At 36.6% G+C, this 1,041,198-nt stretch overlaps 2 protein-coding genes, 1 long non-coding RNA gene and 1 other non-coding gene across 10 annotated transcripts in view; 1 reads left to right on the forward strand and 3 right to left on the reverse strand.

Moving 5' to 3' along the window:
* The window catches only part of HGF (hepatocyte growth factor), a 78,789-nt gene extending 63,464 nt beyond the window's left edge, over positions 1-15,325 (reverse strand). For 2 of the 3 annotated variants that reach the window (XM_042916546.1, XM_042916530.1), the window contains exons 1-5: positions 14,624-15,325; positions 14,235-14,390; positions 7,412-7,577; positions 2,822-2,934; positions 1,222-1,336 (exon numbers count right to left, since the gene is read on the reverse strand). In XM_042916546.1, coding sequence (XP_042772480.1) covers positions 1,222-1,336; positions 2,822-2,934; positions 7,412-7,577; positions 14,235-14,316 — 476 coding nt within the window. In that variant the 5' untranslated portion in view covers positions 14,317-14,390; positions 14,624-15,325. Of the gene's footprint in view, positions 1-1,221; positions 1,337-2,821; positions 2,935-7,411; positions 7,578-14,234; positions 14,544-14,623 lie in introns of those variants that run through there. The other variant, XM_042916536.1, reaches the window with a different exon arrangement.
* Positions 15,326-178,805: 163,480 nt separating this feature from the next.
* CACNA2D1 (calcium voltage-gated channel auxiliary subunit alpha2delta 1) lies at positions 178,806-674,266 on the reverse strand. Of its 5 annotated transcripts, none has more exons than XM_042916568.1 (39): positions 673,831-674,266; positions 583,818-583,899; positions 567,953-568,069; positions 412,502-412,561; positions 374,647-374,688; positions 355,015-355,144; positions 322,538-322,669; positions 303,491-303,560; positions 301,305-301,355; positions 298,594-298,693; positions 269,094-269,252; positions 264,051-264,155; positions 248,254-248,332; positions 247,318-247,367; positions 245,815-245,904; positions 241,809-241,886; positions 239,687-239,761; positions 239,359-239,433; positions 231,831-231,887; positions 230,427-230,498; positions 228,148-228,209; positions 224,164-224,240; positions 222,860-222,880; positions 222,118-222,178; positions 215,534-215,631; positions 212,434-212,521; positions 211,213-211,275; positions 210,521-210,624; positions 209,578-209,664; positions 208,084-208,151; positions 207,662-207,700; positions 205,669-205,740; positions 204,472-204,624; positions 204,336-204,388; positions 202,795-202,850; positions 202,368-202,497; positions 200,298-200,407; positions 199,171-199,253; positions 178,806-181,267 (listed from the first exon to the last, which is right to left on the reverse strand). In XM_042916568.1, the coding sequence occupies exons 1-39, from the start codon at positions 673,923-673,925 to the stop codon at positions 181,151-181,153; spliced, it is 3,261 nt and encodes a 1,086-aa protein (XP_042772502.1). In that variant the 5' UTR covers positions 673,926-674,266; the 3' UTR covers positions 178,806-181,150. The 5 variants fall into 5 exon arrangements, 4 of the variants coding, with proteins under 4 accessions (XP_042772502.1, XP_042772494.1, XP_042772514.1 ...); XM_042916560.1 differs by having other exon boundaries at positions 231,831-231,902; XM_042916580.1 differs by lacking the exon at positions 222,860-222,880.
* Positions 285,256-285,362, reverse strand: LOC122214632. The gene has a single exon (XR_006200012.1). It is a non-coding gene; the product is annotated as a U6 spliceosomal RNA (small nuclear RNA).
* Positions 674,267-924,891: 250,625 nt separating the features above from the next.
* Positions 924,892-933,863, forward strand: LOC122213466. The gene is made up of 4 exons (XR_006199527.1): positions 924,892-924,944; positions 925,995-926,097; positions 926,747-926,795; positions 933,555-933,863. It is a non-coding gene; the product is annotated as an uncharacterized LOC122213466 (long non-coding RNA).
* The last annotated feature ends 107,335 nt before the right edge of the window (positions 933,864-1,041,198 follow it).

The raw sequence follows: 1,041,198 nt of genomic DNA on the forward strand, positions 1-1,041,198 counted from the left end.
AGGCAAAGTCACCACCACTATTGAAAAGCAGATCACAGCATGTGACCTACTGCTCGGTGTTTTGTGCCCTGTTTCATGTTAAAAACACAGGCTACACAGTGACACTGGCTGAGCTCAAGATTCCGGCCATCACACTTACTAGTTGTTCATGACCTTGAAAAGTTACTGAAGCCCTTTATTCTTCAGTTTCACCATATATAAAATAGAATTAATAAAACTACTCACTATGTGGTTCTTGGGATATTAAATGAGATAAACAAGATAAACTGCTCAGCAAGATACTTGCTCCTAGTACACTAAATCTTGCAATGCATTTAATAACCAGAGGGGAGAATTGTTTTAAACTACTTCAGTTCCTGTTAAAATTATTTGTGAAATAAGTCTTGACAAACTGTGGCTATATTTAGTTCCTTAGTGGGTATTAGAAATCTATGTTTCTCCTCCATGATGATTAAAACTCTCAGACTAATGAGCCTCTGGATGCTGTGTTTACTCATCTTTAAATAGCATTCATCTGTTATAACGAACACACTTCTCTGAAGTGTAGACATTTAATTTCCACGGAATGAGAAGTTTTCTCCAGTTATTAGGCAATAGGTGAAATGGGAAAGCTGGTCAATCTGTGACATGAGTTATTAGCAGAGGTTCTCAATTTTGGCTGTGCTTTAAAAAAAAAAAAAATACCAGTGCCTGGATTATTTCCCTAAAAGATTCTGATTTAATTGGTGTGTGTTGATGCCTGGGTGGCGGGGTTTGTTCAAGGCTCATAGCAGTTGGTTTTAGTGTGCAACCAAGGTTGTGTACCACCACGGTTAAAGAACAGTCAGCCCCCAGGATCAGGTCAGAATCTGATCCGCTGCCTATTTATATCACAGTGAAAGCCTCCACTTGAGCTGCAGAGTGCTGTACCTTCTAGAAGGCGAAGAGAGGCGGGGGGAATATATGTGTTTTCTTTAAATCACATTTTCATTACTTCTTCACAAATACCAAGATGTATAAGATGAGGTTTTGAGGTAAGATACTTTTAGGCCATACTTAATGGCAAATTTAGTCATCTTTGGATATCAGTCATGAATTCACATAACCCTTGGCTTGATGCAATTCAGTAAAGTTGGGTAAATTATTATAGAACCGTAGATTATTCTGAAGTACTAACATGAGATTGCTAGCACACATATAAAAAAGAAAGGCTCTCCCCTCTTTTCTTCATGCTGTTCTTACCTGTGTTCATGTGGTATCATAGAATTCCAAGGCTGGCATTTGATGCCACTCTTAGTGATAGATACTGTTCCCTTGTAGCTACCTCCTTTGCCAATGATGCAGTTTCTAATGTAGTCTATCAGAGGAAAGCAGAGAAAAGTTTTATAACTATGTGTAGCATACTCTGTATATATTTAAAAAGAAAAAAAAGAATTCCATCCAAATCTTTAGGTAATTAATGTTTATAAATTATCTCAAATCATACTGACATTTCTGGCCTAACGTTTATAGTACTTAAAAAAAAAAAAAAGACTACTTTGGAGTTTTAATTTTGTGAGTATATTTCTGGAAAATAGCAGAGATCAGTCCATGTTCTTAGTGGAGATTAGCCTGTATACTCAACTGGTCAGACAAATTTAATTTGGCAGAATGATTTGCTCAAATATACAGACCATTTTAAGAAAATATTAAAAATAAAAATTAAGTAATTTGCAAATTTTATTCAATTCAAAGAGTTACTTTAAGATAATAAAATAACTGACTTGTTTTTATCTCAGTAAAATTGTGTAAGTTTTGTATATGTGTGTGTGTATGTCTGAGTGATAGTTATATTACGTTCATTATTATTTTCTAAATTTTTGCTAACTTTAGTGCTGCAAAACTGTAGAGCAATTAATTTGACACAAGCCGTATATTCCTATCAAATACCAGCATATACACTTGTTAGCAACCTAAAAGATTAAAAAATGGTCTTATACTACATTATGAGTTATGTTTAGGATTTACAGAATTACTGGGTATATAGATCATCTAATTTTCTTTTTTTTAGGTCATCTTATTTTCTACCATAAATTAATTTTAATTTAATTTAAACATCTACCTTCGTAACAAGGAAGTATCTCTGTATATTACCAAATACTCAAATTAAATGGCACAGTATGATTTAGGAAAACGTTAAACTTGATTAAGTACTATTATTATAAATACAATCCATAATTATTAATTTGTGTGATAAGAAATTTATTTGGTAAAATTCATATTTATATAACACTTTCCAGTTATTTCATTGATATAATTCTGCTTTGGATCAAAGTAAATAACCTGTGAATACAATATCAAGTGAACAAAATAGACACATTAACAAATAATATCATCTTAATTATTTCAAAGATTTATAAAGTATATAATTAGGAAAAGTCACAATTAATGTTTCAAAATCTCCACATTTTATTATCAGCAATCATCACTATAACATCAGTTATTCAAAGTTGTTAGAATTTAAAATAGTATAAAATAAGCTCAAAATGTACTATATTTTAAACTATTAACTTAAGGTGGCACTTTCTAAAATGAACATGGGGAATATCAGTTCTAGGAGATGCTCCTAGAAATAAACAAAGAGGGAGGGGGCCAATATAATTATGGAATGTTTAGGGAGTGTTCTTTTTAAAATACTATATTTAAAAGAGTCAAGACACTAGTATCTGTCTTAATGGAAGAATTGACTGCATAACAGATCTAGCATATGATAAAAAATCAGCAGGAAAGAGCACTGTAGCAGGAAATTACACATATTTTATACTTTATTTTGTTATGAAACATTTAGGGAGAAACTAGTTACCTTTGTTTTCATAGAGATCGAATTCATGACCAAACTCTTTTTTCACTCCACTTGTCATGCTATTGAAAGGGAACCAGAGGCATCGTTTCCTTGCTTTATCAAAAACAAAGGCCCTGAAAAAAATATCTAAATGAAAAGAAGGAATACTACTATTTATAAAGTTTTTAAAGAATGGGCACATGGTTTAGCCAAGGAGGGCAATATAAAAATATATATGATTACATATGCATATAAAAATATGAGTGATTTTTGGACCTACCATTTTGATGGCCAAAGAAAGAACAAAATTAAGTTTTCATACATGTACATTTAAATATCAGAATACTGTTTGGAATGTTCTCATGTTATTCTTTTTTTTTTTAATTTTTTTAACGTTTATTTATTTTTGAGACAGATGTTCTCATGTTATTCTAAATGATGTTTAGACAAATTAAGACTTAAACAAGCCAAATCAATATATAACACAACTGCTTGGGTTACTTCTGAAGACTTTTTTTTTTGTAAGTACACAACAAGTTGGAAGATTTTGTTTATAGTTATATACTAATGATTATATTTGAAATATCGTGATTAATTTCCAAAGTTTGTAGTTGTGTAAAGTACATTCTAAAGTGACATTTCCTAAAATGCATTAGACAAATCACCATCCAGGAGATTCTACTAGCAAAAGGGATCTGAAATCAAATGTTTGGAAATTTTGCATATTCTAGAACTTCTTGGTGAGTTATAAAGCATGGAAGCTTATTAAAGCTATGAAAATCTTGTTATTAGGATAGCTGTTTATGTAAGTCAATGTTTCCTAAATAGATTTGCTAACTTAGGAATTTTTAATTTAAGAAATCTATTAAGAACCCATAACATATGCTTTTGATAGATCGTCTTGAAGAAAATTACTAAAATGTGTCACTCCTACAATTATCATTCCTACAGCTAATTATATTGGATTTTGTTGTTGACTAAAAAAAGTCTTTCTAAAGTAAAATGAGAAGTAGACAAAGCCTTTAACTGAGCTTAGTAAAGAGCACGATAAAATTTTCAACATATTAAATGCTACCATGTCTTACAATGTAGAAAATGAAGTTGGAATTCTGACCTGTTACCTTCCTTTAAGAAATGGTACTAAAACTCTTTCTCACTATGTTCATGCTAATCACAATGTCATCATGTACAAGTATCCAATTAAAAGAAACATAGCATTTCTAAGAATAAGGATTTTTCACTTCTAATCCATATAATGTTTTGAGAACATATAGTTTTCTTATAATTTTAGATATCCCAAATTAGCCATTTATTTCTTAGCAATTTGCCAACTTTTAAAATATTTAAATAAGGGGAAATAACTTTTATGAAACATGTAAAATATGTTATAAAATTATTTGAAACACTTTATCTATTATCTCTATTTTTATTTATTCTATGTCCAAAATACCCCAAAAATTATATTCATAAACATTGTGCTTAAAGATATGTTGAAGTATCTACCTACAAGAACTTCTTACAGCTGAAAGAGTAATTAAGGGCAAATCATGAAAGTATATCTTTGCAGTGGTGGCAGAATAACTTACGAGAGAATTGGCTAATGATAGACTTGAATTTTGATCTGGCAGATTGTAGGCTTATGCAATACATGTTAAATTCCCTATTACTCTATTACAGCACCTTGGTGAGGGGCATGTTAAATGACTTTGAACACATAGTAATTAGATAAAGAGCTCATATAAACTAAACAAAAACCTAACTACAAATTTTAAAGTTACAGAATCAATAACTTGCCACTTAAGTTCACATTAAAAAATAAAATCATGGGGCGCCTGGGTGGCTCAGTCGGTTAAGTGTCGGACTTCGGCTCAGGTCATGATTTCACGGTTTGTGAGTTCAAGCCCCACATCGGGCTCTCTGGTGACAGCTCAGATCCTGGAATCTGCTTCGGATTCTGTGTCTCGTTCTCTCTCTGCCCCTCCCCCACTTGTGCTCTGTCTCTCAAAAATAAATAAATTAAAAATTATATATAAAAAACAAAATCATACCACACATATAACTACTCATCAATTAATAATATTGCTTTGACATGAGAATGCCTTGGAGGTGACTCATGAGTCCCATCAGGAACATGCAAGATTTGCCTCTGTGAATACACAGGTGATTGCATCCAAAAAGTGGGTATCAGAATTTCCAGCTTGCTGTCTCCATTCACCCTTTTCTCTCATTCCATTTAATGCTATATTCTCTCAGAAAAGTGTTTCCTTGTCTCATTTTATGCCTCCAAATAGAATGGATCCAAACAGTCAGATTCTAGAGTAGCATCTTGTTTTAAGTTTGACTTTAAGAGTCTTTATCTTATCCTTATTTTAATTATCATATTCCTTTCATACATGTAGATTTAGGTTTTCATACATGTAGATTTTTTTTGTCTAGTTTTCTCGTTATATATGTCAGAAAGGCAATCCCAATACCAGTTACTCAATCATGGATGGAGGAAGAAAGCCTCATATTTTCTTCTCTTGAGTCAAGTCATGGATAGCAATTTTCCGAGGAGCTTAGAATCAGGCATTCTGGTCATCTTTCCTACCCAGCAAAAAAAGAACTTCAATCTCTGTAAAATCAATATTGTTGATAACTTCTCAAGAGGAGGTAGTGTTTGAGAATGTTCCACCCTGCACCCGTTGAATCACGGATGCTTTCATAAAGTATTACTGGTATTTTCTAAGCATTTTTGCATATTTGCCATTGCTTTTCAGTGATTCTAGTCCATATAACAAGCCTGCAAAAAAAATCCTTTAAATCATTAAGAGTCTAATTTCAGAGTATCACAGTATGCCCATTGAGTTCTGAATAACTAATATATTTAGTGATTCCAAACACATATGTATATTTGGGATAGACAAGTGAGAAGGATGACACATTTCTGGGCAGAGGAACTTTGGCTGTACAAAGGTTTTATACATGTGGTTTTCTGCACAGGTTGCCATAAATTTGAAGACTAAATATAACTCAACCAGAATATAGTAGGAAAGTATGAAACCTCATATGTGGGATATGTAAAGATTTTTAATCAGGTCACATGTGTTCTTTAATGCAGCAAAATCATTTTAGTTCCTCTTGAATAAAACAAAGGGAAAAGTTTTTCTTTTGTTTACTAGAGATAAGGCGTGAAAAATGTGAAAATCGGGAGGTCACAATGCCTTCCTTACTTGTGGATTCAGGAAAGTGTGTTTTCAGATTCAGAGTTAAAAATCAATAATGAGATGAACTTCTCCCATTTCCTTCGACTCACCTTCCCAAGCCTGTGAGGGGAAAATACAATAAATCTAACCTCCTCAACTGCAAAAAGAACATCACTGTAGATCTACACAGCTATGACACTGATTGAGAGTAGTTTTCTCTAATTCATTTTATACAATCCCAAGGCAGGAAAGTCAGGGAAAGAAACAGAATTATCACAGGAATATACATGCAAAGTCAATTCTCCACTCCCCTTGCCAGGAAATCTCTCCCAGAAAGTGGCAGTTTGGCAAGAAAAATACTTCCAGAGGAGTTATAAATGAATAGAAAGGAGACAGTCTCTCTTCCTACATCTGTCGAGGACCTTCTCTGACCATACTCTTTCCCTCAGGCGCCAAACACTCATTTATCTAAAAAAAAAAAAAAGGCAAGATGAAAGTAGGGTCACTTGCCTCGACTTTACTAAAATCTGTATTCATGGGACATGACACTGCCCAAATGTGATCATGAATAGAATTCAAAATTGACAAGATACCACATGCAATCCTGTCAAAATAGAATGAGATAGGGAATAAAGGGGTGTCAAGTAAGTGAGAGGCTGGGATGTTTATGGGGAAGAATGGGGAAATGCATTTTCTTCTGGCAACTCAGAAAATTATTCAGATCCAATTGTCTCCTTCATGGCCCGAAACTCCCGAGTTTTATCCTTGGGCTCACTGGCAAAGTAGGAAGGAGTTCTTCCCTGTGAGGTTAGGCAGGGAATTTCAAAAGATAAGAAAAGTCGCCTTTGGAATCTCTTCATACCTCTTTGAATTGCCCCATCACTTTTCACCTAAAACTTCATCATCACTATCCCCTAACTGTTTTTGAATAGCCTTTGCTGCTGACACCAATCCCTCTAGTCTTTTAATCTAATTCTCTCAACACCTTTTATTTCAATCCCTTAAGACAATGACGTAACTTGCAGTAAATTCTGGCTCTTGCCCAACTTATATTCTGAAAATTCCTCCACTCCTCTTGCAAGAAAAAATAAATGTTTACTCTGAATAGAATACTTTAAAATGTTGGATAAAAGGCAATCTAGTTGAATTTTAGTTTCTAAAGTTCAACTATTCATAAGATGAGAAAACACAAATTCCATAACCAGAGGCACTGTGGATTCTAAATGGTATTAGTTTATGTGCTCTCCCTTACTCACATTTCCATCAACTGGGAGCAACGTCTCCTGTTATAATGAGTGAAAACTCAAGTCAAGCTTATACTTTTAAGGGCAAATTACATGAATCCAAAAAGTGGGGGGAACCATGATGATAATTAGTAGATGCTGTATTTGGAAAGTTATCCTAAGAACAAAATGAAGCAACTTACTTGCAAGTGAATGGAAGTCCTTTATTCCTAATACATCTATTGGCACATTGGTCTGCAGTGTTCATTTTTTTTGTTTTTATCTTCAGTAATGGGTCTTCTTTAATTAGAGTAGTCTTTGCTGACTTTTTGAATTCATGAAGTGTGTTTCTTCTTTTCTTCTGTCCTTCTATTAATAATAATAATTTTTTTTAAAAAATGGAGGAAAAGCTTTTAAGGCTCATATAGAAAAAAAAAATGTCCTTAAGGATCATCCACAAGATAGTGATTTTATCTGACAACATACTATATCTCCAAGGATTGGGGGTGAAGTGAGGTGGGGATTGATACTCTCAGATAGTTAAGAGCAAAAGAGGAATATTGTAATCAGTGAAGAATAAATAACTTGTCATGTAGAGTCACTCATCTACATTCTTTAAAATGAAATATGGTTTTAAAAATTAGGACAGAGTTCACTCTAAAGAAATAAATGACATGATATTCTCCAAACAGTATGTAAGCAAATGCCCGGGCTTATCATATCATGCTCTATAATTAAATTTGTCATTTCCTTCTACAGTTGGCCCTTATGTAAGTTATAGTATTAATTAGATAAGCCAACTCAATTACATGTGAGCAACTTCTCACTAGAAAATGGCACAGTGGATAAATTCTTCTGACTCTCTTTGAAGTATTTCATATTACTCAAGTTTAGCCCTTCTCGTTTCCTTCATAAGTGTTTTCTGTGCTTTGGGGCACTATTTCTTAGTATCACTGAATTGTCTTGAAATCAAGCCAACTACTATAAATCAAATGTGTGTAAAACATCATCCTTTAATGTAGCAATATCATTTTTCTTCATGAAAGTATTCTCCAAAGCCCCTAGATAGCATGAAGCCTCCTATTAAAAACATGAAAAACAGAACTAAAACATCCTAAAAGACTTCATCTTGTAGATAACTTCAGAGTATCAAGCACTTACTTCTTTATTCTCAACTTGCCCAAAGTTACCTAGTTTCTAAGGATGGTCGCCATCTTCACAATGAGAATGAAAATGTCTAAGAGACTGCACCTATTGTGTATTAAGGAGAGGCATGATTGTGCCTCTCTTCTGCCTGCCAGTTCTTTTGAACATCCTTGTAACAAAAGCGGTAACAATATCTTCATTCTTAAGATGAAGAAACTGAGACACAGCGAAAAATTAATTGCCCCTTAAGCAAAACTCATTTGAAACTCAACCGCCTAGCTTCAGAACCCCCATTCTTAAACACTCGTGATGCCACCTTTTTTAAAAGAATTATAAGAAAGTATGTAGAAATATGGCTTACAAATATTTTTTGAAGATCTGGTTTAGGGCTATCAGTAGAGAAGAAATTTGGATGGTAAGACAGGAAATGCATTCCTGCTCTTTATATGTGGTGAAATATGCCAAGAAAAGAGGGTAAAATTTTTGTGCAGAAAATTTGGAAATATGGCTAGCAGAGTGAGGTACAAACAATGGCATCATACTCTCAAATTTGCCAGCAACCACTGGCTCCAGTTGGTTTATTAAACATGCAGATGCTATTCATTAATGTCTGTCCTAACCTGAAGTCCACAATAAATAAGAGAAAACATGAAGTCCTCTAAATTTCTGGTTCTCTGTAAAACTCCAGAACACAATCCCCAAAAGACTGGTACTAATTTCTGTAATAATGTTTTCATTTTCAACTTTTCTTTGTCCTACAAGATGGAATGGCTATGGTACAACAGATATAATTTAAATGACATTTTAACATAGAAATTCAATCAACCAAATAATCTATCAACATGTTATTTATTGAGTGTGGACCAAATGCCTTGCATAACGTTGGCAGACAGATGATAATTCTGGCATTCTTACTGACTTGCCAAATGACTTTGTTTAATTACCTGAAATGCTAATATACCAATTACTCAATCTACAAAATGCAAGTTATGTTATATTTGAAGCTATTTAATTATTAAGTAGATATTTGGAAGTTAATTTGGATTAAAAAATGTTATTAATATGCAAAGTTTTAGCTTTGTTTTTGAAATTCCATTCTTTAATTTCTGGCATAGAGAAGAAATTGTTATTCTCCCAAGCAAAGAAGTGGTATAATTCTTTTCACATTTTGGTTTCTGCCACAGGACCATGTTAATGGGAGATACATTTCTACATTAAGAATTTCTTGCTTTGACCATAGTGCACTATTTCTTAGGTGCTATGAAATGTTTCACAGAATAATAATCATCTGATTTCCTATATACATATGAGTATTTCTTAGAAAAAATAGTAGTTAATGATGCTGAAAATCCAGTAAATAAAACTGTTGGTTAAAAGGAAATGTGCACATATACTATATATATGTGTGTGCACACACACGCGTGTGTGTGTATATACACACATATATGTTTGTCATATCTATGTCAAATAAATTCAGTTAACTAACAATACAGAATTAAAATTGGCCTCATGCATGTGTTCATTATACATGTCTAGGTGTGAGAGAAGAGCATAAAGCTAAATTTTAGAAGTGTAAGGCAAACATTAAATTAAGATATGCATTTTACTATTTATCAAATAAAAGAGGACCCCTTGTCAATGCCCCAGTTTCTTTTCTCAATACCATGCAATATGAAGGCAAGTATTGAAGAAAGAGGTCTCTATGGGATTATTGTTTGTGTTTAATTCTACAGATCCTCAGTTGTCCTATTGAAATGTGTTAATGTGTGACTCTCACAAAAGTAGCCTAACTCTTGCTTGCTGATAAGTTTTTCCATCACCACCTTTCATCTAAAGATCAAAAAGCATTCAGAAAAGCAAACAAATCTACGATTTTCCTTTACTAGATAATAGACAGGTGTGAAAAACTTGTCTGGGGCTACAGAGCTTATCAAAGGCAATGGGAGCCAGGTATCAGGATTCCCTTTCACTATTTATTTCTCATGATTTAGAAGCTTTCCCTTATAATTTAGTCATTTCTACTAGGTCAGTAATAAATTACTATAAAATGTGAAGTTGAAGCTAGCTGTGTATCATGTAATCCAGGCATCTATAAAACTAATTTCTTCTTCAATAAAAGAAAAATTCAAAACAGAAGTCGTTCAAAAACAGAATGTGAAAATAAAACTCCTTTGCTGAAAATAGTTTCAACTTTTTCTTCCATATGTATTAGCAACTGATGCTTGTTTTAGTGAAAACAGTTAAAAGACCAGCTTAATTTGGGAAGAAACTCAAAGAAAATATCTTTGGATCAGATTTTTCTCTACTATTTTTTCTGCATAACTATTAGTTGGAGTTTATAAACAAAATATTGAAATGAAATCAAAGGGTGAGAGATCACTGCAATTTTGTCATGCTTTCTTGTACTTTAAATTGCAACTCCTTTCTCCTCTTCTCCTAGTATAGGAAAACATTCTGGAAGCTATATTTCTTGAAGAACCTGAAATCCCTATTTTAGAATTGAAATCATTAGGATCTTAGTGAAAACCTACAAACAGAAAGTAGGGTCAAATGTATCAAGGTGCTTGAAGAAAGACACATTTCTCCCTCTGGTCCGTGGCCTCACACTCATTTCTCTCAGTACCTCATATATTTTCTTCTCTGTATGGTCTAACCATTGACTTCAAAGGAAAATCATGCAAGGAAAGGATTTGCAGGGTGTGGAAAGAAGCAGGAATCTGGCTCCACATATTCTGAGAAACCTACCCACATGATTAGTGATTAACAGCTTGAAGTGGCAAGATGTTAAGATGAAAGTACACAAATAATTAATGGAGGGAACGGTAGTGACTGGAGACTTTAAACTTCCCAAAGACAAGAATCATAAATACTAGTCCACATTTTCATTTTCATTGCTGTTATCTAAGGACTTGGATTTCACAGTTGGTATTTGAGAAGCAGCAAAATAGTCTCTTGCAAAGAAAATGGAGCAACAGTCAAGGTGAGATTCAGGGCCTCCCTTCTTCACCTTCGTTCGGCTTCCTTGGTCATTGTCATTGTCATAGAAGCCTCCGTCTGGTCTCCTCCCTATTTCTCCCAACAACTGTTTCTCCACGCAGCAACCAAAACAACCACACTGAAGTACAATTTAAGTCAGGTATCTTGTCAACTCCAAAATTTCCAACTGCTACCCATGATGTTCAGAATACTTTGGCACACCATTCATGTCTGTGCATACGACCTTATTTTAGTTTCTAATCACAGGCCATGGTACTCCCTCTTGGTACTCAGGTACACCAATCCCACATGCTTACCTGTGCTCATACTTTCTCACCTCTATGCCTTTGGTCATTCTGTGTTCCCCTGACTTAGGTACCGATCATACTACCATCCATCTTTTCATACTCAGCCTGGATACCACATTTTCCCCCAACTTCTTACACTAGAAATGAACTCTCAGTCATAGTATAATAGTGTTCCTAACACAGAGTGTTTCTTACATTACTTAGCAAAATGGATTTTTAAAAGGCAATTTCAGTTAATTTCACGGCTTCTGGCTTCAGTATAAATAAAAGAAAAAAAAAACAGCACATACTTCATTCTCATAGATTTGAGTCAGAATCTCAGCTCTATCCCTTTACTATGAAAAGAGAATTAAAGTCTTTAAAATCAGGTGCCCCATGTAAGATGAGCAGAATAATGCCAATCTTATCAGAATTAAATAAGTTCTTTTAGAGCTTGGCCCATAACAGTTGCTCAACAAATGTGGGTTTCTTTCACATTTGTTCATCTTTATATCTCTCACAGGTTCCTGGACATCAAGCGCTTATTTAGTGCTTCTTTTGTTACAGGGTACTGGATATTAGTTTCCAGTGTAGGTAGAAGCATATAGAGGGTAATTCTATGTAGACCAACTCCTATAAAGATGGCCGGGGTCACTATATTGCATATTTCTTCAGAAACTTTTCTATAAAGTATCTCCTTAACACATCCTGCTCATGATTGATAGTCACCTCATTAAAGTATCCACTTTCATTCTCCCATTGTATTATTTTACAATATGTGCAAATATAGACTCATGGGATAAATCTAAGAGCATAACAAAAGCAATTAACAATAAAAGCCCTAAATGTTCAATGTGAGATGATATAAAAAAGGACCAACTTTCTTGGTATGTTCTAAGAGGACTGTCCATATTCTCCAGTTTGGAGAATGTCATAAAAAAAAAACCTATCAAAATAAACTTACCACCCAAACCAAGCCAGACCCTCTTTTGATGACAATTTTACCATTATCCACTTCAGGAATTATTCACAGCATATCTGTAATCCCCAATTGTCCTCTCCTTGCCTGTGAGCACACTCTGGGGCTGCATTCTCCCTATACTCAGGAAACGCAGTCATTTCAACATTAGCCAAAGTGAAACATCATTACGAATGTATATCTCCTGCCAAAACTCCGTAATGCATGCCAAAAACAAATAGACATTGTCTATGGTTGATCTACTGTTTGGGTTTTCCACATTGTGTTTCCCTCACATTAGCACAGATGATTTCAGGTAACCATATTGTACTTCAGGCCATCAACGTTTGAATCTTTAAAAATGAAAGCCCTCAAGATATTAGCCATGCTCTCAATTTATGCCCTAAACCTCCTGAAATCAGCAGTGTCTTCTGAGAGTTCATTTTAGCATGACATACCTCAAGCATGACAACGTGCTTGATTGAGCTCACTTCTTTTTCACCTCTTCAGAAACCTTACCTAAATGTTTTCAAATCGGCCCTTCCCACACAGTGTTGTTCTCAAAAGGACCACTTCACAAGATTGAAGAAGAAAGCCAGGTGGGCTGAATGTCTTTCCTTGTCAGTTAGCAAATTCTTGATGTTTTCAACCCTTGCATTACATCAGAGACTAGATCAGAGTTCCAATAAATTTCATATTTAACTTATCTCAAAAGATATGGCCAGTTCTCTGGTTTGTGTTATGAAAAGGCCATGTCTACCATGTGGGCATTTGTTCCATTCTTTTATTCCCCTGTGCCCACCCGTGGTGCTCACTACCTTCTCCCTCTGGCATCTCAGCCACTACCATGATAATACGACCAAATACAGATGTTTCCTCTTGCCCTGATAACAACAGAAAACTTCCCAAAGCGGCAGATGAAATCTCTACACTTCCAGGAAGGTAGTATGAACTCACCAGCAATTCCTTCCCAACCTATAAATTCAGGGGAGAAAATGGGAGGCTGAAAGGACCCCTTCTGCAGCTTTAATCAGAGTCACACAATTTTTGCCTCCCTTGCACTGCAGTTTCAAAGGGCAGACATCCATACCCAGACAGAATGAGATCTTAGAAGACAGGCTTTCTCTTTCATTTTTATAACATGCATATACTCAGGGCTTAATCTGCCTTCTCCAAATGAAAACCTGTATAAAGTCTTCATGTAGCCCTGAATGTTGACTGAGTGACGTGGGGTGGTGGAACGTCATGGAAAAATATCCTGTGGAAAGAAGTGAGTCCCTGCTGTACTGACAGTCCCTCTCCCCTCTTCAGACCAGACCTTCTGTTCAGCCTTCAACTTGTCCAAACCAGCAAAATTCAAGCCAGTGTTAGCACTTCATTCCTGTCCCACAGTCCACAGCTAAGAGGCTAAGAGAGCCCTGGGATTGGGTTGGGGGGTGGGGGGGGGAGCGCACTGAGGGGATGTTAATTATCATTGTAAATGCCTTGCAAACAGGAACAGAATATCAAAAGGAAGCATAAGGAGAGGTTTAAAGGACCCAAGCCACACACAGAGCTGAGGAAGGATGCTGGGGATGGGGTGGAGAGAGTTAGGAAAAGGCAAGGTTAGCAGGAGAGAGTTAAAATCGTAATGATGAAGAAGAAAAAGAGAAGACTAACCTGCATAGGGGATGGGAAGCAGAAGGAGGTGGAGGAGGACGTGCTGCAGCAGCAGGACTGGAAGAAGTTTGGTCACCCACATGGTGCTGCTGGACGGGCTGGCGGATCCCACTGGAGGAGATGCCTGGCTGAGAGAAGCCTGTTCCGACTCAGTGCCTAAAAGAACCAGTCGGCTCTGAGCTGCTTTTTATTGCGATGAGCTAAGTTTGTTGTGTGATTAACTGGAAAGATCTAGGTCTGAACTCCCTCTTACGGTAAGAAACTGTTTAACAACAGCCCTTTACTCTCTTCCACCCCCTTCCTTTCCTCACTAACCACCCCCCCAACAACACCAAAGAGATCCCAGCTCCCCGCGCCCCCCCTCAACTCTGCTTAGGAAAGAAACTTACAAAGAAAAGGTCACCTGGCCTGAGGCCAGCTCAATTTGGAAGCTCGAGCTCCAGATCCCTGTGGCTCCTATCCGAGTAGGGAAGGGAGGAGCAAGGCTCAGCCCAATAGCTAAATCAAGGGACAGGCAGAGGACCAATTCGCTAAATTTAAACAGGAAAATACATGTGTTTACATGTCTCTTTGGGAAAAGAGGAAGGGGAAGCAGCATAAGAAGAAAGCAAAGAGCTGCCTTTCAGTCAAATGTGCTTTAGCTCCTAATCTGTCTACTTTCACTGCTAGAGCAAACTAGGGATTCAAAACACTAGCACAGGTTCCTTGGGGTGTTAGAGACGGAGCAGAGAGGAGGGAGGCAGGCGAGGAGGCAGAACCAGGCGGGTCCAGCCCAGGTAAAAAGCGTTAGGTAAGAAAAGGGTGTGGTATTGTGGGGTAAAAATAAACAAGCAAAATGAAAGCACCCACGGTGTCAGGTAAGAAAATTGCCCCTGCCCAATATCCGCAGGGCAGGCTGCTTTTTTCAGAAGCTGTACTACCTCTGCGATCACCACAAATGTGCCTGAAGTGCATAAAAGAAACTTGTCTGATTGAGGGTTGGCGATAAAATGTGTTCATGCTCTCTCTTAAAATGTCTAAGAGATTAGGATTATCTACTGCCTGTCCCCAACAGATAAATGTAGCATGGACTATGTGTCCTTATACCACACACACACACACACACACACACACGCACGCACACGCGCACACAGGCGTGCGCCACTCTCATGCATCTGTGTCTATATGGTGCACATATCTTCTAAGACTAACTTTCACTGGAAATTTCTCAATCTGTTTTAATTCGTAAATAACTAATGTGCCTCTCTTCTCCAGTTCCATCCCTCTGAATGCACCCACCAGCCTCCCTAAATCTACACTGAGAGATAAGGAGTTTGTGTGGATTGGCAGGAGTGGGGGGGACCCATGTCTGCAGAATCTGTGAGATCATTGCTCAGAACGCTCATTTTATTGAAAGGTTTTGTCTTTGCATCTCCAGGTGATGCTCAGATTACTTTAGGCAAGATGAATTTATTTTGCTTTATTTTGGATGGATTCAGGGGAAGAGTTGCCCCCATGCATCTCTGAGATGCATCAACTAGGAACCAGTGTCTCTGCGGGCAGAGGAAGAGATAGCGGGTGTGATGTGAAAATGACCCTGGGGCCACGTACAGCTTGGACGGAAGTGTATGTGAGCAAAATTAAAACCATTCACACTACAGCCTTCCCTTACTGCATGGCTCTCATCCCTCCTCCTCCAGCTCTGCCCACTCCCACCTCCAGAAAACAAGCTTGGTTTAGGATTGCTAGAGAAGCTTGAGATTAAGATAATTACTTTTGAGCAATCTATACATTATATTACCATTTCCTTCTCTTTAATGATTTTCTCCTTATAAAAACAAAACCAAGCAAACTGAAAAGTCATTTGGTAGCCTCCCTCTAGTGTCCCAAGTATCCATTTTACTTTCCTTTTTACTTTGCGATACACCTTTTTGGAAAATCTCAATTTCAGTGTATTGCCTGACCATGATCTTGAAAGGCCCTACAGCAACTCTTGCGCTTTATTAACAAGCATTCAAACTCCTTTTAAAGAAGTTAGATTCTTCTATAAATAAATACGTGTAGGTAAAGAATAAAGGCGACCAATCTTTGTATTTACTTTCTCTCTCTCTCAGAGAAAGCAGAATCAGAGCCTTAAGTATGATTGCAATTATCATTATAGGTTTGGAGCAAACTCCATCCTGGGTAGGAGATTTAGGGCACCACAAGGAAGTTGAATAAAATTGTTTAATAGGGCACACATTTTCACAATTCTGAATACAATAAATACTTAAACCTATCTATAATTATGTTTATATTTCTCTTTTAACAAGTTTGGTTTCTCTATGTTAAATGGTATCTAATATATAATGAGCTTTTAGTGTATGCTAAGCATTGTGACAAATACTCTTCAAAATTTGTCTTAATACTTACAATTTTTTTAAGTTTATTTATTTATTTTGAGAGAGAGAGAGGGAGAGAACCTGTGCACACACACACACAAGCAGGGGAGGGGCAGAGAGCAAGGGAGACAGAATCCCAAGCAGGCTCTGCACTAAGAGTGCAGAGCCCAGTGTGGGACTCAATCTCACAAACCAAACAATGAGATCATGACCTGAGCTGAAATCAAGAGTCGGAGGCTTACCTGACTGAGCTACCCAGGCACCCCAATTTACAGTAAACTTATATTAAGAAAAGATTCTCATAATTCCCATTTTTATAGTTGAGGAAACTTAAGGACACTATTTCTATCCTGAAATAACTTCCACAAGATTCCAAAGGAATAAGGATCCAAGTGTGAGGTTTGAACAGTTTGTCACATTCCGTAGGATGGAGAAATTTCTGTAAGCCCCATGAGAAGAACCACCTGTCTTTCATTTAAGATTATAATCACCACTGTTAGCCCAGGATGGAACACATAAACGATGCTCAATAATAAGCTACAAAATAAACCAATATATAAATACCTTAAACTCTCCCAAAACTATAAACAAATATGCAAATGAAATAAATTATTAATTGTGCTATTCTTTTACTTTGTCTTGATAACACATTCTCTTTGTTCTTTCTAAATTATAGTAATGATGATTTGCCCATCCCTTGCTATTACCTTTATACTCCTTAGGTGTTAAACTGTTCATACAAATAAATCCCCCAAAATGTATCTGAAAATGTTTTGATGAACCAGAGAATCTTGCAAGGAAAATATTTTAACTGCTACAGTCTGTGTAATTACTTAAATACAGGATGAATGCTCATTGCCAATATAATATCGTTTTAAATCTAAGATCAAGGTCTCTCGTAAACCATGTACACTAGATGGACTGAATGGGAAAAGATACATTGATGTACTCTCTGTTTCAAAAGGCTGCATGTAGTTTAAAACATTGTGTCTTCACAAGCCCCATGTTTCTTAAGCACAAGTGATGTTTACATTTGTAAATGGAAGAAGCTGATATGACCTTGTGCTTTGCAGACCACCGATGAGTTGTGTGCTCTTGGACTCATCATTTAACTTGTTAAGTGACTGGCACATGTGTGGTGTCATTCTGTTTAGTGCTTCTACTCCCATGGACTCAGTTTAGTCATATACTTGGCTTCAGATCCCAGCTATCTCATAAAATGTGTCACTAATTGAGAAAATTAATTCAACTCATATCTCAGTTTCCCTACCATAGAAATGGGACACTATGTGCCAAATTTCAAATGTATTATCTCACTTAGCCACCCCCCCCCCACTTAAAAAAAAAGAGATATATATATCTAACAGGTATGGATTTTTATGGTCACTGATTTATAGGTAAAGAAAGTGAGATTTGGAGGTGATATGTAACTAGCATGAGGTTAAACTGTTGATAAAATGTGACTCAAAGCCACAGCTGTCCAGGTATCAAGTCTCCACATTGACAGAAATCTAGCTTGAGAGATTTCCAACATCGTTCCCAGCTTTAAAATGTGATTAGTCTACTTACCTGAAGTCTTTTGTGGTCATCATACAATTCTTACCTTCCACATCTGAGAAAGAAGCACCTGCATAATTTTTGGTATTGCTTATCGTTCCCATGCAACCTTATTTTCTCATTCTTTCCTTCCTTATTTGTTCCTCCCTCTAAATGGTATTTTGTCATCTATAGGCCTCACCACTGAATAATTCATGTTGACTACGTTTAATGTAGGAAATATTGCAAAATTCACTGTAATTTGTATTAATTTCCTTTACATAATATAGCTCATTTCAGGGTGTATGTATAAAATGTTGGCCAACACATTAATTTGCCTTGACTTAAGTCCAAGGTGCAATCATCTGAATGTCTGTGTTCCCCTAAAGTGCAGACACTGAAATCCTAATGCCCAGAGATGATAGTATTAGGAGGTAGGGGCTTTGGGTGGAGCCCTTGTGAATGGGATTAGTGTCTGTAAAAAGAGTCCCCAGAAAGAGGACTCCCCCCTTGCCTCTTCCACCATGTGAGGACACAGAAATGCACCATCTATGAACCAGAAAATGGGCCCTCACCAGACTGAATCCACTGGTGCCCTGATCTCGAACGTTGAGTATCCAGAACTGTAGGAAATAAATTTCTTTTGTTTGTATGCCGCCCACTCTGTAGCATTTTGTTGTAGCAGCCCAAATGGACTCAGACACAGGTTTCTTTAATAGGAGCTCCTAATGAAGACGAAATATATATTCCAAGGATAGAAAATTGTTATTGGGTAATTGATGTTCAGAAAACAGAATTTAAAAGTGTGTCTATGGGAATGCAAGCTGGTGCAGCCACTCTGGAAAACAGTATGGAGGTTCCTCAAAAAACTATAAAAATACAACTACCCTATGACCTAGCAATTGCACTACTAGGTATTTATCCAGAGGATACAGGTGTGCTGTTTCGAAGGGACACATGCACCCCCATGTTTATAGCAGCACTATCAACAATAGCCAAAGTATGGAAAGAGCCCAAATGTCCATCAGTGGAGGAATGGATAAAGAAGATGTGGTGTGCATATATATATATATGTGTATATATATATATATATATATATATATATATATATATATATATAGAATGGAGTATTACTCAGCAATCAAAAAGAATGAAATCTCACCATTTGCAACTATGTGGATGGAGCTGGAGGGTATTATGCTAAGTGAAATTAGTCAGAGAAAGACAAAAATCATATGACTTCACTCATACGAGGACTTTAACAGACAAAACAGATGAACATAAGGGAAGGGAAACAAAAATAATATAAAAACAGGGAGGGAGACAAAACCTAAGAGACTCAGAAATATGGAGAACAAACTGAGGGTTACAGGAGGGGTTATGGGAGGGAGGATGGGCTAAATGGGTAAGGGGCACTAAGGAATCTACTCCTGAAATCATTGTTGCACTATATGCTAACTAATTTGGATATAAACTTAAAAAAAAATAAAAAATAAAACAAGTTTAAATAAATAAATAAATAAATAAATAAATAAATAAATAAATAAATAAAAGTGTATCTAATGTCTAGCACTGAATGGTGGTTCAACTAAAACTTTGGATCATATAAATAACAGTTTTTTTTTAATTTTTTTGTTTATTTATTTTTGGAGAGAGAGAGAGAGAGGGAGGGTGGGAGAGGGAGAGAGAGAGAGAAAGAGAGAGAGAGAGAGAGAGAAACGAGCAGGGGGAGGGGCATAGTGAAGATGAGACAGAATCCCAAGCAGGCTCTGCAGGGCTGGGACTCACAACCTGTGAGATCATGACCTGAGCTGGCATCAAGAATCAGACGCTTAAGTGACTGAGACACCCAGGTGCCCTCAGGTAAATAGTGTTTTTAAATACATAAAGCAGAATCAAAAAAAAATATGAAACAAACAGGTATGGTGGCATATTCATTTGAAAAAATTGTTCAAGAGTGAGTGCAATGGTCCCACAAAGCCCACATCCATGCTGTCAGTATGATAGCCTCAAAGCACTTATGTAAATTCAAACTTAAATTAAGCAAAATAAAAACTACACTTTAAAGTTGCACTAGCTTTGTTCCAAGTACTTAATAGAGAAATGTGTGTGGCTAGTGGATCTCTTAGCGGACAATGCAAATATAGAATATTTCCATCATTGCCAAAAGTTCTATTAGATAATGTTGATCTAGTCTAAGATGATTAATATAAATGCCATCTAAATGTGATTATAGGCTCAACAAGAGGAACACAGCAAGACAATGTTAAAGATGTAATAAAAAGAGAACACTGAAGAGTAATCTGTATATTGGTGACATTTAGTTTGAAATTCCCCCTTCTTTCTATTCACATTTTACGTAGTTTGAACATGAATAACAGGATTTCAATTAATTTGTCTTTTGAACATAAAGTAACTATGACTGAAGACAGCTCATTGTTTGAAGAGTAAGTATAGACACAAGCACAGAAAAATTGGTCATGAGAAAAATCTTAGTAAAATAGGTATTTTTAACAAAACATCTGTCTTCCATGGAATTGGATACAATCTGTACTTTCCAACATCGGGTCCTGAGACTGTGGCAAGTCTTTGCCTATAAAATAAAAAAATGACCTAATTGAAAACAATAGACAGGACTTTAGGACACATTATAGGCATAATGTACAGTTTTTTTCTTTATTTTTTTAAATTCAACAGACTCTAATGTTTACTCAATCAAATCATAGACTCAGCCACTCACTCATGCATGACTTTTGCCACACTCCCAGGAAATCTGTTGCAGAGTCTGTGGTGAGACCACAAAGCAACATCCAGGAAAGTGACAGTAATAGTTAAAGTGCCTCATCACAAGGTAGGACTTGTCAAGTGAGTAAAAAGCGGGGTTATCTGTTCTCTAGAAATATATCATATACACTTATGCAGAGATCAGCATTTTTTTCCATGCAGTTCATCAGTGTCTCTATAAGGCAATAGTGTGGTACAGATTAAAATAAATTATCCAAAAATCAAAAGGATAGTCATAACTAAACCTGTGTCTTGACTTTTGGGAATAGAGAAGACAGGCCTTGAGAACACCAGGAAATCTGAGCTAAAGCTAAACTCTGTGATGCTGCCTTTTTAGTTTTCTTTTCTGAGCCATGAGAGGCCTTTCTCTGAATCCAGGGGGCCTAGTTAACTAACACTCATCACCTTGTGCTTAGAGGCCAGCTTTTATGTATTTCCAGGTGTTGGCTGCTTTGTTAAATCTGCAGTGCCCCCAAACTTATAAAGCTTAAGCATTCCACACCTGGCATGTTGGACACTGGCATATTAGTAAAATGTATGAACTTGGGGAATCGATTGCTTTTTTCTGAATTGAGAATCCAACAAGGATAAAATCATTAGTGTAAGAAAAAAGGAATATTCACAATAAGGTACTTTTCAAAGCAACTGTTTAATCCATTTATTTAGCATCTTAAAAGCCACACAATAAAATTGAGGTTTCCCTTTTATTATATGTACATGTTGCATGTTTATTGTGGTCTTGGGGATATCTGAGGGCAACTCCATTTACCAGATGGCACTCAACACCAGGAATTACATTTCAGACTTGAGAGAAAAAGGCTTCACCTGGTGGAGCACTGCTTTTGTGTGAATGTGTAAGCCTGTATATGTGTAGGGGGCAGGGGGGTCTTTATAACATACATTATATATCATCTGGTCTATTGGCCCTACTCATGAATTACTTAAAATGCTACTTACTGCCATGATAGCATGGCCCCATGTAACATAAGAACCTGGGGGATTTTTTTAAATGACTAAGTTTGTTTAAAACTAGTTTGTTTAAATGATCTAGTTTGTTTAAAAGGCAGTATGGTTTAGGGTTTGTTTTTTTTTTTAATCTTATACTTAAATTCTTAATCGAAAGCCTGGGACTCCTCATTCTGAGGAGGGTCTTTGGCTGTCTTCTTACCTCTCGAGTTTGGGAGTATTTGCACTCATTGGATTCCTGGAGACTTATAGAGCCAAGGGATTATCAAATCCATCAGAAACATCACTGTTCTCTAGCCATGTAGTATTGAATATGAAGACACAAGTTCATGGTTCCTGAAACTGTCTGTATTCCTTAATTAATCTTGCTATATTTGTATGCTTTTATAATTCACAATAATGTTAGGGAAAAAATAGCAAAGTTATGGAAATTGCCAAGCTTAAAGGACAGATGAAGTATGTTGTTCAATGTTTCAATCTAATTCTGAATAAAGAGAGAAAAATGAACTCTAAAATGAACAAAATGTTCTCACCCTGCGACTCTAAAACAGAATTATGCCTCATATATTGACTAGGTGATGACATTTAGCAGAACACCCACAATGAAGAACACCAGATTATAACTATCTTAAACTTACTTTTTATTTGTCCGGATAAAAGAAAAAAATGTCATAGAGTTTTCTGAGTCTCTTGTGCATGGTTAGTGTATTTGTTTGTTTGTTTATATGAATAAGAGTGGTTACAGCCTTCTCTTAAAAGTAAATAAAATATTTTCTTTAGCTATCTCTGTCTACCCCCAAGATAATATATTCATTCTAGCATTTCTTATGTTTAAAGGCGTACTAATATTGTTTCCAGGTTTTCTTTCCCTTTTCCTCAGAAATAAATTTCCAGCTCCCCAAAGTGCTATAAGCCTTGTGGTTTACTCAGCATCCTAAGAGTTACTTATCAGAAGAAAATATAGTGTCTTGCTTAATTTTTCATTCAGGATTTTTGTACAATACATAGCTTTAATGCCCTATGATATAACACATCTGGTTATGACTTTATTTAATTTTCCTAATGCATGCAAAGCGATAAAGTCAAAACCAACTGGTTCAAGCCCTAATTATACCACTTACTAACTGAGAAAACCTGGACAAGTAATTTGCTTTACTCATCTGCAAAATAATTATAACAAGGGTGTGACAGTGATCAATAATTATATTTATTTTATAATTATTAATTACAGTAATGATTGATTAATAGTTATACAAAGCACGTGGGAAATATTTAGGAACCCAATATAATTTTAGTTATTATTATTCTTATTGGTACTGAAATATTTAAGATACTCTTTTGGTCACTTAATATCTCAACAGAAAATACCTAAATTGAAAGGCAAAGTGAAGATACACTCTTGGCATAATGGTATTAGGAAACCCCTAGTGTTTAACAGTTATTTAATCTAATATTTTGTTATTATTTTACAATACATTTTCAGTGACACTAAATATGAATTTAAATTTTCCAGCTGCATCTGTGTATTAACTAATCTAGAGAAGCAGAAAAAAAACACAGAATTCCATGTGATAAAATATTGCTATTGAAACATTACATATAAGTAAAAAATTCTGATATTTTAAAATATAAAATTTGGGGCATGATCAACTTTGCATTGGATTCTTGTGTGGACTCATGTCATTAAAATAATTTTCTTGAAGTTACTTAAGTGAAATATAACATACAGAAATTAATAGTGTTTATGTTTTGTTCCATTAAATCAGTTAAAAAGATTGAGTATCGGGGCACCTGGGTGGCTCAGTCAGTTAAGTGACTGACTGGCTCAGATCATGATCTCATGGTTCATGGGTTCAAGCCCCACATCAGGCTCTGTGCTGACAGTTCAGACCCTGGAGCCTGTTTTAGATTCTATGTCTCCCTTTCTCTGGCCCTCCCCCCCTCAAAAACAAGTAAAACATTAAAAAAATATTTTTTTAAAAGATTGAGTATCGGGGCGCCTGGGTGGCTCAGTCGGTTAAGTGTCCGACTTCAGCTCAGGTCATGATCTTGCGGTCCATGAGTTCAAGCCCCGCGCCGGGCTCTGGGCTGATGGCTCAGAGCCTGGAGCCTGCTTCTGATTCTGTGTCTCCCTCTCTATCTGCCCCTCCCCCGTTCATGCTCTGTCTCTGTCTCAAAAATAAATAAACGTTAAAAAAAAAATTAAAAAAAAAAAAGATTGAGTATCAACACGCTTCATCCAAAAAATCCTTATGGACTCAATTTCTCAATGATAAAATATTAACTTTTTCCTATTTCCAAATCATTCAAGCTAGCCTCTCATTTGACATTCAAGTCTATAGAGTACACAATTAAAGAGATATTGCCCCCTTGCACTTTATAGCAAACAGTGTCTAGAACATCCTAGTAACAACTAAAAGCTATTTAGACTCTGGATAGGCTTTATTAATTTTCCCTTAATATACCCAAAGTGTGTGATGTTTCTCTTCAAGCAGCATGACAAGATAGTAGTAAATTTACCATTTAATTGTATGCACATATACATATACACACACATGAATGCATAAATGAAATCTCTTGGTCAAAAATACCAAAACTACTCTAAGGAATACCAGTTTCCCAACTAGTGGACTGCTAAGATTTGTAATTGACCCAAAGTCAGCCAACTTACAAAAGAAAAAATTGAAATTAAAAACAAAGATCTACTTTTCCAGAATTCTCAAAGATCCCCTAGTCAATGACACACATCTTTAGACGTTGATTTAAGACAAAACCCAAGATCCATGTCCACTGATGCTCTACTGAGATTGATTTCAGCTCTAAAAAATATCATCTTAATAGTATATAATTTGTAATAGCAAGGCTGAGGAGCTACTAACATGCATTAATGTTAGAATTGATCATTGATAATTATAACAATGCCTAATAATACATTTATAAGCATATACTTAAAAGAAATTCTAAAATGATATGTTTAAGTCTTTTGACTTGAAATCTTTTGACTTCAAACAATGAGATATTTCTATAAACATGTATAAATCTATATACAAGTGCTGTGTATTTCCTAAAACCTAAATACGCTTTCCTTATATCTTTAATAAATTGCTGTGTGTAACTTTCTATGAGCATTCTGCTAGGTGTACAGATATTACAGTGATTTTATATGTTGTGGTAGGCAGAAGAATGATCCCCAAAGTTGCCCTTGTCCCATTTGCTTGATATGATGAATGTTACCTTACACAGAAAAAGGGACTTGGTGTATGTGTTTAAGGTGAAAACTTTGAAATGGGAGATTATCCTGGGTTGGTAAGGTGGGCCTTACCTCATCATATGAGTCCTTTACATCAGAGAACCTTTCCAAACCTTTCCAAGCTGTGTTCAGAGAGACTTTGCTATGAGGACTGAAGAAAGGTCAGAGAAATGCAAATTGCGAACTTTGAAGATGAGGAGAGGGGGCCACAAATTAAGGACTGGGGCAGCTTCTTGAAGATGAAAAAGGCAAGGGAACAGATTTTCCCTGGGAACCCCCAGAAGGAACACCGATAGGCCATCATCTTTATTTTTTCCTAGTGAGACCCATGGCAGACATGTGACCTGCACTAACAAAAGATAATAAATTTGCATTGTTTTAAGTCACCAAGTCTGTAGTAGTGATTACAACAGCAATAACAATCCATGCACACATGTTGTCTTAGCTCCCTGAGTAGTCTATAAGCTCCTTAAAGGTAGAAGTTAAGCCTCACATTCCCCTGTGTCTTTCAAATTACTATTTCTATGCTTTCCATTTAGCAAGTATTCAAGAAATTTTGACTGAATGATATAATAAGGAAGTTTTAAAAAATTATTTTTACTGATTAGGTTGTGATGGCAATCTTAATCTCATAGTGGTTTCTGTCTTGCCCTGTGTAATGATGCATTAACTGCTGTCCCAGAGAAATATTTTGCAATGTGCTGTTTATTCAAGTAATCAGAAGAAAGCACCAAAATTACACTTGACATTGCAGGAAGATTAGCAAACAATAGTGCTGTTTTGAAAGACAGAGATCTGTATCTTTGAAAGGGGAAGTTGCAAAACTGTCTTTTCCTTTATCTGTTCAGATTCCTAAGGAAGGAGGATTTTACAACTAGTATTATCCTTGTTGGGAGGCTCTTTTATATGCCTGGCACTCCTCCAGTTCAAGTTTATCTGATACCCTAAGTCTTCCCAAGGCCTCCTCTGGGATGCAAATCCAAATTCTTGTGCAAAATGTAACTGAAAAATTGATGTAGCAGTACAAAAAAAAAATTGCCAAATAATTTATTTAAAAGGAGCAGAAAAATAGTTAGAGGAATTACACAAAGTCTGTCAACCACAGATGGATTTTGCTAAAAATCCTGGCCTATATCCTGTAGGACCTATGAGTGTAAAGTGGGTAATTGAAAGTATTTTTTTCTCCCCCCCCCCCCACCTCATTGGCCCATTTACTATTTCTTGGATGACTGTTGTATTTACACATCTTATTACAAACATAAATCATATGTTAAAACCTACTCCAAATCTTGCACCTGCTGGGAAATGACATTAATAATCTTTGAGTGCCCAATGTACTAATAGATATGAGATCATACAAAGAAATAGGAGACATGATCTCCATCCAAAGGAGAAATTATCTTCTACCAATAAGCCTAACAATGATAACCTGAGAGAGCCACTAGAGATATATAAATTTATGTCATGTATTTTTTACATTTAATTTTATATTTACATTCTTCTATTATTTTTCCCATGATTTTTAAACTGTTAAATAAGCAGAACTGGGTTTTAACCTCTTTCTTTCTTCCTCAGGTATCCTACTTTTTGGTCACTGTGATGGATAATCAGTGATATTCATCTGCTTACAGTTTCTTCAACTGCTTACAGTTTCTTCTTTTCATTTTATATATATTTTTTTTCATTATATACATATATGTATTTTTTAATTTGAAAATACATAGGGGCACCTGGGTGGCTCAGTTGATTAAGAGTCTGACTCTTGATTTCGGCTCCAGCCATGATCTCATGGTTCATGAGATTGAGTCCTATGGAATTGAATCCATGGGATTCTCTCTCTCCCTCTCTCTCCCTTTCTCTCTCTCTCTCAAAATAAATAAATAAACATTTTTAAAAGTAACTATAAATACCATCTTCATTTAGAAGTGTGCATGGGAAATCACCAACTTATCTCCCTTATTGATTTTGCTGTAAATAATTTAAATGCATTAACTCAGAGCTTGAATAATAGCAGACATTTATCAGAGCACTAGTTTAAGCATATCCCATATTTTTGTGAATATTTTTGTAAATCCTCATGACAAACGTATAGGCAAGTACTATTATTACCTCCACTTTACAGATGAACTACTGAGTTTTACTACATACATTTAGTACATGCAAATGTAGGACTGGAATCCAAACCTATGTCACCAACCTACAGCAAGAAAAAAGAAATAAAGAAGAAGAAGAAGAAGAAGAAGAAGAAGAAGAAGAAGAAGAAGAAGAAGAAGAAGAAAAGAAAAAGAAAAAGAGTAAAGTACTGCACAGCAGTCTACAACAGAGGATACAGGTTTTCCTCTAATTTGAATTTGATTAAATGAAGAAAATGGGGAGAAATCGGTTCCTTAATAATAAAACTGATTTCTCCATTTGGTAGGTGACAGTATGGATCAGTCACTTCTCTTAATCATTACTCGTCTGCCCCATGCCCTGTATACATCTGTATAACCTTCCATTTCTTCTGAACCCTATTAGTGGTTACAAGTTTCTTGGACACTGAAATAAAACATTGATTCTAAAATGCTAGTTATCCACTGCTGTGAGCGACACCTTCAGCAAGTAGACACTCGTCTTCTCTGACTTCTTCAAAGAAATCCATTATCGGGGCACCTGGGTGGTTCAGTCGGTTGAGCCTCTAACTTCAACTCAGGTCATGATCTTGTGGTTCATGAGCGTGAGCCCCGCGTCAGGCTCTGTGCTGACAGCTAAAAGCCTGGAGCCTGCTTCAGATTCTGTGTCCCCTCCTCTCTCTCCGCCCCACCCCTGCTTGTGCTCTGTCTCTCTCTGTCTTTCAAAAATGAATAAACATAAGAAAATTTTTAAAAATGAAATCTGCTATCATTTTAGGTAGTCCTTTCTGCTGTCGAGCATTTGTACTGTTAGAAAGTTCTCCTTCATTCATACTGCTCTGAAATCTACCACCTTATAATTTTCATGGATTTGGTCCTGATTCTGCCTTTCAGAGTTGAGGAGAATAAGACTTCCCTTTTAAATACCTGAAGGTATATACCACTTCTTCAACTGAGGAACCTCATCCCAGTCCTTTCAGCTACTCATTTTCAGCTCTTACTTTTGTTCAAATGGCCTCTTAAATCACCAAGTTCAGAGCAGAATGGAACCCCATAAACATGTTCCAGTCCACACAGAATACAACTCAGCTTATCTCTGCTCATGAATTCAAAATTAAAGAGATGTCAATTGGATTCACTTCTTTTAATGCAGAATCTGCCATCTATTGACAGGCTATTATATGTCCAGAACTGGGAAAGAATTTTGTATAACATCATACCATTTAATTCTCATAACAACCCCCTCGGGTGGGTACTGTGGGGAGCAAAGCATACTATTTCTGTCCAGATGCAAATTTTCTTTCTTCACATTTTGGTCACTGTGGTCTCTCAGTGCCCACTCAGTATCACTTCTTCAAGCAGCCTTGTGAAACTTCTCTTACATAGTTTGTGGATTTTTAGGAACAGTAAAATATAAAATGTACATAAATATATTTTATAGCAGTATTAAAACAATGTAGTAAAACTATTCCCACATAATAAATCCTCATAAATGCAGTAATTTTAAAGTGTTATTTTCCCATGTAATCCATTCTTTAACTCATGCTTATAAGGTTATGTCAGCCCATATATTTACATATAATTTGATTATGTAATATTTACCGATAAATATTTGGTCATAGGATTTTTATCTTTTTTTTCACAATTGAAATCCACCATAACTAGAAAAAAAATACATATTATTAAGGAAAAGTCATTTGGAACATGAAAGTCAAAAGAACTATACAAAAGTATCCATAAATCACAAAGAAAAGCCTTTGAAATATTTACCCACATTTAAAACCAGAGGCTTTGTTTTTCAACTGGAATGAAATTTAATTATGATACCGTTAGGATCAAGGATAACTGTCCAATAATGTGTTTTAAATTAACTAAATGACACCTTACACTCTTTTCACATCTACTCCAGGAACCCCCGATCTTCATAGTTCACAAAAATATAAACAGACTTGTCAGACCTCACTAAATTTATTAAGGTTTGGCAGAATGCCTGTGGGGGGCGGGGGGGGAAATCATATTTCAGAATAAAATTTAAAATGAGCAAGAAAAAGAACCTCTTGAAAAGCTAAACAGCAGAGGAAAGCAGGTTGCAGCTAACTGGTAGAATAATGAGTTCCTTTAGTATTTATCTGTCATATATTTACCATTCTTTTTTTTTTTTTTTTTTTTTTAATAAAGTTCTAAAACAGATTTACTGCAGACTGAGTTCTGCTCATTCTGGCAGATGTAATCAAAATCTTACTGAGGTAAAAATATGTGTCAAGAAAATGAGGGAGCAAGATGAAGATAAGCATATGAGCTAGATGATGCTGTCACCCATGCGGAAGCCTTACATTTGTTTTTACCTGCGTCTTGAATTTATATAGTACTTGGTAAATCACTCTTGGATCATGTTGGCTTAGCGGACTTTAGGGGTAGAAACTCAGACTGTGGCTACTTCAAAATAATGAAGCAGTGGATAAGAAGTCTTTCATAATCGTTATGGAAATAAAATGCATTTCACTTCCCATTCTTTAATTTCCTTATTAAGAAATTAAGAAAATATTAAGGAAAAATAAATGCACTTATGTGAATATATATTTACACAGCCAGAATGTGTGCAGAGAAATTACAAGTAGTAAATTCACAATTGGTCTATAAAGTAATTGGTGGTTTGTTGTCATTATTCTTAACAGGCCATCTCCCCAAAACTGTTTACTTTTACTTACAAAAATTTTGATACTATTCATTAAGGATTTCTGGTGGTGGAACATTTTTCAAAGACAAATCCATTTTAATATATAAATATATTGATATTTGATTTAAGAATGAAAAACTTTTTCAGTAGGGTGTAAATTCCCCAAGGGTTTATTAATGCGGTACATTAATTGTTTTCATGATTAGCCTAATTCTCTGAGACTGTGATTAAAAGTCTATATAGCGTGGAGTCCTGTAAACAGAGGATATGGATTTTTCAGATGGATCTACAATTTAAACTGATTGTTTTTAATGACAGGAAGGAAAATAACTTCTGGAAAAAAATGAATCGTTTTATAAATTATTTTACTTTCATTCTTAAAATAAAAACAAAGAGAAGTCAACTTTTTACCTCCTATTAAATATATCATAACAACAAAGACATTCAAGATAAAATAGTCAAAACTCAAACAAATTTGGAGACTAAACTGTTCAGTATATAATTACCCCATGAGTTACAGATTGAGTATAGGTTTCACTAAAATAAAATTTAAATGGTAATAATTAAAATGTAATTTTAATTTTCTGCCAAGAGAAATATTGTTTTCATTTTTGCTAATCTTTTCCAGCTATCGAACTACCACTAATGTTACACTTAACTCCAAATAAGGCCACTGATTTCAGAGGACGATGGTAATGTATAACAGACCAAATACTGTGTTCTGATAGAGAGAAGGACAATTCCACTTAACTGTTCAGAAGTTGCACATAGTATTATACTCTTTTCTATTGTTACTATATATTCATCATGTTATACAAATATGATATAAAAAGCACATGCAAATTTGTATTAAAAATATCACCACAGAAACACGTTAGGAATGTTTGAAGTCAAAAGCAAAAATACTGTAAATTTTTAACTTATTACTCATCTTTGATTGGAACCAAAAGTACAGTTAACAAATTAGCATCTAAGTAGGTCCTGCATATTTTTTATGATGTCTGCAAGTAGCCAGAAAATTTTCTTATAGCACAAGCATTTTTCTCACTTAGGGGTCCATGATAATTTTACCATTGCTTCCATTTTTCTCTTCCATTGCACATCGTACCTTTGGCTGCTCTCTAGGGTTTAGTCCTTCATTCTGTTCTTATGCCTAAATACCTTCCCTCAGAAAATTGTTCAATTGTCAGGCCTTACCTCCTTAATGATGAGCAATATGCTCCATTAAATTATGAATCCTCAGTATGTAACTCAACATTTCAGTTGAATTATGTACATTCATTTCTTCTTTCTTTTACATTTTTTTTTTCTATAAAAACTTATCAAGTGTCAGGGCACCTGGGCGGCTCAGTTAAGCAGGCAACTCTTGATATTAGCTGAGGTCATGATCTCGGGTTAGTGAGGTCGAGCCCTGCATTGGGTTCTGCACTGACAATGAAGAGTGCTTGGGATTCTCTCTCCCCCTCTCTCTGCCCTTCCTCCACTCGTGCTCTCTCTCCTTCTCTCTCTCTCTCTCTCTCAAAATGAAAAAAAATTAACATAAAAAAACTTCATCGAGCGCCTACTTTCTGCCAATAGTAGTTCTAGGCTCTGAAGATACATTGGTGACAAGATAGACAAAGGTCTCTGGTGATCTGGAGATGACACTTTAGTGGGAGAGGACAGCAAACAAATAAATAATGACTAAGTTTATTTCAAATAAAAGGGCTATAAAGAACATCAAGCACAATGATACATTAGAATGGTGGGGTACGTAGGGATGGAAAATTTAGTTTGGGCTAGGGAAGACTAAGTGGGAGGGGTGACAAGACCAGAATATCCTAAGGAAATAGTTCTGAAAAATCTGGGACAGGGAATTTCAGGCAGAGGAAGCAGGAGGCATGATTTTAAAGCTATGTTTCCAGAATAAGCCCATCACCTGACCTACCCTCTCAATTATTTTCAGTCACCTTTTGGTCATCTCAATGAATATTTGGGTATCAATTCAGAGTCAGTTTAACAGATCACCGTATTAACTTCTTCTTTAAACCTGCTGTCCCTTTTAACTTTACAATGTTTTCATTGACATTACCAGTTTCAGATCACCAGATTCAGAATCTTGAATTAGCTGAGACTTACGTCCTTTTCAGGAAGCGTTGGCCATTATTCTAAGATGCTCTCCTGTCTCTTTCTTCTTACCTTCCTGGGTATGTCAACCTACACCAGTTATATGATTTCCTTAAACATAATTTCTCGCCTGTAAAACAGGTGAGAAACAGAGCAGAAATTATCTCTGGATAATTTTTATCTAATGGATATAGCATGGGTTTGAGAAGGAGAAAAACAAATTTAAAATGTGGCCCACTACTTAATCACTAGAGTATCAGAAATATGACAGCCTATTTTAATATCCTCCACCATATAAAAGGAGAATCCATAAAATAAAAAGGTATTCGCTTCACAAGGTTTTTGTAAAGAATAAGGGGAAGATATCACATAAAAAGAAATTAACAAATAATTAATGAGTGTTAAGTAACCTTTCTGTGCCCTTTTGATTATGGAACTAAAGTAATTAATATAGGAGAGTACAGGTGATATAAAACATTTTGCCAATATTTTCCCCCTCATATTCCCCATGTCATCATCTGACACAAATTCTCATCTCTTCCCACTTGAATTTTGCACCAATCTTTGGATGCTAATTGGAAAACTCAGAATTCTTCTGCCTTTAGCTGTCTCACATCAAGCAAGTTACAATTGGGATATTGGAGCATAAAGCCTGGAGATTTAGTGTAGAGAAGGTTAGAGGAGACAGAAACTGTCATGAGAACAGAGTCTTGGCAGTTCAAGTACCATGTGATTCTTGCTCCACCACAGGGCTCCTTGGGAATGAGAGTCTAAGTTCAGGGTAAGGTAGAAGGAGGATTCAAAGCATATTATTAGAAGAATCTTCTCCATTAAACTGTGATCTTCTGGAGGTCAAAGCCAGATCTCATGCATTTCAGTCTCACCAGTGCATAGCACACTTCTTAGAATATGATAGGTGCTTAATAAATGCATGTATTTATTTTCACATGATGCTAGCGTAGTCGAGTGAATCTTCAAATGAGAGGAGGATATAATACTGAATGTGAAACCAAGACTTCATCACACTGCCAATGATTGAGTTTCTAAGGGTGCAGAGGTTTACATGAAGAAATCTTTGACTCCTGGCACTGTGTGATGTGAGTGACTGGTTATTCTGAAAGGACCACAGTCAACGAGCCAGTTGGGAAGAGAGTCCTCACCCCATCCTGTAAACCCCACCACCACCACCACCACCACCACCACCACCACCGTGAGCGGGACCTTCACAGTTTCCTTTGCAGACTTTGCCAACGTAGTGACTATAATATCATAGAGCAGGCCCTAGCCCTCAAAGATCAACAGAGAATCTCTTTTTGAAGCTGTCGTTCCCTACACTGGGAGGTCCAGCAAAGAGGGTCTTTTGTTGTGGTTGTTATATTTGTTTTCATTTTTGGTTTTGTTTTTCTTTTTTTTTTAAACCAAGTTCAAGGCCAGAGAAGTGTATCGCCCATAAAGTCACCCCAGACGTCCATGCCAGAGGAATTTCTAACAAAATGAATGGTTTCGAATGCAACAGCCTGCTACCAAGTTCCCAGCTTGCAATCTCCCTGGAATCTGAAGTCTTGGATTAACCCGAAGCAAAAAGAGCCCCTCATTCTGATGCTTCTGCCATCCCTAATGTCTGCTCCAATCCTATGGACTCTCTAGGCTGGGCAAGCTAATTTGGACAACTAGATCTGTGCTCATACTTAAAAACCATTTTGTTTTATTCCTTCCAAATATAATTTTAGAAGAATCTAAGGAGAAAGTAGCAAAGCCTCTTTAAAAACCTAAATTCAAAACACAGCAGAAGGAACACAGGAAGTTTTACTGAGTAATTGAAGTGATTACATGCAAAGCACTTTCCCATAATCAAGGAGTTTCAAAGGAGGGTAGAGGGTGATTGACAGTGTTGGCCACCCTTGAAACTACATCTTGATTGGAGGAAATAATTACAAGCAGGGAGAAAGAGACCCAGTACTCTACATTTCCTTATTTTCAGATCTAATCTGGGAGAAGGAAGGCAATAGTAGAAAATAAAGTTTCGAAAGTTTGGAAATCTTGTTCCTGGGGAATAAGAAAGCAAGGTCCCTTTTATTTATTTACTGAACACCTACTATGCTCCGAGTTGGAAGATCAAAAGATATGATGTCATGAAAACTATTCCTGTGAATCATAAACCTATAAGAAAAGGTCATTACAGATGTAATTTTTTTTCAAATTTTTATTTAAATTATAGTTAGTTAACATATAACTCCTAAAACATTGGTTTCAGGAGTAGAATTTAGTGACTCATCACTTACATATAACACCCAGTATGGCTATTAACTTTTCAAGAAAAGTAATTAGAGGAAAGTGACTAGCTATGATGCCAGATTAAGCTTGCTCTCTATCTGCCGGGATGGACCTCTGTATACACATATGCACAGATAGACGCAAAGCAGTTTCAGTTGAAGCAGGCATGGGGGCACTTGACTCCAAGAATTTTAGAGGCCTAGGAAATCATTTGAAACCCACTGGGCTAGAAGAAAGTATTCATTCATTTCTGTCTGCTATTGATGCTTTGGCCCTTCAGAAAGATCCAGGCTATTTTCCTGGTGTCTTTGAAGTGCTTCAGCCTTCTTCTATCTTATTCTTTCACACAAATGTTCTTACCTTTAAATCTTGATCTTTTTTAATTCTAAAAGAAGCAAAATCTTGACCATCTTCTCTGAAGTTTCCCAGATTTGCATTTATCTTTTGATTCCCCAATTTGCCTGTAGCGACTACTAAAAATATAGTATTTAGTTGTACAGTATTACTCACTCAGTGTATGAGTTTATCTTAAACCCCCAAAAGTTCATGACATAACTATCTACATCTTTTGGAGTCAGCTTTCGAAGGAATGAATCTTGGCTCTACCAATTGCCATTACCTATAAGTAAACTACTTACCATTTCCATGCTTCAATTCTTCATCTATAAAATGATGATAATATTAGTATTTTTCTTTTATGGCTATTAAGTAAAATAATGAATGTACAGTGTTTATCATAGTGCCTCGCACATAGTAAGTACTCAATAGATTTCAGCCACTATTATTGCTATCAGTATTATGTTATTTTCTTAAATGCTTACTAAAATGGAATTCTGTTGAATAAAAATTAGATTAGGTCTGTTTCACATTCTTTCTCAGGAGAAAAGTGGAAACGTTTCAGAATGCCACCCATTCACAAGAATGCATTGCCAAAGCCAAATGGGAGGCAACTAGCAAATCCTGAATGGAACTGGCTAAGCAGAAAGTATATTAGACTAAACAATGAGGTCGGTGATGTAGGGGAATAAGGCATTTATAAGAAAGCATTGGCTTTGAAATCCCTGGTAACCCATGGTCAAGTTGGATGAGCAGAACTGTGATGTGGCCCAGCTGTCTTTATGCTTCTTCCATGTCACAAGCATTTTTTTTATGACAGGCGTAATACCAATAGTATTTAATTCTAACTTTAGGTATTCTGTCCCATTTTATGATTAAATAATTCTCAAAGATCTTTAGTAGACTTTGTAAAATTAATTATAGCTGCCAGAATTTAATTGGTCTAGAAGCAAATGCAAAACTTCGATGTTTTGGGAGACACAGATAGCCAACTACTCTCAGCGTAAGGCTGGACCACCAGTTCCTCTGTGTGTCTTACCTAGTGATAGAGACAGGGAACCATGAAATGCTGAACAAAACTTTAGGTTCTATCAAATACAAAAAAATATGACATTTACAAAATGAAATATTTCATAAATAGGATATTATGCAGTGAAGCACCTTAAAAAGATTTCCTTTAGCTAAGTTCATGTAAACTTTTTTAATGTTTATTTATTTTGAGGGGTGCCTGGGTGGCTTTGGTTGGTTAATTGTCTGACTCTTGATTTCAACTCGGGTCATGATCTCATGGTCTGTGAGAGAGAGCCCCATGCCAGTCTCTGCACTGACAATGACACGACAGAGTCTGCTTGGGAGTTTCTCTCTCTCTCTCTCTCAAAAAATAAACATAAAATAAAATAAAACAAAATGAAACAAAACAAAATAAAATAAAATAAAATAAAATAAAATAAAATAAAATAAAATAAAATAGAATGTCTATTTATTTTGAAAGAGGGAGATAGAGAGTGCACGCACACGTGAGCGTGTGTCAGGGAGGGGCAGAGAGAGGAGAGAGAGAATCCTGAGCAGGCTCCAAGCTCAGCTCAGAGCCCCATGCAGAGCTTGATTCTACAACCATGAGATCATTACCTGAGCCAAAATCAAGAGTCAGTCATTTAACCAACTGAGCCACCCAGGGGTGCCTCGTGTAAACTTTTAAGTTTTGTAAATGTTTCTAATTTGGTTAGCATTCTCTGAGCCATCTTGTTAACTAAATTATGGTGACCATTGGCCCAGCACCATCTTATGTGTAAAAGAAGCTACTTTACAAATAACTGAAATTTTAACTATTGTATCCTGTATGTGACACATAAAATAAAAGCAAAATACTGAATCTAATTTTTAAAAAATAAACTGTATAAATTGTATAATCCATAGGAGACGTTTATGATCACACACCCAGACCCAATCTATAGTGGTCATTTTGGGGAGAAGTGAAGAGATAGTAGTTTTAATTCTTTAATTATTCTTATTTTATTTTATTTAATTTATATATTTTTTAAAGTTTATTTATTTACTTTTGAGAGAAAGCATGCATGAGAGTGGGGGAGAGGCAGACATAGGGGCAGCTCAACATGGGGCTTGAACTCATGAGCCACGAGCCATGAGATCATGACCTGAGCCAAGGTCAAGAGTCAGATGCTTAACCAACTGAGCCACCCAGGCACCCTGTTCTTATTTTAAAGGCAAAGAATCATAGGATAGAATTAAGCCATTCATTTAACATATATTTATTGAACTCCTTCTATGGCCCTGAACAGTTATAATTCCTAATATACAAAAAATTATATATCTTTTATTATAGCTGTATCTATATGTGTATATAGGTATGTGTGTATATTATATACACACACAACTATAGAGCTTTTTTCCTGTGCCATATATTGCTTAAGACATTTTACTCATTTAACAATTGAAATGACCCAGTGAAATGTATTACCTCCCATTTTGCTGATGAGTAAACTGAGACCCAGAGTTGAATTCCCTAAAGTCGCACAGCATTAAGTATCTACAAAACTAGCCAACCTGCAACCAACAGAAGATGAATGAAAAGAAGAATTATAACCATGAAAAGAACTTTTAATCATGAAAACAATAGAACATTGCATTTGCTTTTGTGAAGTCCTTAGCTATTTTATGGAAGAAAATAAATTTCCATTCTTCTGAGTTTGAACAACAGGAGTGTATGTTTGGGAGAAACATTTTAATCATTACTTATAAAGCTGATTTCTCTCCAGTTTTTTTTTTAATTTTTTTTAACGTTTTTTTATTTTTGAGACAGGGAGAAACAGAGCATGAACGGGGGAGGGTCAGAGTGAGAGGGAGACAGAATCTGAAACAGGCTCCAGGCTCTGAGCTGTCAGCACAGAGCCCGACGCAGGGCTCGAACTCACGGACCGCGAGATCATGACCTGAGCTGAAGTCAGACGCTTAACCAATTGAGCCACCCAGGCGCCCCTTTCTCCAGTTCTGAAATCACTCTTGCATTGATCGTGTATTTGGGAGTGGTCTTGATCACAACACTTGCCATTTGTATATGTTTTATTAAAGATTGCTGGTTTTTTCCCTGAAGTTTATTTATTTTGAGAGAGGGAGGGAGAAGGTAAGTGGGAGAGGGGAAGAGAGAGGGAGGGAGAGAGAGAGAGAGAGAGAGAGAGAGAGAGAGAGAGAGAGAGAATCCCTAGCAGCTCCGCATTATCAGTGCACAGCCCGATGCGGGGCTCGAACTCACAAACCATGAGATCATGGCCTGAGCCTAAATCGGATGTTTAACTGACTGAGCCAGCCAGGTACCCTGAAGATTGCTGTTTATTAACAGTCATAACATTCCAAAAAAGAAACTTTTGAAAAAGATTCTTCAGCTCAGGTTTGAAATTTTTCTTACTTTTTATCATTGCACCAAATAACTTCCCAGGCAGCAAGGCTGATGTCGTTTTATCCGTTCATCGGATTGAAAACCATAGTTTAAAGAGGTCAGGAAACTTGCCAATCCCTTTACATCGGACCAAGATGAGACTGAAAGCCAAGTTTCTTCATTCCTACCCCAGAGTTTTCAGCCACTGCATACTATCTTCTCACATCAAATAGTGCCTCATATTCTAGAAAGAAATCATGATATAAGCACTGGGTTAGATGGTAGTGGATGATGTCGTCTCCTTTAGTGTTCTCCCTTCCCATCTTCCTATCCACTGTGATTTCATTTTCAGTATCCAGTTCCTCTGACTCTTCTTCTGAAGGTGACCGTGAGGGCTTGTGAATTTGTAGCCCTCTAAGCAGTCCTCAGAGTTCTCAGGCTTCCTTGCCTGAGAAAACAACCGTGAAGCACAATTGCAACTTTAGAGGCCCCTTGGGGGGGGGGGGGGGCTCCTGCCTAGCTCAATCGATAGAGAGTGTAACTTTTGATCTCGGGGTCGTGAGTTCGAGAGTTCGAGCCCCGCATCGGGTTCTGTGCTGACAGCTCAGAGCCTGGAGCCCGTTTCAGATTCTGTGTCTCCCTCTCTCTCTGCCCCTCCCCTGTTCATGCTCTGTCTCTCTCTGTCTCAAAAATAAATAAATGTTAAAAAAAATTTTTTTTTTTAAATAATGATGATAATAAATAAAACATCAGGCATCAGGCCAAAGCAGCCCTTTGTAGGATTTTGCCTGTGATCACTCTGTTGTTTGGCTTATTTACCCTCCCTGTCCTGCTTCCCCTTCTCTTGCCACTTTCCCCCAGGGTGCTTCCTTAATAAATCACTCATACCTGTGTCCTTGTCTCAGAGTCTGCCTCTGAGGAACTTAATCTCAGACACGGCATTTGTTTATTATTATCAATGTTGTTATTATTGTCATTAATAACTGAGATTTTGCTTTTTGTACCATAGAGTTTGTAGTCCCATTGACTACTACACTCTTATGACACCTTCCTACCACTTCTGAAATCCAGATTTAGGCTGGCCACACTGAACACTATCTGTGTATATATTTTGAAAGTCCTCCGAATGTCCAAAAGAGACTGCAGATCTTCACGCATTCTTACTGCCTCTCCTACTTATCTCTACTAGTGGAAAGTTGCTAAGGAAGAAACATCAGTCATTTTAATTTTTTAAAAAATAGTCTTATGTTAAATCAGTGCCCAATACCTACCTGTTCATGCATTTTGTCAAATAATTTTTATTACTTTTTTTTCATTACTACTTAGTTTACATCCTCTTTAGTCTCGTCTTATACTACTCTAATATAGTCTACATTTCTTGGTTGTCTTCATTAGGTATCCTCCAGTCTATCCCACACAGAACAACCTTGAAATATGACCATGTTATTTGTTTGCCTGAGGAACTGATGACTTTCCAGAGTCTGGGATACAAGCCCCTTTCCCACCCAGCTGTAATCAAAATCTCCAGTCTCATTGCAGACAGAGTCTTCTATTCAATGCAATGCCAAAAGGAGTCAAAACTACTGACAAGCTTTGTAAGTGCACTTGCACCTTGCATGCTAGCGTCGTCGGGTGTCCCTTCTGCCTGGAACACTTTTCCCAGTTTCTCTGGCTTATGCTTATAAGTCCTTAATCATTCTGTTGTACAACCCAACGCCTCCACTGAATTATCTTCTCTGCCTTCACCAGACAAAAGTAGTTCTTCCCTCCTTGTTTGTACAATGAGCTGATTATGATATTTGTCACATGGTTTTATCTATAGTGTGTCTCTCTCTCTCACTTTGGACTCTTGGATTCTGTTTTGTTTTTTAACTTTATTTTTTATTTTTTAAAATTTACATCCAAATTAGTTAGCATATAGCGTGGACTCTTGGATTCTTAAGGGTTAGGACTGTATTAATCATCTGTGTATTTTCAGTTGGGGACACATAATAGTTGAACAAAACGTGAATGTTAAAAAAACAAATGATAGATTTTATGAATGAAGAGAAGTACACGTTTTTAAAGTTTTCTACTAATTCTGAGGTCTAAACTTCTAGAACTCTGCTGAATTACTTTGTTGAATTCAGAAGTTGTCCAGCCCACATCCCAATTCCAAGAAGGCCATTAACAGTGTCCCTAATACATATGGTTCACTTACAATGTGCTTGGACACAATATTCTGAGTTTCATTTCCTTGTCTGCAAATGGGGATAATTATATCTACCTCACACATAATATGTAAAATCAACAACAACAACAAAACTCAAGATGTTAATCAGCTTTTACAAATGCAGATATTACCATTGGCACTAAGGAGTAACAGCAAGAAAAGCGATAACCTTTGAGAGAGTGCCCATTGAAAGGCCATTTCTGGGAGAAAAGATTTTTCTATTATGTTTGAACAAACGCATTCTTTTTTGAGAAAGCTCTAAGTCCACATTTCAGTAAACACTGCTCATCCACTTAAAATGTTAATGAAAATGTCATATAGTAATCTTTCAAATGACCAAAAAAGAATACTTACATCTCCAGAATTTTCAGTACCTAATAATCACATCAGACTGAATCATTCAAAATATTCCATTAGGTGACCACCAGGTTGCTACAGATTTGGCTGTTTCTAGATTTATTGTAAATAAATTTTGGATTAAATATCTTATCATCTCATCTCATGAAAACAATATATTTTCATTAAGAAACAGCTTAAACATTGGGGCACCTGGGTGACTCGGTTGGTTAAGTGTCTGACTCTTGGTTTCAGCTCTGGTCACGAACTCGTGGTTAGTGAGTTCGAGTCCCTGCTTCAGGCTATGCGCTAACAGTGTGGAGCCTGCTGGAATTCTCTCTCCCACTCTCTCTCTCTGCTCCTCCCCTGCTGGCTATCTCTGTCTCTCTCTCAAAATAAGTAAATAAACTTAAAAAAAAAAAAAAAACAGGTTCAGGGCGCCTTGGTGGCTCAGTCAGCTGAGCGTCTGACTTTGGCTCACGTCATGATCTCACAGTTTGTGAGTTCCAGTCCCACGTCGGGCTCGTGCTGACAGCTTAGACCCTGGAGCCTGCTTTGGATTCTGTCTCTCCCTCTCTCTCAAATATAAACATAAAAAAAAAAATCAAAACAGGTTCAATATTGTAGATGTTTATTTATGTCTAAGAGAAGATCATTTGCTTCTAAATTTCCTTTGGCTCCATGTAAGTCTTTGATCTCATATAAAATATAGATGTACAAATTGCTCTATAAATATTGATTGCAATATTTATAGACATGCTTTGCTAAATCAAAATACATGAGAAAGCTTAAAATTTCCATATTTAAATGATAACACTTCTGGCCATGCCTCTAAGATACTTTCTATAAACCCTACTCCTGATTTTTAAAAGTTTAAAACATACATATCAATAGATAAATACTTTTAGTAAAATTTCTGATTGATCTTTATCTCCTTAAGTAATGCTTTAAAGAACTGCATTTCTTTGTTATATGAAAAAACGCAAAAAAAAAATTTCAGGTGAAGTGTATAATGTGCATTATTCAGTGAAGCTCATGAGATGGTACAAATAGTAAGAACTTGTATTTAAATTACCCCAATGGAAATGTCGACATAGGTTAGAAATAGTCAAGGTGCAATAAGAAATGTGTTTGCCTTAAAATGTAGTGTATGTATTTCTTTATGGGTGGGAAGAATAAGTGGAAGTTACTTACCTGCATTGTGCTATATAGCCCTGTATCAAAAAGGTTCAGAACAGACTTCCACTAATTAGACAGTGACTAAAAAGAACCCTCTTACAGAATTTTAAATCCCTTTAGCCAGTGTTGGTTAGAAAACCTCCACCAGCACCAAAACACGAAATCAAAATGTAAATAAAGATCAAAGGCCTTGCACAGCTGGCCATGGTGGCCATCAATTCACACCAGGCTTCGCTGAGCAGTTAGCAAAATCATGGTTAATGGCTGTGCTGAGTGTCAGTGTCACCCTGCAAGCAGTGTATGGCCGGAGATCAGGGAAGGAAAATGGACAAGGGATTATAAAGAAGAGAAGCTGAAAATATCAGCAAAATCCCGGAGGAAAACTTTGCCCCACAGAGAATAAAAATAAAAATAAAAATGACTTGGGCTTTAAAACTTATTTCGCGGATTCGTCTTGCAAACATTTGTTCTAAACTGCTTTTTGAATCTGTAAACATTTTATTTTCAAACAAAACCATAGGACATTATCAAGCAACCTTAAATAAGATTTGACACACGATGCATCATCGATGGCTCTGTTTAAATTAGGCATGCAAATTCCAAGTCACTTGCTAGGAATCAAGATTGAATTATATCTTGCTTATATGAGGTTGCTTTATGCACAGAGGCTTCATTCATGGAATAATTTCAAAGAACATGGTGATAAACATGAATTGAATTCTTCCAGAATGAGATTATTATACAGAGCAACAATGGGTGGATCCCTCAACTTGAGAAAGAGAACATTTTCCCCTTCCCTTTATAATGCCCTTTAAAGTCTGTCTATAATACATCTGGTGTTTGTTCTCCTAGACTGAAAATAACTAGTAGACCACCAGTAATTTAAATTGTACCCTGTTCCAAGGATATTTGACATGTGGTCCCTTTGGAAGAACTAATGCAAAAAACTGGCTCTAACCCTGGAAATAAGGTTACTATAGACTCACAGAAGGTTGCAATTAACTAATATCAAGAAGGTTAACCTGCAAATTTCTCTCTCAAATACATACTAATCTCATTTGTAAACCATTTTATGCAGTTACAGAGAATGAAATAATAAGGGTTATAATGTTTAATTTTAAATCTGATTTCTTTTTTTTCTAAAAAGCAAAATAAGAAGGAAATGTCACATTAACTTAATAGTTACCAGTTTGCCAAAGAACACACACAGTGAATTTATTTAATGTCTCAAGTTTATAGATAGATATGAGAGAAAGATTCCTTCTGAAGACCACTATATCTGTGTTTATTAAAACAATTTTAAAAGAGAGAAATAAAACTTTACATTTGAAGGTCTTCTTCCAACATTCTCCATCGTTTTGATTTCCTAGTGGGGTAGAGGGAAAGGATAGACTCATTAGAATATTGGAGCACAAAGCACTGGCAATTATGTAATTTAACCACTGTACTTCATAGATCAGAAAACTAAAACAGATCACTGGAGTGATTGCTGTGTGTGCACAGCCAGTTACTGGCAAACATGAGCTAGAAGTCTGTTTTCCTGATTCAAAGTCCAGAACACTTTTTTACAATACCATAGTGTCTCTCATAAAATATTTTGCATCTATCACTGTAATTGATAAAATGTGGCTAGACTTAACTAGAGGGTTAAAATGGAAGCATATAAAACTTGGTGACAAATTTAAATAAATTCTTGTATAAAAAAAAACTTCTTTTTTAGAATATTCTTTAATGGAGGTGGCAAAGAGAGTGATTTTCTAATTAAAGGAAATCTCTATTTACTTTTTTCTTCTTCTTTTTTTTTAATGAAGAAATCTAACCTGAAACATTTAAGACTTACCAATAGTTTAAAGAATTACTTCAGGGGCACCTGGGTGGCTCAGTCGGTTAAGTGTCTGACTGCAGCTCAGGTCATTATCTCAAGGCTCATGGGTTCAAGCACCGTGTTGAGCTCTGTGCTGACAGCTCAGAGCCTGGAGCCTACCTCAGATTCTGCCTCACTCTCTCTTTCTCTCAAATATAAATAAACATTAAACTTAAAAAAATATTAAAGAATTACTTTAGTTACACGTTGACTATCTGGAACAAAGTGCTTCAACTAGATAGAATAGGGAGGTACATGTTTCTCCAGTACCCTATGAATTTCAGTGTTGTTCATCCCTGCATAATAGGATCAGTTGAAATCCGTGGAATATTTCCTTTTCTACCTCTGCTACTTAAGAGACCATGTAATAGAACCACATACCAAGCTAAAACAGCAAAATTAAGTTAAATTAAAAATGGAAACTGACAGAATTTTAATGTATATGACAATAAAATAGAAGATTTGTCTATAAAATAATAGAGAACAGTATATATAATTATCCAGAATAAGTAATTTATTGATCATTTTAGTCACTTACATTTGCCCTGTAGCCCTGCAGCACCCTTTCCCCAGTGACTGCCCTGCCTCCTGTGCCTTCCGGTGTTTTTTCTTGGCTTATCCATCTGTGGAAAAGTAGATAACTCATTTATTTCCTCCATGTAAATGTTAAATACGGAAACATAACTCATAATGCCATTAAAGCCTAAAACTATAAGTATTGTTGCACTAAAATCATTCTTGATTTTTATAATATATTCAAAATAAACTTCAACAACAGATGTGACACTAAAAATGTGAACAATTTGGTTGAAATGCAGGTCTTTAACACGGGGAGGGAGATGAGCATTTATCTGAAGGACTTAAAACAATATCACTAATAAAGTTAATAATCCCTATACATAAACCCATCAGTATCTATGATGGATATTTTTACAAAAAAATATATATATTCTTTTACAAAACTACAAAGTAAAAATATTAGAAAATGTTACTTTCTGGTCAGGAAATTTTGACATACTATTGACAAAATTTTACTCATGGAGATGTGATTCTGAAAAGTATCAAAAATCCACAAAGATATCCAATGTGAGTAAAAACACTATTTGGCAACTCCTTCATATATGATCAAACTAATTTCTTTTTTTCTTTCAATGTTTATTTTTATTTTTGAGAGACAGAGCGTGAGTAGAGAAGGGGCAGAGAGAGAGGGAGACACAGAATTCAAAGCAGGCTCCAACGCGGGGCTCAAACCCACGAACCATAAGATCATGACCTGGGCTGAAGTCGGACACCCAACTGACTGAGCCACCCAGGGGCCCCTGATCAAACTAATTTCTAAAATAAGTGTAGTTACTTTTATTTTGAGACAAAAGTCACCTTGAAAGGGAGAATATCAAATTTCACCTCTGGTTCCCCTTCAAGGTCTGAAGAGAAGGTCTTGGAAAAGGTGCAGTGATAAAGTAGCTATGAAATCATCGAGATTATCGATGTGACTCACTGCTCCAATTTCTTAAAGCACACTTTCCTCGTCTGAAAAATATGGAAACTAATAAATGCCTTGCAGAGTCGTGTTGAGTTTCACAAATAATATATGTAAAATGCCTGGTGCAGAAGAAGAATATAATAAATGAGACCTGGTGTTATTAATGTCATAGGAGCACACAGGCCCAGCAATGCAGGCAAGAAACTCCAGACAGAGGAAAGGAATAGAAAACACTACAATTTTGCTGGGTTTGGCTCTATTAAACATCATCTTGGCAAGAACAAATCATTTGTACGATGCAGCATTTTTTTTATGCAGGTGCGAATGCATGATTTATGCACTTATAAATAAATCTGGCTTTACACAGAGTTGACTATGTAAAATGGGACTTTCTTTTTTTCCTGGGGATTTGTGATTATGATGTATCTGTGTATAAAAGAAAGTGCAATTGTTGGGAATTCCTAACAATAGGAATTGTGGAAATGATGATGGTAGGGAATGCTGAGATGTTTGAAAATGCATTTTTTTAATGCTGTTATACCCAAGCCCATGGTTATGGTTTACTTAAAAAAATAATAATTCTGGTATCTAACACACTATAATCAGCATCAGTGTATAAGAAATAATATTCTTCAGGTAACTAGTTGAGAGAAAAAGAGTTTATAATTAAAATCATAGGCAGTTTGCTATCACAGAAAGATCTATATGGAGGGGAATCATTAAACCCAGGGTAAAAATTTGGTTGTTCACTTGCTAACTATGGGACCATAGATAAAACACTGGACTTTAGTTTTACTAACAAAATGGTTAGTGTGTCATTAGTTTTCCTTTCCTTTCCTTTCCTTTCCTTTCCTTTCCTTTTCTTTTTTTTTTTCTCTTCCTTTCTTTTCTCCCCTTCCCTTCCCTTCCCTTCCCTTCCCTTCCCTTCCCTTCCCTTCCCTTCCCTTCCCTTCCCTTCCCTTCTCTTCCCTTCCTTTCCTTTCCTAATGTTTTTGTTTAGCCATGAATTTCTTCCTTCAGAAGAAAGTTTACTTATACGCCTGGTATTTAAGGCAGACAAAACTCCATGTTCTCTGACTGAAACAGAGATGGTACCCTAGCATTCTTCCAGCTTCCAGATTGGTCTGCATACCCTAACCATTTCAGTGTACCATGCAAGGAGCCCGGTTTGAAACAATCTTTTCAGGAGTCTTTTAACAGTAAAAATGTTTGGGCCAGTGTTTCACTTACAACAAGTGTTATAATTTCCTTAAGAATATATTTCCCTTTGTGATTATTCAAAGAAGAATAATTGCCCTTTCTCATTTATTTATAAAGATAACATTTTGGCGTGAGTTATACACAGTTATCCCGAAAAGATAGGATGGTATAAAGCAAGTAACAGTGGGTTTGGGGGAGGGGGTGGCACCTGGGTGGCTCAGCCAGCTAAGCGTCCAGCTTCAGCTCAGGTCGTCATATCACGGTTCGTGGTTTTGAGCCCCACAACAGGCTCTCTGCTGTTAGTGCAGAGCTTGCTTGGGATCCTCTGTCTTCCTCGCTCTCTGCCTTTCCCATGCACATGCTCTCTCTGTCTCTCTCTCTCTCTCTCAAAAATAAATAAACATTAACAAAAAAATATTTTAAAGTAACAGCAGGTTGGGAGCGACAAAATTTGGTTTGGTTCCATCTGTATCCATTTACAGTCTGGGTGACCTTGGTCAAATCTAACTTCCATGAGTCTCCGTATTCTCAAATATCTAATGTACACGGTGATTTCTACTTACCCCAAAATATTGTTATGAGCTTCCAGTAAGATAAATATACAAAATTGCTTGTAATATCTATAACATTCACATTCTGTACTATAATCACAGATTTCCACAGATGCTGCTTATAAATTTTTGTTCAATATTCAAATTGATTGCTAGTTCACTTTTCTCTTTCAATCTTTGAAAATAACTACTTTTTGCATAAAAATACCAGTTTATAGTCATCAGTAATATTGCAGAATTTTACACTTGCAATAATAAATATATTTATACTTTAATTCCTAATAGAACTGCAACATATGAAACACAAAGGCATCTTTGCCTCCAGGGGAGATGCGTATTCAGATATGAAAAATCAGTGTCATGACGTGGCCTGTTTCTTGTATTGACATTGATATGGCGATTAGCTTTCACGGGAATCCAATCACTTTTCATATATGAACTCAGAAGTGCCAAAAATGACATGGAAGCAGATATTCACCTTTCTGGCTTCCCAGAGGTCAGCACCGAAGATAAAGCCAATTAGCACATTTGGACAAAGTTTAAGGACTGAAGGAGAGCTTTGATGGGTCTTTAAAGGTATTTAAGCTTCGCGAGTTCTTTCTTGTTTTCCTTATGTTCTTTTCTTTGTCTCATTCGTATGCTGTGGAAATGATTATCATTTCAAATCTCTCCAAGTGTAATTTGTAAAGATGTATTCAAACTTGCTTCCTTGTTCCAAGCACAGAAGGCCTGCTACACGGTGTGAGATCTGTGCAGCCTCATAGCCTCTGTGTTCAAAACATCTCTCTCTTGGTTTAATACTCGGCTGTGGTCATCTTGAAATCTTTAATAATTTTGAACAAGGGGACCTACATTTTTTTCACTGAGCCCCACAAATTATGTGACTGTTCTTGGTTCTAAGTTCATGCTTTCTTCTTGGGTCGGTTTTATTCTCCTCATCGTTCACCCTGTTCTCTTTGTTCGATGTCATTTCTTCTCTGCCTCTCTCTAGTCATCTTTGGTCATCTATTCATTTTTTTAAGGTGAGCCAATTAAAAATGTTTTTGATATACGTGTGTATACAGGCAGGGTTTTGCCTACGGAGCTCTCCCCTCCCTGCAGGGACTTAAAGCTTGTTCTCGACATTCAACTCCACATTCCGTGGAGACAGGGAACAAATTTCTAATGAAATGCATTACTGATACAGTCACCTTTCAAGTTAGGATCGCTCCAACGTACAAAGGAAAACCGACCCCTCCTTATCTGCCCCATCCAGCAGAATACATCTGGATAAAATATTTTTTAGGATGATCTGCTTGTTATTTTATCATCAAACATCTGACAAATAATTTGTTTCAAGAATTAAGCAATATAAAGTAGTGGGATTGATTTAGTGGGAGATATGCATTTTGGGTAGCTAAAAGAAAGCCACTTTTTAAGTAAGGTGGTTCAGGCTTAGAAAATACTGAGGAAACTTCAGGATAAGATACTTTGGTGTTTTTGTGGACATGAGAAAATGTGAACCCCTCTATGTCCCCATGCACACACCTGCATCTTTTTAATAATAGAAAGTAGATGAATTGAGGAGAGTGGGTGATGTGCAGAGAAGCCTGGGGATGCTGAGAAAATTTAGTAAATTTAATTTAGTCTCATTTAATCTATCTTATTCTTACCCATTTCTTACTCAAAGAGTTCATATTTTAAAACTGAAGAATACCTCAGAACTGTAATCTTTCTAGTAGTCAGTAATTCCTTTTTCAAATGGTGCTCACAATAATAGAAATTCACTATAATACCACAATTTGTGCAACAGAGACACAATTTAAATTTGTAGCAAAAAACATATAATGTTGTATGTTATATTATTATACGTATATCATGGACATTATGGCGTATGATGGCCATATTTCCTGGTTTAATCTCTCAGTACACATTCCCATAAGTAAATTCATGAATAAAAAAATACCAAATTAAAATGAGAGGTCTTACCACAAAACTATTGTCACTTGAATGGCTTTTTGGTTCAGTGAACTCCCCAAATTATTTATAGACTTGTGTGTGGGAGGTACATATGTATGTGCAGGTGTATTTATATACATATACTTTTTTTTCCCCTGAGAGGAGGAAAGCAAAAAAGACTCAGAGTTACTATCAAATTCCCACATGGTTCTTAACTTCAACTAACTTTAAGGAAAAAAAAAAAAAAAAAAAAAACTAAAAATACAGAGAAGTGACAGAAATTGGGATATAGTAGAGGGATATATTTCTTCAATTTCTTATCCTTGCCATTCGTAAATAATTTCATGATCATTATCTTGGAGAAAAATAGAAAAGACATTTAGGATTTGGTGCTATGAAATTTCAATCAATTGATAGCTTTCTCTTTTATTTGGCTGTAATTGTTGGCTAGAAATATCCGATAGAAGCTGAACAGTCTGCTTGCTCTTTGTAAAGAAGGGCATTTTAAGAAATTACACCTTAAACTATTTTCATCTAGGGAATGGGACTGGCAGAGGACTTGGGCATCAGTGACAAGGAACTTTTCCTTCTAAATTGGTAATACCTGAAGTTTTATAAAATCATTAGCAACAGATTTTTTATTGTTTTTGTTTGTTAAATACACAATAATAATAATAATAAAAATATCCTATCTAGACTAGAAAGACACATTTATCAAAATACACGGAGAAAGCAAGTATAAACTATCTAAATAACAAACAACAACAAGAATCTTTATTTTTCCTAAAATGTTACTGATTTTCAACTGCAGCCTCATGTACTTAGGTTTGTTTTTGGTATGAACTTGATACTAGACGGTTTTGTAAATAATATGTTTACTATATATTTTCAGAATATATTTGATTGCATACACAGTGTATTCAAGGAGCTCTGATTTTGCTTCTATCTTCATGAGAAGCAGCTGTAGGAAGAGTTTCTACGTTTATTTTATAACAGCTAGTGAAGGTGTTTGTAAATTAGTCCAACTGATTTATTAAGATCCCCGTTGTAACTTAGTACTGGCTTCATAGGAAGACTGTGAGGACGGACAAATGTAAAGCACACAGAACAACGTCTAGCAGATAATAAACACCCACTAATTGTCAGATAAGATATCACTACTGTTGGCACTGCTGCCTCCCTTTGTATTGGACAGGGATCCATTTGGACTGATTGCCCAGCAATCCATTTCCCCTCATTTAAGACAACACTGATTTCCTTTTGCGAAATTGCCATTTTATGTAGCCTTGCAGGGAGTGTAACTTAAGATGCCTCCCTTCCCCACCAGGGAAGCCAGTGAGGTCCCTGGAGGTTCCCTATGTCCCTGCCATGCTCTCACTGCCCCACACAGCAGTGGTAGGGACTCGTGCAACACCCAAGCTTAACAGTCAGTCTCTCACTGGACTTCACATCCTGAACATTTACAGATATGGAGCTGTTTTTCAGAATGTCTGATACACCATTTGCTTTTTTAGGTGTGGCCCTTCCCAGCACTCCTCCCTGAAGGCTATAGGTTGACTCTCTCCTCCATACTCCTGCACTCTGGCCTGGGGTTAGAGGTGAGGAGGAGAGAAGGCTGAGATTCCCATTCAAAGTGTTTCATTTTCTCCTGAAAAATTCTTTCTCTAAGTGCAGTGATTTGTGGTCTTACCGGATTAATAGATTACACGATCATTTCAGTTCAATATTCTCTCCCCCCCTCAAAATATTTTGCTTGATCATACTAATTTTGAACTGCTAAGTTCTACTAGCTATTGACATAGTGGGAAGAGGTGGGGGTAGACGATATGGCAAGAGAAGGAAAGCAGTTCTACATCTCAAGTGGCCGGAGTAAATACTTGTTAAAGAAACAGGGGCAATGGAAACATTGGACTGATCTATTAGAGTAGTGCCTGGGAGAAGCCGTCAAACTCACAAGTCACCTTGCGATAGTTATAGACACAGGGACAGCAAGGAAGTGGACTCATTGAAGTACTATTGCCTGGGAAAGGCTGTCACACTGTTCTAACTGCTAAGACTCTAAAAAGCCTGATTCCTCTTGGGTCCAAGCCTGGTTTTTCAACCTTCCCTTTGATTCTGAGAGCTCCCTTGTATCTTTTCAGTAAATTTCCTCAAGTTACCCAGAGGTGGTTTCTGCTGTTTGAAACTGAAGACTAACTGAATCAATGCTGTACAATGTCACTTATGAGATAAGCTCCTGAAAATTAGTGCAACGAGAAACTTTGTTCTCCTGGCATTCTATTGCTTCCCACGAGAGACTCTACTCTATTTCTCTTTCTGCTTAGATGCTACAGAGTGTAGAGCTAGAAATAGTTCATAACTGCCGCAGCTATTTTTAAGGTAGGATCATGGGAGAAAAAAATAATGCTCTCTTTTTCTCCTGTTAGTACTTATTTGCCTTATTTTAATTACATTTTACCTTATTTTCATTTTAACTACATTTGCTTTTTATCACCAGGTGTTTTCCTATGCTTAGATAGATGAATAAATTAAAAACTCAACTTAAAAGGAATTACCAACTCAAAGATAGAGATGGTACATTTTTATTTCAGATTATGAACCCGTTGGCCCCTTTCCCTCTTGCTGTTCTCCTACACATACCCTAAAAGAATCAGCTGTGAAGACATAAATTTTTATTCAATGTAATAAATTAGTCTTTAGGTTTCTTTTATCAGATTTCTTTTAAGCCTGATATTTGCATATATGCATAAGCATGAACTTTAGTGTCAGTAAGTCAGATTATCATGAAAATTTGTGCAGTTTTTTTTTCCTCTGATATTTAATGTCATTGGACTCTTTTCGTTATATTTAAACTCTTCAGTGACACTCACTAATGATTAATGACCCACTGGCTCGTGCTGCCTTATAACATGAAAGTCACCGAAATGCCTTTTCCCTGGAGAGCAATTATTCTATGGAACAATATCCCCTACCTGGTGCATTGAAGCCCCAAAGTCTGGCTGTTAAACTTGCAGTTGTAATTCGTGAAAAAGTCCAGAAAGCCAAGTTTTGAACTGCTGGGGATTTTATGCAGTTTCATTTTACTAGAAAAACTTGTTTCTCTTCTGCCTTTGCCTACAAAGATTTTGAATAAATCACAGAAATGGCAAAAACTTAAATTAGATATTTGGATACCTAACTGGGATCTATGTGTCTTTTAGCTTTTTTAGTTCATGAAATTATGCTGCTGACGTGAAAAAAATGCAGAAATTCAGGCAAGTGTGTGTATTCAGAGGCTCATTATTTTTGATATGACAATTAGACAAGAGGATGCAGTTTAGGCAGCAGAGTTACATTTTAAAATAGGATAGAATTTCAATATATAATTCTGCATGTAAATCTCTAGCCCTTAAAGTAAAAAATGTTTCCTATTCTGATGCTTCCCCCATCAGAAGAATATTCAGAATATTTGTCTCAGGATAAATATATACATAAGCCTAAATTATTAGACTTGTAAAATCTAAAGAAGTTATTCATCTCCTTAAGATATTTGATACTGAGGGATGTCTTGTTCGCTTGCACTATCTGCATATAAAAAAATAATAATGCATGTTTAATGAGTCAGTTCCTAAAATATTACTTTTATGTGCCTTCAACTGTTTTGATGCTGTGAAAGGTGCAAGTGATATTAGTTCTACACAATAAGTATTATAGTCTTTCTGATGAGATAAATCCATCACACCCATTAGAAGACAATGAAGGCCCAAAGCATATAATACTGATGAAAATCATATGAATTCAGCCAGAAGAGAAATTATTATGAACTTTTGAATCATAGAAGATGGGGGACAATGATTTTGAGCTGAGTTTCCAAGTATGGTTATAGTTTGAATGAAAGGAGAGAGGGAGGAAGGAGGGAAGAGAAAATTATTCCGGACAAAGTTTGGAAGCAGAAATAAAGTGACTTGTGTAGGAAAGTGGATGGAAAATGGCCTCCCTCAAGCTGAGAGTAAATGTTAGACTATGGTAGAAAGTAGACAGATTAGAAAGACTTGGAATCCCAGAAGTGTTTGGACTAGCTAGTGGCTGAGAATATTAACGGGCCACTGATCTGAGGCCAGAGTGGTGGATGATGGAGTGTAGGCCAGGGAGCCTTTCAGTAATTTAAGTCTGAGGTGATGAAAGCCCTGAGTAGTGAGGTAGCTGTGGGAATCAAGCAGGGGAGGCAAAGATGAAGGGATGATAACTCTTGGGGACAGATCATAATTAGATGATGAAGGAGCAGAAGGAGTAAAAGATGACTCCAAAATTTCTAGTCTCATTCAGATGACTAGAAGAATAACAGTGTCTGTGAGAGATAGGATGCAGTTAGGCCTTGATAAATTGAATGTAGTGGCAAGACAGTTCAGTGGCAACACCCTACAAGCAGTTGGAAATATGACTCAAGAGAACTGCTGAAAGATCCAGTATGTGTGTGTGTGTGTGTATGTGTATATATATATATATATATATATATATATATATATATATATATATCTTGAGATAGAAGTATTTCTATGACACTATGACACTTGGATGAGTGCCATAGACATTAATAAACAGGGCACTGGCAAACCTAAACTCATTTCAATTTTGATAGAAGTAAACATAAAATGCCATAGTAAGAAATCCATGTTTTCAAACATAGTATCTGGTGACCCCAGATAAGTATCTCAGCCACTTTAAAAACCAGTCTCTTTATCCATAAGCTGGAGTCAACAACCTTGGCCTTTCTCAGCTCGAAATAAAGTTTCTGAAGCTTTTCACTTGAGTTATGCTTTACACTTATAAAAAACAAAAACAAAAACAAAAACAAAATACACAAAAAAACACAAAAAAAACGCCTTCTTAGTCAATTAGCCTATAAGTAAAAAGTCTTTTTGTGTGTTCGTATTTTGTATTATCTCTTAGTGATATAAAGATATATATATGTAAAAAAAGATATTTATGTAATGTATAAACTATATGTGGTGATTTCTGACTAACATGCACACATTTGTTACTTACTCTCAGCTACCTAACTAGCCAACTATGGGGCTTACCTGCCGGTTACTGTAGAGTGTATCACTTACCTACCCCAACCGATGGGTAACATGATCCAACCAATGTCTAATAAGTCTCCTGCAACTAACCACCATCTGCCTAGCACCATTTCCTCCTGCTTCCCCAAAAGAGGCCTCTGGGGAACAGGAACATGGTATCACAGACAGTGGTGTGAGGAGGGGTAGGTTCTGAGAAGAGCGCACACGGTTCCCAGATACCATCAGGCTGTGAGCGGCCATAACATCCCACAAGTCTCCTGTTTCGGTAGTGGACAGAACCGAAAGTGGAAAAGAACAGGGGCGCCTGGGTGGCTCAGTCGGTTAAGCGTCCGACTTTGGCTCAGATCATGATCTCGTGGTTCATGAGTCCGAGCCTCGTGTCGCGCTGTGTGCTGACAGCTCAGAGCCTGGAGCCTGCTTCGGGTTCTGTGTCTCCCTCTCTCTCTGTTCCTCTCCCTGCTCACACTCTTCTCTCTCTCTCTCTTTCTCTCTCTCTCTCTCAAAGATAAGTAAACATTTAAAAAAAGAAAAGAAAAGAAGAAAGAGACCAAGAGCAAAGTTGAGAGGGAGAATAAATCATGGGGAAAGAACAAGATGAAGTCCTTCTCAACCCCCAGCAAAGCATTCTAGAGCTCCTCTTTACCCCTATTCCACCTCTATTCCTTGTCCCCTCGTTTCTGATACTTGCATTCTGTTGTGTCTCTTCCCTCCTCTATCTGGACTCCTTGCATTCCACAATCCTCAGGTCCAGGGCCCTGAAGACAGGGTCATTAGTCTAGAGTTGGACATAGTCCTGTTTATCATCATTCATCAACCTCTAGCAGGACACAGAGATGGAACAGTGAGAAAGAGAAGAGAGGGGCACTTTTCAGCCTTTGGAACTGTGGTACAATCACAACAGAGAACTTCCTCACCTTGAAGGTCACTGTTATAAAAGAAATTGATGTCACTGAAAATGTGAAGATTTTATTGTCCTTTTCCTCTCCACTATATGTGATTCATCTTCAAAGATTTGTATTTACCATTTAAGCCTTGAGAATTTCATTTTATATTGCTCTGCTCGTAGAGTGTTTATTCCATTTTCTTAATCTCTAGGCTAAATCCAGTTATTAATATTTTCTAATTTCTTAACTTTTAGTTAAATATTTTAGACCTTCTCTCTGTGATTCTATATGAAAGAAAGCACAGAATCAGTTTTTGGGTTTTTTTAGGTTAGTTTTATCACAACTCTGCCTCAGTGGCCTTGGGCAAATCACACTGATGTTGTCTTTTTAAGCGTATGTCATCTCTGAAATTCAGTTCCCCCAGTGTAAACTTGTGATGAAAGTATTTGTCTTACTGGGCTCTTGTGACCTTAAATTAGGTAATGTACCTAGAGCATTTGGTGACTATTATTATTTAATAATAGCTTTAAAGCTCTATCTCCTATTACTTTTTAATGAGAGAATCACAAATGTGTTTTGCAATATGGGATGAATTCATTAGTAGAATGGATAATGAAATTAAGAAATCAAACCGTATTCTGAATTAAACATTTTTAATTCAAACACTCTTGATTTTATAAAGATTTAAAAATCGTTTTCAAACAGAAAGGTTGTATTCTGAGACAAAAGAAAGTTGGATAAAAATGGAGTTAACGGATGTCTAGAGCCTCAAACAAGTAGATAAACACCTCTGTCTTCTTGGAAATAAGACCTGCTGGTCCTGATCTACCATCGGCTTGCCACAGGCAGAACTTTTGCTTTTCCCAGTTGTCATCTGCTCTGTATGTAAGTGGTATTTGAGCCCATGATCAAGGCAGTATCACAGAAACAGATAGGTAAGAAAACACCAGATGCCTGCTTTTGCAGATATAATAGAAAATAATTAGATGGTCTTAATATTGTTGTGAATGTACTTGTAAATATATTTTTAACTTTAGCTTTAATTTTTGTTTTGTTTTAATGTTTATTTATTTTTGAGAGGGACAGACAAAGCATGAGCAGGGGAGGGGCACAGAGAGAGGGAGTCACAGAATCTGAAGCAGGCTCCAGGCTTTGAGCTGTCAGCACAGAGCCCAACATGGGTCTCAAACTCACGAGCCATGAGATCATGACCTGAGCTGAAGTTGGATGCTCAACCGACTGAGCCACCCAGGCGCCCCTTTAATTTTTGTTGATTATTAGAATCATGAAGATTAAAAATAGAACCACAAAATTGTAATTATATGAAAAATAATTCAATACTAGAAATAGTTTGAAAGATTTACAAAATGCTCTTTTCTTTCACTATATACCAGTGTATTCAAGTACCAAGTGCACTTTATGAATAGACGAATTATAAACTGCATCTGTATTCAATTGACACTTAGATAAATATTTTAATAGTAGAGTAATAGATACCCCATTGTAAGAAATTTTTCTAAACCTATGACCTTCCTGCAGGCATTTCCATATTTAGCCAATAAGATGTATAAATGTATGTTTATTCATCTGAAAATTAGTTATATCATTTTCCTCTATTCATTCACATTCTGAGGGAAACAATCGTGTTTTGGTTGTAATATCTATCATAAAGATATTGTGCAAACTGTTTGCAAACATCCTACTCTCAACAACCTTGAAGGGAAAAAATTAGATGTCCTCTATTCCATAGTTGGGCACATAGAATTCTCTTTGTAAAATATTTATTAATTTTAGAGGTCTGGTCTTTACCAAAGAGATAACATAGAAAGTAGATATACAACCGAGTAAGACAGTTAGTCACATGTCATCTCAGCTTCCAGGACAAGTCATTTCATTTCCCTCTGCTTAATCTGTGAGATAGGGCTAATAATGCCTTTCTTACTAGGTCGTTAGGAGCAATCAATGTAGCATATGAAGACAACACATGACCTAGGAAAACTGTTAAACACCCTTACCATGCTTGGCATTTACCTGGGAAGAGGAGGTTAAGGGCATAAGCATATGTGCACAGAACACACACACACACACACACACACACACACACACACAACTCTCCTCCTTAGGGCTGAAAGATGCCACACTACTGGTCTGAAAAGCCTTTCTTTCCTTCTCAAGAAACAACAGTTTATAAATGCAGACTCTGGGCACAGTCACATAAAATGCAACCTATTTAAATTAATTTTCTCTTCAGAACTCCTATACCTCACTCCACCAATCACAACAGAAACTGCAAGCCCTCAGACAGCAAAGCAGGGACAAAGTGTACTCTCTGCAGTGGGCAAGAGGCATCATCTCCCCTTCCTATCAGCTGGCTTACAACAACCTCCACTCGGGTCTCAGAAGAGTGCAGATCCAAGGGAAAGCCGTTCTGTTTGGGACCATTCCCAAAACATATTAAACTGAACATTAGAACAAGTTTGGAAAGGAAAAGAAATTTTAGAAGCCCAGCTTGAATGCTGCTTTGCTGTGTTGCTCTGGGCTTGTTGGCAGCCTGCCGGTAGGCACCTTGTGTGCTCTGGAGAGAGGTCTTCTTAGACTTTTTCAAAATAGTTTCATCCGTAACTGAACTGAGACTTGACCCCTTCAGCAATAAGCATGGGGTGGGGGAAGTTTAACTTCATATGTTGTCAGAGCAGAAATTACCAAAGTTAATTTAGGGAACTTAGCAAGGCATTATGGCAAAAATATATTTCCAGTGGTATCATCTTTACATTTTGTTATCTTCTGGAGTTGGCTTTGCCATGCTAAAAAGAGCCTGGTTTTGATTAAACTTTTTGTAGGGGAAAAGAGAAGCAAGTGATCCCGTCCTCAGAATGAACTGAGTCTCTCAGGATTCGGGAGTGAAGGCACACTGTGAGACTTGCTTACAGTGGTCAGTGCAACATGCTGAACTTACCCCACCGGGCGATATGATCATGTGTCCACCAAAGCCTTGCGCTGACAACACATGGATTGCTTGCTGATGCGGCAGGATTATTTTTAAGTATTATTTAATGGTCTTGAGTCCCTTGTTGGAAAAAAAAAAAGCAAGTGAGAAAATAATTCCTCTTTTTCTTCTAAGTAAGGCAATGTATATCTGGAGGCTCTGACCACATCACTGAGACCTGATGCAGTAAAACAAAGTGCTATGTCTCAGCTGACCGCTCCGATACCACACAGGAACCACTTTAGGAACAAAGAGAAGGCAGAAAATCATGTAATATGCATCCAAGAGCATTCATTTCTGAAATTCCCTTACAATATTTGTGAAGGAAATTAGTCACTGAATGAAGATCAGTCCCGTAGACTATAACATGGGTGACTCTGAAAGTACGACGTGTGAACAGAAACACAGGACATAAAGTCACTATGGCCAGCGCTATTGATCCTTGAAAAGAAAGCACCTGGGTTCTGCCAGTTATATGACTTGTTACAAGTCTTCACAGTCTGACAGTTCCCTAAGGGAATTATCTGATCTTTGTAATTGAGAAGTGTAAAAACTTCATTTGATCAACACACCACACGTGGTCTGTAGCAAATATATTCATCTAGCTTACAGTAAACTCTGGACAAGCCAGAATAATTATCAGTTTACTACAAGAAATGCAGTTGCATTGGAAACTGAAAGCACTGCCCATCTGACCAGCTCATTCTCTTTCCGTGGTAGACTGGGCTGGGGATCCAAACCATAACTTGAAGTGATAAGCGCAAAATCAGAACAGAGAAAATCACCCATATCATCTCAATGAGGATCATAAGCTATAAATATAGATTATCTAGCTCTACTCTGGAGATTCTGGGTGGAGCATGGGGACTGTTGTTTAAAAGGATCTCAGATAATTCTGCTGCACTTGGGAATGATTGAGGAATGATCCAATGGGTACTAGACTTCTTCTAGGACAATGAAATGTACTTACCTCCACATCAAACACATACCAGCCTCTTAACTAAACAGTTCATACCTTATCTCCTGTCCCCTGGACCTAAGTAAAAGAACACTTCAAGGGAAGTTCCTTCTCAAAATCTCTACAGTTGAGTAACTGTTCTTCCAACCAGTACTTTATTTATATACATCATTCACTTCATTTGATTTTGCTATAACCAGAAGTCTAACCTGTTCCTCACAGAAATCTCAGATAATAATATTATTTATGGAGCACCTATTTATACTGTAAGGACAGAGGCAATGTATTTTACATGTACTACATGTGAATAACATGTAATTACAATGTATTTCCTGCAATCTCTCATTTAATCCTCACAATTCCCTGATGATTTATTTCTATTTTACTGATAAAGAAAATGACTTTCAACCAAGTTAACTGATTTTCCCAAAGTAAAACTTGTAAAAAAACTGGCGAAACCGGAAATCAACTATATGTTGGATTAATTTAAATCCCAGTGCCATCACTACAAGGCATATTGCCTTGTACACTGGTTTCATACTTCAACTCGTGAAGGACACTATTAATTCCCAACACATGTGTGTCCTTTTGCTGTTCCTCTTTCTCTTCATGGATTGCCTGCTTAGAGACTTGAGAGAGCCAGTTGTCTACCAGAGCATTTGACTGCTCCAGACAAATGATTCAGGAATTTTATTTATGTATTTATTTTGTCCATTTCCTCATTCTATGCATAGGCTCAATGAGAACATACTTGTTATACTAAGCACACATTAGTTTTAATAGAATATTGGGAAAAGTTGAATATAGGACACTTTTATTTTATTTTTAAAAAAATTTTTAATGTCTGTTTATTTTTGAGAGAGAGAAAAAGAGAGTGAGAGCAGGGGAGGGGCAGAGAGAGGGAGACACAGAATCTGAAGGTGGCTCCAGGCTCTGAGCTGTCAGCACAGAGCCCCTCGTGGGTCTCGAACTCACGAGCCGTGAGATCATGACCTGAGCCAAAGCTGGATGCTTAACCAACTGAGCCACTCAGGCGCCCCAAGGAAACAACATTAAAATAAGTTGTTTTTGAAACAGAGATTAAATAATAATTTAATTTTATTGGGAATACACATATATGTGATGGAAAAGGAAATGACTAATAATTGAAGAAAATTTGTTCTTAATTCATCACAGTATTCTCAGAAAAACATAAATTTCTTAATCTTGAAATGCAAGATGTCAGAATAGGCTCCTCCTTATTTTTGTTCCTTCCCTTCCTCTCCCATGATGGTAAGGTAAGTTTAGGACAGAATGTCTTTGGAAATAGGAGAAAAATACAACCAAAGACAACATTGACTTAGTTTTTATGGACAATTGGAAGCACATTAATTATTTAAAATCTCTTCCAGCAATGAAAAGTAGGGCTTTGCCACCTGCTTGCAAGGAGCATGACCTAGAGTCTCCATTATTGCAAGGATATTTCTCCTAAGGACCATATCATGAGTTTGGGAACTTGACAGAGAATTGGAAAGAAGTTGAGGAGATGATGGGAAAAAAGAGATAAGACATTAAAAGGCTATGATCAAATGACTTCAGAACATTGGCAAAAAAATTCTAATGGAGCCAAAAATTAACTCTGTAGGAAAAGTAAATAAATGTTTGACAGCATTAAACAGCCTCTAGACTTTACTAGCATTCGGTGTCATCTAAAATGATTATTTTCTTTCAAGTAGAACACAAAGCTAAATTTCTTGCTAGATGTTGAAGACACAAGAGATTAGCTTGTTATTCACATATTCTTCTAGAAACTTGTCCAGCAATTAGACTAGTATCACTGAACCTTAAATTCTGTCAAGTCCTACCATCTAATTTTGCAGAAAGCATCAATATACTTGACAGATGCCCCAAAGGGAAAAATGTTTATTCTACTCCTCCCTAATTCCACACTCCATTCTTCTTCCCTATTTGATTTGGAGATTGTTCAACTTTTATTCACTTAACAAACTCTTATTGAACAACTACTGTGATCTAGACACAGGTGTATAGTGACACATCCACCTGTAGATTAATGATTACCACTCGATGAGTTCATAACAAGTAACTTCCCAGGGCAGTTAGAGTCTTTATACTTTTACTCAAGTTCTCCCTTCTTGCTGTCATGTCTTACTATTATGGTCCAAAAATTAAACATCTTGTTTATATTTTAAAATGTAGGCCAAAGTTTACCTACTCTCTTAAGCATCCCTTGACCATTCCCAACCCTGTAGAGTATTGAACATCACTTCCTTTGTGCTTTAATTAAGCTCACCTCTGTTTCTATGATGATTCCTATGATACCTATATATCCTTTTAAATATCCATAGTGAACATATTTTATCTTTCTAATGAACTTTTGAAAAATCATTTCTCCCCATTTTAGTCCCTGAGTTTCAGAGGGAACCGCCTCCACTTTCTTGCTTGCAGGGTAGACACACACAACCCAGATCAAAGCCTATCAAACATAATACTAAATTTCTCTGTCTACACTGAGTAACTTAGGGAAAACAAATGACCTGAGTGGTAAAAAACATATTCCACTATGAAACTGATATGGATACTTGACAAGAAAGTATCTCTTTTCTAAGATCACAATTGCTAAACATCATGTAAATGTGTGAGTGAAGCCATTAAGGAGTAAGAACAACCAAGAAGTCAAGAGAAAGAGGACGGACCCTAAAACTATTATTTCAGCGCCTAGATTTAGCTTTGGCTGAAGACATTCATACCGCCAGATATTTCAGCAATTCTTGGTAATGGACATTTTTGTTTGGGTTGTGTTCTCATCATTTGCAACTGGAAGAGTCTGCATTAATGCGCCCCATTTGTCTCTGTCACTATACTGTGATGTAGAAATCGCCTCACTTTATGACAGAACTTGAACAAAAGGGGCACTCAGCTTATTCACTGATTAAAGAAATAAAGAATGAATGAAGGAAAACAAAAAAAATAAACGAAGTATAGCCTAATACAAGGAAAAAGACATCTCTTGCTAGAGTCCCAGTATATCAGTATTTTGATGCCTTCTACCAAAATAAAACAAAACGAAAGTCTCCCAAATAAAAACGTAACTATTATCAAATTATTGTACTGCATATGCTGGGTCATAATAGTCATGATTGCTCAAAACAATCCATAACATGGCTTACTCGGGTTGGATGGATTTAGTAAATATCTCAGGATAATCAACTCTTTATTTACTTCTTAACACCAAGTGATATCCTCTGGGTCCTAAAGTTATTTTAAATGGCACATGAAGTGGCGTCTCTGTCGGTTCCCTTGGGATTGGGTTTCATGGTCTAATCAGACTCACCATTAACAGTCTTCTCCTGGACAGGAGCAGAGCTAATCTGGTGTGATGAGAGAGTGTTGGCCTGTGGCTCAACCAGCTCCACAAGTCTGCACATGTGGATTCTATTTTCAAACCTATGATTGATTTACTTTCTGACTATGGCAAACCACTCCATTCTCCCATATGATGCTTATCAACAAATGGTATCTGCTTAACTCATTTATTGAGAAAAATATAACCGCATTTCAAAAATTGGGAATTATTTCCCATGAACAGTTTTTGCTTTTCTTACCACTGTGCTGTTCTGCAGGTGTGATTTACTACCTGATCAAAATAAAGCTACTTTGGGACAGTTATTTAAAAATTTGGAAATTTATTATTTCCTCCTAATAAAGATATTGACCTCTTTTAATAATTCAGTTATTTCTTTCATCTCAATTCCTATGTCATTTATAATCTCTAATGTAGAAATAACTTCTGAGGATGTACTGTTTTTAAAAGTTCTCCAGTTCCTAACCGATTGTAAACTACTCAGACAAGGAGGGATGAGTATTGAAGAAGCATTTGTTGATTTGACTTGCTGACTTTGGAACTTGATGCACTAATTATCAGTTTCCCATATGCATATATAGTGGGGTGTGTGTGTAATTTCCAAATGCAAACTACTGGAAGGAAAAAGGACTTATTTGGGACTTTTTATATACTTTTTTGATATTATACAAATTTGAACTTGGTTGGGTTGGAAAAAAATGTCATAGGCTGTGAAAAATAATTTGAGCTCCTGGATTACTCCTGTACCTTAAAGTCAAGAATTAGGAAAAATGAACTTAAGGGATACTTTAGAAATTGTTCTGTTATTTGAAAACTGATAGAGGATTACAGGAGAAATTATATAACATGCTGTCATACATCCCAAATTTTCTTTAATTTTTTTTTAATCTTACTTTTTGTGTTTGGATTTATGGTCAGAGTTATGCTGAGTTACTTTTTTGTCTTTATATTATGGAACACACTAAATAAGAACATCACTGACTGTTTCTTAAAGAATTGAAGAAAAAAAAGACTACTTGGGAAATTGTCTAAGCCTGACACTTTACAAAGAGTGTTGACTTATGATTCTGTGGCCACTGTTTCCATAGTCAGTGGTTTGTTCAGTATTTCTTTCTATTCGAGGATCTTTTCTTTTTTTTTTTTTTTGTAGTTTTGTTTTTTTTTTTTTTTTTTTTGCGTTTACCTACCCTTTTGCAAAGTACACACGGAAAGCTGTTTAAATTTTCCCTATGTCTATACCTTCTTACTTTTGTTTTTTTGTAATTGTTTTATTTTATTTCATTTCTTTATTTTAAATTTATCTACGTGCTCTGTGGTGACAGCTGACAGCCTGGAACCTGCTTCAGATTCTGTGTCTCCTTCTCTCTCTGCCCCTCCCCCACTCAAGGTCGGTCTGTCTGTCTGTCTCTCTCTCAAAAATAAATAAAACGTCAAAAAAAAACTTAAAAAAAAAATAGAGGTGTCTGGGTAGCTCAGTCAGTTAAGTGTCTGACTGTGGCTTTCATGGTCTGTGAGTTCGAGCCCCGCAAGGGACTCTGTTCTGACAGCTCAGAGCATGGAGCCTGCTTCAGATTCTGTGTCACCCTCTCTCTGCCCCTCCCCCCCCACTCTCTCTCAAAAATAAGTAAAACTTAAAAAAATGTTTTAATGTATCTAAAAAGTGTCTTTCATTTTCTTTTTTTTTCTTTTTTTCATTAATTTATGACTGCTTTTAACTGTATTTATACCCTTCATTATTCTTTCCTTAGGTTTATTTTGTGGTTTGTGTCTTGTTCTATTAAATGCTTAATTTAATCTTGTATGTTTATTTTGTATCAAATTAAGCAGCATTAATGTATAAGACTGAATTTTTCATCTGAGCCCAAGTTTAGCTTTATCTCATATAGTATTTCACAAGTAATGGCTTCAGTTTTGATATTTTCTATCTTGAATATTAAATATATTTACATACATATACATATGCGCACACATATTTATGTAAATACGTGTGTGTGTGTGCTTGTGTGTGTTTGCGTATTTGTGCTGGATACTCTTTATTTCATTGGTGTTATTTATTTAACATCGTATTTTGGAATGTGCCTAAAATATACTATTTTTTTAATGTTATTTTAGAACATTTTAGAAGACGTTTTGTTCTAGCACCATGGTATTTATTCACACATATATTTGGTTCAACATTAATTACCATGTGCATCTATATCTTTTTGTTTGTCTACTTGATTTATCTTGAGATCTAGGATTTCTTGAGTCACCTTCTTAATTCTACTGAGTTTCTAGAGATTTATCCTTGAGAATCTGTCATTCTTGTTTTATATATTCAATTATTGGTGATTTGTTGCAGAATGATTTATTTTCTCTCTCAGAAACAGTTTTCTGTAAGTTTAGTGTGAATTCTGTACCCAAAATAAACCATTATTTATCTAACTACCTTAAAAACATTGTCTTGTTATGACATGATTTTAGGTTTTAAATATGAATACTTTATTATTTCCTAATAGTTCCTTATTTGTTAATTCTGTGATGATATGCTTTTGATTCTCAATTTGTTTCCTTGGTTGCACAATCTCTAATATTTAATTGACTCTGATGTTTCATTATCTCATCCTTGATCTCCTGTGATATATTTTTTGTTTCACTGATTTCATGTTTCTTAACATTTGTTCTGGGTGTGAAAGTATTTTTAAGAAAATATTTTTCAGTATCTTGTGTAAATTCTATAAGGGGATTTAATCTTATATTGCATTTTATGTTCTTAAAATTGTGGTGGTGTTTCTTTTTATAGTGGTCAGAGGCTTTCTTTTCATCTTTCTCATATTTAATGCAAATAGTTTTATCTGAATATTTTCCCCCGTGTACAGTTGATATGCATCCCCTCATGATTCTTTTACTTTCATACCTAAAATTTCTTAGTGTTTGCCTCAGATTATCATGAAATTGCTGGTTTGTGTTCTGTCTGTATTTTGAGGCTCTTTTTTTTTTTCATTTATTGAGAGAGAGAGAGACAGGGACAGAGAGAGAGACAGAGACAGAGAGAGAGAGAGAGAGAGACAAAATCCCAGCAGGCTCTGTGCTGTCAGCACAGAGCTCCACTTGGAGCTCGAACTCATGAACCGCAAAATCATGACCTGAGCCAAAATCAAGATTTAGAAGCTGCTTAACCAGCTAAACCCCCCAGACGAGGGGCTGTTATTTAAAAAAAAAAAAAATTAATGTTCATTTATTTCTGAGACAGAGAGAGACAGAGCATGAGCGGGGGAGCGGCAGAGAGAGAGGGAAACACAGGATCGGAAGCAGGTTCCAGGCTCTGAGCTGTCAGCACAGAGCCCGACTCAGGGCTAGAACTCGCAAACCGTGAGATCATGACCTGAGCCGAAGTCAGTCGCTCAACCAACTGAGCCACTCAGGCGCCCCATTGGGGGGGGGGGGGCTCTTACTTTAAATGGGAACCATGGGTTCATCAGTAGAGGCTGTGTATTGATGTATTTGTGGATTTGGTCTCTGATCTTTTTTTTTTAATCAAAGGTTTTATGTCAACTAGAGGTCTCTGCTAATCTAATAGAAGATACATTTGAATTTAATATCAAAGTCAAGTCATGAAGGCTTCATCTTTCCTGGACTCATTTGGAGGGTTGAGTTCCTCACCTTTGCCATCCTTTCCCCAGCAGCACCCCATCTCCTGTCTTATCCAGAGGGAAGAACAACAGACAAACTTTGTAGTGTCTAAATGGAACTTTCTTTGAGGCCCTTTCTTGGGTATTTTCACAGAGATGCTTGTGTAACTCAACTTTTGTGTTTCTATCTGACAATCCCATCTTTATCGTGTTGGCCATTATCATTCTATGTTGCCTCTCCTGCCTCTCTGTAGAAACCTGGGAGAGGACAAAGTCATCCATCTTTAATGAATAATTCTCATGATGATGATGACATTTGCCTTCTCTTCCCCTTAGTTATCTGTCTGCAGATAAAATTAATTACTCTGGAAATGAGGTTTGCCAATTATTTAACCTGAAGTAATCCCATTTTCCACAGCTCAATCAAAATTCCGGGAGGTAAAACATTTGAAAAAAAAAATGTTCTTCACATCCACAATGACAAATCCACCAAAGTACTCATTTTCTTCTGAAAAATATCCCTTTTAGTTTTCTTAGCTCTATAATGATGATGAGGAATGCAAGTCTTATAAAAAATTTCAGATTTAAAAAATTTCAAACTTCTATAGGCTAGGGTTTCTTCAAGGCTAATGGGAAGGTTATTTCTTTAGGTTTGCCACACTAATTTGTCCTGGTCAAGCCAAAATATCATTTTAGTTCATGTGGTATTTAATTGTGAACAGCAATGGCTGGAGAATTTTAAGGGTCACTAGGTCCAGATGTTTGGTCATTAGTCACCACCATATAACCCACCTTCAATATAATAAATATGGATAAAATAAGGAAACACTTCAGCCGTCAACAAGATTAGTGTTCAAGACTAATAGGAGCCTGATTTCTGCTTTTTAACTTTGTTAACATTTAACCCTTTGAGGGCAGAGGATTTTACTTGAAGTAAATCTCTCCTCACACACTCTGCTCTTATTTTCTGAAGTTTATATACCTTCATTAATGGCACGTCCATTCACCAAAGAAGTGCAGGCATGCTTTTAAGTATTTTAATACTTAACATCACACTTCATATCTTTTTCTTAACAACATATTGGAATGTTTAAGAAGGTGGTTTTGTTGGACAGTCAGGTAATTGTCTGATAAAGTGACCTATGTCTGTGGCTATGGAGCAGCCTATTTAAAAGAATTTATTGGACATATTGGGCTGATCTCTACTCCCCCATACAATAAAAAATCTTTTAAGAACCTCTCAGTGTGTTTACCTTTTTTTCTGATTATATATAGAAAGAAAAGTAAATATCCTAAAATCTTTTATCTCACATGTGCAATGGAAATAAAAACCTGCAAGCATAAGGTGCAGACCTTGGAATCCCGCTATACTAGAAGTCATTTCTGTAGGTTCCTCTGCAGAAAATCGGGGATAATAACAATACTAACCAGGTGGAGTTAATGAGATTATGTAGGTGTCCAAATAATGCTCATTTTCTTATTTGCAGAGAAATACAATATACACATAGTTTGAAAATCAAGTATGTACTTGAAAAAGTAGATGAGATTAGTGACTGCAAAGTGAAAAGTAACCAGTCTGGATCCTTTTACTAATATTTTGCTGTTATTTTGACATTATGTAATACCTATGGTATCTATTATTTTGCATCTGATCCTTTTATGAAAATTCTCACTTTCATAAGTAACCCCTTGACTCCATATTTGGGCAACTGTTTAATTTTTTTTTTCTGTCAAAACAGTCCTCATTCTGTACTAAGTCTCTGTAATTCTGTAATAAGTCACTGAATTTTAAATGTATTTTTTCAAATCTTAATTGAAAAACAATTAAAAGAAAATATATATCTTTGGTCAGTTGATTTGGGTTATTAAGATGTATTTTTAATAAAGACACATGGCAGTTGTGGACCCCCTTGATTACAGATGATCTTTGTACTAGTCCATTGCTTCAGAACCTTAAGCCTGGCTCTGGCCTCCTCTAGGCCTTGTGTCCCTCCTTGACCTATCATAGGAGCTAGGTGGCAATGATCCCAGTGAAATTAATCGTTCAAGTGAAGAAAAGTGGTAGGAAAACAATGGATCGCCCCGTCCAACCAAAATGCGAGAATCCATTGACCAAATCCCACAAAAGCCTCGGGAATCCTTTCTCTCTTCATGAATTGTATGGTTTTCTGTCTTCTTCTATTTCTTCCTCTCCTTACTCCTGCTTCCTCTTCTCTCTCTCTCTTCCTTTGATTCATTCTTTCCTCTGCTCCACAATGAAGACAAAAAAATCTCATCACGTATGGTCTATTCTCATGGTGCAATGCATTTTTATGAAAAGAAAAAAATAATTAATTTATTTCTATGTCTATTATATGATTGTAAAAAGCCAAATTTTTGTACGGACCTATATAATAATTTTCTGTCTTGTTCATTATCTGTTGAAATGTTTTTGTATTTTGAAAACTCAATCAGCTTTTGATTTTAAGTTCTGAACTCAAATATCTATTTACTTACCTATATTTTTCAGGAGCATTTTTCAAGACCATTTGTCGATCAAAATATATAAAATGGTTCCATTTACTGTGTATGTGTAACACACACATACATAACTATATATTGTTCACACCAGTGGATGCATGTATGTGCACAAACATGAAAATTAACGTCCGTTTGCTCTTATGAATCTAGAAATAAACTTTCCAATGCTTACATCTATCGCTATTGAATCTGGGAAACTCTGTCACAATTTCTGTTATATGCTTTGATGAAGCTAGGAGAAAATATCCAATTTCTTTTTCAAATGTCAACCATACACTTTATAGATTGTTTTTCTCCATCCTCTCCTGTAACCCTTTTAGTTAAATTAGTACAGCTGTCTGAAAAATCAGATTTAAAGCCTTCAAATGTTTCCTTGGTCTTAGAACAGATCCCTCAGGAGACTTTCCACTAGAAAAGTACATTGGATTAGCATAGCCTGTTTTCCTACCACATTCTTTAAACAAAACTGACAGCCCCAAAATAAGGAGGACAATTTATTGTCAGGACGTGGGTGGAATTTCAGGAGAGGATGTCTTTTCCCCCTCCCTGTATGAATTAGACAAAAATAGATTATTTAGGAAACAATTTTATACCATTTAAATGAACTACAGGAGGTCAAAGAAAATACCTAAAACTGGCAGGTGTCCATCAATGAAATGGATGCTTGCGAAGTGAGAAGAGGTTTGAAAGTGAAGAAAATTAGTGTATCGGCTTCGAAGAGCTATCAACCCAGGCACAATTCTATGATAAAGATACCTGACATATGATAGCAATCTTGAGTGCACACACCATGATCTGGTTTTAGTGGAACGCACACATCAGTGGAAGCCGCGTTTATTGATGAGGCAGAAATAAGGAATCGTGAGATCTGAGACAGAATCTGCAACCCCTCAAGAGAAGAATGGGTTTAGCTATGAACACAGCACCTGCTGCTTTTCACCAAGTGAGATTTAGGGATTTTTTTTTTCCTTTTAACTCTGAACAGAGAATTTAGACTTTGGATTATATCTCAGAATTAGAAAACACAACTCTCAGGTGAGAAGTAAAGGTATGTCACCAATTACAGAGAGGTAACTAATACAAAATAAATAGGAAATATAAGCAAAATACAAAGAATGCTATTGCACCCTTCCAGTTGGGTGGGGGAGGAAATGTGACTGAATACAAACTTGTGTTTGGAAGATCTACTTGGCAAAGGAATTTTCCTCCATGCAACAATAGCCTTTGTATACTGGATTGTAGCTTCTGATTTAGTTTCTGCAGGCACTAGTTGTGCTCGTGGTATAATTCAAATAATGAATCACATTCTTATGTAGTGAAGTTCAAGAATCCCCACACAGACGACCTGCACATGCACCTTCACTTCATTATTTTAACCACAAAATACACATTTTACTACATGTTAGGCAAAAATGCATCTAATTATGACTTGTCATGCATACCTAAATTTTGTTTTTTAAGAAGCCATACCAAATAGAATAGTCTTCCTTAAGGCGAAAAAAAAAAAAGCTAGACTTTCAACAACAACAACATATATAATTACATAAAATATATGAGAAAAGACGCACTATTTGTTGAGTATTTAATATGGGGCCAACACGTAAAGAATGTAGAAATCATCACTGCCATCCAGACATGAAAATTACTGAGGGATACCTAGATGGTTCAGTCGGTGAAGCATCTGACTCTTGGTTTCAGCTCAGATCATGATCTCACAGTTTGTGAGTTTGAGCCCTGTGTGGGGCTCTGAGCTGACAGTGCGAATGAAGCCTGCTTGAGATCCTCTCTCTCTTCCGTTCTTCTATGCACTCAAAAATAAATGGATAAACCTTTTTAAGAAAAGAAAGATAATGAATAAACTGAAAGTTTACACCTCTTTTTATATAGCAGAGAATTAAGGTCACAGGTCTCACTGCTATGCTAGAAACCCAAAAGATGGACAGGCAGAGGCAGAGAATCCCTACTTATCTGAAGCAGAAGCACAGAGCAGAACAATACAATGAAGTTTCAGTAACAGGACTTTAAACTAGAATTGATGAGTTGCCAGAGACACAGTAAGAGCTAAACACTCAGGTGGACCATTCCCAGGGGTGAGGGGTGTAGGGAGCACACTTTCATGAGTTTTACTTCCAGTTGCCTTAACAAGTTCTAACTGTGAAGATTTGAAAAAATAATTACTTCATGCTTCCAACAGGAGGGGGGAAAGTAACCATTCTGAAATATGTCCAGAGCTCTCTGTTCTTAACCAGGTCTGGCCCCAAGGAAACTATTTTACCAGAGCCTAACTGACTGAGGTTTTGCCAGAGTCTAGCCAACCTTGGAGAAAAGAAATGCCCAATGCAAGCCACTGCTGAAGCCTTTGACATCAGGAAGGGAAATATCCAACTCAGACACTAAAAGAATGAGACCTAATCATGGAACTATAGATCACTTTCCCTCCCACATTTTACCACCATATTAATATGGCTCCTATAGAATAACAAGAAAACAGCTAAAAGAACTTCAAACCTCAGACCCTGTTTAAAGTGTCTCTAGGAAAACCCAAAAACCACAAGGGGGGGGGCAGTGCATGGAGACAAGGACACTAAAGAAAATTTTAGCCTCTGAAACCATAGCCGCAGCAAATATAAATACACTATACGCCCAGAAGGACATAAAACCTCACACTAAAGGCCAATCTACCTCACTTCCTTTTACCCAACAGTCATGTCTGGCTTTTAACAAAAAAATAGTAAGGCATAATGAAGATAAAAATACACTCTGTAGAGACAAAGCATCAGGACCAAAACCAAATATACTGCTCCCTAACCCTAATTCACAGGGGATACATTTCAAGACTCCCACTGGATGCCTGAGATTGTGAATAACACTGAACCCTATATATACTATGTTTTTCCTATACATAAATAGCTATGATAAAGTTTAATTTATAAATTTGATACAATAAGAAATTGACAACAATAATAAAATAGAACAATTATAACAATATACTGCAACAAAAGTTATTTGACCAATAGTAGCTCTCTCTCTTAAAATATCTTCCTATATGGTACTCACCTTTCTTCTTCTTGTGGTACATGATGTGGGATGGTAAAATTCTTCCATGACGGGATGAAGTGAGGTGAATGACAGGCATCATGACATAGCTTTAGGCTACTACTGACCTTCTGACAATACATCAGAAAAGGATCATCTGCTCCAGACTGTGGTTGACCACCGGTAACTGAAACCACAGAAAACAAAATCATGGAAAATGAAATCATGGAAAGCAAAAACCGTGGATAAGGGGAGGAGGGGGCTACAATATAGAGAAATTTTTAAATGATCATCTTGGGAACTTAAATTCATTATGATTAATATGGTAAGGGCTTCACTGGAAAGGCAGGTAACATGCCAAGAATGGATAGGTAGTGTATGTAGAGAGATGGAAATGCTAAGAAAAAATTAAAAGGAAATGCTAGAAATGAAAAGACTAAGAAAATAAAGTATGCCTCTGATGGTCTCATCAGTAGATGGTACACAGCTGTAGAAAGAATTAGTAAATTTCAAGATATGTCAATAAAAACCCGAAATGCAAAGAGAAAGAAAGAAAAAGATGGAAGAGAATATCAGATAACTGTGGGATGATTACAAAAGGTATAACATATGTGTAATGGGAATACCATAAGAGAAGAAAGAGAGTTGAAGAAATTTTCGAAATAATAATGGCTGAGAATTTTCTAAAATTAATCACAGACACCAAACCACAGATATAGAAAAATCAATCAAGCAATCAATCAAGCAATCAAAACAGGATAAATACCAAAATTCTATACCTAAGCACATCATGTTCAACTTTAAACAAATCAAAGCCAAAGAGAAAATCGTTAAAGAAGCCAAAAAAAAAAAAAAAAAAACCAAAAAAAAACAAAACAAAAAAAAAAAAACATTACCTACAGAAGAAGAGGGATAAGAATAACATTGGATTTCTCTTCAGAAACCATTAAAACTATGTAAGCAAAATGAGAATGGAGTGAAATATTTAAGGTACTGACAGGAAAAAAAAAACCCTAAAATTTTGTTTCCAACAAAAGTATCCTCAAAAGTGAGAGTACTTTGATGATTATAGTGTGTGAGGGTAGGCTCATTACTTGTGCAAATGTACTACTCTGGTGAGAGATGTTGATAATGGGGGAGGCTACGCATGTATAAGGACAGGGAACATTTGGGAAATTCCCCTCAACTTTTCTGTGAACCTAAATATTTTCTAAAAATAAAATAAAGCCTTTTAAACCATTACTTTCTTAGATTTAAAAAAAAGTGAAGCAGAAATACTTTCTCACACAAACAAAACTTAGGAGAATTTGTTGCTGGTTGACTTGCCTTGCAAGAAATGTTAAAAGGAGTTCTTCAAAGAGAAGACAAATTACATAGGTCAGAAACTCAAAACTACATAAAGAAAGAGTGTTAGAGAAGTAAATGAGGGTAAAATATATTTTTTTAGTTTTCCTATTCTTACTTGAGCTAAAAGATAACAATTTGTTCAAAACAATAATAACAATGTATCTGGTGATTATAGCTTATGGGTAAGTGAAATGAATGGCAGCAATATTATAAGGGATAAGAGGGAAGAAATGGGCATACTCTGTTACTATTACTTGCATTACCCATTAAGCAATATAGTATTATTTGAAAGTGATTTTGGATTAGTTTTATTTTTTTATTATTTTTTTATTTTTTATTTATTTATTTTTTTTACAATATTTATTTTTTTTTTTATTTTTATTTTTTTTATTTTTTAATATATGAAATTTACTGTCAAATTGGTTTCCATACAACACCCAGTGCTCATCCCAAAAGGTGCCCTCCTCAATACCCATCACCCACCCTGCCCTCCCTCCCACCCCCCATCAACCCTCAGTTTGTTCTCAGTTTTTAACAGTCTCTAATGCTTTGGCTCTCTCCCACTCTAACCTCTTTTTTTTTTTTTTTTTTTTTTTTTTTCCTTCCCCTCCCCCATGGGTTTCTGTTATGTTTCTCAGGATCCACATAAGAGTGAAACCATATGGTATCTGTCTTTCTCTGTATGGCTTATTTCACTTAGCATCACACTCTCCAGTTCCATCCATGTTGCTACAAAAGGCCATATTTCATTTTTTCTCATTGCCACGTAGTATTCCATTGTGTATATAAACCACAATTTCTTTATCCATTCATCAGTTGATGGACATTTAGGCTCTTTCCATAATTTGGCTATTGTTGAGAGTGCCGCTATAAACATTGGGGTACAGGTGCCCCTATGCATCAGTACTCCTGTATCCCTTGGATAAATTCCTAGCAGTGCTATTGCTGGGTCATAGGGTAGGTCTATTTTTAATTTTCTGAGGAACCTCCACACTGCTTTCCAGAGCGGCTGCACCAATTTGCATTCCCACCAACAGTGCAAGAGGGTTCCTGTTTCTCCACATCCTCTCCAGCATCTATAGTCTCCTGATTTCTTCATTTTGGCCACTCTGACTGGCGTGAGGTGGTATCTGAGTGTGGTTTTGATTTGTATTTCCCTGATAAGGAGCGACGTTGAACATCTTTTCATGTGCCTGTTGGCCATCCGGATGTCTTCTTTAGAGAAGTGTCTATTCATGTTTTCTGCCCATTTCTTCACTGGGTTATTTGTTTTTCGGGTGTGGAGTTTGATGAGCTCTTTATAGATTTTGGATACTAGCCCTTTGTCCGATGTGTCATTTGCAAATATCTTTTCCCATTCCGTTGGTTGCCTTTTAGTTTTGTTGGTTGTTTCCTTTGCTGTGCAGAAGCTTTTTATCTTCATAAGGTCCCAGTAATTCACTTTTGCTTTTAATTCCCTTGCCTTTGGGGATGTGCCGAGTAAGAGATTGCTACGGCTGAGGTCAGAGAGGTCTTTTCCTGCTTTCTCCTCTAGGGTTTTGATGGTTTCCTGTCTCACATTCAGGTCCTTTATCCATTTTGAGTTTATTTTTGTGAATGGTGTGAGAAAGTGGTCTAGTTTCAACCTTCTGCATGTTGCTGTCCAGTTCTCCCAGCACCATTTGTTAAAGAGACTGTCTTTTTTCCATTGGATGTTCTTTCCTGCTTTGTCAAAGATGAGTTGGCCATACGTTTGTGGGTCTAGTTCTGGGGTTTCTATTCTATTCCATTGGTCTATGTGTCTGTTTTTATGCCAATACCATGCTGTCTTGATGATGACAGCTTTGTAGTAGAGGCTAAAGTCTGGGATTGTGATGCCTCCTGCTTTGGTCTTCTTCTTCAAAATTACTTTGGCTATTCGGGGCCTTTTGTGGTTCCATATGAATTTTAGGATTGCTTGTTCTAGTTTCGAGAAGAATGCTGGTGCAATTTTGATTGGGATTGCATTGAATGTGTAGATAGCTTTGGGTAGTATTGACATTTTGACAATATTTATTCTTCCAATCCATGAGCAGGGAATGTCTTTCCATTTCTTTATATCTTCTTCAATTACCTGCATAAGCTTTCTATAGTTTTCAGCATACAGATCTTTTACATCTTTGGTTAGATTTATTCCTAGGTATTTTATGCTTCTTGGTGCAATTGTGAATGGGATCAGTTTCTTCATTTGTCTTTCTGTTGCTTCATTGTTAGTGTATAAGAATGCAACTGATTTCTGCACATTGATTTTGTATCCTGCAACTTTGCTGAATTCATGTATCAGTTCTAGCAGACTTTGGATTAGTTTTAAATGTGTATTATAAACACTAGGGCAAATATGGGTCAGTCACCTTAAGTTTACATTTGAGTCATATAATCTATCCAACTTTGTGTTGTAATACTTATATTCTAATATAGATGTGAAAAAGAAATATAGAAGAAAACAAATATTTGTAGAAGAGAAAACTAAGGTTCATAGAAATTAGTTAAATTACATAACTGATACGTGGAGGACACATGATTTTAACCCATTTTCATCAGCTTTCAAATCTTGTCATTTTTACCACAGTTTCATGATGCTTCTCATTTATGAGCTATCTTTAAAAGATCAAGGAGCAAACTCATCATTAAATGATCAAAGGAAATCAAAGCATAACATAGATAATATTCCTTCTTAAAAATGATATAATTATAAGAAATATATCGGGAAGTAGCAAATCTACTTGTCACATGTACAGTAAATAAAGGGTGACAGTAGAAAATACCTATTCGAAAAAGTACAATTCTTTACATTCCCAGAATGATACTGTTACCAACCAACTTAAAGGTATGAATTGTGAAAGGATGAAACACTGATGTCCTTCAGTGTTTTATAGAGGCATCCAAGTTCTACTTCACAATTCAGTACAAAGGTTCATTAATTCCTTCAATAAACTCTATCCACCAGGTACGGCATGCCCTGAAGGAGAAGACCTCTGATATTTGTGCAGAACAGCTCTAATTGTTAGAAAGTTCATCTTCAGATTGTATTAAAAACTACCTTCATTAGTTCTAATTCTGCTTTTTGAATAAAAACCAGTACCTTTTGGAGCGCATGGGTGGCTTAGTCGGTTAAGTGTCTGACTTCGGCTCAGGTCATGATTTTGCCATTCATGAGTTCAAGCCCCGCATCAGGCTCTGCGCTGACAGCCTGGGGCCTGGACCCTGCTTTGGATTCTGTGTCTCCCTCTCTCTCTGCCCCTCCCCAACTTGTGCTCTCTCTCTCTCTCTCTCAAAAATAAATAAACATTAAAAAACTATTTTTAATTAAAAAAAAACCAGTACCTTTGCCACATGGTATATTTGGACATATTTGAAGTATTGAAGTATGTCTCATGACTTGTCTGGACTAAACATTCTTATGTTTTTCCTTTGGGAGGAAAGTCATGACTTTCATTTTCCTAGCTCCTACCTTGAGGAATACTTCCAGATTGGTGGCCCATGCTTGCAGAGAATTTTGCTTGGCCCACACATAGTTAAAAACATTAATTGCCAAGATTAAAAATCAGAAGATATACATAATAATAAATACATTTCACATTTTGGGAAATATTTGAAGGTGTCCAGATCAAAGCTTCCTGAAGTAGTTGCCCCTTAACCAGGGCATGCACTACTCAGTTCAGCACACCCTTCACCAGCTATTGCCCCAGGCAGACCAACTGGCAGCCACCATTTAAACATCTTGCTCTTTCTTTCTCTCTCTTTCACACACACTCTCTCTCCCTCACTCCCACTCACTTCCTTCTCTTCCTGACTTCCTTTCTTCCTTCTTTCTTTTCATTCTGGTACCTTTACAACACATGCCTGGTACCTTAGGCAATTCAAATTTGTTCCTAAACCATATGTTACTATACTTCACAAAACTTTGTATTCAGAACTAAGCACAGTACTGCATTTTTTTAGACCACCCTCTTTGATCATGATGAAGATAGCAACCACATTACATTTCTTGGGATCCAAATTAAGTTTGTGCTGAATTCACAGTCAAGTAAAATTCTCAAGACTGAAGCACCTATGTCTACACAGCTGGAATTCCTCGAAAACCACTTGTAGACTCAAAACTCCCCTACATCCTACAGGGATACTGGGAGCTCTAGCTAACAGACAAAACATAAGTCACTCCAGCAATGACGCATAGCTATGTTCTAATAACTCAGCTCTTACCTTTATTGTCACTTGAGCCTTTATTCTGATGATTAGGTCCTTTGGCTGTGCGGAAGCTCCTGCTGGAAACTTGCCATTCCCGAACATGTGCCTGGTCTTTAGACTCAGACTTTAGACTGATGCTGTTACTGACCTTAAATGAACAGCAAATTCCTTGTATCTCAAAATGAACCCTGCTATTGGGTTTCCCTGTTATACCAGCATCGTGATTTGTCATGGCCTCCATTCTAGCTGCTGGTTAATATGCCAGTCTCTGCACAGGGCTCTGGGCCCCTCCATGACAACCCTATGTCTGCAGACAGGGCCAGAACTAGGTCCGAGGCATTGTTACTGGTCTGCATGATGCTTCTGTTAAGAAAATCACGCAGATTTTTTTTTAATATAAAAATAGCAGTTAAGTGATATTTTGTTCCATATCAGTTTGAATATTTAGTCTTAATATTTAGTAGTGATATGATAATGTTGTATATGACTATTTTCATTTTTTATTTTTATTTTTTAAGTTATTTAATGTTTATTTTTGAAGGGGAGAGAGAGACAGAGTATGAGTGGAGGAGGGGCAGAGAGAGAGAATCTGAAGCAGGCTCCAGGCTCCAAGCTGTCAGCACAGAGCCCGACACGGGGCTCTAACTCACTTAAGCCGTGAAATCCTGACCTGAGCCAAAGTCAGACACTTAACCGACTGAGCCACCCAGGTGCCCCTTAAGGACTATTTTTATATTAGCATAGAGTTAGATTCACAAAATATTCACAAAGGGCCACATTTCCAATTGTTCTTTTCTTTCAGTTACCATCAACCTCCACGTTGCTCACTTTAACACCAAACCGTAAGTTATAGTTGGATTTTTTTAACCAGAGTGTTGCATTTTATGTCCCCTAGTACAATTTTACCTAGTTAGATATATATAACCTTTCAGTTCATTTTATAAATACTTTTACATCCTTGATTAAGTCGCTCCATATATTACATATTCATTCTAATTTTAAAGCTGGAAATTGATCATTATCCCTTTCTTATCTACAAAATAACTAAAGCAAACTTTGAACAGGCCAAGTATAGAGGCTTGTGGCTTGTTTCTACAGATAATTCTCTGAGTTAATATACTTCCTGATTTACTATGTCATTAGGACTTGAGTTTTAGTCTTTTCCCCTCTTCTTATTGTAATATTGATGTTTTTAAGCATTGGAGAATATTCTGTATATAAATATGGATTATAGCATTTAAAATTCTTAGTTAAAATTTCTTCACCAAAAAGTCCAGATAAAAGTGATAGGAATCTGGTGTATAAAAGATATAAATAATACTTGAATGTAGAATCTGCAGAACTTGGGCTAATTCAAACTGAAACAGGGAAAAAAAAGCAGATTCTGGTCTGACTTTCAAGTCTATAAGGTGTGATGAGGTATAAAGAGCACCACAGCTAATAAAAGATGGGGCATAAGAAGGGGTGAGACAACAAGCTTTATTTTAGATATATGGTATGTCAGAGTCCTGTAGAGTATCCAGGTACAGATACATAAAGCACAGATAGATGTATTAATTTGGAACTCTAGAAGTTCTGTAGAGGAGGAAAAAGATCTAGAATTCAAAAATGAACAGGCATGATGTGAAGTCATAAGAGATGATTAACTTGCTCAAGAAGAATGTACAGATGAGAAAGGGGAACGTGCAAGAAAAAGAACACTGGGGGACATTACAGGACTTGTTTAAATTGTAATATTAACTACACCTTGGGTAAACAATATTGAAAAAGAAATTGGAAAACTGGCCAACAACTCCATACCAATCCCCAAAAAGAGCCACTTTCCAATGGTTTCATAGGGAAGTTTCCACACACATTAAGCTTTTCCAAAGCATTAAACAGGAGATTTTAACTGGGAGAGATTTGTGTGTGTGTGTGTATCAGGGGACATGTGTAAATGTCTGGAGATATTTTTGATTGTCACAACTGGCCAAGGTGCTGAGCGAATGTTCTACGGGTGTCTGGCAGGCATAGGCCAAGAACGTTGCTAAAAGTTCTACATGCACAGGACAGTTCCCACAGCAAAAAGATTATTGGCCCAAAAATGTCAAGAACCCTGACATGAAGGAAAAATGTTAAGACGGAAGTAGCTTATTCTCAGTTTAAATTCGAAGGTAAATGAAATTCCAAACTAAAAGTACCAAAGATGACTATGATAAAACCATGAGTAAAGCTTACAATTGTTGACGTAGTTACACCAATAAAATGTGAGCAAGTCCAGTGTTCTTATAAAAATAATATACCATGACAGAGAAGGCTTCATTTCAAGAGTACATGGATGACTCAACGAAAGTCAACCTGATAATAATATTGAATTTCAAAAATAATGGAAAGAAACTGCATCTCAACATATCCCAAAACATGTTTCATACAATTCGATATCCAACCCTAATTAAAAAATAATAACCCCAGGCTAATGATTAAAAGATATTTAGCATGGTAAAAATATATACAGTGTATATTATAAAAATGCTATTCAACAGTAAACTCCTAGGGGCATTTCTATTAGAAATCAGGAACAGGAAAAGTGTGACAATCACTCTGTATTAGGTTGTAGAACATAAAAAGACAAGAAAATATCTGAAAGAAGTGGAAGAGGGGCGCCTGGGTGGCTCAGTCGCTTGAGAGACCGACTTCAGCTTAGGTCATAATCTCAGTTTGTGAGTTCGACCCCGCGTCGGGCTCTGTGCTGACAGCTCAGAGCCTGGAGCCTGCTTCAGATTCTATGTCTCCCCCTCTCTCTACCCCTCCCCTGCTCATGCTCTATGTCTGTCTCTTAATAATAAATAAACGTTAAAAAAATTTTTTTAAGAAGTGGAAGAGAAAAAGATCATTATCTACATAAAATATTTTTGAATGCATAGAGAATGCAAGAAAAAAGGAAGAAAAAATTCAAATTTTGAAAGTATGCAGAAAATTTTATTAAAGCGACATTTAAAAAATCATTAATTTATTTCATACTGGGACTTACCAAGTAACCATCGAAAGTTAAAATTGTCATTCTGTTCAGTTTAATAATAATGGCAGTAAGTTTAAAATACAGGCTTTATTTTGCTTTGGGCTCCCCATTGTCTCTTCCTCCTGTTTTATATAGTAATCTCCCCGTTTTATGGCGGGGAGCTAGAGATGTCCATTACATGCTGCCATCTAGATCCCAGAACCACTCTGGCCATCTGTTCTTTCTGAACCCATTATTTTCCTTTGTTTATAGAGATATCCTATAAAGGTTTCATTGATTTGAAGCTGATTTGTAAGAGTAGTTTTATTGCTTTCAATCAAAGAACTAAAAAACGGATATGTAGAGGACCAAAAGAAAGAAAAATTTAATCACAAAAGCAAAAGAACACATGAGCAATTAGGTGTATGTTGCTCCTGGATGGGGAGACCCAATCAATAAAGGTGTAAGTTTCCTTCCAAATTAATGATTATAACTCTATGCAATCACAATTCCACTATTGGAAGTGTGATCCTTAACTAATTAATACTGTATTTTATTTGAAAAACAAATGCAAGAAAATAGGGCAGTTTTTACAAGTATAATACCGTGGCTCTTCCCTTCAGATATAATAATAATAATAATAATAATAATAATAATAATAATAAAGAACAATTAGGTCCTGTTTGTAATAGAAAGGAACAAGAATAAACGCACAGAGGAACATACACTAAAGAAATTCTGGCAGTAACTTCACATATGATAAATTCTAATTGAAAAGCAGTAAAAATTATTCAGCGATACCCTTCCCCCTTTGCAACACACACACACACACACACACACACACACACACACACAGATTCCAATTTCATTAACATGTTTAGATTTAAAGTATAAAACCATAAAAGTTTAAAACACAACTTTTATCACCTTGGTCTAGGGAGGACTTAGGTTTGGGGAGTGGAGGAAAGACCAAACATCATAAAGTTATGACTGATATATATACATTTACATGAAAATATAAAAATAAAAAACAGTATACAACAAAATTCACCACAAAGTTTAAAATATATTTGACAAGTGAAAAGATATTTTATCTCATTAGTAATTCAAGACTGCAATTATAAACAAACAATCAAAGGCTGAATGATTGAACAAACCCAGTGAGAAGAAAACTCCAAACACTGTGTATAGAGATCAGTAAATTTATGAAGGGAAATTTGGTAAAAAAAAAAAAAAAAAAAAAAAATCCTAAGTGCGTAACAATTTCTACTCAAATTTATTTCTAGAATTTATTAAAATGAAATAATGTGACAAAAAAACACGAATATGCTTGGTTCTTTGAACATAATAGTAATAATTTGGAAACAGCCTGAATGACCAAGAGTGGTGGATTATTTATGAAAAAAAGTATAGCATAACCATGCAGAAAAATACTATTAAGTCATAGAAAATCTGAATTATAACTAGAGGTAATGAACAGATATACACAAGATATCAAGTAAAATAGAGCAGGTTGCTGTATTCAGTATACAGACTCCACTTCATGGAGTACAATCCCAAATTATTAAACAAAGTCTGGAAGAATACACAGCAAATAATTAGAGTGATCACTGAGGCATAGGAAATTAGGATTTTTAATTGTTTTTACTTCATCTATTTTTTGTGCTGCTTGCATTTTCACACAGATCAAATATTATATTTATATATATATATACATATATAATATATATATTTGTAATTGTAACATTATATACATATATGATATATATATTTGTAATTGTAACATTAATAGGAGTTCAATTTTGAAAGAAAAGTTGGGTCAGGAAACAAAAACAAATCATACATTTTGACCCAATAATCTCACTTATTGTAGTTGGTCCAAAGAAAATAATTCAAAATGAGAAAATCTGTAGAACTATTTTATTGGATCAAAGTTCATAACTGCAATTATTAAAACCAATAATCTATCCAACAATAATAGAATATGCCATTTGATCTATTACTATAAAGCTATTAAAATATATATATATTTTTTTTAACATTTATTTTTGAGACAGGGAGAAACAGAGCATGAACAGGGGAGGGTCAGAGAGAGGGAGACACAGAATCTGAAACAGGCTCCAGGCTCTGAGCTGTTAGCACAGAGCCCGACACGGGGCTCGAACTCACGGACCGCGAGATCATGACCAGAGCCGAAGCCGGCCACTTAACTGACTGAGCCACCCAGGTGCCCCAAGCTATTAAAATATATTAATGAAGTTTTGTGAGAACTTGGCACAACATATTTGACAAGAATAATAAGTGACAAAGCAAGATATAAATTGTATGTGTATAAACATTACAGCTGTGTGCGTACTGACGATAGACTGAGACAGGCATTAAGGTTGGTAGGAATCTTGTTAGTGTGTATATTTCCTTCACTTCTTCACACCTTCATAGGTTCTACTTTTTTCCAGTTTTACTCACTAACTTCTAAGCAACATGAGGGCAACCACATATCTATTTACCTATACTTTTCGAGTAACGTTATTACAATATTTCTACATACACACCTAACCGGTGTTGGTCTTAATCTTCCAGAAAAAAAATATCACCCAGACAGGGAAATATTTTATAAAAAAAGAGAGAGGGGCCCAGTAAGGGGAGGCTGGGTGGCAACACACAATGAGCACTGATACTGTTCTTTACTTGTGCCAGGCACTGCTATAAGCATGTTACACACATTGACTTCTTTGATCCTCATCCTATGATGCAGGTACTATTGATAAACTATTTTACAGTTGAAAAAAGGTGAAGGTAAATAGTCCTTAACTGCATATGAGCCCGGGTAGTCTGGAACATTCTGGCTCCAGAGGTTGCCATTTTTAACTATTCATGTCATCTAATATGGCTCTTTGGTATTGTTATTAAAGGAATATATACCAGAGGTGCCTGGGTGCCCCAGGTGGCTCAGTTAAGTGGCAACTCTTGGTTTCAGCTCAGGTCATGATCTCACAGTTCATGAGTTCAAGACACCAGTCGGTCTCTGTGCTGACTGATAAGCCTGGAGTCTGCTTCAGATTCTGTATCTCTCTCTCTCTGCTCTTCCCCTGCTAACATTCTGCTTCTCTCTCTTTCAGAAATAAATAAATGTTTAAATAAATTTTTTAATTAAAAAAAGATAAAATTAAGAAACAAACTGCATATATTTAACTTACACAGAATCCAGACTATTTGGGGGAATTTATCAGTCTTCATTATTTTTTGTTTTGTGGGTTTTTATTTTATTTTATTTTTTTGAGACAGACCAAGTAGGTAAGACTGGCGATTGCAAAATATGGTTGGTCGAATTTTTCTGAATCATCTTAATGGATTGCTGGCAGTGGAACAGGAATTTCCATTATATAGAAAGGAGCAGCCACTAATTCTACTCAAAGCCAATTGACTGAAAGATTTTGCTCAAAAATGTTGTAAAGTCATTTGCAATGCAACACTAAAAGTATTTTCAGGGAGACAAAATGATTATTTTTAGCAGGGAGATTTCTCCACATGGTAAAAATGTGTTCCCCACTTGTACTTTGTATGCTTTTGGTAAACTGTAAACTTTACAGATTAAGCTTCACACCTACTGTCAATGCAGTACAGTCAGCTCCTAAGCTATTTAAATTGTAAGGATGACTAACTTGTACATCTTAGAGATAATGGTCTACAAACATAATCATGCCTTCATAAGAAACTTCTTTTTTTCTCATTTCAAAATGGTTTGAGACCACTGTATGCCTATAGCTGGGATGGTCCTATCTAGTCCAATGTTATTTTATTTTTTTCGTCCACTTGACAATAAGGAACATAATTATTTTTTCAGCAGATCTAACAACGGTACTGTGAGATATTAGACAATCTACAAAAGCAAAACATTCATATTTTATATCTCTTTCAGGTCAGTGAAACGGACAGTAGTGCTGTTCTGTTTTGTAATATATGGCAATTTTTTTTTCTGATTTTGAAGCATCCCGTGCCTTCCAAAGAGAGTGGATCTTATGCCTCAGAAAGATAACATACATAAAAGCAGTAGGAAGAATAAAGAAAATAGAGAAAGTATTCTTCTTCATCATTCTTATGTCTTAACTCTTGATGTCTTTTTTATTGTATTACATCTCTCTCTCCCTTTCCTTCAGTCTACATATCAAACTTCCCTCCTTTCATCTTACATAAGGTAGATTCCCCGCTATTCATCACTCAGTGAAGACATCAGTCTACTTGGGGTAATGTCAGGGAACTTACCTCACGTTCCAAAATTTTCATTAACTTATGTTTAAACAGTGGAAGTGGATGAGCCTTCAATTCACCATATTGTCACTAAAGAATCTAATGTATCTAGTTAAAGCATTTGTGATTCGATACTTCCTTTTTTGGTCTTTAAATTCCTACATCCATCACCTCAAATAGATCCCAGTTAGATTCACAGCAGGAAACATCAGGAAATATAAAACACGTGCACTTTGATATCAGAAAGAACTGGGTCCCCGACCGTATTTACTATTTCATGTTTGTGAGTCTACCATTGACCTACATAATCTCTCAAAACGTTGGCTTCCATATCTGTCAAGTGAATGCAGTAGTAAAGCCTCTTAAATTCTTATGCAGCTTCATATACATCCTCTGTCATTTAGTGAACGCTCTATGTGTGCTAAGTATTGTATATTTTTTCTTTCTATAAAATTAAATGAAGTCCTCTTTGGACAGCTATTTTTAAGATTCCTTAATATTCTTTCATACCTATATGATACGAGGTATATACACTCTTTGCCTCTCTGTCTTTACAGGCATGGCCGAATTATAAACCAAACGTTGTAAAACGTCCAAAGTGGTATGGTGTTTGTTTGAGAATTCGATGTATCTTACAGACTAATTTGGATTCTTGATGTTTAGTTTTCTCTTTCATTCTGCCTGCAACCAAGATGATAACTGAACAGAGATACAAGAAATGTTTACAGTCTAGTTTATCCTCTCGAGTTCTTCATTAACTTGCTGTGGGTGTTGTTCTTTTAAAAGGCCAAGGTTCATGGTTCTGTTTTTTAATTGCAATTCACTCTTTCCTACTTCTTCCGGGAGCATCGGCTTTATCACTGCTTGTGAGATTTACAGCGCTTCCTTCCATCGTCAGCTTGCTAATAGGCAGTTGTTGTTCTCCCTAGAGTCTCAACGAGGAAATATGAGCACGATGTAATTGCTACAGCTGGAATCGCATTCCACTTCAGAAGCTTCTTAACAGCATTCTCAGATGTGTGAATATCCATTAGTGACCCAAGGGGATTACTCCCTGGCACCAAGTTTACCTTTACGAGAGGCCTGGACGATGGGACTTTCCCCTCCCGGAAGCAGCCGGTGAGGAGAGGCAAGGGGCAGAGAGTTGGTGAATCCAAAAAGAAAACGTGTGGGGAAAGACAGTGCTTTTCAAAGGGAGGAATCCAGAAGGAAAACTATAACATTTGGCCTTGGGGGTATGTAAGTTTAATATTTATGTTGAGTAAATAGCTAACATATTTATCAAAACATCCAAGGGCAATGAGGCTAAGTAACATGACTTGATCTTCCTGTGTCTGTTTATGTGGATGGTAATTGACAGTAAGCAACACTGAACTTTCACTTCCTGTTCACTGTATCTAGGACGGACAATGCTGGGAGGATGACTCAGTTGCTCCAGCAGCAACTGCCCTTTGAGGAAAAAGCTTCCTGATTTCACCATGTCCCTTTTTAAATATTTCTACTCTTCCTGCCCACCCCCAACAGTTCTTCAGCTTCTCTTTTTGCAACAGCATCTCTAACCACGGTCCCCCTAGAGGTTATGGCAATCACAAGGCTCCCCTTCAGTGTTCAGATGAACGGAGAAAAATTTTTGCATGTATGTGCCTATTTTACAGAAGAGGTTCACGGGTTTTCTTGCATAAATGATGTCTGCATTATTGCATTTGAGCCAACAATGTGAAAGCCTACCACGTGTTCAAGTAATATGCACAGTGAGAGGAGAAGCAAAGGTAAAATTCTAGGGTGAAATTTATGGTTTAAACCCATGATATCAGCTACATGAGGAGAGAGTTCAATTCAGAACCTGGAAAGTATCTGGCCACATTGTACAGTTTTTCACAATGCCTAGTAGAAAATTTTGCTTCTAGTAAAAAATATACTATTTAATATGAGTGTAACAAATATAAGAGTTAATAAGATATAGTTTAAAATGGCAAGTTTTGATCAAATGAATGAATGAATGAATATAAGGATCATTTAATTAGAAATTTCTTAGGCAAGAGTAATGGCTTGAATGGTTCATGAACAGATGGGTATTCAGATTTCATCCATTAGAGCATGTTTCACAACCCTGGCTGCACATTAGAATCACCTAGGGAGCTTTAAAAAAAAATGTTGCCTGAGCCCCACCTCCAGAAATGTTGATTTAATTGGTCTGTGGTGGGCCTAGGCATGGGTATTTATTAAAATCTCCCCAGGTGATTCTAATATGCAACCAGGGTTAAGAATCACTACATTACAACCTTGCAGGTAGGTTCTTAGAATGACTTGCAGGTTAGAAGAATAAACATATCTTGCTGATCTGTGAGGGGAAGGGAACTTTGTGTGTGTGTGTGTGAGAGAGAGAGAGAGAGAGAGAGAGAGAGAGAGTGAGAAGAGTATGGGGAGGAAGGGATATTGGGAGAGAGGAAGAGAGAGAAGAAAGAGAGAGGGAGGGAGGGAGCAAAAGAGAGAGAAAGAGATAGTCTGATTATTCCAAGTTATAATACTATAACATTTATTCAACAATCCCAGTATATATGTGTATATATATATATACATATATATATATATATGTATATATATATATATATATATGTATATATATATATGTGTGTGTGTGTGTGTGTGTGTGTGTGTGTATGGAGAGAGAGAGAGAGAACATATATATATATATATATATATATATATATAGAGAGAGAGAGAGAGAGAGAGTTCTTACTATCACATAGTCTGTTAAGTATTAATGCTATAATAGTGAATATTAACAGACTGTTGTGGAGCTTATAATCTATTGGAAGGAAACAGACATTAACCAAATAAAGTAAAAATGCCTATGAAATTCTAAGCGGCAAAAGCCATGAAGCAAAAACCACATAGTGTTATAGGAAAAGGGTTGTTCTGTATTCGTTGGAAGGCATGGGTTTTCTGATGAAGTGATTTTTGAACTGAGATCTTAATTACAAGCAAAGATGAGGAAGTGAAGTGATATAAGACAGAGGGAACTGCATGTGCAAAGGACCTAAGCCAGTAAGGTCATCATAGAGATCAAGGGAAGGATTAGTTTGATATGTGCCTGGAAAGATAGGCAAGAGTCAGTTCATGCTTGTTGGCCATGTAATGTTGGTTTGTGAGATAAATTAAGGCTTTTGATTATTACACTAAAAGCTGAGGAAGTCAATGAAGCATTTTAAGAAAAAGGTATCATCATACTTGTATTTATAATGGCCATCTAGTCATTAGGAGGAGAATGTATTGGAAGAAGTTAAGAGTAGATAAGGGAGACTAGCAAACTAGTCTGGGTAAGCAAAGGTAGAAGTCTGGCTTAGAGTGAGAGCAGTTCAAATGATGAGTAGTAAAGGATTTCAAAGGGCATTTAAAATACAGAATGTAGCACTGAGGTAAAAATGTTGAAGAAGGGAACCATGTTTGGGGAGAAGTCTATGAATTTTTTTTGTACATACCAAATTAGAGTTACTTTTATATTCTGTAAACAGAAATATCAAGCTAGTTATAGGTTTTGTGGGTCTGAGGCACAAATAAGAGTTTTTTTAATACGAAATACAGATTTGAGAGTCATTTGCAAACAAAGTAGGTTAATGAATACCATCAGATGAAATTCTTTGAGAGAAAGTATAGAGTTTGAAGAGAAGAGAGCCTAGGGCTTGATCTTTAAAAACATCTGGTACTGTGACCAGAAGAAAACTAGAAAAGCATGTCTTACATTTATTTCAAATTTTTCCCCTTTCATTTTCCTGCATTTATGTATCATGATATAGATGTTTCCATGAAGTTAGAATTCATTTAAACCAAAACATAGTCATTAATGTCTTTGTTCCCCACCAATAGACTTCTCAAAGTCCTAGATTCATTAAAGTTTTGTAATAGAAACACACAGAGATTGTTGTCTCCAACAATCTGTTGCTCAGAGGAAAATAGATGATACAAAAGGGAGTGAGAGGTTTAAAATTATTTTAACACCCAAAATGTTATGAAAATTAATATGGATCTAATCAGTAGGGTGCTGGTAATTAACAACTAGTTCTCAAAAATGGAAAAAAAAAAATCAAATCTGGTTTAGGACAATTGTCCATTTTTATGGTTAAATATTCCCATCATGGCTGCTTTCCATTTTCCAAAATGTCACTGAATTCAGAGTTTAGAAGAGATTCACAAAATCCATTCTTACAAGCTCGAACTGGAACCAGTTCGAGATGACAAAATGAAATCTCAAGAGACCACCCAGCCTCCATAATTTCATAGTCCTAGCAAATGGAACATCTGAAAAAGGCCAGATGATCTTATGAGTCCTGTGTTTTTTCTACTCGCCTTGCTAATAATAGTGGTATAGACCAGTGGTTCTCAAACTATGATCCTGGGACTAGCAGTCTCAACTGTATCAATACAATTCATAGACATGCAAACTCACAAGCCCTCCTCAGACCTACTAAACTGGAAGATCTAGGACCGGGCAATGTGTGTTTTAGCAAACCTTCCACGGGATTCTGATGCATGCTAAAGTTTGAGAATCAGACCTGAACAATAATATCTTGACATTTGGAGTTATTTTTCCAAAGAATTATTATTCTCTCAGCCATTTTTCCCATAAGCCCTAATTCTAATAACAGTATGTATAGAACTGTTCTATAGGGAAATCAATCTGGCAGCTTTGTTAAATTCAACAAAGGGAAATTGAAAATGTAGAGAAAAATTAAGATCCTGATTTATTGTGCTGTGAACAGAATAAAGAATGGTCCCAAGGTAGAATCTGTAGCAACATCTTACTGGAGGTGAAGCCTAACACGGAGAGAAATTTTAAATTCCTCCAAGGTTTTCAGCTTGGTGAGCTGGAGGAACAAGGGTTCTACCAAAATAATAATTATTATAATTATTATATATAATTATAATTATAAGTCTTATCCACAGACCTATCCTTGTTTCTCTAAAATTTGTTGCTATGATTCCTTTTCTTTTGAACACACTAAGAACTATAAATGAATCTCAAATAACATATATTTTCCTTAATACTATTTCCAGTCTCTCCACTTGTGGATGCAGGGCTTTATTCATCTTTATATCACTTGTAAAGTTTGGCAGAGTGTCTTTAACATAGTAGATAGCTCTAGTAACAGAAATACAGAATCTATATGTAGATGAATCACTTCATATGTTGAAGTGCAGAAATCACTTCATAAAGATGATTAATTTAGTCATATTTACTTCGACACCTCAGGACAATGGGACGCGTGAGGTGAAAATAGAAAGAACTATTGGAGTCAATTTTCCAGGAGTGGTCAGGACCACATAGAAACATTCAGACAAGGTCCAATCAAAATTCAGTTCAGAGCTGCCTGGGTGGCTCAGTCAGTTAAGCCTCTGATGTTAGCTCAGGTCATGATCTCACAGTTCATGGGTTTGAGCCCCACATCAGTCCTGTGCTGACAGCTCAAAGCCTGGAGCCTGCTTCAGAGTCTGTCTCCCTCTCTCTCTGTCCCTCCCCTGCTCACATTCTGTCTCTCAAAAATAAGTACACATTTAAAAAATTAAAAAAGAAGCCTGGTGAAACCAATACATTCTTAAATGTAATAAGATTAAGTACAATAAGTACAAGAAGCATGTACTCCATATATAATAAATCCCTGATTTTAGTGCTTGTCTGATTTGTTTATAGTTCCAATAGTTTGGGGTCCTAAAAGTGTTAACCCTCGCATTTTATATTCATATAGAAGCCAACCTCAGTTATGGAAACTATTTTTATTTTTACTTTTTAAGTTTATTTATTTATTTATTTTGGGAGAGAGAGAACACACAGGAAGGGCAACAAGAGAGGGAGAAAGAGAATCCCACGCAGCTCTGCACTGTCTGCACAGACCCTGATGTGGGGCTCGAACTCACACAACGTGAAATCATGACCTGAGCTGAAATCAAGAGTTGGACGTTTAACGGACCGAGCCACCCAGGCAGAACATGTTTTTAAAATTTAAAGGTAGAATCATCCATCCAAAGATATTTTAAACGTTAATTCTATAATATTCTCCCTCTCTGACATATTTTAGCTAGATGGAAGAAATGTTTACATTCACATTTATGTATCAAAGTGTGCGTACACTTGTTTTCAGAAAATAAAATAGAAAGTCCCAGTAAGTTTATTAAATGAATAGACATTTTTGAGTTGGTGAGCAAAACTTAAGTGTGTTTGCTACGGGAAGGAAGGAAGGAAGAGAGAGAGGGAGAAGGAAAGGAAAGGAAAGGGGAAAGGGAAAGAAAAGAAAGAGAAAGAAAGAAAGAAAGAAAGAAAGAAAGAAAGAAAGAAAGAAAGAAAGAAAAGGATTTGCATATTCTATACATTTTTAATTTTATTAAAAAATATTGTATTTTTTGGATACAGTCCCACTCCTTACATTCTTCTACCCTGAAATAAACTAAATTATATGGATCTGAGTAACAAAGAGCTTCAACAAGATTCCTAGAATTGAACCAGCTCTGTCCCTTAAACTATGACCTCAGGGAGTTTATTTTATATAAGTCTCAATCTGAAAATATGAGATAATAATACCTACTATAAGGTGTTGTTCAGAAGACTAATATTTTGTTCCAAATAGAGAAATTAGCCCAGCACTTGAATATCCCAAGCATCTAAAACCTAGATAAGCACATTTTAAGAGGTAAGAATTTAATTACTTGAAAGTTTCTCAGATAAAGAAATTCTTATTTATTTTTAGTTGGAATAATTATATTCCAGTTATGTTTTTGTTTAAAAAGTATTTGTCTTTTATTTATTGACTCTGCATAGATGAAATAATATATCTTAGATTTGCATAAAAAGAGAAGCAACAGATGAAATAAAATTAGACATATTGTTGAAATTAGAACATATATACATGGGTTTTATTTTACTAATTCATTTACTTTTGCATATAATTTGAAAGTATGTAATAAAAATACTAAGAATAATTTAATGAACTAGACTTTCCTGTGCCTTAATTCTTTTTGCTACTCTTTGAAAAGTTTGACTCTCAAATAGGCAGCTGCCTGGACTGGTCATGGGCAACTGCCCATGACTTCAGAGGCTGCGAAAACATAGAAAGATCACTGAAGGGGTTGGGGGGGGGGCATCCCACTGACCCAAACATGCAAACAAAAGGGATTTTTATGCAAAAAAAGAATATATTATATATAAATAAATTTTCAATAAATATGAATAAGAACAGTACTTTTTTGTGGCTCAAAGATTTAGTAACCTAGTTAATTTAGAAAATGGTAAAGTTGGTGAGACATATTTACATATTGATTAGCCAGCAAGGAATAAGGCAATTTCAGATAAAGTAATATCAGAGTAATCAAAATATGGCAAGTGGTGGCCAAATGACAAATTTACCACAACTATAAAAAAGGAATACTTTTCCAAACTTTTATAAATCTGCCCTTGTGGAAAAACTTTTTAAGTAACAGATATGTCACCCGTTGTTAAGTTATTATTGTGCAAAGGAGAATGTTTGACTTCCAAGGAATTTTGATAAGGAGGTAACTGATATGTTTTAATTAGACCTGCTCTTACAAATGTCCTAAATGAACCTAAAATTTTGGGTTTTATCTTTTACACATACAGGATTTTCTGACAACCAGATACTGGTAATTAAATATAGATCCTGTGTAAAGATGAGAAGCCATAAATCATAGTGTTTCTTAAAATAACTTAATTTATTGTGTATGTATTTCAGAAAGCCTGGCCCATGTTAACTTGCTCAAAACTAAGCAAACAAATCCTGTGATGTTGCACTCGAGGTTTGTTATTATTATTATTATTATTATTATTATTATTATTATTGTCATTAAGTGGTTAAAAGAAGCAACAGAGACAAAGCTGTATTTAAAAATAAAACCCATTTGGGAGTGCTTGGGTGGCTCAGTTAAGCATCTGACTCTTGAGTTTGACTCAGGTCATGATCTTGTGGTTCATGGGATCAAGCCCCAACTCAGGCTCTGTGCTGACAGCAGGGAGCCTGCTTGGGAATCTCTCTCTCCCTCTTTCTCTGACCCTTCACCACCCATAGAGACACACACACACTCTCTCTCTCTCAAAATAAATAAGTAAATTTTAAAAAGATAAATAAAAATTTTTCAAATCCCATTTGTTTAACCTCAGAAGAACTTCTGATATTCTCATCCAAATCTAATCATCAGACTATTGAAAAGAGGTCATCTTCTGTAAAAAAGGGAAAGATTAAATTGGATAATATTATTTTTATAAATAATAGTATTACAGAGCATGTTCTTTAAACTGAATTTATTGATACTCATGGGCAGAATCCATGGCAGTTTTCTACCTAAATGGTTGTTTGCATACACTTTGATTTACATGCAAAGAATACATTGAGAAACCATGGAGGAACATCTTTTGTTGTTAACCTTACTTCCTTAGGTTATGGCAATATAACATCCATGGGTATTTTCTTCTAATTTTAAGTTAATGCTAATGAGTTATGGTGTACAGGGAAAAAGTGCTTGGAGCTTTATCGTCTGGGGGTACATTTTATTTTTCAACCATCCAAAGTCCCTCTTTAGCCCACATGGAATTATTATAGGATGTTACTCACCATTAGTGATAACCCTTGACTTTTGTCATGCTATCAAGTAGTAGGCTGGAAAAACAAGTTGGCCCTAGGTTGGGATATGCTCACAAACTCTTTTCCGCTGCATTTAGACGGTATTAGTGTTAAGTTACATTGCATTCATCATGATGACATGAATACACACGATGCAGTGTAGGAACAGACACCTGACCCAAACTTCTAAACTGAGAGTCCTTCCCCTTCGCATGGGCACTTCTTGATACACTGAATAACAGAACAGTTTTTTCAGTTGGCTGGACAGGCTAATCAAAGCTGAGCACACTATGAATACGTGAGATGTCTCAAACTACACTCCGGACGTTGTGTATTTTGTTTTTTTGTATCGTATTTCATGTTGTATTTGATTAAGCTGCATGTTATTTTTCCTTTGTGCACAAATCCCCTGATAGAGATTGCCCTTTGGAATAGCTCATGAAATGAAGGCATACTCTTATAATAGAAGGCATAACTGGCAAAGAAATAAATATGTCTTGTGTTTGTCATATGCATACTTTAAAGGGAATGGAATCCAAATGTCTTTATTCTATTAGACATAAATTATCAAATTTTTGGAGGACTAGCCCAAGAAATGTTTGCTTCCCACTTGGAAGAAGAGTGTATTAACACATGTACATCAATCTAAATGTCATACATTCTATTTATGAACTGTAAGGAGGATTTAACAAACAGAACACATTTTCTCACCCGCATTCCTTTGTATCTCTCAAAAATCTCCCTCTCTCTCTCCCTCCTTCTCTCTCTCTCTCTCTCACTCAGTGAAGTATATTTTCTAAATTTTATGCAGCTCTCAACGCAGGAAGAAAATCTGTAGTCTGTTCTTCATTTTTTATTCAGATTTAGGAATAATACTGTAAGGAAATTGTGCAAAGAAATTGAACAGGAGTACTATGAGGACTGCAGGAGCCTATGATAACTAGATTACACAAGCAGATAGAAATTCTGTTTGTTTGTTGTTTTATTATTTTTTTTTATTGAAGTACAGTTGAAGCAGACAAGAGAATCAAGGTGTGTATTGAGAGAACCAACTGACATTCATGGTGGTTCAAAGATTATTGCACAGTTTTTGCAAAATGGTTCACATAAATATTTAGTTTGGGCTCCTAAATTAGTGTGACAGAGGAATGTATTTAATAGATACTAACCATATGAGATTACTAATGGTTTGGTTACTAATTAGAGGTTTGGGGCATTTTTACATTTTCAATCCTGTCATTCTTTCTCACTATCCCTCCAAGGTATTGATAGTTTTTTTGATCCTGATATCTAAAGACAATAGGTATATCAAACAGTCTTTTTCATAAGATGCAAAAATCCCTCTCCCATCTGAAAATGGGTTTTTGGTAAGCTGCTTCCCCAGAGGATGTTTTATAATCCAACCCCTGGTGGAAAATGACCCTCTAGAATGTTGGAGCTTTGGGTTTTTGTTTGTTTGTTTGCTTTTGGTTTAATTTTTTTAATGTTTATTTATTTTTGAGAAAGAGAGAGACGGAGACAGAGCACAAGTTGGGGAGGGGCAGAGAGACAGGGAGACACAGAATCTGAAGCAGGTTCCAGCCTCCAAGCTGTCAACACAGAGCCTGAAGCGGGGCTCAAACTCGTGAACCATAAGATCATGACCTGAGCCGAAGTCGGGCACTTAACCAACTGAGCCACCCAGGCGCGCCTAGAATGATGAGGTTTTTATTAAGGATCAAAAGATCATGAATAACTATGAACCAAATTGAAAATAAAGAGCCATTTCCTTGCTTTAAACATTTAAAATTGTATTAGGAGGAAATTTTTCCATTTGGTACTTAAGTATTTTTAATAACAAAGTAGTATCCAGCATCATGTAATCCTATTGATAATATCATTATCGATTCTGTTTTGAATTCTAGATTAATATTGTAGTTGGTTAAATACTGGCACCTGAGAAGATATGCCTGCATCCTAACCCTGGAACAAATGAATGTGATCTTATTTGGGAAAAAAAGAAAAAAAAAAAAAAAAAAGAGCCTTTGCAAATGTGACTAAACTAAGGATCTCAGAATGAGATGATTGTGGATTATCAAGATGGATCCTAAATCCAGTGACAAATGTCCAAGTGCCCGTATAAGAAATACACAAAGGAAAAACAGGGAGATGAGGAAAAGCCAAGTGCACACAGAGTCAGATACTGGAGTTGTACAGCCATAAGCCAAGGAATGCCAGAAGCATCCAGAAGCTGGAAGAGGCATGGCAAGATTGTCCACTAGAGCCCTTGGAGGGAACTTGGTTCTGCTGATACCTTCATTTCAGACTTCTGGTCTCCAAAACTCTAAGGAAATAAACTCTTTGTTATAAGCCCTCACTTTCTGGTAATTGATTATGGTAGCCCTAGCAAACGAATTTAGTGTCCAATGGAATAAATTGAAGAATCTATACCCTTCCATTGTAATTATAGACCATTAGAAAGGCAAAGGCAGAAGCTCTCCTTTGGGTCATCACCAGATGCAGTAGATGCTCAATAAAAATGTGTGATATGTCATCTATCATTTCTTTTAATACCACAATTCATGTAAAGTGGCAAATGTAAAAGACAGAAAGTAAATATTTCAAATCCTGTGGGTTTTCAAAATTGTTTTAAATATGTAGGATGAGGGAAGCAAATTTTCTGCATTTCTAATGTTAGTGTGGAATCAACAGAAATCAATGAGACTGAAAGAGAACCACATAACTATCCTTTGTGAAAATATACTCTGTAATACATGTCTTTTCTGTGGAAGGAAATATCCTTTTGAAAAGACTGTCAATGTAGTATAACTTGCTTTTGCCACAAAACCATGAACTGAACAGCACAAGAGTTATATACTGTTTTCATGTAATATGAGATACACACAAGAGAAAAAAACATAAAATGTCTCATATATGTTATGAAGCACAGTAAAAGAGCAAAGATGAACCCTCATCCCCATTTACTTAAGAATTAGCACATCAGGAATGAGATTTTAGCTTTGTGTCTCTTACTTGGTTTCATGCCCGTTCCTCTTCCACAACCCCGCCCCACCTGTATTGTTTTTCTTTTGTTGCTGAAAAAAAGTAACAAACTTAATGGCTTAAAGCAACAACCATTCATCACCTCAGAGTCTGAGTTGTGTGCCTCGTGAAAAAAATGAAAGAATCATGGAGCTGTGCTTATTAAATACTCCACTGTATTAATAAAAACTTCTGTGTCCCAAAATGCTTGGGCCCAAAATGCTAGTTCCCAAGTCTGTTTCTAAGGTTTCTGGCCCAGCAGGCCCAGGGTATTCGGAACCACTTGAGAAATAGATACTAGGATAAGATGGAACTCTACATTTTCTCTTTCTTTCCAGTACAGCTAGATTAGAAAATGAAGTTTGATTACCACAACAACCTCAGATGTCATACTCCTCCTTCTCCTGCAATCAAATGTACCTCCAGCCAAAAAAAGCAAATGAGAAACAGCAGAGCCTACTAACACAAGTTTATCGTGGGGAAGAGAAAGCAGAGAAGAAAGTACACACCGTGTAAAAGGCAGTTTATTGATTCACACAGGAGCACAGGCTTTTCACATATTAACTCTCCTAAGCAGTGGACAGGATGTTGCAAGTCTGGGCTCCATCACCCAGCCCATGCAGACCCTGGTGTCTGTACGAGCTGCTGCCTCACCTCAGCCTCTCCCTCCTTCAACCCAGTTTATTGTAATGTCGCCATCCTTCTGCACTTCATCCACCCAACAGGTCCTATCCCTCAAGAGACCATAGAAAACTTTAGCCAGAACATTGAGATTCTCAGAGTATGGCTGGAGACAGGAAGCCACATTGAAATGTGGAAAAAAATGTAATGGCCACCAATGAAGGGGCACTTTCAAATGTTCTTGCAATGAAGGAAGAAGATACTGAAGCATTTATTAATTTGGCACTTTCTTGACATTTGATTGCTTGTATTTCTTGGTTGATTATCAGCACTTTGTTCAAATAGTCACGTACACATCTATTACTCTGACTAGACTGTATGCATCTCATAACAGGGCATTAATCTTGTATTTCTGTTTACAGTACTCAGTGGTAATTTCTGGCTCTATAGGCACTCAGAAACTTTAAGAAATGAAGATGTGTTATCAGCTACAAAACTTTATAAGTGACTTTAAAGAAGGAAGAAAAATCTTAGCTAGAGTGATTAAGAAAAGATGCTGCCAGTTTTGATAGAACATTGTATCAAACCAGCTTGGCAGACTGACCTAGAGGAACTCATTGATCAAGATAGATGGCCAGAAGATCCAATTCTAAAACCTAAAGGGATGAGATCAACATAGATTTGATTTTGACTGGTGTTTATGTCAAAGGTAGCCCTATCTAGTGCAGGCAAACCTGGCAACTAGACTCATCAGGGAATCACATTGTGTTGGGTGGGAGGCAATGCTATTGAGCAGGACAGTGGTTCTTTTTAAACTAGTACCCCAGTCAGCAAATGAAAGTACAGAGAGTACAGGCTATGGTGTTTATCCCTACAAGACAAGAACTTACATTGGCAGTGCAAGTGTGGGCTCTGAGTGCAGTGTTAAATCTAACAAGGGGACTGCAGTGCTAATTAGGAACTGAAATAAACTTATTGCAAGGAACGACTAAAAGGACTAGCATGTGTAAAAGGATAAGAGAAAACTCTGGCTTAGTGGGTTTTCTAGTCCAGAGCTCAAACCTAGAAATATCCATACATAAAAGTGCCAACGTCAAATATAACAAGCATTTTTAATACGAAGCCAGCTTTGGCCAGGAGATTTTGCTTTCAGCTCAAAAGTAGGTGTGTATAAATTTGAAAGATACTCTAGAAGATGAGAGCTGAATACAATGCTAAAACTTTCGAAGAACAAACAATATCAATAATTTGCAGCAATGTAACAGCACTCTAAAGAAATGGTGATATGAATTATAGTATCCATGCATTCCTTTATAAACCTATATTGCTAAAAGAGAATTATGGTTTTTTTTTCTTCTGCAATCTGTTTTCTTTCCATAAAACCAGGATTCAAAGTGACATGTATTTGGTGTTTTTGTTTTCAAAACATATACTATCTTAATTTCTTGCATTCCTCTCAATGCACGGATTTAAGGAATTTTACTATATTTGACTGTCTTCATCATAGGGAGACTGGAAACATATGACATGGAGCTTTATTAGCATCTCCTGGCGGTCTTCCTCACTTCATCTAGCATGGCACAGCGTGATCACGGATATCTACTTCTCTTCCCGGGCATCCAGGGAAAACTGCATTTCCAAGTTCCCCTCAAATTGAGTTGGGGCCACGTGACTGGCTTCACACTGTTAGAATGCGGCCTCTTCTAGGCCTGTGTGTTCATCCTCCCTCCATGCTGTTTCGACAGTGATCTCAGACGCTGTATATTCAAGATGGTAGGGTCACAAGACAGAGGAGCTTGGGTTCCTAGGTCACCACTTGCCCAACCCGTTATCTTTTTTTATGCTGTGAACAAGAAATAAACTTTTATTGTGTGAAGCCATTGAATTCGCATGGTGTTATACACTACAAACACCAGCATTAGTTAGTTCGGCTACAACATCTAGCGTGAGTTAAAGGCCTCCCATTTCAGTATTGCAAAACCATGTTTACATGTCTCATAACTTTTATCAAAGTAACCTTTTTTAAGTTTACTTCTCTCTATTTGGCTTGCAATATAAACACTAGCTAAACCAGCTAAAAGCATTTTAAAAGCATTTGGTAAATATGTGTATTTTTATTATCATAGCAGAAGTTAAAGGAAATTTGAGCTTCATTTCACCCCTGAAATGAAGAGAGAATATAAAAGCAAGTGGGAAATTCACTAGTTCGTGCTCTGGGAGGAGGAATTAGGCCTTAATGTAGAATCTGGCATCTAGGGAGCTGAAGTTTTAATAACCAACAGCGAGAGAAAACATGGTATTGGGTCTGAATGCAGGGTAGAGTTGGAAATGAGACTTCTAAATAAAGCTGGGGCTCAGAAGGTTTGACCACTCAAAACAAACAAAGAGTTTCTAAAAAAAAAAAAAAAAGGCTCTCTGTGTGCCATTGTAATGATAGGGAAATTTTGCCTATGTCAGGGCTTTGGTGGCAAAGAAAAGTCTTCTATGAGAAGTAAAAATTCCAAGGATTCACACAGCTCTGTACACATGGCACTCCTTGGTGGTGGAGTGGAAGCCGGCTTGGGGAACCTCTGGAATAAAAACCGTAAAACCACAGTTAGAACACATCTGCCATAAGGAAGACCCAGGAAACAAGGGGTCTGTCAAAATGGCCTTGTTAGACCCTCAGGCCAATCTGTCAGAGTGGCTATGCAAGACAACAGTTATTCTACCCCAGCATAAGAAAAATGTTTCTCCTCATTAGTATTGAAAGACACACATCATTAAAAGCCCAAATAAAGATGGAATTCTGGAATTCTTTTTGAGGATATTATATTAGCTTCCTAAGACTGCTGGAACAAATTACCACAAACTGGTGGTATTTTCTCACAGTCCTGGAGGCTAGACATCCAAAATCAACTTATTGGCAGGGCCACCCTCTCTTGAATGGCTCTGGGGGAGAATCTTGCTTGCCTCTCTTGATTTTGGTGGCTCCCAGCAATCCCTAACAGTCCTTGGTCTGTGGCAGCCTAGCTCCAATCTCTGCCTCTGTCTTCACAGGATCTTTCTCCCTGTGCCCCCTCTAGCATGTATCCAGCTCTGTATCTCTGTGTGTCTCCAAAGTTCCCTCTCCTTATTAAGACATCCGCCACTGGGTTTAGGGTCCACCTTAATCCAGGATGGCATCAAATTAATTATAACTGCAAAGACCCTATTTCTAAGTAAGGTCACATTCACAGATACGTGAGATTAGGACTTCATCATTTCTTTTTGGGAGACACAGTTCAACTCATGACAGATATATAAATGCTTGTGATAATTCAAAGATATAGGCATTCTCATAACTTGCTGTCAAGGATTTGGCAACTTTTCTGGAAGAAATTCAGGAATAATTATCAAGAGATGTAAAATGTTTCATTTATAATACAAGAATATTTAAAAATACATACTATCTATATGAAAGCCTTTAAATTACATATCAAGTAATTTTAATATATAGTAAAAGGCTAATGAATACTTTAAAGTAAAAAAATAATTATGGGGCTCCTGGGTGGCTCAGTCGGTTAAGCGTCTGACTTCTGCTCAGGTCATGATCTCACAGTTCATGGGTTCGAGCCCCGCGTCAGGCTCTGCACTGACAGCTCAGAGCCTGGAGCCTGCTTCTGATTCTGTGTCTCCCTCTCTCTCTGCCCCTAACCCACTTGCTTTCTGTCTCTGTCTCTCTCAAAAATAAATAAACATTAAAAAAAATTTAAAAATATAATTATGAACCACAGTTCTTGAAGTGTGATAGTCGTCTGTTAAAAGATATTTGTGTGTGTGTGTGCCACAATTCTTTATTTTCCTTTTCATATCTTTGTGTATATTTGTTCAAGTTTCCTCTAATGGGCATACACATGTGTCACTTTTATAAATCAGGAAAAAAAATAAAACAATGTTTAAAAATTCACCTATTCTTGGGGTCATTCCAGCTGCAATGACTTCTCAATCTCCAATTATAACAGACTGTATCTCTTCATCTGCTTTTCTGTCTTTTGTTTTCCTGAATTGTAATCATGTCTTTTCTCAGGCGCTTTTGATCAATGCTGTTATTGTTTTTCATGTCCTACTGAAATAATAACGTACTGTGTGTGATTACAGACTTGCTGAGGTAAATAGAAAATGATTCTGAAAAACAGCTACTAAAAAAAATCCAGAATGCTACAAATATCTCTCAGCCACACATTTTGTGAGTCACATAACAGTCTAAAAGCATTCTGAGAAATTATGCTATTTTACAAATGTGTCAGAGAACCATCGATGAAGGAGTGGCAAAGTGACCGTAGCAAGAAGGAAAAGAATCAAGGAAGATCATAATAACCCACAAATCAGAAACTGAGGAACTAAGTAGTTAAAATACACCAGACTTTTTGGATTATTTCAGTATAATGGAAGACTTGCAAACTTTTTGTGTTATCCTTGTTTCAATAAAACAAGGAGCCTAACAAGCAGACTCACACTCGAATGTAGAAATGAGCACACGCTGATAATGTTTTAATACCCAATGTGTGTTGTGCACTACGGAGACCTATCCAGGCAATCCACTCTATTGGTCTGCAGTGTAGGAATTTACAATCTTGTTGTGAACAACAGCCTGACATTGGCAACCTGGGGCAGGGTAGGGATGGGGGAGGGAGGGAGGTTAGTTAGATTAACTTTGAAGGTGAATTACTGGAGTATTAAAGTAACATAGAGTGATGAATTAAAAACAGGGAAGTTAGACTTGAGAGCATAAATTTAACACTGAATGAATATTGGAGTCAAGGAAGGCACCAAGAAAACCGGGGTGCTGGGAAAGCTTGAAGAGAAGCATGAGCTTTGACCCAATCACTGGCTACAGTATCTCTGTTGTGAACATGTGTTCTGATGACTTCAGAGAGGACACTTGGTTGTTAATGAACCTGACATTCAGTAATAGTAAAATGAAACATCCTGAATTCCATTTGCCATGCAGTCTTCCAATAAACACCTCACAGATGAGAAAAGTCTTCAGATGTGTATATATGATATTTTAATTATCTGAAGTTGTGTATGGAAGTTACAGAGATATGTAATTGCACGGAGATGCCACTACCAAATCTGTCACATACCCGTTCTGATGTGAGACTGTGTTTAACCACAAGCAATTATCAATAAGAAATGTATTTCAAGCAATGGCAGGCTATTTTTCTTATGCCAAATTGTGAACTTTAACAAGAATGACTTTGCTGATTGTTGGCCAATATGGAGAGAAATAATCATTCTCATGTGATTTTGAAGGTCATGTCAATTGGAACAGAATTTCTTGAGCCAAACTGCTATCTCTGTGAACTAGACCACCTTTATTAGGGAACCTTGCTTCTGGGAGTTCATCCCAAGAAGATATAACACAGTATATGAACAGCAGTATATGAACAAATGTCCATTCTAGTCTTGTTTATAAAATTTCTAAAACAGGAAAATAATATTCATGTAACAATTAAAATATAATTACTTTATAATTACATACCTTATAGGAATTCATAGAAAAAAATTGGGTCACATATTTACTTAATATGGGGAAGTGTCTCTGCTACATGATTTACCAAATGAAATTTTAAAGATTTTAACTATTTAGATTATTAAGAAGTGTGTGGTATGGCCCTGTTTTTATGTGGAAGATGTGATATGATAGATGCCAAAAAGTTGTTAGTCATGTGTGAGCAATCAAATGTATGTGTATTTTTTGCTTTTCACTTCCTTATAATTTCTAAGATTATACAGTAGCTGTGTAATAATGGCTAGTATCAAAATAAAATAGAGGAGGCAGTATATTCAATTCTTTCAACCATCTGAACTGCTAATTTGGATTGTCCTATATGGTCATCAGTCTTAAAAATCTTAGGGGCGCCTGGGTGGCTCAGTCGGTTGGGCGGCCGACTTCGGCTCAGGTCATGATCTCATGGTTTGTGGGTTCGAGCCCCGCGTCGGGCTCTGTGCTGACGGCTCAGAGCCTGGAGCCTGTTTCCGATTCTGTGTCTCCCTCTCTCTGACCCTCCCCCGTTCATGCTCTGTCTCTCTCTGTCTCAAAAATAAATAAAATGTTAAAAAAAAATCTTAAAGCTAGCTTTTTTTTTTTTTTTAATGTTCATTCTTGAGAGAGACAGAGTGTGAGTCCAGGAAGGGCAGAGAGCAAGGGAGACACAGAATCCAAAGCAGGCTCCAGGCTCTGAGTTGTCAGCATAGAACCCGAGGCAGGGCTCGAACTCACCAACCACGAGATCATGACCTGAGCTGAAGGTGGATGCTTAACTGACTTAGCCACCCTGGCACCCCAGTACTAGCTTTCTATTAAGTCTTAAAACACCACAGTTAAAACAATAGACAGAATTGTTATAAATTGTTTTAATTTATTGTGAAAACAGTTGCCATTTAATATTAGGCTGTAAAATGGTCATAATTACAGCATAGTGTATATGCAGGGTCTTCCTTAAGCCTATGGACAATTTTCAAGCAGTTAAACTTGAACAGTTTAAGTTATGCCTACAGTAAGAGTTCCATTCCATAAATATTTATGGAGTACCTAGTATGGACCAGGCACTACTCTAGGTACTGGGAATAGAGCCATGAGCAAAACAGGGAAATTTCTGCTGTATGAAGCTCTCATTCTACTGGAGAAGGCAGATCATATCTTAATAAATAAGTAAACTCTATAATGAAGATGATATGTGATATGGAAGAAAATAAAGCAGAAACGCCTAAATGGGCAGTGTCAGGTGAAGGGAGTGTTGCAGTTTTTACAGAGGGATCAGAGAGTCAGAGGAAGGGGCTAGTTATTCCCCATTAGCGCATGCAGACCTTTCTCTTCCCTTCTTTGCCCTGTCCTGCAGCCCAGGCAAAGGATCTTTACGTACTGCATCATCCACACTTTCTTGTTCTCTGGATTCTAGCTGAGTTGGATGATGGAAGTTACTAGCAGGAGATCACAAGCAGGAGAGGTCTGGTGATTTATTTCTCCCAACCACCCTCCATGGGTCATGGTTGGGTTGTGGCTCTGGTCCACTTCTCTAGCCACAGTGATTGTTTGGTGACTTCTACATTATGGACAAAACTCTTGCAATTTCTTTCCCTACCCTTGCCTATCAAGTCTAGGGGTTTTCAGGGCTTCCCATCAGTGATTCTTTTTGGGTGCATTGCCATCCCGTTGCTTCTCTTTTCTCTGTTCATACCTGTATAAACAGTTCTTACATTAAACTGTTGAAATACTCCTTAACGTGTGCTGTTTCCTGCCTGTACACTTTATGACACTTTAATTTTTACAAACTTTTCCTCCCCCAAATAGACCTTCTACATTGTATTTGGAACTGTGTGTACGTATTTGAAGAATACAAATGAGGAATCTCCTTGTTGGAATGGATGGGACCCTGCTAATTTGTGGCTTGCATAGGTTTAGGATTACTCACACTACCACCAGTGGTGACATGGGATGGAATGCTGGCGGAGGGTAAGGAGGTTGTGAATCCTGTGGTAGTGACGCTTTTAGTCACTATGGTGATTATAAAAACTGTGGGATGCATTAGCTTTTTCTAAATAACATAAAAGCATGACAAAAGAGAGGCACACTTAAATTCCAAACTCAAAAAATGAGTGGAAAATCAATGGACTCTCAGGCAGTTATGAAAGATTCATCTTATTTAAGCACAGGAAAGACATACCTGATGATCCAGCCCATGGGCCTGATTGCTGAGGTTACAGAATGTCAATTCCAAATAAGTATGTGATGCCTTCAGCCTCTTCTGAGAGAAAGATACAGGTTTAGCAGGAATAAGACCCTGAGATGGGGCATGGAGACATGTGGACAGACACAGACAAGTAGAAAGCACTCAACGCTCAAATCCTCAACAATCCCTAGGAGAGAAAACTGCATCTTCCTCCACTCCCTGCCCCCAGAGAACAAGCCTCCCCTTCTATTAAAACTTACATAACTTCACCAATAACAAGGAGTTACAGATGTTCCTGGTTGTCATGCACACCAATCCCCTCACCTCCAGGCCCCTGGGGAGATTCAGATCTCAGCACAGTCCGGATATAAAAGTGAAAACCCTGCTCAAACATAGGATCTTGCCTATTTGCATAGCCAGGAGTTTAGGCAACATAAATGGAAATTATTTACACAAGTATAAGGCCATAGAAGACAAAATACAAGATTGATTTTAACTGAATTTAGGGAAACCCACCCGGGATGGAGTTAATGTCAGCTCAAGGACTTGGGAGTACAGTTAGCAGTAGCATGGTTCATTAACCAAATGAAAACTGAACTCAGTGGTGAAATACTGTCAATGAAGTTGAAATGACACTTCCTGACATGCTGAAGGAAGGAGTGTGAAGGAACACGTAGGCGATATTGGAGTGGATCTACTATTTTTTTAAGTTTATGTATTTATTTTGAGAGTGAGAAAGCATTCAGGCAGTAGAGGGGCAGAGAGAGAGGGAGAGATAGAGAATCGCAAGCAGGCTCTGCATGGTCAGCACAGAGCCCCATGCAGGGCTCGAACTCATGAACTGTGAGATCATGACCTGAACTGAAACTAAGAGTTGAACACTTAACTGACCGAGCCACCCAGGCGCCCCTGGTCTGGATCTACTTTGTGTAAGTTGCTCATCCATCTCCTACTCCTTTCCTGGAAAGGCCAAAAGACACTGTCTTCTCCAAAGATTCAGTGAAAGCTCTGGGATGATTCCCGTCTGTTGGCCAGAGATAATGATGGGGGACGATGGATTGGACAAGGGATCTTTGAATTTAAATTTAATAATGAACTCCTGGTCCTATGTGCCAGAAGCAGGCCTAAGCTATAAGATGTAACATGGCCACAGGTTATACCATTGATCTTTCTCTACATCTTCCCCAAATGGAAGAAGGTGGTAGTAGAATTCTACACCAGAGATGAAAATACACAGACTTACTGGAAAGTCATTAGACCTCCACAGAGGTTCTTCAATGAGGTTAATCCTTACAAATCATACCACCACTAATATCTAGAGATTAAAGTGGAGATTTACTGAAGTACAATGATACATGCAGTCTTGATTTGAGTCTGTCTGGTGGTGGAACCAGTAACCCATCCTGTGATTATTTACTCACCCCAAGAATGCACAGTAAGAATGTATATAATTAGTAACTGGCAAAACTACCCTTATTAATTACTGATTGTGGACTAGAGGCTATTATGATAGAAAAATTTCATCTGTAGTGGAAGCCCCTATAAATGCTATGCTCCATCCAAAATAGAAAATTCGAGGCAAAACTGCACCTATAGGAGAATTACAGAGATTACCACTGTCATTAACATCCTGACAAATGCAGGGTTTGCAATTCTTACATCCCTGTTTAACTTGTCTCTTTAGCCATTACCAAACCAAATGAGTCTTGAATAATGAGTGAATTTTCTTAAGGATGATCGGTAGCTAGAGCTAGTCCCAGATGCTCTCGGTACATTTGTCACAAGTCCTTGGTATTTGATATACAGCTATTGAATAAGAAATCACTCTCTGTTCAGTTCCCATCAACAAATATAAATAGAAGTAATTGAATGGCTCCTAGAAGGGTAGAAGAATTTTGTTCCCCGGATTGGCATAGAGAAACAAGCAAACACATTATGTACATTGTAATAGTCTAGTGTAATGTTCTTGTAATGGACCAGCAAGATATCATAGTTCCTCTGGACTATAACAGAGGGAAGATTTGACACAGTCATGAGATAAGGTAGTGAACATATACTGTTGACTTTTCCTGGTGCAATTCAATTACCTCTACTTATCTTTGTCAAGGAGAATAGACCTTTAAAATGGTCAATTTTGTAGCATGTAAAATATTATCTTGGTAGAGCTGATATTAAAAAAAAAAAAGTAGATTCTGGGAGGGTGGAAGGGATGGGCAACTGTGATTTTTTTTTTCCTACCGAATCTGGTCTGACTTTCTCTGCTACCATGCTACGCTCTCAGAGGCTTTTCTCCCCAGTGTGCATCTCCCAGACTCCTTGATTCTTTGGCCTCTAGTCAGCTGAAGACCTCAGCAGTCAATCACAAGATAGAAAGAGAGAGAAATATCAGAGTATTTATTCCCTGATGAACAATAGTTTATTGGTATTTATTTCCCTACCTAAGCCATAAGCTTCTGTAAACAGGTAACTTTGCTCTCAATATCACGGCTCCCATTGAACTCAGGTAACAGTGATTTCACTCTAGGGATGGTAATGGCTTCCAGCTGTTGCTAATCCTTGGGTGCTTTACCATGCCTTTCCAGCCTTTATAAATAGTCCCTAATTATCCTTTACGTTACACGTTTGAGCTTCCAACTCTTCTCCCAGAACCTCGGTGGACGTGGAAGCTCTGACTGAGATGTGAGAAGGTAAGATTTACAAAAATATTTTATGAAAGAGCAAAAGATATGGACGTACGGGGAAAGCTTGCTCTATTCTGACAAAGGAGCAAATGCTAAGGCCTTGAGGCAAGAGTATAACCAACTACCTTGCTTAAGAAGCAGCAAAGAGAAATTTTATTGAAGTGGAAAAAGCAAGGGCAAAAATTGTACACAATGAGGTTGGAAAAAGTAGATGTTAGAAAGACTATGAGATCAAGTAGGAATGGCAAGGTTGTTGTGGAGACTTTAAGTTTTATGCTGTAAAATAGGAAACCCACTGGGAAGTTTAAATGGAAAAGTTAAGTTGTTCAACAGAATCACTCTGGCTGCTGTGCTGTCAATAGAATATAGGGGCAAGCTTGGCAGAGATACTTGGAAATGATCTTGCAGTAATTCAGGCTGGAGACCCTGGTGGCTTGGATCAAAGTGATAGCTGTGGAGGTGATGACAAATAGTCACAGTCTCAATACAGTTTGAAAGTAAAACCAACAATATTTTTTGGTTGGATAAGAGTGTGAAAGAAGTAAGATACAAGAGTGACTACAACTGTTTTGACTAGAGCAGTGGAAAGACTAGATTCACCACGAATTGAGATGACCTTTTAATGGTTTCAAAAGAAAACCGAATACTCTTTGTTTATCAATAGTTCTTATGATAGCATTGTCTAAATACTATATGTCACAAGTTACAAGAATATGTCACCCATTGTTATATTGTTATGTGGTTTTATGAAGTTGTTCTAAATAACCAGTTGAAATTTTCACAACTTAATTTACTCATTTTAAAAGAATATGGGGTTTTTATATGTAATTTTCATAACAGTGTATGGGACTGCATAAACCAAAGAATTGTTTGATAATGACTCCTCTGTCTTTAGAATCATTCATTTTTTTTCCATATAAATAATACACTGTATTACTAAAGAAAATAGGCTGGGATTCTGAGGATCATAAAACATAGCGTCAAGGGTACTTTTTGAAAAAAAATTCAAGAAGAATTTACTACATGTGGTTAGGTCACTGACGTCAAAGCAATGATGTCTCTCAAGAACAGATGTAGATTTTCAAAAATTTCATAAATTAAACACGCTGTTTTCTTAGAAGTGTTTCAGTTTACAATAATTAGAATCTGATGTCTATTTAAAGGAATCTGAAGTTGTTGCTGTAAATGGTCCTACAACTGACATAAGATAAAAATGAGCTATATTGATGAATTGTTAAGACATTGTTTAAGGCTCTATATTTTCTTTTAAAAAGTTTATTGAAACTTTAAAAGAGAACTTTCTTAAATATTCAGACATAATTTAAATGAAGTGTAATTAAACACTTACTGTCTATACATGGGTTCATCAAGGCAAAATCATGAAGTAAGAAAATGTTGCCTTGAATTCCTTTTAATGCAGGCTTTTTTTGCATCCATTTTCTTCTGGATCTTAATCCTTCAGGAAACTATGTAATGATAGCCAACTGAAAGACTAACTTCATCTCAGAAATCTTTATAATTTCAAACATAAGCCTGACAAGGGCAAAGGACATAGAAAGAAACTATCATATCTGAGTGTCAGAGATGATAATAATAAGAATAAAATTTGTCATTTCACAAATCACAATAATGTAATATTTACTGGGCCTTGAGAATTTCAATGACATTTCATTGAAAATGTATTAAATAATTCTTAAATGACCCCATGAAGGTCCATCTAGTTAATTTGTATATATGGTATACCGTGATTCAGATTATTAAAATGTATCCATTAAAATTATCAGTCCTTATACTATTCATTCATGCCTCTCTAGGTGGAAAGCCAAATAATAGACCAGTTGTGGATGGATCTCCTAAACAAGTTTATCTCACCTGAACTGAACATCTAATGACATTGTCTGGTAGTCATTAACCAATACTTACTTAAAAATGAAATGTTATATCTATCCAACATGCAGTCCCAATACTTAAGTAGTATCAGCATATACACTCTCATGAATGATAATAGGTTAAAACAAGTAATGAGATCTTGCTAACCCACAAAAATATAGAAGGCAGATGTGAAAGCATAAACAATTTAAATTACCATTTTGAGGTAATGGTATTAATTTTGATCAGCATTTGAAAAGAACATTAAGGAGGTGATTAGGTTTATTAAAATATGTACTTAGTATAGTTTGGCATAAAGGTAGCAATTCTGTTTTTTAAACTTCTCTGCCCCGTTTTGTTAATACTATTAATTTGTATTGAAAAATATTCTTAAGAGCCCACCAAATGTCAATTTAAGTCAGACTACTGAACCAATTTTCAGTGTCTAAATTGTTGGAATCTAATTGCCCGAAACAAGAGTTTTGTCCTTACAAATTCCTCTACATTCCTAACCATCCAGTCCCATTCAATAATAGCATTTAAATATCTCTTCAGTGTATACATTTCTTTCCATCTTTATCATCATTGGTGTTATAACATATGAGACTCTCTAAGAAGCTGACCTCTAGCCTTCACCCCAGTTTTTTTACATCCAATCTCAAATTGCTCTGATTGTCAATACTGCAATGACAAAGATAGCAAAGATAGCTCTTTGTAATACAAATCTGATCAACTCATGTGTTTAAAGCCCCTTGGGGCTTTCCATTGTTCCAGTCATCATGCCCCAAATAAAAGCCTTAGATAAGCCTTTATGATACTTTCCAAAAAAAAAAAAAAAAAAACAAACATTTTCCAGTAATTATAAAACAAGTAAAGTAAAAAAAAAAAAAAGAGAGACCATGCTAAAGTTCATTCAAAATCCTTCTTGATAAGTTAGATAATGAGACAATGCTACCTGTTGGTATTCCAAAAGGAGTTTAAGCCTTTGGTTGTAAATCTGTTCCTGGTGGTATCAGAAGTTGCCTTTAGCCCAGATACCATTGATATACCACACCATTTGTCTTATGAGTTCACACTCCCCCAAGGATGGACTGAATGCATTATTTCCTGGTAGGAGCTGAGAGTAATGGTGGGTTTTTGAGGACTCGGTACCTTTTCTATCTTGCGCTGTTGATCGTTCTTTCCATAGTAATCTCTTTGACGGCATTGCCCAAATGTCAAAGTTGATCTAGCTTCAGCTGTAATTGTTACTTAAGTCTCTCCCACTGACCTACACATACCTTACCTTCTCATCTTCTCCAGCTTCCCAAACTCTGCATATCTCTGTCCTTTGCCTCAGCTGTGCTGACTTGCTTGAACATTTCCTGAATTTTCCACACGCTCCCTTCCTTCCAGTCTTTGCACATGCTCTTCCCTTCACCAGTTAGCTTAAAAGTTCCATCTTTCTATAAGCTTTGTCTTTTTAAAGACTGGCTTAGGTGTTCCTTCTGTCCTACTGTATCATCCCAGTGTATTAATCACTCTGGATCTCCTCATCTAATTGAAAGTTTCTTAAGTGTTTTATGATTTTATTCCCAACACAGAGAGGTTTTCCCATCTAAAAAATAAAATTGATTTGATGCAATTACATTGAAATTTCTTGCAGAGCACTTATTTTTTTTTAAACCACCGAATAAAAGTTAAAACAGTGCAGAATAGGCAAAAATTAATGTATTAACCATCACAATTGTTGGAATCCCTTGTCTTCACTCTACAGACCTGCTCTCCCAACACAGTAGACACCTAGTGGCCATAGAGAGGATGTGAAAAAAAAATCAAATTGTTTCATTTTGGACAGTCCATAAAGCCTTACATGATCCAACCCCATCTCCTACTACTCTCAGGCTTCCTCAAGCCTCTGTGGATATCTTGCAGTTTTCCCTGCATGCTAGATCCTTTCTTCAGGCTCCTTATATATGTAATTGTCTCTGCCCTGAGTTACTTGTATGACTCCTTTCTGGATTTAAATCTTAAACAACAACCAAAGGAATAGCTGCCCAAGGTACCTTGTCTAAAATATCCTTTCCTTGGATGCCACTGCTATCTTGCCCCACTCTAGTTTCTCTGTTCCCTAAGTAGCTCTTTTCAACACCTGATAGATTTGTGTGTTTACACATTTCTTGACTCCCCTAATTAGAATATAAACTCAGTGATAACAGGGCTTTGTTTTATAAACAGGTATATTTCCAGTATGTTCAGTGAGTATTTCTAGAAGGAAGGATGGGTTACAATTTTTTAACTGTTACTTTTTTTTAAGCAGTTTATTTAATGCTTTAAACCCACCTGAATTGCTGACTTTGTCATACACTCAATACATTGGGTGTTTAGTCCTTGGTCTTTTAATTTCAAATAACAGATGGATTAAATGGTAGATTGGGTGATTGTGTACGAATAATCCTTTCAGAATTACATTATAATATATTGTGAATACGGTGAAGACCTATAGATTATAAAACTTCAAGAAGTAGATTATAGACACAGAATGTTTACTAAGTTTTGGACTTTTTTCTTCAATGTTTATATTTTCACAGAATTGTCACCATGGTATTAATTCCATAAATATTTGAGGATGGACCATTGCAAACACTATGGGACATAGCAGGGATTCTGGCTGGGTCAATAACGATATTTTATTCGGCTATAATTTTATTTACAGTGGTTCTAGTGACGGCAAGGGAACCAACCTGGTCCTTCTGAAAAGCAAAATCATTTGAAAGGATTTATTAAGCAGTAGAAGTTATCTCTTTTCCTTTCAGCTTCAGAAGTAAGTTTTTGAGTACGGAGCTGCAGGTGGCTATTTTCCCTGCTTGGAAGAGAAGCCCATCTATAGTTCTGTAAAGACCACTCACAGAAATAGAAACCAGTGATACACAAAATCTTACAGGCATTTGTGGTGTGGTTTGAGCTGCTCTGACTTTACAGGTGCCTTCTGATACTTAGGTGTTGAGCTTGGCTTCATTTCTCTGTTGTGGGGAAATAGATTCTACTTACATAAATGGGTTAGAAAAAAGCTTCCGGCAGAAAGCCGCCACCACAGGGCAAAAACGCCTGAGGTTAGCTAGCTAAATACTGTAATGGGATCACAAGTAACTTGTTATATCACCTGCAGAAAATAATGTTCCATCTGGCACCAGTGTACCTTGATCACAAACTCCATTTGCCCCCCAGACCCTTTGCTTGTTACACAAGTCAATGATTACTGTCTCATTGTTTTCTCCACATTCACTTGTATAAGAACTTGTTTTCTTCACATGGGTAATACCTTGTGAGCTCAATAAATACGGAGATGAAACCCCTGTTCAGGGCTCTAGTCTCCTCCAAGACATTAGCCTCTCTCATATTTAATTCTGTGTCAGCTCTCTTGCCGGAGAAGAGAGAACTCCAGGCTCACAGTCTGCGACACTTGGTGCTACCACAAAAACAATGCATTGCTTGTTATTGATTAAGCTAGTACAAATTGATTTCTGTCTCTGTAACTAAGACTTCTGGTTAACATAAAGATTATTCATAACAGAAGATTTAAAAAAGAAACATATACAAGAACTCCATGAAATTTGATGCTGTTAAAGAACAGGGAGATAAATTAGTACTTGGAATTGGCCTCAGGACACTATCTTCACAAATAAAAAATCACATATATCATGAGATACCATTTGGACTAAGGGCTGTGAGTATTTGAGGGAAAGAGGACATCACATAATCTGTTTACAATAGATATTTATATTTTCATTTAAAAAATGTTGAACTATTTAAAAAAGTAGATGATGAAGAATGTTTACTAATTTAAGGGAATTTAGACTAGATGGAGAATACTAAAGCTGTGTCTACACTAGTAAACCACGTATGTATATTTGTTAGCTAAAATTTTGTCATTGAACAGTAAAATGACAATTTCATTTTGACCATTTTTCAATTGCTGCAAACCTCTCCCCATAGAAAGGCAACTCCAAAGACCTAAGGTCTATGAGATGGAGTCAGAATCTTTATTGAAGTTGTTTAATAGATTACTATGCTGCAGGAATTTAACAGTGTGAAACAAGAGATCTATATAACTAAAAGAAAAAAGATTTCTTCGTGTCAACAATTGAGCAAGGAAGCCCAGAGCTAGAGTTACACACAGATTGTGTGTAGAGACAAATTTTGGATCCATATGCTTTAAACTGTATTGTAAGGCAGTGAGTGAGGCTATTAGCCCTGGGGCTCACCTGCTCTGTGGTTTCACAACAACTGACACACAATCGAGTAATGGTTGGCACTTTGGGTCTACAGTCTCACAGAAAGGTGATGTGACTTCCCAGCTGTTGCAATGAATTACCTTCCAATAAAAAATGATATTTGTCACTTACCATATCAAACACCGATGCCACATATGTATTACTTGAACCAACTTCTGATTCCACAATGCCCAGATCTTTTCATTAGGTAACGATCATAATTCACAGTGGAAAAGAGCAGGATCTTTAAACCCAATCTGGGTTTGAAATCCGATTTTACTACCAAGCTTTGGGATTTAGGGAAAATGATTGTTTTATGCATGTTTCCCTAATATGAGAAATAGGTTGCTAATATGAAATATACAGTTAACAAAAATGGTGTAAGCGTTTGTCACATAGTAGTACCTTAATTACAGCCATTAAGGCAGCCATTAAGGCTGTAATCACAGCCATTGTTAACATTATTCAATATCCAGTTCAGTCACACTGAAAGAGCATTGAATAAAAGCCTCTTAATAAACAGTAACAGAATCTCTTAATATTTTTCTATGGAAAGGTAACGTTCACCAAACATACCCATGTATCTCTGTTGTTATTTTAAGAATATAGTTTGCTTACACTATTAAAGCGCTCTGCCAAATCTAGTAGAAATATGATAAAATCATTATGACTACAGTAAAAATGAGCGTAAATACTAAACTCTGAGAGATCAGGTCTGTGGAAGAATTATCTAGAATTGTACATCTAAAAGTGATCATGCTTTCCGGAATGGATCTGAAATCAACTGCCCAAATTTTGCCTGTAAGAATTTACTGAAAGTTGATACTAATGCATACTTTCCTCAATAGCTATAATTAACCTTTAAGAATTTACATGCCTTCAGTGGTCTTTGGAGAATAAAGCTTTTAAGAATGAGGTGACTTAATTGATTAAACAGCAGTACAATAAAATACTGATTCAGGGAGAATCAGGAAATTGTAACCCAGATCTCTCTCAGGTGTTGGCTATATAATGTAATCCTAATTACTTGGGTTATAGGATTTTTCAACAACTTCTGTATTTGCATGAACAACAAGGCTACCAAGTAGGATTTCCTTGTAAGTCCAGATGAGGGTATAGTGTCAGTTTCATGAGTGACAGTTGATACTAGAGGATAACAGAACAGATGACAAGCCAATAATGGGAAAATAACAGGGGGCAAATAGAGCTTTCTGTATTAGAAAGCTGTATTAGATTAAGACCACACTCAACTCCTGATCCTTTACACTCCAATATTTCAGTAAAAGTTGTCCACTATTTTTTATGTCTTATTAAGAAAATTAATACTGATCCATAAAACATCTGAAGAGCTTAGGATTCATAAGATTTAAATAGCATTCGATAGTTCAACAAATTTTTATTTACAAACTTCAGCAAATATTTCTCCATTCTGTACTAGGCCTTGGCATCCCTGAACAGATTTTCCAGAAATAAACTTGGCCTTTTGCTTCCCCTAACAAACTGAGAGAACTATTTGTACAAGAGGTTTTTTTAGCTACAAGATAACAGAAAAAAAATTGAGACTAATCGCTATTCAGAATCCCTATATTTTATTACTATGATACAATATTTTAATTGTGGGGCATATTTTAAATGAATTGTACTACGTGGTATTTTAGGAAAATACAAGGTTGCGTCTCCTCTCCTAAAAAAAAATAACAATAACAATAACAAAACAGTAACAAAATCTAAATTTGTTGAAGATTTAAATATAAAAGAAATTATGAAAATAAGCTAGAAGGAAATACAATTAAAACAACACAACATCATAGAAGTTGACCACGTGAAAACTGTATGTATCAAAAGCCTCAGAAATAACTTTGGATCCTGCAATTTTGCTTCTAGGAATTGTGAGTTATCAATAATATATGTATATGCACTTATGTACAGAAAAGTTTACTGCAAATAGACTGTTATTAGCAAAATATTAAAATTAAAAAAACAAAACCTAAAACTCAATTCCATGTCTAACAACAGAATGACCTGATTTGTTATAGACCTAAAAAGGATAATACATTTTTAAAGAACTTTAAATAAATAAAATGTTAATGATGATTCTGGAGTGGCAGAATTAGGATGATTAGTCTCTTTGAGAGAGAGAGAGAGAGAGAGAGAGAATCGGAAGCTGGCTCCCCAGCTATCAGTGCAGAGTCCTACACGGGGCTTGAACCCATGAACCATGAGATGATGACCTGAGCCAAAAACCAAGAGTTGGATGCTTACATAACTGAGCCACCCAGGCACCTCTCTTTGGTACATTCTTTATTTTGAATTTTTAAAAGGTCACATTAATTTCATGTTTAAGTCAAAATAAACATCAAACTAGAAATGTGGCATATATATAAATGGGACTTTCTCTAGTTTCCCTCTATGTGAGGAAGACACTTTACATAGTTGTTCAGTTCATGTTATCTTTTTTAATCTATCAGAGTTTTCATAGGAAAACTAATAGAAAAACAACTGAGAACTTTCTGTAAATGTTCGTTAAGTGAACAATACTAATCAGATTAGTTGTATTTAGCCATGACAGATTTCATTAAGGGATGTGGAACATACATCACATTTTTTTCTCCCATTTTTTTTCCCTGAAAACAGAGTTTGATACCCTACATGTTCATGGTAGTGTATATGGGACAGTTTTCAAAAACCTTTAAAACACCTATCAGAACCTCAGCAGGACAATATTCCTTTTAATGGAAACAACACAGAGGAATTGGAATGCCATCTTCCTCCAGAACATCCAGTTGTTGCCATCCTGGCTAAAATGATGTTTGGTGTTCTAGATTGAAGCAAGTTAGCGTAACAGTCAACACCATAAAACCATGAGAACATGGTCCAAAATTTAAAATATCTTCTGTTTAAAATATCTTCCCTTGCTCAGAAACTCCATTTTGTCCAAATGAATTCACACTAACCAGATCTTCCATTCACAATTTGATGACTGATTCCTACGTATTCATTTACAAACACATTGTACTAATAGTATATTTAAACCGTATGTAAGGGAACCTCAAAACTAATGTCATCTTCAATAGTTGAGTACAGTCTATAACCTGATACAACAGAAATGATAAGTGATAAAAGTTGTAGCAGTTAATGGCCTACGTTAAAAATAAGACAACAGGTTATCTCCGGGTGCATGTCTTTATGTATGGTTTCTACTCCCAAAATAAGTGTATGAGTTTCTGACATTAGTATCTAATGTCACTTAATATTCTATGAGCCAATGAAGACAATAACCCCTCTAAATGAGGGTTTTATTATGAAAATAAAGAATGGCTTATTTGAGGGGCTATAATCCTCTAGAAAAGTGAAGATAATTAGGATCAGGGATAGTAATACAATGAAAGAAAAATCAAAGTGATTGATTCATCAGAGTATAAAGATAATACAACTGACTTTCAGAAACACGAACGGCGTAGGAGAAGCAAAGGCACAACCTTGGTTCCAGTTGATAAGCTATCCCTGCCTAAAAGTGTGACTGTGGGAAAACTAAGAGCCACTTTTTAGTGAGGAGGTGTGGTATAGGTAGAGTCCTCCCCAAGGAATGTGGTGGAGGCCTCCTCAGAGCAAAAAAAGGCGACGTGGCCCAATCAACTCCTATGCATGTATGCATAGCTCTGACATGACTCTGTAACTCGGACTATGTCCAATCAGACTATATGTGTCGTCATGTATGGGAGACAAAGAAGCAGAAGTTGTATAAAAGGCTACACCTTGCTGTACTCAGGGCTCAGTTTTTTTCAGGTACGAGCCTACTGAGCCTGTGTTGGCAGGAATAAAGTTGCTTCCTGCTGTCCTGTTTCTCTGTGCATGAATCCTGCTATAGAGGTACCTTCACAGATGCCATAATGTGATTTTCCTAATCATCAAAAACAGTTGAAAGAAATTATCAGTGCCTGGCATATACTAGGTACTTAATAAGTATTTATTATTTTTATTACTTTTAAATATTTATGTAGGTTAGAAGAGAAAGACTCATGTGACACATAATGATACCAATTTCACCTGCCAAGTCAAACATGAGCAAATGTGTTTTAAACAAGTGTGTTTACACTAGACAGTTACATCTTAAATGTTCTCTCCAGCTCTAAAAACTGTCTTTTCTTGTAGCATTTCTTGGCCTTGAACAGTTGTAGGAACATTATCATGGCCTGTCCTTATGTACTTTCTCCCCAGGTGTACAGGGAATGATCACTCCTCTCCTTCAACCACAGGTATTTCTCTTGCTTGGGTCGTTTTATGAATCCTCCATCCTCCCAACTCTCACAACAGCTGTTTTTGACTAGTCCTTGTATCACAGGTTAGAAACAGGAAAATATGATCAAGTACAAATTGACCATAACGACAACTTTCATGATTGAACACCCAAGATTTATTGGAAGTCATCAAAGTTACCGAAGATAGTCACAAAGATGATACTCATACTAGCCACAGCATTGTAAAAGATCTCAGTTTTGCAGATTTTTCTCCTGTATGTCCCCATGGAAGCAGAGAACTCCATATTTTAACTATAACCTTATAGGTAAAATTTGAAGCTACAAATCTATAAACCTATGGATTTGAACCAATTTGGAAGTACATATCTATAGTTCTATAGGGAGAGAAGTTTCTATTTTTATACCACCATTCTGTTTCACATGGTCAAAGCTGTTGATGGGTGTTAACCCAGTCCCTTGGCTTATCTACAGTCTTCCAAGTTTTGCTCACTTAGACTCCACTTTGCTGGTCTTGGGGAAATACTGTTTTTTCCAGGACAAAATACCTGGTCACCCTGGTCTCTGACAGAGTTGATATGGCTATGCTTTCTCCAGCCTGTTCTTAGGATAATCTCCACAGAGTTGGCTTTTATGATAACTCACTTTAAATTCCTCATATACACTGTTGACATTCACGTATAGTGATGGTCCTCAGGTTTTTCTTCCATATGCCCTTGGTTCAATATTTATTGGTACACTTGGTCAGAGCAAATTTTTCAGTTTCTTCTTTGTGTCTTTTTCACTACCATAGTCCTGGGCTATAAATGCCAGCCTGAAGAAGAGGTCAGCCAATATGCAACAAAGCATCATTGCTTCTACAAAGTAAATCTAGGACTGTAGACAAAGCTCTGTTTGAATCAATATTTTTTTCAATAAATAATTTATTCCCATTTGGGGAGAAAATTGAGGTACAGAAATGTTAAGAATTGCATCTACATGTACTCAAAAAGCAAGAGTAGCACTCTGATGCATTGCCAGATCTTCCTGTCTTTAAAGGCTCATCTCTGCTCAGTCAGCAGCTACCATCAGCAACCAGATGACATTATTGCTTTCTTATACCTGATACCAAATCTGGGGCAGATGCCAGTTGATCATATTACCCTTGCCAGCTGAATCTGAACTTAACTGTACCATAGTCTTTCTCAAAAGAAATGCACACACCAGCACTAACAATTGGCAAAAGTTGGCAGGCAAATAGAAAGCTGTTTTCTATCACAAAGTTAGAGTGTTTGCGCTCTCTCTCTCTCTCTCTCTCTGAAATTTAGCTCTTTGTTTACATATCCATATCTGCAGAATGGGAGAATTGGACTAGGAAAGTCTCTACATCCTTTGGTGAGCTTAAAAAAAATGTCGTGTGGCAATCTATATATTCCCAGGAAATACATAATTTAGGGTTTCCTAGGTATTCTCCATTACAAAATAAATATTTGAATTCAGTATGTTTACAGTATTAAAAGTAGTGTCACCTATGAACTCACATTCATTCTGCATCCCTTCAAACATTTTTCCTCAGGGTGGAAATTTCTCATGCTTGATCACAGCCCAAAGATAATTTGGTCCTGGAAAATACACACACAATATCTGTATTCATCTAGACGTCTTATCCTGTATATGAAGAAAAAGAAAAAAAAAATGAAGAGCCACACACAGCTGAAATATTCCATGTGTCTTGTCTTTACTGAGGCATAGTCTCCTGAGAATAGCCATTTGAAATATGTTTTACAAATTGAATTTTTAATGGAATATATGTAGTATGAGGTCAGGAGAAATTCTTCAGTTACTTCTTTGAAGTTTAATGTTTTAAAAATAATGCCAATACAGACTGAGGGATCTTTCGAAATTACATAACTGTGGTTTAGTCTTGCTTTTTAACCTAGAGGTATAATCTTCTTCTCTTTGGAAAGACAGCAGCAAGGCACTGCTCTGAGAAACCTCTCTTTCCCACCCCCCACCCCGCCTTTTGGCCAGAATTATGCTCACATCTGCCCAGAGCTGAGGAAGTTCCAGCAACCACGTGCAGTCTCTGTACTTTCAGCCTGCAGCCTGCGAAATTACTACCTGTGGGGTCAGATCCTTAGGGCATAACCCTTACGTACCACCAAATGAAGGACTCCACAAAAGAGAGGGAATGGGAGAGAAAAGGGAGTGGGGAGAGGGAAAGAAAGAAAGAAACCTCTGCCTATTCCACCAAAATACTCATCATCATTTTGAATTTTGTAGCGAGAGTTACAAAGCAGAGAGTTGGGAATGTGTGTTCCCTTACAAATGGAAACAAAGCAAAATACTAGAATACCCTTAACAATATTTAGGAATACGTTTACAACAAAAATAATATATTTACCAATTGAAAACTCTGTGCCAGAATTTGTTTACTCATTACCTTAACTCTATTTACTATACATTATTACTTCCACATTATAGGTGAAGAAACTGAGGCCAAGAGGTATTTAATGAACCGTCCAAAGTTATGATTGGGCTTAAGCAGTGATTGGGCTTAAGCAGTTAAGCATTTAACTCCCGGGCCCCTGATTTACAAATGTAGCCCCTGGATTGTGCTGTCCAATTGCTAGAATGGATTTATGCAGAACCTATGCACCTTTCTTAGAGCCTTTATAGCACCACAGAAAATAGTGTGTTATAATTATTTTGTAAATCTTAATATGAAACAAGTGTGGAAAAATCTTTTTTTAAGCGTCTATTTATTTTGAGGGGGGGAGGTGCAGAGAGAGAGAGAGGGACAGACCATCTGAAGTGGGCTCTGCACTAACAGCAGTGAGCCTGATGTGGGGTTCAAATTCATGAACCATGAGATGGCGGCCTGAGCCGAAGTCAGATGCCCAACCAACTGAGCCACCCAGGTGTCCCGAAAAATCTGTTTTGAGGGCTCCTCACTTGCACACAGCCTTTGGCCTGTAAGCAGATGCTGTCTTAGGAATTCCCTATGTGACTCTCAGCTTTGCAACACCCCAGGACAACCCCTTCCGTCACCCAGTAGGGCGTCATATCACCATTCTGTCACTCTCTTGCATCTAACCAGATAATTTACTATAGTGTGTGGCAGGACAGTGATCTAGAAACTGGCGATTGTCTTTCTTAGGGGCGCTGCAGCACTCTACTGTCTGTAGTGTATTGGATGGCCATGTTCCAGGGTTCTGAGAGCTACAGATGCTGGTTAATCACTCTGTGTCATAATCAGTGTTAGCCCCAGAAAACATCCCCTCTGATTTAGTATTCTGTTGGACATAACAAAAATTCTGAGGAATGTAAAAGCAATCTTGTGTTAATCAGATGGACGTGAATATATAATCAACTTAAAGAGGCAGGATGTGTAAATCTGTTTTCCCATTTTGTAGCACTTAATAGTTTGAGTTTAAATATCTGAATCATCATCAGTAAACCGTAGCCTCACAGGTATCTAAAAATGAATTTGTCTGTCTCAGTCATCATTGAATTCCTCCTCCTCCTTCCCAACACTGGAAGTGTTCAAGCAGAGGGTGGTGGCCCATGTCCCAGGGCAGTAATAGAAAGAATACCTATACTGGTAGAAAGTTGGAATGAGATAGTTCCAGAGCCCATCTTGTTATAAGCAGTTGTGACTGTGGGATATTGTGTAGTATTGTTGTATTAGGAATAAAAAGAAGAATATAAATTTTAGGAGCTTTAAACTATTTAGAATACAACTTAAACCTAACCTGATTTCTGTATGAGTGGGGGTAAATTGAATTAGGTTTTTTTTTTTTTTAATCTTTTGGCTACATTCCCTGCAGCTAATCTATATGGTTATGCCATGTGGTTGGGACAGGAAACACCTGTCTCCCTGCTTGCTAGCACTCACTTAACATGATCCCTGGCAAAACAGTTTTTTCAGGCCAGTCGAATTCACCAGAGGTCATTTCAATATGGACTATTTCAACTTGTATTACAAACCATCAGTGTTTAACAATTTTCAAGCACTTTCTGGATATGAATCATTACATAGTCACCAGAGGTTTTTAAACTATTGTCCTGAGGTCCTCTGAAAGAGATCATTTGCAAATTTCAAATTCATTGGGATTTCGATACATAAAATACCTTATTTTTACATTTTTATTGTCAGAGAGAGAATATATCTCACCTTACAAAATGGAATGTGTATTTCTAGTTCTTTGTTTTTAAAAAGCATAATAAATAAATCCATTCTAAGAGTTTCAAATGTCAATGCAATACATTTGCCTTAGGGCTTTTAGTTTTTCTTTTTCTTTTTACAGTGCTTGAAAACAGAATCCTCATATTTAATATCCCACTCAAGTTCTGGTTTTGAATTTTGCAATGCGAAGTTTGACTGTTACCACCAATACAGATGCCTCAGATAGGCTAAAAATTTCAGCTTTGGGAATGAGTATCTAGACTTACTTTATTTTTTTAACATTACCAAGGTTTCATAATTGGCAATCTGCCAAGAGTGACCAAGAAAACAATGAGTTTGGGCAATTGCCCTACTACCCCCACTGGTGTGAGTATACTCCTTTCTACTACCCCAACCCCAACTTGGAAGGGTTAAGAGGCAAATATGGACATAAAAATAGCAAATTACAGAATATTTGTTATAAAAAACAATCCACAATTATTGCATTATCTAGTCATCCTGTAGAACTAATTGGTTGCTTGAGAGAGCTGTTGTTACCCCTGATTGAACTACTCTATTCTACCTATCATCATACAAAATGATTTGCTATCCCAAGTAAACAGCATGTGGCTGTCTCTGACTTACTATGACACTATATACCTTACCCCTTAAATTACAGTCTGCTCTGTACCATGTTTTACAACCAGTTTAAAAAGGTCAATTTGACAGACATCAATATAACAGCATGTATCTTTAATGGAAACAAAAATAAATTCTATGCATAAATTAAAATTTGGTAACCTACCTGTGAATGGTTTGTAGACCATCAACTTGCCTTTGTACACAGGTAGACAACTAGCAGATTAAGCCTAGATTGAGTTGTCAGGCAACGAACTAAACTATAAAACCAATGTTTAAGTAGATAAAATTAGAAACGTTGGCAGACTTGCCCTCACTTTACAAGACAGCCCAGCCTGATGCCACATCCCTCACCTCCAGGACCTGGAGAAGTTTTTGGATAGTCAACTGTTGGAATAATGAGGTTGACCCATGGTGAGGGAGGAGGTGGTTGGAGGAAACCATCTACAGCGTATCAAAAAAAAAAGTTGCCGGGCATGATTTCTTTCAGGATCAATGTGCTTATACATGTAGAAATAGGCAGGCACATGTCACATTTTTCAGGAATATATCCCAATGAATATGTCTGTCTAGACCCAAGTAGTTCTCTACCAGCTCTCAATTTATTGCATAGTATTAAAAACTATATTACATTTTGGGAATCCCATCCTTATCAAGAGAATTGTGGACTAAAGATAGCTCAGGAGAACAGGAGCAAGGATTTTTCCTTTCAGCAAGAATTTACCAATCTCTACAAAGAAATATTTCATAATTGAAATGAATTGTTAAATTATCCCAGGCTTTATTTACTAATTTATTTTTTTTTATGTTTATTTATTTTTGAGAGAGAGAGCTTGAGCAGGGGAGGGAGAGAGACAGACAGACACACACACACACACACACACACACACACACACACACAGAATCTGAAGCAGGCTCCAGGCTCTGAGCTGTCAGCACAGAGCCTGATATGGGGCTTGAACTCACAAACCACGAGATCATGACCTAAGCTGAAGTCCGAGGCTTAACCGACTGAGCCACCCAGGCGCCCCTATCCCAAGCTTTATTAATCTAATTGGAGGTTTCAAAAAATAAGGAAAATAATAACTTATTAAATAAAAATGATAATGGAAACAGGGACCTACTGTTGCCTCTGAGCCAATGGCCCACACTCAGCTGAGCAAAGCTCATAAAGACCCATTTACTAAAATACCCTCTTCAACTCTCCTCAAAGTTTGAGCCTTATTTTCTTGTCAGCATGACTCAGCACATTGTAGCCAATCAGCAATAATGGAACTAACCAATGAGAATTACCTTCTATACACTTCCTCTCAAGTGATTCATAAACCTTATTGTAACCTTCCTGAAACCAGCTTCTTAGTGCTTTTTGGTTTTAAAGTCCTCTCTTTGAGGGCAGTTTGTTTCATACCCAGTAAAATGTCCCTATCAAGTGAAGTGCTCAGATTATTTTTGACCCCCTTTACACATAAAATCTGTATTATTTTATTTTTTTTAAGTTCATTTATTTTGACAGAGAAAGAGCACAAGGTGGGGAGGGGCAGAGAGAGCAGGAGAGAGAAAGGATCCCAAGCAGGCTCCATTCAGTTGTTGCACTGATCCTGACAGGGGGTTGAACTCATGAAACAGTGAGATCATGACCTGAGCTGAAATCAATAATCAGATGCTCAACCGACTGAGCCACCCAGCCACCCACAAAATTTTAGGAAGGGAAGAAAAGAAGGCAAGACATTCAATAGTACAATTTAGAGGAAGTAAGATTAAAATTTTGACTTTGATTTGCAACCAGTCATGGCCTGAAAAACTTGGGCCGTATTTCCTGGGCAAAGATGCAGTGAGATTTCCCTGCTCTTGAACGATGTCCATTGCCAGATGATTATGAAGACACAAATAGCATGTAACCACTCTCCCTCCCAAAACAGGAAGGTGTTTCAGGGAGGTATCTTGGGCTACTCTGCTCTCCATACTAAAAAGCAACAACAAACAAAAACCAAAAAGCCACAAAAGTAGCTTTGCTAATAAAAGATACAATTAGATTTCACTCCCCCACCACCTGAATCCTCACCTCTTCTCTATGCCTCCGCCATCTCCCACTCTGTGTTCACACAAAATGAAACTCTTTGAGTAAATCTGTTGATTTTCATTTAAGCGGATGTTTTGTAAGTTTGAGAGTCAATTTAAAAAAAACTAATTTCTTTGCGAGACAAATGACACCTTGCTTGGGATGATTTCTCCAACAAAGACTGGCAAGTTCAAATTCTTGTTATTTGTATTGAAGCAGCTGACAAAAATGTTTTGTGTTGGAATTTGAAACCCAGAACAAAGTCTACTGTAGCAAGAGGTCTGGGGGATTTTGTGGAAAATAGTGGAATCGTTTAATTTGTGGTAAGTTTACTAAGTTCTTAAAAAAGGAGGAGACCCCAAAGACATTTGGTATGAAGGCAGAAATGGAACTTGGTTTAAAGAACAAAATCTCACAGCCAAATCTCATTAGTTCTAAAATGACTAATTCCAGGGCACCTGGTGGCTCTTGATTTTGGCTCAGGTTATGATGTCATGGTTCCTGGGATCAAGCCCCACCTAGGGCTCTGCTCTGTGTTGACAGCACGGAGACTGCTTGGGAGTCTCTCTCTCCTCTCTCTGCTCCTCTCCTGCTCGTGCACACTGTCTCTCTCAAAATAAATAAACATTAAAAAAATATATTAAATTGACTAATTCCAAAATAGAATCCTTCAAAAACAGTAACCACCAAATGCTCTGCCACATGTTAAAGTTCACAGGGGCAAAGGCACACAATTGGAGATAAAATTTACTTGTGATGAATAAAGAAGAGAAATGGGAATAGCCTGAATCTTCAGGTACCTCACAATCAACTCCTGTGTACAATTTGCCTCAGAGTAGGTAGTTACATTCTCACCCCCTCTGCACAATATAAAGTGGGATTCCCTGAATGCAGCCTAGGGGTAGTGGGCATATTAGATCTGTCTCACATTTGAGTAGGGGGAGTAAAAGCTGAGACTGTGGCTTTAATCTGGGAGCAAGGTCTTTTATCACAGGCGTTAAACAGCAATGCTTTCTAAGTTACCAAGAGTTAAACTGTGTCAAAATACACCAACACTAGTAAACGTAGATATGTGATTTCTTACAGGGTTTTCTAGATGCAATAAGACTCTGAATCACGGTTTCTTTTAATCTTCTATCTATTCTAGAGGCTATTGCAGTATGCTTTCCAGAAGAATGGGGTGGTGCTTTACCCTTCCCCATTAAATTACTTAAAACCTGTTTTCTTCTTTCTCTAAAGAACTCTAATTGTCCAAAAAATGGAAATAGCCAATTTTCTGGACAGATAGACATCAGAGTTCACTCACCACAAGTTTTTGGTGGGTATTCTTGCCTTGGCCTTATAGGCAATATTATGAAGCCTTGTGAAACATTAAGAAGTTTATTTATGTTAGCTGCCACTCTAGAGGAAGAGATGGGAGATGAGAAATTGACAACATGTGAACTTTTCCAATGCTAGAAATATTTCTGCAGAATGAAGTCAAGAGTTTATATATCAGCTTCACTACAGGGAAGAATCTGAAGACACCTGGGAACCTTGCAGCCTTCTTTTGAAGATGACTTTTACTCAGACAACCTCAGAATTAGAATGTGGACTTCTTATTTCTTGTCTGACAAAGACAACATCAATAACGTATACCTTGCCAAAGATGATGTCAGCCTTGAAAACAGAAAAGATTTGACACGATTTCAAAGAAACGTCTCAGAGAATTCTGAATTTCCTTGACATAAACTGCCCTTATCTGGAGAAGTGGCTATGAAAATTCACTTTGTTTCTGTTTGCTAATGCTTACTTTTATGAATTAGGAGTTTTTGTACCCTGCTGTTAAATAGAAAAGAGTCAAAATTAATTGTCTGTTAATAATAGCATGTGTATTACCATGTGAAAGGCCACTTACCAATTCAAATTATTATTCATATCCACAACAGCAGCCTTTATGTTGAAAATTACTTCAAGCATAATTAAATGAATTTGCACAAGTTGAACTTAGTTCCATTTTTAAGGGAAATGGCATTAAGTTTTGCAGCAAAATTCTTAATGAAAGATGTTTAATTTTTGAAATAGAATTTTTAAGTTTCATTACATAAAGGAAATAAACTTCTAATAAAATACAATGAATTTTAGGTAAACTTTTTGAAGTTTATATATGCTGATATATTAGAATAAACAGAGTTGGAAAAAGTTTGTAGATTTCTTCGGTCTTAAAAAGGTTTGTGGTAACAGTATGGTGCTGGCACAAAAATGCACACATAGATCAATGGAACAGAGTGGAGTACCCGTACATAAACTCATGCTTATATGGTCATTTAATCCACAAAGAAGGAGGCAAGAATATACAATGGGATAAAGACTGTCTCTTCAGTAAATGGTATTGTGGAAACAGGACAGTTACGTGCAAAAGAATGAAACTGGATCACTTACTTAGTCTATATACAGAAATAAACTCAAAATGGATCAAAGACCTAAATGTGAGATCTGAAACCATGACATTTGTAAAAGAATACATAGGCAGTAATATATTAGACATCTGCTTAGCAACACATTTATAGATATGTCTTTTCAGGCAGAGGAAACAAAAGCAAAAATAAACTATTGGGACTACACCAAATAAAAAAAGTTTTGCAGGGCAAAAGGAACCATAAAAAAAAAAAAAGAAACAGAAACCTAGTAAATGGGAGAATATACTTGGAATTAATATAAGGAATTAATATCTAAAATATGTAAAGAACTTCTACAACCCCAACCCCCAAAGCAACAAATAATCCGACTGAAAAATGGGCAGAGGACCTGAATTGACAAGTTTCCAAAGAAGACCTACAGATGGCCAACAGACAGATGAGGAGATGTTCAATATCACTAATCATCAGGGAAATAATAAAACCACAATGAGCTATAACCTCATGCCTGTCCGAGTGGCTAGTATCAAAAATACAAGAGATAATTGTTGGTGAGGATGTTGGCAAAGAAACCCTCATGTACTGTTGATGGGGTTAATTGGCATAAGCACTGTGGAAAACAGTATAGAGTTTCCTCAAAAAATTAAAAGTATTAAATATATTAAAAATAGAACTACCATAGAATCTAGTAATTCCACTACTGGGTATTTACCCAAAGAAAGTGAAAACATTGATTTGAAAAGATACATGCACCCCTGTCCATTGCAGCATTACTTACAATAGCCAAGATATGGATGCATCCCAAGTGTTCATCAATAGATGCGTGAATAAGGGAGATTTTATATATATGTACATACATGCATGCATGCATACATACTGGAATATTACTCAGCCATAAAAAGGAATGAGATATTACTATTTGCAAAACGTGGATGGACCTGGAGGCTATAATGTTAAGTGAAATAAGTCAGATGAAGGACAAATACCTTATGATTTCATTTATGTGGAGCCTAAGAAACAGAAAAGAGTCATGAGTAAACTAATGATTGCCAGAGCAGAAGGGGTTTGGGGATGGGTGAAATAGGTGAAGAAGATTAAGAGGTACAAACTTCCAGTTATAAAATAAGTCATGGAGATGAAAATGACAGTACAGAAAATATAGTCAGTAATACTTAACATAATAAATCAGTGGTTACAAAAGATTGAGTCATTTTCATAAGGTTTACTTTTTTGTTAGATTATTCAATAGTTGGCCATATATATATATCCTGCCTGCATTAATAAAATTTTCTTTTTAATATTTTCTGATGATTAATAACAAATCTTCTGATTTTCATAGTATAAAATAGCTTTATTTTATGAACTCTTAATAACAGAGCCCCATAGATTTCTCTTCTATTGAATATACTTATTTGTAGACCCTGTTTATTAAGCATTATATTTTTAAATATCCTTAAATTCTTAGAAAAAATTTTATAGTTAGCCCCCACTTTGACATCATATTCATGAAAAGTATTCTGAAGATTCTGTGTTTAAATGTTTCAATATCCAAGTGTTAGTCCTTTTTCTTTTCCTTTTCTTAGATATATGTTTCTAGGGATGCCTGGGTGGCTCAGTCGGTTGAGCGTCGGACTTCAGCTCAGGTCATGATCTCACCATCCGTGGGTTCAAGTTCCGCATCAGGCTCTGTGCTGACAGCTCAGAGCCTGGAGCCTGCTTCGGATTCTGTGTCTCCCTCTTTCTTTGCCCCTCCCCTGCTCATGCTCTCTCTCTGTCTCAAAAATAAGAAAACATTAAAAAAATTTTTTTAAAAAGATATGTTTATATATTTTGAGAAAGCATGTTAAATTTTTCTAAGCTGTTTTCATATCTGAGAAAAACTTACTGTAGTTTTCAAACAAAAAAATCATTCTGGCTGCAAATGAAATTCTTATTTTATAAATTTTAACTTTAAAACTGCAGTGATTATGTGATCTGGTGGTGTAGCTCACCGTCTCTGTTCCAGTTTGATTTTTGTTCAATTCTAAATAATTTTTATCCTGCTCTAAAATTTACATTGTAGAATAATACAAAAATCATATTTTATTGTATTGATTTATATATTTTATTTGTATTTTTAAACTTTTCAATATTTATTGATTGATTGAGATACAGAAAGAGCACAAGCGGGAGGGGCAGAGAGAGAGGGAGATATAGAATCTGAAGCAGGGTCCAGGCTCTGAGCTGTCAGTACAGAGCCCGACTGGGGGGAGTGGGGGAGGGGCTTGAAATCCTGAATGGCTAGATCATGACCTGAACCGAAGTTGGAGGCTTAACCAACTGAGCCACCCAGGTGCCCCTTGATTTATAAATCTTTAAATGTATTTACTAAACTCACTATTTTATCATGGTATGAGAAAAAAGTATAAGGAAAGGAATAGTTGGGTATATAGAGACTTACTATATGGTTTTTATATTAGTGCATTCTTTATTGCTTTTTTGTAATTTTGATATCAAGAATTACTAATTTTTAAACATTGATTCCTTTTATCTCTCCATAACATAGATTTTTGTTTTCATAAGTATAACCCACTTATTATTTACACTTCATTCCAATACTGGCTTGAAATAATTTCATAGATTTGTTGTCTACTGAATTGATTTGATTTCTAGAGTATCTATTTTATCTACCACCTTAAATACACATTTTTACTCAGCTACCAATATTTTAGTTAAAATCAGTTTAAAAATCTTATCAGGACATCTGGGTGGCTCAGTCTGTTGAGCATCTGACTTTGGCTTGGTCATCATCTCACAGCTTGTGAGTTTGAGCCCTGCATCAGGCTCACTGCTGTCGATGCAGGGCTGGCTATGGGTCCTCTTTCCCCTTCTCTGTCTGCTCCTCCTCCACTTGTGCTCAGTCTCTCTCTCAAAAATAAATTTAAAAATACTAAAAATAAATACATTAATTAAATAAAAATAAATTAAAAATCTTACCAAAGGGCACACTTGGGTGTCTCAGTCAGTGAAGTGTCCAACTCTTGATTTTGGCTCAGGTCATGATCTCCCAGTTTGTGGGATCGAGTCCTATTGTGAGACTGAAATGGCAGCGTGGAGCCTGGTTGGTATTTTCTCCCTTTTTCTGCTCTTTCCCTGTTCTTTCTCTCTCTCTCTCTCTCTCTCTCTCTCTCTCTCTCTCTCTCTCTATATATATATATATATATATATATATATATATATATAAAAATAAATAAACTTTGAAAAAATACTTAAAAAATCTTCTCAATGAGTTTTACATCTTACAAATACACACACACACACACACACACACACACACACACACCTTTATTACTTTTTTTTTTTTTTTTTTTTTTTTAATTTTTTTAACGTTTATTTATTTTTGGGACAGAGAGAGACAGAGCATGAACGGGGGAGGGGCAGAGAGAGAGGGAGACACAGAATCAGAAGCAGGCTCCAAGCTCTGAGCCATCAGCCCAGAGCCCGACGCGGGGCTCGAACTCACGGACCGCGAGATCGTGACCTGAGCCGAAGTCGGACGCTCAACCGACTGAGCCACCCAGGCGCCCCAAATTACTTTTAATTGCCTTATCACACTGGCTAGAACCTGCAGCCCATTGTTGAATGAAATGGTAAGAAAGGATATTCTTATGATGCTCTAATCTTAAAAGGCAATTATTTAGAATTTTACCAATAAGTATATTAGCTTTAGGTTTTTCAGACATGGCCTTTACTGCACTGTGCAAGTTTCCACCTCATTGCTAGTTTTCTGAGAGGTGCTATTGCAAATTGCTGTTGTATATTGTCTTTTTTTTTTTCCTGTGTTTTGTAACTTTTGAACCACTTTCACCCATTTTGTTAAACCCCTGCCTCTGGAAACTACAAATCTGTTCTCTGTATTGATAAATTTAGTTTTTCGATTTCACATATAAGTGACATGATACAGTATTTGTCTTTCTCTAACTTATTTTGCTAAGCACAATTTCCTCAAGGTCAATCCATGTTTCACAAGTGCCAAGAGTTGCTTCTTTTTCATGGTTGAATAACAGGCCACTGTGTGTGTATCACATTTTCTTTATGCAGTCATCCATTCATGGATACTTACTTGTTTCCATATCTTAACTATAGTAAATAATGATGCATTGAACATGATGGTGCAATTATCTTTTTGAGAGTGATTTTGTTTTCTTCAGATAAATATCCAGAAGCAGGATTGGTGACTCATGTGGGAGTTGTATTTTTAATTTTTTGAGGAATCTCTGTACTGTTTGTCAAGTGGCTGCACTAGTCTACATTGTCACCAACAGTACAAAAGGGGTCCCTCTTCTCTACATCCTTGCCAACATGTTTTATGTCTTGTCTTTTTGAAAATCTGTTTTGACAAGTAAGGGGACATCTTATTATGGTTTTCATTTGCATTTTCCTGACAATTAGTAATACAGGGCACCTTTTCTTATACTTGTTGGTGTACAAGATGTCCTCTTTGGAAAAATTTCATTTCAGTTTTTCTGCCCATTTATTTTAGATTTTTTTTTCTTTTTTGGCTATTGGGTTGTATAAGTTCTTTACATATTTTGGATATTAACCCTTTATCACATAAATTGTTTGAAAATATTCTCATTCCCTAGAATAAATTTTCATTGTTTTAATAGTTTCTTTTGCTATACAGAAGCTTTTTGTATGATGTATTCCCTCTTGTTTATTTTTGCTTTTTCGTTGCCTTTTCTTTTTGTGTCAAATCCAAAAAAGTATCGCCAAGACTAAGGTCAAGGAATGTACTCCCTGTGTTTCATCTAGGAGTTTTGTTGTTTCAGGTATTCCATTCACATCTTTAATTCATTTTGAGTTGATATTTGTATAAGGTGTAGTAAGATAATGGTCCAGTTTAATTCTTTGGTTTGTAGCTATCTGGTTTTCCAGGCACTAATTTTTGAAGAAACTGTCCTTTCCCCAATGCGTGTTCTTGCCTCTTTTGTTGTAAAGTAATTGATAATATATGTGTGAGTTTACTTCTGGACTCTATTCTGTTTCATGATCTATGTGTCTGTTTTTGATTGCTATAGCTTTGATTGCTATGTGATACTGTTTTGATTGCTATAACTTTGTGGTATAGTTTGAAATCAGAAAGTGTGATACCTCCAGCTTTGTTCTTCCTCAAAATTGCTTTAACTGTTCATGGTCTTGAGTGTTCAATATAAATTATAAGCCTGTTATTTCTATTTCTGGGGAAAATGCCTTTGGAATCTTGATAAAGATTGCATTGAATCTGTAAAATTCTTTAGGTGATATGGACATTTTAATAGTTCATCCATGAGCATGACATATCTTTCCATTTATTTGTATTTTCTTTGATGTATTATCTTTGATTTCTTTCATCAATTTCTTACACTTTTCAGGATACAGGTCTTTCATTCCCTTGGTTACATTTATTCCTAGGTATTTGTATTTTTCTGTTGCAATTGTATACAAGATTATTTTATTAATTTCCTTTTGTGATAGTTCATTAATAATGTATGGAATTGCAACTAATTTTTACATACTGATTTTGTATACTGCGACATTACTAAATTGGTTTATTCTAACAGTTTTTGCGGGAGGGGATCTTGAGGATTTTCTTTTTTTTTTTTATTTTTTAGTGTTTATTGATTTTTGAGAGAGAGACAGGGCATGAGCAGGGGAGGAGTAGAGAGAGAGGGAGACACAGAATCTGAAGCAGGCTCCAGGCTCTGAGCTGTCAGCACACAGCCCGACGTGGGATTAGAACTCACACTGAGAGTTCATGACCTGAGCTGAAGTCGGACACTTAGCCAACTGAGCCACCCAGGCATCCTGAGGTTTTTCTATATATAATGTCACGTCATCTGCAAATAGAGACATTTTTACTTTTTTCACTCTGATTTGGACTTTTATTTCTTTTCCTTTCCTAATTTCCCTAGCTAGGATTTCCATTCGTGTGTTGAATAAAAGTGGTGAGAATGGGCATCCTTGTCTAGTTCATGATCTTGGAGGAAAAGATTTCAGGTTTTCACTTATGAATATATTAGCTGTGAGCTTGTCATGTATGTCTTATATAATGTCTGTATGGTAAATAAAGAGTTTTTTATTTTTATCACAAGTGGATGTTAAATTTTGCATTTATGTTAATCAGGAATATTCTGTCATTTTCTTTCTTTGTAGTGTCTATGTCCGGTTTTGGTATGAGAGTGGTGGTGGCCTTGTAAAATAAGTTTTGAAGTGTTCCCTACTCTTTTATTATTTGGAAGAAATTGAAAAGAATTGGTATTAATTATTCTTTGAATGTTCGGTAGATTCACCATAAAGCTATCTTGTCCTGTACTTTTCTTTATTGGGAGGTTTTTGATTACTGATTCAATGTCTGCACTATTGTCCTTATTTTATATTTCTTGATGATTCAGATGTGGAAGATTATGTGTTTCTAGAAAATGTACACTGAAGAAATGTATCCATTTCTTCTGGGTTGCCCAATTAGTTGGTACATGGTTATTCATACAAGTCTCTTATGAGTCTTTGCATATCTGTGATATCAGCTGTAATGTCTTTCATTTCTGATTTTGAGTCTTCTCTCTTGGTGATTCACGTCAAAGGTTTGTTATTTCGTTTTACTTTTCACAAAAACCTGCTTAGTTCCATTGATCTCTTCTGTTCTCTTTTAACTTCTATTTATTTCTGCTGTGATTTTTTTTTTCTTTCTTCTGCTAACTTTGGACTTAGTTTGTTCTTCTTTTGCTAGTTCTTAAAATAGAAAAGTATTTTTATTTGGAATATTTCTTGTTTTTCTTACATAGGCATTTCTCACTATGAACTCTTCTTTCTTAGAAGTACTTTTCCTGCATTCCATTTTCATCTGTCTCAGGAAAAATTTTTGATTTTCCTTTAGATTTTTCTTTTTTGAGCCACTGGTTGTTCAGGAGCATGTTGGTTAATCTCCATTTTTGTGTGTGTTAATTTTCCAGTTTTCTTGATTTCTAATTTCATACCATTGTGGCCAGAGAAGAAAGATGTTCAGTAGGATTTCAGTCTTCTTGAATTTCTTAAGACTCATATTGAGGCCTAACAGTGATCTATCTTAAAGAATGTTGCACGTATATTTGCAAAGAAGATGTATTCTGCTGCTTTTGCATGGAATGTTCTGTAAATGTTCAATTCATCTGGTCTAGATTTCTTTTCATTTTGTCAGTTTTTTTCTGGATTTTTATAATTCCTTTGTTACTTTCTCCTCTTGCTCTCTGTGATTTGATGCTTTTGTGCGGTGGTATGCTTAGATTCCTGTCTCTTTATCATTTGTGTATCTACCGTAAATCGGTGCTTTGTGGTTACCCTAAGTCTTAGATAAAGCCCTTTACATTTATGTTGTTGTTGTTGTTGTTGTTGTTGTTGTTGTTGTTGTTTTTAACTCCAACTTAGGTTTAAACTCATTCTAAAGCTCTAAAGTTGTATTCTTACTGCTACATTTTATGTTGGTGTGTCAAAATTTATATTCTTTTATGGTGTGAATCCATTAACAAATTATTGTAGTTATGGTCATTGTTACCACTTTTGTCCTTCAATCTTTATACTAGGTTTATAAGCGATAAGCCTCCACCATTACAACGTTATATAATTCTGAATTTATATATTTACCTTTACCAATAAGATTTATACTTTTATATGTTTTCCTGTTACTAATTAGCCCTCTATTGCTTCAGCTTTAGAAAGTCCCTCTAACATTTGTGGTCTCACCAGTTTAGTGATGATGAAATCCTTCCACTTTTGTTTGTTGGAAAACTCTTCATCTCTCCTTCAGTTCTGTAGGACAACTTTACCAGGTAGTGTATTTTGGGTTGACATTTTTTTTGTCTTTCAGCACTTTGGATAAATCTTGCAACACCCTTCTATCTGCAACATTTCTGCTGCAAAATTTGCTGAAAGAGTGGTTCCCTTGCATATAGCAAGTTATTTTTCTCTTGTTTATTTTAAGAGTCTCTCCTTGTCTTTATCTTTTGCCAATTTAATTATAAAGTGTCTTAGTGTGGGTCTCTTGGGATTTCTGTTTCTTGGAACTTTGAGATCTTACTAGATCAGGGTGTCTGTTTTCTTCCCCAGTTAGAGAAGTTTTCAGCCATTATTTTTTCAAATAAGCTCTACCCCTTTCTGGCTCTCTTCTCCTTCTGGGACCCCTGTAATGCAAATATTTGTGCACTTAACTCTTTCCCAAAGGCCTGTTAGCTATGTTTACTCTTCTCCATTCCTCATTCCACCCCACTGATAGGAAAAAATTCACTGCACTTCTTGAAGTTTGAAGATCATCTTTTGTTTCATTTAGTCTGCTATTGAACCCCTGTTGTGAATTTTTCATTTCAGTTACTGTAGTCTTCAGTTCTGTGCTTTGGTATTTTCTTCTATTTTCTCTTTCTATTGAAATTATCACTTTGTTTATGCATTGTTCTTATGATTTTGATAAACATCTTTATGGCCATTAATCTGAGCAACTTATGAGTGAATCGCTCTTGTCTATTTCATTATGGTCATTTTCAGAGGTTTTGTCTTTTATATGGAACTTCTTCCTCTATTCTTTCATTTTCTTGAGCCTCAAGGCTGGTTTCTATGTCCTTATTAAATAGCTATCATTCCCAGTCTTGAAGGAATGGACTTCTATAGGAGATGAAACTTATCACTTAACCCTGACCCAGTTCTTAGTTGTTTCCCCAATTTTTGCCATTGTCCAAGCAGGCTTCTTTGTTCTTAGTAGCTCCCAATAGTCGAGAGAATTTTAATTAGCAACTAGATGCATGTTGATTGGAAGCCAGACCACTGGCAGTAGATTTTAAGGTATCCAAGTATACCTCTTTCAGGGGAAGGGTTGGAGATGGGCATTTCTGTCTATCTGTCCCCTTTGCACTTTGAGGGGAAGGTTTGGAGATGGGCATTTCTATCTATCCTCTTTGCCCTGAACCCTTGGGGGATAGCCAGTTAAGAACTGTTTCCTTGTTTGCCATCATACCATTGAACCTGTGAACTGAGGACCCCTGGTCAGCAGAGCCAGGCTCTTAAGGGATGTGTTCTCTGTATGGCCACCACAAAGTTTGGGGTGACAAACTTATGCACAAGCTCCTTTCATGGAGATATCAGTGACCTGGATTGGTGCAGAGGGAAAGCCTGCAGATAGTACCCACTGGCCCCCTCCAGTCTCTGGAGAGGACTTGTCTCAACCCTTAGATGGTGTTAAATTAGAAGCCTGTGTTCCTGCTACTACTTTTAAGATAATGTAGATAGTCCTCTTTTACAGAAAGACTGGACATTTCAGTCTGCTACCTGGGCCCTGGGCCCTGGGGGGATAGCCCTGCTTTGTTCCTGTGAGTCCCTTAAGAACTACTTGTTAGTGCTCCATGTTCTTGTGGGTCTTGTGGATGCAAGCCCTGTTGGGTTTCAGAACTACATGTTTTGGGGACGTATCTCTGAGGGGAAGGTCTAAAAGTTGGGACACCAGATGTGGTTTCCAAATCATTCACTCTTCAGTGAGAAGACAGGAGTTTTTAGTCCCATCCCAACTGTGTGTCACTGCCAAGCATGGAGTTTATGGCAAGAGTGTATCTGAGTCTCTGCTACCTATTTTGATGTAGTTTTTTCTTTACTCTGGAAAGTCACCCAATATGTAGGAGTAGAAAAGCTAGTTTCTGGATATGTTTGAGAGGTGATATTTCTGAGTATAGCTGTATATTTGGTATGTCCATGGGAAGAAATACATTCAGAAGCATCCTATGTCACACTCTTGAACCAGAACTTCCCTTTGCCCTTTATTAAAATTGCATTGTTTGCTTTTGTCATATGGTTGAGTTCCCTATATATTTTTTTTAAATGAACTCCTTTTCAGATAAATATTTTACAAATATTTCACCCATCACAGAGGTCATCCTTTTACTTTGCTGATACTTTCTTTGCTGTGCAGAAGCCTTTTCTGATGGGTATAATATCATTAGTCTATTTGTACTTTTGGTATCACATTCATAAAATCATTGCCCAGACTAATCTAATGTCCAATAGTTTTTGTCTGTTTTTTTTTTTAATCTAGTATTATTTTAATGATTTTGGCCTTACGTTTATCTCTATCATTCACTGATGTCATTTTTTATGTAACACATGAGATAAAGGTCCAATGTCATTCTTGTGCAGGTGGATACCCAATTTTCCCAGCATCATCTTTTGGGAGAATACTTTTTCTACATTGTGTGTTGTCAACATCCTATTCAAAGATCAGTTGTATGGATTTATATCTGAGTTCTCTATTCCGCTCTGCTGGTCTATAAGTCTGTTTTTTCTGCCAGACCATACTGTTTGACTTCTGTAGTTTTGTAATATATTGTGAAATCAGGAAGTGTGATAGCTACAGCTTTTTTCTTCTTTATTAAGATTGGTGTGGCTATGTGGATTCTTTTGTGATTTGCTATGAATTTTAGGATTGTCTCCGTTTCAAAAATTCTGTAAAGAATGAAATTATGATTTTGATAGTACATCACTTTGGGTGGCATGGACATTTTTACAATATTGATTCTTCCAAACCATGATCATAAGATGTTTTAACATTAAAAAAATTATTTTTAGTGTTTATTTTTGAGAGTGAGAGACTGATCATGAGCCAGGGAGAAGGGGCCAAGAGAGAGGGGAGACACAGAATTTGAAGCAGGCTCTAGGTTCTGAGTTGTCAGCACAGAGTGGTGGTGCAGGGCCCAAACTCACAAACCATGAGAACATGACCTGAGCTGAAGTTGGATGCCCAACCAGCTGAGCCACCCAGACATCCCTTGATGTTTTAGCATTTATTTGTGTCATTAATTTCCCTCATCAGTGTTTTAGAATTTTTAATGTACAATTTTTTTTTTTACTCCTCTGATTACTTTTTGGATGGTTGGTTGTTTGTGAATGGAAACAAAATTAATTTGTGTACATTGATTTTTGTATCCCGCAACTTTACTGGTTTATTCTAAATTCTGTTGAGTGTTTTGAGTTTTCTGTGTACATAACCATCTCAAACAGAGATGATTTCATGTGTCCCTTTCAGTGAGGATGTCTTTTACTTATTTTCCTATCTAATTTCACTGGATAGGGTTTCCAGTACCTTGTTCAATATATGTGACAAGGATAGTCATCTTGTCTTGTATCACTTACAGGGAAATATTCCAATTTCCCTTACTGATTCTGATGTTACCTGTGAATTTTTCACATATGGCCTTTATTATGTTGAGGTAAGGTCCTTATTTTGCAATTTGGTTGAGAGTTTTAATCATTAACACTTGTCAAGTGCTTTTTTTCCTGCATCTATTGAGAATATGATTTTTTCCTATAATTTTGTTACTGTGTTGTATCACATTGATTTTTTTATATGTTGAACCATCCTTGCATCCCTGTGATAAATCCTACTTGATCATAGTGTATGATTATTTTAATGTGTTGTTGAATTCAGTTTGTTAGTACTTTATGAAGTATGTTTGCACCTATATTCATCACAGATGCTATCCTATAATTATTTTTATTATAGTATTTTTGCTTGGTTTTGTAGTATCGAGAGTGATGCTGTTCTCCTAAAAGAATTTTGGAAGTATTCCCTTTTCTATTTTGTTTTCTTTTGAAAAGTTTAGGGAAAATTGGCATTAATTCTTTGAATGTTTGTTAGAATTCACCTTTGAAGCCATTGGGTTCTGCATTTTTCCTTAGGAGATTTTTTATTACCAATTCAGTCTCCTTATTTTTATGGATCTATTCATGCTTTCTAATTCTTACAAATGCAACTTCTTATATATTGAATAATTCTAGAAATTTATTTCTTTTGGTTATCCAATTTGTTGGTATATAATTGCTCATAAATATCTTTTATGTTTTTATTTATGAAGTGTTTATTATAATATCTCCTCTTTCATTTCTGATTTTATTTATTGAGTCCTCTCTTTTTCATAGTCAATAGAGCTAAGAGGCTATCAATTAACTTTTTCAAAAAAACAACTCTTTGATTTTTTATCCATTTTTTTGGGTTCCGTATTTGATTTATACTGCTATAATCTTAATTTCCTTTTTTCTGCTAAATTTGGACTTAATTTGTTTTCATTCTACTTTCTTGAATTGTAATATCAGGTTGCTTATTAGAGATTGTTCTTTTTCAGTAAACACATGTAGTGCTGTAAATTTACCTCTTATCTTTGCATTTTCTTTATCCCATAGGTTTTGTTGTATTTTGTTTTCATTTTTGTTTGAAAACATTTCAAAATTTTGTACTAAATTGTTATTCAATAAGGTGTTTTTAGTTTCCATGTATCAGTGAATTTTCCTATGTTTTTACTATTATTAATTTCTAGTTTCATTCCATTTTTGTTGGAAAAGATACTTGAAATTATAAGTGATCCTTGAACAATACTTGTTTGAATTTTGCAGGTCCACTTACACACAGATTTTTTTCAATAAATACAGTGCAGTACTGTAAATGTACTTTCTCTTCCTTAAGAGGATTTGCTTTTCTCTTGATGCTTTAAAATTTTCCCTTGACTTTGGCAATTTGATTATAATATGTCTTAGTCTAGCCTTCTTTGTGTTGTTCCTGTTTGAGAACCTGTAAGTTTTATGAATCTTAATGTCCACTTGCCTCCCAAAATAAGGAAGTTTTCATCCATTATTTATTTAAGTAAGTACTCTGCCCTTTTTCTCTATTCTCCTTCTGAGACTTCTATGGCATACATATTCTCTTGTTGGTGTCCCACAGATTTCTCCATTATTTTTTCTCTTTCTTTTCTGACTGCATAACTTCAAATGACCCATCTATAAGTTTGTAGATTGCTTTTTTCTGCTTGATCAATCTGTTGGAGCTCTTTAAAGTGCTCTTAAAGCTCTCTATTGCATTTTCATTTCATTCATTGTATTCTTCAGTTCCAGTATTTCTGTTTTTTTTTTAATAGTTTCTCTTTGTCATGTCTCGTGGCTTCCTCATTCTTCTTAAAAAATATTTTGAGGGGCGCCTGGGTGGCTTGGTCGGTTGAGCGTCCGACTTCGGCTCAGGTCATGATCTCACGGTCCGTGAGTTCGAGCCCCGCGTCGGGCTCTGTGCTGACAGCTCAGAGCCTGGAGCCTGTTTCAGATTCTGTGTCTCCCTCTCTCTCTGCCCCTCCCCTGTTCATGCTCTGTCTCTGTCTCAAAAATAAATAAACATTAAAAAAAAATTAAAAAAAAAATATTTTGATTTTTGTTTTGTCAGACAATGTGTAGGTCTCCATTTACTTAAGGTCAATTTCTGGAAAAGTATTGTGGTTTTTTTGGTGATGTCATGGTTCTTTGATTTTGTGTGTGTGTGTGTGTGTGTGTGTGTGTGTGTGTGTGAGTGTGTGTGTGTTTCATAACCTTTCATTGATGTCTGTTGACTTGAGCAATCAGTCATCTCTTGCAGACTTTATGGACTGTCTTCCCTGGGGAAGGACCTTCATCTATGGGTAGATGTAATGATGCCATACGAGTGGGGTGTAGCAGCTCTTATTCCAGCAGGGGTGCAGTGGTAATTATGTGTTAAGGGAGGGCACCATGTTGTATCCTTCTTAAAGTTCCACCAGCTGAGGTCAGCCTTGGCAAAGACTGTAAGGGTCCTTGGAAGCCAAGGTTGTGTATATGCGTGGTGGTAACAAGGGCTGGTTTTGTCTTTGCTAGCAAAATCTGTTGGGATTTTTCTTCTTTTCCCCTGTGAGGGAAATTATGGCTAAAGGGGTCTGTGGCACTGGGTCCAGTGCATGGGCACAAATGTGGCAGTAGCAGTGCTGGGATCTGGGAAGCATGTGTACTTATGGCAGCAGTGGTAATGGTGTCAGGAGTGAAGAAGTACATTGAATGGCCAGAGAACTAGGGTTCAGGGGTCAGAACAACTATGGCACCTGGCCCATGGTATAGCCTCACTCACTACAATGCATCAGTGTCTGACATGTAGGCATGTACAGAATGGTCACAGAGATGGGGTCCAAGGCATGTATGTGGTTGCAAGAGAGGAGTGATGGGGAGGTGTGCTATGTAGCCATGGATCTGGCTCTAGGGGGTGGGGGGCATGAAACAGAGATATTGTAGCCCCAGGGTTTGGGATGAGTGTAGCAATAGCAAGTCCTTTCCCCTAGCCTTGGTTCATGAGTTTGGCCAATAAAAAAATTCAGAGCCAAACTCTTAAGTAAACGAGGGTTTAATAGCAGTTTAAGGACACTCTTAAGTGGGAGGGGCAGGCCAGGCAGGCCCAGAGGTGGCTGGCAGGTGCACCAGGGTTCAGGGCTTCCTTTTCTTTTTTTTCTTTAATTTGGTTGGATTATGGGTCATGGCTGTGTAGATCCTGAATGGGTTGCAGCCAGTCATCTAAGGGAGTCCTCCTGCCAATTGAGAGAGGAGGTTTTTGGCCCTATTTGGTCCTTGTCAGATCAGTCATGGCATCCTTCCTCCACTGAGAGGAGGAGGAGGTTAAAACCACATGAAAATGTATTATAAGGAAGCCATAGGTTACTGTAAGGCAGTGGTCATAGGGGAGAGTGTATTCGATGCCCTACGGTATGTCCCAGCCCTTTGGAACTTGGTTTCTGCCCTTTTATCAGTCAGAAAACATCTGTTCCCTGCTCATAGGTGATTAACTGCCTCCTCTTTCAGGTGTAGGAGCAGAACTCCAGGCAGCTTCATCAGCTGTGTCCGGCATCAGTGAAGCCTTTTGTCAGTTGTTTGTTGCTTATTCCTTGTTTTTGTTTTTTACATTGGGGAGGACAAACACTGGATCTCCTAGTCTGCTATCTTGTCGACTTCACCTGTTAGCTTTTCCTTCTTTATTAACTGTAATGTCCCTCTCCAATAATAAGAAACTTGGTTCCCACAATCCCATTTATCATATATATATATATATAATTATAAAATATATATAAAATATATAAAAATATATAAAATAAATAAAATATATATAAGTTCCTCATATGTATGTGTATGTGTATATATACATACATATATATATATATATATATATATATAAATGTATATATAGAGAGAATAAGTTCCTTTTTGTCTTTAGCCCTACAATTTCCAGTCAAACATTTTCCTAGGTTAATTAAGTCCTTTTTTTCTCCAACTTCCCCCTTCAGTGTGGTTATATCATATGTTGGTAAATTAATCTCATTTGTCACAGTCTGCATTCCATTGTGGGCATCACTCAACATCCTGGTTGATCATCTTTTTTCTTTTTTCCAATATTGTATACTTTAATTCTTTGTGGTGTAAAGTTCTATGAGTTTTAACAATGCAGCATCATATATGCACCATTGTAATAGAACAGTTCCCCCCGCGTGTCCTGTTTGTAGTTAACCTCGAACTCCACGTGAACAACCATTAACAACTCCTGATCTATTTCCCATCTTGATTGTATTGCCTTCTCCAGAAATTTCTATAAATTAAATCATTTAATAGGTAGTTTTTTCTGTCTCTCTTTTTCTACTCAGCAGATTGCATTTAAGATATATTTGTATAGCAGAAAACAATACTTCATTTTATTTCTAAACCATATTATGTTGTTTCTTCAGTCCCTTCTTGGAAGACAAATTATGTTTCTTCTAGTTTTAACAATTAAGAAAAAAAAAACTGTGATAAGGTTTGCGTGTGACCCTATGTTTTCAAATAACCTGGGTGAGTATCTAGAAATGTAATTGCTAGATCATATGGTAGGTCTATAATTTTATTAAAAAATGCCAGAGGTGCCTGGGTAGCTCAGTCAGTTAAGCGCCACACTTTGACTCAGGTCATGACCTCACTGAGTTGGAGCCCTGCGTGGGGCTCTGTGCTGACAGCTCAGAGCCTGGAGTCTGCTTCAGATTCTGTGTCTCCCTCTCTTTCTGTCCTTCCCCCACTCGTTCTCTCTCTCTCTCTCAAAACATGAATAAATATTTAAAAATTTAATAAAAATAATTTTAAAATGCCAAAATGTCTTCCAAAGTACCTGAAACATTTTGAATTCTCTAAGCAATAAATGTCTCACATCCAAGCCTACATTTGGTGTGACAGGTTTTTGCTTGTTTTTTTTACTTAATACGTGTATGGTGGTATCTCATTGTTTTGATTTATGTTTCCCTAATTAAAAATGAAGTTGAGCATCATTTCATGTATTTTCCAACTATTTATCTTTGGTAACGTTATGTTCAGATCTTTTGTCCATATATTATTGGGTAGTTTGTTTTATTAATATTGAATTGTGAGAGTTTTTTTAATATGTTGTAGATCAAGCCTTTTATCAAATATTTGATTTTCAAATATTTTTCCACAGTCTATGATTTACGTTTTTATTCTTTTAGTGTCCACTGCAGAGCTTTTTTTTTTTTTTTTTTTAATAATGTCAAACTTACTGGCAATTTCTTTCATGGATTTTGCTTTCGGTGCTGTCTCTAAAAATTGATCGCCAAAGCCAAAGTGATACCGATTTTCTTCTACATATTCTTAGACATTTTATAATTGTAGATCTTACATTTTGGTCTATGATCCATTTTTTGTATAGAATGTAAGCTAGATGTAGTGTTCCCTTTGATTCTACTATCTGGAAGCAATCATGTAGCTCTAGTACCTATACTATCTAGTTCCACTGTTACAAATAGCTGGCATTATTCATTTTTAAATATTGAGTAGAATTCACTATTGAAGTCATTTGGTCTTGGAGTCAGTTAAAACCTATCATTTTAAACTACAGTTTAATTTCTTTAATAGACTTTAACCGCAGTTTGACAGACATAGAAATATTTGGTTTAACTGTCTCTTTTTTGATGTTGTGAATTTGTGTCTTTCAAAATACTGCTCCATTTCACATACATTATTGACTTTATGGACGTAGATGTTTTGGGTAGTATTTTCTTATTCTTTTAATCAGCAGTGAGGGCACCACTTGATACTGGTAAATTCTTGATAGTGGTAAATTGTATCTTTCTTTGTTTCTTTCTTTCTCGTTCGGTTAGCTTGTGTAGAGTATAGACTTCAGCTAGGAAAACAACACAACTTAAAAAAATACAAGGAGAAATGGAAATAGCAGGTTAGAAATAAGGAATTTTAATGTATATTTCTCTCTAATAAAGCAAGTGGATAATTAACAAGGAATATCGTAGGCCAAAATAATATAGTTAAGAAGGTACATCTAACTGATAAACATCCAAGAAATTATCTTCTTTTCCATGATTTATGGATCAGTCACAAAAATTGACCATATATTACTTCATAAAGGAAACTTCCTAAAAATACAAACTAGTAGCACTACTATATACAATATTCTCTGATGACACCATCCAAAAAATAAATATTAATAACTAGTACCATAAACAATTATGGTAGTAAGCCCTATTGATTTAGGCCTTACTGGTTATTAAGCAGTTAACAGAAGCTGGGAGTTTCTGCCTTGTAAAACAAGGCAAAATGAGAGCAACTCAAACTAATTAGGACATATAATTCGTCTTTGAAAAATCACCAACTCAATCAAAATGTTTGAAAAACCACTGACTCGATCAAAATAGATACTGCATGGAACTAACCAGGTATATATGATTTTTGTTTGTTTGTTTAAAAAGTTATTTGTATACCTTCTTTGGTTTGTAGAATAAATACCTAATACCTCATTTAAACTTTTTATAGAATATTTTATCAATCTGCACATTGTTTCTGAGAATACTTCTAGTTTATTACATACTTTTTAGGATGCTCTGAGGTAATTCCAGAAACATTAAGAAGTAATTTTATGTCCTATTTTCCATAGTTTATCCTAAAATTTTCTATGATTTTATTAATATTAGAATAGGAGAATTTGTACTTACAGAGTTCTTATCCTTCTAATGACATATTTATGATTTTAGATCATGGAGATCCATGTACTAATTGGAGATCAAACCGCTTCTTTAAAGATGTAGTAAGTGTATTTAATTCCTTACATTAGAAAATGTGGACTTTTAAATATTATCAAATATTCCAAGTATAACAACATTTGGAATCAAAAGCTACTTTCCACACATTAAAGCTTTTATTACATAGTAGATAATACTGAAGGAAAAATAAATCTCTGAAGCTTGCCAGAATTTTATGTCCAAACAGAATTGATGATAATACATTTATTTCATGTTTGACATACTTCTAGTGAATTTCCATTTTAATTAAGTGGAGTTTTCTTGTTTTTTTGTTTTTCGTTAGTGGATTATTTGACAAGGCTACAAAGAGTATCAGGAATAGATCTGTAGTCCTACTAAGAATATCTATTTGAAATGGGTGATTTAATGATGTGTAGTTATCACAAATAATCAGACACTTTTGTCATTATGATACTGTTAAGATTGGACAAAATATTTTTATAGCAAAATAGAAAGTTAAAGGATTTATATTAATTTCATACAAAAATTAGTGACAATAGTCACCTTATTTACTTTTCCTCAGACTTCCTTAGAGACCATTTTAATTCTACACATTTGTTCAATTCATATGCAAATTTGTTGAGTGTCAAAATGCTTATTTGTTTCAAGAAATGAAACTTAAACCCTACCTTCCCCTATAACTTGATCTTTCTACAATTATTCACTGAAAAACTCATTGGCTCACTAGCAACATAACATACTTCTAATGCCTTTATCTCAATTCCTGCTTAAATCATTAAGGGTGGTTTCTGTCCTTAACGCTTCATTGCAATCACAGTCATTAAGGTCAGTGATTTGCTGTCTAATACCTACTTTGTTTAATATCATCAACACCATTAACCTAATGGGTCACTCTTAGTCTCCCTCCCCCTTCTTCCTCTTTTTTCTCCTCCTCCTCCTCCTCCTCCTCCTCCTCCTCCTCCTCCTCCACCTCTTCTTCTTCCCCCTCACTGCCTGAAAGTCTCTCCTTTTTTGTATCTTCCCAATACTGGGTATGATGTAAATCTGCAGTGAAAAGAGTTAAAATAATTATTCCTTCTGCAGGTAAACTGTGTATGTACACATTGGCAAAAAAAAACATTCCAGAGTGTGTAAAAAATAAAACAAACTTTGTAGAGGACTTGAATGCCATTTCTATATTTTAGTTAAACAATATGCCTCTCCTAAAATATATCATAAAATGAACATTAGTGATAAATTAACCATATTGCTCAAAGGGTGTAAAATGAATGACTTCTCCTGAAAAAAAAAAATGAATACATACAATACAGTTGCTTTGTTAATTTAAGCATTTTAGAGGTCATTTTTCAAACTGTTTCCGTGGCCTAGAGCCAAATTCCATGCTTCAGGTGAACAAAAATCTATCCTTTCTAAATGAACAGTATGGACTGGCAGTTTACTTAGAGGAGAGAACTGTTTAATGTATTTTCTTTGCTATAACTATCAATAATGATATAAACTATAAAATGTAAAAAGAACCTCTTTGTGTAGTATAAGCACATTGCTTCACCTCTGTGTTAAGATAAATGCAGTTTGTACTCACAGAAAAACAAGCATTTAAAATGTAGTACCATGTCACATCAGTCTTAAAAGGCTTACTTATGTCTCAACCATATGGATGAACATCAGAAAAAAAAAATGTCAACTAGATATATGCTTTTAGCAAAAGAAAAAAAATATTTGTGTTTTCATTTTCTGGCTTAAAATATTGCTGTTCTAAATGTTCTTTTGTTTCCTTCCAAAGCACATGAGTATTCCATTCATCTAAAATAATACCAGTGAGTTATGAAACTAAACTTTTCAGTGTTTCAATAAATTAATAATGGATATGAAATTATGAGATAAATCTACATAGCATCTAGAACACCATTAACTCTTCACAGACTAATAATTTTTAAAATTCTGTAATCAGATTATTTTCCAATAAATCTCATAATGTATACTTCATGATCTGATCTGAAAAGTAAGCTTTAATAAAAAGTGATGTTATCAAGGTTTATTGACTCAGTATGTAAGGACAGGGACAGGATTATATCTTTATAGCAGCAAATATAAAAATTATTAGTAGTTTCAGTTGCATTAAATAGAATTGATTCAAACAGCACTCTTTGTCTTGGAATCTACCACAAGGAAAAGTATTATTTGAAAAACTGTAATCTGTTTTTCTCTATCTGACCTATTTCACTTAGAATAACACCCTCTAAGGTCCGTCCATGTTGTTGCAAATGGCAAGATCTCAGTACTTTTTTTTATGGCTGAATAATATTCGTGTGTGTGTGTGTGTGTGTGTGTGTGTGTGTGTGTGAGAAAGAGAGAGAGAGGTGGGGGGAGACCTTCTTTATTCATCTATCTATGGACACTTGGGTTGTTTCCATATCTTGGCTATGTAGATAATGCTGCAATAAACACAGGGGTGCACATATCTTTTTAAATTGCTGTTTTAATTTTCTTTGGTTAAAGGTCCAGTAATGGAATTACTAGATTCGATGGCAGTTGTATTTTTAGTTTTTTGAGGAAACTCCATACTGTTTTCTACAGTGGTTGCACCAGCTACATTCCCACCAACAGTGCACAAAAGTTCCCCTTTCTCCAAGTCCTTGACAACACTTACTTTTTGTCTTTTCAATACTAGCCATTCTGACTGTTGTGAGATATTTCATTGTGATTTTGACTTGCATTTCTCTGATGAATAGTGTTGTTGACCATCTTTTCATGTGTCTAGTGTTTGTATGTCTTCTTTGGAAAAATGTCTATTTGGGTTCTTTGTTCATGTTTTAATTGGATTATTTGGGGATTTTGGTGTTGAGTTGTTTAAATTCTTTACACATCCCTTCATCAGGTATAACATTGGCAAATATATTCTTCCATTCATTAGGTTGATTTTTTGGTTGTTGTTAATGGTTTTCTTTGCTGTGTGAAATATTTTATTTTGGTGCAGTTCCAATAGTTTATTTTTACTTTTGTTTCCCTTGTCTGGGGAGACATATTCATAAATATGTTAAGGATAATGATTAGTTGAATGTAAAAGGTAAAACTAACAGACTCTTTTTTTTTTTAATGTTTATTTATTTTTGATGGGGGGTGGGGAGAGAGAGAGTGAGCAAGCATGAGCAGGGGAGGGGCAGAGAGAGAGAGGGAGACACAGAATCGGAAACAGGCTCTGAGCTGTCAGCACAGAGCCCAATGTGGGGCTCGAGCTCACAGACTGCAAGATCATGACCTGAGCTGAAGTCAGATGCTCAACCGACTGAGCCATGCAGGTGCCCCTAACAAACAGACTCAAATACAGAGAACAAACTGGTGGTTGACAATGCAAAGTGGGCAGGGGAGTGGGCAAAATTAATGAAAGGGATTAAGAAGTACCAACTTCGAGTTAGAAAATAGATAAGTCAAAGAGATGATATACAGCATAGGAAATATAGTCAATAATATTGTAATAATGTTGTATGGTGGCAGATAATAACTACACGTACCATGATGAGCATCAAGCAGTGTATAGAATTGTCAAATCACTATTGTGTACATTTGAAACTAATAAAATATTGTATGTTGATTATACTTAAAATAAAAGAAAAATCCTGGATGCAAGAAATGAGGCCAAGGTAAGGGTGAACTTTGGGCAGTGAAAGGAAGGCTTCAGAAAAGACTAAAAAATGAAAAATGTGGGTCAGATGAGAAGAATAGAGCAATTATTCTACTGTATTTTAAGGAAGTGTAATATTATATCAGGGTTAGTAAACAGAATGAAACTGGTGAATGACATAAATCCCCCCTCTTTCAGATTATCTTTCCAAGTCTACTTTTTATATGTGGATTTCAAAAAGGAAGTGGAGAAATCAAGAACCAAACCACATAGCCCAGACTTGTATCTGCCTTATCTGTGATTGAATCACTAGTAATCAATACCTTCAACTAGAAAACAATTCCTGCCTGAATAAAAACGACGTATTTTTTATAGTCTCCCCAATTCTTTGATGTGTTCTTTGCTATACAACTAAAATATTATTGTTAAAGTTGTTTTGCTTTCTTATCTTAAAAAATACTATTTAATATATTCTTTTTCTCATTTCATTTCATTTTTTTATCATAAGTGTGCTCTTTAATCGCCATCCCTTATTTTATCCATCCCTGCACCCACCTCCCCTCTCATAACCATCAGTTTGTTCTCTATGGTTAAGAGTCTGTTTCTTGGTTTGTCTCTTTTTTTTTTCCCCTTTGCTCATTTGTTGTTTTGTTCCTTAAAGTCCACATATGAGTGGGATCATATGATATTCATCTTTCTCTGACTTGTTTCACTTAGAATGATACTCTCTAGCTCTATCCATGTTGTTGCAAATGGAGAGATTTCCCTTTTTTATGGCTGAATAATATTCCTGTGTGTGTGTGTGTGTGTGTGTGTGTGTGTGTGTGGGTGTGTGTACATATATATATCACATCTTCTTTATCCATTCATCAGTTGACAGACACATGGGCTGCTTCCATAGTTTGGCTATTGTGAATAACGCTGCAATAAACATAAAGGTGCATATATCCCTTTGAATTATTGTCTTTATTTATAATTATTTATTTATTTATTATTTTTGGTAAATAGTGCAATTCCTGGATCTTTGCATAGTTCTATTTTTAATTTTTTAAGGAAACCACTTTTTTCCATAGTAGCTGCCCCAATTTGCATTCCCACCGACAGTGCAAAAGCATTTCTTTTTTCTCCATATCTTCACCGACACTTGTTTCTTGTGTTTCTGATTTTACCCTTTCTGAGAGGTGTGCAGTGGCAACTCACTGTAGTTTTGATTGCATTTCCCTGATAATGCATGATGTTGAACATCTTTTCTTGTGTCTGTTGGTCATCCAGATGTCTTCTTGGGAGAAATCTCTGTTCATGTCTCCTGTCCATTTTCAATAGGATTATTTTGTTTTGGGGAATTGAATTGCATCAAGTCTTTATATATTTTGGATACTAACCTTTTATCAGATAGGTCATTTGCAAATATCTTCCCTATTTGTTAGGTTGCCTTTCAGTTTTATTGATTGTTTCCTTCACTGTGCAGAAACTTTGTATTTTGATATAGTCCTAATAGTTGATTTTTGCTTTTGTTTCCCTTGCCTCAGGAGACATATCTAGAAAATATTGCTACAGCTGATGTCTAAGAGATTACTGCCTATACTCTCTTCAAGGATTTTTAGGGTTTCAGGTCTCACATTTAGGTCTTTAATTCATTTTGAGTTTATCTTTGTGTGTGGTGTAGGAAAGTGGTCCAGTTTCATTCTTTTGCATGTGGCTCTCCAGTTTTCCCATCCCCATTTGTTTAAGAGACATTTTTTCCATTGCAACTTCTTCCTTCCTTTATCAAAGGAGAATTGACCATATAATTGTGGGTTGATTCCTGTTCTATTGAATTATATGTCTATTTTTATACCAGTATCATACTATTTTAATCACTACTGCTTTGTAATATAACTTGAAATCTGGAATTGCGTCATCTCCAGTTTTGTTTTTCTTTTTCAATATTGCTTTGGCCATTTGAGGTCCTCTGTGGTTCCATACAAATAGTAGGATTGTTTGTTCTAGTTCTGTGAAAAATTTTGTTGGTATTTTGATAAGGATTGCATTAAATCTGTAGATTGTTTTCGGTAGTGTAGACATTTTAACATTTGTTTTTCCAATCCATGAGCATAGAATGTCTTTCCTTTTCTTTCCATTGTCTTCAGTTTCTTTCATCAGTGTTTTCTAGTTTTCAGAGTGCACATCTTTAACCTTTGGTTAAATTTATTCCTAACTACTTTATTGCTTTTGGTGAAATTGTTAATGGGATTGTTTTCTTAATTTAACTTTCTACTGCTTATTTATTAGTGAATAGGAATGTAACAAATCAGTACATTGATTTTTATGTCTTGCAACCTTACTTAAATAATGTATCCATTCTAGCAGATGTGTGTGTGTGTGTGTGTGTGTGTGTGTGTGTGTGTGTGTAGTCTTTAGAGTTTTCTGTGTATATTATCATATCATCCGTAAAGAGTGAAAGTTTTGGTTCTTCCTTGCCAATTTGGATGTCTTTTAATTCTTTATGTTGTCTAATTGCTATGGGTAGGACTTCCAGTACTATGCTGAATAAAAATGGTAAGAGTGGACATCCTTGTCTTGTTCCTGACCTTAAGTGAAAAGCTCTCAGTTTTTCACCATTAAGTATAATGTTGGCTGTGGGTTTTTCATATAAGGCCTTTATTATGTTGAGGTATGTTCCCTTTAAGCTTATTTTGCAGACAATTTTTATCACGAATGGATGTTGCACATTGTCTAATGCTTTTTCTGTATGTATATAAAATGATCATACAGTTTTTGTCCTTTCTCTTATTGATGTAACGTATCACATTGTTGTGCAAACGTTGAATCACCCTTACAACTTGGTAATAAAGTCAACTAGACCGTGGTGTATGTTTTTTTAAATGTATTGTTGGATTCAGTTTGCTAATATTTTGTTGAGGATTTTTGCATCTATATTCATGAAAGATATTGGCCTGCACTTCTCTTTTGTGCGTGTATCTTTATCTGGTTTTGGTATCAGAGTAATGCTGGCCTTTTAGAATGAATCTGGAAGTTTTCTTCATTTCCATTTTTTTGCAATGGCTTGAGAAGGATAGGTATTAACTCTTCTTTGCCTGTGAATATGCCTGGGAAGCCATCTGTTCCAGGACATTTGTTTGGGGGGAGTGTTTTGAATACTGATTTAATTTCATTGCTGGTAATTGGTCTGTTCGAATTTTGTATTTCTATCTGCTTTAGTTTTGGTAGGGTATATGTTTCTAGGAATTTATCCATTTCCTTTAAGTTGTACAATTTGCTGGCATATAAGTTTTCATAATATTTTGTTACAATTGTTTGTATTTCTGTGGTTTTGTTGTCATTTCTCCTCTTAATAATTTTATTTGGGTCCTCTTTGTCTCCCTCTTTTTTTTTTAATGAGTCTTGCTAGAGGTTTATCAATTTGTTTTTTATATTTTCAAAGAGCCAGTTAATGGTTTCATTGGTCAGTTTGTTTGTGGTGGTTGGTTTCTATATTACTTATTTCTGTAATATTTATTTATATATCATTTATCTAATCTTTATTATTTCTTTCCTTTTACTGGGTTTGGCTTCTGTTCTTCTTTTTATAGCTCCTTTAGGTATAAATTTAGTTATTTATTTGACATTTTTCTTCTTGAGGTAGGTATTTATTGCTATAAACTTTCCTCCTAGAACCACTCCTGCTGCATCACAAAGATTTTGGACTGTTGTGTTTTTATTTTCATTTGTTTCATGTAACTTCAGATTTCTTTTTTGATTTCTTGGTTTCATTGTTTAGTAGGATATTATTTAACTTCCATGTATTTGTGCTTTTTCCAGATTTTTTTCCTGTGGTTGATTTCTAGTTTCTCAATGTTGTGGTCAGAAAAGATGCATGGCATCACTTCGATTTATTTGAATTTGTTGAAGCTTGTTTTATGGCCTAATATATATTTTGGAGAATGTTCTGTGCATTTGAAAGAATGGATATTCTGCTGTTTTGGATGGAATGTTCTCAATATATCTGTTAAATCCATCTGGTCCAGTGTATCATTCAAAGCCACTGTTTCCTTGTTGAATTTTTGTTTGGATGATCTTTCCATCAATGTAAATGGACTGTTAAAGTCCACTACTCTTATTACATGATTGTGGATTATTTCTTTTGTTTGCTATTAATTGTTTTATGAATTAGAGTGCTATCATGTTGGGGCCATAAATAATTACAATTGTTATATCCTCTTGTTGGATTGTCCCCTTTTTATTATATAGTGTCCTCTTTGTCTCTTGTTACAGTCTTTGTTTTAAAGTCTATTTTGTCCAATATAAGTACTGCTACTCCAGCTGTCTTTTGGCATGCCTTTGCATGATAAATGTTTCTCCATCCCTTCATTTTAACTCTGCTGGTATCTTTATGTCTGAAACAAGTATTTTATAGGCAGCATGTAGATGAATCTTATTTTTTTTTAAGTTTATTTTATTTTTGTGTTGGGGGAGGGGCAGATAGGGAGGTAGAGAATCCCAAGCAGGCTCTGTGTTGTCAGCACAGAGCCTGATACAGGGCTCGATCTCATGAACCATGAGATCATGACTTGCACCAAAATCAAGAGTCAGACGCTTAACTGACTGAACCACCCAGGAGCCCCTGGATCTTGTTTTGTTGTTGTTGTTTTAATCCACTCTGTCACCCTATGTCTTTTGATAGGAGTGTTTAGTCCATTTACATTCAAAATAATTGTTAATAATTATGTATTTATTGCCATTTTGCTACTTGTTTTGTGGTTGTTTCTATGGGTTTTCTCTGAAATTTCTCTTGATTTAATGGATTGTCGGATTTCCTTTTGGATTCCTTTCTCTTTATTCTTTGTATACCTATTAGTGGCTTTTTATTTGTGGTTACCATTAAGTTTGCATATAGCATCTTCTGCATATAGCAGTCTATATTAAGTTGATGGTCACCTAAGTTGAAGCCCATTCTTTACTCTTCACCCCTCCATGTTTTAGGTATATAGTGTCATATTCACATTTTTAAAAACTTTATGAATTCCTTGACTTCTATAGAAATATTATTGTTGCTACTTTTGTATTCTTTACTTTTTATACTCTGACTTACAATCTGCCTTTCCACTCAAAGAGTCCCCTTCAGTATTTATTGAAGTGCTGGTTTAATAGTAATGAATTCCTTTCATTTTTGCTTGTCTGAGATCAAACTTTTATTTTCTCCTTCTCTTCTGAATGATAGCATTGTTGAATAGAGTATTCTTGGCTTCAGGTTTATCCTTTGGAGCACTTTAAATATATCATACCACTCCTTTCTCGCTTGCAATGTTTTTGCCGAAAAATCTGCTGATAGCCTTATGGGGTTTCCCCTTGTATATAACTGTCTTCTTTTCTCTTGATGCTTTTAAAACTTTTTATTTTTTGCTACCTGTTGCCATTTTAATTACTATGTGTCTTGGTGTGAACCTCCTTGAGTTGAATTTGAAGGGGGGGGGGATCTCTCTACCTCCTAGATCTGGATATGTTTCCTTCCCTAGATTAGAGAAGTTTTAAGTTATTATTTCTTCAAATAAATTTTCTGCCTCCTTATCACTTTCTTCTTATATCTCTATAATGCAGATAGTTTTACACTTGATGGAGTCACTGAGTTCCCTAAGACTATTCTCAATTTGCATTATTTTCTTTTCTCTCCTTTGCTCAGCTTAGTTGCTTTCTGTTACTCTGTCTTCTAGGTCATTAATTTGTTTCTCTGCTTTGTCTAGCCTGCGATTTATTCCATAAATATATTTTTAATCTCATTTATTGTGTTCTTGATCTCTGATTTGCTCTTATTTATATCTGTATTAAGGATCTCACTGATGTCTTCTACTTTTTTCTCCAGTCCAATGAATATCTTTGTGATCATTACCTTAAAATCTCTATCAGGTATATTACTTCTATCTATTTCATTTTGGTTTCTTGCTATGGTTTGGTCCTGTTCTTTCATTTGGGAGATGTTTCACTGTTGCCTCATTCTGTCTATCTGTGTCTGTTTCTCTGTGTTGGGGAAGCAGCTACTTCTCTGACTCCTGAGGATAGAAGACTTAAGAAGAAGAGATCCTGTAGTGCCCTGCATTGTCATGTCCCCTGTTTCCCAGGGCCTGATGCTTCAAAGAATGTCTGCATCGTGTGTGCTCTGCTGTTTAGTCTTGCCCATTTTTTCCTTCAGTCCAGTTGTCTGCAGAGCCTCTCTTGCCTTTGTGGGCAGGGTCTGGTCCCCAGCAGAGGGTGGGGCATGTTTAACAAGGGGTGAGTTTTCTTTCTGAGAAACAAGACCTGCTGCTGATGCTGGGGGATGCACTGGTCAGGAGATGTAGTGTTGGCAAGTTGTTTCTTCTGAGGGGGGTGCCCGGCAGTGCTGAGACTAAGTGGAGCATGTCTGAAGGGCAGATCCACAGAATCCAGAAGTGTTGGGAAGTGGGGCTTCGCAAGCAAGTTAGGTCAGAAATACAGGCAGTATTGATTTCCATAGGTGGACATTGTGTGTGTGGGGGGCAGGGGAGGGAAATGGCATCAGCCAGCTCCTTTGCTTCTGGAGGGGACTCCCCATGATCCCTGTCTGTCCGTGCCATGCTTTGAGATGAGTAAATTATTTTCCCTCCCATCTGCCCCAGTGTTTTTCAAGCTGCTCATTCTAGGCTGCATCTGCAATGGCTGTTGGTAATGCTGTCTCTTAAGGTTGAAAACTCTACTTCCTAGGCCTCAGGGCTCTCCCACAGTGGAGCCCATTGTTTTTTTTTTAATTTGAGACCTTAAGCCTAACTGTTTTTAACAACTGACAAAATTTGGAAAATAATATGAAGATTCCTGATACAAAAGTCTTTTTTCCTTCCTTCTCAGTACCACTAGCTCCCTCCCCGCTGTGGACAGCCAGCATCCATTTTACTTCCAGACCATGTCTTTGCCCTTCCTGCCTTTAGTTGTGGAGTTTGTTCTGCCAATCTTTAACTTGTTTTCTGGGTTATTTATGCTGATGAGAATGTTACTTAGTTGTATCTATGGGAGGAGGCATACTTAAAATCCTCCAACTCTATCTTTATAGCCAACTTTATTTTTTCATGTATTTTTTCCCTTATGAGTTTTAAAGTAAATGTGTTTAGTGTTAAAAATAAATTTCAGTTATTTTTGCTTTCTGTTAATTTAAAAAGTTAATGTAGTGATAATTGACATCTGTACTATAGATTTTCTAATTAAGCTCAAAGAATGTTGCTCTATTTTAACTTCCTAGAAGTATTTGTTTTTAAATTTATTTTTCCGCAATTCCTATTAGCATTTTTTCAAAATATTCTTTTCCTTACTTTCTAATTTCCTGTTTATATGAAAGAAGACTCTTGATATTGTATGTTAATTTTGCACCTGACACTTTACTATATAACAGTGTTTACAATGCACTGTAAGGCTTAGCGAGTACTATTTCATTAACAAATAATGATAATTTTACTTTCTTCTTTCCAATTTTCTTAACTCATTTATTTTTTTTCTTTCTCATTACACTGTTTACATGCTACCATTCAACATGACTATTGATCTAAAGTGTCATATACCTTTGTTAGGTCATTGTGCAATTTTTTGTGAAAGAGGTATATTTTAGAATGTTTTGCAATACTGATAATCAGAAGGAATGAAAATGTAACTATGGGAGAATGCTTTCTGAGATGTTTCTGAAGTGGAGAAGGGGACTGATGTGGATGGTGATTATTCCGAGAAATGATTCGTCAACCTTATTTTGCTATGGAAGTAACAAAGCCAGTAGTAGCATGTGCCTTTCGGTGTACCCCTTGTTTTATCTAAAATTGTTTGGTTTGCTGTCTTTCTCCTAATAGGTTTCTGATGCTTATTGGAGTTCTGAACCTACTCCTGCTGTCACCTCCACTACTCAGTGGTCTGTCTATAGTACTAAGAGCTAAGCGTTGAATGTGTAGATAGCTTTGGGTAGTATTGACATTTTAACAATATTTATTCTTCCAATCCATGAGCACGAAATGTTTTTTCCATTTCTTTGTATCTTCTTCAATTTCCTTCATAAGCTTTCTATCATTTTCAGCATACAGATCTTTTACATCTTTGCTTAGGTTTATTCCTAGGTATTTTATGATTCTTGGTGCAGTTGTGAATGGGATTAGTTTCTTTATGTCTTTCTGTTGCTTCATTATTCGTGTATAAGAATGCAACTGATTTCTGTACATTGATTTTGTATCCTGTGACTTTGCTGAATTCATGTATCAGTTCTAGTAGACTTTCGATGGAGTCTCTCGGGTTTTCCATGTATATAATATCATGTCATCTGCAAAAAGTGAAAGCTTGACTTCATCTTTGCCAATTTTGATGCCTTTGATTTCCTTTTGTTGTCTGATCGCTGATGCTAGCACTTCCAACACTATGTTAAACAACAGTGGTGAGAGTGGACATCCCTGTCATGTTCCTGATCTCAGGGGGAAAGCTCTCAGTTTTTCCCCATTGAGGATAATATGAGCTGTGGCCTTTTCATAAATGGCTTTTATGATGTTTAAGTATGTTCCTCTATCCTGACTTTCTCGAACATTCTTCTCAAAGCTAGAACAAGCAATCCTAAAATTTGTATGGAACCACAAAAGACCCTGAATAGCCAAAGTAATATGAAAGAAGTCCAAAGCAGGAGGCATCACAATCCCAGACTTTAGCCTCCACTACAAAGCTGTAATCATCAAGACAGCATGGTATTGGCACAAAAACAGACACATAGACCAATGGAATAGAATACAGATTCCAGAACTGGACCCACAAAAGTATCGCCAACTAATCTTTGACAAAGCAGGAAAGAATATCCAATGGAAAAAAAGAGAGTCTCTTTAACAAATGGTACTGGGAGTACTGGACAGCAACATGCAGAAGAATGAAACTAGACCACTTTCTTACACCATTCACAAAAATAAAATGGATAAAGGACCTGAATGTGAGACAGGAAACCATCAGAACCCTAGAGAAGAAAGCAGGAAAAAACCTCTCTAATCTCAGCCACAGCAATTTCTTATTTGACACATCCCCAAGGGCAAGGGAATTTAAAGCAAAAATGTACTATTGGGGCCTCATGAAGATAAAAAGGCTTTTGCACTGCAAAGGAAACAGTCAACAAAACTAAAAGGGAATCAACAGAATGGGAAAAGGTATTTGCAAATGACATATCGAACAAAGGGCTAGTATCCAAAACCTATAAAGAACTCACCAAATTCCACACCCGAAAAACAAATAATCCAGTGAAGAAATGGACAGAAGACATGAATAGATAATTCTCTAAAGAAGACATCCAGATGGCCAACAGGCACATGAAAAGATGCTCACTCCTCATCAGGGAAATACAAATCAAAACCACACTCAGATATCATCTCACGCAAGTCAGAGTGGCTAAAATGAACAAATCAGGAGACTATAGATGCTGACGAGGATGTGGAGAAACGGGAACCCTCTTGCACTGTTGGTGGGAATGCAAACTGGTGCAGCCACTCTGGAAAACAGTGTGGAGGTTCCTCAAAAAATTAAAAATAGATCTACCCCATGACCCAGCAATAGCACTGCTAGGAATTTACCCAAGGGATACAGGAGTGCTGATGTGTAGGGGTACTTGTACCCCAATGTTTATAGCAGCACTTTCAACAATAGCCAAATTATGAAAAGAGCCTAAATGTCCATCAACTGATGAATGGATAAAGAAGTTGTGGTTTATATGTACAATGGAATACTACTTGGCAATAAGAAAGAATGAAATCTGGCCTTTTGTAGCAACATGGATGGAACTGGAGAGTGTTATGCTAAGTGAAATAAGTCATACAGAGAAAGACAGATACCATATATTTTTCACTCTTATGTGGATCCTAAGAAACTTAACAGAAGACCATGGGGGAGGAGAAGGAAAAAAAAAGAGGGAGCCAAACCATAAGAGACTCTTAAAAACTGAGAATAAACTGAAGGTTGATGGGGGGGTGGGAGGGAGGGGAAAGGGGTGATGGGTATTGAGGAGTGCACCTGTTGGGATCACTGGGTGTTGTATGGAACCCATTTGACAATAATTTTCATACAATAAATAAATAAATAAATAAATAAATAAATAAATAAATAAGAGCTAAGCATGGTCAGCTTCTCAAATGTGATACCAGGTACATTTGGGAAATACTTTCCACTTGTTTCCACGGTCACTAATGTTAATCCTGGAATGATAGCTTTCTTCACTGTGCCTTATTCCCAGTACCAGAGCTTGACTTCCTTGAGGGGACCAAGCCCAATCCAGTATCTTGTGATCTGCCAGTTCAAGGGCAAAACTTTTTAAATGACCATGTAACTCACAAGTTTCCAACCTTGACAACATGTAATAATTATCTGGGGAGCTATAAAAACTTTATGCATGTCTGTTTAAACCCTACATGTCTGGGTTTCAATTCTCGATATCTGATTTCATTAGTCTAAGGTGGGCTCCACAACTGTGCAGTCAGTTTGAAAACCACTGATCTTACTTAACTCTAAAATACCATCTACCCCTCTTCTCTATCTTTCTGGCTGACATTCTATCATTATACGGACACCCATGGCTAACTATGGCCTAGATTAGTCTGGGCTTATCAATGTCCTTTGGCCACACTTTTTGTATTATCCTCTTCTAGACGCTCTATTATCACCCTGGTTCACCTATCAGCCTATTGAAATCTGGTAGACTGTTCCCTCTCTTTATCTTACCTGAGCTCTAAGGACCATGCTTAATTCACACTTGAGACACTGATATGGGTAGTTCCTGGAAAAGCCAAGGCCTAAAACCAGGTGTGCTGACTTGCAGACATCTGTTCTTTGCATTATGTCTGAATACCTTTACTTTAGTTTATTATTTACTTTGCCGTGTTCTAGATTCTCCCTCTTTCCTCTCATTTGGGGCTAGTACACTCAATAAATATAAATTGGTGATTATTTTTTTTATTTTTTACACATTTTCTCCCTTTGTACACATATCTCATTTTAGACAATGCTGAAAAGATTATGATTCATTATTCCACATAACAACTAACAGCTGGAGTCAATTAAAGTGAGTCTAACTCATATACCACATGGTACAGAAGCTGGATGAAGTTTTTATTGAAGCTAGACATTGGTAATGTAATATGTAACATATACAGACTCCTTATCACATTTCATTCCACATGTCCTTGAACTTAGGTGCTATAAGAAGGGCATGATCAGATGATGAGAAATTATAACATCTTCATTTTTTTAAATAACTTTTTCTTCTATCTACATTTCCACAACTATGCTTTAAAATAAATTAGAAATGTAAACTATTTTTCATAATATAAGACTAAGAGGATCTTGAAATAGAAAAATGTGACCTAAAGCATTTGATTACCAGTGTTTCTTATAAAGAAGTCATTACATTCATTTGTGTGTGTGTGTGTGTATACTTACATATAATGTATATGTGTGTGTATATAATGTGTATGTGTGTATATATATATATAATATATATGTATGTATGTATATATGTATGTATGTATGTGTTTCCCTTTAAGCCATCAAAGAACAAACAAGAGACCTTTTTGCTTTTTGAATTACCATTGATAGCCAGGATTTTCTATTTTAGGATTAATCTACTAGAAAGAAAAGTTAATCCAAATATGGGGCTAAAAAATAATTTCTTAAAGATCATATTTCTGTAAATTAAGCTATCATACCAAACTTGAACATCACACTATCTAGTTTAATACTTTGACCACTAAAATATTAAAGAGATATATATTTGGCCTACAACAAATAATGGCAAATATTGTATTATTCAATGTTATCAAATACAGTTGGACCGAGATTTTTTAAAAGTCATCAAATGCTAAAGTATTTCTCTTAACTGTAGGGAACTACACTCCCATTGCATTATATGTGAATTTCAGAGACATCCAGAGACTTTAAACCTGAAAACAGAGCCTTACATTACATTCTCCTTAGATCAGATCACATTAAGGACTAAACTCTCATTCTTCTTCACTAATTAGGGCAGTTTAAGCAGTGAAGAGAAAAAGTTCACCTACCACATATAATTGATCAATGAGATAGAGATCTTTGGGAAAGGATGAATCTAAAAGTTTTTCCTCAATAGAAATGCTGTAGAGGTAAGTTAGTCTTATTTTATGATTTATCTTTATAAGTGAAACTCAATTTTTTTCTCTCATGTAGTCTAGTAAGTGTGTGATAGAAAACTCTGATTTCTTCCATCTCTAAATCTAGTTAGCATCTTCACACTACAGTCACACTACATATTTACACACTCTTTAGTATGTATCTTCCATGAAAATGCATAGTTACAACTTAGTTCAGAGATCCTTGGCTGTCAACAACATGAAAAAGATCAGGAAATTCCTGAATGTGATGCAAAATGTGGTTGAGACTGTGGAATTGGCATGCCTGCTGAGGATTCACAGTAGAATGGGGCAAAGGGACTCTGTAGATGAGACTAGGTAGAAGGATGGCCCAAGGTGTATTGGGAGATAGCGGAGTTCAGAGCATCACATACAAGGAACAAAAAACTAAGGTGAGACCCAAATTGACAGGAGGAGAAATGCCAAGCTGCACTTCAAAAAAAAAACAAAAAAAAACCAAAAAAAAAACAAAAAAACAAGCTATACATTTCCTATACATTCCTATAAATTCCTATGAATTTAGAGACCGAAATTATTCCATCTGGGAACATAATTATTGCAATGGGGATACATCTATCTATTAGGTAAAAAAAAATCTTCTGTAACCCCATAGTTATTAAAAAATTTTAAACACTCTATATTCATGCTCATATTATGTTCCCTCCCTGATAAATATTGAGCTTCTTCAAGATAAGAACAAGTTACCCTGTAATTCCACTGCAACATCAAAGCTTAAAATTCCTAAAAAAGAAAATGAAGGCACTGGCTAACATCATAGACCAGACATGGAAGCTTATCAAGGACAGAGTTCAACATTTGGAGCAGACATTGCACACCTAGGTTCCTCCAGTTCCAACTCATTCCTTCTATCAACCAAAGAAGCAAGGGAAGAGAGGTGTTTCAAAGGCCCAAGTCTTAAAATCCTAAGTAGCTGAGTTGCCTTGACTGGCCAGGTAATTATTTCTCCTACCAAACAGAAATTGGGATTCATGAGCTAAAAACAAATTTCAATTAGGAACCAATATAGACACTATAAATGGACACTGTAATTGTGTTCATTTTGTAACTGCAATTATTTAATGTGTATTATAAATTCTGAATGCAATGCTTTGTCTTCTCATCTTCAGGATTTATCTTTAGAAGTCTGAAAACTACTATAGCCAACATTTTAACAGCTAATAGGTCTACGTACTATTCTAAGCACTTTAAGGTCTAAATAACTGTAAAAGATAAACGCTATTATTTTCATTTTATAGTTGCGTTAACTGAAGCACAAGTTAAATAAATTGCTGAAGTCACATGATTAGTAAATTGCATTGCCTGACTCTAGACCTGAGGTGCTTAAATAACTACATCTGGCGCTTTTCATGGCAATCATACTTCCTCATTATTTTTGAATGACTTAAAAAATGTCTTTGGAGGCTTTAATATCTCCTCCTTTATTCTGAAGTTAAATGAAAATATGTCTAAGTGTGAGCTTTTTTCCTTTTAAAAGTGTTTCTTAGGTCAAATCTGTGTTCGTCTCTCCTTGTCTTTTTTCTTTATTTTGTGGGAACTTTCAAATACTGGAATGATAGGGGTTTAATTGTGGGGTACAAATCTCTACAGTAAAAGTCTTAGTTTTCCCATTGTTTATGCAAGATTTTGGAGTAAGTGCATAGGCAGAATAAGAACAGACTAGATTTTCTAAGGTAAGTTGGAAACGGAAAAACTTAGTGACTTCAACAACAGTAAAGACTGTTGTGCCCTATGATTGATGAAAAGAGGGTTCTGGAAGGGTAAGAGTGAAAAGATCCTTCCTCAAGAAATGTCACATATTTATCTGATAATTCATAGGTCCTAACTATGTTCCTGTACAACCATCAGTGAATTTCCTTAGGAATAAATATGGATTGCTTGTGATTTGTGTTCAGGATTAGGGAAAGATAAATGGGTGTCTAATGACAGTTAAATTCTATACTTATACTTTCACTGAATTTCAGCCCTATTTTCCATTTCTACACTTAATATTTCCTGACTCTGAGATGAGAGTTTCTTAGGGTTTCTTAGAAAAAAAAAATTGCCGCCAACATCTTTACGGCGTATTTTAGGTTGGAGCTTCTCTACTATCTTTGACAGAAATGTTTATTTTTCTCATTGGTCAGCGATGCTCACTCCCCACTCCTGTTCCTGATGTTATACTTTAATTCTTGTTTGTAATTCATTCCGTTTATTCCAGTGGCATTTCACAAAATGGGTGTAAACGATGTGTGTTATCTGACACCTTGAGATCACCTTTCAGATCACCTTTTTTCCCAAATCAAAAGGATATTGTAGGTATATTCTTACAAGATTCACAAAATAAAGACGACATCAAAATGTTAAGTTTTGATGTCACAGTGGGATTATAGAGTTAACTGGTCTTTGTCTTGCAGTTCAAGATACATTGGGGGTGGGAGGTGGAAGATATATACATATACAGTGTTAATTTTTTTAAAAAATTTAAATGCATAGAAGTAATATTTGAAAGGACATTCTTCCTTTTCTCTACCATCCTTTATTTCGTTTTCCATATTCTAATTTTCTTGCTCAGTCAGTAAGTCCATCTGTACTCTGTTGTGGTACAACAATTGAATGTGGTACACATTCGATTCCTTCATAGGATTTTGAGAAAAATCCTACTCAATATTTAGGGTTTATTTCAAACATGACCTAAGGCCTCAGACATAATTTTATTATTGAACTTACCTAAGAAGCAGGCATTTTATTTTGTGGTGGAGCCCTTTCTTAAGTAATGTGGTGAAAACCTCAAGACAAGGGAGGGGAAGCTGGCTATGTGTACATATGTGACATTCCTCATGACTCTGTAATATAGGCCACTCCATCAGACTGTATGTCTGTATGTTACCAAGTATGGGAGACAAAGAAGTAGAAATCATATGAAAGACTGCACCTTGCTGCACTTGCGGTTCAGTTTTACAGGTACAAACCCTGAGCCCGTGTTGGCACAAAGATGCTTCCTGGAAAGAAAAGCCTCAGTGTCACGACTCTCTGTGTGAAACTCAGTCCTGTTACAATTTGGGCACACTCACCTAAATTAATATCTTTCTCAAAAACATGTTATATCCTTTAAAAATCTATATTTATGTATTTATTTTTAAACTTTTTAACTTTAAGTACAGAGAGAGGGGTCGGGGGAGAGAGAGAGAGAGAATATCCCAAGCAGGCTCTGTGCTGTCAGCACAGAGCCCAATGAGGGGCTTGAACTCCGGAATCATGAGCTCATGACCTGAGCCAAAACCCACAGTCAGAAGCTTAAGTGACTGAGCCACCCAGGTTCCCCTAAAAATTGACATTTATAAGAAATTTAAACAAAATTGGTGTAAAAGAAAGTGTAAGGGCCAAAAGATTCATTAGGTTAAATACCCGCCTCCCCCCCACCTACCAAATCTAAACCTATGACTTCAAGTACTATTATTTGATTCTAAAATCTGCAAAATTCCCTCTGAATTTTCCTGCTGAGAGAGAAATATCCTACATCTACTTTCTACCTTGGCAAGTGAACTCATTGTTATTGTTTGCTTCTTATTTAGTCCCCCGATCCCCAATAAGACAATTTGCTTGCTGAAAGTTAAACACATTTACATAAACAAGCTACTGGGTCAACTCATGATATCTACTAAGAATCTAAATTTGATACAGGTGTTTTGAGGTCTCATGGATCTTCACGTTTATAAGATTGAATAGTGGGGGTACTTGCACTGATTGTAACCTAGAACACAAGGAACTCCCTCCTGCTCAAGACACAAAAGTGGCAATTTTTCAGGCTACTCCACAAATACTTTAAAACAGCACATCTAAAACTTTAGCCCCCAGTGGCCAACGAGGCTATTAAAGCATGTTCTGTTTTTGTGTTTGGGTGGTACTTTTTTTTAATGTTGGACTTTCTACTCTGACCTATATCAGAACTAAATACTAGTGGGATATTCCTGAAGTATAAATTCTGTGCCTTTTTGTGAAGCATTTTGCCACTATTGTCACACTTATTTCTCTGGTCCCTACATTTTTCTGTACTTCAGATGCAGAGTAGGTCATGACAGCAATTGGATTAAGAGAAGAGAGCATATTTCACTAATTATTTTTCAAGTACTCGGCAGAGTTTCTGTATAAAATATGTAAACATTAACAGCTTGTTGATTGGATACATGAGCAAGAATAAGGCAATGGGAATAAAAATATAGTAGGAGCAATATAAGTATGAACTCTTGAAATGGACATGGCCTGGTTCTATGAAACTTGAACAAATGCTTTCCAATGGGTATATTAAAACAAATTATAACCTTACTTGCTGAACTCATTACCTTACTGCTGTTAAGAGTAATGGAATGATTTAACAAAATGCTCTATTTATCCATGATTTGGGATTTAAAGTTACTGAGTTCTTATCTTAGGGTTCTTGTCAAACTCTGATTCTCATGTAAAATGATATTACCTAATTTATGGTATTAATACCTATTTTATCTAGGAAAATACATGGTGGTAGATCAGTAATACATGCCCATGTCTCATAGTTTTGAACACCACATTTTAACCACAATATCAGCGAAATTTGAGAATTATTTTCCCACTGAGTCACCGCTAAGAACAGGAAGGGATGGACAAGAAGAAACTAAGAGTCAAGTATGTATTTATGTACATCTGGGAATTTTTTAAAGAAATTAAACAGTAAGCAAATTCACAGCAGGGGTAATGCCACAAAATGGAAATAATCAACCCAAAATGTGCTCCTGGAATGTGCTTCTGGGAGCAACTGGACTACTTGTTCTTGAATTAGACCCATTTAGATAAATTAATATAACTGATATTTAGAAAAAAAAAACACATTATTTTAGAAAACGTTTACTTTATTATTATAAGTACATATTACATACTTAAAAATAACAAATGTCCTAAAATTCTGCTATGTGGAATAATATTGGGCAATTATATGCAATGGAGATGTATAATGTTTGATAGTGAGGAAAAAGACAACCTTTGGAGATGTCCACAGTTAATTCTCTTCATTCACTTGTACGAATTCACTTTTCCTGCCATAAAAAGTGACCTAATTAAATTTCAGGATCTTGCTAGTGACTGACACTGTAGTACTTACTATATACCAAGTATTAATTTAACATTCACATTTGTTAAGCCATTTAATCACAGCTGTAATGTCAGTACTATTATTATGTTGGTACTCTTTTCAGTTTGTGGAGGCTTAGAAAGGTTAAGTAAGTTGCCTAGAATCACAGTACAAATAACAGGAATAGTTGAGGGAGAGGTGCTGGTCACACTAGGAGGGGTGGTGATGAAAACGGAGAAAAGTCAACAGACAATGTAATTTAGAAGTAAAATTGCTCAAAGTAAAATATTGGTGACAGAAAAGGGCATGGGCTTCAATAATTCAAGGTTTTGGCTTGAGAACTCTGAGCATGATACTTCCATTTACTAAGCTTAAAGGGGGTACAACTGTTCCAAGAGAAGGAGGAAACTCAAGGTGGCAGAGGATATATTACAATCAGAGTTGTTTTCCTGCATGACTCTTAGAGATGTCTATTTTCCTAGGCTGGGTTCTTTGGGAGACTCTGAAACAGATTTTTGGATCTAAGTGGTTTATTGGGAAGTGCTCTTAGGAACAACACCTGGGAGGGAAGGGGGAGGGAGGGAAGGAAGGAGGGAAGGAAGGAGAGAAAGAAGGAAGGTATGGAGGAAGGAAGCAGCATTGTGCAGAGGGCTGTGTCATACCGTTCCAACAGAGATTTCAGTCAATGTTATGGAAAGCTCTGCCACTGGGATGGCCCCTCAGAGATGGACTGAAATGAGGTTGATGCTCCAAGTCCTCATAACCTCCTTATCTGCAGGTTGAGTGTGTGTAACTTGAGGGCAAAAGATCTTCCTTCACCCGAAGGTAATTTGTGCAAATGGGTTTAGTTTGAGCTACAGTCAACTCTCATGGACCAGGCAAAAATGAATGTATCAGTCATGAACACAGAATCTGCTGGTTGTACCATATCCTCTCCTACATCTTTACCCAGGAAGAGCAGTCCAATTGACTGTCAACTATATCAAACTGGATATAAGAATCTATTGGCCCTTATAAGAGATAGAGACAGAAAAGATCCGCACAGGAAAAGGTCATGTAAAGACAGAGGAGAAACGAGAAGCTGCCACAAGCCAAGGAATGCCTGGAACCACCAGAAGCTGGATGAGGCAAGGAAGGATTTCCCTCAGAGCCTTTGGAGGGGGTGCGGTGCTGGCACTGATTGCAGACTTCTGACTTCTAAAACTGAGAGAATAAACATCTGTTGTAATTTTCAAGACCTGAGCAACGAATATGATATGTAATCAGCTCTCTATGTCTAAGAGAGGAAATAAGAAACGAATATCCTGAGAGAACAGTAACAAAGATTTAGACACTGCGTAAGGAAAGCACAGTAAGACATTCTGTGGTTATTTGTGAGTTCCTTAGATTAAGTTCAGTAATATTACATATTTTTCTCTAATTAAACATATGAAAGCCAGAGCATTAGTGAATATTTTTCAATAAGTTATTTTTATATAGCACATGAAAGATACACTAATAAATCTTCATAATGCATATTTAAGAATAACCTGGAAGAGAAACACACAAAATAAATGAGAACTGGACTCTGCTTTTGAAGCAGTGATACTAATTTTTGGTAGGCTAGGAGAAATAGAACAGGCTGCAGAGAGTTGATGGAATTTCTCCAGTGAAGACCACAGTCCCTTACTGCAATCAATGGCGATGTAAGAAGAGATTAAGAGTTGTTCTGAATACTCACCTGAATAGAGGCAGTGCTTTAAATACCCCAAAGTTACTGAACTGTGACTTCTCTGATCTTAGTACCAGCAGGGCAGCGTTTGTGTTTGAAGGGCTCCAGATTCATAGAGTGAATGATTGTGAATGTCATAGAGTGAATGAAAGTACAAACTCAAGTTCTCAATATCCCATGAAACAAGTACAGCAAGGTTGGGCGCAACTTAGGTCTACACTCCTTCTAGATTAGAGGGAGTGACCCACACATGCTCAAATCAGCAGCAAACTAGCCGATGGGGCCATGCTGTAATTTAATAATTTAGTATCACTTACCACCCTAATGGCATACCTTACAGTGGAGTGGCCCTGAGACATCACTGTGAGAGATTATTAAGACATGCACTAGGTGTTGAGAAACACCCACTGTAGTTTTGATAACACAATTTAAATTTTTTTAGATAAGCTTGAAAAAACAGACTTGCAGGTTTAGCTTAATCATTCTCCTGGGTTTTTATTGATAATTCCCCTCATTTTCAATTTTTGTTTCACAGCATTTGTAATTATTGTTAATTGACAAAGAATGCAGTAAAACAATATATGCAGACCCCATGTGCGGCATGATATATTAATAGTCACTGTTAGAACTGTAGTTAAGCTATTCTTTCTATCGCTTGCTTTACATATATGTACATATATACACACATATGGCATCTAATGTGTACTTACCTTTAACCAATAATGTAAATTTGCTGATTATTTTGCAATTTTGCTGTTTCCTTAAATTTTATGGCATTTGAATGTAATAGCATTTCATCACAAAGAGATTGAAATATCAAGACAGTAAAGAATTGATTTTTTTTTTTGAAGAAATATTTCCCATTACAATTTCTTCAGATTACAGACTATACTGATTTAGAGACAAGTGAAATAACCATAGGATTTGAGATTTCCTCCCCTTGCCTGTGTTGGTCAAACTAATTCTTCTTCTTCTCCTTCTTCTACTTCTTCTTCTTATAATAATAATAATAATAATATATTATTATTATTGAAGGGCAGTTGACATATGGTATTGTATTAGTTTCAGGTGTAGATAATTGACTCAATGATTCTACACAGTATCACCATCTGCTTCACCATTACATCTATGTCTACTGTGCTCCAGATGTCTAATCATTTTTTTTTTAATTTGAAACACATTTCACATATAACATTGTGTAAATTTAAGGTTAATTTAAATTTAAGTGAATTGGATACATTTATATATTGTAATATGATTGACCCTATAGCAGTAATTAGCACCTCTATCACATGACATAATTATCTTTTTAGTGGTTGGAATGAAGTTCTAGTCTCTTAGGAAGTTTCAGGATTATAATAACATATTGTCTATTTTCACTAAGTTGTACATCAATCTTTATGAGTTACTTAGTAGTCATTGTAGGTTCGTACTCTTAAAAAACATCTGCCTGCCTTATCTCCCTGCCCTCATCTCTTGTAATCACCATTTTATTCTGTTTTTTTTTTTTTTTTTTATGAATTTGACGTTTTTAGATTCCAAATATAAGTAATATCCTACTTCTCTCTCTGACTTACCTCACTTAGAATAATATACTCAAGGTCATCTATGTTGTCATAAATGGCAGGATGTCCTTTTTTCTCACAGAATAATATTTAATTATATATACATTTGACCCTAACATAACATGGTGGGGGGGGGGGCGGCTACTAAGCTCTCAAACAGTTGAAAATCTGTGTATAACTTTTGACTACCCAGAGTAGCCTATTGACCCAAAGCCTTACCAATAACACAGTAGATTAACACATAAGTTGTAAGTTATATATATTACATTCTGTATTCTTAAAATAAAGTAAATTTTTAAAATTATTAAGATAATTAAGGAAAGGGGCGCCTGGGTGGCGCAGTCGGTTAAGCGTCCGACTTCAGCCAGGTCACGATCTCACGATCTCGCGGTCTGTGAGTTCGAGCCCCGCGTCAGGCTCTGGGCTGATGGCTCGGAGCCTGGAGCCTGTTTCCGATTCTGTGTCTCCCTCTCTCTCTGCCCCTCCCCCGTTCATGCTCTGTCTCTCTCTGTCCCAAAAATAAATAAAAAACGTTGGAAAAAAAAAAAATTAGAATGAAACTCTTTAAAAAAAAAAAAAAAAAGATAATTAAGGAAAAGACATGTATAGTACTATTCTGTATTGATATATTTTTAAAAAATTGCTTTAAAGTGGACCTGTGTAGTTCCAACCGATGTTATTTAAGGGTCAACTGTATATAATACTTCTTGACTCATCCATTGATGGAAACAGGTTTTTTTTCCCATATCTTGGTTATTATGAATAATACTATGGGAAATATGGGAGTGCATATACCTCTTAAATGTCCTGTCTTTATTTCTTTTGGGTATCTACCCAGAAATGGAACTGCTAGATCATACGGAAGATGTTTTTAATATTTTGAGGAACCTCCATATTTTTCAGAGTGGCTGCACCAATTTACATTCCACTAACAGTGCACAAGGGTTCCCTTTTCTCCATTTCCTTGCCAACACTTACCTACTGCTTTTTGATAATAGCCATTCTAAAAGGTGTAAGGTATCTCACTGTGATTTTGATCTGCATTTCCCTAATAATAAGTGATGCCAAGCATGTTTTCATGTACCTGTTGGCCATTTGGATGTTGTCTTTGGAAAAGTGTCTATTTAGTTTCTCTGCCCATTTTAAAATCAGATTTAAAAATTGCACTGATTGATTGCTATTGAGTTGTATGAGTTCTTTATATATTTTGAATATTAACCTCTTATCTGATATATAATTTGCAAAAATTTTCTCCCATTCAGTAGGTTGACTTCATTTTATTACTCCCTTGCCATACAAAGGGTTTTAAGTTTGATAGGGTTTCATTTGTTCATCTCTGCTTTTGTTTGTGCTTTTATTGTTATATCTAACAAAGCATTGTTGATACCAATAGTGAGGATCGTTCTTCCTAAATTTTATTCAATAAATTTTTGGTACCAGGTGATATGTTTAACTCTTTGATTGGCTTCAAGTTAATTTCTGTGGGTAGTGTAAGATAGGTGTCTAATTTCATTATTCTGCTAGTATTTGTCCAGTTTTCCCAATATCATTCTTTGAGAAGAAGATCTTTACCCTATTAGGTGTTCTTGGCTCCCTTGTTGAATATTAGTTGACTATACATGTGCGGACTTAATTCCAGTTTCTCTATGTTGTTCTATTGGTCTATGTGTCTGTTTTTGCACCAGTACCATACTGTTTTTGTAATTGAGTCTAAAATTAGGAAGTGTGATACATCCTACCCTATTCTTTTCCTCAGGATTGTTTTAGCAATGTGAGATCTTTGGTGGTTTCATACAAAATTTAGCATTGTTTATCATTTCTATTTATGTGAAGGATGCTATTGTTATTTTGATGGGGATTGTATTGAATCTATAGAAGGCTTTGGGTACTGTGAACATTTTAACAGCATTCTTTTGATCCTTGAACACAGTATGTCTTTCCATTTTTGGTGTGTCTTTAATTTCTTTAAGCAAAGTCTGGTAGTTTTTGTTGTGCAGATATTTCACTTCCTTGGTGAAAGTTTTTACTGGGTATTTTATTGGTTTTGATGCTATTATGAATGGAATAGTTTACTTAATTTCACTTTTAGATGTCTCACTATTAGTGTATAGAGATGCAATGAATTCTATATGTTAATTTTATATCCTGCAACTTTACCAAAATCATGGATTAATTGCAACAGTTTTTATGGAGTCGCTGGGATTTTCTGTGTACAAAATCATATCATCTGAAAATAGAGATATTTTTACCTCTTCCAATTCTGATAGCATTTTTTCTTTATCTTGCTTAATTGCTCTGGCTAGAATTTCTAGTTCTATACTGAGAGGGGACATCCTGTCCTGTTACTCATCTTAGGAGTAAAACCTTTCCATTTTTCTGCATTGAGTATAATATTAGCTGTGGGTTTGTAATTTATGGCTTGTATAATGTTGAGGTTGTTCCTTCTATACCCATTACTTCAAGGTTTTTATCATGGAATATGTTGCATTTTGTCCATTGCCTTTTCTGCATCTATGATGCAGAAATCATCTATGATGATTATATGAGCTTTATCTTTCATTTTATTAACGTGATGTATTATCTTCATTGACTTGGTATGTTGAAGCATTCTTGCATCTCAGGGATAAATCCCACTCAGTTGTGGTGTTTAATCATTTTATTTTTTTTCTTTTTTCTTGTTATTTCTTTTTATTTATTTTGATAGAGAGAGAGCATACAAGTGGGTGAGGGGTGGAGAGAATGGATCCCAAGTGGGCTCCGGGCTGTCAGTGCAGAACACCAGGCAGGGCTCGATCTCACAAACCATGAGATCATGACCTGAGCTGAGATCAAGAGTCAGATGCTTATCTGACTGAGCACCAGGTACACCCCGTGTATACTCCTTTTAATATTTTAAGTTCAGTTTGCTAATACTTTAGGAGCTTTTGCATCTATATTTATCAGGGATATTAGTTTGTCTAATTGTTTCTGAGATTTGGATGAAGACACTGAAGACCATTTGGATCTTCTGTTTAAACCCAGTGCAGTTTCCATTAGGCCCTGCTCTCCCCTTTGCCATGGCTTCTGTATTACCAAGGTCTTGGACTGTGAAGTGTTTTTTAGGGTTAGTAATATGTTTATTTACATGATTTTTTTAAAATGAATTCTCTCGTGCTCTCCTACAGTGTGTGTTGTGTTTGTATTTCACATCATTGTCCTCACTGTATTCGTAGTACCCAGCACAATAACTAATTTGAAGTTCTGGCAATATTCCTCACACCTTAGGAATCTTCTTCATGCTAATTTTTTTCTTTTTATTTTACTTTCTCCTTTTTTTTTATTATTAATGTTTCACGTTTTATTTAAATTCTAGTTAGTTAACATGTAATGTAATGTTAGTTTCCGGATTAGAATTTAGTGACTCATCACTTACAAAGCACCCAGTGCTCATTACAGGTGCCCTCCTAAATACCCATCATCCATTTAGCCCTTCCCTCCAGCGACCCTTCATTGATGCCAAGTTTTTCTAAACCTGAAATCATCGGCATCAGAATTACTGAGTTTCTCAGGTAAGATATAGAGGCGTGATCAACTATTAGATAGTAACATAGTAACTGTTAGCATTGTGTTTATATACAAATATTTGAGGAATCGGTAGTTTAAATTGGACTGACAAGGAAGAGAAAGAGATAGGATATTACATGCTCTAACTGGGGAGCTAGGATGTGGACCCAGGCAGTCTGACTACAGCCTGGAATCTCTACAATGTATCTCATGGTGTCTTGCCTCAGTCAGAATTTTTTTTTTTAAGTTTATTTATTTATTTTGAGAAACAGAGAGACAGCATGCATGGACAAGCAGGGGACGGTCAGGGAGAAGGAGAAACAGAATCCCAAGCAGTCTCCGTGCCATTAGTACAGAGCTTGATGCGCAGCTTGAACTCACAAACCGTGACATGATGACCTGAGACAGGATCAAGAGTCAGACGCTTAACTGACTGAGCCACCCAGGCACCCTTGTCAGATTTTGTTTTTGTTTTTGTTTTTGTTTTTGTTTTTTGAGATTCTGTGGATGAAGATGGATAGGCAGTCTGAAATCAAACAGAAATCCTCATCATTAGAGGTTTTTTTAAAGGTTTTATTAGCTTTTTAGTAAGGAACAGCCATTAGGTACAGAAACCAGATTTTCAAGTAGTGTAATTTCCTTTTCTGTTTCCTAACTTGCAGTATTATTTGCCAAAAGAATGAACCTGATTGGCAAAGTTCTCTAATACTATTTATAGAAAATCTGTGGTTCAACTCTATGAGACATTTGATATCATTAATATGACTTAAAAGGAACAGAATCTCCTATAGTAGGAATTGTTATTAGTGGGTCCTGATTATCAATCAGAGTCAATGAGAACTTCCTTGATTGTCAGCTATGTGCAGCTATATAATCTGGATCCAAAGAGAAAAATCAAACACTAAAAAGTAAAGCTTCCAAAGATTGCAATTGAGCTAAGATAGTAGGGTGTGCTTCAAATACATGTTCAAAAAGGAGGTGTTTTTTTTTTTAATTGGAATGAATGACTTGCATCTAAATAGGGTTTCATAAAGTATAATTCAGAAATTACCTACATCAGAATTGTCACACCTGTAGTCTAACATGCCCCCAGTTATGTAATTCTGGCTGCACAGTGAAAACACCTAAAATTCTGAACTAGCGTCATTTCTGGGTTATCAAAGTGTTTAAACCCAATCAAAACAGGTCAAGACAACCACCAATAAGAGTTTTTAAGTGATTCAGGGGTGAGAATCAATATCTTGGTGTGTATATTGTTGGGTGGCAGAGATGCTATATTCTCTTTGCATTGTCAGCATGTACAGATGCTCCTTTACAATATTTCTTACAATATTAACTTAATTCTTAAGTACAGTCTCTCATTTTTCCTCTGGACTTGCCCTGTCTATCTCAAACCTGCCCCTAGTACCCCTCCAATGTTCCCCAAACTTGGGGGATTGTGTAACTTCCCACAATTAAACTTCAGAAACAAAATTCTAAATTTTCTCCTTTATTTCAGTAAAACAACACATGTATCATTAAGTTCTTTCCTTTTTCCCTTCTAAATATTTTTTTTCCCCTCCATTTTTTTAATTTAAATTCTAGTTAGTTAACATATAGTGTAATACTGGTTTCAGGAGTAGAATTTAGTGATTCATCACTTATATCCAACACCCAGTGCTCATCATAACAAGTGCCTTCCTGAACACCCATCATTCATTCCCCACCCACGTCCCTCCATCAATCTTCATATTGGTCTCTATTGTTAAGACTATCTTAAGGTTCGCTTCCTTCTCTCTTTTACTTCCTTCTAAATGTTTCTAAATTCCGTCTACTTGAGCTTCCCATGCTAATCAACAAATTTCTCATCTTGAAAATAGTCTCGATCGGTCTCCTTTGATAGATGTTCTTCTAAGAAACCACATTTCATCCAGAGTGGTTTTTCTGAAATGCAAATCTGATCATACTGTTCTCTGCTTAAAAGTTGCCAGCAGCTTCCAGTTTTCTAATCCCACCCCCCAGCATATGATCTAGGGAAGATTCTGTTCTCTGGCCCTTTATATCTCCACAGCCTCATCTTCCACTTCATCTCTGGTTACTCATCGCCCACCCCTTAAGCCATCCTGATCGCATATTCAGCTGGGTCCAGTTCCTTGAGTGCACCTGTCAGCATTCACACACTTTGCTCTGTGGATGAGCTGCCTTTGCCTCAGCTCAAAATCATTGTAGGCTTCTCTGGCCAGCTCATTCTCGCCGGGTTATCGTACTGTCAGTTCCCATAGTACCACGTATTTCTTATATCATGGCACTTACCTCGTGCTATTGTAAATGCTTACTAAGGTTTCAATATTCCCAGCCAGTAGTTCAAGAGAAGGGTCTGTTTTTCTTTAGTTTTTTTTTTCATCTGCATATGGTTCTATTTCTCACACTTCAGTGAATAAAAACCAAGTAATGTTTTAAATGGCAAATCATAAAGATAATTAGGGTCTCAAAAGCTCCAGCACTGAATGATGACTATGGAAATCAGGAAGATGATGGTGGTAACAATTCATAATACTAATGGATAGCATTGTTGAGTGCTCACTCAATGGTGGCCCTTACACTAAGTGCTTTATGGTAATTATTGTATCATTATATCATATTATATCATGATAGTTATCATGGCAACCCTAAAATGTAGTTACTGTTATTCCAGTTTATAGATGAGGAAACTGAGGTTTGGAAACAGTATGTAATTCCTGCATGGTTCCATAGCTAGTAAGTGGTAAAGTCAGAATCCAAATTGAAGCAACAGATTGCAGTCAGTAGTTGTCTCTACTGCCTTCAAGATAAGGACTAGGGCAGTAGTTACCAGAAATAGGAATTTTACAGATCAGTATAATTTTGTGTGTTTTTAATTTTTAATTTTTTTTTTTTTTGAGAGAAAGAGACAGAGCATGAGCAGGGGGTGGGCAGAGACAGCGGGAGAGACAAAACCTGAAGCAGGCTCCAGGCTCTGAGCTGTCAGCACAGAGCCTGATGTGGGGCTCGAATCCACAAACCATGAGATCATGACCTGAGCCAAAGTCAGACACTTAATTGGGCCACCCAGGTGCCCAGATCAGTATAATTTTGAAATTTAAAAAGGGATTGGGGGGCCACCTCGGTGGCTAAGTTTGTTTAGCAACTGATGGATTAACCAACTCGTGATTTCAGCTCCGGTTATGGTCTCACAGTTTGTGAGTTTGAAAGTTGGGACGGGCTCTGCACTGATAATGCCATCTCCTTGGGATTTTCTCTCACTCTCTCTCTTCCCCTCCTGCCTCCTCTATGCATGTGCGTATGCACACTATCTCCCAAAATAAATAAACTTAAAAAAAAAATAAAAAAAAAAAAATAATAAAGGGAACGGAGCACAAGAAATGACAAGTGATTATTAGTTGGTTAACCATTTTGCTTTTTACAATAGTTATCATCAACTATTCATAATTTCATACAAGTTCCTTTTTTCTTAAACTAAGCAATTAGAGAGACTACCTGGAAAAAGGCAATCCTTCCCGGTATAAGAAATTGGCAATCTTACTCAGTTCTAGGTACATACATTGTTCTTATATCACTGAAAATGTTAGATAAACATTTAAAGATATATTAGGATCCTGAGATACTCAAAATCTATGATAATTATGGTAAAGCATTTTGAAAAAAATCTATGAACCTAAAAAAATCTCAAACTTAGAAATTTTAAGAGCATGCTTTTTGTAAAAATGTTTTTTAATGTATTAAGTATAATTTATAATCTGCTGTTTGAGTCTAGGTTTACACTTTAAAACCTTAGTGGCAGAAATTCAAAAACTGCCTAGTCTATCACTGTAATAAATGTGTGGAAGAAGTTCTATGTTAAATCTAGCACATTTGACAGTGGTATGTGCTGAGTGATTTTATGGATTTCTTTTCATTATAATAGATATGAACTTGTGGCCTTAACTACTAATTTTGGCAAATTATAGTAGTTTTCCAGTTATGGCAGTAATAATAAATTTCCTTCTTGAATATATTTATCTGAAAAAGTACAGTCCATTTAAAAAATACATTAAAGAGACAGCACTGTTGATTTATTCTAGTTTATAGAAAATGACATACATGCTCCATGAATAACTGTACTTTAAGATATAAACACTTTCAGCATTAAGAAATACCCAATACCTTGAATTTGTTGGGACCTCGTACTGGTACCTAAATTTTTCCAGTGGTAGCCCCAAACTAAAGGTCAGAGATGAGCCTTTCAGATCTAAAATTCTGAGGCCAGGTTGACGACTGAGGGTCAGTTGAGTTACCTTCCAGAAGAGACTGTCAGTATGTGTCTGTGGATGTGCAAAGGGATATTTTAATCCTAGGTTTACAACTCTGGGAAGTAATCGGGGGTAAGGGGTAATAGTGGATGTTTAATTTTTGTGTCTGTTTTAAATAGAGGCGTTCTGAATGTGTTTGCCAGCAGAAAGAAGGAAGCCTGCAGAAAGGGGAGACTGAATATGCTAGAGAAAGGAGGATTGATGAAGCAAGGTCCCAAGAGAAGAGGTGGAGAGGGGTTCGAGATGATTGATAGAGGAAATGAGGGTGTCTCTGGGGAGTAAGAGGATTGATTGAGGAGATAAATTGGTACAAAATAAAGCCAGATGTTCAAAAAACAAATGTTATCCACCTTACACTTTCATGTAGGCTTTTTCCTGTTAAAATGCCTTGATCAGAAACTAGAGGTCAGGTTTTCCAGTAATGACCATCATTGGTGCTCAACATACGGCATTCCTCCCATGCATACTAAGTTTTCTCTCTTAAGAGAGTCCCCAGAAAGAAAAGCAGGCTTAGTTTACACTAGATTCCACACAGTGTTGGGCTCATTAATTTATGAGGTGAGCATATGAGGGGACGTGGTAAACTGGTATAAATGTGAAAGAAGTGTACGGGTATGTTTGTTCTTTTCAATTCTTTACACTAGCCTTCACTATTTCAGCTGCTGTTTGCTAGGAGAAATATTTAAAAGTCATATGCATAAAACATAGGCACATCTCAGATATTCTAACTTTGTTTCTTTCAAATGGCTTTCCCCCCCAAGGAAACTTTTTTTTTTTTTAACAATTGAAGCCCAAAGTCTGAACTATTACCTTCCCACAGGCCTTGATGATGGCAAAAGCGATAGGAAAAGGGTCACGGCTAGGTAAAGGACTTGCAAGCACATTTGTTTGTGAGTTGAGGTTTGTAATAGGAAAAGCACGTTGCTGATCCAAGTTTTATTTTCATTATCTTGCATGCTCCCCACAGGAAGGCTTGATGAAAATACATTTAGGACAAAGACCTGTGTCTCTTTCAGCTGGATGTTATATAATTAATCCAAACTGTGGTGACTTTAAATGATAAACTTTTATTCTGAATATACTGTTTTTGCACAAGATTTAACACAACATTTTCTGGGATTATAAATATTTTTATAACAGTATTATACAAATTTTTACAAAATGTGTTTTATCAGGCTAGTTAATTTCCACAAAAGTGTCAAGAGAACATAATAAAGGGGAGAAAAGATCTTTTGTTCACAGAGCCAATTGGCCTTTCGCATGGATGCACACTGAGCATTTCAATAAAAGTATCCTAAACGCACGATCCAACAATCATACAGCACAACAAAAAAGACAGCTTTGTCAGGCCACGCGGTAAACTCAACCGGCATCTATACAAGACAGTATCCCATTAGTCTCCGTGGAATTTCTTTGAGTTAACTATGTGAACTAGAAGTAAGGTAGATGAAACTATTGGTAAGCGTTATCTGAGTCTTTGAAATTCTGGAATTTATTCAACACTAGATACTTATGTTGTATTGATTTGCTGTTTACAGAAAGGTACACGGAATATTAGCAATATTAACATTCGGCTAATGGGAAAACAACCAAGTTCTAGATAACGATGAGATATTTTCAGCTGTGGGCACGTGAACTCATTCTATTCTACACTTAAAAAAGTCACAATGTCCGTTTTGTTTCACAAGGTCAAGCTGTCTACCTCTAGATTTCTTAGTGTCAGCTAACGATCAATGGAATAGTTTAGAGTTTTAAATTAAGACATAGAATTTAAGCTTTGGTGGAGAGAAAGGTTAAAATGAGATGTAAAATAGAAGAGAGCATCAAATAAGCAAGTAACACTTGGGTTGCAAAGGTCACTTAAAAGGGATACTGCCTATTTGAACCCAGTAAGGCCAGTTTTAAAGTTAATAAAAGGAATATTATAGGAAAACTTACAAATGGCAGCAACACTGTTTTGTTTTTTTTCCAAGTTAAGCAGTAACGCCTCAAGCATTAGAAACATGAAAAAAGATCATACTAAAATCTTATAGGCCCAGGACCTAAAAATCTCTTCAATCAAACTTGCTAACTATGTCATGTTAAAAACCTGTTACAAATATGGACCACGATTGGTGTTTGGCAGTAATGCTGGTTGTTCAAATGAAGAAAATATAAAGAAATCATTAATGCAAAAATCATTCCTGTTACTCAACACCAACGTAAGACTTACTTTGATTTTGTTTTAATGGCAAACTACATGAAACTGGATGAGTAGAGCCAAAATTAAATAAACCTAAGAGTCTAAAAGCTTTTTTTCTTGATCTCTTATATTGGTTAGTCTTTGAAAACCAGTATTTATAACAGGCTATTTAAGTTCTGGATGACAATTAGAACTCACAGAAAAATCCTAAATTAAATATAACAGTGTGATGGAATGAGTGTTACTGTCTTTGAAAAAATGCTAAACGTATGAAGGCCAGTATTAGGCATGAGAACAATTTTTAGTCAGAAAGCACGTTCTTACCCAATTTATCACCATGTATGTGGGTCTCATAATATAGGTTTGTTTTATAACAGAAAAAAAAAAAAGGATCATAGCAAGACTCGTGCACGTAAATATATTTTGATGGCAAATGGAATCAATAGGACCCTGCCAAGAGATGCCAAGGTTAACTGTGATGGAGGCAACAATAATGCAGTTGATGAAAACATACTATTTCAGTGACATTAGCCATGAAAACATATTTAATAGATTTGAAGGATAATTTTAAGGTAGTTTGTTGTATGCTGGAAGCAATTCAGTTGTTTTAATGTGCATCATATATACACACGAACTAACATAATTTGATATTTTGATATCCCCTTCCCAACACTTTCATGACCTAAAATAGTCTAGCAAAAGTTAACAAGAAGTTTTAAATATTTAATTAACAAACAACATGATTTAAACATAGTGTTACTAGAGTGAGAAGTTCCGTATTTTTTTAAATCACTTTGGTGTTTTCTAAAATGTCAATACCAGTTACAAATGAGACTACAAAATCACAACAATGAGATAGAAATGGTAACTGATGTCAACTCCTAGAACAATAGCTGGCAAAGTGATTCCATTCCCGTCCCCCCCCCATTTATAAATAAAAAATAGTTTAAATAAGGAAATATACACAAATGGTACCTAGGGTATACTGGTGGTGAGAGGGAATGACAAATGTATGCAGAGCTAAAAACAAAACAAATGTCTTTTAAGCTATGCTAAAGACGTGGTTATGTCTTTGATATGCAGAGCATATTAAAGCATGCTGGATAATGTTAATAAGATCTTGACTTAAAAATGACGTATAAGAAAATTTCCAGCATATACACACACCAGAATTTGGCATGTTCAAAATAAGAACAAATGCATTTTGCCATAAAAAATATCTGCACACTTCTAGCCTTCGGCAGAATTGCTCACTTTAACTAGAATTACACATTCATTGGTTTTACCCTTTCTTCAAACACTGTTGACTCTTGAAAATTATTTTGAAAAGCATAAATAATAATCTACCATATTACTCTATAATGAAATATTTGATTTACTATACTAATCATTTTCACCAATGAGGCTGTATAAAAACAATTTTGATTATTCACAATCAAGTATTCATGTGTATACAGATTCAAGGTTTCCTATTTGTTCAGATTGTTATAAAACCCTCAGCAAACTGCATGGAAATTTTGGTCAAGTGATCATACCGCTTAAAATGGAGGGACAAAAGCAGCAGCAGCAGAAATGTTTGGATTTTATGCGCTACTATTCAAACGAACAAAGAGGAAACCTAGTATGAATCTTCATTGAGAACATATATGTACTCTTCAAAAAATAAATGTGTCAAATCTGATTTATGTACTTAAAATATCTGTACATAGGTTTTCAGGCAAAAGCACGAGTCTGTATAAAATCCATTAATTCCCATTTCACCATTTCCCTAACCCAATCATTCGGCATTGACATTGCACAGTATATTCAGAGTAATTGAACGACATTTGTAAAGATGACTTAAGTGCATTCCACTGCAAGGTTCAGAGTCTTACATAACAATAATGTCACTCAGTTAACTTTTCAAAGGACTATACTCTACAGTAAGAGAAAAACAAAAACCGAAAGTTAAAATAGCAGCAGCATCATGCAAAATACCCTTGGTAACCAAAGTTCATTTATCACGAGAAAAAACGTTTTCCCCTCCCCCCAACAAGTTTCTCTTAGAGCTTTTTGAAATATCTGGCTAGCACTACATAACTTTACTGTGAACAAAAGAAACATTACATCGAAGCATTTATTAAGGGCTTACATTTATGAGGAGATAGGTAACATATTCAAATTGCACCTTCAAGCACCTTTAGTTTAATAGTTTCTTAGTTATTGTTTTCAAACACCAATTCATTCTCTCAGCTAAACTTAATTGGTCATCATTTGTGTTACATTTTTGGCAGAGAAGCCATTCTTCATAAGGCATTTTATTTATGGCAAATTTTTTTTTGTAGAAAATTAGCCATTATTTCTATTTCAACAGATTACACCAATCTCTCTGTTTTGTTTTGTTTTTTTCAATAACCATTACTCAAAGCAGGAAATAATTTTTAACAGAAGAATACGTGAAGGCAAAAATAACTCCATTTTTTCCTCTACAGATTTTCTTGGTAAAAGAACGAGAATTGCAGCAGGTCAAAATTCCATGTCAAGGTCAAGACAATTTGTATGATTCATAAACAGTATGGGGAGCCCTTTTACATGTAATCACCAACAATGCAACGACAAACTCTCAAATCTTCCAATAGAGCATGTATAGAATTTTGCTTTGATGTTATACATAGATGATGCAGCATTCACACAAGTTCAAGGATCTGATACCCTGACATGCAGCCAGTGGGTGTCATATGAGTCTGCGCCTTACATTTATGCCATGGTATGGGCCCAGCTAGTGTTCTGCTGATTCCACAGTTGACCCTATTTTAATGCGACCAAGGGCTCATGTTTTGGCAGGGTCTGGAGTTTAATTATGCAGATTTAGTTTTAGAAGGTCACAACTGGCAGTGTCTGCTGCCAGATAAAAGCCAAAGTAGTACAAACTGGACGCCAATGATGGACCACAGGGAGGGATTCAATCCAGAAACACCACCACAGTCAGTATAATCCTCCTGTTGGAAAGAAAAGGAAAAAGAAAAATCCTGAGGAAATACTCAGTATGAATCTTTTGGAGCACCCACGTATAGTCCACTTCTGAACTCACCTTACAAAAGTGCTTTAGTTTGAATCCAAATAAATTACATTACCCTAAAGTTTATAGTTCAACGTTCTGAACAAAGCAATTCTCTAGTACTGTTTCAAGAATGCCTTACATTTTGAGTTGTAGATTCTGATGATTAAGAAAGAAAACACATTAACAAAAAACGCTGTTGAGAGTAATAAACTAGTTGCAAAAAAAAGGACAAAAAACAAAACAAAAACTTCCATAGTACCAGATATTCTTCTTATATATTCATGAACATAAGTAAAAATAAAATTTACTAGCAGATTTTATAATTCCCAAGAATTATGATTTTAGCAATGAGGCTCAATAAGGCAAAGTTTGGGACAGGTAAAATCAATTTAAGAAACACACTTCTCTATTTTCCATATCCCTTATATCCAATTTCAAAGGTGAACATACCATACTGCACATGTAGCATCGGGACCTTCACCAAAATTAAAAATAATAATGTATTTGAACCACACCTGAAAGGACACTCTAAGAACATATTCAAAATAAAGAGCTAAGCTAGCAAGAGATGCTTGTCTAGTTTCCAGAACCATGAAATACCAGCAATTGACATTTGCATGCCCCATGGTCTAGTGATGGCTCATGAAGTCATTAAGTTCCCTACTATTGGAAAAATTATCCTTTATTTTTTATTCCTAGGTTCTGTATTCTGTAACTTTTTCTACATCCTTAATTCCCTTTAATTATTGAATTTCATAAAAGATGATTAGGAGAGGGGTGCCTGGATGGTTCAGTCAGTTAAGCATCTGACTCTTGATTTCAACTCAGGTCATGATCTCATGGTTGGTGGGATCGAGACCCACCTCCACAGCATGGAGCTTGCTTGGGATTCTCTTTGTCCCATTCTTTCTGCCATCCCCCGCATGCCTGCATTCTTTCTCCTCTCAAAATAAATAAATTAAAAAAAAAGATGTTTAGGAAAGTAATTAGATATGATTTTTTTCTTACAGCCTTCACTATGCCAAGGTGCATCTTCCAATAATCAAAAGAATAGGCTACGTGAGTAAAGAACTGAGTAAAATGTTCAGAATAATTTCACAGAGACTCTGAGCTGGTTTGGCTTGTTTTCCTCACTAAGGTTTAATACAGTACTTGCCACCCAATAAATAAAATTTCTTTGAGTTGCATTTTCAGGCAGAATGCTTTTTCTGTTTGTTAAAGAGATGTCTAAAAGAAACAAAATCCATTACGAAAAATTTATTTTTCATAATCAACTAAATATAAGGCAAAACATAAAATAATGATCAATTCTTGGCCCTCATTGTACTTGACTTGTCAGGAGCATTTGGCAATGTAGAATATTCTCCCCTTGCAGTATTTTCTCATGTATATTTGCCTAACGCTTTTGGTTTCTCCCAAACTTGTTGGGGGTTCATCTTGCTCTCTTTGGCTCAACATGCCTCTCTTCATGCTCTCTACGTGACAGACTTTTCCAGGGGTTCTTTTTATTTACACTTTCTTCCTAGGTAATGTAATCTGGTCCTATAGCTTTAAATTCCACACATCTGTTAATAACTTCTACTTTTATCCTTTTTAATAGGAAATGATTTTTGCTTTTTTGTGTTTTCATTTTTTTCTTTAAAGTATGAGTTTCAGTTTAAATGGACAAATAAAATTGTAAGATATTTCAAGTGTACATTTAGGTGATCTGATATACCTAGACATTGTGAAAAGATAACCCCTTCCCCCATTAAATAACATTTCCATTATCCACATATTTATCATTTTCCCCCTTTGGTGACAATATTTAATTTCACGGCGTTATCAACTGTAAGTCATCACATTTTATTAGATCCTCAGAGTGTATTCATAGTATAGCTGAAAGTTTGTACCCTTTTACCAAACTCTCCCTATCTCCCCTTAGGTACTGGCAGTTACTTTTCTACTCTTTGTTTCTATGAATTTGATTAAAAAAAATTTTTAACATTTATTTATTGTTGAGAGAGAGAGAGAGAGCAAGAGAGAGCATGAGCACGGGAGGGGCAGAGAGAGAGACACACAGAATCCGAAGCAGGCTCCAGGCTCCAAGCTGTCAGCCCCGAGCCCGACACGGGGTTCAAACTCATAAACCATGCGATCATGACCTGAGCCGAAGTCAAGATGCTCAACTGACTGAGCCACCCAGGTGCCCCTATGATTTGATTTTTTAAAAATAGAATCCATATATAAGTAATGTCATGCAATATTTGTCTTTATCTAGCTTGTTTCATGTAGCATAATGCCCTCAAGGTCCAACCATGTTGTCACAAACGGCTGGCTGTCCTATATATCTATCTATATAACACTTCTATATCCATTCATCTGTTGACGGACACTTAGGTTGTTTCTATATCTTGGCTATTGAAAAAATGTCTCAGTCAACATAGGAGGGCTTATGACTTTTTCTGGAAAAAAAATTTTAATGTTTGCTTTTGAGAGAGAGTGCAAGTGGGGGAGGGGCAGAGAGTGAGAGAGACACAGATCTGAAGCAGGCTCCAAGCTGTCAGCACAGAGCCCAATGTGGGTCTAAACCCAGGAACTGTGAGATCATGACTTGAGCTGAAGTTGGATGCTTAACCGACTGAGCCACCCAGGGGTCCCTATGTCTTTTCTAATTAGTGTTTTCGTTTTCTTCAACTCTAAGTGAATACTTAGAGTTGCTGATTCATACAGTTGTATTTCTAATTTTTTGAGGAACCTCCATACCAGTTTTCATAGTGGTCCCTCACACAGGATTCCCATTTTCCACATCCTTGCCATAATGGTGATCTCTTGTCTTTTTGATAATAGCCATTCTAGCATGTGTGAGGTGATACCTCATTGAAGTTTAGATTTGCACGTATCTCCTAAGTGATGCTGAGCCTCTTTCACGTATAGACATAAGATGGATATACTGCAGGTTCAGTTCCAATTGTAGATATCGAATAAAGTGAATATCTCAATAAAGCTACTCAAATGATTTTTTTGGTTTCCCAGTGCATATAAAAGTTATGTTTATACTATAGTGTAGTCTCTTAAGTGTACAATAGCCCTGTGTCTAAAAAAGTACATACCTTAATTTAAAAAATACTTTGGTGCTAAAAAATGCTAATCATCATCTGAGCTTTCAGGGAGTCATAATTCCGCCCCCCCCCCCCCCCCCCCCCCCGCCACTGTCCCGGTCAAGGGTCTTGCCACGATTGATGATGGCTGCTGACTGATGAGGGTGGTAGTTGCTGAATAGCTATTGCAATTTCTTAAAATAAGACAACAAAAAGTTTGCTGCATTGATGGATGCTTCCTTTCAAGAACAATTTCCCTACAGTCTGGGATGCTGTTTGGTAGTATTGTGCCCACAATAGAACTTCTTTCAAAATTAAAGTCAATCCTCTCAAATCCTGTTGATGCATGATCAACTAAGTTTACGTAGCATTCCGACTCCTCTGTTGTCATTTCAAAAATAGCCACAGAATCTTCACCACGAGTACAACATTCTATTTCCAGAAACTACTTTGGTTCATCCATAAGAATTAAACCTTCATTCATTCAAGTTTTTAAAAAAATTTCTTTAAATTCAAGTTATTTACCATACAGTGTTGTCGTGGTTTCAGGTATAGAACACAGTGATTCATCACTTCCTTGTAACACACAGTGCTCATCCCAACAAGTGCCCTCATTAATGCCCATCACCCATTTAGCACATTCCCCCAACCCCCGCCTCTATCCAGCAACACTCAGTTTCTTCTCTGTATTTAAGAGTCTCTTATGGTTTGCCTCCCTGTCTTTATCGTATTTTTCTCCCCTTCCCCTATGTTCATCTGTTGTGTTTCTTAAATTCCACCTGAGTGAAATCATATGATAGCCGTGTTTCTCTGACTTATTTCACTAATCATAAGATGCTCTAATTCCATCCACGTTATTGCAAATGGCAAGATTTCATTCTTTTTGTTCTCCAAGTGGTATTCCATTGTGTGTGTATGCATATATATGTGTGTGTGTGTATATGTATATATATGCCACATCTTCTCCATCCATTCAAGTTTTATCATGAGATTGCAGCAATCCAATTACATCTTCAGCCTCCACTTGTAATTCTAGTTTTCTTGTTGTTTCTACCCCATCTGCACTTACTTCCTCTACGGCATTCTTGAACCACTCAAAGTCATCTATGAGGGTTCAAATCAACTTCTTCTAAACTTGTTCATGTTGATATTTTGGCTTCTCCCTTGAATTGTGAATGTTCTTCATAACATCTAGAATGGTGAATCCTTTCCAGAAAGTTTTCAATAAAGTTTGCCCAGATCCATTAGAGGAGTATCTGTGACAGCTATAGGCTTACAAAATGTGTATTTCCTAAATAACAAGACTTGGACAAGTGGAAATTACTCCTTGATCCATGGGCTGCAGAATGATGTGTTAGCAGGCATGAACACAACATGTATCTCACTATACATCTCTGTCATAGCTCTTGGGTGACCAGGTGCATTCTCAGTAAGTAGTCACATTTTGAAAGGATTTTTTTCCCCGCAGTAATAGGTCTCAACAGTGGACTTCAAATATTCAGTAAACCATGTTGTAAACAGATGTGTTGTCATCCAAGCTTTGTTGTCCATTGACAGAGAACACAGGCAAAGTAAATCAAGCCTAATTCTTAAGAACCCTAGGATTTTCAGAAGGGTCAATGAGCAGTGACTTCAACTTCAAGCCACCAGCTCATTAGCCCCTAACAAGAGATACAGTCTATCGTTTGAAGATAGGTGTTGACTTCTAGTCTGTAGCTATGAAGGATTTAGATGGCATCTTGTTTCAATAGAAGGCTATTTCTTCAACATTGAAAATCTCTCACTTACTGTAGCCATTTTCATTAATTACCTACTTAGATCTTCTGGATAGCTTGCTGTTTTACCTTATACTGTTATGTTATGGAGCTGGCTTCTTCACTTCAATCTCATGAACTAACCTCTGCTAGCTTCAAACTTTTCTTTGGCTGCTTCCTCCTCTCTCCCAGCTTTCACAGAAAGGAAGAAAATCAGGGCCTTGATGTGGATTTGGCTTCAGCTTAGGTAATGTTGTGGTTAGATTGATCTCCTATGCAGACCCCTAAATCTTTGCCTTTTTTTTTTTTAACCATTTGTGTGTTCACTGAAATAGCACTTTTAAATTTCCTTTAAGAACTTTTCCTTTACATCCACGACTTGACCAAATGTTTTGCACAAGAGGCCTAGCATTCAGCCTTTGGCCTTTGACATAGCTTCCTCGCTACCTTTTAAGGTAAGAGACATGTGACTCTTCCTTTCACTTGAACACTTAGTGACCAGTGTAGGGTTACTAAGTGGCCTCCTTTCAAGATCATTTTGTCTCAGGAAATAGCAAAGCCCAAGGAGAGAAAAGGAGCTGGGGAAATGGCTGGTCGGTAGAGCTTTCTGAACACAAATAACATTTCTTAAGTATGTTGTCTTAAATGGGTGTGGTTTGTGGTGCCCCCAAACAATTAGAATGGTACTATCAAAAACACTGTGAAAACCGTATGTGACACAAAGACACCAGTGAGCAAATGCTGTTGGAAAAATGGCACAAATACATTTGCTTGAGGCAGGGTTGCCACAAACCTTCAATTTGTTAAAAAAAAAAAAAAAATGCAGTATCTGTAAAGTGCAATAAAAGCAAAGCACAGTAAAATAAGGTGTGCTTGGACCTGTTTCCCATTCATAGGAATTTGGGAAAAATTCTACTCAGATTCTCTGTCAACTCTTTAATCAGATTTCTTTGATATTATCTGACTTGATTTCTTTATATATTTGGGATACTGGTCGCTTATCAGATACATAATTTGCAAACAGTTCCTCCCATTTTGTGTATCGCCTTTCAAGTTTATTGGTTTCCTTTGCTGTGCAGAAACTTTTAATTTTGATGTAGTCCCATGTTGATTTTTGCTTTTCTTGCCTTTGCTGTTGGGATCAAATTTAAAAAAAAAAAAAGAAAAGAAATAGTTGTCAAAACCGATGTCAACAAGATTGCTTCCTAGGTTTTCTTCTGGGAGTTTTATGGTTTCAGGTCTTACATTCAAGTAGTTAATCCATTTTCAGTTGACTTTTGTTTACAGTGTAAGATAGTGGTCCATTTTTATTCTTTTGTGTGTGGGCTTTCAGTTTTCCCAGTACTTTTTTTTTTTTTTTTTTTAATTTTTAGAGAGAGGGAGTGCGAACAGGGGAGAACTGCAGAGGGGGAACGAGAGAGAATCTAAAGCAGACTTCATGCCCAATGCAGGGCTGGCTCCCATGACCCTGGGATAATGACCTGAGCTGAAATCAGGAGTCAGATGCTCAACCTACTGAGCTACCCTGGTGCCCCATCAGCACTATGTAATGAAGAGACTGTTCTTTCCCATTCTTGGCTCCTTTGTCGTAAGTTAATGGAACATACATACGTGGGTTTACTCCTGGGCTGTTTTGTTACATTGATCTGTGTGTCTGTGTGTGCCAGTACCATGCTGTTTTGATTAATGTATTTGTATAATATAGTTTCATATCAAGAAGTGTGATGTCTCCAGCTTTGTTCTTCTTTCTCAAGGTTGCTTTGCCTGTTACAGTTTTGTGGTTTCATACATATGTTAGAATCATTTGTTGTATTTCAGTGAAAAATGTCATTGAAATTCTGATAGGAATTGCAATGAATCTGTAGATTGCTTTGTATGGTATGCATATTTTAACAATATTCTTTTTTAAAATATTTATTTATTTTTGAGACAGAAACAGAGCATGAGTGGGAGAGGGGCAGAGAGAGGGAGTCACAGAAACTGAAGCAGGCTCCAGGCTCTGAGCTGTCAGCACAGAGCCTAACGTGGGGCTTGAACCCACCAACAGTGAGATCATGACCTGAGCCAAAGTCAGATGCCCAACTGACTGAGCCACCCAGGCGACCCCATTTTAACAATATTCTAATTCATGAGAACTAGTATCTTTCCCTTTATTTTTCAAGTTCTTTTATGTTATAGTTTTTAGTGTTTACCCCCTTGGTTAAATTTACTAAGTATTTGATTTTTTGGCAAAATTATAAATGAAATTATTTTAACAACTTCTGTTAGTGTATAAAATAGACATTTTTTACATTTTTTTAATCTTGCAATTTTACTAAATTTATTTGAATAAGTGGATTTCTTAGGGTTTTCTCTTTACAATATCATACCATCTGCAAATAGAGATAATTTTTTCTTTTGCAGTTTGGATGCCTATTATTTTTCTTGCGTATTTGCTCTGCCTAGAACTTACAGTACTACGTTACAGAAAGTGGCAAGAATGGGCATCCTTGTCTTATTCATGGCATTAGAGGAGAAGCTGTTAGTTTCTGGTACTTGGCTGTTAGCTTCTTCTAATTTTACCATTGTGGATGATAGCTGTGAGCCTTTATTTTGTTGAAGTACAGATCTTATATACCAACTTTGTTAAGGGTTTTTAATCACGGCGGATGTTAAATTTTGCAAGTGCTTTGTCTGCATTTATTGAGATCATACGATTTTCTTTTCCCCTTCACTTTATTAATGTGGTTCACACTGGTTCATTTGTGAATGTGAAACTGTCCTTGCATCCCACTTAATCATGGTATATGGTTTAGTGTTGTTGGATTCAGCTTGCTAACATTTTCTTGAGGATTTTTGCATCTAGGTTCTTCAAAGATACTAGCCTGTAACTTTATTCTTGCAGTGTTCTTGTCTGGCTTTGGTATTATGGTAAGGCTGGCTTTGTCAAATGAGCTTGAAAGTGTTCCCTCTTGCTATATTTTTGGAAGAGTTTGAGAGGGATTGGTATTAATTCTTCTTTGAATGTTTCATTTAACTCACCAGTGAAGCCATCTGGTCTTTGGCTTCTGATTGTTGGGAGGTTTTTGATAGCTGATTCGATCTGCTTACTAGTAATGGATATGTTCAGATTTTCTATTTCTTCATGAATCACTCTTGATAGGCTCCATATTTTTTAAGAATTTATCAATTTCTTCTAGAGTTCCCAATTTTTGCCATGTATTGTTTATATAGTAGTTTCTTATCATCTTCTATATTTTGTGATAACAATTTTAATGTCTTTTTTTCATTCCTAGTTTTATTTTAATCCTCTTTTCCTTGGTAAGTCTAACTAAAGTTTTTTCTTTTCAAAAAAAAAAAAAAACAGTTCTTAATTGCAATGTATTGTATTGTCTTTTTGGTTTCTATTTCACTTATTTCTGCCATGATTTTTGTTATTTCCTACCTCCTAGCATTAGGCTTCATTTGCTATTAATCCTTGAGGTGTAAATTTATTTAAGATGTTTGTCTATTCTTAATATAGGTGTTTATCACTATAAACTTTCCTCTTAGAACTGCTTTGCTGCTTGCCAATAGTTTTGGTTCAGTGTATTTCCATCTTCATTTGTCTCGTGTGTGTGTGTGTGTGTGTGTGTGTGTAATTTCCCTTAGGATTTCTTCTTTGACCCATGACTGTTGAGTGGTGTATTGTTTAATCTCCACATATTTGTGAATTGTACAGTTTTCTTTATATTGTTGAGATCTAGTTTGATACAACTGTGGCCAGAGAAGATGTTTGCTAGGATTTTAATCTTCTCAAATTTATTAAGGCTTTTTTGGTGATTTAACATATGTTCTATCCTGGAAGATGTTCCATGTTCATTTCAGAACAAAGTGTAGAATGCTGCTTTTGGATAGAATGTTCTGTAAGTGTCACTTAAATCCATGTGATCTAATGGGTTATTTAATTCCAGTGTTTGCTTATTCATTTTCTGTCTGGATGATCTATCCATTGATGAAAGTGGGCGACTGAAGTCTCCTGTTTAGTATTATTACTATTACTATATTGCTGCCTACTTCTCCTGTTAGGTCTGTTAATATTTGCCATACTATCTTTAAGCCCCTTTATATCAGGTGCATAAATATTTCTAAATGTTATATCCACTTTTGACTGAACCCTTTATCAATATATAATGATTATGTCTCTTAGTACAGTTTTTGTCTTGAGGTCTTTTGTGTCCAGGTATAGCTACCCCAGCTTTCTTTTGATTTCCATTTGCATGGAATATATTTTTGTATCCATTTACTTTCACATACTCTAAGGTGTGTGTCCTTAAAGCTGAAGTGTGAGGTTTTGATTTGTTTTCCCTAATGACTAGTAATGTTGAACATCTTTTCATGTAGCTGTTGGCCATTTTGATGTCATCTTTGAAAACACGTCTATTTAGTTTTCCTGCCCATTTTTTAATTGTTTTTTTTTTTAAACTTTAATGAGTTCTTCAAATATTCTGGATATTAACTCCTTTTCCTATAAATGGCTTGCATTTTTTCCCCCATTCTGTAGGTTGCCTTTTCATTTGGTTCTTTGTGGAGAAGCATTCAAAGTTGCCATAGTCCCATTTGTTGATTTCTGCTTTGGTTTTTTTGTGCTTTTGGTATTGTATCCAAAAATCATTGACAGGACCAATGTCAAGGAACTTCTTTACTACTTTGTCTTCTAGGATGTTTTTAGTATCAGGTCTTATATTAAAGTCTTTGATCTTTTCTGAGTTAATTTTTGTGAGTGGTATAAGATAGGGGTCCATTTTCATTGCCCTGCATGTGTTCACTTTTCCCAGACCATTTGTTGGTGACTATCCTTTCCCAATGGGGTGTTCTTGGCTTTTGTGCTGAATATTAGTTGACCATATACATGTAAGGGTTTCCTTCTGGGCTCTCTTCTATTCCACTAGCCTATGTGTCTATTTTTGTGCCAGTACTATACTGTTTTGATTACTATAGGTTTATAGTATAATCTAAAATCCAGAAATCTGATACCTGCAGCTTTTTTCTTTTTCCTCAGGACTATTATGGTATTTTGAATCTTTTGTGGGTCCATATGAATTTTAGAATTATTTTTTTCTATTGCTGTGAATGCTGTTGGCATTTTGATGGGGGCTACATTGAATCCATAGCTGTCTTTGGGTGGTACGGACATTTTACAATATTAATATCTATTTATGCTTGTGTTCTTTTTTCAGCAAAGTCTTGTAGTTTTCACTGTGCAGCTCTTTCACTTCCTGGAAGTTACTCCTAAATACTTTGGTTTGGATGCTGTTGTGAATGGGATAGTTTATTTCTTTTTCAGATGTTTTATTATTAGTGTATAGAAATGCAACTGATACTTGTATGTTGATTTTGTATCCTGCAACTTTACTGAAATTATGGATTGCTGCCAACAGTCTTTTGAGGGAGTCTTTGGGTTTTTCTGTATACAGAACCATCTTTTCTGTCAATACTGGCAGCTTTACTTCTTCCTTCCCTATTTGGACCCCTGTTATTTCTTTGTCTCACCTAAAATTCGAGCTAGGGCTTCCACACTATGTTGAATGAGAGCAGTGCTCATCTCTGATCTGAGAGTTACAGCTCCACATTTTCTTCCACTGAGTATAATGTTAGCTGTGTGTTCGTCATATATGGCCTTTATTAGGTTGAAGTATGTTCCTCTATACCCCATCTGACCAAGGTTTTTATCATGAAATGATGTATTTTGTCAAAGGGTCTTTTTTAAATCTATTTATGTCATTTTTATCTCTTATGTTATTACTGTGATTTATTACATTCAGTTCTTTGACTTTTTTGTACTTTTTAATATTTTCTCTTTATTGAAGTTCTTATTTAGCTTTTGCATTTTCCTTCTGACTTTGGTGAGCATCTTTATGACCATTATTTTGAACTCCTTTAGGGCTGTTGGTGGAGTTTTATCTTGTTGTTTTTAAAAGTTTTCTGTTTTCTGTATCTTCGTTTTCCTGGACTCTGTGTTGGTTTCTGTGCATTTGAAAAAACACACCACGATTCACAGGCTTGAAGTGGCTCCCACTAAGTGGGGGGTGTGCTTTAACTGTCTGTGTCCCATTGGGGATGATCTCATTCAGCACCTGGATGCAGGCTGATTGGAGGCAGAACCCTGAGGCAATAGTTTTTGAGGTATGTAAATAGACCCACCCCTTTTAGGGTATGACTAAGAGAAGAACATTTTAGTTGGCCTTCACTGTGCCGAACCCTGGGGGAATTTACAGTTGAGAACTGTGTATTTGCCACTGTCCCCCAATACCCAAGAAGATCAGCTCTACTGGCCACCATGGCCAAGTGATAAAGGGAGGTGTTTTTTGGGCAGCAGTCTTAAAAGCCAAATGCCAAATGGATCCACAAGCTCCTTCGGAGACAGACCAGTGACTTGGAGTATGTCACAGGGTCAAAGTGGAGGCATGGCCCACTGCCTTCCTCTGTCTCTAAGGAGGCCTGCAGTCAGCCTCTAAATGTGTGCTAAATCAGAGAAAGACTGGGCATAGGGCATTGATGTTTGGTCCATCTTCTCTAAGCCTTGGAAGGAAAGCTACAGTGAGTCCTCGGGAGCCTGTTGACAATTGTTTCTTTGCTATGGTCTTGTCCCCCTATTAGACTTTCAGAGATAGTTATTGGGGACACTGTACTTTGCATGGAAGTCTTAAAATTCCACTACTTGGTATTCAGACCAAACCCTTCATTCCTCAAGGAAGAGCTAAGAGTTAAAAATTCCCTTCTGATTACACGCTGCTATGCCAGAGGTAGGGATTATGGGGATAGTGTGTCTTAGCACTTCCTACCTGTTTCAATGTGGTTGTTTTCTCATTCACTCAATACATATGGGTCATTCACCTCGTTTCTCCATTTTTTTTTTTCCAGAGGAAAGTGCTTTGTTTATAGTTACAGGTTTAGCGGGTCTGTGATATAGAGTGAGTTTGGCACTCCCATGTCACCATCTTGGACCAGAACTGCAAAAACTCACATTTTGTATCTTCAGACCTGAATTCTCTTGTGACCTCTGCAGGGATTGAGCTCTGCCGCCCCTCCTCTCTGATGCCTCAGAAAGGCCCCAAATTTGCCCAAAGACACTATTTTTTCTGAACGATACTTCTAGGAGAAGTGGATCAGGGCAAAGACAAGTCATCTGTGATCCCTCCCCGCCCCTCGTTTTCAAATGTAATCCACCAGCACATCCTCTTAACTTTAGCTTCCAAATAGATCTCCAAACTTACCACTATCTCATGTCTTAGTCACCATCGCTTCTGGCCTAGACTCCTTCAAAAGCTGCCTCTCGTGTCTCATGGCTTCTACTCTTGCTTTTTCACAAATTTTTTTAACCCAAAAACAGTCTCCTTAAAAGCATAGGTCAAAAATTTTATCCCTCTCAGAACAAAACCCAAATGGCTTAGCACGGCCTACAAAGCCTTATGTAGTCCAGAGCTTGGCGGCTTCTCTGTCTTCTAGTATTCCTCTCCCCACCCCTACAACTCACTCGGCTCCAATAACACTGTCTCTGCAACAGGTCAAGGTGTGTACTGTCCCAGGGACTTCACACTTAGTCTTCTCTTGGTTCTAATAGTTTTCCCTTTAGGTTGGGTAACCACATAAAGAAACAGGATGCTCACTTACATTTGAACTCCAGATTAAAACAGTATTTTTTAGTATAAATATATCTCCAATATCTCACACCCAGAAGAATGGTCTAATACACAGGTTGTATGGTACTACTTGATAAATGAATAGTAGGTAGTCAATAAAGCAGCACAGGTACAGCCTAGTTAGAAACACTGGAAACATAAAATAGTAATGTAAAGGCTTGGCTCTTGGCCAGCTGCTAATTATGTGTTAATGTGATGGAATGGAAAATCAGTATACAAACAAGACCCAGTCATGTAGTAAGGATATGTTTTGTCAAAGAAATTCTGGTTAACATAAAACAAATGTGTTACGAAAAGAAAAAAAAAATATCTCTACTTCTGATCCATTGTTTTTATGTTTATATTTCTAGTGTTTTTAAAATTTATTTGTTCAGTTGCGTTTCCTGTATGTGATGATGCCTGTTGCAGTCAGGGAGGGGGTAGGTGAGATAAGTTATTTGGAGTCCCTCAAGTCTGCAAGTTGATTTCACACAAAAAAATCTGCCTCTTCAGTTTCCTGTCATCTTTTCTCATGTGTTTTGCATGGACAACTACATACACCAAGACTTGAAATTATTCTATGAAATAAGAGATACATTCTAAATCACAAATGCACAGATGTGGGAGAAACATTAGCATTTTCTCCACCTTAAAGATAGACCAAAAATCCCACTACCATTATAAGCAAGTAAATCAGTCTGATTTTTAAAGATGGGTACTTTGTTTCAGTTTAACACACTCAGGTAGAAAAATGATACAGTGCTAATGCTATATGTACTTTTTTTTAAAATTTGGTAATTTTTTCAATTTTCTTCTAGAGACTTCTCTCAAAAGACTCCTAATAAACATATCAGCAGAGAATTCCTTTTTCATTACTCATTAAAAGAAACAACACCTAAATTGTACTTATATGCATATGACTTTGCCCCAAGGCTCTCTAAGACCATGCATGCTAGTGGCTAAAATATTTTCAATTTTCTCTTGTGAAGCATGTAACTTGCCCTTTCTTTCCCCAACCAGAATCACCACGGTGACTAATGGCACATAGTAAGAGCTCAATATTTTCTGAATTATAGTCATTATGTTCAAAAGGCAAATCGCTGGTGAAGACACGCACCAAATAATGGCTGACTTTTTAATTTAAATTGCTCTGTAGTTAAGTCACCTACAGCGGCTTCAAAGAAAATGTATTTTTAAAATTATTTAGGTAGATGGAACTACACAGTGTAACACTTTTAATAGGAATAGGTTCTCTAACAGTTTGTTCTCCTACACTGCACCATAACACAGTAACCACACTAACTCATGAAGTAGGTAGTATATGTGTTCAACTACACAAATGCATGTGTGTATTGTCTACATATACATACCTACACATTCATTTTTCACGTACCCAGTAATCTGCTTTCATAAATTAGGTTTGCAGTTTGCATAAAATAATGAACTTTATCGATGATACATATTATTGGCTGGCTTGCTTTGATAAACCGTGGCTTTATTTTTCTTTTGTTCTTTACCACTTAAATTGCAAAGCTCTTGTCAAAAGGTCTCACTTGGACCCTTGGGTTTTAATGAAGTCCTCGTGGTCTATAATTGATACTCTTTTTGGATTGTACAGGATACAAGAGTCCTATCTTTAGACATTCTATAAATGCTTAGATACCATCCATTAGAAGATGTCAGAGATGACACCAGCATCCCGGCTTTGCTGTGAGCAGAAACTAAGCCACCACACATTCCTGGGTAGCTAGACTAGCATTGAAGCTTAGACTTTGACCTCTATTGGTCTTCAGTGTGAGGAACCACGGCCAATTATCCTCAGTATTTTTTGGTAATATTTGTATTATTTCTTCAACTCTGTATTGTTTCAGAGAAAATGATACTTCTTTTGATATTATCATATCAACACTCACATTGCATAGACGAGATTCACTGTTCAGTACTGATAACTGTGTTTCTAAATACTTAAGTCTTATTAATGTAAAGTATATGCCCTCTACATCATCTTCTCAGGACTATTCATTATATATTCCTCAAGGACACAATAATATTAGGAAATCCCTGGTGTGTTCTTTTCATCTTTCAAAAATTATTTCATTAAGATGTACTGATCCCATCCAGCTGAATCTACAATGCTATTTATTTTCTTGGTAAAGTTATAGTTATGGTGAGAAAGACAAATATCAAAGAAAAATTCAATCATATTTTTGAGGGGAGAGTCTTAGAAGAAAAAAAAGTAAATTCATTCTTACCTATAGATTTTTAAGGTAAAGGTAAAAATCTTTTACCTCCCAAGGGAGCTGACCTATAGTTTTGTAGCCTGTAAATCTTACCTAAAAATTCTATGACTGAGAAGTAAACTTCTGAATCAAAGGTGAAAATAGAGTAAATATTTATACTATTCCTCACCTAGAGAATATAATGTGATAATTTTTTACCCTTATGTTTTACTTTCATTTCTATTATCACAAATAGAGACAGGTATAAAAAAGACAACATGGAACCTATGATTTCACTACACTTTTCATATGTAAATCGTATAATCACAAAACATTACTTCAGAAAGCTACCTCTCTATCAATTGAAAACACAGGTTCATGCAGAGGGATCATTTCATTTTGGTTTCTTTCACTTGGAATCCTGTGCCATGAAGACTGTTATGTTATTAGCCCAGGAAAAAAACTAGCTTTCTGAGACTCCCTCTGATATTCCACTTTTCTCCCCCTCTGATGAGCACACAGCACTCACAGTAATGGCCATATCTCCATCTAGTGGTTTCCTAATCAACGAATACCTGGAGAGCAGTGAAGAAAGAACACCATCAAAGTTGCTCTAGTAACACTAACCATGAGGATCCCAGAGCATCAGAGAAGAAACTGCAAAGCTGTAAGTGAAACCATGAACACAAGCTTGGGGCCTACAACATCTATGCAGTCATACTAATAATATAATTCAGAAATTGGTCACAGGTTAACAAGTGATAATTTTAGCCTAGATACTGTAAGTCATTCTAAGTAAAATGAACTTAGAAATTGGAAGCACTTGTACTAAAATATTTTAATAGCATCAATATTTTGGTAGTAAAAAATATAAAAAGTTGATTAAGTCATATTTGTTTTAAAAAGAAAGGAAAGCATAGAATTATTGACTTAGAAAATAATGTCTGATAAAATTGAAATGGCTCATTAATTTAATGTCAGCATCTTTTGAAAATTGAGATGACCAGCTCTAATAATCGTCCTCAGGGTATTTTTCTTTAGTAAAAAGCTAGACATCAAGAAACATAGAATTTTTCCCGTAATGATTTAATCTTTATACAAAACCTTATAAGAAAATACTGATTTTTAAATAAACATAGGAAAAGGATATGCCGGGTTTGGGATTAGAAACTTAAGCCATATTTGAATTCAGCTATTTACAAAACAATAGTACTGGAATTTTAAAAACCTGCTTTCAGGACATTTATTATAATGAATTTAGGGACATGGATTATTTATTAAAATTTCAAGCCAAACACACACAAAAAGAAAAATTAGAGAAAGTGACTGACCATCCACACCACATGAAAACTTGCAGTAAAATGGAGATAGGAGCTGACATCATGGTACAGGCACGACTCGTTGTGCACATAAGTTGATCCTATTAATAACGGGCAAAGTAGCAAGTACAGGAAAAGGAAAGAAAACACAGAAAAGAAGACATACAAGATGAGATTTCATGCAGTTTGCTGGCAGTTAGCAGTTTATGTGAGCCTCCATCCAGAGCAGGGTCACAATGACCATTGCAAATAAGCATTACCAAAACATTTCACTGCTAAAGGAACACAAGACATTATTAGCAAGTTAAGCTACTGAGCAAGAGCTGTACTTTCACACACAGTAGGATGTATAATTCACAGGAACTTGAATTACTGAAAATTTGTCTCAGTCCAATCTTTCTCGTGCCTTGATGAAAACATAGAGTCTCCTAGGTTGAAAACATTTTAGGTAATAGGGTTTTTATGTGATCTTTGAAGTTGATTTGAGTGAATTTAATCTCAGGCTTTGGTGAAGAGTGGTTGATGAGTGAAGTTTCCCCTAATGAGCACCACTATCCTTGGGCCCACATTCATTCTTAAGGGAATGATTTGACAGGGTCAAACTCCTGAAAAAAAAGTCCTCATATCTGGATTTGTGTTGAAGTCTAACCGGATAAAATGGAGAAAAACAACTAGCTGCCACTTGGAATCACTTTCTCCATCAAAGAGGAATGATCAGTAGTCCTTGCAGAGATAACGGGGGTTTCCTGGCTAACACCTCTTGCTTTTTAAGTCTTATTCCTCATTACTGATTTTACTTATTTTTTGTTCCTCTTCTAATCATAGCTAACTGGATAATATTTATGAAAATTCCTTTTCTGTGTATTTGAGTAAATAAGTACATAGTAGACAAGTCTATTCTAAATAAATTACAACCTCTATAAATGTACATTAATAGGTGATCTGACATTTTTTGGGAGTAAACAATTCCTAAGATGATTATGCTCTCAGTTTGTATGCTCATTGGAGTATGCAAGCCACTTAATGCAAAGGCACACCTTGAAGAGGCAGAATTGAGAAATGTTGTATTTAAAATTCGTTTTTCACATTAGGCAGAATTGTGGTGTGCCCTTTACATTTGAGAATCAAGTTTCTTAATTAAAATGATTTTAAAAACATAAAGCTGATTACATACATGCATAGTATGTCAGAAGATTGTTTCTTGGAGGAAAGCAGCAATCATTTTTACATGACATAAGATGTTTTGCAAAATTTTATGAACTTAGCCCTCTGTAACTGACCTGGTCTAATACACGCAAGGTAAAAATGCAATTAAGAGAAATAATACAAATCTATGACAGAGTCAGGAGCCATGTTAAAAAAAGGAGAATTACAAAATATCAGGAAACTAGCTATTTCACAAATTTTTAAACATACCAAATAAAGACTAAAGAAACACGTAAAAATAAATTTTGCATCTTAAAGATTGGAGTATCAATGAAGGGAGGCAAATCACATCATAAATAACATTTACTGTAATTACTATTGATGAGAAAATGTTTCAAATCATCAGATTGGTGACCTAGGATTGTTAGTAAATTGATGGGAATTGTGTTTGAAAGTACAGTTTCTGTTGGAAGGACAGATAGAAGAAGCAACTGTTGAGCTTACACTAACCATGAACAGTATTGAAATGAAAAATCTATCTACCAGCAAGTACATCATGTTAATGAGAAACACTATGATTAAGACATCATGTTTGAGTTAAAAATGTAATTTGTTTCCTTAAGTTCCTGAAGACAATGACTACTGAGTTAGAATATTTTAATACAATAAACCTTTGGTCTTACCAAGACATTGTTATCAAAGCAGACATCGGGTCCTTTTCGGTATCTGGGTTGCTTAACCATATCACAAGGATCTGGACCATCAGCTAAAGAAACTTGTTAAGGAATACGAAATTACTTGTTCTTTCCACACAATTAAAAAAAATATATATATTTCCCAAAGCAAGGAACAGACACCTATGCCATTAGTCTAGTCCCACACGACTAGTTCAAGTACTTAGGGATTTAAGGAAGTAAACTGCCACATAAATTCTTTTGTCACACTAGTGGCTATATGAAGAGATCACTGTGGTTTTTATTTTTACTCTACACGGTGTGGCCCTTGGCAGATGCAATTACTCAACAGTTACCTGTAAAGATAGAAGTGGTTGAAATGAGCAAATAAGACGGAGCCATACATGTGAACCCGCACAAGGGAGCACAAGGGTGCTCCTATGTAGCAAGACAGAAATATAAACTCATTGGTAACAATAAACCCCAATTTCAAACACAGCTGGGACTATTCCCGCCGCCCCCCCCCCCCCCCCCCCCGAAACAACATGAATAAATGAAAAAAGGACAGGTGGTCTGGTCTACAATGCTTTAACAGTCACTGGGCTGTCATTTAGCATATTTATAAGCATAAGCAGTTTGGTGTTAATGGCCACTGCAGATACAGCAAACGACAGGACTTCCTTCTTTTTTAAGGCTGAATAATATTTCAGCGTAGATGCACACCATATTCAACTCCATTTTTTGACTATGGAATGTTGACAGCTCTCCAGCCACACAAGTCCCAGCTAGCAAAAACCCAGCACTACTCCCTAATGGCCATAAATTCCCAAGCCAGCTGCCCCTGCCTGCATGCAAGCCGAAATTTCCAGATCTACCTGCAAACCTGCACTGCCTACTCCACAAAGCCTCATTATATGAGCAAGAAACTGTTCACATTCTCTTTGTGCCTGGGTGGCATCATTAGTCTACACATTCGAACCACATTTTGCATGAGAGGTTCATTCTGCCTGTGTGAGGTAATCACGGCATGCTGTGTGATGTTATTCTCTTTACGAGCATTATCAGTGTGACGAGGTTAAAGAAGCATTACTTTAAGACGGCGTTTGATTCCAAGCATTTCTGATGTCAAAGGATACAAGTCTGCTCTGCTTGTATGAGCAGTCGTGTGTCACAGGGACAAGTCCCTTTGCTCTCAACCATAATGAATATTAAGTTGGTGTTCATAAGTTTTTCTACATGAAAGATTCTGCAAAAGAAATAGTTATAAAAATCACAGAAAATGAGCATTTTTTTCTTTTGGGCAAAAATTAAAATCTTTCAAAGGTTCTTACATATAATATGACATGTTGAAACGCAAAGCATCACCCACATAAACAGTAAAACAAAATGAGAATACTTTAGAAGGAAAACATCACCATGTTTTACTTATTAGCATGCACAGTGTATTACCTCTCTCAATACTAGAAAATTGCAACACATGTTTTAGGTGTCACCTTTGTTTTTCAATGCAAAATAAGCACTACTGAGTTGTTGAAACCCGTAGAATAAATGTTTTATTTGACATGCTTAAGGAACTGTGGTATTTATTACTGAAAATAAACAAAATTACCTTATTTTACACATTAAAAGCTTTGGAGCCCACACTAAGCATCTTGCCCAAGCCAATGGCAAAGTAAATCTAGACTAGTGCTGTTCACCAAACTACTGTGAAGATGGAAATGTTTTCTGCTTTCTCCAATATGGTAAATAGCCACACTAGGCTATCGAGTATTTGAAACGTGACTAATGTGGCTGAGGCACTAATGTGTATTATTAGTTATAATTGAAACAGCCACCAGTGGCTGGTAAGTACTGAACTGGATAACACAGATACAGACAGAATAAGGGATTGAAATTCCATGCAGTATTTTTTGCATGTCTTAAACTGCTTCTGCCACCATTAGCAACCACGATAAAAATGTTAATCTGTCACTGAAGATTAATTTCTTTATGATGATGTATTTTAAAAAGAAAATGATTATTTTCTTTTTCTCCATTGAACTTGGGGCACAAGGATAAAGCCAATCAAAAGCAACCATGATTCAACTTAATATCCTGATTACTTTAAATTGTAAAGATTTGTAGTCAATTTTTAAAGCACAGATTGCCATCAATGACATCTATTAATCAAAGGCCAAAGGATTACGAAACTGTTTGCTAAAGTGGATAGACTGTCTTGCTATGACACAGAGGTTTGCTAAAGTAAATCATAAAGTCATACGGACCAGGTCTGTTAAAAATTCACACTAGTTTCATTTAACTCCTTCCAGAAAACAGTTCTCTGTTAGAAACGTCTGGATCTCTTAGCAACTCTTCCAGCCCTTTCACATGCTCAGATATCCTCACCTCCTCACATTTCCTCTTTCCTAGATTAACATTTCTTCGAGAATAACCTGCCCTCCTTCACTAAAAACAAAGTGTCCTAAATCTGTGCCTCTCCCCCCCATTCTCAGGGATCCTATGACATGGATTATCACTCTCTCTCATGACTCTGAAAAGGCCTACCTTGGCTTTTTCTTCTATCCCTTCTAGCCAAATTAAATTCTCAATCTCTTCCAAAAATGGCTAAACATGTTTATGTCTGCTAGTGACTCACCTTAGCTTTGATTTTAGGAAGTGATATCTTCTCCTAGTTCTTTTAGTTTCAATTCAAAAATACATGCAATTCTAAATTTCAGTGAAGAGTAGAAGTAAAACATGTCCCTCCCTAGACTATCTTTGTATAAACCCTATTTAGTAAGTAAATGTAAAATGAAATCCTGTATTTAGCTTAGACTTACTCAAAATGACGATTAATTCTAATCTTACTACAGTTCATATTGTTCTACAACTTTAGAAAAACTTTTAAAGGGGTTCTCTTTTTAGACAAAAAGACATTAAAATATAATCACATTTCTCTTTGTGCTGCCTAAAAGTAGGTAGAATTTCATTCACCCTATTATAGTCAAAAGGATTACCACTTACCAGTTAGGATCAATCCTAAAGAATGTAAATTAAAAAAAAAAAAAACATTCAGCAAAACTAAAGATCTATTTCCAACTGTAAATAGTTACTCATGTCTCTCTCACACTCTAATAACAGTCTCTGTTATTTGCTATAATGATTATAAAAGCGAATACAATTTCTTAGTGAAATCAGACTATCCCTAAAAGGAAGAAACAAATTACCTGGAACAGTTTCCACAGTCTAACACACCACTGAATGATTTACTATCATTATCGAAGAAATACTGGGTCTGTTCAGTAATGCAGCTCTGCTTTGACAGAGAGGCTGTAAAGTCATCGTCTTCCATCTCAACTGTGGAAAAAACAAAGATCACCAGGAGGGGACGCTACAGTCAGTGCCAAGAGCCTTCATTTCCGTGGAGATGTATTAAGGGCAGGCCCCCTGCTTGGCTTATTTATTGTTGTCTGACGTAGTGGCAGTCCGTCATAGGCGCCCATTAAATGTCAAGAGAAGCAATGAATCCAACAGATAAGAGTTACAAAATAGAGGCCGATACGACATAAAAAAGTTTCCAGACCCTTGGGTCAGGCGAACTCAACACATCCCCAAACAAAATTTTATTAGGACAATAGCTGAGTAACTACATACCTGCCTCAAGAAGTCGTGGAAAGGTCAAACTCAGGAGAAACTGCTGTAGAATAGACCTAAATTGCAAATACAAATTATTATTGACAAAAATCTACATATTTCCTTTACAAATAATGCAGTAAAAACCCAAATAATCTTGCAGGTACACATACACACATTTCTTCCTCATCTGCTTGGAAAAAATTGAGACCTTGCCAATAGAAAGTTGAGGAGTATTTTTATATAATTATTTCTTAAACTTTACAAAACACCGTACATTTGTTTCTGTAAAAGAAGTCGCGAAGTCAGACATGTTAAGGACAGAGTGAGGGACCACTTAAGTGGTACCTAGGAAAAGTGTCAATATTTCATGCCATAGTTTTCTCATTCAGGGGTGCTTATTTTAGTTTTAGAACTCTAAGGTGGAATAAAGCAAAAGATCAAACAAAAATGATTTTGTGCCATGGGTTTGCAAACCATTTACTTTACAATATAGACTATATCTGTGAATACATAATGTGACATTCATGAACTAAAATATATACCTGTTAAATATAGGACACTTGGCATATTTCAGTTTTTCCAATAAATGACAGTTGAACCAAATATTAGTATAGAATCATCTGGAATTGAATTCAGGAAAAAAATAAAAAGGGGGGGTGAAGGAGGTAAATTCTGGCCAGAAAATAGCATAAAGCCAATCATAAAGTAATGAGGATTACTTTGAGATTTAAAAAACCTGAGTAAATTAATATTTAAATATCACTATCACAATAGAAAGTGCCATTTTTCACCAAAAATAGGATTTTTAATCTAAAATCTTTCTTACTTTCATAAACTGGTAGACTGATATGATTTTTGCTGGGAAAGCCTCACCATCAAATGAATGTTAAAGTTTAATCTACAAGGCATAAGGCTTGGGCAATGATAAAAAAGAAGGGAAAGAAGGAAGACTAGGGATCCCAGACACAAAAGGAGGTTGAGTTACTTGACTGACCAGAGCCCAACAATGATGCATTTGATCTTACAGACTTTCCACAGTGCCTTAAACAGTTTAAATGTATTGTTTTCATAGGTGGTAGGGTGTAGGTGAGGTGTTGAAGGAGGTAGGGAGGTTAAGTCAGTAAAAAGAGAGAATTAGATCCATTTCAGCAACATGATGCCTCTAAAACTTTGCCAGCCTCTGTTGGAAAGAGCTGAAAAGATAAGTCATGATGCTTTGAATTTGATGATGGAGACATCTAATTTGGATACTGAAGGCATTTAACTGAAACCTTTAATAGATTGATACACCTAAAACTTAAGGAATTGGGTAGAAAGTCTCAACAGATCTTGAAGAGGCTGAAGTCTGCATGAGCATATTGTTTTCATATGAAAAACCAAGTGACAGTAACAGTGTTAAATTGATCATTTTGTGAAAACTACCAGTATGTCATTTAGGAAACAAACAGAGTAGTTTCCGTAACAATTATTCACGTGTCACAAAATCTGGACTGTCCTCAAATTCTTTACTATTTCACCGCCCCTTTCTCATTACCAGTAAAAACACAATTGTGACTTACCAGGCAGCTGCAGTGGCCCACCAGCCAATGTGTAATATGTCGGCTATTGATGGCTATAAAAATAATGAAAAAGTCATTATGTTAATCGACACTGAGTGTTCCTGCGAGAGGCATGGACGAGGTGGAAATTACTGACCACGTATGCCGAGCGATGCCCTGCTCCTTGTTTCGGTGCAGCACCAGGCTCACACACTGACTGATAATCGTAAGATTTGTTGAAAGCATAAACCGATATATTAACCAGGTGTCGCATCAGACTTGGGTCAATCTCTCCAAAAAATCTTCCAATCTGGAACAGAGGACAAAAGAATCAAGTTTCAAATTCACTCCACATGTTAACACCCCGACCACTGCAATGAAAAGAAGTAGGACGAACTAGCAACGAAAACTACTGGAGCTTAAAAACCAAAGCAATGAAGCTGCACGGGATATTCCGAAAGAAGTGAGAAGAGCTTAGTTAGGGGTTCGCATTTGCTCCGTGGCTTGGTGTGATGCATGTGGAAGGAATACGCACAGTTAACTAAGCATTAAGATCACAAGTGAATACCTTGTGGGGAAGAGGAAAGCAGCGTAATGGAGAGAAATGGGTGATATTAGAGAAAGAACAGGAACCTAGGAGCAAACCTGAGGCTCATCAACTGCAGTCCATAAACATGGCCAGTTAAGAAAAAGCTCAGTGTTGACCAATTTTATCTTTTCTGTTCCTAGAAGTTTAGTTATTTACTTTGACAGAGAGAGACAGAATTGCAAGCAGTCTCCATGCTGTTAGCGCAGAGCCCAGTCTCACCAACTATGAGATGATAACCTGAGCCAAAAGCAAGAGTCGGACGCTTAATAGACTGAGCTACCCAGGCGCCCCAAGATCCTTTCTTTTTAAAGAGAAACCAGAAATGTAGATTGGGAAATGAAATTAATTGGCAACGAATTCTAATTTGCTTAAAATCCCATTTGAGCCAAATAGCCTATATGCTGCCAACTTAAAAATTTGGGAATAGAAACTTCATCAGTTCAAAGCAGCCATGTATTAAGTTAGATATTACTAATTAATAAATATTTAATATGCAAACATTTTCTCAATTTCTGAGAGATCGACAATAATAACTACATGTTTTAATAGTAACTGTTATGACTAGAAAGGAAATTCAACTAATTTCAGGAAACTGTATTTAGAATGTATTCATTAATGGTTTATATTATATTTAGCATTTAACAATTTATTTTATGACAGAAATATAATAACTCATTAATTTCTATAACGGTTTGAAGGACTTTTGTAATGCCGATTAGGGAAATACACTTTGGAAACTGTACTTTGTCCCACTGTGGTACCTACCTGGTTAGTATAATCATCATGATTTGCCATCAGAAGAAACCCACCATCATCTAGAATCACACAATCCATTACCTACAAAAATAAAAATAACAATGAACACAATTCGAGGAAGGTTAGGAGGCTTCATTATCAGTACTTTGTTAGATAGATGATTTTATATATATATTTAGAAAGGACATACATGTATGCACAAGGGAGGAGCAGAGGGAGAGGGACAGAGAGAATCCCAAGCAGTCTCCCTGCTGTCAATGTGGAGCCCGACACAGGGCTCGATCCCATGACCCTGGGATCATGACCTGAGCTGAAATCAAGAATCAGAGGCTCAAGGGACTGACCCAACCAGGAGCCCCAGTAGATAGTTACAACAACAAAAATAGGAAAAAAAACTTCAACTTAAAGATACATGCTCCAGAGATTCTGATAAAATAAATTAAGGACACACACAGATTCAAATTCTCAGGGTTTCATACTGTACCACTACCCATTTAGTTAAAACTGTCAACTGAGTCTGAACAAATCAGAAGGTCAAATCAGAAATAACCTTTTTGCCATTTGGTCATCTAAATGATCCAGGAAATTGGATAAGCCAAAATAACTAATATGTAAAAACATACTTAATATTTTGACAAAAAAGATACCTTTAAAAATGCATTGTAGTCACCATGCTTCAGACTAAATTAAAAAGCATGCAGCATAAGGATATTATAACTACTTCATATTTTCAATTAAAATTGGTTGAGTAATTTGAAATATAAAAGCAGAAACAAAACAAAAAAAGATCATGACACAAAAGAAATCAATTCCCACCTGGTTTGTATCATGTTTAAATGCATGGATCAGTTTAGTAATTTTTATTGTATAAAATGACAATTAAAAACATTGTTCTCAGAGTTGGGGACATGTGGAAGCAACTTGCTAAAACCTCGACTCTCAAAACAGTCTTTATAGTCTATTTACAAAGTCTATGTAAAATGGAGAGAGTATAAAAAATAACATTGCTGGCTTATAATTTCACATGACTAGAAATAAGATGATGTGAACCCACTGTTTGCCTTGGAAATAAACACATACACATAAGAAGATGGGAAGCAAATAGTGGAATTCATCCTTTGTATTCTGGGAATACTTTATGTAGTATCATTCTTAGAACATATTTAAGTAATTTTTTTTTTAAATGTTATTTTTGAGAGGCAGAGAGAGAGGGAGAGACAAAATCCAAAGCAGGTTTCAACATATTTAACGTTTAAAAAATTTTTTTTGTTTATTTTTGAGACAGAGACGGAGCATGAGTGGGGGAGGGGCAGAGAGAGAGGGAGAAACAAAATCTGAAGCAGGTTCCAGGCTCGGGGCTGTCAGCACACAGCCCGACGCAGGGCTTGAACTCACAAGCCATGAGATCGTGCCCTGAGCCAAAGTCAGGCACTTAACCAACTGAGCCACCCAGGCGGCCTGAACGTATTTAACGTTTGAACGAAGAAATGTCATAATGAAATAGAAGTAACAGGAGACAATGTAAAATCCAATCCATGTAAGTGGAATTTGATAAAAAAAATAATAATAATGGCAAAATTGAACTCAAAAAGTTTTCTTGTCACTATGAATACTGTGTGAACAAATTCAGAGAAACTATCAAGGACAGGAAAGATTGCCTTGATAACCAGTAAGGCCACTTTAGTTAGAAACTTCCCACTCAGGAACAGAGCTAAAGATACTTAGAAAACTATCTAACACAATTGACATTGAGTACACTTCATACTGAAACAGGCTTTTTAAATTAAAATACTTTCCCTTAATATGTGAATATTTTTAATGGTTAGGAATTAAAAGAATTTATTCAACTTCTTACCTATAAATTAGTTCAAAATTTCATAAACTATTTTTTAGCATTTAATGAAAAATTCCTATATCAAATGACTTTCATCAATGACTTTATGATTAAAGTCTTAACAAGAGTAACAAAAAATAACAGTTAAAATTTAAAAAATTTTCTTACATCACTGTTTCTTTTGCAGTCACAAACTGGACCAGCACACTGAAAGACAAAAATACAATTAACCCCACACATTTTTAATAGAAAAAAGGATTTCCATGACACATTATTATCATGTTAGGAATCTGAGAATAATTTATCTAGTATCAAAGTAAGATTAAATGACAGTCTATCCCATCATAAAAAAAGCAATAGCTTCATCTTTGTAAAATATTAAGAGCTATCTAAACTAATATTTCAAATTATATCAAAATATTTTTCCTCTTAACTAATTTAAAAAAGTCTTTCCAAAAATATTAATTCATAGTTCTGCTTAATTTAGTAGCACTGAAAATTATACATTGACAAGACTTTACTTTGACTTTTCTTATTTGCATTTGACATGGAGTGTAGCATAAACGTTAGGAAATATATATATATCTTACCGGATCCCTGATTGATGTTTTGGTGAAATTCTCTATCCAAGAATTTACATCAATTTTAATCCCAACAACTGAAAAATGATGTAAAGAAGAATTGACACATACATAGAAAAAACGTGGCTGTGATTCTTAGTTATCTACTTTTCCTCTTACATTTGAATATTTCTGAGCAAATTTAAATTTCTTGGAATTAAATTAATTTCAGCTATATGTTGAAAAGTGGACTTCATTGAAAAGGTTGCAGTTTTAATGTCCATATAATATTTGCTATATGATAATTTATGTAGTGTAAAAAGTAGCATTAAATTTTGGGTTGAATGTAATGTTTATTACAGAGATTTTATTTCTTTGGGTTTTCATTAAAGAGACTGCTAACTGCTCTTAAACTATTAAATAACTTTCGTTTATATTCACAACATACTTTACTCGTTGGCAACCACCTCACCAATTAACTCATATATGCAATAAGCTAAAGGGGAAAAAAAAGGTGGTAGTGTCAGGCATAGTCTTGTAACGTGAGGTCACTCAGGTGGAATGTTTTAAGAGGCTTCGCTAGCCCCACCAATGCATGCATCATGTGCTTGAGAAATGTATGTCCAATAGACAGATAGGTGGGTGGGAGGGTGAGTGAATAAATGAGCCATTGAGTGAATGAAGGAAGCAGTCAATGAGTTAGTGTGGAGGTAATATCTAGTTGAACCACTGAGGTTCCTGAGGTAATATCTAGTTGAACCACTGAGGTTCCTGAGGTAAAACAGCCCTCAGGAACAGGAAGGTGATCTATCTACCTTCTCAATCTGGTCTAATGTACACTCTCTTACACAATCAAATACGGAATCATACAATGAAAAAAAAAAAAAACAACAACGCTTCTACTAGATGGCATCCACTTAATCCAGCCTACTTGCATTTCCCATTGATGTTCAGTTTTATGATTTGTTTTGTTTGCTTACTTGATTTTATTTTGGCAAAAAAAAAAAATCATTTTTCCATTTTATTGTAATTTTTTATATATATATATAAAAAGGTTCTTACCTAATTCGTTTTATCAGGCACATGGTATATATATGCTATAACTTATTTATCTTTTCCTTAGAGGATGGAAACTTAATTATTCATGTTTAACTTACTACAAATATTCACACCCTTGGACACGTATCCTTCTGTGTATTTCAAAGTATCTTCTAGGACAGACTTACCGAGTGGAAATGCTGGATCAATCTGGCATGTAGAATTTTGATTTGACTCCATTAATTTGAGCAGCAGTGTATACACATACACATCTAGGAAATCCCTCACCTCTATATAGTATCTGTTCTATTTTTCCCCAATCTCCCACATCATTGTATTTTATTTTCAAAACTGTGTGTATCTGTCTTTGACTTTATTTTGCTTAAAGGTTTCTGATGGCCTTCCTGGTAAGTATTGCCAGATTTTAATAGAAATATTTGGTCACATTTAATTTTGGCCATGTCTATATACCATATACACGCTTACCTGCAGGTTTAAGAAGCTTTCCTTGGATATAGATTTCCACAGCTTTGCTTACCATAATGCCTGATTCGTAAGCACCAGGTCCGCTTTCTGAAAAAGAAGAAGGCAACAACAAAAAAGGAACACAGGCCTGTCTAGATAAGTCAAATAGTGAATTTCTCTTAAGAGGGATAGGTGGATGGTGTTTTGCTTAAGTATTCTAGTGTAGATAAGTAATGAGGAGGTGGGTTGTCGTCTCTCATCTTCCTCTACTGACCAGACCCGTTGGAGTGTCCGTGGGATGTGAATTATTCAGCTTGGCTGCATCCATGTCCACAACATAATGGACGCAGGCCAAATCTCTGCTTCGTGACATTTGCTAACTGAGTGGAGAGGCTGCTGAGGTGGAAAGATTGATCTTAGAACCCCAAACAGCCTTTGCATTTTAGACGTAAGTCCCTGTACAAGATGCCAAAATTCTCTGAACTTTGGTTTCCCCTTTTGTAAAAATGAGGCTGAATAACACCTACCCCCAGAGAAGCCCAGGGATTAAATTAGAAAGGTTTTGGGAAAGAATCCAATAAGATAGTTTAAAATGCGGCCTATTGATAATTTTCATAAATAATATATTTAACTAAAACTGACTAAACTGATTGATGATGTCTTTAAAACTCATTACACGTTCTTTAATAGATTTGCAGTTTGTGAAATGAGGGATTATCTACATATGTTTCTATGCATTATGCATACCTGTTGATATGCTATCTCTACATTACTGGATGACTGTTTCCTGTGTGTGCATTTTACCTCAACTAAATGGAAGCTTCTGTCCTTCCAATGTCACACGTATACTATACACTTAATAAGGGCTGTTCTGAGCAATTATGGTTATTGGGGAAAGCAGGAAGTAATAATTTATCTTAAAAAAAAGGAAATTGAGAATGGCTGAATTCTGAGTAATACTTACTGTTAAAGTAGGGAGCAGTAAAAACATAGTTGTCATTATCGAGACTCCTTTTATAGAAGCTATCCTCGTATGTTTCTGGGTTTTCTTGCCAGTTTTCTCCAGCCCTAAAGAGGAAATGGCTCATCATTTTTATTCTTGAATCTGCCTGATAACCTACTTTTCTGTGAACATCACAGAATTTTACAGATATGTCTACATCTAATGATACTCATTAATAAGCAATAAATCACCATAGAATAGATAACAAGGGCCAGAAAAAGCTCTTGGTTTTACTCTGCAGGTGATGACGTACAAGTCACTTAATAGGTCAATTAATAGTAATAGGCCTCCCCACCCTAGTTGACAGACTATTTTGGAGACAGAGATAAGATCCATTGAAGAACAGTGAAAACAATGAGGTGCTATGAAAATATTGCCAATAGGCTCTAAACTTTACGTTCAGTGTGTATGAACAGAAAAAAAAATCTCTTTTACTGTGTCTTAGATTTTGGAATAAATATCCAAAAGGATCACTGAATAATCATATAATAGCATTTTTAAAGAAGTAGGGTATTTTAATAATGTAAGTAATGTTAAATGACTCCATTTTAATCTAATAATCAGTTTCTCTACAGAATGGCTTCCTTATAATGTGCACATCCTCAGAGTAGTCGTGTAACGTACTGATTTCTACAGATGTTATTTGAACTTACTCCTTGGGATAAACTCTGGTAATCCCACCATCAGTCACAACGAACCGTGCTTTCACTCCCTTGCTAAAACAGAAGACAGAAGAAGGCAATTTTTTATTTCACTTGGTCTCCGTAAGATAATAATTTAGGTGTTGATGACACAAAGAGAAATAAAATGAGTTCCTAACATAAAGGAAGACAAAGTAAATACATCAATACATGCAAACTATGCTTTAATGTTGCAAATACCTAAGAAATAAAGGGAGGATGCTTAACGAGGTCACTTCATAGTAAAGACCAATATAGCTGCGTTTGGAAGATGGAATTAGCAGAGATGACAGAGACAGCAGGAAGATCTTACATGTAGAGCCAAGACTATGTTACAGGAAAGCTAGTGAAGAATGTTAAGTATTTGGTGTTATAAAAACAGAAGGCAAGGTGAGAAGCAACAGATAGTAAAGTTTCAAGGACAAGCTTCTTAAGAAGGGTCAGCTCATGAATAATCTTGAAATCCATGCTGGAGAGCTTCACCTTTATCCTGAAACTGGAGCTGCATTAAGAGGAAGGCTGGCAGGGGTGCGTTCTATGGAGGACAGAATAGGGGGTGTGGGTAGAGGAATCGGAGGCCCTGAGTATAGACTGAATATTAGCAGTGCTGTAATTTCTCAGAAATTGGAAATTATGAATTTGGCTATGAAGAAGACAGGACAACATTGTTGGAAGAGCTATTTAGCATTTGGTGACTGACTGGACATGGGGTGGAGAAGAGACCGTAAATGAGAATCACAATCAGATTTCTCAGTTTGTTGACTGGGTGAATAGTAGTGTTATTAAAAGGCCACTTGACTAGCATCCCTATTTTATCACAAACATGGAAATTCAGCCTTTTTAAATTTGGTTTGTTCCCACTGCAGTGTGTAAGTGTGGAAAGATAAGTACTGGCAGATGTAGATGTTAGTCCTGACACATACCCAACACTGGAAATACAAGCTGTCAACAATTCCAAGATGAAATTGTTATTAAATTAGTAAAATTTAAATTTATGAGCCCTAGTTTCCAAAAATTTCTCAGAGAAAAGCTAAATTGAAATGCAGAATATATATATATATATATATATATATATATATATATATATATATATATATGTTATATATGCATATATATATGTTATATATGCATATATATATGTTATATATGCATATATATATATGCATATATTTATTAATAGGAACAAATACTTACATGTTTTTCTGCTTACTCCAGTAATTTTGGACAAGTTCATTTGTAAAGCCTGCATCCAGCAAGACTCTATTAATCAAATCCGTATTACCTAATATAGAAAAAGGATAGCCTCAATTACATCCACATAGTTTTTCATTAGGATAATAATGAAACAAATATATTCTCTGTTTGTTAAAGCAATTTAGAGTGGATAATATTTCTATGAATTAACAACCATATCCAATATTAATTTTCTGCATGTTTTTCTTGTTCATCTTGCCTCACAGTTTTCAGGCTATGGCCAGAATAGAAAAGCCAATTCTAAAAGAGAATTATTTTGTAAATTTTTTCAAAAAGATAGGTGAAGTATGTCAATCAAGAAACATTAAGGAAATAACCTTCCTCTCTCTCTTCTTTTTTATAGGTTAGTATGGCAATTCAAATCTATCATAATTGATGGACAATTTTATATGTAAATATAAAACTACATAATATAGTTTTTTCTTCGTTTGCTTTGGTGAAAGAACTGAATAACTTAGCACAGACCAGCACTATTTCAAGATTGGCTTTTGGAATCTGTCATTTCTGGAATAACCAGAGAACAAAATAGCCCAAGTTCAAAGGTAATGAAAGGGCAGATGGCAAGGGTCAGTTAATACATATTCTTAAACAAAAAAACTTCACCTTCTTTCCTTTCTCTTGGTCCTGTGTTTTAAGCCCATGACACTGTGGATAACCTACAAATACTGAAACTTCACATTTATGAAAAAATTTTATTTTATCCAGGTAAGGAATATGTGGTCTTACTTAATATCTATTACTGTAAAAGGTGAGGAGTAGACTGGAAAATATTTTAGTTGATTTTTTAAATTTAATGTAACTTCCAGTTTTAAAGGATCAATTCAATCCACATTTTAGACTTCATTTTAGGAACTATTTTCATTATATTATGTCAGAAAATTAATCATTTTCACAAACAGTCCATTTGAAAAGTGAATGATGCAATTTAATTGCTGCAAATCGTTTTAGGTAAAAGAAATGAAACGATTATTCTAATTTGTGGTATAAATCACTCTTGCGAGCAATTTCACAATTTCATTCATATTTTAATTATACCGTAATTTTAAAATGTGTCTTGAAATATGGCCCCTGCTGCATATAATACATAAACAGGTTATCAGTACTGAGCTTTACCATTTTATACACATATAATCTCATTGTTAGAATAGTTCAAAAAAGCGGGAGCCGGGAGGAGGTACGAACATGCTGAAAGACTCTACAGCCTAAACATTTAGGTAATAAACATAAACAGTGAGAATTTTAATTTTAATGCTGGATTAAGTACTTCCATAAGCACAATTAAAATCACCCAAACCCCTTTAAAGGAAGCCATTGAGATTTCAATCACTGATACTTTTAGTTTTACATATTATTTGATAACATGACCTAAAATATGATTGAGAAAACTGTAGTATGTAGAACTATCAGAGGAAAATATACATTTTATAGCTATTACCTTTTTATAATTAAATCTCACACTTCACATGGTTATCTAAGTACCACAAGCATCCTATTGGATCATAGGGGAGGTGGATAAAAAACATGAAGTGAAATGAAGACACGGGAGAAGAGACAATATGGATACTAGCACTATGATACTGAAAGTACTTTTGTTTCAACATATTTATACTTGCCTAGGAGCTAGAGGCAACCAATTTATATTTTTATTAATTTTTCAATGCTTACTCATTTGTTTTGAGAGAGAAAGAGCGTGAGCAGGGGAGGGGCAGAGAGAGAACCTCAATCTGTACTGATAGTGCAGAGCCCAATGTGGAGCTCGAACTCAGGAGCCATGAGATCACGACCTGAGCCAAAATCAAGAGTCGAATGCTTAACAGACTGAGCCACCCAGGTGCCCATAGAGGCAACCAATTAAAGGAATATTCAGTAATATTACACCAGTTCTTTCTTGGGAATCCTGTTATTTACTGAAAGGAAAAGAACAAGAACCATAACAATGGAAAGGCTCTGACTCAGAGTGAGCTGACAAGGAGTAGAAAGATTTGGAAACACTCCTATTCGGTCAGGTCAGTGTAGACCTTCTCTACCCTGGCTGGTTTTCAGAGCAGCTGATCCTTGCTCTGGTAGCTAATGTTGATGATGCTAGGAAGTTACTTCTTTTTAGGAGATAAATTTTAATTTGTGAGATGCTTCAGTTCGCTTCCTGTAACTGAGCAAGTGCCTTGTTTAACCCTTTCTGATAGAAAGGAAAAAGATTTTAAAGAAGAAAGAGAGGGAAGGGAGGAGGAGGAAAGGACAAAAAACTCAGTTATGGTTCCTTTTTTTAAAAAAAATATATTTACTAAGGTAATTTTTGCCAGGCAGTTAATTTTCCTCTCATTTCCCATTTCCGGTACATCTTTTCCTGGTAGTACTTTTTTTACAGGATATTTTTAGGAGGAAAACACAGTTAAGATTTTAAATGCTAAGAAACCATTAATCTCTAAAAAGTTTTCTACTACGAATGATGTAAATTTCTCTGAAAGAAATGTATTGGTTAAACACTAATTGTTAACATTTTTATTTATTCTAACTTATTTTACTTCATAAAGTGAAAAATGACAGAAGCATTTTTTTTACACTATAAAGTTAATGGTGATCAAAACAGAATGTCAGGATGAAAACAAACCATTGACTGACATATTTATATCTTGTTTTTATTCCCTTCATCTTAAAGCTGTTCATATAAATTGGAGGAAAGAGATAAATCTATAAATGCTGTATGTATTTCTCTATATGGCAAGAAAAATGCAATGAAAAACTTTCAAAATATCATAAAAAAATTAAGTTTCTTAAATTTGAAAGGATCAAGGGCAACGGTGCCCTATTTACACTGAAACATTTGCAGGTATCTAATACTTGGCTTTGAAAATTTGATTTTACTTCACAGTGAAAGAAACATTCTTTAATACATAAAAGGCCAAACTGTTACATTTTACCACTAAAAATTTACAAAGTAAATTAATAAGCCAGCATACCAACACACTGATCTGAACCAAGATTTGACCACTTTGGATATAACAATGGTGAAGCAATTATTATAAATTGGGTGTATACTTACAGGATGGGTTGTTTGGTGTTTTTCTGTCAATAAACTCATTGAAATTTAAAAGAAATTCGGTGTTATTATCTGATATCTTAAGATCATTGCAGTAATCTCTGAAAAAAAAATATTGTAGGATATTAGCTGTGAAAGTCACAACTTTTTAAGAAGTACACAGCCTTTATAGGAAGTGAAAACACTTTCTTTTACTACTTAAGTGACTCTGCAACCTGTTGGACAATACTTTGACTTAAGTAAAGGATGAGTGGTGTACCTAATATTTATTAAGGACTCGCCCTGTGAACAATAGGTGCTCAATAAAGGTTACCTTTCATTCTTAATCCACTATTCTTGCTTTATGTTGTATATTTGGAGTTTTCATATGGAAATTGAGAAATTTAAAAATATTATTCACTAAATATCAAGAAGAAACCCATTATATGTTAACATTTTTATGAGAAATTGTTGTCTTTAAAAAATAACCTAGTAAACAAAAGTGGCAACTTTCTATTTGCCTATTTGCAAATCTCTTTAATCCCTGACTTAATAGAATATAACTTCAAATGAATCTGATTTTTGGGGGCCCCTGGGTGGCTCAGTCCGTTAAGTGTCAGACTTCAGCTCAGGTCATGATCTCACCACTTGTGAGTTTGAGCCCCACGTTGGGCTCTGTGCTGACAGCTCAGAGCCTGGAGCCTGCTGGATTCTGGGTCTCGATATCTCTCTGCCCCTCCCCCACTCATACTTTGTCTCCTTCTCAAAACCAAACATTAACAAAAAAAAAATGAATCTGATTTTGTAATATCATAAACTGATTATTGGAAAATTGGCTGATCTTCCAAATGATGACACATTTCATTATAAAACTGAAAATTCCCATTCAGTAATACCATCCCTGGTCTCGAACTCTTGGGAAACATTAGTTACAGAATCCCCAAATTCTTAATTTTGTTGCAAAGCACAGATTTTGTCATTAGCAACAGTCCATTGTTGTCTTTAAAGTGAAAGCCTTAGGTGGTTGATTATTGACAAAATGTTTATCAAATACCCAAGGCATTCTGTCAAGTAAAATATTTCATGGAAAAAGGGCAAAGAGCACCTATTTTAGCTCTAAATTTGATCACACAAGTACTTTTCTGTGAGACAGCCAAGCACTCGGGTATGCAGAACTTCCATTTTCATGTCACTGAATATAAAATGACATCTACTCAAGGGTAAAGGTTCAATAAAACTAATAATTTTTACTGCTTCCATCAAGGGTATTTTATAGTGAAACGGGCGTTTCCCTCACATGGGTGCCTGGCCATAAAGATTATGATGGCTACCAGCACCCTTTAGTGCCCACTGCCTTGATTTCGGCTAAGGTATCAGCTCATCACTGCTTATAGTGTCAGTGAAAATGTCAGCATGAAGAAAATGACAAACATCATTTCACAGTGCTACAAAAACACCTTTGACCTGGTGGGTTCTCTGAAAGGGCCTCTGGAACCCATGGGAGAACCATACTTTGAGAACTGCTATCCTGGTTTGGAAATCGAGAACAAATATCAAGCAACATAAATGTGAGGCTGCCATTATTATAACGAGGTTCATACAACAGATGAAAAACAGTAAAATGTCAGAACTTCAAAAACAAAAAAACCCCACCAAACTTCTCATTTCATGGAAAATTTTAGTTTAGAGGCTTGGTTTAGAAAGGATGCATGACCTTTACTCGTTTCATTATCGACAAAGCTAAAATGGACTTCTTCCCACAATTAGCATTTAATTATAGATATCACATAGTATTCTTTTTCATTCTATTTCATCTTTGAAATGCCTCTCTCATTTCTGATAAAGAGCAAAAATATTCCATGTTTTACACTTTCATCCCTTTTTTCTTAAATTATTTTTAATGTTTATTTTTGAGAGAGACAGGGTGTGAGTGGGGGAGAGGCAGAGAGAGACAAGTAGACACAGAATCTGAAGCAGGCTCCAGGCTCTGAGCTGTTAGCACTGAGCCTGACCCAGGGCTTGAACCCACAAACTGTGAGATCATGACTTGAGCTGAAGTCGATGCTTAACGGACTGAGCCATACTGGCGCCCCTGGACTTTTCATCCCTTTGACTGCATGTCTTTTAAAGATAGGAGGGGAGCCTGGGTGGCTCAGTTGGATAAGCCTCTGACTTCGGCTCAGGTCATGATCTTGCAGTTCGTGAGTTCAAGCCCCGGGACGGGCTCTGTGCTAACAGCTCGGAGCCTGGAGCCTGCTTCAGATTCTGTGTCTCCTCTTCTCTCTGCCTGTCAATAATAAATAAATGTTAAAAAATAAATTAAAAAAAAATAAAGGTAGGAATAATGCTCCAAGAATTTATATTTTACTGAGAGGTACTGGATAGTCTTCTGAGATTGATCAGCATTTGATAATCAACACACATGCTCAGATGTTGAAAGAGCAAGGAAATTGCCTAATCTGCAAAATGGAATAATACTACTAATTTATTATAGAGTTCACTGGAGCAGTAAATATAATCATTCACGTAAAAGGCTTACTTAACATGTTAGTTGAGGTGGATATTCACTGGTTTGTCCCACAAACTCTAACATTTCTTCCCTTCTCTCATATATACTCCATCCCTAAACACACAGGCACATTCTGCTCTTTCAGTCATCCCACAAGAATGGTACATATGTTAATCCTTGCTGAAGTGAACAATCATTTTGTACAAATTGGGAACCGGAACTAAAAGATATGTTTATCTTTCCTGTGAGTACAGGGACATCTACCATATTTTCCACATTATCTAACAGTAAAGCTCAGAAAGTCAGTCTGTGTGGCCTCCTAGTCAATATTTGGGAGAGATGAATGAAGAAGCTTCCTAGAGACAAAACACAGAACTGAGATAGAATGAGAGTCTTATCAATATAGCACATCTAATTTCAAACTCTTCTTATTCTGTTCTTTTATATTCTCCTTTCTAGCTAAAACTGGTTTTAGCAGTTTAAGACACTCAGTTACTTATCTTGACAAGTGGTAAGATTGCAGGTATTATTAATAATGATTTTTTAAATATTCTTTACATATTTATAGATTCTACAGGCACCAAATATATTTATTCAGCACCTACTCTGTGTCAGGCAATGGATGTGATGTTGGGTACTGAATAGTAGATAAGTCAAATAGATTGAGTTGTGGCTTTTTTTGGGGAAAGTAAATAACATTAAATGGGCCAGTAAAGGAAGTATAGTATTCTATAAAGCAGTCAGCAAAGATGTCTGTCTAATCCAGTGAAAATGGGTAAGGAATTCCTAGATCAAGGAGCTTTGAAGTTGGGGTTTGGGAAGGGGTGGGGTGTGTCTAAGTACAGTCCAAAACAGAAGAGAAAATTAGAGGAGAAGAGGAAAAAAAAACAGCACATGTAGGAACTCAGAGAAGTTTAGTGTGGTTGGAATTTAAAGCAGAGGTTGGCCAACTGTTTGCTGAAGGGCCAGATAATAAATGATTCAGACTCTATGGGTTATGAGATCTATACCACAACTAATCAATTCTGCCTTTGTAGTGAAAGCAGCCACAGACAATTCATCATCCAACAAGTATGGCTGTGTTCTAATAAAACTTTGTATAAAGCAGGCAGTCTATAGGCTGTAATTTGATGGCCCTGGATTTAGTAGAGTCTAAGGACCACACTGTTAACTGGGACCTAGTAAGAACAGTTTAAAGCTGTGATATAAAGTACAGATTATCACCAGGACACTACTGAGCTATTGGTTCATATTTAGCAGACAAGAAACATAATTTTATTCACATTCTAGAAACTCTCTCTAGTTACAGAAATGAGACCAGACTGGAAGGAAAGGGGGATTTGGAGAAGTGGGGAGATTAAGTAGGAAGCAGCTGCATCAGTTTAAGTAAAGAGAAAGCACTGGCCTGAATGAGAACAAAGGCAGCAGAGTTTGGCAGATATACTTGATACTGTAAAATAAATTCTGTTTGACAAGACTTGGTGACTGATTAAAAGTTAGACACAAAGGGAAGGAAGCAAAGACAAATGCTTAGGAGACACTGACTTTGAAACACATTGAAGAGATAGTCTTGTTGTCTTCCATAAACAGGAATGTCTCAAATTGTGTAGGAAGACATTGTTTGATTGTATCTTGTAATGTAATGCCAATAAACCACATATTATGTCTGTTTTGTTTCTAGGCATCATGGCCATCTTGTGGATTTCAAAAGCATTGCCCCAAACTACAGACATCGGATAGATGGGTGGTATGTCTATAGACACAGAATAAGAGACCTTAAGCTAGCACCTTCATGTAAGTGATCTGCAGAAGAAAAGAAGCTCCTTAAAGAGACTGAATATGCAGCCGAGGGAGGGAGGAAGAAAATCAGAACAGCAAGAGGAGGCAAAGAGTACTCAAGAATTGTGGGATGGGCAGTATCAAACACTGAAGGAAATGCAAGGAGGAGAATCTCATGAAGCTAAGAATATGCTTTATTAACAGAGATGTACCTTATATGTATTCCCCATTTTCAAGAAGGACCAAAAATTCAGGTATCCTTAGGATTACATACAAATTAGTTTGAGGGGTGCCTGGGTGGCTCAGTTGGTTAAGCGTCTGATTTTGGTTCAGGTCATGATCTCATGGTTTGTGAGTTCGAGCCTGACGTCAGGCTCTGTGTTGACAGCTCAAAGTGTGGAGCCTGCTTCAGACTGTCTCTCTCCCTTTGCTCCTCCCCTGTTCTCACTCTGTCTCTCTCTTTCTCTCAAAAATAAAGAAACATTAAAATAAATCTTTAAAAATATTAGTCTGAGTTACTCTTTAATTTTATGAGCTGTCTGTGGGTTCCTACAGTAATTTCTTTAAGAAGTATAAAATGTAAGAAATTAGTAATACACAATTCTGAATCTATGTTCTTCAACAGTTTAGCCTAGATTAATAGAATTATGTTAATTTGAATATTATTTTATGTGCCTGCTACAGAGTGTGAATCAAGAACTAAGGAAAGACGAAAAACAAAGCTGGAGGCATCACAATTCTCAACTTCAAGTCATATTATAAACCTGTAGTAGTAATCAAAACAGTATGGCACTGGCACACAGACAAATAGATCAACAGAAAAGAATAGAAAACACAGAAATAAACCCACAACTATATGGCCAATTAATCTTCAACAGAGCAGGACAGAACATCAAATGGAAACAAGACAGTCTCCTCAGCAAATGGCGTTTGGAAAACTGAACCACTTTCTTACACCATACATAAAACTAAATTTAAAAATGTATGAAAGACCTAAATGTGAGACATAAAACCATCAAAATCCTAGAAGAGAACACAGGCAGTAACCTCTTTAACATGGCCCTAGCAACTTCTTTCTAGATAGGTCTCCTGAAGCAAGGGAAACAAAAGCAAAAATAAACTACTGGGACTTCACCAAAATAAAAAGCCTCTGCACAGTGATGGGAGCAATCAACAAAACTAAAAGGTAACCTACAGAATGGGAGAAGATACAATTACTGATACAATTCAACACCTCCCAAAATGAATAATCCAGTTAAAAAATGGGCAGAAGACATGAGTAGACATTTTTTCCAAAGAAGATATTCAGATGGCCAATAGACACATGAAAAGATATTCAATATTACTCATGATCAGGGAAATGCAAATCAAAACTACAATGAGATATGACCTCACACCTGTCAGAATGGCTAAAATCAACAACAAAAGAAACAACAGGTGTTGGTGAGGATGTGGAAAAAGGGGAACCTTCTTACACTGTTGGTGGGAAAACAAATTAGTGCAGACATCTGGAAAAGAGTATGGAGGTTCCTCAAAAATTTAAAAATAGAGCTACCCTACAACCCAGCAATTGCATTACTAGTTATTTACCAAAAGAATTCAAAAATACTCATTCAAAGGGATACACTCACCCCAATTTTTACTGCAGCATTATCTACAATAGTCAAATTATAGAAACAGCTGAAGTGTCCTTCGGCTGATGAATGGATGAAGAAGACGTGGTACATACAGACAAGAGATTAGTCATAAAAAAGAATGAAATCTCATTTGAAACATGGATGGAGCTGAAGAGTATTATGCTAAGCAAAATAAATTCATTAGAGAAAGACAAATACCCTATGATTTCATTCTTATGTGGAATTTAAGAAACAAAGGATGAAAAAAGAGAGAGAGAAACCAACCAAGAGACTCTTAAGTATAGAGAAAAAAACTGATGGTTACTAGAAGGGAGATGGGTGGGGCAATGATTCAAATAGATGATGGGGATTACAGAGTAATCTACATCATGTACAGTGTGTTTGTGTGTGTACTCACAAATGCAAATACCCAGCTCTTCATTATTGATGGATACACTGTTATTTCTAATAAGAGCAAAGTCTACATCTGTCTTATTCACTATTGTATGCCTGAATCACAACATTGCTTAGCCTACAGTAGTTGCTTACTGAGCGAATGAATGAATAGAATGAATAGAATACTGTTGCAGTTTTAAATTATTGCTTCCCTTGGCTTCATAATTTGGCATGGGTCTGACTCAGAACTGTTACCAAAGACTTACCTATCCACACAAGGTATAGCAAATATATAAAACAAAACCAACCTTGGTGCTATGAATGTGTAGCCAGATTCTTCAAAATTATCCGGCTTCAGTGTTTCTGAATCTGCAAAGATAACATTACAGGATTAGATAAGCAATCCACAATATGCATCCTGAGTTTCTATGATAGTAGGAAGATAGTAGAATGATAACCTATTAAGGGGGGGGGGGGGGGAAGGTGGTGGTGAAGTACTTGTATCCTAAATTGAAACACATCAATGAATGTAAAGGTTCTCAATACTTCATAATATAATTGCAAAATACCTTTTAATTCCATAACACAAATTACACCAGTTATATCAGAAAAAAATGCTGTCTTAAAAGTTTCCCATTTACTCACCCTACAGTAACCAATCTTTTATATCAATGTTGCTTCAGAGTCATTTCATTTAAAATGTCAACATAATTTTTTTTATCAATATTATGGTAAAGAAAATGATTTCAATAAACTCATCAATGTCTTTAGTGAATTAGTAACATTTTTCATATTAGATGTAAATTAGTAAGAGGAAGCATACAAACACACAAGTATTTACTGCCTCAGAAAAAACCTGAATGTGAAATAGGCTGCATATGAAAACACAAGCATATTCTTTCCCCCTTTTTTGCCGCTAAGGTTTGAGCGATCATGGAGGAAAATCTAGCAGATGAGAAGCACAGAGGATAATATCCAATAGGAACGGAAATATCAGTGGATATGTCAAGTGTACTAAACAAAGAAATTGAGCAACAAGAAAATACTTGCCCTTCATTTTGCCCTTTTTTGCTGTGAAAATCCATCAGAAAGAGAAAGCAGGGAAACAAAAAAAAAAGAGGGTAAAGCAAAGGGGGTCACAAACAATATTTTATTCAATGACTTTCTTGAATAAAAATATTGTGCATAGATCAAAGGTTTATTTATGTACAGCTGTAGTCTGGGAAAAAAAAAGACATCTTTTGAAGACTGGAAGGTATATCCTGTCAATTACTACTAGAGCATCCTCTCTGTACTGTGGTTATTTCAAGGGTCTAGTTTGCAAAGTGTTTAGCGCGGGTGCAATACCGGTGATGTTACCCTCTATTCAGAAGCATTTACCAAACATCAAAGACCAAATAGTCATCCCGTCATTTATCAAGTGAAGTAGTAGCTCATGCAAAGTTGCTGGTTGTCAAAAGACCATCATATCTATCTATCAAGTGAACGTGTAAATATAAAGGTATAAATTAGCATAACGAGGGCGAGGATTGCAGAAAACAAAAGAGAACTGACAAGGGAATGAAAGAAACAGTAGTTTACTTCAGGTCAGATGTAAAAGGTATATATACACATAATGCTTTTTTACTTATCACAACAGCAAATTTAAGTTAGTAGTAGTAAGTGATGTGCAAAGGATATGATGGTCATTTTACTTCACTAAATGTAGTTACCCCAAACAAAGATTAATAAGGACTTTAAATATGCACTAATGTTAATAGTTACTCCACATTCCAAATGATGCTTTAAAAAAATAATTCATTTGAGCTACTGAAGACATTAATTTAGATTATGAGAGGGAAGTTAATTGCCAAGCCAAAGACCAATGTGCAATTTCATTTATTCAAACAAAGTAGATGTGGAGCACAATATTATTCTTGCCAAATGCAAAAAAAAAAAAAAAAGAAAGAAAGAAAGAAAGAAAGAAAAAGAAAAAAGAATTAAAAAAAAAAGATAAAGCCTTATTAGCACAGTGCCATGAGTAGAGACTATGCGATGCGAAACATTTTGCACCAGCTAGCAGACCCTCCAAATGACAGCGACAGAGGACACAGCACGGCAATGATTCTATGAGCACAAAGCAAGGCAGGGTAGGATGGTGGGGATGCCAGTGAGACTGGGTACCTGCTCATATTCTATCCACGTAGAATATTTCTTGTTCCTTGCATGTTTGGAATGGGTTAGAATCATTGCTGTAGATTTGGTAGTAACACCTACTAAAATGTATAGGCCTTGGGCATTCTAAAATCTAGACAGATTTATACATCTGATACTACGAGATAAATAGACTCTGGGGTCGCTTTCATAGTACTTACATCTGGCCTGAGTTATTGTCTCTTCTATTTTGGCTTTTATATAGTAAAAACTGTAGGTTGGTAATACCAAGGCCAAACTGCAATAGAAACAAGAGAAGCATAAACACAAACAAACAACTTAAAAAAAAAAAAAAAGACACATCCAGTTAATGGAAAATCCAAAGATCTTCCTCATGGGAAAGAAGAGACATATTACTGTGACAGGAAAACGCATTCAGTAAGTAGAGTACTTAATTCGGTCTTGCCATCCAGAGTCATCCAGTTCTCTATCTCGTAGGGAATCAGAAGAGACACCAAGGAAAATAAGCTACTAAATGTGCCCATGAATTCACCGAGAAAAAGTGTGATGTGTACTGTATTTTCAGAAAAGTGTACTGAAATACTTCAAGTGTTGAAAAAGAATATTAAGGTTATGTTTAAAGAAAATAAATATTACACTAACTGCATACCCTTTCATGAAGTATGCATTATGTTAGAGTGCTCTGTAGCAAACATCCACCGTTTAACGATCATAAATGGTATTATCATTTTTACTACGCAATGCATAAACCCATCTGAAACACACCCCTTTGAGGGGTGAAATACTGACCATTTAAGACTCTAGTCTTTAGGCAAATTCCCCAGTGTCTGCTGATAAGAAAATTCAGATTAATTCCTAGCACTAAGAAAGGCTGCCTGCTCATCCTATTGGTTCTTCCTACAGAATATAAAAGGGGTCAGAATATTTGCACAGTATGCAGTTTCAAATAACACAACTGCATATGTGTAATTCTTCCACCCCTGAAATGGCTAATATATTTGTGTAGGACATAACTCATGATTCCATATCCACATTTACAGTTGCGAATAACCTTTGCTATGCTTTAGTACAGAAGGAAACTTAAGAACTAAGGGTGCAAAAAAATGAAGGTACAGGAAGATTCCCTGACCTAAGTATTTTCAAAAAGTGATGCGTGATTAATGTGACCAAGTGACTCATTTAGCACTCATTTTTAATACTTAATCTAAAATTTAGCAATGCACAGGAAAAGGTGTGCATTTCTAGGCTTCTGAGTATTTACATACACTTGCAGATCTTAAGTCACTAAAGCCGCATGTTTCCCAAGCTTTTGAGAATGTGCAACTATAATCTCATTATCGGCTTTTTTTTTATGGACAGTACAGGAGAGGACAAAATATAAAATTCCAGGTTTTCCTTCTTATGAAAATATATGTTAAAAATACAAAGGGGAAAAAAAGCAAGGGTTTATTTCCTACAATTTATTTTTGCAGTCAAGATAGCAAAATGAGTGGATGCTTGTTACCTCCAATTCCCAAATCTTTCTCCTTCATTAAGTAATTCATAGACTATCCTTATGGAGAAAGGTCAGAGAAATAAAATGTTATGTAGATTTAATGAAAATCTCCCCATTCATTTTATAGGTAACTTCCTTTAAGTGGAGGGAGAGATTAAAATTAAAATAAGCAGTGAAATTAGTCTGAAAGCAAGATGACCTTTCATGATTCACTTGCCATTTATAAAATGCAGAGTAGAATTACTGAGCATTTGAAGATTGTCTCCTACAAATTCCTCTCAAGGGAAATTAGGACATTTTTATTGCTCCATCAGCATTTATTGCTAAGAGAAACTTCTAATTAAAACCGATAACGTTATATCATGTGGCTGCTGCAGTGTCACTCTCTAAGCTTGGGTTACATCTCATGTACCATAAAAATAGTGTTGAAACTCCTGAGGAACACAGGAGAAGTTTTAAAATTGACATATCAAATATACATTTTATTGGCTGCATGTCTCAGGTTGTTATTAAGAGCTACACCTCATTTTATAGAAAAATAGTTACACTTAATTTATTTCCATCTCAAGGCAACGGTTATTTCTTCAACCTATAGTCGATAAGATCTTTACCAACATTTTGAGTCAATGATGTTGTCATATGCAGTGTTTGCTGTCTCCCTCCATATAAAATCAACAGACCAAGGCTGCTTTATTTTCTCCTAGGGATTAAAACCTAATAAAGCCAGCAGCCACCAGGTGGATGATAGAGCCCACGCAATATTTTTGTGACTCACATAAACATGGTTAACAGAGTTAAATGGAATGTAACGTACTTTTCAGCTCAATCATTTGTCTCTATGAAACTAAATTCATCATTAAAAAAAAAAAGCATTCTATTAGAATCATTACTTACTATATTTCAAACTGTAATACCTAAATTACAACAAAGCTTAAGAAGGCATAAATCACTACATGAAATTTGGTACTTCATTCAGTAAATCAAAACATGCCAATTTCCCTCTCCCCCTCTTTATATAGATGTTATATTTTGTTCTCCATTGTTGTTTGTGAATTTATTTGTACAGCGATTCAAGGGAAGCACTTATAATGAAAATAGACCGAATCTGGCCCAAAGACGTAGATTTGGGTAGCAAACGTTTGGAAAACATGACAAAGTGGGCAAGCTGGGGCCACAGAACAGTGACTGCATGAGGAGGGTGGTGAGAGGCATGACAGGCAGGCTGTCTGGGATAGAAACATGAGGTGAGAATATCTGCCTTGGAAGTCCAGATTTAAGTTGGAGTAAAATGGGAAGAGAATAAATGTTTGTGGACAAGGAGCAACATCCTCAGAATTGGGGTATCAATCTGGCCACGTTCGGTCCCATCACGGTTTGTGGGAGGGTAAGGGTATGCGTGTAGGGGGCATTTGTGAGACTCTTACAAACACATTTAAACAAATTATAATGACAATTTAAAATACCCTCAAAGTATGATTATGACTGCCATCATTGTTGACTCATTGTCAGGGTTACAGGGATAGAGTTTTTCTAACTTAAAATTTGTTCGTGTAAGAAAAAAGGAAGAGAGCACATTCCCACACAGTGAAGAGGAGATAAACTGAAGGATCAGGTGTTAAAAAAATCATCTATCTCAACGCTATTAGAGTGTGCTCCACAGACCTGGCTCATTTGCAAACTATTCCCAGCTCAGGACCAGTTAAGTAGAGAAATTGAGAGTAAACATTTAGAAAACTTTTCAGTAATTTGACAGACTAATTTTATGTCTGTAAAATCTATTAATAAAAACTTCAAGCTTGAATTTTAAAACCTTCTTAAAAGTTGACTTAGTAAATAATTTTTGTTTTGTTCTACATAAGTGTGGGTATGTCAAAAATAGCATCAGAAACCGTGATCTATGTGACTGTACAGTGAGCCAGGAATTGAAATCTTATAGGACTGAGAGGAAGATGATGTAAGATTCAGAGAGAGGGATTTTAGGGAAGAGGAAGAGAGAATGAGTAACAAGGAAATATCCATAACAACCTCAGGATTATAAGCTTGTAGGATGTAGGACCACAGGGAAAGCCATGACCTCAGAGAAGAGTTACACGAAGAAAGCGAAGGAAATGCTCAGCTAGTGAAGAATGGAGAATTTTCAAGACACTACAGGGTATTAGCCTGTCCAATTTTCCAACGCTCAGTCCATTGGTGTGATCGGGATATTACAGACTTGTCACTAGGGAAGGTAAATTACCAACTGAGCATTTTATATCAGATCATACTTTGAGGTGGTTTTATTTTTAGGTTAATTTGCAAAAGGTAAGTAATGTAAACTAACTGAATTTAAATGAGGAAATCAGCGGAAGTGATGACTACAAATGACTAGGGCATTTTGTCAACATGTATTACTGCTAACAGCAATATATACAAATAAATCAAATAGATTTATATCACATATGTGTTCATTTCCAAATTTTATATTCCTAGCTTTTTTCCATCTTTTCCATTTTGAAAAATCAGAAGCTCTAATTTTAATACATTTCTGCATTGGAAAAAATAACTTTTCTGCTTTAATTACAATGAAAATGGTTTATGAAAATGCAAGGACTTAATATTCATCTATTATGAAAATTGCTACTAAAAATAGGTGAAAGACACAGAACTGAATACTCTGGTATACGATGCATATTTAAATCCAGTTAATTACCTGTAATCTGTGCCATTCACAGGAGTCCATGTATATGTCCTGTTCCCTTTGTCAATGTATCTCTAGAAAAAAAGTTTGATATGGTTGTTATCACCTTATAAATTCTATGTGAGTTCATATAAAAAGCAGAACGCTAAAATCTATTTATAAATACTGTGGTCATTCCAAACCTTCCTTCACAAACGTCTGCTCTAGTCTACATTTATTTGTTCTGTTAAGGGTGTGCGTGTGTGTGTGTGTGTGTGTGTGTGTGTGTGTGTGTCTGTGTGTAAAGCAAAATTTTAGCACAAACATAAACATCTGCATCATAACTTTTAAAGTCTTTTTAGTGCAAAATATTAGTAATTCATGCTGAATTATAAACCTCAAAACATTGGAAACATTTTCTAAAATACAATTTTAATAATAAAATAGGACTAGGATATGTTAAAGAAGCCTCAGATATTTCCATAGTAGACAGCATTTATAAGAAACTGGTAATATCAGGACAGCAATGTACTGTTTGTACATCCAAATGTATGATTAGGATATTATCATTCTTATCAAGCCATTATTACAGTATTTAGCATAAGAGACGAATTACTTAGTACCACTGAAGGTTAGAAAAAAAAAATGAAATCCACCAGGGAAAGGAAGTACAGAGCAAAATAACTTGATGGATATAGAATCGTTCATAGGTCACTATGGAATACTAGTAAAGAAATTATCATTCTTTCTTCCATTAGGTATAGTGATGGCTATTATGCATCTTTACATTTGTTTTAGTTATCTCCAGCTTTATTATCCTCATCAGAACAGTAATATTCACTGAAATGTTACTTGGTGTTCGGCAATACACTAATCACTTTAAAATCACTATCAAATTTAACTGACCGCTGGACTAAATACTATTATTTTCTATAATTTATTGATGAAATAAAAGTATCTAAGTCTTAAAACTTAATTTGGGAGAATAAAGTAAATGTATAATGCCAGATTCATTTTGTAACAACCATTCATGTTGTCTCCATACATCAAATATTCCTATGATTTACTGTATGTGTGTAGAGGACAGAGGCAGGAAGAACAGGAATTATGAGGTTTTTAGGCTAGTAAAATTCTTAAAAAAAAATAATGTTCACATATTTCATATTAGTGATAAAAAATATGGCAAACTAGGAAAATATCAAGGTGACTCAAAACAAACAAAATTAATGTATAACTTGAGGATAGAATGTGTAGGTCAAAGAGTTCTCGTTGGCAGAACGACATGTGCCAACATGGAAGAGTTGGCACAATTGTTGAATGGTTTACATCTTTCCTCGAGGAGTAAGCGGGTCACGAGTATGGCTAAAGTCTAAGTAAAGAGAATCGACATTCCAACAATGACTGCAATCGATATACACCTCCTCCTGTCTTCTGGTACTGGGGACTCCTAACAGTATTAAGTGAGAAAAGCCACCTGCTAATGAATGATCCCATTTGGATCCTAGCTCCACCCTAGACAAAGATCTGCTGAGGAATTCAAGAAATGTATACATTTAAAAAGGATAACAATGTGAGGAAAAGGATGTAAGTTATATACATACACTTAAATTTCCAGGCTCCAAAGCCTCTGGATTCCATATATTTTTTAAATACTCAAATATGTGAATGTCTGTGTATTTACTCCACATGTGACTGATAATGGATAGACACACTGCTCATATACATAGTTCCTCCACATCAGTATCAAACAATATGAGTTTATTACTTATTTGTACCAGTGATTTATGGGTATAGTTGGGTTATCTCTTGATTTAGTTTCAGATTTAAATGCAAGGCAATTATAAAATGCATAAATAGTGATGGAAGATACACCAAAAAAAAAAAAAAAAGTAAATAACTAAAACACCAAACAAAATAATATATGGAACCCAACAATTAGAAGATCTGCATGTAGATATCATATAACACAGCTATTACATATTTTCTTCAATTCTGCATGATGAAATGGCTAAGAACATGGCACAACATTAAATTGTGTTCTATTTCCTAAGATGATAAAAAATGGAGACATGAAATATAATTTTCAAGAATATAGTTATTAATGTAAAACATCAAGAAACTTAAAGCAACATGCTTTAGAAAAATTAAAAAGAGTTAAAAATATTATTAAAAATACTCTTCCAGCAAAGACCTTAAAAAATGTTTACTTGAGACATCTCTGTTTTATAAATACTGCTTTAATACAAAAGACAAACTACCAATATAATTATGTACATATACGTTTTGTTTAATAAGCCTGACTTAATCTTTACCTCATCTTGAGATTTAACCAGAGTTCTGAATGTTTTTTCTCCACTTTCTCCATCGATCATTTTATTTCGAATCTAAGGGAAGATGAAAGAATCACTTTATTGCACGTATTCAAGTGACTACCATAATACGATTATTAAAGTATCGATATTTAAAGGTTTATACCTTATTTTACAAGAGACTGAATAAAAATAGGCTGGTTGTACCAGTAGTTGTAGTTTTCTCTGGGAATATTCTTTTAAAAAGTTACCACATTCTTTTAAGTTACCACGTTACAGTCATTTTACATATTTTAAAATAATAAAGCTATCCTTAATTATCTTCAGCCACCCCTTAATTTTTAAAATACAACTAATGAAAGAATAGTCGATTACTTTATGAGACTGATTGTGAGATGTAATAGGTTAAATGATATTATTAAAGTCACTCAGTGACATCAGAGTCCCAAGGACCATGCTCTTTATTATTACATGATCCTGTTCTATCACCTGAAAACACTTTAAAACAAACATTCATTAATCACCTAAGACATCCCAGCACTATGTCTTCGTCTTGGGTAATAATAACGAATAATTACATTCTATTGTTCTACAATGAGGGAGTCAATGTGTAAAACGCGTAAAGCAAGTGCCTATCAAAACACACCATGACAAATTCTCAAAGAAATATGGTGGTCTTTGCATAGATGAGAGGAGAAGTTAATCCATATAAAAGAATCTTAAAAATCTTTGCTCTGAAGTGCAAAAGCCGGATCCAAATGCTGGTCCTGCTACTTACTGGCTGATTAATGAGACAAGCTGTTTAACCTCTCTGGACCTAAAATCTACCCTCAGTTCAACAAATAAAGATAATATAATAATAGTATCTATTTCAAAGGCTGTTGAGAATCCATGACTGACACTTAATAAATATTATTATTAGTTATCGTTATTATTAAGGAAGACCCTCTCAGAGGAAATGGCATGCAGTTTTAGTTTTGAAATAAAATAGAAATGTTTCTGGGTTAAGTATACAAAGACAAACATGGCTGCTTTGCCCTTCACATTGCTCACTGGGTGGCTGGATGGTTAGATTCCCTCCAACTTTTCTTTTAGCTCTGTAGCAATGTCCTCCATCTCTGCGTTGTTTATTGCAATTTGTAAGTTATATTTGTATTGAAATACTTAAAATACCTCTAACTATGGGATAAGAAAGAAAGAAACTAATGTCACACCCAACTAAAAATACTCATTCCTTTTCATACGATCATTTGTATAAGAGAGCCCAACCCTAGAAATTTTAAAGACAAACAACATTCACCATTGTGTGGACAGGATCTAGGAGAGAAGATAACACAATGACGCTGCTCAACAGATACTGTGGAATGAGTGAACCCCAGGATCTGACCTGATCAGGCACACACTCACCTCCACCTTAATGTCATTCTCTAATTCTGCATCAAGGAAATCCAAAGTTACTGGCTCCTGAGATTTGGGGTTCTACAGAGAAAATAATAATAATTAAGCATATATGACATTGAAAACTGATGTTGTATGTAAACAGTTCAATGTATATTCAAACACAAAAATAATTACATAGAAGTTACTTACCTAAGGTGTATTAAACGGCTGACAAAACAGTTATACAAAGATATATTGTTTTGCATACATGTATTTTAAGATAATAATAGAGTAGGGACTTGAGCTTTCTGTGAAGCAAGAAAATTTTAATTTGCCACCAACTGAAGACAGTCTCATTTCGAGTGGTATGTTAGATACTACATTTATAATTACAAGTTCCGTGTGAATATGACAATCAAAGATCTACTTGAAACTTTTTTCCTTTAATTAGGATGGGAAAGGAACAAAATGAAGCCACGTGGATAACATATTTGGCAATAAAACAAAGGTAACATCTAAGTGATAACACATTTCTTTACTTGTGTTCTATAAAAAGTAAGAAATGAGGGAAAATGTTTTAAAAACTAACTTTGGGGGCGCCTGGGTGGCTCAGTTGGTTGAGCGTCCAACTTCGGCTCAGGTCATGATCTCACAGCTCGTGAGTTCGAGCCCCGCGTCGGGCTCTGTGCTGACAGCCCAGAGCCTGGAGCCTGCTTCTGCTTCTGTGTCTCCCTCTCTCTCTGCCCCTAACCCACTCACATTCTGTCTCTGTCTCTTTCAAAAATAAATAAACATTTAAAAAAAACAAAAACAAAAAAACCCCTAACTTTGAATTTGCTAAGTAAAACTCTTCTAAACATACTCTTCTTAAGATGCATAAAGATGCAAGTTTGCTTTATATATTTGAATCTTAGAAATTTTACATTTGAATTTAATAAATTAAGTAAATTTTATAAGATAAAATACGTGGTCAAGTCATAAGGACTTTAATAAAGATTACCTATTGTAATTAAAATCTAACTAGAATATTAATCCTTGGGTTCACTAGATAAGGTTTTCTGCTTTAATGTCTCCTACTGCTGCTTCTTGCTGGTGTGAATAAGTAAAATTAACTGTGGAATAAGGCATACTCTTTATTTCTATAACTATGTCAAATAAAACTGTTAGTTTGGCAAGTTTACCTCATAGGACATTTAAAAATTTTCTCAATCATAAAATGAAGACTTATTTAACTATTTGATACAAAAATACACTGATTATTTTATAACAATGCTAAGAATGTAATGTGCCATAATAGATTATCAAAGTTTGTTCGAATAATCAAATCATAATAGGTGTCGATAATTTTACAACTAAATGATTTTAGAAACTGGATTTTTAATTTGGACTAAAATAAATACCACCAAAATGTGATAAGTAATTAGATAGAAGTAATAAATACAAATTATGCTGTATTAGTGCAAGGTCACTGGAATTTTAGTGATTTCAGATTCACAGGCTCTTCCAAAATACATTCAGATTATCACTATTTTATTTATTTTTTATTTTTTTTGGACCACCGATTGAACGAGATTATCACTATTTTAATTAAACACTGTTTGGACTGACTACCCAAAATAATAACAATAATTAAAATAAATTAAATAAACACTAACTTCAAATGCTGAATGACATTATATATGGCATGTATTTATTTTATAATTATTACAAAAATGCTTTCTTTCAAGATATAACTCCATTTAAATGATGACAGTTTATGATTCCTATGGGTTTTGATGAATTGATATTCTTAAAGGCAAATTAAAAAAATAATCTCAACTGTGTCTCGTGCTTTTATTTAAAAAATATTCACTGCTCATAAGCTTGATATCTGGAATCAGAAGACTCTGGAATATTACAAATGACTATTAGACTGCTTAATAGGTGATAATCCTGACCATTGTTTGGATAGCAATATGTTGCCTCGGAAGCAAATATTCATTTGAAATGTAACATATTTCATAAAGATAAAATAAAAATCAATATTGAAAATAATTTTAATCCTTTGTTTAAAAAAATGAATCAAGAATGTCACTAACAAAAGGATACTCTAAATTGGACAATATAATTCAGAATTGCTTCTTTAAAGTTCCCTGAAATAAATCCTCTTCACACAAACACCATAAGAGCATTAAAAATTCAACATACTCACTGCAAAACAAAGTCAACATAATCAAAATGATAAAATATAAACATAAATAAGAATATTATCTTACATGCAATGGATAATGCATAGCATGACCAGACCCAAACAGCATGCATGGCGGAGGCATTATCGGGAAGAATTGGCAATATGAAGATCATGTCCCAATCCAACATATAAAGACACAGAGAAGAAAATGAAATCGTAAAAGCAAAATGTCAATGCAAAACTTGTACTTTTTAAATGGCAATCTAGCTCACCATTTTTAAAAGACCCATCATAGGCACAATGATTGAAAAATTCAAAAGCAGAAATTTATAATAAAAAAGAACCAAGTGAATTTTGAGAACTGGAATCCAGTCCCTTCATTCCTAATGCTTTTGTTTGATATTTTAAATATATAACACTTTTCATGTGTAAAATTTTAGTATCAGCTGACATAAAGACAACAACATTTATAGAACTAAAAGGCAGAATGCCTTTAAACAGATTTTAAATAGAAATAATTAGTACTTAGGTTGATTAAAAATATTACATAGTTCAAAAAATATTCCTAAAATTCTAAAGTCTTGTATGGTTGCTAGTTTGCCATTTGAGGTTTCCTTAGAAAGAAAGTAAAAATAAAACAAACCATTTTTCAGGTTGTTTATTTTCAAATTATATCATAACATTTACATGCAACATTTGAAAGTACTGTAAAAATGAAAATTTGCTAGGATATACATGAATGCAAAAAGTATAATTTAAGATAATACACAAAAAGAAGCATGCAAGGAGAGTAACAGGAGACAATTTAATAAATCAAGAAAAGACACTAATTTCATTTTAACCTCTACAGGAGTCATAAAAGATATGAAGACTGATGCAACAACATGAAGTTCAGATTGCACAGAGTTCTAGAGCTAGAAGAAAATTGAAGCTTCTTTTAATCCAGTGGCTCTGCAACTTTAGAACAACCTGGAAAGCTTGAAATAGTATTCATTAACTTGGGTCCCATCCCTGGTCACATTAGTTCAGAATTTTCAGGAGATGGAGCTGTAGATCAATATATATATTTAATTTCCTAGGGGAATATATCACGTAGGTTAAAAAACAATTATTCAGGGGCGCCTGGGTGGCTCTGTCAGTTGGGTGTCCGACTTCGGCTCAAGTCATGATCTCAAAGCTCATGGGATCGAGCCCCGCATAGTGCTCTTTGCTGACAGCTCGGAGCCTGGAACCTGCTTCGGATTCTGTGTCTCCCTTTCTCTCTCTGACCCTCTCCTGCTAATGCTCTGTCTCTCTCTCAAAAATAAATCTACATTAAAAAAATTAAAAAACAACAACCATTATTCAATCCTCCTACTTTTCCAATGAAGAAGTTAAAGTAAAATGGGGTTGAATGGGGTAAAATAGTTTAATAATATCTTCTGAATATCATACTACCTGTATGATAGTGCCATACTATGCCACTATAATAATAATAATAATGCCACTAACTTTTTTTAGAGCAATGATAGGATTACATATAAAACATTAAATCATACTGAAATTCCTTCGGAATTTTGAAATTCTGTAACTGTAACAATTCTCATACTGTACTGTACTAAACTGTAGGAAGTATCCTCTCTACTGATTATTTTTAATGTAATTATAGAAATATGTACACATAAAATAACATTTAAATTTTGTTGATAAAGCAAAAAGATTTTGTAATGAACTTGTCAGGCAATAACAATTTACAATATTTATTTGCAATTCTGGGCATTTTTAATTAGCTTAAGGGAAGTTTCTCTAACCTCTAATCCAAAGATACACTTTAGAAATTCAAAGAAATTTTGGCCTGCAATGTATGGTTTACAGAAACTATCACACCAGAACTGTCTTTTTATTTCCACTTTGAAGTTAATTTTACAAGCACTTGTTAGGAAAACATGGATTGGACACTAATTTCACAATTTTAATAACAAATTTACTTTTAGAAGCCATCTCATTATAGTTGTTCTGATTAACGACATTACATAATTTGCTAGCAATCTTAAGTTAGCAAATGCATACCCCCTGCCATCATTAATAATGCTTTTGCTCCAGTTTGAGAAACGATGCTCATCTCCAACTCATGCTCTGGAAGCTTGATGTCAGGAAAGGCAGCATTAATCAGATGCTTTAGGAAGAGAAGCTTAATCTCAACTCTGATTTAGCATATTTGAAGCCACTGCTAACTTCATTCACAGTTACCTGAACATTGGGTCTCCTTTTTCTTAAATTAATTGTTGGTATACCTACACCAATAGGCTGAAGCAACAGAAAGGTGGTAATTCATCATGCTACATTGCAATACAGGTAAGGCTTCTATCCTACAATCAATTTTGATCAGATATTTCCTTGATCAGCAGCAGGTATCACAGAGTTCATGACATGTCAACAAATAAAATGAATGTTTCAAAATACTGGTGGTGTATAAAAAATGTTATGCTAGTAAAAATATTCAAAAAATTGTTTAGGAGCATATTTTAGTATCTTCCTTTTTTCCTAAAAAAAGTACATATTTGGAAAGTGAGAAAAGTATTTTGTCTCAGACAACTTTAATGCTGATTCAAAAAAAAAAAAAATCCTGCAGATTTTAGAATTTACATGATTCAAATGTGTTAAAATATAATTATTATAAGATATTGAGAAGTGTCAACATTAAACCCTTAAAATTTGTGGCTTTGTTTTCTGAAGTGTTACCAAATGTTGTATCTGTGGAACTAAAGGAGAATTTAATCCTAACACTGTAGATTTATTTTAAATATTGACTTCTAAAGTGTGGATTATGCACAACTTCCTATACAATAAATATTTATTAAGATTGACCAAAATAAAGTATCTTAGAAGTGTACCCAATCTGGTTATTCTTATGAAACAAAAAGTAAGAAATGTAAAATGCATTTTGGAATAAAGCAGGATACATTATCCAGTACTTGTCAAATGTGGTCATGGTGGAGACATGAGGAGATTAGCAATGATTGCTTAGAAAATTAGATATGTAAAAGGTTTATACCTACTTTATTTCCTGAGATTCTAGCCTTTTTGAAGGATACTCATACTGCCTTCTACAAACTACAAAATTGTACTGAAATAACTTAAGATTATAATTTCAGGAAGAAAACACAAGGCATTCAACAAAGAATACTTGCAATAACACTAGACTTTGACCTTATTTAAAAAAAAGGGGGGGGATATTATGGAACAGCATTATCTTCCTTTATTTCTACTGGTAAATTTCTGATGAAAGCACTGAGAATAATTTTGTTAGTATACTAGTGGTTACCATATCTGTCCTTTGTACTTGTGAATTTCTAAAACAAACAAGATGTCTTACACTCTATCATCCTTTTATGCAGTTCTTTGGTCTACCTGCAAAGCATGCACCATCACCCACAAAACACAAATAATGTTTAATCTAATGATGAGAATTCACAAGCATATTTAATTCACAAGCATAAATTTCAGAGAAAAGAACACATCAATTGTTCAAATGTATTTTAATGGTTTTGTAAAATAGTATTTTCTATGTATTTACTATGTAAAATAGTATTTTCTAAATATCTTTGTTGCACACTTGCTTCTAATAATTTCCTATGTAAAAATATGAAAAGTTAACATAGTCCTAAAAAAAAAAAATCACCTGGGCTGTAATAATGCTTTCTATAGAATTTATATTTTTGTTGTAATTATATGAGTGTTAATAAATTATTCCAAATCTGAGACAAATAGATGTTAACATCAAATAGTAGTAAAATTTTTCTATGTAAATAGTGCTTATCAGAAGAATGTATAAAAGGGGGAAAACCTTTTTCAAATTATTGCCTTTAAATGATAGATTTATATACATTGTATGTACATTATTCTCATTATTCTTCTTTATTATTTTGTCTGTGATATATTTTACTTCCTTTTGGAGAAGGAGTTAAGACCTACAATCATAAAAATGGGGATCCTTCACACCTTTCAACACATTACATTGTTACTGCTTTTAAATCACTTCAGTTGTGGGAATGTAAATTAAAATATATTGGATATACAAAAACCAAACAATGGCATTGCAAATTTTTAAAAAAATCTTAAAAATATTTAAAAAGATACAAATTTTCAACTGTGACAAAATCAGAGAATATTAGGCTAATCATAAATAACTCTATTAAGAGGAACTTAACAGGACATATTTATAAAGGCCTGTGATAGACTAATGATAATGGGGAGAAATGTCTATACCATTTTTATAATAAAATAACCACTTTAAATATAGTGCAGAATGAGAGGCAGCTACATTTGATTAGCTGATATTTAGATCATGATGGAGTTTATATGGAAATAAATTCCCAAGCGAACTTTTAAAATCATCACATTTCTTACAACCACTTAGTACATTTTTGCATTCAATATCAATGGTTCTTAATTATCATTGATTTGAAAAGTATTTAAATGACTCAACATTAAATGTATGTGTGTTTATGAATATACTTGTGTATGTCCAAAGATATCACTAACATTAACTATTCGTGACCGAGGGAAAGAAGATAGTATGACTAAATCTGGATGTATTTCCCTCTAGCATGGGTTAAAGTATCTTCAGTGTTATCTCCAAAGTTAAGCAACAACTTGAAGATGCTCATAACTTACAATTATGTAATATGATTTTGCCAGTTTTTATTTCCGGATAAATATATTTCATCCTACCTGTGAAGCACTAATGGAAAGTGAAAGAAGCTGGATAAGACATTTAGGAAAATATTTCATATCTTAGCATAGAGATTAGAACAACAAGTTCATCTATGTGATTTTGTCACTTTCTGATAACTCCCTGATTAATAAACACCTCCCAGTTCTGAAGCTCATCCCATGGAGTTGTACTTATTGAATTTCATTCCTATTTTTTTAAGCATGCTCAAAAGTACAAAGAAAAAAGCACTTTGGGAGATGAAAAAGAGAGATAATTACTAGAAAAAAGGGTGATGGAAAATATGATCTGTGCATAGAAGAACATTACTTTTATTTATCAGTTTCACACCCATCTGGGGCAATCTCCTCACTACCTTATAGCCTTAATCAAAATCCCAAGGGGATGTGTGAACTCAGGCATGGGGCAATAATGGCTGTCTTTGAGTTGTGAATATTGGTTAAATATTCCATAGGAATATGGGACAACTAAATTGGTAAGAGAAAATGAATAGTGATTTCACACTTTCATATATTATAAACTGTGGTCTTGTCATGTATTAACATTACAGACCTAATGTTCCTTTATATTTAGTGCTATATAATGAATTTAAAGATGACAAATCTATTAAGAGCATTAACCATTAATTTTACAGAATTGCATTAATCACTGTAAACAAATTATATACATACCTTTGGCTGAAGATTTGGATGTAATAAAACATAACCATTAGGATCAATTGCAAAATAATAGCCATTGGGGCAGAGCTGGAAAAAAAAAAAAAAATCCCTGGGTCACAGTCAGAAATCACATTCTTTAAAGATAAAAAATTCTTAACACATTTTAAAGCATGAAGAAAGACAGCATAGTATCTTTATATTATTTTAAAGATCTTAACATTTAGTTCATTCAGTAAGTTAACTACATGATTTTTGAGGATTACTTAAATGTTTTATAGACAGCTAAATTAGTACAGAGCTCTAAAATAAAAAGATACCCAAAGAGTAAACTTCATCTTACTGTAAAACGTGGTGTTAGTCGCTTAATATCTTCCAAAGATACATCAACCCCCATCACACCAAGAATTAGCTGGTTCTATAATAAAAGATAGCAAAAAGGTAGTCTATTTTGGATTTAAAAAATGCACATATTTCTACACAATTATTATATATGTTCATCCTTTTGCTTGACAATAGTTATATTCCAATCTAGCTTAAACATTTTTAAGGGTGAAACAGCTTTTGATATCAATTTACAATGATTCCCACCTTTGTTTACCCAGGACTTTATCATTGTAAACGAAATCCTGATGACTGTGGCTAAAATAGAAAATGTAGGGGTTTTTTTTTGTTTTTTTTTTTAAGTAGACACAATGCTCAGCATGGAGCCCAACATGGGGCTCGAACTCACAACCCTTAAACCAAGACCTAAGCTGAAATCAAGAGTTGGACACTTAACCTACTGAGCCACCCAGGTGCCCCAGGAAATTTATTCGATGCCCCTTGTACTCATTATCTCTAATATTTAATTGCTACTGTACAGTCAGTTGTAGCTGTATGTGTGTTTGAAAGATACCAAACATGGGCATCCAAGCTTTAATTGCAAGTCAACAAGGGCTATGTGGCAAACTGCTATCATAATCTTCTCAGGGACATGAAAGACGAAAATGGTGTTAAAATTTAGAATCAGGAATTTCAGTTTTAAATAGAATTATATAAACTAAAAAATAAATTAAGATGTTACAACGAAAATTATAAAATCCATTCAATAGTTACCATGAGAACACCATAAATTTTGTGTAGGTGCACAAACAGTGAGAAAGTTATATCAACTATATTCTTTTGTCATGGACCAATTCTGGTCTCAGCAAACCCTCCAAATTAAAGCAATTCCTTAGTCCATCTGGATAGTTACAGAATTACTCCTTTATGAGTTAAATTATTTAGAACCCAGAGATCTTTTAGAATGACAATGGGTTCCTGGGGCCCCTGGGTGGCTCAGTCAGATAAGAATCCAACTCTTGATTTTGGCCCAGGTCATGATCTCACGATTCATGGGTTTGAGCCCCACATAGGGCTCAGTGCTGACCATGTGGAGCCTGCTTAGAATTCTCTCTCTCTGCCCTTCCCCTTCCCCCTCAAATAAAGAAACTTAAAAAAAAAAAACAAAAAAAAAACAAAAAACAAAACAACTAACATTTTTGATGGCCACATCATAAAAGTAAAGAGTTCAACTGAAATTTATAATAACTGAACAAATAGTAAGTGCAACAGACTTCATTTTGCCATAAACTGGAAATAAATTCCCCTCCAGTCTGGAATGTCAAACAAAGCCTAAAATGAATATATAATGTTAAAAAAAAAAAATCTTAACTTGTCCCGCAATCTAAAATTCTTTCTGATGCAATTTAAGAAACAGGAATGCAACCCTACTTTAAAATCAAAAGTATTTTAAAAATGAGTGGAATCTAACAAGTAAAATTTTTCAGAATTTTTAAGTTGGTAGCATCTCATTGCATTGACAATATTTCCAGTGCTGCAGAAATCAACATTTTTATGACACTCATGTAGTATTTTTCTTCAATCTTTAAAAAACAGGAAACAAAATAGAGCTCTTCATTTTTTAAAAATATTTTTTTGAGAGCTATTCATTTTATATCAGATGCTTAAGTTACATGATGATTTAAAAACAAAACAAAACAAAAACTACTGTCTGAACGGGAGCTGGAGGAGGAATGTTTCAATAAAAATACATACATACAGCAGAGACAAACATTACCATGGTTTTGTTCTTTGGATTTTTCTTTCTGAGCTCCATGGATATCTTAGATACATTTAAAAAATGTGCACACAATAGTATTGCCCATCTGTCATGTAATTACTCCCAGGGACTGAACTTGTGTTCTCATCAGTTCATAGTTAAACAGAGTTAAGTTGAATCCTGACTCTGGGGAATCAGAGAACTTGACCTGCATTTCCTTTTTCCCAGGTGGTTATCACATAGGCAGCTGTTGCCTCTTACTTCTGGTCTCACAAGACAGTTACATTCTATGTATTTCCTTATAGAAATATCTTATCCACACTGAGCTTTGACGTCACAGTTTATCATTTATTATTATTAATTTTATCAATTAACTTTTAACCTTTAAGTTTGTCTTATTTTCAACTTGGCCAGTTATGTTGAAGACCGGAAGAGTTCCAGTAATGACAAGTCCTAGTTCCTAAAAATAGATTCAGAAAGAAAAAGGCAAATTAGACTTACAATTTAAACTTTGTCATTCTGAATTAGTCTTTGGTATTTGACACTGCATTTTATGGTTACATTATAAAGAGACACAAATACCTAGTAAATGATTTTGAAAGCTTTTTCACAATGTTTGTCTTTAAAAAATCAATTAAAACATCTGAGAAATAATGAGAGTCTATTAGGCAGCTATTGAAGCCCACAACCTCTACAATAATAGTCTGAGAGAGCACTGCAAATAACTTAAAATTATAAAAACTCAAATTACACTAAATATTTCAGTAACCCTGCCCCTCCACTCTTTTGTTCACAGGGGTTCCATGAACAGAGTGATATTAAAATATTGTTATATAATTTGTTTGCCTTCCGTTGTGTAGTTTCACTCTTAATTTTTTCATGCCCTGAGCCAAAGGCTTCATGTTAAATCATAAATGTATAGCAGAATAAAGAGAAGAAACGAGTTATCGATATCACATTTGCAATCGTCTGGTAAATACTATGCTGTTCTAAACAAGCAATAATGCTTCTAAACACCCTCTAAGACAAATAGTATTTTTTGACAAAGTCAAATAATGTAGCTAACTGTAAGCATCAAATGCAATAGTCTGGTCATGAAGCAGTTTAGTCTAACAAAAGTAATGACCTAGTGTCATCCAGCATGTTGATCATTTCATATATTAAATGAATCCATGGAGATTCGTTGAAATAAGGCGATTTTCAAGTCAGAGGGTTTTTTTGTTTTTGTTTTTTTTTTATTACTGCTATCTGCAGCCATTTTATATATATATATATATATATATATATATATATATATATATACACACACATATATATACACACATATATATGTATATATATGTATATGTATATATGCATATATGTATATGTATATATATTTATTTACCATTATTACCATATATATATTATATATTTATTTACCATTATTTCATGTCAAAACTACATTTTCAAAAAAATCACACTTTAAAATAATTTAAAAATTATTATTAAAAATTTCAAATTTGCTGAGAAAATATTAGTAATCATGTGAATAATGACCCCAAATCCAAATCTCATGACCCTTGTTCTAATTCCAGAAACATCCTGGCTTCACAGAGAAATAGTTTATAATTGTGCATGTGAGAAACCCCAAAACAATGGGAACTGAATTTAAAGAGGAAGAACAAACAGAGAGGCTTTCAACAGAACAAGATACCAAACTGTTTGGGACAAATACAATTAAGGAATCAACCACACATAATTGGTGCATGATGATATACATGTGGGCTCTCTCTTCAGTTCTAAGCACGAATATTCAACAATGGAAACATCCTTCAAAATGCAAATTCATATTCACAATGAAAACTTTCTACCTCAATAAAATCAGATTAGAGATAACTCATAAAACTGGACTCCAAAACACAATTCAGTAAATATTCCTTTTGGAGAGATTTCTATTCGTTATAATGCATAGTTTTAAAAAAGCTAGCATGATACACGATAAAGTGTATATGAGGCAATCATTTTCTGCACATCACTTTGCATTTCTACAGAGTATGGTAATGTGCTTCTAAATATGGTAACATGTGCCCTAAAATGAGACACTAGACTTCTAACATAGGAGATGAAATCATCAATGAACTCATTGGTACCCAATTTCCATTTCCTTCTTCATTGATTAAGCAGACAAAAAATTTGTACAAATTCCTAGGGAACAATTTAGAGAAATAAGACAAGATTTCTGCCCTCCTGGAATTTATCTGGTATTTTTATATTTTCTTGATTCCAACTCTTTTCATCTCTTTTTTTTATCCAAAGAATCTCACTTTATCTCCCAAATAAAATGAACCCTCCACAATATTGTTCCAGTCTGCTCCTGTTCTTAACTCCCATTAGCTCTAAAAGTGAGTGAGGTACCATTTTCCAACATACCCAGCCCTTGCCTAACTCATACTATACCCTCTTTGTGTGGTTTCACTAGTTCCCACCAATTGTAGAAACTTTACCTTGATTCATATGTTCAGCTAAACTGTCACCATCTTTTAAACTCACCCTACACCACCCCCAAATATATGGCTTCTTTCTTCTGAATTTCCAGAGTTCTTTTCATTTTTTTTCATTATATTTTGTCTTGGAACGTGTTTACATTTTTTTTTCTTAATGTAACCAAGATATACTGACCAGCATATATTGTGAATCTGCCACATGCAGCGATTACAGACAAGTAATTAGAAATACAAGACCATCACTTTTCATTCTCAAGTTGGTAAAAGAATGCTCTAAGTGTCTCCTGACTAGCCAATTCATGTGCCTCTTTTTTTTTTTTTCTTGCTTTACATTTAGTTTCAGCTTATAGAACAGCATGTTTAGAACCAGAATCTCTTCCCAATGTCATCTGTGCTATCAGTGAGAACCTTACCAACAATGTAGACGTGCTGGTTAATGAACTTCTGGTCATAGGAAATCCTACAGGGCATAATTATTGACTCCTCCTATCATACTCTGTCCTGTGATGGATTCGGAAAAATGAAACATTTTGGCCATAGCTTTAGATGACCATGTGACCTTAAATAAATATGTGATGTCAAGAAGGAACACTGGATAGTAATTTTAGCTAGGATTTGAGGTAAGCAAGCTTCACTTTATCTTTCTTAGCATGCAAAGCTGCTGTTAATAGTGTCTATTTTTCTTCCAACTTCCTGTATATGTTTATTTTACAAGAACCAAATGATAAGTAATTGTAAATGGACTGCGTGTTGCCCTTTGGGGTCACGATTGCATTCAGGGAAGTAGTATCAGCATATAATTGTACTCCAAGGAGGAAAAAGGGTTAGTGAATCAGCATTTACTTTTCAGGGCTTAGGATTTTGGTTCTCTGTGGTATGTTACACATTAGTCAAATCATTAATAAAGTCTTCTCATCAAGATTAAGCATATGTATATATCTTAAGCATGATATTTACTATTTGCAACTTTAATACAAGGAAAGTTGGAGTTAAATTAGACAAGTTTTCTCAGTTTCAGCTCTAATGATCTTTTGAATAATTCTTTGTTGTATGTTGTATGCATGTGCATGGGGTGAGGGGACTGTCCTGTGTGGCATATGACATTTAGGAGCCTCCCTGGCCTCTACCCATGACATGTCAGCAGCAACCCCCGCCCATCCCAGTCACGACAACAGAAAATATCCATAGATATATCCAAATGACCTGTGAGTGGCAAAAACTCCTCCAGTTCAGAACCACTGCTTTGAAATATGATAGGATACTTAGATTAAAATTTGAGTTTCACAATGGACAACTTAACATGTTTTTGTTACATCACACCACATGTGATCATTTTAATGGCTTAGTTCCATAAAAATCTGGGGTTGAATCTCAAACAAGAGATGATATATAAAGAGGCTAATAGGTTCGTGATGATTTCAGAGTAGGGTCAGATTATCTGCCTATTTAATTGCATGTACTTCTGAGCTTTGTTGGGTCTGGCTTGAGTTGTGGAGGCAATACATGCTTCTGCCAACTGAAGTCTATTATTAAAATATTTCAAAATTTTTGCTTAAAGTCTGCAGTAGCAGGGACTCATTCACTTGACTTTAGGGTTTGTTTTTTTTTTTTTACACAAAAATTCAGAAAGTTATTGAAATGCCTGTAAATTCAAGATTTGAGTTGTGAAATTCCACACTCTCAACAGATCACCTAAAAAATAAAGTTAACACTTTACATGTATGGTTAGACAAGACGAGGTTTTTATGTATATTATCTAAATTCTAGCAAAGAAGGGTGTGATAGAAGGACTTTCAGAAAGGACTTAATGAATTGGAAAAGATAAATGTCACCTAGAAAGATGCAGAAACGAGCTGTGTGCTTTTGTTAGGACACTCTTTGGTTGAAAAGCCAATCTCTTACCAGTGCATCTAGATACACATTTGTCCACTGGACTTGCTTTGCTTTGTCCCCTGCTAAAACCATTGGTCTTCCCAGAACATCCAAGTACTCCTATATTTTAAAGAAAAAAAAAAAAAAAAAAAAAGGTTAGGGGGTTGAAAAAGAGAAATGCCGTAGTAAAAACAAAAACAAAAAACTCCACAGAAGAAAATTATCTAGAGTTAAAAATGAATATGGAATCAAAGTTATTAAGGGAGTAAGTGTATAATCATTTAATTGCTATTTTGGGTATACCATAAATGGTACGTGTACATACTTTGAATCAACAGTACTTAACTCATATTATTTATACAGTAGATCTACCCGTTTTTTTCTAATACCAAAACATTCTTTTTCTGAGGTACAGCCAATGATAGGTGAAATACGTTCCTTGTGAATTGTTTTATGTTAATCTAAACTATTTAAGGCTCTGTGATTTACTGGATGGAAGTGCACAAATTTGAAATCATAAAGCAGCCACATACTTGCTTTCATATCACAGACTGTTTGGCTGAAATTCAAAACTACATTTAAACATATCAAAAAATAAATGCAACACTGTGCCAAATAAGACATCAGACTCTAGTGCAGCTGCTGTTTCATTTCAACATAAAACACAGTCAGTATTCAGTTCCACAAATGCCATGTTATTTGTGCTACATCTTGCCTTAGTCTATTTTGTGGATCTTCAGTTATGTTTAAAATTGAGTAATGGTTTTAAATTGTAACTTATGAATGCTTGAAAATAATATATATTTATATTAACTTAGTTGCTTCAATCTACAAAGTTATTTAACAGGCATATTTTCAGTTGAATGGTTGTAGAAAAATTCTCTCCTCGTTGTAATTTTACTATGTTTGAGAGAGCCAGCAGGCTCCATGCTGTGTGTGCAGCCTGATGTAGGGCTTGATCTCACAACCACGAGACTATGAAACGAGGCAAAAGCCCAGAGTCAGGCACTAAACCAAATGAACCACCCAGGCACCTTGTAGGTTTATTTTACATAGGTAGATACATCTGCAGGGGTTATTTAGGAAGTATTTAAATTCTGATTAGAATCTTGTATAATTTGTTCAGATTAATTATTGCTTCCTTTTCTTTGTGGTACCTGCAACTGGAAGAAACTCACTTAAATGATCTGAAATGGGACCAAGTTCAAATTAAATGAAATGAGATTGCTAGTAAATTTTCATTTTACTTATTTTCTGTGATGTTTTTAACATCTGAAAAGAACACATGTAGCTTTTCACCTGAGTTTTGAATATTTGAAAACACTGGGAACCTTGATGTAATAATAATCAATATACATCACCATGATAGTCATCATTTTATTACAAATATTATGGATCATTTTTTCATTCTCACCTGTTTTCTCCAATTGAACATATTTAAAACAGAAAAGAAACATCTTATTCTTTGCGAGAATAATTTCAACAAGTTTTAAATACCTTGTATTTAAAACTTGTAATAACTTGTAATCATACCTGAGTATTGATTCTTATAGCTCCAATGGAAGGAATTTCATAGTAATAACCTGAAACATATACATATTTTTATATATAGAGAGAACATCACAATAAATGACCACAAAATTTTTTTCTGGCTTCAGAGGAGAAAAGGCCATGTTTTTTTCACTTTGAATTCAACAAATACTAATATATCAATATCATAGATGAATGTGGAAAATGTTTGCTTAATGCATATCCCTAACAAATGTACAGACTTTGTGACAAACTTCGCTACATAACTTAAAGTGCATCAAATAACTGTGATTTTTCTATAAAACAGTAGGGAACCTGGCATCATTTAAAATATTTGTATTATTGGAGAAATTATTAAAGATACATGATAATGGTATCTGACAATTATTGTATTCATATAGAATATTTGCCTACACAGGACTTTCCTAATAAACTGAGGTTCTTTTTATTGTTATATGATCAGTTTGTCAAATAACATCTTGTTTTGTTTTGTTTTCTGTGTATATGGGAAATATGGACTCACTACACAAAATATGAATTACCTAGGAATGTGTAAGAAGACTTAAAAAAAAAACTTAACCACTTAGAAAAAATGTACAAACATGTCACACTTTCTCATATGTAAGTTTTATATAATTCATATATTCTTTCATTCTTATTTGATAAGTATTTACTTGATAAGTAGCATTAAGTATCTATAAATGAAACACTCAATGATATTAATATACCATATCATATACCATATGATCAAATGTCTGAATTTTTATACACTGTCACATAATGTCAATGTTCTCTACAGAAAATTTGTTCAACATCTTAGGCTTGGTCTCTCTTCCAATAAACATTAGCTACAACTTTATATTAAATGATAAGATGTAGAACTAGCATCTATCAATTGTTTTTTAGTAGTAAATGTGGTGGAGAAAAGAGATCTGTTACCTTTATTTTCACAGGCCATCCACTGAATAGGTCCTCTGTCATAATTATGTTGGCCAACTGAAAATGTGAATACACGTACCTGGTGAAGTGAAAAAGAGGGATCTGTTAGGCTGCATAAAATGGAACCAAATGGCAACACAAAACAGCTCAACCAAAAAATAAAAGCATGCTTTTCAGGTAATTAATGGGACAAGAAAAATGAAGGCCAGTAAATCTTTCAGGAAGTCACCAGACAGAAACCACATAACCTATACTCAACACAGACTTTAGTTACTAAATTTGAGACGGCACTTGGGTGCCCCACACCATGTCCCAATCCTATGTCAGAATCATGACTAATGTTTCATTAGCAGAAATGGGATCTTTTGGGCCCAACCAGCTACACCTGTCTCACCTGGTTAAAACATATCCACATACCTAGCCACTGCAAAAAATAATAAGTAAAAATAGTAATTCCCATTTCATAAATATGTGGGGTTCAAAAAAATTTTTTTAATGTTTGCTTATTTTTGAGAGAGACAGACAGAGCATGAGCGGGGGAGGGGCAGAGAGAGAGGGAGACACCGAATCTGAAGCAGGCTCCAGGCTCTGAGCTGTCAGCACAGAGCCCGACACGGGGCTCAAACTCATGGACTGTGAGATCATGACCTGAGCCGAAGTCGCCTGCCCGACTGAGCCACCCAGGTGCCCCTCATAAGTATGTGTTTAAAACAACATACAGAGAAAGGAGGTCATTATAATTTTAGTTGCTTAAGACAATCATAGTGATAGTTTCAACTACCTCTACACCATGAAAATATTTAGTACATACATATAGGATTGTGAAGTTGGTTATATTACTAACTTTCTACAAAGATGACTAGCATCTATAAATAAGTATGTTAAGCTTCCAGGATTTTTAAAGAGAATCAAAATATTGGCTGTTTCTAATGTGATGCAATACATGTAAATATTTTAAAACTATTCAATTCAACTGAGGTAGATTTTAAATTATAGGAATTTAAATGTTTACTGGAGGCCATTATACTTAATTATAAAATACTCTAATTTTATAATAATCTAGGATAAATTCAATGTCACAAATACTTAATAAAATGCCTATTTAGCATATATTGATTTTTACCAACTTAGTCATCTAAGAAAACCAGTATTTTAAGGTAAACATTTTAGCCTTTTCTAAAGATAAACATGCAGAAAATCACTTTTCCATGAATTCATGTTCTGGTTTGAACTATGTTAACAGCTTTTCTCTAATTCATGCCGATTGACTGTTTGAACTGACATTTTCTAATTGCTTTGCCTGTTTCATCTTTGCACATGACTGCAGAGCACAAATCTCAAAAGAGACTTCACATCTGTTTTCTGTTCCTCCACTGGTCGTGGCCACACAGAGATCACTTCATAACAATCCCGCCCCAAAATGTACATGGGAGATGTTGCTGTTTCACTTGTAAAGTTTTATGTGAGCCACCCTTAAGCTGCACAGGTTTGCCTCAGCTAGTTATGTGAGAAGCCATTTGGTGGACACATCTGAATTTTAATCATCTCAAATTCTAAGGGCAAGTGACACATTCTAGGTTGACAGAAGTCGGTGACACCTATTTACCTCCACTCCCTCAATTCCTCAAAATATCACTTCATTTTCTTAAATTTTTCATATATAGTTCATATTTCAATAGAGTGTCACTTCTTATGTAGCTGAACTTACTCCTAAATGGAAATATTTTTGTAAACAGGTATGCCACCCGACTGATAATTCAATTTAACTGCTGTACCTTAAACAATTGTCACATGAATTTAGGGAAAAAACCCAGATGCTCCAGAAGGCACTTGGGAGATCTCCTTCGTAATGAACACTTGAAAGCATGTCTCAAATTTTCAATTTAAAGCACTGCTTTGTCTTGGTGTCTCTCTTACCACAACAGTGTTCTGGTAAAATATTTTCCACAAAGTATTTTCAGATTAAAAAAAAAATAAGGCTACATGAATTATTATATTTATATCCCTGGAAGGTAAGAATTTCTACTAACATAGGGGTTATACTTAGACACACAGCACATAATTCTGACTGATGCTAATTCATCAAACAGTCCAAATAAACACGACTCAGCCAAAAAAACCTACCAGTAAAAAACAAAACAAAAACTTCCCCCAAACAACAAAATACTTGTTGCTTTGTTTTACTCCAAAACTTTTGCCTAAGCCCCAGGTTTGCACATAGAAAGATCTGAGAAGTCATCCAAATTAAGAAATTCAGAATTGGAGCTGGGTGTAGAGGTGTAAAATTTTAAAGCACACTAAACATTTTGTGTGTGTGTGTGTGTGTGTGTGTGTGCATGCGTGCTTCTTTTGTGTTCATTTTCCACATATATCCTCAGCTATTTGACTGAAAGTGGCATTAACGGACTGATTTATTCCCATATTACAGATTTATAATCTGTACCCCTTTCCTTAAGTTTTATTTGCCTTACTGTAGACTTTGTTAAAGACACCATTGTTCTGAAATTTTCCTCCCAATGGTCACTAAAATCTTAAGAACTACAAATTCAACCTTCTTTTTGTAATTTCTGCAACTGCCTTACCATTACTATATTTCCAAGATCTTTCTAAAATACCTAAGATGCTTATTTTTCTCTTGGTAGATACACACATTGTGCACACACACACATGCATTGTATATATTTTAATCATTTTATAGAATGCTTAGAATTTTCTAATTTCATAAATATACACCTAGTTGAGAAAAAATTCAATATAAAGCACCCTAGCTTTTAAACTCTTTATATAACAGTGAAAAAAAACCAACATAAAAACTATTTCAATCCCAACTGCCACACTCCTGTTGCATTTGTTTTGTTTACACATTTTGCCAAGTTATGTGAAAAGAATTTTAACTTCACTGATTTCATACACACGTGCAGTGTACATGTTATAGTGCATGTTCACAATAAACTCGTGAAATTTAAAAGACTATGTTTGCACCCTAACTTTCCACTTAGAATTTTAAATGGTTTCATTCTTCCTAGTCTATGCTATATTACTGCCACCCTGTGGAACAGTGAATAAAGTAACTCTAAAATTCCTAATGCTAAATCCACAGAGATGACGGCTGTCCCTTTATTCCTCTGACATTTTCCACTTCTTCAAAGGTATTGTTCTTGTTTAGTTATAAATTTGGGGAAATAGAACAAGAGTAGTTTCTTGAAATATGCCCAACGTAAGAATTAAATCACATTCTCAAAGATCTCTATTGTTAGGGTTTTTAATTAGTATATTTGCATGGTCCTATTTAAAAACAAGTAAATGACATATAAAATCACTCAAAATACTTAATGAGTAGTCGCACAAGCTAACTATTTCATCTAAAGTGTCAAGCAAGTTACTTACTTTAAACCATGCCTACCAAGGCAAAGTCAACTTTGGTGGAGAAAAAATTTCTTTACTCATGCCTAGTAGTACATTTGTAATCACACTATGAGATTCGTGTAACAAATGCATACTGGAAACTTTCTAAGCGAAATAGTGCTAGACAATGTGTTAAATGTTCCCTCACTAATCTGGATGATTTTAGTTAAGCTCAAGTTTCAAAATGTTCGTTTCTTTGAGAGTCATATATGACTCAGTCATAAATGGGCTTAAAATTATTTTTCATAATCCTGGAGATCAGAGAAGTAACATGGGAAGATAGTATTGGATAAATACTTGACTGGGCTGGAACAGTACTGTATATATCGTACCTGTTAAAGTGCCATATATATAAATGAAAATAAATATTAAATGACCAAAAAAATGAAGAGCTGCTTGAGTGGTTTCAACTTCTTACCATATGGATCGAAGACAGGCTTTGGTGTTATTCAAATTAAATCTGTTTGTTATAACACGGAGCCTAAACTAGGCTAATAGTCAGCTAGCATACTGAAAATGTGGACAGTTTCATTACACTTATATCATGTTAAATCCCTAATCTTTTTATTTTATGTTATGCAGACTTGTTCAGTGAATGTCAGCAAACTTTTTAAGGCAGAATAAAGTATACTTAATACACGTACCTTTTATGTACTCTATTATTCTTAGGGAATGAAAACTTTCTCCTCAGTTTTGTCTCATGATTAGTTACATAAGCACATTCAAAAACGTCAGGTATATAATTTTGCCTTCAGTTCCTTTAAAAACCAATTTTTCTCTTAACAGATTACTGTAATTCCAACAGTCTAATGTTGAATGTCAAGCCTGGCCCAGTTGACCAGAGAAAACTTTTAATTAACAACAAATTTGGAATATATTTAAAATATATTATTTTAATATTATTAAGTTTGATATTATTTTAAAAAATAAAATATATTATTAATTTGTTTCTTATAATACACCACTGTTTTATAACTTTATCCTACAATTTTGAACTTCTGCTAATCTGTTTTGTTTTGTTTTGTTTTGTTTGTTGAAGACTAAAATACTTGTCTTCAATTAAGATTTTTCCAAAGCCACAGGGTCAACCTATTTTAAAAAGCCATAGGAATTTCTTGTTTCCCAGCAGAACCCAGTTACTGGAAACTGTCACCTCAACAATTATCAGTTACCCAGAGTTCAAGTTTAATTTACAATAGGCAAATCTCCAAGGAATAATGGAAATGAGACTATGAAGAAAAGAGGCCAATAAAACTAAAATAAAAACTTCAGCTATCGAAACATGTTAGAAAAATGATGTCAGAAATGGGTTTTATTAATTTACTGTGTGTACTAAAGTTTTTGGCATTAAGCCTATAAAAACACTAGATTGGACTGAATATTTTAGGAGAAATTTCTACAGCGGTTTCCATAATTCACAAGTGTACCAGAATCTGGAGCCTTCGAATAACCCACATCCCTAGTTTTATAGCATTATGAAATAAATAAAAGTGTCCAAATTCACCTTTCACACTTAATTTATTTTATAAAGCCCAACGATCTGAAAGCTACTTGCAGCCTGCAGAGTTTTGATGGCTTGGTTTAATCCATCTTAACCTCTTAACGCTGTGAAAAGCATGTCCCTTAGTGGTCAAGTCCGACTACACAGAAGGCTCTTGGGTGGGCAAATGATGATTGGCACAGCCACAAGGCGGCCCGGGAAAAAGAGACAGATGACCAGCTACGTGCAGTCTGCGAGACGTTATGAAATTTGGATTACAGATCATTTAAATTCTTAACTCTGCCACTTAGTAGCTGTATGACTTTCAACAAGTTATTTAACTTCTCACATTTTGGTTTTCGGATTTCCAAAATGGGGATGATGGTAATGGCAATAAAAATATTTTTATCCTATGATTATTCCCATTGTAAATGAAAGGATACATATAAAGCTCTTATGGTACATGGAAAATTATAAGATCAATCAATATGAACTATGGTAACGAAGAGGATGATGATGATGAAGAGAATTACAACTTCTAGAGTCAAATTATCAGTATTTCATGGGCAGCGTTTTCCATCAGTAACACAACAGCATTCCATGCCTCAAAAAGAATTCAAAATCATTCAAAATGACACCTTGCTAGAGGAGCAACTTTGGCTTGCTCTATTACATTTAGCGATAAATTAAAGACAAGACGCCAATATTGTCTAAATGCCACCGTGTCCATATGAGATATGTGTATAGGAAAGTTCCAGTCATCTGACAAAGGCAAGAATTTAGTCAAGGACTGTTGAATTTGTGCAAGCAAATAACATCAAACCACTTTAAAGAGGAAAACAAAATGCATTCGTTATATAGGTTTTGCAGTCGTGATCTTTTTTTTAAATTTTTTTAATGTTTATTTTATTTATTTTTGAGAGACAGAGAGAGACAGCGTGAGCAGGAGAGGGCAGAGAGAGAGACAGGGAGACCCAGAATATGAAGCAGGCTCCAGGCTCCGAGCTGTCAGCACAGAGCCTGATGTGAGGCTTGAACCCACGAGCCGAGACATCGTGACCTGAGCCGAAGTCGGCTGCTCAAAGAACCAACCGGATTTCTCTCTCCCATGTCCTCCATGTTGCATGCATAATGACATAGATACACGCCTTGGGATTATGTTGGTACTTAAAAATTATTAACAACGATTACAATGAATCACCCTCACGTTATCAGGTAATAAGGAAGCGATTTCTAGTTCTCCTACCCTGTGCATACATTTATAGTTCATGATAAAGGAAGAATAAGTGATGGGTACACTGCATTTCCAAGCAATCTGTAGCTTGGCCAAGACTATCATCAGCTGGGAGGTCGGAAAATAAGTGATAGACTGATTTAGTTCAGACATGCTTGGGTAAGGCCAAATACTTCATTGACACTGATAATGAGAACACTCATGAAAAACTGTGTGTCAGACTTATCAGAGTGTATGGAAAGATGCCATCAATACAATCATATTTTATATAAACTTAAACCTCCCTACTTATAAAATGATACACGCAAGAGTGGAACATTAATTCTGCTCCATATTTGAATTACATGGAAGTAAATATTGATGAGATGATTATTTTTAATTTTTTTTAATCTTTAAGTTTATTTTACTTATCTTTGAGAGAGGGAGAGAGAGAGCGCATGAGCAAGGAAGGGGCAGAGAGAGAGGGGAAGAGAGAGAATCCCAAGCAGTCTCTGCACTAATACTGCGGAGCCAGATGGCAGGCTGGGTCCCACTAACTGTGAGAACATTACGTGAGCCAAAATCAGGAGTCGGCCTCTTAACTGACTGAGCCACCTAGGTGCCCCTAAATGATTATCTTTTAAAAGAAGAACAAAGTTATTGCATTGTTCTTACATTTTTTTAATTTTTGTATAGTTTACCTTAGGAGCAGATTGTGTATTTACAGGTATGTCTGCCATATCAGTAAACATTTAGCAACTACTATGCATCAAGCACTGTGCTACCCTCAAAGGATTCAAAAGTACATTTACAAATCGACAAAACCCCTAATTCATAGAGCTTGAAGCTCACCTCATAATGTGATGTTAAGATGATTTATTGTAATTGTCATCAATAAAGGTAAAATACCAACATAATCCCAAGGCATGTATCTATGTTATGCATCCACATGTAAGATGTGACAGGAATATCTGTTCGGTTCTTTAAGATAATATATATATAAAACCTACAGGACTATTGCATTTTGCTTTTCTTTCTTTTTTTTTTTTTTAATTTTATTTGAGAGAGACAGACAGACAGACACAGTGGAGGGAGGGACAGAGGGCACAGAGAGAGAATCTCAATCTGAGAAAGAGAATCTGAGAGAGAATCTGCCCAGTGAAGAGCCTGACAAGGGGCTCAATCCCACAAGCCTTGGATTATGACCTGAGCCAAAACTAAGAATCGGACGCTCAACAGACTGAGTCACCTGGGCCACCCCTGTTTTTCTTTTTAAAGTTGTTCTGTGTTATTTTTTAGAACAAGTTCCTTCATAGAGGGAAGTTCAAAATAAGAGAGCAGATAAATAATTAATCAAAAATGGTAACCTGAGAGAATGAAAACAGAGGAAAGATGATGCTGAACACAGAATGATAAAGGGGTATGTGGGAAAGGGAGTGCTCTATGCTCTAGGAAGACTGAGCAGATATCTATGGTAACTGGAATGCTTAATCTGAGAAGAAAGCAGCTTCAGAAAAAGCAGAAGGGCGTGCCTCTTTAGGTCCATGGATTTAACACAAACAAAAGGCCATCCTGATTCTCGGTGATACAATTCTATCCAGAGATTAATTCAAGTGTATTTTCTTTACATTTTCTGTATGTCTTCTTATATACTGTGTGCTTCATGTAATACTCAACTTCCATTTTTCACTAGATTTTAGATAGTAAGGATTCTGTAAAATGTTTGGTAGTAGTATTACTCACACCTGAAGAGAATGCGTCTGATAATATTTTCCTTAGTTCAGGGAATAAAGTATCAACATTAATTTTATACTAAGAGAAACAAGTGTAAATAAATCTGTCAGAGAGGAAGACAGAAAGACATACACACACACACACACACACACACACAACATGACTTTGATATGGATAATCTCTCTGCTGAGAGGCCAATGTTACTGGTAATTCCTGTTATCAACTCTACAGTAACTCCAGCATAAATAACACATTTGGTTTTTTTTGAACAAAGGCATATTTTCTATTCTAAAGCTGAAAAGCTCTTAGTAACTGATGCAAGTGGCAAAATGTCTAAAATGAAGCTTTTTAGAAGCAGTGCATTTGTTACCCGGTATTATAATGTTTTACAAATCTGAGCGCCGCATATATTTAAACACTGCTTCCAAAGGCTTCATTCTTGCCCGATGGAGAAGCCAGGCAAAGACAGTAGAGAAGGCAACAAATCACTTTCCTTACCATCTGTTGAAAAATTAATTGACAATTTTCACTGTTACTATATAAAACACATACCCAGATTCCATAATTTGTAACTTGGTTTAGATTTTAGTGGGCTACAGATTATTTCTTTCTACTATGGATCTGACAAATAGGAAAGACTTTGCTAATCATTTTTTAAATAACTAAAAAAAGTAACAATGCATCTGTCACACCGTTATAATTTTAGCGACACTTTATTTTGAAATCCATGCATCATATTTTCCATTTGTTCTTATTCAATTTACTGGTTATTTTGAAATTTTCACATTATAAATTTTTGATGCTTTTGCATTTTTTGATTAATTCTGAGAAGCAAGCGAGGCATCAGAGGACTATTTTCTAACTGGCTAGACAATCTTAAGCGTGTACTGTTAACCAATCTTTTTGCCATTCTACAGAAAATCAAGTATCTTTAATTTTGCTAGGCCTGGGAATTATCTTTCAACTCTGTGTCTGGTTTCACTTTCCTTTATTCATTTGTTTGGATTCTGTGATAGAGTTCATTTTAGTTTTGGCACCATTTTTAAGGAAGTGTCGTACACGCGGGTGAACCCTAAGGAACGGGACTGCTGCAGGTAAAGATCGTAACGTGAATGCATTTTAATATGGAACAGCTGTGTGAAGAGATTAACATGGACTCAGTTTTAAAGCCGTACCTGTCTATAATCAGGTAGATTAATTCCCAAGAGTAATACACTTCCAAAGAATCCAAACGTTTTGTTCTAATTCTTAAACCTTTTGGCCTCATTAAACTGTGCTGTATATCTGCAGCCTCATTCATCAGCTCTCCGGATGCACCTCATCACACTTACCTGGGTTGCTCTGAATGATTTCTAATGTCATCTGGGTGAAAAATGAATGTAAATGAAGCATTCAGCAGCCACGTTTATGCCAAGCAAGAGGCTTGGGGGGGGAGGGGGGGGAGGCAGAATTCAAAGAGTAGTTTTCAGAGTTTTCTGTTAAAGCTCATCCAACTTTATGACTTGGTAATTTTGATATTTTTTGAAAACACAAGGGAACTTTGTTTTAAAGGACGTCTTTTAAAATAAAGTTATAATCAAATAGAGAATTTTTAAGAGTACTGAAAGCATTTTACTACATCTATCAAACTTTATTTTTGCACACTGGCCATTCGAAAAATAACATGGCTAGGGAAATTCTGAGTAATAGATTATGTAACAAATATCAATTATGCAGGTATGGGATTGGTAATACAGGATTCTAGATCCTGTCACCATAAACATCTTTGCTGCAAGCAATTTCACTGCAAACATTTTGCAGTGTAAATATTGGCTTTAAGGCATTTTCACCGTAAAAGATAAAATCATGAAATATAAAAGAGGGTCATTCATTTAAAAAGACACAACGAAAGATGGAAAATGAGTAACAAGATGTAAAGGAATTTATTTTGCATAATACAAAATATTTGAATTCATTCCAAACGTATAATGTGGATTCAGAGCGATACTGCAAAATTCACTGCTCTTATTTTGTGGGTTAACCTAAACACTGGTCTTCAAAGTCATTCATTCATTGTGTTATACTTGTTTTGGTTTTTTTGCTTGTTCATTTGTCTCTTCCCTCGGCATAATACTTTTTTTTTCCTCCTTTGTTTGCTAAAATCTCTTCCTTTGTTAAGAGAGGTATCAGTTTCCAAATACTAGGATGCATAATTGTCACTCAGTTTGCATTTTTTGTGTGTGCTGTGAAAGCCTTCTACGCTGTTGTTTCTTCTTGGCATACTGGCACATATCCACTGATAGACATTCCAAAGTTCTATAGGAAATGTGGGTTTACAACTCTGTGTCACAGTATATACCACTGTGAGGGCTAACAGTTATGTAATACAGAAATACACAGAATAATCACAATTATACAGAATTATACAGTATAATACAGAAATACACACAATAATGCATTGAAGGAGAAAGAAATCTAACTTTCAACCAGTTTGAAAAAACAGAACTGTCAAACCAAACTACCAATCAATTATTTTTTTTTTTATCTCTTATGGCAAAATTGCCTTATGGCCATTTAGTTATGAGGTGAAAATAATTGCAAAGAAAATCCTTGTGGCAAAGATGTTTATGGGATTTTTGCTTATGGTAAAAACACTGAACATTCTGGGTCATGTACACCCTTCCATGACAAAGGTAGACAATTAATTATCTTCCATATCAGTATCTGTGAGCTGTGACTCTCTCAGACTGAGTGGGTGGGTGGGTGGGAGGTAGGGAATTGTGAATAAGAAGGAGAAGTTAGAAAGGGGTCCTCAAATTCATTCACAGCCATTTGAAGTCATATATGAAGTGCGTATATATATATATACCCACTACTTTTGGTGGGTATATATACATACTCTATGCACACATATGCCCTTAGCAAAAGCAATTAACTATACAAAATGATGTCTTGACCAAAGAAAAATACACTCAAAGGTCTGACTTAAAAGTGATCATCTGCTATCATCTATTCACTGTTAATTGATATGGAACATGCGAATACCAACAGATGATTTTTTTTGTTTAATAAAGTTTTCCCACATGAGAAAATGCGGGAAGCCATTACACTTCAAGGTAGAGATCGTAAGAAGGACAAGACAGCAATTTTGCCATAAACATAATTACTACTTGTTCAGTTCAGGAAGCTATGATCTGCATCTATCTGTCCCTCCTCTTTCAAGGATCTCTGTCAATTATTTTTCTGTTTTGTATCTATAAGCTTTCCCTGTATGTCTCTTTATTAACCTGTAACACAGAATAATGAATTAGCTCTTCCATCTTTAAAAACAAAGTATGGAGATACACACACACACACCCATACCTGTGTGTGTATCTAAACTATGACCTTGAGTTGATGGTCTTAATTCCCCCGTGATATTTGCAAATATTTTAGAAAAAAATGTTTTATATTCAGATTTCTCTTTTCTCACCCCTCGTTTACTTCTCAACCACCAGCTGGCTTTTATTCATACAATTTTATATTAGAAAGCTCATGCCAAAGTAGCACACATGGTCTCTTGTTACTGGAGATACAATGGACAGAGGGGGTGCCCATTTAAAATAGATATAGGGGTGCCTGGGTGGCTCAGTCGGTAGGCATCCAGCTTCAGCTCAGGTCATGATCTCACGGTTTGTGAGTTTAAGCCCCACAAGCTGTACTGACAGCTTGGAGCCTGGAACCTGCTTCAGATTCTGTCTCTCTCTCTCTCTCTCTCTCTCTCTCTCTCTCTGAAGTAAATAAACATTAAAATGTTTTCAAAAATAGATATAGGGGTGCCTGGGTGGCTCAGTGGGTTAAGCGTCTGACTTTGGCTCAGGTCGTGATCGCACATTTGGTGGGTTCGGGCCCTGCATTGGGCTCTGTGCTGACAGCTCGGAGCCTGGAGCCTGCTTTGGATTCTGTGTCTCCCCCTCTCTTTACCCCTTCTCCACTCATGCTCTGTTTCTGTCTCAAAAATAAATAAAAATTTAAAAAAATTAAATACGCATAAATTTGTATGTATGGATTTATCTGTGTATGTAGGTAAGCATATATGTATAAGTGTGCTTATCACAAAAACTTTGCTACAGCCACTGAAATTAGAATCACAGAAACAATCAAGTATCTAATTCCAAGAACATCTTAATGTTTATGTGAGGTAAAAATAACAATTAAATATTGCAGAAACTAAGCATTAATTTTCAAAGTTGCTTTGGCATTAATACAAGTGTGTGCCCTTAAGAAAAGTGTGTGTCCATAAAGCACGGGAGTCAGTATGTGAGCAAAGAGAGAGACTGTTGCATAAGACTGGATTCATTAGTTTCACAAAAGTGAATGTGATATGAATCGTTTATCATGTGGTTTACTATGTCACAAAATGCTTTGTTTAAAAGTTTAGTTCCTATAAAAGGTGAAGGGGATGAGAAGCAGTGTTTCAAGATATTAATATTTAGACTGGACTTTTTTAGGATGCATAGAAGGAAAAATGGCTTTAAACCAGTAAATTCTTCATTTATTCAATTAAACAATTTGTGATAGTAGAGGATAAAAACTATTGCTTTCCTGATGACATAAATCCTCTTGTATTAAAACAAGGAAAAAAAAAACGTTTATGCTATGCCTTCAAGACATGTTATTGTGTTAATCCTGGATGCAAATACAGTTTTCAAGGAGAAAAAAATTACAAATGTAGATGAAAATTACTTCTCTTTTTATACATTTTTTATTAATTTAAATTTGTTAAAATATATACTCCTTAAAATCAAGATTTGTCTGTGACAAATTCTGACATAATATGTAAAATTCATTGCCACATTAAGAATTCTTCCATTTTATTTTATTTTTAATTTTTTTTTTAACATTTATTTATTTTTGAGAGACAGAGAGAGACAGAGCCCAAGGAGGAGAGGGAGACACAGAGTCTGAAGCAGGCTCCAGCTCCGAGCTGTCAGCACAGAGCCAGACACGGGGCTCGAACTCACCAATTGTGAGATCATGACATGAGTTGAAGTCGGTCGCTTAACCGACTGAGCCACCAGGGTGCCCCAAGAATCCTTCCATTTTAAAAGAAGAAAAATATCCAGAAGTAAGTGAGATTCCCGGTGGTAGGTTTGGATGATACATTAATAAAATAAAAGATGATTTATCTAAACTTGTATCCGTTTAAAAACAGTGATATAAATGGTGGGGCTTGTACTTATATACTTCTATAGTAAAATCATATTCTTAAAATTCTGACTAAATTTAAGGTGCCAAAAGGTCACTTCCAAATGATGAAAAGTAAGATTAACTACTAGAATTTTGAGATACAGTTGAATTTTGATTACATTTGTTTTATTTGAGTTCTTTAAAATATGGTAATGTTAGAATTATTTAGAACATTTAAATAAGCTGAAAATTCCTTGCCCCAAGTTATTTTCATAATTACATATTTCTCCTATAATAGAAATCCTGCTTCCAACTTTTGTTAGATAGTCTCAATTTATTTACTGTCATGCATTAAAAACTATCTCCAAATCTGAACTCGCTGCTGGATACCTAGAGTTCAGAGGTAAACAAAACACAGGCCCAGTCTTGTGGGATCTAGTAATCCAGAGAGGGGACCAAGGAGAGCTCCCATGGGGAGAGTACAGTGTAAGGGACATGTAGGATCCCATACAGTGTGCTTTGGGATCAGAGCACAAGCATCCAAACAAACCTGAAGGGGAGGGGGGTGTCAGGGACATCCTCTAGGGGGTGATGATTGCCCTGAATTTTGAAAAATGAGAAGTTAGTAAGTAAGGTAATTAAATATACATTATATCTTAGATTAATGCACCTGGATCTTCCCATTTCTTTTCATTCTGATACTTTTTTGGAAAGAACTATTTATAACATCAAGTTATCATCTGAAAGTATTCGGTCAATGGTTCAATTTATTAACTTTTTCAAAAGAAATGGTTTCTCTATACAATTAAAATCACTAGGTCCTTAGGAAAAAAAGAGAAAAAAACCTCAACCTATGGATGAAACTTATGTCATAACATAATTACAGTATATGTAAGTATTCAAAGAGTTGAGTATTAAAAAGATTTGTAGTGAATTTGATGTTTTATGTGTGTGTATGTTTTCAATTCTTCGATCATAGTGCAATCACATATAGGCTAAAAAGCACCTAGGAGTATTCAAAGTATTCTAAAAAATTTCGTCAATACTGTACCCAATTATTCACAGTAATGTGTCTGCAAAACTATCTAAATATATGAATTCATCTTTTCCCTCTCTCCTTTTAATTCCTAAAATACATATAAAACAATCTACTAGAGCTCATGATGAACTACACGTCTCCAAATGGTGAAAACAGCAACTAAAACCAAAGCGAATTGGCATTTTCTTCAATAGAGAGTTCTTCTGGATCAATGTGTAATATCTGTTGGAATTCTTGAAACACAAGAAACAGCTTATGATTTATCATTACGTTCCTAATGGATCCTTAGCATTTTAGAAAACCGAATTAAGAATCATTCTCTTATCAAATGTGAAGAGTCAGTCAGAAAGTTGAAATAAGCTGATGGTAGGATTGCTAGAAAGATAGTTAGTTACAGTTGATATCCTCTGCAGTATCAGCAGGTTTAGGTACATGGATGAACGTTCGAAATAGGTCTCCCAACAATACTTTTTTCTGCAGTTACATAATCACTGAAACAAATATATTACAACCTCAAAATTCCTGTCTTCACATTCCTCATTCCTTATGGAAATAGCATACTTTAAAAATATTATGCATATTAAAGAATTTGTCTAATATATTCTATTGAGTGTGTAAAACTGAATAAAGGAAACTTCCTCGAAAATGGTGTTGGGAAGCCAGAAGGGGAAGGGGGAGGTCTCAGGCCCTAACACCCCTCATCAGGTGCAGATCCCAATAAGAAGAAGTACTTTGCATTTGCAACAAAAACAGCCTACTTTCCCACTCCAGCAGGAGAAAGAATTTCTCTTTGCCCAGGAATGAGCTCAGCCAATAACAAAATATCTCAACTCAGCCAAGGAGAAACCATCGCCACCCTGAACGCTGGCTTTCCTCCAGTGGGTTTTGGCTCAAGCAGTGGTTTGCAACTCTCTCTTTTTTTTTCCCTGCAGAGTTCCTCTTCTTTGATATGGATACTTGCCTACCGCTTGCCATAGCTTACATGTCCTGAGCTGGAATTCTTCTGCTATTCCTGAATAAACCCATTTTGCTGATAAAATAACTGGCTGTTTTACTTTTTTTTTTTTTTTAATGTTTATTTTTGACAGAGAGAGACAGAGCATGAGTGGGGGAGGGGCAGAGAGAGAGAGGGAGACACAGAATTGGAAGTAGGCTCCAGGCTCTGAGCTGTCTGCACAGAGCCCGACACGGTGCTTGAACTCACAGACCGCAAGATCATGATCTGAGCTGGTCAGACACTCAACCAACTGAGCCACCCAGGCGCCCCTGGCTGTTTTACTTTGAAAGTTGACAAAATAAAAATGATTTTCAAATAAGGGTGCAATTTTTGCTGTTATAAATTGCTTCATTTGGAAATCTACAGAACAACGTCTATGAAGATAATTTTTAGACATATGTAGGAAGTTTTAGTATTACTATAATAATTAAATGATCACAAAGTTTTCCTAGAAAAGCTTAAACTGTTCCTATTTTTCCATTCTCTTCTGGTTACTCTCTTCCTATAACATTTTCTCATACAGAATTTATACATAAGAAACAGATAGGATTTTATAGGTCCAAATTATTTTATTAATAAATTACATAGAAGGTAATTAAGGATCACATAAAAAGTATTATGCTGAATAATTCTGTAACTGTGTCAGTGGTTTATAATCCATGATCCGTATGACTTTATAATCAGCATGCTCATTTCCCCTCTTAGTGACCCTCCCTCACATCTCTTTAAAAACCACGTACATTGATACCAAAATGAAAGAAAATACTAGAAAATCACTCACTTTTTTATCTTTGTTGTATTTGGCAAATATCTCCTGGGCTCTCTCTTCTCCTCCATCCGTGAACAACATGATAATCTTATTGCAATTGGCTCTAGAAACATTATACTGTAAATAAAATTTAAAAAATGTGTATCATTCACACACAAAAAGGTAAGGAATATGAAGCAATAAGGAAAGAGCACGAACAGACTGCAAGGAAGGGTATAGTATCTGTTCAGTAAGTATACTCTAAAGAACCAGTTCTCGGGTCAGGCCAGACCCATCTCTACAAGGGACTCTCCTCACCCCCCAGATATCCATGGGTCTCACTTCCTTTCGGTCTTTGATCAAGTGTCACCTATCAGTGAAGAATTTGCTGAAAATGGCTTTAAATTGCACTCTTTCTACCAGGTTGTATTTTTCTTCATAGCATTTTACATTGTTTTATGTATACAGTATGTATTTTATTTGTTTGCATTTTGTTGGCTTCCCATGATTGAATGTTAAGTGCTGTAAGGGCATGAAGTTTTGTCTTGTCTGATCGTGAAGAGCCTGGCATGTAATAACCTCTCAGTGGTTGATTAATAAATGGATTTTAAATGAATGGTTATGTCAGTTTTATGCCTCTGTAATTGTACCAGAAACATATAAGTGGTATTAATGAAAAATGTGCATACCCTTCCACATGTATTTTCAATCCACTGACAAACATTTTTGCTCCCTGTCCTCTTCCTTCACCGTATTTTATTCACTTTACCGCCCAAAACTGCAAACTTCTAGTTGATCCCTAACACCCAGCACTCTTTTGTATCTTTGTAAAGGCTGATACCTAATCCCAGAATATCCTCCTATCCTCTCTCAATCTGCCACACATATTCGAATCCTGAAAGACTCAATTCCAAAGATAAATCCTCCCTTAAACCTTCAGGTCCCCAAAGAGTCAGACAGAGGAAAACAGTGATTAGCACCAAAGGGCCACTAAGATGAAGAACTAATTTAGAAAGCTGGAGCTCTCTGAGGTCTGAAATCATCATCTCAAGCTCCTACTGTTGTGAAATGTGTTTGCACAAGTGTTGAGAATAAAAGATTTCACTACTTTACGAACGCTCAGCTTCTCTGAAAATGTCAAGCCTCCAGCTCAGTACTGCTGAATGGAGGTATAATGCAAGCCAAATTTGTCATTTAAAAATTTTAAAAGCCACACTAAAGAATGTCTGAAAAATATCTGAAATTAATTCTACTAATATATTTTATTTAACCTAGTCACCCCCAAAATATTATCAATTGAACATGTAATCCATATGGAAATTATTGAGATAATATACATTTTTTTTTTCTTTCACAGTAACTTCAAATTCTGGTGTGTATTTTATGTTTATAATGCATTTCAATTCAAACCAGCCGCATTTCAAGTCTCAACAGCCACATGAGACTTTGAGTAACATAAAGGCCATCACAGCCCTGGCCTTAAAATGATTACTATTTTTGAAAGAAATCATTCATTCTCTTGTAGTATTTAGGTTTCTTAAAAAAAAAAAAAAAAAACATATCTCACTTTTCAAAGAAGATAAATCTCATTTCCTGTTGTAAAAGTTAATCAAGATAATATTATGCTCTACTGATGAAAAGATCCCATTTCATATAATGGCATCCCATTGACTAGGCCATTAGAACACTGGCAGTTAAAGCTTTAAACCAAGTATTATGAAAACTCAAATACTGACTAATATAATTTGTCATATTCAAGCATAGTTCTTTAAAGAAAGCCATCTGAAAATTGGACTTATCAAAAAGTTTCATATTTTATCATCAAAATGCTTTTGTGAAAGGTGATGAAAATCCCTTAACTAGAATTAATTTATTTGATGATTTCATTTTATCTACATATATGAGATGGGCAAAATAACACGTACCTAAAAGACTGTTTCATAAAGTGATTCAAGATTCTTCCTTAGGACTTGGTTTCAATTTTGGAAGTAATGTTGGTATTGTTATTACTCAACACAAATACGAGGGTGGGTAAGGACATTGGGTCGTGCTGATCATTTGTGTAATTAGAATAGTAATGTTTCCCAAGAGAGAGAGATATTAGGACATACAAAAAAGGCAGAATGAAGAAATGTTTTGCTTTCAACAAGATTTTTCCCCAGGAGGAGCCTCCTTAGTAGACACGTGGTCCAGCAAAGTCAGCAACTAGTCAAAGGAAGTGCAACTATCTAAAGAATCACGCAATCATAACAATTATATGTTACCGATTTGTAACAAATTAAGAAAAGGAAAGAACTCCACTATTTCAATAAAATGACAGTACAGTTGGTAACTTATTTTGTTATTTCATAACAAATTATATTATGTATCTTCTTGCTTATCCTTGTATTCTGTGAGGCCAGTATACAGCCCAGAATCTATCATACTTATACTTTTTTTTTTTTTGAAAAATGCATCTCCGTATATTTGTAATATTTTCTGAAATGCAACCGAGGACTAATTCAAATCTTAATTTAAGGCGTACTGTGGGATAAATGATATGTTTAATTCTATTTGATACTTGCTTTAGGGATCTTAATAATAGACCTTGCAATGACAAACAAAAAACAGAGAATGACATTGTGCAATAAGACGACTAGAAGTATTTGGAAGAGGTAACAAAATACCCTTCAACTCTGAATAAGGCAAGGCATGACATGTGGGAAAATTACTTTAAAATGAAGAACTGTAATACGTAAGGGACACGTGGAAAGCAGACCAGATGAGACTGGCTTCAGGAATAACTGAGAACAGATTAAAAACAATTTACAATTGTAGAGGCAGTACGAGAGGCCAATAGGAGTTAAATCATATTTTATCAGCAACTAGTAATGAATCTGGGAGTTAATGTGGCCTCTCTACTGAGACTGGCTCTGAAATAGTACATTAGGCTTGAGACTCCTTATCATTTCACAACTGAAACCTGAATAGGAGGGAACGAAGTGAGGCAAATTAACAATACCAAGAAGAGCAATTAAGATGCCACCAACTTGGTTGACTCAAAAGAAAAAGAACTTCTTTGAAAAAACTCCACAAACCTGTATTTCTTTACTACAGAAAGAATACATCTTAATCTAATGGTCAATTACATTTGAATTTCAAAGTTCTGAGTTTTCATCCTTCTATGAGCCAACATACATCATTTCATAAGCATATGCATTTTACCAAATGTAACTCCCCTGGGAACTACAACACTGAACTACTTGGCTTTTCTGTCTCCTTACTTGCTGATCTAATGCTATCTAATAAATATCACCACCGCAAACTCGATATGTCTGAAATGGAGCTATTACTACCCTCACATACCTCTACTTAGATTCCTATGTTACCGGCCACCTAGCATTCTAGTCCAGAGAACTATCTGATTATCACCACATCATCCTCCTTAACATTTTTTTTGCCTTTACTCCAACACCAGGATTTCTATAACAGCTAAACTTAGAGCACTCGTTAGACCATGTCATTCTCATATTATAAACTTTTCATTTGCTCCTAAACACCTCATTAACTGATACCCCATGGCCTTTTTATTTCCCTTGCAGCTCCCGCATTGCTATGTCCCAGCCATGCCAAACCACCTGCCATTTTTCCAATGTGCCATGCTGTCTTATACGACTGTGGCTTTGACCATGTTGTTCTTTTTCTCTGAAGTGATTTTCCCTCTCTCGTGTACCTACCTAAATTCTACTCATTCTTCAAAATCCTGTTTTCAAGGAAATGCCCCACTTTCCTGACCTCCTTTGGGTAAGTCGAACTCCGCCTCAGTAATGTTCAAATAAATACACTGTGAATGCCCTATAACAGCACTAACGCATTGTACTAGGAATGATGATTTACCATGTCATGCTGGACCTTCTTGAGATCAGACAGCCTTGTTTACTTCTGCTATTCTAGCAATAGTAATGTGACAGGAAATTGTGAGGCACACAGTAAATATTGGCTGAATGAACAAATGAATGAGGCAACCAATCAGACATCTTGAAAACTATTTTAGAAGCCTTACTTAGGGAACAACCAAGTCCGACTTGCAGACAAGACTGCATTTAAAGGCCTATTCGGTGACTCAGCAAATATGGTTTGAATGATGAGCTGACTCTGTACCAGACACGTGCTAGTCATTAACTATAGTAATAATGACCATGACTCCAATACCAAGGCAACAACCCACACTCACATGAGGTTTGCTATGTGTTGGGTTCTGTGGACAATCCTGTCTACGGCCCTCTCTGCTGTACATGCCATGGTGTAAGTGAGGAAACCAAGGTATAGAAAGGTTAGGTTCACACTCTCAACCATTGTGATAATAGTGCCTCATGAGAGATAAAAACCTGAATGATGACTCCTGCTCTAGAAGAGCTCAAAATGACAGACAACATGGCCACTTGAAAACACTAGTCCACAGCGTGAGGTATGTGCTATGGTATGGGGCAGGCAGCAAGCATGCCGTAGTCTGAGAGTCTAACTGGAGACGTGGATGGGTGATCTGGTGAGGGAGAGATCTTCACTGAGGAAGAAATTCCTGCTCTGGGACTTATATCCTATTCCCCTTAATGTCTGCCATTTGGACCTTTGTGGACATTAAGTAACAACTTTAAGAACCAAATAGATGTTTGAAACTAAAACATTTCTACCAACCACTGGATGACTGAAAAACACAAGTTTCCACATAAATATGGCAGCAACTGAAATAAGAAAAAAGAAATGATATTCTAAATATGCCAACTAAGTTTGAAGTGCTTATGCAAAATTAAATAATTACCGTATGAATGTTTCTTTTGGAAAGAGAGTTCAAAGAGATGATAGAAGAGAAGATCTAAAAGGAAAAGAATGTCTACACGGTGTATGCCTTTGAGTTCGGGATTTAAAAATAAAAGTAGTTCAAAGATTTCTACTGCCTGGACACATCTGCTTTTTAAATAAAAGAAAAACAACAGTTATGTAACTGATAGTTACTGGTAGTAGTAACTACCAGCCTACTGAAATTCATATGCTATGATTCAGTAATAAAAGAGAAAAGGGGATGGTATGGATACTTACGTTAAGCAGCTGTTCGAAAGCAAAACTAAAGCCTTTCTTATAGTCTGTGATTCCTTTTGCTGTGATGTTATTCACTGCATCTTTCAGCACTTTCTTATTTCTTACGTTGGCTTGGACAAGGTGCTGAAAACAGCTCACATCTTGGGCATTGCTGTTAAACTGTGAAAGACACAAAAGTAAATACACAAATGAACATGAAAATCAATCACACAATTTTAGTTGCATTTGTGACTTCTATGTCCCAATCCTGTTGTGCTTTTTCTTTCATAAAGGAAAATGAGTAAACTGGTAACTGAAGTACACTGAGGATCAAATAGCAATTTTCATCTAAGCCTCCCTCCTACTGTAACCCTGAGCCTGTCACTCACCTTCATGAAGCTTAGCTTCTCTGATCATGAATTTGGGACTTTAATTATGTAAGATCCCTTTCAGCTCTCAAATATCCGAGCATTTAGAGGGAGGAAAAAAACCCAACAACAACAAACAATGAAATGTATTCAGAATCCAGAAATGATATGGAGCAGGTTCAAGGAGAAACTAACCATTTGCTTGCCTCTCATAAGGAAAAGCTAGGCGGGAAAATATTACACTTAACGACAGGAATAGAGGATTAGCAGTTTTTCTACCAGGTTTAATGGAGGAAAGTAATATGAAAGAATTAGGAACAATGGGTGGCCTTTCAGAACCATCACTCCACAGCTTATATACCGAATGTCATGGAATCATGAAGGCAAGGCTAAGGGCAAGCAGGTCCTGGAAGACAGGTTTTGCTCTAAGTGATGAGTCCCTGAACCACAAGGATGCTACAGGAGGAGAGAATGTAAACTTTGATACCTGTCCAAAAGTGAAAATCTAACAATCATCACCAAAGTAGTATCACCAACCCCACAAAACGTGTTCACATAGTTCACTGGGCATTTCCAAAAGAACATAAGAACAAGAGAAGTAATGCAGTGAGATCCAGGGCACTGAGGTCAGTGGGATCATCCTACCGTTGATCAACTCTGCTATTTGTATGAGCCACTTGGGCTCTTGGGGCCTAGAGTCACATCTGCAAAATGAAGTTAATAATAAAAACATATTTTCTAGAAGGTAGGGGTCTGGCCAGATGAAATGCTGGAGATATTCTTAAAAACATATAATTAAATAATTTTAACAGGTGGATCACAAACCAAAATATAAACTTTGTAACTGATCACGTACTTTTATAAATGTAAAACATCATTCCTTTTTTTCCTCTGGAAATCATTGAAGCTTAATTATAAGGTGCACTGCACATTTCATTAATTCAATAAGCAAATGTTTACTATCAGGCTGTCATAGGTCAAAAATTATGGCAGGTGATGGTTTTATGCCTTCAGACATTTAGTAAATTATTCACAAACATATACATACATGTAAGCACATATATGATGTCTGCCTTGTGCTGCATTTATTCTAGAAATATTAATCTTTTTCTCTTTGCAAATATCCTACAAGTTATGTATTATTACTATTCATGAGGAAACTTAGGTACTGGGAGGTTAAATAACTTGCCCATTGTCACAAAGCAAATAAGAGACAGGATTAGATTAGCACTGTGACACAGAGTCTGGGGGATTTTAACTATTCTTATAGAGCCTCTTACTATATTACAATATATTATGATTCATTCTGTAAAGCAATATAGTATTAGTCCCTCGGAGACAATATCATGAGTGGGTTCTAGTTTGTACTGTGAGCAGTCAGGGGGAAATTCCTGTGAGAAATGACATTTCCTGTGATTCTAGAGAAATGTTTCATTTAAGACTATGGAGGAAAGCAAAAAGAACAACAATGTAAAGGGCTATGATGTTAGGGGCAGGGAGAAGACTTTCAGAGAAATATAAAGGAGGAGAGTTTAGCTCACTCACATATGACTGAGGACAATGACATAAAAGGAGTTCAGAGAGGGAAGCAGGGCTATATCATTCAGGGACTAACAGAAATGCTGAAGAATTGGGATTCGCTTTTCTGTCAAATGGTAAGTCACAGATTTTAAGCCACAAACAAAACAATTTAATGTAAAATTTTAAGAGATCATCGGAGCCGCTGTTTGGTAAACAGATTTAAGGTGAGCAATATTTAAAGGAGGGAAAATTATTAGAAGGCTATCATAGTAACCTAGCTGAACATAATAAGGGGCTCTTGATTTGGAGACGGTCAGAACAGGAGGGGGTACAGATCTATTTTGGAGGAAGAATCCACAGGATATGATGGTGAAGTGGGTGATAGCTGAGGAAGGCAATAGTGCCCTAAATGCCATGCAGGTGTCTGACATGGGCATCAGGATGTTGGAGGGTAGCAGGAGTGATAGGTTCAGAGGTACTTGGGGAAAAGACCAGGGAAGCGTAGAGCTCAAGGGAGGGCGAGTTTTCATAACATTCAAAGTGTGAGACTCAAAAAATATCTTGGCTAAAGGTTAAAAAAAAAAAAAGAAGAAGAAGAAGAAGGCTTCAGCATAGAAATTTGGTTTAAAACCTTGCATGTAATGATTCCAAACCCAGATAAAGACCCCACTAAAAAGGAGTACTATAGACCAATTTCCCTGATGAACATGGGTGCAAAAATCCTCAACAAGATACTAGCCAACCACATCTAACAATACATTAAAAGAATTATTCACCATGATTAAGTGGGATTTGTACCTGGGATGCAGGGCTGGTTCAACATCAGCAAACCAATCAATGTGATACATCACATCAATAAAAGAAAGGACAAGAACCACACGATCTTCTCAATAGATGCAAAGAAAGCATTTGACAAAATACAGCATCCTTTGTTAATAAAACACTCAAGAAAATAGGGACAGAAGGATTATACCTCAAGATCATAAAAGTCATATATGAAAGACCCCCTCCCTGCTAATATCATCCTCAAAAGAACGTAGAAAAACTGAGAGCTTTACCCCTAATGTCAGGAATATGACAGGGATGTCCACTCTCACCATTGTTATTCAACATAGTATTAGAAGTCTTAGCCTCAGCAATCAGACAACACAAAGGAATATCAGGCATCCAAATCAGCCAGGAGGAGGTCAAATTTTCAGTCTTCACAGATGAAATTACACTCTATATGGAAAACCCAGAAGATTCCACCAAAAAACTGCTAGAACTGGTCCATGAATTCAGCAAAGTTGCAGGACATAAAATCAATGCACAGAAATCAGTTGCATTTCTATACACCAATAATGACGCAACAGAAAGAGAAATCAAGGAATCGATCCCATTTACAATTTCACGAAAACCCATAAAATACCTAGGAATAAACCTAACCAAAGAGATGAAAAATCTGTACCCTGAAAACTATAGAAGGCTTATGAAAGACATTAAAGAAGACAAAAAAAAAAAAAAAATGGAAAAGCATTCCATGCTCATGGATTGGAAGAACAAATATTGTTAAACTACCCAAAGCAATCTACATATTCAATGCAATCCCTATCAAAGTAACACCAGATGAACATAACGGAAGGGAAACAAAAATAATATAAAAACAGGGAGGGGGACAAAACAGAGAGACTCTCAAATATGCAGAACAAACTGAGGGTTACTGGAGGGGTTGTGGGAGGGGGGAGGGGCTAAATGTGTAAGGGGTACTAAGGAATCTACTCCTGAAATCATTGTTGCACTATACACTAACTAATTTGGATGTAAATTAAAAAAAAAAAAAGCAAAAAGAAAGTAACACCGGCATTCTTCACACAGCTAGAACAAACAATTATAGAATTTGTATGGAACCAGAAAAGACCCCAAATAGCCAAAGCAATCCTGAAAAAGAAAACCAAAGCTGGAGGCATCACAATCCCAGACTTCAAGCTGTAATCATCAAGACAGTATGGTACTGGCACAAAAACAGACACTCAGATCAGTGGAACAGAATAGACAACACAAAATGGACCCACAAATATATGGCCAACTAACCCTTAACAAAGCAGGAAAGAATATTCAGTGGAAAAAGTCTCTTCAGCAAAGGGTGTTGGGAAACTGGACAGCGTCATACAGAAAACTGAACCTGGACCATTTTCTTATATGATATACAAAATGAAACTCAAAATGGATGAAAGATCTAAACATAAGACAGGAAGCCATCAAAATCCTAGAGGAGAAAGCAAGCAAAATCCTCTTTGACTTCGGCCGCGCAACTTCTTACTCAACACGTCTCTGGAGGAAAGGGAAAGAAAAGCAAAAATGAACTACTAAGACCTCATCAATATAAAGAGCTTCGCACAGTGAAGGAAATAACAGCAAAACTAAAAGGCAACCAACGGAATGGGAAAAGGCATTTGCAAATGACATCCCAGATAAAGGGCTAGTAATCCAAAATCTATAAAAAACATCACATTTAACACCCCAAAAACAAATAATCCAGTGAAGAAATGGGCAAAAGACATGAATAGACACTTTTCCAAAGAAGACATACAGACACAGGAAAAAAGGCTCAACACCACTCATCATCAGGGAAATACAAATTAAAGCCACAATGAGATACCACCTCACACTACTTGGAATGGCTACATTAACAACTCAGGCAACAACAGATGATGGCAAGGATGTGGAGACAGAGGAACCCTTTTGCACAGCTGGTGGGAATCCAAACTGGTGCAGCCACTCTGGAAAACAGTTTGGAAGTTCCTCAAAAAATTAAAAATAGAATTAACCTAGGGCGTAGCAATTGCACTACTAGGAATTTATCCAAATTCCTTCCAAACAGCTGTGCTGTTTCAAAGGGGCACATGCACCCCAGGGTTTACAGCAGCACTATTGACAATAGCCAAAGTATGGAAAGAGTCCAAATATCCATCGACAGATGAATGGATAAAGAAGATGTGGTGTGTGTGTGTGTGTGTATGTATATATATATATATATACATATACATACACACACACACAACAGAGTATTACTAGGAAATCAAAAAGAAGGAAATCTTTCCATTTGTAAAAATGTGGATGGAACCAGAGTGTATTATGCTAAGTGAAATTAGTCAAAGAAAGACAAATATCCTATGACTTCACTCATATGTGGAATTTAAGATACAAAACAGATGAACACAAAGCAAGGGAAGCAAAAATAATACAAACACAAGGAGAGGGACAAAACATAAGAGACTCTTAAATAGAGAGAACAAACTGAGGATCACTGGGGGCGGGGGGTTGTGGGTGGGGGATGGGCTAAAAGGGTAAGGAGGATTAAGGAAGACACTTTTGGGGATGAGCAGTGAATGTTATATTAGGGGATAAATCACTGGAATCTACTCCTGAAATTATTGCACTACATGCTAACTAACTTGGATGTAAATTAAACAAAAATAAAAATAAAAATAAAACTTTAAATATAAAAGGGAAGTAGAAAAAGGAGTCCCTAAGACAACAGTTGAAATAAGTTCGCATGGAGGCAGGAAAAAAATCAGTAGACTGGGCTATTTGGGGTGACAAGAGGGGAAAAAATAGGTCTCAGGAGGAAAAACACTGCAGTTCAGATACAAAGATGGGGAATTCAAAGTGCCCACTGAACTCATCCACATTATACAATGTCAGTGGAGGGGGCAGAGCCCCCACACACACTGAAGCACACTGGGAAGTGGTAGAACGTGCAGAGGCACGTCTTCCACATCTTCAAAGCACTTCGGCTGGGAAGAAAGAAGAAAAAGATTGGGGTACCTCTAAGGGTAAGCCTGAGGTCAAGGAAAGGCTTCCCTCAAGTGGAGGGTCACTAGAGCAAGAGAGGTTCATATCGAAGAGCGAAGGAAGAAAAGATGCAGGATAGTAGAGAGCGAAATACAAAGTTCTTGTGAGGGTGGGAAGGACACTTACAGCCTATGTGTGGAGGAATGACCCTTGAATGTGCATCGACTTCAATGTTCCAGGTAAAGAGCACGGGCTGAGTACCGATGCTGGGTGTATGCATAAATTAGGGGTTGAAAAGGTGACAGTCAACATCTGAACAGCAAAGCAATCAATGTAAAGTAAGGGAGGAGGCACCTGGGTGGCTCAGTTGGTTAAATTTCAGACTTCAGGAGAATAAGGAAGATGGCGGCGTGGGAGGACGCTGGGCTCACTGAGGTAGAATCACTTAGATTCTACCTACACCTGCCTAAATAACCCAGAAAACCGCCAGAGGATTAGCAGAAAGGAGTCTCCGGAGCCAAGCGCAGACGAGAGGCCCACGGAAGAGGGTAGGAAGGGTGGCGGACGGTGCACGCTCCATGGACTGGAGGGAGGGAGCCCGGGCGTAGGGGCAGCCCGCCGGCCAAGCACAGCCCCGAGCCTGGCTAGCAAAAGCGGAGGGGCCGAATGGAGTGTGTTCCGACAGCAAGCGCGACTTAGCGTCTGGGAGGTCATAAGTTAACAGCTCTGCTCGGAAAGCAGGAAGGCTGGAGGACAAAGGGAGGGAGAGTTGCTGAGCCCCCGGACGACAGAGCTCTGTTTGGCGGGGAACAAAGGCGCTCGCCAGCGCCATCTCTCTTGCCCATCCCCTAGCCAAAATCCCAAAGGGAACCAGGTCCTGCCAGGGAACTTGCTTGCTCCCCGCAAACACCCAACACTGTGCTTCTGCGGAGCCAACCCTCTGGCAGCGGGTCTGACTCCCTCCCGCTGCCACACAGCCCCTCCTGAAGTGGATCACCTAAGGAGAAGCGAGCTAATCCTGCCCCTCCTGCCCCCGTGCACCTTGCCTACCCACCCCAGCTAATACGCCAGATCCCCAGCACCACAAGCCTGGCAGTGTGCAAGTCGCCCAGACGGGCCACACCACCGCACAGAGAATCCCGCCCCTAGGAGAGGGGACGAGAAGGCACACACCAGTCTGACTGTGGCCCCAGTGGTGGGCTGGGGGCAGACATCAGGGCGGACTGCGGCCCCGCCCACCAACTCCAGTTATACACCACAGCACAGGGGAAGTGCCCTGCAGGTCCTCACCACTCCAGGGACTATCCCAAATGACCAAACGGAAGAATTCCCCTCAGAAGAATCTCCAGGAAATAACAGCTAATGAACTGATCAAAAAGGATTTAAATAATATAACAGAAAGTGTATTTAGAATAATAGTCATAAAATTAATCACTGGGCTTGAAAACAGTATAGAGGACAGCAGAGAATCTCTTGCTACAGAGATCAAGGGACTAAGGAACAGTCACGAGGAGCTGAAAAACGCTTTAAACGAAATGCAAAACAAAATGGAAACGACGACGGCTCGGACTGAAGAGGCAGAGGAGAGAATAAGTGAACTAGAAGATAAAGTTATGGAAAAAGAGGAAGCTGAGAGAAAGAGAGATAAAAAAATCCAGGAGTATGAGGGGAAAATTAGAGAACTAAGTGATACACTAAAAAGAAATAATCTACGCATAATTGGTATCCCAGAGGAGGAAGAGAGAGGGAAAGGTGCTGAAGGGGTACTTGAAGAAATTATAGCTGAGAACTTCCCTGACCTGGGGAAGGAAAAAGGCATTGAAATCCAAGAGGCACAGAGAACTCCCTTCAGACGTAACTTGAATCGATCTTCTGCACGACATATCATGGTGAAACTGGCAAAATACAAGGATAAAGAGAAAATTCTGAAAGCAGCAAGGGGTAAACGTGCCCTAACTTATAAAGGGAGACCTATAAGACTCGTGACTGATCTCTCTTTTGAAACTTGGCAGGCCAGAAAGGATTGGCACGAGATCTTTAATGTGCTGAACAGGAAAAATATGCAGCCGAGAATCCTTTATCCAGCAAGTCTGTCATTTAGAATAGAAGGAGAGATAAAGGTCTTCCCAAACAAACAAAAACTGAAGGAATTTGTCACCACTAAACCAGCCCTACAAGAGATCCTAAGGGGGATCCTGTGATACAAAGTACCAGAGGCATCACTACAAGCATAAATCATACAGGCATCACAATGACTCCAAACCCGTATCTTTCTATAATAACACTGAATGTAAATGGATTAAATGCTCCAACCAAAAGACATAGGTTATCAGAATGGATAAAAAAACAAGACCCATCTATTTGCTGTCTACAAGAGACTCATTTTAGATCTGAGGACACCTTTAGATTGAGAGTAAGGGGATGGAGAACTATTTATCATGCTACTGGAAGCCAAAAGAAAGCTGGAGTAGCCATACTTATATCAGACAAACTAGACTTTAAATTAAAGGCTGTAATAAGAGATGAAGAAGGGCATTATATAAAAATCACAGGGTCTATCCATCAGGAAGAGCTAACAATTATAAATGTCTATGCACCGAATACAGGAGCCCCCAAATATATAAAACAATTACTCACAAACATAAGCAACCTTATTGATAAGAATGTGGTCATTGCAGGGGACTTTAACACCCCACTTACAGAAATGGATAGATCATCTAGACACATGGTCAATAAAGAAACAAGGGCCCTGAATGACACATTGGATCAGATGGACGTGACAGATATATTTAGAACTCTGCATCCCAAAGCAACAGAATATACTTTCTTCTCGAGTGCACATGGAACATTCTCCAAGACAGATCATATACTGGGTCACAAAACAGCCCTTCATAAGTATACAAGAATTGAAGTTATACCATGCATACTTTCAGACCACAATGCTATGAAGCTTGAAATCAACCACAGGAAAAAGTCTGGAAAACCTCCAAAAGTATGGAGGTTAAAGAACACCCTACTAAAGAATGAGTGGGTCAACCAGGCAATTAGAGAAGAAATTAAAAAATATATGGAAACAAACGAAAATGAAAATACAACAATCCAAATGCTTTGGGATGCAGCGAAGGCAGTCCTGAGAGGAAAATACATCGCAATCCAGGCCTATCTCAAGAAACAAGAAAAATCCCAAATACAAAATCTAACAGCACACCTAAAGGAAATAGAAGCAGAACAGCAAAGGCAGCCCAAACCCAGCAGAAGAGAAATAATACAGATCAGAGCAGAAATAAACAATATAGAATCTAAAAAAACAGTAGAGCAGATCAACGAAACCAAGAGTTGGTTTTTTGAAAAAATAAACAAAATTGACAAACCGCTAGCCAGGCTTCTCAAAAAGAAAAGGGAGATGACCCAAATAGATAAAATCATGAATGAAAATGGGATTATTACAACCAATCCCTCAGAGATACAAACAATTATCAGGGAATACTATGAAAAATTATATGCCAACAAATTGGACAACCTGGAAGAAATGGACAAATTCCTAAACACCCACACGCTTCCAAAACTCAATCAGGAGGAAATAGAAAGCTTGAACAGACCCATAACCAGCGAAGAAATTGAATCGGTTATCAAAAATCTCCCAACAAATAAGAGTCCAGGACCAGATGGCTTGCCAGGGGAGTTCTACCAGACATTTAAAGCAGAGATAATACCTATCCTTCTCAAGCTATTCCAAGAAATAGAAAGGGAAGGAAAACTTCCAGACTCATTCTATGAAGCCAGTATTACTTTGATTCCTAAACCAGACAGAGACCCAGTAAAAAAAAGAGAACTACAGGTCAATATCCCTGATGAATATGGATGCAAAAATTCTCAATAAGATACTAGCAAATCGAATTCAACAGCATATAAAAAGAATTATTCACCATGATCAAGTGGGATTCATTCCTGGGCTGCAGGGCTGGTTCAACATTCACAAATCAATCAACGTGATACATCACATTAATAAAAGAAAAGATAAGAACCATATGATCCTGTCAATCGATGCAGAAAAGGCCTTTGACAAAATCCAGCACCCTTTCTTAATAAAAACCCTTGAGAAAGTTGGGATAGAAGGAACATACTTAGACGTCATAAAATCCATTTATGAAAAGCCCACAGCTAACATCATCCTCAATGGGGAAAAACTGAGAGCTTTTTCCCTGAGATCAGGAACACGACAGGGATGTCCACTCTCACCGCTGTTGTTTAACATAGTGTTGGAAGTTCTAGCATCAGCAATCAGACAACAAAAGGAAATCAAAGGCATCGAAATTGGCAAAGATGAAGTCAAGCTTTCACTTTTTGCAGATGACATGATATTATACATGGAAAATCTGATAGACTCCACCAAGTCTGCTAGAACTGATACATGAATTCAGCAAAGTTGCAGGGTACAAAATCAATGTACAGAAATCAGTTGCATTCTTATACACTAACAATGAAGCAACAGAAAGACAAATAAAGAAACTGATCCCATTCACAATTGCACCAAGAAGCATAAAATACCTAGGAATAAATCTAACCAAAGATGTAAAAGATCTGTACGCTAAAAACTATAGAAAGCTTATGAAGGTAATTGAAGAAGATATAAAGAAATGGAAAGACATTCCCTGCTCATGGATTGGAAGAATAAATATTGTCAAAATGTCAATACTGCCCAAAGCTATCTACACATTCAATGCAATCCCAATCAAAATTGCACCAGCATTCTTCTCGAAACTAGAACAAGCAATCCTAAAATTCATATGGAACCACAAAAGGCCCTTGACACAAAATGTCAGCCAAAGTAATTTTGAAGAAGAAGACCAAAGCAGGAGGCATCACAATCCCAGACTTTAGCCTCTACTACAAAGCTGTCATCATCAAGACAGCATGGTATTGGCACAAAAACAGACACATAGACCAATGGAATAGAATAGAAACCCCAGAACTAGACCCACAAACGTATGGCCAACTCATCTTTGACAAAACAGGAAAGAACATCCAATGGAAAAAAGACAGTCTCTTTAACAAATGGTGCTGGGAGAACTGGACAGCAACATGCAGAAGGTTGAAACTAGACCACTTTCTCACACCATTCACAAAAATAAACTCAAAATGGATAAAGGACCTGAATGTGAGACAGGAAACCATCAAAACCTTAGAGGAGAAAGCAGGAAAAGACCTCTCTGACCTCAGCCGTAGCAATCTCTTACTCGACACATCCCCAAAGGCAAGGGAGTTAAAAGCAAAAATGAATTACTGGGACCTTATGAAGATAAAAAGCTTCTGCACAGCAAAGGAAACAACCAACAAAACTAAAAGGCAACCAACGGAATGGGAAAAGATATTTGCAAATGACATATCGGACAAAGGGCTAGTATCCAAAATCTATAAAGAGCTCACCAAACTCCACACCCGAAAAACAAATAACCCAGTGAAGAAATGGGCAGAAAACATGAATAGACACTTCTCTAAAGAAGACATCCGGATGGTCAACAGGCACATGAAAAGATGCTCAACGTCGCTCCTCATCAGGGAAATACAAATCAAAACCACACTCAGATATCACCTCATGCCAGTCAGAGTGGCCAAAATGAACAAACCAGGAGACTATAGATGCTGGCGAGGATGTGGAGAAACGGGAACCCTCTTGCACTGTTGGTGGGAATGCAAATTGGTGCAGCCACTCTGGAAAGCAGTGTAGAGGTTCCTCAGAAAATTAAAAATAAACCTACCCTATGACCCAGCAATAGCACTGCTAGGAATTTACCCAAGGGATACAGGAGTACTGATGCATAGGGGCACTTGTACCCCAATGTTTATAGCAGCACTCTCAACAATAGCCAAATTATGGAAAGAGCCTAAATGTCCATCAACTGATGAATGGATAAAGAAATTGTGGTTTATATACACAATGGAGTACTACATGGCAATGAGAAAGAACGAAATATGGCCCTTTGTAGCAACGTGGATGGAACTGGAGAGTGTGATGCTAAGTGAAATAAGCCATACAGACAAAGACAGATACCATATGTTTTCACTCTTATGTGGATCCTGAGAAACTTAACAGAAACCCATGGAAGAGGGGAAGGGAAAAAAAAAAAAAAAAGAGGTTAGAGTGGGAGAGAGCCAAAGCATAAGAGACTCTTAAACACTGAGAACAAACTGAGGGTTGATGGGGGGTGGGAGGGAGGAGAGGGTGGGTGATGGGTATTGAGGAGGGCACCTTTTGGGATGAGCACTGGGTGTTGTATGGAAACCAATTTGACAATAAATTTCATATATTGAAAAAAAAAATGTCAGACTTCAGCTTAGGTCACGATCTTACATTTCTTGAGTTCCAGCCCCAAGCTGGGCTCCGCGCTGACAGCTTTGAGCCTGGAGCCTGCTTCGGATTCTGTGTCTCCCTCTCCCTCAGTACCCCCCTCTCACCGGTTGATGCTCGCTCTCTCTCTCTGTCTCTCTCTGTCTCCCTCTCTCTCTCTCCCCCCTCTCAGAAATAAATGAACATAAAACAAATAAAAAGATAAAGGGAGGAGATGGAAGGTTTGGAGAGAGTACAGATAAAACAAGAAGGAAAATGTCCTGCAAAGATAATTAATTTGAGTTCTTTCTCATTTTTATTTGAACACTACTTTCAGGTACATCATATATATGAAGAAAAAGCCCCAATACATATTTTTTGCTTTTTCCATAAAATCAAATGTTGAAAACTTAGTATCTTCAGATCTAAATTCCACTGCCTCTTTCATTCCATTCTTTGATAACTTGACACAATCTTATCTTACACATTCTATTTTGAAAACAAAAGAATGTGAGAATTCCCATGTTAGAACGTTTAAAAAAAGTTTGCTAGTACATCAACAGTAAAATATCTGACTTTAGAGAATTATTAGAAATGGTTATAGGAGATGTTATTAACTGATTTAAACGATGAATCATGATAAAATTAGAAGTTATGCAGAAAATGAACACTAAATAATGTATTGCCCTGAGTCTTTTGGTTGGCCTTGACCTGCTTTTAACACATAAGAATGAAGCATCTCATTAAGTCACTTTAACAAACTGATTAAATGTAAATTCAATTCATTAAATACAAATTCAGTGGTATGTAACAGAAATTCTCTGATTATACTCATAATAAAATTCATAAATAATGCAGAGAAACGAATAGCTTACAAAGTGTAAGTCCCCAGAGCGAATCTTACCCTCCTAGGAAAGGGATGAGAAAGTTTAAAAGTTCTAAATTAGGCAGGTGTATATTTCACAGACACCTTACACTCGTCCGCTTTTAGAGTAGACAAAAAGAACAGGTTTATTTTCACAAGCTGAAACTGCAGTCTTTGGTAACATGTGCCTAGACGTCAATTTATAAACCACATATTTAATACATGAATCATACATATATTAAAAACCTTAGGGCAAAGTTCACTAATATAGTATTACAAAGCTTCGAAATTGTATACTGTGAACAAAAATTGATTTAAGGAGGCCAGTTTTTGTCATCTACTAAGAAAATGCTTTTAAAAAAAAATGTATACTTAATCCTACAGAGTCAGAAATCCAAACTAACACACTGATTCCTTTCCTGATCCCAGAAAATTCAGCTGAGCAGATCCCTTATTAGAACTGCTGAGAAAATCACTGCTAGCAGGCAGAGAGAGAAAGAAGTGTGGGTCAGAGTAAGCATGTGGGGTTTAAATCAAGTGGGACTTTGTATCCCTGCTCCAGCAAATGAACATTCTTTCCTCTCCTCCTTCCCTATCACCTGTTCCTCTGCCTACCTGCAACACTTCTCTTCCTCACTTGGTTGTTGTCCTTACCTCAACAGTTGTTCTTTACAAAGGGCTTTCCTGACCTTCCCTGACTAGATCCAACCATCCCACTGTAACCTCTCCTAGGCCTAGATGGATCTCTTCTTTACAGAATACAACACAATTAAAATTTCCTATTTCTTTGTATGGTATCCTGATAGATGTCTCCTTTGGATTAGAAGTCCACACAAAGAAAACAGCCATCCCACCATTGCAACCTTAGCACTTGGCATATAATAGTATGCTATAAATATCTAATGAGTATATGAATGGAGTTCCATTAGAAGACAGTGTGGGGGCGCCTGGGTGGCTTGGTCGGTTAAGCGTCCGACTTCGGCTCAGGTCATGATCTCACGGTCTGTGAGTTTGAGCCCCGCGTCGGGCTTTGTGCTGACAGCTCAGAGCCTGGAGCCTGTTTCAGATTCTGTGTCTCCCTCTCTCTCTGCCCCTCCCCTGTTCATGCTCTGTCTCTCTCTGTCTCAAAAATAAATAAACGTTAAAAAAAAATTAAAAAAAAAAAAAGAAGACAGTGTGAAATGTTGACCAAAATCAAGTTATAGGAGTGCCTGGGTGGCTCAGTCAGTTAAGTGGCCAACTTCAGCTCAGGTCATGATCTCGTGGTCTGTGAGTTCGAGCCCCACATCAGACTTTCTGCTGTCAGCGTGGAGCCGACTTTGGGTCCTCTGCCTCCCTCATTCTGCCCCTCCCCCGCTTGCATTCTCTCTCAAAAATAAATATTAAAAAAATCCAAGTTATAGATTTCTAAATGCAGAAATTATATTTTAGCTCTACAATATGTTCTTAAACTTGTATATTCCTAAATATAAGTATTCTGTTCAAATAGACACTATTCAAATACCCAAATGAAGATGTACGTAAAACATCTATCTTGGAGCCTGACACAAAGTAGATGTTAAGTCAAGTGCAACTCTATCTTTTAAAAAAATAATTTTACTATAAACATTAGTATGCTCAATTCTCAAATCAGAACAGACCCTAGATTAATGATGAATAATATCAGCTTTGGTGAGTTTTAAATAAAGTTCACTAACAGGACGATACAGGTATCCTTCAAACACTAACTTAATGTCTGAAATAGCCTCTGAGATAACCATCAACAATAAATTTCAATGCTTCCAAAGAACCTTTCTGTTAAATATCACAGTCAAATACACCCATCATATTAAAAGATACTTTCAGAGCCAAAATAAATCACTAACCTCTCAAATGAATTTAAACTCCTGGTTTTATAAAGACAGTATTTTTGTTCTCACGTACTCTGCTAAGTAAGAAATCATTTCACAAAATACTTCGGACAGACAGAGCTCTGTTCATTGAATTCACCTTGGATAAAGATGATGAAATGTTGGCACTGCCGTGATACACACCATAAGTCGAAGTAGCATCAAGTCCTTGGAAAGCAAATTTGTCTACAAATGGCACCCTCATGGGGTGTTCAAACACAGCTTCACAGGGCACCAGGTCTACCTTTGAAATGGTTAGCAGGCTCAAGTAGTTTTCCTCTAGAAATAGTAAAAATTAGGGGTGCCTCGGTGACTTAGTAGGGTAAGCGTCTAAGTCCTGATTTCAGCTCAGGTTATGACCTCACAGTCATGGGTTCAAGCTCCTCATCAGGCTCCACAATGACCATGGAGCCTGCTTGGGATTCTCTCTCTCTCTCTCTCTCTCTCTCTCTCTCTCTCTCTCTGCCCTCACCCCACTTGTGCTCATTCTCTCATTCTCTCTCTCAAAATAAATAAATAGGTAAACAACAACAAAAAACACCCACCTCAAATCCAGACCTGCCTGCTTTGAAATATGGGTAATTCTTGAAATTACAAAATACAAGTGAACTTATTTACATAATCTAAATATAATAAATAATTTATGTAACAAATTATATTATGCAGGATTATTTATTTCGATAAATCATCTAAATTAAATAAACTATAATTTTGTGTGTCAAGTCTTTACAATTATGATATGAGAAGCTATCCACACTTTGGACACAAGATGGCGATGCAGGAAAATAAAAGCAAAGTGAACAGAGGATGTGATCTTTAAAATCTTGGTTAAGTTTTATTCCTATTATAAATATTTTCATTTTCTTATTTTTACAGGAAATTTAAAAATGGGAAATATTATAAGGCAACAAAATGGTTATCCTAAAAGTCAGAGAAACAGCTGATAACATTTATCCATACACATATGTACATAATCAGTCAAGAATGATTTTTCAAGTTTTTTAGCTACTGCCAAATTAACTTCCAGAAATTGTGTGCCAATTTATAATATATTTGTAACAGTCTCACTCCACTTTCATGAATACGTAACATTTTTATTTGCTAAATCCTAAGTACAAAGATTATTTCAATCTTTTAATTACTTGAATTTTCTTGATGGCTAATGATGTAAAACTTTTTCTCATACATCAATTTTCATATAATCTTGTGAGTTGTCTTATTTTTATTTATAATAAACAAAGATTTAGAATATATTTCTAGAACATTTTTTATTCCTTTACTATTTCTATTATTTCACCGATTTACTATTAATAATAATAATAAAAATATCAGCTAACATATATTGAGAATCACAACAGTGCCAGGCTAAACACTTTACATGCATTGATTCATTTAATCTTCACCAAGCTTACGGTTTTAGTTTTAGTTTTGAAGATTTAAAAATACGCAATGCTTCACGAATTTGCGTGTCATGTTTGTGCAGGGGCCATGCTAGTCTTCTCTTTATTTTTCCAATTTTAGTATATGTGCTTCCAAAGTGAATATTGGTTTTACTTTTTTAATAGTTTCCATTATACAATTGATGAAATGAGTCTGACAGTGTAAAGCAAAGTGCCCCAAATCACATAGCAACCAAGAGTCAGAGTCCTACTTCAAACCCAAACAATCTGACACACTTTTCTCTATGGTGTCTCATCATTTCCAACTGATACCAAAAAAAGTAAGCGGCCATATCCTGTCATGCTACTTTTTCCACACTTCCGGTTGAACTTTGGAACCTTTTTTTTTTTAATATAATTAAAATTGCATTTACCAATAAATTCTGGAAAAACTGACATTTTCACGTGAGTCACCTTTTCATTTCAAGAAGTTATTATTCCATATTCATTTCTGTATATCCATTTCAACTCTTCTACTTATACCTCATATTCTTTTCTCTTTTCTACAGTGCAGATCCAACATATATTATTCAAAGTATTTCTAGGTAATTCATGATTTTTGCAAACATTGTGAATAGGATTCTAATTTCTATTATTAATCCCTGTCCAGGGAAAACCAGAAGGGGAGGTCACCCTTGCAAGTTAGAGATGCTATAAATATCTTTGTTAATAGCACTATGGAACTTCAACACTCTAGTCCTCAAAATGACATGGTTGTTGCCCAACACTGGCTGCTGGTTTATGGTTTCCTTGGCCTGTTGGATAAAAAAAATTGATTAAAAAAAGTTCTACTTTTCAATCCAATTTAACAAAGTCAGGTCTAATCCAAGTCCTGCCTCTACAAAGTATCAATGTCCATAGACAGCTGTTTCAATTATCTCCTTGGAGCTATAAATTCCTTCTTTCTGGAGGGGGGAGCTTTAGCACATCAACTGGAAAGGCCCCCAATTTCTAAAATCTTATCATTTAGATAAGATCGTTTTAACTATTAGAAGAATAAAAGGAGTAATGAATTCTGTAAATGTCCAAAGAAAGTCACATTAATAAAATAGTGAAGATATTGACATTATTGACACAAAATTTATGTTTGCCTATAATTATAAAACATGGGCCATCTAAACTTTTGATAAGCATTTTTACTTTTAAACAAATATTTCAATTAACGTGAATCACGATGTGCTAAAAATTCAGTCTGTTGACTTTTTGTTGAAATATTGAGTGAATTTCTGAATAAGCCCCAGTATCATTTTTAATATATTCTATTCATATTATCATATACAAAACCCTTAAACAGCTCTAGTTATATGCATTTGGAGTTTCAAAAAATTGAGAGTATTTGTATTTAGCTCCCTGGCTCATCTCTACTTGATATTAATGTTTTCTTTCTCAACCATCATTTTGTCAACCACTGTGCAATCCTGATTCCACAGCACTTGTCCAGCTAGAAATATGGGCAACTTTCTCATTATCAGTCTTAAGATGTAACAAGCATATCAGTATTATTTCTATCACAAGTTTTTTTCATAGCCCTGTGGAAATTTGAAAGCCAGCTCCCAAGGATGAAACTTTAATGAAATGACAAAATGATCATATCTACTCTGATTTTTTCCTCTTTACCAACATTATGATGCAGAGTTGACCAATATGCTAAATGTTTGTATGGTACCTGAAGCTGATTACTTGGAACATCTTTCCTAGTTGAAAAAAAGATCAATTGTGAGTTTGGCTGGATTTGCCTGAAAAACTCAGAGAATGATATACATATCTAAAGTATTTACAGAGAAGAGATGCTAGAGTCAGATAAAATAAGTAAGGATGACTCTAATCACTTAAGAACACAAACCTATTTAATCAGTGATTGAAATTTATTATAAAATTCTGACAACTATGTAAGACTCCCCCCTCCACTGTTATGACTAACCAAGAAATAGACTCAATTGAAAAAGCACCACTATGTGCCTTGCACTTTTTTCTTTTTCAAAAAAAATTTTTTAATGCTTATTTTTGAGAGAGACAGAGACAGAATGCGAGTGGGTTAAGGGCAGAGAGAGAAGGAGACACAGAATCCGAAGCAGGTGCGTTTTTTTCTTCTTCAAAAAAAAATTTTTAATGCTTATTTTTGAGAGAGACAGAGACAGAATGAGAGTGGGTTAAGGGCAGAGAGAGAAGGAGACACAGAATCCGAAGCAGGCTCCAGGCTCCAAGCTGTCAGCACAGAGCCCGACACGGGGCTTGAACTCACGAGCTATGAGATCATGATCTGAGCTGAAATCGGACACTCAACCAACTGAGCCACCCAGGCGCCTCTGCATTTTTCTATGTACAGTAACATTTCAGTAAAACAGACAGTGTCTCTATAGTCAAAAAAAAAAAAAAAAAAAAAAAGCATCCATTGGTGGGGAGGTGGGAGTGCAGGGGTATAGAAAATAAACAACAAACATATATATATGTATCAGGTGGAGAAAAATGCTACGAAGAAAAAGAAAGTGAAGTCAAGTGACTGACAATGATTAAAGAGATAGTATAACCAAACCTGGAATGACACTGGAGATTTGGTAGTCAAGGAGGTCCACTCTATTACGGAAGCACTTGAATGAAAAGAAGCATGCATCTATCTAGACTCAGAAGCATCAAGACTCAGGGTAAATCAGAAGCAATTTCTAATCTGTGCATACCAATAAGATATGCACTTAACAGAAAGAAGAGATCTATTTTTTTTAAGTAAGGTTAGTAACATCACCACCAAGTTCTTTTAAACAGGAAACAGCATTTGGAACCAACAAATAGTTACCAGCATGACTTGAAGAAATTATATTCAACCTAACTCTGTTCCACTGAAATCAAACATATAAATATACATATATTTTAAAATATATTTCAGGGGCGCCTGGGTGGCTCAGTCGGTTAAACGGCCGACTTCGGCTCAGGTCATGATCTCGCAGTCCGTGAGTTCTAGCCCCGCGTCGGGCTCTGTGCTGACAGCTCAGAGCCTGGAGCCTGTTTCAGATTCTGTGTCTCCCTCTCTCTGACCCTCCCCCATTCATGCTCTGTCTCTCTCTGTCTCAAAAATAAATAAACGTTAAAAAAAAAAAAAAATTAAAAAAAACAAAATAAAATATATTTCAATATAACAAATATTTGAAAAACTTGAGCATGATTAGGGTATAAACTAATGAAAAAAAGTAAATAAAGAAGATACCTACCAACAGAGCATCAGGTTCAAAAGGAGAGAGAACATGAGGAATGAAAAAAATTTTGGGATACTACATTTTCAAAGTGTATAATCTTTGGACAAAATGTTAGAAAGAGGAATTAATTATGGAAAAAGGCAAATAATAGTATTTGATATTTATAAGAGAATTTAATATGCAAACAGTCACTTTATGCCAAAGTCCTTTTCAATGGAACAAATGACAAAAAGACTTTCATGTCTAGTTCATGTTTTCAAGTTCTACCATAGACATCAAGATTCTCAAAATGTTTTCTAGAACCTTAGCAATGTGCTGAAAGGGGATTCTGCTATTCACAAATTAAGGTTAAAGTCGATGCATTCTACAAGTCAGTACTGTAATGTAATATCAATTTATATTTTGATTTCTGCTGAATTTATGCCTACTAAGTAATTAGGAACAAATACGAGAGCTTAAATAACTGTGAGCAATTTGGCTAAAGTTACAGCTCAGGTCAGCCCTAGTCACTCTCTTGACCTATTGTCATGATTAAATGAATACTTGGATTCTGAATAATCTTACCAAGTCCTTACATGCCTATGGCGCATGGACTCATTTCCTAGTCCTTCAAGTCCCAGAAAATAAGTTGTAACTTTTATATTATTAAAAACAATAAATTAGTTCAAAAGAAAAGTTCTCCTTCAGCCTCACCTTAAGTATCACACTGTCATTTCTAAAACTGCAAATGAAACTAATTTCTAAGTACCAAAAACTGTCTTTAGTGCACCATGTAATTAATGGAAAAAATATTTATAATGCTTGTCAACACCTTCTTATAAACTTTCCTTATACATGCAAAGCAATTAATTTATCCTCTGGCAATCTTTTTTTTTTTTAAACTAAATAACCTTCATTACGTGCCCTGTTATTATAAACTCTAAATTTGTCCTTTATTTGATAGTCTTCTCAAACAGTCTTCCATAATTTCTTTATGTATCTTTTAAATAGAGTTAAGTTTATAAAGCACCCATCTTTACCTTAAAAAAAATAGCATATAAAAAGAGAGAACTAGGGTTCTTTTAATAAATCTAACTCTACTCATCCTGTCTTAATACTCCCCTCCATAAAGCAAATGGCTACAATATAAAAATATTCATAAACATCCATAGTACTAATAATGCTGTGAATTAACCAAGATCTTAAAATCTAAATCAGCAATAAGCATTATAAGTTACAACAAGCTCCAGACAGATGCCTGTTGGACTTTGTTAAATGTACCTCCCTCCAGTACCTTGACTTCCTGATTTCCTCATGGCCTAGGACTCACTGGACAGGCTTTGCTAAATGAACATTCTGACCCTGAAGTGTGGTGCCTGAGAGTCCACATTTCTAACCAGCTGTCAGGGGCTGCTCTGCTTTTCAGTCATGGGCCCCTCCTTACGTGGCAAGGGCATAAAGCTACAAAATTCTTGGTCATTGACATAAAAGAGAGCTGAATCGACATAAAAATCTTGAAATCTAGATGATGACTATTTTATAAGACATGAAATGAAATTTCTGTTCTAGACTTCATGGCTCACAAAAATGCACTGGCACACCAATTATCTGTCACTTTATTTGTGCTCTGGCAAAAAGAGGGCCTGTTTTGTAAGGATGAAAAAACTCACTTTTAAATTTAAGTAGTGCAACAACTTACAAATGTGCTCATTATTACAGGCAGAGTAGCAAAGTTCTAAGCTACGAAAACCATGCCCTTGTCTAGGAACACACGAGGCATATTTTAGAAGGAAAACTCAAATTTAAAACAATCCAAGCCATGTCTTTCTTGAAGATACAGTGCAATCTCGTATTTAAACAAACCTCTTGTGTGACATTAGTTGGTGTTAGACTGTCAAGTCAAAAACTGGGAAGTACCTGAAATTTTATCCTATTTGCAAGCTAATGAGTCAGCCTCAAAGGTGGTACATCATTTCTATACAATTCTACCAGCGCCATCTAAGAGGCAGAGTCATCTGTGGAGAGTGGGAAGCAGATCACTTAACCAGAGAGTCTTGCTAATGCCACCAGCATGACGCTGTGATCATCCCTGTCCAGCCTCCTGCTATGATGACTGTGGCTCCTTAGTCCTCATTCTGCACTTGCATTTGGACACTGTCATTTCCAGAATCGCTGTTTAGTGCCTACTATCCAGACAAAGCGCAGAGCTTACTTCAATATCAGAGATACTATAAGGAAGCGTATTTTGATTATTTCTTTTTCATGAGTATTAAAGGCTACACTTTTTAATTTTTTAAAAATATTTAATTATTTTTGAAAGAGAGAGTGACAGAGCATGAATGGAGAAGGGGCAGAGAGAGAGAGGCAGACACAGAATCCAAAGCAAACTCCAGGCTCTGAGTTGTCAGCACAGAGCCTGACACAGGGCTTGAACTCACGAACCTGAGCTGAAGTCAGACGCTTAATCTACTGAGCCACACAGGCCCCCCCAAAGACTGCACTTTATAATGACCACATATTAGAAAAACTTCCAAGAAAAAAAGAGACTGAAAAATGCTTAATGTCACCAGAACATTTGCATCTAATTCTTAAGCAACAAGATGTGATCTTATTGAAACGCATGGCCATTTTCTTCCGTTGTTAACTTTTCACACACTGTTCATAATCAGCACACATTTCCTTGTCATCTTCCACTGGCTTGCAGTATTTTACTCTTGAAATGTCAAACTCCCTCGGTTTCATAAACAAACTCCCCTCATTGTGTCAACAGTTGAAATGATGTCTGTAAATCAGAACATGCTGTGATTGAATTGTTGCTCCTATCATCTACCACTTTCTTCCATCAAAGCATGTAACCAGATTAGTAGGAAAACAGTCCTGTGATGCCTGCATAAGCTTTGCCCAACAGCAGGCTTCCTTTCTGCAACCAACAATGCCCTGGAGACAACAAAATCGCCCTGGAGATAACAAAGAACTCCCTAGGACATGACATTTGGGATGTAGTTCTGACATCTTACACGTGCATGACTTAAGCATAACAATTACTGTTCTTTACAAAATATTAAGAGACTTAGAAATATAAACCTAAAAATGAGAGGCTGTTTTTCTGTACGGTGGGTCTAAGCAATTTTGTCAAGTGTTCCTATCGATTGCATCCTAACACTCTGGATGACTCACGTGATCTTTGGTATGAGGATGAAGAAAACTGCGTGAGGGTTGTGGAAAAATTATTGTCAAAATTTACTGCACAATCACTACCAGGTTTTCTCAGCACCTTATTATAATGCCTCCCTGAAGTTATAAACACTAAAAGTGACATTGTTTCTTTCCTAGACATTTAGTTTCAGAGGAAAAAAAAAGAAAGAAAATACATGCACACCTGTATATGCACATGTGAACACACACACATACACACACACCAGCATATTAGATTTTGAAGAGCTTTTTCCTTAGAATTGCCATATCATTAAATTATTAATTTTTTATTTAATGAGAAAGGCCTGGTTAAGGACAAAACATAAGTTTGTTTTTCTCTTACCAAAATGTTGCATCATAATCAATTACCTTTAAATGTATCCATTTCAGGCATTTTATAACCCCAAATATAGCATGCTAACCAATAAAACTGATGAATTTTTGAAATTATGAAGTTAATGTGGTTGATGTTAAATATTATATAAACATGAATAAGAGCATAGGAGCAAGACACATGATAAAGGAGGTAAATAAATATATAAAAAATTATACTACCTAGGCCAAATGTATAACCCAGACATAGTGTTTAAGTATTCATTTGCAATTATAAGATTAATCTAACTCATATGTGCTTTTTCAAGCCAAAATATGGAAAAAATTACTGAAAGAACTTCTCCACCGGAACATAAATAACAGTCTTCTTTAAAAATACATTCAGCAATAGCACTGCTAGGAATTTACCCAAGGGATACAGGAGTACTGATGCATAGGGGCACTTGTACCCCAATGTTTATAACAGCACTCTCAACAATAGCCAAATTATGGAAAGAGCCTAAATGTCCATCAACTGATGAATGGATAAAGAAATTGTGGTTTATATACACAATGGAGTACTACGTGGCAGTGAGAAAGAACGGAATATGGCCTTTTGTAGCAACGTGGATGGAACTGGAGAGTGTGATGCTAAGTGAAATAAGCCATACAGACAAAGACAGATACCATATGTTTTCACTCTTATGTGGATCCTGAGAAACTTAACAGAAACCCATGGAGGAGGGGAAGGAAAAAAAAAAAAAAGAGGTTAGAGTGGGAGAGAGCCAAAGCATAAGAGACTCTTAAACACTGAGAACAAACTGAGGGTTGATGGGGGGTGGGAGGGAGGGGGGGGTGGGTGATGGGTATTGAGGAGGGCACCTTTTGGGATGAGCACTGGGTGTTGTATGGAAACCAATTTGACAATAAATTTCATATATTGAAAAAATAAATAAATAAATAAATGCTAATCTCCTAAAGAGAAAAAAAAAAAAAATACATTCAGATTTAAAAGGGTTTTCTCTTTGCTTTTACAATCTAATCATATTTCTATCTTAGAATTTCTAACAATTCCAATATTTTGGAGTTTTATTTAAGTATATCAGATTTCAGGTGTTGAGTTTGCTAAGTCCTTTATAGATTTTGGAAGGGGGGGTGAGGGAGAGGGGAAAATGGGTGATGGGCATTGAGGAGGGCACCTGTTGGGATGAGCACTGGGTGTTGCATGCAAGCGAAGAACCACAAGAATCTACCCCAAAAACCAAGAGCACACTTTACACACTGTGTATTAGCCACTTCGACAATACATTATATTAAAAAATAAAATAAATACATCAGATTTCACAAAAAATTAGTAAATATATTTTATATTCTTCTCAAGACTCATAAATGAAGATGGCTGTGCTCCAATCCTGCCTTCTCCCTTAGAAAAGTTACTAGAACTCTGATTCTTTATCTATAAACTTAAGGATGGTAACAGTATCGACCTCACAAGGCAGTTGTGAAGACTGAATGAGTTATCTTGGAAAACACATAGAACAGTTCCTGCCACATAAGCAGTGTTTAAAAAACCACCTGATGACTTGTGATTACTTGAAGGTTAATACATAAATAAGATCAACAATGAACACATATCTACCTTAGATCTTGTTCATACTGATTTTCTGAAGGGCACATCTATGGTGGGAATAATAAGCTCACTTAAAAACATTGAGTGACTTTTCAATCATGAAAATGTACTCATGATTTTTCTGAAATAATAAAATTAAGCAAAAGTATATAGTTAGTAAAAAAAATTCACAGTTGACAAAAATATCTCTATGGCAAATGAGGGCCATAAACAAGGAAAGTAAATTTAACTAACTAATCTACACTAAACAAGCCAATATACAGCAGCTGAGACCAGTAATAATTTTCCCTGGAAGTAGAGTGGGAAATCATGATGGTTTCATCTTTCAAATATCTTCCTGCATTATTTGCCTCACAATTTGCACGGGTTGAGCATTTCCCAATGTCCTTCCTCTTCCCTATTTGTGAATATGTAACTGAGTATTTTCATAATTTTTAACTTGACATATTGAGATACATTATTTCCAGATCAAACACACTCCCGGTTCTTTCCACAAGCAACATATTCCATTTTCCAACAGGCATTTAGCTTACACAATTCAAGGTACATTAAGTGAGGATGCACAAGTAAGGATTTACCAAGAACTGTCAATGAACCAATAAAGTCTGCTGACCAGGCTCACAGAAACCACAGGGAAATATCTTACAATTATGTTTTTTAAGTAGTTAACAATGTTCTTTAAAGCAATACATGTTTAAGAGCCATAATATTATTAAGAAAAGCAATGATCTTTAAGACTTGTCAGGCATTAAGAATCCCAATGTCAATCACATCTAAGTGATTTTATTAAGAAAAATTCAGGGCTGCCTGGGTAGCTCAGTCGGTTAAGCCTCCGACTTAGGCTCAGGTCATGATCTCGCAGTTCATGGGTTTGAGACCTGCATCGGGCTCTGTGTTGACAGCTTGGAGCCTGCTTCAGATTCTGTGTCTCCCTCTCTCTGCCCCTCCCCTGCTCATGCTCTGTCTCTAAATAAACATTAAAATAATTTTTAAAAAGAATCATTACTTGCTAGCTAAATGGTGAACACCAAAAAAATTCATTCAAAGCCATTTCTTCTGTTTAATCAGAAATCCTTTTAAAGCATATTTAATAATAGCATTGTTTAGTTTCTAGCTAAGGCAGATGCTGTTGGTGTCCCATCCGTATTTCCATGCGTGCCAACCCAAATTTAACTGGCTGAGATTTCTACAATCTCTGCGTGCGTACATGTTGGCCTGGGAACATCAGGGTATTAACGTTCCTCGTGAGCAATTGTTAACTATAAATACTCCAGCACATTTTCCCCATAGAAGGGTAACTCTGATTCATGTAATCTGTGCCAATTCTCAGAATTGTATGGAGGATTAAACTGTATCACTCAGAGTGGTAATGTATTTGAAAATCCATCATTTGTTAGTTCTCTCTCTCTCTCTCTCTCTCTTTGGCTTTTCACATTTCTCTAAGCATTTCCTAGAGTCATTTTCTAAAATAAACCATTTGTCCTTGAATCCTTGTCTCAGGGACTCTTTGTGGGGAAACCCAATCTAAACTGATACTAGCAGTGGTCTTAGGAAGCAGATCCGCAGAATGGGATTGCAGAATTAAGTCACTCACCAGCCGTGTGGCAACAAAGACTCCACTAATAACTGGCTGTACACCAGTCATAACTAGAGTCAAGAAAACCCTTCAAAAGCTGTAGCATCCACCTTGCTTGTGCTAGAATACAAACTTGTTCTGTGGCCCTTCCAGGCACTGGGGGTCCAGGCCTATCTCCCCCACCTCACCTTCCAGCCTCTCCCAGGCTCACGTGCTCCAATCCCACCAGCTCCTTTCTGCCCCTCAGATGCACAGCCGGGCTCCCCTCTTCAGGCCCTCTGCACTGGCTGTTCCCTCCGGCCAGAATGGTCTTCCCTTAGAGTGTTTCAGACAGCCTCCTCCTCGGGCCTCAGCCCAAAGCTTGCCTCCTCGCAGAGCCCAGTTCTTTCTGCCCCAACAGAAGCAGCACCCGCTCTGCTTGGTGTCCCATCACCCACTTTCAGGGAACTTGCCGTTGTCCAAAATCCACCACGTCCCTTTGTTTCTCCCCACTGGAGTGTGGGCTGTGTGGAAGCAGGGGACTTAGGATGAGGACATAATCTACTATGACTGCTGTCCATGTAATAATAAGAGGACACACCGGGGCTACATCTACAGGGATGACCATCTATATAAACAGCAATACAGCAGCCATCTGGCAGCCAAGGAAGGACGCATCAGGAGACACTGACCCTGCCAGCACCTTGATCTTGGAGTTCCAGCCTACAGAATCATGAGAAAATACATGTGAGCTCCCCAGGGTGTGGTATTCAGTTACGGCAGCCCTGGGCAACTAAAAGACCAGGTTGTACCTTACTGCACCGGAGACACACATGTGGCCCAGATGAAAAGAAGTCTCAAAAAGAGGTTTTCAGAGTTCTTGCCTATGGGGAATATATAATCTATGAAATATCTCCAATTACCTGGAGCTCTAGTTAACAAGGGGATTATACCTGCTTCCCTGACTACTTCCTCGCACCCCCCCCCCGCCCCCCAGGGATGCCCGTCCAGTCAAAGGAGCTGCTTTAACTTCTCCCTCCCAAGGAGTTTCAGAGACAGATCTGTTCTTCTATGTTCAATACAAAATGATCTGACCACAAATCCTTCAGTTCTGTCTCTATGAATATACCCACTTCAAATGTGAAATTCTATCCACCAGTAAACAGTCATGAAATTTCTTGCCTAAATTCTATTAATTAAAATGTGACATGGTAACACTCATTTTGTCCTATTTTATTTGCCTCAGAGTTCAGCACTCTCTAGCTATGAGTAGGAAGCTCTAATATAGTTCTTGGGAAGTGACACTTTTAAAAAGCACATTGGTTCTCATGTTAATAAATAATACTTTGAAAATGTAACACACATAATTGTTAATACATTATTATATAACATATTACCAGTGACATTTTCCACCTAACTGGAACAAAATAACACTAAAATTTGTATGGAACCACAAAAGACCCCAAATAGCCAGAGCAATCTTGAGCAAGAACTTGAGCCAGAGCAATCTTGAGCAAGAAAGCTAGGAATGCCACAATCCAAGATTTCAAGATGGACTAAACGCTGCAATAATCACAACAGTATGGTACTGTCACAAAAACAGACACACAGATCAAAGGAACAAAACAGAGAACCCAAAAATAACCCCACACTTATATGGGCAATTAATCAACGACGATAGAGGCAAGAATATACAATGGGAAAAAGAGTCTTCAACAAATGGTGCTGGAAAAACTGGACAGCTGTGAGCAAAAGAATGAAACTGGACCACTTTCTTAACCATACACAAAAAGAAACTCAAAATGGATTAAAAACCTTAAAGTGAGATCTGAAATAACACAACTCCTAGAAAAAAATATAGGCAGTAATCTCTTTGATATTGGCTTTAGCAAGATTTTTCTAGATAGATCTCCTCAGGCAAAGGAAAGCAAAAATAAACTATTAGAACTACATTAAAGTGCAAAGCTTTTGCACAACAAAGGAAACCATCAACACAACGAAAAAAACAACCTATTGAATGGGAGAATATATTTGCAAATGACATATCCAATAAGGGGTTAATATCCAAAATACAGAACTTGTGCAACTCAAAACTTCCCCCCCAAAAAAACCCCACAAAATACTAAATAACCCAATTAAATAATGGGGAGAGGACCTGAATATATTTTTCCAAAGACATAGAAATGGCCAATAGACACATGAAAAGTTGCTCAACACTACTAATCATCAGGGAATGCATATCAAACCCACAAAAAGATATTGCCTTAGACCTGTCAAAATGGCTAGCATCAAAAAGACAAGAAATTCCAAGGGGTGGTTAGGATGGGGAGAAAAAGAAACCTTCATGCACTATTGGTAGGAATATGAATTGATGCAGCCACTGTGGAAAACATGGACATTCCTCAAAAAAAAATAAATAAATAAAAATAGAAATACTATATGATCCAGTAATTCTACTACTAGGTAACCCAAAGGAAACAAAACACAATTCAAAAAGATACATGCACCCCTATGTTTACTGCAGTATTAAAATAGCCAAGACATGAATATAACCCAAAAGATAAATGTATAAAGAAAACATGAGTTAACACACACACAATGGAATATGACTCAGTCATAAAAGAAATAATGAAGTCTTGACATTTGTGACGACCTAGAAGGTATCATACTAAAAGAAATGTCAAATGGGAAAGAACAAATACTGTATGATTTCACTTATATGTAGAATCTAAAAAACAAAACAAATGAACAAGCAGACAAAAACCAGACTCTTAAATACAAAGAACAAACATGACTTGCCAAAAGGGAGGTGGTTGGGGGCAATGGGTAAAATAAAGTGGATTGAAAGGTACAAACTTCCAATTATAAAATAAATAGTTCACAGAGATTGAAAGTAGAGTATAGAGAATATAGGCAACAATATTGGAATAACATTGTGACAGATGGTGATTATACTTATCATGATGAGCACTGAGTAATGTATAGAACTGTTGAATCAATACGTTGTATACTTGAAACTAATATAACATTGTATCTTAATTTTACTTCAATTAAAAAAAAGCATAATACATTATGGATGTGTCCAGTGTGAAAAATGAGTATTAAAATGGATAGAAAATTGCTATGTAATTATACTATCAAGTTACTACTTATTAGAGTTACACTGGTATCAGTGGATACAGGGGTTCATTTCATGTCACCTGTTTCAGCTCCTGTGAGTGAACGAGAATGACTATAGTGTTTTTTTCTTCATATTACTTCAGTTACTTCACTCATGGGGAAAGCTTTAGACATTTGACTTTGGCATGAAAATACAGGAGAATTAGTAACAAGATAGGACAGCTCATAAGATGGTGCTAAAATATAGATCAGAAATATCTCAGCCTATCAATGATAAAACACTATGAAGTATTTAAAACCAGGGGAAGATAGAAATTGCAGAATTAGTTCAGCAAAAATGCAGTCATCTTATACTTACTGAAGCTACATTCACGAAATCGTCATCTGAGAGGGTTTCCAACATTTCGGAGACAGATGTGCGGATCAATTTAAGTGTCAACCCACTAACACTTCCACTCCTACAAAGAAATGGGTGTGTGCGTGTTAATGACCACATATTGAAGCAACACCAGACATCCCGAGGAAAGGAGACTTTTGCACTAACTCTAGGTCACCTATATAATATTTAAATTATTTTGCCTTTAAAAATTCGTACTAATGAAAGTCACCTTTTTGATAGAGTAGAAATAAATTATTAAAAAATTTTGTCTTTCTTTCCCGTCAGCATCAGAACATATATGTTTCTAACTACAATGCTAAAAATTGTACGTCCAGGGACAATTTTAGAAAACAAGGGATACTCATAGAACATTTACTTATTCAGGAAAAACATACTACCAGCTCTGTTATCCAAGTTAGAAGGGGTTTCATCTTTATTTTTCTTGTCAGTACACATTCTATGATTCTAGGTGATCTCATCTAATTGTAAGACTCATCTCTAGGCAACTAACTCTTACCTCTACATGTCTAGAGCCCTGGTTTTCCCCACTTTTAGACCTCCGGCTGTTTATTAAACAACTACAGATTCTATGTTCAAAAAGGCAAATTACACCCAGACATACTTTTTTCCTATTAATGTTCTTGGTACCAACCAGGCTGCATTTCAGTCATCCAATTTCCTCCTCTCTTTCAACCCTCCTTTTTCATTCCACTTCACAGTTGCCATGGAAGTGGCTTCCTCTCCATCTTCTCTCCACTCAGCCTCAAGTGCTTCTTACCAGAAGCCCCTGAGCTTGGATAACAGCCACTCTATTCAGCTTAGTCTCTTCTCCCCATGCAATTCTGGCAATATACCTCTACCTAATACTGTTAATAGCTCATAGTTAACTAGTAACTACTCAACAGTCATGTAGCCCTGCATTCAAAAACTTTCACAATCTTTCTCTCTTTCTTCCATCTGCTCAAAAGAGTTCCCCCAGATGTTCTCACCTAGGCCACTTTGCTCATGTTAATTGTTTTACTAGAAATTCCATTCTCTTTCCTCTCCTCTCCGATGCCTACTTATGAAATCTTAGCTCTGAACATTCTAATTTTATCTCCACAATGAAGTCTTCCCTGACACTTTAAATCAAAGTGTTCTTTCCTATGGACTTCTAGTGCTGTGTCATACTTTGTATCTATTACTTTCTACAATTATTTTTGTTACTTGGGAATAGGGTTTAGTTTCACTAATACACTTGAAGTATCTTTGAGAGACACCTTCATCATATTTGTCTCTGTATTATCACATTATATACAGGAGACCTTCCATACCTGTCTGTTGAAATAGTCCTTAAAAATGGTATTTCAACTTCATATGTATTTTTAATTTTGGGATATGCATGTAGGTTCTAAAGATTTTAATATGAAAAATTATTTCTGAAGATTATCAAATATACAATAAGATTAAAATATATTTAATTAGCATTTAGATTTATACTTAGGAAGAATATCAGGATTACCATATGATATAAACTGCATAATAATTTAATTAAAATAAGTTCTGATTTAAATATATCATAAGAAATGAAATGAGAATTGACATGTTAGTTACATTTACTAAATTCATTTTACCTTCTCTTTCTCAGGATAGGTGATAGGGTTTTAACTTGTTTACTTCAGATCATTTTTTAAAATGGTTTTAAAATGTTGATACTAGCTTGTAATATGCATTTAGATGCCTACAAAACCTTGGATTCTTTTTTTTTTCCAGTGTGGCAAAGATCATAAGAAGATACAACTTTTACTCAAGGAAAAAAAGCATTTTATACCTCATGTTTTTAATTTCTTGGCATTGCCCTTAAAAACTAAATATTTGGGGCACCTAAGTGGTTCAGTTGGTTAAGCATCCAACTCTTGGTTTCCGCTCAGGCCACAATTTCACAGTTCATGGGTTCAAGCCCTGTGACAGGCTCCATGCTGTCAGTGTGGATTCTCTTGGGGTTCTCTCTCTCCGGCTTTCTCTGCTCCCCCCGCTCCACTTCAAAATAAATAAACTTAAAAACAATAAAAATTTTCAACGTTCCACAATTTTATCTTAAATCTTATTAGAAGATTACACACACAAAGCCCTTAACTTGAAGCAGTGAAAAAAAATAAATAAAATGATCAATATAAACACTCCTGGAATTCTTTCCTGTATATCAGCATTCCCCTTGAAAAAGTCACAGTATTGGTGCTTAATACATTTAATATTTATCTATTTTGTGTCCAAATCCCTACAAGTTATTTGAATTATTAATGACTAAGTGTCAACTAAATGGTTCTATTTTGTGTGTGTGTGTGTGTGTGTGTGTGTGTGTGTGTGTGTGTGTGTAGCAGGAACTGCTAAGTTTTAGCAACCACATACTTTAAAACTTTTTAAGATACAACACAAAAAATTGGAAGCAAATGAATAATTTTTCAAAAAGCTCAGGTTTGAGGACTATGCCATAATTTTCAATTCCAATATAGATGCTCCCTATTTTCAATAGGAGAATATTTATTTTGTTACTGTCTTAATGTGGCTTCTTTGTCTGGATATAAAAGTCATCCTAATTGTTCTTCATCATTTTTTTGACCCAACCCATTTCTCAGTACCAACATGCTACTGTTATCTACAGATCCTCCCTATATTTTCAGTATATAAATATAAAATGTTTCACTACTCACACATCAACCAGAATAAGCATGTCTTTAGGTGATGCAGCTCCTTGGATGTACCTGAAACAAATACCATAGGAATATTTTCTTCTCTTGAAAAATATTAAATATTAATATGCTTTGATTTAATATTTACTGATTTCTTAGTTGTGCTGGTTTCCAAGCAAGGCCCTACTTCCATTCTGAGTAGACAATGTGCTTCCGTTCACAATTCTACAATGTCGACTTTATAAAAGCTATATTTAACATAATAGAGATGTCACAAGCATAATATTTAAAGTATGTTTTACAGACAGAACAAAAGATAAAGTGATGCATTCTAATATCAGAAACAAAAGAAATAAACTCTTGGATGTGAAAAACATCTATGTATCTATGCCTCCTAAATTCCATTTTGTTGGCCATGAGTTTGAAAACTCACTCTAAGGAATAAGGTTACATCTTATTTTCAATGCAAAAAATAAACACAGAAATAGCTAAGTGTTCTAGGAATACAAAAGAAGCAACTATCAACAGAAAATAAATACAAAGTAATTCAAGACAGAGCAACATATAATACCATTACCAAGAATTTCAAGTGGTGGTTCTCAAATTTTACAGTGTCTAAGAATCACCTGGAGACCTAGTTCCAAATGCTGATTCTCACAATGAACCTGAGCCCTACAAATTCACAAGGTCTGCGTATTAAAGCAAGTCTAGGAGAGATCTATTCAAAGAGTTCAGTGACTGCAGAGGAATTAACTTAACTGCAGGCAGATGATGTCCAAAGATTATGCTGTCTGGCCCCAGAATGATGAGGAGGGAGAAGGGGACCTGACTTACCAAATAGGAACAGCTGAACCTGAACTCAACTTTTTAGTTACCTCTAAGGCTTCTCTATGCCCATGACTAAATGTAACTTCTCAGAAGCCTGCTGAAAAACCTGCCAATTCGTTTTCAGAGAACATCCAACATTCAAGCCTATGTGTTCATGAAACAGTTTATAACATGTACTCCAGTCTGTTTCTCTGCAAGAAGGTAAAGGGAGCAGGTCTGCCAGGATATTCCAAAGAAAGGCAACTCTAATTCATGTCTAGCATTTTAAATAGTCCTGGCATGCTTCTCATGGGAAGATGAGAAAACAGGATATTGTCTGCCTTTTCAGGTTGGCACCTTGCTTCTACGTCTCCCCACAAAACAACAGGTTCCTGAACCCACTCTATGTGATGTCATAGTCTCGGCTTCCCTTCAACAACCCATAGATCCACAGCCACCACACCTGGAGAAATATTAACAGGAATATTATATGGATTAATGATAATATCTGGTACTATTACAAATGGTGGGCCTTCATGTAAATTGCTACTGGGATGTTTAACAGGACATTTTTAAAGTCTTAAATGAATTTCTTTGAATCAACCATTGTGCATCTTGGAATTTGTTTAAATGCTAGAAAGAAGTTAGCAATAATCTAAATAACCAATAATAGAGGATTTTTAACAATGTTAAGCATGTCTCTTATGTGTAAGCACTTATAGGTATTGATATGAAAGAGTAGATTACGATGCAATATATTGTATAAAATGTGAACTCACAAAAAAAGATATGTCCACACATTAAATAACACTTTTAAAAAACAGAAATAAAATGCACAAGTTTAATAGTTGTTTCCCAGGGAATGCAATTATGAGTTATTGGGTATTTTTTGAGATACACGTTAGGAGAATGAGTTGCTTTAGTGAGGAACAAAAAAGGCTTCCTTTTGTGAAAATGAAACCTGAGGTGTGTGACCATAACTAGGGGCAGCTTTTACCTTGGGACCAGTTCTCATTAGTTCACTGCCAGAGGCAATCTACCTTCTACTCTATCTAGACACTTCGTTAGAGCTCTACTCCAAGTAAGCTGAGTGTTTTTCAATAGAAAATCCCCACCAGCTAAAAGAGATTTAGAGACGACATTGAATGTAAAACTTAAAACTAGTCCATTTGAAATCATTTAAACACTTTTCATTATTGTTGCTCATTTGAACTCATCTTCATTGAGCTTTCACTGTATTTACTTATTAGAAGAGAAAAAAAAAATACACCAGAGCTCTGTAAAACAATTAGACAATATTTATTCATTTTAAAATGGAAAGATTCAACTTTTTCACATGCAACAAGTGTAACCTTCTTTTGTCTAGGTCATCTTTCCATGACTACCTAAAAAATCCTTACCATGGTCTTCTGCGTACATCATAAAGATCAATCTTGTTTGGAGTTCTACTGTTATCAACCCATGGAGAAGCTAAAAGAGAGAAATTAAATTAAAAATAGAAAAATTAAATCAAAATATTAGCTATCATCTAAAAGATATTTTGAAAAGTCACAAAACACCTTTCACACTGTCCACTCTTAAATGTTGCGAGCAATGTTAAAATGAGAGATACAATCCTTATGCCCTTAGTCTTTTTTAAAATGGAAAACAACACAGCAATATTAAAGTTAACATGTCAATTTTCCTTTTTCACATTATTTCATAAATAACTTGTAGACAAAGGGATTTCCTGGATGTAACTTACATGTTTACCATGTGTCCAGAGGTTATACATTTTATTTCTCCTCTACTAACACAAAAATTTACCTTAAAAGAAAAATTATTTGCCACAGATGGAACTGTACTTTCAATTATTTGATCTTTATATTTTCATTCAATGCTATACTATCTTGATCTATAAAAGATAGTTGTTTTTCCTGGATTGTTATTTATATAATAGCATAATTTTTTAAATATATTTTTTGATGTTTATTTTATTTTTGAGAGAGAGAGAGAGAGAGAGAGAGAGAGTCAGCGAACATGAGCGGGACAGAGGCAGAGATAGGGGGAGACACAAAATCTGAAGGTTCCAGGCTCTGAGCTGTCAGCACAGAGCCCAACACGGAGTTCGAACTCACAAGATCATGACCTGGATTGAAGTCAGACACTTAACCAACTGAGCCACCCAGGCACCCCAAGAGCATAAATCTTTAACCTTATTACTCACATATTTGATAATGGCCAGAATGTTTGAGATTATAATTAAAAGGTTAAATGAGAATTAAAATAAATCCACGAAAAACTATTTTCCTTAAATTTATTTGATTGATTCAGGTAAAATTCAAGAATCTTCTGTTAGTTTCGGAGACTTTACCATTTTGCAGCTGTCAGAAGAAAAAGAAACATTGTCTAACTGCATTGATTTTTTTACATATAATTAATTTACACTCACTCTAAGTCTATACTTTAATTAAACTTAAATGCTTTACACACACACACAACTTAGACCTAATGGAGAATAATAAACGCTAATAAATCAGATGACAATTTTATGCTGAAGAGGTCCTCTCCTTGAACACATGACTCTTATGAAAATTTCTATTGTACATGACTTATGCCCTCGAACCTATTTTGCCCTCATCTTTATTTAAAACTATGGAAATTATGACAGACTTGACTGTGAATCAGGTTTATTAGCCAAACAAGATAATATGGCCAATCAGGATATGTCAAAAAAACAAAACAAGACAAACAAAAAAAACAAAAAAACATACTTCTGAGTCTCTCCTTGACTAAGAAATTTCTTTCTCCTGGGCGACTATATTAAAAAATGACTTCTATCAGTCAGTTTAAATATAGCACTACTCTAACAACCATTTACAAAGTAGTCAATGCAACTGAAATGATAAGTTTACTTTCATTCCTGCAATCTGCACTTGCAAAAACTTAAAGCCACTGAGATCACATTTCACTTTGTTTTTCTTTTTGTGGTAGCACTGGAATAAAGCAATAAGCATGCTGGGAGACATGCCAGTTCATTTTCAAGTATTCCTCTATAATATGTGACTCCCCAAGCTGAGGGTCATCGTGGTAACTACAAATTTAAATGAATGATATCCTTTCAGTACAATGCTGTGCTGGTTATACATTTATTGCCTCTCAGATTTAAATTCACCCATTTATCTTACTCTATAAAACCGGATCTGGGCTCTTTAAATATTTTTCTTTTATCAATGAACTCAATTTAAGCTTTGTCAGCAGAAGATGAAAGAGAGACACTCAATGAGAAAGGGGATTTTGCTTCCTGCTGCTGATTTGTTTCCTCAAAGGCTCTTGGGACCCATGAAGCTCTCCTGATTTCTGGCTCCTGCATGTTCTCCAGCAAACAAATGGCCAGCAGCACCCCATGACGATTTCTGTAGTGGAGTGCCTTCGATGACACATTTAGAACCATACAGGGTGAATTACCAGCAAACCATTCCAGCGTGACACTGTAGCAACTTTTCGGTCATTTGGTGGGCGGTGACTATGTCTTCTATAAGAAGATCTGGATCTCGGTCCAGAGGCACCTGAGACTGAGGTTGCTTCCTTGGACTCTCTATCTGAAATCTAGGGGTAGCTGTTCTTACATATTACATTAAGTAATGCTATACCTGGTATTCCTGTATTATTCAGAGTAATCTCTACTTCTAGCTAATCCCCTATGACTCCAATCCCTGTTATAAGTAACAATTCTTAAAAAAATAAATAAATAAATAACTTAAAAAAAAAAAACTAACTTTCCCATTCAAAATACTGTTTTCTCTCTCCTGATTGAATTCAGACTGTTACAAATGATTGGGTGAGAAAACAGAAGTGAGAAAAGGCCACAACAACCACCATGAGTTGGAAGTGGTTAAATAATGAATTTGATAAGTGACTTAATGAAACGGTATTTGAAAGTCAGATATAACTCCGACTTCTGAATTCTTTGCCGATGACATCTAGAATTTCTGCTTTCACTGTAACTGCTAATTGAAATTAACTGTGATATGTAGTACAACGCTCCATAAAATTGAGATTTTTCTTCAAAGACAGATAAAAGGTTTGCAATTTACAGTATGAGCCAGCCCATTAAATTTTAATATGGTCTATATTTAAAAATATTAATAGCATTCTCTTACAAGTCTTCTGAGATATTTACTATTAGGAAATAACCCTTTATTATACCAAATTAGGATATTTATATTATGGTAAAATTAAACATCGTACTTTGTTCTGTGATATTACTAATTAATTCGTCGTAAAATCCATTGTGGCATTTAAGTGGTACATTATTTATAGAGGCTTAGAATTATGGAAGGTCAAATAGTAAAAAGGATAATAACCATATACTGAAATTCCCGGAAATAATCAGTTTCTTAATGATGCATAATGAAAGCCACCTGTTTTGAGAGGAAATTGGAGCTTCTAAAGTCCCTGTAAAAAGCACAATGGTATTCATTTTAGATGTCTCTCTTGCTTTCCACTAAAATTTTGGGAAGACAGGAGAAAGGAGTCGAGTCCAAAAAGGGGACATTTTCCTGAATGTCATCATTAATGGTGTTAATGGCCACTTATGAGAATGTTTTCTCCAATCAAAAATGAACTAGGGGATGTCTTTGACAAATCTACTAGACTACAATTCCATTTCACATGATATTTAGAGTGTGCTATGCTGGTTACTGAATCACTGATTTTAAAAGGTATTTAAGTGTACAATTACTCAGAATACTGAAATAAGTCTTAGAGAAATATTCCTGAGAAAGTAGAGCCAGTTTCTAGTTAATATACTCCAAAAATAATATGAAAGTGTGGTTTTTCATTTCAGCTGCTAGGAAATAATATAGCCCATAATGATGAATTGAGGGCTAATTCTCTTGATAGATACACCATTTCAAATGATAGCTAATTGGATTTCCAATTAACAAGTTCAAATGCATTTTTCCAATTCTAACAGATGTCACATTTTCGATCACATGAAATGAAAAAAGTAAACTTCACATACTCAAAAATACCTTTAAACCCACCCTGGTCCTACCGGCTGGATCTAGTCGGTATTATGTGGATCATTATTTTAAGCTTGCCTTAATCACCTTTTATGGATTACTCGCAATGGCTCTAACTTGTAAACTATGATAACAAATTTGGACTGTTTTTAAGCCAGAATTAATTCAGCAAGAGGGAGCTGTGTAGCTCGCAAAATTTCCAAGAATCTGAATGTTGCTGCCCAAATACTACCGTCTTAGAAGGAATCTCCACATTCCCTAATTCATATCATGGCTCTCACATCAAAATCCAGGATGAGTCTCATTAGCAGAGTGAGGGTTACTGACCCACACAGAGATGCCCGAGAATCTAGAAAGGCAAATAGCTGGCCTTTCCAGATTCTGAGTTATGAGACGTGCTCTACTCTCCAGTAAAACTTATAATCTAGGAAATACCCAAAACATGGAAAGAGGATTCTCTCTCAGTTATGGTAACACAACTCAATGAACATTTCAAATCTTCTGCTTATCGGCACAGTTTATGTCCACTCACAGAACAGTCTAAGTAAAATATTACTAGCCTTAGAGGCAGAGATTCCACTTCAAGATGGTATTCAATGACCTATCCCTGGGGATACTTTTGCCTTCTTTAGCACTTGGCTTCCAAGTCACTTATGAAGTGTGGAGAAGGCATGCTCAAGTCACAATCTCAGGCTGTGACTTTCACACACCTGAGTGTGCCGTATCTATACGGTGCCGTATAGATACAGAGGAGGTCTGACAAGTAGACTCTCTGGGTAGGCACCCATTTCCAAAAGCAAAATTTCACAATGCAACGCAGGTACCTAACTCTGGTAGGTGGCTGGCAGCCTTGGCCTTTGGTACAGACGGACGACTAAATCAGGAGTAACGTCCACTACTGTAACATCAAATTTTCTGTTTTCAGCAATGTTTCAAGTAAGCCACCTTTAAAATGAGACACAGGAGGAAGGGCTAAATTCAGAACCCCGTAAATACATTAAAGATGTTGGACTTAAGAACAATTTCCAGATTAAACCTTAGAACTGGGATTGCTTGTACAAGAAACTCACCGGAATAAAGTGAGTAGAAAACAATTCCATGTTGTTTTTGAGGTTGTTTTTGTTACCAAGGAAATGACAAGCCCAGTCTGCACAAATGTGGTCACTGTTGTGAAGCTGAAAAGTGATTTTGGGGCTCTAAACCTGCTGCGTAAACAACAAGATAGGAAAGCTGTTTAGCCCCAGGCACATCCTTCTTCAATGTGGCAGAGACGGTTATAGACAGAAGGGTTCCTCCCACAGAATACTACCAGGAGCAAGCAGCTGAGTTAACCAAAATTTTCTCTTTATCCAAGAGTAAGCAATCTTTGTTTCTTACTTGAGGAATTGTAATACATACATACCACAGAGCTGTGAGTGCTCTGTATTTTCTATCTTTCTTTAAACGGCAATTTTTATTCTGGTCATCCAGGAGACAGTATCATTACATTTAAGAAACGTGGGTAATAATAGCAATAGGTCAGAGAAAGTAACTGGTATTCTGCTGTATGACAGTTAAATTAGGAAAAGTCACATCCACGTGATGGAGAGAACTGCACATTATCAGAGATCGTGGATTTTTATCTGGACTTACTAACTTGTTGGGTGGAACTGGATCATGTTCTACACAAAGATGGTGAGTGCGTGCTATGTGTGGGAAAAAAATGTGTGCACAGATACTCGGATTACCAGAGCAACAGCCTGTGACAGGACGTTATGACACTTTTTTTTTTCTCCATTCTCCTAGTAACAGTACCCCCTAAGGTTTAGGTGATTACCTACTAGAAACTGTATTTCTCAGTCTCTATTGCCACAATGGGGCCACGTGATGAAATTCAACAGCATGTGAGCAGTGATTGATGTACAACGTTTTGGTCACGCTGTTTGTCTTCCACTAAATTTTCCCTTTTTCATCTGAACCGTGACTATGGTCCTGTTGGTCCAGCTTGGGTCATACAGATGGGCACAATAACTGAAGGAATGGCACACAGATGGAACCACAGTTGCTGAAGACCTCATGGACCCCTAGGGTTGGTTAGGGTAACTTAACCAACTAATCTACCTATTGGGTAAGAGTTTTACCTGAGACAAATATGTATAATCTCTGTCATGTTAGCCATTGTTTAAGTAACTGAATCAATCATGTGACTGGTTAGAACTTTTCCTGGTTACACAGACCTGAGTCAAGTTTTTGTTTTATTTTTAAGAGTATTTATTGATTTATTTATTTAGAGAGATAGGGAGAGAGAGAGAGGTACTGATTGATTCCCAAGCATCCTCCGTGCTGACAGTGCAGACGGTGAACTGAATGAGCCACCCAGGTGCCCCAGACCTGAGTCAAGTTTTAAAGCCCAGAGAACATATGGGAAGTAAAAGCTTCACAGAGTGTTTGAAACTTGCACTGTTTTTTCTTATATTCCTCTATCTTCTTAGGAGAGCATCATTTTACCTTTGGGGACACTGCTTATAGCTTTATAATATTTATATTACTATAATCCAGTTAATTTTGGTTTTATCATTCATCTATTAATGCTGTATTTTGGGGTACGCATGTTTTTGAAAAGTGACTGGTCCCCAGTCAGTGGTCATGCCCAGATGAAGTTTTCAAATGCTGAATGACTGAAGCTTTATGGCAAAGAGCCACCAAGGAGAAGGACAGGCAGAAAGTAAGACTAGAAAGTAATCACTCCAACTGAGTTAACACTCAGAGGAAGAGTTCATCCTCTTCTCTTCTCTTCTCTTTAAAATAGACTTGGCTGATTGGAAACAGCCTAATGTAGAACTCCACAAATGAGTTTTGGAGCTAGTCTACCTAGATTTTTCACTGGCTAAAGTACTTAACCTGTTGTCAATAAAATGAGAATAATAATTCCTATTTCCCACTTCCAAGGGTTAGAGTTAAGATTCAATGATACACACACACCAACACTTAGAATTGAGTTGGCATGTAATAAGCAATCCATTGTGGATATCAGAAAAACAGTATCACTGAGTCCCTGGACGTGCTTATTATAGAGGGATTTTTAAAATAGATTATTATAGAGGTGCCTGGGTGGCTCAGTTGGTTGAGTGTTTGACTTGTGATTTCAATTCAGATCATGATCCCAAGGGTCATGGGATTGAGCTCAGCGTGGAGCCTACTTGAGATTCTCTCTCTCTCTCTCTCTCTCTCTCTCTCTGCACCTCTCCCTGCTCTCACTCTCTAATAAAAAATAAATAAATAAACAATCTCTTTTAAAAAATAAAATAGATTATTTTAAGATGTGCTTAGAGGGGCACCTGGGTGGCTCAGTCGGTTAAGCGTCTGACTTCAGCTCAGGTCACAATCTCACAGTCCATGAGTTAGAGCCCCACGTCGGGCTCTGGGCCGATGGCTCAGAGCCTGGAGCCTGCTTCCGATTCTGTGTCTCCCTCTCTCTCTGCCCCTCCCCCGTTCATGCTCTGTCTCTCCCTGTCTCAAAAATAAATAAATGTTAAAAAAAAAAAAAGATGTGCTTAGATTTTAACTGCTTACAAACACATTCCTAGGACTACAGCTCGAAATGTCATACCATTTCCCCATCCTACTCCCTCCCCAATGATGCAGGCTGCTGTCAATAAAATTTGCTGGGAATCTAAAAACTGACTACGTGAGGTCACCCCAGAAACCCTTTATAGAACACTGGCTTAGGTTAAGAGAGTAGGGTGAGAAAGGTGTACAGGCAGGGGCCTGGATAATTGCAACACTATGCTTCTTGGCACTTTCCATCTGTCTTTTGTCTTTGTTTCATTTTATTTAGAAACTAAAGTCTCTTAAATTCTATTCTGACTCTTGTTTTTCAGTCCTAGTACCTGTCCTCTCAACCTGTTTATCCAGCTTAATTTCACAAATACTATTCATGATACACAAGGCTCTGTGTTGGGTGATGTGGGGAGTAGACACCTACCCACACAGTCACCTCTATTACTGGCACCGCAATACCTTTTAAAACACATGCAAAATAAATTCCGAAGTAAGACAAAATTTAATAGCTGTTATAATATAGACAAAAACCAAGTTCTCTGAGAGAACAAAGTAAAGAAAGATGGCTTTTGGGAAAGCCTTCATGTGAAAGGCGGTGCTTATATTCTGTTTTAAATGATTGATAAGACGCACATGACCAGAGATGAAGTTCTAGCATCAAAGCCCAAAGAGAATGAAGAGGTAGACTGTAGAAACTAAAATAAAAATTAAACACACAAAAGGAGAAAAAAGGGCAACCAAACAGTGCATGATCAAGACTCAACTGCGTCGTAAGTAAAACTGGACCCGGAGATTGGGTTAGCGTCTTTGAATGATCCAGATAACTTGTTCAAAAATTTATCAGCTATCTCTTTGCAATGCATTTTAATTTAACATGTTTGTAACTTTCTCTCTCACCTGTGAGGTCCTCCAGAGCAAAATCCACTGTTGTTAGTATGTGAATTCTTAGGATACCTTATTTCTTCAGAAACAGGACTCTTGCTTGTTCTCACCACGTTTTCCCCTTCCAACCCATATTTGACTGTATTGATTCATTAATGAAACAGTTTAGGATTTTAATTTAGTTTCTGAGCAATGAGACTTGACGTTCAGATGGTATCACTATTTTGGCTTCAGTGTGCCTTTGATGTCACCACGGTAATATGCCCAGGACATTTCTCTCACTTAGAGACAGCCAGCGGCAGCTCACATACAGACACAATGTATTATAGCCAAGGATAAGTCACTTTAGTTTTAAAAATAAAAGCACTCATTACAAAGTGATTTTTGCTGGTAATTCTACAGATGCCAGGTAACCTACATAAAACATTTTCATTTAACATAAAGGACTATTTGTCAGCAGGAGCAGCAGAGAGCAAGGACAAATTAAGAGGTGGAAGTGGAATATTCAAGAAAGTAAATGGTACACAAAGACTTAATCATTTAGCTGTCCCAACAGTAGTTATTAGCTATAGCTCAGAAATTCGCTCGAAAACAGTGAGTTCTATCGAGAAAAACATCAGGATTTACTGGAAAATGATTTCAGATATGTACTACATACAGAAAAATGTGAACTTGGATGGAGAAAAAGTTTCCCGTTTTGTAAGCTTAACAAATCCAATTGGGTAATATTGATAATTTATAAAATAAAAAAATAAATCACGATTCTACAAGAACAAGTTGCCTGTTTATGTAAATCAAAAATCTTAATGTTGGTGATGTATTTTAAGCTTTTTTTTTTAAATTTGGTACACCTAAGAGAAGTGCTTAAAAAAGTATGTGAATTTTTGACAAATATGTTAATTTTTCTCAATAAAATAGAGTGAACATAAAATGAATTACGTAGCAAAGATGTTTCTATGTGTATGAAAATGGAAGGCTTAAGGTATAGGAATTTAAAAGAAAAAGGAACAGAATGAGAGAGATCTTTTAGAAGTTAAAAAGAACTGAAGCTTTTTAGCAATACTTATTCACACATTTCATATGTAGTGTTGTCCACATCCAATCAGTCTCCATTTTCATATTAGCATCTTATTTAACCACTCTTTCCTGTCAACAATAAAACAAATCACTTAATGAATTTAAGCATGACTGGATCCATAGATGACTACAAAGCGAAAAAGTATTACAACCCGTATCTGTGGAAAATAAGACAGTTTTAGTTACGAGATGAGGTTGTACAAAAGGCAACAAAAATAAGGCTACTGAATCATCTCTATAAATGGGGGTCATTTGAGAATTTCAAAATAGTATTTTTCTTAAGTTTATTTTTATTCATTTTGAGAGAGAGCAGGCAGCATGAGCAGGGGAGGAGCAGAGAGAGAGAGAGAGAGAGAGAGAGAGAGAGAGAATCCAAAGCAGGCTCTGAGCTGTTAGCTGTCAGCAAGGACACAGGCCTCGATCTCATGAAACTGAGATCATGACCTGAGCTGAAATCAAGAGTTAGACCCTTAAAAGACTAAGCCACCTAGGTGCCCCAAGAATTTCACAATATTTGTGTGTGTGCGCACCTGTATTCTACTGTTCTAAATCAAACTTACCACTGTACTCCCCAAATAAAAATACTTGTGGTATTTTATTTCAGCACCCTGTGCCAACGTTCTCACCTCCACTCAAACTAAAAATTATAGTCAACTCACACCTTATGTTCACCACTAAACTCATCTATTCTTTTTTATTGACATATAATTCAGAGACAACAATGTGGTAATTTGATACACTTGTATGATGGTGTTATGCTAAGTGAAAAAATTCATACAAAGAAAGACAAATACTATATGATCTCATTTATATGTGAAGAAGCCAAGCTCACAGAGAGAATTGCCAGAGTCTTGGGAGGGGGGAGTGGCAGGAAAAATGGGGAGATGTTGGTCAAAGGGTCAAATTTCCAATAAGAAGATGAAGAAATTCTGGGAATCTAATGTACAGAATGGTGATTATAGATAATAATATTATATACTTGGAAGTCACTAAGAAACTGCATCTTCAGTGTTCTCACCACAAAAAACTAAGTGTTTCTCCTTCCAATCAGAATAAACACGGCTTTACCTATAGTATTCCACTGCTCACAATGTCTCTGCTATTTTCCCACACATTAAATCCCAGACAAACTATTCTGACATTCAGGGCCACATAATTTGCCATTAATAAACCTTTTGATTTAATATCATTCTTCTTCTGTGACAAACTATTAGATTAACTAGGCTTGCTAGCCTCTGACAACACTTGTTCATTTCCTTGTTTTTCACTTTGTGTCTTTTTTCCTTCTAATTAGCCTTTGCCTTGTCTTCTTCAACTTGATTTTTCAGTACGTAGTTCATACTACTTTCAAACCTAGTCCATAACTCTAGTCAATAATTACCTTGTCTTTTTCTGAACTCCTACAGGCAATCTATTGTTACAGCTGCTCTAATTTATTTGGCATTTAATCATTTAATGATTTGTATTGTAATCGAAATTTCAAGATGTATAAATTTTGACTTCCTAGTTGAATTAAAACTTCCTACAGATCAGAAACAACTCAGTCTTTTAAAACACACATTTGCAAAGAGTAACCACATCAGAAATGTTTTTGTCCCCAGTACCTTTTCCTTTCTTACCTTGTACAGCTTCTGCTTTTTAGCTGCCTACATGACCATCTTGAAGGTAAGTGTATCCATGAGACCACTGAATTCTGGCCAACGTCCCACAAGGGGAAAGGTTCTATGTAAAGTCCAGCAAGTACAACTAAAAAGAGGGAGGGGGCACCTGGGTGGCTCAGTCAGTTAAGTGTCGAACTCTTGATTTTGTCTCAGGTCATGATCACACAGTATGTGAGTTTGAGCCCTGCATGGGACTTCTGTGCTGACAATGTGGAGCCTGCTTGGGGGCTCTCACTAAAAAAAAAAAAAAAAAAAAAAAAAAAAAAAAAAAAGAAAGAAAGGAAAAAAGAAAGAAAGAAAGAAAGAAAGAGAAAAAGGAAGAAAGAAAACATTAAACATTGTCCCTTAAAAAAAGGCACAATTAACACTGGTGGGCCTGAGGCTGAGGCCATATTCCGATGACAGAGAATTAAAGCAGGAATGTGGACCCCTTATTTGTGAAGCTTCCCTATCAGCCCCCATCTATACAACTGATACTCTATGACTTAAGTAAAAAAAAAAACTTCCATAGTCTAAAATCAAATTTTTTTTGTAGTTGGTTATATTCCTCATACACTGGATTTTAATAACTATTAGCATGAAAAAAAAAATAGTGTAGTCACTTCCATTTAATATTTGTTTATACAGAGGTGCCTGGGTAGCTCAGTTAACAGCATCTGACCTCAGTTCAGGTCATGTTCTCCTGGTTCATGGGCTCCAGTCCCTCGTCAGGCTCTGAGCCATCAGCCTGGAGCCTCATTCAGATTCTGTGTCTCCCTCTCTCTCTCTGCCCCGCCCCCCACTTGTGCACACGCGGGTGCGCTCTGTCAAAAATAAACAAACATTTAAAGTTTGTTTACATAGTCATCAGCAAACATAATACATTTAGTTAAACCCTACATCCATTCACAAATATCAAAGTAAAAAAGTAAAAAAAAAATAGGCATTTTTGAAAAAGATAATTGCTCACGGAAAGGAGGACTTCTATAAATACTATAAATGTCAAGGCTCCAATGCTATCCCATTTTCCTCAAATTGGCCAGAAACCTATCAAATGCCACCTTCACAATTAACCAAAAAGAAAACAAGTATTATTTGGACTACACTGTCAGCTGCTATTTGATGCTTAAAATATTTTTGAGGTATTTTTCTCAAAGTAGTAAGCAACGCAGGGACAACTGACCATCCATATACTTCATATACAAGTTCTTTTGCATTGCATTCTGGCAAAAATCTATGCAGATATAACAACAAAGAGTCTTCTCCCAGAGGTATATTTAACACGAACTGAACCTATAATAGGTCCCATTACTGTAATTCCATGGTTTTGCTGTGAACAAATGATGGAGGGAAGAGAAAGAACATGTGTTTAATAAGACATTAAGAAAATGTCATATGAAAATGAGTAGATTTTTAAAAAAAAATTTTAATGCTCATTTATTTCTGAGAGAGAGACAGAGAGAGCATGAGTGGGGGGAGGAGCAGAGAGAGAGGGAGAGAAAGAATCTGAAGCAGGTTCCAGGCTCTGAGCTGTCAGCACAGAGCCGGATGCGGGGCTCGAACTTGTGAACTGCAAAATCATGACCTGAGCCAAAGTCGGATGCCCGACTGACTGAGCCACTCAGGCGCTCCCAAATGAGTAGATTTTTAGTTTCTCTCTCTCTCTCTCTTTTATTTTTATTTTTTGCAAATACAACGAATTATCTTAAAAAAAAAAAAAGAGAAAGTATTGCCTCCATTGGCATTTCAGTGAGCCACTAACTCCTAATTACAATCCCACTTACATCAGGAATTAGAACAATTTCAGGAGATATTAACAGGTAAATGAAAAATTTGTACCTACGTTTTTATGATGGGTAAAAATTCACAACGTTGAAAGCTCTTGAAAGCAATTTATTAGCTTTAAAGTTAATTTATCCAAATCAATTAAGAACTTTTAAAGGAAAGTACTCATGAATTAAGCTGATTTGCCAGTGAGCACATACTCAGTGAAGATGTCACTAGACATGGGTGGCTTCAGCTATGCCAAGAAGCTAGTTGTACGACTAGGTCAAGTCACTCTTTTTACCCCACAGAACAAAGACTATGGACTTAGCAAATGCCAAAGGCCTCAACAGATAAGGAGATAATGTTAGTGTCTGCACTGGAAATCACCTTCAACCATCCCAAGTAACTGGTGAAGAAATAGGCTCAGAGACGTAACATGACTTAGCCAAAGTACACAACGAGGCTGATGGCACTTTTCACACAAATGGAGTGAGAGAGATTCACCTAGTATAGTGCTCCTCATATGATTACACAGCTTATCTACCTTCTACGTTGGAGACATGAAAGAGGAGGAAGGGAGGGGGTGGAGGAGTGAGAGTAGAAGGAAGAGAAGAAAAAAGATACACAGAATCAGTCTTAGTTTATTTCCATACACATCAACCAAATTAGAAAACAGAATTTATGGATGTTCAGTTCAAGGACAGATGTCCGAGTTCAACCCTCCACTAACTACTAACCAAACTACTTTTCAGAACTACAGAGATGCCTTTATATTATGCCAGCTCTAGAAAGTTCCTTATTTGGAGCCAGTAGTTTTTCCATGTCATTTAAATAACCTGATAAGTAGGACTAATGAGACTAGCTGACCATCACTGACTTTCTCCTATATGTAGGCAATTTGCTAAAAAGCATACTTAATTATTTTCCTCTTTTAACAATTCTACATTTATACTTTATTGTGCTCCTGTCTTTTTGCTGAAGTCTGTGGGTGTTTTGCAAAGGTGACCACCACATCAAGTGATAGAAGTGTTATCCCCTGGCTATTGGTAGAATGTACTTGCTTAACCCTCTCACACCAAGTAGCTCTGCTCTAAACTACATCTTAATACTGAACAAGAGAATTTTTTTAGACTCTATTGTGAATCAGAGGATCCTAGTATCTGAATTATTTTCAATAATTGCTTTATTTTCAATTACTATTATAATAACACATTATTTCCAATAATTGTGGCAAAAATTTGTAAAAAAAGATAGTTGACACATTTTTTTACAAATATAAAATTCCCACACTTAGATTAATATAGGAAAGGGTGCCTAGGTGGCTCAGTTAGTTAAGCGTCCGACTTTGGCTCAGGTCATGACCTCACGGCTTGTGAATTTGGGCCCCACGTCTGGCTCCTTGCTGACAGCTCGGAGCCTGGACCCTGCTGGGGATTCTGTGTGTCCCTCTCTCTCTGCCCCTCCCCTGCTCGCAATTGCTCTCTCTCTCTCTCTCCCCAAGATAAATAAACATTTGAAAAAGAGCTAAATATATACATATGAAATAGATCTTGTCTGATCCTCACAGTTCTGCAACATAGCGTGGAAGCTGATTTTTTCATCTTACCAGTGTAGAGACTCGAAGCCTGAGACAGAGGGTTGATGGATTTAGTTAAAAAAAATATAGGACACCCAGTTAAATCTGAGTTTCAATAAAGATCAGATACGTTTCTAGTGCAAATACTTCCCAAATATTGCACACCTATACTAAAAAATTCTTTGTTGTTTATACAAAGTTCAAAATTAACTGGGCAATTTTTATTTTACCTGGAAACCCTACTGAGAAGTGACTTAACTAAGGTCATAGGCTAAACCTTCATTTTCAGACCAATTCCACCACGTGAGGTTACTGCGAGATACTTTTGCTTAGTCATTTGTTTACAACGCCTTCCATATTTCTATTTCACCTTCCTTGTCAACTCACTGTAATCTCAATCATGTCCTTCAATTTCTCACATGAAGAGAAAAATGAATTTAGGCAAATTATTCTAACTGATATTCAATCTCATGAAAATGCCTACTGTTTTGTACTTCCAAAGTACTTTACAGTTTATTATCTCATTGACAACAACCTTCAGGGAATAAAATGAGGAGTCGGTGTTCATATTTTTCAGATTTGATGATAAAGGCTGAGAACATTTAGAAGATCCAATCAGTATCTCACAGCTACTAGGGAGATCTAAGTCTGAGGTACAAGTCTTGTTATATAAAAATCCAATTAAGTAAAAGTAACATATATTCTATTTCCATTCATAGTAAGATAATGAACAATATAAAAGGCTATTTTGACCTTTACTTTAACAGACACTCATCGGGATGAGCCACTCTACATTACCCAGGCCTGTTTCAAAATGGTAAGAGCTAAAATCAGAGAAAAAACGATGGTTTAATAAGAAATTTTTAAAATCACTTCACTTAGAAATAGTCTTTACACTCAGAAAAAAGCGTTAAATGTGTTGAAAACATGTCAGCATCAACCGAAATATGTTAGGTTGCTTTTAAGTTATAATATTGTCTTGGGGCACCTGGGTGGCTCAGTGAGTTAAGCTTTTGAGTCTTGATTTTGGCTCACATCATGATATCTTGAGTCCCGTATCAGGCTCTGTTGACAGCCTGGATTGTCTTTCTGTCCCTCCTCCCCCACCCCCCCCCACCCCCCCCCCCCCCCCGGCTCCACACAGGCTTGTGGACGTGCATGCGCACATGCTCTCTCTCTCTCTCAAAATAAATAAATAAACATTTTTAAAAAATAGTGTCTTAATGTGCTTGATAACAGAGACTTGGTTCTATTATACAATTAATATTTAAAAAACGTCATTCAGGCTTTAAAAAAAGAAAAGGAGGAATTCTGCCAGTTGTGACAACACATATGAACCTGGAGGACATTAAACTAAGTGAAATAAGGCAGACACAGAAAGACCAGTACTAGATGATACTCTTACATGAGGAATCGAAAAGAGTAAAGCTGTAGAAGGAGAGCAGAATGGTGGTTGCCAGGGGCTGGGGCAAGTGGCAAAGGGGAGGTATTAAAAGTTTCAGTTATTTAAAATGAATAAATCCTAGAGATCTTCTGTACAGCATAACATCTATAGTTAAAAATACTATGTTATACACTTAAAAATTTGCCAACTCTCTTATCACAAAAACTGTAATAATAAATAAGGGGGGGGAACTTCTGGAGATGATGGATAGGTTTATAATATTGATTACAGTGACGATATCAGAGGTGTATACTTATCTCCAGACTCATCAAGATGTACCCATTGTGTGTGTATGGCTTTTTGTATGCCAACAGATAATAAAAAAGAAAATAAAAAGAACTTAGGAACAGAGTCACAAAAGTTTCAGTTAGGTCAAGTATATTTCATAGTAGGCAACAAAACGATTTTAAATAACCTCCTCTAACGGGGTGCCTGGGTAGCTTAGTCGGTTGAGCCATCCGGCTTTGGCTCAGGTCATGATCTCATGGTTTGTGAGTTTGAGCCCCACATTGGGCTCTGCGCTGACAGCTCAGAGCCTGGAGCCTGTTTCGGATTTTGTGTCTCCCTTTTTGCTCCTACCCCACTCGTGCTCTGTCTCTCTCCCTCTCTCTCTCAAAAATAAACATTAAAAAATTAAAAAAAAAATAACCTCCTCTAACAGGTAAATGAATTCAATCCATCAGTCACTGAGTGAACCAACTTGTCTGGCAAACTTTGCTTGAAACCAAGTGCTGCAAGGGATCTGGGGATTGCTTCCACAACTATTATTATAGGGGGAAATCACAAGGATTCAGCTAAATATTCAAAAATATTTTCCAAGGTAAAGCAAACAGATGTCAACACATTTAAAAATGTTTGAATAGGGGTAAGAAAAAATTAAAGCTATTATCCTGGATTACATTTAAAATGAAAGAATGTAGAGGTGCTTAGGTGACTCAGTGGGTTGAGTGACTGACTTTGCCTCAGGTCATGATCTCCCAGTCTGTGAGTTCAAGCCCCGTGTCAGGCTCTGTGCTGACAGCTCAGAGCCCAGAGCCTGCTTCAGATTCTGCGTCTCCCTTTCTCTCCGCCCCTTGCCCGCTCACACTCTGTCTCTCGCTCTCTCAAAAATAAATATTTAAAAAATTTTTTTAAACTTGAAAAAAATAATAAAATGAAAGAATGTAGAAGATAATTAGTAAAGTTAAAGGTTAGCCACTACTACAAAAAGAGCCATCTTTGAAAAGTGCTCATAACACAACATATTTTTCCCTCTTCCTCCTCTGGATCCTAGGTTTTCTCTCTCCTTTCTTATGCATTCTCTCTCTCCGCCCCCCCCCCCCCCCCCCCCCCCCCCCCCCCCGCCAGTTCCCTTTCCTATTTCTCTTAGCTTTGTCTCTTTTTTCCTTCTCAGTATCATCAATTTTCCTCTGGTACCAGGCTCTTGGTTTTCCATTATTACGCTCATTTTCTCTCTTTTCCCACCTTTCTCTCCATTGCTCATATATGGAATTTTGTAATGAGGCAATACATTTTAAAAGCTATACGATAAATGTGTTCTTATTTTTATGTATTACTGAATAGGTCATCAGGTATCTCACTACTGTATTTCAAAATAATACTTAAAATGTTTTGTAAGAACTGTTATAACTTTAAGGTTTATTATACCAGGCTTAGTATGCTTATGAGTAGTGCTGCTTTATTTTTATGATCTTATATACTAAAATTTCTAATCTACTGATGCATGATATTTAATGTATGAGTAATTAACTCAAGAGCATTAGGACGGGTTGTATTACACTGAACATTTCTGCAACAAGACAATTCTATTCTAACAACCTGTGGGGTAATACTACATAGATATTAATATCATTTTATTAACTCATGATTTTCTTCAACTTTGAAAAAAGAACAAGGACTCTCCTCGTCCATTGGGTTTCTACAAAAGAAATAACTATCACCGAGCTTACCATCTGCCATTTTCATTCGTGCAGAAGTTCTATGTCTACCACATAATTTGAGTGCTATTCAGTCTGAAGATGCCTACATACTTTTATTCGTTGTTATTGCCACACAAAGCTAGAGATTAGCTCATTTCTATTTCACACCCTTCTCACTGTGGTAACTTTTATTATGAATAATTCTATTTGTTAAAGATATTTAGAAAACTCAAGTCTCAAGAAGAAGTCCTCTATATACTGCAATTGTTTGAAGCCAAATTATCTAGTATGTATTCCATGACAGGCCATGACGTTGAGATAGACAATGCATTTTGTGCTTCTCAGCTTGTTCTAAACAGCAAAGTTAAAAATACCAACAGACATTTCATTTAAAGTCTTTTCGGGGCGCCTGGGTGGCTCAGTCGGTTGGGCGACCGACTTCGGCTCAGGTCATGATCTCGCAGTCCGTGAGTTCGAGTCCCGCATCGGGCTCTGTGCTGACAGCTCAGAGCCTGGAGCCTGTTTCAGATTCTGTGTCTCCCTCTCTCTCTGACCCTCCCCCGTTCATGCTCTGTCTCTCTCTGTCTCAAAAATAAATAAACGTAAAAAAAAAAAAAAAAAAAAAAATTAAATAAAGTCTTTTCAATAGGTTCCCAAGATCTATACTAGTCATCAACTTTTCCTTTTTGTTAAAGGTTTATTTCTCCTCACCGGCCTTTGTAAGAATAAAGGATATTAAAAAAAGTTTATTCATTTTAATGTGTAAACTATATTGATCTTCACTGAATATATGTCATCACTAAGACACCTTCAAAAGTAATCCAACTTGACACTTAGAGTAGTTCTATTTTCTTTGAAATTTCATTTTCTTTCCTGTCATACTCATTTTAACAAATCCATACTCACTTATTATAGCAAAGCATCAACATTTCTCATATAAAAACACAAACTTGAGGGGTGCCTGGGTGGCTCAATGGTTTGAGCGTCCGACTTCAGCTCAGGTCACGATCTCATGGTTTGTGAGTTCGAGCCCCACACTGGGCTTGCTGTTGTCAGCCTGTCAGCACAGAGCCCGCTCTGGATCCTCTGTCTCCCCCTCTCTCTGCCCCTCTCCCTGTTCGTGCTCTCACACCCACACACACTCTCTCTCTCTAAAAAACAAATGAAACACTAAACAAAAGAAAACAAAACACAGACTTGAAATCTGGAAAGAAATATTTCATTAGTTTCTAAAAATTCTATTCCATTCTCTCATGGAATTCAACACCCTGCCCATGCTGAGGGATGGACCCGAATCCCAGAATTATTACAGGATTCATGATAACCTCTTGTTCCAGGTCCACAGACCCTGCTCATGGTGTCACTGCAGCCTGGTCTGAGGCCGGGTACCAACCACTCCAGCTCTTCCTAAGGTGTTGTGGTTTAGGGTGGTTTGGGTAGATACAGAGCCATGCAAGGAAGAACACTCTTTCCTTATAAAAGTAGGGTGGTATCTTTTTCTTACAATACTGTTAAAGGTAACAGAGTGTTCTCAAGAAATATTAAGTCTGGTGCTTACAATTTTATTTGATGTCTCCTGAGTCATTGAGCACTTACCTGGATAATAACGGGCCAGGCCTGTGGCACTGCCAAACACCTGCCACAACAACGAAGGATCTTCTTCTCGATTTTTTTTGAAAACTTCATCTAAGGCACTTGTCCAGTTGAGTTCATTTAGCACGATTGTTGCTAAGAGAAACAAAGAAAAAGTCATATCTATAATAATTGAGTCTGTCTTCATTTATTTGCAAAATAATGCTACATATTTTCATCACTTTACCTCTAAAAGTACTCTAATCCAGTGGCTACCAACAAGTTTAGACATGGAATGATTTCCTGCAACAAACTTTTGTATGACGGAGGCCATATTGACATTTGGGGCTTGGTAATTCTTTGCTGGGGGAGCTATTCTGTGCTTTGCCTGGTGTTTAGCAGCACCTATGACCTCTACCCAGTAGATGCCAGTATCACCCAGCCCACACCCCCAGTGGTGATAAGCAACAGGCTTCCAGACACTGTCAGAACAGAATACAAACAAAACTGCTCCCTGTTGAGAACCACTGTGATGTATAAAGCAGGCCAGAGCAGCTCTCCTGGAAGAGAAGGGGTGGGAGGCATTCCTCCCCTGGAAGCAGCTCTGAAGAAATCTACACAACACATAAGGGCACAGTTTGATCGCCACCCTCCCCTCAATTCTTGATGAATCTCCATAATAAACGAACATAATTTGATCTGTTACTAAAATTGAAAAGAAAAGATGTTGGTCATTTAGCATAGTTTATTAACTGTATTTATACCATAGCAACAAACGTATAGATTCTGACAAAGAAAAACATTCATTCAGGGACTTGACAATACATCAGTGTTAGAAATAGGGAGTACCTGATGCTTTACTACTACCTGTATGAACAATAATTCTTTTTTTCTGGTTACTTCAATTAAATATCAGAGGATGTTGCTAATAAGGGCCAGGCCATAGATCTTGATTCTTACTTATAACTACGGACTGATCTTGGATAGGTATTAAAAACATATGCCATTTGGGGTGCCTGGGTGGCTCCCCAGTCGGTTAAGCATCCGACTTCGGCTCAGGTCATGATCTCATGGTTCATGAGTTCGAGTCCCGCATTGGGCTCTGTGCTGACAGCTCAGAACCTGGAGCCTGCTTCGGATTCTGAGTCTCCCTCTCTCTCTGCCCCTCCCCTGCTCACACGCTATCTCTCTCTCTCAAAAATAAATAAAGACTAAAAAAAAACTTTTAAAACATATGCCACTCATATAATGAAAGATAATTATAATGTGAGATTTAGCATATAACTTATAATTATGGGCCTCCATGATCATAGTATCTCATGTCTAACATATTAAACATGTAATTAGCTTTGAATATTACGTTCCCTTTACAGAAAAAGATGACATACATCATCTCATATCCCCCTCCCCCTCCTTTATGTGTAAAATATGTACCACGGCCCTAGCAGATCAGGAGACTGCACCACCGTGCACTTGAGAATCTATAGCCAAGCCTAAACAATGGAAATGAGTTTGGGATAAGGACTGGAGATAATGCTTAACTCTTATTCTTCCCTGTGACCACAGCAAATAAAGGAAGCAAATGCAGTCACGGTTAAATCATGCCTGGTATTTTGTAAAGGTAAAAGAAAAAAAAAAAGCTTCTATTTAGAAAGATGCACAGCATCTGTGTTTATATTTTAAAGTTTATCATTTACAAAAAAAAAAAAAAAAAAACGAAAACAAGGGTATTGTGAAATTGTTCTGGGACCAGCATCCTAATGCATTTCTCATTATTGAGAACTAACAAGATTTCCATCTTTATGGATGTGATTACTTGCAGTAAGATCAGTTGTGTGTGTGAATATTCATGAGCTGGGTCTGATCCATAGTGCATGTGAGATACTGGTGAATTCATATTCAAAAGCATGATCCAATGAACATTAAGTGGCCTGTTATATAAAAATTTATATTCACATAGATAACCTGAACTAATACTATTCATGAATATTTATAGTTATATACAAAACAGCACAGAAAAAGAGGAACATTTTACTTTTCTTTAAACATTCATGAGTTTTACAGTAATATTCTACTGAACAAATAATCATGTTTATTTATGATCCAGATACACTTCATTAATTGCCAATCTATTCTAACTTATCTCTTCAATTTCCTTGACTCTTTAATTCCCATTAAGCAAGTGATATCTAATTATTATTTTTAATAAAGTTTTATTTTTTTTTAAGGCTGCTAATTTTTTTCTTAGTTTTATTTGACAACAACTACTAAGTACCAGGCTTTGATATGCTGATTGTGAATTACACTTCTATGTATTTACAGGAAAATTCAAGCTCTGAAATATTCTTATTATGGTATAGGTCTTAAGATTTGTTGTTTATATACCTGAAAATTCTTTTTCAGGTAAGATATTACTGAGGCAGATTTCTAAATATTTTTCTCAAAACTTGTGCATTTGCAAATAAGCTAAGTACAGCAAAACTGTATAATAGGTGTTCGAACTGATTTTAAATTTCATCCATATGACAGAAATGGTACTGTATACCTATCACATGTGCAAGGTTTTATACCAGTTAAAGATACAGATGCTTCCATTTGCCCTTGTACATTTATAAAGATTTTTGAGTGCAATCATTATTCTATTACTCATTAACTATACTTGAACGACCACAGCAAGAAACCAAAATTCAAAGGATCTGTCATGGGATTGAAAAGTTAGTGCAACCTCTTTAGATTAAGAGTTTGGCTATAGCTGTCTATCAAAATTCACTTGGTCTTTAATCCAACAGTTCTACTTCAAGGGATTTTTATACTGTGGAGAGAGTATGGATCTCTAGTCTTTAATCAGAAAACGTTAGAGAGACACTCGTTCAATTATAGTGTTCAAATGCCTCAAAACACCAAAATCACAAAGTAAATCAACTGTTGCACTAGGAATTAATTTTTTTAACTATATTGAACATGTTAAAATGTAAAAAAAAAAAAATATGTAAACCATCAAAGCAAACAAAAAAGTATGAATGGTATTTTAGATCTTTCTTGGTTATTTGGCTACATTTTTCTGATTCACAGTATTACATTTGACTAAGAAACATATCTTATTTTGGTTTCCTAGTGATCTGCTTAAACTTGTAAAATTCAACAGCTTCTCCAGAATTACTAAGGTGTCTAACATCTCTCCATTTCTACACTATTGGCGTAATTCAGGATAAACAATACTGAAATAACTGGGTAATCTGCAGATGATAGAATGAAACTAATGCAGGATATTGGCCATGCTAAAACAAGTTTATGTCACCTCCTGAATCTTTTATCTTCTCCCTGCTACCTCCATTATAATTACATACACAATGTTTTTTTCTTTCTCTTATTTAAATTTATAAGTAGATGTTATTTAGGAAGATGTTTTTAAATAATTCTTCTGGCTACCACTGGGTAGAAAGCCTAGTGCAATCAACAACATAAAAGTTACTATTCGATTTTTCATTTCACATTATCAAAATCTAAACCTTCCATGATGAAGAAAAAAATGAGTCCGAATTCTTCAGAATATCATTTTCAGCAAGTAATACTGTTTAATAAGAATATGAAAGTGTACTGTTCATTCTCAGAAAGACTCAATACTCAAAAAGTAACTGTGGTATTCTGACTCACTAAAATTCAACAGACTTTCAGTTTCGGTTTGTGAGTATATATTACAAAGACGTTTAAAAGCAATTACTTTTCTGTAGGTCATGATCTTTATTTGAATGTCCAGGGCAAGAAATAAAAATGCAAAGACTTTTATTTTAATTGCAGAAATACAGACATGAATTGGCAGCCAAAAAAAAAAAAAAAAGTTTCATATAAGAATTTCATAACAAATTATCTTTTTAAAAGAACTCCAAATATTTCTTAGCCAAACATAACTTCATCCTCCTTCCAAGGAACTTAACTAAGTGTCTTATGGCTGCTTGAAGAGTAAAATCAGTCCTCATTCTAAGTCTGTTTTTCAGAAATGAAGATTTTTATCTTTTAGAATATTAGATTTTGCAAAAAAATAAGTCTTTTATAATGTGCAAGGCTAAGCTGTTAGAAGCAGTGAATGCTGGAAAAGCAAACCTTGACTCAGGGGCCTCTACTCTGAAAGGTAAGACAGAATTTCCCTGCTAATTGAATCAGAACGCTGAGAATACACATCTCTGTTCTTCTTATACTTAGTTTTCAAAACATGGCCTTGGGGTTCAGCAATTCTCTCTTGTAGAATATCCTATTGTTCAATCTGGCTTCTCGGCGGAACAAAGAAAACTCTAATTTCTAACAGCACAACAGAAGTACCTTACATTTCCTGCTAATTCTTCCAAGATACACGAGGTAAATCTACATCTTATTTATGACATGGATTACAGAGTCATTGACAAGTTCTGAATGCCATTTTCCTCTGCCAATTTCAACCCACAAAGTGTTGCACTATTGCTCCCTTTTCAATTTGAGTACATTTTCTTGATTTACTCAGGGTTCAGGGCCTCACTGTGCTTGGAAGGCACTACGTGACTATTGGAAAACCTTAAGGTTATTTACAATGCCCATAAATGTCAACCACATCTTCCAAATGAAGCAGAGAGAAGCTATCAAAATAAAAACATAACAGTTATGATTTATTCCAAATATAAAATAATTTTGGTAAGTCTGTAGCAAAAATGTGTTTTATATAACACACGATAGTTCTGACAAGTCTTTGATAAGACCTGTAGCTATCAAAGCAGTGAAACAAACTAGATACTAAAATTATTTTTAATAGTGCTTGATATGTTACAGTTAAATAAGTTAAACTAGAGAATTGGCCAAAATGTTTAATATACTATTTCCATTTAATAAAACTGATCTATTATAGCCTGGCATTTAGATAAAATTGGCATTTTTATTTAAACTACTGCCAAGTGAATAATATTTATTAAGCCTTTACTGCGTGACAGCAGGTGTGTTAACCATTTTCTATGCACCATGTCATTTAACTTTTAAAATGACACCTTGAGTGAGATACTAATATTATTTTCTTTTTAAATGACAAAAAGAAAAAAGAAAAACCCAGAAAAGGTATTAAATCTGACAAAAAAATACAGTGAGAGCTGTAAAGACAGCATTCCATTGTGTTAGATTCTAAAATTTATGGTTTCTGAGCAATTGATTTCTAAGCTTTCATTATATGTGGAGCTCTGATTATCTACAATTTCAAATGCGGAACAAATTAAAAAAACAACTATGCCTCTGTAGCACAGTATTTCTCAATCCAGAGTGATACTCCTCCCCAAGGAATATTCAGTTACGCTTTAGACATTTTGATTGTTGTGACATGTGGGAGGCTACCAGCAGGCAGTAGGGAGAGGCCAGGGAGGCTGCTTATTTCCTACCACACACAAGATAACCCCAGCACAAAGAACTACCCAGCCCGAAATGACACCACCACCCAGGGTTAGAAATCTTGCTCAAGTACAACTATAAACACAACACATTCAATGCACTATGTAAAAAGCAATATTCACGATGAACGGTGTCAACAAAAAGCCAAAACAAAATGTCTTCGAAGTTGAGAGGTAAGGTAATTTAAAAATAGTATTTCATGATATCAAGTTAATACTTTGGGCTACATTTTGAGACCCTTTGAGTTGGACAAGTTTTCATTTTAGTCTCAGAAATTCTAAGTAACGTCTGATTCTCACACTTTAAGAAGTGAGGATTTTAAAGTTACCTTTTAATGCCATTAAATATCATCCTTTCCCACCTCCTGTGTTTATACATTCACAGCCAATTACAGTTTTGCTTTGTTTTTCTCTTAATGATTCAACACTTACTATGTGATTCTAAACTCACTGTATCTCTGTCACATTTGTTCATTTTATCCTGTAGTGCATAAAGTAGTCATTACAAGTTATATTTAATAGATGAGCTGAGCCGGTGTCACTAATTTTATTCATCAACTTCATCTCTAAAAAGAAAAATGTTAATAAGAAACCCACTGATCCAATTAAGCACACACACAAAAAGAATCCACTTTAAGGACTAGACAGGGTGCATAAATATTAAAATGAATGAATCTTTTCAGTGGATTGGGCTAATGGAATCTCATCTAATCCCAGTGTAAATGAAAGATTAATAAGGTACAGGGAGATTGGAAGACCAAATCTCCTCTCTCTAAGCACGTCTCAGGCACCACAATCCATCTCCCACTGTGGATGGGTCAACAGAAGGCTCTATGGCACACGTAGACCCTGATGAAGAGATAAGCCTTACTCCGAACACCATGTGTTTGGTACAAATATTAAAAGGCCCTTGTCCTTGTCAGTTCTCTAACGCCCCTATTACTGAGATTTCTGGCCGTGCTCCCTCTCTTTAGTTTCCCATAGATTGAGCACGTGGCTAATGCCCAGAACACAGTTGGAGTCCTTTAATGAAATCTGCACATTGTGGCGGGCCTAGATGGAGCTCAGAAAAATCCACCTGATCATTAGACAAAATAAGAATAATGCAAGGAAAATGGAAGACCCTAGGATCTAATGTCATGTTTATTAATTGAAGGATTTTAATGTCACTTTCAATAAAACAGTGATTACTTGTAAGATTTTTCTTGCAAGCACCCAGGGATTTCGCTGAAGAAATATCCTAAGTAGAGGAAACAAGGTAAATACTTTGTTTCATCATTCAAGCATTTTAATTTTTTTTTCTAATATTATCGAAACCAAATAAACCATTAGTATCTTTGGTAGCCAAGAGCCTGTATCGCTGGCACAACATGCTACTTATAACTAATCATTTAGCCCCTTATGCTTCTGTTGTTTTCATCTAAAACAACAACAACAACAACAACAACAACAACAACAAAACAACACACAAATGCAGTAAGGATCCTTAGATAATCTGCAGGATTGATGTGATTGTCAATTAAATTTATGAGTAAAAGGCAATCAGTCAAAAACGGCTAAGATTACAATCCTCTCCTTAGCTGTTTAAAACCTTCTATGGTGTGGGGCGCCTGGGAGGCTCAGTCATTTAAGTGTCTGACTTTGGCTCAGGTCATGACCTCACAGTTTGTGGGTTGGAGCCCCGCATTGGGGTCTGTGCTGACAGCCTACTTCAGATTCTGTGTCTCCCTCTCCCTGCCCCTCCCTGCTTGCGCTCTCTCTCAAAAATAAACAAACATCAACAAAAATAAAAACACACAACTTGTATGGTGCATATGTCTTTTAGCTGCTTTGCACAGATGAAAGCTTTCTTTTACAGCTCAGCTTATTATTTTAGTCTTATCAGTTATTTTCTTTTATTTGAACAGCAACATTTCTTTTACATACAGCAATTAGACTGTAATTCAGTTGATTCCATAATGAAGCCACCTTCCTTCTAATTTATTAAGAAACTCTCGAATGATGAGATACTCTTCATTTGAATCATTTGGTTGAAATATTTTAATTTTAATTTTGGAAACACTGCATTAATTTGTAAATAGAAACCAGGGACTTCAGAGTAATTACCTGAAGAAGACATTCCAATTGCTTTCATTGATATTACTTCACCAAAGGTGTTTTTATCAAAAATTAAACTATTTGTAATTTAAATTGCAAAAAAAAAAAAAAAGTTAAATATTTGTTTCTATATATTAGTATTATCTTTCAGGAAGCACAGAGCCTGTTAAATTTTGAACACATGAAAATAACTAAAAACGCTCTAAACATCTTTTATTTCAACTTTTAAAAGTGAAACAAAGTATGGGAGTTTTACAAAAAATAAAAATAAACCGAGGCCATTCAAGTGGAGTTGGAAGCCATGTGAGAATTAAAATGCAATTTAGAGCAAATCTACAAGACCTCACACTGAGTTTTTTTTTTATTTTTTTAATGCATATAATAGATTATGTTCCTGGTGGTACCCTTTCCTTTGAAACTCCCATTTATGAATCGAGTATACAAATGAAGGTAGTGTAGGCACAGGCTATTCCTGCTGACTGCCTTCCCACTCATAGGCCTGATGTTGTGATGCCAGAAGAAACTACCTGACCTTGGGAAAGTGTTTCCCCGTCTTGCAAACCTCATCTTCCTCACGTGTACAATGTGGATAATCAGCGCATCTGCCTCATGGAGCTGTGTTGAAGATTACATGCACTTAGAACACTGTTTGTCACCTAGTAACTGCACAATAAATATTACCAGCCCTTATCATTAGTATTATCTTATTTAGCTCTTAATATCCAGCATGCAAAAGATATTTTTTAAGAACTATCTTGATGGAACAATTCTGATGGAGCTGTAAGATGCTAGATAAGGAATTAAAACCTGGTATTTTCCCCTTTCCTAAAGGCACGTTTTCTCTTACCTCGACCCCAAATGAATGGCCAAAGACACTACTTCACTTTCCTGTTGTAAAGTCTCATGAAGAAACCAGTGTGTTAACTTTTCCAAAACCACTGGCATTATTAGAAGAGAATACAAACTGAAAAAAAAAAAAAACATAAATCTAATGATATAATTCAGTGTACCATGTGATTTTGGTGAGGAGGTAATTTTTACAATGGGATATTCCCAGTGGTCCCGAAATCAAACCACATTGGTGAATGCAGCGCTGAATATAGCCCAGACACACTAGAATTCTGGTAGAATAAAATATGAAAGACCTAATATACGCACCAGAGGCAAAAATGCACATGTATGTATGGAGTTATGAATACACAGTTCTGTTAAAGCTGAAAGGAAACTCCGGCTGAGAATTACAGACCAAATGAGACATGGGAATTCCGTGGCCTTTGCTCTGAGACTGTCTAACTGCATACACAATTTAATGTCTACCATGTAAATCTGGACTGCTGAATTCACTAAGAAGGATCAAAAAGTATCGAAGCTGAAATAACAAGATACGGTTGAAGAAGAAGGATAACAAGGTTCCTAGGGAATAGGGTGATACCGTCAATGAGGCACATGCTGCCTGGTACCTCAGGGTTTGGGTCAACCAGTTTTAGAACAAAGAAGCTGCCTGGTGATTTTAAGGTGGAAAGATCAGATGCACTGAAACGTAGTAAGCAGTACTGGCTGGCTATAATGGAGAAGAGAAATCCCTTGGTTTAAACACCATGCACTGCTTCACAGTGAAAATAAAACAAAACGAAACATATCTAAGACACTAAGCTAGATTGTTACTTACACAGTTGTGAATGAAATCTAAGATCATTTTTAAGACATGAGATTAACACCCTTGGGTCTGTGGTTGCTCATGAATAGAGAATTGTGCCTATGCGCATACATACAGAGCATGTAGTACATATTTTGCTATTTATACAAACAGACATTTATGAAATACATCAACTGCCAGCTTTCAAGATGCTTACAACATACTGAGCATGATTGCTTCAGATTTTAATGTACGTGATATACTTATTGACACATGAAATTCATAGTTATCAGCCCTGGCTGCTGTGTTACTCAGCAAACAATTTAATAATAAATAATTATTGGGGCACCTGGGTGGCTCAGTCGGTTAAGCGGCCGACTTCAGCTCAGGTCATGATCTCGCAGTCCGGGAGTTCGAGCCCCGCATCCGGCTCTGTGCTGACAGCTCAGAGCCTGGAGCCTGTTTCAGTTTCTGTGTCTCCTCTCTGACCCTCCCCCATTCATGCTCTGTCTCTCTCTGTCTCTCAAAAATAAATAAATGTTAAAAAAAATTTAAAAATAAATAAATAAATAATTATTTTTCTATCTTAATAAGTCATGTGTTTTAAGTTTTCATTTATAGCTTAATATCCCACAAGGGTTTAAATTTATTGAAGTCCAGTTGGGGAAGAACCACAAGTTATTCTGACATAGCTATGAAATATAAACGATTCAACACCTAATCAAAACAAATAATTTGCACATAAACTATTAGAAATGACTTACAGGTTTTTAAGCTGGTAAATGGAATTTGAAGATAGTAAATGACCAGGTCTTGTTGGTGCTAGCTCTTAGGTATTTCGTAACTTCTCTGACTCTATGACTATACCCACTTAGGACTTTAGCAATAGCTTTCAAATAGTCTCCCTGCTTCAAATTTTAGCTCACTTTAACCCATTCTTCCCACTGTTGCCACGGTGTTCTACTTGGCAAATGCCCACCCTAATGAAAAGTCTTCAGCTGTTCTCCATAAAAGCTGGTCTTAGATGGTCTTCTTCCCAGCCGCCCGACTTCCCCTTTGATTGCTTTTGTATGTGCCATAAGCCCAAGCTATAATGAGAGTTGCTCCTTTCTCAGAGGAAACAGTGCCGATGCCTCCCTCCCATGTTACTGCACATACTGTCTTCTCTCTCAGGACTTTATCTACCATGGCCACTCATCAACCTTCTTCCTTTTCTCTTAACACAGAGAGCATCACCTTCTCTTTATTGATTTTCCCACCCCACCTCCTTCTCATTTAGCAGAATGTGTATCTCCCCACTCTTCTATAGCTTTTTCTATAGACCTCTATCACATGCTTCCCACGTTTCACTATCTTTGTTTATTTTCATGCCTATTATACTGTCCATTACTAGGGTAGACTGTACGTTATTTATTTTTCCTCCAATACCTAGAATACAGTGGTCCCAATAGGATGGGACCATTTTGTGTTTAATGCACATTTACAGTTTTGCAGGTAGAGGCTGGAGAAAACCACACCTAGAATATCTAGGGTTGTTAGGAAAATGAAAATGATGCTATGTTTAATGCATAATAGGCATTCAGGGACCAGTAATGACTAACATGTTTACTCAAAAATAGTTAGAAATAAATGAAACCGTAAACAAATATGTGTGATTCTCATGTGTTAGGTCACCTTTTTAAGTTAGAGGTAATTTTCAGTAAAGGGTAAAACAATTTCAGTTCATCCTTCATTAGGCTACATTCTGAGCAGGTACAAATGATCCAATGATTCCTTTTTTTCCCTTTAACCCCAAGTGGTAGGTGAATGGTATCATCATCTGAACTGGAGGAGTCCAATCATTCTGGTCCTCTTTTTGGCTTCACTTCAAGTTCTGTAATCGATCAACTGCTTTTAACATAGATGATTTGAAGAGCCAATATCACACCATAGCCCAGTTTTTAGGAAGCCCTTTAAATCAACCAATATTTCTAAGAAGGTTTCTATTAAGTATCTACCAATTTTTCTGCTCCATTTCTTAATCACCTGATTTTCTATCAAACATATACCTAACAAACACTTAGTGAAATCCTATTCTGCGTCAGGCACTAAGTGAAGCTCATGGGTAGAAGCTGGCAAATTTTCTTCCTGAAGGACCAGATAGGAAATATTTTTAGGTCTATGACCTACACGGTCTCTGTCACAACTACTCACATTCAAACTGTGGGAAAAAGCAATCAGAGCCAACACATTAACAAATGGATGTGACTGTGTTCCAATAAAACTTAATTTAAATGGCTAAAATTAAAAAAAGATAAGAAATAACAAGTTTTGAAGAAGATGTGGAGGAAAGGAAGCATTGTATCCGTTGATAGGAATGTTAAATTGCTATAGGGACTACAGAAAACAATAGGAGACCCCTCAAAAAATTAAAAACAGAAGTCCATATGATCCAATAATTCCACTTTTGGATATTTACCTTAAAAAATTAGTAACACTAATTCAAAAAGATACATGCACTCATGTTTATTGCAGCATTACTTATAGTAGCCAAGATATGGAAAAAACCTAAGTGTCCACCAGTAGACAAATGGATAAATAAGATGTGGTACACACACACACACAAACACACACACACACACACACACACATAATAGAGTATTATACAGTTATAAAAAAAAAAGGATGCAATCTTGTCACTGGAGACAACATGGATGGACCTAAAGGATATTATGCTAAATGAATTAATTCAGACTGAGAAGGACAAATACCCTATGATTTCACTCCAAAATAGTACCTAAAAATAAATCAATAAACAAAAAACGTAATCAGACTTATAAATACAGAGAACAAACCAATGGCTCCCAGAAGGGAGGGAGAGGGGGACTCGGAAAATTGGATGAAGGGCAGAGGGAGATACAAGCTCCCAATTATGGAATGAATAAGTCACGGGAATAAAAAAACACAGCATGATGAATACAGTCAATGAAATTATAACAGTGAGGTATGGAAGAGATGGACGCTACACTAGAGTGAACCTAACGATGTATAAACTGGTCAAATCATTATGTTGTACACCTGAAACTAATTTAATATTGCGTGTCAACTAGACTCAAATAAAAATAGAAAAATAGATGTAACTTTATTTACAAAAATAAGTAGTAGGGCAGTGGGTTATAGTTAGCCAACACTTTCTTCAGAGCTACAGGGTCATCCAGTCAGGCCTTCTAACATCCTAGGGGAAGTGACACACAGTAAACCTGAATAAGTAATAACCTATCAGTGTTGTTTAGTGCTCTTTAAATAATTAAAACGGGGATGTCATAGAGACGGAGTAGGTGGCTACTTTACATCAGGCTTTGAGTAATATTCGGTCTGAAGAAATATTTTAAGCTGAGACATGAAAGACAAAGAACTCTCCATAAAGCATTCTATGAAAACAATAGATACTAATGATACTGACAAGTTGGAAATTCAGATGGCAATAGAATGGCTTTATGATCTAGTACGATGTTTCAAGGAGAAAAACTCACAGTTTCCTGTAACACTAAAATATCCAAACAATTACATAAGGCACAAAGGAATATATGACAGATTAAAAATTATTTGGGCACTTTTATTGTAATAAATGAAATCCTAGAGAGGGGCAGGTCTAATTCCAGCACTGTATTCAATCATTCAAAAAACATTTATTAATAAACCTTGACTAGGCTCTTGGAATTAAAATAAAAAAAATTGTGAAAATTCTTCTCCAGTTGCTCTAAATCTGATAGAGAAGACAGAGAGATAAATCAAAGCATCTTAGATCAAATTTTGCTTCTGCATCACAGACTCTAGCAACAGCCAACTTGCCTATGAAGCTAAGTATATGTTTAGAGACTCAGAGGAGGGTGTGGTGGTCACTCAAGAGTTCCTGGAGCAGGTGGCACACAGATTTTTTTTTTTTTTTCTATTTGTTTTGAGAGAGAGAGACAGAGGACGAGCAGGGCAGGGGCAGATAGAGGGGAAGACACAGAATCTGAAGCAGGATCCAGGCCATGAGCTGTCAGCACAGAGCCCGACACAGGGCTAAAACCCATGAACTGTGAGATCATGACCTGTTGCTTAAACGACTGAGCCACCCAGGCACCCCAAGTGGCACACAAGATTTAAAAGAGGAATGGAGAGGTGGTAGGAAGGCTGGGTGGCTGATTCAGGGAATACCCTGTGAAGGACACAGAAGTCTTGTCTGTTTTTGTTTTTGTTTTATTTTCTTTTTTAAAAAGGCATTCCAGGCAGTGGATGTTATTCAAAATGGTTGAATGAAAGAGGCATGTGGGACAACAGTGGCAGGAATAGGATTAGGGACACACTGCTAGGATGATCCAGAACACTAACAACAAAATATATTTATTCTGAGAATTATAGAGACCTATAAGCTGAAGTGCAAAATAAACATATTGGCACTTAATACTTCCCTCAGAAGCTATTATGAAGACTGTGCATTGGAAGCAAGACAGATGAAAATGGAGAAGATAAGATAGAAAGCTAGTATCATCAAGCCAGTGAGGAGTAACAATAGACTAAAGCAAAAAATGAAAATAAAAATAAATAAAAACAAAAAGTGGTGGACCTGGGGAATTGTAAGGAGATTTAAAAGATGATTAGGAGAAATAATCTGCAGATCAAAGTGACATGATGGGAAAAGGGTAAAAAGGAGTCCTGGCTTTCTGTCTTGGGCCCAAATATCACTATTTACAAAGATATGAATATTAAGTCAGGGGGTATATTTGGGGACAAGCATGATGCATTCAATTTTAAGCATAATGGGGGGCAGTGCCTGTGAGATACCATTAAAAAGGGTTATTCAGGAGGCAAATAGAGAAATGAATCTGTACCTTAGCTATGATATCTACATGGAAGAATCAGATTGGGGAGTCACTGTTTCAATAACAATGAGACCATCAGTTTGAATGAAGTTAGTTATTGACATCAAGAAGCTCTATTGGTCCTTAAGTATCAAAGAAGCTTTACTTCGCAAAGAGAGACTCCCAAAAGGAAACAACGTGGACCTAACTCTGATAAACAAGAACATCTTTCCCCATTAAAATAATCAGTGGGCAGAAGGCTTTATTCTCTCTTGTTTTCATTTACCAAAAAAGCAAAATGTGCCTTTCAAGTATGATTTTCACATCTGCATTAAATAAATGCACCAAATACAAATTCGATGTATCAATGAATGCCTCACAGTCCATCAAGAGATAATGTAAAGATACTGAAACCAATAAAAACCTATTATCTTCTAACCCAGTTTTTTTTTTAAATGTTGCTTTTAAAAATAGTTATTCACTTAAATCAAGTACGCAGGGATACAATGCCTGCACCTCTTGTATGTATAACACTTCAACTAAGACTCGCTGTGCACTGGGAGAAGAAGCAATTTCCCTTCTGTCTCCCTTAGAATGATGAGGTAATCTATTGTGCCTTTACACTTACTGAGCCTCAGGAGACTGAGGCTTGATGATTACACGGGCTTGTACGACCATCAAGTTCTACCACAGGAGTCGTACATGTATTATAAAGACGCTTCAAATTGCCGAACATGCTCTTCTCACCATCACTGTGTGGCTCTCTTCCGCAATTCACTCACAACCTTTGACTTCCAGAAATGATGTAAATCTGCATCAGCTGTGAATGCATGAACGCCAACCACCCTTATTCCTCAGAAGGCAAGAGTGGCGGGATTTAATTACTTAGAAACATATTACATTTTTGTTCCAAAAAAGCCAAATTTCAATCAACCTTTCAGTAAAACTTCCTATCAGGAGGTAACAAACGGATCAATACTTTTTAAATTTCCATTTCATAAAACCCAAAATTAGGCGCAGGTTAAGAAGTAATAAACTCCATTTGATCTTAAACACACAGTTACCATTCTGATATAGACACTGATGGCTTACTGAAATGTATTTTCTATGATATTAATCTTATTCATGTTTTTTAAAAGAAGCCTGTACTTTCTTGTCACTTTGTGTTCCATATCAAACTGATGGAAGCCAGAATCTTTTATATTATTTGTCAGTTTCTCTGGCCTTCCAAATCAATCTGAAGCAAAGGCTTTTCATTTCTTTGATTCAACTGAAATTCTCTTATATTTATTCTATTAAAGTATCAATCTCCCACTTTCTTCCCCTTTTATCTGCTATTCCTAAATGTGACAATGTCAACAATTTGTGTTTAAAAACAAAAGCTTGTGCATAAAAAAATACACAAAGATTAATGGAACAGAAGAGGGAGCCCAGCAATAAACTCAAGCATATATGGTCAATTAATTTATGGTAAAGGAGGTAAAATTTTACAGTGGGGAATGAATCGCTCTTAAGCAAATACTATTGGAAATACTAGATAGCTATATGCAAAAAGAATAAAACAACCAGTATCTTACACAATACACAAAAACTAACTCAAAATATGAATTAAAGACCTGAATGTAAAATTTCAATTAATGAAACTCCTAAAAGAATACACAGGCGGTGAGCTGCTTGATATTGGTCTCAGCAACAATTTTTTGGATCTGACTCCAAAGGCAAGAGCAACAAAAGCAGAAACAAACAGGACTACATCAAACTAAAAAGCTTCTGAACCGTGAAGGAAATCATCAATTTACTGAATGCAAGAACTTATTTGAAAATCATATTTGAAAATAATATCCAAACACTTAAAGAACTCATACCACCCAATAACATCAGAAAGAAAGAAAGAAAGAAAGAAAGAAAGAAAGAAAGAAAGAAAGAATCAATCCAGTTAAAATGCAGAAGACCTAAATAGCCATTTTTCCAAACAAGACATGCAGATGGCCAACAGAGCCATGAAAAGATGCTCAACATCGCTACTCATCAGGGAAATTCAAATCAAAACCACAATAAGGTATCACCTCACACTAATCAGAATGTCAAGTATCAAAAAGACAATAAATAAATGTTAGTGAGAAAAGATAGAAACTATTTAACACCCTATGAGTAAAATATACCTCAATCCCCAGATATGTATTGTTAATTCTACGCATTCCGTTAGAATTGGCTTATGGTAGCAAAATATTTTGTTTATCATTGTATGTTTAGTAAACTCAACTGAACTTCAAAGACTGAAACCTGCAGAACTCTGGAATATATCATTTATTACATAAAAGGAGACTGCAAATTAAAAGCAATGTTCTTCTGTTAAGTTTCTCAGGATCCACATAAGAGTGAAAACATATGGTATCTGTCTTTCTCTGTATCACTTATTTCACTTAGCATAACACTCTCCAGTTCCATCCACATTGCTACAAAAGGCCATATTTCATTCTTTCTCATTGCCAAATAGTATTCCATTGTGTAAATAAACCACAAGACCATGGGGTAGGGGAAGGAAAAAAAAAAAAAAAAAAAAAAAAGAGAGGGAGGAAGCCAAACCATAAGAGACTCTTAAAAACTGAGAATAAACTGAGGGTTGATGGGGGATGGGTGGGAGGGGAAAGTGGGTGATGGGCATTGAGGAGGGCATCTGTTGGGATGAGCACTGGGTGTCGTGTGGAAACCAATGTGACAATAAATTTCATATTGAAAATAAATAAAACAACGTTCTTCACATAGAGGGAGACAAACCATGAGAGACTCTTCAATACAGAGGAAAAAATTGAGGGTTGCTGGTGGGGTGCTAGGTGTGGGGAAGTGCTGAAGGGGTGAGGGGCATTAAGAAGGACACTGGCTGAGATGAGCACTGGGTGTTACATGTAAGTGATGAATCACTAAATTCTATTCCTGAAGAAATTACATAATTTGAAAAGAAAAAAAAAACAAAAAAAAAAACAATGTTCTTCAAAGAAAATGTACTTTCAAAGTTTCAGCTCACAATCTACTCATTAAAATACTAAAACCTATCTCGAAATTTGTTGAAGTTCATGTTCACAAGCTACTCACAATACTGTAATAACTTTGACCAAAGAGCTATAAAAAGAAACTAATCGATGAATTCTTAGTTCACTGATATTAGAATAATTCTACAATTGATTGTTTTCTTAAATATTAAAACAGTGATTTCTTTTAACTCAAAAAATGATTGAAAAAGAGGATGTGTATATGTGCTCAATACCATGTTGAAAACTTCTATTGGTGATGGTATTTCCATTAGATTAAGGTTAAAATAATATATACCTGTTTTCCTAGGAAAATGAGGGCTGCTGATATAGCAGGATAGTTTTCTTGAGCTTATTTATTTTGAGAGAGAGTGAAAGAGAGAGAGGGAGACAGGCACCCTGTGCATGAGTGGGGGAGGGACAGAGAGTTAGGGAGAGAGAATCCCAAACAGGCACCATGCTGTCAGAGCACTTGATCTAACCAACTGTGAGATCATGACTTGAGCCGAAAACAAGAACCAGAAATTTAAGTGATGGAGCCATCCAGGCGCCCCAAGATAGATTTTGTTTTAACAAATCATCTAACAATGATCTACTTATTTTATGTGCTCTCTTTTCATTCTCTTAACAGTCCTTTGAGGTAAGTACTATGATATGCTTTATAATATTCTCACAAATGCCAAGTTTATTATATTTGTGTTTAAAGATGGCTTATTTGAACATTCACTAGACTATTGTCCTTTTCCTCTCATAATTTTAAACATTTCCTACCTCTTAATTTTTTCTTTTTGCTATCATCTTCCATCTCTGTCAAAGGCCCATACTCCACCACTAGAGGATTTCTTCCTCAATTTTTCTACTTTGGAAATCTTTCAAAATTTTTCATGAGAATAAATACTAGACAATAAATTTAGACTTATATGATTTTAACAGTAGGACTTGGTTTATAAAACAGACTGTAATAGAGTAAAATACAAGTGAGTATGAGCAGTGACTTCACTACAATTGAAATAAATAGCATTCTGCAATAAGATGATTATATACCTAATACCTGAATGGTCTTAAAATTATAGAGGGCTGTCATTCAATTTTATTAATTAGATACTTGACAAAAGCTTCTATTTCTCAAACATTTTTAAAGATCCTTATCCTGAATAATATTTTAAGTTGATGACAAACATTTTGGCCCTTTCAGGAATTATTTTTCAAACAGCTATAAATCCTTTAGAAATAAGTGTGATGGAAAAATTTGGCTGTTTTTTAATATGGTAATTGTATTTTATTCCCTAGACTAGAAAACTTGAATTCAAGCTAAATACAAAAAGGAATTTTAAGATCCAAATACCAGAAATAACTAATATATATGCAAAATTATTGCATAAAAGTTGTTTACATTTAGAAAGAAAGGAGAAAACGTTTTTATAGAAGAAAGATGTTATTTTAAATTTGAGAATACAAAAACTTCAAATAATAAATGACAAAAACACAGAGAATAAAAGATTTCTTCCATTAACCTTTCTATTAGAAATGGAAAAAGGTGGCGTACATGTACTAAAAAATTATTTAAACACTAGATTTTCTTGTCATTTGTTTCTTCGCTTTAGGGTGGAGCGGATAAGAAAAAAAAAGTCAAAAAATTAGATGATTCTGGAAAGGGGTTGTTCTTCTATGGGTCAAGTATGCCCTCTGATTTACAAAACATAAAAATTCAATAGACAAGTCATTTCAAGTATTAAAGATACAAAATTAGCTTCTTTCATAATAAAGCCTTCCTGTGTAAATCTTTGTGTAAATCTCCTGGCGGGGGGGGGGGGGGGGGGGGGGCGGGGGAAGGTCATAAGTCCTATATCCCCCCTGACCTAATCACTGCTGTTAATTTCCAAACGATAGGCAGTGATTATAAACAAAGTAGAGAAACAAATGGTCTTCATAGGCTGAAAGGGTAGTAATGAAATATTTCTTCAGTTGTGTTCCAGACTGGGAGAATATGTGACAAAGGACCCCAAGTGTCCATGGGAGCTAATAAGGAACTTCTCAGTTTCCAGTTACTATGATTCACAAGAAACAGAATAAAAACAACTCGTACACGGGAATAAACCAAATAGCAAGAACTTTGCTACTTCCTTTACAATGCTATATACCTTAAGGAATATTTTTCTAAAAGTTTCATATATTATTCATTAAATTAAAATTGTTTATGACTTGGTTTCCTCTACTGACAGTAAGTATTGACTAAATCCAATCTCAATTCTTGTGTTGCTCATAGCCCCTTAACTTTTAAAATATCATCTTTGTATCTGGAGACAAAAGAGTCTTGGAATCTTTAATCCATTCAAAATCTTTCTTTTTTAATAGGATTTTAGAAAGATCTTTTAAATGCCTTTTTATATCTAGGGAGAAATCTGCTAAGATTTTATACATGAAGCAAAATGCCAGATGATTAAAAAATTCTCATCTCAAATTCCAGACCTCCATTTTCTCTCCAATTGTCAATCCCTTTTTCATTTGCCGTGAACACTACTGTCAGTCTGTTTGGAAAGCTTTTCTAATTTAAGATTTCATTATCTCTCTTCTTCAACCTTTGAATGGCCTGTCACTGGTTATACCCATCATAAAAAGCTAGCCAAGTACTTCTGATTTCCAGCTATCAAATTTACAGAGGAACTGAATTGTATCCACATCTTTTCATGCCTTCCTTCTATGTTGCTTCTCAAATTTCTTTTTAGAAACAAAGAGACAGTGAATTTTTATTTGTAGTTCCCACTAAACAGTAAGCAAAAGGGGAGCAATAATTGTACACTTTACAATACTTCACAAACTCCTGGATATTCTGTTCATTAATAAACAAAAAATTCACATTATTTTAACAGAGATCACAATAAAATGTGAAAAAAACAAATACAAATTAAGGACATTTAACAAATATGTTGTATAATATCTCTCCCTTAAAAAAGGACACTGAGAAATAAACACCAGCTCTGAAATAAGTTATGGGAAAATCTAGGATATTCCTTAGTGAGGTACATGCACGCTAGACTGAGTGCTGGGATTTACGTGATCTAAACATGGGTGCCAGCCTTATTGGATGGGATACATTAATTCGGTATCAAAATTAACCATGTTTGTTGACAAAAAAAATTTTTAAACAATTTTCTAAGTACTCAGAGAGAACTTAGAGAACATTATTCATATAGCTCCTAAGAACCACAGGATTTTCATTTGGCCAAATATATACCAACGGGAGAAAAAATTTGTAATGAAATACAGTATAAGAGACATACGCTACAACATTATGAACTATCCAACACTGTATGCCCAAACTGTGACTGACTTGGTAACATCTGCTAAGACTGGCATGCATGAAGTATGTAGGATTCTCCTACAGTACCTTAGGTGATTCTGGGGAGGCAAATCTAAAATGCTTCTCAGGGTTATGGAAGCAACTAGCTCTAAGTTTTCTCATTGTATAAAAGAGGTGTGTCTACAGAGTCAAAGGAACCCAGGAAGAAATGTCTCAATAACCCATAAAATGTCTTCCCAAAACAGAGTCAGTTTAAATTATCTACAAGACCCATTATCTATCCAGCCTTGCCCTAAGCCACCCAGGCCAGAAACAAGCATCTTCTTCTTTCCCTTCCCTTCCTTGTTTGTACCTAGTGGATGTTAAATTCAGAGAGCTGCTAGGAAATGCCCTACCCTCTCAGCCCCTTTTCTAGGGTAGGCTTTCATTAGCTGTAATCTAGGGTAAGGAAGAAGAGTTAGTAAATGCTAAGTCAAATTCGGAATTTCGACTATTAGGGGAGAAAACACATTTACATTTCTGAATTGAAAGTTTTAAACCTGTTTATGACCTAAAGTGACCAAGGCCACTTTATTATTATAAAGTCACCAGGAAAGTCACCTTTATCCACAGTCATTCACTGAGAAAGGGTAGAAGGCTAACAAAATAAAGTTAGATTTTCACAACAAACTACATGTTACACTTGTACAACGAAATTATTCATACAGAACAAAGTGAGTTATACATCTTATCTGAAGTATTATGCCCACTTGTCATTCATACAAAATTTTCTGAATAAAGAGATTAAGTAAATTAAATGAAATATACACTCGTGAGACACTGATATTATATAGTCATATAAAATGGAAACTAGTGGGTAAAACTACTTAAGTTTTGTTTAGAACATGCCAGAAAAATTCTGCTGGAAATAATGAGTAGTTGTCAATAACACGGTAGGTAATATGGACACAACCACCATTATATGGGTTTATATTAAAGAAGTGAGTGAACCTTGCAATAGAAGCTATCTCGAGAGCTAATTTACAATTTTATTTTAGTGAAATCTAGGAACTTTAAAATTCCAAATATCATTATGGGTTAAAATATCCCTCAAGTTCAATAAAGGGGCTGAGATGCTTTGCAAATTGAACCAAGAACGGAGTGTTCAAAATTTAATCCATTTGTAGTGTGCGCAGAATATTATCTTCACAGACTGATAAAAACAAAAACAAAAACAAAGCAATTTGTCAGCACCATCTTGGACACTGGGGACCATGATCAAATGACTAGACAATCAGGTTGTTACAATATTCTCTTTTAAATGTGACAAAACAAAAAGCAAGCAAAACCACACTTCAGTAACCATAAATTTCAACCTTTATATCTACAAAGCCTGCATATCCACTAAATAACTTAGGGAATTCGCCATGATCAATCTAATTGTTGCTAGAAATGCTTAGAATTGCAAATTCATTGTCTTTCCAATCAAGCCTATTTTTCTATGAAGTTCGGTGAACATTAATTGGTTTCCAGAGCATAAGTGTTTCAAGGGGAAGTACAGAAATCACGATTCTGAATTAAAATGAAAAAAGGGGGGCCCTGTAAATCCAAATATAGCAGCCAAATATTTCTAAATCATTATATTTCAGTACAAAGTGTGAAATATCCAACTTAACTTTTTCATGGCATCTCTTTTATTCTTTTAAGCTCTGAGTAGCTTGTTTTATTTATTCTTTTAAATGCTGAGTTTCAGACAATCACAGTTTTTTCTTGGCAAATAAATTTGTGTTCAAGTCAGCCCTGATGGCCATAACAAAATACCATCCGCTGGGTGGCTTAAATGAGAAATTTATTGTCTCACAGTTTTGGAGGCTGGGAAATCCAAGATCAAGGTGATAGACTTTTTGATTTCTTGTGAAAGGATTGTTTCCAAGCTTGTAAATAGCTACCTTCTCTTATGTCCTCACATGACCTTTTCCCTGTGTGTGCATGTAAGAACCTCTTCTTCTAAGGCTACCAATCCTCTAAGATTAGAGCCCCACCCTCTGGAAAAGGCTCATCTTACCTTCATTACCTCCTACCAGACACTATCTGATATACAGTCATGTTGGGGGTTAGGATATCAACGTATGAATTTTGGAGTAACACAATTTAGTCCACAGCAATTTAAAAAATCTGTAACTGTTATTACTAATTGTTTTGTTACTCCACAGTCTTAAATGAGTGACAGGATTAGTATTTGTACGATCAGAATACTATAGGCTTGGCCTTTGGGTTTACCTGTGATTTACATTTTGCCAAGAGAAAACTGAATACTATATCACTATCTATGAAAGACATGTATTTCAGAAACACCATGAGAAAAAGGCAATAGAGTACAAACTCTACCTGAAAGGAACTGAGTCTCCTTATGACATACTTATTAAATATGATCAAATTACCCTATCCTGAAATCTACATTTTGTACTTCAGGCATGTCCTCAAAAAGTCTTTTTTAAGGAGTACTTACGATTTCAAAGCTCTACTCCTAATGAGGACCAAGGCTAATTATCTAAGCTAATCTTTTTTTTTTTTTTCTTTTTTACAATGGATGTTTTCTTTGTTACAAAATGAAATATATTTTTTAGAGGTATCCTTATCAGATTTCTGATTCCATGACTGAGAAAGAACATTTTAGAAGAAGGAACAAAAGCTACTTATTTATATTATGACCATAGTAACATTTTACTGACCGCTCTTTCAAAACATTTACTTTTGTAGTCTTTCAACACACAACTCTGGAGTATGGAATGATGCAACCTCCAGAATTGCAGGAAAAAATACATTTTACATTAATATACACATTATTATGTATATTTATGAATTAGCTAAAACAAAACATAAACCACGTATTACTGCTAAAAACATTGTGTATTATTTTATCTTTACACAAATTTAAATTTGTGATAAATACCACCTCTGAAGCAGTAACTCTGAAAAAAACCCCCAACAGATTAGAAGTGATGGTAATTTCTCTACAGTCCTTAATCACCAGAGCACTAGGGTGCATTGAGAAATCTCATCTTGGTGGGGACGGTCAATATGGATGCTCTCAAGTCAGGTCATGGTAGACTAACCAGAAATTTTAACACGAATGAGTTACCATCCTACAAAATTTAGACTAATTAATTGAAAGCTTGTTTTGATCTCTAATATGTGATTATTGATTCTAACAGTTAAAATATTAACTTAAAATTATTTTTAATCATAAAAACTTAAATCTGATATACTTTAGAGTGATAACATATGTTAATAATTTGAATCCCTAAAAAAATGATACCTTTGTATTCAGCTTTGTATTACTTTGCTCTTTTGGGATATTAAACATAGGAATATGGAAGCATTTCCTATTTGACAGACTCCTAACATTATTTACCACATATAATTCCCACCATAACCAAGTGAAGTATATTAATTTGTTTTGAGATGAAGAATTTGAACAAGTAATTCAATGGTAGGCATCCACTTCTCTTAGTCTCTGTATTCTTGTCCATGAATCACAACTGAAGCTCAGTGAAATGAATGCTTACTTTACACTTACCCATGATTACACATAGTGTTTAGAATTCTGGTATTTGAAGGTTAAGACCATTTTTTAATGATTTTAATGCTTATTTATTTATTTTTTTTTTTGAGAAAGAGAGCGAGAACGAGCGCGCATAAATAGGTGAGGGGCAGACAGGAGACACAGAATCTGTAGCAGGCTCCAGGCTCTGAGCTGTCAGCACAGAGCCTGATGCAGGGTTCAAACTCATGAACCCTGAGATAATGACCTGAGCCAAAATCGGATGCTTAACTGAGCCACCCAGGCACCCCCAAACTCTTTTTTCTACTAATATAAAATAATTAGATTAAATGAGAATAATCATCAAAATCACCAACCGTATAAAATCTGAATCAATTACAATAATCACTAAAAAAATTATGAGCTTGGAAAAAATAATGGGATGTTAATAGAAAGTACATTCTTTTTGGAAAGAATATGCTGAAAAATATTCTCATGTTTATTGTCTAGATTTCAGATATAATCTAAAATTTTTAATGGTCTTATATGGAGTATGATAGAGTTCTCATAATATTTTCTTATTATTGCTAATAATCAAGAAATGACTTACTATTATCTATATTATAAATAGCCTTCTTACTAAAATAAGACTTCATTTCCTCAAAAGCTTTTAAGTTCCTTCCCTTAAAATTCTTACACAATTTTGACTGTATACTTCCAGTATTTATAGCTTATCTCCAATTCTTGTCTTACTGAGGTGAGTGCACTCTCCAATGTCATGTTGTATAGCAGCCAAGATGGCATCCAATCCCAACTTTATTCTTAACTTAAAAGAGACTAATAATATACTGACGTCTGCTATGACCTTCTAGTTGATAGGTTTTGGAAAATTATGAAAATAACTTCCATGTCTAGTATGTGGAGAATTTTTGGTGCTGGCAGTGGTATTTTGATTACATTTTAATAAAAATAGGCCTAAGGGGCACCTGGGTGGCTCAGGTGGTCGAGCATCCAACTTTGGCTCAGGTTGTGATCTCACCATTTGTGAGTGTGAGCCCCAAGGTGGGCTCACTGCTGTCAGCACAGTGCTTCGGATCTTCTGTCCCCTCATTATCTCTCCCCCATTCGCACTCTTTCAAAATTATAAATAAATAAATAAATAAATAAATAGACAGATAGATAAACAAAGGCCTAAGACTTTATGGAATGCTTAATATGCATCAATTGATATATTATATAACACTATCAAACATCTAAGCCATGTATTTTGTCATCATGCATTATTCTTCATCACTACTTGGTAAATGTTTTCTTTTGAATGTAACATTATTCATGAGACTGTACTATTATCTTTTTTTTTTTTACTTCTTTTTTGTGCAATTTTTATTTTGTATAAGCAGTCACATGGTTTAATACTCTTTTCATATATTAATGTGTTCTAGTAACCTTTTTTAAACTTCCAAGCATTTATTACTCAAAAGTTTTATAGAAATGATACAGCCTGAAGTATTATCTTTGGCCAGAAACTTGAATAGGTTTCCAATTTATTCTATAATTAGCCTACCACTGACTCCATGTGGGTCACCACCATCCATTTTCTTACACTTTATAATACTTTGTTATAGGGGTGCCTGGATGGCTCATTCATTTAAGTGTCTGACTCAATTTTGGCTGAGGTCATGATCTTGCAGTTAGTGAGTTCAAGCCCCACATCAGGCTCTGCACTGATAGTGTGGAGCTTGCTTATAATTCTCTCTCTCTCTCTCTCTCTCTCTCCCCCCCCCCCCCGTGCCCCTCCCCAGCTCACTCTCTCCTTCTCTTTCAAAACAAATAAGTAAACTTTATTATAAAGTAAAAACTTGGATTGAGAGTATCTTGTTCTGTGAGTATTCTGCAAGATGAACAAACGTGTATAATAAATTTTAACTTGATGAAAGAGTGATGTCTTGCAATGTATCAATGCAATACGGCAATGTCTTGCCAAACGTCATATGATCACAACTGATTCTCTGTCTCTCTCTCTCTTTCTCTCTCTCTCTCTCTCTCTCACTGCAGGATTGTGGGTGATCATCTCTCATGTTCAGGCTGTGGGGGTGTGGCAGAAATCAGTGATGTTTTACAACATTGGAAGGTGCCCACAACTGACCCTAATGTATTTTTTTGTCACTTCAAAGCACCTATAGACAGCACTTGGCTTTTCCATACCAAAATAAGCTTATGAATGTTTCGCTTCATTCTAGGTCAGGCTGCCTACAGATAAGAGACCTTTTCCTCTGCTGCCTTATTGCCAGTTACATTGAATACAGTATATGACAAGAGTTCATTAATACCCTACTGTAATCACCATCCATGTGAGCATATACAATGGCCCCATGCAGAAAAGATTCCATTGAGCCAAAACATAGCAGTGATTCCATTATAGTGTAAGTCGTCCTACAACTTTCCAACAAGCCTCCTCTCTTTTGTTTCCCTCACACCAGCCACGAAGGTTTTCAAAGTGCAGGTTAATTTATCTTTCTTTTTGTTTTGTATTTTCTTTCTTATTTTATATTATATTACAGTATTATAGTCATTTTTCTATGAATATTTTTGGGTTGTGGGATGTATCATCTTTACAACCCTCAGAGCTGTGAAGTCAGACAGCCTTATTTATTCCGAGGATACCAATCTATTAAAATATTAACTTTCTAAATCTATAAAACAGTTTAAAACAATGTAAACTATTCAATGTAAACTATTAATCAGCATTCTATAATTACATAATCTCCATATTTGGCAGGGATTAGTTGTCAAAATTTGTAAGAGATTGTGAAAAGCTAGTTCTACAATTATCAGCAAAGGGAGGATACCTTTTTCCTCCAATGTTTATATTGGCATCATTTGAGATACTGCAACTATATTTTGAAAGATAAAAGAAATCAACATCAAGATAAATTGCAGGGGAGCGTGTGTCAGTCAGTTAAGTGTCCAACTCTTCATTTCGGCACAGGTCATGAACTAACAGTTCATGAGTTCGAGCCCTGCATCCGGCTCTGCACTGATAGTGGGGAGCCTGCTTGAGATTCTCTCTCTCTCTGCCCTTCCCCAACACACACAAACACACACTCACTCACTCACTCTCTGTCAATATTTTATTTATTTTTTTTTTTAAATTTTTTTTTCAACGTTTTTTATTTATTTTTGGGACAGAGAGAGACAGAGCATGAACGGGGGAGGGGCAGAGAAAGAGGGAGACACAGAATCGGAAACAGGCTCCAGGCTCCGAGCCATCAGCCCAGAGCCCGACGCGGGGCTCGAACTCACGGACCGCGAGATCGTGACCTGGCTGAAGTCAGACGCTTAACCGACTGCGCCACCCAGGCACCCCTCTGTCAATATTTTAAAAAAGATACATTACAATGCCATTATTAGTCATTGTAAGCAGTTCAATTTAAAGGAAGTATAATTAGTAAAGCATAGGAGACTTTAAAAGGCAACACAATTCCTTAAAATTGTGTCTTCTTTTATCAAAATGGATACTCCTTAGTGATAAAACTTTATTTTTCAATTCCTAAAATGGAAGTAATTTCTTTGCTTACATGACAACGTAAGATTAGGACAAAAGTATGTAGTGCCTGAAAATGTTATGCATCTTGGTGGTTACTATGTTCCCTGTTATTGGATAGTCTTTTAGAACCGTAATAATTTTATAAATAAATATGAATTTCTATTGATAAATGACTATCGAGCATCCTACGAAGACATTCCCTATACTTGCATCTAAAATGATTTAAAAAATTAATAAATTTTTGTGATTAAAACCACATTGTCTAAATAGTCCTTCTTTTCCTAGTTTCTATGTTTGTGTTTTTACCAGCCCAACAGATAAATTAGATCTGAAAATCAAGTATGGTTTCAATGCCCTCTAAAATCTAAGTACCAACCAGTGAAATTCTCAAAAGTGAACACTTTCAGATATGGTTCTAATTAAATGTACCACTCTAAAACTTTAAATATATCAATGAGCAAAGATAATCACATTTCAATTCCTGGGACTTTAAAAAGTAATTGCCTTTGAGAAATTAGAACAGAAGATTCCTTATGAGAATATAGTCACACAACTGTCTTAGTAAAAGAAGTGGCTGTTTCCTTCAGCTAAGCCTTCAATTAAAGTAAGCTTTCACATTTATTAAATTCAGAAACCTAGAACAATCCTGTGAATCTGATAGGTTCTGATGAGCTGCATGAAGAGTCCCAGTAATTATTAAATTTTCAAGATCTTGTTGACATTTCTGATTTTACTCCTGTGTCATTTACTCACACAGTTCATAACATGGGATATGAATTTTAAAAGACTACAGGCCAGGCAAGGTCAGCATCTTCCTGATGAGATTTCAGCAAAGGAGGAGAAGCCAATATTAAGATAAATGAGACTAACCAAATAATGCAAGACAGAGCTTCTTCTTTTTTTTTTTTTTTTTTAATTATGACATATTCCAAAATAGGTCTTAGGATTTCTGAAAACACCTATTTAAATATTTTATCTTATTTTCAAAATCAAAGTATGTTTTATTCCCTGAGACTAATTAAAATAATCTTCTACAGATGTGTACAAATAGTTCATTCTAAATGGGAAAGGAAAACATGAATAAAATTAAAACCTCTTTGGTAGAATACTAAAAACAAAACAAAAAACGGTGTACCATGTCACGGTATTCTTAAAAAAATTATGGTTAACCTTTGTGTCATTTTTCATGTCTGTTTCAGTATATAAGAGATGAAGACTTAAACTACATGACTTCAACTAAAACAAAACAAAACAAAATTTCGAATAGAAGAGTAAGAAAATAAAGATTATCATGCAAAGCGTATTATCTTAACTCCAATGGACAATTCTGTCTCCCAATTCTTACTCCCAAAGTAACAAAGTTAAAATTAACTCAAAAGTAAAATATCAGGAATTTCATTTATCATAGTAGTTAAAAATATAAAGATTGGAATTAGACTTTATTTGAAGTCTGATCCCATTCTTAATAATATGACCTTTCATTCAAGAGTGCTTCAGGGTCCCCTTCTTCAAAATTAACAAAGTTACAGTAAATAAATTAGAGAATACATTTTAAAAGGGAAGCATGGAATCAACCAACTACTAAACTCAAAAAAACAAACAAACAAAAAATAGGTTGTTAGTATTTAACCAGGCCAACGCAACTGTGGAGTCCTTGGACCCCTGTTCACAAAATGCATGCATAAGGTAATTTACTAGACAGGTGAATTAGGTGCTAATTATCTATGGAAAAACGATAAAAATATTTTTCACGTATTTCTTAAAGATCACCTCATTGAAAAACTAAGCAAAGTCACTTTGTCTTTATTTTTCTGGGTAATCTCCTGAAGAGAAAGCTTTCTCTTGTCTTCAGCCTTCTAATAGTATAACAAGAGTCTCTAAGTTGAAGAAAAAGCAAGTTGAAAAGTAAAGTGGAAAATCTCATTTGGATGATTTGTTTCTTCATTTCAAGGTATTCAATAGGACTATGGCCCCAAACTGTTAATGATGATTGGCTACAAGAGGTGTGAGTGCTGGCGACTTCTATTTTGTATGTTAAATAAGTATGCTTTATTAAAATTTGCCACCATGGCATACGATTTTTAGAGGGGAAAAAAAACTGTTTTAAAAATGTATAAAGTACCAATATCCTTCCTTGAGTATTTAATGAACAATTTGAGGATTTCTCGATAATCCCTATTAGACCATCTGAACTGCAAGGAAGTTTTCTACAGAGTGGAAAAAAATGGACTGCTTCATAGGAATATAAGTGGGAGAAAGTATGAAGAGCCTCATTTTCTATATATGAAGGGATGGCAAATGGGATGAGAAAGCCACTGAGTACTCAGTGGGGTATAGGGAGTCTATGCCATACTGGATCTGAAATGGTATCTCATGTGTCATCCAGAGCAGGAAGTAAGTTCCAGGCCATATAGAGGCATCTCCTGTGCCATGCACATCAGTAAGTATGCTCAAGCCCTCCTCTTCCCAGCTTATACTAGCCCAGGGTGCCCATGTACTGCAAAGAGCTGTGCAACAGACCAGTGGCTCTGGCTACCATACCAAACGTGGGGGAAGTGGATAGAATCAGCAGTGAGACAAAGTTCCCCAAAATACGCATCCCACTTCCCCAAACTGCTAGATCCACATGAGATTAAAACCACAATGCTGTTAACCTTATTTTTCTTTCCTTTGGGAATGGCAGCAATCTATGAACTTGCTCAGAGAATCCCTCTTGACTACTGAAACTGGACAAAAAGAAGACTTTCCCTTCAGACCAAAAGGAATTAAGTAGGCAGGGTTCTATTCATGTCATATTTGTTTCAGTCATAGTAGTGTTTGCATTCATTTCTTTCACATGCAAGTTTTTCATTTAATATATATTTTAAAGTGTTACAAAGATTATTAAAAACAAAATCACTGACTTTGAGTATCTTCTTGGTATGGATAATGATTTTCAGGAATAAGGAAGGCAATCCCCAAATAGGAGACAACAAAATAGAAACACAATCAGGAAAGCTTTCTACCAAACTGAAAACACTCAAGTTGGCCTCAAGTTTCTTCAACACAGTAATACAGGTCAAAAAAAACAGTGCCATGATATCCACAGACAACTAACAGAAAAATATTGTGACTCAAAAGTTCTATATCCAGCCAGTGTGTTCTTCTAATATGAATTCAATAGAAAGATATAATCTTAAAGTAAGATTATTTTGTTGGCATACCCAACAAACAATAGGTGATGAAAAATTTGAAATAAGGTAGATGAAGTAATTTTTTTAAAAATGGGAAACACAATCATATAGCTAAGTACTGTCTAAATAGTTGTAATAGTTACAAAATACAGTCATGGGGCACCTGGGTGGCTCAGTCGGTTAAGTGTCCGACTTTGACTCGGATCAAGATCTCAGGGTTTGTGAGTTCGAGCCCCACATCGGGCTCCGTGCTGACAGCTCAGAGCCTGGAGTCTGCCTTGCATTCTGTGTCTCTCTCTCTCTGCTCCTCCCCACCTCTCAAAAATACAGTAAAACATAAAAAAAATAAAAAATAAAAAATAACAAAAATACAGTTGCAAAGACCAAGATATTTCTTTTAAAAAGCACACAGTTAGAAAACTATTTTTACAAAGTACATAATGGTTGAAGTTAAAAAAAAATATGTGAAACTAAATCCCAGGTAATTCCTAAAAGGACTTGGAATTAATAGTGCTGGATTGTAAGGGAGTCTGATTATGTTTAATTCTCATGTAACAACAGAAACTACCTAGACAATTCTGTTTCTATGATCAATAGTGAGAAGTCATACATTTAATATCTTCAAACAACTGATAGGAACAATATGTACTTTAAAAATTAAAAACAGAGTGAATAATCTGATCAAGTTGGAATTTATGTTACAAAAAGAACCTTACATGCATTTAAAATGCCCTTTTAAACAATAATCTCACAGGAAATCCAAAGTATAAATTATAACTTATATTATTAATCCCTGTACTTAATTCGCTCTGCTTAAATAAACTTGAATTGTAATAAACAGTAACAAGAAACATTTACATATCACTTACTATACTACTAGGTTGGCACTATTATGAAAACAAGTGTATGAACTTACTTTATCCTCAAATCAGTTTAGTCATTTTACCCTATTTTACAGGTGAGAAAATGCCCTGAAATTTAAAGGATTTACAAAGGAAAAAAAAAAAAACTGCAAAAATTTAGCTTTGAACTAGGCCATCTGGCCGGAACCCAGAGAGTTCTGGATACCCAATTCAGTCTATAGCCTCTGTAATAAAGGGTAATAGAAGAAACACAGCTTTAAAAATCTCAAATGGTCCTTTCTTCTTACTACTTACTTATGTGGGAAGGCAGAATACAAACTGGTTAGAGAATGGTGAACATGGAGGAACAGAACTAGGAGTGAACAAAGGCCCCGCCTTCTGGGTCATGGGTGGTCCTCAGAGATACAGATTGTACTTGGCAGGATTTGTAGTCAGCATTCTCACTCAGGCTCTGCCCTTGTTAATACAGGGTACAAGCGTCCTACCCTGTGTTTTCCTAAGCAACTTACTGCCCTGCCTTTCTCTCGGGGAAGCCTTCTCAAGCAAGTCTTCCATTTCCCGGTTCTCTATTATCATTAGTCTTTCCCTAGCATTTCTTTTCATCTTGAGCCCACCATGTACTGAGAGGGAGATATTTTTTACCTATATCCTAGGGTAAGGGAGACACACACACACACACACACACACACACACACACACACACAATGTGATGAGAACTGCCAGGTCTAAAATGTATCACTATCTCCCTTTACAGTTTGTCCAGGTATATTTGTATTTGTGCACACTTGTGCTATATAGTTTGTATTTTTAAGAAAATAGATTTATTAGTTTTCAGTTTTCATGGCCCCTGGGAAGGCACAATGACCTATTCAACCAAAGCAGAAGGACATGCCCACTGGATGCATACTCTCCTACAAATATTCACATAGTGCAGCTTTCTGAACGTAAACTGCTAATGGACACCCCATTTCTTCTTTCACAGAGAGTTTACCACGGACTCTTCAAAGACATCTCAACAAAATTTGTTCCTTTTCTCCCCCAAACAGGAGATACAAAGGACAGACAAGAGCATGGTATTCCAAGAGTTGTTCAAGTTCTTTTACTTACAGCCCTCATAGATGTCAGTGGGGATATGGACCGCTGCATGTTGATAGGATATCTGTCGTCCAAAATTAGCATCGTCAATAAAAACAGGTTTTATCCTTTGGCTGCCTGGCTCACTCTCATTTTTTTCAGGCTATACCAGAAAAGATAGACAATAAAAAGAATATTAAACTTAAGATAACAAATACTCTCACATTCAGGTCTTCATTTGCCAAAAGTATCATCTTCCAAAAAAAGACATCTATAGGAATATTTCAAAATAGAGTACCATGATGACATCTAACTCACAGACTTAATGTTGTACTCATTTTGCAATACATACAAATACAAATAATTGTGTTGTACACCTGAAACTGATACGTTATATGTCAAATACATCACAATAAAAAGAATCCAGCTGGAAAAAAATGTTGCAAAAGTAAGTAAAACATAGTACCATGCTGACATGAGACACACATATTATATTCAGGTATTAACATTAGCATTATCTTTATATTATTCACATTAAAATATAACTTCTCTCATTTCCTCAATGTTGGAGTCACTCAGGATCATCCTGAGGGGACGAGGGCTTTTTCACATGCAGTACGTATTAAAATGTGCATTTACAGAACAGGATAAATTCCTTTAAATATAACTGAATTAATATTACCCATTGATATATAGTTCATGGTCTATGCTACTAAATTTATATCATGCAGTTGAGGGTAATTCTTGGTTTGACAACTTATGGTAAACATCTGCAAAAAAGGGAGCAATGAAGGATTCTTTTATATCATGTTCCCTTATTTTTGCAGGTTTTCCAGTTCAATCAATTTTTGTTTTAAAAATAAAGTATACTAGAAAAGATCTGTTATAACTAAGCACAATTAAATCCTAACTACAACCATTTTGTCTCCTGAGGTAGGAGGTAAAGTCCAATCGATAATGATGCAAGAAAAACCCATAGAAATTTAAGTTTGAAGATTAATTTTCTCTCTACTCAAACTAGGCTTTTGATACTGAATTACCTTATTGCCCTCCCCTGGCAGGAAACTGAGAATTTCACTCATTTATCCAAAATGTATCTCTCTAACATTTTTTGTTGCTGTTTTTGTTAATTGCATTAGATTTTTTTTTTCCAGGTCAAATATAGTTGTTTTAGACACTTCCCCGTTTTTAAATTAAGTTCGGACTTCTATTTTCAACTCAGTAGTAGAGTCTGTATTCCATATTCCAAAGGTAATCTCCTCAAAATGAAAACAAATCACATTTGATTATTTTTGGCCGCACACTGCAGTGATGCAAAGAATCAACAAAAGACTTAATTGGATGACCAGAAAATTCCCTAAGAAGCCTGGTAGAAAGTACCAACAACATCAAGTCAGCAGGTTTAGAAAGAACTAACTGTATCAAACTTTCCATCCAGGTTTGAACATGTACATGACCAAATAACACATTAGTATGAGATACTTTAACAAACACAGGTGTAATTTTTTTTCTCAACACTGGAAATATTTAGACATACATATGAACAATACGGTCTTTGAAAAATTGGGGCCCAAAGCTCCCAGTCCAATCTATCATTAGGTAATGAAATCAATTTCACAAGTACTATAAACCAAAATATTTTTAAAATGAACGTTCAAGTTGGTTAGGACCAACTTTACAACAAACCATTTTTTTAAGGGAAGCGTTTAAACTATATATACAAGTACACTGTATATATTACAATGAAGAACTATGTTGTGAAACTTGTGTTTTAGTTATGACTATGTATGTACGTGTAAGTGCACATGTGAATACTGTGATGGAGTATTCTGATGGATTTTACAGAAATCTGTCATTGACAAAAATCTGTCATTGACAAAAATATTTGGGAACTCATCACTGTTTTTATTTACGCAAAAGCCATGATTAATAACTACCCCATAAGCAAACAGAATATAAAAAAATAAGAGAAGTGCTTCAAGTCTAAAAATTGGCAAAATACTTTCATACAGGAATCATTGATCATACCCTTTTCTACAAGAAGGGTAGGTATGTGTAGAATGACGAAAGGAGAGAGAAGAAACATAAGGAAAATAGAAACCATAGAGCAAAGCGAGTTCTGAACCTAACATACCAGCCTTCATTGCAATGGTTATAAAGAATGAAAAGGATAACTGAGATTTGGCCTTAGATTCAACCATGGATTTTAACACATGTGAAAATTCACACTCCATTGTCGGCTCCTGAGAGCTACTGACTTGTGAAAGGGGGCACATTAAAACAAATGATTTTCAATAAGAGGATGAAGGTAAAGAGGACACCAGCGAACAAATGACATGGCTATTTTTCTCCCCTGAAAATATTCTGAGAAATCTCAACATTTATTTTAAAGCAATGGTTTCTCAGAGTATGGTCCTTGGAGAAGCAGCAGCAATAGCCGCTGAAATTTTTCAAAATGTGTGCTCTCGGGCCCCACCCCAGACGTAATGAGCCAGGGAGGGGCTGAGCAATCTTCAGGGTAACAAACCCTCCAGGTGATTCTGTTACTTGCTAAAATTGGGGCTCCCCTGCTTAAAATATCAACAGTTGCAATTAGGCATTTTTATTTGGAACCTACTCATGAAAAACTTAGGGTTGATTAGTAACAAGCATATTAACAAACACCTATTTTTTTACCCTCCATGTAGAACACAGTTTCATGAGAGGAATGGAAATGGTAGTAGGGGAGTAATACTTGTCAGAAGACATTTCGAAAGACACTAATCCCTCAAGATACTCTAGGGGTCAGTGCCATGCGGACTTAAGTTAGGGAAATGTTGTTCCAGTAAGAGAGTACTAACCTCACTGGCACATCATCAAAGACTCTTGAGAGAGGCCTCACTCCAGAGATTAACCCAGCGTTCCCAAATGTATGCAACCCTGAGATTTTTTTCCATATAATACCACTTACAAAGAACATACTTACAAAATGCCATCGAAAAGCCTATTGGGAACCATGGTGGCCTAGAGATTCGGCTCTATTCCGCTTGCATTAATAACCTCTTGGACTTGAGCCACTCACTATCCCTTGGCCTTCAGTTTTCTGACTTCTAAATAAGTGATGTTGGGCTACAGGTGTTGTGCTAATTTCATTGGGCACATCAGAATCACCTTGGGGAAACTCAGGCCCCACCAATAAAGATGTTGATTACATGAGGAGGATGTCCTTTGAAAGAATCTCTCAGCTGATTCTAATATTCTCTTTCTTAAATTCAGATCCCTCAAGCTAAAGAAACTACAGTTATTTTCAGACCTGAAAAAATTATAGTCCCATTTCTATAGTTTTTGAAAATAACACATGATTTTTCATAAGCCTATCTTTCCCAGAAATTTCATTTACATCTATTTCTAGCGAGTTTTACTAGAAATATATGAAGAGTAGAAGGACCAGATGATAGATAATAGACAGATGGATAATGAACTACCTGTGTGAATTAGGGCTGGGAATATATGTGTGCAAGTATTTCATTCAGTCATTTGAGACATATCTGTTGGCAGACTGGAGGAGAGGATTTATTGATATTAATGTTCATAGAAATGTCATTTAGTATCTAAACTACAAATAAGTTCAGTGATCAACAATAGCAAAATGTGATAATAACTGTCACAGATACAATTTTATATTGTTAAGTAATATAAGAGAGTAATTACATTGGGAATACACATATAAACAGTGTACGTTTAAAGATGATTTTACACTTAAAAAGTAAATGTTAAGAAAAAAGAAGGGAGAAAAGGTCTATTATTTTGAGAGAAAGAGAGGTAGAGGGAGAAATGAATGGATGAGTACATAGTAAATGTTAAAAGCACTTCAGTGGTTTTGTAGTTATGCAATATGACTATATCCATGTTTCTGTTCTCTTGTTTTCTAACAATACAATGAACATGCACTGCATTTGTAATAAAACAGAACATTAATTTTTGTTTTAAGTCCTTTGTAGAGTGCTACTAAGCATTACATGATTATCTTACTAAAGTAAAAGTTGCTTATATTTCTTCTGAATCCTCTCACACTTAAAAATAATAAATTTTAAATACACTTTATGGAGATCCTCGCATGTTAAAATCACCATACACAGAGCTTTTCGGGATAATTTTAAAACAATATGTAGTTCTCAAAAAAAAATCATGTACTTTTCAACTTGTATAATCATGTACCTGGACGAGTTTTAATGCACAGTTGCTAAGTACATCAAGAAAAAAATAATATGGCTGCTCTCTGTGGTTCTCCCCTTTATGGTTTCCATAAACTCAAATAATTTCATAAGAATATTAATTTCTAAACACAACTCATTTATTTCCCTAAAGTTATGATATCACTGTAACTTATGATGATCCCATCATAAGCTATGTCTTTGCCTATCTTGATATATAATGGCATTATATGGTATAATGGAAAATACAGCAAATTTTAGACACAAAAAAAGTGACTGAGGAAAGCAATCTGGAGAAAAGCTACTTAACATGTATTGTTTAATGTGTTAATGAAAAATTTCAAACAAATTTTCCCCCCCGGAATTAAGATTTCCTTGTTTAACAGAACACACAAGAGAAAAAAATAAGCATTTCTCATTCCAGTATTTTTCCTCCCAAATTCTCCAGACCACCCCATATAAATGTGTACAAGAAACTAACCAGGTCTATTCTAAAGGAATTCGAATGCATTTATTAGAACACATAAGTGAAACATGAGAAGTATGTTTGTCATACTAGTCATCTCAATACAATTTCAGTTATTGAATAATAGATTAGATCACTCAGAGACCAAAGTACAGGCAAATGTTGGATGGGTAGGCCATTCAATTTTACAAGCAGCACATATCAACAAAGTTAATTTGGAAAGTCAAAATGGTAAGTCTAGGAGGCTCTTGAATATTTAACATATCTCAAATGTACTCATATACTAAAATATCTGTTTTTAATGTTTTGTTAGTAACTGAAAACTTTAAAAATTCTACTGATAGCAAAATGCTCAGAAATTAAAAGTGTATACAGTTTACCTAAACTGCAGTAGAAACTACATGAACCACTTTGTCACAATTCAACTGAACATTCTCAACCAGAAACTTCGTTCACAGTCATAGTGTGGCCAGGTTTAATTCCCCCTGCTCTCAGTTATGTTTTGTGTTCAACAACACTGTGACAAAGTTAGTTCATAGTAAGAATGGTTTACTGAGACTCTCTATAGAGACTTTCTACAGAAGTACCCCGATTGGTATTTCTATCTCACTAATGAAAAGAAACAGTTAAATGAATGGTGTTTGGTGTAATGATACAATTTTTTTAAAATTTTTTTTTAACGTTTATTTATTTTTGAGACAGAGAGAGACAGAGCATGAACGGGGGAGGGGCAGAGAGAGAGGGAGACACAGAATCTGAAACAGGCTCCAGGCTCTGATCGGTCAGCACAGAGCCCGACGCGGGGCTCAAACTCACGGACCGCGAGATCATGACCTGAGCCAAAGTCGGATGCTTAACCGACTGAGCCACCCAGGCGCCCCAACAAATTTTTAATACCTAGAGACTATAGCCTGGTGTATAGTTCTCCAGTATGTATTTTAAAATTTCTGCCTCTAAACACATCCTCTTCTTTTTCACAACTATATCATAGATACTATTTACACCAGGGATCTGCAACTTTGACAATGTAGCCGTTACGGATTTCAGATTTTTTTTTTTTTTTTTTTTTTTTTTAAGTTTCACTGGTAATCCCACTCTCTGATAAAATCTTGGATACACGCCTTTAGGCATGGCATCATCATTCAACATAAATAACGACCATGCATATATTATATTTAAAATAGACTCTCTTGGTCACTACATCTGAAAAGTCTATGTGACCACTAGCTCACCCCTGGAATCTAAGCCTTCTGGGGTGCTGCATTAGTTAAGGCTGGTTACCTGTTCTGACCCTTCAGAGGAAAGCCTCCTTTTTAGTCAATCATTTGCAGCAATTAGAACTGGAGATTCGGCAGAGCAGCTGCCAGCTGAGCATGCCCAATTAATGGATAATGAATAGAGAGAAAAGGTGCCGAGCCTCATCCAGACTTAATTGCTGTGGTCAGGTTGTAAGGTCAGGCTGAATATTAAATAATGAATCCAGTTACAGTGGCTGTAAGAACACTGTTGCGTCTCCTAAGTTAATTGGTTTACATTGCTATTTTTTCCTTGAAGATGATATGATTCAGGGAAGTACTGAGGGGATGCCTAGTATTAGAAAGGAAGTGGGAGTTGGAGGACAGACGCTGAATTACACAGTAGAGACTTCAATTTAATACTGAAACTTTGTTTTACTGAATCCTAACAACAAAAAGAATAAAAATTTTAAATTATGAATTGAATAAACGGCCATATTGTCCTTGCAGAAACATATGACTTTAGCTTTTCATACTACGTTTGATGAAGAAATAAGAGATTTTTTTAAAGGAATTCAAAAGATTTCTCCAGGTAGTTAAAAAGTCACAATTCCTTCGCTCTACTGTGCAGAAAGACGATAGCATTAATTCTTCAGGGGTAATTTATTCAATACATTAATAAAGAATGTTATGAAGTTAAAATCAAAAGCAAATTGGTAATATTAGTCATCAAGAGAACACTAAAGAAACAATTCTAGTTCTTTCTTTTTTTTTTTTAAGTTTATTTATTTTGCGACAAAGAGAAAAGACAAGTCGGGGAGGGACAGAGAGAGGAAGACGGAGAGAATCCTAAGCTGACTTCACACCATCAGTGCACAGCCCAGTGTGGGACTATCTATGTATATACATTTTGTAACTAGGACAGCGAGTCAAAAGCAAATATGAATGAGAAATGAAACACATAAAAGTGAACTGAATGAACTCAAAAAGGGTTATCGATCACTGCAATAACTTGCTTATTACATGACATTTTAGAAGTTTATTTTATTTATTTGAGGGGGGCGGGTGGAGAGAGAACGCTCCAGTGTGCTGGCAGCATGGAGCCAGATGCAGGGCCGGAACTCATGAACCATGAAATGATCTGAGCCAAAGTCTGATGCTTAATTTACTAAGCCACACAGGTGCCCTCAAATTACATTTTAAACACACTTTTTAAAGTTTTTATTTATTTTGAGAGAAACAGAGAGAGAGAGAGAGAGAGAGTAAAGAAAGGGCAAAGAGGGAGAGCGAGAGAATCCCAAGCGGGCTCTGCACCACCAGCCCGATGCGGGGCTCAAACTCACGAACTGTGACATCATGACTCGAGTGGAAACTAGGAGTAGGATGCTCGACAGACTGATCCACCCAGGTGCCCCCCCCCACCGCAATTACATTTTAAATGCAAAACTAGACATTCCTTAAATAAAATGCATTGAGGTTGCTTGCTGATGAAAATTACTGAAACATTCAAAAAAAGTTAAAATATAAATCTGAAAACATCCTCAAAACAAGACTGATGCATTTTTAGTTTGCATGAAGGATGAATGCATGTAAACCACCTGTCCCAGGACCTGGCACAAGGAAGAATGAGAGCTATTAGAATCCCAATCCAGGTAAGTGTGATCACAAGAAGTGTTGGGGCTGCTTTAAATGCCATGTGTAATATGAAATTTTCAAATCACCAGAATTAGAAAGGCATGTAATAAATACTACTGTATATGTATGTATGTATATATTTAAATAAAGTGTTTTATCTTAAAAAATATATATATTTAGATATAAAAATAACAAATTGGGGAAAAGGCTGATAGGGTATTTTTCTCTTCTAAGAGATTATGAAATGGTATCTTACATATGAAGATCACTATGTTTTATGCTGGGTAACTATAAAACACCCACATCATGCCAGTGAATTTTCCAAACTCAATGAATATCATTGAGTTCTAAACAAATGCACCATGCAATGCTTCTGAAAAGAAAGGACTGGATATGGAATCTGAAAGAGTTATACATGCCACTACTCCATGAAAACTGAGAAGCGATGTTTAAACTATCCTTGCAAAAGGAGCATATGCACACCAGCACAAAGCATTAGAAAACTGTCAAAAGAGATGCAAAAAAAAATTTGAAAGCTTCAAAAACCAAAAGGCAGAATCCTTACAAGAAATGGAACCTAATCTAATCTACGTTTTTACCAGGTTCACGTTTTTTTCCCCAATGAATCTTAATGTGGCTATATTTCACTCAGTGGTGCATGCATACTTTTAAGGTATCCGAGATAAATATCACTGGGGATCATGGATCAGATCAGTAAAGATTTAGGATGCTAAGTCTACCTATCTTTTCAATCATAGAGGCTTTATTTTACCTACTGCAAATCACCAGAGTTTAACAATTGTCAGAATAATTAAATACAGGCAAAATAATGAATAGCCACAATAAATTAAAATTTTAAATCAAAACTCTCAAAAAATTTTAGCCTTAAATCTTGACTTTTAACAGCTGCATCACAGGACTTCTATCCCTTCCAGGTGCCCAGGGTACAGGCAGGATGACACAGCACAGTGACTCACGGGTCTTGCTATGGATCATACCAACGGCGTGACATTCAATTCTGCGCATGATCAGATACCATGTGTTTGACACAGGGCAAGGGTCTTAAGCTCATTAAACTGTATTTGTCTTAACTAAAAATCATTACAATAATAGTATGTGCCACCATGGACTAATGTGAACTTTAAATGATACATTGTATATAAAGCATTTAGTGCCTAGTATAGAATAAGCATATAGAATAAGCCACTAGGTGGCTCAGAGGGTTAAGCACCAACTTGGGCTCAGGTCATGATCTCATGGTTCATGAGTTCAAGCCCCGTATCAGGCTCTGTGCTGAGAGCTCAGAGCCTGTGCTGAGTTTGGATCCTGTGTCTCCCCCTCTCTCTGCCCCTCCCCTGCTCATGCTCTGTCGCTCTCTCTCAAAAATAAAATAAACATTAAAAAGTTAAAAAAAAGAATATGTATATATATTTGAGTATTTTTATAATCCAACATATAGCATCCAAAATATTTAAACCATTTATTTTAGATTCACACACAAAAATGGCAATTCTGATCAAACCAATAACTATACAGAGGTAATTAATATTCTATTTCTATGCCATCACCTATTTGAGGATTTGATGTCATTCATTTACAGAGCCCCATATAAAGGCTGCATATTACAAGATAGTGTAAAAAAGGTTAGAAAAGAAACCTAGACTTTGATTCTTTCTTTAATAATCAGAATAGATTTCCTTGCTGTTTAATGCATACCTCTACTAGCTCATTCTAGAATCACATTTATCTGTCTACAATAAAATAAAATCATGCAAGACTGGACTTTTAAAATGACATTTAGATAGGACATTCTGTTGGAATTAATTTTAATGGAGACAAGATTCTAAGAAAATAAATAGCAACATAAATATGCAAGGGAACTCAGGAGACTAGACAAATGTCGCAGGTCAGATTTTTAACATGATCAATACAATGAAATGTAGCAAACAAATCAACTCAATTTGTCGAATTGGGAATTTTGGTTTGAACTTACTTCATTTGGACTTTAGTCAAAAACATAGATCTTGGAATTAGGTTAATAAGGGTTTGTAATGATCTGCCTTCTTTTTACTTGCTCTGGGAATTAAGAAAATTGCAGCTTGCTGGTACAACTCAAGCCTTCCAGGGAATCTGCTGCACTAACCTTCAGGGAATTTAAGAATTTGTTGGGACAGATGTCTCTAAAACCTAAACTAAGAACCTCAATAAATTTCAAATGTAAGGAGAACATGAATGTGAAATTTCCTAAAAAATTGTTGCATTTGTAGCCTTGTAAAAAATATTTTTGACATTTAATTTTCCTTTCAAATCTAGTTGTAACAAACCTACAATGAGATGAAGACAAATTTCTGCACTGTGTTCACATTTTTTAAAGGTTTTTTTGAGGGGTACCTGGGTGACCCAGTCAGTTAAGCTTCTGACTCTTGACTTCAGCTCAGGTCATGATGTCAGCATTGTGAGATCAAACCCCGCACAGGGCTCTCTGGTGAGCATGGAGTGTGCATAAGATTTTTTCCTCCTTCTCCCTCTGCCCCTCCCTTACTTGCATGCAGAAGCATGCTCTCTCTCTCTCTCTCTCTCTTGCTCTCTCTCTCTCTCTCGCTCTCCAAAAAAATAAATAAATGTTTTTTTTAAGATTCTATTCTGAATTTTATTTTCTTGTGCACTGTCTTACATATTTTACACAAATACTAGTGAACAAATACATACATACAAACAGGCTCCACTTAGAGCTACAATCATTTCAAATAAACCTTGACTTTATTACAATCATATTAATAATTATTAGTTTTTAAAAATCCTACTCATTAGCATTCCTGGATTGCCTACTCTAAGACGGGAAAATTCTACATGCTTTGTATGTGTTAACTAACTTTCACAGTAACTGGGTGAAGTAGATATTCTATTACCTTTATTTTACAGGCCAAGAGAGTGAAACACAGAGAGATGATATGACCGCCAATACCACCCAGGTAGAAATTGGCAGAGCTGGGATTCAAATCCAAGAAGTGGCACTCCAGGATACAACCTCTTACCTACCACACTCTACTATCTCCTCTGTGCATCAGTGTGTACAGTGATTATACATGTGTCCTTTGTCATCATGAAAAGGGGAGAAAGCAGTTGCAAACGAAGTACCTTGGAGTGAAATGTCATATCTCTAATTTACCATAAAATAGTTAAGCAAATAATAGATGATAATGATTATGGAGGTATTATACTATTCTGTCTTCTATGTATTTATTTTTCTGTTCCTGGTAAAAAGTTAAAAAACAATCCCACATCGAAAAAATACCCATTTTAATGCTATCACCTCTTTGGAAATGAAATTCAAAAACTATTATTTCTCCTAATTATATGCAGAATCAGACAGAACTTTAGTCTGAGAGAGTAAATACAGTAAGTCTGATTTCACGTTTCACGGAGATTCACAGGCACTTAGCATATCAGATCTGCCCAGACGTGGAACCAAAAATCATGATTCTTATGGCACTTGTAGTAACTGCAAACAAATACTCTAACTCCACTATTCATTCCCATTGTGAATCAGTTTTCCACATGGGGGAAACTACATTGTGCTGACATTACTCTTAGTCCTCATGACTGTTTCAGGGACCAAGAGAGGAAGGGGTGGATGAGAGAGGATGAGAAAACAATGCCCACAGTCAAGGCCAGCTTTGCCATTCCCCTCTTAACTTGTTTCCACCAACCTTGACACAAAACAAACATTTTCACTTCTGCCATGCTTGCGGGAGATTTCTCAACTACTATGCAAATAGAGCAGCACTTTAAAAAGTAAACATGTCCTTACAAATGCTATGCAAGTAATAGGAGTATCGAAACACATAAACACCTACAGAAACATGCATTATCTCAACAATTACTCCAAATTATTACTATTGCTAGAGAGAAACTAAATAAGATCCTTACCTCAAGTTACTAAAAGTTTAATTAGAAAATACTGTCCCTGTATACAAATGCTATAGGGTAAGGTATAAAACCAGATTATGAGTAACAACTTGTTTAGAACATACACAGGAAGGAAATACCATTTGCTTCCTAGAAAAAGCAAGGAAGTCTTCAAGAGAAAGTAGTACTTGAGTTGGCTTTTAAAGAATACTTAGTATCTGATTAGAAAAATTGTAGGATATCGTCATCAGGTAGTTAGAGGAGAGGATACGTTAACATTAAGTAGCACACTGGATACAGGAATGACTGTCTTAAATTTCAAGGAAGGCTATGTGCCTTACATTCTTCCATGGAACTGTGGCTTACCAAATAATTTAATTTAGCCCAGTTACACCAGCAATTTTAAGTTTCAATTGGAAAATTTGTTTAAACAACTATAGTCATAATTTTTTATCATACTACACAATCTGAAGGGACGTTAATTTTCCCCTTTACTTCAGCTACTGCTTTAGCTAAATCTGGCTGACACTAAGTATTTATTTTTAAGCCCACCAATGAATATAAATACCACTGATCAAAGTAAAGGAGTATAGAAAGTATAAAATGCCTGTGAGGAATTGTTTCATATCACAGTACTTGACAAGCTTGGGGCGCCTGAGTGGCTCATTTGGTTAAGTGTCCGACTTCAGCTCAGGTCATGATCTCACAGTTCGTGAGTTCGAGCCCCGCGTCGGGCTCTGTGCTGACAGCTCAGAGCCTGGAGCCTGCTTCAGATTCTGTGTCTCCCTCTCTCTCTCATCCTCCCCTGCTCACACTCTGTCTCTCTCTCAAAATTAAATAAACATTTAAAAAAGAAAAAAAAGAAAAGAAAAGCTTATAACACAATAGCTCCCCACAAACTGACCAATTCAGATGTAGCCACTTGAAAGGTTGTATTCCAAAGGAATACTTGATCACCTTTGAATGCTTATTTTCCCTTTAACTGAGGCCATGTATCATCATTATAATAAACAAAATCAATAGACTACACTTGAATATATCATTCTATGTATTCAAATCCTAAGTGGTGATAGACCAGAATAATAAACATGGAAGAATAACAGGAAACAGGAGATTTCCAATTTAATCTTGAATCCCAGATATACTCAATTGATGGCTTTCTTTGTATGTTTTATGTATCTTTTGAAAGCTACTCCTTCATTTCCAGCTACTCATATTCTATACTCTCAAACGCTGCCTGCACCTTCCCATATATGTTGGTACGCTAAGGATTCTACCCTGTACATTTTTATTTTATTTTTTATGTTGCATACATAGGTAAAGCAGGCTGGGAGTTAAACAACAGGGGGAAGTGGGACTGTGGCAAACTGGAGAATGTATCACACCCCAAAATATTCAGACTCTCTTTGATTTTAACATTGTGCCAGCATACCGAAACATACCCGTAGGTGAATCTTGCTTTGTGACACCTGTAGCTTCACACTTGGCTGGGGAAATTTTGGACACTTGTTTTCAAAGTCTATTCATAAGCTAAGCATAAAAGTATTCCAGGCCAACTAAATACTTCAATGCCTACTAGAAATCTTCTCTTGAATATCCCTGTGCCAGTTTTCAGTATAAAAGTTCTTGACTTCTGAAAATCTTGCCTAAATCCTTTAAAAATCTTTGCTAAAAAATATTCCTGGGTCCAGTGTCCTAGCTAATGTTAATATATTCTCTCCTCTAACGAAAAAACACTGTAGCCTTTCAAGTCTACAATTACATACAGATCTCTTTGCATACCTGAATACTTGCTTCCATTAAACCTTTTTTTATTGTCTCTAATGCATATGCTTTGACTTGATCTATTGGAACACATGACTTAGGATTTACATCTCTGCATACTGTCTTCCATGTGTTATTTTTCCTTCCATAATTTTCTAACCTTTTTGACATTCTGGGAGTGTTGCCTGCTTCCTCTGCGAATCATTGTTGGATAACTTGCATTGTCAAATCTGTTATTTCTTCCAATGGAATTTTTATTTTAGCAGTTTTGATTCTGAAAATTTTATGTCAGTCTATTGGTCACAGTTCACTGGTTCTTTCTTTGGAGACATTAAGCATACATTTAATGTTTTTCTTCTATGAAGTATCTGAAATATCTCAGAGGAAAAATGTCCTCTGGATTTTTAACCTTACAGTATTTCTACTGTACTGTTCTTGATCTTTTCATATTATTCCTCCACTGCCTGGTTTCTATTTGACTGGTTTTAAATGAAGAAAGACCTTTCTCGTCTCAGGATTAGGAAACAGTAAAATGGTACAGATTTCTTTCCAAGCATTTGCTCTGGCTTCTGTCACAGTTGTAACTTAAAAACAAATAATGACATAGAACGTATGCTATGGTTTCTGGTCAACAGTATGCATTTGTGAAGGGCAAGTGTTTTCTTCAGAGACTTTCAATTCCAGTCCTTCACATCACAGAGACTCACACAGGTCTTGGCTGAAACCCGGGGTGGTGGTGAAAGGGCATCCTTAAACATGACATGAAGTATGGAGCATAGAAATAAGAGATGCAGTAAAACCTTGGACTGCAAGTGACCTGTTGTGCGAGTGATCCGCAAGGCGATCAAACATTTCTAGTAAATTTTAACTTGAGATACTAGTGATGTCTTGCCATACGAGTAGTATGTGACACCGAACATTACATAATTGTAACTGAGCCAATGGTTCTTGAAATCCGCTTTGATATACAAGTGCTTTGGGTTACAGGTATGTTTCCAGAACGAATTATGCTCACAAACCAAGGTTTTACTGTGTATAATTATGACTCTGGTATTCTTCATCCAGTTCGTATTTGTGTCAAGTGAAGATTCTTTTAGAACTTTGATTCACCGACTTGTTCAGAAAAATCCCTCACTGAGTGATTACTATGTGCTGGTTACTGTAAGAGCTCTGTCACCTGCTGTGAGTACAAGAGCTGGCCTCCAGGAAGTTACACTCTATGGAGAGACACCAAGGGAATAATTTATAAAGACGGGTTGTGCCTCCAAGAGGAAAGTGCCCACAATTCTTCACAAAATTCATAACAGCTTAGGAAAGAACTAGTAAAGCTTCATCTGTGGTGGGGTACCTGGGTGGCTCGGTTGGTTAAGTGTCAGACTCTTGATGTTAGCTCAGATCATAATCTCATGGTTTGTGGGACTGAGCCCTGCTTTGGGTTCAGTGCTGACAATGCAGAGTTTGCTAAGGATTCTCTCTCCCTCTTTCTGGCCTCTCCCCCACACATGCTCTCTCTCAAAATAAATAAACATTTAAAAAAAAAAAAAAAAACTTAAAGTTTCATGAGTGTCTTAAATACCAAAGGCAATAATAACTGATGTGAATATCTCGACAATGAGCAGAGAATTAGGGATGCAATATTTTAGAAATATTTATATATTAATAATGTGTAATATTATTAAAGGGATATGGATAATTTAGAAGCATAATATAAAATGTAAAACCATTTTAATAGCTCTTAAATGTTTGAGAAAAATGTCTAAAATCATATCATTGTCATGGGCATGGAAACAAAATGATGGATGTGAGCGGTATAAAATGGAGAAAATGACCACCATCCCACTAGGCACGGTGACAGAAAAATAAATCCTCTCCCACTAACGCAGAACCGGAGGAAAAGTTAAAAATAATAACCACAGGCTCAGAATTTAGAATTCTTTAGTCTCCTTCAGGAGGCAGAACATTTAAAAGAGAAACTCTATTTAGCTTTCAAACATTTGTGTTACCATTCAAATAAATGAGGACAAATTTATTTAATGGATAACGTCTCAATATTTACTATTCTAATTAGTTCCTTTGTTCATTAGATATTAGCTGATGTGTGATGATAAAACTCACATTCTACAATTTCCAATCACCAGATTTTAATAATGAATGTGGCTTTCTGAGTTTGAGCAATAAAAATACTACACACAATTAAATCAGTACATAAAAAAAACCAGGACAAAGAACAGGGATGGTGAGCCAATTCAAACCAAAACAATGAGATGGCATTATGATTTGTGAACATTTGATATATAAAATATCAAGCACTGTTTGTATAAAGTTGTGAGTATCAGAGTCAATTAAATCCACCTACATTGCAAAACTTTTGGTAAGGTTTGTAAATTACACCATCCAATTTCAACAGATCAGCAAAAATCTTCAAAAAAAATGTGTAACTACTAAAAAGCGTAAGTGGAATATCAAAGTGCAACATTTGCTTACATTTCTTAACTTCTTTCACTGTAAGATAATAAGTATTTCCCTTACAGAAAACAATTTGATTGTGGTGATCAAAACGCATGCATGCGGGAGGACTAAAAAATAGTACAGCATATCACTTTATATTCATTTTAACTGTAAAAAGAATTTTCTCCTCAGTTCCAAGTTGGAGACTTTGACTATCTTTAAGTGATAGAAGTCACTCAGATAAGTGAGTGGAATTTTGGAATTAACTTCAATTCGTCAAGATGAGCAAACTGAAGGTATGTTCATAAGCTGCTAATTATTTCCCAATTAGTGTTCTCTCTACTCTCTCTTTAGTAATAGAACCCCATATTTTGTTTGGGTGCGTGCCTATGTTGGGGGAGGATTCTATTCTACATCCTGATTCAACTCGGCCAGGCTAGTCCCTAAGCTGTGGACATCAGATACAAATAAAAGCGATGTGTACAATTTCCAAACATACCCTTAAAGGCAAAGGGCATGTCCTCTATCGACACTTGCCTCCTTTCTGTTATCTAGAAGGCGAAAATCACTGTATGTATATTGAAGCAGCAGGCTTGGATCACAACATGGAAAAGCTACACTGAACTGAAGAGAGAAGAAAACTTGAGAAAAGGACCTGGGGGCCTGGAAGACTGAGACCTGACACATTAGGCCTTACCTCCAGATGTTCACATGAGAGAATGAACTTTTGTCTTCCTGTAGCCACTTTTACTTTAGGTCTCTCTAGAATAGCCAAACCAATACACTAATCATTAAATGTGGTTCATTTTATTCAGTGTCTAAGCGTTTACAAGAGTAATAATATTCTCATATCTAAGGCACTTTGAAATTCCCCAATAAAAAGTTTTAGTGAAGTATAAAATGAAATTATCCTACAGTTCTTAATAAATTTTCAAAAAATTTACATGAAATAGTACAATTCTAGCAAACTTGAAATTACCACAGTTCTTAATAAATTTTCAAAAAATTTACATGAAATAGTACAATTCTAGCAAACTTGACCCTGTGGCCAGTATTCCAGGAATACTCTGAACCGTAATGAAATTTGTGGACCACCTAATCACCTGTAGCATGTCTTACCCAAGAGGCAAATAGTTGAAGTTTTAATATATTTTAAAGCTGTATGGGTGAGTACAATTTTAGGGGTGGAATGGAGTGTGAATCAAACCCTCTGATTCCTGTTTCAGCCCTCTTTCACCTATACAATTTTCTTTGCAAATTATTCTGGCACTGTCATTATTTATATATAAAGAAGTGAAAATAGTTTCTTGAAATTCTGAGCATCATTTTAATATTTTTCTAAGCATCATTTTTTTTTAAGTTTTAAATTTGCAAGTTGATATTTTGCTGTTTAGAAAGTCTTGATTTAACTTGCTAAAGCTCGTCTCTTGGTTCAAGAAAGAGAATGCATCTTTTTTATAGATACATTTATAACCTATGGTAACAGTATAGACTCTTTGGGATGGGAGAAGGCAAAAAACATGACAAGTTCAATAGGTTCACTTGTATTAATCCTTGTCTCTCTTACATGGAGTTTTATTTTAATATATGAATAAACATCTATGCAGGCAAATTATGTAAACCTAAGCACAGAGCACAGCTCAAGTATTACAAGTACACAACCCATGTACTCTGTTCCACTTATCATGGACACATTGCTAACTTAGCAGCATAGTGAAAGCAGACTATGAATTATACTATTGTACTATTCAGTGGGGCAACTTAATATTAACTGGGATGGTACTTACTAAAAAGTTGTATCTACATTTTTTTTTATTTTCTAAAATCCTTTTTATTTATTTTTGAGAGAGACAGAGTGCAAGACGGGGAGGAACAGAGAGAGAGAGGGAGACACAGAATCCGAAGCAGGCTCCAGGCTCCAAGCTGTCAGCACAGAGCCCAACGCAAGGCACAAACTCATGAACTGCAAGATCATGACCTGCGCCAAAGTCGGATGCTTAACTGACTGAGCCACCCAGGAGCCCCAGTTGTATCTACATTTGTGCACATGATTGTTAAAATCTTGAACAAAGAAAACTCGCTTTTACTATACAAAATAAAAATATAACTTTCGGGGCGCCTGGGTGGCTCAGTCAGTTAAGCGTCCGACTTCAGCTCAGGTCACGATCTTGCGGTCCGTGAGTTCGAGCCCCGCGTCGGGCTCTGGGCCAATGGCTCAGAGCCTAGAGCCTGCTTCCGATTCTGTGTCTCCCTCTCTCTCTGCCCCTCCCCTGCTCATGCTGTGTCTCTCTCTGTCTCAAAAATAAATAAACGTTAGAAAAAAAAACTTTAAATAAAAAAAATATAACTTTCTAAATAATAAGAAAACCCTACTTAAATAAAACTATTTTACCTGACATCAAAAATATGACTTATTTAATCAGTTTAGAGGAAAGAAAAACATATTTGCAGTATCAGTATCATCTTTAGGTAACATTCAGCTTATGCTCATCAGTAACAGTATCATCTTTGTTGACCGGCAGGTTGGATCCAGCATATTAATCCATTGGCTTTACTTTTTATGAAATCTTTGTTATACTTTTACAAACTAAATGTTTTCAAAAACTGTAACTAGTGCTGTAGTAGCTCTTACTTCCTACCAGGAAAGATAAGGATTTTGCATATATATTTTAATGACTGCATAATTTTTAAATATCAAATACTAATCCCAACAGTGAGATAAAATGTACAAAAATAATGCTCACTTGGATACCAAACAATTAACTATTAAATTTTTTGTATGAGCCATCGGTTTGTCCTTAATATACCTCCTACCTAACTAAAATGACATCATACACATATATAAATATATATATTTCATGTATATATATATATATATATATACACATGTGAAATCATAATTATATATATTTACCGTAAGAGGATATTTAGCACTGGCAAAGCACCTATGTCTAGTAAAAAGAAAACACTTTTTAAAACACTCCAAGTTCTTCATTTATTAAATGGAGAAAACAGTCCACTTTGTTCAGAGTGTTCGATAAACCATGGTGTTGAGCAGTTCAGTTGGTCCTACAACCTGAAAAGGTGTGTGGCATCTCAGACAAACCATATCTATTATGTGTGTGTTTGTTTTTAAATTATTTTCTGGAAGACAATTCTAAATAAAAGCATAGAAATGCATTTTTTGAGTCAGATAAAAAGAGTGTGAAGAACAAATAACAGTTATTTGACATTTGTTTGACTTGTTCATGGATACATATCCTAAGCTGTCAGAAGAATACTGAAAATATAAGAAGCCCTCAATGCACATTGTTGGATAAATATGTTAAGAGTATAGACATATTTCTCAAATATATGAGAATTTAAATGAGTTTAAGGATCGAATTGTTGGCTATTTTGCAAATGCTTTCACCATAATCATAAATTAGAAGTAACTTATTTGTGCTAAAATAATCCATGTTTGAAAATCATTGGACTATGTACATTACAGTCATTTATTTAAAAAGGCTTCCTGAACACCTACTATGCTTAAAAGATTGGCCAGGTAAGGCCAGTTGTTGTACAGCTTCCAGGAGGTCATTCACATTGTATGTGAAATAAGTGGCCCCCCTGGTAAGGGCAGTTCAGGTCAGAGGAGACCTGCCTAGTAACCCTGGTAATAAGCGCCAGGCTTACAGAGATGGATGGGATCCAACCTCTGTCTTCCATACCGCTACGGGATGTAGAGTATCACAGTCAGTGCTGTGGGCTGAGGTCTGGACAGGGTGCAGTGAGAGCTCAGATCCAGAGAAACACATAGCTTTTCTACCTAGGAAGATGCCAACGATAATTTGTTAGAGATGACGTAAGCACTACAACTCATCATTACCTCATTGGGTCACACCAGTAGTTCCGTTTATGCTATAGATCGTTTTCTGAAAAACTCAACGTGCTAGGTCAGCTTGTACTGTAAAGCCAGTCATTCAAGCATAATTCAGTTTACCTTGGAATATAATGTAAAACTTCCAATACTCACATCAAGATCATCCTTTGCATTGTAGTAGACAACTTCATTGCTCTATAAAAAAAAAAGAAAAGAAAAGAAGAGTGCTTTACTGATTTCAGTAAAAATGTAAAAATATACTGGATCAAGTTCTGAATACATTTTGTGCATATTTTAAATAATAAACCCCTCATGGAATTCTTTTCACAATACACTCCACAAAGATGCATAAAGATTAGCCAATATTTTGAAAAACATATTAAAATACTATATCAGTGATATTTAATAGTACATCTTGCATTGAGGATGAAGTATCTCAGTAGAGGTGTCAGAACCATTTGTCAAGAAAAAATGAAGAATTCATAAAGCAAAAAAGTTATATATACACCCACACACACCCATAAATCATGAAATTGTAGAGAATAATTCAAGAAAAAAATGTAAGAATATGGCTTAATACTTTGCTGACACCATGACTTTTAAAAAATACATATATCACATGTTGAAATGATCGAAGAAAAGCACATCTGCTCAATATTGGCAGAAATTTCTTCATGAGGTTCAGAAAAAGGATCAAGAATAATTGAATTCAGATAGCAAAAGCAGGGGCGCCTGGGTGGCTCAGTCAGTTAAGCGTGGAGCTTTGGCTCAGGTCATGATCTCGTGGTTTGCAAGTTTGAGCCCCACATCAGGCTTTGGGCTTGACAGCTCAGAGCCTGGAGCCTGCTTCCAATTCTGTGTCTCCTTCTCTTTCTGCCCCTCCTCCTTCCCTCCCTCCCTCCCTCTCTCTCGCTCTCTCTCTCTCTCAAAAATAAATAATTAAAAAAAAATACTTAGGCAAAGCAATGAGATTATCTAACAAACTAACACTTTGCTATTGTACCAAAGTGGTGGGTCAGCACTGACTCTTGAAGAATAAATGTATACACCCATTTCTGCCAGCCGTCAATAATGCTGAAATATGCCATAACTATAAATTATGGACATAAATTGCATCACAGAGTGAAAATGGGAAGAAAAAAAAATGAACAAAATGATTGTCAAGGAATTTAAAAGTTTCATTCCTTGAGGCTTCAAGACTAGTTCTATACAATGTCAGAATAATCCATTTATACTGATTTCCTTTTCCTTTCTTCTCCTGAACTGATTGACGATAAAAATCCATCTTCCATATGTCTTCAGTAGTAACCTGAGCACTATGTAAAAACACATTTTTCTGTGTCTCTTTAACATTTAAAACATGGATACTCTAAAACTGTATTACAAGAAAACACAATAAGGGGTGCTTGGGTGGCTCAGTCAAACATCCCACTCTTGATTTCAGCTCAGGTCATGATCTCATGGTTTTGTGAGTTCAAGCCCCACATTGGGCTGACAGCAAAGAGCCTGCTTCGGATTCTCTGTCTCCCTCTCTCTCTCTCTGTCCCTCCCCTACTCACAGTGTCTCTGTCGCCCTCAAAATAAATAAACTTTAGGAAAAAAAAAAAAAGAAAGAAAAACGATGCACATTTAAAAACAAAGGAAGTTAGTCAAAAATTCAATAAATTAGTGCTTCTTAAAATATATACCCCTTCACCCCACCCCATCTCCAAGATGTTCTATGGTCCTATGACGTTAGAATAAATAATAAAGTTAATTAAAGTCATCTCTTTTTGACTTCAGAGTCTCTGTATATGAATGCACGTTCTAAATCTCCAAGAGTAAAACACATCTTGTTTTGTTTCTCAAATTTATTTAGAGCAAAATCTGCCTCCTTTTTTTGGTTTGAGAAATATATCAAGAGCGCCTTAGTTCTATAAAAGACATCTCTCTGGGACACCTGGGTGGCTCAGTCAGTTAAGCACCTGATCCTTGGTTTCAGCTCAGGTCATGATTTCAAGGTTCATGAGTCTGAGCCCTGTGTTGGGCTCTGCGCTGGCAGTGCAGAGCCTTTTTGAGATTCTGTCTCTCTCCACCTCTCTTACCCCAAAAAAAGATTGAATACAGTTAAAAAAAAAAAATAATAAGATCTCTCTGAAGATGAAACAAACCAAAGACTATATTAATAAATGATAGAACATATAATTCATAATAGTGAATGAAGCCATGAGTTTGAATTTATTTCATTTACAATTAACAGAACTTTAAAAATTACCCTTTAATTCTTCTAGAAAGATTTCAGTAGCTAAAGAATCTTAACATGCATAAAAGTTCTAAATTCTGAAGCATTTCTTACAGCATAAATTCTGTAACAAAGTTAAAATACAAAATCAGAATTCATCACATACACAACATAAGAGAATCTTTTGAATCCACCCAAGTCCCAGATCTAATTACGAGTTTATTGATCCTTCTTGCAAACTCTATAATTTATACTTCAGAGACAATTTTCAACCTGAAATGTGGATTCCATCCAAAGATAAAATATTGAGTAAGTTTATCTTCATTTTAGACTTTATTTCTGCCAACTCCTTACTTATATTTACAAAATTGAAATGTAGAAAACAAGGTGAAATTACATCAAATTTCAAGTGAAGAAAATCTAAGTTTATTTGAGAATTTCCAAATGTTTTTCCTTTTGTTATGATACTGTATCTTATATAAAATCCTATTACTTTTCGTTTAGAAACTCTATTTTGCTTCTAAAACTTATTGAAAATGTGTATTGCAAAGCTTTTTTTAAAATTTTATGTATCTGCACAAGGCTTTCTAGACTCAGAAGATATGAGATCCCCAAAAATGATTTCTTGTATTCAGTAAACTGAAAAGAAAAACCTTAGTCATAAAATAATACTGCACATACAACAACCATTCTCATTGTAACTGGGTATTTTCTAACCCTACTTTTAAAATGGTCTTTTATACAATGTTCATTTCTTACAGGGTCAGAATATAAATGCAAAGGAGGAGCACCTGGGTGGCTCAGTTGGTTAAGCATCTGACTCTTGGTTTCAGCTGAGGTCATGAACTCACCATTCTTGGGTTCCAGCTCTGGGTTGAGCTCTGGGCTGACAGTGCAGAGCCTGCTTGGGATTGTCTCTCTCTCTCCCTCTCTTTCTGCCCCTCCCAACCTCTCTCTCTCTCTTTCCAAATAAATAAATAAACTTAAAAAAATAAATACATGAAAAGGAAACCAAAGTGTGACTTTTTAATAGAAAAACAACAAAACTTTAAGTACTTAATCAAATGTGTTCTTAGACATTTGTCGTGATTTAGTAAGAGAACAAGACCTTAATGGAATGTGCACCTGATTACACCCCCTGCCTTACAACAAAATTTCTTCTTCACTAACATATGTGATACAGCTTTTGGCTTAGATGCATTTCTTTTTATAAATACACTTACCCAAATCCTAAGCTTTGAATTGATAGCAAGCATATTCCATTATTCCCTTATTTTACCTAACAGAAAAGCTCAACTGATCCACTTTAGTAAGCATAAATCTGTGTAGGGTATCAGGATTTGGGGAAACTGTAACTGCATTAAATTTTTCAACCAGCACAACTTATGTGGCACTATGATACTAAAATAAGCAGCAAACATTCACAGAACATTTAATTTGTACAACCATACATAAACATTTTTTTCCACTCTCAGTTCTTCATGCCTTCTTAGAGAAAATTACAGTGATCTGCTTTACCGTGGCTTTTGTTTAGAGTTTCAGAATGGCTCAGGAATCATTTTAAATATAAGCTAGAGGCAAATCCTAATCTGGTGGAGTCATAATTCTTTTTCCTATCAGATTCATTTATAGCTATCTCTTCTGCTACGTGAAAATATATAAGATGTGTGTAGCTATGTTACACTAAATCAGGCTGAAATCAGATCAATCTTAAAGGGATTGGGATAAAAGACAATTCTTAGGAATAAAGGACAAGTCACGCTAAACCAGCCCAAATTTTGTGTTCCGCTGTTCTTCGATAGGAATAAATTTTGGTTAAGGTTAACTCGGTACTAAAAGAAAATTAGGAGGCGTAATTGTATAAAAATAGTTAAATGTTTTTATAATGAGGGGGTCAGAATTAATAAAAAGGAAGTATCAGCTGGATTCCTTCTTCCTTTAGCTGATCAATCAGCTGTCCCCTGCCTCAATCCTACTTCGACTTTGTACAGCAGATTTTTGGGGTCTCCCAACCAACAGAGGGAGCCACACCTCACTCGTTCAACAGTACTTTGGCAACCTTAACTCTGTACCGTGTTGGAGAAATGAAAGTGAAGACTCTCCATATCGTGGCCGTAGGAAGCAAATTCTGGCCCTCCTGACTCCTATGTGGCAAGAGACTGAGGTGCTGAGACACTTCCTCTCATCTGCTATAAATGAGGAATATCTCTTACTATCATTGAATGCCATGAGCATCCAAACCAAAACGTTCGCAGGTTTCAAAATAGGAGAGTTAAGAACTTCAGATAGTTAAAACATTCCTCCTCTGTTTACAATCGATTCAAGCATGTATGTGTGGGTGTGTGGGTGTGTTTCTGACTCATTTACCTATCCTGTCACTCAAAATTCCCTCGGTCCCTCCTCCAAAAAATATATAGTTGTACCAGTATCTTTTAATATTGTAAAAGTATGGCATACCAGCTAATTATCACAGGCACAGAATGCAAAATTGGGTCATCTGGTTTCTCCATTATCTTTCTGGCTAGATGTTTTCATGCAGACTATTAACATCATCTTGGAAGGTATTTGTATTAAAATACAAAGATTCTTAGTGGATTTTAGGGTATTACATGCAGTGTGATAAGATAAAGCCAGCAACAGCCTCAAACTAGATTCACAGATTAGCTAAACCTTTAGAGAGCTATTTTCCATCATTTAAGCACCACCAGATGACAAGAACAAATTGTTTTGTTTCTGATTTTTAACCAAGTAGTTTAGTTATTTATTATCTCCTTGAAACAAATTTACCCAAATGTTCCATGCTAATATACTGCTGCTGCTTACTGAAATTGAAAACATCCCCTAGCAAGTTGAGAGATAAATTACTTCAGTATCCCTTTGTATACTGGGAGTCAAAATTAAATCTGGACAAAATAGACCATTCCATCTTCAACGTGTATATTGCAAGTGACAGTCCCTTGCATGCCACTTTCCTATAAAAGTTGGCCTCTGATGAATAGAATGAATTTATGTTAAAAATCGGAAGCATAAATACAAAGCTTCCACATGGAAGATGGTGCCAGCGAAAAGATTTAAATATTGGAACTGAAAATTGAGATTTTATAACCAACATCTGAAATATATGACACATTGAAAATTCAAATAGAGATTAACTTCCTGTCCTATTTACCAATTCTCTTTTCTTGGCTGTACACTTGACTCTGCACTTGATCCACAGCCTGACATATTCTGAGCAACCATACTGTCTGCTAAAGTTGCTTCTCAAGAAAATCGCAGTCTTAGTATTTATCACTCTTCAGTTCCAAAACTGAAGTCAATCAGATGACTATTAAGGATACTCTTGTTATAAATGAATTGTGTTAATGGTTCCTGCCCACCAAGATCCATACTGTTTAGCCCAAATCAGTTATAATTTATGTTTCTGATCAATGTATCTTTATCACAATCTGACCTGGTAAACACACATGCCACTGCCGTTGACTGTGCTCAAGTCAACCATGGTACGTGGGATGTGATAATCCGCACTGTGGCACTGTGTGAATAAAAGAACTTAGGAACCTATGTGTGTATGTGTGATGGCGTGTGCATGCATGCGTGCGTGTGTTGGGGGTTAATGTGAGCAAATATCTCCAACAAGAGTTGAAAGTGGTTAAAGCCGTATATTAAAGACAGTGGTTTTTGTGAAAAAAAAAAAAAAAAAAAAAAAAAAAAGTATTTGTGTGTCATTATATTCGTTTGAGGTTTGAACACATAAGCATGTTGTTGATGAAAATAAAAAGGAAAAATAAAGACGGAGATCAGAGTTGCATCAGGAGATTGGTGGTACCAGCTTACTGGACTCAAGACATGTGATAAACCCACATTCACATCATATGACAAGACATAATAAAAAGGACCTTACGCCTTTGTCCTCACACACTCCTGACTGGAGAAACGTCAACTTTGAATTAAACCAAAAGTTTATGCATCTATCCTAACAGCCACACTGTGGCATCTTGCTGGAGAAAATTACATGAACAGCCCTCACATAGAGTAAGTCAGTGGTTCTCATGCTTTAACAACTAGTAAACATGCGGATCTGCTTTGTTTCTTTGTTTCCAACTCAGAAACCCTACTTTCTTTGGAAAACTGTTTCTTCCAACCACGTGATTCAGTTGGCTAGCAAATTACACTACACTACTTCTCTGACCACAGAAACTAACAGGTGCCTAAATCTATCCAATGATATTATCTCATTTCCCTACTCCCTTCTTAGGAAGATTTCAGGAGTAGCTATGGTTGCAAAAACTGAAAGGTTTAATGAATCGTGGTGTGACAGAGGCTACTTCTACTAGCTCTCAATTACAGAATTTATTATTTTTTTTCTTATGCTAGTTAGAATGTGTTTCTAAATCTTACAACTGATAGTACTGATACAAACATCACACTCCCTACAGTGTTTTTTTTTCCTTTTTTCATCCTAATTTCCTGTCACTAACAGTCAATACTATTTGCCAGAACGTCAATTTCTTTTGGTGGCATTATGGGAACATAACTGTTCTAGGCCTAATTCCACTCTCTGTGTCCCAGATGCCAACTCCTCCTGCATCCGTGAAGACCCATTCCTTCCTCATCCCTTTCCCTTTCTGTGTGTCCATTTTCTCTTTATTCACATTCAGGTGGTTTGCAAAAAAGATGTGTGGTATAAAAACTCAGATGTATTCTGGCATAAAGCTTCTTCTCTTTTCTAAAATTTAAAATTCTAGCAGAAGAAAAAAATCAAAGAGGCCAAAAAAAAATCACAATTTTCTTAGCTCACATATAAAAAAAAATTTGTATTTTTCTAATAGTTCTGATACACTAAAGGTAAAAAAAAAATCTGTTATTGCCAACTTAATATTTTATTAGTATATTCAGCAAGTAGCTAAACTTTTTAAGATGATTTCTATCAATTTCTTTACATCAGCTTCTCATCAGCCTTTAGAAATTAGTTGCATTAGTGGCTCAGTCGGTTAAGTGTCTGACTCCTGATGTCGGATGTATCTCACGTTTCATGAGCCTGTGCCAGGCTCCATGACGTCAGCCCCACATCAGGCTCCGCGCTGATAGCTGGATTCTCTCTCTTAGTCTCTCTTTGCCCCCACCCTGCTCACGAGTGCGCTCTCTCGCTCTCTCAAAACAAAGAAACTTTAAAAAATTAGTGGCATAATAAAAAATGAAATAACTATACAGATATTTATTATATGTTTGAATATAACACCTTCTATTAAAGAAGATTGATATTGCTAAGATGGTTTCAAAGATTATCATAGAAAACTACCAATCATCTATTCTTTCTCTTGCTCTCAGCATTCATTCATAGGAAGAAATACATACTGAGATTTATATGCATGCCTAGCCTCAGGCTAGAAATCTAAATACATGTGCTTTTTTGAGACTGGTTGTGAAAAATAAACTAGTAAAGGGACACCTGGTTGGCCCAGTTGGTTAAATGCTGACTCTTGGTTTCAATTCAGGTTATGATTTCATGGTTCGGGGGTTGGAAACCCGCATCAGGCTCTGTGCCATCAACCTTGGGATTCTCTCTCTTCTTCTCTTTTTGCCTCTCCCCAGCTCACATTTTCTATCTCAAAATAAATAAATAAACTTAAAAAAAATAAAGTAGTAAGGTATTGTCTATCTTAATTTGCGTATTTGAAAGCTAAGAGGAACAGCAGTTGAATTGAATCTAAAACAGATGTTCTTAATGTCCAGTCAAGTATTAACCCCTCTCATGTACTGTTATCATGAATATATAATAATCAACTTTTTAGAGACATCGAATTCCATAGATACCCTATGAAGTTCATCTAATAATAAAAAGAGTATCTAATAATCCTTGAGACACATTCATCTTGTCTCTTCTTTCAATGTTGCCTTACAATCTGTTTTAAAATATGAATTTAATTTTTTTTAAGTTTATTTATTTGGGGGGGGCACGAGTGGGGCAGGAGCAGAGAAAGAGGGAGAGAGAGAATCTCAAGCAGGCTTCATACTGTCAGCACAGAGCCCAATGCTCGAACCCACGAACTGTGAGATGATGACCTGAGCCCAAGGCAAGAGTCAGACATTTAACCAACCGAGCCACACAGGTGCCCCTAAAATGTGAACTTAATTTAATACTAATTTCTTTAACCTAATGGAAGAAGAAAGACCTGGAGAATAACTTTGGCCTTTTAAAACTTACCTCTGCTACTTTTCACAAACACATTTTACATATATTCATTGGGCAATTGCTATTATATATTTGTAATATTATAGTTGTGGTTTTTTTTTAAGTTGCCATTATGTTGCTAGCAAACTGGAGTATTCCTTAATAACTGCCCCAGCACATTAACCAATCAATGAGTCAAAGTCATCTAAGAAGAGTCTTTACAACAAAAGATACTAGACCCAGGTGTCCTCACTATGTTTAATTACCTAACTACAAAGATGCTCAAATACTCCAACCCCAAGCCACACTATGAGGCTGGTGACAAAACTGGAAATATCATCCTTCATGAGAAAAAAAATATATATAATATTCACCAAAGGAAATGTTCACCAGTTCTACATAAAAGAAATCAAAAACTAAGTTGAAAAAAAGGAAGGATAAAATTGTTTTGATTGAGTAGAAACAGCATTCTATGATGTGCCTACTCAGTGCTTGTACAAGGACTGCAATGTTGTATGAACTACTATTGAATGGGCAGATAAATGAATAAATGAGTAACATAAGCCTAGAAGGAACTACTAGAAATTCTAGACTAAAAATAACAGCAAAATACACACAAACATATACGTGTGCACCCATACATCGCATCAGGGTAGAGAAAAAGTACATAGCTCTAAAAAAGTTTGAAGTAAACTAGAGACCACTTTCACTCTATAGGAAATCAAAGAGGAATTCCAATTGGACTGTGATTTTAGAGTTTCTTGGTTGTTGAACTTCAAAGATTAATTCCTATTAAACAGTAAGAGCTGTAGCAGTTTATTTCTTCATTTGATAAACTTTACTAAGAATCTGCCTGTAAGGTGTTTTTAGTGCTCCAAATGATATTGATAAATATATTATTTAAACTGTAGAAGAAAAGCCAAAGTAGAATATCTGAAGATAAATATATTATTTTCTTCAGCTACCAAACCTCCCAGGAAATTCAGCCTAGAATTGTACAAACACATCCATGATGCTGAGGAACTTGTTTTAATCTCCTTTAATCTATAACTCTAATGTAGCTTTGGGTATAATCATCTCAAACATTAAAATTTAATCCACTAACATATTTTGTTTTCTATGTTTCTTCCTATTGACTTTGACAGCCCACAGATTTTCTTGACTCATGATCAAAGTTAACAGTTCTTCATCATAACAGTATATGATGTCCTAGTAATAGAATCGTGTTAATTTTATCCAATTGTAATACTAGCACAGCCTTTTCAAATTAATCATTATCAACTTCAGAAAATTATCATACTAACACAAAATATAAAGACTCACACTAGGGCCAATGAATTAGGGAGTATAAAATAATCTGGCAAAAATCAGAGCTTCAAAGAATATTAAGGTGGTAAATTAAATCAATTTATCTTTCATTGGACTTAAGGGGCTATAATAGTATCAGAAAGAAGGAGGAGAAGAGATTTTTATATGTGTCCATTATGTGAATGGCATTTACGTGTATTACATCATTAAATGCTAGAAAATTCTCTGAATATATGATAGATATGATCGTCTCGAAAATAATAAATTGATAAAAAACTTAATCAACCTTATATCATGGTAGTTTGCTTGTTGGTTTCCTTTCCCCTCCTCCTCTCCATCCCAACCCCCACTATTGAGACAATTGGTTTCCATCATAAGGTGACAATTTGGGCTAATACATCATTGTTCAGCCTGGATATTTTATTAGATTTAAGTTCTATCTGGCAATAGTCTTAAAAGCCCACCTTATTAAAGCAGAGAGGAGATTTCTACATTTTAAAAAAACAGATAACTCTATATACAACAACAAAACTAGAAATTCTAAACAATAAGCTAGAGTTACAACTTAGCATATGGAATAAGGGATGTTCCTTCCCATGAGGAAATAGTTGCTGAGATTTTCTTGAGTGCGGGTGGAAGAGCAAAGGGAGAGCTAAGAGAAAACTACGTGTGATCTGGCTCCTCTTACAGGTAGAAAACACAGTGAGAAAGAAAAGGTGTTTGGGAGAAATTCTAGAGCAGAGGGGAAAATGCCACCTTTCCTATTCAGGATTTTGGAATAAAGCCTTTTCATGCCTTGTGGATGCTCATGAACCTTTTTATGTTGTGGAAAACTTTTCTAACGTTCCCACTTCAAATCAAAGTTTAGGTACCTCTCATAGGACCTGATATTTTCCTCCTCTATATATCAGAGAGAAAAACATTAGGTAAGTACCTCACTGGTTTGTTGTGTGGAATTAATGATGCAAAGATCAGCTAAACCCCCTTCCTCAATCCTTGTACTTAACACACTATATTGTGTTCACTCGTCTGAGCCCTGTATGGCGAGAGACAGTATCTTGATCATCTTTGTCCTCAATGTCTCGTTGGAGGTCCATCAAAAGTTACGTTACAGGGACTACTGAACAAACCTGCCTTCCTCACAGAGCTGTTGAGTTACCAGTTTAATCGTCTTTATCCTCTACAGACAAGGTCTTTGAGAACAAGTTTCTACCACTACCTTTAGTTTGGTTCCCCAGAAGCAGACACTTGCTTAAGATTTAAGCACAGATCATCCATGTGAGAGGTGATCCCAGGACACACTAACGGGAGAGTGGAGAAAGGAGACATGGAAACAAATGAATTCAATAGGAGGTGTGTTAAAGAGCAGGTAGGCAAGCGCGGCTCACTTCTTCTCAGAACTGCTGTTTCTCAAGGGTAGTATTCACCCACACCAATGGTCACTGCTTGAAGGCTTTCATTTCTGCGAATTTCTGTTCCCACTGAGGGGGTGGGGGGAGCAAGCAAAGATTTGCAGATGCTTGAGTAGAAAACTATAGGAGTGTGTATGTGGGCTGAGGAGATGTGGGCAGGGAATCAACATCTATCATAGGCACATGAAGAGTATTGTTGAATTATTTACTGAGCCCTTGGCTAAATCAAAACATGGCTTTAAGCACTGACTAGTTAGCAGTGTGACTTCTTGGGCTTTGGTTCCTCAACTACAAAATGATGAGTCAGTTGATAAATATGGTCTCTATAATCATTCTACCTATATATTTTGATGTTTCCTCTAAGTGTTTTGCTTTAGATCACCCAAGAAGACACAGTAGCCGTGTTCATCTATTTCTTTCGGAGAATCTTTGATTACTTTCTCTTCTCATGTGAACACTCAACAGATCTAAAGAGATATCTTTCAATTCTGAAAAACAAAGGCAAAACTTATTCTTCTTTATTCACTTGCCATTCCTCTGACATATTTCTGTAAAAACATGTACAAGCGTAAGAAGTTCTACATCATCATTTTTCTTTATATCTTAAAAGATCAGGTCAAAGTACATTCATTTATCCCTGAAAAATAGAAACTGTTTTTCTGAGGATGGACATGTTGAAATGGAACTATCCACAAAATGGCTTAAATGAACCCCTTTAAGACGTAATATGAAAAAAATCAACCCCATTAATCCTACCAGATAACAATGTGGCAATCTCTTCATTATTGTAGGAATTAGCTGTCCTAATCATGTAGGACAATCAGGTAGATCAACCGCTGCTACCTTTCATTCATGTAACGACATGCCATTCATTTGTATTTAACCAAAGGAGAAATCAGTTTTTTCTAGGGGATAGACTACCGTTTCATGCTGTACTACCGCTCTGTGAAAATAGTTTTGCTAACACTACAATGGAAAGAAGGCTGATGCAGAAGCCATAAATAGAAGAATTTCTGGCATTTTAGAAGCCCTCCATTCCATCTGAATAATACATAATTGCTTTGGAAACAAATTCCTAGTAGCCTATACTTCATTAGCCTAGTTTTAGTAACTGTATTTAATTAAGTTGTATTTCAAAGAGCTTTTTTAAATTCTAACTGTTCACTCAGATATAACTTGCCTCTAATTAAAACATGCATAATTGTTAAGTGTTAATGTATGAAAGCCAGAATCCAAAAGATTCTCAAGGAATCCATAAGACTCTCAAAACACTCCTTGTAACGTTGTATACTGCATTTCATCTGCTGTCCCGAATTTTTAAAAAAGAGAAACAGAGTAAGAAAATTTTGTGGACCAAGCTTTAGTCCTAAGGCATACTTTTAAACATTATTCGTTTTAATTTTTATAATGTGTAAGTTTTAAAGAAAATATAACCTTTGTTCTTAAGAGTATTAAAGATTTTTTTCAAAATATTATAGACAGAGTTGTACCAAGCAGCGGCAACATGATGTAATACAAATGACAATTTTTAAAAAATCTGAATTCTATTCCTTGGTTCAATTATTAGTTTCTTGTGGCAAACAAATTAATCTATCCAAAGTTGTTTGTGTTCTAATTTATCAACTGGGCAAAAAACTTCAAACGGTTGCAGTGATAACTTAATGTTATAATTTAACTGAAAGAATTTTGCAAATTTTGAATACAGATATATAAAATTAATATTATTTTCTAGTATTCAAATTACATTTAGATGGTTTTATACAATTGTAACCAAGGCCATGATTTAAGTATCCAGAAAATATTTGTTTCGGTGATACAATTTTACAAAAAGAACAGAATAAGAGAAAGTTGAAATATCAAATGAAATTTTCCAAAAATTAAAATAAAAGCCATTTACCTTGCCTAAGTGTAAGTAATGACATACACATAGTTTTAAACAGGAAATTGAGGACAAAGGAAGATTGATCAGCTAAAGAACTTGCCTAAATGAAGTTATTTCAATCACCAGAGGCTGGTGTCACTTCAGTGGAAAGCAAAAATCCTGCAGAGAAGTCAAACCAATTATAGAGTTGTCTATATTTTAAACTACGCTTCCAGATGTGTTACTGAACAAAGGAACACATCAACATACTCCTCTTTTGATCATGTTGACTTATTTCCTAGTGCATAAGAAAATCAGTATGAAAATATTCTACATTTAAAGAATCAAGAAATTTCAAAGTCAATATCCAGGTGAGAAGTGGGAAGAGAGGGTATTAGCAGCCAATTAACCTTCACAGACACAATTTCCTCTCTACAAAATTGGAAGGCTGTGTTTTTTCCTCCCATCTGTGGTATACTTTGGCCACTAACATGGGTTATTTGTTGAGTAAAAATTAAGCGGCTCTAGACACACCCAAGAAAAATGAGTAAATTAAAAGGAGAGCTAGTGAAATTGTCATTTTTATTTTACATGTTAAAGGTAAAATTTTCAAACTATATGCAACACAGTACATGAGAAACCTAAAAATGATCAAAGCTAATAAATGGTAATATACATAACGTCCTTTCCATTCAGCAAGTCATACAAAAATCACAATAATGCAACTGACCTAATATTGTTTGCAAATCACTTAAGATTGCTCAGAAAAAGAAATCATATCTTAATAAATATAGAAAGTTGAGGAAAGTTTGAGCTAAGGATTTTTATTATGAGCTTTAGAAAATGTTAGTATTTATAGCGCCACAAGATAAAATAGAGGACACCAAATTAAATATGAATTTTGAATAGTGAATTTTTCTCAGTAAAAAGTATGTTTCCAACTTATACAAAAGACATATTTGTTGTTTATCTGAAACTCAAATGTAATTGAGTATATTATGTCCTAAATCTAGTAACCCTAATTTGTAAGATACTATCATATCAATGAAATATATTTTATATTATTTCCACTTTATTGTATTTCCAACAATTTTAAAATTCACTAGTGTTGCAGGTATAATTTGGAAGGGAGGAAGATACTGTACCATTGAACACTAGCTTTGAAATTAATCTGAAACAATGATCTCAAAGGACTGACGTAAAAATTACAAACTGCTCTAGCCTTTAGGCCTCCTAGAAAGGCCACGGAGTATTTGTTTTGCAAAGTTGGAATAAATCTTTAGTCAAATGCATTGTATGCTTCAATGGTATTTCTAATTTTGCATATAGAATTATCTTGCATTGTTCATTTAATTATCATTTTGAAATATGCGAGGGTATCATCAAAATGATTGCATCTATAATCTAGCAGTGTGTTATTTACCGATTGTTTGAGGAAAGTCACAAAAGAGAAAACTGGCTGTCGTACCTACCATCCGGCAGATCACCTACGTTGATAGCCATGACCTGAACAGTCAGGTAGTTACACACTTCAGTTCAAACCTTACATGATGTGATTCTTCTAACTCCACAACTAGGTTAAAAGGTACAACCTTCCCAGACAGAGGTCATTCCTGATGTCAAAGGCACACAAAATGCTGACACCTCGCTAAAACCCACAAATTAAGAATTTTAAGTGACACTTAAGTAACGTTGTTCCTGTTGCCACCAGTTGTTTTGTTGAGATGATCAAAAGTCTAGCTTCCTCAGGAACTCATGAAAAGGACGCAAGACTATCTGCAATAAAAACTATAGACACAATTTCTAAACTAAAGGCAAACCGGTCATGTATAAACAAAACAAAGTAGACTGAAAAAATCAGTGATAAATTACATATAATTAAAAAATACGTATTTTCAAGATTTTATTTCCCTAAAAGTTAGTTTAGTCATTGCAGACTTAATCTCCAATTTTCCTAAGTATAAAATAATAGCTCAATCACACAATTGAAGCTTGATCATTTCACTATTTTTCTCCAAACTTAATTTAAATGACTCTTGGATCCATAGTAGCATCTAAAAATGGCAAATTATGCAAAAGGACATAATGGACCATCAGCTCTCTACATATATAATACAAATTTATTTGTGATAAAATACCACTTTCACAAATTCGGATGCCTTAAAAATTGTAACAACAGTTTTATCGATGTCTGTATGACCACTTATTGATATTTAATTGACTAGTCATTGACTCATACCTGGATTGGGTGTACGGATATCAAGAAAGTTATATATGAATTGCTCTGATGGAGATTTTTCTAAATTCCTCTCTCCAGCCACCAATGTCCTTTAAGCATTATTGTTCTAAGGTATATGATTCCATTCTTAGAGCAAACTACAAAACACCTATTCAACAGGCTAGTTAAAATAAATATTGCAGCAACAATAGTTTTCTAAAATTCAGAAGGAGGAGGGGCGCCAAATAGTCTCCCCACCACCTCTGTCTCCATACACCTGTATACAAAGTATTATACGCTTATATACAAAGACAATAGAAAACAATCTAATATCGTTCTTTAAGTTGTTTTTAATCCTTACCCGCACAAAACTTCAAGTGAAACATTTTAAGTAACGTATGAGCTTTGTACGTGCACACAGGAAAAAGAGGACCTAAGATTACCAGCACTCCTTTTTCTTCCCAGAGAGAATACAGCACATGAAACATATATGCATGCTCTCATGAATACTAAAAAAGGCTTGCACTGAACTTGATGAGGTAAAGAATAGGATTCAAAAATAAATGCTGGCTGATCTTTGTAGAGCTGTATTTGTAAAACAAGGTATAAACAACAATAATGATAACACTGTCCATTTATTAATAATTTAGCATACAAAACTATACTATCTCATGTAATACTCTCAATTATCAAGATGTATATTATTATAATCTACAGGTAAGGAAACAGAGGTTCAGGAAGAAAAGCCAATTTCTCAAAGTTTCTGAGTAGCAAAATACAATTTGAATCTAGATCTATCTAACTTCAAAGCTCGTATAATTTCCTTTAGAGCAACGAATGTCCTCTTTTCATTTAATAATATCAGACTAGTATACTATGTATTTGTAAATATATTAAATTTAACGATGAACAACACAAGCATCCTTAGCATCGGAATACTAAGTCTTAAATCTCAATTTCTAAATAACAATATTCCCTCCTGGTTGGCTTCTAAAATGCTATTTTCTGCCATTAGTGAAAGAAAATCAGCTCATTGAAGCTAAAACTTTCTCTGAATTGATCTCTGTGCTTCTTTAAATCTCCCTGTTTATTGCCAGCCAGCCCAAGTGTAATGCAATTGACATAAAAGGAACAATGACAATCACGGGGTGTAAGGGTACATAAGGAAGACAAGGTTTCATCTGCTGAGAAAAGGGTGTCAGAAAATACTGTTTTGCTACTGTATATTTCCCTAGAGGGCAGCCAAAATAGCTCAAGGATGAGGGAAACACAGTCAAGTGTGTTGGCAAAATACTATCATCTTTGGATAGGAATATATTGAGCATGGCATATTTGCTTAGATAATGTCAAAATTCATGTATTAGTAATATTTTATTTACCATCTCATCTAATTCTTTGAACATTCAACTTACTAAAAAACAAAAACAAAAAAACAAACAAAAAAAGAAAACAAAAACGTTTGTAATGTGAATAAAACAGGCACAGAGGCTTTACAAAAAACCAGGTTTAGAACTACAAATGAATTTTTAAATCTTTAAAGACTTGGTGTTAATATGTAGGATTTAATATATAAGGGGTAACTGGGTGGCTCAATAGATTAAGCATCTGTCTTCGGCTCAGGTCATGATCTCTCGGTTCACAAGTTCGAGCCCCGCATCGGACTCTGTGCTGACGGCTTGGAGCCTGGAGTCTGCTTCATATCCTCTGTCTCCCTGTCTCTCTGTTCCTTCCCCACTCATGCTCTCTGTCTCTCAAAACTGAATAAACGTTTAAAAATTTTAAAAATAATAAAATAAAATATTAAACACACACCAAAATGTAATTGCAAAATATGTAATGGAGTGACTTAAAAAAAATAAATTTACACAAAAAATGTTGCCGCACTACGCAGTCAACTTAATTGTCCACACTTCTGCTATAACTCAATAAACCTTGCTTTTAATTGTGGTGACAGCACAGATAATGCCTATTTAATTACCTGTTTTGTGGACTTCTTTTGCTTTCTATGTACTTTTGGTATCAGGTATCGCAGCAGGAAACCCTTTGTAACCAAACTGCTCTGCACAAACAAACCTGCAGGAAGCTTGGGAGCAGTTAAAGTTAAACTCCTGACATACATCAGTTTCTTCAAAGGGAGAAGCTGGAAAATCCATCCGCAAGCAACTCAGAAATCAGCTCTGATTTTTCTATGTAATCGACCTACACTCTATAATCCCACATAATATATTGCTACCCTACTTTTAAAAGAATGATATCTCTTCTCTTACATTAACTGCACCTCTTTAAAAGTATATAAATAATTGAGAAAGAACTATAATTTTAGTATAATAGTAAATAAACTCTCATTTTCTCCCCCAAAAAGGAGCTGCTCATATGCACAATCTCAAGTAACAAGTTCATATATAAAATCTCCATAAGCAAAATTATTAATCACTATTAATCATTTACATCTACTTTTTTTTTTTTTTTTTTTGAAGTGGGCTAGAAGGGGAATAGAAATGGTAAGCCAAGTAGATTTCTCTTTTTCACAAAAATATGCTTGGACTTTCTTCCTCAAAGGTTTTTGTAAAATTCTATAACCTACCATGAAAATTTCTTAAATTTTATAGTTTCCACAATACCAAGTTGACTAGCATTAATGTGATTATATCGACTACCTTTCAAACCATGCAATAGATGTTTGATACCCTTTGAAATCAAAGTGTTTTGATGAATTTAATTTGCTCAACAGTAACCTTGAATTTTACATCACCTGAAGAACTTTAAAGCAGTTGGAAGATAGAGCTTTCTTGGCACTCTCAGGCAGAGCTATGAATTATGGTACAACCGCCCGTCTTCGTTCTAAATTCACAAAGCTTTCAACATAGCCAAGCAGGGCTTTTATAGTTAGACCTTGGGTTTTCTTGTCATTGATGTTTCTTTCTGAGAGTCACAAAGCATGAATCAAGACAGTTTATAATCTTCAATGAAATACCCTTGACATTTGAGAGTACTAAGAAAAGGAACAACAGCAAGTAGGTCAAACAAAGCCCCCATGCCAGAGAACCAGATGTTCTAAAGTTCCACAACATTCTGTTGGTGTTTGTTCCCCATACATTCAGATAAGAAAATAGAGAGTCTGATAAAAATGGCATTCAATGTGAACATCCATTTTTGGATTAAAATTATTCATGTTTTCTTCCATTGTCACTTGCAGCCACAAACTAATAACTAATTATGCATCAGAATATAGAATTAAAAGCTTGCAAGAAAAAAAGAAACCTTTGATATTAAAATCTAGGTTATCAGATCAAAAAGATGATTTCAGTGGGGCACCTGGGTGGTTCAGTCGGTTAAGGATACGACAATGGATTTTGGCTCAAGTCATGATCTCACTGTTCATGGGATGGAACCCCAAACGTCAGGCTCTGCAATGACAACATGGAGCCTGCTTGTGATTCTCTCTCTCTATCCCTCCCCGCTTATCTACCTCTCTCTCTCTCTCTCTCGAAATAAATAAGTAAACATTAAAAACAAAAGATAATTTCATGAACCAGAATTTCAGGGAAAGTTCATGTATAAGACAAACGTGCCAGTTCTCACCACTCCTATTTAACATAGTACCAGAACTCCTAACTAGGGCCATCAGGCAAGAAAAAGAAATGAAAGGTATCACAATTAGAAAGGAAAAAGTAAAACTCTCTATTTGTAGACAACATGATTTTATATATAGAAAATTCTAAACACTCAACCAAAACATTGCTAGATCTAGTCAACGAATTCAATAAAATTGCAGGATGAAAATTAACATACAAGAATCATTAGCTTTTCTATGCACCAAAAACAAAATTTCTGAAAAAGAAATACACTGATTCCACTTACAACAATATCAAAACAATAAAACATATAAGAATAAATTGAATTATGGAGGTGAAAGATCTCTATGCTGAAAACTACAAGACATTGATGAAAAATCAAAAACATAAGTAATGGTAAGGTATCTTGTGTTCATGGATTGCAAAACTAATATTGTTAAAACAGCAATACTACTGAAAGCCATTTACAGATTCAATGTAATCCCTATCAAGATTCCAACTGCATTTTTTACAGAAGTTGAAAAAACATTCCTAAAATTTACATGGAACCACAAAAGACCCCAGATAACCAACAAAATTCTGAGAAAGAAGAAGAAGGCAGATGGCATCACAATTTCTGACTTCAAGCTACCCAATAGTAAAGCCTAACCCATCAAGACAGCACGGTACTGGCATAAAGAAAAAACAGACCAAGAGAACAAAATGAGAAATAAAAATTCAGAAATAAACCCAAGCATATATGGTCAACTCATATGTGACCAGGGAGCCAAGATACTGGATGGAGAAAAGACAGTGTCTTCAATAAATGCTGCTGCGATAATTGGATAGTCACATGTAAATGAATGAAACTGGACCTTTATCTGATACCACTTACAAAAAGTAACTTGAAATAGACTAAAAACTTAACGTAAGACCCAAAATCATGAAACTCCTTGAAGAATACATAGGAACAAACTTCCTTGGCATGGGTCAACTGGTACTACAGTGAACTAAAAATTTCTTGCATGATGAAAGAAAACAAAACCAAAACAAACAAAATGACCAACAAAGTGAAAAGACAACCTAAGGAATGAGAACAAAAATATTTGCAAATCATCTATCTGATAAGGGGTTAATATCCAAAATATATAAAGAATTCATAGAAGTCAATAGCAAAACAACAATGAAACACACACACACACACACACACACACACACACACACACAGAACCAAATTTAAAAATGGGCAAAGGATCTGATCTCCAAATATGATATATGAAAGGTCAACAGGAAAATGAAAAGATACTCAACATCACTAATCATTAGGAAAATCCAAATTAAAACCACAGCAAGGTATCACCTCATGTCTGTTGGAATAGCCATCACTGAAAAGACCAAACAAACAAACACTGATATGGTTATGGAGAAAAGGGAACCTTTGTGCACCATTGGTAGGATTAAAAGTTGGTACAGCCAGTGTGGAGAACATTATGAAGGATCCTCAAAAAATTAAAAATAGAGCTATTGCACAATCCAGCAATTACACTTCTGGAAATATATCCAAAGGAAATGAAAACACTAATTCAAAAAGGTATCTGTACCCCCATGTTCACAGCAGCATTATGTACAGTACCCAACGCATGGATACATCAGTGTTTGTCCATGGATACATGAATAAAGAAGCTGTGGCAAACATGTTCAATGGAATATTATTCAGCCATAAAAATGAGGAAATTCTAACATTTGTGACAACATGGATAGACCCTGAAGACATAATGCCAAGTGAAGTAAGTCAGAGAAAGACAAATACTGTATGATCTCACTTATATGTGGAAACTTCTAAAAACAGAAACAAAAACTAATGGAAAAGGAGATCAGACTTGCCGTGTTACTAGAGACAGGGGGTGAGGGAAAGGGGAATTGGAGGAAGATGGTCAAAAGCTACCTACTTCCAGTTATAAGACAAATAAGCAGAAGGAACGTAATGTACAACATGAGGACGATAGCGAACACAGCTGTAAGGTACAGAAGAAAACTGTTAGGAGTAAACCCTAACGCTTGTCATCACTCGGAAATTTTTTTCCTTTATTATTATATCTTTCTTTTACTGTAATTACATGAGAAGACAGATGTCAGCTGAACCTACTATAGCAATCATTTCACAATATATGTAAATTACCATGCTGTATGTGTTAAACTTATACAATGATGCATGTCAATTATTTGTCAATGAAAATGGGAGAACAAAAATTTCAAAGAAAACCCTATAAAAGCTAGAGAAACATCTGGGGAGCCTAAGGATTAACATCTATGCTATTAAAATAACAGAGACATTGATATTTTCTGTCAGATGGTTTCATTTCCCTTTTAGCCAAAGAAATAGGCTATAGTCATCTTGAATATATCATTTGGTCATTTTTACTCAGCATAAGGATTATGAAAAAAGAATTTAGTAGTTGAACCATCAAACACACATTTTAGATTTATTATAACTTGGATTCTATAATTTGTTCTCTCTCGAGTGTAACTAATACTCTTTATTTATAAAACCAGAAACGCTCAGAACATGAAAACATAAAATACTTAAGATTTTCAAATAAAAGTCTGAAATTTTAAAATTGATTAGATTTTACCGTTTGTGAGCTGTAAGACAATGGGATTCCAACATTGATGCAAATACAAACAGCACAGAAATGCTTTCAGGACATTTTAATGGTTTAAAATAGCTATGCTAAAATATACATGTGTGGGTTTCTACTCAAAGCAAGAATATAATTTATCAAAATCAGTATTTTGATTCTGTACTGTGCTTGTGTTTTTTAACATTTCACAGTTGTTTTTTTTTTTTTTTTGAAATCTTTAAAAATATGTTTCAAAGGGGAAACAGCACATTTGTAAGCAAAATCAATCTCAATGAATGTAATGATTATATATATGTTTTTGCTGACAGCAGGTTGTTGTATACTTTGCAGATTCTACCTGGAAGCAAGCAGGAAGAACATGAGAAGGGGGGGGGGGGGGGGAGACTAAATTTGATTGCTAATAAAATTTCAGTTATACTCGTTTAGGCAACAATGAATGTCATCAATTTCTTAATAATGTGACATCATTTATACTTTTTATTTAAAAAAAAAAGTTTTTTGAGAGAGAGAAATAGAGAGAATGTGAGCACATATGCATTAGTGGGGAAGGGGCAGAAAGAGAGGGAGAGAGAACATCCCAAGCAGGCTCTTCAATGACAGTGCAGAGCCCAATGCAGGGCTTGATCCCATGAACCAAGAGATCAGGACCTGAGCCAAAATCCAGGGTCAGACACAACAGACTAAGCCACCCAGGTGCCCCTATATTTCCTTTATTGAAGCTTGATTCCACTTCACAAAGACCTGTGTGAAGGCTTCCATGCATTATTTCAATTAAGTATCAAAATATTATTCCCATTTTGTTGATGAAGAAACTGCAGTTTAAGGATTAAATAAATAGCCAAAAATCACACTATATGAAATAATGAAACTCTTTTTGGCATCTTGGTTGGCAATCCTATTTATCAGAGTATGTCCCTTTTAACTGTAATAATTTTTGACTTAATGGTCCAGAAATAATTTTAGACTTAATATTAAAGTAGATAACCAAATATTCTGTTGAATGAATTGGAGTCCGAAGCACACCCTGAATCAATACTTTTCATGTGCAAATGGTACCCCCTTTAGAGGGCTGTTTAAATATCAAGTGATTTATTTTCTGCTTTACAGAAAGCACTGGTTTACATTTTATTTTATTTCCTTCACCATGTTCTAATAATTTGTTTAAAAGTAGACCTTATAATAATATCAAGCTGATATCTAGGCAATAATCAGATATATTTTTGCAGGAACACTTGTGTTGGACATTCCCTATTTTGGCTTTGAAAATGCAATTAATTTTAATACTACCTAATGTTTTCTATTTTTTACCTAATAAATGCTAGCTGTAGAATGTGAAAGGAAATAAATCCTCGTAGGAAAGAGAAATGGCAATCATCATATCACCATAAGAAAAGCCATGACTTATTTGTTTTTAATCATAAGTCTCATAGACGTCCTGAAGCTTAAAAACAGTTTGGAAATATGCAAAGTATAGAACCTATTTTGGAAGGCCAATGAGACTATTCACCTTAGTGGAAGCCCTAAACTACCTTGGGATTCTCTCTTTTTAATTTTCCCACATCATCTTCCATCAAATCAAGATTCAGGAATCCATGCACAGCCATTTCTTTGGAAAGGTGAAGGAAGAAAGGAAAACTAATGAAAGATAGAGAAACTAAAACAAAATGAAGAATTAAAACCATGGTTCCTCACAGTCTCGGAGAAATTATAGACCTATTCTTTAAAATAAGGGGCAGAGAGGGAGAGTGTCAGGAAAATAATGAAAGAAAATAAAAGATAAAAGAGTTTTTAAAGATGAGATTATTTATAAACTGGCAAAGGAGCTGCAGAACAGACAGAAAAGGGGGAGATGCAAAACAGATTATTTAGAGAAGACAGCTACATGAAAACAAGGAAGGCACAGATGCATATGAAAAGACCATCATTCCAGACAGGCTTCAGGAAATCATGCCAAATGGAAGAAAGAAAAAAAAAAAAAAAGGATGCTTTAAAAAGATTATATCAAATACCAATTATAGAAAACAGAAAAGGTGGTCCCATTTATATTAAGTGATATTCCTGATGAAAAGAGCATTAAAAAAAAAAACTATACAAAAATATTCAAAAAGATGTTGAAAGTTCACATTTCTGAAACAAAATTAAAACCGGAATACAAAGACACCAAACAACGAACAGTAAGATGTATCATTCCTAGTTCAACCTCAATATTGAAGAACATATTAGGGAAACAGCAAAAAAAAGCAAGTCAATTCAGGATGGGTCCAGGCCCTAGAATCAGACTGGCTTGAGACTTCTTTAGAGCCACTTGTATCAATGACAGAACAATGCAAATTGTTTCAAATTTTGAGGGGGGTGGGGGGAGCATATATAGCCAAAGTTGCTTTCAAATCCAAAATGAAATCTCAGGAATTTTCAATCGTGCAAGAACTCGGGGATTAGAGCATCCTATGGCTTTTCTTTGTTGAACTACTTGATCAAAAAAATCCATTGAATCAAACTATGAATTAAAAACACAAATAAATAAGGTCTGTATAGAGGAGCTATGGTAGAAGTTCCGATGACACCATTTAAGCCACCAAAATATAGAATGAGGATTAAATAGTGTGGGAATTATGGTTTAGAGCATAAGTCTTAGATAAAAATAATAATCTTATAAGTTTGGGGATGTATGAAGAAAGTGAGAGAAATATTAACATGTTGATATATTCATGGTAGAATGCACTCTCCTATCACAAATTCGTACATTCTGTTCAAATCAGAGAACTGTGATTTTTTTTTTTTCCGGGTTATGTCATGAAAAAATATGTGAAAAAAAAGAGATAAACAGATAAATTGAACATCATCATGCCTACTAAATGTAAACAAAGAATATATCTAGTATTTAAGAGAGATTTTAATTTTTCTTTTGTAGTGACCTATATATCACTTGGATTTTTAAAGTCATGATACTGAAATATTCTTGTAAAAGCAATTAAGGTATTACTCTTTCAGAAGGAGAGTGACTGAGCAAGCCTGATTATTGTCACTATTGCTGTTTAGGTAATAACTAAACCCAACTAGATTGTTTTGAGCATCCAATTTCTTATTATAATTTTCTTTCTGATATTCAAATCTATTTACCGCTCAATCCCTTGTTTCTAAGCTTTAGAACTGCATTCAGACTGACTGTTTTTATTGTGATAATTAGTAAGTCCTCCAGAAAGTGGGTGCCAAGCTTTCTTCAGTCTTAATACACATGATAGATAGGTTACACCCCATCAGTTACATTGCTCTCTGGAGATGGATTCTGTGTCTTAGCTTCACCCCCATACGAAGTCACTGAGAACTCTCTGGGGAGGACATTAGGGAAGACTTTGAAAAACAACTTCCAGGTGGTTCTTAAAAGATCCCCAGGAGAATTTCCCCCACAGTGGTGAAGCACTATCACAAAGTAAAGCAATTCTTGCAATGCAGCAATTTTATAGTTTTTGGAATCTAATAATTTAATTAACATGTAATATATCCCGTAACACACAATACTACAATTCCATGATAACTAATTTCCTATAACATTCAGCAATTACAAGCTCTATTACTTAGATCACAGTATGTCTTCTGATGAAGCAGAAAAAGGCATTTGTAACTGTTATTTTAAACCTGAATTCATATAAAACTTCACATTTTTTTGTGCCATTAATCATAACGTAATTTAACAGTAACATTTTGGACTTTTTTTTTTTTAAACTTGTTTTCACTTGTGCTGCCTTGATTTTAATACTGCTGCTACCATATAGGCATATCTTTCATGGGCAGTTTGAGAAAAGCAACACATTGCTTTCTAAATTCAGGTTTGTGTCACCTACACTACTGTGTTCTCCTATTTGGTTGTCTTATTGGTTTAAAGATTTTAAACTCCTTCATCTTACTTGATTCGCAAAACATTTGTGCCAGAAGGATATACAAAGCTGGGTCTTCCACTTGCTTATAAAACTGTTGATTAAAGCCTCATGATTATTCTCTTCTGTTTAATTGACAATATAAAATCTTACTTAACTATGTATATAAACCAAATTTGTGGATGCTACAGGGCAGTAGGTAGACTCTTTGATTCATAATTTGATTAACAATTTCAAGATTATCTGTCTACAGGCTGGGGTGGGAGATTGGACACAGACGGTGGTAATGGAGATGAAGAGAAATAAATAGTTGCATGATGTATTTGAAATTGACAGAATTTACACACGGATTATATAAGGGGTTATGGCAGAGAAAGAAATTAAGGATTACTCTTTCATTTTGACTAAATTAACTTGGGAGAAGTTGACATTATTTGAGATGGGAAAATCAACAGATGAGCAGAATACTAGGGGAGAAAGTAACGGAAACAACAGTTCATCTGAGCATGTTCGTGACAAGCAGGCAAGATAACTATTAATGGAAACAAGTGGTCAGTTAGATAAATGAGCCTAGAGCTCAGAAAAGAGACCTGTGTGGAATTATATTTAAATACAATGAAATGGATGGGGTGTCCTGGGACAAAGCATGGGCAGTAAAGACAAGAGGGCTATGACAGCCCTAAATTTAGACAAGATTAGAGCCACTGTAAAGAAACAAGTACTAAAAAGGAAACTGATAAGGAACGGATAGTGAGAAAACAGGAAAATCGGCTAAGTGGGGTTTCCTAAAAACCAATAAAGTGTTTGAAGAAAGGGGAACTTGGAGGTGGTCCATTAAAATGATATCAACAGACCAATTATAAAGATCCACAGAATATGCCCATTAGATTCGATGACATGGAGGTAAATGCAAACTACAAAACAGTTGCGACACAGATGCAGTGTGCACTCAGACTGGACTGGGCTGGCCAGCGGGCAAAGGTGAAAATGGAGAGAGTGTGCGGATGTACATTTCCTTTGAATTTAGCAGTATAAGATAGCAAAGAAGTATGGTGAAGCTCAAAGAGGCAAGATAGATAGACTGATTTAATGACAGAAGATACCAAAACAAGTTTGTATACTGATGAGAAAGTAAAAGGAAAAAAGAAAGTCTTGATTAATTAGAGAGAGGATAGCATGAGGAATAAATCTGTTGACAGGCTGCTTTGGAAAGTTAGAAGATAACAAAAGGCATAAGCTTCCAAGAAACTGGCCATTTTGCACGGATGGGGCAAGTTGGTCATTCCCTTAAAGTCCCATAGCATTTTTCTTATATGTATTCAAATCCAGGGCTAAAGTCTAGCTACATAATTGTTGAAACTTATAGATGAATATTTTCTAGGTTTCTTTCCATTTTTTTTTAACCTGTCAGCTTTAAATCAGGGATATCTCAAAACTTTCTTCTATCTACTTACAGACTCTTTTTTTTTTTTTTTTTTAAACTAAGCTTATGGGTGCAATAAATACACACTCTCAACATTAGCCAAAACCCTGTTTCAGCAGCTTTCTTATATTCTGGACACATAATATCCCTCCCGCTAAACCAGTTCACTAAACCCGAAGTCCTCATGGTCAGCTATCCCAGGCAGCCCCCCAAATCCAAATGTATCCTATTAGTGACAGAACTCCATGACCTACATAAATTGCCTGTTCCTCAAATTTAGGTTCTTTATTTTAAAGTTCCAAGTTTCACCACGGTGGTAACCCTTTAGAAAGAATGCTCTCTAGGCCAATTCTTCAATTCCTGAAGCATTCTCTTTGCCATAGTAACGTGAGCAAAGTAATTAACATAACTCTAACCCCACTAAATTGAAATTATTCCAGCATCTGATGTTATTCTTAAGATAAAAATTATCTCTGGGAAGGGAGTTATTGCCCCACGGCCCCAGTCCACAAGGATCTGCAGTAAATAAATACATGTATTAGTGTCTATATCCCCTAACGTTCCCTTCAAATACATTTTTTTTTAAATATAGAAAGGTGCACCAGAGCTGTTTTAGGTAGCAAGCACACCAGAACTTCATACACAGATAAAGACAAACATCAAAAATAATTAAAGACTTAATTTGATACCCTCATGCCCTCTACTCACTTCCAAATGTAGTCATTCTATGCGAATGCAGTCTTACTCCATAAATGAAATGTAAGTTAAGTAGAATTTAAGTCAGTTCAGTCAGTATTCATCTGCCGCCTCTTGTGGACAATGCACATTTTCCTTCTCAAGTTGTAACTAGCTGCACTTAACCACTAAAAAGGAATAGGCCAACTCTTTGGAAGAAATGCATCTAGAAGGAGGTAGTGCCTGCTCTATTAAAATGATCATTTTTGAAGACCTTCCAAAGTGCTACGCATATTTACATAAACTATCTCATTTAATTTCAAACACGTTTTTGGAGATATGAATGTATACAGCAGTGGAGTCCTCCATGCTGAACTTGAACTATGACAATATAGATAGAGAGTTGAAAAAAGGTTTAGGAATCTGTTTTCACACATTCATTTGCTGGAGGTCAACAGGTTGTTTCCTAAAGGAAAAATACATGGAAGAGAGTTCAAAGGGACACTGAGGAAGAGGAGGATATGATAAGAAAACAGTCTCCTCAAAGACTCCTAAAGAAAGGTGTTTATGCCCCCATTGAGAGAAGTATTAAATAAACCATGAATGAACTCTTTACTTCAGGAACTTTATGATACAGGGACTACGAGAACCAGCTTCAGAGCCCTGGTGATTAAAAACCTGTAGGGATGCTATTTTTGTTGTTGGCTTGTATGAGTTCCATATGTGTTTTCTTTTTTTGTTTTGTTTTGTTTTGTTAACGTTTATTTATTTTGAGACAGAGAGAGACAGAGCATGAACGGGGGAGGGGCAGAGAGAGAGGCAGACACAGAACCGGAAGCAGACTCCAGGCTCTGAGCCATCAGCCCAGAGCCCGACACGGGGCTCGAACTCACGGAACATGAGATCGTGACCTGAGCCGAAGTCGGACGCTTAACCGACTGAGCCACCCAGGCGCCCCTCCATATGTGTTTTCAAGATTAACCCCTTACCAGATACATGGTTTGCAAAAATTTTCTCTGCAGGTTACCTTTCACTGTACTGATTGTTCCCTTTGTTATTCAGCTTTTTTTCCTTTTGTGAAGTCCCACTTTGTTTTTGTTGCCTGGGCTTTTGGTGTCTTATCCATGAAATCACTGCCAAAAACAATGTCATGAAGCTTTTAGTCTAGGAGTCTTACAGTGTCAGATCTTATGTTTGAGTCTGTAGCTATTAGACAACAATATTGTCGAAGACGGAGAAACTGGAATCCTTGCACACTCTTGGTGGGAATGCAAAATGGTGCAGCCACTAAACAAAACACTATCAAGATTACTCAAAAAAATAAATAAATAAAATTAGAACTACATATGATACACAAGCAGTCCCACTTGTGAGTATATATCCAATAGAATTAAAATCAGGATCTCAGAGATACTAACAGTCCCATGATAGCTAAGATGTGGAAATAATCCAAAAGTCCATCAAGAGATGAACACATCTACAAGAGCAGGTAGTGAAAATAGCACACATAATATAATTTAGCCCTTAAAACGTAGGAAATTCTGCTACACGGAAACATGGATGAACCTTGAGAACATTATGCCGAGTGAAATAAGCCGGGCACACAAAGACAAGTACTGTATGATTCCACTCACATGAGGTATCTAAAATAGGCAAATTAATAAAATCGAAGACTGAAATGGTGGTTACCACGGGTTGAAGGGAGGGAGAATTGGCAAGTTATTAATCAACAGGCATATAGTTTCAGTCAAGCAAGGTATATAAGAGCTAAAGATCTGCCAGACAACATCATACCTAGTCAGCAACACTGTATTGTACACATAAACTTTGTGAAGAGGGTAGATATCATGTTCTATTCTTATTGCAATAAACTTTAAGAATTTGATATTTAATTTAATGGAGTTTTGCATTAGCTTCTACTTTTTTCAAATGGCGCATTCAAATATTATTTACCTAGGTTTTAGAAACCCCTCTACGCCCCCAATCATGTGAACAACTCATCTTCAACAAGCATGAAAGAATATCCAATGGAAAAAAGTCTCTTCAACAAATGGTGTTAGAAAACTGGACGGCAACGTGCAGAATTAAACCGGACCACTTTCTTACACCTAACACAAAAATAAACTCAAAATGGATGACACACCTAAATGTGAGACAGGAAACCATCAAAATCCTAGAGGAGAACACAGGCACCAATGTCTTTGACCTCAGTCGAAGCAACTTCTTACTAGACATGTTGCTGAAAGCAAGGGAAACGAAAGCAAACATGAACTATTGGGACTTCATCAAGATAAAAAGCTTCTGCACAGCAAAGGAAAAAATCAACAACACTAAAAGGCAGTCTACGGAATGAAAGAAGGTATTTACAAATGACACATCGGATAAAGGGTTAGTATCTAAAATCTATAAAGAACTGGGCGCCTGTATGGCTCAGTCAGTTAAGCGTCTGACTTGTGCTCAGGTCACGATCTCACAGTTAGTGGGTTCGAGCCCCCACATCAGGGTTCTGTGCTGACAGCTCAGAGCCTGGAGTCCGCTTTGGATTCAGTGTCTCTCTCTCTCTCTCTCTGCCTCTTTCCCACTTGTACTCTGTCTCTCCCTCTATCTCAAAAATAAATAAACATTAAAAAAATTATATAAAAACATAAAGAACTAATCAAACTCAACACCCAAAAACAAATAATCCAGCGAATAAATGGCCAGAAGACGTGAATAGACACTTTTTCCAAAGAAGACATCCAGATGGCTAACAGACACATGAAAAGATGCTCAAAATCACTCATCATCAGGGAAATACAAATCAAAACAGTAATGACACACCACTTCACACCTGTCAGAATAGCTAAAATGAAGAATACAAGAAACAACAGATGCCGGCGATGATGCAGAGAAAGAGGAACACTTCTGCACTGCTGGTAAGAATGCAAACTGGTGCAGCCACTCTGGAAAACAGTGTGGAGGTTCGTCAAAAAATTAAAAATAGAACTACCATATGATCCAGCAATTATACTGTTAGGTATTTACCCAAAGGATACAAAAATACAGGTTCAAAGAGGTCCATGCACCCTAATGTTTATAGCAGCATTATCAACAACAAACTGTGGAAAGAGCCCAAGTGTCCACCGACTGATGAATGGATAAAGAAGATATGGTATATATATATATATATATATATACACACACACACACATATATATATATACACACACATATATATATATACACACACACACACACAATGGAATATTACTCAGCCATCAAACAGAATGAAATCTTGCCATTTGCAACAACATGGATGGAGCTAGAATGTATTATGCTAAGCGAAATAAGTTATTCAGACAAAGACAAATACATGATTTTATTCATATGTGGAATTTCAGAAACAAAACAGACGAACATATGGGAAGGGGGGGTGGAAAGAAAAGAGATACAAACCACAAGAGATTCCTAATGATAGATAACAAACTGGGGGTTGAAGGAGGTTAGGTGATTGGGGTGATGGGCTAGATGGATGATGGGTATAAAGGAGGGCACCTGTGATGAGCACTGGGTGTTATATGTAAGTGATGAATCACTGAAGTCTACTTTTGAAACCAATATTGCACTGTATATTAACTAACTAAAATATTTTTAAAAACCTCTATGGTTGGGAATAGAACCATTCACTCTGTGTCTACATAGGACACACTCTGACAGCCTGGGATGCACCAGGTGACAGCAAGCTGAGCAGAACTGTATTCTTCCATGGGGGCAATGATGGCAAGCAGAAAACAGCAGCAATGGGAGTTAGGAGACGCTCTCTGGCCTACGTGAATAGCCATCCAGGGACTTTTGTCAACCTACTTGGTGAACACATGGACAGGTCACGAGGTTTCTAGAAAACATTTTCCTTGGTAGAGAGATAGGGTTCATAGGAGCATAGAGAGACTATTATTGAGCAACTAACAGAAATAATTATGCTGGTAGAGACTACAGAAGCAAGCATTTTTACATAAACTGATATTCAAAAGGCTGTTATTTTCAGAAAATTGTATTGCCAGTTAGTGGCAAAGACAAAATTCGAAACAGATTTGCATAATTTCAAGCCCAGTGTTCTATAACCATGCCACGGCTCTGGACAAATATACTCAGACATAAAAACTGCTGTTCAAATAAATTTTTCACTATATCTCCAGTACAACTGACCATAACGTTTATAGTAAAAATAGATATCTCAAAACCACAACTAGGTAACTTTTAATTTAAAAAATTACATATAGGCTACTGTGGGTTATGCATTGTATACCAGACTACAATTTTCTTAGCAACGCATCAGCCATAGTTCTTATCTCCAGAAAGTTTGCATTTCAGTGGTGAAAGAGAGTAGAAAAAGGAAAATTACACAATGAGTACATATTTGAATAGGAACATATACTGGGTATAAGGGGCCTACAGAAAACAGACAACAAATCCAAGATTAGGGGATCAAAACCGAGAGGAAATTGGAAAGAGCAGATGCCTAGGCAGACATCATCAAAAAGTCTGAAGATGGGGGCTCCTGGGTGGCTCCCTCAGTAAAGTGTCCAGCTCTTGATTTTGGCTCAGGTCGTGATCTCACAGTTTGGTCCATGAGTTCAAGCCCTGAGCAAGACTCTGAGCTGAAAGCATGGAGCATGCTTAGGATCCTCTGTCTTTCTCTCTCTGCCCCTTCCTCATGCGCTTGCTCTCTCTCTCAAAATAAATAAATAAAACATTTTTTAAATGTTGGAATGGAGGGCTTCTAAAATGTCAGAAATTGTTCTATTTGTATCTTCGGCATCAACCTTCTTTCCTTTGTACTGTTAGCAAAACTATCTTCACAGGGAGGCAGCACAGCAGTTTTTAAAAAGTCTGAAGATGAAGCAAAGAACATCGCCTTACAGAAACGTCAAGTTTCACTCTTGTTTCGGTTTTAGAATTTCAGGATGACAACAGCTGCTGCGGAGATGGTGCAATAGAAAATTTAGGAAAAGTAAGATGGTAGCAGACCATGAAGGGCCTGGTCTGCCATTTATGCTAAACAGAGAGTCACTGAAACTTTTTAAATAAGGGGGAAAAAAATGGACAGAAGGTTACAGGCCAAACCTTTGCAGACTATGCGTTATGTGTAAGTTGCAGTGATCTGTAAGGCTTATACATTTTTCTTCATCTTTTTATTTCTTTTATATAAGTAAAAGAAATACATTTTATAAAAATTAATACAGTAAACCCCACCTTAATGTAATTAACTGGTGTCCAAAATTTTTAATAAAATGCAACCAAGCTTATAGAGAGGTTAACGAAATAGCTAAGTTTAAGACAGCTCTCTTTTGACAGCTACAAGCGGGCACCAGTAATCAACTCTAGCTTAAAGGGCAACGAGGATGATTCTGGGTGCTGTGGATGGCTAGAATCTTTAGAACACGGGCACCATTCCAGGAATCTCCCAATAATTTAGCAATGTTTCCATCAGTTCAAGGTTAGGATACTAAGGCAGCAGACTGGTCTTGAAAATACAGAGATCCACAATCCATCTCCTCATTTCCTAAGTCAGTGATAGCTGTCCTTTGCAACTTCTCCCTCCCTTCCAGAGAGGGGGACAGAAATGAAAGAGAAACATTTACACAGTCCTATTTAGACCTAAGTTTACAATGTCCCAAACATATTATCATGATGTCTTACTTTAGAGGGTTCAATTGTATTGTCATGTACTGTCATATGAGCCTTGCTTTAACAGAAATAATTAGAAAGTTAGGAAAATTATTAGTAACTATTTAAAATTATTAAATATGAAACCAATGTTATTATATAGGTAATTGATATATAAATATTTAGCTTCTATTTTTCAGTGTAAAAACAATAGCTAAGGAGTATCACCCAGAATAACTAACAATTTAAAGCCCATGGTTATTATTTCAACTTTGCTTACTATAATGCTCTAACTATGGACATTCATATGTATGCAGACACAAAAAGAGTAAGTACCATAAATATACCTCTTTGCTATAAATTGGTTGCCTGGAATTTGGGGAGAAATCAGTTTTGTATTGTGGCTCCTTTTGATCTATCTTCATAAGGAGAAGAGATTGACAACACTCTTAAAAGAAAACAGTAGTAAAAAATTGAAAGACATGTAGCAAAAACATATTAAAATAGGCAACCTCTTGCTCCCAAAAGGGCAATTCAAGCAAAGGTAGAAACTAAAAAAAAGACTAAATCCAGTCAGAGTCTAAAATCGTTTTGGTAATCTACTAAACTCCTTCATTAATTTATTAATATAGAATGCCCTCCCCCAATTTTTATCCCTAAAAAGTCAGTTCTTTCATATCTAGAACCTATACCACTGTATAACTTAGAACAGTGTTTATCTTTATACAAGGTAACCAAAATAAATATAGTATGTTTTCACAGTTCACAAACTGATAATTGTTTGTGCCTCAGTCAACAGAACTGATGATTTCCATGAAATGAGTAAGATAGATGAAATAATTAAATACATAAGGCCAGTGCCTATTAATTTAACTCCTATAAACACAAAACTTTAAAAGCAACATTTCAAATTACAATTTGAGCAAAGTGACTTTTTTAAAAATACATAAAAATAACTCTAAATTAGGAGAACCAAGTTAGCGTGATTGACACTCAATAACGTTCAACTTCACTAGAAAAAAAATTTCACCTTCTAATTTAGCTTCTCTGTAAAGCTGAAGCTAAAAAAAGGCTCCTCAAATGTTTTATTTACTGGCCAATTTCGAGCCGTCTGTACTCAGTCTGCGCAGTAACACGCTGATGCTAATAAGCCATACATAAAGATCCTACTTATTAAAATACAAATTAGGCACCCCTTATGTTTATACATGTGTAAGTACAATTAATATTGCAGGCTTAGTTGGAAACAAAATTGCTTAAGTTAACCAACCATTGCAATGTAATCAAATGAGATTTCAAATGCAATTGGTAGAAATAACAGCAATTATTTCATGCAGAACAATTCCTTGTCTAAGCTCTCTTTTTGCTTCTCCCACCTGCCCTTAATAATCTGTCCATCATAAGTGACATGAAATATCACCTTTAACACCCGTAAGTTGCATGGAGACCCGAAAGGCAGCTGGTAGATACAGCTTATTTACAAATATTGGTTTGAACTTGTAAATGCATGACCGCATAAATCTTCATCCATTTAGAGTGTATGCCCTTTGTTACCGCAATTGTACATTCAATTGGGAACTGAGTGGCGCCAAGGGAGAGTGTGAATTACACGAGCCTTTCCTTGTTGCCAGCATTTCAGTGCTTTGCCTTTTGTTCTTGTTGTTCCTGAGATTTCTCTACATTAAAGAGTAGGAAGTGTTAATCAACATTTTGCCTAAGTAATATTAATGAAATTTGCCTACTAATACTTGAGGGAAGAATCAGAATATTGTATCTTTTTGAAATGTTAATGTACTTTTATGAAATCATTTCTGCCTTCTAAATCATCCCAGTGTTAAATTATTAAAGGGTGGCATTAAAGAACTATTGCACCGATGCAAATAGTTTTCTATCTTAAGAGATGAAAGGATTATAAAATTTAAAAAGAGGACATTTTGGAATACAGTAGCATTTAGCTCCAAACTAAACATTTTTAAATGTTTGCTTAAAGTACTTATAAAATTTGCAATTATTTTGTGTGCTCTCCTAAAATAAGGGGAAATTTAATGTTGATGATTAAATCTGATTTGTCTATGGCTTGGAATGATTTGTCTAACCGTGGTACATATAGGAAATGAAGTATCATCTGATTTTCCAGAAAAAAAAAAAAGAAAAAGAAAAAAAGTGTGTCTCATTTTTGCAATATTTGAATCTGAAGATTAGGCTATCTGAATTCACATTCTATTTTTCAAACATAAAATAACTTACGGCATTTCAAAGGGCTCTTGAAATAGGAAGGACTACTGTAAAGACCGGGGATGGCTGGCCTGGTAAGATATGGAAAATATCCATTCTCAGGGTACAAACTATGACTAACACATATTCTGTGAACATTGTTGACGGTCCTTCAAGAAGGGTACTCAGGAAATTAGTTGACAGAGCTCTAAAGTGGACTTACCTGTTTTCCTTTTGACAATCTCTTTTTCTGTCAATCAATATGTTCATAGGGCCTAAATAAATTGTGAGGTAATCTAGGGGGAAATTAAGAACAGAATTTGTTCAAGAATTATCTTACACGGTGGTCACTATTTGCCAAGAACTCCTAACACTCACTGAGAAAACCACTTATTTTCTATTTAACTGTGTACAATTTAGTAATGGCTTCTGTGTCATTGTGGGACCGATTCGTCCTCTTGCATGACTTGCGCTAGCAGTGCCACTGTTTGGGGACAGGCACTGAGAAAGGAGACGACAGCGATGACATTTCAAGGTAAATTTTTTCACATTTTAACATCTGACAGATAAGAACACATCTTCACATTGCTTACGCATCATAATTTAATTGGCTTCTTTTTTTCCTTTCCTTAGTGATATATAAATGATTGGGTGCCTCACAAGGGATGATGGCTAGGATTCAGAAAAATATGATAACGGTTAACACACATCAAGAGTTTCTTGGTTCCTCTACAATGGCTGCCCATTACTTCTGCAAGGAGAATTACAGCATTGCCCAAATGTTGATTTAGTGTTAATGATTTTATGATATCAAGGAGTTTGCAATATATCTGGGCAAGAATCTCTTACAACCCGAAAGCGAGAACATAATAGTTAAATAAAACAACACCAATGATAATAAAGGCATTACTACATCCCTGCTTGCCAGTTTATTCTTTACCACATCATTTCTCCCTCGGAAGCTAAAAAAGACATATAACTAATAGATGACTGAGAAAGATTACCAAATTCCTTTCATGCAAAGAAAAGTTTACGAACAGCAAGGGAATATATTACAAAAGCTGATCCGTGTGAACTTAATGTTTTTTTGAGTTCTCAGAATTAAAACTAACTCAGAATTTAAACCAAGACAACACCAGTTGTACCATACCAACTCTAAGCAGAATACATGGACTTGCTCTATACCTGTTATGCCTTTGCATTTCTTTTCCTATACCACCGCTGAGTTGGGAGGAAAAGAACAATTTCCATTTAATATTAACTAACCAAACAGATGTCTTTGGGGGCAAATTAGTGTGGCTGCTTTTTGTCTATCTGAGAAACAACAACAAAAAATTCAACCTTGTTGTCCTTTCATCTAAAAGGAACTAACAACGTTGTAAAGCCCTTCATTGGATAAGCTTAAAATCTGCCCTCAATACTCAAACTTATGTTTCTAACTTAATCACCATTTTTTTCCTTTATATATTATGGATGATGAATTGATCTTTGTTAACTTAGCTATGACAAATGATTATGGACTAAGCCTGTATCTACATGACACAAACCTCAATTTTGTGTTCTCTGAAGCACAACTTTCTTCCCTTCAAATTTGAGACTTTTATTTACAACATTCAAAACCAATTTAATCATACAATAAAGCTGTCACCCATACCCTATTTTAAACATGCCCAAAATTAGTTACATGGAATTTTTCTATGATCAGAAACTATAGAGATTTTCACTACAAATGAAATAATTCAAATATGTAAGATAAATATTTTAACTATTAAGGGCAAACTTTTTCACTGTACTCCTGGCTATAACAAGATAGATAGATCAATAGATAAGATGAGGTAAGTTGAAATACTGAATCCATTCATAGATGTATTAATAGATATACGGATAGATACACAGATACAGAGATAGAAAAAAAGACGATGAAAGGATGGATGAACACATGAAGAGAAGGAAATACAGATGAAAGATAAATAAGCAGACAAAACTGATTACAAGGAAAATTTCTGCTATCTGTATAATTAGCAAAAGTTTATCAAAAACATATATAGAAACGCTAATATCAACTGGAACTTCTGAAAGTAGACCACAGTAAAAGAAAGATTGCATCTAGCCAAAGTGGAACCAATTAAATTTTAGAAAGTTTAATTCATTCATTCTCACTTCAATCACACTGCCCACCACCAAGGTGACTGTAATATGCATATCATTCTCACACACTCAAAGTTGTTAAAATGCATCTTGTTTGCCAACTAGTATATTCATATCTATAAATATGATTCAGACATTATAATGTAATTCTCTTTTAATATCATTAATTTTATAAATAACTTTGATTATAGGAGAACATTTCCAAAGACTTGTTTTAATATGGAACATAAGCAAGAACATCATGACTAACTCAATGGCCCTGATTACCCAAAAGCAATTTTTTTTAAATTTTTTTTTAACATTTATTTATTTTTGAGACAGAGAGAAAGCATGAACAGGGGAGGGTCAGAGAAAGAGGGAGACACAGAATCTGAAACAGGCTCCAGGCTCTGAGCTGTCAGCACAGAGCCCGACGCGGGGCTCGAACCCACGGACCGCAAGATCATGACCTGAGCCAAAGTCGGACGCTTAACTGACTGAGCCACCCAGGCGTCCCAAAAGCAAATTTTTTAAAGAAACAAAATGTGGCTGTGTTTTGGTCTCATATCATCTTAAGATTCTATCACTCAAAAATCTTGATGTAATCATAACAATCAAACACAAAAAGTTACTACTTAAGTGGTTAAAAAGGATCCTTACCGCAAAATCCTCTCTCCACTGGTGGGCTGCTTGAACCTTCTCTGCTTCCAAAGCCAAGCGCTGAAAAGGAAACATTGTATCTTAGAATTTGAATGATCACATGAATACACACTTGTGAATACACACAGTGCTGAGGTTTTCAAATCAATTATAAGGACGCAAAAAGCAAGAGAAACTCCTTATTTCCAATGCATAACTCCTCAATCAGTAATCTAATCAACGAAAGTTGCTATGTGTGTATTAACTCTTAAGTAATATAAATAACCTACTATTCTTGAATACCGTTGCTTATTAGCTCTGCAGCAGCAGAGGATACGGGCACCCTGAGTGCTTTCTTTCAATGATTAACATTTCAGTTTTAGAAAAATCTTCAAAGAGTAGAGTATATTCATCTTGGTAGCACCCTCTCTTTAGTAAATACCTTGATAGCATGTATTTCTCTATAAATAGAAAGGAAATGACATTGAGAGATCAATAAATATGTACCAACTACTATAACTAGGCACCTTCTTAATAGCATATTAAGGTTTTTCTGTTTTTGTTTTTGTTTTTACAAAAAGCCATAAAAATATAATAGTTTCCTTCTGAGGAAATACATTCTTCTTCTTTCAGAGATAACCTGTGAGTACCAAACTATCAGAATCTGCACATCTGAAAATGGCCTGATTTCACATTCGCTCTTGTATGTTAGCATAGTTAGAGAATTCTAGCCTGACTTTTACTTTAGCACTTTTAAAATGTTACTCTGTTAAAAGTTCAGCTGGAGATAACAAGTCTGTTGTCAGACTGCTAATGACATTTTATAGATAAATTCTATTTTTTTCTTTCTCTAATAGTTTTCAGATTTTTCTCTTTGTATTTCTCAGTGTTACTATTATGCTTTCCATGTGATAAGATTTTACAAGAGACAGTGACATTTAGCGATGAAGAACACAGATCTGAAAGCTGACTGCCGAAGCTTAAACAACAACCTTGCTGCATTCTAGCTGGGCAAACCTGGGAAACGTTATATCTCTTCTGGTTTCTCAGGTGAATAATGCCAAAGCTGGCCTCATGGGCTGTTGAAAGGATTAAATGAGTTACTACATGTAAAGTGCTTCGAAAGGTGCCTGCCAGGCAGTAAGCAATGTAAATGTTAGCTATCTAACTTTGAGGGTTAATTATGATTTCATTTTTATGCTGTCTCTTTGAAAAGATAACTTAACGTTGAGTTCACCTGTGGCCTGCCTCCAACAGCTAGAAGACAGTGGCAGAAATAGGAAGAGATTACCAGTAAATACAATAAATATAAATATTAAACTCATTTTTTTTTAACGTTTATTTATTTTTGGGACAGAGAGAGAGCATGAACGGGGGAGGGGCAGAGAGAGAGGGAGACACAGAATCAGAAGCAGGCTCCAGGCTCTGAGCCATCAGCCCAGAGCCCGACACGGGGCTCGAACTCACGGACCGTGAGATCGTGACCTGAGCTGAAGTCGGACGCTTAACCGACTGAGCCACCCAGGCGCCCCTAAACTCATTTTTAAGGACAGGAATAATCAGGTTTTAGAAAAGTATAAGTCTCGTAGTGGATTAGTGGTTCAAGATCAGTGGTTTCTGATCTTTCATTATCAACTATGCTTCAATGAGTACTCTTCCAAAGAAAGTCCAGACTACACTATATAACGGAAACATACGTTTATGCCAGTTTTAATATTACTACTGACTTCAATTCTCAGTTATTCAAAACCATAATCTGTTCACTTTCTGAACTTTTAAGGAGGGATTACTGAGGGCTATAAAATACTGCCGGATGGGAGATCTTATAAACTAAGAATTCCTAAATCGAATTTAAAAGAAAACTCTCCAGTGTGCTTAAAAGGCCAATGGTTTCAGTCTATCAGCCACTAGGAAAACATGGATTAGAAGAAGAGCTAGTAAATGTTAGAAATTAGACGAGGAAGAGTAACCGAAGGTTTTCTATCCGTAACAAAAAGAAAACGCTCAACAAAGCAAAAATCAAGGAAGAAGTGTATACATTTCAGTAATATTGCACTGCAATACTGCTGAAAAGTCAAATTCAGTGTGAAAATGTAGCAAAAAGTGGATAAAATGGCAAAGTAAATAGAGATGGGAGCAACTTCTTTGTAGGGAAACTTTAGGATGGGAAGATAAAAGACAAAATGAGAAAATAAACAAGAAGCATATTCTTGACAGAATTCAGAATACAAGTCTTCCTTTATTTTTAACAGGCAATACAAGAACAACTAAATGTTCCTATGTATAGGACAAATGATAAACTTAAGCATTTTGTTTTTAAATTTTTTTAATGTTTATTTATTTTTGAAAGACAGAGACAGAGAACAAACACGAGTGGGGAAGGGGCAGAGAGAGAGGGAGACACAGAATCTAAAGCAGGATCCAGGCCCCAAGCTGTAAGCAGAGAGTCTGACACGGGTCTCGAACTCAAGAACCGCCAGATTATGATCTGAGCCAAAGTCAGAGGCTTAACCGACTGAGCCACCCAGGCGCCCCAAGCATTTTGTGAATTTAAACAAAAATATTGGATAAAACATAAATAAGTTAAATAATTTTTTCAATGAAGAAATATTAGAACTTTTCAATGTCTTTATGTCTTGGAGAAGGATGTTAAAATTTTTCCTTGCACAACACACACGAGGAAGATGTCCCACAAAGAACACACTCGGGGACATTCACCCTCAGGGCCAGACATGCTTTTCAAAGCTCCACTCTAACTACCATGCTGTTATCGACCCTGGAAAGCATAACGAAGTACAACTTAACTGATCCGATCCAGAATCACATAGCTTACAATATGAACATAATCCATGTTTAACAAGCCATAATGACATTAATCATCACAGCTAGTTATTTTTAAAAAAAAGTGAAAGAGAGATGAATAAGGGCAACAAACTTCTAAAAGACAATTCTCCCAGGAGGAGAGTTCAAATCACCTTTATTTCTGATTATTATATATATTATATATATACAATATATACATAATAAAAATTATACATATAATTTTTAAACACTAATTTTATGAAGTAACGCCATTTACTGCAAGACTTTGAAATGGCTGTAGAAACCTAAAGATAGATAGTTATGTACAAGAAAAAAAATGTGTATTTTAGAGGTTGGTTTGAAGCTTGAAAGTTGCTAAGTTTTATATGCCCAGCTCAGAAATCTATAAATGCATCATCATGAAAGGCACGTCTGTTAACTTCTTTGTTCATTAAAACTTAATGAAATCTGTTTTATCTAGTAAAATTTGTGATAAAACATTCGACTGAACTTTACACTTAAGAAGTCTGTATTAGGAACTAATAGAAACAGCTGCTGATGGTGCTCTTTCCTGTGGCAAAAGACCAGCTAGCCACGACTTCTAGAAAACTGACATGTCTTTTGGACATTTCAAGTCCTTAATTAACTTCCATTCTGGTGACATTTTTACTTTTCAAGCCAATTATCTACTGTTAAATGCCATAAGGTAAATTGTGTTAAGACGGATAAAATTCCTACCTAATAAAATGTGAATATTTGCTCAGTGTATAACTATAGTTATGGCTATAGTAATCATAATTGGCTATATAAGTATATCCTGTAATAATAACTTAATTCAGAATAAAAAACGTGTATTTTTTTCTCATTTAATTTACAGTACAGTTTAAGATAGTATTAAACATTAAAATTGAACCAAGTACAGATACAAAAGACCCAACTTGGCACAAGTTCCTCTGAGAGAAAACTGGAACTGAATTCTGCCCTTATTAAGATAAACCAGACAAATTCATTAAATGGCTTTATTATAAATGAAACAGCAGGGGCGCCTGGGTGGCTCAATAGGTGAAACTCTGACTTTGGCTCAGGTCATGACCTCGGGGTTGGTGAGTTCAAGCCCTGCATCGGGCTCTGTGTTGACAGCTTAGAGCCTGGAGCCCTGCTTCACATTCTTTGTCTCCCTCTCTCTCTGCCCCTACCCTGGTCACACTCTTCCCTCCCTGTCGCTCAAAAACAAATAAACATTAAAAAAAAAACAAAAACAAAAAAAACTAAAACAGCCTATGTGTATATGAAAATTCACATGTGTATATGAGAATAAGTATATATACAACGTCATAGATGTATTAATAATATACACATCCCTACCTACCTATTGATTTGAGCATTTAAAACAGAAAATCATTTCAAGACTATTTTGAGCACTCACAAGCTTAACAAAATGGACGTGGACCTAAGCTTTCTGACTCGGAAGCTTACGCTCATATCACAAAACCAATTTTTAGTCTCCATTAAACTCATCAAAAATGTTAACATCCTCAGTCTTTTAGAAAACATATGAAGACATGGCAGTACCAAAACCAGAAACACTGGTAGAAAAATATTTCAGGCTAATGGAAAATTTCCCAGCAAACGTTTAGAAATTGCTAAAGACTAAAAACACAAACAGCACCATCATATATCAGCTGGGAGGCTATCTTTACATAGGTCTTGCCCTCAGATCCTGAGAGAATAGTCTTTGTCAGAGAAAAAGACTTTGATATGCACTGATCTGTAAGGAGAAAAAACAAAAAAAAGGAGGAAGGAAGGAAGGAAGGAAGGAAGGAAGGAAGGAAGGAAGGAAAAGAAAGAAAGAAAGAAAGAAAGAAAGAAAGAAAGAAAGAAAGAAAGAAAGAAAGAAAGAAAGAAAGAAAGAAAGAAAGAAAGAAACAGAAAGAAAGAAACAGAAATAGAGAATGGGAGAGGTTTATCAGATTAAAGAAAGATCAGCTCCCTTGAAGGCCTCTTCATTCTCAACCTTCACTTTTTTGTCATATCCTTATCTCTTCCACTAGCATTGAATTCTATCAGGTGATATGAAAGTCTAATAAGAGCAATATAATTATACAGTATACACTGAAATAATTCTATCATTTTCCTTAACAATACCTGAATACATTTTCTCTTGGAAACTATTTTCCTAACCTGTATATAATATGCTTCCTAGACTGTATGTTAATTGCAGAGGAAAAATGTAAGTTTTCTGAAATATTTGATTGCAAAGAATTTTCTTTAATAGCTTTGAAAGCAAACCTTCAGGGATCATGACAGTTCAGTTAGACCCCAATAATGTTGATACTCATGTTAATATAAAGAATTGACTTAGAAACCTCATTCAAGAAACATCTCTAAATCAAAACAATGTCTTTGGCTAGAGAATGTCAACATTTTTCTTTCTAATAAAGAGGTAATAGATATACACAATGGACGAATTCAAGTAAAATATGCATGTTATGTAATTAATGTACAAATAGTTAACACCCAATAAGGATTAGCCATTTATTGTGTTATGCCTATGTTGACAACTTTTTATTACTCTAATGAGTTTTGCCTATCTTCATCAAATGTTCTTAACATATCAAAAGAATCAGGGTAATCATTTGAATGGTCTAACAATACCTTCTGAAAATACCTGACTTAGGTGACTGAACAGACTTTTATGTTTTGAAGAGAAGTGTACAGGTACAAACAATTACTTTGGAGGTATAATATTATGATGGACACACACTTTTCAATCAAACAGATCGGATTTCAAATTCTGGTGCTATTTGCTAACTACGGGATTTTAGGAAATTCAGTTAACATTTTATAGCATTGAAGATAAATACCTACCTTTATATTTTCTGCTTATTTGTATGCTAATAAACTCAGTGGGGTTTGCTATTTGAATCTTACAAACATGACTTCATAGACTAGGCTATTTTACAACTATAATCACTGATGACCACTTCAACATGTACATACATGACTGAAATCAATGTAAGCACCTTAACGATTCATAATGTGCACTGTATTTTGCCCTACATAAAGTCTCTTGCCACCACATGGTGGTCCAAAAGCAATTCAGGGAATATAGTGACTTAATACAGTAAGTAATAAAATGAGCTCAGTTTTATTTTATTTTATTTTTACCATAAAAAGAATGAGAAAAGAGAGCAGATCATTAGTGTTCTGCTTTCTCACCTTATTTTGTGAAATACTGAAAAAAAGATAGTGAGGTGTGACATTTCCTTAGCATTTCTTATGCGGACAGGAAGTAGGGAAGACCTCAAGTAGACAACACCTTACTTCCAAATCTAATACTGTTTCATGTAAAAGGTAAAAATATTCTTCTCTTTCCAAAACTATAAGCAAATAATGGCAAATAATGCACAGTGTTTTTTTCTAGTGCACATAAAACAATGCATAAGCAATTTTTATTTAAATTCATATAAATATAGAAGCACCTGGATGGCTCAGTCAGGTAAGCATCTAACTCTTTGATTTTGCTTCATGTCATGATCTCACTTTTCCTGAGATTGAGCCTCGCATCAGGTTCCATGCTGACGGGGCAGAGCCTGCTTGGGATTCCCACTCTCCCTCTCTCTCTGCCCCTCCCCTGCTCTTTCTCTCTTTCTCTCTCTCAAAATAAATAAACTTTAAAAAATTCATATAAATATATATGCCCAGCAGAATTCTATCGAAGTCTTTGAGCAACTTACTATATCCTGGTGAACAAAGATATTACTATGAAAATCTTAATGTATAGAGAAATTGCTTTATATGTTTTTAAAATCACATCTGTTATACTTACATATTATTTAAAACATTTCTATAAAGAAACAATGGTACTATGAAAAAGATCTGTTGACTGAAGAAGGCAGGCTGGAAACTGGGATTTGAGATTAAAAAGTTACAAAATTCCAACATGTCAACCGGGATGAGATAAATTTGGCATTTTTCAACACTTGATAACTGTGATCTCTAGGTAAATACACATCCAGACTGGGAGGGAAAAAATCTAGGATAACACATATAGAGAGTTTACTTTTACTCAATAAATATTTACTAAATACTTGCTATATAAAAGTGTTGAGTGAATAAAAATATAGGACATAATCCCTGCTTCTAAAGGGTATTTATATACATCCATGTACCATATAAAACTAGCACCCACATACACAGACAATACACACAAACACATCATGTGATCAGTGACTGACAGATGATTTTCTAATGGTTACAATATACACGTTTTGCTAATTTTACTTTATTTCAGTGAAATTGTGCCACACAGAGAACAAAATTTTAAAAGTACTGCTTTTATCAAAAATGGAAATATCTCAAAATTAAAGAAGATGAAAGAATCTTTTCTTAAATTATTTTTAATGTTTATTTTTGAGAGACAGACAGGGTGTGAGCGAGAGAGGGGCAGAGAGAGAGGGAGACATAGAATCTGAGGCAGGGTCCAGGAGCACAGAGCCTATGTGGGGCTAGAACTCAAGCACCAAGAGATCATGACCTGAGCCAAAGTCGGACACTTAACAGAGTGAGGCACCCAGGTGCTCCAAGAAGAGAAAAGATTCTAAAGAGAGTACTGCTAGCCATTGACACTTTTTAGCCACGTCTTTTTATTTTTGTGATCTGGGGGGAGATTAAAAATACTGAAAAGCATAGAAAAAATAGTCTGAAATCCATTACTCAGAATTCACCTTTATCTTTTTTTATGTTTGCTTTAAAACCTTTAATATACAAAATAAAATATTACAAGTAACCTTGAAATTCTCCTTCTTCACCTCCCTTGATCAATTTCCCTACTCAGAGCAATCCCTGTAATGAATTGGTCTGTATCCTTTGGTATGGTTTGGAGTGTATTTTGTTTAACAATGTGAATGTTATCTGATGTTGACCCTGTTGATTCTTCTTTCTAACTGATAGGTTGCATACAGGATGAATGCCAAAGAGAAACTCCACCTGCTTCAAGGGGGGTGGCGATGATATGTCTAAGGAGAAACCACCATCCTTGCAAGTGATGGTTTACACTGAAAATGAGAATCTGGGGTGTCTGGGTGCCTCAGCTGGTTAAGCATCAGACTCCTGGTTTCAGCTCTGGTCATGATCTCAAGGTTCGTGGTTTGAGCCCCACATCAACCTCCACACTGACAATGCAGAACCTGCTTGGGATTCTCCCTCTCCCCTTTCTGTCTCCCCTCCGCCGCTTGTTCTGTCTTGCAAAATAAATAGATAAAGTTCAAAAAAAACGAAAGAAAAGAAAATGAGAATTTAATGTCAATGAGTTTTGAGAAATGGTTTGCTGAAGGTTTTGGAAAGTAAAGATAATGCCTAGAAAAGAACTCTCAGGTAAACAAAGCCGGACCTATTTCTAAGGCCACTTTTTAGCACCACATCTCTATGCATTTAATGTATCTTCATCATTAGAACACACTTATTTCTTCTCTCCATCAAGAGATCATCATTCGTTCTGTGCAGGCATTTTTCATGCAGTTTGAAAGAAGCTAAATCAATACTTAAGCAAAACAACATATCCAAATACATGTCGATTCCCTCTCACTATAGAACTATGGGTTACTAAGCCCATGCTTACAAAGATAACTAAATGCTGTTTTTATGTTTTACTTATGCTTGCTTAAAATACGCTTCTGCAGACTTTCTGCTTTTGTTTAATGACATGAAACATGAGCACATAATTATAATCATTATCTTTTTTTCAAATTCACTTTTGTTTTTCTAGCAGAGCAATCCCAAATTGATTCCAAGACACAAAAGATATATTTTTAATAAAATCCTATTTTAATGTAGAAAAATATATTCTAGTGATTTGAAAAATTCCAACAGACTCTGATAAAATAACTTAGCACAAGTTCATCTATTTGAGTTTACTGAGGAGAAAAAAAGGAGTTTGCCATCTTGACTATTGTTTATTGAGAGAAACAGAACAGGCGACATAATATATAACATATATTTTAATTAAAACTATTCATAAATAAACTGACCAAGTGGAATAAAGTATGGAGTCTTATTATTTATATCTGTTCAAATATTTTAACACTCCTGTAAATAGTGGAATCATGACATAAATGAAGATTAAAATTAATAGTAAAACATTAATCTGTGATTATATTAAGCCAAATCACATATAAATCTTATACCATATAAGATGCAAGTAAGGCTACATGTTAATTCTTTTTCATAGCTTATCATTTTATTACAATTGATTTGATTCCAAGCTATGTGAAATAAAAATCTGATAATACAAACACTGTTTTTCTTTCTAGTGCAAGCTTTGGGGAGTATAATATATGCAAAAACATATTAAATAAAAGCTGTTGAAATCAAGCTAGTCTGGAATAAAGAATCAGCATTTATTCTTCTGTTAATGGTCCAGTGAAAAAATCTTTTGGAACATGGCTTCTGGATCATGTTGTATAGATTTCAGCCTGGATCTGCCGTATTCAAGAAATGCTTTTGAAATTAACTACAAAGCTTCAAGTCTAATCTTCAGAGATACAATTAGCTCCAAACAAATTGGCAGACTCTTGGAATACAGAAGCCAAGGTAAAAGAGATATCATCCTATAAGAACAGCAAAACTCCTTTTAGTAGTAATGAAAATAAATAATATACAACTGGTGATTATATTACCTTTTTTATGGGGGGGGGGGTGCTCTACAAGCACCAAACAATAAAAGATTTAAGAAAACATTTTTTTAAGTAGGTTCCATGCCCAGTGTGGGGCTTGGCCTCATAACCCTGAGGTCAAGAGTCACATGCTCCAGCAACTGAGTCAGCTAGGAACCCCTTAAAATAAAAGACTGTTCGACTGAATTAATTTCTCTATCAGCTATACACCTTGACACCTGCAAGAATCACCAGAAAACCTTGTTCAACATATCTCATACAAACCCACATAACCCAGCACCATCCAAACATTCTGATTTCTTTTTTCTTTATTTTTCTTTAATGTTTATATATTTTTGAGAAACAGAGAGAGACAGAGTATGAGTGGGAAGGGACAGAGAGAGAGGGAAACACAGAATCCGAAGCAGGCTCCAGGTTCCGAGTTGTCAGCACAGAGCCTGACACAGGTTCGAACCCATCAACTGTGAGATCATGACCTGAGCCGAAGTCAGAGGTGCAGTCGACTGAACCACAGAGACTTCCCAAAAGATTCTGATTTACAGACATGGTGTCATTCCTAGAAATCTACACGTTTAATACAATACACCTTTCCTGGGACTAAATCTTGCAAATCCTCTTCTAGAGGGTAACACTTAAGCTATATTAGACATAGGAATTTAATTACTCTTGGAGAAATGGTATTCTAAATAGAGGCATAATTTAATGGAAATCAATAAAAGTAACCCACTGCCTTTAATTAGTGCCACACAAAACTATACTCACTTCTCTCTTCCCTCTCTCTCTGTCTCCCTTTCTCTTTCTCTCAACAAACCACTAAATGTGAGTTCATTAGGTAGAGGAGGCGGTTATTTCACATCTATACACCTCCAATATCCCACACAATGTGTAGCAAGGGCAGGCACTCAATTAAATGTGTGTTGAAAATGTGGGAAAAATCATTTCCAAGTATTTTCAAGGTTTTATCCCAGTTGCATCAATATTTATAACAAGATTCGCTAAATTATCATCATTCATTATCATGATACTTTGAGAGGCCACAAAAGCTGTCTTCCTACATGACAAGCATCTTACTAGACTAATACAATCATTATGCAATTCTCAAAACTTCCTGAATTAATTCACTGTCACCTAATCCTTAAAAATACTAGTAAAATTTGGCTGTGGATGTACCAAGGATCCAGAGTAATCGATGTGATTCCACTCTGGAATTCTAGAATTAATCTATAATCCGTTGCTTTAGTCTCTAAATGTTGAGCACCAGTGCAGATTCAGAAACCCAAGAAAGAATTAGTGTGGAGAAGGAAGAGAATTTGACCAGTGCTCAAGAGGAAAGAAAAACAGCAACAAGACAGTTTCTAAAACTAGGGTAGGCCTATTTCTGCTGATAGCCTGCTCCAGAGTCCTACATAGTTAAGCTACAACATCAAACTTTTACCTAAGGAAATCATATACTTAGGTAATACGAACATATCCTCAGTTGAGAACTGAATTCTGTCGAATACATCATACTAATTCCCAAGGCTTTCAATCACTTTGCTACCAACAAATTGCCTACAAATATATCAAATACCAAATCTAAGGAAGGCATCCTAACTTGGTCATTTCATACCCTTACATGACCCCACAATTGCACATGTAGCAAATATTTTTCAGTACTTACAACAATAAAAGAGAACAATATAGTGAAAATAGCTCTACCATTTGGTAGGCATGTGACTAATAGTAAGTCAAATAACACCTTTTCACCTCATTTTTTTAAACAATAAAAGAAGGACTTTAGTAGTGCATACATCATGTTGTATTATAAGGATCATTGTAAAGTCATCAACAAATGGAAGCTACGATGTATTAAAAACTGAGGTACTAAGAAGTGACTGAAATTATAATGTTAATAAGCTGAAAATGTTGAAGTTGTTATCACCAAGAAATATTACATTACTACATTACTACTACTATTAAATACTGCCTCTGGGGGAAAAATCCAGAATAAAGAAAGTCATCAACAGGGCATAATTTTGTGGAGACTAGAAACATCAGAACTGCTATGACTGTTCCTCTGAACTTGTCCTTCTTCCAATCACCATGTTGAAGACAATTCTCCATAGGTCTTTCGTGTCACATGAACAGAGGAAAGGCGAGCCTCTGCTTTAGAGCATCTTTTCTAGAATGTATAGCAAACAGCCTTGGAAGACAGAGGGAATAATTCCCTGCAGGGTAGAAAACAGAGATATTTTTTCACAGTAAAATAAAAATAATCCTGTAGGGCAAAAGTTAGGGAGGTTTTCTGGTAGGGTCCCTTTTAAACAATTGGGGTTTCCTAAGTCAGGGTTCCTCAGGTGTGACAAATCATAGTATATGCAGTGCCCACTTGGGCTACTCAGCATGGCCTCCATTGGACTTGAGTGCCAGGAGTAACTCATATGAACATGGAGCCCATGCTGTCTGTTGTGCTGGGTATCATCAAGGCCATTGTGTCTGACTCAAGGAGTCTTCTGAATCTCTGAAATTGTGGTCAGATAGCTTGTTAGCTTACAAAAAGGTTAAAAATCTCATTTCTTCACCCACCACATCAGGATGAGTAGGCTTCCATAAAAATGTTCATTGACCCATCTCCATTCCTTCCAACTCTCACCACCATTTAACTGATGTCCTATTTATTCTATCCTCAGTTTTTTGTTTTTTTTTTAATGTTTCTCCTGGTGATTCTAATGTACACTAAAGTTTGAGAAGCACTGCTCTAAAATGAAAATTCATAGTATTGTTCAAACAGAAGTTTGTATTATCTTAATAGCAAGCTCTTACAGCTGTGGGAAATAAAACAACAAACTATTTGTTCTAAAGCCCCTTTTTTGACCAAATAAACCTGGTGAGTCAGACATACTGGAGATGAGTATGTGAGGGTGAAGTCCCTACCTGGATACATAACAACTCAGAAGGTTAATCGTGATTTAGAGTTTTACTGCTACTGACTATCATAGCTTCTTAACTTGGAGACAATTAGTGTTAATTTCAAAACAGCTAAAATAATAACAGGAAAAATATTTGCCTTTTTGACAAAATTTGTAAAAAGAATGCATACTATGTTGCAAATGCAATATTAAATGCATACAGAAACTCTAAAACTGTTACTGAATCCTCAAGAAAATGCCCTAAAAATAATGAATTGGCATTAATAAAATTGGACTTTACAACTTACAAAATTTTATCTTCTCTTTTTATATTTCTTCTCTGAAAAGTATCATTGAAACACACTACTTTGTATTTATAGTCTTTATAATTCCTTTCTTCCTCCCACCACCCCGTTCTTGGATACAGGATACTATGTGGGCTCAAACCTTCTTAGTTCTTGGGAGCCCACTAATTAAATTTACAGAATCTTGTGTAGGTTACAGGGTTTTATTTTGTTTTTAATATGGTGATTGCCAAATAAAGCCTCAAGCACAAAAGTTTACACAAGGTAGAAAGAGGAAAATTACTATGTCTATAAGAAAATACTCAAATCTTTGTAGGAGTCAGATAATATGAAAGAACTGATAAAGAACACAACCACTTTAAAAAGAAGGAAAAGGGGGGCACCAGGCCAGCTCAGTTGGTGGAGCATGCAACTTTTGATCTCATGGCTGTGAGTTTGAGCCCCATGTTGGGTGGAGAGATTACTTTAAAAAATAAATAAATAAATAAATGAAAGAAAAAGATCTGGAAAGGCCGCTTTTCACTGTCGGGTACTTCGTGTGAGGCTCTGCCTGCCTTTAAATCTAAAAATGTATCAAAGTTCACATGGATTACATCAGTTTATGAAAATGGCAAAAACACAATTTAGTTGAATATGATGCAAACTGATGTAATAAAAAATGGGTAACAGATGAAAAGTACCTTTGAAATTTATTTTTTGGTACTTTATTTCTACTTTTTTTGTTTTTTTCTTTTTAAGAAAGAACAGAAGGGGAACATAAAGATTCAGCTCTTCAAAGGCCATAACAAGAGACAAGAGTATATATAAATACATACAACAAAAAAAAACACGTACATTTATAATTTGCCATTAGTTTCATATACACATACATAGAAGTTCATATATGTAACAACAAAGTGAGAAAAAAAAGATTAGTAGAAAGGGCAGATGAAGAAGTTTACCAAATTTATTTTGCTATCCTATAGTGGAAACTAATTTAAAAGGTTTATCCTCTTAGTAAAGTATCATTTCCTTTTGCATATATCATTTATGTTTCAACATTTGATAATCCCTAATGTGTTTACCACTGTATTTTCCTTCCCATAATTTAAGAGTTTTGAAACAGATGGATTTATGAACTTTTCAAGTCAACTCAAAGACAGACATCCACTACGCCGCACTGCCCCTGCACTACTCTTTAAACAGATAATTAATGAAGGCCGTGCGTATACTACGCATACATTTCAATGACCAGTAAATGAGATAACATCTTAATGTTACATGATAACTCAAAATATTACATAAAGTGCTCCCTCAGCTATTCTGAATATAATTCTGAAGTCAGTTTTCATTTTTAGTTAAAATCGTGTGCGAGGCTTGTTTAAAAAGAATTCAGGAAGCCATAAAACATGTATTGATTTTTTAAAGTAAGGCACAAATTATTTAATTTCTCTGCTCTTCTGTCCTTCACCTGTAAAACAAGAGATAATAATACCCATCTCACAGAATTGCTTAAGGATTTCATGATTTTGCCAAGCAAACACAGCAGTGACATCTTAGTCAACATTGGCTATTTTTTTTAATGTTTATTTATTTTGAGGGAGAGAGAGAGAGAGAGAAAGAGAGAGAGAGAAAGAGAGAGAGAAAGAGAGAGAGAGAAAGAGAGAGAGAGAGAGAGAGAGAGAGAGAGAGAGAGAGAGAGATGAGCAGGAGAGGGAGAGAGAGAATCCCGACCAGGCTCCACACTGTCAGTGTAGAGCCCAACACGAGGCTCAATCCCATGAACCATGAGAGCATGACATGAGCCGAAACCAAGAGTCAGATGCTTAAAGGACTGAGCCATCCAGGTGCCCCTCAACATGAGCTATTCTGAATCAAGAAGGGAATAAGAAGTTCCTTTATGATACTGAAGGTTATAATCAAACAGGTGTAAATCACTATGGTCCACAACACTGCAGTGACCCAAGATCCTGTCAGATTATATCGGCTTCAGCTACCTTCCATCCTTTTAATTTTACCACAGTGATGTGCCCTCTCCAGATCTCTTCCTCCCACTAACCCTCCCTTTGAATCTTATTATATCAAAGGAGATGCGTTGCCTTTACCTCTGGCGACACTTCGGTTGTAAATAATTGATCATTCTTGCCATGTTATCTTAATTTATTTTCTTTTTTAAATAATTTACCTTTGAGCTTAATTAATTCTCACAGGCTTTCAATTTGGTGAGTGGGTGGGGTTAAAAAATGTGATCTTAGTAGGCAAATTTTCTGTTTTGCTAATGTTGCTATGGAAATACTCTCCCCCCCGCCCATTTTTGTTAATACATTGGGAGTGAATGTAGCACACTCTGTGGTGAATAAAGGTGTGTACTGTGTGTTCCCTCCTGACTTGTATAATTTTTCCTCCTAAGACTTGGAAAATCACTATGATGTGTAAATCAGTGAATCAAATTGGTAAAATATAAAATTTATTACCTTATTAAATATCAAACATCACCCACTGCAAATTTGAAAACAATAATGCCATTCCTGATTCCTCCTTTTCTAGAGAATGTGCTTTTTGACTTGCTGTAAAATATCCAATACTTCCTTAGCTTTCGCTTTAACTTGAGGAATACTGTTATTACTTCTCCATATTCTCGAGTTTTTGTTTGTTTTCTTTTGGGTTTTTTTTTGCGGGGGGGTGGTTGAGAGAGAGACAGCAAGAGTGAGTGTGAGAGGGACAGAGAGAGCAGAAGAGAGAGAATCCCAAGCAGTCTCTGCACTGTCAGTGCAGAGCCCGATGCTGGGCTTGAACCCCTGAAAGGTGAGATCGTGACCTGAGCTGAAACCAAGAGTCAGTCACTTAAGTGACTGAACCACCCAGGCACCCCTCTCAAATGGGTCTTTAATGATCTCAGTAAAAAGCTTCCAGTAACTGACATTATCAAAATCCTCTTAATAATTTGCACACTATTATTTCATAACTTTCTGTTCATACTTCATAGATAGGAACTTCCAAGAAGTGACAAAATTTTAAACCCTTGACTCTCAAGTGGAAAGTTCAAAAGTTTTTTTCCTAACAAAAATTAAAATTGTATATTCATTACACATTGCCCATGATATGCTATTAAGAATAATGATGATTAAAATGTATGTCACTTTTTACAATTTATTAACTTTCTTTTACAGGTGAGATTTCAGTTGACCATTATAATGAGATCTAAATAACAGTAAGGGATGACATCTTTTCAATACTTACTCTTTGCCAAGGAACTTAGAGAAATTATCCCATTTCTTTCCTACAAACTGGGTAAACGTTCGTCTTATCGAAGAGTAAACAGACTTCAGAGAGCCAGAAATGTAGGTCTAACTCTCTAAAGTCTGTCCACTCATCTGTAAATGAAGCTAGTGATAGTAGTAAGTTTGTAAGAAAGATAGATGGGATAATTCCTATAAAGGGCATGGCAAAGTGGTGAGGAGCAGGCATTTGAATAGACCTTTTCCAGAGTCCCTGCCCTTATCCCACCGGATGAAAGAAGTTTTACAACTTGCTCTCAACATAGTTTGTCTTCACAGAAGATATACTATAAACAATGAGTAATTATTTTCTTCTGAATCCCTATACAGTGGAGAGAACAGATATATATTCTTTTACAAGGTTATTTTTGAGAGAGAGCATGAGTGACGGGGAGAGGCCAAGAGAGGGGGAGAGGGAGGATCCCAAACAGGCTCCATGAAGACAGCAGACAACCAGCCAGAAGCAGGGCTTGAACTCACTAACCCGGAGATCATGACCTGAGCTGAAGTCGGTCGCTTAAGCCAGTGAGCCATCCAAGCGCCCCTAAATCAGATTATGTATTAAACAAACAATTAAGCACTTGATTTTTTTTTTGTTCATTTTCTAAATTAGTAGCATCCTTTTACATCTGATTTTATTTTTCTCCCCCCATTCCCTGCACTCCACTGCCTTGCTGTAGCATTCACAGGCTAGGAAAACAGGCCAAATAAGATAAAGCTGTGTAGCTAAAAATTAGAAAACATTATCCACCCTGAGAACTCAAAAGTGGCTGTCAGTAAAAATGACTATCAACAGTGGAACAAAGAATCAGATCAAAACAAATAAAAAATACTCTGGAGGTAGGATTTTCTCCTCTGAAACTCTACTGGCTCTTAATCCTTCCAGAAAGGTCTATGATACCTATGATTAAGAAGGTAAGGGAAAGGGAAGGACTGTATTTAGTTTGGATACATAAACTGTATGCACCCTGGCAACATTCGTATGGGCAGATGTGATGTTTCTGCGGAATTTATTACCCAAAATACTTCGGAGTTTTCAGGAATATAATTTACCCTAAAGAAAGGGAAAATAGACAAAAACACATTTGCTGTAAGAAGGGAAGGCTTTATTTGGGAAAGGAGGAAAAGGTTAATGCTGAATGAAGCCTCTAACTGATTTTATCCCAGACCCCCATGACTCTGGAAAACAAATACTAAAAATCATTTCACCAAAATCTCTGTAAGAGACTAAAAGCACAAAGCAGTGTAACTTTGATGTACATTAAGAGCAAAGCAAAATGAAGGGTGCAGGGTACTTCCTGTCACTGGTAATACTGAGGTGTTCGCAACCCACAGTAGGTTCAGAAGTTTATTAGCAGAGATAGGTTATTATCACACCCATGGGGCGCCTGGCTGGCTCAATAGGTAGAGCATGTGACTACGGACCTCAGAGTCATGAGTTCAAGCCCCACACTGTGTATAGAGATTACTTAAAAATTAAATCTCAAAAAAGATTTCATGAAACCAGCAATACGTATAGATGAGAATCATTTCATGAGAGAAGGTCATCAGAGACCTTCATCAGAGAAGGTCAAAAATAACCTATACATATATAGGTAAACATAATAAGAAACAAAAATGGCAACAGTAAAGATGTCTGAGGAAATAGCTTAGAGCCATCAACAAATTAAAATCGAATTAGTCAATCAAACATAGCAAAGTATTTGCTATGATCACATACTTTCTATGAGTAAAACTTGATTTGAGGAGCTTTGTAGAATGCTGTGATACCTGTAAACTAAATTGCATGCCCAGATCATCGAATATTATCATCTAACAGGAGCAAATGCCAAAAGGAAAAAAGTATAAAACAGAAGAGAAGTATACTCAGAGAATATTAGTTTTGATTAGATGGACTTGTAAAGAAGGAAGGAAGCAAAATAGGAATTTAGCAGAGAGGAAGAAAATGTTATCTGGTGGGTAAAACAGAGAAAACAAAATATGGTGTTCATATTTAAGGCATATTGTTTGGCTTATTGAATGCCAAATAAATTGATAAAGCACAAATTTGTCTCAGCAAATAAGATGCTGTTGAAAAGTATCACTGGTAGGAATGTGTTATAGGATCTACTTTCTTAATAACAGTAAAGAAAATTAGGTTTTGGGGCGCCTGGGTGGCTCAGTCGGTTGAGCGTCTGACTTCAGCTCAGGTCACAATCTCACGGACCGTGAGTTCGAGCCCCGCCTCAGGCTCTGGGCTGATGGCTCAGAGCCTGAAGCCTGCTTCCAGTTCTGTGTCTCTGTCTCTCTCTGCCCCTCCCCCGTTCATGCTCTGTCTCTCTCTGTCTCAAAAATAAATAAACGTTAAAAAAAAAAAAATTAAAAAAAAAAGAAAAAAAAAAGAAAATTAGGTTTTTAGGAATCCACCGATTTCACCACTATCAAAGAAATATCGGGCCTACAGAGGTCTGGTCTTTTATTTAATATATAAGCCAAATATTAATGAGGTTATTTAACAGTTAAGCAGAGTAAAGAGACTCTTGAATGGAACTCCAGAAAGATACGGCGGGCTGTATTTGTGCCTAAATTCTCCCCTGCTGGGCCAAGAGAGCACAAAATTTTCTCCATCCAAGACGCACTAGGTTGGCCCAGACATACACTACCCATTCCAAAAGTGCTTTTAAGTTGAAATATCCTTGGGAAGAATCACCACGAGTTTCCTCGGCATGGAATTAGTACAGATTAATTTATACCAGTTTTAGATAGAAGGATGGATACCAGAAAACAGGAAATGTCACAAAGATTTAAAAGCAAAGGAGAACCAAAGGATTATTTTTGAATAAGAGGTGTCATCGGATTACTGCCTATGTGCTTAAAGGTTCCAAGCAGCGGATCCTGGAGAGTAATGGAAGAATACAGAACCTAACTTGATTCTTACAGAAAAGCATACAGGAGGGAGAACTCATGCAAAAAAGCCTTCTGTAGCCAAACTTAACTTTCATTCATGGAGTTTTATCAAGCTTCTCTCAGGTCAGCTGCTGGAAATACATACACAAATAAAGAGTAGTAGCTGCATTAGGGCTACCCCGAGGGACAGACATAAGTTTTGCTTTAGGGAGAATTTAAACAATTTTTAAAATCGTGGGTGAATTAAAAGTCTACACTAAATAAGTGGAACAATAGTAGTCACAGACTTTATTACAGATATACTTCAAAGATAAGCAACTTAGAATGAATTTATCATTTGAAATAATTAGCTAACCGTACCTTGCCTAGGGAAAAAAAAAAAAAAAATCCCCTCTTGAGTTTGCGATCAAACAGTATAGTGTCCGATCATGGGATATTGCCATTCTGGGGACTCTTTAGGGAATGCTTTTGTAGATGCAGAGAAACAAAATTTTGCAACTGAAAGTAACCATGTTAGAAGCCGAGATATTGTTATTCACATCCACAGAATCATCTCCACAGCAAGATTGTACTGCTGTTGTTCTATGCATGAAGAACTTAGTTTACCAATTAGTTTTTCTTTATCCTGAATGTAAGTCAGTGTTTAATTGCTTCATATCCATAATTGCATTAACTGTGAATAAATTGTTTTAAATAAAAAAAAAATTGTTGTATGGCACAAAGGAGATGAATTACTAAAAGACAGTAGCAATCCTCTGCTCTCAATCAAACATGCAGGAAAGCATGGCCACCTAATGAGGATTCAGCTTCATTAACTTCCCTCCAAACTCATCTGTAATATACAAGACCACCAGATAATCAGTTTTCAGAAAGATAAATTTAATCAACCCAATAGTGTGTGGATTTGTTTACCCCACCGACACACTCTCTACTTTCCTAAGTGCAATCTCAGGGTCTCCTCAAACCCTAATACCGTCCTTTTAAAACAGTCTCTGATAGGGCTATGGACTGTTTGTTTTTTTTTGTTTAATATTTTCCTTTTTCTTTTTAATTTTTCTAATGTTTATTTATTTTGTGAAAGAGACAGGGAGAGAGGGAGAGAGAGAGAGAGAGAGAGAGAGAGAGAGAGAGAGAGAGACTGTGTGTGTGTGTGTGTGTGTGTGTGTGTGAGTGGGGGAAGGGGCAGAGAGACAGGGAGACACAGAATCTGAAGCAGGTTCCAGGCTCTGAGCTATCAGCACAGAGCCCAACATGGGGCTTGAACCCACAAACTGTGAGATCATGACCTGAGCTGAAGTCGGACACTTAACCAACTGAGCCACCCAAGTGCCCCATGTTTTCAATTGAAAATAAAGGAATTTTCCCAATCACCTTAAATCCACCACCATTTTCTCCAGGCATTATGAAAAAAGAAAATCAAGTCATAAAATCATATGCTGTTAAAAATTAGAGAAGGGACCTTTGACATCACAGAGTCTCACTTTGCATAATGACAAAATAGATAATATAAAGGACCAGTCTTTTGGGGCAGGGAAAAGTCAGCAAGGGCAACCCCAAAATATTTTTGTTAGGAAGGAAGGCGTGCTATGGAGTGATACTACGAAATGACAAAATGTATCCCATTGCATTTACATCACATTGCATAAATAATTCACATTTAGTAAGTACAATGGTAATGAGGGCAAGAATAAACACTATGCTCATTAAGATGAAGGCTTTATGTACAGCCTCAACAAATCTATGATCTATAATGATCTTTTCTTTCTTCTTCCTGATCTCTATATGATCCCATTAATATACAATTATTAAGAATTTGTAAAGGGAAATCTGAGATCTAAGGGGTCATAAAATTATTAATTTGTCTCAATCATTATTAGAAAATATGTACTAGCACCCTTATAGACAGTATATTTTAACTTTTAAGACATATTTTTGCATCTATTCAATGGAGGATTCTCCCATGTATATTTATTTAAGTATTTTTATAATTTATTTTCAGTCTGGGAAATAATTTTCCAAAAGCTATTAGTGTAAAAGACTTTCCAATATTAGCTTTCTGATAAAAGCTTTGAGAGGTTCTAAAGCAATCTGGATTTATCGAGCTGCTCTTCAGCAAAAAGGTGTTTAATTAGGTTGTCTCACACTTCTCTAAATCTGAAAACCTAATCACCACCTACAAACTCAAAGAACACAGGCAAGTTGCTTTGAATATATAAAACCTTTGGTTTTTCCTTCCACTCAATTCCACCTTCTATCTGGCAAAACTTTGAATATAAAAAGTATTTTGTATTTTTTTAATCAAAGAAAAAGTTATACATAAAAAAAGTCAAAGTCACAACATGAAAACACCCAAATAATTTTTTCTTCTCTTATTAAGGAGACGTGTGTGTGTGCCTATGTGCATGTATGTGTGTGCGTGCGTGTATGTATAATAAACTTCAAGCACAAATGGGTATTTGAAAGCAGCAAATCAAAAGACAGGAACAAAGAAAAGTAAAGAAAATGGAAAAACTGAATTACAGTATTAATGGATATATTTCAAAGGAACAAGCTGTAATATTCCAGCTTAGAAATGTTTTTCTCTCAATTAGGACTCACATTCATCTTAAAAATTCAAAGAAAGATCATCACAACGTACTGAGAGTTTAAGCCCCAGGCCCCTAAACAAAAATCTCACCACATACTATGGGTACTATGAGTAACATATTTTTTTTAAACATGTTTTTAGGTGCTAGCTTTTAATTGATATATAACATGCAATGCAACATTAGTTTCAGATATACAACATAATGATTCAACGATTCAATATATGACTTAGAGCTCAACACGGCAAGTGTAGTCACCATCACCAAATGTCACTATAATCTCATTGGCTGTATACACTTATTACTTCAGGTAACTTCTTAAAGTCATACTTTCTGAAATGTATGCATTTGAAAAAATATTTGACTCATTTTTTAAAGCTTATTTATTTTAAAAGAGAGAGAGTGTGAGCATGGGAAGGCCAGAGGGAGAAGAAGAGAGAAAATCCCAAACAGGCTCTGTGCTGTCAGTGTGGAGCCCAATGTGGGGCTGGATCCCAGCAACCTTGTGATCATGGCCAGAGCCATCATGAGCCGAAACCAAAAGTCATGGATGCCTAACCGATTGAGCCACCCAGGAAACCCGGAAAAAAAGGTTACACTCTTGACTGTATCTCTCCACTAACCTCTTTAAGCACCAAGATACAGCTCCTGCCCTGAAGAATTTTACAACTTAATGTAGAGAAACAGAGAAGAAAACTTAAAAAAGAGGATGACTAATGCAGTGTCCTAAAGTCACTGAATATTCAAGGGGATTCCAAAGAAGAAAATAAGGGAAATATGCCATTTAACCATGAAGTACTGAGTGCCAAGCATCGTGCTAGGTAATTTCACAATAACCCTATCAACAGGAATTATTATCACTGTATTCAAGGTATAGAAATCCTATTTTATTTTTTTTTAATGTTTATTTCTGAGACAGAGAGAGACAGAGCATGAGTAGGGGAGGGGCAGAGAGAGAGAAGGAGACACAGAATCAGAAGCAGGCTCCAGGCTCTGAGCTGTCAGCACAGAGCCTGACACGGGGCTTGAACTTACGAACTGTGAGATCATGACCTGAGCCGAAGTCGGTCGCTCAACCGACTGAGCCACCCAGGTGCCCCTAGAAACCCTTTTTAGAACTCACCCAAGGTCACCTAGCTAATTAAAACAAGAACTCAACGGGGGCACCTGGGTGGCTGAGTCGGTTGAGCGTCCGACTTTGGCTCAGGTCATGATCTCACATTCTGTGAGTTCAAGCCCTGCGTTGGGCTCTGTGCTGACAGCTCAGAGCCTGGAGCCTGTTTCCGATTCTGTGTCTCCCTCTCTCTCTCTGACCCTACCTCATTCATGCTCTGTTTCTCTCTCTGTCTCAAAAATAAATAAACGTTTAAAAAAAATTAAAAAAAAACAAGAACTAAATAAAGTGAAAAATAAAGTGAATCTCTAAAGATGGAGAAACAATTCAGAAATGAAGGTCTGGGTGGTGTGTGGCCCACAGAAAAGAGAGATAAAGATGTGATTTCAATTTCTCAGTCTAAACGGAATGTGGGGACTGCATAGGGACGAAGCAGAGAAAAGAGAGCTGGCATTGCAGAAAATTATTCCTGCAAATAACGAACTCCTTCTAAGGAGACTAAATCCTGTGAAATAGACGTCCACTATATTCAGCTGTGCTTCTAGCTGGGTTTATGTTTACCAGCTTGGGAATCAAACTTAGGCACATGGAATCACTGTTCATTAAGGGAAAATGTGATTACCAAAGAGGCAGTTCTACAGGGTGTGAGGAAGAGAAGAAAAAAAGGCACTTCAAGGTGTGCTATGTAACGGAGAATAGACGGAATGAGAACAGTGACAATTACATAATTTGGGATAGTCAAAAAGACTTTTTAAATAACTGGGAAGCTTAATTCTCAGTTTAGTGTTATTTTTGTAACAGATTTAAATCCCTTTCCTAACTTTTCCCTGAAATCTTTAGTATGACGCTCATGATCACTTTGGGAAATCGAAGAAATGTGTTTAGTTTATTTGAGGCCACAGGCATGTAAGAAAGAGACTACATTTGTGGAAGCAGAGCACAGTTCAATACAAAAATGACATTGCTATTTTGTAAAAACACAAAAATACTGAGACCGGGCTTTTTGAGGGAAACATTAAATGTACAGCTTTGGATTTTGAGGTGCATATAGCAGCTGGGAATCTGGGTAGAGATTTCAATGTTAGTGGATGGGGAACTGGAGCTCAAAAACACCTAAGTTATTGACTTGATAGTCATCTTCTTACGTCTGGAAATTTTAAATGTGATCATTGAAAGAGAATGGCAAGGAGAATCAAGGCCAATCCTTGAGAAACATATTTGTTAGGCAGAAGGATCAATAAAACCAGTACAGGAAAACAAGAGCAAACATTTAAAATACTTCGGAGTCGGTTCCATAATGCACATGCAATTACATTTCGGATAATAATAGTAATAATAATAATAATAATAATAATAATAATAGAGGTAAAAATTACAAAAAATTACAAACTAATAAAAATAATGCGGTTAAGTATTAAATCCATTCCCTCTGGCTGAGAGTTAACGATCTAGTAGATTTTCCTATGCTCTCTATTCAATACTCTCCATTGTTTCTATATTTTCTACGGAGATTTTCAAATGTTAATAACTGGAGCAGTAATTCATTTTTTTAAAATTTATTATAACATCTGCCTTAAATACTATGCACGCACAACACACACCATATATCTGTCTCGATACTTTAGAAATTGGTTCCAGGAAGTATTACTTTCTTATACAGTCGCAAATAACCCTGGCCTACACAGAAAACATTAATATTTCAGTCAAAATTTCCTTAAAACAACAAAAAGTTGTTTTATCAAGGTCACCTTCAAATTATCAGTTAAACTCTAAGCAGCTTCCATCTGTTCTAATTCCTAATTCCCTTTATCTGATGCTTTTTTCTGCCAAACTATACTGGTGAGCAACATGCTGATCTCAAAGGATGTACAAATACATAATCTAGGGCTTTACAGCTAGATATGTGTAGAAAAATACGTTTTACATGGCCTTGAACCCTTCACAATCCAGAATGGTAAACAAGGTCAAACATTCAAAAGAAATGCTTAAAGACTATTAACATTAGACACAGCTGGAAATATTTCTGAAGTAACTTAAAACAGTACACATTAAAACATTATCTGGGGTCTTTTTGGATGACTAGTGGCCATATGACAATAGAAAATTAACCTCTTCTACCATGTGTGTCCAAAATGATCCTGGGCAAACTGACAAATATCTGGGATATTTTAACGGTCTTTGGAATTAACAATAATTGCTTTCATTGTAGGTTGCCAAATCTTCTGAGATGTGTGAGTTTGTGGGGGTATTTTTAAGTCTAAAAAGATTTATCATGCACAAGATAAATGTCTCATTTATGTAGTGTATTAAAAAATCAATCTAAGCAAAACCTGCATGTCTGAGCATGTCTCAATCTTTAGAAGTTCATGCAACATTGAAGTAAGTATAGCAAAGTTAATGCACTGAATTTCATAGTTTTCTAAATTGTGGCAATGTTTTGGAAACTTCAAATGCTTGAGGTTTTAATCCTTCCCTGAATTCCACCCAAAACTTGAAGGCAGTGTATTATTAAAAGCAAATGTATTTAACAAGCTAGTTAGGAGGCACCTGGGTGGCTTAGTCAGTTAAGTGTCTGACTTCAGCTCAGTTCATAATCTCACGGTTCGCAAGTTTGAGCTCTGCTGTGGGCTCTCTGCTGTCAGCACAGAGCCTGCTTTGGATTCTCTGCCTCCCTCCCTCCCCCCGCCACCTAAATAAATAAATAAACCTAAAAATATTAAATATATATATATATTTTTTTAAAGGCAAAGTAGCTAGATACGACACTTGATATGTTTTAACTATATCTTTGATTAGCTGCTCTATAACCTGAAAATCCATTTGGTAGTCCCAAACGAAATCTAATAACATTTATAAATGCTTTCAAAATATTCCCTTTATCTATTAGGGATATTTTATTTACTTTACAGTGTTTTAAAAAATATTGTATCTGTATACTGCTTTCAGAGTAGACTGTAATCTGACTAAAACAATTTTGGCATCAAAATCAGAAGATTACATTGTTTTGTAGCAAATCCCCTTAAATGAGGAAGTTTCTGTTAAATTTCTCAAACTTATCAACCTATTAAGATTTCAAGTAGCTGCTAAAAGCCCTCCATATCTCCACATGAGTTGGCACCACACACTGGAAGAATCCAGACTGTTCTCTCGGGAGCTGCCCAGTAAAGCTGGGCATTGGTTCCTGTGAACGACCTCCAGCTGAGACAGCCTGCCAGAAGTGGTTCTGGTAGTCATGTCATGGCAAGAGAGCTCCTGTAATTGTCTCAACTCAGTCCTTCAAGATGACAAACTTCATTATATTCTGCGCCCAAATCACTAATAACGGTAAGCCCCTGTAAGTTCATTCAGGGTTAGGAAAAATAGGTTCCTAGGCTGGAACAGCAAAAACTGAACATTTTCTACCCTCAATGATTTGTATGGATGGGTATGTATGCATATGAAAGTACCATACAAGGGCTGAGGTATTTACACGGTGGCTCTCACACTCATTTTTCCCTAAATCGTTCTTTTGTTCTTTTTGTTTTAATCAATTATAGCCAGTAAGCTAAAGTCAAAGCAGACACATTAGAAATCTTAATGAGAAAAGAGAGCAAACAAAACCACATCGCATTTTTATTTGTATTTATTATGTCTTAATGAAGTATTATTTCTGAGAATATTTGCAGATGTGGGGAAATAGCGTCAGTAACAACGTTTGGCGAGGATCAGATCTGGGAGAAGAGAGAGTAGAAAGACAGTAAAATCTGTAAGGAAGGAAAGCAACATCTCTAATGAAAAGGAACTCTCAAGTGTATTCTATAATGAGATAAGAGAGTGAAAATACTTGATGGACTAAGGGTGAGCAGTATGGTACTTTTACATCTCTGCAGCACAAGGATACAGTGAGAGAGAGACAGAGACAGCACCTGCTCAAGAGACAGCTTCCAAGTAGTCAAATGAAGGTAATCAAAATAGACACAGGCAACAGTCTGAATTCCACCTCTTGCATAAAGTATTTTATCTGCAATTTTTTAAAAATTTCCCACTAGTTAACTACCCTCAAAGTAGTTTTTTTCACATCTGTATATCTCAGTTTAATGATAACATGCATTATCAATTAATTTTCATTTATAAAATTATTTGAGTCTATTAAAGAAACTGCAACCCGGGTCAGGGATGCAGCTACAAACAGGATTCACATAGTCTTGTAAGAAAGATAAATAAGGGCACCAGGTTGATAGGTGATTGGATGGAAGTGAATGGGGTGCCGTAAGAACATATAAGGGAACACGTAATGGAAAATGGGGTGGGGTGTGACATTATGGGAAGCTCCATTGGGAACATGATTCCTGAACTGCGTCTTAAGATCAAATAGAAGTCAGTCTAGTCAGGAAGGTGATGAAGGCTGTTCAAAGGATTTTGATAAGGCATAGAGCTTAGGATTGGAGGGCTGGTGATTAAAGATGAAGCTAGATAAAAAGAGAAGAAATTTTTAAAGATCTTGCTTGTTACCAGAAATGGATTTTCTTTTTTTAATAAGTCTGTAGGACACTGTAGGTGCAAGTAGCTGCCTTTCTTCCTTGCAATGTCCCATCTCCTTTCCCTGACCCAGGAATGTTATCTCTTCCACATTTTATAATTTTCTCATCACTTTCTGGAAAGAAAGAAAGAAAGAAAGAAAGAAAGAAAGAAAGAAAGAAAGAAAGAAAGAAAGAAGGAAGGAGAGGGAGGGAGGGAGGGAGAAAGAAAAAGAAAAAGAAAAAGAAAAAGAAAAGAAAAGAAAAGAAAAGAAAAGAAAAGAAAAGAAAAGAAAAGAAAAAAGAAAACAAACAAACCTCTGGCTTAATGAAATCTCTGTCAATCGAACTTTTCAATCCTTTTCCTTGTGGATTGTCTTGACTCAGGCATGGAAACTTGCAGAATAACTCACACTGTTTTTTATCAGGCTTTATACCTTCCCTCTCCAACCTGCTACAACCTTTATTAGTTGGCACAGGGGAAGGAGAGATAATGGCACAAAGGATCTTCCTTGGTTGCAAAGGTTACAATCCACTGTCAGTGGGTGTGAAGGAATCCTGTGCTAACTCTACTACCTGGGAAGCCTTAGCAGCTCCACGTTAATTCTCTCACTGGAGATTTCTAAATGCAGTCACCTAGAAATGGTGACTCCTTACCCAGCTAGCCAGTGAACCTATCCATCCAATAGCCTAGCACTTTCAGTTGGGACATCTTGACTCCTAGTGGGATCCTCTTTGCTTTTTATTAACTAGCCTCAAGGTGTGAGATTAACAAAAGTTAAAACTACATTGGGGAGTTATTCTGCAAATCGTACACACACAGTCTAATATCTCTCTTTAGAATAGGGATGCTTGGCACTCACAATCCTCTGCTTGGGGCCTAGCCAAAACTTCCAGACAGGAACAGTCTCTTGTTAACAAGAAGTTTAATATGCTATGAAGTTTGGGTTTTATCATAAAGGCCCCTGAAACACTCTATGATGGATGCTGGAAAGATAGAACAGACATAGGGATTCCTATTGAATAGTTACAGCACTAATACAAAAGGAATACAATTGCGAGATCCCCCATTCCACCAGGGACATTAGGAATGGTGATGGGAAACAGATTCAAGAAGCAGAAAGGAATTAAATTGTACACCTGAAACTAATATTACACCGTATGGTAACTGGAATTTAGAAAGAAAAGAAAAGAAAGAAAGAAAGAAAGAAAGAAAGAAAGAAAGAAAGAAAGGGAAAAGAGAAGGAAGTAGAATTGAGAATTGGGCCTATATGACCTAATGATAGTGTGTGTGTGTGTGTGTGTGTGTGTGAGTGCCTCATTAGTTGGTCTATTTGTAGATTTGTTTGCCTTAAAGAAAGAGCAAGAGAAAACAGGAGTGGCTGATGGAGGGGAGCAAAGTCATTGAAAAGTGGGGAAAGACATCCAAATAACAAGAGAAGATTGTTGGACTTGAACAAAGTAGTGTCCAATTTACCTGAGTCAGAAACAAAGGAGATGGATGAAGACGGTTGCTAATGAGAACAGGATGGGCAGAGAAATTGAGGAGGTTCCCACCTGACATCCTCTATTGGATCTCTGAATGAGCAGAGGTCAGTTGTTTCCAAGTAAAGAAGGACAGGCAGAGTGGGAAGAAACTAGTACAGTTTTGAAATAATACTTTCTTTGGAGAAGTTAGTGAAGGCATCATATAGGGATAAGTAACATAGATTGTATATTCTTTGATAATTTTTCGAGGAAAAGATCCTTTTCTTATGTGAGTTGAAGAAAGGCAAAGTATTGCATAAAAACAAATCAATGAAAACTGGTGGCTACTTGAAGTATTTAGCTACCATATACATGATTTGGTTATTACAGCACAGAAAAAAAGTTGCTTCGTTAGAGATTAAAATTTACATAAAGATTAATCTTTATTAAAGATTATTTAGTGAAAAACATGGTGTGGCAGGGTACAATAATTGGGGATGCTCAAAGAGAATATCTAAAGTGTAAAGGTAATCCATTAGATGAATAGAAATGGGATACTTAAATTTTTACCTTATCCATGGTTTCCTAATATATCTGATATTTTAGGGGCTTCAGAATACATTATAAAATAAGCTGATTTTTATAATTCAAGGATATTAGAACGTTTAAAATCACGTATGTGCTACAACTCTGTAAACCATAAATCACAATATAAATGTAGGGCATTCTGCAAAGACTTGACTTTAAAGGCATACAATTTACAAATATATGAGGCAGAATAATGATCTAAAAGTGTTCCTTTTATTGTGTGGTAAAATCACTTTTGATGCACTGTGGTATGTTCCAAGCACTTAAGAAACCTAATGGCTTTGTCAGACCTGGTCATTCTTCACAAATCCTGTTGTTAACATGGATGTGACATCGACATGAGACAGACAAGTTAGAAACCATTTTTCAGAAGAACGAAACATTCAATTTTAATTACTTTTAACATAATATGCACAAAACTAAGATTTAAGAAGAACATGAAGTTACCTCTTTTATCCTTCTGATAGTTCTTTAAAAATCTATCTACCTACTACCGTGTGATTCCAGCTACATTGTAACTTAGCTTGTTATCTTAATGTCACTAAGGTCTATGGGGAATTTTATATATAGTATGTAATAAATTGTACAGATATATATGTAAATATGTAATAAGATATAAAAATAAATATATAAATATATATATTTGTAATAAAGGGAAAGCCCTTTTCTCTCACATATTGAAAAAAACTTTAGCTAAACATCAGAGTCTGGACCGAAAGCCAAGTACAGAGGGAGGAATCCCAGTCACTGTCCTTAGTGAGCTCACTGCCCTTTGGGCATCTCATTCATTTCCCTGCCCCCCGGTACAAAGCATCAACAAGTGGATATTACATGCTGTAAATCAAGCACCATGCTAAGCACTTCAGAGGCCTGATCTTTTGGGACCAGCACAACCACTCCACCAGTAGGTACCAGTAAGACCCCCATTTTACAAATGAGAAAACCAAAACCCAGGGAGGTTAATTACCTAGAGAAGCAGGATAGGAGGGGTATGTCAGTGGGGTACAAGAATACTACAGCTAACCTTGGCTCTGCCACAAATACTCTGTGTGAACCTGGTCAAGTCCTTTCCTCCCCCTGGGCGTCAGCATTTCCACCCACAAAACGAACACATGTAGCACTACTAATGAGAAGGCTCTAAGACAGTGGCTCCCAAGTGCCACTGCTCATTAGAAATACCTGGGAGTTCCAAATGTCTTGATACCATAGGTGGATCCCAGACCAGTGAAATCAGAAAGTCTAGAGAGTGGGAACCAGGCAGTGGTGTTACGTAGAACTTTGAACAATTCTGTGTTATGATCTAGCTTGGTATGAGACTGGGAAAAGGAGCTGGTTCCTTCTATTTGCATTCAGTTCAATCAAAAAGACATTTGGGACTGAAAATATATTATAAAAAAAAAAAAAAAAAAGGCACATTCCCTTGCTCTCTGGATTGCCATCCAGGAAAGAAAATGGATTTTAGAAAGGAAACCTAACAAAAGTTTAATCCTCTGCTGCCCCAGAGAAACAGTTTTTGATCTTCCCTTTTATTCAAAACTAATGAGACACAATTTTCATAGGCTTTGCGAGGAGGTTTACTTAATGCCTTGAATTGGGATCAAGATCATTTCTTCTCATTTCTTCATACTCACAAGGAAGAGCTTGGATTTCCCTTGCCTCTGTCTTAATAGAAGTACCAAAATGCAGGGGTGCTTGGGTGGTTCAGTCACTTAAGCATCCGACTTTGGCTTAGTCATGATCTCATGGTTTGTTTGTGAGACCTACCAGAAGGGAGGTAGTGAGGGGATGGGCTAATTAGGTGATGGGGATTAAGGAGTGCACTTGTTATCAGAACACTGGATGTTGTATGGAACTGAAGAATCACTAAATTGTAAACTGAGACTAATAAAAAAAAAAAGACAATAAAGCAAAATAAGGTATAAAAATTACCAATGTTTGTATAAACTTCTTTTCCTATAGACCCAACTAGAATTTATATTATGTGTTATTTAACAAAAAGAAAGGTGTAAATATTTTAACCTACCAGATATAAATAAACATTCATATAGATATTCATAAAATATTCATATATTGATGAATCAACAACATTAATAAGGATATACCTTTGGATGTTAAAATAATTACATCTTTCTATTTTTATCCCAAAACCTTCCATATTGCCCTACTTTTCTTTAAATAGATGGCATATGCTTTTATTTAAAAAGAATATTTATATTTTGAAAAAGAATAAACACAACGGTTGAGTTTAGCCTTATTTCTATCTTCTCCGTGATGAACAAAGAACATGATTTTTGTCCATTATTTGCATGGCTTTGAATTCACACCATATAATTTTCTGTGTGTTTCTTGATGAATGTTTCTTTAACGCCTTGATGTTGATCCTTCAACATTTTACCTATTGTGTCATAAAATGCTGCTTATTCGTGAATACACCCTAATGATACTATTCCATACTTTTTAATATAATGATCCTGAAAAACAATGAAATGATCAGTGTGAATACTGAATATCCAAAAGGCCATTACTGGATGAATGATTTATATAAAACTAGTGAGTATTTAGGAATGTGAAGTTGTTTAGCTTACGTAACTGAAGCCAAATATCCAATAAAATAGACAATGAGTTATGTAGGTTTTAAGACCAGAAAACCTGCTACAGGGGAATGATGGTGCCTGTCTGTGTACTCGTGCATGTAAGGTAAGCATGGAAACAGATTTATGCACTTTACAAAGGTTTCTTAACAAAACATAGTTTCATAAGAATCTCAAAGGGTATATGTTTATTAATTATTTATCTCTAAAAATAGGTGGCTCCATTCACATATAGTGTCCCCTGTTCATTCACTCAGCAAATGCATATGAGGGACGAGTAAACACGAGACACTGAAAGAGGTGCTTGTGACCGAGTAGAAACATGACAGGGCTTACCTCCACTGTGTAAGAGTGCTATCGACCATGTCCACCTGTGTGTTGAGAATGACAGAGGACAAGGTGAGGGTGTGAGAAAAGGCTAAATGATATGAAGAAAGAGGTGTGTCCATTAATGATGCTAAAATCTCAGAGAGAATTTCAGTGAACTTGTGCTGTATATATTTCGCTTTTTTGGGGTTAATTCTAATCACAATTTTCGTCACTACAGAATGTGTATCACAAAGATACTTCAAACAATATGTGTCTGATGATTTGACCAGTATTATAGACTCAGAAAGATTACTTAGCAAATACTGCCAGATTACCAAACATGACATCGATTGATCGGACAATGATGGTGCTTTATCCACCTCCCTTCTGTGGACTTTAGGTGGCCAGGCGCACCCATCCCTCAGCTACAGCGAGCTTTAGCTGCAAACAGTTTAGCTGTTCCAACTGAGTGATCTCTTTGCCTGTGTGGGGGAAATACTGTTGCAATAAAACTCTTCATAATTTACTGTAGCAGGTATCCAATAGTGGATCAAAACCAACTTGTATAGACTAATAAATCTTTTCTACAGCATGCAGGTTTTTTAACCTCTTGCTATTATTGTACATTGTTCGTTTTTTTTCACTCATATGTTAATTTACATCAATCTCTCTGCTATTGTAGGCCCCCGACTAAGTAATTTATCCTTTAAGGCTGGTCACGATAAAATCCCTTTGTGAGATTCTGATATTAATTTCTGGGAAGTATACTCTCTATATACAATCGCAGCAATAACTAGGACAAAATAATTTCAGGCTTCAACAGTAACTACGAGAGCGTACTAGGACTTTCCACTGTTGGGAGATGACAGGGATAAAATAAGGGAGTAACTGTATGGAAAGACTTGGTAAGAAATATCCACTAATTTTTCAGGTAAAAAATGACTACAACCAATGATAATTAGTTACTAGAAGAACATAGTCACGACTATTTATACATTATATGTCACTTCAAATAATAGACTTCCCTATGAAAAGTGTTTTTAAAAACAGATCTACACAAATATAAACTCAACCCATATCATTTGTCATGGTTGGTGCTTTGAAGCATTAAAAAGCTTAACGAAAGAAACCTTAGAGCTACGGCACACTCTGAAATAGTTCCCGTGAAAAGACTCAATCAAGTTCCATTGATTCCCTCCAGCAATTTCAATCTTACTATATATGGAGTTTCTAATCTTTTTTCTTATGTTGATAGATACTAATTCTTTATGAAAAAAAATCAGCTAAATAAAAGTTAAAAAATATAAGCACAAAGAATGGAGGTTTTGCATTAATGTCTAAAGGATAATTTGTTTCTGAGGTATATGGTACTTCTATTAATTGTAACTTTAAAATATGTATTTAATAAAATATAATGTGAAGTTCTTTTTTCAACTTACGAATTAAATCTTTATTATTTTTGGAAGCATATTTACAAACCCTGTGGGAATCAATTGATTTCACATAGGCCATAAATCTTCTTGTTATTTATGGCAGCTAAGTATATATCTACATATATATACATCATATATATACATATACTTTATTCAAAGATTATGCTTTTACGCAGGAAAAAAACTGTTATAAATTTACCTATCTCCTTATCTTCTTTTATGAATGAGAAAGTACAAGAGCTAAGTCTCCAATAACCATGAAATCAAACATTTATTTAATTGTGATCATTCTCGTAAGTAGCAAAATGTATATGTTATTTTTATTTCTTGTCAATGGCAACACTACCACTACTCTTAACATTCCATGAGCCAAATTGGGTACTTAGGAAACAAAAGAGTTAGCAGCTTTCAATTCAAATATTAAATATATGCAAAAAGATGCAAATTTAATTGCAAAAAAAGAATGTTTGCTGCCGTTTCTTCTGGCAAAGCCTGAGGCCTCTTACCTTTCCCCTTGGTCTCAGAATATCAGGAGTTAACCGTGCGTTTGATGATTTGGTATGACAGCAGGGTCCCAAATTTAAAAGAGGGTTAAAAATGATTGCTCCAATAGTGACATTACTAACATGGAATATAACAGCTGAACAAAGTACACTAAGTATATGGAAAACACAGGTACGTTTTTACGTGCCTATGTTATAGCTGAAAGCCAAAACGGGACTGAGGAGTTATAATTATTCATTATTTTACTGGTTCTCCTCACTCTTTAGAGGATAAGCATTTTTTAACCTTATAATCTTATAATTTTGATAAAAATGAAAAGAGGAACCAATGTACTAAGTGGAATTTAAACATGCATATAAAATGGTAAGAACCCCCTTTCCTGGTTGCATAGGGATTGTGAATGCTTCTCCAAGACAAATTACCGGATTTGGGAGCAGAAAAATTCTGCTGTAAACTATCCCTAGCTAGCCTGTTAACAAGCAAAATACCTTACACAATTTAAAAATTCTCTTGGTGGGAAAGGGGGTAAGGGATGGTGACCAGAGGGGTGTTATATCAGTTTCTGGTTGAGAACATGATCAAAAGGCTCTAAAGGAGCAGATGGAACTGGGTAAACCTGATCTTATCCTAGTAGCTGTGTGATCTTAGGCAAATTACTGCTCTCTCTGTGCTTCAGTTTCTTTTTCTGTGATGGGAGTTTAATAACAGTTGCCCTCAAGCCTCACAAAACCATCATATGGATCAAATGAGACAGTGGCAATAAAAAAGCCTTGTACAAACGTCTCCCCAAATTATAACACTTTGCTCCATTTAACAGTTATCCTGTGTTGTACTTTTCATGGTTAATTAGGGACAATTTGAGATTTTTTTTTTTTAATTATGTAGTACTGTCTAATTTGAACACAAGTGTACTAATTTTAAAGTCTCTGATTTCTTTCAGATACCCAAGCCAGAAGCAATTCTAATCCTTGACCCTGTGTTACAGCCTTAATGAGGCTCCAGTCACCTGCTGGTAGCTCCAGTGTCAAAGGAAAAGAAGCTGGTACTTAGCAGGAATTTAATAACCTCTTTAGGGGTTGTTCTGAAAAATCTAGTCTTTTTTAACTGAGAACAACAACAATATCCTGGTTTTAATTGACTACTATGGATTTAGGAAACTACAGACTTTTCCAGTCCATGGTTTTTTTTTCCCCCTAGTGTTTTTCCAAATATATACAAAAAAAACACACATAGTGGATTGCCACGGAAAAAAGTGTATACATAAATACAAACCTTCTCTTTTCTTCATTACTGAAGAAAACTTTTGGCCTCATAAAAAGCTTATAAAGCTGTCAAATTGTTAATGGCAAATAGCAACATGTCACATCGACTTGCAGTGAACTTGTACCATATACCTTAAGGGTGAGAAAAGGTAGCTGTCACTTTACAGAAGGAAAAGTGCTTCTATAATAGAGTGACAGAACTCAGTCTAAATGTTATAATGCAAGAATTGCTAAAAAGAAGACTCAATTTCGGATTTGTTCCCTAAAATTGCTTCTTACTTTTTAAATGTTTAATAAGATATATATGTATATATATGAAGGATAGTACGTAGATTCTATTCTTTTTTCTTTAAGTTTATTTATTTTGAAACAGACAGAGAAACACAAGCCGGGCAGGGGCAGAGAGAGAGAGGAGAGAGAGAAGGCCAAGCAGGTTCCCTCCGGTCAGAGCAGAGCCTGATATGGGGCTCGAACTCGGGAAACAGGAGATCATGACCTGAGCCGAAATCAAGAGTCGATTAACGGACTGAGCCACCCAGGCGCCCGTAGATTCTATTATTTGACATAAGCATTCATTTCAGAACATTAATGGCTTAATATCATAAATAATTTATCAAAAACCAACAAAATTTACAGTAGAAATATTATGGGTAATTATTCAAGCTATCGCACTTACTTTTTGCTAGTTTTGTATTATACAAGTTCTATGCAAAGAGCTGAGCTTCAGATATATAATTATAATTAGGTTAACACAGGTAATTTCTCATATTTTTTCCAGTCAAAAATACTTTTTTTGAAGAAAAAAACAATCTCTTAAAATGAGTGACCCAGTCTTATCCTCCAGCTTTTAAAGCTATTAGTCATTCACTCATCTCAAGTTGCTTTCTTCAAATGTGATTTTCAAAAGATGACTAAAAATGACTTTGAAATCATTGTCAAGCACTTAATCAGAATTTTCACAACCCACTATGATTATCCAATTCTATCAGCTTACATGTATCGAGAAAAAGCCCAACTTAAAAATGATTTTCACGAATTGCTTTACAAAGTCTTATCAACGAAGTCACTGCAAATTCAAACACACATACGTATGCGCACACACACGGGGCTTTAAAGAAAATCCTGTAGAGCACATTTCAACCAAATATATCTGGGGAAAATTAAACTGGGAAATAGAGACCATTCACAGATTCTCAGGACGCCAGCAAACTCTCCCTAGCGCTGCTTTTCATTCGTGAAAGCTGTCATAAATCTATGTCCACGGATCCACTTGCATTTGGCACAGGGGTTGGTAGATTATTTATTGAAGGGATTTCTGTCATACTGGGATTAAGATGTCCTAAAAATTCCCAAGTGGGCAATTCATCACAACACAATTTAGAGTGCCACAATAGACCTTGGTAACAAAGTGGAAGTGAGTGATAGGTGAACCAAAACCCCGGGCTGGATCTAAAGAAAGCAGACAACATATACCAATGATGTCAATCAAACTGCCTCTGGAGCGGCTTCATGAATATGAAATAGGGAACAAACAGATTGGTTTTTCTTTCCTTGTTCCCAACAGTTATAAGAAGATATTCCAACACTAATGAGCTCATTTCTGTATACGCGCCAGGTAAGGTTCTATCTCTAATTCTTTCTTACAGCCAAAGAAACAAAAACAGGCATTGTTTCTGAAATAATGGAGACTGTGAAATGTTCTACTGTTGCCAAATTGCTCTCTATATAGCCCGTGCCACATTTTTGCACCGTGAACCAAAAAAACAGCTCGCCTCTTTGTTTCTAAAAATTAACAAACTAAAGTATATTTTTGGTACTTTCAGACCAACATTTACAACACAATCTAAAAACATCCTCCATGTAAGTGTGAATGTTAAATCATGTTAATGTTTGCATTTAAAAAAAATTAAAAAGAGCTTCCAACTATAAAGCAAATGGCCTTATGTGCCAGAATTCTTCTGAGACCAACAGTCATTAACTTAGTCAAAATCTCTCAACTTAAATATAAAATCAATTTTTTCACAGGTGCTAATATAAATAAAATTATGATCAACAAGAACCCTGCCTAGAAAATAGCACACACTGTACAAATATTGTCATATAAATGAATCAAGAAGATAATTAGTAATGGGGTTATTGTTTCGTTAACATAAGTTAAAAACAGTTCTCTTTAAAATTATACCAGATTTTCAGTAGTTTGAAGCTTTACCTCTAATTTTATTTGAAGTATTCCTCACCTACTCTATCTACTGCCTTGGAGAGATACATTTTTTGCTCATGTTAACACCTATATAATTTGCATGGGGCTTACGATGGATGACAGTCATAGTTTATAGACATTTTTTTAATGCAATATTATCCTATGTCCTACATTCGATGGCATCTCAGCTTTAAAGAACATTAGTGAAATTAATATTTCCCTGACATTACTCTGATCTCCAAGCATGTTAATTGTCTCTAGCATTCACTGTAATACTAACCACTAATTTCCTTGCATTATGCCTTTGCCTGTATGCTTTGTCTTCTCAATGGGACTGTGAGCTTCTCAGAGCAGAGACTAATTCTTCTATTCCTTCATGACCCCTTAATGCCTTACACAATGCTAATACATACAACTGTTCTGTATATGATAAACCAAATAGTTAATGAGACTAGTGTTCAGCATGGAAATTTCCCTTGCCTTTTTGCCCCAGCTTTCTGAGAATTTCTCAGTCTTGGATCACTATATATATATTTATAAATATATATATATATTGCCTGAATGTTTGTGTCTCCCCAAAATTCATTTTAAAATCCTAATCCCCAATACAATGGTATTTGACTTGGGGCCTTTGGGAGGTAATTAGTTCATGAAGGTGGAACCATCATGAATGGGATTACTGCTCTTACAAACCCCCCTGAGAACTCTCTTGCTTATTTTCCACTTTGTTAAGGAAAACAGAAGTCTGCTGTCAGCAACCTGGAAAAGAGCTCTTACAAGAACCCTACCATGCGGGCATCCCAATCTCAGACTTCCAGCCTTCAGAACTGTGAAAAATAAATTTGTTGTTTATTAGCTATGCAGTAGCTGTCCCAACTACAATGATACATTCTCATAGTCAACCGAACTCACATTACTGTTTGCCTCTTAATTCATCAACGTTTGCTACAACCCCACCCCTTCCTCCATCTTAGAGGAAACTTTTCCTTAATTTGGAAGACTCATCTCTCTTCACCTGTGCTCAGCAGCCTCCCTTTGATTATTTTTGTTTGTCTTCTCTTAGTCTACCCATCTACAGACATTTTCTCCTTAGAATACCGACATCTCCAAGGCTTCCCTAACCTAAAAAAAGAAAATGTGGTGTGCTTTTCCATTGGTAGCAATGGTCATCACCATGCACACAAGAATTAAATGAGCTAATATGTGGCATATGCTAAGTACAATGTCAATCACATCCAAAGCACAGAAGAAATGGACATTATTCTCTTATCCCCAGTTTTAGGTACTAATAATGCACCTACTCAATATATAATGTGAGGCACTTGGTCAAACAGCACATATTTAATCTTTCATAGAATTATACTGAAAGAAATGGCATACAGTCAAAATAATGACTGTGCCGCACATAGGTTTCCTTTTCTACATAAATGAAGAGTTATTTTGCCACAATATTGGATTTAAAAAGCCTAAATATCAGAGTATGATGGAATTAATTTTCTAAATAATGTATGTATGTATGCATATATGTATGTATCTGTTTATTGTTAATTTTCAAAGAAGTGGACTAATTTCCACTTGTGTAAGTATTTAATTATTATAGATTGGGGAAAAGATATTGGTAGGACTGAGAGGATTTGTTGATTAAAAGAATATTAGGTTAAGCCAATAACTGTTGTCTAAACTTCAGATATTTACCAACCTACTTCAAAAAGATAAATTTAAATTCCTTTTTAAAGAGAAAAGAGAGCTGCAAAGCCCTTCAGGAGATCTTCTTGGCTGGCCTCCTGCATGCACTCAGAATAGACAGTTAAGGTATAAATATGCCTCCCTAATGTGGTTCCAGTCAGATCCTCGTTAAGGGTCTTTTTACTTCCAGTTTGATCTTTAACAGACAAAGCTAAACATCAGTACAACGATTCTTCCTTGAGGTTTCTATAAAAATAAATAAATTAATTAAATGACTGCAATCTTAAGTCAATTTTATCTTTGCTTTTCTGAACAAAAGGAACACTGGAGAAAATGATAAATGAGGAGAATAATTCTTTAAACTACATTCTTCATGGAAAGCAAATCAATTTGGTCAGTTGGAATGATTAGAGAGTCTTTTACTGTTCCTCCTCAAACAGTGATTTGAGCACCTTTACAATGCTGGTTTTTCTCTAATATTAGGTTTAGTTTGATAAGGCTTTCCTGAGTAACATCTTTTATCTACTAGTCATTTTATCTACCGTGCGGATTGTCTAGGAGGACTGGTTGACATCAGAAGATTATAGACATACTGGTCGAAGTCATCATAAAAGGAATAAATAGCTCTGGAAAAATAGTAATGACATCGAATTTTCAGGTCTCCTGAACAATCTGGAAGATGAGACCTCCTTTGTGTTAGGGTGGAAGTTGAGAATGTCTCTCCTGGTCTATAGAACTAGAGAAGCAATAATTTTTAACCTTCACCTCCTGACTTCGGTAGTAAGGGGTCAGAGGGACTAGGCATTGGAGAGAGTTTAGATTCTTGGATGGGTCTGTGCAGAGGTTACAGGGAATATGGCTGAGACCCTGGATAGAAGAGAGACAGCCAGCCTCTGTGGTTACAAACATGGATTTCTGCAGAACTATCACTAATAGCCAGCCCAGTATAAATTATCTGGGGACTTAAAATGTCCATTCCCTTGGAGCTAGTAATTTCTCCTGTTCCTAGGAAAAATTCCATTTAGGGAAATAGAAAAGCCTAATGCACAAAAATGTTTAACAGAATTACCTCATCATTCTCCTATTGTTCCCTTTATTCCTATTAAGATCTGAAGACATGAAAATTGAGAAATAACATAGAATTACTAAAATACCTGTTCGCTTAATGAACGGAGCCATTACTTATGTGATAGAATTAGTAGAACAGTAACAGTATGTAGAGTAGAAAACATTTACTGAGCGTTCTATGTGCCAGGCATTGTGCAAAGAGCTTTCAAAGAATTATCCATATGATGCAATATTCACAGAAGTTCTAGTAGATACCATTTTTATAAAACATTTTTGTCTATATGCTTCTGTTTTCTCCTGGCACAGCATCTCTTCTTTGATAACAGCACCTCAACATTTGTTGTGGGGCTACTTCTCCCCCTTTCTCAATCCATTTGCTTTGTTTGGGGGAGGGGGGAGGGGGTTAGCTAATAAGGGTTGTAACCAGGCCAAGTGGACACTCCACCATTCTGACCAAAGTGATGGGTTCAGGAAAAGACAAGGTCCCCAAGAAGGGTCGCTATCACTAGCAAATAAAAATGCAGGGTAACCGGTTCAACATGAATTTCAGATATACAAATCATTTCTTAGCATAACTACGTTCCATGCAATGTTTAGGTCACATTTTTTTTTTTTAATGATTCACTGCTTATTTGAAATTCAAATAAATTTGAATTTTATCTGAAAATCCTACAAGGAGAGATGGTAAGACTCAGTCCAGCACTTATAGTGTACTATTAGATGAGAGGCACTTGGTACTTTTTTCAGAATTGCTAAATTTGGAGAACATATGCCTAGAGTTGCTGGGTGCCATCTTTTGTCCAACATGGGGGAAGTCTGCCCAGGAACGAAGCCTTCACAGATTAAAGCAGAGCCAAGGTTCTGATGACATCACTGGAACTCTTGGATCCATTAGGGCCTCTGGATTTGGGATTGGCACAATTCAAAGTTATCGTGCCAATATATTCCATTCTTTTTCTTTCTTCCTTCCTTCCTTTTTTTGAAACATGAGTTTGGTTTATGTCACATGGAACTGAAACATTCTGACCTGACATGTCCCATGAATAAAACACGGCTATTCTTTTGGTAGATTTAAGGTCTCAGAACAAGTATGTGGCAGAGCTGGGACTTAAAACATGTAAGTCTGGGTACAAGTGTCTTTCTTTCTTTCTTTCTTTCTTTCTTTCTTTCTTTCTTTCTTTCTTTTTTCCTTCCTTCCTTCCTTCCCTTTCTTCCTTTTTTTAAAGTAAGCTCCATGACCAACGTGAAGCTTGAACTCATGACCCCAAGACCCAAATGTGCATGCTCTACTGACTGAGCCAGTCAGCCGACTATCCTAGTTCTTATCTAGACCATTACTAAAAGACAAACAGTGCCTTAGAAAACTGCAAATAGGTTTTTAAAAAATATATATTTACACACACAAACTCAAAGAAAGCCACTCTTAAGGAGCCAGTCCCTTTAAGACTGACAGACTGTTGGGGCGCCTGGGTGGCTCAGTCGGTTAAGCGGCGGACTTCGGCTCAGGTCATGATCTCACAGTCCGTGAGTTGGAGCCCCGCGTCGGGCTCTGTGCTGACAGCTCAGAGCCTGGAGACTGTTTCAGATTCTGTGTCTCCCTCTCTCTGACCCTCCCCCGTTCATGCTCTGTCTCTCTCTGTCTCAAAAATAAATAAACGTTAAAAAAAAAAAAAAAAAAAAGACTGACAGACTGTTGAATCCCTTAGGTTTATGCATATGGCTCACATATCTAGGGGCAAATTTATACCTCCAAATAATACAGAAGAAATATCTCTCCGTCCTCAGCTTGTTGTACTTCTATAAAACTACACTCCTTCACTTCAAACCACTTGGTAGATATGAAATCCAAACTCATTAAAAACCAAAACCAAAGACAAAACCTGTTCACAATTAAAATTACAGAAAAATATACACCTAAAACTTACCCATCTAAAATTTAATCATGTCACTTTCCTGCTTATAGGCCAAGTATACTTTCGCGATGTTGACAAATAAGATTTTTAATTATCTCGCCATGGCCTACTGTTCTCTCCTTATCTTTTGTCATTCTCTAATTGTACCTGCTGATTCATCATGCTGAATTTCTGGCAGTTCTGTACATGACCCATGTTTTTGATTTTTTTTTTTTTTTTTAACTTCCAAATGGCCTATGCTGTTCTGTGTACCTGGCATAGCCTGCTGGTTTCTTCTTCTCTTCCTTACATTTGAAAGGGAAACTATTGTATCTTCTCTGAGAAAGCCTTTCTTGATCTGTCACCACCAGATCAGTGGTGAGATAATGTTCTCAAGGTTCAATGGATAGATGCCTCTTTGATGCTGTATTTACCCCCCTCATTACCCAGTTATACAGATTTTTTCCTGGGAGATGATTAGACTTGGGCAAGGTGGCTTTCGTGGGCTGTGTGCCATCAACTGTCAATTCTCTTGGCAGCCTGGAGAATAAGAACTTCAGTCCCCGAAGGGGGGCTCTAAGTGGGGGGTTAAATGGGGCAAGAGAACACATAGGGCCCAATCTGAAAGTTAAGGAAGCCTGGAATGAAACTATATCATCAGAAGTCAGGCAAAATATTCCATAATTTATAAAAACGAGGGACACCTGACTGGCTCAGTCAGAAGAGCATGTGACTATTGATCTCACTCAGGGTCATGAGTTTGAGGCCTATGTTGGAGACAGAGATTACTTGAAAAAAATCTCAGTATAATAACGGGCATAGGGGCGCCTGGGTGGCTCAGTCGGTTAAGCGTCCGACTTCGGCGGCTCAGGTCATGATCTCATGGTCCGTGAGTTCGAGCCCCGTGTCGGGCTCTGTGCTGATGGCTCAGAGCCTGGAGCCTGTTTCAGATTCTGTGTCTCCCTCTCTCTCTGACCCTCCCCCGTTCATGCTCTGTCTCTCTCTGTCTCAAAAATAAATAAACATTAAAAAAAATTTTTTAATAACGGGCTTAGGTGACATCCATTTAAAATGAAAAGCAGCACAGGAGCATCTGGGTGGCTCAGTCTGGTTCAGGTCATGATCTCGTGGTTCGTGGGTTCAAGCTCCACGTGGAGCTCACTCCTTTCAGCACAGAGCCCTCTTTGAATCCTCTGTCCCCCCCTCTGACCCTCCCCTCCTTGTGCTGTCTCAAAAATAAATAAACATTAAAAAAAAATAAAATGAAAAACAGCATAAAGGATTGCAGCAAATCCCTTGTATATACAGTGGTTTCTGTTCACAATACATCAGAATTACTCTTCATAGCAAGTTAAATATAAAGAAAGTCAATTAACTCTTTAATGTCTTAACAATAATCTAGTAAGCTAGGGGCACCTGGCTGGCTCAGTTGGTAGAGCGTGTGACTCTTGATCTCAGAGTTGTGGGTTCGAGGCTCACACTGAGTGTAGAGATTACTTAAAAATATTAAAGGGGCAACTGGATGGCTCAGTCAGATAAGCGTTGACTCTTGGTTTCAGATCAGATCATGATCTCATGGCTTGTGGATTCGAGCACTGCATCAGGGTCTGCACTGGTGGCTTGGAGCCTGCGTATGCTTCTCTCCCTACCCCCCTCAAAATATAAATCAACTTTGAACAACAAAAATAATAATAATAATAATAATAATAATTGCCCAGTAAGCTAAAAAGCATCTATAACCTTCCAAAGGGTTTAACTGTTATAAAGCAATTTAAACAACAGTAAAAGGAATCTATTATTCAAAGCACCATGCCCCCCAGCCAAGCTTACAAACAAAACTCACAAGTGTCCGTACTTGGCCCTAACTCTGTCTTTCTAGGTGATAGTGCCCCTCATTCTCAGAAAATAGACAGCAACTACAAAACATATTTTTCTCTAGCCTGACCACAATTCACATCCCAGATGAGCCGCAGACAGAGCCCCTTGAGAAAGCTGCCGTCTCCTGCTGTACCTGGCCAGGAGCCGACCCCCTCCCCAAATCCCCCATGGTGCAACTACAATCCTCTCACATCCTTACCAACAAACCTTAAAAGGCCCTACTGAACAGAAGCTGGGAGTCGACATCTCTGTTGATGTCTGGCCCCTCTCCTCCCTTGGAGAGTCAATAATCTCTGTCCTGCTTGTCGCGGTACTCTTCCCGAAATTCTTTGCCAACCACATCACCTCACGGGCCACCCTAACAAACAGAATACACAATTCCCGCTTCATCAACATTCTCTTCCTTTCAGGGAAACAACAGAAAAAATTTTCACTTAAGTCAGCATTCCAAAGAACAATTACTTTAAAAGAAGCTTGTATAAAAAACAGTTAACTGTATATTAGAATCATAGTAGCAAGCAGGGGATCATCTAATTTTGTTCCAAATACATCAAAAATCTGAGGCTTAGCACTTAACATTTCACATTCCGTGAAAAGAAATACTAGTTTCTCAGAATGTTTTAGCAATAAATGATATTATACAATATAAAATATATTTAATGCCTGCTGTAATTCATGAATGATATTTTATAACTATTTTAAAAATTACTGTTAAATCTTTTCATTTATTCAGTATGTCCTATATAGGAAGCATTTAAAATAATTTTAATTGATTAATACTCCTTTAAAATCCAATGCCATCGTCTTTTAATTACATTATATTACTTCTCTGCCATGAGTTCTTCTTTTATGCCAAAATCTCTTGGACAGTAATTATTTTCTTAAAGCACTAATATTAAAAATTTCCTTCACCTTAAAATGTTTTTTTGATTAACACTATTGAAATTTTAGCATCTTTCCCTTATAGTCACTTAGGATCCTCTCTCTTTCTCCTTCTCTCTCTGCCCCTGCACCCACACCCCAAAATAAATAAACTTTAAAAAAAACTAGTCAAAAGCCATTTTGCCTCAAATTGAGATTCTTCTGCCTAATAATTAAGACTACTTTTTCACTTTTCACTTTATCACAGGTTTCTTGGCCATAATTACAAAACTATGGTTCTTGATTCTTTAGTATATAGTGTCCTCAACATGAAGAGCATCACATTGTGGACTTCAAAAGTAAAACTTTCTATGCTACAGAGTTATATAGCCTCAAATATATTTAACCATACCACATAGAGAGACTTGGAAATAGCCACGTACATTTTGAAAAGCATCTCAAATGAGTGCTGTGTAATTTTTCACAAACGGTATGGCAGCCCAGGACCAATCTGAGGAGATGTTCCCAGGTCTAGAATAATCCAATAGAAAGGTCAGAAGGAAACCGCAGTGAAAGTCCACCAAATCAGAGATCAGCAGACCATTTCTTGTCTTCGACACATGCAAGTCTTTGCAAAGCACTGCTGTATTCAATTTGTTCTACTAGAATATTTTGAAAGTAATAGATAGCTTCTCTTTCGTCCCTGTATTCTCCTGACATCCTCACCTCTTTTGTTTCCACATATTCCTTACATTAATTTTCTCAGCACACAAAGCAAATTTTTTAGGCAGACTAATAACAGTAGACTGTGAAGCACTTTATCAAAATCAATTGTGTTTGCTACATATTCATGAGATATTTCATTGTAAATATTCAGAACTTTCCTTTCCAAAAATTAAACTACTGATTTATTCATCCTTCTATGAAACATTCTGGAACTTAAAGCCTCACAATGAGACAATTTATTCCTAAGAACAATTTTAACTTTTGTCAAATATTTCAGCTATGCAAAGACCAGACTTCTGGCAAAATCAAGTAAGGAGAGTACAATGAATCCAAAAGTAAACAAAAGGAGACGATGTCCCAAATAGCTAAAAACATCCTTAAGTAGGCAACTAAAAAACTAGTAAATACGTATATCTAATGAACAAAAACCAAAACAAAACCAAATAGCTATGGACTCAAAACACTTCCTCTTCAAACTGGCTACAAACCTAAATGACTATCACTAAACGTATAGATAGTTGAAATACTTGAGGGAGGAAGGAAGGAGGAAGGGGTGAGGAGAAGGAAAAGGGGATGGGGGAGAGAGAGAAGGGCGAAAGAAAGGGGAGGGAAGAAAGGAGAGAGGGAAGAAAGAGAGATAAAGAGAATTCTGAGGAATTCAACAACTATTGTACTTTCTACAAAGATAGTATTGAAGACATTTTAAGTTGCATTGCATGATATCCTTTTTTATGCCACACAAGAAGAGAATTAGCTTATAGCCACTTCCTGTACAAAATGCAATTTCCTTTCTCTTCATGTCTGACATTCTCTATTAACGAGAGAAACTCACATTCGTTCATTCCTATCACCCATCTGACTGGCCTAGCTTGTGAGTGATTTTTAATTTATTCCTCTCAACCACCTCCTTTCTGACTCCTTTAAACAATATACTTTGAATTACTAGCAAGTAACACACACAAGGTGACAGCATTCTGGAGCTGTAAGATCTAAAGCAGGTGGCTAACCACAAGTAGAAATCAAGATTTGTACTTCATGTTACATTTATGTCTCTTATATCTTGATTTCTTGTTTTGTTTTTTAAATATCAGGGAAAAGACTATGTCTTTGACATAAAGAACTTTCATGGCCAGGTTCAAATAAATTAGATACATTTCCAACTTCAAGTAACAAAATATTTAGAAAAATTAAACTGTCAGGAAATTCCATTTCAGGTATAGATGCAATTGCAATAGTTTTATAGCAGCTATTATATTACTGCTGCAAGCAAAATCTGGAGAGTTACGGTGAGGTTTTACACACAGACACACACAAAAACAGTACTTTTATCATGAGAGTGACCATATGTCCATCTCATTAATTTCAAATAGAAGAAAAGAAAAAAAGTAAGTTTTAAAGCTATTAAAATTCAGAATAGTTTCAGGAGCAAAAATATCACTAATCTTTCCCACTCAAAACTTACCCAGTTCCTTCTTTGTCACTGCTGCTGTCATCACCACCAACGTCAACAGAGACAACACGTATTAATTTCATTTTCTCTGCAGCAGCTGAGTAACAGTCATAACACACGTCCAGCTTGGTCTCATACGTACAATGCCTTCTGGTAGAGAGGGATCTATTTTTCTCAAGAAATTTCGAGCAGTTGAAGTGGTTTACATTATGCCATGAGCTGATTAAAATCGCAACAGTACATATTTTTGGCTGTTTTTTTTTTTCATGTTTTTATTTATTTTTTTGAGAGAGAGAGACAGACAGACAGAGTGCGAATGGGTAAGAGGCAGACAGAGAGGGAGACACAGAGCCTGAAGCAGGGTCCAGGCTCTGAGCTGCCAGCACAGAAGCCGCCACAGGGACCAAACTCACAGACCATGAGATCATGACCTAAGCTGAAGTCAAACACTTAACTGACCGAGCCATCCAGGTACTCCTGACTGCTTTAAAATAAATAAATAAATAAATAAATAAATAAATAAATAAATAAATAAATAAATAAAATAATAAATAAGAATTTCTATATGACCAACATAAAGAAATCAGCCTATGGATATGAGAAAGGAGCATGGGGAGCTAAGTTTTGCCTCAACGGTTTTCACGGAATCCTCCATTTCAGGACAACTTCTTTCTGTGACACGAATCATTAATTATTAATTGTAAGCATTCATCAAAGAGGTGTTTTTAAAATGTGTTCATTTATAAAATGACAACGGTATAACCTAAGCAACTTACAACTGTGTGAGGTAGTTGCCTAACAAATATCTAAAACGGACAAGTGCTTCAGGAGGGCAGTCTTATAAGACTGAGACCTGTACGGTCTATAATCCTATGGATGAAGATATTATAGGTCAAATGTTTCCAATTTAGCAATTGATAGCTTTTTTTTGTTGACAATCATATTACAATATAGCATACTTCACCAAATTATTTTATAGATCTTTTTTAACTTGGAAAATAGCAAAATTGACTGAATATTTGTTAAAAACTACACACAGTTCTAGGTATTTGTTGTCTGATCGCTACAAGGAAGAGTCTGAAAGGAAAATACTTTTGAGAACTTAGTATTACAGGACTGATAGAAATCAATAGAATGACACTAATTACCTTTAAAACTCAAGAAGATACAGATTTTGTATTCAAATATCAACGTAATTCTACTATAAAAAATTAGCTGCCTGTTTTAAATGGATCTTATTTTGTATTGTTGAAGTCAATGCACATCTTTATGTCACAGACAACAATTGTTTATACCAATTACTTTTCAAATGATTTGGTCTCGCGACCTCTCTAGATTCTTAAAAATTATCAAGAACTCAAAAAGGTTTTGTGTATATGGGTTATAGCTATTAACATTTACCATAATTGAACTTAAACTGAGAAATTTTAAATCATTATCGATTCATTCAATAAAAACAATTTCATCACATAATTTAATGGTATACTTGTAATGAAAAATAACTAGTTTTTAAAAGAAAACAATGAGAACGGCAAAGATATGTAATGTGAAAACAAAGGAATATTTGAAAAGCCTTTATTGATAATGGCAGATAATCTTTTGTGATAACTACGCTAAAACTGAACAAGTAGACATTTCTTAGTTTCTTAACGATTAGTGCATTGTGGAATCTGAAACCCTACCAATGAACTTTTCATTTTGTCTTTTACATTAAATCCTTTTGGTCAGTGTTGCACGTGGAATGTAGCCTTTACCTGTGCATGATTTATACCTTGCAGACCCTCTCAAAGGGTTTTGGAGACTTCTAGGTATCTCTGGACCATGCTTTGAGAACCAATGTATTTCAGCGTCTTAATATAAACAACTTCTAAAACAGCAACACATTACACACATATCAAATAAATATTATGCTTTAGGATTGAATATTCTCAAGGATCCAATCAGAGCTAACATACTGCCTTTGATTTCCAACCTCTGACCGAAGCGCTTAACTGTTGTTAAGTCAGTTCCCTGTTACAAAAATATTAGTTTACCACAAATTCCAGTGGTATATCAAAATGGCTTCAAGACAAGTCATAGGATATTTTATATAATGCACTTTTAAAGTAAATAGCCATGATTTTGATATACAGAAAAATTATGTAGTCTCAAAGCTGAGAAGTTTTAGCTGATGAACAACCTGCCAGAATCAATAAAAATGAAAATTAGAGGCTCCTTTTAATCTATGTATAATGTCAAGGGTTTTTACCATTTTTTGAGGAATCCCAACCTCCACTCAAAAGTTAAGACCCATTTCTTTAGGTGTTACAAGAGTGATTAAAAAGTCAGCAAAATGAGGACTCTGAAGGAGGATGAGGGAAGAACAGACCAATTGCCTGCAAAATCGAAAGCAGCAACTCAAAGATGCAGTTCAAATAAAAGACAACAGAGAGTGGAAGGGCCCATGAGAGTTACTGCCACATGGCAGGGATTCAGACAACAGTCAGGAGTGGGACTTCTCAGAAGGGATATCTAAGAGAATAATGACCAGAAACTAATATGATCCAGGGCAGGTTGCAAAATGGGTGGCCAGAGAGAGCTATCCAAGACTACAGATAGGTCACATATATATCTGTAACAGCAGTCAGATGTATTTGTGACTGCATTTATATGGATTTCAGTACTGAAGAATGAAGACTTTTACTCCATGGTCAACTGAACTTTTCGACCATCTCCAACTGTAACAGAAGCAATGATCTATCACAAATGAGTTCTCCTCTCTGAAGACTTCACTGTCATCCTCAAGACACATAACCACTTACTTACCACTTTCTAACTTACAAAAGAACACTTAATCTTTTCCTTTAATATGAGCTATTATCATTTATTATACAGGTAAACTCTTGAGGGCAGGTATCACGTCTTATTTATTGCTTATCCCAAGTGTCTAATATAGTACCTGCCACATACTAGATAATTATAATGATTATTTATACAATAAGCAAACACCCAATTAAAAGATAAAAGTTATTTCAGGACTGTTTTTTTTTTAACTTTTTGGTTTACTATTTGCTTCTAGTGCTTTATCTTAAAATGCTAATTTACCATTCAGCTTGTTCTAAAATAAGTTTTATATTTTCATTTCATTGGATCTCAAAACATTAAAAACTCCAAAACCTCAGCAGAGGGACAAAATGAAGTATAGAAGGGGAGGGAGGGAAAAAAAAGAACAAACAAACCTCTCCAAAACCTGCTTACAACCTCTTGTAGATTGCCCTCAATCTATTACCCTTACAACTTTTTCCCTCGGGGTACCTACGGGGGTTAAATTTATAGAATGTGTGCAAAAAAGATAGCTTAAACTTACCAGATAGTGATTGATGTGCTGTTCTTGTAATTTTTCCTTTTTCTCTTTCACTTTCAGCTATAGAAAGAGGATCATGCTATATTTCCACTTCAGTGGCATGACCTTGGGCAAATCATACCTCTAAATGGCAATAATATTTCCAGGATGCCTGGGTGGCTCAGTTGGTTTAGTGTCTGACTTTGGTTCAGGTCATGCTCTCATGGTTTGTGAGTTTAAGCCCGGAATCAGCCGCTGTAAGGACAGTGCTGAGCCTGCTTCAGATGCTCAATCTCCCTCTCTGTCTGCCCCTCCCCTACTTGCAAGCGAGCAGGCACTCACATACTCGCTCTCTCTCTCTCTCTCTCTCAAAAATTTAAAAAAAAAAAAATTAATAACTAAATGGCAATATATTTCCCTTTTAGGGCATTAGATTAGATTAGGCAGTAGATTAGACAATATATATGTAGGGCACCCGGCTCATGGTAGGTATTTAATATATAATCAGGTCTTTTTTTACACCCTCACTCGCTATCAAACTAGCCCAAAACACCATCATTTCTAACTTAAACCACTGCAATAGAGCCTGATTCCATGCATGCCCCACATTCTCCACACAGCAACCACAGTGAGGCTTCCTACAATATAAATCAGGCATGTCACTCTGCGGCTCCTTCCAATGGTTTCCCTTCCCTCCGCCTGGTAAGGCAGACACAACAGGCACCACCCCATCCACCGATCTCATCTCTCAATCTGATATTCCTACCTCTGGCCTCCTAGTGGCTCCTTGAACATGCCAAGCACACTCTGGCTTTGAAGCCTTGCTATAGCTGAAAATCTACTGCCTGGGGTGCTCATCTGTTCATTTCTCATACTTCACTTCAATTGTCCGCTCAAACATTCCTTTATCAGTCCACATTAGCATTCTCTCTCGGCGCCGCCCATCGCCTTTTCCTTCCTTGTGATTTGCCCAGGACCTGGAGCAGTGCCTGGTATATAGTGAACCTTCAAAAACATTTGCTGCATAAAATGCATATTGTAATAATTTCTAAAATTCCTAGGTAGCATGCAGAAGTGTAAAATCATGGAAAAACATTTTTCATTACTTTAAATTTGAAAATAAGAACATCTTTTATTAACTGAGTGCTTATTTATTATACACAGGCACCAAATTAACTAATTTGGTCCTCATGCAAAACGTAAAATACAGGTATAATCATTGTCCCCGTTTGGCGGTTGAAAAAGCTGAGGTGAATTCAGACAGTTATGTAAGTTACCCAAAGGAACGTAGTAAATAACAGAGTCTGGTTTTGAATTCCAGAATTCCGGTTCCAGAGACTTATCTGAATCACACACTAATTTCCAAAAGGAACTTCACAGCAAAAACACTCTGGTCTCCTCACAACATTCATTTTCTGGTAGGGTTCGTAAAATCCTTTTGAGCTACTGTTACTATGTGTCGAATGATTTGTTACAATTCGAAGAGCATTTTTTCCTGTCATGTTAGGAAGGCTAAGAAATAAGACAGGACTGATTTCTCAGTCAGCCCACACTTGATAGTTCATATAGGTCTGAGGAAACGTAGCTCCTTGTCTTAACAGAAACTGTGTGAACTGCCCCTGTTCATCAATCACATAGTGGCTGTTTACTTGTCCCCAGGCCACATTTCTCTCCACAAGCCATCGGGGTCTTCCCCTTAGCAAAGCTAAAATGTGCAATGACAGATGAAATTTACGCTTCTATTTGGATATGAAATGCAAAACTGAGCTGGAATATCCCACTGTTGGAAAACAAACGTGGATCACTAATGAGACACAAAATTTATGCTTGATAAAACTGTCCAGTGTAAGACTACATCAACTACTAAGAATCATGATAAAAATTCTTACTTAGAATTACACCAAAATTGTTCCCGTTCTCTCTTAGCTTTTTTTTTTTTATATCTGTTTTCTCATTTATACATTATTCTTTGTCTCAGTGGCCTTGTCACTTTGTTGAGAAAATGGGTTAAACGTGGAAAATAAATTGACAGAAATAATGCAAGGAGCAGTAAGAATTACTAGCAGAAGAAGGATGTATGTAACATATAACCCATGCTACAGTCTCTGCTGATTATGGAATTAAATCACTATGGACCCAGCTAGGAAATAAGGGAAGAAAATACCAAGGAATTAAGATTTTTTTTTTTTTTTTTTTTTTTTTTACTCCCTGAAAAAAGTAACCAAGTGGCTTATCTACACTGAACTTCAGTAAGCTCACTGAAAATTAAACGAATTGCTTAGATCTCCTTTAACTCAAGTTCACTGAAGAACAATGCTGCCTGAAAATCATAAGATACCTATCAGAATTAGATTCAGGGGTTCCATCAATTTCTAAAAATCATTTTGCGAAATTTTGCATATGGACTTACGTATCAACTTTTCTGTGAAAATTTTCATATCTCATGCCAATTTTTCAAGGGAATCCATGACTTAATAGGTGTTTAAATATTATTAAATTAAATACTATTCAGTATAATTGTGACAAAATACTTGGTATTTGATATTTGTGTATTTTATATGGACACATATACATATATACATATGGAAGAGCATTATAAGACATGCAATTAAACCTTTCCTTGGGGGAAAAAGCCATCCTACATAAAAGAATGTCAACCCCTCCTCTATCAAGAGGACAGCTTTTAAACCGCTGGCTTTATTAATGTGTTTAGTAAACAGACGTGTTCCTTCTGATCTTTATTTTCTTTTAACATGAAGGCATTTCTAAAATGGCTATTTATGACCATTTGGCTATTTTATTATTTCTTTTCACATAAGGGCATTTCAGAATGGCTGTTTAATTGAGCACCTATGCATACTAATTAAGGCTTTCTATGCAAATGCAGACTTTAGGTAGGACTAAAGTCTGTAAAGAAACCGCACGCTATAAAAATTATTATTTATTCATCAATCAAAATAAAACCAATTCTAAAATGTCAAATATATGTTAGGACACCCAACATAATTCTACTTTAATGTTGTTTTAATACCAAATATGAAATTATTATTTCTTTAATGTGTCCTAGGAGTTAATTTAGTTAGCTTACTAGGCAGTCAGTTCTTTCTAGTCTTTTGCAAAGCACAGGTGAATAATAGTCTCATTTATGGCCAAGTAACTTTCTTAAACCGAAGATAAATTGATTCACCAACATGACCACAGTTGCGTCATTTATTGAGGGCTGACTCACACTCTGCTAGGCATTTCATTTTCTCATTTGTCCTCACAGCAGCCCTTCAAGAGAGAGACTGAACTGCATTTTAGATGAGGTAAGCAAGTATTACCTAGATCTCCTTTCTGGGATGTAGGCTATTCCTACTGCCCATTCTTTTTTGTTGAAAGGGAAGAACTGATTTAACTTCTCAGGCAGGTATGCAGGCTCTGAGACACTCTGTCACCGGGCTAGCATATTGGCTCTTGAGAGGATCGATTAAAAAGCAATTGAACTACAGGGCCAACAGAGTAGGCTTCCCGAGTACAGATGAGGAAGGAGCTCATTCAATCATCCATTATATTAGAAATTAGTACAGACCCATAGACTAAAAAAAAGCAATTGATATCCTAAAGGAAGAAGAAATATAGGACGCAGCGGCTTAATTCCCTGGAAAGTATCTCAGCTGGTTATTCTGTACTCCTCAGTTAACACTCCAAATAGCGTGTTTTTATACAACTCTTTTTTTTTTTTTTTTTTTTGAGCAAGTAAAAATGTGACAAGTTAGTAAAATGCTGTTCAACTTTGTCTTTTCGGCCTAAAAGAACACGGCGCAGGATGGGAGGAATTGAAAATTAGTCTGCTGAAACTCTTGCCACGGTCTTAGATGACTCACAGAAAACAGCAAAACGCCTTTAAGAGCGGAGATATACAAGTGCAACTGATCTTCTGAAAGGAAAAGAAAATACATTGTATAAATGACAAAGTTGACAGTTTGCTATTGATTCTGGACAGGGCTCCAGGAAGGGTTTGGAGCCCTAAGAAGATGAAGTAAAGTATCAGGTTAGTGAATGGTTTAGCGAGCTACTAAAATCTCTTCCAAGCCTGAAAACAGATGCATCCATGATAGACTAGTTTGAGTTCTTCTGATAAACATGGTCTCAGAACGAAGAAGGAAAATTCACTCAATTAGAACAGCTTCACAAAACTATCACAAGAAAGCAGTGTAGCCTGGTGGTTAAGAGTGAGTCCTCTGGGGGCGCCTGGGTGGCTCAGTCGGTTAAGCGTCCGACTTCGGCTCAGGTCATGATCTCACGGTTTGTGAGTTCGAGCCCCGCGTCGGGCTCTGTGCTGACAGCTCAGAGCCTGGAGCCTGCTTCGGATTCTGTATCTCCCTCTCTCTCTGCTCCTCCCCTGTTTATGCTCTGGCTCTCTCTCTCTCAAAAACAAATAAACATTAAAAAAAAAAAAAAAAAAAAAAAGAGTGAGTCCTCTGGATTTCATTCGACTTACTTCTGTTCTGCTACTTATTCCGGGTCCATAAACCTTCATCTAAAATCTTGAGGCCGGATAGTTTAGAATTTCCTCTTTTTTTTCAAATGTTTATTTATTTTTTGAGACAGAGAGAGCCAGCGCAAGAGCAGGGGAGAGGCAGAGAGACAGATGGGGACAGAGGATCCGAAGTGGGCTCTGTGCTGACAGGAGAAAGCCGGATCCAGGGCTTGAACTCACAAACTGTGAGATCGTGACCTGAGCCGAAGTCGACATTTAACTAAGCCCCCCAGGTGGCACCCCCTGCTCTTTTTTAAACTTTAGTAAGGAACCACAATGAATATTCTGTATATTATGTTAATATTTCCAGCACCTGGTAATCAAACACAGTGAACTGCTTAAATATTCATACTAAATGGGTTTTTCAAAAAAGGCTACATATGGCCTGACTTCACTTTAACTCGGTTTCGGTCTCTGTAAATAAAGATTCATGTACCTGTACTTGTGTAACTTTAGGCAAATTATTAAATTGCTCTAAGCAGGTTATTTAATTCCTCTGAGCTTGTTTCCTCATCCTTAAGAGCAAGATGGCAATAGCAATTCCCTTTCAGGATGCTGTCAATAATTTAATAAGATAGTGTTATGTAAAATACTTCATATAACACCGGGAACAATCACACTGTTAAAACTTTATAAATATATTCATTTTACAATTTTTGTCCTAAACCAGTGGATTTCAACATTAACCATATATTGAAATCACAAGGGATCTTTAAAAAAAAAAAAAAAAAGGAGTGCCTGGGCTCCCCACCCTATCTATTACAATGGATTCTATCTCTGCTGGTAGGGACAGTGCCATGTAGAATGTTCAGTCCGATTAAGAACCACTACTCCAAATATATGGTCACAGAGACTCAAGGTTTTTGTATGTTTGTTTGTTATTTTAATAGCATTTAATGGCTATTTCTGAACAAATTCACCATCAAGAGAGGGAATGTCCAGCTGTTGAACAAGATATGCCTGCCACTTCATATAAATAAATTGTCTTTCCATTATAAATCTCTTAGATCAGTTTAGGAGGTATGGGCTTAGATTAAGTTAGTAGGTATTTTCTCATAGCCTATTACTTTTGGGGAAACTGACAGATCACAAGTCTAGCCCCCAAAATAACAAGCCATCAAGGCTTAGGTCCAACGTATACCAAATATGAGGCTCTGACAGAGCACAGCACTTTCCTTACGCCCTAATGACTCCATGTCCAATGGTGCTTTCTGTGAGAACACCGAATATCCAAACAGACAATGCTCAGACTGTATGAAAACAGAACTCTGACCCACAACTTCAGAAGCAACCAACGTGGAAACCCAAACCATAAATGTGCAGCAACTTGCCCAGAACTAACAGAATCTGGTCAAAGACTGCTAACCCCGCCCCACTTATTTTTTTTGGGGGGTAGGAGGGGGGGAGCTGGCTTCTAACTCAGAACAAACCAAAGAAAGCCAACTCTGCTCCCCAAACCAATCACATAAGATGCCCCGCTGCTTGCCAGCCCACCTCCAGCTTCCCATGCCAACACCCTCCAATCACAGCACAACTGAAGCCTTCCATGGGTCTCCCTCTATTGCTTTCCCGCTCCCCTCCTCACCTTTGAGCCCTGCCAAATTCAAGGGCTGGTGGCTGCTATAGAAAGCTCTGAATCAACAGCCTCTGTTTGTTTTTGTTGTTGTTGTTGATATGATCTTCATCTATTTCCACAAACAGTATAATAGATGAGGAACATGAATGTTAGGAATACAGCTCCATTTTCTGTTACCTTTCTCCAACTAGCCCCTTACTTTGTTAATTTTTAAACTGTGTGTTGAAGTATAACTTAAAGAAAAGTACAGAAGTGTCAAAATGAGTGAATTTTCACAAACTACACATACCTGTGTAACCAGTACCCAAGTGAAGAAACTTCTGTATCTAGCAGCAACCCCCCCCCCCAACACTCTCTTTTGCTCTCTTCCAGCACTACAGTCTCCCCCAAAAAGAGCAACCTCTATGCTGTTAATACCATAAAGTAGTTTGGCCTGCTTTGTGCTTTACTGATATGGAATCAGAGAACAGCGTCTATATTTGGTGTCTAGCTTCCTTCTATGTCGTGTTTCAGTTTTCCTTAGTACTGCCTGTTCTCACTGCCACGTGGTATTGCCTTACAACGCATGTACCATATTCCAGTGTAATAAATGTACCACAATTTATGTTTCCATTTTGCTACCAATGGACAATGGGTCATTTTCAGTTTGGAGCTATTAAAAATAATGCTGCTAGAAGGAACATTCTAATGCATGTCTTTTGGCAATTTACCTATTTCTGCCAGGAATGCATCTAGTAGGGGAACTGCTGGATTATACTGTATGCACATGCACCACTTTGATAGATACAGAAATTACTCTGTAATAATAATAAAACAAAATATCATGTGAGTCACGCACTGGTGCTCCACTAAAGGAAAGAATTTACTGTCCAAATAGGCACAGCTCCAACCTTGCATTTTCTAGCATGCTGTTGTTACTTTTAAGAGTCACATTTCTGGGGAGCGCCTGGGTGGCTCAGTCAACGTCAGACCCTTGATTTCAGCTCAGGTCATGATCTCATGGTTCATGATCTCAAGTCCTGCATCAGGCTCCATGCTGGCATTGCAAAGCCTGCTTGGAATTCTCTCTCTCCCCCTTGCTCTCTGCCCCTCCCCAACTCATGCTTGCTCGCTCTCACTCTTTCTCTCTCAAAATAAATGAATAAACTCAAAAATTAAAGTCCTATTTTTTTTTTTTTTTACTAAGGGGAAAAAATGCCACAGATATTATGCCAGTTTTACTTCTAGAAATAATAGGCTATGTGAAATGTGATTTACATCTACTGGAAATATATATACATCTGAGAATACCAGTGTAATAAAAGCATCCTTGGCTTCCTTTTTATGTAGTGTAAAAAGAGAAAGAAGCTGCTTGCATTTTAGGGAAGTTAAAATTAAGCAGGACAAACTTCTCACTTATATAAACGGCTTGAGGCAGGGAGCAGGTCAGATTCATCTTCATATCCCCTGTATCTGTACCTCAGGTACATAGGAGGCTCTGGCTGAATGTGGAATAAATGAATCCTCAAAAAGCCATGTCAGCTAATGTTCCCCTTGAAATGTTTTTTTAATGAGCTGGTAGGTTACTTGATAAAATTCATTACATCTGCCTTCCAAGCTCTTCCTTAGTTGTGTGAGCTTCTGGCCCCAGAGCACAGCGCTAAGAACCCGCAGACAAGCCGTGCCCCTCCGTGGGAGGCTGGAAAGAGCCTGAACTAAAAAAGGAAGGAAAGTAAATGTTTACATTTTACTCAGTCTTCTTACACAGAGCGCTCACCTATGTATTCACAGAGGTGCCCTCCAACCCTCAGGCCAGATGAAGAGAGATTCTGCTCTAATGTGCTTACACCCAGAGTTGAGCACAGCAAGGGATGAAAGCAAGACACAGATTAGCCTCCACACCAGAGAGTTTCCGGAGATCACAGCATTATTCATAGTAGCAGCTCCATGACCTGCGCTGGTAAAATAATTTGCATCTACCTTTACATTTCCTAAGACAAGTTTAGGTAAAAGTTCAGTGATCTGCTTTGGAGAGAACAAAACAGAGACAGAACTCCATGGTAAACAACTCAATTTTTTAAGATTTTAATATACTGCCACACACACACACACACAAATCACATTGTACAATAAATAGAAATCAGCATGTCAGGAAAAATGTTCTTGGTCTAATTAAAAAGCAACTGCTCTCATTTTTATTGTGTACCCTCTCTCCACCTCACCTTATTCCAAACGTAAGAAAAAAATTATAACTCTAAAGGAACATTATTGCCCCAAATTCCACCATTGTAGTTCAGAAATATGAACTAATTTTCCTAATTCTTATAAAGTCATTGTTCAATTATATAATTTTCATAAATAATGTAATCAAGATATGCACGATCTTTTTAAGTTTTTACCCCATGGAACAACACTATATACACTGAAATAAACATTTCAAAATATTTGGTTTTAAATTATATAATACTCTACCCAGTGGATACATTTGATTCTAACTATTCCACCACTGCGTGACCTTTAGACCACAATCTTTTCCTATTCCATGTTTGTGACCTTGCAGACTTTTTTCTACTTTATAAATTATTTCTTGAGGATACATGCCCAGCAACGAGTGTATGAGGCCAAACGGAATGAACACATTTACTGTCTCCAAAATAATTTGGACAGTTTTACAAATTTAATAGTGACAGAATTAAAATGTAAAACAAAGTAGCAGACAAAATTAGGATACCATTGTCAGTTAGCCCATACTCACATCACATTGATAAATGACATCTACAACATAAAGCTTTTTCATCTGGCTAATGCTCTCATAAAATGGTGCATATTTCAAAGTAACAAATGTTCACTTCTTTGTGTTGCCAACAAGACTGAAAATCCATCCATTTCCAACAGCAGACTGAGGTAAGATCTCCATGGAGGAAAAAGAAAAAAAAAAAAAAAAAAAACCCTAACTTTTACTAAAAACACATCATGTGCCATACCTTATGCTACAGACTTTCTCATGTGTCATCTAATTTAAGGCTGAAAAGTATATAGTAACTACTTCTATTTTTACAAAATTCAGGGTAATGCATAGACCACGTTGTTTCTACTACAGCAGCCCAAATACACAAGAAAAGAATTAATAAACCAATTACAAAGATGCTTCAGGACTTCTTTTTCAGCAGAAGTGTTGAAACATGAAAAATCAGTGAGCTAACGTCTATGGCATACGAGCATTTAAGTGAGCGTATAGAAGTCAACTTTCTCTTTCCTGACTTTGAGCTAATTATAGGGGAAAAAACACTTTGTAAAATTTATTTTAGGTGAAATAATTAACTCTAAGGCATCTTAGAGTGAATTATGTGTATGAGTATGTTTCAAAGAACATCTTAACACTGACATATCAGTATTTTCATAACATGACCAATTCCATAATTTTATACAGGTGTTCACAACTTTTCTCCTACTTTAACTTACTGTTGAAAATAGTATCCATACAGAAAAGTGTATAAATCATGATTTTAACGAGGTACAAGTACTCATATGATGCACTTAGATCTAAAAACCAGAAATTACTAGCATTCCACAAATGTCCCTGTGCTCCAACCTTTAACACCAGAGATTAGTTTTGCCTTCACAGATGTTTTTTAAATCTAGCAAAGCTCTGATAAATTTGTTGTGACCTTTATTGAAGCACTCACTTAATTTCTGCTACCTCTTCTATTTCTTCACTGAAGAGACAAGTTTATCCCATGAGATCAAGTAAAGTGAACCTGATGAAAATAGTAATATCAAATTGGCACTGATCGAGACAGATTTTGAATGTCGATCACTGGCACATACTATATATACATTATAAGACCCTTTTTTCCTCTCCACTCATACAACCATATCAAAACCAAAAAGAATGTTTCACTAAAACAACTCAGAGAGAGTAGTTATATTTGCATAACATGATTTATTTCTGCTTAGTTCACTACCATCTGTTTTCATATTTTAAGTAGAAAGGTTTATACATCAAACAATCTTATATAACTTTTGCATGCTATTTTAAAGAGAAATTGGCCCAAATCTGGATTATTTTTTTCTATGTATATAAAGTTGTTTCTAAAAAGTAGGACGTCAACTCTCCACATCAGTATTTTTTTTTCAGTAGAAATAAATTTAAGGCCTTATCACAACTGTGATGACAACAATTGCTTGTTCCACTTACAATACATTGAAATATGCACAAAGATACATACTTCCTGACATCAACTGTTTTAATCTCTAGGTAAAACATCAAACATGTACTGAACATAGGAGAAAAAAAAAAAAACCTTCAAAAATTTACTTTCATTAATGTTTATTTTCTCTGAAATGGCTCAAGATGTTTTTTCCCAATGAAGAGTAAAATAGGATAATGAGAAACTAGATAATTACTTTAATAAAAATGTTAGGATTTAATTACCAAAAGCATATATGTCATATACGCTAGTTCAAATCTTATACTATCTTAATAGGTTTTATACATTAAGTGATATTTAGTTAACAAATTAAGCATCATATGAAACATACTTTTTTTTACCTGCTTATTAACACATCTAAACTGTCATAGAGGTGGGAGTAGGGAATGTGATGATTTCAAATGTTTTATTTACATAAGCCTGATCATTTATCTACTTACATAAAAAATTAGATATTTGACTGTACATTATCTTCAACCAGCTGATGTCTTTGTTACATATTAGACTATTTTGAGATTTTTGAAATCATAGGCTTAGAATTTCCAACAATATCATTTTAGAAAAAGATAATTATTCTTCAGTCTTGGGAATTTTGCATTATTTGACCACCAGGGGGCCATAACTATCTTTGAATATTTTAGACAACCCACCTAGCAGAGAAAACTGAAAATGGAATCAATCACTTCATGAAAATTAACTAGTGAACATAAAAAAACATCTATTAACATAAAAATATGATTTTTGAAAGTGAAGGGAGTATGAATTACCTTGATTTGTCCCATATATGCTATGCACTTGAAGACAGAAAATTTTTCCTACTTCTCTTTCCAAAACTGGCATTTACCTATACCTTCTGGACTCAGATCTTCACTTTAAACAGAATGAGTATTAGCTATGATGGTTTATAAGAGTTACTAATAAAGCTGTAATGGCTCAAGTGCCAGAAGTCACAACTTGGCAAATAATCTCTACTCAGTATCTAACTCAGTGACCGGAGGTGAAATGAAAACGAGTAAAATTACCAGGGCACGGTCACCAGGCTAAAGAAGCAAACTGAAAGATTACTTACAAGGGTATGTTTTAATTCTGTTCCTTTATCTTTTAATTAAATGACTCACAAACCAGGTAGAATGGCAAACTATACAAAGCAACTAAACCTTTTGCTCAAATATTCCCTATGGTACAACCAGCAAAATCACCTATTCCCTCTGCAGATAAAAACGTTATAATAATGCTGATCCCCTTAAAGAAACATTCTGAACCAGTGCTAGTGTAAAGTGGAAGTAAACCAATTATTTTGTAATCTTTTAGTTAATGCCTGAGAAAATGTCATCTGGCACACCAAGGGCAAATGGACTTTCATTGGAGAGGAGGAAGCTTCTCCTGCAGCACTGGCTACCTTACGAATTTGCTATATCAAATGATTCTTTAAAGGCCAGTAACCCATTCTATTATCATACTTTAAATTTTGTTATACCAGGTAAGTGAGATGTTGATGGTGGTGATGACGATGACAACAATGACAACAACAGCTGGAATAACTAAAAATTAGTCATCTTAACAACATTGATAGAAGATCCAGGTGCCTGGGTGACTCAGCCGGTTAAGCATCCCACTCTTGGTTTCGGCTCAGGTCATGAACTCATGGTTCATGAGATGGAGCCCTGTGTTGGGCTCTGGGCTGGCAGCATGGAGCCTGCTTGGGATTTTCTCTCCCTCTCTGCCCCTTCCCCCTCCCTCTCTCAAAATAAATAAACATTAAATTTTTTTTCTTAAAAAAAGAACATTGATATTCTTTTTCTTAAAAAAAGAATATTGATGACTGTTCTAACTGTAAACTTTTATCTTCATTCTCATGATTTCATATTGTCTGAATTTAATTTTTCTAGGTTCTTCCTAAAATGTCAAGGAATACTGCCAAACCCCTCTGGTGGGTGGATATTTGAGTCTGGAGCAGGAGAGTTATAACAAGTCAATGGGCCACAGATAGGGGACAAGATTGGCCTGGGGATATTCCTAAAATGTCACTATTGAGGAGGCCCAATGATGTCTCTGTACCAATTACCGATATTTCCATGCCTCACACTTCTCATCTATGCCATGGAAATATACTCTCCACGTATCCTACTGATGACTGGGAGTATATCGCGAACTGAGTAAGAGCCTTACAGGGATTAACACTATTAACCGTCCCAAAAACCTAAATGAAAGGTGTAGAAGTGAACAGAAAGGAGAGGGCTAACAACATTTGGCAACATTCTCATTCGTGTGGCACCATGCTAACAAAAGATACCTGTTTGTTAAGGGGAACCAGTATTTAAGAAGAAACACACACACACACACACACACACACACACACACACACACACACACACACACACACGAGAGAGGAAAACCTTCTCTAGAAACTCCTAACAAGTTCCCAGGTAAATCTCGAATTATGGAAAGTGAAAACCAAGTTTCCAGGCAAGAATGTTATTTTCTACACAGAATTTAAGAGGCTTTGTATCCATTCTGTAGCACAGGCTCATTATCCTCAAATGGAAAACAGAAACAATGTGATTCCAAGAGCCAACCTGCATTAAAAACAGTACTAATCAATAGTGTACTCAGCATCTGTATTCCAAACTAGTAGGTGCTCTAGGCATGCATAACTAATGCACAGTCTTTCCTACTTGTTTTTCAAAAGACCTTCAACAAGTTGCACTTGACATTCACAAAAGAGCACATTCTCTATGATGCTATTTCTCTCTTTAGTTTTAAATTAAATGTGACATTCATAATTTACTCTATACTAACCAATTGTGTATCAGAAAAAAATTGACTTAGAGTAAGCATTTTCTTCACTGATTTAAATTAGAATGAGGAAATCAAACAATGCTATTAGAAGTTTTGTCCCTTGCTTTTTAGTAGTGTTTCTTACGTTAGGCTTTTTTCTAAAAGTATCTAAGTTGATGATCCAACACAAATAGAAGAAAACCCTTACTATTTATGAGTTCTATTTGACTGATATGTTCTTAACAATATTTCCTCACTTACGGCAGTTTCATGCCATAAAACTAATTTACCATCTACTGAAGGTGACTTTTATTCTAAAATTTAAATTTTTACATTGAAGAGGGAAATAAATTAATGAATAATTCCATTAGCAACAACTTGCTAAAGGAAATCTGTTTCCTCAGCAATGGTTGTATCCACTTACATTTCTCCCTGGGTATGCTAGTGCAAGTATAAATAAAAATGTTCTTTATTTTAATGGCCCACGTATATCATATACTAACCACAGTAGAAATAAAAATTATCGCACTAACTCTATGACACTGTGCTTACAGTGAACATATTTTAAAGTGACAATTTCTAATAGCTGGTTACTTACTTATCCAACACTTGCATAAATTACACAAAAAACTCAGAAACAGAAAAAAGAATATGTTCTAAGCCCTAAAAAACAACTTTTCAAGTTATCTATCTTTTGTTAGTTTTTTTCTACTAGAATTATCTGGTATAAATAGGTTGTCTCAAAGCTTACTCATGTAACTCTTTGTTATTTTACAAGCAAATCATGACCAATCATTAAACTCACATGAACATTTTGATCTCCTAATGGGATTATTTTCTGAATGCAAGGCAACTGGTACAACTGGAGGCTTACCCAGAAACTAAAGATGTTAGCAACAAAATGAGATGCAAAGCACACTTGGCCTCAATGACTTGAAACTGCCCTGAAAATGGACTTGAAAGTGCCCAAGAGTCTGAAATCTCCAAAACTTACATGTACTACAGGCCAGGAACCAGCTAACACCATAGGAGTCTATGAACATATAACTAACAGCCAGGTATGAACGCATTAGTGCCTCTTCTGGGTGATTTGCACAATCTTCGCAAACTTTTTTTGATCATCTAAATATTTTGGAGTCTGCCCCATTGTACAGCTCTAGATAACTGTGGATTAGGAGAATAAATAACAAAACCTGCTATAAAATCAGTAATTCCTTGAAATGATTTTTTCATTTGTCAGAAAATAACATACTCATTTGGAACATGGTGGCACATGTAGGGATGTGTCATCCATTCTGTCTGTAGCTATCCTATGATGTACACGAGGCACCTCCAATGGTTCAAGGCTTCTAGGCTTTTGCACATATTTCATTTTTTCCCATAGCCTCTCTTCTATAATCTGTTGATAACTAAGATTACGACACATAATTTTGAGACATCCATTAGATATAAACTAATGGAGCTCTGTATTAAGTTTGATTTAATTGAAAAAAAAAAAAAAAAATATATATATATATATATATATATATACACAAACAAATTGAGGAAGTGTCTTCAGTAAGTCCAATATAGCTAAAGATCTTCTCTAACAACCACAGTGAGGGTGACTATAAATTATTTTTACACTTGCCTAACAGGAAATGCCCATGGGAGAGATCTATTTTATGGTCTCCTTATATTCTAAGATCCCAGAAAATTACAGGTAAAGAATTTTGTGGAACAAACAACCTGCCAACTGTCAACAAACAGCCAGTGGCCATGGATCCTTAATAGTGGAAGTTCTTGTTAATAAGAAGTGATCTGGCCTCTGGACTTAGCCTCCCCAGTTTATACTCCCAGGATCTATATTTTTAAAAATCAGTGTGATCCACTGAATTCTCTGTTGCTGCCTGCCATTTTGGGGAAAATCCCAAATTCTTTAATGTGGCATTCTTGTTGCTACCAAAAAGACACAGGAAAGAATAATTCTTTCTTCTATAGAGTTTCCCTATTTCCACCAAATTATGTTTTGTTTCCAAACATGTTTTTCATTCATCATTCCCTAGGTCAGGCAGTAACAGTACTATTCTTACTGCTGGCCCAGGACAAGTAATCACTCCTGTGCTTGTCAGAACCATCCACACAATTCTAACAGTCATAGCCAATATTAACCACAGACTCACATGTCTGTTTGCCAGAAGAGTCTATGGGTTCTTTGACAAGAGGAATCTTGACGTAGACTTTTGTATTTTCAGTGCCATCACTATGTCTGCTATACCACAGACATTCCTTAAATGCTTGTTGAACTGAAACATTAAATAATATCAAACATGTAGTAGGCTCTGACAGATCTTTGTTGATACACTAGATGCCGCTTGAAGTCAAACACGGCAATTGAATTCATTCATCTTATTCTCAAAACTCATTATAATAATATTTGACACATGATAGATGGGCAAACAACATCTCTGTCGAATGATGTATTAGGAAATGGACATTTTGAGATAAATAAAATATTACTAAGTAATAGATTCTTAGGAAGTTCCTTATGATATGTTGGAAGTCAATATATTTAACTGATAGAAAGGAAAGAGCAATCCAAGAGATGCTCTAGTAATAACTATTTTTAGTTTTATAATAGTATTTCAGTTACACCCATCACTTTTTCCCCTTTTCTCTGAACTAATTTAAGAGAAACACAATGTGAATTTAAAAATACTATTGTGTCAGGAAAACAAAAAAACATTAAAGAGGATGCTGCTAGTAGAAAGCTAGATCTTTTTGCCTCTAAATGAAAATAACAGTCAAAAAAAAGCTATATGTGGGCCTAATGTGATAAATTTAGAATATGTCCTTTTAAGAGATTGAGCCCACATGAAGGCACCATACGAGAAATAAAATTTTAGCTCCACTCAATCATGATTCAATGAACCAATAATTTGAAATATTCAGCAGACCCAGTTCCTTGCTCCAAAAACTCCACTGCTACAGTTATGCCTCCCTGTTTCTTCCAAGTTTCTTTTCATTAATAATGATACCAGTAGCAGCTAAAAATAACTGTTATCTGATATTTCTTCTAGTAAATATATTATTCTCTTTGGTGTGCATTTATGTAGTACAAAGCTTTTTCCTTAAAAAAAAGGGGGGGGATGGTAAATGTGATGGGCTCTGCATTGAGAGTAGAGGCTGCTTGAGATGCTTTCTTTCTTTCTCCTCTTCCTCTGCCCCTCTCCCCTGCTCATGCTCTCTTTCTCTGTCTAAAATATAAATAAATAAACAAACAAACAAACAGACACACAAATAAATAAAAGATGGTTTTGAGGTGTAGGTATTGAAATGCCTCAAGAATAGAGCTGAATTAAGAGTACGCAAAATGGGGGCGCCTGGGTGGCTCAGTCAGTTAAACGTCCGACTTCGGCTCAGGTCATGATCTCAAGGTCTGTGAGTTCGAGCCCCGTGTCGGGCTCTGTGCTGACAGCTCAGAGCCTGGAGCCTGCTTCCGATTCTGTGTCTCTGTCTCTCTCTGACCCTCCCCTGTTCATGCTCTGTCTCTCTCTGTCTCAAAAATAAACATTAAAAACTTAAAAAAAAAAAAAAAGAGTACGCAAACTGAAGGATCCAAATCAGGCCTTAAAACAGCTATACTTCGGTCTCAGGATAATAATTCCACAAGATGTAATGGTAGGACTAGGACTGACATAACTCACACATATACTGAAATGAACATTTCAGATTTTCTCAGTAGTTATTAACCTGATTATGAAGCAGACATCTTTATAAGCTTTATTAATGGTTTAGACTAACAGATTCTTACTTATAAAAGATAAAACTATGTCTTTGTATTTCAACATTCTGACCTAATTACTCTTCTCTTTTCTGTGCGTTGCTCTGCCCACTGTGAAGAAGTGCTGACCGGGACTACATTTTGCACCAATTCAGGAACTTCAGGAGCTCCAGGGAGCTGCTTAAGGTCAGACCCGCTTAAGGTCAGGCAGCTAAAGAAAAGCCAGAGCCCCACAAAGCAATTTCAAACATCCTGGGAATACTTCCTTTGTTGGATCAATTGGGGGATTCATGACAAAAGGAGTCCCAGGAGATCTACTTGTACCATCACCATCTCATCTTTCATATCTGAATCTCTTAATCATTCTAGAATACTAAAGAGAGACTGAGAGGAAGAATAAATGTGTGTGTCTGTGTGCCTGTGCATGCACTGTGCCAACAATAGAAGGAAGGGAAGGGAGGGGGAGACAAGGTCAGAAGGGTTAAAGCTGGGCCCAAGCACACATATGTGGAATTAATTTCTAGGTTTGGTGCAAATATGGTTACATCAACAGTATGAATTTAAATATAACAGCCAGCTATCAGCATAAATAAATGCTATTCTCTTTAATTCCTCTAGGAGGAAGAGTGCCTCACTATTCATAGTATTGTTGTATTGAAAACCCTGGTACAGGAGAAAATATAATTTCCTGGGCTGTAAGAGCAGAATTATGAGGACACCTCCTCAAGTGATTTTAGGCATCAAAATAATATTGTTTCTAAAATAATTCTCCAAAAACCCTCAATTCTTGTATCTTCATAAAGAAGATAAAGCTGTCATCAAAAGGTTACTATGAGGCTTGAATAAGGGGAAAAAAAGTGAAAACGGCTAGTATAGTGCATGACCTAGATTAGGGATTAATTGACATTATGTGAATTTGAATATCCTTAAACCAAGGTTAAACGAAAATTTCATTGCCAAGAATGAATAATAATGGATTAATAGTATAGAATAGCATGTAATACACTATACACCCAAACAGTAATGCAAAATGTTTTAATCAATTATCTAACCTATCTGAGACATTATTATCTTCAGCAGACAATATTCTAAGATGTAAAACTAAAGAAATTTAAAACACAGTTAACAGTGGCCATGATACTACAAGTAATTCTCATGTTAGACTAAACATCTTATTTGTTTCATATTCAACTTCACTGCAACTACTTCATTTTATTGTTAGACAAAGAATTTTATTTGTGGATTTTAAGTAATTTACACTCATTTATCCTAGGAAGATTTTTTTTGTGTTGTATCTTTTTAAATAAAGTCGACTTTTTTTGCTCATATATTAGCTAGTATTAAGTCATGTATAGCAGTAATCACTGAAAGAACATGCCTCTGTCAAATGCAAAAGATCCTATTCAATAAATCAAATAACACGTGAGGGATTTTCATTATATAAAACAAAAAATTTTCCTTCTTCAAATGGACTCACTGTGTTGATCTTTTTTTCTTGATTTATTTTGTATTATATACATCCACATGTTCCAAATCAGTGTTGAGTCGGGCTCATATTGACTTTATTGCAAAAGAAAAAAAAATACTTTGCAAAAGTAATGAAACTGTATTTCATTCACATTTTATTAAAATTAAGAGCGTGCCTTAAAATCATGTAGTATCAAAGTTAGGAAACAGTTTCTTGTACTATAAAAGTCAATCTTGTTTTAAAACCACAAGTTAAATTTTCAAGTAAATCTTTAAATTATTTAAAACTTGGATATTCAACTCCGGAAAGTTATGATACTAAAATATTTTGGTATATGTTAAATAGATAAGTGTGATCTCAATATCTATTTAAATTGTGTACCAAAATATTTTAAACTGTGCTGTTCTGGTCATTTTTTTTTTTTTTTTAAATTATAAAACCAACCTTTTAGGGGCACCTGGGTGCCTTAGTCAGTTAAGTGTCTGACTCTTGTTTTTGGCTCAGGTCATGATCTCACCATTGGTGAGTTCAAGCCCCACGTCAAGCTCTGTGCTGTCAGCTTGGGATTTCTCTCTCTGCCCCTCCCCAGCTTGCTCTCTATCTCACTCTCAAAAAATAAATAAAAAATTAAAAGAAAAAACAAACAAACAAAAAAAAAAAAACACAAGCCTTTAAACATGGCATGGGAAACTGAACTGATTCCCTCCATTTTGTTTCAATATACCCTCCACCATCCCACCTTCCACAAGCACCACTAAAGAAAAAGTTTTATTTATAATACACCTTTCCAAAGGAGAGAAGAAAGAAGAATCCTGGCTGGTTTTCACTATAAAATCATTTAAAAGTCAATTCTGCAGTATACTTCATACCTTGTCAATATTTTTCAGAGGTTTTCAAATATACATATTAGACATACTGTTGGTTCAAATCTTTTGCTGCAATGAGGAAACATTTCCAACTGGAACATATCAGCGACCCAAACATTTTCATTTTATTGCCAGGAATTATTATCAATTTATAATTGAAATAGCCCTTACTGAATAACAACCAGTTGCCAAGCAATACGGTGTTTTATACACCGTATGTATCTCTTTGTATATCTCTTTTAATCCTCACAATAAACCCATGAGCAAGGTGTCATGCTCTGCATCAGAGGTCAGAGGCTGAGGCACTCGAGGCCACGTGACCCACACACGCTCACACAGCACCACCTGGTTCAGCCCAGACGCAAACACACAGAGTTAGACACCAAATCGCAGATCTTTAACCTTTATTCTATACAACCCAGATGCCAAATCATAGAATTATTTACATTAAGCTCCAGCTTGTGAATTTTTAAAAGTATGGTTCCTAGTTCTTGCATTTAAATGTCAAAATTTCCATTTTCAAAGGTGACCAGAAATCCCATACTGGCTTCATAAAGGGAATAAAGACCAAAGACTTTCAAGAATTTTCTAGGCTGAGCTCACTATTTTTTCCACAGACTAATTTAGAGGTATAAAGCCTTTCATATTTCACCTTGATTTGTATCTTAAAATGAGAGGGAATAGAGTTTTTATTCATTAATTAATATGCACATTAATGAGATAATTTGTGGGTTTTATTATTTTTCAAAGGCATTGAGCTTCACCAGGGAAAATATCTCACAAAGTTCATTCTTGTTATTAAAAATGCCATTTTTATCTCAATGGATAAATATTTCCTGTGTATATTCATTTATTAGGATTTTAATCAGCTTTAAATTCAAATCCTTCATGAAACTAAGGGATGAGGTATCCAAACCTTACATACAAATCCTTTTATTTATCAGAGGTTTCTCTAATCCCCTAAGACAAAAGGGAGAAAGTGAGCTTGAGAAACAAAGAAATCTACTGTAACTGTTAATCATAACTGCATTTCCAAATGGTCTTCACAGACATTTTATGTGCATATTCCATGTGTACAGTTTTACTTTTCCACAGTAGACCAACAGCCCTAACTTAGGTTAAACTAAATCAGAGAAGAACTTCTAAGAGATGTGCTTCCAGCCCACGTGCAAGTAAAATAATAGCATGGCCAAATGTCTTCACATCAGGTGAAATGAAAGGAAAATGAAATTAAATAAGGAACAAAGCCAGAAATAAAACACAGAATGCTCATGATTAAAGAAAGGTAATAGCGACAGAAAAACAAGGTCACATGAAGGAAAATTATTGCCAATACAAGTAAAGTTCTTCAATACTTTGGATTTTTTTTTAATTTTTTAAAATTTATTTATTTTGAGAAAGACAGAGAGAGTGAGTGGGGGAAGGGCAGAGAGAGGGAGAGAGAGAATCCCAAGGAGGCTATGTGCTGTCAGTGCGGAGCCCAATGTGGGGCTTGAACTTGTGAACCATAAGATCATGACCTGAGCCACTCTTAACTGAGCCACCCAGGTGCTCCAGGAATTCTGGATGTAGTGCCCACTCTTGCAAATTTCCTCTATGCGTAGTGTATTTAAATTTTTACAACACATGTTATCTTATTTGACTTCATAAGTACATTGTGAGTAGCTTTCATGATATTTCCCCATGCCATTCATGAGTAATTTACTACACAATGTCACATGTGCACATGGGTGGCAGGAGCAGGGCATGTCACCAGTCATCCTATTAATTTAATGTTTTTGTAGTACACTGAGTTTAAAAGTGTGTGTGTGTGTGTGTTAAAACTGAAGCCTGATTCTTATCAAGTTACACCTATTCCTTTATATAAGACCTCTCTGTTTTTTTTCTTCAAAGTTTATTTAGACATCAGCTTATTTCAAATGGGTCTTAAAAATTTATTGAAAAATTTTTGGAGAATCTAGGGGCCAACACATAAAGCTAAACTGAAGCACCAGAGTAATATAAAGAAATCTCAGAAATAAATAAAGAAAATGCAATGCAAGGCAACAGAAAATATTAACGCACAAACACGATTTTATCTGGAGATAGATAACATATATTTCTTACATTAGATGAAGTGCTAAACGAGAGGAGGCAAAGCAGTATTTCAGGAGTACCTTAAAAGTTGTGAAGGGTGTGGCTGCATGGTCATAAATGCAGACCACAAGTGTCCCACAAATTCATCGTCAGTAAAGTGCATAAATTGATGGCTTGATAAAGTATACCCTAGAGGTCTGTGTTGAAGAGTAGCTCAAAGATCAAAACACCAAAGCCTCTGAAAAATCTATTTCCAAAATCTTTCCTTAACAGTCCCAGCTTTCCAACTGTAACACACATAAACACAATTACCAGGATTATTTTAATTGTACAATTTTCACCATGTTCTACAACAGACAATTACAATGTGCTTTCCATCAAAATCATATGAATTATACATGTGAAAAAAATCTTTGATCATTACTGCCTCTCACACTTGGGAAAAGTGTAATAAAATTGAAAATGTAGCAACGGCTCAAAGCTGATTTTCTAAGAAAGCATGAAGCATCCTCCAGCACGTCCACTCAAATGTAGGGAGCGGCGCGCAATGCAAGAAAGAAATGAAATGTGTTGCCCGGGCAGCAATTCCATGGCAAACCTCACGCGGGCCACGGAACATGAATGTTTCATAGTATCAATGATTATGGTCTTACTCAAATCACAGTAGTCAGAGTTGAGGCAAAATTCTCTGAATCTCTTTGGGCTTACAGCTTGCTCAGCCCTGCAATGATGCATGATTGTTTTTATCTCAAATAAATCTCTGGATAATTCTCTATTCATGCAAAAGTCTCCACTGTACAACTGAAATTCACCTCTAAAGGCTTTCAAGGAGAACAGAACTTTGTGGTTTGGTGTTTCTTTGGTTTGGAGGAAAAGCCCAGTAATAGAATAACTGTATGTAGTAAAATTGGGTGAAGATACTTGTTTTATAAATAATAATGGAACCCCAAATCTTGCTAAAGGATAAGCATTCTTAAATATTCAGTAATTTGACATGTTAAAAATTCTTTATCAGCTAAACCCAAACACACACACACACACACACACACACACACACACACATGCACACACACGAGTTTAGAAAACCCTTGTTAGTTATGTAAAATTCATTTAAACAAAAGGTGATCAAATTGCCTTTTTCACTTATGAGAAATTAGCAACATTAGAGAATGAAACACATGCTCATGGTTTCTTATAAAAGTCCTGATAACTTCACTCTTTAGCATAGCAGAAACTATATGTTAATATTTGAACATATTTTCTTTGATGGTTTATAAGCATTTGATTTAATGTTATAGATGTGTTCTACACACCTGTATATACACTTGTGGCCTCACCTTATTAAAAGGTCAGGTGTTTATACTCTCTGTGTATATTGAACCCATTGCATTCAGGGCAAACCTATTTCAGGTTATCCTAGTAATAATAGCCCTTCAGAGCACTAAGCTTCTGTATCTGGGAACCCTCATCAATCACTATATTTTAAAACAAAACAAAACAAAACAAAACACCTTAATGTATTCATGTATTTTATAAGTGTTTCATGTTCATTATAGAAAAAAACTAGTGGGGTGCATGGGTAGCTCAGTAAGTTAAGGATCCAACTTTGGCTCGGGTCATGATCTCAGGGTTTGTGAGTTCGAGCCCCGCATCAGGCTCTGTTCTGACAGCTCAGAGCCTGCAGCCTGCTTCGGATTCTGTGTCTGCCTCTCTCTCCGCCCCTCCCCTGGCTCGCACTCTGTTTCTCTCTACAATAAATAAACATTTAAAAAAAGAAAAAGAAAAAAAACTAGTAAATACAAATAAGCAAAATGAGCAAATACTCTACAGACCACTCATTATCTTAAAGTATGCATTAAACATATAAACACTTTCACATTTTATGCATATACAGAGCTATTAATTTATACACTTAATTTACAAATATTTTGTCACTTTAAAAATATACCGTGTAACTCTTCTGCTCACATTGTGGCAGAATGTGAATGTATTTTCAGGTCATAAAGAGTGGTACCAGGGCGCCTGACTGGCTCAGTCGGTTAAACATCTGACTTTTGCTCAGGTCATGATCTCAGTTTGTGGGTTCGAGCCCCACATCCAATTCTGTGCTGACAGCTCAGAGCCTGGAGCCTGCTTTGGATTCTGTGTCTCCCTCTCTCTCTGCCCCTTCCCTGCTTGCACTTGCTCTCTCTCTCTCTCTCAAAAATAAATAAACATTAAAAAAAAAAGAGTGGTACCATAAACATACACGATTTTTAATGAACCAAAACACTCTTATTTATACCAAAACATCTAAGAAACATCACAGAACATTTTTTAGCACTGCATGAGAAGAATTTTATTTTAGAAATTATAAGCATAGGATAAAGTTCCTTCTTTAAGCCTTGTGTGTGTGTGTGTGTGTGTGTGTGTGTGTGTGTGTAGAATGTTGGATGGGGGCAGGAGGGCTGAGAGAAGAGATTTTTAGCTGACAGAACAGTTGAAATTACCTGTACAAGTTTCTCCAGCTGGACGTTGTTCTGTAAAAGTGTTTAAACTTATTTTGGGGAATATTCAGATAGCTCTGATCTTTATGAAAAGGGAAAACCATCTTTGGCTGGTGACAGAGACACACATACTTATGGGACAGTGAGATAGAATTCCGGTGCCCTTTTGGCTCAATGCTATCAGTTTTGTTTATCAGCAAACTTCACTTACCCTCCCTTCCCCATAACTGAAGAGAAGGCTCCCACACTAGGGTCTTCTTCCAGTTGCCTTGGACCACTGCTTGTCCACCAGAATTACCAGCTTTGAAAAGACAGGAAGCCACAACGTACTGGACAGAATACAAGCTGGAGTTTAGGTCTGCTGACCATGTTAGCTTACCTTCTCTTCTTGTAGATCTCTTGGAGATTTTTAAGATGGGGATTTGGAGCAATCCCCAAATGAAATAACATTTCAGCAACTAACTAATTTGGAATTAAAGTACACTAAGAATTTTCAAGCCAATTTGAGTGTATAACTCTTCAAGTAAAAGTGGAGGGACCAGCTGCTCCCCACAGAGCCCCCTGAGCTCGGCCGTGCAACATATTCACTCCTGTGTCAGTTATGTTGGTGCTCGGTCACGGAAACAGGCTCACTTGATTTGATGGCATCAGATAGAAAAAAACATATATTTTTTAATTATTAACTGTAAGTAGAGAACCTCCATGACTGTTTTCATCTAATTTGTTAGATTTCCCTGGGACAAATTTAATTAATGTTTTAACATCCTACATTCATTATTCAGTAATCCTGAACTTTGGAAAGGGAATGTACAAAGAACAAATCTGAACGCTATGAAATACATACACACACACACACATGCACAGATACATACATACATTCAACTATACAGACAGTGGGAGACAGAGAGAGATGAGACCTAAGCTCTTCAAACAACAAACTTCCTATTTTACAGGAAATGAAAGTAGACAGTAACACAAGTGTGTAAAAAGACCCTGGTATACACAACGGACACCAAGCAGCTTATAATGCACCCAAGCTAACGCTTTAAAATGCTGAGCAGGCCAAGCAAAGAATGTCTGTAGATGTCACACAGGCTCTCTTGTAGATTCTAAGATGCCACAGGTCATGACATGTGTATTAATAATAATAACCACACTGAAATAAGTGATGAAGTACTTCGTGCAGTAGGTTAGTGACGTCCACTTAGGAGTCAGGCATTCACTTTGGCTGTTTTTCCTAAGTTGTTGGCAGATTTCCAAGGATCCATACACACTGCCCATGAGAGTTCTCTTTTCTAATGGCCTTCCTTTTGGAAGACTGATAACCAGGGACAAGGGCACTTCTGATGACCTGAGAAAACAAGGAAGCTCTCTGGCTCACACAGGAACTAAACCCAGCTAAGACCAGATTTGACTGGTGCTACTTGTTTTCCCAAACACTTTGTTCTCACAATCATTTAAAAGAGGATTTTCATAATTGTGAAAATGTAAGAGGGAAGATCAGAATCTATGTTTTCCTATTTACAGGCTAACACTTCAAATAACCAAGTGATTCATTTTCCAAAAATCAAAGGTGACACGGTGAACCCAAGGTAGTAATATTTTTCTTGCACTTGATGCCATTTGAAACATGATTATTTGGATCAGTTTCATAAAATGAGCACAATATCAAAATGTTGCCCAACTCAGTTATGAAAAATAGTATTGGTACAGTCTACCAAAACTCTGCTATAGTGGGGGACCTGGGTGCCTCAGCCGGTTAAATGACCAGCTATTGGTTTTGGCCCAGTTCGTGATCTTACAGCTTGTGAGCTCAAGCCCCACATCAGGCTCTGTGCTGACAGTGTGGAGCCTGCTTGGGATTCTCTCTCTCCCCCTCTGTCTCTCCACCCATCCTCGACTTGCACTCTCTCTCTCAAAATAAATAAATAAAACTTAAAAAAAATCTGCTATAGTACTAGCAAGGAGAAAGGGTGGTTCCTTGAACACAATAATGAAAAAACATTGATACTAAGGTTGCTCTCTTGAGAGAGAGGCCAAAAATCCTCACTTAAAATTAAATATAGAGGCTTTCCACTTTCTAAGGTGTCACGGAAGCACAGAGGAGGAACGCCGTAATCAGTAGATGCCACAGGGGTAAAAGATAGAAGAAATACTTCAAAGAGACAGTGTCTTAGTCCATTCTGGTTGCTATAACAAAAATACCATAAACTGGGTGCCTTATAAAAAACAAACCTTGGGGCACCTGGGTGGCTCAGTCAGTTGAGCATCCGACTTTGGCTCAGGCCATGATCTCACGGTTGGTGAGTTCAAGCCCCGCGTCGGGCTCTGTCCTGACAGCTCGGAGCCTGGAGCCTGCCTCCAATTCTGTACCTCCCTCTCTCTGCCCCTTCCCTGCTCACGCTCTGTCTCTGTCTCTCAAAGATGAATAAACGTTAAAAAAAAAAATTTTTTTTTAAACAAACCTTTAGGGACGCCTGGATGGCTCAGTTGGTTGAGAGTCCAACTTCAGCTCAAGTCATGATCTCATGATTTGTGGGTTGGAGTCCAACGTCGCGCCCTGTGCTGACAGCTGAGAACCTGGAGCCTACTTGGGATTCTGTCTCCCTCTCTCTCTGCCCCTCCCCAACTCGCGCACGCGCCTGCGCGTGTGCGCGCGCACGCTCTCTCTCTCTCTCTAACATAAACAAACATTAAAAAAAAAAACACCTTATCTCTTATGGTTATAGAGGCTGAGACATCAAAGACTGTGGTGCCTGGCAACCTCTGTTTCTTGTGAGGTTGTCTAGGGACATCTTTTCACTGTAACTTTATATGCAGAAGAAACAAGAGAGCTCTCTTGGGCCTCTTTTGTAAGAACACTGATCAAGGGCTACATTTTCATGATGTCATCACCACCCCATCTCACCTTCTGATACCATCACATGAGTCATTAGGTTTAAGTTTCAACATGGGGCGCCTGGGTGGCTCAGTCGGTTGGGCGTCCGACTTCAGCTCAGGGCATGATCTCACAGTCCGGGAGTTCGAGCCCCACATCGGGCTCTGTGCTGACAGCTCAGAGCCTGGAGCCTGCTTTGGATTCTGTGTCTCCCTCCATCTCTGCCCCTCCCCTGCTAATGCTCTGTCTCTCTCTGTCTCAAAAATAAATAAAAACATTAAAAAAAATTTTTTTTAAAGTTTCAACATATAAATTTTGGGAGCTCACTAACATTTAAACGATAGCAGACAGTTACCCTAGGCTTGAATCATAAATAATATATGGTAGACAGGCACTCAAGCAGCATGATTAAAGGATTCTAGATAAGGACTTACAGGAGAAAAAAGAATTTGGGAGAAATTAGAGCATGGGACAATCTGGGAATTCTTCACAGGAACACACAGCTGGGTTAAGAGTACAGCAGGGAATAGATTGGAGATGAGGCTGAAAAGGTGTGCAAGAGCCAGATCATGAAAGATGGATTTTGCCGTGTTAAAGAAAGAAAAGACATGTCCTTGGCTCTGACCAACTTCATGTGCTGGTGTTATATTTAGCACATCATCTTCAGCTTTGCCAACTTCATGGTTGCACAATGGCTAGAAAGAGAGCTGAAATCATCCTTGCTTTTTAGCCTGTGGAAGAGTAAGGGTAACATGCTCCTAATTATCAAACAATATTCCTGAACTTAACTCTATAATCAAGCAGGAATCCTGTGCTGATTGGTTTTGGCAGATTTTATCTCCAATCCTGAAGTAAGTTGGTTCCAAACCATCAGAACCCACTCATGCAGCTGGACCTAGCATCAATCCAACCTAAATTTTATGATTAGTATGGTAGGGGAGCTTTGAGAAGGGGGTAAGTATGGAATGAGTAGTGAGTAGGCAACCAGCAAAACAATCTCTACACTTTTCCTGTAATAATGAAGCTTGAAAATATGTGGAGAGGTGCCTGGGTGGCCCAGCCAGTTGAGTACCTGACTCTTGGTTTCAGCTCAGGTCATGATCTCACAGTTTATGGGTTCAAGCCCCACACTGGGCTCTGTGCTGACAGTGTGAATCCTGCTTAGGATTTTCTCTCTCTGCCTCTCTCTCTCTCTCAAAATAAATAAATAATCTTTAGGGAAAATATTACATGAGGAGAGAAAAAGAGAAGTCAGAGCTGGGCCTATACAAATGAACGCTCATAAGGGGCAGGTAATTTGTTTCTTAAATACCATATAAATAAGACTTACCATTGCCTACTGATATATCCTAAAGATTATTCTCCTCTTTACCTTATCATGTAACTTAGGACAAAGTAATTGTTAGGGCCCCACAGTTAGAGGGTGATCACTATTACAGAATGAGTCTAAACGTTAACTGTTCTTGCTTAAACAATGAGTTAATGTGTCACAGATCTAACATTTGCATAAATATCAATTTCTAACACTACAATAAGACATTTTAACTTAATTTCATATTCAGCATTCTGTTTTCAGTACACAGCATTCTTCTAGGAAATTAAGTATTGGCTTTTTTGCATATTCTTGTCTTCTTAAAAAGATCTATGGTTCACTGATAATTTCCAATACCTATCATTTGAAATTTTGATTCCCAGCACTATCATTTTTTTTTCCCAAGACTATCATGGCAATCAAAACTCACTTCCCACTTTACCACAAGAATATCTCAGGACTCGATTTATATCATTTTTAACCATCATTTTCCCAGATATTTTTAAATGTTAAGAAAGTCTGCTACACATATTTATCTATGTCTTGAGACAGGAACAATAAGGAGAAGTCCTAAGAAACATAACAAGTCAGTTATCTCCCTTTGAATTCAAAAATCTTCGGCGCTCGCTTTGGCAGCACATATACAGAATTCAAAAATTTTCATTAAGGCATGGGATGTAATAAAGAATGTTGATCTCTCATATTCTTCCATATCTCCCATCTCTCAATGCCATGAGGCAATAAGAAGTTCCTGAACAATATTAAACATAGCCAGAAACACCACCGGCTTGTGCCATCCACAGAATTTCCACATCTTTAAAGGGTTTATATAATAATGGTCAGTGTACTAGCACCTAAAATAGTTGCTGTTGTGATATCAGAAAACAATGAGATTTTAAATCTTTCACTAAGAATAATCAGGAGAGAGGGCACATAGGATTGGCATACTGGAAAACTGTCTATATCCTCGCACGAGTCTGGGTTACACTGCTGTAAACATCTGTCAAAACTCATTCAGTTTCACATGAAATTTATCTATTTCATTGTACACGAATTATACCTCAAATTAAATACATATGGACATATATGAAATAATCTAAAAAAGTACAATATATTATCACTGTGACATTGCAATTAGATCCCTATAAAGCACTCGATTGAGCCTGAATTCATTCTTCCATTTCCTTTCTAGGCTATGTAAGTGATTTGGTGCTGCTCTGCCCTCTTTTTATTTTCAGAATCATACATTAAAAACACTTTTTCAGCTTTTTATAGGCCACATGTTAGGTTTATTAAAATAACTCCCAGGTTAATTAGGAAATATCCACAGGCCCATTAGTGGTTATACAACTTGGAAGGTGTGGGAGACGGAATGCAAACCTGGACATGCCTGCTGCTAAACGCCTAGTTTCCTAAGCACAAACATTTTTCTTGTTAATGAACATTAACATTTTTTTTGTCAATGAACAGTTATCAGTTGTAGAACTACGAAGTACACGTGAGAGTAAAAAGTCTAGCAAAATCACTTTATGTCTCTGATTCATGTACTTTTTACTACCTGAATTTGTGTGCCTTTCAAAATACAAGACTATCAAGTTCTTTATGTCACTTACTATATTTTACTTATTAGATACTACAATAATGACTGTTTTCCAAATATGTTTTACTCTGCTCTTACTTGTAATTGAAAATGAGTACATGAATATGCTTCAGGAGAGACCGAATAAAGATACTACATACTATGATTTTAATCAGCTTCTCTCCTTTGCAATAATAATGAGATACCATTCCTCTGAGCACTGGGGTGCTGGGTGGCTCAGGTGGTTAAGCATCTGACTTCGGCTCAGGCCATGATCTCACGGTTTGTGAGTTCCAGCCCCACATCGGGCTCTGTGCTAATAACACAGAGGGTTCTCTGACCCCCTCTCTCTCTCTGCCCCTCCTTGGCAGTCTATCTCTCTGTTAATAAATAAACATTAAGACACACACACACACACAAGCACGCACACAAAACATTCCTCTGAATGCTAATGATATGCAAAGCATTTTGCTGTTTTACGTAGTTCTTACAGCCATGGTCTGAGGTCGTTATTCTTGGAACAATCATTTTTTCAATCAGGAAAGTAAAGCACAGACAGGTTAAGTAACTTGCCTATTAGTAACAGCTGATAAGTAAGGGAGCCAGGACTTGAGAACTGGCAGGGCTACCTGGCCTTCTCACAGCTACACTTGCCACACTTCCTCTCTTAATTAAGCATGTATTTGATCATTCATTAAATATATATGTACTGAGCGCCCACTGTACAAATCAACGGACACACGGGGTTCCTGGACCCAAGCAGTCACCATATAGGGGACATCACAGCGCTAAAAATGTCACTGCAATGTGGTAAGAACGAAGCTGTTTCAGCAAAAGAAGCGGCACTTAACCCAGATACATACTGTGGTAGGTGGAGAGGGTGAGCTGGGAGGGAGAGAAGGGAGACTCAAATCTAGGAAGGTTTTGTGGAGAAAGCCCACTCCTCAGCGTGAGAAATTAACCAGGTGAAGAACAAAACGCGTGGTGTTGCAAGGTCAGAACACAGCGTGTGGGCATTCAGAGAATGGCCAGGTGAGTGGCTTCAGAGACAGGAGGAAATGGCCAGGGAAATGGGGCTCATGCCAGAATGCAGGCTCTGTTCGGCTTTCAAAATCATCTGAGTTACATCCAGAAGGGAATGAGAAAAGAGTAAGGAATCTGGGGTAGAGAAATGAATAAGTTTTCAATGTAAAAAAGATGGCTGGCGGTAGTGTGGAAAATCAATCAAATCAAAGGGCAGTCAGAATCTAAAGCAAGGGGACAGTTGCAAAAACAGGTCAGAAATGTTAAAGGCGTGGACTGAGGTAGTGATGATGGCAGAGCCAAGTGGCACTTCTTAAATTTCCTTGAAAGGGGAATCCACAAAGAGAGTAAGGAACCGTGTAAGCACAGTATTGCTATATTTTATGTATAGTATAAAATCCAAGAACATTAGTTAAGGACATAACAATAACAATTATTGGCTATGGAAAATGATTTCATTCTACAAAGAAAACTGAAAGATACTGGTAAATATCTTAGGACAACCAAGAAGAATCTGGTAAGATGTATGATACTGGGATACAAAATAAATATACATAAATGTCATATATTAAATCCTTGTTATTTTTTATTTGATAAATCTCAGGGTCCTGTACAATGTATTTTTAGCATATGATTTTTACATTACAAATAAAGTACACTTAAGGTTTATTCTCCAGGAATTTGCAAGGTTTTTATTTTTCATTTCATTTCATTTCATTTATTTATTTATTTAAAGATAGGGCAAGCAGAGGAGAGGCAGAGAGAGGGAGGGAGAGAGAATGAATCCCAAACAGGTTCTGAGCTACCAGCACAGAGCCCAACGCAGGGCTCGAACTCACAAACCATGAGATCAGGACCTGAGCCAAAATCAAGAGTCAGACACTAAATCTACTGAGCCACCCAGATGCCCCAGAAATTTGCAAGGTTTTTCTAAAAGATTCCTTGTAGCTACTAAAGCATGAATTTAGTATATTCCCATATGGCTAAGAAACATAGAGTCAAAATACTTTTTAAGTGGCAGGGTTTTTTTTTTTTTTGGGGGGGGGGGGACCTCTTTTCTTCCTTGACAACTGAGTTTAATGAATACCTTCACCTCCCCCCTGACTCTGTGCTTGGGGAGTGTATCTATTCTGACTTAAAAAAAAAAAAAAAAAAACTAGTATCAGGGCACCTGGGTGGCCCAGTTGGTTAAGTGCCTGACTTCAGCTCAGCTCATGATCTCAAGGTTCAAGAGTTCAAGCCCCATGTTGGGCTCTGTGCTGACAGCCCAGAGCCTGGAGCCTGCTTTGGATTCTGTGTCTCCCTCTCTCTGCCATTCACTCGCTCACTCTCCCTCTCTCAAAAATAAATACACATTAAAAAAATTTAAAAAAAAACTAATATCAAAAGCTGATACCACCAACAGATTATTCATCTAATCTTTATTTTACCTTTAATAAGGAAAATACAAATTATATTTTTGCTCTGCCACATACTGAATAGGGGGCTAGTAAAAAGTGGATTACGTATCGTGAAGGGCTTAAAAACACATCTTTCTCTCTTCTCACCTTATTCTATTTCTGCAATTTAATTTGGTTAATTCTTATTCTATCCTTCCAAAATGAATATCAAACAAACAAAACAAATTAACATCCAGCATAAGTTCCTTGTACATTTTGTATTTTCATAAGAAATGCTTAAGAGGAAAAATTTTAGTGTCATATATATATATATATATATATATACACACATACATATATATATTTATATAAGTATATATATATATACACACATATATATATATAAAATAGTGGAAAAAGAAAGTCATAACAGTTGCTTCTTTTCAGATATCTTTCACTGGTTCACTTTTCTTTAAATTTTCATTTGTGTAGCCCCATTTCTCCTAGTCTTAATTATTCATGGGCCTTTTTGGTAGAGACTCCTAGTGGTGGGAGGAAAGAATGTGTTTCTGACCTATAGGAAAACAGCATCATTTCCCATTAGGCTTTGAGTGGTCTCTCTCTGCCCAAATAAGCATAACATTCTGAATCATATGGGGTCAGTCATATGTTTTGTAACAATAATTACCAGAAGTATGACATTTTTATGTAACAGTGTTGATCCTGTATAAATGTTATGCTATCATTCATGTCTTTGCTAGCATATACAGAAGAAATGTACCGGCTCAGGGTGAGAGAAACTGGTCTCTCAGAAGACCTCATAGGGTACAGTTCATTACTGTATTTAAATTTACCACATTCCAGAGTCAAATTCTCACCTTTAGAGATTTAGAATCCTGGTTTCATTAGTGCCCTTCAAGTAGATCTATCTCTTAAGTATGGATATAAAACTTACCTACTTACTGCATTTAGAAAAAATCCAAACTCAATGATTTATAAAGTTCTACTTAATCTGGCCTCTCCCTACCTCTCCAGCCTCATTGTATCCTATTAGCCTTCTTTATACACTAAAGCTCTAATCTAGTCAGAATATTTGATTTTCTCTGCTTGGAAAACCATTCTCCTTCACTTGCTAAACATATGTTTAGCCTTTTGTTCTGAGTTCAAATATCACCTACTGATTGACTCCATAACTCAAAGTAGTTCTTTCCCTCTCGCTGTTTATTCTGTGTAATATCACATGGTCATGTCTTTTACTGTACTTTTCTCAGTGTCAGTGTATCTTGTCTGTATCACCACTCCAGAATATAAGCTTTCTGAGAACAAGCAATTGGCCTATTTGTTCACAGATTTATCCCAGGGCACATAACAAAGCTGATCCCATTAGTGGGCTCTTGATAAATATTTCAATAATGAAATATTGACCAGTTCATAACTAACTGAGTTCATGAGATATAATAAATACCACTTTCTGGATTACTATAGTTGGAATAACCTACACATTTTCTCCCTGCAGGCAAAACTTCTCAAAAAGCCAAATGATAGCTTTAGAGCATGTGATCAGAATAAGATGCCTTAAAAGAATTACATAGTTAATAGGAATGAGTAGAAGGGAATGATGATGCATCTCAAGGACAGTCTCTCCAATTGTTCCTAAGGATCAAAGATCAACAGCTAAATGTCTCCCTCTGGAGGTAATATTTAATCACTGCCAAAGGTTTTCTCTATGATCTCCCTTGTTCACTTAAACTAAGTAACCAACTGCCCTTCAGCTTAGTACTTTCATCCTTTAAGTAAGTGAATCCATTTAGTCAAATTACTGAAGCATTCATTCTAGATTACTAAAACTCATACTCCAGCGTTCCAATGTGTATATGTGCCCGTGCATATCAATTCAAATTTGACCATCACAGGGGTGTCTGGGTGGCTTAGTCAGTTAAGAATCTGACTCTTGGTTGGGGCGCCTGGGTGGCTCAGTCAGTTAAGCGTCCGACTTCGGCTCAGGTCATGATCTTGCAGTTCGTGGGTTCGAGCCCCGCATCAGGCTCTGTGCCGACAGCTCAGAGCCTGGAGCCTGTTTCATATTCTGTGTCTCCCTCTCTCTCTCTGACCCACCCCTGTTCATGCTCTGTCTCTCTCTGTCTCAAAAATCAATAAATGTTAAAAAAAAAAAAAATTAAAAAAACTCTTGGTTTCGGCTCAGGTCATGATCTCACAGTTCATGAATCTGAGCCCTGCATTAGGTTCTGGGCTGACAACACGGAGCCTGCTTGGGATTCTCTCTCCCTCTCTCTCTGGCCCTCCCCTGCTCTCTCTCACTCTTTCTAGCTCTCTCTTTCTTTCTCTCTCAATATACATAAATAAACTTTTTTTTTTTTTTTAATTTGACCATCAGAGTTTGATTTTCTTTCCAAGTTGCTGTGGGATGTTTCAACTCTAGGCTTCCAACTTATGAAAATAATTTATAAAAGTATAAATTTATCCTTTCCTTGTACAACTCACTGTGTTTTCTAATACATTTTGCTAACAATCACATTAAGTTGGACCATAGGAGTAATTCTATGAGTAACTCATAGAGTAATATGTAGAACATGCTATCATTGTATGTATTTATGGGTACAGGAAAATATAGACACACTGGTATTTTACACATATAGCATAGATGTCAAGGAGACAATAAAGATTAGTGATGTAGAATTATAAGAACTGCTTTTAAAGTGTATTTGAATTTTCAAAATGAATTTCCTGTCCTATTTAGAAAATGAGTCTTTTATAACCTAACTTATAACTTAATCATAGATGAAAACCCTTAATTAACTCATTCATCAGAAGATACTACAATAGTATTATTTTGAGAAAATAATAGAACTGAAATAACCTGAAACTTTAAGTTATTTAAAATTTGAAGAGCTTTTTAAATAAGATACATTTCATAAGAAAAGGCTTGATTCAGTACATACTCGGATTACCTTAGCCTCACCGGAAATAATGTACACATCACAACTTTCAAAACTTTAAATTCCTTACCTACAATATGTGCTAAGAATTCATTAGGAATAATGTCAACAATGAAGGTAGTAGTAACAAATCTAACCTAAATGATTATAATTTCGAAGTATTCTGTTTTGCTCCCCAAACTAACCAGAGTATAATATATTGTCTTTGTTATTTGTATTTGTGTCAAATATTATACTTTTCATTAGGAAGGAAGGAAGGAAGGAAGGAAGGAAGGAAGGAAGGAAGGAAGGAAGGAAGGGAGAAACAAAGGGAGGGAGCGAGGGAGGAAGGAAGAAATAAAGAGGTGGAGGGAGAAAGGAAGGAAGGAAAGAAGGGAGGGAGGGAGAGAAGAAGGAAGGGAGGGAGGGAGGGAGGGAGCTTCTGTGAGTTTCACTCAAGAAACAGTTTATCTTTCCCTCCTTCTATGATACTCAGTATGGTATCTTACATAAGGCATTTCAGTTGAGCAAATCAGCTCTAGTGAGCTCCGCTCCTCGAAGGGACTGGCACAGAATACGAGACAGGATTCTGGCCCCAAGCCTACAGCAGTCTATATTTTACCACCAATCATATACATTACCCCTGGCTTGACACTAAAAACACACACTCGGTGCCAGTCATCTATTTTCAGGGAAAATGCATATGCATCTTGGGATAATTTCCATTTACAACTGGCAACTCAATCCACTGAATTAAATCACACTCCCTATTTTGATTTAAAGCCAATGTGGTGATGCCTAAAATATGAATACAGGCTCTGAGTTACAACAACGAGATCACAATAAAGACATGAAGGGATTAATGAGAGTAAGAATGCTACACTCTAGGACTAATAAACCCCAAAACAGGTAGTCAAAACAGAATAACCATAAATATGTCTTTTTTCTCTATATAATGTGTAATAACCTCCCTTTTAAAAAGTTATTAGGTTTGTTACACTATTAGACTATTTAGACTAGTTGGCACATTAAGAAAAATATACTAGTCCATGAAATGTGAAAATCTGGGGAGCTCTGGTAAAAGTTTGGCCATAAAGTAGAGAAGACACACATGAGCTAGAGAAAACATAAGCTTGACGACTATTTGTGTTTGTAGCTTTATCTCAGAAAGATGGGAGAGATGAACACATGCATGAACTTACAAGCTTTGAGGCAGGAGCTGGCAAAATAGAAGAGAGAGATAATAAAATAAGGAACAGAGATTGTTGGTGAAGGGAGACCCCAATATTGAAAGAGATGGAAGGTAAATGGTTTTGCAAACAGGTAAAGCCATTAGCTTCTAGCAGAGGGACAGACATTTTCTCTGGGACTGAAGAGGAAGACGTTCAAGTGGACACAGATAAAGTTTGATGATATAGACCTGAAAAGGGAAGGAATCCTGGCTATCACTCTTATAGGTAAAGTAAATAGAACATTCTCCATTCCAAAACATATATAATCAGAGTGCCTTTTTATTCCCCATTTCCTTAAGCAGTTATAGTCCTGCAGTGCTGTTCTTGCTTACTCCTTCTCGCTATAGAAAAAGGGGGAAATAACACTTCTGTGAGTTTTAGCCAAGGACAGAGTTCTTTGGTTAATCTAAAAACATAGAAGACTATCCAGCTATCCAGCTCAATGGAAAACAACGGTGTACGGTGCTGGCCTTAATAAATTATTTATTTTATTTATTTATTTTTTTTGAGAGAGAGACAGACAGACAGACAGAATTTTAAGCAGGTTCCACACTTGGCACAGAGCCCGATGCATGGCTTGATCCCACCACCCTGGGGTCATGACGTGAGCCCAAATCAAGAATTGGTCGCTCAACCAACTGAGCCACCCAGGCGGCCCAAGAAATTTCTACTTTTGAACATTTCTGACAAGTATACCATTTGAGCCCTCCAGTCTTAGATAAACTTTTCTGAGTCATCAGCATTTACAGAACTAAGGCCCATAATTCATAATCACTAGTGTTCTGAAAAAACATGAATTTCTAGTTTAAAACCTGGAGTGTCACTTGAAACAGTTTAGGATGACAAGATGAAATATATCACCAAGAAAGCTCCTCTGAAGGTATTTAAATATTAATCACACCCCTGTGTGATTTCACTCAATAACTACTCATGTGACTTAACAGAGGAATACATAAGCCAATACTTTTAAAAGTGTGGTTTCTGCTTATTTGAAGAAAACTGTAATTATTTAAGAAAATAAAACCCAATATTTATTTCTAAATAAATACTGGGGTAGAAATGGATAATCAGTAGATGATAATGATGGATGGATGGATGGATGGATAGATAGATAGAAACACAGACAGAAAGATACCCTCAGAGTATTATAAGCTCTTTTGGAATTAAGCGTCACCTTCTATCCATGAAAGGACCATTGTGTAAGGTCTCAATCCAAATCATTTAGGTGGTGGTAAGGTTAAAATGCAAAATGTATTTTTTTAATTTCAGTTAAAATTTTAGATATTCCAGTGTACTTCTGTATGTCTAATATTCACATCATATTTAGTGTTTAGACTATTTGTAAGCAATCTAAAGCCATGATATGAACCTCTCTGTGATATTTCTGTGATGCATATTTGAGTTATTATGACCACAAGCCTGAAATTAAATGTGAACTTAAAGGCCCCTTCTGCCACTTACTACCATAGGCTCCAAATCTTGTGAGGTGGGCATTAAGGTCCCTCCTTTATCAATGGGAACAATCAGGGACAGAAATGGCAAATGCTTTTTACAAATTTGGAGATTTCAAAAAGCTCTCTGTATATACATGGTTTGATTCTCAAACGGCTAATGAATAGCACTTGAATAAATATTTTAGAGGATTTTTTTAAGTTAATTATTTATTTTGAGAGAGACAGCGTAAGTTTGGCAGGGGCAGAGAGAGAGAGGGAGAGGGAGAATCCCAAGTAGGATCCACACTGCCAGTGCACAGCCCAAAGTGGGGCTCGAACTCACAAACCAAACCTAGAGATCATGACCTCAGCTGACATCAAGAGTTGAATGCTTAACTGGCTGAGCCACCCAGATACCCCTTATATTTTAGAGTATTTTAGAAACATTTCACAACGTAAGAGATAAAATTAGTCTTTCTTGGGGCACCTGGGTGGCTCAGTTGGTTAAGTGTCCGACTTCAGCTCAGGTCACGATTTGTGGGTTCCAGCCCTGAGTTGGGCTCTGTGCTAACAGCTCAGAGCGTGGAGCCTGCTTTGGATTCTGTGTCTCCCTCTCTCTCTGCTCCTCCCCCACTCACACTCTGTCTCTCTCTCTCTCTCAAAAATAAACATTAAAAAAAAATTTTTTTAATTAGTCTTTCTCAATTAAGTACATACCTACTTTCAGTCCTAAATGCTAAACAGGTTATAAAGTTGACAGAAAACCTTAATTAATCATAACCATTCAGGAACACTGATATTAGAATGCTAAAGAACTGAGAAATTAGGTTTGCCTGCAGTCATATGCTCACCCAGGTGGAAGGGAGAAATAAGGCCCTTCATGAGGGCCCTTCTTTGTATGTGCAATGGTTAAAGAGCCCAGACTCTGGAATCCTGTTGCTTGAGTCTGACTAGTAACTCAACCACTTAGTAGCTGTGTAACCTGGAGCTAATTTCTTAACCTCTCTCTGTTCCATTTGTTGCCATTGTTGTTATTGTTGCCATTGTTGTTTTGGGTGGGATGGTCTATAAAACTGAGATGATTATAGTAGGTATGTTATGGGTTGGTGTAAGGATTAAATGAATTAATAATAAACAAATAATAAATAAAGTACCTAGAATAGTACCTGACACTCATCAAGTGACATTTGTGGTCAATATTAATGATGTTGTCATTAACATATAGTATGGGGGGCGCCTGGGGTGGCTCAGTCAGTTAAGCGTCCGACTTCGGCTCAGGTCACAATCTCGCGGTATGTGGGTTCGAGCCCCGCGTCGGGCTCTGTGCTGACTGCTCAGAGCCTGGAGCCTGTTTCAGATTCTGTGTCTCCTCTCTCTCTGACCCTCCCCCGTTCCTGCTCTGTCTCTCTCTGTCTCAAAAATAAACGTTAAAAAAAAAAAAAATTAAACATATAGTATGGATGTTATGGGTTGGTGTAAGGGTTAAATGAGTTAATATATATAAAGTACTTAGAATGGTACCTGACACTCAGCAAATGTCATTTATGGTCACTATTAATGATACTGTCATCAACATCAACATATTACAATCCCACCACGATCACATGGAATACAAGTACTTTTTCCACAAGAAGTGAAAATAATGTCAAGAAGGCAAAAACAACAAACATTTGCTACAGGAAACGAAAGGCTTCCTTGAGGAGTAATGCTGTGCCCATGAAACAATATGCAAATAATTCAAGCAAGACCCAATTACAAAAGCTTAATCCTAAGCAAATATTTGAAATAGGCAAAACAGGACTTTAAAGATACAATTATCTCAACTTTTTTATTATCAAATGACTATATGATGGAACTTCTCTAAGAGTTCTGAATATATTATGGCTTTCTATCCTCAATACAGTCACGTGAGGAGAAATTATTTGTACCAGTTGACAGGTGAAGAACTGGGCTTCAGAAAGGTTAATTTTCTCAAAGTTGCTTGGTTTGATAGAAGTAGATTTTGTTCTAGGCTTTTTTTTTTTTTTAATGTTTATTATTTATTTTTGAGAGAGAGATCATGAGCAGGGAAGGGGCACAGACAGTGAGGGGGTCAGAGGATCTGAAGCAGGCTCCATGCTGTTTTTAACAGGTTCTCTACACCTACCCCAGTAGCTTTCAAATTGTACGAAAGTGTGTCTGAGGATACACACACACACACACACACACATACATATATATACATATATACATATGTATATATGTGTATATATATACACACACACACATACATACGTACACAATCTATCTTATGCATGCATACACATATATAATATTCAAATAGTACTATAATGGTATGTTATACATACATATATATTATTATTAGAATATACATAAAACATTAGTGTAAAGAAACTTAGACTTCCTAAATAAAAACCTTACCATGTCTTTTAAATATTCAAGAGTTAGTGAGATCTATGAGGAGAGAGATAGATTATAAAGTATACCCAAAATGTATTGGATCGTGGCCCACTTTTTCGGGAATGCCTCTCATACCTTGGGTGACGGGGTACACACTTTGGTAAGTCCTACGCTGTGCCATAACCTTTGTTTTCTTAGCAGCATGTATAGGTAGCGCTCAAAGAAACTTATTATCTCCAGATTTCTCTAACCACTCTTTCCGTTTTTTTTCTCACAAGGTCAAGAGTGACTGAAGCCAATCTACTATGTATCCCTTTTATGTATTTGCATTTTAATAAGCCTCCCTTAGGCTGATGAAATGTCATGGCAGGTCTCCATCAATGAAGTGTCATATCACTTATCCCCATCAATGACGGGATATGAATTGGACAGAAAGAACACTAAGTACTCCAGATTATCACGAAGGTAGTAGCTCCACCTCTATGTAAGGACAGTACTCTACTTCATCATTTCCAATCAAATATAAGCCACTGTATGGCAGAGGTTATAAGCATTAAATGGAGAAAAGGGAATGTTAGAAATAGAGATAATATTTTCATTCTAAGTGGAAAAAATGGGGTAAATGCTTTTTGGTGTTGGTAAAGCCCAGGATCTTACTGGTATCTTTCTTTCTTTCTTTCTTTTAATTTTTCCAAATATGGATTTATTTTTGAGAGAGAGACAGAGAAACGGAGGTAGGGAGAGACAGGGCATGAGTGGGGGAGGGGCAGAGAAAGAAGGAGACACAGAATCCGCAGCAGGTTCCAGGCTCTGAGCTGTCAACGCAGAGCCCAGCGCAGAGCTGGAAGCGGAGCTGGAACCCAGGAACCGTCAGAACATCACCTGAGCTGAAGTCAGAGGCTTAGCCAACTGAGCGACTCAGGCGCCCTAGTACTTTTCTTTCAATGACCTTGGCATTCAAATGTTAGAATGGATTAATCTTTCCCTGTGAATGACTTATTTGGCGATGAATGCCAATTTCAAATGCTAATGAGGAAGCTGACCAATCTGTGCTTTTTTTTTTTTTTTTTTTTTTCTGGAAAAGACAAAGCATGTGATGTTCCCATGCTAACAAGTAACAAGAAGCATTAAGTTTATTATATTTATCATTATTTTTCCTATTGTTATTATTTTATCATGCAACATACACAGACCTACATGTAAAACTGCTGGAGGAGATTCAGTCACGCATGAGAGAGAAGACAAGAAGAAAGGGAGATATGTTACTGTTTAATAGAGATATAGATAGATATATAGATACAGGTACAGGTATAGATATAGATATAGATATAGATATAGATATAGATATAGATATAGATATATCAACATGCTGGGGGGAAAAAACATCATGCTTCAGTCATTTGGGTCCAGACAAACCGAGGAAACTTTAACCCGAACTGTGCTGACAGCTCAGAGCCTGGAGACTCTTTAGGATTCTGTGTCTCCCTCTTCTCTCTCTCTGCCCCTTCCCTGCTCATTCTCTCTCTCATTCTCTCTTTCTCTCTCTCTCTCTTTCAAAAATGAATAAACATGAAAAACAAATTAAAAAATAAAAAATAACAAACACTGCTACTCCTTCAAAAACAAACATAACAAACAAAAACCACTTTTCTCATTAAAAACAAGCGCAACAACAAAAACCTCGTAAGATTGACCCTATATCCAGAGAATGAATTCTGAAATTAGAAATGAATGTAACTGAATAAATATTACACACAAGTGATTATTTCAATGGAACATTAATATATATTCTACTTAGGGACATCTTAAAAGAAATATATTAAAAATGAAAATAAAGGTATGGATAGATTTAATATTTTTTCAATTGTAATGGAATTAGAATTGTTATCCATCATTGGGGGCCATTTTTTCATGGAGTGGAAGAAAAAAGCTAGGAAAGCAAAGGTATGTTTGATTTTCCTCTAAATAGTATGAATAAAGTCACAGGTACAGTAAGCAAAATAAAGAGGTTTGCCTCAATCACTATGCAAAATGAAACGCATCACAATATGCTCCCCCCCCCCCCCCCGCCAAGAATAGGATGAGGCTGTAAAGAAACACATCATATGTTTTGTGGGGTTTTTTTCCTCTCTGTTAATTTGGAGAATATTCTAGTTTAACATTATTAGGTAGGCTCTCACTGTTTTCAAAAATTGCATTAGGCTCATAAACGCATTCTAATTGGCAGATTTAAAAAAAATGATGTTTATGTTTACAGATCCTAATGCTTTTGAGAAAACAGACACCCATTTCCATTTCTTTGCTTCTCAACACGTCACGCTGGTGACAGATGTTTCTGAACTGTTTCAATGTCCCTGTCCAAATATAAAATGCGCACTTAATGATACCCTTGTGTGTATATTTATAGTTCTAGTCATATCTTTATATATCTACAAAAAAACTGTTCCCCTTGGTAATTATATTTCTATTCAATATTAATGAATTATTGGCAGAGAAAGATCTTTTATGTATATACGCACACACAAAGACCCGTTTTTGCACATGATAATGATTATGGATACACACTGTGTTTGCTTCAGTTTAAATGGTCACAATGTTTTATATATTTTTCTTGTAAAAGCTTCAATGTCATATGCTTATTTTCAAGGCATGTCGTCAAGGTATCATTTATTGTGATAGAGTAAAAGAAATGCAGCTTAGTGTCAGCTCTGCTGTCTTTGACTAATCTGCAAGCCACCCACTTTAATGGCTCTTCATAAATAATTCAAATTTTAATTATGCTGCCAGCCTCTGACCTGAAGAGAAATGAAGAAAGAAAAGGAAAAGAATGGACAAGGGAAAGCATATCAGTTGAATCAAATTTTGCCTCCAGTAAATGACAGCGTCTCTAAGCTCTACTTTCTTACTCAAGGTGCACCTGCTTCCTCGTCTATGATTGTTAAAAATAAAATGTCATCCAAGATACACCATTGAATGATGGAATCATTTACTTCAAAAAGAAGAATTCTTGTCCTTATTTTAAAAAGCTGTATCTCTCTTTATCACATATATATACTCACAAATCAAAATATATACCTATATTAAAGCAGATTCTCCCAACTAGATGTGTCCTGTTTCCAATTTCAGTCTCTATCTTCTTTCCTGAAAAGTCAGTGTGATTCATCCCATTATCAAGCATGTTCATATCACTGCACTGACACATCTGATCTCTGCTATATTAAAAAAGAGACACGCAAGTGTTCTTCCAAACCCAGGTCTTATAAGTTATTGTTGAAGAGACCATAGCCAAATTTGTGGCTGGCTGAATAGACTTAGGAAAAACTAATTGCATCTGTCACAAGGAAAGCTGGCCAAGGCAGAGCTGACAGGCGATACATGGCTGAATGATCTCCTCCCACCTAAAAACATCTTTTAATTGCATCAGGTCTCTCAATACACAGTTGAGCATCTGCTCATTAGAACCAAAGCGCTATTCTCAAATTGAAATGCTAAATTTCACTGTATACTTTTTTTCTAAATATTGCCTTACAATTTCCTAAAGCAATGCAAACCTGATCATATTTTGATCTAAGATCTCCAGGGCCACATCTAACTCATGCATACTAATAGGGTTTTTTTTTTCCTTTCTTTTCTTTTCTTTCTTATTTTGGTGTCTATATAGTTTTGTTCCTCTATTTAACAAAAAAAACCCAATGCATTTGGATTTCATTCAAGAAATCCCCAAATCCCATTTGCGATAGGTCCTTTTGGCTTATTTTGGGGACTCACGGACATATATTCAGAAGTTTATTTAATCTGCTCTGAGTTCCTTTTCTGAATATCTGCCTTTTACTGCAAACCCTTATGAAAGTTTTAGTTAAGTCTATTGTGTTCTATGTAAACGTATAATGTTGCTGTCTCAAGGATAAATTTATCTTAAAATTATACCTTATTCTTCAACCACCTGCCATTATTTGCAGCCCATTTTCCATTTCCTTATACACTAAACTTTTGATTTTTCAATCATTCTCTTCTTTATTTTCTTTCTCCCTTATCCAGGATTTGATTCTGAGAAGTGAGAGGCAATACAGAATCTTATAACTATATTTTTTGGTTAGCTATTTTTAGTGATTCCAACTCCATCTACAGGACGATAAAACAGTGAAAATATATGTAATTTATTTGGATGGAATATAGACGGAAATATATTTTACCTCATTAAATCATCTATTTGATCTACAAGATGATTTATTTCTTTGTGTGCATCTAATGCATTATTTTTTATAACACAGAGAGACAGTCTTACAGGAGCCATTCAATTACCTTGAAAAAACCACAAAAGCATTTCTATTCAATAAGCCAATTTGAAAAATGAAAGAAAAATTGCCTGGTCTTCAGATAATAATAAGGTACATCTCCTTTGTCTATTTGAAATCCAGGTTTTGATTTAAGATTTATAAGTGCAGGAGCTACTGGTTAACCCTGGACAGAGCCCTTCATAGGTCTCAGACTGTTGGAATACGCTTGGGCTTCTACGGAATTCAATAAGTATATGCTTCTCCAAATACTCTTAAGTGAGTTCAGAAGAGCATTTGTGAAGATGGTTATACGTTTACTATCACTTACTTGTAAAATAAATTGTAACAGCTGTAGAAATCAACTCATAAATAGTATCTTACGGAACCCCAAATAAGGCAGGTCAATGCTTAAAAGCCTTCTATCACTGTCTACTGGTGGAAAAGCTCTTTGACTAATTCTTAACAAAAATGTGTGTGACCTTTTTTGTTGTCCAGATAAACCATAAGAAGAACTGTATTACTCTTTAAAAAAAGGCTGAATCCAGAAAGTATTTGATTTGTTCTCTATCTACATTTCAATCCCAGTACAAACTACTACTGAAATACATTTTCATCTACCAAATTCAGCACCTGGAATATCCCAAGGAATGGACACAGAATCTAGCCTCCATAAATTGACAAATTAATTTAGATTCAAATAGTTTCAAGGCAAATGTCAAAAGCCTCCCCCAAAATCCTTTATAAACAACAACAAAATTTGTTTTTCAGTGTATATATATTTGCTAAAAAAGGCTACACCGATGTTTCTATCTACATTTCTCTAGGAAGAGGATAAGCATTTTCATATGTTTATTGGTGTGTGTGTGTGTGTGTGTATGTGTGTGTGTTTTCTCATACTTTGCTAGCTTTTCATTGGATTGCTAATTTTTGCTTATTGATTTGTTTAAAGTCTGACTTTAATATCGATATTCATGATAGTCCTTAAGTGTCACAACTGTTTACATCACAGCATCAAGTGATATTGAATCCAAACAGGAAAACAGTTCAGAATAATTTGCTTAGTAACTACTCACCTCAAGACATTTGATTACAGAACCTAAACTTATAATATAGTATTAAGGTAGAATGTTATCGGATACTTGTCTGTTTCTCCCATTAGCCCTACATTCCTTGACTACAGGTACAAAAATAGAATTTTTTGTGTAACCAACATGTCGCACTTATATATACAATATAATACATGATATACAATATACATATACAAATACATACAATATCAATAAATGATTACCTTGCTGAATTGAAGAAATGAAAGGTTTTAAAGCCAACCTCTATAAATCTATAGATTCTATAAGCAGTCTTATTTGGACAACAAAAATCGACAATTCGTTAAGAATTATTTTACTACTGGGGCGCCTGGGTGGCTCATTCAGTTAAGCATCCGACTTCGGCTCAGGTCATGATCTCGTGGTTCGTGGGTTCGAGCCCCACATGGAGCTCTGTGCTGACCGCTCAGAGCCTGGAGCCTGCTCCAGATTCTGTGTCTCCCTCTCTCTCTCTCTCTGCCCCTCTTCCACTCATGGTCTGTCTCTCTCACTCAAAAATAAATAGACATTAAAAAAATTAAATAGAAAAGAATGACTTTACTATTTTTGGTGAAATCAGTCACTTAAATATTTTTTATAGGCAGAGGAAAAATCTATTTTTGGTGTAAAGTTTTGTTTTTAATATTTTTTTTTAAAGTTAGTGAAATATACAGAGTATGGAAAGATTAAAACTCACCAAAGGAAATACAGTGGTATTATAACTGCACCAAAATTAAAATTTGTCTTTTAAAAAAATTCCATAATAGTGGCTAAGATTTAATGTTTCAGATATTTTTACCTCTATAAATAGTATTTCAATTGAAAATGTTCATATAATATCATAAATATGAAATTAACTTCTAAAGGTTCTTTTACAAAAACAGATGAAACAAACAGTGACCTTGATATAAAACAAACTGGAGGGGCGCCTGGGTGGCTCATTCAGTTAAGCATCCGACTTCGGCTCAGGTCATGATCTCACAGTTCGTGGGTTCAAGCCCCACGCCAGGCCCTGTGCTGACAGCTCAGAGCCTGGAGCCTGCTTCAGATTCTGTGTCTCCCTCTTTCTCTGCCCCTCCCCTACTCTCACTCTGTCTCTATCTCTCAAAAATGAATAAACATTAAAAAAATTTTTAAAACAAAATGGAGACACACTGGGATTTATTTATTTAATACAAAAATATGTTGGTGCAACCCAGTTATTCACTCTCCCTCCAATCACACACTATCTATTCTTATTTCTCTTCCCTTCCTTTTATTCAATACACACCAGACACCCCCAAAAAGAAGAGAGTTAATTACTAGAGTCCTAAGGATCATGGCTGGCCAAAGGCTGAGAAAGTAGTTTGGCCACATGAGGCAAGGTGCCTGGCGTAATGATTAAACAGATGAAAAGCAAAGATGAGCTTTAGAGAAAATGGGAATAGAAAGAGAAATGGAGAGATACCTGAGACAAAAAATAAGACAATAAAATTAAGGATGGTGAATAGAACACGATGACAAGAAATCCTTACTAAGACAGGAAATCTGAGGAGCCTTTTAAATACCTTAAGAGAGGGAAAAGACAAAAAAGCATGTCCAGGCGGCTTTAATCCAGAGTCCCGATCTATAAGAGAGGATAGCAAGAGGACACCGAGAGGGGACGGTGGTTCCTTTGGCGGGCAACGGAGCACAAGCTTACATGGCATGGACAATTGCCAAGAAGCATAAGCCGTTCACAAGAGAAGCCTGATGCTCCCCTTGCACACTGGTCCTTAGTGAAAAAGGCCAGAGGCCATCTGATTATCCAAACCAGAAACCTAAATACCTTCATGTCACTCAATGTTCACATGCAGTGGCTCAGTACGCCCTGTAGTCTCTCCTGTTTCATCTGTCACCTTCTCCCGCATATGCCCTTCAGACTGTCTTCATTTTCCAGGATTTCTGCAGCAATCTTCACACTGGCCTTCCAAATCCGATTGTGCAGTCCTCTAGCCCAGACCCCAGTAAAGCTGCCAGTGTGAATTTACAATAAATCCACTTCTTATCCTCCTTCTTTAATACCTCTAAGAGCCCCGCGGCCATGACAGAGCTACCCTCACTAAAATAACAACCAGCGGGGCTTTACGTTTTTAATTCTCACAACCCTGCAAAATGGACAGACGCCATTTTCCCCATTTTACAGACAAGTCATAAAATTCAAACCCAAATGTGTCCACTCTCAAGAGTGCAGGCTTCTCAGGGCACATGTTATACGAGTCCGTTTATTACCTGGCCTCTACTTACCTCCCTAGTCTTGTATGTCCCCATTTTCCTTATGAGTCATAACTGCATTGTGCACTACCTGAAATCCTGAAATCCCCCCATGCTTTCTATTCACCTCAGGAGTCAGGAACTCTTCCATACGCTTCCATGGTACTTGTACATCTCTTAAAACTCTTTGTCTGACAATCCTCACTGCCTGACTATAAGTTCTTTAAGGTAAAGACATCATCTTTCAAATGCAGCATATCCTTCACCCCTATCTCAATGTCTGCAACATAAGAGATACTCAGTAAAAATTTTCTGAGCTAATGACAGCACACAGATACTAGGAAGAAAGTGGCAAGAAAGGATCAAGCTCTTCATTTATATTCTCCCCTCCTCCCCATGTCAAGTCTTTCTTTCTTTCTTTCTTTTTTAAAGTTCATTTATCTATTTTGATAGGGAGCAGGGAGAGAAAGAATCCCAAGGAGGCTCTGCACTGTCAGACCAGAGCCCAATGCAGGGCTCGAACCCATAAACCGTAAGATCATGACCTGAGCCGAAATCAAGAGTTGGACGGTTCACTGACTGAGCCACCCAGGTGTCCCCCATGTCAAGTCTTTTTTTTTTTTTTTCCATATTTATTTTTGAGAGACAGAGCAAGACAGAGTAAGCAGGCGAGGGACAGAGAGAGGAGGGACATAGAATCTGAAGCGCGTTCCAGGCTCTGAGCTGTCAGGACAGAGCCCAATGTGGGGCTCCAACTCTTGGACCATAAGATCATGACCTGAGCCAAAGTTGGACACTTAACCGACTGAGCCGCCCAGGTGTCCCCCATGTCAAGTCTTAAACTGTGACTTCAAAGAATAAAAACACAGACAAGAGAGACTCTTACATTGATACATAGTTCTATCTTGTTATTCTTCCTCTCTGGTTTCCATATCTTGAATTACAGATCCATCATTGGCTTTAGGTGATTAAGTCCATAGCTCTTCTTTCCTCAGCTATTTCTGACTTGTCCTGTTATTTATTGATTTTGCTGTTTTAGACTTTATTCCTGTGTCTTCATTCTCATTTGAGTGAGTAGCTACCTCCCTCCTCAGCAACCCACACTCGGGATAACCGCTATTCCAACTTCTGTTAGCACATGTTAGTTTTGCCTGTTCTTGAACTTCATGTATATTGACTTATATAGTAAGTACGCTTTTCTGTCTGACTTCTTTGGCTCTTCACTCTGTGAAATTTATAACTATTGTTGCATGTAGCAGTATTTTGGGGTTTTCTTTTGTTTTTTTGTTTTTGTTTTTTTGCTGTGCAATATTCCAGTCTACGAACGTGACACAGTTTATTTATCCAGTCTTTTGTCAAAGTACATTTGAGTTGTTTACAGCTATAAGCCACTGTGAATAATTCTACATGATTTTTGGTAGACAATTGCACTCATTTCTCTTAGATATATTCTAAGAACCACTGGATCATAGGGTTAGATACTACCAAAGAATTTTCCAAAGTGGTAGCTGTAAAAATGGGCATCCCCATGTCCAATGTCCAATTTAAGTTCCAGATGTTCTACACAATGGCTAACAATGAGCATTGCGAGTCTTTTTAAAAAACTTGGCCACTCTGGTTAATTTGAACTACAAACTCTCTTGATGTTACCATAAATAAACTCCCTTTAACTACTTCTTTAGCTCTCACTCACTGTTTGACTTATTTCATTATGGCCTCTCACTGCTCTAATACTCATGACTTCAAACTCCATTGTATTTTCTCCATAAGCATCTTTCTTGAACCGCATCCCCATCTGACCAACTACAAAGTCCTTGCCTTGCTGCAGTGGATGTCATGTTGACGTCATCAGTCCCATGAGACTCTGGCTCCATTCTCCACTTGCATCCTCTGCTCTTGCTTTTTTATGTCAACTGTCACCTCTATAAAACTACGTATCTGCTACCCTTCCTCCAACTTCACTTGCCATTAGGCAGCTACCAGAGAGCCAACCATCAGCTCAGATTCATCATGTAGGAAAGCAAAGCCACTGATTTCTCTAGAATATAGCTGTCCTCTAGAGTTTCCCCTTATTACTCAAAATACAATTCATACATTCAATCTCAAAAGCTGGAGCCATTTATTTTCACTTGTTTCTCCCCTATAAGGCAGTAACTGAATAAATGATCTTGATTGTTTCTCACTACATATCCATTCTTTACACCATAAAATATATTTATTCTATTACAATGGAAATTAGTAATTATAAATTGATACACCTTTTACCATCCATAAGTGAACCTGTTCCAGTGGGCCAAACTTCACGCAAGCTTGCTAATTTTCAAATTGCTGATTTTTGTCCTCAGATTATCATGACTACCACCACCACTAACAAAGCAGTAACTAACATGTCATAGCTTTGAATACATAACATTCTTTCCCTTAAGCACCACAACTACCTGTGGATAAGTTTCTTTTATTATCCCTGTTTGGAAGTTGAAAGAAACTGAACTTTTAGAAAGACAGTTGGTGATGAGAGCCAAAAAGATAAAAGGATTCAAGTGTAATGGCTGGAACCAAGGAAAACACTAACTAAAATGTAATACTCTAATCAGTGTTTTCTTGTATCCTGAATCTACCTCATTTGAAATAAATAGTATTTACAATCCTAGACAATAAATGGTAAACAATACAAATGGTCCATACACACAAAAAAATTGCAGATTTATAGAAGTCAAAGCTCATTTAAGCAGAAATCCACAATTACCAACTTATGAAACAGAATCTATGACAACTTTTTCCCTCAATATAAACTTCTAAAAAACAGGTTATCCTATAAAACATGATTACAAGCAAAGCTGGAGCATTCCAAAATTTAAAAAAAACAACAATTTTGGAAGCAAGGTAGTTGGATCAGATGACAAACATGTAAACAAGCCCCGACTGAGTAACTTTTGTACTCTCGATAGTGAGGTGGTACATGAGTTGTCCAATAGCAAGAAGAGCTGTACCAACATGCTCAGTGCCCTATTAATATGCCAGGAAGACACTGGTAAAAAGTATTCTGTGGCTTTCAACTATGTCTACAAATTCTCTGATCTTCCTTGCTTCAAGTGCAAGGCCCGACTTAGTGATTCATTGCTAACAAACTTCATAGAAGACACAGTGTGCAATTGAAGAGATGAGTTCATAAAAGATACTGTGAATTCGTCCTCATGCTCTCGTGGATTGTTCACAGTGGGGCTAGACAGCTATGACAGGCAAGCAGGATGTAGAGAAACCCGTGTGATAAGGCAATGATACCTCCTGCAGTAGCCAGGGAATCAACACACCTTGAAAGCAGACCCTCCACCTCCAGTCAAGACATCAGATGACCTTACCCATGTTAAGACATCATCTTTACCCACATAAGCAACTCCTAAATTCTGGACTCATGGAAACTATGACAAATGTTCGTTGTTTTAAACCACTATGTTTTGGGTCATGTACTATGCAGATATAGGTAGCTATAACAGTGACATCATAGTAAAGAAAACTGACTTTGTGTCCTAAACAAAACCACAAAGAAAGATAAAATGAGATGCTGTCTGTCATCTACCATCTCAGATATTTAAGAAATAATAATAACCAGTGTGACAAAGGAAGTAAAGATGAAGACACTCATACACTGCTTACAATATCAGATGGAAATTTTGGCAAGCTGTATCCACATAATAATGACTTCTGATATGGCTCCACCTTAGCAATCTCTGTGAAGGAAATCAAAGGTTTTTATACAAAAATGTTTATGGAATTCATATTTGTGATACTAAAAAATTGGAGCTTTTAGAAATGAGCCACAGATCTTCATATATCCATATAGCCGTTAAAATTATATTTTATATATTATTTATTGTTACATGATATTGTAATATTTTATGTATTATGTAAGACCGTTTTATGTATCATTACATTTGATGACCTTGACAAACATTCTCAACACAATAAGCGCCCAAACTGATTTTAAACACTGATTTTAAAACCAGCCTGGGTGGCTGAGTCAGTTATGCATCTGACTTCAGTGCAGGTCATGATCTCATGGTTCATGGGTTGGAGCCCTGTGTCGGGCTCTATGCTGAGAGGTCGGAGTCTGGAGCCTGCTTCAGATTCTGTGTTTCCCTCTTTTTCTGTCCCTCCACCGCTTGCACTCTGCCTCTCCCTCTCTCTCTCAGAAATAAACATTAAAAAAAAAAAAAAACATATAAAGAGTATAACTTCAATTTAATAAAAAGTTGCATGTGTACCTGCATGTGTTTGTGCCTCCATGCATGTGCATGTAAGTGGATATGGGCAGAAAGAGAAATAAAAGCACCTCAATGTTATTTATACCCGAGTGAAGAATTAAGAGTATACAGCTTAAACAATATGAGTTTGAACAGTGTGGGTCCACTTATGCATGGATTGTTTATAGTACATTACTGTAAGTGTATTTTTTCTTATGATTTTTTAATAACATTTTATTTTCCAGAGCTTACTTTAAGATTATGTTACCTAATACAGGTAATACCTAATACATGTAATACACAAAATATGTGTCAATCAACTGTTTATGTTATCAATAAGGCCTCCTACCAGTTAACAGTAAGCTATTAATACTTAAATTTTTAGGTAGTCACAAGGTACATGAGGAATTTGGACTATGTGTTTAGGGGGGTCAGCGCCCTTAAACCCCTGTGTTGATCAAAGTCAACTGTATCTTCCTTACTTCTTCTACTTATCTTCTTAATATTGAGAAAGCAATTTTTCTAGTGAGGAAAATAAACAGTCATTGCCACATATTGCGGACGCTCTTCTAGAAGACCATATGCCATCTGAACCTGGCTCCCTCTCTGAACTCTTCTCAGACACTCCCGCACGTGCTCATTAAGCTCCAGTCATATGGGCCCTTCTGATCCTGGGACACAAAAACCTCCCTGGGCTTTAGGGCCTTTGCGCCAACCACTCCCTCTGTCCGGCGCGGCACCTCCCCACCTGCACATGGCTGCTTCCTCCGCCACGTTTTCCTCTTCAGTTTAGAGAATCTTTATTAACCATCACATTCAAAGCAGCCTGCCCAGGCAACAGATTAAGAATTATGATCCTCCAGTTACCAATCCTTGGAGCATGCTTTACAAAATCTCTTTTTAAATATTCTTTTGGTTTATTGTGTATCTCCCTTAACTTATACAACAGGAATTACATTTACAACAGGAAATTTATCTGTCCGGGTAACTGCTACATGTCTCATCCCTGGAAAAATGTCTACCAAATAGCAAATATTCAAGAAATGTTTCCTGAATGAATGAGTGCTGGAATAAATGCCTCATCTAATGTTAACTATTACCTATTCTTCCTCCCACTCCACCCCTTCTCAGCTCATAGGTATTGCCCTCCAGTTTTTTCTTCTTCATTTCTAATGAGTTCTGCTTCCTCATGCACTGATGTGTCACTGCTGGGTTATCCTTACTAACCCATGACATAGGGTCAAGCAAAGTGGAGAACACTTCACCAACATTGTCTATGATGTGCAGAGGCTCAGATTAATGCAATAACTTCCATGCTGGGGCGCCTGGGTAGCTCAGCCGGTTAAGCATCCGACTTCGGCTCAGGTCATGACCTCACAGTTCATGGGTTCAAGCCCCGCATTGGGCTCTGTGCTGACAGCTCAGAGCCTGGAGCCTGCTGCTGTGTCTTCCTCTCTCTCTGTGCCTCCCCTCCTCGTGCTCTGTCTCTTTCTGCTTCTCAAAAATAATAAATAAATGTTAAAAATTTTAAATAAAATTTATTATTAATTTCAATTAAAAAATTAAATAAATAAATATATACTCCCATGCTCACAGAGTCCTAGAATACAAGCTCGTGGTGGGAGGTGATTATTTCTTGTTTGTTGGTTCTAATCCCTAAATCAATGTCTGATATATATTAGGCACTCGATTAATAAATGTCAAATGAATGTACTTCTGAATGACTGAATGAGGAACAGCCAATACATTTTGTTCCATGCATCTATAAAGATGATTTAATGTAAGGGAACAGTAAAAACAGGCCAAGTAAAATTGTACACAAGGACAATTAATCTAAAAGCATGTGACAATAAAAATATACTGAATGAAAACCCTTGCTCATGAACCCATCTCAGATGCGAGCATTGTGTGATATGAAATGTACACATTGCTGCACAATGCACAGCTTTTTTCCATCAAGCACTATTCTCCGAACTGCCAATGAAATCACAGTGTAAATTTATTACTACAATTAGACATCAACATTTACTCAGGATCTACAGCAAGATCCTTGGCTCGGCCATGTAGTTCCCTGAAAAGAATCGGAATCAATACCACCTCCGAACTGTTCTCCCAAGTAATCAAAATTTCAATACCACTCCCACTTTTACAACACTTCTTTACATTTAAATGCATCTCAGAGCACGTATCCAGCAGTGCTTGCCCATTATTTAATATTTTCTTTTTAACTTCTCTGATCTTCTTGAATAGACAGCACGGTAATTCACCCAAGGTGAAGGCAGCACCCCCATCAGGTTGTTCTCTGATTCTATCAGTCCGGAAAGCAGCTCTGTCATTATCTCTGGAAGGGGTCTCATGACAGAGAGCCCATAGTTGGTGTATGTGTTTCATACACCCTTCAGCGTGACAACAACCATCTAGCTGGCTCTACACTGTCATTTCCCTGAAAACCCGTAATTACTTTCCACAGGCAACACTTCATCCTGCCAACCTGATTAAAGGCGATGTGTACCAGAAGCCAAAGAGCAACAGGACTCTGACATCAAAGTGTGTACCTTGTAAACAACAGTGCAGTCGCATGCACACAGTAAGCACTAAATAATTGTTTGTAGAAGACGTTATATTTGCCCTTTGACAGACAGTGTAACTAGTGATTTTCTGTTGAAGCATAATAGATTTTTAACGAGCAAATTGAGCAGACCATAAGAGGCTTTGAACTGTCCTTTATTACAATTATCCCACTGTAGAAGATCTGCCACCCCAAGGTCTCCACTCACATCATCTCATTTACATCTACACCAATTAACTGTTTAACTGTTCCCATTTCTTCACAGATGTAACAATCAGACAAGCAGTTCTACTTTATCATAGTCTCAACCTGAATTGAGTCGGCTGATTAGAGTAATCAGGTAATCCTGAAGTGTCAAGTTATTTGAAGAGAGGAGTGTTTAGAGATACCATCCTCAAGAGGGACTTATAGCGCAATTAACTCAACTTTATAGTGGACATTTGTCTCAGTTTTTACTTATTTGTTTCTGGTTATTGTAACATTTCTTTGGTGACTTTTTCAAGATATGAAGTCTGTCGAGAAGTAGTGGCCACACCCAGATCTGATGTTAGAAATCAAAAGCTTGTTATGCTTGCCTTGTTTGCCTCTGGAACATGGCCGACTACTTGGACTCAGCCAATAAGAGGGACATGTCCTGGATTTTGAGTGAGAAGTTAGTGACCTAGAGAAGGAGGGACAGTGACAGACCCATCCTGACTGTAGCAGCAACATCCAGTTTTGGGGGTATCAACAGCAGCTCCAGGTGACGAGTGCTAATGGGAGCTGTATAAGCCACGATGCCAATGCGCAGGGCTCATGGCAAGCGGGTCCTCTCTAGTCCGGCTCTGTATGCAATTTTTTCACTTCTATGAATTACCCAAGATACTCTTCCAATAAATATGTCTGCTGTTTAAATAGGCATGCCTTTGTTATTTGGAAGTGTAAAAAACCTTAACTAGGACAACTTCTGAGTAAAGCATACTTGGATAGGTTACACATTGACACCCTTTTATTTTTTAATTAATTAAGCTCTATGTCCAAGGTGGGGCTTGAACTCACAACCCCAAAATCAAGAGGCACATATTCTTCCAGATGAGACAGCCAGGCACCCTCCCTTCTTTATTTTTAACATCAACTCCTGTTTGACCATTTAGAGCTGATTCAACTCACTACTACCTAACAGCCAATGGTTTTATTGGACAGAGTTTTCACATTTATCCGTATAGCAGCAGTGTCAGTATAATTCTGTATTGGAACATTTAATTGCATTTCGTCCTTTTCAGTCTTATATAACCTCTGTAAATTAGAAAAGTAAAATTACTGATACTAAGGATGTAAACATAAGTATGTTTACATTAAGAGTTGGGACAATGATAGAAATGTGATCCCCAAAACCAGCCAATCTCTAACCTCAACTGGTTATACATACATCTCCGTGAAATGGTTTGTGTGTGTTTACACAGAGACATACACACACATATATTGAAAAACAAAATTAAGATTGTGTCATAATAAAGAATAACTAGAAGTTTTTATAACTTTTAGCTCTCTGATACAGTTCTTTCCCCCTTAATGTGTACATTAACTTTCATACATACAACTTGTAATAATGTATCACATACAAACCAGATGACCTACACATGCCAACCCATTATCATGTTAATATGATTTTTATGACAGAAGGAAGTTTATATTTTAAACAGCAATACAGTGGCATCAACAAACAAAATTAGACATCTTCCTGACAAAAGAAATTACCATCTTTGGATGATTCAAAAATTTCAAAAATCTTCAAAGCAAGATTCAAAAATGGAACTTTGGTAAAAATTTGTCATGCTGTTTCATGAATACTCTTATTTCTTTGGTGTAAACAAGTCAGATAAAAATTAATGAGGAGCACTTGGGTGGCTCAGTCGGTTGAGCATCTGATTCTTGATTTCCTCTCAGGTCATGATCTCAGGGTCATGGGGTTGAGCCCTGCTTTGGGCTCCATGGGCAGCATGGAGCCTACTTAGGATTCTCTCTCCCTCTCTCTGTCCCTCCCCCATGTCTCTCTCTCTCTCACTCTGTAAAAAATAAACAAATATTTAAAAAAAAAATTAATGATAAACTACAAGATTGCCATTTAATCCACACATTTAAAGTGGATTCCAAAATTTAAATTAACACTTAATGGCACTGGAGGGGGTAAAGGGCATTAGGACTTAAGAGGCAACCTTAAGCACTCTACCTGGCCACCACAGACACTCCTGTGTAAGGATCAGTAGAAGATATACATTGGTTCTTCATGGATTCAAAGGTTTCCAGGAATCTAGGCAAAACAAACTGACTTATTTTCTAGCTCTTTGTACTCCTACCCTTAGCCACCTAGCCCAACATTTCTAGTCAGAGAAGCTCTGCAGAAAACTCAGCTCCAAAGTTTCCTTCCGTTCGCCTGAAAATTTCATTCTGTTTTTTGTCAGCCAATGAAAAAAACAGAATCCACCTTGTTAAGGTGGTTCTCTTGTGACTGAGCAGTTTATCTGTTCCAGGGAGTACTTGCATTTTCAAAGAGCAATAATAAACAGAACCAAGTATGTTCTAGAGAAATACGTGAGCACAGGAACCTTTCTGCTCCTCTTTTCCATTCTAGGATGCAATTTACCCATTTTCTAGCAAGAGACTGCCAATGGAGCAGCCACTGCAGAAAAGGTGCCAATACAAGCTTTAAGAAAATGCATATTTTGTAAAGTAAGAGGCCATATACAGAATTTGGTTATCCACCAAAGAGTCTTTATTTCTTAGAAGCCAAAATAACAGGCCAATAATGGTCCCTCTGAGAGGTTTCCTCATCACTGAATGTTAAGGCTTCTAAATCTTGGAAATCACACAGAGGTGAAGACCTCTTCTCCAAGTTTATTCCTACCTGAATGCAAATAAGTGTGTATGAGATGGAACCTAAACTAATTCCTTAACTGACATTCAATCTCCTCTTCTTGCCCAACGTGGGACATACCTGCTATCACCCTGGACTGTGGGGTTCTCATCATTAAGTGTTGTCTCTGAAACAATGACCTGTTGTTAAGACCTGGGAATAAATTAAGTTTTGCCAAATAGTTATTATATAAAATGCTTACTAGCGGTATCTTGCAGCTTTATAGTTATATAAAAAAAAAAACAAAACACAAAAACTAAAAGGTTATAAGATTGTATCTTCTGACAAGACTAAATTTAGTTCCAGTAATTTTCATGCAATCTTGTCTTTGCTCACAGTTTCAATGATCAAAGGTAAATCATACTTGCGTGTCCTTAAAAAAAACAAACAAAAATTGTAATAGCCATGACACTTTTCACGTCTTCACTTTTTTTTTAATGTTTATTTTTTAAGAGAGAGACAGAGAGACAGAGAGACAGAGTGCGAGTGGGGGAGGGACAGAGAGAAGCAGACACAGAATCCGAAACAGGCTCCAGGCTCTGAGCTGTCAGCACAGAGCCCGACATAGGGCTCGAACTCACGGACCGCGAGATCATGACCCGAGCCAAAGTCTGATGCTTAACTGACGGAGCCCCTTCATGCTTTCATTTTTAAGCAATATGAAAAAAAAGTCATAGTGATTTAAAAAACACAAAATCTGGCATTCATTTATTGAAATAAATCTTGTGAATCAAAAACAGACAGCAATTAAAAATATACTGGTTTATGGCCACCTGGGTGGCTCAGTAAGTTAAGCGTCCAACTCTGGATTTCAGCTCAGTCATGAATTCACAGTTAGTGAGATCAAGCCCTAAGTCAGGCTCTGTGCTAACAGCTCCCAGCTGACAGCTTGGGATTCTCTCTCCTTCTCTCTGCCCCTCCTCTGCTCATGTGCACACGGGCACACTCCCTCTCTCTTAAAATAAATACATAAACTTAAGTGTATATATATGTATTTTTTTAAATATAAATATAAATATAATATAAATATAATATAAATAAATATAAATGTAATTTATCATGAACCATAAATGAAAACAAATACTACTTCTAATAATATTTTTGATTGTTAGGTTTTGGCAAGTTTCTATATCAAGGCATTACTGAGAATGTAAAAACTGTATATTGTGTATGTGTGTGCAACAGAGAAATTATAATTTTCAGAATCTCAGAAATAAAAGACCTCAGAGAAACAAAACTAAAGGCTCACATAGTTAATAAGGAAATTCCGTGGCATTATTTGCTCATGGTAATGTCTACCCAGATGAAACTTTGATGTGCATCACCTTAATGTATCCCAAAGACTGCACAAACCTGTCATCCGACTCTCAAGGTCTGTATTTTGCCACAGGTTCCTGGAGGATGAGTCTAGCTCTGGAACAAGTTAATGATCTTCCTCAAACAAAAAACACATATTGTTTTTTGTTTACCCCTGCTTTTAATTTGGAACCCAATTTAGGATCACAAGATTCTAGAGTTTTAGACCTACAAGGAGCATTTTATGTCACCTCATTCTACTCCTCTCTAAGTAAAAGTAACTTCTTTGTCTCAGGTCAAACTGCAAGTAAATGGAAAAGCTAAGACAAGAATTTAGGTTCCTAATTTGGAATCCAGGTCAGAACTATATCCACGGCACTGAGCATATAAATCAGGTTTCTTTCATCTGCAAATAACTGGAAACTCAACTCAAACTGACAAGATCAGTAAAGGGTTTATTTGATGATGGAACGGGGAAGTATAGAGGTAAGGTGTAATTCAGTGTTTGCTGACTGGACACCTCAGCATCATCATCAAGAAATCAAGCGTCCTATGATCCAAAGGCCTTGGTCTTAGGAGAGCCAAGTTCCAGATAAGCGGGTAAAGAGGTTTCCCCTCCTCATACAACTACTGAAGAAGAAATCACCTAAATCGGTCCTTCTAGAGAATGGAAGGTCATGTGTTAATTAACTGAGCCCTAGGGTATTACAAGAACCAATCACCATTTCAAGAGACAGTATGTGTGACCAACTGGTCAGCATCATCCAAACAAAATGGAAGTTACATGAGATGGGTGGACCAGATGTCGAAGAGACAGTCACAGTATCTATCATGTAAGAGAATGTGGAGACATAACTCCTTTCACATGAACAATTATCTACTAGTTGTCATTCCTTAGTGAACATTCTCAATTATATAGAGTTAAACTTCACATAGATAACCAAGCAACACGACCCCCAAAATCTTTAAACTTTGTGATGTGCCTTTCGTTTTGTTTATATAAATATTATTACAAAGAAAGCAGGGATAATTAAAAGACTGTAAGTATACAGTGAATATTTTATAATGAGATATGCTATTTTTATTTAGATTTTATATCAACATGACAAATACAATATCAATATACATTAAATGTACATATATGGCAAAATGTTTACTTACATTTCTCATAATCCCATCTTAAAATGGCATTACCTCCTATGAATGTAAAGTCATAACTACTGAAATAACTTACAGTGATTTTCTTTTTCTGAGAGTAATCTATAAGATCTTTCATAATATTGTAAATATCAAGAAAACTAAGCAAGCAAATGCCATATACCAAAGCTCAATCTAATCTGTTGTCACAATTATGTTTAGATTTACTGACTGATCTGGGGAAGGTGGAGACTGAACCAAGAAAGAATACCAAGACTCATGTAGAAAATCTGTGTAGGAACTGAAACTGATGCATCCTGGGTAACCCTTGTAAAACAGGTAAGAGTCAAAGGCAGAAAGGTTAGTGGGACTTATGAGGAAGGCAGGACCTAGTAGGAGGGTATATCTGCTTCTTTCAATAGAGATAGCCCAACTGATTATCTCATTTTCTGACACTTACAACTAATTCCCATACTGCCAACAAAAAATATCATAATTCCATTTTTTAAAAATTTGTCTTAATATTTATTCATTTTTGAGAAACGGAGTGCAAGCAAGGGAGGAGCAGATAGAGAGGTAGACACAGAATCAGAAACAGGCTCCAGGATCCGAGCTGTCAGCACAGAGCCTGACGCAGGGCTCGAACTCACAAACAGCGAGATCATGACCTGAGCTGAAGTCAGCCGCTTAACCGAATGAACCACCCAGGTGCCCCCATATTTCCATTTTATTAAAGAAGGTACAGCATAAATAAAATTGTAAGATGGGAGAAAACTCACAGAGGGTATTCTATAAGGATATCCAACTCAATAAAATGGATTTCAAAGAGGGGCGCCTGGGTGGCTCAGTCAGGTAAGCCTCTGATGTCAGCTCAGGTCATGATCTCACAGTTTGTGGGTTCAAGCCCTGTGTTGGGCTCCATGTTGATAGCTCAGAGCTTAGAGTCTGCTTCAGATTCTGTGTCTCCCTCTCTCTCTGCCCCTCCCCAGCTCACTCACGTTCTCCCTCTCTCTCTCAAAAATTAATAAACGTTATCCAAAAAAAAAAAAATTAAAAAATGGATTTTGAAGTGAAAACACATTTCTTACACTACTTCTGATATGCTCTCTTTGGATGCAATCTATTCTACAAGTGTATCGTAGGGGAGGCAGAGCAACACAGGGACACCATGGAACTTTCTGTAAAATATCATAAATGTAAACACTGCAGGGCGCCTGGGCAGCTCAGACAGTTAAGTGTCAGACTTCGACTCAGGTCACGATCTCACAGTTTGTGGGTTTGAGGTCCACGTCCAGCTCTGCACTGACAGCTGGGAGCCTGGAGCCTGCTTCAGATCCTGTCTCCCTCTCTCTGCCCCTCCCCTACTTGCTCTCTCCCTCCCTCTCAAAAATAAATAAACATTGAAAAAATGGAAACATTGCAATTCCTCCAGTGAAAGACCCTAAGAAACTAAGTGCCATGGCAATGGTGATTGTACTTTCAGAATTTTTCAAGTATCTTTCACTTTATAAGAGAACCTTAAACATCTGAAACAAGACAGATTTTTGTATCTCACACTTCTTACCAAGTATTACAGAAATCTTTTTCCTACAATTGTGTTTCGACCATATTAGACCTGCCCTGAAGAGTACCAGTCCATCTGCTGCTAGAAAAGAATTGAAGTTAAAAAATATCATTTCAAAAACTAAATAGTATATCAATATTTTCCAGTCTGTACTCCAGAATTCAGCATGACCTCCCTCAAACTGTTTAATGTTTCATGATACATTTTCAAAGCTACCTGCCCCCAAAGGTCCCTCCTAATGATAGAAGAGGAACATGTAAGGTTTACTCTATACAAGGAGAGGGCAAGATGAATAAAAAAGATAAGCCAGGAAGGAGCCAGCATCGAAAGAGCCTATGATTTTGGAAAAGGTTAAAATTTACAAAGAGAGAATAGTTATTTATTCAAGTATTATAATATACAATAAAATGTCATTGACACTGGTAGACTGGCTAACAAGCAATTGGATTTAGGCATGAAGACATTAGAGAATTTTAAGAACAATATCTGTGAATATGGGAAGCAAGATTCTATAGAATCGGGGATTAAAGTTATATATTTTTGAGGGATAGGATAATGGAAAGATGCCGATAAAACTATACCCACAATCACTATGAAGAATATTCATTTTTAAAAAATAAACAAGGTTATTTTGACTCTCAGATATTAAATTGCATAATACAGGGGGAAAAAAACATCAATGCATGTTACTAGCACAGTAATATAAAAACAGATTAATGGAATTGAACTGAAAATCTAGAAACAGAGGTGTCATTTCAATTGCAGTTTTATGATAAATTCTTTAATAAGTGGAGACATGATGTTGGAATCATTAGTTAACTATTGGGCTAGAAAGAAAAAAAAAAAAAAAAAGGTAAGGTGCTCACTTCACTGCATGTGCCAAAATCGTTTCAAATGGATTAAGAGGTTAAATGAATAGAGAAAAAGGGGGGGGGGGCAGTTTACAAAAACAATAAAATAAAGAAAAGGAATAATGTGAGACTTTTTCCTAAACAAAACAGTGAAGACAGAAACTATAAAGAAAAAGATGGATAACTACGCAAATTAAAAAAGGAAAGGCAGAGGCAAGTTGTAGTCAACGTGAACATCATGACTGGGTGTGCACAGCTGTCCAAGCACGGAGCCCGTTTAAGCTACAGCAGACACAGTCCTCCGTGCTCATCAGAACCGACACTCAGCTAACGAGTTTTAAAGGAATGATAAAGCAGCGTGAAATCCTAATATGTAAAAGCTCATACAAATAAGTTACAAAAAATAAACCCATGAAATAAAATTTGGCAAAAGACAGAAACAGGAAATTTACTGAAAAAACAAAAAGCCAACTAACAACAAGAACAACAAAATACAAAATCATTCAGTCACACTGGTCACCAACACAGGACACAGTAAAGTATCATTTTTTATTTTTTTAACTGAAAATCAGAAAAAAAAATTTTCAAAAGAAATGTAGATAATAGGAGTTACGGGTTGGGAAAGTAGGAACATGGTAGTGAATCTAAGCAAAGTATACCGGAGGCCAGTTTAGCAACATGCATCAAAGGCTTGCTTTCATACAGAATGTATGCATTTAAAATACTCTAGAAGAATACCAAGTATTCACAACATAACTACTATAATTCTAGGAAACAGATAAACCTTTATCTTCAAACATATTTACTACAGTGGTTTTTAGGATAAAGTATGAAAAGAACATCAAAATGTAATAAATACCTCCTATTACATCAATCTGGCATGAGAGGGATCTTAGATATTCCAGAAAAAATATGAAATCCTTACAGTATAGTTCTAAGGGAGAAAGAAACCTGCCAAATAGTAACTACAGTATTACATAAAACACTCAAGTGTGTGTATTCTGTCTCCCTTAACTTACATTCAGCTCTGGTAGCTCCTACCTTGAACTCTCTCCTTGTCTTTATTTTTCTCAATCTTTAACTCTCCTACATATCTTATTCTCTTTCTCCCCTCTCCTGGGGCAGTATCCATGGTGATGAGAAGGAATGTAGCCAAACGTTAACAGCGGTCATCTTCAGGTAAGAAATTAGAAATTACTTGCTTCTATCTTGGAATTTCCCAAAATTTTAATAGAAAAAAAGTGAATGAAAAAATGCAGAATATTTTTAAGTGAGTTAAGTAAGGATGACGATGCCTGGAAGTCAAAGGAAAAAGGAAAGTGAGACAGAAGCTTGCATTACTCGAGAGTTGAGGCAGAGTGCCTGTAGCTGAGTACATTGTCCAATTACAGGTAGGGGTGAATGTGAGAGGGAGGAGAGGCACATGTGAGGAAGTTTGCAGGAAGGGCAATGGCACTCACGGAGGGTTTGTTTGTTTGTTTTAAGTAATTAATTTATTTTGAGAGAGAGAATGGGAACATGCAAGTGGGGGAGGGGCAAGATTGAGAGAGAGAGGATCCCAAGCAGGCTCTGCTCTGTCAGTGCAGAGCCCAATATGAGGGGTTTGAACTCATGAATAGTGAGATTGTGACCTAAGCTGAAATCAAGAGTCGGATGCTTAATCGACTGAGCCACCCGGGGGGCCCCACGGCAGGTTATTTTACAAGAGTGAAACACTGGACTCATGCAAAGGACTATTATTACTACAGTTAGCAGTAGGCTACCGGTCTTGGCCGGACCTAAGCACCCAGCCACTAGCAGGTGCCTGGGGCTGTGCTATAGAGAAGACCCAAGGTACTTAATTAATGTGGATCCTTGGACAAACTCTGAATAAACCTAGCTTTCTAAAAAAGAACCAAAGTTTTCCTTGTCTTGTGGGCTCTGACTCATAAATGTTGATACAGAGTTCATAAGTTTAGACTCTATTCTAGCCTCCATGTCCTTGAAAACAGTCAAGGAGAGCATCCTTTATTAAGAACGGAGAAAAGTTAATATTTGCCATATTATCTATACCATCATATTCATCTTGGCGACAGACCTGAGAGAATCCTATGATGTTATAAACCTATTAAGCTTGCTCAGAAGCTGAGTACAGTGTAAGAATAAATATTAATGAAATCGGCATCATAAACGACTACAAATTAACGTGATCCCGTTGTGCGCCATGCTGCAGTGGAAACGTCCGCCTGGACACAGTTCAGAGTTGTGCGAGGAAAGAGGACGAGACTACGATTACACGATGGCAAGGAGTCGGAGACGCAGCAGGGGTGGCCTCACTGCTCTATGTTTGGAAAACTGTCTTAAAGCCTTAACTGATGAATAAAAAGCCACTGGTTTGTCCGGGTATTTGCTACTTTCCCTCTCACTGTGAGGGTAATATAGCATACAAGTTGAATTGTCTTTGTTTATTTTTTAGGTTTATTTATTTATTTTGAGAAAGTAAGAAAGCACAAGTGAAGGAGGGCCAGAGAAAGAGGGAGAGAGAATCCCAAGCCGACTCTGCACTTTGAGCACGGAGCCTGAGGTGGGGCTTGAATCCATAAAATTGTAAAGTGGGACACTTAACCAACTGAGCCACCCAGGCACCCTTGGGACCCAGAATGGTCCTGTCCTTCATTCACTGGGGTCTGAGAAGATGCAAGGATCAGCTTGTTACGTAAAGAAGCCAAGGATGACCCTGGTAATGGACTCCTAGGCTATCTCTTCTCAGCAGGCTGAGTCCTAGTCACTCAAAAGCCCACCAGCACCAATCTCAAATGTTACAAACCAACTGTCCTAAAAATAGCCCAAAGGGATGTTTAACCACTGAGCAGCTGCCTCCTTCACATACTCCTGCACACCCCACACGTATGAGTCACAGAAAGCCCTGGGCCATGGAGCCCCAAAGATACTGCTACCATTCACAGCTCTCTGACCCAGGATGCCCTGCAGTACTTAAGCAACACCACCTAGACAGGGAAGCCCCAGCCTGCTGGCCCTCTCCACCAGGCACTACCACACCCTCCTCCCCTTCAGGATGGTGGCCTCTGTGCCATAAGCTTGTGCATAGTCACCTGTTGTGAGGGAATTGCCCTCTCACGCAACCCTGTCCACGCACTGCCCAATTAAGCTTGTTGCATGTGACTGCCTCTCACGGTCATGTCTTTTCCCTCAATCACTCCCCAAATTCCTACACAGCCCAACCTTGAATACTCTTGCGGGTGCAGCCAGGTATACTTCAAGATTGCAAAGGGTCACAGTATACAGTAGCTACCCTTGAAGTAGTTATTTCCTGATTTACTTGTAACACATAAGGGACTTTAGAGGTTTGTAAACTCTACCTCTTAAATGAACCAAATAACTGTTATAAGAAACCTTAGCTACTGGGTAGGAGTGATAAAAGGTCTCAGAGACAGGACTAAAGAGACATATTATGACACCTGTGGCTTGGAACACATTGGCTGGATCCACTTTGATAAACGGACCGTCTAACATTTTCTCAAAATGGAACCATTTGGAGAGTAAAAGGGGGTGCTAAATATATAAATACATGGGACAACAAACAAAATTGGAACTTTCCTGGGCAAAAGGAAACATAAAGGTCCTCTAATCATTTTGGCTATAACACATTGAAGAATTAGAGACTAGAGCTCACAGGACTCTCAATGAAGAATATAGGTTATGAAGTGTCTCTCCCACTTGGTGATGGATTGCATTACATACGGTAGATAGGCACAGTCGACCAAACACAGTTAGGAGTATATATCTGAATAATTAGGTCTGATGTTTGTAGATCGACGATGACAAAGGCACAGACAGAGTCCAAGAACTTCTTGAAATATGAGAGTGCTGTCACAGATTATCCAATCGCTGTGTTTCTCCTCCTTTGTCTTTTCTGTCTCCTTCCATCTCTGCCCGCCAGGCCACAGACACTTCCAAATTTTTCCCTTTCTCCTTCTCTCCCTTATCTACCTACATAGCAATTTTGTGCCTGTCAATAGCTTCCATGAACATCTATCTGTCATCCAGACAGCACTGTGAAGCTTGTTGCGGGAGACAGACCCCGATGATGGGGAAACACTCCTTTGTGGGACACGGTGGATGGCATCTCTCAGAAATCTCCGCCCTTTCTATCATCCCCTGTCTATGCTGTTGCCATGCTTCTTTCCTCTGCCACTCCCTCTATCCCTTCTCTTGTTAGACTTGTTTTTCATTCAATTTTTTTAAGTAGGCTCCACACCCAACGTGAGGCTTGAACTCACGACCCTGAGAATGAGTTGCATGCTCTACCAACTGAGCCGGCTGAGCGCCCCATCTTCTCCTTACACTTCTGAAGAAGCAATGGATTTTTAACTACTCACAGGAAATTTTTATCCTCAAGTATTTGAACATATACCCACACATAAGTTGTCTATCCAGAAAAAAAACAAAAAGCCCTCACTGAAATGGACACAAGGTTCAGTAGAGCTTTATGAATAGAGAGAGAGAGAGAGAGAGGTAAGAATTCTATAGCTTTTTAAAATCTAAAACATTAAAATGCAACATTACAGATTGATTTCTTCAAAGTCTTTAATTTTCTAGTTTCGCTCTCTTCCCCAAGTTTCCCTACTCTCATATTCTGAGTCACTGACTCTGATTATTGATGTAGCACAGGCTGGTCGGGGGAAGGCAGATTAGATCATGTCTCAGTACCTCATCTGGCCTTAAAAAGCTTTAGTTTATTCTGATAAGAAAGAAGGAAGCAAAAATAAAAATGTTTTATTAAAAAAAAAACTTCCCCTGATGGGTTTTTACTTCCTTAGCCCAAGTTACTTTGTCTCGTTGCCTTTTTAAGTGTGTGTGGGTTCTTATTTTTTCCTTATTTTTACCCCCATTTATAAAGATGAAATGGTCTCCATGAGCTGCTAGGAACATATCTGACTTATCTATAGGTTTCAAAAGCACAGCAGGTCCAGGGCATAGAAAAGACAGGCAGGGGCTCTCTGCCTCCTGTATCATTTAACAAGCACCTATAGATTAAAAGAGCGATTTCTTTTTTAATCATCAGATGATCTAATTTACAGTTCATTTACAATTTATTATCACTCTCCTTTGAACGCTCTTATTTTAATAAAATAGGCCTTCAGCTCAGGGCAGTCACAATTAGCACCAGTGTATTTTCTTTTCTTTTTCAAGGATTTCCAGAAAGTGACTTCAACACCAACTGTCTGGTTACTGACATACAAATCAATTAACACACGGGAGAGCTAGCCTAGACATTTTCCTTCTCCTTTTCCTCAGTGTGTCCCTTGTTTATTTTTATAAAATATTTCTTACTAATTTAAGTCATATTTAGCCAGGCAGTTTAGCAGTAAGGCAGCCTCAAGAATGGATGCTATACTTGGTTGGAATGTTCTGGAGAAAAAGCCATATTGAATTCTATGACATCTCCACCCAATCGCATCCCACTGCATAGTTTTGTTTGTTTTCAGTTTTCCTTCTCATACACAACATCTGTCCTATATGCTTCACTGCACCATCTTTTCAATGAAAAGAAAAAAATGCAGCTGAGAGAGGAAATGAATATCAAATGCAGAACTCCCAGGAGAGCTGACCCAAATTCTCAAAAGATAGCATTAAAATGCACTTTCTACTTTCAGATCTGGGATATCATAATATGATTCCTTAACGATTCAAATGTCATGTATTTGGCAAGCTATATTTGACAAGCCTTTAAAAAAATGATGTGGATATTTAAAAAATACCGAGAAAACAAACTATGGCTTTCTCATGCCATAAATATAAAGGGATAAAGCTCTGAGAGTCACGAGGACTAATAATAGAACTTGTTTATATTCTTACTCTTACCTTGGTTACAGCCTTTCACACTGTTATGCTTTTCTCTGCTCTTATGTGGAGCAGAGCAGTGGATGCTGGGTGCTTGCTAACGCTGTCTGTCTGCTGTATGGAATATCAGGAATGTTTGAGGTACAATCTTCCCAAGTATTTTATATATAGGTCTTCAAGGGCCACAGAGTAAACATTCTCACAGTTGTCTTCCTGACATTCATTCCAAGATTAGAACTTGTTTTTGTTATTCAATATTTCTATTAAAGATGTTATTTTTTCCTGGCTCCCTCTGGTCCCATCTCTGTCCTCCAAAAGTTATCCTATCAACAATTGAAAGGAAATTAAGGGGAGGCAGGACTGCTTTGGGGTTAAGGATCCTAGGCGAAAGACAGAAGGAGCGCTCATGTCGAAAGCTGGCTTCTTTGGATTCCCTACCTAATAAATACACACACACACACACAAATACTTAGCCTCTTTATTAAGAATCACTGAATTGATATATTTTGTTAAGTAGTCTAGGCAGATTAAAAATTATTCCTACTTAAATATTTGTATCTCACAAATGCACACTTGTCTCATTCAGACACTAGTTTAATATTCCATATCTGTAAGGAATCTGATGCTAATTGAGCAGGTTTTCTTCTGGTATTAATTTTAATTATTTAGAGCAGCATGTAGCTCTTCATAATTTCCCACCTGACAACTGGGACCCAAAAGAACAGCTGCCTATGGTTTTATGCTCCTATGAACACACTGGATATCAGAGAGTCAATAAGCTTAGGCATGAATTCTCTGTGTGTTCCATTGAGGTTATGAAAATGAATCCTTTTGGAGGAGTTCAGAGGGATCGCAACTGAGAATGATGTCCAAGCCACTGTGCAAAGTGCGATGACAGTCAGAGATCTCAAAGGAGCTGCAGGAAGAAGGGCTCCCTGCTGAAGTGAACACAGCCCATAGTTAAATAATAAATCACAATCATGCAGCCAGCCCGTAACAGCCACTACCTATCAGAAAGGCACTATGACCACATAGTGCAAATATTTAGTTCCACACAGTTGTATATCTTGATGGGATACAAGTGAAGTAGTTATCTATTTGTCCTTTCTCAAGAAGATGAACACTATTTGTTGAGAGATGAAACGATATTTGAATTTATCCACTGCAAAAAAGTATAATAAAACCTAGTTACATATAGCCCTACATTTAAATATACCCCCTAGCATGACTGTAAGAATCAAATGCCCAACATATACATAATTTAGCACAAACATCTTCTGACACCTCACATATTTTTTTCTTCTCTTGCAAAAGAACAAAAGGCTTCCTGCATGAACACAAGGTAGCATATTTACTCTCAGATATGCCAATTCATTATACAATGAACCATATGAATTATTCATTTTGAAGTTGCAATTGTTTGTGGACAGGAGTGTGCAGAGGCCCAGAATCAAAAGGTAAGTAACAAGAGGAAGAGAAATGGACACAGGGAAAAGGGGCTGAGCATTCCAAAGAATGTAAACCAGCTATATAATTAATCTCTAACTTCAAAATATGACAAAGAAAAGTCTCTGTTTAAAAACAAACACTAAACATTTTAAGAAATAGTAAATATTATTCTCAGTGAGTAAAGATTTAGAGGGGAAAGAACCACACAGTGTAACCTACCATGGTCGCAATATAGTTCACTTATCCTGACTGTCTTTTGACAAATACTTGGCCAGCTATTGGCCCAAGCCAACTGAAATTCCAGTCTTCTCTATGAAAACACTAACACTGACAGCATTTCAATGAATGTGACTTAAAAGGGAAGTGGTTGTCTTTTTTTTCTTTTTAGATAGAAATAGAGTGTGAGCAGGAAAGAGGGGCAGAGGGAGGGAGGCGGGGGGGGGGGGTGAGAGAGAGAGGGGGAGAGAGAGAGGGGGAGAGAGAGAGAGAGGGGGAGAGAGAGAGAGAGAGAGAGAGAGAGAGAGAGAATATCTTAAGCAGGCTCCACATCAAGTGCAGAATCTAATGCAGGGTTCGATCCCCGACCCTGGGAACATGACCTGAGCCAAAATCAAGAGCCAGACACTCAACCAGCTGAGATACCCAGGTGCCCCAGGCATTATCTTTCTAATATTTAGAACTCCAGTAGCTAGTAGAGTGGCTGATATAGACCAGTGATGAGTAAACACTATCGAGTAAATCCACCTTATCACTGTCACCAGGATACTGACGTAATATGCTTTCCTCAAAACAATTATTATCCACTGAAAAGACTTTGCCACATCTGTCCTTTAACTCTTTTTCATTCCCTGAAAGAAGAACTTGCATCACTGCTGTAACTTCTGAAGTTTAACCTGGAAGCACTGTAGAACAAATTGAAGACGAAAGAAACTAGTAGTTGAAGTATCATTTCAAAAGTTGTCACTATATTCCAGATGAGAGTACTCTTCTGGACTGAAGCAGTGTCTGTGAAAGAAAGACTAAGGAGAGAGGCCAACATAACACAGGAAGGATCAAAAGGATGCCTCAAACAGTGACATGCGCGAGGCATAGAAGGACGATCTGTTGCTATTTCAGTCTTATTCAATGCAAAAATAGAGAATTCAAGAAGAAAACAGATATACCTTTCAGCAATATTATACTGAATAAAAACAGGCACATAGAAAAGAAGCAAGAGTCCAAACTAAGTCGAGTTAATACGTAATTTTATATAAGCAATATAAATGTAGTATATTTCCAAACAGAAACTGCATACAGTATGTTATTGTTAATTAATTTTTACTTTTCCTAAATAGCACAGATAGACGCTTAATTTAAAAGTCAATCAGGATTTCAAGTCATGTAAGAATAAAAGAAAGCATTATATTTAAAAATTCTGCCACACCCTTTTCCGCTCCCAGCAGATTCCCAGAGCCAATCATTTTTGAAATCAAATTCAGTCATATTCATTCAATCGTATTAACCCTCTTTTGTTATATAACTTTATTTTTAAATATAACATGCTAAAACTGCTATATTTTTAAAATTTAGATAATATCCATAGAATGTCTTCAGTGAAAACTATTTAGTTTTCTTATGTTACTCCCCCTTCCCCACTACACACACACATAAACACTTTTTCCCTCCTTCAATTCTTCCATCATAGATAGTCACAACTTTTAGATAATTCAGTATTCAGAGTGGATATACTAAGATGGCAATGTAAATATTAGTCATAGCTAAGCCATTCAGTGTACCATGGTAACATTTTCTTTCTTTTACAGCCTTTTGATTTCCCTGGAGTTATACATTGCCAGGTTCTTAAAAGAAATGGCCAATCCCATTGGTCAACACAATGAACAATTTATCTGCTTTGTGCTTTCCTGGGAGGTATCACTCCAGACCCCTCCATCATTCTGCACCTGTTTGGACTAATTGATTCCTGTCCTGCCACTCTGTTCACATCTAGTAATTTCCTTATCTTTTCAATTTTCAATGCTGTGTTTTTGTTTTGTTTTGTTGAATTCATATACAGTACTATATTCCTTTTTATTACTTCCCTTCTCATTTTGCTGGAGTCCTCCTACCAGTAGTTTCCTGAGAAAGAGTGCATGGGAGAACAATTTGCTGAGAATTTACTTGCCCTACCTCATACTTAATTGATAGTTTGACTTGGATATATAATGTAGTTTAAAAATTACCATTCCTCAGAATTTTGAAAGCATCTCCCACTGTTTTTAACTTCCAGCATTATTCTTTACAAGTATAATGCCTTTGACTTTTATTCCAGTGTACTGTCCTTTATTTCTCTCCCCAGAGCTGTAATATCTTCTAACATTCTTAAACCTCTTGTCAATGTCTTTTCTTTCTTAGATTTCAAACTTAGTGATTCCTATCAATCTGGGTTTCATGTCATTTAATTACAGGAAATTATACATTATATATATAATTGATATATATGTAAATACTTATATGACTATATGAATGTGAATTCATGATGTATATTAAAATATATAATAAAAACCACATACGTCCATACTTTGTCTTTCACTCCTTTGTGTTTCTTTCCCTAGGAAAGTGCTCTCAACTTTATCTTCCTTCCCTCTACTTAGTGTTTTTATTTCCCTTATCAATTGTTATATGTTCTCTGAATTATATATAGCACTCTAATCTTATTTTACAAATATAAAATCTCTTAACTAAAGATTTCTTTATAGTTTTTAAAAACTTTTCCTCTGTTTCCTGAACTGTCTCTGTTGCCTCTGTTCTGTCCTTGTCTTCTTTTTATCCAGTTTGTCATTGTGAGTTTCTCATTATGTTCAAAACTTTCTTCAAATACCCGTAATCTTTGTCTTTCCTTATTGAAGAGTAAGGCATTGAAATGCTGATTAGAAGTTCTTTATGCACAGACTTCCTTTCTGATATGTGGGTTTTATCAAAGGGTGATCAGTTGGTGACCTGGCCATTTTGTTAGTGAATCCCAAAATGTAAGTCTCTGTAAGACTCACCTCTTGGGCCACTATCTATAGAAATTAAAAATCTCCAAACATCTCTCTAATTATGGTAAAGACTTCATTTAACTCTTTGGGTTTTCCTCTTCAGGTTGATGATACCTCTTTTGGAATGATGACACATTTCTCATCTCCTGGTTTCTTTGAGTCCAGAGCTCCCTGAGTTCAAACAAAGGCTGAGATCAGTGAAGATGAGATTGGGAATGGAACTTCTTCCAAACACTCTCAACCAGTCTTTGTCTTCAGTCCTACAATGAACTCAACCTTTCAAAGTCACCTTGTGGCTCTAATTTCTAAACTCTTGCAGAGCTCTGATGCACAAATGGGATTCTTTCTCAATGTAGTACATATTGATCATATATTATCCCAATGCAGGCACTTAGCTTTTTGTTCTTCTAAGTCAACGATCACTGCTCTCAACTTTTGTTAGCATCCCTTATCTAGCAATATCTTCTCTCTTCTATAATCTTTATCTTCACGGATTTAAGCCTCAATTCTTAATATTACTTTAATGGAGTTTGGGGAGTAACTAAATAAACACTCTTGTTTAGACCATCATGCTTAATCATAACTCTAGTGAACTTTCAAATCATTTTGTTTAACAGTAATGTGAGCTGCGGTAGCTATATTTTGATATGGTTAAATATACTAGGAAATTTACTTCTTACTATTAGAAAGTACTTAAAATTGATAATAAAATACTTTGTGTTTATTATATAAAATTCAAAGACCTTTATCCCAAGTCTTTTTCTCTTGAATCGAGGAATTCAGAGTTATTCACACTTGGTGTTTCTATACGGTGGCATGACTCATCATTTATTTTTACTGTAACTAGATTTTCTACTGCAACAAAAATATGACTTTTTGTACTTTGAGATGAGGTTATTTTATTCTTAGGAAAAAGAAATGTTTAAACATGAAAAGACTGACTAAAGGTTAATAATAAGTTGTATCATTAACTACCTCCTGACATTAAAAACCTATTTCAGAAGGAGGGAATCTAGCATGCTTAAATAATTACAGTAGAATCCCTTGTAACAAAACAGATGATCACCCAGATGCAGAATGGCTGTATCCCTGGAGACCAGCCATGCACAACAAAATTTAATCTAACAGTCTAGAAAGTATCCATTCTATCTTTCTGAAACTTCATCAGGGGGTTACACTAATAAATTTAGAGATGATTTTTTAAATTTACATTTTTGCCTACTTTTTACATTGCTAAAATGATTTTACTTTGTTTTTACAAGATGATATATTCACTTTATAAAAATCTAATTAGCAAAAGCACAAAGAAAAAAATGAAATCAGTCCAAAACATATCAACTGAAGATAACAAGTTTACAGAGACCTATGGTTATCAATATCTTTACATGCTAAAGTAAACAGGTAACAGGCAGAAGACATGCCATCTAATTATCAGTTGCACAAAATCCTTCAAGGAAGAAAGTAAAATCCAAAGCATCATTATTTGGGAAGAAAACACGTATTTCTAATATCCCATTTGCCCATTTCCTCAAATATTCTAGAAAGGAAAACAAAAAAAAAAACCTTGTAAGTCAATGTAAAATGGTCCTTCTTACAGTAAGTAACAAACATCAGAGGAGAAAAGATTCAACCATTCAATCTCAGTAACTAGAGTACCTGCCCCGCCTACTCCTATGCGCATCCAGGAAAAAAAAAAAAAAAAAGTTATGTCTCCACTATGCTCTGACTCAGACATTGTACTTGGAGGGGTGGTTTCAAAATTTAGCAGGACAAACTGTTTAGTGTATGAACGTAAATGAGTCACTCTTGCTATAACAGAGGACAACTTTATAACAGCAGAAAGGACTAAAGAGTAGGGGAAAATTACTATATTAACATGTAGATATTGAATAGGAAAAGCTGTTTCAATAAGTGACCCTTTTAAAATGGGGTTAACATCTCAGAGGATTTGTGACATCTGAATCAGTCTGCTCAATGTGTCCAGTGAAACGTTTGCAGCCTTAAGAGCCACAACTGTTACAGGAGATGATGCTTTGAACTACAATTAATTAGCGGAAAGACACATAATTAGGGGCAGGTGGCTAGCTGAGTCAGTTAAGCCTCTGACTTCCACTCAGGTTCCTGGGTTAGAGCCCCACCCACGCCTTGAGGCCCTGTGCTGACAGTTCAAGCCTGGAGCCTGCTTCAGATTCTTTTTTCCCTCTCTCTCTGGCCCTAACCTGTCACTCTCTCTTCCTCTCAAAAATAAATATTAAAAAATAAATTAAAAGAACAAAAAAGGAAGACACATAATTAGAAACCTTGTCGGAGTAGCAGGGAAGATTCTGATGAACTTAGAAGAATTTAGGCCTAAGAGACTTAACTGCATATTTTTACAAGCATGTCTGTTTTTAAAGCTGCCAAACTCCTGTTCACTTCAGAAGCTATTGACTTAAAATGTAGCTATAGCATTCCCTGACCCCATCCCAACCCCAACAAGGTAAATTATTCTCTCCTATGTGTTATCATTGTACCCTGTATGTTCTTCATGGTTTCACGTGTTGTACAGTATCCTGATTAATTGTACATAAATATGAATTTAAGTTCTTGTATCTCCATTATCTATGTACCTGGCTAATAGTCTAATAACCATTAAATAAAATTCTAACACTTGACAGCAAAAGGATTTCTTCATGTAGTTGAAAAATGCCTATTATATGCAAAGATCGTTTTATATTTCAGGATCTAGGATACTATGTTTATTCACTTAAAAATATCGTATTGCATGCATCACTCCATTCAATAGTATGACAACAACCTTGACAATCAACGTGACATAAAAGTCTCTGGACAGCTAATACTGAATAAACATACTATGCCCTCCTACCTTAATTTGGGGGGAAGTGTGTTTGAAGGACAATCTACCACTTGCTTTTGACAAGTGGTAGATTTAACTTTATCTGATTAAAAGTGTATTTCCTCTAATCTTATTGAAAAAAGCTGTAGAACAGAAAGAACACACAGAATTTGGTAGACTGGCAAACCTCAAGCATGGTCAACTTTCATTTTCAAAGAAATTAAAAAATAGAGAAGTTTTAGTGTATTACAGAATAAGAAGCAGCCTTATTAAAAAATATATATAGATTGCTAAGATGGAGTGGCTACATTTATTCCCAAGGTTACCTTTAGCCTTTTTAATCTAGCTGTGGTCTTCACTAATATCTGTGACTTATGGCTTTGTTCAGCTCATTCTATATAGCACCGCCTCTTAGGAATGTATTACATTTAAAGTGCTGGAGGCCAGTAATAAAGAATGTTGCTATATAACACAACGGGTAAAAACTAATCTTAAAAATTATTATATATTCATTCACCATATACAACCTTATTACCAAATGAGACCCAATCATAATTTTTTCCAATTACTCTTTTGTAAGGATATATCAGAAACAGAATTTAGTGCCAAAGAGTAGTTTTAATTAGATTCAAATAGAGTCTAACTGAGGTTTTAATAAACAAAATAAAAACAACTTTTCTTCTTAAATGCATTTAAAAATTTATGAAACGCATGAGTAATTAGAAAATGTTATTCAAAAACCTTTCGATTCAATACAAAGAAATATTTGCAGCTATTGTAGAACATAAATGTTACTTAGAATTACTAAATAACATTTAGTATGAATTATTTAAATGCTGTAATATGTAGTAGCTTTAAAGATCTACATTACATAAATATCTTTTATAAACTGGGAATCCAAGGACAATGTAGACATCTCCATAGAGATACTCCCATGTTTACAGTCCTGTATTTACTAATATATATTAAAGAAAAGGACTGTAAGTACAGTTGCCACTAAAAGATAATAATACAGAGTCACATTACAAAGTCCTCTGAGATTCCACTGGTTCCCCCTCTTACTTATCTATTTCAGGTGTTGTCAAAATTCAAGTTTTCCATTCATTTCTATAATACTCTTAATTTCTAAATGACAGTATCTTTGGTCCTTATCTAAACTTGGAAACTAGAACTCATGAATTGGTTTCCTTTATTTATTTTATTATTTTTACTTATTTTTTTAAACCTTTATTCATTTTGAGAGACAGAGACAGAGCATGAGTGGGGAAGGGGCAGAGAGAGGGAGACACAGAATCTGAAACAGGCTCCAGGCTCTGAGCTATCAGCACAGAGCCCGACGCAGGGCTCGAACTCACAAACTACGAGATCCTGACCCAAGCCAAAGTTGGATGCTCAACCAACTGAGCCACCCAGGCAACCCTCCTTTATTTATTTTAAATTTCATATTTATAGTTCAATCACATTAAGGAATTTATTTAACAGGAAGGGTCCCACAAACAGTTTTTATAATGGTGTGAGTTAAAGTAGGCACAATTTGATTAATAAGTAAAAATAATAAATGCCAAATCATTTTTGTCCAACTTGGTGAATTGAGAAAATATAATTTCTATCATATAGACATGGTATTAACACTAAAGGAAAAATATAAAAGTTCATCTTATACCAAAGTATTATCAGTAGTCTTAGTTGTTGTTTTTTGTTTTGTTGTTGTTGTTGTTGTTGTTGTTTTTGAAGGGGTATGTTAAAGTCGGTTCATTTACTTTGTCACTTTTTGGTCTTTTTTGTGTTCTCAGAAACAAGAGCCAAGATTGTTTCATGTAAAACATGAGAATACATGTATATGATTTCAAAGTGTCCTCAGTATTTTTCCAAACTTTCAGTTTTGTTATTATATGAGTAGCAATCAAATAAACATGTTTCAAATTCATTTCTAAAGACCTAAATGAACTGGATTACAAAAAAAAAAAAGGACTGTTAGACCACTAAGGAAACAGAAGTATATTTTAATCAGTAAGCAACTTCTCATTCAGTAAACATTTATTAAAAAGATCACAGTGCATCAGGCACTATGTGAGGCACTGCAGACATAAACGAAGAACAAAAACTGAAATGGGCCTTTATGGACATTGATTAGGGAGACAATGAAATAAATAAACAGAAGCTTCAATAATTGTCAATTTGTTGTAATTGCTCTAAAGGTAATATAGGAGCTGTAACTCAGAAAAACAATTGTGGATGGGATATCTGATTTAAACAATACACTCAGACATGGCTATTTTCATCAATGGACCTTCACACTGAGATCTAAAGAATGGAGATAAAGAAAGCACTGAGGTGGGAGAGGAAACAAAATATGCAAATACTCTTACATGAGAATGAGGATAAGAAGGCCCAAGAACTGAAGTATTTTGAGAGGTCAAGAAGAATGAAATGAAGTCAGACAGGAAAAGATAAAATGGATCAGACAAGAGCTGATAGGCCTTGAGAGAAATACAGATTTTATTCTAAATGAATAATATTTTATATAGAAGTAAATGGAAATTCCAAAAGCTCTTCAGTGATTTCACGTACAGATGTCCACATAAAACAAAATTGAAAACACTAATTCATATAAAACTAGAGTTTTATCCAGAATGTGTATTTACAAAAAAGCATCAGTGTTTTGCTTTATTTTGCTATCTTAAGTGTGCAGGAAAGGCAATTTTTTTGCGCTAATTACTTCCATCTCCTTAAGTATGATCACTAGCAACTTTTTTTTTTCTACAGAGGGCAATTATGATAGTCAACCAAAGGAAGGCTTCTGAAGTCAAAGTACTTAGAAGACTAAAATGAGAGCATTCAGGATAGTGATAATTCATATCTAATCTCTATATATGCCTTCATCAATTAAAATTAAAATATTTAAAATGTTATGATATGAACATATACTTTCTAAACTTAAAATATCCATTATATTCATATAATCTCTCTTTCAAAACAGAACAAAAATATTACATAAGGAACTACTATCTGGATTACTGACATTAATGATTATAAAAAAGAGCACATAGATGGCAGCTTCCAAACTTAAATTTTACCAACAAAAGTAGAAGTTGATAAATAACATCCAAATTTAACTAATTTAACATTGCAATTTAAATTTACACACTACAATGTCATTATTATTGCACAGAAGTTGCAAGGGTAGGAAAGTGAATAACTAAAGGAACTTATGTTATCCTAATGGAGTGACCTTATGTGATTACTTTGGTGAATATTTTCTAAGTTTAATTAATCTAAATATGCAAATATTTTATATGCACTACAAAGCATTACTTGATGTCCCAGGCATACATAATGAAAAAACAGAGATGCTAAGAACAGCCTAATAGGGCTTCTTTTTATATCCACTGGAAAAAAAAAAAAAAAAAAAAAAAAAACTTACCTAATTTTCATAATTTCATATCCTAATTCTTTTTCTAATAAGTTTTTAAATAAATAAGGAATCTTTGCATTAAACTGTACATTATGTTTGATAAATTAGATACTTCTATATAAAATACTTCTGTATTCTACAATAAGAATATATTTAAATTTTCTTTCCAGAGAAAGAATGTTCCATGAACATATAAACTCTATAGAAAACCAAAATCTTCACATAATTGTGCCATTAAAAACTCTAGATTTTCAAAGGTTTGGTAGTTCATGCCACATCAGAAAGGATATTTTAATTAGGGGCACCTCGGTGGCTCAGTGGGTTGAGCATCTGACTACGGCTCAGGTCACCATCTCAAGGTTCCTCATTTCGAGCCCCACATCAGGCTCGCTGCTGTCAGCACTGAGTGTGCTTCAGATCCTCTGTCCCCCTCTCTCTACCCCTCCCCTGCTTGCACTTGCTCAAAGATAAAACAAACATTAAAAAAAAAAAAAAAAAAAAAAACATCTTAAGTAATGATAAAATTTTCATTTATGTAGCTGATATAGATTTTCAAATGATAATCTGGAATGCTGGTAAAGTGTGAATAGGTACCCTCAAATAATGGCACAAACTTTGAGAGATCAACTTGAGGATACGTAGTCAAAAGACCTAAAATATGCACACTCCCAGCTCTATGATATCTAATTTGCACAATTTACTCACAGGAGTCATCCAGAATTTGGCAAATACTATGCACAAGATGTAACCCAGCATTACTTACTCATAGAGAAACAGAAGTCAAACCTAATTGTCTACTGAAAGGAGACTGTTAAGTAAATTGTGTTATGTTCAAAAGATAGTTTAGATAACCATAAAAAAACATGTTATAAAGGGATACTCAGTAACAGAGCAAAATCTGCAAACTATAGTGATATGTTAGGGAAATGATACAACATAATTTTTAAGATCCAAAGCACCAGTTGTTACCAGTTTCAAATGGCCCCAAGTCTACCGTTAATTTATCTTGTGATTTTGGTATACATATTTATCTGAGTTTCAGATAGCTTCTCTCTAAAATGATAATTATGAAGATTAACTGAGATAATAAATTTGAAATATTTATAGGAGTCTGATCCATGCATGTACACGCACTCAAAATATGTTGGTATACCCTAACTTTTAAAGTAAATATAGTAGAATGATATACATGAAAAATATAAATCATGGCTACCTCCAGATAATAAGATTTTAAGTTTTTCTTATTCTCATTATTTCTTACATCAAACATGTATATTTTATAAATCAAATAAATACATATTACTGTAAAATAAATAAGTACTATATTTAAAAACAAACTATTATATATGGTATCAAAGATTTCTACCAATTGTTTATTTTTTTTCAATATATGAAATTTATTGTCAAATTGGTTTCCATACAACACCCAGTGCTCATCCCAAAAGGTGCCCTCCTCAATACCCATCAGCCACCCTCCCCTCCCTCCCATCCCCCATCAACCCTCAGTTTGTTCTCAGTTTTTAACAGTCTCTTATGCTTTGGCTCTCTCCCACTCTAACCTCTTTTTTTTTTTTTTCCTTCCCCTCCCCCATGGGTTTCTGTTAAGTTTCTCAGGATCCACATAAGAGTGAAACCATATGGTATCTGTCTTTCTCTGTATGGCTTATTTCACTTAGCATCACACTCTCCAGTTCCATCCACGTTGCTACAAAAGGCCATATTTCATTCTTTCTCATTGCCATGTAGTACTTCATTGTATATATAAACCACAATTTCTTTATCCATTCATCAGTTGATGGACATTTAGGCTCTTTCCATAATTTGGCTATTGTTGAGAGTGCTGCTATAAACATTGGGGTACAAGTGCCCCTATGCATCAGTACTCCTGTATCCTTTGTCTACCAATTGTTTAAATATACTGGGTTTTTTTTTACATTTATTTTTTTTTGAAAGAGTGAGACAGAGTGCGAGTGGAAGAGGGGCAGAGAGAGAAGGAGACACAGAATCTGAATCAAGTTTCCAGGCTGAGCAAGTGTTCAGCACAGAGCCCAATGTGGGGCTCAAAGCCATGAACTGTGAGATCATGACAGGAGCCGAAGTCGGACACTTAACTGACTAAGCCACCCAGGCACCCCTAAATATACTTTTAAGTAATATATGTTCTTCTCACCTATTTTTATTTATACCCATGCTTTTATGAAACAATCATGCCATTCTAAAAGAATCAGATGAAGAAATAACATTTTAGCCATTACATTTTCAATCTTAATGTTTGATTTCCTTTCTAACTGACTCTCAAAGAGGATCAAAGGTTGCCAGTACAGACAGGTAAATACTTTTGGTGTGCTTGATCACATTTTTCTTCTATTTGTTACATTTGCCATCTTAGACTAATTAAAAATTAAAGAAAAAAATCAAGTTATATTTGCCTTCATTAATCTTTTAAGGACACAAAAGGAATTATTCTTGTGTTCAAAATGCTGAAAGCATTTACTCTCCCAGTCAGCTGTATGTGCTGGGTCATTAGAGAATGTGAGAAAGCCAGAGAATATTGTTTTCATCCAAATCTTCTGAATACCAAGATAATGAGACCTCTGGCAAAAACAGTCTTCTTAGTTGTTCCCGTAGTCAGCATACCAAATGAATGTACAGACTATCAATGATATGTAGGCAGTATTGCAAGGAAATTTCACATTAGGGAGGTGTGCTAGCTTTTGGCAATCTTCCAGATCCAGAGACAAATATTTGGTTCAAACTTCTGCATGGCACTGTCTCGTTTAAAAAAATATTAAAACCTTATTTAATTCACTTCATTCGGCTTTGGTTAAGAAATAATCATCTATTTTATACAGTAATTTTAAACAGCAGGCCTTCTCTCCTGACTCAAATGTCCAATCGCCCTAGCAGCAGTAATAATGGTATTTTAATATGGTAGAGAAATGCAAGAGATAAACTTATCCATCATTACACCCATTATAATATGGAGACTCAAAGCAAATATAAGTGATAACAATGGCTTCAGTGCCCTGCATTCCACCACTCTATCTCATGTAACACTCAGTGGGGGAAAAAAATGACAAATAGCTTTTTCTCTCTCTTGGTCTGGATTTTTAAGTGTATCACCTTCTGATATAAAAGTCAGCTATCTCTGGGTAAATGGATCTATTAAGATTTGCTTTAAGCTAGGGCTGCTATAACAAAGTACCACAGACCATGGGCTTAAACAACAGAAATTTATGTGTTCACTTTCTAGATGCTAGGAGACTGAGTTCAAATCGTCAGCTGGGTTGGTTTCTTCAGAGTCCTCTCTCCTCGACTTATAGATTGCCATATTCCCTTGTAGCTTCAGATGATCCTTCTTCCGCGCTCATCTGTGTCTTAACCTCCTCTTCTTATAAGGACAACAGTCATATTGGATGAGGGCCCACCCCAATGATCACCTTTTAACTTAATTACATCTTTAAAGATCCTATCGCCAGATACAGTCACATTCCAACTGGGTCTCTAACAAGTGAGTTCCAGGAAGGACACAAAACAGCCTATAACAAGATCCAAGAGGAAAACAAAATGGTACACAGTGTCTTTTCCCCAGTGGGATAAAACACTTACTGGAAGCTGTACAGACACCTCACATGAAAACGGAAAAGTAGAAGATTTAGGAAAAGATAAAATTTAGCATCTATGTTGCCATCACACTTATCCCAAGTGTGGATGCAGTCCCCTGTGACATTCTTTGACCTCAAAAAGCCAAGATGGATCATTTGTGCAACTTGGGGTGTGTGTGTGTGTGTGTGTGTGTGTGTGTGTGTGTGTGTGTGTAAGCACCTTAAGGAAATATGAGTGAATATGACACAAGTGCATTTTCTTCCTGATCTTGCAATTTTTGTATAGGTTTGCAATTATTTTAAAGTTATTCTTAAAATAGAAACAACCTGAAAAGAAATACAACAAAGAAATAAGTTGAGTGAAGTTTTCCTTGCTCTAGAGGCTGAGAATGTGCTGGCAGAGTCTAGATAAGAGAACTGATGAACAGCTCTATTACAACATGGGCCCAAAGAACCCTTTGCCTTTCAACCCCTGTGGGATTCTTGCATTAGGTATATTTCAATCAACAGACCATAAACTCAGGAAAGATAAAAATTATAAGTCCAGAGAGAAGATTATTTAAAATGATCAGGGGTGCTTCGGTGGCTCAGTCGGGTAAGTGTCCAACTTTGGCTCAGGTCATGATCTCATGGTTCGTGGGTTCCAGCTCCACATCAGGCTCTGTGCTAAATGCTTGCTTGGAGCCTGGAGCCTGGAGCCTGGAGCCTGGAGCCTGGAGCCTGGAGCCTGGAGCCTGGAGCCTGCTTCAGATTCTGTGTCTCCTCTCTCTGCCCCTCTTCCGCTTATGCTCTATCTCATTCTGTATCTCTCAAAAATAAATAAATGTAAATAAATTTTTTTTTAAGTGATGAGAATATACTTTAGTGAAACAGAACATATGAAGGAGAAAGATGAACTCATGAAAAAAAAAATTAAACACAAGGAGTAAAATAAAAAAAAGTTATGAGTTTCCATGAACAAAAATTAAGCTGATGACTTAAAAGAGGCGTAATCCTTCTGGAAATCTGAACCAGTAGCCTGAAAGTTCAAGTGCAGGAAGTTCCAAGCAAAGAAAACAGAGAGAAATGGAAATAAAGGAAAAGCTGATCATCCATGGAGAAGAGATCTAGGCAACACACTTACCATGCAAATCCAAAAATATTTTTTTAAAAACATAAACACTATAACTAAACATATACTATAAAGAAGTGCACTTGAGCTGGAAAACGACCTGAGTCACCAGATCAGAATGGCTCACTGAATTATAAGATGGCTGGATCAGAAATGACCCTCAGAATTATACCCAGGTAAAATTCTTAAACTTCTCTAAGAAAAACTCTTACAAGTTTTGAGACAGAGTGAACATGCTGCACTCAAAGGAAAAAAACAGACTGGCCTTAGCCATCTCATCTGAAGCATGGAGAATAGAAGACAGTGAGATTAAATCCACAATGTACTGAGAAACAAGGCTGGAGCCCCAGAGAGAAAGATGCACTAGGTGGGAACATAAAATTTAAATGCTTAAAAAATACCCTTGAAAGGGAAACTGAAGAGATACACACACTATCAGGGAAATCCCAATAAGAAAAAATCTGTCTTTTATAGTTGCACCAATAAGACAGAGGAGGATAGCCAAAGTAGGGAAAAAACAGCATCAGTGTGAAGAAACAGCACACCTTATTTGGGTCACTGAAAAAACAAGGGAAGGGAAAGGAGCCATGCATGGATTCAAAAAGCATAACAGAACCTCCGAATCAAATACCAATGGGGAAAACAGAAAGAAAAACGCTTTAAGCAAAGTGGGGGTGGGGACAGGAAAAGAATAAGAGGCAGCGACTTTCAAAAACAATAAACAGTAACATGCAAGGAATAAAATTGTGTTGTTTAGTCAATAAGCTACATATGAAACGACTGGATTCTCTGAATTAAAAAAAGGTACATTAAATTAAAAAATTAGGAACTCAATATATATTAAAAGGAACACCACTAAAAAAGGTTGAAAATGTTGCAGAGGGGAAGATAAAGATACGCAAAATAAACAAATAAAATAAAGTGAGACAATTATACAAGGACAAGTGAATTTTTAAGAATTCACCAGTTTAATTTAAAAAAAATGTCATTCTCTCTTGAAGACATGAAGAAGGTGAGGAAATTAACACTCTAGAAACGAAATCCTGAACAAGACATAATACAATCACTGCATTTCACAACATAGCTAATTTCATATATAAATCCACCAGTGTCCACAAATATCAGTTAATTAAAATGTAACTTATTCTCTCATCCTTTTTCTTAATAAGTTGTTTTCTTTCTTGTTTTAAGTAAGCACTACATTCGATGTGGGTCTTGAATTCATGACCCCGAGATCAAGAGTCACATGTTCTACCAACTGAGACAGCCAGACTCCCCTTACTAAGTTGCAGTTAATCAGTGATGATGCTTTACAAATATTGGATAATATTAACTTAAAAAAATTTATATCAACGCCACCAGGTGGGAAGCAGTTTTAAAAACACATTGTTTGCTTTGTGGTATAGGAATTACAGGTACAGGAAAACTAAAAGATACTTGCAAAAATCAAAGAGCTAATGTGTATCTTACTTGACAAATGACAATATCAGAATCACTAAGCATTACTAAGGAAATAGATATCAAAGTAGGTAGTCTTAATTATTTTATATAATAATTTAACTTCACCATGTAAAATAACTGCTTTAAGCATATATAACATACTATTCTAATCATTGATAAGGCAGAAAGTTTCATGTTTTGTCTCTCACAGAGTATTGTTTATTTGTGTTTGAGTATATAGGTCCTCGGTAACTCCAATTATTTCTTCTCATTACTGTCTTTATAAACATGAGTCAAACGATTTAGTCTCTGATCAAAACTGGGAAAAAAATAATATCCAAAATCTTCAGCATTGCTGGTTCTTCCTATAATTCTTCTCTCACCACCCCAATTTATCATAGAGAGAAAAATCCATCTCCTTACAAGGAGATATGTCCTTAAGGTTTTTTTTTCCCCCCTCAATGATAAGGAGAACTAAATATACTGGAATAGTTTTGTTATCTGAATATTAAGAAAGAACCAAAGTGACTGATTTGGCAATACTCGAACAGGTAACACCACAAAGCGAATCAGAAAAGCACACACCAGTGTCACTGAGGGTACACAGGGCAGACCCCACCCTTCACTGGTTAGTGTTAGCTAAATACTATAAATTCTTTTTTGAAAGAGAGAGAGAGTGAGAGAAAGAGAAGGAGACAGAGGATCTGAAGTAGGCTCTGTGCTGACAGCAGAGAGCTTGATGTGGGGCTCAAACTCACAAACCACCAGATTGTGACCTGAGCCGAAGTTGGACATTTAACCGACTGAGTCAACCAGGCGCCCTAATATTATCCAACTTTTAAACATTAGCTGTACCATACATATGATCTGGCATTTATATAAGCTATCAAGAATCTTCTGGAGTTCACTGCTTCTCTAAAATGTACACATTATTTTCCTTTTTAAACACTGTCACTAAATAGAGAAGCGGGAAATTACTATTGTCACACAAACACAACCAATGCATACCCTGCCGGCTCCCTCTGTAATGGACGCCTACTTATGTGGCAATAAAACACTGGCAGATCATAGGGATAATTCCCATGTGTGTGCGGCTGAGAGGAAAAGTATGGCCTGCCTTGACAGGAACTGCCTTTAAGTCTTTAAGCTGTCCTCCTTCCACTATTTATTCAGTGCACCTTCTATGCAGCTGAGAAATGCTGTGTGCAATCACTGAGCATGTCTGAAATATTTCAGGGAGAGCAGCTGAGGATCTTTGCGGTAACTAAAACATGGTAACTTTTTCCAGGGCAGGCATTAGATGCCAATTGCTGCTTCTGAATATGCTGATTTAGCTTCCAACAGCGATGGGGCAATGGGTGTGAAATGTCATCTAAGGACTAGACTACCATTTGGTGAAGGGAAATTTGATCATGGAAGTGCAGCAACATTAAGCAGCCCTGATTTTCCTGGCCAGAAGACTCGCAGACATTTGACATCATCGAAATTAAAGAGAGAGCTATTCCCCCCTCCAAATTCCCAAAAGATAACATCACTCTCAATATAAAGCTCCAGTAAACAATATGAGGGCAAAAGAGTAACAGTGAGTACATTAGACATCTATAACTTTTATGAAGCACAAAAATTCTAAGAGAGTTGTTGCAAGTTCTTTGTATTCTACTAAAGAAACTCAGCTGGTCTCCAGGTTTGACCTTTCCCACCCCCATCATGCCTCTCTTTCTCTCTTTAACAGAGTAAGAGGTCTTGTCTTTTTTTTTTTCTTTCTTTTTAATGTTTATTTATTTATTTTGAGAGAGAAACTGCACTCATAGTGCATGCACAAGCAGGGGAGGGGGAGAGGGAGAGAGGGAAAGAGGAAGAGGGAGAGGGAGAGGGGGACAGGGGGAGAGGGGGAAGGGGGAGAGGGGGAGAGGGGGAGAGGGGGAGAGGGGGAGAAGGGGAGAGGGGGAGAGGGGGAGAGGGAGAGAGAGAGAGAGAGAATATCCCAAGCAGGCTCCATGCTCAGTACAGAGATGGATGCGGGGCTCAAACCCACTAACCATGAGATCATGACCTGAGCTGAAATCAAGACTTGGATGCTTAACCAACTGAGCTACCCAGGTGCCCCCAAGAGGTCTTGTCTTTTAGTTACATACCATGCCTTGCTTTTCTCCCTCTCTCTCCCTCTTTTTTTTTTTTCCTCTCTATCTCTCACTACTTACTTTAAAGGCAGACTGTCATATGCAATGCCTCTTCTGGATGAGTCTCTGAAGCTCGGGTACCCCAACTACTCAGGTACCCCTGACTGAAGATCGACCCTCCTCTTTCTTGGAAGGTCATCCTCTTTGGCCAAACATGCAACTTCAGGAATGGTGAGGGAGGAAGGGCACACCACCTAACCAACCAGATCAGCCATACCAACCCTGGTGATCAGTGGGGTGACAAACGTGAGAGCCACATCTCCCTCACATCCAGTTTCTCACTATCTGTAAGTAAAAGTTGGTGACTTTAAGGAGACCTTATGTTTAGAACTGCAAGTGATCCACTGAGCTCTGCATCTCTGCTTATGACCAACCAATGCTTTAGGAGCTAGAAAAATTTACTTATTATCTATCTATCTACCTATCAATATTAAAGTCGGTTTCACTGGTTACAATGAGAGTAATTATGTGCATGATATTTAAGCACAAGTTTAGAAACAAAAACAATTCTGATTATGTTTTATCTTTTACCATAACAGTATATGGTGTAATATCTAGACCAGAGTTTCCCTAAACTACTTCTGGAATATATTCATTCATGGGCGTAGAAGTCCCAGGACAGTATGTGGCTTGCAGATATTCTAAAATGGCTCATTTTCACGTATATGCGCAAATAATTACACTGAGCTTAATAAACTGATTTAGGATTCTGTGATCTCTCTCTGCATCAGCAGACACCCACACATTTTTATGAAAGTACTAAATGCCTTACAGGAATGGTAAAGCTAGATCCGCTCTTGTTCCCTCCATTCCTCATTCCTGAAAGAATCTTTCAGTCCTTCTCTCCTACACACACTGTCATTAAAATTAAAATAAGTAACCATTACCACTTCTTTTGTATAGCACATCTTATATAAAAGAAAACATAATAATCTTATTTGGAAAGAAAAATACGAAAGTAGAACCACACGACCTCTGAAGATACTTCAAAGTTTCCAGTTCTATACTTCCTCAGCTCAACATATTCTATAAGGAGGAGGAGGAGGAGATAAGGAGTAGGAAAACAAGAGTAGTGAAAGGGGGAGGAGAATGGAAGAGAAAGAGAAGAAATTATTAAATGGAATAATACATGTAAAGTACTCAGCAGAGGATATGACACATAGTAAGTCAAGACAGAATGAAGAGAAAAGCTGCTATAAAGCTTGGGAATTAAATGGATCTGGATTGAAATACTTGGGCAAAATATGTCCACAAAATAGAGATATTAATACCAATTGTGCAAGTATGTTATAAGGATAAAATAAAAAAATGCAAATAAAGTTTTTAGCCCAGGTCCTAGTATACAGTAAGCACTTAATAAATTATTGTTATTACTGTTATCCTATTTAAGGTATTACATAATGTATTTGTTATTTTTAAAACATTGTAATATTTGAACTTACAAAAGTCATCATTCTCTACTGAGAAATGACAGGGATTAATTTCTTCTCAATGGATATATTTAGTGAATCAAAATTTGGTTACTAAATAAAGTCATGAGAAACTATATAATCCATTAATGTATTTTGATCTCCTAAGTTTAAAAAAAAGCCCATTCAAAAGGGGAAAGTTGATGTGGGCAAAGTCATTTAATGAAAACTCAAGAGTCAAACTCATTATGATTAACTACAAGCAAAACTGGCTATTGAACATCCACATAACAAAGAAGTATTCTGAGCACATAAATATCATACTAGATGATTTATTTAATTCTCTTCCTTTTTAAGAGGTTGCATTATGTCGTCGTGCAGAAGAAACAAATGGCAGAGGCAGTAATATACAGGGCAATAAATTCTCTGTAAACTCTCTTGTAGAAAATGAGTCATTATTATTTCTTATTAGACTTTTGAGTCAGCTGACCTAGACTTTCTGAGAAAAGACAGTACAATCAGAAGCGATTGGATTGTCAGGCAACAACAGACCAACATTTATAGGAACAGCTGCAATTGGGAAATAATGAATCCTGGGACTAAGTGAATGAATTAGTCACAGAAGGAGTAAATAATGCCTCGGCCTCGAGACACAACTTGGTTTTGGCTCTTAACAGAGCCTCGGTGGTGTCCGATGCCCTAGAATACAAGGTCTGCTGGCAGCAGGATCGCTCATACATGGTGTGGCATGTCGGCACGCTGCCTGTGGCTCAGAACATGCTCACAAGATAGAGCATGTGAGCTAGTATGTATCATCAGTAACTGAAACTCTTATACTGAATATTTGTTTGAATAAATCTAGAAGACAGATGTTTGCTCCAGCTACCCTGTTAATTTTGTACTGATTATGTTGCCAACAACAAAGGCACTAATCTGTAGAGAACAGTATGAGTTTTTGACATGATTATAATAATTAAGCCTATATCTATCGTTTAAAATTAAGTCCTGCTTACAGAACCATATTTAACTTACAACAATGGCCAAAGGCAACCTGGTGACTCCCACCTGACTCTATCGGAAGCCCTGCTGTTTAAAAACAAATGTAAAAAAAGAGAAAGAAGAAATTAATAGAAATGTTAAAGATTTCTATTTCCTTAATACAAAAATGTAAGTGCCCCATGTTTTTGACTCAACCATCCCAATTATATGACTTAATTCTAATAAAATAAAAATAAATATCCATATGTAAAGATGTACTGTGAATAGCATTGCCTATATCAAAATTATAAAAACAGTGTTTCTCAGTAGGAGACAGGAGACTGTTTTAATATATAAAACAATATATTAATATAATAAAATACTACAAAGCTATTAAAAATGATCATATGCATTATTAGTCTCCAGTGACATAAACATCTCGATGAAATATTGGTAAATAACACACATGAACATGCATGCTCATACACGCATACACACACACACACACACACACACCCACACACAGCCTTCACGGATAATTACCAAACTGTAAAAAGAAAAAAGTAGTCTTCTCTAGAGGACTCGTAAGAGAATTTTTGTTTTCATCTTAGTCTCTATTTTTATATTGATTAAATTATTTACAGCAAGGATGTACTTATAGTTATCAACGTAAGTTTAAAACACATCAGAATCATCTGACATATATATCACCTACCGTACAACCCACAGAGAATAAAGAGCAGCTCTTGCTGTAACTGGATCACATGCAAATGAAAAATGGTTAACTTGCAGTTATACTGTGATTTTTCAGAGTATTCCCTTACAAATTAGCATATTTAATCCTGGCCTTTGTGTTTTAAGGAAGTTGGAGAATAAATATTAAAAAAAATAATAATTTTAGCGCTCATTTACTTTTGAGAGACAGAAAGAGACAGAGCACAAGTGGGGGAGGGGCAGAGAGAGAGGGAGACACAGAATATGAAGCAGGCTCCAGACTCTGAGCTGTCAGCACACAGCCCGATGCGGGCTCCCACGAAGTATGAGATCATGACCTGATCCAAAGTCAGATGCTTGACCGACTAAGTCACTCGGATGCCCAAGAATAAATATTTGATAATTTCCAGAATACAGGACAGAATGAAAAAGTAATAGAAAACACATCTATATATATATATATATATATATATAGGGAAGGAAAAGAATTCAGGGGTCCTTAGGCCCCAGAGCTTAGCATATTACAAACTATAGGCTTTGGGGTACCTGGGTGGTTCAATCAGTTGAGCGTCCGACTCTTGATTTCAGTTCAGGTCATGATCCCAAGGTCATGGGATCAAACTCCATGTCAGGCTGTGCTTTTCGACATGGAACCTACTTAAGATTCTCTCTCTCTCTCTCTCTCTCTCTCTCTCTCTCTCTCTCTCAATCTCTCTTCTCCCCCACCCCCCATCTCTCCCTCTGCCCCTTCCCCACTTGTGCTCTCCCTTTTTCTAAAAATTAAAAAAAAAAAAAAAAAAAAAAAGCATAGGTCTTAAAGAGTCAGAGAATGGGGCACCTGGGTGGCTCAGTCAGTTAAGTGGCCGACTTCGGCTCAGGTCATGATCTCGCGGTCAGTGAGTTCAAGCCCCGCATCGGGCTCTGTGCTGACAGCTCAGAGCCTGGAGCCTGTTTCAGATTCTGTGTCTCCCTCTCTCTGACCCTCCCCTGTTCATGCTCTGTCTCTCTCTGTCTCAAAAATAAATAAACGTTAAAAAAAAAAATTAAAAATAAAGAGTCAGAGATACCTGGGTTTAAAACCACTTCCATTTGATACTCTGAGTTAGATGATTTTGGTTTTGTTTTGGTAATACCTCTAATCTTCAGGCACAATAATGTATCTGCCACATAAGGTTGTTCTGCAGCTTAAATTTGTTGACATATAACAAACTGAACACAATGCCTGGCAATAAGGACTCCTCAGCAAGTGAGAATCATTGTTAGTTGCTAAGAACACTAAGCTATGATGAGTTGATGGTCCTTACCACCCTCAACCCCTGCAACACACACACACAAACACAAAATGAGACATTCTTGTCAGGAGAATGCCACTGAAATTTAATGCACACAGAGAACAGAAAACAAAATAGTTTTAGATTAGACAAAGATGTGGATGTGAGAAATGATTTCTTGAAAATCAAGCTAAGTGGCAATAACCGAGTATTACAATTGTGGCAGTTTCATCACTAAAAATATTTGAGAAAAAAACAATACCCTCCCTTCACTTTGGTGGTTTAGACATTAACCTGCCTGAAAGGAAAAGGCCAGAAAAATGAATTCCCAAAATTCCTTCAAGATTTATGGTTCCATGACACTTTACTTAAATTAATAGGGCTATCCATCATTCTAATGGTAAATTGTGTCAGGGAATTTTAAGGAAGACACAGCTCATCGTTGCAAATGTAGTTCTTGATTTTATCAACTCTAAAAAGATTATGGAGAATAGATTTAAAAAAAAAAAAAAAAAAAAAAAACAACACAAGAAAACTCCTGTGTATCAAAAAACACAAAGCTGGGATAGCCCTCTTATAATGGGCTTCTACCTGCAAGTTAGTAAAAGCTAGAAAATGAATTCACCAAAGAAGGTTTTAGATTTCATATAATTTGTGGTAGGATACTAAAGGGGTTAATGGGTAAAAACATGAAGTAAACATCACTGGGTTAAGAAAAACAAAACTAAAGACTTTTAGGAATCGAACCACCCCCTGGAAGTTCAACCCATACATGGCTAAAACAGTGCTTACCCTAAACACTACTTGCTCAGATTCTCTCCAAAAGGATGGCATGCTACAAGTTCCAGCTACAGATTTTATGAATCAAAGAGGGTGGCCTTAGATTAGCCTGTTTTCTATTGATTTTTACACAAAACACCATACTAACACATTTAAACCAGAGGTTTCTATCTTGCTGCTGGGATGCGTTTGCAATTTTGTAAAACAAAAGTAGAAAGAAAAATGTTTTTCTTTTTTTTTTTTTTTTTGCCTCACTTTGAGATTATCTTTTAACAATCGTCAGAGGTTTCATCAACTCCCAAGTCACCAGGAAAAGATCGAGGACTATCATCATGGGAACAGCACAGGACGAATCCCACGTCCCAATTCAGTTCCGCCACTAATGGATTACCTGTGTGCAAGGGCTGGCCAGCCTCAGGAGTGTGCCACCTGTGCAGTCAGATAGGCCCCACAACTGGTTTATCGCTCTGCTGCTGCCATCTTAAAATTCTTAATCACTTTCGAAGCAGGGCCTCACATGTTCATTTTGCACTGGGCCCATAAATATTGCAGTCTTTTCTACCTATATGAGCTTTGCAGGTCACTTCTTGCATCATATTCCCATTTCTTAAATGTAGTCAACATATCCAACACTCCCTTTCACACTGATTTTTTTCACGCACTATGTTATTAGAGCACATATTTACTTTGGTCAAATTGTCAGTAGAGTAAGGTTTTTAACTGATACCTTATTTTTTTAAGTTTTTATTTTTGGTGGGGGGGAGAAGGAGAGGGGAAGAGCAGAGGATCTGAAGCGGGCTCTGCGCTGACAGCAGAGAGCCCGACGTGGAGCTCGAACTCCTGAACCATGAGATCACGACCTGAGCCGAAGTCGGACACTTAGCCAACTGAGCCACCCAGGCACCCCTCTTACTGATACTTTAAGTGTTACTTTCAGATCCTATGGAATTAAGTCAATGAAGACTATGAAAATCACATTTTCAAAGACATTCTTTTACTGCAAAGAGACTATCTGTTGTCCAAAACCTTCCTTGTTTGAACACCTTTCCCACTAAAACATTAGGTCCACTGTAGGTCATTAGTGTTGCTCTGTATCTTAAAGGTGTTTTCGGCAACTACCTCTTTTTCAAAAGTGTCTCTTTTTAGATAGTCACTTAGCGCAGACACTACTTCGTTGAAAGAGGGAGGGAGAGAATACTCTCTAGCACTGAGCACTTAACGACAGAAGGTACTGCCTCAAAACACTTCACTGCTACCCTTTAAATAATATATTAATGAGAGCAGCGTACAATAAAAATTAAAACACTGAGTGTGGTACAGAATACCAGCACAGTTACAGGTATATGGATCTATTTCCCTCTTAGTGTAATTTAAGAGGTCTGAAACACAGCACTTAGTGTTTCCCAGCCCAACTGTTTAGCCCAAAATTCCTATCATTGTAATTATATTAGATTTAAAAATCCATAAGGATGCTTCTAAAGAGTGTAATCTGAGAGAGGAACTGTGGCGGCATAGCTAGGCATTTCCATTTGGCACGTTAAAAAATGGCATCAAGAAATACAGACATCACCCATTGAAGCCAGGAATCTACTTCAGAAAAATCTGTTATTTGGAGTGAAAATTCTGATGGTCTATCATTTATTACGCTGAATGAAAAAACAATACATAACGTATTTGTATCAATCCACGCCCCCAATCAACTTTTTAAAACGTAAGTAAAACAGTACAAATGCACTTATCAACTGCCAAAATGCACTGAAAAATATAAGAAACTCTTAGGGTGTGAAGTGCTGGAAACACCGCTTCCTGATGAAAAGATAAATAAGACTGTTAACAGACAATCAGCCCTACTTGGCCAGTCAATGCCAACAGAAAACACACACCTCTCCTCGGTTGGCTCCTGGCCTTCTCTTCAAAACATCTACACAGGATTCTGATGTGCTACTAACTGCATTTGGAATGCAAATCAAGACTCTTCCCAGATATCACATTATTTTAAAAATATTGAGTTTGGAGGCTGTAAATATAAACAGTTGCCTTATAGGCATCAGCAAAAAAGAAACCAAGTAACAAAAATATCTTACTGAGAAATCTATCCACTCTGTGAAAATTGGATTTCACAATTCAAGAGTCATTCTATTGAAAATACATTAACTGGAAAGACATTCTGCAGGTTATGTATGTCTGTATTTTATTTAGTAGATAAATTATTCTTTAGGTATGTGTTAGATGCTATAGGGCAAAAATATATATATATATATACATATGAAGATGCTAACTTTACTGTAGTGAAATCTGAAGGTATCGTGAGACCCATTAAAGGTAAAATGTCACTTTTAAAGAGAGATCTAAGTTGACTGGAAAAATGACACAGAAATATACTTTGGCTAAGATTACTGAGATGTCACATAGGTGAAAAATATGGTGCATAGAGCTAAAAGCTATATAAACTAAAAACAAGAAGTCAAGCCCATCTCATTCTATTTAAGACTTGGTCAAGACACGTATTTATTTATTTATTTATTTACTTACTTACTTATTTTTTAAGTAGACTTCACACCTAGCATGGAGCCCAATGCAGGGCTTGAACTCACAACCCTCAGATTAAGACCTGAGCTGAAATCAAGAGTTCAGATACTTAACTGAGCCAGTCAGGTACCCCCAAACCACTAATTTTTCTGAGTTTCAGCTGATGCACTATGAAGGTTAAATGAGTTACTGTATTAGTTCTTAAAATAAGAGGCCTTCAGGAAGCACCAAGCATTTTGTAAATATACTTAAGTGTGTTTGAATTATTTGCCAGCTGTGTAATATTGAACAAATTTTTTTAACTTTATTTATTTTTTTTTTTTAATTTTTTTTCAACGTTTTTTATTTATTTTTGGGACAGAGAGAGACAGAGCATGAACGGGGGAGGGGCAGAGAGAGAGGGAGACACAGAATCGGAAACAGGCTCCAGGCTCCGAGCCATCAGCCCAGAGCCTGATGCGGGGCTCGAACTCACGGACCACAAGATCGTGACCTGGCTGAAGTCCGACGCTTAACCGACTGCGCCACCCAGGCGCCCCTAACTTTATTTATTTTTGAGAAAGAATGAGAGAGCATGTGCACACAACCAGAGTAGAGGCAGAGAGAGGGAAACAAAGAATCCAAAGCAGGTTCCAGGATCCAAGAGGTCAGCAAAGAGCCTGACACGTGGCTCAAACTCACTAACCGTGATATCATGACCTGAGCTGAAGTCGGCTACTTAACCAACTGGGCCATCCAGGCACCCCTAAAACAAAAATTTTAAATTCTCTAAACTTTCACTTTCTCATCTATAAAATGAAGACAATTCTACCAATTCTGCAGAATATAAACTATGCTGGAAATTTATGGGAAGTGCCTACCAAAGTGTTGGGAATGGACCAGAGCAGACATTCAGTAAGTGCTAATTATCAATGTGCTCATCACTATTAAAACTCTAAAAACCTTCACACTTTTCCATCTAAGTACCCTGCTCACTCACACATGCCTCAACCTTGTTATCACTACAATTCTCAACTTCTCCCATTTCCATCATTTACCACAATTTCTCGTTTCTCTGATATTCCCTATAAACTTACACTTTATCCACATGAAAATGTCTACTCTCTTGAAGCCATAATTCTTGACCATTACGAGACCCTATGTATTGTAGTTCATAACCTCAAATATTGCAACTACTGTTGACTACTTTTTAAGTAACCTTGATGTTTATAGAATATCTTCTGCCAATCCTCAACCCAAGATGGATTTGACATTTGTTTCATCTACTACCACTCATATTGTGCCAAGCCTTGTTAGAGAAAGCTGATTTGACTGTGCATGTCATCATTATATTGAAGGAGGAGGACTCTACATACATACATACAAACATACATACATAAATGAAAGCCATGTTTTGTTCTCTTTTCTCTTCTTCTTTAAAATGAATTTTCTTGGGACATCTGGCTCTATCAGTTGAGCATCCAACTCTTGATTTTGGTTCAGGTCATGATCCCAGGATTATGGGATGGAGCCCCGCATCAGGCTCCACACTGAGTGTAGAGCTTGCTTAAGATTCATTCTCTCTCTCTCTCGCTCTCTCTCTCTCACACACACCCTCTGCCACTGTCCCTAGCTCATGCGCTCTCTCTCGTTAAAATAAAATGGAAAAAATAAAAAAATAATATTAATGTTCTCTAGACATTTTTCCCTAAAACACACACTGAATCTTGAAAAGGTCTTGATGTAGATCCCAGCTGGCTGTATACACATTTTCATTAAGGGTACATTTCTTATTCCCTCTTGCAACCAGGGATTACCAAATGAGATGGACACAGAAATAACAGAATGGGACTTCTGGAATCTCTTGAGCTACCTACATACCGATTTCTTTTTACATGAGAGAAAATAAACCTGCAATCTGTTTAAATCTCCCATTAGTTGGCTTGTCTATTAATCATGTTTGAACATAATTTTAAGCCTTACAGACTCCATAACTTTTCCATTCAGCATTGTATATACGACTTTGATACCTAAAAACAATCTCAGCTATCTAGGTTAATAATTAAAAGTCTAAGCTTAAGTTAAAATGTATTTGTGTGTCTATGTATGTGTGTGTATATATGCACACACACACATGTGTGTATATATATACACACACACATGTGTGTATATATACATACATATATGTGTGTATATATATGTATACATATAGTGGTATGCTACTCAGGGATCAAAAACAATGAAATCTTGCCACTGGCAACAACATGACTGGAACGAGTGAATTATTATGCGAAGTGAAATAAGTCAGTCAGAGAAAGACAAATATCATATGGTTTCACTCATATGGAATTTAAGAAACACAACAGATGAACATAAGGGAAGGGAAGAAAAAAATAAGATAAAAGCAGAGAGGGAGGCAAACCATAAGAGCCTCTTAAAGACAGAGAACTGAGGGTTGCTGGAGGGGAGGTGGGTGGGGAGATGGGCTAAAGGAGTGATGACCAATAAGGAGGGATTTGTTGAGGGGCACCTGGGTGGCTCAGTTGGTTAAGCATCCCACTCTTGGTTTCAGCTCAAGTCATGATCTCGTGGTTCATGAGTTCAAGCCCCACATCAGACCGTGTACTGACAGTGTGGAGGTTGCTTGGGATCTCTCTCACTCTGCCCCTCCCCTGCTCACTCTGTCTCTACTGAAATAAGCAAATAAACTTTTTTTTTTTTTTTAAAGGAGGGTACTTGTTGGGATGAGCACTAGGAGTTATACGGAAGTGATGAATCACTGGGTTCTACTTCTGAAACCAACAATGCACTGTATATTAACTAACTTGAATTTAAATAAATAAAATTTAAGAATAAAATAAAAGGGACCATTTATAAATAAAGTCATTAATTAATTATGAAATGAAATGAATTTGTAATCCCGTTACCAGCTTGGTACTAGTTCAGGATGAAAAAAACTTTCAGGTTAAGGAATGTGGGAGATTTCTATTTCCACTCTCTGAGCTATTCCTCCTGATTCCATCTGGACTCCTCCCCCGCCCTGCTTACCAGCTCACAGGTGCTAATTTTAGCAACAGCACTAGGAGAAGCTAACAATGGAAGGCCCTTTCTTGACTATAATTATGCGTCGGTCCTCTCTGGGAGTTGTAAATGTTCAACACAGACTTGTTCCCCTCTTAGGGTGCTTTCTGCATTGTCTGCAGCAACGCAGTTCATACAACTGCAATGCCACGCTTCTGTCTGCCATTTACACCCCTATCCCTCAACCTACATCGACCATTTTCCTGTTAAACTGGCTTTGGCCTTGGCAGGAAGCCCTATTGGATCGAGTCACAGACCAGCTCTGTCGTATAACGCCCACCTCTGCTTTAACGTGTGTGTGTAAGCTTGTGCCTAATGAAGACACCTTTCATTGCTTAGCCACCAAGCTGGTGTGCTGAGCCTCAGCGCTTCATTATTAGCATCCAGAAGTATGTATCAAATCCAAATAAATACAAGTCATCTCAACTGTGCAAGACAAATAGTAGACTCCCAGGTCCCTTTACCACTCAGATTCAAAGGGATGTATATAAGCAATCTGAGTAATCCTCTCAAAGACATTTATACTAACACTAAAGAGAAGAGTAAGCACACTTTTCTGCTGGGAACACAGAAACAGCACATTGTGTATGTTTCCAAAGTTAGTTCTCTTGTTCTCCTCAATCTGGATAAATTTATAACCTTAAGATAGATTTTGAACTAATGGTCAACACACACACACACACACACACACACACACACACACACACACACACACACTTTCAGAGAGCTCTTTCAAATTCATATGTAGCTTAGGACCTCATTTTTAGAATACAAAGGTATTTTATACCTTCTGTTCTTTCTCAATGTTACGAAAGCCCTTGGTTTTATTTATCAGCCATTTAACTTACCCACAGCAAAATCCTTTCACTTTTTCTTACTCTGATGCCCCAAATCTTTAGTATGGTCCTCAAGACTTCCACAGCCCCTTCATTCTTTGCATAAAACATTAACTTCTACTTTACCAACAGACGTAGTCATCCAGTATGACTTTCAGATTTTCTCTATTTGCAAAGTCTCTATTCATATTTAATATCGTTTTGGTCTCAAGTGAAAAATACCAGTATCTTTTCAAAGATAAATTGCATGACTCTGATCTTCTCTGTGCCTGCTTTTCTGGAATCAACCTTCAACATTCACATTTTTTTCCTATTTTGAAATGTCATAGATTCCTTCCCTTCTGTCTATAAACATGTTTTTACGTCCTCCATTCTCAAAAACAAACAGAAAAGCAACACAAAGTCTTTAATAGTACTCCATGTTTCTCTTTCATTGTCCTACCAAACTTCATGAAAATGCAAATTTCTTGTCAATTTCTCACTTCATAATCTCTTTTTAAAACTGTTGTCTTTATTCCGTTCCAATACATTCTAATGAATCTGTCATGACAAAAACAAACTAATAACTCCTAATACCCAAATACAACACACTTTTTATTCTTCAAGTCTCTGAAGATTTTCACATTTCTTCCTGAATCTCTTTACCATCAATTTGGACCAATTTTTCTGATATTTCTTCCTGTATTTCCAAGTTAAACTCTCTTAAGGTAAAGGCCAGGAATCAGCATTTTCAGCAAACCCTAGAGGCATTGCTGAGAAACATGAAAGAGACAGAAGTGTGAGTTCAAAGAAATGAAAAAAATTTGATCAAACAACCAGGATCTCATCCTTCCAGAAAAAAAGACCCTACTTTAATAGTCATTGAAAACATTTGTGATTTTGTTCTTTTCATTATCTAATCTTAAAGTCAGTATCAAGGTTGAAAGAAGAGCTGGGCATATTACAGTATTCAAAGTTTTATAATAAATTGGAAGTAGCTTTAATTAAAGTTACCAGGACACCAGAGGGAGACAAGATATGCCCTAATTGGAAAAGTGTCACTACAGAAATTCAATTATTATAACCTTAATCCTATTTGCTTTGAGCAAAATGTCTGGAAACCTTCATTGGTTCAGCAGATGTCCTTGGCCTGGGCAGGATGGTGAACCATGAAACCACTGACTTCATTCACCTCTATGTTTCAGAAGGCACCACTGGAGGTTGGATCATTTTGCTGAAGAGCTTTCTCCCATGGGCTATTCATGTACAGTTGCAGATTTTTCGGCCTAGATTAGGCCAAAATAAATGTTGATAACAATGTTAAATGATTCAGCGTGGTTTGGGTTTTTTTTTGGGGGGGGGGGGAGTGGAGAGGGGTGGGCGTTACTTGTAAACATTCTTTGATTGGAGACTGTTTAAGAATAATCCAATAATGTTAGCAGGATAATCATCACACAGCCATTTTCTGAGACAGAGATGTAACAAATGTCAGAAAAAGTCATGTAGTAGATAATCTTAGGAATAAAATGGTTTAAATAACCAGTGTGGGTTTAGAGAGGGGGAAAAAAAAAACCCAACTGTAGTCAGGTATCCTCAAACTGAATTCCACCACCACCTCATTTTATCTATACAAGCCTTGAACAAGAACGCTGGTCGTGTCTGAGTTTCCTCATTTATAAAATACTTATTGTAGATGTTGAACATGCCTACTTCATAGGATTTCTATAAGAGCCTCATGAATATCAATCATCAGATGCATGTTTCTCTACAGTCACTAAGATAAAACCAAACCAAAACCAACAACTCTTTAAGTGGAAAAGTCTGTTTTGCTATAAGAAAGATAGTTTTAGGGCCAAAGCAACTAAAAATTTTTATATTGGTTTCTCTTTCAGCTCTAAGGTTGGTTGGTGGAACAGATAAAATGACCACAGCTTAAAATGAGTGTGACTAAAAAGTCAAAATCAATGCTGAAACTGAGAAAAAGAAAATACTGGTAGAAGTAGTGCAGAGTTTTACATAAACAAATGTGAGAAAAACAAAAAGGAATAAAATATGTTGTAATTCAGTTTTAAATCAACAGTTTGTAACAGAATTTAGAAACTAAGTTAAAAAAACATAAAATCTGTGTACATGTATGCACAATAAACTTTATCACAGATACTAAAAATTAATCATTTCACTAAAATAAATAAAGAAAGAAAGGAAGGAAAGAAGGAAGGAAGGAAGGGAGGGAGGGAGGGAAGGAGGGAGGAAAGATGGACTCCAGCTGCGATTTCCTTTAAAATAAATGCCAAATTATCAACTATAAGCTGTTAGGAAATTTCTTTAGTAGATATGTGAGGAAAAAAAACAGTTCAATTTACTTCTTTTTCATAGATTTTACATTTATAACATAATCTCAAAGACACCTTATGTTGCTAATCTTGATACGGAAGAAGAATAAAAGTTTAAAATCTTTTCACATTCAAATAAAAAAGAAATTTTTTTCTCTTTTTAAAAAAAATTTTTTTTCAACATTTATTGATTTTTGAGACAGAGAGAGACAGAGCATGAGCAGGGGAGGGTCAGAGAGAGAGGGAGACACAGAATCCGAAACAGGCTCCAGGCTCTGAGCTGTCAGCCCAGAGCCCGATGCGGGGCTCGAACTCACGGGCCGCGAGATCATAACCTGAGCCGAAGTCAGACGCCCAACCAACTGAGCCACCCAGGCGCCCCAAGAAATTTTTTTTTCAATACGGTATTATTTTACTTCGTTGAGTCAATTTCTGGAGATGGCTAATTGATCTAGAAGTCACTAAAAAAAATTCATAGCCTTCCAGAATATTCTACCAACTAAATATCCAATTCCTAGTCAATCTGAATGAACAGTAATTTATAGCATACTCCCTAGCCTTCATTTCTTCCGCTTTATGATTATACACTTTTTTCAGGACAAAGGATATACTTATGTGTTAGGTAAGAATGCAGATCTTGAAGTCAGACACACATGAATTTGAATGCTCTCACATTCTAGCTAACTCAAAGAATAGTTCTTGTACCAGAAACATTAGCACCACCTAAGAGCTCATTAGAAATGTAGCATCTCCAGCCAGGTCTCCTGAATAAACAGGTACATTTTAACAAGAGTCACAGGTGAAGTAAATGCTCATTAAAATTTAAGAGGCACTGGCATACGTAAGTTATTAGATAAATTTCCTTGAGCAAATTAGAGGATTTCTCAAAGACCCTGTTTTCTCATTGAAAAAATGAGACTAATAATGATGTCTAGAGCTAAGTATTATTATGAGAAAGAATTAATGCCACCAGTAAGCACTCATGAGGTCTAACTGGTATTAAATTTTATCATCTCCTTCCAATTTGTATATTCATTATTTTTCCAGTGTATTTAGATGTGGAATTATATTGGCAACCCACCCAGATAAATTAAAGAAAGCTCTTTTAGTCAAAAAGTCTCCCTGACTATAAGCCTACCACAAAAATAGAATTAATAAAGCCATCTTGCATTCACTTCCAGTACAATGTAGCACCTGTTTTTCAGTTGGTCGCAAAACATTTCCCTTTGATATAATGTGTTTTCTGTTTTTGTGGAATCAAAACAGTTAAATAAAGAATTTAGTTTGAAAACAAACATGACTCTTTCTCTCTGGCATAAAATCGAACTAATTCCACATTTAATTAGCCATTGTGATTTCTAGATTCTGCCATTCACGCACCTGGGATAGTCACTGATCCCCACAGGACTCAAATAATGTACCAGGTGTCTAGAACTTCAATTCTGAATGAGAAAAAGAAAGTCACAATAGGCTCCATTTTAATCCAGTTAAGGCAAGATACATCCTATTTCATTCTCTGACCTTTTTTCATGAGACTTTGATATCCAGATTATCTGCTTCTTACATTTGGAGGAAAAATGTAAGCTGATAAAAATCAAGATAATTAGAATCATTTTCAGCTGTCAGAGAGTAAATATTAATCACAAGTAAAAAGTACCTATCTTATTTTTATTAAATAAACTTTTATTGAAAACACATTTACATGTATAAATGATGCTTAAAAATGGTATCCACATACCCCAAATGGAAGATAATAACACTTTTAATCTTCCAGTAATGAAAGCTTATTTTACCATGGATAACTCACTGATTTATTTCTTAAAAAATTAAATGTTTCAACTTCGGGCAATATGGCATTTCAAATATTCCAAAGAGCTCTCCTGTTATATTACAACAGTATCTTGGGTATTTTAAGAAACAAAGATTTAAAAGTGCCAAAAAAACAGGCAAAATTTCTGAGTGCCAACATACATATAAAATAAACTAAAGATCTTGATTGTTAGTGATAAGTAAACAGGAAATTCAGAATTGTCCTGGGACAAATACTTGTAACACTGCTGTGATTTATAGTCTAAGAGAAACTAAACATAAGCTCGAGCATTATATCTAACAGAAGACGTATAGGAACTTCACAAAGAAATTTTAAAACTCTATTGAATGGAATAAGAACATGCTCAATGGAAACAATAGCATATTTATAAATAAAAAAACAAAATATCATAATGATATCTATCTTCCCAATTTGGTCTGAGTCAATGCAATCAAAATCCCACTAAAGATTTTCTTGGATAATAACAAGATGAATCTAAAACTTCGATTAAATGGGAAGCTTCCAGAATACTCCAGATCCTAATGAAGAAGAAAGAATATGGTGAGGGACTGGCTTACCAGGTATCTAGCTTGATGACTGGAGCTCATTAGGGTTATGCAAACTAATAAATGGCCTTGAGAAAATTGGTTAGAAAAAACAGCTAATTTCAAGGGCAAGTGAACATTATATACTGACATTAGTTGGTAGGTGGAATAAATAAATCTGAAAGAACTTTTTAGAATGGGATATAGAACAAATGTTTATAATCTCAGCATAGGGAAGGATTTCTTAAAATATATGCCCTAAAATACGAATAACTTGTTAAAAAGATGACTTTGACTACACTAAAATTAAGAACTTATTTTATCAAGATATACCATAAGGACAATGAAAAGACAAGTCCCAAGCAAGTCAGAAAAAGATATTTCGGAAGGCTGAGTGGCTCAGTCGGTTAAGTGTGTCCGACTTCGGTTCAGGTCATGATCTCACAGCTCATGAGTTTGAATCCCATGTTGGTCTCTGTGCTGTGCTGACAGCTCAGAACCTGGAGCCTACTTTGGATTCTGTGCCACTCTCTCTCTCTCTCTGCTCTTCCCCAACTCACACTCTGTCTCAATCTCTCTCTCAAAAATAAACAAACATTAAAAAAAATTCCTTAAAAAAAAGATATTTGTATTATATATAACTTAAATGAGTCACTATCAAGAATATATAACCTACAAATTAATTTAAAGAATTAAAATACACAAAAGATCTGAACAGATATTTCACTGAAGAAACAAAACTGGTGAATGAATATAAAACAAAATGCCTGCCTCATTAATAAGAACCAGAGGTACCTTTTACACCCATTTGATTGTCTATAATTAAGCAATCTGGGGCACCTGCATGGTTCAGTTGGTTGAGCATCCGACTTTTGGTTTCAGTCAGATAATGATCTCAGGGTTTCATGAGTTCAAGCCCAACATCGGACTCTATGCTGAAGGCGTGGAGCTTGTTTTGGATTCCCTTTCTCACCCTCTCTCTCTGCTGCTCCCCCATTTTCTCTCTCTCTCAAAATAAATAAATAAAACTCAAAAAAAAGGTTTTTTTGATAAAAAGAGGTGTGACATCACCATTTAAAAAGTTGTTTTTGTTTTTGTTTTGTTTTGTTTTTAATAAAAAGACATGTGATATCACCTTTTATTGTCCAGAATATGGATCAAAGGAGATTTGTATATAGCTAGTAGATGTCTAAATTGATACAACTATTTTGGAAAACAATTTTCATACTTTTGTAAAAGTGACTTTATGAGTACTCTACACTCTACCAATTTTACTATCATGTATATAACACCCTACAGATATCCCTGCATGTATGAACCAGGAGACTTGTTCAAGAAAATTGAGTAGCACTATTCATAGTAGCACTCATCTGGAGATGATTCAAATAATAATTTACCGACAGAGAATAAATGAACAAACTGAGATATATGCTCATACTATTTAAATGTGAATAAGAGTGAATGAAAGCTACATGCACACACCCAGATAAGTCATACAAACATAATGTTGAGGGAAGACAGCAAGTTGGTAATGACAACACACAGCACAACGTGGTTTTAATAAAGCTGGAAAACAAGCAAACCAATAATCATCTTGTTTCCCAACACATCTATGTGAGGCACATCTATTTTTAAAAAGAAAAGAAATGAGTCATCAGATATTTGTACACTGGCCACCTCTGGCAAGGAGGGAGGGTGATCAGAAAGGAGAATACTACAAAGGCGGTTTTATGAGTGTTGGCAATATGTGTGGCTTTTATGTTGTCTAATAGATTTAAACATTATTATTATGCATCACAGCTTACATATGTATAAAGAGATGTCTGGACCAATTAAATATACTGTTCTTATGTAACAGAATCCTCTAAAAAATAAACTAGTAATTAGAATTAAGGTTCACAATGAAACTATGATATCTCACCTTTTAGGAACATATTACATGGACACAGTATCCAAGGTAAAGAAAGCATACTGAAGAAAATAAAGTATGAAACATAAACAAGTAATGGAAAAAAATAAAATGAGCAGAGCCCATTTCAACTCACCACCAGGGCTTTGGATCTGTTGCTGAGAAGTTTCTCAATATCCCTGGCTGCAATTTCCACCAGCTGCCGTGCATTATTTGGTTCCACAGTATACAAATCTTGATACTTCTCATAAATCTGCCGGAAGGGAAAAGATAATTAATAACTGCATATGTGGTTCTTAAGTTCACAGAATGTATTGTAAACCATAAACAACCGATTAGAAAGACCCACTCTTTCTTCATTTTGATCTTTTTGGAGTTTGGATGTGTCAAAAGTATCTATGTAAATAAAAATCTGCTGCCAGACCACGCGTTTGCCAAAACAGCAGGTCATGTTAACAGCTGGTAGGAGATCTTGTACCCCAATGATCCGTGTATGAAATTTTGTGACTTGAAATTGTACCTCCCCTAATTCAAAACCTGGTATTAACTGCCAAGAGGATGACGATGATGATGATCATCATCATTATTTTAAATCTTGCTGCAAAACACTGGAAGGGAAGCCCAGGAGGTCAAACTTGGAGGATGTGTACAGTGCGCAAAGGTAAGAGGAAGGGGAAAGAAAGAAGTTTTCGAAGGAGACTTCCCACTGTTACCGCTGCTCAACGGCTACAACCGTTGAGGTCAAATTGTATGCTGCTGAAGCTCATGCAAAGAGAGAGTCAGAGAGGGAGAGGGAGGAAGAGGAAGACTGAGAGAGCATGAAGCTCATGCTAAGGCTCATCCAGGTAATACACACAGCTTTATTACACAGAAGAGTTGAAGATCACTGAGGCCTACGTTAAAGTTTGGTTAGAACTGTACTAGTGCAAATAATTTTTATTAGCAAACTCAAACCCTGCAGTTTTGTTTAGATCACTGAACCAAGCTATGCTAAAAGTAAGCTTAGGCAGGAGCAGCAGACTATAATTTTGCCTCCCATCAGTGTCTGTGCAAGGATTTCCCTAGAGTGGCATAAGAAGCACCTGGTTTGCAGAGCCTGTGCACTCCTGGCAGGAGAGAAAGAATTCGAGAAAGGTGGGGGAAGGGAGAAACAGCGGCCATGCTTGAGGCTGCTGGGCTTAGCCGAGGAGGAAATCCCTTATGTGCCCAACAGATGGGCTGCACATGCATGACTAAACCATCTTTGAAAGCCAGGGCCTGGCAGGTTTTTACGGTCTTATGAGACGTGAAACCAGGCACATGCAGGAACCAGTTCAACCCTGCTTTTGCTGGCAGAACTCCAGCTTTCTGCAATACTACCAACAGGTTCTATAGCCTGGTCCAAGCTGACCACGGTTGCCACTGATAAATACTGGTTTCAAATATACACGGATGCATATGCTAACATTTATTACAGAACACATTAGTTTTACATGAAGCCTTTATTTTTTTTTAAATGATTCAAAATTAATAGTTTTAAAATATTTAAGTGAAACCTTAACTCCTGAACTTTTTTTCTTAAACTCTGAGGTTTTTCTAATACTTGAAGTTTTTTGGGTTTTTTTTGTTTGTTTGTTTGTTTTAAGTTTATTCTGAGAGAGAGAGAGAGAGGGAGAAAGACAGAATCCTAAACAGGCCTCACACTGTCAGCGTGGAGCCCGATGCAGGGCTTGAATTCACAAAACCGTGAGATCATGACCTGAGCTGAAATCAAGAGTCAGATGCTCAACAGACCAAACCACCCAGGAACCCCTAATACTCATTTGAACTTTGACCTTGTAGGTTTTTCGTCCCAACTATTCAAGGCACAGTAGTCTACGCTTATAAATTCCCCATATTTAGTTTTGTTTGAAATTCCTGCATATTACTGGATTGCTTACACTTTCTTGCTAAGGGGCATATTATTGAGTCTTATTCTACAGACCAGGTTGTCCACAAACAACTCCATCCAACCTAAGCCTCTCTCTTTCATTTTAGCCTAAGATGACATCCAGGAACACGAACTCCTTAATAGATTAATTGATTTGGGAAACAAACAGGTAAGCCTCAACATCGCCGTAATTGATCCAGGACATTTAGTTCTTTGCGGTAAAACCAATAAAGCTAATTGGCGTGAAAGGCAGTTGTGCTTTGTACCATTAATATTGTGTTCGCTTCTGTATGAAGTCTGACCTTCTTCCTATGGTACAGGGACTGCAACAGAAGTCACAGTTGGGAGAGATTAGTCCCAAATACACAATCTGTACTTCACAGTATGCACCACACACAATGTCACTTAAGTCACTACTTACATATGCCAGATATCTTATAGGTTCTTTAAAGGATGAATGGTTATGAATCAGAAGTAAAAATTCAATTCAAGTATACACAAATCCTCTCAAATATATACACAATATTCTCTCAGATGGATTCTATAGTAATTTTTAAATCCTTAGGGGGAAAAAGACAGTATCTAACTTACAAATAAACTTTAAATAAATGAGGTCAAGGAAGCTGAAGTCTACAGCCCCAATATAAATATCCTGTTGTACTTTTTAATGTATAAAACCACATTTGAAATGTTTTCTTGGTGATCAAAATGAATTAAGACCATATAACTGCCCCACCAAAAGAAGTAGTCATTGTTTCTGGTCTTAAAGAATGTAATATTCTTTGTTGTTTTTGTTAGAGGTACTGCGAAGGCTCTCAAAAACTCTCCTGGTATATGTTTAGCAAAAAGTTTTCAGAGGAGAAGAGTTCAGTGGATTTTTAAGATTATATGATATATTGCTATAAAGTACCTACATTTATAATTCTTCCCACCACTAAATCAAACCCTATTTCTACAATATTTAGTATGTTAACAGAGTGGGGTTTTTTTTGCTTTTGTTTTCTTTTTTAAACAGAACCTTGGGGAACCTGGGTGGCTTAGTCGGTTAAGCATCCGACTTCGGCTCAGGTCATGATCTCATGGTTCAAGAGTTCGAGCCCTGTGTCGGGCTCTGTGCTGACAGCTCAGAGCCTGGAGCCTGCTTCGGATTCTGTGGCTCCTTCTCTCTCTGCTCCTCTCCTGCTCACATTCTGTCTGTCTCTCAAAAATAAATAAACGTTAAAAAAAATTAAGAAAAAAAAAACAGAACCTTAAGTATCTTTTCTTTTTTTCTTCCTGTTCTTTTTATCTTTTCTAAAAAATAATGGTCTGTTTCACCATTTTATCCAAGCTCTTTCCAGGAAATAAATAAATAAATAACTAAATAAATAAAACAAAAGAGCGTAGTATAAATAATTTGGGTTTTGCCACCCAACAGAGGTCCATTAAAATCATATGTCAATTCCTCATATGCTGTATGACACTGGCTTCCATTCCTTCTACTAGAAAGAATACATCACAATAAAGAGAATCCTAGACAGGATGTTTTCCCTCCTGATACACTAATACGCTTTAATTTTTCTATAGTTCAAATTCTTTCACTTCCATCCTTGCCACAGATTTTAACAGAAAAATGTACCACCTGTACATTCTTGCTTTCTTACAATCTTAATTAACTGGGTTTAAGGAGCATTCACTATTACATTTGGAGACAACAGAGAATATGGTTTCCCTTCCTTTTTTTCACTGGAAACTTCTAAGTGTCTTTGCTCCAAATCCATAGTTCCCACATAATCTCTAGAAGGAGAGTACATTTAAAAATAACCTCTTGGCACCTGGGTGGCTCAATAGGTTAAGCACTTGATTTCGGCTCAGGTCATGATCTCACAGTTCGTGGGTTCAAGTCCACTTTTGGCTCCCAGGGTTGGAGCCTGCTTGGGATTCTCTCTCTCCCTGTCTCTCTGCCCTTGCCCTGCTTGTGTGCACTCTCTCAAAAATGAACAAGAAAATAATAATAAAAATAAAAATAACCTCTAATATCTAAAAAGTGACACCACTCAATGATATAATTGCTCACTGAACATACAGAAATGTTTCAAAAATCTTAAGACTTACTACACAGATATCCCAGAGATGCTTACTGAAAGTGAGGTAAGTTTCCAGATTTGCGATGACCTAGAATATTATATTAGCAATCATTTTTAGGCATCTACTCTATAGCACTCTGAGGTGTTTCACATACATTATCATTTACTAACTTTAAGAAACTTAAAAAGTACATTGAATTAACTACCGTGTTAGAATACTGAAATTCAGGCTTTGGAGTTATCAGAGTGGAGACAGCTTGGGTCCCCAATTTCACATCGTGAAGGAGCAAACCACTGCCCAGAGTAGTAGAAAGGAAAATGGTAACGTGGTAGGTTTAGGCAAAGTGAGTCTGCAGTGCCACTCTACACCGGAGATGTCCCTTGGTTTCAGCAGGATGTGGAGAAATAGGAAAGACTGTTGGAATGAATAAGAAAGGGAGCTAAGAATTAATCCCTCTGCTAGAAGATGGCCTCAGGGCAGGATCAAGGGAGCCCCAATGCAGAAATTGAGGGATAGACAGTGGGAAGCAGAATCCCAGCCGAAGAATGACGGTGCGACGCACCCAGACTCGAGGGCCCTATGCAGGGTAAGGAGCCTGGCCAAGTTCTTAGTAGCACCCATATTCAGTATTTATAACAAGAGAACAGAAAACAGCACATCCACTGCACATCTTGTCACAGGTTTCCCCTTGTGCCCAGATGCCAAGGAGTAAAGTTAAGAACATTAGAGATCATGGGAAGGCAGTTTAAACAAAAGCTTCAAAATGGCAGGACTAAATCTTTTTCCTTTGGGAGAGAGAATGGCACCTCTAAAAGAACTTAAAAAGTTCTCTAAAAGGAAACAGAAATTCTTGCGTATTAAATCTTAAGTATGTATAATTTTGACCACCCCTTCCCTCAGTACTTGTACATTAACTTTCCTCCCATGGAACTTGTCCGGAATAAGCAACCCAGATTTCTGCCATGCCCATAGCCATCCTTCTGAGAAAAGCTTTCCTTGTGACAGTCCCTAATGAAAGAAGAGTCGTAGGTATTTCCTGACAAATGGGTAACAATATTCTAATGTATGACCTTGCCTTTGGCCCCTGGCCAATCACATCAGAACATATCAGATCTAGAAGCTGCTAACTTCTGACTCAATAGCCTGCGAGGAAACAGGTACAAAAGATTTGTACAAGCAGTGACAACATACTGAACCAATCAGATTCTCTCACCACAGGACAACAGTTAGGTCGATCAAAGGCACAAACAGCAGAAATGAAAAGTCTAGTGGAAGGAAAGCAACAGGCACATACCACAGAGTGACACAAGTGATGGCTATGGTAGGTGGAACACTAGCCCCCCCCCCCCCCCCAAAGGTATCCACACATATATGTGTGCTGTTACATGGCAAAGGGGAATGATGTTTGCAGATGGTAATGGCTCAATCGGTTGAGTGTCTGACTCTTGATTTTGGCTTAAGTCACGATCCCAGGGTGGTGGGATCAAGCCCCACATCAGTCTCTACACTGAATGTAGAGCCCACTTGGGACTCTTTCGGATTCTCTCTCCTCTCTCTCCTTCTGCCCCTCTCCCCCATTCACACTCTCTCTAAAATAAAAGATAAACATTAGAAAATAAATTAATGCATTAAATTAAATGGAAAAGAAAGAGGTTATCCTGGTTTGTTCTGGAGGGTCCAATATAATCACAAGGGTCCTTGAAAACGGAAGAGAAAGATGGGACTGTACACAGGAAACCAGAGAGATCGCAGCATGAGAAGAAATCATTCCAATGTCGCCAGATTTGAAGACGTTGGAAAGGGGCCATGAGCCAAGGGAAGGACTTCTGACCCACAAGTTGTAAAATAATAAATTTGTGCTTTAAGTCAATAAGTTTGGGGGAATGTGTCACACTAATAATAGAAAACTAAAACAATGAATTAGTTGTGAAGAGCTCCAGCTGAGAGGTAACAATAATAATCAGCCTCTGGATAGTGATTCTATAATAAAGTCCCAAGTGAGTCATTCTGTCAAAAAATAAAAATGCTAAGAAAGACCCCATGCTTTGAAGGTTGTGATTAACATTATTAATTACTACTTTGCACCTTCATTTCATTACTCATTAGATTCATGTCATTCATTTCAATCATTCTGTTGAGAAATGGGTAATTTCTGTTCAACTTTACAAAATAATGAAATTATCTCAGGACTCCAACAATGACCTTCACAATAACATGGGATTCTGAGAAGAAATTCTAGAAAGAAAAGCTAACAAATACCAAAATAGATGTGCACACATTGTCCAAAAATATATATGAATTGGATGAATAAATATGATCCTACCTCATAATAATGAGAGGGATGAAAACAAACTGTGACATGACTCCCACGAACATTCTAATTTCACTGCCTTTTCTGGCTAAGGGGAGTAAATTCAAACATCTTCAAGGCAAATGCAGGTAGGAAAAGAGATGCCTTGTCACTTCAACTGCTTTAGATACTCACAAAATCAATTTCACTTGCTTTTAGTTGAATTTTGCAATGTGGGATGGTTTGGTTATATGGGTTTTTTCTTCTTGATTAAGTGTTCTGTGGGCTTTTGAACTACTTGTTCCCTAGCAACTAAGAATGTCTTGTTTCTAAAAGATGTATTAGCACAAAAAGAATGATACAATGTTCTTTCGTGGTCACTTTCAAAGATCAAAGTTCCCTTACCTTAAGAAATTTTGCAATGATTCACAAGTATAACAAAGTCTTTCTTTTTATTTATCATAAGTTACATCATCACAGAAGCGCGCCAATAGAAAGGGATGTTCAGATATGTCAAGAGTCCTTCATGTCAGGTAAAGAGTAACTAGTGACACTAGGTCTGAATTTGTCTTAGAATATATTTTACCAACAACAAAGAAAAATTTTAGAAACCCTACCTTCCTCTGTTAAAAATTAGCTGTTAAAAAAATGAATGTTGCCATAAAAAATATGCAATATTTACTAATTAGCTCCTGATCTCTTCAAACACTCCCTACCTACTCTTTAATTAAAACAGTAAATGATGCAATCTCATAAATAAATGTCAAGTTTTTTTTTTAAATGTCTCACTCTTTAATACTCTTTAGTACACTGTCAGTTGTGTTTAACACAATTAGTAAAAATCGCTTTAAATTATAGCATTTTGTTTCCTTTCCCCTGTAACCTATCTTTCTGAGATAGGCTACCACCTTTGAACTTTTTTATGGCTGGAGATTTTTGACTACCTTTTTTTTTTTTTTTTTTTCCAAATTGTTATTTAAATTCTAGTCAGTTAAACTACAGTGCAGTGTTGGTTTCAGGGGTACAATTCAGCGATTCATCATTTACATACAACACCCAGTGTCCATTTTGGCTACTTTCAAGTAATTGCAAACATCATCTAACATTCATAGTTTATTAAGCATCACATTTGTTATATATTTCATATTTCCTTTAACCAGAATGTAAATTTCAAGAGGACAGAGATTTTGTTCATTGGTACACCCCAGCACATAAAACATGGTCTGCACATGGCCAGTACTCGTATCTACTGATGGCAGGCAGACAACACCTAAATGGTCATCACACCCTAAAAATAGACTAACTACACAAAAGCAAGGTAATGATCAATGTGAAGATTATTAGTGTTCCACATAAGAGGGGGAGAAAATTGTGCTGTCAGAATTCAGAGTAAAATAAAATCACATGGATTATAGTAGTCAAAAAGATGCAATGACAGCCACACTTTGAGGGAAATATATATTAATATGGGAGGAAAGAAATCAGAATCTGTGTGATACAAGGAATTATTGGAAAATACAGACTGAAAGGCAAAATGAGACACACTATCAAGGAAAGCTATAAAACTCAGGGTACTGGTTTATACCATAGAATATGGTCAAATCCAAGCTCTATTGCTCAGAACTTCTAGTAAAGTTAATTAGCACACAGCAAGAATTCAAAATATAACATAGGCCTGTTTACTATGAACCTCAACACACACACACACACACACATATGTGCTCATGTAATTATATACATATATACATATACGCACATATACATATATAATTGATCATGTCTGGGGGCTCCTGGGTGGCTCAGTTGGTTAAGCATCTTGACTTCAGCTCAGGTCATGATCTCTCCATTCATGAGTTCAAGCCCCGCATCAGGCCCTGCGTTTGACAGCTCTGACAGAGCCTGGAGCCTGCTTCGGATTCTGTGTCTCCCTCTCTCTCTTCCCCTCCACCACGCTCACTCTCTCTCTCTCAAAAATGAATAAACGTTAAAAAAATAAAACAATTGATCATGTTCTTGAATTTATGGTGCATATTTTTCTAATGATAATTATACCAAACCAGCATTCAAATAACAAACACAAGAGTTCAAAATACTTTCCCTACTCCTTCCCTATGATAAACTTTTCAGCTGGGACACTATCACATTTAAGATGAGACATTACCTTTAAGAAGAATATTTAGGAAGAATGAAATCAGAATTGGAGAATGTTCCACAGTATATCTTTCTACTTGCCCTAGTTCCTATTAATGAGAATTTAATGGTGACACTTTCCAGTTTGCATTAGATGGCAGAAGGACCAGAACAAGTAACAAGCACAAATATGCCTGGGCTTTCTCCAAACTACACATCAGAACAGGCGATAATATTTAACTAGAAGGTTAAATACAAGGGCTCATTCCTGGAACACAGAAACTAACCTATAACAAAGACTAAATTGAGCGAAAGAAAGAGAAAGAGAGAAAGAGAAAAAGAGAGAAAGAAAGAGAAAGAGAGGAAGGAAGGAAGGAAGGGAGGAAGGAAGGAAAAGAAAGAAAGAAAGAAAGAAAGAGAAAAGAAAAGAAAAGAAAAGAAAAGAAAAGAAAAGAAAAGAAAAGAAAAGAAAGAAAAAGAAAACAAGAATTCTTCAGATTTTAGGTTGGAGACATTTCATACATAAGGTAAAGAGTAAGTTTATCTTTAAGAAGGCTCAGAATTAGAGGTGCCTAGGTGGCTCAGTCAGTTACGCATCTGACTCCTGATTTTGGCTCAGGTCATGATCTCACCATTCATGAGATTGAACCCTGCATCAGACTATGTGCTGACAGCTCAGTACCTGCTTGGGATTTCTCCGTGCGGCTCTCTGCCCCTCCCCAACTTGTGCGTGCATGCACGCTATCGCTCGGGCTCTCTCTCTCTCTCTCAAAAAGAAATAAACATTAAAAAAAAAGAATATTCAGAATTTTTTTAAAAAAAGAGTATTCAGAATTAAAACAAGAAAAGCGTTAAGATACATATAATAAGAAGCCACCTACTTGGGTTTTTTGTTTGCTAATTCCAGAGATAACATTAACCTAGCCTCGTTCACTTTGCATATCTGGAGCCACATATGAACTGTGTGTGTGTTTTGAGTAACAAATTCATAAGCAATTAAAAGTACAAGAGATCATACTAGATTCTATTAAAACTAAATTAAAAAATAATTAACCATAGGCTGAGTGAGCTGCTTGCTTAATGTCCCTAACCCCAAATGACCCAAATTCGTCTTACTGCCAACAAAATAATTTTTAAAAGCAGCACAGTTTAATTTGCTCTTAACCATTTTACTTAACAAATGGCTTTTCTAAAGCAAAACTGCTACCTATCAATGCTGATAGACAACTTCACAAATTTATATTAACACAAAGAATTCCATACGTTGATTCTTGCCTCAAATTTTTCAGTCCTCCTAGAGCCGTTTTCCACCCCGAGAGCTCCTGACAATTTTACCAGATGACTCTTTGTTGTGAGATGGTGTCCTGTGCATTGTGGGATGTATAGCAGCATCCTTGGCCTCTTGACTCTAGATGCCAGGAGCACCCCCCTCCTCCGGTTGTGACCATCACAAATGTTTCCAACCACTGACAAATGTCTCCTGCTCCTGGCTGAGAACCGCGGCTCTAGACATAACGGCATGAAATGTCTTCAGGAAAAGTAAATAATGAGGAGCTGTATGCTGTACCCTGAGAGTGTGCAGTAGCAGATGACGGTCTTTTATGCCATTCATCTTCGTGCTAGAGAAGCTGCCGCGTGGCTACATCACGCAAGGGTTCTTAGCCTCCATCTTCATTGTGCTGCTCACGGACAAGAAGAGAGCACAGGCGGCATTCTATCATTCCCTCTGTAATCAGTATTACCCAACCATTAGGTTGCTCTTTGGAAAAACAACGAATAATCATTTATCCCTTAAGTACTAGTACAATGTAAGCAGGTGTTAAGTACTAATTGATAATGGAACAGATTAGTAGAAGAAAAAAAAAAAAAACACCCTTTTATGAGCCTTTTACTATTCATGTTTGTGAACCCATAGTACTTCATTTAAAAACCAGTTAATAAAATACTGAAAGTCACCATCACATTAGAAATGCCCTGGAGTTTATTCCATACCTTTAAAAACGAATGTAATTAACCACTGCTCAAAAAAATTAGCTTCTTAATTTAAAACCTCCAGTGGATGGGTGCAGGGAACCCATACTCTCCACTGATAGTACTCTCTGCAGTCAAAATAGACTTCTGGCTACTTAGAGAGAGAGAAAAAAAAAAAGTGGGTTTTTCCCCTAAAATAACTGCAATCTCAAGTTGCCTACGTAATTATGGTAATTGATTTAGTTACAACATTTCCTCATTGAGAGAATAAGGCAATGCTAAATAAAACCAGTAATTCTGGGTTTGCTTCTTTGTTTTTTATCTCTTTCAAAATATAGTCTTCACAACTGCTTCTTAATATCAATATCCAATAAGGTTATATTTGAAAATTAATTGTATTACTCTTATAAAATAGTAATTATGCTACATTTGTAAAGTAATATGAAGATAAAGCAACATTTTAAAACATAAAGCTACATTTTAACATGACATAAGCATTTAACGTTTTCATAGCATCTGTGATGACTTCCCCGTTTCATTTCCTATTTCCTTTTTCCCCTATAACATTTCTGCAAGGAAGAGAGAGTGTTAAGATCTATCTCGCTTGACGAGCAGGTAACAGGAAATCTAATACCACCCAGCTACTTAGCAGCTCTCCCCAGAGTAGAAAAGAAAACCCCAGCCCTTGCTGTTGCCTCAGCATCTTGCTGATTCCTCGTCAGAATCACCCATGATTATGTTCTTCTCTAGAGTATCTTCTTTTGTAAATAAATTAATATATTAAGCTCTCCACCACCTAGAAAATGAATATTCTATTTACATAAGTGACGTGACCACAATGTCAAAGTAAAAGCATCAGTCTATTAATACCATGAGTTACTAATGAAATTATTCACTTAAAACATTTATGTAAATACTAACTTAATTAAGAGTACTGAATACTCAATATTTAGACACATTTCATAGTCACATCTTTGAAAGCATATTGAAATATGTACGCATTGATTTTAATATAATCTTAACTTATGAAATCACAATAGTGAATCAAAAGCCAGAAAATTCTATGATGATACCAATGCAGAATGATTTTACCTCCAAAAGTACAATTCTGGGGGGGGGGGGGGGGGGAATTCACCAATTTTCTTAAAAACATTTGCATATTCTAACCTAACATGTTAGAAATGCAGACAGAATCTGCATGTAAGAAGAAAGCCTTAAAACAAGGTGACACACATTGTGTCAACCCTCTTACAAAGCTAAAGGGATAGAATAATGTCTGTTAACAAAAAGACTGGATTCCCAGAGCATCCTGCATTGTCAGAAAATACAACACAACATTAGAACTGAAACAGAAGGTAAGTGTCAGATATTGTGGGTGAAGATTTCAAAATGCATACGTTGTTAACACTGTAGGAATCACCCCTGCACCTGAGATAAATACAAGAGGAGTCTGGGAAGCTTACAAATCATCCAAAAAGGCCATAAGAAAGGCCTCATATTATATGTAGGATGGCAAAGGAACAGAAAAGGAAATGTAGCAGAGGCCTCTTGCGATGTCCAGAAAGCTACAAATGTCTCTGCCTCTGGCCACGGGGATACAGAGGGAGTTAGGCCTTTACTGTCCCTGGGCGCCAGGGTTGAGGCACTTAAGTCCCCTGAGGCACAAAATTCCAGGAGCTACTCACTCACTCTGCGGATGGTGCAAGTTTCCAACTCTCCAGAGTGCCTCCTTCAATTCTGCACCCCCTGAAGATCACACGCCTCGCCTCAGTCTCAGTTCCGCTGGTGCCCCGGCCCCACCGGACCCTCACCAGGAAAAGAGACCTATTTGGAATGACCTATTTGAAAAAACTCCACCTCTCTCAAAACATCGTCTTCACACCAGCTTCCTAATATCAAATATGTTCTGCTTAGAGGCGAAGGAGTTACTACAGACTTAAACAAACATAAATGAGAACCATCAGTCCAATTTTTTTAATGAACAGGAGGCCCCAAGGAAGTCTTGGATTCCTAAAGGAAAAGGGGGAGGTGGAAAAAAAAAAATAGTCCAAAAGGACAACAAAACTCGCAGATGGTTGTGATTTGCTTACATTATTGTGATTTGCTTTCCACACAGCAGGGTCGGTCAGGGGACCAACTGAGGATCTCAGACCTATTTGCAGAGTTCTGTTTTCTTTTTTTCTTTTTTTCACTTTTTTAAAGAGCTGGGGAGGGGCAGAGAGAGGGAGCGAGAGAGAAAATCCCACAAAAGCTCCACACTGCCAGTGCAGAGCCCAATGCGGGACTCAAACCCACGAACCACAAGATCATGACCTGAGCTGAAATCCTGAGTCAGACACGTAACCAACTGTGTTCTTTTAAAACAACTTTTTGCAGACTTAAAAGTGTCTTTCATTGAAAAACAAACAGTAGTTTGTTTTTATCGATTCATCTTTAAAAAACTTCCTCACAAAGCAAATTATCATTCTTACAGAACCCATTAATTCAGAATATCTGATAATTTAGATACTGGTTGAAATTTAAGTATATTTGTACATGAAATATTTTATCAACATATTAAGTGAGAAAAAAGTTGCTCAAGAATGTTTTACAAACTTAAAAACTTTGTTTCCAAGAATACTAAGACCACCTTATTTTTTTTAATGTTATCTATTAGTTAATATATGATCATCAGTGTCTCTCTACTTGTCAGCTACACGAATTCACACATCTATGTGTGTGTGTTTTTAAAAGTCCTAAAATGGGACTGCTCAAAGATTTCAAAGAAGACACAAACAAATAAAAAAAAACAAAACATCCTTTGTTCATGGATCGGAAGAATTAATATACTTAAAACGGCTATACTACCCAAAGTCATAATCCCCATCAAAATACAAAAGGCATTTTTCAAAACATAGAAGAAGAAATCCTAAAATCTGCATATGGCTTGTTAAAAACAGAAGATAATACTGTATTATAGGTGTATGTAAGGTGATAAATAACATTACAATCGTACTGCAATATATAAATGTATCAAAGTAACACAATGTACATCTTCCATTAACACAATGTATTAATCATTATCAATCTTCCTGGGCTAGTATTTAATGATGCCATAAAGCAATTTTTATAAAATTAGAAAGATGCCTTCTTTTAGCTATGTTGCCTCATCGTAGCTGCTTCTGAACCTTCAGGTAACAAGCTAGTTGTGTCCTGTGATGCCAGGAAAACAGATCCATTAAATAATTAGGGAAGAATCACCATTTCCACAATATTAAATATCAACCTAGGAACCTGTTAAATTCCTCTATTCAACTTTTGATCCTCACCGTGCATCCAATATCCCCAAACTCAGCATAAAGTTCACTCTCGGGGCACCTGGGTGGCTCAGCAGGTTAAGCATCTGACTTTGGCACAGGTCATGATCTCGCGGTATGTGACTTTGAGCCCCGAGCTGGGCTCTGTGCTGGCAGCTCAGAGCCTGGAGCCTGCTTTGGAATCTGTATTTCCCTCTCGCTCTCTGCCCCTCCCCCGATTCACGCTTGCTCTCTCGTATGCACACTCTCTCACTCTCAAAAATAAATATACGTTGAAAAAATAATAATAAAGTTCACTCTCAAGTCTGGTGTCCTTCAACTCCTCTGAGCTTTAAGTTCCCATGGCCTAAAAGAAATGCAACCCTTTAGCCCCCATCAAGTACCTTTTCTTTCTAGGCAAAAGGATAGGGGCATATGGAATCATTTATCTATGCAAAATAACACTCTTTATGAGCCCCAATACTTTTTTTTTTTTCCAATAATAGATTCTGCATTCTTTCTCTCTCCCATCCCTTGTTGTAATACATAATTATTTTATTTGTATTTTTTTTTCTGTCACATAGTTAGGTATATGTCTCATAAGCAAAACACCTTAATGGGGATTTTCTTTCCTCCTGTCCGCTCTATTTTTTTATCCAAATTCAGACTAGGCCATTTATTCATTCATCAATATTTGCAGTATTCTTAGTAACCTGTGCTTGATAAAGCATAATGGAAATCAGGTAAGTTGTTTTTGGTTTTTGTTTGTTTTTTTAATGATTCACTGCAAAAGGCAGATTTGGCAAAAGGGTTTACATCTCAACACCAAAAGTAAAAGTGAGGTCAGCCAAGAAAGTGGTTTCTGAGGCTAGAGAAACCCTGCAGTGAAGGACAGCTCCTGAGAGCAGTTTATTCTTAATCTCAAACTGCCAATAAAGAGAGTCATAGAACTTCTAACCAGAATCTGTCAAGTCTCATTTCTTTTTTCTCATTCCACAAACTGTCACTTTCATAGAGGCTCGCCTTATTATCCGACACAATTTCATTTTTTTAACACATCATCCAATAAGGAATCATTGCAGACCCCAAGCATCACCTTCCAGTAAGTAGCTTTCCGGAATCTTTGTGCCCACAAAATGGAAATTTCTGAGTAGTACAGTGCCAGTCCTCTGAAGAGACGAACTGCATTTCTGTCGATCGTTGGCACCTGAATGGTGCCTGGGACATACTATGTGCTTAACAAGTGTTGATGAGAATTAAATTTAATCATTGTTATTCACAAGGAAACACTTTTCATTTCCAAATGTATTCCCTATCTCCTCTCACAGATATTTGTTTCTTAAGATACTTTTGCATGTTGAAACTTCCAATTGGTTTATAAAGAGATTCTAGAATAACTTTTTAAAGTATTTGTTAGTAGGTTTCTTTATGAAATTCAAACAATATATAAGGTAACCATATATTCTAGTTTCTGCCTGGGAGGAATATTCACATATGAATATTCTTATCACAAATATTCATATATCATACATATATTTGCTTTTATATTATATCTCACCCCACCAACTCCTCACATTTTTGGAAAACAAAAGGTCTCACTGTAACACTAAGAACACAAGATAAAAGTACTTTCAAATTATTACATTACTTACACTAGTATCGAAGTAGTGAGACTGTAAAGAAATGACATTTAATTTTTTTTTTAAATCTCATGGGAATTACATGTAAATGCTCTTATCCAAGGAAAACAATCTATATAAGATGCTATACAAATATTTATACGTTGCTATCATTTCCAAGAATCATTTTAGAGTGACTTTCATAGGCATTTCATAAATCAGAAGAAGAAAACATATTTTATAGTGTCTCCTTCTCTTACACAAAAATCTTTATTACCCATCTCAATGACTCACTCTAGTCTCCAGACATGGCTATAAACACTTTCCAGCCATTTTTAAAAATAATATCTACCCTCAAAAAAAGAACATGTGTTCCCACTGAGGATATTCAAAAGAATCCATCAAGGACTTAAAGTCACCACGGTGTGAGAGATTCTAAAATATACCCTGAAGAACAGGCACATGAAACCCCACTATGAGTTTTAGGGGAGTCTGCACATCACATGAACTCATCTAAGGTAAGGCTGTGTGTAAAGTGTAAAGCATGGTGAGAACGCGACATTAATTGCCGGGAATGACATTCTTTGCTCACAATAACTAGCAGGTACCAAGGATCCTTCTCAGAATCTCACTACCCGATGCACATGAAAAATCACATCCTATTCGTAATATAGAAACGCAGTTTCCTAGAAGACAGAGCTGCATTCAAAGATTTACAAACGTCTTGCACTTGTACTCACATCAACAAGCTGATTGACTCCACTTGCTGTTTTTGCCAGTGTGACAAGGTCTTCTTGCATCTTATCCACCCATGACTTGATACTGCAGAAACCAGAAGAGAACGTTCCATCAGAACTCTGGCAAAGCCAAGCCACACACATTCGATATTCGTGCCATACATAATTCATTAAAGCACCTCGAAATCTCTCCCTCCCCCCAAGTTCCTACTATGTCCACCCTCCCAACCCATTCTCAAATTACAAAACCAATGAACCTTTAGGGTCCACTTCTGAGGAAGGTGATACCCCACAAAACATAAAAGAGCAAATGACACAGATGTCTTGTTCAACATAAGGGTATTTCCTTAATTTTTATGAAAATTATATTAATAGTTACTAAATAGATTATTCTAAACATGGAGCACCTGGGTGGCTCAGCAGGTTAAGCACCCAACTCTTGATTTTGGCTCAGGTCATGATCTCATAGTCATGAGATCAAGCCCCATGTAGCTTGGGATTTATTTACTTATTTATTTTCTTTCTTTTCTTTTCTCTTTTTTCTTTTCTTTTCTTTTCTTTTCTTTTCTTTTCTTTTCTTTCTTTCTGTCTTTTTCTTTCTTTATCTCTTTCTCTCTTGGGATTTATTTTTTCTTTCTTCTTTCTTTCTTTCTTTCTTTCTCTTTTTCTCTTTCTCTGTCTCTTTCTCTCTCTCTCTTTCTCTACCTCTCTCTCTCTCCTCCACCATTCCCACTCTCCCCTTTCAATATAAATAAATGTACATTTAAAAAAAATTAACTAGGGGTGCCTCGGTGGCTCAGTCAATTAAGACTCTGACTTCGGCTCAGGTCATGATCTCACTCACGACTTGTGAGTTCGAGCCCCACATCACGTTCTGTGTTAACAGCTCAGAGCTTGTAGCCTGCTTCAGATTCTGAGTCTCCCTCTATCTGCTCCTCCCCTGTTCGTGCTCTCTTGCCCCTTCAAAAATAAATAAACATTAAAAAATATTTCTTTTTACTTTAACTAAACTTCATCCTTTAGCTTGTAAGTCTTCTTAATATAATACTAAGGAGGTGTTACAGGTAGAATATTTGAAAAAAAAGTACGAAAATATAAATTCTTTTAAATTTTTCATAATTCTATTAGACAGTGGATAACCACTGTTAATATTTTGATATACTCTCTTCTCGTCTTTTAAAATTCTTTCACATAGTTGAAAGCCTATTATGTAAAATTTGTATCTCTTGGTTTGCTTAGGTCATACGACAAATACTCCCTCATGCCATTATAAATATTTTATAAACATTGTATGTTAATGGCCACTTAATATTCCATTATCTCTACATGCCATAATATATTTGACCATCCTTTTTGGTTAAAATATAGAGTATCATCAGTTTTAACCACTGTAAATTACACAGCAGCAAATACCTTACTGAGTAAAGTTTAAAACTATTTCATTTCCTAAGCCAGACTTTTAAATTTGGAATTCCTGGATCAAGCCTTAAGTTTGAAAGAAACATGTTGAGCATTAAAATTATGACGAGAAGATTTCAGTTCAAAGCCTTTTCATGTATATACTTCAGATTAATGAAATGGAGACCTTAAAATACAAGTTATGGACATCAGGACATTTTAGAAAAGCTTAAATCAATGGTCTTATTTCTTCCTGGCATTAGAGACATTACCAAATAGCACACAATGTTCCCCCTTCAAATCAATATAATTTAATCTGTAATCCCTTCATATATTTCATTTATTCATCCTTATTTATAAAAAGACATAAAATGTGTATTCTTTTCTGCCCATGCAAATATAAGAAAACACTAGTAAGAATGATAAGAAATGATATATTTGAATTTGAACTTCTGTCTACATATATATGACATCTGTATTTATCTTTTCCTCACATATCCTACTTCTTCAAATTTGATTAGTATCAAATGTTCTTCCACCTTTAAGAGACCATATCCAAGAGTGGTTTAGAAAAGTGCTGTTTTGAAAATTAACTATGTGGGCGCCTGGGTGGCTCAGTAAGTTAAGCATCTGACTCTTGAGTTCATTCAGCTTAAGTCAAGATCTCACAGTTTGTGAGTTCAAGCTCCATGTCAGGCTGTGCTGACAGCAGGAGCCTGCTTGGGATTCTCTCTCTCTGCTCCTCCCGGGCTCATGCTCGCTCACTTTCTCTCTCTCTCAAAATAAATAAAAAAGCATTAAAAAAAATTAACCGTGTATTTCATAAGTGTTCAATTATGAGATTTAACCACGTTTGTCTTTCTTTTCCTTGAATAGATAAGAATTACAATAGAACTACAATGTTACCAACTTTTTGTCAGATAAATTTAAATATAACAGAATAAAAAATTAAATGTGGGGGAAGAAAGCATAATGCAATAAAGGGATCTAAATGAGGTATAGAAGAACATTTAAAAAAAAAAAAAAAAAGCTGATAGGGCCGCCTTGAAGGCTCAGTTGAGCATCCAACTCTCAACTGGTCAACCTGAAAGGTCAGGTCGTGATCCCACGGTCGTGGGATCGAGCCCCGTACGGGGGCTCTGCACTGAGTGTGGAACTTGAGTTTTGCTCTCTCTCCCTCTCTCTCTCTCCCCAGCTAGAGTGGGCGCTCTTTCTCTCTCAAAAAGTACATACACACACACATACATACATACATACATACATAAGCTGATAAGCTAAAGAGTAAGAAGGAAAACAGAAAGTCGCCAAAAAAAGGATGAAATGCCTTAAAGAAAAACACAGAGAATTGACTTACATGTGAGGCAAACTAATTAATACATAAAAGCTGGGGGTACTTGCACACGAATGAAAATAAGGAAGAATATCTACTGAACCATGCTATACAAATATGATTTTCAAAGGTAAATAAATATCAAGAAACAAAAAATAAATACCTGGGAGGAGGTTATAGAAAGAAAGCTATAGAATCGCTAAAATGAAGGCTACAAACCACATTATTGTAATGCTGTGCTTTCTGCTGTTTATAAACTGGTGCATATTGTAGCCGCCAAAGGCAGGCCACCATGATGGACCCAAGATGCACCACTTTAGCATGAAAATTATTTTAAATTAAAAGCAATCAAATTCCAGTAGATTTAGGAAAAGCTCTTTAGCCCCTCAACTGTCTGCTTGTATATGGAAGACAGCTATGTATAGAGATTCTTCCTTACCTAAGAAACATATCTACATAATAGGGAACCTCTGTTTTTGAATAATCTCCTTTTACCTTCTTGCTAATGGTCTTTCTCCCCTTTGTAACTTCAAACTCCATTCCTCCCCTTAGCTTCATACAAGCGTCATGTTGCTTCAATGTCTTTGAAATTTCCGTGTCTGTGTGGATTCCCCACAGGTATGCTATTAAATTGGATTTTCTTCTATTAATGTGTCTCATGTCAAGGTGATTCTTAATTCAGCCAGAAAGAGCTTCAATGGCAGAGTGAATTCTTCCTCCCCAATAATACATTTGAAAAACACTATAAATATTAGTATTCTTATTACTATTATTAAATAACTGTATTAGATACTGTTTATTAGATATGTACCATTATTAGATAAATAAATTGTGCTCCATTTCTACACTAAGAATAATAACCTACAGTAGGGAATGGGCAGGCGCAAAGACCACTGACACCATTTTCTAATTCACATCATACTATTTCAATTCTCCAAACAGTTACTCAACAAGTCCTAAAACCCCAAGTAAATAAGTCACCTCTTCCCAAGGTACCTGGGTGGCCCAGTTGGTTAAGCATCTGTCTTAGGCTCAGGTCAGGATCTCACAGTTCGTAGGTTCGAGCCCTGAGTTGGGCTCTGTGCTGGCAGCTCAGAGCCTAGAACCTGCCTCAAATTGTTAGTCTCTCTCTCTGTCTACCCCTCCCTGCTCACGTTATGTCTCTATCGCTCAAATATAAAATAGACATTATAAATTAATCAATCAATCATCTTTTCCCAAATGTAATTCTCAACATTGACAAATAGAAGTATTATATATCCCCGGGCTACTGGGTGGCTCAGTCGGTCGAGCGACCGACTTCAGCTCTGGTCATGATCTCACAGTTTATGAGTTCGAGCCCCACGTCGGGCTCTGTGCTGACGGCTCAGAGCCTGGAGCCTGCTTCTGATTCTGTGTCTCCCTCCCTCTCTGTCCCTCCCCCACTCATGCTCTGTCTCTGTCTCAGAAATAAACATTAAAAAAAAAAAAAAGAATTGCTATATATCCATTTCGCTAGGCAACTGAGAGACAAAGACAATATATGTGAAAAAACAAAAACAGAAACAAAAAACCCACAACTCACACCTGAATTCTGATTTATGCTAAAGTGATCCAAAACGTGCATTCTAACTTGACATCTGAGTGTACTGTCACTGCCAGTGTTCATTGAGGTTAACCTGTTTTGGCTGAAAGTAATCAAGGACCTATCCAGTCTTCTCACCCCCAATGACAAGCTGTCAAGAACACTTTATAGGAGCAAGGATTATTTTTCATAGATATGAGGTGCTACCTGGTTTTTCTAAAATTCATGAGTACTATGCCTTTCCAACCTGGAATTAGAAGATTATAATGACTAAGAAATAAGCAAAGATCCCATTCATCAAAAAAGGGAAAAAATTACACAAGGCAAAACTCATACCTGCAGATTCTTTCTTGGACTTTCTCTTTCTCAGTAAATTGTCAAGCACATACGTACAATCACTAAGCTCTATTTTACTACCGCCAGAAGGTACCGTGAAATTTGAGACAATTAGAGAGGATATATCCTTTTCATGTAATAAGAAATGAATACAGCAGCCCACAAGGAAGAATTCATTGTTTGCTCTTTGTTAATCCATTCAACAAGAACTCACGTCTGCTGGAGATATCAAAAACTGCAGATGCAGAAATGACAAATATATGCCTTATAATCCAAGCTCAATCCTATGACCCTGGCATCATGACCTGCACCGAAATCAAGAGTTGGATGCTCAACTGACTAAGCAGCCCAGGCACCCCTACCCTTCTAAGTTGTTAAGTTAGATAAACTTAGACAATAGAAGGCAGGTTAACAAAAGACAGGTTTAGAAGGGGAAAGCACACATATTTATTTAATACACGTTTTACATGACACAGGAACCTTCATAAGGAAATGAAGACTCAAAGAAAGGGTTAAACCTGAGTGTGCTTCTGCTAAGTCTGATAAAGACTAGAAAGTCATGGAAAGATATAATAGAGCAAAGAGTATGAACAAAGTGTAGTAAACTAGGGGGAACTTAACAAAGACTATGCATTCACATTCTTTTCTCTGTCCCTTGTCTTCAGAAATAAAGGATGCTCCTTTCCTCTGGGGTTAGGGAAGGCAATTTTCATAGGAAGGGAAGGTCAGGAAGTCCTTGCATGTGACATTTCTCAAACTCCTTCAGCTTAAAATATTCCATATCATATTTGGGGGTAGTGTGTCCTGAATTCTACCAGCGGGATACATTTCAGGACCAAGAGATAATCACTTAAAGTTTATCAAGTAGTAATGCAGGGAGATGGATGGAGAAGACTTTCTGGAGCAACAGCTACTTGAAGTGAGATTTGAAAGATGAGTGGAATCTGACAAAATTGAGAAAGCACGTAAATAAGAATGAAGGCAGAAGGAATATAAAAGATGGCCTAAGTCGTCTGAATAGCTGGCTGGTTCGACACAAGACACAGAATGGGAGCAGGCATGGCAGGGACAAGATTGAGGCAGACAGATGGTCCAGACCAAGTGTCTTAAATAACATTCTGAAGCATTCAGAATGACTTCCCAAAATAATGGAGAGATGATGGAAAACGTGAAGTTAGAGAGTAACAAGAGCAATTAAGTATCTATAAACATCATGAAGTAATTTTTCAGACAGCTAAGTGGACAGTGGCTCTGAGGGAAAATGAAAAATGAGAAGGGAGGGTCTAGATAAGAAATGATGGGGATTCCAACCAGCCCAGTAGCAGTAAGAGGAGACAGAAAAATGGAGGAGAGGTCAAGTACAAGAAATTTTCTCAACAAAAATTCTGAAGTATGGACAACAGAATGTCATGTTCTACTGGATATAGACAGTGAATGGAGAAAGAATTCTAGAATGATTCATGGAGTTCTTCAATTAAACAATAATAGGACATTTTGATAGAGAAAGCACACAAGGAACAATTTAGAGAGACACCGATGAGTTTTTATTGGTTCAATTAGATATGTTTTGCGGAGATCCATGTGGGGATATTCAGTAGGCAACTGAATGTACTAGGTTTGGAGTTGTCTGAAGTTTAATACGAATATAAAGATCTGATGTTTACGATGTATGTAAAGGACATTAGGTAAATCAACGTATGACTCTCAAAGGACAGTGTATGGAAGGAGGAAGGAAATACACAGTACTAGAACTCTGGAAAATAATGTTTAAAGAACTGGCAGAGGATCTGAGTAGTAGCAAAAGAGAAGAAAATCCAAGAACAACACTTTCACAAAGCCCACAGACAGGAAAAGTCTCCAGAGAGGATGTAGGTATAGAGTCATCAAATAAGGTGGGAGAAGTCTACTCACCTTATGTGTAAGGAGAATGAGAGAAACACAAATTGAAGCCTAGTAAAGAATGAAGTACAAAGAGTTAGTACTTATCTTTGTTTTTTAACATGAGAGATTGAAGCATGCTTCCATGTAGAACAGCAAGTACAGAAGGAAACACTGAAGATTCAAGAGTGAACATGTAATTTGTTGACAGAACAAGGTCCTTCAGAAGACTCTAGATCAGGCTTCTTCTTGCTCACCCCTTGTATTCCAAATATGAGACTGGAGATTAAATGAATAAATAAGCATAACACAGGAGACACCCAATCCACAGCTAAAAGGGAGGATACCTCTTCCATGGAGATAGAAAGGAAAATGTAAAAGCTTTTAGGTAAATGGAAACAACCAGAACAACTTGATCAAAAAGTTGAGACATTTCCACTTACTGGTCTCTATTTCCTTTGTAATAAAAGAGACAGAGTCACCTGTTCAGAGATGAGCAGCGGCTATTAAGGTAGGCTTGCAAAGAAAGCTTGGTGGTTTAAAAAAGAGCATTAGCTGGAGGGTATTTAAAGATGTGCCCTATACTGAAGGTCATCATTTTTTTTCTGGTAGTAATCAGCATAACTGTGTGACTTTCTTCACTATCTCTTGACTGGAGAGGGAAAGAGGAGAGAAAAAAGGCATTCAGATAAATATGGGGCAGGTATCAGCAGGCAGGAAAGGATAAGGAAAAGTGAATTGCAGGACCTGAAAATTTCAGGATCGCTACTCATTCTAAATAATGAAGACACCAAAAATCGCATTAAAGTGTTATAGTATTATATTCATAAACAAGGTCTCTTTTCCAAATCTTTTTTCTATGAAATAAAAAATCCTATTAAACTATTTCTCGGGAGATGTGGAAATACTGCCACTGCCGAATTTCAAACCTTTCTCATTTTTTGTTAGTTTTTAGCCTAACAATCTTCTAAAAGAACATGCTTGGAGATGAAACAAAGGAAGTGGCCCGAATACGCATACCCTGCTTGACATCACTTAAAACAATATATGCATTTTTACAGGACAAATTCCTAAAATCACCGTAAAATAAAAGGGATTGCTCGCAGAAAGTTTAATAGTTTGAAAGTTTTCTCTTCAGAATATGTGTGTGTGTGTGTGTGTGTGTGTATATATATATATATATATATATATATATATATATATATATATATATATATGCTACAATCTCTGACCAATGCATATTTGAGCATATGGATACAACAGAAATTAAGTAACAGTTATACTATTTCCGTGAGAAAACACAAAAACACAATGGATTTCAAACAGGAACACACTTACTCTGCTTGGCTCGTTAGAAATGAAACTCCCTGGCTTCGAGACTCAAGTGGTAACAGAGGCTTCACTATTATGATAGCTTTTGAGCGGGATGGGTAGTCAGGAGAGTAACAATGGATGGTGTTTGCAGCAGGAAATCGTAGGAAGCTCTCAAGAACTGAAATGTAGTCAATGTACGCATGCAACAGAACATTTCCTACCCCTTCGCTACCCCATTTCCCATTTTTACACTGTCCTCTTGACCCATGGTTCCTTTAACTCCCAGGACCCTATCTCCTACTCTTCCTTCTGTATTATTAAAAACATTTTTTGGGGGGGGGGGGCACCTGGGTGGCTCAGTTGGTTGAGTGTCCAACTTCAACTCAGGTCACGATCTCATGGTTCGTGAGTTCGAGCCCCACACCGGCCTCACTGCTGTCAGCACAGAGCTTGCTTCAGATCCTGTCCCCCCGCTCTGTCTGCCCCTCACCCACTCATATGTGTTCTCTCTCTCTCTCTCTCTCAAAAAAATAAACTTTTTTTTTAAGTGTATTTATTTTGAGAGAGAGAGTGAGCACAAGAGGGTCAGAGAGATACCAAGGGAGAGGCATTCCCAAGCAGGCTCCACACCACCAGCACAGAGCCTGCCCCTCAAACTCAGGAACCATAAGATCATGACTTCAGCCAAAATCAAGAGTCAGATGGTTAACCAACTGAGCCACTCAGGCGCCCCTATCTATATTATAGTCTGACTCCTTTTCATCCTCTTAAGATCAAATATTGTTGGTTTCTCAACATCTGTATTTGATCCTTTCCTCCTTTCTCTGTTTTCTTGATTTATACTGCTTCAAACTCTTATGACTTCGAAGTACCTGGGTGGCTCAGTCACTCGAGCAACTAACTCTTGATTGTGGCTCAGTTCATGATCCCGGGTGATGGGAATGAGACTGTGTCCGGATCCACACTAAGTGTGGGGCCAGCTTCATATTCTTTCCTTCTCTCTCTCTCCCTCCCTCTTTCTATTGCTCTCCCTCCCTCCCTCCTTCCCCCCTCCCGCTCACTCTCTCTCTCCAAAATATATGTGTTAAAAACAAAAAAACACCTCATGACTTCAACTATCACCTCACCTATATAAGCCCAACATCTGAGCTCCAGTTATATCTTAATGACCATTTGCTAGATCATTCCAACTTGATTTCCACCATCCTTTCTCAAAATACCTCTAAAACTGAACTGAGTATCTCTCCTCCCCATGGTACGAACCCTCCTGTACTCCTTCTCCTTGTGGGAGTTTTAATAACAATAATCTTCTCAACCCATGCCAATTCTTTCATCACATCCCTCCTCCAATCTTTTGTTAAATAATAGCCTTTCGGCATTTCTTCCCAGCACATAGTTGATAGCTAAATGCATTAAAACCTTATTTTAATGCCAAACTCCATGCCAAAGTGATGAACAGTCGGTCTCTCACTCAGTTATCATAAAAACTAGTTGTTTGTTTTCCAAAGATGAGAAAAGTTACAGTTGAGAAAAGTTACACAACCCAGCCTTCCAGCATCTTACCTTCTAAGACCTTTCACTTCAACCAGCCTCACGCATTTCCATGCGTGTGGTGGTCCTTTTCTGTGTTCTGCTTTGCTCTATAACCTCTCCCTGAAATTAATCCTCCACCACCACTATGATGGGATAAATTCCACAAATACTCTAGTATCACCTTTCACAACCCTCCAAACTAAAAATTTTCTCTTCTGTCCACTCAGCTCCAAAACCATTTTAATTGTACTTGGTGCTTATTCCCCTGTACACGTTCAAGATTAGATGGATGCATTTTTATTCTCATTTAATCCTCAATATGTTTATTATAGTTCTCTACATACAGGAGGCACACAGGCATTTATAGAACCCATAGAAAAATATGTTGAAATGAAATGTCATTGCATTATTATGCTTTTAAAAAGCACAGTTTTTTTTATTTATTTATTTATTATTTATTTATTTATTTATTTATTGTTTTTCAATATATGAAATTTATTGTCAAATTGGTTTCCATACAACACCCAGTGCTCATCCCAAAAGGTGCCCTCCTCAATACCCATCACCCACCCTCCCCTCCCTCCCACCCCCCATTAACCCTCAGTTTGTTCTCAGTTTTTAAGAGTCTCTTATGCTTTGGCTCTCTCCCACTCTAACCTCTTTTTTTTTTTTTTTTCCTTCCCCTCCTCCTTGGGTTTCTGTAAGTTTCTCAGGATCCACATAAGAGTGAAAATATATGGTATCTGTCTTTCTCTGTATGGCTTATTTCACTTAGCATCACACTCTCCAGTTCCATCCACGTTGCTACAAAGGGCCATATTTCGTTCTTTCTCATTGCCATGTAGTACTCCATTGTGTATATAAACCACAATTTCTTTATCCATTCATCAGTTGATGGACATTTAGGCTCTTTCCATAATTTGGCTATTGTTGAGAGTGCTGCTATAAACATTGGGGTACAAGTGCCCCTATGCATCAGCACTCCCGTATCCCTTGGGTAAATTCCTAGCAGTGCTATTGCTGAGTCATAGGGTAGGTCTATTTTTAATTTTCTGAGGAACCTCCACACTGCTTTCCAGAGCGGCTGCACCATTTGCATTCCCACCAACAGTGCAAGAGGGTTCCCGTTTTTCCACATCCTCTCCAGCATCTATAGTCTCCTGATTTGTTCATTTTGGCCACTCTGACTGGCGTGAGGTGATATCTGAGTGTGGTTTTGATTTGTATTTCCCTGATAAGGAGCGACGTTGAGCATCTTTTCATGTGCCTGTTGGCCATCCGGATGTCTTCTTTAGAGAAGTGTCTATTCATGTTTTCTGCCCATTTCTTCACTGGGTTATTTGTTTTTCGGGTGTGGAGTTTGGTGAGCTCTTTATAGATTTTGCATACTAGCCCTTTGTCCGATATGTCATTTGCAAATATCTTTTCCCATTCCGTTGGTTGCCTTTTAGTTTTGTTGGTTGTTTCCTTTGCTGTGCAGAAGCTTTTTATCTTCATAAGGTCCCAGTAATTCATTTTTGCTTTTAATTCCCTTGCCTTTGGGGATGTGTCGAGTAAGAGATTGCTACGGCTGAGGTCAGAGAGGTCTTTTCCTGCTTTCTCCTCTAGGGTTTTCATGGTTTCCTGTCTCACATTCAGGTCCTTTATCCATTTGGAGTTTATTTTTGTGAATGGTGTGAGAAAGTGGTCTAGTTTCAACCTTCTGCATGTTGCTGTCCAGTTCTCCCAGCACCATTTGTTAAAGAGACTGTCTTTTTTCCATTGGATGTTCTTTCCTGCTTTGTCAAAGATTAGTTGGCCATACATTTGTGGGTCTAGTTCTGGGGTTTCTATTCTATTCCATTGGTCTATGTGTCTGTTTTTAACACAGTTATATTTATTAAAGTGCTTTGTTTACTAATTTCTTCTTCTTCTCTCCATAATCCACATCAGAAAAAAATGAACTGCAGGACCCATGGATCTAGAAAAATCACACATTTTTGAAAAAGTGGCAAATTTTCAAAATATGATTGAATATTATAAGGAGATTATTAAATCTCTAGAGTGAACATTTTATCATTCCAAATCTTTCAAGTGTATAATGAATGCCACAGACGAGAGAAAAAAAATCTTGTAATCCTTCTCTGCCCCTATAGTAACTCAGAGTCAACTAGCAGTCTATGTTTCCAACTGTTTAACGATGTCTGCATACTCGGGCTAATTTGGAGCATTCACTGTGAAATGTCTCAACAATTATTTTTTGGAATAATTAAGCTAATCTTTTATATCGTGTGCTTCACTTTATTGTACAGAAACAGCCAACATTTTAAAGCAAAGATATAAAAAATTCAGGTTTTCACTAAATTTGAAAGAAAGATACTTGCCATGCAACAAACACTGTTCCCTTTGAGGTCAGATTTGCCCATTAAACAGCTTTCAAAAGAGTAACGCACAGCTCAGGAAACTCTTTTTTCAAAAAAAAAAAAAATATATATATATAGTAATCCATTTCATTTTGCATGCACTTGAGGAACATCAAATTCAGAACAGCACAAATTACACCCTGTTTAATCTATTGTAAAGTGTAATTCTTGAGTACAAAGAGTCAAGTCTGCATAGTTATCTATTTAATTGTTTTAAATGCTACAGAGAGAATGTACCTCTTTACTTGTTGGAACAATGGAGCTAAAGTGATAGCTGAGAAATGTTATAATGGGTCCTACCAAGACTAACTGTCCTTCCTTGCTGTATTTGATGTGGTAAGTCCTCTAGAAAAGAGAAAGACGTGCATGAAGCCCCTGCTATCAGTAAGGACAGGGTAGTAAAATAGACATCTTTCTTTCCACACCCTCCTTGAATTACCCCACTAGCAATTAGCATAGAGACTAAAGCAGAAGAGGAACAGGAGACACACAGAGGAAGGTAGGGGGCTGTGAAAGTAAGTCTGCACCCTTTTTATTTATTTTTTAACGTTTATTTATTTTTGAGACAGAGAGAGACAGAGCATGAATGGGGGAGGGGCAGAGAGAGGGGGAGACACAGAACTGGAAGCAGGCTCCAGGCTCTGAGCCATCAGCCCAGAGCCCGACACGGGGCTCGAACTCACGGAACGTGAGATCGTGACTTGAGCCGAAGTCGGACGCTTAACCGACTGAGCCACCCAGGCGCCCCAACCCTTTAAAGCTTTTGTCCTAAGCATTCTCTTCCTATACCACTATTCTTAAGAATTAATTTTAGGGGCACCTGGGTGGTTCAGTCGGTTAAGCATCTGACTTCAGCTCAGGCCATGATCTTGCGGTTCAGGGGTTTAAACCCACATCGGGGTCTGCACTAACAGCTCCGAGCCCGGAGCCTGCTTCAGAGTCTGTGTGTCTCTCTCTCTGCCCCTGCCCCGCTTGCGTGCGGAAGCTCCCTTACTCTCTCTCTCTTTTCAAAAATAAATTTAAAAAATTAAAAAAAAATGTTTTCAATATATATGTATTTATTTTGGGGAAAGCACAAGCAGAGAGAGGCAGAGACAGAAGGACAGAGGATCTGAGATTGGCTCTGCACTGACAGACTGACACAGCAAGCTGGATGTGGGGACTGAACTCACGAACCTGAAAGATCACGACCTGAGCTGAAGTCAGACGCTCAACCAACCTAGCCACTCAGGTGCCCCATAAATAATTTTATTTTTAACCCAAGGAAATAGGAGACATAGTTATATCCTGTGGACCTGGGGAAAAATTTAAATATCACAAGATCTAACAATCCGACCATTTCAGTTATGTTGATATATGTATATATATAAAGAGCTTATTCATAAATTGGAAGTAATAAGATCATATATTTCAAAAGTGTTCTACTTGCTATAAATATCCCACCAATGCCACACTGCTTTTTGTTATGTAATAAACCACCCAGAGTGTTCCTGCAGTTGGATAAATATAACATAAGTAAGCCAAAGATGTAGATAGCTTAGACACACTATTTTGCTAAACAGGCATTTCTGATAACATAGATAACTATAGAATTAAATTTTCTTTTGGTGTAAAAAAGAGTGCTTGGTAACTACATTAAATCTAGGATTGTCTGTGAGATGGGTGTTATGCTAGGAATGTGAGTTCCCGAAATTATTCTCAATTGAAACCATTTTCAATAACACTGCTGCTCTGTTTTTAGAAAGCTGTTTAGATCTGTGAAGTGCTTAAGTATTCCGTTTTTATCTAGAGTCAATCCTGTAAGAAATGCAGGGAAGGATGCGAACATGCTAATCAAAGTGAAAAGGTAAAATACCGCAGAGTAAAAAACCAAAAAAACAAACAAACAAAAAAAAACCAGGCTTTATCACTAAAATCAAATTTTAAGCTGTTCATGTTCCTCTGCCTTCACTTTCTGTGGGTCTTCTGCTGCTCCTGTGTGTGTGTGTGTGTGTGTAATCTGTGTTACAAACACACATACTCCTAATTCTCAAAAACCAAAGATTCACCATACCTCCTTTACGCACCATCTTGGATTGATCTTTGTTTTATCCAAGCATTTTTTCATTGCCTCTTTAGCTCATATATGTTTTTGCCTCAGCTCCAGCAATTTGCTTCCAGCTTCCAAGAGAACAAATGGGCAATACACTTTAGAGCGGACATGAATGTAGTTCCATGGATTAGCTGGAAGGGGGAGGGTTCTCGTGTGAGGGTTTGCTCCCTTGAGGCCCCGAGAGCTTTGTTTGCTATCCTTCCCCATCACGGCCAGTTACAACCCGCAGTATCATCCCCTCTAGCCTGCTGCCAGTGGAGGTGCCCCACATGGCCACACAATCTGCTGCTGGGGTTTTTATAAAACAAATGAACTGAATTTCTATGTGCTCATGACAAAACCTCTTTTCATCTTACTGAAGATCTTCCCTTTCATTGTTTATCTGTATTTTTTTTAGCCATTGTAGATTGTTCCCCAAATTTATTTTGGCCTAATTCAAGCACGTGAATATTATTGAATGCCCTGATAAAAATCTCATTTCCTTTCTCCTATGAATTATTAACTGCGTGTTCATAGCATCTTTGATATTATAAAATACTGAAATGCTTATTATATTTGGATTCTGATCTAAATGGTCAATCCACTTCCCTATATAGATCAATACCTGCAGACAAGCCAATTTCGCTGCTTCACAGTTTTGTCATGTTATTCAGTCATGTTTCCTGGAGTTACCAAAGTCCCTGCAGCTCCGCAAAATCATCTTTCAAGTCTATGCTTTGGATCCTACTTCTGGGCAATCTGAGTCTTCAAACACTCAGAAATTTTTCTTTCTGAGTTTTTAAGATATATATAGCCTGTCCTACAAAATGTCATACATTTTGGTATATGTATTATGTGACTATTATTTTTCTCCAGCAATACTCAAGTTCAGTGAATGGAGAGTCCACAGCTGATAATTCTGCATTTGGAGACTATCTGGCAGAGTTCTAAGCATACAGTAGACACTCAACAGCAGATAATATCTATTGAGCGCCTACGTGTGAGAAGCTGTTCTAAACACATCCTGTAAGGGAGCCTGGGTGGCTCAGGCGGTTAAGCATCTGACTCTTGATTTCGGCCCATGTCATAATCTCACGGTTCGTGAGTTCAAGCCCCATGTCAGGCTCTGTGCTGACAGCACAAAGCCTGCTTGGGATTCTCTCTCTCTCCCTCTCTCTCTCTCTCACCCCCCACCTCTGTCCTCCCCTGTTTGCTCTCTCTCTCTCAAAATAAATAAATGAATTTAAATAAAAGTAAATAAATAAACATGTCATGTAAACATACTCTAATTCTTACAAAAATCTATCGAGGCAAGTATTATGCTGAGTCTTTCTTTACAGATAAGGAAACTGAGCCATAGAGAGGTTAACTTATTTGCCCAAGATCACAGAGTTAGTAAAATTAAGCAATGTGCCCTAAGAAGCCAACAGAGTAAACTGTCTAATAAATGCTAATAGACAGGGTGGCCTGAAATTCAGCTTGGTTCCCATCATGAAACCACCCACTAGGAGTCCTCAACTCTTCTCTCATCAGAATTTACAAATGTCTCGTGTCTTCTATTTTACAGACTGTCAGAGTCCTGGGTTCTAAGTCTGCTTCACTGATGTAAGGAGAGAAAATGGCAATGACAGAAGTCTTTTGTTTACATTGCAGAAGAAAAGTTATAGTTAGGAAATGAGGATTCGAATAATTGAGAAAACCCAGATTATGTTCTTCCTTAAAAGATCTTTGTGGAAACATGCACAGGATTACTGAAATGCTACAATTTTTCTTCACATTAAGTTTTTAAGTTCTCATTCAGATTATCAAATAAACAAGCACTATTTGTTTTATGGGGGAAAAAACAAAATTCACTGCTTTCGTTAACACAGCATGGTGGTGTCAGTGTTAAGTACAAGGCCAATGACTCTCCGATTATTCACAACATGCACACAGATTTGACATCAAGTAGCAGGTTAGATGTAGAGCCGGCCCTGATGTGTTTCTAAATATAAAATATTCCAAAAGCAACATTAAAACCTTCAAATATGAATGGAAAATATGACTTTCAGCTGGCCTTCATTGTCCTCACAATGCAGGTTCAGATACACAAACAAATGCAAGAATATAAAAGCCTGGGCCCAGACTGACTCATGGGGCACTCCTTTTAAAGATAGCCCATAGTGTAATTTGTCTGACAGCTGTTCCAGGACAGAGTTTATTTAACAATCAAAAAGCTGTCAATGCAAATGTATTAACTTGCAAATGAGAAAAACAATAACTCTCTTTCTGAAGACCCAAAGAAAGGAACACTGTAAGGGTAGCCTATCACCAGCATTTTTATGTCTTTAGCATTAAGCACGGGATTCTAGAAAATGGGAATGAAACCATCAAATTGGAAATAGTAAATATCTTTTCAGCTCAGGAATCATATTGCGATTTAATTGCTTTCAACCTTTTTGTCCCCACAGACACGTGGTTCTCTTTGACCCTCTTTGCCTGATCAACACATGCACTGCCCTCGTGCTCCCGTCTGACGGTCTGAGCACACAAAGCGTGCCAAGCACAAGATTGCTTCTTGGGGAGGAATTAGAGCCAGCCCTCCTTCCTGACTCGCTCAATATAAACATAGAACTAAACTGGTTGTTTGAACCAAATTGTTGCTCTCCATTAATGCAGCGAAATGAACAATGAGAATTGTATTTAGAAACGAATTTATGCTTATCAAATGGCGAAAAAGTTAACAATTTTTGCACTAGGAAATAACTCCTAGCAAAGAATAGGAACAATAAGTAAAAGGTCTATATAAGTATCAGAGTAATAGAGGAAAAGAAGCGATTTCTGGTTTCTTGGTCGCAATTTGAAACATTTTTATTTGAATGTTTTTCAAATTATGTAATAGTTGGTGATGTTTAAATAACAATAGTATAAAATTACGACCTTTTATGTATTGTACATGAAAAAATAAGTCTAGGCAACTAATTAGAAAAAATTATCAAGGAGAAAAAGCACCTTATGGAGCTAAAACCAATTGAAACTTTTAGGTCACTGTCAGTAAATTTTAAAAAATGCTATGAAGCATGATTCAGGTATGTACAACTACTTAGAAGACCTTTTTAAATCCCCTAAAGATATTATTTTTCTACTTGAAATGAATCCTTAATATCAGATGATTTGCTATTGGCAACAAAAAAGAGGCAATAAAACGATGAGTCTTCGGTATATTTCCCTTTTCAGGAACAAATAACATGATGATTTCTGGTATTTAAATTATTTATATAAACTATGAAGTAAACACTTCAAAACACAATGGTTGATGTCCTTATAGAAAGTGTGGTTGTGTATATCTTCCACATTTGAAATAATTCTTCTGCAATTAGAAGGAAAGCCTTAAAAATGGATCTCATTCAGTCATTCAACAAACAGTGGGAAGCATGGCACAAGCCCTAGTGAAAGGATGGTGCTTTGGTAGGATGGCATGTCCATGCAACCCGTCATCTTTAGGAAAGACGCAAGAATCACAAAGCAGCCAGTAACATGAATTAAACATCAACATTCAGAATGAACTGTTGCAGAATGCTCATTGTTTTGTTGTTGTTAACAGCCATCCTGTCACTGTTACTGGTGCTCCATTTAGAGTACATCCCAATGTGGATTTCAACAAGCATTTTTAAAATGGACCACCCCTGTATTGTAACGTGAAAAGTCTGAAGATTCCTAAAGCCAGATGTATGAATCATACGTGACTCAGCAGCCTTCCACAGGCTCGACAGCCCATACAGTCTCTCTCCAAATGTTCCCTTCTGTATAAGAGAGGCTGAATGGACTCCTCTTATTGCTGGTCAGAAAATACAAAAGGATTTGAATGTAGGCAACCCGTTAGAATTCACACTATCTGTTTAGGTCACCTGTAGTAATAAAAGTGGGGGAAAAAAACCCACTGGAGCATCTCTTGTTACCTGGCAAGCTGTCTTTCCGGCTCTCCACGGTGGATGTCCCTAAGCTCCAGATTATCTCTCCTATCTCTTGATCACATCAGGGAAACGGGAGCCTCATGGGAATTTACATCACCTTTGAACACCTTGCAACTAAATCTCTAACTGAAGTTATGTGTCCAATTAATGCAGGTCGTAAACATTATTTTCTGTTCTAGAAAGCACAGAAGAAGAAAACACCTTGGCCTTGCTGTCCAGTTTCCTATTTAATGGAAGCTGCTGGTATACATTACCCATGAAAAATGATCATGCTGATGCTCCTAAATACTTCCTAAGATAGGCATTCATCACCTTACTAACAACCTTGTTGTCTGGGGGCAAAACAGTTAGAAAGTTCTTCTGGATACAAAGGAAATTATGTCATATCTATCTTACAAACTATTAGGCAAGCATCTAAATAAGATATAGTTTTGGGGCACCTAGGTGGCTCAGTCAGTTGGGAGTCCAACTTTGACTCAGGTCATGATCTCGTGGTCTGTGGGTTCAAGCCCCACATCTGGCTCTGTGCTGACAGCTCGGAACCTGGAGCCTGCTTCAGATTCTGTGTCTCCCTCTCTCTCCCCCTCCCCCACTTGCATATCCTCTCTCTTTCTCTCTCTCTCAAAAATAAACATTAAAAAAATTAAATAAGATCTTGTTTTATATATATTCTATATGGTTTTTAATGGTGATTATTGATTTGTAATTTACAACTAAAATTATTAAAACTTCAGAAAAAAAATTAAAAGTATCTTCAGACATCTAATTCCTAATGCCTAGCCAAAAAAAAAAAAAAAAAAATGGATACAACTGTCTTGATTGTGGCCATATGACTGTCATTTTTATTTGCCTTTATACTTAGATGTAAACAGAATGAAAGGGGTGAATAAAAATATATGTATATAATGAGCAAAATGAAAATTTGTATCTTCCCCCTGCTATTAAAAGAAAAGCAACAAGCAGCAACTAAGGGCAAAAGAGGTAATAATGATTAATAAACATGCATGTAAGTTTAAGAGAAACATTTTTCTGACCAAGGGCTAAGTTCTAGGACCTGAGTTTGGGGTTTAGGAGTGAACTGCATCAACCCTCCACCCAGGTTCTTTCAACTCTCTATCTACGGAGGATCCAATAGCTAATGTCCAAAAGCAAATCCGGAGCCAAGAATCAAAGAAGCAGCCCACAGGAACAATGGCTCGAAGGGGCTGGGCTAAAAGAGTGCAGAGCTCTGGGAAGAGAACAGGACTGGAGCAAGGATACAGCAAATTCCAACAAGAGAGTAAGTAACCTCAGAATTACGGATCAAAAAAGCATCCCAAGAATTTCATAAAGTGATTCAGGACCTTTATCAAAAGGACTGTTTATCAAAAGAGTCTCTGCTTTCTTGTCTACCTCTGGTTACAAAGAGAGCGTCTAAAAGCCCAAACAGGTGCAGAGAAGTAGCTATGAAGTGGTGTTTAAAGACCTCTACTCTAGGAGCGTCTGGGATGCTCACTCGCTTGAGCACCCAACTTTTGATTCTGGTTGAGATTATGATCCCAGGGTCGTGGGATTGAGCCCCATGTCAGGTTCCATGCAGAACCCTGAGCATGAAGATTGCTTGCTTGAGATGCTCTGCCTCTCCCTCTGTCCCTCTCCCCGCTTGTACCAGCTCACTCTCTCTCTCTCTCTCCATCTCTCTAAAAATTAAAAAAAAAAGTTTAAAAACCTCTACTCTCTATATAATTCCTTCCTCTGAAATCCTAAAGCATGTCATGCAAAATACTACTACAATGTGAAATTAATTTGGTTTTCTTATTTCTTTAAGACAACTGAAGTTAAAGAAGTAATTTCTTAAAGTAAATGCCATGGCTTAAATTCGAACATTAGGAAAACAAGCAAATTTTCCATGGATGAATGGATGGATAAAGAAGTTGTGGTGTATATATAAAACAGAATAGTATCCAGCCATAAAAAATGAAAAAGTTCTGCTATTTGCAAAACATGGATGGATCATGAAGACATTATGCTATGTAAAATAAGCTGGACAGAGAAAGACAGATAGTGTGTGTTCTCACTTATATGCAGACATTAAAAACAAGAAAAATGACAACAACAACAACAAAAAAACCAAACTCACAGAAAAAGAGGTCAGGCTTGTGGGAATGAGAGGAAAAGGCTGAGGGGGAGGGGGAATTGGAGAAAGGTGGCCAAAAGGTACAAAATTCCAGTAATAAGATGACTAAGTACAAGGGATATAACATACACCATGATTAAAGCTAACACTGCTGTATGGCATCTAGATAAATTTTTAGAACAATAGATACTAAGAGTTCTCATCATAGAGAAAATTTTTCCCTCCTTTTCTTTCTTCTCTCTTTCTCTTATCTATAGGACAGGACACATATTAGCTAAACCTATTGTAGTAATCATTTCTCAATATATATAAATCAAACCATCACAGAGCACGCCTTAAATATTTACGGTGACACAGGTCAATTATCTCTCAACAACTAAGGGGGGAAATTAGAACCGTGTTCCTGAATCTCTCAATCAGTTTGCTCCTGCCAGATTTTTCAGAAAGTCCATGGAAATCACTTTGGATAAATTCAAGTACAGGGTATATACTCTCCACCTGAAGAAAACACCTCTGTCAGGTAAAGGTATTCTAATTTCCATCCAAGGGGGGTTGTGATCTCTAGGTTTACTCTTCTCATTTAACCAAAGGGGCAGTTTGTGAAATGAATGGGCAGACAAGAGAATTAAAGGAAGAGACTCCATGATGCCCATCACAATATCTTTCCTTTTCATTAGAGAAATCCAGAGGAGTGAACAGAGCTGGGAAGCCCAGGGGAAATAACGTGTTCCTGATTAACCAACTAACTCTCCCTGAATTTGTAACGCAGCTACCTGGTAGCAGAGAAGATTAAATGAAAGAAAATGAAACTGAAGAAATTGAAAGAGATTCAATGGACCCAAAGGGAAAGAAAGAAATCAAGAGATGGAATGAGGAAGAGGCACACATAGAAGCTGGGAGGAGTAGGGAGGAGAATAGAAAAAAAAAAGAGATCAGAAATAAATGCACATTGTAAAAAATGAATGTGAAATTTCTTTTAAAAAGATGAAAATTGACTTCACATTTGAAAAAAACAATTGGCTCATCACCAAAAACTTTAGACAATGCACTATATATTATTGTTCAAATATTCACTGCAACTTTTAGGATATGCAGTTAACAGTCCTATAGACTAAAATGATACAGCCTTTAATCCAACCATGATGAAACATATGGTTGCTTTGGTCTATTTCACACAGAACTCAGAAGGCAAATCTCTTACAACACTTTTTAATTTGGAAGAATACTTTATGTTTAATTTATTGTTAGGAAAAATAACGTTCATTGATCTTTACAGTTAAAGTACACATCTTTTCAGTGTGGACAAGGAAGTTGAATAACACTGGGTTTCACTATGCAGATCAATAACATACCAATAAATGAATGGTGGTTTGTTTATCACACTCATTAGGGCGGCTCCCTGCAATGGAGTTCATATTTGTGCATCTCTACATTTTAGCCACTCTTATATTTAAACATTTCCATAAAAGACACAATTTCAATTATTTCACTCCACTAAATACTGAATAGCTATAGCATATGCTATTGCTAAACCTTGGGCAGCCATCTTTCACATTCTCTTTAGGAGTTCTATGCAGCTAATAAGGAGGGCTTTAAAGAAGGACTGGTGGTGTATTATTTGATTTGCATGAGCCTACAAGTCATTTTCTGTCGAACGTGTTGCATGACACAAGAACTGGGTAATCAAGCTACTACAGGGAGAAGTGCTTGGTTGTTCTCTACAATCTTAACTGGGGGTTTCTTGACTCCTTAATACATCAGCTAATGAACTGGAGAAACATCAGCACTCAGACTCAATGGAGGGAAAATAAACCCAAATAAGAAATAATTCCTGACCCAACCATTTTCACAGATCACTCATCGTCACGTGCATTCTAACATACAGCCCCATGCACTCACTAACATTTTGGGTAAGAAGAGATTAGGATCTGGATCTTGCCACTCTCTGCAGAATTTGACACCATCAGTAAATAGCATGTTCTTGCTTGCTCTTTCCTCTGCCTACCATGTTTTCCCTCCATGCCTTCTCATTTCTTCTCATCCCTTTAAGCCCCAGGACAATTGACACCACACTCCTAACCACACTAGCTCCACCCATCATTTGGTCCTGCCTCCTGTCCTTCACATTGGGCCTTTATGGATTCTTCAGGATACTCACAACTGTGCAATTATTATCATTTACTTGTATTCAGTCTCTTTCCTCTAATACACTGTAAAGAGTACAAGAGGAGGTCTTTCTTAACTGAAACCAGAAGCACTTAACCTTGCCCTGGGATAAAATAGTTGCCCAATAAAATATTAATTAAATAAATAAAGGAACAACTCTTTGGGGGGAGCACAGAGAACAGTCAAATGAGATACCTGCATTTATGCATAAGGCATGGTAAACAAGGCTTCCATTGAAGAAGCATGGTCTTATTTCCAGTAACTTGTTTGTTTTCTCGAATGGAATGGAAAAGAATGGGCAAAATATTCTTGACTGACATAGAGACCATTACATTTCTGTTAAAGCTGCATGCAAAAAAAGTTACATTTCAAATTATGAGTTTTCATACAAAACATCCATTAAATTGTCTCAGGTCCTTCTGGAATAAGAAAAACAACAACAACATTGATTACCTATAGCAAAACTTAGAAAATTCAAGAGAGAGGAAGCCAATGCACCGCTAACTGCAATAAATCAGAGAGTAACAATTTCTGGGCACCGTCCACCGCTACCAGCTTTGATCCAGGGTTACATACCACTAGCAATTCGCTCAGCTACCTAGACCTCAACTGCCAGCATGTGCTTTGATGATGGGAACGCACCCCATCACTTGCAGAAACTCAACCCAAGGGGTTGTACAGGTAGTTCCCTAGAAGCTGAAGTATCAGCACCCTAAGGTAAATATTGACATTCTTCAGAGAAAAACAGCTACACAAATTCTGGGGAAATACACAGAGGTTACTCCTTAACCCTGTGTGGCTTTGCCAATTGTTAAAATTACTTTTTAAATCTCATTAAGTTCTGGGAAGCAGGAAAAAAAAAAAAAATGATACCATGGCTGATTTCCCATTCAAAGTCAAAAGGAGATTCTGAAATTACAGTGCAAATACAATATCTCTCTTTCTGCATTTTTAGATTTTAAGCAATTCATTGTACCATTTTACTTTAAATTGTTAGAGACTATTAATTCCAAGAAATGTGTTATTTTACTTCTTTTACATAGGATTTAATCTAGCCTCAGTTTTCTAGATAGTTTCTAAGGGCCTCACACTCCATTAATAAACAATAACAAGAACAAAAATTAAAGCCCTAGGAATATGTTACTCATAATAACTAGAGCCTATCATTTTACTCCCTGTTCAGACATTTCCAGGTATATCACGTAAGTTACATTTCACTGTTTTATGAGAAGCTTCCAAGAACTAGCATCTCCTGTATTTTCAATCTCATCTTCTATTGAGATTTTCTTTTGCTGGAAATAACAATGATCCTGTATGAATCTTACTCCAGAATTACATGAGTCCATCTTAGGATCATTTTGTATAAAAAGCCAGAAATGTGAAATAATTTGAGTATGGGGTGTCTCTAACAACATCACATACTGGTTTGTTTTGTTTTGTTTTGTTTTTTTTTCCCCCTATGGTACAAGCTCTCCACTCTGTATTCTCTCTGCTGGAAATATCTCTTACTTGAAATTTTCCACCTAAAAAATGTCCATTCATCCTCTAAAGCTAATTTAAAATATTTTCTTCTCAGTATATCTCTCCAGGATATGGCACAATTTACTTATAATATCAAAAGGGTATTGTATTTCATAGTAACTATGTGTTTGTCAAGGTCTCCATTAAACTTTCAGCATCATGGTGACAATGAGAATGATCAATGTTTGACACACAGGAAGAATTCACTAACTGTTGAATAACATGTCCTCTGCCTCCAGTACTTTCTGCAATTAGTGTTTCAGAGCAAATATAAACACAAGATCTTTTGAAATAACATTAAAGTTTCTTCTGAGCATAAATTAATATGTATACATTAATTACATTTTGAGAAATACAAAAAGTTATCCTATCACCAAAACACCCCCCCGCAAAGACTCAAAACTAATCTCATCTATGGACATAAGCAAAAAATCTATATAAAATACTAACCAAATCAAGACAATTTTTTTTTTAAATGCACCATGACCAAGGAACTTTTATTCTGAGAGAAACAGATATTGCAATATTAGGATATGCCAATACGTGGACATTATTAACTGTGATCGAAAGAATCTAAATAACCTTTCTGTGTCCATTTCTTCATCTTACAAGGTTGGAAAATAAAATTATTTAAGGCAAAAAATTCTACTAGGAACAATCCCTAGAAGATACTGAAGAAACAATTAATGGTTACTATCTGATTATTTTCAATTTATTTTCAACCTGTAATATAATCCAGCAAATTAAGTGATTAAAAATGAAAATAGACTGATTATTTCACTAAATACCCCCAACATGTCTTTATGAATATTTAATTTTTATTATTGCTAAAAAATAAATAAGTTAGAAAGACAAAGAAACTTTCTTAACTTTATAAATATTATTTACCAGATACATGAAAAAATACTTAAAAGTGAAATACTTAAAACATTCTACTTAAATAAAGAACAAAAGGAAGAAATGTCCATTCTCATTAGTACAAAAATGCTCTAACAGAACTCATAGTGAATTTACTAGGACAAGAACAGAAACAGGAGGCATAAATATTGGAAGGGATGGCGGGGGGGGGGGGGGGTGTGGGCAGGGGGAGAACCTTTATTATGTGCAGACAATATAACTGCCTACAGAACAATCTAAGACAATGAACTGAAAAACTACTAAACTAACACACAGTTTAATTTCCAGTGTGAAATTTTACAAATTATTAATGAAAAGTTGTAAACCATGAAATAGAGTAACACGCAGAGGACTAGAAAATATCAGGAAAAAAAAAAAAAGATTAAAACTATTAAAAACAAACCCGACCTCATCGATAACCAATTAAACAAGACACACCAAAATATTTTATTACACATGAGAACAACAAAAATTTTAAAAGATTGACAAAACACTGGGAGACATATAGCTAAATTTACTAGATAGATAGAGATAGAGACAGAGATAGACATAGAGATATATACTCTTGAGAAGGCAAATCAGGATATCTTTATGAATGTGAAAAACATCCATTCCCTATTCTTCTCTAGTCATCTATCACAAGGAAATACTCCAAGATAGCCACAAAGTGATATATACAAGGATGCTCACTGGGACATTAGTAACAGGAAATAAAATCAACCTAAACATAAAAGGACCTCTTAAGTAACTGAAGATACATCAATACCATGGAGTACGCAACAGTTCAATGACTGAGTGGAAAATGAAGGAATAACAAAATAATTAATGCAAAGATCTCAAGATCTTCAGTGGAAAAGCAAGTCTTAATAAGGCATACAGTAGAAAGTTGTCCATATGTATTTATAGATAAATAAATATTTTACTCTATAAGCAGGCACACAAGAAGTTACATGAACAGTGAGCCTTATTGGAAAGACACAAATCACACTGGTAACAGTGGAACAGGTAGTTAAAGCAGAGAGAGGAGTCATAAGAAGTGGCCTCTATAGTTTATTTTCTACATATTATCTGTTTAAATCTCTTGCAACATGATATATTATAAGGTAATAATAAGAGAACTCTTAAAGGCTAATTCACAATTCTCCTTAGACAGATACGGTCTATCAATAATGAACAAGAGTTGGAGTATTTCCTTCCTAGTCAGCAGTATGACAGTAACTGTGTTAAGTTCATGGGCTCTTGGTCAGACTTCCCTGGGTTTTAATGTGAGTTTGGCTGTTTACTAGATGAGGAAGGATAGTTGCTCTATCATTTTAAAAATGAGACTGGTAATGGTATATAACTCACAGGGTTCTTGTAAGGATTTAAAAAGATCTTACCTATGGAGTGCTGAGAGCAGTGCCTGCAGTGTATTAAATCTTCACCACATTGTTTTGGTTGCTCTAAAAAATCTATAATATTAGGAACAGAAACTTAAGGTTGATAAATAAATGTATACCTAATCTATATCCTTTGTTTTTCCAAGAAAGGACAGTTATTTACATTGGAATAACTATGCCTTTTATATAAAACTATACTGAAAAATCACTTATTCCAGATAAGACTTTTTTTTTGAGAGAGAGAGAGAACGAATAGTAGGGGAAGGACAAAGAGAGAGGGAGACAGAGGATCCAAAACGGGGTCTGTGTTGATAACAGAGAGTCTGACACGGGGCTCAAACTCACGAACTGTGAAATCATGACTTGAGCCGAAGTCGTACACTAAACCAACTAGTTGAGCCACCCAGCTGCCGCCAGATAAGACTTGAAAATTAACTTTCAATATAATGAAATTCTATAAGATGCCTAATGTGCTATTTCACTGCAAGACTACAGGCCTTAAATGTGCAACTGTTTGTCATTTTCATGCTTTTATTAAATTTCCCTCTGTATCTTTTCCATATTTAATAAACATTCTAGTATTAGAAAAATAAAATCAACTGATCTTTAATTTTATATATTAAATTAAGAAGCTCTAAAACTACACTTATTTGGCTTATATATCATATTTAATATAAATTCATAAGACAAAAAGGTGTGCTCAATCACAGTATTAACATATAACTTCTAACATAATAATGTCCAAAATAAAAATATAGCAAATACTAAGATGAAATAAGCTACACACTTCAAGATATTGTGTGACATCATTGTAGTACTGTAGTTTCAAAATTATTGGCTAATTGTGGCATAATCGTTATTCAAAAAATTTGTCAATCCTCTGGAAATTAGTATGAGACTTCTCACTGCATCTAAGATATGCATGAATTAGTTCTCTAAGAAATAACTTCCAGAACTGATTAGTACAACAAATAGAAATAAATTTAATAGGGCAAAGTCTCATTCTGTATTAAATTATAGCAGTATGTGTTAAAAAACATATTTTTATTTTTCTGATCTTACCTAAACCATAAAAGAGAATAATTTGATTTAAATTTAGAATTTAGTTTGCAGAGGAGAATCTTAGTAAGTATTTATAAAATCTTAGATATTGATAAAAATTAGGAAGGGCAAGTCCTGCAAAGAATCTACAACAATGGATAACTGAGTATCACTGTGTCAAAAATAAAGAGAATGGCTTACAGCTTTTTTTTGGTATTTTTATATTTTATTTTACTATCTTCAGGTATAGCCAGAGACAAAAGACAGATAACCAACACAAACAAGAACAATACCAAACTGAGAAATGAATAGACTTTAGAATTGCCAGATTGCTACAATACTGCCATAAGCCACATAAGCCCTTTTCTTTTGGAAAGAGGTTTCTAATTCAAGTCACTACGATCAACAGCTCTTTATTGCTTTTTTGAATATAACATTAATGTCCTTTTCCTTTGTTAAGGAAAACCACACAGTCCACAAAAACACTCCAAACGCTTATAGACAAGGTGATTAAACAAGATCAGTCTTCTACTCAAGCAAGCCTCAACCATTATGATTCATTTTTAAGAACTTAATTTTCTGTGCTGTCAATTCCCCCTTTTTAATTGTTACAGGATCTCATACATAATGCATAATTTTATTAAAACACATCGTACTGCCTTGTGACATAGCATGAGTTGTCAAGTAAAACGTAATAATCTTTGGCCTCAACCCACCCATTGACATCAATAAAAATGAAAATTACACATATGAGCTGGCTAAAAAGGCTTGTATACTGTGGCATTCATAACTCCCTAGCTAATGTAAAGAATACTTAGTTCCTCAGACACTCTCCTCTTTATTACAAATCTTTTCCTGTTCTGTTTTCAAGCATTGGATTTATAAATACTCCTGGTTCTTTACTGAATGAGTCTATGCATTATTCTATAATTTGCAAACAGGTTCAGTGTGATCATATCACTTAAAAAAATATACAAATGGTGTTTCATTTGCTTATATCTAGATACATCTAGGAAAAAAGCAAGTTATAGTTTTAAACAATATAGCTTTAATTTCATTCAAAGCCATGTTTTCTAAAGAAAACCCTCCCAAGAAAAGGCTACTTAACAAAAATTGTATTACCCATGGGAAGCCCTCCTTCTGTTGCCAGCTAAAGGTTGACAAGGGTCACTCCACACGAAACTGGACATGAGTGACATTCAAGGGAAACCAGTTCAATATACCTCACCTCCCAGGGAACATTACACTTCTCCAAGACAGGGTAAATGTTTTAAGGTCAGAAGAACACAATGCCTGTCAAAGTGTTCCGTGTATGTTAAAAAGACAGGTAATTTAGGAAGAGTCTCTGACATTTAAAAGAGAATCATGCTTTCACAGTCTCCCCCTCCTACAACTTGACACGTAATTAACCATCAATACAAAACAATATAATTGAACAGATGTACTAGTCATTAACAGGAATTACCCATTCTCCTATCAAATCAGAATGTACAGAGAGGGCTCTACTTGCAATTGGTTGACTTAATTGCCTGAAAATTCCCCAGAGAAATGTACAAATGGATCAAGACATCTCACACACACACACACTCACACACGCGCGCACACACCCCACAGCAAACACAGGTGCTCCTTCTAAGCTTTGATCCATGTTTTTGTCATTGTTACATCTATCTTTGCAAATGAGAATTTATGGTGGCTGCAATCAGTGCTAGAAGATCAAATAAATAGATGGTAAAATAAATAAAACTAAATGAAGGGTAACATAATTCAGATTTAGAAACAGCTTCATAAGAATTTCCTAGATGGCAATGCTTGTCATAAAACAGTTGTTTTAAAAAGAATGTCTTTTAGTAAAAACAGGGTACAATAAAAAAAATTTTCCAAAACAAAAACAAAAATAAACACAACACAAAAACCACACACGCAGAGAACAGGGAATTGTATCCTCTGGCAATTTACTGTGCAACATTTGTTTCGTCACAAGGACCTGATTCACAATTACTGCAGCTCTACGGTTTGTTGATTAAATCAGCCTATAGCCATCATTAGGGGAAGCTCAGAAATCCTGAAATGTGCCAAGCAATTCTCCTCACTTCATTACACAAGGCAGAGAATCCAGAAAGTTAACCCAATTACGTTCTTCTGTCCTTTGATTAATGGCCCTCCAGGGTATGTATATAGTATCAGCTGACTGATGACTCAGTTTACCTTCATGAAAATCCCTTTCAACAAAAGCATTTGAAAAGTAGGAAACAAGGAATCTCCATAAAGGGTTAAGGATATAGCTAAATTGTACAATTTACAATTTAGAAGTCACATTCCAGTTTTCTAATCCTTAACAAACTAAAGTAAGGGCATGAAATTGACACAATATAGGAGATTTATTCCAAAGAATATTATATTGGATCTGAATTTCTGCAAATAACTCATCAAATTCCCTACTGAGGTGAGAGATATATAAAGAAAAAAATGAGGAGCAGAAAATATATAAGAACACAACTTTCAAACGGAATGCCCCTAATATATGCACACAAAGCTGCACGTGCACACACACACACCCACACACCGGACATTTAGGTTTGCCACTATTCTATCTGTCCTATCTCATCATGCATAGGGCCTGCAGAAATACATAAAAGCCCCTGCCTGATACCCTATCACCCTAAGTCATATTTTAGGCCACTAGAGAATACAAACACACTGGTGGCTGCTTGCCTTTCAGAAGCTAGAAATGATAATGTCAGGCATTGTCCCTGGGCATTTTCAGTGACAAAGATTTCCTACCAAATCATAAAATCTCTCCTATTGAAACTGCACATACCTAAATGCAATTCCAGCCATCTCTATCACAAGAGCACAGACGGACGGAAGGGTGGGAGTGTGTGCCCTGCTCAAGCCTCTTCCTGTGCAAATGTTCCCACTTGCCCCGGTTCCATTGCCTCCCCTCCCCCTCTTCAGACTACATATTATCTACACTGCTTAATCACGTAGTGCTTCCGACACTGCTTACAATTCTGTATTTGTTATTTCGTATCATAGTGGTTAACAAGCTCCCCATGTGTACTTTCTCCTCCATAAAGATGCAGGGTTTTGTAGCAGGACACACACATATGTGTATTTAGCACAGTGGTTAGCAAATATACACTGTGTCCCCCAAATATTATTGATTTCCTTGTAGACTCTCTTAATTGCCTGCAGCCCCAAACAGTGTGTCTATGAGGTCTCTGGGGTGAAAATCAGTTACTGGCGATTGCCTCAGGCTCTTGTGGCTCCAAAAGCAATCTTAATGACTGCAAACACATTCAGTGGTTGCCCGTTGGTGCAACAGACCACATGTCACTGCGATTCCGTCAGCTAGAGCTGGGGGTACTGAAATTAGGTGTCACAAAAAGGATCTTCAGGGCACTGGGCACTCGACCTCTTACGAAATACAAGAAATCTGTGGGGTTTACCCTCAAAAAAAAAAAAAAAAAAAAAAACGTCTGGCTGGTTTTGTGCAATTCACCAGCTTAGGAGGTTGGTTAAAAAAAAAAAAAAAAATTGGTTGGATCCCAAACATCAACAAATTTGGTTTTAAATTCTTAAAATGTATTTTCAAATGACTAGGAGCTTTTAATGGATATTTCCCATCTTGCAAGATGGCTTAAGCAGCTCAATAAATACCTGTCATTCACATGCTAGAAATGAAACAAGCTTTAATGCACACAGCACCACTCTTTGGGTTCACCCTATTGTTATCATACATATAAAACAGCTGGGAACATGACAATGCCAGCATAACACTCATGATTCTCAGTAGATATTTTCCTTGGTTTACTTCCCTATCACAAGGCTAATGTTCTCTTCAAAGAAAAACAGCTTAGATAGAAAATATAACCTTTGAATATGAACTGTATATTCTTTTCACAGTGAGTACAGGATATTCCAAAGCAGCAGGTATCTTATTAATTCAATAGTGTCAGCAATGGTTAAACTTTTCTCATCTGAAAAGAACAGTTCCACACTTCTTTTCCAAGTATATACCTCTATATCTAATTTAGAAGAGCTCATGTGATTACACTCTCAATTCTATATATGCATGGAATTTCCATATAGTACCCAGCCCAATTAAATTTTTCCTCACGACTAGCCTTCTCAGACGCTGACAAGTAAAATATTTGGCTTTCAACAGCATTTCAGCTCACTGTTCATGAAAATAGGTTGTATTGAGCAATGTCAAGTTTATAGTTATAAGAAAATCTCTTAGGCAATGGAGGAAAACAGGAAACCAACCCAAGTTTAGAATAAAATGCTGAACAATGAAATGGAGGGTTATTAATTCTCTTGCCACTTGAAGTTTGTTTTCCACCCTTTGGCACGCTGAGATAATTATATACACATGACACTATTATACGTGCTGTTTGCCTACTTCAAAACTGTTCTCCAATGCAAGTATTATTGATTGAAGCTTCTGTGCATTATGTTAAAGTCACAAGAAATTACCTAATTTCCACTGGAGCTAATCCATTACTCAAATTTTGTCAAGGAAATCCTGGATGTATTGTGCAAAACTGCCAGGTTCCATTCTTAATAAAAATTGATTGTTTTTTAGCTGGGTCATATAGTCAACTTTAAAAATCTAACACCTCTTCTTTTGCCAAAATCTAGCATTCCAGTTATTGATTAAAGCTTCAAAGTTGCTCTGGAAGGTATTAGATTCTCTTTTCTATTTAGGACAGGATTGTTATATTAGATCAATACAATTGTGACCATGTGTTGGATTCAGCTCTTCTCATCAGCTTGTCGCAGCCTATATTTTGTCTACCGAGTTGGTATGACCAGTATGGCTGTTAGGAAATTTGAGAAAACTGTCAAGAATGAAGGCTGAAAAATCCAATAAAGATTGTAAGAGAGGAAACGGTTTTGCTTTCTGCCCATCACTTAAAACACCTGTCTCCTTCCTCCCAAATGGAAGCGCACCTTCTTACCCTCCCCTACCTAAAGGAAGGAATTTATAACCTCATTGGTCTGTACCTGAAATATTCATTGGCCCGTGAATACTCATCAACAGGAGTCACTGTGGCACAAAGGGCAAGAATACTATAAGGGAAAAGATTTCTCTTTCCCTCTCTCTTTCTCTCTCTCTCTCGTGCACTTTCTGTTTTTGCCACAGGATTATCACACCTCAGCCTGTATTATTCATGTTTTCAAACTCCATCCAGTTTTAAGAGTTTGCATGGAGAAGAAAGGACAAATTCCCTTCGTGGACCTAGCTTCCTCTTTCTCTTTTGGTCTTGCTTTAGCTCTTGATGTTTCCACAAATACAGGAGCATTCTGGGCCCAAAATTTTTAGATTCACAAGACATTATTTACAGCTAAGCCATTAGCTCCAAAACACTGCATTAGGCTATCAATCACTTCTGAAGCATCTACAATAGTATTTTATACCCTGAATTATGTACCAGTATATACAATTCCTCTGAAAATCCAAAAACAAGAGCAGCATTTGGCTGGAATTCCTGAATTTTAAATTTTTCTTTGTTACAGAGTCAAATTACACCAAAGCATTTTTTTTTTAATCCCTAGAAAGATCAGCTGTGATTTCTACCTGATGGGAAATACAATTGGCCTTCCTACTCTGTACCATTACAACCACGACTGCTAGAAAGTCATGTCAAGTTGGATCCACAGAAGATTAAAGAAAATCATTAAGACCTGTGGCTGACATTAAACACAAAACATAAAAAGCCCCTCAGCGCATCTCACCTGGGAGATGAAGCTATTTAGCGGTACCTTTCTCTTTCAGATATTGTGAGAATAAAATAAATAAAATAACAGATTAAAAGGATTTAAGAGTATTCAGCACGTAAGTGCTCAATGAATAGCAATGGTTATAGCTATATGGAACACTATGAGTCATGACAAGCTCACTGTCTTCAGAGTTCCATTTTATTTTCATATTTTTAATTGACAGAAGAAACAGCTTTAAGTCGAGCCATCCTTCCCCATGATTTTCACTCATAGTTCCATGTCTACTTCTGTCAAGAATTCTCTGGGCTTTATAAAAATATCAAATTATTACTCTTCCTAGAATAGGATTCCTTGCTACTTTAGCAACCTAGTCTCCTTGAAAGTAATCTAATTTGTCAATAAACTTACTACGTAAAATTTTGACGCTGAGACCTGAATCCAACATTTAAGTTGTCATCTGACCAGGGTTAAGTTCTGGGTCTCAGTAGGGATGGCAAGTTTTGCTTACAGTCAACTTATAGTGCTGCCATTGCTCTTGAGTGGGAGTGTGTGTGTGTGTGTGTGTGTGTGTGTGTGTGTGTGTGTGTATGTCATTCCCAGGGGCTGCATCCAAACCAGTTTGCAACTCTTATTAAGGAATGTAAACTGAAACTTAAAGGATTTATATTTGTTCCTGTTAACCTGTATTTTTCTTAAAATGAGGATGCGGTGGGGGGGGGGGGGGGAGGAGGGGGCGGGGAACGGACTGGAAAGGAAGTACTACTCTTTCTTTTGTGACCTGTACCAGTTACTTTTTTATCCAAAGTTTCTCAATGTGTTAACCCAACCACATGTGTTATAATAAACTAAATGCTCTTAAAATTACACATTTGCTGGTCCAGCCCCTGGTCTGCTGAATAATGAATTTCAGAGCATGGGTCAAAAGAATTCATGGAAACATAATTCATAAGACTTTTCTTTTTCTCATGAAGCTATTAAAGATTTACTTCTCCCCAGAAAAACATTTCAAAGACAACCTTCATAAATAATAGAAGCACCTACATTTTTAACAATTTAAATTTTGTAAAGCACTTTAACAAATATAAACATTCTTTCATGATTACCCTTATAATAATTATATGCACTTATAAAAATAATCATGTATATCTAATTTATTTACATTTATTTGAACATCTCCAAAAACAGCATTTAGGGAAATGTGTGTATGTAAATATTTGTACTGTCCTCAGATATATTCAAGTATTACTGACTACTCAGAAAATTACCTAAAATTTCAAACTTACTATACTTAATGTGTTCAGTACCTGTTTAAAAATATAAAAGTAATCCATGGTGTAGAAAGTTCTAAAAAGAAAAGTAAAATTTCCTGTCATATCATGCCCAGTTCTATTCCATGAAGGTATAACCAATTTTTCCAGTTTCTCTTTACATTTCCTGTCTGGCCATGTTCATTCTTGAAATAATTTGTTTTCACCTCCATTTCTTGATTCTGCAGCTGTAAAAAGGGCCTACTCACCCCTGTGAAATGTATGGAAAGTAACTCACATGTGCCACCTTCCTATCTTCCCCCCATATATCCATCTGTCTTTCTCTCCTCCTTCTTCCAACTTTTCCCAGTTATAATTTTATTTTTAATTTTCTTTTTTTTTTCTTTTTTTTTTTTTTATTTATTTTTGGGACAGAGAGAGACAGAGCATGAACGGGGGAGGGGCAGAGAGAGAGGGAGACACAGAATCGGAAACAGGCTCCAGGCTCCGAGCCATCAGCCCAGAGCCTGACGCGGGGCTCGAACTCACGGACCGCGAGATCGTGACCTGGCTGAAGTCGGACGCTTAACCGACTGCGCCACCCAGGCGCCCCTATTTTTAATTTTCTATTATTTTCATCTTAAGAATGAAATCGTACCTTAAGAATCTATTGGACCATCCATAGGCTTTAGGCAATATTTCTCATTCTTAAGTATGAAAAGTAAAAAAAAAAAAAAAAAAAAAAAAAAAAAGTGCCTTGCCCTCCCATCCCTTCATCACTTTCTCTCCCCCATAACCCACCTTTGTCCCATTACACCATTACATTGAAATTGTCAACATTCATACATTTACATTCTATTTGAACTGTAATGGATTTCTGCATTATCCAAGAAGCAGAAAGTTTCTATTTGGTATTAAAGCATGGTTCATTTCAAATCTCACATTTTCTCACCTCCAAAGAAGTTGAAAAAATTTAAATAGAAAAATTAGTGTTGTGACTGATTGTAAAGGTATTAAAAAGTCAAATAAGTCTACAACTCCAGCTTATGGCTTTAAGATAATATCAACTTTGTGTCAAAACTTTGTTTATATCAAAGTCCATATAGAGAGAAAATATCTCAAGATTATTGGTTGTTTCAAGGATAAATTTGGAGAATTGATCATTTGATTTTTTGTGTATTGGAGTAATCTGGAAGTATTACATAAATAAAATCCCATTGTAACCCTAGATAGTCTCTTAGAACACATTTTCATAGAGAGTTAGATGGCAGGTAGGAGGGAAAAGTATCTGTTGAATAAGCATTTTGATGAGATATACTGAATTTTCACCAAACTTTCTAACCTACCAACTACTCTTTCACTGTTATTGTATGTAAATATGTCTTTAAGAAGCAAAAAAGACAATCGAGATCCCAGGGACCTAAAAGAATATATTCTCAAGTTATTTGTGACTGCTTTTATCATTAGCCTAAGGAAGAAAAACAATAATAATTGAAGACTGTTGAAAAACATTCCTCTGGAGTCGATTTTATTCGTGGATCAAAGTTATGTTATTCTTGGACCACATGATCTTAAAAACCCACAAAATTATTTTGCCTGAGTTTCGCCTTGCTGTTAAACACTCAACTACAACGGAAAGAAGTTTACAAAATCCAGTCTTCTAGTTATTAATCCTTCAACAACTCATATATTGAAAACCCATAGAAAAACTTTTTAAGATCTAAGTAAACTAAGTAAAGGATTTGAGCTGCCCTCTAAAATGAGTACATACTTCTACATACAAATTTTCTTACAGATTTATTTCCCTTCTTACTTTATCCTCTAGGAAACTCAAGAATGAAATCTACACCCAATTTTTTTTAACAATGCAATATCCTGTGGTTTATATATTTGGGTTTAACCTACTCTAGTCTTGTACTTACATTTGCCATTTCCTGTCTTTAGCTCATATTGTTTTTAAATTCTACCTATTATGTTCTTATAAGTGTAAAATATAAGTGTATAATATAATATCAAAAGAAGTACAGTTTTTCCTAATAGACTTACTTGCCCGTATTGCATATGAGACTATTTTAAAAACCATACATCAAGGAGATAAATACAGCATCCTAACCTGAAGAATGCATCCTCAATAAAGACAGTTTGAAGCCCACAGTAATAGAAATGAAGTTCAGGTTGAAGCTGGGTTATATGCATACAGAGTTCTAGTAAGAAAACAGACATATGTGTAAATAACTGTATATAGCAATTCTTTTACATTTATGGAAATTTCCTGATTTTCTGGGAGCCAGAGTTTGGTCCTTCACCATGAAAATTCAGTAGAATTAAAGCAAAAGGAACACAGAAGCAAACAGCCCTTACCCTAGCTTCTGATCCTGGAGCCCTCCTCTGTCAAGTGGGTGATTTAGACCCTAAAGTATTCTTTTGTCTTCTTTGTCTGAAGTCATTCCAAGATTAGTTTGTGACTTGCTTGAACATGTTTCACAGCAGTGATCCTGGGCTATCCCATTCACTTCTGACCCGCACCTGCTCTTTTCAAGTGTTGCACCAAGAGTGGCTGAGGCCTCAACAGAGGCGTGCTGGCCCATTCACTGAGACTATTCAGAGAACTGTCAGGGGAGGGGCAGTGGGCGGGATGGAGGCCCTCCAGAAAAGAAAGCAAAGTGACCCCTTAAATCAGAAAATGACCTTCTATTTGTCGTTGGTTGTCTAAGTAAGTGTAAGAGGACCACCTCCTCCATAATACGCTTTGTGATACCATAAATGTTACACGACCTAAAATGGTGCTTCTGAAAAGATTGGATGAATTATTGGCATTTAACACTAATCAAGTGACATGTTTAGATATACAGAAAGAGTATAAAATCTATTATATGACTGGCATTCATACATATTTATTATTGTTCTAAAAACAAAGCATAAATATATTTAGAGACAATTCTGCAGGAAAACATAAAATGGTAGCATGGGAAGTACAGATGATGTAATTCTCTCCCTGTCTACAGTTTGGGATTCAGAAGTTCAATTGCTTCTACTGAAACAGTACTGTGATTCTTCTAAACCTTCAGTTCCACAGTAGTAGAAAGAGGACTCACTCTGATACTATATCTAGTAACCTAAAAGTCAACAGAAGTTGTAAAATTAATCACTAGGCATATTTACACATTTGCCATTTAGAATACAGCCTTGATTAGAAAATAGATCATAATTCACATTGGGTACTTTTCTCTACTAGACGAATTTACAGAACTTGTGTTTCAACTTCTTTTACCAAGATTTTTGGGCCACTGATCTATTCCAAAAGAGAAAAATTGGCCCTAAACTACACTTTTCCATCCCAAGGATGTTAGTAGATAAGATTGCCAGCTGTACCACTGCCACTTTGAACTGAAAACTATTTGCCGTTCAATTATTCATATCCAGCCCTTGTTTGGAAGAGAATGCACTAAGGAGAAATAGAGCAGCAAATGCAAAGACTGAAAAGAAAGAGGATTTTTAATAGTTACGATGGAAAGAAGCATCACGGAAGAATGACAATATTTGAACAAAGGACAGAGACAATGTACTCAGGAATTATAATAAAAATGGACAGCATGCTCGGTATTCATATACACAAAATAAATCAGTAGCAAATATGTATGAAAAGTTCAATGAAATGCAGAATGAGCTGAAGCTTTCAGAGTAGGACCAAGCACTGTGTTTATTTCTATTGTTTTACATCTATCCCTAAGCTCTGCTCTCCCTGGACCCATCTCCAAGGGGACTTTCATCCCTTTGGCCTAAATCCATCTAATTTGAACGAGGTTTATTTGATCTTAATGCTTATTTACTAATATACACATGCTACATTCCTATCTCATTCAAAGTTCTTTTTACCCAAATTAAAATTTCTGACACTGCACTTAATAAATATTTATAGAGTACCTCTTCACACTAAGGCATGTAGGTGACCAAAATTTTACATATTTGAAAAGCCAAATGATTTTTTATTAAACTAAACAAGCCAAAAGCAGCTTCTGGAAAAATCTGCAAGTATATAGGAAGTGTATATGTGCTAAGCATAGCCAAGTGAGTGCTGGAAATATGAAATGGTGGAATAATACAGAAAAACCAGTTCCTTTTCAGCTATATAATTAAATCCTTCACTTACCAAGTTTCACATGACATAAATACTAGATAATTAATGCAACAATTGAAAAAGCTCCAGGGTTTTTGTTTGTTTGTTTTTTTATTTAATTTCAAAGCTTTGGATTGAATTCTGCGCCCTCCCCCCCAAATCATTTGTTGAAGCCCTTATCCCTAATGTGACTTACCAGGAAATAGGACCTATAAGGAGATAACTAAAGTCAGATGAGATTATGAGGGTAGGGCCTCCATGATGGAATTAGTGGCTTTATAAAAAGAAAAGATGTTCTTTCTCTGCCCAGTGAGGACACAGTAAAAACGTGGCAGATAACCTGGGGAAGAGGATTCTCACCAGGAACCAAGCACCTTAATCTTGAACTCCTCAACCTCTACCACAATGAAAAATAAATGTCTATTATTTAAGCCACACAGTCTATTATCATATTTTGTTATAGCAGCCCAAGCAGACTAATACAATTTGTTGTAAAATATTTTGAAATTAAAATAAAATAGATCCTTGCTAGTAAAATGAGGAGAAAAAAAGAAAAAAAATACCCTAGAATTTAGGTTTCACAATACGAAATGAACATAGCGTTAAGAGGCTAAAGATAAAAGAATGTAAAGCTTATTTGTTTGCCTTGTACATAATGACAAAAGTAACTGGTTGAGGAAGAGATATTTTTCATATAATTTGAAATCGGTGGAAGTTAGGGCAGAAACCAACCGAAAGTGAATTCCACTGCTGAAAATAGCAAAGATGAAGTTGTTTTTAACTGAATGTTGATGCAAGACACAAGGGAAAATGGGGCATGATGTAAGAATCAATTAATGCACATAGATGGAGCATAAATCACATTAATGTACTGAAATGCTCCCATACTGTTAGCCCCTCCTAAAATCCTGGGCCCAGTGCAAATCTTTCTTCCCTGCCAATAGTTCCCTCCTCCTCGTTGCAACATCTCCTAAGAAACTTCACCACTTCACAAGACAGTGAGTCTAAGGATTCTCTGCCTTCCTTCTGGATGGCAAGCTCCCTCCGGAATAAGATAACATTTTGCTCAGCTTGTGCTGCGCTTGTCCTTCTCTTTCCAGCCCTGCTACTGGCTACCCAAAGAGGCTGGAGAGCCTCCACTCCCACTGCTGAAATAAGAAAGATACCTCAGAATTTCAAATTGGAATGGATTGTAACTTACTACAGAAGGAATTAGAGTATCTTTAGAGAAAGGGACTTCTTTATAAATATTTCTTCTGCCCCCACACCTCTATCCACCCCTCATGTCTACAAACGTCTCTCACTGATGCCCATAATGAATAAATGAGCGTGAAAGCCTGGATCTTCACAATAGAGTTGAAATTGTTCTATTTTAATTTATCTGGTACATGTGGGCTAAATGGGATTTAAAAAAAGACCTGGGAACATGTTGTTTGTTAGGATAAAATATACTATTTGTTTTCCAAAGAATTCACTTACAAATACACTTTCGGAACACTACAGAGAAGTATCCCCTATGCTGGATATACTTTTTGATATCGTATTTGTTTGCTTTTTCACTACATAGCATTAATTACATCCTAGCATTAATAGAGTTGCAAACGCATCTGGAAACAACTGAGCCAGAATTTTTCCAGGTAATTTCCAAATATTTTGGGTTCATGGAATCACTGTGCCTTCTTGGAAGCTTTTGCAAAGTCCCTAGAGACCATCAGCTATCATTAAGTAAGTGGCAGCTTTTGCTTGTACAAATAGCAATAACCACCACCATAAGCACACTCGGCAAGGGAAAAAAAAAAAAGGAAAACTTTAGTATTGAATACCCTTCCACTTTAATCAACCAGATTCCCAATTCTTATTTTGTACTGCATTCTTCTGGGAAACTTTTATATCAAATGCAATTGCACATCATTAGAAAGTGCAAAATATACAGTACGTTAGAGATACATGTGCACATGAGATTGAGGGAAGAAATTAGTTCTTGTTTCAAATTACATTTTAACAGAGTCATAACCTTTTGAAGCCAAGGGAGAAATAGCAGAAATATACAATGCCAAGTATGAAGACAGTCCCACACCCACTGAAAGACTCCATATGCCAAAGTACCTGATCTGTTGTTAATCACTTCATTATACAAATATACTATGATAATTTGGCTTTTAACAATCTATTAAAAATCATTATATCTATCTCAGGCAATTAGATTAGCACCCTCCACATACACATACACACACACACACACACACACACTTAACATATACAGTATAAAGTAGTAGCAATTTAAATATATATCGTGTGGTTAAAGAATAGTGGTGATATTTAATTATTAATTATTGCACTTAAGATAGTTGTCTGAAAAAAAAAAACCCATCTCCAATGGCCATATGTCCTTTATAAATCATTAAATGCCGTTACTGTGACGGTTAGTGAAGTAATCCATATTGGTAGTCCTTCCCGGGTTCAATTTTTTTATAAACAACTATGATAGGGAAAGATAGCATAAAATAGAGAGGGAAAGGTTAGGACCTGAGGTCCCTGGGTGGGGAAAACATGTGTTTTGGAACAATGCTGAGAGGGTCTCACCACAGCAAACCCTTCGGATGTAAGGTTCCTCTTAAGAATGTACCAGATACAACCTACCCCGCCTCAGGTTCCCCTCAGGAATGTATCTAAAAACCTAAGTATGGCCATAGACCACTCCTCATGCAATGGAAACGAGCCAATCAGGAATGGACAGCCCAGTACCTAGAGCTATTAAGCCAATAAGGGTAGGACCTGAGAAGGAATAAGGGGAAAGAGAGTGGGGCGCTGACCCAAACCTTACAAAACAAGGGTCCTTGCCTAGAGTCCGCAGGCATTACTTTTGAATGTCCCCTTTCTGTCAAGAGAGCTTTCATACTATTATTCCTTTCTAATCTTATACTCCAATAAACTTTTGCCTGCTGCTCATTTCGTGTCCACCCCTTCATTCTTCGAAGTGGCGAGACAATGAACACTGGGGATTAAGGTAAAGAATCCTCCAACACAACCATTAGAAATAATACTAATGAAAACATAAGTATTTGCGAAAGAGCTTAGAAATAACTGTAGCATTTATACACTGCAACATTTAAAGCATTCTTTGCTATTGCAATCCCCACCACCACCACTTTAAAAAGGGTACTTTGTTTAATATTATTCTCCACGTGAAACTGAAGATCACTGCTGGATCAGTGAAGTTCAGATTTGAGTCAAAAGCATACGCTTTTAAGCAATATCGTTAGCTTGTTTTGTACTGCCAAAGTTAATGCTTCTTCAAATTCGCAAATGTTTTATCATGCTTGGAAGTGCCAAGGGTGGCAAATTTTATTTATGAAGTTATGTTATATCGATATGATGATCCAACAATGAACGTTACCATGAAAATACCAGGTTTCGCTATCCTAAATTGCCTCTTCATTCTCTGAGGCACTGAGATGGCCAGGAGGGGTAACTAATAAAAACCTCTTTCCTACAAGATTTCAGACATCTTCCATTTCAAAATACCTGAGACCACAGCAGTAAGAATTTTGTTACTTCTTCAGCTAGATGCAAATGCGAGGTAGCAAAGAAAACTAAATACATTAGAATCACATAAATTGTTCATGTATACAGTGAAGGTTGCTCAGTTCAAATTTAAATCAGAGTTAATCTCCTCATCTGACTTTCCACTGGCAGAGAAAGAAATACGTGAAAATAGGGAAGAAGTACTGACTTTCTCCTTATAAATTCACTTTTCTTCCATGAATTAGAAAATATTCTACAAATTTCACTATATTTGACAATCAAAGGTGGTGGCTACGGTGTTGTTTTGGTTTGGCTTCCTTTACCAGGGGTGACATGGAGGAATGACTGGCTAGAGAACAGGTTAGAAAATAAATTCCAGATGTTCTAACCACCGGTACACTGTTGTGAGAGCAAAATGCACAAAACCGCAAGAATCTATGCAAGTTGGCCGTTCATGTTTTAGAATATTTGCCATCTCACATACGATCTGCGAAGGCCAGAGCATCGATGCTCTGGGCAGCTCTAGGGTAGTCAAGAGAACAGCAGTAGGACGTAGGCGAGGAGGCAAAGAACAGTCAGCAAAATTTAGGGGCATCCAAGATCACCAAACTTGAGGCTCACTTGCTTCCCCAGGGTGGCATTTTCATCTCAGGAACATAAAAAGCAAAGAAAGACTGGCTTGAAATTAATATGAGGCTCTGTACAGTGTTCACCTTTTGCAGACAAGAGGAGAATACATAAATTCACTCTAAAGGTAGTATGTTCATAATCTTGCCTTAAGAATTGATCATCTAAACTTTGTTCTCCAGAAAAGAATTGTAAGAAATTATGCAATTGAAAACAAAATTTAAGGTAAATCAGACAACAAGAATGGAAGATCTTTTTTCATGTTTATTTATTTACTTTGAGAGAGTGGGGGAAAGGCAGAGAGAGAGAGAATCCCAAGTAGGCTCCGCGCTGCCAGCATGAAGTCCGACGCGGGCCTCGATTTCACAAACCGTGAGATCATGACCTGTGTGGAATCAAGAATGCAATGCTTAACTGACAGAGCCACCCAGGTGCCCCAAAAGATTATTTTTAAATCCATAGACTATTTGCTTTTATAGACAGCTATCACTTTGGCAGTCATTTGTACCCCAAACATTTTAATGCACACTAGAGATCTGAATACTCATAATAGGTGTATCGGACAAAAAAATGAATTCCAAATTTCACTTATTTATTATATATGCTCTGATTTTTTTATAAAGATTTCCTGATTCTTTACTTCATCTCCATCTTTAAATATTTGTTGCATGAATAAAGCTGCATTTACATGCACAGTAATATAAGGTATTGTCTCTACTAGAACAATCTCCCAGTCTCCCTCCCCCACAACCTTCTCATTACGCAGTTGGTCCACTTTGCTGAGAGTTGGGTTTGATGCCTCATTCTCACCTGATGTGGGACCATACAAACTTTAGTTCTTGGTTCCCAGATTTAAAATACAGGTAGCAATACCTAAATTACTGGGTTGTTAGAGGAATTACAGAAACTAGTATATGTAAAACTAGTATATGTAAAAACTAGTATATGTACGTAGTATATGTAAAACTAGTATATGTAAAACAGAAACAAGTATATAGTATATAGTATAAGCAAGCAGATAAGTTAAATATATCTCACATGCTATTCTGTATTGTTATTTAAGTTTTCAAAGATGGACATCAGGATCTCAGAGAAGAGAGGGGTAGCAGGAATTTCTCTGGGATCTTAAGGGGTTAGGATAGGACAAGCAAAATCAAGATGAACTAACGCTGCAGAAATCTGCCAAGGTTTACAGAGAGAGCTAGGTGGGTGTGACTCATCTGAATGACAATCAGCAGAACATTTTCCTTTTAAATTTCTTTTAATGCTTATTTATATTTGAGAGAAACAAAGAGCGCGAGCAGGGGAGGGGCAGAGAGAGAAGGAGAATCTGAAGCAGGCTCCAGGCTCTGAGCTGTCAGCACAGAGCCGGAGGCAGGCCTCAAACTCAAGAAAATCGCAAGAGCCAAAGTGGGAGGCTTAACCGACTGAGCCACCTAGGAGCCCCTCAGTAAAACATTTTAATGTCCTCAAAGTCAGTGAAAGAAGCTGCAGAAGAAAGACTGGAGAGACCAATTCTTCTCTTAGGTCTCAACCTGCATTTAACAAGAAGTGAGGTTACTGGTCCTTACCTATGTGCTAACCTTCATATTCTCTTGGAGTAAAAGAAAACCCTGTTGGGAAAGGTGAATATTCATTCTCCCTGCTTTCAAGCAAGTGTACAAACCTAGAGTTGAAGTAGAGTGGAGAACTGAGAGACTCTTTAGGATTCCTTAAAGCAGGTCTTAAGAACTACATCTTCGACAAGCAATAGCCAATTAGCAAAGAACTGAATAGCAAAGAGGCAAAATACTACTTCTAAAAAAAAAAAAAAAAAAGTATTTAGTCATCAGTTACCGTGAACAGGTACAGTTCCAGAGATCTTGGGAAGCCTGACCCCCACCTCCCCTGCACAAACGACTTGAAAGACATCCTTTTTCCCTTGAGGTGCTTTCCGTCCGTTATTGGATGGCACCTCCCCCACACTCATAAGTATAAAAGTATGTATCCAATGTTAATCAATGAATAGAATAACAGTTATAACACTAAAATAAATTTTGTAATGTTAATCATAGCAATTGCTTTCAAAGAAGTATTCTTTTACATGGTGCAGTACCTCTGTATGCGAAGGCTGATTTTATTTAAGGTTGATGCTGTCAGGACATTCACTCTTTTTTCCCACTACAAAAACATAAAAGGACCTTCTTCCAAGGTACACTGTGTAGAAAAGTGGGGGAGGGGGGGGCCGAACTGCCAAAAAGCTGTACTTCTAAGCAAGACAACTGGCCCATTAACAAATGTCTCCGTCAGTATTTTACCATCTGCTGTTTGCTCTGTACTTGTCAATATTGAGCATCACTCACAGTTCATATGACCGTATAAACTCTCAGAAAGCAGATTACCAAGGTAAAAAAAAAAAAAAAAAGCAAATTCAAAGATGGTTTTAGAATGTGACAACACATTCACCACGCAAGTGTATAATTAAATGATTAGGAAGTCTGCAAGCTTCATGTGTCAGGAGGAAATTCCTCATAATTTCTAACGGTGGATTAAATAGGACTGGCAAGTTATGCAATCCTGTCTCTACTTCTCCCCCTGACTCACCTGACTTTTTACCCACTCATCCAATTCAGAAGCCTCAGCTTACCCACATTAACCTGCTCAAATTCAAAACACAGGGAAATTTTAATTATTGACATCAAAAAGGGAAATCGATATTATGGAAAGCCAGGAGAATGTACAGCACAAAAAATATTATATTTGGCCTTTAAAGACCTTAACTGTTTTCACACAACAGACTTTTTCCCCTTATGTTTTGCTTCTTTGCATAGATTCAAACCAAACAGAAAGCAGGGGTTGTTTGCAGAGATAAAGTTGGTGGTCCTACATGGCAGGATTTAATTTTTTTTAATATTTATTTATTTCTGAGAGAGAGAGAGAGAGAGAGAGAGAGAGCAGGGAAGGGGCAGAGAGAGAGGGAGACACAGAACCCAAAGCAGGCTCCAGGGTCTGAGCTGTCAGCAAAAAGGCTGATGAGGGGCTAAAACTCACAACCATGAGATCATGACCGGAGCCGAAGTCGAACGCTTAACCAATTGAGCCACCCAGGTGCCCCCTATATGATGGGATTTAAAGGGAGCTGGAAAAATCAACTTCCTTCCCACCTGCAATTAGTCATTCCTTGTTTTATACAACTTTTTCTTTCCTGAAATATTGTTTTATTTTAAAATGCCCCTGTGAGGGTTGACAGGTTAAATCACTATCAGTTTTAAATGAATGAATTTATTATTATGATTGAGAAGATAAAACAATACATGAACAATAACTGGCTCGGGAAAACAGGAGAATTATTGCATCCTGTCTCATGTCAATGCACAAATTCTATTTACAGATGTTTCTCCTTGGATTTAAATATTCAAGTGCCTCTGTAAATCATTAGAAAACAGCAAAAGTAAGAAACAAATATATTAGCCTTTTACCTTGAAAGATAATACTCTCCCTTTCTTAGTAATATTCTGGAAATGGTATCAATTTGATCTTATTATCAATACCATGAGTTTTACAAATGTGAGGTTATAAGTAATCTGTCTTCCAGCTCATTCCTGTAAGATTTGAATATGATAAAATCTCATACCTACACAAAGAAAAAAAGAAAGAGAGAGAAAGAAAGAAAGGAAAGGAAGGCAGGCAGGCAATATCACTTGAATTACCTTGAAACAGCGTCTGCATGTAAAATTTTTACCTATATACAGACATGTGCTATTTTAATGAAGTAATGGAAATGAAGGTCATCTTGCAAACACAACGAACAAATGCTAAGTATGTTCTGAATATAAAGGAAGCAGAATCTGTGCTAAAGGCTACAGAGACATGTTCAAATCACACAAGGGCTCAAATAACAGTAATGAATCCATATTAAAAAAAAATACAAATAAAAAGAGCTAATAAAATATACGTTTAAATTTGTAAGATTAAAAATAATATTTAATCCCTTGGGTATTTTATTCCAATGTAGTAGCAAACAAAAATGTATTTTCTGCACATTCTTAAATTATTTCAATGTAATCAAAACTAAGACTTGAAAAAAATTATCCAGCAAGTAAAATCCATTTACAAGAATATTTGCCAATGACAGCACCCTCTTGGGCATAACTACTAAATGCTGCATTGTATGTAAACTAGAGCTTTCATTTGCGTTTTCATGATATAAAGAATCAGACTTAAAAAAAACTGTGAAAAGAAATATTTATTCTTGATATTCAGAAATGTAAAATCAAATAAACCTGCAAAATAACTAGACACTTGAGTTGCTGATATTTGTACATATATATAATTTATATACCATTTCTTATTTATAGGCAGACATCTTACAGATTCCTAATGAAATATGAATGAGAAAAGAGCAGAAACAACCCTTTATTGAAGTAAGAACTGGGCAGCAGTTGAAAGTTTAAGTGAAAAGGACTGAAAAAAAAAAAATGCCAAAGGTCAAAAGTGAAAACCACTTATTGAACCTTTGGTAGGAGGCAAATATACACTGCAAGGAATATTGAGAAAAGATGTTCAATTCCTATTCTCAAATAATAGATAAGAAAAATTTAATAAAATAAAGTACATTAAGCACATCACTAGAGACAAGTACAAGGTCGAATGGGACCCAGAGGAATGTTTGATTAACTCTGGAGCAAAGGGGGAATTGGAGGGGGTCAAGGAGGGCTGCAGGTGGACAGAGTTCTGGACAGTCTATCTGATTTTCAAATCAGAATTCAGAAATTATTTTCATAGTCCTTTGCTCCTCTTTACAAATTTTAAATAGCTTACAAGAAAAGTGACACAGGAAAAAGAAAAAGAAAAAGAGAAAGAGAGAGGGAAGGAACAAAGAAAGAAGGAAAAAAGAGAGAAGAAGGAAAGGAGAACAGAAGGAGAAAATAGAAAGAAAAAAAAAATGGGGAAAATACTGAAATTATCATATTAAAATTTATCATAGATAAAATCTGTCATACAAAGATGACAAGTAGGTGGGTGGGTGGGTGGATGGATAGATAGATAGATAAAGTAGGTAGGTAGGTACTTAGCAGGTCAGGAAAGAGACAAAAAGAGATTATCAACCTCCAAGATCATTTGCAAATTAGTCTAATGCACAAACATTTTTTTGAGAGCAATGTATCTTGCATATAGAACAAAGAATAAGGACCATTCCCAAAGGAGCAACATGTACAAGTTTATTTGGGGGAGATTTTAGGGGCTTGTTTGGTTTTGGTTTCTGGTTTGTTTTCCTAGGATCCTTTCTATTTAAAAAAAAAAAAAAAGATTTCTCAAAAAAATGACAAATATGTCTGGCTACTATTAACATTGACTATATTATAAAGTTCCTAAGCCCTGATCATATTGGAAGCTCTGAGCTTCCAAATCAGTTTTATGTACTTGGGGTAGATAAATTACACATTAGCCATTACTTTTAATTACCTATAGTTATTGCATATAAAACATGAAGAGGTAGAGAAGTAATAAGGAAGAGAAAAACCAAGCCATAGCACCAATGGCTTAAGTTACTAGCTTCAAATTCAGAATAAACCCAAATATCAGAAGTAAACGAATCAAAGGCCATTTTTCTGTGAAAGGAGGGGAAAAAAAAACAAAACAGTAAGTATAACAGGAAAAGAATCAAAGAGGTTTAAAGCCACTTCAAACCTTTATTAGTGAGGAGAACATAAATCTATTACTCCCCTCTCTCTGTTTTACTAAATAGAACTAACCACCAGATTCTAACACACTTTATCAGAATGGAGAGTCATTCTGCAAAACAACATCTCTCTTACTTGAAAGAGTTTACATTTTCTTGTCCTTTAAACCTCTCTCACCCTCAACCACAAAAATAGAAACTAACAATGAGAATCAGAATAAGTGACAGTAACAACTAGCATTTCCCATTTCTCAGAAATTATGGGAAGTGGTCTACCTTTAAAGCACCTGATAGGCAGATAATGCAGGCATTCACTTTGCAGACGTATTTATTGAATGCCTATTACATATGTAGGATATTATTGTAGACATTAGGAATACTATATTGAACGAAAAAGACAAAAATTGCAACTCTGACAGACTGTACCATCTACAGGAGTAAAATGAGCTGCAGAGAACTTAAAAGATAACTTGCTTAACATTGCATACTGAGTGACTGACAAGGGCAATGTCAAGCGGTCTAATCCCAGTGCTCTTTCCTTTAACCATGTGCTTTGTTGCTATGGAAGTAAAATCATACTTGCCAGGGCTCACACACGGCATTCTGCTTTTCAGACTGCAGATTTTTCCACTTAATATTATATTAGTAATTCAGTGTAATACAGTTATAGTTTAAAAAAAAATAAACCTCTAAGCACAAAACTCACATTAAGTATGAAAAGCGAAAGTGTTTATTCTAAAAGTGTTTAAGGGAATAAACTGAGTATTATGTTGTTCACTGATATGAACTGTTGGTTACAATAAGTAATTTATTTGAGTACAATTAATAGTCTAAAGGAAGTTAGAATAGCATGCTTGTCTACCTGTACTTACAATACAATAGTTCAAACTTTGCTCAATGTTTAGTAGTGAGTGTATTTTCCTCGGCCTATAAAAATATCTTGTAGCAGAAGAACATGATAAAGTCAGGCCAACAACTCATTTCAATAGTCTTCAGTCTCCTCCAATGTATGTAAAAAAATAAAGTGAGCATAGGACACATTCCTTTCATTTTATTATTATTTTTTTTTTTAGAGAGAAGAGATGCCCTCTCTCTATCAAAATATATAAGTAAACTTTAAAAAAGCCCGGGGCACCTGGGTGGCTCAGTCGGTTAAGCATCCAACTCTTGATTTGGGCTCAGGTCATGATGTTGCTGTTCTTGAGTTCTAGTCCCGTGTTGGGCTCTGTGCCAACAGCATGGAGCCTGTTTGGGGTTGTCTCTCTCTCCCTTTCTCTCCCCCTTCATGTGTGCATCAATTCATTCATTCATTCATTCATTCTCTCTCTCCCTCTCTCCACACCCCCCACCTCAAAAGTAAATAAATAAACTTGAAAAAAACAGACGCCCAACTGAGACACCTAGGTGCCCCCTCTTTGGAATTCTTTAGATCCTCTATTTCCTCCTTTCTGAATAGTTATACACTTTCTGTATTTGTATTTACAACATTTTTAGATTGTGATTATCCTTAACAATATTCATTTTGCCTAAAATTGAGCATTTGAAAAATGCAAACGTCTGTGCTGATACAGCCCACAAACGAGTAGAAAACCCGAAGGTCTATCAGTGATTACAATTTAGTCAGTGTGCTAATGAAGTATTTACACAAAGGAAGAGCAATATTAGCAAAGATGGTGGCATTTCACGGTTTCTGACTACCAAAGTTTTTGAGAATATAGTCATAATAACGAACGTGCTAAGCACATATGACCTCAGTTAATCATCCTTGCCCTGTTTTGTGACAGGCAATGTTATACAAACGAGACACACAGAGGTTAAGCAACTTGCCAAAGTAACACAGTAGTGGAGTCAAGATTCCTATTGCTGACTAAATAAGACTTTCAACTGGGTCTTGAAAGATGAAACAGTTCTTAGTAGATGATAAAAGGGGCAAAAGACAAGCCAGGTGGTGGGAATTATATGACCAACAGCAGAGTGTCATGAGCAGGGGAAGGGACCGGTGAGACCAACCAGTGGGATAGGATTACAAGGTGGACAGAGTGGCCAAGGCAAAGCCTTGGAGAGAGTCTGTGTCCAACTGCTCTTTCCCCTAAATATCTAGAGATGAAGTCAGTCCTTACACATCAGGACCGTAGGAGGCTGAGATCAGAGCACAGCCACTTAAGCACAAGAAAGGACTCAAAGATCTTAGAGCCCCTATCCTAACAGCCCCTTCCTAACAGGGAGGAGAGAGACTCAGAGGAGGAAACAGCACTTTGCAAGAGAAGGATCATGATTGCTTCAGGATTCTTACTGCAGCAAATCAGCTAACTTACTCTTCCCATATTAAAGACAAATATTCTGTTCAGAGAAGCTTATTTTTAACAATATAGTTTTCAAGTCACAAGTTTATGGGTTTTTAAAAATTCTTTATTATTCACTATGTGTTGAATGACGTATTTATTACATAAATACAATGTGTACACGTGCATGTATATCCACACTAATATATCCAGAGAAGTTAAATGCTGCTGTTGGACACAAGACAAATAAAATAAACGTCATTTCAGAACCGCTTTCCTCATGTCTGAGTGAAATCTCACTACAAAGTCACTGCAATTTTTCCTTCCTTCTTTGCTCCCATTCTCCCTCCCTTCATCTTTCCTTCTTCTACCCTTTTCCTTCCTACCTTTTTTTTTTCCTTCTCATTCTTTCTTTTAATTATAAATTGAGAGTTCTTTTGATATTGGAACAGAGACCTTTCTACATTTCAGTAATTCAAATCTAACCAAAACAATCATCAACATCGGGCCAGATTCTGATTATTATGAAATCAGGTTTCCGGCTTCAGCAAAGTCACAATCAGCACTGAAATCACTCGTGCTTCCACTCATTTCTTTTTATCTCTGTTGTGATTTAACAAAAACTGTGTGGGTTAAATAGCTATGTAGGAATTGAACTATGCTTACAAGATAGAAAAAGAATTTAGAAAAAATACTGTTCTTGGGTGTCTGGGTGGCTCAGTCATTGAAGCATGTGACTTTGGCTCAGGTCATGATCTAAGGGTTGTTGCGTCCGAGTCCCACACAGGGTGAGCTCGAGGCTTGCTTCAGGTGAGGCCCGCTTCTCTCTCTCTCTTTCCCTCACTCTCTTTCTGCCACTCATACAATTGTCTCTCTCCCTCACTCCGTTTTCATGCTCTCTCTCTCTCAAAAAAAAAAAGTAAAAGAAAAAGTCAAAGGAAAAAAATGTTAACAAGTTTCAGTTTATATTTCCCTTCTATAAACTGGCAGAGGGGGAAATTGGTGACAATCCCATGTTACAGGTTCAAATCCCTCTCTGTGTAAATGAGCAAAAAACTAAAAGGCTCCAACTCCCTTCTCACCTTCTTTTCTTTCCATTTTATAACCTCCATTTAAAAAAACATTTAAGCTCCAAAGTCGGGGTACTTAGGAGAATCACTACAACTCACCCCTATCTTCTCTAGGTTAAACGCACCTACAACTAATAGTGAGCATTCTACGTTTAAGTCACCAACACACATTCTTCCAATTTTCCAGATTTATAGCACAATTCATTCATTTATTCAGCTATGTTTCTTTGACACCCACCATATGCCAGCTATTGTGTTAGGCATTAGAAATAAAAGATAAGTCGTGCCTAGGTAGATCAGTCAGTTGAGCGCCCGAATTTGGCTCAGGTCATGATCTCAATGTTTATGAGTTCGAGTCCCGCATCAGGCTCACTGCTGAGCCAACTACAAGCCCACTCTGGATCCTCTGTTCTCTTCTCTCTCTGCCCCTCCCCACTCACACTCAATCTCTCAAAAATAAATTAACTTAAAAAATAAAGAAATAAAAGATAAATGAGACACACATTCATTCATTCATTCATTCATCCCTTCCATATGTTGACCTTTCTTACAGACTGGGGCTACAGCAGTGAATAAAAAGGCAAAAATCTCTATCCTAATGGAACATGCCTTGTAGTGAAGAAGGTTAAAAAAAAAAAAAAAAGGTGAGAAACAAATATTTAAATAATTGCATTACCTAAATCTAAGTGCTAGAGAAAAATACAATTTGGGAAATGGGATAAGGAGTGTCAGAGTAGAGCTGTAATTTTAGAAGGTGGACGAGGTTTAGTTTCTGTTTTCAAAAAACTCATTAAGAAAAGGCTTATTTAAATTTTTTTTTTAACTTTTAAAAAATATATGGTGATACAATGTGAGAGATGTTATGAAGGTTATCAACAAAATGCAACTTATCTAACAGAAGGAGCTATGAAAGAATCACAGAGGGAAAGAATCAGCTGTAAAAGACAAGACATGAACATAAGGGCTGGGCAGGACAGGCAAAGGAACAGTATATGCAAACTCACAGAGCCAGTAGTTCGGCAGTAGCTTCTATTTTTCAGTGTACAAGAGCAATCACCATTTAATCCAGAGCCTTCCATGTCCCAGACACCCGCACCTTATTACCCTCACAATATATTTATGGCTATATTAAAGTTGTTCCATTTTTTAAAATGATGAAGTGAGACCAGAATGAAATCTTTCAATCTTAACAAACAGGTCGAGGCCAACGAGTTAAACTTGATCCTGTAAGCAATGCAATCCACTGAAATTCTTCAAATAAAGAAGGAGCATGGTCACATGTTTGTCTTTGCTTGCTTGTTTTTTAAGATACTGGACAGCAATGTGGAGGACAGAATGTGGGATTGGGTGACGACAATGTTAACATATTATTATTTTTAATAACAAAATGCCCTAAGAGGTGGAAAAGGCTTCCTCTAAGCCAGTATCACTGGGGACAGAAAATGGGGTAAGGAAAAGATGTGGTAGCCCATTGATTCTGGGTGCGAGGGGTACAGAAGAGCATAAAAAAGGGAAGTCCTGGTGAGCCTAGGTTTCCTAGCTTAGAACACTGCAAGGGTGATGCTGTCAGCCAAGAGAAAAAGAAGACTGTTTGGATAAGAAAGGATGGGGTGGAGAGTGCTCTAGTTTTGAACTCGTTAAGTACATTCTTGGTGATACTCAAGGCAAGATAGCCAGATGATAACCAGACCCTGATTGAAGGTCCTAAAGGTAACACGTTTAAGAACTGCCAATAAATGTATCTTTGTATTAGTAGGAGTGTTTTTGTTAGCGAGAGACAGAAAACCCAAATTCTAACTCATTTAATAGAATTATTTTTAGCTTACTTGTTAAAAATCTCTAAAGATAACAAGGACTTCAAGTGTGCTTTAATTAGGACTCAGTTCTTTCTCTGCAGTTATTTCCGCACTGCCTTCTTCCCTGTATCACGTCATGACGTTTTCCATTAGGGTAGCAACATCATGTAACAATCCCCAACTTTACACGTATCCTACAAATTTCAGAAGATAAATTTTCTTTTCTCTACCTATTGAAAAACAACCCTAGACATCCTTCTAAACCAACTTGCATGTCATTCCCACCATTGTCAAGAAGGATGGGATTGCACTGATTAGCTTGGAATTGGAACTATATAGATACCACATAGTGGGGGGAATGCAGAATAAACGCTGGGGAAGCAGTCCCAGTGTCCCCCTCGATTCCAAGGCTGACAGTGGTTTATCATTCCATTACCTTTAGTGAAAAACTTTTTAAATCACAGCTGAAGGAAAAAAAAAAAAAAAAAAAAAAAAAAAAAACAAGTATTGTGCTAAGATTTCTTGACTTCTTAAAATTGCCTGAACTTCAAATATCACCCAAGTCCAACCAAACACCTTGCCAGATGTAGCAACAATGGAAATATGGAAGTTATATGACAAAATATGTTAGCATTGTAAGCGCTGAATAGTTTTCATGTGAAGGGATAACATCTAATGCTGTTAACTGGAATTCACTTTCTTCTCCCTTTCTCTGCTCCTCACCCTCTAATCCCTGTACTGAGTCAGTAGTCAAAGGAGGATACCAGAGTACACAAACCAAAGAGGCAAATTCTTGGATGGGAGTTCTCAATAAGTTCTTGAGACATGGAAGTGGCTGACAGACACCAGTGACCTGAAGGAACCTCATGGTTGCAATGAGAAGGACACAGAGTGACATGCACAAGAACATGCATATCTAAGGATCTGCAAGTGGGGACAAGGGTCAAACCAGATTAGCTCCCTTTCAAAGGATATTAGATGAAGGCTTCATTTCCAAAGTTTAGAAGCTTAAATGCCACCCCTTGTTCAAATGGATTAGGGGAGAATCCTTATAATTGACTGAGGTTAGTTGTAAGTGTAAATGTAAGCTTCCATTCTCTATGGTCATTCATAAGGCTCAAATTTAAAATTTAATTGCGGAGGAATAAATATAGTTAAATGTCTTACATACTTACTTTTATATGCATTACAGAAAAATTACTGAAAGCCACATTCTTTAATTCCACATTTGGCACGATGAGATAACTTTAACAACTAACTCACTTTTCACACCCTCAGTGAATACGAACTTTACTCTGCATAAAAGAAAACCATGAGACTGTGCTGTATGTCTCACGCAGTTCCCCTCCGTGGTCAACAGAAAAAGATATTTGCTGGATCAGTGAAGTCCAGCGAGAGCAGTGATTTGCCAAATATGACCCATCAGGGCACTGGGAATTTCGGATTCGATTTCAGCATTTGTTACTGTCACTCAAGTACTAAGTCTATATTTACTTGGGGCAGTGAGTAGAGATTTAAATAGAAGAATCCAAATCATCCAAGAATCTTTCCTTTCCTGAGTTAGCTGATTTTGAGAATTATTCTCATTGAGCTCGAGTGTTTCAAAACTGGTCACATAAAATTCTATTGATACTACAATAATTTTTTTAAGGTAAAATGGGAGGGTTAGCAAAAAATATTGATATTTTCTTTAACGTTTTTTAAATGATCTGATTAATCATTTCAGTCACTGTTTTTGGGGGTTCCTAAATATAAAATATGTCCAAAGGCATAAGTTTCAATATATTGAAAGGCAAGAAGTGCTCTAAATTTGGGGCGCCTGGGTGGCTCAGTCAGTTAAGTGTCCGACTCTGGCTCAGGTCACGATCTCACAGTTTGTGAGCTTGAGCCCCACGTCAGGCTCTGTGCTGATAGCTCAGAGCCTGGAGACTGCTTCGGATTCTGGCTTCCCTCTCTCTCTCTCTGCCCCTCCCCCACTCACGCTCTGTCCCTCTTTCTTTCTCTCCCTCTAGAAAATAAATAAACAAAAACAAAAAAAAATGTTGTTAAAAAAGAAGTGCTCTAAATTTAAAAGTGAAAATGGGGACTCCAGGGTGGCTCAGTTGGTTAAGCAGTTCAAGTCTGAATCTTGATTTTGGCTCAGGTCATGATCTCACAGTTGGTGAGAGCAAGTCCCACATTGGGCTCCATGCTGGGCAAGGAGCCTGCTTTAGATTCTCTCTCTCCCTCTGCTCTTCTCCCATTCACGCTCTCTATCTCTCTCTATCTCTCAAAAAATATAAATAAATAAATAAATAAATAAACAAACAAATAAATAAATAAAAATTTAACTTAAAAATGAAAAAAGTGAAGGTGCATGGCTTAAGACAATCACAACATGAAAACAATAGAACATTAACACATTTGTAAATGTGTTTATTAAATGTACTAGAATTTAGCAGAATCATTTTTAAAAAGACATAAAATTAAGATTTAAAATCAACATGCCAATTAGGGTATACAAATAAGTCCAACTGATGCAAACAGAATTCTATTTCCAAAGCCAGGGAAACTACTTCATTTCTAAGTAAAGGCAGTGCAACATTCCTGGGCAAAAACAGAAACAAAAACCAACTAAAACAACTAAAACTACAGGAGCTGATCAATAGGAAAAGGAAGGACAAAGTCTGGGAATTCATACTGGGGCTGAGGGGCCAGGAGCAATCTTGTTGGTGGAATTCAGACAGGGATCCCAAAGGATATGGCTCAGTATGTACTTCTGTATTTATATAATGCAAATGATCACGTGTATAACTGGAACTACTTTTCAAATATGGGGATTACGGTTTGAATGCTGTTTGTTGGAAGACATTCCCCAACCTACCATCAAAGAGCATCATAGTCTCAACTCTCTTCACATTTGGGTTCACAGTTTGGATTCTTGTGCTATAATTAAAAGGAAAAAGATGTCACTAATGGGGGAGTTGGTACATGTGTCCAGGCACAGGGTTTATGGGAAATCTTGGTACCACCTTCCTCTCGATTCTGCTGTGAACCTAAAACTACTCTAAAAAATAAAGTCTTCAATTTCTTTTTTCTCACTTTGGAGAAGACTTGGCTCGGAAATCATAGTTTTGATGTTCAATGCACTGCTTTTTTTCTGTAAATCCTTCCTCATCTATTTGAATCTTGGAAGCTTTTTGTGTATTTGTTTTTTGACTCGCTCCTTTGTTATTTTTAAACTTTTCATTTTCTTTTCAGTGTTATCCAGGTAATTACTATTTTTTAATTCAGTAGTTATAATGAATGAACAGTTATACTTAAGTCATTTCAAATGATAGGCCCACATATATAAAAACTAATCTCAGTAATCAAATGTGCTATTTACTACCCCTCTAAAAATATTATAAAGAGGTCAATCAGGCACATCTGTTAATGGTAAATGTCTTCTGTCCAACTGAAGAATGTGACTGGCACAGACACAGAACTCCAGCCCAGCTCAACCTAACAGCTGCTTGACAGTTGTCTTCAACTCTGTGTTCAAGGGTTTTCTGAGGGATCTGCCTGCCACCTATGTGGTGTGAGCTCACGTTGCCAGAGCTATGAAAATATATTTGAAATTCAAAGAAGCAATGGGTGTGACATCCATATTAGATGACCTGCATGTGGGATAGAGGTTTTCATATCACTAGATAGGTAAAATAATTGTGCACAAATGTCTCAAATTTTCTGCACCTCTATAAAATATATACTCCTTGTATCCCCCAACTATTCAAAGAAAGATCACTGATGTTCTAATACACTTATCAACTGCATTTTACTAATTATCTGCACAATGGCCACAAAAAGAAAAGCAAAGCTTGCTAAATTATTTTTAATTGAGATATAATTGACTTCACATACAAACACTATGTTAGTTTCAGGTATACAACGTAATGGTTCCACATCGGCATGCACTGTGAAATGATCACCACAATAAATCTAGTCATCATCCATCACCATAAAAAGTACCAAAAAGGATTTTTTTCCCTTGTTATGAGAACTTTCAAGATCCACACTCCTAGCAAACTTCAAATATATACTACAATCCCACCGACGATAGTCACTAAACTGCAGCACACCATACCCCCATGACTTACTCATTTCACAACTACAAGTCTGTATGTCCTGACTCCTACATGCATTTCACCCCCACATACACAACTCTCCCCGCTGGCAACTGCCCCTCTGTTCTCCATACCCATGAGCTTTGTTTCGTTTGTCCGTCTGCTTTGTTTTGTAAATCCAACACACAGGTGAGATTATATGGTATTTGTTGTTCTCTGCCTGACATTTCACTTATCATAATATCCTCCAAGTCCATCCATGTTGTCACAGGTGGCTAAATTTTTTTTTTTGATGATTCCTTTTAACAAAAAATAAATGAAGTGCATATGTCCAAATATAATTTATTAATAATAATAGCACTGAAATAGAATTAAGAAACAGCAATAATTATCATGAATAAGAGATTCCACGTCTAAGACTTAACATTTGGTGCCCATAAGGCTTTGAAAATTCCTTGAAAACAACTTGATGGCCCTATCCTCTGCTCCACCAGAGCTTAAGGACACACAGACTGGGTCAGGGCATGGCAATAAGAAAGCCCAGGAAGAGGTTCTAATGCTTGATGAGGTCAATTATACTCTGTGCCATAATACTGCACGTAACGGTAGGTAGTTTTTCTTTAAACAGTGTCAGCCATCAAGAAAGTTCAAAAAACATGTTGGTCGAATTTAGTGAATCATTAGACCTTTGCCATAAAGAAGAATAATACCATTTTAATACATAATTTGTTTTTCTCTTGCTTGATATGTTCCCTCTTTTATAACCTCTCAAAATGTGAAATCTCTTTACAGCTATAAAGAAACATGCCAACAGTGGTATCTTTCACAGGCTTACATATCATACATTTCATAAAAAGAATGATGTGTACAATGAGATGAACTGATTTCCACACTTTAAGTAAAAATTAACATTTGAAACACTAGGATGTCACAGCATGCAACATACTAACTCGTGACAGAACTATTTTTAAAAAGTTTATGCGAGGTAAAACATAAAGGTTCAAAGAACAAAGACAAAAAGTAGACAGCAGAAAAATATTTTAAATGCTCCCTCCTTTTCCATGTTGGCAGCTTTATGTGAGTGGATGGGGAATTTTAAAATGTCATTCAGACCAACACTTCTGATAACTATCTCTGACTGTTCTTTTCTCATATTTTTCATGTAACTAAATTCTGCCCAATCTTCCTATTATTTCTCCTTTCCATCTTCCACTTCCATTTCTTCATCCCCTTAAGTTGAGATCATCAAGGACACTGCAAAAACCTCAGTGATCCCTGGGCAGCCTTCTTCCCCTAGAATCCATCATTGTCTCAGCTGGGCATGCAAAAACACCATTAGGGACACAACTGAGACAGAGCAGGGACTGGACCTGGGTCCCCTCAACAATGACTGCAAAATCCAGCACTCTTTGGCTGCCTCCATAAGGAAAAAAAAAAAAAAAAAAAAGCTAAAACTCTATGCCTCTGGAAGAGCATATCTTGCAGGAATGGAGTAGGACACTTACTACAAAGACTGGCGGGGACCAGACCAAACCAATCTGTGCCAACGTCGAGTCCAATGCTGAACTTTCACCAACTTTTCCCCTCATTATGCTAAAAATCACACCCAGACGTGGAGATTAAACATTCAAATGAAACATACGATGTATGAAGAAGCATGTTCTGTCCACTGTACCAGCACACCCAATTTCCTGTTTTTCCCCACTACTACATGTTTAAACATCACCCATTACCTGCCTCAGCCCCTTTAAAACAGTCTCTGGCCATTGTTCTAAGAGCCAGTCTGATGCTCCAGCCATGACTGGGTATCCCTTCCACCCAATTACAAGCGCTCATTAACACAACTCTAGTCCCAGGGACTAGCTACTGTGTAGAATACGATGTGTCTTCAATAAATAGTTTTTTAATGAATAAGCATTTTTACAAAGCTGATATAATCTATACATCTCTGCCATATTAATGTTCCAAAACACCTCAAATATACTCTCCCTTCAAAAATCCTTAATGGCTCCCCACTTCCATCAGAATGAAATCCAAACTTTGGACCCAGCTTTTTTTAATATACTTCCCTTCTGTCTCTTCCCATTATTCCTTTACACCAGGCAGCACAGCAGAGTGTAGAGAACCTTGTTTTTGATACCCCAAGGCTTACGGACTGTGTTGGAATTTTGACTTGATGACTTGCTAAAGCATAATATTGTAAACACTTTGGATCTCATTTTTTACTAAATAAAAGTAATACCTGACAGCAGCTGTAAACATGAAATAATAGCAAAAATACACTCAGCAGACAGGGCACACAGAAGACGAATTGTATGAATTCTATCAACGCTGCAATAACCTTCCTTTTTTAATCAGGTATACTCTTTACCTTTGTTTAATACGTTCCTCCTGCTAACCTCAAGTGGGAAAATTCAAAGTACTATAACTGCACTTACATTCTGCTCATTCCGTTAAGGCCATCTCAAAAGCTACCCTGTTTTAAGACAAACACATCATATTCAAGTACCAAGCAGGTACACAAGAAGTAATCAGCTAATAAAGGATGGTCCCAAGACAACGTGATTCCAGGAAGAAAATTTATCTACGGGGAAAACCTAAACAAGTCAGAGTTAGAGATCTAACCTCAGCACTTGTAAACTACCAACAAAACTTTAAAGAGACTGAAATTTCAAGAGAAATGCCGTGATGGGGAGGATTTCAAACCGACAATCTAGTTAACTTTACAAGCAAAACACCTGCTGTAAAGTCTCCATCACCGCACGTGCCCAGGGACATCACTCTTTCTGTGTATGCTCTAGCACTGCTGTATATTGCTGAGAAGCACAAACAGCTTTGGAATATTAATTATTTCTTAAACTCTATTAGTTCCTCCTGACCATACATAAATTCCTTGGGAATAAAGTGGCAAATCCCTTAGTCTCTCCATCAGTCTCCTACATGGTAGATATTAAACAAATATTTGATTGACTCTTACGTGTTCCTTATTTGGTAACGAAAGCCTTGTGGCTTTTTAAATTAATACTAGTATACCTTAAAATGTTACTTTCTGCAAGTGATGCAAACCAAATATAATTGGATGCATATACTTCTGAATGTGCCTTACATAGCTCTCCAGTGTTTAAAAGATGTCATTGTTTCTAATAGCTTTTAATACAAGAAAATAACATGTGAAGAAGTGGACTGTGGAACCCCAGATAAGGTATATAGTGGCAAAAGCAGAACTAAGTGCAGTAAGTTCTCTAACTCAGTCATTTGCAGCCAAGGCTACACAATAAAACCCCTGGGGAGATTTTTTTTTTTTTTTAAATATCAATGCCAAGACAATTATCATAGCCTCTAGGGCAGGACCTAGCCACTGCTAATTTCTGAAGACTTCCCAAGTGATTCACATGTGTACCCATGCTATAAAACCACCTTACCTCTCCTAATTCCAATGAACAACAGGACTGCTGACAATTCCTGAAAAAGTTATTGTCTAAGATCTCTTCTACTCACTATTGTTTTCTGGGTTTTAAATTTTTAAGTACTTGAAACTGTGGCTCTGAACAATACCTTTAAAGTGTTACTTTTACTTTTGTCTTGAGTCAATAGCATACTCTGGATAAATCTCTAAATAAGAGTTCCTATGATTACACCCATACACAATTTTAATAAGAAATAATGTGCTCTGCTTTTATCGTATACACACGCACACCCACCCACCCCCCCCCCCCCACACACACACACTCACACGAATGGTATGTTTTGTGTGGCAGGGGACACTTATGATAGCCTAGGTTATATAAGGGAGAACCCGAAATATTCTTTTTCATCCTCTCCTAATGAATCAATCCATCATAGCAGTTTAATCCATTCTTCAACTATTTTGTAATCACTCCTGCACCACCACCTACACAATACCTTTTCATTCTGATTGCCTTCACCTTAAGAAATAATACATGTTAACCAGCAGCAGAAAAATTACCTCTCTTATGAGCTCAGGGGGCTGATGAAGCACACTACATCAGGGGTGGCTGACCCAGGTGACTGGCTTGTGACAATCAGGAAGTCCCTCACACCTGTCCAGGGAGGCAAAGACTGCAAGAGAAAGGGCGACAGTGACAGAACAGCCACATCAGGGCAAACAATGCCCCAGACTGCCGTTAGCAGAGCTCTAAAAATAAAGCTACAAAAGCATTGGGAAGGCAGAATGAATTCTTAACACTTGTTCTCTGCTATTTTAGTCTGTTATGAAGCAGGTGACCTCAGTACCAAGCGATGAGTCTTTTAACTTTCTGTATCCCTCACTTTCAGAAATGATCCCCAGTTATGCTGATCATGACCGAATTCATTCCAGCTGCTTCAAATTCATAATCGTGAAGAGAATCTTTTCTAATCTTTCAAGACCACTCTCATAGGATTACATTCTAAAAGAAGCTTCTTTGATATTCATTTGCCTATTTTACTTTGAAGATTTCTTTCATATGTATTATTCTGTAAAAATGTTTATTCCATTAATACTTTATGTATTCTTTTGGGGACTCACATCCAAGAAGCAAGTTAAGAGTCATTAATTTATCCAGAGAAACAGCAGTTTAAATGTCCTCCATTTAAAAATCTCTGCTTTAGAGAAAGAAAACCTAGAGACTTCCTAATAATATTATATATTAATTATATATTAATATTAATTATATGTTAATATTAATATATATTAATATTATAATAGCTGTATATCAACATAACTAATAATTGTATCATAGTTGTTAAAATATAGTGTGTTAAGATATTAATAAATAGTAATATTTAATGACCCAAATAAGGTCATCCTTACTTTAAATTCTATTTTAAATGCTTAGTGCCTGAGCTGTTCTGCCTGGGAGGCAATATAACGTTGTCACTAAGAGCAAGAATAGAATCAGACAGATCACAGGCATATCCCTGTCCCACTATTACTATCTATGTAGCCCAGAAGAGGACATTTAATTGCTCAAGACCTCAGTTTCTTCTTCTTCACTTATAGAAGAACATAATGTCTATTCCTACTTTAGAAGGTGGAGGTCAGAATTAAGTAAAGTAATATAAGTAAAACATTAGCATATTGCCTGGCACCTAGCACTTAATAAATGCTACCAATTATGGTTAGTGCTAATAAATTATTTCTCACTGAGCAGCTGAAAATCAAAACATCAAGAAGCAATATTATTTAAAATGTTATTGATGTTCTTAAATAGGCACATAACATTTACATCCAAGAATCCAAAATTTCAAAAAAAATTTTTTTTTCCTCATATAGGTATGTGGACACCTTCCTTTACCCATTTTTCTGGCATATAGTTCACAGGAGCTAATACAGGTAGAAATTATCCTGGGGATTTTTTTTTTTTTTTTCTGAATAGTAAACTTCACTGGAGGAACATTTGTATTTTGGTATGATTCGCACAATGGGCATACACAAGAGAGGTCTAAACTTGACAAGGTGAAAACTTTCAAAGGAATTCAGGATACCTCAGGATGTTAAACTCCTCACCTCAGGCCAAAATATTCTATTATTATATTCTCCCACTGTCTGTCTCTCCACCTCTCTCCATTTCTCTCTCTCACACACGCACGCACAGACACACAATCTATACTTGAAAATCTCACAAAAATCCTGGGTCACGGTTAATCATGATCTTTTTACCTAAATCTCAAACAACGTAATTGAGTTACCACTCACCTAAGTTTCACCGAACACATGAAAAGTAATTTTAAAAAGTAAACTTTGATAGTGTGGGAGGGGGGGTGGGCTAAATGGGTAAGGGGTACTAAGGAATCTACTCCTGAAATCATTGTTGCACTATAAGCTAACTAATCTGGATGTAAATTAAAAAAATAAAATAAAATTTAATTAAAAAAAAAAGTAAACTTTGATCAAAAAACTGGCCGCCTTTCATAGGCATTGCCTCTGGACCCTTGATCAGTCTCCCCAGAAACTGTTGGGGAGTTCAATGACATGTCTGTATCTGTGTTTGAAGCTATCTGTGCAGGTAAGTGTTTAAACCATTTCCTCTGCTTTGCTTCTCAAAGAAGCAAGCAATCAGTTGTTAGTCTCCTGGTAAGTATTGGTTTTATTTTTGAGATATATACTAAACTGCTTCTCACCTTACTCTTTAGGCCAGAAGTCATCAATCCTCGGTATAAATGTGGAAAATTATGCAGAAGCCTCTGTAAAAGAATACTTGATATTCAAAAGGTCTATTTAGAGTAAACATTATACATCTCTCTTGAGATTTTCAAAACACTCTTAAATTCAGAATTAACTGCAACACTTCACAAGTTGTTTCAAAGATGCAAAATGACGAGAGAAAAAGCTCTAAGATGCATATAAACCACTTAAATATTAACAGTTTGCTAGAAGTGAGGTATTTAGTTCACTAAATTATTTTAACCATAATCATTGTATCTTAAAAATTAATGAGATATTATTTGAATTAGTCCACATATCTATTTGTACCTGTTACACAAACTAAACAGATATCCAAAGACTACATTAGTGTTTCTTGGGTAACTTTTCTGAGCAATTCATAATTGGGCATTTCTTAAGTCAATCACTTTTTATCTTTTATAATTTGACTGAGAAACCACTTTTCTATCTGTGCAAAAGGAGCTTTGTATTGACTTAATTTTCCTGTGGAACATCTAACATTTACCCTAAGAAAAATGGGTCATCAGCAAGTTTATTTCTATTCATGCCCTGATTTCTCAGTCAGAGAAGTGATGTGTCTGCATTTCCAGGCCTGGGCAGAGAAATGGCTCTTGAGAGGTCTTCGTATCTCTGCGTGGCTACACAGGTGTCATGCTTATGATGAACATCTTTCTAGGGGGCTCCAGGACAATGGCTGACATTGGTTTGGCCCTAACGCCTCATTATTTCTTAGGAAAAGAAATGGAGCCTATTCTATCATGCATACTTTATGGAAAAACTTTTGGAATCAGAACACTTGGAAACCTAAAAAAGTTTAGGGAAAAAATTTAATAAAAATAAAGCTTTAAGATAATAGATGTAAATGCTTAATACGTATTCAATATTGTTAAACCTGTCTGAGAGATTATCTAAGGTATGATCTTGTTCTATTGGCTTTGTTTCTTCAGGGACAATGTTTATTAAGTTATCTCATAAATTTTTTTTTTAGGTTTATTTTTATTTTTGAGAGAGAGAGAGAGAGAGAGCAAGCGAGCACTAGCGGGGAGGGGCAGGGAGACACAAGGAGAGGGAGACACAGAATCTGAAGCAGGCTCCAGGCTGTGAGCTGTCAGCACAGAAACTGACGTGGGGCTCAAACTCAGGAGTCGTGAGATCATGACTGGACCTGAAGCTGGACCCTCAACCAAATGAGCCATCCAGGTGCCCCTTCATTAATTTTACTAAGGAGTATATATGTTACATATACATAGCATATAAATATGTATTATACGGATACACAGAGAATAATACACATCAAATTATTTTATTAATAGTATATATTATCACGAATATTAAAATTTACCTTCCCCTAATCCACCTGCCAGAATTTCAGCCGCTAAAAAATACTAGAATGATAAAGCAAGATATGACTGTAACACAGTCACAGTTTCAGCATCATAGCATATAAACCCTGCCGTCTAAATTCCCTTTCAAACATAAGATGAGCTCATAAAAAGCTAGACACTTAAATAGAGCCCAAGCACCAACCTTCGTGGTGAATGTAAAGTTGCACAAATCCAACATTGTCACTCTGTGAGGAAAATGAACAGCCCAACATCACTGGTCACTATTGCGCTCCACAGTTGTCAAAGTATTCACATACACATTCCCTCACCTGACTGTCACAACACCACAGTGAACCCACTAACAGCATCTGAATGTTTACCGCAGAATGAGACAGTACACACTGTTATCATGGACCCGTGCCTCACACAAAAGCCAAACTGACAAGAGATCCAACACAGTGGAGAAAGGAAGCATGAAACGAAGCAAGAAAAATAATTAAATAGTGAGAAGACCTATTACCCATAATTCCAGACGAAGAAATGTTGAGTATTAATGTGTGGCAAGAGGAGCCATGAGTGTTAAACACACACCAAGCATTTTATCCCGGGAGGCCAGGGCGAAAACACTGTCAAGTCCTGAAAGAATACGCACGGTATCAATTCAGCCTACAAGTGATTTTTATCCATTCTAGGGAGGTGTAGGTGTCCAGAATGTTCACTGTAAAAACTTTTTTCTTCAAGAAGGTGAACACAGTCCCAGCAGTAATACCTCAAAGTGAGCCTGACCTCTGATTCTCTAAGGCTGTCCATCCTGGGAGCATATGCCTCTGTGAAACTCTGTACATAATATACAGGTCAGAGCTACCCATTTGTATTTATAATCACATCATTAGCATTCCGAAAACGTACACGTTAACAAATTCATACTATTCTAACTTAAAATGTCCCCAAGTAGAAGGAACTATTATCACATTACCTTCTTTTAGAAGAAGAAAAAAAACTTTAGAAATTGGCCTCCTTTTTTTTTTTTTCCCCATTAAACAAATCTTTCAAAGCCCAAGGGTTTTCTTTATTTCTTGAAAAGTCTATCTGGCAAGAATCATCCTATTTACCCATCACACGTTTTTCCAAACCTGGAGCCGATCCATTGGTGTTACGCCAGAGAGGAGTACAGGACAAAAACATCAGATATAAGTCTCTCTTTGTAAGAGAGTACTAGAAGAACTCCCTAGACATGTAGTGTGGGAGCTGCATGAAATTACCTGGAATGTTTGCCTTTAAGGCCTAAAACACAAGCTACATTGCACATATCTTCATTCTAGTCAGGTAGGTTATGTATGAGTCTTCCCCAACACATAGATTCTGTAGGACTATGCTTCATACGACTGGGATGTTTTGTTTTGTTGGGTTTTTTTGTTTGTTTTTAGCTTAAATATACTGCATCTTCTCTTTGGGAATATCAGGATTCTAAATCTAGATTTTTTTATCAGAGGAAAACTATCCAGAAGAAAAGCAAAACGGATGGGTGAGTATATGTAGGGTCTGGGCACACGTACCCAGTAAAAGATCATTTGTCTGGAAGCATAAATATAGAAAACATTTATAACTAAATGTTCTAAAGGAATTATTTTGAATCACGCTCTGTTTGAAATGAAACTCTTGTGGCAATTGTGGCATAGGATGACAAGTATACACCAGGCCTTAAATAATTGATGCAATGTCAGGAACATCCCTACAGAGCATCTCAGTGTGATGGTGTCTGCATGAGTATATGGCAGCTACCACAACAAAGTGTCACAAACTGGGTGGCCTAGAACAACAGAAATATACTGTATCATAGTCTGGGGACTAGATCTACAAGATCAAGGAGTAAGCAGGGCCATATTCTCTTTGAAGGTGGTAGGCCTCTCTTCTAGCTTCTGGTAGTTCCTTGGCCTGTAGTAGCACCACGTCAATCTTCAAGGGGCTCTCTCCCTCTGTGTGTACTGGGGTGTACATTTTCCCCTTTTACAAGGATATCTGTCATACTGGATTAGGCCACCCTCCCAGTATGACATAATCCTAACTAATGACATCTGCAAAGATCCTGTATCTAAGTGAGGTCTCATTCTGAGATTATGGGAGGTCATACTTCAACACATGAATTTGGGGCAAATATAAGTCAACCAATGATAGCGTCCCATGAAGGAATTTAAAAGCAGTCTCACAGGTAATGCATAAATTAGGATTATTCCTTACATTAATGATTTGCAAAGCTTGTCAATTCATAGCTGTTTAAAAACTTTAAACTGCTACTAAAGAATAAATAGTAAATATCTCATTTCTTCATGTTTTTAAAGGAAAAAATGCATCTAGGATATGAAGAAGCTAGACCAAGTGCTTCTTGATCAGTGTGTATTTTAGACCATATCTACAATCCAGACATATGTTTAGAAGTTTATATATACTCAAATATCTCTGCTATATATCACATTTTTACAATATTAATATATATTTTAGATTTCCTAATGATGACACCATAAATCGGATCACACACTAAGGCCTACTGGTGAAATAGCCTGAGCACAGGGTATCCACATAATTTGCTATCTAAAACTGGACTTCTGAGAGTGAAAGGGCATTATTAACAATTAGGCTGGACAATATGCAGAAACCAAAACAGTCCAAATCAAATCCAACACGAGGATAAACAAAAGGAATAGCTGAGCCGAAGCAAAATGCTGGAAGGCATAAAACAGGTTTCACCATATTTGTCTGCAGTACAGAAAAGGAAAGGTGTGATTATTTTGCTCATGTATGCATAATGAGTATTCCCAAAAAAGGGAGAAAAATATGTGGAAATGTAGTAGGTTTTCCATATAGTGGGAGTACAATATATTTTTATTTTTGTTAATAAAATGATATGTACAAGAGAGGTATCTTAGGACAACACGAAAAGGAGATATTCATCACAAAAAATCGGTCTTTCTAGCCTCTGCTAAGTCAACCAGTAGAATGGATCTGGAGTCCTTTAAGAGCCCCACATAAGCCAATCACATTAAAGAGGTAAAATACTGTATTATTTCTTTGAAGTCAGAAGAAAAAGAAGCAAAGAAATTACTTTTTGACCAAATCAAGGGAAAAGATTATCTTGGACCATTCTGGGTTTCCATTTTCCCTCATGTAATAGTGTTCCCTCCTCACCAATGTAGACAGCGCTCACTGGGATTACTGTTTGGATGCTATACCACTTTGTGTTGTCATTCTTGCAAGGGCACTGGCCTTAAAGAGAAAAACCCTGCATGTAGCTGTTCTCCACTTACAGAAGTAGATGAGCAGAAACACCTGGTATTCTTTTCATACTCATCAGGTTATTTTTGGTATGTGATCAGGCCAGCCCTATACAATTTCAAAGCCACGTACAAGAGAGAACACTATACGATACACCTACAATGAAGTTGAGTAGTACTGTGAGTTTGTCCCAATAGTGTTCTTATTGTTTTTGGGTCTCGGTTAATTGTTCCCCTCTGAAAAAAATGGAGCACTTTCAGCCAAGAAAACCTTCATTAGTTTTCTAAGCATCTTTCCCAGGTGAAACAAATACCCCTAACAAGAGTGTGTGTGTCCATGTTAATTACAGTTTGCCCACAGGCCACCCTGGCAACTGTCCAGAATTTCTGGTATCTACAAAGCATTTTATGCAGTGTGCACAAGGACAGGATGGATTGTCTCATTTCCGCTCCAAACCCAGCAGGAAAGAGCAGACACCAGCACGATTCTGGTAAAGACATGTTTCATTGGAACATTTTCCTTCAGGAAATTCACAGATCTCCAGGAACAGGGGAATTATACCCCTGTGCATTTGACTATATGTTAAATAATTACACTTCCTGCTTCACCAAAAACTAAATTTAACAGCTTAATTCAGAAAATACTTTGAACTAGCCAATTTACCTCTTTTAATAGCATACTTATTATCAGGGATTAATGAATAAAACTCACTGATGTGACAAACATTAGCAAAATGCAAACACCACATAAGCATTGTGAAACTGAGCCAGAAATAGACAGCATTGGCAACAGGAATACATTTCATGGGCCAATTTATTGTGCAGATTTCACTTTGATCAATGGTTCTCAACCAGGGGTGATCCTGCACCTCAGGAGACATTTCACAATGTCTGGAGACATTTTTTTATTGTCATGACTTGGGGACAGGTTGCTACTGGCTTCTAAGAGATACAGACCAAAGATGCTGCTAAATATCCTACAACGCACAGGACAAGCCCTCATTATAAAGAATGGTCTGGTCCAAAATGTCAATAATGCCAAGCTGGAGAAATGGATCCTTAAATTGTGTGGAAAAATTAGTGGTTTGGTTATAAATTCCACATCGTAATGCTATCTTCCCTAAGTGCCCATTAATAGACATTAATAGTCATTTTCAGTCAGATTTCTCTGATTTGATTTTTCTAACATGTCAATATTATATATTATTACCAAAGAGTAAAAATTATGAAATATAAACAAATATTATAACATTAAAATAAAACAATATAGCCTTTATCGTGCTGTATCTGAATTTAGGAGCAACCAAAGATTGGTAAGAAATATACATGATTTAAACCTGTATTGCCTGTAATATTAAGAATTCCAAAAATCCCCTTCCAGTTTTCATCCTATTACCAACTTGTGATTTTGTTTTCTTTTCAAGATAAAACATTGCTTTTAACCTACCACATCTTGGAGGCCAGAAACAGAATCGCTCTCACTGTCAGATAAAAGCATGAGAAAAGTATTCAGAAATGTACCTAAGTGGATATAAAGAGAAACTCCAGTTCTGTCTCTTAAAAAATGCTGGACTATCTTCTTTGTAAAACATTACAAAGAATACCCTGCTTTAAGTGTTTTGAGGTCCTTGTTTCCTTATTTTAAACAACAATTTTGCAGAGTATTTGCCTTTGATAAGTTTGTATTATGTTTTATGTGGAGCCACTTTTCAACCTTCAATTCAGAACGACAAAAAATAGAAATATCAGAGCAAAGAAGAAATCAAACCAGACTTTCCTCTAATGTTAGTTGTATCACTAAGTTTATGACTCAATTATTTTTTACAATTCTTTAAGTGCACGTCCTTGAAAACATCTTTGTCCTTCTCATACTAATGGTCTGCCCTTCTTAACCTACTACACTGGTATTCTACTCCCTGTAATTTGATAAAATTGCACTCTTAATTATTATAAAATATCACATATATCCACAGTTCTTTACTGGTCATGCTCAGTTTATTTCCACTGCATATATGCCACTAACAGCTATCAAAAGTGATGATTTTTTTATAGTAATATCTGATATTTAAGAGAAGGAATCTGAAGTCAGACAGAAAACCCTAAAAACCCATTCTTTCAAAACTTGTTCCTTGACTCTATGCCAGGACATTGGTAAGCACACTTCAGAAGCAGATAGTCTAGACATTCCTCTTCTGACATAATGTTGGCAGTTTCATTACAAGGTGGAAGAGAACTACAGGAAAATCCTCTCTTTAAACATATGGTCTGCATTGGGGTGCCTGGGGACCTCAGTTGATTGAGAGTCTAACTCTTGATTTTCACTCATGTCATGATCCCAGGGGCGTGGAATAGAGCCCCAAGTCGGGCTCCACACTGAGTAAGGAGCCTGCTTAAGATTAAGATTCTCCTCTTGCTCTCTCTTTCTATCCCACTCCCCAGCTCCTGAATGCTCGCTCTCTCTGTCCAAATATATATATATATATATATATATATATATATATATATATATATATATATATATAATTTTTCCATATATATATGTATACACACACCCACACACACACACACATATATATATATATTTGTCCAAGTATACATACACACACACAACACACACACACACACACACATATATATATATATATATAGTCTGGATTTATATGGTCGACACATTAGAGATTTATCTGTGTTAATGAACTCTTTTCAAATGATATCTCCAGAAAGACTCTGTTTTCAATGGTTTGGGAAAGAAAAATTCCTTTGAGGTTTTGTTTTGTTTTTAAGAGAGTGGGAGGTTTCAAATCATGGATGGAACATAAAAGCAAGAATTTGATCAACCAAGGAAAAGCTTGTGGACACTTGATCTATCAAGAAAAGAATAAATATTGTGACACAAGTAGAGAGAAAGTAAGGCAGTAGACCTAAAACCACATTTAACAGTTAGTGACTGCCTCCTACACTACTAAATATAACGCCCATGTCACTTCTATAGTGCTCACAGGCAAGTAGGACTGTTCAGAATTAATCAGATCAGGTAAGCATAAATGTGCCTTAATTCACAATCTAATTTAAAATGAAGATGGTCAAGAAAGAGAAAGAATAACCCAAAGACTTTCATTTCAGAACCATCTAAGATTAATGGAATAATCTCATAATTCTGAAATAATACCTTGGCTTCATAAAAATTACATGATGCAGCAAAGGTTTTTGGTGCCTTATCCATACATAAGCTTTAAACATATTTTCCCTTCCTACTGTTTCATGTAGTTCTACGAAAAAGGCCTCACCAACCCCTAACCAAAGATGCTCACAAAGAAAATAATACTTTTAGATGTGACACTTATAAGACATATGGTTCTAAATTCTCACCCACATTTTCAGCCAAATTACAAATGCATTAAATGAAAACATTCATGTATGAGGGTCATCTTGTCCAGATGTTTTAAATGATGTGCACCTAAGACATAATAATAGTTAATATTTCTGTAATAATTAAATGTATTGGTGACCAAGTGTTGGACAATTTCCATTGGTAAGAGTTCTGCATGTTTCTTACAATCATGGTCTTTGTAATGCTAAATTACCCATTCTCTTTCTTGAAGGGAATTTTCACACTACATAGAAACAGCCACAAATTTTAGTGTAAGATCCATGAAGTTATAAGGGAATTTACCAATAAGGTATGTGTGTGTGTGTGTGTGTGTGTGAGAGAGAGAGAGAGAGAGAGAGAGAGAGAGAGAGAGCGAGCTTATCCTGAAAATCACTTAGAAGGGATAGCTACTCTGCGAGTTACAGCAAGAGTTTGTCTAGCACTGTCAATATTGGCACTGTTATTGGCTTGCTATCCTACCTATTAGTTGGGAGATGCAGCATCTTTATAAAAAGAGCTGTTGAATTCAATTAGTTTTAAGTGACCCACAAAAGGATTGAATGAGGACCCCTCGAGAGATTCTTAAAATATATAATTCTGTTTTTTAGGAAACAACTTTATCTCAATGGTCGGGAAAACTATAAAAGTGCTTGAGACAACTGTTGAGAATTAAGTGCATAGTGCTAGATTTTACTCAGAAGAGATTGCATAGAGGGGAGCCTGGTGGCTCAGTCGGTTAAGTGACCAACTTCAGCTCAGGTCATGGGTTCGTGGTTTGAGCCCCACGTCAAGCTCTGTGCTGACAGCTCAGAGCCTGGAGCCTGCTTCAGATTCTGGGCCACCCTTTCTCTTGTCTCCTCTCCTGTTCACAGTCTATCTCTCTCTCTCTCTCAAAATAAATAACATTTAAAAAATTGTTTTTAATAACTTAATGTGAAAATCTATATTTTAATGCCATTTTTAAACTGAAAACAGCAATTTAGTTACCTTAAATAGCTAAACAAATTAAACCAGTGTTCCTCAGATTGTGCTCTGCAGATCAGCTCAAGGAAAAGTATAGAAACAGAGTGTTTAGACACTTTTGCAACAGTTTAAAAAAGTAATGTTATGACTATTGAACCTAATTATTTAAAAACAAAATTCATATCTTTTTAAATTCCATTTTTCCATTCACTGATTTTCATTGTGTTCTACAAAATACATATTTTCAATGGACACAAAATTTAGAAAAAAAAAAAAAAAAAAAAAAAAAACCTCTATTCCTTTTGCATAGGTAGTGCAAAAAGCACCGCGTTAGACAATTACTCTGGCCAGAATCCCCTGGTGTCAGCAAATTAATTAGTGCTAAAGGTATAACAAGGGAAATCCTGAACCAATCAGGCAATCAGCAGCACTGCCAAACTGAAATGACCAGGTATAGGGAGGGCAGAGCGAGAGCACCTGTTTGCAGAATAGAGGGGCCCCTTTTTAAAGTTAAATTTACCAAGTACCCAGTAGTTAGTTATTGTGAAGAAGCATCTTATGATCATCTTCTCTTTAAAAAGAGAAGACATAGCTATTCACCTAAATCAGTTCACGAAGAGGAGAAATTTTATATGGATGCTTTCCGTTACAAATGTACACTTCTGCATTAATACTTGATAACTGGGGCATTAGTCAGAAATGCTACTCTTCCATATCAAGATGTATTTAAAAAAGAAATGCTGGGGCGCCTGGGTTCCTAAGTCAGTTAAGTGTCCAACCCTTGATTTCAGTTCAGGTCATAACCTCACGGTTTGTGAGTTCGAACCCCACATCTCGATTGGGATTCTGTCTCGCTCTCTCTCTCTGTCCCTCCCCTGCTTGCTTTCTCTCTCTCTCGAAATAAATAAAAATAAAAACCAAAAAAAAACGCTCATTAGGATTTTAGAAAATCACCTAGTTTATACAGGCCAGGAAATGCAAGTAATTTTAGGAGATTTAAGATACATGAAGTAGAAACCTTAACTTGGAAATAACTTAAGCCTTTATATTTCAAAAGAATTGTCTTATAATTTTTCCATACATTTGTTGACGATTTTGTGTAAATCGGCTTCAACCATAGCAGAGAGAAATCTCTTCTTTGTAGAGGGTGAAGAGTTCAGCTAACACCAGTAATGAGTTGTTAGTGAGCTATTGGAATTTAGTCTCCTTACAGGATGGATCAGAACCAAAGTGGCAAAGCACAGGGTGCCTGGTAGCAAAAGGACGATAGGTCATCTGACTCAGCATTTCCACTGTTGGTGAACATCTACAGCTGGAGAAGAACGAGTATCCTATTTTCTGGTTGTTGGTGTGATAGTAAAACTTGTGGAAGAAAGGATTCTCTGTCGGCTCCCACAGATCATCTGTGCTCCTGCAGTGGGGGTTGGGCATGCGATCAAGAAGGGCTGTCACTCCCATGACTAGGTTGTCCCATGGCAAAGGCAAAGGGGTTCTGTAGATGCAGGTAAGCTCCCAAACCACTTGATTCTGAGTTAATCAAAAGAGCGATGAGCATGGGTGTCGTATTCAATCAGGTGAAAGTCCTTCAGAGAGACTGGGCTCCTTTCTGAATATATTTTCCCGCTGGCCTTGAAAAAGTAAACCACCCTAGGGCCGCCTGGGTGGCTCAGTCGGTTAAGCATCCGACTTCGGCTCAGGTCATGATCTCACAGTCTGTGGGTTCAAGCCCCGCATCGGGCTCTGTGCTGACAGCTCAGAGCCTGGAGCCTGCTTCCGATTCTGTGTCTCCCTCTCTCTCTGTCCCTCCCCTGCTCATGCTCTGTCTCTCTCTGTCGCAAAAATAAAATAAAAAACATTAAAAAAAAAAAATTTTTTTAATAAAAATAAAAAAAAAAAAGTAAACCACCCTATTCAGGACCTGCGGGGTCCTCATGGAAGTGATGTGCACGTGGCCTCTGGGAGCTGAGAACAAATGGAAGGAGGGAGGAGGTATGCCTAGAACCACAAAGAAGTGTGGACAACTACATAAGTTTAAAAGATAAGAGAAAGTAGCCCAAGAAGGGAAAGCAGACCAGTCAACACCTACTGCAGCCTTGTGGTGCCCCGAGCCACAGCTAGACTCCTCACCATGGAAACTATGAGAAAAAATACACTGTTTTAAACCACTGGGTTTGTGGTAATATATTATGCAGTATTAGAAATACCAAACTAGGGGCGCCTGGGTGGCTCAGTCGGTTGAGCATCCGACTTCAGCTCAGGTCACGATCTCGCAGTCCGTGGGTTCGAGCCCCGCATCGGGCTCTGGGCTGACGGCTCAGAGCCTGGAGCCTGCTTCTGATTCTGTGTCTCCCTCTCTGCCCCTCCCCCATTCATGTTTTGTCTCTCTCTGTCTCAAAAATAAATAAATGTTAAAAAAAAATTTTAAATACCAAACTAAAGTCAATAAATGAATCTAGACTAGTAAATTCTAAACAAGGGGCTCATGTTATCTACCATTAAAATGCCTTTGTGAAGATTGCTTTCATTCATTGTACTTTAAATCGGTAGACAGTACTCAATCTTTTTTATATCATGTGATTTTGAATCTTCTTTGCATAAATGCTGAGAATTTAGGAATATCCTCATTTCTCTCATTTAATCACACAATTACATTAGGAGGAAAGCAAGCCAACTAGGCACAAGGGAAAGCCACACCGTATGTGATTCTGCACGTGCATCTCTAAACTTTAAGATGTGTGAAAAGCTCTAATATAAATTCTTCTCAAAAATTAGAATGGAGGGGAGCCTCGGTGGCTCAGTTGGTTAAGCGTCTGACTCTTGGTTTCGGCTCAGGTCATGATCTCTCAGTTCATGAGTTCGAGCCCCATGTAGGGCTCTGTGCTAACAGTGCAGGGCTTGCTTGGGATTCTCTGTCTCCCTCTCTCTCTCTCTGCCCCTCCCCCACCCTTTCTGACTCTGTCTCTCTCAAAATGAATAAACTTTTAAAAAGAAGAAAAATTAGAATTGATATTTTAAGCAGTATAATTGATTTACACTGTTTTTTAAAAACACTGGATAGTATTAATTTATCCCTCATGGTAAGATATGATGTATTTATTGCTAGTCTTAAAAAAAGGGGTGGAGGGGACATGGGTGCCTGAATGGCTCATTTCGTTAAGTGTCAGACTCATTTCGGCTCAGGTCAAGATCTCACGGTTCATGAGCTCCAGCCCCACGTAGGGCTCTGCACTGACAGCACAGAACTTGCATGGGATTCTCTCTCTCTCTCTCTGCCCCTCCCCTGATCACACTCTCTCTCTCACTCTCTCAAAACAAATATTTTTTTTTAAAAAGGTGGGGCACCATTCTATGCTATACATAGTATCACAATTATTGCGGATACAGTTTTAGAGTTGCCAGCTTCAGATAACTTTCAACAATTACAAGAAACATATTATCCACAGGGAACATCTAGTATTTATTCCACAGAGCAAAAGCATCAAGTGACAATGGGACATTATTCTTCTGTACATAAGAATGCTACGCCCCTGACTTCATTATACATTTCTTAAGTGCAATTCAAGAGTAGCACAGAGTACTAAAAAGGGCAGAAAACATCAAACTTGACCATTTTTGATTTCAGAAAGATTAACAGAAACGAAACTGAAATAGAAGGGGTAGGAGGTGGGACCTTTTCCAAAGCATACCCACAGGCACTGGAGTACTCAAGTCCCAGGAAAGATCTAGTTTATGTTCAACAGACACACTAATACCACATCGTTAGGTAACAGTTGGGTGCTGAGCAACTAGATAGATGTTAGAAGGTGTGAAAGCCACGTATTCTTCAGGTCCCATATCGTTTGTGATGGAAACAAACAGGAACCCAAGTCACCTGATTCACAAAATTCTCCTGCTTCTAATCACGTATTTATTTGGTACTTTCTATGTGCCACTGCTTTACATGAATTAACATTCTTTTAAGTTTATTTATTTTGAGAAAGACAGCGTGAGTGGGGGAGGGGCAGAGAGAGAGGGAGACTGTCAGCGTGGGGAGCCTGATGCAGGGCTTGAACTCATAAAACCGTGAGATCATGACCTGAGCTGAAACCAAGAGTCGGATGCTTAACCAACTGAGCCACCCAGGCACCCTGAATTAACATTCTTAACTCTCACAACCTTATGAGGTTTTACCAACCATTCAAGTTACCCCGGCATTAACTGGAGAGCTGAGCTTAGGGCCCACACTTTTAACCAACCAGGCAAGTTCCATGAGAGAATTAAGCCTAATGTTCAAAAGCATCCATTCTTTAAAAAGTAACTTCTCTATGCTTCTAGAATGGTACTAGTTACGGACCACTTTTGAGAGAACTGAAAAATAGTCTCCCAGATCGTTATCTGTGTTCTGTGGTTCAGATGAAGAAGACTGGTTAGAAAGGCTGCAACCACACCCCAGATGAGCACTTTTTACAGCTTTGAGTACTTGGTAGTGGCATACAAGAATGTGTACTTGATGATGAATCCAACACCCAAATCCATTTAAAAGACAGGAGACCTGAGTGTCTTAGTAGCAATCTGTTCTAATTTGGTCGAGAGGGTATGGTCCCAAGTGGCAGCTGATGTAGCTGAGCATCTCTTCCAGTGACGTAAACCCAACTTCAGACAATAACCATGACATACAGCTTAAAAAAAAACCTTAAACCCAAGCTCAGAACACTGAACAAGGTCTGGTGTGTTACATTTCTTACTTAGTCCTCTCTTTTGATTGCCTGTTCCAGAGAAGACTTTCTCCCAATGTTCTAATCTGTTTAACATACACACAGTAAGAGACTATTTAGAAAAATTAAGTAATTCCTAATACAGTCCAAAGACAGCCCTAGGAGTGGATTAAAACTGGGAGAAAGACCTCAACTTCTACTGGTTTCATGGTAAATAGAATGAGAGAAGCTAATAGTCTCCACCCTTTGTTCAACAAATTCAGTGGGACATACACATACCAGGACGTGATGGCCTCTCATTTAAGCCTCATAATCTCCCCCACAAGGTATGGAATGTGACTGCTCTTCTAGAGAGGGTAAAACTACAACTCAGGGAGATTAACTTCCCACGGTTACACGGGCTCTATCAGAGGCAGGGTTTAACCTTCACATTACCTGACTCAAAACACTGATTCTTTCAACCATACCCGAAGGCCTACCTTGAGTTCTAGAAACTTCCAGAAGACACTAGTCTGGTTCTGGCTTTTCTTGAATGGCTACCAAATGCTTCCTAGCAACTTTTGGAGGCCAGTCGTGCAATATGGAATCATTGGGGGTGATTTGATGGGAGAGTTGGAAGATGAAAAAAAGTGTGATCACAGGACTCAAAGCCAACAAAAAATTAAAATTATAGTCAGCAAGTATACATCCCATCCCATCCATTTTGATGTTCCAATTATTCCTAATGAAATTTGCAATGCTTCATATGTATGACAGCACTGCTGGACACTACAAAGCATTTTCAGGTTTTATAACGTCTTCTAAATATATATTCTACATGCGTGTAACACATCTGAATCCCTATGTGTATTCTACTGTTTTATTATTTCCACTTCATGTAAGTCATTATATGTTTCTATTATATACAATGTTCACATATACTAATGTTACATACTTATGTTTATGTTTACACAGAATGCATAAAATATGTAATATTACATATTATCTTATGTTTACACTGTTACATACGTAATAAATATAAACATCATATATAATGTTATATGCATCATATTTATATATGCCATATAAATATGATTCCCTGCAATTAGGGTGGGGATGCAGAAGAAAACAGGGAAAAAAGAAAAAAGAAAAAAAAAACAGATTTTGAGTGGCATATTGGTCTCAGGTTTTAGATCCCTCTGCATATTATAAAAACGGAATCCCAGGGGCTACTCTGCTTCACTTATAGAAAAACCCAGAAGGGGTAGGACCAAATCCAAGGCTTGCAACCCTCAAAGCACCCCTCTGTCATGGTCATTTACACCCAGGGACTCAGCTGGCTTTTAGACACCACACAGATTGTGTCACATCTGATCATTTAAGGAGATGAATGACCTCATCTAATTACCATACATGGTTTGCTCTGTGATGAGTTACCATTCCCCTAAGCTTATTTATTACCATAGAGTATTAATATAAATTTTAAACAATTATTCACCAGCAGACCTAACACCATGTATCAATCCCCTGGGCCCCGAGCTACACATGCACAATACCGTTTTACCTCATGAAAATTAATTCTGATTTCTACATTTATATCAACAGGACAATCAGGTGTTTTGAGAGACAACCAAGCCTTCTACATGTTTAATTTAGAGCAATCTGCACACCCTCCATTGTGCCCATCCTCCTGAGGCTTCCCATGGCCCATTTGCCTGTCCCCTAACATTTTCGCAGATGCATATTTAGTCAATTCTAATATAATGTCAAGGCAATGAAGGGCTTGGTATTTTTAAAGTGACAAACATCATAAGAATTTTACACATTCCTTTCTGTGGCAAATGTCAAGATGACTGCCATGACGAGGCAGGTTCCTGGCGCTTGAAAGCACGCTGCTTCAATGGTATCACCAAGTTGTACTCATGAGTCATGTTATTAACGCCTAGCTTCATCTAAAACATCCCTTTCCTCCAGAATCGATTAAACATGGGCAGGAGTAATTTTATTTAGGTGTTCAATATCTCACCACACAAGATAAGAGTTTGTGATACGCTGACCTCCCTTTATACTGCAAAGGGAAGGGGTGGCGTTAAATGAGTGCAACTAATCATCAGTTGGATGAGTCAAATGAAAATTGGCCTTTTCCAGGATGCTCTTGGCAGATTTGGACTGACTTCTGTGTTGGTTGCTAAAAATGCAACTGGTCTCGATTTTACTATTCTGTGCTCACCCAATTTGTAGGGATGTCTGGAATCATTTCTATAAACATTAAGGACACACGGCTTTATTAACTTTCCAATATTCTGTCTTGAAGCTGAAAACTCACATCTTTGTTTGAAAATGAGAGGTTATCAGCAAACGGATGACTTTTAAAAATAGATTCAACCTCCTGTGGCACGCTTCTCATACAACAGGTGCTGGCCGAAATGTCAAGATAAAACACATCAAGTCCTCTATGGTTCTGCTGTCTTCACGGTCCCTTTTAGGACACAGGTTGTGTCCTTGACCCAGAGACAGAACACTTCATTCCCTCTACTCCTTTCATCTCCTGTTTATGATTAAAGGCTACACAAGTTTTAGGAAGAGACATTTCTAAGGCCTGCTAAGCAATTCCTCTTCCCATTCATTTCAGGCTTTTCTAATGGCCCGAGTGATATATTAGCACAATAATCTAGCTCGCTAAACCTTAGTCATCAATTCGTGATCTCTTGAAGGCAGAAAAATCACATGTGGTACAAATAATAAAGCCTGCCCATTAAACAGTCCTTCAGAGATCCCCAAGCATCCTCTCCTTTGATCCTCATAATATAACACTGTGATTCAGGATTAAGTTAATATTATCCTTGTTCGCAGATGGAGAAACTGAAACTGAGAGTTAGTTTTGCTCTGCTTTACAATGGCTCCTCTTTCCACTGGACCTCACTGCTGGAATGTGCAGCCATCCACAAGTGGACCAGGGCGGATGCTAACATACCAAAGCTCCTGCCGTAAAATGGCAGCAAACTACAGCAGGTAAGTGTAAGACGCTGTATCAAGCCAGGTGGGATCTAATTTTAGCTCCTAAGAAAATTCAGAAACATTCTTCATACTCTAAGTTTCACTTTCCTCATCTGCAAAACAGGGAAGATACTAATACTTATCTTAAGGGACTGGCTTGAAAGGTGGATCGCTTAAAAAACATGCAGTGTTACTTTACAGTGTTTGGCATATGGAAGAAGCTCAAAATGATCAGGAAGCAATATTACAATGACTGGAAGATAGTTGTCAGTAATTAGTGCCCAGACATTCTGCAGGAAGAGACATCAAAATTAGCTTAAATACCGTGTGAATACCTATGGGAGAGAAAAAAGGGCAAAGTCACAAAAGGGAAATAAATAGCCCATTCTTCTCATCTGATTCTTCTCATCTCTTGTTACAAACCACAAGAGTGGTTTTTCCACACCGAGCTGGGACCAGTGAGATCAAGACTGATTCTTAGATCCAGTGGCACCTGCGATCCTCTCCATTCATTCAGTCATATTGGAAACTCAGGGAACCACTGTGATGGCAGCTGCCCCAGTGATTTCCAGGCCCTCAGGAGACATGACATGCCTCTGTAAGGGGTGACCAGGGACAGGCTTTGCAGGAATATCCTGTCAGTGCTTTGTTATCCTATCACAGTCATTATTTTGTTTTCTCAAAAACGATCTGCTGCAATTCAAATTTCTGCCCCATGCTTAAGACTAGACACAGTAAACGCACCCCAATATGCCAAGTAACAAATATATAATGCTAAATTGGCAAAAGAACTATTTGCTTTTTTTTCCCTTTTCACTGATATCTGTCATCTTTCTACCGTAAACAAATGCACATATTAAAACCGCAAAACCACACAGACCTTCAACATAATCTCTCCAAAACAAGGTAGAAGAAAAAGACAAAAGGGAGCCAAATGTTGCTGTGTCCCAAGGGACTCTAGTGGGGAACTGGAGTTTTGTCACTATGAAATAAAGAAAAACACTAGTTGGTGCATCTCAAAATTTGGACATTACTGATGTGTATGTATTACATTTCTGAATCATGTCATTCCTTCTTGAGAATGGAATCTATAATTTGGAACACTTCTCCAAAAACATCTCCAGCAAATTAAAAGTGTGTCTATCCAATATTCCAACCATCTGCTCTAATTCTCAAGGCTGTTTCATATTTCAGAAGTTACTTTGTAAGACACTGTTTTTCCTCTTGATCCCTTCCTCACCTGCCTCTGTCAGAACATTCACGCATCAGTCATGGCCTCTGTCATCTCTCATCTGTGCCATTTGGCCTTCTCCCTCTGATAAACCCAACCCTCCTGTCTGGTAACACTTATTTGGTTGTGTCTACAACCTTCCCCACCCTCCAGGAGCCTTTTTCTAAAAACTGTCTCTTTCCTGTCAATGACGACTTAAAGAAAACCAGAGACTGGAAGGAGAGGTGATCCTGACGGCAGCCCCACCCCTTTTGGCAGTTGTTGGTACATCCTTGACCTTAACTCCCATGATTAATCATCCAGCCACTACCATTGAAAAACATTTCCTCTTTTGATCTAGCATAGTCCTACGGGTTTCTGCTATGTACAGTCCCAAATGACCTAATAAAACTCCTAATACTGTAAAGAAAAGAATACCAATTCCCTTAAACTTTCTTTTCTAAACTGCCTATATCTCTCTTTCGTCACATTGCCATTCCTTGAAAGAATAATCTGCACTTGATGTTCTATCCTCACCTGCTACCAACTCCTCAAGGCACTGAAACCATGCTTCTGTCTGCAATATCTACTGGAACTGTTCTTATTTTATCCAAAGCCCCTACAGATACGTATTTCTAATCACTTAATAGTCTACAGAGACACTGAAAACTCAAAATGTCCAACAGTGAAACGATTACCTTCATTCACCCCCAACATTCGTCCCGTGTTCTCTAGTCTACAAAGTTCACTGTAGCATGATCTACCCGATAGAGATCTTAGAATGATCTCTGACTTAGCTCTTCCTGATTCCCCAAATCCCACAGCACCTGAAATTTTACTTCTCGATCAGGTTTCACGTCTGCTCTGCTGTCCCCTTGCCACTGATCTTTTGTGGACCCTGGGCATCTCTCACTCTGGGAATGCTGCAACGGATTACTAAGGGCTCCGACATCTCTGCTTTAGCTATTGGCCTGCTTGAAATAGTCATCTACAAGCTGGGATTCAATTTTTTTTTTTTAATCTTTATTTATTTTTGAAAGAGAGAGAGAGAGAGAGAGAGAGAGTGAGAGTGCAAGCAGGGGAGGGACACAGAGAGAGGGAGGCACAGAATACAAAGCAAGCTCCAGGCTCCAAGCTGTCAGCACAAGAGCCCAACACGAGGCCTGAACTCACAAGCGGTGAGATCATGACCTTAGCCGACGTCGGATGCCCAACCTATCGAGACACCCAGATGGCCCTACAAACTGTGATTCAAAACATATTACTTTTATTTGTAATGCGAACAAATCTCAGCAGGAAGACCAACATTGTTTGTGAATGTAGCGCTGGGATCCCATAAACTTCCACGTTGCTGTGAACGCTGCCCATCCCCTACCTCGGGTGAGGTAGAAATAGAGCCCTGATGCAAACATCATATAACCTGAACTCAAACCAGTGGCCCCATCCCAACAACATCTCTTCCCACCCAGAAGCCCTATGCCTAATACAAAGCAGACTTTCTTCAGCATGCTAGGTGCTTCTCCTTGCTCATGCTCTGACAGATCCCACAGCTTTACAGTGGGCATTGAAATGTAAATGCCTTCAATGGGGACTCCCTTCCTCAGTTTGGATGCTCACTATATAGTTCAGTGCACTACATAATTGGCACTTAATAACTACATTAACCATTAAATTACATTTGATGTTAATATCTGAAGAAAGAGATGTTTAAAAAAGAGAGTAACTTAAAAATATTTTTAAAATATAACATGTACTATGTACTTAGAGGTCAGAGGTCTTCAACGTACTAACTAGAAGCCTACCTACCTGCAAAGTTATTTCACTTCTTATAATCGAATTGAAGAAATTGACTCCTAGAATTTCTTTTTTTTTTTTTTTGATGATCAGTAAGCTTTTACTAAAGTGTTATACTTTAATATTTCTTATCCAATTAACCATTTTCCCATGGGTTTCCTAAAAAGATAATGTTTAATTGCTTCTATCTTTTGAGATCTAGACAATTACATTGTCTTTTGTATCTAAGGTACGTGTCCATAGTATAATTATTTAGGCCTCTATAAATGAATATTACATGTGGTCAACATAATTTCTAGGATAACCACACTCACTTGGGAAATGGGCAAAAAAATGAAAATTAAAAAATAACCAATCGCCCCCTTTAGCATCCTTAATGTAAATTTGCACCATGTAAATCAGAAAGCTCCTTTGTCTGCCTCACAGACACATGCGTCATTTCTCATGGCATTTTCACAACACCTTTTGATGGCTTTTCTAAAACAGATTTTCTAAGTGTGCCTAAGCCCATTTATTTTACTGAGCCATTCTTCCCTTAACCCTCAAAATAAGACATCATTAATGCCTAGCCATCCCTTTATATAGCCTGACAGTAGGCACCTTAGACAGAACAATTTTATTAGCTCTTTCTCCTCTCTCCCCTAATTATCCCCCACAGTATGTGGGCAAATGTCAGAGGAAACAATTGTCTAGACTGTTTGACAAGTGTTGATCATGTATAACAGATTTATGAGCGCATCAGAATCCCTCAACAATTTTCCAATAGAGAGAAATATTTGAGAGTAAGAGAAAGTCCTCGGAAATAGCCAAAGAAGATTCACAGAAGTAGGCCCTGAGGTCTAATCACGGGTAACTTGGGAGAGAACAAACCAAAAACTCTCCATTTGATCTGGTGTTATATGCAAATAATAATAAATTATGATTAACAGTAAATGTGTAGGTGTATGAAAGAGAGACAGAGAAGCAGCAATTATCTGAATAAAAGAATACAGGAGGTTTTTTTTGTTTTTTTTTTTTTCAGTTTGCCAGGAGACAACTATAATAAATTTTTAACAACCCAGGAAAAAAGAATTTCAAATTGACAGTAAGATTATCCCCAAATCAGAAGCATTTAAATGGACAACACCATTATTATCCATTGCCATCATTTCTAGTTTAAGTTGTTCTTCCATTTATGATATAGAATTTAAAATGTATTCTATTTTTTTAATCCAGCAGAAGCATATGGTTAAAAAAAATCAGCAGAAGCAAATGTTAAAATAACATTTAGCCAGAAATATACTGCATTCATATTCAAAGAGAACTTTAAATATTGCTTCATATGTAACAACCTGATTCTGCATTATTGAAATTAACTGTAAAAGTGTGCCAGTTTGTTAAGGCCACAGTGTCAACCTCTTCCTTGTTTATTCTCTTTAAAATCTGTATAAATCGCAATTTTAAGGGAGCAGTAATATTGAATGACTACAGTAGTCATTCAATATTATTTAGATTACACAAATCTAAAAGTTTATATTTTGCAAATAACATTTTTAAAACTGTTCACGCTTATCCTTTGTTCCTAAAGCATGTCACACCAAAGGTTTAATTTGTACACATTTCTAAGTATCCCACATCTAAATGGCAAAAATAAAAATGGCTCAGTATGCAAAGGCCTTTTAATAGGTGCCCAACATTTCAAGTGCAATACCTTCTTTCCCACAGTTATTTTGTTAAAAAGATGACAACAGCTTCTTGAGAATCATACTTCATTTGTTAGTCATCAATTATGTTAATAACTTGTCTCTACAGGAACTGAGCATTACAACCTGGTTTTTGTATACAATATCTCATTTGATTCTTGACAAATTATTTTGAAATGCTAGTGTTATAAAAATATTCTGAAAGAGATTCAGTCCCTAAAAACAGTTGTGGGTTGGCAGAAACTTGTTAATAAAATTGCCCTAGCGAGGCTTTTCTACCCCAGCAAACCACTTGACGAAGGTTAAAAAAATACATACGTGTGCGCACACACATTTGTATGTATGTAATATGTGCACACACACAAAAATATTCCCTAATAAACAAAATACTATAATATAAAGTAGACAAATTATCTTGATTATGCTATGTTGATATTTTGAACCCTCACGGGAAAGGTAAAAATCGTAGTTTTCACAAAGTACTACACCATTTTTAGTTCAGTTGACATTAAAATCAATTGCCTTTTTTTTTCAAATCTGTAAATATGACACAACCAGTTTCACGATTTTGTGCACACACACACACACACACACACACACACAGATAAATCACGGGTAAGCTACATGGTTAACCATCTCCATACAGTTCCAAGTTTACTGGAAAGCAACCATATGAAAGGCTTGGGAACATCTGTGGTACTAAACATAGTCCATGAAAAGACAAAGTGGCTGACACTGTGGGACACAGTGTCTGATGCACACTCCAAGCCAAGTCCCGCAAATGCGGACTGGAGGTAACAGAACAGAGTTCCTACCCCACCATAAGCAGCTTAAATGTTTTTTTGAAATCCGACAACAAACAGCTCTTTTATTACAAATGATGGAAGGCTGACACATCAGTAACAACCAGATGTTACTTTTTAGAAATAATGAAACAAATTCTGATTTTTTTTTTCAAACTTCTGAGTATGATTTACCTTAGAACTCTGATTATGTCTATGCCTGCAAGATAATGAAGGAAATAAACAAATCAGGTGATTTCCCTAAGATATTTTATTTTAACCATTTAAGTCTCCATTTTAAGGTTATAAATAGTTTGAAGACAGACACTAGAAAACAAGATGTGAATTGAGAAGAACAGATTGCTTTCTTGGAAATCTGTATCTCTATTAACAAATACGAAAAAGAAATTTCTGTGTATGTGTTCTATATAATTGTACTCCAGAAAACATATCAATTTAATAATAGTTTGTTATGGGTACAATATTTTAAGTTATTTTAAAAGTTCCTAAATGCATTGCTATTTCTTATATATACTTCTAAAAGTAAATAGTAAATTTGAATACACAATTTGCATGTCTTTTTCATATTTTTGCAAAACCTTACCAGGTGTAAACCCAAAAATGAAGAGTATTTCATTAGGTTATTTTTTAATCAATGTTGGAGAAAAAATAGAAAAGTATCTGTGTAGTCAGGTTTCTTTGAAGAAAAAGAGCGGTAAAATTTCTATTTTCACAATGAACAACGTGCTATAGATTCTAATTTTATATACATTTATTAAGTTAAAATCAAATAGTGAAAGCTATACAAAATAATAAAGGTACATTTTATCTCCTTTTTGTAAGCCATAATAACCTTAGATTCATGTACCTTTCAAAAAAATTCTTTAGACTATATACATTACATTCTGCCTAATGCTCATTCAAATGCCAATCCAAATAGCTATACATATACCCAAATATAAACATTAAGAAACTTAACATCATGCTACTACTTACCTGAAAAATATATGTATTGTTGCATATTTTAAACATACACCTGTGGAATAATAAATGTTATCTTACGATTAAGCTTATGAGAACAAATTAAAGATCCAAGAAAGGGATTTATTAATGTTCAATGTTTTTAGGTTTTAATTTACACTTAATATTTTATCTCATATCTCATCTTAGGGCACATTTCCTTGTGCATGTAGTACGTGAACAGAAACTGTTAAGCTCACATGAAAATAATTATGTCACTTCTAACACATGAAAAACATATGCATTCCACTGTTATGACACAAATAAAAAATTTATTTTCCATAGTCTTTAAATATATATTTGTCAAATAACAGAAAAAATATTTACATCTCAAGTATTTAAACCCCAAAGTACTATTCTCTCATGAGATATTTTTTTTTCCTGTAGATAGCTATAATTCTTTTTAATATATTTATTTTATTACACAGTTTATCTATATTATATAATTATATATTAATATATTTATTCTATTACACAGTTTATATTAAAAGTTTATATTAGTTTATATTAAAATCCCCATATACCAATGGGCTCTCAGCCAATTCTTGGCTGATTGGCATTTTGATATGACTGAGATAAAAGTTTAACATTAACAGTAGTTACACTACAGTGTTTTTCTTTAAATATGGATTTGTAAATAGATTCTAAAATAAAGAGCAACAGATTTAAATTAGCATTACAATACTGGCCAAATACATATTATCCAGAGTTTTAAAATAGAAGTGTTTTCGATTATGTGCCAAGAAATTATTTCTAGAACAAGCAAGAACTCCCTCTTTGAAAACTATATCTTAAACTACCAATATAACATGTGCGTACTATAACATAAAAATGATGTGTTTTCCATTTATATATAAACCAATATACATTAGATGGTTGCTACCATATGGCATATTTATGATTCCCACTTTACTGAGACAATCATTTCCAGAAGAAAAACCTAACAGCAAAAAAAAATTGCATCAAAATTCCTTTCTTGGTAGGGTTAAAAAAAAAAAACCAAACAAAAACAACACTTCATTATTTCAGGGTTAGGTGTTAGAACTATAACTTTAATCATTTACTGTACTTTAATCAAGAAGAATATGCTACATGACAATATATGCTACAGCATAAAGAAGGTATTTAGAATGATACACTATTTCTTTTTTTATTAGAATAAAACTTAAGCCTTTAATATTATTGTAAACACTAGCTAAAAAAATTAAAAGTTTGTATTATAATTCTAACTCAAGTCCCACCCACTGAGTGCACAATTAATTTTATACTGTCTCAATGGCATGTTTCTCCTCTTAAACTACTCAAAAACTATTTATATATACCACTTTTCCTGGGAAAAGTAAAATTGTCAAAAAACAAAAGAATTTATTAATGATTTCTAGACACATTTAGAAATAGGACTGTAATAATTTGCCTTTAGTGATACTCTAATCTTTGTACTGAGTTTTTATAAACTTGAATTTTTTCCCAACCATTTGAGATTTATCATGGTAAACATTCCGTATGAATTGTTTTCTTGGAAGAAAAGCAATGGCACACCTTGATGAAATTAATACTGTACCTTTTTAAATTTCATGAAGTTTATTCAGAAATCTACCATGAAGGACAAATGTCAACTATCATTTCTCCTGTCCTTAGAAGATGGTATTTTAACTTTTCAAATGAATTACTGAAGATGCAGAAGCCTTACAAAAACAGTGTTAATATTACCTACAGGAGACTGACTTAGCTCTACAAGGTCTTTTATTAAGCGCTTATTCCACGAAATAATTAACGTTTCACTATTTGAAAATGTCTTCAATTTCCTTTGTTACAAAATAAATTTCAAACCCTTTCAAAGAAAAGAAATTGTGGTTTCCTAATTCCTTTTTTCATCAATTATTTTCTTTCTGGTCTCCAGTGAATTTCTGACAGTAAACATTGAATTATTTTAATTTTAGGAAAACATTTTTTGTAGGTATCCTTCTCAAAAATAAGGATTTGTTCATTAATATTTTACAATGGTATGTTCAGGAATAGAAGGTTGTATTTTGTTGCACTTTAAAAAGCCATCGTTTTCCCCAATGAGGTGATGGTGTATTCCCTCTGAATGAAACAAATATTGATAAATTGTCAGTTAAAAAAACAACACGTTAAAAGCATGTAAACTGAACACACTGATTCCTTTTTAAAGAGCCACTTCTTCATTTGACACAAACGCAAGGGAGTCACTTGAGTTCTAGCTTTATAGGCCAAGCTACAAAAAGAATAAAAAAAGTAAATCACTAAAAGTGTAATTGCCTACTAAGAGTGAATTATTCTGAAGCATCTTTAAAGTAATTCTTACTCTATATATTTCAAAATATCCGCTTGGAACTTCCTGCCAATTAAACTAAGACCTACAGATGGTATTTTCCTCTTCGCTTCATAACAAAAAGGATCTGCAATCATTTTTATGGAAGATTATCTAAAAAGGGACATGACTGTAAATCAGTGACGAAAAATATTAGACACTCCCCTTCTCCGGGTTGGAATGGGCATCCTTCAGATTCTTGCACCGGCACCTAATGTAATAAATACTTTAAGCTGCATCTTAAATAAGAGCTGCAGGGTTTCGACTGGTAAAGATTCACTGTTAGCATCCACCAAAAACTCCAGGATTCAGCACTCAGCCAACAAAGGACAGCAAATAATTCCCAACAGCATAAATACCGGGAAGGCTACCTTGGGCTTTGTTTTTGTTATGTAAAATGCATTAAAGTGACTCATCCATTTAAGATCACCTACTCTTTAGAAGCTTTAAAGTACCTTTAAGAACCAAAATAAATGCTTTCCCAACCTGCCCCATAGGCTATTCAGCGCATTTTAAAACGTGTATATATTTTTATGAGCTACTGACTTTGCTTCTTTTTCCAAACCCAAGAGAATTATTTTTCATTCCCTTCCTGCCGTGTGACTATACAGTTACCTTTAAGCGCTCTATTTCCAGAGCAGCAGCGAATTTTTTAAGTTATTTTAGAAATGTTAAAAATAAGAGAAAATTGCAGGAGACTCTGGAGACGATCGTCCCTCCCTCAAAGAATAGGTTCTATTCATTTTAAGAACAGGAAAAGCTTGTCTACCGGCACTTAGATGCTTCAAATGCAGGATGAGGAGGCTGGATGGTGTGGTCCCAGGACCTGCGAGACCCCCAGGTGGACAGCACTCTCAGCTGCGTTGGGTGAGCACTCTTCGGAGGAGAATGACTGTCAAGTGCGCCCAGTAATTTGGGACCTAAACGAGTTTGGGTACCAGAGCAGCGGGAGAGCATCCCCCAGGGCCAAGTGAGGGAAGAGTTCACGCTGCCCTAGCAAGCCAGAAATTACCTATTTGTAAAACACCCACCCAAACGCAACTTGTTACCGGACTGAGTCTGATGACAGCGGGTATCTGGCTGGAAACTTTTTCGCCCCAGCATAGCTAAACTCTTTCAGTGTAGGGAATCCTTGCAGAGCTGGGCGGAGGCGCCGTGAGTCGTCGGCGGCGGACGGTTCCCGGGACAGCCCGGCCCCACCGAGGCGCCCGAGACGCCGGTTCGGCGCGCATTCCGGCGGCGAGCCGCGCGCACCTCCCACCCCGGCCTCTCCAGATCCGAGCCCGGCTCGCTCCCCACCCCCACGGGCTGAAAAGCCCCGCTGGTCGGGAACGGTTCCCGCGCCCAGCTCCCGCCGCACCCCTCGGCCCGCACTCCCGGCCCGGCGACTTACGTGACGGCCGAAGGGAACGGCTCCTCCGACGAAGGGCCGATCAGCCAAGACTGGAAAAGTGTCAGAGTCAAGGCCAGCAGGCAGCCAGCAGCCATCTTCGCGATCGAAGATCAATCCCGCCTCCCTCCCCGGCCGGGGGAAGGAGCGGTGCTGGAAACCGCGGGCGGACGACCAGGAGCACAGTCCGCCCGGACCGCGGGCGTCCGGAAGGCTGGCGCGCCCGGGGCCGAAGCGCTGACAGGCGCGGGGGGCGGCAGGGGCGAACCCCGCGCGGGGGAAGGGGCGGCGGCGGGCGGACCCACTAGCGCGCGTCTGCTGCTCCGCGCCGCGGCTGCCGCGCCTCCGCCGCCATCAAGGGCGACTTTGGAAACAGACCTGGGCGAGTCCGCCGGCGCTCGCGCGCTCTCGCTATCTCTCTCGCTCTCGGTTTCCTGCCTGATTTATTCTCCTGATTGCTGGGGAGAAGGCGGAGGCGGAGGCGGGGGCGGAGGAGGGGTGACGGCGCTGGGGAGGGGGTGGGGGTGGATGCAGGAATGGGGGAATGGCAGGCGGAGAGACTTGTGGCAGCGAGAGGCTCCGTCTGGCTTCTCCGGGCAAGTCAGAGGGAGGTGGCTGGGGGTGGGCAGCAGGAGGGCTGGGCGTCAGAGCAGTCGGGCGGAGACGGGCCCGGAGCAGCCCTCCATACAAGGCAGAAAGGAACTCCCAAAGTCGGCGTCGGCTTGCTCCCGCCGCCCGGCGTGAGGCGGGGGAGCGGACCCAGCCCCGCGGGGCTCCCGGGGGACAGCCAGCCGCCCAGCGGGCATCCACAGGCTGCAGAGCTCCTGCCGAGTACCGGGCTCGCGTCTTCGGGGGCTATTTTTGCACCAGCAGGCAGCGTCCCCCCAGCCCTTCTCCCGGGCGCAGAATCCACCGCCTGCCTAGGAATCGTGGAGAAGTGATGTGACAACAAATGTAGGAGGGGTTTGTATTTGCATTTTAAAGCACCAGTTTCGACTCTACCAGGTGGCACTATTTATTTGCCCTGGAGTGCCAGAGGCGAGAGCCTCTGGCGTGGCTTAAATGACAGTTGTGCCAGCGGCCCCCTTGTCCAAGTAGGGCTCACCTGACGAGGACGGAGCCTCAGGGCCGGGCTGAGGACTGTCAGAGAAAGACCTGAAGCTGTAAAATCTTTCCAGACCTGCCGTTTAGTAGGACACAGGGGTGAAGGGACCAATTCTCCTTCCCAGAAGAACAGTGCTGGGGAGAAGGGCTTTGTAACATCCTAGTGACACCACCTCCAAAAGGTTCAAAACGCCCTGCTTTAGCCACTGGGCTGCCTTGCCTTGACAGGGAGGGATGCTGCAGGCTGAGTGCACTTCCTCAGTGTGAAAACACGAACCGGGGATACAGCGGGAACAGGTGGCAACTTGCGAAACGGACTCGAATGCGGAGCGGGAATGAAGGGAGGGGGTGGGAGCAGCAATGGCGGACCCGTTTCACCTCCACCCCCGGGAGAAGCATTGGTAGGGCCAGCTCAGGCCTTCTAGAAAGAGCAGAAGGGTCTGGGATTAGGCCTTTCCCCAGGGCACAGGCCTCCTTCAGGAAGGAAGTGGTGTGCCAGGGGTGGAAAGGTTTCCTTGAATATCTTAAATTCTTAAACTCCCTATCGTGCTGTACTGGGGCACTTTTGGCAGGAAGTGAAAAGAATGCCATTTCTGATGCAAAAAGTATGACCATCCTGCATATGCGTAAAAGCTGTAATTATGGGGTGGCTGTAAGATTTTTCATTAGCTCTTTTTTGAGTTTCAGGAGGAGCTTGTGAAAGGAGAATTTATTAATTCGAAATTGATTATCCGGCTTCTCCCCAGAGAAGACCAATAATACTTAGTAGCAAACATTTTTAAATGTATGTGATTTTATGATTCTTGACCTGGCGATGTTTTCTTCTTCCTTATTCCTTTTGTGTGTGCCTTGTTTGTTTTCTTTATATTCTCTACATCTCTAGCTTGCTCTTTCTTTCTTTCTTCCTATTCTGAGTGGCCTCACAAAAGGCACCCCACCGTGACTTAACTTAGTTTGTTTTTTCCTAAGCATGGAGTGTGGCAGCAGGAGCCAGCAAATGAGAAATGCAGTGGGATGTAATGGGACTGAGAATTGGAGCTTGGGAAAGATATTTCAGGTAACTGAAGATAGCTTTCCACTCCAAATTTAGATAACCAAATAGTCAACTCCTTCATTTTTTGTTTCAATTTTTAATGATTCAGAAGGTTTTCCTTCGCAGCATGGGGATTACGAATAGCAGAATTAGATGCCCATTACTGTCTATGTGATATGTTGGTATCATAATAGCCTCCCTACATAAAAATACTGTATCATATTCTGTCAATTATTTCAATGATGACTTCAGAGTTCCTACGAAGGAAGTGCATCATATCCCATTGACAGCTAAGAGAAAGAGCTTAAAGAACAAAAGGAATGTAATAAACTTCTAGAGAAGGTAAGTCAGCCTTCACAGTTAACTTTTGGCCTTTGAGACAGATCTCAATTTCTTCGGATCCCTCTGACGAAGCACTGTGTTCTCTAATATCTGAAGCTGTTGAAGAAACATATTGCTTCTATAATTCTTTCTTGAAGGTGTTGGTTATCAACTGTAAGCCTAAATCATTGCTTAATGCTTTGTTGTGAGGTTTGCTCTTAAAGGCTTTATCGGTCTAAACCTTTCTAATGAGGATATTCAAAATGTGGCTTTTATTTCTAAAGTATGATAACTAAAAGAGGATCAATTTCACAACCTAGCATTATGTGCCTGTTGGATTAGCCATAGCCTCCTACAGTGCATTGTTTCAGCTCAGTTATTTTGCAAAATTCCATGGAAGCCAGACCATATCCCACTAATTTTAATAAAATTTTGCTTATTCACCAAAACTATTGTTATTCCGGGTAAAATATTTATAAATCATAAGGATTGATGATGAAACTTGTCTTATGGGATATCCGTAAGCAAGAAGTCAGAAATCAATCTCTACCATGCATTTAAGAGGAAATAATCTAATAAGGAAGATTAATGAAGATTTGAGGTCTGTATTAATCATTTCTAGAAAAAAGTTTAATCCAAAATACTTAGTTCATGGAAAGCATTGACTTTTACTTATGATCAACTTATTATTTCTAACTTTCGGCTAACTCTGAATTGCTACTGTAAGTAAATGTTTATGTACATTTTATTTTTATTAAAAATGAACAAAGAACAATATGACCTAATAGCCATGAAATTTTCCATCTCCTTTTTTGTTTTAGCTTATACTATGCATATTGGTAGCATAAAATTCAATTTTTGTGAGCATATTTTTGTACGTATGTGTAAGTGTTTTTGTATAATTTTTTTTCAATAAATGAAATCTGATTTCTTCAACATTTTTGCTTTAAAAATAAGACAATGTAACTAAAATGTCTTATATTTTCTCTTATGTGCAAACACACAAAGAGACTCTAGAAAGAAAACTAATTCTCCTTGGCCAAAAAAAATTTAAAGGCAATGACTAATTTTCTAGAGTTTTTGGTATACATTAAGAAACTAAGAAAACTGTGACAACAGGCCTTATTTATTTACATGCAAATAGCAGAACAGGACCTGTCTCTGAGGTAAAGATAGTGTGAGAGCCACAATCAGAAACACTTGCAATGTGAGACGGTATGCTCCTTTGCACACACACGAGTGCCAGACAAAGCCAGAGTTAAAAACAAATCGACAGAAAGCTTCAACTATCTCAGTCCTTGGGGAATGTTTTCAGGAGATAGGAATAAGAAAAGAAAGCAACTCAGAACTATCAATTCCCAGGAGAATAGTTAAGGGCATGTGTAATGGTTTTTAAGTCAGTGTTCACATTCAGTATTTTTAAACTAAAGCAGCACAGAGGCCATTACAGAAAGCACCATGGAAAAGACACTACCTGAGATGAAGAAATATGGTCAAATATCTCCTACAAACAAGAGAAATATTTAGAGGACATTTTTGAGGGGCCCAAGTAATATAGTTATTGACAAGGCATTAAACTTTTAAGGAAAGAATGCACACAAACTAACATTAAACAAGTACTAATGGATAATGCTAAATGGATACAAAGTAGCATTGAATAATACTCATTGGAAGTTTATTGTTTGCCCATCGGAATCCTATTGACAAACTTCTGATTTAAATATGTAGAAATATTATCAGTTATATTAATTACCATCAAAGTTTGGGCTCAGTCGGTTAAGCCTCTGACTTTGGATCAAGCCATGATCTCGTGGTTCATGGGTTCCAGCCCCGCGTTGTGCTCAGAGTCTGGAGCCTACTTCAGATTCTATCTCCCTGTCTCTCTCCCCCTCCCCCCCTCCTCCTTCTCTCTCTCTCTCTCTCTCTCTCTCTCTCTCTCTCTCTCGGAAAAAAAAAAAACATTAAAAGAAAAATTGTATCAGGTCTTCAACCAAGCAATAGCTTTTATGCTACTCTATTTTTAAATTTCTGTTAATAGATTTCTTCATTCATCCCTTTTTCTGTTTTTCTCCTCCTGCTCTTCTCCCTTCCCCATCAAACACAAGCCCATCTCAGAAGAAGAAATCAGTACCTACAGCATGACTTCTCATTAAAAACAAAAGCAAAAACAAAAGTTATTAAGCTTGAAAATCTAGATTTCATCGTAAGATATTTTTTCATCCTAGAGAGTTGGAGTTGTTGGTTACTTCTTGTTTTGTTTTTGTGTTTGTTTTTAAACTGTAGGGTATAGCACAAAATATGTGGAATCCATTTACTTATGCATATTCTACACAGAGGGAAGAATTCAATTATCTCTCAGTATTCGTGAGCAGCAAAGATACAACCAAACATAGTAAGAGATAGAGGGTAACATCTGAAATGACCCAAACTAACAAATGTGTCACTCCTTCCAGTTTGGGGGTTTTATTTTAATTGTATGGATGTAGGCTCTCATGGGAGAGAAAAAAGGAGGATGGTTGACTGATAATTTTCTGATGCTATGTTTTTAATATACTTTAAATACAATAAACCACCACTGTAACCTAGCATATTTCTGTAAGATTGTAGGTATGTTTGGACCAAATTCACTGTTTATACAGTTAATACAGAATTAATCTATTAAGTGTCCACAGAAGCACCACAAAAGGGTATGGCCGGGAATTTCACCCTCTGCAGTAATGAGTAATGGTGAGAAAAACAAGAGAGCAATCATTTTATTTTGATAAGCACAGATTTTAGATTTATGTGATTAAAATTCCTGCTATTCTTACAAAGAAAACATGACTACCTGGACACATCAGTAAACTTAGAGTTACAATCCTAATTCCATTGACAGATGTCAATAATATCACCTACTTTACTCACCTGTCACGGATGGGAGATGCAAACTTCTAAGTTTGGTATGTGCAAACATTTGAAAATCAAGACAGTACAAATATGTTTATATAGTAATAGCAGATTCATCTTAAAAGGTGGTGGGGTTCTAAGGGTTTCTTACAATTTGGGGAAAAAAGATACTATGATGCCTAATTATCTAAAGGATATTGTTGTATGCTGTATAATTTCCTGTTATTTTTTGTAATTAATAATATTTAAATATTTTATACCTTTAAAACCAAGAATAAGGATTCTTAAAAGAGCTTGCATGGCCTACAAATGGAATTTATACACATTGGTTTTCTTTTTCTTATTCGCAATTCCTTAAATTTTACTCTAAGATGACCCACACTTTAAAAATACGATTCTCTCAGAATGTCCACAGCTAGCTACAAGAGTTGATTTCATAAATTGGCCAACTTGGGTGAAGACAGTCCAGTGTAAAACAGCAAAGTGAGCCCTGTGTTTCAAGCTAAGTATATTTACTACCTGCAAATGTTACTGCAAATCTTTGTGTTACACAGAGATCCATCTATTTTTGCCAAGATGTCATTCATTGTGGACAGAATTTATAGGGGTAGGATACCTGCAGACTAAATTTTAGTACATTTAAACCAAAAGCATAACTCTAAAATATCAGGTGGATAACTTCAAAATGAAAGCTTTTATTTTTGTAAATTCTAATAGTATTCACTAATCCAGCTCCCGTTAATAATGATTTTAACTTTAATTATGTCATTCACATGGTCAGTAGTAATTATCTGTAATAAGAATGTGCATGAAAACATTATGGTTAGGAGTGCTGTGTAGACGAAGTCATCTGTCTCTATTAGTACCTTCAGTCCCTTGTATTCAAGACTTGTTTTCAATATTATTTTGGGATTTCTTATATATTGGATTGATTATACAATTCATTCCTATTTCTCAAACTATGTCAAATTTCTCCATTTGAACAATGACACAATACTTCTCAAAGATGAACTCTCATCATAAACTTAATGCCTACACGATGACAGCACTTCAATTCCAGCCGTAACAAATGGCCATGATTCATCAGTGGTCAGGGACAGAACCCAGTTCTGCTGTGTTTTCCCCTTTTCTTCCCCAAGTTAACTAGCCAGCCCCACTCCGCCCCTTCTCCACCCCTTCTTTTGATTTTTTTCTTCCCCAACAGACAATAGTTGAGTGTCTTTAACACATGACCAAAAGACGGTTGTTTTGTTTTTTTGTTTTTTTTTTTTTTTTTGTAAGTAGTAAGGAGAAAAGGAAGTGGAAAAATTTTGAAATGCAAAAAGAAATTATCCAAAGAAAAATGGAAATATAAAGGAAGAAATGGGGGGGAGGGATCAGTTTGTTCATACAACACAGATAAACACGATGCAAACAAAAGAGAGGTAACATAGAGACAGCAAGTAGTGTGAAGGCCAAAACTGCCTACATAAGAAACCAGTGCCATAAAGGAGGCAAAAGAGTAGGACAAGTTTGCTTTATATTCCATCAACCTAAAATTTTTACTGATCCATAAAATATCTAATATTTAGTATCTCCCTACTTGTAGGAAATATTAGCCTTTTAAGATTCTCTGAAAGGAGAACACATTATATAACATTAATATTTAACCACTTTTTTAAAATTAAAAAAATGATATTTAAGTGTTATATAAGGTACAACTACTATAACAAGTTTGCAAATTCGCTTTGCATTTGATATGCTCATAGGCAGCAATCTGATCATTTGACATGCAGGATTTTTCTATCAACTCTAATGAAAAACATCACAAGCCATTTCATATAAAATAGTGATTTGTATGAAACAAACACTTTCATAGTAAATCACTCATCAAATTTAGAACCCACTCTCTTTCCATGTTCAACCTTCGGAACCACTACTCTCTCCCGATAACTTTTTTCAGGAAAAATTCATCAACAATCAGAAGGTGTAAACGGGATTAGGAGGGAAGGGCAAAAGTGATTTAGCTGCTTCCATGACTTTCTTCTCACCTCAAAAAGTCTTCACATTCAGAAAATGTTCAAGAGTCCTGAACTACATTAAATGGCATATGCCCCAGCCTCTGCCCATGTCTTACATTAACTTGTTCTTAATGAGAAAACTTGAACTCATTCATCCCCAAGACCTCCATCAAACACATTCTTGATTCCAGATACTCTGCTGAGTTTTGAAATGACTAGAAATTCGCAGCTACAGAGAAGTATGGTCACATGCAGCGGTGTGCTAGAAATGGCACAGCTATACCTAACCACAAAACTTCGCTGTCATTGAGTAGTTCAGGAATGGAGGCCAAGTTCCTCGGCCTTCCTGAGCGTTCGTTTTAAATTTTTAAAGTTGGGAACAATCCTGTGAGGATTAAATGATACAGCATGCCATTCATTCATGCATTCATTCATTCATTCATTCATTCATTCAGCTTTTTCATTGATTCCTAACCATCCCCCAAGTGAGGGCTGGAGCAGGACAACAGATAAAGCATTTACTCACGCGATGTGAAAAATGTCTCCCTCTCTAATGACTTCAGACTTGAAATCTATAAGACATTATTTTAAAGAGAACAATAGTCTCTAAGAACAATGAACTAGTACATAGTATACATTTAATGAACTCTGTGGTATACACACACCCTAAGGAAGTACCATTATTTTTCTCATTAATTTATATATATGCTTTAAAATGTACATATTATGTTAGTACACTAATGATCAATAAAGGTAGATTCTAATGATTTAGTGTGTAACAACAACAACAAAAAAAGAAAATAAACCATTTTCAAGGCACAATTTATGTAGGAAAATTTAACTGGAAAAATAGTTATTGGAAATATATGATTTTTTCCCAGTTTGTTTTTTAACAGCTTTATTATATATAATACATATATCATTCAGTTCACCCATTTAAAGGATGTGTTCTAATGGCTTTTAGTATTATAGAAGATTGCCAGTATCCATTTTATTTAAAAAGATCAATCGTTACATATTTAAACTGGGACAGTATTTGGTGAGATCCACAAGTATTAGCTATGTAGACACATAACAAATATTCATTCAACTTAACATTAATGTTAGACAATTTTTTTTTTTTTAATTTATTTTTGGGACAGAGAGAGACAGAGCATGAATGGGGGAGGGGCAGAGAGAGAGGGAGACACAGAATCGGAAACAGGCTCCAGGCTCCGAGCCATCAGCCCAGAGCCTGACGCGGGGCTCGAACTCACGGACCGCGAGATCGTGACCTGGCTGAAGTCGGACGCTTAACCGACTGCGCCACCCAGGCGCCCCAATGTTAGACAAATTTTGATGACCTTGATAAATGATCAGACTTGATACTTAAATGATACTACAAATTCCTGATGACTAGTGTTTTTTTTTCCCAAATATGAAACTTTAGCCTATATCCTCCACATAGTTCCTTTAAGCACTTAATCACTATAAAAAGTTTGTATTGAAACTGACATGAAAAAAAAATCATATGAGCACACCATGATAGATTCATATAAATTCAACAGAATTATACTTCATATTGGCATATGCACCTGCTTCTTTATTTGTATCACTTACATATGTGTTACAGTTTATTTTGTGTTGTCATGTTTGCACTTGTACAATGAGAAGAGTGTTTATGATACTGAAGTATGTGAGACCATAAATGACATCTACACTTATCGGATACATCAACTCTGCTTCTGCATTTAATCACTGGCTAGAGCTATTTACTGTTTTGTGTGCTGTTCTTCCATAAACAGCAATACCTCAGTGGGACATCTTCAGAGTACTGATTCCTCTTCCTTTCAGTGGAGATGAGGAAGACACATTTTACAGAAATAAAACATCCTCACCTTGATCAAGGAAGAAGCTTTGAAAATGGAATATGAAACCAGGAAAATTAGATCAATAAAATCTATAAATGCATTTCATTTTGATAACTTCTGTTATATCTTCAAATAAAGGATTTGTCATTTTAATTCTCAATGAAGTATTAAGACAATGGACTGAATTCAGTGCTTTCTCACTGAAGTATTTTTTGAAAATTAAGTAAAAATAGCTATTAAATACTGTAATACTAACAGTGATCCAAAAATACAGGCCATCCTCAACTTACAAACATGTTATTTTTATATGACTGTTTTGAACCACAGGCTTACATTTTCTCATAGAAAGAACATGGGGATTTTCGTCAACAACCTAAGCATGGCTTCAAATTTCTGTTACCTTCAACTCCTAGGGATGTGATCACGAGTTCTGGTCATAAAGTCTAACAGACTTCTAATAACTTTTAAATTAATAACCTTGGAAATACCAAATGATTAACATAGATTGATGGTCATCACTTAATCTCATTAACAGCATTAAGAAAAATTTATTATATTTCATTAAGGGGGAAAAAAGAAAATTTGCCTTTGACACATGAAGCATATATGGGTGAGTACATCACAGAAATCTAAAGAACTCACCACATAGCTGGAGTCACACTAGAAATGTAGATGTGTCTTCATTTGTTTATCTGTAAAATTACCATCTCAGTCGGTCATCTTTTCATTTATTATTAAGAGCTTCCCAAGAGCCTAATATTCCGAGAATTGCATGCTTCATAAATTTCTATAGCTCTATTTGCCACCCCAAAATTGGATGAAATGTGTGTTTGTCTGTTACATATAAATGTTTCTATGAGATGTCTACTTCTTTTCTAGTCTTAGGATGCATCATGCCCTTTGGTATTTAAAAAAAAAAAAAAAAAAAAAAAAAGTTGTGTAACTTGCACCTTGAATCCAGAATTCCAGGTCAAAAACTCTTGAAAACTACATGACAGGTGGAATGTAAAATTGGTCAGGTGCTTTGGAAAACTTTAGAAAAGGTTAAAGATGCAATGATCATGTGACCCACCAATTCCACTCCTAGGTATTCACTCAAAAGAGATGAAAAAATATGTCTGCACAAAAACTTATCCATGAAATGTCCACAGAAGGAATCTTCGTGATAGCCAAAAAGTAAAAAGCCAAATGTCCATCAATTTATAAGTATACAAATACAATGCAGTAAAACCATTCAATGAAATATTACCTGGCAATAAACACATGCTACAACATGCATGAACCTTGAAACCATGCTGAGTAAAAGAAGTCAGTCACAAAAGACCATCTATTATTTAATGTATTTTATGGTATGTCTCGAAGAGGCAAATCCATAAAGACAGAAAGTACCTTAGTGCTTGCCTAGGATGAGGGTGATTTGGGGGATGGGGAGTGACTGCTAATAAGTATAGGGTTTCCTTTTGGGTGACGAACTATTCCAGGATTACCTGTGATGGTTCCACAACTTTGTCAATATACTAAAAACCAGTGAATCATACACTTTACAGGACATATCAGCTATATCTAAATTACATCTGTGCTACATAATGTCTAGTGCAATTTACTCGACTACAAATTTTATATACAATACTGCTTTTAATCAAGTACCTGGGCTAGTAGTAGGCACTCTATAAATATATTATGAAGGAAACAAGACAGGTAAATAAGCCAAAAGCATTACATGCAGAAAAATTAAACAAAATTTGCTGCTGTGTTCATTTCAGGTAAACCCAGTGTAACTGAAATCTGTTCTAATTATCCTAAGAGCCAAGAGAAATTCATGGGACAGGTCAATCTGTAGACATGAGGGTTTGTCCTCCCCTGCCCCCTCCCCCAAGCAGATTTAAAGGGGATATTCAGCACCAGTGCATTGAGAGAAAGGCTGGACTGAGGTGCTACTGGTAGAAAATCTTAATGACAGGAGAAAGCTATAGCTCTAATTTTAAGCTAGAGTATCATACATCAATGGTTCTCAAATTTGTGCATGCCTCAGAAGCACTCACTAATCTGCTGAAACACAGATTACTGGTCCCAGCCCTGAGTTTCCGATCCAGGAGATCTGGGTGGGACTTAAGAATTTGCAAATGACATGGATTCTACTGGTCAGGGGAATTCTGCTGATTACTTATAAAGTGAATATTTAGAAGTTGGCCATGCTGTGAGGTGGGCCAAGGAAAAGTAAGACATTAAAAGACATTAAGAGACATTAAGAGACAGTAACAGAATGACACACTGAATACAAATTGTATAAATCAATAACTTGGAGCAAACCTTCCAACACTGGTGGGCTATCTCAGGACATGGTGAGAATGGTGATTCAGGGAGGTGAGTTTTATTATCAGGTGTTACTGTTAACACCAATTCCTGACTTAAATTGCCTGTCAGATCCGCTGCTACCTTTCATGTGTCAAATTCCCTGATCCTGGCATGCCCCAAAACAGCTCCAACAACATGCGAGGCCAAGTTGGAAGGCTGCTCTTCAGCAGGAGAGGACTGTCAAAGACTTCCTCTTCCCAAGGGTGAAGATGCCTCAAGGCCATCTGCCTCTCCTACTTGGTTGAAAGCCTCATTATCTAATTTATGCATTAGGTTAGTTAAGAAGTGCATTCAAATGCATAAACCATCACCATGGATGCACCTCTTTCACTGACACCAAAATTTCCATCTGTCATTGTCAAAAATCGGTTAATCATATCAACTAGATACACCTTGAAAGGAGATTTCCAGGCACTAGGAGAAGTTATTTGGGTTTTGGTAAAAACAAACAAACAATAAATAACCACAAAGAATTATTAACAAAGAGCACTTCAATTTTTTTTTTTTTTTCAACGTTTTTTATTTATTTTTGGGACAGAGAGAGACAGAGCATGAACGGGGGAGGGGCAGAGAGAGAGAGGGAGACACAGAATCGGAAACAGGCTCCAGGCTCTGAGCCATCAGCCCAGAGCCTGACGCGGGGCTCGAACTCACGGACCGCGAGATCGTGACCTGGCTGAAGTCGGACGCTTAACCGACTACGCCACCCAGGCGCCCCAACAAAGAGCACTTCAAATGTAGTCTTAGATGTTTCTTGAATATACTTCGTGTGACACTTTTATGTATTTTGTATGTATGTATGTATGTATATGAAGGACACATGCATTTTTACTCTTTGTTATAAGACTAATCCCCATAAGGGTCACAGATTCCTTTTAGAGAACAAAAGCAAAAAATAAACAAGGCTTTTTATAGGTTAAAAAGTAGAAGATGGTCTTACTGCCTTGGGCAGAAAAGTAATCTAGGTACTACAAAGACAGTATGGTTACGAAAAAAAATTCAATCAAGTATAGAATTGTAATGAGCCTTCCTCTTCTCCCAATTACCTGAGTCTTCCAAGGAAATCTGTATCACCCGGAGAGATATTTTCTTCTGTATTTCTATTACGTCAATATGAATAAACAGCACTAGCACAGAGATTAGCTCTGGTGGGGACACGGTTTAGGTTACCATAAGGTTTAGGAGTTTAAATTATAATTTTGTAAGCATAATGACTCTTGAAAAACATTTCCAAAGCTAGGTACTGTTTTAACTTATAAGAAATACTGTGTTGTAATTGTAACTATTTGATAATTTGCTATGCCACTCAGTATCAGTTTATGTGATGGAGAAGGCTAATTCCTGAGCTTAAATTAAAACATAAGAAACATTACTAAACTACCTTGATACCGTAAAGGGAGTCAAAGTCCTGAAATGTTATGGCTAAGTTAACAATTTACAGAACTAAACAGGTTAGTTCCTGTCATGATATGCTCAACCTTTGCAAGTGTTAATACCTATAAAATTTGGCTCTATTTGTACCCTTTTTGTATAAAACAGCAACTGTAATTAATAGTCATATATATATTTTTTTCTCCTTAACACAAAAATTATTCCATATATGTAAGGCATATATATTCACATATACCCCAACATAACCAGGACCCTTAAAAGTAAAAATTGAGGATTATGCTAAATTATATCAAACAATGTGCTTTATCTTGTCCTTACTTTGAAAGGAATATTCAACAGGACTTTTTGTTGTTGTTGTTATTTTCAGCATTTTTGTACCTACATAGTCACAAATTTCAGCATTGATTAAAACAGTCACAGAACTAATTATTTATGTACTCATGCTATGCCTTTTATAAGTTTTGGTGTTTTAATAGGGAAATGATGAACCTATCCTAAAGTTAATTTTTTTGTTTTATAAAATTAAGGGCTTTTTAAACCCCTGACTGCTTAGTCAAGGAACTACTATATTAGGGAAACAGTGATTTATGTGACAAATAATACCTTATATTTTAAAGATTTAACATAGAAGAAATGTATTTCTTTACTCATTGAGTACTCCAATGCAGGCTGGATTGTCACCAAGCAGATTTCTCTTAGCGGTGATTCAAGGAGCCTGGTTCTTTCCTTCTCATGGCTCCTCTGTCTCCAAGGCCGTGGAGTCTTGAAATCAGAAAAGGAGAAAGGACACCTAACAAGAAATCTCCACTTCTTAACTTGAACGATATCACTTCTACTCTCGTTCCTTGGTAGTTAACTAGCCAAATGGCCCCACCTGGATGCAAATGGAAGTTGACAAATGAGGTCCCTGTCTGGGTAGTAACTTCCCATAAACACTACAGAAGCTAGAACACAAATTCTGGTAGCAAGTTAGTGGTCTTGGCAGCAGCCTATACATCCCTGACCATCAAATGTCTGTGCTTCCTTCTTTCCACATACAGAACCTTCTGTCTTGTAAGCTAAATTCCTGTCCTTTCCCATAATCCAGCCCCATGTCAAGGAACTCTACATAGTTCACAATTCTCTCTAATTCATTCAAATTTGGTTTCCCATGACACAACAACCCCAAAAGAACAAGTTCCTGGCTACCCCCATTACCACACACCAACAGTATAGAGGTTACTGTTACAAAAAATTCTCATTTGCAAAAGCAAGAATAATATACACACAACAGTTACTGTTTCTCAGCAAAGACAAAATCCTGCTGAGTAGACATGGTGAAGCACATGTAGGATTAAAGATGTTTCATGACAAGGCCCTGATTTCTGACTCTGAAATGTACTTCCTTATCTGTTATTTTCAATGGCTGCTGCATCTAACCTGGTACATTATCCTTCATGACTGTTTCTGAAATCAACAGTAAGGAGTATACCCACCACTCCGTATGGGGTAAGAAGCATATCTCCCCCCAAAAGGTTTACATTTTGATCCCTAAAACCCACGCATATGTTATATTACAAGGGAAGGGAGAATTAAGGTTGCATATAGAATTAAGGTTGCTACCTAAACTTAAAATGGGAAGATTATCCTGGATTATCTGGGTGGGCCCAATACAATCAGAAGATTGTGAAGAAGGGAGGCAGGAGAGTCAATGTCAGAATAACACAGCAAGACAGACTTATCTAGCCATTGCTGGCTTTGAAGACAGAAGGAGGACATGATCTAGGGAACACAATGGTCTCTAGATACTAGGAAAGGTGAAAAAAAAAGTTCTTTCATAGAGTAAGAAACACGGCTCCATTGACATGGTTATTTAAGTCCAGTGAGACACATTTTAAATCTCTGACCTCCAGAACTAAAAGATCATAAATTTGTGTTGTCTGAAGCCACTGTGTCTGTGGTAATTTGTAACAGCAGCAATAGATTTTGGATCACAATTCCTGTTATTATAAATGTGAGGGGACAGAGACCTTTCTTTGAACAGCTGTAGGCTTTTTCTTTTAGGACAGGGTCATGTTTTGTTTGGATTTGGTTTTTAACAACAGAATTCTCTAAAATTTAGAGGCTTCTGATCTAATTACTTCCATCAGTACCAAGTTATAATAACCACACTCAAAACTTATTTCTTTGACTTCATACTCAAATCTGCTTTAGTTCTTTTTCTCCCTCCCTCCCTGTGTCTGTTTCTAAGATCAGTTTCCTTAGTGCCATATGAAATCATAAACTTCTTTGGAATAAGACACTCTTAAACCAATCTTTGCCATAGGGCTGAACTTTTCATCCTGGTTTTACATGATCCCTTTTCTTTCTTGTAAAATTCCATGAAGTCATGTAAGAAACATCCAACATTCACTAGCTTCACTATGGTGTTTTTTCCTATTTGTTTTTGTTGTTGTTTTCATCGTTTTAGATAGAGCTATAGTTTTGGAGGTATGCAGTATCTTTTTTTTTTTTTTTAATGTTCATTTTTGAGAGAGACAGAGAGACAGAACACAAGTGGGAGAGGGGCAGAGAAAGAGGAAGACAGAATTTGAAACAGGCTCCAGGCTCTGAGCTGTCAACACACAGCCCAGCGCGGGGCTGAAACTCACAGATTAGGAGATCATGACCTGAGACAAAGTCGGACTCTTAACTGACTGAGCCACCTAGCTGCCCCGGCAGTATCCTTATAAAGTCCTGACAATAACAATTTGATGAAATGTTCTTACACTGCAGAACATGAGTCTCTATGTTCCTAGCGTATTATATCAACTTCTTTGATAATCACCTCCTGACAATTAACCAAAGTCACATATTTTAGGTTTTTGTTCTGGTACCACCCAGTTTACGGAATCACTTTCTGTATTAGTTTAGGAATGTTAACAGTTGTTACAAATAAACCCATATGTTTCAGTAGCTCAACAAAATGGGCAATCACTTTTTAATCTATTAACAGTACAACATGGAGGCTTCACCCGATGTTATTAGCAACACAGTCTCCATTAGTCTCATGGCCTCAGGCTCCCTAAAACTCTGTCACCTGAAAAAGGATGCAGTGAGGAGAATGCAGACTTTTTTTTTTTTTAAGTTTATTTATTTTGAGAGAGGGAGAGGAAGAGAGAGCGAGAGGGAGAGGGAGAGGGATCAAGCGGAGGGAGGGGCAAAGAGAGAGGGAGACAGAGAATCTCAAGCAGGCTCCACACTGTGAGTGCAGAACCCAACACGGGGATCAGTCTCAGGAACCATGAGATCATGACCTAAGCTGAAATCAAGAGCTACAGACATTTAACTGAGCCAACCAGGAGCCCCTGTATGTAGCCTTTCCTTTTAAAAGATTTGATATAAAAGCAACTTACAGAATTCCTGTTCATATTTCAGTGGGGAGAACTAATTACATGGCCCTGTCTAGGAGCAAAGGGGTTGGGAAATACAGTCTTTTTTCCAAGCATGGACTTGCCAAAGTCAATTTTATACTATGGGAGGAGGGCTACATATTTTGTTAGACAGTTAGCTGTCTTTGCTACTAATACATATTCATCATATTCAAAACAGTACTTAAAAATTTTTCTTATAAAGGTTTTGCTAACTAGGACTATGTCCTCAGCCAAGATGGAAAACCACTGCTTTAGAAGTATGATGCCACATCCTAGGAGAAGGAATATAGCAAGCACAAAAATGCTGAGTAGTTGGAGAACTAAGTAAGTGAATAGCTGACAGAGATAAAGGTCAGGGACACACAAAAACTGTAAAACACTGTAGGGGGGAGGAGGAGAAGGAGGAGAAAGTACAATGGTCCCTACAATTTTGGACCTTAAAATGTCTTTAGGGAAAGGCGGTAAGCAAATAATATACAATCACAAAAAGTGAAAGTGCGATTATAAATGAAAAGCATAATATACTATAAGAAAGTTCAGGGGCATTTGGTGGCTCAGTCGGTGAAGCACCCAACTCTTGATTTCAGCTCAGGTCATGATGTCACTGTTTGTGATATTGAGCCCTGAGCCCTCCCTCAGGCTCTAGGCTGACAGCATGGGCCTGCTTGGGATTCTATCACTCCCCCTGACCAGCATTTCATCAGGTATTTTAGAGATGCTAAAAGACTGAACCACAGGATCAAACATTTAGAAAACTGAAGAAAATAAAAATAGACCTACAGGGATCCAAATAGTGGGAACAGCAGACGAGGACAATCAAATAATTATGTTTAAAGTGTTCAAGAAAAGAGAAAACTATTGAGAAATAAATGAAATGGTAGAAAATGTTGTCAGAGAATTGAAAGCTATATAAAAAAAAGAATACAATGGAAATTTTAGAACTGAAAAATAGCTGTGTTTAACAGCATATTGGACATGCAGAAAACAAGATTAGGGAATTGGAATACAGATTTATGCAAACTATCCAGACTAACGACAGAGAGGAGAAAAAGAAAAATACAGAAAAGGGTGTACAGACATGTGAGACAGAGGGTAAAGATCTAACACACATGTAATTGGAGTCTCACAAGGAAAGGAGAGAGAACAGAGCAGAACCAGAGAGAATGGGTGAGCATTTCTAAAAACTGATAAAAAATGTCAGATCAGGAACTTAGGAAGCACTGTGCAATTCAATCAGTAATACAAAAAGAAACTCACAGTTAAGCATGTAATAGTCACACAGCTAAAAATCGGAAACAATGAGGAAATTTTGAAAACAACCTGATGAAACAATAGGGCCAGAGGCAGGAACGAGTTTGTCACATTCAAGGAAGAAATCTTAAACACCAGCCAAGACTGTTCAACTTTAGTTAAACAAACAAACGCAAACAAAAAAGAGGAGTAATTTCATATGAGGTTACAAAAGGAAGAAATAGCCAGAATTATATAGAATCCTCAAGATGCTAATGAGGTTAGATTTTATCTTAGGGCTATGAAGAGTCACTGAAAGATTTAACTGAGGGATGACAGAATTAGATATAACACAATTAAAAGTTTATGTTTGCAACTCTGAGGAGAATAGATTGAGGGCAGAGGGGTGACAAACAGGGGAGACCAGAAATCTGGTTATCTAGGAATGAAAGGTATTTACAGTAAGACAAGGCACATTTGCAACAATTGAGGCACAAGGTCAGAGAACAACTACCAGCAAGAATTACTTGATCATTGGTCTCTATGCTTTGAGTGAGATCTTGTAAAAATGCCTCCAGCCAGGGTTACTGGGAAGGCTGAAATTGCTGGGCGGAGTCCAATGATCAATTATCAATGATCAAAGCTAGGGGAATGGAAGGCTGCCAGATGAGGACCAGGGGAATTTGATATGGCTCATTCCCCGAAAAGATATTGTGTCCATTATTTTGGTTTCATCCATATGATTTAAGAACTGTTGAGGCTACATATAGTCATCATGGCTTTAAAAATCTACTTGGGTTAATGGATTAATGGAAGTTAAGTAAACTAAAAATTGTTAAGCACTAGCATCAGACACTGGTGCATGTTTTATATATATCAGCTCACTGAACTTTCACAAATACCACGTGAAGGAGGTCTAACGCCCCTTATACAAATTGAAGCTAAATTTAAATGATTTGTTGAGATTGAAAACAAGATTATGAAACTTTTTTAGAAAGGCACACTGCCAGGCTTCACTGACTTTGAAGCCTGTGGTGTTCTCACTGTATCTTGATCTGGAAACTCTTTAGATTTTCTTCACATCCTCATCATACTTACAGTATAGACTAAGGTGGGGGGTGGATTTGGGTTCCATAGCAAGTTGGGCTGGAAAGGATGTAATCACTGTTGTGTCAGGTTGTGGAACCACAGGGTAGGGGAATAAAGGGAAGGTGACTCTCTTTTGATGATTATTCTGAGCTTTATTTTCCCATCTTGATGAATCACATATAATTTTATGATGACTTCTACTAACTACAGTGATAAAATATTAATAAGCCTATGTCATTCCACGGAATCAAGTCATCACAATGATGGAAGAAATGAAGAGATGGTTATAATATTTACTAACATGTCTGAAAAACATATAGAATCTTACCATCTTTCCCTGTTTGTAACCATTTGTGATGGTGTCGTGTATAAAACTCTACACCTGGCAATGTCCTCAGTGGGTTTCAATGAAGACTAGGCAGAAAATATGGAATGTATTAGCCAATTTTTTTCTTTAATTAAAAAAAAAATGGATGTTTATTTATTATTGAGAGACAGAGAAAGACAGAGCATGAGCAGGAGAGGGGTAGAGAGAGAGGGAGACACAGAATCTGAAGCAGGTTCCAGGCTCTGAGCTGTCAGCACAGAGCCCCACGCGGGGCTCAAAATCACAAATCACGAAATCCTGACCTGAGCCAAAGTCGGACGCTCAACCAACTGAGCCGCCCAGGCGCCCCTCCAATTTTGTTCTTTAATCAAAGATTATGTACCACAAAAAAAAATCCTATGCATTATATAAGACTTACTATTTCTCTAGGAAGAAAACGAAGGATTGAAATAGAGGAAGATACAGTAATGCATGAAAATGCATTTAATAAAAATGACCTAATGTCTCTGCTACAGATTCCAAACTCCATATCTCATGAAGGATGACCAGTCTTGAGAAGAGGCAGGAAACTGTAGAATTTCTTGAAAGGTAAAGATAGAAGCTCAGATTTTAATCTTCTAGCTCCTGAAACAGTTTGCCTGATTTCCATGAGAATGAGCAAAATTCCCATAAATGACCTAGATGTATCTTAGAAAAGACAGGGAAGTTCATGGAGACTTTGCCAGATAGGCTTCAAGCCTAACACTTACTCATTATCTGGGCACCATGACTCTTGGAGCATTAAGAAATCAGCCTGTCTGTAATGGGATTAACATCCCCACTCTGCCACTTACCAAACTTGTGACTTTTTCAAGTTTACTGGGATTGTATTTACTTCAGTTTAATAAGGTGAAAAATGAAAATAGTAGTAGAGCCTCTACCTTGAAGTTACTATAATTGTCAGATCAGTTAATGTATCAACTGAGAATATTGTCTGGAAAATCACTACTGCATAAACATTAGATACTACGTTATCATCACAGTTATTTCAATGTTATTGTTAATATATCATCATAACCAACATTTCTTTGTTTATTAGGACTTTCCCTTTGGGATTTCTGTTTTGCTCACACAGACTGGTTAACTATTTTATTCTCTCTTTCTTAGATGTTATTTTCTCCCTTTACTTTTCCATGTTTTTTTTTTTTCCCTCCCTCCCTTCCTTTATAACTCTATGCTTCAAATTATTTTACATTTAATATTTGACATACACAAAATATTCATAACTGTAAGTTTTAATGAAATGTACTAACTTCTACTTGTATGAAATACAATTAATAAACACTCCAATACCCACCACTTGAGTTGGAAAATAGAACATTCCAAAAATACCCTGGAAGCCCTTGCTTACCATGCCCTGGTTCTACCACTCTGCATTCCATTCACTATAAATTCACTAGTATCTTGAACTTCGTTTGTTGCGACTTTATGTATAAACATGTTTATCTCAATGTAATTTAATCAATGTATTGTTCAAAGTTGCGGGTATCAAGACTATATACAAATGGGATTTTACTGTATGTAGTCCTTCATGTTTTATTTTTCTTCTCAACTTCATGACTATAAGATACACTCATGCTCATTTTAGCTACAGATCATTTTTATTGCCGGTGAGCATTCCATGGTATAAATTTACTACAATTATCTGAACCATTTCATTGTTGAGAGGGCTTTGTGTAGTTCCTAATTCTCTGCTGTCATTGACCGTGTTCCTGTGAACATTCTTGTACCTATTTCTTGGTTCATATGTTTGAGAATTTCTTTAGGATGTGACCCTAATAATCAGCTCTTGGATAGTGAGGTATGCACAATTTTACTAGATAATGCCAAATTGTTTTCATAGGAACCACCATCCCGACTAACAATGTATAAGAATATGGGTTACTCTAGAGCCTTGCTTACACTTGACAGTATCTCTCTCTTTCTCTCTCTCTTTTTTTTCTTCCTGCTACAGCAAAAACTTAAAAGGAGAATGACCTGGAATTCAGAATATAAGGGTTTATAACATTCTGTGGGGCCAAAAGGCAAGCATCATTTTTATCATAGTCAATTGACAGTTTTACCTTTGAAACTTCCAATATTTTTACAAATTTGGTAGATGAGAATATTGGAAAGAGTAGTTTGCAAAAAGTTAAATTTTTCAGTAACATAATTGGCTACCCCATGATCAAGCACATAAAAGATAAAAAAGAATATAATTCAGTGGGCTGTTGTGGCTAGAGGGTGGGGAACATATCACTGCTATATGAACACATTGACAAGCTGGAGGGTGTTCTCTACAGAAAGGTTGAGGATCAAGGATACAGAGATAAAATTCTTCCACCTTGTGTTTTTGGAAATGGCATTGAGTCATGCCAGCAAAGCTCAGTGTGGAGGCTGACTTATCTTAGGAAGTTTTCATTCTACAGCTCTGTAAATCCAACGACAAAAGCTTAAAAAAAAATCAGATGAAACGATTTTTCATTATTGAATATTCTGTTAATACCTACACGGTATGCATGTTTCTAATGATTAAATGGATAATGAAAAACAAATTTATTGATCTATATTTAAAGTCCTTTTTAAGAAAAATTCCTGTGGTTTCCAATATTACAAGTATAGACTTTGGTCCCATAAGTACAATTTTGAGAAGGACTCTTTTGGTCTTTCCTAACTACAAAATAAAAGACTTCCAATGGAGAAAGTTAAGATGAGTGTGTGTGTGTATGTGTCTGTGTACGTATATATATGGTGGGGGACTTGGAGGGTAGACAACGACTGCTTGAGAAGCAAGAAGTCTTGCAAAAATTATCAGGCCCACAAAAATTCCATTTGGGCTGCCAAATTTGCATTAGTCCCGCCCACAGTTTGAAATGTCACCCCACCCTCTCCTTGCCATCTGCACTACCACCTACTGATTCCTATGTCTCTAGTCTTAGAGAACAGAAGCATCTGCCTATGACAGGCACATTCGGAATTGCCCCCCAAACACAGATTCAAATGAAAAAATTTTTAAAGTATATATGAAAGTCAGGATGTACATTTTAGAGTCAGAACTTTACCATCACAAGGTTTTCAAGCTGGTTCCTTTTTCTCTGATTTTTTCTATATTATAATAATACCATAAAGAGCATTTTTATGATGGATCTAAAATCAGGTAAGTTAGGAACATACAACCTGGGTAAACTTCTTTGCTTGCTGCTACTTAAGTGACACTGCTATTTTTCTAGTGATTATTTTCCATTCATTAGTTATTCATTCAATACAGTTTTGAGCCATACAAGGATATGAAGAAAAAAATCAGTAAAATATGTTTTCTCTATGTTTGAAGACCATGATCTAGCGCTATCTAGAAGAAATATAATATATGGCACATACAAAAAAATCTTAATTGTTTCGTGGCAAGGTTAGAGGGAGTAAAAAACAAAAAAGTGAATTTTAATAATTTTTCTCTCAATATAGCCAAGATATTATCATTTCAACATGTAATCCATATACAAAGTTTTATGGTGATACTGTGTATAATTTTGGGGGAATATTATTTATTTTTAGAATCTGGTGCAATATTTTACAACTATAGCACAGCTCAATGTGGACTAGCCAACCACATTTCAAGGGTTCATGAGTCACATGTGGTTGGTGGCCTCTGCATCATCACTGCATGTGGACAATATAGTTTTAGCAGAGAAAAGACATTTATTTATCATTCTAGAGTAAAGAAAATAGGAAATAAATAAATACAATACCATCAAGGGAAAATCGGAGTGAGAAAGGGTATTTACAGCTCAGTTAAAAAGACTGGGAATGTTTTCCAAGAAGAATTTTAGGCCAGGGACTGATAATAAACAGGAATTACACTTGCAAAACAGAGAAGCACAAGAAGACAAGGAGAATTTTCCAGGCCAAGTGAGTAACTCTGAATTAAGTCCACTACAGGGAAACATATGCAATAGCTATGGCGACTGATTTTATATAATAGATAAATTTTCAAGACGTAATGGGAGTATGTAGAACAGAATAATTCTGGGATCAGGAAAGAAGGCAAGATTGTAGCCAAGACTTGAAGAATGGATAATTGTCTTAAAAATGGATGTGAAGTGTTGGGGAAGAAAGAGGGCTTCCCAGACAGAGAGTTAAGCTTAAAGCTGTGAAAATGGCATGATAATACATGAAATTTGATACAGTTCCTTTAGGCCAAAAATTAAGGTGTTAGTGTTAGTGGCAGGAAATGAATCAAAAGTGTAACATGGGAGCCAGATCATGAAAGGCTTTGCTTGCCAGGATAGGTAGGAACTTTATTCCGTAGATGATCGCCATTACTGAAGAGCAAGCCAATGCCATGATCCGTGATCAGGCTGGCGCTGTAGAGCCATCCATCGGCAATGGAGAGGCACATTCAGAAGGAAGGAAGACGTCAGGAAGAAATGCCATTTAGGTGGTCCACAATCTCTCAAACTGCCTTGTCTCTATTATCTGGGAAATTTCAAATGTATTAACACTCAAATTCTTATTTGACTCTTGCCTGGTCATTTCATTTACAATCATGAAATTGTAGACTTCTGCTTATTTTAGTGTGTTAGTCACTTTAGGCTGCTTTGAGAAAATACCATAAACTGGGTGGCTTAAACAATAGAAATTTACTTTGTTATAGTTCTGGAGGCTAGAAAAATCTGGGAACAGGGAGCCAACGTATGTGGGTTCTGATGAGAACTCTACTCCAAGCTTGTGGAGACCCAAATTCTTCCTAGGTGTTTACAAGGAGGAGAGAGAGCTGGTGTCTCTCCATATCGAGATAGCAGCCCTACTAGATTAGGGTCCCACCCCCACAAATTTATTTAACCTTATTCACTTCCTTAAAGATTCTATTTCTAATAGAGCCACAGGGCTAGTTCAGGCTTCAACATAAGACTTTTGGGAGGACATAATTCGTTCCATAGCACAGCTTAACCAGACCAAGACACTTAGTCCCTATCTCTAGGTCCAGACCACTTTGGGTCCTGGAACCCAACCTGCTCCCTGGTAGCGATAATGTTGGAAAAGTCTAGAAACTGAGCAAGGCAGCCTAAAAACAGCTTCAAATCTGTTCTTTTTCTGTGTAAACCGATAAACTTGGTTGTTACATTTTCTTACATACGAACCTATCACATTCTAGGCACCGGAGTCCTATAAACCAAGAAAAGGCTTGCTTCTGGATACCCATGTTCTCACCTTGGTAACTCAGAATTTTTGCTTTGTCACTTTGCCATTCCTTATTTTGGGACTGCAGTATAAACCTGTCCTTTGATAAGAGAATCCAGTATCCTACAAGCTGGACACATAGTAACTTCTCATCATGTCTGGAATCGATAGCTCGAATCTAATTAGCTTTCAGGTACTGACTGTGTCTTAAGAATCCATATATATTCTTCAAGATCTATCTTAAATACCACCTAGTGAATAAGTTGGTTTTGTTTTTTTTTTTTTTCTGATTTCATCCATTGGAAATGACTTCTCTTTCATTCGAACTCTATTTTGATTTGTATATTGTATATACAAATATTGTATATTGTATATTTTGATTTGTATATTTGTATATTTTGATTGGTATATTTTAAAGAATGTGCTTTCACTATCCAAATTTTCTCTTATCCTTTTTTTTTTAAATAGGATTTGCTACTTGTAATCAACATACTACAATGTGATTTCACTACAGTGGAAAAAAAAGTGTAAAAAAAAAAAAAGTGATTTGGCTTTAGGACAGGAAAGGTATATGTTCATCCTCCTTTGAGAGGGGTCATCAACAAGTTTGCTGATGACTGAACATTTGATCGAAGACATAATAACGAAGGCAAGGAGCAAGCTACAGGAACATCAGGGGGGAAAAGTTTCCATGGGCCTTGATGCACATGCTCCTTGTCTTGGCAGAGGACTAATCATCAGGCCAAGGAGACTATAGAAGAGTCAGCAGTAGCTAGTGAATACATGAGACAGGTACCTAGGGACCACGTGAACTGGAACCTTCTAGGCCACAATGAGAGATCTGGATGTTATTGTTATTGCAGGGTAAAACCATTTGTAGGATTTAAGCAGCAGACAGACATAATCGGACTTTTGTAAGTATCATACTGACACGTGTGTGCATGCACGCGAAACAGATTTGAAGTTGGCAAAACTAGAATAAGGGAGACCAGTTAAGAAACTATCACAAATGTCCATTCAAGAAATGACACTGGCTTAGAGTAATGCGGTGCTAGCAGAAATGGATGGAAAGTAACCAGATTTTAATTGTATTTTGAACTCACAGACGGCCAAACGTGTTGATGGATTTGAAACTGAGTATTAGTTTCCGAGTGATGTCAAGGCTGAGGTTCAAGATTTTAAACTCAGCAACTGGGGAGAGTGAACATTTATTGAGATGGAAAAATCAGAAAGAGGAGTGGACTTGGGGTAAGAAATCTAAGATTTCTGTTTTCGGTATGCTAATTTGGGGAGAGTATGCTAATTTTAAGAGTTTAATTTGCCATGCAAGTGGAAATGTTGAGCAGACAAGGGGGTCAAGCTTGTTAGAATTCAAAGGTGAGGTTTGGACTAGAGATACACATTTGAGACAAAGAGGTAACCTACGTCTATTCAGATGTACACACTGTCTCCTAGATCCTTATTGGCTTCCACTGTGTTGTGGTTGCTCTCATGATTTCCCTACCGAAATGGGCTCTGACTCTTTGAAGCATCCTAATGACACTCCCTGAAGCTCTTCATTCCAGGCATTTGTACTTCCAGGTAAAAGACTTCCCGGTCTCTACTGGTCACACCACTCTTCCATTGCCCCGGTGCTCTTTCATCTAGACATCTCTTTCCTTTGGGGCTTGGCAAGGATCACAACGAATTCTCCAGTCATCTTTCAGCTTCTTCCATGGTCAATCCAGGCAAGTGATCTATTAACCTCAAGTATTTTTAGTCTCCTCTGATAGAAGCTCAATACTTCCACAATGTTCTTCAAATTCACACATCTCATGGGGAAGGGAAAGGTACGTTTCCCTTTCCTTACAATTTCTCTCTTCTCTCTAATCTAGAAACTTCTCTAGCCTTCTTCCACAATGTGCCAAGACTCATTTTCTCGGTGTTTAACAGACCTCACTGCAGATCTGAGCACTCCAGCTGGGAGGGCTGACATCTTAGTATGCTAACGGAAGTTTACAGAATTTAGAAAATCCTTTTCTTTTTTGTATCACCTGGAATTTAGACAATTGCTTTGCAAGACATCCCCCAAATCCTACTTCTCTTCTTCAAAGCCGAAGAGCTATTTCTTTTTCTTTAACAGCTTTAATTCTACCCCAACACGCACACACACGCATACAATAGATGATTGGTAGAAGATTACATAGCATAGAAAGATATAAGAGCATAGCAAACTAACACGTTTCAAGGGTATTATAACTATTACATGTGTTAAGGTGTATGACAATTTCTTTATTCTCTTCAATACTTTATGAACTCCACCAGACACTGGTTTTGTTTCATTAATTTAGTCACTAATTTAAAAATATTTACTGAATCCCTACTATGGTCGAGGCACTATCCTGGTGCTAAATATATAGGGGTGAACAAGACAGATGTGGTCCCTGGCCTCACTAGGGAAATTGCGAGGAAGAAAAAAAATATAAGATAATGGGATATCTAATGTAGCAGTGAGGATGCTTCCTGTCTAAAATTATAAGGAAAAAATACATTTTTGGCAAGGACATTGAATATCTCACATAACGAAGGCGGAGCTAGAAAAGCGCCTGGATGATTAATTCAGGAGCTCAGCTACCTCATCATTTACAGAAATTCTTCATTATTTGCCATTTTTATGTGCATTGGTGAGTCCTTTTTGCCTGGATATCTTCAGGAATTCTGTAACAGCTGAGGGTGTCTCAGGTGTCAGATACCCTGGGGTAGTAAAGGGAGCATTCCTTTTAAGAGATACAGTTTTCTAGAACTGCCAAGGCTTGCCGCCTACCCAAGGCATCCTCTGAATTGTATGACAGATTCATGCCTAAACGGGTCAATTGGCAATAGTCCGGGATGACCATTATTGCCTTAAAATAACCAAGACTCATTCCTTGGAGGTAGGAAGGACCAGTTTCCCTTGAAAACTCTGTTCTTCTAGGTGATATGAATCAAATCAAGGTTCTGTCATCAAAGAAAAATGGCTGTATAATAAGCAGCTGGAAAGTGTCTGCAATGTGAGTGACTGGTTTCGAAGGAGTGGGAGCTCCGAGAAATCTTGTTGAGATAAAATTGAGCTAAGATGTGACTGATGACAAAGACACAACCATGCAGAAATCTGGGGGAAGGCTATGCAAGGCAAAGTGAATAGCGAGTGAAATACACCCAAGATGGGGAAAAGTGTGATGTGCTTCAGGTGCATGAGAAAGACTGTCTGACCGAAGTTGAGAGACTAGTTGGGACAGTGGCAAGAAGAGAGGGCCAAGAAATGAGCACTAAAGCTGAGGTGCTCAGAGGCCCCTGTAAGGTGTGGTTTCACTTCTATTCGAAAGTGGAAGTCATTGCAAGAGGTTAAACCTGGGAAAATTTTAAGTCATCTTAAAATGGTCATTCTAGTTGCCATATAAGAATAAACTACACTGAAGGGTAAAAACATTTAATAAGGTAATCTAGTACAACAGGCAAGAAATGGCAACAGCTACGACAAGAGGTGGTGAGAAAGAGTCAGATGCCAGGTTTATGTAGGAGTAATGCTGACACGACCCGTTAATGAAGTGCTTGTCAAGAATTAGGAAAAGAGGGGCGCCTGGGTGGCTCAGTCTGTTAGGCATCCGGCTTCGGCTCAGGTCATGATCTCACGGTCCATGAGTTCAAGCCCCGCGTCGGGCTCTGTGCTGACAGCTCAGAGCCTGGAGCCTGTTTCAGATTCTGTGTCTCCCTCTCTCTCTGCCCCTCCCCTGTTCATGCTCTGTCTCTCTCTGTCTCAAAAATAAATAAACGTTAAAAAAAAAATTTTTTTAAAAATAAAAAAAAAAGAATTAGGAAAAGAGAAAAATCAAACATAACGTCTAAGTTTGAGGCCCAAGCAAATAAGCTGATATGTGTGGGGAATTCTCAAGAAGACACTGATCTTGTGGGGCTGGGGGAGATCCAGAGTTCTTTTTTTGCATATGTTGACTTACATAGGCCAGTTCCATGGTAGAAATATGAATACAGAGTTGGATATATGAACCTGGATATCTGGACAGAGTTTTCAGCTGGAAACAAATTTGGGTAATTAGAATATGGATTCGATTTGCAGTTAGGGACCTGGGTGAGATCACCCAGAAAAAAGTTTGATGGAGAAGAGGGCTAAAACTTTAACCAAGGGCATAATGAAATGTACAGTTTTATCACATGAGTAAAGTTTAGCAAAGTAGCCTAGAGAGGAGCTAAGAATTTGGAAGAAGTAAAACCAAGACACTGCGGCATCTAGAAATCATAGACAGAAGTGCTTCAAGGCTGAGAAGAGCCAACTTGTCCACGCTGCAGAGTGGTGAAGAGAAGGCTTTAGGATTGACTAATGACTTCAGCAAAATGGAGAATTGTGATGACCTTGAAAACAGCCTTTAACATAGTATATTTTCTATAAAGAATTGATGGGTAATATACAAAATCAATGTACAGAAATCTGTTGCATTCTTATATGCTAATAATTAAGCAGCAGAAGTGGAATTAAGAAAGCAGTCCATTTACAATTGCACCAAAAACAAGAAAATACCTAGGAATAAACTTAACCAAAGAAATGAAAGACTAGTACTGTGAAAACTACAAAGTACTGTGAAAACTGATGAAAGAAATTCAAGACAACACAAAGTAAAGACATTTCATGCTCATGGGTTGCAAGAGCAAATGCTGTTAACGTGTATATACTACCCAAAGCAGTCTACAGATTTAATGCAATCCCTACCAAAATACCATTTTTTTTCCCCCACAGAACTAGAGCAATCCTAAAATTTGCATGGAACCCAAATAGTCAAAGCAATCTTGAAAGAAACAAAAGTGGAGGTGTCACAATTCCAGATTTCAATTTATATTACAAAGTGGTAGTAATGAAAACAGTATGGCATTGGCATAAAAGAGACACATAGATCGATAGAATAGAAAAGCAAGTCCAGAAATCAAACCACAATTATATGACAGGTAATCTTCAACAGTGGAGGAATGAATACACAATGGGAAAAGATAGTCTCTTCAATAAATGGTGTTGGGAAAACTGGACAGCTACCAGCAAAAGAATGAAGCTGATCCCTTTCATTAGCCATATACAAAAACAAAATGGATTAAAGACCTAAATTCGAGACTTGAAATGATAAAAATGCTTTGAGATATCACAGGCAGTAATTTCGTGGACTTTGGTTGGACCCGCAATTTCTAACTATGTCTCCTGAGGCAAAGAAAATCAAAGCAAAAATAAACTGTGGGGACTACATCAAAATGAAAAGTTCCTACACAGCAAAGGAAACTAGTCCACAAAACTAAAAGGCAACCTACTGAATGGGAGAAGATATTTGCAAATGACATATCTGATAAAGGATTAGTATCCAAAATATCTCAGGAACTGGTACAACTCAGCACCCCCAAAAAAACCAAATAATACAATTAAAAAGTGGGGAGAAGACATGAATAGACATTTTCCCAAAGAATACATCCAGGTGACCAACAGACACATGAAAAGATGCTCAACATCACTCATCATCAGGGAAATGCACATCAAAACTACACTGAGATATCACCTCATACCTGTCAGAATGACTGAAATAAAAATCACAAAAAACATGTGTTGTTGAGCATGTGGAAAGAAAGGAACCCTCCTGCACTGTTAGTGAGAATGCAAACCGGCGTAGCCACTATGGAAAATGGTATGGAGGTTCCTACAATCCAGTAATTACACTACCGGGTATTTACCCCCCAGTACAAAAACACTAAGTCATAGGGAGACACGCACCCCTCTCTTTACTGCCTCATTATTTACAATAGCCAAGACATGGAAGCAGCCCACATGTCCACTAAAAGATGAATAAAGAAGAAGGGGTGTGTGTGTGTGTGTGTGTGTGTGCGTGTGTGTGTGTATATATATGTATATATATACAATGAAATATTACTCAGCCATAAAAAGAATGAAATCTTGCCATGTGCAAAGACACAGAGCTAGAGGATAATACTAAGTCAAAATAAGTCAGAGAAAAACAGACTCATATAATCTCACTTATATGTGGAATTTAAGAAACAAAAGAAAAAAGGAAAAAGGGGGGGGGGCGAGCTGAGAAACAGACTCTTATGTATAGAGAACTGGTGATTACCAGAGGGGAGGTGAGTGGGGGATGAGTGAAATAGGTGATGGTGATTAAAGAGGACACTTATGATGAAAAATAAAAATAAATTAAAAAAAAGAATTATTGGGTTGAAATGATATTCTGGTTTGCCTTATTTTTTTTTTAATTTTAAAATTTAATGTTTATTTATTTTTGAGAGAGAGAGAGAGAGAGAGAGACAGAGCCAGAGTGTGAGCGGGAGAGTGGCAGAGAGAACGGGAGCCACAGAATCTGAAGCAGGCTCCAGATTCCGAGCTGTCAGCACAGAGTCCAACATGGGGCTCAAACTCATCAACTACAAGATCATGACTTGAGTTGAAGTTGGATGCTTAACTGACTGAGCCACCCAGGTGCCCTTGGTTTGCTTTATTTTCTATCTCACTGTTGTCCCAAATTTCAGTTGTGAATGAAGTCTAAAATGTAAACAGTTTTAGTACAATATAATATATCGTTTTTACTTTAATGTTAGCTTCATGATTAGGCATTCTTAAACAGCATGATTTAATATATTGTTGGGAGTAATTCTCCATAGGTCTCTTGAATTTTTGTATAATTTACTAGTAGAGAACCTGAACAATTTTTGTTCTGGACTATTTTCTGGAGGACGTTTGTATGGGGAACAATTTTATACGATGAAAATAGTGTCTCCCTCTGGAACAAAAAGCTGGTGGTGTGTAAGTAAATGTCTTCTTCTGGGGTAAAGGCCTGTCAGACTTCCTGTCCGTTATAAACGATTTATCCCTAAACTCAGCATTCTTCTCCAATAATGTAACCCACACCGGCTGTAACATTTGTTCCCCTTCAAATCTTTCTGTATAGATTGGGGTGTAAGCTTAAACACAGATACTTTGGCATCAGCTGATACCATGAAAATAAGTTGTTTTTCTTTGACCAGAAGACTTCTGTCTTTTGTCAGCCAGCAACTATGAAATTGTGGCAGGCCAACTTGTTAGCTCACAAGTATGACAAAATTTCCAACCCTTTGCAGTACTTGATACATATATATCTATACTTCAGCGATCTAAGCTAACTGAAAACAACCATTTATTCCCAGAGTTTAATATTTAGCTCACAGTAAGTCTCCTGGGACATAAAGTGTTTGATCTATGACAACTATGCACTTCACGCCTTAACAAAACGATTTTGACTGCTATTTCTACCAGGAAAAGAGCTGTTACTTGCAAACATTTAGTTAAATGAGGCATCTTGAATGGAGAGCATCTATTAGAATAGGATTTGTTAAGCTCTCCACAGGGTCTACCAAATTTTGGAGTTTATATCCTACTTTTTTTTCCTCAACTGGACATAGAAATTATGTCCTGAAAAGCGTACATTAATTCCTATGAAGAAGCAAAAACAAAGGTACTGTCATTCTGTTGTAACAAATATTGCTTCAGTAATACATGATGATTTATTTCTGCCTTTCTCACAGACTCACAGTAATAAATTACAGAGCTAAAAGAGCATGAGTTCTAACTCCAACCTTTGTAGATAAAGAAACAAAAATTCAGACATGCTAAGGAAGTTGCTTTCGTTAGTTCTAATACCTGGATTGAATCTGGACTTTCGATTGTCAGGTAATTTTTTCTTCAACAAGGCTTTATATTGTTGCCTGTCTTCTGTTCCCTGTTAATCTCTTACTGCCGAGGAGGAGGGAAGTTTTGAAAAATAATGTATACTGAAGAGGAGAATAATGTGTCACGCAAAGGAAAGAGAAAAGATGAACTTTAGAGCTGAGGCTCTCCAGTCTTCTACGGCATGCTAGTGCCAGCAAATTCTACTGAAAAACAAATGACCCATAGTGGAATTTCATAGTTTTGCTCACTCAAAAAAAAAAAAAAATCCTATTGTCTAGGAATACAGAAAAACCGTTATGAGCCAATCATCCACAAATAGGTGATGCTGGATACTGTGACCACCATCCCCACATCCATTTATTCCTTTCATTCGTTTCCTGGACTGGTAAATTAAGTGACTAAATCAAATTTGTGATTATTTAGCATCAAAGCTTGGAGCTTGATATATACCCACATGCTCCCTGAATGTTTTTCCTATACCACAGGTTTTTAGGCACAAAGAGATAGTAAGTGACAGTCCTTGTGCGACTAGAGGCACCACAAGACTTTTTACTAGACTGTGAATCAATTCAGATTGCGTCATGTGTCTATATTTAATTGTTCCTTCAGAGAAGGTACAAATTTAAATTTTATATTTATTCTTAAGCCCAAGAGCAATCTCCTGTTTATCTGACGTTCCAAAGTTGATGGTTAATGCTTCTCGTGGAGCCACTAAAAAGTGCACGAGGAAACGTTCCCTATCGTTGTTTCCTGTTACATGTACCCTTGCTTATGACTCTGTGGAGTCAGCTTGACCATGAGAACGATTGATTTCTATCTCTAACTAACCATGAGAATTTTGTTTTAAATCAACTCCAATAAGCTTCTGATTCTACTCTTACTTTAGGGCTGTAAAGCTAAGCTATCCTATTAGCAACAGAAATAATATGATCCGTCAAGTTCTTGATATTTGGCTAGCAACTTGGAAGTTCATCCATTGCCAGCTAACCAGTGAGAACTATTTTTACTGACATCAGTCATTTCTATGTTTAAATGAGAAGCAACAGTGTGGAGAGTCTGAGCACAGCAGTTAACAGCTGTTATGACAGAGCCATTTTTCCTTTAAATTAGCATCAGCATTATGTCCTATTGCTTGTTAAGATCTCTTCTGAGGTCTTTCTAAGTCTTTTAAATGTACTGGAATTTTACAGTTAAGAAACCAGTGGCAAACAGAAAAAATTATCACTTAAACCAACATCTACATGAACTCATCCTGATCTGTATGAACAGCTTTTTAAAAAAAATATGCAGAATTGTCATGTGTCATCTAACAGGAGTGAGTATATTAACATGCTCATTCCTAAATTTGCCGATAGATGCCACTTATTACTTAATAAGTGGGATTCAGTTTCACAGCACAGCTAAATTTAGAGGCAGTTTCATTACTCATGAGGAGACAGACCAAAATGAGTTTCCCATGAAGAATTAGGTAAGTTAAAGTGACTCTCTATATGATCACTATACATTATCCTTGCAACTTAAAAGCTGTGACAAAAAGCAGTGTTCTGTCTTGTGATCATTGTGTACTTGATTCAAAGACTTGCCCCTTCTGTCTTGTTGGCCTTGTGACATCTTCGCTTTCATCATTGCATTCTGATGCCTCACTCTTGCCATTCTATCATTTCCTTATTAACAAATATAAGTGAGAATACCTTAATATTGTTCTTCTATTTTTTTCTAGGAAAATCTTGGCCAGTTGCTTCCATTTTTATACCCTTACTCCTCTCGCAGCTGCTGTGATTCGCTCATTGGTTTTAGGTCACGATAATACCAGTAAACAAAACTGTCTATGGCGTTACCACTAAGTGATGGTTGTACGTACTCCTATTCATATTTTAAACTCTTTTGATATTATAGGCTTTTGTTAGAGTGAAGTAAAAAAGAGTTTATCTCTACTGCGTTGTTAAATTACAGCTAATTATATTTCTAAACTATCGATAAATGGATAATCTATTGCACTTAGCCAAAACATTATTCACTTATGGAAATTTATGTAAGTGCTCTTTTCAAAATTAAATCATCAAAGGAATTCACTAAAATGCTAGCGAGGAAGTTATCTTAGCAAACCTATTTACAACTTAATAGGATCTTTGAAGAGATCATATAACTGCTGCAGACAGTTCACTTTTAAAATTAGCTTAAACTATTTGCAATAAACGCAAGTAGAGACGCAATTCAAATTCACCTGTTTTATTTACATTTACTCGCGAGCATTTTTTTTTTTCAATAATTCGAAGCAAATTATCAAAAACTGTGTTGTATACTTTGCAAATACTTGCAGGTGTTCTTAATCTATTACCTACTCTTCTATACTAGGCTTTCTTCTCAATTCTTACCTAACAGTCGGCCCCAAATGCTGCTGCTGTAAAATTAATTTTCTTAAATTATGCATCCTGCATCATTATTTTCTTGGGAAACATTCAGTGAGTCTAATTTTCTCTTCGACCAAGGACAAATGATTTAGACATGAAAACCGTCCATAATTTGAATCTAACCTCTTTTTCAAACCTTATTCCATTTTGCATTGTTTCATAGAATCCAACAGTCTACAGAACTAAACTGTAAGCTGTTGAGTTATTTTTTGGTCAAAAACACATTCAGGTATTTTAATTAGAGTTTACCTTACTGAGATAGTAACTTTTAAACTCTTTGATTATGCTATACACTTATGATAAGCTGTCACATGCTCTTTTTTCATCTGATATATACTACTACTACTACTATTTATTTATTTATTTCTGGCCGAGGTAACACTAACCATAGCAATGCTAGTGGATATACCACGACATGTTTTCCAATCTGCAGAACGTTGTCTAGCAGTCACTCGTTCTTTTCTGAAAACCGTGATGAGGCTACCACACTTGGAATTATCTTCAGTTTTTTTTTTTGTTTAACGTTTATTTATTTTTGAGACAGGGAGAGACAGAGCATGAACAGGGGAGGGTCAGAGAGAGGGAGACACAGAATATGAAGCAGGCTCCAGGCTCTGAGCTGTCAGCACAGAGCCCGACGCGGGGCTAGAACTCACAGACCGTGAGATCATGACCTGAGCTGAAGTTGGCCACGCAACCGACTGAGCCACCCAGGCACCCCTATCTTCAGTTTTCAAGTAAAGAAAGTTGTCATTTGCTTGATATAACCTAAGTGGCAGTGGCAGAAAGAGAATCTACATCTTTGGTATTAATCCAATGGGTGTTTTTTTTTTTTTTTTTTCATAGTAGCAAACTGCCTCAGGATCATGTTATCAGATGAACGTTGTTCAGTATCATCAACATTATTATTACATAAAAAAAGGAAGACAGGCCAGGAATCAAAGTAGAATAATTGTTCTTAAGTAAATACTAAATATGATTAAATCAATATCATTAATTATATAATTAAATACATACTAATATAGCTTTTACAGCCTACCAAAGCAAATATGAAAAGTGAGATTAAAAATGTCATTCAGTTCTTGTGACACCTGCAGCAGCATTATATACACTATTTAAACGTGACATGAAACTGAAAACAGGATTTTTAGGTCATATCGTTCAAATTTAAGATCACAGGAGCTTAAGATATAGAAACAAATAATAAACAACCAAATATGGGTGTAAACTTCAAGACTGCACGGTAATGGATGAGCACTTGGTAGCTTTTAACAATATGCTGTTCCCAAGAAGTGGAACGTAATTACTTCCAAATAATTGAAGTAAAAAGCCCCCACTCCTTACTGGCATGAGATATGGAGCAAGTTAATAAACCTCTGTCTCTCCGTTTTTTGTTTTTTGTTTTTTTGTTTGTTTGTTTGTTTACTAATTGAGAGAGACAAAGAGAGAGAGAGAGAGAACACACAATAGTGGCAGGGGGCAGACAGAAGGACAGAAAGAGAATCCCAAGCAGGCTTCGCACCATTGGTGTGGAGCCCAATGTGGGGCTCAAATTCATGAACCTGAGCCCAAGTCAGATGCTTAACTGACTGAGCCACCCAGGCGCCCCGTTTCTCAGTTTCTTTATCGACAGAATCAAGATAATGAGAGCACCTACCTCATAAAGCTTGTTTTGAGGATTGGATGAGGTAATTCATCTTATACAATCAAAATAGTATTTTGTGATTAAACAAGATCATTGTGGACTCTGAACAGTGCCTGGTTCAGTAATGTCAGCCTTCAACACCATTATGTTCATAATTGAAAATAGTATTAAGGAGCATGTAAAATTAATACTTGCAAATTTGAAGAGGAAATTTCAACAGCAGTTTCAGGTTAAAAAATAAAAGAACTAAATGTCTACTTGGAAATGCATAACCAAGTTGATTTCAATAAATCTAACACATGGCTGAAATGGAGACACTCTGAAGAAGTGAGCTGTTGTGATTATTAAAAAGTGAATTTGGAATTTATCAAGAATTATAATCAATCTAAACATTCTTCTTAAATGCATTACCAGATTTCTGTTCTATCAGAAATGCCTGAATAACGCACTTCATATTTTTAAAGTGTTGGTTTATTTTTGTATATTGACTCTATTGGATTTATCTAAGTGATAAAAAATCATAACTGAAACATAAAATGAAACATGAAAGTAATGACTCTTAGTTTTTAGTTTGTTTTGAAATAAATCACTTTAAAAATAAATGGCAAAATGTCACAGGATAGACACAGGAGGGCTCAATTTCTAGTCAGGTGGCTCAAATCATCGTGTTTATAAATCATCTCAAAGTGTAAGTACGACTTCTTATAATGCACTCTATGAAGACAAATAATACCTTTAAATATAAATTGCCACATATTGATTAAATGAAGTGTTGTTTCGCAGAAATCCTTTCGATATTTGGAACTGTGATTGTGTTTTTCAATTCACCCTCTAGTGGCCTTAAGCCAATACTACATTATCTCTTTCAGGTCACCAGACCCTGTCCTCTCTCTGGTTAACAGCTGTTTCACAGAACAAGGTTAAAAGATTTAGTCATACCTCCAAATTCATGTAGAACAGTTTTTTGGCCAGGGAAAGAAAATGGATTTACTTCCTTGCCTTAATGATGTTAACAGATTAAGGACTCAAGTCATGAGTTGTGCTACCCATTTATTCTTTTCTAATTAAGCATTTTTGTTGAGGATGTCATACCTTCAAAATGCACTCTCAAGATCCTTGTGGAGGGAAAAAGTAATCTATAGTCTTCTGAATGTTCATCTTTAAATCTGTTTTATTTTTACGTTTTTTGCCTTTGAATCAATTTTATTAAAAATTTTTTTTAATATTTATTTTTGGGAGGTAGGGAGAGAGAGAGAGAGAGGGAGGGAGGGAGCATGAGTGGGAGAGGGGCAGAGAGAGAGGGAGACACATAATCCAAAGCAGGATCCAGGCTCTGAGCTGTCAGCACAGAGACTGGGGCTCAAACCCAGAAGCTGTGAGATCATGACCTGAGCTGAAGTCAGACGCTTAACCTACGGGGCCACCTAGGCACCCCAACTTTAAATCAATTTTAAAATAAGAAAGTGGTAAAAGATTATAAACTTGGCAAAAGAAGGATAAATTTACACATTTTACTAATTTTATATGGAAGTCTGAGATAGATTTCAGTTTTCCACACAGTGGCTAACAAATGACAAAACATCCAACTGTTTTAAGTTCAGTCATTTATGTTAATATTATACTGGCTTGGGTTTTGCTTTTGCCATAATGTGAGTCAAGCAAATGTGAAATAGTCTTATTACTAGAATTACATAGATTCCCAACAATGGCAGAGAGTACACATACAAAGTGATTACTTGCAAACAACCATCCAAATAACTTGTCATTAAGACCCATTAAGGAGAAAACCAGGCTGCAGAGATTTATTTTGCAAATGACTTTTTTTTTCAATAATTTTACGAGGGAGTTCAGAATTCAAATATTTATCACCTAGTAGAATCACTGATGACTATTTTTCAGGTGAGCCGAAATGCAAACCAGAGCTTGTTATCCGGAGTTTTTTTCACAAGACATGTTATAAGAAAGGGCAAGACGTATGCCCAGATTTGCCTTACATCTGTTGTCACAGATTCATTTTTAACACTGCCCATTTTAACTCTCAGATGTGCCCCCATTGAAGATAATGATTTATATTGTCCCCTTAGCTATAAGACACTAGCAGCTCCCAAGTATAACCCATCAATAACAGCATGTCACCACTAAAGCCTCCTACCCATTATTAGAAGTAGCCAGTACCAGTCAGCGGTATCAGCTGCAAACTATAAAAACTCTCTGAGGAAAACACATGGGGGAAAAAAGGAATTTCTTGGAGGATATGAAGAGACAACTGAAGAGCCTGTGAACCAGTACACAGGGAGTAGCCCAACTCCTGAAGGCTAAGTCACAGAAATTAACTTAGGGTGCCACAAAGTGGCATTATGTGCCTCAGTTTCATGGTTTGTAGCAATTCTGCTGAGATTTCAGGTCCAAGATCAGGGACTGTGATCCATCTTTGGTCCTAGGTCCCTCCCAAAGCTGGGGAAGCTCAGGGCACTTTCACTGGCCGGTCCGCCAAATCAGCTACAACTGGGAAAGCAGAACTGGAGGGACCCGGCAGGTAAACCACAAATGTCCACCATGCAATGCTGTCGGGTCTTAGGAAGACATCAGCTCAGAGGATGGTTCAACAGTGAGAAATCCTCTTTTAGAATTTGAATTCATACTTAAGACTCATAAAGGTATTGATATCATTCTTTTTTATTTTTTAGCAACTGTTTTAAGTTGCTTTTTTAAAAGTTTATCTTGAGAGAGAGAGAGACAGCGCACGCGAGCCCATGCGCATGGGGTAGGGGCAGAGAGAAAGGCAGAGAGAAAATCCCAAGCAGGCTCTGCACTGTCAGCGCAGAGCCTGAAGCGGAGCTCAAACTCACAAACCGTGAGATCATGACCTGACCCCAAGTCAGACGTTTAACCGACTGAGCCACCCAGATGCCTTGTTTTAAATTTCTCCATCAGTTTGCTTTTGCAAATTCTGTCAGGTCAAAGCAAAGAAGCCTGTAATGAACAGCTGCTATTTTCAGGTAAGCACGTTCATTACTTTTTAATTGATCCAGATCTTAAATTTACATCTTTATTTACAGATGCAGTGACTCAGGGACCAAATGAAAATATTAATATAATGTTTGTGATCCATACTTCTTAATTTGGTGTTCAATATCTTTCACAACCAAACCCAATCCTATTTTCACCTTTCCATCACACACATTCAACATCCTGGGAAATAAATCTCTTTACCACTTTTTAAAAAAATTGTTTTTCAACATTTCTTATGGCGAGACAGAGCATGAGCACGGGAGGGGTGGGGTGGGGCTGGAGTGGACACAGAATCCGAAGCAGGCTCCAGACTCTGAGCTGTCAGCACAGAGCCTGACATGGGGCTCAAACTCACAAACCGCAAGATCGTGACCTGAGCCGAAGTGGATGCCTAAATGACTGAGCCACCCAGGCATCCCTCTCTTTACCACTTCTAAACATGTAAGGCATTTGGTTGATCCTTTGCCTTTGTGGATCTCCTTATCATATTCAGCTGTGATGTACCCTTCAAGGACCAGCTCAACTTCTACTTATGTGAACAATTTTAACTTACTATCTCAGGTCAGAGATGGCTATCTCATAACTGCCGGGCAACTGCAGTGTCTTATATAAATTACATTTCATGTGAATTACATTTGCACAATAGCATACAGTTCTTAAGGGCCAGAGATTACTTCTCATTTTGTATATCCACGGCAGTGTTCCGTGACATTTGTTGATTAAATACCAGTCCTGGATTCAGGTAGCAATAATCAACATCTACAGATAAACCAACATAATTGTTACGGTCTCTGCTTTTTAACTATATATATCACAATTACTTTCCTACCATGCCTACTAAGTTTATTTGAGAAAGTCTCCATATCTTTTAAATAACATTGGGATCTTAGCCAGTTAGGCCAATGAGCTCATATCTGTTTAGAGATTCAGAATGAGGGCACTACTCTCGCTTGACTCTAGTTGATGTAATTCAGTGTCCTTTTATGACCTGAAAACCGGAGTGATGATCATTTTAAAAATGACTCGTCCTGTAATTCCATGCCTTTGAATCATTCAATCAATTTCAATGTTTGCATCAAACATAACGCAAAAGAGCACTTTCCTTTAGTTTCTTTATATCAGATAAGCTCTGTATACTGCTCCTAAATTTCCTGCAACACAGAGTTGCTGACAAATCATCAAACATTTGGCTGGTTTTATATAAATCTTTGAAAGAGCTTGGAAAAAATCCAAAAGCAACATACAATTCTCTTATTAAAAACATCTATTGCTGCCTAAAGTTTACTCACATAACTACGGTCTTGGTATCTTCAAATGCTAGGATTTTTTACTAAAAATATGTCCTATAGAAGGTAATTGCAGATTCCTTTCTATCACCTGTACTGGAGTTGTCTGGTGCACAAAAGAACTATTTTATTCTACATATACACACATAGTTCAATGATTTAATTAACCTCATTTTTAAGACAGGTAGACTAATGATAGATAGATGTCACAAATTGTCCTCTGCTCTTAATTGCTGATTCTAAACTTCTACAGAAATAACTTTAAAATGACATTGAAAACCTATTAATTTGTTTTTATCACTAGCTATTAATGTTTGTTCATCCAGTGATGTTCCCCTCCTTGCAAGAATTGTCCAGTTCAAGTTTTGACGTTCTATAGTTTTTCTCTATAAATTAAGATCTACAGATTCTTTGAAGGTATATATGCTTATCCGAACATCCAGTCTAACCAATCACTTCATATAAGGATAGTTCTTTGTGACTTGACACATACACAGCAAATGGTTTAAAGCTGTGGCATTGTCAGGTCAGAAGTGCATCCAATTCTCTAAATTTAAGTGACACAGTACAGTTATTGGAAAGCATAGTGTTCATTTAATCTTCTATCAAAGCAAACACATATGCTTTAAAAGTCTGAGGCACTATAATGTGCAGAACTGTGGCCAAGATCACACTGTAATTACCCCAGTATTTATTAAGTATAAATATCAATATGCCATATTGTAGAAAGTTGCTACATTCACCTAAGTGTTATAAACTCTATGTTTATTTTATCTTTTTGATCAACAACTTGTCAAATATCATGTCCTGCTACTAAAAGAAAATGCATAATGTCAAAAATAAATATGATTCTTCCAACATGATGGCATCCTTAGTAACCCACCCAAAGGGTGCCCAAGGGCATTTCCTCCCCTTTCATACAATCTCTCTACACACATCTCTATGTCCAAGCTTTGGTGTCCAGCTTTTTTATGGGGGTTTCATTATAAGCACGACTGACTGAATCATTGCCCATGTGAATGAACTCAGTCTTCAGAGCTCTCTCTTCCTTAAGGGTCAGGCTAATACGGGGCTCAGAGCCTCAACCCTTTAATCACATGGTTGGTTTTTCTGGCCTGTAGAAACATCATTCTGAGTCACCTTCTCACCTTAAACTATGCAGGGGTCTACCACGAGTCACCTGGTTGGCATAAATTATCGGAGTCCACCATGAAAGCAAAACATTTCTGTCACTCAGGAAATTCCAAGGATTTGAGGTTACCTATCAGAAACGAGGGGCTAAAGCCAATAAAGTTCTCACTATACACCACCCTAGCCCAAATCACTATTGTCTTTTGCCTGGACTAATGCAAGAGCTCCCTAACTGGTATACCTTTTACCCTTTTATTACAACCCATTCTCCACACATCAGGTGAAGTGTTCCTTTTAAAACTTTGGTTAAATGGTGTAGTTCCTCGGCTCAACACCTTGCAGTGGCTGCTCAATTCACTTAGAGTACAATCTAAGGTTTTACCAAGGCAAATAAGGTCCTACATGACCTGGCCCACAGCCACCTCCCTGAACTCATCTCCCATCAATCTCCTCCTCCTTCATTCTTTTGTAGCCATGACCGTTTTTTAGCTTCTCACATTTAGCGAACATAAAAAAGAACTCCGCAGTTATTCTCACGAGCTTCTCCCTTACTTCACCTTTGGCGTATTTCTCACCTATGGCACGACTCCACTTATTTGCATATCATTCGAAAAATTCCACTGAGTAATCAACAGTCTGAATATAGCAGTCATCAGCGGAGATTATTAAGTATAAGCAATTGAACACATTTAAAACTTTAGACTCACTGGGGCGCCTGGGTGGCTCAGTCAGTTAAGCATCTGACTTCGGCTTGGGTCATGATCTCATGGGTTGTGAGTTCAAGCCCCACGTTGGGCTTTGTGCTGACACCTCAGAGCCTGGAGCCTGCTTCGGATTCTGCGTCTCCCTCTCCCTCCGCCTCTTCCCTACTTGTGCTCTGTCTCTCTCTTTCCCTCAAAAAGAAATAAAATGTGAAAAAAAAAACCTGTCAAGAAATCTAAAAAAATAAAACTTTAGACTCACCATATTTTAAGAGGAAATTTTGATTTTAAAAGTGAGACATCGATTATTTTCTAATTGATGATATTATATGTGTCAAATTAACAAAAAGCAATCTAAAAATATTTTACACCAATTAGTGAATGTTTAAATGACTAAGCACTCATTTACTGACTAAAATAATAAAGTATTATGGTTGGTCATTTATCTTTGAAATAAGAGCACTAGATTAATATACTAGCATATGAGACGTTAAAGTGGAACAGGAATTGACAAACTATTTCTTCAAAGGCATAGATGGTTATTTTCAGTGTTGTACACGGTCAAGTTTCTGTCACAACTACTCAACTCTCCCATTGTACTGCGAAGGAGTCATACACAACATGTTAATAAATAGATGTGACTGTGATCCATCCAAACAACCTTGTTTATCAAAACATGCAGTGGGTGAGACGGCCTGTGAGTCAAAGGTGAACTAGAAAGGGTATTACAGTAACTGATTATTTGTGCCAAGCATAATTTTCTTAATGCAGAGCTAAAAACAAGACAAAACAAACAAACAAAAAACACCCCCAAACTACCCAAATCAACTGGATGCTGAAGGTCATAGGGACTTCAATCAAATAGCCTGACCGTCCTCGTGATAAAATTTACCATAAATAAAATCTATCAGTTTGAAAAATGTAAATTTATTTTCAGACTTCCACCTCCAGGAAGATGGAGTAGATGTGTGTTTTTTAATTTTTTTTTTTCATATTCCTCCCACTAATGACAACGAAAATTCCTAGACATTATACATAAAACAAAAATAAAAAACTCAAACACAGGGAGAATGCAGGCCAGCTTGAGATCTTGAGACCAGAAAATAAAGTATGATGTTAAAGAGTGGGTTTTCTTTTTTGCCTCATACATTCCAGACTGGATGCTGGAAAAGTGGCAACCTGGAAATACAAATGGGGCAGACAAAAATAACTCCAACAAAAGCCTGTTCTCTCTAGCTAAATGACTAGGAAATGGGCAGCTTAGCCAGAGAGAAACATTTTAAGCAATAAATAACTGCTCTTTGCCAGCCAAACACCAGAGGAAAAAAACTGTGGCTCCAGCTCTCTCCTGCATCAGCCAAGGAGGCAGAAAGTTTGTCTCTAGGTTGGAACAAGGTTCCCCAACCCACCTTCCTAGCGGTGCCAGAGAAGGCCAGGCTGGGAGCGAGGACTTTGATCTCCACTGGGCAGCAAGAGAGCGCACCCCTTCCACATTGTTCGTGGAGACCACATGGGAAGCCCGATCTTCCACTACCAGCTGCAGGGAAGGAACACCCCTTCCCTTCCCCAATAGGATGATCTGAGACAAGGACTAGTGAGGAATCGGGACTTTCTCAACATCCTTGTGATAATGAGGTCACTCTTTCTGTCCGGAGGTCCCTGGGGGCCAGGACTCCTATCCCCCTCTCCCCAGTAGAAAGGAAGCACACACCTAAACCTCCAAGCCAGGGTGGTATCTATCAGCAGAGGCCAAGAGTGGAACTTGAAGTCTATCCTACCCTGCAAAAGAAAGACCCTCCCACGTCTCAATGGAGGCTGAATGGGATGTTGGATTTCTAACCCTTCCTGGTAGTAATAAAGTGTTCGTCACTACCTTTCCCTGATGCAGCAGCATCAGGCAAAGCCAACTAAAAAAGTCCTCTATGAAATCCAGAGTCTCATAATTTAATACCTGAAATATTATATCGTAAAGAGAAATATGAAGACCATAGTTTGATTTTAAAAAGACAGCAATATAAACACTGAGACAGAGAATTGTCTGACAAAAAGTCTAAAACAGGGGTTTTTAAAAAGGATTCAACAAACATTACAAACATGCTTGAAACAAAAGCAAAAGGCAAGTGGCAGAAAAGAAACAGTCTCAGCAAAGAAACAGAAGGAAAAAGAAGGACTGGAGACTGTAGAAAGGAAGTATGTGATTTCTGTAATTAAAAAGCCAGTGGACAGATTCAACAATAGAATAAAGAGGATTGAGGAAAGAATCAGGGAATTCTAAAATAGAACAACAGAAATCGCCCATTGGAACAAAAGAGGGAAAATAGACTTAAAAAAATTAACAGAGCCTTGGGGACTGGCGGGACAGTGACACAGGATCTCCACTCCTGTCATTCTAGAAGTCCTGAAAGGAAAATGGAGAGAGGGCAGGACTGAAAAAGTACTAAGGCATAATGACTCAAAAGTAGATTCTAGAACAATGAGGAACTCTCAAAACTCAACGTTAAGAAACTAAACAATCAGAAAATGAACAAAAGGCATGAAAGCTACATTAGGGTGAATTTCAGGAAGTTTAACGCCCTGATCCTGTTGGGAGTCAGAGTGAACATTAACCAAAAAGAGGAACTTTTTCTTTTATTCAGCATAATGTGGATTATTTTTTAACTCTAATAAAAGTGTACTCAGTCAAATGCACCTGCAGAGAGCAACTAATGATGAAAAGTGTACATGTGACTTACAGGGCCGTCTTTCTGCTTATCAGTTATTTTGTTAATACCACCTTTAAAGGGTGTGTTTTACCCTGAGAACTGTTTCCTTTCAGACGATTGCTGTTACTGAATATAAAAGGCTGATGATGCTAGCAATGATAACAGTGATTCCCACCATAGCATTTTGCTATGACTTAAGAGAAAAAAATTGCTAAGAAATATTTATTTTATACATGAAGGTCCAAGACTGCAAGGCACACTTCTGGTTTTATACCATTTACCTATCGGTGTGAATATACAGCACTGCTAAAGACTACATGGCCAGGTAACCCTTGGGGATTGCCTTGGGAATTTGGGGGAGCAGCTATTAGTAATATATTATTCAACACTGACTTCTTTGGTTAAGGTTAGCCATTAATTTATTTCTACTGACAACTCAATGTAGAGCAGCCTTGCTAAGGGTCTGTGGGAGATATTTGAATTTTACAATATCCATGTCTATATCTATACCAAGTTAAATAATTCTACAAAGCTTCCCTGATAATATTCTCAACATTAAGTTATATATGAGTAGTCAGAATTCTGCTTTAAACAAAGATTTAGTTAGTAAATATGCTGACAGTTTGTCCGTATTTACGATAAATGGTCTAAGCTGAAAATATCTATCACATAATGACCAAAGGGTAAGATTTTTTTTTTTTATGTTTATTTTTGAGAGAGGGAGAGAGAGAGAATAGGGAAAGGGGCAGAGAGAGGGAGAAAAAGGATCCAAAGCAGGCTCCGTGGGAGAGCCCAATGTGGGGCCCAATGTGAGCTGTGAGATCATGACCTGAGCCAAAGTCGGACACTTAACCGACTGAGCCACCCAGGTGCCCCACAATTTTGCTACATTTGATTACACACACACACACACACACACACACACACACACACACACACATTTGTATACACCCACATACATATATAAGTTGCAGACTTAATCTTAAATAACTAAATGTGCTTCTCCTAAAAGTAATTTCCTAAATAACCACAATACCAATGACTTAGCCAGAATGATAATCCATCTCCCAACCTCTCCCACCTCACAAAAAAATACAATCCAGAGAACCTATAAAGAGTTATCATTGCTGATGTGATTAAATTAAGAACTCTGCGATGGAGAAAATATCCTGGAGGATGTGAGTGGAGCCAATGTAGTTACCTGGATCCCTGAAGGTAGAAAACCTTACCCTGCTGGGGTCAGAGGGAGATGTGAGAGGGAAGAGAGGTGAGAGAGATGGAATGTTGCTGACTTACATGATGGAGAAAGGGAGCCAGAGAGCCATGAATGCTGGGGGCCACTAAAGGCCGGAAGAGGCCAGGAAATGAAATCTCCCTTAGGGCCTCCAGAAAGGAATGCAACTGTGTCAATACTTTGATTTTAGCTCCATTAGACCAGTGTGGGACTTCTAGCCAACAGATCTTTAATAAATCTGTTGTTTTAAACCAAGTTTGGGGCAATGCGTTGCCATAGCAATAAAAAAAAAAAAAGGTAACTATTTTCATCTGTAAGAAATGACAATCATTTCATGTAATCAATATGTAGTCTATGTTACATTTTTCTTTAATTGTCTCCAAAATATCTTTTATAGTTATTTTTTTTCCAGATCCAAAATCCAGTGAAGATTTATATATTACGTTGGTTGTTTTGTCTCTTTAGTCTCTTTTAATTTAGAACACTATACTTGCCTTTGTTTTTCATGACACTGACTGATTTACTGAAGAGTCCAGGTCAGTTGTCTTATAGAATGTCCCTTACTCTAAATTTTTCTCAGTGACTTCCAGATAATTAGATTCAAGTCAGATAATTTCTTGGCAAAGACACTTCATAGGCAATGATGTATACTTTTTCATTCCTTCAAAACTTGAAGAGCATAATGTCAGATTAATTTCTTCATTGTAATAAGCTATGTATGTGCTTGTAATTGATAGGTTGTCGATAGACCAGCATTTTGAGAGTTGCAAATGTCTTCTTCCCCGACAACTTTTCACCCAGTGGCTTCACCACTGATGGGATCAATTGACTGAAGATGGTTATTTTCTCATGTTATGACTCCTTCTACATTCATCAAAATAAAGACATTTTTTGGTAAATATAAGCTTTTCTATTTCCCCCTCTCCCCCCACTCTCGCTCTCCCTGACTCTCTCTCTCTGTCAACAATAAGGTTACTTAAGAAGAACTCTTAATTCAGTGCATTAGAATCCATAAGCCTCTTCAAATCAAATACTGTGTTCTTTAGAATCCCACTCATCTCAGAGAATTTCCTTCCTTGCAGGGATAATAGGATACCCCAGGTTACCTTGTATGTTTTCTGTTACTAAACTGTAATCAAGCACTTCTGCATGAAGAGGAATCTCCAGTTGCTTTTAAAGAGGAATAAAATATAGAAACCAAGACCTGAGGGCTATGTGCCCTCAAAGCTTCATGAAATGGATGCTAGGTTATTGATTTTTCAGCTTTTTTCTTCTCTATACATTTCTAAGTATAGCTTTAGCTTCATCCCATATGTTTTAATATGAAGTATTTTGTTGTCATTTAAAATTTTCTACATTTTCTAAATATTGTGATTAAATCATCCAGAAGATTACAGTTTAATTTTTAAACCTTTAAGGATTTTGGTGGGAGGTGTTGGTTTTGATTTCTAGTTCTGTTGGTCTGTGACTGGAGAAAATACTTTGTATTATTTCAGTACTTTGAAGAATGTGGAGATTTGCTTAGATGAGCATATAATCAAGTGTGAACTTAAATGTGAATTGTATTTAGCATAGATGTAATACCTATTACTATTTTAATTAGGTGAACTTTCATAGTCCTGTTGTTCAAATCTTCTATATTCTTAATGAGTTTTATCTATTTAGTTTTAAAGGGATTGCTGTTAAAATCTCCAACTACAAATGTGGATTTCTTAGTTTTATATATTTTTGTTTTATATATCTTGAGGCAATGTTATCAGGTATCTACAAATCTAGGATTGCTATATCTTCCTAGTGAATTGAACCTTTAATTATGAAATACTGCTTTTCTGATGGTAATGACTCTTGCCATATATGAGTAGACCTTTATCAGCTTTTTAAAGTGTTTGCACGTTTAAAACAATTCTTTTATGGAGGAGTCAACATGGCGGAGAAGTAGGGGAAACTGAAGCTCCCTCCTCCCTCACACACAGCAGTATTGAGGCGAGACTTGGAATTCCAGGAATCTGGGCTGCAGAGCGACAGAAACTTCTTCAAGGGCCCACAGGGACAACTTTGCAGCCCATAGGTGTGTGACTGCGAATTGGAAGAGATAAAATGGGCTGCATAAGCAGGGAGGGGAGGGATCCCCTTCTGTGAAGGGACAAAAGGAAGAGAAAGAGAGACTGTGGAAGTGTAGGATTATATGTGGACAGAGAAAAGGCATGGACCAGGAAATGGAAAAAAATGGAGAATGAACCAATTTCTAACTGATTCTAGGGTTGTAGGGCTTTCTCTAGACTGGGGACTGCCACCCTGCGCATGTGCCTCCGGGAGGAGGACAGCCAATCCCGGGCACAGTAGTGAGCTCAGAGGTGCAGCTGGAGAGAGCAGTCCCCTCCCTTATGTGCTGTGGAAAGAAGATACAAAGCTGTTCCAAGTGCCTGCCAGAGAGAGGCCCTTAGTGGACTGGCTGGTGGAGTGGTTCTGCCCAGAACCGGGGAGCATGGAGTGGGAACCTTTAAGACATTGGGATTTGAATCCCAGCCATGCGCCTGGAAGGCTTGGGGGCTGTGGAGCGAGACAAACCGGCCCATTCATGCCAGCATGGTGCTGTGAAGCCCTTTGTCGCCTGTCTGAGTGGAAAGGCACTACCCTACAACAGGGCACAGAGAGTGAGATTCTTTAAAAGATCGAGGTTTGCATCACAGCTGAGTGCCGGGAGGCAAAGAAGACTGGCATATCTACTGCAGCAAGACTGACACTGACCAAACCAGATGGCCCCTCTAGACCAGCACAGTCACCCATTCCAAGGCAACATCAAATACTGGTCCAGCAATTTTGATGTTCTGATGTGATTCTTGGTCAATTCTTATTATGTGTGTGTGTGTGTGTGTGTGTGTGTGTGTGTGTGTGTGTGTGTGTGTTTTATTATTATTTTTTTTCCTTCCTTTTCTTCCTCTTATTTCTTCCTTTCTCTATTCTGGTTATTCTGGCTGTTGGTTTGTTTAAGCCAACATTTTTAATCTATTATTTTTGCACCTCTTCTATATCTCCTTTATTTTCCTCTCTCTCTCTCTCTCTCTCTCTCTCGATAAAGCTGTATAAGTTCTCTGATTCTCTACTTGATCAATTTTTTTTTCTTTTTCCCTATCCCTGTCACTTCTCTCTTTGTACGGGATATGGTTTCTTACACACACACACACACCCTTTTATACATATCTTCCAGGGTTACTTCAACAAACAAATCAAAGCACACCTGGTGGAAGCTGTAAACCACCACTATGAGTAGGGAGAGAAAGCAACCAGAGTCACAACAAGAGAGCATGCAACACACTCCAAAAACACCTCCTGAAGGTCCAGGCCCTGGAAGTTTATGACCCCTTTTTAATATAGTATGCTTGCAGGTGCAGGACACATAACAAGCTATTAAAACACATAAGTGACAGTAAAGTAGCCCAAATGACAAAACGGAAGAATTATCCTCAAAACAAATTCCAGGAAGAAATGACCACTAGAGAATTGCTCAAAACAAATATAAACAATTTATCTGATCAAGAATTTAATGAGTCACAAGATTAATAGCTGGACTTGAGAAAAGCATAACAGACAGCAGAGAATCTATGGCTGCAGAGATCAAGGAGCTAAGAAATAGCCACGACAAATTAAGAAATGTTGCAATGAGGTGCAAAATAGACTAGATACAGTGACAGCAAGGATGGAGGAACCAGAGGCAAGAATAAGTGAAGGGAAGAAAACATTATCGAAAATGATGCAGCTGAGCAAAAGAGAGATGAGACAATACTAGACAACAGGGGAGAATCAGAGAACAGAGTGATTCAATGAAATGTAATAATATCCCTATCATAGGAGTTCCAGAAGAAGAAGAAGAGAGAGAAAGGGGCAGAAGGTTTACTTCAATAAATTATAACTGAGAACCTCCCTAATCTGGGGGAGGAAGTAGATATCCAAATCCAGGAAGCATAGAGAACTCCCTCCAGATTTAACAAGAATAGGTCTTCTCCATGGCATATCATAGTGAAACTGGCAAAATACCAAGATAAAGAGAGAATTCTGAAAGCAGCTAGGAATAAATGGACCCTAACTTACAAGGGTAGACACATAAGGGTACTTATCAGACCTGTCCAATGAAACTCGGCAGGCCAGAAGGGAGTGGCAGGAAATATTCAATATGTTGAATAGGAAAAAGCCAAGAATCCTTTATCCAGCAAGACTATCATTCAGAATAGGAGGAGAGATAAAGGGTTTCCCAGACAAACAAAAACTGAAGGAGTTCATGACCACTAAACCAGATCTGCAAGAGATCCTAAGGGGGACTCTGTGCGTGGAATGCTGCAGAGACTAAAAAGAACCAGAGACATCACTACAAGCACAAAAACTACTGATAACACAATGACACTAAATCCATATCTTTCAGTAACAACTCTGAATGTAAATGGACTAAATGCTCCAATCAAAGGACACAGGGTATCAGAAAGGATAAAAAAATAAGAACCACCTATATGCTGTCTAAAAGAGACTCATTTTAGTTCTGAGGACATCTTCAGAGTGAAAGTGAGGGGATGGAGAACCATGTATCATGCTACTGGAAGTCAAAAGAAAGCTGGAGTAGCCATACTTATATCAGACAAACTAGATTTTAAACTAAAGGCTGTACCAAGAGATGAAGAACGACATTATATCACAATTATGGGGTCTATCCATTAAGAAGAGCTAACAATTGTAAACGTCTATGCCCTCAATTTGAAAGTCCCAAATATATCAATTAATCACAAACATAAGCAATCTTATTGATAAGAATACAGTAATTTCAGAAGACTTGAATACTCCACTGACAGTAATGGACAGGTCATCTAGGCAGAAAATCAATAAAGAAACAAGGACCTTGAATGATACACTTGGACCAGATGGACTTAACAGATATATTCAGAACTTTTCCTCCAAAAGCAGAGTGCATATTCTTCTTGAGTGCACATGGAACATTCTCCAAGACAGATCACATACTAGGTCACAAAACAGTCCTCAATAAATATAAAAGAATTGAGATCATACCATACATATTTTCAGATCACAATGCTATGAAACCTGAAATCAACCACAAGGAAAAATTTGGAAAGCCTCCAAATGCATGGAGGTTTAAGAACAACCTTCTAAAGAATGAATGGGTCAACCAGGCAATTAAAGAAGAAATTAAAAAATTTATGGAAGGAAATGAAAATGAAAATACAAGTCCAAACCCTATGCAATGCAGCAAAGGCAGTCATGAGAGGAAAAGACATTGCAATCCAAGTCTATCTCAAGAAACAAGAAAAATTCCAAATATAAAACCTAATCACACACCTTAGAAGCAGTACAGCAAAGAAACTCCAAAGCCAGCAGAAGAAGAGAAATAATAAAGATCAGAGCAGAAATAAACAATATAGAATCTAAAAAACAGTAGAACAGATCAATGAATCTAAGAGCTGGTGTTTAGGAAACACACACACACACACACACACACACACAAACAAAACTTGATAAACCCCTAGCCAGATTCTCAAAAAGAAAGAGAAACTAAATAGATAAAATCATGAATTAAAGAGAGATCACAATCAACACCACAGAAATACAATTATTAGAGAATACTATCAAAAATTATAAGCCAACAAACTGGACAACCTGGAAGAAATGGACAAATTCCTAGATACCCACACACTACCAAAACTCAAACGGGAAGAAATGGAAAATTTAACAATCTATAACCAGTGAAGAAATTGAACCAGTTATCAAAAATCTCCCAACAAATAAGAGTCCTGGGCCAGATGACTTCCAAGGGGAATTCTACCAGACATTTAAAACAGAGTTAATACCTATCCTTCTCAAGCTGTTCCAATAAACAGAAATCAAAGGAAGGCTTCGGGATTCATTCTGTGAGGCCAGCATAAACTTGATTCCCAAACCAGACAGAGACCCCACAAAAAAAGGAGAATTACAGGCCAATATTCCTGATGAACATGGAAGCAAAAATTCTCAACAAGATACTAGCAAATCAAATTCAACAGCATATTAAAAGAATTATTCACCATGATCAGGTGGGATTCATTCCTAGGCTGCAGGGCTGGTTCAATATTCCCAACTCAATCAATATGATAATCATGTGAACAGAACAAAGGATAAGAATAATCCTCCCACACGTGCAGAAAAAGCATTTGACAAAATACAGCATCCTTTCTTAAAGAAAGTTGGGATAGAAGGAACATATCTTAACATCAAAAAGTCATATATAAAAAGCCCATAGCTAATATCATCCTCAATGGGGAAAAACAGAGCTTTCTCCTTGAGATCAGGAACACGACAGGGATGTCCACTCTCGCCACTGTTCTTTAACATAATGTTGTAGTCCTATCCTCAGCAGTAAGACAACAAAATGAAATAAAAGGCATCCAAATTGGCAAAGAAGTAGTCAAATTTTCACTTTTTGCAGATGGCATGATACTCTACATGGAAAACCCGAAAGGCTCCACCAAAAAGCTGCTAGAATGAATACATGAATTCAGCAAAGTCACAGGATACAAAATCAATGTACAGAAATCGGTTGCATTTCTATACACCAATACTGAAGCAACAGAAAGAGAAATAAAGAAATTGATCCCATTTACAAGTGCATGAAGAACCATAAAATACCTAGGAGTAAACCTAATCAAAAAAGGTAAAATATCTGTATGCTGAAAACTACAGAAAACTTATGAAGGAAACTGAAGAAGACACAAAGAAATGGAAAACCATTTCATGCTCATGGATTAGAACAAATATTGTTAAAATGTCAATACTAACCAAAGCAAGCTACAGATTCAATGCATTTTCTTTTTTTTTTTTTTTTTTTTAATTTTTTTTTAATGTTTATTTATTTTTGAGACAGAGAGAGTCAGAGCATGAATGGGGGAGGGGCAGAGAGAGAGGGAGACACAGAATCGGAAGCAGGCTCCAGGCTCTGAGCCATCAGCCCAGAGCCTGACGCGGGGCTCGAACTCACGAACCGTGAGATCGTGACCTGAGCTGAAGTCGGACGCTCAACCGACCGAGCCACCCAGGCGCCCCCAGATTCAATGCATTTTCAATCAAAGTTGCACTGGCATTCTTCTCAAAGCTACAACAAACAATACTAAAATTTGTATAGAACCACCAAAGACCCCGAATAGCCAAAGTAATGTTGAAAAAGAGAACCAAAGGCATCGCAACCCTGGACTTTAGCCTCTACTACAAAGCTGTAATCGTCAAGGCAGTATGGTATTGGCACAAAAACAGTCACATAGAGCAATGGAATAGAATAGAGAACCCAGAATTGGACACACAAATGTATGGCCAACTAATCTTTGACCAAGCAGGAAAGGGTATCCAATGGAAAAAAGATAGTCTCTTTAACAAATGGTGCTGGGAGAACTGGACACCAGCACACAGAAGAATGAAACTGGACCACTATCTTACATCACAACAAAGAAAAACTCAAAATGTATGAAAGACCTAAATGTGAGACAAGAAATCGTCAAATCCCTAGAGGAGAAAACAGGCAACAACCTCTTTGACCTCAGCCACAACAATTTCTTGCTTGACACGCCTCTAAAGGCAAAGGAAATAAAAGCAAAAATGAAGTATTGGGAATTCATCAAGATAAAATCTTCTCTACTGCAAAGGAATCAATCAACACAACTAAAAGGCAACCAACAGAATGGACAAAGATGTTGGCAAAGAACGTATCAGATAAAAGGTTAGCATCCAAAATCTATAAAGAACTTACCAAACTCAAAACCTGAAAAACAAATAATCCAGTGAAGAAATGGGCAGAAGACATAAATAGATACTTTTCCAAAGAAGACATCCAGATGGCCCACAGACACATGAAAAATGCTCCACATCATTCATTATCAGGGAAATATAAATCAAAACCACATTGAGATACCACCTCATACTGGTCAGAGTGGCTAAAATTAACAACTTGGGAATCAACTGATGTTGGCAAGGAGATAGAAAAATGGGAACCCTCTTGCTTTGCTGGTGGGAATGCAAACTGGTGCAGCTGCTCTGGAAAACAGCGTGGAGGTTCCTCAAAAAATCAAAAATAGAACTACCCTATAACCCAGCAATAAAACTGCTAGGAATTTACCCAAACGATACAGGAGTGCTGATTCATGGGGGCACTCATACCCCAATGTTTATAGCCGGGCTTTCAACAGTAGCCAAATTATGGGAAGAGCCCAAATGTCTACCAACTGATGAATGGATAAAGAATTGGTTTATATACACAATGGAATACTACTTGGCAATGAGAAAGAATGATATCTTGCCATTTGCAACAACGTGGATGGGACTGGAGGGTATAATGCTTAGTGAAATAAGTCATTCAGATAAAGACAGATATCATATGTTTTCACTCATATGTGGAACTTGAGAAACTTAACAAAAGACTATGGCAGAAGGGAAGGGGAAAAATAGTTTCAAACAGAGAGGGAGGCAAACCCATAAGAGACTTAAATACAGGGAACAAACTGAGGGTTGATGGGGAGGGGAGGGGAGGGGAAAACAGGTAGTGGGCATTAAGGAGGGCACTGGAGTGTTGGGATGAGCACTGGGTGCTGTATGTAAGCAATGAATCACAGGAATCTACTTCCCAAATCAAGAGCACACCGTATACACTGTATGTTAGCTAACGTAACAATAAATTATATTAAAAAATTAAAAAATAAAACATTCTTTTACTTCTGATCTTTATATCTGTTTCAAAAAGGTCTTCTGTAAACAGCATAGGTGGTTTTTCTCATTTTTAAAAAGTTCAGTCTGACAAATACTTGTCTATTCATTTGGAGCGTTTAACCTACCAACCTTTACTCTAACTACCACTATATTAGAATTCAAATCTACTACCTTGTTCTTTATACTTTATGTGTGTCTTTTGTGTGTCTTTTTCCTCATTCCCTAATGTATTTTTTTCTTACTATATTGTCTGCTTTGTTAGACTGTTAAGTACATATTCTTTTAGTGGTTACTCTTGTGATTACATTGCTGACTTATTAAAGTCTAATAGAAACTAATACCCAGCATTTCCTAGACAATGTAAAGACAGTGGAATGTTTTAACTGAGTTTATGCCATTCTTGCTTTATGAATTGTTATTAAAAGCATTTTAAACTCCGTAAGACATTGTTTTTATTGTTTTATCAAGTCAATGTTTTTTCAGATTCACCTGTATTATTTAGGCTTCTCATTGTTCTTTATTTCTCTTGTATCTCCAAGCTTCCTTATTGAACCATTTTTGTATAAGCAGAGCCTTAAAGCATATCTTAGAAGTCATTACTGAGACAACAACTGTGTAAGCAAATGATTATGAGATAGAGTAGGGATATGGAAAACGAGAGATGGAAAGCAGGAAGTTTAAAGAACAGGTAAGATAGCCACAGAAAGGTCTATTTGTAAAAGGGCTTCTGATGCTTTGAAGCCGACTGCTGGCTTGCAGGTTTAGACACTTAAATCATCCAAGACTAGGAGTCAACTTTAAAACATAGATGAAGCACTCAATTGGGACAAAACTGACTTTGAACCATGAGAGAACTTGGTCCAAGGCCAGTTGGACTGACATGTTGTGAATAGTATTATTTCACATAGATTGCCTTCTACTCTTTAGAACTTACCGATAAGCCCAAAGAAGGAAATGGCTAGGAAAAAAAAAAAAAAAAAAAAGGCAAAAGAAGAGATAGTGTATTTACTTTAAATCCATTTAGAATGTGGATTCTGATACAGACAGTCCTTAATATTTTTATCCTTCCTAGCTTTTTGATCGTAACCAATTGTCTCAGTTTGTGATCTGTTCATTTCCTCAACTAGATAATGATATAATGAAATTGATTACCTTCCTGGGTTCTGAGAAATAAATGAGATTATTCATGTAAAGTGATAATAGGTGGCTTGTGCTCAATAGGAGCTCAATAATGTCTGCCTACCACATTCACACATATAAAAATGGTTATGTGTGTATGTGTCACCCAAATATAGAAGTCTTTTGCTTTTATGGCTCATGAGTGGTCTAAAGGAATGGAGGGCAATATGAATGGGAGGACCCTGATACACAAAGAAGAACTCAAATATGTACTGGATGGTATTGGTAACTCTCTCAGATCCCCATCTCACATGGTATTGGTAACTGACCAGCACGCCCATTCACCTGCTGCTGTGTGTGTTAGTGGGTATCAACTCACATCTGCCCCCTGCAACCTAAGAAGTGATGAACTGTAGTCATCTTGCCTCAAAGGCTACCCCTTACCCAGGCCTGGGAAGACCGGCACGGGAACATACAATGGCTGCTCCCCTTGCTCAACATGGAAATAACTTGTTGGTCTATTCCCTGCTCAGAGCCTCCTCTGGGTCTCAGACTAAAACTAGTCTATAACTAAGACCACATTCCTGCTCTATCCTTCTTCCATCATTTCCCTTTTCCTAAAACATCATTTGAACAAGAATCCTCTATCTCAGGATCGACTTCCAAGGGAAAAAACTTAAGACAAAAGGAGATACAAAAACAAATCTCAGTAGCCTTGAGGGTAAGTGAACATCACTGGAGAATTTTTTCCCCAGGATCCAGATTAAGTGGTCTAAGACATTAAGCACATAGAAACATCCTAAGAAATATTTAATGGACATTATTTCCACTCTTCAACTAACCATAGTCTTGCATGTTACAAAAAACCTTTGCTTTTTCTTTTTGAAAGTATTATTCTTATTAAATTACACTTTAACTCACTCCAGGGTCATGCTGTGCCCTCTCCCTTTGGAAGTGGCAGTGTTGATATCTCTACTGGCTTGTCTAATGGTAACAATAGGAACAAAACATGCTGACATTTCTTGAGTACTTGTACTTCCCAATAGCTGTTGGAAATCGTTACATGGATTAATTCATTTAGTCCTCATAATTGCCTTATGAGTTAGGGACCATTATTTTCCCAGTTTCAAGGAAAAGAAAATAAGGCACAGAATTATTAGAGGCAAATTTTCATGCAGTAAGTCAATAAATGTTGGGGCGCCTGGGTGGCTCAGTCGGTTAAGCATCCAACTTTGGCTCAGGTCATGATCTCACAGTTTGTGGGTTTGAGCCCTGCGTTGGGCTCTGTGGTGACAGCTCAGAGCCTGGGGCCTCTGTGACCCCCCTCTCTTCCCCTCTCCCACTTGTACTCTGTCTCTCTCAAAAACAAACATTAAAAAAATTTTTTTAAATGCTAATTAAGCTAGCTCTTCCTATTCCTAGCCCCTTTTTTTTTTTTTTTTTTAATTCATTCTCAAGTTAGGTACCATATACAGTGTATACAGTGTGCTTTTGGTTTTGGGGGTAGATTCCTGTGACTTATTGCTTACATACATAGAGCCAACTTCTCAATGTCAGAGTTCATAGAAGCATTAGGATTCAAACTCAGCCTTTCTGAACCAGAGCTCATGTTTTTAACCACTGCCCTCTTACATCCCATATACCTGGAGAGAGTAGCAGTGATACAACGGCTCCTCTAGGTGCTGGGAAAGTCAAGACAACAGATTCCCTCTGGAACTTAGGAAAAAGGAACATAGCTCTGCCCACACGTTGATTTCAGTCAATGAGACCCATTAGACTTCTAACCTACAGAAATGCAGGTAAGAAATTTGTGCTATTTTAAGCTGGCAAATTTGTGGTCATTTGTTACAGGAGGAATAAGAAGCTAATACAGAGGTTCACTGAGATGATATGTACCAGGAACTGATCCAGGTACACAGCTGGAACACAGACCTAATCTCTAAGTACTAAGTATCATTATTATTGGTGTTACTGTTATTGTTTATCATTAATGATATCGTTCTGAATGTCTGAGAAGGCCTCAAAGACCAGTTGTACCATGGATTGGTCTTGAAATACTGACAAGCAGTAAACAAGGGGAAGTGCCAGATAGAAGGAAAAATGTTGGCAAAAATATAATAACGGAGCAACACGAGACTGACTGATTACCGGGTGTTGGAGGCCTTCAGTGACAAACTCCATTCTGTTGGAGACTTTTACAGCTGGTGATACACTGGAAACTGTTTTCAAGAGTTTAATCTGGTACATAATTAACTGACAACAGGAAAAGTTCAGGAAAAGGATACGGACTCAGGTATTGCGGTAGGAATGTGAACTAAGGAAGTGCAGTGGAAGGAGAAAGAATGGCATGGATAGGAGTTTCCTGAGGACTGGCATTGTGTCTGACTTTGTTGGGCACAATAAAGAGGGTGTAGCAGTAATGATCACTGCATATACACTATACATTAAGCAAAGGAGTCACTTATTAACAAGACTCAAAACATGGCTTATGTCTCTAATGTAAATGTAAATCCACCAGGTTCTGGGTTAACATCTGACATATTTCTTTTATTCTAAACGCACAGGTCAGTGTTTTCATGTAGGCTCAAAAATATTTATTTTTGATGGATTTCATGATTCTCTTCCAACTTAAGAATGAACTAGAGCTCTGTGGAGAAGCCAGAATGGAAGATTATTTGAATACCCAGCAAAAGGTCACAACTGAATCCTTAAGTGTGGGTCAACAAAATCTTACCATGTAGTCTATACAATGAACAGCTGTGAATGGTTGACCCGGTGATTTCTAAGGTTGCCCAGAATCTGAACTTCAATCTTCCCATTTTGTGACCAGTGCTCTTAGAAATATTAAACTAATAATTGTTAATGATTAGTTACCACAAAATAGATCTATCTCCAACCTTGCGGTGATTTTTAATTACCAAGTGTAAATCTTAAGGAGGCAGACACTGAAGGAATGAAAGTACTTGGAATAATGGTTTAGAAAAAATTAAGATGTTATTTCTGTATTAGCAAGGATTCAAATGCTCTTATATGTTCTTAACCAAAGAATCATCATCTCTTCCCACTCATAAAATCAGTTGCTTGCATACTTGGTCTTTTAACACTTAAAATGTCATGCAGTTGCAAGATGATGTTTGTTTGTGTGCATGTGTGTATTTTGGAAAAGTGTGTTTGCTGATAAATTTAAGACAGCATGGCTACATTTTATATGGCACATAACCTCAGCACTGTGAAATATTGTCATGGTTACCTGCAAAGTAGCAGGATGTATGCAGGTGAAAGACAAGGTTCAAACAGTGTAAGAATAGGCTCTTTAACAGAAACCAAAGATTATGGACAAAGAGAGGAAGGTGGAGGAAGGTAGGAGGAAGTGTGGGCCAACCAATGTTCAGCTGGTTTTAAAATAAGACATTGGCTAAAGAACTATTTTCTCTAGTCATGATCGGATAATTATTACTTTCAAATGGCTGTGTCTCAGAAATAGGTTTCCGTATGGAAGAGGCCACCCAGGAAATTTAAAGAAAGAGTAAAAATATAAGTGATGCAAATAAGAGACTTGATTAAGAAAATACTGAGTGTGTTCATGAGGACATGGTGTGGTCTGCTGAGTTCAGACATTTTAAGATTACTGAAAAACTTAATAACCTAGTTGGCAAACATAAACTCATGTACCTAGAATACTTCACCGTTTTGTTTTTAAAGTACTTTGCAAAGATGATTTGATGCTTATAAACCTTCTTTGAAAGAATACAATTTCCTTTTATAGATATTAAAAGCCTTCATTATTAGGGCACCTGGGTAGCTCAGTCAGTTAAGTGTCCGACTCTTGATTTCAGCTTGTGTCATGATCCCAGGGTTGTGGGATTGAGCCCCAGGTCAGGCTCTGCACTTAGTGTGGAGCCTGCTTAAGATTCTCTCTCTCTCCCCCTTCTGCCCCTCTCCCATGCTTGTGTGATCTCTCTAAAAGAAAAAAAAAAGTCTTAATTATTGCTCAGAGTAGTCAAAAATCTGGTTTGATTTATTTGTAACAATTAACTCACTGTTTCATTTTGTTTCTCTTCATCAGCTTGGTCAAAGAGCACTATTAACTTTTTATTTTTAGAGTGTTCTATAAATTTAAAGCAAAGAGAAACGGATGAAAAAGAATGAGTTTATTTAAAAATATATAGATCAGTCAATAGTAAATTCAACAGCAAGCACCAATGTAAATGTTGGAATAATAAAAACTATTAAGATACAGTCTCTGTTATTGGGAATCTTACAAGAGGGAGAAAAATGCCACATGCACAAAACAGGTAAGCAGACAAATGTAATGAGACTACCGTCAGGCTGAGGAGCAAAGGGATTTGGGGACTAGAGAACAAAGAGCAATGAAAAGGAAGCTGAATTTGTCAACAAAAATTATTCAAAGCAGAACTATGACACATGCTTGTTTACTATACCTAAAATGGAGAGGAGAATTAATACTTAACACAATTTTCTTAATGTCTCAATTGAGTAAGAAAACCAGAAACATTCTCATTCAAGACAGCAACAAATCCTTCATGAAAAATATAGATTTCTTCAATCCTGTGATTCCAGTTTAACTTGACCAGTTCCGTAAAAATCTCAGATTGTTTTATAATTGGAAATAATGTTATTTTTCTTCCAATTGACTTAAAATTGCCTTTAAAATATACCTATAACAGGGGTCCCTGGATGGCTCAGTCGATTAAGCATCCAACTCTGGATTTTGACTCAGGTCATAATCTCACGGTTCCTGGGACTGAGCCCTATGTTGGTTCCTCACTGACAGCATGGAACATGCTTGGGATTTTCTCTTTTCCTCTCCAGCTCATGCATACTCTTTCACTAAATAAATAAACTTAAATAAAAATAATAAAATATACATAATATAAACCCAGGTTGAAATGCTCAAAACAATGGAATAAAGTTTGCCAAAAAATAAACAACCTCATGACATAGGATCAGATTTATGAAGGCACTCCTTCTACGAAGTTAACTTTTCCCCCTAATAAATATTTTAGTGCTATCAACTCTGCAGTTTAAATTGATGCTCAAGATGCACAGGAATGAAACTAGTAAGAAAGGAGCTATGGTTTTCCTGTCCTCAGGAAAAAAACCCTCAAGCTGCAGAAGGACAGTTTTTCTCCAGGGCCCAATTATAACACAGCCAATTATGTTTTGTGATGCGTTGACAATTCTCCTATATGCCCATAGAATAAAACTTTCCACTTGTATGTGCTCGGATTTGCCAACGCATATTCCAAACATGGCTCCATTCATCAACCTCCCTTTCTCTCCAAAGGGGAAATGGGAGCCAAGACGTGTTCCATGAGCTTTCCCAATTATGTCAAATATACAGATACATTAAAGAGCAGGCTGCTGAGATTAAGCTAGGGTCCTCAAAGCTAAGAACCAATGGAGATAAACAGTTTCAAGGGATGGCATGCTTTTTTTTTTCTGAAAAAATACTGCAACGACTCTTCTGCATCCCTCTATCTCTCTAGTACTAAACAAAATCTTTTGAGAATAGGGATCTAAGATCTCATCTGCAGCCTAGTGACCCTCAATCCCTAACATGGCTGTGACCATGCTGTGAAGAAAAGCAAGCATATCGCTACACACTAGAAGCTCTCTGGTTGTCCTAATTAGAAAAAAGATTCAGAGCGCAATATGAACACTTGCACAGGACAGAATCTTTTCCCACGAGCTTTTGATGTGGCTTCCCTTTAAAGTGAACTGAGCTGTCATTCTTTTTTCCTATAAATAAAAACTTACTGTTTTAATGCCAGCTGGTTTCCCCCACTCAGAATTTATAATAAAAAGAGGATTTTTTTTAAAGAGTGAGGTTCTTTTTTACCCTGCTTAATAACAGTATGTCTTCTAATGCCTTATTTTGGTTTTCTAAAATATATAGTCAGATGGGTGGATGTCTCAGTAGGTTAAGTGTCTGACGTTTGATTTCAGCTCAGGTCATGATCTCACGGTTCATTAGTTCAAGCCCCTGCTTGGGACTCTCTCTCTCTCTCTCTCTGCCTCCCCCAAGGGGAGCCAGCCCTGGGTGCAGTGGTATGTGAGAGGCTCAGTCCGCAGCTGGAGAAAGTGGTTCCCTCCCTGGAGGGCTGCGCGAGAGTACAGAACCTGCCACCCCTGGGCGCAGTGGATGGACGGAGGGCATGGTCTGCAGGAGGAGAAAGCCACTGTTTCCCTGGAGTGCTGTGGGAAAAGACAAAGGCTGCCTGCGTCTGCCACCCTGGTGGGCTTGCAGTGAGGTCAGTGGCTCTCAGCCCACAGTAGAAGGCAGTCCTCCTCGAAGTGTGGTGGCACAGACAAAGCCAGCCGGGACCACATATCTCTGCACTGAGAGGAACTTCCCCAGTGCCAGAGCGCACTGAGTGAGACTTTAAATCCTAGCCAAGCACAGGGTCAGGGGAGTTGGCAGAGCAAGAGGGCCCACCCTGTCTGCGACCACGGCACAGTGAGAAGAACTCAAACAAGTCCACCAGTCCGGCTGCGTGGAGAAGAGACTGGGAGATCACCATTCCCCCGCCCCCGCCCACCATGACCACAACCACCACCAAGGTGGGGCCTCAGGGATCACCCCCCAGGCCCATAGTGGGGGTGGGTCCAGAAAACGCCAAACCATGCTGCTTTGCACTGGGTAACTGGTATCCACCAGAGCAGCACAGACCCTGCAGACAGCTACTACCTACAAGGGATGAAGCATTCCCTGGATTAACTCTAGGTCAATTCTGGATATATAGATATCTACCCCCCCCCATTCCTCCTCCTTATCTCTTCCCTCCCCTAGGCTGCTTACTCTGGTTATTGGTCTGTCTAAAGAGACATATTGAATCCACTGTCTTGATACATGTTCTACACCTCCTTCTTTACATTCCTTTCTCTCTCTCTGGAATAATCAAGCCATATAGTTTCTCTGTCTGGGTAATTTTATCTTCATTTAGATTTTCCCACCTCCTTCTTTATTTGCCTTTCTCTCTCTCTGGATTAAGCCCTATAGTCTCTGTGCCTAATCACTGGTTATTTTTTCTCCCCCTCGCCCCCACCCCTGTCATTTCTCTCTTTGTATGTGCTCTTCTATCAGTACCGCCTCCACCCTCTTCTTTACTTGTAGTTGGTGTTTGGGTTTTTTTTTTTTTTTTTTTTTTTTTTTTTTTTTTAGTCTTTAGGTTTTTGGTTTTGTTTATTTGTGTGTTTGCATGTTTTTGTCTCCTGTTTGTTTTCCTTTACAGGCTACTCCAAGGGACAAATCAAAGCACACCTGGTGGAGGGTACAAAATATTACTGCGAGTAGGGTAATAAAATAACAAAAGTCACAACAACAGAGAGCAAGTAACAATCCCCGAAAAAACACCTCCTGAAGGGCCAGGCCCTGGACAGTGTGTGATCCTCCTTTAATAGAGCAGGGCCCACAGGTGCAGAGCACACAAGTTTTAAAACACATAAGGGACAGAAAACTAGCCAAAATGACGAAATGGAAGAATTCTCTTCAAAAGAAATTCCAGGAAGTAGCGACAGCTAACGAATTGATCAAAACCAATTTAAGCAACATAATGGAACAAGAATTTAGAGTAACAGTCATAAAATTATCGCTGGGCTTGAAAAAACCATAGAGGATAGCAGAGAATCTATTGCTACAGAGATCAAGGGACTAAAAAATAGTCATGATGAATTAAAAGTGCTAAAAATGAGGTGCAAAATAAAATGGAGGTGGCCACAGCTCAGACTGAAGAGGCAGAGGAGAGAATAGGTGAATTAGAAGACAAAATTGTGGCAAAAGAGGAAGCTGAGAAAAAGAGATTAAAAAAAATCCAGGAATATGAGGGGAGAATTAGAGAACTAGGTGATGCAATCAAATGGAACAATATCCATATCATAGGAATTCCAGAAGAAGAAGAAGAGAGAGAGAAAGGAGCTGAAGCTATACTGGAACAAATCATAGATGAGAACTTCTCTGATCTGGGGAAGGAAACAAGCACTGAAATCCAAGAGGCACAGAGAACTCCCTTCAGGCATAACTTGAATCGATCTTCTGCAAGACATATCATAGTGAAACTGGCAAAATACAAGGATAAAGAGAAAATTCTGGAAGCAGCTAGGGATAAACATGCTCTAACTTATAAAGGGAGACCCATAAGACTAGTGGCAGACCTATCTACTGAAACTTGGCAGGCCAGAAAGGAATGGCAGGAAATCTTCAATGTGATGAACAGAAAAAAATATGCAGCCAAGAATCCTTTATCCAGCAAGTCTGTCATTCAGAATAGGAGGAGAGATAAAGGTTTTCCCAAACAAAAACTGAAGGAATTTGTCACCACTAAACCAGCCCTACGAGAGATCCTAAGGGGGATCTTGTGAGACAAGCTACCAGAGACATCACTACAAGCATGAAACTTACAGACATCACAATGACTCTAAACCCATATCTTTCTATAATAACACTAAATGTAAATGGAATAAATGCTCCAAGCAAAAGACATAGGGTATTAGAATGGATATAAAAAACAAAAACAAAAACCAAGACCCATCTATTTGCTGCCTACAAGAGGCTCATTTTAGACCTGAGGACATCTTCAGATTGAAAGTGAGGGGATGGAGAACTATCTATCATGCTACTGGAAGTCAAAAGAGAGCTGGAGTAGCCGTACTTATATCAGACAAACTAGGCTTTAAATTAAAGGCTGTAATAAGAGATGCAGAAGGACATTATATAATAATCACAAGGTCTATCCATCAGCAAGAGCTAACAATTATAAATGTCTATGCGCCGAATATGGGAGCCCCCATATATATAAAACAATTAATCACTAACATAAGCAACCTTATTGATAAGAATGTGGTAATTGCAAGGGACTTTAATACTCCACTTATAACATTGGATAGATCATCTAGACACAGGATCAATAAAGAAACAAGGGCCCTGAATGATACATTGGATCAGATGGACTTGACAGATATATTTAGAACCTTGCATCCCAAAGCAACAAAATATACTTTTTTCTCGAGTGCACATGGAACATTCTCTAAGACAGATCACATACTGGGTCACAAAACAGCCCTTCATAAGCATAAAAGAATTGAGATCATACCATACATACTTTTAGACCGCAGTGCTATGAAACTTGAAATCAACCACAGGAAAAGGTCTGGAAAACCTGCAAAACATGGAGGTTAAAGAACACCCTACTAAAGAATGAATGGGTCAACCAGGCAATTAGAGAAGAAATTAAAAAATATATGGAAAAAAATGAAAATGAAAATACAACACTCTGAATGCTTTGGGATGCAGCGAAGGCAGTCCTGAGAGGAAAATACACTGCAATCCAGGCCTATCTCAAGAAACAAGAAAAATCCCAAATACAAAATCTAAAAGCAACCTAAAGGAAATAGAAGCAGAACAGCAAAGACAGCCTAAACCCAGCAGAAGAAGAGAAATAATAAAGATCAGAGCAGAAATAAACAATATAGAATCTAAAAAAACTGTAGAGCAGATCAATGAAACCAAGAGTTGGTTCTTCGAAAAAAGAAACAAAATTGATAAACCTCTAGCCAGGCTTCTCAAAAAGAAAAGGGAGAGGACCCCAATAGATAAAATCATGAATGAAAATGGATTTATTACAACCAATCCCTCAGAAATACAATCAATTATCAGGGAATAGTATGAAAAATTATATGCCAACAAACTGGACTACCCGGAAGAAATGGACAAATTCCTAAGCACCCACACACTTCCAAAAATCTCTGCCTCGCCCAGCTTGTGCTCTCTTGCTCTCTCTCAAAATAAATAATCTTACTATATATATATATACATATATATATATATATATATATATGTGTGTATATATATATATATATATATATGTATGTATATATATATATATACACATGTATATAGTCATATATATATAGTCACATATATATAGTCATATATATAGTCATATATATGTATAATCATATATATATGATCAGAAAACCTATGATAATCAGAAGAGTATTTTTAAACTTATTAATAAATATTTTTACAACACACTTAGAATCATAATTTTAGAGATGACATAGGTAGAGCAATCTTTCCATCGGAGCTGATCAATTTAACAGGATTGAGCTTGAGGTCCACAGAAGGTCACTGGCCAAGGTCTCTTATGAGAGTCATATATGGCACTAGGCCTAAGATCTTCTGATGGACTTTTATTTTTCCTTAGAGGGTGAAAAACATTTGAATCAAATATTTTATTAAATCAATCAAAAAAAAAAAAAAGAAGAAGAAGAGGCAGCAACAATACATTAACGATTCTGTGTCAACAGGGTAGACTGAAAATGTAAGCTTATGTCCTTTCTTTCCCCAAATCACATTACAATAATAATGACAAAAAATTTTAAATTGTTTCCTACTATGGCAACAGAGAGGACAGGAAGGCAGGGTATCAACAGACAAGGGGTTTTACCAAATATCTGGAAAACAGCAAGTGGAATGAACAATGCCAGTACATAGGGCAGGCTGTGGGAATCTATTACACAACTCTGACAGAGGAAATGAAGAGGAGGGAGACCAGATTTGAACACGGAAATATGTACTACTGAGCACTAGGTATGTGACACCCTATCCCCAAACCTCCACAAAGAGAACAGCTTGCTGCTGGCACATACCCAGTAAAACCTCCACCAGAGTATAGTTTTTGAAACAACTCAATGGAATTCTGGTATGAGGGAAAAGAGCGAGAATGGGTGTTGGCATCCCAGCATAAATTTTGGAATTTAAGGCAAACCCAGCATAAAAGTCAGGTCCTTATTCATCTTCAAGAGAGTCAGTAAGCCTAATCTATGCATTAGATAAATAGCCCTCTTTCCCATTGCTTATGAACCAATAATCAAGATGTTACTCATATTATCATTATGAACTGATAATCAAGATACATGAAAGTACGAGACAAAAATAAAAAATAAAAACTTTTAAGAGGAAACTAAGGTAATTTGAAGTAGATAAAATAAGAAAAAAAATCGTTGTTTTCCTGGAATGCATTCACTAAGAAAGTATATGCATGAAAAGTAGTTATTGGTTAAAGCAGAAGTAGCAATGAAAAAAAAAAAAACAGAAACCAAAACAACTACTGGAGACAAAATGCACAGTTGATAAACACAGATCCACATTAACTTTAAAAATAAAGAAGATCTCTAAGAACATAGACCAAAAGAAAGTAGAACAAGCAAATGGAGAAGAGGAGTACGTAGGTGCCTCGGTAGGTTGAGCGTCTGACTCAATTTCAGCTCAGGCCATGGTTTTGTGGGACTGAGCCCCACACCGGACTCTGTGCTAACAGCGAGCAGCCTGCTTGGGATTCTCTCCCTCCCTCTCTCTCTGCCCCTCTCCTGCTCATGCGTGCACGCTCTCAAAATAAATCAACATTTATTATTTAAGAAAAAAAGAAATGTAGAAGAAAAATCTAAGAGAGAAGTGATTCATTTAAAGGTCCCAATATCTGACTAAATGGAGTTCAGATAGAGACTAAAGGAAGGAGTAGGAATAGCAGGAATTGTCAAAGAAAAAAAAACAACATACCACTGGGACAAACGCACGTTCACATCGAACACTCCCATGGAGGGATGATGCAGAGGAATCAACAAGAGCCGAAGGATAAAGGTAACATATTTGAAATTGAGAGGGTGAGCGCTCATTCATGAGGGGTGAGAGCAAGAGTGAGAGAGATTTGAGGATGTACTTTGGCAAAATAATGGCCTAAGAATGACTACGTCACTGAATCCAGAAAAGAATGAATTTAACCCGTAAAAGAAATAAAGGCAAGTCCCCTAGTGACATCCATATAGCAGCAATCTGTCCCATGTGAGAAGGATGAAATGATGGCTCCTGGAAGTGACCTTCAGAGGAGAGAAACATTTCAATACTGAGACAATATGCCTACAGATTTAGAATAAATTAAAGATATAAAAAGGTAATAGCAGTAATCAAGATAAGAGATAAAGGTGGTAGTGGAACAAGTGAGAAAATATTGCATTTGGTTTCATTTTTTTTAAATGTTTATTTTTAGAGAGAGTGAGAAAGTGTGAATAGGGGAGAGGCAGAGAGAGAGGGAGGCACAGAATCCCAAGCAAGCTCCAGGCTCCAAGCTGTCAGCCCAGAGCCCGATGTGGGGCTCGAACTCACAAACCGTGAAATCATGACCTGAGCCAAACTCGGACGGTTAACTGACTGAACCACCCAGGCACCCCATTTGGTTTCATTTTGAAGGTAGGGCTTATAGTATTTGATGGAAGATTGCATGTTCAATGTGTAAGAAAGAGGAGGGTCAAGTCCATGCTCAGAATTCTCATTTTAACACCCCAAGGGAATAAAAATTGGTCCTTCACAACTCAAGGGTCAATTATCTGTACAAGAATATGTGATCTAAATATAGAGACATAAATCCAATTTAGAACCAAAAATCTGTGGACTTCAAGAAAAGCAAATGTTGCTTTTCAAAAAAAAAAAAAAAAAAAAAGAATGCCAGAGAATCCAAGAAAAATAAAACTGTTCAAAATATTCATGATCCAAATATAAAACTAACCAGAATGTGGCATTAGACTGAGTCATTCATTTATCTCTTCCTTTATTCATTCAGTTATTTAACAATGAGCTCTTATGTGCCAAGCACTGTTAGATATACGGAAGAAACCACAGTGAACAAAACAGATGTATCTTTTCTAAGCCTTCATTAAGTGGAGGAGACAGATGATAAACAATTCCAAGATAATATAACATAGTTAAAGTTACCTTGCAGAAAACTAAAACACTGTCAGAAAACAGAAAGTGATGAAGAATATACTTTTAAAAATGATGGTCAAGAAAGGCTTCCTTGAGGAAGTAAGATTTAAGCAGAGACCGGAGTTAAGCAGGCAAAAAGTTACCTAGAATCTATAGGGGGAAAAGTTGTTACAGAAAGTGTAAAGATCCTGATGCAGGACCATGCATTAGTATCAAGGACACAAGTGTGGCTCAAGTCCAGTGAATAAGATAAAGGGCAAAAAGACAAAAGGTTGTAGAAAAAGTTGGGTGCCAGATCATGTAAAGAGTTGGTATTCTCTTCTAAGTGAGATAAGAAGTTCATGGAGAGTTCCAGATACTGGATCTTATTTACATCTTAAAAGGGTTGGTCTGGATATTACGGGAGATGATCAGAGTGGAGGCAAGAGTAAGAGTATGAAGTAATTTAGGAGATTAGAGCAGTAATTCAAGGGAGAGATAGGTATGGTTGTGGAGGTATTGAGAAAATGCTACATTTAGGGTATATTTTGAAAGTAAGGCTGATGGGATGTGCTTCAAGATTGGATGGTTCAATGTGAAAGGAAAAGCACGGTCAAGTGTGGCTCCAAGATTTCCATTTAAAAAACTTAATAAATAGTGTTGGAATTCACTGAGACAAAGAAGAATGGGGTGTGGCTATTGCAAGTTAACACCTTTGCCACTCTACCATGAGTTTCAACGGCTATTTGGGAAAAGATAAAAATGATTCTGACTCTTAAGTCTAAATGTGTCCATCTTTTTCGCCTATGGCAATGCACATAGGAACCTACCGAAGCAGTATGGAGGAAAGAAATGGAAACAGTCATACTTTGGGCAAAGTAACCTCTGTTACTAGATCCATGTGTGATCAATGTAATACATATGTATAATATATAGAAACACATGTATAAACATAGATCCCATGTACACATTCCTGTTAAAGCATCTATGAAGCACTTTTTAAAAATCATTCATAAAAAGATATCCTAGGTTTGGGAACCGCAGAAGCAGAGCATGACACAGAAATCTGGACGCCTGTGACTTAGCGAGGGCATGCTTTTCAGGAGGAAAAAACCCCAACCAAGGAAGGGAGAAGAGCAGGACAAGAATGGGGAAGGAGCTGAGCAAGAATCTGGTCTCTGTAAATTCGAGACTTTAGCATGATAGAGGAAGGAACCTCCAGAGCATAACTGCATGTGTAATTCCTTTCACTGTGGGATAAGGGGCTGGACTTGGTACCTCTCTCTGGATCATTGAGTGACTATGTGCTACCCTGGAGGGGAGGGATCTAACTCCTGGATGAGGTGGCCCCTGTTGGCTGAGGACAATTCTCTTAAGAAAAAAACAACTAGGGCTCTTAATTGCCGAAATTTACAGCAACTGGAATGTGGGTGCACTGGCCTAATAGAGGTGATATGGATGCAGAATGAGTGGGAACAGACACAATTCTGAACAGATTAACAAACAACAAACATATGAGATTGTAGGTTAAGATTATCTATCCAAAAAATGCAATACAATTTAGTATTACTAAAAGTTCCACCCTCTAAATTATTAAATAACTTTTCTAAATAGCTACAAGGTCAAGGCAAAATTCAAAACTAAGATTACAGATTAGATGATCAAAGCTATACTTATAAGCAAATTTATTTTATGAAGTATTGTCACGGCTCATTAGGTGAGATTAAGAAGTGTAGTAAGCACTCACCTCAAGAAGTCTGAAATAACAACAAAAATAAGAAAAAAACAGCAAATGAGTTGTAATACAAAATTTTAAAAATGAGTCTACTATCTCTAGAGTGTTTTCTTCCACTTTCACAGTTTTATTAAAGGTATAATTTACATACTATAAATTGCACATATTTTTAAAATTGTTTTTTAATTTATTTTTTATGTTTTTATTTTTATTTTTGAGAGACAGAGTGTGAGCGGGGAAGAGGCAGAGAAAGGGAGACAGAGGATCCGAGGTGGGCTCTGTGCTGACAGCAGAGAGCCCAATGTAGGGCTTGAACCCACCAAATGTGAGATCATGATCCGAGCCAAAGTCAGAGGCTTATCCGACTGAGCCACTCAGGCACCCCAAATTGCACATATTTAAATGTACAAATTGATCTTGTGACATTTGTGTATACTCATGAAACCATCACCATAATCTAGGTAATAAATATTTGCCACCCCCAGAGTTGTCTTCGTGGTATTTTGGAATTTATCTCTGGTATCAACCCAAACAAGTACAGATCTGTTTTCTGATACTATAGATTTGCAATTTCTAGAATATTACACAGCACAACTTTTTTTTTTTTTTAATGTTTATTTTTGAGACAGAGAGTCAGAGCGTGAGCAGCAGAGGAGCAGAGAGAGAGAGGGAGACATAGAACCTGAAGCAGGCTCCAGGCTCTGAGCCATCAGCACAGAGGCTAACGCGGAGCTTGAACTCACAAACCATGAGATCATGACCTGAGCCAAATTAAGACGCTCAACTGACTGAGCCACCCAGGTGCCCCCACAGAATGAGCTTTTTTATGTCTACTTTCACTTAGCATAATCAGTTCAATTTTTTTCTTTTTGTGTCTATTGATTTGATCCTTTTTATTGTCGACTGTTACTCTATTTTACGTCTATACTATAATTTGTTCATCTATATATCTGTGGTTGAACATTTGGGTTGTTTCCAGTTTTGAGCTACCACAAGTAAGACTCCTGTGATCAAGAACAAGGCAAAGGTGTTTGCACTCACTGCTTCTAACTAACACTGGATAGAACATTCCTCAAGGCAGGGAAATAACCACATTTTCTCTGTTGCCTTCCCTGCACTTCACCCTAGCAACACTCTTCAGGCCATCAGCTGGGGTAATTGTAGCGTTCACCTTGTTTGTCTTCCCTCTTGAGAGACAATTTTCATGGCATCTTGACATGTTTTGTGGCAGCTTTTGTCCTGGAATAGCTTTTCAAAAATGTTTGCACAGCAAACAGCGTTAGAAAACAGAGATAGTTCTCTCTAGAGCAGAGGGGAGATTTCTGACTAGGGTAAGAAATGTAATGTCTTCCTCCAGAGCAAAGGTTGGCCAGGCTTGCTAGATTTTCCTAGTAAGATTGGGAGTTCTTCTAAGTTCAGGGTATTTCTCCTGTAAGATACTCCCAGTGTGTGTAGAGTTAACTTTTGATCCTCATAATGGGACTTGAGATTGGGAAAATCCACTCCACATTGTTACTATCTCTGCTACAAGTACTCAACTGTCCATATCCATTCAGGCAGTCTCCTTGCTGACCCAATCTATGAAATTGTGGCAAATCAACCTCGCAGGTGCCCCCATGCTCCTCCTTAGCGACTACCCGACTATATGACAACTCCTCTTTAGGGTAGCACCTTCCTGTGTGGCCTGGTCATAAGTCTGAAAATCATGAATATATTTTGCATTGATTTTTAATTGTTTCAGGTGAGAGAGTAAATCCCGTTTGTTTCTTTATCATAGGTAGAATAAATCCCCTAGACTGACTTTTTTTTTTCCAAACAAAAGTTAAAAATAATGAAAACAGATAGCAGTTCTATTCAAGATCAGAGGAAACAAATTCACAAAATGAGAAATAAGAAGCCATGTAACATACCCAAAAAAGACTAAGTATTATAAGATGATACTTGTGGCAGATACCACTTATGACTGACCTCGCACTTTTGCCCTTAGGCACTAGGGCAGTCCATGTGGACATAAATATGGACAAGGAATGGTAGGTAAGTGGAAGTCCAGTGACTAGGGCTCCCAGAAAAATATTTTTCCTGGAAAAATTAATGGTGTTATCCATTGCTTTTTTTTTCCTGTTTCATTCATTTTCCTGCCTGGTTAATGGACATAATGCCTGTATTATGAGAAGAAAACATGCTTGATAAAGATGACCATTCCTACAAACAGAGTCCGGGTCCATGATGGCATGCATTAGCAACTGTACCATTAATGGACCACTTACCTCAAGATGTCTTTCCTTCTTTTCTGCCTTCCCTCCCTTAGTCCTTCCCTTTCTTTCTTTTAAAAGAAAAAATCGGGGGGTGCCTGGGTGGTTCGGTCAGTTGAGCATCTGACTTAGGCTTATGTCATGATCTCACTGTTCATGAGTTTGCGAGCCTCACATGGGGCTCGCCCCTGTCAACCTTTCAGTTCAGAGCCTGCTTCGGATCCTCTGTCCTCCTCTCTCTCAGCCCCTCCTCTGCTTGCATGCTCTCTCAAAAAAATAAATAAAACATTTAAAAATAAATAAATAAGTAAATAAATAAAAAAATAAATCTCTATTCAAGACAGTAGCATTTGGATTTTCTGTTATTTGCAACCAAATACATTTCTGGTAATAACTGTAAACCCTGTGATATTTTGCCCTCCTTGCAAGCTAACAAATTATCCTGCCACAGTGTCTTGGGTGCTGGCAGAAGACACAAGACTCCCGAGTTCGAGGCATAGGATGTGTCATGACTCCAGACAACCTCAGAAACTAGAGTAACATCATTTTATTGTGCCAGTTCTTCACGTTCCAACTCCCACAAGGTATTAGGATAAGAGTCCTACCACACAGTAGGTTGTGTTACACAAGAGAAGACTCCAGTCTTTTATACTAGGCTATAAGCAAATCTTTGGGAACTTTGCTGCAGGGGGAGACATCTTTATTATGGTAGGTAACAAAATAATCTGTCCTCTACGCTGTTATGAGACAAAGTTTCTACTTCCAGGGCTGCTTGCTATTTAAATATTCTTGAAAAGATAATCCAGGGAAAAAATCTCACAATGCATTCAGAAATATCTTGAAGGATTGCCAGTTAATGCCTCTCTCACGGGATGTGCAGAACTGTGAAACTGATGGATTATACAATTAAAAACTTTGTCCTTTTTATTCTGTGCTTTAAATTTTTTCCAAATGACTAAATCTAGATGAAAAAAAATACATTTAAATAAGCTCAAAAATTAAAACATTGGATAAAAGACTAATAGCAGAGGAAACTGAAAGCAGTTACAAAAAAAAAAAAAAAGAAAGAAAAAGAAAAACTATCCGCTCTTTTCCTTTCTTTTTCATTCCCTTCTCTTCCCAAATAATTTTGCTTCTAAGGCATTAGGTGGGGAATAGAAAAGTAGGTGTCCACAGTGGGGTGGGAAGCGAGTTGCCCAAAGTAGGACGTCAACCCAAGGAGTTATAGGAGTGGTCCATTGTGGGAAGTCAGAATGGAAACAGAAGGATAGTCCTTCATGGGACTTTGGCCTGAAATGGAGCATTAGCACCTGGGCAAAATGAAGACAGCATCCACATCGGGATGGTGGCCTAATATAAGATAGCATGTCAGAGATCAAAGTGTGGGAGGAAGGGAATTATATACTGGGCTCAAATGGGTTGAGAGGGGCATTCATTCTAGTGAAAAGAAGGCCACTGTGGAGAGTTAGATACTAGAAGGGACCAGAATGCATCTATGTGAAAAAGGACTGACAGTGAAAATTTGAGAATGATTATAAACAAGGTGTGGATCAAATAAGTTAATATATTAAGCCTTGTGGGAGCCAGATTCCTCAGTATTATAGAAGGAAACTGGTAATATGGAAGGGAGAAAATTACAAATGAACTCTTGTGGTGCTGAATTGGAACTGGATGTATTTGTGTGAACTCAGAGTTGCTCATGTATAAATAGATAAAGCAGTAAGTACAGTGTGTATGTATGTGTGTGTCCACACATGTGCATATATACACACATATATTCTCAAGCTCTGTTCACTGTCTGCCATCAATGACACCTCAATAACCTAAGTCAACATATAGCCCAGATCTTGGCTTCTCAAAACCATTTCTACTAAAAGCACGCAGGGCTCTTAGAAGAAATGGTAACATCATACTTGCAGCAAGGAAATTTTAAGATGAATCTGGAACACTTTGTGCCAGAGAAAAGGCAATGCTCATACAATGATGGGACATGAGAAAGGGCTCCCACTGGTCACATGAGAAACAATGTAAAAAAGCCAATAATGAGAGTGATGGATTATAGCCCACTGAATAAAAGGAGAAATCATGAATCTATACCAATTTAAACGAATACCATTAATAAATTGAAAATATGATGAAGAAGAATATTAAATGGCCTCACTATCTCCACACAAAGTAGATACTAATTTCAAAAAGAAAATAGGGACCTTACAGCAGGCAATCCCAGGAGACACCATCTTAATCAAGCGAACCACCAAGAGCAAAGGGAAAAGATGAAATCGTGTGTTACCTGAGGATGCAAAGAGGACAATGCAGCCACTTCTGTCACATTCCTTCCAAAGACAAACTCTGAATCTCATCATGAAGGAAAACCAGAAAAATCCAAATGGAGAAGCATTCTACAAAATAATTATAAACAATAGCAATGTCAAGGTCACCAAAATCAAGCACAGAGGAACTCTTCCAGACTGAGAAGACTAAAGACATATGAAAGCGAAGAACAGCCAGTAATTACAAACTGAATCATTTTGCAGAAAAGACATTGTTTTTGAACAAGTAGTAAAACTGTACTGGGATCGGACAATTAGATGGAAAAATGTATCAGTATTAATTCCCTGACCTTTATAACTATATTATTGTTATCCAGAGGGGAAAGTCCCTGTTTATGGGAATTACATAATACGTTATTTGAGAGTGGTAGGCTATCAGTTTGGGAAACTAAGTTTCAAATCATTCATTTAAAAATCTTACTGTTCTGTAAATTTGTGATTATTCCAAAACAAAAACAAATTAAAAACAAAAATGTCTTGACTCAAAAATATTCTCAAAATTATTCTGAAACCAGGTAATGTGATTCCACACTTTCAAAATGTATTATTTCATATTTTATGGGAATATATGATCTTCACACTATTAACTAGTGCAGAATCTAGACCGAGGAATAACATTTCAATTTGGTTTATGAAGCTATCATCATTCTGACACCCAAATGCCAAAATACGGTATATATGAGATAGAGAGCAATCATTTCTGTGAATGTAATACAAAATCCTAAATCAAATACGACCATTCTAAATTCCATTGTATATCATGAGCATTAGGGTTAAGAGTAGGAATAGAAGTTAAATATAAAATATAATGATTAAATGAATGGGCACTCAGGGAAAATAATGTGGCCTTGAATCCTTGGGTGAACTTGGACGGGTTACCTAACCTCTTTAAGCCTCAGTGTTTTCCTTAATAATCTACTCCATACTGTTGCAAGAAATAATTGAAATATACATACTATATACTATATATATTTGATATTATATACTATATATATTTGATATTATATACTATATATATATATATATATACTACACACTATATATATCTTAGCTAATTATTAAAAGAAGACACATCTGTATTTATCAGTATTTATCTAAAATACTGAGTAGCTTCCTTTGATGCTAAAAGAACACTTATTAAAGTATAATACTTAATATACCTAATTCAGAACAAAATATACACATAAACACACAACTAGCACTAATGTGATTTTTTTAACAAAATAGAGAATATAAGCCTCTATCAGTCATGTATTGGTGAATAAACACCTCAAAATTTAGCGGCTTATGGAGACAATCAGCTCATCCCTCTCTCCATTTCTGTGACTCAGGAATTCAGAAAGGCCTAGACAGTTCTGTCTCAGAGTCTCTCATGATACTGTAGTCAAGTTGTTGGTGGAAGCTGCATTCATGTGAAGGCTTCCAAAGGGCAAAACGTTTTGTTTCCAGGGTTGCTAAACCTCACGGCTGACAAAATGAGGTTGGCAGTAGGACAAAGGCCTCAGTTTTTCTCCAGCTCCAAAGCCTGTCTTTGGGGCTGCTTCAGTGTCCTCCTGACATGGTTCCTGGCTTCCCCTACTGTGAGCAATCCAAGAGAGCAGGACTGGAGCTCCGATGTCTTCTATTCCCTAGATTTAGATGTTATTCCATCACCTACCCGCTACTTACATGGAGCAGAGAAGTGTCAATACCAGGGATGAGGGATCACTGGAAACCACGATGGAGCCTATCACAGTATCTTAAGCCAATAGCCAACACCTCGTCTCTGATGAAACTTGGGGTAGACAACTTGTAGTTGACTACACAGCCCTCTCCCAAACCTCGTTTTGTAGTGACATCCACAAACCACAAGTTAAATGGTGATCCTTCTTATTGGAACTGACTCAAGGTCATGGCTACAATTATTTGGTCATAGGACTCAGACCAAGTCAGGCAGTAGCCCTTTCCTACAAATTTGCCTTGGGACAAGCAGCTTCCAATGTAAGCCTGGCTATCCTCTTAAAAGTATGCTATCCTCAGAAATGGTAGTGAGTGGTCACTTTGCAATGTAAGAAAAAAAAATGAGGCAATATACAAAAAGAAATTTATGAGAAGTGGAGAGAAAATATACACTGCAGTGGTAACTGGTTTGTCCACTATGGAGCATCTCTTTTCACTTTTTAAATTCTCAGCACATCTGTGTTCCCTGTAGGTAGTATCAGATATGCTCATATCACTCCTGACTTATGGAGCAAACCATATAACCAAGGCAGGGCTGATCATCACATTCCATCTTCTGGAGGTAACAATGGCCTGGGGCCATTGTGAGCATCGTGAGCTGGTAACATAGTGAGCATTTGTTCTCAGTGAATCTCAGATTTTTAAAGACACTTGCTCTTTCCTGAAGGAATGAGAATGCAAACAGCCTTTGGATACACTGGGTGTCATGTTGGAATCAATTTTAGGATAAAGTTGGCACTGAGAAAGAGAGAAGCAACAGTAAAAAACTTATCCCTATTAATACATTTGAAAAATTATGCTCAGCGTCCTATGAAGCCTCACCCATCTCTAGACTTCTCATTTATATAAGCCAATAAAGAATTTTTTTTAAACCTAGAGGCATCTTTATTTTGCAATTATCAGAATGTAGAAACACTCCTTTTTCTCTCCCTCAAAGATTTGCCGGGAGGTAACAATAATTCTCAGATCTCGGGAAGTTACCTAATGCGAGAGTATTTTTAGAGCTGGCCATATTTTCACATTTCTTTTATTTACAGGGCTTCTTTTCTCTCTTCTTGTACTTTAGCGATAAGTTAGGCCTCTAATTATTCAGGCTGTACGCACAATGGGGATACTTTTCTCCTCATATAATCGTCAACCTAACAAAAAGCCTTATTAGTTCTTTCTTCTGGCCTTCATAATACAATTTGAATTCATATCCATATTCCACACAAGATGGTTTTTCTGTATTTCTGTTTTTTCCTCAAAATTTTAATTTAAACATTTCAAATTCAGAGAAATATTGAAAAAAAATTTACAGAGAACACCCATAAATATTTTACCCACATTATTGACCAATTTTTAATAGTTTTCTCATTTGCTTTCTTCCCGTGTGTGTGTGTGTGTGCATAGACAAACATACATCCACAGATACAGATTGTTTTACTTATCTTTTGCTACGATTTGTGTACCCCAAAGCTTAGTAGCTTAAAAGACAATTGATTATCTTTCATGGTTCTATAGGTTGACTGGGGTCCATGGAGTAGTTTTGCTTGGGGTCTTACATATGATGTATACTATGTTGTGGCACAAGTAAGCTGAAGGTTTCAGTGAACTGAACATTCTCTAGGACCCACTCATGTGGCTATCATCCTTTGGCCAGTGACCCCCGGGGTTAACTGCATTTTTAAATTTTCTGTGTTTCTGGCATGTGAGCCCTTATAGACTAGGGAGTAACTGCCACCCCCAGAGCTAGCCAAATCTTAGAGATAACAAATGGCTTGTCAGGGAAGCATGCTTTTGCGCATGTAAACTAACCAATCAAAAGTTCATATTCTTTTACTACCTCCTCTCTCTGGCTTTTACACTCTAGTCATCAATATTCCTCTGGCCAAATCATCACAGCACCAGGTACCAGATCAGTAAAGACAGATCCTAGGTCCCAGAGCTTGCTGAAATTATTCAAACTAGGCAGTCCCAAAACTGCTTACTTGGACTTGCCTTTTCTATGGAGACCACAATAAAGACTGCTTCTCTGTACTGTCCCCTCACTCCTTCCGCTTCCTGAACCACCCAGGGGATTCTCTGAGCAGGCTTGTGTGGTGCGGTGCATCCCCTTCTCTTGGGAATTATGAATAACAAACTATCTTTACAATGAAAGTTGTTTTCTGATCTGTTGGCCTCACCGCAGCTCAACAATAAAAACTACATTTAACAACACCTCTCTATGGAGCTTAGGTTTTGTATAGCATAATGAGTATCCATAGGAAGTAAACTCTTCCATTCTCTTAATGCTTGAACACAGATGTTAGCACAGCACCACTTCTGCCATAGTCTATTGGCCAGAGCAGTGATAAGTCTGCTCAGATTCAGGGGCGGGGTACATGAACCACACATTTTACTGAAATGAACACCAAAAATATTTGTGGCCATGCTTAGTCTGACAGAGTCCATCTTCTATCCATCCCTCTCATATACAAAATATATAGTATCTTCCCCCTTCGCAAGAACTCAGTCTCCTATTACAGCATCATTCTAGAACCTTATCATCTAAATCCAGATACAGGTGAAGCTACTGGGGTGATGTTCATTGCATATGGTGGCTTTCAACCTGAAGGCCTATAAACAGTCAAGTAATGCGATGTCCACAGGCCAAGCATAAAAGAGTGAAGCCAAGATACAATAATCCCAATAGACATTCCCATTGAAAGAGAGACAAGAATGGGAACCAAATCATAGTAGTAACTGTTCCAAGCAATTCTGAAATGTAGCTGAGCACTTGCCTTAACTGATGAGGGTCTCGTCCACTTCCCTGGTAATGATTCTTTGAAATTCCTGAATCTAGGCATGGGTTCAACTGGCTGAGTTATCCTGCCATTTTGGTAAAACCAAAACCAAAACCAAAAACAACAAAAATACCAGCCTGTCTGGACACCTCGGTGGCTCCGCTGGTTGAGTGTACAACTTTTGATTTCGGCTCAGGTCATGATCTCAGGGCTGTGAGATGGAGCCTTGTGTCATGCTCCACACAGGCTGTGGATCCTTAAGATTCTCTCTCTCCCCCTTCCCATCTCCCCCCACTCACACTCTTTCTCTCTAAAATAAAACAAATACAATAAACAAAAACAGTCTGTATTTGCAGCTGAAGGGATTTCTGGGGTTTATACCTGCCTTTGGAAGATTCAGGGACCACAGGCCCCTTTTCACTTTCTACTTTGTTTCCTGTGAATCATTATGGGATTCACTCCATTCTCTAAAAGTCACACCCGCTATCTCTTCAGACAGGCCTTTCTCTATTTGTACCTCGTGTGAAGCTTTTATGAGACAGTGCCCCTGAGGCTCCTAGCAGTCTTGGAAAGGGACTACAAGGCAACTTCTTCAGATCCTTAGAAAGTTATTTGCTGAACTGAAATGCTCAATTAGATCCTTCTCACTGCAGAAACAAAAAGTCCTACAGGCACATGCAGGGTTGGTCTTTGCCCTGAAGTTATTACTTATTTTGTATTTTTGGGGGGGAGGGGGGAGGGCTGGTAATATGAAACCATTTTATTTTTAAATCTACAAAGTCCTAGCTCCTTTATTTTATAATTTATCAAAAATACACAACCCAGGCCCTCTCTCTATATATATTTATCATACATAATAATATATATATTATACGTAATATATTCTAGTTTGCTAGAACTGCCATAGCAAATTGCTACCAACTGGATGACTTAAAACAACAGAAATTTATTCCCTCACATTTCTGGAGGCTACAGGTTCAAAATCAAATGTTGGTGGGGCTCTGCTCTTTCTGATTATTCCAGGGTATATTGTGTTCCATTCTTCTCTCTTTGCTACTGGAGTTCCCAGAAATTCCTGGTGTTCCTTGGTCTGTAGACACATCACTCCAATCTTTGCTCAATTGTAACATGGCACTTTCTTGGGTGTCTGAGTGTTTACGTCTTTTCTCCTTCCAAGGACACCAATCACATGGATAAGGATCCAACCTAATAACCTCATCTCAACACATTTGCAAACACTACTTGCAAGTGACAGAGAGTGGGAGTTAATGTTTTAAAATATCTTTTTGGGGACACACTATTCAATCTAGAACAAGAAGATAAAAGAAACCAGTTGGTACTTTCTATCTTCTTCCTAGAAATCTTCCTAGCCAGAAGACAAACTCATTGGGTATGTTTTTTGTTTATTTGTTTTTTTATTGCAGTGGCCAGTGTTACCAAACTTTGCTTTCCAACAAGGATCTTTTCTCTCCATCTTGAACTAGTATTTCCAAACCCTTATTAAGTCTCCTTGAGGTTCTTTCAATGTCTACCACTCAATCCTAAGTCCACACCACATGTTTGCGTTTTTAATACACAGTCAGTCAGTCTCTCTCTCTCTCTCTCTCTCTCTCTCTCTCTCTCTCTCTCTCTCACAGAGTTATATAGTGAAAATAATAATGCTCAGAAATCATGACAATACAGATCATGTCTTGGTACTTGGCAAATGTCTGGTAAGAATTGTGTTGTTCCCTTTTATTACCACAGTTATGATTACTTGATTCAAGAAATTTAATCTCGATATAATTTGTTTACTTCATATTATCTCCTAATTTTTTTCCAGTTTACTAATTAGGTTTTTTTAAAAATCCAGAACCAAATGAAAGATTTCACATTTCAATGATTTGTTATATCACTTTTGTTCACTCTAATCAATAATAATTTTCCAACTCTTTTTTGTCTTTCATAACCTAAACATTTTGGATGAGTTTGGGTGAGCTGTTTTGAAGAATATCTCACATACAAAAAACTAGTTTGAATCATACAGATGCTGATATTTGGTTACTTTTAACCTACAAAAATGAAATTGCATATGATTCAACAAAATAAATTGGTGATATTGTCTTTAGACACATAATATCAGTTTCATTACTGGTTTTATTAAGTTTATTTATTTTTATTTATTTAAATCCAAGTTAATAAAAATGTAGTGTAGCACTGGTTTGAGGAGTAGAATGTAGTGATTTATTACTTACATGTAACACTCAGTGCTCACCCCAACAACTGCCCACCCTCCTTCATGCCCATCACACATTTAACCCAGCCACTAGCCTACCTCCCCTCCAGCAACCCATAGTTTGTTCTCTGTATTTGAAACGGTTTGCCTCCCTGTTTTTATCTTATTTTTCCTTCCCTTCCTCTATGTTCATCTGTTTTGTTTCTTAAAATCCTCATATGAGTCATGTCATATATTTGTCTTTCTCTGACTTATTTTGCTTAGCATAATATCTTCTAGTTCCATTCATGTAGTTGCCAATTTTGATATTTAACTCACTTTGATCACCAATATTCCATTGCATACACATGCCACATCTTCATTATTCATTCATTAGTCAATGAACATTTGGTCTCTCTCCATACTTTGTCTATTGTTAACAGTGCCTCTCTAACATTGGGGTACATGTACCCCTTTGAAACAGCATTTTTGTATCCTTTGGATAAATACCTAGTAGTGCAATCACTGGGTCATAGGGTAGTTCTATTTTTTAAGTTTTTGAGGAACCTCCACAGTGTTTTCCAGAGTGGCTGCACCAGTTTGCATTCCCACCAACAGTGTAAGAGGGCTCCCTTTTCTCTGCATCCTTGCCACCATCTGTTGTTTCCCGAGTTGTTCATTTTACCCATTCTGGCAGGGGTGAGGTGGTATCTGATCATGGTTTTGATTCGTATTTCCCTGATGATGAGTGATGTTGAGCATCTTTTCATGTGTCTGTTAGCCATCTGGATGCCTTCTTTGGCAAAGTGTCCATTCATGTTTTCTGCTCATTTATCCACTGGGGTATTTGTTTTTTGGGTGTTGAGTTGGATACGTTCTTATTACATTTCAGGTATTAACCCTTGATCCAATATGACCTTTGCAAATATCTTCTCCTGTTCCATCAGTTGCCTTTTAGTTTTGATTGTTTCCTTCACTGTGCAGAAGATTTTATCTTAATGAGATCCCAATAGTTCTTTACTTTTATTTCTCTTGCCTCCATTGACTTGTCTAGTAAGAAGTTGCTGCAACCAAGGTCAAAGGGGTTGCTACCTGTTTTCTCCTGTAGGATTTTGATAGTTTCATGTCTTACATTCAGGTCTTTCATGCATTTTGTATTTACTTTTGTGTATGGTGTAAGAAGGTGTTCTGGTTTCATTCTTCTTAATGTTGCTATCCAGTTTTCCCAACATCATTTGCTGAAGAGGCTTTTTTGCCCCCATCGGACATTGTTTCCTGCCTTGTCAAAGATTAGTTGGCCATACATTTGTGGGTCCATTTATGGGTTCTCTATTCTGTTCCATTGATCTATGTGTTTGTTTTTATGCCTGTACCATACTGTGTTGATGATTACAGTTTTATAATACAACTTGAAGTCTGGAATTGTGATGCCTCCAGCTTTGGCTTTCCTTTTCAACATTACTTTGGCTCCTCAGGGTCTTTTCTGGTTCCATACAAATTTTAGGGTTGTTTGTTCTCACTCTGTGAAGAATGCTGGTATTATTTTGATAGGGATTGCACTGAATGTGTAGATGACTTTGGGTAGCATTGACATTGTAACATTATTTGTTCTTCCAATCCAGGAGCATGGGATGTTTTTACATTGCTTTGTGTCTCCTTCCATTTCTTTCATAAGCTTTCTATAGTTTTCAACTTACAGATCTTTTACCTCATCCATTGGGTTTATCCCTGGGGATCTCATGGTTTTTTGTGCAATTGTAAATAGGATCAATTCCTTGATTTCTCTTTCTGCTGCTTTATTATTGGTATATAGAAATGCAACCAATTTCTGTATGTTGATTTTATATCCCGCAACTTTGCTGAAATCATGTATCTGTTCTAGCAGTTTTTTGGTGGAGTATTTTGGGTTTTCTACATAGACTATCATGTCTTCAATGAAGAGTGAAAGTTGGACTTCTTCTTTGCCAATTCGTATGCCTTTTATTTTTGTGGTTTGATTGCTGAGGCTAGGAATTCCAGTACTATATTGAACAACAGTGGCGACAGTGGACATCCCTGTCATGTAACTGACCTTAAAGGGAAAGTTCTCAGTTTCCCCCCACTGAGGGTATTACCTGTGACTCTTCTGTATATGACCTTTATGATGTTGAGGTATGTTCCTTCAATGCCACTTTCTTGAAGTCTTTTATCAAGAAAGGATGCTGTAATTTGTCAAATGCTTTTTCTGTATCTTTTGAAAGGATCATATGCTTCTTATCCTTTCTTTCATTAATGTAATGTATCATGTTGATTAATTTGAGAATAATGAACCAGCCCTGCATCCCAGGAATGAACCCCACTTGATAGTGATGAATAATTATTTTAATGTATTGTTGGACCTGGTTTGCTAGTATCTTGAGAATTTTTGCATCCATGTTGATCAGGTAAATTGGCCTGTAGTTCCCCTTTTTAGTGGGATCTCTGTCCAGTTTTTGAATCAAGGTAATGCTGGCCTCATAGAACGAGTTTAGAAGGAGCCAGAATTACCCAGGTGAGAGCCCTGAAAAGAGGGCCTCTCCAAAGTGAGAGATTCTCCTTGCATACAATATGAAGTAAGTGTTGTGTTGTAGAAAGTATCTGGTGGGATGCCTCGGTGGCTCGGTGGGTTAAGGGTCCAAGCCTTGATTTTGGCTCAGGCCATGATCTCACAGCCATGAGACTGAGCCCCGCGTTGGGCTCCACACACTGAGTGTGAAGCCTGCTTGGGATTCTCTCTCTCCCCTTTCCCTGCTCTCTCTCTCTCAAAATAAACATTTTTTTTTTAAAGTACATGGCAAACACAAGTAAAAGATAAGAAAAGTACATGGCAAGGAACTGCAGGTGGCCTGAAGGATGGAAAAGCAGTCTTAGCTGACAGACAGTGAAAGAGTTTCCAGCTCCACAGAAATGCATTTTGCCCAGATTGTGACTTGGGAAGAATATTCTCCCTGTGTCAGGCCTCCGGATAAAAATGTAGCCCATGTGACATACTAGAGCACCTAATTACATTGTACTTTGACTCCTGATGCATGGAAACCATGAGATAATAAATGCATGCATTTTAAACTGCTAATATTGTGGTAATTTGTAACAGAGCAAATTAAAACTGATATACCTGATAAAACACAATTAAACAGTAAGTAAAAGAAATCAGTTAAGAAACATGGAGGAGTAAGAGAGCCTTAACTTGCCTTGTTTCTCAGATACACCGGAACAATAGTTACATCTATAAACTGACTGGAAACTGACCTGAGGTCTAGCAGAATAGATCATCCACAGCTAGTCAGAGAACAAAGGTCACATCAACAAGGGTAGGGAGGGTGGAAATGTGGTCAGAAACCCCATCTCCGGCATGACTGATCACACAAAGGAGGGACGTCACCAACACAGAGAAGCAAGGGGACCAGAGAATAGCTCAGGCACCCCAGGGAAGAAGACCCACACTAGGAAGACAAAGCGCCCATATCTGGCTTTGCAAACCAATAAGGCTCATTTCTGGGAGAGCCAGAGGGTGATAACTCAGACCGAGACATAGCACAGAAACAGCAACTTGAAAAGCACCTTGGGTATACATGAATGAGATTTACTGACTAATCTTAGAATGTGTGCTGGAGGGGCAGGGATCTTCAGATTTCTCAGGAAATGAAAGTGCCGGCAAGCACCATGTTTCTAGCCCTGCCCCAGCCTAGATGGCCAGACTTGAGACGCAGGGCTAATATTCTCATTTCCTTGCTGTGTGCTCTTCCCCAGCATTCTCCTGCAGAACTATCCCATCCGACTTACTTGCACTGACAGGCAATCCTATAAACCACCTCCCACCTGCCACACGACAGGCAGCCCTAGCTTACTGGCTCCACTCCAAAGCGACTCCTGCCCTGGGGAGTGGGAGGAGACAACCTGCACCCCAGCAAGCTCACAGTACCTGCAGCTCAGCGTCTTAGCTGGCTGCACAGGGAGCCAGCCCTGCCCTTGGGTGTGCCCGCAGCTGTGCCAAAGAGAATGGCCGCAGAGAGCCAGGCCGAATGCTGACCCTGCTCACCAATGAGCTTACGGGGGCTAGAGCCAGGTTCTTCAACAGTGCAGGAGCACACCTTGCCTAGTGCACTCACAGTAGGCAAACAAGTCCCTGCAACCGGGTGGGCTGAAGGCAAATGTGGTTCAGCCACGAAAGGAAGGTGCAAGCAGTCCACATACAGAACACGCCTAGAGCACCTGGTTTGGGTGACCAGGATGGGGCTGCACTACTGGGCCCCGAAGGACATTTTCTACCTAAGGTCACTACTTTCAAGACCAGGAGACACAGATGACCTACCCAATACATAGGAAGAAACAAAAAGAATTAGACAAAATGAGGAGACAAAGGATTATGTCCCAAAGGAAAGAACAGGACAAAATCACAGTTAAAGAGCTAAATGCAGTGGAGAGAAGCTATACGCCTGATACAGAGTTCAAAGTAATGGTCATTCAAGGTATTCACTGGACTCAAGAGCAGATGGACTCAGGGAGAACTTCAACAAACAGAAAATGAAAAACAAAACAAAAAGGAACAAAAGTAGAAAATAGCTGAAATGAAAAACAGACTAGAGGAAATTAACAGATTAGGGGAGACAGAAAAATGGATCAGCAATCTGGAAGAGAGAGTAATGGAAAGTAATCAAGATGAAAAATAAAACAAAGAAAAAATGAGAATAGGTTAAGGAAACTCTGTAACATCATTATGTGTAGTAACATTTGTATTATAGGGATTCCAGAAGGAGAAGAGAGAAAGAGGTTGAGAGAAAACTTATTTGAAGAAACACAAGCTGAAAACTTCCCTGCTTGGGGGAAGGAAGCACACATCCAGGTTCAACGAGCACAGAGAGCTTCTAACAAGATGAACCCAAGGAGGTCCACACCAAGACACAAAGTAATTGAAAAGACAAAAAGAAGTGATGAATAAAGAATATTAAAAGAAATGAGAGAAAAGTTATATACAAGGGAAACTCAATAAGGCTATCAGCTGACTTTCCACCAAAACCTTTTCAGGCCAGAAGGGAGTGGCAAGATATACTCAAGTAGTGAAAAGAAAATATCCATAACCAAGAATACTCTACCTGGCAAGATTATCATTTAGAATTCTAAGAGGGATAAAGAGTTGCCCCGGAAAAAAAAAAAAAAATTAAAGGAGTTTATTGGGACACCTCGGTGGCTCAGCTGGCTAAGCTGCTGACTTCAGCTCGGGTTGTGATCTCAAGGTTCATGAGTTTGAGCCCCACATCAGGCTGTGTGCTAACAGTTCAGAGCCTGGAGCCTGCTTTGGATTCTGTGTCTCCCTCGCTCTCTGCCCCTCCCCGACTTGTGCTCTGTCTCTATCTCTCAAAGGTGAATATTAATAACAAAACAGCCTTACAAGAAAGGTTAAGTGGAATTCTTTAAATGGAAAGAAAAAGCCATAACCAGAAGATTATGAAAGGAAAAAAATTTCACAGGCAAAAGCAAACATATAGTAAAGGTAATAGATTTATTACTTAAAAAGCCAATATGAAGATTAAACACAAAAAGTATTAAAATCAATTATATTTATAAAATTTGCTAAGAAATATACAAAATAAAAAAAAAATATATGACATTGTATACATAACATGTGCAGGGGGAAATTAAATGTTTTCATATGTCCAAACTTGAGCAATCATCAACTTAATACAGAATGCTATTTACATATGATGTTATATATGAACCTAATGGTAACCACAAATCAAAAACCTGTAATAGATACACAAAAAATAAAGAGAAAAGAATTCAGGCATTACATGAAAGAAAGCCATCAAACCACTAAGGAAGAGAACAGAAACAAAGAAACAAAGAAGAACTTCAACAACACCAGAAAGTAACTAACAAAATGGAAATAAATGTATACCTATCAATAATTACTTTAAGGCTAAATGGACTAAATGCTCCAGTCAAAACAATAAGGTGACTGAATGGATTAGAAAAAAAAAAAGAGCAAAAACAAAAAAATACAACACCCCATTAAAAAAACAAACAACAAGACTCATCTATATGATGCCTACAAAAGACTTACTTCATACCTAAAGACACATATAGCCTGAAAGTGAAGGGACAGAAGAAGATACTCCATGCAAGTGGAGTCAAAAAGAAAAAAAAAGAACAAAAAGCAGGGATAACAAGACTTACATCTAAAAAATAAACCATGAAACGAAGACTATAGCAAGAGACAAAGAAGGACATTAGATAATGATAAAGACAGACATCAATCCAACAAGAGTATGTAACACTTGTAAATATCTGTACTACCAAAACAGGAGCACCTAAGAACCTATAGAGCAAATAAAACATAAAGGTAAATATTGACGATAATACAATAGTAAGAGGGGACTATACCATTTCACTTACATCAATGGATAGATCATCCAGAAAAAAAAAAAAAAACAAACAAACAAGGAAACAATGGCTTTGCATAATACATTACACCAGATGGAACTAATGGATATACATAGAACATTCCATCAAAAACAGTAGAATGCACATTCTTTTCAAGGGCCCATGGATATTCGCTCTTCAGGATAACATGTTTGGCTACAAAACAAGTTAATTCAAGTAAAACAAGTAAATTCAAGACTGAAATCATATCATGCATCTTTTCTGACTACAACAGAAACTAGAAAACAATTACAAGAAAAAAACTGAAAAAACACAAACACATGAGGGCTAAACAACATGCTACTAAACAACCAATGGGGTAACAAAGAAATCAAAGGAGAAATAAAAATTTGAGGAGACATATTAAAAAAAAAAACGGTGGGGGTGCCTGGGTGGCTCAGGTGGTTAAATGTCAAACGCTTGATTTTGGCTCAGGTTGTGATAGCACAGTTCATGGGATTGAGCCCTGCCTCAGGCTCTGGGCTGACAGTTCAGAGCCTGCTTGGGATTCTCTCTTTTTGTCTGCTCCTCCCCCACAGGTGCACTCTCAAAAATAAATAAATAAAAATAAATAAACAAATAAAACTATTGGGATGCAGCAAAAATAGTTTTAAGATAGAAGTTTAAGATAGAAGGTAGGAATATAGGCCTACCTCAAGAAACAAGAGAAATCTCAATCTACCTATACACCTAAAGAAACTAGACGAACAAACAAAGCCCAAAGTTACTAGAAGGGAGGAAATATTAAAGGGCAGAAAGAGATAAAATGTAGATTAAAAAAAAAAAAAAAAAAGAAAAGATAAATGAAACCAAGAACAGTGTTTTTGAAATGAGAAACAAAATTGACAAATCTTTGGCCAGACTCATTGAGAAAAGGAGAGAGAAGGCTCAAATGAATAAAATCACAAATGAAGGAGGAGAGATATCACTTGACACCACAGAAATATAAGGAATTACAAGACAATACCATAAACAAGTATATGGCAACAAATTGGGCAACCTAGAAAAAATAGATAAATTCCTAGAAACAGTCTTCTGATATTAAATCAGTAAGAAATACAAAATCTGAACAGACATTACTGGTAACAAAATTTAATCAGTCATCAAAAAACTACTCACCCCAGAAAATCTAGGACCAAATGGTTTCACCAGTGAATTCTGCCAAACTTTAAAGAAGAGTTAATGCCTATTCTTCCCAAGCTATTCCAAAAAGTAAAAGAGGAAGGAAAATATCCAAATGCATTCTATTAGGCCAACCTTCCCTTGATACCAAAGCTAAACAAAGACAGTGAAGAACAAAAAAAAAAAAAAAAAAAAAAAAGAAAAGAAAAGAAAAAAAGGGAGAACTACAAGCCAGTATCTCTGATGTACGCAGATGCAAAATTCCTCAACAAAATGTTAGCAAATCACATTTAAGAATACATTAAAAGTATTATTCAGCATGATCCAGTAGAATTTATTACAGTGATGCAAGAGTGATTCACTATTCACAAATCAATTAATGTGACACATGACATTAACAAAAAGGATAAAAATCATATGATTATCTCAATAGATGTGAAAAAAGCATTTGAGAAAATACATCAATTCATGATACACACTCTCAATAAAGGGGGTTTAAAGGCAACATACTTCAACATAATAAAGGTCTTATATACAAACCTCATATGCAACCTTGAAAAACTGAAAGCTTTTCCTCTAACATCAGGAAATAAACAAGGATGACAACTCTCACCACTTTTATTCAACACAGTAAGGGAAGTCCTAACTGCAAAAATCAGACAACAAATCGGTAAGTAAGAAGTAAAACTGTCATTCTTTGCAGGTGACATAATATACATAGAAACCCTAAAAACTTCACCAAAATATGATTAGAATAAATTCAGTAAAGTGGCATGAAACAAAATTTATATACAGAAATTTGTTACATTTCTATATACTAATAAGTAGTAGAAAGAGAAATTAACCAACAATCCCATGTACAATTGAACCAAAAAGGATAAAATATCTAGAAATAAATTTAACCACGGAGGTGAAAGACCAGTACTCTGAAAAATATTAAGACACAGATAAAAGAAATTGAAGATGACATAACTAAATGGAAAGGTATATCATAATCAAGGACTGGAAGAATGCTTTGGGTAATATGGATATTTTAAAAATAATCTATAGATTCAATGCAGTCCTTATCAAAACACCTACAGTATTTTTTTTTTTACAAAACTAAAACAAATAATCCTAAAATTTACATGAAACATAAAAGACCTCAAATAGCCACAGAAACCTTGAGAAAGAAGAAGGAAGTTGGAGGTATCACAATCCCAGATTTCAAAATACACTACAAAGCTGTAGTGATCAAAACACTATGGTACTGGCACAAAGAGAGACATGGAGATCAATGGAACAGGATAGCCAGCCCAGAAATAAACCCTTATTATATGGTCAACTCATCTATGATAAAGAAGAGAAGAATATACAATAGAGAAAAGGCAGTTTCTTCCATGGTGCTGGGAAATCTGGACAGCTACATGCAAAAAAAAAAAAGAAAAAAGAAAAAAAAAAAAAGAAAAAAGAAAGAAACTGGATCACTTTATTACATCATGCATAAAGATAAACATAAAATGGAGTAAAGACCTAAATGTGAGACCTGAAACCATAAAACTCCTAGAAGAAAAAATAGGCAATCATCTCTGAGACACTGACTTTAACAATATATTTGTGGATATGTCTCCTCAGGTAAGGGAAACAAAAGCAAAAATAAACTATTGGGACTATACCAAAATAAAAAGTTTTTAAAAGTTTATTTATTTATTTTGAGAGAGAGCATGTGCAAATGGGGGAGGGCCAGAGAGACAGGGAAGAAAAAATCCCAAGCAGGCTCCACGCTACCAGTGCAGAGCCCAATGCAGGGCTTGATCTCACAAAATTTGAGATCATGACCTGAGCCACAGTCAAGAGTCAGACTCTTAACTGACTGAGTCACCCAGGTGCCCAAAGCTTTTGAAGAGCAAAGGGAATCATCAACAAAATTAAGAGACAACCTATTAAGTGGGAGAAGATATCTGAAAATCATATGTATCTAATAAGGGGTACCAAAGTATATAAAGAACTTATACAACTCAAAATGCACAAAAACAATCTGATTTAAAAATGGACAGAGGATCTGAATAGGTATTTGTCCAAGGAAGACATATTGTCAACAGACACAAGAAAGATACTCTGCATCATTAATCAGAGAAATGCAAATCCAAACCATAATGAGGTATCACCTTACACCTGTGAAAATGGCTAGTATCAAAAAGGTAGGATATAACAAGTGTTGGCAAAGATGGGGAGAAAAGGATCCCTGGTGCACTGTTACAAGAATGTAAACTGGTACACTGTGAAAAACAATATGGAATTTCCTCAAAAAATTAAAAATAAAAATACCAACACCATATGATACAGTGATTCCGCTACTGGGTATTTATTCAAGGAAAACGAAAACACAAAGTTGAAAAGATATATGCACCCCTATATTTCTTACAGTATAATTTACAATAGCCAAGATATGGCAGCAACCCAAGTGTCCACTGATAGGTGAATGGATGAAAAAGATGTGATGCCTGCACACACATGCATGAGTGCACATGCACACACCCCACCCCACCAGATGTGGAATATTACTCAGCCATAAAAAAGAATGAGATCTTGCCATTTTCAACAACATGGATGGACCTAGAAGATGTTGTACTAAGTGAAGTATGTCATCCAGAGAATGATAAATACTTTATGGTTTCACTTATATGTGGTATCTAAAAATCCAAACTGACAAATAACTGATACAAAAAAAAAAAAGAACCCTACCCAGACTCTTAAATACAAAGAACTGATAGCCAGAGGAGAGCCAGGTGGAGTGAAGTGATGAACTAGGTAAAAGAAATTAAGAGGTACAAACTTTCAGTTATAAAATTAATGGGTCATGGAGCTGAAAAATATAGTAAGGGCAATAGAGTAATATTGTAACAGCATCCTACAGTGACAGATGGTGACTACACTTATCTTTGCTGAGGATTAAGTAACGTACAGAACTGTGCGATCATGGTGTTGTACGCATGAAATACAAATTGTATGTCACTGTAATTGAATAATAAAAAAATGAGTAAGAACAAAAATTAAATCAGCTATACAACTTTGTATCTAATATAATCTTATTCAGAAGGTGTATATCTACTTACATGATAAAAAGATTGGAAGAAATACAACAAACCATTAAGATTATCTCAGGAGGATGGGATCACAGGTGATTTTTCATAGTCCTTTTAATTCTTCCACGGATTTTACACACTTACACATTCAGTAATATAAACTTAAAAAGAAATACTTTTTTTAAAAAAAATCGGAAGTAGATAATTGATAAAAACACAAAAAGTGGTGATTTTCACTGAGCAGGTAACATGGTCTGTGTCCCAGACTTCATTCTATCTCTAAATAGCTACTAAGCCTACAATATTTTTGCCTGAGTGGCAACAGTTAATTCCTAACCTCCTTTTAACATCTCATATTTCAGTCGTTTTATTCCCTTTACCAGATAAAAATTTCTTTGCCATATTCACTGAAATTTAGTGACTCTTTTGTAGTATCTGCAGATTTTCTTTTGAATTTAAAGTAGAATTACATGAAACATCATTAGGATCAGTCTCCTAATATTAATACATAACATGAATGCTTTACATTACTATCTATTTACATTACTATTACATTACTACAAAAATCTTAAATACATCCTTAAGTCTTACTTCAATATTGTCCCCATCTTCAGTTAATCATCTTCAGCATATCATGTAAGACAAAATGTGTATTAAGATATTTTTGTTTTTAGAGAGTATGCCAGTGGAGGAGAGGGGCAAAGAGAGAAGGGGAGAGGGACAGAGGGCAGGAGGAAGAGGGGGAGACAGGGGGAGAGAATCTCAAACAGGCTCCATGCCAGTGCGGAGCCTGCTGTGGGGCTTGATCCCACAATCCTGGTATCATGACCTGAGTGGAAATCAAGAGTTGGGTAGTCAACCTACTGAACCACCCAGGTCCCCAAGATACTTTTAATTATTTCAGAAACCAGTCTTTGAACAGGACTCAAAATAGGTTCTGACTTTAAAGCTATAGCACATTGTAAGATGATTTGAGAAAGCGTTACCATAAATTACATAACAACGAGAAAAAAAAAATTGTTATTACTCAGAAAAATGTCCTATTTGTAGCTTCCTTGAAAGACAGTGGGAGTAGCTAAATTAACACTAAATACAAATTAAGTGGAAATTAAGCCAGACTACAAGTAAACATGTACTTTTTTTTCTGAATGTTTGGTCAACACTGGTCAATATTGCAAGATTAAATATATGGATTTGCATTAATTGTTAAAAGGACTAAGTTACTAAATTGATAAGACTGCATATATAACTCTATTCTACATTTAATCTATTTTATTCAGTCACTTCTTATATGCCATTTTTGTTGCTATGGTTATGATAAAAGCCAATGTGTTCTAAAATACTATCACATAATCCAATCTAAGAGAAAAGAGAAGAGCAAAAAGATGAAGAAATAGATGGCTAGTTGATTTCCAAATTTTGATAGATTACAAAATTTGTTTACAAAATTAAGTATTTTTAATAGGAACAGAGCCCTAAAGTGATCGCTTTTATGGAAGGATCCAGCTTATGTGAGAATTTCTAAATGCAAAGAATGTACCATAGGAGATCTTGAAGTATTTGGGTCTTTTTGCACACTTTTTGGTATATGATACAATGATTTTTGTAAACTAAAATTATGAAAGGAGGAAGAGTATCTAACATCAGGATACAAATGAGAGCAACCTTGTCTCCCAAAGATGTGAATCAACTTGGTTTGGCTTCAGGGGCTTTCTAATTCATCTAACTTCAAAAGCGTAAGGGATTACCTATGGTTTATTACATCATTTCATTAAAAATGATAAATAAAATGCCATCTCTTATCTTTAATTTGCTTTTTAGTATTTATTTGGCATGTCAAGACTCCAACTTTCCATGTAGTGACTATGAAATGAGACTATTAGTCTATATGCCAGTTTATGCACTGCAGATTGTTCCTGAAAGGGACATTAGCAAGATTCTTATCCAGTATTGCAGTTTTTTTCAGATTATTTTCCTGCAAGGAGTGATGAAAATAACCTTAAATTATATATGCACATTCTATTTAAGAAATATGATATATACAATTTTATAAAACTTTAATCATTTTTTTTTTTTTTTTTAATTTGAACTATATGCCATATCAGGGCACCTGAGTGGCTCAGTTGGTTAAACGTCTGACTTAGGCTCAGGTCATGATCTCGGGGTGAGTTCGAGCTTTGCATTGAGCTCTGTGCTAACAGCTCGGAGCCTGGAACCTGCTTTGGACCTGTGTCTCCCTCTCTCTCTGTTCCTCCCCCACTCATGCATGAGCGCACGCACTAATAAAAAAAAATGTAAAAAATATTAAATGCCATGTTAAGAAAATTTTCTCAAAGAAAACTAAATGTATCCAGATGAAGGTAAGTGTTGCGGTACCTCAAAGATAAGTATTTATCCTTTATTTCTTCACATTTTGAGTTCACAGACACAAAAAAAATTACTGTTTTACTGAAATTCACAGTAAAATCAGTGAAATCAAGTAACTCTTATTTTTTAAATTTCAAATTAAAAATAGCCATAATAAACTACTACCATTTTGACATGGCTAAGGCATTTTTCATTTTCTCCTGAAAATTACTTTTTATATCAGTTATCATGCAGGAAGCATTCCATGTAGAAACAAATAAATATATATATTTCTATGTATTTTTACTGAAATTTTTATGAGTATTTCAGGCATGCTGAATTTATTTAATGGCTTTGATGCAGAAAAATCATTTTAGATTATATTATCAAAGCCTACTTTTTTTTTTTTTAAGCATCTAGGGCCCGAGATGATATATTAAATAGCAGAATGGACAAGAGCATTATCTGGGAATATATGACACACAAAAAGTAGATTAATTAAAATGGAATTTGTAACATCCATATAGAAAAGTATTGTTGGACGATATCTAATCATTAGTTTGCCGGGTCTTAAACTAAGCAGGAGTAATATTGAAGGTTATTAATCATTCAATTTTCACAGCAGTGCACCAGCATGATTTTATTTAGCACAGCCACTCGCATTATTTTGACACATTAGAAAAAAAAAATTCTAATTGGCTTTCACATTCTCACTTCCACCAGGATGTTGTGTTAATCCATTATTATTTCACATGGTATGTGCTATGTGGCACGTCGCAAGTTCTGCCTCACTTCAGATCTGCTAACAAAGTTTCATTGTGCCATCCATGCATTCCCTTTTATCACCCTCCTCTCCTTCTGTTGTGGTGATCATAGAAGCATACATCTTCAAAAAAAGTAAAGAAAGGCATTAAATCTACAGTAGCATTCTCTATTTAAACCCATGTGGAACCGCACTGTCTGAAGAGCTGAGAGCTTTGTGGATTGAAGGGAGAGGCAGAAGAGCCCCTTGGATGAATGCCCCCCAAACCTTTGTTTCTTCATTTCATTATCCTCAAGCAGCTTCATCAAAGTCTATCACTGAGAATTGTTCACTACCCCGATTCCACCAAAAGATAAAATGACTGCAAGAGAAAAAATCACCTGAGAAACATGGTATCGATCCTTTTATGACTACATCGCAGCCTTTGCTTATTTATAAACAAATCTTTTACTGAAATGCGCTAGAAGAATGATCTGCCTGAAAAATACTTTCTGGGTTTCAAGGACTATTTCGTATCTCTCTTTTCTTTGCTAACGGTTATTAGTCCCTCACTGCTTCTTTCACCTCACTTATTATCTTGCCTTATATTGGATCCGTGAAATGAGAAGTAGTCATTTGGAAACTGTGAATTCCTCCCACTGAGTTAAACTATGCACATCTGCTCAGAGGCGCCCTACCTTCTCTGTTGGACACTCTCCCTGCTTTTATCAAAGGTGAACTTGAACTTCCCTGCTTCAGTTCTAGGTCCCATCCGCTCTCACCTCAGCAACCTTGTGCCTGTAATTTCTCTCTTCCTAACATCAATTTCTTCCTATCCACTAGATTACTCTCATCAGCGTGCAAACATGCTTTAGTGCCACTTAAAACCCTCTGTCCCACTTCCTCTCCAACTGTCACCATTACTCCTCTTCACAACGAAACACTCTGAAAGAGATGCCTGCAATTACGCTCCACATTATTCACCAACATTTATTACCCGAATTTTGCCACTCTTGCTTTTTTTCTCACTCTTCTAACTTTGCTCACGTATTTGAAAATAAACCTCAGACATCTGATCTCTTTGTTCATAAATACATCAACATAGGGGCGCCTGGGTGGCGCAGTCGGTTAAGCGTCCGACTTCAGCCAGGTCACGATCTCGCGGTCCGTGAGTTCGAGCCCCGCGTCAGGCTCTGGGCTGATGGCTCGGAGCCTGGAGCCTGTTTCCGATTCTGTGTCTCCCTCTCTCTCTGCCCCTCCCCCGTTCATGCTCTGTCTCTCTCTGTCCCAAAAATAAATAAAAAACGTTGAAAAAAAAAAATTAAAAAAAAAAAATACATCAACATAGACCTCTCAGACAAAGTCATTTGAAAACAAGCACAGGGGTGCCTGCTTGGCTCAGTTGGTTGAACGTCAGACTTTGGCTCAGGTCATGATCTCTCAGTTCGTGAGTTCGAGCCCCGCGTAGAGCTCTGTGCTGACAGCTCAGAGCCTGGAGCCTGTTTCAGATTCTGTGTCTCCCTCTCTCTGCTGCTTCCCTGCTCATGCTTTGTCTCTATCAAAGATGAATAAACGTCAAAAAAAAAAAAAAAAAAAAAGGCAAGCAAGCACAATGCAGGGGCGCCTGGGGGTCTCAGTTACTTAAGTGCCTGACTCTTCATTTCTGCTTAGGTCATGATCTCACAGTTTGTGGGTTTGAGGCCCACATGGAACTCTGGGCTGATACTGTGGAGCCTGCTTGGGATTCTCGCACTCTGTCTCTGCCCTTCCCCCGCTTGCGCTCCTGCGTGCTCTCTCTCTCTCTCTCAAGAAAGTAAGTAGGACAGTAACCATACTTAACAAAAGAACAGTAATCCTGAATAATTTAATATCCATTAAATGTGTTAATTTCAAAATTTGTAAGTGCTTGCAGTCAGATTCCGAAATAAACACACTGCCAAGGATTCCCACCTGAATAAAATAAAGTCACCTTTCTTCCCTATTTCTCCCCTTTTTTATAAAGTTAATTTTTAAAGCTTTTACTAATGCCAGCCCACCCCATCTTCTACTTCATGCTCAAGAGATACTTCTCTCCTACTTCAGAAGGAAAACTGTTAGGAAGAAAATCCCCCAACATCCTCCTACCGAATTAGTAAAAGTACCCACAAAAACACTTGAGTTTGTTGCGTTAAAACTGGAAGTCATGTTTTTCCTACCTGAGACTTCCTCAACCCTTAGAGAACATGCTCCGGTGATTTCTCTATTCTAGTTCAACCTTTTTTTTTCTGCTTATTCCATTAGCTTTTTAACATGCTTATATTTCAGAAATAATGAAAGAACTCTCTTTTAGTCCCCCAACCCTCTCCAGCTTTTCATCCTGATTCATAACAAAACGCTTTGAAGGATTTTTTTTTTTTTTACACTCGTCATGAATTCTTTCTTACCTCCCACTCACTTCTCAACCCATGGCAATCTGGCTTCTTCCTACCAAGGGTTCCCCTGAAATTGCAGTTGCCAAGGAAATTAGCAATGTATACCTCACTAAATCAAATGAGCATCTTTCAGTCTTACCTTTAGTGTCTAGAACTATGTGTCAGTCTGGGTGACTCCACCTCTCTTGAAAACTTTTTCTGCATTGTTAAAACATAACATGATTTTGGCATACCTCAAACAAAACAAAACAAGACAAAACAAAACCTAGCACTCTCAGCTACTAGGAGCTACCCCCAAAAGAATGATTTTTAGTTAACCACTACTTCTGTTAGAGTGAAATTACCAGAGAAGGGTCTTTAACTTGATACCCTCTGGGGGAGCCAGAGTGGCTCAATACGTTAAGGGTCCAACTTTGGCTTAGGTCATGATCTTATAATTCCTGAGTTCGAGCCTCACAGTGGGCTCTGTGCTGACAGCTCAGAGCCTGGAGCCTGCTGTGGATTCTTTGTCTCCCTCTCTCCCTCTCAAAAATAAACAAACATTAAATAAATACAATAAAAAAAAAAAAGACACCCTCTGGAATGCAGTATGATCATAGTTCCAGGATTTACTCTGCTTCTATTTTTTATAAATTCAATCTTTGCTGTATGGAACTCTCATTAATTCCTAGTACCCATTTCCTTCATTTAGAGAGTTTTAATCAAAGAGTTAAATACTTAGGAGAAAAGCCACTCTTAAAAGTGTATTCCTTTTTATTTGATTTTACTCAAGGCAAACAAGATTTTCTTTCTTTAAAAGCCAGCTAATTAGAATGGGTGAAGGGAATCTGGAAACAGAATTCCTGATCACTATATCTAAGAAATATTTATGTAGCTGATAAGGCAGTATTTTTTTTTTAATTCTAGAGCCCCAAGGATTTAATTAAAAGTGGATTCAAATAATGAGTAGAAGACCTCGATAGGTCTCATTGGACAAGCCATTTTTATAATAATTAGCTACAATTCTCAAAATTCTATTATATATATTGGAACATCCTCAGATTAGATGCTCTAATATATACATGTGACTCTTATTGCTCATTTATGAGTACAATATTTCCTAGCCAAATAAAATAATTATTGATTAAAATAATCTTACTAAGTGTGTTTTGTAAAGATACTTTAATAGGTTTTAAAAAATATATTTTTAAAAGTTTTTTTTTTTTTTTTATTAGCATTACTACATAGATAGTAATGCTATTAAGAGGAGACAAAGACATTCACAATTGGGTATGTGACACTGACTTACCATCCTTGTTGGATGCTCGATAACCACTTTGGTCTTAGCTCTGATGCAGTACAGAGAATTCTAGTTCTATTATTAAAGGAAATATTGTCCAGACTCTTTGTCATGTATTTTCTGACATATATACTAACGCATTGATATTGGAAAAAAGCTAATTACTTAGCTCATATTACCTGGTAGTTATCACAGAAAACTTAATTAAAGTCAAGGTAAGCATAACATTAATTCTGTCTTATTTGTGCATAAATTACTTGATTGTGATCTGGCTGTACTTTCTACTGAATTTTTATTTAATTAGTTCAAAATTAATGTAAGTATTTTGGAGTACTTATTCCATAACTGGGAAAAGCATTATCATTACATAGTGAATTATGTAGCTGAATATGCTATTAACTTCTATTTACTGAAATAAATACAGATGTAAGTATACCATTACGTAAAACCAAGAAAGATGTAGTGATTACAGATGGCATATATATGACCAGTAAACTCAGACCAAAGATTCAGGAAGTCTAAGGATCCTGAAGATTCTAAAATGTAAAATGCAAAATGTAAAAGTAGTTGTGTTAATGTAGAGATTATAATTTGTTTATTTTAATATGAGTAATACCCAATTTTCACAAGACTGTCAAGGTGTGAAGTTAGTTTACTTCACATATACAGATACACATTCTATCAATTTTTTATCTATGTCCATGAATATATCAGAAACTTATAGTAGTGTATGAGTAGATAAAATGTAGTGTTTCAAAACACTAGAAAATATTAGAAATATTTATTTAAATTAATGAAGGTAAAAGGTTCATTTATGCAAAAGAATGCATCAACATTCAGGACAGACTCCCAATTATAGAGAAACTTATGAAAATATTGTACAATTAGCAAAGATTATTCATTCTAATAAACTAAAAATAACACAGGTTCTAATAATAATATATTTTTAGGTTACTGGGGTTCTATTGCCAATAGTATATTGAGGTTGACATACAATAGAATGTGACTATGTTGCACCTAGTTTTACACTTGAGCTCCTAGCTACCACCAATTAGAAGTAGGCAGCTCCATGGTTTACTAGAAGGAATATCATCCTCAGTGTTCATCTCGGATTTTCCCATGAAAGACAATGAGCAAGTTTATATATTTATTTGAGTGTAATTCAATTACACTAGTAGTTATTTATTCAAAAGCAATTATGCTAGTAGATATTTATTGAAGAGAAATTCTAGGGAAATGAATTACCCTAGTAGATGTTTATTCACGGGAAATTTAAGTAGATATTTATATCCACACAACACTTGTACATGAATGTGTACCACGCATTTACTTATAAAAGTCCAAACTAAAAAGAATGCAAATATCCATTAAGAAGTGAAAGGATAACCTATGGAACATCCACAGAATGAAATACTACTTGGTATTCAAAAGGCGTGAATGGCTGCTGACCACAAAATAAATATATCTGAGTACCTTTATACTAATGGAAAAAATAAGACACAAAAGATTATATACCATGGGAATCCATTATACTCTGGAAAAGACAAAACAAATCTATAGGTCAGAGGCATTACATGAGCCAAATGGAGCCAGGTATAAAAGTATTAGCTCTCAAAGTATGCAAGGAGAATTGTATGGGTAACCAAAGTACTAGGTATACTTTTATTTAATATTTTTTTTTTATGTTTTATTTTATATTTGAGAAAGAGAGAGAGAGAGAGAGGGAAAGACAAAGGGTGAGCGGGGGAGGAACAGAGAGGTGGAGACAGAATCTGAAGCAGGCTCTAAGCTCCGAGCTGTCAGCACAGAGCCCGATGCGGGGCTTGAGCTCAGGGTCAATGAGATCGTGACCTGAACCAAAGTCGGACACTTAAACAACTGACTCACCCAAGAACCCCAAATGTACTCTGCATACTTTATCTTTCAAGGTAGACATCACTTCCTTTGGAAAGTCATTTCTGGTTCATGTATTTTTGTTGTCCACTTCCTATAATTTTCTTTATTATCCTCTGTTACAATTACCAAGTGATTCCTGCTTCAAAAAGTATACCTTTTTGGGGACAATTATTTTGATTTGCTTTTCGTGGGATTCTATTATTTAAGTCCATACTAACCAATGGAAATTTCTTTGATGATATAAAATATCTGTATGTGAATAGTCCATATAATAAATACCAATGATACGTAGCTGAACAAATAAATTACGCTTGTCATACATTTTTAAAATTTTTTCAGGGTGCCTGGGTGGCTCAGTCAGTTGGGCATGTGACTTCAGCTCAGGTCATGATCTCACAGTCCTTGAGTTCAAGCCCCACGTTGGTCTCTGCACTCACAGCTCAGAGCCTGCTTCAGATTCTGTCTCCCTCTCTCTCTGCCCCTCCCCTGCTCACACTCTGTGTCTCTCTCAAAAATAAAATAAAAACATTAAAAAAATTAAAAATTAAAAAAAACAAAATTTTTCTTGCAGAATTGAGAAGTTTTTTTGACATATGATTGACTTGTCAGCGAATGTGGACTCTCTTACCGCGCACTTTGTAAAGAGGTAAAATGAATGCCAATTTCTTTCTTTGATGGTATTTTACTCTCTCAAATATGGGTAGTGGCCTCTGGCAGCTTCTGCTTCCTGTAATTCAGCACCCTGTCCTCCAGAGATCTCCTTTGTTATAATAAAAGTCTTGAGATTTATTTTGATTTGACTGTTTAGGTCAGATCCCACTACAATTAATCCCAAGGACCAGCAAAAAGTGATATTTAGGATAGAAGATTAGAGTTTACTCCTTTGAAAAACATTTGGACTGAGAGTCAAGAGGCAAGGTGTTTTCCAGAAAAAAATCTGGATATGTGTGCTAAAAATTGGGAACATGTAAAAAGTGGCTGAAAAACCCTTAATGTTCATTCAGAGATGTTCTAAATAATTTGAACTCTTTGCTTCTTTTGAAAAGAAAGGATTTAGAAATCTTTTAGTAAGGAAAATGTGTTATGCCTTTTAGTGTCAATCAAAATGAAACTACCATAATGTGTCCCCCAAGAAAATTCTATCTACTGTTTAGCTTATTCCATTAAGTCTAAAGTGGGTAACCTTGACTTATTATTACCTTGTCTTTATTACTAATACTTTCAACAAATATTGATACTTTTGTTGATTTTTCAATCGTAAGTGGGGTTCATTTTGTTGGTTTTTCAATGGTTACTTATGTATTTCACTACAGCATTGCTGACTTATAAATAAAATCATGGCAGCCAAAAAGCCTTAGTTCTGAGATAGATTTCAAAGTATTTAACTGATGAATTTTCTAGCTATAGAAAATGTATCCTACATATTCTCATTGGTTGTTCAATGTCATTCAGTGAGCAAATTGAGAATAAAACTCATTTCTCTCCTATATTAGTGTATTTAGAGATCTCTCAACAGTCGACAATTCTCATATATTTCTGGTATAAAAAAAGATTGCTTTTGTTAAATGTAGTTATGATAATTAATAATATTCATGCATTCTGAGGTGAGGGATACAAAAGGTTTAAATACAAATAAAAACAATAGGACGTAGAAGGGAAGAGAGGCCCTCGCATAAATTTAACACAGGTCCAGTGTTTGGAATTTTAAAGTGAAGTACATGTCACATGAGCAAGAGGGTCGCATATTCAAATGACAAAGGCTAGTGTACTACTTCTGATGGTAAAAGAAAGGACATCTAAGTAAGTGAAACTCGGGGTCATGTGTTGCTCTGAACTTTAAAAACAGCTGCAGTAGTCTATCACATGAAGGCTATAAAATTGCATGTGTTCTTTTTTATTGATTTTTATGTAAGGCACACAATAACATATGGTAAATGGGGTGGGGAAGGTTACATTACCATTTTCTTGTTTACTTACCCTGAGGTCTCTTTACACTACACATTTTCTTTACAAACACATGTCTCTGAATCGTTTGTGTAAATACATTCTACAACAGTGTAAAAAAACATATTCTTTTCAGGTTTCTCTCTGAGGCTTGTTTTCTTTGAGGTATCTGTTGCTTTAAAATATCAGGGGAAATACTCAAAATCAATTCTATTCCATTGTAGGACATAAAAGGACAGAAGATATTTTAGTATGATTTAAGAACACAGTGATTTTCTTTAGCAAGGCCTAAGTCCACTCTTTTTTTTTTTTTAATTTTTTTTTGACGTTTTTATTTATTTTTGAGACAGAGAGAGGCAGAGCATGAATGGGGGAGGGGCAGAAAGAGAGGGAGACAGAATTGGAAGCAGGCTCCAGGCTCTGAGCCATCAGCCCAGAGCCCGACGCGGGGCTCGAACTCACAGACTGTGAGATCGTGACCTGAGCCGAAGTCGGACGCTTAACCGACTGAGCCACCCAGGCGCCCCAATCCACTCTTGATCTGGTCATGTAGAAATTCAGGTTGATATCCATCACTCATTTCTAGAAATTCTGAGGTCCAATCATAATAAACTACTATTAAGTTATTTATTAACTGGTACTTCGCTAATCACTGCTAGGTACTATGTTAAGCACTTTATGTACATAATACGAAACTTCACAACTCTGTGACAGAGGTGTTATTATATAATCCTCATTTTACTGCAAAAGCAGCAGAAACTTAGATAACGATAGTCAGGGTTGCAGGGTCACTGTCGGTAGTAGATGGAAGGATCCCGATCTCCACAGGATCCTAAGCCTGTGCTCTTATGCTTAGTGTCATATAAACTGCCTCATACTTATTTCTCATAAACCATCATGTTACTTGAGACCCTCATGTTTTTATGTATTCAATTTTCATGGTCAAAATTGTCCTTATTCCTGTCCATCAGAAAAATCTCTGTAAATCCTTCCTCCAAAATCTCAGATTAAACTTCATCCTGTCTTGTCCCTCCACTCTACACCATGATACTTATCATAGGGCACAGTAATTGCTTGTTGGCTGATAAGATTTTTCCTCAGGCTGTGAGTTCCTTGAAAGTAGAGATCGTGTATTACGTATCTTTGACCCTGTAATCTATTGTGTCTCAGCTCTCCAAAAGGGATACATGAAGGGGTCTTTCTGTAAAAATAAAAATAAATGAAACAAGTCTAATTAAAAAGGGATACATGATAAACATGAACATACTGCATCATTACATAGATCTCTGATACTTTACCCTATTGTGTAAAGAATGGTTGGTACAACCCATAAGTAAGATATCTTACTGTTACCTCACCAAGCACATAATAAAATCTAGAAAAATGTTACATCCATTCTTTTTCTTTGTCTTTCCTTTTTTTAACTTGAGGTGCGAACAACGTAATTCAACCCTTACTGAATCTACAATGTGACGGAGATGTGAGAGCTCTCCTAAGATATTAAACTGGTCTCTGCTGGCCAGACTGTCTGCAAAGGGCAGAGAGCTCCATGCTCAACTGCTTTCTCTCTCCTTTGTCCTCTCTCCAATTCTTTGCCCTATAAATCTCCTAAGACGCTGCTTTTGGCTTGGGTTAACAATAAAACACTACTTGATCCTGTTTTGCTTGGGGAAAAGTGACAGGAGAATGATGCCCATGGGGCTTCAGGTGGGGCCTGAATGATCAGAAACCTCCCCAGTGGTCAGAGCTCCAGATAACATAGCAAAAATAAAACTTTATGGGGAGGGCTGAAAATGGCAGTAGAGGAAGTTCCTGAGCTCACAGTCTCCCATGGAAATAAAATTGATAAGTACATATCTAATGATTCCCTCCAAAGGGGATCCAGAAATTGAATCAACAGAGTATCCACAGCAAAGGACAGCATGGAGATGGGGAGAAGAGACAGAGGTACAGCTCTGCTCAGTAAAAACCACATTCCAGGCATAGAGCTTCCTAGTCAGCAGCGATCTCAAAGGTATGGAAATTTTCTCAGAGGAGAAAGAAATTTGAACTCTACATCAGGCACCCTTAGATCCCACACAGGAGAGATAAGCCTGTAAAACCCCTCGGGTTGAAAACCACAGGTAATATATTCAGGAAAACTAACTGTAGGGAAAGAAAAACCTTCTCTTTAAGGGCTTGCATGCGGATTCACTCAACGTGGAAACTAGTACAAAAATACCAGATCAAGAGTGCATACATCATATGCAAAGTAGAAATGCTTACTAATCATTTTTAAAATTTCTTCATAGTTTATTTATTTTGAGAAAGCAAGCGAGCATGAGTGGGCGAGGGGCAAAGAGAGAGGGAGGGAGAGAGAGAGGGAGGGAGAGAGAGAGGGAGGGAGAGAGAGAGAGAGGGAGGGAGGGAGAGAGAGAGAGAGAGAGAGAGAGAATCCCAAGCAGCCTGATGTGGGGCTCAAACTCACGAACCGTGAGATCATGACCTGAGCTGAAGTCACACAGTTAACTGACTGAGCCACCCAAGTGCCCCAAAATGCTTACTAATCTTAAAGAAAATGCCAGAGAGCCAGACAGCAGCTGGGCCTCTTCCTGGAGATTAAGACACTGGTGGCAGCCATTTGTTCTATCTTATTTTAACATGCTAATCCCAATGCCACTTAGGAATTCTCCCTTATCCCTGCTAATGGCAAAGGATGCACCCCACTGAGAGCCCCATATAATCCTGCACCTTGGCTGGGCCTCACAGGCCCAGTCATCAGTTATCACAGGACAATAACTCTGCCCGTTAGCACACCCCCAGCAGTCACGGCGCTGCCAACACAGGACAGCAAGTGTAGCCTACATAAGAAATACCCCTGATGAACCTGATTCAGTGGCCAGAGGTGATTGGGCTTCTGGGTTTCACAGGACTACTGGGTGAAGGCTACTCCTTCAAGATTAGGAGACATAGCTGAATTACCTAATAGACAGAAACAAACACAGAGACTTAGGCAAAAAGGAGAGACAGAAGAGTATGTTCCAAATGGAAGAACAAGACCAAACTTCAGAAGAACTAAATGGAATGGAGATAAGCAATTTACTCAATAGAGTTCAAAGTAATGGTCATTAAGTGCTTACTAAAGTCAGAGGAATAGATGAACAAAGTGAGAGCTTCGACAAACAGAAAACCTAAGAAAATATCAATAAGAGCTGAATGATACACTCAAGAGAATAAACAGATTAGAGGATATAGAAAAATGCCATCAACAAGCTGAAAGACAGGTTAATAGAAATCACCCAAACTGAAGAGCAAAAAGAAACATAAAAAAATGACGATAGTTTAGGAGACCTCTGAGACAACATTGGGCATACTAACATTCACATAATAGGGTTTCCAGAAAAAGAAAAGGGAAGGAAAGAGGGATAATTATTTGAAGAAATAATAGTTGGAAGTTTCCCTAACCTGGGGAAGAAAACAGATATTCAGTTCAAGGAAGAACAGAGGGCCTCAAACAAGATATACACAAAAATATCTACACCAAGGTGCCATATAATTAAAATGTTAAAAATTAAGATAAAGAGAATATTTTGAAAATAGCAGAGATTATCAATTAGCTATGTATAAGGCAACCCCCTTAAGACCAGCTCTGATTTTTTAGTAGAAACTTTATTGGCCAGAAGGAGTACCATGATATATTCATCATGCTAAAAGGAAAAATAAACTAACCGAGAGTACTTTACTTGCAAGATTATCATTCAGAAGTGAAGGAGAAATAAAGAGTATCCCAGACAAACAAGAGCTAAAGTAGTTCATCACTACTAAGCCAGCTTTATAAGAAATGTCAAAGGGACTTCTTTAAGCAGAAATGAAAAGGCCATGACTAAACATAAGAAAATATATGACAGAAAAATTTCACTGGTAAAGGCAAACATTTGGTAAAGATAGATCAACCACTTATAAAGCTAGAATAAAGGTTAAAAGATGAAATGAAGCAAATCAACTATATCTAGAATAATTAGTTAAGGGGTAAACAAAATAAAAAGATGTACAATGTCAAAGATATCAGATGTACAGGAGGGGAATAGAATGTAGTGGCTGTGCAATGCATTCAAAGTTAAGAAATGACCAACTGAAACAGAAGGCTATAAAATAGGATGATATATATGAACTTCATGGTAATCACAACCAAAAAGCTAAAAATGATCCACAAAAAAAATTTTAAAAATGTAACCCAAACATAACACTAGAGAAAACCATGAAACCACTAAGAGGAGACCAAGAGAGTAAGAAAGGAACAGAGAAAAAAGGCAAAAAACAATTGGAAACAGTTAACAAAATGGAAAAAATACACACTTATCAATAATTACTTTAAACGTGAATAGAATAAATGTTGCAATCAAAAGACAAAGTGGGGGGGGGAGTGAGTGGTTGCCTGTAAGAGACTCACCTCAGACCTAAAGACACATACAGAATGAAAGTGAAGGGATGGGAAAAAAAATATTCCATGTAAATGGAAACAGAAACAAAGTAAGGGTAGAAATACTACTATCACAGAATAGAGTTTAAAAACAAAAACTGAATAAGATACAAAGAAGGGCAGTACATAATGGTAATAGGATCAATACAGCAAAAGGATATAACAATTGTAAATATCTATTCACCCAACAATGAAGTTCTCAAATACACATACAGTGACTATCAACAAACATAAAGGGATAAATTGGTGATAATACAATAATAGTAGGGGATTTCAACACCCCATTTACAATAATGGACAGATCATCCAGGCTGAAAATCAATAAGGAAACAATGTCTTTAGACCAGATGCACATAACAAATATATACAGAACACTGCATCCAAAAACAACAGAGTGTACATTTTTTCAAGTGTGCATGGAACATTGTCTAGTATAGATCACATGTTAGGTCACAAAACAAACCTCAATAAATTTAAGAAAATTGTATCTTTTCTGATTGCAATGTATAAAACCAGACATCCATTACCAGAAAAAAAAGCACACACACAGGGACGCTAAACAACATGATACAAAACCACCAATGGGTAAATGAAGCAATGAAAGAAAAAAATAAAACACATACAGACAAATGAAAATGAAAATATAATGATCCAAAATATTTGGGATGAAGCAAAAACAGTTCTAAGAATGACATTTATAGCAATATAGGCCTACATCAGCAAACAAGAAAAAGCTCCAAAAAACAATTAAAACTTACACCGAAGGGGCACCTGGGTGGCTCAGTTGGTTAAGCGTTCAGCTTTGGCTTAGGTCATGATCTCACAGTTCGTGGTTAGAGGCCCACGTTGGGCTCTGTGCTGACAGCTCAGAGCCTGGAGCCTGCTTTGGATTCTGTGTCTCCCTCCCTCTCTGCCCTTCCCCTGCTCATGCTCTGCCTCTCAAAAATAAAAATGTTAAAAAAATTTCTTTATGAAAAGAAAAATAAAAAATAAACTTACACTTCAATAGACTAGAATAAAGCCCAAGATGAATAGAAGGAGGGAAATATACAGATTACAGCAGAAATAAATGACAGATTAAAAGGTCAATAGGAAAAAAACAAAACAAAACAATGAAACCAAGAAGCAGTTCTTGGTAAAGAGAAACAAATTGATAAACCCTTAGCTAGACCCATCAATAAAAAAAAGAGAAAGCACCAAATAAAACCAGAAACAAAAAAGGAGAACTGACAAAACAAAAATACAAAGGATTATAAAAGAATACTGTGAAAATTATATACGAACATATTGGACAACCTAGAAGAAAGGGATGATTTCCTGGAAATGTACCATCTTCCAAAAGTGAGTCAGGAAGGGATAGAATATCTGAACAGATCAATTTTTTTTTAAACATTTATTTATTTTGAGAAACAGAGACAGAGCATGAATGGGTGAGGAGCAGAGAGAGAGACAGAATCCGAGGCAGGCTCCAGGCTCTGAGCTGTCAGCACAGAACCTGACATGGGGCTCAAACCCATGAACCATGAGATCATGAGTCAACCTGAAGCCAGACGTTTACCCAACTAAGCCATCCAGGTGCCCTTGAACAGATCAATTATTAGTAACAAAATTGAATTGTTAATAACCGCCACAACCACCACAACAAAATACTACCAAAAAATAAAAGTTCAGGACTTCTACAGAAGATGGCAGAGTAGGCGAATCCTAAACTCACCTCATCACATGGATACAACCAGACAACACTCACATCAGGGTAAATAACCCAGTCAACAACCTGAAGACTGGCTACCGTAACTAAATGCACATCAAGGAGGGTAGCAAAGGAGAAAATAGAATCTGGAGCTGTAGCTAAACAGATCTGTGCGAGGGAGGGATGCCACAGGTGTGGAGAGGGGAAAGCAGCATCCCTGCACATCAGGTGCCCCAGGCAGGGGGAATCCACATGGGAAAGATGAAACTCCATACTATCGGGCTTTGTAAATCAGAGGGGCATAATTTTTGAGTTCTTTCAATCACTAGGGCTTAACACCTAGAACTTTAAAAATCAGATGGCTTTGAGAGAGCCAGAGGGTGGAGTCCCAGCCCTTAAAGAGACAGCAAAACAAAGCTGCACAGAGAGACAGTACAGATCCAGCAGTTTAAAAAATGCCTGGGGTGTACTGGAGGGAGGTTTGTTATTAATCTCTGAGTGTGTTCTGGAGGGGAAGGAATATTTGGGAGACTTCTCCAGGAACAAGGGAGCTGGTGGGAACCATTTCCCTCCTCCACTCCCTAGCCTAGATACTTGGATACCTGCAGGAACCAACACAGAGCTAGCACTCTCCATCTAGCTTCCTGGCAGCACCCCATACCCCTATGGTACCCTGCAAAAACACCCCCTGCAACTAGGCCTTTGTGCCTGGTCTCCTCTCACAGCAAATAGCTGGACAGTTACATGCAAAAGAATGAAACTAGACCATTTTTTTACACCCTATGCAAAAATAAACTCAAAATGGATTAAGGACCTAAAATGAGACCTGAAACCGTAAAATTTCTCAAAGAATAATTACAGGCAGTAATTTCTCTGACATCACCCATAGCAACATTTTTCTAGATATGCCTCCTGAGGCAAGGGAAACAAAGCAAAAATAAACTATTAAGACAACATCAATATAACAAACTTCTACACAGCAAAGGAAACATCAATAAAATAAAAGACAACCTGCTGAATGGGGGAAAATAATTGCAAACGACATATCTGATGAAGGATTTATATCCAAAATCTATCAAGAACTTATCTAACTCAATACTAAAACTAAATAACTCCATTAAAAAACGTACAGAAGACATGAACAGATGTTTTTCCAAAGAAGACATACAAATGGTCAAAAGACACATGAAAAAATGCTCAACATCACTATTCATCAAGGGAATGCAAATCAAAACCACAATGAGGTATCACCTCATAGTTGTCAGGATAGGATTATGAAAAAGACAAATAAATAGGAAGTGTTGAAGGGGATGTGGAGAAAAGGAAAGACTTGTGGACTATTGGTAGGAATACAAATTGGTGCAGCCACTGTAGAAAATAGTATGGACATTCCTCAAAAAAATAAAAATACTATAAAATCCAATAATTCCACTACTGGTTAGTTACCCAAAGAAGACACAAACACTAATTCACACGGGGTGTATGTGCATGTATGCATGTGTGTGTGCATGCGTGTGTAATGGACTATCAGGCCGCCATCAAAATGGATTAGTTCATGCTATTTGGGACAACATGGATGGACCAAGAGGGTATTAAAGTGAAATAAGTCACACAAAGAAAGATAAATACCATAGGATTTCAATCAGATGTACAATCTAAAAAACAAAAGAATAAACAAAAAGCATGGCAAGAGCTATAAATACAGAGAACAAACTGAAGGTTGTCAGAGTCAAGAAGGGTAGGAGTATGGAGAAAAGAGGTGAAGGGGAGTCAATGATACAGGCTTCCAATTAGGGAATTTATAAGTCACAGGAATAAAAAGGTACAGCAAAGGGGATATAGTTGATGATATTGTAATAGTGTTCTATGATCCAGATGGTAGCTATACTTCTGCTGAGTATGCCACAATGTAGAGAGAAAATGAATTACTATGTTGTACACCTGAAATTAATGTAACATTGAATCTCAACTATACTCAATTTTTTTTAAAATCATATACTATGATCAAATGTAATTTATGGATGCAAGGATGGTTTGATATCCACAAATCAATCAACATGATACTACACTTTCACACAATGAAAAATGAAAATTATAGATGATCACCTCAAAAGATGCAGAAAAATCAATGGACAAGAGTCAACATACATTTTTGATAAAACAGGTATACAGGAAATGTATCTTAACATAATAGAGGCAATCTATGACAAATCCACAGCTAACATCATGCCTTATAGTGAATTTTCCAAAATAAAGAACAGGACAAAGATGCCTACCATATCCACTTTTATTTACCATAATATTGGAATTCCTTGTTGGAGCAATTAGGCAAGAAGAAGAAATAAACGACCTCCAAATCAGAAAGGAATAAATAAAACTGTCACTATTTGCACATGACAAAATACCGTATGTAGAAAATCCTAAAGCCTCATGCTAAATTGACATGACTGCAACCATTTATTTTTTTTAAAGTTGTATTTATTTATTTTTTGAGAGACAGACACCATGACTAGGGGAGGGGCAGAGAGACAGGGAAGAAGAGAGAATCCCAAGCAGTCTCTGCACTGGCAGTGCAGAGCCAGACGTGGGGCTCGAACCCACCAAACCATGAGATCATGGCCTGAGATGAAATCAAAGAGTCAGACATTTAACCAACTGAGCCACCCAGGTGCCCTGACTGCAGCCATTTTAAAAGAGAACAGGAACAACCACTGATGAGAAACTGCCTTACCATCTTTGAACTGGGTCAAAACCTTCGGAATGAGCAAAACTGCAATTGTTTAAACAACTGCCTGAGAAGTCAGTGGGAGAATGGACACCCTGATCATGAGACCAATGGTCGTGGATTTTCTGAAGATAGAATAAAGACTTAATCAACATGTAACTGAGTAGTTGTTAACACCCACAGAAAACTTTTTCTTTTCTTCAACTGAGGTAATTGCCCCTGCTTCCTTTCCCTCATAAAAACCTATTACTTTCCCCCTACAAATGGGGCAGTATTTGGGTTTTTACTGAATCTGTGCTTCCTGAATTGCAATTATTTTATCCCAAATAAATGTACGTCTGTCTTTCATTGTGGCTCTTTATCTTCAGGTTAACATATCTGGTGTTGGAAGTGATCTCACCTTCATGGACTGGGGTCTTCTGGAAATGGGTGTGGCATTTACAGCAAGCCCCCTGTGCTCAGCTTCTACAAAAAACTGATTCCTCCTACTGTGAATTTTCTCAGGCTACCAACTTTCCTTTTGGTAGCCTTTTTTTTTTTTCTTGATTCTAGAAACAATAACCCAAAGTGGGTGTTATCACCCAAGGACACAATGGTCTCTGCTGGTTCATCAGCAATGCTATTTGGGAGGCTTTCCCTATGTGGTAAATATCCAGGTTAATCTGGAAGAGCTCTCCTTGGTAGAGTTTCCCCATTCATTGCCCACTTTTCCTTAAGATGAGTTTCAGTTTCTAAAAATTCCTCAGAAATTCCTCCCTTGTAAGCTCCAGCTGAGTTTATATTCAGAAATTATGGCTCCTCTTCCTGAAATTTTTTATCTGAAAGGACTGTAATTAGTGATGATGATTTAAAACACTGTGGCCACTCTGGAGCTCCTTTGAATTTCCATAGCTTGTCTTTTTGTACAGTTGACTTAAAACACTATAGATTTCTAATGAGATCTTTAATTCTAAAAAGTTAGGAATGCCATTTTTCAACACACTTGCTTAAAGAACTACGGTATCAGAAAGCCGTAATTTTCTACAAAATGACAGTCTCCTTATGTCATTTTGTGTCCTGAGATTTTCATTTAATAACTTAGGACCCTCTGATTGGACAGAAATGTGGGTAACACCCCTTTGTGGCTAGATACGGCTGAACAAAAATGTGGGCTATATTTATATTTTTTTTAATATTTATTTATTTTTGAGAGACAGAGAGAGAGAGAGAGCCAGCATGAGCAGGGGACGATCAGAGAGAGAGGGAGACACAGAATCCATGCTGTCAGCACAGAGCCTGACTCCAGGCTCAAACTCAGTAACTGTGAGATCACGACCTGAGCTGAAGTCAGAAGCTTGACTTACTGAGCCACCCAAGTGCCCCAAACGTGGGCTCAATTTAATTTACAGCTAGGGTCCTACCAAACGGCTGCCAGTCATCAGGAGAATTACAACCCAGAATAACTATGACCATTATGAAGAACAACGGTTTAGATAAAATAAAATAGGTAGTATGTTTAAAAGCACAATCCTCAAAAATTCCAGAATAGCTTTATTAAAAGTTTTGCTGCAAAAAGCTAATGGGAAATTAAAGATATAAGATGTATCTAGAAAAGACATCAAGCTCAACTCTTATTTTGACTCAGGTCATGATCTCCCGCTTGTGAGATGGAGCCCAACATTGGGCTCAGTGCTAGGTGTGGAGCCTGCTTGAGATCCCCTCTCTCTCTCTCTCTCCCCCACCTTTGCTCCTCCTCCACTCTTTCCCCACTCTGTCTCAAGAAAAAAAACAAAAAACAAAAAAAAACAAACAGTGACATCACTTATAAACAAAAACTGCTAAATTAATGACCCTACAGATATTCCCATGTCTACCCTCAAAGGAGAGCCCCCACACGGACACCTCCTAGAGTTGAGATTCTGAAAGATTTCCTCATCAACTGCTATTCGCTAAAATGAAGCAGGGGAAATTAAAAGTTAAAATTAATGGGATTATTTAATACTACCAGATATATTTGCTGTTTGTTCTGGCTGAAACCTGACAAGATACATTTTTGGGAATTTTAATAACTCTATGATCAAAAATTTGGCGCAAATGAAAGCTGACTTTTAGATCCTCCTCTAAGTATACATCAGAGGCGTATCTCTGTAAGACAAAAATGTTAACACCTGTCCCGATATATTTTTTTTTTTAAGTACAAACATCAGGGAAATAATTCTTACCAAATGGAGAACACAAGAGGAGAAAAGGTCATTTGAAATTTAGGGGGGAAAAACCCTCTAAAATGTCTTCCTAAAATTTTCATCTAGTTTATACATTCATGTGTGTCTCAGATGCATGAATATTAAAATTTATTTGGTTAAAGACCAAATAAAGGCATTTCTAAGGATTGAGCATAGTAAATTCTAAGGACAAGAAACAAAAACTAATCCAAATGTTCTTCTTTTAAGTTTATTTTTGAGAGAGACAGAGACAGCATGAGTGGGAGAGGGGCAGAGAGAGAGGGAAAGAGAGAATCCCAAGCACTAACCTTGCAGAGCCTGAAGCAGGGCTCAAACTCTTTGGAACCGTGAGATCATGACCTGAGCTGAAACCAAGAGTTGGATGCATAACCAAATGAGCCACCCAGGCGCCCCTAACCCAAATGTTCTTCACATTCATGTGATCTGGAAAAATATTCAGTATTAAAGCTAATATAAGTATATCAGTTTAATTGACATAGACTTATCTTTAGACTTATCAGCATTAAATATAAAACATTTATTCTACCTCATTAACTAAAAATAAGCTCATGTTATCTCTGTTACAACATTTGTCAACAGTAACTTGGTGTGATGAAACTTTTACTTAAAAATAGCTCCCCAAATCCTTCAGGTAACTTAAAACTTTAGAGATTTTCTAAGTTAAATAATAGCAATTTAAATGGCTAGATCATTTGCAAACAAGACCAAATATTATATATTACTAAACATAGGTTTGTCTACTTTTGGCTTCTTTGACACAAGAAAACTCAAGATAAATTTGGGTTGGTTAAACATATTTTATACTTTATTGAAAGACTACACTATGAAAAAGAACATGTTCATGGAAATTATGAAATTTATTCACAAATTTGCCAACCTAAAGAATGGTGGTATAACACACAGTTCATAATTACTTCTTAGTTTTTTGCTAGAAACTAAGACTTCTCAAAGTTAAGAATTCTAATAGACATAATTAAAACTACTATAAATATTAAGGGAAACATCTCTGTATACAAAAAGAATAGGATGTGTGCTTTTGGTAACAGAAGATATGCAAAAACAGAAATGTATTTTTGAAGAAAAAGAAGGTAATTTTGTCCTAAACTAAGGCTGGTTATTTAAAGAGAGAAAACTTAGGAAAAAATGTGAATCTAAAAGAAAGTTGCAGAAGGTCTGTGGAAGAAGAATCTTTCAAAAGGAAATTTTATGTTTGGATAAATTGGCTAGGATTAAAATTTATTTAAGAACGAATTTTAGGGGCACCTGGGTGGCTCAGTCAGTTAAGCGGCCAACTTTGGCTCAGGTCATGATCTCGCGGTCCGTGAGTTCGAGCCCCATGTAGGGCTCTGTGCGGACAGCTCAGAGCCTGGAGCCTGTTTCCGATTCTGTGTCTCCCTCTCTCTCTCTGACCCCCCCTCCCCCCATTCATGCTCTGTCTCAAAAATAAATAAACGTTAAAAAAATATTTAAAAAGAAAGAACGAATTTTAATATCAACAGTACACTTGGGGTGAAGCTATAATTTGGTCTGTACTCTGAAAAGGACAGTTTCTTGTGCCCTTGGTCTGCTCTTGATAAAAGACTAAAAGATATTTCCTTAAAAAGGGCTTTACGGTTCTTTTGTTTTAACTGAGTGTTAACTAGTCAACCTTCTGTATTTGACTGAAGTCTTTATCATCATGGTTGAAGGAGTAACTGAGTTATGTTTCATTGTATCATTACGGCTTATGACCCTCTTTGATCAAATGTTTTATAACCTTTTAATATTTTAACAAGCTTCCCCCAATTTATCATTTGTAATTCCAGTTATTGTAAAATACTGGGTTACAAAAAGGACTAATTTTTTTTTTTTCATTTCTATTTCAATGAATTCTCATAGATCTTTAATGATGGACAATAAAATCTATAAAGATTGTGGCACACGTGGGCAAAATCCATTCTACTTCCCGCCCCCCCCTCCCCCCGAAAAAATGGTTCCTTATTATCAGACTTTTTCTATCCTGATGTCCCTGTAACATGGCAACAGTCTGTCCCTGCACTAGAGAAATTAAGATGAATTAAGAATGGTTACAAATTAAATGAAGAGTTGGGGCTATTGGAAACCCCAGACAAACACTTGGCTCTTCTTGGCTCCCCGGCAATCCCCATTTTTAGTTTTTGCATTCCTTCAGCCATCTTAGCGCATTTAAGAAAATCTATTTTGGTCCCGAGGTCTCAGTGGTCCATCCTTCCACTAGACTTGTCACTGGGATTCTTTCAACTGCCCTTGCTGTGGGTTATTGTGAAATCTGTTCCCCATTTGGGGCACAGCTTCCACAATCTCCAATAATCACCACACCTACTTCGCTGGACAAATTACGCAAGCCTTAAAGAAAATCTTACAAATTTCTTCAACTGTCAGTCTCAATCATCATGCAAGATCACTGAAAAATAAAGGAAAAAGTGGACCCAGGCAGAATAAATGTTATTTACCAAGGACCAGATGAACTAATACAATTTTTTAATGAGTTTTTGTCTGAAGTATCACTGATTTTGAATCTTTTGTTTTTCCAGATTTGAGAAAAAAATATTTTATATTTTAAAGTTTACTTGTTCTGAGAGAGACAGAGACAGTGTGATTAGGGGAGGGGCGGAGAGAGACAGAGAGGGAGAGAATCCCAAGCAGACTTCACACCATCAGCACACAGCCCGATGTGGGGCTCGAACTCATAAAACTGTGAGATCATGACCTAAGCTGAAACCAAGAGTTGGAGGCCTAACCGACTGAGCCACCCAAGCGCCCAAAGGAAAAAAAAATTAAAGCTGTCAACAATTTGGCAAAATATACTTTTGTAAACAAAAAATGAAACATTTATGTTTTTTCTCCCTACTTGATCTCTTCAGAAAATATTATTAGTTATTCACATAAATACAATTAAATCCTATTCTTATTACAGGATAAAATCTTTAAAATTGGCTACCTCCCAAGGCTTTGACTAAAATGTCACGTTTGATGGATATATACAGAGACTTAGGACAGAGAGCTTTAAGAAACTGCTTGAAAAAATCAGCCTGAAACCTTACTTAGAAAGTTGCAACATGGGGCGCCTGGGTGGCGCAGTCGGTTAAGCGTCCGACTTCAGCCAGGTCACAATCTGGCGGTCCGTGAGTTCGAGCCCCGCGTCAGGCTCTGGGCTGATGGCTCGGAGCCTGGAGCCTGTTTCCGATTCTGTGTCTCCCTCTCTCTCTGCCCCTCTCCCGTTCATGCTCTGTCTCTCTCTGTCCCAAAAACAAATAAAAAACGTTGAAAAAAAAAATTTTTTTTTAAAAATTAAAAAAAAAAAAGAAAGTTGCGACAAAACAGTCTTTTCCTTAACTGGCTTTGCATTTCTGTTCATTTTTATTTATCTTTTATTTTAATCCTGGTAGACATAACATATAGTCTTGTATTAATTTCAGGTGTACAATAGAGTGATTCAACAATTCTATGTGCTACTCAGTGCTCATCATGGTAAGTGTACTCTTAATTCCCTTCACAGGTTTTAGCCATCCCTTCAACCACCTTCCCTCTGGTAACCATCACTTTGTCCTCTACAGTTAAGAGTCTACTTCTTGGATTGTCCTTTTTCCTTTGTTTCTTAAATTCTACATCCAAGTGAAAGCAGACAGAATTTGTCTTTGACTTATTTTGCTTCTCGTTATACTCTTAAGATCTGCCCATGTTGTTGCAAATGGCAAGATTTCATTCTTTTTTTTATGGCTGAATATTCCATCGTATATATAGACCACCTCTTTTTTATCCATTCATTTATTGATGAACACCTGGGCTGCTTCCATAATTTGGTTGTTGTAAATAATGCTACAGGAAGCATAGGGATGCATGTATCTTTCTGAATTAGCATTTTTATATTCTTTGGGTAAATACCCAGTAATGTGATTACTGAATCACATGGTAATTCTATTTTTATTTATTTATTTTTTTTTAGGAACTCTACACTGTTTTCCACAGTAGCTACATCACTTTGCATTCTCACAGTGTGCAAGGGTTGTCTTTTCTCCACATCCTCCCCAACACTTGTTGTTTGATAATAGCTATTCTGACAGGTGTAAGGGAATTATCTCATTGTAGTTTTGATTTGTAGCTCCCTGATTAGTGACGTTGAGCTTATTTTCAGGCATCTTTTGGCCTTTTGTATGTCTTATTTGGAAAAATGATTATGTCTTTTGTCCATTTTTAATTGAATTATTTGTGTTTTTGGTGTTGAGTTGTAGTTCTTTACATGTTTTGAATATTAACCCTTTATCCAATATACCATTTGCAAATATCTACTCCCATTCAGCAAGTTGTCTTTTTAGCTTTGTTGATTGTTTTCTATGCTGTGCAGAGGCTTATTTTGATTTAGTCCCAATAGTTTATTTTTGTTTCCCTAGCCTCAGAAGACATATCTTGAAAAATGTTGCTATGGCTGACGTCAGAGAAATTCCTGCCTATCATTTTCCTTCTAGAAGTTTTTATGGTTGCACCTTTAGGTCCTTAATCAGTTTGCTTTTGTGTATGGTGTAAGAAAGTGGTCTAATTTCATTCTTTTGCATGTAGCTGTCAAGTTTTCCCAGCACCATTTGTTGAAGAGACAGTCTTTTTCCCATTGTATACTCTTTCTTCGTCAAAGATTAATTGACCATGTATTTATGGGTTTATTTCTGGGCACTATATTGTATTCTATTGATCTATATGTCTTTTTATGCCAGTGCAATACTGATTTGACTTTTACAGTTTTATAGTACATTTTGCAATCTAGAATTGCAATGCCTCTAGTTTTGTTCTCCTTTTTCAAGATTACTTGGGCTATTCAGGGTCTTTTGCAGTTCCATGCAAATTTTAGGATTTTTTAGTCTAATTCTTTGAAAAGCACTTTTGGTATTTTGATAGGGATTGCATTAAATGTGTAGATTGCTTTGAGAAATATGGACATTTTAAAAATATTTGATCTTCCAATCCATGAGCATATTTCCATTTGTTTGCATTGTTTTCTATGTCAATGTTTAATAGTTTTCAGAGTACAGGTCTTGTGTCTCTCTGGTTAAGTTTACTCCTGTGTCTTTTAGCATTTTTGGTACAGTGGCAAATGGGATTGTTTTCTTAATTTCTTTTTGTGCTTCCTCATTATTAGAGTATAGAAATGCACCAGATTTCTTTGTATTGATTTTGTATTCTGTGACCTGAGTTCATTTGTCAATTCTAGTAGTTTTGTGGGGGACTCTAAGGTTTTCTATTTATAGTATGTCATCTTCAAATAGTCAAACTTTTACTTCCTCCTTGCCAATTTGGGTGTCTTTTATTTCTTGTTCTTGTCTGATTGCTGATTACAGTATTATGTTGAATAAAATTGGTAAGAAGAGACGTCATTGTCTTGTTCTGCTCTTAAAAGATCTGTTTCTCACCATTGAGTATGATATTATCTGTGGTTATTTCATACACAGCCTTTATTATGTTGAGGTGTGTTCCCTCTAAACCCACTTTGTTGAGGGTTTTTCTCCTAAATTGATGTTGTACTTTGTTAAATACTTTTTATACATCTATTGAAACAATAATATGGTTTATCTTGTTGATGGATTTGCAAATACTGAACCATTTTGCATCTCAGAAATAAATCCCACCTAATCGTGCAAGATTTTTTTTTAATGTATTGTTGGATTCTGTTTATATCCGTGGTCATCAGACATATTGGCCTGTAGTTTGGTCTTTCTCTCTCTCTCTTTCTGTAATGTCTTTGGTTTGGGTATCAAGGTAACACTGGCCTCAGAGAATACGTTTGGAAACATTTCTTCCTCTTCTATTTTTTTAGAATAGTTTGAGAAAAATAGCTATTAACTCTTCTTTAAGTGTTTGGTAGAGTTCACCTATGAAGTGGTCTGGCCCCAGAATTTTTGTTTGTTGGGAGTTTTTTGATTACTGATTCAATTTCATTGCTGGTATGCAGTCTGTTCAGTTTTTGTTTTTTTTTTTTTCTTCTTGATTCAGTTTTGGGAGGTTCTGTTTCCAGGCATTTATTCATTTCTTCTAGGTTGTCCCATTTGTTGGCATTATACTTTTTCATAATATTCTCTTATAATCATTTGGATGTCTGTGGTGCTACTTATTTTTCTTCTTTAATTTCTAATTTTGTTTATTTGAATCCTCTTTTTTTTATGACTCTGGCTAAAAGTTTATAAATTTTGTTGATTTTTTCCAAAACCAGCTCGTTTTCATTGATCGATTATTTGTTTCTCTTTTATTTCTGCTCTAATCTTCATTATTTCCTCCCTTCTACTGGTTTTTGGTTTCATTTGTTCTGTTTCTAGCTCCATTAGGTGTAAGTTTGGTTGTTTGAGATTTTTCTTGCTTCTTAGATATGCCTGTATTGCTATAAACTTCCCTCTTAGAACACATTTGCTACACCCTAAAGATTTGGACTGTTGTATTTTCATTTCTCTCCATGTATTTTTTTATTTTCTCTTTGATTAATTGATTGATCCATTCATTGTTTAGTAGCATGTGATTTAACCTCCAAGTATTTGTGTTTTTTTCAATATTTTTTCTTATAACTGATTTCTAGTTTCATAGTGCTGTGGTTGGTAAAGATGCATAGCATAACTTCAATCTTTTTGAATTTGTTGAGACTTGTTTTGTGGCCTAATATGTGATCTATTCTGGAGAAGAATGTGTATTCTGCTGTTTTAGGATGAAATGTTTTAAATACATCTGTTAAATCCATCTGGTCCAATGTGTCATTCAAAGCCACTCATTCCTTATTCATTTTCTGTTTGGATGATCTAGCATTTGATGTAAGTGGGGAGTTAAAATCCCCTACTATTATTGTATTACTATTGGTTACTTCCTTTATGTTATTAGCTGTTTTATGTATTTGGGTGCTCCCATGTCAGTTGCAAAAATATTTGATTTTATCTTTGTGATAGATTGTTCTCTTGATGATTATATAGTGTCTTTCTTTGTCTTTTGTCTATTAAAGTCTATTTTTCCAATATAAGTATTACTATTCTGGCTTTCTTTTCACTTCCAATTGCATGGTAAATGCTCTTCCATCCTTTCACTTTCAATCTCCATGTGTCTTTAGCTCTGAACGGAATCTCTTTTAGGCAGCATATAGATAGGTTTGTTTTTTTAGCCATTCCATCAACATGTCTTTTGATTGGAGTGTTTAGTCTATTTACATTCAAATTATTGCTAGGTCTGTCCTTATTGCCATTTTGTTACTTTTTTTTTTTTTTTTTTTTTTTTTTTGAGAAAGAGAGAGGGAGGGAGGGAGGGAGAAAAAGAGAAAACATGTAAGTAATGTAAGTAGGGGAGGGACACAGGAAGAGGAAGAGAATATCCCAAGCAGACTCCACATGCAGCATGGAGTGTGATCACTATAGTGAGATCACAATAAGCCAAAATTGAGTCGGATGCTCAGCTGACTGAGCCACCCAGGTGTCCCTTGTTACTTCTTTTCTGGTTATTTCTGAAGTTCCTCTCTGCTACTTTCTTTTCTTGCTGTCTTCTGTCTTGGTTTTCTGGCTTTCTTTGGTAATACACTTGGATTCCTTGTTTGTTTTTTTGTTTGTTTTGTTTCCTACCTATTACTGGTTTTTGGTTTGTGATTACCAGGAGGTTTGTACAGAATGTCTTCAGCCTAATGCAATCTATAATAAGTTGATGGTCACTTAAGTTTGAACAAAGTCTTTTCTCCTGCCCCTCCCCCCACATTTTAGGTATATGGTGTCATACTTCCCATCATTTTATTTTGTGATATACTTATTTTTACTGCTTTTGTGTTTCCTGCTCTCCTTTCTCCTACTTACAGTCTTTTGTTTCCAATGAAAGAGTCCCTTTAATGTTTCTTATACAGCTGGTCTAGTGGTGATGAATTCCTTTTAACTTTTTGTTTGTCTGGAAAAATCTTTATCTCCCTTTCTATTCTGCATGATAGACTTGCTGGATGGTGTAGTCTTGGTTGCAGGGTTTTTTGTTTGTATCCTACAGTTTGAACACATCATGCCACTCCCTTCTGGCCAGCAAAGTTTCTGCTGAAAAATCAAAATAGCCTTATGGGGTTTCCCTTGTATTTAACTGTTATTTTTTTTTTAATATTTATTTTTTGCTGCTTTTAAAATTATCTCCTTATTGCTACTTCTTGCGATTTCAATTACTATATAACTTGGTGTGGACCTCCTTGGATTAATTTTGTTGGGGGGTCTCTGCCTCCTGGATGAGGATTTCTGTTTCCTTTCCCAGATTTGGAAAGTTATCACCTACTCTTTCTTCAAATACGTTTTCTGCCTTGTTTTCTCTCTCTTCTCTGAGAAGCCTATAATGTGCAAGTTACTATGTGTGATGGTGTTTCTTAGGTCCTTAAGTCTGTTTTCATTCCCCGCCACCTCCTGTTCAGCTTAATTGCATTCCATTTCTCTATCCTCCAGATCACAGATCCATTCCTGTGTTTATTCTCATCTATTTATCCCCTCTAGCGTATTTTAAATTTTAGTTATTGAGTTCTTCTTCTCTGTTTGGGTCTGTCTTATGTTTTCTCTTTGTTGAGGATATAAGTGAGGTCATCCAATCTTTTGTCAAGTCCAGGGAATATCTCTATGACTACTACTTTAATTTCTCTATCAGGCATATTACTTATGTCCTTTTGTTTAGGTTACTTGTTGTGATTTTGTCTTTTTCTTTCATTTGAGACATTTCTCTGTCTCCTGATTTTGGCCAACTCTCTAGGTCTGTTTCCATGTGTTAGGAAAGTCAGCTGCATTTTCCGCTCTTGAAAATAGTGGCCTTATGAAGAAGAGGTCCTTAAGGCCCTGCAGTTCAATGTCTCCTGCTCACCAGAATGTGGCACTTCAGGGGCATCTCCTCTGTTGTGTACACGCTGCTTTTGTGGCCGCGATACTTTTTCCTTAATACCAGTGTTCTATAATGGCTCTCTGTGGCTATCGTGGGCAGGGTTGGGCCCTGTGTTGTTGGTGGCCATTCTGGGGCCACCTTGGGCTTGAGTTGAGTCAGAACAGGCATTTTCCAGAGATGCAGTAGCACTGAACTGCAGAGTGCTTTCCCTGTGCTGTCCCTTGAGAAGCTTTTGTTGGTTGGTAGGGCCTGCAGTCAGACCAGCTCTCTCCCCCTTGCCCACTTTCAGGGGCCACAGCGTGACTGGTGTGTGTGGTCATCTTTCCCTTTGCTTGGGGCAGGAGTTGCTTTGGAGGGGTATTGGCCTCTGTTGGGGTTGTTTTGCACACCACCGATGCTTGTGGTATCACTTTTTATGGGCTCTGGCCAAGCATATATTGGAAAGGGAAAATCCACAGAACACGAGGCAGGGCACATAGTGCCAGCAGGGTCTGTGTCCATCCACTGTGGGGAAGGGTCCTGCTGCTGCTGGGGACTGAAGTACACTGGGTTTGAGGAGACCTATCTTGAGAAGGGTGCTGGGCAGAGGTAGTTGCTTGTCTGCAAGTTAGGTAGTGAGTACGTGCTGCACTGGTTCCCACAGGTATGTGTGTGTCTAGGTTGGGGGATGGCACCTGCCGACTCCTTTGCTCCTGGAGAAGTCCAATGATCCCTGCCCCTCAAGCACATGCTCTGAGATTAGTAGACAAACCTCCCTCCCCTATACCAAGGCCATTTTCAAAATGCTGCTTTTATGTTGTATCTCTGTGGGGCTGTTTATTATGCTTTCTCTTTAAGGATAGGGTCTCAGTTTCCTATCTCCCTAGGTGTTAAGTGCTAATAACTTCAAAAACTTGTGAAATTTAGCCCCTCTGGTTTTCAAAGCCTTCTCCATGCAGATTCCCTGACTCTAGAGTGCCTGGTATGAGGGTTTGGTTTTTTTTTTCCCTTCTCTGAGCCTGCAGAGTACCTCTCCTGCAGACAGTCCCATGGGCTCCAACCATGTCTCCATTCTTCCTACCCTTTTCAATGTGGCCTCTCCTCTGCATTTGGCGGTGGAGTATCTGTTCTGCCAGGCTTTGGGTTATTTTCTAGGTTATTTACACTAATGTAGTGTTATCTAGTTGTATCCATGGAATGAGGTGAGCTTAGGATTCTCCTCCCCTGCCTTCTTCCCCAGAAGTCAATAAAGTAATCTTAAAAAAAAAAGATTATATAGTCACTAGTCTTGCTGCATTTTTATAAACAGGCCAAGCTTAAATTATTTTTATGATTTAAAAAGGCGAGTAATTATAGAAAAATTATATTTATATTTTTCCTATTAGATTGTAGTCCTTTAGACTGCCTTTGATGTTTGTTATGCTCCTGTAAACTGGACTGGATCTTAAATTTTTCTAGTTTCCTCAAATGTCAGGTTATGACTCTACAAAATAATGTTTCCAATTTTCTTCCACCCTTCTGATTTGCAATCAGTAAGAACAAAGACTACCCTTAAATCTCCTTGGAGAGAATATACCAGGTCTTCCTGACTATCCAGATGGCAGCCAAACATCAAGGAGTTGAGCCTTGAGTACGTATCTCACAGCTAAAGAAGACTCCACATGACATGTGGCCCTATACAAACAATGCACATCTCCAAATCAAATTAACTAAGAAAATGAAACAGACAACATCTGATATGGACAGCTAGCCCACCAGACTTTGCACCAGGCCTGAATAGTCATGTGTGTTGTTCTGGTTCTACCATTAGTTTTTCTCACATTAGATCTACTTTACAATATTGAACTTCTTAAATTGGTAACTCCACACTTCTCTGGCTTGCCCCAGAATATCGATCCTCTCTTGAACAATAAAATGAAGTCAAACGTTTGCTATAATAATTATTGTTCCTGGGGTACCTGGGTGGCTCAGTTGGTTAAGCATTCGACTTGGGCTCAGGTCATGATCTCACAGTTCGTGGGTTTGGGTTCAAGCCCCATGTTGGACTCTGTGCTGACAGCTCAGAGCCTGGAACTTGCTTCAGATTCTGTGTTTCCCTCTCTCTCTCTGCCCCTCTCCTGCCCATGCTCTGTCTCTCAAAAATGAACAAACATTTTAAAAAATAGTTAAAAAATCATTGTTCTTTCATCTTACTATCTTTGCCTAGAACGATGATTCCATTGTCTGCATATTGCATACCCTTGCATATGTAGAAAACGTCAACTGTTGGATTGGTCATCAGAGGCCCTACTCTGTACATGAATCCGGAGATCCTCTAGTACATTTAATTACCAATCTTTGTGCCATTCCCACTCTAACTTCCTGTGTTAATTGTACTGTTGAACTTCATATAGAGTGAGGCTTAGTTGGACTCTTCTTAGGACACCTTGCCAGACCACTCGAACCAAGGACTTGAAGGATGATACTTGTAATCAGGAAAATGTAAAGGCTACCTGATTTCTGCCAGGTTCATCATACTCTATCTACAGAGAACCTTCTCAATTTTTCATACTCTTCTTTTTCATGCTAACGACAACATAATTTGTGCCTCATTAGGGTATATTTTCACTTGTATTTGGCAAAAAGAACTATGGGGAACACAATGTTTGAATCTCTATGAAAATGAAAGTTACTGTGCAATTGTATTATTAGTTATGACTATTTCACTGTATAATCAACCAGATAATCAGCATTAGGCATCACTTTTGAATTACTTGACAGACTAAAGCGTGACAGTGGTTGCAAAAGACTGCTCAATGTCTAGTGGTGTCTATCCCAGTGAAGGTGCCAGGTTTGGAAGACTAATTACTTTTTGCATGGGTAGGCAGTGCCATAAATAAATACATGATCAGAAATCTATCTAAAAGCCTAGGGGATTATGCTAACTCTGTTGCTCAAGCAATAGCTGCCCAAGAAAGATTTCTGGATTTCCTTGCAGGAGTAGTATTAGCTAATGGAATTGTTTTTGATTACCTCCTAGTTGAGCAGTTTAAATACAGTTCCCACTGACACTCCATGTTTCTTTGATCTTTTTTTGTTGGCTGCCCTCAGGGATTGCTTCCTGGTTCAAGTTAATCTTCCAATTTGGACTCAGCATTTTGTTTATTATTCAAATTTTTTCACTGTAAAATTTGGTCTCCCTTGTATAGCTCAGTGTTATAAAGAAATCACCCAAATAATGGTCACTCAGCATTTTGAAATGATTTCTAAGCCTTATGAGACATCACATAAAGAAGCTCCAGAAATTGCAGAAGACACTTAGTCTTAATGGAACTTGACATGAAGCCTTTCTCTGCTCCGCACTGTAGTTGCTCATATGTGGCCAATGGCTCCAAAAGAAATCACTTTCCTTCCTCCTTGGGACATGACACACCAGGAATAGGCCTTCTTAGCAACCATGAATCGATAATGTTTGATTGCTGACCAGCATGACTTTCTAATAGCCTAATAGCAATGCTTTCCAATGACTAATCAATGGTGCCTTCTAATGGCTGATCAGTGATATTTTTAGAGATTGCGATCAAAAGGGGTAAATGTAAAAGGGACACCACTGGAGCCATTTTCAAATAGAGCCAGAGTAGGCACTGCAGAGAAAGTGCCTTTGAATAGTGCCCATCTTTGAATAGTGCCCAAACCTTTCAACTGGGCAACATGGCAATTGTTTTAAGTAAATGCTTGAGAAGTTGGCAGGAGAACAGATGTCCTGATTAGAAGGCTGATGGTTGTGGGTTTTCTGAAAAGAGCATCAGTAGTCAGTCAATGTGTAACTCAGAATAGTTTAGCTAGTTAACACCCACAGAAAACCTTTTTTTTCCTTCCTTTTCTTCAACTCCTGTAATTACCCCTTTTTCTTTTCCACTTAAAAAATCCCTTACTTTCATTATAGAACTAGGACATTATTTGGGTTTTTACTTGAATCTATACTCCACAAAGTGCAATTCATTGATACCAAATAAACATTTGCTTGCCTCTCGTGGCCATTTTTTATTTTCAAGTTAACAGTATCCGCCAAAAACTATTAGAATAAATGAATTCAGTAAAGTTGCACAACATAAAATCGACATCTTGTGTTTTAATACACTAATAATGAACTATCAGAAAAAGAAATTAAGAAAACACACTCATTTACAATTGCACCAGAAGAAAAAAATACCAAGGCACCTGTGTGACTCAGTCGATTAGGTGTCTGACTTCGACTCAGGTCATGATCTTGCAGTTTGTGAGTTTGAGCCCTGCGTCAGGCTCTGTGCTGGCAGCTCAGAACCTACAGCCTGCTTCAGATTCTGTGTCTCCATCTGTCTCTGCCTCTCCCCTGCTCACACTTCGTGTCTCTCTCTCTCTCTCTCTCTCTCTCTCTCTCTCTCTCAAAAATAAATAAATATTTTAAAAAATTAACCAAGAAAAGTAATAAAATACCTGGGAATAAATTTAGCCAGGTAGGTAAAAGACCTGTACTCTGAAAACTGTAAGACACTGATAAAAGAAATTGAAGATGACACAAATAAATGGAAAGATATACTATGCTCATAGATTAGAAGAATACTGTTAAACTGTCCATACTACCTTAAACAATCTACCAATTCAGTGTAATCAGTATCTTAATACCAATGGCATTTTTCACAGGACTAGAACAAATATTCCTAAAATTTATACGGAATCACAAAAGTCCCTGAATAGCCAAAGCAATCTTGAGGAAAAACAAAGCTATAGATATCACAATCCCAGATTTCAAACTATACTACAAAACGATAATAACCAAAACAGTACGGTACTGGTACAGAAGCAGACACAAAGATCAAAAGAGCAAAATAAGAGCCCACAATAGAAATAAACTCATGTTTATATAGTCATTTAATCTCTGACAAAGGAGAGGAGAATATCCGAAGGGGAAAAGACAGTCTCTTCAATAAATAGTGCTGGAAAACTGGGCAGCTACATGAAAATAAATGAAAGTAGACCACTAACACCATATACAAAAATGAACTCAAAATGGATTAAAGACTTAAATATAAGACCTGAAACCATAAAATTCATAGGAGAAACCCTTGGTGATAAGCTCTAGGACATCAGTCTTCGTGATTCTTTTGGATGTATCTTCTCAGGGGAGGACAAAAAAGCAAAAAAACCTACTGGGATTATGTCAAAATAAAATGTTTTTTTCATAGCAATAGAAATTATCAACTAAACAAAAATGCAATGTACTGAACATGAGAAGACATTTGCAAATAATATATTTGATACGGGGCTAGCATCCAAAATTCATAAATAATTCACAGAACTCAATATAAAAAAAATCTGATTAAAAATGGGCAGAGGACCCAAAGAGACTTGCTTCCAAAGATGATATGTAGGTGGCCAACAAGCACATGAAAACAAACTCAACATCACTAATCATCAGGGAAATGCAAATCAAAACCACAATAAGATATCACCTCACATCTGTCTCAATAGCTATCACCAAAAAGACAAAGGGGTGCTTCGGTGGCTCAGTCAGTTAAGTGGCCAGCTCTTGGTTTCAGCTCAGGTCATGATATCGTGGTTTGTGAGATCGAGCCCTGCATCAGTCTTCGTGCTGACAGTGTGGAGACTACTAGGGATTCTCTCTCTCTCTCCTCTCTCTCCACCCCTCCCCATGCTCAAAAATAAATAAATAAATATTACAAAAGAGAAGAAGAATAAGAAGCATTGGGGAGGACGTGGAGAAAAGGGAACACTTGTGAACTGCTAGTAGGATTGTAAATTAGTGCAGACACTGTGGTAAATAGTATGGAGGTTCCTCAAAAAATTAAAAACATGTTAATATGATCCAGCAATTCTATTTATAGAATTATAGTATTTACCAAGGAAAATGAAACCACAAATTTGAGAAGACATATGCATCTCTGCTAATCACAGAATTATTTATAATAGCCAAGATACAGAAGCAACCTAAATGCCCGCTGAAAGACAAATGGATAAAAAAGATTTCATACACACACACACACAGGAATATTACTCAGTCACACACACACAAAATGAAATCTTGCCATTTCCAACAAATAGATGGATCTAGAGAGTATTATACTAAGGGAAGTCAGCCAGAGAAAGACAAATATAAAATTTCATTTATATGTAGAATCTAAAAAACAAATGAAGGAAACAAATAGACTCATAGCGATAACAAATTGATGGGTGCCAGAGAGTAGGGGTGGTGGTGGGATGGTCAAAGTGGATGAAGAAGAGTACAAGGCACAAAATTTCAATTATAAAATAAATAAGACATAGGATATAATGTACAGCATAGGAAATAGTCAATAATATTCTGACAACTTTGTATGGTGATAAAGGGTAACTAGGCTTATGTGGTGATCAGTAACATATTATTAGATGATATAATGTATATAAATGTTGAATCCCTGTTTTTCACCTGAAACTAATATAATATTGTATGTCAATTATTCTTCAGTAAAAAAAAAAATTCCCACTGGAAACATTACTCTCTTGTTAACATAGGTTTTATAAATTCTATTAAAAGGAATTTCCATATTTAGCTCAAGTCTTACACTGGCTGCCTTTTGTATTCATGTGTATGTATGCCAGGCTTCATAATGTAGGAGCTAAGAAAGCAAATCTCAGGGGCACTTGGGTGGCTCTGTTGGTTGAGCATCTCACTCTTGATTTTGGCTCAGGTCATGATCTCACAGTGATGAGATCAAGCCCCACATGCTTTGCATGGAGCCTGTTTAAGATTCTGTCTCTCTCACTCTGCCCCTCTTTCCTACTTACAATTTTTCTCTCTCTTAAACAAGAAAAAAGAATGTAAATCTCTATATGCTTACAAATTATTAATCCTTATTCTATTAGTCTTTTCCTTCAAAGATGTCCAAATCTGGCTGATTGTTACAATCACCAGGGAAACTTCCTTAATTCTAAACCAACAGGTAAGCATTGGAGCTATGGAACCTTTATTTTATTTATTTATCTTTTATTTATTTTTGAGACAGAGACAGAGCATGAATGAGGGAGGAGCAGAGAGAGAGGGAGACACAGAATGTGTCAGCACAGAGCCCGATGCGGGGCTCAAACTCACAAACTGCAAGATCATGACCTGAGCTGAAGTTGGACGCTTAACCGACTGAGCCACCCAGGTGCCCCTGGAACCTTTATTTTTAAAATATCCTTTAATTTTGTGGGTTTTGGAAGTACTGTCTTAGACCCTAAGAGTAATCAAAACATTCTTATCAACAAACACTGTTTACCACTTCTACCCTCCATATCACAACATACTTTTTCCATTATTTATTATAAGCTTCATGTCTCTGGAACTACCTTAGTTGTGAGGATGCAGTTTGAGGTGAGATGCCTGAAAACAAAAACCTGAAGACGATGAAGCTGCCACCATCTTGGTTTGGTAACAATATTATATTCAGTTAACAAGTATTTAAAGTGAGCCCTTAAGACTAATCCAGTTTGGCAAGTGCCAGGACTAGAGTATAAATGGGGCCTGAAGGACACACAAAGGAGGGAATGCTAAATTATATTGAGAGGAATGAAGTCAAACTTCACAAAAGAAGTACTTCTAAGTTACACATTTGAAATGAAGACCAGTTTTTGGGGTGCCTGGGTGGCTTAGTTGGTTGAGCAGCAGACTCTTGCTTTTGGGTCAGGTCATGATCCCAGGGTTGTGGGGATCAAGCCCCATGTGGCACTCAGCACTAACAGCACTGACCCTCTTTGGGATTCTCTCCCTCTGCCCTTCTTCCCTGCTTGGGCTCTAAAATAAAAAAAAAAAAAAAAAAAAAATTAGACAAGAATAAAAAAACAAAATGAAGACCAGTTCTTGGAAGACACATGTTTGCTGCGGTAAGGATTTTAGACTTAATATACAGTCAGTAAGGAACCAGTGGAAGTCTAAACAGACAAAGTAACTTGACCAGAGGTGAAAGATCTGTCTATTCAACAACACACAGTCCATAGTCAGAGTTAAGAATGGACACGGGAGGAGATTATAATGATTTGGTAGTGATAAAGATGGACAGCAGATGTCAATGAGGGGCTATATATATATTTTTTCCATAAATATTTTCTGTGGGGGAACAAAGTGGTAAGAAAGACTTCCAGATTTTCTGCAATCAGCATCTAGGATAGGTAATATTTTCACTGAACACAGAGGAGTGAGTTTAGAGAGAGATTTAGTGTTCAGGTTTGGGGATTTTGAGTTTGATGCATTTTTGTATCATCCAGAAGCATTTCTTTCGTAGAGATACAGATTTTGGAAATACTGTCATTAGCATAGGACAACTTCCAGACACCAAAATATTATTTCCATACCGTTTTTCTTGTGATCTCAGCTCTCTGTTCCCTGAATTAGTAAACAAGTGCTGTTATAGTTTTGACATCTCTGATGTTACAAAGAAATTTACCTTTTTATTTTCAGCACAATCCCTGGCTTGTAACTGGTTGAATATACACTATAATTTTCAATCAATAGCTCAAGGACTCAAGACATATAGACATAAATGGTAAATATTGGATAGAGGGAGAAAATCACAATACACTAGAAAAGACATGACTTGACAAAGGAGAGGATACCTAGTCAGGCTTTGAAGAATGAGTAGGTTCTGAATGAGCATACAGAAGCAAGAAAACACACTGAACTTTATCAGTGTTTTAAGAAACAACAATTTTACATATATGTACTGTCTTAAACTCCGTTATGGTCCTATAATGGTCTGTTCAGGTTTAAAAAAAAAATCTGTTTCTTTACACTGTTAAGAGTCACCAAGCTGTACTAAAATAATTTTTAACAGATTTAAGATGACTTTGGTCCTTCAAATTACATCTAATAGAAGTTTCAGTGTATGTGTGATTTCATTAGAAGGAAAAGAAGAGAACCAAAGCACAAATTACTATAAGTAGGCAAAGTGTGGAAAATTGTGTATAATTGGTTGATGTTATCACCCACAGAAGTAGGCACGTGATTAATGCAACTCTGTAGCAATAAAATGAAGATTAAACCAGGTAAATTTATAGACCTAATCCTCTGACATTTGCATTCAAAGTAGATATTGTGAAATTTCAGTGCTTTATGGATATAAGATACTTAGTAAGATTTAGCATTGTCTGTGCAATCACTAAACATAATTTGTGTCAACAACGGCATAAATGTAGCATGGGCAAGCTGTAGATAGTGATAATAGAAGCCAGTGAGTTGTGTACCTAAATAAAGTTAAAAAATGCATTGGACCAGGATGAACGCTAATATGATGGCAGAATATTTTATCCCTTTATCCCAATTTTAACTTTAAAAAATTCTCAATTTAATCAACAATATTAAAAAAAATACTTTCTTATATTCTTTCAATGTCAGCACTGATTAACACTGAGTTATTATTATTTGTATGTTATTCAGTACTTTCCTTTGTAGAGGTAAGGTTCCTTTGTACAGGTAATTGATACATCACTCAAAGAGAATTCTAGACTTTTTAATATTAATTCATGCTGCTCTGGGTGATATAACAAACACTGAATTCATAATAAAGATCTTTCTTGACTTTAATAGGGGCTACAAAAATTAGAAATACCGCAGTTATTGGAGTCCACTTTAAAGTCTTCACCTCCTCAATATTAAAAATAAATTTGTCATGCAATCACAACCAAGAGCTTTAATTTTTTCTTCCCTTGAAGTCCTTACTAGGTCTAGTTGTGTTTAGGAGGGAAAGGAGCTGCAATGAGCTTCTAAGGAGAAAGCACAGTTGACATGTGTAGAAATATTGCTAAGACTCCCCCTGGTTTTTAAAAGACATTTCAGCAGCTGGTCTTAATTCCTGACAGTTTTATTTCTAATATCATCTGGTTGACATAAAAGTGCCCCTGTCGGTTTTGAAAATGAGGAGAATGGGAATGGGCAACCAGTGTAAGAGCGAACTCTAATGCATCTGAAGTGGTAATTTTTTTTAACTGAAAGGAGAAAGGAAAGCAGTTTGGTCTAGGAAAACACTGATTTTCCCAATTCCCAACTAATAGTAAATACTTACTTTAAATCCTTTTTGTCCTGTTGCACATAAAAATGCAGTATGGTCTTGTTAGCAGCTTTCTTGTTGATGAAGCATTTTATTTTTGGCACGTTTCATTACGTGAAGTGATGTGCCTGACAAATTGGCTTCCGCGTCTCTGTCATGCAAATAGAATCCATCCATACTTTTCTCTTAAGCACTTTTTGCAAAGTCATTAAGAGTAAGTGGGGGTGGTCAGAGGCACCTTTGGTTTGCACCGAATAAGTCAATGAAACAATAAGGGTAGGTCATTTAATATAGTTGTAATCGATTGCTGCTGTTGCCTTTCCGGCCAAGCTGTTGTGCAGGAACAGATTTTTAATTAAATAAATAGCTGGGTCGACAGGCAGGTGCGCCTGGGCAAGCAACCTGCCCCGGGATTTGGTTTGCAGCAGTTGCTTGGCAACACAACACGGCCGGTCTCTGAACAACAGCTGCACCCTCTGTTAGCAGCTAGCAGATGTTCACACCTCGGAGAACGGCATCAGAAATAATGATTTGCGAATAATAGTTTGTGCAGCTCTCTAATAAACAAGAAAAAAAATAGCTCGCATGACAGAGGTCAAAGATATTCCAGACTGTCATAGTGAATGTGAGTTGGGATCCAGTGAAATTATTAGCAGACAATGAAGATAAACTATTACTGGGTACACTGGAGCTAAAAAGGAAGAGAAACTTATATATGAAGCTAAGTGAGAGATGTTTCCATATACATTTCATTTCATCTCCTCATGAACTTCTACGGCGGCATTAACTGTATTTCAGCAGATGAGACAGTAAATTACAGCGAATTTAAGTCACCTATCAAGTTTTCGCTATTATTTTAGTGTGCTCATTTTAAACTGGGTGGAGGGCAGAAACCAACAACACACTGTTTAACATAATACAAGAGAAAATATATGTAATATAATAATGGTTATTACTAGCAACTGGTAGCCATGTCAATTTAGAACTACCTTCCTTTTACTGTGTCTATAGGATGATGCTTAAATTTAAAAAAAATAATGAATATTTAATACACAGTAACTTGATTTTCCGTTAATTAAAAATTATTATAAAATGTGGGAAGGAAATTCTTAATCTCTCTGCTAAGAACATATAATTAAATTCTGATAAACCAGAACCTCCTACTACTTTAATCTTATCTGATTATCCCATGCAGTGAACATATGGCCCCAATTTTAATGTTCCTTTTGGTACAAATGCAGTTGAATGAAAAAGAGTATTGTGTATCTGCATTTGGGTAACATCTAGAAAACTGCTTCAAAATTTATTTAAAAATTTTTCTTGTTTGTGTTTTACAAGAGGTTTAACAATGTCTCAGGGCAGTTTGTGAGCAATTTTTCCCCCCGCCCATCATCCTAAGCATGCATGGGGTATGAGATCCATAGTACTATATAGGCTACATAATCACACAGAAAAATCTGTCTTCTCTTCAACCTCACACACATGCGCAACATGCCCTTTTCTTTAATTTATAATAAATGGAGATTGAGTAATAAGGAAGTGACGCCAATATAAAAATATATGAAGAATTTTTCATTTTGCTTTTTTTAGTAAACAAGTTCTTTCAGAGTCGTGCTTAAATAAAAAACACAGCTTCACAAATACTGTTTGTTCGTCGTAATCATTTTCTGCGACTCTTTGGATGAAAAATGTTTATTCATTTTCCTCTTTAAAACCTGAAGTTACCTCAACAGCATTTACCAGTTCTCACATTTTGTGATCGTATAGTTACAGCTTCTTTAGAAGAAGAAAAAATCTCAACCCAATAACTGAATATATAATTTTGTGATAGAGCATTTAGAGTAATGTAATGTGTAGTTAATATACTAAGTTAATCCTTGCTGAGTCAACAAATAGGAAGTTGCAGATAATAGGTTTCTTTCCTTGTCTTTTCTAAGATATAACAAATCTAATCAATCAGGCATTATATGTCTATATATAGATATATAGATATCGAATTGGATACCTTAAAAAGCAGGACTTTTAAGAGTAAATCTTTAAGGGAAGAATAGTTTTTCTGAGGAGGACAGTATTTACTGCTTAGGTATATTATTGAATTCTAGGGGGAAAAAAAAAACAATGCTGTCATTTCCCCTGAAGACAGATTAAATGTTCAATACGTTTTCGACTAATACTCAAAAAAAACGCTTCATTCACTCATCAGTGTCACATAGGTATTGAGGGCTAGATGTAGAAAGTGCCCTTTTCAACTGCTTGTTCAGGCTGAATTTTTAGATAAACTAGATCATGTGAAGAATTTTTCAGCATCAGGGCTGACCACTCTGGTTTATGCAAGTAAATTTAATTTGTCAATGAATCAACTGTCCTCATAGTCAACCTCCTCATAGTGCACAGTAGAAATCTTTGATTTACAAAATTGAAAGGAGTATGATATTATAAAGGACTTTATTACATCAAGTTTAAAATATCTAACATGTGGGTAGGACTATCACTGCAAAATAGGAAAAAGAACATTTGTCTTTGTAGTATCGTTTAAGGAATTCTGTGACTATGTGCTAATATAAAGTAATGAGCATTCTACATCACTTCTATGATATTATTGCTAAAAATACATGACCCAGGGGCACCTGGGTGGCTCAGTCAGTTAAGCGCCCAACTCTTAGTTTCAGCTCAGATCTTTATCTCAGGGTTGAGTTCAAGCCCTGCATTTGGCTCTGAGCTGGGCATGAAATCTACTTTAAAACACACACACACACACACACATACATGACCCAATGTAATCATGAGAAAAAGATCACATAAATTGAAATTGACGGATAGTCTATGGCATAATTTGCCAATATTCTTCAAAAGTGGGAAGGGCCTTGAAGGGCCTTTATCAAAAGACAGCGAAGACTGAGAAGCTATTCCAGAATTAAGGGAGAGCATGGAGAAATTGTAACTACACGCATTGTGTGACTTTTTTTTATTGGATCCTAGACTAGAAAAAGAACATCAGTAGGGCAGTTGATAAAATCTGAATAAGGTCTATGATTAGAAAACTGTATTATATCAATTTTTTGGTTTCTGTCATTTTGCTTGTTTCTATAAAACGTTAACATTTGAGGGATCTAGTTAAAGGATCGACAAGAATATTTTAGACTATTTTTTAAAAATGTATGTATGAACAATTTCAAAATGAAAAATAAATTTTTAAAAACTCATTAAGCCAATGGTGGATACAAGTCAGTACCTATGAAGAAGGAATCCTATATTAAGTCTTTTTTAACATCAACGTCATTTTCTTTGTGATGGTGACTGACATCATTAAAGATAAAAGGAAATGCATACATATACACACAGATCAAACCGGATTCCTGGAGAGTAAAGTCCAGATTATAAATACTGTTACAACAGAAGTAAAAAGGGACAGTTTGGAGCAGACCAGGGTGTATGGTCGCCCTATTTAGAGACTCTACTTAAAGAAAAACTTTCTGGGTTTACAAAGGAACAGGCTGTAATGACAATGACTCATCCATCTTCGTATGCAAACCACTTGGTACAGTGCCCTGCACAGTAAAAACTCAATACACGTTTATTGAACCACAGAGGAGCTGGCAAAGAAGTTAGTTTCTTTTAAGGATATAGTGGTATATTTCATCTGTTTCACAGTTTAATCTGGGACTGGCTACTCCACTCAGGAAAGGATGTTTGGGAAGATGCATTTCTCACCTTGTTATAGTTTCATAATTATGAACATCCTTTATATTTATTACCACATATACGATACAAATTCAAGACCCAATTGGTCCTGTAAACTCAGGAAAGGGACTCGCAGAAAGAAATGAATGGGCTACTGAGATGGTCCATAGAAATACTAGGAAGGTCTGTGGTTAAAAAAAAAAAAAAATGAGTACTTTTACCTCTTTAGAGGAAGCACACGAAATGAGTCATTATTGACTAGAGAAAGAACTTGGTGGTGGGCAATCTAATTGTTGAATGTGCTCCCCTGGTGGTGTAAATCAGAAAATCATTGAACAGTACTAGTTCCCAAATTCTCTCTCATCACACATAACAACAAAAGCCCAGACAATCAATCAAGCAATTCATTCAGAATCTGGTGCTGTGTCAAAGAGGTTGCCAAATGCTACTTGTTATATACTGCAATATCCTTCAGTAGGTAAGAATATAGTTTTTTGTTTCCTTGTAATAAAAAGTAAATCTTAATATATCCTTGCTGTCTCCCACAAGTCAAACATATCCACAAAGCCTTGGATGGCTTTAGACCATCTGAAGACAGCCCAGTTCATTCCCCCTGATGGGTTATAAGTCTCAGCTAGTAATTCCATATTTATATATAGATGGCTAATTTAAAGGAGTAAATGTTACCTTAACCCTCCTTGATTAGTTTTCTCTAATTAGGGAATAACTAATAAAGCTTGTATATATTTGCTAACTTTCAACAAGGAGAACATGGAAAGATTTTTTCTATATTCACCAATTTAATAAGTAATTCAATGTTTTCTGGGCACCTGGATCCCTCAGTCGGTTAAGTGTCTGATTTCAGCTCAGGTCATGATCTCATGGTTTCAAGTTCAAGCCCCAAGTTAGGCTCTTCACTCACAGCTCAAGCCTGGAGCCGACTTCAGATTCTGTGTCTCCCTCTCTCTGCCCCTGCCCAGCTTGTGTAGGTGTGCTCTTTCTCTCCCTCCCTCAGAAATCAATAAACATTAAAAAAATAATTCAATGTTTTCTAAGTGTTGAAATGTATTTATTTAAAAGGCAAACTGATTTATGGAAAGCATGAGGAATGGATGAGGATTGTAGAACATCATTAAAGTGTGGTGAACTCAGCAAAAATCTGCAAGAGTTTGTTGGTTCTATTTAGGGGAAAAAATCATTTAAAAACACACACAGAAAGAAACTAAAACATTTAGACACTAGGATTATATTTATATGACAGATGAATATAGTTGCTGATCTTATGTAAATACCTATTATTTAAAAAGGCTTAAATGATATTTTTATATTTTATGAAAACAGCTTCTCATTCCGCCCCCCCCCCCCCCGCAAGAAAGAGAAATTAGAAATCAAGCAAGCCTAAGTACTTATTATCTACCTTACATTGAACTGGAATGAGAACATTTAAAGGAATCAGAAGGGGGGAATGGAGGGAGAACTAGAAAATATTAGATATGTTATATAAATAGCCGAAACTATGTAGGACATGAATTCACGAGGAGCAATGCAACTGGAGGTATTTAAAAGCAAAATGTTTTCTCCATTATTTTTAAGATGTCTTCACTTTACTCCTAGCTTTTACCCATATGCATCTCTGAAAGCTTAACGGATCTGTGACCCTTTAAAACCAGACAAAAATTCAGAGGCTGAGGATGGTAATGGAGTAGGAAATAGAAAATAAAATTATATGTTATTTCTTTCCTCATCTTAGAGTAGAAACATAAAGGAGAGGACCAAGTTGGACATAGTCTACACTCCTTGGAGACAGAAGATATGTAAATGAGTAGTATTTTACTGCTATCAAATTTATATGGGCCAGGTACAAATCATGAATGGGAAAAATTCCCATTTTACTCTTAGTTTAGCATGAATAAGAAGAAGCTGAGTTACTTGTAATTATTTAAAAGTAAATACCTAGGCTTTATCTGGCATCCATACTACACATGAGGTATATTCATAGTTTCATGAACCACAGTCCCACCTCTAATCTCAGCAAATATCGTCTATAACTTAAATGTATTATATACCACAATGGACTGCCTTAATAAATCTTTAAGAGTATCGTTTCCTAGTGAGCATAATATAGAAGCCAGTGAGGTTTTGGAGTGAGCTCTTTCTTGGATACTCAGAGCCTGGGACAAGGTAATTGTTCATCTTTTATGTAAATAGGCGGTTTGATAACAAGTGCATATTAGACCCACCTATAGAGTTTTCAAAAATGTTGATGTCCAGGTCCCAAATCCAGACCAATTAAAGCAGAATCTCTGTGCTGAGATCAGGGAAATGAGATTTTTTTTAAAACTCACTAGAGGCTCAAGGGGAGGTAGGGTTGATGAACATTGATCGAAGTGCTTTAAAAGGGATCAGGCCCTGGGGCACCTGTGTGGCTCAGGCTGTTAAGCCTCTGTCTTTCCCTGAGATCATGATCTCATGGTTGGTGACTTTGAGCCTCACATCCAAGTTCTCTGCTGTCAGCACAGAGCCTGTTTCAGATATTCTATCCACCTCTTTCTCTGCCCCTCCCCCTCTGTCCCCCTTGCTCTCTGTCCCTCCCCCACTCATGTTCTGTCTGTCTCTCAACAATAAACAAACATTAAATAATTTTTTTTAATGAAAAAAAAAGGGATCAGGCCCTGCCAGTGGTCGAATCCTTGCTCCCAACATGCTTCTGACCCCCAGCTTTGCGAACTTGGCCAAACGTCCTCATCTTCACTATTAGGATGAAAATAGAAAACTGTCTCATGAGATTGTTAAACAAATTAAGAGTTAATATTTATAAAGCAGTGAGGACAAAACTGTATACATGTCTGTTAAATAAACATTAAAAATAAATCAGACACGGGGGTGCCTGTGTGGCTCAATCAGTTGAGTGTCCCACTCTTAATTTCAGCTCAGGTCATGATCCCAGGGTCACGGGATGGAGTCCCATGTCAGGCACCACACTGAGTGTGGAGCCTGGTTAAGATGCTCTTTCTCACTCTGTCCCTCTCCCCAACTCATTCTCTCTAAAAATTCAATCAATCAGTCATCACTCAGGCTTTGGGGGTGAAGGGGGAGAAGTTTTAGGATAGTAAGGGAGTCAGTGTAGCCATTTGGTGTCCTTAGAGCTGGAGTCCTTATTGCAACTGGAACATCATTCAAGGTTTAGCTGGGACTTCATCAAGAAGTCCAGTTAAATAGACAGAAATTGGGATATCTTGGCGCTTTATTTAGTTGTAAATGACACAACTAAAGCTGGCTTAAAAAAATGTATTCATGCACATAAGTGAAAAGCCCAGCAGCTCAAACAGGATGGTGAAGACTCTTTCCCCTCTTTCTTGCCTCCACTTTCTTTTCCAGGCTTTATCTTGGGACATGCTGTTCCTCGTTATAGCAAGTAATTCCTTCTATCACATGTGCCACTCGGTAACTCAGGTAAATAGAGATCTTCCTTCCCTCTCTAATCTCAGGCTAAGCCCCAAGTTTCAGGGTCTCTGCTTTGCTCTGCCCAGGATGATGTCAATGTGCCTTGGCTTTCCTGGCTCTCCTTGTTTGTTTGCCTAATGATTAATTAATTGCCAAGTCCAGGGGAATTTGATGCTCAAATTAATTAGACTGGAATCATATGCTTTTGTGGGGAGTCAGGGTTGGAGCTAGCTTTACAGAAAACACAGAGACAGAGTGAGGGATTAACAATCCTTTAAAGAAACCACAGGTGATGTTACCAAGAAAAGGAAAGGGTTCAGGGCAGGTTATTAACAGGTGTCACCATTGTTAAAGAATAATAATTCCATGCTTCTTGGAGGCTCCTCTAACTAGTGGGTTCCTAAATTCAGCATCTATGGGGTGGCACCTTTAGAAATGCTGGAAAGTATCATCTTCTCTCATTGTACAAAGATTTCCTACTTGTTAATTCCTCAAATTCTCTCAAGAGAGGATGAAGCATTTATGCTCGGACCTAAAATGCAATGTAACCCTGGGCTAAAGAATTCACTTATCTAAACTCAAATTAAAATATAAACTGTCATGAGATCTCTCTGGGAGAGAGAGAGAGAGAGAAAAAAAAAGGTTTTGACAGGAGGCAAGAAGAGAGAAGCCAAGGAAGAAATAAATGACCACGGAAGGGTGAAGCCTTGGGCACTCTGGGCAAGCAGCCGGTTTCATGTGGCTGCCAAGGCTGGCCGTGTCCCCCATAAGAGCTCTCAAAACTAGATTCTCAGCACATTACATCCTGGCAGCTTAGAGCATGAAATGCAGTTCACGATTTCACAATGTGCCTAAAGTACCTTTGATTCAAAATCAATCCTTTGGGTGGTTGTAGATGGGATGGACTGTGGATGCCAAAACATTCCCTCAATTCAGAGGAGGATTTGATTGTTTGACATTATGTGAATTAAATACTGTGGTTATTGACTAATTTCTTTCACATTTAAAGATATTGTGGAGACATCATGTAGACAAGCCAGTTTCAGCACAACCAACTGCCAGAAATGACCCTGTAATCTTAAAACTTCAAAACTTTTTTTTTTTTTTTTTTTTTTTTTTTTTTTTTTAATTTATTTTTGGGACAGAGAGAGACAGAGCATGAACGGGGGAGGGGCAGAGAGAGAGGGAGACACAGAATCGGAAACAGGCTCCAGGCTCCGAGCCATCAGCCCAGAGCCTGACGCGGGGCTCGAACCCACGGACTGTGAGATCGTGACCTGGCTGAAGTCGGACGCTTAACCGACTGCGCCACCCAGGCGCCCCAAAACTTCAAAACTTTTACCTTGGAAATGTGACCCTTAGAAGACTGACAAGGTCTGCTTTTCTTTCTCAGTACTCTCATTAGTGTTGTGTCTGCTTCCCTTCTAGTCTGGCTTGCTGCACTCATCATCTTCATTTCCCCTGGTTAACAAGTGTCTACTAAGGGACTCCCTGCTAGATTGCAGCCCACACAGTGCTCCATGCAGGATAATAAAGGTTTTAAAAAATCAACTTCTTTGTGACCTCTAAGGTCAACATGTTCAATCTCTACCTTTAAATTTGTTTTCATTTTTCTGCAATGATTTCCCTCTCCCCTTTCTCTAACTTCTGCTTCATTTTGCTGTCCCCAAAAGAGAACCATGGGTCCTTATTTCCATGATTTGAGAGGCCTCAGGTTTTCCCTAATTCCTTTCTGGTGGATCCTTCACCATCTTCCTCACACTCTACATGTAAATGTTCTTTTGACCAAATTCCCTTATTTTCTAAGCTGGGTTTACTGTCCTTTCTATGTGTTCCCATAAGGTTCTATTAAAGAAGCAATCGTATTGCACTGTAATCAGTTGTTTGCATGTTGATACCCCTACATGAACTCAAACCTGAGAAAAGAAACTGCTATCAGTACCTGTTTTTACTCTTCTAAGCAGCTCACTGCCTACAACTGCAAATAAACTCTTTTCCCCTCAAAAAATATATCTGAGATACTTTGCCTGAAGGAATTGTGTGACAGACAGGATCAGGCCACTGCAGGTGGAAGTTACAGTGGAATTAGAGATAATACTTTATGGCAGCTGTTCCCCAAACTAGAAAATTAGAGTACGCTTCCATTCCAACTCTAGACTTTCAAAATCTTGGTCAATCACCAGACAGTTGTGATAATTTGCAAACCAAAGTTCTATACTTGTAGGTATATATATACTTATGTGTAGCTCAGAAATAGGACAGTACCTTTTGCCACATTTAAAACCACGTTAAATCTCTATATAGATGGATTTTTTTTTTAATTTTTTTAATGTTTATATTTGAGAGAGAGAGAGACAGAGTGCGAAAGGGGCAGGGGCAGAGAGAGAGAGAGGGAGACAGAATCTGAAGCAGGCTCCAGGCTCTGAGCTGTCAGCACAGAGCCCGATGTGAGGCTTGAACCCACGGACCATGAGACCAGGACCTGAGCCGAAGTTGGACGCTTAACCAACTGAGCCACCAAGGTGCCCCTTTACAGATGGATTCTGATACTAAAAGATTAACTGAATATCCAAGATTTTGTGAACGTACACAGTGATAATTTCATTGCAAAGAAATCATTCTGTGCATCCTGTAAGATGCACATATCCACCTGACCAATCACATCATTTCTAGACATTTGTATGCTGATGAGAACAGTAAAATATGAAGAGAACAATAATGGTGGAAGCAAGTTGACAAGAGGGAACAGACTCTTGATCAAGTAGACAGGTTGGCCACAGTGTGGAGAGAGGCTACTCTCTGGGCCAAGACACAGATGGGATCGCCTAAATCTTCTTCTATTTGTTTCTCTTTTCACATTCAAGTATGTAGAGTTTCATTTGCTCAGTATGAAGAGGTGATTGAAAGATGAATTTTCAACAGACTGGGAGGGCAGTAAATGACTTCCACGTGGCTGAATCCATTGGTCCATTCTCAGTTGGGCCATTTGAATGATAGACAGCATTAACATCGTCTGGCACTCCCTCCTTAAAATACTTCAATCGCATGTTTTCTCAATTTTCTCCCAACTTCCTGACCACTCCCCTCTCAGCCTCATTGGCTTGTTCTGCATCATGTCCCCAAACTCTCAATTTGGAGCGCCCCACAGCTCAGACCTTGAACTCTTTTCCTGTCTGCACTCCCTAGGTGACCTTTTCCATTTTTCTAACTTAAAACCCATCTGTGTGTTATGGTTCCCAAGCTTCTATCTCCAGCCTATATTTCCCCAGTGAATTCTAGGTTAGCATATGCAATTACATACTCCGTGCCTCCACTTAGAATCGTGCTATACCTTTCAAGCTTAACATGTTCAGAACGGAGCCCCTGATATCTCCCCAACCACAAATCTCCTTCCTCTATATTCTTCCCACACTTAGTAGTGGTAGCTCCAGTCTTCTGATTATCCACACACAAACCTGGGAGTCACACTTGGCTTCTCTCTTTTGTCACACTTCACTTAGAATTCACCAATGTAACTTTTTGTCTGTATTTTCAAATTCTATCTAGATATCCATCTCCAAATAGATCACACTTTCCCTAACTCCACTGCTACCACTCTGATCCAAGCTACCATCACCCTCAGCCATCTAATTAGCTATCCCTTTTTGGCTTACATTTTCTTTTCATCCATCTACTCCAGCTACATTACACACCTCACTGTTCCTAGAACATGCTAGGCACGTTCCCAATTTAGGGCTTTTGCACTTACTATTTTCTCTGCCTTGAATACTGTTCTCTTTGTTAGCCATATGGCCTACTCCTTAACTCTCTTCAAATCTTTATGGATGTATGGGAAAAAATATGAAAGGATGTATATCAAAGTGTTAACTTTAAAGTTTATAGAACACACACACACACACACGCTCAACTAGTTCTCTCCAGATGGTGGAATTTAAGGTAACTTTACGTTTCTATTTGAATATATAAATATTTTCTTAGTGTATTCCAGTGAAGATATAATAATGAAACTCTAATATATTTTCAAAACGTTTTTAATGTGGTTAGTCTTATGAATTATGAACCATTAATGTAAATTAAATTTAAAGAGTCCCAATTCACAACGATTACACTAATACATTCTTCCCTCGTGGACATAGCTATTTGTACTAAGTGTTTTGGGTTTTTTTTTTTTTTTTTTTTTGCTATATTCCCGTTACTACAATCTTCTCTCATCCATTACTCAGTTTCATTGGGTACACACTGGTGAGGATATAGACACCCAACAGTTGAGGTTTACAATTGCATTTTAAAATTGTGTATTCACCTTCTACAGTTTTGATAATGTAGTATGAGCCCATTTGGAATTGCTTACCCTACAATGAGCACTGCAGGGATGACTGGGATCCCTGTGATGAGACTCACAGTAACTAACACTGTTGAGAAGTCCCTGTGCCTCCTGATACGTTATAAACGCACTCTCTGATCCAACCTCAAACTGGCTCCAAAGAGCTACTACTGCTGTCCCCTTTTAAATGTAAGCACACTAAGATGCAGAGAGATTAAGAGATTAATTTGCCTAAAACAGAATAAACCAAGGGGCCTAAATTCAAAATGAGGTTTGACTTCAGTGGCATTGGTCTTGACCAATGTACTTTGCTGTAACACAAAGGCCAGTTCTCTGATAATAACCTCCAAAAGATGGGGAAAAGATTAAATCTAGAAACAGGAAATGGAGAAACCTAGCAAAGGGAGTTTTTCTCCTGGCCCCAAATAACTGCCAAATCTCCCTCAAATCTGATAAAATAAGCTGTGAAATTATTGGTTAAGACAAAGGGTATAAGGAAATATGAAGAAACATTAACTTCTACCCATTTCCCTATTACAAATTGGGTATAACTGCCAACAAGTTCTATCTATACCACAGATTTCTTATGTACAAAATCAGTGTTTTCGATTCATCTTTCTGTAATAACACTTTAAATCTGAGCATTACAAAAAGTTTGTTTTTATCAATACTTGACTCAAATGTTGAAATATATATATGGCAATTCACTATGCCTGTTGGAATCTCAGAAGCCAACTTTACACTACATTATTAAAAACATGAGGTGGGGCACCTGGGTGGCTCAGTGGGTTAAGCGTTCAACTTTGACTCAGGTCATGGTCTTGCAGTTCATAGATTCGAGACCCACATCGGGCTCTGTGCGGACAGTTCAGAGCCTGAAGCCCGCTTCAGATTCTGTGTCTTCCTATCTCTCTGCCCCTCCCCTGTTCACACTGACTGGCTCTCGCTCTCGCTCTCAATCACTCAAAAAGAACATTAAAAAAAAAAAGTGAGGTCTGATGAATACATTTTGGATCCCTATCACGTCAATAGAGTGGTGATAGGAACCATCACAGAAAATGAAGTCCAAAGACATGATGTTACATATTTTCAACAGGTGTGTCAACAGCAGGCCACCAGAATTTTTCCTACTCTTTCCATGAAGATGAAGCTAGAAGAAACAGGTTTGTGCCTTTGTAAATGTCTACTAACGTGAACAAAGTCTCAAGAAGCTGATCCTTAATAGCTATGAAGTAAAGGTTGAATGTTCCCAGCTTCTTGTAATGTTAATTCATGGCTGGCATCCTTTGAAGAACTTTAAACACAATGAACACTGGGGACATAGTATTGCCTGGCTAATCAGCATGAAGTTGAATGTGGAAAGAGACTGGCACTGTTACATGAATATGCTCTGAGCTGATCCAGGATGAACCTTTGGGAATGAATCACAACTGTCCTCAATGCTTTTATTATGAAAAAAAACAAAAACAAAAACAAAAAACAGAAAAGTGAAGGGAATGGAAACTCAACTTAATCCAGTCTCGATAAAGGTATCTGAACATGCAGTGGAAAGAAAAAAAAAAAAAAAAAAGACTTGGACTCTGGAAGCTTCAAGTGAACAGTCAGGAAACTTCATGAGACCATTCAATGTAAAGGTATCTAGTTTGTGACAAGGGAGTAAAATGTTGAGAAGCAGTGAGGAAGAAGCATTCGTCCTAAGTAAAACTCACCTGTCCCCCAAAAAATTTGCCTTAAAAACACAATTGCATAAAATAAAAGGTTGCGTTAATGCAAGGTTAGTAAGCACCCTGTGATCTGTTCCAGCCTCCCCTATTTCCAATGGGTTGGCTGCTGGAGGGAAATCCGTCCCTGCTATGGTTTGGCGCCATCTGGTGGAAGTTAGGATCCGGCTTTAGAAGCAAGGAGCCGATTCTGAGTCATGCGGCTGGACACACAGGACTTCCAGATCGGGACAGCGATTTCTGGAACCTCCCTGTGAGTTGATACCAGTTTTTTCTCATCAAGAGCAGCACCAAGAGAATACGACCCATGAGAATATCGTAAATGAGGCAACCCACTCTCTTTCTTGCTCCCAAAATGAAGGTTGGGAGGCGTACAGCCACCAACCCCGATCACATTATATCCAAATTGATGTCACCAGAGTATTTTACTGACTTTAGGCCTATCCATAAACTCCCATTCAATCTTAATTCTGGCAGCTAATGCTGAAATCACTTATTCTTACAGAAATGATTATATTTTTTCTTCATTTCTTAGTTGACCATCCTTCCAGTTTCCAAACTCTCCAACTTGGGGTTATTCTAAGATCCCTCCTGGGTATCTCACTCCTTCTATAGTACTTTTTACCTGTGAAGGTTTCAAGTTCCTCAGCTTATTTTTGCCTCAGTATCCACTGCCCCGTTGCTTTATAATACTCAAAAACTCTGCCATTCTTGGCTGTTGGTGGGAGTGATCACTTGGATTTAGCTTTGCTTTTATTTATATCATTTTGTATTTTATAATCTTCCACTGATAAATTCAAATTTTTATTTTTGAGTTTCTCTGACCTTTTCAAAGAGATTCAGAGAAAGAGAAGGAAATGTGTTTGCTAGGTAGTCACCTTGATAGGGAATGCGTGCTCCTTTTCAACAGGTGAATTTATTAACCTCCAAACTGATAGCCAATCACTGTTCCCCACTCTGTTATAGAGAACGATTGCGTTGCTTCCAAATTCTTATGCTGAAGCTTTAACGCCAATCTGATGGTATTTGGAGATGGGGCAGTTGAGAAATAATTAGATTTAGATGATGTCCTGAGGGTAGGACCTTGATCACAGGATTAGGGCCCTTAAAAGAACACACACCAGAGAGCCCCTTCCTCCACCCTGACATGGAAGCCGTCATGAAGGCAGCTGTCTCCAAGTCAGGAAGAGGGTTCTTACCATAACTCCCCAGCCATGGTAGCACCTCGATCTTATACTTCCCATCTGCTCGAACTGTGGCAAATAGGTCTATGGTTTAAGTCTCCCGTTCTGTAGTATTTGGTTATGGGGTCCAGGCTGACCGATACACATTTCATCCTTTCTCGGATGTTCAAGTGTTGGTCTATGCCAGAGGTTTGTTAAGCCTCATTTTTTCCTTTTCATTTTGAAGGTATTATTTTTAAGTAATCTCTGTACCCAGCATGGGGCTCTAACACACAACGCTGATATCAAGAGTCACATGCTCCACCGACGGGGCCAGTCAGGTGCCCCCTTTCGTTTCTTCTTCAAATAATGTTTTTTCAGTATGTGAAAGTGCTTTCTGACCCACAGCAGTCCTTTAATGATAAATGGTCCTCATGATCCTCTTAACCCTATTTAAACACCACAATTCTTATGCAAATATGGACTTCTTCGCACAGAATAGTAGTACCTATAACCACTGCTTATACTTGGTTTGTCAGAAGAGTTTACATTAGACATAAGTACAGAAAGCAAGTATTACCATTTGTTTTTAAAAAAATGTATGTTTATTTGAGAGAGGGAGAGAGAGAATGTGTGAGCAGGGGAGAGGGGTAGGAGAGAAACCCAAGCAGGCTCCACACTCGGTGCAGATCCCAGCATGGGGCTTGATCCCATGACCCTGGGATCACAACCTGAACTGCAATCAACACATCAAGATAGAGATGTTCAAGCAGCCAAGTCACCCAGGTGCCCCAAAGTTTGCCATTTTAAATCTTGTATATATAAGACAAGGTATTGGAATACACAGATTATAAACAATGAGGATTTGTATCTTTTTTCAGATTTCTTTTAGTCCACGTTTATTGGGAATCTTGGTCTCACTTCACTCTTCTATGCCTCTGTGTTCTTTTAGGTAAAATTAGGATGATGGATTAAATATTCTGTTATGTCTCAGGACGAAAACTATTAACTGTATTGATATCATCCTATTTGTGTAACACTGTGATAGCCACAAGGTGCTTCCATATGCTATCAGTTAAATTGCCAGCAGCCTCGAAGGCCAAGTATTCTAATTTACCATTTTACCAAGAATAGCAATCAGGCTTTAAATCATTGATCCAAGTGAGAAAAAAATGGTAAGCAATGGAGTCAAGATGCAAGCCGGAATCTGATTCCAAATTTCAGGTTCTACCATCCTACACTATTTCCTCATCTGGGAGATCAGTGATGTACTTTTTTTCCCCCCATTAGTCTCCCATTTAATGGCTTCTTGAATGTCAGATTAGGTTTATTCTAGGGTGATACAAAATGTACTGTACACAACTGTTTCTCTCAAGCCATTTCCACAAGGCAGTTCTACTTTCAAAAGGACCCTCAATAAACATGCAGCAAATCCTAGACTGCTCTGCTTCCTACAGTCCCTTGCCTTTCAAAGTGGGATGTCTACGAATTATGGAAAAGGGGGCCAAGATTACTACTGGGGAGAGATGATGGCAGATATTTTAAGAAAGTGAAACCAGGTTAGCAACCTAGTATGATTTCTAGATTGGCTTGTTACCTCCATGGAAGTCCAAACAACTCTAGATATTGAGGAGAGAGACCAAAAGAGCCAGTTGGGGGTTAAAACAAGTTCAGGCTTTGATGCACTGGGTTCAGGTCTTGCCCTCCTCTGACAAGTTGAGTAACCTTGCTCGATTCTGATGGATTAGACTCTATGTTTCATCTGCCAAGTACCTACAACATGGGGCACTGGGGAGGCTACAATGCTACAAATGTATAAAAAGCACCCAATACAGTATCAAGAGCATTGATGGCATCCTAAAATATTATGTCTGATTATATAAGAGACAGTTCAATGAAACTAGCTAATTAAATCTCTGCACCCATTCACAATTTTATCATCTAAAAATATTCGACTATTTTTATTTTATTTTTTTCAATATATGAAGTTTATTGTCAAATTGGTTTCCATACAACACCCAGTACTCATCCCAAAAGGTGCCCTCCTCAATACCCATCACCCACCCTCCCACCCCCCATCAACCCTCAGTTTATTCTCAGTTTTTAAGAGTCTCTTATGCTTTGGCTCTCTCCCTAGACTATTTTTTAAAAGTTTTAGGGGTGCCTGGCTGGCTCATTCAGTGGAGCACACAACTCTTCATCTCAGTGTTGTGAGTTCAAGACCCACGTTGGATGGAGAGATTACTTAAAAATAAAAATCTTAAAAAAGGATATTTTAATACTACTGGCACAGTAGTATAAATAACGTCAAACTATATGCTTTGACTTGAGAAATCCATGCTTGCATTTAACAAATTAATCCAATTAGTAACTACTGCTAGAACATTTACCAGTGCTCTGTGTTGGGGAACAAGATGAGTATTTTCTTTGTCCTCATAGAGTTTGCATTTTCCACTTAATGGTGTACATACGTGTGGTTGCACTTTTTAAAAAATCTTGTCATTGATAAGTCAAAATTTACTTTTAACTTTGGTATAAACTTGCCTTGACAACTCTAACTCCCACAAGTAAAACAAGGCAAGAGATATGTTTGGCAGAGCAACTATTTATGTCCTATCTTCTGTGTTGCCAGGGTGATGGTAGCAATATTGAAAACATTGGAGGTGGTTGTTTTATTGGCAAGGATCCTGACTTTCAATTCCAAATGCAAGGACTGTAAAAAGCAAAATGTAGGCTGGGGTGTAGGCAGTGGACTGGCCATGGCTATACGTCAGCTAGATGAATGGATTATTGGTGATTAACCAAATGTGGATGCTGTTCTTGGAAGTGTAACACTCAGGCAATATTTTTGTAATAATATTTTAAAACTAATGAAAGTTTAGTGATTACCTCAAATTTTTTTTTCAAAATCTAAAGCCTGATGTTTGCTTTCAAATGTTAGTTTTTCTGCCCAGATTTCTCTTCCTCTCCTTTCAGTGGGAAACAACTCAAAAGATGTACTAAACTTTTGATCCCTCCTTTAAGAATCGAAATATTGTCACAGTACAAGTTCAGCTTAAGAATTTTTTAAGCATGTTGATTATGTACATTAAAGGGAATAAATTCATATACCAACGCTGAAAAGACAAAGTCATCTGTTAGGTCAGCTGGAAGTTCTGTCTTATATGAAAGCACCACATTTGTGTATAGACATGGACGGGGGTAACCAACTTGGGACTTCTTTCCTCCCTCACCAACTTCATCAAATCAATCTCTTAGCTTCAAGCCAACTAGTATATTGACACTGAATTAAAAACACCACCACCACCACCACCCTTCTGAGGCATTGGGGGTTGACCCTATCAAACTTCAGGTCTTCCACCTGGCAGTACGGTGAGACATAGTAGGATATGGAAAGAAAAAGAAGGATGGTGATAAACCATGACTATAGTTCTTAGATTTTTTTTCCTTTTTTTTTTTTTTAAGGATTCAAATATGTTTTATTTCTTCAGTTACACCATCATGAGTAGAAAGAGTGCTTAGATGAGAAGGTCGTTTTGAGACAATTCTGCATTAGAGCAACTATAATGGTTGCTGATCTATTCACTTCTTTGTGATTTTACCAACAGAAGACAGGTTCTGTTCTTTTTTTTTTTTTTTAATGTTTATTTTTGAACTAGAGAGAGTGATCAGGGAAGGGACACAGAGAGAGAAAGAGAGAGACAGAAGATCCAAAGCAGGCTCTGCACTGACAACAGAGAGCCTGATGTGGGGCTCAAACTCAGGAACCTCAAGGTCATGACCCGAACCAAAGTCAGATGCTTAACTGACTGAGCCACCCAGGTGCTCCCAGAGAACAGTTTCCATTCTATTTCAGTCTGTGCTATTCTAAATATCCCTACAATAACATAAAAAGTAGTTCTGCTGGCTAGCACAGCACTACAATACTTGTGAAAATCCAGTGAATATTTTATGTGCCTCTGTCTTGCCATAATTTGCTGAATGTTTCTATTCTGGAGATACTTAGTATATTTCTGGCCAAGGGAAACATCATGAAGGTGTGAGAGGATTGCAATGGATTGCAGCTGCTGGCATATTTCATTGCAAGACACCCTGGTAGGAACTCAAATGCTCTTCTCAGAAACTTCTAGATTCTGCTTCTTTTATGAAGAGTTTATTATATTATAAAGAGACACACGGTATAAGGTAAGGGGGTGGAGAGAGCATCCATGCCCTCAGTACACCCCATACTCCTAGTACATCAATGTGTTCACCAACCCGGAAGCTGCACTGTTGGGTTTCTTGATCCATGTTAGGTTTTGCCAATTATTTGCAATGATAATGATATTTGAAAAGCAGGAATAATACGGAGACATTTTATATGTTTGACCTGTTTTGTTTCTGTTGGTGATCAGATCAGTCATATTGATATGAAGTGTGTTTTTTGGTTGTTTTTTTTTTTCATCAGTTTTAAAACTTTTCTGCAGAGTTTTAGTGTCTATTTTCTAGCTTCTTGGGTTTTGAGAAAGATTTTACAGCCAGCTCTGGAGGCCCAAAATGGAGCTCACTTCTCCAACTCTTGCAGTAATTTAAAAATTACCTAATCCTCTGTTAAGTTACTTTTTGCTCAGAATACCTCAACTAGTTTTGATTTTCTATACGAAGCCTTGTCTGATATACAGCGCATGTTCTTCTCTGTTTAAAAAATTCAATACCTAACTAGTTTTTATGGGAAATTATCCAAATAATTACCATCATATTGAAGAGGATGTACTATGACAAATTCCTCACAATTATAGATGTAGCTTTGATTTTTCAGCACAATCTGCTTTCCCAAATTTATTTATTCACAAACCAGTACATTTAGCACATCTACGTTTTCTTAGATTTTTCTCCCCTCTAACTTGTTTATTGCCATCTACCTTTCTACAAATTCTTTTTTTTTTTTAGAGAGAGAGACAGACAGAAAGAGGAAGCATGCGCACATCTCAAGCAGGCTCCGTGCTCAGTGCAGAGGCTGACACAGGGCTCGATCTCAAGACCCTGGGATCACAATATGAGCCAAAATCAAGAGTTGGACCCTCAACAGATTCAGCCACCCAGGTAGGACTCTACAAATTCTCATTCTTATCCTACACTTACATGATAAACTTCCTATGATCATTTAACCAGAATTAATCTTTTCCTTTTATATCTAAACTAATCTAGCACTGTGTTGCCTTTGATCATAGAAAACTCTGTAACACCTGAACACTGATTAGTCTATCCCCCAGTTTACATCATTTATTTACAAAAATTTACCAAATACTTAACTATGAGCTAGTTATTGAGCTAGGCACTGGAGATATGAAAATACAGTGTCTTAATGAGCCTGTATCTTAGTAAGATATATCATCATTAAACAAATAGACCCAAAATAGTCAAGTGTCAACTCTCAGAAGTTCCATAAAGCAAAGTATTGTGTGCCTATACAAGAGAGCTTATCTGGTTTGAAAGTTAAGGCAAGCTGCAGGATCACTGGAGGTGGTCCCTAAAGAATCATCAGACACTTAACGGAGTGGGGAAAAATACTGGAAATGTGGCATTGCAGCAAGACTTCGGCTCAAATGAACATTCTATAAGGAAATGAAGTCCCTGCCCCTTCTACAGGGAGCCTTAATCTGAGTGATTCTAAAGGAGCCTCTGTCTCACTTTACTTTGCAGGGGGAGGAACAATTCTGTCCTGGATAGAATAACTCTCATCAAAGAACATACTTTCCTTTCCACAGGGCTCACCACACCCATGCCTTCAACTGTGTCTCTTTCACTTCCCAATTTTTTTTACACATACATATGGTGGTGGTGGTGGTTGGGGGGGGGTGTTTGTACCAACTATGGACAAAATAACACCCTTATTGACTACTTACCAGGGTCCAGGTACTTTTACATTTATTTACATCTATGTTGGCACTTGATCTTCATAATAGCCCTATGAAATCGTTATTTCAAAAGGAAGACACTGAAGCACAGAAAATATTAAGGACTTACTAGATGCTGGATCTAAGCACCACTGAGTGTTTACCATGTGCTAAGTATAACTGAATAAATTCTATTTTCACAGTTACTATTATTCCCATCTTACTGAGGGACTGAGAAGCCGGGAGATGGACTTGCTCAGTTACAGAATTGTGTGGCGAGGTGCGGATTTCAAGCAAATCCAGTCTATGCTGTACTGTGCCACTGAGGACTGCACAGTTTTCCAGGGTTCGTTCTGATCCCTTAGTACAGCTTTGCAGGCAGGACTCTCATGTCCATTTGGAGCCTATCTCTGGACAAAGTGGGAGCTTAGTACTTCTGTGTTCTCAGCTTTGGGATCTAGTCACCAATTCTGGGACAACCATAAAGTTCCCACCCACCATCTGGTTATATACGCTGTCTTCTATCTTTCAATACACTTTGGTCTCTTCTAGGGTAATATATACTGATAAACGCACACAATTTAATATTAAAAGTAAAGAGAATAGGGGCGCCTGGGTGGCTCAGTTGGTTAACTGTCTGACTTCAGCTCAGGTCATCCTCTCACGGTTGGTGGGTTTGAATCCCGCATCAGGCTCTGTGCTAATAGCTCATAGCCTGGAGCCTGCCTCGGATTCTGTGTCTCCCTCTCTCTCTGCCCCTCCCCTGCTCATGCTCTCTCTCTCTCCCCCTCTCTCTCAAAAATGAACAAACACTAAAAAAATTTAAACAAAATTTAAAGTAATGAAAATACAACTAAGGTTTAAATTGCTTCAAATAAATGTTAGGTAAGCTAAGTCTACATGCTTGTGAAAAATGCCTAATTTTGGATGATCCACAGCATCACTTACTTCTGCTAGTTTGGATCAGTGAGAACTAGAGTAAAAAGATATCGTTAATATATATTCACCAAGAAAAAAATGTGAAAATAGCCAAGATCATTTTGGTAGCAGGGAGACCAGCACAATCAACAGATTATCTGTTACACATATGACATGCAAAAAAAAAAAAAAAAAAAAGATCTGGCCACACTCAGATTTCTCTGCCATTACCTGAAAATGTAGAAGAAAAAGGTTTTTCAACAGGTCCTAACTTGAACTCCAAGGATGCCTCTGGAAGAATATTGGGGTGTCAGTAAACAGAAAATTCTATGTAAAATTTGAGTCATATAGGTCTATTTTTTTTCTGTGGAACGAGTCCATAGCTTTTAGCCAGTTTCTAGAATGGTTCCCTAAGAAAGGTTAAAAAACACTGATGGGGGAGCACATGGCTGGTTCTGTCAGTGGAGCATGCGACTCTTGATCATGGGGTTGTGAATTTAAGCCCTACGTTGGGTGTAGAGGTTACTTTAAAATCACACCAAAAAAAACACTGATGCAGGCATAGTGACAAAATTATCAGTGCTAAGTAGGTCTAAGAGAATATATTCTATTTATAATGACAAAAAAGCATTCATTCATCCTTCCCAGTTAAATAAGAAAACCATGGTTTTAAAGACAGACTAAATAAACCCCTAAAATAAGCATTGAGTATATACCTCTGCCCTGAAGTAAAAATGAGCACCAGACAGATCAATCACCTGGAACTGATTTCCTGGCAGCAAACTTTTCCTGGTATCAGCAGCCCATTTACCCTTATTTTTTATTTTTATTTGAAGTGATTACAAGTGAGATAAAATTAAGATATGCAATATTTTTTCAAATTGAAATGTTCTGATAAATAAAGTCATATAAACGAATTCTTCCTTCTACCGCGTAACTTCCAGAAGCACAAGGATTCGGGTCTCACTGGTCATAGACATATTACAGTAGAATATCTAACGGATAGCCATCTTCATTGCACAAAATTGCTACTTCTGCCTTAGGTAATGTTAGAAGGTCACCTTATAATTATACTGTGAGTTTAAGAAGTTATTTGTTATCTACTAATTTGTTTAAGCATAGAAAAATAAATTTTTATGATTTAGAACCCAAAGCAAAGAAAGGAAACGTAATATATATGTGCATATATATACATGCCTAAGAAATAATTTTTCAACAATTTTACACATACTTAATGTCTGATTTGGCAGATGCCACACCTATTTCAAGAAATATTTAACAAAATCTCCCATATAAAGACCAACTTGGATGATACACTGGATCATATACACTTGCATTTTGCCTATCTCTGAATAATCCCCCTGCGTTTGTATTGTATGATGTTAAAAATGTCTTCAAAACAAAACCCATCCTCACAGATGCAGAGAAAAGATTGGTGGTTGCCAGATAGGTGGGGATGAGGGCAAAATGGGCGAAGGAGATTAACAAGTACCAGCTTCCCCCTCTAAAGTAAGTTATGGGGATGTAACCTACAGCCTAGGGTGTATACTCAGTGAGATTGTATTAACTTTGTAAGGTAACAGGTAAGTAGATGTATTGTGGTGACTATTTTGCATTGTATACATATGTTGAATCACTACGCTAGACACCTGAAACAAATGTTGTATGCCAATTATACCTCAATAATAAAAAAAAGGCTTCAAATTGTATAGTCACCACACCTTGAAGTAAAACATCCTCTGAAAACCTAATGTTAGAAGATTTTCCAAAAGACTGAGAGAGTACTCAGAAGGAACAGATCTGCAAGCAAAATTGCCCCTAAAAACAAAACAAAAAATCATCCCAAAAGGGAATGGAAAGGAGAAATGGAAAAGAAGGGTGTGTCCTTTGTGACAGAGTCTGCTGGAGGCCTTCACACTCCGTTCTTTCTTCTTCTTGATGTGTGACTGGGTTATCCTTGCCCTGGTCCTTGCAGTTGAGTGTCATCCTGTGACTGGTTTATCTAAAATGGAATGACTGGAAGTACTCTGTGTCAACTTTCAGGCCTAACTTTTCAGAACCTCACCTTCTTTTCCTACTTGTATTCAGAATGACCAGGAATGAAGATGATGTAAATGCCCTAGAGAAGCAGCTTTTCATTCTTGACCCAAGAGTTATCAGTGGATGGAATTCAACTTATCTGTGAAACTTAGTGAATAATTTTATCTTCATTTTTATTAATTTATGACTCTCTTCTGTTGAAAATTTAAACAGTAAACCACAGTAGAATTAGTACTACTTGTGGCTTTAGAAAATACAGAAATCACAAATATTCCCAAATCCTGTTTCAACCACTGCAAGTATCTTAAAATCCTGCTTACGTTCACAATTGCTTCAAAATTATGGTATTTATGGCTATAATGTACACTTTCAAAATAGAAGAATTTAGAGTGTCAAAGAAGCACACATTTATATGTTTTAATCATGGTATTTCAATGTTATTTGTTTCCTTTTTAACCTGAAGCATTTTATTCATGTATCTAGTAAACATTACACAAAAAGACAAAAAAGGTTTAAGAGCTGTGCTTGCCCTGGATGATGGGAGAAGAACGAACTTGGAAACAACTGTATTCCCTGAATGCCAACACAGAGCTTCGTGACAGCCTTGAAGATGCAGCTTCCCTATTTCCATGGGAAAAGGAACATTTTTGTTACTTAAGTCAATCTATTTGTGGGCCCTTTTTACGGCCCCATCTGATGCATGTCCCAATATATCCTTGTATCATCAACTTTTGTTTATTACAGAAAGGCACATTTACAATATTTTTGCCAGAATTGACAGAATAATGGTCAGTATCACCCATCAACAGGGAAAAGAAAATCAAAACCACAATGGGATACCACTTTACACCTCTCAAAATTGCTAGTACCAAAAAACCAAGAGATACATGCTGGTGAGGATTTGAAAAAAGGGAACCCTCACGTATCACTGGTGGAACAGTATATAGATTCCTCAACAAATTACAAATAGATATACCCTGAAATCTGTTAATTCCACTACTGGGTAGTTACCAAAAGGAAACAAAAACACCAATTCGAAAAGACACATGAACTATGTTTATTGCATTATTTACAGTATCCAAGGGTCTGGAAGCAATCCAAGGGTCTATCAATAGACGAATAGTTGAAGAAGATGTGATACACACCGCCCCCTGACACACACACAGGGGAGTAATATTCAGCTATAAAAAAGAGTATTATCTTTTCACTGGTGACCAATAGATGGACCTAGAGCATATTAGGCTAAGTGAAGTCAGACAGAAAAAGACAAATATCGTATGATTTCACTTATATGTGTAATCTAAAAAATACAAATGAACCAAAAAACCAGAGTAAGACTCAAACACCAAGAAAAAACTGGTAGTTGCCAGAGGAGTAGGGGGTGGGGGGTGGGCAAAATGGGTCAAGGGACATGGGAGGTATGGACTTCCAGTCATGGAATGACTAAGTCATGGAGATCAAAGGCACAGCATAGGGAATGTAGTCAAAGGTACTGGAATAACATTGTTCGGGGGTAAGTGCTAGCTACATTTTTAGCAAGCAGAGCGTAAATATAGAATTGTTGAATTACTATGTTTTACATCTGAAAGTAATATAACATGGTGTGTCAACTATGCTGCAATTAAAAAAGAATTAAAAAATCTTTTTAAGAATTAAGGTAAGAATTTTTGTATTAAAATTATAGTATTCAGTGCTTTAATACAATAAAACTTAGGTAAATATTAAACTCTTAGCAATAAAAACTAAAAGTAATAGTAACTTTTCAGTAGATTATTCTCAGAAGTCCATACAACAATGGAGTCACTGAATCTAATGATCTAAAAGTTCCATTCAAGGCAAAGATCAACAAATGTGTACATCCCTTAGGAGCGATCAACAATCCCTGTAAACTCTCATCATTTCCATTGCAAGCATCTGCTCTCTGATCAAACCATCCTTCAAACCCATATAAACAATCTGTTAATTCCATACAAATTTTACTTTTTCAGGTTTCTCTCAGGTACCCACTTCCCTCATCAGTTTACACCCCACAGCCAAACTTTGTTATCTTGCGTATACCCCAAATCTCTTCCATATCTTGTATTCTCTACCTCTGCCCAAGCATCAGTTTGACTAGAAGAAAAACATGTCACCATAATTATCACTCTCATCTAAACCTCAAAACCACGAACTTTAAGTGGGCTATTGGAGCAATCTATTATCACACAATCCTAGTCTATTCGGTTTTCTTTCTCAGTATCTGAGATTCTTGGTCATGGAGATTTTGAAGAGAATCGATCTTTTCCTAGCTCCCCTTACCTAATTTACAGAAGTACCACTGTGAGCATCCTATACTTAACCTTCACTCCTGTAACCTGCATGGTCTGTGCTCCTTTGCAAAATCCCTCTCTCCACTTGTACATCAAATTCCATTTCTTCTCTCTGTTCAGGGACAGGGCTCACACAATCACCCTCTGTACTTGATCATTCTCACTGGCATATAGAATATGCTGTGATTTCTCCCACTGTTACAAAAATTTTGTCTGGACCCCACATTCCTCTGCAGCAACTGTATTATTTCTTTTTTTGTTTTTATAATGAAACTCTTGGTGGTTGTCTATCTTTTCTATTTTCAATTCCTTTCTTTTTTTTCCCTTCAACTATTCAAAACAGCTTTTGTTCAAACTCCAGTCCACCAAGAGAGTTTTCAAAGTTACTAGTGACTTAACTTCAGTACTGGTAAATTCAACAATCCGTTCTTGGTCCACATCTTACCTTCTCTATGAGCAGTATGTGCCACAGTTGGTGACCCTTTCCTTGTTTGACGTATATGCTACATTTCCAGGACAAAATTCACTCTTGGTCCTTACCCCAATCCCCAATAACAACCACACTTCCTTACGCTTTTGCTGTTTTGTGTTTATTTTTTGTTTTTTTCTTCCAGACCTCATAATAATGAAAAACTCCAGGGCTCAGGCACTGTCCCCTTAGGTATTTTTTATATTCTCACACTCCCTTAATGACCGCAAATACCATATATTTAACTGACATTTATGTCTTCAGCCCACACTTCTCTGAACCCCAGGCTCACATATAAATCTCAAACTGAAAAAAGTGAACTCATGATCTTTCTCTCTAAACATACTCCACCTGTAGTCTTCCCATCATAGAAAAATAGCAAGTTTATTTTTCAGTTTTGCAGAACAAAAATATTCAAGTCACCCTTGACTCTTCTGTTGTAACGTTACACATGAATTAAGTTTTGTTTAAGCTTAAAAAGACAAAAACCTCACCATCTTCTTAACAAAACATAGTCCAAGGCACCAACATCACTTACCTGGATTATTGTGATAACCTTCTGACTTGTCCCTCTGCTTGTGCGCCTTCCCCTACTGCAGTGAATTCTCCTTGCTTTCCACATGATCCTGTTACAATTTAAGTCCATAGAATAGAATTAGAAAACAAATTGTCAGTTTCATTTAAAATAAAATCGAGGGGCGCTTGGGTGGCTTAGCTGGTTAAATGTCGGACTTTGGCTCAGGTAATGATCTGGAAGTTTGTGAGTTCAAGTACCTTGTCGGGCTCTGTTGCTGACAGCTCGGGGCCTGGAGCCTGCTTGGATTCTGTGTCCTACCCCCCCCCGCCCCGCCCCTCCCCTCTTCTTGCCTGTGTGCAAGCTTTCTGTCTCAAAAATAAACATTAAAAAATTTAAAGAATGAAATCTAGATCTCTTCTCATCTCTAAGTCCTAAAGATCTACCCCCTGCTGTGATGTTGTTTCCTACTCTGCTGTCCCTGATAACCCACTGGGTTCATCCATTATGTTGACCCTGTGTTTCTCATCTACACCAGGCATGCTCCAGCTTCAAAGCCCACAGAAGTTTCTTTTTCCTGGATGCTCTTCCCCAAGGATTCTTTTTAACAGTCCCAGTCACTAGCTTTAAGTCATTGCAGGAGTTCATCTTCTCAGGGAAGTCTTTCCTCATCATCCTTCTCTGCTTCCATTTTCTCCGTAACTTTCATTGCCTTCCAACATTCTATGCTTATATCTTTTTGTTTATTGGTTTTCTCCTCCCATGACAATGTGAGCTTCATGAGAGTATTTTGTCTATGTTCTCTCACTTAAAAAATGTACTGACACATAGCAGGTATTTGTCAAGTGTTAACTCCCAGTATACGTTTTGTTATGACTGAGTTAAGTATTGTTAATACACTCTGGCCTGTTACATGGAGGACAGAGAAATCAGTTTTAAAATTCAAATTTATCAGAAAACTAATGGAAACGTTTGATAGCATTAATAACCCTTATTTTTTAAAGGTACCCCTGATTTCTCCTGGGAATGTTAAATCTGCTCCATTAAATTAAAAAGTCCAAGTTAACTTTAATTCCCAGTTAAGAATTTAAACTTTGCAAACAAAATATTAAATGGGGCTTTGTAGATCTATAAAATGGAATATGTAAGATGACCATAGGCCATAAATTAGGTGAACATGTATCCAATTCTTTAAAATTTTATATTATGAAATATATTTAGAAAATAATTTACACATTCAGTCCAAAAACAGATAACTGCCCCACTCACATGAAGCTTAATAAAATATTTAATGTTTTAAGTCCTTATGTGCCACTCTCCAATTACTACCCTTCCCCACCTCTAAAAAGTAAACCCAAGAAGTTGTGTTAATCAATCTTGGCTATGTAGTTTTGCCATATATGTATATTTCCATAACTAGATTTATTTTGCTTAATTTTGGAATCTATATTAATGTAATAAATACTATAAGCTTTCATCTGTAACTTTGTGTGCCCGTTGTCATGCTCCTGAGATGTAGCTATATAGATTTGCTTCTCTAATTCATTTAAAATGATGATCTTTTGAACATTCTTGCTTATGGCTTGAGGACCATATATTCAAAAATTTTATTAGGCATCATGATTTTGTTTTCAAAGAAGTTATGCTACTCTCAACTCCTGTGAGCACAGTATAACGGTAACCATTTTTTCACATCCTTGCTGTTACTAAAAGTTGTCAGTTTCTATTTTTGCCTAATGAACGTGGAATGATATTGTGAATTTAAGTCACCTTTTCTTGATTACTAATAAAGTGGTCACATAGTGAATATAAAAAGTTGTCAAGTACAGTTTCATTTTTTATCCCCCTTAAGAACTTCTAATAATTTTTAACCTTATTTTATTCATACCACAATTTCATAAAAGATATTCCCTTATATTGCCACCTTAAATAATTTGTCTTTTATATTTAACTCCTTAACCTGTTTGAAGTTATTTGAGTATAGATGAAGTAGAGTTTTACTCTAGGACCATTACCCAAATGATCTATTTTTTCCCTACTTACATACTTTCTATATATCTCTGGGTATATTTATGGGTTCTCCCTTTACGTTCCTTTGTGAACTCATCACTAATACGATACTACATTATTAGTGAAACTTTAAAATGGTCTTAGTATCTGATAGAGCTCATCTCTCTAATGTATATAGTTTTTCATTACCAATTAGTCATTTTGACCCACTTCATTTTCCATATATATTTTATAGTAAGTAAGCTGATTTTAAAGAAAATTCCATTTAAAAGTGTAATCTGCCACATTTCTCTCCCCACTTCAGGTCATTTAGTTGCCCCTCTTTTTAATTCATAGTCAAATGTGACCTTCTAACATAGTAAGTGGTTTATGTATTCATATGCCTATTGTTATTTTACTTCCCTCTCACCTGTCTGCTACCCAGATGGACTATAAACTCAAAATTGCCCAAGTTATTTTTGGATGTGTTTATGTGTACATTTCAAGCACCTAAAACAGGAGAGGCTTGGGCAAGGACAGGTACTCAGTAAATAGTTGCTGAGTAAACAAAGTCAACTTCGATTCATGACTCTATCACGGAAAACTGGCATCTTTCTAACATTACATTTCTCTAATCCATGAACATGGTATCTTCCCATCTATCTAGATCATCTCTAAACTATTTCAATACAGACTTCTCAGTGTCCTAAGTTTTTATGTGTCTTTGTAGATTTTTGTGTAACTTACACCTTTGTTTTGACACTGGTTATGAACTTGATAGTATTTTTTGCCAATTTTTTCTATTAAAAATAATTATATTTTTTTGAATTTATTACAATGTATAAGTAATTCTATCTTTTAAAAATGTATTTTTAACAAAGCTGGGTACGACATCTGGGTTTAATATTTTGTTACATTTACTGAATTATACTTTTCACACTGTAAAATTCAACCCTTTTAAGTGCCTAGTGCAATGACTTGTGATAAATATGTACAATACTATCACTACGCTCAGGATATTGAAAATTTACCATCGTTCCAAATATTTCCTTTGAACCTCATTGTAGTCAATTCCATTCCCCCACACCCAGTCTTTGGCAAACTCTGATCCATTTTCTGTCCTTAATGTTTTACCTTTTCTGGAATGTCATATAAGTAGAAGCATACAGCATATGGTCTTTTGTGTCTAGCTTTTGTCTTCAGTGTAATGCATTTGAAATTCATCCATACTTTCGCATGAAATGAGGAACTTTCCTTTTAATTGCTGATGGCATCACATTGTATGGGTGTAATGAAATCTGTTAATCCCCTCACCTCTTGAGGGATATTTGAATTTTTTTTCTAAATTGTAGCGGTAGAAGTTCTCCTTCCTCCTGGGTAAGTTTCTAGTAGAATTGATGGAGCACATGAGAAATTTTCTGAGTAGGAAATTCCTAACTTTCCCAAAGCGTACCACTTTTTTTCATTCCCACCATCTGAGTAATATAATCCTGGTTGCACTATGTTTTCATCAGCACTCAGTATTAAGATGCTTATTTTAATCCATTCTAGAGGATAACCAGTGTCATCTCACTATGATTTTAGTTTATATTTGCCTAGTGACTACTCATGTTGACTTTCTTTTCATGTTCTAATTTGTCGTTCATAACTCTTCTCTCAAAGTCTCTTAAATTTCTTGCCAATTTTTAAATCAAATTTTTGGCTTATTGAAATGTGAAGATTATTTATGTGTTTTGGATGTAAGTCCTATTCTCCCCACCTCTAAAGTAGCCTTGAAAATCATCAGCCTCCCAACCACAGGAGCTATGAAAAGCAGCAGACTTACAGCCACTGGAGGGGATAGAATGAGTGTGTGGCTTCTCAGAAAGCCCCATCCTCAGAGCATTATCATTAAACTGTCTTGTATCTCCCTGAAAATGTCTATTTACAGAGTATTGTCATTATTTAACCTGACACAGAGCTTGCTTGCTGGATTTATCTGATATAAAACTTATATCCGGAATGAATAAAAAATTTACAATAAGAAGACAAACAATCTAATTAAATTTGCATCAAATATCTGAATAAACATCTGTTCAAAGATGGTGTACAAATGGCCAGGAAGCCTATGAAAAGATGCTCGACTTTAGTCATGAGGGAAATAGAGTCAAAGCCTCAGTGAAATAATCACTCCACACCTAATAGGATGACTATAACGAATAACACATATAATAAGTGTTGACAAGGTTGTGGAGAAATGGAATCCTAATATATCGCTGGCAGGAACGTAAAATGGTGCGGCTACTTGGGAAACAGCTTAACAGTTCCTCAAAATGTTAAATAAATATAATGTTACCGTATAACCCAGCAGTTCCATTCTCAGGTATATACCTAAGATAGATAAAACCATGTGTCCCATAAAACCTTGTATATGAATGTTCATAGCAGTGTTATTCTTAATATCCAAAATGTGGAAACACAAATGTCCATTAACTGAGAATGGATAAGCAAATGTGGTATATGCATACAATGAAATATGATTCAGTAATATAAAGAATCAGTAGATTCATGTGAACACTGAATGACCCCTGAAAACAGTATGTTAAGTGAAAAAGTCTACCATAAATCACCACATATTGTATGATTACATTTATAGGAAATAGTCCGAGTAGACAAATCTGTATAGACAAAAATACATTAGTGATTGCCTGGAACTGTGGCAAAGGGTGAGGTGTGGAGTAACTCCTAATGGGTTCTTTCTGGGGTGATAAAAATGTCCCTAAATTAAGTTGTGTTGACAGTTACCTAGCTCTGTGAATATACTAACAGAACTGTATACTTAAACACATAGACATAGAAGAAGAATACACCATTTTGACACGATTAGAAAAATTAGAAAGTGTGGGAATGCTGCCAAGGTTGGATGATAAAGAGCAATGAGAACTCCTCATTCACTTCTGACGAAAGACACATTAAGGTTGTCACTTTGAAAAAATGGTTTGAGGTCATCTGGGTGGCTCAGTCGGTCAAGCCTCTGACTTCATCTCAGGTCATGATCTCACAGTTCCTGAGTTCGAGTCCCGTGTTGGGCTTAGCGCTGGTACCACGGAGCCTGCTTCAGATTCTCCGTCTCCCTCTCTCTCTGCCCCTTCCCCACCCACTTGCTCTCCCTCAAAAACAAACAAACATTAAAAAAAAAAATAAACTCCACAGTTTTATGAGGCACATGGTGGCTCAGTTGGTTGAGCATCTGGCTCTTTGTTTCACCTCAGGACATCATCTCACGGTTCATGGGATCGAACTCTGCATCAGGGTGTGCATTGACAGTGCAGAGACTGCTTGGGATTCTCTCTCTCCTTCCCTCTCTGCGCCCCTCCCTCACTCTCTCTTCAAAATAAACTTAAGATCTTTTTGAAGAAGACTTTAGTGTTTAGCCAGCCATTGCATGCCTGGACATATACCATAGAGAAATGATTGCACACATGCACTAGCTATCCTCAGGAGCCCTGTTTTTAAGAGATAAATATGAAAAACAGAATATCCACAAAAAGTGAATAAAAATGATATAACATTCCCATAAATACATTTCCCCTGTGAAAGTGACAGAACTATCCCTCACATATTTAATATTTAACTAAATAAAAAATTAAGTTACAGGACTGATTAAATACTTATGTATAGCTCAGTAAGAGAAAAATAAAGAACTTTCTTGGGGAGCGATACGTGATAAAGGTATAGAGAAAAAAGTGAAAGATGAATATAAAATTCTGGTTAGTGTTTATCGCTCTGGGTAGGAAGAAGCACACAGGACACTTCCCAGGTTGTGATAGCTCGGTGGGTGTCATTCCTAATTAAATCCCCTGCAACAAACCTCATTGTACATTGAATATGTAGCCATGAAGTGGAAACAAATAGGTGATATGGGAGCAAGGCATCTATTTTTTGAAAAATAACAGATGGTTAAAAATTACCCCTGAAAAGTCTATTTCCCAAACTCTAAGGTTGTCTAAATGTACAGATATATGTTTAATATAAAGTTAGACAATTTTATGTAAGAATGTATTTTATTAATACGTATCATTTATATACCTTTTTGAATATATGTGTATGTACATATATGAACGTGTATGTAACACACACATTTGAAAAGAAATCTCAGATGTATTTTTTAAGCAAAATGTGTTTATATTAAGAGCACTTTTTTTATTAAAATCATTTGAATTAGCATCATTTAAATATTTTACTGAGAAAAAAATATTTCAAACATATGTGGCAAGCAATGAAATTATGTTATTATGTAATCTTCTATTAGAGTTTTGAAGTATTTTTATTCCTTTGCTGGTCTTTTAGTAGTTAAATATTTTTTTCATCATTATTGATTTTGACTTCTTGTCTTGCGGCAATTTTTATTGTTCTATGTGGACTTTTGTGTTTTCACATTAAAATCACACTCGGTGAGATTTTATTTCTCTCAAGTAAAGCACAAAAGGGGAAAGATCAGTCTATAATAGAACAATGTAGTGAAACCATAGCTGAAAAAGATCTGGCAGAAGCACAACTCCTCTCTAAGGGCTAAAGGTTACCATTTGTTACCATGCTATCTATTCTCCACCACTAATGAAATTGAAAAATAACTTTTTAGAAGTACTTTCTATCTTCCCTATTTCAAATTATTTATACTGGCATTAATAGGCACACTTAATATACATATCAAGTATTATTCGTTAATTCCTTGCTATTGGTGTATTGACTTAATGTGTAACTTAAAGGTGCACAGTAAGGTATTACATAGCTTTGTCCCCTTGTTCACAACTTATCTTATTGTGGCATTACAATGGAACCTTGAAGCCTTCCTCATTTCCATTCGTGCATCCATGCATTTAAAAATTAATTCAGTAGGGGTGCCTGGGTGGCTCAGTTGGTTGGGTGACCAACTTTGGCTCAGGTCATAATCTTGCAGTTTGTGAGTTCGAGCCCCACATCAGGCTCTGTGCTGACAGCTCGGAGGCTGGAGCCTGCTTCAAATTCTGTGTCTCCCCCTCTCTCTGCCCCTCCCCGGCTCACGCCCTGGGTCTCTCTCTCTCAATAATAAACGTTAAAAAAATAATAAAAAAATAAAAAATCAATAACATATTTTAGTAAACTTCCTTCCTTCCTTCTTTTCACAAATATTTACTGTTTACCTCCTGCCAGGCACTACAGTTGTTTCTAGAGATAAAATAAGGGTAAGCAGATAAAGGATCTGTCTTCTTGCAACTCAGAATCTGTATGTGGAGACAGCAAACTGTGATTACCACTTAAAACATTGCGACCAATGCTGCATTGTGACTAGCGGTACCAACAGAGGTGTGGGGTGGTTGGGTTGAGGAATTCGAGGTGGAATTGACAGGAGGAGGGTTTAATAAAGAGAAAAGCGCGGAAAGAGCTGAATGGTGGAAGGAATGAAGGCCAGAAAGCAGAGAGGGCAAGAAGAAATGGGAGATATAGTGAAGATACAAACCTTAGGGGGTCTCAAGTCACACAGGATGTTATTAGCTATGTAGGTTTTTGGTTTTGTTCGTCTTAGAAAACAATGGAAAGACACCGAAGCAACCAGTAAGGTGGAGACACCGCTCGAGTCAAATTTTGAGAACACTTGGCTCCAGTTTTCAGCAAGAGTTCCTTTGTTATTCCCAGCAGCCACTACTCCCTGGTCTGCTCTCCTGGTGAGTTGCGTTTCTCACCATAACCATGTGTTAGTGCTGCAGTTCTCCAAAAAAATCCAACTCCTACAGTGGCTTGCCTTCTTGCAGGAATCTCAGTTTGTCAACTCTGCCCAGGATTTAAATTCTTCTAAAATTCATTAGATATTTAGTTCTCGTCAAGTCTAATGGGCCATAAATAACTTTAAAGGTACCCTTACCATATGATGTGGTAAGATGTAGAGACACACACAAAGTGCAAAGGGTAACTAACAGTCGGGGGAGTAAGGTACTCTGCCTGGAAAAACAGGGAAAGCATGAGAATAGGTATATTTTATGGGGCCCTGAAAGGTGTCTGAAAGGTTTTTCGTTGTTGGTTGTGTGTGTGTGTGTGTGTGTGTGTGTGTGTGTGTGTGTTTAAAGAGAAAGACGGGAACAACCTTCTGAGAAAAGGGAATTTTATAAAATCATAGCTGTTTCCTGGGAGATAATTAGAAATTTGATGTATGGGAAAGGATAGAGGGAGTTTGGGAAAGGAGCTCCAGATGAATTCTGACAAATTTTATGACAGGATAAAATAGATTCCATCTTTGAGGCACTAGCGAGCCATAGGAGGAAAGAAAAAAATCAAGCTGGGGGATGCCTCTCTGGTGGTTCAGCTTAGAACTGTTGTACCTGCTGGTATGTTTAGAATTACTGTACGTAGCTGCCCACCCTTACTTTGTATCGTGCATGAAGACCGACCTGCTCGTATGTTTTACTTCAGCGACCAGTGATTTGGCTTACTGTATCTCCCCTTTATTCTTAGCAGCAGAGGAGGCATATGGAAGAGAATTTATGCTTACCCAGAGGCCATGCAGCCATCTAAACTAATAGGCTTTCATCTTTAGTTTGACTTTCAAGTCAAAAAAAGTTTTGGCCTTCTCTAGAGACCCAGGAGTTTCCACTTCCCCAACACCTTACCCAAGGAAATACAACAAACATTGCTGTGAGATAATGAATATTCCCTCCCTTGATTAATGAATTAAAGTTATAACTTAAAATATTTGGCTCATCAACATGTATTGTCTGTTTTATTAAGACAAACTGATTATAACTTGCGAAAATAAGATGTAGACGTTGAAAGAATGGGAAAATCAACGTTTGAACACAAGGGCAAATGCCAGTTTTTGAATTATATACAGTGATGATTCATGGGCACAGCCATAAATCTTACCTAACAAAGCCCATCTATCTTGGGGGATTGTCAGGAGCATATGGAACCTTCAGGTACTGTAGTGACTAATGACTATTTGTAGACAAGAGCGAAATTCCAGCTTAATGCCTATGACTATGTAAGTACATGATAAAAACCATAATGCTATTGGAGTTTTTCACATATCTCTTGTGGACTCCAGAAGAGAACATTATTACTGAGTAAGTAAGACACCAAATGATCTATTCAAAAGATTTTTCCAATAATAGAATAGTCATACTAAAAATTACAGCCTGTGTTTATACATATATATTTGTGTTTAGACATACAATCTATAAACTGGAAAATCTCTCATGCCCTCATGGAACATTTGAAACATTTGGAAGTGCTAAGGAATTGTGAGGTTAAGACCTAATTCACATTTATCTATTCTTCCACTGATCTTACGGCTAGGACAGAAAGCCCTGATTTAAAAGCTGATGTGTTATTTTTAGGGAAGTGGGGAGACAGGGGACAATGTTGCTCAACAACACTAAACAACAGTGCTCAAATCAGAGTGACAGGAAAAATCTCCCCTTCAGCATCTAGACAGCACTGACAATATGTGATGATCCCTGCTATGCTTTTTCTGTTCTCTGTAACATTGAGCTTAAGGGCACATTGGTGGCTCAGAGCATCCCACTCCTGATTTTGGCTCAGGTCATGATCTCACGGTTGGTGGGTTCAAGCCCCTGTGTCAGGCTCTGTGCTGGCAGTGTGGAGCCTGCTTGGTCTTCTCTCTCCCCATCTCTCTCTCTCTGCCCCACCCCCAGTCTATGCTGTTCTCTCTAAAAATAAAACATTTAAATTGAGCTTTGAGTAAGCTGCCTAATGTTTGTTTCATTTACTCCACCAGATCCCATTTACAGAAAGCTTTCAATAACTACATAGCACTGAGAGACTCTAACTTCCTTCAGGATCATTCTTTATGGTAAACCAGCAGGTTGTTTCTGTGTCTTGAGAGCCAAGGGATCAGATGATGAGCAAAAGGCAATGGAACGATTAGACTGGGAGAAATTTTCAAATTCAGCCACCAAAAACCAAATAAGCAGAATCAATTATATGTACCCTCTCCCAAGTTTATTTAAATATTTTGCTTACAAATAGAATAAATTTATCAGAGTTTTGTTTGTTTTAAGTTTATCTGTGTTGAGAAAGAGGGAGAGCACAAGCAGGGGAAGGGTAGAGACAGAGGGAGAGAATCCCAAGCAGACTCTGCACTGCCAGTACACAGCCTAATTTGGGGCTCAAACTCACGAAATGTGAGATCATGACTTGAGCTGCAATCAAGAGACGCTTAACTGACTGAACCACCCAGGCGCCCGTCCGAGTAGTTTTATATGTGGACTAAGACAAATTCAGAAACCATTAACAAAAAAATTCAAGGTGTCATGGTGGGTTTTAAACCTCGTATCTATAAGGCTTCGTTCTATCCCCTCGGAGGGAGTCAGACAACTGTGACAGAACAAATATAGATTATCTTTGGCCTTATACTATTTTTTTCCACATGTCTACAATTGGACTTTTGTTGATTTTTCTCTGGAATTAATTATAGGCCAGGTCAATTTTCCATACCCAGGGAATTCTGTAGAAATCTTTCTACAATAAAACTTTTGATTTGTAGAAAGTTATTTGGTACATAGTCTACTTTCCTTGCAATTTTAGGGCTGATTATATCCATGAGATTTGTCATTAATAACTCAATTAGCTTTCATAGTACAATCTCTGATATTTTCCTTGTTATGCTCTCTTATCACTGCAACAATACCCCGGGAAACTTTTATTATATAGCTTGAATAGTTCGTGATTTATTGATTTGAGGATCATTCAGCAACCACTTAGCATCCATGATATATTAGATGATAAAAAAAAATATGTAGCTGTTTTGTGCTCTTATGGAATTCTCAATCTGTGTTTGATGAAAACATTTTAAGAACTTCTGTACCAGAAAACAGCATGCAAATTAATGATTATACAAATAATAGAATCAAAGGATTAGAAATATGAGGTGAAAAACCCATGAAATCCATTTATGATTAATTTTTGCTCTAAAATATGAATGATTCTACAAGTTTCCTCAGTAATCTTAAATATTTATTTGTACATTAAGAATAGTTTTATTCACAACTAGCATATTTCATACATTAAAAAAAAAAACAGTCTCCTTGGAGTGCCCAGTTGGCTCAGTCAGTCAAGCATCTGACTCGATTTTGGCTCAGGTCATGATCTCACGGTTCTTGAGTTTGAGCCCCATGTCAGGCTCTGGGCTGACAGTGTGGAGCCTACCTGGGATTCTCTCCCTCTTGCTCCACTTCTCCCCTGCTTGTGCTCAGTCTCTCTCCCAAGATAAACTTGAAGAAAAAGAGAAGAAAAAGAGAAGAAGAAAAAGAGAAGAAGAAGAAGAGAAAGAAAAAGAAAGAAGAAGAAGAAAGCAGTTTACTTAAAAAAAATAGCCTCCTTCCTCAGACATGTTAGCAAGTATTTCATGCTCAGTCTCACTTTCCAAAATTTTCTCATTCTGACCTTTGTAAACCCTTTTACAGCTTCACATTCTTCCTTAAATGAATGGTATCAGGACCAGTGTGGGTTCAAATGATTCTGAGTCTGAAACATTCTGTCATTCTTTGCATCCCCAACTCTTCCCCACAGCTTAATTCCCTTCAAGACTAAAAAATACAATATTGCTGACTTGGATTCAGTAAGCTTATGAAAATACATAGAGACAGCTATTATTTATCATTTGCTTTTTTTTCCCCTGAGATTTAAAATTTATTTATATTGATGACCATCATGATACTGGATAAAACATCATATTGACTTGCAGTAAATAGTGTGACTTCTCATTTTTCCTACACTAACAGAGACAGATTTGCTGTCCCTGTGATCCAGATTTTATCTGGTTCTTCCCCCTCCAACACCATTATCTCCTTTGTCTTTTCATGTTTTTACTTAAGATACTCTTGCTTGTCCTCAAGTATCGTCCATCAACTTTCTCCTTTATTAATCGGCCTCAAGTAGCCACTTCCATCTCTGGAATGTCCTAGCAATGATTTGGTGTGCAAATTAATTTGACCACACTTTCATTCAAGAGTATGACTTGTCAAGCAAAGCCAAATAAAACAGGCACAAAGCCGTGTCTTAAGGAAGCTTACACTCCAGTGGGTGAGACAGACCAAAAACAAAATAAATGCACGATCACTTAACAGATTAAATGGTGAAAGGAGGAAAAAATCAAGCAAAGGTGATAGGGAGCAGGTAGGTTCTACTTGTATTTTGCATTTTTTTTCCCCTCTCGGTTTTTCTGACAAGTTCCACTTTTTGAAAAGCATGATTCTGGAATGTCAGATTGCATATAAAAAAAACTGGAGAAAGAATTTGAGGCTCTAATTTTAATCCCTGTGAAGGCTGCTCGGTTTTCATGCTACTCTTATTGAAGTACTAGGTGGCCTTTTAGGTTGTGAACAAAAGCCTCAGCAAGGCTTCAACTACTATTTTAACTCCTCTGCCCTGTGAGTCAGCCTGTTCTGCTCAGCTTCTCAGCTGTTCCTTGCGGAGTCGTCTTGCGTAGTGCACCATTGGTGGAGAGGAAATGGGCTGTCAAAGGAGCTGATAATTTCAATTAGTCAGAGATGGCATCTGCGCTGAGCACGCTGTAATGACACAGCTTGTTAGCTTTTGAGCAAGGACACAATCTGCAGGATCCTGACAAAGAGCTGAGGTTTCCTTGAACTGATGCTTCTTCAGCAAGATGCTCATGTTTGAGAGGCTGAAGATCTCCTATCTGCAGTATGAACTCTACAGTCTGTTCAGGCCTCATGGACAGAGGTCATCGGCAGAAACTTCTCAGTCAGGAAATCCCGAAGTGCCAACATTATCTACGACACCTAAAGTGACCATTTCTCAAATCTTTCTTTCTCTGCTACACTTCACCTCAAGTCAAATTAATATCTACAAGTATCTTTTTCTAGAGACCCAACAATGTTGTAAAATCCTCTTGGTCTGTGTTTCTCTCACCTTATCCAGTGGCCTACCCCCAGTTGGAATCTAGATAATAGGTGATTAAAACCTATCTCCAACTTTCTCCTCTACTCTGGTCATCTTTGTTTCCTCCTTGTTTTTCAACTTTCCAGGACCAGAAAGGATAGATTTTCATCTTCTTGCCAAGTATCTTTCCAGTCACCAGCTAGACTCTAGGACCTGATCTTTTTTTACTGCCCACCTGCTTGTATGCATGGATTTTTTTCCTTCAGCTCTTTGTTCCAGTTTATCTCTTAACGCAGTCAGAAGACCTAGTGGGTATCACATCCCATGATGTAAACCACCACCACCGTTCAAGCAATAGTGACTGCCCTGAATGTTCTGACCAGCCCAGACCACCCAGACCAGTTTGAACTCAACCTCCCACTCACACCTACGCAGATGGACCACACAGTGACCCATGAAGTGACCGACAGTTACCTTTACCACATTGTAATACTAAAATCCTAAGATATCCTCCCACTGAGGAGACTAAGTCTCATGTACATAACACACAATGCATGATTAGGCATGTTTCCTTAAGGCATATGCACTACCTTATGCCCACCTCCACATACATTAACAGTGTTCTCCCATCGAAATATTCACCCTAACCCTAAACAAAAGGAACCCATTCACCCATGCTCAGGAAATCTCAGCTTTGGAAGCTATTCCCCTGATCTCCTTATTTACTGCAAATAACGTTTCCTTTGAGGGACAACCCTAAGGTAGTGTGGTTTCTGTGACCCAGCCAAGAGCAAACTCATGTGAGTCTGATTACACTTCTATCACCAGTTTTGGGTCTAACATGTTGGGTAAACACTGTTGAAGAATCCCCTGTGCTGGATCTTGAAATTTTATTTAGCAAACTACCTTACCATGAAACAAAGTCTTGATCCTATTATCTTACAAAAGGACACAATTTCACCCCATCTGCCCTACCTCCTCACTCTGGTATGCTAATTCTCAAGATCTGGGTTGGCAGATTGAAGAGCACAAAAGGATCCTTATTTAAGGAGAGAAACTGAAATACTTCAGTTTAATCTTCATAAAACCTCAGCTCTGATAAACTAGGTAAACTCTTACTAAATAATACCCTCATCAATGTGTCTTCTTAAACTTGATCTGATGGGGCGCCTGGGTGGCTCAGTCGGCTAAGCGTCCGACTTCAGCTCAGGTCATGATCTCGCAGTTCGTGGGTTTGAGCCCTGTGTCGGGTTCTGTGCTGACAGCTCAGAGCCTAGAGCCTGTTTCAGATTCTTTGTCTCCCTCTCTCTCTGACCCACCCCCTTCATGCTCTATCTCTGTCTCAAAAATAAATGTTAAAAAAAAAAATTTAAACGATCTGATTGTGCCATGACAACTCAAGAATTTGTGTTAGCTATCAAATCCCAGTAACATATGAATCTAGCATTTGTTCAGACTTTTACTCATCACCAAAGTCAACTGGAAAGTAGTTGAATGTAAGTCATTATGTACTAAGTATTCTAAAAAATGTTTCTCTAAACATGCAATTTTTCACAGGTGATTTAAAAGACTTCCTGAAACCCCAAAGACTTTAACTTGGTAAAAAGGAAACAGGTGCCTTTTACTGATTGGTTTTATTACCCAAATATGCATAACCCCTAGTCCTATGTGATTAGTGACTGGCAGAGAGTTGGTGTTGAAAGTCAACTGCTAACCTTAAAAAATACAACTGACAGTATTTTACCAGCAAAAGATGGATTTATTTAGGAATAATAGAGAATTGTAATAAAGGATGAGCAAACTATGGCAAAACCATAGGCAAGTCTACCAAAGGAGAGGAACAGACTCTTCTACAGAGTGAAGCAGAAAGATGTGAAGGCTGTTATAAATAAAAAGTCCAATGGACTAAACTGGGAGCTCATAGTGACCTTTCATTGGCTGAACTATGACTGTCACACATTGGCTGAGCTGTTGCTGAGGGAGGAGGAAGAGTTCCTGCCTCCTGCTGCTATAGTAAGTAGTACCTATTGGCTAAGTCTCTATCTTCCTGTTGGGTCTGCAAGGGATATTGAGCTGGAGGGTGTGAGAGCTCCCCTGGCGAACCTCTCCCTATCCATTTTAGTGAGGCTTCCCTTTATTATTTTTCACAAGATTCACTACTTATTTTCTCTAGATTTTAATTACAATAATGTTTTCCACTCTAGTGCAACATTAAGCCCTATTTCCATCATTAAGAATTTATTGAGTTTAAACTCGTTATGTGCCTCCAAGAAAGGAGAAAATAAAGCACATACAGGCTTCAGCATGGAATAGGCTACAAATCAAGAAGCATTTGGGAACTGGACAATGACACTTGGGGGCCCTTAATTCTGATCAAAAGAAACAGAAGTCAATGACTTCTGCAATAGTTGCACTCTTTTCCTGTTATTTTAAGAGCATGGACCCTGGAGACAGACTGCCTGGGTTCAAACGCTATCTTTGGTATTTATTAGCTATGTGACTTTGGGCAAGTCTCAAAATATTCGCTGTTATATTAGAGACAGTCTTAGTAGATAATGTGCTTGTAAATACAGTTCCTTCAGATTGGTCCGATCATGCCATTTCTACTTAGGAGACTTTCAGCAATTAAATTCTAGTAACTTGTGTGAGAATCTAGCTTCAATACAGGCTTTTATTTTCTTCTTATCTCTGTATACCAGTTCTCACTTGTAAAATGGAGATAATGATGATGCATGTCTTACTGTGTTGGAAAGATTAAATGAATTATTGTTTATAAAGCACTTAGAAGAGCCTGGAACATATTACATACTAAATAAATGAAAAATCAACAGACGTCCACAAGCCATTTTCCTACTAAAAACTCAGTATTAAAGGAAACATTTTCTAATTCCAGACTGGACAAAGCAGAAGAGTTTATAGGGCTAAAAATTACATAAAGAATATATACTTTCCTTGATAACAAACAACTGTAGGAAGCCTCTCTCAGGGCCCATTTTGAAGGACTTGAACTTAATTTTAGGAATACCTAGACCTTTGCATAAAGATGGAACAGACAAGTTCTGTAAATAAAGTCTAAACTGCAAATAGTTGTGTGTGGTAACTGTTAGAAAATGCCATGGCAGGAAGACAGATTTTATATATATATATATATATATATATATATATATATATATATATATATATATATATATATATACACACACATACATACACATATACACACACACGCATACATATATATAAACATATATAAGCACATATATGTTTATATATGTGTATATGCACACATATATGTTTATACACGTGTGTGTATATACATACACGTGTGTGTATATACACACACGTGTGTGTATATACACGTGTGTATATACACGTGTGTGTATATGTATATATATAAAATAGTTCTGTGTGTGTATATGTGTATATATATATATATATATATACACATATACATTTATCTGCTTAAATAACTGAGTGGTTTTCATTTCATAAAGCCCTCCAGGTACTTTTAGTAAATATTTTTGAATAACCAACAATTAAGAGTCATTTCTCAATACTTACACAGATGGGTGTCTAAATTAGGAGAACTCTAAAAATAGGCAGTCCAGGTACATTTGATAACATGATGCCCTATTGGTAGGAAAATACTGTGTGTCATCATAAGGTTACATACATTCGTAGGAACTTTTTTTTTCAGTTTTATTTCAAACTAATTGAGCCTTTAAAAATACACAAATATACAAACTTTCATTTATAACAGTTCATGTAAGTGGTATTCACGGTTTTTTCAAGCCTTTATACATCGTAGTTCCAGATACTAACTGAGCTTTTGAACTTCTATCTTTATTATTGATTCTCTGAAAAAAGGTGTTTTTCCAAACCAAGAAATCCACTCTTAACCATAGACAAAAATCAGATGGTTACTAGAGGATACTGCAGTGGGGGCGGGGGGCAGAATGGGTGAAGTGATTAAGGAGTGCACTGGTGATGAGCACCAGGCAGAATATGGAATTATTGGGTCACTATATTGTACACCTGAAACTGATATGTCATTAGGCTGACCTTCCTTTCAATAGCTCAATTTTAGTTGTTTCATCAATATTGTTTTTAAGCACATGCTTTCTTATGTTTTACGATTCTCAGCTTAGGGTCCTCATCACAAAATGACTTTTTAAAAGTCTTACTTGGCAACTTAATGAAATGTAATTATGACGCCTTAAATTCTTTTAATTCATAGGAGCATCTGTGGACTTTCTGAATAGTTCAACTCACAGGGTCCCTGTGAAATGTTTGATCATGTTAAGATTAAGCACACTGGTCCTGAGTGTGCTACCTACCCCAAGTTAAATAAGAGTTCTGAACCCTGTTAATTGTATGATCATAAGCATATTACAGAATCTCGGTGTCAGAAGCCATCTGTGAAACGGGGATGATAATATTGGACTCATAGGGCTATTAGAAGGGTTAAATGAGTTAGCACATATATATAAAGTACTAGAACATAGTAAAGGCTATTACTATGAACTATTATTAGTAATGAACAGTTCCTTTCTCTCCGTCATCACTTTGTTCACTCTCTTGGCATGTGGTTATTTTTTCTGCGACCACTGGCGTGATTAGTCCTTCACGTTCTCATAGAATCCACTTTGCTTGCACTATTTGGCTTACTCCTTATTCTTTATGCTTCTTTCATGAAACAGAAACATCATTATTTATACTTCTGCAACAGACATATAAATTTAGGTCTAAAAAAGGAACACATCACCTTACTACCTGCTAACATGCATTCAACTATCTTATTAAATGACCCTAATTTTATTTGATCTTTACCTTTCTACACTATCCTTTCTCTTGAGTGTTGTTTTTCCTCTTCGTTTTATAGATTTAGTGTTTCAGCTGTCATCTTTAGCACCATTGTGATCCCCTGAATGTTCAAATTATCAAATTACCATTAAGAGCTAGTTTAAGTTGGATATTGACTCTTTTTAGCATTGCCCCTGTAACTGAACAGTGTTTAAGAAGATCATCATCACCACCCTTACTTCTGTCCTGGCACATCAAATCTGTCATCCCCTAAAAAGTACTGATTTCTTACAGGCAAGAGAACAGGACAGAGCTTGAAGCTGATACCAGAAGTGCACTGGAGAATTTGGGTCAGGAGGAGGATCTCTGGGAGAGAGACTTGGTTCTTGGGCTGCTTCTAGCTGGAGCCCAATTGGGTCATAAGCTCCATAAGCTCACAATTGATCTCAATGTTTAGGAGTTCATTTCAAGCTCATTCTATTTTTTCCCCCATTTAATACGTTGCAATGCTGCTTCATACTTTTAGTATCTAATTGCATCTGCCACTTAAACTTCCTTTGACTCTGATAATAAGGTAAATTTTTGTGCTTAAATATCAAGTGCCCTCGGATATTTCCAGCCAAATAAGCCTAAGTTTCATGTTTGCCCAATAGCTTACTAGTGGTAAGAATTTTTCTTTGATCTGTTTCAGCCCTAGCAGTTAAAAGAGCATGAAGCATGGAAAATTTCCTTTCTAACCAAAGAATGTCTCCTAAATACAAAAAAAATATTAACTTATGTCCTATTGTATTAAACCTTTCTTTCCCCTCCCCCTTTCTTTTCCACAAACTCAAAATCTCCATGTTCTGATTTCATACCTCTATTTTGTCTTAACGCAATCAATAAATCAATGTTGATGAACAGATGTAACTTTGTGTACCGGTGTGTACATATGGTAATACTTTCAGTCCCATTGACTTTCATCATAAAACAGTCACAATCCAGTGATGTGACAAGCCCTTGGAAAAGAGAATCCCAAGTTGAAACTCATTTTCAACCCTTATCTTCTCAGCCTTCTAGGCCCTTAGAAATACACCAGCATAATTCACAGATTTTGATTAACTCTATGTTGAGAAATGATAGCTATAGGTCAGGTCCTGTAACAAGTACTCCACTTCAACTCTGTACCTAACCTTTTTCTTGTTCAGTAAATGACATGAATTATGAGTAAATCTAACTTTTAGGTTTGGTATCAAAAGACACCATGTTGTGTTTCCTCTGAAGAGATGTACTTCTGTATAATCTCTGAAGAAAAATTGATTTGGTAAGATTACCACAATAAAGACAGGATAAAAATTATTCTCAGTACATCCGTTTGCCAACAGTTAATGTGCTAATAACATTGCAAAAGTACTTTGAAACAAGATTTTAATCATATTTCTGGCTGTAGCACCTACTAGCTCTAAGACTCAGGGCAAGTGCATCTAATTGCTTTAAGCTTTTGTTTTTTTTTTACGTTTAAAGTAAGATTATTATCTATCTCTTAGAGTTATTTTGAAAATTCAAGGAGTTGAGATTTAGAAGGACGGTGAACATTACTAGCAATCTGTGGAACTTACTATTGAATGGGTTTTCTTTACAGATTCCATGATCCATAAGGCCCTTCTTCCCTACTCAGAGTAACAGTATTATATGTAGATTTTTCCTGAAACATAGTGAACTGTGACAATCTTCAAGACCTAGTATTTTTAGAATGCATTGAGCAAAACTCTAGGCAGTAGTGTAAGAGGTAAGAGCTCTGCATAGATCTCAGGCTGTAGCCCCTCTAAAAAATCCCTTGATGTTAATTTGAACCCAACCTTTCAACCAGAGAGGTATTCAGCAGTGTGGAAAAGATACATGGGACTCCTCGATCTAATATATACTCCCTTTGACCCAGGTTAAGCTTGAACACTGAACATTTCATTAGTATCTCATTTAGGCCTTGCAAAATTTAGAATAACAATTTGTGGTTTAAGACTTACAAAGTTGTTGCTATGAGTTAATTTATGTAAAGCTCTTGACTGATATTAAAGATAAGATTTATGTCTTTCATGTCATTCAGTTGGAGCGTCTAGGACTGTGGCCACGCACCTTTGGGAGAAATATTTATGAAACAACGATGGCCACCATGTATTGCCACAATGAAGAGGACTGACCTTGGGGTAAGTCCAATACTTGAGGTTTGATACCTGAGATTTGATAATTAAATTCTTCATATCTAGAAATGTGATGTCATCAACACGGTTCTGGAGCCCCTTCATATACAAATGGATTATTACAGTTACAGTAATATTCCCCTTTGTCCTCAGTACTATTTGGGAGTAAGACTCCCAAGATCGTGAGCAAAGAGGCTCATAAGGGTGCCTGCCTGGCTCAGTTGGTAGAGCATGTGTCTCTGGATCTTGAGGTTTTAAGTTCGAGCCCAAAAATAAAAAGATGCTAATACAAGAACCCCAAAATACGTGTGTTAATAATTAGCCACCCCCTTTTTAACTTCACAATCCTTTCCTATTTATTATTATCAAACAGCTCTTATTCAATGACCCTGATACTGAATTCAGAGATTCTTGATGCCCTAATTTGGTTATCAATGTACCATGTAGCTACAATAGGATAAAACAAAATCCTCAGCATTCATATCTGGTCTAGACTGCACATGGTATACAGGCAAGGCCATTATTTTAAGGTATGCTCCTTATTCAACAAATATTTATTTTCAAGAGACCGAGCATGAGCAAGGGAGGAGCAGAGAGACAGGGACACACAAAATGTAAAGCCGACTCCATCTCTCAACTGTTAGCACTGAGCCCTACACGGGGCTCCAACCCACACACTGTGAGATCATGACCTTAGTTGTAGTTGGAAGCTTAACCGACGGAGCCACCCAGTCACCCCAGTATGTTTCCTTATTCAAACTACATTGTCCTAATAAAGGTGGTAAATGTCTGGTGTGTGTGTGTGTGTGTGTGTGTGTGTGTGTGTGTGTGTGTGTGTTTTAGGACAATCAGTTCTTGATGAACTATAATCCATGAATAAACTGGAGTAAGAGAACATAAAAGCTTGTCATTTTTGCTCAAATATTTTTCCATTAGTATCTTTTTGGAAATTGACATAGCCAAGGCAATTTTTTAACTGTTTTTATTCACCTCAAATTCAATATTAAGTTCTTGTAATTCTCATTTTTTCAACGCTTTCATTATGCTATTTGGTGTTTTTATTAAAGCTGTCCACCAAGTATTTTTAGTTCTCCTCTGACCACACAGAATTGGACTTCTCTGATCCCATGACTTAGGCAGTGGCTATGTAACCTACTTTTATCCAATGCCATGTAGATGGAATTTTGTATTTTACTTTGGGAGGTGGAATTTAAAAATCAACTATTTGCCCCTCTCTTTCTTCATTCCTGTCCCTCTGATCCCAAGCTTGCCATGTTGAACTCAATACTCCAGATGGAGGCTGTTTAGTGTCACAAAAGGTAACAATGCACTGGAGAGACTACAGAAGACATACAATGAAAATGGAGCTTGAATGATAAACTTTTGCCTTTTTAGACTAGAGAGAGGTGGAGATTATTCCTGACTGTGGCATGAGGTAGCTTAGCATGACAGATACACTACTCCTTTTAGATGTATCTTTTTAAGACTTCCTCCTTCGTTAAAATTACCATGAATTACCAATAGCTTTTGTATTCTTTAAAATGCAATCCATCGGGGAGAGAACATAGTGTAGAAATAAATGTTTAATGATCAAAATTTCTCCACAATTTGTCAAAGACATTAATTTGCAGAGGTAACAAATCTCAAGCTTTAACCATCATCTGCAGACTAAAGATAAATGGTCGAGTTTGCAAGATTTGGGAAGAAAGAAGTAAAAAAGCCTAAGGAAAAAAATGTATATACAGGTGATTTAAACAAAACTTGATTGCATAGAGTAACAAAATAATGCCTAATGTGTTAGTATAAAACTGAATTGTAGTGTGACAGTAACATGTAAGTTTGGGAGTAGGTGTGTTTCAAGCACTCTATGGGAAAGAGAAAAAGTTATTGATTACCATCAAATGTTAAGTTTCCCATGTAGGTAAGTACTGAAGTTATAGATATAAGGTATAAACATTCCCAAGAAGAAAGGGAATAAACAGGACCATAGGAAATAATCAACCCAGAATTCTATAGGCAAAATATTTTTATTTTGGTAATATAATTTAACCCAACACATACAAAATGAGAATGAATTGGTGATAGATACGTAGAAAACTAAGCCAATAAAAAAAACTGGTAGTAATTCACATCACACAGGGGCAAAAAACTGTACAAGAAAGGCAATAAGCATAGCACATTACAAGGTTTATCTATAAATAAGATTTTCATAATTCCCGTAATAACAGCAGGGGTAATTTTTGTAATGAAAATGAACTATTCGAAAGACAGCCAAGAAAAATGTAAATGAGGAAGACCCCAAGCATGCAAAATTGGAAGTCAATATAGATTACCTCAAACTGGAGAGGGAGAAATGTTTTTAGAACATGTTATTTAGAAATTGAGGCAAGTAAGAGGAAAAAGAGCTGGGATTGGAAGAGTTTGTGCCTGGGAGTGAAGTCAAGGGAATAGGTAGAACTGAGGCAGGACACTAGTGTTTTTGCATTAAACTAATTTTAAAAATGACTTTTAAAACTAGAAATATCTTAATATTTAAAAAAATTATTTTTTATCTTTATTTTTGACAGAGAGAAGGAGAGAGACAGAGTGTGAGTGGGGGAGTAACAGAGAGAGTGGGAAACAGAATCTGAAACAGGATCCAGGCTCTGAGCTCCCAGCACAGAGCCTGACATGGGGCTCGAACTTGGCAACAGGGAGTTCATAATCTCAGCCAAAGTTGGATGCTTAACCCACAGAGACACCCAGGTGCCCCTAACAGGGTTTTAAAGGTAAATAAAGACATTCAAAAGTTGCATTTCCACTTTAAGACTTCTATGCTAGTAATTGCCCAATTAGAATTCCAGTCCAAATATCAATCCGGACTCATCTGTCTTCGCTTTCTCAGTAACCCCACTATCGGTTTCATTTGTAATTCTAACTGAGCCCCTTATTTCCCAAGCATACTGCCTATTCCTCCCCCCTCTCCCCTGCTTCCCTCCCTTGTGTTTTTCCCCAGCAGAGCATAGCACCATTATTCAGCCAATCACCCATGTCAGAAATTTAAAGGTCATGCCTCTCTGATTTACTCCCAGCACATCATCACTGAACCCTCTAAGTTCTGTCTTTAAAATATCTGAATTGGTATTCTTTTTTCCATTACTGTCAATGCTCATTTAGCTCTGATACTACTGAACTTAGTTATTCATAGATATGTCACGTACTCTCTTACCTTTAGCTCTCATCATCGAGTGGTCCTTCTGCTTGGACCCATTTTCTGTGTTTCTCTTTTAGGGATGAACCGAAGTACTGGTTCTTCCAACAAGTTCTCCTAGCCTATTTATCACAATGATACTTATCATAATAACCGACAGCCAGGAGATAATTCTATTTCAAGTATGAATGGATCAAATGAATTACAATATATAAATTTGAAGAGAATGGTTCTTATTCTTCTATCATTAAGTAGCAGTCATTTTTAGGTTACTGAGGGATAGGTAAAAAACTATTGCGTGTCAGTTTTACCTAAGTTCTATGCTGCCCAGATTACGTATTTTAATGGGAAATCCAAATGTTTTGGCTATCATCTGCAAATTCACACATCACGGCTCTTAAACAGAGCACAGGAAACTACCTGTCAGTGTAGGTGTTTTCCTTAACACATAGAGTGGCAGAAAGGTCTTTCTACCTAAAGGAGGGTCTTCTGCTTGGTAGGTTAAACTCAATGTTAGAACGCTGTCTGCTTAACAGACATTGACATGAGATTTAGTTATGCCTCCCCACCCTACCCCACCCCCTTTCATCTCTTAGTTGAACAACTGTCAGTTTGCCAAAAAAGACCTCAACCCTTACTCTGCTAGGCTGTCAGAGAGATGCATATTCATTTGGGACTGCTAGGGACAGGGTCAACTTGGGTGCCTATATTTATTTTTAAATGAAATTTATTTTATGTTAAAAATTTCTTCCTCACATTAGGATGTAATTTTGACAGCTCGGGGGGTAAATAGTCACTAGAGGTTGCCAAGTGGAAAAATTCCAGTAGCACTCACTTTAGGAAGAATTTAAAATCAAAGGACTGTTGTATATGCAACATAATTACCTTTGTCATTTCATTCAACTTTTCAACATTGCAACTTTCCAGTAGCTAAACACATAACTAGAATGAATCTATTTTCAGATTTTCTCATACACATTAAGTAGGAGGTGGCAAAATACAAATATATTGCCATGTACTTACCCCATTTTGTTATTCTGTGAATGTGATTTGGCAGGTAAAAGTGCACTGGGAAACAGAATTCATATGTTCTCTTCTGATTCATTCCTTATATTGTGACCTTGAACACATTACTTTGTACAAAATGGTGCTGTTATGTCTTGGCATTTGGCAAGATTATAAAAATATTTTTAAAAGTATTTGTTTGTAAAGTTTATTTATTTTGAAAAAGAGAGAGAGCACATGAGTGCAAGCAGGTAAGGGGCAGAGAGAAGGAGACAGAGAATCCCAAGCAGGAGCCCCGCTTTCAGGGCTGAGCCCAATGTGGGGCTCAATCCCATGACCCTGTGATCATGACTTGAACTGAAATCAAGAGTCAGATGTTCAACCAATTGAGCCATTCAGGTGTCCCTGTAGAGTATTTATGTAGAAGAATATGTTAACTCTATAATGCTTCAGAAATGCAAAATATTATTCTTCTATGTTTATTTTATTTTAATAAACACTGTAGTTGTATATTACAATATTTATATGATTCTGTGTGTAATATATTTATAACTGACGTATACTATAGCTCTATAATTATATATTAAAATTGTACCATTAAAATCTCCAAGTAAAATAGATTTGTTGTTTACATCATTTGTCCATAGGCTAAGTTTAGTGAATGGTTTTGTCAAAGCAGGAACAATCCTCTAGAGTAGAGGAGGACTGAGCCGTGAAGGGACTTGATACGATTAGGCATTCAGAGATGATTTGTTGTCAAAATGCAATAGGATAGTTGTCATTCGTCCTTTTATTCATTCATATCTACTAGTCCTCCAATATATTCGAACTGCTGTTAAGTAGCTGTTAGGTGTTGAAAACAGCAAGATGACTATCATTCTGCCAGTTACCTGTGCACAGTCTAGTAGGGATATAGCAAGCTGAAACTTGTAAGATATTCTACAAATGCTACAGAGTGCTGTGAATTCACCAAGCAAGAGGCATTAACTTTGAATGAAGGACAGGTCCAGAAATGTTGCACAAAGAATCGTCTAGAAGGTGAAGGATGAGTAAGGGGAGAAGGAACGAGAAGAGAGAAATTTAAGTGGTGAAGAAGGAGAGCATAAAGTAACATACCCAGTTAGGGAACGTAGAGCAAGCTGGTTCCTTAGGATTAGAGAACATGGTCAGGAAAAAGTGAGGATTAGAGAAGGGAGACAGATGATGAAGAGCTTCTTATCAGGCTAAGAGATTTGAACTGTATTCTAAAGATATTGGGCTATCTTAAAAAGATTTAAGCAGAAAAGTGTGCTTGCCAGATTGTGTTTATTCTTCAAGTAGTGTGAAGTATTTACTCCAGTATCAAGAGGTCTGAGTATAGGGGATTATTTTAACAGTTTTAAAAATGTTGAAGCTGTGAAAGATAGCTTCAACTGTCTTTGTCTTGGAGATCAAGATTTGGGAGGTGTGGTCATGTATTTTAGAAGTTTATGTGATACAATGATGATGAAATGTGGGGGATGGGAGGGGGCAACATCCAAAGTAGGGTTCTTGTATGGGTATTAGCAATGGAAAAATTAGAGTCACGTAAAAATGTAGTTGAGGGTATGTTAGGTTTTACTTTTAGAGCATTCAAAAGGAAATCTTTCCTAAGAAGTCATGTACACAAACTTGATCTCTGAAGAGAATTGACAGGTATGAGAAATTTTATCTACAGATTTCCATCTTAAGTTTACTTACATGGAATGGACATGGAATCACTTTTTAAAGAAGAAAAACGGGGCATGGTCTATCATTTGATTTATGTTTTAAAAACTTCTAGCTCAGGGGTGCCTGGGTGGCTCTGACAGTTGCCGCTGACTCTTGATTTTGGCTCTAGTCATGTACGATCTCACTGTGAGCGAGATGGAGCCCTCTCCTGACAGCCATGAGCTTGCTTGGCTCTCCCTCCCTCTCTGCCCCTCCTCTGCACATACGCGGGTAGGCGCGTGTGCACGCGTGGTTTCTCTCAAACATTTCAAAAATTAAAAATCTAAAAAAAATGGTAGCTCAAAGATGGGCTTGTGGTTTTGAGTTAGTCTTGCTTTCTGAGGAAAAAAGGGTAATGTCGGTATATATTCTAATTGCTCAAGTCCCATTAGCTGATGGGCTTTCAAGAATATGATTACATTTCTTTCAGTAAATGCATCTTTCTTCATGTCACTTATATTTTTAGAAGTGAAATATACATTGTCTAAGACAAGAAGCATTTTTTCTATTTCTTGGTAAGATACCTCCGTAATTTTCATCTATTGCTCATTAACATTCTGTGTGACTATTTTGTCACTAAAACTTCTATGTGCCTATTAGTGAGTCATTAAAAAAATGAAAAATTATCCATCCTGTCTTGATCGAAGCTTTTGCTTTCTACAGTTCATTATTTCTTCTATCTTTGAAAATATTCATGTTGTTTTTCAAGATTTACTTCCATTATTCTAATGTAAAACATTTGATCTTCTCACCCTTCCTAATCCTTAAGCATTAATATCCTATTTAATAATTTTGTATTATTTGAAATACCTACAGATATATTTAGTACTATATTCAGAACATTGATTGAAAATTACCCTAAGAAAACCTTCAATTTTGAGACAAAATTCTTTGATCAAGGTGGATGTGCTTCCAATAATTTATGCAGTAGGGCACAATCCACCAAATTTAAATATACCACAGATTGACTTTCTTGCTCACATATGGAAACAATTATTAACCAAATGTGCTATTTGTACCATATACTGTCTTAAAGATTTAAGATAAATAAAAATTGTCCTAGTTTTAAGTATATAATGCACACAAGGTCAATTTTGATGATTTGTAACAAGGGTCAACAAATTTTTCTGTAAGCCTACATAATAGGTAATTTTGGCTTTGTGGATAAGAGGTAAAGTTGAGGAAATTATGTAGTTTTTCATTTTGCAGAAACAGTTTTCCACAATTTTTATTGACAAATAATTGAGTATAATTTTTATGTAATAGTAGTAAGTCTAGTAATAAGAATAAAATTATTGGGAGGTAACTTTTTGCTTAACTGGTAGAATTTAGTGTAATCCTATCATCACATCAATTGAAAATGTTTGCAAGAAACATTCTTAGGTTGAAGTTCATACCAAATGAAACGATAGGCCAGATGTGGCCTGTGGGATGTAGGTTTTCACTCCAAGTTAAAGGATGCTTTATCAAAGTTTGAGTGTTTTAAAAAGTGTTAAGGTTGGAAAAATATTAATTGTAGCTACATGATTTAATGAACAGTAACAGAAATGAAACCCACTAATATGAGCTATCGAGAGGTCTGGAAAATCATGACCCATATATTGTGCATTTTTATCCTCCTCGTGTTTGATTTTCTCTATCCTAAGTCAAAGTGATTGTTGGGAAATGAAAGAGGGCTCTGTGAAGAGGAATTACCATGCTGTAAATGCTACATAGTTTTTACCCTCCTATGGGAGCTGTGCTAGGGGTCCTTTTGAGGACTTAAAAGCATACATTTGTTTTACATCTCGCAGACAAACATTATGTGTATACGGTTCACCTAGTTTTCCAAAGAATTAGGAGAGTAACTACAAGAGGCTTCCCATGAAAAGGGTTGGACCACTCCATGCCATCTGTCCATGTAGTACGACACCAAAAGCCATGACACTAATTGTCCCCTGCATAGCTAGGGACCTGACCACTATGTACAGATACAGTGCTGGCCTCACTGATGAGAATTAAGGGTTTCCTCATCTGATTTTAAGCCCACTACTTATTTTTAAACTGAGACAACTCACGGTTAAGCTTCTCTTTTGCTCCTACTCTTATACCACTACCGTTAGCAAGGATGCATAGTTATCATGGACTTTCCATCCTTGTCCTCAAGACTTGATCTCACCATGTTGTTTTTGAAATCAGAGACTGACTTCAGTCATCAGGCCAGCTCCAATTGTCCCCAAGGCCAGGGTTCTTCCCTCAGATTTGGAGACTGTTTTGAACCCCAGCCTTGAAACCAAGGCACTGTTACCTGCTTTTGGACTTCTGGACACTACACTGTGGTCTGTCTGCATGTTAAGAGTCTGGCCAATATCAGAATCTTTACTGCAGAGCCGTGCTACTTCTCAGGAACAAGGTTTCCCAAATGCCTATGCATCATCTGGGCCATTAAATGATCAAGTTGTCTGAAAAAAAAAATAAAATTTTTTCGTGGAAAATTGCTTAATATATTTTGGTTTCTGGTTTAGGTCTTTCCCAATCTCGAAGTGCGTATGTCCTTCAATCTGAGGAACAGTACTCGCTTTAAGTGTTTGATATTTGTCTTCAAATGAAAAACTTAATCATGTTTGTCTAAAAGTTTTAGAGTTTTAGTAGATCAAAAATCCCCTAAGTGTGGCTGGAGGGTGGTTGCAGTTTACTCCTCCCTAGTTTTCCCAGACAGTGATGGCCTCTCCACTACCTCTCATAGCCAATTAATCTGCTAATTGGCAAGATTTCACTTTGTCCTGTGACAAAGATCTGTCCCCAAGGATCAGTGTTTGGCAAGGGATTATTTACGTATTTTACCAATCTACACATTAATGACTACAGGGCTCAAGTGTCTGGCCTCAAGTGACAGTGCTACATGGTCGATCAATGCCGAAGTGGGGGCTAAAATGAATGCTAGCAATTCACCAAGTGACTACAAATCAGAGTGACTGAATCTATTCATCACATCCAAATCTGTTACAGAAAATAGGCTTGATGAAACACAATAACTTCATCCATACAGAAACAACTGGCCCTATTCATCAAGAAATGAAGACAACACCTTCATATTTTTTTCCTTCAAAACAACTCAAGTTTTCATGGAAACTTTCTATATTCGTCTGAACATCTTTGTGTTTTACCTGCCTGTAAGCTTATGATTGCTGTCATTTTGTCACCTGAGAGAATATGATATTAGGGTTGCATTCACCAATCATCAAGGTGTATATGTGAACATATGTTTATATTCATTTTTGTATTGTGCTCGTCAGGAATTTTTATTAATTGTCAGCTTGCTAAATTTACTATTTAACCTTGAAACTATTGTAATCTACACAACTAAAAACAATTTTAACTGGCTGTATTTTGGAATAATCCTTCTGCTACATTTTCCCACTTATGCAAATGCATTATGTAACAAGAATCATCTTAGATGTATATTATGCAACCGGGTCACTACTGAAGAACTGAAAATACCACAGAGATGGAAATAAATTTTGGAGTAAAAAAATGTTTTAAAACATGCCAACACCTCCAATTCCCCAAGAGCCTCAGCTTAATCATGATCAGCTCTGTAGTGGGAGACCGAAGGACAATCACAGGAGTGTTGTTTATCTACTTGGAGAAAATTCATTACCTCCAACATTATTTGACATGAAAACAGATATACCTCTGTCACTGCTTTGACCTCTCTAATAAGATGAACAACTAGGCTGAAACATTTATTGATCCAAGCAAAACCCATTCCACCGGAAATAGACAATACATGCACAACAGTGTAAATGAGGATTTAACATCAGTTCCAAGTAGATTGGCTATTAATCTGGAACCTAAAACAACGCAACTAGCTGTTTGGCAGTCCCACCTTTGATTGGAGGTAAACGAGAAAAAGGACTTCTTGTATTACTCAGTAAGCAATATTTCATGAATATGGGTTATTCTGTATGAAACTTGTAAATCAAGGACACCACCCTCAGTCTGCATTCCATGTGTGTTGAATATTCAAAGGGTTCATCATTTTGAAATTAACTTGCCTTGCTCTTCTTTCTAAAGGTAACAAGATAGATTTATGAATGTGTGTCAGGGCTTATTGAACAATTGATTCAGGTGCTCTTTCACCATTGATATTTATAATATTTCTATTATTGCCTTACAGAAAATGACACACTAACAATAGGTTAAAATAAGGCTTATATGTGATAAGGTACAAGCAAAATTTTAAATGAGTGTTTTAAACATTTAAATTTGTTTAAATTAGCTAGAAGCAATTTTATAAACTTTACCAGTACCAGTTTGGTTTTTTTTTTTTTTTTTTCAAGTCCTTGTATGGGTTCTATTTTTCATGGTTTTAAGGACTTAAAAAATTTAAAAATATTTAATGTAAGTTTTCTATTTGTGAGTAGCTAAGGACCAGGAATTATTCAGTAATTTTTTTTATTTGACTGAATTAAGCTATTCATGTGTCTTGGGAAAGGTAAAGTTGGGAAAGCAGAACAGGATGATGGAATCTGAGTATTCCCATTTCTCGAAATACCCTTTCCTGTCATTAAATAAAAAACAACTTTATTTAAACTTCATATTGGATGAATATATATCTGCCTGATTAGACTTTGTGCCCATTTAGTCAAACTTATAAAGAAGAAGAATGATGTGTGTTTACTGGAGCAAATAATTTGTAGCAGAGATACATGAATCATTCAACATATTATCATATGATCTCAAAAGAACTCTTGTGCCAACTCATATGCTATAAATATTAGATATGCCATACTGAAATTGCTTTTCTTGCCACAGGGATTTACTCACAAACTCTAACCCCTCAACATTCTAAATATGGACTTAATGCAATGGTAAATGTCATTAACCATTCCTCTGTCTCTTGGTTCACTTTTTTGGGGGGCCTGGGGTGGGGGGGAGGTCTATGGAACTATGTTGTTTTGCTAGATGTCATGAAGAGTTGTCCAGAGTCTGTCTTCAACAGAGACAATTATTTTTCATGCAACAGAATTACAAGCTGTTTTTTTTTTTTTTTTAACAATTCCTATTTAATGAAATTCACTATAAATTTTTGAATGAAAAAAATTATGAAGACCTTGCTCAATTATAAAGTCTATTCCTCAAATTTGGACCAATTTTAAATTTTTTTAAATGTTTATGAAGTTTTGAGAGAGAGACAGAGAGAGAGAGAGACAGAGAGAGACAGAGAGAGACAGAGAGAGACAGAGAGAGACAGAGACAGAGAGAGACAGAGAGAGACAGAGAGAGACAGAGAGAGACAGAGAGAGACAGAGAGAGACAGAGAGAGACAGAGAGAGACAGAGAGACAGAGAGACAGAGAGACAGAGAGACAGAGAGACAGAGAGAGAGAGAGAGAATGAGAATGAATGAGCAGGGAAGGGGCAGAGAGAGAGGGAGACACAGAAACTGAAGCAGGATCCAGGCTCAGAGCTGTCTGCAGAGAGCCACATGTGGGGCCCGAACTCATGGACCATGAGATCATGACCTGAGCTGAAGTTGGATGCTTAACCTACTGAGCCACCCAGACACCTCTAGACAAACTTTTTAATAATAATTTGTGATAACTTCTCCATCAGTACCCAATTATTGTCCTTTCTTTAGTCATCTGAGAATTTCTAAGTATATAGTTGATAACATCATCAGGAAACAGTTATGAAAATGGACTACCTCGAGATTTCACCCTCACATAGGTCAAACTTGCTTGTAGGTCAACCAATTTATTCATGTTAATTTTCTTAACTGTTCAACTTCTTAGTCCAATTGCTTTAACTACATTATTCACTAAGAATTTTAGATGTCATACAAGTAAAGGAGTAAACAGAATGATGAAATAATTGTGGTCCTTTCTTTGAGACAAAGGCATTTTGGTCCTGAGATATAGTATTAGAGTATCCTGAGACATAGTTATCAGCATTACTATTACTTGTACTGTTTTGTATATACACAACACTTTAATGTAGAAGAGTGTTCTCATTTACATTTCTCATTTGACTTCTAAGCTTATCTTAACAAGCCGCTTACATAGGTAGGTAGGTAAATAGATTTATCATTGATAAGCTGGTAGGGAAACAAACCATTCCTGAGACTTGTCCAAGGTCCTATTTTGAGCAGCCATAGAGCATAGATTCCACTCCTGACCTTTTGCCTTTTGGTTTGCAGGGGTTTTAAGGGTTGCTCTTTCTTCTACTAGACCCTCATTTCAGTAATATGTACTCACTTTTCAATACAGGAAGCACGTGACCTAATCGTTAACACTTTTGATTGTAGTTAGTAGAGAAAGGTGAAGTAGAGAGAAAAATTCTAGGATCGAATACAGTATTACAAGGCTGGATTGTGTGGCAGAAAATTACTACCAAGTTGAGGTACTTGAATTTTATGTATTTTCATAATTTTATACAAATACCTCAATTGTCCCTTTCCAAGTTTCTTTTCTTTCCCTTTCCACATCACTTTTTGGAAAAACCAGCTGTTTACAAAATTCCCTGGACTTCTCCTCCACCTTCACACATGAGCTTCAATCCTTTTATTTCACTACCTTCCTTACAGCAGCCTATTAGTGATGAAATGAAATTTCTGGAAAGGCTAGCAGGGCTGCAGATAAAAGCTCAAATTCAGGGATGACTATTTCCATAGATGGCATCTTATTAATAGCTAGAGTCACTAACATAGTCAATTTTATATTCTCAGTGTCTAACAGTCTAGCACATAGTAAATACTCAGTATTATTTCATTGAGTTCATACATTCTAAGAGTCACGGAAGGGGAACTGCCAAGAAAGAGTCAGTAACGTAACCACCACAAACCTTTACAAGATTTTAATGAAAAATTACCCAGAGTAATAACATAAATTAAATTTGAATTTAGATCACTTTCATCTTTTTTTCCTTCTATGCATATAAGGTACACGTGCTTTAATAGAATGTATGGATTTTTATACCAATAATTCTGCTTAAAACTTTAAGATATTTATACAATTATAATATTGCTACACCTATTTTGTTTAAATGTTTATTTTTGTGAGAGAGAGAGCGCGCACAAGCAGGGGAGGAGCAGAGAGAGAGGGAGACACAGAATCTGAAGCAGGCTCCAGGCTCTGAGCTGTCAGCATAAAGCCTGATGCGGGGCTCAAACCCACGAACTCTGAGATCATGACCTGAGCCAAAGTCAGACGCTTAACCAAATGAGCCACCCAGGCACCCCACTACACCTATTTTTAAATGGCTAAAAATAGTCAACTACATGGCTATAGAAATTGACCTCAACATTTCTCCATTAGAGGTCTTCTAGTTTGCCTCGATTGCTTTGGATATTTTTTTAATGATTATCCATTTGTACATATAGTTGTTAAACACATTTGGATTATTTCCTCAGAATAAATTTCCAACCAAAAAATTTAGAGTAGGATATAGTTTTTAAGGAAGAAAGGTTTTCTCATTATCTGGCTCAATTTAATTTTCCTAAGCAGTTTTGAGTATACCAGTTGTTGTGTGACTCTGTCTTATCTTTATTCTATTAAATGTGATGGAAGGAAATGTAAACCTAAGAAAAGCTAGTAAAAAGATACAAGGAGCCAGCCAGGTATCTTAGGCTGGATACTCCCCTTGCATACTTTTAGGTTCTGTCATCTTGGTTGCCTCCTGTGTCTACCAACTGCCCAGAGAGCACCACTGGCTAAGTGCCCCGCCTTTTTCTTTCGTCTCTCAACCCCCCACCACCCCAGCCATAAAAGGAAGCCGATGCCAATGTTTGGGGCTCAGTCTTTGGAGAGGACTCCAATGGGCCAGCACCAGTGTGCAATCAATAGTCTTTTCCTGATTCCCTGAGCTTGTCTGGCTTGTCTCTTCCTGGGCACCGAGTATTTATTGTAACAAACCCACCCAGCTAATTGATTTTTTTTTTTCTTTTGTACTCTGGAGTTAAAATTTTTGTTTGCTCATCAATGACAGATATGGTCTCATTTGTAATAGAATTTCACCCTCGAATTTATTCATTCATCCCACAGTATTTACTCCATGCTTATTCTTTGTCAAACACTGGTTAAGAATTTAACTTTAAACTTAAGAAGTTAACTTTAAATTTAAGAATTTAAAGTTGAGAATAAAATTCCTACTTTCACATAGTTTACAGTCTATCGTGTACAGAAAAGCCAGAGAAGCAAGAAGTAATTGCTGGTGTTCATCTTTTTCCTTTTATAGATTGTTATTAAGTAGTTCACATTATCTGACAAAATATAATCCGGGAACTTTTTTCTTGAGGCACAGATAAAAAAGGCAGATAAAGCACATATTGGTAATATGAGCTGAAATGATAAACTGAGCACACAGGGGCTGAGGTATAAAGCATAGGAATTGATTTGAAAATGTCAAGTGAGCCTTTTAGTAAGATATGAAATGCAAACTTCCTGTAAACAACGTAAAAATGCTAATGATGAATAAGCTCTTCCCTTTTATTAAACTGCCAAATTCTCTTGTGACATTAAAATGTCCTCCCTCCGCCCCAAATTCTTTCCAAAATGCTTCAGTACTATCACATCTATTTATAAAAGAACTACAATTAGCATTCTGTTCATTTTATTCAATGATCACCTTTAGGACATTGTAATTTGAAAAGCTAGAATGATTACATCACCTATTTAAGTCTATGGATCTATCTTGGAACCTAGTGGAGCTAATATTTAACATTTCTATCAGTGTTTTGTAATTTACAATACACCTTGCAATCTGCTGCAAGAGCAAGGGAGCGATAGTGAGTCAGCCTTCTTTCAGGAGCATGGCGTGGAAAGCCATGAAATGTCTAGCAAGGCACAATCCGCCAAGGACACGAATTGTAAACTCTCTTTCCATCTGTCTTCAGGATTTTCTCCTTCAATATCTTTGTGTCTCACTAAGGCTGTTCCCTGTTCAATTAACAACTTTTTCCAACTGAAGAATTAAACAATTTCTATCAGTACTCAAGGTCCCTATCTAATTTTGCCGGTCTCTGTGTTCGTTAATGTGCTGGACAAGTTGATTTCCTATTTGTTTCCATGGCATTTTGTAACTTCCCTTATGCCATCTACATCCAGCAATACTGCTGTTTTCTGTTCATGTCCCTCCCTTTCCAAGAATTCAGCACCTAGGACTACTCCTGACTTGTGCTAGGTGCTTAGGGAACATCTAGTGACTGGTGGCAGAGTGTGAGTGGTTTAATTGTTGGGATGTTTGGAGTACTGAAAGTTAGGGTAGAGGTGCAGCCCATTTGGACATATCTGTAGTACTGAGTGTGGAGATTCTGGGGAAGGCAAGCAAAGGAAGTAGAGTAGAATCAACAGTAAATCTATTTAAGATTCCACCTATAAGCATTTGTAACAATAAAATCCTTAGTACTTTTGCAATGAATAAAGCCTTTCATTTCACCTGAAAATTCTATGATTTTAACCTGAGCTCCAAAGTTTTTTCTAATTGAATTATTTTATAGGTAGATCATTTTAGTATTTTAATTCCCTACTGATGAAAATTTAGCTTTTTCGCCAGTTTTTATTTTTGATGAAGCAGTAATTATTTATAGTGTAGAGACTTTTTCTAACAGAATATTTAAAAAGAAGTGGATGAATAAAGTATTATATTATTCCAGGGTTTTATACCTTACCTTAGAGTATACCAACAGTAACAAACTAAATCTATCATAGATACTTACTCTAAAAGGAAAAATTGTAACAAAAGGACAGGTCTTCAAAGCCTTATGACAAATTCCTAAAACAGTATGTATTCCTAATTGAACATGGCTTAGATTTCTGAAAGGTAGAAGGTTGATGATAGTCAATATTACCTAACTCCCCAGAGGGTTTGGAGCTGCACCTCAATTATCTCCTACGTTACTATTTCCACAATCATTTGCATAGTACTTATTTGTATTACTTATTTTGAATAAACATCTTTCCCCTTTTTCTCCTGACCAATGTTTACAGCTTGATGAATTACAAACAAACTTTCAGTTTTCCTAACTTTGGAACTTCACTGCCATGTATAGGGGATGGTAAACTTTAACGGTTTTTGAGGTTGCAATACATGCTGTTTATGCCAAACTATACACAGCAGTCCATAATTCATGAATTCACAGATATCAAATTTACTATGAAAAAATTTCTAACTAGGCACTACATTGATCATATCCTCATCTCCCAATGAGTAACTTTTGAATGAGTAACTTTTGCTTGTGTAACTAGTTCCTTTTCTCAAGCTCCTGGAACACTCACATATATTGACCCTATATTGGCCATAATATGTAAGATATAAGACCGAAGCCGGGGGCTGGGGGCGGCAAAATTTTTCTGATCACATTTTGTGTTAAACTAGGTACTACAAAAAGAAACCCCTAAAAAACTATAAAATTCCTACTCTCATAACAGTAAAACCATAAAAAAAAATATCTCGGTAAAAATTCTTGTGTCAACGAGGAAACAAAACCTAAAATAAAATTTCTTAGGAAAAAAGTGACAAATGATTTATGAAACTGTCAGATTTAATGAAAACAGTAAAATCCGAGCTTGGGAGCAAAGAGAACAAAAGTCAACTAATTTGGGAAGAAAGTATTAGATAAGTGAATTAAATCTTCAAATCAAGAAACAAAATAAAAATGAACATAAAACTTCAAATAGGCAAAGGATGTCATCAGGAAAGATCAATTCATAATCAAACTAAGTATTATACTGTTCAAGTTGTTTTTTAAAATGGCTAGGTAAAAAATTCATTTGCAGACCTTTTAAAAATAGAATAAAAATATACAACACAAGCATTAGAATGGGAGACAAAAGGTACAGTGGGAATTCAACTACAAATGTCTACTTTTTCAAGTTTTATTAATGTATTGGAAAAGAACGATTTGTAGCAAAATATTAATAAAATTGACTATGGGAGAGATATAAATTGAGACCTATTTTTGTGCAAGGAAAGGAAAACATAGTCAAAGAACCACAATTACTCTTCATGTTCCAGACATGGTGAATTCTATAAAATACTTAAGGAAAAAGCTTCTTAGATTGTTTAAACCATCCTAAAGCAGGGGCATTTCGGTAGCTCAGTAGATTAAGTGTTCAACCTCTGCTAAGGTCGTAATCTTACAGTTCATGAGTTCAAGCCCCACGTCGGGCTCCATGCTGACAGCTCAGAGCCTGGAGCCTGCTTCAGGTTATGTGTCTTCCTCCATCTCTGCCCCACCTCTCTCTCAAAAATAAACATTAGAAAAAATTTAAACCATCTTAAAGCATAGAAAGGAAAACTTGAATTCCTTTAATAAAGCAGATAGATCTTTCACTTAAAAACATTACAAAAATAAAAGAAAACTACAGAATTCCACTCAGGTCTATTGTTACAAAAATCTTACTACTAGGGGGAAGAAAGTCATTCAACATATCCAAGTCAGGTTCAATTTACAAATGCCTATGTGTTTCAATGTCTTTAATCCAAGTTATAAATAGACCCAACGATACAAATCATAGAATCTTTTCCATTGAGACAAAAACATATTTGCTAATATTCAACTCATCAATATTTAATATGCATTCTCAACATAAATGTTTCACTAACTTAATATAGCATGACAGATTTAATAATGGAAAAAGTTCCCTTAAATTTAGTACTAAGAAAATCTAGTATCGCTTCGTTCAATATTTTGAAACTCTATAAGCTCAATTAGAAAAGATGGAACAAAACTAGAGATTTCCACTTCCAACCAAGAACAAGTAATAAAGACAAAAGTGGCCCTGTGGTCTTAGGTAAGACACACCCTAAAAGTCCTCCCAGTGAGTTGTATCCATTGTAGGCTGGCCCTGTCATCTGTGACTAGCCCACAGAATCCAGCAAAAGTGAAGGGATTTTACAGAGACCCAACCAGTTGATTTTGAGTTTTCACTAATTAAGTTGTTGCTCCTGAGCCTGGCTTTAAAGAGCTGGCCTAGCAATAGTTAGCGGCCATGTCCTAAGAGTGTAGGGAACAACATGTGGTCTAGTAGGAGCCGAGAGCAGCCCCGGATGAGAGGCAGCAAGCAGACAGGACACCTACAACTCCAAGGAGCCGAAACGTTATTGTTCTGCCAAAACCACACGAGTGTAGACAAGAACTCCAAGGTCCAGAACTATCGGTCCTTGCAAACACCTTGATTTCTGGCTTGTGAGACCCTGACCAGAGGATCCAATTATGTCATGGCGGGACTCCTGATGCATGGCAACTAACCCATGTGTTGTTTCTAGCTGCTAGGTTTGTGGTGGTTTGTTACACAGCTATAGAAATAGACACTCCAAGTAACAGACAATAAATGAAACCATAGTTTTTACACTATTAGAAAACAAGCAGCACAGAGGAATACGATCACCACAATCTGGGAAATACAGAGTTGGATGATCTGACCAGCTTCCTGCTTGGAGTCAATGTCAGGCTACAGTGCCAGGATGAAGAATCTAAAGATGCCTGTCGTCTCATTGGGTTAGGGAGGCTGAGATCAGAGTTCAGGAAGAGCCAACAGCTAGACTTTATGGGGTACTGTCCTAGAAGAAAATTACTGAATGGGAAAAGAGAGGGGCCTAGGCACTTGCAGAAAAGGTGATTCTCTTTTCTTCCTTTTTTTTTTTTTAGCTAGTCTTTATTAACTGCCTGCCACAACAAAATCTACAATGATTTTAAGAAATCCAACACAGCCAGCCATCAACAAAGTACAGAACACATTATCTGGTATCCATTAAAAAAAGTTACCAGGCAGGCAAGGAAGAAAACATATTCCTTAATTAGGAGAAAATTTAATAGGAACCAATCCTGAAGTAACCAAGTCGTTAGACCTGGAACACAAGCAGGAACTAAAACTGTAACTGTACATATGCTCTATATGTTCAAGACAGCAGAGGAAAACAGGAACATGATGAGAAATGGAAGATATCTGAAAAGACACAAAAGGAATTTCTAAAGATAAAAGCGCTATCTTAAAAAATACACTTAGACACTGCAGGAAAAAATAAATCCATAAACTTCAATAGAAATCCTCCAAAATGAAACACATTAAGAATCTGGCTCCTGGTAAAAAACCTGTATGTGATTTGGTAAGCCTGGCATAAGCCATTAAGAGTCTCTGACAGGACAAGTGGTGGTGGGGGGCAGGGGGTGGAGAAGAGGGGAAGGGCTGGCAGAAACTGCCTTCCCCCAGAAGACTTGGTACACAGCCAGTGCTTTTCCAGTCTCTGAAGAGAGTGATGGTCAAGGACTCAAGCCCATCTGGCTGGACATGCCCTTACCGGATCTGCATTCCTAGCCCACGCAGCTTCATTTCCATTTATCCGTCTTCAACTATCTCTCCTGAGGCCTGCTTTTGTAGTGTAGTTGACTACAAAGAAGCTAGGAGATGATTTCCAAGATATATTTTAAACTTTCAAAAGGGTCAGAAGAGTGTATACCCTAGGTTTAAAACTATGGAGGGTGTGTTTGTAACACATCCACAGTAATACATAAACTCATCTATGCCTAGACTATGTCCGGGGAGTTATTATTGCATCCAGTTCAATCAAGTAGAAGCCTAGAAATAGGACAAATTTATCACTACATACCTTAAACTTTGAAAAAACTCATTTAAAGTTCTTGGTCAATTAAGAAATTTGGGGTCATCAAAACTATTCAACATTAGCTAACTCAAGGCATTTTTCCTTCAATTTTTATATTCTCATACAGTCTAGGAGTTATTCTTGTAAATTAGTCTATTTTCAAAATACTGAACTTTGGTTTTCAAAAAGTAGCTGTAGTTTTAAAGGAGTGATCTGGAGGCCCAGTGTGTATGGGATTTACAGCTTTGCTTCTATTTTACTTTCCATCAATTGACTTCCTACACAAGCCTAGTCACCTGCACACTATTTACAATTTTTATTTTGACGTGTTGATCTCTGATTTATCTAGTAAATCCTAATAATGTGATAAAGGTAATCACATTAAAATCACATATAAAAGTTGTAAGAAATACTGTATGTGTATATGCAGACTATTGCCAGTGATATAAAATTAAAAAAAGACACTGAGAAGCTGCAAGTGAGCAATTTGATTTGCAAAAATCAAGGAGTTTTTGCAGACTTCCTCCCTAAACAAAGTCTACTAAACCTCTAGAGGGAAACAAAGATAGGGTATGTAGAAGGGCAGAGTTACCCACTCATTTTTCTGTGAGTGGATATAAAATCTTGTTTAGGAACTTATTCTATTCCTTATGCTATTCATGTTCTTGTATAGTCCTCAATTTGAAGGATTTACAAAGGTCTCTAATATATACTTCGAATTGTTCATTTTTTTTGTCCTTCATGCATCAGGCCATGTTTTATTTCTTACTTCACCACAGTTACTCGAATGAAATTCTTATGTGCCTTTGTCCGGCTGCCTGTAGAGTGAATGCATGTGAGGGAAGCATCATGCTTTTCATTACAGTCTGGGGATTATCTGGTGGAGGCAAGAGTATCTTCCTGGAATAAATTGTCTACAAGTTCAGATATTTGATGCTATGACACGTTGCAGTAAGATCACTAAACAGCATATAGGGAATCAAAGACTTGCTGCCTTAGACACGACTTCATATATACCAATTTAGCAAGAAAAATTTTTAAAAGATAATCTCCCCAAACTGCCACAATCGCATATAGCAAGCACAGTACGTAACAAGCACCATGACTCTGGGAGGACTTCAGCCTTCCCATTTATAGAATGTACTTGTGCAGATTACGTTTTTTTGCTTTATGAAGATAACATGACTGATTACTTATGTATTGAGTAAAAATAATAGGTATATGAATAAAGGTGCCCATTACATCATTCCTGTATTTTTTTTTAAAAGTTGGAAATAATCTCAAGATGATTCCATAATCATCTTACCTCAATATAATGCAACATTATACAAACATCTAAACATGAAGGTATCATGCAATATTTAAAAAGCAAAACCACATGCAATGGTGTTGATCCTAACTTATTAAAAAAATTAGGCATTTCTGGGGCTCAAACTTGTGTCTTGCTTTACTTTAGGAGATCACCTCCTTCAACATGCATGGCTTCTCCAAGAAGTGGCGTATTAATCAAAAGTTTACTATGAAGAAAAATGTCTTATGAAATGGACACAGATCAGACAACATATTTTGTCTTCAGTGCCCTGCTATAATTTAGTGCTTTGAAAAGGCAATGCTGAAGGTCTGCTCTGAGAATGAAATACACTCCATTTATTTTCCCCGGAGTGAACAGCTGTAAACCTAGATGGCTATGCCTACTGGTGAGGACCTAAGAATATCAAGTTACCCTAATACCAGTTTAAATGGGCCCAATGTCAAGAATAGTTTACAGGTATCTCTTGAATCTTATTACTGAACATGACAATCTAAATTGATATTCAGATAAATTTGGGTTGAAGTATATAGTTTAACAAGTGCTTTTTCACAAGCAATCTCCAGAGGTATTCCCTAAAAAGCCATTTCTACTGCATTTATTATTAATTCCTTGGAAAAATTTACTTTAAATTATCTCTTAAACTGAACCAAAGATTCAGGTTCAACAAAGTTGCATAAATGGAGATAGACCTGTGCCAGGAAGCAGTTTTTCAATTAATCCAATTCATTCAATTGGTCCTTCTTCTGTTCAAGCTCGGCAAGTTTATTAATAGTTTCTCTGTGATACTCTTTGTTCTTAGAAATGAATGAGGACAAGAATACTTTTATTCTTCAACAGGTATTCTCACTGCTGAATTTGTGATGTACATTTCAGTCTTCATTCTCCGACTTCTCTCAAGTATTACTTGCTCCCTAGAACAGAGGTTCTTCCTGTTCCTGCTGGGCCAGTAGCTCATAAAAACCTCTACTAGGAGAAATGTGCCCACAACCCAACAGTCTGGCCTTAGATCAATTTCCACAACTTCAATCAGTTTCTCTTTTGACCTCCAGAGCAGGGCTGCACAGCCTGCCATAGACTCACAGGCATGACATGGCAGCAGAATCCAGATCGGACTTCTCAGCAGAAAAATATGGGACTTAGCCTCTTAGCTGCTTATTACAGAGGCACAGATGCCTCTCTGAAAGCTTAACAGAAGGTGGGAAACTTTATTTTAAAGCTTCATCTGTGCATAAAGAAAAAAAGTGAAAGCATATCCCTTCAGTTTATTAAATTTGTTTATTAAACTAAAGAGAGTGGCCGAGCACAAAGTTAAAAGTCATTGTTTTTTTAATGTTTGCTTATTTTTCAGAGAGACCGAGAATGAGTAGGGGAGGGGAAGAGACAGCAGGACAGAGGATGCAAGGTGGGTTTTGCCCTGACAGCAGAGAGCCCGAGGTGGGGTTTGACCCAAGAACCTTGAGAACCTGAGTCAAAGGCAGAGGCTTAATGGACTGTGCCAACTTTTAACAGGAGTTTGCCTTTTATTTACTGATTACTTGCAAGTAATTCATTAAATGAAAGATCAGAGATTTAGGAAGATGGTCTCCACTTACCAGGTCTAAATTATTTACAGGGTTTATTTTTATTACTCATGTTCTAGTTGAATAAATTCAATTTTTCTTGTCATTTAACTATACCTACACAGTAATTCCACTGTCATCAAAAGGCACGTATGTTTAAACACATTTTCTCCATGTTCATTTGAAAATGAATTAAATGTTTCCTAAAATACAAAGTATTTGCTTTTTTGATGGAAAATGGTATGCAGTTTATATCCAATTAATGACTATTAATTTTTAGTGTAAGCATTTTTCTTTTTAAATGTTTTATTTTTGAGAGAGCACCAGCAGAGGAGGACACAGAGAAATAGGGACAGAGGATCTGAAGCAGGCTCTGTGCTGATAGGAGTGAGCCTGAAGCGGGGCTTCAACTCAAGAACTATGAGATCATGACCTGAGCTGAAGTCAGACGCTCAACTGACTGAGTCACCCGGGTACCCATTTTTTACTGCAAACATTTGTAATACTCTATCCATATCAACTTTTCTGTTGGATTGAAGTTTCAAGAATGATATATGTAGAATGAGTAACTAGGGGAGAAGGAGGACATCTGCCTAGCCAGATGGATCAGGTAAACTAATTCTAGCTATAAATCAATGAAATAAAAGATGTCCCAAGTGAGTCATCTCACCTTTTAAGCAGATATGCGATCTCTACAGTAACAGCTTACTGTCTGGGGTATTTATTCCATATATTTTATTGAACATCTATGGCAGACTAAGGTATCAAGATTTAACAATACTACATTTCTTTCCCTATGAAGCTTGTAGTCTAATGGGCCTAGGAATTAATCTACCAATTAATCATGAAAATATAGTATTACTTGCACTGCAATACAAGTAGGTACTGTGTCATAGGATTTAAGTAAATGGTCACTAATTGCTGCAGGTAGGTTATGCAATATTCCCATCTCCATTCTCCATGACATTTGTTCTTAGAGTAAAAAATGGACAGGTTTCCATGTGAACTGAGGAGATGAGCCTTTCATCCATAGGACACAGTTTATGCCAAAGCACAAAGACCAGAAGGGTCCACAGGTGTTGCGGGGGCCAAATGCTCAAAGGGGCCAGCGCGTGGAGTTTGTGCATGTAAGTTTGGCAAGAATTGAGGCTCTTCCCACAGTGCTTAGGGCTTAAATGGTCTTCTAAACCATGCGAAGTAAATTCAGTTCATGTTGTAGGAGAATTTGCAAGTTTGGAGAATGACATGATCAGCTCTTCTCCTTCAAAGACTGGAAAAAGAGGATTCTAACAAATAGGACACTCTAGCACTGGCAAAAGAGTGTGCATAGTTTGGGGCAATTACAAAGGTTAGAGAATGAACCAGTTAATAAGAGCAAGAAGAGGAGGGGAACGAAAGGTTTTAAGAACTTGGACCAACAGAGTCATGCAAAGTGGGTGACTTTAGGAGGAGCGGTGACCTTCTGTTTTAACACAGCCATCCTCCAAGACCTCACAGGGAGGGAACCAGGGACTCAAAAGACTGAACTCACTTTCTTCTCGTTGCCATCACTTGCTGAGGCTTTCCACTACCACACCCTGAAGCCAGAGGGCATGGAGCCAGGAGGAGGTAGCTAGTGAGTGAATCTTGAAGGACAAACCAAAGGTGTCTAGTATTTTAGTGATCCTAATTTAACAAGAGTTGGGAATGGAGAGAAGGGTGGCATTTATTATATATATATATTATATATATAATATATATATATGCATAACCACTAGAATGTGGTCGAACTGTACCAGTGAGTCAAAAATCATAGTCAAATACAACTCCATGATTTCTAGCTTGGGTACAAGAGGAGAATCAAATGGTGTTGCTGATAGGACACTGATTCTTGCTCCTTCTACACATCTGAACAATTTCACTACCAATTCTAGAGTGAATTATTCTCTCATCCTCATGTGTAGGATCATCCTCTTTTGAAGTTCTTAGTAACTAAATCATAGCCCTTCTTATTTTGCCATCTACAACAACCCCATCATTTCTGTCCATCACTGAGAATTCTAGCCTGCCATTCTCATCTTTGCCCAATTCTAGGTGACTACCAAATTCATATGCAGTAGACTTGTCAGCAACTGGATCTAGTTTCAGGTGTTCTGTCTCTGGATGACACCTTAATCTTGACATCTCCCAGCACCTCTACACTTTAATAATAACTTCTTATACATTCTCAGTTGTATTTAAGAAATATTGCCTATCAGCACTAACTCTGACAAGCTCATGTTCTTCCAGCCTTCTCCTTTTATATGTGTTGTGTATATTGTGTAGGTTCATTAGAAAGGAGAGAGAATCCTAACCAGGATGTATAGCCCGGAGGCTGACGCGGGGCTTCATCCTGTGCAAAGATACAAAGATAACTCAGAGGAAAGGCCATTTATACTGCCTATCAAAGTTAGGCTTCACAAAAAATGTAAAAGCAACACCTAACTTGAATACTGGAAGATTACAAGTTTCTCAGTTCCACAAAAGGCAGAAGGGAATTCTCTCAAGAGAAGATTATGCTCAACCATATGAAGGTGTAAAATACTACACATGTTAGAATTTCCAAGTAGTTCCTTGCTACATAGAATGATGAGGGATGGCAGAATCCCAACGGAAAAATACTGAGAGCAATTTGTATGATTACTTTCATTTTAAGGGCTAGTATAATGATAGACCAAGAAAAACAATTTTTACTATCAGTGAATCGATTCAGTAAAAGAGATCTAGTAAGATTTAGAATATCCACGCATTAATGGATAGACTGGAATATAAAATAGGCCTATATATGAGCATGACCTACCTATTCTATGAGGCAACCAGACTTGCTTTAACAAAATACCATCAGAGGCTGGATTGTTCAAAAACAAATTTATTGGGGGTACCGCTGTGGCTCAGTCGGTTAAGTGTGGGACTCTTAGTTTTGGCTCAGGTAATCATCTCAGGGTTCTGTGGGTAGGATCAGCCCAAGGTCAGCTCATAGCACAGAGACTGTTTAGGATTCTCTCTCCCTCTCTGTGTCCCTCCCACATTCACCTTCAACCTAGCCCTCTCCTTCTCTCTCAAATAAACATGTAACAAATTATAAAAGTACAAATTTATTTATTTTTTTTGACACTTTGAAGTTGAAGAAACCAAGAACACACATGCAGACACAGGCCAGCTTTCTGGTGTCTCCCCTTACATGGACACTTATGGGATCAAGGCCCCACCCTGTGACTCCATTTAAACTTAAGGATTTATTTTTTATACATTTTTTAATGCTTTTAAATTTATTTTTGAGAGAGACAGAGTGCAAGCAGGGGAGAGGCAGACAGAATCTGAAGCAGGTTTCAGGCTCTAAGCACTTAGCACAGAGTCCAACACGGGACTCAAACTGATGAACTGAGAGATCATGACCTCAAGTTGGATGCTTAACAGACTGAGACACCCAGGTGCCCCAAACCTCAATTATTCCTTTAAGCCACAGTGGAGGTTAGGGCTTCTACATGGGAACTTTGGAGGGACCTATTCATTCCACAGCATTCCACCCTGACCCCAAAATTCATCCTTCCTGCATTCATGTGCTGTACCTTTATTACATCCCAGTAGCCTCAAATGCCTTAACTTATTCTAGCATCAACTCTCAAGTCTAAGGGCTCAAGTCTCCTGTATGTATCACTAAATCAGATATGGGTAAGATTCCAGGTAGGATTATTCAACCTGAGGCAAAAGTCCTCTTCAGCTGTGAACCTGTGAAATCCTACAAGTTACGTGCTTTCAAAAGACAATGGTGCAATATGCCTAGGATAGGTGTTCCTATGCCAAAAGGGAAAAGGTGGAAGGAAAAAAGAGGTGATAAATCCCAACCAAGTCAAAAAGCTAGCGAGGCAAATTCTATTAGATCTTAAGTTTGATGTCCTGTCTTCCAGGCCATATCACCCCTACGGCTCTGTGGGGCGGCACCACCCTGACAAGAGTGGGCCACGGGCTTGCCTCTAATGCATAAGGGAATGTCATCATGGCTCCTAAAAGAGGCCCCACTCTGAAATGAAGGGGGAACCATGCTTGCCCCCAGACGTGCAGTCAGAGGGGGAACCCTGAACCACCTTTAGGGACATTATTTTTCTTTTTTTTTTTTTAATCTTTTACTTATTTTTAGAGACAGACAGAGCATGAGTGGGTGAGGGTCTGAGCTAGAGGGACACAGAATCCGAAGAAGGCTCCAGGCTCTGAGCTGTCAGCACAGAGCTTGACATGGGGCTCGAACTCACAAGCTGTGCGATATGACCTGAGGTCGGACGCTTAACCGACTGAGCCACCCAGGCACCCCAGAGACATTATTTTTCTTGAATGGTAAAACAGGTTTTAAACTGAATAGCTCTATGGTCCCATCCTGTAGAATCAAAAAACCCCAAAGGCTTTCCTTCATTTCATCCTGTGTCTGGCTCCGTAAGTTCAAACCTGGCTTCATTTCTCCTGACAGAATTCCATCTCTATCCATGGCTTCTGTTGAGAAAGATGATCCAATTAGTGGTTTGCATCCATATTAGACTCTTTATCAAGCTGTTTGCTCAGCCACACCCATAGGGTTCTTTTCTCAAGAAGCTTTCTCAGTTTCTATCATATGGACAGGCTGGGGATTTTCCCAATCTTCAGGTTCTGGTTCCTTTGGTTAACAATTCCTTCAAATTCTCTCCTCTTGAATTTTACTCTAAGGAAAAACCAAGCTGCTTCCTAATTTGCTTAGAAACTTCCTCAAATACCCAAGTTTATTGCTTGCAAGTTCCAGCTTCCAGAAAACACTAAAACACAACTCAGCCAAGTTCTATGCGACTTTACACCAAGCATTGTCCTTCCTCTAGTTTCCAATAAGTTGCTCATCTCCATCTGTGGCCTCAATACAAGGACCTTTAATGTCCTTACTCCTTCCAGCGTCCTCTGCATAATGATGCATGTACCCTGTAAGACAAAAGCTTTCTCTCTGGCTCTCCTCTTTTCTTTCTGAACCCTAACCAGAATCATTCTTCATGTCCTTATTTCTATCAACAGCCTCTTACCAGTAATTTCAGCTTTTCCTTACAAGTTCCTCACAGCTCATCCCACCTCTTATTACCCAATTCTTTTTTTTCCTTTTTAAACATTTTTTTTAATGTTTATTCATTTCGGAGGGACAGACAGAATGCATCATCAGGGGAGGGATAGATAGAGAGGGAGACCCAGAATACAAAGCAGGCTCCGAGCTGTCAGCACAGAGTCCAACACAGGGCTCTAACTCATGAACTGTGAGATCATGATGTAATCTGAAGTCGACACTTAGCCAACTGAGCCACCCAGGCATCCCATCTCATTACCCAGTTCTAGAGCTGCTTGTAATAGTTAGGAATTCGTTATAGCAGTACCCCACTTCTCAGTACCAAGATCTAGATTAATTGCTTTTGGGCAGCCTTAACAAATTTCTATAGGTTGAACGGTTTAAAAACAGACATTTTCTCAGAGTTCAGCAGGCTGGAAAGTCTAGCTAAGATCTAGCTTCTGGCAGGATTTGGTTCAAGGTCACAACTCTCTTCCTGGCTTCTACACTGCCACTTTGTCCTCACATGGCTTTCCTCCGAAAATGTACAGAGAGACAGTGAGCTATCTGGTGTCTCTTCTTATACACACACTAATCCTATGGGATCAGGGTCTCACCCCATTGACTCCATGTATCTTTCTCTCCTTACTCTAAATACAGCCACACTGGAGGTTAGGGCTTTAACGATAGTGTTATGGTTACAAGAAACATTCAGTCCATAACATGTAGCTACACCTCAGCTATTGAAATCGTGAAGCCCATTATTCTACACAAATGATCAGCCACTCAGTTGGATACATTAGCCAATTCTGTCAAAGGCTAAGCCTTACCCTTTTTAGGTTCAATTCTCAGAACGTGTACTTATGATCTAAGTATATAGACTTTATTTTCAAAATTATTGACATTCCTCTTTCCACAATTAAGTTCTGAATGCCTTTTTTTTTTTACACTAAAAAATTTCCTTTAGCACATGTCTGTAACAGATTGTGTAAAATGAGACCACTGATAGGTGGTATTCAACACAGGACTGCAGCTCCTCCTCAAATATTTGCCAGACCAGACCAGCAGCTGACCAAGTCCATTAACAAGTGGAAACATCTCAAGTGCTACACAGATCTAATAGCCTTAGAACATGTAACACATGGCCTCACCAAGTTCCCTGAAATGCTAGAATAGTTGTCGTTCTGTCTCCGTACCACAATCTTCATTTAACACCACCTCAGACTAATAGCATCACCACTGCCTTCTTCGGTTCATGTCATGAATTTAACTGGGAATGCTGTGTGCCATTCATCTCACGTTTATTTTTCATTATAAATGCACAAAACCTCCTTGCAATGAATCAAGGATTCTGTGTTGTCTGTTGTAGTCTGGTCATTCTGACTTACAAGCCAAACATAGCATTTTAATGTCAAATGTAGACCCGTGAGTGGGGCTCGGTACAGATGGATCTGCTTTCACCCCATGTGTCATTTTTGTATTAAATGAACAGCTTCACCATTAAGTGCCAAAGGAAGATGAACTTGTTTTTATTCCTTGGTGAATGATTTCAGGCTCTCATTCAAGCATTTAAAAAGTCTCAAGAGAAGAACTTCGAAGGTTTCAGGATCAAGATACCCACATTTGGAGAAGAGTTTTTATATTATTGAAGCATGTTTAATTCTTTTTTTTTCCTTTTTGTCTATCTCCTGCAAAATAACGTCCCTGACCACCCCTGATGCTGCTTGGCAAAAGGAGGGTGCAGATCCTGGAATTCAGAAGTATGGGTTGGTCATTAATGATCATATAGGAAGTACTTCTAAATGCTGCTAATGAGCCCTTCATCCATCTTTCTGAGGACCTTAATCACAACCCTATCATTTTGACTTTACACTTGATTCCTCTGTTAAATAAAGCTCCTCAGGGCAGGAATGGGTCTTTTATAGCTTTACATTCCTAGGACATAGGACATTGATTAGCACATAGTGAATAGCACAAGCATTTATTTTCAAGTAGTATTTGGGAGCATCAGAGCAGATCTTCCAAGTTTAACAGATGGGGATCTTTAATCTGAGGCATGGCTCTAACACTGGAAATCCTGTGACCCTAGACACATGTAATCAACACCTATTATTTTCATTCCTACCATTGTTCCCCTTCCCCTCTTTGTGTTAAAGAACGCTGAGGTTTTTTTTTTTTTTCACCTTCTCAGCTAAGAGGATGTGGATTGGGTGGTAGGACCTGATCTGCAGTTGGAAAGACGGTCAAGGGATAAAGGCCAAGTAATCTAGCTGGAAGACAGATACATCACCCAAGTCTTGCCTTCGTGGGTAAGCCCAGAGGCTGAGGTTCCTCAAAAAATCCAAAATAGAAATACCATATAATCCAATAATTCCATTTCTGGATATTTGTCCAAAGAAACTAAAAACACTCCTTTAAAAAGATGTATAGGGGCGCCTGGGTGGCTCAGTTGGTTAAGCATCCGACTCCGGCTCAGGTCATGATCTCACGGTCTGTGAGTTCGAGCCCCGCATCAGGCTCTGTGCTGACAGCTCAGCCTGGAGCCTGTTTCCAATTCTGTGTCTCCCTCTCTCTCTGACCCTCCCCCATTCATGCTATCTCTCCCGGTCTCAAAAATAACTATTTTAAAAAATTAAAAAAAAAGATGTATGTAGCACCCCTCTATTTATTCCAACAGTAATAGCCAAGATATGGACACAACTCAAGTGCCCACTGTTGTATCAATGGCTAAACTAGACACAGTGGGTGTGTCAGATGAACTATTGCTCAACTAGCCATTAAAAAAAAAAACTTGACATTCATGACAATATGGAGTTAGAAACTATTAAACTAAAGTTAAAGACAAATACCGTATGATTTCACTTTCACCCACAATCTAAAAACTGAAATAAATCAACACAACAAAACAGACTATAAATATAGAGAACTACTGGCTGCCAGAGGCAAGGTGGGTAGAGATGGGCAAAATAGGTGAAGGGGATTAAAAGCTACAAACTTCCAGTTATAAAACACCAGTATGAAAAGTAGAGCAGAAGGAATGTAGTCAATACTGTACCAAATTCTGTGTTCTAGCAGATGTTTATTACACTTCTTGTAGTATTGTATAAGGTCTCGAATTATTACATCACTATACTGTGTACCTGAAACCACAGTCACATTGTCAATTATACTTCCCTAAAAACAACCTGGGGAGAGCCTCTTGTCATATAAACCGTATAACAATGTAGTTCTAAGTTTGAGGTCCTTTATTCCAGGGAAACAATCCAGGGATAGGGACAAAACGGGGGGGGGGGGTGGTATATAGTGCCTCACCAGTGGTGTTACAAGAGGCTATGCACCAATAGGGCATGACTGGCTAGGAGGTCTGGGATTTCCTTAGAAGACTAACAGGTTCTATTTTCTAAGGTTAGGCAAGCTAGCTAAACTTGAGATGGAGGATTGTGATTGTTATGTCTTAGGATTCCTTAACAGGTGTTTCCCTTAAGTGCAGGCTGACAGGTTTTGATTTGTGCCCAAGGCGTGGCTGCTAGGGCAGCCGCCATTTTGTGGGTCCCCGTATGGGAATTAACTATCATTCACTTTATTAGAAGTTAGCAGAAGAGATAGAAGGCAGGTCCTGATGGAATCATGTGAACACCAATACAGACCTTGCACCTCGATTCTTTTCTCTCAAATTTTTAGCAATGCCGATCAACAAATCCTCTTTAAATATTCAAAGCATTTTATTAGTTCTTTGATATTAATGATTGAAAGTTTCCTCGTTCCTTAAGTTACTTAAACTAATACACACTGTCTACATGTAAAAAAAAAAATGGAAAACTTTTAACTGGATTAAGAGGTTTTAATGTAAACTCATACATTTTATATATTAAGATCGAAATAACAGCCAGTTCTTTTAGAGCTTGGTGTTGCCGGTACTGTTCTAAATGCTTTACGTGTATTAACTCCTTCATCCCTGTAAGGAGTCTTTGAATTAGATATTTCGTAGATCAAGAGGTTAAGGCACAGAAGATTCAAGGAACTTGTTTACAGCTATGGAGCTCTTCTGTGGTACAGTGAAGACTGAAGCCGGCTCAGTCTGGCTCTAGAGTTGGTGTTCCTCGTTCCTGTGCCACTCTGTCCCTCAGCAGTGCTTCTCAAAGCCTGTTTTCTCTAGAGACTCAAAACTTGTCACAAAGTAGGGGCTCTGCAGGCTTATTCTCTTAGCTCCTAGTATTTGTAGGTGTTCATTATTTAAATAATTGGCTTCTACAGCAACTGTGGCACCCTTCCTACAGGTGATGTTACTTTAAAGCAATTGTCAGGTTGGAGTCGGCTTCCAAAGCACCTGCAGGTGTTTAAGCGCCCGCTGCTAGACCCACCCCCAGAGCATTAGCATTTCCAAGGAGTTTCAGGTGAGGCTGAAGCAACTGACACCCACCTCCCCTCCTGGAAAGACACTTACAAAGTTAATGTCAACAAAGTGTGGCCACTCCCTTTCATTAATCATTATCTTTCCTGCCCCCCCCCCAAAGTTGACAAATGAAGGGACTCAAAAGTTTAAATATATGGAATGGAAGCAAATTCACCCCCTCCTGTTATGCAGTTTCTTTTTCTTTTTTTTTTTTAAATATATGAAATTTATTGTCAAATTGGTTTCCATACAATACCCAGTGCTCATCCCAACAGGTGCCCTCAATACCCATCACCCACCCTCCCCTCCTTCCCACCCCCCCCATGAGCCCTCAGTTTGTTCTCCATTCTTAAGAGTCTCTTATGCTTTGGCTCTTTCTTGATAGTGCCCCATCAGCTCTGACTTCCCTGTAGTTCTCTCGAGATTCAATACTTTGAAATGGCTTCTTGTATGAACATCCCAAAGCCCTTGAGAAAGGTACCATCCTGTCCACGAACAGTTGACGGAGTGTGGAGAATGTTATTTTGTTTTTCCAGTTATGTGTAAAGTAGGATTTTTTAATTATTAGGAAGAGGTGGGGGAAGAAACATAAATTGGCTTCCTCACTAACCCCAGACATATAATTCCTTCAGTGGAAACTTAGGCTTTTGTTTCTAAATTATGGGTATTACTAATGGCACAATAGCTTAAATGCATACAAAGATATAAATGACTAAACCTGTTAAGACCAGACTTTAAAATGCTGTGACGGAAAAAAATCTACTCATATAAATTACCCCCAAATTGCTGTTTTAGCTCCCACCTACAGGCTAGGACGCTCCTTGCCAAATTTTGCAAGGATTTGTAGGACTTCCCAAAATAGAAAGCATCATACATACTACATTGCACTTTCTGTGAACTTTCACGTTTCAGACCTCGCTCTCCCCCAAATCCCAATTCTCCTGATCAAAACACATGCGGAAAATGCAAAGGGTCCATGCTAAAGAAGAGAAGTTTGCCTCCCATAGGGGCAACTAGGTGCCTCAGTCAGTTGAGCATCTGACTTTGGCTCAGGTCATGATCTTGAGGTCCAAGAATTTGAGCCCCACATGGGGCTTGCTGCTATCAGTCCAGAACCTGCTTTGAATCCTCTGTCCCCCTCTCTGCCACTCCCCTGCTCCCTCTCTTCCAAAAATAAACATTAAAAAAATCAAGTTTTCCTCTTATTAAACACTAGGTCAATTTCTATCACCTGAGCACCAAACGAACAAACAAACAAAAAAAACAAAACCCAAACAAACAAAGAGCAATTCTGGTCTCAAAAGGTTTCTTATAGAAATAATACCTTTATCTTCTGTTCTAACAGCTCTTTAACACAGGGATTCTTAATCCAAGTAGAGGAAAATGAAGACTCATCAGTCCAAGGAGCTTGTTTAAACTTGTACAAGTTGTGCCCACCCTCTCCTTATGTACCGAAATACTATTGACAGAGTGGTGTCTGTTGAGAGTGTTACAGCCTTCAGGAATACATGGGTGGAAAAAACACACGCGCATGCACACACACACACACACACGGAAACTCCTTATCCAGGACAATTCTTCTGAAAGCAAGAAAAGCAGACTACAGAGTAAATTCACCTGAAGAGCTTTCAAAAAACATCGACGCCCCAAGAACAAGACAAAACCATTACAACTTCTGGAAGTGGGAATGTGTGTAAGATTTTGTTGTTTGGCTTCTTATATACCTTTTACCTCCTCTATTACTCATGTCTGGCTGCCATAAAAAATGACATAAACTAGATATTTTATACAAAATATGTGTGTGTGTGTTTCTTACCGTCTGGAAGTCAGGAGGTCCAAGGTAAAAACGCAGGCAAGGGAGGCACTTGTTCTGAGGCCTCCCTTCTGGGCTTCTAGGTGGTTGCCATCTTGCTTTGTACTCACGTGACTGAATCACGTGCCCAAGCCCTAGGGGAGAGAAAGCCTGGGGGGTAGGGTCTGTTGTCTCTTTATATAAGGGCATCAATCCCATTAAGAGGGCCCTGACATCATGACCTCATATAACCCTAATTACCTCCCCAAAGCCTTAGCTCCAAAAGCCATCACTTTGGGAGGTAAAGCTTCAACAAGCTAGTTTTGGAGGAAACTTTGAGGTCGCCTCACCTTCCCAGGTGATTCCAATATGCGGCCTGAATAACATGACTCTTCTATGGACTGCAAACCAACTCCTAAATTGTTTTGTGTTTTTAACTTTTCCTTGGTCCCTTAAACTATGCAATACAAAGATTTGGCTGAGGAAGTTACTCCATAAATATTTGTTGAATAAATAAGTTGTGCCATATAAGGCAGAGGGCTTACACTAATATTCTTGGCATGCCATTATAACATTATGAGAAGCCCTGCTTTAGAATTGAACGTCTTTCTCTACATTTGCTACTTAATTTCCAAAAGGAAAATTTTCCATTATTATGACCATGAACAGAAATATCAAACAAAATCTTCACCCTTGAAGAAGGCAAATTTAATTTGTGTTTGCAAAAATTGTAACAGTTACCTACGAATCAACAGTTACCTGATTTTTAGATTAAAATAAACTTTAAAACTATGCTTTCATTTTCGAGTGGTCCAAGAAATATCACACAAATAACATACAGACCACAGTTGTTATATCAAGAGATGGGTAAAGACAGTATCCACTCAATTGTTTCTCAAATGACGATTTTTCTTCTAGGTATGCTGAGTTGGCTTTTAGTATATCAGAGACTTTCTTGAACTCTCTCTCAATATCACATATTGAGTGATGCTGGATTTGAAATTACATCCACTAAGCAACTAGGGATGGGTTAGCATGCCTCTCAGTATTATATGGAAGTCCACAGATGCTTGTTATCCTTTCCTGATTCCACTAATGTTATCATGAATAAGAGACACAAAGAATGCGGGGCTTTATGTACCCAATGTTTTGGTTCCTGGATTCAAGCATTTTTGGCAAAATATTACTTTCTTCTAATTAGAAAAAAGTAACAGTAGGAAACTATTAAAAACAGCAGATATGAACTTAAGTATTATTTTTAGCTTCCTAAAAATTAATATATTGTTTTAATAAACTGTTCACTACTGAATGTCACTATAAAGAATCATCTGCCAGTGTTCACACGTTCAAGAGAATGTATTAACATTTATTACAGCAAATGTCCTCATTAATATTTTATAGAATGGCTGGCACAGAAAGTGGCATTAAATCTCTGAGAGGCTGCTGTCTTGTTTATTTTATGCCTTTTTTTGAATTTTGTAGTAGCAGAAGAGAACCAAAATTTGTAGGTGATTCCACTGAAATTTTAGAAAAATTTAGAGCACAGTCACTATTTTTAACTTACTCATTATTTGCTCTTTCCCATTCTAAATATAGAATGTTAATCAGTAAGGAGATAATATATTTGGCTTACAACAAAAATAGATAAGTAACTATTAACCTTTTATTTTTTTATTTTTTATTTTATTTAAAAAAATTTTTTTTACATTTATTTATTTTTGAGAGACAGAGACAGACAGAGCACAAGTGGTGAAGAGGCAGAGAGAGAAAGAGACCCAGAATCCGAAGCAGGCTCCAGGCTCTGAACTGTCAGCACAGAGCCCGATTCGGGGCTTGAACTCACAGACCCGCGAGATCATGACCTGAGCTGAAGTCGGACACTTAACTGACTGAGCCACCCAGGTGCCCCTAGTAACTATTAACCTTTTAAAAGACCCTTGAACATGGCTCTTCCCTATGTTAGACACTGCGAGGCATCATGGAAGTTTGGTGGAATTTCTTCCCTCTTGCATGCCTTTACTATAGAGCGGTACTTTTTTTTTTTTTAATTGCATTTATTTATTTTTAAGGGAGAGGAAGGGAGAGAGCATGAGCAGGGGCAGGGCAGAGAGGGAGAAAGAGAGAATCCCAAGCAGATTCCACCCTATAGGAACAAAGACAAATGCAGGGCTCAAACATACCATCATGTGAGATCATGACCTGACCTGAAACCAAGAGTTGGACACTTAACCGACTGAACCACCCAGGCACCCCTAGAGAAGTACTTTTTAACAGAATATTCTATGATGATAGAAATGTTCCATGTAGTACATCACGTAGTACAATAGCCATAAGGCTCATGTTCCTTCCAGCATTTGACATATGCCTACCAAGGACCAGGAACTAAACTTTAAGTTGTATTTAAATTTACATTTAAATAGTCACATTGGCTCATGGCCACTGGACGGAGTGGACATAGAGGTTATAGAGGTTGTAAAGCTTAAATCTCATTTTCGGGGTATTATTCTGCAGTTGAATGTGGCCATGTATCACAGTTATGATTGATGAGACTGTATCACAGAGTGGTCATGATAGCAGGGCCACTTGATATATAATAATAATATGATGGTTATCATGGTGATGATGAGAAGGAGGATGGTGATGATGGTGATAATGGCTACATAATTATTGGAAAGGCTGAGTGTCCTAATTTACCAGTTAGGAATGTTTTCTGTAGCAAGAAACAGCTTTCAGGAAATCCATGAAGGATGCCATTATTATCAGTAGAATAAATAGATCTATCCAGACCCACTGAAAAAAAGGATAATTCCTTATTAATCCCAAATACAATTAAAATAAAGAAGAAATGAGTCTACCATTTCCAGAATCCTTTTCCATGACAATCTTCCATTCCTTTTTTTGCCTTGCTCACTATTGTGCTGTTGTTGTTGTTGTTATTATTATTATTATTATTATTTCTCTTTGTTATCGCCTTTCTCCCAGAAACACCACCTTAACACACAATCACTGGCAACATTTCAACAAGAAGGAATCAGCTAATGCTATTAAGTAAGGAGTAATTCCATAGGTTACTCTACTTTTAGGATTATACCTCTCAAAGCAATAAATTCAATATTAGAAAAGTTGAATGTTCACTTTTCTAATCCAGAATCACATCCATTCTTTGAGTCTGCCCTGAGAAATAAGACATTTAAATCCTTTAAATAATGTTACAAGGCCATTAAAATCTTCTGAACAAGCAGTAAGTATGGCCAGTCAATGAGAGAGTGAATAATACAGGATTTATTATTCTCCTGATTAGAGATATTCAATGGTTTCCTTTTGTCTAAAAAGATAAATCCCAAATTTCAGAAGATAGTCATCACTATTTCCCTAAACTATCTATGACATACACCTCATCTTCTCATACATTACATGTTCTATCCCCTTCTAACGCTTCACCATTAAAGGAAAATGCTCCTCCTCCCCATGCTTCCTGGCCTTGCACTTCCTTTAGCCTGATTCTTCTTCCACCCTCTGTATAGCAAACTACTTGACCTTAAGTTTCAACTTGAAGAGGTGCTTCCCTTTCCCCTAACAAAGACAGTCTCCATCACATTCAGTTCAGTTATTTTTATTATGTTCTGTTATTTTTTTTCCTTTTCTATCTGTAGAATCTATATTCTAAGACAGCATGGAAGGATTTGCTGATCTCCGTATCCATAATATAATGTCTGCTATGTGATAAGTGTTCAAGAAATATTTGATAAATTAGTTTATCAGTTAGTTCAGTCCAAGTTAGGCTGCACTACACACACACACACACACATGTACACACACAGATACACACACACACACACCTGAGTATATATTCATTCTGGACAACCAAAGGCAATTTCTAGCTCAAGTTATATGTCTGCCACAGGTTGGATGTGGTTCTGTTCTATGTTGTCTTCAATCCACGTGTCAGTCTAAAGGAACAGGCCCTGAGACATTGCTGGTCTCTCGACAGAGCCAGGGGAGATGCAGAAGAACCGTGCAATGGTTCTTAAAGCTTCTTCTCGGAAGTGGTCACTTTCACTCACAGTTTATTGGCTAAAACAAATCATACAAGATATATATGGCATGGAAATATAAAATCTTTCCATGAGGAAGGGAAAAAATCATAATACAATTTAAAACAATCATCCATAAAATCCCAAAACTTACTAATGACTTGTTAAATAACAGGCCTGGTGCTAAGTACTTTACGTAAATGATTCCCAGGACAGAAAATTTGAGGCTCCTAGAGGTCAAGTCATTTATCGAATGATACAGCTAGTAAATGTCAGCCTAGTGATGAAGGTAGTTTAATGTGAAGATGGAGCATATGAGTCTCCCCACAAAGGATTAATAAATAAATATAATTTTCAAGAAACAGAGTGGATCTAAAAGCAGGCTGCCTGTCAAAAACCATGGCTTTGGTTATTAACTAGATGAGAAAGTACACATGTTCTCACACAGCCTGTCATACATCTCTGTCTAGGGTCGTGGTTCTTAACCAGGGCCAATTTTGTCCTGGAAGGGGCTTATGACAACGTCTGGAGACATTTTTGTGTGTGTCACCACTGGGAAGGGGGAAAGGGCAGGTGCTATTGCCATCCAGTGTGTAGTGGTTAAGGGTGCCGGAAAACATCCTGTGATGCACAGGACATTCCCATAACCTACTCAGTCTCGGATGCCAGCGGTGCCAAGGTTAGGTCTAGACCACGGATAAAATATTTAGGTCTCCTTTAAATAGGAAAGACTAAGTTTTCTGAAAGTAAACAATTGTAGGAAGTCATTTTCTAACTTGATTAAAAGCGTATCCTTGATCTTTTACTCCGCATTATCTTAAAACAACACATACGTTTTGGTGTTCACATTTTCTACAAACTATCCACGATTGATTAGGAAACAACTCGAACTCTGCACGCAAGAAGGAGGATGCCGTTCAGCAGGAAGGTGACATTTTGAGGAGAGGCTTTGAGCACCACAGGATGTGGTCTCCAGTCAAGGAGGTGCAGAGACTGAAGCTGCTATGAGCTCAGTCAGCTCTTGGAACCACAGCACATTTGATGCAGTCTAGCAACATTTCTCCTCGCCTATGTCTCACAAATGCACTTTATACGAATTAGTTAATGACTCCAGGGTTTTTGTTTTTTTAATGTTTATTTATTTTTGAGACAGAGAGAGAGGATGAACAGGGGAGGGGCAGAGAGAGAGGGGCACACAGAATCTGAAACAGGCTCCAGGCTCTGAGCTGTCAGCACAGAGCCCGACGCGGGGCTTGAACTCATGGACCGTGAGATCATGACCTCCGAAGTTGGACGCTGAACCGACTGAGCCACCCAGGCACCCCGACTCAAGGGTTTTAATAACGAAGATTCAAGTAAATAATCAGTAGCATTAATGTCCATTTGGCCTCCTCTTGTTGAACAAGGGTAACATAATTTGCACAGTATAGGCGGTATTTATTAGATACTTGGTTTTTGATTCATGATATATCTTGGATTATTTCTAAAATTTTTTATATTACTGCAAAGTTTACAAGTGTTTTTTCAGGGTATTTTATGACATACCGAGGCCTTACAAACAACTTCACTGATCAATTTATGTTTCAACAGATTTTTTATTGACTTTCCTGAATGCGTCAAATGATTTCAGTTGTGTCGTTATATAAAAACAGAATGAAGCAAATACAAGTTTTAGTATTAAGATACCTCAAGCAATTTTAGATGGGGACGTGCGTTGAAGAACCAGTCACTGTTGAAAATCCTTTTGCTGACATTTTATTCATATAAACAAAATTGATCTGTTTATGCAGGTCAGCTATGGTGAGATTTTGAGAAAATATCCTAGTACGAGCGTTGCCGAGCTTTTTCTACAGAGGACAGATTTTTAGGCTTTTCAGGCCTTATGCAACTACTCAACTCTGCATGGTAGCACCAAAGCAGCCACAGGCAATACATAAGCAAATGGGGGTGGCTGTGTTTCCATAAACATTACTCACAACAACAAAAACGGGCTGGTCCAAATTGCCGGGTAGGAAATACTGTGCTGACCCTTGCCCTAGTCAAATGAAAAGAGCACTCACCATTGCATAGAAGGAAAAATTTTCCTCCTAATGAGTTCATAAATACAACATAATCTCTCTAGCCAGGTAATCAACGCTCTCTACCATCCAACCCAAACTGCATTCTGAGATTTTTTTTCCTCCTTATGTTCCTTCACACACCCTATACACCAACCTAAATATTCTCTTCTCTCTAGGAGATTGAGGAATCCCATGCCCGTTGCTCCTACTTCCCTTATAATACTTAGCATTCTATGTCAAATTTCAGCTCTCTATGTGATGCTAATGCTGCAGAATGACCCTGTCACTGTGTGTCCTTGACCCTGCATCTAACATGAGATGTGGAAACTGTAGGGTTGTGGAAACAGCAAAGGTCTTAGGCTGAGACACATATAGGTTTGAATCTTAGCTTTGCCACTTGTTAGTTATGTGACTTTGCACTAGATACTTGACCTCTTTGAAATCGCTTTTTTTTTTTCATCTGTGATATTCGATAATTAGTACCTGCACAGAAGAATTCTGATTAGGAATCAATTATACAATTCAGTGAGGTGACATGTACAGGTGTTCAGGGAAAGTCAGGTATTTTCCACTGCTACTCACCTCTAGGGAGTCACAAGCAAAAAATCAATTGAATAAATAAAGTGCTTCAAAGCAAAGTCACCAGGTAAAACTTTTGTATTCTTATTGAAAATACCTAAGGCAGTATAGTCCAGGGGGAAAAGAGTCATGACAATGAAACAGATTTTATGTATAGAGAGAGACCCAAGCACCTAGGGGCATTAGATTGATGATAATTGTGGCATATCAAATTTTCAAGTACAAAAAATTATTATTCAATAAATGCTATAGAAAGTACTGCTAATTGGAACAAACAGCAAATATATATATGTTTCCAATGCTCAAAGGCTTAAAACATAAAGAAAAAGGTGATTAAAGAAATTGAGGAACGTATGAGTGAATCTATCCAGAGAATTAGAATATGGAAAGTCTTTTGGAATAGCCATTAATTAAAAGACTCAAAATTCTGAGGGGCACCTGGGTGGGTGGTTCAGTCAGTTGAGCATCCTCCTGTTTTTTGTTTTTTTTTTAATGTTTATTTTTTGAGTGAGAGAGAGAGAATGAACAAGCACATGTGTGAGCACAAGCGGGGGAGGGGCAGAGACAGAATGGGGCAGAGGATCTGAAGCGGACTCTGTGCTGACAATAGAGAGCCCGATAAGGGACTCAAGCTCATAAACTTGACCTCGTGATCATGACCTGAACCAAAATCTAACCGACTAAGCCACCCAGGTGCCCCAAGCGTCCAACTCTTGATTTCGGCTCAGGTCATGATCTCATGGTTCATGAGTTTCAGGCCCACATAGGGCTTTGCGCTGATACTGTGGAGCCTGCTTGGGATTCTCTCTCTCTCTCTCTCTCTCTCTCTCTCTCTCTCTCTCTCTGCCCCTCCCCTGCTCGCATGCTCTCTCTCTCAAAATATATAAACATTAAAAAAAGATTGAAAAATTTGACTTTACAGAATCAACAAAAAAGCTTCTAGATGACAATAGATTACAAAAACAAAATAGAAAAATAACAAGTTGAAAATAAAAGTATGCATATAACAAAATGATAATTTTCTTAATTTACAAAAAGCTTATTATGCAAATCAATAAGAAAATACAAACAAGCCAGTTTCTTTTTTTATTCAGGTTTATTTAAAATTCTAGTATTGCTAACATACAGTATTATATTAGTTTTAAGCATACAATACAGTGATTCAACAATTTCACACATCACCTGGTGCTCATTTCAACAAGAGTCCTACTTAATCCCTGTCACCTATTTCTTACACCCCCCGGCCCCCACCTCCCCTCCAGCAACTCTCAATTTGTTCTCTCTACAGTTAAGAATCCTTTCTTGGTTGTCCCTATCTCTTTTTCCTTTGCTGGAGCAAACCAGTTTCTTAAAAAAAAAGGAAGGCATCCTCCAAAAAAATACGAATGATAGTAAATCATATGTAAATAATGTTCAATCTCGATAACAATGGGAGAACTGCAAATTATGAAAACAATGTATTTTTATTCCATTAAATTTACAAGAGTTAAAATACTTGATTTTTTTCAGTGCTGGCCAGGGTGTGGATAAGTGGGCTGTTTCATGCATTGTTGTTGGGAATATAAATTACTCCATCCTTTCTGGTAGACATTTCACAATGTCTGCCAAAATTTAAGATACTTACACCTTTAGCCCACTGCTAGAAATTTAATCTATCAATTTGTCCAAATTTATGTACAAAAATATTCAGGGCAGAAATTTTTATAAGAGCAAATGCTGAAAACAACCAAAATGTTGTTCATCAAAGAGGACAGAGTAATACATTACAATATATGAATATAATGTTATACTCGGCCGTAATAATAAATAATGAAATGTTGATATATGTACTACTAGGAAAATACCTGTAAGATCTATTTTAATGAAAAAAAGAAAGATGCAGAATTATCTGTTAAGATCCCTTTTGTGAAAGTAAACTTAAAACTGGCTGTGACTACCCTATGACCCAGCAATAGCACTGCTAGGAATTGACCCAAGGGATACAGGAGTGCTGAGGCATAGGGGCACTTGTACCCCAATGTTTATAGCAGCACTCTCAACAATAGCCAAATTATGGAAAGAGCCTAAATGTCCATCAACGGATGAATGGATAAAGAAACTGTGGTTTATATACACAATGGAATACTACTTGGCAATGAGAAGGAATGAAATATGGCCTTTTGTAGCAACATGGATGGAACTGAAGAGTGTTATGATAAGTGAAATAAGTCATATAGAGAAATACAGATACCATATGTTTTCACTTTTATGTGGATCCTGAGAAAGTTAACAGAAGACCATGGGGGAGGGGAAGGGAAAAAAAAGTTAGAGAGGGAGAGAGCCAAACCATAAGAGACTCTTAAAAACTGAAAATAAACTGAGGGTTGATGGAGGTGGGAGGGAGGGAAGGGTGAGTGATGGGCATTGAGGAGGGCACCTGTTGGAATGAACACTGGGTGTTGTATGGAAACAAATTTGACAATAAATTTCATATTTAAAAAAACTGGCTGCGAGTATATGAATAAATGAATATTTTGGGAAGGGGAAGGAATCACAATAAAGTTAACAGTGGGTGTTTTGAGGAGGGGGACAGGTGGTAAGCATTTTGTAATTTCCTGGAAAATAAAAAATTTTCTATCATTATGTAATACTTTACATTTTTGGTCATATGTCTTTGTCACAGCAGTCAAGAGGGTTATAAGGATGCAGTGCTACATACTCCAAAATTACTTAGAGTAGATCTTTAGCATTGTCACCAAACACACACACACACACACACACACACACACACACACACACACACACAATGTGAAGTGATGGATGCATTAACCATCTTGGTCTTGGTAATCATTCCACATTGTCTATCTATATCAACTCATCACCTTGCCTACTTCAAATATATATAATTTTATTTGTGCATTATTCCCAATTATTCCTCAATGACTAGAAAAAGGGTGTTAAAGAAAGAGGCTATTTTATAGTTTCTTCTGTACGTTAGGAAAAAAATGAATCAATATTGTAAATATGAATATAGAACACACACATACATATATGTTTTTAAAGATTAAACTATTCTCAAGAAACTGTTTCCAGTGAGAATATGTGTTTTTTACTAGAGTGTGTTAAACATAAGGTAGATATGGAGAGAACAAGATGCTAAAAACCAAGGAAATGATCATTTAACAGCTTGTGGATAAATATATCTTGGTTTCTGTCAATTTTTCTGCTCTCAGTTACTATTTCTTAAAATATTTATGATCTCCTAAACACATGTTGTTGAGTATTACCAGCTCCACATTCTTTTTTCATTTATGTTTGATTTTGTAGGACTCTGTCTTTTGTTCTTTTCCTTTATTTATATCGATTCCATTTTTGTTTCCAGAGAATGTTAATGGCAAGATTTGAATGTTTACATGGCCAACACCATAATTGTAAGAGTATAAGTAGCTTGTGCATTGATGTGTACATTATATTTTTAACCAGTAAATGGACTGGCTAATTTGAAACAAACATTGGGTTGGTATTTTGAATAGAGATAGTCTCAAAAATAATTTTTCATAGGATGTGAAAAATCTAACTACATTTAATACATGTAATCAACACTGCTTTCAAAATATTTTTGAAGGGCAGTTGTATAGTTTGTAGTGATATTGTAAGATGCTAGAGAAAACTGTAGAACAGAGGCACCCCTGCTCATGCCTCTCCTTACTGCTATTCCACAACTACTGTGTCTGTCTTGAGTCACCTTTTTTCCCACTTGCCACATCAGCTTTCCAAAGTGGCCATTATACTTCTCACAACCTGTATATTAACACTGTTTCCTTTTTTTTTTTTTTTTTTTTTTTTTTTTTCAGAAAATAAACAAGTGTCCATCAAGGGAAGTTAAAATAAGGGTGAATGGGGATAGGTAAGATGAAGACTGTATTAAATTCCATCTGGGGGTGTGACATTGAATATCTCAAATATGCTTCACCGTATATCCTAATAACATCCTGTGTTCCATTTATCTGTCTCTCTCTCTCTTCTCTCTTTTTTTTTAAGAGAGAGAAAGTGTGTATGCATGCCATGAACACACAAGCTGGGGAGGGGCAGAGCAGAGGAGAGAGAGACAGCATCCTAAGCAGGCTCCTCGCTCAGTGCTGAGCCCGTCAGACTCAGGGCTCAATCACACAACGGGGAGATCATGAACTGAGCCAAAATCAACAGTCAGATGCTTAACCAACTGAACTACCCAGGTGCCCTATCTCTCTATAATTTTTATTGTCTTATTTCCTATTAGAGCATAAATTTGGGATTTTTTTTAACTTGGCATGTTTGCTATATAGGCTTTATACAAGTTAATGTTGGCTTATTATCCTTCCTTGGATATTAAATTTAATGAAGCACAATTATGGTTTCTAACAATAGAGTTCTGAAGAAGATTAATTTAAATGGGTCTTTTCAAAAGTGCGCCTCAACATAAGAAGGTTCAAAGAGTAAGTTAAAATAATCACCTGTATTCCTTAAATCAAACACAAAGAGTTTATTTCTATAGACACTGTTGACCTTGCCCCAGAAATCTTACCTTAGATGCTGGTTCTTACAGAGATGGAAGAAAAGGTTAATGAAATAGTGAAAGATCTTTCAAAATGTAGAGGGACTTGGACCAGTTACACCTTTTTCTGAAACTGACCTCCTATGCTTGGGGCAGTGTGGTGAGACACGTTCTGTCTGCCAGATGCCAGACACACATCTCAAGGAAGAGACCAAGATCGTACAGGCCAGCACAGTCTTCGCCATGTTCTTCAGTGATTGGAGGTCACAGCCACTTAAGGATCGTCAGTATCATACTTGTCAAAGATTTGAGGCTTTCAAGTGTGACTTCATCCTTCTTCCCCCTACAACTAAATACCTATGTCTGACACTTCCTTTTGCTTTTTCCTATAATCTTATGGGGAACAATTATTCCTTCCAAGGCTCATCATCTGAAGAGGCTTGTTTTTATCAAGCATTCAGTGTTTCTTCTCTTTCTTCGACTTTTAGATCTTTCTCTGTGAGCTTTCTTTTCTGCATATAAATATACTTATTTCTCTTCATGTTTAATAACTAAAAAGAAAGAGAAGTAAAGTTTTGTCTTAGTCTTTTTTTCTGGCTATCAGAAGATCTTAAGTCTTACCTTAATGGATAGGCATTTTAGAAGAGTGTATTTTTTCCTTCCTGACTTTGGTTCATTACCTACCACTCCTCAACCCACTGCAATCTACTTTCTGCCTTTGTTACTCCCAAGGCAGCATTCGGGTCAAAGCTGTTGAGGTTTGCCGACACTGGGAACAATTGACAACCTTCGTGTTTTACTTGACCTCTCAGTAGCATTCAGAGGTTGACCCTCTCTAGTATTTCTAATTAAAAAAATACTTTTTTTAAAAAAATCTATCTTCTCTTAAGTTTCCTGCTGCATTCTAGAACTCACTTCATAACTGCCTTCACTGGATTTTGCCTTTAATACCTGTTCTGTAAATGTGGCTCTTGCCAGAATTCCTCTCTTTCCTCTTCCTTTAAGCAGACTGAACTAGGTCCACAACTTGTACCACCACCTTGAACTTCACAGTTTCCAGACTTACATCTTGAACTCTTACTTCCCTCAGACGTATATTCAATGGCTTCCATGACATCTCTGTTGGGTGCCTCATAGGCTCCTCAAACTCCGCACAATCAAAACTGAATTGCCTCTCCTTATCCGCTCCAAAACTGCCCGTTCTCTCTCCACATCTGCTAATAATAGATTTCTTCTTAAAATCTATTTCTCCTCCATATTCTTTACCCAACGCATCCAAATGCATATGTAGTTTGGTCAAGTGTCACCATTCGAAATATCCTTCTGTCACTCTCCATCCTGGCTCTACTAGCAAGTGGGGGCACTGTCTTGATTCAACAGGTAAGGCAATTGCTTCATTGGCAGCCTGCTTTTGTGGTGGAGCTCTAGGAATTCTTTCTATATGCTCAGGTTTCCAAATTATCCTATCTGTCCATGATAAATCTCTTGCTGCTTGTTTTAGGGAGAACAGATTCGGTTCACTAAAACTGGATCTTAACCAATACAAACTACCAAAGCAATTTTCCCATACAAACATTTGTTACTCTCAATCACATTTTTTTGTTGATGTATCCATTTCCTCTACTTGACTGTGAACTACTTGAAGACCTTATCACTGTAATAATGTGCACAACAGATATTCAGTATTCAGAAATTGAACGAATTCATAAACAAATGATATTTCTTTTTTTTAAATTTTTTTTTTAACGTTTTTATTCATTTTTGAGACAGAGAGAGACAGAGCATGAATGGGGGAGGGTCAGAGAGAGGGAGACACAGAATCTGAAACAGGCTCCGGGCTCTGAGCTGTCAGCACAGGGGCCCGATGCGGGGCTCGAACTCACGGACCGCGAGATCGTGACCTGAGCCGAAGTCGGCGCTCAACCGACTGAGCCACCCAGGCGCCCCAAACAAATGATATTTCTAAACAAAGATAATGTCATAGTAACTGCTCTGTGTATTAGGGACTATTGACAAAATAACATTATATTCAAAATATTAATAAAAATATGACTTCCGCTTAATATGCTAAAAATATCTTTCTGTAAAAAAATTATTCCCTGAGACTTCTTTCTCTAACAGTCATATCTCATCTCCAAATTTTCTTTGGTCAAGAAAATCCCTTTTGTTGTTCTAGAAGTTTTCATGCATGATTTCATTTCCTTTGTTGCACTTGAAAATAGAAATTGAAGTTATAAAGTTATAACTTTAAGATACATTGATGCTGTCAAACTGAAGGCCATGTAATTTATTCCTTGTGTTCCTCCCTGGTTCTTAGCGTGTCAAGGATTACTAGTCACTTTCATTAAACACTATGACCTGGGAATGAAAATCCAAAGTTATTGCAGGGCTTGTCAAAACAGCGTAGCTCTTTTTGTATCTCCTATGCCACTTATTTTAAAGTTTAAGAAGCAGAAGACAAAGAGGGTTATTGAATAATGATATAATTACAGTTAATAATCATGGATGATAATAAGTTATAAATGCCAGTTAGTAGTGCTTATATTCAATAAAGTCAGCTTGGAATAAGGGTTACACAATTAAATGTCTTCAGGAATGGGGCAGGTTATATCACCAAGTGAATTGGGCGGGGATTGAACTTAATGAGGGGGGAAGGACAGAGGGAAACGGGATCATTCTAATGGTCTTAAGGGGTTACCACTGCTCAGGAGGTGTGAATTGCTGTGATGAAGGAAGGCGTGGCCCACTCTGATTTATGAAAAAGAAAGCAGGGACCTAGAGTTTGTATGAATTCTCCTGAATTTTAAATGTTGCCTAATATATCAAATTTACATAAAAACAAAACTAAATCAAAACTGTGCCGAGTCAGTTTTAGCTCGTTTAGCTCCTGGGTGCCAAGTTTAGATTAGAATCTATTAAGAGGAGGAGAGTTCATCAACACACGATGGTTCCATATAATACATCTGCATTATGTTTCTAGGAATAAATATGTATTTTTAATTGCATATGTAACAAAAGCAAATGGACTTTGGCCAATGATTTCTGAAGTGTTGTTTTTTTTTTTTTTTAATTTAACATTTAGATCACTGTTTAGGAACCTAATCATTGCTTTAGTCAGACATTAAACAAATGAAAAACTGAGTGAATTAATAGCATATGGGAGAAGAAAGTGAATGCAGAGAAAGGCCTAATCATTATTATTTTTTAAAGCATGGATCTTGACGTCAGGGACTTCACAAAGCCATTTTTAAAAAGTGAGTATCTAAACACAAAATTTAATTTAATATAGAAAGCAATCAATCATTGCGACTTAGTAAAATGCAATTAGCCATTACACTTAGGCCAGGCAGGTGTTTATTAGTGTATCAAAGCAAATCCATTCATACAGGAATTAATGCTCAGGATAAATAGAAAATATAAGAGAGGAAATTATTCACTATGTTTGCATATGTATATACTTGTGATTTTATATAGATACATGTTATACAGCCATGAATGACTTTTGTATTTATCACCAAAAGAATATCAGGTTAATTACTCAAGTTTTGTAGTCAGACTTCCTGGCCTCAAAGGTCAGCTTTAGTGCTTACTAGCTGTGTACTCAAGTATATTACTTGGCCCAACCCTCAGTTTCCCCACATCATAGCGTTGTTAGGAAGATGGAAAAAGAAAAGCACGCGAGGCAGGGAATGTCACTTCATAAGCACCTAATATTTTTAGCTCTTATTATTTGTTATCAAGCATGTCCCTCAAAGACGTTTAATTGGTTAATGGACTACTTCATGTCATGATTCTCCAAATTTTTCATCTACTGAACAAGTATTGTAAGTACTAGATATTAGAGCAAGAATGGAAGAAAGATACAGCTTCTATCCTGGAAGCGCTCAGTTATAGTAGAGGAATATATAAATGACAAATATATACATGACAAAAACTGCCAAACAATGTGACTTATGCTAATAGGGATTTTTTTTTATAAAATGTTAAAAAATGTACAGGGACCAGAAAGGGTCAAAGAAGTTTAATATAGAAGTGGAATTTTGAGCTGAGCAAATCTTGCAGGCTGTGCAGAAGTTTTCGACATGGAGGAAAGGAAGGAATCCAGAGTGAAGAAGCAAACAGAGCATCGATTATGTGACAGGAACGTTGTTATCTCTCAAGAGCATACTCAGCCTAAGTAGGAAATGGGGAATAGTTTTGACTCACTGAATTGCAGGAAGTTGAGAGATCTGGGTCATCTTGGAAAGCATCATCATAGATCAAGTTACAAAAGGAAAGGCAGAAAGAAAGAAAGAAAGAAAGAAAGAAAGAAAGAAAGAAAGCCTTCATATAGAGTTTCTCATGCACTGATCTCTAAGTTTACTTACATAACCTTTTAATTCTCAGAACTCTATGAAGCTAGTACCTTTATCATCATCCCATTTTTACAGATAAGAATAATAAACACAATTACATCACACAAACAGTAAATAGTAGGATTGGATTCTGAGTACAATGGTTCCCAGAAAGCCTTACTTTGTCTTTAGGCAGTTTTCTCAATGTAAGCTCGATGGGCTGCTTAGAAATGTTTCTATGTTTAAAGATAGTCACTTTACATGTAATGATATAGGGAAAAAGGAATAGTTAGGTCCTTAAAACATTGATTTTATGGTGGTCATTTTGGCAAAAAGAGTTATTTTCTAGAATTATTTATAATTCTGTAGAGTTATGTTTTTATGATCAACTTGTTTATTTGTGAATTTTAATGACTATCTCCATAACTCATGAAGAAGATATGGGATTTCAGAGGCTGTACCCCAAATTAATTATACTGATGACCTTATGAATAACATTAATAATATATCTCATCACAAAATACATAATAAAATAGGTTTCACAGTGCATGAAATACCAACACCAGTGTTAAAAATAGCAAAATATTAGCAAGTGACACAAATATGTACCCTTTTCTTAAAGCGAAGGACTTTACCCCGCAAGCAAAACCAAAAACCAAAAACACTGAGGTCAATTAAGCTTCACACTCTAGGCCCCACTTGTTTCTCTTCCAGAAAAAAAAAACAAAAAAACTATATGGTGGATCACATCAGCCCTTTTCTTCTTAATCACTTCAGCCTTTTTTTGCACAGCAAATTCCTAAAAAAATTGCAGTCTTGGTGATATTGTGCTTTTCTTGCTGTTCTGTCCATACGTCAGATTACTAGAGTTTAATAGAAACTATTAGAAAACTACACAAGTGGAGTCCCTAAAACCCTGTGGACCACAGCCTGGCCTGGAGCCTGTAACCAACACTGCCTGGTAAATGGAGATTTTCCTTGGTTGTTAAAGCCATTGCTTATCAAGGCTATTTTCTTCCCTTATTTCTTCAGGTCCCACTACCTCTCTTTTCATCATCAAAATTCTTGAACAAGAGAGGCACCAGGGTGGCTCAGTCGGTTAAGCCACTGACTTCAGCTCTCCTGGTTTGTGGGTTCAAGCCCTGAGAGCCCCTCATTGGGCCCTGTGCTGACAGCTCAGAGCCCGGAGCCTGCTTGGGATTCTGTGTATCTTTCTTTCTCTTCCCCTCCCCTACTCGTGCTCTCTCTGTCCCATTCTCTCAAAACTAAATAAAAACATTAAAAAAATGAAAAAAAATTCTTGACCAAGAAAGTGAGATCATTAAGCAAGAGGTCTCTTAATTCCTAATTACCTACCTAGAGATTCTTACGTGTCCACAGCCTTTAATTGCTCTCTGCCTCAGATATCCAGGGTCCACTTTCTCTGATGTGAGCACATCCTCTCCATAACTCTCTCCTCTCTGATCTGCCCTCTGCTGTGTCTTCAGTCTCCACCTGCTACAGGTGAGCACATTTTCCTTGGCAGTCTACTCTTCTCCACAAGAATCATCAAAGAAGTGGATGGGAGACAGATTTCCATCTCTTTCTCCCCTGTGCATTTAGAACCTTTCTCATCACCACATAAAGCTGAATATGAGGATAAGCTATTCTTAAAGGAAACATCAGACTAATGAGAGAGAACTATAACCTAAAAAATTGTGTCAAATGTGACTGTTTCCACCATGATTTAAGGGAAAAACATTTAAGAAGTAAAAATTTCCTGAAGATCTTAATTCAAATAGAGTAAGAATCTTCCAGAAATTTAGAATTTAGACTTGTGATGTATTAAAGCTGCAGAATCGAGTCACTTAAATGTCAGCTCTGTAAGAAAATGATCTATTTGTATATTTATACTAAAAGATACCTGGAGAGACACTCTGGATTCTTCTTTGCCCAAACTCAATTGTACAACTTTTCTTTCATTTCTTTGGTATCCTTTGAATAAAGTGCTTTTTTGGTCAAAACAATCCAGTGGGTTTCATTTGCTTGCATCTGAAGGTGGCCTATCTACTAACACATGATATATACCTGAAGGAAAAAATCTGGGGACCAAAGGGAAGGCCAGCAAGAAGCACAAGAGATGCTCAGAATCATCAGTCATCAGGGAAATAAATGCAAAGTAAAACTACAAAGAGATATTACTACAGATTCACCAGAATGTCAAAACTTAGAACATGAAACAATACCAAGTGTGGCTGAGGATATGGAATCATTGGAAACGTCATATACTGCTTGTGGGAGTGCAAAAATTGCACAGCCACTCTGGACAATAGTTCTGCAGTCTCTTGGAAAGTGAAACGTATACTAAACATGTAACTGAGTAATTCAATTATCTTCTGTTTACCCAAGAAGAAAAATAAAAGCATATGTCTAAGGTAACAAGCCCATCTCTTGCTCTGCATTTGAGAAGACTAATTTTGAGGATTCTACAGATAGAAAGGGCATCTCAGAAAGTTACATGAATTGCATTTATCTCTACCTGTTATGTTTATATTTTATTAATGAGAATTCTCCTTATCAAACATAAGATAAAGGGGAATATGTCTAGGTTTTTCTATGAAGCCCCAAATATCGCTACCAGAAAGTAATCAACTAGCAATTCTCTCAAAGGCAGTCTGAATGAGATGAGAAGATAATGTTTTTTGATTTGCACGTTTGCCAAGGAAACTTAAAAAGTTCTCTGTGATCTCCATGCATATTCCTTTAGAGATGATTCTTGCTTTTTTCTTGGATGAAAATCTACTTTTTTCTGAAACTAACGTTGCTGAGTACAACCTGTAATATAAGGCTTTATAAATATTCTATTCAGATTTCTCAGAAGATTTAGTTGAAATTTTACCTATGATGACAGATGGGATAAGAAAGACAGGGCAACGTTCTTTACTCTGCCTGTATTTTGGACAGGCAGGATTTATGTTCTTGTTTTTCACAAAGGACAAAAGATGCCAGGCTCCTCTCATAAATCTATTTACAGTTGCTGTGGAATACATATCACAGCCAAATGTTTCAGTGGATTAATTTCGGGTTTCAAAGAGTCATTCGGTTTCAAAACGGGGAAAACATGAATGATGGAAGGATGGTATCGGGGTGGGCTAATAAGTGTTCAAAAGCCAGTTTTCTGGAGAAAAAATAAAGAAAAGAAAAGAAAAAAGAAAAAAACCCGGCCCTGATCTGTGGCCTTTATTGTAAATATCCCCACCGTTTTCGATTTCAAGTCACCAGTGTCCTGTTAAACTGGCTTACAAATTCCTAGAACTTCAACACTGGTTTTTGCAATAGCCATTATAAGCTGGCTGCAGCAGCCACTGAATGGAATGAGATTTATTTTTAGCGAGCAGTTACGAGCTCATTAAGAGACATGATCAAAAGAAGAATTACAGTTCATCTTTGAAGTTAAAGTGGACGATAAACTTTAGCCCTTATTACACCAAACTTGAAATGTTACTGCATTAACGCTTTAATGGAGAAGAAAAAAATATATAAATGATCCTTGGAAAAATGACACAAAATGTCTTTTTCATACTGTGGATTGCTTTGGGTGTGGTCCTCCTGCAAGTACCTGTTTACTTTGAGATCTACACTTGGAAAAATAAACCATGGAAATTAGGAAGTGAATGGAAAACAGTCTCCCTCCATTTAAGGTCATTCCACTGGTGCATAACAATTTCTTGGATTGGCCTCACAAGAGCATGGCAAGTGACCAGGATAATTCTTACCTATAGACAAGGCCAGGAGTAAAATAAAATTAATGTACAAATATATCTCTCAAAATAAATCCAATGCATATAAAAATGAAATATTCATAATAAAATGTAATATTCTTAGAAATCAAAGGAAAAATCCGAAGAAGAGAAGGTCCAGTCAAATAAATGGGAAATTCTCATGAGATAAGCCCCACTGTCATTTTACACATAAGGTAACCACAGTTCAGAGAGATTAAGTGATCTGCCTAAGGTCGCACGGCTGGTAGGTGGCAGAGCCAGGACTCAATCCAAACTCTATGCTTTTAAACATTAATTTACATTTGATGCCACTGTCTACTAATATCCCTTTAATATTATAGTTTAGGATTATCTATATGCTGGCTGTTAGCAAGAGAGGCTTGCTCAGATTTCCTCAAGTAATGTGTGACTATTAAAAACAGAAATTGTATTGGGCCGCCTGGGTGCCTCAGTTGGTTAAGCGTCGGACTTCAGCTCAGGCCGCGATCTGTTTGTGAATTTGAGCGACACCCTGCTGTCTGTGCAGAACCTGCTTTGGGTCCTCCGTGTTCCTCTCTCTCTGTCCCTCCCCTGCTTGCTCTCTCTCAAAAATAAACAAACATTTTAAAAAAGACTTAAAAAACCCCAGGAATTGTATTTTGTGGCCAAGTCCATTGGGACTGAGAAACACACACACACACACCCACACACACATTAAACTTTCAGGGAAGAGATAATAATTGCTGTAGCCATAATTCATAGGATGTTGCAATAACATTCAGAATTCAGTGCAACTCTGGCTTTTATGTGATCTTGTGGCCCCTCTGCAGCCAGAGTTCAGTGATCTCTACTACCGAGCTCTGGGATTGATTTGCCTCCACTACTTTTTGTGCTCTAATTTCCTGGCTCAAACTGTAGTAAAAGAAATTCTGATTTCTCGGCCAATTAGCATTGTCCTTATGTAAGGAGAGCTTTGTGCCAGGCATGTTCATAAATGACACTGGGTTATTAAGGAGAACAAAGGAATACGATGAATAGGGACTTCAAGCTCTAACAACTAGATGGATGTCAGTGTCTTTCACCGCCATAGAAAAGACAGGAGAATGAGGGGATAATAATTTCAATGTTGGTTGACTTGAGTTATGGTACCTACAAAAAACATGGGAGGGGCTACTCATTAGCAAGAAAACTTTAGGGGTCTATAGGTGAGGAACAGCCCCCTGCCCAGTGACCCGTCAGTGCGCTTGTCATGGTTAAATCAGAGTGTCACGCAATAGCTTAGTTTCATATTCCTTCTTTCATATCTTCATTTTAAAGTTGTGTTTCAATTAGATATTTAAATTAAATCCCAATGCATTTTGGGTGTGAAATTTTAATTAAAAGTTGGTACACTATGGTTTTCTCATGTAAATTCGTTGCTTGAAGGCTGCTTGGCAAATAAAGAAAGGATAAAACAGAAAATGTCTTTGAGGTAAACTCAGCAAAATCATAGATGCAGTTCTTCTGAGCACTGCTGAATTGAAAATCCCTTCAGAGACGCGGGACGGAAAATATTTCTGTCTGCAGTACTGCGCATTCCCCAAACTATCCTCTTTTGAAGCAGTCATTAACATCTGCATCCTCGGTGCATCGTGTTTTATGGCCTCACTGTAAGTGACAACATTAAACATCATTAAAAAGGATAATTAGAATAAAAATGGAAAGCTCCACATATCCTTTGAAATACATCAGATGTAGACTGTCCTTGAAACAAAAAAAAAAAAAGGCACAATAATAAAGTTATCTTTTCTGCCTTCTAAAATACATGGACAGAATAAGAAGGAAGTCTTCGGATTGCTTTAAAAGACACAGTTAATAACTCTAAAACAAAACGCTAAAAACAGCCAATCTCACTGCTTTATAAGATCCTTAAGTAAGTGAAATAATGTTTTTAAGGTAATTCAGTAGAAGAATAGAGAAAAGCAAGGCACGCATAAATGTCTCCTTGAAGGAACCACAGAGTCAGACAGAAAAAATTTGTTTGTAAGATTAGTGGAAAATTAGAAACAAATTATAAATATCCAACCTAAATATAAAACACCCATGTAATGGCACGTTATATGCACGTTATCAGATATGTCTTTGAAGTGTAGCTAATAATAAAAAAATAATCCTTACACTACAGCTGTAAGTAAAATAACTTTATTAAGAATATGAATTAAAATCATAAAATCAGATATGTAGTAACAATTGTCTATGTAGTCTCCTCCAGAATCATTCCTTGGAACACAAATAAGACTAACAATTTAAAAAATAAGGTTTTTTTTAGATAGGTTCCAGTAAATCTTTCTATCAAGTAAACTAAATACCAGCCTAAGAGTTCCACAGAGATTCTGGGAATGGAATGCAAATTTGGGGGAAATGGTTATCACCTGCGACGCTGCTGACTCTAGCGTGAGCCCTGTGCTCCCGCATGGGGAGATTGAGGTTTACTTAAAAAGATCATTCTTGTTTTGTTTAGGAAAAACGTATGCTTCAGCTTTGGGTTAAGGGAGAACTGAACTGGTGCGTGTATGTTTTGTTTATTATGCTTCACTCTTTATTGCAACCGCAGCCTCTAAACAGCTTTCTGAAAATTAGTATACAGTCAAATGAATGCATTCTTCATAAACTGTTTTTTAATAAAATGCATACAAATATATTATAAAAAACAGAAAATGAAATTAAAAACATTAAAAATTCCAGGAGAAAAAATAAACATGTGTTTCTGATGAACAGATTGGTCATTGTGAGAAATACTTCCTAAGTTGGTATAAATTTTGACATGCTGGAGCTGTTTTATGAATTCGCCAAGGCACTATGAGAGTGAGAGCCATGATTTCCATTAGGAATGAATTTACATTCTGCTTTAGGGGAACAAGACTTCTTTCACTTCTTCACCATTCCGTGATAAATACTTACTTAGTCACAATACTAGCCTCAAGCCTATAGGGGGATTAGCAAGTAGGCACTGGGAAAGATTGACAACACTAAATTAAAAGATTGACAAAGTCCTGACTCAATAAACAGGGACTGTTTTTTCCCCTCAAGTTTAAAATTGTAAATGGGACCATATTTTTTTTTATATAAAAACCAATGTAAGAGTTAAAGGATCCAAAATAAATTTAAATTTTAATACACATATGGAGGAAACCCTTAAAAATGCTCATGTAATGAATGCTAGGACTAGGCATCTTAGTGTCACTGAGGACAATTTGTTAAGATCTCTACAAAAGGCTTCCTTTTATAAATCCAGATGGAGCTTAAACATCTAGCTGATGCTCAGGGACTAAAGGTCATGGTATTACTTCCTGTCACTGCTGAACATCACTGACTTTAGGATGTGCCTTGCAGACATTCCACGGAACCTTGGTGACTCACGGAATGGACCAAGGTCCAACAGTTTGAGCATCACTTGGAAGCTAATTAAAATGCAAAATCCCAGGTACCACTCAAGACTCAGTGGATACGAATCTGCATTTTGCCAAGATTTCCAGGTGATTTATATGCACGTTATCCTGAGAAACACTACTTTAAACTCCCCCAGATGGGATCCTCACCTTCCTTAAAGAAACACCCTAATCTCACAGGTCTTTTAAATCACAACTATTTCTTGAGTACGATTTCACTCGCCCATTAAAATTACTGAGTTCCAGACTCCTGTATTTTCCAGTTCTCCCTCTAAGTTGCACTGGTTGAAGTTTCTTCTGCTGGGGAGTGAGAGTTTTTGATATTAAGGTACCTCAGCAAGGAGAGCAATGAACCTAGGTTTCTCAGATTCTCCACTTACCATTAACTTTTCTCTCAAGTACTTATAATAGTAGGCATATCTTAGATTTTGAGATTTTCCTACTGAAGCCCTCAGTTGCTCTACATGAGATACAAGATTTCCATTCTGCTTATGACTTAGACCCTATTTTCCTGAAGGAGACTTCTCCTTAGACCTGGAGAAGGTCTCCAGGTAGACCTGGTCCTACCCCCAAAAGATGTATGCCTTAGAAGAAGTGATTACTTACATAACAGGTTTCTCCAAATGTCACCTTTCCTTAAAGGAGGTCAAGTTTCTTCCAGTTTCATCAGAATGAAGTTTTGGAAAAGCCCTCTCAAATAAAGCAAGCTGATTTTATATAAACAAACAGAGTTTTAATGACTCACTGCCTCAAGGAAGAACATATCACACTGACAAGTCCAAAATGGCAATTCATTAGGGGAAGTAAGAGCAAATTTTTTATTGCTTATGCATTGAGCTCTGAAATTCTTAGGGCAGGATATCAGAAGCAGGGCAAGTCTTTGGATTGGCTGATTTCGTAAGTTATGAGAATCATCAGACATTAGGGTGGTGCAATCACAACATTGAGAATGGCATTCTGTTTTTCAGGAAGGTGAACGAGAAAGGCAATGACACTAAATCTTACATTTTCAGAAGTTAAAATCTCTATTTTGCAATTATTCACTGTATGAGTCATACTTCAACCAGACTTCAAATGCACAAATAAAATATGGAACGAAATGCTATCTTGCCCTCGCCAACTAAAATCTAGGTAAATTCTATCCCTATACTCTGTGTTTAGGTAAACACTTGGTTTTATAAAACAAAAATATTTCAGAATAGGAAAATAATTATCCAAATCCTTCACTTAGCGGATGTGAAAACTAAGGTATAAAGTGTCTGTTAACTACTCTGAATCCATTTGCTCATTCTTTCCCTTGTATGATAAGGCTGCTAGTTAGCACTTAGAATGCCTGTCTCTGAGATTATGATGTGCGCAGCAAAAAAAAGACTTGGCCCATGTTTTCCTGTAACATAATTTAATGGGTGAGATACACATATGTCAGAGAGTTACACTAATGAATGCATGAAATTTATTGGAGCCCCATGATACTGAAAACCAGCCTCAGTTAAAGAAATCTCCTTACCCTTTGTATCTAGGAGATGGCTTACTGCAGATAACTGTGTTGCCCTGTATGATTTACAGAAGACAGACCCTCCATATTCTTATTTTTTGCCTTACAAATGAGGAGTTGAACGTCTTGCCCCCATTGATGAATGGGAACAAAATGAGTGCTAATTAAACTTTGTTTAAACTTCTCTCCTTCCTGGCGCCTGAATTTTGACCCACTTCCAGCCCGAGCTTCATATGTTATATGCATACAGTCTCTCTGCAGTATACATTGGTTTCATATAAAACATTCTTTGCTCTGTCCATTCATTAGGTAGCAGCTAGATAGGAGCAGTGGAAGGAAGGAATGCCTTTGGGCAGAGTCCCATGTCCTTGAGGGGGAACGATAGAGACATGAATTGGAGGTAAGGATAGTGATAAATAGGTTACACATTAGAAGGGATGGTGGGCTCAACATCCTGACCTTGCAGCCTCCGAGACCATGAGGCTAACAGCCCAACAGCCCCAAGTGCAGAGCCTGCACTCACTTCTTCCAACCTCATAGGGTCAAAAACTCCCCTCCCAACCTGTGGGAGGGGTGTCCCGCATGACCGGAAGCACCCGCCATTAGTGACCACCCCACCCAGCCCAGAGAGACCCAAAAATGTCCAATCCCAGAAGAACCTAGGGGCCCTTCCACCATGGAGAACCTGCTGGCTCTCCCACCTTGAGAGTGCACTTTCACTTTAGTAAAACTGCTTTGTGCTTGCTACCTGCCTTCCGCTGTCTTTATTACCACATGGATCCTCACATAAATGTTCTCATGGGGAAGCCAAGCACTGAGACCTTTGTTTTGTACTTGACAAGTTAGATCATGAAATAAAAGCTGCTCCTGAGATCTGTCTGAAGGCCTACAGAAGGCTTCCTTGAAGAAGGGACACTTGAGTTGAAGAGGGAAGTGAAGATGTGAAGAGCTTCATGGACAGAAGCCTGGTGAGTGTCTAAAATCTCCTGGAGACACTGAGGGCTGAGTTCTCAGGGCAGAGCCAAGCACAGCCCAGAGAGAGAGAAAGGGAAAGGGGTAGACAGGTGAACTGCCACTGGGCAGGGCGGGCAAACTTATTCATTCATTCATTTAATTTTTTTTTTTTTTTGCTTTAGTGTATGTTACAATATATACATGTATTAAATCTACATGTTGTATACCCTAAATTTTACATAATGTTACATGTCAAATGTATTTCAAAAGAAAAAGGAAAGAAAAAGAAAGAAAAAGAAAGGAAAAAATAAGACCGTGTCTTGGGATCTTGCTTTTATACGGAATCTTCTGTTTTATCATCATTGTCAAAATAAATTTCAGGCAACTATCATATCAACTTTATACTTTATTTTTTTAAAGTCTTTGAATGTTTGTTTATTTTGAGAGAGAGCAAGCAGGGGCGGTGCAGAGAGAGAGGGAGAGAGAGACTCCCAAGCACACTCTGTGTTGTCAGCACAGAGCCTGAAGTGTGGCTTGATGTCACAGACTGTGAGACCATGACCTGAGCTGAAACGAGGAGTCTGATGCTTAACCCAGGTGCCTGTCAAAGTGATATTCTAAAAGTCTATCATGTTACCACTGAAGATTCACTTGATTTTAGCTAGATTTTCACGTTCATTTTGATATTTCTTGAAAAGAAAAGAGCTGGCAGAAGGAAAGCCACACAGCATTTATATTCTGAGTTTAATTTTACAACTTAAGTTTTCCATATTTATACATTTGCATTCTTTGTCCTCATTTTAACTTCTTTGAATTATTAGATTCAAATTCTCACTCCATCCATATTTGTCTAATGTGAAAATCTTCAAAAGAAAAATTGAAAGAAGTGTGAATTAAGCAACCAAATACTTACCAACTGGATTCTATAATTAATATTTCATTATATTTACTTTTTAGCATAATATACCCATTCATATCATTAGCTAGAATTCAATACTTGCTTACAGTTTCTTTTTCTGGTAAAATTTACATACAATGAAATATAGAATCTTAAGCGTAAGGCCACTAAAGTTCTCTGAAAGTCTTTTATGTCTCTTTCCAGTCATTCCCTACCCCTCTCGCTTTCAGAGTTAAACGACATTCTAATTTTTCCCCCAAAGCTTAGTTTTGCTTGACCCAGAACTTCACATAAATGGAATCATTCACATGTTCTTCATATATACAGAATTATGTATGTGCCCTTTGTGTAAGGCTTTAAAAAAGTTACTGAGCATAATGCTTTGAGATTCATTCATGTTGTGTATTAGTCATTCATTGTTGAGGGCTCCATCTTCTATAGTATGGGTATGGCACAGTTTATGGTTCTCCTAATGATAGACACCAGGACCGCGTCTAGTTTTTTGTTGATATGAATAAAGCTACTATGAACATTCTTATATAAGACTTTTTGTTATATGCTTTTGTTTCTTGGTCATAAATTAAGTCTAGGTTAATTTTATAAGAAATAGCTAGGTAATTTTTAAAGTAGTTATGCCATTTAACATTCCCACCAACAACGTTTGAGAGTTTGTGTTGTTTCCAACCCTGCTAACAATTATCACTCTCACTTTTTAAAATATAAGCCCCTCTAATAGGTCCACCCATATTTAACTTAAAGAAAAAATTATATAAATGTACTTTTTCCTTTATTATGTAATTTCCCCATTGAGTACACCCAACTATTCTATTTCTTTTCAACCTTTCCTGAAGTGGTTGGAGATACCACTGTGTATTAATATCTGGGCAAAATGTACCTTTGTTATTTGCATAACAATGAGAGACCTTGTAAATTAGGGAAACTAACCCTTTTGTATAGATACAATGAAATCTTTGACTAATCGCCTTGAAAAAGACGCTAGGATTCTTTTTCGTTTTTCTTTTTTCTTTTCTTTTTTTTTTTTTAAGAAGCTGGAAGTCTTTCTCATAACCAGAATCCTTTCTCAGGCAACATTGACAAATGGCCATCTATGTTCTGCTTGATGTCACCAATAACAGAATTATCTACTTTGCATGGCATCTTGTTCCATGTTTAGATGCTCATGTTTAGCTGATGTAGAATAACTCCAATATGATTTTTAGTTTTTATGAAATGCATCTGAATATGACAATGTGGTATATCATTCGTTCATTCGTGAATGTCTGTACTTTTACAACAAAGGTAACCACATACTCCAGACAGTTTCTAGGCCAGGTATACAGGATTCAGTAGTGAATAAAAATCTCCTTATCATCATGAATCTTCTAATTTAGAAATAAACCATTCACTTACAATGCTAATTACTTGGTTTGGGCTGGTCTCTTTTTCAAAATACTAATTAACACTTGTAGGTGAATTCTACCTGCTCTACAGATGTATTTATAGCAATACCAGGAAGGGATTTTTTTAGTCCAGGTTGATGAAAACAATTTATAAAAATAATAAAATATTGAACGTATAGAATTACATGATTACCACAAATTTAATTATATACAACAAAATCTAGGTTTTTGATGTCAATTTCCAATTCTTTCTCGCTGAGGAATTCGTAAGACCCTTTGACCAGGTTTGTGTCAGAGCACTGCTTTGGTTATGGTTTCATTTGAATTTCTCTTCCGGAGCCATCATATTCTGCTAATCCTTTTCTGAACACTTCTATCATTTTTTTTTTCTCTTGCTGTTTTGAGGGCCCTTGTCCTGTACAGTTTCTTTCTCCAATAACCCAAAGGACTATATTTCCAAAAACCCTCATTATTTGAGAATGACCCCATTGACAATTTAAGATGTCCAAAATGAAACACTTTTTAAAATATTTACTAGAATACAATAATACCCATTAAATAATAGAATAAATAATTTAATTAATTGAAACAAGAATATTGTTTTCTTTTTTTTTAGTTTATTTATTTATTTTGAGAGAGAGAGAGAGTGAGCATGAGTGGGGGAGGTGTGGAGGGAGAAAGAGAGAGAGAGGATCCCAAGCAGGCTCAGCACTGTCAGCGCAGACCCTGAGGCAGGGCTCAAGCTCATGAACTTTGAGGTCGTGACCTTAGTCAAAATCAAGAGTCAGACGCTTAACTGACTGAGCCATCCTGGTGCCCCAAGAACATTGTTTTCTTACACTCTTTCCCATTTACCATATCTAGCATGTTAAATATTTTTAGATCAAAAATTCCCTAAAAGCTAATGCTTTTCTAAGTTAATATTGTACTTTTTATTGATAAGAAGTATATTGAAAGGCATTTTCTAAGACTTTTCCTGTGTTCTGTGAACATACTATAATGGCTGATTTAAAGTCTTCCTCTAGAAAGCTCAACATCTGGGCTTCACCAGGGGCAGTTGCTAATGGCTGCTTTTTTCTTGTGTATGGGCCATACTTCTTTGATTCTTTACTTGTCTCTTAATGTTATTATTTTTTAAAGTTTATTTTGGAGAGAGAGAGAGTGAGAGAGAGAGAGAGAAAGCATGACCAGGGAAGGGGCAGACAGAGAAAGGGACAGATGATCCTAAGCAGATTCTGATGTGCATCCTGAGAAACTTAACAGAAGACCATGGGGGAGGGGAAGGGGGAAAAAAAGTTACAGAGAGGGAAGGAGAGAAACCCTAAGACACTCTTAAAAACTGAGAATAAACTGAGGGTTGATCGGGGATGGGAGGGAGGGGAGGGTGGGTGATGGGCATTGAGGAGGGCACCTGTTGGGATGAGCACTGGGTGTTGTAGGGAAACCAATTTGACAATAAATTTGATATTAAAGAAAAAAAAAGCAGATTCTGTACTAACAGCAGAGAGCCCAATGCAGGGCTCGAACTCACGAACTGTGAGATCATGATCTGAACCAAAGTCATATACTTAACTGACTGAGCCACCCAAGTATTCCTGTTAATATTATTTTTTGTTAAAACTGGAATATTTAAATAACATAATGAGCTAATTCTGGAAATTAGATCCCCCATCCCCACTCAGGTTTGTTATTTTGCTGTTGTTGTTATTTCTACTTAGTGAATTTCCTGAACTAATACTTCTAAGTCTATATTTTTTGTTGTGTGTGGTCACTGAAATCTCTGCTTTGTTACCTTAGTGTTCAGGTAATGATTGAATAGAGATTCCTTTAAATGCTTTGAATGAATAAGTCCCCCAGTTTTGCCAAAGAGCTGTGGTGTGCGTGCGTGTGTGTGTGTATGTGTGTGTGTGTGTGTGTGTAGGTATGTTTCCAATGCTCCAGCAGGCAGGTTATAACTCTTCCTTAGCTGTCACTTCCATCTTGTGCAGAGCCTCAAGGTCAGCCAGAAGTGAGAGATATTAGCCTTCTTAGGTCTTTTGTGTTCATAAACACAGCCCTAAATATGCATGTGGACTTCAAAATTCATAAGAACATATCAAAGTTTTTCACAGCCCACTATGGACCGCCAAGATACCTGCTTTTCCTTTAAGTTTTTGGTCAGTATGTTATTAGCTCCAACTAGCAATGCTATTTCAGGCAGTTCAATGTTAAACAATTGCTGTTGGTTGTTGTTTTACTCATGCCCTGGTGTTACTAGTGTTCAGCAGAAGGATCTCTGAGTTGAATCACATAAAACTAGCCCTAAGGCTTTTTAGCAAGCTGCCAGTTAGGTCAAAGAGAAACAGTTCTTTTGGGGATAGGGCTTTTAGAACATTGCAAACTGGTCTGATTTTCCAGGGCCTGCCAGGCTACTGTTTTTCACAGTTATTGGGGTTGCGAGGCTTGGGTTTTCAAGGCTGCTACAGAGCAGGGGAGAAAGGGTGAGATTAGGGCACTTGAAATGCTACAAAGCTCTGTTTGTACTAAGATTCCAACTCTATTTCTTGAATAAATGCTCCCCAGCTTGTTGCATAACTTTAGTTAATTTCCAGCATACTGACAATGTTTACTTTGCCAATGTTCTCATTGTTTTTTATGGAAGAGTAGATTTTTGGAAGTCCTTTCTTTGCCATCCCATGAGTTAGCTTTCTAACTTGCAAATCCTATTATTACAAGTGGAAAAATGCTACCATCTCATGACACTAGCAAATTAATTTATATTTTCTAAATGCTCTTCTAGCCCTCATTTATATGAATGCATTCATACACTAAATCAAGATTTGCAGTCTGATTTCTTTTTTCTTGATACAAAGTCACAAACATTTTCTGTTTCTATACCTCTAATTTTGTGTTCTATACCATCAACATCTTGTAATTTAATGCTTCTTTAATTCTCAGATCGTTGGTCTTCAACTGATACTTTCCCTAAAAAAATCGGTGGTGTCTACTTTCATACATACAACATGTTTCTTTCTTCCTTTGGATCTTTTTATTTTGAAAATTTTCCAGGTAGCAGAATTAGCAGATCAAGAGGTTCTTACTTAATTTTTTAAAAGTACAACACACCGGGGTGCCGGGGTGGCTTAGCCGGTTAAGCATCTGACTCTTGGTTTCGGCTCAGGTCATGATCTCATGGTTTCGTGGGTGTCAGCCCACGATTCTGCTTGGGATTCTCTGCCTCCCTCTCTCTCTGTCCTTGCCCCACTCATGCTGTCTCTGTGTCTCTCAAAATAAATAAATAAACTTAAAAAGAAAAAAAAAAGTACAACATACTTTTCAAGGCAGGACTGTGTTAATAGTTATTTATCATTTATTTCCTCTCTTTGCTTTTGGCAGGTGTCTGCAGTGTAAACATCTCCCAAATCTCTTTATTTTATGAGCTTACAAGACCTGACAATCACAATTTCTTTGGTATACATTTCAAAAGCACTTATACATCTTGTCTATTTGTACTTTTTATAACATTTCATGAAATAACTATTAGGATTAAGCTTATTGGAACATATTTGCTATTTAAACTAAAATGATCTTTATTAATGTAGCATTTATGTTAAAAGCTTCACTGGGTTGGGGGTGCCTGGGTGACTCAATTGGTTGGGCATCCGACTCTTCATTTCATCTTGGGTCATGATCCCAGGGTCATGGGGATTGAGTCACATGTGGGCTCTGTGCTGAGTGTGGAGCCTGCTTAAGATTCTCCCCCCCTTCTTCCCTCCCTCTCCCCCTCTGCCCCTCTCTTCAGCTTGAATGCTCTCTCTCTAAGATTAAAAATAAAATAAAATAAAATAAAATAAAATAAAAGCTTCACTGGGTAACTTTAAATTTCCTTAACCCACTGCTTCTAAAACTTTATTTTGGCTGTTATTCAACTGGGAACTCTTGTTCAAGTACAGATTCTGAATCAGCAGGTCTAGAGTGGAGCCCAAGAGACTGTATTTCTAAATTCAATCAGCAATGGACCACACTGTGAATAACAAGACCTTAAGACACTCTTGTGCACTTATATTGCTGACCAGACCTGTAAGAGGATGAATTTAGTCAAGTTAATTTTCTTAGTCCTCGTCAGATCTTATCTTTAAATCTTCCCCTTCCTGTGTTTGTGTGTTTATATTTAAAGTAATCTCTACCTCCAAGGTGGAGCTTGAACTCATGACCTCAAGATCAAGGGTTGTATGCTCTACTGACTGAGGCAGTCAGGTGCCCCAAAATCTTCACCTTCTTTGTGAAAACACAACAGGATCAGGTTCCAAATGGGGGACAGATTTAACAGTAATTCCTGGTGCATCTCAAGGATCTGACAACCTCCTCCTTGTTAGCTTCTCACTCCTCTAAAGACATCATCCTATCCTTTCTCCCATTTATCTACTCACCAGGAGCCTCCTTTAGAAACCATCCCTTAAAGTTGAGGGCTAGATAAAAACACCCTGACACTGTTCACTGTTTGTTAAATTATGTCAAGGATATATATCGTTTCAAAGAAAAATACATTTTTGTATTGCTACTTACTTTTTTCCCTGATTTTTAAATGTATAATTGAAACTAGGATTATAGCATATTCCCACAAGGTATAAGCTTCAGAACAGTAGGCAATGTTTCCAGTTGCCAAGACCTTATGCTATCCCTATCATCTTCCATTCTTTTTTTTAAATTTTAATAAAAATGCAGACAGATGGCTATTTAGATTTAGTAAATGGATTAAAAACATAAAGGACATTTGTAAGGATGCGATTGTCAGTAGGATTTAGGATAATAGTTGATTTATTGTTTCATTTTTTAAGTATTGCATTAGAATTCTCTTTTTTAATGGAACTGAATCTTATTTGACTTAGATGAAAATAATTTCATGTTCAGTTAAAAAATTAACTGCTTTCAATAGCTTAGCAATATAAGCGAGCTTTGTAATATTAAGTAGGTCACTTATGTCCATATTTAAGCAAACCAGAAGGCTCTCACGACAACCATACTGGATAGTGCAGGTCTGAGAAGTCTTAAAAATATGGAACCCTAAAGATGATAGTGGATGAGGTGTGGAATAGATAACACAAAATAAGTCTGCTAAAATATCCTGGGATGTATAGAAAATCTGTGGACTTTATCTTAGCGTAAGATGGCTTTAAACCGATCATCACCTGACATAACATAGCGGAAGCAAATAAGGCGAGTATCTTACTTACTACATTAAGGCTTCAGATTATTACTTTAAATGATTAAGTACAATAACAAACAAATCCAAAGATAACTAGGTGCAAAATGTAAATAGATCTCAGCAGTGAGAAACAGCAAAAACAGTAATAGCAGCAACAGCAGAAACTACTCTTCAAAGACTTAACATATTGGAATGATCACATTCAAACTGTAAAACTATTATGTCGAATATATTTAAGGAAGAAACACACAGGCTCAGAGATAGTAGCTGAAAACAGGAAAGCAATCAAAATGATGAAATTATTAAAATGAATCAAAAACTTATAAGAATAAAAATAAATGACAACAATAAAAAATTAAAGAAAAACTAAATCAGTTTAAAAAAAATTTTTTTAACATTTATTTATTTTTGAGACAGAGAGAGACAGAGCCTGAACAGGGGAGGGGCAGAGAGAGAGGGAGACACAGAATCTGAAACGGGCTCCAGGCTCTGAGCTGTTAGCACAGAGCCCAACGCGGGACTCGAACTCACGGACCGCGAGATCATGACCTGAGCTGAAGTCGGACGCTTAACCAACCAAGCCACCCAGGTGCCCCTACATCAGTTTAATAGTAGATTAGACATAGCTAAAGAGAAAACTAGTGAACTAGAATTTATGTCAAAATAAAATACTCAGAGTGTAGTTACGGAGAGACAAAAAGCAAAGAAAAAAGAAAATACAGAAAAGCAGAGAATTGAAATAGAGGAAAAGGTGAGAAAAAATAACAGGTTTAATCACAATCCCAGAAGGAGAGAAAAGAGAATTGAAAAGGCAATATTTAAAGTAATAGTTGTTGGGCTTTCTAGAACTGATGATAGACTTTAATTAAATTCAAGCAGCCAAAAAAATGTGAATCTAGATAAATAAAGGAATTCTAGATGTGGATACATAATAAAGAAGCTGAAAGAAATAGAAAATCCTTAAAGCATTCAGACTAAAAATGACAGATAACTTTTAAAGTAGTATTAGACTAAGAGAGAAAGGGAAAATATATGCATGTAAAAAGAAGTGAGATCCTGAACATATAGAAAGCAATTGGTCTTCAAATGGAGGAACATGTACTCTGTTATAACTAGAAGGGAAAACATGGTTTTGGTTGAAAACATGTCTACAGACTCATGGATGAGATGAGAGAATTCCCACCACTCACGTATGAGCCAGAGTAGAAGACAATACTAGGATTTTAAGCCATAATGAGTGATATTAAAGAACAATTATAGCAATGTGCTACATTAGACCGTAGCTCTAGCTTGAGAAAAGCAGATCTGTGGACAGAAGATCTGCGAGATTCTTGCAGCAGAGTGGACCAAATGACTGAAGGCAGGAGGCTGGCTGAACTGGCAAATGACAAGCAGCACGCATTTCAGAATATAGTCCATTTTTTCAGCAATTTCCACAAATCCGTAGGAGGGGGAGCCTGGTAAAATATGCTACGTGCAATCAAAAGTTCTGAGGTTCCCAGCTAAACATTAAGTTCCTATATGATTTCAAAGCCTGGCGGAATCTGAGTTCTCTAGTTTACATATACAAGGAAATAATTACACAAGAACACAGGTTGTATTCTCTGCCACACTCACTCACTGATCTCAGACTCCTCTCCATGTGGACAGTGAGCTGCTCTATCACATTGTCTTGCCCGTGTCTGCAGGGAGGCAGAAAGTCCTACCATGTTTCTTTCCAGGTTCATCTTGAATATAAAGTTGTAGAGAAGCTCAAAGTACGTGGAAAAGCTCAAAGCCCATTCCCTGGGCATTATTTTATCGACTCTCATTTGTGAAATGGCAATAGTTAAGCACATTGGAATATTTGAATTAGTCTATTGATACAATCACTAGTTTAGTTTGAGAAAGAGAGTAAGTAATTTATGAGCCCGTGTTCCAGTTACGGTGTATAATGTATTTGAACAACTGGGCAAACATTTCTTAAATGAATAAAAAAGAGGTAAAGGGCAATTAATCACTGGAATGATGGTACATAAATGGCTCTAACAAAAGCAATCCTGGGGATTATTACATCCTAAGGGAACTGCCAAGTACTCACTTCTCTTAACTAGCCTGGAGCTGCTGAGGAAGTATCTTTGTGATGTATAAGGTAGCTCAAATCAGGACTAAATTGAGTGATTACAAATTCAACATCCCTCGAGGTAAAAATTATTTAAAAGAACAGTAACCAATTTCAACCAACAATAACAGGTTTTTTAAAAAAATATTGTGATATTTAGATTTACAGAGCATTCGACTTAGACACATTTAGAATTGGTGTCTTCTTACAAGTTATAAAGTGGTAAGTTTGCTACTCTGCACAGAGTAGCACCTCAATAAGTGAACGCCAATTTCAGGGCTGAGTGGAGTTATTATTTCAGTGTTTTGCTTACTATTATATTCCTAGCACTTAGGTCATGCCAGTCCACTTAGATATACCATAAATGTTGCTTGAATTAAATTGTTGTACTTAATTATAACAGTAATAGTCATATTACAACGTTCAAGGTCAAAGTTTAGAGCACAAAGTAAGGTTTTTCAAAGATCTTTACCTAAAATTGGAGTAAAGATGAATGCTGTACTCTACATTATTATGTGTGTCTATGTTATATTATTCTCGAATATACTCTATATATTACATAAGTATACAGTATATAATTGAGTATATCAGAGAAGTATGGTTTGTCACTAAGCCTTTGTCTGGTCTTCCGTTTGCATAGACTTCTAAAACTTAAATTCTGCCAAGTGGTTAGATATGGAGGTTGACGTGTGTGTGTGTGTGTGTGTGTGTGTGTGTGTGTGTGTGTGTGTTTGTGTGTGTGTGTGTGTATTTAATGTATTGTTTACAATGAAAAGTGTAACTGTTAGGTGGAACATTGTAACCTTTGAAAGGGGAATAAAATTATTTTCACATTGACTTTGGTGAGTATTGGATCTAAACTAGGACTTTGTTTTGATATTTTAACGGATAATTGTATCCAACCAAAGTATTTTGCCGCATCACTTCCCCTTAAAGGGTTGGTAATGACAAAACTTACATTTTGGGACTCCTCCTAGAACAGTTAGCAGGAGCACCGTATGTGATATCTTTTTTTAATTTTAAATACAGACCAAACCATTCACCTCTTCTTTTCTTGACCTATTTCTTTAACAAATTAATTTCATTGTTCAACTGTAGATAAGCTAATAGGACTAGAATGAAGTTCCATCCAGATTTCTTGTTTGAAATGTTGATGCTCCCAGAACTTCACAGACACTCATTTGATCTTCATGTAATGCTCTTTGTTCCATATATACTTTCCTTCCCATTAGGTACTTTTGACAAGATAAGGCATAATTACCCAAGCAGTCAAGGCAAGCTTTAAGTCTGGAATAGTAATTTAATAGTTTTTGCTTCTAATTCAAGATGCTCAATAAATGAAACGGATAGAGAGGTTGGTGAAATCAGGTTAGTAGCAATACCTTATATTCACACGATATGCTATATTTTATAAAGTGCGCTTATAAACATTACCTCAATTTATCATCCCAAATCTTCCTGATTTGGATTAGCCCAGTTTTGTATGTGCGTCAACAAGGCTTAGAGAGGTTAGGTCCTAGCTAGCAAATAAAAAATGTGGAGAAGCCCAGGGCTATGGGTGACAATTCTCTGCGTATTATGATGAATGCTGGTTGGATAGTAATCAAGTTGAAAGAGAAGGTCTGTCACATGGAAACAGAATGCACCAATAAGTAGGTACTTAGAGGATTGCCAGAAGTTAGCGGCTCAGACAGTAAGTGAAAATGATATAACATAATATTGTGATAGGAATGTAATAGAGATAGAAACCAAGTGAGTCACTTTTGTAAAGATGGCTATTTTTGAAGCCACACAAAATCAAATTTAAAGTATTAAAGTAAGCTTAAGGATATAAGTTCTCAAAAACAATGCCATATATATTTGTTCTTTGACCCTTGGAATGTTCTTTATTTATTCAACTGAACTTAAATATTCTTTGATACTATAGCTGAAATAATACGCATTCAAATTTTGCCACCCTCTTGGTCAATTTTCTTGCTCATATTCTAAACATAATTTTCTTTTGACCTTTTGTTTATGAAATAAATATCTAGCATGAACTTTGGAATATGAGTTTGAGTTCAATACATATTCATCAAATATATAATACTTTTATTGACACTGTTATTTTTTGTTTGTTTGTTTTGCCATTCTCACAGAGCACACATTATAGAATTTGTGAGCAAACATTATCATAGAATATTATTCAAGACATTGACAGGAAGATAAAAATATTTTAAGAATATTCAAGAGCATCTCATAGCTAAATATCATTGTTATAATTCAAATCTAACTTGTCCCAAATTCTCCATTAAAAAAGTAATCTTTACCTAATGTGTTAAAGGTAATAATAATCTCCCAAATAGGACATTAATATGTATGGTAGTTTTATGAATCTTTCATGATGTAAGATTTTCCTTTAAAATAATAATTCCTAATTTGAGTAAAAGTTTCATGTTTCTGTGAAACCTCTGGGGTAGAAATCCAATAAAAGAAAATGCATGCATCAGAGAGTTGCTGGATATTCTCTATTTCCCTTGATTCCAACTTTTACTCCTAGCATAAATACTATGAATAACTCAAAGGGTTAGTTTTTAATAGCATTTTTTTATATCTCAGAATATAATTGATCTAATACTAATAATTTTTTGATTACCAGAGTCTATCAAGTATTGTTTTAATTTCATACCCTAAGTGATAGAAAACTGACCATTATAAAATGAATTTTAACAGAGGTAATTTGGCCAGGGACTCTTGTGGTTTGAATCCTGGTTCCACTGCATCATTACTTATTAGTGAACATAACCCTGGAAAAAATTCAGCTCCCCATCACAAAAATTCTATCTATATCTGTGTATGTGTATAGATACAGATTTATATAGATGTATAGAGATATGAATGTATAAACACATGCATGTGTATGTGTGTGCATATATATATGTTTTGTGTATAGTGTAAAAAATGCCTGTTTTTCATAAGTTTGTTGTGAATAGTGAATGAGGTAACATATCTAATGCACCCACAACATTCTAAGCAATTAATAGTTTTAAAAAAGCCATGATAATATCTAACCTTTATTGAATGCTTAATATGTGCTACACTGTGGAGATAGATTAATGAATAAGACAGCTAAAATAGATAAACTCAAGAAGTTTATAACCAGTAAGAAGTGAAGAAACAATAACCAGGTAAAATAGTAAATAAAGATGATTTAAATAAATCGTCCAAGGATGCTGTGGAAGATATCTAGTGGGAGAAGTGCTTTAGTGAAGGGAAAGCTTTTCTAAAGAGAAACCATTTGACCAGAGGCCAAATGAAAGAAAAGTCAACTATATAAAGAGCTTGAGTGAAGATCATAATGTATTTAGCTAGCTTGAGGAAGAAAAAGTAGGCTCATTTAACCAGGTATTATAAGGAGAAATTGTTTATAGGATAAGATCTGAGGGGAAGGCAGGAGCCAAGGCACACACATTGTTGTAAATCATAATAAGGAAGTTTGGTTTTATTCTAGAATGTTCAAAAGCCACTGTTCTAGGTAGGAGAAGGGTCATGATCAGAATTTAAGGGTTTACTCTGGGTGCTGTGTGGAGAATGAACTATAAGGATGTGGGAGTGGAAGCAGATTGGCCTGGAATTATTGTAAATTGGTCTGATAAATATATGATGGTTGTTTATATTAGGTCAGTGCCAATTAAGATGAAATCCATCAAATGGATTCCAGGTCTATTTTTAGCTGTTGAATCAACATGAATTGGTGATAAATTAGCTATGGGAGAGGAAGATTGAGAAAAAGACACAAAATAAGAATGGCTTCCATATTTGCAGCTTGAACCACTCATTAACTGATGGCCTCATTTCTTAAGATAAAAAATAAGCAGAAGGCATTAAAAAAAATCAAGTTTATTAGCACTTACTGGATTTGAGATGTCAATTAAGCACTCTGAGATGTCAAGTAAATGTATGGAGTTGAGGGAATGAGTCTGGACTAAATATTTTAAGTTTGTGACTCATTAACATATAGATGATATTGAAAGTCACAGGACTAGATGGATTTATCTAGAGAGAATTTAAAAATGGATTTTCATTAATGATACAATACGATGTGCTATGGTTTCATAAAATATTTTACTCGTTTAATCTCATCTGCCTCCAGAATTTTGCTCACAGGATAGGGGGTGTTAGGGGAAAAAAATGTGTGAAATTTAGAAATGGTGTTGTTGCTGGTGGAACAAACACAAAGAATTGATTTGTCAAACAAGATTCATCAAAATTATAGATCTTACTATTAAACTTCATATAAATAATCAAGAAGCATAGGAAAAGATCCAGAGTATGGCTCATCAGCATCTTCCTCTGTGCATTGGACCTGCCTTCTGGCCCAGAGTAATAGATAAAGTCTCTGAGCCAGCTGTGCTGGTTATCTAACACAATGGGGAGAATTTCAAGTTATGAAATACATCCATTTTGTAATTGCAGAGTTATATAGCTCACATGGCATTCTCTAGGAAGCTTTCCTGGATAAACTCATAGATTTAGGCTTGTCCTGATAAAAGTCTTCCAATAGACAAGGGTTTTCCTCCTAGAATGTACCAGTGCTTTGATCCCTGGAGAGTCAATTAGCATGTTTACATTGAGATTAGACAAATATCATCTGGGATCTTTCTTTGCTGATAACGTTTCCTCCCTAAGTCCAGTAAAGGGAGAGAAATGGACCACAGGCTAGCTGCTTAACTCCTTTCTTCCGGCTGGTATCATCAGAAAAAAGGCATGACCATGGGAAAAGAGCATACAGGTGAGATGGAAGGAAATGTTTTGGAGAGAGAGGACAAATAAGTAAAGGAATGAAGAGGGTGGAGTACTGGTTTTGTCATTCTTGTGAGAGCTGAGGTCTTGGAAAATTAGGACAGAAGCAGGATTAAAATGAAAGACAACCTCTTAGGAGTCTTTTATTAATGAGGGAGAATGACTAGCATGTTGGAAGATGGCAAAATTAAGAAGGCATAAAGATGATGTACTTGAATGATATCAGCTTCAGAGGAGGAGAGATTTTTGATGGGGGAAAGAAGAAAATTTTGTTCGAAAGTGGTTGCGTCAGAATAAAGCATATGCATACTCCCATCTCCTGTCTTCTTGATGATTGGATGTCAGAGAAACAGGCGAACAATTAAGTCTTCTTTTAAGAGGGCTAGAGGAAAAGTGGTATCCTTGGGGATTTAATCTAAGGGGAAGAAGATTAAGAGGAACTTCATAAAAAAGGAAGAGATAAAGAAAAATTTGGGAGGACACACTATAGGGTCAGATTAGTGAACCAGAATCATGGGTTGAAATTCTTGGCTGTTCTCAATTGCCATGAGGGTACATGATACCACTGCATTTGGATGGGATTAGTCTGGGGACCCTCTTAAAAGGTCAATGATCCAATTCACCTTTTTCCCAAGTAGGGTCTCCAGGCAACTTTACTTCTATTTCTGCAGATTCACTACACAAAAGGTGAGTGAGGAGGTTAAAATGAAAGGAAATAAATATTTAACATTTTATATGTTTCTTAAATGTATTTTTATAATGTTTACTTTAGTGTAAAATTGTATTTAATGTTGATGAACCTGATGGAGAATATATAGTTTTTAAGAATATTTCTTAAATGGAATTAGTGAATTAAAATTAACGCAAAATGGTGAACTAAATAAAAGACACCTGAAATTTGCATAAACCATCTTAGAAACTGGACTGTTCTGCAGCCTTAGGTTCCTTCTCCTCCCCCTCCTCCTCCTCCTCCTCCTCCTCCTCCTCCTCCTCCTCCCATTTCTTCTTTATCTATATATGAATTAAACATTATATAATATTTTAAGAATACCTTGTTTAGAATATACTTTAGCTTGAAATGAAATTCTTTTTATTAAAAAAATCTCCTATGAAAACATCAGAAGCTTAAAGCCATTCAAAGACAAATCTGGTTAATAAAATGTGAAATCAAGGTGAATAATATTGTTTTTAAGGGAAATATGATCATAATATTTAAACTTTAAAAATACGTGTTGAAGATAATTCCAAAAGTGGTAACTCCAAAGATATTTTAGGAGGTTATAATATTAAAACAAATGTTTGGCAAGTTAAGGATAATGTGTATTTAAATAGAACACTTCTGGAGCTTGTTAAAACAAATATAGACTATTAATTTACATTCATGGAATATAAATTATGTCTCCCAAGGGGCAGCTGGGTGGCTCAGTCTGTTAAGTGCCTGGCTCTTGGTTTTGGCTCAGGTCATGATCTCATGGTTTCATGGGTTTGAGCCCCACGTCAGGCTCTGCACTGACAGGATGAAGCCTGCTTAGGATCCTCTGTATCCCTCTCTCTGCCATTCCCTTATTCACACTGTCTCTGTCTTTTTAAAAAAAATAAAATAAACTGAAAAAAAAATTACGCCCCCCCCCATCATATTTTCTTACAATCCCAAATTGTAATCTGTTAAACTGCCAAACTATTCCCATAGAGCAGCGAATGGTCAGTTTGTTACACTTCCATATATTGTGTTGGTAAGGATAAAAAAAGGCCAGATAGCTTTAGATTGTTTATTACTTGAGGCACAGAAGACAGCATATACTTCAAGTCCCATAGTGGTACCGTGAAGGTGGGTCAAGATAGCTACTTGCACATGGCAGATCTGTGTCACAGCTGAATAACCTTGAGACTAAGGAGATCTTGGTCTTGCTTAAGAGTTGATGGAAGATCTACCCCTCCTGCTTTCTAGAAAGAGACATTATCTTTCATACCATGAAATGTTTCCAGGAATGGAGACTTTAGATTTATTATCCTGTGATGTAAAGCAGTCTCGTCCCTGTTTTGGAGCAGTTTTGCACACATCCTTGAACAAAACTGTCAATGCCTTTTGTTCAGAAGAGCTGCAGAAATAACAGAATTCGCTCCCAATACATGTATGATGAAAAAAAAAAATTAAGTGTTTATTTTATTTTTCAGAGAGAGACGAAGCATGAGCAGGGGAGGTGCAGAGAGAGGGGGGGACAGAGGATCTGAAGCAGTCTCTGAGCTGACAGCAGAGAGCTCGACGTGGGGCTCGAACTCACAAGCCTCGAGATCATGACCTGAGCTTAAGTTGGATGCTCAACTGACTGAGCCACCCAGGCAACAATGTATGATGAAAATGTTAAAGGAAGGTATAGTTGAAGCCTAAAATAGTCTAGTATAGACTATCTCAAATTACTTCAAGTTTAAAAGCTCTTGTTTTCTAAAAACTATTTTCCAGTCCCCAATGAAAACAACAAATAAAATAGATGTCAAATATAAACACCAGAATTAATAAGAAGAATGCTATTGTTTTATATTATCATTGGGTATACAATAATTTTATTTTTCTAACATTGTCAGGAAATGACCCATATAAAAGAGTTTTCCAAATCATTAAAAATTAATGTTTCAAGAATACAATATTGCCAAACATTTCTTAAAATTTGTATGATTTTGGTTTGCTGATCTCTTACATTTAGGAAAGCTGGGGCTTGAAGTTCTCCCACAGTTTTAGGCCAGTTTACAAGCCCATGAACTTCTAAGTTATGAAAGTGAATGATAGATTATTTTAGTTTTAAGGGTAAGGCCTTTATACTTTCAATTTAGATTCTCAGAGAATTTTTCCTGTTATCCCCAGATTTGCCAATAATTTTCAGAGGACTGAGTTGCCAATTCTATTACTCCTGGATAGTTTTTGACAGAAATCCTACTCCCTTATCATTTCGACATTAAGACTCATTAAAACTTCACTTAAAAGCTATAAGAAAACCAATGTACAACTCCTAGTGAATGTCTAGAAAGCATCCCAGAATGCAGCCAGTGAGCACTTGGGAGCTCAGAGATTAGTACAGAATTGCTAATTTGGGAAGGTAAGGTCTGCTGCAGGCCAATCTAAGCACTGCCACATTCCTAGCAGATGTTTTCACCTAGCCTTTACTATGGTACACAATAGAAAATGGCACTCGAGAGACCCATGGCCACTTTTCAAAATGGCCTCTATCATCTTTTTTCCATTAAAGATATGTTGTAACAGATTTGAACATAAAAAGTGTAAGCAAGGAAATGAAAATCATCTATAATCTTATTACCTACACAGCACCACTGTTCACATTTCAGCTTCTTTTCCATGATGGCTTTCCCTCTTCCCTCTTCCCTCTGTATAAATATGTGTGGGTCTAACACTGGCGACATGAAACTCATCGTTTTGCATTCTGTCTCTTTTTTCATTTATATCACGACCCTTTTCTCATGTCAACATTTTCTAGTCATTTTCAATTCTTGAGTTTACCCTCCACTTCTGTGCTTTTAAATCCTTCCTTTTACTCATCATCCCTCTAACTCAAGTTGAATTGACTGCTTTCTTGTGTGCCCAGGGACTCCTGCCAACAGCTCCATCAGAACTGTATGCTTCCGTTTGCTATTTTTTGTCTCTGACATTAGATTGTATGCTTCTTGAAACCAAGAGCAATGTCTTTCACCTCCACATTTTACCTGAAGGACATAGAAACTCATTAAAAGTTTGTGGAGTTAATTGATAAACACAGTTTCAGGGTCAGTTCACATATTGCCTTTTTTGTGGTAATTATATCCATGGGAAAGTATTATCCCCCTTTTTGAGGCCTTTATATCACTTTGTTTTTCTTAGTTTTTTCTTTATATATTTTTTTTTCCTCAGGAAAATGCAATCTTCTTGAAGGCAGAAGCAATGCTATGTCTAATGTCACCTCCCTCCAAGGGCCCTGTAAAGAACTTACAGAGGAAACTGTCATATATTTAAGTTGAATCAGAAAGATATATCTGATTATTATTTATATTATTATTGATTATATTTAATTTTGATATGTTTAATTTTAAATATCCTTATGAGAGGAGATTTTAGGAAGATTACTTGGTATGACATTTATATGTATTTACACAAAGTATTATTCCCTTGTATCTCATTTTGTAGTAGACAAGTATATAAAATTTTTTGTGATTATGATGGCATGTATGTTTATTTAAGACATTCTAAATGATTTCAATCAAAAGTCACTTTCCTAAAAAGTGGACAGCTGTTTGGTTTCTCTCTCTCTCGCTCTCTCTCTCCCTGTTCCTCTCTTGTCTGATTTTTCATAAAATGAGGGCATTATTTTGGCCAGATTTTTAGAATTTATCTTCTGAAAGAGTGTAAGTTTATGCTAGGTTGTGTGATGTTCTCTCTTGTTCTACAGATGCACATTTTTGAAACTGTAATATAAATATTATGATTCATAAAAAGTGAAAAAAATATGGCACTATTATGACCTGCTGTGTTCATTTTTCTAAAAATAACTCATATTTATTACATTTTCTTATTGAAATTTTAATATGTGAGTAGTATAGTAATAAAACTGTTCCCTAAGTATGTAATGGGTGATATTATGTTGTTAACTATCTACTTTACATTATCGTTATACATAATTTTGACATTCATAAAGGTGATTGAATATTATAATAAAGTTTAAAGCAGCTATACCATTTTTCAGTTTTATTTCAGGTAACAGAATATTTTGTTCCAAGTATGTGGTAACCATAGTATTTGAATATCTAAGTCCTATATATGGTGTTCAAGCTGTCATGTTCCATTAGAAATATCCTTGGACTAAAAATTAAAAAAAAAATGAGGTTTTCAATCCAATTTCACTACTACACCAGAAATCACATGAATTTAAACAAGTTCTCATCACAAGTCCAGTTTCTTTTTCTGCAATATTCACTTCAAACACTCAATAAATGTTTCCTGAGCACCTGCTCTGTTCCAAACACTGAATGTCGGGTTGAAAGGCAGAAACTCTAAGAGACTAGTGGTGTCAAAGTAGAACTTTCAAGAAGTTAAATACATGACTTGTATATAAACATAAATTGAATAGATATCAAATCTTTAATTCACGAATTAATGATAGAACCAACAAGGATGATTCAAAGAGAGTTGGAAAGAATGAATACTTGTACAAGATGGCTAATTAGATAGAAATGTAGTTAATGTCCTACAGGGCAATAAAACTGTTTTACTGTAGGACAAGCATCATTTTGGTCTACCAGTTAGTGACTATCCTTATCAAGTTATATGTCCTCCAAACCAATCATACAACAGCAAGTCACACAAAGGCACATATTCCTAGCAATCAGATATTCTCTGGCTGGGCCTGACAATGCTCCATGAAAAAAGAGAAAGAAAATAGACCAAACCCTCCATTTACAAGTTTTACATACTTAGCAGAGGGAAAGGGAGGTCAGGAATTCAGTGAATAAACATGGTAAGTACTTTGACATAGGCAGGAGCAAGTTACTGTCAAATTACAGCAGAACAGCACCTATTGCAGACTGTGGGATGGGAGCAGAGACGTTTTCAAGGGAGATGCTAGGATGCTACGAATATTTTTCCTGAGACGTGAAAAACAAAAAAATCAGGCAGTGAAGATTCTTTCAGGAAGAGAAACAGGAAACAGAATAATAAGTGAGGACTGTTCCTTCGATTTTTGAATGACTATTGTGTGTAGCATATGAGACAAAGAACGGTAGGAAGGAATTAATCTGATAAATGAGCATATGCAGGGGTGGGAAGCTGATTTTTTTTTTGATAGAAAGATATATCTGACTCAGAAACTCTAGAGCAAATCAAATAGTCAAAAAACAAAGACACAACCTTAGTATCTGCAGGAATGATTCAAATACTTTGGGAAAGACAATCAATTGGGAACAATTTTTGACATCTTGACCATGAATTACCTGCCATTTTCAGAAAGTACTAGTCCTGGTACTATTTATTATTACCTTCTGTTGTCATAGTTTCCCTACAGCAACAGCTACTGCAGTTTGATGTTATGATTGTAGGTTCCAGAGGGATACTTACTCAATTATATCATTGTTCTCAGTGACAGACCCACACAATTTTATCATTTGATTTGCCTGTACATGGAAGGGAGGTGCTTAAGCCCACTTTGCAATTTCTTCTTCAGCCATAAACCTTGGAATCACCATTGCGACCATCAAATTTTTGTTTGATTATATTGTATCACCACACTTTCTATTATTTTAAAATTCATAATGCTTTTTACGTCCTTTTTCTAAGATAGGGAAAAAAAGCATTCTTGAAATTCTTGCTATGCCAATTTTGGGCAGCTGAAACCTGACAATTAACAATGTACAGTTATTTTGTTTCAAATATTTCTCATTATCTTCTAACCTAGGTCTTTAGAAAACCAAAGAAAAAATAATTTTAAAAGGCGTATATTCACATTATTGAATAAAACTATATTCGTTTGGAATGGTAGCTTATATAAAACTGTGCATAATAATCTGTACATTTTATACAACAGAATTCTAAGGGGCCATTTTCTTTCTTTTTTTTTTTTAAAGTTTATTTATTTATTTTGAGAGAGAGAAAGAGACCACGCACGGGAGCATAAGGGGAGGGCCAGAGAGAGACAGAGAGGGGGACAAATCCCAAGCAGGCTCCATACTGTCAGCACAGACCCCGACGTGGGGCTCCATCTCACAAACCATGAGATCGTGACCTGAGCTGAAATCAAGAGTTGGATGCTTAACCAACTGAGCCACCCAGCATCCCCCTTAGAGACCATTTTCAAATCCATTTTGAGTGAAGATGTGATTTGAATCATTAATCTTGCTTACCTAGAAAACGATCTATTACATATCCTAGTTTATTTCTTACAAGGAAGAGAGAAGCAGCCCCTGATAGCTAGGAACTGCTCTCGAACCGTCAGTTAAACCTTGGTCTTGGTAGCTCCTGACCTGGTGTCTTGGCACTCTCCTGTTGACCATAAATAATTTTATAGGACACCAATATCAGACAATACAACAGATGCCACCAACATATGTGACTATGATGGATGCAGACCAAAATAAGACCACTCCATATTAATGTCTAAACAGATAAAAATGCAAATATTATCCAAAGCAGAAAAATGACCAAAATCCTCCTATCCTGGCTAACTTGAGTAAGCACTGCCTCTTTACTAATCATAGCTTTAGCCATTCTTCCCTTGTCCTAGATAAGATTCCTTAAGATGCCTGTAGCAGACCAACTCTAAGATGGCCCAGTTGTCACACCTTCGTGTAATCCCTGTCCCTTGAATGTAAGCAGAGTCCCTGATTTGGTTTTAACTCGTAGAATATGGCTAAGATGATAAGATCTTAATTCAATGATTATATTACATAAGATTATAATTCTCATCTTGCCAGTGGACTTTATTGACTAGCTGTCCCTTGCTGACTTCAATGAAGTAAGGTGCCATATGGAGAAGCCCATGTAGTGAGGAACTGAAGGTGGCCTCCAGCTGACAGCCAGCAAGGAGCCAAGGGTCTCAGTATGACAACTCATAAAACAACTGAATTCTGCCAACATGCACAGGAACATGGAAATGAATCCTTCCCCTAGTGAGCCTTGAGATGAGACCACAGCCCCAGGTAACACCTTGATTGCAGCCCTGTGAGAAGATCAAAAGAAGAGAATTCATCTCACCTATGTCTAGAGTCCTGACCCAAAGAACTGTGAAATAAATGTGTACTGTTTTAAGCTTCTAAGTCTGAAGTAATTTTTCATGCAGCAATAGATAGCTAAAGAAGTAGCCAATTCTAGAATTGCCCCCAATTCCTGACAACATCCAATCCACAAACAGTCCAAAGCTTCCTTCCAGCTGTCCCCAAATCACGTAATAAAAGCCCCAATTTTATGATGCATTTGTAACACACTCTTTCTGAATCATATCCATGAATCCCCACGATGTGCATTGTTTGTTCCAGTGATTACTGCACCCCATTCCCCAATTTCATTCAACCTTAATTTATTTGTAGTGGTTTTAGGCCACTGGACATTGACACTTGTTCCCTGTCTTTTAACACTGAGGTTAGTTCTGTTGAACTGTTGTATCTGTTGTTCTGTAGTATGTGTTGAACACTGTCCTCCAAAAAGACCAACAGAGGCCCTGATTGATCAAGCAAAACTAAGTGTATCACCCCTATTGCAGAACTTCACTTGGCAGTCTTAGTTGTATCTTAAAATGAAGAATTTAGGGGAGGATATTTGTAAGGTTTTAAGGCCTTGGCTAGATGATTTTAAAGTGGGTCCTGCAAGGTGAAGAACCGGTTGGGACTGAGGTGAGTTAATGGTAAAATTATTATGGATTGATTAGTTGATACAAAAAAATAATGATTTTGAAATGAGCCTTGATGAACAAATATTTTGATGATTCGGCTATTTTAATTTATTCACTGTTATTTTTAGAAGCAAATATTTCCTGGATCAAATAGCTAAGTCATGTTTCCTTACTCTTATTTGTTTAACACAGGCATGTGAATATATGTGTTTGTCTCAATATTGCTTAGCACGGGGGCAGGGAATTGGACAGGTTTCAATTTTCATATCATTATATCATGGTCTTTGTTGCTACTTTTAGGTAGTGGACTGCTTAATAGCATAGTTTAGTTCAAATTTCGCTTTCTGTTCTGTTGTCAAGAAGGATGGGCCTAAACCTAGTTACCCCATATTCAATTCTATTTACTTCATTTCCAGCTTCTCTCATTCTTTTTGCATCATAGGGATCTATAAAAATGTAGCAGGACAATAAACAAAGGAAAAGTTCTTAACATGTTCTTTTTTTGGCAGGATCTTAGTCTCAGGCCTGAGTTAGGAGTATACTCCAAACTGGGCATAGCATGCATGTTCTAGCTTGTCTGAGTAATGCTATTAAAAATCAGTCCTAGGGGCAGCATTTTAGAATTTTCCTGTTTAACAGACTCTCATGCTCTGCCCTAGGATTATACTTAAATTTTTCCAATAATGGGAATAATAACATATTTGCTAATGTGGGACCTTTCCTACTAATTAAAATCTCCTATTACATAATCCTAGGTAAGAATAAAAAATCTTTGGAAAGGCATTACCTTGTAGTAATATGTAAGATTTACATCTTTTTAATAGCAAATCCGTATGGTCTTAATTCAAGACAGGGGCTCTTTTTTTTTTTTTTTTTTTTTTTTTATTCTTGCAGCTTTCAGTTTCACCAAGTTCCTAACTGCATCTCCTATGAATTTTTTCTATTCAATTTTCCGGCTAAGTAAAGAAAGGCAGTTTCTTCCCTTAGTCTTGCCAAGAAAGAAGTGCAAGTATATAAAGTATGAACTACATATGTACATTACAGGTATAATACAAACTATCATAATGACTGGAGATGTAGACTGACCACTGATTTAAGGCACATCAGGTGTCAGGAATAGATATACAAGTCATGAATTTGAAGTAATTCATTCTTCTTTAATTCATGGAAGAAAATAACTTCCTATTTTTTTCCCTTCTGAATAAGGGCTAGGTACATCATAATAGGTACACAATAGTTGTTGATTGAATTTGAGTCTAATTAATTCAACAGATATGATACAGTTCCTTTTACCTGCCAATTACTTTTTTAGGTGCGGGTAATCTATCAGTGAGAAAAAAAGATCTCTGTCTTGTGAAGCTCACACTCTAAAAGATGCAGCCAGACAGTAAATAATACATATAGCAATTAAATTATTTGGTTTCATAGAAGGTGATAAGTACTATTATCAAAGAAAACCAGAGCCTAGGAGAAGTTAAAGTGGTTAAGAAAAAAAAATATATTTTATTCAGAAACTATTGCAATAGGGGGAGAAAAAAAGAGGCCAGTACAGAGTTGTGTTCAATACTGAATACAACAAGGAAGGTGGGAATTTATAGCCAAGCTGTGGGGTAGAGGGGTCAGTGGATGGAAAATTACTAAGAGGAAACATAGGAGTAAAAGGGGATTTCTGGTTAAACCAACTTGATAGGATTCTTGATGAAGCCAGGCTAGGGCGATCAGATACCTAACCTGGGGGATGGTATGGGATGAAGAATTTGATCAGACATGGAGGGTGATCAGTTATTGAGGGTAGAAGATTCTTGAGACATTGTCTTAGAAAGATTCTTGCTAAAAGTAGGCTCCTAAGGATAAGATCCAAGGAGATAGGGCCTAATTGAAAAGGAGCTCACTGGACCTTGTCTAGAGTTTGGTGAAGAAGGGAATCCTAGTTACTATGTTAAAAGCAAAAAGTAGAGAAAGGTGAGAGAAATGAAGAACGGTGGCAAAGGTGTTGCTGTATTAGAATTGTCAGGCTTCGGTGAGAAGGTAGAAGGTGCCAAACCACTTCTCAGAGAACTTTTCTATAGGAAGAAATAGCCAGAACAAAGGTTCCAGAAGAGTGTTCTTAGCATGTTAGAGAATGACAAAGCCAGTGTGGTCAGAGAAGACCAGATGGAGTCAGAAAAGAGATTTCTGGGGTGCCTGGGTAGCTCAGTTGGCTAAGTGTCTGACTCTTGATTTCAGCTCAGGTCATGATCCCAGGATCATGAGATCGAGCCCCATGTCAGGCTGTATCCTAAGTGTGAAACTTTCTTAAAATTCCTCTCTCCCTCTCGGCTCCTCCCCTGCTCATACTCAGTCTAGAAAGAAAGAAAGAAAGAAAGAAAGAAAGAAAGAAAGAAAGAAAGAAGAAAAGCAATTTCTTTACTTGTTTCATTCTAGAGTTAACTAAGACTTATTAGATCAAATTTCTCTTTTTCAAAAATCACTTCCATGAATACCAATAGCCAAAGAAATATGGGAAATATTTTGATTGTTTATTACTCCCCATAATAATGTTAGTGGTAAATGGCATTTATTATTATGTGTATTATTTCATGATAAATGGATCTCATTCAGATAAAAGACATATGGACAAGACCCAACTATATATAGTTTACAAGAGACTTAGTTCAGCTTGAAGGACACATGCAGACAAAGTGAAGAATAGAAAAGATATTCCATGCAAATGGAAACCAAAAGAAATCTGAGGTAGTATACTTATGTAAGACAAATAGACTTAAGACAAAGACTCTAGTAAGAAACAAAGAAGGTCATTATATAATGATAAAGGGGTCAGTACAATAAGAGGATATAGCATTTACAAATATTTGTAACCCAACTCAGGAGAACCTAAATATATAAAACAAGTATTAACAAAATGAAAAAGAGTAAATATACAGCAAAACAATATTAGTAAAGGACCCCATGTTCATCAATTGATAGATCATACACACAGAAAATAAGAAAATTTTGCACTTAAATGAAATGTCAGACCAGAGTTATTTAACACATTTACAGAGCACTGCATCTAAAAGCAACAAAATATATATCTCATGTACACATGGAACATTCTCCAGGAGAAATCATATGTTAGACCACAAAGAAAAGTCTTAAAAAATTAAAAAAGATTGAAGTGATATGAAGCATCTTTTTCAACCACAATGGTATAAAACTAGAAGTCAATTACAGGAAAAACACTGAAAATTCATAAATATGTGGGAATTAAATAACATGCTACTGAACAACCAATGGGTCAGTGAATAAAAAAGAGAAATAAAAACATCTCAACACAAATAAAAAAAGAAATACAAAATACCAAAATTTATTGGAAGCAACAAAGCAGTTCTGAGGGGAGAGTTCAGAACACTAAATATCTACATTAAGAAAAAAGAAAATCTAAAATAAACAACTTAATATTACACTTCAAGGAACAACAACAAAAAAGAAGTCCATGTTACACAAAACTAGAATGAATAACCCTAAAATTTGAGTGTAACCACAAAAGACCCTGAATAACCAAAGCAACCCTGAGAAATAACAACAAAGCAGGAGGTATCACAATCCCATATTTTAAGGTATACCACAAAGCTATAGGAATCAAAACAGTATGGTACCAGCACAAAAATAGACACATGTATCAGTGGAACACAATAGAGAGCCCAGAAATAAACCCATGCCCTTATAACCAATTAATCTACCACAAAGGAGGCAAGAACATACAATGGGGAAAAGATAGTCTTTGTAATAAATGGTGCTGGGAAACTGGACAGTTACACATAAAAGAATAAAACTGGACCACTTTCTAGCACCATACACAAAAATAAACTCAATTTGGATTAAATACCTACATGTGAGACCTGAAACCATAAAAATCCTAGAAAAGAACATAGGCAGTAATTGCTCTGACGTTGATGTAGCATCATTTTTCTAGTTCTATCTCTTCAGGCAAGGAAAAGCAAAGCAAAAATAAACTATTGGGACTACACCAAAATAAAAAGCTTTTACACAATGAAGGGAACCAGCAACAAAACAAAAAGAAAAGCTAGTAAATGGGAGAAGATATTTGCAAATGATATATTTGATAAGGGAATCATATCCAAAATATGTAAAGAACTTATACAAGTCAACACCAAAAACAAAGCAAAACAAAACAATATGATTAAAACATGGCTGGAGCGCCTGAATAGACATTTTCCACAGAAGACGTATAGGTAGCCAACATACACATGAAAAGATACTCAGCATCGCTAATCATCAGGGAAATTCAAATTAAAACCACAACTGGGAATCACCTTACATCATTTTGAATGGCTAAATTCAAAAAGACAAGAAAAAATGAGTTGGCAAGGATGTAGAAAAAAGGGAATTTTTGTGCACGGTTGATGGAAATGTAAATTGGTACAGTAACTGTAGAAAAGAGCATGGACAGTCCTCAAAAAATTAAAAAGAGAAATACTATATTATCCAATAATTCCATCATAGAGTGCTTACCCAAAGAAAACAAAAACACTAATTTGAAAAGATATGTGCACCCCTATGTCTATTACAGTATTATTTACAATAGCCAAGATATGGAAGCAACCTAAGTGCCTATCAATAAACAAATGGCACACCATGGAACAGAAAAAGCATATGTAGAAACAAAAAACAGAATCACATCTATAAATAGAACAAACTGATGATTACAGAGGAGAAGAAAGTGGGGGGCTGGGAAAAATGGGTGGAAAGGGGAGAGATAAAGGCTTCCAATTATGGAATGAGTCAGTCACAAGAAGAAAGGCACAGCATAGGGAATACGGTCAATGATATTGTAATAGTGATGGAACCGGACAGGTGGTAGCTACATTTGTGGTGAACATAGAGTAATGTACAAATTTGTCAAATCACTAAGCTGTACGTCTGAAACCGTTGTAATATTGTGTGTTAATTACACTCAAATTAAAAAAAAATGAAAATATGAAAAAAAGAAACAAAAAAGAAACAACCTACCATCAGTAGAGGCAGGAAATAACAAAGTCAGAGTGGAAATAAAGTACAGACTAAAAAGAAAATGGAAAAGATAAATGAAACTAAGAGCTCGTTATCTGAAAAGACAAATGAAATAGACAAATCTTTAGTCAGTCTCACCCTGGAAAGAAGAGAGAAGATTCAAATAAAACAAAAAATGAAAGCAATGTTACAATTGGTACCACAGAATTACAAAGGATCACGGGACCACAATGAACAATCATACACCAACAAATTGGACAATCTAAAAAAAAAAAAAAAAAAATGAATTGCTAGATACATGCAACCTACCAGGACTGAATCACGAATTAAAAAGAAAATATGAATAGACCAATTACTAGTAAGAAAATTGGATCAGTAATAAAAAATCTCCTAACAAACATAAGTCTATAACCAAATGGTTTTCCTGGTGAATTCTATTAAACACTTAAAGAATTAACACCAATCCTTCTCAAAATCTTGCAAAAAATAGAAGCGGGTGGAATACTTCCAAATTCAACCTACAAGGCCAGCATTACCCTGGTACCAAAACCAGCCAAAGAATCTACAGAAGAAAATCACAGGCCAATATCCCTGATGAACATAGATGCAAAAATTCTCAACAAAATATCAGCCAACTCATACATAAAAAGGATCATACACCACAATCAAGTGGGACTCGTTCCAGGGATATAAGTATGGTTTGATGTCCACAAATCCATCAATGTGACATACCAGATTAATAAAATCAAGGTTAAAATTATATCATCATCTCAATACAGAAAACACATTTAACAAAATTTAACATCCATTCATAAAAACCCCCAACAAAATGAGTATAGAGGTAACATACCTCAACATAACAAAGGTCATTTAGGACAAGCCCACAGCTAATAGCACAACCAGCAGTGAAACCTAAAGCTTTTTCTTTAAGATCTGAAACAAGACAAGGGTGCTTACTCTTGCCACTTTTATTCCGCATAGTGCTGGAAGTTTTAACCAGAGCAGTTAGGCAAGAAGATGAAATAAAAGACATCCAAATCAGAAAGGAACAAGTCAAAGGGCCTCTATGTGAAGATGACATGACATTATGTAGAGAAAACCCTAGAGTCCCTTAAAAAACTGTTATATCTAATAAATTAATTCATTAAAGTTTCAGGACACAAAATCAATACACAAAAATCAGTTGAAATTCAATATACTAATAGCAAACTATCCAACAGAGAAATTAAGAAAATCCCTTTTGTAACTGCATCAAAAAGAATAAAATACTAAGGAACAAATTTAACCAATGAGGTGAAACACAAGTGCACTGAAAACTGTAAGACATTGTTAAAAAGAAATGGAGGAAAACACAAATGGGAAACATATTCTATAATCATGGCTTGGAAGAATTAATATTGTTAGAATGACCATAGTACCAAAAACAACCTATAGATTCAATATAATACCTAGTGATATTCTAATGAAATTTTCACAGAAATTTACATGAAACCACAAAAAACTCAAATAGCCAAAGCATTCTTAAGAAGGAAGAACAAAGGTGGAGGCATCATGCTACCTGAGTTCAAACTGTATTACAAAGCTCTAATCATCAAAACAGAATGGTTTTGGCATAAAAACAGAGACATAGATCAATAGAACAGAATTCAGAGTCCAGAAATAAACCCATGTGTACATGGTCATTTAATCTGTGACAAAGGAGGCAAGAATAAACAATGGAGAAAAGACAGTGTCTTCAGTAAACTATTGGGAAAACTGGACAGGCACACATAAAAGATGAAAATGGACCCCAATGTTACACCACACACACACACACACACACACACACACACACACACACCCTAAATGGATTGAATACTTAAATGTAAGACCTAAAACCATGAAAACCCTGGAAGAAAACATGGGAGCAAACTCCTTGACATTGGTCTTGGTAATGATTTTTGGATTTGACACCAAAAGCAAAGGCAACAAAAGCAGAAATCAACATGTAATACCACATCAAACTAGAAGGCTGTAGAGCAAAGGAAACCATCAACACAATAATATAGCAACCTATGGGATGAGAGAAAATATCTGCAAATAATTGATCTGATAAGTGGTTAAATATTTTAAAAAATCATACAACTCAACAGATAAAAACAATCTGATTTATGGGCGCCTGGGTGGCTCAGTCAGTTAAAAGCCCAACTCTTGGTTTTGGCTCACATGATGATCTTGAGGATTTGTGAGTTAAAGCCCTGTGATGGGCTTCTCTGTCTCCCACTTTCTCTGCCCTGCCCTTCCTCTCACTGTCTCTGTCTCTCTCAGGATAAGTAAACTTTAAAAAAAACTAAAAAAACAAAACCAAAAAACCTGATTTAAAAATGGGCGGAGAATCTCAATAGACATTTTTCAAAGAAGACATAAAGATGGTCAACAGGTACATGAAAAAGAGCTCAACATCATTAATCATCAGGGAAATACAAATCAAAGCAACAATGAGATATCATCTCACACTTTTTAGAACGGCTATTATAAAAAGATAAAAGAAATAAAAAGTGTTCATGAGAATACAGAAAGAAAAAAGCACATTTGTGCACCACTGGTGAAACTGGTGGGGTACTAGAGAAAACAGTATAGAAATTCCTCAAAAAATGAAAAATACAACTACCATAGATCCAGCAATTCCATTTCTGGGTATTTACTGGAAGGAAACAAAGCCCTATCTCAAAAAGATATCTGCACCTCCATGTTCACTGCAGCATTATTTACAATAGCTAAGACATGGAAACAACCTAAATGCCCATCAACAGATGAATAGATAAAGAAAATGTAGTATATATACAACAGTGGAATATTATTCATCCATAAAAACAAAAGAAATCCTGCCATGTGGGAGGGTTTGGGGGGCATTATACTAAGTGAAATAAGTCAGACAGAGCAAGACAGTACTATGTGATGTCACCTATATGTGGAATCTTAAAAAAAAAAGGCATAGATACAGAGAACACATTGGTGGTTAGTAGAGGCAGAGGTTGGGTGTGGGCAAAATAAACAAAAATGGTCAAAAGGTACAAATGTCCAGTTATAAAATAAGTCCTAGGGAAATAATGCACAATGTGGTGACTATAGTTAACAATACTATATTGTACACTTAAAAGTTTCTAGGAGAGTAGACCTTAAAAGTTCTTATCTCAGGGGAAAAAAAATACTACTATGTGTTGTAATGGGTGGACGTTAACTAAATTCATTATGTGATCTTATTTACTTATTTTTTTATTTATTCATATAAAATCATTGTGTTGTACACCTAAAATTAATGCAATGATGCATGTCATTTTTGTCTCAATGTAAAAAAATTAGTGTTCCACATAGGTCCAAAAGGGCCAGATCTTTATACTCCTACCTTGCTCAGTCAAGAGAAGTGGGTTGCTCTCAACTCCATATGGGTGGTTCTCTGCAGCCGAGGCAGAAGGAGCTGATAGCTGGACACTGTCTGTGCATCAGATCTGGAAAGTACACCCAAATGTCTACCACAGGAACTAATACAAATGTTTCAGGTTAGGGCAATTATGAATAAAGTTGCTACCAGTAGAGTAAAAAATAAATAAATGGAAACATTGATTTTTAAAAATCAAATTTTGGAATATAAATAGACAAACTTCCAAGTTCTAAAAGTAAAGTCAAGGCAATGAAAAATACAAAGACCCGCTATCCTACGATATTGCTCAGATTACAGAATTTCTATTTCTTTGGCTACGAACAGATTTAGGTTAAGTTTTTCTAGTGATTAGTGACATCTAGTGGCACTTCTTGGTATAGAAAACAATAATTTTAAAACCTGATTTCTCCGTTTTATCAAGAAATACCAGTTGTTAAATTTGTATGAAAAGAACAGATATTATAGGTGCACTAGAAATACTGAAATACTAAATAAACCATTTAAAATATATTAAAATAGTGACATAGGAAACAACCAAATGTAATGAGTGAGGCGCTACCTAACAGTCTCCACATTAATAGCTCAGATGTTCGAAACTAGACATTAGATGCAGATTTTGAGAATTAAGCCCTTGTCTTTTTATCAGAGATTATCAGACTCAAAGAATCAAAGGCACTTCTCAAACCACAAAGAAATTACAAGTGCCAATCATTCCAGTGTGGGACCAGATGATATTACTGCTCGCTTGAAGGCAGAAATGAGTTTTTTGTTTTTGTTTTTGTTTTGTTTTGTTTTGTTTTGTTTTGTTTTCATTTTTATGTTAGCTACATACAGTGGATAAAGTATGCTTTTGGTTTTGGGGGTAGATTCCTGTGATTCATGGCTTATATACAACACCCGGTGCCATCCCAACAAGTGCCCTCCTCAGTGCCCATCACGCATTCCCCCCCCCCGCCCCCCATCAACCCTCAGTTTGTTCTCCGTATTCAAGAGCCTTTTTTGGTTTGCCTCTCTCTCTGTTTGAAACCGTTTTTCCCCACTTCCCTTCCCCCATGGTCCTCTAAGTTTCTCAAGTTCCACCTATGAGCAAAAACATACGATATCTACCTTTCTCCGACTGACTTACTTCACTTAGCATATTACCCTCCAGTTCTATCTACATTGTTGCAAATGGCAGGATTTCATTCTTTCAAAATGAGAATGTTGTAAGAACATTTAGTCCAATCACGTAAAATAACCAATTCACTCATAGCCTGCTTTACATCTTTTAAGCTCTAAATCTTGATGGTTGGGTTCACTTCACTGGCCCCTCAAACTTGTTGACCCAATTTTTGGTGTCATTGTTCTATTGAAAGTTCACTTTTTAATTTAATCTGTTACCTTGAGGCTGAGGTTTATTTCCAAATGTATTTACTTGTTGACTGATTGATTGACTCAATAATCTATGCTTTGGAAACAGCGCTGCCAGGCCCCTGGAAAGGTTCCGGAGAAGCACTAATCTGGGAATCATGAGCCCTGCTCTGTCACTGTCCCTATGAATGCAGGTCACACTTAAGTGCAGGTTTCAATTGTTTTATCTTAAAAATGCGGCAAATAGAGGTGCCTGGGTGGGTGGCTTAGTCGGTTAAGCCCCTGACTTTCCGTTTCAGCTCAGGTCATGATCTCACAGTCTTAAGAGTTTAAGCCCCCCCTGGAGCTCTGCCCTGACAGTACGGAGCCTGCTTGGGATTCTCTTTCTCTCTCTCTCCTTCTCTCTCTGCCCCTCCCCTACTCATGCTGTCTCTGTATCTCTCAAAATAAATAAACTTAAAAAAAATGAGGCAAGAAATTTATTGGTCTTTATAATTATGCTGTTATTATACCATGGCCTTATAATAAGTACATTATTACTACAATGCTGTATCATATTATTAATATTATTTCCTACTCAGTCACATACTTCAATCTTGGAAATTACAAAGGTAATATGGTATTTTTCTCTGGGAACTTTAATCCAGTTAGAAGCCTTAAGGATTATCACAGAGATAGGAAACCTAAGATAGAAAGGAATTTTTAACTGTTCTACAAAATTGACAAAAATGAAAATACTGATATATGTTATTTAAGAGAAGTCTAAATACATATAGCACTATAAACATTTTAGACCTATGGAACAATATTCTGCTAGCTGTTGTCACTGGATTTTTAGCACTTTGTTTTTTGTTCAGTTTTCAACTTCACGAGTGTAAAATTAGGGAGGTAAATTATGATACTCATTTTAAAGAGATGGGATTGGTTGTTTTAGAAGAAGTTTTACTAACTCACTATTGCTATACAATATTTGAATTGCTAATAGTTTACATGCATCACTCAAATACAAATTAGATACGTGAAATCAGTAAAACACTTTATATTTGTTTTTATTACATTGTGTAGCATAAATTTCACTGGGATATTTTTGTGAGAGAGCACAAAACACCTTTCCTACGTATCATTTTCTACAGTGAAAATGCCAAAGCATCACACTTTTTTTCAATGTACTGCTCACCTACATCTTCAAAATTAGGGGGTAGATGTATTTCTGAAGAGCCAGAATAAATATTATTTGATTTTATAATCTTGATTTTTAAATATCAAGGTAAAAGATAGAGTTTCAAAATAGGTGATTTCAAACATCATTGTAGGTAGAGCAGTTAAACTTAAAGACATCAACCAATAGTTTTTTAACTTCTTTGGTGATAAGAATCATAAGGGACATTTGCTCAAAATACAGTTTGGTATGTCCCCTTCCCTGATCTGCTAAATTGAAATCTTCAGATATAATCATATTTAAGTAATGATAGGGCAGTGAGCATTGAATCACTTCATGTGCAACGTCTGGCACAGTGTAGGGCATAATATAAGACCTAAAAAGTATTAGCTGTGGTTATTCCTTACCATCATTATCATTATTACAATGATTTTAATCTTATAATTGATATCATCATTTAGGAAAAATATATTCACACTAGAAAATTTGTGTAGCTTTTAAGGCCCTAGAAAAATTCAACTGGGAAACAAAAATAAGTCGTACTCATGTTTTCATATTTATTTTTTATAAATCTTGAAATAAAAATGTTTTGGAAGTTTGTTTTTTGTTTTGTTTTGTTTTGTTTTGTTTTTTTGGTTTTTTGGTTTTTACTTCAAAGAGTTATACCACCATCTGGTGGCAAAATGACTACAGAGCAAAGACCATAAATTACCAGCTTGTTCCACAGTTATGAAATATTTAAAAATTATGTATATGAGAGCAAACAAATGAAGTTCTGCAAATATTGGTCAATAGGTGTGAATGAATGAATGGAAAAATAAAAAATTAGATTCCTAAGGAGAGAAGTAAAATTTAGAAATCTAATTCTACGTTGAGAAGTGAAATCTTTCAGAGGCAAGAAGTTGGCAGTTTCCTGTCTTGACAGGTGCACAAGCCACTCCAGGGCCTGTAAAGAGCCCAGTGACCAGCTGCCTTGTGAGCTTTGAAAAGTCTGTCCTATCTGGGCATCAAGGGTCCTGGTGAGAGAGAACACAGCTAAGGTAGGACCCTGGACAAATGTGTAAGCCAATGGACGCTCACCATAACAAATCTGTACATGTAGACATCACATACAGAAAATGAACATTCCTGAAATTATTTTGTAAGTGTCTTTTTCAAACCCCCTTAGAAAAATACTTAAGATGAAGTTTACATCAAATCTCAGCTTTCTACTTCCCCTCTCAGAACATCTTGATATTCAAAATGGTGGGATAATTGGCTTTGAATGTCGGCACAACTTTCTTGAAAGTTTTATATTATTTCAATTTAATTCAAAATGAGTAGCCAAAAATGAAACATTTATCTAATCTACCACCTTATGTGAAATACTTTGATTTTCATTATTCTTGTGATAGCTTTCATTGACTCAAATATAGGTTTTACGACTTACCAACATCTTTCCAACCAGATGCAAACTAATTTTGAAAGCAATTTGGCATAAAATAATTAAGGGCTTGTAAGCTCCTTAGTGTTTTCCTTTTTTTCTTTTAATGAAACTTCTTTGAAGCCACCTTGACATTTCCTATTTAATTCTCACTCACCAGTGTCCAATTATCACTCTATTAACATACACACCAATAGTGGCTTTCTTAATTTACTTTACCACACCAAAAATTAGCAGGAGATTACTCATGAATGTGGGCGGGGGGTGGGGGGGAGGCGAACATTTCCTATTATAGAGTTCCCTGAATTTAGAGAACCATGAAAATCCATAAACTAACATAATTTGAAAAAATGTCCCCTCCCCCCTTTTTTAAGCATCCTTAAAAATGGGAAGAGACAAAGATGAAACCTGAAAAGACCATCAAAGACTCCTGGCTATCGTGTGTGGTAATGTAATGATCCAAGTCTTCAACAGAGCGTATTTATTATTCAGTGGTTATTAAAAACTTTCTAGATGCAATGCACGAGGCATCTGTGTATACTGATTAAGCTAGACCTGAGAAATGTGGTTGTCAAAGAGCTTCTTGGATAAGGAGAAGACAAAAACACCATGGGAACAATTCAAGGCATAATAGCAGCAGCTAGCAGATTTCAAAGATGGGAGATCTTAGTTCTGAGTGCACCACCCCAGGGCTACTCATGCTTTCTCTCCTGGCCAATTACTACTTAACACAGTAGGACTATTCTCACCTTCTAGAAACTTGCCCTCTCTTGGCTGCTGCTGACAACCAGTTGCTGATGCAGGAAGACAACTTTTTCTTCTACCCGTCTACGTTTTTGGCCAAGGCCCCTGTAACAAAAGACAGGTTAACCAGAAAAAAAAAAAAAAAGCTTACACGTTTTTATTATGAGTTTCACGTGACACAGGAGGCTTATAAGGAAGTGAAGATCCACAGAAGTGTTGAAACCTGAGTGTTTTTATGTTAAGCTTGATGAAGAGTGAAAAGTCGTGGGACACAAATGGGTATGAGCTTAGTGAGGTAAATTGGGAGAATAAGCAAGGCTTGTTCTTCCCCATTCCTTTCAGAGTCATGGAGAAAGGGATGTGCCTTTCCTCCAGGTACAGGGAGGGCACCTGTCTCATGAGCGTTTTATGCCCTGAGTCCCGGGAAAGTCATAGAGTCCTTTCTGCATATGCTGTATCTCAAATTTCTTCAGAATAAATATTCAGTATGCTAACAGTGTCATCTTTTGGAGTAGTGTGTCCTGAACCGTGTCAATGTTTAAGACCCGTAGCCTCTATTTTAGGGGACCACAATTAGATTCATCATAAAACAGTACTCACTTGGTGGCTTCGGATTCCAAGAGTAAATTGTTCTGCAGACTTCTTCGGAGACACAGAAAGCGTGATATTTGAAATGAGATAAAAAGGGTGATTATTAGATGGGCAAAAAGAAAAGCCCACACAAATGGCCCTGGGACAACAGGGAAATAAAGGTGTTTTGAGAAACTGTGAAGTCAGCATGGCTGCAGCAGAGAAAAAGAAGAGTAAAGCAAGAGGCCTAGCAGGGGCTGAATCACACCGCCTTTGTTGATTCTGTCCTAAAAGCAATGGAAAACCGTTGAAACTTAAAGCTGGTGATGAATTGATGAGGTTTCTCTTCCAAATGAAAGTTTCCTTCAGACAGTTCCTCACCGCCAAGTGCCATGACTTGTAGCTCATGTCCAGGACATCTGCTTCCAGAGTCCATTTATCAGGTGTGGGCATGTGACTAACGTCAGCAGACCCACAAGTGGCAGGTGACTAATGAACTTGGGGCCAGTCTGCATATGATTTTCTAGGCCAAACCGATCCCTTTCTCAGGAATTTCAGCTAATACAGATAAAATTCCAGTTATTAGAAGCTATCATATAGCTGAGAATCTGTCCAGAGAAGCCATGATTAGTTGGTAACATTCCTAAAATTAGGATTGATTTTGACTTGGAAGTAAAATCAGGTACCTCTGTAATTATTGAGTCATTTGTAAGGAACCTTTATATATACCAACACACATGCTACCTTTTTATTCAATATCTGAAACCAAGATTTTTGTCTGTTTCTAAAAAGGCAAAAATGTATAATATGAATTTATTTACTTCTACTTAATGAAGTTTTCACTCTTATTTTTTCTTCCCCCAACCCACAAGCTTCCTGCTGTGTTAGATAAAAATGAATTTCATGACACAGCAAAGGATTTGTGTGTGTGTGTGTGTGTGTGTTGTCTATATACATATGCATCTCACTGTCACTTTCCAGGAAAACTATTTATTTTTTAAGGAGAGAAAATTGGGAGAAGATCTAATTGCTTAAATATAATAAGAGGTTTGTTAAATAAAGAAAGATTTGGGGGTTGAATTAGTGATGAGTATATCTAAATTTTGTTAAATGTAATAGATAAATAATAGGTCAAAGTGAAACAAAATGTTGTCCAAGAAATAAAAAGTAATCATAATATACTAGATTTATTCTGAAAAACCAAAACCAAAATTTCACTCTTACTAAATTGAAAGGATGTGTGTGTATGTGTGTATGTGTGTAATGGGAATGGAGAGGGGATAGGAAAAAGATATAAATCCTCATCTTCCAAAAAGGAGAAGTCAACAGATAATTTCAAAGAGAAAATACACAAAGTATAAACACTTATAAATGTGTTATATGCAGATACAAAGGTAGATACCAAAATATCAAATTGAAAAATTCAAAGGGGTTGCCCTTGGAAGCAAGAAGTAGAATGGCAGAGAGTAAAGTGCCTAATAGAGCCATTTGATAGTTTAAGCATTGTGTCAGAATTTCCGTAATTAAATAAACACCAATGATGAGAGGAAAGAAAAAAAGGAATGAAAAATAGAAGAATCTAGAAGCATATCACAAAAAGAGAAGACATGTCTTTCCATATGGTTTGAATTTGTAACAACTAAGGTATATCATAATTATAATAAAAGACTTATTTTAAAAACTAGATATCTACAAAAATAAAAAATTCACTAACACACTGGTCCAGCCAGCCCATTCTATAGTGAAGATTTTAGTATTAACAGCAGCTTTTAGACGGATTTAAGGAAAGAGACAAACCTTTTTGTTCCTTTAGTTTTATCACTATGGGGTTATATTTACATTCCTTTTAAATATTTTAAATGTATAGACACTTTATCCCACCAATGTAAATATTATTTTTCTCTCTTCCCTGTTCTGGGGACAGTAATATGTTCTTCAACTATTACAGGGACTTGAATATTTCAAGAAGTATTTTTACTTAATTACCTGATTTTGCTCATGAGGCTTCTTTTAAAAATCATATTAGTATTTTAAACTCTAAAAAAAGTAGGTGTAGAGAGAACATACTTCAACATAATGAAGGTCATGTATTACAAACCCACAGCTAGCATCATACCTGGTGAAAAATGGAGAGCTTTTCCTCTAAGATCGGGAATAAGACAAGGATGTCCACTCTCATCACTTTATTCAGCATAGTACTGGAAGTCCTGTCCACAGCCATTACACAAGAAAAAGAAGTAAAAGGCAACCAAATTGGTAAGGAAGAAGCAAAGCTTTCACTATTTGCAGATGGCACTTTACTTTCAATAAAAAACCATAAAGATTCCACCAAAAAAACGTGAAAACCAAAAACCAAAAACCAGAACCGATAAAATGAATTGAATAAAGTTGCAGGGTACAAAATTAATACACAGACATATGTTGCATTTCTATACACTAATATGAATAAGCAGAAAGAGAAATTAAGAAAATAACTCCATATACAATTGTTCCAAAAATAATACAATACCTAGGAATAAACTTATCCAAAAAGTGAAAGACCTATATTCCAAAAACTATAAAACACTGATCAAATAAATTGACAATGACATAAACAAATGGAAAGGTATTTCATGCTCATGGATTAGTATTGGTAAAATGTGCACACTGCCCATAGCAATCTATAGATTTAAAGCAATCCCTATTAAAATATCAACAACATTTTTCATACAACTAGAACAAATAATCCTGAAATCTGTATGGAACTACGAAAGACCGTGAATAGCCAAAGCAACCTTGAGAAACAAGAACAAAGCTGTAGGTATCACAATCCTACTTTTCAAGATATACCACAAAGCTGTAGGAATCAAAACAGTATGGTACAGGCACAAAAATAGACACATATATCAGCGGAACACAACAGAGAGCCCAGGAATAAACCCATGCTCTTCTAGCCAATTAATCTACAACAAAAGGAGGCAAGAATGCACAATGGGAAAGGATAGTCTCTTCAACAAATGCTGGTTGGAAAACTGGACAGCTACATGCACAAGAATGAAACTGGACCATGTTCTTAGACCATCCATAAAAATAAACTCAACATGGATTAAAGACCTAAATGTGAGGCCTAAAATCCTAAAACTCCCAAAAGAAAACATAGGCAGTAATTTTTTTGACATCTGCCACAAAAACATTTTTCTACATATATCTCCTCAGACAAGGGAAACAACAAAAATAAACTATTGGGGCCATACCAAAATAAACATCTTTTGCTCAGTGAAGGAAACCATCAACAAAATTAAAAGGCAACCCACTTAATGGGAGAAGATATTTGCAAATAATATATACAATAAGGGGTATTATCCAAAACATATAAAGAATTTATATAACTTAACACCAAAACAAACAAACAAACAAACAAACAACAATCCCATTATAAAATGGGAAGTGGACCTAAATAGACATTTTTCCAAAGAAAACGTAAAGAGGGCCAACAAACACATGAAAAGATGCTCAACATCATTCATCATCAGGGAAATTCAAATCAAAAACAGAATGAGATATCCACTCACACCTGTCAGAGTGACTAAAACAAAAAACCCAAGAAACAACAAACATTGGCAGGATGTGGAGAAAAAGGAACCCTTGTGCACTGTTCATGGGAATGCAAACTGGTGCAGCTACTCTGGAAAACAGTATGGAGTTTCCTCAAAAAATTAAAAATAGAACTATGCTATGACTCAGTAATTGCACTACTAGGTATTTATCCAAAGAAAATAACTATGCTAATTCAAAAAGATGTATGCACCCCTCTGTTCATTGCAGCATTATTTACCATAGCCAAGTCATGGAAGCAATCCAAATGTCCATTGATAGATGAATAGTCTAAGAAGTGGTATATATATATATGTGTGTGTGTGTGTGTGTGTGTGTGTGTGTGTGTGTGTATAGAATGGAATATTACTCAGTCATAAAAAGAATGAGATCTTGCAACAACATGGATGGATCTAGAGGGTGTAATGCTAAGGAAATAAGTCAATCAGAGAAAAACAAATATCATTTAATTTCACTCATGTTTGGAACTTAAGAAACAAATGAACAGATATAGAATAAAAGAGACAAACAAATAAACAAAAGAACCAGACTGTTGAATATGGAGAACAAACTGATGGTTGCCAGAGGGGTGATGGGTGGGGGGATGGATGAAATAGATAAAGGGGGTTAAGAATACACTTATCTTAGGGAGCACTGAGAAATGAATAGTATTGTTGAATTATTATTTTGTACACCAAAAAGTAATATAACATAGTATGTTAATTATATTCCTTTTTTTAAAAAAGTTTATTTATTTATTTTGAGAGAGAGACAGAGTGGGGAGGGGTAGAGAGAGAGGGAGAGAGAATCCCAAGTAGGCTCCATGCTGTCAGTGCAGGGCTAGATGAGGGGCTTGAACTCACAAACCGTGAAATCATGACCTGAGCTGAAACCAAGAGTTGGATGCTTAACCGACTGAGCCACCAAGGGGCCCCATTAATATTTCAATTAAAAAAATCATATTGGTATTCTGACATGGGGAAATTTTTCACATTCTCCAACTTTACTAAGTACACTAAGTATCAGTTCTGGTCTATTTTAATATAAACGTAGACTTTGGAATATGACTAGACAGGCTTCATTATGAGCTCTATCACTCAAAAGCTGTGTAGCTCTCATCACATTATGTTCTCTTTCTGAGTTTCAATTTTCTCATTTTAAAAATGGGAATTATAATATATACATTATAAGTGTGTAGTAAAGATTATAATTTATATAACGTACTAGGTACTCATTGAATGATTATCATTGCTATTAATTTTGGTTAGTTGGGAAAGAAAAGGAAACACATTGGAATTACATTCAAATTTCCTAAAACATAATGTCTCTTAAAATAATAGAGCTTGTGCTTTTCCTTGACATAAAATACAGGGAAATAGTACTGGGGCATTCCTAAAAGGCAGTCTATTTTCTGTTTGCTACAGGAATTGCTTTGGGAATCCTTTTAGGACAACTTGGGAAGGATATCAGCAGTTTTGAAAGATGTAAAGACTGAATTGGGTTTATAGTAAACACAATTTTCTTGAAATAAGGGACTCCTCCCATACCTCCTAACTATACTCTTTGCAAAAATAGGCCTTATGTGGAAGACAAAGGTATCCACAAAGTATTGGGAGATGGAAATAGGGAAATGTACATTTGTATGGCGTGTGTACATCTTCTCCCTATGTATCTCTATATAGATGAATAAAAAACTAAAACACTTTTTTTTTTAATTTTAGAGAGAGAGAGAGAGCACGTGAAGGGAGAGAGAGAGAATCTTAAGCAGGCTCCACGCTCAGTGCAGAGCCAGACAAGCGGCTTGATCCCATGACCCTGGGATCATGACCTGAGCTGAAAAATCAAGAGTCAGATGTTCAGCCGACCAAGCCACCCAGGAGCCTCCACAACACTCTAAATAGAGATTTTCCTATTATGGACAGGAAATGATAAAAGCAGAAGGCTGAAGACCCAAAGCTGTCAGAAAAACCTGACTAAGTCTCATTAGTCATTTAAGAAATAAATCATAAATTGATCACAGTAGAAAGGCATTTGTCTCCAAGGGACTGCTCAGTACATATTTTGTGTATCTTTCCATTAATGGGATCATCACTGATCAGAGTTCTTGTTAGTGCACTAGGTATAATCATGCAGTGTGTTTTCCATGGCCTTAAGCTGAACTTATGGGCTCCACCAGAGGGCATTATTCACAAATGCTGCAGCAGGGGAAGCGCGCGCCCTCTCTCTCTCTACGCAAACACACACACATATGCACACCCACACATACTGTAAAATATATACTGTATATACTGTAAAAGCAGTCTGTAAAAATACTATAAATACATATATACTGTAAACATACATATGTACTATATATATACACACTATAAACACATACTGTATACACTGTTAAAATATACTTTAAAATACATATAATCTGTAAATATACATATATATTACATATGCTATATGTATACATATACATATGCTATATGCTATATATATATATAGAGAGAGAGAGAGAGAGAGAGAGAGAGAGATTTGAATCTGGAATTTCCAGCCTGTTTCAGTCTCAGATCTTTTTTCCTTTTGCAGGAGGCTAGATTCAGGTAGTTACAACATAATTCAAGCTAATATAACATAATTCATAACATATTTCCCCTAAAAAGGGGGCAATAAGAAACACCAAATTTGATTTTCTAGAGAGAGGTTAATGACTAAGTAGAATATTTTAAAATATTTACTACAAAAAGATTTTTTAATTACATTTTTAAGAATGCTTGGATAAGTTACTTCCTTTATGGATCTGAGCTGCTTTATTTCGTCCAGACTTTGGAAGAAAGAAAAAAAAACCCACATTTTTTATGCCAACTTAACAGCATATCTCAGGCGGGGGAAGAAGTGATTGTGTGAGAAGTTACCCACGGCTGGAAAAGGGTGCTTAATAATGAATTCCACACAGCATTAGAACAAAACAAAACACTGAATAATAATTAACTTTGCCTCTTAGGCGAGTATCTTGAAATATTTATGCTATACTTAAAAACAATATTCCTGATGTCAAATTTATTCAGGGGATATGGGGAAACTGACAGAGGAGCCCAACTCAGGATTGCTCATCTCCCTAGGGTCTCCTGATCTCAGAGCACCGTGCGAACAAATATTCAACAGGGAGTGGGGTCAGGGCTCTCCACGGCCAAGTCAGGCTCAACTTTACCACGATTGGAAGAAAAAAACTTCCAATCTCTCTCTCATCTTCCAACTCAAGATTTCAATAGTTAGTTTTAATGTTTCTGAGGACTATGGGTTTGAGGTTTTTTTTTTGTTTTTTTGCTTTAACACATGTGTATGTGACCCTCAGCCCTGAATCTGTCCCATTGCACAAGGGGACCGCAAACATTAGCTCACACTGGGTAAGATTTAACACATTGAAGGCAAGGTGATACTTTCCACAGTGACTTTTTTTCCTTTTTTTTTTTTTTAAATGTTGTTATTTATTTTTGAAAGAGAGAGAATGAACACGAGTGAGGGAGGAACAGAGAGAGGGGGACAGAGGATATGAAGCAGGCTCTGTGCTGACAGCAGACAGCCAGATGTGGGGCTCCAACTCACAAACCATGAGGTCGTGACCTGAAGACAAGACACTTAACTGACTGAGACACCCGGGCGCCCCCTCCCCACCCACAGTGACTTTTGATAATGTTGACGATAGTGAGGAAGATGAAGAACAACACTATGCAAATAGAAAAAAAAGACAAGAGAGAAAACAGGAAACAATTATTCACAGTTAGGGCAATAGGGCCACATTTGTTGCAACTGAGGCCTTAGATCTCAATGGAAAAATAATTTCTGTCTCAGTGACATATCTGAGTGCATCTAGGTGTTGGGATTTTTTTCTTCCTTGGGAACAGACAAACTTTCACATTCTGCTTACAAGAGTTCTGAACAACTGCAGGGACAGCAGCTCTGAGCGTTCCTTTGAAGTATGTCAAAGGAAGCACTTCAGGCTCTACTAAAAGTGTGCTGCACCGTCATTAAAAGCCAATTAAAATTCAGGAACCAAAAGCATGTTTACACCAGGCTAGAACATTCTTTTTCATACATTAAAAGACCATCAAGCTATCTAAAATGATTCAGATAAATCATTTGACTAAAATTGTTTAGCCAAAAAGTTCCCCCCTTGTTTACTCATCAATGAATAAATCGTGGGGCCAACGCTATTCTTTTCATCTTAGCATTTTTAGTGTTTTTTAAAATTAAAATTAAAGTTAATTTAAATAAAAAAAATTTCTAGATGTTTATTTTTGAGAGAGAGAGAGGCAGAGTATAAGTAGGGGAGGGGCAGAGAGAGAGGGAGACACAGAATTTGAAGCAGGCTCCAGGCTCTGAGCTGTCAGCACAGAGCCCAACATGGGGCTCTAACTCATGAGGTACGAGATCATGACCTGAGCCGAAGTCAGACACCCAAACAACTGAACCACCCAGGTGCCCCTTTCCCATTTTTTTAAAGGGAAAACTTTACCTGTCCAATATAATATTTGGTGTAAGAAATGGACTGTTTAAGGGAACTATATTCTTTGGATTAAACATCTAACATATACTTAAAATAAAAACTTGTATTCGGCGTCACCAACATTCAATGGACGCTGTTCCTAATTCTAAACTTCACCCCCATTTTCCCAGAGTCTATGGTTTTAATTGCCACTGACCTTCTCTAGCTTATGTTTCTGTACTTTTCAGTGGATTCTTGCAAATGATTTGTGGCGGCTGTGGCGATGCCCACTCCATGGAAACCTGCTGGCGGGGAGCACAGCAGACTGACACCTTTAGCTCCCATTCCCATGAGCACAGGGGCCACCATGCCAAGGCTGCTTCCGGCCAATGGCTGAGCAGGGCAGGGGGACTAGAGCCAACCTGTGCCTGCCTCATGTGACACTCCTCTGACGAACAAATTTTCCCTAGAGCCTCTCCTCAGCTTGTCCAAGATTTTCTCAGAACTCTCCGGTGGTCTAAGGCTCCCTTTTTCCTCAGTCCTTGTCTTGTCATTCTTGACACTTCTCATCCTTCTGTCTCTGTCCGAAGGCTCTGCCTGCCTGCTTCTCCTGCCCACTGCTTTATCTTTCACGGGCAATATCCCAAATCCCTTGCACATCCAGTCCTGCCCAGGTGTTTACTTCTGGAAGGATCTAAACTGACATGAATGAAGAAATATGAGGGCTTCCTGGTCCTCCCACAAAAGTGGCAGCCCACCAATTGCTGATGATCTCCTGAGTGGTGACTTTGGAAAAAGTCCCCAAGGAGAGGAATAGTCTCGATAGTGTAATGACTTAGAGCATTGGAAAAATACAGAGTGAATAATGCCTACAAAGACAGCAGAGTTGACTGATTACCACTAAATTGAATTGATGTCTTCTAGAGGGATAAGGAGAAATTGAGGGCAGTTAACAAATAGCTAGATTTAAGTGTGACAGCCAGAGGGCTTCTTTGGTAGTTTACACAGAAGTTCTTTTTCCTTGTGAGGAAAGAGCAGATGTGGCGAGGAGCCAGATTTCATGTTAGAATTGCAGAACTCCAGAGACATCTAAATGTTCAGTAAAGACAATACTGGTGCCCTGAGGTCAGGACATTAGTTGGAAAAAACTGGAACTCTGACAGAATTGGAACACCTGAGTGAATGCTGACCCAGATGGCCTTAATGTTCTCTTCAACGTGACTAAACTTTAGAGAGACTTCTTCCCACCTTTAAGCTCCTGACCGACCTCTCTTTCCTCAGAGCATTTACTTTGGAAAATGTGTATTGTAATTTTTTTCTTTGACTCCTTGAGATATAAATCCTTTTAAAAGCCTCCTGCTTTTCAGCTCAGAAAAATCTTTTTCTAGGACCAGAGGGACATCCCTTCCAAATATAATCATCAGGAAAGACAGTACGCCATCTTCTAGTCCCTGGGAGGGTAGGATCCTAATTTTCATAGACCCCAAATAGTAAACACAGATGGCCTAATAACAGAGGAAAACATTTGCAAACTCAGTGTGCGAGATACATGCCATCCATCAACCTTTCCAACCCCCTTATCTTCCAGCATTTTTTCACTGGTTAATCTCAGAGCCTAAAAACCTTTCTGCCCTTTGTTTGGATGGAGTGGAACTCAGACTGACTTCTGTCCTCTCTCCTTTGTTTCAATTGCCTTCAATAAAATCTTCCTAACCCTGTTTAATATTGTCCTGTGCAAGTTTTGCTTTGACAACACCCTTGAAAATTGTAGTTCTTCAGGTTCCTCTGACCCTGCCAAATTATACAGAGAAAGAGGCTGTCCTTCCTTAATGAGATCTAGCATTTCTTACGTGCACAAAGAGGCTTCAAGACAACAGGGGCCCCTCTCAAAAGTTACCCCTTCCCCCATCCTGGCTACAAAGCTGACAAGTACGATTAAATTCTGGCATCACTTAACTAGGGATATGATGGACTGGATAAGAGAGATTGCATTCTACACTGAAGAAACTACAAGAATGAGCTCCAGGTACAAACAGGAGCCGAGGGAGTTGAGATGTTGAGGGTGCTTGATCAAAAGGGCCAGAATTAAAAGCTAATGAGAACATTTCATTGACTTGGCAGCCTTTTCTTGGAATACTATATTTTACACCTGTAAAGGCAGGGTCCTGTGAGAACCAGCATTCAGCAAGGCCATCAGGAATGCATCGGTGGTGTTCAGTGGCACCAGCATTCATGAGAAGTTCAGTGGTAGCTCATCTAGGAGTGACATGGCAGTTTGTAGGAGACGTGCTCACAGAGCTTCTCTAATGATTAGTATTCATGAGGATGACTTGGCCTTGAACTAAGTGAAGCTAGGTGGCAGCGCTTAAGTGCCATGTGCAAGAGACCCACAAGAATAAAGTAGTAGTTTGTGGTGGGGTGGGGGGTTTGGACTTCAGGGAGGTATGAAGACTGTTAATGGAACATGACATCACCGGGAGCAAAATAGGCAGGTGGCCAATGAGTGTGCTACTTAGCATCTACAATCAGAAGAATCAGAAGCAGGCTAAAATGGAGGAGCAGGAAGCTGAAAGCTGTTGCCTCAATAAAAAGTGGCAATTCTTTGCTCAGTTATCAAACCTAAACCAATCTTGAGATCCAGAATCCACTGACTGAAGAGATGACCATATGCCTAGGAGGAACAGGTGTGCAACACCACAGCGAGCATACAATGTAATAATTCTCCAAATTATTTTTGGGACTTATAGCTATTTTCTCATGTGACCATATACTAGGGAAAGGGAAATAAATATCCAGATGTCTATTGGGTACAGAATCTGAGTTGACACTGATAGGTAGAGACTCAGCACATCATTGTAGTCCCCTAGTTAGAGAAGAGATTATAGAAGCCATGTAATAAATAAAATCTTGCTGAAGTCTGGCTTGGAGTGGATTCACTGTATCCACAAATACATCTGGTGGTCATTTCCTGGTCTCCAAATAAGTGAATTGTCATTTGGCAGTTTGAGCATTCTCCATACTGGGTCCTTGTCCTTCCTTCCTTCCTTCCTTCCTTCCTTCCTTCCTTCCTTCCTTCCCTTCCTTCTCCCTTCCTTCCTTCCTTACATTCTCTCCCTTCCCTTCCTTTCCTTCTTTCTCCCTTCCTCCCTTCCATTCCTTCATTTCTTCCCTCCCTTTCTTTCCACCCTTCCTCCTTCCCTCCCTTCCCTTCTCTTCCTTCCATTCGCTTCCTTTTCTCTCAGAGAGAGAGAGAGAGAGAGAGAGAGAGAATGTGAGCAGACGAGAGGGTCAGAGGGAGAGAGAGACAATCTTAAAAAAGGCTCCACACTCAGCACATAGCCCAACACAAGCCCAATCCCACAACTGTGGGATCATGACCTGAGCCATAATCAAGAGTTGGACGTGCAACCAACTGAGCCACCCAGGCACCCCAGCCTTAACATATATCTGATTCACCATTCTGGTTCCTGAAGAAACTGAATGCATTTTGGAAAATGTAGACCACTATAAGCTCAGCCAAGTAGCAACTTTGGTCACAGTTGCTACACTACAGGATGTATTATTGCAAGAGCTGACCAGTAAGCCTTTAGCTACATGATATACAGACATGGGTTTTGCAAATGCATACTTTTTTTTGTAAGCTTATTTTGTTTATTTTGAGAGATCGCAAGGGTTAACGGTGAGGGGACAGAGAGAGAGAGAGAGAGAGAGAGAGAGAATCCCAAGCAGACTCTACGCGGCCAGCACAGAGCCCAATGTGGGACTTGATCCCACCACCCTGGGATCATGACCTGAGCAGAAATCGAGGGTCAGATGCTCAACCAACTGAGCCACCCAGATGCCCATCAAATGCATACTTTTTAAATTATGATCAGCAAAGATCAAGGAAAAGTTATAATCATGTGTAATGGACAACAATATTCACTTCTTCCTCAGGGCTATATTAACTCTTCCCCCCCTTTGTCCTAATTTATTCAAAAGAAATCTGGACCATCTGAACATTTCACAGATTATCACACTGATGACATTAAACTGATTTGGGTAGAACAACGACAAAACCAACAGGTGGTTAGTATGTTAGAGAACTTGCTAAGATGTATTTCAGGGAACTTCTATTTTAGTCAAGTTTTTAGGGTCTAGTGGTCAGGGGCATTTGAGACATCCCCTGCAAAGTAAAAGATAAATTGATACATCTTCCAATCCCTATCATATAAAAGGAAGCACAACACCTGATAGAAATTTTAGAGTTCTGGCTGAAATACATTGTGCACATAGAAATGCTATTATAACGCTTAAGTACAATAATATGTAAGTCTTCCAGCTTTGAATGAATTGCAGAGCAAAAAGGGTTTCACAGTTTGTCCAAGGTATGGTATAAGCAGACCTACCACTTGGGCCATGTAATCTGGCAGGCTTTATATTGTTGGAAATGTCAATGGTGAGAAAAGATGGAAGGTAAGTTTATGGAAAACCCCAGTGGGAAAATCATAATATGTGCTAGTGGGATTCTGGAAAAAAGCCATGCCATCTGCAATAGAGAATTATACTCCACTTGAGAATCACCTGCTGGCATAACACTTGGCCCTGGTACAGAAACTTGGCCATGGGGCATCAAGTGGCCAGGTGTCTGGAACTGCCCATAATGAGCTGAGTTCTCTTAGACCCACAATGACATAAGGTCAGAATGCTCAACAGCAGTCCATCATAAGTTAGAAATGGTACATGTGAGATCAAGTCTAAAGGACAACATAGGACACAGGCCACCTGCATGAGCAGATGGCCCAAACCCCAGGTCACTTGCAATGATTTTACTAGGTGCTCCTTTGTGAGTAAAATCCCTATGAACAGCTGAAGAAAGAAGGAAAAACCCAAGCTTCATTATGGATGGACAGGCTCAGTATAGTGGATGATAGTGGACAGCAGTGTTGATTGGTAATAATAGAGACAATATCTTCCCAGTGGGTAAAGGTGCAAATGGACAATGTGATCATCATTCTTTATAAAAAGGAAGTGACCTTAGGGGAGAACAGATATAGATTTCTGGATATTTGCTAATGGCCTAGTAGGCTGGTTGGGAGCATAAAAGGAAAAGACTGGAAGATCATAGATAAGAAAGTCTGGGATAGGGGCACCTGGGTGGCTCAGTCTGTTAAGCATGTGACTTCAGCTCAGGTCATGATCTCATGGTTCGTGGGTTCAAGCCCCACATCGGCCTCTGTGCAGACAGCTCAGAGCCTGGATCCTGCTTCAGATTCTGTGTCTCCCTCTCTCTCTGCCCTCCCCTGCTTATGGTCTGTCTCTTTCTCTCAAAAATAAATAAACATTAAAAAAATTAAAATTAAAAAAAGAAGGTCTGGGATAGCATGTGGATGGACGCGTTAGGAGTAGGCACTAAGTATAATTTTTGAATTTGGATGCTAACAGAAAGCATCCACCAAAGAAAAGGCACTGAACAATGAAGTAGACAAAATGATAGGACCACTTGACATGAGCCACTTTTGTCACTGGCCATTTCAGAACTGGCATTTTAGGTACATAAATGGAATGGCCACGGCCATGACACTGGTATTTCTTCATCTTAAGCCAAGATTAGCTAATGTTTATGTTTACTGGTTTGTCTTTTAATTTTTCCCCATACTTTTCTATTGTGCTTAGAATCTAAAAGCGAAGAATCACAGCAATTATATAAATAAGTCATGAAGTTCAGAAGATTACCAATGCCAGAATTATGTAGCAAGACAGAGTTCTACCAGAAGCACAGTAAATTCCACAGAAAGTGAGCCTTATTTTGTTGATTGCATATTTTTAGATATTGACTCAGACTGAATTTTTAAAATCTTGTTTTAAAACTTGGCTAATTATAGCAGCTTTTTTTGGGGGGGGGGTTGGGAAATTACATAAAATGGGTAGCAAGTGAGTCAACAGAAAGTTTTTATTTAAGGAATGCAATGCTGTTGTCAATGTTCTTAGATCTGTAGGGAACTTTGTGGATTATGTGGTCCGAGCCTTTATTATGGGAAAAATAAGGCTTTGAGAAGGGAGATTCTGTTGTAGTTTAATTAATGGCAAAGGTGTGATTAGAATCCAGTTAATCTTACCGTCAAATGTTTTTCTACTAAGTAATAGAGTCTCTTGAACATAGAATCATGTTGTTTGAAATTACTACGGTTATGCACATGAAATTCATATTCCTTGAAACAAGTGACTTCTTAATTTCATTGATCTTAATGATGGCCCTGAATAACTCTTGCATTGTCTTCTTTCAAAAGAAGAATTAAAAATGCAATTCAAGAAAATGTTGGTCATACTGAAAAGTGGGAAAAGTGATAGCAGGTTGAAAATTCCCAAATGACTAATTTGTCTCAGTCATTTGTTCACATATTTGCTAGTGAATATCTTTTGGAAAATGGTAATTCATCTATTTCACCCTTGTCACTCTTTCTTTGATTACCAGGTATCTTCCTGAGGTGAGGTTGTGGATTTTCCATCCTTAATTCTAAGATCTCATTTAAAATTTTTGTATGCTTTTGGTCAGTTTGATTACAACATCTCATCTTTCTGGGTTCTTATTTCTATTTAAGATTCTCAACTTCACGTTATTTCTGGGTCACTAGCTCATGAGCATTCCACAATGGCTTTCCTTAAACTTCTTTCTTTTCTTTTTCAGATTCCTCGTCAATACAAGCAGTTTCATCACTTGGTTGATGATACTGAGATCACAAGGTGATAAAACCTTATCTGAGAATAATTCTCCCCTTCTCTTTGTATTTCACAAGTTCAGTACACTTGCTGTAAAATATTTTTATTATGTAAAACAAATTTTGTGCCATTGTGATCACTTACTACTATATTCACTGGCAAAAAATAATGACAAGAAATGTTTTGTCAAAATTTGTAAGAAAGAAGGTAGCACTTGTCTGAGATTTCAATGGAATGGTAGAGTCAGGAAGGGAATCTTATGTAAGTCTCAGAAAGTTTAGGCAACTTTTCACCTCTTCTGTTCTCTAGAATACCAAAACTCACAGAAGTCTTTTACTATTATACCAATGTCATCTGGTCTCTCAACTCTCTTACCTCTTTTTTCTCTTTCCACACTGCATTTCCTCTCAGGCTATCCCTTCACTCTCAAACCTCCTCTTCTCAAGTTCTAAGACGGATGTAGTTCTCTGTTCTATCAGTGTGTCTCCTGATTTTGATTCCACCTAGTTTTTGCCCTTTTTCTCTTCCAGAGAAAAGGAAAGTGTGTGGGCACCTGTATGTGCATGTGTGTGCATGTATGTGGGTATGTGTTGGAGAAAGGGGTATGATAGGAAGTAATCAGGTGACTAAGGTAGCCATAACAGTTCACCCAGCTTAGCCAAATGTTAGATGGGCTTTTTCCTGTCTCTAGGTCCCTCTTGTCCCTTTCTTAGTGCCCGCTTAAGTTTTGTTTTTTACCAGCTTCATCAAGGTATAATTGATAGAAAAAGCCACATATTTAAAGGATGAGTTTGGACGCATATTAACACCTGCAAAACCATCACCACAATCAAGGTAACACACATTCATCACATTCTAAAGTTTCCTCTTGTCCCAGTTTTTAGTGGTAAGAATACTTAACATGAAATTTATCTACTTAAAATTTTTATGTACACAATACAGTATTGTCAACTACAGCCATTATATTGTATGGCCATCTCTAGAATTTGCTCATCTTGCATAACGGAAACTTGTATCCAATAGAACGGGAACTCCCCAGTGCTCATGCGGTAGTTAAATAGGAAGGATTTGCAATACAGTCCAAACGTGATAATCCAAGAAACTGAAAGATGAGTTTTTTTGATGGCTTGCCTTTGAGGGGGAGAATGAAAGAGAAGATGGCGTTAAAGATGTTGTCCAGCGTTTTGCCATGGCTCTGGCAATAGGAACCACTGAGAAGTTTCTATAGGAACACATTATGGTCAGATCTGTATTTCAGGTAAGTGACAGGTGGCTGTGTGGACATGAGGCAGTGAGGCCATGAAGAGGCTGCTGTGCAAATCCAAGTAAGAGTTGAAAATTCTGAGGGAGGTTTAAATGAATTAAGTATTCTGAGTAGCTATAATTCAAGTTAATCTGCAAGTTCTAACTACTATTAAAAGGAAGTAATTCAATCGAATATGACTTTCTTTTAAATGTCTGCAGCAGTAAATTTGAGTAGCCCTTTTTAAGGCAAGAGTTGAAGTGTTCAAACCTCTAATCAATTGACAATATAGATGAAATAATAATTTCACAGGAAGAACATAAAATTAAAGTAAATTCTCCAGCTCAACAGAATAAAGCTGGCCCCACACCAGAAACTTTTCTTCATTGAAAGCAGAAATGTCATCTGAACATTTTGAGGTCAGTATGAGCTTGATAAGGAATTACATAGGCAATGAAAGAAAATTGGTCAATTTTGCTAATAATCAGTATTGTCCCTGATTCAGCTCTCTTGTTTCAAACTTTTAGGTGCAATTCTGTATACATTGAAGAAAATCTCTTATTTTTTGGAAACATGTTGTGAAGTATAGAGACTCTTAAAATATGCCTAGAAATATTTCACTTGTGAAATTTCCCATTCATAAACAAAAGACAGAATCAGATATGGTCATTTCTGAATGATAACACTTATTTCATAGCAGTGTCATTATTCCCCCAAATCAAATTTATGCCACTTTATGCAATCTGATTCTGATAATTATAAATCTGTCTTTTCAGCTCTTTTTTATCATTGCAAACTCTGCTTGGAGAATAGTTTCCTAGCATTTCTAGAATAAGCAAGACATTCATAACACTTTACCCATTTACAAGATTCCCTTACCCTTAACTCTTATTCTCTTGGTTCAGCTGGTAAATTCTATTCCCCTTGTAAGGCTTTACTCTTAGTTTTTCTTTCCTGTAATTTGCCTGATTTGACCTTGAAGAATTAGTTATTTCATCTTCATATTTAATGTTTTATGTGTTTCTTTACCTCAGTCCATTGGTTTTTACTTCCGTCTTTGTCAATTACACGTTCTATGGTCCAGCAATTTAGAGTAACCATGTCCTGAACCCCGAATTTCCTTGCATGTCTTTTGTCTAATCCATCTATTAAGACTGAATCTCATTAAAATTTACCATGTCTGTTCTCTTCTCTTACATATAAACACCAAGTCAAGGCTGGGGAAAGTCATGTGGCAAGGCAGATTCGTGTCACCGTGTGTTGTCACTAAGCTCAAAAGGGCCCCAGCATATACAGTATTAATTCTCTTTCTACTTGCTCTTCCCCTCCTCTGCAGGACTATTTAAACTTCCTTTATTCTCTTCAAACATCAAACCCCTATTCCCTTCCTCTTCACTGTAGGCAGATGACCTCATATCTTATCTCAATGAGAAACTCATAGCCATCAGAAGGAAACTCGCTTCATGTCCTCGTATCAAACATATAGTCTGTCTACATTTGTACTAATAATCTCCTTTTTCTGTTGTTCACTAGGGAAGCAGTTTTTTTACCTTGGTTACATACTGACAATATCTAGGGAGCTTTAAAAATCCCTTACGCTTGGCCCAAGAGGCAGGGAGGATGATTTAAATAGTCTGGTTTGGAATTTGGGTATCCGTGTTTTTTAAAGCTCTTTGGATGATTCTACTGCGGAGTCAGGGCTGGGAGCTGACTGTTGGGGAAATTTTCCTTTCTCCTCCTGAAGGGGGGTTGTTGCACAAGTATCTGGGTTCCACCTTCTCATATTGCACACTAAAATGTATTCATTGCCTCTTCTCTGTATATAGCGAGGATGGAGAGAATCATTCCCTCTCAAGTATGTCCTTCCACATTGACTTCGCAATTTATTTAATCCTGTCTCATCTTAAAAATCAAACCAAACCAAACCAGCTGACCGACCAACCAACCAAACAAGAAACTTTAGATTTCTTCTTCATACCTGTGATGGCCGGTTTTACGCATCGAATGTAGTGGCCGGTTATCCAAACACGACTTGAAGCACCCTGTGATAGTATTTTGTAGAGGTGATTAGCATCTCCAGTCAGCTGACGTTAAGTGAAGAGCTTGTTCTCAGTATTCTGGACGAGCATGCCTGATCTCATCAGCTGAAAGGCCTTAAAATCTTTTAAAAGCTTAGATTCCAAATGAAGGAGTACCACCTGTGGACTGCACTGTCCACCTTCTGCCTGAGTTTCTAATCTGCCCTGATACAATACAAATATCTAAAAAGAATTCAATACGTGTTGAGTCCATTTTTAAAAATTGGTTTCTGTCCCCATTATTCCACTGAAACAACCTACAGAATTTATAATTGACCTTATGTTGCCAAACATGTTGTTCGTTCTTTTTCCAAAAGCTAAATTTTTAACTCTTTAATACTTAATTCTTGCTCTTTTGAAGTTGTGTTCTTTAAATGCTTATTTATTTTTGAGAAAGAAAAAAACACAAATGTAAGCAGGGAAGGGGCAGAGAGAGAGAGAGAGAGAGGACTCCAAGAAAGCTCTGCACTTTCAGAACAGAGCCCTAAGCAGAGCTTGATCTCATGAACCTGAGTTGAAATCAAGAGTTGGACGCTTAACCGACAAGCCACCCAGGTGTCCCTGAAATTGATTTAAATTGTGAAAAAAAATACACAAAAGAGTGTGTGGTTTAAATAATAATTCTTTTGCAAGTATACGTATAATCACCACACAGATTAAGAAATAGGACAATTGCTAGTATCTTCGAAATCCCCTAAACACTATTCCCTAATGACACCTGCTTTATTCCTGCAGGAGGAAACCTATTCTTTCATGATAATCAATCCTTTAATTTTTTTCATGGCTCTTAGAATCATGCTGTGTTTTGGCGGGCATTTTACTTTTCCTCCGTGTATTTGTGAAATGCATTCATATTGATATGTATAGTTCTGGCTTATTCATTTTTACTGTCTTGAATTATTCTGTTGCATTGCTGCACTACAAAATATCCATTTTATTACTGATGGATTTGGGGGTTGTTTAGAGTTTGGGGCTACCATGAATGATGCTGCTATAAACACACTTATAAGGATAATATTCAAAAGACTTAACGATGTTTATGGCAAGGTCACACACCAGTCACAAGTTGCCAAGACCATCTGAATGGAAGCCGGACACTGCACCAGTATGTATTGGCTAAATAACCATCTAGCGTACTTGAATACGTGTGCTGACCAACATGTTCAAGAGGTTTTCTGATGGCTGTAGTTTTTCTGATGTCTGAGCGCCATCACTGAATTGTAGGGGATGGAAATCTTCAATATACAAGGAAATTTCTGGCTATTTTTAAAATGGTTGTACCAATTTATACTTATGTCATTGAACACTTAATGAGAATTCCATTCCAACATTTGGCTTCCTCAGACTAGATTTTTTTTTACTCATGTATGTGCATATCATTGTAGTTTAAATGGAATTACCCCGGAAAATAATATTTCTTAACCATTTGGATTTCTTCTCATCTAAAGTATGTGTCGAAGTGTTTTTCTTATATTTCTATTATGTTGCTTTTCTTTTACCTCTGATTTGTGTTATATATTTTTCACACTAGTCTATTTTTTTTGCTCATTTATCTTCTATATCAAATATCTTTTCTAATTTTTTGACTTTTTTAACAATCTCTTTATAGTGTCTGAGGAACAGAAGTCTTAACTTTTATGTAGTAGTATTTACCCAATTTTCCTTCTGGTTAGTGTACCTTGTTTAAGAAACCTTTTCCTCATCTAAGTTTATGAAGTTATTTTTCTAAATTATCCTCCATATGTTTTATAAATTCACCTTTCATATTTAGGTCTTTAAAATTATATGGATTTTATCCTTGAAAACTGTGAGAGACAGGGTCCAATATCATTTATTTTTATTTTTTTAAGTGGCTATCCAATTGACTCCTGCTATTTTTTTTTAATATGAAATTTATTGTCAAATTGGTTTCCATACAACCTAGGGCTCCTCCCAACAGGTGCCCTCCTCAATGCCCATCACCCACCCTCCCCGCCCTCCCACTCCCCATCAACCCTCAGTATAATTCTCAGTTTTTTTTAATTTTTCTTTTTTTTTTTTTTAACGTTTATTTATTTTTGAGACAGAGAGAGAGCATGAACGGGGCAGGGCAGAGAGAGAGAGGGAGACACAGAATGGGAAGCAGGCTCCAGGCTCTGAGCCATCAGCCCAGAGCCCGACGCGGGGCTCGAACTCACAGACCGCGAGATCGTGACCTGCGCTGAAGTCGGACGCTTAACCGACTGAGCCACCCAGGTGCCCCAATTCTCAGTTTTTAAGAGTCTCTTACAGTTTGGCTCTCTCCCTCTCTTTATTTTTTTCCTTCCCCTCCTCCATGGTCTTCTGTTAAGTTTCTCAGGATCCACATAAGAGTGAAAACATGTGGTATCTGTCTTTCTCTCTATGACTTATTTCACTTAGCATAACAGTCTCCAGTTCCATCCACGTGGCTACAAAAGGCCATATTTCATTCTTTCTCATTGCCATGTAGTATTCCATTGTGTATATAAACCACAATTTCTTTATCCACTCATCAGTTGATGGACATTTAGGCTCTTCCCATAATTTGGCTATTGTTGAGAGTGCTGCTATAAACATTGGGGTACAAGTGCCCCTATGCCTCAGCACTCCTGTATCCCTTGGGTAAATTCCTAGCAGTGCTATTGCTGGGTCATAGGGTAGATCTGTTTTTAATTTTTTGAGGAAACTCCACACTGTTTTCCAGAGCGGTTGCACCAGTTTGCATTCCCATTAATAGTGCAAGAGGGTTCCCATTTCTCCACATCCTCTCCAGAATCTATAGTCTCCTGATATGTTCATTTTAGCCACTCTGCCATGACATGGTATCTGAGTGTAGTTTTGATTTGTATTTCCCTGATAAGGAGTGACGTTGAGCATCTTTTCATGTGTCTGTTGGCCATCTGGATGTCTTTAGAGAAGTGTCTATTCATGTTTTCTGCCCATTTCTTCACTGGATTATTTGTTTTTCAGGTGTGGAGTTTTATGAGTTCTTTATAGATTTTGGATATAGCCCTTTGCCTGATATGTCATTTGCAAAGGGAAGGGAAAAGCAAAAATGAACTTTAAAAGCAACATTTAAAAGCAAAAATGAACTATTGGGGCCTCACGAAGATAAAAATCTTCTGCACTGCAAAGGAAACAATCAACTAAACTAAGAGGCAACAAACAGAATGGGAAAAGATATTTGCAAATGACTCCTGCTATTTAACTGCAAATTCATGGGGATTTGCAGATCTGCTTCATCTCCTCTGTTGTATATAAAGTATGCATTGTGTGTGAGTATGCTGGTCTCACCATTTCGTTCCATTGTTCAATTTACGTATCCTGTGTCAGCACTATATTCTTAATTTCTATATATATATTTTAAAATTAATGTTTATTTTTGAGAGAGACAGAGAGAAACAGAGTGCGAGCAGGGGAGGGGTAGAGAGAGAGGGAGACACAGAATCCCAAGCAGGCTCCAGGCTCAGACCTGTCAGCACACAGCCCAACGTGGGGCTCCAACTCACAGACTGTGAGATCATGACGTGAGCTGAAGTCGGACACTTAACTATCTGAGCCACCCAGGCGTCCCTTAATTTCTGTATCTTTATAATGTCTTAATATCTTTCTTGGCCCTGTGTTTCAACATAAATTTTATAATCATTGTATCAAATTTCTCACACACTTAAGAAATGTAATTGCATTGAATCAATGGAATTGCAGTTTGGGAAGAATTTCAGATCACTACTATATTCAGTTTTTCAATCAATGAACATTGTATTTAGCTCTTATTTAACATCTTAATTTTTTTAACATTTATTTGTTGCTGAGAGACAGAGAGAGACAGAACACAAGCAGGGGAGGAGCAGAGGAGGGAGACACAGAATCTGAAGCAGACTCCAGGCTCTGAGCTGTCAGCACAAAGTCCAGTGCGGGGCTTGAATCCACGAACCATGAGATCATGGCCTGAGCTGAAGTCGGATGCTTAACCAACTGAGCCACCCACGCGTCCTAGCTCTTATTTAATACCTTAATAAAATGTTATTATTTTTTTGGTAGAGGTCTTTGAACTCCTTCATTAATTTATTCCTAGGCATTTGATACTTTTGATGCTAGTAAAAATCATTTCTTGAAATTTTCATTTTCTGATGATTTCTTGTTCACATTCAGAGAAGAAATTTATTTCTGTACAGTTTTTAAAATTAGTAAACTTGACAAATTTTCATGTATTTACAAATTGTTGATTGTTTTGGATTTTCTACACACAAAGATGTATAATCTACAAATAATTATAGTTCTTTTCTTCTTTCTCACTTCTTACTCCTTTACTTGTCTTTTTCTTCTCTAGCCTTGACACAATGGCTAGAAACTCTCATAAAGGTATTGAAGAGAATGGTGATAAGAAGACATATTTGCTTTGTTTCTGGTCTCAAAGGAAAAGCCTTCTATCCATTTACCAGCAAGGTTTTGTTGTTGTTGTTGTTGTTTGGTTGTTTGGTTTTATTTGGTAGATAACATTCAGCAGACTTAAAAAGTACTCTTCTATTTCAAGTGTGTTATAAAGTTTTTATTATAAATGGATTTTGAATTTTATCAAATATGACCCATCATCTTATGATTTTTGTAACTTGTATATTAATGTACAAGATTTCATTAATTCATTTTCCAGCATTGAAAAAATCTTGTGTAACTGGGATAATTCAACTTGGTCATGATTCTTACCACTTTCATATATTTCTAGATATTTGGATCTTCGCGTATACATTATTTATCCTACCTGATAATGTTAACTTGGCCTTCTTTCTCCTCTGATTGTCACTGGTCTATTGATTTTATTGAACTTGTTTTCAAAGAATCAAACTGTTGGAAGGTCATTTTTTATTGAGTAATCCATGGAAATATTTCTTAATTTTTACAAATAATAAAATTAAATTGTTATATAAAATAAAAGATAAAATAAAAAATAAAATTTTAATTTGTTTGGAATTGTCATTTAAACAGAGGAAAGGACTTCAACATTTTTATTATCATAATTTGAGTACTTTTTTAAAGTTTATTTCTTTATTTTGATAGAGAGAGGGAGCGCACACAAGCAGCAGTGGGGCAGAGGGAGAGGGAGAGAGAGAGAATCCCAAGCAGAGTCCACACTATGCAGAGCCTGATGAGGGGCTTGAACTCATGAACATGTGAGATCATGACCTGAGCTGAAATCAAGAGTCGTGTGCTTAACAGACTGATCCACCCAGGTGCCCTGTTATTACTTTTTAATAGAAAACTATTTCAGCTCAATTTCCTATAAAAGCTTTAAACTGTAGATATAAGGACTTTTCAGCTTGTAAATGTCTAGATAATAAAGTCAAAAATTCAAACTCATTACTCATCATCTAATTACCACCTTTTAGAGATCTTATTATCTTCAAAAACTGTTCTAAGATACTTGTTTTACCTAAGAATTCTCTTTAAACAATTTTTTTTCTTAATGTGTATTCATTTTTTGACAGACAGAGACAGCACGAGTGGGGGAGAGACAGAGAGAGAGGGAGACACAGAATCTGAAGCAGGCTCCAGGCTCTGAGATGTTAGCACACATCTGACGTGGGGATTGAACCTATGAACCATGAGATCATGACCTGACCTGAAGTTGGATGCTTAACCGACTGAGCTGCTCAGGCGCCCCTTTCCTAAGAATACTCTTAAGAGTTTACCTTAAGTATATTAGATACTACACTGGATACTACACGTGATCTTAGTCAAAAGGACAAGAAGTAATACCATATCAGCTAAAACCTGATCAATCAGTGTCAATATATTCGTAAATTTAGTTATTTTATAGACATAAATAGGAAGGTAAAAATTCAAGTTAAATAAATCTCCTATGCTGTTTTAAGGTTAAGAAATGATAGATAACTTTCTTGCCATAAAAAGAAAGTTATCAAAGAATATAAAAAACACATAAGCTTACTCAAAGCTGTCCCAAATCATTAAAAAAGGAAAATTTGAACATTGATAAGAATAACAGTTTCAATGAATTAAAACACACCAAATTTTGAATCACTAAATTTTACCCCTGAAATCAATATTATACTATAAGTTAACTAACTAAAATTTATTTGAAACAATAAAAAGTAAACAAAACAAAACAAAACAAAACATGTCAAATTTGTTTCAATCCGTGAGTTAGCAATGATAATAAAAATAAAAGCATAAACTTTGTGGTCATCTTTGGAGGATGATAGGGATTACTTTTTTTGAAAAAATGGTAAGCAGATAAACAAAATTGTCCAATCTTCTCTGCCTTTATCCTAACTTTCCTATACAAACTATTCTACTCAGTAATCAAATGTTGGTTGAGGGGAAATTTATCTTTTTAACAGTATTCCAAGAAGAAATGCTGACTGAAGTAGAATATCACCATTTTGTAAAATTTAATTAATGGGTCTCTTCTAGGCATTGAGCACCTGTGGCTGGAAATAGGACAAATATGAAAGACAGCCAAATACTATATACCTCTCACAGAGGAATATAATGCCAACCTTTGAGCTTGAACATGAATCAGATCAAATCTGTAGAGCAAAAGACCAAGTTACAGGCAATAAAGGACAGAAAAACTTGTTAACCACCCTGTGAGTATGCAATCAGCAAAAACCAGATTTGGTAGAAAGACCAGATTTCTTCAAAAAGTATGACGCCCTGAAAAAAAAAAAAAAAGAGGTGGTGGGGGGAGAATACATAGATTAAAAGAGGCTTAGAAAACATTTAAAAAATAATATCACCCCCATTTTGTTTACTAGGCAGATGTCAGTGATAAACCAGGAATTAATTATCATAAAAATAAGGCTGGTGATTACATTTAGGGTTTGGGAGGATTTTGTGACAGGGGAGGGTTACATGGAGGACTTATGAGATGACTGGCAAAGTTTCGTTTCTTGACCTGGGTGGTGGTTACAAAAGTATCTGATAGACAATAATTTATTAAGCTATATGTTTGTTTAATTCTGTTTTCTGTATCTCTGCTACGTTTAAAATTTATTTTTTAAACTCGGTGAGTGAATGTATTTATGATATAATTTTCAGAGGAAATGTTGTGAAAAGTTCTATTTCTGTAATAAAGCATCACTTTATCAAGTTGATAAACACAAGAAGTCAAAGGTGACATTTTCAATATTTATTGGTAAGGCTGAGGCAACAGCCTTTATACAGCACAATTTGCATAAGTTATCAAGATACATCTTGTATACAATCACAAAACCAAGACATATTTTTACATAGGGTAAAACTCAAGACAGATTTACAAGCATTTTTAATACAATTCTCGTATATTTCAATTCAATGTATACAACCTTTAGCCCAAGAATTTGTATTTGTTCATTAGATTTTCCAGAGAGATTTGGGTAGAACAGAAAAGAACACATTAGCAAATCACCAACATGGCATGCAACATGTAGTTAGAAACAAGACATATCTCCAAGTACTTTATTTTTTATTTTGAAATCAATTTTATTAGATTTTTATTCTTTCAGACAAGAATGTTTTCCATTAATATCAGATGTGTTTTTGTTAGGATATTAGCACACACATTAATCAGTAGTGGGAGCACCTGAGCACATCACCGACAAATATACAGACACAATCAAACGATAATCATATTCACATGCTGAATGCCAAATGAAATTATTATTTCAACTTTGTCTATTTTACCAAATGTATAGGTATGTACAGGGTAACGATTTAAGAAAATGCTCTCAATCTACATTTCAGATAAGGAATCATTGGATTAAATGATTTTGACTTAATGGGCTTCTTTAATAATAACAACAACATGGAACATACAGAAAACATCAATGTGTCATATTCAATGAGAGTATCTGTTTCACTCATTCATTTTTTGTATTACATCAAAGGCAAGTAATTATTAAAGAGACGGCTCATGATTATTCATCGAGCTTTCCGTCACTTCCATCTCAAGCTCAACAAGAGGGCAACTCACTCTGTCACATGTAGAGTTATAAACATATATATATATATAGCTGTAGTTGGCTGCTTTGGGAATATTAGACATTATAGCAATGAAAATAAGTTTTTAAAAATATTGTTAGTTATGATTTAAATAATAAAGTAAAAAAATACTATAAACATCTTTATGATATCTTAATGAAATGAAACATTGGTCAAATCATTTCTAATAAATTGGGCACAATATAGTATATAATTTTATTTCACTTCACAGGACCACCGACCTAGTGTCACTACCACTGTTACCGCTATCATCACAACATTCCTATAGAAAGAATCGGTATCAGCTGGTTACCAGCTATAATATTCCCACAATATGACTATTTTAATGTGTGTGATCCACAAAACTAATCCCACTGATATGTTGAAAATATGCATTTATTAGTACGGTTAATTACAACATGGGCACATTAAGGAGCAAAGACCATCCCTGCTCCTTAATCTTGGAAACTGTTCTTTTCAACAGAAATGGTAAAGAAAGAGTTCAGAGTCACCAAAAGTCTTCTTAATCTTAAGTAAAAACAAGGGAAACACCAACTTCTTGCTCAAACTGTTATCTATGTCTGTAACGACCATCCTAGAAGTCCCCGTCTTTTGTAAAAATTCACTCTGTGCTTTTGCTTCTACAGCTAAAAGTTCCTTAGGACCCAATTTTAAACCAAGAAGCAACTCCAGTCTCTGACAATTCGATGAAATTGTGGGAAAAATTAAGATGCTTTTCAAAATATAGGTGTTGTACTTGGACTGATCACATATTATTTAGAAATTACAAACTTTGTCATCAGTCGGATAAAAAAAAAAGCTGATTCCAAAAAATAAAATAAAATAAAAAGTGGAAAATCATGTGCTGTGAGATATACAAAAAAGTAAAAAACACCAGGAGCCCTATTTGCAATTAAAAAAGAAATCGTTTTGTTGTAAGAAGGGTAATCATCATTCAGAAGAAATGCATTTGTTCAAGGATCAGTGTTGCATAGAATAATTCCAGCACAACTTAGGATTTTGGTCAGTGGCAAACTTGGCACACTTTGGCAGGATCTTATGCTCTCTGAAGGGGGATGCTGGTGCACAAAAAGCCATGTCATTAGCTCTCTTGATTGACCTGGCCCCGTCCGTCACTAGTTCCTCGGAACAAAGGGGCACCTGTAATGCAAAGACTCCTACTCTTTCAGGTCAAATAGCTACCAAGGGATGATCTTTGTTTTTGGTGGCACCTCATTTGTATTATTCTAAAATAAATTTGCAACTGGAATGAAGTAAAACTTACTGCTCATACATCCTCCCCTGCATACCTCTGGGTGTGAGTGGTTGCAGAAGAGGACCTAGCATGAGCTAGAGTGTCCTTTTAAGGGCAAAGAGCAGAAACTTTTTGTGTCAGAAAGAGATCTTCCTGAATCCTTCTCTTCCCCAATTATGAATGATGATTATAAGCTCCCTAAAGTGCTAACTTCTGCCGGCGATATCCATAGCAACCATCAGCAGATCTAGCTGTCTCTAAAAATAAAATCCTAGCAATATCGAATCTTCAGCAATCCCCTCCCCTGCGTGCTCGTTTTAAAGCAGTATCAATTGGTAAATGACACTGCGATATCAGGGAGGGGAGGGGAAAAAAATACAGGGAAGAAAAGTGACTGTTAGCTTTCTTAGACTGGGGAAGAGTGAATTTCTATTTCTTTATGAATATAATAAAGATAGCCTGGCATTTATTAGAAATTGTTTTCTTTTTAATGTTTTACATTAAATCAATTCCTCTCAAATTTCAAGTATGTTTTTCTTTAAAAAATGAGAAAATTCAACATCCAACCAGTATATTTGGGGATGATTTCTCTAAACCCGTGGAAATCCCACCTTTGAATAAAGAAGCAGCTTTTAAAACTCAGAACAGTCTGAGAACCAATTCATTTTGGGGTAGGATAAGATTAGTAGGTTCATTTCATTTATAATAACTCGATTTGCAAATCATTTTGATTTAATTCTTCACCTTCTCGCAGGTTCAACACCAGGTTATATTTTTAAGAAAAAAATAGTTTTGGAGCTAATATACTACTTTTATCCAAGTCAATGCTGACCATTGGTATGGAGGATGTTTTTGCATATAAAATTTGAGAAATAAAGAGCTGCATAACAATTATTCCTCACTTATATCTATAAAACTCTATCTGGAAATGTGCTTTCTTTTTTCTCACAGTTCACTTGGTTTGATCATCCCCACATCCCATTAGGAAAGCTAAGAATATGTAATTATATTTATCCTACAAATAAGAAACCTGGGGAAAAGTGACTTGAAGGGACATGTGCAAGGTGACACAGTCAGTGGCAGGACCAAGACAGAAGCTGGGCTTTTAATCTCAGCTGAGTGTATTTCCTGTTGGTTGATGGAGAAGAGGATGTTTCATTTTAATGACTTAGGCATTGGTTCTTTTATTCTGCATTATTAAAATAGCTCGTTATATTTTACTCTCAATATACTGTTGACTTTTCACATATTTTCCCAGTATTGACAAGCTTGATCACTGCGAAATTGTCACTAAAGGAGGAAAATGGAACACTAGAGAGAACTTAAGTTTGGTGTCATTGTACAATCAGTTAATGCGCTAAGGGAAAAAAAAGCATTATAGAAGAACAGGAAATGACACCAATTAAAGAATCGATGTCACAGATTAATATGATGTGTTTTCCAGAGGAAGAATTTATCCTCCTTCAATACATCACTCAAGAGAAAGGAAATATGTGGAATGACACATTTATTTGCACTTGCACAAAGAACAACTTATCATGCTTCCTAGAACATACCATTTTAGTCTATGTTCTTTGGTATGTTGAAAATGTAATGGTAAGTTATGGAGATTTTGATGTTTTCAACCAAGGTTCCAATATTTTTGTGGGGCAACATTCATTGTTAGCCAATCATGGCTTTATTTCTAAATAAACATAGGTCTATTTCTACTTAGTATTATCTTCACTCTACATTATTTCAAATTATACAAATGTGCTTTTACAACATGAATTCCAAAGTTGGTGTTGTTCACGCTTGTAACATTTAGACATAGAGAAAATCTAAAAGCCATCATTTCCCCATCTCCAGTACCTTTTCCTTATGAACACAACCACCTCCCTCTTAGTCTTGAACACATCCTGTAGTTGAGTCCTGTGTTGGAATCTAAACACAGTAAGTTGTCGGAGAAAATAAGATGAAGAAGAAAGATTTGTAGACGTCCGAAAATTGTGATTTGTTACGTCAGTTCTTTCCTTTCAACCAAGATTCTTTTGCATAAAGAATAAACTCTGCATTAGAAACCATATTAATAGTTGAGCATTTGCCTTTAGCTATAGGGCAACTCTGCTCAAAATCACCATTAATCTGCATTAAGTAACCAAGATAGCTCTCACTGTTTGTCTTGACAGCCACATGCAATCCTTTTTTTTTTTTTTTTTTTTTTTGGTCCCTAAAACAGGAACTTCTTCATCTGAGTTTTTTACTGTGTTCCACAACAAAACATTTACAAGACTTTGTTTTTGCGTGCCATTCCTCCTTTCACGTTTACCCCCCAAAACGTGAATAGAATAGTATCCAACTGTCGTCTTGATTTGAGATCATTTAGAACAGTTTCCATACCCTGAGCAGACACATTTCTTCAATGGGTTTGAGTAGGACTGACCAAAAGTTTGTGCCAGTTGACTATTCTTTTTCTCAGATCCACTTTGTCAAGCCAGATGCAGGCTTCGCCAATCAAGGTCTTTTTCATAAACTTCCCTCCATTAGAGAAAAGTAAAATCTAGAAAAAAGAGCCAAAGTTATATATACTTGCATACATTTTTCAACCTTTTTAAAAGGACATTTGATCATCAAAGAAATAACACAGACAAGAAAGGGTAAGAGGAAGTAGCAGCTATACTTATAAGATAACTAATCCTCAAGATATCCTCAAAAGATGTGCATAGTATTAATTAATTCACACCAGCATTTCCCAAAGGAAAAGCCACATCCAGGAGGATATGAGAATTTTAGATAAGACATGTATTAACAGCTCATTCTGACTAGGTTTATGCTTAATTGAATAGAAAATTTCTCAGAAGAAATTGATAGGTACATTTTCTAGTAGTTTATGAAATATGCACCAACATACAAAATTGTTTGAGTGCTGAGCAAATGAATAAGAGCTCACAAGGCAGAGAAAATACAACAGTAATTTTATTCAGCATTTAATTTACTGGTGATTTTACTACAGTGTGTACTTCTGAAGTGATTTCTTGTCATATGTAGAACTTATATTAATTGATCTCACACTCAAGACAGTTTTGTTTTCTTCCAGAGATGAGTTGAAGAAAAGTAGAGAGCGTCAGTGTTAACCATTAATCCTTGACAGTTCTCTCTTGCTTTCTTTTCAGAATCTCCTTTAGAGAATTCATCTTTATTCTTGGCTAAAACTTTACTTTTATGTTTCTGACTTCAAAATATACATTTATGATTATTTCTTCTGGGCCCTGGTTTTGGGATTGGATATGACATTGTATATCTTTACCTGGATCCTGCTTTCTTATTACATTTATCACATTTCAGACAAATGTGTAATCTTTCTCCCTCGTAGTCCTGTATCTAACTACTTAATCTCTGTAGAAGACCCATTTGCTCACACAGACTTCAGAGCATCTTTTGCTTTTTTAAAATTTCTTTCCACTGTAATACCTTTTAATACCCTCAATGCAGCTTTAACTTTGTAATATTTCTTATATGTGTCTCTAGTGTGCCCTTCAGGGCCAGTACCACGGTCTTACTCTTCCCATATTTTTTTATCTCTTTCCTCCCACCTCGGTTTCCCTCTTTCGTTCCTTGTTCCTACATCTAATGAAGACATACTACGTACAAACACTGTATTATGTTGTAGAACAAAGAGCAATGAAAGCCAGGCCTTGCCCTAGAGGAGCAGAGAGTGGGAAAGCAGTGACCAGTAGGGATATAAATGATTATGCAGCACAGATTAGGATTGGTAACCTAGTAAGATTAGCAAAATACTGTGCGAATGAGGCGTGATGAATTGCACCTAGGGTCATCAATAGAGGGCGGAGTTCATCCTGAAAGACTTGGGAATAGTGAGATGGGTGGAGAGGGATGAAGAAGACAATATTGAAGGGAAGAAAAATATGAGCAAACCGTTGGAGGCTTAACCTGATTTGAAAAGATTGTGGTGTGGCTGGAGTATAGAGTGTGTTGTAAAGTATACAAAGAGATGAAATTAAACCAACACTCTTAGAGTTCACGTGAGAGGACTATGGATGAGTCAGGATGTAGATGAATCACTGAAGGCTTTGATGTAACCTGCCGGCCAGTGTTTCTGTCTGTCTGTCTGTCTGTCTACCTACCTACCTGCCTATTCTTAATTCAAGTATACTTAACATTCATTATATTAATTTCTGGTGTACAACATAAGGATTCAGCGATGCTATACGCTGCTCAGTGCTCATCACAGTAAGTATACTCTCAATTGCCTTCACATTTTCACTCACCCCCGGGGCCCTCTTACCCAGTGTTTTTAAAAGACGCCTCTGCCAGCAGCGCGATGAAGTGAATTAAGAGGGGAAGACACTGATGGCAAGGAGGCCAGCTACACTGCTAAAATGATCTGAGTAATAAAGATGAAAACTCAAAGAGGATTAGTGGCTGTGAGCATGGAAATAAATCTATATAAAATAAACTGAGTAAACAGAATAGAGAAGAATCGGTAGCTAACTGGATGGGTGAGTGAGCTGCAGACTTATTAAAGGCCCCTGGAAAGAAACCTCTAAGACTGAATTAACTTGTAAAATGTCACACACGATATGATCGGTATACACATATTAAATAATTGAATGGAAAATAAATACTGTATGCACAAAAAGAGTAACTGCATAGTATACAGTTACCTGAAGAGAATGCCCAGCAGGACTGAGGCTGAATCTAAAAGTTTCATTGAATGAAGGCTCTCTATCATGTCTGCAAACTCTCGTTTTTTTCTTGATCACTTTCTTCTGGGTAGAGATGTTCATCACATATATTTTTACATATAAGTCTGAAAAGAAGAATTCAGCTTGTAAAATGTCCATTACTGATACAATTTTCTATTGAAAGAATTATAATTGTACACTGGGAGTTATCCTATATTTTAAACAAAGCCAGCAGAACGTGCTCAATTTGTTTCAGACAACATAAAGTGATTAAAAGACACACCAATTTTCTTAGCAATTTGAATGTGTTTTCCCACTGTATGATAAACACATTACTCTGTTTCTGTGTTGAGAAAAATTATCTAAAAATTAGTAGAATATCAACGTGTTCTATATAAGAGAGGTTAATCCTTATTTCACATTTTTTTTCAGATATATTCAGTATACAGCCCCAATTTTACTTTGAATTTTCCAGATTATTTAGGACATATTTGTACAGAACTCCTAGATATTTTATACTTCTCATTATCATAAAATTAGATACCTGGTAAGTGATCAGGAGACTTAAATTTGTAGGTGATATTTCTGCATTGGAGAATCTCAACTATCAGTTGTTCACCATCTGTCTTCATTTCCTTCTTCAGTGCAATCTTGATTTCTCCCATTACCTGAGTTTTGACTGGAAAAAGTTAAGAAAAATGGTAAGGAATATGAAATGACATCTATTCAATGTTTCATTCAATAATTCATGCATACATTCATTTACTGAGTGTTTATCAAGCGCTGAACACTTTATTGTATCCTGTGGATACACAGATGAATAAAACACAGTCCAAGCCCTTAAGGAGTGACAGATTTCATGGGGAGACCAATAAATTCCACACTTACAACAAAGTGTGCTAAGTATGATGACAGGCTAGTAAAAAGGGAGGTATGGAGGAAATGCAAGTAGGTGTTACTCAGCTGTAGATTATTAGGCCAAAAGAGGAAAGAGATGAGACTATAATAAGACACACATACATAAAATCAATAGAATTCAGGGGCACGTGGGTGGCTCATTCAGTTAAGGGTCTGACTTTAGGTTTTGGCTCAGGTCATGGTCACAACATTTCATGGGTTCTGTGGGTTCGAGACCTGCATGGGGCTCTTGCCGACAGCTGGGAGTCTGCTTCAGATTCTCTCTCCCTTTCTCTCTATGCCCTTACCCCGCTCATGTTGCCTCTCTCTCTCAAAATAAATAAATAACTTGAAAATTTTTTTAAATAATAGAATTCTAATATAATCTATAGGAAATAAATCATACGAAATACAAGAAGTTGTTTGCTAACAATTGCTCGTTACAAGGCTTTCTCAAGAACACTTGCTACCATAACTAAATGTCATTGTATGTTATTTATACTTTCTTCCTATTTCTTTTATGGAAGACATAGCTAAGAAGAACTCATGTAGTGACGACATTACACAAAGGAAAATACAATGCGTGGTTTAAATGAATCCAATGTATTTCTTTCAAGTGTTATCTTGGATCCCTGTATTACTGAAGAAGCCATTCATGATCACTCATGATTCTTTAATGATTCACCCTTTCGTCTGTCAATTCATACATTCATCCACTTATTTAGTCACTGACAAGTACTTTATTTCCCACGCTACCCTATGATAAACACTCTGTTAGGAAGAATGGAGCCAAACATGCATGCTTATTGGTTTTATGATTTTTTCCACCTGTTGGGAAGAAAGTGTTAATGGATTATTTTCATCAATAAGTACATAATTAGGAAAAAAAAACCAACAAGTTTATAAAATATGAGAGCATGATTCCAAGAGAGCCTGAGGAAGTCTGCTTGAGCTGAAACCAGGACAAGAAAGAATTAACCAGCTGAAATGGATTCAGAACATTCTACGGAGAAGGAACAGTGTGTTCACAAAAGGGAACATCATGGGACTGAGGAACTAAATAAATGTCCTTGTGGTTATGACATATTGTTAATTGGCGCCTTGTTAAGAATTTGGTTTTTATCTTTAGAACAATAGGAACCTGTTGAAGGTTTTTTAAGTTTGGATGTAGATCACTTGTTCTCAAACATCTTGGTTTCACACATCGTTATAGTCTTAAAAATAAAATGGGAGTTCCTTAGGGTGCCTGGGTGGCTCAGTCGGTTAAGCGTCCAACTGTGGCTCAGGTCATGGTCTCATCGCTTGCGAATTCAAGCCGCATGTGGGGCTCTGTGCTGATGCTCAGAGACCAGAGCCTGCTTGAAATTCTGAGTCTCCCTCTCTCTCTCTGCCCCTCCCCCACTCACGCACTCACACTCTCTGTCTCTCTCTCAAAAATAAAATAAAAACATTAAAAAAAATTTAAATGGGAGTTCCTCAAAGAACCATTGTATGTATTACAGCTATCAATATTAGAAATTTTAAATTTCTGGGGCGCCTCGGTGGCGCAGTCGGTTAAGCGTCCGACTTCAGCCAGGTCACGATCTCGCGGTCCGTGAGTTCGAGCCCCGCGTCAGGCTCTGTGCTGATAGCCTGGAGCCTGTTTCCGATTCTGTGTCTCCCTCTCTCTCTGCCCCTCCCCCGTTCATGCTCTGTCTCTCTCTGTCCCAAAAATAAATAAAAAACGTTGAAAAAAAAATTTAAAAAAAAAAAAGAAATTTTAAATTTCTAACTAAAATGCAAAATTGGATATTTAAAATTGGATATTTAAAATTGGATATCACTTAAAATGATAATATACTTACAATATTTTAATGGAAAATCACCATATTTCCCAAAATAAAAAATACATAGTGAGGAATGCTGTTTCACATTTTTCCAAATTTCATTACTGTTTTGCTTAATAAAGGAAAGCTGGATTCCCATGCCTGTTTCTATATTACATCCAACTCAATAAGTTGTTTTAGTTGAAATATATGAAGAAAGTCCACTCTCATACAAATAGTTGGAAAAGGAAGGAATATTTTAATATCCTCTTTGGATAATGTTAATCTTTGATGCTACGTTAAAACTTGACAAGTGGTAATTTCTTAAATAAGACAAGGGATAATTTCTGAAATCATATCAAGGAACTTTCTGAACTGTTACTTTAAAATACACCAGTCTATCTTGCATTTTGAATGGATCTTTTAACTATGCCTGATTTGATAACCTCATATTGCTCATTTTGGAAAACACTGGTTCACTGAGCTATGAAGGTCTTGTTGACACATTTCATAAAATATTTGAAGCACACATGTTAATATCATCACCAATATCATCAAGAAGTTCTCTGAAATTGAGAAACTTCCAAGCTCAGGAATGCAGATGCAAGTTTTTCAAAGTTCTATTTTTTATTTAAAAGCTGAATTTTATAATTGACGACTACTGTCACTTGTTTTTCTTAAAGTGACAAGCTCATTTTGTAAATTTTTCAGAATAAGTGGCATGTGTCTATGAGTTATTCTTTCTAGTAGAAATTACATTGCATATTTAAAAGGGCTAGTTGAGCTTGCAATGCAAAAAAAAAAATGCACAGACTTCCTCAAGTCAATGGTCATAATTAGACATGCAGCACAAATGCTTTAGATGTATTTCCTATGTGATCACACAGATTTAGAAAGGCATGTACTTTCTAATACATAATTTTAGTATATTAAATTATAATATTTTAGTATATTTAAAAATAATTTTGACCTCATGGATACACTTGAATAAAGTACAGAACACAGGACATAGTTGAGTCAACTTTGAGGGGAAGTTAGAGTAACAAAAGCATTTGTGCAAAATTGTACAAATACTGGATTGTAGTTATTCAATCCTTTTGATTGAATTTTGTCATATTTTGGGGATATGCTGTTTTGATTTATTTCTTTCCTGGATCAATTGTCTGATCAAGTTAATTTACATTTTTGTCCAGATGTATGCAGACATGTAGAAAAATATCTATCAATACCAATAACTAAGGTGCAAAAATACAGAAAATCATCCTCTATACTGAAACATAAATCTTCTAGATATAGTTACATCATAATAATTTAGCAACCAATGACTATCGATACTTCCGAGTAGTTAGATGTTAGCTTTGCCCTCAAGAAACTCAAGAAAATAAGACTCAAGGCAGGGGTTTTATATACAGCTGGAATGTCTTTTGAGTGTCAAGCCTACAGTTTTAAGCATAAAAGAACTCAAGAATTCTACACAAAGATTGATTCTCTGAGAAATACAAGGGGAGTGCATTTCGTTAAACCAAAGAGAAAACTAGAGAAACTTCAGTGCAATCAATGACGGTGAGTATTTAATGTATTTAATTATGGGGCTAAGGATAAAGCAGGAGTGAGGGCACAGGTGCGTGGAAGAACAGCATTTGTTATGTATTCCAAGAGTAGTAAGAATACAACAAAAAATGGATGGATGGGGAAGGAGAAAACGCAGAAAGTGAAATGAGACTTTTGACTTTTGTATAGGCAATAGGTAGGTAACAAAGGGTGCAATTAAAAATTGACAAACCACATAGTAAGTGTTGAGATAAGAAGAGCAAGAATTATAAATGGTGTATATAAAAAGAAAATCATTAAAGATATGAATCCTTCTTAATTACAGAAGAAATTTTTACAAATCAAAGACACCAAATGGAAGAAGAAATACAACAAATATACACAACTATTATAAAACAAAATGCAGAGCTGCAAACACATCTACCATATCAGTAAATACAAACAGGTTTAGCTAGTCTTTTTAATTTAATTTATTTTTTATTTATTCATTTTTTTTTTATTTTAGAGAGAGAGAGAGAGTGCACGAGTAGGGGAGAGGGGCAGAGGGCAAAAGAAACAGAATCCCAAGCAGCATTCACACTCAGCGTGGAGCCAGCCCAATGCTGGACTCAATCCCAGGACCCTGGGATCAGACCTGAGCTGAAATCAAGAGTCACACATTCAATCGATTGAGCCACCCAGGCGCCCCTAGCGCCCTATTTTTAAATGACTTTCAGACTGGCTCATAAAGCAAAGCTTACCTTTATGTTAAAATGTAGTTTTGTTTCTAACAGTCAAAAATACATAAATTATAAGCATGTCAGGTATATGGAAACAATAAGAGAGTAGGGGCTGAACTCTTATTATCAGACAATAAGTTTTATAAAATGAAACTATTATAAACATTAATCACACACAAAAAGGCTTCAATTAAGTAATTCTTGGGGGAATGGCAAAATATAATGAGAAAATACAAAAGTTCTGAAAAATAATGATAATGGAAATACCGTAAGTATCAGAATCTAAGAAAGTTACAGTAATGATGAGAGGAAAATCAATAGTCTTAAATGCCTATATCATTTAAAGCATTTATAAAAAACACATATGCATTAATATTCTATCAAAAATTTTAATACAAGTGATTTAAACTTCCAACTCTAAAAGTTAGAAAAAGAACAAAGTGAAACAAAAGAAACTACAAAGAAGGAAAGAATAGAGATATACACTAAAATTAAAGAGATAAAGAATAGAAAAATAGATGAAATTAATGAATCAAAATTCTGATACTCTGAATAGTATCAACAAAACAAAAAACAATAGTGAATTTACTCAGTGATGTGTGGTCTCTTAACATTCTTATTCAGAAATCACCTCTGGCCTCTTAACCATGACACTACTCTCCTCTCGGTGACTTGCTGTAAACATTTACGGTCATGAATATACCCTAATACTATCAGGTCATATTCTGTTTACACATTCATGACAGATAGAAACCGAAAACATCATCTAATATATTTCTTCAAACTTCCAAGCAAGCATCCAATTCTGGTTACTTAACCATTTTAAGGAAGCATAAATAAGCCCATTCAAATCATTCTGTTTTATATTAAAAAAAAAAAAAAACAACTTCACAGGCAAGTAATTTTCAATATAAAAATGAGAAAATAGGAAAGATCTTAGAAATTCTTTTCTTTAATATCTAGAGAAATTAGGTGAAAAAAAGTAAAATTAGAAAAAGTGTTAATAAATAGTAACTGAACAAGGAATAGGCTACAGTTCCCGCTGGCAACCCCCAAAAAGTTCCGTGTAGGAATGGAAAGGGGGATTCTGGGAAAGCACAGTTTAGCAGGATTCCTGAGCACAAAAATCTTGTATCACAAAATCTTGCTGGGAAAAGAGGTGACAAAACCCTGAGTATTACCACCAAATCCCCATCACAGAGAAGAGGATGGACAACGAGAATACGCAGCCCCAGAAAAGGCACACTAAACCTTTGAGAGTGGAAACCCTGGATCATCACTAAAAAGATCTGAGAGTTTCGGTGCGATCAGGAAAAATGGCCAAGGCTCCCCATTTCCGGGAGCTCCAAGATGAAGCAGGTGAAAGACCCAAAGCAGAGACTATCTTCCCCTGGAAATAAGACATATCTTGGCTTGCTACAGTGAATGCTGGCCAAAAAACATTTAATGAAATTTCAAAAGAGAGAGCAAAATCTCGCCAAGCAGGCCAGCAAATCTATGTGTAAAACAGCTCTATTTCTTTCCTCCAAAGCCGTACAGAAGTGGAAAGAACACCGTCTCAAACCCACACCTGGAATGGAGGGGGAAAAAGAGGATTAAACCAAGGTAAGGAGGAATTCCAGGAAAACTCACTCCTACTACTCGAAGCCAATAAAAGCTGTGGACAGAACTGATCACACTAACAAGCGGGATGGAATAAAATAGGACAAATCTTCTGGGACAAATTCACTTTTATAGGTCATATTCCTCTTTTGCAGCCCTTAAAACCCCACGTGCTAAGAACGTGATATTTGTTCTTTCCCACCTTCTTCCATGGGGAAAAAAAGGGGGAATTAAGCTTGCTAATTACAGTTCTCAAATCATCACGTTGCCTGTTTCTTTCTTGGAAGGTTAAATTCACATGCTTCACAGTGTGGTACTAGTGAAGTTCTTGATAATTTTCTCCTGTTCGAAGACTGTTCCAGCTTGCTCTTTAATGTCTCTATTAAAGGAAGAAAGGGACATGCCTGCTGAGATTGTGTTAATTGTGAGTCACCACTGTCAATCATGTCTGCCCTTTCCTAGGTTCAGAGTGCCTCTGTCACCTGGAGCAGACGGCGGATGGTGACAGAAACCTCTTAGTCCAGGCCTACGGTCTCCACAAGGGGGCAGCTCCAGATCTAACATCGATCCTGCTCTGGAGAAGATATTTATCCTGCAGTAGGATACATAACCACAATTTAAGAATAGAAAGAAGGGGGGAAAAGAATAGAAAAAAGAGGAAGGGATGAAGGGATGTTGAGGGGAATTTCAAAAATGAGGTGACAAAAGATGCCGATTATAGCACGCAAGTACAAATGTTCCATTTTAAAACTATTAATGAATTAGAAACACCATGAATAAAATTGAATAAGACAGAAATCAGTATTATTGACATAGAGGGAAGAAAGGATGATATAGAAAGGAAAATGGAAGATAAAGAAGGTAGAGAACAATGATAGGTATGTCCAACTGAGAAATACGATCCAATATAACTGATTTTCCAGAAAAAGTAAGTTTAAGAGTTTAGAAAATAGCATCTATTTAAAATATACAGGTATTTACTTGAAGTAACAGAAGGGTAAATCTGTGGATCAAAAGAACACCCTGTATTCCTGGAAATACTGATTGCTTGATACATTGATATATCCCATTTAAACTACTTCAAGGATATAGAAAACATTTTTAAAGGAGACAAGGGAAAAAATAAGTCCCCTGAAAGAGGACATTCGTGTATAAAAAAAATAAAAATAAAAATAGCCTTATGAAAATATTTAAAAGGCTGTGGCAGAAGATATAGAGGATATAGTAATGGAGGAAGAAAGAAAGAAAGAAAGAAAGAAAGAAAGAAAGAAAGAAGAAAGGAAAGGAAAAGAGGGAGGAAGGAAGGAAGGAGGGGTGCCTGGGTGACTCAGTCGATTGAGCATCTGACTTCCATTCATGTCATGATCTCGTGGTTTGTGAGTTCAAGCCCTGCATGGGGTTCTGTTCTGACAGCTCAGAGCCTGGAGCCTGCTTCCGATTCTGTGTGTGTCTCTCTCTGCTCCTCCCCCGTTTGTGCTCTTTCTCTCTCAAAAATAAATAAACACTTTATTATTTTTTATATGAAATTTATTGTCAAATTGGTTTCCATACAACACCCAGTGCTCATCCCAACAAATAAACACTTTAAAAAAATTAAAAAGAAAGGAAAAAAGAAAGGAAGGAAGTAAGGAAGAAGGAAAGAAGGGTGGGAGGGAGGGAGGAAGGAAGGAAGAGGGAGGAAGGAGGGAAGAAAAAAGGTTACAGATGAAATTGAGGAGGAAAAGTGGAAGTAAGTGGAGGAGTGCTAATTTCCTTTAGGCAGACTTAAAATTGAAAATTGAAATATAGTACTAAAAATCATAATTGCTGAGGCTCCGGGTTGGCTCAGTCAGTTAAGCACCTGACTCTTGCTTTTGATTCAGGTCATGATCTCACTGGTCATGAGGTCAAGCCTAATGTGAGGCTCTGAATTTGGCTGTGGAGCCTACTTAGGATTCTCTTTCTCCCTCTCCCTATGCCTCTCCCCAGCTCGCGCTCTCCACACTCAAAATCATAATAGCTCAACCTTGTAATATTTTCAATTTTGTTTCTTAAACTTAGTGAGAGCATTTATAAATGAATATGGCTAAAATATTTATTGAAATTAGACAATTCCTTTGTTTTTACCATGATATAGTCTCTTCATTAAATTAAAAAACACTATAATCATGACCATGAATAATTTAATTGTTTTTAACAAAACTGTGTGCATCCCTCTATCTCTTTAGCTAAAGTGCTCCAACTAAGTATAACTGTCAAATTGACTTATTTTTGTCTCCCACAGCTTTCTTTTTTCACACTCTCTGGTGCTTTATTCTCCATTAAAATATGCAGCGCTCTTCTCACTCCTTTTACTCAGAAAAAGTTTACATTTATACATATTTTATCTGTGAAAAACATGTGTGTGTCATATCTACATGCACATATTTATACACATGCTATTTGTACACCTCCGTCTGATTTATAGCTTAGAGAAGTGCACCTTAAGAAAACATTACCATTAACAGAACACGGTAATTATTTCACAAGAAGTAAGGTTGGTATAATCTCAATTTTACAGGTGAGAAACTAGCGGCTTTGGTATTTGAAATAACTTGCTAAATGGCTAAGTGGCCCAGGTAGAACTTTAATCTAGATCTTCTGATTTTAAGTCCAGAGCTCTCTCTCTCTCTTATGAAAACCTTATATTTTCTTATGAATATTATTTTTGCACTGATTGTGAAGAGCGCTGAGTAATGTATAGAATTGTGGAATCATTGCACTGTGCACCTGAAACCAATATAACACTATGTTAATTATACCTCTAAATAAACAAATGAATAAATAAAATAATATCCTTTCAAATAAAAATTAAAAAAATATTTAATTAAACATTTTTTTTTAACGTTAGAAAGCTTAGAAGTTAGAAAACAGGTTTCCCTGATACCCTGAGAGGAAACTATTTGGAAAACAGCAAGCAATTCTGGGTTGTTGATTTAGGGTTCTATTTGCCCATCTCACTATTGGCATGATAAGCAGATTTTTAGTCTCTACACTCAACATAGGGCTTAAACTCATGACTCTTAAATCAGGAATCACATGCTCTACCGACTGAGCCGGCCAGGCACCCCACACTCCGGTTGTTGAAACCTAGCCAGAAGTTATTGTCTGTATATACACATCACATCAATTATGCAGCTCATTTATATTAAACAACAAAATGGCAACCAATATTTCCTGAAATACTCATAATTGTATGAGATCCTATATGGGAATTATTTAAACTACAAAATAGTTTAAAAAGTGACCATGGATTGAGAAAATATTTTTTTAACATTACTCATATCTGAAATACTGAACTGCACATAGTGTAAGTTGAGGTTTACTCTTTTTCAGAATTCTAAGAAATCTATTGCAATCTGAGCAGCTTTTGCCCATGAGAGACCATTTTAGGCAACTTTTCTTTAGAGGCGTTGTTTAATTAACTGAAAGTGAATAAAACGAGGAAAAGAAAAGAAGGAAAAAATGTAAGAGGAAAGTTTGTGTAAAGAAAAAAGCATAGAGTGAATAAAATTCTCATCAACACTTAGGTTTCTTTGTGTTTGTAAATTTCCATTAGTAAATATTACTGGTACTGGCTAATGAAGTCTGAATTAGTGTTAAGTATGATGTATATTTAGCCCTGAGAGTCTATCACCTCATAATTCGTCACTTAGCTCCTATCACTCACTTCAAATCTAAGCAAAGTCTAATGTGGAATTAAGGGTGAAGATTCAAAACCAGGAATTCTGGATGGCAGGCCAGTCATTAAATATCTAGGTTTATATTTCCTCATGTAAGTGAAGGTATGTATTTCCTCATATATTTCCTCATATAAGTGAAGGTATGTAATGAGATTATTTAGGGACTATTTATAATATCTCTTTCAGCTTTATAGGTTGTGGACATTTTCTGACATTATCTAAATATTGTTTAGTCCTGGCCCTCCACTAAACATCTTCTATTCTAAATAATTTTCTCTGTTTACTCAGGATTCCTAAACCCAGTCATTACAGAAAGCCTCACTAATATCCTAATACCTGTTAAGAGGTAAAATAATGATGTATTTCCCCTCATGTAGGATTTGCATTTTCTTTTCTTTCAATTGTTTCTAGTTTATCAGTTTCAGATCTAAACAATGATTTTTTTAATGCTAGCATAGTAAAGGCATATTGTTAGCACAATGCCAGAAATGGTAAGTATTCAATAAGCATTCATTCTTCTTATGTCTCAACATGAGATGCAATGCAAGATCAGTTCTAGAAGAAACTGACTGTTTACACCTAGCAAGCACATATGTACCATTAGGTCAGTTGCTCAATTTACTCAGAGTAAATAAACAAAACAAAACAAAACAAAACAAAACATCTCAAACTATTCATAGGAGTCAATAGTTTTAAAATAGAAATTTCTCAAAAAGAGAGAGTCCTTCTTCCACTTTGCTGAGCTTGTTACAGAGAGGAAGTAAGTTCACTCTACTTTGTTCTATTCACTTCCCTCTATAATTTCCAACCAGGTATATTAACCCTACCCTAGAGTCTATAATAATTTTACCTTCCATGCTGAAATTATATCTCTCTCTTCCAAAAGTTCAACGTGGCACTCAAAAATCTGACTGTAGTACTCAATAATTATCTGTAACTGGCACTTCTTTTTTTCTTTATACCATGTCCTTGAGTAGCCGGGAAAGATCCCCAATCTTTTACCAGGTCTGGTAATCTTACTTTTATTGAGTGTGATTTCCTGGCATATCATTGTTTTCCACAGCCTGCATTCAAGTCATTGATATGTCTTCATTGTAATTCTCAGAAACATATCCTTTGAGCAAAGGTTCTTAACTCTTCCCTCATTATATGTAGGATTAAATAGAAGGAGTGAACAACTATAGGCTTTGAAGGTTTATCCTGGTAATTTAATGTTTGAAAGGGGGAAGTAAAAATAGGACTAATTTATTTCATTTTATAATGTATTAAATTCTATTCCTATTACCTTCACTTTAAGATCTCATGAAATTGACTCCCAATAAATCAGCTTGCTCATACAATAAAAATGACATCATTCAGCTAGCTCCATTGCCTGACTACTTTTCTACCTCTGTATCTCACACACCACTGCAAATGCTTGGATCTAGCAGTTTCTACTAACACATAGTATGATAAAGAATTAGAAAAAAGAATTAAAAAAAATAATGTTTATTTATTTTTGAGAGAATGATAGACAGAGCATGAGCATGGGAGGGGCAGAGAGAGACGGAGACACAGAATCTGAAGCAGGCTCCAGGCTCCGAGCTGTCAATACAGAACTGGACTCGGGGCTCAAACTCACGAACTGTGAGATCATGACGTGAGCTGAAGTTGGACGCTTAACCTACTGAGCCACCCAGGAGCCCCAGAAAAGGAATTTCTGAGACAGGATTTATGAAACTCTTTGTGATCAGATATTAATAAATAATGTCTTTACAGTGAAATTCAATGGATTTGGTTTTCAAGAAAAAAAGATGAATCTTCATTCCAAATATATCTCAAGACATATAATTTTGTACTCATAGTTTAAGTGTATACTAATATGTAAACAAGATAATATTATAATATTATGAATGATGAATACCAGTTAAATAATGTAAACTTGTGTCATGTTATCTCATTTTTCCTCAAACATGTGAAAAAGAAATATTACTAACTTCGCTTTAAAGAAAGGAGATTGTAAATTTTAGGTTGACAAATTAGCCCAAAGTCACATAGCTAGATGTTTCTAGCAAGGAAACCCAAGATTATTGCCAAAGCTGTGATAATCCATCATGTGAAAGTGTTCGTGTGCCAAACTCATGTGCATGCTTGTGAGCATGCATGTGTTAGGGGAAGGGATTTTGGGATTGTGGGAGCTCAAGATTTATGGGGAAGTTGTACTGGAAAGACAAGGGACAGTCAAGAGAAGGTATAAATGCTTACCAATTTCCTTTCCAAAACCTTAATTTATGAACTAAATTTCTTGATTCATTACAGGTGGGGAGTTCAAACTTACTTGGGCGGTAACAATAATGTATCCAATTTATTGAATAACTCTTGTGTTCCAGGCAGTCTATGTATTACTCGACTGCCTTTTAGTGCAAAGACTGTGCCTTATTTGCCCTTGCCTTTTTAGTCCATAGGAAAGGCACCTAGTATGTATTTTATGCTTGATGAATGAATTTATAAAATATCTCTAATCTTCACAGCAAACCTATGAGGTAGGTATATTTTCCACGAAGATCTGAAGAAAGAGATTTATCAAGTCTGACCTCAGAGCCCACGTTCTCAGAGCCCTCTAAACTAAGCTGAAGCCACCAAATTGAGATACTTCGTTTTTTTTTTTTTCTCTCAGACCTATGGTTTCATCCAAAATAAATGCTTTTATGTCAGCTTTTGAATTTCATTCTCTGTTTACGTAGATAACCAAACCTCTATTATTCAAAGCTAGGCAGTGACATTCTAATACGTTTTCATGTCTTAGGGCTTAGTGGGGGCTGAGGGAGGAGGCATTTTGTTATGTTTTCATTAATTTTTTTTTCCCACGGGAGAAGAGTTCTGTAAGTGTTCATTAAGTCCTTTATTTGAAATAACCCAGATTCAAGGAGATATTTTATACAATACAGCAGGCATTCTGGCCTAATATGATTTAAGAGTTCTGTGAAAGTAGGACAAGCCTGCACATTCTGTGTTCCATTACATAAAGAAATCCTTTCTTTCTGAGACAAAGCCAGAAAGAACATAATTTTAGGAGGAAAAAATAGATTTTTTCTGATTGATCTCCTTCAATGTTTTTGGCATTTTTTTTTGTCCTTTTGGTACATGTTTCTTAGCATTTGTTTCACTGTGACTGAATATAACCAGAGCTCTTTTTAAAAATTTTTAATTGAAAGCTTCCTATTATCTGGTATGAGACCAAAAAAAAAAAAAAAAAAAGAAAAGAAAAGAAAAAGAACTTATGTTATTAGAGAGGAAAAACTGAAAACTTAAATGGACATCACATTTAAAAATGTTTAGAGTTTTGAAATCACTCTATAAAAGCCTCAGGAAAACAAATCCCCAGAGGAGTGACGTAGGAGGTAGATGCAAGAAGACGTTGGTGAAGTTCTCTCCCAGAGGAGAGTCAGGTTAAAGAACAGAAGCCTGGCTTCCTGAGTTCACAAGGCCTTGGCCAGACCTCCCATCTACATTGTAGACCAAAAAGATCAAGTTGTCTTGACCTTTGATTCCAGAGTAGGCAGGATGACCACACGGTGGGTCTATACATAGTCTCTGAATACAGGGAAACATTAGCATCATTGTATAATGAGTTTCGAAACTAAAACCAGATAAATGCATAATACTAGGGATGCCAGGAGCTCCTGTGAGGAAAAATAGTTTGTCTATGTAAGAGTGGAACTACCCATTTACCCTAGAACAACTTCCAGCTTCTCTCACAGGGGTGGAAGGTGACCAGGCAGCCATGTAACCTCTGAATAAGCCTGCGAATAGCACCTGAGGTGTTAAATGAGGGTTAATGGATGATGGGAATCAAATGTTTAGGTTGGCCCACCAGGTTATTTATATCATCTCCCTGTTCCTAAATCAACTCTACCACCCTCAGCACACAGTAATTTTGATCGTCCTTTCAGTTTTAACTGACAGTTCAGGTTTTACTTTTGGTTTTTCATAGGATAGAGGAATATCCGATAAAAGCCTTCCTTGATCCTATTTTTTCCAGCTGTCACTTCATCTCCTTTGTCCTTAACTGTCATGCCAGATAAAAGAACACTCTAGAATTCCACCTCAACTATTTATTCTCAGCCCACTTTTGCTAGATATTCTTTTATGTCTCTCTCCTCTTCATTAGTCTTACCTTGCTTTGCCCTGAGAAAAAGAACCCTTGAACTACATCACCTGGATTTCATCGCCTTACACTTCCACTGGGGTTATAGCAATGAGTCCCGGGCAGTGTGATGGCAGGAGGACAGAGGCTGAGCTATTAATTGCCCATGACCCACTGTCATTTGCTGGCTTGTTTTACAGAGGCTGGTGCCTGGCTTCAAAGGCTATAGCTTCTGCCTGGAATCTCTTGTACCATGGCTGTCGCTCTTGTTGGGTTGGGGCAACAGCCTCTCTCCTCACGCCTCTTCAGCCTCAGGAGTGGGAGTGGCTTTTTGTTGGGGCCAATCTTTTAATGTTTCACCTTTCCTTGGTGGTTCCCTTAACCTCCCCCACTTTGTATGTGGTCCTTTCATTAAATTCTTTATTTGAATGTGTCAACTGCTTCCCCCTAGGACCTCATGACTCATCAATTATTACATATTTAGATCGTAATCCAGGGTTTTGTTGTTATTTATTTGTCGTTTTTATTTTCTTCTGTTCCTGAAACAGTCCTTGTGATTTGTGACGCCACTTTCAGTTCACATATATCCCTGGGTCTATCTCTATGCTTTGTATTCTATGCCACTGTCCCCTTCATCTTGGACAAATACCAAACTCTTTTTATCACTTGTCTTAATACCTTGCAGGGTAACTTCACTCTTGTGTCAGTCAGGATAGATTAGATTCTGTTGCAGTAACAAACACCACCAAAACTGAAAGTCACAATGCCTTAAGCTGATGGGACAGTCAGCAATCTCCCTCTTCACTGACTGTCATGTCTGTGAGAAAAGAGAACTTTCCAAGTCTCACACCAGCAATTAAATGCTCAGTCCAGAAACACATCATGACCAACTACCACTCATTGGCGAGCACTCATCAAAGGACCCACTGTGTCACAAGGAAGCCAGTCTGAGAATCAGAAAAATGGAAGTAACCACCGAGTAACACTAATCGACACCAAAGCTCTCTTTGCACCTGTTATTCAAAGTTGACATAGATGTTGGAGGTTCTCTGTTATTTCATATGTATGTTAGAATAAGTATACTGAGCTCCTTAAAAATGCTCAGCTGGTAATTTAATTGGAATTATATTAGATTTATATTTTGTTGCTTCACTAAGAAACATGGAATGATTCTACATTTATCCAGAGTTTTTTTAATGCCCTTTAATAGATTCTTAAGGTTGCTTTTATTTTTCTGTATATATCTTAGTTATTTTTATAAGTTAACTCCAAGATATTATGATATTATGAATGCTTTGATATTATGTTGTATATATATATATATACTTATTGGTGATCTAGAGTAATTCTTATTTGTTCTAACATCCATTGATTCTGTGAGATTTTTCTACATATATATGTAATTGAAACTGATCACAAATAATGTTTTCAATTGTTGTACCTCTTACTTTATTTTCTTTCCTTAAACATGAGCCAAGACCAATACTATGTTAATAACCAACACTATGTCAGATGTTAGTGGTGGTACTGGACATCCTTGAGTCTGAGCTTTAAATTATGCGCCAAAATTTCTTGTATAAGTGAAATTATATGTCTACACACACACACACACACACAATCTACATATAAATCTACATATAGATCTATACATATATACGATTTTCAATATATATATATATATATATATACATATATATAATTTTACAAAAATTTAGGAAAGAACTTCCTTTCCTAATTTCCTAGGAGTTATAAAAAATAGGTGTATAATGTAACTCAAGTGATTTTTCATCATCTGCATAGTTTCATTTATTATAACGTTAATGAATATATAAAACTCATTTATCATTTGGTCATGAATATAGTTTTCCAATTCTACATTATTATAAACAAAGCTAAAATGAACATTTATATATAACTCTTTACACATGGATAAAAGAGTTTGATTAGGATGTGGTAGAATATTTAGGATATATTGGAATCATAGCTTTGAACAGTTTACAAATGTACAATTTTAGTTGCTATTGTCAAATTGGTCTCCAAATGTTTTTACTAACATTTCATGTACCACTCTTCCATAAGCAGCTTATCATTCACATTTCTGCAAATTCTGGGTTTTCTTAATGAGTTTTAGAAAACCAATATGTGTGTATACACACACACACACACACACACACACACACACACTTACTGGATTCCAATCTACTCCCTTTATATTCATAGCTAATACCTGCTGTCTTCATATTGTTTTGCTTTCTTTATGGTGTCATTTTCTGAACAAGAGTTTATTTTAATTGTAATGTAGTCAAGTTCATTAGTCTTTTACACTATGGTTTTGGTTTTGTGTTTTAACAGTCCTATTGTATTTTGCCTTTAATTAGGAAGACAATCACTATTTCTTTCTGAAAGTTTAAAAGTGTTACTTTTCATTTTAGATATTTAAACCATCCACAGTTACCTATTAATGCCTTTTTACAGTATGAGGTAGTAGCAATTTTTTTTTTTTCATGCTGGCAGTGAATTTTCTCCAAATTATTTACCTGCAATGCAATCTTTGTTGTAAATAAAGTTTCCATATACACAAGGACATTTCCTGGGTCATCTGTTTGGTTTCATTGGTCTACTAGATTATACTTGTTCTACATCACAGCATTTCATGTACTATAATTTTATAAGTAATCTTTCTACTTTATCATTTTTATTCAAAAATTTTTGGGCCCTTAGCTCTTTTATATGAATCTTAGAATCAGCTCTCAAAATTCCATAATAAGATTTTGTTATTTAATTGAACTTTCTTGGTATTCACATGTTAACTTAGAACAAGTGCAATATTTATAATATTAATTTTTCCATCATGCTCTCTATACCTATTCATTTATGTCTTATGTAAACTTCAACGGTATTTTGGACTTTTCTCAAAAAGTGTTGTGAGTATTTTTTAGATTAATTTCCTGGAATCTTAGACTTTATGCTGCTACTGTGAAAAGCCTCTCTCTCTCTCTCTCTCTCTTTTTTTATCATGTTTTTGAAATGGTCATTACAGGTGACTAAGGAGGCTATTGTCTCCCGCCTTGATTTTTCTGTCCATTTCGTCTGACTTTGCCACCATTTCACCAACTTTATTGTGAATAATAATTTCATGATATATATCTTTCTGTCTCTTTTCTTCAACTTTTCTATGAGATTTTACTTTACTTTTCAACTTTTCTATGATATTTTTCTCTTTAAATAGCGTGTAGCTAGATATGTTTAATCTACTTGAATTAAAGTCATCTTTTATGAAGTGATTTAAATACAGCAATAAGAATTAAAGGTGATTTGTAATTCATTCTACTTTCTTTAATTTCTTTTTTTCTCACTTTTTTTTCCTATTCTGTTCCTTCTGCATCCTTAAGAATTGCTTTCAGCTATAAGAAACAGGAAAACTTACTTAGAATGATTAAACAAATGGGGATTTATTTCTCTAGTATAAAAGAAAACCAGATGGATATAGGTTTGCCATTACAGTAATGAGTTTAGGAATTTGGGTGCTTTACATATTCCTATTCTGTCATTTTTAGTATTCATATACATCATTTTTGCCTAAGAGTTGCAAGATGCATGCCCCATATTGAGGCATCACATCTACCTTTCAGACACAATAATAATAAGGGTCAGGGAGAAAGCAGTTTTTACATCACAAGGTTCTTGCAAAGATTAAAAAGTCCAGCATATTTAAGCACTCAATAGGTTATTAACAGTTCTAACTTACTATAATGGAGATTGTCCCTTAACATCTAATTTTTGTAAATCCTGAGTCATTCTGGACCCTGAGTCCAGATAGTATAATGTACTGCATTTCTCTGGCAGGAATGTCACACTGATAGACACAGAGGGTGTGGTTTACAACTGAGTTATTTTAACAGTGCCTCCTGGAATTGGGCTGTGCACATCCTACATGTCTGTACATGGGCACTGACCTTAGGCTTCACTAGTGAATGAACCACTCAAGATGATTAATATTCTTAAAAAATTTTTTTTTAATGTTTATTATTTATTTTTGAGAGAGAGATACAGAGTGCAAGCAGGGTAGGAGCAGAGAGGGAGGGAGACACAGAATCTGAAACAGGCTCCCGACTCTGAGCTGTCAGCACAGAACCCGATGCAGGGCTCGAACTCACGAACCACGAGACCATGACCTGAGCCGAAGTCAGATGCTTAACCGACTAAGCCACTAGGCACTCCAAGATGATTAATATTTTTGATAAATATAAAACACAATTACTATTAAAGTTAAAATTATTAAGTAGGAAATTTAGTAACCTATTTTAAAAGAACAGAAATTAGATTGTTTCTCTTATGGACTAGTTGCTACTGCTCTCCACGGCCTTTGAAAACCTGCTACCAAATTCCAGTGTTCCTGATCGATTAAAGTTAAGCCGCTTTCCAATTAAAAAAAAAAAAAAAAAAGAAATATTGCCATTTGAAACACTGTGGATGGAACTAGAATGTATTATGCTAGCCAAAATAAGTCAGTCAGAGAAAGATAAGCATCATATGATTTCACTCATATGTGGAATTTAAGAAACAAAACAGATGCACATAGGAGAAGGGAAGGAAAAATAAGATAAAAACAGAGAGGGAAGGAAACTGTCAGAGACTCTTAAATACAGAGAAAAAACTGAGTGTTGATGGGGGTAGGGGAAATGGGTGATGGGCATTGAGGAGGGCATTTGTTGGAATGAGCACTGGGTGTTGTATGTAAGTGATGAATCACTAAATTCTACTCCTCAAACCATTACTACGCTCTATAGTAACTAAGGATTTAAACAAAACAAAACAAAACAAAACAAGTTAAGCCTCTTTCCGATCAAAAAGAGGTATCATCTCTCCAATTGTTTCAACAGCAAAATCAAAGTCTCCGTATATTCTCTCTGTAGTCAGTGTATAATATGCTGAATAAGTAGTCAATATGTTATCTTTCTTTTAAGCCCACATATTATCTGCATTTTGCTCAAATGATGCAGATAGTATCTGATACAAAAAATGCTTGGCATTATCATCCCCAAATTTAGTAAATCAGACTTTCTTTAGTTTCTTTTTTAAGGAAAGTTGAAATTATAGGAAATGGATAAATTATAATATTCAGATCAGCTGAGGCATAATGAGACTATACTATTAGGAATTGCAAAGATTGGTATGTAACTTTAGCTCATAATGAAATAACCCTTGAAAATAGACTCAAATAAAAATATTTCAACATGAAATGGATTGACACAAATGAGTTTTCTGAAATAGAAGAGTAAATTATTTTTAAATCATCAGAATTCTAATAATAAACAGACATCAATAAATAGTTTAAAAATTAAAGAAAAAAGCTGTACTTTTGATAAGAAAGGCAATGACCTGATGGAGTGTTTTTTTAATTAAAACTTATCCAAATTAATTAGTAAATATTCTGCTTTTCAGATAAGGTGAAGACCATGCACCTAAATATTTTAATATATTAAATTAATCATCTTTGTTATGTTTTGATTTACTATTTTGTTTTAATATAAGAACTGCCATATGTAATTACACGTGTAGTTATCACATGTAATTCATTCTCATTCCTCTTCCTACAAAAAAACATCTTCTACACAATAATGTAATTTTAAAAATTTATGTTGTTTAACTACAGGGCCTGGCTATGTCAGTTCTAGTACATCCAAGATTGTAAACGATTACAGAGGTATATGCTTAGCCAGAAGGAGCTAAGAAGAAAAGAGGGTAGACTGTTGAATTTCTGGAAATAGTCCCCACGTAACACTTGAAAATGGTAAGTCAAATGAAGTATCCATTAATACTTGATGAACTTTGACAACTTTCTTTTCGCATTGATATGAGGACTATAGAATACCAAAACACAGTTCAGAAATTTATTATAGTCCTCTGTTCTGTTTTTCATTACAAGTAAAAGTCTTCCACAGTGTCTGTATTAAAAGAAGTTACCATACTTATCATCATTATTCATATAATTTATAGTCTGTACCTATTTTTAAAAACTCTACTGTTTACATTTCCCACTTCCTTTCATATTTGTTAGGGAATTTTCTAGCATCTATGCAATGAGTGTGTGTGTGTAGGGGGGTGCGGGGGGGAGTTTGTGTGTATGATGCCATTGCCCTGTCTGTTCTATTTAGGTTCATAGATTTCAATATATATTTGAAAGTGACTTATATGTAAGTATACACAGAAACATTCTAATATAAACTCTCATATTTTATCTTTCCAGCATCCCTTATCTTCTTCCACCACTACCTTGGGAATGTCTGCCCCCACATGCATGTGTCTGCTAGGTTGAAAACCATCATCCTCCATTTTCTTTGCCACAGTGACTGTTCAAGAGATGGGAATCTGTCCCACACAGGAAATATCAGAGTCCCTCACCAGGATGTTAGGAGATAGATTCTCTCTTTCCTTCAAGTCAAGGTCTTATAGTTGGGTCCCAGGGCAGCCAGCAGCTCTGTTCCCAGCCTCATGGAACAGCCTGAGTACAAGGCTAACTTGCAGAGAAAATTGAGAAAGCAGTGAGAAACTAAAATGGACTGAAGGCTGGCATTTCCTGAAGCTATTTCCACCTATAAATTTATTAACTGCAGTAACCAGTAAACATTCTTTTTACAATTAGTGTTGTTTTTCGTCTCTTACTGATGAAAGATACTGCCTTACGAAGGTTTATTTGAATAAATCTCATGTTCAAAAATAGCATCCCAGATGTAATGGAAAAATTACTGTTAAAAGTACTCAACATTGTCTTTAGGCTTATTAAAAATAGATTAGGTAGGTGTAATGGAGCATAAAGAATATATAGTAAACACATGTAATGACAGGTCAGCTTAAGAAAACATAAATTCAGATGAAGCCAATGACTAACCCTTCCCCCACTGCATCCTCCTCCCACACCCCTGACGTAATCAGGCTTCATTTGATGATTATGACCTTGCTTTAAAAAAAAAAAAACTATTACACTAGCATATGAATCTCTACTCAGTTTGCTTCATCTAAGCACTTCTTACCACACTGGACCCTAAGCCTCGTCTGAGACATCATCATCTCTTCCCTGGACAGCTGCAACAAGGATCTGTCCGTTCTCCCTTCTTCTACCCTGCCTCTCTTCAGAATATTCTCAAAAGAGCAGACTGTTTCCCCCTTGGCTGGAAACCCGCCAGCAGTGTCCCACACCACGTTCAATAAAAGGCAAAGTTCCTAGAGTCTTCTGCTTCCGGGCTTCTGGCCCTCATCTCCTCACACTCTTCCTCACCACAGTGACCTTTTCCCTGATTGTGCGGGGCATGTCTCTCCGTAAAAACACTTTGTTCTGTAAGGAGCAGTCCTTCCCCAGGTGTCCATACAGCCCTCTCCATCATTTCCTTCAGTGTTCAAACCACCGTCACCTTCACAAGAAAGCCTCCCCAGGCAACACTACTTCCAACTTTTTTTTTAACTGCACGTGTGCAGAATCGAGTTGTTCACACTCCTCTGTTCACAGCACACAGCACTTACTTAGTTTTCTGTCTCTGTGAGGATCCTTGCATATTTGGTATTTAATTTTGGTTTTATTTTTTTCTTTTCATGCTACTAACTTTTTTTTTTTTTTTTTTTTTTTTTTTTAGTAGGCCTCACATCCAGCCTGGAGCCAACACAGGACTTGAAATCATGACCCTGTGATCAAATCCTGAGCTGAGATAAAGACTCAGATGGTCAACTGACTGAGCCACCAAGGTGCTCCTCACACGGCTAATTTCATCTCACCACCCCAAGTTGTCTATTTGCTATAATCCTTTCAATCCAACTTCCATATATTCACTGACATGAATGTTTATAAGATGGCAGAGCTGTAAAATATCTAGAATTGTTTTGTATTTATTTTTTCCTGAAGTAATATGGTACTAGAAATCTCTTACTATTAATTTCTTTCCCAAAGTTACGTTTTTGAAATGTATTGATTTTATGATATGAGATCTAGGTCATTTTTTTCTGATAGCCTTGTAGTATTCCTTTACCCACATATAATGAGCTTTATTTATCTATTCTTCCAGTAATAGACACATATATTGCCTCCAAATTTTTACAATCCCTCCCCTCCCCCCACACACACACGAAACAAAAAACAAAAAAACTGGAAAGTATCACTTTACTCATGGCTTTGTAAACCTTTTCTTACTAACTAATTTATGCTTCATCAGTACTATTTTATATTTTATTTGTGCCTTTAGCTTAAGAACGCAATTATTCTTTGTTGTCCTTCAAGAAAAAAAAGACTTCAATGACATAAGCTAAGAATTTTTTCCATCTACCTCTCCATCTCTGAATCCCTTCAGTTCACGGGCTGGCAGAGGAGACAGAATTGAAAGTGGTCATTACCACACAGGGCGGTTGGTGCTCTGACAGGTGCACAGAAGGTACAAAGAGAATACTTCCTTAACAGAGCCAGGTGCACGGGGCCCCACGGATAGCTCCTTGAAGAAGGTAGCTGAGGAACTGGCCTGAAACCATGAGGATAAAACCATTGGAAAGGGTGTGATCACCTTGAGTAAAGAGAACAGCAGGCGCTCAAGAAGGGAGAGGAGGAACTGCAGAACATACATGGAAAACTACAAGCAATTCTCGTATAACCAGGATGTAAAATGGGAGAGAGGACACTTCAGGAGGAAAGTGGGGGGGAGCAGAAAGAAGGACTTACTGTATTAAAACCCAGCGAGAGGTAAGCAGTTGAAAGAAGTCAATAGAAATGCTTTATGCTAGAATGACCAAGCCACAGCAGACAGTGGCTGTCGAAGCTGATCTCGAAGATGATGGTACTGTCGGTTAAAAGCACGCTTAGACAAATGGGTGTCAAGGTGAGATGAGATGGAAACTTACAATTGGGCGGTTGTTGAGATAGGAAAGAGGGAAAAAAATCTAAGAAATATGTAAGAGATAAAATCTTCAAGGATTTGGCAATTGCCTACCTGTGGAAAGGAGACAGTGACTGGAAAAATATTGTAACCAAACCTGAGGCATAAGATATAGGAGAAGGAGTTTGCAGGTCAACTCAACTCAACTAAAATCTGATATATTTTGCCCTACCAATAAACTTAAACGTAGACTTTTGACTTTTATCAAAACTTTGATGTTGAAATTAGCAAGGAATTATTCCTTCCTAATTATTATTTAAAATTTTTTTTAAATGTTTATTTTTGAGAGAGACAGAGAGAGTGAGAGTCAGAGGGGCAGAGAGAGAGGGAGACACAGAATCCAAGGCAGGCTCCAGGCTCTGAACTGTCAGCACAGAACTCGACAGGGGGCTCAAACTCACGAACTGTGAGACGCCGAAGTCAGACGCTTAACCCACTGAGCCACCCAGGTGCCACAGCAAGGAATTTTTCTTAATAAATTAAAAGCTGTATTGTTTTAAGTAATATAATATTGGATATTTCCATGTTATCATGTCTATCGTGATAACCATTCAACTTAGATTGAATCTTAGGTAATATTTTGGAAGGAAAAATAATCAGTCACTCATTAATTGATGAAGATACAATTTCCAAAAGTCATTTGAAAAGTCATTTTTTTCAGTAACACAATCAGTCCACTCTCTTAATTTAAAATAAAATTACTTTCAGGAATGTTTTAGTGGAATATCTTATTTTGAATATACCTGAACACTTTATTAAGGAAAAAAAAAATCTATGAAGGAGAAAATGCTCAATTAAACTTAGTTTTATGAGAGCCTAACATATCAAATCAAATGCTACAAAGACCTTAATCTGAAATTGCTAATTCATATTTCTAACCTCACAAAAAACCCCACACATTCTGAAAACAGATCCCATTTCAGCTCTAAACATCCACAAACCAATGAGCAACAGCTCATATTAAATTTATCCAGATAACCACACTGCTGACTATAAAAAAAGCAGACTGTAAATTGGCTGAGAAATATCACAGCAGTCTTGAAATCCAACTAAACTGCACAACTTGACCTAAATTTTGACCCAGCCAATTCATCATTAACTAAGAGAAAATGAATTCAAACCATCAGACTATCAAAAGTAACAAACACTTGAAGAAAAAGCTATCTGTCTTGAAAATAAATTGTTGACAAATGGCTCCAGTTTTTCTGGCCTCTTGCAGTAATTGAAATCATTTTAAACTACCTTTTCCACCAATTACAACAGTTAGAAGCCCAACAGATGCCCCTGCTTAACTCAATACAGAACCACAGAATGGAAAATGGACTCACATAACTCGGTACTAAAGACTGCTTGCTGATTTAAGCTGTTCAACCAGTAATCCTGTTTCTTTGGTTAATGAAATATTACTGAATGAAAAAAAAAAAAAAACATTTCAAAAGGTAAAAACACTAACTCAGTTAATTTTAGAAGAGGGAGTATTTTGAAAAATTCCATTTCTCATGCTTCTGAAAAAAGCCCTTAGTGTTCCCAGAGAACTTTCTAAAATGTGTATGCCAACATTCATGCATTTTCAAATATAGACTAGTAACTCCTTTTGACTAAACCTGCTTTTAATACCTTATGGTAGCATTCTGAACTTTTTATTTCTTTGTAAAATACCAAAGACGGATAAAATAAAAAGTATTCAACTAATCCCCTCACTGTCTTCAGGCTAGAGACTGGCAATTTTTATTAAAAAAATCAAATCCCTCATCTGAACTTGTTTGCCAGTGATTTTCCCCTTTCGCTCAGAGAGCCCTACGCCTAGGCTCACACAGTGATCAGTATGGGAGGGGCTGATCCATCAGGCTTTCCAAATAACAGGTCAAGGAGAGGACACTGTATGTGTATAAAGGCAAAGTTAGAGCAAACTTTAAGTGTTCAACCTCATTCAAACTCCATTTTACTCTTTTAATTCATCTTAAAAATGTTCTCTGACGCGCATACCATATGGCCTTTTAAAACACAATCTATTTCTTTCTTTAAAATTCTGTGAAGCACAGGTTTGCTTTTTATCATTTCCCCCCACTTTCCTTTATTTTATCACTTTTTACACTGAGCTCTGTTAACACTTTTAGTTTCTTCTTTTTAAATCATACTTGCTTTTAACAACTGATCATTTAAAAAGTGATCATAATCACATTATTTCATTTCTAGAATGCTAGTGCCTAAAACTTCTCTGTTTGCATTTTTATTCTGAATCATTTTTAGAATGAACACATTCCTTTTTTTTAAAGGTTGTGTGTGGTTTTTTTTTTAAGTTTATGTATTTTGAGAAAGAGAGAGAGAGAGAGAGAGATGGGGCAGAGAGAGAAGGAGAGAAAATCCCAAGCAGGCTTTGTGCTGTCAGTGCAGAGCCCAATGCGGGGCTCGACCTCTCAAAGCCACAAGATCATGACCTGAGCTGAAGTTAGACACTTAAATGACTGAGAGGTCCCTAAATTGAATACATTCTTATTTGTCTTCTAGATATCTCTTAGAGCTGTCTATCCCCTTTTCTTCTACTGCTGTCTCTGCCTGCATTGTCGTCCTTATCATTTCTTACTCGGACTTCTGAGTTGCCTCCTACCTGGTCCCCTGACTACAGATGTGATCCCTTATAATACATCCTTCATAGCACCAAATCTGATCATGTAATTTTCCTTTTAAAAATCCATCCTTAGCTTCCAATTGCCTGTCTACAGGGTTGAGTTTAAATTCCTGCTGACAGTGTCTGATATTTCAAAAATTATCTGAACCATGATTACCTTTCAAGCCCTGTCTCCCTCCAGCATAAAACTCTGCTTCAGTCACACTGAAGTGCCCACAGGTTCACCAATAATACATAGTCTCTCACAATCCTAAGGCTTTGAACATGAAGCTTCCTCTTATTGGAAACCTCACCAACCCTCCTCCAGTCATACTTGTTATTACTTTTATTTCAAGAACCATCTACCAAAGTACTCCCTGCCAGGAAAGCTTTCCTCAGCCAATCTAAAGCAAAGTGCCTTAATATTCAATGTGCATTCACTTGTATTATAACTCTTATAATTGTTCATGAACATATCTGTCTTCCCCACGGCACTGGTTCTTTCTGGTAGAGATTCATAATTAATCATCTTCTGCAGATCCAGCTGGGCTTTGTGAAAAAGAAGCACAACCAATACAAACGCAGAATTACTATAGTTTTAAGTAGATTAGATAGCTTTTAATTGAAAAAATGTCATCTCTCTGAGTTCAGTTTTAGAGTGATAAACTCCGTAAAAACTGTACATCGGCATACATGATTAATATCACTTTTAGAGATGTTTGCTCATGGCAGGTATATTCAAATGTCACCCCTATATTACTAGACTTGATTTATACTTAAGTCTCTCTGAATCTTGGTTTCTCGATTCAAAAAAATATTTATTAAGTGGGTGTTTTATGCAAGCCTCTGTGTTAGACAGTGGCAATCTCATCAATATTATAATACCTAGTTTAGAGAGTTGTTATAAGAATTGGGGCCACCAAAATTTTAAAGATACCAGTCAAGTGCTTAGCAAACAAATGGAGTGTGATTTTATGGTTGGTTCTTATTACTGAGGAGGATATGTTTGTTTTTTAAGATGAGTCATCAAATAGAATATATACACATCTATATAATATAGATATATACAGGTATAGAATACATATATATATATATTGCTGATATACATATGCAATATGTATACATATATATCAGCAATAATGTCATAATAAAATGCATAAGATAAAGCTCTGCTACAGCTACTTAGTATTCCTTAACACCAATGACAGTTTCTGGACATCAGAGGGCAATGTAAATTATAGAATTCACAATGGTGTGCTATTTTGTGAGCAAGTAAGCATCTGCTTTTGATAACAGTCTAAAACCACATCTGCTTCATGCAGGAAAATACTCAAGTGCAAAAGATGACTTGAATAGAGAGCAATTCTTTCTTAAAATAAAAGAATTAAACAAGTGAATGCTTTCTTCCCCCCTATGATTTTTATTGTTGCAAAGCAAATAGAATATATTGATTGTTTTAGAGACTAGCGGTCAAACGTTTAAAAAGAAGCCGTGTGCACTCTCCTCTGAGTATATTATCTTAGGTCTGCGTTACTTCCTTATCTGTAAAATTGGTTCCCTCAGGGAAAGTGTTATTCGGTTGAGTAAAGGCTTTTTTTGTGAAATGTGCTGGTCTTTTTTTTTTGGGGGGGGGGCGGAAGGTAGTTCTACCTTTTTGCTTAAATATAAAAGGGTTTTTTTCCCTACAAAAAATTACATAAATTTCCAAATGACTTTCTGGATAAAATAAATAAGAATGTCTTAATTGGAGAAAATATCTAATAATCTAAATGGTAGAAAAACAAATTATCTTGAATGAATTCTAGCATTTTCCAGAATTCTGAAATTTTTGTTGCTGAACATTTATAAAATTCATTTCAACTCTTGGGTGACAGGGAAAAAAATGGTAAAGCAACTTGATAGTTTGAATTCCACAGTCTTTCTTCCCCAGAGATTCTGTATTTTGTCATCAAAGTCAGGTTTCTTTAAAGTGAAAGAGCTTTCTCTATGTAACAGGATCAGAATATCTTTAATGAATGAGTATGTTAATGACAGCACTTAATTGCAGTAACTATTCCTAAAGAGTTTTAAGAAATGAATATTCATAATCACTGAGGGTAATAGGAGGAAGCTATTTGTGGCAAATAATGGCACTTATTTCTTGTACTTGTTAATACTATTTGATCACCAGCTCTATTTTTTTATTCTCTCATATGTGGAAACGTTGAATCATTGTACGTTTTATGCCTTCTTTCTCCAAAATCAATTTCCGCACGTCCCAATTCTTCATTTTCTCTAACCCTTGAAAAAAATCACCAAGAAAAACCTATTGTTGCCTATTTTCTGTTTCTTTGGTTCCTTGTATATATATTTCTTAAAAATAATTTGGTATTGCCTTTATAACCTATTGATTTTTTGTTTTGGTAGATGAAGATTTAGCCTTCCTCATCCTTACAACATACTGAGGTTACAATCTTGGTTATACTAATATTTGGCTTTTATATTAAGTTGACTAACATTGTTCATATCTGAGACCATTTGGGTATTCATGGGGTTCTTTACCTAATTCTTTTTGTTTTCCCTCAGATGATTATTTTTGTTTCACAATTTGCTTAGCTTTCTGTGTACTACCCTTAACTGTTTGTAAAATATCCAAGAGTACTAAAACCCCTCTCAAAACCACTTTTCACTTGGCCAGACACATCATGACTTCCGGCAATTTCTCTTTTCCCCTCCTGCACTCACACCCCACTCATCACCCACTTGCAGCTAGAACTCTTCAGGGTCTGATCAGATTTTCCCAGGTACTCCCTGCACCTGCCACCTGGCTACCGTCTTTAGATTCTTCTCATTTCCTCACGGAAGTCCCCACCTTTCTTTACCTTTCCTGTCTCTTGGTGCCCAAGTTGTGTGTGTGTCAGCGTGTGACCAAGTGTGATTTAGTCTCTGTTTTGGTGGAACATATCCTCAGGTAATGTCCAGATAGGTAGCATAAGTAGCAAAATTTTTGAGACTCAGCCTTCCCCAAAATGATTTAACTCAACCCTTAGACTTGACGGATACTTTGTGAATAGAATTTTAGTCACAACCCCTGCCACTTGGAATTTCAAGGGCATTACCCATTTTTCTCTATACTTGTAAATGTTTATTTTGCTGGTGAGAAATTTTATGGATCCCTATCCTTCCTCTTTTGTATATAATGTTTTTAATTAACTAACTGTCTCCAGAAATATTTGAAATCCTCCTTGGTTTTCTGAACTATGATGATGTTATGCCAGGTGTTGTTCTCTTCATTTTTGTCTTTGCAACATGGAAATTTATTTTCTTTGATTTGGGACAGAAATGTGCTATTTTTTGAATAATATTCCTCTCCATTCTTACTATTTCCTGTGGAATTACTATTAGTTAGAACTTGAACCTGGTGGCTTTCTCATTTAATTTTTTTTATTTTAACAATTATAAGTTAATTGATAAATTCTCTACAGTGAAATGTCAGTTTCACTGAAATGCCATGTCATAATTTCTAAACATGTTTTTTTTCCTCTTTATTTGAGCAAAACATGGGAGACCTTTAAGGAGATATTTATTTAGGATACTGATCGTTTGATGATCATATATTAACTTTTTTAGCCCATTCATCACTTGCTTGTTGCCTTTGCTTTTGGTTCTTGTAACATATAAGTTTTATTATTTTTTTGCAGACAAAAAATCTATTATTTATTTCATGGTTTGTGGGTTTCATTTAATGGCTAGAGAGCTACTCTGCAAATGCCACCAAGGTTATACAAATACTCTCCTAAATTTCTTAAATATTTATATTATTTTTAACTTTATTTTATTAATCCAATTTAAAAATATTGGGTATATGTCATAATCTAGTAGATTAGTTTTCTTTTCTTACAGAAGAAAATTATGACACAATTATATTCTACTAAATAAAAATGTCCACTTCATTTAAAATTTATAATCATATTACCATATATACATTATGTTATCTCATTTGTGTACACATCTATTTTGTTAATACAATTCTATTTTGAGCACAGCAATTTTGTGGAAATTTTAAGTATCTGATAAAACAAGATTTAAAACTTTTTGGTAAGCTACATAGTGTCTATAATGTAATTGATATTGATATGAGTTAATTGGCCATAAGCATCAACATAGGTGAAAGTTTTCCTTCCAATTATTATAGACTCATAAATTCAAAATAATTTTTCATGAAGTAGCACTATAACTATCAATATAAAGATAAAAATGTTAGAAAGTACAATGGGCCAGAGTCAGGTGATATTAGATGCTGTATCTGTAGGTTTTGATCCAGACTATTTCATTAGTTGCTATGTGACTCTCAGTGAATGGTTTCATTGCTGTGAATCTCTGTTTCCATAACTATAAACTTGGAATCATTATTTCATATCTGTATCCTCTACTGTTTTGTTACAAATGAACCAGATAATGAAAAGGCATTTAGAACAAGGTAAACACTGTATGTCTATAACATATATACATCTATTTTACAAATTTTCTACACCTATGCTGAGAGAATACTCTTGGCTTATATTCATTCAGTATCTTTTGCTATATTTAATGTCCTTATCTTGATTTAAAACCTGCTCTCTGATAAATAAATCAGAGCACTGACTCCCAATGCAAGCATTTCAGGGACTTCCAGGCAAAAAAAAAAAAAAAAAAAAAAAAAAAAGACATTTTTTAAAAATATTAAAAATTGTCATTAGAAATATTAATTTCTGAGAGCCTAAAATATTCTGGGCTTTAAGTTTGGTAACTGCCAGTTCTTTGAACTGTACTAGGCTAAGAAATATCCATGGTTTCTTCCAGAAACTTATTTAACATTTAGTGGTCCGTCAATAACCTCCAGAGATGAATCTGGCTCAGCATAAAGACCCAGAATGATTTTTATATTTCAAGAATAGACTTTTTAATAGACACCTTCAATTTTAAGTTCCTAGTGAATACCACAGGTCCAGAAATCAGTTGCACTGATTTTATACTCGGGCAGGTTGGGAAAATATGATCAGGTCTAGGGAAGGCGTTCTCAAGAGGGGGAACACATTACTATACAAGAGATTACATCAGCATTATTTGGTGGGGGGTGGGGGGGAGAAGAACAGCTTGAAATACCCTAATACATGTATTTGGGAACAAATTGGAAAAATGTAGGACCCTAAAAACACCTTCGGGGCGCCTGGGTGCCTCAGTAGGTTAAGGGTCCAACTTGAGATCATCAGGTCATGATCTTGCGGTTCACGAATTCAAGCCCGGCATAAGGCTCTGTGCTGTCAGCTCCGATTCTGTCTCCCTTTCTCTGCCCCTCCCCTGCTCTTTCTCTCTCTGTCTCTCTCTCTGTGTCTCTCTCTGTCTCTCCCTCTCTCAAGAATAAATAAACATAAAAAAATTAAAAAAAAAAAAAAACCAACAGCACCTTTTCCACTGGAATGCCAAAGGCTGAAAAAGAAATCATTTTAGAGAACACGAGTTAAAAAAGCTTGGGGAAAATGAGGCGGGAAGTAATAACTTACATGACGCAGATGACAATCAGGACAATGATAATGAGCATTTTTTGACTATGAGGCACCCACAGTGCATAGCACATCACACTCTATTTCCATCAATCCCTGCAACACACTGACAAGGGAAGTACTGTTGCTGTTCTTACGTTTGTAGATTAGGAGCCAGGGACTTAGAGACTTTCAGTAAGTTGTCTGATTTCATGCATATAAAAATTAGCATGTCCAAACTGGCATATAAAAATATACCATGTTGATGAATAAGAAAATATTATGTACCGACATCAATTACCTCAACATTAGAGCTTCAATAAAACTTCAATTCAAAAACAGTCCAATTCAAAAACTGAAAATAAAATTAGGATAATTGAATAAGTGTGGTAGAGACAAATAGAAGATAAATATGTCAATAAAATGTTCCAGAAAGCCCATTACCAGACATAAGCATACTTGAAAATTTTGAATATGATTGATGTATTTCATATGAAGTTGGAAAAGAAAGTTTTCCAGGAATGTTTCCAGGAAAATTGATTTATATCATCACAGAGAATAAAAGAAATCGATTTAAATAATTAAATATTACATTTCACATCATAAAAGAGCTAGATCAAAATAGAAATCATTATGTACCTAATATCCTCTATTAGGTAAAGAATACCTAAGCAAATAAATTAAGGAACAAATTTGGTTTATTACAAAATTATTTATAAATTTGACTCCACATATGTCTGTATTTAAACTCAGCAGCAAGAGTCAGGGATTTAAATTTCCACTTTGAAAGCACTGGACTTAATCCTTTGTTCAAGTATTATGTTACTCATACCCATGGACTGAACAACCACCCTCATTTTTCCCAGTAAGTTCAATATCTTCACCTGCCATGCTTAAACCCTGATGAGGCAGCATTGTGTTTTGGTTAGGACCATGGCCTTTAGTGTCAGATATAACTGACCCTAAAGTCTCTTGACTTTGTTTGTGTCTTCACTTTGCCCCTAAAGTCACTAAAATCCTCTGGCTTTCAATTTCCCTGTGTATCATTTGCAGAGGGAGCGGGTGGGAAGCATAGTATATGTTGTTACTGAGATTTTTCTTTTCCTGGTGGATGGAGCTTAAGAGAGATAACGTACCTCCCTGTTGCTAGTTCATGTTACTACGTTACGATTCTGAATCTAGATCCAAACTGAGACCTGCATTGAGACTGTATTCACAGTCCAACTACATAATGTATATTGTTTCTACCTGGATTTCACATGTATACAGTTGACCCTTGATCAACATGGGTTTGAAGTTACCTGTGGATTTACATCTGCTTATGTGTAGGTTTCTTCTAAAAATACAGTACAGCACTATAAATATTTTCCTCATGTTTTTTATTTTCTTTGTTCTAGCTTACTTTAAGAATATAGCATATGCTACATATAGCATACAAGATACATGTTCATTGACTGTTTATGTTATCAGTAAGTCTTCTGGTCAGTAGTAGGCTATTAGTTGTTACGTTTTGGGGGAGTAAAAGTCATACACAGATTTTCAACAGTGCAAGGTGCCCTCGCTCTTAACCCCTGCTCTGTTCAAGGGCCAACCGTACTTTAAGCCCAAAAAAGTCCTAAAAGATGATTTGAATGTAAAAAGAGGTCTACCTTCTTCTTTCACAGGAAGATTCAATATTGTAAGTGTTGTGTCTAAGTTCCTCAGTAACATCAAATACTTCCCACTGTTCACAGAGCATGAACTTCCATATCCAACCTGACTTTGTACACATTTCCAGCTTCTGTGCTCTCCCTTTGTACCTTTTGCTCCAGCTTCAACGAACTGCTTTTCTCCCACATACCCCAGGTCCTTTCTTCCATTGGTGTCTTTCTTCATCTTGTTCCCTCAGCCTGGAATTTGCCTCTCCCACTGCCAACTATTTAGACCTCGTCCATCTTACAAAGCAGTCACCACCGCTACCCTCTTGCACAGAATCATGCCCCCACCTCCCCATCAACTCCCAGAGATTTAGCAATGCTTTCCAAAGCCCAAAGCACATAATTTGGCTCTCAAATTTATGAATTTTTATCACAATTCTTCTCTGCATTACAATTACTAAAGGTAATAAAAATTTAACAGCAGCTATGGCAAAGTCTCCAACTACCGTGAATGCTTTGGCTCTACCCATTGGCTGAGTACGCTCGCTTACTGCCTGATTATGAGATGGGACCATCCTAGATCATAAGCCCCCTCAGATCAGCGTACCTATTGAATTGATCTCCGTAGCATCCAAATTTTAACACAATGCCTTGCACAAAACAGATATACTCACATATGACACTGATCAATTCTAGGCATATAAAAAAAACAAAGTGTACGTATTAGTAAAATTAGGGCAAGAAACTCACAAACAGGCAAACATGTTCAATCCACTGAAACCAATTTTATAATATAATGTGCCTACATTGGTCAATTTTTAAGCACAATTTGTGGAGGGCAAATAATCAAATGATGCAAAATAATCCACTAATCACATTTCCCTTGATAACATCCTGACCTTCAAAATTGAGATAAAAACCAAATAACATCACATTTTCATAATGATTTTGACAAAACAGCTATAACAATAAACATATTGTCAATAAATTTTGTCCATTGTCATCTTCAATAAAACTGAACTTAAAAAAAGAAAACTTTTTATGTAAAATGAACTCCTTGAGTAAGAGATATAAACTTCTGGGTGCCTGGGTGGCTCAGTCAGTTAAGCATCTGACTTTAGATCTGGTCATGATCTCACGGTTCATGAGTTTGAGCCCCACGTCGGGGTCTGTGCTGACAGCTTGGAGCCTGGAGCCTGCTTCAGACTCTGGGTCTCCCTCTCTCTCTCTCTTTCTGTCCTTCCCCTGTTTGTGCTCTCTCTCTCTTTCTCAAAAGTAAATAAACATTAAAAAAAATTAAAAAAGAGAGATATAAGCTTCTAGTTATAAAATAAGTAAGTCACTGTGATGAAAAATACAGCATAGGAAATATAGTCAATAATATTGTAGTAACATTATTTGGTGACAGGTGGTGACTACATTTATCATGGTAACCACTGAGTAATGGATAGAATTGTCAAATCATAATGTGGTACGTTTGAAACTAATACAACACTGAAGGTCAACTATACTTCAATAATAGGATTAATTAATCAATTAACTCCTTGATAGAGCATCCTTGACATCAGTAAAATGAACAGAATCTGAAAATTCCAAAATAAAAAAAAAAGAAGTGATATACAGAAGACAAAAAAAAATTCATATTTAATTTGAAATGTTCTTAGTTTAATTAAAAATAGAGCCTGAAGAAATGGGAAATGTCTAAGAGGTGAGATGAATTTTTCTTCAGGAACAAGTTAATACCTATTATTTGAATTGTGGGAACTCTATTAGGGGCTCCAGAAAAGGAAGGATTATGTCACATTCCATGCTGCAGCCCAGTCCTTATCCCAGGGCTGGTCACAACTAGTGTTCAATTAAGTGTTTGCTAGGTGACATATTGGATTCCCTTCTAACATCTGCTATGACGCTCTAATTGAGGGCCTTCAGGGTGGTTTTATATTTTTCTCTTTGCAGGCTGATTCTTAAATACCCCAGTTGGTCAGGGAAAGAGAGAACATGAAATGAGTATTTTACATTGAACACTTAGATATTCTAATCTACAAACCCTAAAGGAGATAGTTAGTTACCCATCATCTACTCCATTTCTTTTTCCTATTTAATAGAAAAATACTTTTAAAAATCTTAAAAAAAAAAACCAAAAACATTTGTCAAAACAGGATAATGAGATTCAGGACTCCAATACTGAGGCTTAGATTTTTTTTCCTTTTTAAGTAGGCCCAGCATGGGGCCCAGCGTGGGGCCCAACGAGGAGCTCAGCTCAAACTCACTGCCCGGAGGCCAAGACATGAGCTGAGATCAAGAGTCAGATGCTTAACCGACTGAGCCACCCAGGTGCCGCTGAGGCCTAGATTTTTATTGGTTTAATTCAGGAAGTCATTTCTGTTCTACACTTTCTCACGGACTTTGCAAAACATGTTCATTTGTCTAAAAGGGACTCATATGAATCACTGGTAAAGCTATGTGTAAACTATAGATCTGTATAAAATAAACTTGAGATGCGAGTTAAAATGAGATTGTTGTGGTCATTACAGACTTCCGTTATTTGTTCATAAATTGTTATGCTTTTTTAACAACAACAACAAAAACCCACTTCCCATAAGACATTGAGTTGAATCTTGTTCTTTTGCCTACTCCCCTGGCGCCTGCTTCCTTGGGTTAACATTATTGGTGATGTGCTTTCACAGAGTCAATTATTTGAAATATTTGTGACTAGAGTTTGGCGTATTTCTATAATGGTAGAGGTTTATTTGTTCTGTCCCATTGAAAATGGAAATTGAGTGATTAAATTAAAGCTTCTAAAGATACTTAAGAAAATAAATGATGTATGGGGATTGTTTTTTAAATACACACAGCCAGGCAAATTAAACCTCATACAAAGTGTGATTCTAATGCCTGCTGCAAAAGCTTGCCAACACCTGGTTTAGGACAATAAATGCGACAAGCCAGTCACTGTATGTGACGTATATGGATACCCACTAACAAACAGTAACACTATTACTTACGTAACACTTAATGAAAACAATGTAGGAAAGGGCTAGATCATGTATTAGGGGTATGGGAGACTTTTGATGTAAATTGGGAAAACACTTGTCACTACAAATAGGAAGTCTAATTGATTTGAACTAAATCTTTTAGAGGAGTGGTCTTCTATAGCTCTTCCAAAAAGTGCTTGACATTTTGTCATTCTTGACGAATCCCACTCTTGTATGGAATCCAAATGGCTCTCTTTTATATTCACTTTTAATAATAGCTACAATTTAAGGGATGGTAGTCATGTGCCAAACACAGTGTTTGTACTTTACATTGTGCGCTCTTTTAAATTGTGAAAGTTCAACCATTCCTTAGCAGAGACAGTCCACAAGAGGGTTACTATTTTCTACTACAACTTAGGTTGGAACCCCAGAACCTTTGCTTGATCTCCCATTCTGACCCACTGAGCATGAGATTATTCAGCATGAGATTAAAATTTATGAGTCACTGCTATAGGGAAGATGCAACATTACTGGAGAAAATGACTAAGTGGAAAAATAGATTTAAAAAAAATCAGAACCTAGAATAAATAGATCTACTCAATACATAGAACAAGGACATGACTAGCATTAGAAAATATTTCATATAATGTGCTCAACATAAAGTTTCAACCCCATTAAACATTACTTTTTGCATTGTGTACACTTTAATTCCAAAATAAGAAGAAAAATTTTATAAAAACAAACTGTTCAAGGTGATTACTTAAAATTTCTGATATACTTTGGGGCGCCTGGGTGGCTCAGTCAGTTAAGTGTCTGACTTTGGCTCAGGTCATGATCTCACGGTTTGTGAGTTTGAGCCCTGCATCAGGCTCAGAGCCTGGAGCCTGCTTTGGATTCTGTGTTTCCCACTCTCTCTGCCCCTCCCTCGCTCATTCTCTGTCTCTCAAAAATAAATAAACATTTAAAAAAAATCTCTGATACACTTTTGATTTAAAGTATGCATATCTTTGTAGATCAGTTTCCCTTAGAGTGGACCAAGGTGTGCATAAAACAAAGTGCTTGCATGAGTAATCTGAAACCCTCTGGGTGAGGTGGAACACTGCAAGATCTACAGTCTCAAGATAATCTTGCTAATCTGCAAAGAGACACTTTTTCTGGTGTCCCGGATTAGAATTAAAAGGAGGAAAAATCCAGTCAAGAAATTATTATGTCTAAAAACAAATTGAACTAAATCTGCTTTGTTTGTTGGTTTGTTATCCTACAAATTGGCTGTTTTTGTTGACTGACAACAAAAGGAAGTGAAAGCAATCTTCTGATCACTCAAAACAAAATATGTACCATAAATTTACCTGGATGACAACACGGAGTTGACCTTATATCTCTATGGTGACAAAAAAAAATCTTGTACGTTAAATTGGTATTTTCCTCTTAACTGCTTAGAATGATTAAATTCTTGGATAACTTAATAATTTTCTCCCTAGTCCCTATCTGTGTATTCTTTTCAACTGAAAACTGTTTGTACAGGTTAAATACTTACTGTAGTTTTCTTCCCCGTATTGTTAGCAATATCACCTATCTCTTACAGAACTATTCATGCCAAACTTCATATAGATATGTCAATTATAAATTTACTTATTGGCAACATTTTGGAAAGTAAGTTGGTAAAAAATAACTTGTCCAAAATATTGTTACCAAAAGGGTACATGACTGTAAATGACTCACATTACATTATGTATTCTATCTTATCCCCTTCCTCAACCTCCTGCCCTCTGCTCCATAATCTGAGATTAACTACTGATTAGTCAGTTCACTAAAATATAAACATATTGACTCATAAGTTTAAGTAAAATACAAAGTAGCTTATGACTGATTCCCTCTTGTGTGACTGATAGGAAGAGGAAAGCAGTATTAGGATGAACACATTTTTATTCACTGACAGTTATGAACATTTATATGAAGATAATTTTAGTTTTGAACTTTAAAATTAAAAGAAAAGTGAAAGTAAGTAATTAAACTTTGAAAAAAGTACGCATGAATTGCTTCTCTATTTACTTGAATACTAGAGTCATATGAAAATCAGTGGGCATTACTTTCACATATGATTACATTGTTTATTCATTTACTCAACAAACATTCTGAAAGCAACATTATAGGCAAAGGCTTTCTGCTAAGTGCTGGGACACCAGGATGACTAAATCATAGCTTAGGTCTAAATGTCATTCAACTTTATGGAGGAGACGGGCATAAGAATAGACAATTACAGATCAAAGATCAATGACAGCAAAAGATGCACATTATGGTGTAAACCAGGGCAGACTTTGTTAGTAGAAGAGCATAGGAGGAGAAGGAAGCAAGATCTGGAAGAGGGTGAATTAAGTTCAGGGTGTACATAAGTTGATTTGTCTATGGAATCTCCAGGCAAAATACTGCCTGGGCCTTGCACCTCTGGGCTGTAAGGTGTATTCTCAGGTGCATTCTCTGCTCTCCTGTCAGGACAGCTGTGCCCTAGGATGGTTCCCAGGCTCCCCTGCCCAGTTGGCCTCCAGCTGTATTTGATCAGGCACTGACAGAGGTTGGAGAATGGGAGGAAGAAAGCATCTAGGATATTTCTCCCCATCCTTGTGTATCTCAGTATATATTTCTGGCATTTGCCATTTCTCTTCCTTGTCTCCTGCTGCCTGCAATTCAGGCTTGCCTGGGTTTCCACTCTCACTAGCCTCCAGCTTGCAGGTACAGTAGCTTCCTTCAGCTACCTCCCTAGGTCGGCTACCTCACTGCTAACTGCTTGGTTTCTCAGGAAGACCGGGAGTATGTAATAACTGTCAGGCATCAATTTCCTCTATTTTAAATACTCAGCGTGGTTTCCCTTTTCTTGGTTGGACACAAATGCCTGGCACACATGAACTATTGGAGTCTGAATTCCAGGGAGTCCAGAGGGTAAATGTGGGTCTAATCAACATATAGATGAGAGGTGATGAGTTTATGCAGAGAGAGGATGTGCAAAATGATTGGTAGATTGGGGTGGGACCCTGGGGAAAATGGCAGTCAGTAAAAGAAAAGCAGTCTGTGAATGAATCTAAAGAAAAACTTTTAGTAGAACCAGAAAAATGTGATATCCACTCAGTCACGAGGAACCTCAGGCATCATTCGCACGCAGCGTTTGCCCGATGAGGTTTCCGAAGACAGATCAGGTCACCGGTTAGGTAACAGGACCCTATTTGAAATCCAAATATGGGTTTCCTATCTCTTCATCTACTGTCATTGTGACACCGTGCCATTAATCATTCTTTTTCATAGCAGGCGATTCGGCATCATTTTCCCGGGTCCCAGTCCCTTGCTCTTTTCTTGTGTGCTATTTGCACCTCACCTTCTTTTCATGTAAAACCTGTGGATAGTATTGTCTTCACAGGTAATTTTAAGAATTAAATGAGATAACACATGGAAAGTACTTGGAATAGTATAAAGTAATTAAGATAGTTAAAATTAGTGACAGGAGGTTCAGTTCAAGAAGGAGAACAGTGCTGCCAGATCTTATCACAATATTATGAAAGATAAGCTAGTCTTTGTTCACCTTACAAAAACTGAATGTTTGCAGAAGTTCAGGATTTTTTTTTTGCATTTTGTTGTACATTTATCATTTGTTTAATAAAACCAAATTTAATTTCAAATGAGGTTTTCACATTAGAAGTAAGTTCAATCATTATTTTTTTCTCTAAAATGATTTTTATACCCTTAGTTTCTTCTTAAGAATTTCCATTTTAGGGGCACCTGGGTGGCTCAGTCGGTTAAGCATCCGACTTCGGCTCAGGTCATGATCTCACGGTCCGTGAGTTCAAGCCCCACATCAGGCTCTGGAGCCTGCTTCGGGTTCTGTGTCTCCTTCTCTCTCTGCCTCTCTGGCTCTCATACTCTCTCTGTCTCTCAAAAATAAATAAACATTTAAAAAATAAAAAAAAAGAATTTCCATTTAAGTGAAGTCTCATGTTTTATTTTCTATTTGCATGGTATTTTAACAATTTTTTTTTTTTTCAAATTCAACAAGTGATTTGTTTTTCCTGAGAAGGTCATTGGAGCCTCTCTCCAGTCATCCTCACTCTTTTTTCTCTTTAAAACATTCAGGACCCAAAATTACTTAAAGGTTAAATATAAATAAAGAAGTTGGGAAATGCTTAAATGAAATCACAAAATAATTCTACTTTAATAGAGAACAGAGGAAATGAGGCTGTACCTACCTAGTGGTTTCACCATCAGTACTTAGAAATTTACATTTCTATTCAGAGAAAACCAAACTCAAATGCTTGCGGTGTAACATGTAGATTCTACCAGCATCCAATATTGAAAATTTGAACTTACCTTCAGCGTCTGTTAGTCCCACTCCTACCCCTGGCTGTTTTACAGGCTCTTGCCCATTCTGCCCCATCTTCCCTCTGTTTAAAAAGTAAGTAAAAAGTTATGATCTCCTAAGTGCAAATGAGAAGACCAAGCTCACAAAAATACAATGACATTATATATTCAGACCCGAGATAAATTACTCGAATGGCAAACATAAAGACAGCAAATTGCTCCGCATCGTGTCAATTTTAAAATAGGGGCTTGTTTATTATTCCTACTTAGTCTGAACATAATACCTCGAAATTCAGTGTCTCATGTGTTGACTCATTTATCAAAGATCAGACTGTCATGAAATTTTCAAATTTTGTTTTAGAATTGGGGGCTTGTGTTTTTTCCCCACGTTTTTATATCTTTACACTTAGTTACGATAACCTATACAAGCCCTTTGGTGAAAAGGGAAATTCTGAATTAAATAACTTACACAAATAATATTGTAATAACACAGATTTTTATTTCACTTAGTGACTTTCAGATCCTGCTTATGTTTTCAGCTGTGTGTAGCATATGGGCTTTTGAAGTCAGACCTCCTGGTCTCTGCTTCTGGCTTCACTATTTCATGCTAGTGTCATCTAAGGTGAATCTACTTAATCTAGTGAATCTATTTCTCCTTTTGGAATATAAAGATAGTAACACTAGATCGCTCCTGGGTATGAGAAAATCACATGGAAAATGCACATAAAGTCCTTAACACAGTGCCTGAAACATCGTAAAATTCAATAAATAGAAAATATTAATAAGCATCACATAACGGCTTTAGAATTTAGCCGGAGTCTACTCCTCTTGGAGTTTCAGCTTCGAACTTTCTGGAAGGCCAAATCAATGAAGAATTCATGATATTTTGAGCACTCTGTGTTCAGAATATTGATAATGTAACAGCCAAAACGCTATAGGCTACTTTGTATTTCTTCAGTCATAGAAAAAGCTACATGGCATAGAAAAGATCCTGGAATTGTCTTTATATGTACTTACGTAATATGTTCTAAAAAGAGGAAATAAAATCCCTTAAGTGTTAAAATGGGTATTTGAACAAAAGAACGCACGCCTTGATACTATACTTGCTAGGCAATAATTCTAAAAGTAGTATTCAGTAACAACTACTTCTTACTTTCACACACAAAAAATATTTGGTTTGTTGAACATGCTGAAAATGTAATTGTACTCATTTCTTAAGAATCCAATTACATCTTACTTGAAAACTGCTCTAAAGATCCTCTAACCATTTTACAGAAAAGGTTCTGTCCATCACGAAAGAGGAATAGACATAAAATCAGAAATCATTTTATGTTGAAAGCCATCACATTCTTCCATTATGACAAATCTAGGTCAGAGGTTTAAACACAAATTTTTATCAAGTATGAAGGACCAAGTACCTGCAAAAATGTTAGAAATCATATATATACCTGTATATAGATAGATAGATAGATAGATATAGTCTGCATCTGAATATATACAAAAAGTTCTGATTAGGCAATGCACAAAACTTTAATTTGTGTAATTGCTTCATTGGGACTCAATAAAAATCGACAATAACTGAAAAAAAATAATTGACTCTGCTCTAGTCCAGTCAGAGAGAAAAGCTTCATAAGTCAGTAGCAATCTTACCGTGAGCAGTCACTATGACTAGCGGAGGGAACCCCAAAAATTTGTTGCTGAGTCAAGCTCAAACGAAAGGGAAAACCGTTTTATCTGACAGATGAGAGTACTGAAGAAATTACTGCCCTATATATGCCTAGGTTTAACAAAATAATGAAAATATTTAGCAACAGTAATAAAAATAAAGTTTTGGTAATTTTTTATTTGACCTCGAGTCCTAGGTTTTGAATTTTAATGGTGATATTCAACTGCAGTCTTTGTTTCTAATGAAAACTGATTTTAACGTTAGGTCCATAGGCTTAAGTTTTAGAGGCATTTCTAAGATTATATAGAAGCTTGTGTGGCGTTGTGAAGCTAACAAATATGAAGGAAATGTGACTGTGGGTCACATTTGAATGAATGTAATGAACATATGTATGTACATTCATACATAATGAATGTAATGACTGTGGGTTATGCAAAGGATGCAATTTTTTTGAATTCCCAGGAAATAATCTTCATCTCAGAACATGCTGACTACAATTTATAATTTATATTTGTTAATCACAAAATAGTTATTAAACTGTTTTTAAAATTTTATTTTTATTTATTTATTTATTTTGAGATAAAGAGAGAGAGAGAGAGAGAGGAGAGAGAGAGAGTCCTAAGCAGGCTCCACACCATCAGCACGGAGCCTGATGCGAGGCTTGAACTCATGAACCCTGAGATCATAACCTGAGCCAAGAGTCAGAAGGTTAACTGAACACCCAGGCACCCGCAAATAGTTACAGAACTCTTATGTTAGCCTAAGCAATAATTGTGTTAGACACAGAAGAGTGTATAAAAGAAATACCAAATACAGCTTCTTACGTATATCCTGTAATGCCTTAGAGGAGAGAATTTTTCTTTGGGCTCATATGGCAAATCAATAGTGTCCTAGGCAGTTTTTAAAGGCTTCGATTTGTAAGAAACAGGAAAATGGGAAAAACAAAACTGGAATGTGGCATATATGTAAAAAACACATACTCTATTTCTACTTCAGATATTCAGATATTAAAGAAATAATGTGGTTTTTCTCTGGAAGTTATAACTTCATCAGCAGTGTTAAATTATTTTGAAATGTAAGGATAAATAGGAAGTATATTAAGTGATGTGTGGTTAAAAAATTACAAATTCATATGACATTCATAGCCTAGAGAGAGAAATGTAATGAAGATGCTGACATTTTCTCCCAACTGGATCATCAGAGGCAGATAACTAATGAGATCAGACTCCTTTTAGAAATAATTTCCAGGGACCCCTGGGTGGCTCAGTTGGTTGAGCATCTGACTTCAGCTCAGGTCATGATCTCACAGTTCGTGAGTTCGAGCCCTGCGTCAGGCCTCTGCTGACAGCTTGGAGCCTGGAGCCTGCTTCTGATTCTGTGTCTCCCTCTCTCTCTGCCCCTCCCCCGCTCATGCTCTGTCTCTCTCTCTCTCTCAAAAATTAATAAATGTTTAAAAAAAGTTAGAAAAAGAAATAATTTCCAATAAAAAAAGAACTGATTAAACATAAGTAACTATTGAATCCATAGCCTAAGTATAAAAAAAAAGGCAAAAGATATGGACAAGTGATCCAATAAATTTAAAAAATTGAAGTTGGAAAAATATAACTTGCAAATCACAAAATAAACCCACTTCTTACTGTACGAACCCATGTCCCCATTATTTTGCTTTTGTAAGTTGAGCCATTATCTAAATATTAGAACTATTCTGGAGACTAAAAGGAAAGATTTATGAAAACCTTGACATTAAAACAAAGAGAAATCGAATTTCTGCACCCAGAAATGGCCACACTCAACGTGGAGAAAACGAAGGAGATCCTTTAACCAGGGTCCAGATCAGGGGTCTGCAAAGTCTGTAAAGGACCAGAGAGCAAATGATTTGAATAGTCTCTGTTGCAACTGTACTCAAGTCGGCCTCTACAGCCCAGAAGTACCGGGCAACACGTGAGCGAATGGGTGTGGCTTCCAATAAAACTTTATTTGTGGACGCTGAAAGTTCAATTCGTATAATTGTCATGTGTCACAAAGTGCTATTCTTTTTCTCCTTCTCCTTTTTTCTAAACATTTAAAAGTGCAAAGTTTTAGTTCACAGGCCTTACAAAACTAAGTGGCAAGCTAGATTCACCGGGACCTAGATCCTGGAGATGTGTGACCCAAAGACGTTCTTGAGAACCCAGAAAACTAGTTGTCAGGGAGGAGAAGGAAAGGGCTGAGGTTGAGATTTTGATATTGAAACAGATATAACCTACATATGTGTCTTAGATACTGCTAATCTTTGCCACCTCCATGACTAAACCCAGGGTAACGCGTTCTGAACACAACCTGTTTTCATTTTGCATTCGGTTTATGGTATCATCTTCTTGAGGCTTCACCTGTTACAAATGAACTTTAATCCAAGATTACCTACTGGGGACCTATGTATTGCTTGATATTTGTTCTAGAAAATAGGAAAACGCTTCAAAATCTTCCATTTTAACTGTGGTAAGATTTATCATTGAAAAGTCTATATGAGGAACCCAATAGGTTACCTATTTCAAACATGATATATGTGCTTTTAAATATGTTTAAATCTCCTTTGGTTCAAAGTCAATTAATCTAAGTTTATCTCAAATACCACTAACGTTTGTGTTTGGTCATTGTGTGATTAAAGCCTCAAGCCACTAGTAGGGCTGGACTTAATTTAGTTATTATTTTAGCAGGTTTTTTTTTGTTTTGTTTTTGTTTTTGTTTTCACTAAGTACAGATTGTACTTATTAAACAGTCCCGGAAGTGACCAGCATTCATCCTTGGAATTAACTAAACGAATCCAACCTTTCCTGAACAGTCTCTTTTCTACGTAGGCACACACAGCTGAAGTGTTTCAGGGACAGTGACTCAGAACTGGATAATTATCTACTTATTTCCCGTTAAGTGTTAAGAAAAGCTTACTCATGATGCTGTTAACTTTGTAGTGGGGAAAAAAAAAAATAAAGCAAGAAAGCATAAAACCCACTTACATCCTTGGAATAGGAAATAGATTAGTCTCCCCTGCAGTGCCGCTGCTTCCTTCACTGTCCACGCTGTACCCGCTGCCAAAGCTGCTGCCAGAGGAGCCAGTAGACACGGAGCTTTCTGCGGGGCGGTGATTGGTAGGCTTTGCTGCATGGTGTGGGAAGAGTCAACACCACAGTCAATCCATGAAACTCCCAGCGATCTCCAAATGCACAACTCTACGTTTTCTTCATTGACATGGATAACGACACAGCTCTAGCAAGAACTCCACACTTCTTCACCTGCCTTTCAATTTCTTTCCCTTAACCAATAACGTGCTGTGGTAACACTAAGTACTTGCATATTTTCATTGGAGATAAAGAAAAAAAAAAAAAGCCCCTCAATGATGTCCAGACTTAAACCATCAGATGTTTCGAATGAGTTACATAGTAACTGTACCATGACTGTTATTGTTGTTCCTACTTGTGGCTTATTTGTACAGTATTGCAATAATGACAAACAAATAAGAATTTTGACTATTTCATGGAGAAAGGAGTTTAGAAAGACTTGGGTTGATAGAAATAGCAGGGTAAGGGAAAATTGCTTAATTATTTTCCAGATTCACCAATAATCTGTCTTTCTCCTGAGAAGTAAAGATGCAGAGTAGAACAGATGATTTCAAGAAGAGGTTGGAGAATTCTGTGCTTGTTTCTGTGTATCTCTAACAACTGTCTCTAGCGGGGTTGTAGATTTGAAGACCTTTGTTTTCCCTTCAGCATTTCTTCATTTATGATTGGGACTTGTTTCAAAAACTTCTTGCGTTTGATCTTGTGGATACAGGAATCCTTATTCCCACAGAAACATTCTAATTTTGTGTTGTATAATGCAGTGGGACCTTAGTACCAAGACTGTTAGTGGAGTTCTAGATTAGAGGAGATTTGGGGGGGAAATTTTGATGCAAAAAATAAATAAATAAACAGAAGAGAAGGCAAGTGGTTCCTCTTTTATGGAGAGAAGATTTTCTAGGCAAATTTTAAAAATTATTATGTCTTCTGCCACATGGTCAGAATATAAGAGCATGAGCTTTGATCATACGGACGGGATTTGGAATCCTAGCTCATTCTGGAGTAAACTTAAAAGGTCTCAGCTTTTGCATTGGATAATAATGGGTCAGTAATGCATATCTCGACTCATAAGATTGTGACCATGAGGAGTGAAATGAAGCAGGACTTCGGTTACTTTCTCTCCCTCATCTTGTGATTTTATTTGTCATACCCCCAACCTCTTCTTCAGGGTTTTCCTATCAATCGCTGCTCCCTAGTATCTTCGAGTATACCTAGTCCCTGACAATGACTTTGCCTTGATTCACATTCTAAGGTAGAAAAATACTTAGAGTCTCTTTCTTCCATAAATACATCCCCGTTCAATCAGGAGTTTCTTAAGCAGTTGGATAGATCCACACTACTGGGTGAATTGTGGATACTCATGTAATGATTCTCAGATACCTACATTTTTATTAAAGAGATGTATACAAACACAGTGACTCTCAATCTGGTGGGATTTTAGTCAAACCAATATATCCAAATTAAGTGAAAAATATAGACATTGTGAGGGAAACCTCTCGAGGACAGGAAATACACCATCAAGGTAACCAGGAACAAGTCTTACAAAGGTTCTCCCCAATTGCCACCACTTCTTCCATTTTGGGACAACAGATTCTCTAAAGCCATCAGAAATTGTTATAATATATATTCCAGTGATAGCACTTTCTCAGAATAAGGAAATAAGGAAGAAATACTTGTCAATAATATATCAGACGTCTATAAATTGGGAATAGCTATTTAGAAAAAGTCTTGAATATTGTTAAATAGCCAGTCACCAATGAATTAATAGTACCCAATAGAAGTAGATTTGAGGAAACAGAATGATAGTTATAATGCTTGATATTTTCTTCAACTTATGTAGAAGAAACCCAGATGGTGTATTTAGTGTGAACTTAGAACTTTTTAAAAGGGTAACAAAAAATATAAAGGATATAGGACTATGATAAAATTATGAACTTTTGTAAAGTAAATTAAACTGTATAGTCAACCACATGATGAGTCAGATTAGTCAACTGGTTGTAAACAAAGGAAAGCTGCCATACTTTTTGACTAGCATTATATAATCCAGTCGAGGCTATTATTAATATTTTTTTAGTGTGATAGTGAATGAAACACTTTAATTTCAACTGAAAAATCTCTACATACTATTTCCAAAACAAACCTTAATTAATATGCACTAATTTTTAAATCCATTTATTTTTACTAGATTAAAACAATTTTCAACCAAGAGCAATCTCACAATGTATCAAAATAGCTATTATAGCAAGACTGTCTTATTTACATTTCAAAATATTCAATCTTTTCTTTGGGAGCTTTGATTTTACCTGATGCAATTTCTAGTTCTATTCCTCTTCTGGGAAATTTGAGATGTGTACAGAATGTGAAACAACAAAATAAGAAGAAAGGAACAAGGCTAGAAATAAATTTAAGGAAAGAGTTTTTCATCTTGTCTAGGTGAATAGAAATCTCATTCGGAAAGCCTGTGCAAGTGCTGTAGATTTACATGCAAACAAATAATATTTTATAAGAAATATAAAAAAAAAGAAAACCAAATGTAGAGAACATATACATATATTGGAATAAGTCTAAGTCTACGGAACATATTTGCAAAACACAATTATGCGTAAGTTTGAGTCTAAAAACATTTCGGGCAGTTAGACATTAGGTGAATAATTTAATGAAATCGAGATGTTTGGCATTACCTTAAAAACACACCTGGTGCTTTTATTCTTAACCTGGTAGGTAAGTGTAGGGTACAGAGAGTCTGACATTTGGTAGTTTCTAAAAATGAATTCAATGAAAAACGTAGAAGAGATCTCTGCTTTATACTGGGCTCTATCTACAGAGCATAAAATGCAGTCAACCATACAGAAATGCAGACGTTTTGATCAACGGGTACTAAGAATCCAAGTATTTTAATAGTTCCTTATCAGATGCTTGACACAGTGAGTATATTTACTAATTTCTTTCTCTCAAAACAGTCTCCAAATAAAAATATATCAATTCTGTTACACTGAGCTAAACCTGCATTACCTGAAACATTTTGATGAATAAAGTGCTTTTACGATTTAATATCAGAGGCTAGAGCTTATGTGATTTCAAGAAATCTCATGATTTTAGTCGCATTCTTCAGTTGGCCTCTCAAAGTCCTTTATCATCTGCTTCTTTCCAAATGTATCTCCCATCGTTCTCCTTTGTATGCTTTTCCTGGAAGCCCACTTAGACCACACACTCTGGCTCCCTTTGATTTGGCTTTTTTTTTTTTTTTTTTCCTCCTGAGCTGTAGCTGGGCCCTTTCTCTTTGTTTGTTATGCCTTTCTCTGCCCGTCACTTTCTCATACCTAAATTATACTTGTCAGTAAAGGCCCAGCTCGGATTGCACCTGCTCCATGTATTTTCCTCATCTTCCCAACCAGAAGCGAACTCTTCTATATCCATATTCACAAAGCACAAGACCACAGGTCTGTTATTGGCAATTACCACTTTCTATCTTTGGCTGTATTTGCTACTTTCAGGATGTTGGAGGCTGAGCCTGTGTTTTCTCCATGGTAGCCTTCCTAAAAGCTTATGCTGGAACTATGCTGAGGCAATAATGAAATAAATTAATAATTCTTTCCCTTAACTACATAACAAAACCATCTGAATGATTTAGTAGATATTTTACTTTTTATCCAGCTGTGTGCTCTATGCAAATCATAAATCTCTTATGAACCGCACCGCTTAATGTGGGAGGATTTTTTCCTTCATGTTTTGTCAAGGAAACTTTGGGCAATGCAAATTTTTTGTAGCTTTAAAAACAGAGATGCAAATTAATCTATCGTGCTATATATAGAAAACACAATCACTCAACTAGATGTTTGTTTTCCCAATCCTTCCAAAAGTGGCTTCATTGAAAGAAATATTTAATGATAAGATTCTAAACACGGGAGCATGTAGTTTGGTGAATTTCAAAGAAAGAGTTCATAACAGAACACGGCTATTTTATCAATGTATTTAGATTGGGAACCACCAGAGGGTGTTATCACAGACATTAGTACTTGTGCTGGTTCTACTAAATCTCGATGTACAGACAGCTGGAGAATTCTGGTTTCTACTTAAATATAAATATATTTTAAACCAATGCCATTTTTAAATAATATTTTAGAATATTAAAACAAATATGACTTTCCATAGTTTTATGATTTCAAAAGTAACAATTTGAAAACAGTCTACCTTTGCTTTCTTCTTCTCTTTTAATTAGCGTGTCAGATAGTATGGACCTATTATGCTTGACTATATTATGTGCCTGTGTCTTACACATGAGAAATGTTTATTTTACAGAGGAACTGAGATTTATTTAATAATAAGATGGATATCTGGAGCCTACATTTTTGTGTCTACTGTCTTTTTAAACTCCAAATTTCACTGTCAAGTACCAACAAGGAGAAAGAATGTACCACATAAACAGATGATGGAATAAGCCCACTCCCGTGAGAAGGTTCCTGTACCCTAGAGGAATAAATCCTACAGTTTTAAATCATTTCTGCTATTCAGTTATTGAGGGGGCATTTCAACTAAACATATTTTATCTTCTGTGAGGCAGTTCAATCTGTTTTAAATTATTTTTTGACCTCTTCATTTTCTTCAGATGCTAGATGTTTAGACATCATTTTGTTTTATTACTCCACTGTGGCTAACCTTAATTAAACCTGGTAGTGTTTTTTTGACTGCACATCTGTCTTCAATTAGTTTGCTCGGTTGGTTCCCCCCCCCTCCCCAACTATACCTAAAAATGCAGAACTATCACTGTACCTACCACACGATGGCAGCACTGTGCTCACAGTCCGTGGATCAGAATTGTAGCCTTGACTTATTATATAATTGTGGACCCAAGGAAATTAAAAAGCTGGTAAGGACTCTAGAGATAGCCCACTCCAGAACCATCATTGCGCCTTTAGAAAACCTAAGCCCTGAAAAGGTTGATTTGTTCCACGTCACACACTAATTAATAAGAGAAAGAGAGTAAAAACTAAAAAGGGCTAATCCACTTTTCTATCATATTCAATTGTCTCAGGCTGAGGTTGTGAGCTCCCTGCCTACCTCAGGGTCAGTGCTTGGGATGCAGTAGATGGCCTTGCTGCTTGTGATGGTCTGTCACTGGTTTTATGTCCTTGGTCCAACTCACAGTTATATCCAAATATTTTAGGAATCATTTCTAATGGTAGTCTAGAATTTCCCAAATTACTTGGTTGACACAGTATTAATATTATCTTCATAGATATAGTCTATAGGATGTGTGGAGTTAAGAGAACACAGTCAATAGTTATTTTGTTTTTCCCGCAGTTTAATGACGGAACTGACGTATTTAGAGTGCATATAGTGCACTTTTGCTAGCTTTACCTTGGTGGGACATTACTTTGGTGACCTTTTCTACTTTCTCCCCACTGTCTATCTTTTGCTCTATTTCTCTATCTATTATTATTGCTGTTGTTTTTCTGATTGTTATTTTTACTAATGAGATTTTGCAGTTTTACCTCGTTCGTTGCTTTGCTTTGCATGCAAACCTGAAAAGGTCAGGTTTTAAGTTCCATTGTTACCAGCATTATTTGTTAGGTTTTCCCTTGAATTAGGTCCAGTCACATTTTTTATGTTCCCTCTGACAGATTAGGAGTATTAAGATGACATGTGGCATCGTACAAGGAGTTTAGAAAGTTAATATTTTTAATGTTACCTCAGTATATTCATTATCTGATTTGGAAAAATTCTAAAGAACCCAGCCCCCACCCCAAATGGGATAGGTAGTTTCAATGCAGCTATTTGTAGGAGCTTCCACATATTTCCAAGTCCTTACAAAGGAAAGTGCTGAAAATGGATAACTCAGACTTCTATGGGTCATTTGTTTAAAATGACAGATTACTGATACATAACAAACCATGAAAAATGGAATGTTTTCCTTACAAAAATCACAGTCTGTCCTTAAGATAGTCCATATTCACTTAGTATCTTCTTTCAGAGAGGAAGGAGATGCGATGCCTCTTATCTATTAAGTCCCAGGAAAGATAGTAAAGCTTAGTCATGTTCACCCTCTTCCTTCTCCCCCACATTGGCCTTATGACTGGATTTCCAAGACATTTCAATATAATCAATTCAGTCTGTTTTTAGCTAATGCTATCAGTAATTTGCAGGTGTTTTCCATACTTACTAATAATTCATTCTCTAGCATTAATAGGATTAATGATTACTTCTGGAAACAGAAGTATAGTATGTAACTTCAATATAACAGGTGTTTGGAAATGAGAGTAAAGCTCGGCTAATAACATCATAGGATTTTTTTCTTACATAAATATATGTGATGGCTTAGTATGCTATAGCTTTTGTATTTTTGCTAGAATGTTGCCTTTTAAGTGCGTCTTCCTTTTATAAGGTTTTTGGTTCAGAACGAGTTTTAGAAGAAATAAAATATTTAACTATTTAATATTTAAATTAAATACATTAAATTAACATCAACTTTTTAATATTTAAAATAAGTACAATTCAAGTGAGGACCAAAATATCCTAGTAAATAATGGAAAAATGTTCAATCAAGATATCATAAATGAAAATTTTAAAATTACTTGACCTGTAATAAATTTAGGCTATAATTCTAGCTGTGTCCATAGAGATGGAATCGACAAAGAAATTATTAAGTACCAAGTTTTGGTTTTGCGCTAAAATATGCTAACATAATTGTTATGTTTTTTGTCTTTAAAAAATCATATTTGGAAAGGAGAATTATATTTGGGAAAGATTCAAGATCTGAATTAAGTTCTCAAGAGCAACTCTTAATTTTTCAATATCCATTTAATTCTGCTTTGAAACGCCAATATTCTCTCTCTCACAGTTGGCTTGCAAAACATGCAGGATTGTTTGGAAAGTAATTGAAAAATAATTAGTTTTGAAAATGTTCTTACATAATCCTCAAATTGATAACTTAGATCATAAATACTTAGATAACAAGAATATCATCTTTATATGGAATCCAAATAGTTTGATTTATATAAAACTTTTGCCTAAAGCAGTCTGATTTATATAACCAACGTTACAGCAAACACTATTGTTTTGTATATCATTCAAATGTAGTCAATAAGCCATAGAATAAAGAGGAGTTTGGAGAATTATTTGATCAATGCATATCTAGTCCTATGGGAACTAACCTCTCTAGTTAATTTCATTACCTTCTCTCTACCTTCTCCAAATAGATCATTTTCAAATACTTTCTTTCCTCCCTACAGTTAGCTATATCCCAGCAGACTGTAAAGATTATTAGTGAGAACTAGAGCCAGGACAAATAAAAATGTAATTAATTATAATTCCAGATGTTTCTAAACATAAGGATGTTTGGTTGAATATAAACTTAAGTCAATGACTATGCAATTTTTTCTTTTTCAATCTCATTTGAGCCAAACTCATGCTTTTTTAATTCTTCATAATTCTTCCCAGATATCTAATTGGTTATTCAATAAATGGGAATGGGGGATTTCCTGGGATAGTTATTTTCATCTGTTTTGTTCACTCTAGTATCACTAACACTTTGAAGAGGTTCTGGAACATAACATTCATTTAAAAAATTATATATGAGTGTGCATAAATGATGTAATATATATATAACACAATTAATATTTTCTACAAATGGTAAATATTTTCAGAATTCTTTTTTAACTTTAATTATTTAAAAACACATTAAATCCTTGAAAATTAAGAATCAAGAAATAGGTTAAGAGATAAAGAACTTAATTTTTTTCTCAAATTTGAATCAAATTTTTTTTTTTCAAATTTGAATCAAATTTGAATCAAAATTGATCATCTTCAGTTTTTCTGACACCAACAAAATTAATTTGAACTATATAAGACCAGTAATATAGATGATACAAAAGAAGATAAAAGGAAACAATTTATAAACAATTGTTGTTCCAATAAACTTTTTGTTTGAGATAAGGATGCAAATAAAATTTAATCTACCTGTGTAATACTCCCTCCGACTCTACCTTAGGTTAGCAACAGCTTGATTAAAGGCAACTTACCAGCAAATTTTGAAAGTAGGAAGTAACAAATATGGATATACATTCATAATTTAACCAAAATCAAGCTCAATAAAATAGTGTAAATATAAAATGAAAAATTGTCATATGTCAATCTTAATTATAACTTAACATAAGTGACAAAGGAAAGAAGGGATTCTGAAGTATAAGAGATAAAAAGCATAGAAAATTCAGAGACAAATATGATAATTCTCTTTTAGAAGACAACTCCAGTCACCCACTATCTTTGGCTCCTGGAAAAATTATGATTCTGCGTAGGGATAGATCAGTGGCTCTTAAACGTTTTGATCCCAAGAGTGCTTTTACATTCTTAAAAAATATTTAAGTTCTCAAAGAACTTCATTTTATGTGAATTATATCTATCAATATTTATCATATTCAAAATGAAGAAAACTTTAAAAGAAACAGTAGACAGGCACATATTCTATTAGCCTTCAAAACCATGATGTCGTCATACCTCATGTAAATGCAGGAAAACCCCACAGTTACATGAGAAAGAATGAGAGGGAAAAAGACAAATAACATTTAGTATTCTTGTATTTGACCTTGTAACCCCCTGAAAGTGCCCCTAGGACACACATGGGGAAATCACTGGTCTAGATCTGCCATAAGAAACATGAAGTACAAACCATGAAAACGAGAAGAACCCAATTAGCATCAGCTATTTTTGACAGTCATCTTAAACCACTATGCACATGGCAATTATTCTATGGTAACTTTCATTTTTTATTTTATGCTTCTACCGAAAAATACCAAGCCTTTAGGAAAGTGAGCCTTTCCTAAGAAGATTTATTCTTTTTATCCTCTCTAGCTTTGGAACTTGTTCAATCCAGAACTTCACAACTGTACAGAGTAGGAATGAATTAAAAACTATAGCTATCAAAAAATGATGCTTGTCTGTTACATTTTTGCCTAAAAAGAAACCTTTATGGTATGCAGAAACCTACAATAAATAATGCTATTTTGCAGGCATAAAATTATGCACATTCTTCCAAAAAAGGTTTTCTCTACATGAAGTCTTTGATTTTCTGGTATGTCGATAGTTGCATGAAGCCAAAAGAATGATTCAATAGTTATTTACTTTATGAAATGTCCTCAGTAGTGAGAATGCTCTACAATAAACTAAAAGTATGTAATAGATACATAGAGAAAAAAAGTTTCAAATATATATTATACATTTATATATTTACCCACTTTTTATACCTCTTTGTATAGATTCCAAATTCATTTTATATAAAGAGTAGGGTAAAATTATAATGTGACCTATAGAACTTCAAATAATGTGGTTTTGAGTTTGAAATACGTTCATGAGGAAAAGTGGATTTTGTTCCTGTGCTCTTTCAAGAATAAATATAGCAGAGGGGCTCAGTCGGTTCAGCATCCGACTTTGGCTCAGGTCATAATCTCATGATTTGCGAGCTCAAGCCAGCATCAGGCTCTCTACTGTCAGCACAGAGCTGGCTTTGGATCCTCTGTTCCCCTCTCTATTGGCCCCTACCCTGTCTTCTCTCTCTCTCTGAAATAAACATTAAAAAAAAAAAAGAATAAATATGGCAGAAATTATAATCCAATGTTTTTCTTATGTTTTTTTTAAAAAGGGTCCCGTGCTCCTGACTTTACTAAGTATTTTCTTCTTAAACATTTATGTTTTTCTTTGATTTGTAATATCAATATTTTGATGAGATACTGTTCAAGTTACTAATTTAATTAATTTTTATCCTTCAGTATCTTTACAGAAATCTTTGCCTTTCAGTATCTTAAAATACACCGAGGTATAAAGCTATGGTTATCTACATTAATCCTATTCACATATCTAAACGACTCAACACCCCAATCAAAATTCTGCATTTCTGATACAGTATGTTTTCATTTAAAATCAGTAAGTATTTCTTTTGGCTCCTCAAGGATTAATTGTATATTTACATATTCAACACAGCAATGAAATAAAAAGAAAAGAGGGTATTTCCAGAGTCTGGCTCAGTACACATTCCTTTCGTCCTATCCCATTCACTAATTCCACCCCCCACTTCCCAATTATCTTGCACAATGGAGAATGGGTGAAAGATCATGGTTTTAGATAATGTAATACATGCGGATGAAAAGTGGAAAAAACCAAGTAATTCGTGGATAGGTATCTGGATTTAGGCAAGACTGTCACGTAGCCAGATGGTGCTTTGGCATTCCTCTGCCTCTCCTTAGGTGGCATTTCCCGTGGTTCCATGATCCCTCCTACCCAGGTGATAACACCCCCAGCCCCATGCTCATATTGTACCCTCTGTCCAAGGTCCCGCACTGTGTCCCCATCAGCCTTCTCATGCTTCATCCTTCTCATTTCTTTCCTCCATCAGCATTTACTTGCCTGTCTCATTTCCTCAGGGTCCTGCTCCCTGGTGGTAATTTGATAAATTAACTTTTTGAAAATAATTTCTTCAAGCCTAAGTAGTTTGCATTTAAAAAATTAAGTTTAACTTTGTTAAAGATGTGTCATAAGTAGCATTTAAGGGACTGTGGCATGTTACAATTAGATCATGTATTATTAATCACATCCAATTATATAGGCCCAGAGCTATATCATTTGACTAAGGTGCAGAAGTACTGAAATTAAGTTTGATACCTAGATGGGCCATTTGGTCTTGGAATTCATGGCAGATGAAATGGACATATAAATCCCCAGTGTGAACCAGACATGTGGATGGCTCAGTGCAGACCCATAGCAATTACTGGAAAAGAACAAAAGTACCCAGTGATGGTAGATCAGCGGATTCATCTTTGTGAATAAATATCCATAACCAAGAGACCGTGTCTCATGGTCAGGGCTATACATTTACTCTCTGTGACTTTGCATGTATAGCAGAGAGATTTCTGGCAATAAATGTCAAATAACTACTGAAAGAGTTGAAAATGCATCATCAATCATTCTATGAAAATCTGGCATCTCTTAAATAAAACAAAACTTTAGAAGAGCATTTTGATCTTTACAGACAACAAGGAAAACCCTCACCCCCAGAGAAATAAGCACAGAACTTTGAAAGCTGAAATTACACAATTTGATCCCCTCAGATTTTGTTGGATGCTTGCTGTGTTCACATCATTACAGTTTCAATTTTGTTTCCATTGTAAACTACCCAAAGTTGTATTTCAGCTTTTTTACATGAACACATTGAAATGAGGGATGCAAATCTGTTTTTATTAACCTCTTACATACGTGAATGAAGACTTCACTTCCCAATGAACTCACTTTGATTTCTCTTCTGATTTCTCCTTGACTTCCTTTTGGACCCTGTCCTTCCCAGAAACAGAGAATGCTAAATTCTTTCTGACCAAAAGGAACCATCAACCTCCAGTCAGAAGAGAATGGGACACTGATTAGCTACCACCTTCTGTAACCAACAATCCCTTCTACTCCCAGTGCCCACCCAGCTTCCCAGCCCAGCCACCCCCTGCCACTTGCCCAAGAGAGCACCTCCCACAGAGTGATGGCTTAGAAAGAGTTCACCATGGCAACGTGCAGATATGAAACTCTTGACAGCTGCTGAAAGTGAGCCTGACTGAAAGCGGAGTTTCCAGCAGTGAGGTCTGTGGAAGTAGGTTTCAGGCTATTCTCCTATAACTCGGCCACACTTACGAATGCTTAATCTTAATTCCCTTGCACAATTTACTCCATGGTTCATCTGCTCCCCTAACCTCTCCAACCCATTCCAGTGGCCCTTAACTCATTGCCCGGGGCGGAGGGACATTTCTCTTCAGCCTGTAGTACTGGTTCTAAAGTTACAACTCACCTAAAATCTTAGTAGCAAGCAAAAATAGCTCAGAAATTTCAAAATGCACTTAAAATGTGATATATTTGGGGTCAACTAAGTTCATGTTTAAGGTTTAAGGAATGCTTCCATTTGTTTTAGTTTGAGCATGGTTTAGAGAAAACTGTTTTCTAAAACTCTGCTCTTTGGTTGCTCCCACCTTCTGAAATGGCACAGCTTGTGTTCAGCCAAACCAACTGGCTTGGAAAAAAACCCATTTGCAGGGATTTCTAAACACAAAAGAGTTGTTTAGGCATCAGGATTATCTGGCGCAATCTGTCTAATCTTTCTCTTCAGGTTTCCCAGCGTGCACCTAAACCCCGGAGGGAGAAAGTTCTCTCTGGCTCACTCCATAATTCTTTCTTGACCCATATTTTATGCTACTCCAAGCAAAAATCTGCTGAGAGGCTCACAAATACATATATATATATATATATATATATATATATATATATATATATACATACACACACACACACACACACACACATATATTTGAACGGCTCTTTAGGGACGATTTTGTCACCCTTGATAGAAACGATTACAGATGTACACAGAGCCTTACAGACTCTGCTTACTGCCACACTGGGCTTATGCATGACAGGGTTTTATTTCCTTGTTTGTGGCAGCTTTACTCTCAGCCTTCAGAAAAGAGGGTCATGTAGGTACAGTAAGTCTAAATTGTACTCTGCCATCATTTCTAGCAAACTCTAATCGTTTGTAAGAAGTGGAACAATAAATAACATATATGTAAATGACAATTGTCTTTATTGAAAGAAGAGTTTGATTTCAAAGGAGACAAAGTATTAAAAAAGCAAAGGTTTAGGCCTCGTAGCAAGGGTCAGGTTGCCAATTCTAGGAATTTCTGGGTGTGTATTCTACCCGTGATCCTAGCCATCTCTCTGATTGCTCACTCAGAAGAAAGGGATAAGGTTATCTTCAGTGAAGACCTCATCTACTAGGTGTGATCAAATGAGAAGATGGCTGACAACATACTTGGTATAATGTGAAGAACTATTCAAATGAAGGGCAGGATTATCAGAAAGCAGATGGGACTATATGGACTCCATTGTGAGGTTTGAAATGGAAGGCTTTTATCTGAACACTTAAAATTAATAATACTTATGTATGCGGTTAGAGAATAGGAACTCGTTGGCTCTTCGTACGTTTACATCTCAGACCAGTTTTTCTAAGCTTTCAACTAATGGCACAGCATTTTATATAATTCGATCCGATAGCATGTTTACCACTAGTTGTTTGGCAAAATGCATGGCTGAATTATATTCTTGGTGCATTTACGGTAGCAGGGAAATAATTATGTTTCACAAAATAGGGCACTTTCTGTATGGCCTGCTAATACAAAATTGAACAAGAAATGTTCACCACGGCATGTTGTCTTGATTATTTCAGTACAGAATGACTTCAATATTCAGTCACGGCACCTTAAATGTATATGAATATCTGTTACAGCATTATTCAAATAAAGGGAACTAAAAGCATTTTGCTATATAGATTTTAACCATATCTAGAAAAAACTCAGACAAAATATTCTATAGCAATACTTAAATCACGATCATTAAAAATAGAGTGTGAAATAAGGGAAGCATTTGACTACTGTGACCTTTATCATTATGGACTATCTGAAGTAAGAAAATGAGTAACATTAAGAAATCCACTGAACTTATCTGATGGAAGAAAAAGTCACAGGTGGGATTTTAAGTACTTTTGGAAAGTACTGGTAAGCTAAGTAGAAAAGGGTAACCGTGCAGAGGTGATAATCACCAGGCTAATCACCAGTGATGTTTAGAAAACATCACTATGTTTTATGCCACAGGTACTTTCCACTGTCCCAAAATATCTGATTCATTGGAACAAGAACCTATTATAAACTTTGGTTTTCAGAGAATAAAGAGAAATGCAATAGGAAAGTATAAGTCTTGATTTTAATTTGGTGACAAGTAGAGAATCATAAAATCAAGTACTTTAGGGCTAGAAGGGACATAACGGGGCACTAGTATCCTATTAAAAAAAAACAACCTTCATTTTATCAATGTTTTTGAACTCAATTCAAAGACAATTTTATAATCACCCTCATTTGATTTTTGTCACTGGCACTAGCACTCTTTCTTGGGAAAAACTGCAGGAATGCTGGGGTCAAGTTAGGGATGGATGCAAACTTGCTTTCCTTTCTGAACACAGCTATGGAATCAAGTTTACATACACACCCCCAGAGCGAGAGCTCATGGGATTTGTCTTCCTCCAAACAGAAACCTGGGAAGACCGCAGAGTAGATCAGATGTTCGAGCAAGACATAGCAGAAGCATCACTGAGCAGCCCAGCCCCTATCACTTACTTACATGTTTATGTACGCTTGGTGCTTATTTGGCAGTAATTTTCCACCTAGCTAATAATGTTTCAGACATAAAACTTTGTTCTGCTCCCCACATGGTCTATCATTAGAGATCTCGCTAGCAATGGAACAAGAACTATAAATACTCTATTGCAAGGAATCAAATGAGAAAGCAAAAACTGACACACTCATTTTAAGCTGCATCATATAACAATGGCTCAGAACCCAGTAGTTTATGAATGAAATAAAGATACTTTATTTATTACACAGGCACTTGGATATTCACATGCCCAACACATCTGATACACTTAACAACTATGGAAACATGAGTGGAAAATCTCTGTTTGTAGGATCAAGAGAGAACTTTCACCATGTAAAGGTGAATTAGTGCATTAACAATTTTTCCCTTACTTTCCTCTAAGAATTTCCAAAATCCACTGAATTTTTAAAAAGTTACACTTGAAATAATATGCAACAGACACTGATCTACATTCCAACCGGTATGCTAGTTCGAATTTTGAGCAGTTTAAACTTTTATCACAATGCAACATATTTATAGTCATGCTTGAACAGATTAGGTTAGTAGCATGCATTCCATTCTGCAATATGAATATTGTTAATCTATTTCCCAACAGAAGTCAAAAGATGCCCAGTGCATAGAAAAATACAAATCACCGTAGTCAATATATCATGGGACTGATTTTGGGACTTACACAGCGACGAGGAAGTCCTGAAATGCCATGCCCACAAAAGCACATTAAAAAGGGGATAAACATATTTTATCAGACAATGTCTAAAAATTAAAAGAGGAAGGCTTTAAATTTGGGGGATGTTCTCGTTGTGTGCTTTGAATAGCGCCTTTCTGCTCACCTCCTTCTGGCTTGACTGGTCCATCAGACATCACCTTCCTGAGGGCTAGCTGGCTTTGGTCTTGGTTGCCATTGGCTGGTGGAGGCAGATTATCAGACTGAGTTCTTTGAATGGGGAGGATTCCTGCTATGCTGTGTCTGTGCTGCTTCCTGGCATGATTAGACTGACCGCTTTTATGTGCTGCTGTGGCAGTGTGGGTGAAATGGAAACCCAGAGTATGTATCCTCAGATGGAACCAGCTTAAATGTTACTCATGCAAACAGAAGTGATCTTTTGCTCTCTTTAAATAAGGTGGGTTTTCAAATGCCAAAATGACACCACATGCATAGCACTAAAGGGGTTAAAACTGGCTGTTTCTTTGCAAATGAAGACTTTGGGACGTGGGGATAACATCAGTCTATGTCCATTGTCTGGCTGATGTCTCTTGGAAGGAACAGTGCACCTCCATTTGTAAAATCTCTGTTCTTACTAAGTTTTGATATATCAGTTGACTACATTTTCATAAATTAAATGAAAATACAGCAGTTAAGATGGGTGGGTTGTTATTCTTTAATTGATATCTTGACTGTCCTAGGATCCCCAATGGTTAGGAAAAAAGTAACCAATAAATTCGCTGTTATCATACGCAAAGTGTGATCCAACGAAATGGACCCCAGTGTGTTCCTTAAGGAGGTCACACTGCCTCATCACATATGTTTATACATATATTAATATTATGTAATTTTTTGGAAATATGAGACATGATTTTCTTCACAGATTTTTTTTTTTTTTTTTTTTTTTTTTTTTTTTTTGTCAAACGATTAGCAAGTGTCCCACATGGAAAGCTACAATACTTCACGTGCATAATTCATTAAGGTATTTAAGCTTGAAGTGTCTT

The sequence above is a fragment of the Panthera leo genome, chromosome A2, assembly GCF_018350215.1.
Source record: "Panthera leo isolate Ple1 chromosome A2, P.leo_Ple1_pat1.1, whole genome shotgun sequence".
In the NCBI taxonomy this organism is placed as follows: domain Eukaryota; kingdom Metazoa; phylum Chordata; class Mammalia; order Carnivora; family Felidae; genus Panthera; species Panthera leo.

What these genes read in the sequence shown, in the direction of transcription:
- CACNA2D1 (XM_042916560.1), bottom strand. Translation starts at nt 673,925, where the DNA reads ATGGCTGCTGGCTGCCTGCTGGCCTTGACTCTGACACTTTTCCAGTCT. An exon ending in CACTGACATCTATGAGGGCT is followed by an intron (nt 322,670 to 355,014) that starts GTAAGTAAAAGA and finishes TGTTTCTCTTAG; the next exon opens with CAACAATCGTGCTAAATGAA. An exon ending in GACAATAACTCAGGCCAGAT is followed by an intron (nt 222,881 to 224,163) that starts GTAAGTACTATG and finishes GGATTTTCACAG; the next exon opens with CAAAAAAGGGCAAAATGAAG.